Source organism: Ranitomeya imitator, chromosome 6 (assembly GCF_032444005.1).
Source record: "Ranitomeya imitator isolate aRanImi1 chromosome 6, aRanImi1.pri, whole genome shotgun sequence".
In the NCBI taxonomy this organism is placed as follows: domain Eukaryota; kingdom Metazoa; phylum Chordata; class Amphibia; order Anura; family Dendrobatidae; genus Ranitomeya; species Ranitomeya imitator.
In genome coordinates, this window is record NC_091287.1 from 387,340,119 (window position 1) to 388,493,551 (window position 1,153,433).

The 1,153,433-nt window shown below is 43.6% G+C and overlaps 3 protein-coding genes and 2 long non-coding RNA genes across 50 annotated transcripts; 4 read left to right on the plus strand and 1 right to left on the minus strand.

Moving 5' to 3' along the window:
- Positions 1–9,979: 9,979 nt before the first annotated feature.
- LOC138641426 (uncharacterized) lies at positions 9,980–211,761 on the minus strand. Of its 2 annotated transcripts, XR_011313830.1 has the most exons (4): positions 211,594–211,761; positions 121,827–121,977; positions 28,944–29,112; positions 9,980–10,210 (listed from the first exon to the last, which is right to left on the minus strand). It is a non-coding gene; the product is annotated as an uncharacterized lncRNA (long non-coding RNA). The 2 variants fall into 2 exon arrangements; XR_011313829.1 differs by lacking the exon at positions 9,980–10,210 and having other exon boundaries at positions 28,856–29,112.
- Positions 211,762–225,306: 13,545 nt separating this feature from the next.
- Positions 225,307–699,785, plus strand: EPB41L3 (erythrocyte membrane protein band 4.1 like 3). Of its 45 annotated transcripts, XM_069731134.1 has the most exons (26): positions 372,935–373,082; positions 452,274–452,457; positions 502,138–502,335; positions 559,719–559,823; positions 566,786–566,828; positions 574,624–574,699; positions 579,032–579,250; positions 602,961–603,048; positions 606,475–606,627; positions 612,250–612,347; positions 612,811–612,986; positions 625,848–626,068; positions 636,777–637,340; positions 639,052–639,105; positions 648,999–649,034; positions 649,774–649,965; positions 651,682–651,759; positions 652,474–652,575; positions 653,133–653,852; positions 662,110–662,232; positions 663,046–663,378; positions 665,538–665,666; positions 671,255–671,353; positions 684,719–684,799; positions 685,212–685,328; positions 698,545–699,776. In XM_069731134.1, exons 2-25 carry the CDS (start codon positions 452,287–452,289, stop codon positions 685,320–685,322), a joined length of 4,170 nt encoding a protein of 1,389 aa, XP_069587235.1. In that variant the 5' UTR covers positions 372,935–373,082; positions 452,274–452,286; the 3' UTR covers positions 685,323–685,328; positions 698,545–699,776. The 45 variants fall into 45 exon arrangements, with proteins under 45 accessions (XP_069587199.1, XP_069587204.1, XP_069587230.1 ...); XM_069731098.1 differs by lacking the exons at positions 372,935–373,082; positions 636,777–637,340 and adding an exon at positions 225,307–225,647 and having other exon boundaries at positions 452,297–452,457; positions 698,545–699,785; XM_069731103.1 differs by lacking the exons at positions 372,935–373,082; positions 636,777–637,340 and adding an exon at positions 225,307–225,647 and having other exon boundaries at positions 452,297–452,457; positions 663,046–663,123; positions 698,545–699,785.
- Positions 699,786–806,888: 107,103 nt separating this feature from the next.
- ZBTB14 (zinc finger and BTB domain containing 14) lies at positions 806,889–832,067 on the plus strand. The gene is made up of 3 exons (XM_069731135.1): positions 806,889–807,077; positions 818,386–818,440; positions 819,351–832,067. Exons 2-3 carry the CDS (start codon positions 818,438–818,440, stop codon positions 820,707–820,709), a joined length of 1,362 nt encoding a protein of 453 aa, XP_069587236.1. The 5' UTR covers positions 806,889–807,077; positions 818,386–818,437; the 3' UTR covers positions 820,710–832,067.
- Positions 832,068–877,958: 45,891 nt separating this feature from the next.
- On the plus strand, positions 877,959–910,670 carry LOC138642719 (uncharacterized). The gene is made up of 3 exons (XR_011314082.1): positions 877,959–878,376; positions 893,431–893,502; positions 910,345–910,670. It is a non-coding gene; the product is annotated as an uncharacterized lncRNA (long non-coding RNA).
- Positions 910,671–985,514: 74,844 nt separating this feature from the next.
- Positions 985,515–1,028,991, plus strand: AKAIN1 (A-kinase anchor inhibitor 1). The gene is made up of 3 exons (XM_069731136.1): positions 985,515–985,735; positions 985,810–986,035; positions 1,026,112–1,028,991. Exons 1-3 carry the CDS (start codon positions 985,622–985,624, stop codon positions 1,026,294–1,026,296), a joined length of 525 nt encoding a protein of 174 aa, XP_069587237.1. The 5' UTR covers positions 985,515–985,621; the 3' UTR covers positions 1,026,297–1,028,991.
- Positions 1,028,992–1,153,433: the final 124,442 nt, after the last annotated feature.

Below are 1,153,433 nucleotides of genomic sequence, written 5' to 3' on the forward strand. Positions count from 1 at the left end.
GTGCCGTTAGTTCGTTACGGAGGGTCTTTTTGCCCCCTTTGTGTGGTTTTTGTAGGGTTTTGTGTTGACCGCAAAGTTACCTTTCCTATCCTCGCTCTGTTCAGAAAGTTGGGCCTCACTTTGCTAAGTCTATTTCATCTCTACGTTTGTCTTTTCATCTTAACTCACAGTCATTATATGTGGGGGCTGCCTTTTCCTTTGGGGTATTTCTCTGAGGCAAGGTAGGCTTATTTTCTATCTTCAGGCTAGCTAGCTTCTCAGGCCGTGCCGAGTTGCATGGGCAGCGTTAGGCGCAATCCACGGCTGCCTCTAGTGTGGTTGGTTAGGATTAGGGATTGCGGTCAACAGAGTTCCCACGTCTCAGAGCTCGTTCTTGTTTTTTGCGTTATCGCCAGGTCACTGTATGTGCACTGACCTCTATGTCCATTGTGGTACTGAATTACCTTTCATAACACCCATTATAGTGGCAGGGACAGGTTTGGGTCCCAGTATGCCGTCCTGCCCCTTTATCGCCGCTTACGGCGTGACACTATTACTATCTTACACTGGTAGATGAATTTGTTTGGCGTGGATTACAATGGAGACAATGTGATAATTTATAGTGACATGTCTCCTGGGTACCTTGATGTTACCAAACACAGGGTTATTATAATCATCTTTTCTGGTATATTGCCTGGCCATTTTTTACAGGTGTATAGAATAGGATTTATTGTTTTTTCGATTTCTTGTCTTTCAAAGGGGTCTTTACATGCATGATTATGTGCAAATACTAACACTACTGTATATACCATAAAATTGGTTGCTACAATACATCAGAATTGGTTACATTTGGCTTTTACCCTCTTTGTTTTGATGACTTTATCATGATGTACTCTAGCGTCCCCTAGACAGCATTTTGCTTTTTTATTATTGTTGTTTATTGTCTTTATAGCATAATTAATAAAAATGTATTTTTATTATAATGATTGGGATCTCTTCCTTGTCCTATACATTAGTTGATATGGGACATGTTGTTTTATATAGAGGACTGTGGGGTGCATTATACTGTATGGAAGCCTATGGTGAGTGCCTTATACTCTATAGAGGACTATGAGAAGTGAATTATACTATATACAGGACTATGGGGTACAATAAACTATATGGAGGACTATGGGGAGTGCATTATACTATATGGAGGACAATGATGAGTGCATTATACTATATGGAGGATTAATGGGTGCATTATCCTATATGGAGGACAATGGAGAGTGCAGTACACTATATAAAGAACTATGGGGAGTACATTATATCATATGAACAGTGGCGTAGGAAGGGGGATGCGGGGGCCGGCCGGTGCTGCAGGAGAAGAAGAAAAAAAAAAAGACGTCCGCCGCCACGACCAGGGCCAGCTCCCCCCGCCCCCCGCTCTAATACTCACCTCTCCTGGTTCCTGCGGCTTCAGCGTCCTCTGACTCTGCGACGTCTCAGGGCAGAGGGCGCGATGACGTCACTACTGTGCGCGCCGCTCTGCCTCTCTGTCCTGAGCGTCGCAGAGCCGGAGAGACGCTGACTGGCTGCACCGCACCGGACCTGCGCTAGGAACGGGAGAGGTGAGGATTTTACTTTTTTTTTTTTTTCTTTATGTCTGACTGTCTGGGGGCAATGCTGGACACACTGGGGCAATACTGGAGACCATGGGGCAGATTGCTGGACACACTGGGGCAATACTGGAGACCATGGGGCAGATTGCTGGACACACTGCGGCAATACTGGAGACCATGGGGCAGAATGCTGGACACACTGGGGCAATACAGGAGACCATGGGGCAGAATGCTGGACACACTGGGGCAATACAGGAGACCATGGGGCAGATTGCTGGACACACTGGGGCAATACAGGAGACTATGGGGCAGATTGCTGGACACACTGGGGCAATACTGGAGACCATGGGGCAGAATGCTGGACACACTGGGGCAATACAGGAGACCATGTGGCAGAATGCTGGACACACTGGGGCAATACAGGAGACCATGGGGCAGATTGCTGGACACACTGGGGCAATACAGGAGACTATGGGGCAGATTGCTGGACACACTGGGGCAATACTGGAGACCATGGGGCAGAATGCTGGACACACTGGGGCAATACTGGAGACCATGGGGCAGAATGCTGGACACACTGGGGCAATACAGGAGACTATGGGGCAGATTGCTGGACACACTGAATACTGGAGACCATGGGGCAGATTTCAGGACACATTGAGGCAATGCTGGAGACCCTGGGGCAGACTTCTGGACATACTGGGGCATTACTGGAGACCATGGGGCAGATTGCTGGACACACCGGGGCAATACTGGAGACCATGGGGCAGATTGCTGGACACACCGGGGCAATACTGGAGACCATGGGGCAGAATGCTGGACACACTGGGGCAATACAGGAGACCATGGGGCAGATTGCTGGACACACCGGGGCAATACTGGAGACCATGGGGCAGAATGCTGGACACACTGGGGCAATGCTGGAGACCCTGGGGCAGACTTCTGGACACACTGTGCTGGACACTGGGGCAGATTGCTGGACACACTGGGGGTAATATGCTGGACACACTGGGGCAATGCTGGACACTGGGGGTAATATGCTGGACACACTGGGGCAGACTGCTGGACACACTGGGGAAAGGCTGGACACTGGGGCAGATTGCTGGACACACTGGGGGCAGTGCTGGACATACTGGGGCAGATTGCTGGACACACTGGGGGTAATATGCTGGACACACTGGGGCAGATTGCTGGACAACATGGGGGTAATATGCTGGACACACTGGGGGCAGGACTTGAGGCATGGGCAGAATGTAGATATGGGGCATGATTGGAGACACGGGGCAGGATTGGATCATGGGGCAGGACGGATACGATGGAGGCTGGTGGGGCAGGATGGGGAGATCATATGGGGTAGAATGGATACTCATGAGGGCAGGATGCGAGAACATATGGCTGGAGCCAGGAATGAGATAAACGGGGTCAGGGTGGGGAATAGTGTTACCATAGGGGATAATTAAGGGATATTATTACTGCAGTGATGTATTTATTTTATTTTTTGAGTATACTGTTTTAAATGGGGGGGCGGTCCTGTTACTGTGCAGAGTGACACTATATCGCCTTTTTATCTTCATGTGGTGTAATGTAGAAGTTGTGAAAAATTAAGTAATGTGTTCTGCAAGCGGAGCTCGAGATAACTGTGTTATTTCCTGCAAAAACGAGTCCTGGCTGGAAGGAATGATGGCGGTCTGTGCTGGATGAAAGATGAAGGACTTCACCTAGAGACGTCACTGGTGAGTCAGTGTTACCTATACACTGACACTATACACTGTATACTATATAGAGGTCCTGTGTATAATGTCACCAGTGATCTCTGTATTACCTCTACACAGACACTGCATACTAAGTACAGATCTCCTGTGAATACTGGCACTTATGGTGATAGTATTGTGGTTTTTTTTATTATTACTGATCAGTATTGTAGTATTCAGTCACTATGTGGTGGTAATATGTGGTCTGGAAATGGTGTTGTGGTATTTGTCCCTTGTATGTAGTATTATTCGGTCACTATGTGGCCTGGTCATGGTGTGGTGGTATTAAGTCACAGGTGTGGCATGTGGGGGTGACTGTTGTGAGTTCTGTTTTTGGGCTCCCTCTGGTGGTTACTGATGGTACTGGGTGACTTGTGTTCTCTGCGGTCTCTGGTGTCCACCTGTTCCATCAGGTTATGGGAGTTTCCTATTTAACCTGGCTTTTTTGTCATTTCCTCACCGGCTATCAATGTAATCAGCGTGTCTTTTTACCTCTGCTCCCTGCGTCTGTTATCTTCAGGACAAGCTAAGTTTTGATTTTCCTGTTACACGTTTTGCTTTATTTTTGTCTTAGTCCAGCTTGCAGATATGTGATTCCTTGCTGCTGGTTGCTCTAGTGGGCTGAAATTACTCCTCATGTTCCATGAGTTGGCACATGAGTTCAAGTAATTTCAGGATGGTTTTTTGAAGGGTTTTTCGCTGACCGCGCAGTTCACTTTTGTATCCTCTGCTATCTAGCTTTAGCGGGCCTCATTTTTGCTGATTCTATTTTCATAACTATGTATGTGCTTTCCTCTCATTTCACCGTTATTACATGTGGGGGGCTGCTATTTCTGTGGGGTGTTTCTCTGGAGGCAAGTGAGGTCTGTGTTTCTTCTAATAGGGGAAGTTAATCCTTCGGCTGGCGCGAGACGTCTAGGAATCATCGTAGGCACGTTCCCCGGCTACTGCTAGTTGTGTGTTTAGGTTCAGGATCGCGGTCAGCTCAGGTTCCATCACCCTAGAGCTTGTTTGGTTTTTGTGCTTGCCCTTTTGTGATTCCCTGCCATTGGGATCATGACAGTATAGCCGGCCTAAAAAAAAAAAATTGGTCATCGTTTTGGCTGAAGTAGGAGGAAAAGTAGTCTGAGGAAGTTTCTTTTTTTTTTTTTTTTTTCCCCCTCCTCAGTGTTTGCTGCCTAGCCTTAATTGCAGCTTGGCTGCTTCTTTCCTCCTCTTAATCCTTGAATGGCTCTGACCTCAGCTGTTTATCATGGACGTCCAGAGTTTGGCTTCCAGCCTGAATAATCTTGCTGCTAAGGTTCAAAATATACAAGATTTTGTTGTACATACGCCTATGTCTGAACCTAGAATTCCTATCCCAGAGTTTTTTTCTGGAGATAGATCTAGTTTTCTGAATTTTAGGAACAATTGCAAGTTGTTTATTTCCTTGAAATCTCGCTCCTCTGGAGACCCTGCTCAGCAGGTCAAGATTGTTATATCTTTCCTGCGGGGTGACCCTCAGAATTGGGCATTTGCATTGGCACCAGGGGATCCTGCGTTGCTCAATGTGGATGCGTTTTTTCTGGCATTGGGTTTGCTCTATGAGGAACCTAACCTAGAAATTCAGGCTGAAAAAGCTTTATTGGCTCTCTCTCAGGGGCAAGATGAAGCAGAAATATATTGTCAGAAATTTCGGAAATGGTCGGTGCTTACTCAGTGGAATGAGTGCGCTCTGGCTGCAAAATTCAGAGATGGCCTTTCTGAGGCCATTAAAGATGTTATGGTGGGGTTCCCGGCGCCTACAGGTCTGAATGAGTCCATGACTATGGCTATTCAGATTGATCGGCGTTTACGGGAGCGCAAACCTGTGCACCATTTGGCGGTGTCTTTTGAACAGGCACCTGAGATAATGCAATGTGATAGAATTCAGTCCAGAAGTGAACGGCAAAATTATAGGCGGAAAAATGGATTGTGTTTTTATTGTGGCGATTCAGCTCATGTTATATCAGCATGCTCTAAACGCACAAAAAAGGTTGATAAGTCTGTTGCCATTGGTACTTTACAGTCTAAGTTCATTCTGTCTGTGACTCTGATTTGTTCATTATCATCCATTTCCGTCGATGCCTATGTGGATTCAGGCGCTGCCCTGAGTCTTATGGATTGGTCATTTGCCAATCGCTGTGGGTTTAGTCTGGAACCTCTGGAAGTTCCTATTCCTTTGAAAGGAATTGACTCTACACCTTTGGCTATGAATAAACCTCAGTACTGGACACAAGTGACCATGCGTATGACTCCCGTTCATCAGGAGGTGATTCGCTTCCTGGTACTGTATAATTTACATGATGTCTTAGTGCTTGGTCTGCCATGGTTATAAACTCATAACCCAGTCCTGGACTGGAAAACAATGTCTGTGTTAAGCTGGGGATGTCAGGGGGTTCATGATGATGCATCTCCGATTTCTATCGCTTCATCTATTCCTTCTGAGGTTCCGGTATTTTTGTCTGATTATCGGGAGGTTTTTGAGGAGCCTAAGCTCAGTTCGCTTCCTCCTCACAGGGATTGCGATTGTGCTATAGATTTGATTCCTAGCAGTAAATTCCCTAAAGGTCGTTTGTTCAATCTGTCAGTGCCAGAGCATACTGCTATGCGGAATTATGTTAAGGAGTCCTTGGAAAAGGGACATATCCGTCCATCTTCGTCCCCTTTAGGAGCAGATTTTTTTTTCGTGGCCAAAAAAGATGGTTCCTTAAGGCCTTGCATAGATTATCGTCTTTTGAATAAGATTACAGTCAAATATCAGTATCCTTTGCCATTGTTGACTGATTTGTTCGCTCACATTAAGGGGGCTAAATGGTTCATTAAGATTGATCTTCGGGGTGCGTATAATCTTGTGCGGATAAGGCAGGGTGATGAGTGGAAAACCGCATTTAATACGCCTGAGGGCCATTTCGAGTATTTGGTGATGCCTTTTGGACTTTCTAATGCTCCTTCTGTCTTCCAGTCTTTTATGCACGATATTTTCCGTGAATATCTGGATAAATTTATTATCGTGTATTTGGATGATGTTTTGTTTTTTTCTGATGACTGGGAGTCTCATGTTCAGCAGGTCAGGAAGGTGTTTCAGGTCCTGCGGGCCAATTCTTTGTTTGTAAAGGGTTCTAAATGTCTCTTTGGAGTCCAGAAGATTTCTTTTTTGGTGTATATTTTTTCCCCTTCTACTATTGAGATGGATCCCGTCAAGGTTCAGGCTATTTGTGACTGGACGCAGCCTACATCTCTTAAGAGTCTACAGAAGTTCTTGGGCTTTGCTAATTTTTATCGTCGCTTCATAACTAATTTTTCTAGTGTTGTTAAGCCTTTGACGGATTTGACTAAGAAGGGTGCTGATGTTACTGATTGGTCTCCTGCGGCTGTGGAGGCCTTTCAGGAACTTAAGCGCCGGTTTTCTTCTGCTCCTGTGTTGCGTCAGCCAGATACGTCGCTTCCTTTTCAGGTTGAGGTTGATGCTTCCGAGATCGGAGCGGGGGCGGTTTTGTCACAGAGAAGCTCCGATGGCTCAGTGATGAAGCCATGTGCGTTCTTTTCTAGAAAATTTTTGCCCGCTGAACGGAATTATTATGTTGGTAATCGGGAGCTTTTGGCCATGAAGTGGGCATTTGAGGAGTGGCGTCATTGGCTTGAGGGTGCTAGACATCGTGTGGTGGTCTTGACTGATCACAAAAATCTGATGTACCTTGAGTCTGCCAAACGTCTGAATCCTAGACAGGCTCGTTGGTCACTGTTTTTCTCCCGTTTCAATTTTGTGGTTTCATACCTGCCAGGTTCAAAGAATGTGAAAGCGGATGCTCTTTCTAGGAGTTTTGTGCCTGACTCCCCTGGAAATTCTGAGCCCACTGGTATCCTTAGGGATGGGGTGATTTTGTCGGCTGTCTCCCCAGACTTGCGACGTGCTTTGCAGGAGTTTCAGGCGGAGAAACCTGATCGTTGTCCGCCGGAAAGACTGTTTTTTCCGGATAATTGGACCAGTAGAGTCATCTCCGAGGTCCATTCTTCTGTGTTGGCAGGTCATCCTGGAATATTTGGTACTAGAGACTTGGTGGCCAGGTCTTTTTGGTGGCCTTCCTTGTCGAGGGATGTGCGTTCTTTCGTGCAGTCTTGTGGAGTTTGCGCTTGGGCTAAGCCTTGCTGTTCTCGGGCCAGTGGATTGTTGTCACCTTTGCCTATCCCGAAGAGGCCTTGGACGCACATTTCCATGGACTTTATTTCGGATCTCCCTCTCTCTCAAAAAATGTCCGTCATATGGGTTGTGTGTGACCGCTTTTCTAAGATGGTTCATCTGGTACCCTTGCCTAAGTTACCTTCCTCCTCTGAGTTGGTCCCTCTGTTTTTTCAAAACGTGGTCCGTTTGCATGGCATTCCGGAGAACATCGTTTCTGACAGGGGATCCCAGTTTGTGTCTAGATTTTGGCGGACGTTCTGTGCTAAGATGGGCATTGATTTGTCCTTTTCGTCTGCATTCCATCCTCAGACGAATGGCCAGACGGAACGAACTAATCAGACTTTAGAAACTTATTTAAGGTGTTTTGTTTCTGCTGATCAAGATGACTGGGTTTCCTTTTTGCCGCTTGCCGAGTTTGCCCTTAATAATCGGGCTAGTTCTGCTACCATGGTTTCTCCTTTCTTTTGTAATTCGGGATTTCATCCTCGTTTTTCCTCTGGTCAGGTGGAGCCTTCTGATTGTCCTGGAGTGGACATGGTGGTGGATAGGTTGCATCAGATTTGGAGTCATGTGGTGGACAATTTGAAGTTGTCCCAGGAGAGGGCTCAGCAGTTTGCTAATCGCCGTCGCCGCGTGGGTCCTCGACTTCTTGTTGGGGACTTGGTGTGGTTGTCTTCTCGTTTTGTTCCTATGAAGGTCTCTTCTCCTAAGTTCAAGCCTCGGTTCATCGGTCCCTATAGGATCTTGGAAATTCTTAACCCTGTGTCGTTTCGTTTGGATCTCCCGGCATCGTTTGCTATTCATAATGTGTTCCATCGGTCGTTGTTGCGGAAGTATGAGGTACCTGTTGTTCCTTCGCTTGAGCCTCCTGCTCCGGTGCTGGTAGAGGGTGACTTGGAGTATGTTGTGGAGAAGATCTTGGATTCTCGTGTTTCCAGACGGAAACTCCAGTATTTGGTCAAGTGGAAGGGTTATGGTCAGGAGGATAATTCTTGGGTGATTGCCTCTGATGTTCATGCTGCCGATTTGGTCCGTGCTTTTCATAGGGCTCATCCTGGTCGCCCTGGTGGTTCTCGTGAGGGTTCGGTGACCCCTCCTCAAGGGGGGGTACTGTTGTGAGTAATGGTTTTGGGCTCCCTCTGGTGGTTACTGATGGTACTGGGTGACTTGTGTTCTCTGCGGTCTCTGGTGTCCACCTGTTCCATCAGGTTATGGGAGTTTCCTATTTAACCTGGCTTTTTTGTCATTTCCTCGCCGGCTATCAATGTAATCAGCGTGTCTTTTTACCTCTGCTCCCTGCGTCTGTTATCTTCAGGACAAGCTAAGTTTTGATTTTCCTGTTCCACGTTTTGCTTTATTTTTGTCTTAGTCCAGCTTGCAGATATGTGATTCCTTGCTGCTGGTTGCTCTAGTGGGCTGAAATTACTCCTCATGTTCCATGAGTTGGCACATGAGTTCAAGTAATTTCAGGATGGTTTTTTGAAGGGTTTTTCGCTGACCGCGCAGTTCACTTTTGTATCCTCTGCTATCTAGCTTTAGCGGGCCTCATTTTTGCTGATTCTATTTTCATAACTACGTATGTGCTTTCCTCTCATTTCACCGTTATTACATGTGGGGGGCTGCTATTTCTGTGGGGTGTTTCTCTGGAGGCAAGTGAGGTCTGTGTTTCTTCTAATAGGGGAAGTTAATCCTTCGGCTGGCGCGAGACGTCTAGGAATCATCGTAGGCACGTTCCCCGGCTACTGCTAGTTGTGTGTTTAGGTTCAGGATCGCGGTCAGCTCAGGTTCCATCACCCTAGAGCTTGTTTGGTTTTTGTACTTGTCCTTTTGTGATTCCCTGCCATTGGGATCATGACAGGTGACACCATTAGGCCCAGTTTAAGTTCTACAAAACAGGAAAACCATTAGGAGGCTAATGATGTTTGGATGTGACGGTCAGTTTTTTGAAATTTGCATTCATTAGCCTTCTGACTGAGCAGTCCACCTCTTAGCCACAGGTGTTTTAATCGCAGTAGGTCCATTACCCCTCCACACAGAGAGAGAAATTTAGTCTAAGAAGAGGTTTCACAGGTACCCATTCAGATCAAGACGTTTATTCTCAGCGAGGAAAGGAAAGTTTAGGACCTGGTATACGAGAGATGCCCTAATATGGCTACCAGGTACACATGAATTGGCCAATTTATGCGCTAAACGCTCTAATTTTTTCATATTTCTAGTGCAGTAATGCAGTTCAATTTTTGTGTTTCATGTTAGCATGTTTTGGCGCTGCAGTGTGCTCACCTCACCTCACGGGGAATTGGGCGCAGATAGAGTGCAAGACTCTGTGAATATGCCTCCTCACCATCATCATTCACAGTGCGTGAAAGATAATCCAAAACCCCAGTGTCCACTTGGCACCTGGAACCGGTGGTGGAATGCTCACTCCTGCACCGACAACGGCGTGGGATAGCTGCAGCCTGAGGTGAAGTATCCAGGGGTACTGTTGGACTACTACTGTGGCCTCAGTCCTCATCTTCTTGATTGGCCTCCTGTCCTGCAGAAGGCCCTGCTGGTGGTGGTGGTTGGTTTGTTGATGTTGCTGCTGAAGATGGTCCAGCCACGTCTTCAGCTTCACTAACAGGGTTGACTTTGACCTCGGAGTCGGAAGCAGTTTCCTGTTCAGTACGATTGGATTTGTTCTGTTTTTTAGCACAAAGACAAAAAAAAGTAACTAAAAATGTGTAAAATGTGGGGTCAGGCATGCACTTAAGGATGTAGATCCATAACAGGAGCCAGAAAATTTAGTCGGTCATAATAGATGTACAGCTCTGGCAAAAATTAAGAGACCACCACATTGTTAAATATTAATTATTCTTATTTTTATTCTGTACCGAGCACATGGTTTCTTGCTGACACTATCTAAAACTATTTCTGTGTATGTAGCTCAGAGTATAAGTTAACTCCATATACAGGGAACACGTGATCTGTAGAAATCATATAAATAACGTCTCTAAGGAGGGTGGGGGGCTTTTGTCACGTGGGACGGTCACCTCCCTTCCTTCACCATCATTCTCCATGGACATGGGACAAGACACGAGGAACAACAGCTGTTAGCTACTCCATGCTATGATGACTTCAGACTTCACACAGACAGATGACTCCTACCATTCAGGACCTTGGAAAGATGAGTAACAAGAAAAGCGCTGATATCTACACATGGACAATCTATTTTTATGTTTTCTGCAATTTGGTTTTTCTGTGGACTAGTCAATAAACCACTATACTTTCTTCAGAAAATCATGACATTTTTCTTTTAAGAATAACGCACCTGGTTAAGTCTTGATTAGATATTTTTGCACAATAACGATTTTTAACATTGGCCTAGCCAGCCAGTTTTGATTTTTTGTGCTATTTTTGCGTGAATTTCCTTCTTCTTGCACACGGGGGAAGACAGAAGAGTTCCGCTAGATTGTGCAAGTATTCAGGAATTCCACTTCAAAATTTCAAGTCACAAAGAACTCATACAAGAACCTACAAATTACGAAGACTTTAACAGGTGTCAGACGGATTGACAGCAAGCACTGGTAGTGCTGAAGACAGATGTGCTAAAAATAGCCGTGCTGAAGTCCGGAGCCCAGCGTTGTAAAAGCAAAGGGATTACAAGCTGAGATTTCAAGGTAAGACAAATGGATTTGATTAATTCATATGCTAAATCAAGTCAGATAGAATTTGTAAGTTTGTACGAATCTAGCTTAGAAATATTTTGGTCTAATTTATTTGCAGAATGCAGAATAGCGAATTCGAATTTGAAATTAGATTCTAAGCTAATGTTTAAGAAAAAAGAAAAAGAGCAACTGAAAAATATTTTACATATGGTTTATGTATTTAACGAGTTTGTGACAGAGAAGTCCAAAAAAGACAGTGTAGAAAGAATTTCTAAGGAAACTAATGATGTTCCCAAGATTGACTGTAATGGGAAGAGTGATGAAGATGTGACACACGTATCTGTAATGACGATGACCACCAAAAGTGACATTGACTTTGTGACACAAGATGAAAAACAAGATGGAGGAAGTGTAGGAGTCATGACAATTGACAAAGATGATCTACGAGGGACAGATGTACAAGGGCCACTAAAAATAGAAGATGACTCAGAGTCCCAAAAACTCCAAACTAAATCTAGAAAAATCTTGCTAAAATTATGCAAAATCAAATCTATGAAGTACGAAGAAAATTACATATTTGTTACAAACCCTATGAAAAGATTCAGGAGTCTATCAAAGAAATTCCTCTGAAAGGGTTAAATGCTGAAGGCTCAGATCTCTCTGAGATGTCGGAAATTGACAGATGGAAGCAGGTGAGTATCTCAGGGGGTGCTCAGCTGAACACTCCATTATCACAGCTCTTCAAAGAGTCCATAGGGTTAAAGTTACATTTTGGGATAGGAATTGGCTAAAAATGTAATTATATATTATGATGAGTTATACAATGTATTATTTATTAATGTAATTATTCTATCTCAATATAATTCTGCAGTTATATATATTAATATAGTATACAGTAAATACTGTAGCATATTTGTATAAGTAGAGATTATATTAACTGTATTTTTATATGTATAGTGAAATAATTAAAATTTACTCCAGTAATAATATTTAGAATTACAATTAAATACATTTATTAAATATATACATATGTATAAGATATCTAAATTATTTTGTTTTGAAATAAATATGAAATTAACCTTTATCTTTCATTTTCCCTTAGAATTTTACTTTCAAAGCGAGGATTGAACAAAAAATACCTGTTTCATGAATTTATGTCTTATTCACACAGGAAGCTATATTAACTGCATGATATATATATATTTAACACTTAAAAATAAATAATATATCTAACAACCTAAAAAAATGTGTGTACTACATGTTTTTCTGTAACATTATGTTTTTTCCACTGCATGGTGCATGACGTGACAGCTGTGAGTTAAGGAATATCATATAGCCTTGTTTTTTAACTTTAGGAATTTCCCTCAGCCTATACATGCAAATGGATTCCTGTACCGAAATAGCGTTGGAACATTCAACTCGGGTTTCTTGTAAATGAGTCCAGTCCTTTCTATAGGTTAAAACATAGTGTTAGATAATATTTGGGGAATATTCAAAGGAATATTAGAATACTAAATTTAATAGATTACAATGCGCATTGATTGATAATTAGGATACAATATTTTGGGTTAATATACATGTTTTTTATTCTTTGTATGTGAAATGTATTGTGAACGTCTATGTGTGTCACAGTTTGAGTGACAGGTAACAGAGAATATGGGCAGCTGCTAAGAGTGAACCTAATGCTAAGTGTGTAATGTAAGAGTGACCAGAGCGTGGTATGTGGAATGTGGAATGTGTATGCACAGTTTGACTGAGGCCTCATGATTTATGGTATGTTTGAAAGAAAAGAAAAAAAAAAAAACAACTTTGTGTTTAATAAATAATAAGATTCAGTTAAATTATTAGAATATTAAGATATATTTAAATATTATTATTCAACATATATTTCTTTAGTGATTATTAGTGAATAAGTACAATAACATTTTCCAAATTATAATTTTTTTCATATTCAGTGTTTTTTTATGGTTACATAGATGAGTACACATCTTCAAACAAATATATGCCACAAGTTGATATGACAGTTATAAAAATAATGATTTTTCACTTGGGTTTTTACAAATTAATTTTTTCATAAAATAATATTTTTTGATATTAAGGGGGAAATGTGTTTTTGATCTTGATCACATCATCACATTTCATCAATACCTCTTCTTCACACATTTTAATAAAGAAATATTAATAAGGTATTATTGGGTATAATAACAATAAATATTATAAATGTCATTTTTTTTCCTCAATTAAGGGTATTATATGCAAAGTTGCATAATTTCAATATTTTGGTAATCCAAGGTTATGACAACATCTACATGGGGAAAATATTAAGGGAATGTGTTACTGAGACATAATCTCAGCATTTGTCATCTACATATAAAGGCCTTATTTTTATTTTTATTTTTTATTCTCATTTTTATTTTTCATTTTTTTCCACTTTTCTTTCAATTTTTATTTTTCATTCTTATTTTTCATCAAGGAAAAATCAATATTTAATAGAGTAATGTCTACAAGCATATTTCTTTATCAAATATAGTGATCATATGGTTTCATTATATAAGAAAATTTCAATTCTGAGTTAAATACAACAATTCTTTCACTCATTCATTCATATATATATTCTTATTTTGGTTCATGGCTATACATACTTACATATTATTGGTCTACTGAACATAAATTAATAAAGTTTTAATACTAAATATCAGCACTTGTTACATAAAAGACATACTGACATCTATGGGTTCAAAAAGAAATTACACCTATGACATAAAAATGTCCAATCACATGAAGAATATGGTAAATAATATATCATTTATTATTATTATTTTATTTTCCAAATATAAATTCCATTTTAATATAATTTAATAATTATGTGGATATTATTGATTGCTATGGTACGCTGTGATATTATAAGTTAGGGAAATTACCAGATTTGGTATAGAATAGGGAATGAAGACTTCAATCAAGATACTAAAGACGTTAATAAAGACTTTACATTTTTCTAAATTCAATTGATTCTTAAAAGTTGCAAGAAGAAAAGCCGTTATCCAGAAGTTCCACAAGGTAACAATGCTCTGATTTCTGAGTAATAATAGACTGTGTCAAATACAATTCATGTCACCATTCACAACTACAGCATCCATCACTGACTATCAGTACAGTATCAAAGATGAACTGTGTTATTACGTTCTTATCACGATCCAGTGGTTTCCTATCACCTATAAGACTTCCATGAAAGCTGGTGAACAATCAGGTAATTGTCAGGACGCTACAACCCTGACATGTGTCCTGTGCACTAAGGACTGGTTATGGTGCTATATTTGGCAAGGAAGAGTCAATGTAACCCTTGCTGTGCTGACCAAAGACGTCACATCTGTTCCAACACCAGCGTGGATGATTTGAGGATTCCAATTGATTTCCAAGGCGAGCCAACGTAAGTCCAGGTCTCTAAAGGTGACACTGCACAGATATTAAAGCTACATTTCATCTATGAACTTTGTTTTCTTATCAACATTTGAATTTATGGACTTTGACACATGACACACGGTCTCTACATATCTACATGCTATCATCTATTTCAAAAGACTTATATTAAAGAAGAAGAACCAAGATGAAGACCAGATGACATCAGATGACATCATGGTGAATGAAAAGACGTGGGCACTGCTACTCAGGTGCTCGGGTAGGTTCCCAAACCGTGTGCATATAGATAAGAAGAACCCGGCACTCAACTTTGAATCAAACTTGTGATATTTATTCTGTAGTACGTACTACAGAATAAATATCACAAGTTTGATTCAAAGTTGAGTGCCGGGTTCTTCTTATCTATCAGATGACATCAGACCTGAGATGCTTCAAGTAGATATAGGGAAGTATAATTATATAATTTTATATGAATATTAGTCACGGCTTACCATAACATGAATTTACATATCATTATATTATTGAGAACATATAACATTATTATTATTGATATTATTTATTACATCATTTTGCCAAAGAAGAAAGAAGATTTTATTAATATTTTAATTTGAGGGTTCCAATCAATGTCTGTCACCCTCAAAAGGGGGAATTGTTAAATATTAATTATTCTTATTTTTATTCTGTACCGAGCACATGGTTTCTTGCTGACACTATCTAAAGCTATTTCTGTGTATGTAGCTCAGAGTATAAGTTAACTCCATATACAGGGAACACGTGATCTGTAGAAATCATATAAATAACGTCTCTAAGGAGGGTGGGGGGCTTTTGTCACGTGGGACGGTCACCTCCCTTCCTTCACCATCATTCTCCATGGACATGGGACAAGACACGAGGAACAACAGCTGTTAGCTACTCCATGCTATGATGACTTCAGACTTCACACAGACAGATGACTTCTACCATTCAGGACCTTGGAAAGATGAGTAACAAGAAAAGCGCTGATATCTACACATGGACAATCTATTTTTATGTTTTCTGCAATTTGGTTTTTCTGTGGACTAGTCAATAAACCACTATACTTTCTTCAGAAAATCATGACATTTTTCTTTTAAGAATAACGCACCTGGTTAAGTCTTGATTAGATCTTTTTGCACAATAACGATTTTTAACACACATCAAAACCCAGTCATGGGCAGCACAATCTACAGACCTGAACCCTATTGAAAACCTCTGGAATGTAATCAAGAGGATGATGGATAGTCACAAGCCATCAAACAAAGGAACTGCTTAATTTTTTTGTGCCAGAAGTGTTGTGATAGGCAATTCAGGATCACAATGGACATAGTGGTCAGAGCACATACAGTGATCTGACAATAACCCAAAATAATAGAGCGAGCTCTGAGACGTGGGAACTCTGCAGACCGCAATCCCTAATCCTCTCCAAACAACACTAGAGGCAGCCGTGGATTGCGCCTAACTCTGCCTATGCAACTCGGCACAGCCTGAGAAACTAACTAGCCTGAAGATAGAAAATAAGCCTACCTTGCCTCAGAGAAATACCCCAAAGGAAAAGGCAGCCCCCCACATATAATGACTGTGAGTTAAGATGAAAAGACAAACGTAGGGATGAAATAGATTCAGCAAAGTGAGGCCCGACTTTCTTAACAGAGCGAGGATAGGAAAGATAACTTTGCGGTCTACACAAAACCCTAAAGAAAACCACGCAAAGGGGGCAAAAAGACCCTCCGCACCGAACTAACGGCACGGAGGTACACCCTTTGCGTCCCAGAGCTTCCAGCAAAACAATTAGACAAGCTGGACAGAAAAAATAGCAAACAAATAGCAAAGAAGAACTTAGCTATGCAGAGCAGCAGGCCACAGGAATGATCCAGGGAAAAACAAGTCCAACACTGGAACATTGACAGGAAGCATGGATCAAAGCATTAGGTGGAGTTAAGTAGAGAAGCACCTAACGACCTCAAGAGGTCACCTGAGGGAGGAAACTCAGAAGCCGCAGTACCACTTTCCTCCACAAACGGAAGCTCCCAGAGAGAATCAGCCGAAGTACCACTTGTGACCACAGGAGGGAGCTCTGCCACAGAATTCACAACAGTACCCCCCCTTGAGGAGGGGTCACCGAACCCTCACCAGAGCCCCCAGGCCGACCAGGATGAGCCACATGAAAGGCACGAACAAGATCGGGAGCATGGACATCAGAGGCAAAAACCCAGGAATTATCTTCCTGAGCATAACCCTTCCATTTAACCAGATACTGGAGTTTCCGTCTTGAAACACGAGAATCCAAAATCTTCTCCACAATATACTCCAATTCCCCCTCCACCAAAACCGGGGCAGGAGGGTCAACAGACGGAACCATAGGTGCCACGTATCTCTGCAACAATGACCTATGGAATACGTTATGTATGGAAAAAGAATCTGGGAGGGTCAGACGAAAAGACACAGGATTAAGAACCTCAGAAATCCTATACGGACCAATGAAACGAGGTTTAAACTTAGGAGAGGAAACCTTCATAGGAATATGACGAGAAGATAACCAACCCAGATCCCCAACACGAAGTCGGGGACCCACACGGCATCTGCGATTAGCGAAACGTTGAGCCTTCTCCTGGGACAAGGTCAAATTGTCCACTACATGAGTCCAAATCTGCTGCAACCTGTCCACCACAGTATCCACACCAGGACAGTCCGAAGACTCAACCTGTCCTGAAGAGAAACGAGGATGGAACCCAGAATTGCAGAAAAATGGCAAAACCAAGGTAGCCGAGCTGGCCCGATTATTAAGGGCGAACTCAGCCAAAGGCAAAAAGGACACCCAGTCATCCTGATCGGCAGAGACAAAGCATCTCAGATAGGTTTCCAAGGTCTGATTGGTTCGTTCGGTCTGGCCATTAGTCTGAGGATGGAAAGCCGAGGAAAAAAACAAGTCAATGCCCATCCTACCACAAAAGGCTCGCCAAAACCTCGAAACAAACTGGGAACTTCTGTCAGAAACGATATTCTCTGGAATGCCATGCAAACGAACCACATGCTGGAAGAACAATGGCACCAAATCAGAGGAGGAAGGCAATTTAGACAAGGGTACCAGATGGACCATCTTAGAAAAGTGATCACAGACCACCCAAATGACTGACATCTTTTGAGAAACGGGAAGATCTGAAATAAAATCCATAGAGATATGTGTCCAAGGCCTCTTCGGGACCGGCAAGGGCAAAAGCAACCCACTGGCACGAGAACAGCAGGGCTTAGCCCGAGCACAAATCCCACAGGACTGCACAAAAGTACGCACATCCCGCGACAGAGATGGCCACCAAAAGGATCTAGCCACTAACTCTCTGGTACCAAAGATTCCAGGATGACCAGCCAACACCGAACAATGAACCTCAGAGATAACTTTATTCGTCCACCTATCAGGGACAAACAGTTTCTCCGCTGGACAACGATCAGGTTTATTAGCCTGAAATTTTTGCAGCACCCACCGCAAATCAGGGGAGATGACAGACACAATTACTCCTTCCTTGAGGATACCCGCCGGCTCAGATAAACCCGGAGAGTCGGGCACAAAACTCCTAGACAGAGCGTCTGCCTTCACATTTTTAGAGCCCGGAAGGTACGAAATCACAAAGTCAAAACGGGCCAAAAACAGCGACCAACGAGCCTGTCTAGGATTCAAACGTTTAGCAGACTCGAGATAAGTCAAGTTCTTATGATCAGTCTATACCACCACGCGATGCTTAGCTCCTTCAAGCCAATGACGCCACTCCTCGAATGCCCATTTCATGGCCAGCAACTCTCGGTTGCCCACATCATAATTTCGCTCAGCAGGCGAAAACTTCCTGGAAAAAAAAGCGCATGGTTTCATCACTGAGCAATCAGAACCTCTCTGCGACAAAACAGCCCCTGCTCCAATCTCAGAAGCATCAACCTCGACCTGGAACGGAAGAGAAACATCTGGTTGACACAACACAGGGGCAGAAGAAAAACGACGCTTCAACTCTTGAAAAGCTTCCACAGCAGCAGAAGACCAATTGACCCAATCAGCACCCTTCTTGGTCAAATCGGTCAATGGTTTGGCAATACTAGAAAAATTGCAGATGAAGCGACGATAAAAATTAGCAAAGCCCAGGAACTTTTGCAGACTTTTCAGAGATGTCGGCTGAGTCCAATCATGGATGGCTTGGACCTTAACAGGATCCATCTCGATAGTAGAAGGGGAAAAGATGAACCCCAAAAATGAAACCTTCTGCACACCAAAGAGACACTTTGATCCCTTCACAAACAAAGAATTAGCACGCAGGACCTGAAAAACCGTTCTGACCTGCTTCACATGAGACTCCCAATCATCCGAGAAGATCAAAATGTCATCCAAGTACACAATCAGGAATTTATCCAGGTACTCTCGGAAGATGTCATGCATAAAGGACTGAAACACTGATGGAGCATTGGCAAGTCCGAATGGCATCACTAGATATTCAAAATGACCCTCGGGCGTATTACATGCAGTTTTCCATTCATCGCCTCGCCTGATTCGCACCAGATTATACGCACCACGAAGATCTATCTTGGTGAACCAACTAGCCCCCTTAATCCGAGCAAACAAATCAGATAACAATGGCAAGGGGTACTGAAATTTAACAGTGATCTTATTAAGAAGGCAGTAATCTATACAAGGTCTCAGCGAACCATAATTCTTGGCTACAAAAAAGAACCCTGCTCCTAATGGCGACGATGACGGGCGAATATGCCCCTTCTCCAGGGATTCCTTCACATAACTGCGCATAGCGGTGTGCTCAGGCACGGATAAATTAAACAGTCGACCTTTTGGGAATTTACTACCAGGAATCAAATTGATAGCACAATCACAATCCCTATGCGGAGGTAGGGCATCGGACTTGGGCTCATCAAATACATCCCGGTAATCAGACAAGAACTCTGGAACCTCAGAAGGGGTGGATGACAAAATTGACAGAAATGGAACATCACCATGTACCCCCTTACAACCCCAGCTGGACACCGACATGGATTTCCAATCCAATACTGGATTATGGGCTTGTAGCCATGGCAACCCCAACACGACCACATCATGCAGATTATGCAACACCAGAAAGCGAATAACCTCCTGATGTGCAGGAGCCATGCACATGGTCAGCTGGGTCCAGTATTGAGGCTTATTCTTGGCCAAAGGCGTAGCATCAATTCCTCTCAATGGAATAGGACACTGCAAGGGCTCCAAGAAAAACCCACAACGCTTAGCATATTACAAGTCCATCAAATTCAGGGCAGCGCCTGAATTTACAAACGCCATGACAGAATACGATGACAAAGAGCAGATCAAGGTAACGGACAGAAGAAATTTTGACTGTACAGTACCAATGGTGGCAGACCTAGCGAACCGCTTAGTGCGCTTAGGACAATCAGAGATAGCATGAGTGGAATCCCCACAGTAGAAACACAGCCCATTCAGATATCTGTGTTCTTGCCGTTCAACTCTGGTCATAGTCCTATCGCACTGCATAGGCTCAGGTTTAATCTCAGGTAATACCGCCAAATGGTGCACAGATTTACGCTCACGCAAGCGTCGACCGATCTGAATGGCCAAAGACATAGACTCATTCAGACCAGCAGGCATAGGAAATCCCACCATGACATCCTTAAGGGCTTCAGAGAGACCCTTTCTGAATATAGCTGCCAGCGCAGATTCATTCCATTGAGTGAGCACGGACCACTTTCTAAATTTCTGGCAATATACCTCTATCTCATCCTGAGCCTGACAAAGAGCCAGCAAATTTTTTTCTGCCTGATTCACTGAATTAAGCTCATCGTACAGCAATCCAAGCGCCAGGAAAAACGCATCGATATTACTTAATGCAGGATCTCCTGACGCAAGAGAAAATGCCCAGTCCTGAGGGTCGCCACGCAAAAAAGAAATGACGATCCTAACCTGTTGAACTGGGTCACCAGAGGAGCGAGGTTTCAAAGCCAGAAATAGTTTACAATTATTTTTGAAACTCAGAAATTTAGTTCTATCTCCAAAAAACAAATCTGGAATAGGAATTCTCGGTTCTAACAAAGAATTCTGAACCACAAAATCTTGAATATTTTGAACTCTTGCCGTGAGCTGATCCACACATGAAGACAGACCTTTAATGTCCATTGCTACACCTGTGTCCTGAACCACCCAAATGTCTAGGGGAAAAAAAGGCAAAACACAGTGCAAAGAAAAAAAAATGGTCTCAGAACTTCTTTTTTCCCTCTATTGAGAATCATTAGCACTTTTGGCTTCCTGTACTGTTGTGATAGGCAATTCAGGATCACAATGGACATAGTGGTCAGACCACATACAGTGATCTGACAATAACCCAAAATAATAGAACGAGCTCTGAGACGTGGGAACTCTGCAGACCGCAATCCCTAATCCTCTCCAAACAACACTAGAGGCAGCCGTGGATTGCGCCTAACTCTGCCTATGCAACTCGGCACAGCCTGAGAAACTAACTAGCCTGAAGATAGAAAATAAGCCTACCTTGCCTCAGAGAAATACCCCAAAGGAAAAGGCAGCCCCCCACATATAATGACTGTGAGTTAAGATGAAAAGACAAACGTAGGGATGAAATAGATTCAGCAAAGTAAGGCCCGACTTTCTTAACAGAGCGAGGATAGGAAAGATAACTTTGCGGTCTACACAAAACCCTAAAGAAAACCACGCAAAGGGGGCAAAAAGACCCTCTGTACCGAACTAATGGCACGGAGGTACACCCTTTGCGTCCCAGAGCTTCCAGCAAAACAATTAGACAAGCTGGACAGAAAAAATAGCAAACAAATAGCAAAGAAGAACTTAGCTATGCAGAGCAGCAGGCCACAGGAATGATCCAGGGAAAAACAAGTCCAACACTGGAACATTGACAGGAAGCATGGATCAAAGCATTAGGTGGAGTTAAGTAGAGAAGCACCAAACGACCTCACCAGATCACCTGAGGGAGGAAACTCAGAAGCCGCAGTACCACTTTCCTCCACAAACGGAAGCTCCCAGAGAGAATCAGCCGAAGTACCACTTGTGACCACAGGAGGGAGCTCTGCCACAGAATTCACAACACAGAAGCAGTGTGAAAGACTGGTGAAAAGCATGCCAAGACACATGAAAGCTGTGTTTAAAAATCATGGTTATTCCACAAAATATTGATTTCTGAACTCTTCTTGAATTAAAACATTAGTATTGTTGTTTTTAAATGATTAGGAACTTGCTTTTTTTGCATTATTTGAAGACATGTTGTCAGAAGTTTATAGAATAAAAAGAACAATTTACATTTTACTCAAAAATATACCTATAAAGAGACAAATTAGACAAACTGAACCTTTTGCAGTGGTCTCTTAATTTTTGCCAGAGCTATATATTTTTTTTGTACCATTAGCACCACTCCTGGCCTGATGCTGGCTCTCATGGCGGTACTGGTCACGGCAGCTGCACCACCGTCTAGTGACATCAGACACTGCAGTAACACAATAAATGTTTTAAATAAATGTTTTAAATTTGGATCAGTGTTTGCATTGCCAAATGTAGGTTACAGTGTAATGTGAAAACTCACACTTATCATAACTAATGGTCTTCTACTACCTTAGAAATAGAGAGATTGCAGCAATACTTTTTATAAAAATTAAAATTTATTGATATACATTGTCATTTTTTCAAATCTATATATCTAAACTGGAGTTTCTTCTTTATTAGCATCCATGATAATTAGACTTAATAGAGAATTGTGCTTTTCTCATTATTACTTATTTGTCTAATTATTTGCTTTCATGTGAACCCTTTTAATACAAGTATGTGCTAGAATTGTTGCTAAAATGTATGAAATTGATGCATTTGCTGCAGAATAAAACCCTATTAAGACGCATGGAACTGATTTCAGTAATTAAAAAATCTGACACAAATCTGCTGTGTGTGAATATTTCCTTGTGAAGTTTTTTTTTAAGCTATATCAAAGCTACAGCTACAATAGTGAGCAGTAATTTCTATTAGCAAATATTATTTTTGTTAAATGAAAGAAAGAACAAAATGATGAAGGAAGGAAAGTTTCAGTCTGTCTCTACGAGGCAAGTGTCTGGTTTATGTACTCTCACAGTGAGCCAAAAGGTAAAGTTTGATCTACAGCAAGGTGTCTATAACAAAGTACTGAGGTATTGATTCACTTCTCTGCTGCTTCATTTAGGTTTTAAAAAGGTCAGTGTTGTCTCTGCGTATGATGCATATTCCATGTCAATGATAGATAAGATTTTGGACTTAGTATCAACTGTATATTGATTTACATAAAAAGTATTCCCTTGAGAACACAACATCAAAATAAAATGTCTCATACATCAGCTAATGTGTAAATGGTTTGACGTGTTTGTTAAGTAAAGCCTGAATTTTGGCCTGTTTAAGACTAGCTAGCCAGTAAATTGTATTTGTAATTTTGTGCATTAGTTGTTATATGACCTATTTAGAAAACACCAGTGATTGTCTTACCGCTGTCTCTAACATCATGTCCTCCCTCTATCTGAAACTGAACCTGTCAAAAACTGAACTCCTCGTGTTTTCTCCCTCTACTAACCTACCTTTGCCTGACATTGCCATCTCCGTGTGCGGTTCCACCATTACTCCAAAGCAACATGCCCGCTGCCTTGGGGTCATCCTTGATTCCGAGCTTTCATTCACCCCCCACATCCGATCACTGGCTCGCTCTTCTTATCTGCACCTCAAAAACATTTCTAGAATTCGCCCTTTTCTTACTTTCGACTCTGCAAAAACTCTTACTGTTTCACTTATTCATTCTCGTCTGGACTATTGTAACTCTCTACTAATCGGCCTCCCTCTTACCAAACTCTCCCCGCTCCAATATGTGCTGAATGCTGCAGCCAGGGTCATATTCCTCACCAACCGTTACACCAATGCCTCTACCTTGTGTCAGTCATTACACTGGTTACCCATCCACTCCAGAATCCAGTACAAAACTACTATCCTCATCCACAAAGCACTCTATTGCTCAGCACCACCCTACATCTCCTCTCTGGTCTCAGTCTACCACCCTACCCGTGCCCTCCGCTCCGCTAATGACCTCAGGTTAGCATCCTCAATAATCAGAACCTCCCACTCCCGTCTCCAAGACTTTACACGTGCTGCGCCAATTCTTTGGAATGCACTACCTAGGTTAATACGATTAATCCCCAATCCCCACAGTTTTAAGCGTGCCCTAAAAACTCATTTGTTCAGATTGGCCTACCACCTCAACACATTAATCTAACAATCCCTGTGTGGCCTATCAGAAAAAAAAAATAAAAAAAACCATAATCAGGTTCCTAATATCATGTTCTCATACACTTTATGCAGTTAATAGCCCTCTCTGTCTGTACTGCTACATACTTAGGCAGTTAACTGGTTCATTCAGCTTTTCATGAACACCTGAGCCTTACACTATGGCTGGTCCGAATAACTAAAGCAATTGTTACCATCCACCTCTCGTGTCTCCCTTTTTCTCATAGTTTGTAAGCTTGCGAGCAGGGCCCTCACTCCTCTTGGTATCTATTTTGAACTGTGATTTCTGTTATGCTGTAATGTCTATTGTCTGTACAAATCCCCTCTATAATTTGTAAAGCGCTGCGGAATATGTTGGCGCTATATAAATAAAATTATTATTATTATTATGTTATCCCCCTTTGCTTTGAAAATTCTCACATCCATGCTTATAGTGACATACTATATATATATATATATATATATATATATATATATGTAAACCGGTATATAGTATGTCACTATAAGTATGGATATGAGAATTTTCAAAGCAAAGGAGGATAACATAATAATAATAATAATTATTATTATTTTATTTATATAGCGCCAACATATTCCGCAGCGCTTAAATACATATATATATATATATATATACAGTACAGACCAAAAGTTTGGACACACCCTCTCATTTAAAGATTTTTCTGTATTTTCATGACTATGAAAAGTGTACATTCACACTGAAGGCATCAAAACTATGAATTAGCACATGTGGAATTATATACTTAACAAAAAAGTGTGAAACAACTGAAATTATGTCTTATAGTCTAGGTTCTTCAAAGTAGCCACCTTTTGCTTTGATGACTGCTTTGCACACTCTTGGCATTCTCTTGATGAGCTTTAAGAGGTAGTCACCGGGATGGTCTTCCAACAATCTTGAAGGAGTTCCCAGAGATGCTTAGCACTTGTTGGCCTCTTTGCCTTCACTCTGTGGTCCAGCTCACCCCAAACCGGATGGAATAGCATGCCCCTGCAAGATGCTGTGGTAGCCATGCTGGTTCAGTATGCCTTCAATTTTGGATAAATCAACAACAGTGTCACCAGCAAAGCACCCCCACACCATCACACCTCCTCCTCCATGTTTCAAGGTGGGAACCAAGCATGTAGAGTCCATCTGTTCACCTTTTCTGCGTCGCGCAAAGACACGGTGGTTGGAACCAAAGATCTTAAATTTGGACTCATCAGAACAAAGCACAGATTTCCACTGGTCTAATGTCCATTCCTTGTGTTCTTTAGCCCAAACAAGTCTCTTCTGCTTGTTGCCTGTCCTTAGCAGTGGTTTCCTAGCAGCTATTTTACTATGAAAGCCTGCTGCACAAAGGCTCCTCTTAACAGATGTGTTAGATGTGCCTGCTGCTAGAACTCTGTGTGGCATTGACCTGGTCTCTAATCTGAGCTGCTTTTAACCTGCGATTTCTGAGGCTGGTGACTCATATAAACTTATCCTCAGAAGCAGAGGTGACTCTTGGTCTTCTGTTGTGAATTCCGCTCTTGGGCTCCCTCCGGTGGTTGTAAGTGGCACTTTTGTGAGTTCTGCTCTTGGGCTCCCTCCGGTGGTTTTAAGTGGAATGGCTGCTCCTCGGATTTAGCAGTCAGCAGCTGCTTCCACTGATTGTCTTTTCTGCTCGGCTATTTAGCCTGGATCTTTCCTTCAGCTTGTGCCACTTGTCAATGGTTCCTGGTTGGATTCACATTTCTGCTTGGATATCCCTGATATCCTGACCAGTTCAGCAAAGATAAGTCCTTGCTTTGCTCTTTTCTGTCCACATGTAGTGGACTTAATTGTTCTGTACATTCTATGTTTTTGTCCAGCTTGTCAGTATGGATTTATTCAGTTAAGCTGGAAGCTCTGGGAAGCAGATTTACCCTCCACACCTTTAGTCAGGTGTGGAGATTTTTGTAAACTCTGTGTGGATTTTTGTAGTTTTTAATACTGACCACACAGTATTCCGTCCTGTCCTATCTATCTAACTGGACTGGCCTCCTTTGCTACATCCTGGTTTCATTCTACGTATGTCTTTTCCCTCTTCACTCACAGTCATTATTTGTGGGGGGCTATCTGTCCTTTGGGGATTTTCTCTGAGGCAAGATAGCTTTCCTGTTTCTATCTTTAGGGGTAGTCAGTTCTCAGGCTGTGACGAGGTGTCTAGGGAGTGACAGGAACATCCCACGGCTACTTCTAGTGTTGTGTTGAGCTTAGGAACTGCGGTCAGTACAGGTACCACCTCCTTCAGAGATCGTCCCATGTTGCTCCTAAACCACCAGTTCATAACAGTCTTCCTTTCCTGGGTCGGTCCTTGTTATGACCTGGTGGTTAGGACAATAATGGACCTGGTGGTTAAGAGCACACGGAATGACCTGATAGTTACTAATAATACAGGACGAGCTCTGAGACGTGGGAACTCTGCTGACCGCAATCCCTAATCCTATCACACACACTAGAAATAGCCGTGGATTGCTCCTAACGCTCCCTATGCAACTCATCACAGCCTAAGGAACTAGCTAGCCCTAAAGATAGAAAAATAAAGCCTACCTTGCCTCAGAGAAATTCCCCAAAGGAAAAGGCAGCCCCCCACATATAATGACTGAGTAAAGATGAAAATTACAAACACAGAGATGAAATAGATTTAGCAAAGTGAGGCCCGACTTACTGAACAGACTGAGGATAGGAAAGGTAACTTTGCGGTCAGCACAAAAAACTACAAAAAGACCACGCAGAGGGCGCAAAAAGACCCTCCGCACCGACTCACGGTGCGGAGGCGCTCCCTCTGCGTCCCAGAGCTTCCAGCAAGCAAGACAAAAATCAAAATAGCAAGCTGGACAGAAAAATAGCAAACAAAAGAAAAACAAGCAGGAACTTAGCTTCTCCTGGGAAGACAGGTCACAAGAACGATCCAGGAGCGAACTAGACCAATACTGGAACATTGACAGGTGGCATGGAGCAATGATCTAAGTGGAGTTAAATAGAGCAGCCAGCTAACGAATTAACCTCGTCACCTGTGGAAGGAAACTCAGAAGCCGCAGCCCCACTCACAACCACCAGAGGAAGCCCATGGACAGAACCAGCCGAAGTACCATTCATGACCACAGGAGGGAGCTTGACAACAGAATTCACAACAGGTCTTCATGTGAGCCAGTTTCTTTGTAGCGCTTGGTTTTTGCCACTGCACTTGGGGACACTTTCAATGTTTGCCCAATTTTTCGGACTGACTGACCTTCATTTCTTAAAGTAATGATGGCCACTCATTTTCCTTTACTTAGAATTTGTATTATGGCAAGAAAAAAGCAGCTAACAGTCTATTCAGTAGGACTAATCCAAGTAAGAAAAAACGAAAGTGCACTCACTGGTCTTGAAAACCACGTTCCTTTAATTAGAACATGTGCAGGTGACAACAGGGAGAACGTTGACAGAAAGGACGACGGCCGTTTCGTGCTGCCGTGCTTCTACGGGTCCTGATGACGGGACCCATAGAAGCGCGGCAGTGCGAAACGGCCGTCGTCCTTTCTGCCCGCGCTCTCCCTGTTGTCACCTGCACATGTTCTAAGTAAAGGACCATGGTTTTCAAGACCGGTGAGTGCACTTTCGTTTTTTCTTACTTGGATTATTTCATTGCAGGTACTATGCTCAATGCATTCTTAGGAATAGAGGCTGCCGCTTGCAACGCTGAGAGCCAGGGGCCGTCAGAGGGTGAGTATATCCATATTTTTTATTTTTATTATTTATTTTTTACATGAATATGGATCCCCGAGCCTGAAGGAGAGTCTCCTCTCCTTCAGACCCTGGGAACCATCCAGGATCGCACCCTGCACACGCCGTACCCGGCGTATAAGACGACCCCTGACTTTTGAGACGATTTTCAGGGGTTAAAAAGTCATCTTATATGCCGGAAAATACGGTATATATATATATATATATATATATATATATACACACACACATTTGTATTGCACATTGCTACAGGTCTTCTGTTCAACTTGGCTGTGGCTGTCATTTCTGGCATACCCCATGTGAAGGCTGCAGTCAATCACTGGCCTCAGTGGTATATGTCACATGACTATGTACAGTGATTTGCTAAAAGTATTGCATGGGTATTTGGAATGTCATCACTATGGCCATGGTAAACAGTGGAGCGAAAAAAACTATTTTTCTCAGGTTAATTACACAGTAATCCAGCATTGCTTGAGGTGTTCATAAATAATCATAGAATCTGCAGCCTTGGTGGGATATCACACAGTTTAGTGAAAAAGTCACATAATGCAATCCAGCACTTCCTTACAATAAAATGGCATAGAGACACACATTAGAGTGGAGTGGGAAAAACTTGTATTTTGAACTTAACCAGCTTTTATTCATGGTGTCATACCAACCGCAAAAAACGCTGCATGTTGCTCATGCTACTGTGAGCATCCTGAATGGCCATAACATTCTACCATGGCCTACAGTGTCTCCGGACTTGTCTGTCATCAAGCTAATCTTGGGCACCATTGGTTGACAATCCCAATGGAGCTGCCAGCAGCGGATCTTGATGATTCACATGCCCACATGTATTTAGTGTGACAGAATATTCCACAAGCAACCATTAATATCCTCATTATTATCAGCCAAAGTGTGTAAGTGCATGTATTTCTCCCCATAACATTTAGTTTCAATAATGAGAAAATCTAGATGTAATAAAAATCTTGTTTCCATGTTTTCATCATTTACATATCATTAAAATGTTTATCGATCCTGTGATCTCCATAATTCCGCAACTTTTGCAAGTTCAGTGTTGAGAGGTGTGTATATAAATTTGCATTCAAAATGTTTATCTCATTTGTTAATATTATTTTACATTGATTTCTCAATATTAATATTAGACAAATCTTCAAGTGAAAGCAAAAATAAGAACATAATCCTTTTATTTATTAAAACAGTAAATAGAGCCCGAATACTGTAATTGCCACATGTTCTTGATGCAGGATAACTGCTTTCTAAATGACTCTATAGATTGTCTGTGAAAATTATACCTGAGTGCTGCAAGCTCCAGGATGAAGTCAGATTCTTTGTCTTTTATAATTGGAAGACCTCCAGTTGAGAGAAATAAGCATCCGGAGTTTGAGGTTATAAATAGAACAAATTGGAGAGTTGGCATTTTCTCGGCAGTTTTGATGAATCTCGTTTCAGGTTCCAGGCAGTCTATTCAAATATAGATTGGGGATTATATAGAAATGCTTTTTCTGTTTCACTTAGCACTACCAGATTTCCACAGTAGTTAAAATGACCATCTTCAAAACACATTTTAAACTCAAGTTTTGCAAAATCAATGCTCAAGTAGCTATTCACTGCTGGTCGGCTATGCCCTACGATAATTATAATTTTGACATTGCTGCTTCTGATTTTCTGTTATCACTTGTGGCATCAAAATGATTTTACAGTCCTGACTAACAAAAAGGGTCTAATGCCAAGTGTGAAGTATGTCTGTTTCAATGGTAGCATGTGTAGCTCAGCATGACTTGATGATGGGTTAAGACAGTGCGTAGTTTTTTGGAAAATAATATGTTCTGTGATCTTCAGAACATTGTGTTTTGAATTTAATAGTCTTTAAAATGTTGCATGGTGATATTTTTGACTCAATTAAAACCAATGCTAGGTTTTAATCTTTTGCAGTAGCAAATTTCTTGATTCTATTTTTTCTGTACTTTGCAAAAAGTTCTACCTAATTGTATTTTTAGAAAAGGATTTTATTACTGGCTAATGTTAGGGAAGTGTCAGATGGCCGTATAACTTGGACGGGGATCACAACACAATGCTCGGACTGGCCAGCGGCTCTCCTGACCCAAGCATGTATTTCTGTGCAGTTGGCTCAGGTTGGGAGAGCCGTTGGCCAGTCCGGGCACATTGCGGCGTTGTGATCCCAGTCTGAGTTACACAGCCGGCTGACTCTTTCCTAATGTGTAAATAAGGTCTCAGGGTGGGGCAGATGAATCAATATTCTAACGTTTCTAAACTGAATCAAAGAGTAGAAAAAAACAAATGTGTGCCAAGTGTTTTTGTTGTGGGCCGTACCACATTATTAACAATATGTACAATTTATATCTACTTTGGTGGCAAAATTTGTGACTTACTACAGCAGAAAATTTTTCTAAAGCCTTTTTTTTAAGTTTGACCCTTTGAATTTAAATTTCAGTTCTCTGTATGAGGACTATTAGGCCGGAGTCACACTACAGCGAGACACGGCCAAGTCTCGCAGGTTAAAACCAAGCTCTGGCACCAGCACTCCGGAGCGGAGCATGCAGCTCCATGTATTGCTATGGGCCCGCACGCTTCGCTCCGGAGGGCAGGTGCCAGAGCTGGGATTTAACCTGTGAGACTCGGCCGTATCTCGCTGTGTGTGATCCCGGCCTTAGGATATGTGCACACATTAAACATTTGTTGCAGATATTTCTGTATCAAAAATGTGTCACTTGACAGCAAAAACACTACATAAAAATCAGCTGCCCTTTTTGACTCAGTTTTTTTTCTTATGCAATTTTCCCTAGGCATTAGAAAATGCTGCAAAAATGCTTAAAAATTGTTAAAATTCTCATTCACTTTGCCGGTACAGTAAAATGCTGCATTTTTGTTGCAGATATTTCCGCAGCAAAGTGTCATTTGGCAGGAAAAATGCTACATTAAAAAGTGTCATTTTTTACATGTTTTTTGTGGCATCAAAGTGATTTTACTGTCCTGACTAACAAAAAGGATCTGATGCCAAGTCTGAAGTATGTCTGATTTTTATTAATTTTTAAGGAATTTTTCCCCAGTTGTTAGAATGGGTGGAAAATGCTGCAAAAACTCTGGAAGAATTGTCAAATTCTCGTTCACTTTGCTAGGACAGTGAAATGCTGCATTATTTCACTGCAAAAACGTGAAAAATGCAGGAAAAAAAGGCAACATGTGCACATACCCTTAATCTGTAGAGCAGCATACCTCAAGAGTTGGAATCGTCAATGGTCTGAAAAAAGGCTTCTATGCTTTTTATTTAGAATAAGTACATAATACATAAATATATGTATTTACTTATGTGAATACTTAAATTCATTGTTCTGAATATTGATTCAGTCAAGCAACCCTTGGGATCAGGAAACATAATGGAATATATTTGCCTTTTTGGACAGATTGGTTCATGTGTCATGGTTGTACATATACCATGCTTTATTTTATGTCCCATCCTTTGAATGAACTTGATGGACATGTCTTTTTTCATATTGTGTAGGAGGGCTATGGGTGCCATGATAGCATATTGGGGCTGTAGGTGTATCCTACTGTATGGGGAGATGAGGAGGCAATTTATTATGTGGGAGGTGCTATGAGGTCTTCTTATTTTGTGTGTGAGGATCATACTGTGGGTTCATTACACTGTGTTGGTGGTCAGAGGTTATTATATGTATTTGATGCTGTGGGTACATAATACTGTGTGAGAAAGTTGTGGAGGCAATAAAGTGTGTGGAGAGATCATACTGTGTTGGGTGTCAATAGAGAGAAATAATATATGTGTGAAGGGTCCATCATACTGTGTTTCTGATGCTGTAAGACGATGGTACTGTGTGTGGGCTGTGGGGCCATGTTACCTTGTGGGGGCTATGGAGGCATCAAACTATGTGGTGAGCTATAGGGAAATAACACTAACTTAATGGTTACATAGTAACATAGTTAGTAAGGCCGAAAAAAAGACATTTGTCCATCCAGTTCAGCCTATATTCCATCATAATAAATCCCCAGATCTACGTCCTTCTACAGAACCTAATAATTGTATGATACAATATTGTTCTGCTCCAGGAAGACATCCAGGCCTCTCTTGAACCCCTCGACTGAGTTCGCCATCACCACCTCCTCAGGCAAGCAATTCCAGATTCTCTCTGCCCTAACAGTAAAGAATCCTCCTCTATGTTGGTGGAAAAACCTTCTCTCGTCCAGACGCAAAGAATGCCCCCTTGTGCCCGTCACCTGTCTTGGTATAAACAGTTCCTCAGCAAGATATTTGTGTTGTCCCCTTATATACTTATACATGGTTATTAGATCGACCCTCAGTCGTCTTTTTTCTAGACTAAATAATCCTAATTTCGCTAATCTATCTGGGTATTGTAGTTCTCCTATCCCCTTTATTAATTTTGTTGCCCTCCTTTGTACTCTTCCTAGTTCCATTATATCCTTCCTGAGCACCGGTGCCCAAAACTGGACAATAGTAACATAGAAACTGGACAATAGTAACATTTTTGTGCACTTTTAGAGGCTGAAATATTCTAGGTACATGAAAATTCTTAACCTGTTATTACTATATGACCTACAGTTACATCATATGCTGGCTCCCTGACTTTGATGAGGTTTCAGGACCTTTCTTGGCAGATGATTGCTGTGATAATTAGTCATTATCTGTCTCTAATAGCCATGCATATCATACCCCTTTAGTGCTCCCCACATATTTTGTTGACCTTACAGAGACCCTATCCCATAAAGTTTGATTCTCCCACAATGAGCCCCCAAAGTATGATTTCCCCATATAGTTCTCACAAACACATTGTGAGGCCCACATAGTGACCCATACACAATATGATGTGCCCATACTGACCCACCACTCATTACAATGGCCTCACGACACCCTAACAAAGTATTATTCCCCTAAAGCCCCTTACATGGTATGATGCTCCCACAGTCAATTACACACATTGAGACCCCCCATAGTTACCTCAAACACAGAATAATGCCTCCACAGTTTCTCCCACTCAGTAAGATGTCGCCAACAACTCCTAACACGGTAGGATACCCTGAGAGCACCACACACAGTATAATGACCCAACAGTTTGATGCCCAACAGCCTCCTCACATTGTATAGCACTCCGACAGTAACTTACACACAATATGATATCTCCTCAGCCACCAACACACTATGAAGCCTTCCCACACACTATAATGTTACCACAGTTTAACACGCAGTATGATTTTCCATAGAGCTAACCCCACTGTATAATGTCCCCCACAGCTCCTTATTCACATTATAATGACACCACAGTCCCTCATAAAGTTTTATAACCACTGGAGCTCCCTACATGGTGTGATGGTCCTCATAACCTACCCACAAAGTATGATGGACCCCTACACACCCCTCACATGATTACTCCATAGTCTACCTCTCTCCCATCCCACCGCAAGTACTAAATGATAAAATAATAAAGGAAAAAATACCCACCTAGCCCCAACCCCTGATGCATTGATACATTCTGTAAAATGTGTGCATTGAAGCTTCGAACAGCAAATGAGATCTAGTGATGCCATTATGCCTGGGGTACTGAGACTCCAGTGCACAATTGCAGGTACCTGGGGTGGTATGCTATTCTCAATCAGCCCCCAATTTATGTGCCCTATAGCAGCCATGTGTTCTGATGATATTAGTGGTATGCTACTGCATTTCACACAGGAAGTTGATGTTTTTTTCCATTTGTTGGTAAACACACACATCATCGATTAGCTCTGTCTTGACATATTACATATTTCAGTTCTCTCATGTAAACTTACATTTCTTGTGACTATCCATAGTCAACAATTCCGGTTACAACTACAACTTACCATTGTTATTTATGTAAAAATATCATAACTTTTTAAATTTAATTTTATATTATCTTAACTTAGCTTAAGATCAGTATCATTTTTTTAAATCAACAGTCCAAACAGTGGTAAGGAAGCATACAAGTAGCATGTAAATGATTGGACATCCCTGGTCAAAATTATTGATTGTGATCAGTTAAGCAAGTTGAAGATCAAATGATCTCTAAAAGGGCTAAAGGTAACAATGACTCATTTCCTTTGTATTTTAGGCAAAAAATATATGTTGTCATTTTTTTACATTTTAAAAACATTTTGAAAACCTTTTACTATCTTTGTATAGTCTGTTCCTGCTTTGTAGGCCGCCACCATTTTCATTTTCAGAGTGCTAGACAGCTGCTTAGAAGAACCCATGGCTGCTGTTTTTTGGCACAAGGTAAGAGAAGGTTGGGTTTTTATAAAGCAGGGAATTTTGCATCACCTGGCCTTTCCTAATGATGAAAGCGATCAAGCCATAACCCCAACAAGCTAATTAAGGTCTGAAACCTTGGTCAAAGTTATCTGAGCACACAAATCTCCAAGGATGCCCAAACTTTTACAATGGCCCATTTCCCTTTTCTTCATTTTAAAAATGAAAAAAGGACATTATTTTTTGGCCTAAAATACAAAATGTGTCATCTTTACAGTTAGGCCTTTTAGAGATCATTTCATCTTCAAATTGATTAACAGTTCACAATAACAGTAATTTTGACCAGGGGTGCCCAAACTTTTACATGCCACTGTAAATCAAACGTCAGCATGCCATGAAAAACACAAACCCTTGACATGCAAAAAAAAAACATACAGCTCTGTCAACATAAGAATAAAATTATTACATGTTTGGGAAAATGGAAACACAAGCAATTTTTTTCCAAATCTGTATACTCATATTATCATAACTGACTTATTTTCCCCCTTGGCCAGAAGCTGTGGTATGTGTCGACCATGAACTGGAGCAGCTCTGCAGCCATTACACGGTAATCAGTAGGGGCACATATATAAGTATATCTCAGTACAGGATAAATTTTTTTAACACATCCAATTGTGGACTTTATTATTGTTTCAAGACCTATTGATTACAATATACTTTGTTTGTGGGACAACCCTTTTAAGTGTTACAAAATACTTGATGGTTTCTTTTTCATTTGAAGGGTGACTACTCTGTCTTGACCAAATGAACAGTAGCAGAAATATAAAAAGTCCCTCGCTGGGACCTAAATACCTATATACAACATGGAAAGACTTGACTAAAACGCAGCCCTGGTAGAGAAACTCTGCCAGTCCACAGACAATATCCTCTAATCAAGAATCATTTTGTTCAGCTGTCACAAGTTACTGATCTGGACAATAGACCGGAGTCTTGCAAAATGATTCTCCCATCTCTACCAGAGATCATTAGGCTTGATTTTCACAGACAGAACACATACCCATTAGAGTCTATGGGGATGTTCACATGTCTTTTTCTGGACCATGTATCCATGCAACAATTATGGTGGCATGTACGTTTTTTACCGGTGATGCATGCATGTTTACTTACTGCCGGTTCTGCTCTGAATGACACAACCAGGACACACAGGCGGATGTAGAGTTCTTCCAGCCCATGAGCAATACCGAGGAGGCTTGTGCTATAACACTTCCAGAGGATGCGGCACCTTTCACTTCACAGGTCCCATGCCCCTTCTGTTCTTTAACAGCTTTTCCAGCAGGAATTCCCTTGCATCCGGACAGGTTCGGATTCTGGTTCAGTTCAGCTTCAATCTACCGCCGTTCTTTACTCAGTCAGGTGCTGTCATGAGGGGATGTCACCCCATCCCTCTCCAGCACAGCCTCATACACTCCTCATTCCTGCAGACTCTGCCCAAGATGGTCACTCTTCCTCTTCCTGTCTTTCACTTTTATGAGAAACCCTCCCTTTCACACCTTACAGACATATTACAGGCTCTTAACCATGGTCAAACAACAGCAACATTGTGTGGCCAGTAAACAACATTTACTATAAAGAAACAAATCTATTGACAATTACAAAGATTCAGGAGTGAGAACAATTACATTTATCTTCAATTACACTGCCCCGGTGAGCCGACACACATCTCACACTTTTATACAAACTGAAACCAGATACTGATACATACACTATCGTTCAAAATTTTAGGGTCACTTAGAAATTTTGTTATTTTTGAAAGAAAAGCACAGTTTTTTCCAATGAAGCTAACATTAAATGATTCAGAAATACACTTTATACATTGTTAATGTCGTAAATGACTATTTTAGCTGCAAACATCTAGTTTGTAATGCAATATCTTCATAGGTGTATAGAGGCCCATTTCCAACAACCATCACTCCCGTGTTCTTATGGTACTTTGTGTTTGCTAACTGTGTAAGAAGGCTAATGGATGGTTAGAATACCCTTGAAAACCCTTGTGCAAGTATCTTAGCACAGCTGAAAACAGTTTGGCTGGTTAGAGAACCTATAAACCTGACCTTCCTTTTAGAAGTTGAGAATTTGGAGCATTACATTTGTTGGTTCCATTAAACTCTCAAAATGGCCAGATAAAAAATAACTTCCATGTGAAACCCAACAGCATATTCTTGTTCTTAGAAATGAAAACTATTCCATGCTAGAAATTGCCAAGAAACTGAAGATTTCCTACAACGGTGTGTACTACTCCCTTCAGAGGAGAGCAGAAACAGGATCTAACCAGAGTAGAAAGAGAAGTGAGAAGCCTCACTGCACAACTGAGCAACGAGACAAGTACATTAGAGTCTGTAGTTTGACAAATCAAGTTGAGGTCCTCAACTGGCAGCTTCATTAAATAGTACACGCAAAATGCCAGTGTCAACGTCTACAGTGAAGAGGCGACTCCGGGATGCTGGCCTTCAGGGCAGAGTGGCAAAGAAAAAGCCATATCTGAGACTGGCTAATAAAAGGAAAAGATTAATATGGGCAAAAGAACACAGACCTTGGACAGAGGAAGATTGGAAAAAAGTGTTATGGACAGACGAATCCAAGTTTGAGGTGTTTGGATTACACAGAAGAACCTTTGTGAGATGCAGAACAACTGAAAAGATGCCGGAAGAGTGCCTGACGCATCGTCAAGCATGGTGGAGGTAATGTGATGGTCTGGGGTTGCTTTGGTGCTGGTAAAGTGGGAGATTTGTACAAGGTAAAATGGATTTTGCATAAGGAAGGCAATCGCTCCATTTTGCAGCGCCATGCCATACCCTGTAGACAGCGCTTGATTGGAGCCAATTTCATCCTACAACAGGACAAAACTACAACAAAGCACACCTCCAAATTATGCAAGAACTATTTAGGGAAGAAGCAGGCAGCTGGTATTCTATCTGTAATGGAGTGGCCAGCGCAGTCACCAGATCTCAACCCCATTGAGCTGTTGTGGGAGCAACTTGACCGTATTGTACGCAAAAAGTGCCCATCAAGCCAAACCAACTTGTGGGAGGGGCTTCTGGAAGCATGGGGTGAAATTTCTCCAGTTTACCTCAGCAAATTAACTGCTAGAATGCCAAAGGTCTGCAATGCTGTAATTGCTGCAAAGGGAGCATTCTTTGACAAAAGCAAAATTTGAAGGAGAAAATTATTATTTCAAATAAAAATCTTTTTTAAGTATGAGTTTTTAAGTATAATTTTTCACAGAAAACACAAAATTGTCTGGGTGACCCTAAACTTTTGAACGGTAGTGTATTTATTTCAGATTGTAATTTGTTTTTATTGTCTGATTGTATATTTCTGGATTCAATTCTATGTACATGATTATGGAGTCACCTGTCATTCTTGCACTGCTGTTAAAGAAGCACTCCCATCAAAACTTTCATCCTCTTAATATAGTGCAATTTTCATATTATATAACACATTATCAGGGGCCTGCTGCACCCTGCGAGTGCATTTGTCATTTGACAAGGTTTTGGTGAGTCTGCCCTTCATGTTGTGTTTTATATAACACATTGCTCATTTTTCCTTTCTACTGTCACGGGTTTACTGTGACAGAGAGGAGCCAGAAGACCACAGCATCTGATTTCTAATTCCCCTGCACTGATTACAAGCACTTCACCTTCATATTTAATGGCGCAGGTTTAGCAGTGCAGGGATTAATCTGCTCAGTTGAGAGCTCTTGGAAGCTTTCCTGCATTAAGGCTCTCAGCGGTTCACTGTTAGCCACTCCCATTTGGCTCAGCTGCTCCGCCCCTACCAGTGCCATTGACTTTTGCAGTGACTGATGAGTCATGCAGAGAAAATTGACCTCCTGTTTCTACACAAAGCTTTGAAGGATTCAGCTAGTCAGTTTTTAATAATGTGATGTCACAGACATAATGGAATACAGAAGAATAAGGTGGGTAGAAGTGTAAAATAAGCAATTTTAAGTACACAGTGCCATATAATATATTAAGAGGATACAAATTTTGATGGGATTGCTTCTTTTACTGCATTCAGAAATGGAGATGGTGCTTTGACTTTATATGAAGTTTTTGTCTGCATACTATATTTGACAGCAATAGACAGGATCTGTCTCATTGATTTGTATAAGAGAGTTTTCTGTGCATGCTCTGTGACCTTTACAGAGGTCATTGTACAAGAAGAGGAAGGAGGTGAGCAGTGTCTATAACCTATTGTCAATTGCTGTATAATCCTTTACCATTATAACAGAGGTGTCACCTTTCATTGCAATACAGCTTGTAATGATAAGAAGATGATTGTTAATGATCTCTACAGAACCGGAAATATCCCGAAAGTGCAACATTTCTGTAATGTTAATATAGATGTTGTCATGAAAACTAAACAAATGCGTAACATGAAAGTTTCATTTTAAAAGTTTAATTTATTATTTCAATCTACCAATGTTCATATAGTACATTATTTTTACTGGTTAACTAGATAAAAATATTTTGTGTGTGTTCTTATGAACTTTGTGAATATATAAGATCGAAAAGTGTAATGCCGATGATGCTGATGGTTTTGAGTATTTTCTTCCACCTTAGTGTCTGACTACATACCGTATTTTTCGGACTATAAGACGCACCGGACTATAAGGCGCACCCAGGTTTTAGAGGTGGAAAATAGGGAAAAAAATATTTGAAGCAAAAAAAATGTGGTAAAATATTTAATAACATACTATTATATATAATAACACCACATATAATAGTATGCTATTATGTTGGAAGCTGCGGGACCAGTGTGGTGTCTGTGAAGTACTATATGAAGATGCTGGAGGGTGAGTATAAGAATGGGGGCACAGGGCTTATATTTAAAGCACCACTCCAGCACTGCAAAATAACACTGGGGTGCTGCTTTAAAATCCAATGGGAGAACTATAACTCCCAGCATGTCCTGCAGATCCTATGACATGCTGGGAGTTATAGTTCACTAAAGAAGTGGCAGAGTGCTTTATTGTGGTTTGGAAAGACTAACCTCTCAATTGTGGCAGCCAGCCACACTGTGGTGAGGTAAAAGCATCCCATGACTGCACACAGAGCCTTCCCTCTTGTTGCCTTTCCACAGCACAGGTAATGGAAGCCAGCAGATTCTAGTGTTGGAGTCTGAAGGACCTGTGATGATGTCAAGAAGAGGGAGGGCTCTGTGCTGCCATGTGACGCTCCAGTCCACCCACTTCTGACATCATCACAGGTCCTCCTTGTGCACACTGCACAGCACTCAGCTCCAGCCCAGGAAGGTACAGCGATCTCCTCTCCCCCGGACCCGGCTGCTGCTGCCTCCTCCTGCCACGGACACACAGATCTCCCCAGCTCCTGCAGGAATCAGCGCTGGGGAAGCCATGTGTGTCCCTGCTTAAGTGCAGTATTCATTTGCCTCTCCAGGCTCAGCTGATAGGTGGGCGGGGAGTAGCTAATGAATATTCACTGCACTTAATCATTGGGACCACATGGTTTCTCCAGCACTGATTCCAGGCAGTGGGGACATCCTGAAGTGGGATAACAGTGAGATCCCACTCACTGCTGCTCCCCTCCCCTCATGCTACATCCGTACTATAAGATGCACCCACACTTTCCTCCCAAATTTGGAGGAAAAAAAGTGCGTCTTATGGTCAGAAAAATACGGTATATTATTTCTGTATGGAAGGTGAGATCGATAAAACATTAAACATCTAAGATTTCCAAAAATGTTTCAACTAAAAATATTGTATTGATCTAAGTAATCATCATCTGAATAGTTATTTATCAAGATGCCCTCATATTTTTCGCAATTGAATCAAATCTAATATATAAAGCTGAATGTGTGTGTGTATGTGTGTGTGTGTGTATGTCCGGGATTGGCGTCTGCACCGTTGCAGCTACAGCCACAAACTTTTGCACCGGCACACGTCTGGACCCCGAGAGCATCATAGGCTATGTTGTGAGGTGAAATTTTAACCCCGCGTGTTCCAATTCACCAAACAATTTTGCCCCTATCTACATAATGGGGAAAAGTGAAAGGAAAAGTGTTGGAGGCAAATTGACAGCTGCCAGATGTGAACAAGGGGGATTTAAAGAATGAGAGCAATGGCACCAAAGAGTATATGCCGTACAATTGCTAAGGTGGGGCCCCGACATGGGATACTCACCACACACGGGGATTTGAACACACACAAAATGCGCCACACTACCACGTGCTTGAACACATATACCACCCTCAGCACACATTTCACCACACATACACCAACCTCGCCACATAAAAGTCGCCGCTCAAAACTCGCCACGCGCAACACTCGCCACATGCAAAACTCACCTCATGGAAAACTTGCCACACGCAAAACTTGCACACCCGGAAAAATTGCCACATGCACAAAAGTTGCAACATATGCAAAAGTTGCCTCACGCAAAACTTGCACATACTCAAAATGCACCACACATAAAACTCACCACGCGAAAAACTCGCCATGCGCAAAACTTGCTGCACACAACTTGCTACACTAACCTGTCACATGCAACTCGACACACAAGAAGTTGCTACACGCATGTCGCCACACAAAACTCATCTCACAAAAGTCACAACATGCATGTCACCACACGCAACTCAACACACACAACTTGACTTCTGAAACTCACCCTAAAACACACACAAGTCTGGTATTATCCTTCAAAAATAAAAATCTGATTAATAAGCAGACAAACTACAAGAACAACAAATGTACCATATAGGAAATACGGCAGTTGTCAGTCACATGACCTGTCTATTATGTGTATGTGTGAGCTAATATATCCTGCCAGGGGGGAGGGCTTCCTGTTGGCTGGGGATTTATCAGGCTGCCAATAGCAAGCAATCACAGCTCAGCTTCTATTTTGCTACAGTTAATTAATCTGAGCTCTGATTGGCTAATATAGGCAACAAAGGACATTTCCAGTATAACAAAGCTAATATATGTTGTTAAATGCTTCTATTAGCTTAGTTTTTGCCTTTTAATAATTACATTTCTATTTGTTTTGTGGTTTTTGTGTGCATACAAAATTTTTGTCAACACATTCTATTTTGCTAACAGCAGTTATCAACCCGGGCAAAGGCGGGTAGTACAGCTAGTATATTATATAATTGACCACTGGGAGGAAGGCTTAGTTCTTCATCAGATCTATTTTATATTCTGACCTGATATATTAACCTATAGTTTGTCTTGATATATTGCCCAATATTTTTTAGGGTAAAGAATCAACCGTATTTTTTACGAGCCATCAGTGATTGAGTTAAATATTTGCATGGGTTCATCTTTGTCCCATAAAAGCTCACACTGAGAAAAAGTTTGTTTAAATCATAAAATATATTTTATATCAATGGCAAATAAATATTTATCAAGACTGAAATTAAACTATATAAAAGCAATTCTGTGGATTCACCAATACATGAGAATAGAAATAGGCTATGAAAAAAACTGTTTATACCAAATAACAATTTGGGGTCTGCAATATATTATTCTGTGGTACAGCGTGCAAAAGTAATTTCTGTAATAAAATGAATGTCACAGAGAATTTAGAAATGCAAAATATATTGTTAGAACATTGTATTTAAATTACAGTTGGAAGTTGGACGGTTATGTCACATAGCTTGGAAGGCAGAATAAAAACAATGTTCTGTATTCAGTGATATCAAAAAAGTTAATCTTTCTCTGCCCTCTCATAGTGCAGTTTTGGAAGTCAGACATAAGATTGAATTGAAGGAGGCCTAAAAAACATTACTCGGTTCAATTATGTTTAAAATTATTTATGTCCAAAACCAAATAGACCTTTCCAATATAATTTCACTGTCAAAATGAATGAGTGAAATTACTGAATATTAGCTGCTACTGTTTTTTTCTTTATTATGTGCCCACTTTTATATTTTAGTGGAAATTACATGCAAAGGGTCTTCAGGGAGGTCAGAAGAGTAGCAGATGTTCTGGTCTACTGTCGGCTGCTGACTGTGAGTTCACTGCTGGTCATCATGGACATCTTTTCTCATATTTATGTAATAGTAGTAGTCAAAGGCGCTCCTCAGCTTCCAAATCCTGCAAAAACCATTTGCTGCAGGTATGATGACAAAGGTGTAACTTGCAGCTCCTAGATTCCAGCAAAAAATTTAAAAATTGTGTCTTTAAAACAAAAAAAGTGGAGACAGTACCTTGTGCAATAACATAAATGGACAATATGACTCAGTGGAACTGTAAGGTATGTGTACACTAGAGTTGAGCGAAACGGATCGTTCATTTTCAAAAGTCGCCGACTTTTGGCAGTCGGGTTTCATGAAACCCGGCCCGATCCCTGTGTGGGGTCAGCCATGCGGTACGCGACTTTCGCGCCAAAGTCGCGTTTCGTATGACGCACTTGGCGCCATTTTTTCAGCCAATGAAGGAGCGTGGGCAGAGTGATGACATAGGTGATAGGGGCGTGGACGCCTATCGTCATCTTGTCGATTGTGCGCTGTAGCGATTTGCAATGTGTAACACCAGCTTTTCTGTTCAGGGACGGAGGGGAGAGCGAGAGAGAGAGAGAGAGAGGGAGGGAGGGAGAGGGGGAGGGAGAGAGAGAGAGAGAGAGAGAGAGAGAGAGAGAGAAAAAAAAAATTCCCATTGACTTTGCATTGGGTTTCGTGTTTCGGTCGATCCCCGACTTTTCGCCATAATCGGCCGATTTCACTCGACTCGACTTTAGAGATAGTTGGGTTTCGCGAAACCCGACTCGACCCTAAAAAAGTAAAAGTCGCTCAACCCTAGTGTACACGTTGCAAATTTGCCTGTGGAATTTTCTGCGCAGATTCTGCATCTCTTGGCAGAAAACACAGGTAAAAATCGATGCACTTCTGGTGCATTTTTGATGCGGATTTTCATGCGTTTTTTTCATGCGGACTTGTATGCGTTTTTGCATTCTAATTAAAGATCTATTATTTAACAACCACAAAAAGAATTTTGATGCAATTTCTTGTCCAACCTTCATTTACATAGTCCATTAAAGAATAATGTTTACACACACAGAAAGATAGATTGATAATAGATAGATAACAGATAGATAGATAACACAGGTCTGCAAAAAAAATTTTCAAGAGCTGTTTTGGTTATTCCACATAATCTTTATGTTTTTAAGTGCGCTGAATCCGAAAATTACCTCCGTTTTGTCATAGGACATCACGTTTTCTGACAATTTAAGTAACTATGTTAAATAAGACAATACCTCAAAATAAATGAAAATAGACTCATAAAATTAATTTTTTATTACAAATGTTTCATGAAAATCATTTTTTAACTGGAATGAGCTCACTAACACACTAAAATCGATTCTTCTTCCCTGTGAGGCTTCTCTTGGTACATTTACGCTTGTGAGTCTGGAATGTCTCTCTGAAGCGTCCAACAGTAGTCTGCCTTCATTGTAATGCTCCATCTTCCCTGGTATCTTCCTTCCATCTCTTTAATGTCCTGGTGGAATCGTTCACCTTGCTCTTCACTCACAGCTTCCAAATTTTCAGGAAAGTTGTCAAGGTGGGAATGGAGGAAATGCACTTTTAAACTCATCAGGCAACCTAAAGCTTGAAATGCTTTCAGCATTAGTTCAACGATGTTTTTGTAGTCAAGGTCTTTATTGCCTAAAAATTTCTCTACGACCTGTTTAAATGCAAACCACCCTTCTTTTTGAGGATGCGTCATGGTATTGATAAACTCTTGATCAGCTATAAGCCTTCTAATGTCTGGTCCGACGAACACACCTTCCTTCAATTTTGCCTCCAAGAGGCATGGAAACTTGGTGACCAAGAATTTGAAGCATTTTCCATCTTTTGGAAGTGATTTTACGAATTGCTTCATCAATCAAAAATTGAGAAAAATATACAAAATTTGAAGAGAATTTTGCATTTTGTGGCAAATCCTGACGTCCAGGATTTTTTTCAATATTTTTTTCGTTTTCAGCACACCAAAATACATGGAAATTAGATGAAAATAGTCAAACAGCTTTTTAGTCACAGACCTGTGTAAAAGATAGATGATAGATAGATCTACAGATAGATAGATCTATAGATAGATCTATCTATTTCTTTCTTTCAACTTTCTTTTTATTGAAGATAAAATAATCACAATTGAACAGGAATTGAAAAATAGTTAGAGGAAGTTTCAAACAACATCAGGCATCCAATAGGCCAATAACAAAGTCCAACAAAATGTAAGGGTACATAAAATTTGAAAAACTGGACTAAGAACACGGAACGGACTTTGACAAAGGTTCAAAAAAAAAAAAAAGAAACTAGCAAAGGTGATTAGGGGAAACAGTGGAAACACGAGTAGAATTTTATGGTAGGAATAGAAAGATTGAGAAAGTTGGAGAAAAAGGGGGTTGGAGTAGAGGAAAGAAAAGAAAGGGAGAGGGGGTGTGAAGGGAGCACTTTGAGGAAGGAGGGGGGGAGGGGATAGGAGAGGATCGATGGTGATGATGGACTTAGAAGAAGTGGTCGAGAATGAGGGGGAAGTTCATCATATAGATTCCAATGGGATGAGGTGAACTCAGGTATCATCCGATATTGTTGAAAGGAAGTCAGGGCTGGAGCGGAAAGTAATCCACGGTCCCCAGGTATAATAATCTTTATCTTTTTTATATAGCGCTAACATATTCCGCAGCGCTTTAAAGTTTGCACACATTATCATCGCTGTCCCCATTGGGGCTCACAATCTAGATTCCCTATCAGTATGTCTTTGGAATGTGGGAGGAAACCGGAGAACCCGGAGAAAACCCACGCAAACACGGAGAGAACATACAAACTCTTTGCAGATGTTGTCCTGGGTGGGTGCAGGACCCCAGCGCTGCAAGGCTGCTGTGCTAACCACTGCGCCACCGTGCTGCTACTAACTCAGCGGTGTGGTATAGAAGGTCAATTTTAGCTAGTACTTGTTTTTTGGTGGGTATGAGAGTAGACTTCCAGAAAGTGTGGATTAGATATTTCCCTGCTGCAATTATGTAACTTGCTAGTTTCGAGGCCGGAGAGTTCTCGGGCCATAGAGGTTGGTTAAGGAGAGTAGATTGGGGAAGTAAGAGGGTGTTTTGATCTAACACCTTGGAGATTATGATCGAGACCATTTGCCAAAAGGGGGCAATGTTTGGGCAGGACCACCAGATGTGCAGATAGGAGCCTGAGTCTGAACAGCATCTCCAGCATAGATCAGGAGTGGAGGGGTGCCAATGATGAAGTTGTGTTGGAGTGCGGTACCACCTAGATATCACTTTATATGAGTTTTCTTGTATTTTTACACACTGTGAGGGTCCGTGGGATTTGTTGTAGATGGAGGCAATCTGGTCATCCGTAAAAGAAATATTGAGATCTCTCTCCCAAAGACCTATGAAGGCTCTTTTGATGTTGGCACCGTCCATCAACAAGAGGTTGTAAATTTTTGATAGGACTTTTTTGGGTGGATTTTTATGGGCGCATAATTGTTCGAAGGGAGTTAGTGGGCGTAGCAAATCTAGTTGTCTTTTGTGTTTGTAGCAGTAATCTTTCACTCTTTTGTAGTGGAGAAAAGAAATATTTAATTGTGGGTTTGAGGCCTGGAATTCAGCGAGACTCATAGGGACCCGTCGATAAAAAAAGAATCAAGTGGTATAGGGGGATTAAGCAAGTCACCCAAGGAGCTGGAGAGATCTTTAGGTATTTTAAAGGGGATGGGGCCCGCAATGTCTTGTATCATTAAAATGGGGGAGATAGGAGGGGTCAATTTCAGAAAATCTGTTCTCCAGATTTTGAGAATAGCGGTTGTAATTTCATTAAGCAGCAGTTGGTCTAGTTTCGTGTGATTATATAAAAGGGCCAGTATCCTGAGGGGAATAGGGGCTAGATGTTCCTCAATTGGCAACCACAGTTTTTCCGACGGGTTTCTAATCCAATCAACTGCTCTAGTAAGCATCGCTGCTCGGTAGTATTTGAAGATATCCGGGACACCCATTCCTCCCTTTGATTTCGGCAGGGCAAGAGAATTGGCATTGATTCGAGGGCGTTTGCCATTCCAGATGTAGTTAATGAAAAAGGAGTTTATTCTTGACAGATAGTGCTTTGGGATGCAGATGGGGAGCATCTGGAATAAATATAAGAATTTGGGTAAGATAATACTTTTCAAGAGGTTTTTCCTACCCATCCAAGACAGGAAGGGGGCTCTCCAGGACTGTACGGTGGAGGTAGCTTGTTTCAGCAGGGGGATAATGTTAAGTTCCAGAAGCTCCCCCGTCGACCTCCCTATCTTGATCCCTAGGTTGGTGATGAAATTAGAGGGCCACTTGAAGGGATATAGTTTTTTTAGTTTGTCTATAGCGGGATTGGGGATGTTAATACTGAGTGCTTCCAATTTAGTAATGTTGATTTTGTAATTAGAGAGTTCCCCGTAAAGGTCTAAAATGCGGACGAAGGCAGGGATGCCCACCTCGGGATCTGATAGGAACACCAAGATATCATCAGCAAATGCTGCAGATTTATGGTGAAAACCACCCTCTTGGACTCCCCTGATATCTGGATTTTGTTGGATGCTCTGAATTAGAGGTTCCATGGCCAATACATATAAAATCGGAGAGAGAGGGCATCCCTGCCTCGTGCCATTCTGAATGTAGAAAGGGTCCGATAGTAGATTGTTTATTCTTAGACGGGCAGAGGGGGTAGTATACATTTGGAAAATGGCATCTACAAGTTGAGGGGGGAAGTGGAAAGCAAGAAGTGTTTCACGAAGGAATATCCAGTCCACCCTGTCAAAGGCCTTTTCAGCATCTGTCCCCAGCAGGACGAGTGGAGTTTTCCGTATTTTTGCATATTGAATAAGGTGAAGAATTCTAGCTGTATTGTCCCTTCCCTCACGTCCTATCACGAAGCCTGATTGATTAAGAGAAATTAATTGAGGCATGAGCTCTGCCAATCTCCCCGCAATAAGACTGGCATAAATTTTTAGATCAACGTTTAGTAGGGAGATAGGCCTATAGCTTCCACAGCATTCTGGGTCTTTACCTTCTTTATGAAGAAGAGAGATGTGGGCTTCTAGTGACAGAGGGGAAAGGTTTTCCACCCAAGACTGCGTTACAGACATTCAGGAGGTGTGGGCCTAAGATATCGGCAAAGGTTTTATAATAGATTTTAGGGAGCCCATCTGGGCCAGGGGCCCTCCCCTTACCCCCCCTAGACAGGGTGGACTGGAGATCAGAGAGGTCGAAGGGTCTGAGTAGGCAATCTTGCTGGAGGTTGGTTAGTTTAGGGAGCTGTAAGGAGGATAGGAAAGCTTGGACATGGGATCTCCTCTGATTTTTATCTTCTGTTGTGTCGTTGCGACGGAGTTGGTATAGGTCCTTATAGAAGGACAGAAAGGAGTCGGTGATTTGGTTATATTGCTGGAGGACTTTGCCATCTTTAGATTTGATTCTGTGAATAAATGTTCGGGTTTGGCGTTTTTTGATCAGCGAGATCATGAGTTTGGAGGCTTTGTCTCCGTGGGCAAAGATTTTGTTTTTCCAGGATAGATACTGTTTGGAGGACTGTGTGTTGAGGAGGTCCCTGAGAGATTGGCGTTTATCGGTGAGTTGGGTGAGTGTGGTTTGTGAGAGTTCCTTTTTGTGTTGGGTATCCAGAGCCACGATATCATTGTATAAGGCAAGGATTTTTGATTTCCTTTGTTTGTTTAGGAATGAGGCAATTGAAATAAAAGCCCCCCGGACTGTGGCCTTATGAGCTTCCCACAACACGGGAGGGGCGATGTCTGGAGAGGCGTTAATTTTGAAAAACTCTTGAAGCGACTCACAAATACGTTTTTTGAATTCCTCACTATGTAGTATAGACTCATTGAGCCTCCATGAGTTGAAGCAAGAGTATGGTTTGTGGAATTCTAAATTAGTCATTACCACTGAGTGGTCCGAGTGTATGGCGGTGATTATTTCAGCCTTTAATGTGGAGGGTAGAATAGATCTGGACACCAGGATGTAGTCGAGGCGGTGGTAAGAGTTATGGGGATGCGAGTAATATGTGAAATCAATATCAGAAGGGTGCATATACCTCCAGGCATCGACCAACTCTAATGAATGGATGATTGATTTGAGGCGCCCCAAATCTCTCAGGGAAATAGAGCTTTTTTTTGTAGATGTGTCTAAAGTTGGATCTAGTGCAACATTCAGATCACCCCCCAAGATGACTACACCTTCCTGGAATGTATGTAGGAGAGATAAGGTTTTGCGAAGCCATTTCAGGTGGCGTTTGTTGGGGGCATATAGACTGCCAAGGGTCACCATGTTACCGGCCATAAGCCCCTTGATGAAAACATAACGGCCCTCAGGGTCAATCTTGCTGTCCAGGAGAAGGAAGGGAACACCCCTAGTAAGGGCTATTGAGACGCCTCTAGATCTTTTTGGGGGGGAGCTAGCGTGAAACCATCTGTCAAAAAAACACTTCTCAAAGGAAGGGGTCTTGTCGGGGATGAAATGGGTCTCTTGCAGGAGTAGTATATCATAGCCAGATTTTTTAAAGAAGGCAAGTGTTTGTGATCTTGGAATTGGGGAGTTTAGACCGTGTGCGTTGTGTGAAATAATCTGAAAAGACTTACGGTTTACTGTCATGGTGGAGGTGATTGAAGGCAAATCGGATGAGGGTGAGACTCGACCATCGGATCCAGAGAGGAGGGAAGAAGGAGAGGGATGGGAGAGACGGATAAGAGAGAGGGGTTAAAATGGTAGATACACAGAAGTAATATAACCATTGAAGTAGTACAAGAGGGTATGTAACCTTAAGTGAGGGAGAAAACATTGCAATTGTAACCTCTGGGGGGGAAGGGGGATCAAGTAAAGGGAGTTATAATTAACATCATGGTATAGGAGGCTAAGACTCCTAAATTAGCGGTGGTAGCGCTGCACAAATGTTTAACTTTGTGGGCTAGTGACAAGTGTCAGAGAGCCCTTGAAACCATAAAGAACGGAGAGAAGTAGGTACACAAAGAAGAAAAACATTAGTGGATCTATGATATTCATCCTCCGGGGTCGTCTTCCTCATCCCTAGGTGGCGTGCCTTTTGAAGAGCGGCGTTTTGATCTTGAGGTTTTCAGAGTAGATGCGTCTTGCCACGGAGGGGGGATGGGGAGAGGTTTCAGACGGTGGGCCTCACGGGTAGTCTCTAGGACAAGCGGTTGGTCGAGTTGAATCTCCAAGGCTTCGCAGACCGATTTAATATCGGCGGTAGATTTAATAATGAATTTCCGATCTTTTGCGGATATGGAGATACCGAAGGGGAAGAGCCAGCGATACGGATAATGCCTTTGTTGGAGAATCGAGGTGAGAGGTCTTAAAAGGCGTCTTTTATAGAGCGTAGAGGCAGAGAGGTCCTGGAAAATTTGGAATGGGGTTCCTCCGAAGGTAATCGAGTCTGCCTCTCTAGCTCTTTTCAGAAGCAGGTCTTTTGTTCTGAAGTCGAGGAAGCGACATAAGATATCCCGAGGGGCTTCATCGGGCTTTGGTTTGGGCCTTAGTGCTCTGTGGATGCTCACCATATCAAGTTCCGATGAGTCTGAGGGAGTAAGAATTGAGTGGAAGATTTCAGTGACAGTGGGAATCAGGGCATCTGGAAGTATGGACTCAGGGACACCTTTGAGTCTCAGATTGTTCCTTCTTTCCCTATTTTCATGGTCCTCCAGTATGGTATATATCTTGTTGATGTGGTCCTCGTGCCGCTTATGGCAAGTTAAATTGGAGTTGGAGCTTTGGATTAATTCCGTATGGAAGGTCTCCACCGCCTCGATTCTGTGGCCCAGTTGGCTGAGGTCTTGCTTGATGGCAGAGAGATCTCTGCCTATGGGTTCTAATGTTTTGCTTAGAATCCTTTTAATAAAAGATCTCGTTACCAGTTCACCCTTATCCTGGTCATCAGTGTCTCAGTCACTCTCTCGTTCAGATTCTGTGTAAGCATCTGGGGCTTTCCCTGCTGAGTGAGTGGATTTAGCAGAGTTGGAAGTGTTGCCTTGCTTTTTCAGGAATTTATCCATGTCTGCAAGTGGTTTGGAGCTGGTGGACTTTAACCCCGATCTCGTCAGCTTTTGTGAGGATTTCACCATTATGCGTGAGGTGTGCAGCAAATAAAGAGAACTCCCAGATCTCCCCCAGTTTCCCCCAACCGTGGGTTTACATCTTATGGGGGTTGGTGAGGAACCAAGGGAGAGGGATTAGTTATGCAAGTGTGGCTTAGAATTAGCTTGTATGATGGGAGGCTGGCTTTCACAGTAGATGAGTGGGGTAGACCCACTTTGCTTGGGCCACTTGCCACCAGTAGCTAGAGCCAAGGCCGAGTCCGAACCTGTGGCCCTGGGGGTTCAGTGGGAGTCTGGGGATAGGTGGCAGAGGGTACAGTACCTTTATGTGTGGGGCGAGCAGCAGCCTAGGTACCGGCACCCAGCTTTCCCAGATTCAGGTGCTTCACAGCAGATTGCATGGCGGCATGTCCAGAAGCAGCAACAGCGCCACCGCCTGGTCAGCAGAACCCCCTGTTAACGTCGGTCCCTCGGAGGCGCCTACTGCGATGCAGCCGGGACTGGAGAGCGCAGCGCCAGGCAGGGGCCACGACCGGGGAGTCTGTCTCGGAAGGCCGGTGGGTAGCCCCGATCTCCCGCGCCACTCTGTGAGAACGTCGCCGCTAGCGGAGCGGCCGCTCACTCACCCGGTCGGTCACAGCGCGTCCCTTCTGGCGCCGGGGCTCCCAGGGGGATCCGCTACCAGAACATCTGGCGACGGTCCCAAGCTGGTAGGAGGCGAGGGTCGGAGCGCTCGTCAGCGTGGGGTCCGTGGATCCGGTGCTCACCAGGCCCAGCTAGGCCCGAGGCCTCAGTAGCAGAGTACCCGGTTTGGGCGTCGGGCTCGGTATGGCCAGGGATCGGCTACTTAGACCCCTGTGACGGACTTATCAGAGGGGCACAGTCCAGGAAGTTCATGAAGGGCGGGGAGGCGCCCAAAGTCTCCCCGCCAGAGATGGGCCCCGCCGACGTCCCCCAGGCCTCACAGGCTTCAGGCCCGGCGGCAGGCCTCAATCCGGCGCCGCAGCTCCGGTCCGCCTCTCTCACCACCACAGCCCGGGTATAGCTTGTTTGGGCCAGGGGCTACGTGCTGCGGCTTTTTGCAGCTTGGATGGGCCTCTAAGGTGCCGATAAATCGGCAGATTGACACCGCAGCCCAGGGAGCTCAGAGAAGCACGTCCTTCCACCTCGGCTGCCGGCCACACCCCTAGGACACTCGATAGATCTATCTATTTATCTATAGATCTATCTATCATCTATCTATTATCTATTTATCTATAGATATATCATCTATCTATGGATATGTCCATCTATAGATATATCCATCTATATATAGATATATCTATCTAGGTATCTATAGATCTATCTTTCTATAGATACAGTATATCTATTATCTAACTATCTATCTATTATCTATCTATTCACCTATCTGTCTATCTATAGATCTATCTATTATCTATCTATCTATCTGTCTGTAGATATATTTATCCATCTATCTATAGATATATCAATCTATAGATAGATATATCTATAGATAGCAAAAGACAAGAGAGACAGCCGGACAGCACTGCAACCAAGGCATATGGTGGAAACCGCTCACCTGTATGTGACGGGCCACTATGTCCGGTCCTGGGTGCGAAGCTCCGCTGGAAACAATCCACGTGTAGATGCCAAAGAACAAAAGAAGTAATGGAGCGCACTCGCTGAAGGTCCGGTGCAGGTAACTTTATTCACACAAGGTAAAAATCATCTTCACGACCGGGGGTGCCGAACAAAGAAAGGTAGCGAGGCTGGACGACGGCCGTTTCGCGCCTGGCTGGCGCTTCGACGGGTCAGCGTCGAAGCGCCAGCCAGGCGCGAAACGGCCGTCGTCCAGCCTCGCTACCTTTCTTTGTTCGGCACCCCCGGTCGTGAAGATGATTTTTACCTTGTGTGAATAAAGTTACCTGCACCGGACCTTCAGCGAGTGCGCTCCATTACTTCTTTTGTTCTTTGATATCTATAGATAGATCGATAAATAGATAATACCAAGCCCGATATTTAGTAACAAACATAATAAAATGGTACATAAAGAGTTAACTAAAGACACACATACACACAAAATCTGCGTTAGGCTAGAGTCACACTTGCGAGAAACTCGCATCAGTCTCGCACCTCAGTAGCTGGCACTGCCGCCAGCACTTGGGACCAGAGCATTCAGCTACATAGAAATACATTCAGCCGCACACTCCGGTCCTGAGTGCAGGTGGCAGTGCCGGGTATTGATGCGAGAGACTCATGCATTAAAGGGAACCTGTCACCTGAATTTGGCGGGACCAGTTTTTGGTCATATGGGTGGAGTTTTTGGGTGTTTGATTCACCCTTTCCTTACCCGCTGGCTGCATGCTGGCCGCAATGTTGGATTGAAGTTCATTCTATGTCCTCCGTAGTACACGCCTGCGCAAGGCACAAGCCGTACTGCAATCTTTAGCAGGCAGAATGAACAAATCAACAGCAATCAGAAATTGTTTTTTTTTTATTGCAGTATAAGTGATACCACATTTATATCTTGTTTTTATGCTTTTCCACATTTGCACAAGTAAAATAATTATTTTTTATAAAATTATTTTTAATCACTACATTCTGAGAGATATAGCATTTTATTTTTCCGCTGATGGAGCAGTATGGAAACTTTTTTTTTGCAGTACAAGATAACATTTTCACCTATATAATTTTTTATTTACTTTTGACTTTTTGGTCACATTTTATTCCCCTTTTTGTTCAGCTGTATGATGAAAAAGCATAAATTTTGCCCCTTTTTTATTTTTCTGATGGTTTTCACTGAAAGGGTTAACTAGTGTAACAGTTTTAGTTTAAGTTTCCACGGGCAGAAACCGGCAGTGCTTTGGACGCAGTACATGTCTGCTCCGTCCAAAGCGCTGCCTGCTTTTGAACACCGGTGATTCCACATGTGTTCATTGAACCGTGCGGAATCACCGCATCCTATACATTGGATGGTGATATTTATCTTGCGGAGATGGAGCGTCTCCGCAAGATAAATTGACATGCTGCGGTCTGGAAAGACGTGCCGCATGTCCGTTTACGCAGGGAAGCCGGAGGTGTCCCTGCACGCATAATGCAGATGGGATTTCATAAAATCCCATCCACTATGCTGTAACATCTGGCTGCTGCAGGTTGGACGCTGCGGCTGCACAATGTGACAATACCAAATATGTTTACTTTATTTATTTTGTTTTTACATAAATATGCAGTGGCTCGTGAAAGTATTTGCCCCCTTGGCTTTTTCCTTTGGCTTTTTACTTATTTTGTTACATTACAACCGTGTTTAAATAATTTTATAATCCTATTGTCACGGCCACTCCTTCTGCGGTCGTGCCTGCTGCCGGGACCACCACCGCTCCCTCCGTTCATACTTACCTGAAGGTGCGTGTCCTCTCCATCATTCTTCTCCGCTCCCTGGTTCTCGTCGGGTGCGTGTATGCACCGCCCACTCCAGCACGTCCTCTTTCTGATTTACAGTCGCTCTGTATCTCCTCTCTGTGATCCTGGAGGACCGTGACCCAGAAGTTCTTCAGCACTCCATGTATTTAAGGCAATTCCTTCCTCTGCTCCTTGCCTGTCTGTCATTTGTGCTTCTGTGACTCAGGTCCACCTTTGTCTTTGCACTGCCTGTTCTGAGTCTCTGCTCTGTCCAGCCAGTTCAGCTTCTCTGCCTTTCCCAGGCTTCCTTGTCTCCTCGTCCAGTCCAGCCCTCCCGGTGTCCGCTCCGTACTCTGTTAGTCTGGTGTCTCTGTCCTGTCCTGCTTCCTTTGTGTCTTCCCCTTCCCAGTGCTCCTTTGGTCTCGCCTGTACTCAGCTCTTACCAAACTGTACTTCATCTTACCCCGCTTTGTCCATCCTATACCCAGCTTCTCTATTTTGTACCTCCTACTACCTGTCTCCGGGTTCCAGCTTCTGCGGCAATAGTCTCCCTTGGGTCTGCCCCTAACGCTCCCTGTATAGGGGGTGGTCTACCTGGTCAGCTCACCCTTGGGAGGTTCGTTGTCGTGGAACTGTAGGTCCACTCCAGGTTTTCCAAAAGATCTCACACCTATTTCTGTATGATTCATCAACACTAAGTAGTCTAAGTTGGTGAAGTGAAAAAATATATGCATAAATTAAATTTATGGGATTAAATAACCAAAAATTTTTGGTGAAGTGAAAAAATATATGCATAAATTAATTTTATGGGATTAAATAACCAAAAATTGTCATGCACATAAAAATTCCCCCCTTTTGATATGAAGCCTTTTCTGAAAGACTGCAGAGGCTGCAATAGCATTACGCAAGAGGCACCACAAACCAAACAACACCATGAAGACAAGACAATGACCCAAAGCATACTGCTAAAGCAACACTCAAGTCGTTTAAGGGGAACTATGTACATTTTTTGGCGTGGCCTAGCTAAAGCCCAGACCTTAATCCAATTTAGAATGTGTGGTACGGCGTGAAGATTCCTGTTTACCAGAGGAAGCCATCTAACTTCAAGTAGCTGGAGCAGTTTTGCCCTGAGAAATAGGCAAAACTCCAAGTGGCAAGATGTAGAAAGCTCATAGAGACTTATCCAAAGTGACTTCCAGCTGTAATTGCGGCAAAAGAAGCCTCTACAAAGTACTGACTTCAGGGGGGATGAATAGTTATGCATACTGAAGTTTTCAGTTATTTTATTCTATTTGTTCTTTGCTTCACGATAAAAAGAAGATCAAATGTTCACACTTGTAGGCATGTTCTTTACAAAAAAAACTGTGAAATTCCAGGCAGTGAGGTCCCAAAACTCAAAAATTGGCAATGGGGTGAATACTTTTGCAAACCATTGGATGCATTTATTGGTATATTTTTCTTTCCTTGTTTTGTTTTTTATTTTTTGTTACCCAGTCCAAGGATCGGACATCAACTTTCCATTGACTGATCTAATACGCTGCATAGCTTTTGCATTGCAAGTTATTATATCCATGTATCGCACAGTATCAGCTACTGCTCTCAGGCCACTGTACCTGTGTGACCCCATGACCATCTTTTGTTCCGGGGTTCACCATGGTGACCATCGGTACAACACGATTGCAATAATGTCATGTCAATCAGAGCAGAGAGGAAGCTACCTCTCTCTGCTATGCCGATCAATGTCGCTGTCACTATTGACAGTGGCATGAGTGGGGTTAAATGCACGAGATCGGTGCCAGCACTGATTGTGGGTGCTGCCACAGGCTGTCAGCTATCATATACTGTAGCGCTGACACCCACTGATGATCACGTCGGTGCTGGGAGTGAGCTCATGCGATTGTCACTGACCTGAGATGTAAGGTGAATAGCTCCTGAACATGAGTGAAAATGCAGCAGCTGTCAGCAGTACAGTATAGTTGGCATCCTGCTGCATCAGCCATGATTGGGGTTGCCACTGACCACAGCAATTTAACTCCTTAGATGCTGCTGTCAATAGTGACTACAACATCTAGATGGTTAACAGAGTATGGGGGCTCCATATTTCATCCCCTGGGCAATTTGAGATCATGATTGTGTGGTCTTGATGGTTGCCATGGCAATTTACCACCAAATAATGGCCTTAATCTGGGAGCTATAGTGGCCTCTTCAGAAATTAGGAACATACAGGTGATAAAAATAACATTTTTCTTTCCTGTCATGCCACTTTGCAAGAATTCCTGAAAAGCACCTGAAGGGTTAATAAACTACTTAAAGCAGCTTTGAATATGTTGAATATGTTTTTAAAATGGTATAACATTTGGGGCTTTTTCAATGTATAGGTTCCCCAAGGTCACATCAAAGCTGAATAGGTCCCTAAAAAATATGGTTTGTAATTTCCTTGAAGAAGATTGAAACATTTCTGCTACAATTTTAAAGCTTTCGGCATCCTGACAAAATAAAATCGCATTTTACAGATGGTGCTGATGTAAAGCAGACATGAAGGAAATGATATTTATTAACCATGCTTTGGTATGACTATCTGGATTAAAAGTATAATAAGTTAAAGTTTGCAAATTGCTAATTTTTAGATTTTAAAATGTCAAATATAAAATTTAAAATATCGCATTTCTGATATTTTTATAAATAAACGCTAAACATATAATTTCCAATTATCATAAATTATAATGTTTCACGAAAAAACAATCTCAAAATCAATGGAATATGTTGAAACATTCCAGAGTTATTGATACATAAAAGGGACATGTGTCAGATTTGAAAAATTTGGTCTGGTTACTAAGGGGTTAAACAATTAATTTGCTTCAACATTTTCTGATGTTGAAGACTTTTCATACCTTCTACTGAAAATATTGAAAAAAGTAGTGCGTTTCAAAATAATACGGTAATTTCCGCAATTTGTAGTATACAAATAGGGTTAATACATAAAGCAAGCACATAAGTAGCAGCACAAACATATTTATAACAACAGTAAATGTTACTGCATCGGCACAACTCCAACTATGGATGCAAAGGGGATTGCAAAGTTTACTGAGCGGTACTAAATAGAAGAGATCGCTTGGACTATGCTTACTGCAAACAATTTTTTATTAAGACCTTAAATGTGTTGGATTAACAATTTTCTTATCTGTCTCCTATATAGACATTTTCAGAATATGTTTCCTTTCAGGAATCCTAGCCAATTCTTCCTTCAATTTCTCTTCACAGATGCCCCCATCAATCCTGTTAATCTAGACGTCTTGTATATAACCTTCTCTAGATCACTCATTTTATTTAGCTGGTGGTAAATTTCATAGACTACACGTTCAGCATCAGGTATTGATTTATTGATGGTTCTAGTCTTTTAGAAGCAGTTTGTGGGCAGCTATTATTGTAGCTGATAAGGACTTGAAATACCTCTATAATTATATTACATTTATAAATCTGGTATTAGACATTCACATTTCATTAAACCAATTACAGCATTAGGTGCTTTATTCTGAGCGTTTCTCCCATACACGTGCATTTTATATATTTTTTCTGGCACTTGCTAAATTTAGTAGACGTCATTCAGATATCTATTTTTACAATATGTGTTCTATCTCTGCATTCTACGTGTTTGCTCGTCACACATAGAACATGCACCCACCATAATTAATAGGCCTGTTCACAAATGGTCCACAAAAAGAGAAGCCTTTTTCATCTGATTTTCAGATCAAAATCAATTCAAGAAAATGGATCTTTCATAAAGTCCTTGGGTGCCACGGAGTGAGCATTGCAACTTTCTTATCATTTCCATTTGGTTTTACACTCAGTAGTAGAGATGGGCAAACTCGAACAGTAAAGTTCGGAGTCTGTACTGAACACCTGGTGTTCGGGCATGGACCTCAAACACTGACTTCTCCAGGAAGTCCATGCTACTGTTCTGGTTTGGCACCCAGAACATCAGTTTCCCACGCTGTCATCTGCATAACAGAGCCAGAAACACCTGTGGCTCTGATCGACGGTAAGATCATTACCACTGGTCAGAGCTCTGCGGTTCCCACACTGTCAAATGACAGTGTGAGCCAACAGCTGTTACTGGTGTGAAAAAGGTTACCAACAGTCACAGGTGTAGGCTGATAAGAGATTACTACTTCCATCAGCCTACGCCTGCTGTCGCGAGAGAATGCGCCGCTGATGGGAGTATACAAGTCTATATAAAGTAGCAGAAAGGTAAAATATAACTTTTAATTAGTAATGCAGATGAAAAGTTTATCAACTACCTTCCTAAAAAAGTGCTCATGTGCTATTAATGTACAACAAAAATATGGACGCAACTTTCTTATCAATAGTGTGCGGGTTGACTAATTCAATTAAGACCAAATGTTCATAGCCTCCTTGAATAGATATGTCCAAATCGCTTTGCCACTAACAGCCGGCTCCTGTGCTATATATAAATATATATTTTTTAAATTGACAAGGGCTCTGTTCTTTTACTGATAACCAGCGCAAACAAAACTTACAGCTGCGAGCTGCAACCTTCAGCAGTTAGCTTTATCATGGCTAATTATCAAGAGTAGAGGGGTCCCATGCTATTTTTCTAAATTATTTAAATAAATAGATTTCAGAAACTGTGTAGTTTCCCCCTCCCAGTTTTGACAACCATTCTCAGACTGGTAAGGGGTCATGGATATTGCCCCCCCCCCCCTCAGTCTGAAAATAGCAGCCCAAAGCTAAAGCAGAAAAGGCGCATGTTAGATGGCGTTTTACGCGCTTCTTCCCACTTACCAGGGTGCGGTGGCAAGTGGGGTAATGGTTGTGGGGCTGATGGCAGCTGTTTTATGTAAGACACCTCCACCTCCACAGTTAGATTGTAAAAAGGACATAGCCAGAACAAAATAATTTAATTGACAGATAGATACAGACTTCTTTATTTTAAATAAAAATAAAAAATCAGTTATACTCACCTTACGCCTAATCCATAGAAGCCCATGTCACCTGTAAAAAAAACAGAAAATAATAAATAAACCATAATACTCACCTTACAACTAATCCACCACTGCCAATGTCCCCTGGGAAAAAAAAAACAAAAAAAAAAATAAAAAAAACACCATATCCCTGTCCCATGTGAAGATAATTTATTAAATGGGGTGCGTTCTTACTACAGACCGGACGGCCCAACACTGGAGGAGAGGTATATTTATATGTACATTGACTATAACTATGTCCGTTTTAGCATCTTGTTGTATTAGGATTTTCTGCATTGATGACTGTTTTACATCAAAGCTGCAGAATTATGGTTCCTTTGTAATAATTCCATGATTACTTGTAATAGTCCCACAATGATCCAAATGATGAAAAAAGTAGTCACTCAGCAAGTGGTGCTATAAGTGAGGTCACCGGCCTTCATCAGGTTTGAACTCCGGTGAACTTTTTCACGGCAGCTCAGCGCTAGACACTGGAGGAACGATTTTTCTCTTGTGAGTGTGTTCCAGCTGGCGGAGATAGCGGTCGCATCACTGATGTGACCTCTATCCATGTCACCCGGATCCTCATGGGACAGTATGGATTGTCCTCTTATCGGACAGGTGAGGAATATAGTTGTTTATCGTTTTTCTTCTTTTCAAAGGGACATGGGCATTGGAGGATTATCTTCACGTCAGGGATAGGTGAGTTGTGAGAGATATGGTTGTTTATTATTTTCTGTTTTTTAAAGGTGAAATGGTCTTCGGTGCATTAGGCATAAGGTGAGTATAACTGTGCTTTTTTCATTTAAAATAAAGGAGTCTGTATGTTTCTTTCAAATAACGGATTTTATTCTGGCTGTGTACTTTTTACAATCTAACTTTGAGGTTAGTAATGGGAGTGTCTTATAATCGCCTCTCCATTACATTACTCCTGACAATTACATTACTCCTGGCAATACAAAGCTGACATCAACCCCACAAATATTACCCCACTTGCCACTGCACCAGGGCAAGTGGGAAGAACAAGGCTAAATACATCTTATTGATGTGCCATTTATGGGGCAGCTGAGAGCTGATGTTTTTAGTCTGGGAGGGAGCCAATAATCACGAGTGTTTCCTAGGCTATTAATATCAGCCTGCAGATGTCTGTTTAGCCTTTGCTAGTTATTGAATATAGGGGGGACCACATGTCATTTTTTGGGCTAGCTCTCCCCTATAATAACCAGTAAAGGCTAAGCAAATAGCTGTGAGCCGATATGAATAGCCTGATAACCAATATCTTTATTGGCTCTTTCCAAGCCATTGGCTTTCCCTCTGCTTCTTATGAAAATTACTGGGGACCCCCACATGTTTTTTTTCAATTTTTTTAATTTATTAGCAAGAACAGTAAGGTCACACCTGGCACTCTGGCAATCAACAGTTCTGCACAGGAGCTATCTTGAGACCCGGTTTCAGGTTATCAGATTTCACAAGCTACCTGTTCTCCCGGCACCTACGAGACACAGAAACCTCATGGGAAATTTTGAAGGACATTTTAAGGTTATTAGAGTTTCCAGCTGCTGGAACACCAAGAGGATGTGAACTAAGGTTACCTTGGTGTGTATTTTACTGCACTTGTTAATAAATAAATAAAAAAATGAAAAAGATGGCATGGAGTGCCCCATAATTTTCATAAGCAACAGAGGGAAATCCAAAGGCTGAGGGATGATGTTAATATTCTGGGAAGGAGGGCAATATCCCTGAATGTTCCCAGGCTATTAATATTAGCTCACAGCTGGTTGCTTAGCCCTTACTGGTTATTTTATGGGGACTCCAGAAAAAAATAAGTAGCCCCCCTGTCTATGAAAGGCTAAACAGACAACTGTGGACTGATATTAATAGCCAGAGAAGGGGCCAGGGAAATTGTCTTTCCTCCCAGGCTAAGAACATCTGATCTCAGCCTCCCCAGAAATGGCACAGTAATAAAATATGCCAAATATGGTGCTTAGTCTCGCTCTTCCCACTTGCCCTGGTGCGGAGGAAAGTGGGGTTATATTTATGGGGTTGATGTCCGCTTTGTATTGTCAGCTGACGTCAAGCACAATGGTAAGCAATGGAGAGGTATCTATATGACGCCCCCATCATTGACCCCATAGTTAGATAGTAAATAATGCACAGACTCCTTTATTTGAAGGAAAAAGCACAGTTATACCCAGAAATGCACGTTACCTGTAAAAAAACAGAAAATAATAACCTTTTTTAATTAAAAGATTTTATTCTGGCTGTGTCATTTTTACAATCTTACTATGGGGTTAGTAATGGGGGTGACACCTCTCCATTATTAACCTTTGGACTTGATGACAGTGTACAGAAAACCTGACCAGCACTTCCTAAGTGTGAACATGTGCAAGCTGCCAGACTGCATTATATAGAAAAAAGAAAGCACAGTAGCGCTATGCATAAGTTTAGGCCATGTGAAAACACAGAAAAACATTAAAAACATTCTAGATTTTACTACTCAAAAAAAATTTGTTCTAATTTTTTTTTAAACTTACGTGAATGAATGAAAATGAAGGTTCTTAGCGCATAAATTGGCCAATTCATGTATGCCCATCAACCACGGCAAGGTGACTTCCCTCTGATGGGTCCGTGTTCTATTGTATATGCCTCTCTTGCGCTATCAACCTACAATTATGGACACTCATGTCTCTCCCGGGTTTAACCTACAATTTATGGGCAGGTAGAATTGATGTCAGTGGCCATAAAACAGCTGACATCAACCACTCAACCATTACCCCACTTACCACCGCATCAGGGCAAGTGGGCAGAGCTGAGCAAAGAGCCAGAATTGGCGCATCTAATAGATATGCCTTTTCTTCTATGGCTGCGGGCTGCTATTTTTAGACTGGGGTGGCACAATCCATGTCCTCTCACTAGTCTGAGAATACTAGCCCCCAGTTGTTTGCTTTAGCATGGCTCATTGTCAAAAATGGGGGTGGGCTCAAGCCGATTTTTTTAAATTATGTATTTTTAAAAAAAAAAATGGTATGGGACCTCTATTCTTGATAACCAGCCATGATAAAACTTACAACTGAGGGTTGAAGCCCACAGCTGTCAGTTTTGCCTGTGAACACACATCATTTAAAAAAATGTTTTTTTTTTATAGCACACAGCAGGGATAGGCTGGTGGGAGTAGTATTCTCTCATCAGCCGACGCCTGTAGCTATCAGAAACCTTTTTACCGCCCATCACAGTTACTGACCCATGCTGTGCCCCTGTGATCACAGTTTCAGCAGTATTCGCATCCTCAGGATACAAATGAATCGATCCACCATTCAGCCTGCACCAATGAGTCTGAGAATCTATGCACTGTAGACATGATAATGTCACTATATTGTACCAGCATTGTGGCACTACAGTATTCACACTGCAAAGAGCAGCACACCGGAGGAATGGGGCAAGGTGAGTAGTTTTTTTATGTTAGAAATTGTGAGAGCCATCATACTGATAGGCAGTTCTGGGGAGGCAATCATACTGATTGGGTAGCAGGTAGGGACCATAATACTAATTGGGGGGCTGGTGAAGGCAATGAAACTGATTGGGCGGCTGGTGGGATCCATAATATTGAGTGTGCCGTTATACCGTGGGAGGCCATAATTCTGAATGGGGCTGTAGGGCCCATAACACACTCTGTGGTGATATGGTGGACTGTGAGGGCCCCCATATTGAGTTGGTAAATGTGAAAACCCCCATACTGAGTGGGCAACCCCACAATAAATGCTGTACTCTGGAGGTCCTCATTCTGTGTGGGGCAATGGTGGCCCCAATAGTGTGTGGATGGCTGTGGGGGCCATTATACTTAGTGGGGGCTGTGGGAGATATTATTATAAGTAGATGGTGGGGGCTACCATATTGAGTGAGATGCTGTGGGGGGTAACATACTAAGTGGGTCATCCCATACTGAGTGATGGGCTGTGGGACCTCATTCTGTGTGGGGGCCTTTAAGCTGAATAGGTAGTTGTGGGGACCCACCTACTGTGTGAGGAGCTATGGTAGTGTCATACTTACAGGTACTACACTGTATATGTGAGGTGAAACTGTTTGGAAGGGTTTCAATGTGTGGAGGCCATACTCAGTGTGAGTTTGGGTTTTGGGCACTTTTGAGAGCATCATACTCTACAATGGCCATAACAGGGTACTGGTGGAGAGAACACTAACGGGATTGAATAGGGATATTTATATGTTTTGGAAGGTCTGGTGATTTTTATGTGCACAACTGACTCACTGTACTTTCTTTAGAGGATGTGCTTGGTAGTTCAGTGTTGTAGCATACACTCAGGGGTGAACCTAGCCTCTCTGCTGCCTGAGGCGAACGGAAAAATGGCGACCCCCCCACACACACACAGTCCCTGCTGGAGGGGGGGTGGGAAGGAGGGAGGGAGGAGGTTGGGCGGGCACTTGACCCCGGAGTTTTATATAAAAAAAAACCTAGCAGCGCAAATCCAGTTACCGTATATACTCGAGTATAAGTCGACCCGAGTATAAGCCGACCCCCCTAATTTTGCCACAAAAAACTGGGAAAACGTAATGACTCGAGTATAAGCCTAGGATGGAAAATACAGCAGCTACAAGTAAATTTCAAAAGTAAAAATAGATACCAATAAAAGTAAAATTAATTGAGAGTAGGTTAAGTGTTTTTGAATATCCATATTGAATCAGGAGCCTCATATAATGCTCCATAAAGTTTGATGGGCCCCATTAGATGCTCCATATTAAAATATGCCCCATATAATCCTGCATAAAGGGTAATAAGGGCCCCATAAGATGCTCCATAGAGATATTTGCCCTATATAGTGCTGCACAAGCGCTATGGCCCCCTAAGATGCTCCGTACAGTCACTTGCCCCTTATAGTGCTGCACAAGTGTTATGGCCCCATAAGATGATCCATACAGTCACTGCCCCATATAGTGCTGCACAAGTGTTATGGCCCCATAAGATGATCCATACAGTCACTGCCCCATATAGTGCTGCACAAGTGTTATGGCCCCATAAGATGATCCATACAGTCACTGCCCCATATAGTGCTGCACAAGTGTTATGGCCCCATAAGATGATCCATACAGTCACTGCCCCATATAGTGCTGCACAAACGTTATGGCCCCATAAGATACTCCGCACAGCCACTTGCCCCTTATAGTGCTGCACAAGTGTTATGGCCCCATAAGATGCTCCGCACAGCCACTTGTCCCTTATAGTGCTACACAAGTGTTATGGCCCCATAAGATGCTCCGCACAGCCACTTGCCCCTTATAGTGCTGCACAAGTGTTATGGCCCCATAAGATGCTCCGCACAGCCACTTGCCCCTTATAGTGCTGCACAAGTGTTATGGCCCCATAAGATGCTCCGTATAGTCACTTGCCCCATATAATGCTGCACAAGTGTTATGGCCCCATAAGATGCTCCGTACAGCCACTTGCCCCATATGCTTTTGCTGCGATAAAAAAAAAAAATCACATACTCACCTCTCTTCGCTCAGGACCCCGGCACTGGCAATATTTACCTGCTCCTCGTGCGGCTCCATCTTCTGCACTGATGTTCAGCAGAGGCGCGCACTGACTACGTCACCGCGCCCTCTGACCTGAGCGTCACTGCCAGAGGACACTGAAGACGGAGCTGCACTGGAACGAGGAGAGGTAAATATCGCGCAGCATAGCGCTCCCCCTCCCCGTATACTTACCTGCTCCTGGTGCTGCGTCCCTGCTTCTTCCAGCGCTGCATCTTCTTCCTGTATTGAGCGGTCACAGTTACCGCTCATTACAGAAATGAATATGCGGCTCCACCTCCAATACAGGTGGAGCCGCATATTCATTTCTGTAATGAGCGGTACCATGTGACCACTCAGTGCAGGAAGAATCTGCAGCGCTGGAAGAAGCTGGGATGTGCAGGGACCGCGCCGGGAGTAGGTGAGTATAATTACATCCCCCCGCCCCCCCTCCCCTGCCGACCCCCGGGTATGACTCGAGTATAAGCCGAGAGGGGAACTTTCAGCCCAAAAAAATGGGCTGAAAATCTCGGCTTATACTTGAGTATATACGCAGGGCCACTGTTAGGGACAGGCAGACTAGGCAGCCTAGGGCCCCCTCTGCCCTGGGCAGGGCCGGTTTTAGGCAAACTGGGCCCTAGGCAAAAGTTTAAAATGGGGCCCCAAATGCTAACAAATTGCACCATCACACAGAAATATTTCGGTTGTAGTTACATGCGCCGATTTCAGGCCACTAAACGAGTGTGATTAACAATATTGAAGTAATTCGCCGCTTGTTTCCCGGCCTCTTTACATCGGCTGAGGAATAATGATGGGCTCAGAATAATCAATAGATCAATCTGTCCTCATACAGCATCATCTTAGCAGCAGCATATCTACAGTTTTCACTGGGCGATGTGCTGATGAGAACAATGATTTTTGTTCAGGCATAACCAATCCAATCACTTGATGAATATCTTGCATTTTACACTCCCCCTAGTTCTCCATATAGTATAATACACTCCCATAGTCCTCCATGTAGTATAATGTACTCCCCCTAGTCCTCCATATAGTATAATGTACTTTCCCTAGTCCTCTATATAGTATAAGGTACTCCCCCTAGTCCTCCATATAGTATAATACACTCCCCATAGTCCTTTATATAGTATAATAGACTCCCCATAGTCCTCCATTTAGTATAATAGACTCCCCATAGTCCTCCGTAATATAATAGACTCCCCATAGTCCTCCATATAGTATAATATATTCCCTCTAATCCTCCATATAGTATAACACACTCCCCATAGTCCTCCATAGAGTATAATACGCTCCCATAGTCCTCCAGAGTATAATGCAGTCCCCATATAGAATATAATACTGACATATAGTATAACACAACCCCCCATAGAATATAATGCAGCCCCCCCCCCCCATAGAACATAATGCAGTCCCCAACAGAATATAATGCAGTCCTACAGCATTATAGCCACCATGTACTCACTCGCTCACTGATATATATCGTATTCAAGGGTGTGGAGAGCAGTGAATATTCATTCCCTTTAGTAGCGGGCACATGTGATCGCCTAGCAGCAGGAAGCCTGCAGCTGCGGCTACTGTGACCGCTATTAAAGTGAAGTGAATATTCACTGCTCTCCACTCCTATAGTCCCTCCCATCTCTCGGCACCGGCTTCAGTGCATTGTGGTGGGAGCGACTATGGGCGTGGGGAGCAGTGACTATGAATTTCTCTTTAGCAGCGGGCACAGGCTTTAGGCGTAGCAGCCGATTCCTGCCTCCTGTCACCCACTGCTCTTTCTTCACTGGCACTGGGCGAGCCCCTTTGACTCACGGGCCCCATAGCAGCTTCATGGTGTGCTGCTATTAGCGACACGCCACTGGCTGGGGGCAGGGGCGGACACTAATAGCTTGTTGCCCCTGGTCAAGAAATGTGTCTGGGCCCCCCTTCCTGCCTGATATACTGCTTATGATGATGGCAATGGCACCCTGGAGCCTCGGGCTCTGAGAAACAAGTCAGATTGCCCACATTATTACTGCCCTGCAAGCAGGGGCGTACATAGCAATCACAGGGCCCCCGTAGCAAAAGTTCTATTTTGGGCCCCACACCTCTAAAAAATATATACTTATATTTTTTCACTGAGAGGGATATATATATATATATATATATATATATATATATATACATATACATATACACTGTATATATATAGTGTGTTTGTAATAAATATATATGTTACACATAGATACACATACATATACCTTATATGCAAACACACATACTGCAGTGTACATACATACAGATACACATACATATACCGTACATACATACACACCCTGTCCATACATACACACCCATAAATATACCGTACATACATATACACAGATACACATACATATACTGTATATGCAAACACTCACATATACTGTACATACACACAGATACACACATATATACTGTCATACATACATGTACTATACATACACACATGCATATACCGTACATACACACACATACCGTACACACACATACCGTACATACATATACTGTACATACACACAGATACACATACCATCATAGAAACACGCATATACCGTATATACACATAGATACACATACATATACCGTACATGCATACACACCCTGTCCATACATACACACCCATAAATATACCGTACATACATATACACAGATACACATACATATACTGTATATGCAAACACTCACATACTGTACATACACACAGATACACACATATATACTGTCATACATACATGTACTATACATACACACATGCATATACCGTACATACACACACATACCGTACACACACATACCGTACATACATATACTGTACATACACACAGATACACATACCATCATAGAAACACGCATATACCGTATATACACATAGATACACATACATATACCGTACATGCATACAGGTACACATACTCGTACCGTACATACATATACAGTTATATACACAAAGTATACACATACCGTACACACAGACATACACATATACTGTACATACAGTACATGCACATAAACATACATACCGTATATACATACAAATATATCACACATACAGATACACACATATTATACACACAGACATACACATATACTGTACATGCATACACAGACACACAGAAGCATACACATAGATGCACACATACTGTACATACACAGATGCACACATACATACATATACAAGCATATACATACACACATACTAATCTTGTATAGGTGATCAGAGGAGCCTTGGAGGAGGGCAGTTCAGCTGGAGAGAGCTGCAGAACTCACTGTGGGGGATGGGGCACAGAGCAGATAGCACTGATATCATCCCCCTGGTGCTGCTGTGCTGTCCCGTGCAGTGAGCTCCTCCCCCATCGCTTCTCAGTGAGGACGGAGATGCTGCAGCCTGCTGGGGACAGAACAGTGGAGGAAGAAGACACACTGTAAGTCCTGCTCTTCCTCCACTGCTGTCCCTGTGTGCTGTGCGGTGGGGCCCCCGACTGTACTGTAAGGGAGTACTCACCAGTCACCAGGGACGCGCCATGCAGGAGGACAGAGACAGCAGCCAGTGAGAGCTCTCCTCAGTCTGGTGAGGAAAGCGTTCATTGGCCAGCATCTCTCCCTGCATGACACGCCCCCTTTTGAAGTCCTGCACTTCCCGCGACGCTCTCTCCACAGCTGAGGGTGTTGGCAGGATTACAGGAGGGAGTGACAGGGGCCTGATGCTACATGATACCGGGCCTGCCTGCAGGGGCCACCTTCCACCTCTGGGCCCCAGAGCAGTGGCATTGGCAGTATGTCCACTCCTGGCTGGGGGCCCCTAGGGGCCGGGTACTAAAGTATCTGCCGCCCCCTCTCTTCTGCCGCCTGAGCCAAAGAGCTCAAATCGCCTAATGGTAGCAGCATCACTGCATACACTTTTGGCAAAATATTTAGAGATTGTTAATTATTCCAATAAGTCTTTGTCATGAAATTTAATTGCTCTGAAACAATTATCATCTTTAATTATTTTGAAGACTAACTACAATTTTTGCAAACCCCTGTTTTACCTTGGAAACAAAGTTTTTTTTTCTCCATATAATGCTCTAAAATAGCAGCTATTTATATGTTGTATAATTACTTCACAAGAATTTCCAGGGAGCAATATAATTCTTTTAAATCTCCAAAGGTTTAATTCTTAGAAAAGCTGGTAAACCATTACTAATTTTTAAGGTAACATATGCCATTTTTGGCTTCATTTCCATGCATGCACTCAAAATTCAATTATGTTTTAAAATAAGTTGTAAAAGAGATTACCCTGAAATGCCCATTTTACTTTATAGCCTGCATGATGCTGCCAGCATTCTTAAAGTCTTTTTAACTTCAAGTAAATTCTGAATTACAAAAAAATTTAGTAAGCCTAATTAAACTTATCCCTTGGAAATGCTACATTGTATGTGTATTTCTAAATGTGACAAGCAAACAAGAATAAACAATAGTTATTCCCTTTTAAAATAATATGTTAAAGGGAAGCTGGCACAAACAAATTATATCTATGGTTTAAAAAAGCTTTTTATGTTAAATGTATTTTTTGATTTTTATTTTCCATATCAAAACCTGTATTAAAAAAAATAATAGTCTTCCAATTTTAGCAGTCACTACTGTTTTTTTTAGACTTTACCTTTCTGATATAGATGTACAGGGGCCCCCTTATTATAATGAAGACAGGAGGCAGAGATTTCTTCCAGGCACCACAAGCCCTGGAGCCTGGAAGAAATCATTAGCATGAAGACGGAATATAACATTTTTCAACAACAATGGTGTTAATATGAGGCATACAGGTAGGACTACTTTAGCATTTCCATTACCTGTATGCCCATATTAATAGGTCATATACGTCCAGGGGGGTGACAGATTCCCTTTAACTACAGGGCGGGCCATTTATATGGATCAACCTTAAATAAAATGTGAATGGTTGGTGATATAAACTTCCTGTTTGTGGCACATTAGTAAATGGGAGGGGGAAAACTTTTCAAGATGGGTGGTGACCATGGCTGCCATTTTGAAGTCAGCCATTTTGGATCCAATTTCATTTTTTTCAATGGGAAGAGGGTCATGTAACACATCAAACTTATTGAGAATTTCATAAGAAAAACAATGGTGTGCTTGGTTTTAACATAAATTCATTCTTTCATGAGTTATTTACAAGTTTGCCTACTTATAAAATGTGTTCAAAGTGCCCATTGTGTTGGATTGTCAATGCAACCCTCTTCCCACTTAAGACACACTGATAGCAACACCACAGAAGAAATGCTAGCACAGGCTTCCAGTATCCATTGTTTCAGATGCTGCACATCTCGTATCTTCACAGCATAGACAATTGCCTTCAGATCACCCCAAAGATAAAAGTCTAAGGAGGTCAGATTGGGAGACCTTGGTGGCCATTCAAGTGGCCTACGACAACCAATCCACTTTCCATGAAAAGGCTCCGTATGATATAATAGCGCATGAATTGGGAAGTAGTGGACTTGCAGATGCATGGGATGATAAGCTCAAGAGCCCCATGATGTTGTTAATGTACTCATGGGGATCCCTGCAAAGGCAGGCGATACAGTTAACCTCTTCATGTTGTTAAGTTACTCGAGGGTGTCCCTGCCAAGGCAGGTGATGCAGTGTCTCTATTGGGCGTTGTCCACCGCCCATAGAGCAGTTCACAAGAAGAACTCTCTGTTGAAATAAAAATTATCTCAAGCTGAACAGAGATTAACTGAATCTGAAGGAAGACGGGTAGTGCTGGAATGCAGTCAAAAAATTACTAAAAGATAAATTGGAGTACTACCAGAATATAGCTGAATTAGCTGCAGTAAAAGTTGCTCAGTATAAATAAAGGAAAAAGGAAAAAAAAACATTTCAAAGAAGGATAAAACCAAAAAAGAGAAAGAACATAAAAAGGAACCAGCTAAAGTGAAGCCTCTTGAGTGGGAAGATTTCCAGAAAATCTACCCTTAGGAAGAAATGGCTACAATGGTAGCCACAAAAAGTGCAGGAGGGAATTTCTTCAGCCCTCCTAAGGAGGATTCAGACTATGATTCTGATCCTCGGCATAGGTAGCCAGCCAAGCCCCTATATGGATAAGAAGGGATGAAAGACCCTACATCCAATTATCCATATATTGGAAAGGGGGAAATGTACAAAGAGTACCAGCATTAATTGATACGGGGGGCAGAGGCTACGTTAATATATGGAAACCCTAAAAAATTTAAAGGACCCCGAGTAAAAATTTCAGGACTTGGGGGAAGAGTGACTGAAGGAGTACAGGCTCAAGTCACCCTCAAAATTGGGAACTTGCCATTGAAACAATATCCTGTTTTGGTTGTTCCCATACCTGAGTATATAATTGGCATGGACATACCCAAGGGAATGACATTACATTTGGAGCAAGGTAAATAAACTTTTGGAGTAAAGAAAAGCCATATATCAATGCAACCTGTTGTGGTAGGAAAAGTAAAAATGCCCCCAGTGCATATACCTCTGGCTACTAAATTGGTGGCTATGAAACAATATTGATGTCACGGCCACTCCTTCTGCGGCCGTGCCTGCTGCCGGGACCACCGCCGCTCCCCCGCTCATACTTACCCGCTGCGGCGTGCTCCTCCTGCAGGCACAGGTCCTCTCCTTCATTCTTCTCCGCTCCCTGGTTCTCGTTGGGTGCGTGTGCACCGCCCACTCCAGCACTTCCTCTTTCTGATTTACAGGCACGCTGTATCTCCTCTTTGTGATCCAGGAGGACAGTGACCCGGAAGTCCTTCAGCACTCCATGTATATAAGGCATTCCTTCCTCTGCTCCTTGCCTGTCTGTCATTTGTGCTTCTGTGACTCAGGTCCCCCTTTTGTCTTTTCACTGCCTGTTCTGAGTCTCCGCTCTGTCCAGCCAGTTCAGCTTCTCTGCCTTTCCCAGGCTTCCTTGTCTCCTTGTCCAGTCCAGTCCTCCCAGTGTTTGCTCCGTACTCTGTTAGTCTGGTGTCTCTGTCCTGTCCTGCTTCCTTTGTGTCTTCCCCTTCCCAGTGCTCCTTTGGTCTCACCTGTACTCAGCTCTTACCAAACTGTACTTCATCTTACCCCGCTCTGTCCGTCCTATGCCCAGCCTCTCTATTTTGTACCTCCTACTACCTGTCTCTGGGTTCCAACTTCTGCGGCAATAGTGTCCCTTGGGTCTGCCCCTAACGCTCCCTGTATAGGGGGTGGTCTACCTGGTCAGCTCACCCTTGGGAGGTTCGTTGTCGTGGATCTGCGGGTCCATTCCAGGTGTTCCAAAAGATCTCACAATTGAATCCCTGGAGGACATAAAGAAATAGGTGAAATAATTAAAGAACTGGTAGAAGTGGGCTTAATGCGTCTCACAACTACTGCATGGAACAATCCCTTTTGGCCGATAAAAAAGAGTGATGGATCATGGAGAATGACAGTAGATTGTAGGGAGTTGAACAAATATACTCCTCTCCTAACAGCTGCTGTCCCTGATACCATAACAATTGTTGAAAATATTCGAAGTCATAAAGGAACATGGTATGCTGTAATTGATTTGGCGAATGCGTTTTTCACCACACCAATTGAAGAGAAGGGACAAGACCAATTTGCCTTTACATGGTTAGGGAGACAGTATACTTTTGCTAGGCTCCCACAAGACTAGATTCACAGCCCAACTATCTGTCACCGGACAGTGGCAGAGGATTTGGATGGGTTTCATCTTCCAAAAGATATGCAGTTTTCTCATTATATCGATGATATAATGCTACGAGGGTCTGACGAGGAATCAGTTGAAGAACAATTGGCTAAATTACTCTCCCACATGAGATCCAAAAGATGGGAGATTAATGATGCTAAGGTCCAAGGACCATGTCAAACAGTAAAGTTCCTGGGTATCCAATGGAACAAAGGACATAGGGAAATTCTTCTTAAGGCGAAACAGAAAATTTTGAATTTTCCTACATCTAAATCAAAACAGGAAACTCAATCTTATATTGGGTTATTTGGTTTTTGGAGACAACACATACTTCATCTTGGACAGTTAATTGGCCCCACTGTACAAAGTTACACTGAAAAAATATTAATTTGAGTGGGGAGAAGAACAACAAACTGGGTTTGAAATGGTAATAAAAAGCCATTCAGCAAGCAGTAGATTTATGGCCCATAAAGGAAGGAGAAGTGGAATTGCATGTATCAGTGCAACATCAATATGCCAATTGGTCTTTATGGCAAAAACAAGGGGTCAAAAGAGTGCCTCTGGGTTTTTGGAACCGAAAACTACCTGATGCTGAAGAAAAATATACTCCTCTGGAAGAACAATTGTTGGCATGCTATTGGGCCTTGATAGATACAGAGCAGTTGACTTTAAATGATGTAGTGCTGCTAAGGCCACAAATACCCATCATGCAGATGGTAATGTCAAATCCCAAATCCAATAGGATTGGGAATGCACAGGAACAAAGTATTATCAAATGGAAATGGTACATTTCTGAGAGAGCTAAGAGATGTGAAGGAGGGGGTTGCAGTCCTTCATGAAAAAGTTGCTGATATTCCTACAGAAGGACTAGCGCCTTCTGTAGAGACAACAAAAATGGAAGAATCTCCTGTGAAATGGGGAAAACCATACTCAGAATTGACAGAAGACCAACAAAAACATGCTTGGTTTACTGATGGGTCAGCTAAGTATATCAGTGGAAGAAGAAGATGTAAAAGTGTTACATTTAATCCAAAAATAAACAAAACGTTATTAAGAGAAGGTGAAGGGAAAAGCAGTCAATATGCAGAATTGCATGCTATTTTCCTGGCTCTAAAACATAAGCAAGGGTCATAGTGTCATCTTTACACTGATTCATGATCAGTAGCTAATGGATTGGCCACCTGGATCATGGGGTGGAAAAATCACAATTGGCAAATTCACGGTAAAGAGTTATGGGGGAGAGAGTGTGGCAAAATATCGAAGAGATAATTCAAAGCACTAAGAGGAATGGTTTTCATGTTGATGCTCATGTTCTTCTTGACTCACTTGAATGTTTATTTAATTCCCAAGCAGATGCAGCAGCCTCCATCTCTGTTGCAGATACTGAGTCTGATAAAGAAAAAGAAATATGGCTGCAAGGTACAACCATTTGGGCGCGCCAAAAAAGTGGACACTTGGGAGAGAAAGCCACATACTGTATGTCAACAGTTACAGAAATGAGAGGTACCACACACAGTTATGGGACAGTTACCGACCCAGAAATGGCAGATGGATTTTGTGGGGCCACTCCCTGAAAGTAGACAATGTAAATACATTTGTACAGCTGCAGACATATTCAGGACTGATGGTGGGATTTCCATGTAAGTCAGCCACCCAATAGAGTACTTTGCGAACCTTAGAACTGATTACACAATATTATGGTACTCCTTTGCAAGTACAAACAGATAATGGGTCTCACTTTACAGTACAACAAGTCAAAGTCTATGCCAGGCAACACAACATAGAATGGGTATATCATATGCCATATTAGCCACAGGCGGCTGGTCTAATTCAGAGAATGAATGGATTGTTGAAATCCACACTGAAGAAACTTACACAATCAGATATATATGGACAATGAAGAGACAATTTGAGTGAGGCCCTTCAGATAATTAACAATATGCCTATTATTGACTCCATGACACCACTCATGAGAATGCTGACCCATAACTTAAGTATACATGAAGTACATGTAGAAACTTTACTTTACTGGAAACTGTCAGAAGAGGCCAAAATGCCCTATCGTGCTACTCCAGTGGCTGCTGGATTAGATTTACACTCTACTGAGGTAGTTTTAATTACCCCAGGAAAGGTAAGTACAATTTATACAGGTTTAGGATGTAAAATTCCTAAGGGTCATTTTGGACAGATTGCAACTCGATCAAGTTTTGCTTTGAAAGGGGCAGTAGTAATAGGAGGAGTCATTGTTCAGATTATCAAGGAGAGATCAAATTGATTATGATTAATCTAGGAACAGAATCAATAGTAATTGAAAAAGGGCACATAATGGCCCAATTACTGCTAATACCAGTTAATCTGGCTGAAGTAATAGAAGTTATGGCTCCCATAGAATTGACAGTGAGAGGAGACAAATGGTTTGGTTCTACTAATATTACAAATGTTGGAGCTAAAATTTGGGTACAAAACCCTTAAGGACCGCCCTCTCCTGCAGAAGTGATTGCTGTGGGGAAAGATAGAACTCTCCTCATAATAAGACCTGGAGTGGAAAAATGGGAGTATGTTCTTTAAGAAATATGATCTCTCTAATTAAAGATGTAACTAAAAAGTGGAATCCGTGGCACTGTGTACTTGGAAACCCCATTAAGAGTAAAAGATGGAAGGACTCCTGTTAATAATAATCATCCCTGCGGTGGCTGGATGGACGAAACTACACCATGAGGAACCAGTGGTTAATAAATTCCTAGTGCATCATTAAGTGATATCAGAAGCATTAAATAATAATCAATATGCAGATTGTTGGATTTGTACTCATTCTTCTATAACAGCTACAAGTATTCCATTTTTAGCTGTTCCTGTGTTATTGGAGGAGATTTTGATCTGGGATAATTGTTCAGATACATTAGCCAATAATGATACTCGAAATTCTTGATTATGGAATACTACGGTACCTATATCGGTAGTAGGATTGCTCAATCTTCCTTGGTGGCAAGGAAACATGAGTGGATCAAGTAAGACCTTACAGTATTTGGCAATCAAAGGGGAATCTGGGTGTCAAGAAATAAGACTGAACTAACTGACTTGGGCATGATCCCCATGGACAATATTCAAATAAGTTTTAAATCTACTTTAATCACTCCAGATGCTTTTAAACCAATTTTGTTACACAAAGAGTAATTCATAATATATCATGGCCATATGCTGAAATATTTACCAATGGAACTAATGATACTTGTAGTAATATACCTGGAAATCTGATGTGTGATGAATTGTCTGAGTATAGAGCATGTGGTAATCAGAATGCAGGTTATTGTAGTCTTATAGGACAAAGTCTCGGTTGGTGTATGTTATCAAATATTAGTATTTTTGTTGATTTTGCTCTTCAATTGGTATTACAACATTCAGCTTTGTGGAATCTTCCCTGTGGAATGTACTGGGTATGCGAGAATAATGTATACAAGTGGCTCCCCGTAGGAGTCAAGGGAAGTTGTACCTTAGCCCGGCTAACACCTGCTACATTTATTTTACCATATTATCAATTGGATGCTAGGGTATTACCTAAGCATATGGTATTCAAGAGGGCGTCGGATAATAGGCCCAGAGAGTCAGGATGTTGCAGAATACTCCAGTCACATGGAAGCGCACAGGACACAGATGAAAGGATTAAAAGTTTCTTTGTTTATTGAAATCCACAACGCGTTTCAACGGAACAGCTCCGTCTTCATCAGGTGGCAGTATACAGAGAGTGGGCCAGAGTGAGTATATAAAGGAGCACCAACCAATGAGATTTAAGGAGCAATTGTTCAGAACACATGATTAGGTGGGATCACATGATTAATTAAGATACAAGTCGCAAACACAGTTTAAAAACATATATATCAAAAAAGATTAAAAAAACGGATACAGCATAATAATATAAAATCAACTAAAATAAAACCAATAAAATGCATAAAAATAATAAAAGAACGGGGCAAAAATGCAGCCATTATGTGACCTTTTCAATGATGAGATTTAACCCCTCAGGTGCCAGTGTGCCGAGTTTAAAAATCCAATAGCTGCGTCGGACCTTTCTCAATCAACATCTCCCTTAACCGCCAGCCTGGCGCTCCGTTAGCCTGTCCTTTCTGTATCTATTTGCAGAGAGTCAGGATGACCTCATGTGGTACAGATGGGAGTAGAAAAAAACTTTAGTACTCTGTTTGCATATCCAGTAATTATGCAAATGTGGGATAAATTTGCAGAATCTACAGATTATTTAAATGATCAAATATATGCAATATTGGAAATATTGAATACTACTGTTCCCGTGCAGCATCAATTGGTAATAGTTACTAACCAACATACCTTAGTACTCGATTATCTTACTGCTGTGCAAGGAGGAATGTGTCAAATTATAGGTCCTGCTTGCTGTCATTACATAGATCCCCAAGGACAATTACAATTACAAGTCAAATTGGATAATATACAACGACTAAGAGAAAAATACCAAAGAGATAATAATGAAAATAGAGATAGTTAGTGGTCCAATACTTTCTCTTTTCTTAATCCTACTAATTGGTTCAAAGGTATCTGATGATGGTTAGTGGGAATTTTACAAGGTGCTTTTCAATTTATGTTGCTTATTGTTTTAATATATATAATTATTAAGATAATTACCGTATATACTCGAGTATAAGCCGAGATTTTCAGCCCAAAATTTTGGGCTGAAAGTGCCCCTCTCGGCTTATACTCGAGTCAAGGTGGGTGGCAGGGTCGGCGGGTGAGGGGGTGAGGGCGCTGAGGCATACTTACCTAGTCCCAACAATCCTCGCGCTGTCCCTGCCGTCCCACGGTCTTCTGTGCTGCAGCTTCTTCCCCTCTTCAGCAGTCACGTGGGACCGCTCATTACAGAAATGAATAAGCGGCTCCACCTCCCATAGGGGTGGAGCCGCCTATTCATTCCTCTAATCAGCGGTGCCGGTGACCGCTGATAGAGAAAGAAGCTGCGGCACCGAAGACCAGGCAGAGGGACAGCGCGAGGATCGCCAGGACTAGGTAAGTATAGCATATTCACCTGTCCTCGTTCCAGCCGCCGAGCGTCGCTCCATCTTCCCGGCCGGCGCCTCCATCTTCCCGGCGTCTGCGCTCTGACTGTTCAGGAAGAGGGCGCGATGACGCATATAGTGTGCGCGGCGCCCTCTGCCTGATCAGTCAGAGCAGAGACGCCGGGAAGATGGAGGCGCCGGAAAGAGACGCCAAGAGCTGCAATCAAGGGAGGTGAGTATGTGTTTTTTTATTGCAGCAGCAGCAGCGGCGGCGGCAGAGATTTATGTGGAGCATCTATGGGGCACAGTGAACGGTGCAGAGCACCGTATATGGCACAGCTATGGGGCACAATGAACGGTGCAGAGCACCGTATATGGCACATCTATGGGGCACAGTGAACGGTGCAGAGCACCGTATATGGCACAGCTATGGGGCACAATGAACGGTGCAGAGCACTGTATATGGCACAGCTAGGGGGCACAGTGAACGGTGCAGGGCACCGTATATGGCACATCTATGGGGCACAGTGAACGGTGCAGGGCACCGTATATGGCACATCTATGGGGCACAGTGAACGGTGCAGGGCACCGTATATGGCACATCTATGGGGCACAGTGAACGGTGCAGGGCACCGTATATGGCACATCTATGGGGCACAGTGAACGGTGCAGAGCACCGTATATGGCACATCTATGGGGCACAGTGAACGGTGCAGAGCACCGTATATGGCACATCTATGGGGCACAGTGACCGGTGCAGAGCACCGTATATGGCACATCTATGGGGCACAATGAACGGTGCAGAGCACCGTATATGGCACAGCTATGGGGAAATATGAACGGTGCAGAGCACTGTATGGCACAGCTATGGGGAAATAATGATCTATTTTTATTTTTGAAATTCACCGGTAAATGCTGCATTTCCACCCTAGGCTTATACTCGAGATAATAAGTTTTCCCAGTTTTTTGTGGCAAAATTAGGGGGGTCGGCTTACACTCGCGTCGGCTTATAGGTATGTATTGCACTGAATGCTTTGTGAAAAAATCAAGTGTTTCAAAATCAAATGTGATGACTCCTTATATAAAATACTAGCTGAAGAGCCCGGCGTTGCCTGGGCATAGTAAATATCTGTGGTTAGTTATAGCACCTCACTTCTCTTATTTTCCCATCACGCCTCTCATTTTCCCAATCACATCTTTCATTTTCCCCCTCACACCTCATTTTCTCCCTCACTCCTCTCATTCCCCCCTAACACTTGTCATTTCAACCTCACATCTGTCATTTTCTGATCACTCCACTATTTTTCCTCACTCCTCTCATTTTGCACTCACACCTTTTCATTTTCACCTCACACCTCTCATTTTCACCTCATCACCTCAGTATATACATGTTTGTCATCTCCCTTATATATAGTATACATCTGTATGTCATCTCCTGTATATAGTATATACCTGTATGTCATCTCCCCTGTATATAGTATATACCTGCTGTGTGTCATCTCCCCTATATATAGTATATACCTGAATGTCATCTCCTATATATAGTATATACCTGTATGTCATCTCCTCCTGTATATAGTATATATCTGTGTGTCATCTCCCCTGTATATAGTATATACCTGCTGTGTGTCATCTCCCCTATATATAGTATATACCTGCATGTCATCTTCTATATATAGCATATACCTGTATGTCATCTCCTCCTGTATATAGTATATACCTGTAGGTCATCTCTCCTGTATATAGCATATACCTGTATGTCATCTCCTCCTGTATATAGTATATACCTGTATGTCATCTCCTCCTCTATATATATGTACCTGTAGGTCATCTCCTCCTCTATATAGTATATACCTGTGTGTCATCTCTCCTGTATATAGTATATATCTGTGTGTCATCTCCCCTGTATATAGTATATACCTGTGTGTCATCTCCTCCTGTATTAGACCTCGTTCACACGTTATTTGCTCAGTATTTTACCTCAGTATTTGTAAGCTAAATTGGCAGCCTGATAAATCCCCAGCCAACAGGAAGCCCTCCCCCTGGCAGTATATATTAGCTCACACATACACATAATAGACAGGTCATGTGACTGACAGCTGCCGTATTTCCTATATGGTACATTTGTTGTAGTTTGTCTGCTTATTAATCAGATTTTTATTTTTGAAGGATAATACCAGACTTGTGTGTGTTTTAGGGCGACTTTCGTTTGTCAAGTTGTGTGTGTTGAGTTGCGTGTGGCGACATGCATGTAGCGACTTTTGTGAGATGAGTTTTGTGTGGCAACATGCGTGTAGCAACTTTTTGTGTGTCGAGTTGCATGTGACAGGTTAGTGTAGCAAGTTGTGTGCAGCAAGTGTTGCGCATGGCGAGTTTTGCGCGTGGCGAGTTTTATGTGTGGTGCCTTTTGAGTATGTGCAAGTTTTGTGTGAGGCAACTTTTGCATGTGTTGCAACTTTTGTGCATGTGGCAATTTTTCCGCGTGTGCAAGTTTTGCGTGTGGCGAGTTTTCCATGAGGTGAGTTTTGCACTTGTGGCGAGTTTTGCAGGAGCCTAGTTTTTGCATGTGGCGAGTTCTGCGCGTGGCGAGTTTTGAGTGGCAACTTTTGTGTTTCGACTTTTATGTGGTGAGGTTGGTGTATTTGTGGTGAAATGTGTGCTGAGGGTAATATGTGTTCAAGCACGTGGTAGTGTGTGGCGCATTTTGTGTGTGTGTTCATATCACCATGTGTGGTGAGTATCCCATGTCGGGGCCCCACCTTAGCAACTGTACGGTATATACTCTTTGGCGCCATCGCTCTCACTCTTTACGTCCCCCTTGTTCACATCTGGCAGCTGTCAATTTGCCTCCTACACTTTTCCTTTCATTTTTTCCCATTATGTAGATAGGGGCAAAATTGTTTGGTGAATTGGAAAGCGCGGGGTTAAAATTTCACCTCACAACATAGCCTATGACGCTCTCGGGGTCCAGACGTGTGACTGTGCAAAATTTTGTGGCTGTAGCTGTGACGGTGCAGATGCCAATCCCGGACATACAGTGGGGCAAAAAAGTATTTAGTCAGTCAGCAATAGTGCAAGTTCCACCACTTAAAAAGATGAGAGGCGTCTGTAATTTACATCATAGGTAGACCTCAACTATGGGAGACAAACTGAGAAAAAAAATCCAGAAAATCACATTGTCTGTTTTTTTATCATGTTTTTTGCATATTATGGTGGAAAATAAGTATTTGGTCAGAAACAAACAATCAAGATTTATGTCTCTCACAGACCTGTAACTTCTTCTTTAACCCCTTCCCGACCCATGACGCCACGTAGGCGTCATGAAAGTCGGTGCCATTCCGACCCATGACGCCTATGCGGCGTCATGGAAAGATCGCGTCCCTGCAGATCGGGTGAAAGGGTTAACTCCCATTTCACCCGATCTGCAGGGACAGGGGGAGTGGTAGTTTAGCCCAGGGGGGGTGGCTTCACCCCCTCGTGGCTACGATCGCTCTGATTGGCTGTTGAAAGTGAAACTGCCAATCAGAGCGATTTGTAATATTTCACCCATTATAACGGGTGAAATATTACAATCCAGCCATGGCCGATGCTGAAATATCATCGGCCATGGCTGGAAATACTAGTGTGCCCCCACCCCACCCCTCCGATCGCCCCCCCACCCCCCCGATCTGGCCGGTACACTGCTCCGGCTCCCCTCCGTCCTGTGCTCCGCTCCCCCCCGTGCTCGTGTCCGCTCCCCCCGTGCTCCAATCACCCCCCCGTGCTCCAATCACCCCCCATGCACTCCGATCCACCCCCCCCGGTGCTCCGTTCCACCCCCCCGTGCTCCATTCCAGCCCCCCCGTGCTCCGTTCCACGCCCCCCGTGCTCCGTTCCACCCCTCCCGCGCTCCGATTCCCCCCCCCGTGCTCCGATCCCCCCCCCCCCCGTGGTCCCCCCCACCCTATCATACTTACCGATCCAGCCGTGGTCCCGTCCGTCTTCTCCCGGGCGCCGCCATCTTCCAAAATGGCGGGCGCATGCGCAGTGCGCCCGCCGAATCTGCCGGCCGGCAGATTCGTTCCAAAGTGCATTTTGATCACTGAGATATAATCTATCTCAGTGATCAAAATAAAAAAAATAATAAATGACCCCCCCCCCTTTGTCACCCCCATAGGTAGGGACAATAAAAAAAATAAAGAAATTTTTTTTTTTCCACTAATGTTAGAATAGGGTTAGGGTTAGGGTTAGGGTTAGGGTTAGGGGTAGGGTTAGGGTTAGGGGTAGGGTTAGGGGTAGGGGTAGGGGTAGGGCTAGGGTTAGGGGTAGGGTTAGGGGTAGGGTTAGGGCTAGGGTTAGGGTTAGGAATGTGCACACGTATTCTGGTCCTCTGCGGATTTTTCCGCTGCGGATTTGATAAATCCGCAGTGCTAAACCGCTGCGGATTTATGGCGGATTTACCGCGTTTTTTTCTGCGCATTTCACTGCGGTTTTACAATTGCGATTTTCTATTGGAGCAGTTGTAAAACCGCTGCGGAATCCGCACAAAGAAGTGACATGCTGCGGAATGTAAACCGCTGCGTTTCCGTGCAGTTTTTCCGCAGCATGTGTACAGCGATTTTTGTTTCCCATAGGTTTACATTGAACTGTACACTCATGGGAAACTGCTGCGGATCCGCAGCGTTTTCCGCAGCGTGTGCACATACCTTTAGAATTAGGCTATGTGCACACGGTGCGGATTTGGCTGCGGATTCGCAGCAGTGTTCCATCAGGTTTACAGCACCATGTAAATATATGAAAAACCAAATCCGCTGTGCCCATGGTGCGGAAAATACCGCGCGGAAACGCTGCATTGTATTTTCCGCAGCATGTCAATTCTTTGTGCGGATTCCGCAGCGTTTTACACCTGTTCCTCAATAGGAATCCGCAGGTGAAATCCGCACAAAAAACACTGGAAATCCGCGGAAAATCCGCAGGTAAAACACAGTGCCTTTTACCCGCAGATTTTTCAAAAATGGTGCGGAAATATCTCACACGAATCCGCAACGTGGGCACATAGCCTTAGGGTTAGGGTTGGAATTAGGGTTGTGGTTAGGGTTAGGGGTGTGTTGGGGTTAGTGTTGTGGTTAGGGGTGTGTTGGGGTTAGGGTTGTGTTTAGGGTTATGGCTACAGTTGGGATTAGGGTTAGGGGTGTGTTGGGGTTAGTGTTGGAGTTAGAATTGAGGGGTTTCCACTGTTTAGGCACATCAGGGGTCTCCAAACGCAACATGGCGCCACCATTGATTCCAGCCAATCTCGTATTCAAAAAGTCAAATGGTGCTCCCTCACTTCCGAGCCCTGACGTGTGCCCAAACAGTGGTTTACCCCCACATATGGGGTACCAGCATACTCAGGACAAACTGCGCAACAATTACTGGGGTCCAATTTCTCCTGTTACCCTTGTGAATCTAAAAAAATGCTTGCTAAAACATAATTTTTGAGGAAAGAAAAATGATTTTTTATTTTCACGGCTCTGCGTTGTAAACGTCTGTGAAGCACTTGGGGGTTCAAAGTGCTCACCACATATCTAGATAAGTTCCTTGGGGGGTCTAGTTTCTAAAATGGGGTCACTTGTGGGGGGTTTCTACTGTTTAGGCACACCAGGGGCTCTGCAAACGCAACGTGACACCCGCAGACCATTCCATCAAAGTCTGCATTTCAAAAGTCACTACTTCCCTTCTGAGCCCCGACGTGTGCCCAAACAGTGGTTTACCCCCACATATGGGGTATCAGCGTACTCAGGAGAAACTGGACAACAACTTTTGGGGTCCAATTTCTCCTGTAACCCTTGGGAAAATAAAAAATTCTGGGCTAAATAATTATTTTTGAGGAAAGAAAACGTATTTATTATTTTCACGGCTCTGCATTATAAACTTCTATGAAGCACTTGGGGGTTCAAAGTGCTCACCACACATCTAGATAAGTTCCTTTCAGGGTCTAGTTTCCAAAATGGGGTCACTTGTGGGGGGTTTCTACTGTTAAGCCACATCAGGGGCTCTGCAAATGCAACGTGACGCCCACAGAGCATTCCATCAAAGTCTGCATTTCAAAACGTCACTACTTCACTTCCGAGCCCCGGCATGTGCCCAAACAGTGATTTACCCCCACATATGGGGTATCAGCGTACTCAGGAGAAACTGGACAACAACTTTTGGGGTCAAATTTCTCCTGTTACCCTTGGGAAAATAAAAAATTGCAGGCTAAAAGATCATTTTTGAGAAAATAATTTTTTTTTTTATTTTCATGGCTCTGCGTTATAAACTTCTGTGAAGCACTTGGGGGTTCAAAGTCCTCACCACACATCTAGATTAGTTCCTTTGGGGGTCTAGTTTCTAAAATGGTGTCATTTCTGGGGGATCTCCAATGTTTAGGCACACAGGGGCTCTCCAAACGTGACATGGTGTCCGCTAATGATTGGAGCTAATTTTCCATTTAAAAAGCCAAATGGCGTGCCATCCCTTCCGAGCCCTGCCGTGCGCCCAAACAGTGGTTTACCCCCACATATGGGGTATCAGCGTACTCAGGACAAACTGGACAACAATATTTGGGGTCCAATTTCTCCTATTATCCTTGGCAAAATAGGAAATTCCAGGCTAAAAAATCATTTTTGAGGAAAGAAAAATTATTTTTTATTTTCATGGCTCTGCGTTATAAACTTCTGTGAAGCACCTGGGGGTTTAAAGTGCTCAATATGCATCTAGATAAGTTCCTTGGGGGGTCTAGTTTCCAAAATGGGGTCACTTGTGGGGGAGCTCCAATGTTTAGGCACACAGGGGCTCTCCAAACGCGACATGGTGTCCGCTAACAATTGGAGCTAATTTTCCATTCAAAAAGTCAAATGGCGCGCCTTCTCTTCCGAGCCCTGCCGAGTGCCCAAACAGTGGTTTACCCCCACATATGAGGTATCGGCGTACTCGGGAGAAATTGCCCAACAAATTTTATGATCCATTTTATCCTACTGCCCATGTGAAAATGAAAAAATTGAGGCTAAAAGAATTTTTTTGCGAAAAAAAAGTACTTTTTCATTTTTACGGATCAATTTGTGAAGCACCTGGGGGTTCAAAGTGCTCACTATGCATCTAGATAAGTTCCTTGGGGCGTCTAGTTTCCAAAATGGGGTCACTTGTGGGGGAGCTCCAATTTTTAGGCACACGGGGGCTCTCCAAACGTGACATGGTGTCCGCTAAAGAGTGGAGCCAATTTTTGATTCAAAAAGTCAAATGGCGCTCCTTCCCTTCCAAGCCCTGCCGTGCGCCAAAACAGTGGTTTACCCCCACATATGAGGTATCAGCGTACTCAGGACAAATTGGACAACAACTTTTGTGGTTCAGTTTCTCCTTTTACCATTGGGAAAATAAAAAAATTGTTGCTAAAAGATAATTTTTGTGACTAAAAAGTTAAATGTTCATTTTTTCCTTCCATGTTGCTTCTGCTTCTGTGAAGCACCTGAAGGGTTAATAAACTTCTGGAATGTGGTTTTGAGTACCTTGAGGGGTGCAGTTTTTAGAATGGTGTCACTTTTGGGTATTTTCAGCCATATAGACCCCTCAAACTGACTTCAAATGTGAGGTGGTCCCTAAAAAAATGGTTTTGTAAATTTCGTTGTAAAAATGACAAATCGCTGGTCGAATTTTAACCCTTATAACTTCCTAACAAAAAAAAATTTTGTTTCCAAAATTGTGCTGATGTAAAGTAAACATGTGGGAAATGTTATTTATTAACTATTTTGTGTCACATATCTCTCTGGTTTAACAGAATAAAAATTCAAAATGTGAAAATTGCGAAATTTTCAAAATTTTCGCCAAATTTCCGTGTTTATCACAAATAAATGCAGAATTTATTGACCTAAATTTACCACTAACATGAAGCCCAATATGTCACGAAAAAACAATCTCAGAACCGCTAGGATCCGTTGAAGCGTTCCTGAGTTATTACCTCATAAAGGGACACTGGTCAGAATTGCAAAAAACGGCAAGGTCTTTAAGGTCAAAATAGGCTGGGTCTTGAAGGGGTTAAGAGTCTCCTCTTTCCTCCACTCGTTACCTGTAGTAATGGCACCTGTTTAAACTTGTTATCAGTATAAAGAGACACCTGTGCACACCCTCAAACAGTCTGACTCCAAACTCCACTATGGTGAAGACCAAAGAGCTGTCAAAGGACACCAGAAACAAAATTGTAGCCCTGCACCAGGCTGGGAAGACTGAATCTGCAATAGCCAACCAGCTTGGAGTGAAGAAATCAACAGTGGGAGCAATAATTAGAAAATGGAAGACATACAAGACCACTGATTATCTCCCTCGATCTGGGGCTCCACGCAAAATCCCACCCTGTGGGGTCAGAATGATCACAAGAACGGTGAGCAAAAATCCCAGAACCACGCGGGGGGACCTAGTGAATGAACTGCAGAGAGCTGGGACCAATGTAACAAGGCCTACCATAAGTAACACACTACGCCACCATGGACTCAGATCCTGCAGTGCCAGACGTGTTCCACTGCTTAAGCCAGTACATGTCCGGGCCCGTCTGAAGTTTGCTAGAGAGCATTTGGATGATCCAGAGGAGTTTTGGGAGAATGTCCTATGGTCTGATGAAACCAAACTGGAACTGTTTGGTAGAAACACAACTTGTCGTGTTTGGGGGAAAAAGAATACTGAGTTGCATCCATCAACCACCATACCTACTGTAAAGCATGGTGGTGGAAATATCATGCTTTGGGGCTGTTTCTCGGCAAAGGGGCCAGGATGACTGATCCGGGTACATGAAAGAATGAATGGGGCCATGTATCGTGAAATTTTGAGTGCAAACCTCCTTCCATCAGCAAGGGCATTGAAGATGAAACGTGGCTGGGTCTTTCAACATGACAATGATCCAAAGCACACCGCCAGGGCAACGAAGGAGTGGCTTCGTAAGAAGCATTTCAAGGTCCTGGAGTGGCCTAGCCAGTCTCCAGATCTCAACCCTATAGAAAACCTTTGGAGGGAGTTGAAAGTCCGTGTTGCCAAGCGAAAAGCCAAAAACATCACTGCTCTAGAGGAGATCTGTATGGAGGAATGGGCCAACATACCAACAACAGTGTGTGGCAACCTTGTAACATAGTAAGGCCGAAAAAAGACATTTGTCCATCCAGTTCAGCCTATATTCCATCATAATAAATCCTCAGATCTACGTCCTTCTACAGAACCTAATTGTATGATACAATATTGTTCTGCTCCTGGAAGACATCCAGGCCTCTCTTGAACCCCTCGACTGAGTTCGCCATCACCACCTCCTCAGGCAAGCAATTCCAGATTCTCACTGCCCTAACAGTAAAGAATCCTCTTCTATGTTGGTGGAAAAACCTTCTCTCCTCCAGGCGCAAAGAATGCCCCCTTGTGCCCGTCACCATCCTTGGTATAAACAGATCCTCAGCGAGATATTTGTATTGTCCCCTTATATACTTATACATGGTTATTAGATCGCCCCTCAGTCGTCTTTTTTCTAGACTAAATAATCTTAATTTCGCTAATCTATCTGGGTATTGTAGTTCTCCCATCCCCTTTATTAATTTTGTTGCCCTCCTTTGTACTCTCTCTAGTTCCATTATATCCTTCCTGAGCACCGGTGCCCAAAACTGGACACAGTACTCCATGTGCGGTCTAACTAGGGATTTGTACAGAGGCAGTATAATGCTCTCATCATGTGTATCCAGACCTCTTTTAATGCACCCCATGATCCTGTTTGCCTTGGCAGCTGCTGCCTGGCACTGGCTGCTCCAGGTAAGTTTATCATTAACTAGGATCCCCAAGTCCTTCTCCCTGTCAGATTTACCCAGTGGTTTCCCATTCAGTGTGTAATGGTGATATTGATTCCTTCTTCCCATGTGTATAACCTTACATTTATCATTGTTAAACCTCATCTGCCACCTTTCAGCCCAAGTTTCCAACTTATCCAGATCCATCTGTAGCAGAATACTATCTTCTCTTGTATTAACTGCTTTACATAGTTTTGTATCATCTGCAAATATCGATATTTTACTGTGTAAACCTTCTACCAGATCATTAATGAATATGTTGAAGAGAACAGGTCCCAATACTGACCCCTGCGGTACCCCACTGGTCACAGCGACCCAGTTAGAGACTATACCATTTATAACCACCCTCTGCTTTCTATCACTAAGCCAGTTACTAACCCATTTACACACATTTTCCCCCAGACCAAGCATTCTCATTTTGTGTACCAACCTCTTGTGCGGCACGGTATCAAACGCTTTGGAAAAATCGAGATATACCACGTCCAATGACTCACCGTGGTCCAGCCTATAGCTTACCTCTTCATAAAAACTGATTAGATTGGTTTGACAGGAGCGATTTCTCATAAACCCATGCTGATATGGAGTTAAACAGTTATTCTCATTGAGATAATCCAGAATAACATCCCTCAGAAACCCTTCAAATATTTTACCAACAATAGAGGTTAGACTTACTGGCCTATAATTTCCAGGTTCACTTTTAGAGCCCTTTTTGAATATTGGCACCACATTTGCTATGCGCCAATCCTGTGGAACAGACCCTGTCGCTATAGAGTCCCTAAAAATAAGAAATAATGGTTTATCTATTACATTACTTAGTTCTCTTAGTACTCGTGGGTGTATGCCATCCGGACCCGGAGATTTATCTATTTTAATCTTATTTAGCCGGTTTCGCACCTCTTCTTGGGTTAGATTGGTGACCCTTAATATAGGGTTTTCATTGTTTCTTGGGATTTCGCCTAGCATTTCATTTTCCACCGTGAATACCGTGGAGAAGAAGGTGTTTAATATGTTAGCTTTTTCCTCGTCATCTACAACCATTCTTTCCTCACTATTTTTTAAGGGGCCTACATTTTCAGTTTTTATTCTTTTACTATTGATATAGTTGAAGAACAGTTTGGGATTCGTTTTACTCTCCTTAGCAATGTGCTTCTCTGTTTCCTTTTTGGCAGCTTTAATTGGTTTTTTAGATAAAGTATTTTTCTCCCTATAGTTTTTTAGAGCTTCAATGGTGCCATCCTGCTTTAGTAGTGCAAATGCTTTCTTTTTACTGTTAATTGCCTGTCTTACTTCTTTGTTTAGCCACATTGGGTTTTTCCTATTTCTAGTCCTTTTATTCCCACAAGGTATAAACCGCTTACACTGCCTGTTTAGGATGTTCTTAAACATTTCCCATTTATTATCTGTATTCTTATTTCTGAGGATATTGTCCCAGTCTACCAGATTAAGGGCATCTCTAAGCTGGTCAAACTTTGCCTTCCTAAAGTTCAGTGTTTTTGTGACTCCCTGACAAGTCCCCCTAGTGAAAGACAGGTGAAACTGTACAATATTGTGGTCGCTATTTCCTAGATGCCCGACCACCTGCAGATTTGTTATTCTGTCAAGTCTATTAGATAGTATTAGGTCTAAAAGTGCTGCTCCTCTGGTTGGATTCTGCACCAATTGTGAAAGATAATTTTTCTTGGTTATTAGCAGAAACCTGTTGCCTTTATGGGTTTCACAGGTTTCTGTTTCCCAGTTAATATCCGGGTAGTTAAAGTCCCCCATAACCAGGACCTCATTATGGGTTGCAGCTTCATCTATCTGCTTTAGAAGTAGACTTTTCATGGTTTCTGTTATATTTGGGGGTTTGTAACAGACCCCAATGAGAATTTTGTTACCATTTTTCCCTCCATGAATTTCGACCCATATGGACTCGACATCCTCATTTCCTTCGCTAATATCCTCCCTTAAAGTGGACTTTAGACAAGACTTTACATATAGACAAACCACTCCTCCTCTCCAATTTTTACGATCCTTTCTAAACAGACTGTAACCCTGTAAGTTAACTGCCCAGTCATAGCTTTCATCTAACCATGTCTCGGTTATTCCCACTATGTCAAAGTTACCTGTAGATATTTCTGCTTCTAGTTCTTCCATCTTGTTTGTCAGGCCTCTGGCGTTTGCGAGCATGCAGTTTAGAGGATTTTGTTTTGTTCCAATCTCCTCGCTGTGGATTGTTTTAGAAATGTTCTTACCTCCCTTCTGAGTATGTTTTCCTGGATCTTCTTTGTTCAAGTCTAATGTTTTTCTTCCCGTCCCCTCTTCTTCTAGTTTAACGCCCTCCTGATGAGTGTAGCGAGTCTTCTGGCGAATGTGTGTTTCCCAGGTTTGTTGAGGTGTAGTCCGTCTCTGGCAAGGAGTCCATCGTACAAGTAATTCACACCGTGGTCCAGGAATCCGAATCCTTGTTGTCTGCACCATCGTCTTAGCCAGTTGTTTGCATCAAGGATCCTGTTCCATCTCCTGGTGCCATGCCCGTCTACTGGAAGGATAGAAGAAAAAACTACCTGTGCATCCAGTTCCTTTACTTTCTTCCCCAACTCTTCAAAGTCTTTGCAGATTGTCGGTAGGTCCTTCCTTGCCGTGTCATTGGTGCCAATATGTATCAGAAGAAATGGGTGGACGTCCTTGGAGCTGAAGAGCTTTGGTATCCTATCGGTCACATCCTTGATCATCGCACCTGGAAAGCAGCATACTTCTCTTGCAGTTATGTCCGGTCTGCAGATGGCTGCTTCTGTGCCTCTCAGTAGTGAGGCTCCCACCACCACTACTCTTCGTTGCTTCTTGGCTGTACTTTTTGCTGTCACTTGTTGCTGTGTGCCCTTTTCTTTTTTGCTTGCTGGTATTGCTTCATCCTTAGGTGTGCCATCTTTATCCTCTACAAAGATTTGATATCGGTTCTTCAGTTGTGTGGTTGGTGATTTCTCCATGGTCTTCTTGCTTCTTTTGGTCACATGCTTCCACTCATCTGCTTTTGGAAGTTCTCTGACACTTTTTTCACCTTCTGTGACCAGTAGAGATGCTTCTGTTCTGTCTAGAAAGTCTTGTGAAGACTCACAGAAAACGTTTGACCTCTGTCATTGCCAACAAAGGATATATTACAAAGGATTGAGATGAAATTTTGTTTCTGACCAAATACTTATTTTCCACCATAATATGCAAATAAAATGTTAAAAAAAACAGACAATGTGATTTTCTGGATTTTTTTTTCTCAGTTTGTCTCCCATAGTTGAGGTCTACCTATGATGTAAATTACAGACGCCTCTCATCTTTTTAAGTGGTGGAACTTGCACTATTGCTGACAGACTAAATACTTTTTTGCCCCACTGTACATACACACACACACACACACACATACATTTAGCTTTATATATTAGATTGATATTTTTATGGGATATTCTTCTGCAGAGCAAATGTTGAATTGGTTAATTTATCCAGTATTAGTAATGACTATTTTAATAATTCTATTATCTGTGTGGAATTGTTTCATAGCCTATAAAATGTTTTGTAGGAAGCCAACAGTACTCATGGTGACCTACAGCAACAGCAACAGACCAATTGATCAAGGACCGATTGTGATACAAATGGGACAAGATTGATTGTATGAATGTAATAGATAGGTGTCCAGACATATGTAGTGATCAATATGGTTTCTTGCTTTAGAGTATGAGTACAAGGTTATTATAATTATATAATGATGATTTTGTAGAATGTGCTGTGCAGAAGTGGATGTAGTCAGATAAGAAAAGAATATAAAAGAATGGGGATGATTCAGTGAGGTAGGGACTTTCTTCAGACAGGTGAAGCAGACGTGCTGACCGTCTTGATGTTTTACCGGAATTTTCCTCCTCACTGGATCTAGGTCCCTCCGATTGAGGAATGATGCTATAATATCCGGTGATGTATTGATGCTTATTCACATTCCTATGTAATTTGTTGTATGTTTATGACATGACTCTGATAGTCACTATATATCCTTTAATTCATGCTTAAAATTGCTATTATATATGAACTAGATGGTGGCCCGATTCTGACGCATCGGATATTTTAGAATATGTATGTAGTTTATTTATGACTTTTTCAGAATAATGCAATGAATACACAGGATTCGGCAGGCTGCAATCAATTAGCGAAGCGTGGTTCAAATTCCACGCCAATTCGCGGGCGGACTGTGCCTGTCGCTGATTGTTCGCGGCCATGCGTGACCAATCAGTGAAGCCAGGGCCTGCTCCAGGTTTTTGAGGGCCCCGGGTGAAAGAGTCTCAGTGGGCCCCCCTCTTTAACACATACCACTATTCATGATGCACAGATAAAGCAGAGAAATATAGCACAGCCAAGTAGCGTATAACACAGCCCACATAGTATTTAACACAGCCCACGTAGTAAATAACACAGACACGTAGTTTATAGCACAGCCACGTAGTATATAGCACAGCCCACATAGTAAATAGCACAGACACGTAGTATATTGCCCAGCCACGTAGTATATTGGCCAGCCACGTAGTATATTGCCCAGCCACATAGTATATTGCCCAGCCACATAGTATATTGCCCAGCCACATAGTATATTGCCCAGCCACGCAGTATATAGCACAGACACGTAGTATGTAGCACAGACACATAGTATATTGCACAGACACGTAGTATATTGCCCAGCCAAGTAGTATATTGCCCAGCCACGTAGTATATAACACAGACACATAGTATATAGCACAGCCACGTAGTATATTGTCCAAAATACTTTTGTTTTACCACAAGAACTGATCTCAGTTGTGCCTAACTTGCATGTTAGTGAGCGAGCTGTAGGTTTAAATTGAGTTGGTAAAACAGCGTCTGCCATTGTCTATTGGTCATGAATGGCTTGACACAAGGAATGTGACACTTGTAGCCCATGTGCTGGATATGTTTGTCAGGGGTGGCTCTTGAAGAAATGACTAAAGCAGCAGTCCACTTCTTGTGAATCTCCCCAAAATTTTTGAATGACCTTTTTTTAACAATTCTGTCCTTCTCAGGAGCTGTGGTATGATCAGTCAAGTTCCTGCATGGACATACACAGCCATGACACAGTATACAGCAGGGGCACATGTATAAGATTATCTCAGCACAGGAACACTTTATTAAAACACATCGAATTGTGGAAGTTATTATTATTCCAAGATCTATTGATTAAAATTATTTTTTCTCGAGGGAAAACACCTTTAACAATGGTAAGGAGATGCTTGGAGTTATCAGTCTATCAGATTGCAGTCTATCAGATTTCAGAGCATACAGGAAACACAGTACTGAAGAGACCTACTCAGTATCAACAAGTAAAAATTTACATACATGTACCTTATTTGTGACCTCTTTTCTGATTGAGTCTTTTTTTCTCCATCTTGTCTAGATGCCATGATGACTTTTCCCATACACAGCACGTTTCTCCAGATTCCCTCTTCTCCGGGCTCCTGCAGCACATCCCAACAGAGTGCCCTCTAAAAAGAACAGTGTTATTAAATGCCCTCTTAAAAAAATATATCTGTACATAATATGACCTAAATAAGTCTCCTATAGTATATGGCCTCCACACTGTCTGCCTTAATGAGCTACAAACACCACACTGTGTGTCATTATCAGCTCTAAGGCTAAGTTCACCTTTGTGTTCGGGGGCTTTTTGGAGGGCTGCGTATGTCCTCCGTTAAGCCTCACCTACTTCTGCATGCATCCTGCATACCTATCTTTAATATTGGGTACACAGGACATGCGAATGTATGCGGATGTATGCGGGAACGCAACAACTTGTGTTTTGTGCGGACTGTGGCATTCGCATACATCCGCATGTCCTGCGAACCCAATGTTAAAGATAGGTATGCAGGACACATGCAGAAGTATGTGGAAGCAGGCAGGGCTTAGCGGAGGACGTACGCAGCCCTCCGCAAAGCCCCCAATCGCAATTGTGAGCCCGGCCTAACTGGTACACCATCTGCCTTTATGAACCATGGCCTATACCATGGTTGTCACCTCTCTATTTTTCCCTTATACTCTCTATATCTCCAGGCTCCCCCCACCGCCATGCTAATCTCTCTCCATAATGAGCCGCCATTTCACACTGCCCACTGTCCATATCCATTCTATGCCTCTTTTTTCACTATGCCTTCACATTGCCCAATGCATTGTCCTCTCACACTGCTCCCCTACGTGGTGTGAAAGGGACCACAGCCATCCCTACAGTTTGACATCCACAACATCCCCCAATATACACTATGATGTCCACCACAGCCCCAATATACAGTATTATATCCCCCACAGCCCGTATACAGTATAACTTCACTCACAGCCCCTATACAATTATGCCACCACATATCCTATATAGTATGATGTCCCCATAGCCCAGGTTGAATGTCCCCCACAGCTCCTAGTATAATGTTCCCCATAGTCTCCAATAAAATATGATGTCCCCTCACAGCCCATCTGATAGCTCCTGCAGCCAGCACCTTATATGCTCCACAGCCAGCCCATCCTATGTTCCCCACAGTCAGCCCAACTTATGTTCCCCACAGCCAGGCCTTATGTCCCCCACAGCAAGCTCATCTTATGGTCCCCATAGCCTGCCTCTCATACAGTCCTCACAGTCAGCCCCCCCATATGTTCCCAACAGCCAACTGCTCCCCTCTGTGCCCGCGCAACAGCCGTTTCTGTGCTGAATATCTGCAATAGGAGGAAGATGTTGGTCGGCCACAAGTACTCCCCCATCAGGGACGCAGGAGATAGCACTCTAGGCGACTGCCCAACCTGCCTATCCCTTGTCCCACCCCTACATATGGGAGACTTTTAGTAAATGTGTTTAATAGAAAAATAGAATTATTGCATATGTAAATGAGGGGGCTTTGGTGCACCCTTGGCATAACTAAGGGCTCGGTGCAGCTTTCCGCCCCCTCAATTACAATGCACCACCCCTCCCTTCACGGTGAATGGAAACATTCAGTTTGGAGTGTTGTGTGCTCTAACTCCCAAGATCTGCACGTATTAACACTGGAGAAGCCAATGCAAACACAGTGTCAGAGTTCTCTTCCCTCTCCTGTCATCAGCCACCACTGCTTTTGCAATTGTAACACCCATTGCCGGTGCCCCGGTAGGTTCACCTCCTCCCTGCATGCGAGAACACCCACATACCCATCGTCCCAACAACGGCAGCATCCTTACACTCCTCTGCCTTCTTCCCCTGTTCACGGTGCTTTGACTTCCAGCGGCACGCGCTCCCCTTCTCTTAAAGGGGCAACCAGCAAAGATGCCCCCAGCCAATAGCTGGGAAGTTTCTTGTTTAAAAGGTACCCTCCCCAATAGTGAGGAGCCTGAGCAACCCCTATAGTTATTCAGTGGTAGTTGGTGTGTGCCACTGTATGTTGCTAAGTTCCCTGTCCTTAGTCTAATATAGTTATTTCTATATCCTGTACTGTCCCTGTAGTCCTGTGTAGTTTATATGTTACCCTGAAGCCATTCCAGCGATACCTAAACCCTGTAGTCATGCCAGCGATACCTGAATTGTTTCCCAAGACCTGTTTGTCTGAACGAGTACCTATCTCCACGTTGTCCGTACTGTCTGTCAGACTTTGAATCCTTCCTGTCTGTGATTCTGCTCCCGTATTCCCATCCAGAGAACATGACCCCTGGGATCAGCAGCTGCTGTATCGGGGACTGCCTAGGAGTGGTACCAAGCGGCTACTTGCAGCTCAAGTCTGACTTCATCTTCAGAAGCTCCAGTGAACACCAGATAACCAAATAGTTACGCCCTTACTACGTCAGCCCAGCCTCATGGCACAGTTGGTCCAGAAATTGCACCACCGGTGAGCGTGCCAATAACCTTTTGTGTAGCAAAATCTTGCCTGCCTTGTTCATGCTACACAGGAGCTCTACCTCAACTCCTCAATTTAATAATTGCTTTCAGATTTCAGCATCACTGATGTTTTACGAGCTACACAGCTGCTTATTCCCCCTAAGGCTAGGTTCACATTGCGTTCATTGACTACGTTAAACGGACTACGTTACACAGCGGCATAACACGTTGTAACGTAGTCCGTTAACACTGCCATTGAATGCAATGGCGAACGCATCGCTAGCGCACGCCCATAATCGGCGTGCGCTAGCGATGTGCCGTCATTTGAGTGACGGACCCGAGACGCTGGCTGCAGCGTTTCCGGGTCCGTCACTGCTAGCAGATGCTCCATCTGCGCTAGCGTGATGTAGCGCAGGCACTTGCGCTAGCAGCAGCCCGTTAGCAGCAGTCCGTTCAGCACATATGCTAACGCAATGTGAACCTAATATCCCAATATGAGTCCCTGTGACGTACACACCTCCAGGTTCTATGTACAACACTAATCACTGCTGTTGGCTTAGCAGGATATTTATCTAGCTGTATTTCGGATCATTTTTTACATAGATTTTGGCTCAGGCCCACCAAACACACTCCAATGCCTAACTGCCACATGTCGTTGTCCACTTCTTTGATATTGATACTGTAAAGCTGCAGTAGCATCGTACGCAGTGAAGCAGTGACCCACAAATTCAAACACAAAAGTCTCTTTTAATGTGTTTCTTCACAGCATTAAAGTCCAATTCACATAAATGCATATAACTTCAGTGGATATTATCAGTGACCAGTTTACACCAGTTCAAAGCAATACATATCACATGGCTTTAGATTTGCGGTCCCTAAACAAGCCAGACTTCCCTTGTCCAGTTTCCCTGGGCGACCGCACACCATCTCACAGTCTCTATACGTCTCCATACACACAGCCTCATATGTTGCAGACACTGCACACGCCAGTCCTCCTCTGACTAGTTCTCGTGGGTGTCCTGCATCGCTGTATCACAGACTCTTTACTTACACAGTCGTACACAGTTCAGGATATCCTCCGAATAGCAGCCGGGCACCATATCCACCTGTTTGCAATCGTTGCACATGCTAGTCCTCTTTCGGGTACAGGACATCCACCTATGGGCACAGGACTGTCCACATCCGACTCCTTCGGGTACAGGACATCCACCTCCGGGCACAGGACTGTCCACATCCGAGACCAGTACCATGGACGACTTGCATCTCTGTGTACGCTGCGGGTGCCAGGCTATTCAGCTGCCCTGGGTGCTGGCTCTGCTGGCCTCTGCCTCCATGCACTCGGCAGACCAGCACACACCAGACTGACACTGACGCACACCTGGCCTCTCCTGGCCAGACACCTGACACACCCACACCCCTTACTGCAGGGCTTTCAAACACACACAAACCTGTGGCCTCCAGCCACATGGAAAACCCGGACCGGAGATCCGTGACTCTCATTCACACCTATGGACTTCATCCGTCTGTATGCACATTCTGGGGAGAACAAGCAGCGCCCCTTAGCTGTATCAGAGGCCACAGCCTCACAATACGTTTGATATGTTTTTTCCATGCCTTTATCAAGGATAAAAAAAACTTCACAGAATCAGCAAAGTGAATGAGATTTCTGAATATCTCATATACATGCTGCTAATTTTTGTTGTACGAATTTGAACCATCAAACCAATCTGCAGCATGTTCAAGTGTTTTTCACTCATTCAAACGAGTGGGGAAAGAAACGCAAGTAAAAATGCTTAAAAAAATTGCTTTGGAAAATCCAACAAAAATGTGCATATTTTATTCAGCTTTTTTTCCCGCCAGGTTGTTGTAGCAGAGAAATCTGCTGCAAATACCATTAGGCCATGTTCACACGTTGAATATTTCATGAGTTTTTTTTACTTCAGTAATGCTAAGCCAAAACCAGGAGTGGAACAATCAGAGGCTTTAGCATAGCCAGTCTTTAGGCGATGTGCACACATTGAGTATTTGATGATTTCCTTTTTTACCTCAGTAATTGAATGCCAAAAACAGGAGTGGGTGAAAAATACAGAAGTGGTGACATGTTTCTATTACACTGATTTTATCATGTCATGTGATAAGGCTCGTTAAAGGGTTGACATTGACTTTTAGAATTGCTACTTCCAATAGGTGGCACTAGAGTTCGAGTCCACTTCCTCTCTGAAGAGACAATTTGCGAATTTCCTCTGATTGTTCCACTGTTTAGTGTCCATTGCCGACAACTGCAGCTCAGCTCCATTTCAGTACAATAAGAGCTGAGATGCAGCTCTCAGCAAAAAATTACTAAACAAAGTAGATAATAATAAAGGCTATGTCCTACATTTGAACCATTTTTTATTTGGTCCCATTGTATTTAAAATGAAAAATTAAGCAATTTTGAAAATTGGTTTCTTATTGTCTTGTTTTACATTTGTTATACTATTGCTTAATAGCCCTATACATCTTCACAGTAACAGACTTTGCAAACCCTGCCAAGTCTGATTCTACTCTAATATTCTTTATCTTCTTGCTAATCCTCCAAATAAAGACAGCGGTAGTCTCCTCAATATCATCTAATGATCATCATCTTTTCAAATGAGATGAACACAACCTGGGACCTGGAGGGCCACATGCGGCCCACAATGCCATTCTGTGTGGCCCCAAAACCATCTCATCACTGATATAAAGTTCCTATAATAAAGTATTCATACCCTGTGAATTTTTCCACAGTTTTTCATGTTACACCCACACACTTAATTGCATTTTTGTGGGGCTTTTATGTGCTATAGCAACACAAAGTAGAAAGTATTTGTGAAGTGAAGAGGAAATAATACATATTTTTCAAAGCATTTTAAGCACACACATGCACCGCCATAATGTAATTCTGTGTAGCTGCCAAATTATCTGGTCACTGACATAAAGTGCCTTGTAAAAGTATTCATACCCCGTGAACTCAACTCACAAACTTAAATATATTTTATTGGGGGTTTTTTTTCTGTGATATGCCAACATATATTGTGAGGTGTAAAGGAAATGATACATGGTTTTCTACATATTTTAAAAATATAAATCTGAAAATAGTGGCAAGCATTTGTTTTTAGCCTCCTGTAGTCTGAATCCTTAGCGATCAATTGCCTCCAGAAGTCACATAATGAGTAGATTCAGACCCCTTGTGTACTGTGTGTATGACAATACTTGAAAATTGCTGTTCATAGATGTGTCCATTCAATCTCACTGAGCTAGAGCTGATTTGCAAAAGAATAATGGGAAAAAATTACAGCCTCTAGATGTGCAAAGTTGGCAGAGACATACCCCAAAAGACTTGCAACAGTAATTATTATTATTCATTTTTAGAGCACCATTGAGTCCATGGTGCTGTACATGTGAAAATGCGTTACTTACAAAATACAAATATAAATTACAATGAACAAACTAACAATGACAGACTGATACAGAATAAGGAGGAGCCTGCCCTTGTGGGCTTTCAGTCTACAGGATCATGGGGAAAGAGACAGTGGGTTGGGGGTTTTCCGCAGATCCAGTGGTGGTGAGGGGGAAGTGGGGACCTTGCAGGCTGTTAGCTTCCTGAAGAGATGGATTTTCAAGTTCTGTCTCAAAGTTCAGAATGTGGTGAATAATTGGACATGTTGGGGCACAAAACTGCAGAGGATGGGGGATACTCAGCAGAAGTCTTGAAGGAAATTGATGAGTAACATACAAGTGTGGAGGAGAGAGGAGGGTCATGAGATGACTGGAGATTATGTGGAAGATAGTGGGAAATTAATTCAGAGACATATGGTGGAGACAGATTATGTATTTCACTGCAGGTCAATATTAGTAGTTTGAACTGGATATGTTGGGGAACTGGGAGCCAATGAAGGCATTTGGAGAGGCGAGATGTGGCGGAGTAGAAAGGTGGATTAGTCGGGCAGCCTAATTTCACTATCACCTTTCACTGCAGTAATTACAGCTACAGATGGTCCTATAAAGTATTCACTGGGGACCGAATACAAATGCATATTATCATTTTCAGATTTATCTTTTAAAATATATAGAAAACCATGTATCATTTCCTTTACTCTGCACAAAGACTTACTACTTTTTGTGGTATATCACATACAATCCCAATAAAATATCCTCCTGATTAAGCCAGTGCAGTCAAACGCGCATCGAGGCTCCTGCTTGTCCCACTTGCTCTCCTGCACTTTAGTTATGAGATGTCTCAAGGTAATGTCATTTGATATTATTTGCTATTTGATCAATAATCTTTATGAGACATTTGTGCTGATATTATTGCTCTTAGCCTACAGCAGTTTAGTGTATAGGCAGCACCTCTTTCAGATGCTCTTTGTAATAGAAAAATCATCATCAGGCTTCCATACTTATATTCCCTGTTCACACTGCTAACTAATTTTATAGGCCAAATAATTTACATACTAGCATAATTTCAAACACATGTGCGGAGGTTGTCAGGGTTCACGTGTTTTTCTCTTCCCAATGTGATATATTTGGTTCAATCTTCATTTACATCGGCCTCCTAGATGCTGTTTTTCCTCACCATATTACCTGTTTTTGTCTGTTATTTATGATTAATAAAATGTAATATTTTTTGCTAAAACTCTTTATGTTGTATTGTGTGCTACACTTTATAATTAAGAACTTCCGTCTCATAAGTTTGGATTAGCCATTTAGATATCCTTATTTTGGTTGATTTAATCCCAATAAAATATGTAAGTGTAATGTGAGAGGATGAACAAGTCATAGTAAAGGAGTGGACACCAGGAGGAATTCTGCCCTACACAGGCTGCCTCCTTCTGAGGCGCAGGATCCCAGTAGCCGGAACACCGAGGGAGCAACCGTCCTTTATGCCTTGCTCCAGAGACCAGCAGGACAGCTAATTTCACATTACTAATCCGTCCCTACACCCAGAAGGCAAGGTGGCACCGCTTAGAGGCTGGGTCATGATAGAGTCCCTGTAAAACGTCTCAAGCCACCGGTCATACGGGTTTGTCCTATCCATCTGGGGGACAGACAGAAAGACATAACATCAACAACATCTACAACATCTGTGAGGACCTTATGAGAGGCTTAGTAATAAGGAACTACAACACCAAGGCGCTAGAGGAAGGCTACTGATTTCTACCTGGACAAGGGGACTCTTGATTTGCCTACAAACTGGCCGGACTCTGCCTGCCCTGTGATCTGGTGCTCTGGACTGTAGATGCTGAAGCCTTCAGTAAAAGGTAAAGAGACTGCAACCTTGTGTCCTCGTTCTTCACTGCGCCTCACACCATCCACCATCTACACACTGGGAAGGCCTGAGAACATACTTCACCTGTGGGAAGGTATACTATCTAGTTGCCATAACATCACCCCAGCGGACCCCTTAAAGCAGCGCCGGTCACCCTGACCGAATACCACAGGTGGCATCACAAACATATCCCTTTAAAGACCTTTCCCTTTAACTCGGACGTCCCAAGGGCCATGGACCGGATCAGCCACCATGACATCCCCCTGAGAACCAAAGGACCTGGTATCGAGTACCCCGCTGCTCTTGGGGGCGCTCCACACACACCTGTCTATACAAGACTTAGATAGACAGATGTGTGCCTTTCCAAATCAAGTGCTATCAGTTTAATTAAACACAGCTGGCCTCCAATGAAGGAGTAGAACCATCTCAAGGAGGAACACAAGGAAATGGACAGCATGTGACTTAAATATCATGAGGTGAAACGAGGTCAAAGGAACTGGCCAAGGAGCTCAGAGACAGAATTGTGGCAAGGCACAGATCTGGCCAAGGTTACAAAAGAATTTCCAGTTGTACTTAAGGTTCCTAAGAGCACAGTGGCCTCCATAATCTTTAAATGAAAGAAGTTTGGGACCACCAGAAGTCTTCCTAGACCTGGCCATCCAGCCAAACTGAGAAATTGTGGGAGAAGAGCCTTGGTGAGACAGGTAAAGAAGAACCCCAAGATCACTGTGACTGAGCTCCAGAGATGCAGTAGGGAGATGGGAGAAAGTTCCACAAAGTCAACTATCACTGCAGCCCTCCACCAGTCGGGCCTTTATGGCAGAGTGGCCCGACGGAAGCCTGTCCTCAGTGCAGAACATATGAAAGCCCGCATAGAGTTTGCTAAAGAACACATGAATGACTCCCAGACTATGAAAAATAAGATTTTCTGGTCTAAGGAGACAAAGATAGACCTTTTTGATGATAATTCTAAGCGGTATATGTGGAGAAAACCAGGCACTGCTCATCCCCTGCCTAATACAATCCAAACAGTGAAACATGGTGGTGGCAGCATCATGCTATGGGGGTGTTTTTCAGCTGCAGGGACAGGACGAATGGTTGTCATTGAAGGAAACATGAATTCGGCCAAGTACAGAGATATCCGCGATGAAAACCTCTTCCAGAGTGCTCTGGACCTCAGACTTGGCAAAAGGTTCACCTTCCAACAAGACAATGACCCTAAGCACACAGCTAAAATAACAAAGGAGTGGCTTCAGGACAACTCTGTGACCATTCTTGACTGGCCCAGCGAAAGCCCTGACCTAAACCCAATTGAGCATCTCTGGAGAGACCTAAAAATGGCTGTCCACCAACGTTCACCATCCAACCTGACGGAACTGGAGAGGATCTGCAAAGAAGAATGGCAGAGGATCCCCAAATCCAGGTGTGAAAAACTTGTTGCATCATTCCCAAGAAGACTCATGGTCTGTACTACCTAAATATGGCTGGACCCCTGAAGATGGCTGGACCATCATTGTAAATACATCATTGTAAATACACACCTGTACTTTGTAAGCTCTCACGAGCAGGGTCGTCTTATTTTGCTTTATTACTGTATTGTTAACATTGTTACCTATGACTGTTGTGTTTGAAACTGTTAAACTGTAAAGCGCTGCGGAATATGTTGGCGCTATATAAATAAAGATTATTATTATTATTATTATTATTAAAAGGATGCTTCTACTCAATACTGAATACTTATGAAAATGTGATATTTCAGTTTTTCTTTTTTTAATAAATTTGCAAAGATTTCTACATTTCTGCTTCTTTTTCAGTCAAGATGGGGTGCAGAGGGTACATTAATGAAAAAAATATAAAGAGTGAAAAATTTAAAGGGGTCTGAATACTTTCCGAACCCAATACACACACTGCTCAAAAAAATAAAGGGAACACTAAAATCTCACATCCTATATATCACTGTTGTAAATCTTTATTCATTACATAGTGGAATGTGTTGAGAACAATAAAACCTAAACATGATCAACGTAAATCACATCTTATATCCCACGGAGGTCTGGAGTTGGAATGATGCTCAAAATGAAAGTGGAAAATGACGTTACAGGCTGATCCAACTTCAGTGGAAATGCCTCAAGACAAGAAAATGATGCTCAATAGTGTGTGTGGCCTCCATGTGCCTGTATGATCTCCCTACAATGCCTGGGCATGCTCCTGATGAGGCAGCGGATGGTCTCCTGGGGGATCTCATCCCAGACCTGGACTAAAGCATCCGCCAACTCTTAGACAGTCTGTGGTGCAACGTGACATTGGTGGATGGTGCGAGACATGATGTGCCAGATGTGTTCAATCGGATTCATGTCTGGGAGATGGGTGGGCAAGTCCATAGCTTCAATGCAATGTCCTGCATTAGGAAGAACCCAGAGCCAACCGTACTGGCATATGGTCTCACAAGGGATCTGAGGATCTTGGTACCTAATTGCAGTCAGGCTACCTCTGTCGAGCACATGGAAGGCTGTGCGGCTCTCCAAAGAAATGCCACCACACACCATTACTGACCCACTGCCAAACCGGTCATGCTCAAGGATGTTGCAGGCAGCAGATCGCTCTCCAAAGCTTCTCCAGACTCAGGCTAAGCGTCTCAAAAAAATTTTCCTAATGTTCAAAAAGCAATTTTGCTATTCATATTTAATGTATTTCATATTTGATGTGTTTTGGCACGATAGAGTGCAACCTTTTTTTGTATATTATATATGGAGGTAGCTGCTCCTGGTATGCACCTATTCACACTAGTTTGGATGTGCCAGTCATTTTTCTGTCATTTCTCTGTCACGTCTGTCACATGTGCTCAGTGTGAACCTGCTTTCAGCTGTGAAGAGCAAATACCTTTTATTCTTAATTATATTTAAAAACTGATGCACACAAAACCCGTCACCAAAGAAAAACAACATCTATTAAAGAAAAGCCCTAGGGGGTGCCTAACCCTATGGGCTGTTATGATCTGGTGGCCTTGGAGCAGCATGAGACGTACTCTGGAGAAGGTGGTCCCTGTACTGACCGCAAACCCTGAACTTAGCAGCGCAACTAGAAGTAGCCGTGGGGGGTACCTAACACTCCCTAGACCCCTCGACACAGCCTAAGAACTAACTACCCCTAAAGACAAAACAGGAAACCTATCTTGCCTCAGAGAAAATCCCCAAAGGATAGACAGCACCCCACAAATATTGACTGTGAGAGGAGAGGGAAATAACATACGCAGACATGAAATCAGGATTTAGCATAGGAGGCCATACTAGCTAAAAAGAAAGAATAGAACAGAGTACTATGCAGTCAGTATTAAAACACTAGAAAATATCCACCACAGAAAATACAAATCACCACATCTGACTAAAGACATGGAGGGTATATCTGCATCTCCAGAAAAAAAGCTAGGCTGCAAAAAATCCTTCACAGACTAAGCTGGACAAGACAAAAACATGAAAATGCACAGAACTATAAGGTCCACAGCAGGTGGACAGCAAAAACAAAGCCAGGACTTATCTTTGAAGAAAAGCACAGCAAACAGGAGAGACCAGAAGGGATGTGAATCCTCCAAAAACAATGGACAACTGGCACTGACTAAAGGATCAAGCAAGGCTATATAGCCCAGCCCAAATTGCAAAAAATAGATACACCTGATAAATGCTGCGATCCAACTACCGCAGCACTACCACTCATAGCCACCGGAGGGAGTCCAAGAGCAGAATTCACAGCAATGGGCCAACCCACGCTGTGAGGCAGGATCAGAATAGGGGCAAGTTAGTATATATATTTTTTGGGGGGCCTCCAAAAGTCATATCCTCAGGCTCATAGCCTTACATGCAATATTAAGCTATTTAACTGTGTCTTTCTACACCCTTCCCTATAGGGATCGTTAGAATAGAAGGAAAAGCCGACCGTGAGCGGGGGCGTCATTGCACAGGAAGTAGGTGCCAACCTCCGTTGCCAGGTAGGGTGCAGCATAGTGGTAGGCCCATATGGTTAGGCACCCCCCTAGGGGTTTTCTTTAAGGCTAAGTTCACATTGAGTTAAAGCAGCCCGTTCAACACGTGTTAAACGGGCTGCGTTAACGCAAGTGCCGAAATGTGATCGCGCTAGCGCAGAAAGAGCTAGCAGATGCTTTATCTGCGATAGCGGTGATAGACCCGGAAAGGCTGCAGGCCACGTCTCGTGGTTCATCATTCAATGACTGCACATCAGTAGCACACGCCCATGTGGGCGTGCGCTAGCGATGCATTCGACATAGGGTTTAATGGCGGCATTAACGGACTGCATTACACCGCGTTATGCCATGGTGTAACGTAGTTCGTCTAACGGACTGCCTATAACGTAATGTAAACCCAGCCTACTAGACGTTGTTTTTCTTTGGTGATGGTTTTGTGTGCACCAGTTTTTAAATATAATTAAGAATATAAGGTTTTTTTAATATTTGGGATTTTTTCTGTGAACTGGCTTTTTGATCATTGTTCCCAAACAAATCGTATTTGTTGTGAATTTTTCTAATCTGTGAAGAGCACAGGGCGCCAGTGGCGAATTTGCCAATTCAGGTGTTCTGTGGCAAATGCCAAGCATCCTGCACGGTGTTGGGCTTTGAGCACAACCCCCATCTGTGGACGTCGGGCACTCAGGCCATCCTCATGGAGTAGGTTTCTAACCATTTGTGCAGACACATGCACATTTGTGGCCTGCTGGAGGTCATTTTGCAGGGCTCTGGCAGTGGTCCTCCTGTTCCTCCTTTCACAAAGGCTGGGGTAGCGGTCCTGCTGCTGGGTTGTTGCCCTCCTATTTTTTTGTAAATTTGACCGTTTTGATCATCTTTTTTTTCTTCGGTTTGGTTATATATATATATATATATATATATATATATATATAGTGCTTTTAATTATATTATTTTACACCACGCTATTGACTTGTCATACAGGCGGGTACCCGAGGGCTTCTCTCTGCCCATTGACACTGACTGACAAGCCTCTACCTATACGCACATGCAGGCAGAGGCTTGCCGCAGCATTTCAGAATAAAACATAAGTAGCTGGGAAAATACAGCAAGGAGCTCATACATACTACAGTAGTATTAAAAGCACCTAAAAAGCCTTAAGAATCACCTAAAAGCACAACATGACCATGATGGGATAACATGTTAATAGGGTGTTCAGGGGTGGCTATTGCACGCAGCCCTAGAGCCTGGGGAGGGAAAGGGGGAAAAGAAGGTGTCTTTGGCCCGTAAAGAAGACCAATACCATTAATAAACTGTGATAGCTGGCAGCCCTGTGGCTCAGGAGCTTCAAATTTCACAAACGGCCATGGCTTTGCCCCCTCAGATGTACGGCTTTGGAATATAAAGGATGTGGAACCTGTTGAAGATGTTTAATTAGAAGATCATAAAATTAGCAGAAGACCAACAAACATCAGTCAAAATGGGCACTTGCTGCAGTTCTCCTACTATTAGCAATAGTCCCAGCTCAATATTAAACATGACCAGGCAGCCACAGCATACACTCAAAAATTAATAACTCTTAATTCTTAATGTCTGATGCAGAGATCAGAAGTCTATTATAATGTCCCTCACACTGTGAGGAAACTTTGTAATCCTTTATTGTTTAGGTATTTATATTGAGCTGGGCCCATTGTTTTCCATGTCTCTCACACAATGCCACCAAATATATTTTGTTAAATATTTGTGGACATTCTTCTGATGATTTATATACTATTAGTAAAAGTTGCACCTTATATTCTACGGAAAATCTGACATAATTTGAATTACTTGTCTATTAAATCTCAGTTAAAGGCTATCCATCTTATGCTGTAAATGTCATTGGTCAGTTGCTGATCACATGACCAGTGGAATGCCGTGCGCCAGAGCTGCTTACATTTGAACGGCAGTGACAGTTGGAAGTGACTGGCGACAGTTGAGGAGATGTCTGCTGAGCAGAGCGAAAAAATGGAAGAGAAATTTCAGAGAGAAGGAGTGAAGAGACGAAGATCTACCTATGACACATCTGATGATGAGAGGTGAACTTCAGTCAAGAGGACAAAACAAAGTGTCCAGAAGAAGGATGGAGAGGAAGAGAAGGTGGCACATCAGAAGATGGGAGCCAAGAAGCGAGGAGCCGTCTTCATCACATTTGGGGACAAAGAGACATCTTCAAAAGAGGTCCAAGGTAGAAAGAAACGAAGGATTTCACCAGGACAGAAAGCCATGGTTCTGAAGAAAGAAGAGGACAGCAGTGAAACCAAGAAAAGAAAACCAATCTTGGCAAAATACATCAAGAAAGCTCAAGAGGTCCAGAAGAAAAAAGACCTGCAGGACAACCAGGGAGGCTCAGGTAGATATATTATACATAATTAACTTGGGAAAATATTCAATTATAAATACTGTACATTTAATGTGTAATGCTATTCTGTCATCCAGATGTAAAGACTAAGCAAAATTCTTTCAAGTTTTCATTGTATCATGTGAAATGAGTAACCAATGAAGTAAATGGCATATACTTGTCTTGTGGTGACTTATGCTATGATTAATGTAAATGATTAGCACAAAGGTTTATAACATTTCAGCTGTTGTACTCAGCCATCTCCATCATTCCCATACAGATTGCATTAAAAGGTAGTGCACATAAGTGATTACCACTCCATTTAAAGAGGAGCATTGGGCACATACTGTATTTTCAGGATCAGCGTGGGTACAAGTACAACAATCATATATTTTTCACATTTTCTATGGATGCGTAATAAAAGTTGTTAGTGGGCCAACCTCTTTATTTAATAAAAAATATATTTATATACAGTATATATATATTTACTGGGTGGAAAAGTTAATTATACTATAATTTCTCTATTAATTTCCCTCCTAGGAAGCAGCGGTGTTCAACCAACCGGCTCCAGAAGCACAGTCCCTGATAACTTCAAAAGGAGATTACTGTTCCATCATGTGCTCGGTCGGGGAAGTTTTGGAATGGTCGTGCTGGCGGAGGATAAATCTACCCACAAACATTTTGCTATTAAGATCATCAGCAAAACAGCCCTGCTTGCTTCAGGTGATGCTTTTGGGATGGTGGAGCGACAAGTTCTGCAGCTGGCATCTGGGAGCCCCTTCCTTGTCCACGCAGACTTTGCATTCCAGACCAAGGTAAAATATTTATTACTTAAGCCCCTTCCCAACACTAACAATTTGCATCTTTTTTTCCTCCCTTTCTTCAAAGAGCCATAACTTTATTACTGTTGTGTCAACATAGCTGTAAGAGAGATTGCTTTTTGTAGGATTTGTTGAAATGTTAAATTCCAAACGCATTATTTTGTTTTTGTTTGTTTTTTAAAAAGCAATTTTGCCATTTGTCTTTTTTTCTTTTGTTTATATAGTATTCAATGTGCAGTAAAAATGACTGGGTAAAATGATTCTCCAGGTCAGAACAATTATGACAATCCAAACATGAACCGTTGTTTTATTTAAAGGGAACCTGTCAGCAGGATTGTGCTAGGTAAACTACAAACACTGTCAGGTTGGCACCATTATACTAATTAAAATGATACCTTGGTTCATGAAATCTGTCTTGTGGTTGTTGTTTAATCTATATTTGTAGTTTTCAGTTAATGAGATTCTTGTGCTCCGGGGTGGCCTGTGGGGGGTCTTTATGTGGTGATCTGCTTAGATATTCATCCTTATGGTTTATGACACGTCACTGAACCCTCAGTGACCTGCCCTTATTTTACATTTTGCATAGAATATGGCTAAAAAAAAAATCGCATTCATCAGGCAGACGCCGGCGGCTGCGCCTGCGCTGTAGCATGATATGGTGGATAATATAATATCTGTTTTGATTTTATTTAAACATATAGTTTTGTTGGAAAAGAAACCCAAAAATTATCTTAATCAAAATGGCGCCGGAGGCCGTGCCTGCACAGTAGCATCTATCGATTTCCGATAGACGTCACTATGCAGGTGCCGCCGCTTGCGCCATTTTGCTAGAGAAAAAATAGGCTCAATCAAGAAGGCACTGGTGGTGTCTGTGCAGTGGAATCTATAGGAACGCCATACATGATTACTGCGCAGGCGCATGCACCATTTTGATTAAGATAATTCCGCTTTTTTCCATCAAAACTATATGTCTAAATAAAATGAAGACAGGCATATTATCCACCATATCATGCTACAGCGCAGGCAATGTCGCCGCAGCCAGCCTGATGAATGTGATTTTTTTTTTCTTTTTAAAACCATTATTCTATGCAGTATGTAAAATAGGGGGCATGTCACTAAGGGATCAGTGACCTATCTTAAGTCATAAGGATGAATGTCTAAGCAGGGGACCACATGAAGATGGCTCCCCTCTCCGATAGGCTGCTCCCAAGCACAAGAATCTCATTAACTGAAAACTGCAAATAAAGATTAAAGAACAACCACAAGACGGATTTCATGTATCATTTTAATCAGTAAAATGGCGCCAACCTGACACTGTCTGTAGTTTACTGAACACAATCCTGCTGACAGGTTCACTTTTACTGATGAAAAACTGTGAGCATTTGTAAAAAAAACATTGGGTTTATGTATGTCTATTTCCTGAAGCCTGGAAATGGTTTATTGCTCCATTGATAGAGCTGTACAAGGTATATTTTTTGTGATATTTTGACCACATTTTATTGAATTTTGATAGGAAAGAATGTTGAGCAAAATCAAGCTCTTAATTGTATATTTTGATAGCTTGGACTTTTATGGTTATGGCGATACAAAATACGATTATTATTATTTTATATTTAATAAGGGAAAAGTTTTCATTCAAATTAGTATAATTTTTTATTTGTTTTATATTTTTAAAACATTTTTATTTATTTTTACTTTACTTTTCAGTTAACTTATGGGATTTAAACCTGTGATTACTTGTTTTTTGTTCTATATAGTGCAATACTACTGTATTGCAGTGTATAGACAAAATTACGTTCTCCTTTCAAAGCTCAGCAATAGGCTTGGCTTCACAGGAAGAACAAGTTGACAGTCATGGAGGCCTTCAGCAGACCCTCAGCTGCCATTACAACCCATCAGCACCCCGCGATCGGTTAAACAAGCCGTGTTCACTGCTGTTTATATCCTGAATTTTATTGTTATGTTGACCAATGACTTTTGTATTATGCACATTATTATGGACGTTGCTATATTCAGGCTATGTGTTACATGAACTATATAAGATTTTCGTATTTATTATAATAGATACACTGTTTTTCTCTTTGATATAGTCCTGGTGTATGCATAAACTGTATCTGCACATGCACTTTATGTATTTAATATATTGATCGCGTTATTTTACTTGTATTTATCAATTTACTGCATTAAATGTTGTAATATATGTGCATCCTAGTGAGAACCATTATTTAATACATAGGCTGTCTCTCCACCTCTCATGTGTTTTAAATGTTTAGTCGTCTATTACATGTTTTTAACTTGTTTTTTTGTCTGATCACTGATTTATCCAAATAAAGAATTTACTCTACTTATTTCTGTTGTATTACCATATTTTTCGGATTATAAGGCGCACTTTTTCCCCAAAACTTTTGGGGAAAATGAGGGTGTGTCTCATAATGCGGACATGCCTTAATGACAGCGGTGGAGCAGGGTCCCAGGGTCGCTGCTAGAGGAGGCAAGAGTGGAGCATTGCTGCAGGCCGCAGGCTGGGATGAGGGGGTGTTCAGATGTGCACCGCTGCGGGTGCTCGGTGGTGCAGAGGCTCTGCTGACATTTTGTGAAAGCCCAGAGCCCCTGCACTTACGTGGTTTACTATGCGGTGGATTCTAGGAAAATAGCTGCCGAGGGCGGCGCATGCGCAGATAGAGATCTCGGCACCAAGATCTTGGGAGATCTCAGCGCCAAGATCTCTGTTGGCGGTGCCCCCACACCACCGAACACCCACAGCGGCGCACATCCAAACACCCCCTCATCCCAGCCTGTGTCCTGCAGCAATGCTCCACTCTGCGTGAATATCATCTGCGTGGTGAAGTCCCAGTCTCAGATTCAATAGATGAAGGAAAAAAAAATGAAGGAAAGTTCTCCAGAGATGAAGAAAAGAATAGTCCCAATAAAGGAATAAAAACAGCTTTTTATTTAAACCATTTAAAATCGTAAATAACCCGTATCGGTAACTGTACAGATGATACACATATAAATAACCTACGCATTTCAGCGATAAGCCTTAGTCCCTTTATTGGGACTATTTTTTTCTTCATCGCTGGAGAACTTTCCTTCATTTTTTTTCCGTCTTATAATCCGGTGCGTCTTATAAACCCCCAAATATAGTATTTAATCCTTACTGGACTGTTGTAGGTCGTTTCATACTTGAATTGTGATCCAGTGGACCTTAATGATTGTACTCATCTATTTTTTGCTGAGTATCTAGCTGTATCCCTTGAATTGTAGGTGTTATGTGTACAGGCATCTGGCGAGTATGGTGCAGGCTCAGCTCCCGAATCTGCTCCATACATAGAGACCTGACATTGGATGTGCTATTTCATGATATGTCAGCAACTGCTTTTCTGTGTCCTTTAGAAGTTAGCAGTGGGAGAACATAATAAAAGGAAAAAGAAGGCTTACGTACCCCCTGAGACCAACTTTGGCACTTTCACTGCTCCTTTGGCCGTCTCCACCAGAAATAGATGACGTCATGATCATGGCCACCAATCACCTGACTGCTGAGGCCATTAGCTAATGGGCCAGGTGACTGCTGGTTGGAACGTCATCTCTTCTGGTCCAGCGGAGAGCAGTAGGAATGGAGCAGAGATTGGATTGCGGGATAAGGGCTCATACTCACTTGCGAGAAAAACAGACGACTGCAATCCAATAAAAAAAAAAAAAAAAAAATCGGAAAAATATAGTAGTGGCATGGTTATAGAGGTCAATTTATCTTTTTGCACATGAGTATGAAATATACAATCAATATCATTTACAATGGCACCTCTCTTGGATATACATACATACATATATATATAGTAGCATGTAAAAGTGTTGGCACCCCTGGTCAAAATTACCGCTATTGTGAATAGTTAAGCACGTTGAAGATGAAGTGATCTTTAAAAGGCCTAAAGTTAAAGATGACACATTTCATTTGTATTTATATTGCCAAGTTTTTAACACTAAGGTTCCGATAGAAGAAGGCCACTACTTGCGATATAAAGCAATTTTATTACTAAGTACTAAATTAAAGGAATAGTATGATTGCGTACACTTTTGTATAATTTATCATACAAAGGTTAAGCACATATAAAGATAAAATACATATACGCACATCATCATCAAGGAGCTTTTAACCCTTTCATGACATGCGCCGTACTAGTACGGTGCATGTCGTGTCCCTCCCTTTGATGTGGGCTGCGGCGCTGAGCCCACATCTTTCACGTCACATGTCAGCTGCTTTGATCAGCTGACATGTACCCTTAACTTCCGCTGGTGGAATTTCAATCCACCAGCGGCTGTTAACCCTTTAGATGCTGCTGTCAACCACTGACAGCGGTATTTAATGTGATCGCGCCGGAAGCGCGTCACTAATCCTGTCCATGGGTGACCCCACGAGTCAGTGATGGGTCGGCATGACAACCAGATGTCTCCAGCAGACCTCTATTGTTATCATTGCCGGATTGCTATGAGCGCCAGCCGATGGTCGGTGCTCATAGCAAGTGAGCATTTCTGCTACATACAGGTGATCTGATCATCGCCTGTATGCAGCAGAGGCGAAAGGGTTATCGCAGCTTCTAATCTCCCATGGATACTAGTGAAGCATGCAAAAAGTTTTTAAAAGTTTTTAAAAAAATCAAAAATATAAAACTTTAAAGCTATCAAACTATAAAAAGAATTAATCAGCCCGGTAAACGGCATAGCATAGAAAAAAGTCATAACGCCAGAATTACTTTTTTTGGTCGCCGCAACACTGCATGGAAATGCAATAATGGGTGATCAAAAGATCATATACACTCCAAAATGGTATAATTAAAAACACCAGCTCGGCATGTAAAAATAATAATAAACCCTCACCCAGCCCCAGATCATGAAAAATGGAGATGCTACGGGTCTCAGAAAATGACGCAATTTTTTTTTTTGTCTAACAAACTTTGAATTTTTTTTCACTATTTAAATATAAAACAACCTAGAAATGTTTGGTATTTACGAACTCGTAATGACCTGGAGAATCATGATGGCACTTTTTCTGCAATTTCACCACACTTGGAATTTTTTTCCTGTTTTCGAGTACGCCATATGCTAAAACCAATTGTGTCATTCAAAAGAACAACTAGTCCCGCAAAAAACAAGCCCACACATGGCCATATTGACAAAAAGCTAAAAAAGTTACGGCTCTGGGAAGAAGGGGAGCAAAAAACAAAAATGCCAAAACGTAAAAGGGATGCGGCGTGAAGGGGTTAAACATCATCCGTCTGGAATATCCGAGATGCAAGGATCAAGACAGAGAGCTCCTGGAAAATTCACAACACTCCATAGGCATTCCCATCACAACACTGTACACGTTTAAGTACAGGTACACAACTTTCTGCTTCTGTCATGTTTCTTTGGCCTTATATAGTGATTTGCACTATGTGTAATCTGATTCAGTCTTTGCCCTCCAGTGGCCAGCCTTTGGGATAAGATGAATCAGAGTTACGAGGCAAACGTCAGACAATGGGGCAATACACCCACACAATTCAAAAAGCTCCCAACGATAACCTAAATCAAAAGAACACAGAGGTTAAATAAATCTCCATGTTTTGCCATAATAAACAACAAACATATAACTATTTGTGATTAAAAACCTTCAGACAATGTTAGTAAAAAGTTCTCAAGATTGTGTCACTATAAGCATTTTCTGTCTGTAAATGTATGAGCAGTAATGCTGCTCTGTCATGGTTTGAATGCATTCTGTGATCGCACATCAGAGAAGAGAGAAATGGGTTCCCCCATCCCTGCAACTCTCTATGAAGCCCCCCAGGCCGCCAGTGTCTTCTTTTTGGAGAAAATGGCTGGCGCATGCGCAGTCCGCCTGCTGATATCTATGGCATGTGTTGCCCTCATCCTGTCATGTGCTACTCCAATTTTGCTCCCCCATCCTGTCATGTGGTGCTCTCATCCTGCGCCCCTAATCTGTCATGTGCTGCTCCCATCCTGTGCCCCCATTCTGTCATGTGCTGCTCCCATCCTACGCCCCCATTCTGTCATGTGCTGCTCCCGTCCTGCGCCCCTATCCTGTCACCAATAAAAAAGAGTAGATCAACACAATATATCATGAAAAATAGGAGTACAGATGTTATCAAAACGAATCAAAGGTAATTCAAGTAAAGTAATCACAGAATATACCCATAACTGCAAGAGGAGGACCAGTGACTATGCAGAATACTGCAGGATTGCACCGCTGACAGTGGCGCAGCATGTGACAAGCGCCCCATAAACACCTCCTCCGAGTGCAGTTATTAGTGATGAGCGAATATACTCGTTACTCGAGATTTCTCGAGCATGCTCGGGGGTCCTCCGAGTATTTTTTAGTGCTCTGTTAGCCAGCATAAGTACATGTGGGGATACCCTAGCAACCAGGCAACCCCCACATGTACTCATGCTGGCTAACAGATGTAAATCATTCAGCTGTGGCGATAAAAACTAAATCTCCAAGCACTAAAAATACTCGTAGGACCCCCGAGCATGCTCGAGAAATCTCGAGTAACGAGTATATTCGCTCATCACTAGCAGTTATACTACTAGACAGCCGCCCCCCTCCATGGTGGTTAGTCTCACCAGTTCATTGCCCCTTTTATTGTGGCAGCTGCTGCAGTGCATTAGTATTGTGACCTGGTGATGGTACAGCTGCTTTCTTTTCTGCTGTGTTTTTCTCACACTCCTGTCCCAGACACCTCTACACTGCTTGGCACGCAGAGGTTCCCTCCCTGGTACCTGTAGTTCACCATCACCACAGCTTCTCGCATTACACGCTCGATGCCGGCTCCTATTGGGGTCTTGCAGTCACTATTGCGGAACCTCACACACCTGTCCAGCGCTGCAGGGGTAAATGAGCGCTCCTAGTCCCATCCTGGTCAGGTGACCACAGTGCCCGCAGGCATAATCACTCTCATGCGGTGCCCCATCCCAGAAGGCACTGCAGTGCAGGCACATCCTTCTCTGTGATATGGATTATGTGACCTCCAACCCTACTGGTATTCTGATCCTGCCTACACATGCATGTGACCGATCAAATGCTCATGACATCACCGAAGGTCCTTTAGCTTCCTCGTAACTATTTAGGTATTACCGACTTCCCGATACCAAGAACGTATCGAGCGGCCCACTACAGGCATCAGCGCTTCTGGCATTTGCCAGAAATTACTGATGGCCAGTCCTGCCCTGCCCTTATCTATAGGTCTTCACTTGAGATTAAACTAGGATCATTGGTGGGTCTATTCGCAAGGAATGGGCGACCCATTCCTTCGTAGGGTTTCAGCCTAGTCATAGTGCAGGGTCAGTTTTCCCCCTTCTACCTTAGTCCTGTGTTGCAGATCAGTAACAGTTTGTCCAGCCAGAAAGAAGTATTAAAAAAAAAACCCTCCCGGATTTCTGCAAGATGAACAGCGTTCAAATCTTGCTCAGCGTCTGCAAGGGTTAACATTGGAAGTTGCCAGCTTACAACAGCACGTGAGTAATTGCCCTGGAATCTGCTCTGAAGAACCTAAGGTGAGTTTGCCTGAATGTTTTTCTGGTAAACGGCAGGTATTTTATTAGTTTAAAAATGCATGTTTACTTTATTATCTGCTTAGATCCAGGTCTTCAGGGGCTAAATTACAGCGTGTGGGGATTATTATGTTGTTATTGCGAGGTGAGCGCCAAGTTTGGGCATTTTCATTGCATCCGGATGACCCTTGTTTGATGTCAGTAGAAGCGTTTTTTTTTTTGCTATGGGGTATTATATGATGATCCTGATCGGGTCACTACTCAGGCGGCTGAAACAGGGTTCTGGCGACTCAGAGATATTGTACACAGTTCAGACGATAGTCTGCAGAGGTCAGCTGTAATGATCCAGCACTCAAGAGTCAGTTTTTAGAAGGTTTGAATGACAGGGTTAAAGATTTGCTCATTGCATATCCTGCACCTGCTACGCTTGAGGCTGCTATGCAATTAGCTATCCGGGTGGATAGAAGATTGAGAGGTAGACAGAATGAGGAGAAGGTTCCAATTTTGCTGGAGAGACCCATTGACTGTGGGGAGCCGATGCAACTTGGGGCGATGTCCTCTCGTTCTCAGGAAAGGCAGAGAAGATTCTCTGAGGGGTTATGCCTTTAATGTGGTAAGGCTGACCATTTTATTAAGCAATGTGAAGGACGCATAAACCAGGAAAAGAGAAAAAAAGGTCAATCAGAATAACCCTCCATTTCACATTGCATTTTTACGGTCGGCAGGAGTTTCTTTTTCTGGTAGTTCTACCTGTCATGGTCATTCGATTGATTTTCAAGTGATGGTGGACTGTGGTTCTGCACTTAATTTGATTGATCAACAATTTCTAGACAAATATAAGATTGATTCTGTACCTTTATCATGCCCTTTTCCTGTAGTGGCGATTGATAAAACTCCTTTAGAGCATGGGTGCGTTTCTCGAAAGGTCACCGGGTTTCCACTCGCTGTGAATATGCAACACCATATTTGTTTGTACTTGATAAATTGCCTTTTCCAGTTGTCCTGGGGTTACCCTGGTTAAAAATGCACAATCCTGTACTGGACTGGTCGTCAAGTACGATAAGATCCTGGGGTCAGGAGTGTTATGGGAAATGTTGTGATGTACACTTTGCTGCTGTTGTTAAAAATGAGCTACCTGCCACCTACCACCTCATAGATATTACGATTGCGCTATTGAGTTCATCCCAGGTGCTACTCTCCCTAAGAGTCATTTATTTAATCTGACAATTCCTGAGAGGGAGGCCTTAAAGGAACACCTACATACTAGTCTTGCTGCAGGTCATATAAGACCCTCTAAGTCCACTGTGGCTGTGTGATACTTTTTTGTAAAAAAAAAAAGATGGGGGTCTTAAGCTGTGTCTGGATTTCAGGGAGATTAATAAGATCGTTGTGCGTAATCCTTACCCCTTGCCGCTAATTCTGGATTTGTTTAACCAATTAGTTGGAGCCAAGTGGTTCTCTAAGATCGATCTCCGTGGGGCATATAATTTGCTGTGGGTTAAAGAAGGCAATGAATGGAAGACAGCCTTTAATACCCCGGAAGGTCATTTTGAGTGTCTAGTTATGGCTTTCGGCCTTACAAATGCTCCGGCGTTCTTTCAAAATTTCATTAATGACATCCTGAGGCTGTTGATCTGTAGGAGTGTGATTGTTTATTTGGATGATATTTTGATCTATTCACCCGATCTGGAGTCGCATTGGCAGAGAGTCCATGGGGTTCTGCAGATTCTGAGAGAAAATACACTCTTTGCTAAACTGAAGAAATGCGAGTTTGAGGTACAGAAAATCAGTTTTTTGGGGTACTTTGTTTCCAGTGATGGTTTTGAGGTGGACCCGGTGAAGGTTCAGGTGGTATTGGAGTGGCCTAGACCTGAATGCTTGAAGTCGATTCAGAGATTTTTGGGGTTTGCTAATTATTATAGAAAATTCATAAAGAATTTTTCTTTTATCGCAAAACCCCTTACTGATCTTACTAAGAAGGGTTCCAATACTGTCTAATAGTCCCCTGAGGCTGTTGAGGTTTTTGAGCATCTCAAGGAGAGGTTTAGCTCTGCTCCTGTTTTGATCCAGACAGATGAGACTAAGCCCTTTCTGGTAGAGGTGGACGCCTCATCAGTAGGAGTGGGGGCTGTTCTGTCCCAGGAGGGAGAGGATGGGGTGCATCCCTGTGCTTTCTTTTCTAAGAAATTTTCAGAGGCGGAGCTCAACTACGATGTTGGGAACCGAGAATTGCTGGCTATTAAGCTTGCGTTTGAGCAATGGTGACATTTTTTGGAGGGCGCTAGACATGCTATACAAGTCTTTACTGATCATAAGAACCTGATCTATCTGGATGCTGCTAAACATTTGAATACCAGTCAAGCTAGGTGGGCAATGTTTTTTGCCCGGTTCCATTTCTTTGTGACATATATCCCAGGGACAAAAAATGTTAAAGCTGATGCTTTGTCTCAAAGTTTCTCCCCAGCGGTTAATACTGAAAAGGAAGAATCTATTCTGCAGAGAGGGGTGGCGGTGGCAGCACTAGGTTCTGAGTTGGAAAACAGCATTCTAAAAGCCCAGGATGCGGCACCAACTAACACTCCGTATGGGAAATTATTTGTGTCTAAAGCCCTGAGAAGAGCTTTTTTTATGGAATATCATGATTCTTGTTTGGCGGGTCATACAGGGATTGCCAAAACAAGAAAGTCAATTGGTCGGAGTTTCTGGTGATCGGGGTGGCTAAGAGAATTTGTCAAGTGGGTACGTCAGTGTACCGTGTGCGCTAGGTCTAAGGCTTCTCATGCTCCGTGGCAGGGTTGCTTTGCTCGTTAGAGGTTTCTAGTTCTTCATGGACACATCTTGCAATGGATTTTATCACCGACCTGCCGGTCTCTGAGGGTTTTTCTGTTATCTGGGTTGCAGTGGACCGGTTTAGTAATGTGTGTCATCTGGTCACGTTCAATAAATTACCATGCGCTAAGACACTTGCCAGGGTATTTGTGAAAGAGATTGTCAGACTCCGTGGTGTTCCCACGGACATTGTCTCCTGTAGGTTACCACAGTTTGTGGCTCGCTTTTTTGGCATGCCTTTTGTGACCGACTTAAGGTTCATTTGTCATTTTCATCGGGCTATCATCCCCAGTCCAATGGACAGACTGAGAGGAAGAACCAGAACGTCGAGCAGTTTTTGAGATGTTTTGTAGCGGACAATTAGGAGATGTGGTCGGAATATCTACCATTAGCTGGTTTGCTCTCAATAATCACACGTCTTCTTCGGCTGGGTGTTCTTCTTTCTTTTGTTGTACTGGGAAGAATCCATCTTTCGGTCCTTTTTCTAGGATTGGGGCGGCGGTGCCTGAGGAGGAGAGTTTTTCTGGAAATTTGGAAAGGGTTTGGACCAGTGTGCGCCACAATCTTAAACAGGCTAATAGGAGATCTAAGAAATATTTTGACAAGAGAAGAAGGGAGGCGAGGTTTGTTGTTGGGGACATGGTTTGGTTGTCCTCTAGGAATCTGCGTTTGAAGATCCCTTCTAAAACGTTGGGGCTGAAGTTTGTAGGACCTTTCAAAGTGGTTCACATTGTCAACTCGGCAGCGGTGAGATTAGACATTCCTTCATCCTGGAAAATTAATTGAGTTTTTCATGTATCTTTGCTGGAGAAGGTTGACACGCCAGAGAAGGTGGCTATGCCGTCTGCTCCTCCAATTGATGAGGACTGCGAGTTTGAGATTTCATGCATTCTTTATTCCAGGTGGCATAGAGGAGGGTTACAGTATCTTGTATCCTGGAAGAGTTTCAGTCCCAAGGACAGTTCCTGGGTGAAAGCTGTGGACTAGGGTTGAGCGACCTTCACTTTTATAGGATCGGGTCGGGTTTCACGAAACCCGACTTTTGGAAAAGTCGGGTCGAGTGAAATCGGCCGATCCTATAAAAAAGTCGGGGTCGGGGTCGGCCGAAACTCGAAACCCAATGCAGTGCATTGGGTTTCCATGGTTCCCAGGGTCTGAAGGAGCGGAAACTCTCCTTCAGGCCCTGGGATCCATATTTGAGTGTAAAATATAGAATTAAAATAAAAAATATTGCAATACTTACCCTCTGACGCGCCCTGGTACTAACCGGCAGCCTTCCTCCTTCGAATCCGCGCTTCTAGGACCTTGCCGTGACGTCGCGGTGACGTCGCGGCTTGTGATTGGCCGCGCGGCCGCCCATGTGACCGCTCGCGCGGCCAATCACAAGCCGCGACGTCACCGAAGGTCCTGGAAGGGCTGATTCTTAGGAAGGAAGGCTGTCGGAAGGAAGCAGGGCGCTTCCGAGGGTGAGTATATTCCTATTAGGTATATACTCACCCTCGGAAGCGCCCTGCTTCCTTCCGACAGCCTTCCTTCCTAAGAATCAGCCCTTCCAGGACCTTCGGTGACGTCGCGGGTGACGTCGCGGCTTGTGATTGGCCGCGCGAGCGGTCACATGGGCGGCCGCGCGGCCAATCACAAGCCGCGACGTCACCGCGACGTCACGGCAAGGTCCTAGAAGCGCGGATTCGAAGGAGGAAGGCTGCCGGTTAGTACCAGGGCGCGTCAGAGGGTAAGTATTGCAATATTTTTTATTTTAATTCTATATTTTACACTTTAATCTGAATTCCGATACCAATTCCCGATATCTTAAACATATCGGGAATCGGGATCGGAATTCCGATTCCAGATTCAAAAGATCGCCGACTTCATGGCCGACCCCCCACTGGGGTCGGGTCGGGTTTCATGAAACCCGACCTTGCCAAAAGTCGGCGACTTTTGAACAATTTCGACCCGTTTCGCTCAACCCTACTGTGGACGTCTCAGCCTCAAGGTTAATTAAGGCTTTTCACAGGAGATTTCTGAATAAGGCCCGGCCTAGAGGATCCGGGGGATCCTAGTTAAAGAGGGGGTACCGTTAGAATCTGTTTAGTTTGTGATTGTGACTATCCACCATTTTCTTGTGGAGTTCTGGCTGCCAGTCTTTTTCCTCTGGTGCTGGGTTTGTCTTGGGTCAGGTGTTTATATCACTCTTTATTAACCAGCACCTGCCTCCCAGTCCTTGCTGAACGACAGTGTTAATCTGCTTGAGCTCTGGCTTGGTGCTTTGCGTTCTGTGTGTGTTATTTGTGCAGTGCTGGTACCTCTGGTTCTGCTAGCCTTAGTTTCCATTTTCTATTGGCTTCGGCAGCCTTCTCTGTGTTTTCTATTAGGAGGTGACCCGTTTTTGTACCCAGTCCTTAGTTCTTTTACGGAACCCCTTCCCCTTATCTATAGGTCTTCGCTTGAGATAAACGTAGGATCATTGGTGGGTCTATTCACAAGGAATGGGTCGCCCACTCCATCGTAGGGTTTCAGCCTAGTCATAGTGCAGGGTCAGTTTTCCCCCTTCTACCTTAGTCCTGTGTTGCAGATCCGTAACACTTTTATAGTACTAGTCTTCTCCTATGGGTCAAAAACATCTTTTGAGCCCCCGTATACTCCAGGGCTTGGTGCGACTACAGCACATGTATGTACTATAGTTATGCCTCTATGTTTGTATCTCGACAATCAGACACGAATTTACCATGCAGGCTACAGATATTCTATCCTATTCTGTAGTAGATGTGCAGGTACTGCAATAATCTGTAATACACCTATATATCTTCTCTGTCAACAGCTGCATTTGCTCTTTGGGCTGGAATACGTGAGCTGCGGGGACTTTTACAGCTACTTACTGATGAAGGGACAGCTTGCCATCCCCAGTGCAAGGTAAAGGCTTATACAATTATACATGTACTGAAATATATATAAGAGCAGTTCTGTTATCAGTACTGACTGATCATTGGTGTTTTCGATGGCAATAGAGAGTAGACTAAAGCAATATTTTAGTCACCAGAATCTGGACAGAATCCTGACTGGCCACTTTAATATACTGTAGAATAGGGCAGGATTTCTTGTATTTCTGTACACATTCACTAATTTATTGTTTTTATGTCAGTTTCTATGCAGCTGAACTCGTCTGTGGCATACAATATCTTCACTCAAAGGGCATCATCCACAGAGACCTCAAGCCCGAGAACATCTTGGTGGCTGAAACGGGCCATATTAAGATCTCAGATTTCGGTCTCGCAATTGACAACATGCATGGAGACCGAACAGCCACTGGATATGTTGGAACACAAGGCTACATGGCTCCTGAAGTGAGAAGAACATGTTTTTTTTCATACTATAATTGTATACCTGCCAGGATCATACACATAATCCTATATGTCTCCACCACACTACATGGGACATTCTGACTTAGACATCTGACACAGTCACATATCTGACTTTCCATACACAATAGATAACTATTTTTCTGTACCTCCCCAAACACATGCATGGCTCAGCGGAGTGTGCATGCATTCTGAATTGGAAGAGGGAAGTATGACCGTGCCAGACTCAAAGGGATCGGGCAATAATTTAAAATTCAACATCAAGTGTTTGGCTGAATTGAGATGTCTCCATACACAATGGATAATTTTTCCAGAATCTGTGGGTCAGGCCAAAATACATGATTATGTTATGTATTTTGCCATCATTGGAGACCCAGGAGCTACAAGTCAGATAACAAAGTACAAAGGGTTCAGGAGCTCAGAAGAGCAGCATGGCTCCTTTCAGTCATTAGTGGAAGAAATCATAATATTCAAGTGACGTCACAACCAGAGGAATCATCCACCCTCAATGGATTATATAATTTTACAATTATTATAGCAACAGCTTTGTTACACTAAAGCTATGGATCTTTTTGACCAACTCTTTATCTATTTCCATCTTCATGTAAATTTTGGCTGGGAAGGAGTATAACGCTGGAGTAGATTGGTATTCTTTTGGTGTCATCTTAAAAGAAATGGTTACCGATGAGTGCGCCTACCATCAAACAATCGATAAATCCTCCAGCATCAGGAACATCATTAAACAGGTCAATAGTTTTAACAGTCGATAGTACTATGATTTATACAATGTTATAGTTGTAAAGATGAGCAAATCTTTTGAAATGTAAACTAACCAGCTTCTTCCAAATGTTTTGAAAAATTGCATGTACTCAACACAAATGATAAAACTTGTGGTAACCGTTCTTCACTGCTGTGCTGTCACACACTATCTGTACAGTCTTTTGGTGTTTTATGTTTTTCTCTTTGTGATGTGCTCTCTGTATCCAGATTCACCACATAATAGCTGCTATATTCCCTGCTTTGGATTTCATACAGGCTATGATAGTCCCTCCTGATTGTGCTATAACTTGTGATGTGACACCTGTAAGGAATTATGGTGAGGCCTAGACAGCTGTATCAGAGGTTCTGTGAGCCTTCTCTGGCTGTTGTAAATTTCAGCAATACTCTATGAAAAACGGCTGCAACTATTATAGGTCATTCCCAAGCAGCAAATCACAAATTGTTGAAATTCAACGGGTTGATCAGATTCTTAAAAATTCAACACAAATTCTATTTGCATTAAGTCGATTCACTCATCTCTGCATAGAACTCATTTTCTCTGCTACTTACATTGATGGACTTTGGCTTTTTATTTATTAGCTCCTTCAGAAAGATCCTGCCAGCCGCTTAGGAGCCAACGGTAACATCAGAGAGCACAAGTTTTTTCAGCGTATCGACTGGGTCTCAGTGGAAGCTCTGAAACTGTCTCCACCACACATCCCTGTAGTAAGTATACAAGCAAATAATGTTCCATTACGTCATAGTATCTATTTTGCAGAATCTGCTTATTTTTTAAGAGCAGATAATTACTGATGACAACAACACTGGATAGGCAACACCATCCAGAGCTAATACTCCATAGATACTGGCCTGGCTTTGTTGATTCAGATATTTGGATTCTAATTTTTGGATTGTACTCAATTGATCATCTAGTGTAGATTTGATCATTCTCCAGTGGGACTGTTGGTGTTACTTTGTTGGTTTCTTAGCATCATACACTTTGTGTCTTTTTTTTCATTAACTTTTAATCTGCACAACTGGTTTTAAATGGAGACTGTGATAAAAAGTCATAATTCTAATTTTAGAATTCCTTTTTTCATTTATAGCCATCTGAGCTTCGCCATCGTCGTAAACCATTCCGTCTGGACAAATTAGAAGCAGCAGAGGTCAAAGAACTTACATCAGCAAATGACCAGGCTTTGTTCAAGGGATTTTCATTTGTCAACTTGGAAACCCTTGACCAAACACCAGCTCTATAGTCATCAGAGCGAGCTGTGTCCACCTGAGCCTTCGGAAGACTGAAGACTGAGCAAACGCTGCAAGAAGGAAGATGGCCATGGACCCCAAATGAAGATGCAGAGAATGACAAAGCCAGAAGATTCATCTATGAGCTGGCGGTAAGTATAAGCGTAAAGATATCTGCGCTTTATTACAATCATAGGCATGTGCCAAACATTTTACACTGACCGGTAATTGGATTTCCTCCTGCTCATGGCATCTCCAGCTTATGGTGCTGTCTTGGACAAAGAGGAAATAACCAGGTGTGAGAAGGTTGGCTATTAAGGGGTGGAAGGAGGTCAGACTTTTTTTTTTTAACCAACACCTTGCACATGCCTATGATAAATTTACCATTACCGGTAGTTGGATTTCCTCATACTTATGACAGTGCTGTCATAGGACTGGGGAAAAAGGTGAGAGATGGCCGGCTATTTAGGGGTGGAAGGAGGCCGGATTTTTTTTTTTATTTTTTTTTTTTAATATAAGGAAACATTGGTCCTCAGAGATCACAAGTGTTTGCTGCTAGTGGGCCACCATCAGGGCATTACTGCCATTACTGGTGTGTGGGGTTCGGTGAGCAGAAGCAAGGAGGGGGACTCGAACTGGGTGAGACAAACTGCGCAGCCAGTGCTGAGGCAGCACAGCCCAGCCACTGTATAAATGGCCTAGCAGACTGTATAGTGCGCTGGGGCCTGTACTAATTATTTTGCTTTATTAAGCCCGGGCACATTGCCGCCTCTCAAGATCCATAACTATTTGCCTGTCTATGGAGCTGCGCAAGGGCTTAATTTATGTGAGGCAAAAAAGGGACAAAATTGCAGTTGCTTTTATTTTACATGTCAGTATCTACATACCGCATGTGCAGCCAGACTGACTGCACCAGGGGCCAGAGGCTTCGGGTGGCCCCTGCACGGTGGCTAATAATGAGGGCAATCTGGCCTGTTAATCCGGCCCCGATTGCCCTCATGTGAGGCGGGCAGGGAGAGATCATTGCAGCTCTGCTGCCTGCCAGAGAAAATGGCAGTGGAGCTGCAGCGATCCATCCTGTTTCCTGCCCGCACTTCCTGTCTCACACAGCAATCAGCGGCGTAGCCGGATGACATCATCATTCAGTGCCACGGCTGCTGTGCCAGTGAGAGGAAGCTGCCATGACGGTGATGTTGTGGCTGTGGGAGAGCGTGCGGAGAGGTTGGAGGTGCTGTCTGCTGTGTGCGTGTGCGTGCGTGTGTAGCACTGCGGGGGAACGTGCAGAAAAGTGAATGGTGCTGTGTGTGTCTGTCTGTGTATGTGTAGGTGGAGGAGAGGGCAATAATGGGGGTGATGGGGAGAAGGCAATGATGGTGTGATGGGGAGAAGGCAATGATGGGGATGGTGGGGGAGAAAACAATGATGGAGTGGTGGAAAGGGCAATAATGGGGGGTCGGGGAGGAGGAAATGATGGAGGTGGTGGAATGGGCAATGGTGGGGGAGGTGGGGGAAAAGGCAATGATGGTGGTAGTGGAAAGGACAATGATGGTGGAAAGGGGTGGTGGGGGAGGAGGAAATGATGGAGGTGGTAGAATGGGCAATGATAAAGTGGTGGGAAGAAAGCAATGATAGAGGTGGTGGAAAGGGCAATGATGGGAGTGCTGGGGGAGTAGGCGATGATGAGGGTGGGGGAGAGGAGAATAAAGGGATGCGGGGGGAGGAGGACAATGAGGGGTGTGGGGGCTTAGGAAGTGAGGAAGGGGATTTAAAATGGATTTAGGAACAGGGGGAGGTGGAGGAAGACGTTATTATGTTTAACACAGTCCCTTAGTATATAGTGTACTCACTTATTATACATAGCATAGCCCCTTAGTATATAGTGTACTTGCTTATTATGTATTGCACATTCCCTTAGCATATAGTATTCTCGCTTATTATGTATAGCGCCATCCCTCGGTATATAGTGTAGTAATGCAAAAAACATGGCACTCTTGTAGTGATCAGTTGTACGTGCTCAAGTAGGGTGTCCAGGCCATCATAATAACTATATGCAAAAAACTTGGCACTCAAGAGGTAGCAAAAAGGCACCATCCTTAGTTACATAGTTTCCTCTTTCATCATGTATAACACCATCCCTTATTACATACCATCCTCTCTAGTTATATATGGCGCCGTCCCTTATTATACAGCTTCCTGTGCTGTTATGTACAGTGCTGTCTCTTACATAGTGTATTATTGTTATTTTTGTTAGTCACAGCGCCCTCTTTTATTACATAGTCCGCTCTCTTGTTAGATATAAAATGACTGCTGATGGAGGAGCCGGTGACCCGACTACCAGTCCATCATCTCCTCTATTAGAAAAGAAGCTTTCCCATGCTCCATCAGCCATCATTGTATTATATATCCAATAAGAGAAGACGATATGTAATAAAAAACAGAACTCTATATAATCCAATATGTAAGGGACGGTGCTGTACATATCAAGAGAGGGCACTGTATAAGGGACAGCAATATACATAATAAAGGAGACTATGTAATATATACATGTATGTGTGTGTGTGGATATATATATTTATATATACGCACCTTTTCACCATAAAAGGAGGGGGCCCAGACACATTTCTTGCACAGTACGCCCCTGGCACTATTGTATGTTGTTCTTAGATTTATGGAAATACATCTTTATTAGTGATGGGCGAGTATACTCGTTGCTCGGGTTTTCCAGAGTACGCTCGGGTGGTCTCCGAGTATTTATGACTGCTTGAAGATTTAGATTTCCTTGCCTGCAGCTGAATGATTTGCGGCTACTAGACAGCTTGATTACATGTGGGGATTCCCTAGCAACCAGGCAACCCCCACATGTACTCAGGCTGCCTAGCAGCCGTAAGGAAAATGAAACCTCCAATCAGTCATAAATACTCGGAGACCACCCGAGCGTGCTCGGGAAAACCCGAGCAATGAGTACACTCGCTCATCACTAATTTTTATTATTATGGTTCAGTTCTTTAGATTGTGTGCAATATTGTTTGCTGTTTTTATATTTTGTTTTTCTGACCTCACAAAATGACCTTATTTTTATTGTATTAATTGGTTATACGTGTTTTTGTATTTTTTTTGTTTTGCTTTTTCTGTTTGTTTTGTTACTTGCACTATAATTTTGAACTTTACATAATTGTCCAAAGGATTTAACTAAATGACTCTTATGAAAAATAGATTTAGTTAGCCAAATGTTTAGTGGGAATGTGTTACGAAGCTTTTATGTTAAGGGCATTGACCACTTTAAGTGCAAAAATTCAACATAGAAATATAGGCTATTTCCCATATTTCACATTTATTGCTGAAATGCAAGAATGGCCATATTAGGTAACGTTCACATTAGCGTTTCCCGTTTTGCGTCGTGTTTGCATCGGGCGACACAGCGGCGACGCATGCGTCACGCGCCCCTATATTTAACATGGGGGACGCATGCGTCTTTTTGTGCTGCGTTGTGCGACGCATGCGTTTTTTTTGCCGCAAGCGTCGGACCAAGAAAACGCAACAAGTTGCATTTTTCTTGCGTCCAAATTTCGGCAAAATACGACGCATGCGTCGCAAAACGTAGCGTTTTTGCGTGCGTTTTGCTGCGTTTTTGCGTGCGTTGTGCGTTGCGTCGCCGACACAGCGGCGCACAACGCTAGTGTGAACGTAGCCTTAGTAAGTACATTACCATCATCTCAAACACATTGGTCAACAATAATTAGAAAAAGACCATCCTTTTTAATCATAGTTTGACGTTTTGGAAGATTTTTCTTTAAAGTTTATGTCACCCCTTATATCACAAAATAATAAATAAACAGAAACTGCTTTTCTATTTGACTGACATGTCCAGAAGAGATCCTTTTTCAGCAGTCATCTGATTATCATAACAAGCAGAATTACAATGAGATAACAGAATCCACAATTCACAGTAAGAAGTGCCACAGCTCACCTCTTCCCCCTTCCTGCATAATGACATCTGCATGTCACTAAAAATGACAACATGTATACAAAAGCCTCCCGAGAAAATAATAGTCTCCTATAATGTCTTGTGATATATTTATACATTTATATATATATATATATATATATATATATATATATATGCTGTATATATATATATATATATATACAGTATATATATATATATATATATACACTGTATATATATATATATATATATATATATATATATATATATATATATATATATATATATATATATATTACGTCCAATGTCCATATCTCCAAACAGGCAAGAGAGCAGCTTCCATAAATGTACAGAAAACAAAATGCAATAATCTGCAATTAGAAATACAGATTCAAAAGAAATATATATCACAATCTAGTTTCAATCATTTAAAAAAATATATGTGATACATTCCCAGAAAAATAATTAAAAATATACATAAAAAGAGTATTGGATATGTTAAGAATCGTTTAATAGGTTAGAGTAGAGTAGGGCCCTGCCAAAAGAGTCTACCTTGTCGTGGTGGCAGGCTTACATAATCTTTTGGCCAAAACAAAACCTGATGGCTATGTATGTGATATAGTGTTCGATGGGAACTGTTAATGTATGATTGGTGACAACATAATGCAAAAGTATAGTTTTTCCAAGAGTGGGCGATGGGACCATTTGAGGGGTGGTGGCGGAGCTGGGGAGGAGCCTGGGCAGAGTCTCACGATGGAACAAAAATGTTGCCACTATGGGGCCCTGAAATTCCTGGTAGCAACCATGTCCAGATGTAAGTGGAAAATGAGAGCAGAAGTCTTAACAAGCACATTTCATTAAGAAGACCCTGAAGATGTCAATGACAGCTGGTCCACCTATGAGCTGGAGGTAAGTATGGGCGCCAAAATATCTACGCTTCGTTATAATCAAGAATATGTGCCAAACATTTTACACTGACCAGTAATAGGATTTCCTCCTACTCATGGCAGCTCCAGTATTGATGCTTTCTTATGCAAGGAGAAAATAACAATGTGTGTGACACTATAAAGGGTGGAGGAGGCCGGATTTGTCTTTTTAAATAACATGTTGCATATGCTTATGATAAATGTATTATCACCGGTAGTTGGGTTTCCTCATACTTATGACAGTGCTGTCATAGGACTGGGGGAAAAAGCTGAAAGATGACCGGCTATTAAAGGGAGGAAGAGGCCAGATTTTTTTTAAACATTGTTACTAACATCTTATCGTATTCCTATAATAATTCTTCCATTATTAGTTATTGGATTTCCTTAAATTTGTGGCACGGCTTTAAAAACACAGTGCCATAAATATTCTATTTTGTCCAACTCTACAAGAAAATCCTTCAGGAATGAAGGTGGCCATGAAGACCTGGGAGATAGAGGAGCCAACAGATCCACCTATGAGCTGGTGGTAAGTATAAGCGCCATATTATTATCTGCCCTGAATCCCAATCATAGGCATGTGCCAAACATTTTACACTGATAGTAGGATTTTCTCCTGCTCATGGCAGCTCCAGCTTTTGGTGCCATCTTGGGCAAAGAGAAAATAAAAAGGTGAGAGATGGCCGGCTATCAAGGGGTAGAGGAGGCCGGATTTTTTAAATATATATATATATTTATATTTATCCTATTACATTATTATTATTAGCATCCTAGCATATAATTACACTAATTGTACTATTCATAGTCATTAGAGGATAGCATTAATCACAGATCCCACAGGACACATACAGTAGATGCATTTTAGCAGCCAAGTTTTCCTGAAAGTGATATGCACAGCAGCAAATTATCCAATAAAGTAATAGCATAGTTGTTTTACCAGTAGCCAGAGGAAGAGAACAGTATTACATCCACTGTCTATAGAAGAGGCCTGGAGCACATCCATAATTTACAATGTTTCTCTTTAACTCCTTAACGTTATATGACGTACATATCCACCATGAGCATATGTCACTTTCTGCTCCATGACGCTAGAGCGGACACCGACAGAAGATTTCTGCTGTGCCAGAATAATATATGGGCCCTTTACAGTCCGATAGCTCATCATAATGTACAATTCCACCTGCTTTGGAGCTGGATGTGGCCCCTTATCTGTTGGGCCCCTGTGTGGCTGCACAGGTTGGGTATGTCTGACCCTGCCGTGACGGATGTGTCATGCTGATCACACAGGACAACTTCTTTACTGATGCAATCAGATCCATGAGCCCGACTGATACATACAGCTGAGGTCCATCTGTAACTGGTAGGATCGGCGTTCTCGATAATCCCGGTAGTTTTACCTCTCACTGTCATGCTCGCGCCCAGACTGGTTGGCGTAGGTGTGCGGGGTGTGGCCCCACTGTGCCACAGACCAGACTACCCTGGAAGGGGAGTAACTAAGTAGCTTTCTTGGTATTCGCTGGAGCCTCTGATGGTGAGGTCAGGCTTGTGCGGCAGGAAGCTACCAGGTACCACTCCAGGGTGGTGTCTGGCTGTGGCTGCTGATCCCACCAGGGAACGGAACATAGACAGGCAAGCGGGCACTGCTGGCACTCTGGCAGACACAGCTTGGACACAGGCAGGCGGACGGGTACAACAGAGACACTGGCAGGCAGGCGGGCATGGCTGGCTCTCTGGTAGGCAGGCAGGTACGGCTGGCTCTCTTGCAGGACAGGCGAACACGGCTGGTACACTGGAAGAACTGGTAGGCACCGGTCTGCAGGCAGGTATGTAAAACAGGTAAGAACATGTTCAGACAGGAGGACTTAAGAATAGGTAGAGAAAGACCGCAAGAGCAGATGCAGAGTGAAAGCACAGGAACACACAGACAGAGCATGCACAGAGCAAGCAGCAGACATGAGGCACACAGCATGGAGCTGGCAGCAGAGAGAAGTCACAACAAGGCCCAGTGAAGTAAGTGAGTTTGAGTGTAATGCAGGCGGGGGATGGAAGGCCATGCAGTGATGCCAGCAGGGTTATTACACTCACATCCTGTGGTGAGTAGTGACTGCAGCACATGAGGAGATTGACCAAGAGAGCGCACTCCCTCCGTCGGCCCATGGGTAACCCCACAATGCGATATGTTGCTATTATAACCAAAGGCCTGACAAAAGTCTTCTGAATCTGCTGTTTACTACAGGCAGATCCCATCGGAAGTGGGGCCTCTTTGGGGCCATCAATAACTGACAGAAAAGGTTACCCAAATAGTGCCGAATATTACTAATACAATCATAGGATCACATTTTCAAGTCCCTTTGATGGATTAATACATATTGTAAAAAAAGTTACAAAATGTTTTAAAGGGAAATTGTCTGTAGATTTGGGCTACGTAATCTGAGTGCAGAATGAGGTAGGAGCTGAAACACAGATTTCAGTGGTGTGCCATTTATTGGGCTATGGGCAGGCTCGGACTGGCCCACTGGAAAACCGGAGGATTCTCTCATAGGCCCAGGCACTGACACCTGCTGGCATACTGACCAGCAGCTGCCTAGGGCCCCCACTGCTCCAGGGGCCCCCTGCCAGTGGCTATAGGGCCCCAGAGTCAAGGGGGCCCACCCTGTGCCAGCGTAGCAGCAGCTGGAGACAGGATCTTGTCTCTGCTGCTAAAGCAAAATGAATATTCACACTTCTCCACGCCCCTATGGGCGTGAATACCATTTCTAATAGCAGGCAGCGTTAGCCGCAGGCTGCAGCTAACACTACCTGCATGTAAAGCCTCACCACACCACATACACACACACACAGCACCACACACATACACACACACGCAGGCATGCAGACTCACAGAGCAGCTCACCTCCCAGCGTCCTGCTTCCTGTCTGAGACAGCCCAGCTGGATGACATCATCATCCAGCATGCTGTCTCAGACAGAAAGCTTCCAGCAAGGAAGAGGCTGCTGGGATCGCTGCTGCTGCGGGGAGGTGAGCTGTGCTATGTGCCTGCGTGTGTGTTGAGCTGTTGCTGCAGTGAGCTGTGCTGTGTGTGTGTGTGTGTGTGTGTGTGTGTGTGGTGGGGGGCGGTGAAGGACAATAATATTGGTGGGGGAGACAATGATGGAGGTGATGGGCAATGATGGTGGTGGTGGGGACACAATGATGGAGGTGATGGGCAATGATGGTGGGGGAAGACCATGATGGAGGTGATGGGCAATGATAGTGGGGGCAGGCAATGAGGGAAGGGAGGGGAGGCAGTGATGGAAATGATGGGCAATGATGGTGGGGGAGACAATGAAGGAGGTGATGGGCAATGATGGTGAGGGGAGGCAATGATGGAAGTGATAGGCAATGATGGTGGGGGAGGCAAGGAAGGAGGTGATTGGCAATGGTGGTGGGGAGGCAATGATGGAGGTGATAGGCAATGATTGTCGGGGAGGCAATGATGGAGGTGATAGGCAATGATGGTGGGGAGGCGATGATGGAGGTGATGGGCAATGATGGTGGTGGGGGAGGCAATGATGGAGGTGATAGGAAATGATGGTGGTGGTGGGAGGCCATAATGGAGGTGACAAAATCAGCATTGATAATGGTGGGGGGAGGCAATGATGGTGGTGGTGGGAGGCAATGATGGAGGTGATGAAATGGGCAATGATGGTTGTGGGGGAGGCAATGATGGAGGTGATGGGCAATGATGGTGGTGGGGGAAGCAATGTTGGAGGTGATGAAATGGGCAATGATGGAGGTGATGGGCAATGATGGTGGTGGGGGAGGCAATGATGGAGGTGGTGGAATGGGCAGTGATGGGGTGGTGGGGGAGAATGATAGTGGTGGTGGGGGAGAAGGCAATGATGGAGGTGGAGATGAGGACAGCTATGGAGGTGGAGAGGGGCTGCATTATACTTTATGAGGGGGCTACAATATATTCTGTGGGGGGGGACTGCATTATTCTTATGGGACTACATTATTTTATGGGGGCTACAGTGGGGCAAAAAAGTATTTAGTCAGTCAGCAATAGTGCAAGTTCCACCGCTTAAAAAGATGAGAGGCATCTGTAATTTACATCATAGGTAGACCTCAACTATGGGAGACAAACTGAGAAAAAAAAATCCAGAAAATCACATTGTCTGTTTTTTTATCATTTTTTTTGCATATTATGGTGGAAAATAAGTATTTGGTCAGAAACAAACAATCAAGATTTCTGGCTCTCACAGACCTGTAACTTCTTCTTTAAGAGTCTCCTCTTTCCTCCACTCATTACCTGTAGTAATGGCACCTGTTTAAACTTGTTATCTGTATAAAAAGACACCTGTGCACACCCTCAAACAGTCTGACTCCAAACTCCACTATGGTGAAGACCAAAGAGCTGTCAAAGGACACCAGAAACAAAATTGTAGCCCTGCACCAGGCTGGGAAGACTGAATCTGCAATAGCCAACCAGCTTGGAGTGAAGAAATCAACAGTGGGAGCAATAATTAGAAAATGGAAGACATACAAGACCACTGATAATCTCCCTCGATCTGGGGCTCCACGCAAAATCCCACCCCGTGGGGTCAGAATGATCACAAGAACGGTGAGCAAAAATCCCAGAACCACTCGGGGGGACCTAGTGAATGAACTGCAGAGAGCTGGGACCAATGTAACAAGGCCTACCATAAGTAACACACTACGCCACCATGGACTCAGATCCTGCAGTGCCAGACGTGTCCCACTGCTTAAGCCAGTACATGTCCGGGCCCGTCTGAAGTTTGCTAGAGAGCATTTGGATGATCCAGAGGAGTTTTGGGAGAATGTCCTATGGTCTGATGAAACCAAACTGGAACTGTTTGGTAGAAACACAACTTGTCGTGTTTGGAGGAAAAAGAATACTGAGTTGCATCCATCAAACACCATACCTACTGTAAAGCATGGTGGTGGAAACATCATGCTTTGGGGCTGTTTCTCTGCAAAGGGGCCAGGACGACTGATCCGGGTACATGAAAGAATGAATGGGGCCATGTATCGTGAGATTTTGAGTGCAAACCTCCTTCCATCAGCAAGGGCATTGAAGATGAAACGTGGCTGGGTCTTTCAACATGACAATGATCCAAAGCACACCGCCAGGGCAACGAAGGAGTGGCTTCGTAAGAAGCATTTCAAGGTCCTGGAGTGGCCTAGCCAGTCTCCAGATCTCAACCCTATAGAAAACCTTTGGAGGGAGTTGAAAGTCCGTGTTGCCAAGCGAAAAGCCAAAAACATCACTGCTCTAGAGGAGATCTGCATGGAGGAATGGGCCAACATACCAACAACAGTGTGTGGCAACCTTGTGAAGACTTACAGAAAACGTTTGACCTCTGTCATTGCCAACAAAAGATATATTACAAAGTATTGAGATGAAATTTTGTTTCTGACCAAATACTTATTTTCCACCATAATATGCAAATAAAATGTTAAAAAAACAGACAATGTGATTTTCTGGATTTTTTTTTCTCAGTTTGTCTCCCATAGTTGAGGTTTACCTATGATGTAAAATACAGACGCCTCTCATCTTTTTAAGTGGTGGAACTTGCACTATTGCTGACTGACTAAATACTTTTTTGCCCCACTGTACATCATACTATATGAGGGGCTACAATATACTCTATGGGGGCTGCATTATATTCTGTGGTGGGGCTGCATTCTCTCAGAAGACTACATTATATTCTGGGGGCTACATCATACTATATGAGGGTGCTACATTATATTCTATGGTGGGGACTGCGTTACACCTGAGGGGGTTGCATTATATTTTGTGGGGTGCTGCATTATATTCTATGAGAGGGGACTGCATTATATTTTATGAGGGGGCTACATTATATTCTATGAGGGGCGACATTACATTCTGTGAGGGGGCTACCCCAACCCTTGCTAAATAATTAAGATGTGTACTACCTTATATTATACCCTGATAGCGCTTTTTACCACACAATTGGTGGTCTTGTATCTATTTCTATGTAGCTACATAGTGGGCCCCAAGAATGATTTTCTCTGGTGGGCCCAAGGTGCTCCAGTCCGACGCTGGCTGTGGGCTATTGTTTAAACACAATGAAGGTTTGAGCACCAGGAGATTATCACTGCCTGGACCACACAGCATGCGACCACATCCCCTCCTCTGATAATCGTCTCACTATCAATAGACAATACACAGAAAGCTGTGGTGTGGGCGAGATTAGCATTCTGACCTCTGCTACATGCAACATCTAAAGGTACCGTTACACTAAACGACTTACTAACGATCACGACCAGCTATACGACCTGGCCGTGATCGTTGGTAAGTCGTTGTGTGGTCGCTGGGGAGCTGTCACACAGACATCTCTCTCCAGCGACCAACGATCAGGGGAAAGACTTCGGCATCGTTAAAACTGTCTTCAACGATGCCGAAGTCCCCCTGCGGCACCCGGGTAACCAGGGTAAACATCGGGTTACTAAGCGCAGGGCCGCGCTTAGTAACCCGATATTTACCCTGGTTACCATTATAAAAGTTTAAAAAAAAAAAACAGTACATACTTACATTCTGATGTCTGTCACGTCCCCCGCCGTCAGCTTCCCTGCACTGACTGTGTCAGCGCCGGCCGCTATGCAGAGCCAGAGCACAGTGGTGACATCACCGCTGTGCTCTGCTTTCCGGCCGGTGCTGACAGTCAGTGCAGGGAAGCTGACGGCGGGGGACGTGACAGACATCAGAATGTAAGTATGTACTGTTTGTTTTTTTTAACTTTTAGAATGGTAACCAGGGTAAATATCGGGTTATTAAGCGCGGCCCTGCACATAGTAACCCGATATTTACCCTGGTTACCAGTGAACACATCGCTGGATCGGCGTCACACACGCCGATCCAGCGATGACAGCGGGTGATCAGCGACCAAAAAAAGGTCCTGATCATTCCCCACGACCAACGATCTCCCAGCAGGGGCCTGATCGTTGGTCGCTGTCAAACATAATGAGATCGTTAGCGGGATCGTTGCTACGTCACAAAAAACGTGATGTTGCAACGATATCGTTAACGATATCGTTATGTGTGAAGGTACCTTAACAACTCTGATCGTGTCACAACTGCTTTCATTGTGCAGATCTGCTGCGTTTCTGCAGCCATTCCATAATAGAAATCTGCAGGGGTAAAAAAAGGAAGAAATCTGCACAAAAATCTGCAACGTGTGCACATATCAAAAAAATCCGCAGATTCTGACCTGCATTTTCTGCCAAGAGATGCAGAATCTGAACAGAAAATTCCACAGTCAAATCTGCAACGTGTGCATATAACCTAAAGATTACACAAATTTTTATTTTGGTATAATTGCTGTTTTTATTAATTAAAAGTGATTATATTGTGTAAAAGAAGAAAAATTTAAAAATACTATAAGGCCATGTTCACACAGTGCGTTTTTTTCTGCGGAACCGCAGCGTTTTTGCCGCTGCGGTTCCGCAGCTGTTTTCCATGCATGGTACAGTGTACTGTACCCTATGGAAAACAGGAACCACTGTGCACATGATGCGGGAATCGGGAAAAAAAGCCGCGCTGAATAGCCGCGGTAAAAAAGAAGTACCATGTCACTTCTTTTTTCGGAGCCGCAGCGGTTCTGCACCCATTGACCTCCATTGTGAGGTCAAACCCGCAGTAAAACCCGCAGATGAAAAAAATATCTGCGGGTTTTACTGCGGTTTGTGGTGCCGAACCGCTGCAGCAGGAAGTGCGGGGAAGCGGGCGGAAGTGCGTGGGCGGAGTGTGGCTGCCCCCCCGTGCTCCGATCCCGCTCCCCCGTGCTCCAATCCCACCGCCCCGTGCTCCGATGCTCCCCCCCCAGTGCTCCGATGCCCCCCCCATGCCCTAATCTCCCCCCCTTATACTTACCCGGCGTCCCGGTGTCCGTCCGGCCGTCTTCTCCCTGGGCGCCGCCATCTTGCAAAATGGCGGGCGCATGCGCAGTGCGCCCGCCGAATCTGCCGGCCGGCAGATTCGTTCCAAAGTGCATTTTGATCACTGAGATATAACCTATCTCAGTGATCAAAATAAAAAAAAAATAGTAAATGACCCCCCCCCCCCCCCTTTGTCACCCCCATAGGTAGGGACAATAAAAAAAAATTAAGAATTTTTTTTTTTTCCACTAAGGTTAGAATAGGGTTAGGGTTAGGGGTAGGGTTAGGGGTAGGGTTAGGGGTAGGGTTAGGGGTAGGGTTAGGGTATTTTCAGCCATTTTAACTGCATTGAAAACTGCATTAAAAAAAGGATCAAAAAAAGGATCAAAAAAGGACAAAAAAGGACCAAAAAAAGGACCTGCGTTTTCTGCCAAGAGCTGCAGTTTTTTAAAAAACAGTCCTGAAAAAAAAAGGATGGAAATCAGGAACGTGTGAACATACCCTAAATTGGATATCACTGTTATTATATTGACCTGTGCTATAAAACTACCGTATATACTCGTGTACAAGCCAAGTTTTTCAGCACATTTCTTTGTGCTGGAAATATCCCCCTCGGCTCATACTCGAGTCATTGTCCCAGAAAGCTAGTGAGGGAGGGGAGCGGTGGAGCAGCGGCTCACAGAGGCAGGAGCCGGAGGCTACGGCTAAAGCCTGCGCCTGCTGCTAAAGAGAAATTAATATTCACTGCGCTGGCAGGGACCCGAAAAGAGAGCGCAGCAAGAAGGCCTCTGAGCTCACCTGGCTAGGTAGATCCTAAGTTGCTTCCAGGCCCCATTATCACCTGTTACCCCTGTGCCCTGGACTGCACCTTCAACTATCAAGTAAAGGTAAAGAAAACTACACTCCTTGTGTCCTCCAGTCATTTCCAGCATCCTCAGTCCTGCACCCCAACATCCACAATCCCTTACAAACTATAGCGGTAGCCCTGGGGCCCCGCTCCACCTGTTTGGAGCAGAACCATCCCAGCAGCATCACCATCGGCTCCAGAGGTCTCCTTAAGCAGCGTCAGCTACTCATTGCCGAATACCACAGGTGGTATCACGTTAAATCCCCTACAAACTGTCCCTCATCAATTTTATTGCACACCAAGAGCCACGGACCGGGTCACTGCTGCCGTGACAACCCCCTGAAGAATTGTCAGACCCAGTTCTGAGTACCCCAAGGCCCTAGCGGGTCTCGCACATGCATACAAGGACAGGGATGGGGAGCCATGCATACAAGGATAGGGGATAAGGAGCCATGCATGCAAGGATGGGGATGGGGAGCTATGCATACAAGGATGGGGAGCCATGCAAACAAGGATGGGGATGGGGAGCCATGCATACAAGGACGGGGACAGGGAGCCATGTATACAAGGACAAGGATGGGGAGCTATGCATACAAGGACAGGGATGGGAGCCATGTATACAAGGACAGGGATGGGGAGCCATGCATACAAGGACAGGGATGGGGAGCCATGCATACAAGGACAAGGATGGGGAGCCATGCATACAAGGACGGGGACAGGGAGCCATGCATACAAGGACAAGGATGGGGAGCCATGCATACAAGGACAGGGATGGGGAGTCATGCATACAAGGACAGGGATGGGAGCCATGCATTCCAGGACAGGGATGGGGGGACAATGCATACCGGGCTTATATTTGAGTCAATAAGTTTTCCCAGTTTTTCTTGGCAAAATTAGGTGCCTCGGCTTATACTCGGGTCGACTTATACATGCATATATATGGTAATCCATTAATTATCCTGTATGGTGCACGCTGTAAGAAAAAAAAATATAATACCAGAATAGTTGGATTTTACTCATCTAGACTCACAAAAATGAAATAAATGATCAAAAAGTGTTATTTACCCCAAAATGTTGAAAAATACAGTTCTCTATATCTAATATATAATTGCCTAGAATACTACTTCCTGCAATTTGTGCCAACTTCCTGTCCGGAGCTAATGTCCGGAGCTAATGTCCGGAGCTAATGTCCGGAGATAAGTGACGTCAACAGTGTCCAGTGTCTGATTGGTTGCCGCCTGCTGCGAGCGACCAATCAGAAACGTGCCGTACTGTGACACACTCCGCCCGCCATTTTGGTGTGATTTTTGAATTTTTACCTCACAGCAAGTTTCTACTGCGTGGAGGCGGGCCCAGTGACGTTGCTCTTCAAGCTCCTGCCGAATTTCGTCAAAAAAATGATAATACCATTTACCAAAACTATATATATTTAGTTGTGAAGTGGTTCAGTGACATTTTCACACCAATTTTGAACTTTTGTTTGGTGTTTTCTCCATATACTGCCTATTATTTTTGTTCTTTCTTACTATTATTTATTAATTGTATTATTCTTACATTTGAATAAATAAAGTATATATGGATTCTAGACTCCCGATTCTTTAGAATCGGGCTGCCATCTAGTCCTACATAAGAATACAAACATTGGAACATTCTCCAAATGGCCAATCCTACAGTTAAAGAATTCCATAAACCATTCCTACCATATTTTAAATGAGCACCTAACATAAGGGACACTTTGGTGAATGCTGACACTTCCCGCTGCTGACACGCAAGCTTTTTGACTATACAGGCGGTTAAGACCTTCTTGCGACGTCACTTCCGGTAACGTACCCTTCTTCTGATTGGCCATAACCATCATAGTCATGATTAAGGGAGCTTAGTCTCCAGAAACGCGTTGAGATTCGTACTCATGTGGTTTGTGCTGAAGTCTGTATCCTCCATGTTTAAATTTGTGAATAAAGAAAACTTTTTTCACGGATTCGGTGAAGCTCGACATTTTCTTCTTTTGGATTCTACACGCCTGGACACAGCGGGTCCTGTTGTGAATTCTGTGGCTGAATTCACTCCTGTGGTCACAAGTGGTATTGCAGCCTCTGGGCTTCCTCCCTCAGGTGTTTTGGTGAGCTCGTTGGCTGCCTTGCTATTTAACTCCACCTGAGTCTGTCTTCCTTGCTCCTTGTCAATGTTCCAGTGTTGGATCTGAGCTACTGCATCTTTCCTGTGGCCTGCTGCTCTGCTAGATAAGTGTTACTTTGTTTTTGTTTCCGTTTTTTCTGTCCAGCTGTGCTATTCTCTTTTGCTGGAAGCTCTGAGACGCAAAGGGTGCACCGCCGTGCCGTTAGTTCGGCACGGTGGGTCTTTTTGCCCCCCTTTGCGTGGTTCTGCTTTAGGGTTTTTTGTAGACTGCATAGTTCTCTTTGCTATCCTCGCTCTGTCTAGAATATCGGGCCTCACTTTGCTGAATCTATTTCATTCCTACGTTTTGTCTTTTCATCTTGCTAACAGTCATTATATGTGGGGGGCTGCCTATTCCTTTGGGGTATTTCTCTGAGGCAAGTCAGGCTTATATTTCTATCTTCAGGCTAGTCAGCTCCTCAGGCAGTGCCGAGTTGCATAGGTAGTTGATAGGCGCAATCCACTGCTGCTTCCAGTTGTGTGAGGATAGATCAGGTACTGCAGTCTACAGAGATTCCACGTCTCAGAGCTCGTCCTATTGTTTTGGGTTATTGCCAGATCTCTGTATGTGCGCTGATTACTGCACGCTGTGTTGCCTGATTGCCAGCCATAACAGTACAAGGAGCCACACCAATGATTCTCAATAGAGGGAAAAAAGAAGTCCTGACATTTTTTTTTCCTCAGCTCTGTCTTCAGTTTTTTTTTTTTTTTTTTTTCCCCTAGACATTAGAGTGCTTCAGGACACAGCTGTGGACATGGATATTCAGGCTCTGTGCTCTTCAATGGATAATCTCGTTGTAAATGTACAAAAGATTCAAGATACAATTGATCAGAAATCTATGCTAGAACCAAGAATTCCTATTCCTGATTTGTTTTTTGGAGATAGAACTAAGTTTCTAAGTTTCAAAAATAATTCTAAGCTATTTCTGGCCTTGAAACCTCATTCTTCTGGTAATCCTATTCAACAGGTTTTGATTATTATTTCTTTTTTGCGCGGCGACCCTCAAGACTGGGCATTTTCTCTTGCGCCAGGAGACCCTGCATTGAGTAGTGTCGATGCGTTTTTCCTGGCGCTCGGATTGCTGTACGATGAGCCTAATTCAGTGGATCAGGCTGAGAAAAATTTGCTGGCTTTGTGCCAGGGTCAGGATGATATAGAAGTATATTGTCAGAAATTTAGGAAATGGTCAGTACTCACTCAGTGGAATGAATCTGCGCTGGCAGCTTTGTTCAGAAAGGGTCTCTCTGAGGCTCTTAAGGATGTCATGGTGGGATTTCCTATGCCTGCTGGTTTGAATGAGTCTTTGTCTTTGGCCATTCAGATCGGTCGACGCTTGCGCGAGCGTAAATCTGTGCACCATTTGGCGGTATTGTCTGAGAGTAAACCTGAGCCTATGCAGTGCGACAGGACTATGACTAAAGTTGAACGGCAAGAACACAGACGTCTGAACAGGCTGTGTTTCTACTGTGGTGATTCCACTCATGCTATTTCTAATTGTCCTAAGCGCACTAGGCGGTTCGATAGCTCTGCCGTCATTGGTACTGTACAGTCCAAATTCCTTCCGTCCATTACCTTGATATGCTCTTTGTCATCGTATTCTGTCATGGCGTTTGTGGATTCAGGCGCTGCCCTGAATCTGATGGATTTGGATTATGCTAAACATTGTGGATTTTTCTTGGAGCCTTTGCGGTGTCCTATTCCGTTGAGAGGAATTGATGCTACACCTTTGGCCAAGAATAAGTCTCAGTACTGGGCCCAGCTGACCATGTGCATGGCTCCTGCACATCAGGAAGTTATTCGCTTTCTGGTACTGCATAATCTGCATGATGTGGTCGTGTTGGGGTTGCCATGGCTACAAACCCATAATCCAGTATTAGATTGGAACTCTATGTCGGTAACCAGCTGGGGTTGTCAGGGAGTACATGGTGATGTTCCATTTTTGTCTATTTCGTCATCCATTCCTTCTGACATCCCAGAGTTCTTGTCTGACTTTCAGGATGTATTTGAAGAGCCCAAGTCTGATGCCCTACCTCCGCATAGGAATTGTGATTGTGCTATCAATTTGATTCCTGGTAGTAAATTCCCTAAGGGTCGTTTATTTAATTTGTCCGTGCCTGAACACACCGCTATGCGCAGTTATGTGAAAGAATCCCTGGAGAAGGGACATATTCGCCCATCGTCATCACCATTGGGAGCAGGGTTCTTTTTTGTAGCCAAAAAGCATGGTTCGCTAAGACCGTGTATTGATTACCGCGTTCTTAATAAGATCACTGTTAAGTTTCAGTATCCCTTGCCATTGATATCTGACTTGTTTGCTCGGATTAAGGGGGCTAGTTGGTTTACTAAGATTGATCTTCGTGGTGTGTATAATCTGGTGAGAATCAGGCAGGGAGATGAATGGAAAACGGCATTTAATACGCCCGAGGGTCATTTTGAGTATCTGGTGATGCCGTTCGGACTTGCCAATGCTCCATCTGTTTTTCAGTCTTTTATGCATGACATTTTCCGTGAGTATCTGGATAAATTCCTGATTGTTTACTTGGATGACATTTTGATCTTCTCTGATGATTGGGAGTCTCATGTGAAGCAAGTCAGAATGGTTTTCCAGGTACTGCGTGCTAATTCCTTGTTCGTGAAGGGATCAAAGTGTCTCTTCGGTGTGCAGAAAGTTTCATTTTTGGGGTTCATCTTTTCCCCTTCTACTATCGAGATGGATCCGGTTAAGGTCCAGGCCATCCAGGATTGGACTCAGCCGACATCTCTGAAAAGTCTGCAGAAATTCCTGGGCTTTGCTAATTTTTATCGTCGCTTCATCTGTAATTTTTCTAGCATTGCCAGACCATTGACCGATTTGACCAAGAAGGGTGCTGATTTGGTTAATTGGTCTTCTGCTGCCGTGGAAGCTTTTCAGGAGTTGAAGCGTCGTTTTTGCTGTGCCCCTGTGTTGTGTCAACCAGATGTTTCTCTTCCGTTCCAGGTCGAGGTTGATGCTTCTGAGATTGGAGCAGGGGCGGTTTTGTCACAGAGAGGTTCTGGTTGCTCAGTGTTGAAACCATGTGCTTTCTTTTCCAGGAAATTTTCTGCTGCTGAGCGTAATTATGATGTGGGCAACCGAGAGTTGCTGGCCATGAAGTGGGCATTCGAGGAGTGGCGTCATTGGCTTGAGGGAGCTAAGCATCGCGTGGTGGTATTGACTGATCATAAGAATCTTACTTATCTCGAGTCTGCCAAGCGCTTGAATCCTAGACAGGCCCGTTGGTCGTTATTTTTTGCTCGTTTTGATTTTGTGATTTCGTACCTTCCGGGCTCTAAAAATGTGAAGGCGGATGCTCTGTCTAGGAGTTTTGTGGCCGACTCTCCGGGGTTACCTGAGCCGGCGAGTATCCTCAAGGAAGGAGTCATTGTGTCTGCCATCTCTCCTGATTTGCGGAGAGTGTTGCAGAAATTTCAGGCTAATAAACCTGATCGTTGTCCGGCCGAGAAACTGTTCGTCCCTGATAGGTGGACTAGTAAAGTTATCTCTGAACTTCATTGTTCGGTGCTGGCTGGTCATCCAGGAATCTTTGGTACCAGAGAGTTAGTGGCTAGATCCTTCTGGTGGCCATCTCTGTCACGGGATGTACGTGCTTTTGTGCAGTCCTGTGGGATTTGTGCTAGGGCTAAGCCCTGCTGTTCACGTGCCAGTGGGTTGCTTTTGCCCTTGCCGGTCCCGAAGAGGCCTTGGACACATATTTCGATGGATTTCATTTCTGACCTTCCCGTTTCTCAAAAGATGTCGGTCATTTGGGTGGTCTGTGATCGCTTTTCTAAAATGGTCCATCTGGTGCCCTTGGTTAAATTGCCTTCCTCCTCTGATTTGGTGCCTTTGTTCTTCCAGCATGTGGTTCGTTTGCATGGCATTCCTGAGAATATTGTTTCTGACAGAGGTTCCCAGTTTGTCTCGAGGTTCTGGCGAGCCTTTTGTGGTAGGATGGGCATTGACCTATCTTTTTCCTCGGCCTTCCATCCTCAGACTAATGGCCAGACCGAACGAACCAATCAGACCTTGGAAACATATCTGAGATGTTTTGTTTCTGCTGACCAGGATGATTGGGTGTCATTTTTGCCATTGGCTGAGTTCGCCCTTAATAATCGGGCCAGCTCGGCTACCTTGGTCTCTCCATTTTTCTGCAATTCTGGGTTCCATCCTCGTTTCTCTTCAGGACAGGTTGAGTCTTCGGACTGTCCTGGTGTGGATTCTGTGGTGGACAGGTTGCAGCAGATCTGGACTCAGGTAGTGGACAATTTGACCTTGTCCCAGGAAAAGGCTCAGCTTTTCGCTAATCGTAGACGCCGTGTGGGTCCCCGACTTCGTGTTGGGGATCTGGTTTGGTTATCTTCTCGTCATATTCCTATGAAGGTTTCCTCTCCTAAATTTAAACCTCGTTTTATTGGTCCGTATAGGATTTCTGAGATTCTCAATCCGGTGTCTTTTCGTCTGACCCTCCCAGACTCCTTTTCCATACATAATGTATTCCATAGGTCGTTGTTGAGAAGATACGTGGCACCTATGGTTCCATCTGTGGAGCCTCCTGCCCCTGTTTTGGTGGAGGGGGAATTGGAGTATATTGTGGAGAAAATTTTGGATTCTCGTGTCTCTAGACGGAAACTCCAGTATCTGGTCAAATGGAAGGGTTATGCTCAGGAGGATAATTCCTGGGTTTTTGCCTCTGATGTCCATGCCCCAGATCTTGTTCGTGCCTTTCATGTGGCTCATCCTGGTCGGCCTGGGGGTTCTGGTGAGGGTTCAGTGACCCCTCCTCAAGGGGGGGGTACTGTTGTGAATTCTGTGGCTGAATTCACTCCTGTGGTCACAAGTGGTATTGCAGCCTCTGGGCTTCCTCCCTCAGGTGTTTTGGTGAGCTCGTTGGCTGCCTTGCTATTTAACTCCACCTGAGTCTGTCTTCCTTGCTCCTTGTCAATGTTCCAGTGTTGGATCTGAGCTACTGCATCTTTCCTGTGGCCTGCTGCTCTGCTAGATAAGTGTTACTTTGTTTTTGTTTCAGTTTTTTCTGTCCAGCTGTGCTATTCTCTTTTGCTGGAAGCTCTGAGACGCAAAGGGTGCACCGCCGTGCCGTTAGTTCGGCACGGTGGGTCTTTTTGCCCCCCTTTGCGTGGTTCTGCTTTAGGGTTTTTTGTAGACTGCATAGTTCTTTTTGCTATCCTCGCTCTGTCTAGAATATCGGGCCTCACTTTGCTGAATCTATTTCATTCCTACGTTTTGTCTTTTCATCTTGCTAACAGTCATTATATGTGGGGGGCTGCCTATTCCTTTGGGGTATTTCTCTGAGGCAAGTCAGGCTTATATTTCTATCTTCAGGCTAGTCAGCTCCTCAGGCAGTGCCGAGTTGCATAGGTAGTGTTAGGCGCAATCCACTGCTGCTTTTAGTTGTGTGAGGATAGGTTCAGGTATTGCAGTCTGCAGAGATTCCACGTCTCAGAGCTTGTCCTATTGTTTTTGGGTTATTGCCATATCACTGTATGTGCGCTGATTACTGCACACTGTGTTGCCTGATAGCACAGCATAACAGGGTCCGTGCTCCCGAAATTCAGCTTATGTATCACGGGTGAGCTGGTTTATATTCCTTCTCTTCAAGGCTTTTTATAGTACACGAAACGGTGTTTAATCCCTTAATGACCAGGGGTATTTCAATTTTTGAATCTCTGTTTTTTGCTTCTTGTTGTTTTAACCTATCGCGTACTGGAAAACTGGAAAAAAATTCCAAGTGCGGTGAAATTGCAAAAAAAAGTGCAATTCCACAGTTTTTTTTATCATGCTCACGGCATGCTAAAACTGAACTGCCATTATGATTCTTCAGGTCATTACGAGTTCATAGACACCAAACATGCTAGGTTCTTTTTTAATTAAGTGGTGAAAAAAATTCTAAATTTGGTAAAATTAAAAATGCCACCATTTTCCAATACCCGTAGTGTCTCCATTTGTCGGGATCTGGAGCTGGGTGAGGGCTTTTTTGTGCGCTAAGATGATGCTTTTATTCATACCATTTTGGTGTAGATAAAATGTTTTGATCGCCCGTTAATGTATTTTATTGCAATGTAGTGATGACCAAAAAAAGTAATTCTGGAGTTTTTACTTTTTTCCGTTATGCCGTTTAGCGATCTGGTTAATTCTTTTTTTATTTTGATAGATTGGGCGATTCTGAACGTGGCGATACCGAATATGTGTATATTTGATTTTTTTTTATTGTTTTATCTTGAATGGGGTGAAAGGTGGGTGATTTGAACTTTTTTTTTATATTTTTAAAAACTTTTTTTTACCTTTTGCATGCTTCAATAGTCTCCATGAGAGGCTAGAAGATGCAGTACTTTGATCGCTTCTGCTGCAGACAGGGGATGATCAGATCGCCTATGTGTAGCAGAAATGCTCACTTGTTATGAGTGCCAACCTCTGGTTATCATGCCGACCCATCGGTGACCCACGATCATGTGACAGGGTCACCGATGGACGGGATTAGCAACAGGCTTCTGGCAAGCGTGAGTTAAATACCGTTGTCATAGATTGACAGGGGCATTTTAAATAGTTAACAGCTGCGGGTGGAATCGCGATCCACCCACGGTTGTTGTTGGCCCATATCAATGAAATAAATCAGCTGTCATGTACTTGGTGCTGAGCCCACACCTAACAGGGGGAGTCCGGCATGGGTGTACTATTACGTCCAATGTCGGAAAGGGGTTAATATTTATATTCTAGTGCTGAAAAAATAAAAACGTTAGGAAAGCTGACATCCTCTTTAACGTGCATGATGCCAATTACAATAGTGGTAGAGGAAGCTTGGTTTAATGCTTAGCCAGAGCAAACAGCGGTTAAATAACACATGGATCCAATATCTTTAGCATGCCAGACACAACAAGCAAATGCAACAATGTATACAAATAGAGAATATACTTAGAGGCCTATTGACTTGGTTAGTATGTAGGTAATAACAGGCTCTCCAGGTTCACATCTCCTATCTCAACGTATCCCACCCTATCTCTGTCACACACAGCAAGCAAACGACAAGCAATTTCCCCCTCTATTAATTTTTCTGCCTGTGTGCTACTTTACAAGATATTCTTGGACCTCCTGCATAATCTTCCATAAAATTATTAAAGCCATTTAAAAATTGCTAAGCAATGCAGCTTGTAAAAAAAAACAACCCCGGATTCTGATACTTCATATTGCACTTCATGCACTGACACACAGTAGCAATTTTGCATTTAAAAAACAACAGAAAGTCATAATGAGAAAATGAATTCTGTGCTTCTCTGCATACGGAGACTGTTATTCTTTCTTGCTTCCGAGAGACTTTTACTAACGCTGTGGAGGCAGTGATTCCAGCTGCCGCCTGGTGCTCCATAATACTACTAATACTAATAATACTAATAATAATACTGACAAAGGGCATCACTTATGGTCCTAAACTCTGCTGCTAGACTACTGTATGGTAAAAAATATATAGAAATGATCCTAAATAGCGCGTACTTTGGAGTACGGTATTTTTACAGTTTGTTTTGTTAGTGTATATGTAGACAGTTTGACGGAGGGACTTGCACCCACAATGGAAAAAGTGAAGGGTGAATGATGAAATTTGGGTAAACATATAATTATGCTAATATACAAATGAAATAAAAATTTGTCTACACCACTGTGTTCCTATAATGTTGTGTCAGCCAGATCAGATGCCGCTATATGTATACAAACTACAACAGTGGTGTCAAACTGCATTCCTCGAGGGCCGCAAACCATGCGTGTTTTCAAGATTTCCTTAGCTTTGCACAAGGTGCTGTAATCATTATGTGTGTAGGTGATTAAATTATTACCTGTGCAGTACAAGGAAATCCTGAAAACATGACTTGGTTGCAGCCCTTGAGGAATGCAGTTTGACACCCCTGAACTACAATATATTATTGTATGACACTGGCATTTGGCAAAATAGTATGGTAGCCATAGCTTATCAATTATACAATATGCAAAACTAAGAAAAGACACATCGTCATCATCATGTATTCCTGGGCATGCATACTCAGTTATCATGCATTCTTTTTGGTGAGATACCATTCTCAAGAACAACAGCATATACTTCAAGGGATATTCCCAACTTACACAGTTATAGAATATGCGCAGTCAAACCTCCAAAAGGAACGACAACTTTGCAATATCGAAAAAGTGTTCCAGTACGGGTGTGCTGAGTAGACATATAGACATGACACCTAATTAGAAGAAGTTGAATTTGAATATTAACACTTGCCCAGTAGAGGGCAGCATTGCATAATTTGTTTTTAGCTCTTGGCCTCCCAGTTGCCTATATGTCTGGTAGATTCCTTTCCATTTGTATTTGTGTATGTAATTATATATAAAGGAGCCTGTTACTCGAAAATGCACTTTAAATAAGCTATACCGTGATATAGGGGACTTGACTCTTTAAAATCAGGCTAGCACTATACCTTTTACTTGTATAGTGCCTCAGACAATAATTAAGTTGTATGCAAATGAGGGAGCTTTGGTGCACTCTTGGCGTGGCCTAGAATTCGGTGCACGGCTACACCTCCTTATTTTGCATGTTGGGGGCTTTCCTTGCTACTGATTGACAGCACTTCCCTTCCTAAAGTCACCTGGAATGTGAGCACAGGCGCACTAACACTGCCTGAGCGCGCACAGTGGAAAGGAGCTTGTCTGCAGCTGCTGGAAAAGTTGAGAGCAGTTTATAAAGTACTCGACAGCTCATTTAAGAAAATATATTGGTCTATAACAGCTTGATGGCAACACAGAGAATTTCATGAATGATAGTGAATGTCGTTACAAAAAAAGTTGGTGAAGGTCGTTAACCTTTTTAGAATTGTACTATATCAGATTTCCTAAAGGCCCCTTCACATTAAGCGACGCTGCAGCGATACCGACAACGATCCGGATCGCTGCAGCGTCATTGTTTGGTCGCTGGAGAGCTGTCACACAGACAGCTCTCCAGCGACCAACGATCCCGAGGTCCCCGGTAACCAGGGTAAACATCGGGTTACTAAGCGCAGGGCCGCGCTTAGTAACCCGATGTTTACCCTGGTTACCAGCGTAAAAGTAAAAAAAAAAAAAAAAACAGTACATACTTACCTACCGCTGTCTGTCCTCGGCGCTCTGCTTCTCTGCACTCCTCCTGTACTGGCTGTGAGCACAGCGGCCGGAAAGCAGAGCGGTGACGTCACCGCTCTGCTTTCCGGCTGACCGACGCTCACAGCCAGACCAGAGAAGCAGAGCGCCGAGGACAGACAGCGGTAGGTAAGTATGTACTGTTTGTTTTTTTTACTTTTAGGATGGTAACCAGGGTAAACATCGGGTTACTAAGCGCGGCCCTGCGCTTAGTTACCCGATGTTTACCCTGGTTACCAGTGAAGACATCGCTGGATCGGTGTCACACACGCCGATCCAGCGATGTCCACGGGAGATCCAGCGACGAAATAAAGTTCTGGACTTTGTTCAGCGACCAACAATGGCACAGCAGGGGCCTGATCGTTGGTCGCTGTCACACATAGCGATTTCCTTAATGATATCGTTGCAACGTCACCAAAAGCAACGATATCGTTAACGATATCGTCAGTGGCGTAACTACAAAGTTATGGGCCCCGGTGCGAACTTTCAAATGGGGCCCCCCCCCCGCCAAAATATTTTTCACCCAAATCCACATCCTGCCCATGCTCCTGCCCCATCCGACTCCGCACTCTGCCCCATCCGACTCCGCACTCTGCCCCATCCGACTCCGCACTCTGCCCCATCCGACTCCGCACTCTGCCCCATCAGACTCCGCACTCTGCCCCATCCGACTCCTCACTCTGCCCCATCCGACTCCTCACTCTGCCCCATCCGACTCCTCACTCTGCCCCATCCGACTCCTCACTCTGCCCCATCCGACTCCTCACTCTGCCCCATCCGACTCCTCACTCTGCCCCATCCGACTCCTCACTCTGCCCCATCCGACTCCTCACTCTGCCCCATCCGACTCCGCACTCTGCCCCATCCGACTCCTCACTCTGCCCCATCCGACTCCTCACTCTGCCCCATCCGACTCCGCACTCTGCCCCATCCGACTCCTCACTCTGCCCCATCCGACTCCGCACTCTGCCCCATCCATCTCCGCATTCTGCCCCATCCGTCTCCCCATTCTGCCCCATCCGTCTCCGCATTCTGCCCCATCCGTCTCCCCATTCTGCCCCATCCGTCTCCACATTCTGCCCCATCCGTCTCCACATTCTGCCCCATCCGTCTCCACATTCTGCCCCATCCGTCTCCACATTCTGCCCCTGTCTCCACATCTCACCAGAACAGCAGGAACCGGAAATCTGCTGCTGGTTGATACCAGAGAACACGAGCTGCACACAACCAGGACTGAGCTGCTGAGAGCTGAAGGACCTGTGGTGACGTCATCGTCATGTGATCAGGAGGCGGAGCTGATAAATGGTGAAAGCCCTATGATAGTGCTGACGTCACCACAGGATCTTCAGCTCTTCCTTTCAGATCAGGCGTCGGCTGCTGATCTGATGTGTGCGCCCGGCAGGTCAGGTGGAGGGCCGGTCTGTCTGTTGCCGTGTGGGAGGAATCACCTGCACGGCAACAGTTTTTAACTTTTTGCTGGTGTCGGCGTGCATCTGACCTGCCGGGGCCCCTGACTTCCCCCGGGCCCGGTCGCAGTGGCGACTGCTGCGACCGTGGTAGTTACGCCACTGGATATCGTTATGTGTGAAGGTACCTTAATTCTTTATCATAAAAAAAACTGAGCACATCTATTGTCTTGGTGTAAGAATCTGTATGCTTTTGCTGCAGCACCGTTCATGACTAAAGCCATAGGTAGATATTGCAAGAATTTCTGAGAATACATAGGAATGAGGTCCACAATTGTTTAAGGTGCTTTAAAAAGGGGGTTGCCAACTACTTTGATATTAATGACCTATCCTAAAGGTACCTTCACACATAACGATATCGTTAACGATATCGTTGCTTTTGGTGACGTTGCAACGATATCGTTAAGGAAATCGCTATGTGTGACAGCGACCAACGATCAGGCCCCTGCTGTGCCATCGTTGGTCGCTGAACTAAGTCCAGAACTTTATTTCGTCGCTGGATCTCCCGTGGACATCGCTGGATCGGCGTGTGTGACACCGATCCAGCGATGTCTTCACTGGTAACCAGGGTAAACATCGGGTAACTAAGCGCAGGGCCGCGCTTAGTAACCCGATGTTTACCCTGGTTACCATCCTAAAAGTAAAAAAAAACAAACAGTACATACTTACCTACCGCTGTCTGTCCTCGGCGCTCTGCTTCTCTGGTCTGGCTGTGAGCGTCGGTCAGCCGGAAAGCAGAGCGGTGACGTCACCGCTCTGCTTTCCGGCCGCTGTGCTCACAGCCAGTACAGGAGGAGTGCAGAGAAGCAGAGCGCCGAGGACAGACAGCGGTAGGTAAGTATGTACTGTTTTTTTTTTTTACTTTTACGCTGGTAACCAGGGTAAACATCAGGTTACTAAGCGCGGCCCTGCGCTTAGTAACCCGATGTTTACCCTGGTTACCGGAGACCTCGGGATCGTTGGTCGCTGGAGAGCTGTCTGTGTGACAGCTCTCCAGCGACCAAACAGCGACGCTGCAGCGATCCGGATCGTTGTCGGTATCGCTGCAGCGTCGCTTAATGTGAAGGGGCCTTAGTTAGGTGATCAAGATCAGATCAGTGGGGGTCGAACAATTGGTACCCAAATTAATCAGTTGTCATCAGCTCTAGCAGAGGCCGGATGTAATCAGTGTACGGAGCCTTAACACAATAGCTCAGTTCCAAGTTTTATTGGTGAGAAGAGACTTGTTTAATTAATGCAATTAAGTGCACAGATGCTGGCCCTGCCCCCAAGGAGCAATGCAAATGCCACAGAAATGAGAAGAGTGAGTGGAAGTTGTGGGACAAAGCCCTGACCTGCCAGGAGAGCAAGACTGCCCCTCAAATCAGGACTATCCTGCTAAATCCGGAACGGTTGGGAACCATGTGTCCTGTGTAGTCTCATATAACAGGACACTACCATGTTTTCCTTCTACTGCACTTTTCCTCTAAGGCAGAACATTAGGAGAAACCCCCCCAGCATCTAACTAATTTCAGCAAATGCCTTTGTATGTTGCATATAATTCGATGCATAACATTGTAAAAACTAAAAAGTAAAAGCCCAAGATTTTTTTTCCACTAAGTTACTATAAAAATTATATAAAATCAATTATAATAATCACACTTTTTTAAATAGACGTGGCAATCCAGTAAATAACAGACACATTTTTGTCATCCCTGTAATTGTAACAACTCATATAATTTGGTAATTTCACTACTTAGTTATGATGAGTAATAAATGGCATAGAATATGGCTCAATGTTTTTTTTCTGCATTTTGCTCATTATAAAAGTTGATATAAATGTAAATAAGTCATAGGGTGTATGGGGTGTCCAGATAGAGGTAGAATCTGTTTGTCTGCTTGCCATGTCCTTTCAGGACAGTTTGCCCATCTTTGGTCCTCATCTGGTACTCAACTCTCATCTATACATCCAAGTAACTGCTAGCATATGGCAGTAGGTACACCATGGAACAAAGCCTCAGCAGGGGGGCCAGACCAGGTGAGGGGAGCTGTCGATTTTGAGGTCAATGGCGACTTTAAAGCAGTTGCCCAATGCTTGGAAAACCTCTTGCCATAACCCACACTTGGACCGCATAAAACAAAAAAGCTTATAATCACCTCTCATGCTGGCGCCATTCCCCCAGTTATTGTGACATGTGACCCCAGCGCCCAATCAGCACTGGTGTCACAGTTCCCACCTACTGGCAATTTGAACACGAAGAGGAAGTCAGAGATCAGCTGCAGCCCAGACTTCCTCTTCATGTTCGATTTGTCCAAAGGGACAGTGCTGATTTGGCATAGCGGTCATGCGTCACAACATCTGCACGATAGCCCTGGGACTGCGAGTGCTGACCCCGATAGAACAGCGTCAGCACGGGAGGTGAATATAGACTTTTATTTTATCATGGCCAAATATTTAGTTCAATAAGGGCATGTCTAAGTAGTAGACAACCCCTTAAAGGGTTTGCCTATCCATGCATGTGAAGACTGGTTTCGGCAACCTTTGAAGAAGAAACCTTCTAAGACTCAACTGACACATGGAATGCAAGAACTTTTTTAGAAAATCAAGGCAGACAATCCATAGAGAAGAACAGCACTGGTTGCTAAGGAGCTAGCTAGCTACTAAGTGGAAATAGCTGCTCTTGGTGAAACAAGCTTAGCAGATGAGGGTCAACTGACAGAGCATAGTAGTTTTGGATGCAGCTTTTCTAGAGTAGTTAACCCCTTAATCCCATATGATGTACTATCCCGTCGCGGTGACCTGGGACTTAATTCCCAGTGACAGGATAGTAAGTCATAGTCGATTGGCCACGCTCATGGGGGGAGCGCGGCCGATCGCCACCGGGTGTCAGCTGATTATTACAGCTGATATCCGGCACTATGTGCCAGGAGCAGTCACGGACCGCTTCCGACACATTAACCCCTGGAACACCGCGATCAAACATGATCACAGCGTTCCAGCGGCACAGGGAAGCATCGCGCAGGGATGTGATCGCGTTGCTCCGAGGGTCTCCTACCTCCTCCTCCCTGCAGGCCCCGGATCCAAAATGGCCACGGGGGAGCCTTCCGGGTCCTGCAGGGAGGTGACTTTCAAGCGCCTGCGCCGGGAAGCCTCCCTGCAGTGTCTGAACAGATCGCTGATCTGACACAATGCACTGCAAAGTGTCAGATCAGCGATCTGATAATATATAGTGATGTCCCCCCTGGGGCAATGTAAAAAAGTAAAAAAAAAAATTAGATGTGTAAAAAAAAAAAAAAATCCTAAATAAAGAAAAAAATATATATACCGTATATTGTTCCAATAACGATATTTTTTTATCTAAATAAAAAAACAATAAAAGTACACATATTTAGTATCGCCGTGTCTGTAACGACCCGACCTATAAAACTGTCCCACTAGTTAACCCCTTCACCTTGAACACCTCAAAAAACGGTGGAGATGCAAAAACTATTTTTTGCAATAAAAAGCGTCTTTTAGTGTGTGACGGCTGCCACTCATAAAAATCCGCTAAAAAACCCGCTATAAAAGTAAATCAAACCCCCTTCATCACCCCCTTAAGTAGGGAAAAATAATAAAATTAAAAAAAAATGTATTTATTTCCATTTTCCCATTAGGGTTAGGGTTGGGGCTAAAGTTAGGGTTAGGGCTGGGGCTAAAGATACGGTTAGGGCTACAGTTAGGGTTAGGGCTAAAGTTAGGGTTAGGGCAAAAGTTAGGGTTAGGGTGGGGCTAAAGTTACGGTTGGGGCTAAAGTTAGGGTTTGGATTACATTTATGGTTGGAATTAGGGTTGGGATTAGGGTTAGGGGTGTGGTTAGGGTTGGGATTAGTGTTAGGGGTGTTTTGGGGTTAGAGGTGTGGTTAGGATTAGGGCTAGGGGCATGTTCAGGTTAGCAGTATAGTTAGGGTTATGGGTAGGGTTGGGATTAGGGTTAGGGGTGTGTTTGGGTTAGGGTTTCAGTTAGAATTCGGGGGTTTCCACTGTTTAGGTACATCAGGGGCTCTCCAAACATGGCGTCCGATCTCAATTCCAGCCAATTCTGCGTTGAAAAAGTAAAACAGTGCTCCTTCCCTTCCAAGCTCTCCCGTGCGCCCAAACAGGGGTTTACTCCAACATATAGGGTATCAGCATGCTCAGGACAAATTGGACAACAACTTTTGGGGTTCAATTTCTCCTGTTACCCTTGGAAAAATACAAAAATCGGAGGCTAAAAATAATTTTTGTGGAAAAAAAATATAGTTCTTACCGATAACGGTATTTCTCTGAGCCCATGACGGCACCACGGAGAGAGGGGATCCGCCCACCAAGGACAGGAAACCTACGGATAAAAAGGCGGTACCACTCTCCTGCATCAGTTGTTTTACATAGAGAACGATGGGAGACTACTAAACATTTGTTAAATTTTAACTGTTTATCATAACTAGATACCGCGTGACTATTAACACTATGAGTAGACTATGGCACTATTTTGATGTGCGCACCCACAAGTGAAGGGAGGGAATGTACGGGTGCCGTCATGGGCTCAGAGAAATACCGTTATCGGTAAGAACTATATTTTTCTCTGATCGCCCATGACGGCACCACGGAAAGAATTGCATAGATAGTGCATTCAGGGAGGGACCACCGCCTCCAGAACCCTTTTACCGAAAGTAAGGTCTGAAGAGGAGATTAGGTCCAATCTATAGTGCCTATAGAATGTGGATGGTGAGGACCAGGTAGCAGCTCTACATATCTGGTCTATGGAAGCTCCGGCCTTCTCCGCCCAGGAAGTCGCTACTGCTCTTGTTGAGTGAGCCTTAACCTCCCCGGGAACGGACATCCCACATGCTGAGTATGATAGACTGATGGCGTCTGTGATCCATCTTGCTATGGTGGCTATAGATGCTTTTTTTCCCCTTCCGGGGACCCTGAAAACACACAAACAGAGAGGAATCCTCCCTACTCTCTCTAGTGACTTCTAGGTAGTGTAAGAGACATCTCACATCTAGTGTATGTAATGTTTGTTCCTCCTTATTTTTAGGATTGGGACAGAAGGAGGGGAGAGATATCTCTTGAGACCTGTGAAATTTTGAAGCCACTTTTGGGAGATATGCTGGGTCTGTTTTTAAAATGACCCTATCCTCTAGGAATTGTGTGTAGGGAGGGTTAGCTGAGAGAGCCTGTAAATCGCTAACCCTGCGGGCCGAAGTGAGGGCGACTAATAGAGCTGTTTTGAGGGATAGATTTTTTTTTTGTAGATTCGTGTAATGGCTCAAATGGAGAATTAGTCAGGGCTTTAAGGACCAAGTTTAAGTCCCATTGAGGAACAACTTTTACTGGAAGAGGCCTTGATCTTCCTGCCGCCCTGATGAATCTAGCGACCCACCTATTTGAGGCTAAATCAAAATTGAATAGGGCTCCCAAAGCTGCCACGTGAACTTTTAGGGTGTTAGTGGCTAAACCCATCTCCAACCCGTTTTGTAGGAACTCTAATATGGAATTAAGGGGAATTTCTTTCCCTATTTTTGCACCTGATGATGACAGAAACTTTTTCCATATCTTGCCATACTGTCTTGTTGTAACAGGCTTCCTACTTTGTAACAGAGTTGAGATCAAGCCCGGAGAGAACCCCCTGCTTTCTAGTAATTTCCTTTCAAGAGCCAAGCTGTCAAGTGCAAGTTCTTGACCTGCGGATGACAGACTGGGCCCTGTGACAACAGATCTTGGAGGTCTGGTAATACCCAAGGGTCTGATATTGATAACTTCCTCATCCATGAGAACCAAGGCCTCTTCGGCCAGAACGGGGCAATTAAGATGACCAGCGCCCCGTCCTCCCGAATCTTCCTCAGCACTGCTGGAATCAGAATAAGAGGAGGGAAGGCATAGACCAGATGGTGACCCCAAGATATCAGGAAGGCGTCCACAGCTACTGGGTTCCCCAGGGGAGATAGGGAGCAAAAGAAGGTTACTTTTTTGTTTAGATGACTCGCAAAGAGATCTATTTTGGGAACGCCCCATCTTTCTGTGATCTGGGTGAATATCGCCTGATTTAGTTCCCATTCCCCCTGTTTTAGACTGGACCGGCTGAGGAAGTCTGCTTTGTAGTTGTCCACTCCCCTTATGTGTAAGCTTGTTAGGGATAAGAGGTTGCTCTCGGCTATTTGCAGGATTGAATTGGTCACCTCCATTAGATTTTTGGAATGGGTGCCCCCCTGGTGATTTAGGTAAGATACTACCACCCGATTGTCCGACATTACTCTTACATGGTGAGAGTGAAGGACCCCCAAGAATTCCTGAAGGGCAAATTTTACTGCAAGGAGCTCCTTCATGTTGGAGGATTTGTTGACTGTGGATGGAGACCAAGTGCCCTGGGTTACTAGGTCGCCCAGATGAGCCCCCCACCCTGAAGGGCTTGCATCCGTAGTCAGGACTTTCGAGATCTGAATTACCCACGGGACTCCCTGGGAAAGATTTTTCTGCGATCTCCACCATGTCAGAGAGTGATTTGTGCGAGGAGATAGAGATAACTGCCCTCCTAAATTCTCTCCTAGATGGATTTGCTCCGACAATATCTGCCATTGAAGTTCTCTTGAATGTAATTGGGCCCACTGGACTGCAGGGATGCAAGAGGTCATAGAGCCTAAGAGGGACATGGCCTGACGGAGTGTTATGGAGGGGAGAGATTGGGTTCTCGAAACTAAACTTTTTAGTTTTTGTATCTTGTACTCCGGGAGACGACATTCCATCTTTTTGGAGTCTAGAGTGAGACCCAGGCACTCCTGGACCTGAGAAGGCATTAGTCTGGACTTTCCCATGTTTATTAGCCAGCCCAATTCCTTCAGAGAATGCATCACTATTGCCAGTTGATCCTCGCAATGTTGCGGGGAGGAGCCTATCACCAAGAAATCGTCCAGATATGGAACGATTAGGGTATTTTCTTCTCTGAGATGAGCCATTACCTCCGCTATCAGCTTTGTGAAAACTCTCGGAGCTATGGCAAGACCAAATGGTAGAGCTGAAAACTGGAAGTGTTTTAGGACTCCCCTGATGTGAACTGCCATCCTGAGGAATCTCTGGTGATCCTTGTGTATTGGGACGTGATAATATGCGTCCTTTAAGTCCAGGACCACCATGAAGCATTGGGGAAACAACATCTTGATAGATCACTTTATCGTTTCCATCTTGAATGCTTGAACCTCCAGGAAATCGTTTAATTTCTTTAGATTTATAATAGTTCTGAAGGAACCGTCTGGTTTCTTCCTCAGGAATAGAGGGGAATAGTACCCTTGCCCTCTTTCTTGTGGGGGAACTTCCAGGAGTACACCCTTTTTTACTAACTCGATGACCTCGTTTTCCAGAGCCAGCTGTTCTTCTGCCGAAGATCTTATGGATGTCATCATAAAAGAGGGACGGGGGCATCTTTTGAATGTCAGCCTCAGGCCTGATTCTATAATGTTCAGAATCCATTGACTGGAGGTAATCTTTTTCCAGGCTGGAAGAAAGAGAGATAACCTCCCTCCCACCTGGGGCGAACCTTCATTGAGAAGGTTTCTTGTTATGACTGGGGTTTTTGTTAAAGATGAACCCCTTGTTTTTGTTCCTCTTATCCTCCCACTTTCCCTGGCCTCTCCCAGGGTTCTTGCGGAAAAACCTCTTGTTCCGAAAGGGCTTCCGGTAAGAGGGGAGACCAAGGGAGGGAAAGGACTTTTTCTTGTCCCCGGCTTTTTCCAGGATGTCATCTAATGTGGAACCGAACAAAAACTCCCCTTCGCAGGGGATAGTACATAGTTTTGTTTTTGTTTGCAGATCGCCAGGCCAATTTTTAAGCCAGAGGGCACGCCTGGCCGCATTAGCGAACACTGCTGACCTGGCGGCTAACCTGATAGAGTCTGCTGAGGCGTCAGCCAGAAAAGCCGCCGCTCCCCTTATTACAGGTAATGTTTTCAGCATCGAGTCTCGGGAGGTTTTCCCTTTTAATTGACCCTCTAGTTGATTTAACCAGATCATTAGGGAGCGGGATGTGCAAGCTGCTGCCACTGCTGGTTTCAGGCCTCCTCCCGCTGACTCCCAAGAGCCCTTGAGGAAGGCGTCCGCCTTCTTGTCCATAGGGTCTTTTAGGACCCCCATGTCCTCAAACGGGAGAGCGAATTTCTTTGATGCTTTGGCTATTGCTACATCTAATTTGGGGGCTTTTTCCCAAAAGGAACAGGATTCATCCTCGAAGGGGTATTTCCTTTTCGGGGTTAGGAGAGTCTTTTTCATGGGTTTTTTCCATTCCTTTTTAATTAACGCTGCAATTGCTTCGTTAAGCGGAAAAGCTCTTCTCTTTTTTTGTTCTAATCCCCCAAACATGATGTCTTGTGCTGACTTTTTGGGGTGGGAGTCTACTAGTCCCATAGTACTCCTCACTGCCTTTATGAGGCCATCAGTGTCCTCTAGCGGGAAACAATTGTGACCTCCTGAGGAAGAAGTGGATGATGAGGATGAGGAGGAGGAGTCGGAGGATGCTGAACTCGCACTATCGCTGTCAGATTTAGAGACTGGGGACGGGGACCTATGTCTGGTCCTTCTCCGTTTTTTTCCTCTTTTTAGGGATCTAAAGGTGTCCTCCACCTGTTCTTTAATCAGGTTTTTAAGATCTGTTGCAAACCCGGGCAGGCTTTCAGATACTGTTTGCTGTATGCAGGAATTGCATAGCTGCTTCTCCCATGCGGGTGGAAGATCCTCTTTACAGATGGCACAGGCTTTGTGCTTTGTTTTACCTACGCTTTTCCTCCCCTAAAAGAGACAAATAATAATCTTACTGTCTCTAACTTTCACGAAGATCAACTTACCACCTCCAGGACCCATAAATACCGGTTGGGGATTCTCAGCCTCTGGCTTTTTCCCCGACGCCGTGCTGGACTCCTTGCTGTGTTGAGACCTTTGGCGTTCTTTGCCGGTGTCCTGGCAACTTTTCTGCTGTCGCCTTTTTTGCTGCTGCTGAGGCGATGCTGTAGGTGGAGGTGATCCAGGCAGGGGAGACGCCGGGTCGCTCATACTGCTGCTGGTCTGCTGCCAATAACGCTGGCTGCGCCTGATGCTGCGACGATTAATAGCTCCTAAGGCTCTTGCTGATAAACTGCAGAGCCGCTGAGAGGAAGTAAATCCCCCATTTTAAAGCTCCCGCCGCTTTCCTTCCGGCGCCTGCGCAGTAGCGCTTAGCCGACGGCGAGGAGCGCCGAACGCCGGCGCCTGCGCAGACGCTCCTGCCTTTGGAACGCCCAAGCGACCTATCTTTTGGCGACTCCTGCGCAGACGCTTCTGCGGCGCCTTTGGAACGCCCAAGCAACCTATCTTTTGGCGACGCCTGCGCAGACGCTTCTGCGGCGCCTTTGGAACGCCCAAGTGACCTATCGGCGACGCCTGCGCAGTAGCGCTCAGCCGACGGCGAGGAGCGCCGAACGCCGACGCCTGCGCAGATCCAAGCCCAGCGTCTCGCGAGACCAGCGCAACTCCGGGCATGCGCCCTACTCACAAGATGGCCGCCCGGAGTGCAGATATGGCGCTGCTGACCGGCACCCCCGGTCCTATGCAGACCCTACTGCGTGGCTCTGCATACCCGATGGCGTGCAGTGTGCAGGCTGACGCGTGCTAGGGGAGGGCCACGCCGCACCTCCCGCAACCACAGAGGGACCCCCCTGGATGTTGCCGCTGCTGCATCTTACCTGGGGAGGTGACCGCGAACTCCTTGTCACCTCCCCCGCACACCCTGTCGGCCCACTGGCTCCCAGCGGTGGCGCTTCGGGTCACCACCCTAGCCGAGGCAGAGGGACCCCAGCTGCCTGAATCGGACTGGTTGGCCCCGGAATTCCAACGACAACTGGTAAGTCCGTAGGTCTCCCATCAAGGACAGGAAAACAACTGTTGCAGGAGAGTGGTACCGCCTTTTTATCCGTAGGTTTCCTGTCCTTGGTGGGCGGATCCCCTCTCTCCGTGGTGCCGTCATGGGCGATCAGAGAAAAAAGGATTTTTTATTTTCCCAGCTCTGCGTTATAAACTGTAATGAAACACTTGGGAGTTCAAAGTTCTCACTACACATCTAGATATGTTCCTTGGGGGGTCTAGTTTCCAAAATGGGGTCACTTGTGTGGGGTTTCTACTGTTTAGGTACATCAGGGGCTCTGCAAATGCAATGTGACGCCTGCAGACCAATCCATCTAAGTCTGCATTCCAAACGGCACTCCTTCCCTTCCGAGCTCTGCCATGCATTCAAATGGTGGTTCGCCCCCCACATATGGGGTATCAGCGTACTCAGGACAAATTGGACAACAACTTTTGGGGTCCAATTTCTCCTGTTACCCTTGGGAAAATATAAAACTAGGGGCTAAAAAATAATTTTTTTGGAAAAAAAAGGAATTTTTATTTTCACGGCTCTGCGTTATAAACTGTAGTGAAACACTTGGGGGTTCACAGTTCTCACAACACATCTAGATAAGTTCCTTAGGTGGTCTACTTTCCAAAATGGTGTCACTTGTGGGGGGTTTCAATGTTTAGGCACATCAGGGGCTCTCCAAACGTGACATGGCGTCCGATCTCAATTCCAACCAATTTTGCATTGAAAAGTCAAATGGCGCTCCTGCCCTTCCGAACTCTGCCATGCGCCCAAACAGTGGTTTACCCCCACATATGGGGTATCAGCATACTCAGGACAATTTGCACAACAATGTTTGGGGTCCAATTTCTTCTGTTACCCTTGGGAAAATAAAAAATTGTGGGCAAAAAGATCATTTTTGTGAAAAAATATGATTTTTTGTTTTTACGGCTCTGCATTATAAACTTCTGTGAAGCACTTGGTGGGTCAAAGTGCTCACCACACATCTAGATAAGTTCCTTAGGGGGTCTACTTTCCAAAATGGTGTCACTTGTGGGGGGTTTCATTGTTTAGGCACATCAGGGGCTCTCCAAACGCGACATGGCATCCGATCTCAATTCCAGTCAATTTTGCATTGAAAAGTCAAACGGCACTCATTCCCTTCCGAGCTCTGCCATGTGCCCAAACAGTGGTTTACCCCCACATATGGGGTATCGGCGTACTCAGGACAAATTGTACAACAACTTTTGCATTCCAATTTCTCCTGTTACCCTTGGTAAAATAAAACAAATTGGAGCTGAAGTAAATGTTTTGTGAAAAAAAGTTAAATGTTCATTTTTTTTTAAACATTCCAAAAATTCCTGTGAAACACCTGAAGGGTTAATCAACTTCTTAAATGTGGTTTTGAGCACCTTGAGGGGTGCAGTTTTTAGAATGGTGTCACACTTGGTTGTTTTCTATCATATAGACCCCTCAAAATGACTTCAAATGTGATGTGGTCCCTAAAAAAAAAAATGGTGTTGTAAAAATGAGAAATTGCTGGTCAACTTTTAACCGTTATAACTCCCTAACAAAAAAAAAATTTCATTCCAAATGTTAGGGCTAGCGGAACGCACCAAATAATAAGATGGAATAAGGTGCGTTCGCAGCCCGGAGTCCACCGTGCAGAGATGAAACCTGCTGCCAAGTAATGACGGACTATATGGCGGTACAATGTGAATACACACACGGGTTAACTTCACCCTGTGTGAAGGAAGCGTGAAGGAAGCAAACCCTGTTGCGTCACAGGGCCGCGCATGTAACAAAACTAATAAATAAATAGCAAGAGAGTGCAAACTGTGCTGTACTGGCGGACGCCACTAACGGACGCCACTAACCACCCTGACTTGGGTTAAAGAAGCGCTCTAATGGCACGTGGCACCGTACTGGCGGTCACAGCAGTAGGCGCTGTTTCGTGTGTTAACGCTGTGAGTTCAGCCGGGCGCTAAATTGCAACCATACACCTTACGTGAACATACACAAGGGATGGGTTTTTTAAGGAACGACTTGCACTCATCAACACACACACAATTACAATTGTACACTAGCGCATGGCCATGCGGTCATGCGAAGCTTATATAGCTGCAGCATGTATAGGACCTTCCAATAAAGGACCAATGGGAAGCTGCCACAGAAGTTGAGCACCTTCAGGACCTTCCTGGAGGACCAATGGGAACCGCTGCAGCATCTGAGCATGTGACCCTCGATCTCCAACGGGAGATCTCACCCTGGGCATGCTCAGAAGGGAAAAAGCAGGACTTAGTCCCAAAAGCGTCTGCTCACCGCTGCCCAGCACTGGCTTCAATGGCAGAAGCAGGAAAAGCAGCAATAACCCTATGCACAGTGTGAGACTGAGCAAGACGCTGGGACCAACGTCTCTGCTGAGCAGACTCCACTGCGGCTGGAAAAGAATGGGAGACTGCAGCAGAGATGGTTCAAGATTCCCCTGTGCAGAGGCGGGAACTCGACACCTAACACCAAAATTGTACTGATGTAAAGTAGACATGTGGGAAATATTACTTATTAGGTATTTTGTGTGACATATCTCTGTGACTTAAGGGCATAAAAATTCAAATTTGGAAAATTGCGAAATTTTCTAAATTTTTGCCAAATTTTCTTTTTTTTCACAAATAAACGCAAGTAATATCAATGAAATTTTACCACTATCATGAAGTACAATATGTCACGAGAAAACAGTCTCAGAATCGTCAGGATTCGTTGAAGCATTCCAGAGTTATAACCTCATAAAGGGACAGTGGTCAGAATTGTAAAAATTGGCCCGGTCATTAACGTGCAAACAACCCTTGGGGGTTAAGGGGTTAAGGCAGCAGTGAACAATAGGGTTGAGCGAAATGGGTCGAACATTTTCAAAAGTCGCCGACTTTTGGCGAAGTCGAGTTTCATGAAACCCGATCCGACCCCTGTGCGTTGTCGGCCATGCGGTACGCGACTTTCGCGCCAAAGTCGCGTTTCAATGACGCGAAAAGCGCCATTTCTCAGCCAATGAAGGTGAACACAGAGTGTGGGCAGCGTGATGACATAGGTCCTGGTCCCCACCATCTTAGAGAAGGGCATTGCAGTGAGTGGCTTGCTGTCTGCGGCGTCACAGGGGCTATAAAGGGGCGTTCCCGCCGACCGCCATCTTACTGCTGCTGATCTGAGCTTAGGGAGAGGTTGCTGCCGCTTCGTCAGAAGCAGGGATAGCGTTAGGCAGGGTCCATTAACCACCAAACCGCTTGTGCTGTAGCGATTTCCACTGCCCAACACCACCTTCGGTGTGCAGGGACAGTGGAAGCTACATTTTTATTTTTTTTCCTCAGCGCTGTAGCTCATTGGGCTGCCCTAGAAGGCTCCCTGATAGCTGCATTGCTGTGTGTACGCCGCTGTGCAAACCAACTGCTTTTTTCAAAGCACAAATCCTCTTGTTCCTTCCTTTCTGCACAGCTATCTTTTTTGTTTGTCCACACTTTTTATTTAATTTGTGCATCAGTCCACTCCTTATTGCTGCCTGCCATACCTGGCTGAGATTACTGCAGGGAGATAGTAATTGTAGGACAGTCCCTGTTTTTTTTTTTTTTTGTGGGAGAGTAAGATTGGCATTTCTGCTAGAGTGCCATCCCTGTGTGTGCCATCTCTCACTCAGTGGGTCATAGAAAGCCTATTTATTTTTTTGCTTGATTTGGGTTCTAAAATGTACCTGAAAAAATCACTACATCAATCAGTGGGAGAAAAATATTGGCCTCAGGGCTTGTGTGCCACTCCTGACTCCTGTGTGTGCCATCTCTCAGTCAGTGGGCCATAGAAAGCCTTTATTTTTTTTTTTTATTTGGTTTCTAAATTGTCATTGAAAAAATCATTTTATTTTATTTTGTTTATAAAGTCTCCCTGAAAAAAAGAAAAAATAGGTGGGAGATTAATATTGCCCTTTCTGTCTTGACTCCTGGGTGTGCCATCTCTCTCTCTCTCTCTCTCAAATTGTGGGCCATAGAAAGCCTATTAATTTTTTGGCTTGATTTGGGTTCCAAAATCTACCTGAAAAAATCACAACATCAATCAGTGGGAGAAAAATATTGGCCTCAGGGCTTGTGTGCCACTCCTGACTCCTGTGTGTGCCATCTCTCACTCAGTGGGCCATAGAAAGCCAATTTTTTTTTTTTTTCTAAATTGTCCCTGAAAAATCATCTTATTTAATTTGGTTTCTAAATTATTCCTGAAAAAAATCATTTTATTTTGTTTATAAAGTCTCCCTGAAAAAAAAAAAAATTGGGAGATTTATATTGACATTTGTGCTTGAGTGACAGTCCTGCGTGTGTGGCATCTCTGTGATTTGGTGCCACAGAAAACAGAGTGTGTAACATTGTGCCTGATTTTCCTTGTGGTATCACCAACCTGTAAAGGGATATTGAAATCAAACAGAAGTTATAGCTCACCGTGTAAGTTGTTTGACAGCAACAAATAAAGTTACTTTGGTTAAGTTTATAAAACAATGAGGAAGTCTGGTGCAAGAGGTCGTGGCCGTGGGCGTTCATTGTCAGCTGGTAATGATGGTAGTGGTAGTGGAGCATCAGGTGGTCGTGGGAAAAAAAATATTCCACCCAAGTCTGGAGCTGTGGAGCCAGGTTCGTCGTCTGGCTACACAAGGCCTCGAACGCTCTCTTTTCTGGAAGTAGGAAAACCGCTTTTAAAGCCGGAGCAGCAACAGCAAGTTTTGGCTTACCTTGCAGACTCAGCCTCTAGCTCTTTTGCCTCCTCTTCCGAAACTGGTAAATGTAAAAGCAGCGCGTCGTTTGTGGATGTTCACGGTCAGGGACAAGTCGCTTCCTTGTCCTCTTCAGCAAAATCAACAAGAGAGAAGGATGCAGCAGGCGACACAACGGGTTACTCCATGGAGCTCTGTACACATACCGTCCCTGGCTTAGAAAGTGAAACAGTTAACAGGCCATGCCCATTACAAGTAGATTCTGACATGGAGTGCACTGATGCACAGCCACAGCCAGACTACTATGCTGGTCCTTTGACTCAGACCACAACATTGCCCTCTCAGGGTACTGATCCACAATCAGACCCTGATGAGACTATGTTGCCCCATCACGAACGCTATACCACCGACCGACACGGTGACACAGACGAAGTTGCACACGAGGTAGAAGGAGGTTATAGATGACCCTGTTGTTGACCCCGATTGGCAGCCATTGGGGGAACAGGGTGCAGGCGGCAGTAGTTCTGAAGCGGAGGAGGAGGGGCCGCAGCAGGCATCAACATCGCAACAGGTTCCATCTGCCGGGCCCGTATCTGGCCCAAAACGCGTGGCAAAGCAAAAAACTGTTGGAGGACAGCGTGTCCATCCGGTTAAAGCTCAGTCTGCAATGCCTGAAAAGGTATCCGATGCTAGAAAGAGTGCAGTCTGGCATTTTTTTAAACAACATATAATTGATCAGCGCAAAGTCATCTGTCAAAAATGTTCAACTAGCTTAAGCAGAGGTCAGAATCTGAAAAGTCTCAATACAAGTTGCATGCATAGACATTTAACCACCATGCATTTGCAAGCCTGGACTAACTACAAAACATCCCTTAAGGTTGTAGCACCCTCGGCCAATGAAGCTAGTCAGCAACGCAACATCCCTTCCGTCACTGTAAGGCCACCATTTTCCGCACCACCGGCAGTATCTGTGCAGGTTTCTTTGCCAGCCCAAAGCAGTCAGGGTCAGGGAATCACCAGTTTTGTAGGAGGAAATACTGCATCTAGGGCACCGGCGGAAACAATACCGTCTCCAACAGTCTCTCAGTCTGCCATGGCCACCAGCAGACCCGCTAGTTCCACGATCTCCAGCTCTCCAGTCCAGCTCACCCTACATGAGACTCTGGTTAGAAAAAGGAAGTACTTATCCTCGCATCCGTGTACACAGGGTTTGAACGCCCACATAGCTAGACTAATCTCGTTAGAGATGATGCCCTACCGGTTAGTTGAAAGCAAAGCTTTCAAAGCCCTGATGGAGTACGCTGAACCACGCTACGAGCTACCCAGTCGACACTTTTTCCAGAAAAGCCATCCCAGCCCTGCACCAGCATGTTAAACAGCGCATCGTCCATGCACTCAGGCAATCTGTGAGTACAAAGGTGCACCTGACTACAGATGTATGGACCAGTAGGCATGGCCAGGGACGTTACGTGTCCATCACGGCACACTGGGTGAATGTGGTGGATGCAGGGTCCACAGGGGACAGCAATTTCGGGATAGTTGTGCCTAGCCCACGGTCTAGGAAACAGTTGGCTGTAGGCGTTCACACCCCGTCCTCCTCCTCCTCCTGCAGAAGCGAGAGCTCTTCCACAGACCGCAGTCGCCAAACCACTCCATCGTCAGCTGTCACTGTTGCACACCAGTTGTCCCATTATGGGGCAGCTACTGGCAAGCGTCAGCAGGCTGTATTGGCTATGAAGTGTTTGGGCGACAACAGACACACCACGGAAGTTCTGTCCGAGTTCTTGCAGGAAGAAACGCAGTCGTGGCTGGGCACAGTAGATCTTGAGGCAGGCAAGGTAGTGAGTGATAATGGAAGGAATTTCATGGCTGCCATCTCCCTTTCCCAACTGAAACACATTCCTTGCCTGGCTCACACCTTAAACCTGGTGGTGCAGTGCTTATTGAAAACTTATCCTGGGTTCTAGGACGTGCTCCTCAAAGTGCGTGGACTTTGCTCACATATCCGCCGTTCGCCTGTACACTCCAGCCGTATGCAGACCTATCAGCGGTCTTTGAACCTTCCCCAGCATCGCCTAATCATAGACGTTGCAACAAGGTGGAACTCAACACTGCACATGCTTCAGAGACTGTGCGAACAGAGGCGGGCTGTTATGTTTTTGTGGGAGGATACACATACACGGGCAGGCAGTAGGATGGCAGACATGGAGTTGTCGGGTGTGCAGTGGTCGAAGATACAAGACATGTGTCAAGTCCTTCAGTGTTTTGAGGAATGCACACGGCTGGTTAGTGCAGACAACGCCATAATAAGCATGAGCATCCCCCTAATGCGTCTGCTGATGCAAAGTTTGACGCACATAAAAGATCAGGCGTCTGCACCAGAGGAAGAGGAAAGCCTTGATGACAGTCAGCCATTGTCTGGTCAGGGCAGTGTACAGGACGAGGTAGTGGGCGAAGAGGAGGTGGAGGACGAGGAGGATGATGGGGATGAGTATATTTTTAATGAGGAAGCTTTCCCGGGGGCACTGGAAATTGGTGGCGTGGCAAGGCCGGGTTCTGGTTTTTTGAGGGACACAAGTGACGTAGATTTGCCTGCAACTGCACCTCAACCAAGCACAACCGCAGATTTGACAACTGGAACTTTGGCCCACATGGTGGATTATGCCTTGCATATCCTCAAAAGGAACACACGCATTACTAAAATGATGAACGATGACGATTACTGGTTGGCCTGCCTCCTTGATCCTCGCTATAAAAGGCAAATTGCAAAATATTATGCCACATGAGAACTTGGAACTAATATTAGCAACAAAACAATCAACTCTTGTTGACCGTTTGCTTCAGGCATTCCCAGCACACAGCGCCCGTGATCGTTCTCACACGAGCTCCAGGGGGCAGCAGACCAGGAGTGTTAGGGGTGCACACATCAGAAGTGGCGTTGGACAGAGGGGTTTTCTGACCAGGTTGTGGAGTGATTTTGCTATGACCGCAGACAGGACAGGTACTGCTGCATCAATTGAAAGGGACAGGAGACAACATTTGTCCAGTATGGTAACAAACTATTTTTCATCCCTTATCGATGTTCTCCCTCAACCGTCATTCCCATTTGATTACTGGGCATCAAAATGAGACACCTGGCCAGAATTGGCAGAATATGCATTGCAGGAGCTTGCTTGCCCGGCAGCTAGTGTCCTATCAGAAAGAGTATTCAGTGCTGCAGGTTCAATATTAACCGAAAAAAGGACTCGTCTGGCTACACAAAATGTTGATGGTCTAACATTCATTAAAATGAACCACAACTGGATTTCGAATTCTTTTGCCCCACCTTGCTCGGGCGACACCTAGCTTTCCTATGAAAAGCTCTTGCCTGTGGGCTACTGTGAATGACTTTTCAAATGTCTTAATTTGCAGCAGCTGATTGTCCAGCATACAACATGTTTACACCTCCCTAAATGGCCAAACTCCCCACACGGGGCCGTGGTATCGCGACTTGGCGCAAGCACCCGTGAGAGTGCTGTTTGTCTGAAGAGGTGGGTGTGCCCGCTTTTGGTCGACAGCACTGCCACTGGGTCCCTCATAGTACACTAAACTGTCTCTGGCGGTGGTGGTGCGCACCCAACGTCAGACACACTGTTGTAACATGAGGGGCCCTGGGCCTCTACCGCCGTCCACAAGAGAGTTCACCCACCCCCAGGTCAAACATTGCTCTGCCACTTCCACAATTATCTCTCACACTTCAACCAATGTTTAGACTATGCGCTGACATCCTTCCATTCCTGCCACTGACAATACCATTGTGTTGACATGTATAATGGTACTTAACATAGTCAGGGGCAGTGTCCTCTATTTACCAAAGTAAAAACTTTGCGCCAAATTAGTAGGTCAGAAACAATGCAGAGGATCCCACCCCTGTACCTAAAGATTGCACCCTTTAGTGTTTTCGCTGGATTTTAATGTGAGACATTCACATTTATGTATTGTTTTGGACTACTAACTGGCAGACACTCATTACAATCATCCTCCGCTGACCAGGCCACTGCTGGCCGTGTTCACCTGGAACCAATTTAAAATTGCCTACAGCCATATGTTATTATGTTTGGCCTTTGATGCCTGTCTGCGGTCACTCCTTCCACTAGGCCTCCACTGACCAGACCACTGCTGCCCGTGTTCCCCTGGAACCAATTTAAAATTGCCTACAGCCATCTGTTATTATGTTAGGCCTTCGATGCCTGTCTGCGGTCACTCCTTCCACTAGGCCTCCACTGACCACACCACTGCTGCCCGTGTACCCCTGGAACCAATTTAAAATTGCCTACAGCCAGCCCAATTTTTTTATGTTAGGCCTTCGAAGCCTGTCTGCGGTCCGTTCTTTCTACTACTACTACACTGACCAGGCCACTGCTGCCCGTGTTCCCCTGGAACCAATTTAAAATTGCCTACAGCCATCTGTTATTATGTTAGGCCTTCGATGCCTGTCTGCGGTCACTCCTTCCACTAGGCCTCCACTGACCACACCACTGCTGCCCGTGTACCCCTGGAACCAATTTAACATTGCCTACAGCCAGCTCAATTTTTTTTATGTTAGGCCTTTGAAGCCTGTCTGCGGTCCGTTCTTTCAACTACTACTACACTGACCAGACCACTGCTGCCCGTGTTCCCCTGGAACCAATTTAAAATTGCCTACAGCCATCTGTTATTATGTTAGGCCTTCGAAGCCTGTCTGCGGTCCTTCCTTCCAAATAGTTCTCCACTGACCAGACCAATGCTGGCCGTGTACCCCTGGAACCCAGCTGAAAGTGCATGGAGCCTCCTTTTTTTCTTTGTTTTATATTTAGAAAGCCCAGATGAACTACGCTGTACCACGGTTCAAGCTACCCAGTCGACATTTCTTTTGCGAGAAAAGCCATCCCAGCCCTCCAGCGGCATGAAAAAGTCTGCATTGTCATAGCAATCAGGCAATCAAACAGTAGAAAGGTGCACCTGACAAGACACGCATGGACCAGTAGGCATGTCCACAAAAAGTTACGTGTCCATTACGGCGCACTGGGTTAATGTGTTGGATGCATGGTCCACAGGGGACAGCCTACAAAGTCTGTCTGCAGTCCCTAATTCAAATTTTCCTCCGCTGACCACACCACTGCTGCCCGTGTACTCCTGGAACCAATTTTACAGTGTCTACAGCCTAATTTTGTTATGTTAGGCCTACTACGCCTGTCTGCGGTCCCTCCTTCCAATACTCGTCCACTGACCAGACCACTGCTGCCCGTGGACCCCTGGAACCTATTTTTAATTGCATAGAGCATCCTGTTTTTAATAGTAGGCGTACAAAGTCTGTCTGCGGTCCACTATTGAAATTGTCCTCCACTGCCCATTGCAATGCTGCCTGTGTACCCCTGTAACTTTTTTAAGCTGCAGTGAGCCACATTTTTGGTTTAAGTAGGTAAAGAAGCTGCGGAGACACCATCACGTGTTTCTCGACGCAAGCAGTGAATAGCCAGGCCTTTCCCCGGGAAGGAACAACCACGGGAAGGGCAGCATCCTATGAAGGAAAGCCACCTATGCCAAGCATGGTATCCATCCACAGACAGCTGTTTCGGGGTTTTTGCCCCTCATCAGTGTGGAGTAGGAATCTGGCTATTAGGAGTAGTGCCTAGTAAAAAGGCTATAAAGGCACAGATGATTGGCCTCGGGGAGACCAAAACATCCAACACCGCGGAGACACCATCACGTGTTTCTCAACGCAGTGATTCCAGAACACTGCCCCCATCCCTTATGGGAAATATGCAGATGCAGGTAAAGAAGCTGCGGAGACACCATCACGTGTTTCTCGACGCAAGCAGTGAATAGCCAGGCCTTTCCCCGGGAAGGAACAACCACGGGAAGGGCAGCATCCTATGAAGGAAAGCCACCTATGCCAAGCATGGTATCCATCCACAGACAGCTGTTTCGGGGTTTTTGCCCCTCATCAGTGTGGAGTAGGAATCTGGCTATTAGGAGTAGTGCCTAGTAAAAAGGCTATAAAGGCACAGATGATTGGCCTCGGGGAGACCAAAACATCCAACACCGCGGAGACACCATCACGTGTTTCTCAACGCAGTGATTCCAGAACACTGCCCCCATCCCTTATGGGAAATATGCAGATGCAGGTAAAGAAGCTGCGGAGACACCATCACGTGTTTCTCGACGCAAGCAGTGAATAGCCAGGCCTTTCCCCGGGAAGGAACAACCACGGGAAGGGCAGCATCCTATGAAGGAAAGCCACCTATGCCAAGCATGGTATCCATCCACAGACAGCTGTTTCGGGGTTTTTGCCCCTCATCAGTGTGGAGTAGGAATCTGGCTATTAGGAGTAGTGCCTAGTAAAAAGGCTATAAAGGCACAGATGATTGGCCTCGGGGAGACCAAAACATCCAACACCGCGGAGACACCATCACGTGTTTCTCAACGCAGTGATTCCAGAACACTGCCCCCATCCCTTATGGGAAATATGCAGATGCAGGTAAAGAAGCTGCGGAGACACCATCACGTGTTTCTCGACGCAAGCAGTGAATAGCCAGGCCTTTCCCCGGGAAGGAACAACCACGGGAAGGGCAGCATCCTATGAAGGAAAGCCACCTATGCCAAGCATGGTATCCATCCACAGACAGCTGTTTCGGGGTTTTTGCCCCTCATCAGTGTGGAGTAGGAATCTGGCTATTAGGAGTAGTGCCTAGTAAAAAGGCTATAAAGGCACAGATGATTGGCCTCGGGGAGACCAAAACATCCAACACCGCGGAGACACCATCACGTGTTTCTCAACGCAGTGATTCCAGAACACTGCCCCCATCCCTTATGGGAAATATGCAGATGCAGGTAAAGAAGCTGCGGAGACACCATCACGTGTTTCTCGACGCAAGCAGTGAATAGCCAGGCCTTTCCCCGGGAAGGAACAACCACGGGAAGGGCAGCATCCTATGAAGGAAAGCCACCTATGCCAAGCATGGTATCCATCCACAGACAGCTGTTTCGGGGTTTTTGCCCCTCATCAGTGTGGAGTAGGAATCTGGCTATTAGGAGTAGTGCCTAGTAAAAAGGCTATAAAGGCACAGATGATTGGCCTCGGGGAGACCAAAACATCCAACACCGCGGAGACACCATCACGTGTTTCTCAACGCAGTGATTCCAGAACACTGCCCCCATCCCTTATGGGAAATATGCAGATGCAGGTAAAGAAGCTGCGGAGACACCATCACGTGTTTCTCGACGCAAGCAGTGAATAGCCAGGCCTTTCCCCGGGAAGGAACAACCACGGGAAGGGCAGCATCCTATGAAGGAAAGCCACCTATGCCAAGCATGGTATCCATCCACAGACAGCTGTTTCGGGGTTTTTGCCCCTCATCAGTGTGGAGTAGGAATCTGGCTATTAGGAGTAGTGCCTAGTAAAAAGGCTATAAAGGCACAGATGATTGGCCTCGGGGAGACCAAAACATCCAACACCGCGGAGACACCATCACGTGTTTCTCAACGCAGTGATTCCAGAACACTGCCCCCATCCCTTATGGGAAATATGCAGATGCAGGTAAAGAAGCTGCGGAGACACCATCACGTGTTTCTCGACGCAAGCAGTGAATAGCCAGGCCTTTCCCCGGGAAGGAACAACCACGGGAAGGGCAGCATCCTATGAAGGAAAGCCACCTATGCCAAGCATGGTATCCATCCACAGACAGCTGTTTCGGGGTTTTTGCCCCTCATCAGTGTGGAGTAGGAATCTGGCTATTAGGAGTAGTGCCTAGTAAAAAGGCTATAAAGGCACAGATGATTGGCCTCGGGGAGACCAAAACATCCAACACCGCGGAGACACCATCACGTGTTTCTCAACGCAGTGATTCCAGAACACTGCCCCCATCCCTTATGGGAAATATGCAGATGCAGGTAAAGAAGCTGCGGAGACACCATCACGTGTTTCTCGACGCAAGCAGTGAATAGCCAGGCCTTTCCCCGGGAAGGAACAACCACGGGAAGGGCAGCATCCTATGAAGGAAAGCCACCTATGCCAAGCATGGTATCCATCCACAGACAGCTGTTTCGGGGTTTTTGCCCCTCATCAGTGTGGAGTAGGAATCTGGCTATTAGGAGTAGTGCCTAGTAAAAAGGCTATAAAGGCACAGATGATTGGCCTCGGGGAGACCAAAACATCCAACACCGCGGAGACACCATCACGTGTTTCTCAACGCAGTGATTCCAGAACACTGCCCCCATCCCTTATGGGAAATATGCAGATGCAGGTAAAGAAGCTGCGGAGACACCATCACGTGTTTCTCGACGCAAGCAGTGAATAGCCAGGCCTTTCCCCGGGAAGGAACAACCACGGGAAGGGCAGCATCCTATGAAGGAAAGCCACCTATGCCAAGCATGGTATCCATCCACAGACAGCTGTTTCGGGGTTTTTGCCCCTCATCAGTGTGGAGTAGGAATCTGGCTATTAGGAGTAGTGCCTAGTAAAAAGGCTATAAAGGCACAGATGATTGGCCTCGGGGAGACCAAAACATCCAACACCGCGGAGACACCATCACGTGTTTCTCAACGCAGTGATTCCAGAACACTGCCCCCATCCCTTATGGGAAATATGCAGATGCAGGTAAAGAAGCTGCGGAGACACCATCACGTGTTTCTCGACGCAAGCAGTGAATAGCCAGGCCTTTCCCCGGGAAGGAACAACCACGGGAAGGGCAGCATCCTATGAAGGAAAGCCACCTATGCCAAGCATGGTATCCATCCACAGACAGCTGTTTCGGGGTTTTTGCCCCTCATCAGTGTGGAGTAGGAATCTGGCTATTAGGAGTAGTGCCTAGTAAAAAGGCTATAAAGGCACAGATGATTGGCCTCGGGGAGACCAAAACATCCAACACCGCGGAGACACCATCACGTGTTTCTCAACGCAGTGATTCCAGAACACTGCCCCCATCCCTTATGGGAAATATGCAGATGCAGGTAAAGAAGCTGCGGAGACACCATCACGTGTTTCTCGACGCAAGCAGTGAATAGCCAGGCCTTTCCCCGGGAAGGAACAACCACGGGAAGGGCAGCATCCTATGAAGGAAAGCCACCTATGCCAAGCATGGTATCCATCCACAGACAGCTGTTTCGGGGTTTTTGCCCCTCATCAGTGTGGAGTAGGAATCTGGCTATTAGGACAGTATTGAGCATCACGTGGGGTCATTATACAGTATTGAGCATCATGTGGGGCCATTATACAGTATGGAGCATCATGTGTGGCCATTATACAGTATGGAGCATCATGTGTGGCCATTATACAGTATTGAGCATCATGTGGGGTCATTATACAGTATTGACTGCTTGCGTCGAGAAACACGTGATGGTGTCTCCGCAGCTTCTTTACATGCATCTGCATATTTCCCATAAGGGATGGGGGCAGTGTTCTGGAATCACTGCGTTGAGAAACACGTGATGGTGTCTCCGCGGTGTTGGATGTTTTGGTCTCCCCGAGGCCAATCATCTGTGCCTTTATAGCCTTTTTACTAGGCACTACTCCTAATAGCCAGATTCCTACTCCACACTGATGAGGGGCAAAAACCCCGAAACAGCTGTCTGTGGATGGATACCATGCTTGGCATAGGTGGCTTTCCTTCATAGGATGCTGCCCTTCCCGTGGTTGTTCCTTCCCGGGGAAAGGCCTGGCTATTCACTGCTTGCGTCGAGAAACACGTGATGGTGTCTCCGCAGCTTCTTTACCTGCATCTGCATATTTCCCATAAGGGATGGGGGCAGTGTTCTGGAATCACTGCGTTGAGAAACACGTGATGGTGTCTCCGCGGTGTTGGATGTTTTGGTCTCCCCGAGGCCAATCATCTGTGCCTTTATAGCCTTTTTACTAGGCACTACTCCTAATAGCCAGATTCCTACTCCACACTGATGAGGGGCAAAAACCCCGAAACAGCTGTCTGTGGATGGATACCATGCTTGGCATAGGTGGCTTTCCTTCATAGGATGCTGCCCTTCCCGTGGTTGTTCCTTCCCGGGGAAAGGCCTGGCTATTCACTGCTTGCGTCGAGAAACACGTGATGGTGTCTCTGCAGCTTCTTTACCTGCATCTGCATATTTCCCATAAGGGATGGGGGCAGTGTTCTGGAATCACTGCGTTGAGAAACACGTGATGGTGTCTCCGCGGTGTTGGATGTTTTGGTCTCCCCGAGGCCAATCATCTGTGCCTTTATAGCCTTTTTACTAGGCACTACTCCTAATAGCCAGATTCCTACTCCACACTGATGAGGGGCAAAAACCCCGAAACAGCTGTCTGTGGATGGATACCATGCTTGGCATAGGTGGCTTTCCTTCATAGGATGCTGCCCTTCCCGTGGTTGTTCCTTCCCGGGGAAAGGCCTGGCTATTCACTGCTTGCGTCGAGAAACACGTGATGGTGTCTCCGCAGCTTCTTTACCTGCATCTGCATATTTCCCATAAGGGATGGGGGCAGTGTTCTGGAATCACTGCGTTGAGAAACACGTGATGGTGTCTCCGCGGTGTTGGATGTTTTGGTCTCCCCGAGGCCAATCATCTGTGCCTTTATAACATTTTTGGTTTAAGTCCTACTACCTGTGTCTGTCTGCGCCACTCAATTCAGCTGTGTTCCTTTGAAAAAAGCTGAGCGTCAATAGTCTTGTTTTCAGCCTCTAGGAATTTTAAAACTGCATTGGGGGTACAACTTTAGTAGGGCCTACTAACGGTGTCTGCCTCCCCAAGGTGTGCCCCAGGTTTCCTCCACATTGCTTCGGTCTTCCGACTCTCGTTTAGTAGTTGTAGAAAACTACACTGCATTAGGCCTACAAATTGGGTATGGGGTGTAGAGAGATGGTGTGTTACACTCCAAGGTGTTCTCCAGGTTGCCTTTCCTGAGCTTCTATCTTCAGGCTCTCGTTTAGTAGTTGTTGGAAACTACACTGCATTAGGCCTACAAATTGGGTATGGGGTGTAGAGAGATGGTGTATTCCACTCCAAGGTGTTCCCCAGGTTTCCTCTCCATTGCTTCGATCTTCATGCTCTCGTTTAGTAGTTGTTGGAAACTACACTGCATTAGGCCTACAAATTGGGTATGGGGTGTAGAGAGATGGTGTGTTCCACTCCAAGGTGTTCCCCAGGTTTCCTCTCCATTGCTTCGATCTTCATGCTCTCGTTTAGTAGTTGTTGGAAACTACACTGCATTAGGCCTACAAAATGGGTGTGGGGTGTAGAGAGATGGTGTGTTCCACTCCAAGGTGTTCCCCAGGTTTCCTCGCCAATGCTTCGATCTTCATGCTCTCGTTTAGTAGTTGTTGGAAACTATACTGCATTAGGCCTACAAAATGGGTATGGGGTGTAGAGAGATGGTGTGTTCCACTCCAAGGTGTTCCCCAGGTTTCCTCTCCATTGCTTCGATCTTCATGCTCTCGTTTAGTAGTTGTTGGAAACTATACTGCATTAGGCCTACAAAATGGGTATGGGGTGTAGAGAGATGGTGTGTTCCACTCCAAGGTGTTCTCCAGGTTGCCTTTCCTGAGCTTCTATCTTCAGGCTCTTGTTAAATAGTGGTTAAATGGAACAACTGCATTTGGCGTACTAGTTGGTTTGGGGCCTACTAACAGTGTCTGCCGCTCCTTGCTGTTCTCCTCCACTGAACAAAGCTGTGCCGCCTGTTTACTACGGTTGCCAATTTTGAACTGCATTTCGACTACTTACTGATTTGGGCCTACTCTCTGTGTCAGCCTCTCATTCCAGTTGTCCTCCACTGCAATGCCCCCTGGTTAGTCCTGTGTTACCAATTTTGAACTGCATTTAGCCCACTTTATTCTTTGGGCCTATATCTGTGTTTCCTCCTCATCCTGCCCATTGCCCAGCCAGTGATAGATGAGTCTGCTGGTACATTGACCCATAACGCAAAATTCCCTGTGCACGCTACACAGCAAGATTGTGACCCTGCTGAAAGTCACGTTCCTCTTCCCGCATACCATACCACCTTACACGGGGACAAAGAGGAAGGTGCAGATGAAAGTGCAGGTTCCTTCATCAGGTGGGGGGAGGAATACTAGTTGGCGACGTCACTGGCACAGGGCCTCTCATAGTACGCAAAAGTGTTGCTGCCGATGGGAGGCGCCCCCGCCGTGCAAACACACCGCTGTACTTTGAGGGGCCCTGTGCCAGTGCCAATGCCAACTAGTGGGCCCCCCCTGCTTGCTCAGGATCACAGCACTTGCAAAGTTGAAATACTTACCTCTCCCTGCTCCACTGCCGTGACGTGTTCCAGATTTCCTGGGCCCACTAATTACTTGAACCAGCCCTACCCCCCACAACTTTAGCCAAATGACCCCCAATTTCAAATGCCTTCAAATTATTATAAGCTAAATTACGATTGACAAGCTTCAGTAACAAGAATGGATGTTTTTGCCATGAAAATGGGCAGTGTAGAGGTTTTCCTGGCCTCCACTCACTGCCGACTATGCTCCCCCATTGACTTGCATTGGGTTTCGTGTTTCGGGCGATTCCCGACTTTTCGCGATAATCGGCCGATTCCACTCGACTCGACTTCTAAGATAGTCGGGTTTCGCGAAACACGGCTCGACTCCAAAAAGGTCAAGGTCGCTCAACCCTAGTGAACAACAAGAAGCAGTTGTGGGATTTGCTATCAAGTCTCACCTTTCCATAAACTTGCCCAGCTGCAGGGGGGGCATCAACGACCACCTGATGATACTTCATCTCCCACTTACAAGAAAGAAGTTATGCTGATTAGTGCCTACGCTGTCTGCTACGCTGATTAGTGCCTATGCTCCCACCATGACCAATCCAAGTGACAATAAGGATAAGTTCATCAATGAACTGGCACATTTATCTCACCAATCCCACAATCAGGCAAATTCATTGTACTCAGAGACTTTATTAATTTCAGAGTAAGAACAGACTAGCAAAAAAAAAAAAACACTACATACTTACATTCCGGTGTCTGTCCCCTCGCCATCAGCTTCCCGCACTGACTGTGAGCGCCGGCCGGCCGTAAAGCACAGCGGTGACGTCAGCGCTCTGCTTTACGGCCGGCCGGCGCTTACACAGTGCAGGGAAGCTGAGGCCGGGGGACAGACACCGGAATGTAAGTATGTACTGTTTGTTTGTTTTTTACATTTACAATGGTAACCAGGGTAAACATCGGGTTACTAAGCGCGGCCCTGCGCTTAGTAACCCGATGTTTACCCTGGTTACCAGGGGACTTCGGCATCGTTGGTCGCTGGAGAGCTATCTGTGTGACAGCTCTCCAGCAACCACACAGCAACGAAACAGCGACGCTGCAGCGATCGGTATCGTTGCCTATATCGCTGCAGCGTCGCTTAATGTGACGGTACCTTAAGGCATCACATTCTGCCATCTTGGAGAACCCAAGGGCAGAAGATTGCAAACAGGCTGAATATCTCCAAACTGCAAAGCAGAAGAGTTGCAGGTGGATTTGCCAATGACCCTGACAGCAGTAAGACTAGACTGGCATGATGAACAGTGGACATTTCTTAAAAATACTATTTACAATACTGCCCTGGAACATCTAAGAATATGGATTTATCGTGCTTTCTTTGGTAAAAAATATATATTTATTCTATTTTTCATAAATACAGGTCCTTCTCAAAAAATTAGCATATAGTGTTAAATTTCATTATTTACCATAATGTAATGATTACAATTAAACTTTCATATATTATAGATTCATTATCCACCAACTGAAATTTGTCAGGTCTTTTATTGTTTTAATACTGATGATTTTGGCATACAACTCCTGATAACCCAAAAAACCTGTCTCAATAAATTAGCATATCAAGAAAAGGTTCTCTAAACGACCTATTACCCTAATCTTCTGAATCAACTAATTAACTCTAAACACATGCAAAAGATACCTGAGGCTTTTATAAACTCCCTGCCTGGTTCATTACTCAAAACCCCCATTATGGGTAAGACTAGCGACCTGACAGATGTCAAGAAGGCCATCATTGACACCCTCAAGCAAGAGGGTAAGACCCAGAAAGAAATTTCTCAACAAATAGGCTGTTCCCAGAGTGCTGTATCAAGGCACCTCAATGGTAAGTCTGTTGGAAGGAAACAATGTGGCAGAAAACGCTGTACAACGAGAAGAGGAGACCGGACCCTGAGGAAGATTGTGGAGAAGGACCGATTCCAGACCTTGGGGAACCTGAGGAAGCAGTGGACTGAGTCTGGTGTGGAAACATCCAGAGCCACCGTGCACAGGCATGTGCAGGAAATGGGCTACAGGTGCCGCATTCCCCAGGTAAAGCCACTTTTGAACCATAAACAGTGGCAGAGGCGCCTGACCTGGGCTACAGAGAAGCAGCACTGGACTGTTGCTAAGTGGTCCCAAGTACTTTTTTCTGATGAAAGCAAATTTTGCATGTCATTCGGAAATCAAGGTGCCAGAGTCTGGAGGAAGACTGGGGAGAAGGAAATGCCAAAATGCCTGAAGTCCAGTGTCAAGTACCCACAGTCAGTGATGGTGTGGGGTGCCATGTCAAGCTGCTGGTGTTGGTCCACTGTGTTTCATCAAGGGCAGGGTCAATGCAGCTAGCTATCAGGAGATTTTGGAGCACTTCATGCTTCCATCGGCTGAAATGCTTTATGGAGATGAAGATTTCATTTTTCAGCACGACCTGGCACCTGCTCACAGTGCCAAAACCACTGGTAAATGGTTTACTGACCATGGTATTACTGTGCTCAATTGGCCTGCCAACTCTCCTGACCTGAACCCCATAGAGAATCTGTGGGATATTGTGAAGAGAAAGTTGAGAGACGCAAGACCCAACACTCTGGATGAGCTTAAGGCCGCTATTGAAGCATCCTGGGCCTCCATAACATCTCAGCAGTGTCACAGGCTGATTGCCTCCATGCCACGCCGCATTGAAGCAGTCATTTCTGCCAAAGGATTCCCGACCAAGTATTGAGTGCATAACTGAACATTATTATTTGTTGGTTTTTTTGTTTGTTATTAAAAAACACATTTATTTGATTGGATGGGTGAAATATGCTAATTTATTGAGACATGTTTTTTGGGTTATCAGGAGTTGTATGCCAAAATCATCAGTATTAAAACAATAAAAGACCTGACAAATTTCAGTTGGTGGATAATGAATCTATAATATATGAAAGTTTAATTGTAATCATTACATTATGGTAAATAATGAAATTTAACACTATATGCTAATTTTTTTAGAAGGACCTGTATGTGTTGTATAGGGCCCCATGGCAGCCAGTGTCTATGCTTGCACAAGGTTATTGCTTAAGCTGTGTTGCTTCTAGGGGTTTTTTATTATGAGTTTGTTATATGTGTTGCTTTGCATAGAAACCAAGCATTCACTTATAGAGGTCATAACTATTTTGCAGGTTCTGGCCTGAATGGTCTATAATTGGTTTTACATCTGGAACTCTCACTATTGATAGGGACTTGTTAAACTTTAAAAAAAAAAACATTTCTGTACTTTTACTGTAGAGACACTTGTTGATGGTATTTTAATGGGGTTGCACCATGGAAAAATAATTACATTTTTATAGGATAAGTATTCAATGTATGATCACCGGAGATCCAACATCTGGGACCCAGAAACCATTAAAAGGAAATCCCGAGCCCCAGATTCACAGGTGTTTGAATGCAGTGGTGGGTGATTACACATGCACACTAATTCTCCAATGATTTGGGGACTTATTTAGTCTCACAGTCACTGAATAGAGCATTAGTGCGCATATGTGACCACTCGGGAACCCCATTCTAGTGGTCATAATGATCTCAGTGATGGGACCCCAGAAATTATTGTGCTATGGAAAAGTAATGCTTTTCGTTCTCAAACAGCTTTAATATAATGGAATTTTTGTAATTGTTGCTGTTCTGTTGTGAATGGTCTGCACTTATCAATTACTAGGGTTTTCCTTATCTACACCATGTGTGAGATAGGCTGTCTATATGCAGTCATACAGCATGCTCATTTCAGATGAAAGCTCTTATCTTCTGGTCAAGGAAGGATACTGTAACTGCCTCAAGAAAAATCAATTTAACATTTACTGCCAGCACCCTGAAAATGTAATCTTGCACATGAAACAGTTCCTTGCACAGGTAAAGTGAGAAGCATTCAACATTGAGCATACACATTTGTTTTTTCAGTGAGCAAAGCAACAAAATGCCTCAAAATATAATGTTGTGTTGGATAAATTCAGTTTTATTACAAAGAAAATGTACTAATAAATTGCATAAACCAATTTCATATGCTCTCATTAGATAATTCTCATTTAGATGGCAAGTGCGGATAATCTCATATAAAAAAGATGCTCTCTGAACATTGAACTAACTCAATTTATAGAATGGTAAAGCTCTACATAATATAGTGACCAAAAAAATAACTCTATAGAAGGATCAAATTACACCTCTACATCATGACCAAATATTATCACCATATAGTGACCAAGTGATACCACCATAGGTCTACCAATTGAAGACTGAATCACGCCACTATGCTCAGACTGAGTAATGTCATTATACAGTGATGGTAAAATACACCGTACAAGGGTTTAATAATACCACAATACAGATACTGCACAATATCACTCTTCTTGTCCCCAATCACAAACGAGTCCTTGCATAAATTTGATTTATTGGTCAATAAAAGGTTAAAAAAATATGAAACGCATGAAACTGTTCTTGCTAACCATAGAAACATCAAGCTAACTGAAGTAAAAATATTGAAATTTGAGTCAATCTCAAAACCTTTGGTTATGACTGTATATAAACTGTGTATATAGAATCTTATGGTGGATAAGTCACCAGATTTCAAAATACAAATTGCAATTATTATTATCCAGGACACGACCGGGTCATTTAACCCATTTCTTGACCACGGACATTTTCAGGTTTTATCGTACATGCACTTTTAATGACTCTGTAACTTTTTTCGTTCAGATATTCATAGAATTTGTTACTTTTCTTTCGTGACCCTTGAGAATTCATTTTAATGTTATTTATTTATTCCCTTTTGTTCTAGTTATTGGGTAAAAATATAAACAAAAATAGGAAATGTGTGTCCATTTTCACGTTTCAATTTTTTATTTATGACCACAAAGGACCGTTAAAAACATTATAAAATTGTGTTTCCCATTTTCATAGAAATCATTTTTATATTTTGGACATATTTCGTCGATGGGAGCAGAGATAGAAAATAGAAACAGCGATTTAGACTGGCAGTGCCTTTTTATTTGTTTTTTTTACTTATCCTTTTTTATATACTTGCTGTTATTATTTTTTTTTCATGTATTTTATACACTGTCCACCTTGAGATCTTAAAAGACATATTAATACATTCTTTTTTTTTTCTTTTTTCTGATTTCTCTTGTTACTGTAGCATGTACTACAACCCAACTACAGCGGAATTTGACATTCCTATGACCCAGCAGTTCCTGCTCCCTCCTCGTACCCAGTGATCACATATTCATAGGGTTAAAAAATTAAAGCACAGTGAGAGCTTCCTAATCTGTATACACAGCTCTAGTTCAGCACTTTGTATACAGGAATTGAGAAGGTAAACATGGTAATAAACAATGTTTATCTTCTCTCTGGGAAGTCTGGCTCAGTGGCTGGCGCAGCTTCCCTCCCCCACAGCTTCATGATCTTGTGAAAGCTGATTAGACTGCATTGACATTTTAGAATGTCAGTTAAGGAGTAAGAGAGGACTACCCCCATGTTTAAAATGAACCTGTCAGCAGGATTTTGCTAAATAAACTACAGGCATTGTCAGGTTGCCACTGTTATACTGATTAAAATTATACCAGGGTGAAGTTTTCAGTTAAGGTACCTTCACACTAAACGATATCGCTAGCGATCCGTGACGTTGCAGCATCCTGGCTAGCGATATCGTTCAGTTTGACATGCAGCAGTGATCAGAATCCTGCTGTGATGTCGGGGCTAGAAGGCCAGAACTTTATTTGGTCGCTGGCTCTCCCGCTGACATCGCTGAATCGGCGTGTGTGACACCGATCCAGCAATGTGTTCACTGGTAACCAGGGTAAACATCGGGTTACTAAGCGCAGGGCCGCGCTTAGTAACCCGATGTTTACCCTGCTTACCATCCTAAAAGTAAAAAAAAACAAACGCTTCATACTTACCTTCCGCTGTCTGTCCCCGGCGCTGTGCTTTCCTGCACTCACTGAGCACAGCGGCCGGAAAGCAGAGCGGTGACCCTGCGCTTAGTAACCCGATGTTTACCCTGGTTACCGGCATCGTTGGTCGCTGGAGAGCTGTCTGTGTGACAGCTCTCCAGCGACGCTGCAGCGATCCGGATCGTTGTCTGGATCACTGCAGCGTCGTTTAGTGCGATGGTACCTTTAAAGGTACCGTCACACATAACGATATCGTTAACGATATCGTTGCTTTTTGTGACGTAGCAACGATATAGTAACTAAATCGTTATGTGTGACAGCGACCAACGATCAGGCCCCTGCTGGGAGATCGTTGGTCGCTGGGGAAAAGTCCAGCACTTTATTTCGTCGCTGGATCTCCCGCTGACATCGCTGAATCAGCGTGTGTGACGCCGATTCAGCGATGTCGTCACTGGTAACCAGGATAAACATCGGGTTACTAAGCGCAGGGCCGCGCTTAGTAACCCGATGTTTACCCTGGTTACCGTTGTAAATGTAAAAAAACAAACACTACATACTTACATTCCCGGTGTCTGGTCATGTCCCTCGCCTTCAGCTTCCCGCACTGACTGGTGAGCGCCGGCCAGCCGTAAAGCAAAGCACAGCGGTGACGTCACCGCTGTACTTTACGGCCGGTGCTCAGTCAGTGCTGGAAGCTGAAGGCGAGGGACCTGACCAGACACCGGGAATGTAAGTATGTAGTGTTTTTTTTTACATTTACAACGGTAACCAGGGTAAACATCGGGTTACTAAGCGCGGCCCTGCGCTTAGTAACCCGATGTTTACCCTGGTTACCCGGGGACTTCAGGATCGTTGGTCGCTAGAGAGCGGTCTGTGTGACAGCTCTCCAGCGACCAAACAGCGACGCTGCAGCGATCGACATCGTTGTCGGTATCGCTGAAGTGTCGCTTAGTGTGACAGTACCTTTATAAGATGCCCGTTCTCTGGGGCAGGACTCTAGGCAGAGTCTTATCTTGGTGCTCTAGGCCAGAGAAACCAAGAAGATACCTGCCGACAGGCCATCTCGGAGTACAAACAGTCTGTCTCTCTCTCTATGATGGGAAACATCTCATTGACTGAAAACTTGGAAAACTGATTATACAACAACCACATAATGGATTTCTTCACCCGATATCATTTTAATCAGTATAACAACGCCAAAATAACAATGCCTGTAGTTTACTTAGCAAAATTCTGCTGACAGGTTCACTTTAAAGTCTCTCGGCAGTCCTGAAATAGTTAAACAGATCTTAGACTTGATGAGACTGGTGTTGTTACCTTGAAAATATGTGGCTTTACAATCCCAAGTTGTAGCCTTACAGCTACAACTTGTACTGAGCAATGTAAATGTAGCAGGGAAGAAGAACCTTAAAGAGCTGTCGATCATATCCACTGGATTTCAATAAACAAAGAAACTTTTAATCCTTTCATCTGTGTCCTGTGCGCTTCCATGCGACCAGAGTATTTTGCAACTCACTGTTTATTCGTCTCCTGAGGCACCCGGCAGGAGCTGCATTGGACCTTTCTCAATCAACATCTCCCCTGACCGCCAGCCTGGCGCTCCGTTAGCCTGTCTTTTCGGTATCTATTTGATCAGTCTACATTGGCAGATATTGAGATAATATCAGGGCAAACTATCAGGAGAAACCGCCAAGTGGCTCTCCCCAGTGGTTTATGCTGCCCTGGCAGTGAGAACCCAAAGTCTCAGACAGCCTGTGACAGCTGTACTCACAGCGCCCGAGAGCTGGACAAGAAAACACCGATACAGCAGAGCTCGAGTGAGCAGAACGCCAGGTGGTGAGTGTACTGATAGGACCTGTGGTCACGTGACAACAGGGGGTGGGGCTTAGTGTCCTGTAGCAGGAGTATGCAGGATACTACAGGATGAAAGGGTACAGAAGAAGGGAAAGGGAGTCACCGGACACCAGGGAAAGGATGAGGCAGAGGAAGATGCAATCCAAGACAAGCCGAGGTCAATAAACGGGAGCGGTAATGCAGTATACAAGGAGCAAGGAAATAAAAAATAGTCAGGGATGTGGCAGGAGTCAGAAAACCAGAGAAGCAGATACACAGTACAGAATCAAAAGGCAAAATCACACCAGGGAACAGAACCGAGTCAGAACCAAACAAACAAACTAGAATACAGACACAAGCAAACAGAGGTCAACACACTCAGCCAATAGCAAAAGTCTAACTGACAGGGATTGGAGCTTCCCAGGGCTATAAGAAGCTCACCCCGAACCAAAGAGAGGCCAATAATAAGCCCCAGGTGTGCAGGTCAGAGCCTGCACTGATCAACACATTAACCCCTGACGTGCAGGTGAAACCCTGCACTGGGATCATGACAGATAACCTCTTAACGACGGCCGATACGCCTTTTAACAGCGGCAGTTAAGGGCACTTATTCCTCAGCGTCGCATTTTAATGGCACTGAGAAAAAAGGTTATAGCGCCCCACAACGTCAGAAAATCTCTGGGGTCCCAGCCACCGGGGGTAGCTGATTCCCTAGAGAACTTGATCAGGGATGGTACCCTGTCACGTGATGGCCATTATTCAGACAATTTACCTCAGAGGAAAAATTATCTGGGCGCTAATTACACCAATTCTTACTGCTCCATATGTAATTGGACCCAAAAGATGTTCCATATATAATTGGCCCCATAAGGTGCTCTGTATGTAATTGGCCACATAAGATGCTCCATATATAACGGGCCCCATATACTGCTCCATATGTAATTGGTCACATAAGATGCTCCATATGTAATTGGCCCCATCAGATGCTCCATATGTAATTGGCCCCATCAGATGCTCCATATGTAATTGGCCACATAAGATGATTCATTTGTAATTGGCTCCATAAGATGCTCCATATGTAATTGGCCCCATAAGATGCTCCAAACATAAAAAAAATGAAATAATCACCTCTCCTCGCTGGTGGCTGCTCTGCTCGGACTTCTCAGCGTTGGCGTCTTCCAGCTCGCTGCACTGTAGCTGCTCAGGCAGAGGGTGCACAGACTTGACTTCATCATGCCCTCTGACCTGAACATCACAGTCAGAGGACATGGAAGACACCACAACAGTGAAACAGGGAGAGGTAAGTATTGCAACTACAAATGCCCAGAGCAGGCTCAGAGCCCCGGCACTTGCTCGAGTGCGCTGGGTACTACTCTCTACCTCCCTAGATAAATACATTACAGGGTATAATTTACAAAACAGACATTGATGGTGGATTTCTGTTGCTCTTGAACCACATAGGCTCTGCAAATATAACAATGTATTCCAAAAAGAGCCAAATTTTTGTTCCCCAAATTCACATTGTTCCCCTTTCATTCCGAGCCCTGCCCTTTGTCCAAACAGAACATTTTGACTAAATGTCATGTGTGGTATCGCTGCACTTGCAAGAAAGTCGGTAACAAATTGTGGGGTACACTTTTTTGTGTAAAAAGTGAGAAATTGGGGGCTAAAGCAAGAATTTTGTGAAAAAAAAATGAACTTTTTCAATATGACGACCTAATCATAGCAAATCCTGTGTCGTACCTGTAGGTTAAAAATGCTCAATATACCTGGATAAAATCCTTGAGGAGTGTAGTTTTCAAAATGAGGTCAGTTGTGGGGGGTTTCTGCTGTTTATGCACCTTAATGGCCCTTAAAATGGGACATGGCGCCCGTCATCTTTCAGCCAAATTTGTGTTTCAAAATTCAAATATTGCTTTTGCTGTTTGTCCAAACAGAACTACAAGTGGGGTATTGCTGCGCTTGTAAGAAAGTGTATAACAAATTGTGGGGTCAATTTTTTGGGTGTTATCTCTGGAATTGAGAAATGTGGGGCTAAAACACGATTCTTGTATAATGTTATCAAATTCTATATCTTACCTGTGTGTTCAAAATGCTCAATATAGCCCTGGATAGAATCCTTGAGAGGTGTAGTTTCCAAAATTGGGTCAGTTCCTTCCATTCTGGGCCCTGCCGTGCGCCCAAACAGTGGTTTTCCCCCACATACAGTATGCGGTATGCTCAGGAGAAATTAGACAACAAATTTTGAGGTCCATTTTCTCATGCTAACCTTGTGAAAATGAAAAAAAAAAAAAATTTGTGAAAAAAAGTTAAATGTTCATTTTTTCTTTCCACATTGCTTCAGTTCCTTTGAAGGCTGTGAAGGATTAATAAACTTCTTGAATGCGGTTTTGAGCGCCTTGAGGGGATAATAAAGTTAAAGGGAACCTGTCACCCCCAAAATCGAAGGTGAGCTAAGCTCACCGGCATCAGTGGCTTATCTGCAGCATTCTGTAATGCTGTAGATAAGCCCCCGATGTATCCTGAAAGATGAGAAAAAAAGGTTAGATTATACTCACCCAGGGGCGGTCCCGGTTCTGTTCTGGTCCGATGGGCGTCGCGGTCCGGTCTGGGGCCTCCCATCTTCTTACGATGACGTCCTCTTCTTGTCTTCAGGCTGAGGCTCTGGCGCAGGTGTACTTTGTCTGCCCTGTTGAGGGCAGAGCAAAGTACTGCAGTGCGCAGTCCTCTCTGACCTTTCCTGGCGCCTGCACACTGCAGTACTTTGTAGAAGGGCCAACATTCACTGCAGGGTATATCTAGGGACCCTAGGGAAAGCCTTCGTTGAGCGGGGGCGCCACAATGCTCCCCCTAGGGTGCCAACCCCTGCAGTAAGGTAGGCATCAGTATAGATAACATAGCAGGTTTCAGTTAACTCTCCCACATCAGTGTTTTTTCACCATTTTTTTCACTATTATTTTTTGCACCATTGTTTTTTTCACAGTGATTTAGTGTGTCGGTAGCCATGGGTTGGTGGCATTTTAAGAGTTTAAATAAAAAATCGTATTTTATGGGAATTATTTATGATTTACACACACCAGATCTTCCCTACCCTGATGCACATATGATGAATTGATGTCCTTCACACCTAAGCCTTTTCTGTGTTCTGACTTTTTTATGTTTTTGTTATATGCTTCATGATTGAATAAACAGTTTTCATATTAATAATAACTTTTTGTGGACATTTACTCCATGTTTTTAGTAGGTTTAATTGTATCTGGCGTGTCCTTAAACACCTCTTTCTGGTCTTCCACAGTGTGTCCGTAAAGTCAGTCATGGTGCACTTTTGACCAGTCACTGGAAAGCAACAAAAAATGATAGAAATGTGAAATCTGCTCCAAATAAAAGAAAAACTCTCCCAGTTTCATACCTATTCAGTGCAGTTTGATGTGGGCTCCATTTGTTGCCCTACACACATCTAAACAATAGTGAAGTTCTTGCCACACACGGGTAAGAAAGTCTAGTGTAACAGAGTGAATAACGTCTGTGATTCTCTGTTTTAAGTGATTAATGCCATTGATATGTTCAATGTACACATGTTGCTTTACATAACCCCAAAAGTAAAAGTCTAAGGGAGTCAGATCCGGGGATTGTGGTGGCTATGGCTTGACAGAACCCCTGCCTATCCACCGCCAGGGGAATGTTCTATCCAGAAACTCATGAACAATGTTGGCATAGTGTGGAGGAGTGCTGTCCTGTTGAAAGATTACACCTTCTGGAAATTGTGGCACTGCATACAATTCCAACATTTCAAGATATGTATTTGGTGTCACAGACCGCTCTGCGAAAAAAAATGGGCCTATCACAGGGTTTCTCCCCCAAACTGCCGGTTTCCTTCAACTGCTTATCCCTATTCCTATGTGGTGGTGCTTCGTTATAAACACATCGATATTCACGTAGCACTTTGGTCACGGATTTGAAATTAGCGAGCCACAGAACACACTGAACTTTCCTCTGTACCATCCATATTTCGACTGGCATGGAAAACCACACAGCTGGCATAAGTTGGTGGTTGCATGAAGTCACAGAACTGGCAGTGTATTAATCAGAGTTCAGTTTATCAGGGGTTAATCTGACTTGGGGCTCATCAACAGATTAAATGAGTTTGTGCTGTTTGATTGGTTCTTGTTATCTCTCCTCATGAACAGGTCTGATATGATTGGGCTAGAGAAAGTGCGCCAAAATGTAAACTATAAATAGATCCTGTGACTGGTCAAAAGTGCACCATGACTTTACAGACACACTGTATATAGACATATGGCCAGTTGGACATTTATGTAGCATGTTTTAGTGGATTTTGATTCCGCGTACTGGTTTTATACTGCAGGTGATAACAGTCTCCCATATTCTTCATATGTCTAGCTGGAATGGTAAGATGGCAAGACTGAAGACTTTTCTTACAAAGAAAAACATCAAATGCCTGGCTAGATTTTGCCAAAGGATAAGTATGAAGTGCAAAGTTAACCAGCTCCCTTAGATTGGCTGGCAAGATCCTTAGCATGGAATATAAAATCCGATGCTTGGTTTGAGATGCACACAAAACAAAACTAAGGCATCCATCCATTTGGATACCATGCGTAGGGACAGTTCACTGTCTGAAATGCATTGGTGCAATATTTGTAATGTACCTGTAAACTTGTGTTATGAATAAATTGTTGAAATTTTATATCCAAATGGCTGGATAAATTTCATTTACTATGTTTTGCCAAAATATACGTCAAGTCTGCCAAAATCATGTGAGAAAACATGTTGTGGTCTGATGAGACTATGGCTGAACTTTGTAGCCATTATTCCAAAAGCTATGTTGGGCAGAAAGCTAACATTGCATATCATCAAAAAAACACCGCACCTAGAATGAAGCATGATGGAGGTGGCATTATGATTTGGGACTATTTTTCTTCAGTTAGAACTGGGGATTTAGTCAAGGTGGAGGGAATTATGAACAATTCCAAATATCAGTCAATTCTGCTGCAAAACCTTCAATCAATGCTAAAAAGCTAAAATGAAGAGGAATTCCACCTGTGAGCACAGAAAGACCTAAACACACCTCCAAATCAACAAAAGAATGACTTCTCCGGAAAACAATTACATTTTTGGAAGGCCCAACCATGGCCCAGACTTGGATCTACTGTGGGTGACCTGCAGAGGATGCTGTACACAGGAGATGCACTCGCAAGTGTTACTGCAAGCAAGAATGAACAAAGACTGAAAATTCTAGATGCTGATAGAACCCTACCCAAAAAGACAGAATGGTTGTAAAAAATTCAAAGGGTATTTCGTGAATCTATTATTTAAAAAAAGTCCATATTTATGTAACCACATTACCTTCGTTATTTATTTTTCTATTTTTACCTAAAAACATTTCCATTTGTAATTTAATAGATTTGTACAGATTTTAGGCGACATTAAAGGTGGAAAAAGTGCTGAAATTATATTTTTCGCATGATTTTTTACATGACAAAATCCTGGATTTTTAACAGGAACGTGTAGACTTTTTATCCCACTATAGTTCTTGTAAGAAGGCAGTGAAAAACTAAAAGTGCAAAAATTAAAATTCTCTGATCATTAAAAGGGTTAATACTGTATGCCACTATTTTGTGAAATCTGGTGACAGGTACACTTTAAGGGTCTTTTTTAAGAGTTGTGTATAACACAAATGATTGATTGTTCTTTTCTCTCCTCATATATTATATGTCATACTATCATCATTGGTCAGCAATACGTCCACCATGTAAATAGGATCTGCTGCAGACAACAATGAAGATAGTTCTTTTGAAACTGTCATGATTTATGTATCATGTAAAATGAAGTAAAAGAGCACTGAAGGTGGGCTATAAAACACTCCATAATGCTTTAGACAAAAAGGAGAGTAGTTCTAATGCAGTTAAAGCTCTTGGTATCTTTCAGTCTCTAAAGCAAGGACTCTTCAAGAAGATTTCTCTTTGGGTATGCTAATTTAGTAAGAGCTGTTTATTATTGTAAAAGCTGAAGAAAGTAAAACTGGGAAAAATGCGCAAAGTCATATCACAATATGGAAATTATGCACATAATGTTCTCAAACTAAATATAATACTTTATACTTAAAGAAATGTCATGACAGAGAAATAATGCACATTTTGATTACATATTATGGTGATAATAAAGTCACAGTAAAATAATAATACAGTATGGTACAGTGACACATTGATGTTACAATAGTTAATAAATACACATTATTATAAAATCATGGGCAAGCCGTGAGACAAGAGAGTCAAGGAGTCCGGGGTCAAATACCAGGCAAGCAAGACAGGCCATGAAGGACTATATCACGGAGAGTCTGGCCAAGGGTCATATCAGACCCTTGTCATCACCCATTGCTGCTGGGTTCTTCTTTGTAAAGAAGAAGGACCGGAGTTTACGCCCATGCTTAGACTTCCGTGAATTAAACCAAATTACGGTCCGGGATTCTTTCCCGCTCCCTCTTATTTTGGACCTCTTTAGTCAAATTGTGGGGGCTAAGGGGTTCTCCAAATTAGATTTCAGGGGGGCATGTAATCTCATTCGGATGAAGGAGTGGGATGAATGGAAGACGGCGTTTAATACTCCAGAGGGACATTATGAGAACATGGTTATGCCTTTTGGGTTATGTAATGCTCCTGCTGTGTTTCAACACTTTGTCAATGATATACTTAGTCACCTGATAGGTAGGTTTGTGGTGATATATCTCGATGACATCTTAATTTATTCCGCTAACCTCGAGTCCCATCAGGTTCATGTACGGCAGGTCCTTCAGGTACTCAGGGACAATAAACTATTTGCCAAACTTGAGAAATGCATGTTCGCGGTCAAAGAGATTCCGTTTTTGGGTTATTTCTTATCCTCCACAGGATTTCGAATGGATCCGGCTAAGGTCAAGCGTGGGAGCGTCCTGAGGACCTTAAGGTCTTACAGAGGTTTTTAGGTTTTGCAAACTACTATCGCAAATTTATTAAAGACTTTTCAGTAGTAGCCAAACATTTAACAGACATGACCAAGAGAGGCACGGACTTCTCTGTCTGGTCCAGTACGGCCTGCCAGGCTTTCGAGACTTTGAAGAAGTGTTTTTCCACTGCACCCATACTAATACAGCCTGGCATCACGCAGCTATTTGTGGTAGAGGTGGATGCCTCTGAGGTGGGGGTGGGAGCTGTATTGTCACAGGGGATTTCTCCGAGTAAGTGGCGTCCATGTGCTTTTTTCTCGAAAAAAATTATCTCCTACTGAGAGGAATTATGATATTGGTAACAGGGAGCTGTTGGCAATTAAATGGGCATTTGAAGAATGGCGCCATTTTTTGTAGGGAGCACTTCACCCAGTCATGGTGATCACAGATCACAAAAATCTGTTGTATTTAGAATCTGCGAAGCGTCTCACACCTAGGCAAGCTAGGTGGTCTCTGTTTTTCGTCAGGTTCAATTTCTACATTACGTATAGGCCAGGAAGCAAGAATGTCAAGGCTGATGCGTTATCCCGTTGTTTTCCAGGGGGTGGGGATAATTGTGAGACAGGTCCTATACTTCAGAAGGGTGTAATTGTCGCCACAATTAATTCGGATCTTGAGAGAGCGGTGCTAGAGGCGCAGGGGGACGCCCCAGCAGCCTGTCCTTTAGGTAAACTTTATGTTCCTGCTAATCTTTGTCTTAGGGTAATTAATGAACATCATGATTCGGTTCTGGACGGACACCCTGGAAGTAAAGTTACCACGGACCTTTTCACTCAGCGTTTTTGGTGGTCTGGGGTAAATCATGATGTACAGGAATATGTCGCTGCCTGCTGTGTGTGTGCGCGTTATAAAACTACTCGTATTCGCCTGTTGTGAGTTCTGTTTTTGGGCTCCCTCTGGTGGTTACTGATGGTACTGGGTGACTTGTCTTTCCTGGGTTTCTGGGTTCCACCTGTTCCATCAGCATATGGGAGTTTCCTATTTAACCTGGCTTTGCTGGCATTTCCTCGCCGGTTATCAATGTATCCAGTGTGTCTTGTTACCTCTGCTCCCTGCTCCTAGAACCTTCTGGACAAGCTAAGTTTGGATTTTCCTGTTTTGTGTTTTGCTTAATTTGGTTTTTAGTCCAGCCTGCAGATATGTGATTCTCTGCTGCTGGTTGCTCTAGTGGGCTGAAATTGCTTTTCATGTACCATGAGTTGGCACATGAGTTCAAGTAATTTCAGGATGGTTTTTTGAAGGGTTTTTCGCTGACCGCGCAGTTCACTTTTGTATCCTCTGCTATCTAGCTTTAGCGGGCCTCATTTTGCTGAAACTGTTTTCATACTACGTATGTGCTTTCCTCTCATTTCACCGTCATTATATGTGGGGGGCTGCTATTTGCTGTGGGGTATTTCTCTGGAGGCAAGAGAGGTCTGTGTTTCTTCTGATAGGGGAAGTTAGATCTTCGGCTGGAGCGAGACGTCTAGGATCATCGTAGGCACGTTCCCCGGCTACTTTTATTTGTGTGTTAGGTTCAGGGTCGCGGTCAGCTCAGGTTCCATCGCCCTAGAGCTTGTTTGTATCTGTGCTTGTCCTTTTTGTGATCCCCTGCCATTGGGATCATGACAGTATAACCGGCCCACAAAGTGTTAATTGTATTGGCTGAAGTAGGAGGATAAGTAGTCTGAGGAAGTTTTTTTTTTTTTTTTCCCCTCAGAGTTTGCTGCCTAGCCTTATTGCAGCCTGGCTACTTCCTCCTCCTCTTAATCTTTGAATGGCTCTGATCTCAGCTGTTTATCATGGACGTCCAGAGTTTGGCTTCCAGCCTGAATAATCTTGCCACTAAGGTTCAAAATATACAGGATTTTGTTGTACATGCTCCTATGTCTGAACCTAGAATTCCTGTCCCAGAGTTTTTTTCTGGAGATAGATCTCGTTTTCTGAATTTTAGGAACAATTGCAAGTTGTTTCTTTCTTTGAAATCTCGCTCCTCTGGAGACCCTGCTCAGCAAGTCAAGATAATTATATCTTTCCTGCGGGGTGACCCTCAGGATTGGGCATTTGCATTGGCACCAGGGGACCCTGCGTTGCTTAATGCAGATGCATTTTTTCTGGCATTGGGTTTGCTCTATGAGGAACCTAACCAAGAGATTCAGGCTGAAAAAGCTTTGTTGGCCCTCTCTCAGGGGCAAGATGAAGCAGAAATTTATTGTCAAAAATTTCGGAAGTGGTCGGTACTTACTCAGTGGAATGAGTGCGCTCTGGCTGCAAAGTTTAGAGATGGCCTTTCTGAGGCCATTAAAGATGTTATGGTGGGGTTCCCTGCGCCTGCTGGTCTGAATGAGTCTATGACTATGGCTGTTCAGATTGATCGGCGTTTACGGGAGCGCAAACCTGTGCATCATTTGGCGGTGTCGTCTGAACCGTCACCTGAGATAATGCAATGTGATAGAATTCAGTCCAGAAGTGAACGGCAAAAGTATAGGCGGAAAAAAGGGTTGTGCTTTTATTGTGGTGATTCAGCTCATGTTATATCAGCATGCTCTAAACGCACAAAAAAGGTTGATAAGTCTGTTGCCATTAGTACTTTACAGTCTAAGTTCATTCTGTCTGTGACTCTGATTTGTTCATTATCATCCATTTCCGTCGATGCCTATGTGGATTCAGGCGCTGCCCTGAGTCTTATAGATTGGTCATTTGCCAATCGCTGTGGGTTTAGTCTGGAGCCTCTGGAAGTCCCTATTCCTTTGAAGGGAATTGACTCTACACCTTTGGCTATGAATAAACCTCAGTACTGGACACAAGTGACCATGCGTATGACTCCCGTTCATCAGGAGGTGATTCGCTTCCTGGTACTGTATAATTTGCATGATGTTCTAGTACTTGGTCTGCCATGGTTACAAACTCATAATCCAGTCCTTGACTGGAAATCAGTGTCTGTGTTAAGCTGGGGTTGTCAGGGGGTTCATGATGATGCACCTCCGATTTCTATCGCTTCATCTACTCCTTCTGAGATTCCTGTGTTTTTGTCTGACTATCGGGATGTTTTTGAGGAGCCTAAGCTCAGTTCGCTTCCTCCTCACAGGGATTGCGATTGTGCTATAAATTTAATTCCGGGCAGTAAATTTCCTTAAGGTCGTTTGTTCAATCTGTCAGTGCCAGAGCATACTGCTATGCGGGATTATGTTAAGGAGTCCTTGGAAAAGGGACATATCCGTCCATCTTTGTCCCCTTTGGGAGCAGGTTTTTTTTTCGTGGCCAAGAAAGATGGTTCCTTGAGGCCTTGTATAGATTATCATCTTTTGAATAAGATTACCGTAAAATATCAGTATCCTTTGCCATTGTTGACTGATTTGTTTGCTCGCATTAAGGGGGCTAAATGGTTCACTAAGATTGATCTTCGGGGTGCGTATAATCTTATACGAATAAAGCAAGGTGATGAGTGGAAAACCGCATTTAATACGCCTGAGGGCCATTTTGAGTATTTGGTAATGCCTTTTGGACTTTCTAATGCTCCTTCAGTCTTCCAGTCCTTTATGCACGATATTTTCCGTGAATATCTGGATAAATTTATGATTGTGTATTTGGATGATATTTTGGTTTTTTCTGATGACTGGGAGTCTCATGTTCAGCAGGTCAGGAAGGTGTTTCAGGTCCTGCGGGCCAATTTCTTGTTTGTAAAAGGCTCAAAGTGTCTCTTTGGAGTCCAGAAGATTTCTTTCTTGGGGTATATTTTTTCCCCTTCTACTATTGAGATGGATCCCGTCAAGGTTCAGGCTATTTGTGACTGGACGCAGCCTACATCTCTTAAGAGTCTACAGAAGTTCTTGGGCTTTGCTAATTTCTATCGTCGTTTTATAACTAATTTTTCTAGTGTTGTTAAGCCTTTGACGGATTTGACTAAGAAGGGTGCTGATGTTGCTAATTGGTCTCCTGCGGCTGTGGAGGCCTTTCAGGAACTTAAGCGCCGGTTTTCTTCTGCTCCTGTGTTGCGTCAGCCAGATGTTTCGCTCCCTTTTCAGGTTGAGGTTGATGCTTCCGAGATTGGAGCGGGGGCGGTTTTGTCACAGAGAAGCTCCGATGGCTCAGTGATGAAGCCATGCGCGTTTTTTTCTAGAAAGTTTTCGCCGGCTGAGCGGAATTATGATGTTGGTAATCGGGAACTTTTGGCCATGAAGTGGGCATTTGAGGAGTGGCGTCATTGGCTAGAGGGTGCTAGACATCGTGTGGTGGTCTTGACTGATCACAAAAATTTGATTTACCTTGAGTCTGCCAGGCGTCTGAATCCTAGACAGGCTCGTTGGTCACTGTTTTTCTCTCGTTTCAATTTTGTGGTTTCATACCTGCCAGGTTCAAAGAATGTGAAGGCGGATGCTCTTTCTAGGAGTTTTGTGCCTGACTCCCTTGGAAATTCTGAGCCCTCTGGTATCCTTAGGGATGGGGTGATTTTGTCTGCTGTCTCCCCAGACTTGCGACGTGCTTTGCAGGAGTTTCAGGTGGCTAAACCTGATCGTTGTCCGCCTGAGAGACTGTTTGTTCCGGATAATTGGACCAGTAGAGTCATCTCCGAGGTCCATTCTTCTGCGTTGGCAGGTCATCCTGGAATATTTGGTACTAGAGACTTGGTGGCCAGGTCTTTTTGGTGGCCTTCCTTGTCGAGGGATGTGCGTTCTTTTGTGCAGTCTTGTGAGGTTTGTGCTCGGGCTAAGCCTTGCTGTTCTCGGGCCAGTGGATTGTTGTCACCTTTGCCTATCCCGAAGAGGCCTTGGACGCACATTTCCATGGACTTTATTTCGGATCTCCCTGTCTCTCAAAAAATGTCCGTCATCTGGGTTGTGTGTGATCGCTTTTCTAAAATGGTTCATCTGGTACCCTTGCCTAAGTTGCCTTCCTCCTCTGAGTTGGTCCCTCTGTTTTTTCAGAATGTGGTTCGTTTGCATGGGATTCCTGAGAACATCGTTTCTGACAGGGGATCCCAGTTTGTGTCTAGATATTGGCGGACTTTCTGTGCTAAGATGGGCATTGATTTGTCCTTTTCGTCTGCATTCCATCCTCAGACGAATGGCCAGACTGAACGAACTAATCAGACCTTGGAAACTTATTTAAGGTGTTTTGTTTCTGTTGATCAGGATGACTGGGTTACCTTTTTGCCGCTGGCCGAGTTTGCGCTTAATAATCGGGCTAGTTCTGCTACCTTGGTTTCTCCTTTCTTTTGTAATTCGGGGTTTCATCCTCGTTTTTCCTCTGGTCAGGTGGAACCTTCTGATTGTCCTGGAGTGGACATGGTGGTGGATAGGTTGCATCGGATTTGGAGTCATGTGGTGGACAATTTGAAGTTGTCCCAGGAGAAGGCTCAGCAGTTTGCTAATCGCCGTCGCCGCGTGGGTCCTCGACTTCTTGTTGGTGACTTGGTGTGGTTGTCTTCTCGTTTTGTTCCTATGAAGTTCTCTTCTCCTAAGTTCAAGCCTCGGTTCATCGGTCCCTATAGGATCTTGGAAATTCTTAACCCTGTGTCGTTTCGTTTGGATCTCCCGGCATCGTTTGCTATTCATAATGTGTTTCATCGGTCGTTGTTGCGGAAGTATGAGGTACCTGTTGTTCCTTCTCTTGAGCCTCCTGCTCCAGTGCTGGTGGAGGGAGAATTGGAGTATGTTGTGGAGAAGATCTTGGATTCTCGTGTTTCCAGACGGAAACTCCAGTATTTGGTCAAGTGGAAGGGTTATGGTCAGGAGGATAATTCTTGGGTGGTTGCCTCGGATGTTCATGCTGATGATTTGGTTTGCGCTTTTCATAGGGCTCATCCTGGTCGCCCTGGTGGTTCTCGTGAGGGTTCGGTGACCCCTCCTCAAGGGGGGGGTACTGTTGTGAGTTCTGTTTTTGGGCTCCCTCTGGTGGTTACTGATGGTACTGGGTGACTTGTCTTTCCTGGGTTTCTGGGTTCCACCTGTTCCATCAGCATATGGGAGTTTCCTATTTAACCTGGCTTTGCTGGCATTTCCTTGCCGGTTATCAATGTATCCAGTGTGTCTTGTTACCTCTGCTCCCTGCTCCTAGAACCTTCTGGACAAGCTAAGTTTGGATTTTCCTGTTTTGTGTTTTGCTTAATTTGGTTTTTAGTCCAGCCTGCAGATATGTGATTCTCTGCTGCTGGTTGCTCTAGTGGGCTGAAATTGCTTTTCATGTACCATGAGTTGGCACATGAGTTCAAGTAATTTCAGGATGGTTTTTTGAAGGGTTTTTCGCTGACCGCGCAGTTCACTTTTGTATCCTCTGCTATCTAGCTTTAGCGGGCCTCATTTTGCTGAAACTGTTTTCATACTACGTATGTGCTTTCCTCTCATTTCACCGTCATTATATGTGGGGGGCTGCTATTTGCTGTGGGGTATTTCTCTGGAGGCAAGAGAGGTCTGTGTTTCTTCTGATAGGGGAAGTTAGATCTTCGGCTGGAGCGAGACATCTAGGATCATCGTAGGCACGTTCGCCGGCTACTTTTATTTGTGTGTTAGGTTCAGGGTCGCGGTCAGCTCAGGTTCCATCGCCCTAGAGCTTGTTTGTATCTGTGCTTGTCCTTTTTGTGATCCCCTGCCATTGGGATCTTGACATTCGCCCGTCTTGGTCTCTCCATCCTCTGCAGATTCCCAATAGACCTTGGACCCATTTGTCAATAGACTTCATCACCGACCTAATGGTTTCTGAGGGTAATACAGTTATTTTAGTCGTAGTTGACAGATTTAGCAAGATGTCACATTTTATTGCCCTTCCCGCGTTACCTAATGCCAAGACTCTGGCACAGATCTTTATCAAGGAGGTTGTGAGATTACACGGTGTTCCTTCAGATATTGTGTCAGACCGTGGGGTGCAGTTTATTTCTAGGTTTTGGAGGGGTTTTTGCAGCCAGCTGGGGATTCATTTGCCATTTTCTTCAGCTTTTCATCCTCAATCCAATGGTCAAACAGAACGTGTAAATCAAAATCTTGAAATTTATCTCAGGTGTTTCATTTCAGAAAATCAGGCGGACTGGGTTAAGTGCTTACCGTTGGCAGAGTTTGCAATAAACAACCGTACTCATGAGTCCACTGGTAAGTCCCCATTTTTTGGGGCATATGGTTTTCATCCTCAATTCAGTTCATTTAATTGGAAGGATTCCTCGGGGGTGCCTGAAGAGGAAAGGTTTTCTTCGTCCATCATGTCCGTATGGCAAGAGGTTCTTGATAAGTTAAAGAGGATGAGTTCCAGATATAAGAATGCGGCTGATCGGAGACGTATGAAAGGTCCAGACCTACATGTGGGTGATTGGGTTTGGTTGTCCTCAAAGAATATTAAACTGAGAGTTCCCTCATGGAAATTGGGCCCTAGGTTCATTGTCCCTTATAGGATTGTGGCCGTCATCAATCCTGTTGCATTTCGACTGGCTTTACCTTAGTCATTTAGGATCCATAATGTTTTTTATCGCTCCTTACTCAAGAGGTTTGTGGCATCACCTAATCCATCACCTTCACCTCCCTCTCTGGTCCTTGTTGATGTAAATCTTGAGTTCCAGATAGCCAGGGTCATGGATTCTTGATTTGTTCGCCGGTCTCTACAGTATCTAATACATTAGAAAGGGTATGGTCCTGAGGAGAGGATGTGGGTACCTGCAGCCGGTGTCCATGTGGTTAGGTTAGTCCGGGCATTTCATACAGCTCATCCTGAGAAACCTGGTCCTGAGGTTCCGGAGGTCCCTCGTAGAAGGGGGGTACTGTCATGTGGCTACCGCGACAGAGAGGTCCCAGAGAACCACAGCGCTCTGGGCCTCGTTCACACACGATGAACAGAAGCTCTTCTCCTGAATTCTGACCTGGCTGTCTTGTGCCAGCAGGGCATGAGTTAAACCTTGTTACTGAAGTAACTGAGAGCTTGATCTCTCAGCTGATTTGGTTTTTGTAATCTCCGCTCCTATATAGACTCAGCTTTGACTACAACTATTGTCAGTGATCAGTTCTGCTGCCTGGCTTGAAGTGGGAAGGAGCGTGGTATTAGGAGCTTGGAGGTTTATTTACAGAGATTGGTGTCTGCTGTTTTGGTTGCATGTTAAACCTGTTTTCCTTCCTAGTTTTTTCCTTCTCTTCCCTTCTCTGTGTTTCCTCTGTGGTTGTGTGAGCATTTGGCGAGTTTGAGATTACCTTGTCTGCACACCCTGTTTAATTGTCGTATTTATACACTGGTGCAGTCCACCTCCCTTGGAGGGAGAGGGGGCCACTGATAGGGCCTGCACAGGAGACAGGGATACGCTGGTGGCTCAGGCCTCCTAACCATTATAGGTACCCCTGAGATAAGGGAAAGTCAAGGCCCCATTATAGTGGCAGGGACAGGTGCGGGTCCCAGTACGCCGTCCTGCCCCTTTATCACGTGACAGTAAGGCAAAAGAATGGTCAAAAGACAAAGTCTAAGGTCAGACAACGAAGATCAGAATACGTCAAAGGCAAAAAGGCAATACAAAAGAATAGTCAAAAGGCAAAGTCTGAGGTCAGGCAACAAAGATCAGAATTGCAGAACTCTAAGCAGAAGGCACGCACAACACCAAACAAAGCTACAACCGGCAATGGTCTGAACATTGTCAACCAGCTAAATAACCAGGTAATCATCCTGAACGTGTGACACTTGGAAGAATCCCAGCAGACCCGGCCAGATTGGCTGGAATGGATGTCACTCACAATACTGACAGCCCGGCAAGCACCTGATTGTCACGACACAGCTGTTGGGTGAACCAGGGGCTCCTTCCCTGTCCCTAACACTAGGGGGGCCCTAGCTCGCCCTGCTCCCTGGGATACTTTACATGGTGATGATTCCGGGGCCTCCGCCCTTGCCTTATCTCCTAAGTTAGCCCTCCGTCTGTTCTCTTCCCCCACCCAGGGAAGAGGAGGCACTACTGTGCACTGTAGTGCACCAACCCAACAAACAAGGCAACACAAACAAGGGTTAACAGAAAACTCCAGGCATACAAAATATTCACTCACCTATATCAGAGGAATGCACAGGGGCGTGAAGGTAGGCGAATAAACCAAAATAGAGAAGAATAAGGAAATACCACACATACAAACCAAGCAGCAGTCACTAATAACTCCTTCAACTCAACTCCAAGCTCAGCTGTGAGCACAGGGTCAATTAACCCCTGTTCTGCCTGAAGAAATAAACACATTTAAAATCAAGGAGAAGTGCTTCTTCTCAGCACAGGAGTAAGATCATTCAAATGCTGCGGTCTTCTAGCTCCACGCTGTCACAGTAACCCATGACATAGATTCTATGGAGCAGATGAACTGTCACTCACTGAATTCCTAGGAATCGTGACAACACTATGATTACTACTAGAGGATTAATCTATGTAGGGTCACAGTGCACAATGATGTTACCCAACAACAATCATGTTCACAGTGAGTACTACAGAGTAATATACATAAAAATGTAGCCCAAAAAATACATAAGCACATGAATAATACACACAGTGATGTTTTAGAACAGGGAAAATACACACTAATGTCACAATAGCACAATATTGCACAACATATTTTACACAACATATGTAATAACCCCAGTGACGTGCTTAACGTATAATGCAACTGTAATGCCATGAAGTCATAACACAATGATAATGGACACAGTGATGTCCCATCTATTAAATAATTGTCTAAGGGTCACTTCCATCTTTCTGTCTGTCCTTCTGTCACGGATATTCATTGGTCGCGGCCTCTGTCTGTCATGGAATCCAAGTCGCTGATTGGTTGTGGCAAAATGCCCACGACCAATCAGCAACGGGCGCAGTCCGGCGGCAACATGGCCGCTCCTTCCTCCCCACAGTCAGTGCCCGCTCCGTACTCCCCTCCAGTCAGCGCTCACACCGGGTTAATGGCAGCGCTAATGGACCGCATTATACCGCGGTGTAACGCACTCCATTAACGCTGCTTTTAACCCTGTGTGACCAACTTTTTTACTATTGATGCTGCCTATGCAGCCACAATAGTAAAAAGATCTAATGTTAAAAATAATTAAAAAAAATAAAAAATCATCATATACTCACATTCCGGCGCCTTTCCAGCTCCTCGTGACCAGGGTTGGATTAGCAGAGGGTCAATATGGGCGGAGGAGGGTAAGGTAGCGTATGTGTGAGGTCAGGAGGTGTTTACAGGGTGGATGTAGCAGAGCCGTGTGTGTACGAGGTGTATGGATCAGAGCAGCGTGTGAAAGGCCTATGGAGCGGAGTCGTGTGTGTACGATGTGTACGGAGCCGTGTGCATGAGGTGTACGGAGCGCAGCCGCGTGTGTACGAGGTGTACGGAGCAGAGCAGCGTGTGTATGAGGTGTACGAAGCGGAGTCGTGTGTACAAGGTGGACGGAGCACAGCCGCGTGTGTACGAGGTGTACGGAGCACAGCCGCGTGTGTACGAGGTGTACGGAGCTCAGCCGCGTGTGTACGAGGTGTACGGAGCGGAGCAGCATGTGAAAGGTGTATGGAGTGGAGTCGTGTGTACGAGGTGTACGGAGCACAGCCGCGTGTGTACGAGGTGTACGGAGCGCAGCCGCGTGTGTACGAGGTGTACGGAGCGGAGTCGTGTGTAAGAGGTGTACGGAGCCATGTGTACAAGGTGTATGGAGCACAGCCGCATGTGTACAAGGTGTACGGAGCGGAGTCGTGTGTACGAGGTGTACGGAGCACAGCCGCGTGTGTACGAGGTGTACGGAGCACAGCCGCGTGTGTACGAGGTGTACGGAGCGGAGCAGCATGTGAAAGGTGTACGGAGTGGAGTCGTGTGTACGAGGTGTACGGAGCGCAGCCGCGTGTGTAAGAGGTGTACGAAGCCATGTGTACAAGGTGTACGGAGCACAGCCGCATGTGTACAAGGTGTACGGAGCGGAGTCGTGTGTAAGAGGTGTACGGAGCCATGTGTACGAGGTGTACGGAGCACAGCCGCGTGTGTACGAGGTGTACGGAGCGGAGCCGTGTGTACGAGGTGTACGGAGCACAGCCGCGTGTGTACGAGGTGTACGGAGCAGAGCCACGTGTGTATGAGGTGTACGGAGCACAGCCACGTGTGTATGAGGTGTACGGAGCACAGCCACGTGTGTATGAGGTGTACGGAGCGGAGCCGTGTGTGTACGAGATGTATGGAGAGGAGCCGTATGTGTATGAGGTGTACGCAGCGGAGCTGTGTGTGTGCAAGGTATGCGGAGCAGTGTGTGCAATGTGTATGGAGCGGAGCGGTGTGTGTATGAGGTGTACGGAGTAGTGCCGTGTGTACGAGATGTATGGAGCGGAGCCGTGTGTGTGTGAGGTGTATGGAGCGGAGCCGTGTATGAGGTGTATGGAGCAGAGCCGTGTGTGTATGAGGTGTATGGAGCAGAGCCGTGTATGAGGTGTATGGAGCGGAGCTGAATGTGTACGGAGCGGAGCCGTGTGTGTATGAGATGTATGGAGTGGAGCCGTGTGTACGGAGCGGAGCCGTGTATGCAAAAAGGGCTCTAAAAGTGAACCTGGAAATTATAGGCCAGTAAGTCTAACCTCTATTGTTGGTAAAATATTTGAAGGGTTTCTGAGGGATGTTATTCTGGATTATCTCAATGAGAAAAACTGTTTAACTCCATATCAGCATGGGTTTATGAGAAATCGCTCCTGTCAAACCAATCTAATCAGTTTTTATGAAGAGGTAAGCTATAGACTGGACCACGGTGAGTCATTGGACGTGGTATATCTCGATTTTTCCAAAGCGTTTGATACCGTGCCGCACAAGAGGTTGGTACACAAAATGAGAATGCTTGGTCTGGGGGAAAATGTGTGTAAATGGGTTAGTAACTGGCTTAGTGATAGAAAGCAGAGGGTGGTTATAAATGGTATAGTCTCTAACTGGGTCGCTGTGACCAGTGGGGTACCGCAGGGGTCAGTATTGGGACCTGTTCTCTTCAACATATTCATTAATGATCTGGTAGAAGGTTTACACAGTAAAATATCGATATTTGCAGATGATACAAAACTATGTAAAGCAGTTAATACAAGAGAAGATAGTATTCTGCTACAGATGGATCTGGATAAGTTGGAAACTTGGGCTGAAAGGTGGCAGATGAGGTTTAACAATGATAAATGTAAGGTTATACACATGGGAAGAGGGAATCAATATCACCATTACAAACTGAACGGGAAACCACTGGGTAAATCTGACAGGGAGAAGGACTTGGGGATCCTAGTTAATGATAAACTTACCTGGAGCAGCCAGTGCCAGGCAGCAGCTGCCAAGGCAAACAGGATCATGGGGTGCATTAAAAGAGGTCTGGATACACATGATGAGAGCATTATACTGCCTCTGTACAAATCCCTAGTTAGACCGCACATGGAGTACTGTGTCCAGTTTTGGGCACCGGTGCTCAGGAAGGATATAATGGAACTAGAGAGAGTACAAAGGAGGGCAACAAAATTAATAAAGGGGATGGGAGAACTACAATACCCAGATAGATTAGCGAAATTAGGATTATTTAGTCTAGAAAAAAGACGACTGAGGGGCGATCTAATAACCATGTATAAGTATATAAGGGGACAATACAAATATCTCGCTGAGGATCTGTTTATACCAAGGAAGGTGACGGGCACAAGGGGGCATTCTTTGCGTCTGGAGGAGAGAAGGTTTTTCCACCAACATAGAAGAGGATTCTTTACTGTTAGGGCAGTGAGAATCTGGAATTGCTTGCCTGAGGAGGTGGTGATGGCGAACTCAGTCGAGGGGTTCAAGAGAGGCCTGGATGTCTTCCTGGAGCAGAACAATATTGTATCATACAATTATTAGGTTCTGTAGAAGGACGTAGATCTGGGGATTTATTATGATGGAATATAGGCTGAACTGGATGGACAAATGTCTTTTTTCGGCCTTACTAACTATGTTACTATGTTACTATGTTACTAAGTTTACGGAGCGCAGCCGCGTGTGTAGGAGTAGCTATGTGTGGCCATTATCATGTGCGGCCAATATACAGTAAGGAGCATCATGTGTGGCCATTATACAGTATGGAGCATCATGTGCGGTCATTATACAGTATTATTGAGCATCATGTGCGGTCATTATACAGTATGGAGAATCATGTGTGGCCATTATACAGTATGGAGCATCATGTGCGGTCATTATACAGTATGGAGCATCATGTGCGGTCATTATACACTATGGAGCATCATGTGTGGTCATTATACAGTATGGAGCATCATGTGCGGTCATTATACAGTATGGAGCATCATGTGCGGTCATTATACAGTATGGAGCATGATGTGCAGTCATTATACAGTATGGAGCATCATGTGCGGCTGTTATACAGTATGGAACATCATGTGCGGTCATTATACAGTATGGAGCCTCATGTGCGGTCATTATAAAGTATGGAGCCTCATGTGCGGTCATTATACAGTATGGAGTATCATGTGCGGCTATTATACAGTATGGAACATCATGTGCGGTCATTATACAGTATGGAGCATCATGTGTGGCCATTATACAGTATGGAGCATCATGTGCGGTCATTATACAGTATGGAGCATCATGTGCGGCTATTATACAGTATGGAGCATCATGTGTGGCCATTATAAAGTATGGAGCATCATGTGTGGCCATTATACAGTATAGAGCATCATGTGCGGTCATTATACAGTATGGAGCCTCATGTGCGGTCATTATACAGTATGGAGCATCATGTGTGGCCATTATACAGTATGGAGCATCATGTGTGGCCATTATACAGTATGGAGCATCATGTGTGGCCATTATACAGTATTGAGCATCATGTGCGGTCATTATACATTATGGAGCATCATGTGCAGTCACTACAGTATGGAGCATCGTGTGTGGCCATTATACAGTATTGAGCATCATGTGGGGTCATTATACAGTATTGAGCATCATGTGGGGCCATTATACAGTATTGAGCATCATGTGGGGTCATTATACAGTATTGAGCATCATGTGGGGCCATTATACAGTATTGAGCATCATGTGGGGTCATTATACAGTATTGAGCATCACGTGGGGCACTTATACAGTATTGAGCATCACGTGGGGTCATTATACAGTATTGAGCATCATGTGGGGCCATTATACAGTATGGAGCATCATGTGTGGCCATTATACAGTATGGAGCATCATGTGTGGCCATTATACAGTATTGAGCATCATGTGGGGTCATTATACAGTATTGAGCATCATGTGGGGCCATTATACAGTATTGAGCATCATGTGGGGTCATTATACAGTATTGAGCATCATGTGGGGTCATACATCATGTGGGGCCATTATACAGTATTGAGCATCATGTGGGGTCATTATACAGTATTGAGCATCATGTGGGGTCATTATACAGTATTGAGCATCACGTGGGGCCATTATACAGTATTGAGCATCACGTGGGGTCATTATACAGTATTGAGCATCATGTGGGGCCATTATACAGTATGGAGCATCATGTGTGGCCATTATACAGTATGGAGCATCATGTGTGGCCATTATACAGTATTGAGCATCATGTGGGGTCATTATACAGTATTGACTGCTTGCGTCGAGAAACACGTGATGGTGTCTCCGCAGCTTCTTTACATGCATCTGCATATTTCCCATAAGGGATGGGGGCAGTGTTCTGGAATCACTGCGTTGAGAAACACGTGATGGTGTCTCCGCGGTGTTGGATGTTTTGGTCTCCCCGAGGCCAATCATCTGTGCCTTTATAGTCTTTTTACTAGGCACTGCTCCTAATAGCCAGATTCCTACTCCACACTGATGAGGGGCAAAAACCCCGAAACAGCTGTCTGTGGATGGATACCATGCTTGGCATAGGTGGCTTTCCTTAATAGGATGCTGCCCTTCCCGTGGTTGTTCCTTCCCGGGGAAAGGCCTGGCTATTCACTGCTTGCGTCGAGAAACACGTGATGGTGTCTCCGCAGCTTCTTTACATGCATCTGCATATTTCCCATAAGGGATGGGGGCAGTGTTCTGGAATCACTGCATTGAGAAACACGTGATGGTGTCTCCGCGGTGTTGGATGTTTTGGTCTCCCCGAGGCCAATCATCTGTGCCTTTATATTATACAGTATTGAACATCATGTGTGGCCATTATACAGTATTGAGCATCATGTGGTCATGTGGGGTCGTTATACAGTATGGAGCACTGTGTGGCCATTATACAGTATCGAGCACTGTGTGGCCATATTTTTTTTTAATAATTATTCTTTATGAACAGTGTGATCAGCAGTGCTAAATGGGTGTGGTTGAGACATGGATATGGGTGTGACTAGTGAATGGGTGTGGTCAGAGGCGTGTCCTAAAATTTGCGCAACGCGCGCCGCAAACTTTGTCCCTCTTTCCCAACTTCAAAAGTTGGGAGGTATGGTAATATGTGGTCTGGAAATGGTGCGGTGGTATTTGTCCCTTGTATGTGCTATTATTCGATCACTGTGGTTGTAATTTGTGGTCTGGTCATGGTGCGGTGGTATTTGTTCCTTGTATGTGATATTATTGGTCAAGATATACCTAAATTGTATTGCAGATTTTAACAAATATTTCCTAGGTTACAGTAGAGTAGGGCCCGGCCCTTTTTCTGGAATAATCTGGTTCGGGTATATCATGACCCCCATCACGTGACCCCCGTCACATGACCCCCGTCACATGACCCTCGTCACATGACCGGGGGGGCCCACAGTGTGTGAACAGCCCGGGGCCCTGGCTACCCTTAATCCACCCCTGCTCGTGACGCTCCGGTAACCGCTCCATGCAAGCGGCTGGTTCCGGTGGCAAGGATGGTATGCGACAAGGATCTGCCATGACGTCACGGTCATGTGACCGCGACGTCATCACAGGTCCTGCGCCCATACCAACCCTGGGACCGGAAGCTGCCGCGTGCACCACACACAGGGCCAGGACTTCAACGGAGGGTGAATATATGTTTATTTTTTATTTTAAGTCTGTATACTACATGGCTCTGTGCTGTATACTCCATCGCTGTGCAATATACTACGTGGCTGGGCAATATACTACGTGACTGGGCAATATACTACGTGGCTGGGCAATATTCTACGTGGCTGGGCAATATACTACGTGGCTGGGCAATATACTACGTGGCTGGGCAATATACTACGTGGTTGGGCAATATACTACGTGGCTGGGCAATATACTACGTGGCTGGGCAATATACTACGTGGCTGGGCAATATACTACGTGGCTGGGCAATATATTACGTGGCTGGGCCATATACTATGTGGCTGGGCAATATACTACGTGGACATGCATATTCTAGAATACCCGATGCGTTAGAATCGGGCCACCATCTAGTAACGGGAATAATACATGGGCGGACATACCGCCGGTTCAACCGGTGCAGCTGCACCGGGGCCCGGAGGCTCTGGGGGGCCCCTGCAGGGCGGCCAGGGACGCTGCTACCATTAGGCGATTTGACTATCAGGCGGCAGAAGAGAGGGCGGCAGACTCTATAGTAACTGGATTTGCGCTGCTAGTTTTTTTTTTTTTTTATAAAACTCCGGGGTCAAGTGCCCTCCCTCCCTCCTCCCTCCCTCCCTCCTTCCTGCCCCCCTCCTCCCTCCTTCCCGCCCCCCCCTCCCTGAAGACGTAATACTCACCTTCCTCCAGCGGTGGCTGCAACTGCGTCCCAGTGCCGGCAGCGCGTCCTGTCTTCAGCGGTCACATGGTACCCCTCATTTAAGGTCATGAATATGCGCATATTCATGACCTTAATTAGCGCTATCATGTGACCGCTGAAGACAGGAAGGAAGACGCTGCAGAAGAGATGCCAGGAAGGAAGTTCTGTTCTGTGCTGCGCGGTGAGAGGTAAGTATGACAGGGAAAAAGTATGGGGAGCCATGCACACAGGGAAAAAGGATGTGGAGCCATGCACACAGGGGAGAAGGATGGGGGAGCCATGCACGCAGGGTGGGAGGATAGGGGAGGCATGCACGCAGGGGAAAAGGATGGGGGAGCCGTGAACGCAGGGGAGAAGAATGGGGGAGCCGTGAACGCAGGGGAGAAGAATGGGGGAGCCGTGAACGCAGGGGAGAAGGATGGGGGAGCCGTGAACGCAGGGGAGAAGAATGGGGGAGCCGTGAACGCAGGGGAGAAGGATGGGGGAGCCGTGAACGCAGGGGAGAAGGATGGGGGAGCCCAGCACGCAGGGGAGAAGGATGGGGGAGCCCAGCACGCAGGGGAGAAGGATGGGGGAGCCGTGAACGCAGGGGAGAAGGATGGGGGAGCCCAGCACGCAGGGGAGAAGGATGGGGGAGCCGTGAACGCAGGGGAGAAGGATGGGGGAGCCATGAACGCAGGGGAGAAGGATGGGGGAGCCCAGCACGCAGGGGAGAAGGATGGGGGAGACGTGAACGCAGGGGAGAAGGATGGGGGAGCCCAGCACGCAGGGGAGAAGGATGGGGGAGCCATGAACGCAGGGGAGAAGGATGGGGGAGCCCAGCACGCAGGGGAGAAGGATGGGGGAGCCCAGCACGCAGGGGAGAAGGATGGGGGAGCCGTGAATGCAGGGGAGAAGGATGGGGGAGCCCAGCACGCAGGGGAGAAGGATGGGGGAGCCGTGAACACAGGGGAGAAGGATGGGGGAGCCCAGCACGCAGGGGAGAAGGATGGGGGAGCCGTGAACGCAGGGGAGAAGGATGGGGGAGCCATGAACGCAGGGGAGAAGGATGGCGGAGCCATGAACGCAGGGGAGAAGGATGGCGGAGCCCAGCACGCAGGGGAGAAGGATGGGGGAGCCGTGAACGCAGGGGAGAAGGATGGGGGAGCCATGCACACAGGGTGGGAGGATGGAGTATAAATATGGAGTATAAATACTAGGCCCTATAGGGGGGACACAGTGTGAGTGGACAGTGTGAAGAGGGGGCCGGTATAGAAAGGAGAGGTCAGTGTGAAGAGCATGTACCATAAGAGGGACAGTGTGGGGGTCATATTTTGTGCAGACAATATAGTGAGGGGCAATTTTTTATTCCGGAGCATTATAATGACACTTGTATCTTTAAGGGCATCTTGTGGAGACTTTCTGCAAAAGAGCGGAAAAGATGGAAGTCTGCAGAGATGGCTGTGGATGAGAAAACTCATCATGGGGTCTGGACAAGATGAAGAAAAGAAGAACGGCTCCAGAGTCAACGCCATCTATAAGGTACCTGGATGTAAATGTTATTTGTGATACTAATTAATTCTCATGTTTTTATTTATGTTAGGAGCCATTTTTCCATTCGCCTCAGGCAGCAGAGAGGCTAGGTTCACCCCTGAGGGCGGCTAATATAGAGGGCAATCTGGCCAGTCTATCCGGCCCCGAGGCTCCGGGGGCCCCCTGGCCAGATTGCCCTCATGTGCAGCAGGCATGGAGCAATCCCTGCAGCTCCGCTGCCTGCAAGAGAAAATGGCAACGGATCTGCAGGGAATGGATGCTTCCTGCTTCCTTTCTCACACAGACAGCAGAGGCTCAGCTGAATGACATCATCATTCCGCGCTGCGGCTGTGCGAGACAGGAAGCTGCCGCACACTGGCTTCTGCACACTCATGCCTGGAAGGAAGCTGCAGCTGTGCAGGACCTCAATCACCCCCTGAACAGGAGGTAAAGAACGGTCTGAATGTGACGGATTGTTTGCAGAGTAAAGAGGGGAGACAGGGGCAGCAGTCAGAGACTAGAAGCAGTGATTTACTGACTGTGACCCCCGGAGCTTTGTGTTCTCTGGTCAGTGCAGGATTTTCATCCACACACAGCAGGGACCAGAGAGTTCAGAGCTCAGGAACACAGTCACTAAATCACTGGGTCTATTCTCTGACGGGACTCCAGTGATCACTGCAGTATCAGATCCAGGCTGGGACCGACCCCTGAGCCCATCCCCCAGTGAAGACTTTTTCACATATACTGTATCTGTTGCATTAAACACACATATAAGGGTATGTTTCCACTGTCAGTAAACTCTGCGGATTGGACGCTGTGTACATCCGCAGCATCCAGTCCGCAGCGTCCTGATGTTACAGCATAGTGCATGAGATTTCAAGGAATCCAATGTCCACTATGTATGCAGCGGCACCCGCAGCTTCCCTGCAGAGACGGACATGTCTATTTATCTTGCGGAGACGCTCAGTCTCCACAAGATAAATATCACAGTCCAATGTATAGGATGCAGTGATTCCGCATGTGTTCAATGAACACATGCGGAAGCATCACTCGTACAAAAGCCGGCAGCGCTTTGGACCGAGCGGACATGTGCTGCATCCAAAGCGCTGCCGATTCCTGACCGTGGAACCATACCCTTATACATTAACGTATACTATGTCACATATGCAGTAGACACAGGTGTTTATTATACATGGGCATATTCTACAGTATATATATATATATATATATATATATATATATATATATATATATAATGTAGCTTTGTCGCCTTTAAAGAAGGGGGGGCCCAAACACATTTCCTGCACAGGGGCCCCAAGCTGTCTGTGTCCGCCCCTGGAATAATAGATACAGAAATGATGCAATATGAGAATAGCGCACATAAGGATGTCAAACGCCAAGGTTTTTACTACTAATAATTATTATAGTAAATTAATTGCTATATTAATGATATAATAAGATGACAAAGTAAAGCATAGTACCTTAGTTATGACCTAGTGAATTGCTTGGAAGAAAAGGATTACATGGGTTATCCAGCTAAAAAAAAAACACAGATTTGTTTCTAATAACATTATACACAACTAAGCTACATTCACATTGGGCCATGCTGACCATTCCTTCTGGGGGTTAGTCAGAATAGCAAAAAATTATTTATGTGCCTCATGATGATGCGTGCACTCAAGGTAATGAGATAAGTCAAGTCTCACAAAATAGACTGACCACACCTGAGGTCTAAAGGAGTCCAAAGCTCCACTTGCCTCATTTCTTCATGAGTAACCCACCTGAACAGAATGCTCAAGGTAGAGTATTGTCCCAATGTGCAAGAATCTTTACTAATAATCTTTTATTTCCATAGGTGCACAGACCTTCCAAAGTCATTGTGGTTCTAGGCTCCAGCTATGTGCTCGATGCAGAAGAGTTTCCTATGTTGGCATGTCATCAGTGGTATGAAGGAGGCTGGCTGGTTGGTTCACTTCAAGACGGCTCATAACTAAACCAGTCCTCTTGTCTGAGATGGAAAAAGGATAGACCGAGGCAGATTTTATGACTGAAATGAGTACACATCACACACAGTAGTGATGACATTCAGACACAGGAAATGTTCTCCTGTGCTGAGTCTTGTGAGAAGTGAAACTTTAGTAATCCCTGGACAGTGTCAATATTGCATGATCTTGGCAACTTAAAAAATAAAATTAGTAAGTTGCACAAAATAGTATTAGAAACACAATGAAAACTAATTTATTTGAAGTGGATACCCCTTTAACTATTGGGGAGGGTCCCAAGCAGAAGTGTAATCTTTTTGGTTGGACATGTAATTTTTGACTTCGTTTACCTAAAATCTTAAGTTTACACTTCCCAAAGGAGCAAATCTGAATGTTGTCCACATCCACTACACAGTTTCGGATGATTAAATATTTTATTTTCCTATGCGTAAAATAAAAAAAAAAAATGGAAAGAAGAAATAAGACCAGTGAAGTATTTGGGGAATATTTATTCTCACTTTTACTGTATATACTGTTTTAGCAGTAATTTTAGTAAACTAAATCATGTTTGGCTTATATCAACATCTATGACCCTTTAAGGTGAATTTTCAGCAATTTAACCCTCTGCAGGAGTAATTCACAAATGTTTCTGATTCTTCCCCTCCATTTCATAATTTTGTGTCTAATAACATCAAACATTTTTAGAATTTGAAATCTTGATATTGTTTTCATTCAACATATTCAACTATAGCAAGTAATGGTTAAGGTGAAAAATTCTTAATTGCATGTGGGAATTCGAAAACAGAATTCATGTCCAAAATTGATCAGTTGTATAACTAATACAACAAGAAACAGAGGGGTCCCACAGACTATTAACTAGAAGACAAAATAAGAACGCTCAGTGAAGTGAAGTCCTGGTGAAAAGAAAAGGAAGAGTAAATGGAGTCTGCTCACCTGGTGTAGTTCTGCAAGTTATGAGAGGACCCTGCAGTAATGCCCACGACTGGTGCTAGCAACGATCGTGGGTGTTTATCCGCTCTGATGTCACTGTTAATAGTGGCAGACGTCGATGGACATTGCAAGGAGAGGGAGCTCCCTCTCTGCTCCAATTGGCACAACGCGATCGCGTTATGCCAGTGGTCTCCATACTAACCCTGGTCTGAAAGATGGCTGCAGGGTCACCCAGAGATGGTGGCGTGTAAGCTCCAAGTTCAGAGCAGGAGCTGCCACGCCTCCTCCCTGTGTGCAAGACGCTGATCTAATGCACTGCAAAGTAAAAGAATTGCAGAGTATTAGATCAGTGATCAGCCAGCAGAAACTTAATGTCCCATTCTGGGACAGGGTAAAAAAAAAAAAATGTAAAAAAAGGTTTTTAAAAATTGTAAAAAAAATTTTTTTTAAATTCACAAAATAAAGAACAGAAACATGAAATAATATTAATCCAATAAATACATTTATTTATGTAAAAAAAAAAAAACTGACCCAACCTATACAGGGACGGGCTGGGCCATATGGCAGGGAAGCAAATACCCCCCGGGCCACTCACCCAGCAGCTATGCAGAGCCGGCCACCTGATGGCCGCACACAGCAAACTGTCTGCTGTGCTGTACAGTACTGTGATGCGGCTGGCAACAGGGTTTGTGTCTAGATCGGAGTTGATTTCTTGAGGTAAAGATGTCACTGGAAGAGGCGGGGCCTCCTTCAGTCCAGTGAAGATCCAATAGCAGGAAGCTGTGCTTTGCCTAGGCTGCTGGAGAAGGAAGTGGGAAATGAGGGGCTCCACCATGGAGCCATGTGAGAGTACTGAGGGGCTGCAAATGGGAAAGAGAACCCAGGACTCAGTGTGAGTACTCTGAGGATGGAGTTTGGAAAGGGGTTGATGCTACTTGAGTGGGCCTGCAAAGGGAAGATTATGATGAGGTGCTGTGTGAGGAATGGGGGGGGGGGGATGATGAGGGGCTTTGTGGGGAGAAAGGGGGAGTGATGAGGGGTTGTGTGTGCTCAGAATGGATGATTAGGGGTTGTGGGGAGATGATGGGCTGTTTGGAGAAGGGGGATGATGATGGGCTGTTTGGAGAAAGGAGATGATGAGGGGCTGTGGGGAGAAGAGTGAATGATGAGGGGCTGTAGGAAGAAGAGTGAATGATGAAGGGATGTGGGGAGAAGGGGAATGATGAGGGGCTATGGGGAGAACAGTGAATGATGAGGGGCTGTGGGGAGAAGGGTGAATGATGAGGGGCTGTGGGGAGAAGGGTGAATGATGAGGGGCTGTGGGGAGAACGGTGAATGATGTGGGGCTGTGGGGAGAAGAGTGAATGATGAGGGACTGTGGGAGAAATGGGAATGATGAGGGGCTGTGTGGGGAATGGGGGGGTGATGAGGGGCTGTGTGGGGAATTGGTGATGAGAGGCTGTGTGGGGAATGGGGGGTGATGATGGGCTGTTTGGGGAGAAGGTATGATTAGGGGCTGTGGGGGGTGAGGGGCTGTGTGGGAATGGAGGGTGATGAGGGGTTGTGTGGGGTAAAGGGAGGATAAGGGGCTGTGTGGGGAATGGGGGGATGATGAGGGACTGTGTGGGGAATGGGGGTGATGAGGGACTGTGTGGGGAGAAGGGATGATGAAGTGCTGTATGGGGAATGGGGGATAATGAGGGGCTGTGTGGGGAATGGTGGGATGATGAGGGACTGTGTGGGGAATGGGGTGATGAGGGGCTGTATGGAGAAGGGGGGTGATGAGGGGCTGTGTGGGGAATGGTGGGTGTGAGGACCTTCATAATGTGTGAGTGTGTGTATATATATATATATATATATATATATATATATAATTATACACACACACACATATATATATATATATATATATACACAGTGGGGAAAAAGTATTTAGTCAGCCACCAATTGTGTAAGTTCCCCACTTAAAGGGAACCTGTCACCCCGTTTTTTCAAGATTTGATAAAAATAGCGTTAAATAGGGGCAGAAATGTGCTTTACATTAGTGTATTTTGTGAGCCTTTATTCCCCACCTATGCTGCCGAAATACCTTTGTAAAGTTGCCGTTTTGGGCTGTCACTCACGCTGGTCTGGTCATATGGGTGTGGTGACATCGCTGTTTCTCCCCCAGATCTTGCTCATCTTTCCATTGGTGGCGTATTGGTTTGCGCATGCCCCACAGGCGAATCCACTGCGCAGCTGAAGGAAAAGAGCGCGATCTGCGCTATTCAGCCGTTTATCGGTGGGCGCGGCCATCTTTGTGAGGCCGCGTGTGCGATCTCCATCTGCGCACGCGCGGCATCCCGCGGCCATTTTCCTGAAGCCCTGGGAAGCCGAGCAGTACCATTTGCGCACGCGCGGCCTCACAAAGATGGCCGCGCCCACCGATAAACGGCCTGGCTATTTATTGCTTGTGTTGAGAAACACGTGATGGTGTCTCCGCGGCTTTTCTACATGCATTTGCATATTTCCCATAAGGGATGGGGCAGTGTTCTGGATCACTGCGTTGAGAAACACATGATGGTGTCTCCGCGGTGTTGGATGTTTTGATCTCCCCGAGTTCATTTATCCTTATGTTTATAGTCCTTTTACTAGGCACTGCTCCTAATAGCCAGTTTCCTACTCCACACTGATGAGGGGCAAATACCCCGAAAACAGCTGTCTGTGGATGGATACCATGTTTTGGCATAGGTGGTTTTCCTTTTTGGGATGCTGCCCTTCCTGTGGTTGTTCCTTCCCGGTGAAAGACCTGGCTATTTATTGCTTGCGTTGAGAAACACGTGATGGTGTCTCCGCGGCTTTTCTACATGCATTGGCTGTGTATGTCACATGTCCTTGCCCTATAAGAACCATCCATTTCCCCCATTGCTACCATTTCCTCACTGCTGCAGCTTAGTGTTAGGCCGCCGTCACACTTGCGAGTTTTACGGACGTATGAGCGCAGAAAATACGTCCGTAAAACAAACGGCACAATTATTCTCTATGCCCCTGCTCCTATCTGCCGTATTTTACTGATCCGTATTATACGGCTTTCTACGGCCGTAGAAAATCGCAGCATGCTGCGTTTGTCACCGTACTGCGCAAGAAATATGCCAATGAAAGTCTATGGAAGCCTGAAAAATACGGATCACACATGGACCAGCAGTGTGACTTGCGAGAAATACGCAGCGGTGTTAGAGAGAAAAGCCGGTAATTCATTGCGGTGTACAGTAAAATCACACTGACAGCTTACAGAAGAATAGGTAGAATAAATGTGTACACATAGAATAGGTATATATATATTGTGGGAATATAGCTCATCAGGGATCTCTGCTTTGGCCCAAGCAGGTGGCTATGGAGTCACAACGAACAATAGCAGGCTAGCGAGTTCCACACAGGTATGTGTCAGGTGTATTTTTTGTACACATTTGCCATACAATGTTACACGTGCCAAACATGAAATAAAATGTCTAAGGCCGTCTGGCCACTAACTAACAACAAGATACTAACTGCAAAATAAACCTACACAACAAGAAAGAAGTTTGTGCAACCTTACTGTGTCAGCTTCCCAGACCAACCGATGAGAGACTGAGATCCCAGCAGTTCCTTGATTATATCAGCTGAAGCAAAAGCTGGATTGTATGTGTGGAAGGGAAGCACCAGAGCTTTCAGGCTGATCACTAAAGAAACCAGGACCGGATTACAGAGAAATAAACAGCTTCACAATCAATACCGTGATACATATGAAATGAAACGGGGAGAAACATATCTGTTTTCTAGTACTTCTCCCCTTGGCACCTCACATACCCCCTTCCTTTGTTCGAGCCTGTAGGGTCGGACACGATGAGTCACTAAGCAGTGTGTTCTGGATAATGCATCTGCATTCCCGTGCGCTGCGCCTGCCCTGTGCTCAACGGAAAAGTTAAAAGGTTGTAATGCCAAGAACCAGCGTGTCACCCTCGCATTGCCCTCTTTTGCGCGGGACATCCATGTTAGGCGTGAATGGTCCGTTACTAGCCTAAATTAGCGACCTAGTAAATAATAGCGTAAGGTGAATAGGGTCCATTTCATAGCCAGGGCTTCGCGCTCAACCACGCTATAATTCTTTTCTGCCCTGGTAAGCTTCCTACTCAGATAGCTTACTGGGTGTTCCTCGCCATTCACTTCCTGTGACAACACTGCACCGAGGCCGACACCAGAGGCGTCCGTTTGGACAATAAACTCCCGTTTAAAGTCAGGGGCAACCAACACTGGTTGGTCACAGAGGACCGTTTTCAAATACTGAAAGGCTTTCTCTGCTTCTGCGTTCCACTTTATTGTGATAGATTTTGAGCCCTTGGTAAGCTCTGTGAGAGGGGCCGCGATGGTGGCAAAATTTTTAATGAAGCGCCTATAATAGCCAACGATCCCTAAAAAGGCTCCGACCTGTTTTTTGTTGACCGGTCGTGGCCAATTCTGAATAGCGTCCACTTTATTGGTCTGTGGCTTTACGACTCCTCGCCCTATGCTATATCCCAGATAGCGAGCCTCTTCCAATCCCAAGGTATATTTCTTAGGATTGGCAGTTAACCCAGCAGTTTTTATGGAGTCTAAGACGGCTTGTACTTTTGACAAGTGTGTGTCCCAGTCATCACTAAAGACAATGATATCGTCCAAGTATGCGGACGCATACTGGACGTGGGGTTTAAGGACAATATCTATTAGACGTTGGAAGGTGGCTGCAGCACCATGCAACCCAAATGGCATATCACGGTACTGGAACAGTCCCTGGGGCGTTACAAAGGCCGTTTTCTCTTTGGCTGAATCCGTGAGGGGAATCTGCCAATAACCTTTTGTTAGGTCGATAGTAGATATGTACCTGGCCGAACCCAGTCTCTCTATAAGTTCATCAACTCTCGGCATCGGGTAGGCATCGAATTTCGATACCTCATTTAATTTCCGAAAATCATTACAAAACCTAATAGTCCCATCGGGTTTGGGCATTAGCACGATTGGGCTAGCCCAATCACTCCGGGACTCATCAATGACTCCAAGTTCTAACATTTTCTCGACTTCCTGGGCAATGGCTCTGAAAAAACCTCTGCGTTTTTCTGTATAAATTCCTTAGTCTCTCGTTTTTGACTTTCGGATAGTGTCTCTGCAATACCCACCTCTGGCAATGCTACCTGAGGGTCATTTACCACAGATGGGGGTGCCCTACGAGGTCCATCATTAAGGGTGGCTTTTGTCATTAGACTCTCCCTATCCCGCCAGGCCTTAAGCAAGTTTATGTGGTAGATTTGTTCGGTTTTCCTCTTGTCTGGTTGATAGATCCTATAATTCACTTCACCTATTCTCTCCAACACCTCGTATGGGCCCTGCCACTTCGCAAGAAATTTATTTTCTACAGTGGGTACTAATACTAACACCCTGTCTCCGGGTTGAAAGACTCGTGTTTTAGCCGCTCGGTTATATACCGTGCTTTGGGCCTGTTGCGCACGTTCTAAACATTCTTTAACTATTGGCATGACTGCCTCAATTCTATCTTGCATAAGCATTACGTGTTCAATTACACTGCGATAAGGAGTCACCTCTTGTTCCCAAGTCTCTTTAGCAATATCTAACAGGCTTCTAGGACATCGACCGTAAACTAATTCAAAAGGCGAAAAGCCTGTGGAGGATTGGGGTACTTCCCGTATAGCGAACAGGAGATATGGTAGGAGAGCATCCCAATCCCTCCCGTCCTTATCTACCACCCTTTTCAACATTCCCTTCAGGGTTTTATTAAATCGCTCCACCAACCCGTCAGTCTGAGGGTGATATACTGAAGTACGCAAGTGGGAGATTTTTAGTAGCTTACACAAGTCCTTAAGTATTCGAGACATAAAGGGGGTTCCCTGATCTGTTAGTATTTCTTTCGGAATGCCGGTGCGAGAAAACATATTAACAAGCTCCTTTGAAATTGCTTTTGCATTGGCATTCCGCAGAGGCACTGCTTCAGGGTAACGAGTGGTATAATCTAGTACTACTAAAATGTACTGATGTCCCCTGGCAGATTTAACTAATGGACCCACTATATCCATTGCTATCCTCTCGAAGGGCACCTCTATTATTGGTAAGGGCACAAGGGGGCTTCTAAAATGTGACATAGGTGTGGTCAATTGACACGTAGGACAGGACTGACAATACTGGGTCACGTTATCCCCTAGACCCGGCCAAAAGAAACGCTGCAGAATACGGTGTTTTGTTTTTTCTCCGGCCAGGTGTCCCCCCAAGGGATGTTTATGTGCCAGTTCCAAAACTACCTGGCGAAAGGACTTGGGCACCACTAGTTGCTCTACCGCCACCCCCCGCACTTTGTCTATATGATACAGCATACCCTGTTGCACAGCTAGATGTGGGAACTCATTTTGAGCCCCTGGGTACAATGGTCTTCCCTCAGAGACCTTTACATTTTCCCATGCCCTTGTCAGAGTAGGGTCCTGGTGTTGAGCGGTCCCGAACTTACCACAGGCCACCTCAAGACCTAGCATTTCCATAGCCTCCTCTAGTTCACTTGTGTCGCCTGCATATACAGCCAGAGGTGAGTCTACAGATTCTGGAGTTACCTCTGAGATGGACTCCCCCCCCTCTTGCTGCAATAGCTCAGGGGTTAGCCCCACGGCACCCTCCTCAACTAGAGTGCTCATGCCATTTTTAAGGTTCCACAAGTCCCAAAATAAGGGAAAGTCTCTCCCCAATATTACATCATGTCCAATAGACTTTAGGACTGCCGCTTGATGTCTTTTGGTTCCTACTGGCGTGGCAAGGGTGACCCAGGCAGTGGGGTAGTTTTTTATATCGCCATGGATGCACCTAATGCCCAGGGTTGAGTTCGTTAGGGCTCTAGGGTCCACCAAACTGGCATGTACCAGAGTTACTTGACTGCCGGAATCCAAGACGGCATTCACACTATGGCCGTCGACCTCGAGGCAACACACGTGTCGTTCATTTCCTGTGAGGACCTCTGCAACACAGACCGACTGTACATATAACGAAAGGCATCTCATAGCGTTACAGTCCATTGGCTCTGTAGTCATTGGGCAGTTAGCTGCTACATGGCCAAGCCCGCGACATCGCCAACATTGTATAGGTCCTTGCTTCCTCGCCAGAGACGCCTGATAGGGTCTGCTGAATTGCTGTGAGACCGTACCGCCTCCATAGTTCTTTGTGGGTCTGCTACCCTTTATTTCAACGTTCTCTTCTTTTGAAGATGAAGTAGGTCTCACAGTATTTTCTGGCGATTTCTTGGGGGCCCAGCGAGGTGATAACGTCCCTTGGAGTAGTCTTTCGGAAGCATTGTAGCGTTCGACCATATTCACCAACTGGTCGGCCGTATATGGGTCACCTTGTCCAACCCACCTCTGTATCTTAGGGGCAAGGACCGCAGGTACTTGTCTAGAAAAACACGTTGCACCATCTCTGCAGATGTCAAAATCTCTGGTTGCAGCCATTTTTTTACTAGATGAATAAGATCATGCATTTGTGAGCGGGCTGGCTGATCTTCCACAAAAGTCCATAAATGTACCCTCTGTGCTCGTACATATGTGTTTACTCCTAGCCTTGCCAGGATTTCGCTTTTTAATTTGGTATAGTCCATAGCATCCACTCCACTTAAATCGTAATAGGCCTTTTGTGGATCTCCACTCAGAAATGGCGCAACCACTTCAGCCCACATGTCCACCGGTAAATGCTCACGTTCTGCAACACGTTCAAATACGGTGGCCACTCTCTTCCCATTCCCGTGTAGCGGTGGGATATGGGGTAATGAAGGGTTAATGCCACCTTGCTATTGTAAGGTGACATTAAGCCAAATTAATAATGGAGAGGCGTCAATTATGACACCTTTCCATTATTAATCCAATTCTAGTAAAGGGTTAAAAAAATACACAAACACATTATTAAAAATTATTTTAATGAAATAAAAACAAAGGTTGTTATAATATTTTATTCAACGCCCAATCCAATCACTGAAGACCCTCGTTCTGTAACAAAAAAAACATAATAAACCAACAATATACATACCTTCCGCAGATCTGTAAAGTCCAACGATGTAAATCCATCTGAAGGGGTTAAAATATTTTGCAGCCACGAGCTTTGCTAATGCAACGTTGTTTGTGGCTGCAAAACCCCGGGGAATGATGGTAAAGTAGGTCAATGACCTATATTTACCTTCATTTGTGGTGAGGCGCCCTCTGCTGGTTGTCCCTAGATCGTGGGAGCTTTCCTAGAAAGCTCCCAGGCTCGAGTTCATATGAGGACAACCAGCAGAGGGCGCCTCTTATGAACTCGAGCCTGGGAGCTTTCCGGCCGCTGGGCTTACACAGGGCAGAGAAGCAGAGCGCCGAGGGACGGACAGCGGAAGGTAAGTATGAAGTGTTTTTTTTTTTTACTTTAACGCTGGTAACCAGGGTAAACATCGGGTTACTAAGCGCGGCCCTGCGCTTAGTAACCCGATGTTTACCCTGGTTACCAGTGAAGACATCGCTGAATCGGTGTCGCACACGCCGATTCAGCGATGTCTGCAGGGAGTCCAGCGACGAAATAAAGTGCTGGACTTTCTGCAGCGACAAACGACATCACAGCAGGATTCTGATCGCTGCTGTGTGTCAAACACAACGATATCGCTAGCGATCTGTGACGTTGCAGCGTCCTGGCTAGCGATATCGTTGTGACAATACCTTTAGCTTGGTTCTGCTCCCATATCTACAGTATGTACCAGCCTGACTTTAAAGCTTGTTATCTCTGCTGCTTTAATGCAGCAGCCAGAGATAAGCAGGGCAGAGGTGGGCCACCACAATTCGAGGGCCACTGACTTGTGAATGCCCCCCAGGCTGAAAAGTGACAGCCAGCCCCTGAGTGTACGCCTACAGGAAGTGGACACTCAGACACAGTCTACTACGTCTGAGTGTCCGCCTCATGTAGGCATACACTCCCGAAAATGGTGCACATCAGAGTGCACGTTTGCTCTGCCGTTGCTATTGCAGTCTATGGCAATCGGTGTATGTGTCTAAACCCCATTTTGCGGGGATTTCTGACATATTTTCCGACAGGGACATAGAATGCAATGTGAAAGCATCCTTAGTGTAATCAGTAGAACATACGGTAATGTGTGTACAGAAATCATGAACCTCTGTGCAGCAACTCTGATCTAGTCATCTCTGTAGTGAGACAGCTAGAATGGAGTTAATGTACAAAGAACGTCCTTATAGACAGTACTGTGGCCCAGAAATCATGAGCCTCTGTACAGCAACTCTGATCTAGTCACCTCTGTAGTGAGATAGCTAGAATGGAGTTGCTGTACAGTGGATGTCCTTATCCCCTTCATGACCTTGGGATTTTTCATTTTTCCATGTTCGTTTTTCACTCCCCTCCTTCCCAGAGCCATAACTTTTTTATTTTTCCGTCAATTTGGCCATGTGAGGGCTTATTTTTTGTGGGACGAGCTGTACTTTTGAACGACATCATTGGTTTTAGCATGTCGTGTACTAGAAAATGGGAAAAAAATTCCAAGTGCGGTGAAATTGCAAAAAAAGTGCAATCCCACACTTGTTTTTTGTTTGGCTTTTTTGCTAGTTTCACTAAATGCTAAAACTGACCTGACATTATGATTTTCCAGGTCAGTACGAGTTCATAGACACCTAACATGACTAGGTTATTTTTACCTAAGTGGTGAAAAAAAATTCCAAACTTTGCTAAAAAAAAAAAAATTGCGCCATTTTCCGATACTCATAGCGTCTCCATTTTTAATGATCTGGGGTCGGTTGAGGGCTTATTTTTTGCATGCCGAGATGACGTTTTTAATGATAGCATTTTGGTGCAGATATGTTCTTTTGATCGCCCGTTATTGCATTTTAATGCAATGTTGCGGCGACCAAAAAAACGCAATTCTGGCGTTTCAAATATTTTTCAGGATATCCCATTTAATGAAGTGTGAGAGGGAGAAAGCTCAGCCACTTTGTGTACTTTTTAAAATTTTTTTTATTATTATAGCTTTTCATAATATAATAACATACACATAGCTCTGATTGTTCAGTTTTGACAGAATTCAATTTTTTATGTATGTTCACAAGTCTCAACAGCACCTCCATTTTGAAGAATGAGTGGAAATTTGTGTGGAGGGTTGTGACAGTGACAGGCTATGTGCACACGGTGTGGATTCGCAGCAGTTTTCCATGCGTTGTACAGTACCATGTAAACCTATGGAAAACCAAATCCGCAGTGCCCATAGTGTGGAAAATATTGTGCGCAAGATGCGCCTATTCTGGCACTTAGCCACTCTCTTCCAACTCCCCTGTAGCAGTGGGATATGGTGTAATAAGGGGTTAATGTCACCTTGCCATTGTAAGGTGACATTAAGTTAGGTTAATAATGGAGAGGTGTCAATAAGACACCTATCCATTTTTAATCCTATGTTCATAAAGGGTTAAAAAACACACACATTAGGAAAAAAGTATTTTAATAAAATAAAGACACGTGGTGTTGTAATAGTTTATTAAACGCTCAATCCAATTGAAGACCCTTGTCACCTGAAACAAAGTTAAAATAAAAAAACAGTATCCCATACCTCTCCAGCGTTACAGTCAAGTCCCATGCTTTAAATCCATCAGAAGGGGTTAAATAATTTTACGAGCAGAAGCTCTGCTAATGCAGCTATGCTCCTGCTTGTAAAAACTGGGAAATGAATGGAATGCTAGGGAACGTAGCATCGTAGACTTGTGGTGCTGCGTTCCCTGCTGGCAGAACCTCATATGAACTCTAGCGTGGGAATTTTTCTGAATATTTTCTCACGCTCGAGTTCATATGAGTTTATGCCAGCAGGGGGCGCAGCACCGCAAGTCTAGGTATCTACGTTCCCCTGCTTTCCATTCATTCCCCAGATTTACCAGCCAGGAGCACAGCTGCATTAGCAGGCTCCTGCTTGTAAAATTATTGAACCCCTTCTGATGGATTTACAGCGTGGGACTTGACTGTAACGCCGGAGAGGTATGGGATATTGTTGTTTTTTTATTTTAACTTTGTTTCAGGTGACAAGGGTCTTCAATTGGATTGAGCATTTAAAAAACTATTACAACACCAAGCGTGGGACATGACTGTAACGCCGGACAGGTATGTGATGTTGTTTTTCACCACACATTTCACCACACATTTCACCACACATACACCAACCTCGCCACATAAAAGTCGAAACACAAAAGTCGCCGCTCAAAACTCGCCACGTGCAAAACTCGCCACATGCAAAACTAGGCTCACGCAAAACTCGCCACATGTGCAAAACTCACCTCATGAAAAACTCGCCACACGCAAAACTCGCACATGCGGAAAAATTGCCACATGCACAAAAGTTACAACACATGCAAAAGTTGCCTCACACAAAACTTGCACATACTCAAAACACACCACACATAAAACTCACCACGCGCAAAAGTCGCCATGCGCAAAACCTGCTGCACACGACTTGCTACACTAACCTGTCACATGCAACTCGACACACAAAAAGTTGCTAGACGCCATGTCGCCACACACAACTCAACACACAAAACTTGACACATGAAACTCACCCTAAAACACACACAAGTCTGGTATTATCCTTCAAAAATTAAAATCTGATTAATAAGCAGACAAACTACAAGAGCAACAACTGTACCATATAGGAAATATGGCAGCTGTCAGTCACATGACCTGTCTATTATGTGTATGTGTGAGCTAATATACACTGCCAGGGGGGAGGGCTTCCTGTTGGATGGGGATTTATCAGGCTGCCAATTTAGCTTACAAATACTGAGGTAAAAATGCTGAGCAAATAACGTGTGAACGAGGTCTAATACAGGAGGAGATGACACGCAGATATATACTATATACAGTAGCAGATGACACACAGGTATATACTATATACAGGAGGAGATGACACACAGGTATATACTATATACAGGAGGAGATGACATACAGGTACATACTATATACAGGAGGAGATGACACACAGGTATATACTATATACAGGAGCATATGACACACAGGTATATACTATATACAGGAGGAGATGACACACAGGTATATACTATATACAGGAGGAGATGACATACAGGTACATACTATATACAGGAGGAGATGACACACAGGTATATACTATATACAGGAGCATATGACACACAGGTATATACTATATACAGGAGGAGATGACATACAGGTATATACTATATAAAAGAGGAGATGACACATAGGTATATAGAGGAGGAGATGACATACAGCAGGTATATACTATATACAGGGGAGATGTCATACAGGTATATACTATATACAGGAGATGACATACAGGTATATACTCTACATAGGAGAAGATGACATACAGGTATAATAATCTTTATTTTTATATAGCGCTAACAGGTATATAGTATATACAGAAGAGATGACATACAGGTATGTACTATATACAGGAGGAGATGACACATAGGTATATACAATATACAGGAGGAGATGACATACAGCAGGTATATACTATTTACAGAGGAGATGACATACAGGTATATACTCTATACAGGAGATGACATACAGGTGTATACTATATATAAGGGAGATGACAAACAATATATACATATACTGAGGTGACAATGAGAGGTGTGAGGTGAAAATGAAAAGGTGTGAGTGCAAAATGAGAGGAGTGAGGGAAAATAGTGGAGTGATTGGAAAATGACAGATGTGAGGTTGAAATGACAAGTGTTAGGGGGGAATGAGAGGAGTGAGGGGGAAAATGAGAGGTGTAAGGGAGAAAATGAGAGCTGTGAGGGGGAAAACGAAAGATGTGATTGGGAAAATGAGAGGCGTGATGGGAAAATAAGAGAAGTGAGGTGCTATAACTAACCACAGATATTTACTATGCCCAGGCAACGCCGGGCTCTTCAGCTAGTATATGTATATAAACTGTATATATGTTTTTACGAATATTTTAGGCCATGGATCCTTTCTATGTCCAGTTTGCAAGCCGGCCAGAAAATCTCGCCGTACGGATGCCATATGGATGACACACGGATAATTTTTGGAGAAGAAATCGCATCCTCGCATTGAAATCGTATCACTGTTCAGGAAATTTTCTGCGTATCTCGGCCATTAAAAACGGACCGTATTTTTATACGTTGTGTGTGACTCCGGCCTAATAATGTATATCACGCCTGTGCTGTACATTATGACGGCTGTCGGTTGCGCTCTTTTATGCCCCTCCCTGCGAAGCTCCGCCCACTCTTCAAAAATGTCGCTGCTGTGGACAGGACTGGTGACAGACGGGAAATGTCATATTCTGGGAAAACTGAACAATCAGCGCTGAGTGTAATTTCTTATATTACAAAAAGAGGTGATAAAAATGCAAATTTTATTTATCAGGAAAAAATAGAATTTGGCCGTATAGAAATATATGAAAAATATAACAATGTTAAGAACAAATAATGTCTGACTTTTGATGTTTGCCCCATTAAAAACTTTAGCAAATCCCTAAAAAAGCATTACAAGCCTGATGAGGCCGCTGGAATGGGGTCTGTGAGGGTCCTGGAGTCAGCGCCATTCTGGTCTCCTCAGTGATCACCTGTCTACAGTGGAGTGGTCAATGAGGTCCTCAAAAAAATCAACTGTATGTGCTGTCACTGTGGTTCTAATATCGCACACCAGGGGGCGCTGCCTCGGTAACTGTTTGTGCTCCTGATTCGGCTGCCTCCAGTCCGCACTGTACTAACGCTGAGGATCGCCTGGTGCAGCACACAACTCATTAACCCCAATCCTCGCACAGGCCGGGCGGCAGCCAATCAGCGGCTCAGCTGGGAGGGACCATGACGAGACACACGGGGGTAGCGGTTGCACATTGGGTTGCGCAGCTTCGCAGGTGTGACAGCGAGGAGACTGGACCTGTGGGTGATCTGCTGTCACGTCCCCCCCTGCACACTTGCCCAGTAGAACCGGCCGGTGTGCGCGGATCCCGCTGCCTGCGGTGACTTTCAGTCACTTGTGTGAGGAGGTCCGGACGGTGCAGCGCTCAGGTTAGTGCCGGTACCCCAGTGTAGCGCTGTCCCGCTGGCGGGGCTCAGCATCCCTACAGACAGACAGAGCCCCTCCATCCTCATCACTGTAGTGCCCCAATGTCAGTCCTGCCATGCCAGGTGTCCTAGCCAGTGCCAGGGGGCTGCCAATCATACATGGCTCCTCCATAGTGGCTGTCACCAGCTGCCCTCCCTGACCCTGTGTATCTGTGGCAGTGGTCACTATCAGGAGGGAGACAACATGGGAATGAATGGGTTACCATCTCCTGTGTGGGATTGGCATAGAAGGGGCATCCAGAGCTGTCTCCCCTCAGTACATAGCCTCTGGTGTACCTGTGCCCTCCATCACTTGCACCCTCCATCACTTGCACCCTCCATCACTTGCACCCTCTATCAATCACCTGTGCCCTCCATCACTTGCGCCCTCCATCCCCTGCGCCCTCTATCAATCCCCTGCGCCCTCTATCAATCCCCTGCGCCCTCTATCACCTGTGCCCCCCCATCACCTGCGCCCCCCATCACCTGCGCCCACCTGGGAGGTTCCCTACAGGCCAGTACGATCCTCAATGATGGATGGTCCCTATAAAAGTGTTATTGCTGCCATCTCTATGCTAAGTGGTGCAGCCTCTATCACCCATGTGGTATATTTACCTAATCTCCCCATCTCCACCCCAAAAAATGGATTTTTCCCATCACCTTCCTATCTGCCCATCACTTTTTGATCCTGAGTCGTTGGTAATTCCGATGAGATTTCTTTTCTCAGCTTCTTTCAGGACATCATCTGTAAATCTGTGTTGACATATTTAAGCATTAAGCCCCCCGGTCTGACATCTGCATTGCCATGCCCCCCCCCCCCCCCCGTCCTCTGCAGCCCAGTGTAAGGCTACACCATACAAATCCACGCACACATTTAAATGTTAGTTTGCATGCCTGTCATGTTACCCAGAGCTGCTCAGATGAAGCAGCAGCAGATGACATTTTTTCTTCTCCAGAGGGATAAATGTCGATCAGAGACCTCTTTCTTCATATCTTTGCACATGATGTGATATTTATTTATTTATACTTAATACTGCAATGTCAATGAATGGAAGTTGATTGTGGACTGAGTCACATACAAGCAATGAAAGGTGAATAGGGGTTATTAGATTTATGGGATTGCAGCTTTTTGCTTCACTTGTTACTTTTTTTCTGTTATATTCAGGAAAGTATTAATAGGGATGAAAAATGTCCACCAGACTCTCCTATTAGCAGACGGATTCACCCATAGACTCGGAACCGATAAATCGGAGCACACTGAGTGATCAAGATTGGTAAATCAGGAAAACTAGTTTGATCCTTCTATGTACAGTGACAGATTCAGATAACAAAGGGGCCCTATACAAGAGCAGTACAAGGACCCCTTGTTATTCAATATCATAGCGGACCCTTTTCTTTCTCTACCACTTCACCAGCAATTAGTATCCATTGATTTCATTCATTTAGGAATGTAAATGCTGTCTCATACAGTAATTAACGTGCTCTAGGCTATGTTCACACATTGCGGTTTTGCTGCATTTTTTTTCCTGCAGGCAAAACTGGCTCTCATGGTAGTAAAGAAGCTACTTACAAAAAGCAGGAAAGAAAAAAACAATGTGTGTGCATGAGATTTCGGAAATCTCATAGTCTTGGCTGGTACGGTAAAACGCAGCTTAAAATTTGCATTAAAAAAACGCAGCAAAATCGCAACGTGTGCACAAAGCCTTAGGCTATGTGCACACGTAGTCTGGGTCCACTGTGGATTTTTCCGCAGCGGATTCCAGCAGATTTGATAAATACGCAGTGGAAAACCACTGCGGATTTACCGTGGTTTTCCTGCGGTTTCCACTCCGGATTTACAACTGCGGTTTTCCATAAGGGCAGTTGTAAATCCGCTGCGGAAAACACAAAGAAGTGACATGCTGCGGATTGTACACCGCTGCGTTTCCACGCGTTTTTTTGCGCAGCATGTGCACAGCGGTTTTTTTTCCCCCATACGTTTACATTGAACTGTAAACGCAGGGAAAACTGCTGCGGATCCGCAGCAAAATCCGCATCGTGTGCACATAGCCTTAAGGTGACCACAGTAGTATGTTGGCACCTATGTAGCTGATGACGTGATGATTGAGAACCGTTCTGTGTGCACAGGACTCTATACCACACCTCTGTCACCGTGTGTTTGAGCTGCTTTTATCCCAGCAGCAGTGGAACTACTGGTCCTGGGCAATAAGGACATGTGGTAGAGGGCAGCAACCAACAAATGCTTTCCGGTCCCTGAAACTCCATAGCCCCAATTCATCATTGCCCTGGCGCCTGTTTTTTGTCCAGTTTGGCGCCTGTTTTTATTTGCGCCGTATCCATTATTCTATTGGCACTTTTTTCGAAGTCTATTTTACATGTCCTCGCCTGTTTTTATTCTTTTCTTTTTTTGATTCCTGCTTTGTGGGCAGAGTTTAGCAATTCTAGATATTTTTGTCCGATTCATCAACAGTGACTTTTATAAAAGGTGCAGAGTTTGGCGCAAATTCACTTCTCTTTCCCCCTGGTGTATTTTCAAGTAAGCCAGACTTTTGGTGTAATTTTGTGACTTTCTGTTTTTTAATAAATGTTTGGTTTTTTTTTCTACACCTTCTGATCCTTGTCTTCATCGTGACAGCACCCACTACTTTTTTTTTTTTTGTCTTCAAATTGACTTTTGGTGCCAAAAGTCTCAATAAGCAATTACAGAGAGTGTTTTCCAGTGTTGCCCATTTTTTGACTTTATATCAAATTCATGAATCGTGTGCGCCATTTTGATAATAATGGAAATTAATACAATATACAAAATGGAAAGAAAGTGAATAAAAAAAAATGCAAGTGATGAATTCGGGCCAATAACTGCTTTGAAGAGGTAAGTATCCACCTTGAAACTGCCAGTGTGAGAGAGGTTCTTCTCTGCTTTGCACAATGCCTTTGTTTTCACCCAATCTCTGCCATGAAAAACTTTTTCTATTGCATCTATGTCTTATTAAGGCGTATCTTAGTATTAAAATAAATACATGTCAATAACCCTAAAAATGTATTAGCGGAACAGAAAAAAATGAATGGTATGCGAATGGGGTGGTGCTGACGCACGCTGCTTTTTCCATATGGCAGCGGTCATTTCTTCCGGCGGGAAACTGCTGTGGGTTCCTACATGTTTCCCACAACTCTTGGATCAGCAGCATAATGTGTGGCTATGTATTGTGCAGTTCCTGTAGCCCAGGTTCATGTCACCAGGCACTAGCATAAAGATGTCCAAGCAAGGGGGATGGGGCTTCTAGCAAAGATTAACCAGCTCAGCCTCATAGCATATACTGAAGCTCTACAATCCAAGCTGAGCTGAGCTAAAGATGTTGATGAGTTGAGTTGTGGTGAGCATCGATGACTAATGGAGAGATCACAGGGCAAAGTTTATATCTAGATCAGCAAAAATGAGCAATTAGCTTCAAGAGGTCTTAATAAGACATAGAACAACCAGCAGCCTAGTTAACCCTTGTTTGCAAGTAGTCATTCGGAAGAGAAGAATACTCGTTTTACCTTGTGTGGGTATATGAAATGATATATACATAAAGCCAGGGTCTTATCCTTATGATCTGGTGGAATCTGATTTACTGTTCCATTTTATAATCCCCAGATTAAATTTTTAAAATCTGAAATACATTGATAAATCCATGATGATGTTTACTCAATTTGAGAGTAAAGGCCCCATCCACATTAATGTTTGCCAAACCGTCGGTTGGCGGGTTTCTCACAGAGAGAAAAGGAGCCGCTTGGCCGAACAATTGCTCCTGTGTATGGAATAGTCAGCTGAGATGGCTGATGGCGTCGATCTTCTGACAAGCATCTAGTGTGTATGACCAGCTTTAGGCCCGGTTCACACAGGCAAATATTACGGTCTGTATACAGACCTCAATTCTTGGGTCTCCTGACGTAACCTTATAGCCTAACATCTGCCTATGAGGCAGTAAGAGTTGGATAGGGAAGTCCGCCACCTGACCGGGCATTGCGGTCCATATACGGACCATAAAATACGCTCGTGAGCCTAGCCTTAGATTAATGGAGGCGGGTTGGTCTGGCAGTCTGATTTATATGGGTCCCTCCCAAGTCCCCTGAGGGGGGAGAGAATTATAAACCATGTACAGTTAAGAACGGCTTATCCTTTTAGCTTCCTGGAGATAGCTACCTCAAGAGGAGTCAGGCCGGCTCTGATGGGGAATGCAGGGCTCCTATGTATGTGTTGGAGTCAGGAGAAATAGCTGTCGGCTAAATGATATGCTGAACCATAATTCAGCTGCCAGCTTTTCTATTTTAAAATGAATTATACTGGTGGCTGATAATAGGTAAAATTGAGGGAGAAATCACTTTAAATTGTGACATATGTAAAACCATTTATTTTTTTTGATTATTTTTTTTTTTTTACAAGCCGGCTTCATATGGTGCATAATCTCTCAGTGCAGATGTCTGTTTATGGTTTATGGCATAAATCTGCTTTGCAATGAGATGTGCTGATGTGCAGATCTGTCATATAGTAAGATAAATAACCATCAGTACATTAGTTTTCCCTTCTAAGAAGAACTAAAAGCAGATAACATGATCATGCTTAAAGAGGTTGTCCTCTACTTTATCACTGATGACCTATCCTTACATCACCAATGTCTGGTCATTCAGGGTCCGACACCCGGCACCACCGGCATTCTGCTATTCTTAGTGTCGGTGTCGGTTGGCTGGAACTACCCGTCTTTTGAAAGCTGCCTCGGCAGGGTACTTACACATCCACCTATTGATTTGAATTAAATGTAAATGATCGCCACCTTGTTACACTGACAGACATCTGTCCTAGGATGTTAATAGCACAGGTGACTGTAAACATGTGCAATAGTGAGCTCTGCTGCTATGAGCTGAAGATAATCTATGTCATATACCAGGATCGTAGTGTGAACCGCTTCTTCTTACCTAGACACTCCTTTCTGTCTCTGGTAGATCAGATAGACAGGGTGGACAGCAGTGTGAGCAGCCTTCTTCTTACCTCAGTACTCCTGGTATCTCCAGTATTAGGTCAGACAGGGTGGACAGCAGTGTGAGCAGCCTCTTCTTACCTCAGTACTCCTGGTATCTCCAGTATTAGGTCAGATAGACAGGGTGGACAGCAGTGTGAGCAGCCTCTTATTACCTCAGTGTCCCTGGTATATCCAGTATTAGATCAGATAGACAGGGTGGACAGCAGTGTGAGCAGCCTCTTATTACCTCAGCACCACTGGTATCTCCATTAGTAGATCAGAAAGATAGGACAGACAGCAGTGTGAACAGCCTCTTCTTACCTCAGTACTCCTGGTATCTCCAGTATTAGATCAGATAGACAGGGTGGACAGCAGTGTGAGCAGCCTCTTCTTACCCCAGCACCACTGGTATCTCCATTAGTAGATCAGAAAGATAGGACAGACAGCAGTGTGAACAGTGTCTGACTGGTTCCGAACCCTGGTATCTTCAGTGTTAGATCAGATGGACAGCAGTGTGAGCAGCCTCTTCTTACCAGACAGTGGCAATTTTAATTTCTGTTGTAATTAGATCCATAGACAAAAATGATTGTTGTTGTTTATTATTTAAAAATATTGAGGAATTTATTTATAGTGACATTTCCTTTAGTTTAAATTGTCTATTTTCATAGAACCTCTTTAAAGGGAACCTGTCACCAGAAAAATACGCTATTAACCTGCATATATGGGGTTAATCTGAAGGTTAATAGCTTTATCAACCTATCCGATGCCCTCACATAGCCGAATGCTGCGGGAGAAAATGATTTATTCTCCCCGGAAACATTCGGGTTTCAGGCACGGGGGTAACACCTATGCGGAGTCACCACTCTGACAATACGACACCCCTGTGACTGAAATCCAAACGTTGCCTGGAAGAATAAATCATTTTCTCCCTGCAGCGGTTATTAGCTTTTTTTTTCTAGTGACAGGTTCCCTTTAACGTACATTATTAAAAAAAATGCAAATTCTCAGCATGTTGTGGGCAACTAAATGCACACCTGAGGATTTCAAACATGAAATAACAAATAAAATGAGAATATATTGCTACCAAAAGTATGTGTAGCCCTAGTCTTATAGTATAGTACACTCTTATTTTGGGAAGTTGTCAGAAAAGACTCAGAAGCCCTATAGTTCTGCTAAAATCACATGCCTGTGGCTGAGACTTCCCTATGTAGTAGCAGAAATCGAAACTGAAGTTTCATCAGTTGTGTCAAATGTTGCAATGTCCTCAGGATTAAAATCTGAGTAGCATCTGGTGTGGAACTACATAACCACAAGGTGCATTATACAATATTCAGCATTCAAGTAGACTTATAGTTGTCATACTGTGGCTTTTTTAGGTTTTTAGGTTTGATGTTTTCAATAGGAGCCTTTATTATTTACATCCAGTACTTAAAACTTTGTCCTAATCATATGCTATTCGCTGAAACTGCAATAAGCCTTTAAAGGGAACCTGTCACCCCCAAAATCGAAGGTGAGCTAAGCCCACTGGCATCAGGGGCTTATCTACAGCATTCTGGAATGCTGTAGATAAGCCCCCGATGTATCCTGAAAGATGAGAAAAAGAGGTAATATTATACTCACCCAGGGGCGGTCCCGCTGCGGTCCGGTCCGATGGGTGTCGCGGTCAAGGGCCTCCTATCTTCATCAGATGACGTCCTCTTCTTGACTTCACGCTGCGGCTCCGGCGCAGGGGTACTTTATCTGCCCTGTTGAGGGCAGAGCAAAGTACTGCATTGCGCAGGCGCCGGGAAAGGTCAGGCGCCTGCGCATAGAGGTACTTTGCTCTGCCCTCAAAAGGGCAGATAAAGTACCCCTGCGCCGGAGCCGCAGCGTGAAGACAAGAAGAGGACGTCATCTTAAGAAGATGGGAGGCCCCGGACCGCGACGCCTATCGTACCGGGACTGCCCCTGGGTGAGTAAAATCTAACCTCTTTTTCTCATCTTTCAGGATACATTGGGGGCTTATCTACAGCATTCCAGAATGCTGTAGATAAGCCCCTGATGCCAGTGGGCTTAGCTCACCTTCGATTTTGGGGGTGACAGGTTCCCTTTAAAGCAAGGGTACACAAATGTCTTTTGATCAAGGGCCACATTGTCATACTGAATCAATCCGAGAGCCACACTAAAAAATTACTGGCCTATCGAAAGTATATACTCTAAATGTCTGCTGGGTACCAATTCTACTTACAGAACTCTTACATTCACCAATCAGCACGCAAAGGATGTGCGACCATGATGAGTTTTTGAGGCTGCATCGAAAACACAGCGTCTTACAGTTCCATCAAGGTGGATGGGGGTTTATAGAAATCTCACACCCACTGTACTTTTTTTTTTTTTAACTCCTCATAAACTGACCTGCGGTTCGTGTTTCAAATTCGCAAGATGTCAATTTCTCTTGTGAGTACGCTGAATTTTATGCGCAGATTTTTCACATAAACTTGCAAGTATGGAAATTATCACTTGATAATCAATGATAACATAACCCACACTGGTGTAAAGCCCAAGTAGTAGTAGTGGGTTCCCTGAGGAAGCTTGCCATCCATCAGTATGTTTTGGGTAGGGATGGACTTTATTATGGTATTTTTTTCAGAATTTTTGCTTAGATTATTTTTTTTTTTCTGTCTGTATTTGTCACATTATTATTTTTGTATCTTCTTTTTAAGGCAAAACATGAAGAATGTTGAATTTGTAAAATGTCCAATCATAAATTGTAGCCTCATGAATACCTGTGTGATCTGTCCGGTAAATGAATTCTAACTATATTTCTCTCTTTTTCCATGTACCACCATTTGGAATTATGGTCTCCATATATTTGCCTTGGATTTACCTGGGGACATAATGTTTTTGGTAAGTGCGTAAACTTTTTTTTTTTAAGCGAGTAAGATATGTTTTATTTAATTTGGACTTTGAAAGATTGTTTTAGGATTGTACTGCTGCCTATGCTATTATCTTATTTTCATTCATTTGTTTGTGAAACATCAAAGGTGACTATTTGGGCTGCTGATCTGAATTAACCACTTCACCTCATTGTGTCTTTAGTGTTATCTGAAAGCATCAGACTTTTATAGTAATGTTGTTTTGTGGTGGACACACAGACAAGGTTCTTCCATAATGCAAGCTATACACTTTAAGATCTATGTCTATTAAATTTGCTAATTTTGGCGGGACTGGCTAATGAAACAGGTATGAAAGATTTGGGTTTATGAAAAAAAAATTTCAAATCCAAAAATGATCGTTGAGCTTCCAGGTTTTTAATGTGTATGATGAGCCCAAGGACGCAGTCAGACGGCTGTATTACTGGTGCGAGGATCACAACGCAATCCTCGGACTGGCCGTCGCTCTCCTGACCGGAGTGTGACTTCATGTATTTCTATGCAGCTGTCATGCTCCGATCAGGAGAGCCAGCGGCCAGTCCGAGGATTGCGACGTGATCCTCGCTCCAGTAATACAGCCGTCTGACTGCACCCTTAAAGAGGACCTGTCAATTGTCTCTTGTTTTAGTAAATAATTGTATTCCTGATAAAATAATTTTACTAAACCTCTGTCACTGCATTCCTACATTAGTCCTATTACGATTTCATAAATTAATAAGCAACCAGTCACTAATGGTTCGGTCGCACCACATCCTGACCTTCTCCAATCAGTGCTGACTCTTATCGGGACATGCCTTTGTTGAAGGGAAATGGTAACACTTAGGCTGCCGTCACACTAGAAGTATTTGGTCAGTATTTTACATCAGTATTTGTAAGCCAAAACCAGGAGTGGAACAATTAGAGGAAAAGTATAATAAAAACATATGCACCACTTCTGCATTTATCACCCACTCCTGGTTTTGGCTTACAGATACTGATGTAAATTACTGACCAAATACTGCTACTGTGACGGCAGCCTTATAGTTGTCAATTTTTCTAAGAGGATTTATCATACAATGGCAAAATATAGTGTTTCAGCATTGTCCAAAATTGTTACTTTACATGCATTTGCTAAAACGTATGTGACAGGTCCTCATTAAGAGTGACCAATCATAACGAAGTGCCTTTTGACCAAAAGCTACATGCTGCATGATCATTTGAGTAATGAAGCACGTACTCCCATAATGACATCTCGTGGCCCATGTCTGGGGAAGAAATATCTATGGCTTTAAAAAATGTTATCCACTACTGGACAACCCCAACTTTAACAGTTCAGGATCCCAATTAAAATAAAAACCACGCCTTTAAAGGTAGGGGATGTGACTTTGTCAGCCAAGCAGGAGCATGTGACATAACAATGTCAAGTCACTTGCCAGGGATATGTGGAGGTGAGAATACATTGGGGGGTCTTAAGGCCTGTTTCACACGTCAGTGGCTCCGGTACGTGAGGTGACAGTTTCCTCACGTACCGGAGACACTGACACACGTAGACACATAAAAATCACTGCATCTGTTCAGATGTCAGTGATTTTTTGTGGACCGTGTCTCCGTGTGCCAAACACGGAGACATGTCAGTGTTCGTGGGAGCGCACGTATTACACGGACCCATTAAAGTCAATGGGTCCGTGTAAAACACGTACCGCACACGGACGTTGTCCGTGTGCAGTCCTTGTGCCGTGCAGGGGACAGCGCTACATTAAGCACTGTCCCCCCCCCCACTGGTGCTGAAGCCGCGATTCATATCTTCCCTATGGGAGGTGGAGCTGCATATTCATTACTGTAATCGGCGGCCCCACGTGACCGCATACAGGAGAAGATGCGGCCAGACCAGGAAGCAGCGACAGCCAACGAGGGAGGCGGGTGAGTATTTTCAGAACAGCGGGGGGGCGCACAGGGGGTGGGAGGGCGGGGGGAACATAGATCTTTATTTTAAACACTATTCTTCATATGTTCCCTGCAGCAAACGCTGCTGCAGGGAAGATATGAATCGCGGATTCAGCACGATGCAGGGGACAGCGCTAAACTTTAGCGCTGTCTCCTGCACGGTGCGTGTGGTACCCAGTGGGCACACGTGTGCCGCACGTGTGCCGCACGTGTGCCACACTGATGTGCCACGTGAGCACACGGACAACTTCAGTGCCGATTTTATACGGTACTGGAATTATCTGGACGTGTGAAACCGGCCTAAGGAGCCCTGAGTTAAATAGGTGTTGTCCAGTAGTGGAAAACCTCTTTAGGGCTTGTTCACATATGTTTTTTTGCTACGTTAAAAAACCCTTACATATTCTCCTTTTTTTTTTTTTTTGTTGCAAAGTTGAACCATCAAAGTATTTTTTTTTTCCAAATCTGCAGCATGTCAGTGTTTTCAGTGTTTTTGCAGCATTTTTCACCCATTCAAATGAATGAGTGGGGAAAAAAAGCAAGTAACAGTATATCAAAAATGCACATAAAAACCCAAAACACAGTAAATATGCAAGTATTTTATGTAGCGTTTTTCTCTATAAAAACTCTTGTTTTTGCCTCAGAATAATCTGCTGCAAATACCCAATGTGAGTACATATCCTTTCCATGTTTTTGCAGTGTTTTTCACTCATTCATATGAATGGGATAAAAACGCATAGAAGAATATATTAGAAACGCATGTACTGTATTTCACCAATAATCTGCTACAAATACTCAATGTGTGCACATACCCCTGAGGTCATATGTAAATGTCTTCCTTTGTGTGAAGGCATCCAAATATTAGGGGTTTCCCATAAAATGCTGAGAAAGGAAGTCACTTAATGGGACGTGGAGTCCATCCATGTTCATTGTATGCTGGTTACCTGTTTGAAAAGTGAGGATGCTAAGGGTGCCTTCACATTGCACTTCATGTTGCATCATCATGTTCATGGGTCTTGCTTTCGGACTCCCGCAATGCAGGATTTGGACGTATGCGCCGAAGGGGGCCATAGACTATAATGTGCGTTCTGCCCTGCATATTCTACAGACCTATGCACCTACTGGAGGTGGACACTCAGATGTAGTAGACTGCGATTTATGCGCAAGTGTGAACGAACTCTAAAAAGGAGTCAGTGTTTGTATTCAGTTAAAGACCTCAATTGTGGCAAAAGAATGAGGTCTCACATTTCTGGTGAACGTTTCATTTGTTCCTCGTGAAATAATTGTGGTTCCGTTAATACCAGTTCGCGACAGGTCTGTATTGGCCTGACCTCTGGCCACATAGTAAAGGATTAAGATAGTAGGAGTGAGAGATGAAAGATCATCTAAGCAGTTACCGGTTACTTTACAATGTTGAAGTAGTCGACCGTTTTTTTTTATGTTTATTGCCCAGAGACGATTATTTGTGTAATGTGTAATTACTGTGCACAGTTTATAATGTGGCGTTTAATGATGTCTGTTATAATCTTAATGGCTTATGTCAAATTTGTTTCTGAATTATTTGTGAGCTTTTATATGACAAATATGCGGTTTTACAGCTAGTAGCATTGAATGGTGCAAAGATATGAGAGTTGAAGGGTCACTCGCATTTCAGCCTTTCATGGTTCAGACTTTACCACTGGAGGCGAGGCTTCGAAATCCGCTGACAGCGCCTAAGCTGCCCTGTTCCTTTCCATCGCTCTACCTCCAGTAGTCAAAGCCTGGACTGAGTCATTCTTGTTTTTGCCATGAAAGGCTAAGATGGGAATAACCATTGTAACCTCTTACCGTTTTGCTATTGTGCTTTTGCAGATCTTAGATCGTAAGTTTTTATTTTGGGGTTTTATTTGCCAAAAGTATTTCAGACAAAAAAAGAAAATTATGTTTTTGTTCATGGCAGTTTGTCTATGGCCATGATACTCTTTGTAATGGCTATAAAGTTGTCAAATTTATTATGCCATGGTCGGCACTGTGAATGACACCATTTTCACAGACTGTTACAATCCAAACGTAGTAGGTGGCAGCATGTGAACAGTGACATGGCTTAAAGCTCTAAACAGCCTTAAAAGACCATATTCCATCTATCATACCAGTCAAATAAAGCAATTACAACAACCAAAATCAACAAATTTATTAACTCACTTTTCCATGCCTAAGGCACAGTCAGACGTGAGATTTACTCATACGAGGATCGCGTCACAATCACCGGACTGACCGTTAGCTCTCCTGACCTGAGCATGTCAGCAGATATTTCTATGCAGTTGTCACACTCAGGTCAGATGAGCCGATGGCCAGTCCAAGGATTACAATGGGATCCTCATGTGAGTAATATGGCCGTCTGACCTTATAGTAAATTCCTTAACATTGATGTAATTTCACTCTGTGCAGTATCCTTATAACAATGCTGCAATGACAGAGCAAAATTAGAAGTATCGTCAATGTAACATTGGGGTAAAGCAGACGAGTCATGGAACTATCTGGAGGATTACATTTACCTGCACTCTTTAATTATGCTCAATTCTAATCAAAACTCTATTTTAAAAGGGTCTGCTATACATGGAATGAATGAGATTTATAGGAAATAGCAGCATGATCTATGTTATGTGAAGACACAAAAGAGAATAGTAAAACCAAAAACACTCAGTTTGAAAAAATGTTGCAGTAATCCGCAAGTGCTAGTAAAAGATGTAAAAAACAGGGTATTTGGTTGATACGTTTTTTGCAAAAAATGTATACTAAGCTGCTCTACCAATCTTCACGGTATACCCTTATCAGAGCAGTCCTAACTAATGTATGCAATCCCTATCTGATGTATTTAAAAACCTGATCATCTGTATATAACCTGTGTGAACAGGGTTCAGAGAGGAAAAATCCATGTGTGCATACAGGGTAGAACAGCTTTTGTGCAGATAGCCCAAGAGGAGTGGTGGAACTCCCCAGTCTTGTAGACACAAGAGAACAATTATGGAAACAGGAACACATGGGCTACTTGCACAGTGAACAAGTCTGTATGATCATGTTCACACACCACCAAGAAACCTGAAGACACAAGAGAATAGTAAAACCAAAAACACTCAGTTTGAACTCTCTGAACCCTGTTCACACAGGTTATATACAGATGATCAGGTTTTTAAATACATCAGATAGGGATTGCATACATTAGTTAGGACTGCTCTGATAAGGGTATACCGTGAAGATTGGTAGAGCAGCTTAGTATACATTTTTTGCAAAAAACGTATCAACCAAATACCCTGTTTTTTACATCTTTTACTAGCACTTGCGGATTACTGCAACATTTTTTCAAACTGAGTGTTTTTGGTTTTACTATTCTCTTTTGTGTCTTCAGGTTTCTTGGTGGTGTGTGAACATGATCATACAGACTTGTTCACTGTGCAAGTAGCCCATGTGTTCCTGTTTCCATGATCTATGTTATGTTTTTGTCTGTTGTGTTTATTATATATAACAAAACTATCTTTTTCTTAAAATACTTGCTAATTATCATTTGATGGAATCTTCTCGTCATTGTGCATTTGTTTGATGCATTATTTATCTCCTAATTATACTGCAGGTTGCTTTCTATGTGGACTGCTATGGAGTCCACTGGATTTATGGGGAGTTATTGTTCCATTATATTGGAGCAGGCTTAGGGCAAGCCGAGCTGTAAAGTAGCTTCGCACAAGTTGGCTGTAAGCAAGTAGATAAGTCACCGTTGTTTAATATGTTTTCATCTAATAAAAGGATGCAAGGCTTATTTTTTGGTTTCAGATTGTAACTCGCACTTTGCATGTATAGAGCCCCCTCACTTGTCTGTGCCAATATTAGGAAATGCTCTTACATCATGTTCATTATCCATATGTTTAGGAGGTGATATTTTTTCCACATTACGACCATCTAAACAAATAGTATAAATCACAGTGATATGTTGGTTTATTTGGCTCAGAAAAGCGCTGGGCTGGAGAGCTGTAATAAAATAGGATCGAATGGAGTTTTCTCATTTAACGCTTTGCTGGCCTTTTCTCCTACAACATATAGGAGCCTGGTGGGCCACGGCTGAACTCTGGCCATGGCTGAACTACTACTCTCAGCATGCAGTCTCAGCTACACATTTGCAACTGTGAAGACACAAAAGAGCACAGTGAGGTCAAAAATACTCTGTTGTAAAAAAAAAAATCACAGTAATAAGCAAGTGCTAGTCAAAAGATGGGAAAAAACAGGGTATTTAGTTGATACGTTTTTTTGCAAAAAAATGTATACTAAGCTGCTCCACCAATCGTCAAGGTATACCCATATAGAGCAGTCCTACCTAATGTATATAATCCCTATCTGATGTATTTAAAAACCTGATCATCTGTATAGTACCTGTATAAGCAGGGTTCAGATAGGGAATATCCATGTGGACATGCTGGATGGAACAGCTTTGATGCAAATGACCCATTAGGAGTGGTGGACTCTCTAGTCTTGTAGAAACAAGAGAACAATTACAGAACCAGAAACACATGGGCTACTTGCACAATGAACAAGTCTGTAGGAACCTGTTCACACACCACCAAGAAACTTGAAGACACAAAAGAGCACAGAGAGGTCAAAAATACTCTGTTGCAACTGTGGAGTAAGCTACAGGTCGCCTTTTCCTGTTGTCACGCGTCAGATAATTTTGTAACCTATTTATCTGCAGTGATTTTATAGGAGCGACATTTTGACAGGACAGTGATAACTTGCCATTGTACAATGTGTTCTGATTGCCATGAAGCAAACATTTACCTGAGTATTTCTCATCACTGTCTTGAGACTCTGGCAAAGCAGAAGATTTGCGGCTCAGTGAGACATATGGATGTGACATGATTTGTGAGAGAGCTAAAAGGGCAGCAGCCATCTGTTCTAATATAATCCAAGCAAAAAAAAAAAGATAAAAACCTAAAATTCCACTGACAGAATATGCAGGATAGGAAAAGTGAAGTCATGCTTGTAGAGAAATCAATGAACCAGGCAGACGATAGAAGGGAGAATGAAATGACTATTATTTATCTATCTGGCATTAGTCGCTGACATGTATTCTACATTGTGTTGCATGAGACATCAATGGAGATTTTATGCCTTTTATAATTTTTGTAATCTTCTTAATACAATGTGCCTTTCTCACCAGTAGGGCTCTGTTCACATGGCTGGTATTAGAAGGAGCATAAAGAATATGACAGATCTCTTATTTAATGAATTCTTATGGACATTTATGGGTTAATTAGATTTCAGAAAGAAAGTCTTTTTTTTACTGACAAGGGCATTTAGGGAGATTTGAAAAACAAAATGAGCCAATATTAAATTTTAAAGTGTCACGTGCAAAATTTACTCTGTTTTAGACTTTTTTATTTTTTTAAACCTTCAGAGCTGTTGGGTAGGGATGAGCAGACCCATGGATGTACGGGTTCGTCAGGTTCAACCAAACTTTAGTCCAAAGTTTGGTTCGGGCACCAGAACTCTACCGGAACTTGAACCCGAGCCCCAAAGAAGTCAACGACGACCCGAAGTTTGATGCTGTAAAATGGTCGTAGTTAAGAGATCTCTCTTCGGACACTAAAGCGGACTTCCGGGAGAAGTCCATGTTTGGAGTTCACCACCGTCTGGTACGAACCCTGAACTTTACAGTTTAGGTTCGCTCATCTTTGTGTTTCCTGTGTGTTAAGCCTATTTGGCTAATTATTGCCTTTAATTTACTATTTTTTTTTTTCTGGAAAAAAACTATAGTACTTAAAGTGGAATTAATTCAAGTATTTTCACCAGTTTTTGTAGTACTATTGCACTAGCTTTGCTATGTTTTAACAAACATATATCGCAAGAGGGAGCCTGGGGCAGCCACAGCTTGACAAATTTTACAACAGAAGTTGCCGGAAATTATAGCTGGTGTATATTTCAGTTTGTCATAATAAAACAGCCCAAAGATGCACTGAATGCATTAGGAGGTGTTCACATTACCGGAATTGCTGTAGATTTTCTGTTATTTTTAGGAAGAAAATCAATACTAGAATAAATTGATAGATAAAATTTGAACAAATGTCATCTACATGCAGGGTACATTTTCGGTACAGAAACTGCTTGACTGACCACTTACCGTATTTGCTTGAAATCGGAGCAAAACCAGACAAGCAGGAAGCGGCCATATTGAGCAGGGAATAGAGATGGAGTGACAGAGGCTTGTGATGTGCTTCCATTGCTGAAAGCACTTAAGCCTCATTCACATATCTATTCAAACACTGGTTTCTCATTAACGGAAGACCAGACTTGCCATGTAACGTTATTACTGGACTTGTTTTTGAAATATCTACATATATAAAAATAGTGTGAGGGTGAAATTCTGCTGACATATTCCCTTTTAAAATAAATTGTTGAGTGGTTGAAGATTTGTGACAAATTTAGTGGGGTATTCAAACTCTGCAAACCCAGTTGTGTATTTTGCCGCAGATTACCTGTGAATCTGCAGATGTGAACAATGATGAAAAACAAAAATAAAGCGAATTAAATTCTCTACAGCAGGGGTGTCAAACTGCAATACTCAAGGGCTGCCAACAGGTCATGTTTTCAGGATTTCCTTGTACTGCACAGATGATAATTTAATCACCTACACACATAATGATTGCAGCACCTTGTGCAATGCTAAGGAAATCTTGAAAACACGCATGGTTTGCGGCCCTCGAGGAATGCAGTTTGACACCCCTGCTCTACAGCATTAGTTGTACCTATGGTAGAGAATATTATGTACATTAGTGAACAATGCCAAGATGTAACAGATCTTTCACTGCTGATTTTCCTCAAGAGAAAAGTTGATAGAAAAGTTTTATAGACATTATGCAAAAGCTTTCATTTGGTAAAATTGGAATCAGCCACGCGTAAATGTGATAGGTATTAGCATGATTAAAAAAAACCCATAAGTGTCATATTTTAATAGGCAAAGAGCAGACGGATCCAGCGATGCAGGCTGTTAGTCTTGTATTAATAAAAATATAGCTTTTATTTGAGTCATTAACCCCTTCCCGACCTGTGACACAGCGTATGCGTCATGAAAGTTGGTGCCAATCTGACCTGTGACGCATATGCTGTGTCACAGAAAGATCGCGTCCCTGCAGATCGGGTGAAAGGGTTAACTCCCATTTCACCCGGCCTGCAGGGACAGGGGGAGTGGTAGTTTAGCCCAGGTGGGGTGGCTTCACCCCCCCGTGGCTACGATCGCTCTGATTGGCTGTTGAAAGTGAAACTGCCAATCAGAGCGATTTGTAATATTTCACCTAAAAAACTGGTGAAATATTACAATCCAGCCATGGCCGATGCTGCAATATCATCGGCCATGGCTGGAAACACTTATGTGCACCCAGCCCCCCGATCTGTGGTCCGCTCCCCTCTGTCCTGTGCTCCGCTCCTCCGTCCTCCTGTCCGCTCCCCCCGTGCTCCAATCACACCCCCCGTGCTCCAATCAAAATCAAACCCCCCCGCACTCCGATCCCTCCCGCACAGCGATCCCCCCCGTGCTCCGATCCACCCCCCCGCACAGCGATCCCCCACCCCGTGCTCCAATCCCCCACCCCGTGTTCCGATCCACCCCCCGTGCTCCAATCCACCCCCCCGTGTTCCGATTCACCCCCCCCGTGCTCCGACGCCCCCCCCGTGCCCTGAACTCCCCCCCCCCTTATACTTACCTAGCCTCCCGGGGTCCGTCCGTCTTCTTTGCTGGGCGCCGCCATCTTCCAAAATGGCGGGCGCATGTGCAGTGCGCCCGCCGAATCTGCCGGCCGGCAGATTCGTTCCAGAGTGAATTTTGATCAATGAGATAGGTTATATCTCAGTGATCAAAATAAAAAAAATAGTAAATGACCCCCCCACCCCTTTGTCACCCCCATAGGTAGGGACAATAAAAAAAATAAAGAATTTTTTTTTTTTGTTCCACTAATGTTGGGGTAAGAACTAGGGGTGGGGTTAGGGGTAGGGTTAGGGTTAGGGTTGGGGGTAGGGTTAGGGGTAGGGTTATGGGTAGGGTTAGGAATGTGCACACGTATTCTGGTCCTCTGCGGATTTTTCCGCAGAGGATTTGATAAATCCGCAGTGCTAAACCGCTGTGGATTTATCGCAGATTTACCGCGTTTTTTCTGCGCATTTCACTGCGGTTTTACAACTGCGATTTTCTATTTGAGCAGTTGTAAAACCGCTGCGGAATCCGCACAAAGAAGTGACATGCTGCGGAATGTAAACCGCTGCGTTTCCGTGCAGTTTTTCCGCAGCATGTGTACAGCGATTTTTGTTTCCCATAGGTTTACATTGAACTGTAAACTCATGGGAAACTGCTGCGTTTTCCGCAGCGTGTGCACATACCTTTAGAATTAGGCTATGTGCACACGGTGCGGATTTGGCTGCGGATCCGCAGCAGTGTTCCATCAGGTTTACAGTACCATGTAAACATATGGAAACCAAATCCGCTGTGCCCATGGTGCGGAAAATACCGCGCGGAAACGCTGCGTTGTATTTTCTGCAGCATGTCAATTCTTTGTGCGGATTCCGCAGCGTTTTACACCTGTTCCTCAATAGGAATCCGCAGGTGAAATCCGCACAAAAAACACTGGAAATCCACTGTAAATCCGCAGGTAAAACGTAGTGCCTTTTACCCGCGGATTTTTCAAAAATGGTGCTGAAAAATCTCATACGAATCCGCAACGTTGGCACATAGCCTTAGGGTTAGGGTTGGAATTAGGGTTGTGGTTAGGGGTGTGTTGGGGTTAGGGTTGGGGTTAGGGGTGTGTTGGGGTTAGAATTGAGGGGTTTCCACTGTTTAGGCACATCAGGGGGTCTCCAAACGCAACATGGCGCCACCATTGATTCCAGCCAATCTTGTATTCAAAAGGTCAAATGGTGCTCCCTCACTTCCGAGCCCCGACGTGCGCCCAAACAGTGGTTTACCCCCACATATGGGGTACCAGCATACTCAGGACAAACTGCGCAACAATTATTGGGGTCCAATTTCTCCTTTTACCCTTGAGAAAATAAAAAATTGCTTGCTAAAACATCATTTTTGAGGAAAGAAAAATGATTTTTTATTTTCACGGCTCTGCGTTGTAAACGTCTGTGAAGCACTTGGGGGTTCAAAGTGCTCACCACATATCTAGATAAGTTCCTTGGGGGGTCTAGTTTCCAAAATGGGGTCACTTGTGGGGGCTTTCTACTGTTTAGGCACACCAGGGGCTCTGCAAACGCAACGTGACGCCCGCAGACCATTCCATCAAAGTCTGCATTTCAAAAGTCACTACTTCCCTTCTGAGCCCCGATGTGTGCCCAAACAGTGGTTTACCCCCACATATGGGGTATCAGCGTACTCAGGAGAAACTGGACAACAACCTTTGGGGTCAAATTTCTCCTGTTACCCTTGGGAAAATAAAAAATTGCGGGCTAAAAAATCATTTTTGAGAAAATAATTTTTTTTTTTTTTCATGGCTCTGCGTTATAAACTTCTGTGAAGCACTTGAGGGTTCAAAGTGCTCACCACACAGCTAGATTAGTTCCTTTGGGGGTCTAGTTTCCAAAATGGGGTCATTTGTGTGGGATCTCCAATGTTTAGGCACACAGGGGCTCTCCAAACGCGACATGGTGTCCGCTAATGATTGGAGCTAATTTTCCATTTAAAAAGCCAAATGGCGTGCCTTCCCTTCTGAACCCTGCCGTGCACCCAAACAGTGGTTTACCCCCACATATGGGGTATCTGCGTACTCAGGACAAACTGGACAACAACATTTGTGGTCCAATTTCTCCTATTACCATTGGCAAAATAGGAAATTCCAGGCTAAAAAATCATTTTTGAGAAAAGAAAAATTATTTTTGATTTTCATGGCTCTGCATTATAAACTTCTATGAAGCACCTGGGGGTTTAAAGTGCTCAGTATGCATCTAGATAAGTTCCTTGGGGGGTCTAGTTTCCAAAATGGGGTCACTTGTGGGGGAACTCCAATATTTAGGCACACAGGGGCTCTCCAAACGCGACATGGTGTCAGCTAACAATTGGAGCTAATTTTCCATTCAAAAAGTCAAAAGGCGCGCCTTCCCTTCCGAGCCCTGCCGTGTGCCCAAACAGTGGTTTACCCCCACATGTGAGGTATCGGCGTACTCGGGAGAAATTGCTCAACAAATTTTAGGATCCATTTTATCCTATTGCCCATGTGAAAACGAAAAAATTGAGGCGAAAATAAATTTTTTGTGAAAAAAAGTACTTTTTCATTTTTACGGATCAATTTGTGAAGCACCTGGGGGTTTAAAGGGCTCACTAGGCATCTAGATAAGTTCCTTGGGGGGTCCAGTTTCCAAAATGGGGTCACTTGTGGGGGAGCTCCAATGTTTAGGCACACAGGGTCTCTCCAAACGCGACATGGTGTCCGCTATAGAGTGCAGCCAATTTTTCATTCAAAAAGTCAAATGGCGCTCCTTCCCTTCCAAGCCCTGCCGTGCGCCCAAGCAGTGGTTTACCCCCACATATGCGGTATCAGCGTACTCAGGACAAATTGGACAACAACTTTCATTGTTCAGTTTCTCCTTTTACCATTGGGAAAATAAAAAAATTGTTGCTGAAAAATCATTTTTGTGACTAAAAAGTTAAATGTTCATTTTTTCCTTCCATGTTGCTTCTGCTGCTGTGAAGCACCTGAAGGGTTAATAAACTTCTTGAATGTGGTTTTGTGCACCTTGAGGGGTGCAGTTTTTAGAATGATGTCACTTTTGGGTATTTTCAGCCATATAGACCCCTCAAACTGACTTCAAATGTGAGGTGGTCCCTCAAAAAAATGGTTTTGTAAATTTCGTTGTAAAAATGAGAAATCGCTGGTCAAATTTTAACCCTTATAACTTCCTAGCAAAAAAAAATTGTGTTTCCAAAATTGTGCTGATGTAAAGTAAACATGTGGGAAATGTTATTTATTAACTATTTTGTGTCACAAAACGCTCTGGTTTAACAGAATAAAAATTAAAAATGTGAAAATTGCGAAATTTTCAAAATTTTCGCCAAATTTCCGTTTTTATCACAAATAAACACAGAATTTATTGACCTAAATTTACCACTAACACGAAGCCCAATATGTCACGAAAAAACAATCTCAGAACCGCTAGGATCCATTGAAGCATTCCTGAGTTATTACCTCATAAAGGGACACTGGTCAGAATTGCAAAAAACGGCAAGGTCTTTAAGGTCAAAATAGGCTGGGTCATGAAGGGGTTAAAAGATAATATTTGGTCCACATATTAGTATACTTGGTTACAGATGTATACAGGTGCTTAGAAATAGGACCTACACATTTCGACTTTTGTCTTAATCATGGCACAAGACTAACAGCCTGCATCACTGGATCATTCTGCTTTTTGCCTATCCACGTTGTGGCTTCTCTGCCCTGATCCGTGCGAGGCTCTGGTCTGCATTGGGAACAATACTTAAAGCTTCTGGACCTCAATGTCAAATCTGAAACGTGGCCTCCTATCAACTTGCATTATTTATAATACTGATTAAAGTTGAGCAGAATGATCTGCAGGACTTTGGTCCAGCACAACATTGGTAGCCTGTGGCTGCCGAACCAGAACGTCGTCAACCTCTTATTACATTTCGGTTTCCCCAATTCCTCTTCTGATTAGTATACTTGTGACTATGTCACTGTTGTGGAGTGATGCATTCACAACATTGGAAGAGTCTACTAATCAGAAGAAATGCCGAGAATGCCAGCAATTAGGAAGAGGTTCGCAGACATCTGGTCCGGCAGCCATAGACTACCAAATGTGCTCTTAGACCAGGGTCCTGCAGATCATTTCGCACAATCTAATCCTGCTATCTTCTTAGGCAACAGAGGAGCCTTTTGGGCCCCCTAAGGCATCATCATCTTAGGTGTGACTGCTGCCTTTGCTCCATCCATGGCTGTTTCCTGATCATAAGTTCTTTAGTATATTTCCTCTATTCTGAATGAAATTACTTCTAGGCAGCCATTTCTTAAAGGGAACCTGTCACCCCCAAATCGATGGTGAGGTAAGCTCACCGTCATCAGGGGCTTATCTACAGCATTCTGTAATGCTGTAGATAAGCCCCCGATGTAACCTGAAAGAGGAGAAAAAGAGGTTAGATTATACTCACCCAGGGGCAGTCCCGCTGCGGTCCGGTCAAATGGGTGTCTCAGGTCAGCTCCGGCGCCTCCCATCTTCATTCCATGACGTCCTCTTCTGGTCTTCACGCCGCGGCTCCGGCGCAGGCGTACTTTGTCTGCCCTGTTGCGGGCAGGGCAAAGTACTATAGTACGCAGGCGCCGGGCCTCTCTGACCTTTCCGGCGCCTGTGCACTGCAGTACTTTGCTCTGCCCTCAACAGAGCAGACAAAGTACACCTGCGCCGGAGCCATGGCGTGAAGACCAGAAGAGGACGTCATGGAATGAAGATAGGAGGCGCTGTTCTGGACCTGAGACACCCATCGGAGCAGGATCACCCCTGGGTGAGTATAATCTAACCTCTTTTTCTCCTCTTTCAGGTAATATCGGTGGCTTATCTACAGATTCACAGAATGCTGTAGATAAGCCCCTGGTGACGGTGAGCTTACCCCACCATCCATTTTGGGGGTGACAGGTTCCCTTTAAGTCTTGAAAAATATGAAAGAAGGAATTTGATTTCTTAGTACTTTCTTCTTCTTCCTTTGATTTGTATGTAAGTCTTGAAAGGGTTGTTTCATTCACAAGCCCAGTTTTTGAAATAACTACGGTAATTAGAACATTTTGAGTTCACAGAAGCGATACTCACTGTTCAGGTTAATTATCCCAAGCAGACATTGACATTACATGGTCAAGCCGTTGTTCTGAAATGAGAACTGTATAATCCTCCATTCCCCTGACGGTAACGGTTGCTGCCAAGCTTCTCCTAGATTACGGCAGATCCCTGGGGGTCCCAATAATGTGACACTCTGTGATAAGTTTAACATTGGGGAACACTTCTAACAATAAAGTTAGTACTAAGCCAGCCGCCTTTTTTCTACAAGTAATAGACCTGCTGGGAAATATTCATTATGCAGATCACTGAGACGTATTTGGATTGATTTATAAAACTGCAAGAAGCATTTATGCCATTTTTATTTGATATATTCGCTGGATGACGCCGCCTTCTCGTTGTTTGTGTGTAAATCTGACACAATGCTTGAATTATCCATTACTAAATCTATTTTTTGTTACTCCATGAAAGGTGAATGTCTTGCACTGTTCAAAGGTTATAGCAATAATCAGCAATCTGTTAGCTAACAGATGAAATTTGTTTAGCCAGGATTTTTAAGCCGCCTCTAAGCAAGTTTATTGCCTAATATCCTCTTTATGTGATAAAAGCTTTGCTGGCTAAAGGATTTCTGAGTCGGGGCAAGGGTTAAGTTTAAATGCCGCAGAAGTGGCAGACTTTGCTTTAAGAGATAAGTAATGTATTTTTTTTTTATTACCCACATCCTTATTTAGTAGTGCTATGTCAAAAGTTTTCTTTATCATCTTTTCTCTGGTGCCTCTTGATGATGCCAGTTATTTTTAGCAAGAGTTTATTCTGGAGGTTACATGTAGCCGAGCTGTCCTTCAGAAGAGTTTTCCAAAAATACTTCTGCTACCTCTATAAATTAATGATGCCGAATGAAACGATAATGATAGATATTCCAGTGCATTCTATGACAGTGTCTTTCCTTTTCCTTCCCTTCTTTAGTTTAGAGGTAATACATTTCATGATAGTTTTTTTTTGTTTGCTTCTTTTTATTTTACGTCTGTATGTTTGAATTTGTTTCATTATGTTCTACTTATAATGCCTTATCTTGGTGGCCTCGCCCTATGAGTCTTCAGCTTAAAGAGGACCTGTCACTAGATTAAAACTAGACCATTTTTGCTCTTATTTTTCCCCGCTGTTCTTCAGTATTGTTTTTTTTTTTCTTTTTTCCCGATTCTCTATACGGTGCAAATATGCTAAATACGGTAATAAATAATGCTGCAAATACACTAATGTTTATGATCTTTCACAGGGCGTTAATGCATAGTAGACTAAACTCACGACTCAAGAGAAACCTGTGATCAGCATCCCCATTAGTAAAGACCATAAAAATTATAGTATTGGGTGCATCAACAAAAAAGACCCATGTCGCAGGAACCATGGAGGATTAAAAAAAAAACCCAAACAAAAAAGACAACACAGAGTACTATTAGAGCAAAGAATAAAGGAAGATCAAAAAAGTAAAAAACTAGCCACTTTTGCCCCAGTGACAGGTCCTTTCTAAATTATGCAGTGAGTTGTAATTTAGGAACATCTTGATCTACACAGAGCCCTAAGTTGGAGACAAATGTCTAGCCTTAAGGGGGCCAACTAGTTTTTGATACATATGTAGTAGAGAATTGGTTTGAGGGGCACACCTGCAAAATCCCAGGGATTTACCCTCGCCTCCTTTAATTAATGGACAAAATAAAATATATAGGTGATGTGACTCCATATTAAACATTATATGTAGCAAAGGGGAGCCTGACGCCTATAGCTTCATCCTACCACGTGTCTATTTTTACTAGAAGGACCAGCCATGCCCTTGTTGGCTATGTCACCACCACCATGCAGGTGTCAGGAGCGACCGATTTCATCTTCACCCCAGACGAAAGGTGTATCTACATTCTGCCATACCTCCTTTGTTGCCCTCTCACCTTTCAGGTTGCAAAGCCACAAATCAGGGTCTCAAACCTCTAAAAAAACGACATTAAAGTTGAATGGTGGGGTTTCCACAATAAAGTCTATAAAGGCTCAATGCTCTACCAGTCCACCATCAAGGTGCACGGCTGCAGAGTGGAGCAACTGTCGCTAAACCCGCTCAATTCATTTAATTGCTGAGTTGAAGGACTAGACTCCGTAAGAGTACATTCATATTTGCAATTACACCTATCTATCTTGCTCATTATCATTTTGTCTGTGTGATGCACAAAGTTCAATCAGTCCATTATTCATGTGATGGCACTTACTATACACCAAGAAAGCAGATGTGTTGCTTGGCTTGAGAAATTAATGCGCAGCTTGGCAGAAAATGAAATCCGCTGTGATTACCAGGATTTGGAATAGGATTGAATGTTGAAATGAATAAAATTATTTTTTTTTTAAAAACTAAAGAAAACAAAACCAATATGATGATTTAGTTGATATTGCAATGTTCAGTTACTTCATGGCAAAGTGAGCAGGTAATGAAGAACCTAGATAACTGAAAGTAAGCGAGGCTACTCCGCTCCTTAGTCCTAGCCAGTCTCCATACGCTAAAGAACAGACTGTCAGACTTTGGATGAGGATATTTTGATGGAACCGCCGCATTACCAGCTCTACCCTCTCCTAGTGTATCCTCACCCATCCCCTTCAGACTGTGAGCCCTCGCGGGCAGGGTCCTCCCTCCTTACGTACCTGTGTGCCTTATTTTTTTGCTCATGTTTAGTTGTATTTGTCTATATTTGCCCCCTTTTCACATGTAAAGCCCCATGGAATAAATGGCGCTATAAAAACGTACAATAATAATGCCAAAGTTTTTTTTTCTGCTAGGCATTAAAATCAAGTATTTTCTTTTCTTCACCTTAAAATTCCTGCCTGTCACAAGTACATGAACTGTCCCTATTGGCACCTTTATGTTGCATTTGTTTAGTAGTTTCCAAAAACTGACTAATGGGAAATTCAGGATTTTCCTGTTATTAGTGGAGATTTGACAGCTTCTAGTCAGTAGCAATGGTGAGCAAGTGCGAGCGCCAATCCAATAGACAGTGAATGAAGCAGCACTCGTACATGCTCGGTATGGCTCCATTCACAAAGGGAACCTTGGGATTGCTCATTCTTGTGATCCGTGTTGAGAACCCGAGAGATCCTACATTCATACATATGTTTTTTATGGAACAGCGTCTTACAGAAAACACTGTGAGATGCTCTCTAACTTGTCCAATGCTTATTAATGTGATTGAAAATGTTATGGCACATGGACAGGTTGTCCCCATAGAAATGATTGAGGTATCTCATCTTAATTGGTAGGATCTGATAACCTGCCTGTAGCGGTAAGTAGTTTGGAATATAATTGGAAAATTCATTTCATAGAAGGAGCAGAAAATGACTAAAGGCTCTAAAATGAATTTATGTATTGTCACACTTTGGGAAGCGGATTATCAATTCCATTTTGGTTGATGGAACTGAAAGTTTATATTTTATCATATAGTTTATACTTCAGACTGATAAACTAAATAAAACTGTCCAGTCAAATTTAGACTGGCTTAAGAGCCTCTGTGCAGATGAAAAAGATGTCTGTTTTTAATCCATGTTATTGCAGCCCAAAAACCTGGGTCTCAAGGATCATTACATGCAAATTACCTTATAAACCACAAGTAAATTAATAACTAATGCGAGAGAAATGATCCTTAGAGACCAGCTGAGTATGGAGTCTCTCGCAAAGTATCACCTAGAAGACGTGGCTAAGAGCCTCCATACAGATTAGACTAATGTTCGGTGATCCTGACGATTTAGATCGGATCGACCAGAGGTCTGAGACTTCTGTGAGCACAAGTTTTTGGTTGGCAGATATGTTGATCGCCCATGTCTCAATTTGAACTGCCGATTGCATGGTGCTCCATGAGACCGACATTGTTCTCTACCCATCGACATGTCAGTCTACTCCTTTATTCTAGCGCACACAGGAGCACTCGTCAGAACAAGCGCTCCTGAGCATGTGAGTGTTGGATGACATGGATGTCGGATGAACAATCGGCCAAAGCATCGTTCGGCGTACATCCATCTGTGTATGGTCAGCCTAAACCTAGAAATCAATTGGTAGGGTATAAGATGGCATCTTCTCCTAGGCGCTACTTTGTGAGATAGGATCTTTTGTTTTGCAATGAGAGCTCATTAACTAGTGTAACAATAAGACTCTTTAGCAATATAAAACCATGATCTGTAGACATTCTCCCTAACTAAAAAAAAAAAGTTGCTATAATTTAGCATTTTGTTCTGCTATGTTGTCTGTGCTGTATTGACGTTGTATTGTGCTACTTATGTTGAAGTGTAAAAACCCCAGATTAACCTGCATTTCTGTGTAAATGAACAATCTTCCTAGGTTTTCTAAAGGCCAGCCAAGGGACACTAGCAAAAAGTGTCCTAAGAGCAATTTAAATTCATATCCTCGGATCTTTTTCACTATAAGTGACTGATATAATGTCCCTCAGAAAGAAATCTCCCCTAACAATTTCTCAGCTAATAAATGTTTCAGCTGTTTTCTGTAGTTATCTCATGGCATAACTCACATTTTCTGACCTTGGTGGTTGGCAACAAAAGGATATTCAGGTCGACAGGGAGCCATAAGTTTAAGTGATTTCCAGTGTAGAAAAATGTTATTTGGTGCAGGAGGAGGCGATTTGTGCATCATTAAAGATGTCAGCTTTTTTTTTTTTATATAGCATAATAATACCTGTTAGTAATTAGTGAAGGTGCTAATTATGCATTGTTGATGTATAGTTGTGTATAATAAGTAAAGTAACATGATTAGTCATGTGCCTGGGGCTACTGGTATGGTGTAAAAATGAAATTCTGCATTCTTCACTTGTCAGTTTCGGCTTTGTGCATACTCAAGTCTAAGGCTGGCTCATAATCCATTATTTATTTTAATGTATTTGCAAGTAAGTGGTACACATTATGTGTGTCTGCCAACACTATTTGCTATTATTGCTAGTAATGCAGTACTTCCTGGCATGCATAGTTAGGTTACTTCAAGGTCGGCATTAGTACTCACATCTCAATGACATTATGTGACTGTACCTTTTTAAGGGAATGTTCACAGGGGTCATATAAATTGCCGATTAAATAGAAAATTAAGGTATTATAATAGCAGTATTGGTGCTAAAATTTTATGACCTCTCAACCACACAATGCAGAAAAAAAATATCTGTAGCATTAGCGCATCTGTTTCACTGCTAATATCTAATGTATGAGAGGCATGCTACTGATATTTTTTTTTTCTTCGCTCATATCAGTAGATGAAAATGCTTAAATGGTTGGATGGTGGCACCTACATTAGTTTTGCCCACCAAGATAGCTGGGCCTACTGAGATACAACAGTCCCATCATCGTCAAAAAGCAAGCCGACCAATAAGTAAATCATAGTGGAAGTAATCTAAATAGGGTCTTTGGAAAGGTAATAGCATGAGCACACACTGTGGTTACCATACCACTATGTGACAAAGCGAACACGAAGGAAGGTCCAGCTCCATGATATCCATAAAAAATATGTATTAGTAATTCATAAAAAATTGATGTAATCGGCATAAATGTCACAAGACCTTCATGGGAAGATATAGTAGCAAACGCGTTTCAAACCTTGTTCATGCAATGATTAAGAACAGCAAGGTTTGAAACGCATTTGCTATTATATACCTCCCCATAAGGGGCTTGTGACATTTATGCTAATTGTATCAATTTTAATGAATTACTTACTGATAAAAAATAATTTTTCTGGATATTATGGAGCTGGACCTTGTTTTGTGATTGATTGGTCTTCCTGCTGCACCGCTGACCTCAGTGTTTCGGATTTCTGTCTATATGTGGGTGAGCTGACAAAACAACTTTTTTCTTTTTCTACTATGTGACAGAGGATATGCATTACCCTGTGCCCGATATTTTTTGATTGTTAGTTCTTTTAAGGCAAAGGAAATTAGAGGTGGCCTATAACACTGGCCTTAGCTCTGCTTCTCCTGTATGCCTTACGATGCAGCTCTGTTTGTTGCTATGTATAAGAACAAACCAAGATAGCCTAAAAAGAAAACTGGTGCATTTTGTCATGGTTTCCCATCAGCAAGAATAGAATGATTTATAAACTGGTGGTGTGAGCATGACCATTATATAGTGCCTGGAATATAAATTGAGCCAAATGAATGTCAATAAGGGGGCCTCTAAAACCTGCATCTGAAATAACCTGCTACGCTTGAAATTACCTTCAAATTGTAGAAAATTTTATGGACATTACTAAGGAGTGAAATTTCATCTAGTAACCTAGTACATTAGATTGTGTGGTTCTACCCTGGGACTGGCTTTTTTAACAGTGTTACTGAAATTGCAGAATATTGATAATATTACAAATATTGAATAAATGTTTATTGTTAATGCCTGAATAATAATAATAATAATAATAATAGAATAGACACCGCGCTAGCGCATTCGTGTGCATACGTGTATTTAAGGGGGATATCTCTGAACTAATCTCCCAATATCTTCTGTCACGTAATCTTCGATCCTCCCAAGACCTCCTACTCTCCTCCACACTTATTCGTTCCTCACACAACCGCCTCCAAGATTTCTCCCGAATATCCCCCCTCCTCTGGAATTCCATGCCTCAACACGTCCGATTATCCACCACCCTTGGATCCTTCAGACGGAACCTGAAAACCCATCTCTTCAGGAAAGCCTACAATAACCAAGCCGCCGCCAGAGCCGCCGCCTCACTGCCGCCAGACTCCTACCTTCTGTCTCTTCCCCACTATCCCATAGAATGTAAGTCCGCAAGGACAGGGTCCTCGCCCCTCTGTACTCGTCAGTCACTGTAAACCTGTTTACTGTTAACGATATCTATAACCCTGTTTGTAACCCCTTTCTCATGTACAGCACCATGGAATTAATGGTGCTATATAAATAATAATAATAATAATAATAATAATAATCCTACTCAACAAAACATTCAGGTGTTTTTGAAATACCAAAAATAACAGCACTCCTCTATACAGTCACACCGGGACCCAGCATTGAGTTAATGGTGGTGCTCCCGATTTGTCTACAGGCTGCCCTCTGCAGCCCATCTGTGGTCACATTCCAGACTAATGGCACCATGGATCCCAGGGCTAAGTGGTGATCCCAGTAATAGCATAAGTGACAAAGGCCAGGAGCACTGGATTGCGTGAGAAAAAGCTAGGTAAGTATTTTTTTTTTTTTTTTCCAAAATCTGCAGCAGTTTAACTGGTAGACTACTCAAAAGATTTTTAAAATAAGGAAGTACAAAGGGCTGAAAAGTGATAAGATTAGTGTGGTTACTTGTCTAGTCAGAGGAATGTGTAGTCTTTTCCAAAATACTATCTTTCCTGTGCAAATACATCAGCCTAGGTGGAATGTTAGATAGTAATAAAATGGCAAATTCATTACTAAGGAATTATGACAAAGATAAGTAAGGAATAACAACTTGACACCCTTTGTTATGCACTCCCCAACACTGAAACTACAACACCAAGAAGGATAAGTCATGGAATTATGGTAACTCATGGAATTATGGAAAGCATAGGATTGATAGACAAGTTATTGGTATGCAAACGATTAGACAGTGGAAAGAAAAGTTTCAAAACATCTCAATATTTTCAGTATTTAGTATGAGCACCACTCGCAGAAAAAAAACATGAACTTACAAGTTTTTTTTTTATATTATCAATGTAGTTATTAAAGGGAACCTGTTACCCCCAAAATCGAAGGTGAGCTAAGCCCACCGGCATCAGTGGCTTATCTACAGCATTCTGTAATGTTCTGGCTATCGTACATTATGCCGCACCACACCATAATTCTGGGAATAGGACTAGTGTGACATTACCGCATGAAGGTGTTCCATCGATTTCAAACCACAGTTCTCAAAACTGTGAAATGGAGAAATGAATGCTGAAATGGAAGTCTGTCCTCCTCACCGAAAGCCACAGATTGAAATCACATAGCAAAGTAAATTACTATCGTACTGACTATCCTGACTGAATCTTGTCACGGTAGGATGGCTTTTATGTTTTTCTGATTTAAAAAAATGTTTTTACATGTGTCACTATTTAGTTACTGTATGGTCTTATGCACTGATTTTATTCTAGGTTATATTTGTCTGTTTATGGCCTTAGTGTGAATGGGTGCCTGTCATAGCTTGGTTTGGGGATTTTATCCGGTGACCTGTTGCTGCTTTGTTGGTTCCTCTGTCTGAGCTATTGACCTTTTTTCTCTCCTAAATACTGATGGCTTCCGTTATCTTTGTTTTCCATTCTTGTTTTGCTCCTCTCCAGGTGTTTCTCATTTTTTTAATCACATTCTGGGTAGTGTTTAATATGTTCACCCTTCACTGCACTTCCTTGCTGGCTATAGATCTAGGTGGATGTGTGTTAGGGACTTCCAGCTATTCAGCTTGGGTGTTTACCTTGCTTGGTAAACTCCAGTTGTATTCTTGCAGTGTGTCTGTTTGCTTTCCATCGCAGACCCTTTTCATTTTACCTCTGTTAGGTTTCTGGGAGGTATGATAGCAAGAAGCTGAAGAAGGGGAGATAGGAAAAAAGAGAGTGCTACCTGTGTGCAGTAAAAAACTTTAAACTGACGAGGGTGATGCGTTTGTGTATGCTTACCTGTAGGGGTTGTGCAGACTAAGCACAACTCTATAAATGATTTTGTTAGGCATTGTATTCCAACTTCGTGGCTTACTGCCCATCCAAATCGGGTGGAGAAGTGTTAGTCCTGTTCCATTCACTGCTCCAAATGGAAATATAGTGGAAAAAGCTTTTTCAGAGGTGCTGGAATCCCAAAAAGACCTTGATTCTGGAACAACCTCCAGAGTTTGTACAGAGAGGGACATGACCTGTTAGGGAGGTCTTCTCTCTTTTTCTAGTAGGTTGAATGTGTATATTTATTATTGTTCTTATTATTTATGTTTTGAACAGAAATCAGTTTGACAATTTTCTTAGAATGCTGCAATTTAAATCTCCCTCTCTCTAATATATATATATATATCTATATATATATAATTGTCTAAGGGTTTTTCCGTCTGTCTGTCTTTCTGTCTGTCTGTCTGTCTGTCTGTCCTGGAAATCCCGCGTCTCTGATTGGTCGAGGCCTGTCGGCCTCGACCAATCAGCGACGGGCACAGTATCGACGTAGATGTCATAATGGTTGCCATGGCGACGATGTCATAAAGGTTGCCTCGACCAATCGGCGACGGGCACAGTCTGCCGCGAATTCTGGAATCATCATTGTCCATATACTATGGGGACATGCATAATCTAGAATACCCGATGCGTTAGAATGGGGCCACAATCTAGTATATATATTTGTCTAAGGGTTTTTCCGTCTCTGTCTGTCTGTCCTGGAAATCCCGCCTGGCGGCCTCGACCAATCAGCGACGGGCACAGCGACGATGATGTCATAAAGGACGTAGACATCCCGCGTCTGATTGGTCGAGGCCGCCAGGTCTCGACCAATCAGCGACGGGCACAGTATCGACGTAGATGTCATAATGGTTGCCATGGCGACGATGTCATAAAGGTTGCCTCGACCAATCGGCGACGGGCACAGTCTGCCGCGAATTCTGGAATCATCATTGTCCATATACTACGGGGACATGCATATTCTAGAATACCTGATGCGTTAGAATCGGGCCACAATCTAGTATATATATCCATAACCTGTTTTTAACAATACCAGAAAGAAAGGGTTTTCAGGATTGTAACCACACCCATATCACTTCATACACCTGAGGGAGGCTCAATCAGAGCAGAAACGTGTTGTGGTTTTTAAAGTTTTAAAAAAAAGACGTTATGTTGTTAGTGCATGAGCACTAAAAAATTTTTTTAAAAATTAATTTACTTGTAAACACGTAGGTGTAACATTGTTGCTCTGGAACACCACCTGGAGGTTGATCCAGATCAAGTTTTTTTTGGGATTCCAGCTATTAGTGAAGCGCCTACGAAAAAAAACAAAAAACTTTTTCCGCTAGGTTTCTGGGAGGTTAATTTTTCCTTTATTTTTGGTTCTCCTTAGCTTTACCTCTCTACCCTATGTGTTACGGTTTCTCACCCTGGATTTTCCTATCTTGCTTCACACTTTCTTTTCCCTTAGTTGGCTGTGTGTTGCGGTCTCCCCTCTGATTCCTCAGGAGGTACCAGGTACTCCTCGATGGCCTTTTAGGGAGCTGGGTGTGAGGTGTTGTTTTTAGCTGTGAGGCTAGGGCCTTTCTAGTCTCTACAGGGACCAGTTGTGTGTAAGTGCGGCATTTCCATTGTGTGAGTGTGTACACATTCATAACAATACCTACATATTACACTTATAGTAACAAGTGTGCTGGCCCATATTTTTAGTTTTGCTTTTGTTTTTTGAAAGCCAGGTATTGGTCTGGACACCATGGGAGCAGGCAGCACTATGAGGAGATGGACAGACTCTTTTTGGCGCTTTAGGCTCAGTATGTGTAGTGCAATTTCACTTGCAGTACAGAATGGATCAATCATGGAATTAATGGTATACTCATTTCTACAAAGTGTCTCAGGAGATGATTTTCAGGATATCCAGGACAAATCTTCCTCAGTCTACTGTGTGCAGCCTGTATGACCTTAATGTGCCATATTAGCTTGCAGTGTCTCCCGACTTATCTCCCATCAAGCACATCTAGGGCATGATGAGCCAGCAATTGCATGGCGAACTGCCAGTGGATCTTGATGATGTGCACGACCAAATCACTTGTCTATCACTCCTTGTGATTTCCATGATTCCACTCCATTTTTCTTTTTGGTGTTGCAGTTTCAATGTTGAGTAATGTATCATGTATCCTGTTCATAATCACATTTGGCATCAAATGTCTCCAGTGCTGGTCGGGAATTATATAACAAAGTATGAAAGATCTAATTTATTAATCTTCTATACAATGATGGGATAATACAATACCTTACTAAAACCCATTGTTTTTCTAATTAAAGAGATAAAAGTTGGCGTTTCATCCACAATTGCCTTTTTCCAGCCAATCACAATGCTTTGTCCTTGTCATTGGCTTTAAAAAGGTTCTTAGCAGGCAAAATGTCACATCACATTTACCGTATGTATTTCAACATGTATGAAGTTTTATGATATGTTGTGCCTTGTACCTTTTGTGAGTTTCCAGCACTGCACTTAGATTGCCATCACTCACATCAGTTTCTGTCTGCAATGTGGCCCACGGTATAACTTGCAATGCATCCAGAATGTGAATGATTTTTATCAATCTAATTTTCCTATCACATAAACACACGAATGCCATTTTCAAATAAGCTATCAGTAAAATTTTGCAGTTTGAAATGTAGATGAAGTGCCATTTGTCAGATTCAAACCCCAGTGCTGTAAGGAAACCATACTAGTGTCACGTTCCCCTGGAAGACCTGGAGTTAGACGGTCACATCGGGTAATGAGCCACAGGTCTTCTTTAGGCTATGTTCACATTTGCGTTCTGCCGGGCTGCGTCGGGCGCAGCCGCAGTGACCCATGCGCCCCTATATTTAACATGGGGGCGCATGGACATGCGTTTGCATGCGTTTTGCGATGCATGCGTCTTTTTTGCCGCAAGCGTTAGGGCGCAGCAAGATGCATTTTTTTTGCGTCCAAAATCCAGCAAAAAAAGGACGCATGTGTCGCGAAACTATGCGTTTTGCATGCGTTCTGGTTGCGTTGTCGCCGATGCAGCAGCGTACAACGCAAATGTGAACGTAGCCTTAGAGATGGTGTGAGTTGTGTCCCATATTAAATGGACTTGGTTTCCTCCGGTGCTGAAGACGTTAATCACCCTTTCTATGCTGGTCAGAAACATGCAGCTTCATTTGAAGCTGCATAACGTGGTGTAACATAGTCCGTTAATGCCACCATTGCTTCTAATGGCAAACGCATCGCTAGCGCACGCCCAATGTGGGCGTGCGCTAGCGATGTGCCGTCATTTGAGTGATGGACCTCGAACGCTGCTTGCAGCGTTCACGGTCCGTTCCTCGCTAGCGCAGATCGGGCATCTGCGCTAGCGGGATCGGCAAACGCGATCTCTTTTGGGACATTGCGTTAGCGCAGTCCATAGCGCTATGCGCTAAACGGACTGCCATAACGCAATGTGAACCTAGCCTAACCACTGAGCATCTGTACTAATCACAGATATAGGAGATACAGTATGGAAGCAATTCATCATTGCCTTTGTGCCTCTTTTTTTTTTTTTTTTTTTGTCTAGTTTTGTGTTTTGCATCTTTTTTTTTCAGCCAATTATTACGTTTGTGCCTTTTTTAAAGTCTATTTTATGACGCAAAATGTAGCATAAATTCACTCCAGTTCCTTTCCCGGGGTATCTTTAAGTGCATCAGTAATTTGGAACAATTTTTGCACTGTCTTGCAAAACATGCAATTTTTGGCACCAAAACATTGCAATAAAGGTACCGTCACACTGAACAACATTACAACGATAACGATAGCGATCCGTGATGTTGCAGCGTCCTGGATAGTGATATCGTTGTGTTTGACACGCAGCAGCGATCTGGATCCTGCTGTGCCATCGCTGGTCGGAGCTAGAAGGCCAGAACTTTATTTTGTCGCTGAATCACCCGCTGACATCGCTGAATCGGCGTGTGACGCCGATCCAGCGATGTGTTCACTGGTAACCAGGGTAAATATCGGGTTACTAAGCGCAGGGCCGTGCTTAGTAACCCGATGTTTACCCTGGTTACCATTGTAAATGTAAAAAAAAAAACCACATACTTACATTCCGGTGCCTGGTTACCCGGGGACCTCGGCATCGTTGGTCGCTGGAGAGCTGTCTGTGTGACAGCTCTCCAGCGACCACACAACGACTTTCCAACGATCATGGCCAGGTCGTATCGCTGGTCGTGATCGTTGGAAAGTTGCTGAGTGTGATGGTACCTTAAGAGTTCAAACAGAATAAAAGACCATTTTTGACTTTGCATCAAATTCATAAATCGCATGCAAGATTTATAAGTTTTCAAGAATTTGATGTCAAATACATCAACCAATACCACAAGACGAAATATGAAAGTAACTTTAAAAAAGACAAATTATGAATCCGGGCTTATGTATTAATCCAGTGGTCTTAGACCTGAAAACATCCTTTTGGGTTAATAAACTGCAGTTTTGAGCCACATTGTTGGCATCCCTGAATATCATGCACACCGTGTAAAATATCTTCTGAAATAAAGTATTTACTAAAACTGCCTGGATATATAAACTCATATATTTGATTCAGAAAAGACACAGCATAAAAACTGGAGGAAAAGGGTGTGGAATTGAAAACAATGCCAGAACACTATTAATGGAATCCACTGTTTTAGTTTGAAACAAAGGATAAGATCAGATTAACCTGTGAATAATTAAAAATTAGACACCCTATGCCTACCTTATCATTTCTTACATGATCTTAATTAGTCTATGAATGATGGCTTTGATGAAAAAATAGGTTGCCCAGCACTATGAAGAGTTAGTTTTTCTAACTATCAATGTAGGCTTCACATTTGTTTTACTATTAAAATTGATTACCCCTAGTGTCCCATTTGTCTAAATTAGTCACAGGTCACTATTTGGATCTTTTGGCATTTATGCTGACTACACAGTCGGATTCCCCATTAATCTCTGCGGCATCCGAGCACAATGTCATCAATGACATCTGCTGTGTTGGTTTTCCTTTTCTTGGTATGAGTCTAATTGGTTTCTCAATGCATTTCCAGTTAAAGAGATGGTACTGTATGCTGCAGAGACTCATTTGGCTATATTGGTGTTTAGAGATGTTCTTTGTAATGCTGGACAACGCCCATAAAAAAGCCAGTTTTGTTTCTTATGTTTTATTCAATATGGTAAAAACAAGAGATTTTTCATGAGCTGAAAAGAAATGCGATTATCCCAAGAAATAGCAGTCTAAAGAGTATAAGACTATGAAGGCCTTGGCTTCCAGGCTTCAACAGTTAAAAATGTAGACAAGAAGTTTGTTACTTATGAAACAGCAAAGAACCTTTCTGAATGTGCTGGAAAGAGGAAAACTTATGAGAACAAAATAGAAATTGGTTCAAATTGGAGCAAAGAAACCTTGGAATATACGCAAAGAACTTTACGCTGAACTGAAGACATCAAGAGTGATTGGATTAAATCGAATATATGCTGAACACTTCACAAAACAGGATTCAGTAGGTGAAGGACAAGGAAGACGCCACTGCTTAAAAAGTCATAAAAGACAATTGTTCTAGAAATATATTCCATGGATAGATGAAACCAAACTCTAGCTCTTTGACAATGCACACCAATCTTATATTTTAGGTACCAAAATGAAGCCTATAAAGAACGTGCACTCCACCTATTGTTAGAGATGGTGATGATAGAGAATACATAATCTAGCAGGGCTGCGTTGTTGCCTCTGAGACAGAACATCTTACAGATAATTTTAGTGTAAAATGTTATTTCAAGTGTAAGAAAAATTTAACATAACGAGTCCTACAGCAGGATAATGACCTAAACGACATCCACGAGTATACCAGAATGACTACGAATAGACCGCTTTACATTAGCCAGCAGTGAGTCCTGATATCAATCAAACTGAAAATCTATAGAAAGAGCTGATTTCTGCTATTGGGAAAGCTGCAAACATTTAAGAGCTGTAGGAATTGCAGTAGAGGAAACCACAAGCTGGCAGGCACAAAGTAGATGGCAGTTGCCTCCAAAAATGTTTGGAGGTTGTCATTATTGATAATTGTCAAAGTTTGTGCAGGTGTTGCCTTTAATCCTTGTAGTGTTATATCCTTTTCTTTCTTGTTTTAAATGGCTGCATGTATGGTGGGTGACTGGTCTTTTTGGCTGACCAGATTTGGTCATGTGTCTTTAGATATTTATTTGGTACATAGCCATCAGATGCTAAGCCATGAGGTGAGCCTAAAGACCCTCCTACACACTATACCTGCCAAACCTGCCGATATCTTCAGGCTTAGCCGACAGTCTAATGTCTCCAGGAACCTCCCAACTCTACTCCAATCATCATGGAAGGTGAGGAGCTGTAATGTCTGATTTCGGATTACCAATCATTTTGTTCTTGTCTAGATATGCCAACGTCAGAGGACTCTGGTAGCGTTTCTCTCGTTGAGAACACGAGCATTTGGCAGAACATGCACTCCTGTGTATGAATGAATCAGTAGAGATAGCTACCAGCTAAATGATCCATCATTCGGGAAACAGCTGTCTATTGTGTTAGACACTCACAATCGAAATTTAATTGCATATCCTACAAATAAGCGCTAATATTTTAAAATGGGAAACCCTCTTTAACCCCTTACAGACATATGACGTACCGTTACGTCTTGTATTAGGCCCCTGACTTTTCCTGCAGATGATAGCTGTTATTCAGCTATAATCTGAATCTAACAGCGAAGGGTGGAGCGGCGTTCCACCCACAGCTGTTAACATGTTAAATGCTGCTGTCAGTCTCTGACACCAACATTTAATGCACACTAGCAAGGGCATGCCATTACACTTGCCCATCAGCATGCCTGTGATGCGATTACGGGGCACCAAGTGTTTGTCATGACAGCCAGGAGTCTGCTGAAGACCTTCATGATTGTCATGATGATTTTTCTACGAAAGCCAGCTTTTAGCTGGTGTTTGTAGGGGACCATGATTTTCACTATGTATAACAATGCTGATGCACTGCTATGTGTAGTACAAGTGATCAGATGATCGCAGGTTCAAGTCCCCAAAGAAGAATCCTACTGTATAATTGTTTAAGGGGTACTTCCGTCTGTTTCTGTCGCGGAAATCCTGCATCGCTGAGCAGTAAAGCAAGCATCAATAGTAAAAAGATATAATGTTCAAAATAATTAAAACATAAATAAAAAATTGTGCTATTCTCACCTTCCGCCGTCAGCTTCCTTTCCCAGTGATGCATTGCAAAATTACCCAGATGACTTAGCGGTCATTTCGCAATGCATCACTGGGAATGGAAGCTGGCGGCAGCATCGCGCGCATCGGGACAGCTTCGGTGGACGCCGGAGGGTGAGTATAACTTTTTTTTTAAATTAAAAAACTTTTTTTTAACAGGGATATGGTGCCCACACTGCTATATACTATGTGGGCTGTGTTAGATACTGCGTGGCTGCTATATACTGCCTGGGCTGTGTTATATACTGCGTGAGCTGTTATACTGCGTGAGCTGTGTTATATACTGTGTGGTTGCTATATACGTGGGCTGCACTTTATACTACGTGGGCTGCACTTTATACTACATGGGCTGCACTTTATACTATCTGGCTGCGCTATATACTACGTGGCTGTCTGTTACGTGGGCTGTGCTATATACTACGTGGGCTGTGCTATATACTACGTGGCTGCTAGACAGCCACGTAGTATATGGCAGCCACATAGTATATAGCACAGCCCACGTAACAGACAGCCACGTAGTATATAGCGCAGCCACGTAGTATATAGCGCAGCCACATAGTATATAGCAGCCACATAGTATATAGCAGCCACATAGTATATAGCACAGCCTACGTAACAGACAGCCACGTAGTATGTTACGTGGGCTGTGCTATATACTATGTGGCTGTGCTATATACTATGTGGCTGTGCTATATACTATGTGGCTGTGCTAAGCGCAACGTACATACATAAATATTCTAGAATACCCGATGCGTTAGAATCGGGCCACCATCTAGTATTAAATGTAGCTCAAAACACCCCTTTTGCCCCATTAAAAATAAAATCATAAATACAAACTACACCTGTTTGAAATAGCTGTGTTCGTAAAAGTCCAATATGTAAAATAAATTAATCTGATTGGTAAACTGTATAATGAGGAAAAAAAATGGAAACCCCAGAATTATGTTGTTTTTGTTTTTGGGCCGCTGCAACAGTGCATTAAAATTCAATAAGAGGTTTTGAAAACATGGTATCTACCCCAAAATTGAATCAGTAAAAAATGTCATCTGAGTGGGAAAAATAGCCCTCACACAGCCTCATATCCTGAAAATTCTAATAATATGGGTCTCGGAAAATGGCGACATTAGCAAAATTTAGTTTTTTTTTGTTTTTTTTTATTTTACAATTTTCCAAACATTTTTCACCACTTAAATAAAAAATAAAAAAGGCTATAGACATGTTTGGTATGTGTATACTCGTACTGACCTGGAGAATCATATTGCCAGGTCAGTTTTACAATAAAATGAACATGGTAAATACAAAAAAAAGTGTAATTCCACAATTGTTCTTTGTTTTTGTTTTTTTTTTTTTTTTGTTTTTTTAATTTCAACACACTTGGAATTTTGTTTCCTTCTTTCCGCTGCAGCACATGATAAAATGAATGACGTAATTCAAAAGTACAACTCGTCCTGCAAAAAACAAGCCCTCACACTATGTGGGCAGAAAAATAATAAAGTTATGGCTATAGAAAGAAGGGGGAAAAAAAGGAAAATAGCATGGTCATGAAGTGGTTAACCACATTATTATTTTTTCTGTGTGATACTTAATTTAGCCCATGTTTGATTTTTTTTTTTTTAAGTTTCTCTCTCTGAATGCCTCTGTTCTTTAAATATAGTTAATGTAAATTATATGGTAAATGGCTATCAATATGAATAATACATGAGATGTACTTTTATGTCAAAGTGTAATGTGCTGACCTGCAATGCTCAGGGACTTTGATTTGTGCTGTATTAAATATTAATGTGTTATTCGAGGAAATAGTTAACTTTCATTAGTATGAATTGAGTTAACAAGGTTTCAGAAGAAGATTAAATTAGCCGGAACACAGCATCCACTCTCTGTGTTCATAATGATTCTGGATTAATATGACTTTTTTACCCAATTAGTTCTTGACCATAGTTATACTGACAGCGTAATAACTCATCCCACCTATTTTAAAAAAACCTATAACTTTATGAATTGTTAAAGTATTAAATAGTAATTAATCATTACATAGTAATGGTACCCAGGGATTGCATGGGGCCCCAATGTGCCTGGGATCTTTGGTCAACAGTATTAAACAGACTGCCTGAATCCTATGATAGACAACAGAGTAGGTATTGTCTAAGGCAGAGGTCCCCAACCTTTCTGACCTTGAGAGCCACATTCAGGTCTGCAAGGGGGTCGCGAGCCACATCCAGCTCATGTCCCCCCTCACAGTAGTGGCAACTAAAGCCCCCATTGTGGGTATAATGATAACCAAAGCTTTTCCACACAAATCACCTGGAAGCAGTACACCAAGATCCAGGGGTTCCCACCACACCCCACCACATTCAGCATTCTTCCATTACGCACTCCCAACACAGTCACATCAATCTTCAAGCACCCCTTCTGACCGGTAGTATCATTTTGTCTGCAGCGTACCATACGTAAATTATCTCTAAACCCCCAAGACCAGTAGATGTGTACCTAGATCTGCTCTTCTCTGCAGGGCTACTCACAAAGTTCACCATTTTGAGATGTGCTCTTCATACTAGTTTACTAAATCTGGAGCTAATGCACCAAGCTGGCAGAGAGCCGTGAGCCACAATTCATGGGACTGTGAGCCACATGTGGCTCTCGAGCTACAGTTTGGGGAGCCCTGGTCTAAGGCTTCTGCTACATGTTCCCTTCTCCAAAGCTTGGTATGGAAAGATCTATTTATGAAATGTTGTGACTTGTGACATACTGGACATAGTCACAAATGTTTCCAATTATGTTGGATTTTCTGTTGCCGGACACGTCGCACACAACTCACTTGCAACAGATTTCAAAGCAAGTTACACGTGACATGCCCTGATAGGGCTGTGGAGTCGGTAAGCCAAACCTCCGACGACTCAATTTCCATGACACCGACTCCACCAAAATGGGCTCTGACTGACTCCACAGCCCTGGTAGGAACACTCATTCATGATAGTTGACCAGTATAAATACACCCTTACTGTAGATTTTATAAAACACTGGTAGGGGAATCATAAGTTGCTGATTGACAGCTTTCGTTTTTATACTTTGCATATGGAGAATGCTGATAATCAGCAGCCGGGATAATCAAGCCTGTAGATCATAGTAACATAGTTAGTAACATAGTTAGTAAGGCCGAAAAAAGACATTTGTCCATCCAGTTCAGCCTATATTCCATCATAATAAATCCCCAGATCTACGTCCTTCTACAGAACCTAATTGTATGATACAATATTATCATGAATATTAAGGACTCGCAAGTGTGCACACATAAGGGAGAGGACTCCAGCACTTGGCTCCTTCTTTAGTTGATAAATAGGGATCTTACGATAACTACATCAAGGAGCTCTGTAGGTTATCCAATGATAGAATTAGGGTCTCTGTCCTGGTTTAGGGTAACATAAACCTGGCCAAAATTTAGTTTAAGCAAAGCAGAAGAAAGGAAGTTTTCAATTGTATTTAGTTAAGAAAATGCTTCTATGACTAGATATTTTCTGTTCTACACTTGAAAACAAACGTTCTGAAAGCGAACCAAAGAACACCAGGGGGCGCTACAATAGAAGTCTGTAACTGCAATATTTAGACACAGCCGTTTCTAAAAAGAATACAAAAAACAATGTTCTACTTTACCTGAGCTAACAGAGAAAGTGTATTAGTTAAGTTTTATCGGTCGTCCATGACAGCACTACGGAGAGAGGGGATCCGCCCTTCAGGAACAGGAAACCTACAGATACATAAGGGCGGCACCTCTCCCACGCCTCAGTTGGTTTCCTGTTCCTGGAGGACAGGATTCCCTTCAGATACGACTTCGTTCTCCTATCAACACCCAGGCCGGCTGTCCGACCCAGGTAGCGAGGGGGTCTCCTACCTCGGGCAGTGCGGGTCCCTGGAAGCGCCACGGTGGGTCCGGGTAGGACTCCACGACAGTGAGCGGTGCAGGCTGGAGCGACGTTCGGAGGAGGTCCATCCCCAGTGGCAGCGAGGTGAGTATGTCCCCCCCAGGGTCCGTTCACCCTCCTGGGCCTCTGTCTTCCCCGCCTCTGGTCCCCCGTCGGTGCGGTGCAGGCTTCTGGGAGCGCCCTGTGCGCTCCTTTCGGTTTGGGGGGGCTGAGCCGGGGTCGGGCGCTGGCTTCTGCCGCGATCGCCGCTGTGCTGCGGCCTCGGGCGGCGGTAGTGTAGCGGTGGGCGGCTGGGGGGTCCGGCGGAGCCGTCTCCGACTTCCGGAGGCGTCCCTGAGTGCACTGCCCGAAACTGGAAGTGACGTGCAGGGGGCGGGACCGGGACCGGAAGTCAAACGCCGGCCGGCTTTTTGCTTACAGCACCGCTGTCCTGCATGCGGCGGGGGAGGGGGAGCGATTGGGGGTGGAGGAGTGTCCTGCACGTGGGGGGGTTGATTTGGCCACGCAGCTGCACATGTTCCGGATCCGGGGCAGGGCTGCTTGTGTGCCCATCTGCAGCTATGGATGAGCCGGAAGCTGCCGTCGGTCTGCAGGAGCAGGACAGAGCCTCGGAGAGGTCCCATGCGAACCCCCAGCCGAAGACCCGCGGACGCAGTGAGCAGCCCAGTCGCAGATCTAAGCAGAAGGATCTGGACCGACCGACCCCCCCCCCCCCCCCCCCAGTAATCCGGTACCTACCGCTACTGCCTGGGTAAGAGATCTTCGTGAACGTACCCTGATGCAGTCTTTTCCTATGTTTATTTCCTTAGGGGAAAAAATGCGCTGGTAAAGTAAAAAACAAGGAGTGCGCACTATGCGCTTGCCCTTTGCCAGACGCCTACCCTAAAAGACTTTGTCAGTCGTGTGTGTGTGGCAGACGGTAGGGAATAGATTGATGGGAACACTGTATAGCGGTAGCACCGGGTGAATTACATAGCCTTTTTCTCCGCTCCCATAGGTGGCGGAAGAGTCTCCTGATTTTATGTCAAACCTTAGGGAGATTATCAGGAAGGAGGTGAAAGATTCCCTGAAATCCCTGTCCCGGGGGGAGCCTTCCAAAAGAAGAAGGGAGCCTTGCGCCTCAGATTCGGATTCGTCCGCTGGCCCTAGAAGGGAGAATGATTCAGACACCTCTGTCTCCTCGGCGTCCTCTTCAGAAGAGGATTCTAATCGTTTCTGTTTCCTGCTGGACCAGATGGACAAGCTGATCAAATCGGTTAGATCCACGATTGGGGTGGCTGACGAAAGGCAAGAACTTTCAGCACAGGACCTAATGTTTGGCGGTCTAGACCCAAAAAAGCGTAGGTCATTTCCGCTTAATGACAAGGTTCAGAACCTTATCAAAAGGGAATGGAAAAAGCCGTAGAAAAAAGGCTCCTTTCCACCGGCCTTTAAACGTAGATATCCCTTTGAGGACCCCCTGGTGAACACGTGGGATAAAGCACCAAAATTGGACGCATCGGTGGCTAAGGCGTCTAAGAAATCATCAATTCACTTTGATGACATGGCTTCCCTAAAGGATCCTCTCGATAAGAAGGCTGACTCATTTCTTAAAGGGACATGGGAGATGTCGGCAGGTGCCCTAAGGCCTGCAGTAGCTGCCACATGTGCAGCCAGATCAATGATGGTCTGGCTGGATCAACTAGGGTCCAAATTGGAAGAGGGAGTCTCCAGAGAATCCATGTTAAAATTCCTGCCAACAATTCAGAATGCCGCTGCCTTTCTCGCGGACGCATCTGCAGATTCTGCAAGAATGGCGGCTAGAGCGGCAGGATTATCAAATGTGGCACGCAGGGCCCTATGGCTGAAATGTTGGCCGGGTGACCTTCAATCCAGATCCCGTCTGTGCTCTATCCCATGCGAAGGGGAATACCTGTTCGGTCCAGTCCTAGACGAACTGCTGGAGAAAGCCGGAGACGAGAAGAAGAAATTTCCCAGTCTACCGACCACTTCTTACAGGCGTCCCTTCGCAGGAAAAAGGTTCTTTTGAAGGAGACCAGCTAGAGACCAGAGCAGATGGGACGATAAAAAGAAGAAAGGTACTGGATTTATGTTTGGAGGTGGGGGACGTCAGGAGCCATCCTGTGAGGTAAAAAAACCACCCCAATGACTAGTCACCCCGGTGGGAGGTAGACTATCTGCCTTCTACCCAGCCTGGTCCAAAATCTCCAGTAGCGATTGGATTTTGGGAATAATAGCTACGGGTCTGAGTTCTCCTCTATCCCTCAGAATTTGTTCAGAGTTACTCCACTCAGGTCCTCTCCAGCGGAACAGGCGGCCCTAGAAACGGAAGTTCACGACCTGCTCGATAAAAATGTCCTTTCGGAGGTTCCGGAAGGAGAACAGGGTAGAGGATTCTACTCTCCTCTATTCCTGATACGTAAACCTGACGGCTCCTTCAGAACAATTATTAACCTTAGGGCGCTTAACAATTTCCTGATCGTACAATCATTTAAAATGGAGACTATTAACACCGCAATAAAGCTACTGTTTGGATTTAAAGGACGCCTATTACCATATCCCCATTTATGCAGGACACCAACGATTCCTGAGGGTGGCGGTGCGGTTGGATGGGGTAGTCAGACATTTCCAGTATAGGGCCCTCCCCTTTGGTATATCGGTTGCCCCTCGGGTGTTTACCAAGGTAATGGCTGAGGTTATGGCACACCTACACGAGTCTGACATTCTAATAATCCCCTACCTGGATGATCTCCTTATCGTACGTAAAACGGCGGATCACTGTCTGGAACAGTTACATAAAGTAATGTCGGCCCTGAAGCATCTGGGGTGGATGCTAAATGTTAAAAAATCACAGTTACAGCCCATGACGGTGCAGCAATTTTTAGGCCTGACCCTGGATTCCCAGGTTTAGGAATGCCGTTTGCCTCATGAGAAAATTGATCGCCTGCACCTTCAGGTGCTGAATGCCTCAAAAAAAACCACCATGTCCCTACGAAGAGCCATGTCTCTGTTAGGCTATCTCTCGTCCTGTATTCCAGCGGTCCGATAGGCCCAGTATCATACGAGGATACTTCAGGACAAGGTGCTGTTACAACAAAAAAGGTTGGGGGGATGTCTGGAGAGCCTGCTGACCCTATCCCAAGACGCTATTGTATCCCTCGAGTGGTGGCTAGACTGAGAGAACCTGTCCACGGGGGTCCCCTGGGAATATAATGTAACTCGTATAGTGACCTCAGACGCTAGCCCTTCTGGGTGGGGGGCTCACATGGGGGATATATTGATCCAGGGGCTTTGGGATCAGTGTCAGATGGAAATGTCCTCCAACCTGAAGGAGTTAACGGCAGTGGAACAGGAAGTTAAATCACTCCTTGTCTATCTACAGGGCCACCATGTGCGGGTATTCTCGGACAATCGGGTCACCGTGGCATACATAAACCACCAAGGCGGGACCCATTCCAAATCCCTAATGTGCGTAGCAGATCGTCTGTTGCAGCTAGCAGAGCAAAATCTTCTCTCATTGACGGCTCTTCACATAAGAGGAGCAAAAAACACTATGGCGGATTTCTTAAGCCGCAACACATTGAGGCAGGGAGAATGGTCCCTGAACGGCTCCATCTTCGACCTCATCGTGCAAAGGTGGGGTCAACCGGAGGTAGATCTGTTTGCCACAAAAGAAAACAGAAAAGTGACACAATTCTGCTCTCTGAACCCCAGAGAAAATCCTCTGTCAGTAGACGCCCTCCTCATAGACTGGAACTTCAGGCTAGCTTACGCCTTTCCTCCCCTGTCTCTACTTCCTCTGGTGGTGAGGAAAATCAGGAAGGACAAGGCCACAGTGATAGTAATTGCCCCCTTCTGGCCCAGAAGGACGTGGTTTCCATGCCTAAGGGCTATGTCAATATCCGACCCATGGGTCTTGCCAGACATCCAGGATCTCCTATCCCAGGGCCCAGTCTACCATCCTCGGGCGGTTGGCCTTCATCTGACGGCGTGGATTTTGAGTGGGCACTGTTAAAGGATAGGGGGTTCTCTCCGGGCCTCATTAACACTCTGCTGAAGAGCAGAAAAATAATCACCACAAAAATTTGTCAGGATCTGAAAGAGATTTCTTCAGAACTCGGGGGTAATAGCTGGTCAGTCAATACTGATAGACCAGATTTTGGAATTCTTACAGAAGGGGTTAGATATGGGGTTATCCCCAAATACTCTTAATGTGCAGGAATCAGCCTTAGGGGCCCTCTTTGGCTGCAACATTGTTGAGAATTACTGGGTCAGCAGATTCATCAGGGCGACAAAACTGTCTAGGCCAATGCTAAAGAATAGGGTCATGCCATGGGACTTGAGCCTAGTCCTCTCAGCCATGACAGAGGCCCCATTTGAGCCAATTTCTTCAGCCTCTATTAAAAATCTATCCCTTAAAGTAGCCTTCCTGGTGGCCCTAACATCGGCGCGTAGGATAGGTGACATCCAAGCATTATCCAGGGTTCCCCCTTACATGCAGCTTAGGGATGGTGGAGTAACACTGTCCCCTGATCCAGCATATCTTCCTAAAGTAATGTCCAGATTCCACAGAACACAGGAAATAGTTCTTCCATCTTTTCTCCCCAATCCTACTAACGATAAGGAAATGAAGCTACACACTTTAGATGTAAAAAGATGTATCCTGGAATATCTAGCAGTAACCGATCCCTGGAAGATGGATAACGCCCTATCAGGGTAGTAGGAAAGGTCATAGAGCATCAAAATCTACTTTGGCTAGATGGATCAGGGAGGCTATCTCGCTGGCATACATCTCAAAGGGCAAGCCGGCGCCTGAAGGTCTAAAAGCGCATTCCACTAGAGCTATGGCGGCTTCGTGGGCGGAAAGATTGGAGGTGTCGATCGACCAAATTTGTAAGGCTGCTACTTGGTCTTCTCCAAACACATTCTATAACCACTATAGATTGAACCTGGGTGCCTCTTTTGACCTCTCTTTTGGTGTAAGGGTGCTGCAAGCTGTAGTCCCTCCCTAGTTAGTTACTCTCTGTAATTCTCTCCGTAGTGCTGTCATGGACGACCGATAAAGTCTTAGTTACTCACCGGTTAACGGTGTTTCTCGGAGTCCATGACAGCACCTGTACATACCCTCCCGTCTTCTTAAGTTCTCAGTGTACACCTCTTCCTTTATTTATATAATTCACGGGTAGTGAATAGTTTATTATTGTATCATGGTTTATTATGTATACTATTAACCTTCGTGGTCCTCTTGTGCTCTGTAAACCAACTAATGCGTGGGAGAGGTGCCGCCCTTATGTATCTGTAGGTTTCCTGTTCCTGAAGGGCGGATCCCCTCTCTCCGTAGTGCTGTCATGGACTCCGAGAAACACTGTTAACCGGTGAGTAACTAAGACTTTCTATTTCTTATTAAATAGCTCATTAATTATTAATTAGGTTTTGAGGATTAGCTTGTATAGCCAAATCACAGATGTAACGTCCTGTCTAAACCTTGAGATAATTATTTAACATCTTTTTCTCCTCTGGCCGTTCTGCTCCGTGCAGCGTACAGATTTTGACAGGTGGCATATAGGATTTCTCTAATATCTTGGGACTATCTACATTATTAATGTAATGGCTAATAGTTTTCTGCTGTAAAGGATTAATTTTGCCTCGCTTCACTTTTAATCATATGAGCGGAGTGTGGATACGATTACCGAGATGCCATATTTAATGTCATTAGTTATCGAAGTTTGGAAGTGTTCTCACAATAATTGTTTGAAACAATAAATGTGTTGATTTTGTTCCGTTCCAATTATGTTCAGCTTTATGTCAGCTCTGTGATTAGTAATTGTTTGATCGTCTTCGCAGCTCCAGTCTTAGAATGAGTTGAATCGATGGAAATAAATAGCACAAAGTCTAAAAACAATCGAGGGAGTCGAATGTAAATATGTTCAAATATTGTGGAATTTAGGATTTAATTAGCGAGAATGACAGATGGCAGAGGGAAACTACTGATAGTCTGGAACACCGTGACTTTACGGGGTTGGCTTTTTGTTCTACCGCCCAAAGTCGGAATGAAATGTTGTATTAAACCTTATGTAACATCGTATAAAATGTTTTACTGTGAAAGTGAATGCCATACATATTTCTGCTTTTTATACACATTAAACCCTTTTTTTGCTCCAAAACATGCTGCCATAGTTAATTATCTGAGAAATTGCTCAAAAAATTGCTTTGTGAATGGCAGCAGATGGTTTTAAAAACAAACAAGCAAACAAAAAACTTTGATTTTTTACAACCTCCTCAGGTTCAATGGTGAGTCTCCCCCACTGATCCCAATGTCTGTTAGGGTATGTGTCCACGGGCCGGATTACGTCCGGATTAGCTGCGGATTGAACGCTGCGTATAACCACAGCGTTCAACCCGCAGCGTCCAGATGTTACAGCATAGTGGAGGGGATTTTATGAAATCCCGTCTCCACTATGCGTGCGAACATGCATCCGGCGGTCCTGCGTTTACGGACATGTGGCGCGTCTTTTTAGAGCGCAGCATGTCTGCTTACCTTGCGGTGATGCTCCGTCACCGCAAGGTAAATCACAGGGCCCTATGTATAGGGTGCGGCGATTCCGGATGTGTGCAATGAACACATCCAGAATCACCGCGTGTACAGAAGGGGGCGGCGCTTTGGGCGGAGTGGGTTTTCCGCTCCATCCAAAGCGCCGAAAATCCTGACCGTGGACACGCACCATTACTATCTGCTGTGCTGACATTACGTCAACACCGGTAGCTGATCTTAACGGCTCTGAGTGCCTTTCACCGCCAACTCATTTATTGGCTCTAACATGTTCAACATGATGTCAGCACAACAGACCATTACAGGCATCATGAGCAGTGGTGAAGGCTTAGCGATGGACCTGGGTAGGGTGAGTAAAGCAATTTTTTTTTCTTTAAACAAACTGCAGCCAAGGGACAGATTTTCCAAACCTGGAAAATTCCTTTAACTAGTTTACTCTTGATAGTACAGCCCATACACTTTAGATAGCTTTCAGCTATTATTCCTGAAAAATGTGCATGCTTGGCCAATGGGCACTGGGGGTTAATACTCTGGAAATGGATTACGGTATCTTATGATGAAGGATCGGACACAATTGAATTGAAGATGATTGATTTTTCTTTCCCTGCCTGGTGATGGAAAGTCAGCGTGTCCCCCTCCAAAAAATTGGATAGTTTGGACGGTTCTGCAGAAATTAGTGTATTTGGCAGACTTTCACCTATTGTGAATTTTCACAGGTAGGTTCACACGTAAAAACCGCGCTGCATTGTTTGTACATGGTTCACCAAAATCACTGGAAAAGCGCATAGGGTGCGCCAAAAATTTCAGAAAGTCATGGCAAAACAGTGCAGATTTGGAAAAACACCAGAAAAATGCATCTGTAATGGGCAAACACTAATTACTTAGGTCATGTAGTGATGGTGCAGATTGTCAACAAGATAAAGGTTTAAATATCCTAATTATTTCATTCCAGTTCCATTATATACAACATGTATAAACCAGTAATATACGACTTAGTGAGCTGTATTATTGCTAATATTTGTGCCCAAGATGGGTATGAAGGGGTTACGAAAAACAATATCAATTTGGTGTACTTTAATCAATTAGCGAGTTAGTAAATGGCATAGGGAGGTCCACTTAAAGGTGCACTTTAGGATAAATGGACTTAGCATCTGGTGGAACACCTGCTAACACCATCTGCTAGCCCTAGCTAGTGTGTGTAGCAAAATGGGACTGGAAATCAAATGTCCTGTTGGAATCACATGGAAACATAGTTGAGCTTTTCATCTGTTGTGTTTGCCTGTCTTTCATATAAGGAAACTGCCAGTATGTTATAGGGCTCAACGATCATGGTATTTTACACGTGACGTGCCCTTGATATTTTGACACTTTTTATAACAATTGTGTGTTCTAAGTTTCCTGTCCAGAGATATAAGTGTACGTTACTGGAAGGGTAACATTGGCCCCATGTACATGATTAGCACCTTATGCATGTTGGTACAGTGGAGAAATACAAGCGCTGTGCAGGACTTTTAAATAATTCTCAGCCACCCAAATTAAAATTGTTGAGCATAAAAATCGAAAAACTTAGCTGATTTATATTAAAGGGTTGTCAGAATAATATCTTTTGCGCATTAATTAACTCTGTATAAATTAAGTGTATGTCATTTAATATTCATGACAATCCAGACCTTTTTTCAATGAGTGTATGCATCTCTAGTGATTTAAAGTAGCTACAACATTTAAAAAAAGTACAGTGATGAACAGTCCGAATTGACCACATACATAGATATCAGCTCACATAGAAGCTAAACATCCAATACTGTAGTTGAAGGGAACCTGTCACCAGATTGGACTGATGAGATGCGGCCATCACCTTTCAGGGCGCATTCTGTAATGCTGTATATCTGCCGCCAACCCGACCTGAAAGATAAGGTTCACACTGCGTTAGTGCAGTCCGTTCAACGCATACGTTAAACGGACTGCGCTAACGCAAGTGCTGACTTTGGCACAGCGCTAGCGCAGATGGAGCATCTGCTAACTCCATCTGCACTAGCAGTGACGGACCCTGAAACGCTGCAGCCCGTGTCTCGGGTCCGTCACTCAATGTCGGACGCATCGCTAGCTAGCGATGCGTCTGACATTGCATTCAATGGCCGCGTTAACGGACTATGTTACACCGCGTTATGCCGCGGTGTAACGTAGTCCGTTTAACGGAGACACTGAACGCAGTGTGAACCTAATAAGAAAAAGTGCTTTTATTCTACTCACCAGCTCTTCTTGGTCTGGTGCCTCCCTTCTTCTTAAGGTGCCATCCTCCTTTTGTTCTTCGTTTGATATCGTGCTCCTGCGCAGATAGTACTTCTCTGCCCTGTTGAGGGCAGAGCAAAGTTCTGTAATGCACATGATTCGGGTAAGGTCAAACGGCCTCGGCGCATGCGCACTGCAGTACTTTACTCTGTCCTGTGCAGGAGCGCGATGCCGGGAGACTGTATGGATGATGTAGGGGTGCGTCATCCACACGAAGCAATAAAGATGACGGTGCCGGACCAAGACCAGAGACACCCCTTGGACCGGACCGCCCTGCAGGTGATTATAATAAGTTATTTTTCTTATCTTTCAGGTCAGGTGGGGGCAGATATACAGCATTATAGAATGCTGTGTATAAATCCTGAAAGGTGATGGCCGTATCTCTCTTCAGTAAAACCTGGTGACAAGCTTGCTTTAAAATAAAACATTAAAACATAATGGCCCTTAATTACTTAGTCTAACGAGTTCTGATCTATGGTGACCAATCACGTCTGCAGTTTGTGGATATGACTGGCTCGCACAACGGTCATGGGGACAGTTGAGAGGCTTCCACTCACATTAGACTCTTATAAATATTGTCGGGTTCAACCACCTATTGTCTGAGTATGGGAGTCTTTACCTAACAATATGATTGAAGTGATTTTCACCAAATTTATTAAAAGTCCCTTGCATATTAAAGGGAGTATGTCTGCCAATTTTTTTTTGCAGCATAATGTAAAAAAGTCTCATTCCAATGATGTATTTACTTACTGGGATTTGTGTTGCGGTTTCAATTAAATAATAAAAAAAAATTATCACTACAGGACTTTGTCTCGTGCCTCCTAGTCAACTGCTCTATATAACCCCTCCCCACCACTGATTAACACCTTTCTGTCAATGCTCAGTGTACACAGAAAGCTGCCAATCAGTGGTGTGACCGGGGTTATAGAGGGCTCAGCATTCTGAGCACTGCTACATCTGCAGCAGAGAAAACAGCATGCAGACAAGTAAGTGACACATAGCTGTAATCAGGGTCTCAGTCTAACATCATGATGCTCTCAGATTGAATAATGAAAACCTGGTGATAGTTTCTATCAGAAATTTGGCAGATTTTTAGCTGTTGGACAATGAGGTTTTGTATAAAAATGTAAAAATTATACTTGCAGAATTGTCTGTTTCCTTGAGTCCTGCACCACAATTTAGTGAGCAAGATATTCCAAATATAATTTACATAGTAGTGGCGAAGTTTATGGCAAATGCTGTGTACTTCTTCGTAAATGTGGCATATCTAATATATGATATATCGTGGATATTTGGTATATTACGGTATTTAGGTTTTCTATTTTATTGTGATAATTACAGAAGATCGGATATTTTGAAATTCGAATTCACCAGCTTTGCTAAACTTCCACCCAAAATTTGGTTTTCAGCAAGTAAATTTGCGCAAATCTCAATACTTATTGCTTCTCACTGCCCGGAAAATACAGGTGCTTCTCACAATATTGGAATATCATCAAAAAGTTCATTTCAGTTCATCAATACAAAAAGGGAAACTCATCTACTATATAATTGTCTAAGGGTCACTTCCATCTTTCTGTCTTTCTGTAACGGAAATCCCAAGTCGCTGATTGGATCAACATGTTAGGTTAGGCTATGGGTTGAATTAGATGGACTTAAAGTCTTCCTTCAACCTTAATAACTATGTTACTATGTTACAATCAGCGACGGGCCCAGTCCGGCGGCAAAATGGCCGCTCCTTCCTCCCCGCAGTCAGTGCCCGCTCCATAATCCCCTCCAGTCAGCCCTCACACAGGGTTAATGGCAGCGTTAACTGACCACGTTATGCCGCGGTGTAACGCACTCCGCTAACGCAGCTATTAACCCTGCGTGACCAACTTTTTACTATTGATGCTGCGTATGCAGCATCAATTGTAAAAAGATCTAATGTTACTAATAATAATAATTATAATAAAAAGGTTATTCTCACCCTCCGACGTCACGCGCTGTCCTCGGCAGTGCAAGCGGCAGGTTCCAGTGCCAAGGATGCTTTGTGAGAAGGACCTGCCATGATGTCGCGGTCATGTGACCGCGACGTCATCACAGGTCCTGCGCTCATACCAACCCTGGCACCAGAAGCTACCGCGTGCACCGCACACAGGCGCCAGGACTTCAAGGGGCCTTCGGAAGGTGAGGTATATGTTTATTTTTTATTTTAAGTCTCTTTTTTTAACCTCGCATATAGTGCCCACATTGCTATATACTACGTGGGCTGTGTTACATACTGTGTGGGCTCTGTTATATACTACATCTCTGTGCTATATACTATGTAGCTGGGCAATATACAATGTGACTGTGCAATATACAACGTGACTGTCCAATATACTACGTAGCTGTGCAATATACTATGTATCTCTGTTATATACTATGTGGCTGTGCAATATACTACGCAGCTATGCAATATACTACGTGCCTCTACAATATACTACCTGGCTATGTTATATACTACGTGGCTCTGCTATATACTACTTCGCTGACCAATATACTACATAACTGCAATATACTACGTGGCTGTGCAATATACTACGTGGCTGTGCAATATACCGTATATACTCGAGTATAAGCCGAGATTTTCAGCCCAAAATTTTGGGCTGAAAGTGCCCCTCTCGGCTTATACTCGAGTCAAGGTGGGTGGCAGGGTCGGCGGGTGAGGGCGCTGAGGTATACTTACCTAGTCCCAGCGATCCTCGCGCTGTCCCTGCCGTCCCACGGTCTTCTGTGCTGCAGCTTCTTCCCCTCTTCAGCAGTCACGTGGGACCGCTCATTACAGAAATGAATAAGCGGCTCCACCTCCCATAGGGGCGGAGCCGCCTATTCATTCCTCTAATCAGCGGTGCCGGTGACCGCTGATAGAGAAAGAAGCTGCGGCACCGAAGACAAGGCAGGGGGACAGCGCGAGGATCGCCAGGACTAGGTAAGTATAGCATATTCACCTGTCCTCGTTCCAGCCGCCGAGCGTCGCTCCATCTTCCCGGCCGGCGCCTCCATCTTCCCGGCGTCTGCGCTCTGACTGTTCAGGCAGGGGGCGCGATGACGCATATAGTGTGCGCGGCGCCCTCTGCCTGATCAGTCAGAACAGAGACGCCAGGAAGATGGAGGCGCCGGAACGAGACGCCGGGAGCTGCAATCAAGGGAGGTGAGTATGTGTTTTTTTTTTTTTATTGCAGCAGCGGCGGCAGAGATTTATGTGGAGCATCTATGGGGCACAGTGAACGGTGCAGAGCACCGTATATGGCACATCTATGGGGCACAGTGAACGGTGCAGAGAACCGTATATGGCACATCTATGGGGCACAGTGAACGGTGCAGAGCACCGTATATGGCACATCTATGGGGCACAGTGAACGGTGCAGGGCACCGTATATGGCACATCTATGGGGCACAGTGAACGGTGCAGGGCACCGTATATGGCACATCTATGGGGCACAGTGAACGGTGCAGGGCACCGTATATGGCACATCTATGGGGCACAGTGACCGGTGCAGAGCACCGTATATGGCACATCTATGGGGCACAGTGAACGGTGCAGAGCACCGTATATGGCACATCTATGGGGCACAGTGAACGGTGCAGAGCACCGTATATGGCACATCTATGGGGCACAGTGAACGGTGCAGAGCACCGTATATGGCACATCTATGGGGCACAGTGAACGGTGCAGGGCACCGTATATGGCACATCTATGGGGCACAGTGAACGGAGCAGGGCACCGTATATGGCACATCAATGGGGCACAGTGAACGGTGCAGAGCACCGTATATGGCACATCTATGGGGCACAGTGAACGGTGCAGGGCACCGTATATGGCACATCTATGGGGCACAGTGAACGGTGCAGGGCACCGTATATGGCACATCTATGGGGCACAGTGAACGGTGCAGGGCACCGTATATGGCACATCTATGGGGCACAGTGAACGGTGCAGAGCACCGTATATGGCACATCTATGGGGCACAATGAACGGTGCAGAGCACCGTATATGGCACATCTATGGGGCACAGTGAACGGTGCAGAGCACCGTATATGGGGCACAGATATGGGGCACAATGAACGGTGCAGAGCACCGTATATGGCACAGCTATGGGGCACAATGAACGGTGCAGAGCACTGTATATGGGGCACAGCTATGGGGAAATATGAACGGTGCAGAGCACTGTATGGCACAGCTATGGGGAAATAATGATCTATTTTTATTTTTGAAATTCACCGGTAGCTGCTGCATTTCCACCCCAGGCTTATACTCGAGTCAATAAGTTTTCCCAGTTTTTTGTGGCAAAATTAGGGGGGGGGGTCGGCTTATACTCGGGTCGGCTTATACTCGAGTATATACGGTACTACGTGGCTGTACAATATACTACGTGGCTCTACAATATACTACGTGCCTATGCAATACACTACGTAGCTGTGCAATATACTATGTATCTCTGTTATATACTACGTGGCTGTGCAATATACTACGCAGCTATGCAATATACTACGTGCCTCTACAATATACTACCTGGCTATGTTATATACTACGTGGCTCTGCTATATACTACTTCGCTGACCAATATACTACATAACTGTGCAATACACTACGTGGCTGTGCAATATACTACGTGGCTATGTTATATAATACGTGGCTGACCAATATACTACGTGCCTATGCAATACACTACGTAGCTGTGCAATACTACGTGGCTATGTTATATACTATGTGGCTGTGTTATATACTACGTAGCTCTGCTATATACTACGTACGCTGTGTTACATACTACGTAGCTCTGTTATGTACTACGCAGCTCTGTTATATACTACGTAGCTCTGTTATATACTACGTCACTGTGCAATATAGTACGTAGCCTGTGCTATATACTACCTACATATTCTAGAATACCCGATATGTTATAATCGGTCCACCATCAAGTATATTAATTAGTCATTACAAACAGAGTGATTTATTTGAAATGTTTATTTCTGTTAATTTTGATGAGTATGGCTTATAGGCAATGAAAATCCAAAAGTCATTATCTCAGTAAATTAGAATACTCTATAACACCTGCTTGAAAAGTGATTTTAATATCTGAAATGTTGGCCTACTGAAACGTATGTTCAATAAATGCAATTCAATAAATGTTCAATACTTGGTCGAGGCTCCTTTTGCATTTTTACTACTCTCATCATTGTATGCCTGGTCTCGCTGATAGCAGCGGGAGCCTGTGCAATAAATAAAATAAAAAAATGGCGTGTGGTCCCTTCTATTTTTGCTAACCAGCACAGGCAAAACTGACAGCTGCGGGCTGCATCCCTCAGCTGTCAGCATTATCTTGGCTGGTTATCAAAAATAACCAGCCAAGATAATGGACCCCAGGCATAATGCCACCGCTCAGCAGTGAATCAAGGAGACACTGAGCTAAGCCTGAAAATTCTGCTTCGTTACCGATTGCTGACGTCAAAAGGTGATCGGAGCTCACTGGAGTCTGAAGTTGATCTTTTCACATTCTTGAGATTTGTCTTTTTAAAAGCCATTCTGTCATTTTAGAAACTTGTGTTGTCTACATCAGCAGGACCACTGAGCTGAGTGTTGGCTATAGCTATGTCTATGTATTGTCACCAGAGCTGAGTTTATACAGTCACCAGAGCAGCAGGGAGAGGCAGCACTGGATACCGGGTGAAAGGGTTTTCTTTTGCTTCAGTGAGCCTCTCTGTGAAATGATTTGCAATCTTGCTTTGTTCTGCAAGTTTAGGTAGTGTCTACACAACAATATAGATGTAAACTCTCTTTAAAGGCAAGGGGATGTCAACCATAGATAGCATTTGAGAGACTTTTATTAATGCATTTTCCTTGGGGCCATTACCTTAACCCCTTTACGACCTATGACATACTTATAGGTCATAGGTCGTCCCCCCTCTTTGATGTGGGCTCTGGCGCTGAGCCCGCATCTTTTCTGGCACATGGCAGCTGATTTTACGTGACCCAAACAGCAGCCGTTGGAATCGGAATAACCTGTGAATCTCTGACAGCGGCATTTAACATGCGCGAACCAGAAGTGCGTCACTAACCCCATCCATCGGCACCCGTGTCACATGATCACGGAACGCCGATGGGTTGGCATGACAATCGACTGTCTACAGCAGACCCCCGTCCTTGTCATTGCCGATCTGCTATGAGCGCCGCCAGTGGCTACAGCGCTGCTATGTGTAGCACAAGAGATCAGAAGATCGCAGCTTCAAGTCTCCTAAGGCGGAGACTATTGAAGCAAGTAAAAAGTGGGGAAAAAAATGTAAAAATATTACAAAAGTTTAAAAAATGTAAAAATTCAAATCACTCCCTTTTGCCTTATTTAAAGTAAAACCATAGAAAATAAATAAAAAATACACATATTTGGAGTCGCTGTGTTCAGAAATGCCCGATCTATGAAAGTATAAAAATAATTAATCTGACCGGTAAATGGCGTAACGAGAAAAAAATCAAAATGCCAGTATGACGTTGTTTGGTTGCCACAACATTACAATAAAATACAATAGTAATGGTATGAATAAAAGCTCAGCACTCTCACCCTGCACCAGATCACTAAAAATGGAGACGCTACGGGTCTTGGAAATTGCCATATTTTTTTTTTTTTTTTTTTACAACTCTCAAATCAAAAAGAACCTATACATGTTTGGTACCTGCAAACTCATAATGACCTGGAGAATCATGATGGCAGACTCACTTTTAGCATTTTGTGAACATGATATATCTATATTAAAAAAAACAATTGTGGAATTGCACTATTCTTTACAATTTCACCGCACTTGGAATTTTTTTCCCGTTTTGCAGTACACGATATGGTGAAACCTATGGTGCCATTCAAAAGTACATCTCGTCCCCCAAAAAAACAAGTCCTCAAATGGCCAAATTGATGAAAAAATAAAAAAGCTATGGCTCTGAGAAGACAGGGTAGCAAAAAATGGAAACTCCCAAGGTGGTGACGGAGTTAAAGAACCCCCTACCAGCCGGATCTTTGAAAGGAGAATTAGTATATTCTAGTCTTCAGTATAGACTGTCAACCTTAGACATGATTCAGCTAAAAATATATTTATGAGATGGCAGGATGCAGACTTGGCACAGCTGAGAAAACGCATACAACTGGCAAATGCTTCAGATTTACTGTAATAGCTTGTATGGCAGACCGATTGTTTATTCTGCAAGTAGCATGACCCAGCGGCTGCTCTCAGAACATAAGCGACTTTTGGTTTATCTACTACATCAGTTTACTTGTCAAAAGCAGCAGCACTGTTTAATGTAGTGTTTTCTTCCTTCCTACTTCTTCTGTTGGTTTAGCCCTGATTAGTACAGATGACATTTCGTGTTGCTGTTTTACTGTTTTTTTTTTTTTTTTCCAAGATGACATATCTAAAGCTTTAGACATTTTCTGGTTACAGTTTCAGCTATTGCTTTGATCATTTTTTGTCATGTCAGGTCTTTGAATTGAAAATGCATGTTGTACCACAGGACCTGGCATTTTTATAGTATGAAAAAGTGATTTCACCTTTTATTATAGAAGCAATTTCATAAACAATGGACCCTTTCCGGCAGCTGGTTCCCACCAAACCTGGGAATGGCAATCCAGTGCATGGCAACCCTTTACTTTCCTCGAATTTATCGGAGGGAAAGGAGATCTGATCTTCAGGTTGGTTTTTCTCTCCGTTATCTGTTAATGACGTATTGGATGTGGGAATAAATGAGCCTGCATTAAGGGTGAACCTGATTTAGGGCCCATTAACGCTGAACGATAATCAGGAGTGTTCCAGGTTGTTGGCCTGTCTAAACAGGCTGGCAATCAACCGACGAATGAGCAAAAGTGAAATAATTTTTAAGCGTGCTTAAAAATTATATCATATTTCAGGAAGCAGATCATCCTGTGTAAACAGAACATGTGCTGCAAAGACCAATGATGTTCTATGTGTACAGAACGATTATATTAACAATTATTCTGTGCGCTTAGGAAGTATGTTAGGCCTGTCTAAAGAGACTAGTAAATGACCACTGATCACATAAGAGTGGTCATTTAGTGGCTATCTAATTACAGCCTTGGGTAAGGTAGCTAGTCCCTTCAGATAGCACTAGACCACATATGACTAATTCTGTGGCTTTGGGTCAGAACTTGCCTCAAATACTTAGTTTGTCCAATACGTTGTATAATGCCCCCACCGATTTTAAACCTTGTAAATAATTATTTTTGTAAATATCTCTTGTCATCTGTGCCTGTGAGTGGCGCGATCGCTGACCACACACTTGGCATCACGTGACCCTGACTGAAGCCGCCGCTGACATCTGCTGATGTTGCATCAAGTTCCAGAAAGCCTTCCATCACCCGGGTGTGACCCAGTCATGCACGCCCCTCCTGATTGACTGGACTGTGGGTGGAGTTTCACTGTACGTCACAGCCCAGTATCCAGCATGCGCTTTCCCTCCCCTGCTTTCATTAGCCGCCAGCGCCCGCTGGATGTTGGGCTGTTACGCCGCCCACAGCCCAGTCACAGGAGAGGTCTGCGGAAGACAATTGATACTTGTCAATAGAGAAGCTGCTTATAGACCTGAAACCTAAACTGCTGCCTGAACCCAGAACCGCGTGACCATAATATCACATTAGTACAGTAATATACAGTCATGGCCAAAAGTATTCACACCCCTGCAATTCTGTCAGATAATACTCAGTTTCTTCCTGAAAATGATTGCAATCACAAATTCTTTGGTATTATTATCTTCATTTAATTTGTCTTAAATGAAAAAACACAAAAGAGAATGAAGCAAAAAGCAAAACATTGATCATTTCACACAAAACTCCAAAAATGGGCCATACAAAAGTATTGGCACCCTCAGCCTAATACTTGGTTGCACAACCTTTAGCCAAAATAACTGTGACCAACCACTTCCGGTAACCATCAATGAGTTTCTTACAATGCTCTGCTGGAATTTTAGACCATTCTTCTTTGGCAAACTGCTCCATGTCCCTGATATTTGAAGGGTGCCTTCTCCAAACTGTTATTTTTAGATCTCTCCACAGGTGTTCTATGGGATTCAGGTCTGGACTCATTGCTGGCCACCTTAGAAGTCTCCAGTGCTTTCTCTCAAACCATTTTCTAGTGCTTTGTGAAGTGTGTTTTGGGTCATTGTCCTGCTGGAAGACCCATGACCTCTGAGGGAGACCCAGCTTTCTTACACTGGGCCCTTCATTATGCTGCAAAATTTGTTGGTAGTCTTCAGACTTCATAATGCCATGCACACGGCCAAGCAGTCCAGTGCCAGAGGCAGCAAAGCAACCCCAAAACATCAGGGAACCTCCGCCATGTTTGACTGTAGGGACCGTGTTCTTTTCTTTGAGTGCCTCTTTTTTCTCCTGTAAACTCTATGTTGATGCCTTTGCCCAAAAAGCTCTACTTTTGTCTCATCTGACCAGAGAACATTCTTCCAAAACGTTTTAGGCTTTTTCAGGTAAGTTTTGGCAAACTCCAACCAGACTTTTTCATGTCTCGGGGTAAGAAGTGGGGTCTTCCTGGGTCTCCTACCACACAGTCCCTTTTCATTCAGACGCCGACGGATAGTACGGGTTGACACTGTTGTACCCTCGGACTGCAGGGCAGCTTGAACTTGTTTGGATGTTAGTCGAGGTTCTTTATCCAACATCCGCACAATCTTGCGTTGAAATCTCTTGTCAATTTTTCTTTTCCATCCACATCTAGGGAGGTTAGCCACAGTGCCATGGGCTTTAAACTTCTTGATGACACTGCGCACGGTAGACACAGGAACATTCAGGTCTTTGGAGATGGACTTGTAGCCTTGAGATTGCTCATGCTTCCTCACAATTTGGTTTCTCAAGTCCTCAGACAGTTCTTTGCTCTTCTTTCTTTTCTCCATGCTCAATGTGGTACACACAAGGACACAGGACAGAGGTTGAGTCAACTTTTTAATCCATGTCAACTGGCTGCAAGGGTGATTTAGTTATTGCCAACACCTGTTAGGTGCCACAGGTAAGTTACAGGTGCTGTTAATTACACAAATTAGAGAAGCATCACATGATTTTTCGAACGGTGCCAATACTTTTGTCCACCCCCTTTTTTATGTTTGGTGTGGAATTCTATCCAATTTGGCTTTAGGACAATTCTTTTTGTGTTTTTTTTTTTCATTTAAGACAAATTAAATGAAGATAATAATATCAAAGAATTTTTGATTGCAATAATTTTCAGGAAGAAACTGAGTATTATCTGACAGAATTGCAGGGGTGTCAATACTTTTGGCCATGAATGTAAGTATATGCAAAAGTTTATATACTTACAAACTATTGATTACAACATTGCAGATAAAGTGACTTTCTAGTAAAGTCTAACCAGAAGTTCTATATAATGAATTATACCAACAAGTTTTCACTAACATAATACAATGTGAGTAAGTGGCGGACATGATTTGGGGCTTTTCATTAGATCTATTCCATTTGCTTGGAAGCTTCCATCTGATTTCTCCAATACTTCACTGAATGAATGAGTAATAATATAAATGTTCTCTAATTAGACATAATACGCTTACACTGACTGCCCCCTGCTGCCAGATCTGAATATCATCATCATAGGTGGCTGCAGGCTTTTCATGCCCTTTCCAAAATGAATGTTGACGTGAGACCATGAAGAATCTATTCTAATGGCAGAAATCATGCACAAGTGTATAAGGCTACGTTCACACTAACGTTGTGCGCCGCTGCGTCGGCGACGCAACGCACAACTCACGCAAAAACGCACGCAAAAACGCTGCGTTTTGCGACGCATGCGTTGTTTTTTGCCGAAAATCGGACGCAAGAAAAATGCAACTTGTTGCGTTTTCTTGGTCCGACGCTTGCGGCAAAAAAGACGCATGCGTCGCACAACGCAACAAACAAACGCATGCGTCCCCCATGTTAAATATAGGGGCGCATGACGCGTGCGCACTGATGTATTTGTGATAGCCGTGATCATTTGAGGTTTTCCTGGCTGCGTCTGCTGGTACTACATGGAGTTGGTGTAGAATGATACATGGCATGGTAATGACTTTCTTGCTTTATACACCAACAGGCACAGTGGGCAGTTGTATACGGCAGCCCAGTTTAGGTTCTAGCCTATAGGATTTGTCACTGAAAGGGAGTGCTTTAATGGAATGCTAAATAAGTAGCTAACATTCAGTTGTCTGTATAGGAGTGTGTTACCTGTTCATAGCAGCTCCTAATTAGATCTGAAGCACTCTGATTGTTCTAGCAATGGCCATGTATAACTCTGGTCGATTACAGTATTAAAGGGGCTACAAGTCTACAGTCGCTGTAGGTGATGGCAGACTTATGAATCCCCACATTGTGTGCACTGCGCAGTGTGAGGATTCTCCAGTGCTGTGAGCGGGCAGTTATGACAGCAAGCATGCGATATCCATACTCCCGGCCATATTCCAACTAGACTGTTTCTTCGCTTAATACACTTACTTAGAGTATGCATATTGCATTCTTGCTGTCACATGCAAAAAATATTCACCACGTGTAGTGAGCGCTCTGTGAGGACTCACAAGTCTGCAGTCTCGTAGAATAACTGCAGATTTGTAGTTTAAACCCAGACAACCCCTTTCAAAGGGAATTCATGAGCAGGTTATTTATAATCTGAGGACAGTATGAAGTAGGAGTTAACACACATATTACAACCATGTGTTGCATTCTATATGTACTGATTTGTGTGACAACTGCTGCACACAGTAAAATGAGTGATACATCATTGGAATTGGGGTCTCTTTTCCTACATTATGCTGCTCTCAGATGGGCTAGCAAAACCTGCTGATCAATTCCCTTTACATTGCTAATCAAAACAACATGTAGTTGAAGTGATCATGTTTAAAAGCTAACTCCCACCTATGCTAAATATTACCCTGAATATATTCTACCTTAACACCCAACTTGTTATAAACTATAATCTCAAGAAAGTGCAGAGAGAAATGAAACCTCTAGTTGAATACTTTGGATATAAATCATTGTGAAAAACACAATGTTCATAATTAATCTCATTTGGTAGAAAGTGAACTATTATGAGATCCTTAAAAGAAATGTAGTAGTTTCCTTCCAATTCTATAAGTATGACTTACAGGAGGCTGCAAGCAAGGGTTTCACCAGGTATTTTCTTAGTATATACGGACGTATCACCTCTTAGGGTAGGTGCACAGCGGATTGGATGCAGCATCCAGATGTTACAGCATAGTGGATGGGATTTCAAAAAATCCTATGTCCACTATGTATGCACAGACGCCCGCGGATAACCTGGGGAGACGGACATGCGGCGAGTCTTTCCAGACTGCAGCATGTCAGTTTATCTTGCAGAGAAGCAAGTCTTCGCAAGATAAATATCACCTGTACAATATATTTTACATGATTCTGCACAGTTCAGTGAACACCTACGGAATCACCTGCATAGCTTTGGATGCAGCAGACATGTGCTGCGTCCAAAGTGCTGACATTTACTGACTGTGCACATACCCTTATGATTTGTCTGTTTTAGCAAATCATTGAATTATGCATGGTATACCAATTCTGGAGCATCTTTTCTGCAAAGTTCTGAATTATGCCATTTTTCTGTTGTCCCTCATAGAAATGTACATGAACTGAGGGTCTTACACGGTTCAATGAGTGCTGACAGAATTTTACTGTGTAAAGACACAACACTTTGACAAGGAAAATGGAAACTCTCAGTTGTTAATTTATTTATAAAAGTCCAGGGCAGAAGAAGAAAACAAAGGCACAATGTTTGTTGCTTTATGAGGGTGCAAGTATTTACTAAAACAGATATGCAAAGAGTTTTTGGTTTTTTTGCACACCTACAAATCTACAGTTTGGAGAAAGAAAGTACTGGTGAACTCATCAATGCAAAAAGACCTGGGCGCCCACGAAAGACAACAGTGGTGAATGATCGCAGAATAATCTCCATGGTGAAGAGAAACCCCTTCACAACAGCCAACCAAGTGAACAACACTCTCCAGGAGGTCGGCGTATCAATATCCAAATCTACCATAAAGAGAAGACTGCATGAAAGTAAATACAGAGGGTTCACTGCACGGTGCAAGCCACTCATAAGCATCAAGAATAAAAAGGCTAGACTGGACTTGGCTAAAAAACATCTAAAAAAGCCAGCACAGTTCTGGAAGAACATTCTTTGGACAGATGAAACCAAGATCAGCCTCTACTAGAATGATGGAAAGAGAAAAGTATGGCGAAGGCGTGGTACAGCTCATGATCCAAAGCATACCACATCATCTGTAAAATACGGCGGAGGAAGTGTGATGGCTTGGGCATGCATGGCTGCCAGTGGCACTGGGTCACTAGTGTTTATTGATGATGTGACACAGGACAGAAGCAGCCGAATGAATTCTGAGGTATTCAGAGCCATACTGTGTGCTCAGATCCAGCCAAATGTAACCCAACTGATTGGTCGTCGTTTCATGCTACAGATGGACAATGACCCAAAACATAAAGCCAAAGCAACCCAGGAGTTTATTAAAGCAAAGAAGTGGAATATTCTTGAATGGCCAAGTCAGTCACCTGATCTCAACCCAAAAAAGCATGCATTTCACTTGTTAAAGACTAAACTTTAGACAGAAAGGCCCACAAACAAATAGCAACTGAAAACCACCGCAGTGAAGGCCTGGCAGAGCATCAAAAAGGAGGAATCACAGCGTCTGGTGATGTCCATGAGTTCAAGACTTCAGGCAGTCATTGCCAACAAAGGGTTTTCAACCAAGTACTAAAAATGAACGTTTTATTTAAAATGATACAATCTGTCCAATTACTTTTGGTCCCTTTAAAAGCAAGGTGGCATATGTTAAGGAGCTGAAACTCCTAAACCCTTCATCCAATTTTAATGTGGATACCCTCAAATGAAAGCTGAAAGTCTGAACTTCAACTGCACCAGAATTGTTTTGTTTAAAATTCATTGTGGTAATGTTTATAACCAAAATTATAAAAATGTTGTCTCTGTCCAAATATATATGGACCTAACTGTGTGTGTGTATGTATGTATGTATGTATGTATGTGTATATATATATATATATATATATATATATATATGTGTATATGTATGTATATATATATATATATATATATATATATATATATATATATATATATATATATATATATATATATATATATATATATACACACAAAAGCACAGTAAAACCAAAAACACACTGTTGCAAAAAATCACAGTGGACAGCAAGTGCTAGTGAAAAGATGGAAAAAACAGGGTATTTGGTTGATACGTTTTTTGCAAAAAATGTATATTAAGCCGCTCTACCAAACGTCAAGGTATACCCATATCAGAGCAGTCCTAACTAATGTATGTAATCCCTATCTGATATATTTAAAACCTGGTCCTATGTACAATACCTGTATGAGCAGGATTTTTTTGCAACAGTGTGTTTTTGGTTTTACTGTGCTTTTTTGTGTTCTCAAGTCTCTTGGTGGTGTGAACATGTCTCTACGGGCTTGTTCACTGTGCACGCAGCTCATGTGTTCTGGATATATATATATATATAAAATAAATATAAATAAATAAATAAATAAAAAAAATATATATATATATATATATATATATATATATATATATATATATATATATATATATATATATATATATATATATATATATATATATACACGGTGGGGCAAAAATGTATTTAGTCAGTCAGCAATAGTGCAAGTTCCACCACTTAAAAAGATGAGAGGCGTCTGTAATTTACATCATAGGTAGACCTCAACTATGGGAGACAAACTGAGAAAAAAAAATCCAGAAATTCACATTGTCTGTTTTTTTATCATTATTTTTGCATATTATGGTGGAAAATAAGTATTTGGTCAGAAACAAACAATCAAGATTTCTGGCTCTCACGGACCTGTAACTTCTTCTTTAAGAGTCTCCTCTTTCCTCCACTCATTACCTATAGTAATGGCACCTGTTTAAACTTGTTATCAGTATAAAAAGACACCTGTGCACACCCTCAAACAGTCTGACTCCAAACTCCACTATGGTGAAGACCAAAGAGCTGTCAAAGGACACCAGAAACAAAATTGTAGCCCTGCACCAGGCTGGGAAGACTGAATCTGCAATAGCCAACCAGCTTGGAGTGAAGAAATCAACAGTGGGAGCAATAATTAGAAAATGGAAGACATACAAGACCACTGATAATCTCCCTCGGTCTGGGGCTCCATGCAAAATCCCACCCCGTGGGGTCAGAATGATCACAAGAACGGTGAGCAAAAATCCCAGAACCACGCGGGGGGACCTAGTGAATGAACTGCAGAGAGCTGGGACAAATGTAACAAGGCCTACCATAAGTAACACACTATGCCACCATGGACTCAGATCCTGCAGTGCCAGACGTGTCCCACTGCTTAAGCCAGTACATGTCCGGGCCCGTCTGAAGTTTGCTAGAGAGCATTTGGATGATCCAGAGTCTGATGAAACCAAACTGGAACTGTTTGGTAGAAACACAACTTGTCGTGTTTGGAGGAAAAAGAATACTGAGTTGCATCCATCAAACACCATACCTACTGTAAAGCATGGTGGTGGAAACATCATGCTTTGGGGCTGTTTCTCTGCAAAGGGGCCAGGACGACTGATCCGGGTACATGAAAGATTGAATGGGGCCATGTATCGTGAGATTTTGAGTGCAAACCTCCTTCCATCAGCAAGGGCATTGAAGATGAAACGTGGCTGGGTCTTTCAACATGACAATGATCCAAAGCACACCGCCAGGGCAACGAAGGAGTGGCTTCGTAAGAAGCATTTCAAGGTCCTGGAGTGGCCTAGCCAGTCTCCAGATCTCAACCCTATAGAAAACCTTTGGAGGGAGTTGAAAGTCCGTGTTGCCAAGCGAAAAGCCAAAAACATCACTGCTCTAGAGGAGATCTGCATGGAGGAATGGGCCAACATACCAACAACAGTGTGTGGCAACCTTGTGAAGACTTACAGAAAACGTTTGACCTCTGTCATTGCCAACAAAGGATATATTACAAAGTATTGAGATGAAATTTTGTTTCTGACCAAATACTTATTTTCCACCATAATATGCAAATAAAATGTTAAAAAAACAGACAATGTGATTTTCTGGATTTTTTTTTCTCAGTTTGTCTCCCATAGTTGAGGTCTACCTATGATGTAAATTACAGACGCCTCTCATCTTTTTAAGTGGTGGAACTTGCACTATTGCTGACTGACTAAATACTTTTTTGCCCCACTGTGTGTATGTATGTATATATATATATATATATATATATATATATATATATATATATATATATATATATACATACATATACACATATACACTACAGCAGTTATGGAGCGGAGCAAGCAGATAGTGGTGTTGTCCGAGTGCATGCAGAGTTTGCAGAGCTGGGCTACATTGCAATGTGCAGGATCTGTGAGGCAGCAGTGTGGACAGCGACAGGTGGTAAAATCTTTGCCAGCATTGTAAGCAGAGCCGCTGGGACACATCTACAGCCCCGACTGTACGCTGGCATCGTCATGTGTGGCCATTATACAGTATTGAGCATCATGTGGGGCCATTATACAGTATGGAGCATCATGTGTGGCCATTATACAGTATGGAGCATCACGTGGGGCTATTATACTGTACGCATCATTTGGGGCCATTATACACTATGGAGCATTGTGTAGCTATTATACAGTATAGAGCATCATGTGTGGCCATTATACGGTATGGATCACTGCGTGGCCATTATACAGTATTGAGCATCATGTGGGGCCATTTTGCAGTATGGCGCATCATGTGGGGCCATTTTACAGTATGGCGCATCATGTGGGGCCATTATACAGTATGGAGCATCATGTGGGGCCATTATACAGTATGGAGCATCATGTGGGGCCATTATACAGTATGGAGCATCATGTGGGGCCATTATACACTATGGAGCATCATGTGGGGCCATTATACAGTATGGAGCATCATGTGTGGCCATTATACAGTGTGGCGCATTGTGTGGCCATTATACAGTACTAGATGGTGGCCCGATTCTAATGCATTGGGTATTCTAGAATATGCATGGCCATGTAGTATATTGCACAGACCACGTAGTATATTGCCCAGCGACGTAGTATATTGCTCAGTCACATAGTATATTGCCCAGCCACGTAGTATATTGCCCAGCCACATATGTAACAGGTTAAAAAATAAAAAAATAAACATATACTCACCCTCCGAGGGCCCCTTGTAGTCCTGTCGCCTGTGTGCGGTGCGCGTGGCAGCTTCCGGTCCCAGGGTTGGTATGAGTGTAGGACCTGTGATGACGTCGCGGTCACATGACTCTGACATCATGCAAGTCCTTCTCGCATTGCATCTTTGGAACCGGAACCTGCCGCTTGCACTGCCGAGGACAGCACGCACGTCGGAGGGTGAGAATAACCTTTTTTTAATTATTATTATTTTTAACATTAGATCGTTTTACTATTGATGCTCATACGCAGCATCAATAGTAAAAAGTTGGTCACACAGGGTTAATAGCTGCGTAACCGGAGTGCGTTACACCGCGCTCCGGTAACGCTGGCATTAACCCTGTGTGAGGGCTGACTGGATGACTGGAGGGGAGTATGGAGCGGGCATTGACTGCGGGGAGGAAAGAGCGGCCATATTGCCGCTGAACTGTGGCCGTCGCTGATTGGTCATGGCAATGGTCGTGGGCGTTTTGCCACGACCAATCAGCGACTTGGATTCCATGACAGACAGAGGCCGTGACCAATGAATATCCGGGACAGACAGAAAGACGGAAGTGACCCTTAGACAATTATATAGTAGATAGAGCATCATGTGTGGCCATTTGCAGTATGGACCACTGTGTCCATTATACAGTATGGAGCATAATGTGGGGCTATTATACAGTATGTGGCGCACTGTGAGGCCATTATACAATATGTGGAGCACTGTGTGGCCATTATACAGTATTGCGCATCATGTGTGGCCATTATACAGTATGGCACATCATGTGTGGCCATTATACAGTATGGAGCACTGTGTGGCCATATTTTTTTTTTTTCTGTTTATAATTATTGTTTACTAGATGGCAGCCCGATTCTAAAGAATCGGGAGTCTAGAATCCATATATACTTTATTTATTCAAATGTAAGAATAATACAATTAATAAATAATAGTAAGAAAGAACAAAAAATGGCTGCACTCAACAGCTCTTGACAATTGTTATTTAAGTAAAAATTCAAAAATCACACCAAAATGGCGGGCGGAGTGTGTCACAGTACGGCACGTTTCTGATTGGTCGCTCGCAGCAGGCGGCAACCAATCAGACACTGGACACTGTTGACGTCACTTATCTCCGGACATTATCTCCGGACATTATCTCCGCACATTAGCTCCGGACATTAGCTCCGGACAAAGCCACGAAAGTTGGCACAAATTGCAGGAAGTAGTATTCTAGGCAATTAATCTCCGGACATTAGCTCCGGACATTAGCTCCGGACATTAGCTCCGGACAAAGCCACGGAAGTTGGCACAAATTGCAGGAAGTAGTATTCTAGGCAATTATATATTAGATGTGGCAAAGAAGAGGTTAATAAACGGCAGTCTCTCAGTATAACAGTCAGTGAATAATAGGCAGTATATGGAGAAAACACCAAACAAAAGTTCAAAATTGGTGTGAAAATGTAACTGAACCACTTCACAACTAAATATATATAGTTTTGGTAAATGGTATTATCATTTTTTTGACGAAATTCGGCAGGAGCTTGAAGAGCAACGTCACTGGGCCCGCCTCCACGCAGTAGAAACTTGCTGTGAGGTAAAAATTCAAAAATCACACCAAAATGGCGGGCGGAGTGTGTCACAGTACGGCACGTTTCTGATTGGTCGCTCGCAGCAGGCGGCAACCAATCAGACACTGGACACTGTTGACGTCACTTATCTCCGGACATTAGCTCCGGACATTAGCTCCGGACATTAGCTCCGGACATTAGCTCCGGACAAAGCCACGGAAGTTGGCACAAATTGCAGGAAGTAGTATTCTAGGCAATTATATATTAGATGAAACAGTGTGATCAGCAGTGCTAAATGGGTGTGGTTGGGGCTTGGATATAGGTGTGACTAGTTGTGAATGGGTGTGGTCAGGGACATGGTCTAAAATTTGCCACGATGCGCTGCGTGCACGGCTACCTTTTGTCCCTCTTTGCCTTCTTCAAAAGTTGGGAGGTATGGGAGAAGACACCCTTCAAATATGACACACCTGGAGCAGTTTGCAAAAGAAGAGTGGTCCAAAATTCCATTTGTATGAAGCTTGATGATGATTATAGGAAGCGATTTGATTTCTGTTGTTTTTTCCGAAAGGTGTGCAACCAAATATTAAGTTGAGGGCGCCAACAATTTTGGCTGCCCTATTTTTTTTTTTTTTGTGAAATTTTATCTAAATTTGCCTTTTTGTTTCTCAGTTTATTTGTGATGCTCCAATACACACAAAGGAAATAAGCATGTGTAAAACAAAACATGTGTAATTGCAATAATTTTCTGGGAGAAAATTATTGCAGGCTGCCATGACTGTAACTAGATTACCTATTTGGAAACACACCTAAATATTGAACCAATGTACCTTATACAGTCAACTGAGGCAGACTGCTGTATGTTGGTATTGCCTTTTTTTGCAAGGTGTCGAACTCCTTTTAGAGGCCGAATGAGTTTGAGACTGGATTGATACAATGAAACCACTACAAATTAAACGAAGACTTAAGATTTAAATTTGTTGCCTTATATCATGTGATGTCAAGATGCACTGAAAGTGGCTTATATGAGTAAGCAATTTGTGAACCTGTTTCATGTAGATAGATGACATTGTGCAGTGGCTTTCAAACGTATTCCCCCCACCCCTTGGCATTTTTGTGTCTTGCTACCTCACAATCTAGAATTTCAAGTTTTTTTTGAAGGTTTGCATCAGTTCGTGTAAAGAACATGCCTACAACTCTGAACATTTGGTTTTCACTTTATTGTGAAGCAAGCAACAAATGTCAAGATAACTGAAAAATTCAGTGTGCATAACTATTCACTCCCCTAAAGTCAGAACTTTGTAGAGCTTCCTGTTGTGGCAATTACAGTTGCAAATCGCTTTGGATAATTTTGTGTGGTCTTTCCACATCTTGCCACTGGGATTTTTACCCATTGCTCCAGGCAAAACTGCTCCAGTTTCTTCAAGTTAGTTGGTTTGATCTAGTGAACAGCAATCTTCAAGTCCGATCACAGATTCTCAATTGGATTAAGGTCTGAGCTTTGACTAGGCCACTCCAAAACATCTACACTTTCCCCTTCAACCACTCAAGTCTTGCTTTAAGGCCCCTTCACATTAAGCGACGCTGCAGCGATACCGACAACGATCCGGATCGCTGCAGCGTCGCTGTTTGGTCGCTGGAGAGCTGTCACACAGACCGCTCTCCAGTGACCAACGATGCCGGTAACCAGGGTAAACATCGGGTAACTAAGCGCAGGGCCGCGCTTAGTAACCCGATGTTTACCCTGGTTACCATGCTAAAAGTAAAAAAAACAAACACTACATACTTACCTAACGCTGTCTGTCCTCCAGCGCTGTGCTCTGCACTCCTCCTGTACTGTCTGTGAGAGCACAGCGGCCAGAAAGCAGAGCGGTGACGTCACCGCTCTGCTTTCCGGCTGACCGACGCTCACAGCCAGTACAGGAGGAGTGCAGAGCACAGCGCTGGAGGACAGACAGCGTTAGGTAAGTATGTAGTGTTTGTTTTTTTTACTTTTAGGATGGTAACCAGGGTAAACATCGGGTTACTAAGCGCGGCCCTGCGCTTAGTTACCCGATGTTTACCCTGGTTACCAGTGAAGACATCGCTGGATCGGTGTCACACACGCCGATCCAGCGATGTCAGCAGGGAGTCCAGCGACGAAATAAAGTTCTGGACTTTCTTCAGCGACCAACGATCTCCCAGCAGGGGCCTGATCGTTGGTCGCTGTCACACATAACGATTTTATTAACGACTAGCTGAAGAGCCCGGCGTTGCCTGGGCATAGTAAATATCTGTGGTTAGTTATAGCACGTCACTTCTCTTATTTTCCCATCACGCCTCTCATTTTCCCAATCACATCTTTAATTTTCCCCCTCACACCTCTCATTTTCTCCCTCACTCCTCTCATTCCCCCCTAACACTTGTCATTTCGACCTCACATCTGTCATTTTCCGATCACTACACTATTTTCCCTCACTCCTCTCATTTTGCACTCACACCTTTTCATTTTCACCTCACACCTCTCATTTTCACCTCAGTATATACATGTTTGTCATCTCCCTTATATATAGTATACACCTGTGTCATCTCCTGTATATAGTATATACCTGTATGTCATCTCCCCTGTATATAGTATATACCTGCTGTGTGTCATCTCCCCTTATATAGTATATACCTGTATGTCATCTCCTCCTATATATAGTATATACCTGTATGTCATCTCCTCCTATATATAGTATATACCTGAATGTCATCTCCTCCTATATATAGTATATACCTGTATGTCATCTCCTATATATAGTATATACCTGTATGTCATCTCCTCCTGTATATAGTATATACCTGTGTGTCATCTCCCCTGTATATAGTATATATCTGTGTGTCATCTCCTATATATAGTATATACCTGTATGTCATCTCCTCCTGTATATAGTATATACCAGTAGGTAATCTGCTCCCGTATATAGTATATACCTGTGTGTCATCTCCTCCTGTATATAGTATATACCTGTATGTCATCTCCTCCTGTATATAGTATGTACCTGTATGTCATCTCCTCCTCTATATAGTATATACCTGTGTGTCATCTCTCCTGTATATAGTATATATCTGTGTGTCATCTCCCCTGTATATAGTATATACCTGTGTGATCTCCTGTGTTAGACCTCGTTCACACGTTATTTGCTCAGTATTTTTACCTCAGTATTTGTAAGATAAATTGGCAGCCTGATCCCCAGCCAACAGGAAGCCCTCCCCCCTGGCAGTATATATTCGCTCACACATACACATAATAGACAGGTCATGTGACTGACAGCTGCCGTATTTCCTATATGGTACATTTGTTGCTCTTGTAGTTTGTCTGCTTATTAATCAGATTTTTATTTTTGAAAGCTAATACCAGACTTGTGTTTGTTTTAGGGCGAGTTTCGTTTGTCAAGTTGTGTGTGTTGAGTTTTGTGTGGCAACATGCGTGTAGCAACTTTTTGTGTGTCGAGTTGCATGTGACAGGTTAGGGTAGCAAGTTGTGTGCAGCAAGTTTTGCGCATGGCGAGTTTTGCGCGTGGTGAGTTTTATGTCTGGTGCCTTTTGAGTATGTGCAAGTTTTGTGTGAGGCAACTTTTGCATGTGTTGCAAATTTTGTGCATGTGGCAATTTTTCCGCGTGTGCAAGTTTTGCGTGTGGCGAGTTTTCCATGAGGTGAGTTTTGCACTTGTGGCGCGTTTTGCGTGAGCCTAGTTTTTGCATGTGGCGAGTTTTGCGCGTGGTGAGTTTTGAGCGGCGACTTTTGTGTTTCAACTTTTATGTGTCGAGGTTGGTGTATGTGTGGTGAAATGTGTGCTGAGGGTAATATGTGTTCAAGCACGTGGTAGTGTGTGGCGCATTTTGTGTGTGTGTTCATATCCCCATGTGTGGTGAGTATCTCATGTCGGGGCCCCACCTTAGCAACTGTACGGTATATACTCTTTGGCGCCATCGCTCTCACTCTTTACGTCCCCCTTGTTCACATCTGGCAGCTGTCAATTTGCCTCCTACACTTTTCCTTTCACTTTTCCCCATTATGTAGATAGGGGCAAAATTGTTTGGTGAATTGGAAAGCGCAGAGTTAAAATTTCACCTCACAACGTAGCCTATGACGCTCTCAGGGTCCAGACGTGTGACTGTGCGAAATTTTGTTTCTGTAGCTGCGACGCTTCCAACACTTTAACTTTCACTTTTTTCCCCATTATTTAGATAGGGGCAAAATTGTTTGGTGAATTGGAACGCGCGGGGTTAAAATTTCGCCTCACAACATAGCCTATGACGCTCCCGGGGTCCAGACGTGTGACTGTGCAAAATTTTGTGGCTGTAGCTGCGACGGTGCAGATGCCAATCCCGGACATACACACACACACACACACACACACACATTCAGCTTTATATAGTAGATATCGTTGCTACGTCACAAAAAGCAACGATATCGTTAACAATATCGTTATGTGTGAAGGTACCTTTAGCATTATGCTTTGACCATGTTTGCATGGTCTTCTGATTGGGAAAGTAGATTGTGATCCCCATTGGGGACACTCATGACAGATAATGATGTATGTAAGAAAATAATGGCTCTCAAAACGTAAGAAAATAAATTATGCACGTATGCAGTACTGTAGAAAGGCTCTTGTGTGCATCTTGGAGGAACAGACACAACACAGAATTTTACTGGAGATGCAAGCCGGTCAAGTTGACAAAAGAACTGAATAGGTTGCCGCTTTAAAAAAACTCTTGTATTAGCAGTAATGTAAGGAAGAAACATTGTAGTGTTGTGACCCATTGTGCTACAGTCTTGATGAAATATCATTTTGTTGTAAAATGTATCTTCTACAAGTGATGTAGAGTCAGACCTACGTGTAATAGCACATGTAAGCGGTGTCATTTATATACTATACATTTACTCTCAGAGGAGGGAAATAAAAAATAGCGTCGTCGGTTTGTGTTTTTGTGAGCTGCCTGTGCAATTGTTTAATACTAATCAATCAGTAGTCAGTGATTTCCCACAGAGACGAAGATGCTATCCTGGTGGGAAAATAGAGAGCTGTTTAGATACATCTGAAATTGATTTAGCAATTGTTCCTTTCAGCATCTCCAGCTCTATTATTCCCGATGAAAACATTTTAGGAAGATGGCAGTGCTTGTTCAAGTTATGTATTTTATTAAACTTCGTAATCCAGGTTATGGTTTGTGATCCAAATTTATGCCATGGTGCCTACACTTCTCCAATATATATTATGCATTTATGGTAAAACAATCTGACCGTCATCGGTATCAAGACTTGTGTAATTTTATGCAAACCTACAGTGGGGAATATAATAGAAGGAAAGGAATCCAGCAGCAGATCCATTGGTGAAAGATTATTTAAAAACAAAAATCTTTAATATATATAACATGGTTAAAATTATTGTATAAAACAATTAATTTAGAAAAAAAGGCAAGTGACCCGGGAAACTCATGGCCTTACATGTTTCAAACCTACTGGTTTTTAATCATAGTTCAGAGTGTTTGAACGAGGTGGCAGTAGGAGTTGGGTAATTCTTTCTGTGGTCCGATGCAGCAGGTTCATCAGGTTTGGCGGTGCTCGGTGATGCTGGGCGCTCCAGCAACGTTTTGTGAAAGCACGGAAACCCCCGCAATTCCATTGCCTTGATGCTGCAGCCTCCTGGAATATGGCCGCTGGAGTCAGCGCATGTGCAGATTGAAATCTCTGCAACGGGAGACGAGATCTCGGGAGACGAGATCTCACTGCCGCGATCTCAATCTGCTCATGAGCTGCCTCCGGAGACCATTTTCCCGGAGGCCACAGCATCGAGGCAATGGAAGTATGGGGGGGACTCATGCTTTCACAAAATGTTGACGGAGATCCAGTACCTCCGAGCACCGCCAAACCTGCAGCATCAGCCTTGGGATGGGATTTCCCAGAGACCACCGCATCGCAACAATGGATGTGCGGGGGCTCCGGGCTTTCACAAAACGTTGGCGGAGCCCCAACAACACCGAGCACCGCCAAACCTGCCGCACCAGCCTGGGTCATATCGTCGGACCACCAAACACTCCCTGTGACTCCGCTCCACCAGCGCTGCTGATTCCCCTCCCCCCCCCCCCCCAGAGTAAGCTGAATTCAAGACTGTAAGACGGACCCCCATTTGACGCATCAATTTTTTCCCCCCATTTTCCTTCTGAAAATTTGGGGTGCGTCTTATAGTCCGAAAAATACAGTAGTTAATTTTACGGAAATCACAAACTATGTCACTATCGGAACACCCCCACACATCCCCTTCCATGATTCACGTGGAGCACAACACATAAAAACCTTCTGCTCACCTTTTCTGTGTCTCACAAAGACATTGCAGTTGGTACCACAGTACAGATGTCTGTACAAATCACCAATTAATCTAATATCAGCCCAGACAAGGCTCTTCTGGACAGCTGATTTTGAGATGTGTCCTCACATCATTTATGAGGGCTGTCATTTGTTGTGCTGTGAATTTGCGGTTTCTGTGGTTGTTAACTCAGATTAAATTACCCTTTGCAGCAATGGGTATTTTTTTTGGTCTTCTTTTCTTGGGCGAGTCCTTATGAGACCCAGCTTCATCATAGTAATTATGAGAACATACCAGAACTGATACAGTAAAGCAAAATGCATATTCCTTGACAGGGATACTTTCAAAAATGCTATAGAGAATGAATAAGAACCATAGAGAGTTTAAATATCCTAATAAGAATAGTGTGGATTGACCTCAAAAAGATGTATCTAAATATTAAAGACATGTCGAAAGTACAAAATTATCTTTAGTAATCAAAAAGTACACAGACAAGATAATTGAAAAGGTGAATGAAATCCATACATCAAAAAAATATTTTATAATAAAAGATAGGCAGGCAGCAGTACAACCATGGAGCAAAGGAAGGTATACAACATAAACAAGTAGGAGAACCCTAGGCACCCGGGTAATGATATATAATATATTACATGTTGCTCAATGCCAAAAATGTATACATATACTAAGGTACTCCCACAAAAGTAACAAATGGGAATTGAGGAGACATAGTATTTGTTGACCTCCAACAACTATATCCTAATAAATTCATAGGTATGGGGGGGGGGGGGGGGATTGCCAAACACAGTATAAAGTAACTAGCTATTGAACCCGTTCTACGCCCGGGTGGCGAGCATTTATATTAGTATATGGTCTCCATCCTGTCATGTGCTGTTCCCATCCTGCACCCCCATCCTGTCATGTGCTGCTCCCATCCTGTCATGGGCTGCTCCCATTCTGCACCCCCATCCAGTCATGTGCTGCTCCATCCTGCGTCCCCATCCAGTCATGTGCTGCTCCATCCTGCGTCCCCATCCTGTCATGTGCTCCCATCCTGCACCCTCATCCTGTCATGTGCTCCCATCCTGCACCCCCATCCTGTCATGTGCTCCCATCCTGCACCCCCATCCTGTCATGTGTGCGCCCCCATTCTGTCATATGCTGCTCCCATCGTGCACCCTCATTCTGTCATGTGCTGCTCCCATGGTGCGCAACCATTCTGTCATGTGCTGTTCCCATCCTGTGTCCCCATTCTGTTGTAATGTGCTGCACCCATTCTGCCTGTTCCTGTTTCCATTCTGCCATATGTTGCTCCCATCTTTCTCTCTCCGGCTCTACTGCTCGAGTGCGGGTGGCTGTGCTGGGTGCGGGTGGCTTTGCTGGGTGCGGCTGTGCGTGGCTGTGCTGGTAGCGGCTGTGCGTGGCTGTGCTGGGGGCGGCTGTGCGTGGCTGTGCTGGGGGCGGCTGTGCGTGGCTGTGGCTGTGCTGGGGGCGGCTGTGCGTGGCTGTGGCTGTGCTGGGGGCGGCTGTGCGTGGCTGTGGCTGTGCTGGGGGCGGCTGTGCGTGGCTGTGCTGGGGGCGGCTGTGCGTGGCTGTGCTGGGGGCGGCTGTGCGTGGCTGTGCTGGGGGCGGCTGTGTGTGGCTGTGCTGTGCTGGGGGCGGCTGTGCGTGGCTGTGCTGGGGGCGGTTGTGCGTGGCTGTGCTGGGGGCGGCTATGCGTGGCTGTGCTGGGGGCGGCTGTGCGTGGCTGTGCTGGGGGCGGCTGTGCGTGGCTGTGCTGGGGGCGGCTGTGCGTGGCTGTGCTGGGGGCGGCTGTGCGTGGATGTGGCTGTGCTGGGGGCGGCTGTGCGTGGCTGTGGCTGTGCTGGGGGCGGCTGTGCGTGGCTGTGGCTGTGCTGGGGGCGGCTGTGCGTGGCTGTGGCTGTGCTGGGGGCGGCTGTGCATGGCTGTGCTGGGGGTGGCTGTGGCTGTGCTGGGGGCGGCTGTGCGTGGCTGTGGCTGTGCTGGGGGCGGCTGTGCTGGGGGTGGCTATGGCTGTGCTGGGGGCGGATGTGCGTGGCTGTGGCTGTGCTGGGGGCAGCTGTGCGTGGCTGTGCTGGGGCGGCTGTGCGTGGCTGTGCTGGGGGCAGCTGTGCGTGGCTGTGGCTGTGCTGGGGGCAGCTGTGCGTGGCTGTGCTGGGGGCGGCTGTGCGTGGCTGTGCTGGGGGCGGCTGTGCGTGGCTGTGCGTGGCTGTGCTGGGGGCGGCTGTGCATGGCTGTGCGTGGCTGTGCTGGGGGCGGCTGTGCGTGGCTGTGCTGAGGGCGGCTGTGCTAGGGGCGGCTGTGCTGGGGGCGGCTGTGCTGGGGGCGGCTGTGGCTGTGCTGGGGACGGCTGTTCTGGGGGCGGCTGTGGCTGTGCTGGGGGCGGCTGTGGCTGTGCTGGGGGCGGCTGTGGCTGTGCTGGGGACGGCTGTGCTGGGGCGGCTGTACTTACTGCCTGAGTGCGGCGCTGGCTATAATAGATACAGCAGCCCTGCAGGCAGGCACAGCGAGGGCTGACTCCGCCCACTCGCGTCACTGGTCACATGCCTGTTGTAACATCATGGAAGGTCCTGGAGCTCCGCTGGGCTCTGCAGCTACCCTGACTGGAGCTGCAGAGCACTGAGCCTCCATGGCCGGTATATTAGGGGGGGATGCAGGGATGTGTGGAGCCCCCATGTCGGCTATATTATGGGGGATACGTGGGTGTATGGAGCCCCCATGGCCGGGGGGATAAGTAAGTTTGGCAGCGTCACTCTGGTCCAGACTGCGCAGGTGCGGTGCGTCGCGCTTGCGCAGTCTATAAAGGCTTCGGACAGAGTGACGCTCCCACCGTTATATTATAGACTAGCTATTGAACCCGTTCTACGCCCGGGTGGCGAGCAATTTATATTAGTATATGGTCTCCATCCTGGTATGTGCTGCTCCATCCTGCGTCCCCATCCTGTCATGTGCTGCTCCATCCTGCGTCCCCATCCTGTCATGTGCTGCTCCATCCTGCGCCCCCATTCTGTCATGTGCTGCTCCATCCTGCGCCCCCATTCTGTCATGTACGGCTCCATCCTGCATCCCCATCCTGTCATGTGCTGCTCCCATCCTGCGCCCCCGTTCTGTCATGTGCTGCTCCCATCCTGCGCCCCCATTCTGTCACGTGCTGCTGCCATCCTGCGCCCGTTCTGTCACGTGCTGCTCCCATCCTGCGCCCGTTCTGTCACGTGCTGCTGCCATCCTGCGCCCATTCTGTCACGTGCTGCTGCCATCCTGCGCCCGTTCTGTCATGTGCTGCTGCCATCCTGCCCCCGTTCTGTCATGTGCTGCTCCCGTTCTGTCATGTGCTGCTCCCATCCTGTGCCCGTTCTGTCATGTGCTGCTCCCGTTCTGTCATGTGCTGCTGCCATCCTGCGCCCATTCTGTCATGTGCTGCTGCCATCCTGCGCCCGTTCTGTCATGTGCTGCTGCCATCCTGGGCCCGTTCTGTCATGTGCTGCTGCCATCCTGTGCCCGTTCTGTCATGTGCTGCTGCCATACTGGGCCCGTTCTGTCATGTGCTGCTGCCATCCTGCGCCCGATCTGTCATGTGCTGCTGCCATCCTGCCCCCGTTCTGTCATGTGCTGCTCCCATCCTGCGCCACCATTGTATGATATGCCCCCCATAAGATGCTCCAGTGTGTATGCCCCCGTATGCTGCTGCCATATAAAAAAAAAAAAAAAAAATACCATACTCACCTATCGTCCGGCTCCACTGCAGGTGTGTCTTGAAGAAAATGGCGCCGGAAAGCGCGGACTGCGCAGGCGCCGATTCCGGCAGCAGGAATCTGCGCCTGCACAGTCCGCGCTTTCCGGCGCCATTTTCTTGAAGACACACTCCGGCTCCTCTGCCTGTGACTGGTAAGTCAGAGGGCGGCGCCGGCGCTCATTAAGCACGTCATCGCGCCCTCTGAACTGTCACAGCAGAGGAGCCGGGAGACGGAGCCGCACGCAGCGCTGGAACGGGAAAAGGTGAATATACTTACCCTCCTGGCGGTCCCTGACTCTCCGGTGGAGATCGCGGTATGCGTTCAGTGTTTACGCATACCGCGATCTTCTGGGAGCGTCACTCTGGGGGCCAGACTGCGCCGGCGCTTGAGCCTGCGCAGTCTATAAAGGCTTCGGACAGAGTGACGCTCCCAGCGTTATATTATAGATTATAAGGTGCCATATGTGCGTATAAGAAAATGATATAAATTGCCTCACCCACGATTATGCCAAATCGATGCGCCGAAGCCCCGACGATGTCTAGGGTTCTCCTACTTGTCAATATTGTATGCCTTCCTTTGTTCCATGGTTGTACTGCTGCCTGCCTATCTTTTAATATAAAACAATTTTTGATGTATGGATTTGATTCACCTTTTGTATTATCTTATCTTGTTTTTGATAAAGAAAATGTTGTACTTTTCGACACAGCAAATCGTTAATATTTAGATACATTTTTTTAGGTCAACCCACACTTATTAGGATACTAGATGGTGGGCCGATTCGAACGCATCAGGTTTTCTAGTATATTGCACAGCCCACGTAGTATATTGCACAGCCCACGTAGTATATTGCACAGCCCACGTAGTATATTGCACAGCCCACGTAGTATATTGCACAGCCCACGTAGTATATTGCACAGCCCACGTAGTATATTGCACAGCCCACGTAGTATATTGCACAGCCCACGTAGTATATTGCACAGCCCACGTAGTATATTGCACAGCCCACGTAGTATATTGCCCAGTTACGTAGTATATTGCCCAGCGACTTAGTATACAGCACAAAGCCACGTAGTATATTGCCCAGTCACGTAGTATATTGTCCATTCACTGCCCACACAGTACAGTCATGGCCAAAAGTATTGACACCAGGGTGGATAAAAATCAATGTTTTTTTTGTTTTTTTTTAAATAAAAAAAAAAAATCGGATTTTTTTTATTTAAATCGGATTTTTATTTAAATCGGATTTTTTTTCAATAAACTGCTTTTTGAGGAAAATATTTTACCATCCAAAGGTTCTTCCATCATGAGATAAAGCTGAGTTGTTTAACTCAGTAGAATAAAGGCTGTATATGTGTAACATTCACAATGCCATGCTCTTCCAGAGGTTTCTGTAGGATTAGTGGGCAGTTTCTCTCCTATATTATCACAGACGCTCGCTTTACTTACGCAGTTCTCAAAACTGAATTGGACTCCGCAGAGGTCCCAGCCTCTTCTTCATGGCAAAAATGTTACAACATGAACAGAGTTGAGAAAAAGACCCTAATCCTATTGTTCTACAAACCTATGAATACAGAATCAACCCCTTCAGTGCCAAGTCCAAGAAGTTAGACAATATGTTTCTGATTGTTTGGAGTGGAATAGATCTGCACAACACAAGAAGAATGTGAATCTAAGTGTGAGGATGAGGAAGGGCAAGCAGACAAGAAAATGAAGGCGAAACTTTGAGCACAATACTGCAGCATAGCCACAGACAGACAAGTCTGGATCTGTTTGTGTGTACGATCTGAGGTTAATTACAGTCTTTCCTTATAATGGCAGCAGGCCGTAAAAGAGACCCAGTTTGGGAATATTTTAATGAAGCTCCTTCGCCTATCGGTAAGGCAGGCATGCATGCAAAATGCAAACGATGCAACAAAGAGATGCAAGGCCTGGTGGCGCGAATGAGGCAACATCATGAGAAGTGCGGTGATGAAGATGAGTCATGGGTCTTTTACGGCCTGCTGCCATTATAAGGAAAGAATGTAATAAACCTCAGATTGTACACACAAACAGATCCAGACTTGTCTGTCTGTGGCTATGCTTTAGTATTGTGCTCAAAGTTTCACTTTCATTTTCTTGTCTGCTTGCCCTTCCTCCTCCTCACACTTAGATTCACATTCTTCTTGTGTTGTGCAGATCTATTCCACTCCAAACAATCAGAAACATATTGTCTAACTTCTTGGCATTGGCACTGAAGGGGTTGATTCTGTATTCATAGGTTTGTAGAACAATAGGATTAAGGTCTTTTTCTCAACTCTGTTCATGTTGTAACATTTTTGCCGTGAAGAAGAGGCTGGGACCTCTGCGGAGTCAAATTCAGTTAGGTAGAAACTTTGATTTAAATCACTGATTTAAATCAAGCCTTACTGACTAGTGATTTAAATCGTGATTTAAATCAGTTAGATTTAAATCAAATCCACCCTGATTGACACCCCTGCAATTCTGTCAGATATTTCTCATTTTCTTCCTGAAAATGATTGCAAACACATTATTTGGTATTATCTTCATTTAATTTGTCTTAAATGAAAAAACACAAAAGAGAATGAAGCAAAAAATAAAACATTGATCACTTCATACAAAACTCCAAAAATGGGCCAGACAAAAGTATTGGCACCCTCAGCCTAATACTTGGTTGCACAACCTTTAGCCAAAATAACTGCGACCAACCGCTTCCGGTAACCATCAATGAGTTTCTTAGGCTACGTTCACATTAGCGTTACGCTAATGTGCGTCGCTGTTGCGTCGGCGACGCAGCGGCGACGCGCCCATATGTTTAACATAGGGGACGCGTGCGTTTTTTTTGGTCGCGTTTTTCGACACGTGCGTCGTTTTCGACGCTAGCGTCGGACGCAAGACAATGCAACAAGTTGCATTTTTCGTGCGTCCGTTTTTCGTCAAAAAATGACGCACGCGTCGCAAAACGCAGCGTTTTTGCGCGCGTTTTTTGTGCGTCGCCGGCGCGCAACGCAAATGTGAACGTAGCCTTACAATGCTCTGCTGGAATTTTAGACCATTCTTCTTTTGCAAACTGCTCCAGGTCCCTGATATTTGAAGGGTGCCTTCTCCAAACTGCCATTTTTAGATCTCTCCACAGGTGTTCTATGGGATTTAGGTCTGGACTCATTGCTGCCCACCTTAGAAGTCTCCAAAAAGCACTAGAAAATGGTTTGAGAGAAGCACTGAAGTGTGTTTTGGGTCATTGTCCTGCTGGAAGACCCATGACCTCTGAGGGAGACCCAGCTTTCTCACACTGGGCCCTACATTATGCTGCAAAATTTGTTTGTAGTCTTCAGACTTCATAACGCCATGCACACGGTCAAGCAGTCCAGTGCCCGAGGCAGCAAAGCAACCCAAAAACATCAGGGAACCTCTGCCATGTGTGACTGTAGGGACCGTGTTCTTTTCTTTGAATGCCTCTTTTTTTTTTTTTTTTCTCCTGTAAGCTCTATGTTGATGCCTTTGCCCAAAAAGCTCTGCTTTTGTCTCATCTGACCAGAGAACATTCTTCCAAAACGTTTTAGGCTTTTTCAGGCAAGTTTTGGCAAACTCCAGCCTGGCTTTATGTCTCGGGGGAAGAAGTGGGGTCTTCCTGGGTCTTCTTCCATACAGTCCCTTTTCATTCAGATGCCGACAGATAGTACGGGTTGACATTGTTGTACCGTCGGACTGCAGGGCAACTTGAACTTGTTTGGATGCTAGTCGAGGTTCTTTATCCAACATCCGCACAATCTTGCGTTGAAATCTCTTGTCAATTTTTCTTTTCCGTCCACATATAGGGAGGTTAGCCACAGTGCCATGGGCTTTAATCTTCTTGATGACACTGCGCACGGTAGACACAGGAACATTCAGGTCTTTGGAGGTGGACTTGTAGCCTTGAGATTGCTCATGCTTCCTCGCAATTTGGTTTCTCAAGTCCTCAGACAGTTCTTTGGTCTTCTTTCTTTTCTCCATGCTCAATGTGGTACACACAAGGACACAGGACAGAGGTTGAGTCAACTTTAATCCATGTCAACTGGCTGCAAGTTTGATTTAGTTATTGCCAACACCTGTTAGGTGCCACAGGTACGTTACAGGTTCTGTTAATTACACAAATTAGAGAAGCATCACATGATTTTTCGAACAGTGCCAGTACTTTTGTCCACCCCCTTTTTTATGTTTGGTGTGGAATTATATCCAATTTGGCTTTAGGACAATTCTTTTTGTTTTTTTTTTCACTTAAGACAAATTAAATGAAGATAATACCAAAGAATGTGTTTGCAATCATTTTCAAGAAGAAACTGAGTATTATCTGACAGAGTTGCAGGGGTATCAATTCTTTTTGCCACAACTGTAACTCCCAATGTTATGTGCATTGAGGAAATCATCCAGCCCTTTTTTAAAGGATGCTATTGTGTCTGCCATTACTATTGTGGTCGGGCATTCCACATTCTGAGTGCTCTAACTGTAAAGATCCTTTTCCTATTTTCCTATTTAGCTGCCAGAATTGCCTTTCTTCCACTCTTAACCCCTTTCTGCCATTAGACGTACTATTGCGTCCATGTGGGGTGGGCTTTACTTCCCAAGGACGCAATAGTACGTCATATGCGATCGGCAGCGCTCACGGGGGGAGCGCCGCCGATCGCGGCCGGGTGTCAGCTGCCTATCGCAGCTGACATCCGGCACTATGTGCCAGGAGCGGTCAAAGACCGCCCCCGGCACATTAACCCCCGGCACACCGCGATCAAAGATGATCGCGATGTGTCGGCGGTGCAGGGAAGCTTCCCGCAGGGAGGGGGCTCCCTGCGGGCTTCCCTGAGCCCCCCGCAGCAACGCGATGTGATCGCGTTGCTGCGAGGGTCTTACCTCCCTCCCTCCCTGCTCCAGGCCCGGATCCAAGATGGTCGCGGATCCGGGTCCTGCAGGGAGGGAGGTGGCTTCACAGAGCCTGCTCAGAGCAGGCACTGTGAAGCAGCCTGCACTCCTATCAGATCGGTGATCTGACAGAGTGCTGTGCAAACTGTCAGATCACCGATCTGTGATGTCCCCCCCTCGGACAAAGTAAAAAAGTAAAAAAAAAAATTTTTCAAATGTGTAAAAAAAAAAAAAAAAATTCCAAAATAATGAAAAAAAAAATATTATTCCCATAAATACATTTCTTTATCTAAATAAAAAAAACAAAACAATAAAAGTACACATATTTAGTATCGCCGCGTCCGTAACGGCCCGACCTATAAAACTGGCCCACTAGTTAACCCCTTCAGTAAACACCGTAAGAAAAAAAAAAAAAAAAACGAGGCAAAAAACAACGCTTTATTATCATACCGCCGAACAAAAAGTGGAATAACACGCGATCAAAAAGATGGATATAAATAACCATGGTACCGCTGAAAGCGTCATCTTGTCCCGCAAAAAACGAGTCGCCATACAGCATCATCAGCAAAAACATAAAAAAGTTATAGTCCTGAGAATAAAGCGATGCAAAAATAATTATTTTTTCCGTAAAATAGTTTTTATCGTATAAAAGCGCCAAAACATAAAAAAATGATATAAATGAGGCGTCGCTGTAATCGTACTGACCCGAAGAATAAAACTGCTTTATCAATTTTACCAAACGCGGAACGGTATAAACGCCTCCCCCAAAAGAAATTCATGAATAGCTGTTTTTTGGTCATTCTTCCTCACAAAAATCGGAATAAAAAGCGATCAAAAAATGTCACGTGCCTGAAAATGTTACCAATAAAATCGTCAACTCGTCCCGCAAAAAACAAGACCTCACATGACTCTGTGGACCAAAATATGGAAAAATTATAGCTCTCAAAATGTGGTAACGCAAAAAATATTTTTTGCAATAAAAAGCGTCTTTCAGTGTGTGACGGCTGCCAATCATAAAAATCCGCTAAAAAACCCGCTATAAAAGTAAATCAAACCCCCCTTCATCACCCCCTTAGTTAGGGAAAAATTAAAAAAATGTATTTATATCCATTTTCGCGTTAGGGCTAGGGTTAGGGCTTGGGTTAGGGCTAGGGTTAGGGCTAGGGTTAGGGCTAGGGTTAGGGTTGGGGCTAGGGCTAGGGTTGGGGCTACAGTTATGGTTGGAGCTACAGTTAGGGTTGGGGCTAAAGTTAGGGTTAGGGTTTAGATTACATTTACAGTTGGGAATAGGGTTGGGATTAGGGGTGTGTCAGGGTTAGGGGTGTGGTTAGGGTTACCGTTGGAATTAGGGTTAGGGGTGTGTTTGGATTAGGGCTTCAGTTATAATTGGAGGGTTTCCACTGTTTAGGCACATCAGGGGCTCTCCAAACACGACATGGCGTCCGATCTCAATTCCAGCCAATTCTGCGTTGAAAAAGTAAAACAGTGCTCCTTCCCTTCCGAGCTCTCCCGTGTGCCCAAACAGGGGTTTGCCCCAACATATGGGGTATCAGCCTACTCAGGACAAATAGGACAACAACTTTTGGGGTCCAATTTCTCCTGTTACCCTTGGGGAAAAAAAAAAAACTAGGGGCTAAAAAATAATTTTTGTGGGAAAAAAAAAAGATTTTTTATTTTCACGGCTCTGCGTTATAAACTGTAGTGAAACACTTGGGGGTTCAAAGTTCTCCCAACACATCTAGATGAGTTCCCTGGGGGGTCTAGTTTCCAATATGGGGTCACTTGTGGGGGGTTTCTACTGTTTAGGTACATTAGGGGCTCTGCAAACGCAATGTGACGCCTGCAGACTATTCCATCTAAGTCTGCATTCCAAATGGCACTCCTTCCCTTCCGAGCCCTCCCATGCGCCCAAACGGTGGTTCCCTCCACATATGGCGTATCAGCGTACTCAGGACAAATTGGACAACAACTTTTGGGGTCGAATTTCTCCTCTTACCCTCGGGAAAATACAAAACTGGGGGCTAAAAAATAATTTTTGTGGGAAAAAATGTTTGTTTTATTTTTACGGCTCTGCATTATAAACTTCTGTGAAGCCCTTGGTGGGTCGAAGCGCTCACCACACCTCTAGATAAGTTCCTTAGGGGGTCTACTTTCCAAAATGGTGTCACTTGTGGGGGGTTTCAATGTTTAGGCACATCAGTGGCTCTCCAAACGCAACATGGCGTCCCATCTCAATTCCTGTCAATTTTGCATTGAAAAGTCAAACGGCGCTCCTTCCCTTCCGAGCTCTCCCATGCGCCCAAACAGTGGTTTACCCCCACATATGGGGTATCAGCGTACTCAGGACAAATTATACAACAACTTTTGGGGTCCAATTTCTTCTCTTACCCTTGGGAAAATAAAAAATTGGGGGCGAAAAGATAATTTTTGTGAAAAAATATGATTTTTTATTTTTACGGTTCTGCATTATAAAGTTCTGTGAAGCACTTGGTGGGTCAAAGTGCTCACCACACCTCTAGATAAGTTCCTTAGGGGGTCTACTTTCCAAAATGTTGTCACTTGTGGGGGGTTTCAATGTTTAGGCACATCAGGGGCTCTCCAAACGCAACATGGTGTCCCATCTCGATTCCAGTCAATTTTGCATTGAAAAGTCAAATGGCGCTCCTTCGCTTCCGAGCTCTGTCATGCGCCCAAACAGTGGTTTACCCCCACATATGGGGTATCGGTGTACTCAGGACAAATTGTACAACAACTTTTGCGGTCCATTTTTTCCTGTTACCCTTGGTAAAATAAAACAAATTGGAGCTGAATTAAATTTTTTGTGAAAAAAAGTTAAATGTTCATTTTTATTTAAACATTCCAAAAATTCCTGTGAAACACCAGAAGGGTTAATAAACTTCTTGAATATGGTTTTGAGCACCATGAGGGGTGCAGTTTTTAAAATGGTGTCACACTTGGGTATTTTCTATCATATAGACCCCTCAAAATGACTTCAAATGAGATGTGGTCCCTAAAAAAAAAATGGTGTTGTAAAAATGAGAAATTGCTGGTCAACTTTTAACCCTTATAACTCCCTAACAAAAAAAAATTTTGGTTCCAAAATTGTGCTGATGTAAAGTAAACATGTGGGAAATGTTACTTATTAAGTATTTTGTGGGACATATATCTGTGATTTAATTGCATAAAAATTCAAAGTTGGAAAATTGCGAAATTTTCATAATTTTCGCCAAATTTCCGTTTTTTTCACAAATAAACGCAAGTACTATCAAAGAATTTTTACCATTGTCATGAAGTACAATATGTCACGAGAAAACAATGTCAGAATCACTGGAATCCATTGAAGCGTTCCAGAGTTATAACCTCATAAAGGGACAGTGGTCAGAATTGTAAAAATTGGCCCGGTCATTAACGTGCAAACCACCCTTGGGGGTAAAGGGGTTAATAAGTGACCCCTGATCCTTGGTATGGTCTTTGGAAGGAATAAGTCATGTGCCAGTCCCTTGTACTGACCACACATATATTTATACATGCAAATGAGGTCTCCTCAGAGGTGTCGTTTTTCTAAACAAGCCCAACTTTTCCAACCTCTCATCATGACAGGTCTTCCGTACCTTGTAATAATCTTGTTGCCTGCCTTTGAACTGACTCTTACTTCTGAAAATCATTTTTAAAATGTGCAGCCCAAAACTAGATCCCATATTCTAATGTGGCCTCACAAGTGATTTATAAAGGGGTAACAAATTGTTGGGATCGCAGGATTTTTTTATTTTTTTTTTACACACCCTAAAATCTTGTTTGCTTTTGCGTCTGCTGCTTGACATTGAGTACTGCTGCTCAGCTTACTTGTAACCAGAATACCCAAGTCCTTCTCCTGTTCTGTAGTCCCGAGTATACTGCCATTTAATGTATATGCAGCAATAGGATTACTCCATCCTAGGTGCATTACTCTACATTTATCAACATTAAACCTCATTTGCCAATTGTTTGCCTATTCAGACATCTAAACCATATCGTTTTGCAATATTGTGAAGTCAAGGTCAGATTTCAATATCCTACATATTTTGGTGTCCTCAGCAAAGACTGACATTTTACTCTCAATCCCTTCCACTAGTTCATTAACAAAGAGGTTAAAAAGAATTGATCCTAGCACAGAACCCTGCGGTCCCCGCTGCTGACTGTATCCCATTTAGAGAATGTACCATTTATGACAACTCTTTGTTTCCTGTCATTTAGCCAATTCCTTACCCATCTGCAAATAGTTTCCCACAGTCCTTGCTTCAGTATAAGGCCGGAGTCACACTTACGAGTGTAATGTGAGAAACTCGCACGAGTCTGTATCAGTCAATACGCGACACTGCCGCCGGCACTCGGGACCGGAGCATTCAGCTGCATATAAATACATGCAGCCGCACACTCAGGTCCCGAGTGCCGGCGGCAGTGGGGGGTATTAATTGATAGACTCATGCGAGTTTCTCGCATTGCACTCGCAAGTGTGACCCCGGCCTAAGGCTGTTATGTGGTACATTATCAAATGCCTTTCCAAAGTCCAGATAAATCACATCCGCTCCATTACCAACATCTAGATTTGCACTTGCCTCCTCATAGAAACCCAACATATTGGTTAGACACAACATCTTTCATGAATTCATGCTGGTTCTCATTTATTATATTCTCTTCAATATATCTCTGCAGGTCATGTCTTTTGATATCCTCAAAAATTTTAAACTATAGTTGCCTGGATCCACCTTCTTACCTTTCTGAAATATCGTAGCCATCCTTCAATCCTATGGCACCACCCTTGATACAAGAGAGTCTAAGCATATAAGATACAGCGGTCTGTCAAATATTGAGCTCAATTCCCCCAATATACGTGGATGAATTCCATCTGGGCTGGGGATTTGTGACTGTTTAGTTTACTCAGATGCAGAAGTACTTCTTCTTGTGTTAAAAATCAAAACCTGATATAATTATTTTGCCTTGTTGAATGATCCCTGGAACAGTTAGTTAATTAATGAACATGGATGAAAAGTGCCTGTTTAATATCCCAGCCTTTTCTTTGTTCTCTATAATTATCATGTTATCATCTTTTAAGTGGCTGATACATCCGTGCCAAAAAGAAAAAAAAAAATGGATGGTATTTATAATTTTGTGGGGATTTATTTTAATGTCGCTGCCAATTTGCTTCTCTGTAGATGGCTTTATTTCTTTTTTACATTTCTTATTGAGCTCTTTATACTCCTGAAATGCTATTTCTGTATTCTTGTCCTTCAAGATTTTGAGTGTCCTTTGTTTTTGTCTTATTAAACTTTGTCCTGTCTTATTTATTCATAATAGTTTGTTTATTCCTGGACATTTTATTACCAGAGGGAATAAGTTTTCTACAGAATTCTAGTAGTATATCCTTAAGATGCCCCATTTATGTTCAGTATCCCCAGTTACCATGACATAGTCCCAATCTACACCATTAAGCTCTTCCCTTAATTTGTTGAAATCAACTTTTCTAAAGTTCCAGATTTTTGCATTTCTTCTTTGAACTGTTTTATTGAATATTACATTGAAACTTACCATATTATGGTCACTGCATTCCAAATGCTCCCTGACCTGTAGATCTGAAATTGTATTTGGTCTATTTGACAGAACCAGATCCAGCAGATTATCTCCCCTGGTTGCTTCATCTATCAACAGAGAGGAAATTGTATAGGACCGCGGATTAGATCTGGCAACTTATAGCACAACTAGAAGATTCTATATCCCATTGAATGTCTGGATAGTTAAAATCCCCCATAATAAAGACCTTATTAGAATTTTGCTTTTTTTAAAGGGAGCCAGTCCGCATGAATGATTGTGCACAGTAACCTACAGACAGTGACAGGTCGGCGCCACTATACTGATTAAAATGATACCTTGGTTGATAAAATCCGTTTTTTGGTTGCTGTTTAATCGTTATTTTCAGTTTTGAGTTAACGATCTGCTCGTGCTTCGGGGTGGGCCTGTGAGGGTGTCTGTGGTGCTCTGCTTAGGAATTCACCAGAATTGCTTCTGTATAATGGCACCAACTTGATACTGTAGGTTACTGTGCACAATCCTGCTGACAGGGTCTCTTTCATTTGTTGCAGCAATTCATCCTCTACCTGTTCAGCTATATTAGAAAGCTTGTAGCATACTCCAATTAGCAGCTTTCCATTATTCTCATCCCCGTGTACATTTACCCATACTGACTACATTGTTGCAGCTCCTTCCAATGTCATCATTGAGTACAGGTCTTAAGTTAGATTTAACTAGAATATACCCCCCACACACCTTTTTTGTTTTTCCTGTCCTTTCTAAATGTAGTGTAGCACTATGTTTCCACCCATTCTTGGCTTTCATCAAGCCAAGTTTCCGTAATGCCCAGTACATCGTATTCTACCAGCAGACATTTAATACTATTAGCAAATGTATTACTCCTATTCCCCTCCATGCTTTCCTTGCATATCTCAGCATCTCTAAATCCTCATTAACCCCTACTGTCTCACTCTCTCTCGGTCTACTCTCATTTTTACAGCTACCCTCCCTTCATCCAGATCCTAGTTTAAAAGCTCCATCCGTCTGACCCTTTTTTACCCAAGCACATCTGCACCCTCCCCATTGAGGTGCAGCCCATCACTACCATAGAGCCTGTAGCCAACAGAGAAGTCGGCCCAGATCTCCAGGAACCCAAACCCTTCCTTGCTGCACCAATTTCTAAGCCACGTATTTATCTACCTAAGCTTCTGCTGTCTCTCGTGATGCTCGTGGCACTGGCAGTAATTTTTAGAACACCACATTGGAGGTTCTTGCCTTCAGCTCCTCTGAGTTCCCTGTAATAATTTTTGAGGACCTTCCACCCCCCCTTTAATTTTATCATTGGTACAGATGTGTTCCATGACCGCTGGGTTTTTCCCCAGCCTCACCCAGCATTCTGTCTATCCAATCCCCAATATGCTGTACCCGAGCACCCGGCAAACACACTGTTCGGCATTCACAGTCTCATCGGCAGATGACTGTCTGTCCAACTAATTATAGAGTTCCCTACCACCAACATCTGTCTAGCCTTTGCTGCAGTCCTATCTTCCTTCTTATGACAACATTCGTTTTCCTGGTTGCTAGGAAGTTAAAACTTTGGAGTGGCCTAGTCAAAGTCCTCACCGTAATCTGATTGAGATGCTGTGGCAGGACCTTAAAAAGGCTATTCATGCTCGAAAAACCCTCCAATGTGGCTGAATTACAACAATTCTGCAAAGATGAGTGGGCCCAAATTCCTCCAGAGCGTTGTAAAAGACTCATTGCAGTTGTTGCTGTTAAGGTGGCCCATCCAGTTATCAGAGTTAGAGGGCAATCACTTTTTCACACAGGAGCACTGTAAGCTTGGATTTATTTTACCCTTAAAAATAAAGACCTTCATTTAACAAGTAATCACAAAATACAATTTTTATCTTTGTCTAATATTTTAATTTGTTTGGTGATCTGAAACATTTAAGTATAACAAGAGTATAGGAAATCAGGAAGGGGCAAACACTTTCACACAGATGTATGTGTGTTTCGGAGTTTTAGGAATACAGCTTCTGTCCTGATGTACAGTATGCACAAATAACCCGTCTTATAACAATAGGGAAGTTATTTAGAAAAGAAGTGACAACAAAATAATAGATAATTAAAGGATAATAGTCCCCTGTTAGAAAGATATCTGTGCTGAGACAATGCTCCTTTTGTAAACTACATGTTTAGCAAGGTTCAAGCATTCATTTTCATAGCGGGAGACGGTTATTCTGACTCTCAGCTCTTCTTTATTGACATCGTTTCCAGCTATAACAAAGGACAATAAGATTGTTTGTCCAATTAAGAAAAATCTCTCTGCAGAATCGCATCTTGCAGCTGTAATTGTTACATAAGTGATGCGTTCTTTGATGAAATAAGTGCCGCAGCCAGCGGTGTAAGGATGTAGGTCCTGGAGGCACGAAAATAATCCTGAACAAGGATGCTCCGATAAAACAAGACCACATAGGCTGCTAAGACAATGGCAATCACAACATATGGCCTAAGTGGTGTTTAGACCTGTATTTGTAATATCAACTTTAAAAGGTACATTGTTGGCGGGAAGTAATGTACATATATTCCAGACAATTCTTTTTAAAGTACGACAAATATTAATTTTATTAGTAATCTATGGATAGTCACATAGCTGCATACCGTTTTACTGATTAGAATAGTAGTCCCTTTGATGCATTCAGAAAATCAATTCATTTCCTTGGCTGTGTAAGGTCAGGCAGGAAATAGGCAAAAAATAATATATAAGCGCTCATGAAGAATACATTACTATAATGTAATACTTAAAAAAAAAAAAATAAAATAAAATCACTACACAGATGATTACCTTCCGTGTGATAAAATGAGTGTATGCTATGTGGCATATCCTATAGCGCTGGAGGTTCAGCTTTAGGTCTCCTACAGTCTTCTGTGTCACTAAACCGGTATTGGTGCCATCAGTGTTTTCCATCAGTATGTCATTTGTGTGTCCGTTTTTACCATCAGTGATTTTCCCGTATGGATGAAGAAAGCATTAAATTACAAAGCTTCCCGCATACTTTGCAATATTAACCCCTTCATGACCTGGGGTATTTTCGTTTCTTCATTTTTTGCTCCCCTCCTTCCCAGAGCCATAACTTTATTTTTCCATCAATATGGCCATGTGAGGGCTTATTTTTTGCGGGACGAGCTGTACTTTTGAACGGCATCATTGGTTTTAGCATGTCATGTACTAGAAAACGAGAAAAAAAATTCCAAGCGTGGTGAAATTGCAAAAAAAGTGCAATTCCACACTGGTTATTTGTTTGGCTTTTTTGCTAGGTTCACTAAATGCTAAAACTGACCTGCCATTTTGATTCTCCAGGTCATTACGAGTTCATGGACATGAAACATGTCTAGGTTCTTTTTTATCTTAGTGGTGAAAAAAAAATCCCAAACTTTGCTAAAAAAAAAATAAATAAAAATCTGCCATTTTTCATTACCCGTAGCATCTCTATTTTTTTGTGATCTGGGGTCAGGTGAGGGCTTATTTTTTGCGTGCCGAGCTGACGTTTTTAATTACGGTATACCATTTTGGTGCAGATACGTTCTTTTGATCGCCCATTATTACATTATAATGCAATGTCGCGGCGACCAAAAAACGTAATTCTGGTTTTCGAATTTTCTCGCTACACCGTTTAGTGATCAGGTTAATCCTTTTTTTTATTGATTGATCGGGCGATTCTGAAAGCGGCAATACCAAATATTTGTATATTTGATTTTTTTTTTTTGTTTTATTTTGAATGGGGCGAAAGGGGGGTGATTTAAACTTTTTTTTTTTTTTTTTTCAGATTTTTTTAAAACCTTTTTTTTTTTTTACTTTTGCCATGCTTCAATAGCTTCCATGTTAGGCTAGAAGCTGGCACAACTCGATTGGCTCAGCTACATAGGAGCGATGCTCAGATCGCTCCTATGTAGTAGAATTACTGCATTGCTATGAGCGCCGACGACAGGGTGGCGCTCATAGTAATCCGGCATCAACAACCATAGAGGTCTCAAGGAGACCTCTGGGTGTTATGCCGATGCATCGCTGACCCCCGATCATGTGACGGGTCAGCGATGCGCTCATTTCCGGCCCGATGGCCGGAAACGCTAGTTAAATGCCGCTGTCAGAGTTTGAGAGCGGCATTTAACTAGTTAATAAGGGCGGGTGGATCGCGATTCCACCCGCCGCTATTGCGGGCAAATAACTGTACAAAATAGCTGACATGTCCTGGCTTTGATGCGGACTCACCGCCGGACACCGCATCAAAGCAGGGGATCTGACCTCGGATGTACTATCCCGTTCGAGGTCAGAAAGGGGTTAAACACTGACAGCATACTGATGCCATCATTGTTGCTGTATGCATTTTTTACAGACCCGTAGGCTTGTATTGTCATCTGTAGTGTCGGGAAAAAACGGACATGTGAAGAGCATCCTAGGTTATAATGGGTATGTATGGTATCCTGTTGTGCCCAATGACACCCGAGAAATGCTGCAGCCTGGTGTACAGAACAAGAGACCATGAGGCATCCCTATATGAGCAGTATTCCTGACATATTGCTGGTTCTACTATTAGACATACAGCAGTTAGTCAGCACAAATCATGCTCCCTGTGACCCTGAAGGAGGCGCTGCCAGGCATCCCCTTTTATCTCATAATTAGGTCTAACACTTTCCTATAGGGAGTGTAGCACAACGCCGGTCCCACTTGTCTTTTTCGGCACGTTGCGCTGGCTGCTTAGCCGCATGTACCTCTCCTTATCCCACCTTATAAAGTGACCTGAGCTGCTGATCTCATGAAGGATAATACGGTGTTTGATTTGCATGGGTGGATTATCATTAGAGTAATCCGTGAGAATGCCCGGTGCCCCCTATCTCTTAGGTCTAGCCTGTGAAACTTTGCAGTCTGTATATTCAGCCCCATGCTATATTCGATATAAAGAACCAACCTGTCTCGCCGACCAACATTTCCAATATGTCACTGGTTAATGCTCATCTTGGTTCCTTCACTATATCTATGGCTTTTAGGTATATATACCGGTAAGGGCCAGATAAAGGGTGCACCATGACATGTACAAAGTTCTTCATCTCCCCCACATGTATAACATACTCCCTAACCAAACCCTACATGCCAAAAAAATGTAAAATGTGACAAGGCAATATTCAGGAAAGGGATTAAGTTTCCCAAATTTACTGGTGAATGGAATAGATGGTCCTTTGAGGAAAAGTGATGAGATGGTAATAAAGAGTTAAAAGAAAAAGGACGCAGCCTTGTTTATTGCGTCAAAGGGAAAAGTGATACGAAACCACAGAGAAATAATACAAATTAGGAAAAAAGAGTCGATGGGAAAGAAACATTTTACAAAAAAAAATCACAATGTTGTAAGAGAGAAGCAATCAAGCAAATCACTAGGTGGCTGCAGTAGTCGAAAATGGAAATTAAAATGAAATCTATAAGCGTCTAGGTATAGCTGTTTGTTACCAAGTATTCATTGTTGATTCTTCTGTGTAATATCAGAGAAGAAGAATGGAAGTTGAAAGCAAAAAAAAAAGCTAAACACCATTACTACAGATAGCTATTATTTAGCAGCTGAATGGATGTGTGCAGCCGGCACTGCATGTGCACCTGATGGAAGAGTGTGCCTTTGTAGCATGTTATACTGCTCCAGTGACACTAAAATAGATTACTTTTGTTAAATTAGCCTTCAGTTTTGTGTATACAGCTCCTATGAAGGCCTATGTCTCTCCTTACAAGTAAGGCTGCTTTCACACATCAGGTTTTTTGTTTCAGGGCAAATCCGGCTCTCGGGAGAAAAACCGGAACCGGAAAAAATAAAAACCGGATCTGGTTTTCCCCCCATTGACTTGTATTAGCGCCGGATGGCCCAGCGTTCCTTCCGGTTTGATGCCGGATCTGGTGTACACTCGATTCCGGCGTCTGGGAAAAAATGTCTACTGTAACTTTTTTTGTCTCTGGCGAAAAAGCCTGAAGCGCCGGATCCGGCGCTTCCGAGTGTTTGCTAGAATGGAAGCCTATGGGAGCTGGAAGGTGCCGGATGCAGAAAATGGCGGATCCGGCGGCCTGATCCGGTTTTTTAAACTGAGCATGCTCCATTTTTTTTTTATCCAATAATCTAGATAGGCTTGCCGGATCTGTCAAAAAACCGGATCCGTCGCATCAGTTTTTCACAATCTGCGCCGGATCCAGTTTTTCCAACATTCGCCGGACAAAGCCTGAAACAAAGAACCTGCTGTGTGAAAGTAGCCTAAAATAAATGTTTGTCAGATCCTGATTTATAACAGGTTTCCTATGTCTGTGTGAGGTGCCCCGAGTTGTTCTCGCCACAGAAAATAAATTCCTAATCTGACAATGAACAATTGCAATGTACTGAAAATAAACAATATATCACCTACAGAATATATATATATATATATATATATATATATATATATATATATATATATATATATTATTTATTTTTATTATCAAAACAGGAAGATTATTACTAAAACCTTTTTTAAAATTTAAAAAAAAACTGATACTAATGGCTTTCTGGACTAATCCCAGTTCCCATTATCCAAAATGGAGACAAAAATATTCCTTTTAATCAGTTTCGCCGTTTCAGAAGGAACAATACTAGAAACATAGACTATAAAGGACAATCTAAAATATTGTACAATAGATTTATGGACAAAAAATTCCTTAAACTTTTTATGGGTGCATACATATCCAATTTGAAAAAAGTCAGGGTGAATGCATCAGCAGGAAAGGGGGTAAAGAACATAAAAAATGGATGATAAAGGGGACAAAATTGCAATATAATTTTATTGCTGCCTTCAATAGTGACAACATTAAAATAAATACTAGTTGGCCCGTGCAAAATTTTCACACATTGGTTGTCGGGGCGCAGGCAATTTCAGGAAAATCAAGCTGGTCAAATGTTAATGTATTTAATGAGATGATGAACACAGAGAGGCATTTATATATGTAAATTGGTAATACAATAAATTGGTTTTAATAAGTAGAGGTTAAAAAAATGTCTTGAGGTTGTGGTGCCACCTGCAGGTTGTTTTTTTTCTGCAGGTTTCTGACTTTTCTTGCTGAAGGGGGCAAGTTTACCTTTCAAATGGTGTATTATTTGTATGCGTGGGGAGAAGTAATCACCGAAAAAGCAGTGCATGTTTACAAATGTGTTTGCATACGTGACTCACCTGCAAGCACTTCGGCAAGCTGGAAAGACCCCAAGGCAAATGCCACCTGCAGGTAATGGTGTATCATTTGTGTCCGTGGAGTATAAACGGATGACAATATGTGGGCCGCACAACACAATCCTTGCGGGCCCGCATGAATGGACACAGGCACAATGCAAAAAATGGAATACTATAATAGTCTATCCAGACACCTATGTTTAAAACATAACAAACAATATAATGTGATTGTCACCCCAGTTGAACAAATAACTCCAAATTGTTTAAATAGAATACAAACGCTTACAGTAAGCAGAAAGAATCTTTTTGGATCTTTCGATTAAGAACATTATATCCTGATGGGCTAAATTATGTGGTAGAATGGGTTTATTAAAGAGGAGGAGAAGGGGGAAAGAAATAAAGCTGGAAAAGAAAAATCTAAATACTGAATATACTCGAGTATAAGCCGAGATTTTAAGCCCCAAAAAATGGGCTGAAAGTGCCCCTCTCGGCTTATACTCGAGTCATGGTCGGCGGGTGAGAGGGAGCGACGACTGTCAAATACTCACCTGCTCCCGGCGCTCCCGACGCGGTCCCTGCATGTCCCATGGTCTTCAGGCGCGGCAGCTTCTTTCCCTGTTCAGCAGTCACTGGTACCACTCATTAAAGTAATGAATATGGACTCCACTCCCATAGGGGTAGAGCTGCATATTCATTACTGTAATGAGCGGTGACCGCTCACTACAGGAAGAAGCTGCCGCACCTGGAGACCGTGAGACATGCAGGCACCACGTCAGGAGCGCCGGGAGCAGGTGTCACCTTTCTGCGTTCCACCGACGCTCCGTCTTCCCCGTCCTCTGCACTGACTGTTCAGGTCAGAGGGCGCGATGACGCATTAGAGTGCGCGCCGCCCTCTGCCTGAACAGTTGCTGCGGAGAGACAGGACGCTGAGGAGCAGCGGGCAGCAAGAGAGGTGAGTATGTCCTTTTTTTTTTTTTTTTTTAGTGCGGCAGCAGCATTACATGTGGCACAACGTTATATGGAGCATCTATGGGGCCATAAAGAACTGCATGGAGCCATAAAGAACTACATGGAGCATTATATGGGGCATCTATGGGGCCATAAAGAACTGCATGGAGCATTATATGAGGCATATTTGTATATGGGGCATCTATGGGGCCATAAAGAACTGTATGCAGCATTATATGGGGCATATTTTAATATGGAGCATTTTATGGGGCTATAATGAACTGTATGGAGCATTATATGGGGCTTCTGATTAATCAATATGGATATTCAGAAACACGGTAACCTACTGATGTCTCAATTAATTTTATTTTTATTGGTATCTATTTTTATTTTTGACATTTACCAGTAGCTGCTGCATTTTCCACCCTAGGCTTATACTCGAGTCAATAAGTTTTCCCAGTTTTTGGTTGCAAAATTAGGTGGGGTGGCTTATACTGACTTCCTTTATATATAAAATGCACAAAGCAGTAATAGTTTGTGTAATACCTGAAGAAGACTCATAAGAGTTGAAACGCATTGTATGCTGTATTAATAAAACTTGGTTTCGTAATATATCATGGTATCTCGCCCACTGTGTTTCGGGAGCTCACACCACCTGGAGAATAACTACATAAGCGACCTGTCTAAATCTGAAAGCACAGAGTGTTAAAAAATAGCCTCCTGATGTATCTTAATTTTTTAGTGAAGGGCGAAACGCTTTGAGGTGACATTACCTAGATGCCAAGGACTATATTATCAGGGTCCAGCACCGATGTTAGACTACAATTTCATCAGTCACATAACAGCTTAAACGGACAATATGTGCTTATGGGGGGAGATATATAGCATTTGAATGAGACTAGAGGCGATCTCTTTGGACATTGTATGTCACCACTCTGCCTTGCCTTGTTTAAGGAGCTTAATGTTTAGCAGATAAGTGTAGTGACACTGGGTTAATGTACAGTATTAGGTGGTGGTATATGTTTAGCCACAGAATACTAAATGAGACTGGTATATACCTAAGGGTATGTGCACGTGTTGCGGATTTTGATGCTTTTCCGCAGCGTTTTTGGATGCGCTGAATTGCCTCAAATCTGCAGTGTGTTGTGCACACATTGTTAATCAGTGGGAAATACAAAAACGCTGTGCACATGTAGAATCGCAGCGTTTTATTTTCCACAGCATGTCAATTCTTTTTGTGGATCTGCAGCGCTTCTACACCCATTGACTTCCTGCGGTTTTGCTGCAGATTTGACTGAATCAATGGATCTGCTTTTTTCGCTGCGGAGTTGCCTGCAGATCGGGAGGGGGAATAGTGTGTGGGCGGAGACTGTGTGTGGGCAGGGAAGATGTGCGTGTCTGCGTGCGGGTGTTTGTGTGTATCTGTTTGGCTGTGCGGGGGTCTGGGGGCTGTGTCTGTGTGCGGGGGGTCTGCGGAGCTGTGCAGGGGTCTGCGGGGCTGTGTGGGCGTGCTTTGGTGTGTGCAGGGGCAGGGTGTGTGCAGGGGTTTGTGTGCATGTGGTCTGTCTGTATGTAGGCAGGCATCATCTGATGGGACTTCGTCTCATCCGGCTATGCCTGCTACAGTGACAGCTAGCCGGATGATGGGACAGGATAGTCCCATCATCTGACTGTGTTCAAGTGTTAAAAAAACAAATACATACACACATACAGTACAGACAGTACATATAGACATACAGTACATACAACATAGAGTACATACTCACAAATCACCTACCCCCGAAGCCCTCGATCACCTGTAAGAAATATAAAAATAAACCAACAATATACTCCCTGATCTGCAGTAATCCATGTAATAACGAGTGTCCCACGACGATCTCCCGTGGAGAGCTGTCACATCAGCAGATGCGACCGCTCTCCAGGGGCTCCGGCGATACAATAATGGAAGGTATCCTTCCACACTGTATCCATCCGCCGCTGTCAGTACAGCATAGTTCATACTGTCACTTGCAGCACAGCTGCGTGGGAAAATTCTCACACAGCAGTGCCGTAAAGTGAGAGCAATGAACTCATTGATAACACTGGATGAGCCATTGTCTCCTGTCATTGTGTCACTGGAGGCCTATAGAGCTGTTACATCTTCTGATGTGACAACTCTATAGGGGAGATCGTCATGGGACACTCGTTATTAACTGGACTGCGTGGGACAGGGAGTATACGTTTGGTTTATTATTTTGCAGGCAATCGATGGCTTCGGGGAATTGGGCATGGTTGTAAGTATGGTGAAATTAAGAATATTAAAATACTTTTTTCTGGCTGTGTCTTTTTTAACTCTTTCACTACTATAGGATAAGTAATGGATAGGCGTCTTATTGACGCCTCTCCATTACTATCCGGGCTTAATGTCACCTTACAATACAAAGGTGATATTAACCCCTTATTACCCCATATGCCACCGCTACAGGGCAGTGGGAAGAGAGGCTAAGGGCTGGAATTGGGGGCTGGGAGCTGGTATTTGTAGCCAGAGGGGCAAATATCCATGGTTCCTTTCTAGGCTATGAATATCAGCCCACAGCTGTCTGCATAGCCTTTCTGGCTATAAATTATAGGGGGACCGCATGTCATTTTTTTGGGGGGTGTCCCCATATTTTAATAGCCAGTAAAGGCTAAATATACAGCTGCGGGCTGATATTCATAGCCTTGGAAGCTCCATGGGTATTAACCCCTTCCCAGGCTGCATGTATTTCTATGCAGCTGAACGCTCTGGTCCCAGTGCTGGTGGCAGTGCCAGGTATTGAGGTGTGAGACTCGTGCGAGTTTCTCGCAAGTGTGACCCCGGCCTACTGCAGATTTTATGTGTATTTAACTCTTTTATGTACCATTTTATGTTTATTACTAAATCAGGCTTGTTCTTCTCTAGAGATAGATTTATCTATAGATATATCTACCGTATATACTCGAGTATAATCCGAGATTTTCAGCCCATTTTTTTTTTTTAGGCTGAAAGTGCCCCTCTTGGCTTATACTCTAGTCACCCCCCACTGTTCTGTCTCCCGTCTCCTCCACCGGTCTGTCTCCCCTTTCCCCCCGGTCTGTCACATCATACTCACCTGCTCCCGGCGTGGTCCCTGCTTCTCCGATGGACTCCGGCAGCTCTTCCTGTGTTCAGCGGTCACGGGGTAACGAATATGGACGCGACTCCACTACCATAGGGGTGGAGCACATATTCATTAATGAGCTGTATCAGTGGCCGCTGAACACCGGAACAAGCTGCCGGCGCCGGAGACACTATCACATCAGAGAAGCTGACAGGGACTGTGCCGGGAGGTTGAGTATGACTGGGGAGGGTGAGCATTGCGATATTCACCTGTCCCCGTTCCGCCGCTGGGCTCAGTCTTCCGCGTCCTCTGCCTGTGAGGTTCACGGCAGAGGGCGCGATGACGTGTTTAGCGTGCGTGCCACCCTCTGGTTCAACAGTCACTGCAGAGAGCCGGAATACAGAGCGGCGGTGGAACGGGGACAGGTGAATATTGCAAGTTCCAGGGGCCTGAGCGACGAGAGGTGTGTAATTTTTTTTTTTTTTTAAACCGCAGTAGCAGCATATGGAGCAAATGTTTCTATGGAGCATCTTATGGGGGCCATTAGCAGCCTTTGTGCAGCATTATATGGGGCAAATGTTTCTATGGAGCATCTTATGGGGCCATAATCAACCTTTGTGCAGCATTATATGGGGCATATTTTTGTATGGAGCATCTTATGGGGCTCCTGGTTCAATATGGATATTCAAAAACACTTAACCCACTGATGTCTCAATTAATTTTAGTTTTATTGGTATTTATTTTTATTTTTGAAATTCACCAGTATCTGCTGCCTTTCCCACCCTAGGCTTATACTTGAGTCATTAAGTTTTCCCAGTTTTTGTGGTAAAATTAGGGGTCTTGGCTTATACTGGGGTCAGCTTCTACTCGAGTATATATGGTATTTATCTATAGATCCATCTATAGATAGATCTATCTATCGGTGTATGTAAACATTATTCTTCAATGGAGTATGTAAATGAAGAGGTTGGACAAGAAATGACATCACAATTCTTTTTTTTTTTTTGTTCAATAATAGATCTTTATTTAGCTTTCAAAAACACATACAAATCCGTATAAAAAAACGCATCAAAACTGCATAAAAAAAATGCAGATTTTTGGTTGCGTTTTATGGCAAGAGATACAAATTCTGTGCGGAAAAATCTGCAGGTAAATCCGCAACATGTGCACATAGCCTAATGAGGACTATGCACATTTAATGGGATTAGATGGCGATATCGGTCTGGCCATAATATACTGATTGAGACTTCTACATGCCCAATGGGGACAATGTGCAATTAGCTATGCACTTTCTTCAGCTGATGGTCCTATACCTAGGAAGGGTCTCAGTGACTAGTAATGACATACTGTCATTTCCTCTGATCTAGGGCATAGTGCAATAACTCCCATGCGCATCTCATAATAAGGAATACCTCCTGGAATATTCCCCCACTACTGGAGTTACAGTGTGGGAGTCATCTATTGGCAGGAGTGTTTCACTATAGGGTATTTTTTTTTTTTGTTACGGTGTCCTATTTTTTTTTTTCTTATTAGACTGCACACAAGCACGGTGGATAGTTTATATTTTATTAGTTATCATTAAGTTACCATATATTTTATCAGTATTCCACTACAGTCAGTGATTATGTATACTCTGGGATATTAAATTTGGCCTTTAGAGTGCTTTAATCGGTAATATGCCTTCGCTCTCACTTGCAATTAAATTGGACAAATGCAATCCAACTAAAAATCGAATTACATTCATACCAATTTAATCCTATGCTTGTGTTCTCAATAGCGTTGTTTTTCTTGCTCCAATCAGATTGCAAACGGACGGAAAAAAAAACGCAGAATGCTGCGATTGCATGCGAAATTCGGATCACCGTCACCTATATAAGTCTATGGGTGCATGTGAAACGTCGCACTGCACTCGGATATCACCCGAGTGCAGTGCAATTCACGCGTATGCCGGCAATGGAGGCTATGGAGAAATTAGTTTCTCCGTCTCCCCTGCAGCATTCGAGAGGATCATAGCACAGAGCACTGACACTCTGCTCACTAAACCTGTGCCGAGTGTCTTTAATATATCGCGCTGGCATCCGATGTGATACGCTAATGTGACTCTGGCCTGACAGGATGTATACTGCCTACTAGGAATAGGACTTGAACACTAGTGCCACCCACTGGAAGCAGCAATCCTAAAAGTCAATATTGACCCTTTCACAAGCTTTGCCACAGGACTTGGCATAAAAGCTTAAACTGAATCAATATGCAGACACATGTTTCAGGGTGTAGGCCCTTCCTCAGTGCAATGCATGAGATCTGATTTGGCTGGGTGACAGGCTTCCGACTGGGGCCTAAGCAGTAACGTCTGTCCTTGTGGAGAGTGATATGCCTGACATGCCAGTGTGAGGAGACTAGTAGATCATTAAGAGGAAGAGGACTTGGAACTCTAGTGCCACTTATTGGAGGCAGCAATCCTAAAAGTCAATATCGACCTTTTACCGAGATTATAGAATAGTAAAGTTCTCTTGCTATTGGCAAAGCTCTAAGAAGCTAGTGCTATGGTGCAAGCTGGCACCGCAAACAATTTTGCAGGTTGCTTCTTTCATAGTGTCAATAGAACAGTATCTGTAGTGGTTTTTATTTATGCAGCACACCACGCTTCAAGCCGCTATTATATCTTGATGAGCTCAGTTATATGTAAATGTAGGTGGGTGGTGTAAAAATAGAAGAAACTTCGCTAGATCTATTTAAAAATGTGACAATTTTCTTAAGCACTGTGAAGCAAGTTTGATAAATTTGTTGCAAATAATAACAACACTGCTTACAGACACACTGACGTTAGAGGGGTTGTCCATTACTCGGACAAACCCTTCTCAGTCCCTCTGTTTCTCCCCAGTAACATAACCTCTATATTCGTTGGCCGCGCCATTGCAGCTTTGTCAGCTCTCGCTTTCCTGGAGCTCGCTTGACATCAGGTATGGACTGGGGCTGAAATTTAAGCCTGGCATTTGAAATTACACAGGCCCATGCTATCCCCTATCTTCAAGCACCAGATGCGACATGTTACTAATATTACCCTGCATGGAGGAAATCGAGATTTACTACAAGATCGGTATTTTTAATGATACCTCCGTCACAACTCAACAGTATGGGTCTCTTGAGAACACCGATTCTGTTAACAGCGTAGCAGACAAGGCAGCCCACGATCAGACAGGCCCTTCTGGCATTTGCCAGAATTGCCAGATGGCCAGTCCGGCCCTGCTTGACATTGTTACGTCATGCGATCCTTGCGGCCAATCAGTAATGGCTTCTCTCTGCCCGCCTTCGGACGAATCACATACATCTTGATGAAGTAAGAGCTGCAACTATGTTTTTCTGACATGCTGGAGTCTATGATTCATGCTGCACTTGATGTGATTACATGACATGAAAAATTCAGGTGAAAGGGGATCTATCCCATAAGACCCTGTTCGCACTGCGATTTTGCAGTATGTCAAAGGGTTCTGCCTGAATCCCCCTAAAAATGGGATTTAGAAAAACCCATAACAGGACCATAGGCTGCAATGACAGAGTTCAAAAATGTTTTTTTTTTTTTGTACTCTGAACGTGTCCATTTGTGCAGACCGTCACAGAAACGAGGCATATAAAAGATAAACATATGATGAAGTGGTCCCTGTGTGTATGACAGGTGTTCGGATTCGCTGCATCTTTTGAATACTGTTTGCATGTTATGAATAATCTGATGCTGCCCTATCAAGGTTTCGTATTTTTCTATGGTAATTTTGCATTATTTTGGTATACTAGTATTAAAAAATATAAAACCAATTCTATTGTAATGGAAAATATATATACTTAGTGACATTTTAGGTAAATTACTGTTCACATTCTATTTAACTTTATTTGCTAGATGTGTTATGAAAAATTATCAGTGCTGGTTCGAAGATTACACATTTCCATTAAATTGTAGAGACCTTATCAGCATTTTGCAAGGAAAAGGCGCTTCATACCAAAATCTTATTAAACAAAAACATTTAATTTGCATCATTAAAGACTTTCCTTCAGCCTGTGAAGTCCTGCTCAGCCATTTATGAGGTTTCAACTCTGCAGGTTTATGTCATTAAGGGTTATTGGAAGTCTTAGTAACAACTAGAGTTGAGCGACCTTGACCTTTTTAGAGTCGAGCCGGGTTTCGCGAAACCCGACTATCTCAAAAGTCAGGTCGAGTGAAATCGGCCGATTATGACGTAAAGTCGGGATCGACCGAAACACGAAACCCAATGCAAGTCAATGGGGCAGCATAGTCGGCAGTGAGTGGGGGCCAGGAAAACACCTAGAGTGCCCATTTTAATGTCAAAACCATCCATTCTTCTTAATGAAGCTTGTCAAGCATAATTTACCTTATAATAATTGGAAGGCATTTGAAATTGGGGGTCATTTGGCTAAAGTTGTGGTGGGTAGGGCTGGTTCAAGTAATTAGTGGGCCCATGAAATCTGGACCACGTCACGGCAGTGGAGCAGGGAGAGGTAAGTATTTCAACTTTGCAAGTGCTGTGAACCTGAGCAAGCAGGGGGGGCCCACTCGTTGGCATTGGCACTGGCACAGGGCCCCTCAAAGTACAGCGGTGTGTTTGCACGGCGGGGGCGCCTCCCACCGGCAGCAACACTTTTGCGTACTATGAGAGGCCCTGTGCCAGTGACGTCGCCAACTAGTATTCCTCCCCCCACCTGATGAAGGAACCTGCACTTTCATCTGCACCTTCCTCTTTGTCCCCGTGTAAGGTGGTATGGTATGCGGGAAGAGCAACCTGACTTTCAGCAGGGTCACAATGTTGTTGTGTAGCGTGCACGGGGAATGTTGCGTTATGGGTCAATGTACCAGCAGACTCATCTATCACTGGCTGGGCAATGGGCAGGATGAGGAGGAAACACAGATATAGGCCCAAAGAATAAAGTTGGCTAAATGCAGTTCAAAATTGGTAACACAGGAATAACCAGGGGGCATTGCAGTGGAGGACAACTGGAATGAGAGGCTGACACAGAGAGTAGGCCCAAATCAGTAAGTAGTCGAAATGCAGTTCAAAATTGGCAACCGTAGTAAACAGGCGGCACAGCTTTGTTCAGTGGAGGAGAACAGCAAGGAGTGGCAGACACCGATAGTAGGCCCCAACCCAACTAGTAGGCCAAATGCAGTCTAACATTAACAACTACTTAACGAGCGCCTGAAAACGGAATTTCAGGACAGGAAACCAGGAGAACAGCAAGGAGCGGCAGACACTGTTAGTAGGCCCCAAACCAACTAGTACGCCAAATGCAGTTGTTCCATTTAACCACAATTTAACGAGAGCCTGAAGATGGAAGCTCAGGAAAGGCAACCTGGAGAACACCTTGGAGTGGAACACACCATCTCTCTCCACCCGATACCCATTTTGTAGGCCTAATGCAGTGTAGTTTTCTACAACTACTAAACGAGAGTCGGAAGACCGAAGCAATGGCAAGGAAACCTGGGGAACACCTTGGAGTGTAACACACCATCTCTCTCCACCCGATACCCATTTTGTAGGCCTAATGCAGTGTAGTTTTCTACAACTACTAAACGAGAGTCGGAAGACCGAAGCAATGGCAAGGAAACCTGGGGAACACCTTGGAGTGTAACACACCATCTCTCTCCACCCGATACCCATTTTGTAGGCCTAATGCAGTGTAGTTTTCTACAACTACTAAACGAGAGTCGGAAGACCGAAGCAATGGCAAGGAAACCTGGGGAACACCTTGGAGTGTAACACACCATCTCTCTCCACCCCATACCCAATTTGTAGGCCTAATGCAGCCTACTTTCCGACAACTACTAAACGAGAGCATGAAGATCGAAGCTCAGGAAAGGCAACCTGGGGAACACCTGGGAGTGTAACACACCATCTCTCTCCACCCCATACCCATTTTGTAGGCCTAATGCAGCCTACTTTCCGACAACTACTAAACAAGAGCATGAAGATGGAAGCTCAGGAAAGGCAACCTGGGGAACACCTTGGAGTGTAACACACCCTCTCTCTACACCACGGAAGGGCTGATTCTTAGGAAGGAAGGCTGTCGGAAAGAAGCAGGGCGCGTCCGAGGGTGATTATATTCTTATTAGGTATATACTCACCCTCGGACGCGCCCTGCTTCTTTATTTGTAATGAATGTTTATTTGCAATGTGGTTTTGACTTACTCTATTTTTTTGGTAAATAATGATTTTATTATTTTCATTGTTTTGCATCTTCTTGGCAATAATATAAAGAAGACGCGACAGGACAACACTCGGTGGATGCCATATCTGTGTTTTAAATTGAAAAAAACTTTCAGTTAACTACTTGCAGGAGAAAGTTATTGTAGCTGGTGGCCATTTTTAGTACTGTACCAGATTTTTGTTGTATGTGTTTGTTTTTAATGTTAAAATGTCTGCATTTGATATCTCTCCAGTATTTTCTTTTTTATAAGCAAAATACTTATTTTTATATTTTCTGATGTTGGTTCAAGGGGTACACGAGCAGCAGTAGACAGGTCAGTGGAGGCCTAGTGGAAGGAGGGACCGCTGACAGGCTTTGAAGGCCTAACATAATAAATTGGGCTGGCTGTAGGCAATTTAAAATTGGTTCCAGGGGAACACGGGCAGCAGTGACCTGGTCAGTGTAGTAGTAGTGGAAAGAACGGGCCGCAGACAGGCTTCGAAGGCCTAACATAATAAATTGGGCTGGCTGTAGGCAATTTAAAATTGGTTCCAGGGGAACACGGGCGGCAGTAGAAAGGTCAGTGGAGGCCTAGTGGAAGGAGGGACCGCAGACAGGCTTCGAAGCCCTAACATAATAAATTGGGCTGGCTGTAGGCAATTTAAAATTGGTTCCAGGGAAAACGGGCAGCAGTAGACAGGTTTAGTGGAGGCCTAGTGGAAGGAGGGACCGCAGACAGGCTTCGAAGCCCTAACATAATAAATTGGGCTGGCTGTAGGCAATTTAAAATTGGTTCCAGGGGAACACGGGCGGCAGTAGACAGGTCAGTGGAGGCCTAGTGGAAGGAGGGACCGCAGACAGGCTTCGAAGCCCTAACATAATAAATTGGGCTGGCTGTAGGCAATTTAAAATTGGTTCCAGGGGAACACGGGCAGCAGTAGACAGGTCAGTGGAGGCCTAGTGGAAGGAGTGACCGCAGACAGGCTTCGAAGGCCTAACATAAGAAAAATGTCAATACAATGGTATTGACAGTGCCAGGCATTGAAGGATGTCAGCGCATAGACTAAACATTGGTGGAGCTGTGAGAGATAATTTTGCAAGTCGTAGAGCACTGTTTGACCTGGGGGGGGGACTGTTATGTCTGCTAATGAAAGGTGTAATGAAGGTAATCCAGAGACACAGTGTGCCTAGCGATCAGAGCGCACACAGTGATCTGACAAATACCCAAAAACAAAAGAACGAGCTCTGAGACGTGGAAACTCTGTAGACTGCACACCTGATCCTATCCTAAACACAACTAAAAGTGGCTGTGGATTGCGCCTAACCACTACCTATGCAACTCGGCACAGTCTAAGAAACTAGCTAGCCTGAAGATAGAAAAATAGGCCTGACTTGCCCCCAGAGAAATACCCCAAAGGAAAAGGCAGCCCCCCACATATAATGACTGTGAGTAAGATGAAAAGACAAAACGTAGGGATGAAATAGATTCAGCAAAGTGGGGCCCAATATTCTTAGACAGAGCGAGGACAGTAAAGCGAACTTTGCAGTCTACAAAAAACCCTAAAGCAAAACCCACGCAAAGGGGGCAAAAAAGACCCACCGTGCCGGACTAACGGCACGGCGGTACACCCTTTGCGTCTCAGAGCTTCCAGCAAAACAAAAGACAAGCTGGACAGAAAAAAGGCAACAAAATAGCAAAAAAGCACTTAGCTATACAGAGCAGCAGGTCAAAGGAACAATCAGGAGAAGCTCAGATCCAACACTGGAACATTGACTAGGAGCAAGGATAGCAGCATCAGGTGGAGTTAAGTAACGAAGCAGCTAATGAGCTCACCAGAACACCTGAGGAAGGAAGCTCAGAAGCTGCAGTACCACTTGTGACCACAGGAGTGAATTCAGCCACAGAATTCACAACAGTACCCCCCCCTTGAGGAGGGGTCACCGAACCCTCACCAGAGCCCCCAGGCCTACCAGGATGAGCCGCATGAAAGGCACGAACAAGATCGGGAGCATGAACATCAGAGGCAAAAACCCAGGAATTATCTTCCTGAGCATAACCCTTCCATTTAACCAGATACTGGAGTTTCCGTCTAGAAACACGAGAATCCAAAATCTTCTCCACAATATACTCCAATTCCCCCTCCACCAAAACCGGGGCAGGAGGCTCAACAGATGGAACCATAGGTGCCACGTATCTCTGCAACAATGACCTATGGAATACATTATGTATGGAAAAGGAGTCTGGGAGGGTCAGACGAAAAGACACAGGATTGAGAACCTCAGAAATCCTATACGGACCAATAAAACGAGGTTTAAATTTAGGAGAGGAAACCTTCATAGGAATATGACGAGAAGATAACCAAACCAGATCCCCAACACGAAGTCGGGGACCCACACGGCGTCTGCGATTAGCGAAAAGTTGAGCCTTCTCCTGGGACAAGGTCAAATTGTCCACTACCTGAGTCCAGATCTGCTGCAACCTGTCCACCACAGAATCCACACCAGGACAGTCTGAAGACTCAACCTGTCCTGAAGAGAAACGAGGATGGAACCCAGAATTGCAGAAAAATGGAGAAACCAAGGTAGCCGAGCTGGCCCGATTATTAAGGGCGAACTCAGCCAACGGCAAAAAGGACACCCAATCATCCTGGTCTGCAGAAACAAAACATCTCAGATATGTTTCCAAGGTCTGATTGGTTCGTTCGGTCTGGCCATTAGTCTGAGGATGGAAAGCCGAGGAAAAGGATAGGTCAATGCCCATCCTACCACAAAAGGCTCGCCAGAACCTTGAAACAAACTGGGAACCTCTGTCAGAAACAATATTCTCAGGAATGCCATGCAACCGAACCACATGCTGAAAGAACAAAGGTACCAAATCAGAGGAGGAAGGCAATTTAGCCAAGGGCACCAGATGGACCATTTTAGAAAAGCGATCACAGACCACCCAAATGACTGACATCTTTTGAGAAACGGGAAGGTCAGAAATGAAATCCATCGAAATATGTGTCCAAGGCCTCTTTGGGACCGGCAAGGGCAAAAGCAACCCACTGGCACGAGAACAGGAGGGCTTAGCCCTAGCACAAATCCCACAGGACTGCACAAAAGTACGTACATCCCGTGACAGAGATGGCCACCAGAAGGATCTAGCCACTAACTCTCTGGTACCAAAGATTCCAGGATGACCAGCCAACACCGAACAATGAAGTTCAGAGATAAGTTTATTAGTCCACCTATCAGGGACGAACAGTTTCTCCGCTGGACAACGATCAGGTTTATTCGCCTGAAATTTTTGCAGCACCCGCCGCAAATCAGGGGAGATGGCAGACACAATGACTCCTTCCTTGAGGATACCCGCTGGCTCAGATAAACCCGGAGAGTCGGGCACAAAACTCCTAGACAGAGCATCCGCCTTCACATTTTTAGAGCCCGGAAGGTACGAAATCACAAAGTCGAAGCGGGCAAAAAATAACGACCAACGGGCCTGTCTAGGATTCAAGCGCTTGGCAGACTCGAGATAAGTCAAGTTCTTATGATCAGTCAATACCACCACGCGATGCTTAGCTCCTTCAAGCCAATGACGCCACTCCTCGAATGCCCACTTCATGGCCAGCAACTCTCGGTTGCCCACATCATAATTACGCTCAGCGGGCGAAAACTTCCTGGAAAAGAAAGCACATGGTTTCATCACTGAGCAATCAGAACCTCTCTGTGACAAAACCGCCCCTGCTCCAATCTCAGAAGCATCAACCTCGACCTGGAACGGAAGAGAAACATCTGGCTGACACAACACAGGGGCAGAACAAAAACGACGCTTCAACTCCTGAAAAGCTTCCACAGCAGCAGAAGACCAATTGACCAAATCAGCACCCTTCTTGGTCAAATCGGTCAATGGTTTGGCAATGCTAGAAAAATTACAGATGAAGCGACGATAAAAATTAGCAAAGCCCAGGAACTTTTGCAGACTTTTCAGAGATGTCGGCTGAATCCAATCCTGGATGGCTTGGACCTTAACTGGATCCATCTCGATAGTAGAAGGGGGAAAAGATGAATCCCAAAAATGAAACTTTCTGCACACCGAAGAGACACTTTGATCCCTTCACAAACAAAGAGTTAGCACGCAGGACCTGAAAAACCATTCTGACCTGCTTCACATGAGACTCCCAATCATCTGAGAAGATCAAAATGTCATCCAAGTAAACAATCAGGAATTTATCCAGGTACTCACGGAAGATGTCATGCATAAAGGATTGAAACACTGATGGAGCATTGGCAAGTCCGAACGGCATCACTAGATACTCAAAATGACCCTCGGGCGTATTGAATGCAGTTTTCCATTCATCTCCTTGCCTGATTCTCACCAGATTATACGCACCACGAAGATCTATCTTAGTGAACCAACTAGCCCCCTTAATCCGAGCAAACAAGTCAGATAACAATGGCAAGGGATACTGAAATTTAACAGTGATCTTATTAAGAAGGCGGTAATCAATACACGGTCTCAGCGAACCATCCTTCTTAGCTACAAAGAAGAACCCTGCTCCCAGTGGTGATGACGATGGGCGAATATGTCCCTTCTCTAGGGATTCCTTCACATAACTGCGCATAGCGGCGTGTTCGGGCACGGATAAATAATCGACCTTTAGGGAATTTACTACCAGGAATCAAATTGATAGCACAATCACAATCCCTATGCGGAGGTAGGGCATCGGACTTGGGCTCTTCAAATACATCCTGATAATCAGACAAGAACTCTGGGACCTCAGAAGGGGTGGATGACGAAATCGACAAAAATGGAACATCACCATGTACCCCCTGACAACCCCAGCTGGATACCGACATGGAATTCCAATCCAATACTGGATTATGGGTTTGTAGCCATGGCAACCCCAACACGACCACATCATGCAGATTATGCAACACCAGAAAGCGAATAACTTCCTGATGTGCAGGAGCCATGCACATGGTCAGCTGGGCCCAGTACTGAGGTTTATTCTTGGCCAAAGGTGTAGCATCAATTCCTCTCAATGGAATAGGACACCGCAAAGGCTCCAAGAAAAACCCACAACGTTTAGCATAATCCAAATCCATCAGATTTAGGGCAGCGCCTGAATCCACAAACGCCATGACAGAAAACGACGACAAAGAGCATATCAAGGTAATGGACAGAAGGAATTTGGACTGTACAGTACCAATGACGGCAGACCTAGCGGACCGCTTAGTGCGCTTAGGACAATCAGAAATAGCATGAGTGGAATCACCACAGTAGAAACATAGCCCATTCAGACGTCTGTATTCCTGCCGTTCCACTCTGGTCATAGTCCTATCGCACTGCATAGGCTCAGGTTTAACCTCAGGCAATACCGCCAAATGGTGCACAGATTTACGCTCGCGCAAGCGTCTACCAATCTGAATGGCTAAAGACAAAGACTTATTCAAACCAGCAGGCATAGGAAATCCCACCATGACATCCTTAAGAGCCTCAGAGAGACCCTTTCTGAACAAAGCTGCCAGCGCAGATTCATTCCACTGAGTGAGTACTGACCATTTCCTAAATTTCTGACAATATACTTCTATATCATCCTGACCCTGGCACAAAGCCAGCAAATTTTTCTCAGCCTGATCCACTGAATTAGGCTCATCGTACAGTAATCCGAGTGCCAGGAAAAACGCATCGACACTACTCAATGCAGGGTCTCCTGGCGCAAGAGAAAATGCCCAGTCTTGAGGGTCACCGCGCAAAAAAGAAATAATAATCAAAACCTGTTGAATAGGATTACCAGAAGAATGAGGTTTCAAGGCCAGAAATAGCTTACAATTATTTTTGAAACTTGGAAACTTAGTTCTATCTCCAAAAAACAAATCAGGAATAGGAATTCTTGGTTCTAACATAGATTTCTGATCAATAGTATCTTGAATCTTTTGATACAGGAAAGAAATATATCTTGGTACCGTGTTAGCCAGTGGATAGAAAAATATTTAGAATTGAGAGTCCTCAGTGGTTGATACCTTTTAATGGCTAACTGAAAAGATGGTGACAAATTGCAAGCTTTCGAGACTACACAGGTCTCTTCATCAGGCAAAGACTAAAACAAATTCTGAAGAATCACATATTTATGCACAACATAGTATAGGGGAAAAAAAAAAAAAAAGAGGGGAAAAAAAACCATGGATAAGCCAGGTGACATGAAGCAGAATTACCATGGGTGATAAACAGTTACGTCCATAAATATTGGGCCAATTCTTAGATAAGGATTGTTTTATTGTCCTGTGATTAGGGTCTCTGTTGTAATGACCTTTCATGGTCTGAGGGGCAAGTTCCTTAGTTGATGTAAAAAGACATAAATCCATGTGACACATTCATTCCTGCATTAAGAGTGTCAAAGGTCATCATCAGTTTATATTCCCAGACTCTCCTGTCTTTCTGCGATTTGAAGTTTCCTTTCAATACAAGTAATTTCATGTCCATAATGTTATGATTTGGGAGACAGAAATGTATTGCCACCGGTAGATCCATTCTTTTTTCTCTTATTGTATGGCGATGGGAGTTCATTCTTGTTCTAAGCTTCTGCCCTGTCTCCCCCACATACAGACCCACAGTTGGACATTTAGTACATATAATTAGGTACACCACATTAGAAGTGACACAGCTGAAAGTACCTGGTATCTTGTAGTCCTGATGTGAATTGGGGCTCTTTATCTTGTCCGTGGTCATTATAAATGGACAGGTTTTACATTTTTTCTGGTTGCAAGGAAAGGTTCCTGCAGCTGTTGGAGAGGACAGGGAGCTCTTGACAATAATAATAATAATAATAATTTTTATTTATATAGCGCCAACATATTCCGCAGCGCTTTACAAATTATAGAGGGGACTTGTACATACAATAGACATTACAGCATAACAGAAATACAGTTCAAAACAGATACCAAGAGGAGTGAGGGCCCTGCTCGCAAGCTTACAAACTATGAGGAAAAGGGGAGACACGAGAGGTGGATGGTAACAATTGCTATAGTTATTCGGACCAGCCATAGTGTAAGGCTTGGGTGTTCATGTAAAGCTGCATGAACCAGTTAATTAATTTTTTTTTTTTTTTTAATATAGGCCACACAGGGATCGTTAGGTTAATGCATTGAGGCGGTAGGCCAGTCTGAACAAATGAGTTTTTAGGGCACGCTTAAAACTGTGGGGATTGGGGATTAATCGTATTATCCTAGGTAGTGCATTCCAAAGAATCGGCGCAGCACGTGTAAAGTCTTGGAGACGGGAGTGGGAGGTTCTGATTATTGAGGATGCTAACCTGAGGTCATCAGCGGAGCGGAGGGCACGGGTAGGGTGGTAGACTGAGACCAGAGAGGAGATGTAGGGTGGTGCTGAGCCATGGAGTGCTTTGTGGATGAGGGTAGTAGTTTTGTACTGGATTCTTGAGTGGATGGGTAACCAGTGTAATGACTGGCACAAGGTAGAGGCATCGGTGTAACGGTTGGTGAGGAATATGATCCTGGCAGCAGCATTCAGGACAGATTGGAGCGGGGAGAGTTTGGTAAGAGGGAGGCCGATTAGTAGAGAGTTACAATAGTCCAGACGAGAATGAATAAGTGAAACAGTAAGAGTTTTTGCAGAGTCGAAAGTAAGAAAAGGGCGAATTCTAGAAATGTTTTTGAGATGCAGGTAAGAAGAGCGAGCCAGTGATCGGATGTGGGGGGTGAATGAAAGGTCAGAATCAAGGATGACCCCAAGGCAGCGGGCATGTTGCTTTGGAGTAATGGTGGAACCGCAAACGGAGATGGCAATGTCAGGCAAAGGTAGGTTAGTAGAGGGAGAAAACACGAGGAGTTCAGTTTTTGACAGGTTTAGTTTCAGATAGAGGGAGGACATGATGCTAGAGACAGCGGTAAGACAATCACTGGTGTTTTCTAATAAGGCAGGCGTGAGATCAGGAGAAGAAGTGTATAGTTGGGTGTCGTCAGCATAGAGATGGTACTGGAAGCCAAATCTACTGATTGTTTGTCCAATAGGGGCAGTATACAAAGAGAAGAGGAGGGGGCCTAGGACTGATCCTTGAGGAACCCCAACAGTAAGGGGAAGGTGAGAGGAGGAGGAACCAGCGAAACATACAGTGAAGGATCGGTCAGAGAGATAGGAGGAGAACCAGGAGAGAACGGTGTCCTTGAGGCCGATGGAGCGGAGCATAGTGAGGAGGAGCTGATGATCCACAGTATCAAATGCTGCAAAGAGATCCAAGAGAATTAGCATGGAGTAGTGACCATTAGATTTAGCTGTTAGTAGGTCATTAGAGACTTTAGTGAGGGCAGTTTCAGTAGAGTGTAAAGAGCGGAAACCAGATTGAAGAGGGTCGAGAAGAGAGTTATCTGAGAGATAGCGGGTAAGACGGGAGTGGACCAGGCGTTCGAGGAGTTTAGAGATGAAGGGAAGATTAGAGACAGGTCTATAATTAGCGGCACAGTTTTGGTCGAGGGATGGTTTTTTAAGTAATGGATGTATGATGGCATGCTTAAATGAGGAGGGAAAAATACCGGAAGTGAGGGAAAGGTTGAATATTTTTGTTAGGTGAGAGGTGACAGTCAATGATGCTTCTTAGATTTGGGGGCTGCCTAAAACACAGTAGTGGGGGGTCTGGAAAAATGGATTGTAAGCGGGCATCTTTTTGCAGTAAAGGTTGCAATTTCCGTGCAGCTCCCCTTAGCACCTCCAGATTTGGGTTGTAGGTAACCACTAGAGGTACCCGGTTATTTTCTTCTTTAGTTTTGTAATGTAGCAGGTGATTCCTTGATATTCTGGTGGCTCTTGTGATCTGATTTTCAATTGTTCTTGGATGGTAGCCCTGATTCAAAAAGATCTTTCTGAGGCGACCAAGGTGCTCATCCCTATCCATGGGGTTGGAACATATACGATTGTATCTGATGGCTTGGCTGTAGACAATAGAGTTTTTTATGTGTTTTGGATGGAAACTGTCCCATTTAAGGTATGTTGGGCGGTCGATTGGCTTCTGATACAGGGATGTCTCTATTTTATTGTTCTGCAGCTTAATGATGGTGTCCAAAAAGTTAATTTCAGTACAGGAGTAGTTGAGTGTCAAGTTGATGGTAGGATGAAATTGATTAAACTGATCATGGAACGTCTTTAGCTGTGGCTCAGACTCCGTCCAGATGATTAAAATGTCATCAATGTAGCGGTAGTACGCCAGAGGCCTGATGGGGCATGAGGACAAAAAATCGCTTTCAAGCTTGGCCATGAAAAGATTTGCATACTGTGGGGCCATTTTACTTCCCATTGCTGTGCCAGTCTCCTGTAGATAGATCTTCTTGTCAAACTCAAAGTAATTGTGGGTGAGGATGAATTTTATAAGTTTCACCACAGAATCCGCATCAGTCCCTGTGTTTTCCAGGAAGAATTTGCAGGCATTTAATCCATCCTGGTGTGGGATATTGGAGTACAAAGATTCCACATCCATGGTGGCCAGGATGGTTCCTTCTGGTAGAGGACCTATTGCTGATAGTTTATTCAATAGGTCAGTTGTGTCCTGAATGAAGCTGGGTGTATCTTTTACCAGGGGTTTAAGAATACCCTCTACCCATCCAGATACCTGCTCAGTAAGGGTGCCCACACACGAAATAATTGGTCTTCCTGGGTTTCCAGATTTGTGGATCTTGGGAAGCATGTAGAATGTCCCTGTTCTTGGACTTTCTGGTATCAGGTCATTGGTTCTTATGGATTCGTCGGGCAGACAAGATACCAACCATAGATACTAACAGGAGACAAGAATCCAACATCAGTGCCCAGGAGAGAAAGGCCATACAGTCTCTGAAAACCAGCAAAGAAATCATCATCAAACCTGCTGACAAGGGAGGTGCAATAGTCATGATGAACACATCAGACTATATGAGGGAAGCAAACAGACAACTTATGGACACACGCTACTACAAAAAATTGGAGTCGGATCCTACACAGGATTATTACAAGGAACTAAACAAGTTGGTATCTTGTCTGCCCGACGAATCCATAAGAACCAATGACCTGATACCAGAAAGTCCAAGAACAGGGACATTCTACATGCTTCCCAAAATCCACAAATCTGGAAACCCAGGAAGACCAATTATTTCGTGTGTGGGCACCCTTACTGAGCAGGTATCTGGATGGGTAGAGGGTATTCTTAAACCCCTGGTAAAAGATACACCCAGCTTCATTCAGGACACAACTGACCTATTGAATAAACTATCAGCAATAGGTCCTCTACCAGAAGGAACCATCCTGGCCACCATGGATGTGGAATCTTTGTACTCCAATATCCCACACCAGGATGGATTAAATGCCTGCAAATTCTTCCTGGAAAACACAGGGACTGATGCGGATTCTGTGGTGAAACTTATAAAATTCATCCTCACCCACAATTACTTTGAGTTTGACAAGAAGATCTATCTACAGGAGACTGGCACAGCAATGGGAAGTAAAATGGCCCCACAGTATGCAAATCTTTTCATGGCCAAGCTTGAAAGCGATTTTTTGTCCTCATGCCCCATCAGGCCTCTGGCGTACTACCGCTACATTGATGACATTTTAATCATCTGGACGGAGTCTGAGCCACAGCTAAAGACGTTCCATGATCAGTTTAATCAATTTCATCCTACCATCAACTTGACACTCAACTACTCCTGTACTGAAATTAACTTTTTGGACACCATCATTAAGCTGCAGAACAATAAAATAGAGACATCCCTGTATCAGAAGCCAATCGACCGCCCAACATACCTTAAATGGGACAGTTTCCATCCAAAACACATAAAAAACTCTATTGTCTACAGCCAAGCCATCAGATACAATCGTATATGTTCCAACCCCATGGATAGGGATGAGCACCTTGGTCGCCTCAGAAAGATCTTTTTGAATCAGGGCTACCATCCAAGAACAATTGAAAATCAGATCACAAGAGCCACCAGAATATCAAGGAATCACCTGCTACATTACAAAACTAAAGAAGAAAATAACCGGGTACCTCTAGTGGTTACCTACAACCCAAATCTGGAGGTGCTAAGGGGAGCTGCACGGAAATTGCAACCTTTACTGCAAAAAGATGCCCGCTTACAATCCATTTTTCCAGACCCCCCACTACTGTGTTTTAGGCAGCCCCCAAATCTAAGAAGCATCATTGTCAAGAGCTCCCTGTCCTCTCCAACAGCTGCAGGAACCTTTCCTTGCAACCAGAAAAAATGTAAAACCTGTCCATTTATAATGACCACGGACAAGATAAAGAGCCCCAATTCACATCAGGACTACAAGATACCAGGTACTTTCAGCTGTGTCACTTCTAATGTGGTGTACCTAATTATATGTACTAAATGTCCAACTGGGGGTCTGTATGTGGGGGAGACAGGGCAGAAGCTTAGAACAAGAATGAACTCCCATCGCCATACAATAAGAGAAAAAAGAATGGATCTACCGGTGGCAATACATTTCTGTCTCCCAAATCATAACATTATGGACATGAAATTACTTGTATTGAAAGGAAACTTCAAATCGCAGAAAGACAGGAGAGTCTGGGAATATAAACTGATGATGACCTTTGACACTCTTAATGCAGGAATGAATGTGTCACATGGATTTATGTCTTTTTACATCAACTAAGGAACTTGCCCCTCAGACCATGAAAGGTCATTACAACAGAGACCCTAATCACAGGACAATAAAACAATCCTTATCTAAGAATTGGCCCAATATTTATGGACGTAACTGTTTATCACCCATGGTAATTCTGCTTCATGTCACCTGGCTTATCCATGGTTTTTTTCCCCTCTTTTTTTTTTTTTTTTCCCCTATACTATGTTGTGCATAAATATGTGATTCTTCAGAATTTGTTTTAGTCTTTGCCTGATGAAGAGACCTGTGTAGTCTCGAAAGCTTGCAATTTGTCACCATCTTTTCAGTTAGCCATTAAAAGGTATCAACCACTGAGGACTCTCAATTCTAAATATTTTTGAATCTTTTGTACATTTATAACGAGATTATCCATTGAAGAGCACAGACCCTGAAAATCCATGTCCACACCTGTGTCCAGAAACACCCAAATGTCTAGGGGAAAAAAAAAAAAAAAGTGAACACAGAGCAGAGAAAAAAAAAAATGATGTCAGAACTTTTTCTTTCCCTCTATTGAGAATCATTAGTTGGCTCCTAGTACTGTTATGTCTGCTAATGAAAGGTGTAATGAAGGCAATCCAGAGACACAGTGTGCCTAGCGATCAGAGCGCACACAGTGATCTGACAAATACCCAAAAACAAAAGAACGAGCTCTGAGACGTGGAAACTCTGTAGACTGCACACCTGATCCTATCCTAAACACAACTAAAAGTGGCTGTGGATTGCGCCTAACCACTACCTATGCAACTCGGCACAGCCTAAGAAACTAGCTAGCCTGAAGATAGAAAAATAGGCCTGACTTGCCCCCAGAGAAATACCCCAAAGGAAAAGGCAGCCCCCCACATATAATGACTGTGAGTAAGATGAAAAGACAAAACGTAGGGATGAAATAGATTCAGCAAAGTGGGGCCCGATATTCTTAGACAGAGCGAGGACAGTAAAGCGAACTTTGCAGTCTACAAAAAACCCTAAAGCAAAACCCACGCAAAGGGGGCAAAAAAGACCCACCGTGCCGGACTAACGGCACGGCGGTACACCCTTTGCGTCTCAGAGCTTCCAGCAAAACAAAAGACAAGCTGGACAGAAAAAAGGCAACAAAATAGCAAAAAAGCACTTAGCTATACAGAGCAGCAGGTCACAGGAACAATCAGGAGAAGCTCAGATCCAACACTGGAACATTGACTAGGAGCAAGGATAGCAGCATCAGGTGGAGTTAAGTAACGAAGCAGCTAATGAGCTCACCAGAACACCTGAGGAAGGAAGCTCAGAAGCTGCAGTACCACTTGTGACCACAGGAGTGAATTCAGCCACAGAATTCACAACAGGGGACTGTCTTGTGGCCGGCGGTACAGGCCCAGGGCCCCTCATATTACAACGGTGTGTCTGACGTTGGGTGCGCACCACCACCGCCAGACACTTTATTGTACTATGAGGGACCTAGTGGCAGTGCCGTCGACCAAAAGCGGGCACACCCACCTCTTCAGACAAACAGTACTCTCACGGGTGCTGGCGCCAAGTGGCGATACCACGGCCCCGTGTGGGGACTTTGGCCATTTAGGGAGGTGTTAACATGTCGGATGCTGGACAATCAGGTGCTGCAAATTACGAGATTGGAAAAGTCGTTCAGAATAGTCCACAGGCAAGACCTTTACATAGGAAAGCTAGGTGTCAGCCGGGCAAGGTGGGGCAAAAGATTTCGAAATCCAGTTGTGGTTCATTTTAATGAAGGTTAGATCATCTACATTTTGGGTAGCCAGACGAGTCCTTTTTTCTGTTAGTATTGAACCTGCAGCACTGAATACTCTTTCTGATAGGACACTAGCTGCCGGGCAAGCAAGCTCCTGCAATGCATATTCTGCCAATTCTGGCCAGGTGTCTAATTTTGATGCCCAGTAATCAAATGGGAATGACGGTTGAGGGAGAACGTCGATAAGGGATGAAAAATAGTTAGTAACCATACAGGACAAATGTTGTCTCCTGTCACTTTGAATTGATGCTGCAGTACCTGTCCTGTCTGCGGTCATAGCAAAATCACTCCACAACCTGGTCAGAAAACCCCTCTGGCCAACGCCACTTCTGATTTCTGCCCCTCTAACACCTCTGGTCTGCTGGCCCCTGCAGCTCGTGTTAGAACGATCACGGGCGCTGTGTGCAGGGAATGCCAGAAGCAAACGGTCAACAAGAGTTGATTGTTTGGTTGCTAATATTAGTTCCAAGTTCTCATGTGGCATTATATTTTGCAATTTGCCTTTATAGCGAGGATCAAGGAGGCAGGCCAACCAGTAATCGTCATCGTTCATCATTTTTGTTATGCGTGTGTCCCTTTTGAGGATACGTAAGGCATAATCCGCCATGTGGCCCAAAGTTCCAGTTCTCAAATCTGTGGTTGTGCTTGGTTGAGGGGCAGTTTCAGGCAAATCCACGTCACTTGTGTCCCTCCAAAAACCAGAACCCGGCCTTGCCGCGCCAACAATTTCCACTGGCCCCGGAAAAGCTTCCTCATTAAAAATATAATCATCCCCATCATCCTCCTCGTCCTCCTCCTCCTGTTCGTCCGCTACCTCGTCCTGTACACTGCCCTGGCCAGACAATGGCTGACTGTAATCAAGGCTTTCCTCTTCCTCAGCTGCAGACGCCTGATCCTTTATGTGCGTCAAACTTTGCATCAGCAGACGCATTAGGGGGATGCTCATGCTTATTATGGCGTTGTCTGCACTAACCAGCCGTGTGCATTCCTCAAAACACTGAAGGACTTGACACATGTCTTGAATCTTCGACCACTGCACACCTGACAACTCCATGTCTGCCATCCTACTGCCTGCCCGTGTATCTGTATCCTCCCACAAAAACATAACAGCCCGCCTCTGTTCACACAGTCTCTGAAGCATGTGCAGTGTTGAGTTCCACCTTGTTGCAACGTCTATGATTAGGCGATGCTGGGGAAGGTTCAAAGAACGCTGATAGGTCTGCATACGGCTGGAGTGTACGGGCGAACGGCGGATATGTGAGCAAAGTCCACGCACTTTGAGGAGCAGGTCGGATAACCCGGATAACTTTTCAGGAAGCACTGCACCACCAGGTTTAAGGTGTGAGCCAGGCAAGGAATGTGTTTCAGTTGGGAAAGGGAGATGGCAGCCATGAAATTCCTTCCGTTATCACTCACTACCTTGCCTGCCTCAAGATCTACAGTGCCCAGCCACGACTGCGTTTCTTTCTGCAAGAACTCTGACAGAACTTCAGCGGTGTGTCTGTTGTCGCCCAAACACTTCATAGCCAATACAGCCTGCTGACGTTTGCCAGTAGCTGCCTCATAATGGGAGACCTGGTGTGCAACAGTGGCAGCTGCGGATGGAGTGGTTGTGCGACTGCGGTCTGTGGACGAGGTCTCGCTTCTGCAGGAGGACGAGGAGGAGGAGGAGGGGGTGCGAACGGCTACAGCCAACTGTTTCCTAGACCGTGGGCTAGGCAGAACTGTCCCAAACTTGCTGTCCCCTGTGGACCCTGCATCCACCACATTTACCCAGTGTGCCGTGATGGACACGTAACGTCCCTGGCCATGCCTACTGGTCCATGCATCTGTTGTCAGGTGCACCTTTGTGCTCACAGATTGCCTGAGTGCATGGACGATGCGCTCTTTAACATGCTGGTGGAGGGCTGGGATGGCTTTTCTGGAAAAAAAGTGTCGACTGGGTATATCGTAGCGTGGTACAGCGTAGTCCATCAGGGCTTTGAAAGCTTCGCTTTCAACTAACTGGTAGGGCATCATCTCTAACGAGATTAGTCTAGCTATGTGGGCGTTCAAACCCTGTGTACGCGGATGCGAGGCTAAGTACTTCCTTTTTCTAACCATAGTCTCATGTAGGGTGAGCTGGACTGGAGAGCTGGAGATTGTGGAACTAGCGGGGGTGCCGGTGGACATGGCAGACTGAGAGACGGTGGGAGAGGGTATTGTTGCCGCCGGTGCCATAGATGCAGTGTTTCCTACTACGAAACTGGTGATTCCCTGACCCTGACTGCTTTGGCCTGGCAAAGAAACCTGCACAGATACTGCAGGTGGTGCAGAAAATGGTGGCCCTACACTGCCGGAAGGGATGTTGCGTTGATGACTAGCTTCATTGGCCGAGGGTGCTACAACCTTAAGGGACGTTTGGTAGTTAGTCCAAGCTTGCAAATGCATGGTGGTTAAATGTCTATGCATGCAACTTGTATTGAGACTTTTCAGATTCTGCCCTCTGCTTAAGGTAGTTGAACATTTTTGACAGATGACTTTGCGCTGATCAATTGGATGTTGTTTAAAAAAATGCCAGACTGCACTCTTTCTATCATCGGATACCTTTTCAGGCATTGCAGACTGAGCTTTAACCGGATGGCCACGCTGTCCTCCAACAGGTTTTGACTTTGCCACGCGTTTTGGGCAAGATACGGGCCCGGCAGATGGAACCTGTTGCGATGTTGATGCCTGCTGCGGCCCCTCCTCCTCCGCTTCAGAACTGCTGCCGCCTGCACCCTGTTCCCCCAATGGCTGCCAATCGGGGTCAAGAACTGGGTCATCTATTACCTCTTCTTGTAGCTCGTGTGCAACTTCGTCTGTGTCACCGTGTCGGTCGGTGGTATAGCGTTCGTGATGGGGCAACATAGTCTCATCAGGGTCTGATTCTTGATCAGCACCCTGCGAGGGCAATGTTGTGGTCTGAGTCAAAGGACCAGCATAGTAGTCTGGCTGTGGCTGTGCATCAGTGCACTCCATGTCAGATTCCACTTGTAATGGGCATGGACTGTTAACTGCTTCACTTTCTAAGCCAGGGACGGTATGTGTAAAGAGCTCCATGGAGTAACCCGTTGTGTCGCCTGCTGCATTCTTCTCTGTTGTTGTTTTTGCTGAAGAGGACAAGGAAGCGACTTGTCCCTGACCGTGAACATCCACTAACGACGCGCTGCTTTGACATTTACCAGTTTCACGAGAGGAGGCAAAAGAGCTAGAGGCTGAGTCAGCAAGATAAGCCAAAACTTGCTCTTGCTGCTCCGGCTTTAAAAGCGGTTTTCCTACTCCCAGAAAAGGGAGCGTTCGAGGCCTTGTGTAGCCAGACGACGAACCTGGCTCCACAGCTCCAGACTTAGGTGCAATATTTTTTTTCCCACGACCACCTGATGCTCCACCACTACCACTACCCTCATTACCAGCTGACAATGAACGCCCCCGGCCACGACCTCTTCCACCAGACTTCCTCATTGTTTTAAAAACGTTACCAAACTAACGGTATTTGTTGCTGTCACACAACTTACAGGGTGAGCTATAACTTCAGTATGATTTAGCTACCCCTTTACAGGTGGGTGAGACCACAACGAACATCAGGCACAATGTTACACACTCTGTTGTTGGTGGCAACAAATGAGAGAGATGCCACACACGCAGGACTGTCACTGAAGCGCAAATGTAAATATTAATCTCCCACTGATTTGTTTTGTTTTTTTTTAAAAGGGAGACTTTAGAAAAAAAAAATAATAAAAAAAAATGATTTTTTAAGGAAGAATTTAGAAACAAAATAAAATAAAATGATTGTTTCAGGGAGAATTTAGAAAACAAAAAAAAATAGGCTTTGTAGGGCCCACTGAGTGAGAGAGGACACACACAGGAGTCAGGAGTGGCACACAAGCCCAGAGGCCAATATTTATCTCCCACTGATTGATTTAGTGATTTTTTTCAGGTAGATTTTGGAACCCAAATCAAGCAAAAAAATTAATAGGCTTTCTATGGCCCACAATTGGAGAGAGAGAGATGGCACACCCAGGAGTCAAGACTGGCACACAAGCAGAAAGGGCAATATTAATCTCCCACTGATTTGATTTTTTTTTTTTTTTTTCAGGGAGACTTTAGAAAAAAAAAATACAAAAAAAATGATTTTTTCAGGAATAATTTAGAAACCAAATAAAATAAAATGATTTTTTCAGGGAGAATTTAGAAAACAAATAAAACAAAAAATAGGCTTTCTAGGGCCCACTGAGTGAGAGATGACGCACACAGGAGTCAGGAGTGGCACACAAGCCCAGAGGCCAATATTTATCTCCCACTGATTGATTTATTGATTTTTTTCAGGTAGAATTTAGAACCCAAATCAACCCAAAAAATAAATAGGCTTTCTATGGCCCACTATTTGTGAGAGAGATGGCACGCTCAGGACTGGCACACAAGCCCAGAGGCCAATATTAATCTCCCACTTTTTTTTTTTTTTCCAGGGAAAATTTATAAACCCAATAAAAAAAATAATAAATAGGCTTTCTATGGCCCACTATCTGAGAGAGAGAGATGGCACGCTTAGGACTGGCACACAAGCCCAAAGGCCAATATTAATCTCCCACTGATTGATTGATTGATTTTTTCAGGTAGAATTTAGAACCCAAATCAAGCAAAAAAATTAATAGGCTTTCTATGGCCCACTGAGTGAGAGATGACACAGACAGGGATGGCACTCTAGCAGAAATGCCAATCTTAATCTCCCACAAAAAAAAAAATAAATAAATAAAAAGTGTGGACAAACAAACAAGATAGCTGTGCAGAAAGGAAGGAACAAGAGGATTTGTGCTTTGAAAAAAGCAGTTGGTTTGCACAGCGGCGTACACACAGCAATGCAGCTATCAGGGAGCCTTCTAGGGCAGCCCAATGAGCTACAGCGCTGAGGAAAAAAAAAAAAATGTAGCTTCCACTGTCCCTGCACACCGAAGGTGGTGTTGGGCTGTGGAAATCGCTACAGCACAAGCAGTTTGGTGGTTAATGGACCCTGCCTAACGCTATCCCTGCTTCTGACGAAGCGGCAGCAACCTCTCCCTAAGCTCAGATCAGCAGCAGTAACATGGCGGTCGGCGGGAACGCCCCTTTATAGCCCCTGTGACGCCGCGGACAGCAAGCCAATCACTGCAATGCCCTTCTCTAAGATGGTGGGGACCAGGACCTATGTCATCACGCTGCCCACACTCTGCGTTTACCTTCATTGGCTGAGAAATGGCGCTTTTCGCGTCATTGAAACGCGACTTTGGCGCGAAAGTCGCGTACCGCATGGCCGACCCCGCACAGGGGTCGGATCGGGTTTCATGAAACCCGACTTTGCCAAAAGTCGGCGACTTTTGAAAATGAATGACCCGTTTCGCTCAACCCTAGTAACAACCCCCTATGGGAAATGCAAAAGCTGCCATTAGTGGTCCTCAACCTAGATGTCCAGTGTAGGGCAGAGAAAAATAACAACTTGCCGACTTTTAGTTCCTGGCATTTTTATATAAGGAAGTCCCCATTAATCCATAGCCACTATTAGAGATTCTATTACATACACCTCATTAGCTACACTTGAATAAACTAATGGCTTTCAGTGGCATGTAAAAGTTTGTGCACCCCATGTGAAAATTACTGTTATTGTGAGCAGTTAAGCAAGTTGAAGATGAAATGATCTCTAAAAGGCCTAAAGTTAAAGATGACATTTCTTTTGTATTTTAGGCAAAAAAAAGATCATATATACCGGTAGTTATGTTTGTTTTTTTTTTCATTTTAAAAATGGCAAAAAAGGATAAGTGGGCTTCTGGAGATATGCACAGATAACTTTGACCAAGGTTTGAGACCTTAATTAGCCTGTTAGACAGCCGCAACACATGCGGAATTGCCTGTTTGTTAGCCGAGCACGCCCAAGATACGCGGATGTTATCGGAGCACGTTTGCTCATTACTATTCATCAGTGTTTTGGATCCAAATTTCATCATTGTTTGGTCAGTGTGTTCCGTTTTACACAATTTTACCATCAGTGGTTCATCAGTAATTTTTCACTAATGGGGGGAAAAAAAATAACAAAAAAACCCTAAACAAACAGCAAAACTTCTCCTATACATTACAATCACAGGCAGCACATGGGTTGCACAGTGATGTCATCCTTATGCTTTCCTTGATTTTGATGGGTAATTTTGACCTGTAATCAAAAATAGACATGTCTCCTTGTTTTCTAGTGGACTGCTCAGTCTGCAATATCTTAAGCAGCTTCATAGACTGTATAATGGGTTTGTAGTCCATCCATGAAAACCACCGATAAGAACACTTCCAGGACTCACAGATGTTTGAATGAGGCCTCAGTTGAATTCAGATTTTCTTTTAGCCCCATTACCACAGATGTATATAATTGATCTCCCCGCTCTGCCTTTGTTAACATTTGCACAATAAAGGTTCGTTCTAAAAAGCTCACTGATACGAAGTATAACAGGTCTGACCATGACATTTCTCCCCTCTTGATAATCTGTGGGTTACATTATTGAAATGTGCATGTGTTTAGGGTCCACAGCAACTCAGTCAAGAAGTGCGAGATCACAAAGTTAGAGTGCGCTCGACGAGTGCTTAAAATGGGTTGTCCAACAGTGCTTTTTAATCAATAGACTTTGGAATTAAATAAGTTCCACAATTGGATGTGTTTATAAAATGTTCCTCTACTGAGATAATCTTATAAAATGTGTCCTCCCTTTGTACTGTGTAATGGCTGTGTCTGATCTTGCAGGAAGCATCTTCAGAAGGAAGAGGACTTTGCATATTGCTTATATAAATTCCCATAGGAGCATTGCATGGCCTATAAGTCTCCTTATGCCAGCTTGGCACTCTCCGCTAGGAGAAGAAATGTCGCCCTTTGACCATGCAGGAACAAGGTCTGAACATACCACATCCCACATTATTTCCCGGCTGGGACCTCTGGGGGCCAAGATATCCTGAACAATGGGAATCTCAATCTTCTAATGACCTAGCACATCCTATGACCAGCCCCCCATATAGGCTCACCAAAGGGACGTATGTGGGTGTAACCTTGATCTAAGAAAAATCAGAGTTTGGGTTTTTATCATTTGTCAGTTTTGGAAGACCCAGTGCTTGGTGATTCTGTCTGTTCCTAAGGAGTGCTTCCCTTCACTAAGCTATGAGCCATTTCTAAGGCCGGTTTCACACGTCAGTGGCTCCAGTACGTGAGGTGACAATTTCCTCACGTACCGGAGACACTGACTCACGTAGCACATGTCAGCGTGTTTTCACAGACCGTGTGTCCGTGTGCAAAACACGGAGACATGTCAGTGTTCGTGGGAGTGCACGGATAACACGGACCCATTAAAGTGTGCAGTCGGTGTGCCGTGCAGGAGACAGCGCTACAGTAAGCGCTCCCCCACCACGTGGTGCTGAAGCCGCCATTCATATCTTCTCTCCAGCAGCATTCGCTGGAAAGAAGATATGAAAAATCCTTTTTTTTTTTTCATGTTTAAAATAAAGATCCCCTATGGGAGGTGGAGCCGCATATTCATTACTGTAATGGGCGGCACCACGTGACCGCTCATACAGGAGAAGGTGTGGCCAGGAGAGGACGCTGCGAGGGAGCTGGGTGAGTATTTTATTAACAGCGGGCGGGCGCACAAGGGGTGGGAGGGGGAGGGGACAGGGATCTTTATTTTAAACATGGAAAAAAAAAGATTTTTCATATCATCTTTCCAGCGAACGCTGCTGGAGAGAAAATATGAATGGCGGCTTCAGCACCAGATGCAGGGGACAGCGCTTATCTCTAGCGCTGTCTCCTGCACGCTCCGTGTGGTACCCAGTCGGCACACGGGCGGCACACGTGTGCCACACGGATGGCCTACGTGAGCTCACGGACACTGATAACTCCGGTACCAATTTTTTCGGTACCGGAATTATCTGGACGTGTGAGACTGGCTTAAGGCACAAGTTTAGTACTTTTTTTGCTATCCCTTTTATGTTATGTAATTTTATATACCGTTTATATACTGTTTCTTGTTCCCATTTTGTAACATCTTTGTATATTTTTTTTTGGAATCTGCCAAGGAGGGGAAATAGATTCAGCCTCGTCTATCACTCGTCATTCAATTGTATAATTGTTCTGCCGATCGGAGGCAGCACAGTTGCGTCCCATGACAGTTTCTTTTCTAAGTACACGCATACAGTCCTGACATCAACTAGCACAATGCCAAGTATCAGAGTGGTGAATCTCTCTTCTCTATCTGGCATCTGATGAACAAGTCTGGGTTTGGTGAATGCCCGGAGAATGTTTCTGGTCTGACTGCATAGTGCAAACTGTAGTGTATGATGGAGGGGGGTGAATGCTTTGGGGTTGTTTTTTAGCGGTCTGGCTAGGCTCCTTAGCTCCAGTGAAGGGAAATCTTAATGCTTCATCAGATGAATGCTTCTAACTTTGTGGGAAATGTTTGGGGAAAGCCATTTTCTATTCTAGCCAGACTGTGCCCCAGTACAGAATGCAAGGTCCATAAAGGCATGGTTGGTTGACTTCAGCGTGGAAAAACTTCACTGAGCTTCATAAAATCTTGACACTTACATTGTTGAATGAGAGCGTCTCATCAATCCTCATTATTGTTCATTCCAGTGTTTGACCTTACAAATGCTTTTCTGGATGAATGGGGGGGAAACTCTCACAGACACTCCAAAATGTTGAAGAAAACCTTAACATAATATGACAAGCTGTTATGGGTAAAAGGGAGGACAAACTCCCATTTTAATCTTTATGGCTGTCATAAAAGCTCCTGTTAGGGTTTGGCGGAACGCACCAAATACATATTTATAGAGAAATAGGTGCGTTCGCAACCCCGGGTCCACCATGCAGGACTAAAACCCGCTGCTAGTAAGTGACGGTACTATATGGCGGTATAAGTGAACTCTGTTACTTCACAGAGTCACTTCAGACAAGAGAACTCTGTGCCCTGTTAACCTCACAGAGGAACACTGCTACAAAATAGAGCGAACAGTGGTCATGCAGTCAGAATGGCACACACAATGGCACACGCAAAACTCCTCACCGGAGGTGCCTGTATTCTAGGGGCTTATTTCAGCCACATACACATGACCACACTGGCGCAGAACACATAACGTAGTTGATACTAGCGCATGGCCATGAGAACCTTTTTATAGCTGCAGCAACTTCAGAACCTTCCTAGAGGACCAATGGGAGCTGCTGCAGTACTTGAACATGTGACCCCGACATCCAGTGAGAGGTCTTTCCCTGGGCATGCTCAGAAGGGGCAAAGCAGGACTTGGTCCCAGAGACGTCTGCTTGCCTCGGACCAGTACTGGCTACAATGGCGGAGCCTGGAAAGGCAGCAGTGACCATCAGCACAGTATCAGGCTGAGCCAGACGCTGGGACTGACGTCTCTGCTGAGCAGGCTCCACTGCGGCTGGAGAAGAATGGGAGACTGCAGCAGAGATGGTTTGAGATTCCGCCTGTGCAGCGGTGGGAACTCGAACCTTAACACCTGTATGTTTAATATGTAAGTTGTCCCAATACTTTTTGTCAGTATACTGTAGTAGATCAATGTGCAAAAAGCCTTATGGCAGAACATATAGGCTCAGTTTTTAGCGTGATGTCACTTTGCGGTATTTTCTTTCATATAGGCCCCTCAAAGACACTTCAAATGTGATGTGGTCCCGACATAAACGGTTTTGTAAATGTTGCTGTAACAATAAGAAATCGCTGGTAAGCTTTTAACCCTTTTAACTTCCTAACAATATAAAATTATATTACAAAAATTGTGCTGATGTAATGTAGACATGTGGGAAAAGTTGTTATTTTTTAACTAGCTCAGGGATTGACTTCACTTGTGATTTGAGCTGTCCACATAATGTATCCACTGCAGCCAAAACAAAAAGACTGGAGCAGCTGTGGGATCTGGCACTGGAAGGGGAGGATGAGCACTATCTGGCTTAGATATTTTGCACTAGACGTATCATTTGAGGTCCTCTTTTATAAATGAGGAAAATCCCATTTAAGTTTTATTTAGATAAGAGCAGAAAACTCATTTTAAGGGATTGTCTCACCATGACAGCAGCTTTTCAGATGGAAGCCATCAGCTGATTAATGTGGTCTGACTTGATGCTTCCCTGGCATATACCAAAAGCAAAAAAACAAAATCCCAGCAGTACTCAAAATTTTTAGAAATACCTGTCTTGATATTTTGGAGTGCTCTTTTGAGACTGCTGGCTACACAGGAAATGTCCAATATTGGGGAAAAAAGTGGATAAGCACATCCAAAGATAAAAAATAAAAATAAAAAAAAAAATCTACAAGCTTTATTATAAATCCATATATTTAACCCGAAGGGTGGTTTGCACGTTAATGACCAGGCCAATTTTTACAATTCTGACCACTGTCCCTTTATGAGGTTATAACTCTGGGACGCTTCAACGGATCCCGGTGATTCTGACATTGTTTTCTCGTGACATATTGTACTTCATGATAGTAGTAAAATTTCTTAAGGTTCTTAAGGTTAAGGTTCTCAAAACCACATTCAAGAAGTTTATTAACCCTTCAGGTGCTTCACAGGAATTTTTGGAATGTTTAAAAAAAAAAAGAAAATGAACATTTAACTTTTTTTTTCACAAAAAATTTACTTCAACTCCAATTTGTTTTATTTCACCAAGGGTAACAGGAGAAAATGGACCCCAAAAGTTGTACAATTTGTCCTGAGTACGCTGATACCCCATATGTTGGGGTAAACCACTGTTTCGGCGCATGGCAGAGCTCGGAAGGGAAGGAGCGCCATTTGACTTTTCAATGCAAAATTGACTGGAATTGAGATGGGACGCCATGTTGCGTTTGGAGAGCCCCTGATGTGCCTAAACATTGAAAACCCCCACAAATGACACAATTTTGGAAAGTAGACCCCCTAAGGAACTTATCTAGATATGTTGTGAGAGCTTTGAACCCCCAAGTATTTCACTACAGTTTATAACGCAGAGCTGTGAAAAAAATCATTTTTTTTTCCACAAAAAAATTTTAACACTCAGTTTTGTATTTTTCCAAAGGTAACAGGAGAAATTGGACACCAAAAGTTGTTGTCCAATTTGTCCTAAGTATGCAGAGCTGTGAAAATAAAAAAACATTTTTTTCCCCACCAAAATGGTTTTAGCCCCCCCAATTTTTTTTCCCCCAAGGGTAACCAGAGAAATTGGACCCCAAAAGTTGTTGTCCAATTTGTCCTGAGTACGCTGATACCCCATATGTTGGGGTAAACCCCTGTTTGGGCGGAAGGGAAGGAGCACCGTTTTACTTTTTCAACGCAGAATTGGCTGGAATTGAGATCGGATGCCATGTCACGTTTGGAGACCCCTGATGTGCCTAAACAGTGGAATCCCCCAATTGTAACTGAAGCCCTAACACACCTAACCCCAACACACCCCTAACCCTATTCCCAACCATAACCCTAACCACACCCCTAACCCTGATACACCCCTAACCCTAATCCCAATCGTAAATGTAATCGAAACCCAAACTGTAGCCCCAAACCTAACTGTATCCTTAACCCTAGCCCCAACCCTAACCCCAGCCCTAGCGGGAAAATGGAAATACATTTTTTTTTTTAATTTTATTATTTTTCCCTAACTAAGGGGGTCATGAAGGGGGGTTTGATTTACTTTTATAGCGGGTTTTTATGATTGGCAGCTGTCACACACTAAAATACGCTTTTTATTGCAAAAAATAGTTTTTGCGTTACCACATTTTGAGAGCTATAATTTTTCCATATTTTGGTCCACAGAATCATGTGAGGTCTTGTTTTTTTGCAGGACGAGTTGACGTTTTTATTGGTAACATTTTCGGGCATGTGACATTTTTTGATCGCTTTTTATTCTGATTCTTGTGAGGCAGAATGACCAAAAACCAGCTATTCATGAATTTCTTTTGTGGGGGGGCGTTTATACCGTTCCATGTTTGGTAAAATTGATAAAGCAGTTTTATTCTTCGGGTTTGTACGATTACAGCGATACCTCATTTATATCATTTTTTTTTGATTTGGCGCTTTTATACGCTAAACTATAAATATAATTATTTTTGCATCGCTTTATTCTGAGGACTATAACTTTATTTTTTTGCTGAGGGTCTCAGGGAAGCCCGCATGGAGCCCCCTCCCTGCGTGATGCTTCCCTATGCCCCCGGAACGCTGCGATCATGTTTGATCGCAGTGTTCCGGGGGTTAATGTGCAAGGAGCGGTCTGTGACCGCTCCTGGCACAGTGCCGGATGTCAGCTGCGATAGTCAGCTGACACCCAGCCGTGATCGGCCGTGCTCCCCCCTTGAGCGTGGCTGATTGCATATGACGTACTATCCCGCCACTGGGAATTAAGTCCCAGGTCACCTCGACGGGATAGTACGTCATATGGGATTAAGGGGTTAAAAGCCCATATGTGAATAGTGATACGAAACCACTCTGATGCGTTTCTGGCGTGAACTACGTCCTTAGTCATAGAGCATGTTCCTCATCATAGAGACAGACTCTTTGTACTTTTGGGCGGCCTGTGGACACATCTTTCCTTGGTTTCTCTGGCTTAGAGCAGGAAGATCAGACAATCCTGTCTCGGAGCACGGGCATAACATTCGGTGAAAACTTCTAACACTGATTACACAAGAATCACAAGACTGATTTCTTCACCACAGGTATCATTTTAATCAGTATAACACTGCCAACCTGACAATGCCTGTAGTATACTTAGCAAAATCCTGCTGATAGGTTCACTTTAAATAATATATTCCGTCAAATAAAATAAAGACAACAGATTCTGACTTCGATCATCACTATTCCAGAGATGTCAGCGCTGTGTGTTCAATCACACGTCCTTCAGATGAACCTTAGACATCCAATGACGTGTGGGCGATTAGAAGCCGCTGATTGGCTGCAGTCCACATGTTGCATTAAGTCATGAGTCCTGGAAGTCCCAGCGTCAACATCGCTTTTAGTGGTGCCAGAGTTGGAGGTATCTGTTATTTTTTATTTCGTCGGATTGTGGTATTTAACCCCTTTACCCCCAAGGGTGGTTTGCACGTTAATGACCGGGCCAATTTTTACAATTCTGACCACTGTCCCTTTATGAGGTTATAACTCTGGAACGCTTCAATGGATCCTGGTGATTCTGACATTGTTTTCTCATGACATATTGTACTTCATGACAATGGTAAAAATTCTTTGATAGTACCTGCGTTTATTTGTGAAAAAAAACGGAAATTTGGCGAAAATTATGAAAATTTAGCAATTTTCCAACTTTTAATTTTTATGCAATTAAATCAGAGATATGTCACACAAAATACTTAATAAGTAACATTTACCACATGTCTACTTTGCATCAGCACAATTTTGGAACCCAAATTTTTTTTTGTTAGGGAGTTATAAGGGTTAAAAGTTGACCAGCAATTTCTCATTTCTACAACACCATTTTATTTTAGGGACCACATCTCATTTGAAGTCATTTTGAGGGGTCTATATGATAGAAAATACCCAAGTGTGACACCATTCTAAAAACTACACCCCTCAAGGTGCTCAAAACCATATTCAAGAAGTTTATTAACCCTTCTGGTGCTTCACAGGAATTTTTTGAATGTTTAAATAAAAATGAACATTTAACTTTTTTTCACAAAAAATTTAATTCAGCTCCAATTTGTTTTATTTTACCAAGGGTAACAGGAGAAAATGGACCCTAAACATTGTTGTACAATTTGTCCTGAGTACCTGAGTATGCCAATACCCCACATGTGGGGGTAAACCACTGTTTGGGCGCATGGCAGAGCTCGGAAGCGAAGGAGTGCCATTTGACTTTTCAATGCAAAATTGACAGGAATTGAGATGGGACGCCATGTTGCGTTTGAAGAGCCACTGATGTGCCTAAACATTGAAACCCCCCACAAGTGACACCATTTTGGAAAGTAGACCCCCTAAGGAACTTATCTAGAGGTGTGGTGAGCATTTTAACCCACCAAGTGCTTCACAGAAGTTTATAATGCAGAGCCGTAAAAATAAAACAAAATTTTTTTCCCACAAAAATTATTTTTTTAGCCCCCAGTTTTGTATTTTCCTGAGGGTAACAGGAGAAATTGGACCCCAAAATTTGTTGCCCAATTTGTCCTGAGTGCGATGATACACCATATGTGGGGGGAACCACTGTTTGGGCACATGGGAGGGCTCAGAAGGGAAGGAGTGCCATTTGAATGCAGACTTAGATGGAATGGTCTGCAGGTGTCACATTGCGTTTGCAGAGCCCCTAATGTACCTAAACAGTAGAAACCCCCCACAAGTGACACCATTTTGGAAAGTAGACCCCTTAGGAACTTATCTAGATGTGTGCTGAGCGCTTTGACCCACCAAGGGCTTCACAGAAGTTTATAATGGAAAGCCGTAAAAATAAAACAAAAATTTTTTCCCACACAAATTATTTTTTTAGCCCCCAGTTTTGTATTTTCCCGAGGGTAACAGGAGAAATTCGACCCCACAATTTGTTGTCTAATTTGTCCTGAGTGCGCTGATACCCCATATGTGGGGGGGAACCACTGTTTGGGTGCATGGGAGGGCTCGGAAGGGAAGGAGCTCCATTTGGAATGAGGACTTAGATGGAATGGTCTGCAGGTGTCACATTGCATTTGCAGAGCCCCTAAAGTACTTAAACAGTAGAAACCTCCCACAAGTGACACCATTTTGGAAACTAGACCCCCTAAGGAACTCGTCTAGATGTGTTGTGATAGCTTTGAACCCCCAAGTGTTTCACTACAGTTTGTAACGCAGAGACGTGAAAATTAAAAAAAAAAATCTTTCCCCCCAAAATTATTTTTTAGCCCCCAGTTTTGTATTTTCCCGAGGGTAAGAGGAGAAATTCGACCCCAAAAGTTGTTGTCCAATTTGTCCTGAGTACGCTGATACCCCGTATGTTGGGGGAAACCACCGTTTGAGCGCATGGCAGAGCTCGGAAGGGAAGGAGCGCCATTTGGAATGAGGACTTAGATGGAATGGTCTGCAGACGTCACATTGCGTTTGCAGAACCCCTAATGTACCTAAACAGTAGAAACCCCCCACAAGTGACCCCATATTGGAAACTAGACCCCCCAGGGAACTAATCTAGATGTGTTGTGAGAACTTTGAACCCCCAAGTGTTTCACTACAGTTTGTAACGCAGAGCCGTGAAAATAAAAAATCTTTTTTTTTCCCACAAAAAATATGTTTTAGCCCCGAGTTTTGTATTTTCCCAAGGGTAACAGGAGAAATTGGACCCCAAAAGTTGTTGTCCTATTTGTCCTGAGTACGCTGATACCCCATATGTTGGGGTAAACCCCTGTTTGGGCACACGGGAGAGCTCGGAAGGGAAGAAGCACTGTTTTACTTTTTCAACGCAGAATTGGCTGGAATTGAGATTGGACGCCATGTCGCGTTTGGAGAGCCCCTGATGTGCCTAAACAGTGGAAACCCTCCAATTATAACTGAAACCCTAATCCAAACACACCCCTAACCCTAATCCCAACCCTATTCCCAACCGTAAATGTAATCTAAACCCTAACTGTAACTTTAGCCCCAACCCAAACTGAAGCCCTAGCCCTAGCCCTAACCCTAGCCCTAACCCTAGCCCTAACCCTAGCCCTGACTCTAACCCTAGCCCTAATGGGAAAATGGAAACAAATACATTTTTTTAATTTTTCCCTAACTAAGGGGGTGATGAAGGGGGGTTTGATTTACTTTTATAGCGGGTTTTTTAGCGGATTTTTATGATTGGCAGCCGTCACACACTGAAAGACGCTTTTTATTGCAAAAAATATTTTTTGCGTTACCACATTTTGAGAGCTATAATTTTTCTATATTTTGGTCCACAGAGTCATGTGAGGTCTTGTTTTTTGCGGGACGAGTTGACGTTTTTATTGGTAACATTTTCGGGCACGTGACATTTTTGGATCGCTTTTTATTCCGGTTTTTGTGAGGCAGAATGACCAAAAACCAGCTATTCATGAATTTCTTTTGGGGGAGGCGTTTATACTGTTCCGCGTTTGGTAAAATTGATAAAGCAGTTTTATTCTTCGGGTCAGTACGATTACAGCGACACCTCATTTATATCATTTTTTTATGTTTTGGCGCTTTTTATACGATAAAAACTATTTTATAGAAAAAATAATTATTTTGGCATCGCTTTATTCTCAGGACTATAACTTTTTTATTTTTTTGCTGATGATGCTGTATGGCGGCTCGTTTTTTGCGGGACAAGATGACGTTTTCAGCGGTACCATGGTTATTTATATCTGTCTTTTTGATCGCGTGTTATTCCACTTTTTGTTCGGCGGTATGATAATAAAGCGTTGTTTTTTGCCTCGTTTTTTTTTTTTTTTTTTCTTACGGTGTTTACTGAAGGGGTTAACTAATGGGCCAGTTTTATAGGTCGGGCCGTTTCGGCAGTGCAGGCTGCTTCACAGTGCCTGCTCTGAGCAGGCTCTGTGAAGCCACCTCCCTCCCTGCAGGACCCGGATCCGCGGCCATCTTGGATCCGGGGCTCGAGCAGGGAGGGAGGGAGGTAAGACCCTCGCAGCAACGCGATCACATCGCGTTGCTGCGGGGGGCTCAGGGAAGCCCGCAGGGAGCCCCCTCCCTGCGCGGTGCTTCCCTGCACCGCTGGCACATCGCGATCATCTTTGATCGCGGTGTGCCAGGGGTTAATGTGCCGGGGGCGGTCCTTGACCGCTCCTGGCACATAGTGCCGGATGTCAGCTGCGATAGGCAGCTGACACCCGTCCGCGATCGGCGGCGCTCCCCCCGTGAGCGCCGCCGATCGCGCTGGACGTACTATCCCATCCATGGTCATAGGGGCCCACCCCACATGGACGGGATAGTACGTCCGATGTCAGAAAGGGGTTAAAAAGTCTGCGTAGTGGACAACCCCTTAAAGGTAACTGTCTCTAACCTTAAGTTCTCAGGCTGTTACATAACTACAATTTCCCGCATACCTGGTCAGAAAAAAGGTGTACAGGTTAGGGGGCTAGTCCTGGGTGGGCTTCATGCCCTCATCTTTGTATAATGCCTAAATAAATGTCTACTACGCATAATAAAAGTATTGGCATTCTATTTCTGAAGCTATCCGACTGCTAAATATCTCATTTATCTCCATCGCGTAAAGTTCCAGCTGACATTTTACTGGGGCTGCTAAAGTAATCTAAGTAAGGTCACTTACAATTACCAGAAAAAGAAAAACCTTTATAGAGAAAATGATACCAGCAATAGAAAGATAATATCATGCAAAGAAAAATGGACGTTTATTCAGCATTATGTGATAGACATGTTTTACATTTGTTACCAATCTAACTTACTTTTCAGAGTTTGTTAACATGGAAATGGCTGGAATCATGGCTGCCAATGTATTCACTTTGTCACATACATTAAAATCCAACAGTAAAGATGGGTAATAATGTATACGGGTAAAACCACCAACAGACTCCCCAACTTACTTTTCATATGTTAGATGTGTGAATTTACTAGGGAAAATTAATGTCCTTTATGAATTGGCACAAACTAGAGTTATGTTGCTTATCCATGTATGTAAATAAAAGCTTATAACCTGACGTTAAATTCATCCATTGTTTGTATAAATTATTCTTTTGAAAACTGAAACCCTCCGAAATGTGGTTTAGGTTAAGAAAATAAATTGGCATCAATGCAGAAATGTTGATCAGTTAATGGACACAGATGGGTCAGATTTTGGCAAGACAAACGTTTTGTCACCTGGTCATAAAATGCACCCAATCCTAGTTTACATTCTCACCTGTGCTCAGTAAATGATCAGTTAATTAGTGTGTGTATAAAAGGAAACCCAGCACCCCAGACCTTCACTTGAATTGCAACTTGAGCTCTGACGACATGCCAAAAATCCACCCTGCGACCAAAGCCTGGATTATCAAGAGGCTGAAGACCAGATCCACTGCAGAGGTGACTGGCATCTTTAATGTGTCTCAGCATCAAGTACAAAGAATTAAAAAAAAAAGATTTGAAGATTCTGGAGGTGTTTGACAAGCCCAGGTTCGGCAGACCCCACAAGACAACTGCTCAGGAGGAAGGTTTGTTGGTTAGAAAATCCAAAGCAAGCCCCTCTTCCACTGCAGCAGAGCTCCAACAGGCCTGGTCACCTCAAGTCACTCTGTTAACTAGAACACTTTGTAGGATTCTATCTCGAAGTGGCCTCCATGGTCGAATCCGTGCCCAGAAGCCAGCACTAAACAAAAGGCAAATTAAAAAAAAACTGGAATTTGCAAAGTCCCACAGCCTGCTAAACAGATGGACGCTGGAAAAGTGTCAGAAGGTGGATTTCTCTGATGAATCTTCAGAAGAATTACACCACAGCAGCTGTAAATACTGCAGGAGACCTACTGGAGCCCATATGGATCCAAAATACACCCAGAAAACAGTTACATTGGGTGGTGGAAAGATCATGGTCTGGGGTTACATTCAGTATGGGGGTGTATAAAACATTTGCAAGGTGGAAGGCAATATCAATAGCCTAAAATATCAATAAGTATTAGCTACCTCTTCTATTCCAAATCATAAAAGTGGTCAAATTCTGCAGCAGGATGGTGCTCCATCTCATATATCCATCTCTACAGCAAAGTTCCTCCAGGCAAAGTAGATCAAGGTGCTCAAGGACTGACCAGCCCAGTCACCAGACATGAACATCATTGAGCATGTTTGGGGTAGGATGAAAGAGGAAGCTTGGAATACAAAAACCAAAGAATCTAGATGAACTCTGGGAGGCATGTAAGACTGCATTCTTTACTATTCCTGATGACTTCATTAATAAATTGTATGAGTCATTGTTGAACCACATGGATGCAGTACAAGCTCATAGAAGTCACACAAAATATTGAATATGACTCTAATAGCACCACAACTTCATGCACCAATGTTATGCAACATATATTTGTATTTTAGGTTAATTGTTTTTTTGAATATCACATTACTTTCGGTGGGCGACAACTTTTGTCTTGCCAAAATCTGACCATTCTGTGTCCATTAACTGATCAATATTTTAGCACTGATGCCAATTTATTTTCTTAACCTAAACCACATTTTGGAGGGTTTCAGCTTTCAAAAGAATAATTTATACAACCAATGGATAAATTTAACGTCCGGTTATAAGCTTCTATTTGCATAACATGGATAAGCGACATAACTTCTGTCAGGGAGTGTAATAACATAGTTAGCAAGGCTGAAAAAAAAGACATTTGTCCATCCAGTTCAGCTTATATTCCGTCAGTATAAATCTCCAGATCTACGTCCTTCAGTTATGTTACATACTGATGAAGATTGTATGTATAGCAGCATGGACACAGGCACTACTCTATGCGCACAAAGGTGTTGGGACACATTCCAACTTTACGCGCTTTTCGGACATCAGATTCTAAATCAGTTGGCATTAATGGAGAATTGTTATCTATTCGAGCTACAGAAGCGTCCACTATTCTGGGAAGCCTGGAGAGATAAAAAACCTGGAGGTGCGCCCTGTGTAACACGGTGGGCAACAACTAAGAGTGAGTAGGAGGGTTGGTCGCTCACGGTTGTGCGTGGCACAACTAGAAAAATAGCAAAAAGGGCAGGAGATGCTTACCTGCCTGGGCCTCCAAACAAATGCACTATCAGGATGCAGTGGACCCATGTGGTTAAGATGGCAGCAACACAGGTGCAGAAATAACGATGAGGCAGCCACTCACAACCTACCAAATTAATGGAAGGGGTGGATGCTTGGCATATGACTGCACATTAGAGACTTGTATGTGGCGCTGTTCAAACAATGGGAATGCACAGCATCCAGGTTAACAGCCTATTAGTGACGCGCTTCTATTAGATCTGGCAAGCTGCCCAGCGCTATTAAGATGCATCCCATGTGAACAGACACCACAGTTTACAAGACAGAGTGGGCCAACTGCACCCCTAGGTGGCACAACTAGGTAAAGAGCGATGTATAATCCAATCATGGCAGCTGTATTCACACCAAATGGAAGGTGCAGTGTGGTAGATCCCGGGCACTGCCGCTGACAAAGGTTAATATAAAAAATGTCCAATTTATTGCAACGCGTTTTGGACTAGAACCTACTCTTTCCTCAGGCACTCTCCTTCACTCTTCTGGGAATGTTTTCTACAAATTTGCAGAATAGGTGTATGGGAATTTTTATCTATTCATCCAGAACAGCATTTGTGCAGTCAGAAACTGATGTTGGATGAGAGGGTCTTGGTATGCTGAAGCATTAAGATTGGCCTAGGGCGACCCCTAAAAAATAACCCCATAGCATTATCCCTCCTCCACTTTACAGTTGGCACAATACAGTCATCCTGGCAGATCCCAACCCCCCACTCATCCATCAGACTGTCAAATATAGAAGTGTGATTTGTCGCTCCACAGTCCAGTGGCAGTGTGCTTTACACTACTCCATCTGATGAATTGTGCTTGGTGATGTGAGGTTTGTATGCATCTGCTCGGCTGAGAAAACCCATGCCACAAAGCTCTTGAGCACACAGTCTCTGCTGATGTTCATACCGGATTAGGTTTAGAACGCTGTTGAATCTGTAGAGCAATGGCGACTTTTATGTACGCTGCCCCTTAGTACTCAGCGATTCCCATGATCTTTCACTTCCTAGCTGAGTTTCTGTGCCTTCTAATCTTCAACTTTACAATATTATCACTCACAGTGGATCGTGGAATATTAGGGAACAAATTTGGCAAACTTACTCGTTGCATCGGTGACGTCCTAGTTAAGTACAACACTGCAATTCAGTGAGACCCATTCTTTCACGAATGTTAGTACAAGCAGACTGCGTTACTATGGCTGGAATTTATAGACAATAGGACTGAATGAAAAGCCGGAACTCAATGATTAAGAGATGTTTTCCAATACTTTTCCCATATAGTGTTCATGTGTAAGTCAATAACTATAGCATTGAATATTGAGAAATCCATTAATGGGGAAATCCTGGCAATAATGGTAAATGTCAGTAGATTATATTTGTGGAGTGTGCGATCACTGTCCTCCATAGAACTGATCATTAGTACCCTTGACATGTTTGCTTTGAACACCACATTTGCATTCATTGTGACTCCTGTGCTTGTGAATGAACACTGCTCCATAGTGGAAGGGGGTGGGTGAGTATTGTGCACATGCTCAGTACACAATGGGCCCATGTATATCATGTCTGTGCTGCCATTTTCTAAGAAGCAGGAGTGATTGTTTCATTACAGTAAATGATTTAACATTATGTAATGAAACTTCCTTGCGACTACCACCCAGTATGGCATTGAAAAGTGGTCCCTGAGAGTGGTGGTCTTCTCAAAGAATACGATCACCATGCATCCAGTATGGATAAGGGTGTGGTCTTCCTGGAGAGATTTCACTGCACGTATTGATACAGATGTAGCAGCTGCCAACATGACCAACAGTGTACCCGCGTCCACTATTAGATTAGTGCGTCACTCAGTTACAGTGAACCAGGAGGAGTGCACAACCCGAATTGCATAGTGCAATTGCGGGGCGCGGTATCCTGCTACTGTAGAGCGACAGCAGCCATGGAGGTGGCCGTACGTATGTATATATGTCCACAATGGAGTTTCCTTACACTACCTGTGCGTCACCAAGTTCAATAGATTCCTGACAAAACGTCTCTTCTATGTGTAAGATTGTAGTAGCATCGTACACAGTGAAGAGGCAGTGACCCACAAAGTTCCAACACAAAAGTCTTTTAATGTGTTTCCTCACAGCATTAAAGTCCAATTCACACAAATGCATATAACTTCAGTGTATATTATCAGTATTTAGTTCACACCAGTTCATAGCAATACATATCATATGGCTTTAGATTTACTGTCCCTAAACAGGCCAGACGTCCCTTGTCCAGTTTCCCTGGGCGACCGCACGCCATATTACAGTCTCCATATACACAGCCTCATATGTTGCAAACACTACACACGCCAGCCCCCTCCGACTAGTTCCCATGGGTGCCCTGCATCGCTGTATCACAGTCTCTTTACTCACGCAGCTGTACACAGCCCAGGATATCCTCCAGATAGCAGCCGGGCACCATATCCACCTGTTTGCAATTGTTACACATGCTAGTCCTCTTTCAGGCACAGGACTGTCCACATCCGTCTTCTTTGGGCACAGGACTGTCCACATCCAAGACAGGAACCCTGGACTGCTTGCATCGCTGTATATGCTGCAGGCTCTGATGGCCTGTGCCTCCATGCACTGAGCCAGCGCTCTGCAGGCCTCTGCTCTGCACACCAGCACACACCAGACTGACACTGAGGTTGCACCTCACACACCCATACCTCTTACTACAGGGCTTCTAACACACACAAACCTGTGGCCTTCAGCCACATGGAAAACCCGGATCGGAAATCCGTGACTCCCATGCACACCCATGGACTTCATCAGTCTGCATGCACAACCTGGGGAGAACACCCCTACCTGTGACATGAGTCACTGCCACACATTGCAATCACAGCTACACCTGCGACTGCCATGCACACCTATGGCCTTTAGACGCCTCCGTGTGCATTCTTGGGAGCACAAACAGCGCCCCTAGCTGTAACAGGTGTCACAGCCTCACACATGATGACATCAGGCTAATCCCCAGGATTCTGTACTCTGGCCTCCAGGATGGCTTGCCAACACATACGATCGCTGCGGCACTCCTGTGTCTACAGCACAAGTCCATATTGGAGGCCGAGATACAGAGTCCCAAGGGGCACAGGCTAGTGGCACCAAGGGAGGGAAATAAGTTATACTCACATTTTTCTATATCAGAGCACCACTGTAGCGTTTGTTTTTTTTTCATTTTATCACTGGAGTGGTGCCACTAATCTAAGTTCCCTGCACCTAGTACTATACTCACCGGCCGCTGTATACAGCTCTTTTCGCCGCTGCTCCGGTCGTTTGTGACATGCTGGACCGTTACAGAGTTTGTTGGGCGACCTGGGAATCACAACTCATTGTATTCAACAAGAGCCAGGACAAGCGCCTCATAGATTTGCATAGAGAGCTTGTTACCGTTACCTGTGACTTCCGGCCAGTCAGAAGTTAGTCACAGGATGGTGGATCAGGACCGGCGCGGTGCCAGGAAGAACTGAAGACATTGGCTAGTAAGCATATTAGGGTCAGGGCACTTGGATTAGCGGCACCGCTCCAGTGCTGAAATAACAAAAATCCTGCTGGACTGGTGCTGCAGATTCAGCTGTGATCCACAGGTGGATTTTGTTGTCTTCCATTTTCAATTCCACCTGGACAATCCATAGCAAATGTATTTTTTATGTTACTTCTATTGGGCCATTAACTCCACAGCGCTTTACAGTCATTCTCACTGTCCCCACTGGGGCTCACAATCTAGATTCCCTATCAGTATGTCTTTGGGTGTGGAAGGAATCCAGAGTGCCTGAGGAATTCATCCAAACACGAGGAGAACAAACTCCTTACAGATGTTGTACGGCTGCAGTGCTAACCACTGAGCCACCGTGCTGCTGATATAGAAAATGTGTTGGTCATTTTTCTGCAGCGTGAGTGAAATTTGTGTAAATTGCTGCAATTGTATTCAGTTGTGGATTTTCCTTGTGAAAAATGGAAATTGGGTAAGTGTGAACATGAACTTAGTGAGCTGTAGAAGAACAGACCATGGGTAGTAAAGAACGGCATGGCTACTAAACGTTCTATGAGGTGAAAGCGGCTGGGGAGGCTTCAATACCCTTGTGGAACCGTCACTGGTCCTGGTAGTACAGTCACTGGCCCGGGTGGTACCATCATTGGCCTGGTGCCATGCAGCTCGCCCTGCTCGATGCAGAGGATGCTGTGGTTGGTGCAGCAGTCTGATAGTACAGTTACTAGTCCTGGTGGTAGTTAGTGGCCCTGGTGGTACAGTTACTAGCCCTGGTGGTACAGTTACTAGCCCTGGTGGTACAGTTAGTGGCCCTGGTGGTACAGTTACTAGTCCTGGTGGTACAGTTACTAGCCCTGGTGGTACAGTTAGTGGCCCTGGTGGTACAGTTACTAGCCCTGGTGGTACAGTTACTGGTTCTGGTGGTCCAGTTAGTGGCCCTGGTGGTCCAGTTAGTGGCCCTGGTGGTCCAGTTAGTGGCCCTGGTGGTCCAGTTAGTGGCCCTGGTGGTCCAGTTAGTGGCCCTGGTGGTCCAGTTAGTGGCCCTGGTGGTATAATTTCTGGCTCTGGTGGTCCAGTTGGTGGCCCTGGTGGTCCAGTTGGTGGCCCTGGGTCCATGCAGCTTGTCCTCCTCTCTGCAGAGGATGCTGTGATCGGTGCAGCAGTCTGGTGGTCCAGTTAGTGGCCCTGGTGGTCCAGTTAGTGGCCCTGGTGGTCCAGTTAGTGGCCCTGGTGGTCCAGTTAGTGGCCCTGGTGGTCCAGTTAGTGGCCCTGGTGGTCCAGTTAGTGGCCCTGGTGGTACAGTTACTGGCTCTGGTGGTCCAGTTAGTGGCCCTGGTGGTCCAGTTAGTGGCCCTGGTGGTCCAGTTAGTGGCCCTGGTGGTCCAGTTAGTGGCCCTGGTGGTCCAGTTAGTGGCCCTGGTGGTCCAGTTAGTGGCCCTGGTGGTATAATTTCTGGCTTTGGTGGCCCTGGTGGTCCAGTTGGTGGCCCTGGTGGTCCAGTTGGTGGCCCTGGTGGTCCAGTTGGTGGCCCTGGGTCCATGCAGCTTGTCCTCCTCTCTGCAGAGGATGCTGTGATCGGTGCAGCAGTCTGGTGGTCCAGTTAGTGGCCCTGGTGGTCCAGTTAGTGGCCCTGGTGGTCCAGTTAGTGGCCCTGGTGGTCCAGTTAGTGGCCCTGGTGGTCCAGTTAGTGGCCCTGGTGGTCCAGTTAGTGGCCCTGGTGGTCCAGTTAGTGGCCCTGGTGGTCCAGTTAGTGGCTCTGGTGGTACAGTTACTGGCTCTGGTGGTACAGTTAGTGGCCCTGGTGGTACAGTTAGTGGCTCTGGTGGTCCAGTTAGTGGCCCTGGTGGTCCAGTTAGTGGCCCTGGTGGTATAATTTCTGGCTCTGGTGGTACAGTTAATGGCTCTGGTGGTCCAGTTAGTGGCCCTGGTGGTCCAGTTGGTGGCCCTGGTGGTCCAGTTAGTGGCCCTGGGTCCATGCAGCTCGTCCTCCTCTCTGCAGAGGATGCTGTGATCGGTGCAGCAGTCTGGTGGTCCAGTTAGTGGCCCTGGTGGTCCAGTTAGTGGCCCTGGTGGTCCAGTTAGTGGCCCTGGTGGTCCAGTTAGTGGCCCTGGTGGTCCAGTTAGTGGCCCTGGTGGTCCAGTTAGTGGCCCTGGTGGTCCAGTTAGTGGCCCTGGTGGTCCAGTTAGTGGCCCTGGTGGTCCAGTTACTGGCTCTGGTGGTACAGGTACTGGCTCTGGTGGTCCAGTTAGTGGCCCTGGTGGTCCAGTTAGTGGCCCTGGGTCCATGCAGCTCGCCCTCCTCTCTGCAGAGGATGCTGTGATCGGTGCAGCAGTCTGGTGGTCGCTGACCCCGCCGGCGCATTGTCTGCCAGCTGTCCCGGTGCTGCGCTGCCCCATAGCTGAATGCCAGTCATCTGTGCAGACACCTCGTCTCTGTCCTGGCTCCTTGTCATTGCGGTGATTGGTGGTCTTCCCGTCCTGTGGGCGGGGCTGGCTGCACGGTGCCGGCTCCCATTGGCTGAGGCGTGCAGTAGAGGGGGCGCGCAGTGTGCTGAGGGGGCTCCGCCGCTGCTGCAGCTGTGCAGTGTACTGGGCCGGGCAGCTGACGCGTGGCTGCACACTGTGCTCACCCGATCCCAGCGAGCTCCCCGGGCAGCGGTGGTGCTGAAACCGAGGTACGTGCTGTGCCTGCTGCACCCATATGCCAGCTTCCCGTCCGGTGCCCGCGCTGCCGCAGCCGAGGACCGTGCATGTCGGCTTTTCCTGAGACTCCATTTTTTTTGACTTGCTGCAGCTTGCAGGGTAACGTGAGGTGAGGGAGAGGGGCACGGGGTCTGGCGGGGCAGTGCCGCCTCACATATGCCGCTCTCACTTTCCAGCTCTGCCGTTATCCGGTTACCTTCTGGCTGCAGGAGAATAATCCCATCATGGGGCGGCCCCGGTACCGTGCCGGGCACCGGGCTCCATCCTGCCGCCTGCAATGCGGTGGGTGTGGTGACTAGTAGAGCTGTGCACCTCTGCAGTGCCAGGCAGCTCGTGCACTAGGGTCCCCGGTGTCTGCCAGGACATATGGCTCTCATTATGGACTCAGAGCAATGGGGAGTGTGATCTGGAGCCCGAGTCAAGAGTTCAACTTTCCAGGGGAGAGGACTGTGTGTATATACAGTGTATACAGTGTATATGTGCCCATACATTCAGTGGGGGCCCGGGCCTGGACCACTTTACATTCTATTGTTAGGGGCTGCGTCCTATATGCCGCCAGCAGTTCTGCATCCCTTTTCTTACAGAATATCTTCTTGTCTGTTGTGATGCTCTGCTAGTTTACAGAACTGGGCACTGCTCCCTGGTGTTGCCCTGTGGCATGATTTGACATAATTGGCCTGTGCAGATCCTTGAAGCAAAACCCTCATGCATGTTGATCTTTGCAGCCCCTCCCCAGCTCCTATGGACTCCTGAGATCCTAGCCCACCTTAACTCCTTCACTTCTGCGTGCTTCAATGTGCACCGCTGTTAGGTCTTAAGGGGTTAAAGGTTCTTATTCATTTAAGGTAGGTAAGGTATGACCAGTCCAAGGGCAATGCAGCCATAATAGCGCAGTGACTGCAATTTTTATTTTGAGCTTTGCAAATAATACATACACCGCATGCAATATATATATATTATAATTTGTATGAGTGAGTGTGTACATGACATCCGCAATGATGGCAAACAATATACAGGAAAGTATAAGAGGTATCAACCACTGAGGACTCTAAAATCTAAATAATTTTTCTTGGCAAATAATATAGTATTTTGTGTGTGTAATTAATACTTTTTTTTATATATATTTTGTTTTCCTGCGTATTAAATGGCTTTTTGTGTCACTTATCCCAAACTTTTGCCCCTCTGAGCCGTGAATTGTTATTCTAGCTGCAGTTTTGGATTGTCTAGCTGCCGCACCCTATGTACAGTATCCCAATATTGTGTCCATTATTGTGTCTGATTTTCTCATCTGCTAATTCTATAACGGGAACAGTGCTGGCGTTTGTGAAATGTCCGCAGGCAGGGTGCACTGCTGCTGTACCGCTAGGAGTGCGGGCGATGCTTGACCATGTAGTGTGACATCATTATGGCACTGGGAGCTCAGGGTGGGGCAGCCAGGGACTGTCTGGATCTTCTGTATGATTTCACATCACTAATTGAGTGAATATGAGCGGTCCCATAATGGGAAGTGCTTTATACAGCAGATGATATCTTTTCTGCATGAGTGAATAAAATGCTGAAATTGCAGTCAGTGTGTCTCCAAAGTCATATGCTATTCTGACCTATCTAGAAATGTTTTTTTTTTTTAACCCCTTCCCGACCTGTGACACAGCGTATGCGTCATGAAAGTCGGTGCCAATCCGACCTGTGACGCATATGCTGTGTCACAGAAAGATCGCGTCCCTGCAGATCGGGTGAAAGGGTTAACTCCCATTTCACCCGATCTGCAGGGACAGGGGGAGTGGTAGTTTAGCCCAGGGGGGGTGGCTTCACCCCCTCGTGGCTACGATCGCTCTGATTGGCTGTTGAAAGTGAAACTGCCAATCAGAGCGATTTGTAATATTTCACCTAAAAAAATGGTGAAATATTACAATCCAGCCATGGCCGATGCTGCAATATCATCGGCCATGGCTGGAAATACTAATGTGCCCCCACCCCACCCCACCGATCGCCCCCCCAGCCCCCCGATCTGTGGCCCGCTCCCCTCCGTCCTGTGCTCCGCTCCCCCGTCCTCCTGTCCGCTCCCCCCGTGCTCCAATCACACCCCCCCGTGCTCCAATCAAACCCCCCCGCACTCCGATCCCCCCCCGTGCTCCGATCCACCCCCCCTGCACATCGATCCACCCCCCCTGCACACCGATCCACCCGCCCGCACACCGATCACTCTCCCCCATGCTCCGATCCCTCCCCCCCCGTGCTCCGACGCCCCCCCGTGCCCTGATCTCCCCCCCTGTGCCCTGATCTCCCCCCCTTATACTTACCGATCCTGGCGGGGTCCGTCCGTCTTCTTCCCCGAGCGCCGCCATGTTCCAAAATGGCGGGCGCATGCGCAGTGCGCCCGCCGAGTCTGCCGGCCGGCAGATTCGTTCCAATGTGAATTTTGATCACTGTGATATAATCTATCACAGTGGTCAAAATAAAAAAACAGTAAATGACCCCCCCCATTTGTCCCCCATAGATAGGGACAATAATAAAATAAAGAATTTTTTTTTTTTCCACTAAGGTTGGAGTTAGAACTAGGGTTAGGATTAGGGGTAGGGTTTGGGGTAGGGGTAGGGTTAGGGGTAGGGTTAGGGGTAGGGGTAGGGGTAGGGTTAGGGGTAGGGGTAGGGTTAGGGGTAGGGGTAGGGTTAGGGGTAGGGTTAGGGGTAGGGTTAGGGGTAGGGTTAGGGTTTCGGTATGTGCACACGTATTCTGGTCCTCTGCGGATTTTTCCGCAGCGGATTTGATAAATCCGCAGTGCTAAACCGCTGCGGATTTATGGCAGATTTACCGCGGTTTTTCTGCGCATTTCACTGCGGTTTTACAACTGCGATTTTCTATTGGAGCAGTTGTAAAACCGCTGTGGAATCCGCAGAAAGAAGTGACATGCTGCGGAATGTAAACCGCTGCGTTTCCGTGCAGTTTTTCCGCAGCATGTGTACAGCGATTTTTGTTTCCCATAAGTTTACATTGAAATGTAAACTCATGGGAAACTGCTGCGGATCCGCAGCGTTTTCCGAAGCGTGTGCACATACCTTTAGAATTAGGCTATGTGCACACGGTGCGGATTTGGCTGCGGATCCGCAGCGGATTGGCCGCTGCGGATCCGCAGCAGTGTTCCATCAGGTTTACAGTACCATGTAAACCTATGGAAAACCAAATCCGCTGTGCCCATGGTGCGGAAAATACCGCATGGAAACGCTGCGTTGTATTTTCCGCAGCATGTCAATTCTTTGTGCGGATTCCGCAGCGTTTTACACCTATTCCTCAATAGGAATCCGCAGGTGAAATCCGCAGTAAATCCGCAGGTAAAACGCAGTGCCTTTTACCTGCGGATTTTTCAAAAATGGTGCGGAAAAATCTCACACGAATCCGCAACGTGGGTACATAGCCTTAGGGTTAGGGTTGGGTTGGAATTAGGGTTGTGGTTAGGGTTAGGGGTGTGTTGGGGTTAGGGTTGTGGTTAGGGGTGTGTTGCGGTTAGGGTTGTGGTTAGGGTTACGGCTACAGTTGGGATAAGGGTTAGGGGTGTGTTGGCGTTAGAATTGAGGGGTTTCCACTGTTTAGGCACATCAGGGGGTCTCCAAACGCAACATGGCGCCACCATTGATTCCAGCCAATCTTTTATTCAAAAAGTCAAATGGTGCTCCTTCCCTTCCGAGCCCCGACGTGTGCCCAAACAGTGGTTTACCCCCACATATGGGGTATCAGTGTACTCAGGACAAACTGGGCAACAATTACTGGGGTCCAATTTCTCCTGTTACCCTTGAGAAAATAAAAAATTGCTTGCTAAAACATCATTTTTGAGGAAAGAAAAATGATTTTTTATTTTCACGGCTCTGCGTTGTAAACGTCTGTGAAGCACTTGGGGGTTCAAAGTGCTCACCACATATCTAGATAAGTTCCTTGGGGGGTCTAGTTTCCAAAATGGGGTCACTTGTGGGGGGTTTCTACTGTTTAGGCACACCAGGGGCTCTGCAAACGCAACGTGACGCCCGCAGACCATTCCATCAAAGTCTGCATTTCAAAACGTCACTACTTGACTTCCGAGCCCCGACATGTGCCCAAACAGTGGTTTACCCCCACATATGGGGTATCAGCGTACTCAGGACAAACTGGGCAACAATTACTGGGGTCCAATTTCTCCTGTTACCCTTGAGAAAATAAAAAATTGCTTGCTAAAACATCATTTTTGAGGAAAGAAAAATGATTTTTTATTTTCACGGCTCTGCGTTGTAAACGTCTGTGAAGCACTTGGGGGTTCAAAGTGCTCACCACATATCTAGATAAGTTCCTTGGGGGGTCTAGTTTCCAAAATGGGGTCACTTGTGGGGGGTTTCTACTGTTTAGGCACACCAGGGGCTCTGCAAACGCAACGTGATGCCCACAGACCATTCCATCAAAGTCTGCATTTCAAAACGTCACTACTTGACTTCCGAGCCCCGACATGTGCCCAAACAGTGGTTTACCCCCACATATGGGGTATCAGCGTACTCAGGACAAACTGGGCAACAATTACTGGGGTCCAATTTCTCCTGTTACCCTTGAGAAAATAAAAAATTGCTTGCTAAAACATCATTTTTGAGGAAAGAAAAATGATTTTTTATTTTCACGGCTCTGCGTTGTAAACGTCTGTGAAGCACTTGGGGGTTCAAAGTGCTCACCACATATCTAGATAAGTTCCTTGGGGGGTCTAGTTTCCAAAATGGGGTCACTTGTGGGGGGTTTCTACTGTTTAGGCACACCAGGGGCTCTGCAAACGCAACGTGACGCCCGCAGACCATTCCATCAAAGTCTGCATTTCAAAAGTCACTACTTCCCTTCTGAGCCCCGACGTGTGCCCAAACAGTGGTTTACCCTCACATATGGGGTATCAGCGTACTCAGGAGAAACTGGACAACAACTTTTGGGGTCCAATTTCTCCTGTAACCCTTGGGAAAATAAAAAATTCTGGGCTAAAAAATTATTTTTGAGGAAAGAAAACGTATTTATTATTTTCACTGCTCTGTGTTATAAACTTCTGTGAAGCACTTGGGGGTTCAAAGTGCTCACCTCACATCTAGATAAGTTCCTTTCGGGGTCTAGTTTCTAAAATGGGGTCACTTGTGGGGGGTTTCTACTGTTTAGCCACATCAGGGGCTCTGCAAACGCAACGTAACGCCCGCAGAGCATTCCATCAAAGTCTGCATTTCAAAATGTCACTACTTGACTTCCGAGCCCCGACATGTGCCCAAACTGTGGTTTACCCCCACATATGGGGTATCAGCGTACTCAGGAGAAACTGTACAACAACTTTTGGGGTCAAATTTCTCCTGTTACCCTTGGGAAAATAATAAATTGCAGGCTAAAAAATCATTTTAGAGAAAATAAAATTTTTATTTTATTTTCATGGCTCTGCGTTATAAACTTCTGTGAAGCACTTGGAAGTTCAAAGTCCTCACCACACATCTAGATTAGTTCCTTTGGGGGTCTAGTTTCCAAAATGGGGTCATATGTGGGGGATCTCCAATGTTTAGGCACACAGGGGCTCTCCAAACGTGACATGGTGTCCGCTAATGATTGGAGCTAATTTTCCATTTAAAAAGCCAATTGGCGTGCCTTCCCTTCCGAGCCCTGCCGTGCGCCCAAACAGTGGTTTACCCCCACATATGGGGTATCAGCGTACTCAAGACAAACTGGACAACAACATTTGCGGTCCAATTTCTCCTATTACCCTTGGCAAAATAGGAAATTCCAGGCTAAAATTCATTTTTGAGGAAAGAAAAATTATTTTTTATTTTCATGGCTCTGCATTATAAACTTCTGTGAAGCACCTGGGGGTTTAAAGTGCTCAATATGCATCTAGATAAGTTCCTTGGGGGGTCTAGTTTCCAAAATGGGGTCACTTGTGGGGGAGCTCCAATGCATAGGCACACAGGGGCTCTCCAAACGCGACATGGTGTCCGCTAACAATTGGAGCTAATTTTCCATTCAAAAAGTCAAATGGCGCGCCTTCCCTTCCGAGCCCTGCCGTGTGCCCAAACAGTGGTTTACCCCCACATATGAGGTATCGGCGTACTCGGGAGAAATTGCCCAACAAATTTTAGGATTCATTTTATCCTATTGCCCATGTGAAAATGAAAAACTGAGGCGAAAAGAATTTTTTTGTGAAAAAAAAAGTACTTTTTCATTTTTACAGATCAATTTGTGAAGCACCTGAGGGTTTAAAGTGCTCAATATGCATCTAGATAAGTTCCTTGGGGGGTCTAGTTTCCAAAATGGGGTCATTTGTGGGGGAGCTCCAATGTTTAGGCACACGGGGGCTCTCCAAACACGACATGGTGTCCGCTAACGATGGAGATAATTTTTCATTCAAAAAGTCAAATGGCGCTCCTTCCCTTCCAAGCCCTGCCGTGCGCCCAAACAGTGGTTTACCCCCACATATGAGGTATCAGCGTACTCAGGACAAATTGGACAACAACTTTCGTGGTTCAGTTTCTCCTTGTACCATTGGGAAAATAAAAAAAATGTTGCTAAAAGATAATTTTTGTGACTAAAAAGTTAAATGTTCATTTTTTCCTTCCATGTTGCTTCTGCTGCTGTGAAGCACCTGAAGGGTTAAAAAACTTCTTGAATGTGGTTTTGAGCACCTTGAGGGGTGCATTTTTTAGAATGGTGTCACTTTTGGGTATTTTCAGCCATATAGACCCCTCAAACTGACTTCAAATGTGAGGTGGTCCCTAAAAAAAATGGTTTTGTAAATTTCGTTGTAAAAATGAGAAATTGCTGGTCAAATTTTAACTCTTATAACTTCCTAGCAAAAAAAAATTTTGTTTCCAAAATTGTGCTGGTGTAAAGTAGACATGTGGGAAATGTTATTTATTAACTATTTTGTGTCACATAACTCTCTGGTTTAACAGAATAAAAATTCAAAATGTGAAAATTGCGAAATTTTCAAAATTTTCGCCAAATTTCCGTTTTTATCACAAATAAACGCAGAATTTATTGACCTAAATTTACCACTAACATGAAGCCCAATATGTCACGAAAAAACAATCTCAGAACCGCTAGGATCCGTTGAAGCGTTCCTGAGTTATTACCTCATAAAGGGACACTGGTCAGAATTGCAAAAAACGGCCAGGTCATTAAGGTCAAAATAGGCTGGGTCATGAAGGGGTTAATCAGCATTGTATACATTAAATGTTACCTCGCTACCTTGTATACTTTTGCATTTCTTCAATGTCTGTTTATTTAAATAATTAGAATTGCCAGTAAATAGAAGTCCTTGAGATGTTCTTGAGAAAAGTTACTAAATACATTTTGTACGCCATTACTAGGGTGTGAATAGGGTGATTTGACATTTAGCCATCTGTAAAAGCCGGGAGAAAACCCTTATATCAGCTGGAATGACCGCACTTACACTAAGGAGCAGGAATTAAAAGCAACCCAATCACTGATATCTTTATTTAAGGGAAGATTCTCATTATTAGGGCTCCTACTCACTTGCGAGCAACTCGTATGAGTCTCGCATGTTTAAAACCCGGCTCTGCACCCGGCACTCAGATCGGAGCGTGCGGCCGCATAGGAATACATGCAGCCGCACGCTCCGCTCCTCTGTGCCAGGTGTAGTGCCGGGGTATTGCTGAGCGAGACTCAAGTGAGTAGGAGCCCTTAATGTTATATCACATGTTATGATAATTGATAAATTAATTTGCCCCATGTCATAATAAAACTATCTCCATGGACTGTTTTATTGGTTACAGTAAATGGTATTCTTACTATATAAAAAAAATGATATACTATAAATCAGATACCCTCTGTACACAAGAAAAAGGTGAACCCCAAAAATGTATTTATCCAACAGAAAGATACGTTTCATTCTAAATTAACGTATAACAACTGTGATAAAGCAAAAAAACTGTTGGTAATAGGGTTATTCCCAATATTAAAAGTCATCCCCTATTAGGGTAAAGCTATGTGCACACGTTCAGTTTTTTTCGCGATAAAAACGCATAAAAAAAGCATATATATGCATCCTATCATGTAGAATGCATTCTGCAGTTTTTGTGCACATGATACGTTTTTTCCACGGAAAAAACACATCGTGGTAAAAAAAAAAGCAGCATGTTCATTAATTTTGCGGATTTTTCGCATTTTTCCCGCTAGTTAATGCATTGGGAAAAAAAGCGGAAAAAAAACGCATGCGTATTTCTGGCAGAAATGTCCGGTTTTTGTCAGGAAATTTCTGCAAGAATTCCTGAACTTGTGCACATACCCTAAGTGATAAAGTGATGATTGTTGGGATGGTTCCACCATTTAAACTTCCACAGATCAGGGATGGGAGCTTCATTGTCAATTCATTGTCTATGGTACTGCCAAAGATAGGCAAGCACAGCACACCCAGACCCCACCGGTCAACAAGCTGTCACCCTATTCTTTGAATAACTGTTCACTTTGAATGTATTGAAATACCTTTTTGAAAAGTTATCCCAATTATTGCCACTTATAGCATATTTATACTTGTTAAGACCCACATCTATCTACAGAATAGGGGTCTCCACTTCCCATCCGGCCTGATAACATGGCAACTGCATTCAGTCAAGTAGAGATTGGATTTACAGTGGGGAAAATAAGTATTTGCTTCTCTGCCGATTTTGCAAGTTTTTCCACCTACCAATAATGGAGAAGTCTGTCATTTTTATTGTAGGTACAGTTCAACTGTGAGAGACAGAATCTAAAAAAATCCAGAAAATAACATTGTATGATTCTTACATAATTAATTTGAAGTTTATTGCATGAAATAAGTATTTGATACAATAGAAAAACAGAAATTAATGTTTGGTACAGAAACCTTTGTTTGCAATTACAGAGGTCAGACATTTCCTGTAGTTCTTGACCAAGTTTGCACACACTGCAGCAGGGATTTGGCCCACTCCTCCATACAGATCTTCTCCAGGTCTTTCAGGTTTCAGGACTGTCACTGGGCAACATTGAGTTTTAGCTTTCTCCAAAGATTTTCTATTGGGTTCAGGTCTGGAGACTGGCTAGGTTACTGCAGGACCTTAAAATGCTTCTTATGGAGCCACTCCTCAGTTGCCCTGACTGTGTGTTTCAGGTCATTGTCATGCTGGAAGACACAGCCATGACCCATCTTCAATGCTTACTGAAGAAAGGAGGTTGTTGGATACAATCTTTCTATACATGACCCCATCCTCCCTTTAATACGGTGCAGTCATCATGTCCCCTTTGCAGAAAAGCACCCGCAAATTATGATGTTTCCCTCACCATGCTTCACGGTTGAGACACTGTTCTAAGGGTTGTAGTCATCCTTCTTCTTCCTCCAAACACGGCAAGTGGAATTAATACCAAAAAGTTCTATTTTGGTCTCATCTGACCACATGACCTTTTCCCATGCCTCCTGTGGATCATCCAGATGGTCATTGGCCATCTTCAAATGGACCTGGACATGTGCTGGTGTGAGCAGGGGGACCATGCGTGCCGTGTAGGATTTTATTTCATGATGGCATAGTGTGTTACTTAGGGCTCATACTCACATGCAAGAAATTCGGAAGAGTCTCGCACGTCAATACCCGGCACTCAGGAGCGGAGCATGTGACTGCATGTATTGCTACGCGGCCGCGTGCTCCGATCCGAGTGCTAGGTGCAGTGCCGGGTATTAACGTGCGAGAATCATCGGAGTTTCTTGCATGTGAGAATGAACCCTAATGGTACTATTTGAGACTGTGGTCCCAGCTTCCTTCAAGTCATTGACCAGGTCCTCCCGTGTAGTTCTGGGCTGATTCCTGAACTTTCTCAGAATCATCCTTGCCACGAGGCGAGACTTTGCATGGAGCTCCAGACCAAGGAAGACTGACGGTTATCTTGTATTTCTTCCATTTTCTAATAATTGTGCCAACAGTTGTTGCCTTCTCACCAAGCTGCTTGCCTATTGTCCTGTAGCCCATCCCAGGCCTTGTGCAGGTCTACAACTTTGTCCCTGGTGTCCTTAGGCTACTTTCACACTAGCGTTGTTTGCTGTACATCGCAATGCGTCGTTTTGGAGAAAAAACGCATCCTGCAAATGTGCTTGCAGGATGCGGTTTTTCTCCATAGACTTGTATTAGCGACGCATTGCGACACGTCGCATCCGTCGTGTGATGGATGCGTCGTGTTTTGGCGCACCGTCTGCACAAAAAAATGTTACATGTAACTTTTTTTGTGCGTCGAGTCCGCCATTTCCTGATGGCGCATGCGCGGCCGGAACTCCGCCCCTTCCTCTCTGGACCTTACAATGGGGCAGCGGATGCATTGTAAAACTGCATCTGCTGCCCCCGTTGTTCATTATTTTCGCAGTTTGCTAGTGTGAAAGTAGCCTTAGATAGCTATTTGGTCTTGGCCATGGTGGAGAGGTTGGAGTGTGATTGATTGTGTGTGGACAGGTGTCTTTTATACAGGTAACAAGATCAGACAGGTGCAATTAATACAGGTAATGAGTGCAGAGTAGGAGGGCTTCTTAAATTAAAAAAAAAAATAACAGGCCTGTGAGAACCAGAGCTTTTGATGGTTAGTAGGTGATCAAATACTTATTTCATGCAATAAAATACAATTTAATTATTTAAAAATCATACAATGTGAGTTTCTGGTTCTATTTTTAGATTCTTTCTCTCACAGGTGAAGTGTACCTACGATAAAAATGACAGACCTCTCCATTCTCTGTAGGTGGGAAAACTTGCAAAATCGTCAGTGTATCAAATATTTTCTCAACTGTATTTCTATGGGAGATACATAAGTAACTGAGCAATTGGGATCCGCTCTTTATGCCATATTATGTGGTGTAAGCACACCTCCTATAGACAAGAGAAATAGTAACACCCAATTGTCAACTCATCTAAGCAAAGATGCTCCAGAATTGTTTATTCATTGTACAGGTCAATTGTTGGACCACATTATTACATTATTATTATTATTATTATTATTATATTCTAGAATACCCGATGCGTTAGAATCGGGCCACCATCTAGTTATTCTATATTTTTATAGCGCCATTTATTCCATGGCGATTTACATGTGAATCTAGAATTTGGGCTCCACATTATAAAAAGGATATTCGAAAGTTAGTCAGTTCAAAGGAAGGCAACTAGATTATGACAAGAGATGGAGGCCTCACGTATGATGAGAGGTTGGAAAAGTTGGGCTTTGACCACAAGTGTAAATGATGTAAGAAAGACGATGTTACAACTTGGATACAAAGTATGTGGAAACATTGATTCCTTTCTGTTGGCTGGAGCTCAGATATTCCCCTTGCAGTCATTTGTAACCCGCTGATGTACCTCTTTTCCGTATACTCCATGAACATTCCTATATACTGTTTGCTTAGCATTCAGCTCCAGACTTCACGGTGTGACCCTTTAGACCGTGTAACAATGCCTCTATGTGGTAAGTTTTACAAGTCAGTCAGTAGTATAGGAAATATCATGTACTGTATCCATTCAGTTCCTAAAGGCAGGATTTAGCGTGTCACTTAGTGTTAGTAAGTATGTGTTCCATTACAAGTGACACCCGTGCTCCGTGCACACAATGGACTACATTTCTCTCTCCTTTTCTCAGAAGCAATGATGGACTTAGTATTCCACTCCAATGTAAGTTTCGTTGTCCTTTGTGCGGAATTTGCTGGAAAAAAAAAACACAATTCATTGCAAATGATCTCTGCTACGGATCCGTTACAGTACTTGGTTTAACAACTTTAGTGAGACAAAGAGTTGCTCCGAGGCGTTCTCTGGGCCATTAAGGAGAAAAGTTGAGCTTTCCAACAACAAATAATAGACTTGGAACGCAACTGCACCATTAAAATCGTGACATGAAATCTGATGGCTTGTGGCTTTTTCAATTTGGCTGTCACCAGCATGTAGTAAAGGCAGCTAGCTACTATATTGTGTCTTCTCTAGAGGGAAGAAACGGCAGACGTGTAGTTTGTCACGGTATCTGTCAGAAGCTGTACGAATGATATGCCTTCTACATACAAGCTTAATGTCATGATGATGATTTGTGCTTTTTTTTTTAATTTGCGTGCAATGATGACTACAGTAGTGTCACTGTTAGGCTGTGTGCACACGTTGCTGATTTTTCGCGTTTTATCGCATTTTTTCGCTATAAAAACGCTATAAAACTGCAAAAAAACAGCATACATTATGCCTCCCATCATTTAGAATGAATTCCGCAATTTTTGTGCATATGATGCGTATTTTTCTGCGAAAAAAACACATCACAGTAAAAAAAACGTAGCATGTTCATTAATTTTGCGGATTTTTTTTGCGGATTTCCCACTATATAATGCATTGGGAAATGTCCGGGAAAATCCGCCAAAAAAAGCACCAAAAACGCGCAAAAAACGCATGCAGATTTCTTGCAGAAAATTTCAGGTTTTTCTCAGGAAATTTCTGCAAGAAATCCTGAACGTGTGCACATAGCCTTACAATACTAAGGAATTGCCTACTATAGTGCAGTTATCATAATCCAGGAATATGGATCCCATTTTGGCCCCTTTTTCCATGTCACAATTGTCTCTGTTTCACTATTAGTTTCTTTCAAAAGTCTTTAAATCCTGCGTTATTGAAAATAATGTATATCCCACAGAATGTGAGTCCACAAGGACAGGGACCTCTCCCCTCTGTACCAGTCTGTCGCCGTAAACCTGTTTACTGTAGGCGATATCTATACCTCTGTATGTAACCCCTTTCTCATGTACAGCACCATGGAATTAATGGTGCTATATAAGTAAATAATAATAATAATATGTTTTGGTGCACTGTGCTGAGGAGTGGTTGCTACCTTTTCCTGCCTCGGGCTTGACGACACTCGCTGTGAGCCTGACTGACACATTGAGATTTTCACAAGACAGAGATGGATCCGGATGTGTCATCTGCTGTCCGGGGTCTACATTACTAAGGGTACCGTCACACTATACGATTTACCAACGATCACGACCAGCGATGCGACCTGGTCGTGATCGTTGGTAAGTCGTAGTGTGGTCGCTGGAGAGCTGTCACACAGACAGCTCTCCAGCGACCAGCGATGTCGTCCCCGGGTAACCAGGGTAAACATCGGGTTACTAAGCGCAGGACCGCGCTTAGTAACCCGATGTTTACCCTGGTTACCAGCGTAAAAAAAACAAAACAGTACATACTTACATTCCGGTGTCTGTCCCTTGCCGTCACCGCTGTGCTGTACTTTCACTTTACGGCCGTCAGTCAGTGAGTGCGGGAAGCAGACGGCAAGGGACCTGACGGACACCGGAATGTAAGTATGTACTGTTTTTTTTTTTTTACATTTACACTGGTAACCAGGGTAAACATCGGGTTACTAAGCGCGGTCCTGCGCTTAGTAACCCGATGTTTACCCTGGTTACAAGCGAACGCATCGCTATATCGGTGTCACACACACCGATCTAGCGATGACAGCGGGAGATCCAGCGACGAAAGAATGTTCCAAACGATCTGCTACGACGTACGATTCTCAGCAGGATCCCTGATCGCTGCTGCGTGTCAGACACAGCGATATCGTAACGATATCGCTGGAACGTCACAAATCGTACCGTCGTAGCGACAAAAGTGCCACTGTGTGACGGTACCCTAAGTGTTAGGCTGCTGCTATAGAGACAGGGAAGCCATACAATTTCCCTTAAGGTGTTTCAGTGAATCATTAGAATGATAATCTGGTTTTCATTGTGTTTTTGCCTTTAACCTACCAATTTGATTTGTAAGCCTCAGCTGTATGTGTAGGTTGCATTCCTGAAATAGGGGAATTGATAAAAAAAATTATGTTGATTGTTCTCACTAGAATTAGTATAGTTAGCAAACACTAATGTATCATAAAACACAGCTTTAAAGAAAATGCAAAATTATTGGAATTATTACATAAAATTTTTCATAACCATGCAAATAGACATATATTGGCTTCTATTGAGTGAGTGATTACAGCTTCATAAAGAATGAGATTTAGTGTGTGAAGTCTTGTACAGAATATAAATAGCACAAAAAAGTGCTACAAAAAATAAATGTTATTTTAGCTTTAAGGCATTTAGCAATTTAGCCTATAGACAGTTGCTCCATTGGGGCTTACGACTGAAGTCCATTAAAATGGGATTCCGTCTCATACGTTGACTGGACCATTGACTGTAATGATGTAGCCGGAGTCACTGTGTTCTCTGCCGGACATCATTTTTTAAATTTTTTTACCTTAAATGTTTATTTGAGGCAGGCTTCAAGACGTGGTAAACTGCATCTTGGAGCTTGCCTCAAATAGGCTCGTACAGCTGAAAAATATATATTCAACAGAGCCCAATGCTCTGCATCATTATAGTCAATGACACCGTCAGAAAATACTAGCAAATTTCGTTATTGGTTTTCCAGGACTTCAGATGTTATCCCTAAGGCTATGTGCCCACGTTGCAGAATGTCTGCAGAATTTTCCTGAGCAAAACTGGACTCCCTGCGCAGGAAATCCGCTCACTTTTTTTTGCTTTTTTTTTTTTTGTCCAGAGTTTCCCAATGCAATAATATAGCGGCAAAACCAATGAACATGCTGCGGAAAAAAATGCAGCATGGGCACAAATATTGCGGAATGCATTAAAATGATGGGATGCTTAATGTAAGCGTTTTTGCAACGGAAAACCGTGGCAAAAACGCAAAAAAAAACGCTAAAAAAACCTGAACATGGGCACATAGCCGAACAGATCTGCTTACCAAAGGCTAAAACACTACGTGTAAAACAAAAAAGGAATACAAAGCCTGATGCTTGAAGAACGGGCCTGTCCCCGAAACGTATCTGTTTCTATAAGACTTTTTATGCTACCTTCACCACCCACCAATGCTACAGATACGGAGTGGATGAGGATCTTCTGTCAGACTCACTAATTATCTGATCTGGGTGAATATTGTTTTTTTTTCTGCACTTTATACAAACAATGATATTGAATGAAAACTTCCACTGCTTTGTGTTCTTTTTTTTTTTTTTTTTTGTTTCTGATTTTGTAATGGAGGCATTGGAGATATCCTTGTATAGACATAGCAGATCCTCCATTGTAGTGAGGGTCTGAATACTCCTTGGACATTTATTTATGTGAAATGTTATTTGAACATACCGTAGTCTTAACACATTTATGATTTTCTGACCAAGGTTCTTTTTAGTTTACTAAGTGCATCAAGACTTGTCCTATCGTTATAATACACAAAAACACTATTTGTATCACACACCATATTTACATAGATTGAAAAAAGACCTTCAGTAGGTCCATCAACTTTAAGGCTATGTGCACACTTTGCAGATTCCACTGCGGATTTTTCCGCAGCGGAATTGCAAAATCCGCAGTGAAAACCCATCGCGGTTTTTACTGCGGATTTATCGCGGTTTTTACTGCGTTTTCTTCTGCGGATTTTCAACTGCAGTTTTCTATTGGAGCAGCTGAAAATCCGCAGAAAAGAAGTGACATGCTGCGGAATGTAATCCGCAGCGTTTCCGCGCGGATTTTTCTGCAGCATGTGCACAGCGTTTTTTGTTTCCCATAGGTTTACATTGAAATGTAAACTCATGGGAAACTGCTGCGGATCCGCAGCGGTCAAATCCGCTGCGGATCCGCAGCAAAATCCGCAAAGTGTGAATATAGCCTAAGGGTATGCGCACACGTCAGGTTTTTTTCCTGACAAAATCCTGAGAATTCTGCCAGAAATCCGCGTTTTTTTCTGCGCAGATTTCTTGCGGAATTTGCGCGTTTTTTGCGCGGATTTTTTGCGTTTTTTTTTTTTTTCCTGAATGTCCTTTTTGACATGGAATCCGCAAAAAGAATGAGCATGTCCGTTCTTTTTGCGGAATGCGTTTTTTTTGCGGAAAAAAACGCTAACATATGCACAAAAAATGCGGAATGCATTCTAAAAGATAGGATGCATAATGTTAGCGTTTTTTTCCCGGATTTATAGCGTTTTTATAGCGAAAATCCGCAAAAAAAAACCGCTAAAAATCCGGACGTGTGCACATACCCTAACTTTTCTCCACCATAGCTAATGATATCCTTGTGTAATGCATAAGAGACTGATTTTTTTCCAGTTTCCTACTTTTAAATAGATTGTACAAGGGTAAGTGCAGTAAAATGCCAATCTGGACATTGAGTGGATTTAGTCCCTTATTTATATTTGCAGTAGCTGTGTTTTTCATTTGCAGGTTATTCTCTAGGGATGTTACCGGCTGGAGAATCATTGTGTACTTAGCTTCTCAATTGGTTTTCATTACTTTGCCTAGATAGTTCAGATCCTTTTGTAGCTAACAGTTGTTATATTAATAATTTTCTGTGAAATGGCTGCTAAAACAGCACAACTTATTAAAGCATATCGGTCAAGAGATAAACCTTTTTTATTTTTTCTGCACTTGGTGATTGATTGGTTGAGGAGGCTATCCTAATATTTTTTTTTTATTTTTTTTTTTTATATTAAGGATTTTATTCCCAAGTTGTTGGAGGTGATATTTAGCTGTTTCTCAAAAAAAAAAAAAAAACTGAGCGAAAGGAGCATAGCTCTTGGAACGGCACTGCAGCTGTCCGTCTGTCGTGGGTCTTAGTGGTTGGACCTCCACTAATTATACATATATTTTATGGATATTCTTCCAATTCTTGTGGGGTCCAAAGCATCGAAAATTATTCAGTTCTCCTCCGTAAACTCTGTTATAGCACCCCCTTGGCATTAATTGATGGCTCCACTATTTTTTAACAATATTCTGCACACAAGCCATCAGTGGATCAATTAATTATGGACAAGGAGAGGTCATGGGCATGGTTTACAGAGGAGCATTGGAGCATTTGCCTCACTTTGGACAGCCCGTGGAGCTCATTTCTATAAGCGATCAAAGTTCTTTTTCTCTGCAATGTTTAAGGCCGGTTTCACACATCAGTGGCTCCGGTACGTGAGGTGACAGTTTCCTCACGTACCGGAGCCACTGACACACGTAGACACATTAAAATCAATGCATCTTTTCAGATGTCATTGATTTTTTGCGGACCGTGTCTCCGTGTGCCAAACACAGAGACATGTCAGTGTTCGTGGGAGCGCACGGATTACACGGACCCATTAAAGTCAATGGGTCCGTGTAAAACACGTACCGCACACGGATGTTGTCCTTGTGCAGTCCGTGTGCCATGCAAAAGAGCGCTACATTAAGCGCTGTCCCCCCCCACTGGTGCTGAAGCCCCATTCATATCTTTCCTGCAGCAGCGTTTGCTGTAGAGAAGATATGAATATTAGTGTATAAAATCAATATCCAGGACCCCAACCCCCTCCCACCCCCTGTGCGCGCTCATACAATACAAGGTGCGGCCAGGAGAGGACGCTGCAAGGGATCTGGAAGCTAGGTAAGTATTTTAATCACAGCAGGGGGGGGGTTGAGTTGGCGCACAGGGGGTGGGAGGGGGTTGGGGACCTGGATATTGATTTTACACACTAATATTCATATCTTCTCTACAGCAAACGCTGCTGCAGGGAAGATATGAATGGGGCTTCAGCACGATGCCGGGGACAGCGCTAAACTTTAGCGCTGTCTCCGGCACGGTGCATGTGGTACCCAGTGGGCACACGTGTGCCGCACGTGTGCCACACTGATGTGCCACAGAAACGCATCGGCACACGGACATGGATAATTCCGGTACCGGAAATATCTGGACGTGTGAGACTGCCCTAAAGGGAATCTGAGACCAGAAAAAACACTTTTAACCTGCAGATATGGGGTTAATCTAGAGGTTAGTAGCGTTATGCACTTAGCTGAACGCTGCGGGGAGAAAATTAACTTTATTCCCCTCAGCAGTGTTCCGGTTTCAGTCATGGGGATGTGTCGGCGTGAGTTCAGTTACAGCTGTGAGAACGCAGAGCGGTGGCTGTATTCGCGCCCACGACTCTGACTGACTGCCGGTCCTAATACATAGCCAGTGTGCGTGCTGGAGGCGCTGTTCCTGCCGCAGCTCTGTATTATCAGAGCGGTGACTGAACCCACGACAGGTTCCCTTTAAGTTTATCGGCATCAGCAATGGCTCGTTTTGTTCATAGAAGAGAAAAAGCAAACGCTACCACAGAAGTTCTGTGGTATATACCCTGTTGGTTGAATTGAAAACTTTTTATTTTTGGGGGAAATATTACTTTGAAATGGAAATTGTTCTAGAATCAGTGGAATAGCATCGGCAATTGGAGGAAGTACTCAGTATAAATTATGTAATCCAGTGGGAGGTCCTCTTTAACCTCTTCTCGACTTTTGACGTATCCAATATGTCCTGGTTGGGAAGGACTTCCTGACCTTGGATATACTAGGTAAATCTTGGCGATATTGTGAGCACAGGAGCTGTCCGCTTGATCACCGCAGGGTGTTACACTAACATCATAGTTGACATCCTGCTTTAAGAAGGCAAAGGGAGGGAGGAGAGGGCTCCCACTTACCCTCCGATACCACAATGTCATCGAAGAAGCCTGATCATTGCCGTGGTGATCCGAGGTCGTCATAAGGAGATCCTGGTCACTAGGCTATGCAGAACTCACAGCTATAAACCATTGCAATGCTATAGCATTGCAGCACTTTATCAAATTGATCAGACTGATGAAAGTTAAAGTTTTATTAAGGAACTCGGTAATAAGTTAAAAAAGAAAAGAAAAAAAAAACAAAAACCTGTAAAACTATTTTTTTTAATCACAAAATATAGAAAAGTAAATATAGTACCCATAAATTTTGTGTTTTTTATGTAAAAAAAAAATAAAATAAACATAAGTACACGTTTGGTACCGCCACGTCGGGCACAAACTGCCCTATTAAACGATCACGCTAGTTAACCCCTTCTGTTAACACAATGAAAAAATAAGTATAAAAATGGGGCAAAAAAGGATGCTTTTTCATCATACCGCCGAACATAAAGTGGATTAAAATACGATAGAAAAGATGAATGCAAAGTAAAATGGTATCGCAAAAAACTTCATCTTGTCCCACAAATAAACATGCCGCTATACAGCTTCTTCAGCAGAAAAATAAGGTATAGCGCTCAGAATAATGCGATTCAAAAATATTTTTTTCTAGAAAATAGTTTTTATTGTGTAAAAGCGCCAAAACATAAAAAAAATATAAACGTAATCGTACTGACCCGAAGAAAAAAGCTGCATTATCAATTTTTGCCATATGCGGAACTGCATAAACTCTCCCGCCCCCCCACCAAAAAAGAAAAAAAATCAATAAACAATGCCTACACCTTTGATTATTCTGCCTTTTAAACATTGAAAAAGAAATCAATCAAAAAACTTTGTGCCCCGAAAATGGTATAAATAAAAACATTAACTTATCCCTCAAAAAGCAAACCCTCTCAAGACTCTATCTGTCGAAATATGGAAAAGCTATAGCTCTCAAAATACTGTGTGTGACAGCAGCCAAGCATAAGAACTGATATAAATCTGGTCTCGCTGTATTTGCACCGACCCGAAGAATAAAGTTGTCTAATCACTTAAACCATTTCTTCACTTGTTGCTCATTTATTCATTTTGCCTCCCAAAGATTGCAGTTAGGCTCGGTGCACATTTATTCTGCGCCGAGCACTTACACCGGGTTTTCTGTGTAAATCTCTGAAATGCGTGATTCAGTCAGAACCCTCAGCGGAAGATTTCCTATAAAGTGGCAGATTGAGACACTGTGGACGCTGTCTGGCCTATGATCCAGCAGTGTCCATCTTTTTAGGCATGCATAAAAGCGTGGTCCGCCACAGTTTTTTGCCCTTGTGAAAAGGACAACGCTGAACAGAGGCCAAATGGAGTCCAGAAAAACTCTGCAGCCTCATAATACTGAATTGATCCCACGGGGGTTTCATTTGAATCATGCCACTTGGAGACTTAGGCCGGGGTCACACTTAGGAGTTCAGTGCGAGAAACTCTCATGAGTCTCTTGCATCGATACCCGGCACTGCCGCCGGAACTCGGGACCGGAGCACACAGCTGCATGGAAATACATGCATCCTCTCGCTCTGGTCCTGAGTGCCGGCGCAGTGCCAGATATTGATGCGAGTTTCTCTCATTGAACTCAGTGTGACCCCGGCCTTAGATGGAAACCCCAAAGTAAGTACTCAGAGTAGAGCGCCAGGTAAAAGTGATCGAAAATGTTATGTAAAATGTTCCCAACAAGCTTCAAATCAGCCTAGAAAAAAAGCAATTCTCCACTCAGGTCTGTTAACGAAAATATAGGGGACTTCCACATTGCTGGTAGTATAAGGCCGGGGTCACACTTGCGAGTTCAATGGGAGAAACCCGCATCAAGTCCCGGCACTCTGGACCGGAGCATATGGCTGCATAGAAATACTTCGTTCCCGAGTTCCGGCGCCAGTGCCGAGACTTGATGCGAGTTTCTCGCATTGAACTCACAAGTGTGACCCCGGCCTAAAGGCTCTGGAAAAGTTAAATGGCTCCTCGCCTCCAAAGAAATTCAGCAAATTCTGTGCTCCCAAATCCAAATGCCCGCCTCCCTCCTGAGCTCCAGTGTGCCTAAACAACATTTAGCACCCACATGTTTGGCATTTCTGTAGTGATGAGAGCCCTCCTAATTTACAGGTGCATGTCTCTAGAAGCATGAGCTGGGCACTACAATATATTGGTTACTACATCGTAATGGGCACTACAATGGCAGTATGCAATTTTCACTCAGCAACATCTACTGTTGCTTGTTTCGGGGAAAAACTATGGCGTCAAAATCGTCACTATGCCTGTAGGTAAATTCCCAAAGGAGTCTAATTTCCAAGATGGGATAACTTGAGGGGGATTTTGCTCTTGTAGTACTTGGGGACTATGTACGGTATATGGAGTCAGCAAAATATTGTAGGAAAATCTGCTCTCCTGAAAGCAATTAGCGCTCCTTCCTCCCGAGCCTCGTCGTATGGCTAAGCAGTGCTGTACAGCCACATATGGGGTATCTCTACATTCAGCAGAAATTGTGGGACAAATTTTGGTGCCATTTTTACATATTTCCTTGTGTGAAAATGTAAAATCTGGGGCTTAGACAATTTTTTTGTGGAAAGAAGGAAATTATTTTTTGTTCACTGCCCAGTGGTATAAAATTATGTGACCCACCTGTGGTGTCAATATGATCACTGCACCACTCGAATTCATTGAGAGGTTTAGTTTGTAAAATATGGTCACTTATGGAGGGTTGTGTTGTTTTGGCACCTCAGTAGCTCCGCACTCTCAAATCATTCCAGCAAAATCTGGACCTCAATAAGGCGCTTTTTCTATTTTGTGGTCCATTTTCTTTTGCTAACCTTGTGAAAATAAAAAATCGGGGCTAAAAGAATTTTTGTCGGAAAAATTAGATTTTTCATTTTCACGGATCTATGTTATGAAAGTCTGTGAAGCATCTGTGGGGGTACATGGTGCTCATCAGACATCTAGATAAGTTCCTTGAGGGGTCTATTTTCCAAAATTTGGAGTTTCCACTGATTAGGCATATCAGGGGCTCCCCAAATTTGAAAAGGAGTCAGTCCGCTCTCGGTTCCAGCCAATTTTGCGAAAAAGTGAAACGGTGCTCCTTCCCTTCCGAGCCATGCTGTGCAGACTAAACAGTAATTCCCCCCCCCCATATGGGGTATTGGTGTACTCAGGATAAATTACACAACAAATTTTGGGATCTATTTACTTCTGTTACCCTTGTAAAATAAAAAATAGGGTTTAAAGTAAAATTTAGAAGAAGGGTTAATAAACTTCTAGAATGTGGTTTTGAACACCTTGAGGGGTGCAGTTTTTAGAATGGTGTCACTTTTGTCATATACGGTATGCTCCTCAAAGTCACTTCAAACGTGATGTGGTCCCTAAAAGAAAAAATATGCTTTTATAAATTTTGTTGTAAAAATGAGAAATCTATGACAAACTTTGAGCCCTGTATCTTCCTAACAAAAAAAACAATGAAGGGAAAATAGTGGGGGAAAACGTTAGCATCCTATCTGTTGCAGTACCTTGCCGGATGACGTAACATCGCCCGGAACAGTCTGTCTTGGACGTCGGAGATATAGAAAAAGTTGGGGGAAGAAACATTCAGCGATGAAATCAAGAAGGGAAGTTATCACTTTTGTAAAAAAAAATATATGAAAACTTTTATTCGGTACAGTAGTACATTAAAAAAGGCCTGGATCCTGGTCACCACAACCTGGGATGAACAACCAACATGTTTCAGCTAAGAGGCGTAATCATGGTATGTGATTACCATGATTAAGGCTCTTAGCTGAAACATGTTGTATCTTCATGCCAGGTTGTGGTGACCAGGATCCAGGCCTTTTTTATGTACTACTGTACCAAATAAGTTTTCATATGTGTTTTTTTTTTTTTTTTACAAAAAAGATAACTTTTCTTCTTTATTTCACTGCTGGACTCCCCTCCCCCCCCACCTTTTTCTATTCCTAACAATGATGTAAAGTAGACATGTGGGAAACGTTATTCATTAAGTATTTTGTGTGGCATAACGCTCTGATTTAAAAGCGTAAAATGTAAAATTGTAACATTTTAGCAAAATTTTCATTTTTTTTTTTTTTTTTTAACAACTAAATGCAAGTGATATCGATCAAGTACAATATGTCATGGAAAAACAGTCTCGGCATCAGTGGGATCTGTTGAAGGGTTCCAGAGTTATTACCCCATAAAGTGACACTGGCCAGAATTGTAGAATTTGGCCAGGTCATGGAGGTGAAACCAGGCTTGGGGGTTGGAGGAGTTAAATCACCTACTTGACCTGGTTGTTGGCTCAGTAATTGGAAGGCATCTTGCAAACTCCCTTTATATTGTAAAAATGTTCTCTTATGTGATATGTTACTATCAGATGATTTTCCTTGTCTGAAGTTCTCACACATCTATTGATGTTTTGTGTAGTCATTTTTCTTACATTGTTGTCCTTGTTATATTACAGATTTGCCCTGTAACTGTGGCCATATTTGCTCCACTTGGCAGAAGTATTTTTTTTTTTTTTGTATTTTTTTGTACCACATGTTCCCGAACTGTGATCTATTAAATGGCAAAAATTATTATATTTTCTAGATATAAAGAAATGCATAGCATAGTAACATAGTTTAATTTATTTTTTTTGTCTTAGCAGCTTGCTCAAATGTGGTGATCTTTTTCTCAGATTAAGATCCAAAACTACAATATCTTGCATATTATTTTCACTTAAAAAAAATGTTAACCCTTAGCAAAGAGGATTTATATTGATAATTCATCTTTCTGTATTACAAGTCTGTACAACTCCTGAATTGTGTGGAGCCTTAATATGAACATTTGCCTACCTCAACATTGACTTTGCAAGACCAAGAAGGAAAAGTTGTGGAATTATGTAAATCACAGGATCGCAATACATGTAAATGATGGAAAAATTGAAAATTATTTAGTACAGCTAATTTTCCAAAATGTATAAAGAGCCAATTTCCAACACATCAGTGCCAGGCCACATGTTGCTTGCCATTAGTAAGATCAGTCTGTGAATCCTAAACATGCCAAATAGCAGGAAATCAGCCACACTCGCATTGAGAATTTTTTAAATGATCGATTGTATTTTATTTACCGTACACTATTTCAGCACAGTGTCGGGTAGAAGACTATAGAGCGACAAGTCGTACTTACGTTTCGACCCGTCCAGGGTCTTTTTCAAACATCGCTTTAATCACAAAAATAGGGTGTACTCTGCAGCACGTGCTCCAGCTGCGCAGTACACCATATGAGGGCGCATCTTATATCTCTCTAGCCTAAACATGCTACATAGCTTGCAAGGTCTCTGGACTTTGCTCTCTTAGGACATTTGGGACTTTAATGCTTGCATTATCAGTCAAAAATTGCTGCCAGCAGCGGATCTTGATAATTTGTTAGCCCAAGTGCATTCAGCCTGGCAGAACATTCCTCAGACAACCATTAATCTGATTGATAACACCCAACTCGTGTAAGTGTGGGGATTTCTGTGTGTGGCACTCATATTCAATACTGAATAAGTCAAGATGGTTAGAAACATTTCCGTATTTTAATTTGTATATCATGAACACGTCTATAATTCTACAACCTTTCCTTATTAGTGTTGGGAGTGTCTATGTATAATGTTTCCTACCGTACTGTTGAATGCTTTCTATTAAATTGAAGTGCATCATGCTATGTTCTATCCTGTAATGTCACATTAAGGCCTCTTTCACACTTCCGTCTTTCTTTTTCCATCTCAATGCGTCGTTTTGTGAAAAAAAAAAACGGATCCAGCAAATGTTTCTGCTGGATCCGTTTTTTTTCTCATAGACTTGTATTAGCGACGGATTGTGACCATCGTGCACTGGATCCGTCATAAAATTGCTGTCCATCGGGCGGAGACAACGCACAGAGGAACTTTCTGTGTGTCGCTGTGTGTCAAAAGCAGGAATCCAGCGACTGGTTCCGTCTTTTGAAACTGAGCATGCGTGGAAGAATTTCCAGTCAGGAAAATTCTCGCTCTCTTTTTACTATTGATGCTGCCTATGCAGCATCAATAGTAAAATCATATAATGTTAAAAATAATAAAAAAAATTAAAAATCTTGATATTCTTACCTTGTGGCATCCCCCGCTGCCTTCCCAATGCTCCCGTTCCCAGTAGTGCATTGCGAGAATGACCTGTGATGACGTAACGGTCTCGCGTGATTCTACGTCATCAGGTCATTTCGCAAGGCATTACTGGGAACGGGAGCATCGGGAAGGCTACGGGGGCTGCCGGAACGTGAGAATATCAAGATTTTTTTTTTTTTTTTTTTTATTATTTTTAACATACCTTTTTACTATTGATGTTGCATAAGCAGCATCAATAGTAAACAGTTGGTCACAGTCGTCAAGCACTGTTTGACAAGTGTGACCAACCAGCCAATCAGTTTTCCAAGCAATACTACAGATCGCTTGGAAAACGCTACGGATCCGTCAAAACGGATCCAGTGCATCCCTTTTTTACAATCTGCACAGGATCCGTATTTTCAACATTTTGACGGATTGTGACTGATTGTAAAACACGGAAGTGTGAAAGAGGCCTAAGCAGGTATGCTTTCCCAGATGCATTAGCTCTAGTGAGAAATGTCTATGTAAAGTAACAGGGAGTTGTACCCCAGCACCTTATGACGTAGCGCCTAAAACTTTGTGGTACAATGTATCAGCAGGGGCTCCATGTGAATGAGGCATTAATGTTCCAATGGGTCGTATAAGCAGTGATATTTCAGGTGTAATATCCAGTGTATCACATTAGCAGCAGTGAGGATGGGGTTTCATAAAATTGTTTCTACATGTCGCATAGAAAACCACAGCAGAAAGTGACTGGCACCCCTGATTTTTAATCTACATACAACATGTGAATGAATTTCTGCTGCAGATTTCAATGTCATGGCTGGAGAAAAGCCAAATATAGCCCTCCGCTATTTCCTGCAGTCCCATCTATTTATATAATTACTTTAAATTGTCTGTCATCCACTTCCGTCTGGACGTCCTCGAATCCCACAATGCACCGCACACTAGAAGTACGCCGACCGCCATATTGGAATACACAAGTGATGGGTGTTACAATATGGCACCCGCTGGTGGTACCAGTCTGTCCGTCACTCCCCGTCTCCCCTCTCTTCTGTCCATTGCCCCGTCTCCCCTCTCTCCTGTCCGTCGCTCCCAGTCTCCCCTCTCTTTTGTCGCTCCCCATCTCCCCTCGCTCCTCTCCGTCGCTCCCCTCGCTCCTTTCCGTCGCTCCCCGTCTCACCTCGCTCTTCCCGCTCCTCTCCGTCGCTCCCCTCTCTCCTCTCCGCAGCCCCCCCCCCCCGTCTCCCCTCCTTTCGCCGACAATCCTAGTGGCGGCAGCCATGTTGCAGGACAGAGTGCTGATCGCCGCTCACATGGATGAGAGCAGGTGCAGCAGATGGATCCCAGAGATGCTGCTCTCCGTGCTGCTGATCTCGGGGCTCCTGAGTGCAGAGGTGCAAGGAGCGGCGGAGACGGTGAGAGGCGGGGCTCCAGAGAAATACCGTATACTATGATGGAGGCTGATGCTTCCGCATCGGGAGGGTGATGACGTGCCGATGGGGGCAGGCTTTGCAGCATCCATCTAGTAGATAATAAATGGGGCTGATGTTGAGTGTGTGCTCCCATACTGCATGCAAGATGGGTCTGCAGAGCCTCGTTCTTGGGATTCTAGCACCCTAATCTTGAGATGGCTAAGGAACCCAGCGGTTGGACCCCTAGCGATCAGCAAGTTAACTGGTATCATATGCATGTATATAAACAGTATTTTTCAGAGGGGTAATAACCCAATCATTAGTAGTGCATTATTGACCCTGAAGAATAAGTTAGCTTACAGACTGAATCATCAATGGGTGGATAGTAGAGAACTGCCTCCTGCCTACCCCTATGGCATCCTCTGCTCCTCTTTTGATTAACCAGCATGGCTCAATATCATTGTCGCAGCTTGATGCACACACAATGTGATCAATATTGACTTTCCGGATTGCTACCTCCAATAAGTGGCACTAGAGTTCTAAAGAGCCTATCTGCATATTTATTTTCGCAGAGGAGCATTTCATGGCCTATAAATATGCTTAAGCCATCTTAGCACTCTCCACAAGGAGAAACGTTCTCCCTTCAGGGGCATTTACACTGCAAGATAGTTGTTAAACCACTTGTTACATGATTTTGCGGTGTAAACTGGCTGCTGATGAATGAGAAAGCGCTTGTTCATCGGGTGAAATTATTTTTTTCTGCAGCAAAAAGATCATCATTCTCAGTGATTTAATATTCCAGTGTAAACATACCTCGCACTGCCGAGAACCATGGTTGCCTATGTGCAATCTAGTATACATTGTTCCGTGCACATTGTTTACTTTGGTCTGCCCGAGTAAACAGACAAACGAGCACCGATCGATAGAAGAGTACTCATTGGCGGTTGTATCATGATACCTTTAGGGTACCGTCACACTATACCATTTCGATCGCTACGACGGTACGATTCGTGACGTTGCAGCGATATCGTTACGATATCGCTGTGTCTGACACGCAGCAGCGATCAGGGATCCTGCTGAGAATCGTACGTCGTAGCAGATCGTTTAGAACTTTCTTTCATCGCTGGATCTCCCGCTGTCATCGCTAGATCGGTGTGTGTGACACCGATCTAGCGATGCGATCCAGCGATGCGTTCGCTTGTAACCAGGGTAAACATCGGGTAACTAAGCACAGGACCGCGCTTAGTAACCCGATGTTTACCCTGGTTACAAGCGTAAAACTAAAAAAAACAAACAGCACATACTTACATTTTGGTGTCCGTCAGGTCCCTTGCCGTCTGCTTCCCGCACTGTGACTGCCGGCCGTAAAGTGAAAGCAGAGCACAGCGGCTGTGCTTTCACTTTCACTTTACGGCCGGCAGTCACAGTGCGGGAAGCAGACGGCAAGGGACCTGACGGACACCAGAATGTAAGTATGTGCTGTTTGTTTTTTTTTAGTTTTACGCTTGTAACCAGGGTAAACATCGGGTTACTAAGCGCGGTCCTGCGCTTAGTAACCCGATGTTTACCCTGGTTACCCGGGTACCTCGGCATCGTTGGTCGCTGGAGAGCTGTCTGTGTGATTTACCTACGATCACGGCCAGGTCATATTGCTGGTCGTGATCGTAGGTAAATCGTATAGTGTGACGGTACCCTAAGTCTGTGTAAACTAACTCTACACTCTGTCAGAGGTCTCTGGCTTGGCCAAATCGGATCTCCTGCTTTGCACTGATGAAGGGCAAGCACCCTGAAACACTTGTCTGCAACTGTAGTGTCTGATTTGGCTTTTTATTTCAATATAATGTGGCAAATCTTGATAAAGGGTCAATATTGACTTTTACAATAGCTACACCCCATATGTGGCACTAGAGTTCAATTTCTCTTACTCTCTGAAGAGAAAATTTGCACACGCTGTTAAGGCAGGCAGGCTAATCACAAGCGTCAGGGGATGCTGGCATGTAGTAGGTCGTTCACAGGGACTACTGTTCACCGGCAAGGCAATACTGACGCCGCGACTGTACTAGAGTGCTCCGCTTATCTCTAGAGGATAATAGGACATCACTATGAGAAATCATTTCTTTCTTCTCCATTTACTATAAGTAGGCCTACTGTGTTTAGTCACTTGCACTAGTTGCTATAGAGCCCTTGGAACCTTGAAGGAGAAGAGTAGTATAACAGCATCTTCCACCATATATACACAGACATATATATACACACACAGTAGGTATGGATAGTATTCAGACCCCTTTAAATTTTTCACTCTTTAGTCATTGCAGCCATTTGGTAAATTCAGAAAAGCTCATTTTTTTCTCATTAATGTACACTCTGCACCCCATCTTGACTGAACAAATACAGAAATGTAGAAATTTCTGCAAATTTAATAAAAAAGAAAAACTGAAAAATCACATGGTTATAAGTATTCAGACCCATTGCTCAGACACTCATAATTAAGTCACATGCTGTCCATTTCCTTGTGATCCTCCTTGAGATGGTTCTACTTCATTGGAGCTCAGCTGTGTTTAAACAAACTGATAAACCTTGATTTGGAAAGGCACACACCTGTCTATATAAGACCTCACAGTGCATGTCAGACCAATGAGAATCATGAAGTTAAAGGGCCACTGTCACCCCCCTCCAGCCGTTATAAACTAAAAGAGCCACCTTGTGCAGCAGTAATGCTGCATTCTAACAAGGTGGCTCTTTTAGTTTTGTGTTCATGTATTACTAAAATAAAGCGCTTTGAAACTTTTCAAAAATACCTATCTTTGTCCACGAAGGCGGGGTCTGAAGCCTCCTCTGTGAAGCGCCCAACTGCCGTCACTCATCTCTTCTGGGGCGATGGTCGCCGCCCCCTGCGCGCTGTTCTTCTTAAATCCGGCGTCTGCGCTGTGCGTGCCTGCCTGGGGCAGGCGCATTGAGAATTGGCAGTCATAGCTCAGATGCCGGGTTCCTGACTGCGCCTGTGCGGGCAGTGCGGCCACCCTGTTACTGAATCCCCGCCCCACACTGTGTTATGCGTTATGCATTATGCACAGTGCGGGGCTGGGATTCCTGCACAGACCGACGCTGGAAGGCGGGGAACCTGGAGGAGCATCTGACAAGCGCAGTGCGCATGCCCAGGATTCCCAGCCCCGCACTGTGCATATCCGTGGACAAAGATAAATATTTTTGAAAAGTTTCAAAGCGCTTTATTTTAGTAATACATGAACACAAAACTAAAAGAGCCATCTTGTTAGAATGCAGCATTACTGCTGCACAAGGTGGCTCTTTTAGTTTATAATGGCTGGAGGGGGGTGACAGTGGCCCTTTAAAGGAACTGGCCAAGGAGCTCGGAGACAGAATTTTGGCAAGGCACAGATCTGTCCAAGGTTACAAAAGAGTTTCTGCAGTACTCAAGGTTCGTAAGAGCACAATGGCCTCCATAATCCTTAAATGTAAGAAGTTTGGGACCACCAGAAGTCTGCCTAGACCTGGCCACCCAGCAAAACTGAGCAGTCGTGGGAGAAGAGCCTTGGTGAGAGAGGTAAAGAAGAACCTCAAGATCACTGTGGCTGAGCTCCAGAGTTGCAGTAGGGAGATGGGAGAAAGTTCCACAAAGTCAACTATTACTGCAGCCCTCCACTAGTGGGGCCTTTATGGCAGAGTGGCCCGACGGAAGCCTCTCCTCAGTGCAAGACATATGAAAGCTTGCATAGTTTGCTAAAAAAAAAAACCAAATAACATAAAGGACTCCCAGACTATGAGAAATCAGATTCTCTGGTCTGATGAGACGAAGATAGAACTTTTTGGTGATAATGCTAAGCGGTATGTGTGGAGAAAACCCGGCACTGCTCATCACCTGCCCAATACAATCCCAACAGTGAAACATGGTGGTGGCAGCATCATGCTATGGTGATGTTTTTCAGCTGCAGGGACAGGATGACTGGTTGCCATTGAAGGAAACATGAATGCGGCCAAGTAGAGATATATCCTGGATGAAAACCTCTTCCAGAGTGCTCTGGACCTCAGACTTGGCCGAAGATTAATTTTCCAACAAGACCATGACCCTAAGCACACAGCTAAAATAACAAAGGAGTGGCTTCAGAACAACTCTGTGACCATTCTTGCCTGGCCCAGCCAGAGCCCTGACCTAAACCCATTTGAGCATCTCTGGAGAGACCTGAAAATGGCTGTCCACCAACATTCACCATCCAACCTGATGGAACTGGAGTGGATCTGGAAGGAAGAATGGCAGAGGATCCCCAAATCCAGGTGTACAAAATTTATTGCATCATTCTCAAGAAGACTCATGGCTGTACTAGCTCAAAAGGGTGCTTCTACTCAATACTGAACAAAGGGTCTGATTACTTATGACCATATGATATTTCAGGTTTTCTTTTTTAACAACATTTGCAAAAATTTCTACATTTCTGTTTTTTTTTTTTTTTTCAGTCAAGATGGAATGCAGAGTGTACATTAATGAGAAAAAAATGAACTTTTTTTGAATTTACCAAATGGCTGCAATGAAACAGTGAAAAATTGAAAGGGGTATGAAAACTTTCCGTACCCACTGTGTGTGTGTGTGTACAGTATGTATATATATATATATATAATGTGTGTGTGTGTGTATATATATATATATATATATATATATATATATATATATATATATATATATATATATATCTCCATGTACACATATTGCAAATCTGCCACTAAAAATTGGTTTCATACTTGTGAAGTGGGTTGTTTCAGTATCGTGTGTGGATTTCACAAAAAAACACATTCAGATACATGGGGCCGTAGGGGAATACATCCAAATGGAGGAATTCCAATTGGTTTAAGGATGAAGCTAAGCTGACGATCGACAGGTGGATAATATAAGAAAGAAATGTTTGCTCTTAAGCTGGCTTAGGCCTCTTTCACACTTCTTTCTTTTTCCGTCACAATGCGTCGTTTTGTGAAAAAAAATGGATCCAGCAGCACCATTTTTTCTCATAGACTTGTATTAGCGACAGATTGTGACGGATGGCCACACGTTTCATCCGTCGTGCGCTCGATCCGTCGTAAAATTGCTGTACGTCATACACACAATCTGCACGCAATATCTTTAATTAAAAAAAAAAATTGTGTGGGCTCCCACGCAATTTTCTGCACCAGAGAGGGAAAGCCGACGGCCAGGGGCCAATAATTCTAGCCTGGGAAGGGGTTAATACCCATGGAGCTTCCCAGGCTATGAATATCAGCCCGCAGCTGCATATTTAGCCTTTACTGGCTAATAAAATAGGGGGACCCCTGTTATGGCCGGCAATCAGGCAACACAGTGTGCAGTAATCAGCGCACATACAGAGATCTGGCAATAACCAAAAACAATAGGACGAGCTCTGAGACGTGGAATCTCTGTAGACTGCAGTACCTGATCTATCCTCACACAACTATAAGCAGCAGTGGATTGCGCCTATCACTACCTATGCAACTCGGCACTGCCTGAGGAGCTGACTAGCCTGAAGATAGAAATACAAGCCTGACTTACCTCAGAGAAATACCCCAAAGGAATAGGCAGCCCCCCACATATAATGACTGTTAGCAAGATGAAAAGACAAACGTAGGAATGAAATAGATTCAGCAAAGTGAGGCCCGATATTCTAGACAGAGCGAGGATAGCAAAGAGAACTATGCAGTCTACAAAAAACCCTAAAACGAAAACCACGCAAAGGGGCAAAAAGACCCACCGTGCCGAACTAACAGCACGGCGGTGCACCCCTTTGCTTCTCAGAGCTTCCAGCAAAAGTTAATAGCAAGCTGGACAGAAAAAACAGAAAACAAACTAGAAGCACTTATCTAGCAGAGCAGCAGGCCCAAGGAAAGATGCAGTAGCTCAGATCCAACACTGGAACATTGACAAGGAGCAAGGAAGACAGACTCAGGTGGAGCTAAATAGCAAGGCAGCCAACGAGCTCACCAAAACACCTGAGGGAGGAAGCCCAGAGACTGCAATACCACTTGTGACCACAGAAGTGAACTCAGCCACAGAATTCACAACAGACCCCCCCAAAAAAATGAGGTGGAGTCCCCCTATAATTTATAGCAAGAAAGGCTATGCAGACAGCTGCAGGCTGATATTCATAGCTTAGAACGGGCCCATTGATATTGCTCACCCTCCCTGGCTAAAAATACAGCACACAGCCGCCCCAGAAATGGTGCATCTGTACGATGCGCCAATTCTGGCACTTAGCCTCTGTCTTCCCACTGCCCTGTAGCGGTGGCATATGGGGTAATAAGGGGTTAATGTCACCTTTGATTGTAAGGTGATTATTAAGCCTGGTTAATAATGGAGATGCGTCAATAAGATGCCTACCCATTATTAATCCTACACTGCGTGCAGAATTATTAGGCAAGTTGTATTTAGAGGATTATTTATTATTATTGATCAACAGCTATGTTCTCAATCAACCCAAAAGACTCATTATTATCAAAGCTTAATATTCTTGGAAGTTGGAGTGTTTTTTTTTTTTTTTTTTTTAGATTTGGCTATCTTAGGAGGATATCTGTTTGTGCAGGCAACTATTACTGTGCAGAATTATTAGGCAACTTAATAAAAACCAAATATAATCCCATCTCACTTGTTTATTTTCACCAGGTAAACCACTATAACTGCACAAAATTTAGAAATAAACATTTTTGACATGCAAAAACAAACCCCCCCCAAATTAGTGACCAATATAGCCACCTTTCTTTATGATTACACTCAACATCCTTCCATCCATAAATTCTGTCAGTTGCTTGATCTGTTTATGATCAACATTGCATGCAGCAGCCACCACAGGCTCCCAGACACTGTTCCAAGAGGTGGACTGTTTTCCCTCCCTGTAGATCTCACATTTTATGAGGGACCACAGTTTCTCTATGGGGCTCGGATCAGGTGAACAAGGGGGCCATGTCATTATTTTTTCTTCTTTGACACCTCTACTGGCTAGCCACGCTGTGGAGTAGTTCGAGGCATGTGATGGAGCATTGTCCTCCATGAAAATCATGTTTTTCTTGAACGATACCGACTTCTTCCTGTACCACTGCTTGAAGAAGTTGTCTTCCAGAAACTGGCAGTAGGTCTGGGAGTTGAGCTTCACTCCATCCTCAACCCGAAAAGGTCCCACAAGTTCATCTTTGATTCCAGCCCATACCAGTACCCCACATCCACCTTGCTGGCGTATGAGTCGGAGTGGAGCTCTCTGCCCTTTACTGATCCAGCCTCTGGCCCATCAAGAGTCACTCTCATTTAATCAGTCCATAAAACCTTTGAAAAGTCAGTCTTAAGATATTTCTTGGCCCAGTCTTGACGTTTTATCTTATGTTGTTCAATGGTGGTCGTTTTTCAGCCTTCCTTACCCTGGCCATGTCCCTGAGTATCGCACACCTTGTGCTTTCTGTTACTCCAGTAACGTTGCAGCTCTGAAATATGGCAAAACTGGTGGCAAATGGTATCTTGGCAGCTTCATGCTTTATTTTCCTCAATTCATGGGAAGTTATTTTGCGCCTTTTTTGCCCAACACGCTTCTTGCGACCCTGTTGGCTATTTGCCATGAATCGCTTGATTGTTCTATGATCACGGTTCAGAAGTTTGGCAATTTCAACACTGCAACTGCATTTCTGCATCCCTCTGGAAGACCTCTCACAATTTTGGACTTTTCAGAGCCCGTCAAATCTCTCTTCTGACCCATTTTGCCAAAGGAAAGACATTTGCCTAATACTTAAGCACACCTTATATAGGGTTTTGATGTCATTAGACAACACCCCTCCTCATTACAGAGATGCACATCACCTGATTTACTTAATTGGTAGTTGGCTCTCAAGCCTGAACAGCTTGGAGTAGGACAACATGTATAAAAAGTATCATGTGATCCAAAAAACAACTTGCCTAATAATTCTGCACGCAGTGTATAGTTATTAATGGGTTAAAAAAACACAGAGCCAGAATGAAGTATTTCAATGAAATAAAACACTACACATTTTTTCAGAATTTTTATTCCACAACTAATCCAATCGAAGCCATCGATCACCTGCAAAAAGTAAAAAAAACAAAACAAACGCTATTACTCCTTGTTCCGATGCAGTCCCTCTTTAATAACGAGTGTCCCACGACGATCTCCCCTATAGAGTGGTCACATCAGCAGATGTGACCGCTCTATAGGGCCTCCGATGACATACTGACCGGAGATAACCCTTCCTCAGTGTATCATCAGAGTTCACTTTATGGCACTACAGCCGTGAGAAAGTTCTCATGCTGTAGTGCCGCAAGTGACCGGTGAACTCAGGTGACCTGTCGGCACCAGAGTGATACAGTGTGGAGGATTATCTCCGTCATTGTATCACCAGAGCCCCCTGGAGAGCGGTCGCATCTACTGATGTGACAGCTCTCCATAGGATATCGTCGTGGGACAATCATTATTAATTTGATTACGTCGGATACAGGGAGTATATTGTTTGTTTATTTAATTTTATTTGCAGTTGATCTATGGCTTCGGAGATTAGGTGTATATGGCAAGTATGTACTATATGTGTACTTATGTGTTTTTTTTTTTTTAACATTCAACACATTAGTGTTACTTTCCCATCATTAGCTAATGGTGTCACTGTAGCAAGCATAGCCGGGATGGCTCTAGTAGTCCCATAGGACGATGCCTGCCGACACACATGCAGCCCCACACACAGACACAGATTCACATAGACACTGGCACACACACATACATGCACATAGCTCCACCCACACACTTCCCTCCTCCCGATCTGCAGTGTTTCTCGCAGGTACATCATCAGCAGATCTTTAACATCTGCGGTTTTGCTGCTGATGTGCCTGACTCAATGGAAGTCAATTGGTGCAGAAACGCTGCAGATCCGCAAAAGAATTGACATGCTGCGGGAAAAAAACACGTTTCTGTGCAGATTTTTCCAGAGCATGTGCACAACAAATCTCAATTTCCCATAGATTAACATTGGCTGTGCACTACACTGCGAATTTGATGCGAATCCTTGCTGCCAAAAACGCTGCGAATCACATGGATGTGATTTATTTCTCTGATACATTGTATTACTATGCAGTATCTCAATGTAGTAATTTGTTGGTGCCTGAATCTAAATAAGGTTGTTAAAATATTTAGGTGTTTGAACTAGACAGGGCATATTTATACATTTTGAGGTATGTTCTCGAGATGGGCAAACTCAGCTGATTTTCTGTATGCTAAATATGCTGTGTCCACAGTTCCAGTATTATGCATAACATTTTTCAAAGAGTTATACGCACTATAGAGAATATCTGCAGCATGAATTGATCTGTGCTGCAGATGTTACTGTGGTTTTCACTCTTTAAAATGCAAAGCGTGAAATGTGCTGTCCTATGGGAAAATACCCTTAGCATAGTGTTTTGTTTCATCGATGGCATTTTGTCTGTTTTTGATGTCTTTTAAGCGAAATCCAGGAATACATTATCGGGTCATTCCATGTCAAGTGAACCAATGATTTTTACCACTATATTTTTCTTTTGAGATTTTGTTATTTGGTAATAGTGTCAGAGAATGCAAAATGTGAAGAAAAAAATAAATTCTAGATAATTTTTTTTTTTTTTAAACTTTTTTAATTGATTTTCAAAGTTCGGAAAAAGTGCGAATTTCGGTGTTGCCTGCCTTTACCTTTCTCCCCATAACTCAGGCTAGAAAAAAGATAGAGAAACAAAATAAACACCATTCTACTCAGAACTGTACAGGCTTTCACCAGATATGTCACAAGAGTATCTTTGATAATTTACCAACGCCAAGCGCAGAAAATTAAAACGCACATGTGCCTGCTATGCTCCTAGCCACATCTGTACCAAAATACAAGCTGGGATCGTGATAGGATCATATTTTAAAAAATAAAACTATTACAGTGTCAATTTGAAAATCTTGAATTCAGATCTGTTCAGCCTGTGGTCTAACAGAGTGGGGTCTATATTTACCAAATAATCCATGATTTTTAGATATTACTGTATTATTTTATTATGTTACAGCTTAGGAGAGGACACAGGAGAAAGCTTTGTTAGGGCTGAGAACGACCAGGGGTAGACTGTGAATGCAGAGCAGATGACAGGCCGGCAGCTCGGGCCTCCAGAGGCCATATTCACACCAAATCTTAATACCCAGGAAACTCCTCAAATGGAGGGAGAAAAATATTCTTAACATCCAGTTCATGTATTGTACAAACCAGGACTACGAAGAGGAGGAGAGTTTGTGAAAACCTCGGTTACAAGAAGCAGAAAGGGGACTCGGCAATACCGGACTGTCATCCCATGTAGTGACACAGAAATAAAAACAAGGGTTTTTTCATTCAGCAAAGAGAGTGACGTCCATGACGTGGTAGAAGGTGGCACAAGATTGGCAATGGATGACATAACTGGTGATGTGACCTGTGAATATGACTGGCGCTGGTGGCGGCTACTGTACTCTCCAAAGATTGTGAAAATGAATAAGTAGAAAGGACTTTTCTGCAGCTTCTGGTCCAGCGTCATCCTTTGTGTATCCGAGAAAACCAGACATTGTAAAAGTTTACAAAAATCAGATATTGACTCAGGTGGAGCCGAGCACCATGACAGGCCGTACATACACTTAATAAATTACATGTTTAGTGATATAATAGAAAAAAAATTGTTACATGTATAAATAGGTAGTAAAAATATTGGTTCTTTTAATCTTGTTTTTAACATATAATTAGGATGAGACTGTATTTGGAAAATCACACTTGAGGATATGATCACCTTTTTTCTTTTGGTTTGTTCAATGAATTCAGGTTGCAAATGCTGAGCAAGTTGTGTTATGATGATTAAGATGTATGTATTCTGGCACTTCGGTACCGTATATACTCGAGTATAAGCCGACCCGAGTATAAGCCGACCCCCTCTAATTTTGCCACAAAAAACTGGGAAAACTTAATGACTCGAGTACTGTATAAGCCTAGGGTGGAAAATGCAGCAGCTACTGGTAAATGTCAAAAGTAAAAATAGATACCAATAAAAGTAAAATTAATTGAGACATCAGTAGGTTAAGTGTTTTTCAATATCCTTATTGAATCAGGAGCCCCATATAATGCTCCATAAAGTTTGATGGGCTCCATTAAATGCTCCATATTAAAATATGCCCCATATAATCCTGCATAAAGGGTAATAAGGGCCCCATAAGATGCTCCATAGACACATTTGCCCAATATAATGCTGCACAAACGTTATGGCCCCATAAGATGCTCCATACAGTCACTTGCCCCCTTATAGTGCTGCACAAACGTTATGGCCCCATAAGATGCTCCATACAGTCACTTGCCCCTTATAGTGCTGCACAAACGTTATGGCCCCATAAGATGATCCATACAGTCACTTGCCTCATTATAGTGCTGCACAAAATGTTATGGCCCCATAAGATACTCCATACAGTCACTTGCCCCATTATAGTGCTGCACAATCGTTATGGCCCCATAAGATGCTCCATACAGACACTTGTCCCATTTGCTGTGGCTGCGATAAGAAAAAAAATCACATACTCACCTCTCCGTCGCTCAGGACCCCGGCACTTTCACCTACTCCTCGTTCGGGTGCGGCTCCGTCTAGCACTGACGTTCAGCAGAGGGCGCGCACCGACCACGTCATCGCGCCCTCTGACCTGAGCGTCACAGCCAGAAGACGCTGATGACGGAGCCGCACCGGAACGATGAGAGGTAAATATCGCATAGCGCTGTGCTCCCCCTCTCCGTATACTTACCTGCTCCTGGCGCGGTCCCTGCACGTCCCTGCTTCTCCCGGCGCTGCATATTCTTCCTGTACTGAGCGGTCACCGTTACCGCTCATTACAGTAATGAATATGCGGCTCCACCCCTATGAGAGGTGGAGCCGCATATTCATTACTGTAATGAGCGGTACCATGTGACTGCTCAGTACAGGAAGAATATGCAGTGCTAGAAGAAGCAGGGACCGCGCCAGGAGTAGGTGAGTATAATTAGATAGCCCCCGATCCCCCTCCCCTGCTGACCCCTGGGTATCACTCGAGCATAAGCTGAGAGGGGGACTTTCAGCCCCCAAAAAATTGGGCTGAAAATCTCGGCTTATACTCGAGTATATACGGTATTTGTTTTTTGTTTCTTTATTGTTGCATATAAATGTTGAATTCAATAAGTTGTAATTTGAAAAGAAAAATGGAAGAAAATCGCACAAACATAAAATTAGATGATTCAAGGCTTAAAAAAAAAAATACAAATTTGATAGGTCCCAAGTTGAATCCCTGTGCAAATATAAACAAGAACACAAGTAACAAACATGCATGTTTTCACAATTTTAAAACATACGTTTTTTCACAATTGCGTATCAAAATTTTGAATTTGATTTCTTCAAAACAAAATATCAAGAAACATAGTCTTGTGACATATCAAATTAAAGCTGACACCGTTCTGAGAACAATGATGCCTCTCCCACCCCTTTATCTTAATTCTAGCCCGAGTTAAGATAAAAAATGTAAAGCCATACCAGGCCAAAATCCGCACCTTTTCAAAACTTTAAAAATCTGTAAAAAAAAATTAACTGATGAAGAAAAAAATTCGAAACTTTTAATTTGTAATTCACTAAAGTTGTACTTCATAAAAAAATAAAAAAATCTAAAGACGTCAGGTAAGACATATTCATATTTGGATCACTTGGTCATTCTATATCTTTGAAGATGCTGTGACACTAGTCCCTACCCACGGGCAAGCCGCAAGGCTTGGGTAGTCAAGAGGTTAGATGCCAAGACCGTCATATACAAAGGGTAAGGCGAAAGGCGTAGTCGGGTCACAGTCCGGAGTCAGAATTCCAAGGTCAGAGTGTGTCAAGGCAAAAGGCCAAATACAAACAGGTAATCAACGGTCAAATCCAGAGTTCGGCAACTAAAGATCAGAATGTCTGAAATGTGAATAGCTTCTGTTTAGATAATTGAATTGGCTGAGATTGGAAGACATTTATAAAATGCTTCAATTAGGCTATGTTCACACTGCTTTTTTGCTGCGTTTTTTTGCACATTTTAAGCTGCGTTTTACAGTACCAACAAAAGCTTTGAAATCTCACAAATCTCGTGCACGCAAGAATTTTTTATTTTTTTTCCACTGACTGATTTGGAATCTGCTGCATTTTGCAAACTGCAGCATGTCGTTTCTTTCAGTGTTTTTTTTCACCCATTTAAAGCAATGGCTAAGTGAAAAAAAAAAAAAACGCAGCGAAAAACACATATCAGGTTTTGCTGCATTTTTGGTGCAAAAAAAGCAGCTTCTTTACTGCCAAGAGAGCAGATTTCGCCTGCAGAAAAAAATGCAGCAAAAGCGCAACGTGTGAACTTAGCCTAAGGGTGCAAACACTGCATAAGTTTTATGACATTTCATAACAAAATCCTTGTATAAAGTATGTTGTGCTGTTATATAGAGGTATCTTGGCCAGCTAACTATAGTAAACATTGGGGTATAAATAACCCGGAGGTCTCGTTGTAGAAGAGAGCAGTGAGCCAGCGGGATTGTGTATCTGTCTTCTGGGTCAGATACTGCTGCTGCCATGTGCAGGAGATGCCACACTGCATTCCATAGCTGGGATGTCTTCTCTTAAAGTGATAAGGTGCAAGTGTCCTGTCTGTCTCTTAGCCTGAGATGTTTTTACATTTACTTTACAGGGTTAAAACTAAGAGCCCTCCATTATCAGGGCAGCTGCTGGAAATGTAATTCTATAGGATAGGAGGTCATGAGTAGTGTGGGGTGAGTCTCAATGATGGCTGCCAGCCACAGCACACGGAGGAAATTGCACGTGAAAGCATTTATAAAGTTAAAGTATAGGGCTCTGTAGAGCACACGTTATATGTGTCACTAGGACTGACACGTCTGCTGTAGTAATTATATTCCCCATGAATTAACAATTCTGGGGCATCTATTCTAATAACTGCATTGTGCCGTACCGTACATTGGTCGTTCCTTCTAGAAATGTATGACAAAATTGACAACGGGGTGTTCGCCTTCTTCGTGTCAGCGGGGGCATTGCCAGTACTAATTGGGCAGTGTCCGGCTATGCAGGGCCGTGTCCCAATGAGTCAATTTACTCATACGTTTCTAGAAGAAATAACAGTGAAGAAAAGATGGGGCAGAATTGTTATTTCATGTGGAATGCAATTATTTGCAAATACAGACCTGTTCAGAAGACTTGACAGCCTAATAATAGTTATGTTGTTTCTCTCATTATCACCATTTACACCAGTATTGGTCAATATAGTATGCCGGGCTATAGAAAGAGTGCAGCATTGTCCAGTCATCTCTATAGTCTGTGGAAAATATGGAAAAAGCCAAGTGATTTTACAAGTTGGGTACAGTAAGGGTTACATCAGTCAGACATGGCAGAATATCTAGTAGGCGAAAGGAGTGATGATACAGCTGAAAACTGTCAGCGCTAGATCATTAAATGTCTCATCTCAGGTCTCGCCACCTTTATTCTACAGTCTGAAGGTTAGGTAGTCTACAGATCTTTCACATATAAGTCAGGGGGCCAGGAGGCATCAGGACTAGTGATGAGCGAATATACCGTACTCGTTACTCGAGATTTCCCGAGCATGCTCGGGGGTCCTTCGAGTATTTTTTAGTGCTCGGAGATTTAGTTTTTCTTGCCGCAGCTGAATGATTTACATCTGTTAGCCAGCATAACTACATGTGGGGATTCCCTAGCAACCAGGCAACCCCCACATGTACTTATGCTGGCTAACAGATGTAAATCATTCAGCTGGCGGGGATGAAAACTAAATCTCCGAGCACTAAGAAATACTCGGAGGAGCATGCTCGAGAAATCTCGAGTACCGAGTATATTCGCTCATCACTAATCAGGACGAGTTCCCAGCCCACCAGACACACAACAGTGACTGGCATCATACAATTATAATTCTGATATTTTAGTAAGAAACAAATATTTTCAGCCGTTTAAATATATTTTGTGCAGATGTGATGATTTTCTTTCAAAGTGGCTTTTCTACCACACTGAGGTGCACATGTAGCCTATAATATTGGTCTAAAACCAAATGTATTTAAAGTAGTAAAGTATATTCTAACTATGTGTAAAGCTGTACAAATAATTTTTTGCAGAATTTACTGTATCATTTATGATCTTGGTATAATTTTCCATAGAAAATACAGTTCCATTAGCTTGATTGGCTTTATAGTGTAACATTGGCTTGGATGATAGTTTGATAGCTATCCGCATAATACTAAATTGGTAAACGATATACGTGTAATTATGAGCACGCATTGCAGCTTCTTACTAAATGGGGAGGTGAATGGAAATGTTGGAGATTCTTTGCACTTGTTATACTGCTTAGCAACCACGCATTGTCTTGGATCCTGGTCTTTAAAATATCTCTAAGCAATATTTTGTTGTATATCTGACGGTGCGTGCTTCAGTTATAGTAAACCCAAAAAAACGTAATTCTGGTGTTTTCAAATTTTTTTCTCGCTACGCTGTTTAGCGATCAGGTTAATGCTTTTTTTTAATTGATAGATCGGGCGATTCTGAACGTGGCGATACCAAATATGTGTAAGTTTTATTTTTTTTTTCTAATTGATTTATTTTGACTGGCGCGAAAGGGGGTGATTTAAACTTTTATATTTATTTATTTTTTTACTTTTGCCATGCTTCAATAGCCTCTGATCTGATGTTCGCTGCTATGTAGTAGAAATGCAGGTGTGCTGTGAGCGCCGACCACAGGGTGGCGCTCACAGCTGCCGGGGATCAGTAACCATAGAGGTCTCAAGGACCTTTATGGTTACAATGTACAAGCATCGCCGACCTCTGATCATGTGACGGGGTCGGCGATGCGATCATTTCCGGCCGCCCGGCCGGAAGCGGTAGTTAAATGCCGCTGTCTGCGTTTGACAGCGGCATTTAACTAGTTAATAGGCGTGGGCAGATCGCGATTCTGCCCGTGCCTATTACGGGCACATGTCAGCTGTTCAAAAGAGCTGACCTGTCCCGGCTTTGTTTCGGGCTCACCGCCGGAGCCCGCATCAAAGCGGGGCTTCTGACCTCGGACGTACTATCCCGTCCGAGGTCAGAAAGGCGTTAAACAAGGCAGAGTGAATCAAAGCAATCCATAGCATAAGTGTAAGTATCAATCAAATATAAATCTTAATGATACGTAAAATCAGATATGACCCCCAGGAAGAAGCTACGTTGCGAAACGTGCGTCGGGGTTTTCCTTCTCACGGCAATCCATAGGTGTGCAGGTAAACAACATGGTGCTGCTGCCTTCCTAATTTTTTCATCTTTGGCATCCCCTAATATACCTATATCTAGATTTATTCTAATCTAATGCACTTGTACTTTATTAGGACTTATTTTTATCCTCTTATATAGATATTACTAGATGGTGGCCCGATTCTAACGCATCGGGTATTCTAGAATATGCATGTCCACGTAGTATATTGCACAGCCCACGTAGTATATTGCACAGCCCACGTAGTATACGTAGTATATTGCCCAACCACGTAGTATATTGCCCAGTGACGTAATATACAGCACAGAGCCACGTAGTATATTGCCCAGTTATGTAGTATATTGCCCAGTGACGTAGTATACAGCACAGAGCCACGTAGTATATTGCACAGCGACGTAGTATACAGCACAGAGCCACGTAGTATATTGCCCAGTTACGTAGTATATTGTCCAGTGACGTAGTATACAGCACAGAGCTACGTAGTATATTGCACAGCGACGTAGTATACAGCACAGAGCCACGTAGTATATTGCCCAGTGACATAGTTTATTGCCGAGTGACGTAGTATACAGCACAGAGCTATGTAGTATATTGCACAGCGAAGTAGTATACAGCACAGAGCCACATAGTATATTGGCCAGTCACGTAGTATATTGCCCAGCTACGTAGTATATTGCCAGGTTTGTCACAGGTTAAAAAATAAACATATACTCGCCTTTCCGAGGGCCCCTTGTAGTCCACGGCAGCTTCCAGTCCCAGGGTTGGTATGAGCGCAGGACCTGTGATGACGTCGCGGTCACATAACCGTGACGTCATGGCAGGTCTTTCTAGCGCAGGGCCTGTGATGACGTCGTGGTCACATGACCGTGACGTCATGGCAGGTCTTTCTAGCGCAGGGCCTGTGATGACGTCGTGGTCACATGACCGTGACGTCATGGCAGGTCTTTCTAGCGCAGGGCCTGTGATGACGTCGTGGTCACATGACCGTGACGTCATGGCAGGTCCTTCTCGCCCAGGTGCGCAAGGCCTGTGATGACGTCGCGGTCACATGACCGTGATGTCAGGTCCTTCTCCCATACCATCTTTGCCACCGGAACCTGCAACGGAAGATGGCAGCCGGTGCGAGCGACTGCGGAGGGCGAGTATAGCAGGTTTTTTTTATTATTATTATTTTTAACATTACATGTTTTACTATTGATGCCGTATAGACAGCGTCAATAGTAAAAAGTTGGGGACACACAGGGTTAATAGCGGTCCGTAACTGCCGGCATTAACCCTGTGTTAGTGGTGATCGGAGGGGAGTATGCGGGCGAAAGGCACTGACTGCGGGGAGTAAGGAGTGGCCATTTTCTTCCAGACTGTGCCCGTCGCTGATTGGTCGCGGCAACCATGACAGGCAGCTGGCGAGACCAATCAGCGAATGAATAACCGTGACAAACAGGACAGATGGAAGTGACCCTTAGACAATTATATAGTAGATAACTAGTGTATTGCACAGTATTTATATACCTCATAATACGCACATTTCGGGGGCCATATATGCGCACTTTAGTGGCTGATATATTTATACTCCATAGGCAGTTCTGTGTATATTTTGTGACATTTTTCCTGTTACATTCCAGTGCCTGCTGGTGCACCGTTGTTCTATACCTACATCTGATTTTATGTATCATTAAGATTTATATTTGATACTTACACTTATGCTATGGATTGCTTTGAGTTCACTCTGCCTTGTTTAAACTCCCTTTTTGTATAATTATGATAATTTCTATTTGTAATTCATTATGAATAAAATATCTTAAATTTTACTTCTTGGTTTTGCACTTCCCTTTTTCTTTGGTTTATGTAATTTTGGAAGTATACCATATGAATTTTTTGGTCTTCAGTCTTTGGATATTTTCTGTTATACTAAGCAGCGGTTTACGTAGTTAAAACTTTCGACCCGTGTGATGATGTTAATAACATTTGTTGTGCTGTGTTTGCTTTCTGGCCATTGCAATTAATGAATTTATTATGAAAGAAATATTAATAGACTACTATAGTGACCTGTGACAGATGGGGTACAGAGGCATTGATGGAGGACACACATGGAAAATCTCATTTGTGTGTACTGTGCTATCCTGCCCCATTTTCACTTCCAACAGTACAATATATAGAGCTGTGATTAGTCATTAAATGTATCTGTCCTTTTGCACACCATTTTTTAATAATAAACCCTGTGTTCAGTCCGGCCCCTGTGCACCAATATGTAATTAGCAGGAAATTTCAAATGGTGATTATAGAAGAACCACAAAGTGGATTTCTTCTCCAAAGGTATCAATGTAATCAGTATTACAGCCCCATTATAGCCGTGTCTTTATTGTACACTGCAAAAATCCTGCTGACAGGTTCCCTTTAAAGTCACTTTTAACACACATACCACTGTCCTCCTCATTCTCTGTAACTCGCCCCTTTAGCATTCTGTCTGTACTATGGTAGTAGACACTTCCCTTCCCTCACTTCCCAGGATGCATTGCACCTCTTATTATCAAATGCTTGCCTGCTCTTTAATGAAAGCCTGCCTTTAGTCTTTTGCCTGCATAGTTATACTGACAGAAAAGATAGCAGAAGCAGAGCGGCAAAGATCTGACCCCACTGCAATCCATCTTGATGTCTTTGCTACTGGGAACCGATGATACTTAGAAATAGGCAGTGTACAGTGAGATGAACAAAAGGGAGACACCTAGTGGCCGCACTCTGGTCTGATTTTTGTGGGAGTGTATATATAAAGGGATTTGCATATTGTTTATTTAGTACCTTGTCTAAGTAGGTGACCATTTAAATCCAGGCCAATATCCGTAAACCCTATAAACATAAGGTACACCCTCAGGGTACATAGAACCATAGAATGGTAGAATTGGAAGTGACCTCCAGGGTCATCTGGTCCAACCCCCTGCTCAATGCAGGATTCACTAAATCAGGGGTGTCAAACTGCATTCCTCAAGGGCTGCAAACAGGTCATGTTTTGAGGATTTCCTTGTATTGCACAGGTGATAATTTAATCACCTACACACAATGATTACAGCACCTTGTGCAAAGCTAAGGAAATCTTGAAAACACGCATGGTTTGCGGCCCTCGAGGAATGCAGTTTGACACCCCTGCACTAAATCATCCCAGACAGATGTCTGTCCAGCCTCTGTTTGAAGACTACTGTGGGTTAAGAACTAGACAACCATTTAATATATATCAGATACCTAAATACTACAGACTAATTCACTGGCAACTAATGTGCCTAGATATTTGCAACTGATGCCTAATTTTTTTTAAAGTTGCAAAATCTATGTAAAATTGGCCTGCCTACAAAAAAATGATTTTTTATAATGGTGTATGTGACTTTTAAAGTCTACAACAATTTATATCTGAAAATAAATCTGATTAATATTTCATAACTATGGACTTCTATATATCGCTATTATATCGAAACTAGATTATGTACCAACATGTTCTGTTGCATTTATGCTCCCATTCAGGCTTGGCATTATTGGCTTTATAAAGTACTAGTAGATAGCCAGTCCAAGGATGGTGAATGTGATCGAAAAGGCCTTAGAGTTCTTGTCTCATGGCACTGGTTGCACTGTCTGTCTGTGTCTGTCTGTTATCTATCTATCTATCTATCTATCTATCTATCTATCTATCTATCTATCTATATCTATCACTCCATGCCCATGAAAATTAATTAGTGGAAGTAGGAACAGTGCTTTTATGTGGATGGTGAATAGAGCCTGCGCGGCCACGGGTTGGTGAAGATGGGGCAGCTGAGCCAAACGCACAGGTTTGTGTAACGGGAGCTGCTCTCCGCTACACTGCTGAGTACAGGGCGTAATGGCGTGAGTTTGACGAGACTGCTTTCTTTTCTCTTTCCCTCACCTGGTATCATCTACATCATGCTATACATTCCCGTATAATTCTTCAATGAGGGCACCGATTGTGAGTTTAGCAAGAGCCACTCTCCGCTACACTGAGCGGGTGGCGCAGCATCATACCCCACCCCACACCGGCTATATACAATTAGGAGTGAAGACCTCCTCCATTGGCTCATATATATAAATTCCTTAGTATGTCACGTGGTCATCCAACTACGTGGTGGTAGTATTTCAGTTACAAACCTACACAGGACACAGAGGGTATACGTGTGTGTATGTATGTATGTATATATGTATGTATGTATATATATATATATATATATATATATGTATGTATATATATATATATATGTATGTATGTATATATATATATATATATATATATGTATGTGTATATATATATATATATATATATATATATATATATATATAATATATATATATATATATATATATCATTTTATTCCAGTGTCGATACGTTTTTTCTTTTGTTGTACGTATTGAAGACTCTGCTCAATATCTGATAGATTCCAGTGGGTTCAGATGGTTGTGATATCCCTGTGTTGCAGAAATCAAAGTGTAATTTGACCGGCTCCTCATGTTGTTCTCTTGTAATGTTGTTCATTAGCCTTCTGTTCACAGAGGAAATGAGCTGGAATGTGCTGTAAATGAGCATTTAACTGCAGATTGTACAGAGGCAGCTCTCCATAAAACTTTGCCAAACTTACTTGAATGCTTTCCAATATTAATAACAAGGAACCGTCTTTTCTGTGTATTTCAGAATATTCTTGTGTATGTTTGCAATGTACATGTTCGTTGGAAGGGAAGCCTGTGCAATTTGGACACGTTATTGTAAATTGATAACTCCCCAGTTTCATCCACACATAATTATTTTCTAAACATGGAAAGCAAATTGTGTAAATGTTTGTATACTGGTTAACAATAGAAAAAAATAACCCACCAGCTTCAGGAGCAGAGAACAACACAGATGTTCATTTTGTGGAATAGGAGAATTAGGTTATGTTGGTACATTGCAAATTAATGTATAATAAGCCATTGAAGTCGGAGAAGCCCTGCTAGATGAGGGAGTCATTGGAAGGCTTTGAAGATCCGTCTTCTATTGGCTTCTGTCCGCGGCTCTCCTGATTGTCTACCCATGGCATAGAACATTACAGTGGTTGCTGAACCTCTCCAATGATGGAAACCTTTTTTCAGTATTTTTAATTACGGTAGCTTATTGTTGATAGTCTGAAATGAAAATTATTATATAGTCTGACTTACCTACTCTTGTTTTCATATTTCAGCAGCAAAAAATGTTCCATATTTTTCTTTTACACCTAAGTTATTTACAGTACCTTTGTGTGGCATTCACAGAGGTATTTTCAACTCGATTTTTATTTTTTTTAAAGACTGTTTTAGCAATCAATTGAAATGGAATAATTATAGGCATTTTACTAGTCAAAACTTATCACTCATCCATCGGACAGCTGATAAATGTCTAATCCCTGGGGTCCCACAACTAAAAGAATAAGTGATCACGAGTCCCCCATTTCAATGGGCACTTCATTTATCAGACTTTTTGCTGTAGTCAAATGGAATGTGCCCCCCAAAAAATCACCCCAGCTAACTCCATTCAATACCCTAATTAAAATGAAAACCATACACACTGTACTCCCCGCAGCAGCTCCAATCCAGCAATCATCAGAGCCGATGTTCCCAGAGATTGCTGTGACTTGTCACGTACTTTTCTGCAGCCTTTACTATTTTGTTAGAACGGATGGGCACCAAAGAGCGGCTGCAGCCTGCATGTGGCATACGTCACGTCAGTACGGGGATCAGCAGCACTGACATCGCTGGAATGGCGCCGCTGTCAGAGGTGAGTAAATGTTGTTTTTATTTGAGATCTTAAATTGATTAGCTGTGGTTGTCTAGTAGTGGACAACCTCTTTAAAGAGAATCTGTCAGTAGGATCATCCCTCCTAAACCTTCTATATGGGCACGTATAATACATGTAACCCAGAAAGTTTTCTTTATTTTTGAAGTTTTAAAACCCGAATCTCAAAAATATCAACATCCCCGAGGACGATGCCAAAATAATGGGGGAAGCTTTAATAGAGGGAACACAATCTGGAGTGCATGGGTTATGTGATATACTGTATATTGTTGAACAGATGCATTCATGTTTTATTGGGTAAATGGATGCCACCCTTAGATAATAAAAGTTGGCCATCAGATATGGTGTGAATATAGTCGAAGTTTTATGCTTTGCTGCTGCAGATTCCCCTTTCTCAGTGTCGCCCAGTACTGGAAAAAAAAAAACTATGCATGGCGGTGATGAAAGGACAGTTTATTTTGTTTCATCTCATCCAAAAACAAAGCATTTGTATGAGAAAGTGAAATCCTATGTATTATATATGCTATATAAACTTATCATTTTTTTTGTGCAAGAATTACAGTATTGCTTGATCTCTACAAAAACAAAATTGTTAAGCACCCCCTAACAGAAATGAAATACACAGGTACCTTCAAGTGAATTGGAGATTAATTGCAGTACCTGTCAGTGACCACTAAGCAATGTAGGGAGCTGCGGTGTTGGCCTCCGTATATGGTTCCTATCCGGCCTCTGCCAGAACAGATAGCAGGGCGTGCCATGTATAGGACCACCAATGCATTCTATCCTATGGATAGGTCATCAATAGTTTAGTCCCTAATGACCCTTTGAAGCCTTATGTTCTATCATCTTGCTGTCAGAACCAACCATTCTATTCCAGCCCAATGTGTAGTGATTATTGATCTGCCATTTAGTCTTACTAACAACCCAGATTTTTATGTTTGTCTTAACACCTATCAACAAAATAAGTTATAACTTATTGACTGGTGGGGGTCCGACCTTTGGACTTGCACCGATCAGCAGAAACGAGATTTTTTCCTTCACATGGCATTTTTATTCCATTCTAGAATGATGCGGCATGTCAATTGCCCTTCTGCTGCTCCACCCATTCTTTACGGGCTGCCGGAATTAGCGGAGTGCAGCGCTTGCCAGCAGTGAACAGAGCGCAGGTAGAGCATGAGCACGGCCGCTCTGTTCTAGTGAAAATAAAAGTGCTCCAGTCTGCCAATCAGTGCAGGTCAAACGGATGGACCCCACCGATCAATGAGTTCACATTTCCTATTGATAGGTGATAACTTCTACTCCCCCAGAATATTCCTTTAATTTTGTGTGTAAGGTAAAAAAGAAAAAATGTGATTAGCTAAACTCTTTATTTTGTGTCCTGGAGCATCAGTGTTTTCTGACTTCCATGGTTCATGAGCCGTTCGTCCCCATCAGGTTTGGTTGTAGGCTATACATGCTAATCACTGTAAATGTAAGAGAAGCATAGTGATTAAAATAGATTGCGCTAACCTGTATCCTACTCTAGAAAGCTCACGCTGGGAAAACAGCACAGAGACCTGCACGGAAATTCAACGGAAGGACGTAACATTTAGTTTTCTGATACTGTTTTACTTGTAATTAAAAAAAAAATGTTAGAAAATGGGAATTACAATATTGTTGTCTCCGACTTTATGGATCACAAAATGTACACATGCCACCATACACCTAATTAAAGGGAACCTGTCATCAAGGTATGGTTATGAAACCACTGCCAGCAACTCTCAAGCGGCATTTTTAAAAGGTAATTTTTTACAAACAGCAATGTGAGCAGAGGGGACGACTAGGAAGGGAACCCGGAGCCCTCGCAAAACGCTTCCTATGTTTTGATTACCGTATTTTGATGCAGGGTACCTGCTTGAATGGGAGAGTACACTGCGGGACACTGCTGCTTATCGAGGATTCATTGATAAGGTGCAAAGGCGGCTGGCCAGTGCCACTAAGCGGTGTATGTTGCTGCTGCGCTCTGCCTCGTACATCTATAATATAACGCTGGGAGCGTCACTCTGTCTGAAGCCTTTATAGACCGCAAGCGACGGCGCAGTCTGGACCCCACAGAGTGACGTAGCCCAGGAGATCGCGGTATGCGTAAGCACTGAACGCACACCGCGATCTCCAACGGAGAAAAACGGACGTGCCAGGAGGGTAAGTATGCTATAGTCACCTGTCCCGTTCCAGCGCTCGCTCCATCTTCCGGGTCCTCTGCCTGTGACGTTCAGTTCAGAGGGCGCGATGACGCGCTTAATGCGCGCCGCCCTCTGATTGAACAGTCGCAGCCAGAGGACCCGGAAGACGGAGCGGCACGCAGCACTAGAATGGGACAGGTGAATATAGCAAGTGTCGGGGGCCTGAGCTAGCGGCGACTCCGGCACCTGACCCCCACAGGGCGCCAGTGTCCCCGCCTGCTCAGGCCCCCCAGCACTCGGCGCCCAGAGACGATAGGTGAGTATGTTTTTTTTTTTTTATATATATATATATATCGCAGCAGAATACGGGGCATATAATACTATGGAGCATCTTATGGGGCCATCAACATTTATGGAGCAGTATACGGGGCATATACTATGGAGCATCTTATGGAGGCCATAAATCTTTATGGAGCAGCATACGGGGCATATACTATGGAGCATCCTATGGGGGCCATCAACCATAATGCAGCAGCGTATGGGGCATATGGATGGGAGCAGCAAATTGCAGAACGGTGGCGCAGGATGGGAGCAGCAAATTGCAGAACGGTAGCGCAGGATGGGAGCAGCACATTACAGAATAGAGCAGCACATGACAGAACGGGGGTGCAGAATGGCAGCAGCACATGACAGAACGGGGGCGCAGGTTGGGAGCAGCATATGACAGAACGGGGGTGCAGGATGGAAGCAGCACATGACAGGATGGGGGCGCAGGATGGAAGCAGCGCATGACAGGATGGGGGCGCAGGATGGGAGCAGGAAATGACAGAATGGGGGCGCAGGATGGGAGCAGCACATGACAGAACAGGGGAGCAGGATGGCGGCACAAGATAGGAGCAGCACATGGCAGGATAAGGGCGCAGGATAGGAGCATCACGTGACAAGATGGTGGCGCAGGATGAGAGCAGCACATGAAAGGATGGGGCGAGGCACAGGATGGGAGCAGCACATGACAGCATGGGGGTGCAGGATGGGAGCACCACATGACAGCATGGGGGCGCAGGATGGGAGCACATGACAGAATGAGGGCTCAGGAAGAGAATAGCACGTGACAGGATGGGGGCGCATGATGGTAGCAGCACATTACAGGATTGGGGTGGAGTATGGGAGCACCACATGACAGGATTGGGGTACAGGATGGGAGCACGTGACAGGATGAGTGCTCAGGAAGACAGTAGCACATCACAAGATGGAGGCGCACAAAACAGGATAGGGGCTGCACATGACAGGATGGGGGCGCAAGATGGTAGCAGCACATGACAAGATTAGGGCGCAGGATGGAAGCAGCACATACCAGGATGGAGACCATATACCAATATAAATGCTCGCTACACGGGCGTAGAACGGGTTCAATAGCTAGTCTAGTTAAGTGTATGCCACCTTCGCCAGAGGAGATAGCTGATCTGGGGTGTTTTTGCCCCTCCAATCTCATACTGATTTTACGGGTTCCTGGATAGCCCCTTCGAGAAGTGATTCCTGATTGTTTTCTAGCTGTACTCTAAAATATACTAAACTTTTACATTTCTATTGAGCCCTACATTGTACACGTCCATGCTGAGTTTTCCCCCCTTTGGTTTGAGTGATTGGTGTGGATCTCGGGGTCTGGACTCCCACATCAGCATTGCTTTAAGGTGGGCTGCAACAGTTCAGAAGATTTTTAAATGCTTAGTTACACTTTACATTTGCTGCTTTTCAGATTCCATAAAGAACAGTCCCTCCGCATTACTCATATTTAGTCAAAATACTGATTTTAGATAATTAATTCATTTTTTTTAATTGCATTCATTTTTTGTTTAGCAGCTAGAATTGAGAGATTTCTAAGTATTGTGAAAATGTATTTAATTTCTAAGGTGACAGCGGATTTTTGGGTACATTGACTAATCTCTGGGTTTTTCAAACCTCGCATTAGACCTCATCAGTGATTTTCAAGTCTGAAAAAATAAATTGTACACTGTTAACAAAAAATGTCAAAAGCACCATAAACTTTAATAGGTATGTGTTCTGTCTAAGAAAAATGGATGTCTGAAAAGAGGCCTTAGCCAAATTTGATGAAGCTATTTGTAGGATAAAGGGATTGTCCATCATCAGTATCGGGAACCAACACCCGGCACACTCACACATCAGCTGCTACAAGTTACAGCAGACATTTTTGCAGTGCACAGCTTTGTTCAATGTGTAGTGGCCAATGCCAGGTACTGCAGAATAGCTACTGAATAGATAGTGCTGTTTTACAGTACCCAGCAACTGCCACCACACATGGGTGCAGTTGTGCAATGCCCTATTCTTCAGAGCTTTTACACCAGTATTCTGGTGTTAAAAAGATTTGAAAAATTGCATAATTAAAACTCGAGGCTAATGTATGTATAGCGCTATATAAGTAAAGCATACTAATGAAATTATAAAAGGCTGCGCTAAAATTTTGCGACTTATGCATTCTTGTGCCATTTTTACCCAGCTCCGACAAAGTGGGCAGGGGTGTGGCTGCGGCCGCTTGTCAGATTCGTGGCAAATGGAGGCGTTCGCTATACCACAAATCTCGTTCCAGCAGGGATAGGACTAGGACTTGAGGTGCACACAAGTATGTCACTCATCCGACACTGCTGATTTTTGGAGAGGCACACGCTTCTCCACGAGTAGGGAGGGTCTGACTTCAGCTGGGCCCACTGTGTTTACATTCAGCCGGCAGTGGAGCTTGTAACGTGTAATACTGCTGGGTGTTCGACCCCCATAAATCTGACATTGCAGACCTATCTTATGGATATTTTTTATCAGAGACCCCTTTAAGAGTTCTTGAAAAGTGTATGCATATTTCATTGTGCACATTTAGGCTGTGTGCACACGTTCAGGAGTTTTCGCGTTTTCTTCTCGTTTTTTTTCTCGTTTTTTCACTATAAAAACGCTTAAAAAAACGCATACATATGCATCCCATCATTTATAATGCATTCCGCAATTTTTGTGCATATGTTGCGTTTTCATCCGTGAAAAAAATGCAACACGGTAAAAAACGCAGAATGTTCATAAATTTTGCAGATTTTTTGCGAATTTCCCACTATATTATTGCATTGGGAACCTCCGGAAAAAAACGCAAAAAATCCGCACAAAAAACTAGAAAAAAACGCATGCGGATTTCTTGCAGAAAATGTCCGGTTTTGTTCAGGAAATTTCTGCAAGAAATCCTGACGTGTGCACATAGCCTAAGGCTACTTTCATACTAGCGTCGGTACGGGGCCGTCACCATGCGTCGGCCCGACGTACCGACGCAAACTGCGAAAAAAAAGAACGTGGGCAGCGGATACAGTTTTACAACGCATCCGCTGCCCCATTCTAAGGTCCGGGGAGGAGGGGGCGGAGTTCTGGCCGCACATGCGCGGTCGGAAATGGCGGACTCGACGCACCCAAAAAATGTTACATGGAATGTTTTTTTGTGCCGACGGATGCGACGTGTGGCGTCACTAATGAAAGTCTATAGAGAAAAAACGGATCCTGTGGGCAACTTTGCAGGATGCGTTTTTACTCCAAAATGACGCATTGCGACGTACGTCAAAAAACGCTAGTGTGAAATTAGCCTAAGGGTATTTTTTCTAATAAGTATTGCTGCCTTGCCATCAGTGTACCATTAGACATATTAAGGCTGTAGAGAGACTGGGGCAGCATGCGAGTAGGCACGGTAGTCACAATTATTGCAGCTAAAAGCAGGTTATTTGTTAATGGTTATGTGGCTTGTAGATAAACAGCAGTTTACTAAATGGACCTGAGAAACCAAACTGCTTTCAGCTGCAGTCAGTTTGACAATGGTTTCAGCCACATTGCTGGCATAGCTTGTAATTATAACCTTAGGCCTCGTTCAGACATCAGTGATTTTTCACGAATTTGAGTGTCATCAAGAGTTTTTCATTCACTTATTGTCCGGGTTTATCTAATGTGTTTCATTAGTTTTTTTCACTGATGAATAAATGATTGTTACAAAGCTTCTATCCATTACATTGTTAGTTACGGACAGAACAAAGGCCGCACACTGATGGCATCCATGTCCCGTCTGTGATGACTCAGATGAAAATCGGACATGTCTTCTTGATTATTATTTTTTTTTGCAGACCACTCAGTCCAAAAAACCTCATGGACATGTGAACCGCACCATAGACTACATTGACTCCCCTGACTCACGGGCCCCATAGCATGCCGGTGTCCCCACTGCGAGTGGGCCCCCTGTTCGTCTAGGGCCCCAGCACTTGCCAGGGTACACTGGGTGGTGACGCTGGCCCTGAATGTAGTCATACCATTTGCACTTGTTTTAGATTTTTCATCATGTTTGCATCAACATATTTTAATATATTTGATTACTTGCATATCTTGTAAAATGTAATATGTAGATTGTACAACAGGATCACTTAAAATACGCATCAGAAAACATCTTTCTGATGCTGCTGGCAAACTTAACCCCTTCATGACCAGGGGATTTTTCGTTTTTCCGTGTTCGTTTTTCGCTCCCCTCCTTCCCAGAGCCATAACTTTTTTATTTTTCCGTCAATTTGGCCATGTGAGGGCTTATTTTTTGCGGGACGAGTTGTACTTTTGAACGACATCATTGGTTTTAGCATGTCGTGTACTAGAAAACGGGAAAAAAATTCCAAGTGCGGTGAAATTGCAAAAAAAGTGCAATCCCACATTGGTTTTTTGTTTGGCTTTTTTGCTAGGTTCACTAAATGCTAAAAATGATCTGCCATTATGATTCTCCAGGTCAGTACGAGTTCATAGACACCTAACATGACTAGGTTATTTTTTATCTAAGTGGTGAAAAAAAATTCCAAACTTTGCTAAAAAAAAAAAAAAAAAAAAAAAAAAAAAAATTGCGCCATTTTCCGATACTCGTAGCGTCTCCATTTTTCGTGATCTGGGGTCGGTTGAGGGCTTATTTTTTGCGTGCCGAGATGACGTTTTTAATGATAGCATTTCGGTGCAGATACGTTCTTTTGGTCGCCCGTTATTGCATTTTAATGCAATGTCGCGGCGACCAAAAAAACGTAATTCTGGCGTTTCGAGTTTTTTTTCCCGCTACGCTGTTTAGCGATCAGGTTAATACTTTTTTTTATTTGATAGATCGGGCAATTCTGAGCGCGGCAATACCAAATATGCGTAGATTTGATATTTTTTTTATTGATTTATTTTGATTGGGGCGAAAGGGGGGTGATTTAAACTTTTATGTTTTTTTTATTTTTTTCACATTTTTTTAAACTTTTTTTTTTAACTTTTGCCATGCTTCAATAGCCTCCATGGGAGGCTAGAAGCAGGGACAGCACGATCGGCTCTGCTACATAGCAGTGATCTGCTGATCGCTGCTATGTAGCAGAATTGCACGTGTGCTGTGAACGCCGACCACAGGGTGGCGCTCACAGCGACGGGCAATCAGTAACCATAGAGGTCTCAAGGACCTCTATGGCTACAATGGAGACGCATCGCCGACCCCCGGACATGTGACGGGGGTCGGCGATGACGTCATTTCCGGCCGCCCGGCCGGAAGCGGTAGTTAAATGCCGCTGTCTGCGTTTGACAGCGGCATTTAACTAGTTAATAGGTGCGGGCAGATCGCGATTCTGCCCGCGCCTATTACGGGCACATGTCAGCTGTTCAAAACAGCTGACATGTCCCGGCTTTGGTGCGGGCATCAAAGCAGGGGAGCCGGCATCGGACGGTATAGTACGTCCGATGCCGGTAAGGGGTTAAAGGGGTTTACCCGTGAATAAAAGTTCACTTTAATCAATAGATTTTGGAATAATAATAACTTCCACTATTGGATGTGTTTAAATAAAATGTTCCTGTGCTGAGATAATCTTATAAATGTGCCCCTGCTGTGTCCTGTGTTATGGCTGTGTCTGACCGGGCAGGGGCATGGTATGATCATACTACAGCTCCTGGGCAGGGGAGGAAGCAAAAAAGAGTATACAGACATTACATCTGGAACCACGGCTGACTCTTTTTGTGAGGTAAAACATTTCCCTGCCTGTTCTAAAACAATGTGTTACTTCAAAGAAAGAATAATTTGCTAACCTGTGCTGTAATGTCTGTATAGTTCCTTCCCCCCCCCCCCCGGCCCGGGAGCTGTGTTATGATCAGACCATGTTCCTGCACAGTCAGACAGCCATTTTATTTAAACACATCCAATTGTGGAGCTTATTATTATTCCAAGATATATTGATTAAAATTAACTTTTGTTTGTGGGAAAACCCCTTTAAATGTTCAGCAACCTTCAGATATTTTGTAAAAAAAACATGGGAGGCAAAGTGGATATGTGCAAAATAGTGGGAATTGAAAGAGTTAGGCCGGGGTCACACTAGACCGTAATACGGCCGAGTGCAATGCAATAAAAAATCGCATTGCACTCGGACCAATGTTACCATATGGTGCTGCTCCCAGCAGCCGACTTTTTGTCGGCCGTTTTCCTCGGTCTGAGACAATCGCAGCATGCTGCGATTGTCTCAGACCGAGGAAAACGATCGCAGCATGCTGCGATTGTCTCGGACCGAGGAAAGCTCTCGGCTCACTCGCACCCATATAAGCCTATGGGTGCGAGTGAGACAGCGCACACCACTCGGATATCATCCGAGTGATGTGCGCTATAAGCGGACCCCAGCAATGGAGGAGATGGAGAAATTCATTTCTCCGCCTCCTCCACAGCTGTGCTCCGATCCTCCCTGTGCGAGAGAATCGGAGCACAGACGCATGACACTCGGCTCCTGCTCTGCTGCGAGCAGGAGCCGAGGGTCATTAGCATATCGCATCCGATGTTCTCGCATCGGATGCAATACGCCAGTGTGACGCCGGCCTTAAGGTACCGTCACACTTAGCGACGCTGCAGCGATACCGACAACGATCCGGATCGCTGCAGCGTCGCTGTTTGGTCGCTGGAGAGCTGTCACACAGACAGCTCTCCAGCGACCAATGATGCCGGTAACCAGGGTAAACATCGGGTTACTAAGCGCAGGGCCGCGCTTAGTAACCCGATGTTTACCCTGGTTACCATCGTTAAAGTAAAAAAAACAACCACTACATAATTACCTACCGCTGTCTGTCCCCGGCACTGGGCTTCTCTGCTCTGGCTGTGAGCACAGCGGCCGGAAAGCAGAGCGGTGACGTCACCGCTCTGCTTTCCGGCCGCTGTGCTCACAGCCAGAGCAGAGAAGCCCAGTGCCGGGGACAGACAGCAGTAGGTAAGTATGTAGTGGTTGTTGTTTTTACTTTAACGATGGTAACCAGGGTAAACATCGGGTTAGTAAGCGCGGCCCTGCGCTTAGTAACCTGATGTTTACCCTGGTTACCAGCAAAGACATCGCTGAATCGGCGTCACACACGCAGATTCAGCGATGTCAGCGGGAGAGCCAGCGACGAAACAAAGTTCTGGACTTTCTTCCCCGACCAGCGACATCACAGCAGGGGCCTGATCGCTGCTGCCTGTCACACTGGACGATATCGCTAGCCAGGACGCTGCAACGTCACGGATCGCTAGCGATATCGTCTAGTGTGACGGTACCTTTAGAAAGAGTTACAAAATCAATCAGAGGAGGTGATCGCAGTAGAAAGCGTCTTAACCGTGAATCATGGTGGAGCTATGTGCTATAAAGTAGATCGCCATTATGTATGAAGATTAGACGGGATGTTTATATACCAGTACGAATAAATTATTTATTTGATTATATATTTAATTTTTGTCCTTTTGAGAGTTTGTTCAAGTTTTGTAGCAATAATTTACCAATGGGTGATAGAGACCACATGTCCAAATAGGATATGACTTTTAAGACGCCGATAAATTCACATTTTTCTTATGCAATGACTATGGAATAAATCTGTGACTTTTAACTTTATACAATAAAATTGTATTTTTTGAGAAGATCCTGACACTGGATTTCCTACCCTTATTTCGTGGTACTTTGTGGAGCTGCAAGCCTCCATGCTTCGTGTCCTCCTGGGTGAGCTGACTTTTCCATTTTATACCAAGCATAGAACACATACGGTAATGGCCGTCTGAATGAGGCCATACATGTGTGCTGGGGAAGAAGCCTCAGTTACAGAAGCTGACGTTTTTGATGAGAATAATAGCTCAGATGTGATCAGAGCCTTATTGCAATCAAAGATGTTCAGGATAATTGAATGCTTACCATACTAGAAATACCTTGGTTTATTTCCATCATGCATTAAATTACAAGCTTTAGCAAAAATAATTCTTTATTAAAATTCCTGCTTCTAAATTTAAGTACGGTATGTATTTTAGTTGTCCTCTGTTTCTCATCTTACTGCATAAAGATAGATGAGATTAGGCCTTAGGTATGATCTGCTGCTCATCTGCATCTATTATGATCTGTGACAATTCTTGGCACACTGTGTACCCTTTGGACATGCAATGATTGAATATTTGGAATGCACATGTGTTCTTTATAGACTTTTGATTACATTTTTGCCTCTCTGGGTGGTATATTACTAAACATGGTTGAAGCTCATATGTAGCCAAGTAAAGATCCAATCTTATTAGTGAAATCCGCTGTTTGAGCATTGTTTCTAGTACCTGGAAACCAAATGCAATCATCACTTGAAACTTAAGGGTATGTGCACACGATCAGTAAACGCTGCGCCTTGAACACTGCGTATTTGTGCAGCGTCCAACCAGCAGCGTCCATATGTTACAGCATAGTAGATGGGGTTTCAAGAAATCCCATGTCCACTCTGCTTGCACAGACACCGGAGGCTCACTCGTGGAGACGGACATGAGGTGTGTCTCTCCAGACCGCAGCATGTCAATTTATCTTGTGAAGACGCGAGCCTCTGCAAGAGAAATGGCACCCACACAATGTATTGAATGCGGTGATTCTGCACGGTTCAGTGAAGACATATGGAATCACTTACGTTAGCTGTCAGCACATTGGATGCAGCTGACATGTGCTCTGCCAGTTCCGGATCATAGGCATATAGCCTAACAGGTTCTGAGGATAATATTATCTAGATTTCCAGCAGAGTAAAGGTACCGTCACATTTAGCGACGCTCCAGCGATATAGACAACGATCCGACCTAAACTAGATTGCTGGAGCATCGCTGTTAGGTCGCTGTAGAGATGTCAAACACAGCAACTCCAGAACGATGCAGGAGCGATCCAGTGACGTACTTATCGTTCTCGCTGGTTGTTAGCTCCGTGAAAAAACATTGCAGGCATCGTTGCTTTTGCTGTCAAACATGACGAATCATGCCGACCTGACGACCAAATAAAGTTCTGGACTATCAGCTACGACCAGCGATGTCACAGCGGGATCCAGATCGCTGCTGCGTGTAAAACGCAACGAGATCGCTATCCAGGACGCTGCAACGTCACGGATCGTTGTCGTTCTCGTTGTAAAGTTGCTCAGTGTGAAGGTACCTTAAGTCTTGCCATAATTCTTTGGTCCCAGAGGGTGTCTGAAGAACACACGCATGAGCGGGGAAGAATGCATGAATTTGCAGGTAAATAACTCATGACAGATCCCTATAAGTTGTCCAAAGATTTGTATGTGCTATTACCTTTCAGCCTCATCCAAGATCAGACACAACTCAAAAAAAGAGAATTGCATGTTTTTTGAAATCCTGTTCAACCAAATGCAGTTTCCGCACTAAATTGTTCAGCTGTCGCTGTGGATACATTTTTTGGATTTACAGCAGATTTCATCTTTTTTTTTCTTTCCATACAAAAGGGTAAAATCCGCAATGATTATCCACAACATAAATTTAAATGTTGTGGATGCTAAGGGTAGGTTCACACCAGGCATATTTTCAGCAGTAAAACCTACCTCTTGGTAGGAAAAAAGCTGCTGAAAAAACGTTTTTTCTTGCGTTTTTTGCTGCAGTTTTGGCATGCTAGATTTGTCCCTTGTGTATGCTGCTAAAGTTTAGTGTTGAAAAAACGTCCTATTCTACAGAATCAGGTTTTCATGCAAAAAAAAGCAGAAAAACCTTTTTTTCCATCACTCATTCTTTTCAGTGGGTGAAAAACACTGAAAGAAGTGACATTCTCCATTGTGCCAAATAACAAGCAAAGCGCAAAATCCTGATTAAAAAAAAAAAAAGCAAAACAATGTGTGTGCATGAGATTTCTGAAATCTCATAGACTTTGCTGGTACTGTAAAACACCGCTGAAAATTTGCATTAAAAATGCATTAAAAAGTTGCAAAAACGCCTAGTGTGAACTTAGCCTTCAGCTCTGCTCAATTTGATGGAATCTCATCCACAACGCTGGTACTGTAAAATACTGCAGATTTTCCATATAGAAATTCTAAACAGAAAATGTGCATCACATCTGACCCATGTTGTGGCTGAGGTGCGTTTTCTTTTCAGCAGGTTTTCAAAGATTTAGGCTAGGTTCACATTGCGTTAGTGCAGTCCGTTCAACGCATGCATTAAACGGACTGTGCAACACAAGTGCCTTTTAAAGATCGCGTTATGCGATCGCGCTAGCGCAGATGCTCCATCTGTGCTAGTGGTGCAGACTGCATCACAGAATGACGGCACATCACTAACGCATGCCGATTATGACATGTGTTAGCGATGCGCTACATAATGGCAGTCAATGGGTGCGCTAACGCATCCGTTACATAGCGTTAGTTTCACTATGTAACTGATGCCGTCAGTGGATTGCCATTAACGCAACGTGAACCTAGCCTTAGAAAATCGCAGGAAAAAAAACCTCTGTAGCCACAACTTGTGAACCTAGTTCTCATAGAGCTAAATCGGCAAATTGGAATCATCTAGCAACAAACACTTATTTGCGATGTAGCAGACTACACAGGATCACAGAAATGAAAGTGAAGTCCTCTAACCCATTAATGACTGACGGTCATGGTTTTATCATCCGATTCAATACATTGTGTATATGTCAATAAAAATGACAGGTCTAACTCCCCCGATTAAAAAAAAAAATGCACTCATAAAGCCGTGTGGACAGTATAGTTATGGCTCCTGGATTTAATCATTGAGAAATGAAAAAAACATTTCTTGGTCGTGAAAATCGTTTTGTGAATATTTTGAGGTTTGCCCCACAGTAGGCTAGGTAATAACATATTAAAATAATGAGAATTTCCCAATTATCCCCACTTCGATTTCAGCACCGCCTTACAGGGGTCCCCAACAGTTCCTCACAGGGTCACATTCATCTCTTACTAAATCTGGTACTTTTTACTCTGTCGTTTTTCAATTTGAGACTGAAATTGATAAAGATTGGCATTTTATACCCAGAGTATGCTTGTTTAATTACAGATGGAATCTTCTGCACGTATAGATTCGATATGCCCAACCCTTTTCTTGTGTTCCACTTCTACCATGGTTTTATTTCCAGCCTTGTTCTCTTTGGCATAATTGTACATTAATGGGAACTTGTGGCATTCATTCTTTTGCTTCTTTTGTTGCGTGCTGTGAGATTATTTTGGCAATTATTTCTCTTATGCTCATTTGCTAGAGCAATGAAATTGTAGCCTCCTGAAGTAATAAGAATGTAGTTGCCTGATAATGTAGCACCCTCCTTGGGAGGGAGCTGGCTTTTGTGCAGAAATATATATTAGCAGTATTAGTACAAGTTTGATGCATCACCGTAACTTCAGCTTTTAGTGTATTTTAAGTTTGTGTAACCTAATGCTGAAAGCTACGTCCCAAATCTATTCATTTCCATGCAATAGTTATGAAGCTATTCAATTTGAAAACACTTTCTTAGTGTTCAGGACATTTTAGTGCAGTGTGAACAATTTTAGCACACAGAACATGAATATTCATGTGCAGAGATAAGTGTCTCATTACCTGATCCAAATGTAACCATTTATTTTAAAGGATCATTACATTGCTAACACTGTAAGAGCTGAAAAATATAAAATGACTACTGGAACATATGCACAAAATGCAGATATTCTGTAAGAGCTTAAAACATCTTTTCAATTTAAGGCAATTTACATCGTCGTACCTAATTTGTTTAATCCTTTGCTTCCCAAATGTACAGTTAAAAGTGATGAATGAATTAAAATGAAAGCCAAATTAGACACTATTTAAAGACGCATTTCTGGGTATTTGCCCCTCAGCAGTGCAAAGCAAGAGGTCTCATTCGACTGGATGAGAGGCCTCTGACGGTAGTCTACGGCATAGTGCCTCTCTTTGCGGAGAGTGACAAGCTGGCATTATGTAAAACTAAGCACACTTCAATCGGTTCCTCCCTCCCTAAAAAGGTCTCATTGATTGAGAGTAGTGAATGATGGGCTCAATGTTTTTCAGTGTTCTAGAATGTCTGTTGATTACTGACACCGATGACCGAAATTCTGTTCTATACAGTTACATCAGACAAGTGATGCGGAAGGAAAGCTGTTTACTCTTCCACCTTTTGTACTTCACAATGGGGTTGAAGCAGGCTTTTGAGATTTAATTTGTTTTGTAGATGTCACATCCCAGAGTACTGACTAATGGGTTTTCCCAGGCTAGAGCTGAGAAGAGTGCTTATCGCTGCAGTATTTCATTCTGATACCAATTGCAAGCTCCATTTCTGTTGCAAAGCACACAGCAGAGTGGATTAATACCACTGACTGTTGATGTGACAGTTTTGCTGGAAAAATCTATCTGTTTCAAATGGTAAAACCTTTTTCCAAAGAACATTCAGATCAGATGGTTAACACTTTATATTATAAGCTGTGTGTTATTTACAGTAAGTCTGTTCTAGATCTTGGGAGAATACATTGCACATGACAAACATTGGTCCTAGTGTACAGTTTTCTAATGAAGAAATTGATTTGTGGCAGTGAAACTATATACAGTAGTAAAGAAAAACTTTGTATAGTACAAAAAGTAGTTTTACAAATTACAATAGTAATAAACAGATCCCATGAGGTTATCTATTCAATAGTAGATGGAGTATTCCCTGAGGAGAGAAATTGAAGGATCCGAAGGTGAGCTATGGTTACTTATTGAGGGAGCAACATACAACGTGTTTCGGCTCGAATATACGAGCCTTCATTAGGTACCAACACACATTGTATACTTATCCCTCAATAAAGTAACCATATCTCATCTTCGGAACCGTCATTTCTCTCCTCATCGCCACAAGTGAATAGTCCATTATCTACTTCTAAATTTCAGCAACTTATAGCCCAGCTCCCATTTTTTCCAAAGCACTGAACTGGACTATAAGCTATGTAAGATTGCTCTCACAGAGTGTATTGGGGGACGCTCGCTAGGCACGGGATTCACGCACACGGTCACGGTTTTTCAAAACAAAACAGTCCATGTGGTTTATTATGGAGTCATAAGCCACAGAAATATGAACAATAAGCACACAGTCTTTACATCAGTCTTCAGATCATGGTCTACGGCTTTGAAAACGCGGTCACTAATCACGCTGAACCTCTGTCCAGTTATCGTGGGTGACCGCACGCCATACAGTTAGTGTCCATGGAGCACAACAGGCACCAGCATATGACATTACGGTTGCAGCAACTAAACACACTGGTCCTCTCCTGACCAGTTGCCGTGGGTTACCACACAGTTTATAAATCAACACAAGCACCAGCAGTCTATGGTACCTTACGGGAGCTCCTGCTCCACCTGCTGACTCCTTGTCAGTCCTCTGGGAAAGCTGCTTCACGGGAATCACCAACTTGCCTGTGCGGCATATCTTAGTCAGTCCAGACCCACCGATGGACGGTAGCTTCCCCAACAGTTTCACTGTGCGCTTTTCAGGGATCCGGTCCTACTCCCAGGACCTCCCAACACACAAGCGTGTGGCCTGTCCAGGTGCTATTCAGGACGGTAGTCCAACACCCCAGGCCACCAGGTCTGAAGCCCCACATGTGCTCTTCAGGAAGCCTCCTCCCAGGTCTTCCAACACAGGCTTCAAACAGGAAACTCACAGACAACCATGTGACCCACACCCCGATCACTTTATATTTCCTTTACCACTCCCCTAGGTGGGTGTGTGGCTGGTTTGTCACGCCCATCTCACATAACTAGCCCTGCCAACCTCCCATGACTATTATACAACACAAAATACTTGTGGGACTATAGGTCCCAGAACACCACATCGCTTCAGGCTGGAAGCGCAGAGTCCCCTCCTCTGCGACACATATATTGGCCATTCACCACAATGCCGGACTTTGTCTCATCATCACATCCATGCATGCAACTGCCATGAACTCTCACAGCCTCAATACACCTCTGTGCGTATACTGGGGAGACTATACAGCGCCCCCTACCTGTTACAGGGGTCACTTCATCACAGCTGGTATACGTGCAAAGTGTAAGACCACGTTCACACTGTGGCAATTTCATAGACAAAACACAAGAAAAAAAATAAAAACCCACAGAAAAGAGCAAGTGAATCAGTAAACGGTAGTAACTAACATATGATACTTGGTTAATGCTGTTTTGATCAAGAATGCATACAAGTCATCCCGCCAATGACAAGGTTTTAACCTGGCTCTGGTAATAAAACATTTCCATGTGTCCAACAACATTAATGAGAATAAGGGCAGAGCAGGACAGGGCCAGACCGAGACACCCATCAATGGGAAGCTATGCAGATTGTTACAGTAGCTCATATAGGGGAGCCAACACATTCTGGTTGAACAAAATACAAGAGATAACAGAAAAACCAAGCAACTGAGCTGGACTATAAGCCATTTTATGTGCAAAATGTAATGGCACATTCACGCTGTAGCAATTTCATCCAGACTGGAGGTTGGACTTAGACGTTTCCGTCTGTCGGATTATGATGGCTTGAAGCCCCTCGTTCTTTCTGCTGCCTTGACTTCAGTTGTGTCCGTTCCGTGCTCTACAGCACAAGATGCGCGGCATTCCTCATTGCCGTTTTTTCTAACTCTCTTGCACACTACATTTTGACAGCGCCCATTCTCCTGCAGGATTGTACTTTAGGACATCTCCAACTTGTTTATCTATGATGTTATCTATGTAATTGAAAATCATATATAATGTACATCAAGGAAATATAGCAAAGGCATGATCACTTTCACAGTGGTTTAAAAGGGTTGTCTAATATTGGATAGCCCATTATTAATAGCTCCTCTCTGTAGTATAAAATAAAAACCATGATTATTTACCTCCTGGATCAGCGCTGTTCCTCGAATCTTGATGCTGTATCCCCCACCAGTTATGACTTTTGTAAGGTCGTTGATCGATTGTAGCCTTGACTATTTTGTCAGCGCATTACTCGCAAGGAACGGCGCCTATCTGAGAGGCATGTATACAGTGTTTTTATTTATGCTGCAGATTTCAGCTATTGATAAGGGGTTCTCCAGGTAGTGGACAGCCCCTTTAAACATTACCAATTGCTTGTGCAGTACATGTATGGTATACAGTGACTACATCAATCGTCACTCTGGCCAAAAGTACAAAACTGGGAGAATTTACCATAGCAGTTATTGTGAAAATGGTAACTTTTTTTTTTGCATATTTTGAGAAAAACATTTTACTTTTTATAGTTTTACTTTTCACTCAAACGTGATTAGAAAAGTAGGTTTTGTTTTCTTTCTGCAAACCTGCAGGTGTTCTATAATTTATCACAGTATATGGCCAATATTATAGACCATTTTTTTTCCAGACAGCCTAAAAAACTGAGAATTTCTTAAGACGTTCTCTAAATAAATTTGGCACATTCTACTGTAGCACCTCTCAGTTAAAGACTGTGTTATGCAAGCGGTTGCGGGACTCCTGTGTCACGATCTGGAGGGATGTAACTAACAGGTCAACTGGTTCTTCACTAGAGCCCCTGATTGTATGGTTTGACTTGACCCCAGAGCTGCAGCCGCTAGCCCCAAAGGGTTAGGGATGCAGGACCGGCCAGGAACTGTCTAACAGGAGGACGTGCAGCTGGTTGACAGTACTGGTTCCGTAAAGGAACTGGTATGCACAACAGGAACTGGATCAGGAACGGACAGGATAGGTTCAGGAACACAGGGCAGACTCATATACGGGAACAAAGGTGCTGGTTCAGACTGAACATATGAGGGTAGCGATTCAACTAGTTGAATCGGGCTCAAGGCTTGATAGAGGCATGACAGACTCAGGAACAGGTTATAGCGTGATGGACAGGACAGGATCAGATTCAGGGAGCACATGTACAAGGACCACATGTACAAGGACCTTACAAATGGATAGCAGAATAGCACACTGATACTAATGTTGCCAAGGTACCTCCCAATAGGACAGTGCCTTAAATCAGACGTCTCCTAGGTATTGGCTGGGGACGTTTCAGAAGCAGGAAGCGCGCACGTCCTAAGCACACTCTGAGGATACTTCCATGCAGTATGCAGGTCCTGGAAGGAAACAGACCCTATGGGGACCAGAGCAGTGTGGGAGCGTAGGTGAATATGCTAGTGTCCCTGCTGAGAGTAGGAAGGGGACTCGTGCGGCGTGTCCTAGCCTAGAGTATGAAACACCAGTCTAAACAAATTCCTTCCACCGTTTCTACTCTGTGTACAGTCATGGCCAAAATTTTTGAGAATGACACCAAAATTATATTTTCACATGATCTGCTGCCCTCTGGTTTTTATTAGTGTTTTTCTGATGTTTATATCACATACAGAAATATAATTGCAATCATATTATGAGTACCAATAGGTTATATTGACAGTTAGAATGAGTTAATGCAGCAAGTCAATATTTGCAGTGTTGACCCTTCTTCTTCAAGACCTCTGCAATTCTCCCTGGCATGCTCTCAATCAACTTCTGGACCAAATCCTGACTGATAGCAGTCCATTCTTGCATAATCAATGCTTGCATTTTGCCAGAATTTGTTGGTTTTTGTTTGTCCACCCGTCTCTTGATGATTGACCACAAGTTCTCAATAGGATTAAGATCTGGGGAGTTTCCAGGCCATGGACCCATAATCTCTATGTTTTGTTCCATGAGCCATTTAGTTATTACCTTTGCTTTATGGCAAGGTGCTCCATCATGCTGGAAAAGGCATTATTGGGCGCCAAACTGCTCTTGGACGGTTGGGAGAAGTTGCTCTTGGAGGACATTCTGGTACCATTCTTTATTCATGGCTGTGTTTTTAGGCAAGACTGTGAGTGAGCCGATTCCCTTGGTTGAGAAGCAACCACACACATGAATGGTTTCAGGATGCTTTACAGTTGGCATGAGACAAGACTGGTGGTAGCGCTCACCTCTTCTTCTCCGAATAAGCGGTTTTCCACGTGTCCCAAACAATCGAAAAGGGGATTCATCAGAGAAAATGACTTTGCCCCAGTCCTCAGCAGTCCACTCCCTGTACCTTTTGCAGAATATCAGTCGGTCCCTGATGTTTTTTCTGGAGAGAAGTGGCTTCTTTGCTGCCCTCCTTGAAACCAGGCCTTGCTCAAAGAGTCTCCGCCTCACAGTGCGTGCAGAAGCACTCACACCAGCCTGCTGCCATTCCTGAGCAAGCTCGGCGCTGCTAGTAATCCGATCCTGCAGCTGAAACAGTTTTAAGATACGGTCCTGGCGCTTGCTGGTCTTTTTTGGGCGCCCTGGAGCCTTTTTGACAACAATGGAAGCTCTCTCCTTGAAGTTCTTTTTGATGCTATAGATTGTTGACTGAGGTGCAATCTTTGTAGCTGCGATACTCTTCCCTGTTAGGCCATTTTTGTGCAGTGCAATGATGGCTGCCAGTGTTTCTTTAGAGATAACCATGGTTAACTGAAGAGATACAATGATACCAAGCACCAGCCTCCTTTTAAAGTGTCCAGTGATGTCATTCTTACTTAATCATGACTGATTGATTGCCAGCCCTGTCCTCATCAACACCCACACCTGTGTTAATGGATCAATCACTAAAATGATGTTAGCTGCTCCTTTTAAGGCAGGACTGCAATGATGTTGAAATGTGTTTTGGGGGTTAAAGTTCTTTTTCTGGGCAAATATTGACTTTGCAAGTACAGTAATTGCTGTTAAGCTGATCACTCTGACATTCAGGAGTATATGCAAATTGCCATTAGAAAAAATGAAGCAGTAGACTTTGGAAAAATTAATATTTGTCTCATTCTCAAAATTTTTGTCCATGACTGTAGAGTGGAGTTAACACGTTTTATCTGATTTGCACACATTTTTAGTGACTTTTAAAAATCAACCAAGTTGCAAATATGTAGAAATTCTGGCTAGGCAATAAGCTGCATCCTGGTCACAATTTAGCAAACTGATATGTATGGCCGAGGTGGCTCTAAATTATGGTACAAATTGTTAATGTCACAGAGCAGATTGCGCAAATACAGTGCATTGATAAGATCCGATTGATCTATGCATATTTCCATTGTATTTGTAGTCTGATGGTTGCATCTCTCGGGAGTGTTGTAGGAGCACATTTTTGTCACCTGTTTGGGTGCTTATTAGAACATTGAATGAGCGGCGCTCAAACTGATTTGTCAGTTTTCACCAGTGCAGTACTGGGACTATGTTGTTGTTCTGCGTTCACAGTGTTGAAGAATGTCCAATTTGTCAAACATAAATTCTACTACTAAATTTCAAGGGGAGTTATACTGTGTATTATATGTTGCTATGTATTTACTATTTTGAAAACACCTTTATGGTGGTGAATAATGCAAATTTTGTGCACACTTTTGGGCCGAATCACAAAAAAGCTTTTGTGCAACAGGGAGTTGCGCAAAGTTTTTGCGACTTTTGTTTTTTGACATCAGTTTGAAAAAACGGACAAATAATCCATCCAAAAGTTGTTGTGAAGGTAGATGTGTCTTGAGACGCACCAAATTTACTATACAACAAATTTATCACCTGGAGAAATGTGGCATACTTTTATACTAGTCTAAGGTGCCCCATACACAATGGATAATTGTCTGCTCCGCTCTTCACTCTGATTCTGCTGTTTTCCTCCTATCCTACCACTTTACTAAGCAGAGTGGCAGGCGTGGTCACATGTGATATAGTCTTGCGGGAGCGTGATGTGTCTAAAAAAAATGTTTTTTTCTTGAAAAGTTAACAATAAAGCTGACAGTGCAGTGTTATTTAGACACAGAAGAAAAGAACCCCATTGCATATTTAATATGCCAAAAGTGGGGATACTAAGTAGTATCAACCCACATTCACAATATTTTATTGACTCCGTAATGTAACTATATAAATAGGAGAAAAACTGGAGTAACCAATAAATAAGTAAGAAAGTACAAAATTTCAAAAAAAAGAAAAACACATAAAATTGTCAATCAGGACAAGGACACGGAAGTACATACAGTAGTGAGGTGCACATGGGAGCTCAGAGGTAGTGCATCTATCTGATTTACATTTGAATGCTTGTCCATGTGCTAGGTAAGTAGAGCCAAAAATAAGGCACAATAAATAAAGCCCAAGTATTGTATAACAATGCGGGGATCCACAGAAGCAGCGGGAGCTCTATAGCAAGGTTTAAAGCCAAAAGTAAGGCAAAAAAAAAAGGTCAGGGTAAATCAACATAGATCAAGCCCAGCTGGAGATCCGCAGAGTAAAGGGACTGTATCATAAATTAAGGGCAAAACTTACCAGGCCCAGTGCACAACACTACTCAGATGGTAATGAGCCCCAAATGATGGCGGGTGACCCCGACGTACGTTTCGTGTCTATACCAGACACTTCCTCAGTGTCCTGAGGAATGTAAATCAGATAGATGTACTACCTCTGAACTCCCATGTGCACCTCACTACTGTATGTACTTCCGTGTCCTTGTCCTGATTGACCATTTTATTATGTGTTTTTCTTTGATTTTTTTAAAATAAATTTTGTACTTTCTTACTTATTTATTGGTTACTCCAGTTTTTCTCCTATTTATACAATGTGCAGTGTTGTAGGAGTTTCATGAAATATATTTTACTCCTATGTTATTGTTGTTGTTAATAGCGAATATTAGTTTTTTTTTTTTTTTACTTTGTGATTTTGAGTTTTTAAAATACTTTTAAGGTTTTTGTGTATGATGATCTTAAACATCCAGTTTCTGATAAGGCTTGTAGAAATCATTTCAGCTCCTTGTACACCTCTTACCGTAATTCGTACAGGTTTGTGTAAAGCGATGAAAGCTAAAGTCGGCTTCTGTTGAGGGCAATGTGTCTTGAAAAAGCCACATAGTGGAAAATGGAATGTGTTAAAATATAACACAGAGAAACTGATGTGCGAGACAGCCTATATTTTCCTATTTACACCTGACAGCATTTCCCAAGAAAAGCTCACAATTTGCATATCAGACTGGAAGATTGAAGCCTACCGTAATATGGTCAAGAAAAAGTAGAAAGGAATACATTTCTGTTTTATAGGAGTTGTGTATATTCAACATGTTTTATAACAGTGAGACGATCTTGTACATTTTAATTCTTTTCAAACCAAACCACATCTTTGAGAAGAACACCACCAATTTGGATGAGATTTGACTTTGTTGGATTTTTCAGTTTTCCTGTCTTCTGTGTATACTATACTGGCCTCTTCTGTGTGAGGACCAACTAGAAGACTATTGTTCACTATAATTTTGGGTGGTGGTTTTGGAGAGTTTTTATCTACATATTTAATCACCTGGTGACATGTATTCTTGATATACACTCGGTGTATGCAATTAATCAATATTGGATTCATGGAATATTGGAGTATTGGATCCTAAAGCCATTTTAGAATACAGAAGATCACTCCATAATAAGCATGCCAAGAGCATCATAATAATTCAATAGGGCTTAGTCACTGGATAAACATTTATATAGGACACTGAGCCCCAATTACCGTATATACTCGAGTATAAGCCGAGATTTTCAGCCCATTTTTTGGGGCTGAAAGTCCCCCTCTCGGCTTATACTCGAGTCATACCCGGGGGTCGGCAGGGGAGGGGGAGCGGGGCTGTCTAGTTATACTTACCTACTCCCGGCGCGGTCCCTGCTTCTTCCAGCGCTGCATCTTCTTCCTGTATTGAGCGGTCACATGGTACCGCTCATTACAGTCATGAATATGCGGCTCCACCTCCCATAGAGTTGGAGCTGCATATTCATGACTGCAATGAGCGGTAACTGTGACCGCTCAATACAGGAAGAAGATGCAGTGGTGGAAGAAGCAGGGACTGCAGGGACCGTGCCAGGAGCCGGTAAGTATACGGGGAGGGGAGCGCTGCACGATATTTACCTCTCCTCGTTCCGGTGCAGCTCCGTCTCCAGCGTCCTCTGGCTGTGTCGCTCAGGTCAGAGGGCGCGGTGACGTGGTCAGTGCGCGCCCTCTGCTGAGCGTCAGTGCTGGAGACGGAGCCGCACGTGGAGCAGCTAAATATTGAAAGCGCCGGCGTCCTGAGCGAAGAGAGGTGAGTATGTGTTTTTTTTTTTTGTTTTTTTTTTAAATTGCAGCAGCAGCAGCATTATATATTGCATAGCTTTATATGGAGCATCTATGGGGCAATAATGAACGGTGCAGAGCATTATATATTGCACAGCTTTCTATGGAGCATCTATGGGGCCATAATGAACGGTGCAGAGCATTATATATGGCACAGCTTTATATGGGGCCATAATGAACGGTGCAGAGCATTATATATGGCACAGCTTTATATGGGGCCATAATGAACGGTGCAGAGCATTATACAGTTACATGAAAAAGTTTGGGCACCCCTATTAATCTTAAGCTTAATGTTTTATAAAAATAGTTTTTTTTGCAACAGCTATTTCAGTTTCATATATCTAATAACTGTTGGACACAGTAATGTTTCTGCCTTGAAATGAGGTTTATTGTACTAACAGAAAATGTGCAATCTGCATTCAAACTAAATTTGACAGGTGCATAAGTATGGGCAGCGTTATCATTTTCTTGTTTTAAATACTCCTACCTAAAGTACTTTTTACTGACGTACTTTTTTGGTTTTCTAACCTCATTGAGCTTTGAACTTCATAGCCAGATGTATGTAATCATGAGAAAAGCTACTTAAAGTGGCCACTTGCAAGTTGTTCTCCTGTTTGAATCTCCTCTGAAGAGTGGCATCATGGGCTCCTCAAAACAACTGTCTAATGACCTGAAAACAAAGATTATTCAACATAGTTGTTCAGGGGAAGGATACAAAAAGCTGTCTCAGAGATTTAACCTGTCAATTTCCACTGTGAGGAACATAGTAAGGAAATGGAAGAACAGAGGCACAGTTCTTGTTAAGGCCAGAAGTGGCAGGCCAAGAAAAACATCAGAAAGGCAGAGAAGAAGAATGGTGAGATCAGTCAAGGACAATCCTTAGACCACCTCCAGAGAGCTGCAGCATCAACTTGCTGCAGATGGTGTCACTGTGCATCGGCCAACTAAACAACGCACTTTGCACAAGGAGAAGCTGTATGGGAGAGTGATGCGAAATAAGCCGTTTCTGCAAGCACGCCACAAACTGAGTCGGCTGCGGTAGGCAAAAGCAGATTTGGAGAAGCCAATTTCTTTTTGGAAGAAGGTCCCGTGGACTGATGAAATCAAGATTGTGTTGTTTGGTCATACAAAAAGGCGTTATGCATGGTGGCCAAAAAACACAGCATTCCAAGAAAAACACTTGCTACCCACAGTAAAATTTGGTGGAGGTTCCATCATGCTTTGGGGCTGTGTGGCCAATGCCGGCACCAGGAATCTTGTTAAAGTTGAGGGACGCATGGATTCCTCTCAGTATCAGCAGATTCTTGACAATAATGTTCATGAATCAGTGACAAAGTTGAAGTTACGCAGGGGATGGATCTTTCAGCAAGACAATGATCCAAAACACCGCTCCTAATCTACTCAGGCATTCATGCAGAGGAACAATTACACTGTTCTGGAATGGCCATCTCAGTCCCCAGACCTGAATATCATTGAACATCTGTGGGATCATTTGAAGAGGGCTGTCCATGCTCGGTGACCATCAAACTTAACTGAACTGGAATTGTTTTGTAAAGAGGAATGGTCAAAAATACCTTCATCCAGGATCCAGGAACTCATTAAAAGCTACAGGAAGCGACTAGAGGCTGTTATTTTTGCAAAAGGAGGATCTACTAAATATTAATGTCACTTTTCTGGTGGGGTGCCCATACTTATGCACCTGTCAAATTTTGTTTGAATGCAGAGTGCACATTTTCTGTTAGTACAATAAACCTCATTTCAAGGCAGAAACATTACTGTGTCCAACAGTTATTAGATATATGAAACTGAAATAGCTGTTGCAAAAAAAACTATTTTTATAAAACATTAAGCTTAAAATTAATAGGGGTGACCAAACTTTTTCATATAACTATATATGGCACAGGTTTATATGGGGCCATAATGAACGGTGCAGAGCATTATATATGGCACAGCTTTATATGGGGCCATAATGAACGGTGCAGAGCATTATATATGGCACAGCTTTATATAGAGCATCTATGGGGCCATAATGAACGGTGCAGAGCATTATATACGGCACAGCTTTATATGGAGCATCTATGGGGCCATAATGAACGGTGCAGAGCATTATATATGGCACAGCTTTATATGGGGCCATAATATTTTTGAAATTCACCGGTAGCTGCTGCATTTCCTACCCTAGGCTTATACTTCAGTCAATAAGTTTTCCCAGTTTTTTGTGGCAAAATTAGGGGGGTAGGCTTATACTTGGGTCGGCTTATACTCGAGTATATATGGTAACTTCTGAACACTGCCTTGCAATTGGTCCACTGGCCTGCACCATCTGTTAAGGTACCGTCACACATAACTATATCGTTAACGATATCGTTGCTTTTTGTGACGTAGGAACGATATCGTTAATGAATTCGTTATGTGTGACAGCGACCAACGATCAGGCCCCTGCTGGGAGATCGTTGGTCGCTGGGGAAAGTCCAGCACTTTATTTTGTCGCTGGATCTCCCGCTGACATCGCTGAATCGGCGTGTGTGACGCCGATTCAGCGATGTCTTCATTGGTAACCAGGGTAAATATCGGGTTACTAAGCACAGGGCCGCGCTTAGTAACCCGATGTTTACCCTGGTTACCGTTGTAAATGTAAAAAAAACTACATACATACATTCCCGGTGTCTGGTCAGGTCCCTCGCCGTCAGCTTCCCGCACTGACTGGTGAGCGCCGGCCAGCCGTAAAGCACAGCACAGCGGTGACGTCACCGCTGTACTTTACGGCCGGCGCTCAGTCAGTGCGGGAAGCTGAAGGCGAGGGACATGACCAGACACCGGGAATGTATGTATGTAGTGTTTTTTTTTTTACATTTACAACGGTAACCAGGGTAAACATCAGGTTACTAAGCGCGGCCCTGGTTACCCGGGGACTTCGGGATCGTTGGTCGCTGGAGAGCTGTCTGTGTGACAGCTCTCCAGCGACCAAACAGCGACACTGCAACGATCTACATCGTTGTCGGTATCGCTGCAGCGTCGCTTAGTGTGACTGTACCTTTACTCATCAGAACCTACTCTAACTACATTAATAACTGATCACAGTAGGAAGAGATGTTGCAGGGTAATTTGCTGCACACTGCATAGCAGACGAAAAGATTGCCCATCCCTCCAGGAGAGAGAGGCTGAGAATCTGCTGGCGGTGAGTGCTCCACCCAGGAATTACATCATTGCAACTTTTGAGTGCAGTTCTTGACAGCGGAGGCAGACTGAGCAAGGTAAGGAGAGTATATTACATTAAAGGGAACCTGTCACCCCCAAAATCGAAGATGAGCGAAGTCCACCAGCATCAGGGGCTTATCTACAGCATTCTGTAATTCTGAAATGAACGGGACCCCCCTGGGTGAATATAATATAACCTCTTTTTCTCATCTTTCAGGTTACATCAGGGGCTTATCTACAGCATTACAGAATGCTGTAGATAAGCCCCTGATGCTGGTGGGCTTACCTCCTCGAATTTGGGGGTGACAGGTTCCCTTTAACTAAATCACATAAATGAAAAGATTATCTTTTCACCTGCTTGTTTAAAAGCATAAACAAATCGTTGCAAAAAGTGTGCCTGGCCAATAGTTGCATTCAAATGTGTATAAAATTTCTTAGTAGTTGAAGAAAATAATTTTAGATTGCCAAAAAATGTAATAAATGTATAAATTGTTCTACACCAGGCACATGGTAGGGATCTTAACTGTAGTGTCATATAGAATGTGTATTATGGTGCCTAGTCAAGCATTTTCTGAAAGTTTTTTGGTGTAAAAGTTGGAAATTTTTGAATAATATGTAGTTGTGCAAAAATGTAGCAACTTTTGGCATTATTATGCCAACTTCACCAATTTTTTTGGCAGTTGGCAAATCTTAGACAAATGAATCCTTATTAACGATTACAATTAATTTCTATTTGTATACAGTTGAGTGCCCTTCACTAAGCATCCTAATTTCTGACATTGGTATTTCTGTCTGAAAATAGTTGTTTGTATTGTGCTCTACATATACATATAATGTTAATAAGGTTTTGGTCAAAGTTTAACTCTATAAAAAGATGAGCTCTGTGTCTGTCCAGAGGAGTTTAAATGCACATCTGTGAAAGGGGTATTTCTTTTTTTCTGAAGTCTTAGTAGGAGCAGCAGAGGCTTCCACAGTACTAAACTAAATATACGGTATTTGTGCAGTTATGCTAGTTTTATCTTAGAATCTGAAAACAATGTTTAGAACACATTTCTAGAAAAGGCTTCTGGCGAGATTCAGCAGCACAAGTTCTTAAGAGAAAAGTTAAAATCTTCAACATTGATTGCCCGATTAAAAGCCTTTTTTTCTGGGATGCTTCGTGTTTGAAATCAGTTGCAGCTAGTCTTTTCTGTCATATCATCATCTTTTTTTTTATTATTTCTAATATTCCTACATTTTAAATTTGTATAAAGCCGATTTTTTTTTTTCTAGAAAATTGCTTTTTTTCCCCTAATAATCATAGTGTTAGTTTTCTGCGTTCTCACCTAAAATCTTTTGCGTTTTAAACATTTCATATAGAGCAATTTGCGGAGCCAAACTTATTCAGCATTGCTATGTGGAAATGTGTTACTTTTTTAATAGTATTTTCTACTTTTGTGACGTCTAAAACAACTTTCCAGAGTGTGTTTGGAGCGCCCTTGCCAGGGGCTAGGGGTACTCTGTACCGGGTCCGGTCGACATTAAAGGGGTGGTCACTGTGTCAGTGCCTGGTCAGTGTCCCTGGGCGTCCAAATTAAAGGGAAGGTCTTTAAAGGGTTTATGAGAAATAGGAATGATCGTAACACCACCTGTGGTATTCGGTCAGGGATGACCCACACTGCTTAAAAGGGTCCTCTGGGGAGTGATGGCACTGCAGCAAGGATGGTATGGCTTCCCACAGGTGAAGCTGGGCTACCAGAGTATTTGGCAAAGATGGTGTGGTTCCAGAAGTAATCAAATGACACAGGATTGCAGTCTCTTTACCTGTTTACTGGTGATGCATGGCCACAGTCCTGGGTACCGGTAACAGGTGTTGGAGAGGTTCGGTCGGCCTTGAAGCGATTATGGATCCTCTTCTCTAGGTGAGGTTATAATCCTTCCTTCTAGCACTGTAAGGCGAGTCCCTTGCTGCCTTAGGCCTCACACATGGTTCTCTCTTTCCCTGTCCTAAGACGGTACCCGCATGGTAGGCAACACAATCCTTTTTACAGGTGTCTCATATCAGATGACTCGAGGCTCTGTATATTGCTGTACCTTCGGGTGTGGGTGCGGACAGACGACTTAGAATCTTCTGCTCTCTTCTTCTGCTATTGGACATACAGTTCTACACAGCCTCGGGCTCCCGGTGACCGGTTACTGCACTCCAGCAAGGAAGGAGCTTAGTCGCAGCTCTCTTCCCGCTCCTTAATTCTCCTGTGCTTCTCTCTTCTGGCACATTCTACAGATGCAAACAGTCTGCTTCTCCTCTTGGGCCTGGAGCTGCAGCACCAAACCGTTGCATGGCCCCAGCTCCCCTCTCTCACTGTCTGCTCCAGATTTCAACTCACTGTCTGTCTGACACCAACTTCAGACTGAACTAACTTTCTCCTCCTCCAAGCCGGAATATATATATCTAAGGAAGCTCTCCTGAAACCGGGTTCAGAGCTCCCCCTTCTGGCCTGGAGTCAGAACATGTTGCATATATTGAGCTACCTGTTAAAGGGATCCTCCTCGCTTTCAGGTATGGCATCACCCTCCTCGAAAGGAAGGCAACACCACTGTAACAACTGGCTTACTGGGGTGTTACATGTTTGTCAGACACCCGACTATTTATGTGACTTTACCTGGCCATACACCCAGATAAAAGTATTCCAAAATGCCTTATTTTTACCATTCATTATACGGACTCATGTTTTAAAATCCTATGCGAATGATCATTTGTAGTGATGAGCGAATATACTTGTTACTCGAGATTTCCCGAGCACGCTCGGGTGTCCTCCGAGTATTTCTTTAGTTCTCGGAGATTTAGTTTTCATCGCCGCAGTTGAATGATTTACATCTGTTAGCCAGCATAAGTACATGTGGGGGTTGCCTGGTTGCTAGGGAATCCCCACATGTAATCAAGCTGGCTAACAGATGTAAATTATTTAGCTGAGGTGAGGAAAACTAAATCTCTGAGTACTTACAAATACTCGGAGGATACCCGAGCGTGCTCGGGAAATCTCGAGTAACGAGTATATTCACTCATCACTAATCATTAGTGATGGCTAATGGTAGACGTCTGTGTGATTTAAAATTTGATCTGCCTTGTTGGAATATTATGGTCACTAGATGTGTATGGCAGGATCAGCTGTTTATTTTATTCTCCTGTATGAATGCAGTGAATTACTCACTGCACATTCAGTAGGTCAAGATCAAAAAAGTGATGTTTATTAGTTTGCACAGGTATAGGTAGCGCATTCCAATAGAAGTAATTGCTTCTTGAGTGCAACAAGGGATTGCATCTTGTTCAAAATGTCGTTCTAGAAATAATATGAAGTACAATAATATAAAATACAATTAAATTACATACAGTACCAACTAAAAGTGAAACAAAATAAGTGGTTGGTACTTAATCTAATTGTATTTCATATTATTCCTATAGCCACATTTTGAAAAAGATTCATTAAATCGAAACGTCAATCCCTTATTGCACTCAAGAAGCTGTATCTTCTATATATGTACTATCTATACCTATGGAAATAACTAAACCTCACTTTTGCTTAACGTACTGTGTGTGTGGTGAATAATTCTTTGGATGTTTGTTGGGGATCCGCTCACTGTTCACTAGCACCTTGAAGATCCTCCTTCCATGTGCACACCGAATATTCTCTATTCTCCAGTTAGTACAAGCACTGGCACTGTTGCGCTTTTATTCTACTTCCTAATCTGGTTTAACCTGGCATGTTACTAGTGGAATCATTTATACAAATCATCCCATTCCCAAGAATGATCGTTTATATTACGGGTAAGATCTTAAATGAGGGGTTAGCTTTAAAGTATTAATAGATATTTGACCCAAAACTACTCAGACTTTTTGGGTTTGCAATACATTTACGGTACTCGTTAAAAATCTGATTGCTTCACTTTTTTGTTATGTTCTAGGCTTTTAGTGCTAAAATCAATACTGTGTTCCATCAAAACATCATATGCATCATTGCTTCTTTTTAAATGTTGGAACTGAAGGTAACCCTGGTTGAGTTATGAAGTTCATACAGATCAAGGGACATTTTTTGTAATCAAATTGATTTTATTTTAGCCTTTTTATCAGAAAACATATAATAGCCTAAAAGAAGTGTAGCATTTTTGTATTTAAATAGTGTAGTCATTTTTACTGAGTAAGAAATCTTTTTATAAAATATTTAAGATCAAGTGTTCTAAAAAGCCTTTTCTGTTTTGGCCCTGTTTATTTATTGTTCCTTGTGATTGTTGCATGAGCTGAATGTGCCCCATTCTTATTTATTGCAGTGTATTTAGTTGAATTTCTACTTTTTTTTCCAGAAAATAAAACAACATGACTTTAGAAACGGGTTCCGATTCTTCTGAAACTAAACAAGACCAAGAGAAAGACCAGAAAGCAACTGGTGGAACACAACCAGGGCAGCAGCCCGGAGACGATCATCAGAACGCACTAGAACATTTTCCAGAAGCAGCTGCACATAGTACGCCATTGAAAAGTGAAAAGGTAAGTGTCATTTATATTTCCATATTATCATTCTACAACAATTACCAACACCATTCAACTAGTTTTCATTTATGACAAGTGTGCTTACTCGGAGTACAAAATCAATATTCGTTAATAATTTCCAATTCACCTTTGTGCTCGGAATGAATGAAGAGACTTTTGAGGTCTTGGATATCAACTTAAAAATCCTAACGTAATATTAGCCATATTATACAAATGTGAAAGAGGCTAGAAATTCAAGGTAAACACATTTGCTGTTATAATTTCCTATTTTTCTGAAGGAAAAACACTACATTTTGGTTCTCTGTGTCTTAAACATTGATGGCCAATTATTGAAATATGCCATGAATATTTGATAGTGGCTGGAGGGCAGGAGGGCTGACATCCACGTCACCTGCTTAATCTCTGCACTTTAACTCCTTTACCCCCCCAAGGTGGTTTGCACATTAATGACCCGGCCAAGTTTTACAATTCTGAGATTGTTTTTTGTGACATGATAGTGCTACAATTTCTTCGATATAACTTGCATTTATTTGTGGAAAAAACGAAAATTTGGAAAATTTAGCAATTTTCAAACTTTGAATTCTTATGCCCTTAAATTAGAGAGATGTCATACAAAATACTTAATAAATAACATTCCCCACATGTCTGCTTTACATCAACACAATTTTTGAAATCTATTTTTTTTGTTAGTAAGTTAGAAGTGTTAAAAGCTGACCAGCGATTTCTTCTTTTTCCAGCAAAATTTGCAAAACCATTTTTTTTAAGGACCACCTCACATTTGAAGTGACTTTGAGGGGTCTATATGATTTAAAATACCCAAAAGTGACACCATTCTAAATACTACACCCTCAAGGTGCTCAAAATCAAGAAGTTTATTAACCCTTCAGGTACTTCACAGGAATATTTGTAATGTGGAAAAAAAATGAACATTTTAACTTTTTTCACACAAAAATTAGTTCAGATCCAAATTTTTATATTTTGACAAACTGAGGTCGTTTTTTTCCTGAGTGCGCCAATACCCTACATATAATCGGGAAATATTTTTCAGGCACAGTGCAAAGCTCAGAAGACAAGGAGCGCCATACTATACTGAAGATTTTACTGAAATGGTTTGCGGGTGCCATGACCCACTGGGAAAGCCCATGAGGTGCCAGAACAGCAGAAACACCACCCCCATAAGTGACCCTGTTTTACAAACTACACCTCTCAATGAATTCATCTAGGGGAGCAGTGATCACATTGACGCCACGGGTGTGTCACAGAATTTTATACCATTGGGCAGTGAAGAAAACATTTTTAGCCCCAGATTTTACATTTTCACACAAGGACGTTAAAATGGCACCATAATTTGTCCCACAATTTCTACTGAACATGGCAATATCCCATATGTGGCTGTACAGTACTATGTAGTCATACGGAGAAACTCTGGAGGAATGGAGTGCTGTTTGCCTCTTGTAGAGCAGATTTTCGTAGAACAGATTGCGGACTCCATATACAGAGCCCCTAATTGCTAGAAGAGCAGCATCCCCCCTCAAGTGACCCCATTTTGGAAATAAAACCATTTGTGAATTTGTCTAAAGGTGTAGTGACGATTTTGACTCCATATTTGTTTTTTTTCCAGAAACAAGCAGCAATGAATGTTGCTGAGTAGTGTTGAGCGATACCGTCCGATACTTGAAAGTATCGGTATCGGATAGTATCGGCCGATACCCGAAAAATATCGGATATCGCCGATACCGATATCCGATACCAATACAAGTCAATGGGACATCAAGTATCGGAAGGTATTCTCATGGTTCCCAGGGTCTGAAGGAGAGGAAACTCTCCTTCAGGCCCTGGGATCCATAGGGATGTGTAAAATAAAGAATTAAAATAAAAAATATTGATATATTTACCTCTCCGGCGGCCCCTGAACTCAGCGCGGGTAACCGGCAGGCTTCTTTGTTCAAAATCAGCGCTTTTAGGACCTGAGAATCACGTCCCGGCTTCTGATTGGTCGCGGGCCGCCCATGTGACCGCCACGCGACCAATCACAAGCCGCGACGTCACCGCAAGCTATTAACGCGCTCATTTTTAAAAATGAGCGCGTTAATGACTTTCAAAGACGTAGCGGCTTGTGATTGGTCGCGTGGCCGCGACCAATCACAAGCCGCTACGTCTTTGAAAGTCATTAACGCGCTCATTTTTAAAAATGAGCGCGTTAATAGCTTGCGGTGACGTCGCGGCTTGTGATTGGTCGCGGCCACGCGACCAATCACAAGCCGCTACGTCTTTGAAAGCCATTAACGCGCTCATTTTTAAAAATGAGCGCGTTAATAGCTTGCGGTGACGTCGCGGCTTGTGATTGGTCGCGTGGCGGTCACATCTGCGAACTTTGGGAGGCAGAATGAAAAAATCAACAGCAGCTGAAGAATTGTTTTTATTTTTTACGCCGTTCCTCGTGTGGTATAATGTTATGGCTGGCAATCAGGCAACACAGCGTGCAGTAATCAGCGCACATACAGAGATCTGGCAATAACCCAAAACAATAGGACGAGCTCTGAGACGTGGAATCTCTGTAGACTGCAGTACCTGATCTATCCTCACACAACTGGAAGCAGCAGTGGATTGCGCCTATCAACTACCTATGCAACTCGGCACTGCCTGAGGAGCTGACTAGCCTGAAGATAGAAATACAAGCCTGACTTACCTCAGAGAAATACCCCAAAGGAATAGGCAGCCCCCACATATAATGACTGTTAGCAAGATGAAAAGACAAACGTAGGAATGAAATAGATTCAGCAAAGTGAGGCCCGATATTCTAGACAGAGCGAGGATAGCAAAGAGAACTATGCAGTCTACAAAAAACCCTAAAACGAAAACCACGCAAAGGGGCAAAAAGACCCACCGTGCCGAACTAACAGCACGGCGGTGCACCCCTTTGCTTCTCAGAGCTTCCAGCAAAAGATAATAACAAGCTGGACAGAAAAAACAGAAAACAAACTAGAAGCACTTATCTAGCAGAGCAGCAGGCCCAAGGAAAGATGCAGTAGCTCAGATCCAACACTGGAACATTGACAAGGAGCAAGGAAGACAGACTCAGGTGGAGCTAAATAGCAAGGCAGCCAACGAGCTCACCAAAACACCTGAGGGAGGAAGCCCAGAGACTGCAATACCACTTGTGACCACAGAAGTGAACTCAGCCACAGAATTCACAACAGTATAAGTGATTGGGCGACTTTATTCTTTGGTGCGATTACAGCGATACCAGATTTATATAGGGTTTTATGTTTGGCTGCTGTCACACACTGAAAGATGCTTTTATTGCAAAAAAAATAGTTTTTACATCACCATATTTTGAGAGCTATAATTTTTCTTTTTTTTTGGCCCACTGAGTCATGTAAGGGCTTGTTTTTTGGCGTTGACGTTCTTATTGGTACCATCTTCGGGGTCATAACTTTTTTTGGTTGCATTCTATTCCGATTTTTGGGAGGCAGAATGAACAAAAAATTAAGGAATATTTGGTTGGGTGCGTTTTGTTGTTCCACGTTTCCTAAAATTGATAAGGCAGTTTTATTCTTCGGGTCTGTACGATTACAGCAGTACCACAGTTATGTCATTTTTTTAATGTTTTTGGGCTTTTACACAATAAAAACTATTTCATAGAAAAAATAATTATTTTTGCATCGCTTTATTCTGAGAGCTATAACTTTTTTATTTTTCCGCAGATGGAGCTGTATGGCAGCTCATTTTTTGTGAGACAAGATGATGTTTTCAGCTGTACCATTTTTATTTATATCCGTCTTTTTGATCATGTTATGATGATAAACTATTGTTTGTTGCCTTGTTTTTACATTTTTTTATGGTGCTCACTAAAGGGGTTAACTAGTGGGACAGTTTTATAGGTTGGGCCGTTTCAAACTCTGTGATACCAAATATGTGTACTTCTATTGTATGTGTGTGTGTGTGTGTGTGTGTGTGTATATATACATACATACATACATATATATATATATATATATATATATATATATATATATATATATATATATGTGTATATATATATATATATATATATATATATATATCTCAAAATTGGAACAGCACAATGCTCACCGATGGGTGCCTGGCCTCCTGGGTCAAGTGGTCCACTCTATCCCCAATTGTATACAAAAAGGCAAAAGAAGGCAGCACTCCAATAATATCCAAAGTGAAAAAAAGTGAGGTTTATTCAGCCCACATCTTTATGCAGCGACGTTTCGGCTCACACTGAGCCTTTCTCAAGCCAAACATTATATATATTATAATATAATGTTTTTTTTCCTACAAATATTTATTCATGTGTAAAATATCTTTAGTTTTCTTTTTTTAAAATATTTTTACAATTATTTAAAACTTTATTTTTAACCTTTTTTACTTTGTCCTACTATGGCACTATCATTTTTTTGCAGGTTGATCGCTGGTATAGCATGGGGATGCAGCAGAATCCCTGTGTTATGCAAACTGTCAGCTGTGCACTGACAGATAAAGTTGCTGATCATGCTCTGAGCATGATCTAGCAGCTTTACTAGCTCTGGTGACCCTGATGTCGTCATGACCACATCGGGTCAACATGGTAGTGATTGGGACCTCATGATTATGCTTCGAGGTCTCCGATCCAAGAGCAGAGGGGATGTCTTCCCTCTGCCTGCTCCCAGAATGCATTTAGGGGGTTAAAGTGTCAGGAGAGGTGCAGGACCACTCCTGGCCCTTAAGTGCCGGGTGTCAGCTGTCAGAATCAGCTGACTCCTGGTGGCGATCGTGCACATATTCATCTTTCCCAGGTCAATAAGGTCCAGGTCACAGAAACGTATGGATACGTCCAAGGTGGGTACGGGGTTAAACCTTATAATGTCATTTTGATCTCAGACAGCGGCATTTTTTGCGTACTATCCTGACCAGTGTCTGGACTCCCAGTTAGCACTATCTAACCCCTGTGACAAGATCTTGTGGTGCTGACAGGTTTCCTTGACAGCTATGGACAAGCTCCATTGATCCCTGCTTTTTCAATGATTTTTTTTGGCAAATAAAAATGAAAAAAATTTTTTAATCATACATACCATATACAGTGCCTTGCGAAAGTATTCGACCCCCTGGAACTTTTCAACCTTTTCCCACATACCATGCTTCAAACATAAAGATACCAAATGTAAATTGTTGAAGAATCAACAAGTGGAACACAATTGTTAAGTAGAACAAAATATTTTAAACATTTTTGGAAATTCGAAAACTGAAAAGTGGGGTGTGCAATATTATTCGGCCCCTTTACTTTCAGTGCAGCAAGCTCACTCCAGAAGTTCATTGTGGATCTCTGAATGATCCAATGTTGTCCTGAATGCCTAATGATAGATATAATCCACCTGTGTGTAATCAAGTCTCCGTATAAATGCACCTGCTCTGTGATAGTCTCAGGGTTCTGTTTGAAGCACAGAGAGCATCATGAAGACCAAGGAACACAACAGGCAGGTCCGTGATACTGTTGTGGAGAAGTTTAAAGCCGGATTTGGATACAAAATGATTTACAAAACTTTAAACATCCCAAGGAGCACTGTGCAAGCGATCATATTGAAATGGAAGGAGTATCATACCACTGCAAATCTACCAAGACTGCAGAGATCTACAGCTGAGGTGGGACAGTCTGTCCATAGGACAACAATCTGTCGTTCACTGCACAAATCTAGCCTTTATGGAAGAGTGGCAAGAAAAAAGCCACTTCTCAAAGATATCCATAAAGAGTGCCTTTTAAAGTTTGCAACAAGCCACCTGGGAGACACACCAAACAAGAGGAAGAAGGTGCTGTGGTCAGATTAAACCAAAATCGAACTTTCTCCTTCACCTCATTGGGGGACACGGACCGTGGGTGCATGCTGCTGCCACTAGGAGGCTGACACTAAGTGATACAAAGAAAGTTAGCTCCTCCCCTGCAGTATACACCCTCCTGCTGGCTCTCAGCTAACCAGTTCTTGCTTAGTGTCTGTAGGAGTCACATGGGTCTGTTTCAGACCCCAACGTTTTTATTTTATTGTTTTAATTTTCTGTAAATTTTTATTTTTTAATTAACGGAGTGAAGAGGGCGACGGTTCCTTTCAAGGTTCCGATCTCCCTCGAACCATCAACAGGCGAGCACGGCGAGTATACCTCCCCGTACCCTCTCCTGCGACGTGGAAAGCCATGCCTGAGCTCACTTCAGGGGCGACGGTTCCTTCGAGTCCCGATCTCCCCACACCAGCAGCAGGCGACCACATGGAGTGTCGCCTCCATGTATCCTCTCCTGGAGCCAGGCCCAATGCCGGACAACTGGCCCTGTCCACCCGGGGGCTGAACTCCGTGGATGTACAGAGGCCCCTCTCTGGCGTCCGAGCAGCCCCCACTGTCCCACCACTGTGAAAGCGGATGGCACAAGGAGGCGGACGGTTCCTCTCCACCTCCCTAACAAACGGATGATGGATTGAGGTTTATCCCTGCACCGTCCACGCTGCACAGAACAGCGCTGAAACCACATCCGCGGCGGCTCCATGCCGGGACGCGCATCAATGGTGAGTGGATCCATCTTCAGTGGGATATTCACATGCTGACAGGCAGCCTCAGCCACTTCCCTGTGGCCCACCTCTCTGAGGTAACGCTCTGGATGTCTGCAAAAATTTAGCCCCTGGCTTCGGCCGATTTGTAGGCCGCATCCTGGAAGTCCTGCCTGGAACGACCCACTGGTGACGTCCGCCGGCTACAGAAATTTAGGCCCCGGCCTGGGCCTATTCAACATCGTGTCTGTGGCTCCGCCCCCCAAATTGGCGCTTCTTGCTCTCTGCGAGATTTTATCAACTCTGCAACTCCCGGTGGCCATCTTGGTCCACCCGGCCAGCTCACACTGGGGTGACAGTTTTTTTTTGCATTAAAGGGGCACATCGACTCTACATCAGTACCCGGGTAAGGAAGTCCCTGGTCTTAAAGGCACATGACCAGTATTTCCTGGTCTTAAAAGCACATGACCAGTATTCCCTGGTCTTAAAGGCATATGGCCAGTATTCCCAGTCTTAAAGGCGTATGACATGTATTCCTTGATCTTTTAAAGGGACACTGTCACCTGAATTTGGAGGGAACAATCTTCAGCCATGGAGGCGGGGTTTTGGGGTTTTTGATTCACCCTTTCCTTACCCGCTGGCTGCATGCTGGCTGCAATATTGGATTGAAGTTCATTCTCTGTCCTCCATAGTACACGCCTGCGCAAGGGAAGATTGCCTTGTGCAGGCATGTACTATGGAGGACAGAGAATGAACTTCAATCCAATATTGCAACCAGCATGCAGCCAGCTGGTAAGGAAAGAGTGAATCAAAAACCCCAAAACCCCGCCTCCATGGCTGAAGATTGTTCCCTCCAAATTCAGGTGACAGTGTCCCTTTAAAGCGCATGTCCAGTATTCTCTGGTCTTAAAGGCGCATGACCAGTATTCTGTGGTCTTAAAGGCGCATGACCAGTATTCTGTGGTCTTAAAGGCGCATGACCAGTATTCTCTGGTCTTAAAGGCGCATGACCAGTATTCCCTGGTCTTAAAGGCGCATGACCAGTATTCCCTTGTCTTAAAGGCGCATGACCAGTATTCCCTGGTCTTAAAGGCGCATGACCAGTATTCTCTGGTCTTAAAGGCGCATGACCAGTATTCCCTGGTCTTGAAGGCGCATGACCAGTATTCCCTGGTCTTAAAGGCGCATGACCAGTATTCCCTGGTCTTGAAGGCGCATGACCAGTATTCCCTGGTCTTAAAGGCGCATGACCAGTATTCCCTGGTCTTAAAGGTGCATGACCAGTATTCCCTGGTCTTAAAGGTGCATGACCAGTATTCCCTGGTCTTAAAGGCGCTTGATCAATCCGAGGAGCTTTCCGCCGCCGACCCCAGCTTTATCCTCTAGTTCCCCTCAGTGGACTTCTTCACTGACCACAATCCATGGTTCTCTGACCAAGAGATTGAATCCCTCTTTGTACCCTCTGTGTTTGGAGTGCTCGCAGGACCAATATACATGGTCCCTATCCTACATGGGAGCCGTTGGCTAGCAGGGGCCGCAAGTATTCTAGAAACGTGCAGGCATCTAGAAACATACAGGCATCTAGAAAACGGAAGTTTTTCGTTTCCTGCTCCCTCACCAATGATTTGATGACAACAAGGCTCTGAATATGGATTGGATATTGCCTGAACTTGCCAGAGCTTCAGAGACTAAACTCCCTCGAGAGCATCTGCCATTCAATTTGGATAAGCGATTCACTGGACAGAAGCCTCTACATGGGATGCCATGCCTGGCCTGTTTTTTTAAGGGCGACGGGTCCTTTAAAGGGACACTGTCACCTGGATTTGGAGGGAACAATCTTCAGCCATGGAGGCGGGGTTTTTTGGGTTTTTGATTCACCATTTCCTTACCCGCTGGCTGCATGCTGGCTGCAATATTGGATTGAAGTTCATCCTCTGTCCTCCATAGTACATGCCTGCGCAAGGCAAGATTACCTTGTGCAGGCATGTACTACGGAGAACAGAGAATGAAGTTCAATCCAATATTGCAGCCAGCATGCAGCCAGCGGGTAAGGAAAGGGTGAATCAAAAACCCAAAAACCCCGCCTCCATGGCTGAAGATTGTTCCCTCCAAATCCAGGTGACAGTGTACCTTTTAAAGGGCACCGATCTCCCCACACCATCAACAGACGAGCACACGGAGTGTCGCCTCCATGTTTCCTCTTCTGCACCAAGGCCTAACGCCAGACAACCTGTCCTGTCCACCCGGAGACCTGAACTCTGTGGACATACAGAGGCACCCTTTTTGGCATACGAGCACCCCCTCTGCATCACCACTATTTAGCGGAAGATGTAAGAAGGCGGACAATTCCTCTCCACTTCCCTGTTAAGAGGTTGATGGATCGAGTGTTCCTAATTTTTATCTCTGCACCGTGAAAAGAGAGCGGCAATGGCAAGAGACTATGACCTGCTGGATGCAGCCGCACATTCTACCATGGGGCAGATTAACCGGGTAGAATCTCCTGTGGTATACCTACCAGTATCCCTACCCGATGCGTCATCAATTAAAAATACCACGGACTGTCAGATAGCAAATCTGGTTTGTTCCGTCTTCGGGTTCGGCGCTCTATCCTCCCTAGCGGCCGCATGGATTGCTAGAGCAATGGTCTCCTGGCTGGAGACCTTAACTACCTTGATTCACACCAGTAACAACTGGCCAATCAAATCCTTTGAGCGGGAGACTGACAAAGGATTGTATAAGGATTATCCAGCATAGTCTAGATCTAAGGGATCTTGGTTCCAAACAGGGGAACGAAAAGTAAGATCGACACTGGACCTCAAACTTCTAACAACCTTTCACATGGTCCTCCTTCTTTGGATGGAGTCCCTCCACTTAGCCATTACTTCAACAGAAAAAGGTGCAGTTTCCGGCATCCATCGATATTCGGGGTGCTTACCCTCTGCAAAAATTCCTTCGCCTTTCCATTCGTCAACAGCATTTTCAAGTCACAACCTTGTCCTTCGGCCTTGCTTCCGCACCCAGAGTGTTCGCACTGGTCATGGCAGATGTCATGTTTCTCTTGCACTCTAGAGGCGTGCTCGTCCTGCCCTGTGTGGTCGACTGTCTAGCCGCCCTTCCAGGACTACGCTGAGTCGTCTATATCACTTGCGATACCTTCTCACCTGGGCTGGCAGCTACACTTAGACAAGTTCTCCTCATTTCCAGCCCAGCAGATATCCTTTTTGAGGATGATCCTGCACACTTCTAGAAGGATGGTAATTCTTCCTAGAGACAAGGTCATGGCCCTTCAACAGGGAGCTCGCGCAAGGAGAGTTCTAAGGACTTGATTACTCACCCCCTCATTTCATTCGATTTACTAGGAGAGTTCTGAGGAAAAATGGTGACGACAATGGAAGCGGTTTCCTTCGCTCCGCTCGTTTTCAGCAAGTCAAGCAGACTTTCAGACAATAGTCTCTGAGCTCCTTCTTCATCCGGGGCCTTTCTCCCGGTACAATGGTTATTAGTAACTACCAATGCCAGTCTTTTTCTCCCTATCATTGTTCTGGAGATCCGAACGGTAGTCCTACAGCAGGTCCACTGCCTTCTGGCGGGTCACCCTATCCGAATTCAATTGGATAATGCCACGGCGGTGCCATACGTCGGTGATCTAGCAGGTACCCACGGTCATGCGCCATGACCGAGGTACCTCACTTTCTCTGAGGGGCCAAAGTCTATTATTCTGTGATCTCAGTAGTATATATCCCAGGAGTAGAACTCTGAACGGCAAACAAATTCAGCCGTCAGGGTTCCGCCTCAAGTCAGTGGGAACTTCACCCCGAAGTCTTCCATCAGATCTGCCCTTACTGGAGCTCTCCAGTTGTAGGTGGGATGACATCCAGACTAATGTACTCGAGTTCGTGGTTCGGCCTCGAGATCCAAGAGCCATCGCACTCCATGCTCTGGTTCTGCCGTGGTACCAGTTTCCATAACTCCCCTTCCACTACTTCCGAAAGCCTTTCAGAAGCAGAAAGGGGCCCCAGTGATCCTCAGAGATCCGTACTGACCACGTCCGTTTTTTGTTTGCGGAGCTAGTATCTTCTCGCCTTATCGCAGCGAAACTGCAAGTAGGGACTTTCTCACAGGGAGTTTTTCTCTGCAATATTCTCACTCTGACGAGTCTTCGGAGCTGGCTGCTCTGGTCTTTCATATTTTTTTACCTTTTTACCTTCGAGGCAAGGTTGTCCTCAGGCGATCCCCATCCCTTGTTGCCAAGGTGGTACTCTATTACCACTGTTATGAGGGCATAGTTCTTCCCTCATCTCTTTTGGCACCAGTCCACAAAATGGAATGAGTTCCCCCATATTCTGGACGAAGTGAGTGCTCTGAGTAGGTACGTCTTGAGGACTGCGTCCTTCCGAAGGTTGGACGCTTTATTTGGGCTTCCTGACGGTAGAGGAAGGCTTCCTGACATTTTCAGGAAGGGTTTAGCCGTTTCATCGACCATGATAACATGGTGAATTCGTTCCACCATCCAGGAGTCCTTCCGTGCTAGATGTCAGCCTATCTCCCTGTCTATCAAGGGTTCTAGGCATCAGGCGTCGGCAAGGCACGCCTGCAAGCTTGCGGATTCGTCCAGTCCGCATGCATTCTTGAAGCACTATAATTCCAACACTTCCACAGATGTGAGTCTGGGCAGGCGGACTCTGCAGGCCGCGGTGGCGCACTTGTAAGTAGCGGTTACACAGGGCCTGATCTATTGTTGTCCCCACCCAGGGACTGCTTTGGGACGTCCCATGGTCTGTGTCCCCCAATGAGGCGAAGGAGAAATAGGGATTTTTGTGTACTCACCGTAAAATCCTTTTCTGCAAGCCATTCATTGGGGGACACCGCTCCCACCCTGTTATTAGCTTATGATTGTTTTTTATAATCTGACATGCTATACTCTCAATATGACATGCTATACGCTCATATATTATTGATCTCCTACTGCTTTTGCACCGAACTGGTTAGCTGAGAGCCAGCAGGAGGGTGTATACTGTATCACTTAGTGTCAGCCTCCTAGTGGCAGCAGCATACACCCACGGTCTGTGTCCCCCAATGAATGGCTCGGAGAAAAGGATTTTACGGTGAGTACAGAAAAATCCCTATTTTTGGCAACAATGCCAAATGATATGTTTCGCGTCAAGGCAACACAGCTCATCACCCTGAACACACCATCTCCACTGTCAAACATGGTGGTGGCAGCATCATGGTTTGGGCCTGCTTTTCTTTAGGTTAAAAATTGATGGGAATATAGATGGAGACAAATACAGGACCATTTTTGAAGAAAACCTGTTGCAGTCTGCAAAAGACCTGAGACTGGGACGGAGATTTGTCTTCCATCAAGACAATGATCCCAAACATAAAGCAAAATCTACAATGGAATGGTTCACAAATAAACGCATCCAGGTGTTAGAATGGCCAAGTCAAAGTCCAGACCTCAATCCAATCGAGAATCTGTGGAAAGAGCAGAAAACTGCTGTTCACAAATGATCTCCATCAAACCTCACTGAGCTCGAGCTGTTTGCCAAGGAAGAATGGGCAAGAATTTCAGTCTCTCGATGTACAAAACTGATAGAGACATACCCCAAGCGACTTGCAACTGTAATCGCAGCAAAAGGTGGCGCAACAAAGTATTAAGTTAAAGGGGCTGAATAATATTGCACGCCCCACTTTTCAGTTTTTGAATTTCCACAAAAATTTAAAATAATCAATAAATTTTGCTCAACTTTACAATTGTGTTCCACTTGTTGTTGATTCTTCACCAAAAATTTGATATTTGGTATCTTTTGTTTGAAGCATGATATGTGGGGGAAAAGGTTGAAAAGTTCCAGGGAGCCGAATACTTTCGCAAGGCACTGTAGTTAAAATAAAAAAATCAATGTCTGAATTGATGTTTTTCAGTCACCACACTTTTTTTTTTCATTACATCGTATGTGCATATTGCATTGTATGTACGTTTTTACATAGTACCAGTAAAAATTACAGCTCATCACTCAGGATTAAAAAAAAAGCCTTCATACAGTGGGGCAAAAAAGTATTTAGTCAGTCAGCAATAGTGCAAGTTCCACCACTTAAAAAGATGAGAGGCGTCTGTAATTTACATCATAGGTAGACCTCAACTATGGGAGACAAACTGAGAAAAAAAAATCCAGAAAATCACATTGTCTGTTTTTTTATCATTTTATTTGCATATTATGGTGGAAAATAAGTATTTGGTCAGAAACAAACAATCAAGATTTCTGGCTCTCACAGACCTGTAACTTCTTCTTTAAGAGTCTCCTCTTTCCTCCACTCATTACCTGTAGTAATGGCACCTGTTTAAACTTGTTATCAGTATAAAAAGACACCTGTGCACACCCTCAAACAGTCTGACTCCAAACTCCACTATGGTGAAGACCAAAGAGCTGTCAAAGGACATCAGAAACAAAATTGTAGCCCTGCACCAGGCTGGGAAGACTGAATCTGCAATAGCCATCCAGCTTGGAGTGAAGAAATCAACAGTGGGAGCAATAATTAGAAAATGGAAGACATACAAGACCACTGATAATCTCCCTCGATCTGGGGCTCCACGCAAAATCCCACCCCGTGGGGCCAGAATGATCACAAGAACGGTGAGCAAAAATCCCAGAACCACGCAGGGGGACCTAGTGAATGAACTGCAGAGAGCTGGGACCAATGTAACAAGGCCTACCATAAGTAACACACTACGCCACCATGGACTCAGATCCTGCAGTGCCAGATGTGTCCCACTGCTTAAGCCAGTACATGTCCGGGCCCGTCTGAAGTTTGCTAGAGAGCATTTGGATGATCCAGAGGAGTTTTGGGAGAATGTCCTATGGTCTGATGAAACCAAACTGAAACTGTTTGGTAGAAACACAACTTGTCGTGTTTGGAGGAAAAAGAATACTGAGTTGCATCCATCAAACACCATACCTACTGTAAAGCATGGTGGTGGAAACATCATGCTTTGGGGCTGTTTCTCTGCAAAGGGGCCAGGACGACTGATCCGGGTACATAAAAGAATGAATGGGGCCATGTATCGTGAGATTTTGAGTGCAAACCTCCTTCCATCAGCAAGGGCATTGAAGATGAAACGTGGCTGGGTCTTTCAACATGACAATGATCCAAAGCACACCGCCAGGGCAACGAAGGAGTGGCTTCGTAAGAAGCATTTCAAGGTCCTGGAGTGGCCTAGCCAGTCTCCAGATCTCAACCCTATAGAAAACCTTTGGAGGGAGTTGAAAGTCCGTGTTGCCAAGCGAAAAGCCAAAAAAATCACTGCTCTAGAGGAGATCTGCATGGAGGAATGGGCCAACATACCAACAACAGTGTGTGGCAACCTTGTGAAGACTTACAGAAAACGTTTGACCTCTGTCATTGCCAACAAAGGATATATTACAAAGTATTGAGATGATATTTTGTTTCTGACCAAATCCTTATTTTCCACCATAATATGCAAATAAAATGTTAAAAAAACAGACAATGTGATTTTCTGGATTTTTTTTTCTCAGTTTGTCTCCCATAGTTGAGGTCTACCTATGATGTAAATTACAGACGCCTCTCATCTTTTTAAGTGGTGGAACTTGCACTATTGCTGACTGACTAAATACTTTTTTGCCCCACTGTACATTTTATTTTGTATGAATTTTTTGATTTTTTAAATCTCTTAAATAAAATAATAATAAAAAAAAGCGTAAAAGGGCGATACCGCTTACCAGTTTAACAGCTTGCGTGAGGATCTGGAGTTATACTGTATCCATTATAATTCTTTTTTCACTCGTGATTAAAAACATGCATATCCATGTGCGGTGGGCTTAAAAAAAATCCTAAATGTTTTGGGTTATAGCGGCTAAAAAAAATATGTGCAAGGTTGAGAACGTAATCTTGTGAATCCTACAAAAAAATCTTATTGCCTGGTATTTTTTTTAACACACAATGAACAAGCAAAGCCCAAAACAATGCCAGAATTGCATTTAATTTTTTTTCTTAACCATTTGGAATGTATTTCCCCCTTTCCAGTACGTTACAATTAAGTGTCATGTCATTCAAAAGTTTAACTTATGCCGCAAAAAAACAATTGTCAAATAACTATGCAATGGAAAAGTAAAAAAAAATTCCAGCACTTGGAAGAAGATAAAAAAAAGCAAAAGTGCAAAAATTGTTTTCTGTGAGAAGGGTTTAAAGAGGACTTATTCTTAGAAGAAATGTATGAATAAAGGCTATTATCTTTCACTTGTGTTCATACCAGCCATTTTCAAAAATATGACCTGTTTGTGCCCAACTGATGTTTTCCTTTTCACATGGTACATTTAGCTCTCCGTGAAAGGAATTAGTAATTGTGACAGCCTTTTTAAATCAGTCCATCCATGATGGATGCTATTCACAATCCCACACCTGGGCCACATTCTGTGGCCAAATGTCAACTATAAATTGAATTAAAATGTGAAGGTAGATTTTTTTTGTTTCCCCTTTAAATAGATAATGTATATGAAAGCAATTTTCATAAAAAATGACAAGTATGTTAATTGTGGGTGATTAATGGCCTAACAGCTCTTCTCCATTTATATCAGTTGGATTCCTATGATTGCTTATCAGCATGACCATCACACTAGCTTACTACCTGCTGCCATGTTGCATGGATTTAACAGATTAATTTCTTACATGGAAAGTAAAATTGGATGAGAAAATTGGCAATTCAGGTATTTGTATGTGATTTTTGACAGTAAATTACATTTTCTAAATATGAGGTCAAAAATAAATCTCAATAAGTCAAGTAACAAAATCAAGCCGAGCAATTGAGCAATGAGCAATTGATCTAGAAACATTTAATCACAGATAAGAAAAATAGTATCCTTACATCATTACAGTATCTACTATATAAATGTCTAAGGGTCACTTCCGTCTTTCTGTCTGTCCTTCTGTCTGTCTGTCACAGATATTCATTAGTCGTGACCTCTTGTCTGTCATGGAATCTAAGTCGCTGATTGGTCGTGGCAAAACGCGCACGACCATTGCCACGACCTATCAGCGACAGGCGCAGTCTGGCGGCAACATGGCCGCTCCTTCCTCCCCGCAGTCAGTGCCCGCTCCATACTCCCTTTCAGTCAGCGCTCACACAGGGTTAATGGCAGCGCTAATGGACCGCGTTATGCCGCGGTATAACGCACTCCATTAACGCTGCTATTAACCCTGTGTGACCAACTTTTTTACTATTGAGGCTGCCTATGCAGCCTCAATAGTAAAAAGATCTAATGTTTAAAATAATTTAAAAAAATAAAAAATCATCATATACTCACATTCCAGCGCCTTTTCCGCTCCTTGCAACGCTCCGGTGACCGCTCCATGCAAGCGGCATGTTCCGGTGGCAAGGATGGTATGCGACAAGGACGTGACGGTCATGTGACCGCGACGTCTTCACAGGTCCTGGGCCCATACCAACCCTGGGACCAGAAGCTGCCGCGTGCACCGCACACAGGGCCAGGACTTCAACGGAGGGTGAGTATATGTTTATTTTTTATTTTAAGTCTGTATACTACATGGCTCTGTGCTGTATACTCCGTCGCTGGGCAATATACAACGTGGCTGGGCAATATACTACGTGGCTGGGCAATATACTACGTGGCTGGGCAATATACTACGTGGACATGCATATTGTAGAATACCCGATGCCTTAGAATTGGGCCACCATCTAGTCTACTATATAACTGTCTTAGGATCACTTCCGTCTTTTTGTCTGTCCTTCTGTCTGTCTGTCTGTCTGAAATGGAAATCCCAAGTCGCTGATTGGTCGTGGCAAAACAGCCATGACCAATCAGCAACGGGCACAGTACGGCGGAAAAATGGCCGCTCCTTCCTCTCCGCAGTCAGTGCCCGCCCCATACTCCCCTCCAGTCAGCGCTCACACAGGGTTAATGGCAGCGTTATCGGACCGCATTATGCCGCGGTGTAACACACTTCGTTAACGCTGCTATTAACCCTGTGTGACCAACTTTTTACTATTGATGCTGCCTATGCGGCATCAATAGTAAAAAGATATAATGTTAAAAATAATTGTGGTCTCGCGAGATGATGACGTCGCGGCCTCGCAAGACCGCAAGTCAACATCTCGCGAGACTGCAATGGACTCTTGGGAGCGACGGGCACAGTCCGTTCGCTCCCTACACCCCTCCAGTCAGTGTCCCTTCTATACATCCCCCCCCCCCCCCCCCCGGGCCTCCCCTTGACATTGGCGCGGGATTTAAATCCCGCTTCGCTGATTGGTCGCGCACAGCCGGTGTGACCAATCAGCGACATTGGCACGGGATTTAATGTTAAAAATAATAAAGAATCATTATATACTCACTCACCTTCCGGATCCAGCCCAGGCCTTTCCCGCTCCTCACGACGCTCCTGTGGCCGGTCCATGCATTGCGGTCTCGCGAGACGATGACGTAGCGGTCTCGCGATACTGCGTCGTCATCATCTCGCGAGACCGTCACGTCGTCATCTCGCGAGACCGCAATGCACTCTTGAGACCGGAGCGCGCGAGTAGCATCAGTAAACACTTTGCTTGGATCCGGGGGCCGACGGAAGGTGAGTAGATAACTATTTTTTATTTTAATTCTTTTTTTAACAGGGATACGATGCCCACATTGCTATATACTACGTGGGCTGTGCTATACACTACGTGGGCTGTGCTATACACTACGTGGGCTGTGCTATACACTACGTGGGCTGTGCTATACACTACGTGGGCTGTGCTATACACTGCGTGGGCTGTGCAATACACTGCGTGGGCTATGCAATATACTGCGTGGGCTGTGCAATATACTGCGTGGGCTGTGCAATACACTGCGTGGGCTGTGCAATATACTGCGTGGGCTGTGCAATATACTGCGTGGGCTGTGCAATATACTGCGTGGGCTGTGCAATATACTGCGTGGGCTGTGCACTCCTGACAGACCAGTTGGATGGGTCCATAGCTGGATCCGTAAATTGGCACAAACCTCCACTTCATCATAGATGTGAGTTACTGCTATGGGCTGGTATTATTAAAGATTACCCAATTGGACCTTTTCTGGGTTGAAACTTAAATTCGTCTCCCAAAAATACTGCCATTTAAGTAGTGGTACAGGAAAAAGTCTACATCTTTCAAGGAAATCATGATTTTTGTGCAGAACGATGCTCCATCAAATGTAACAGTGTCCTCCACTTCTGGCTGCCAGTAAAGACCTTAAATGAACAAGAATAATCACATGGCCCCCTTCCTCACCTGACCTAAACCCTATTAGAGATTTACAATGAAGGAAAGCCATACACCTCTCTGAACAGTGTCCAGGAGGCTGTAGTTGGTGCTTTCCAAAAAGTTGATCATCAACAAATTAAGAAACTAACAAACTCTTTGGATGGGAAGGGTTATAACTGCTATTACAGTAGTTGGAAATATAATTATCTGGAGAAAAGCATGTTACTGATAATTTTTTTTTTGGTTTCGTAATTGGTCACTAGAGAAATGCGTTTAAACATATCTGAACTTGCGTTTCTTTTAAATGGATTATCCCATTAGAATAACGGCTGCCGAAATTACATTGTAGGGCACATATTTATCATATTTATCATTGTGGATGGGTCCTACCCTGCTCTTGATCATTCTCTGTGGAGCAGAACGTTGCTAACAAGCTCCCACAAATTTGGACAGTCCATGTCTTTCACTTGCATTTCTGCATGTAACACTACAGTTCCCCTGCTGAAGCCACAGAAGTTTAATGAGCCAAGCATGGTTGCTTTCATTGGCCTGCGCAGAAGATCAATGCCAATACTGCCCATAGGAGGGCACACAGGGTTCGTGTAACCATGCGCATGCGCCGGATGACAGCGCCAAACAGGTCAGTGTGATGCTGATGGGAGGGGGGAACCATTATAATGAAGTCAGGTGGCAAGGATTTCTACACGGCACTGCACGCCCCAGAGCATGGAAGAAATCATTAGCATAAAACATTATAAATGAATTTCTCAAGATATACACCGCAGCTATGAAGCATATACACAAGACTGGTTTAACCATTCTATTACCTGCATGCCCATAGTAATAGATCAGAATCGTCCAGAGGTTAAGCAATTCCCTTTTAAGGTCAACATTTGCTCGGTCACTAAGGGGTTAAATGTTTCAGTAAGGAGCTGTAAGCCCAATTTGTGCATGTTTGTCTGGGGAAACCTTTGCTGATGATGGCCACACTCTGACAGCCCATCTTCTACTAAAAATAGCCAGTTCTGCCTTTCTAGCAATGACAGAGTCATTGTGGGCTATTTAACGAGTAATGTAATCTGATCACATTTTTGGACCAGCTTGCGAATCTATACTCTTCACAGCCTTTAGGGAGGACAGAATTACACTGAAGTTATTTTGGAATGCAAACGCTTAATCATGATTGCCATGTTGAAACCATCCAAGTGTAATGTGCCTTGAAAAGTGTAGCATGCAAACAGAAAGTCTTTGGATAAGTGATTTCATATAATATATTGTGCATCCCTTTCACTTCCATTATTCTGGTGCACTGTTCAGCTAACTTTTATTTACATTTTATTAATAAATGCTTTATGAAAGCAGCTGTTTGAACAAAATGGTCTTCAATTTTTTTTTTGAATTGTAAAAAAAACCTGATTAGCAAAAACAAACGTGAGTGAAATATATCTAGAATTTTAGTGGGAAGCAAATATTGCAGGTTTTCATGCAATGGCCACTAGGTGGCGCTTACTGTGTATAGGGTCATAATATGGAGTTCAATGTATGAATCTGTATGCAGTAAACACTTTGTGAATTTCAAGGTATTGAAAAATGATTAGAATACAGGAATTTGCACAATTTATCATTTTTTTGTAAAATGCACAGAATACTTCTTTTGTCCATAGTCCTTGCTGTTTCCTTCCCCGGCATTGTAGAATTTACTGTAATTGTAGATACCAGGCAGAAGAAAGCTCTCTAGTGGTCTCTTTAGGTAGTCTGAATTTTATTTAGCTCTGTAGGGGATTTTATATCTAAAAAAACCTGAGCCTTGTCATTTTATAAAGATATATTAAAACAATTTATCCTTTATAGAAGTTTGAAGCTATTTGTAGAGCAATAATACCCATAGGAGGACATTCATTAAGGTAATGTCCATGTTTAAATAAATATAATGAAAGTATATTTTAATCAACAGATCTTGCAATAATAAGAAGTTCCACAATTGGATATGTTGAAAAAATGTTCCTGTGCTGAAATAATCTTATAAATGTGCCCCTGCTGTGTACTGTGTAATGGCTGTGTCTGACCGTGCAGGGGGGAGAAAAAAAAAAACTATACAGACATTACAGCACAGGATTGCAAATTATTCTTTATTTGAAATAAAACATTGTTTTAAAACAGGCAGGGAAAGGTTTTACCTCACAAAAAGAATCAACTATTATCCCGGCTGTCTTGTCTGTATACTCTTTTTTTTGCTTCCTCCCCTGCCAGGACCTGTGGTATGATAAGACCATGTCCCTGCACGGTCAGACACGGCCATTACACAGTACACAGCAGGGGCACATTTATAAGATTATCTCAGCACATCTCCCGAGATCTTGGTGCCGAGATCTCCATCTGCACATGCGCCTCCCCCCCCGGTGTCCATTTTCCCGGAGTCCACTGCTCCGGAAACCATGGAACTGCAGCACCGCAGACACCCGCAACAGCATCGGACATTCTCGCAGGACCGCCGGACACAAGGAGCAACATCGGAACACCCCTCGTCCCGGCCTGCAGTATCGCCCCACTCCTGCCTCCTCCTGCAGCGACCCTGGAACCCCACTTTACCGCAGCTACCACCCCCGGTAATCAATAAAGCACATGGATTATAAGAAGCACCACCATTTTATTTAAAAAAAGATCCTATTTTTCTCCTCAAAATTTGAGGTACATTTTATAATCCGGAGCATCTTATAATCCGAAAAATACAAGGTGTGTGTGAAAAAAAAAAAAAAAAAAAAAATATATATATATATATATATATATATATATATATATATATATATATATATCAAAATTGGAACAGCATCACATATTACCGCAGTTGTTGTGCAGCGCTTTCCCAGCCAATGTTCAAATGGGTTCCAATAATAGAAATAAAAAAAGGAAAACCGCACAATAATTAAAGAAAAACGGGCTTTAATTACTGAACGGCGTGACAACGTTTCGGATATAATCCTTTCTCAAGCAGTGAACATACAAATGAGGTGAGTATATATAGAAAACACATGTTTTTCAATAAAAGATCATTAACAGTTTTTAGCTATTTCAAACATCAAAACAGTAGTGACCATTAAGCAAAAAGTGCAATCAGTGCCATTGTGGTAAATCTATTCAATATATGACTCATATACAAATATCATAAAGTGCACAGTGATAGCTTTTAAAATTTACCAAATGATCAATCAAATCAATTCAGGTGTCCCAAATCTGTGAAACAAAACATATCGCACACTTACAAATGTAGTCTCACATGTATTTAAGTCTCCAGCGTCCTCCTAAGGGCTTGTTTTCACTTGCGAGGAACACGTCCGTGTCTCGCATGTGGAAACGAAGCTCTGGTGCCAGCACTCCGGAGCGGAGCGTGCGGCTGCATGTGTTGCTATGCGGCCGCACGCTCCGCTCCACAGTGCCGGCGCCAGAGCTTCGTTTCCACATGCGAGACACGGACGTGTTCCTCGCAAGTGAAAACAAGCCTTAACACCAGTGCGCATGTCTATGACATCTGCACAAGACCCAATGAATTATGGTCCGCATCTGCGCACTAGTGCGCTGAAGGCGGCGGCGCCATGTTGGAAAAGGTGCATAAACCATAGAGGACCAATATCATAGAAAAAAGAAGAAGATATATCGCCATTAGTCTGCCCAACTTGTACCAATTCTTTTATTGTAATTCTCAAAATATAACTCATCATGGTTCAAGTCTGCGCAACTATCCTGGCAGAAATAGAGCTATATATGATATAGTCCCCAAAATAGAGAACCACACTCATATGTTTAACCCCTTTACCCCCAAGGGTGGTTTGCACGTTAATGACCGGGCCAATTTTTACAATTCTGACCACTGTCCCTTTATGAGGTTATAACTCTGAAACGCTTCAATGGATCCTGGTGATTCTGACATTGTTTTCTCGTGACATATTGTACTTCATGACAATGGTAAAAATTCTTTGATAGTACCTGCGTTTATTTGTGAAAAAAACGGAAATTTGGCGAAAATTATGAAAATTTCGCAATTTTCCAACTTTGAATTTTTATGCAATTAAATCACAGAGATATGTCACACAAAATACTTAATAAGTAACATTTCCCACATGTCTACTTTACATCAGCACAATTTTGGAACCCAAATTTTTTTTTGTTAGGGAGTTATAAGGGTTAAAAGTTGACCAGCAATTTCTCATTTCTACAACACCATTTTATTTTAGGGACCACATCTCATTTGAAGTCATTTTGAGGGGTCTATATGATAGAAAATACCCAAGTGTGACACCATTCTAAAAACTACACCCCTCAAGGTGCTCAAAACCATATTCAAGAAGTTTATTAACCCTTCTGGTGCTTCACCAGAACATTTAACTTTTTTTCACAAAAAATTTAATTCAGCTCCAATTTGTTTTATTTTACCAAGGGTAACAGGAGAAAATGGACCCCAAACATTGTTGTACAATTTGTCCTGAGTATGCCAATACCCCACATGTGGGGGTAAACCACTGTTTGGGCGCATGGCAGAGCTCGGAAGCGAAGGAGTGCCATTTGACTTTTCAATGCAAAATTGACTGGAATTGAGATGAGACGCCATGTTTCGTTTGGAGAGCCCCTGATGTGGCTAAACATTGAAACCCCCCACAAGTGACATCATTTTGGAAAGTAGACCCCCTAAGGAACTTATCTAGAGATGTGGTGAGCACTTTGACCCACCAAGTGCTTCACAGAAGTTTATAATGTAGAACCGTAAAAATAAAAAATCATATTTTTTCACAAAAATTATCTTTTCGCCCCCAATTTTTTATTTTCCCAAGGGTAAGAGAAGAAATTGGACCCCAAAAGTTGTTGTACAATTTGTCCTGAGTACGCTGATAGCCCATATGTGGGGGTAAACCACTGTTTGGGCGGATGGGAGAGCTCGGAAGGGAAGGAGCGCCGTTTGACTTTTCAATGCAAAATTGACAGGAATTGAGATGGGACGTCATGTTGCGTTTGAAGAGCCACTGATGTGCCTAAACATTGAAACCCCCCACAAGTGACACCATTTTGGAAAGTAGACCCCCAAAGGAACTTATCTAGAGGTGTGGTGAGCACTTTGACCCACCAAGTGCTTCACAGAAGTTTATAATGTAGAACCGTAAAAATAAAACAAAATTTTTTTCCCACAAAAATTATTTTTTTAGCCCCCAGTTTTGTATTTTCCTGAGGGTAACAGGAGAAATTGGACCCCAAAATTTGTTGCCCAATTTGTCCTGAGTGCGATGATACACCATATGTGGGGGGAACCACTGTTTGGGCACATGGGAGGGCTCGGAAGGGAAGGAGCTCCATTTGGAATGAGGACTTAGATGGAATGGTCTGCAGGTGTCACATTGCATTTGCAGAGCCCCTAATGTACCTAAACAGTAGAAACCTCCCACAAGTGACACCATTTTGGAAACTAGACCCCCTAAGGAACTCATCTAGATGTGTTGTGAGAGCTTTGAACCCCCAAGTGTTTCACTTCAGTTTGTAACGCAGAGCCGTGAAAATTAAAAAAAAAAATCTTTCCCCCCAAAATTATTTTTTAGCCCCCAGTTTTGTATTTTCCCGAGGGTAAGAGGAGAAATTCGACCCCAAAAGTTGTTGTCCAATTTGTCCTGAGTACGCTGATACCCCGTATGTTGGGGGAAACAACCGTTTGAGCGCATGGCAGAGCTCGGAAGGGAAGGAGCGCCATTTGGAATGCAGACTTAGATGGAATGGTCTGCAGACGTCACATTGCGTTTGCAGAACCCCTAATGTACCTAAACAGTAGAAACCCCCCACAAGTGACCCCATATTTGAAACTAGACCCCCCAGGGAACTAATCTAGATGTGTTGTGAGAACTTTGAACCCCCAAGTGTTTCACTACAGTTTATGCAGAGCCGTGAAAATAAAAAATCTTTTTTTTCCCACAAAAAATATGTTTTAGCCCCGAGTTTTGTATTTTCCCAAGGGTAACAGGAGAAATTGGACCCCAAAAGTTGTTGTCCTATTTGTCCTGAGTATGCTGATACCCCATATGTTGGGGTAAACCCCTGTTTGGGCACACGGGAGAGCTCGGAAGGGAAGAAGCACTGTTTTACTTTTTCAACGCAGAATTGGCTGGAATTGAGATCGGACGCCATGTCGCGTTTGGAGAGCCCCTGATGTGCCTAAACAGTGGAAACCCCCCAATTATAACTGAAACCCTAATCCAAACACATCCCTAACCCTAATCCCAACAGTAACCCTAACCACACCTCTAACCCTGACACACCCCTAACCCTAATCCCAACCCTATTCCCAACCGTAAATGTAATCTAAACCCTAACTGTAACTTTAGCCCCAACCCAAACTGTAGCCCCAACCCAAACTGTAGCCCTAACCCTAGCCCTAACCCTAATCCTAACCCTAGCCCTAGCCCTAACCCTAGCCCTAGCCCTAACCCTAGCCCTAACCCTAGCCCTAACCCTAACCCTAGCCCTAATGGAAAAATGGAAATAAATACATTTTTTTAATTTTTCCCTAACTAAGGGGGTGATGAAGGGGGGTTTGATTTACTTTTATAGCGGATTTTTTAGCGGATTTTTATGATTGGCAGCCGTCACACACTGAAAGACGCTTTTTATTGCAAAAAATATTTTTTGCGTTACCACATTTTGAGAGCTATAATTTTTCTATATTTTGGTCCACAGAGTCATGTGAGGTCTTGTTTTTTGCGGGACGAGTTGACGTTTTTATTGGTAACATTTTCGGGCACGTGACATTTTTTGATCGCTTTTTATTCTGATTTTTGTGAGGCAGAATGACCAAAAACCAGCTATTCATGAATTTCTTTTGGGGGAGGCGTTTATACCGTTCCGCGTTTGGTAAAATTGATAAAGCAGTTTTATTCTTCGGGTCAGTACGATTACAGCGACACCTCATTTATATCATTTTTTTATGTTTTGGCGCTTTTATACGATAAAAACTATTTTATAGAAAAAATAATTATTTTGGCATCGCTTTATTCTCAGGACTATAACTTTTTTATTTTTTTGCTGATGATGCTGTATGGCGGCTCGTTTTTTGCGGGACAAGATGACATTTTCAGCGGTACCATGATTATTTATATCTGTCTTTTTGATTGCGTGTTATTCCACTTTTTGTTCGGCGGTATGATAATAAAGCGTTGTTTTTTGCCTCGTTTTTTTTTTTTTTTTTTTCTTACGGTGTTTACTGAAGGGGTTAACTAGTGGGCCAGTTTTATAGGTCGGGCCGTTACGGACGCGGCGATACTAAATATGTGTACTTTTATTGTTTTTTTTTTTTTGTATAAAGAAATGTATTTATGGGAATAATATTTTTTTTTTTTTCATTATTTTGGAATATTTTTTTTTATTTTTTCTTTTTACACATTTGAAATTTTTTTTTTTTACTTTTTTACTTTGTCCCAGGGGGGGACATCACAGATCAGTGATCTGACAGTTTGCACAGCACTCTGTCAGATCACTGATCTGACATGCAGCGCTGCAGCCTTCACAGTGCCTGCTCTAAGCAGGCTCTGTGAAGCCACCTCCCTCCCTGCAGGACCCGGATCCGCGGCCATCTTGGATCAGGGGGTGGAGGGAGCAGGGAGGGAGGTGAGACCCTCGCAGTAACGCGATCACATCGCGTTGCTGCGGGGGTCTCAGGGAAGCCCGCAGGGAGCCCCCTCCCTGCGGGAAGCTTCCCTGTACCGCCGGCACATCGCGATCATCTTTGATCGCGGTGTGCCGGGGGTTAATGTGCCGGGGGCGGTCCGTGACCGCTCCTGGCACATAGTGCCGGATGTCAGCTGCGATAAACAGCTGACACCCGGCCGCGATCGGCGGCGCTCCCCCCGTGAGCGCCGTCGATCGCGCTGGACGTACTATCCCGTCCATGGTCATAGGGGCCCACCCCACATGGACGGGATAGTACGTCCGATGTCAGAAAGGGGTTAAATAATATATAAAAAAATATATAAAAAAACATAATGGGCACAATATACAGGTCCTTCTCAAAAAATTAGCATATAGTGTTAAATTTCATTATTTACCATAATGTAATGATTACAATTAAACTTTCATATATTATAGATTCATTATCCACCAACTGAAATTTGTCAGGTCTTTTATTGTTTTAATACTGATGATTTTGGCATAAAACTCCTGATAACCCAAAAAACCTGTCTCAATAAATTAGCATATCAAGAAAAGGTTCTCTAAACGACCTATTACCCTAATCTTCTGAATCAACTAATTAACTCTAAACACATGCAAAAGATACCTGAGGCTTTTATAAACTCCCTGCCTGGTTCATTACTCAAAACCCCCATCATGGGTAAGACTAGCGACCTGACAGATGTCAAGAAGGCCATCATTGACACCCTCAAGCAAGAGGGTAAGACCCAGAAAGAAATTTCTCAACAAATAGGCTGTTCCCAGAGTGCTGTATCAAGGCACCTCAATGGTAAGTCTGTTGGAAGGAAACAATGTGGCAGAAAACGCTGTACAACGAGAAGAGGAGACCGGACCCTGAGGAAGATTGTGGAGAAGGACCGATTCCAGACCTTGGGGAACCTGAGGAAGCAGTGGACTGAGTCTGGTGTGGAAACATCCAGAGCCACCGTGCACAGGCGTGTGCAGGAAATGGGCTACAGGTGCCGCATTCCCCAGGTAAAGCCACTTTTGAACCATAAACAGCGGCAGAGGCGCCTGACCTGGGCTACAGAGAAGCAGCACTGGACTGTTGCTAAGTGGTCCCAAGTACTTTTTTCTGATGAAAGCAAATTTTGCATGTCATTCGGAAATCAAGGTGCCAGAGTCTGGAGGAAGACTGGGGAGAAGGAAATGCCAAAATGCCTGAAGTCCAGTGTCAAGTACCCACAGTCAGTGATGGTGTGGGGTGCCATGTCAGCTGCTGGTGTTGGTCCACTGTGTTTCATCAAGGGCAGGGTCAATGCAGCTAGCTATCAGGAGATTTTGGAGCACTTCATGCTTCCATCGGCTGAAATGCTTTATGGAGATGAAGATTTCATTTTTCAGCACGACCTGGCACCTGCTCACAGTGCCAAAACCACTGGTAAATGGTTTACTGACCATGGTATTACTGTGCTCAATTGGCCTGCCAACTCTCATGACCTGAACCCCATAGAGAATCTGTGGGATATTGTGAAGAGAAAGTTGAGAGACGCAAGACCCAACACTCTGGATGAGCTTAAGGCCGCTATTGATGCATCCTGGGCCTCCATAACATCTCAGCAGTGTCACAGGCTGATTGCCTCCATGCCACGCCGCATTGAAGCAGTCATTTCTGCCAAAGGATTCCCGACCAAGTATTGAGTGCATAACTGAACATTATTATTTGATGGTTTTTTTGTTTGTTATTAAAAAACACTTTTATTTGATTGGATGGGTAAAATATGCTAATTTATTGAGACAGGTTTTTTGGGTTATCAGGAGTTGTATGCCAAAATCATCAGTATTAAAACAATAAAAGACCTGACAAATTTCAGTTGGTGGATAATGAATCTATAATATATGAAAGTTTAATTGTAATCATTACATTATGGTAAATAATGAAATTTAACACTATATGCTAATTTTTTGAGAAGGACCTGTAGTGTGAACAGTCCCTGACTCCCCACAATTAAGCAAGGAGTCATGAACCGGGGCAGAAAAGTAGGGACACAAAAGGGGTGGGAAATCCCCCATGTATCACCAATCATCCGCACTAACACTAAGCAACCAAGTGTATTACGCCACAGTTTTGAAAAAAAAAAAATAAGAAAACAATGAGTGCTGTCTCATAATTCATTTAATACACCTATTCAAAATTTACAATGTCATTATAAAGTTAATTGATATCATAATTTGCAAGTAATGCCAGTTTCACAGAATGGGACATCTGAAAAAAAAGAAAAAAGAGAAAAATTAAAATCTCTAAAATTTCTATACAATACAAAGTATTTTATAGCAGTAGATTTATGGTGGAAAGAACCACTCTATTTTTTATAAGATTGGATTCAACTTAAAGTCTACATTGAGACCATAAGGTTTCAACGTATTTAATTTCATAATCTATTCCAATTCTCTTTTTTTAAGAAATAGTACACCATCCCCCCTCTCCTCTGTACAGGTATCATGTCTATAATGCGGAAGCGTAGTTGCTTCTCCGTATGTGATTTTTTGACTTATTGGTCTGACTGCCCAACGTCCACAGATGGAGGTTGTGCTCAAAGCCCAACACCGTGCAGGATTTTTGGCATTTGCAACAGAACACCGGGATTGGCAAATTCGCCACTGGCGCCCTGTGCTCTTCACAGATAAAAGCAGGTTCACACTGATCACATGTGACAGAGTCTGGAGACGCCGTGGAGAGCGGTCTGCTGCCTGCAACATCCTTCAGCATGACTAGTTTGGCAGTGAGTCACTAATGGTGTGGGGTGGCATTTCTTTGAGGGACGCACAGTCCTCCATGTGCTCGGCAGAGGTAGCCTGACTGCCATTAGGTGCCGAGATGAGATCCTCAGTCCCCTTGTGAGACCATATGCTGGTGCGGTGGCCTTGGGTTGCTCCTAATGCAGGATAATGCCAGACCTCATGTGGCTGGAGTGTGTCAGCAGTTCCTGCAAGATGAAATCATTGAAGCTATGGACTGGCCCGCTCGTTCCCTAGACCTGAATCCGATTGAACACATCTGGGACATCATGTCTCGCACCATCCACCAACGTCACGTTGCACCATAGACTGTCCCGGAGTTGTTGGATGCTTTAGTCCAGGTCTTGGAGGAGATCCTTCAAGAGAACATCCGCCACCTCATCAGGAGTATGCCCAGGCATTGTAGGGAGGTCATACAGACACGTGAAGGCCACACACACACACACAAAAGAACAACATTTCCTTGTCTTGAGGCATTTCCACTGAAGTTGGACCAGCCTGTAATTTGATTTTCCACTTTGATTTTGAGTATCATTCCAAATATAGATCCATATTAATTTTGCTTTACATTGATCATTTTTATGTTTTATTGTTCTTAACACATTCCGCTATGTAATGAATAAAGATTTTCAACTGACATATTTCATACAGTGATATCTAGGATGTGGTATTTTAGTGTTCCTTTTATTTTTTTTGAGCAGTGTATATATAGCCACACACATACGTGTGTGTGTGTGTGTGTGTGTGTGTGTGTGTGTATAAATATGTTACATAGTCTCTTTTATTATATATACTGCCGTCCCTTATTACACAGTGCCTTCTCTTATGTACAGCACCATCCCTTACATATCGTATTATATAGAGCCCTGTCCAATGAAGGCTGATAGGGTATGGGAAAGCTTCTTTTCTAATGGAGGAGCTGGCAGACAGGTCGTCTGGTCACCGGCTCCTCCATCAGTAGTCATTTTACATATAACAAGAGAGGGGATTATGTAATAAAAGAGTGCGCTGTGAAAAACAAAAATAACAAGAATACACTATGTAAGAGACAGCCCTGTACATAACAGCACCATATATAACTAGAGAGCAAGGTACGTAATAATAAAGGATGGTGTTATACATAGTAAAAGATGAAACTATGTAACTAAAGGACTATAAAACTCTTATGATTCCGTGTGCCATGAGCTAAAAAACCTGGAAGCACATGGACATTTCACACAAATGTGAGTGTAGAATAAGGGACTTTAATAATGACATTATCACTCCACATCACACAGTGCAGATAAACAATAATATCTACATCCAGTCACTTAAGGCCCCGTCACACTTGGCGACGCTAAAGCGATCCCGACAACGATACGACCTGTCAGGGATCGTTGCTGCGTCGCTATGTGGTCGCTGGTGAGATGTCAAACAGTGAGATCTTCCCAACGACGCAGCAGCGATGTGGCGACCTGTAGCGACCTGTACAACGATGTCGTTGGTCGTTGTGACCCTGTCACATGGCAGCTATTATGACAATTCAGACCTCGATGAGGGTTTTTGTAGTCACACAGGCGTGCATTTGCGTTGCCTTTTCCGCGCCCATTCAGTTCCGATTGGTGGTCGCTACTGCGTTCTGATTGGTGGCGGCCTTGCCTTATGAGGCGACACAATAGCCGTTCCGTCCTTTGTTCCTGACCGTGTGGTGGTTTGCAGATCGTTGTAGAGTTCTCCGGCCTGCGACTCCTCTTCGATTTATCTATTCTTCAACGGTTCTTCTGACACCTAGGATGGAAGCGCTATTATGTCGCCTTCTGTTGAAGGCATGACCGCCAATCAGAATGCAGTAGCGACCACCAATCGGAGCAGAGGGGTGCGGAAAAGGCAACGCGAATGCACGCCCATGTGTCGGTGTCTGAGTCGTCAACGAGGTCGTTGGTAAGGTGTCAAACACAGCGATGTGTGCTACCCAGCGGGACCTCAACGATCAAAAAAAGGTCCAGGCCATTCCGACACGACCAGCGATCTCACAGCAGGGGCCTGGTCGCTGCTACGTGTGAAACATAGCGAGATCGCTACTGAGGTCGCTGTTGCGTCACAAAACTTGTGACTCAGCAGCGATCTCGCTAGCGACCTCGCTTAGTGTGAAGATACCTTTACCGCTGACGTCTCGTCTAATTAGTCATTTTATGCTGTTTCTTCTCCATCTGGTCAGACCTCCATGTCGACATCTCACAGCCACGACTCATCTTGTCATGATGATCATCGCAGCCCTGAAAATAACAAGGTCTCATATATTGTATGCATATTTGTGTCTCCTCCCCTGAATACAGATATGTACCCCACCATTAATATGCTATTAGCCACGCACCATTAACCCCTTAGTGACAGAGCCAATTTGGTACTTAATGACCGAGTCAATTTTTGCAATTCTGACCACTGTCACTTTATGAGGTTATAACTCTGGAACGCTTCAACGGATCCCGCTGATTCTGAGATTGTTTTTTCGTGACATATTGTACTTCATGTTAGTGGTAACATTTCTTCGATATTACTTGCGATTATTTATGAAAAAAACGGAAATATGGCGAAAATTTTTAAAATTTTGCAATTTTCAAACTTTGTATTTTTATGCCCTTAAATCAGAGAGATATGTCACGAAAAATAGTTAATAAATAACATTTCCCACATGTCTACTTTACATCAGCACAATTTTGGAAACAAAATTTTTTTTTGTTAGGGAGTTATAAGGGTTAAAAGTTGACCAGCAATTTCTCATTTTTACAACACCATTTTTTTTTAGGGACCACATCACATTTGAAGTCATTTTGAGGGGTCTATATGATAGAAAATAATGAAGTGTGACACCATTCTAAAAACTACACCCCTCAAGGTTCTCAAAACCACATTCAAGAAGTTTATTAACCCTTTACGTGCTTCACAGGAACTGAAACAATGTGGAAGGAAAAAATGAACATTTAACTTTTTTTTGCAAACATCTTAATTCAGAACCATTTTTTTTATTTTCACAAGTGTAAAAACAGAAATGTAACCATAAATTTTGTTATGCAATTTCTCCTGAATACGCCAATACCCCATATGTGGGGGTAAACCACTGTTAGGGCGCACCGCAGAACTTAGAAGTGAAGGAGCGCCGTTTGACTTTTTCAATGCAGAATTGGCTGGAATTGAGATCGGACGCCATGTCACGTTTAGAGAGCCCCTGATGTGCCTAAACAGTGGAAACCCCCCACAAGTGACACCATTTTGGAAACTAGACCCCTTAAGGAACTTATCTAGATGTGTGGCGAGCACTTTGAACCCCCAAGTGCTTCACAGAAGTTTATAACGTAGAGCCGTGAAAATAAAAAAATCGCTTTTGTTTACACAAAAATGATCTTTTTGCCCACAAATTCTTATTTTCACAAGGGTAACAGGAGAAATTAGACCACAAAAGTTGTTGTGCGATTTCTCCTGAATACGTCGATACCCCATATGTGGGGGTAAACCACTGTTTGGGCGCACCGCAGAGCTTGGAAGTGAAGGAGCGCCGTTTTACTTTTTCAATGTAGAATTGGCTGGAATTGAGATTGGACGCCATGTCGCGTTTGGAGAGCCCCTGATGTGCCTAAACAGTGGAAACCCCCCACAAGTGACACCATTTTGGAAACTAGACCCCTTAAGGAACTTATCTAGATGTGTGGCGAGCACTTTGAACCCCCATGTGCTTCACAGAAGTTTATAACGTAGAGCCGTGAAAAAAAAAAATCGCATTTTTTCTACAAAAATGATCTTTTTGCCCACAAATTTTTATTTTCACAAGGGTAACAGGAGAAATTAGACCACAAAAGTTGTTGTGCAATTTCTCCTGAGTACGCTGATACCCAATATGTGGGGGTAAACCACTGCTAGGGCGCACCGCAGAGCTTGGAAGAGAAGGAGTGCCGTTTTACTTTTTCAATGTAGAATTGGCTGGAATTGAGATCGGACGCCATGTCGCGTTTGGAGAGCCCCTGATGTGCCTAAACAGTAGAAATCCCCCACAAGTGACCCCATTTTGGAAACTAGACCCCCCATGGAACTTATCTAGATGTGTGATGAGAACCTTGAATGCCCAAGTGCTTCACAGAAGTTTATAATGCAGAGCCGTGAAAATAAAAAATATTTTTTTTTCCACAAAAAAGATATTGTAGCCCCCAAGTTTTTATTTTTACAAGGGTAACAAGAGAAATTGGACCCCAAAAGTTGTTGTCCAATTTGTCTTGAGTATGCTGGTACCCCATATGTGGGGGTAAACCACTGTTTGGGCGCACGGCAGAGCTCGGAAGGAAGGAGCGCCGTTTTGGAATGCAGACTTTGATAGAATGGTCTGCGGGTATTATGTTGCATTTGCAGAGCCCCTGATGTACCTAACCAGTAGAAACCCTCCACAAGTGACCCCATTTTGGAAACTAGACCCCCCAAGGAACTTATCTAGATGTGTGGTGAGAACTTTGAATGCCCAAGTGCTTCACAGAAGTTTAGAATGCAGAGTCGTGAAAATAAAAAATATTTTTTTTTTCACAAAAAAGATTTTGTAGCCCCCAAGTTTTTATTTTCACAAGGGTAACAGGAGAAATTGGACTGCAATAGTTGTTGTCCAATTTATCCCGAGTACGCTGATGTGCCATATGTGGGGGTAAACCACTGTTTGGGCGCACGGCAGAGCTCGGAAGGGAAGGAGCGCCTTTTTGGAATGCAGACTTTGATAGAATGGTCTGTGGGCATTATGTTGCGATTGCAGAGCCCCTGATATACCTAAACTGTAGTAACCCCCCACAAGTGACCCCATTTTGGAAACTAGACCCCCCAAGGAACTTATCTAGATGTGTGGTGAGAACTTTGAATGCCCAAGTGCTTCACAGAAGTTTAGAATGCAGAGTCGTGAAAATAAAAAATATTTTTTTTTTCACAAAAAAGATTTTGTAGCCCCCAAGTTTTTATTTTCACAAGGGTAACAAGAGAAATTGGACCCCAGAAGTTGTTGTCCAATTTATCCCGAGTACGCTGATGCCCCATATGTGGGGGTAACCCACTGTTTAGGCGCACGGCAGAGCTCAGAAGGGAGGGAGCACCATTTGACTTTTTGAGCGCAAAATTGGCTGTCGTGTTTGGAGACCCCCTGATGTACCTAAACAGTGGAAACCCCCCAATTCTAGCTCCAACCCCTAACCCTAATCCCAACCTGATCCATAATCCTAATCACTAACCCTAACCATAATCACAACCCTTACCCCAAAACAACCCTAATGTCAACCCTAACCATAACCCTAATCAAAACCCTAAATCCAACACACCCCTAATCCTAATCTCAACCCTAACCCTAATCCCAATACACCCCTAATCACAACCCTAACCTTAACCCTAATCCCAAACCTAACCCTAATCCCAAGCGTAACCCTAATGCCAACCCTAACCCTAATACCAACCCTAATCCAAACCCTAAACCTAATCCCAGCTCTAACCCTAACTTTAGCCCCAACCCTAGCCCTAACTTTAGCCCCAACCCTAACCCTAGCCCTAAGGCTACTTTCACACTTGCGTTGTTTGGCATTCCGTCGCAATCCGTCGTTTTGGACAAGAAACGGATCCTGCAAATGTGCCCGCAGGATGCGTTTTTTGCCCATAGTATTGCCGACGGATCGTGACGGATGGCCACACGTCGCGTCCGTCGTGCACTGGATCAGTTGTGTTTTGGCGGAGCGTCGGCACAAAAAAAGTTCAATGAAACGTTTTTTTGTACGTCGCATCCGCCATTTCTGACCGCGCATGCGTGGCCGTAACTCCGCCCCCTCCTCCCCAGGACATAGATTGGGCAGCGGATGCGTTGAAAAACTACAGCTGCTGCCCACGTTGTGCACAATTTTCACAACGTGCGTCGGTATGTCGGGCCGACGCATTGCGACGGCCCCGTACCGACGTAAGTGTGAAAGAAGCCTAACCCTAAATTTAGCCCCAACCCTAACCCTAAATTTAGCCCCAACCCTAACCCTAAATTTAGCCCCAACCCTACCCCTAACCCTACCCCTAACCCTACCCCTAACCTAACCCTAGCCGTAACCCTACCCCTAACCCTAACCTAACCCTACCCCTAACCTAACCCTAGCCGTAACCCTACCCCTAACCTAACCCTAGCCCTAACCCTACCCCTACCCTAACCCTACCCCTAACCCTACCCCTAACCCTACCCCTAACCCTACCCCTAACCTAACCCTACCCCTAACCCTACCCCTAACCCTAACCTAACCCTAACCCTACCCCTAACCTAACCCTACCCCTACCCCTAACCCTACCCCTAACCCTACCCCTAACCTACCCCTAACCCTACCCCTAACCCTACCCCTAACCCTAATTTTAGCCCTAACTGCTGTTCTCCTGCCGGCCGGCAGATGGAGACAGATGGCGGGCGCACTGGGCATGCGTCCGCCATGTTCTTCTGCCGGCGGCCAGGAGGAGCAGCAAGAGGATCCAGGGACCTAGGTGAGTATGATAGGGTCCCCGAATCCCCCTATTTCTCTGTCCTCTGATGTGCGATCACATCAGAGGACAGAGAATTACACTTTACTTTTTTTTTTTTTTTTTTTTTTTTGCGGTCGCCGGTAAACAGTTAATTACCGGCGATCGCAAAACAGGGGTCGCTAAAACCGACCCCCGATCATGCTCTTTGGGGTCTCGGCTACCCCAGGCAGCCGAGACCCCAAAGATTCTCCCGGTGCCGGCCGGCGGGCGCACTGCGCATGCGCCCGCCATTTTGAAGATGGCGGCGCCCACCGGGAGACACGAGGAGCATCGGGGGAGCTAGGTGAGTATTGGGGGGCCACCTGGGACCCCTTTTCTCTGTCCTCCGATGTGCGATCACATCGGAGGACAGAGAAATTAAAAAGAGATCGCTTTTTTTTTTTTTTTTTTTTTTTGCGATCGCCGGTAAACGGTTAATTACCGGCGATCGCAAATGCGGGGAGGGTTAAAAACCCCCCGAATCATGTTCTCTGGGGTCTCAGCTACCCTCGGCAGCCGAGACCCCGGAGAAAATCGGCCTGTGGGGGGCGCTATACACTTTTTCCACAGCGCCGTTAATTAACGGCGCTGTGGTTTAAGTACCCTTAGCGGCCGCCGTTAAAAGGCGTATCGGCGGTCGCTAAGGGGTTAAAAATATAAAGTGATAAGCAGCACTGTCCCCCATTAACTATTATCACCTTTGCCCAATAATATAAGCTATTCAGTCTGTGACTCTCCCCAATTAACTGTAAAGTTATGTGCACATGGAAAATGTGCAAGGTTTTACAGTACAGAAAAAGTGAATGAGATCCCTGAAGTTTCATGCACACGCTTATTTTTTCCTTGCAGAGTTGCAGCAGATTAAAATCTGCATAATGTCAATTCTTGCAGCATATTTCACCCCAAAAAAATACATAACAAAAGCATGGCAAAAACGTGGAAAAAAAATAAATGTATTTTACTTACGCAACTTTCTTCCTGCCAACACATTAGGACATGCAGCAGAATTTTCTCTTGCAGATCCTAAACGTGTGCACATAGCCTTGGTCACTGTCCTGTGTCCCTCCATTAATTATAAGTGCTTGATGGCATCAAAATGAATTTGGAAGTGCGAGAAGATGCTATCAGGTACTGAGCATCCTCCGCCACCTCCCAATTCATTACAAGTCCCTGACAGTGTCATCTCCCACCTTTCAATTCATCATAAAGGGTCCTATGCCTCCTCTCCCAATCACCAATAGCATCTCCTATGTGATGTGTATAATAGTTTCAGTATCTCCTGTTGTCTTCGGTCAAAAACGACCGACCTTGAACTTCAATATTCTTTAAAATATTCAAGATGCGGCTCTGAAACCCGTGGCTGACCGACCCATCCTCATTCAAGTCAATCAACCACAAGTTTCAGAACCGCATCTTGAACACCCCAAAAACTATCAAAGTTCAAAATCGGTCTCCCCAGACCGAAGACAACAGCAGGGTTAATACCATCTTAGACAACACCGCATTTTATCTTAATTATCAGACGTCTTTTTTGCAGTAAGCCAGGAGGCATAGACTGTTATCTTTATGTTGACTCTTCTTGTAGGTTGAATTGATATTTGTAAATTGATGAATGGTCGTTATTTGCCTCTTATATTAGCTCCTACAGTTTATTGTGCTGTTTATTTTGCTGTTGCAAAACAGTGATGCGGGGTCACTGAACAATGATGTTTGCTGTTATATTGATTACACATTATACTAAGCCATACACTTTGTTGACTTGCAAACATTGAAAGATAAACTATAAATAATCAAACGATGTGGGTTAACCTCATCACCCCTTCCCCTTGACCTGTAGGTTGAAGGACAATAGTTGTGAAATATAAAAAGGAGATATGCCTCTGTAACAAGACAACCAGAGACTCTTTACAAAACCACAACAAGGAACACTCTTCAGGATAGCTGCCAGATCATGGTTCCATCACGAGGAACACAGATATGACATTCTACAGGATGCCAGCTTAGAAGACCACGACCCCAGCTGAAAGAATAGAAATATGCTCCTTTGACTGTCACTGAACTTATGGATACGTTTGGGGATGTCTGGATGTGGACCCACCGGTCACCAGAGCCCCATGGGTATGTTTGGGAAAACCAGGATTGGGACCTACCTTTTCTCCTGGCTCCATGGAGATGTGGAGATGTTCAGAGAAGCCAAGTTGTGACAAACCAGTCACCTGGCCTTGTACTTCAATGGGCTGTCAGCTTCCTAAGCTTGTTGTTACCTCCTCTATGTGCATACTACATGTGGGGGTAGTCGACCCTGGAAGCTCTGAAGTCAAAGCTGCTCTCATCCCGACGAGTCAGCGGAAAGGGAGGACTCTGTAATTTTGCACCAACTTGGGTATTTTGTTTGGACTGTTCTGTGTTATTTGCCTGTTTTGTGCTTCAATAAAGTATTGCCACACTGTTTTACCCTCGCCCAATGTTGTCTGAGTAGTATTACGCCCACTGTAAAAGAAGAGCAAGCATTCGGTGGGATAATCCCTGGTCCATGCGGTTTCGGCCAGCTGATCAGAGCCCACTAACCCTCGTGTCTCCACACCATCTAACATCACACATGTCAACAAAGAAAAGCAATACCAACCATCATGTTAGGGGTGAGTTATTTATATGATTGACGAAATACAGCAGGGTAATTTTTAACTTGATAATTTTGTATGGCCAGCAAATGGTGGTCTAAATATCCAAATGCTCCTTAGTATAAAAAAGGTTTTCCACTGCTCTAAATGATACAATAAAGTCTCCAAGACTAGAAATAGAAAATGGCCAAGTTCTCAGCTAAAAAAAATGCTGATTAATGTATAAAATATTAAATACAATTTTCTACTGGAATATTTTCCTCACTTTACTGAACATACACAATAGTTCAAGGCAGAGAGAGGAGCTTGAGGGGAGCGGAGCAGAGGGAGTGCAAGAGATAAGGGGAGTAGGAGATCCGAGCTATGTGAGTTCACGAAGGTTATTACATGTTGTTATAGTAATAAAGCCAATAATACAAGATAACCTTCCTACATGTGGTATTTAAAGTGAAGGCCCTCTTGGCAATGATTTTAAATTGAAGTCAGGAGACCTGAAAACATAGGAAGAAAATGTGTGTATCTTTCGAAAGTCAAGTTAATATATAAACCTATTCCTTCCCTCCAAATATGTGTGAATTAATGAAGAATTTGAAGTTGGTCTTATAGTTAAAAACAGAAAGCCTTGAAAGCCTAAATATAGAATTTGGAAGAAATGGAGAGCGTTTCCTGGGATTAAACTTTTACATCCCTTCTGAGAATATCCTCAAACCTTCTACTTTGAATTATGTATAGCTAGTTTGATTTGCTTGTCTACCAGTCTGTTGTGGCAAGCACCATTTTTTTGCTATCATATGCTGGGGCAGTAGTGTGCGAGTATCTGAAGCTAATAAGCTCAACAAACTTATCAAGAAGGCAAGCGCGGCTGTTGGCCTCCATCTGGACTCTTTTGAGGGGGTAGTGGAGGATTCAGAAGTGTAGGGCTATAATGATCAATAACACACACCGACTATACGATCTGTTCTTGAAGCAGAAGAGCACATTCAGCAGGCGCCTAATCCTAAGGTGTAAGAAGGAGAAATTCAGGAAATCGTTTGTACCTACTGCTATGGGGATGTATAATAATTTCCTAAGGGTGGTAGACAGCAATGACTGATTGCAGGTGTACTAATGTCAATTAACAGTAATGTATATACCTGAACTACCCACATTTATTTGTTATGTAATGTTGGTATACTTGTGCAAGGTTTGTGTCCTAATATTTTATGTACTGCTGTTTGTATTGCTGCTGTAATACCGTAATTTACCTGGGATCAATAAAGTGTATCATATCGTATTGTCCTCTCACTCTGGGAGGGATTTGATATTTGATAGTGAGTATTCAATGTATTTTAAGGGCATCTGCCAGTAAGATCAACCCTCCATATAATAGGTCATAGGATGCTGAATAAACTGATACCTTGATATCTGCTATCCAATGTTCAATGTCTTAGGCTACGTTCACATTTGCGGCTTTGGACACAGCGTCGTGGACGCAACGCACGAAAGACGCAAGTAGAACGCATGCATTTGACGCATGCGTTCAACCCTTTATTAATATATAGGGTCTTTTCAGTGTCTCTATTTTTAAAGTAAAGAACGCATGCGTCCTACAACGCACAACAACGCAAGTACTTGCGTCTTCTGCGTTGCCAATACACTTCAATGGAGGTTTTGAAGCTTCGACGACGCAAATACAACGCAAGTGCGACGCAAGCGTTTTTTAAAAATTTTGGCCGCAGAATTTTGGCCGCACTGCCAGGTGCGTCGAAAGGACGCATGTGTCGCAAAACGCACCAAAACGCATGAAAACGAACGCACATGCGTCCCCAATGTTAAAGATAGGGAAGCATGACGCGTGCGTTGTTTTGCGGCGACGCCGCTGCGTCCAAAGCCGCAAATGTGAACGTAGCCTTATTCCAGAGAAATCATCTTTTTCTTGTATGTAAATGAGCTATTCCAAGCTATGGGCCGGACACTGATCTGCAAGAGAATCTGCCTCCAGAGATTATTTTTATTAAAAAATGGAGTTATCAGTGTGGTATGTAATGTCTATTCTCTGCTCTCCTAATCTCACTGCAGAGCTTTATCTGATTATAACTGACACATACGCAGATTCCTCTCAGCTTCCAACTAACTGGCAAACAGTGTTGCAATACAGCAGAGCTGTGAGGGCTGCAGCAAGTGTATTTGTAAGGAAACAAAGTTTAATTCTACTGTACTATGTAAGTTGTATGTCTCACACTGATAACGTTCCCCTTTTATTTAAAGTAGTCTTTGGAGGCATATTCTCTGGAGATCGGTGCCTGGCCCATAGTCCTTAACAGCTCATTTAAATATAAAAAATGGAGTTCTCTTTAATAATCAATTGGATCGCAGATATCAATAGATCACTTTATTCAGCTTCCTATGACCTACCGTATTGTTTGGACTATAAAACACATTTTTGTTCCACCAAAAATGTGGAGGAAAATGGGGGCTGCGTCTTGTAGTCCGGATGTAGCGGCTCTGGTAGGGAAGGTGGGTGAGCTGCATCGGCGGAGCAACAGGTCACAGAGACAGGAGCCGGCGGCTGTGGCTAACTCCTGTGCCCTGCTGCTAAAGAGAAATGAATATTCACTGCATTCCACGCCCATGGGCGTGGAGGGCAATGAAGATTAATTTCTCTTTAGCATCCTGGTATGATTGACCCCCATTCCCATCCTTTTATGCTTGGCCCCATCCTTATCCTAATATGATTGGCCCCCACCCCCATCCTGGTATGCATGGCCCCATCAGAAAACATTTAGGGTATGTGCACACGTTGCAGATTTCCTGCTGATCTGCTGCATTTTTTCCCGTGCAGAAACGCTGTAGATCCGCAACTGATTTACAGTACAATTTAAATCAATGGCAAAAAAAATGCTGTGCTAGTGGTGTGGAAAAATCGACACGGAAAACGCAGCAGATTCAAAAAAGGACCATGTCAATTCTTTTTGCAGATCTGCGTTTATGCACCCATTCCATAATAGAAATCTGCAGGGGTAAAGAAAAACGAAGAAATCCGCACAAATATCTGCAACATGTGCACATGCCAAAAAAAAAGTGTAGATTCTGTCCTGAAATGCAGAATCTACACAGAAAATTCCACAGTAACATCTACAACGTGTGCATATAGCCATAAAAAAGTTACTGTTAGGCCATGTTCACACAGTGCGTTTTTTACCGCGGAACCGCGGCGGTTTTGCCGCTGCGGTTCCGCAGCTGTTTTCCATGCAGGGTACAGTACACTGTACCCTATGGAAAACAGGACACACTGTGCACATGGTCCGGAAATTGTAAAAAAAAAGACGCGCTGAATAGCTCCCGGAAAAAAGAAGGAGCATGTCAATTCTTTTTCCGGAGCCGCAGCGGTTCTGCACCCATAGACCTCCATTGTGAGGTCCAAACCGCAGTAAAACCCGCAGATCAAAAATATATCTGCGGGTTTTACTGCGGTTTGATGTGCAGAACCGCTGCAGCAGGAAGTGCGGGGAGCGGGCGGAAGTGCGTGGGCGGAGTGTGGCTGCCCCCCCCGTGTTCCGATCCCGCCCCCCGTGCTCCGATGCCCCCCCCAGTGCTCCGATGCCCCCCCCCCAGTGCTCTGATGCCCCCCCCGTGCCCTAATCTCCCCCCCTTATACTCACCCGGCGTCCCGGTGTCCGTCCGGCCGTCTTCTCCCTGGGCGCCGCCATCTTGCAAAATGGCGGGCGCATGCGCAGTGCGCCCGCCGAATCTGCCGGCCGGCAGATTCGTTCCAAAGTGCATTTTGATCACTGAGATATAACCTATCTCAGTGATCAAAATAAAAAAATAGTAAATGACACCCCCCCCCCCCGCTTTGTCACCCCCATAGGTAGGGACAATAAAAAAAATAAAGAATTTTTTTTTTTTTTTTTTTCACTAAGGTTAGAATAGGGGTAGGGGTAGGGTTAGGGGTAGGGTTAGGGTTAGGGGTAGGGGTAGGGTTAGGGTTAGGGGTAGGGTTAGGGGTAGGGTTAGGGGTAGGGTTAGGGGTAGGGTTAGGGGTAGGGTTAGGGTTAGGGGTAGGGTTAGGGGTAGGGGTAGGGTTAGGGTATTTTCAGCCATTTTAACCCTAAAAAAATTCCTAGAAAACACACAGACTCTGGCTAGAAAACTGCATCAAAAAAACGCATCAAAAAACGCATCAAAAAACGCATCAAAAACGGACCAAAAAAGGACCAAAAAAAGGACCTGCGTTTTCTGCCAAGAGCTGCAGTTTTTTAAAAAACAGTCAGGAAAAAAAAAGGATGGAAATCCTGAACGTGTGAACATACCCTTACCTTCCCGGTGCTCCCTCCAGGGCTGTGGAGTCGGTAAGCCACAGTTGCGACTCCGACTCCTAGATTTTATCAGGTTCCGGCTCCGACATCGACTCCGACTCCTTCATAAATGGCCAATTCGTAACAATAAATTTACTGTTGTCAAACATTAACATCGTGCTTATTCAGTTTCTCACCATCATATAAGTAATCAGGCCACTTAGAGCAAAAACTATATTTATTAGAATACAATTAGAATATAGCAAATAACTTTTTATAAACTTTTCTAAACTCTTGTAAGTATGCAATAAACACTGTTATGCAGTTAATAAGAAGAAATCAATAAATTTGTCCTCAGAAAAAGTATTGCCTCTGTCAGATCCTCCTTCATGCATGCCCTCAAATCTGATCTAATTATTTTGAGAGCAGAGAACAACCTCTCTACACTAACTTGGGTTGGTGGCAAAGCAGTAACCACTCGGGCAACATTTCTGACAATGTCAGGATACAGAGGAATCGCTTGTTGCACTGTTATTTTTGATGAACGGTCAAATTTCTCAATTTCTTTTAGTGCACATGAAAAATTCTGCTGAAATGTACTGGCTGTGGTCTTTGATGGGGATGACTCTTCTATGCGGGAACGCTTTGCACGGTCCTTGTGATCCAAATATTTCGAAATGAAATTCTTCATCAGTTGATGAGGGTGAAGATGTGGCGGGACGACCAAATCCTTCTTGTTCCTCCTGACTGTTCTGCAACCCTTTCAGCCTTACTGCTATTTCAAACAGAGCTTCTTTTCCTTTAGTTAGCTGTTGATCATCTAGAAGAATCCGATGCATTGGGTCTACATAAACAGCTGCCAAAAGAATGTTATTATGTAATAGTAGCTCCTCTCTCCCTTTCATTGATGTAGCAATGCCACTTGCTATTAACCCTCCTCTTTGGGACATGCGAAACATCAGGTTCTTCCACTCCTTTAAGAAAATATTTGGAGTTAAGTCCTCTGCTTGTAATTTTTTAGTCACTGTAAATGGGTGCTCTAGCAATTTTTCCAGCTCAGTCACCTGATTCCACTGACTCATTTAAGGGTTAGCCATGTCTACAAGAAAGGTTTTCAGTTCAACCAAGCGCTGAATCATTAAGTAAGTACTGCCCCATCGTGTGGCTTGATCAATAATTGCCCCTTTTCCAGCACGTCTCTTCAATATTGAGTCAACTTTATGGGTTCTGGCAACAGTAGCCAATTTTCTCACCTTGCCCATCAGTGCAGCAGCATGTCCTTCTTGCAGACTGTCTCTTATAGCCAGCTGTAGCGTATGCACAACACAGCGCATGTGATGAATGAAAGAACGTATTGACACAGTTTCAACAAGATCATCTAAACCAGGGGTGTCAAACTGCATTCCTCGAGGGCTGCAAACAGGTCATGTTTTCCGGATTTCCTTGTACTGCACAGGTGATAATGTAATCACCTACACACATAATGATTGCAGCACCTTGTGCAATGCTAAGGAAATCTTGAAAACACGCATGGTTTGCGGCCCTCGAGGAATGCAGTTTGACACCCCTGATCTAAATTATCATGTTGCTGTTCATCTGAAGCAACTTCAGTTTGCTCCTCAGTTACAGTACTGTGTTCCTCTATTTCAAACATTTCTGTGTCTGTGGACCCAGAATGTTCTAGCTGCTGGTCACCATCATTACTCTCATTCATTACCTTACTAGTACTTATCATATTTGAAGCATTGTCAGTTATGACAGAAAGAACTTGCTCTTTTTTAAGTTCGTAGTCTTGCAAAACCTTTTCCACCAAGACCTGGAGAAACTCACTGGTGTGATGAGCTTTGGTGTCTTTTACTGCCAATGTCTTGGTAACTCATTTTTGTCACAAACAAATCGGACATTGATGGCAAAATAGTTCACTCTGTGACGTGTGCAGGCATCCATTTTAAGAAACAGAAAGCGTCCCTTGAGAGTTTTTTAAGTTCTTCCTTTTGTTTAAAAGCTTCTTCGATTACTAATGTTCTAATACTCTCTCTCTCCAGAGAAACACCAAGCTTGCGGGCCATTTCCCCATTCAGACACATAAAACTGGTCATGAAAATAATGAAATAGGCACACTATCCTTTACAACAAGTTCTATGATCTGTTTTTTAAATGTATCTACTGTCATTCTCACAGTAACTTTGTCACTGACAAAAATATCTTGCAACTGATGGCTGCAAAGTTCTCTGCTCCTTTGTTTGGCTGGAAAAGCTGGGCACTGGTTCATTGGTTTGGATGCAGTCTTTCTCATCCACTGCTTTCAGTACTTCTGGATGAAAGCGATGTAAATGTCTCTTTAGATTAGAAGCTCTGGTAGGAGCATTTTTATATTTGCCTGAATATGCACTGATCTTGGCTTCACAGCATTTGTTTTTGTCTGGATCATTTGTCATACACTGACAGACATAATGTTTTCAATCTTGAGTGATGGTGAAATGTTCAAATACAGCTGATTTAATGTGATGCTTCTTTGACATTCTCCGGTTTTAAATTCTGCATTCACAATCCAAATGACAATTGTTTTTACTAAAAACAATTGTACAAAATTATTGCCAGGTCGTACAACTGATATAGTGGTCATTAATACTGTTATTCCTCATGTACACAGTTAACTGATGCAAAGTTTGTTGAAAGGATAATACTTCTTACAGTCTTCCTCTTCTGAGTAGCAGCTGTGAGACGCACACCAAACATCTAGTATAGAGGAGGAGCTTTACTACTAAGAATTTGCAACACATTTTCACTTTCAGTTTCGTACATTGTAAGTAGGGGGGTTGGGGCTGCATGAGATTAACCAAGTATAAGATTAGATTAGGTCAGTGGAGAACAGTGACACACAAGAAGTAAAGGTACCGTCACATTAAGCGACGCTGCAGCGATATAGGCAACGATGCCGATCGCTGCAGCGTCGCTGTTTCGCCGAAGTCCCCTGGTAACCAGGGTAAATATCGGGTTACTAAGCGCAGGGCCGCGCTTAGTAACCCGATGTTTACCCTGGTTACCATTGTAAATTTAAAAAAAAACAAACAGTACATACTTACATTCCGGTGTCTGTCCCGCGCCGTCAGCTTCCCTGCACTGTGTCAGCGCCGGACGGCCGTAAAGCAGAGCGGTGATGTCACCGCTGTGCTTTACAGCCGGCGCTCACAGTCAGTGCGGGAAGCTGAGGCCGGGGGACAGACACAGGAATGTGAGTATGTACTGTTTTTTTTTTGTTTTTTTACATTTACAATGGTAACCTGGGTAAACATCGGGTTACTAAGCGTGGCCCTGTGCTTAGTAACCCGATGTTTACCCTGGTTACCAGTGAAGACATCGCTGAATCGGCGTCACACACGCCGATTCAGCGATGTCTGTGGGAGATCCAGCGACGAAATAAAGTTCTGGACTTTCCCCAGCGACCAACGATCTCCCAGCAGGGGCCTGATTGTTGCTCGCTGTCTCGCATAACGATTTTGTTAACGATATCGTTGCTACGTCACAAAAAGCAACGATATCATTAATGATATTGTTATGTGTGACGATACCTTAAGAAATGTCTCTATCTCCAGCAGAACTGCTTATCACTGTTGTTCATAGTTTGATAGAACATATACGGTATATTTGAGTAACATTTATAAAATTCATATGAAAGTTCAATTATGAAATATTAACACATTTTTTAAAAAAGTCGGAGTCCGTACATTTCTACCGACTCTGACTCCAACCAGAACTAACTCCACTCCACGACTTCGACTCCGACTCCACAGCCCTGGCTCCCTCACAGCGTCTTGTTCCGATGCCAGCAGCTGCTTTATGCTTGTAAGCAGCGCATGGCAGGGACGTCATACGCTGCTTGCAATCCGAATGGCAGTTGCCGGAATGCTCAGTGCTCTGCACGCCGGGACAGTGTGCCTGCAGAGCAGTGAGTATTCATAGCTCTTCAGTAGGGAGCACAGTGTCAGCCGCCGGCTTCCTGTAAATAATAAATGAGGTATTTGTCACTATTTTGGCCAAAATACACAAGCTCGCATCCCACGTCACGGTCCTCATTTTCTTGCGAGTCCTACACTAAACCCTTCTCTCAATTAAAAAATTCACTGAAAGAGGAAAGGAAAATTAACTATCACTGAGAGAGAAAAAACAGCCATGTAACCCCGGCCCTGCCTGACAGCTGGCCTCAATGCAGAAAGAGTGTCAGTCAGGGCCGAGGTCGCTGTTACAGTCGCCTTTATGTATTCTCAGACTGAAACCAGAACGCTGTAGGGGGAATAAAGTTAATTTTCTCCTCGCAGCATTTGGCTAATTGCGGGCGGCTGGCAGGTTAGTAACATCAGTAATCTACATCAGTATTTGTAATCCAAAAGCAGGCGTGGAACCATGAAAGGAAAAGAATAATATACAAACATATGTACCTCTTCCACGTTTTTCACCCACTCCTTGTTCTGGCTTACAAATACTGATGAAACATACTGACCAAATACTGACAGTAAAGGCAGCAAGAGCCTGTAGCAAACACGGCTGAGTATATATAGATTATACTCCGTTACTACACATAATGATGAAGTGAATCCTGGTTTATTTCGGTAAATGTTACAATATCCTTTCATGATATTTTGTGATGGGCCCATTTAGACCGGCTGATATTCAGGAATAATCATTTCTAGTATATTAATGATCGTTTTGTGCATATGGATGAGGAGTCTGACTTTCTAGACAGGCCATTAAATGACCACCGCATGGCTCCTTGTAGCTGATAGGCAATCGTATAGCAGATGTGGTCAGCCTGTCTAAATGGGCCCATTGTGTGTCAATAGTTAATAGAAATAAGTAAAACACATACAATATACACTGTATGAAAACTCATCTTTAACAGGCAGAAAATAATGCCATCCATATCACTAAAGAGCGATGTTATGATCTTGTTCAGATTACTGGTGACTGCTGTAGGACACAATTTGTAATGATAAAGATGCCCTTATTCCACTGCTCAAGGTCTATTAAATGAAATTAGGAACACCTGCTAGTGAAAAATGTGGCAGAACCTCAAGCCAAGTCCATGAATGGTTTGTGCTGCGGATAATTAAACCTTTCGGAGAGGAAAAAAGAGACAAGCCTGGTGTTTGAGACAAAATGTAACACTCTTGTCTCCCATGTTTTACAAGTCCCTCCAGCAGAGAAAAACCTCTTTTCAGGAGTTTTGACAGGTACAGAACTACTCATTTAAATTTGGATACCATGAGGGAAAACTAGAACAGCAAAATAAAAGGAGACTTCAAGTACAGAAGGCTGACAACAGGCTCATCTTCAAGATATTCATTGTCCGTGAAGATTTCAATAGCAGGATTGGGAACAGGCAGGTTCTTGAACGTCCTTGAGTGTTTATATCAGAAATGGAAAACGGTTTCAAAAATTAATTTTTCCCATTGCATTTCAAAAAGATAATGGGAAGGTTACTCAGTAATGACATCTGGGAATGTGCTGCCAGTTGTTCACTGCTGCTTCTGAATTGTAAAGGAAAACAGAACTTACAGTTGAAGAAAATATTATTTTAAATAGTTTTGCCTTTTTTGTGTATTCCATGCACATTTAGCCCTTGGTCACACCTAATCTTTTCTCCTAATTTCGCCGCTGTTAGGCTAGAAGAGCATGGCCCCCAATGGTGTTCTTTCTTGCTCTTTTCTTTTTCTGTATTAATATAGTATTAAATGTAACCTTCGTGCTCCATGAGTACAGTGAAGGTGTAGTAGGGTCTGCCCTGACAGGCATTACTTAGCAATTTCTAAAAATCACTGCTAAAGAATTAAACAACATTTGAATCGATTAACCCCTTAACGACTGTCGATACGCATTTTAACAGCGGCAGTTAAGGGTACTTATCCCTCAGCGCCGCTTTTTAACGGCGCTGAGAAATAAGGGTATAGCACCCCTCAGGGTCGGAAAATCTTCAGGGTTTCGGCTACTGGGGGTAACTGAGACCCTGGAGAACATGATCAAGGTCGGTTTTTTACGGTCCCCATTCATATGATCACCATTATTCACTGAATTGTGGTGATAACAAGTAAAAGAGAGATTTACAATTTCTCTCTCTTCTGATATGATCTAGCATATCAGAGAAGATAGAAATGGGGTGCCCTGAGCCTCCCCGGTACCTCTGCCATCCCCGGGCCCTGCTACTCCCTCCCCCGGCCCTCCGTGTGATCTTTCTGGAAGATGGTGCTTGACCCTATCACAGTGATCAATGTAAAAAAATAGTAAATCAAACTCCCCTTTTTCACCCCCTTATTTGCATAAAAATGCTAAAATAATGATTTTTTTTTTTCTCCTTTCTTTGGCGTTAGGGTTGTGCTAGGGTTAGTGTTGACTTTAGAGTTGGGCTAAGGGTTGTATTAGAGTAGTGTTAGGGTTATTGTTAAGATTGTGCTAGGATTGCGTGTTTTTTCAAAAGTAAAAAAAAGTCATGACGATATGAATACTAGTGTTGAACTCAAGTGCTTGCTACTTGAGTTTGCATCGGGTGCTCTGGTATGTACCCAGTGTTACAGATCCCCGCATGTTTTTTTTTTTTAGTTGTCTAACAGCAACGAGAGGCAGAGACTCAAGTATGTCACTCCAGCACCCGTGATATTTGATACATACCCGAGCGCCCGATGCATACTGGAGTAGCAAGCCCTTGTGCTCAAACACTAATGAAGACATATTCAATATAACGACCTAATGCTATCAAATTCTGTGTCATACCTGTAGGTTCAAAATCCTCACCATGCCCCTGGATAAAATCCTTGAGGGGTGTGGTTTCCAAAATGGGGTTACTTGTGGGGGGTTTCCACTGTTTAGGCACATCTGGGGCTAGCCAAACGCGACATGGTGCCCGCCATCGATTCCAGACCATTTTGTGTTTAAAAAGACAAACTGGGCTCCTTACCTTCCGAGCCCTGCTGTGCGCCTAAATAGTCGTATTCTCCCATATATGGGGTGTCCCAGTACTCAGGAGAAATTGCACAACGAATTTTGTGGTCCATTTTCTCCTGTTATCCTTGTGAAAATAAAGTTTAGGTCTAAAGTATTTTTTGTGAGAAAAGTTTAAATATTAATATTTTCCTTCCACATTACCTCTGTTCCTGTGAAGCACCTGAAGGGTTAAAAAAAACCTTCTTGAATGTGTTTGAGCACCTTGAGGGGTGCAGTTTTTAGAATGGTGTCACTTCTGGGTATTTTCTGTCATATAGACCTGTCAAAGTCACTTAAAATGTGATGCGGTCCATAACTAAATGGTTTTGTAAATTTTGTTGGAAAAATGAGAAATCGCTGGTTAACTTTTAACCCTTATAACGTCCTAACAAAAAAAAAAGTTTCCAAAATTGTGACGATGCAAAGTAAACATGTGGGAAATGTTATTTATTAACTATTTTGTGTGATATAACTCTCTTATTTAAGGACACAAAAAATAAAAGTTTGAAAATGGCAACACTTTAAAAAATGTTGCCAAATTTTCATTCTTTTCATAAATAAACGCAAGTCCTATTGAAGAAACTTATCATGAAGTACAATATGTCACGAAAAAACAGTCTGAGTCAATGCGATCTGTTGAAGCGTTCGAGTTATTATCTCATAAACTGACACTGATCAGAAAGTAAAAAGTGGCTTGGTCATTAAGGTCAAAATTGGCTTGGTCACTAATGGGGTTAAACATTGCTTTTTGAAAGACAGTGAAGCTATACAATGATTTCTTTTTATTCCTATTTCTTTCTCCCAACAGATTTTATTCATTACAAGCTGCCGTTTTCCTTTAGGTTTTTTTGAGTCACTTTTAAGGGCCATAAACCACAGCACCTTGTTTTTTGCTGTTTTGCATTTTTAGATGGGGTGAATTAGAAGAGTGCAATGTCTTTAGCTAAACTGTATGCAATAGATGGTGTCATTTACACCTGCACTAGGATCCTGAATAACGCCTTCACGCCTTCTGAGGTAAACCTGATCTGCCAATTTTCTCTTTGCAGAACTCAGACAAAGACTGGGATAAAGAGGCCGCTGCTGCAAAACAACTTGAGTATCAGCAACTTGAAGACGACAAAGTCTCTCAGAAATCTGTTTCCAGCAAGCTTTCCAAATCGCCTCTGAAATCTGCAAAAAGACCCAAAAACATGCAGGCTAAAGTCACACTTCTTGACGGCTCCGAATACACATGCGAGGTAGAGGTAAGCTCCTTTATTTATGATCATGTGTCTGAGAAACGAAAATAATTGTCAAATTTTAGCTGTAACCACATTTATATGGGTTACATATAAAATTTCCCTGAACCTTGGTGGCTTGTTTATACACATTTACACATAGTGAATGCCGCCTTGTAACACTGGTTCTGGGTATGATATTGATCGATGAAACAATAGTATTATGTATTTTATACAATGCCTGAATTAATTTAGTGTTACTCCTCTCTTCTAAAGCCTCATTCAGATATCCGTGTTTCACGTACATGTTCTGTCTGTGATTTTTACAGATTGAATGCATACCCATGATAGTCTATGGGGTTGTTCACATGTCAGTTTTTGTTTTTTTTTCTTGGAGACTATACGTTTTTGCAAAAACACATAGATGTCAGTTTTTTACTGGCATTATGGAGAATGCTAATACAAGTCTATGGGTCCGAGAAAATCACGTACAGGCGCACAAATGGCATCAGTGTGCAGTCCATACGCTGTCTGTGATTAACGTTGCAGTAGGTAGAAGCGTTATAGTTTATCCATACGTGAAAATCACTGATGACACTCGGTTCCAAAACACTGATGACACCATTTTGTGTCCATGAAAAAATACAGAGGTCTGAATGAGGTATAAAGTAACTCTGTGAAAGAGTATTGGGATTACGCATGTCGTAAAAAAGAAATTATTGAAAATTTAGTTAAAATTATGCACGGTAACGTGGTAGGTTTATAAAACACTTTTCCTCATGGCTTGCGCACGATTCAGCCAATAACATAAAAAAAGTAAAAATAACGTAGACCTTTTATTAAATTTGAAAAAGTGTTCTTCCTTGCCACATTCTAATTTTTTATTTTAAAAGCTGTCAGACGGGACAGAGAAAGTGTCTCTAATAATATCGCCTGTCCTGTAATAATGTCCCCTTTCCTGTAATAGCGTTCCTCGTCCTGTAATAATGTCCCCTGTTCTGTAATAATGTCCCTCAGCCTGTAATAATGTCCCCTGTCAAGCAATAACGTCCTTCAGCATGTAATAATGTCCTCTGTCTTGTAATTAATGTCACCCATCCTGGTTGCCACCATATAGTAAGGTCTCCATCTTCTAAAAATGTCCCCATCCTTGTCTCCTTCATGTAACAACGTCCCCCATTCTGCTGCTCTTTACATTCTCATAAAAAAATGTCTTCTCTCCTGACTTCGCTCCCTTGGCGAACAACGTCCTCTTCCACCTCCACAGCCGGGACTCTCAGCTATGACGTCATGAAGGGACGCCGACATCAGCAGCTGGCATCTGATTGGCCAGTGGCTGCTATTGATCTTTCCATGCAGGGAGATGATCTATGATCCGCAATACATTTCAATTGAATGTCCGTCTGAGTTGCTAAGATGGACGCGATTGTCTAAGGAGGGCCACATGCATGTTTGAGACCCCTGCTTTAGGCCGATTTCACACGTCAGTGGCTCCAGTACGTGAGGTAACAGTTTCCTCACGTACCGGAGACACTGACTCATATAGACACATTGAAATCAATGTGTCTCTGCACATGTCAGCGTGTTTTCACGGACCGCGTGTCCGTGTGCAAAACACGGAGACATGTCAGTGTTCGTGGGAGCGCACGGATTACACGGACGCATTAAAGTCAATGGGTCCGTGTAAAACGCGTGCCGCACATGGACGCTGTCCGTGTGCCGTGCAGGAGACAGCGCTACAATAAGCGCTGTCTCCCCCCACGTGGTGCTGAAGCCGCCATTCATATCTTCTCTCCAGCAGCGTTCGCTGGAAAGAAGATATGAAAAATCCTTTTTATTTTTGTTTTTTCGTGTTTTAAATAAAGATCCCTGTCCCCACCCCCCTCCCACCCCCTGTGCGCCTGCCCGCTGGTAATAAAATACTCACCCGGCTCCCTCGCAGCGTCCTGTCCTCGCCGCAGCTTCTCCTGTCTGAGCGGTCACGTGGTGCCGCCCATTACAGTCATGAATATGCGGCTCCACCCCTATGGGAGGTGGAGCCACATATTCATGACTGTAATAGGTGAACGCTGCTGGAGAGAAAATATGAATGGCGGCTTCAGCACCAGATGCAAGGGACAGCGCTTATCTCTAGCGCTGTCTCCTGCACGCTCCGTGTGGTACCCAGTCGGCACACGTGTGCCTCACGTGTGCCACACGGATGGCCTACGTGAGCTCACGGACACGGATAACTCCGGTACCGATTTTTTTTCGGTACCGAAATTATCTGGACGTGTGAGACTGGTTTTATATGGATGTTGGAAGATGGCAGTAGAAAGAAGACTTCATATCAAGAAGCTGGAAACACACTTATTTCACCCATAAACAAGAGCTCTGGATGCCATACTATGTGTGCCTGAGCAAAAAAAACATACATTTATCATTTACCTTCTGACTACATTAGTTCCTGTAGATTAATCCAGTCATGTAATCCATTTTCTCCTCAGAAATTGGCGGTAGGCCACTTTCACATGGTGGCAATTTGGTTTGTATTTTGCATTAGTATTTATAAGCCACAGCCAGGAGCGCAGCCCAAAAAAAATCAAAACATGAAAGAAATGGAGATCTTTCCTTTATATGTTTTCTCTTTGTCCTTTCTTCGCTTTTCAACGCTCGGACAGACGTATTCTCCGTCAGAGGGCTGTGTCAGTCCACAATGTTGGTAGAGCAGTATTAGCCCATGGAGTGGTGTGCAAGCGATTTTCTCACGTTGGAATAAAAATCACATATGCACTTGTGTTGTCCATTTTACAGACAGATCAGTGCCTGTACCAATAGCTGGCCGCTCCTGCAGGAGCCGTAGATGGCGCCAGTTACAATTTTGCCAGTAATTTTGATGCTCGTCTGAACTTATGCACAATGCAAAATGCTAGCCAAACTTTTGTTTTATTCTACTGTGAATCTTCTTGTATTTTCTCTGCACAGATGACTGGATTCCATTTTTGTGTTCTGGGTTGTTCACAGCACTTAGGTGACTCAATTCTCAATTAGTAGGTATGAGATTGCAGCTGAATTGATTAAATGGAAATTCTCACCTTTTTTTTTTTTTTTAACAAGCTCTGCTTTAGCAATGAAAATTAGTGTGACATGCCTGCCGGAGGAGGTACTGATGTCTTCTTTCTGCCTTTAGGTGACTAGTACATTTATTAAAAAAAATAAATAAATAAATCAACCTATTCACTAGAGATGTGTAGGAGTCTGCGGATTCCCTAGCTGTATTTTTCCTGAAGTATGGAGTGGGGCACAGCATAGCTATCTTTGATTTAAATCTGATTAAAACATTTTTCGTCTGTGTGCCCACGATGGGTTTCTAATGAGTTTTTGCCGCTGCGTCAAAAACGCAGCATATTACAGTTGCAGCGCAATGGATGAAATTAATAGAAATCTCATGACCACTGTGATTTTTTTATTTTTTTTATTACTCAGCGTAAACTGACCTGCGGTGCGTGTTTCAAATCCATAACATGTCCGTTTCTATTGCGGGTACACATAGTTGTATGTGCAGATTTTTCCCATGGACTAACATTGGGTGCAAAAAATGCAAAGGTCAAAAACGAACATCCGTTTTTAGTTTGTTTCTATGGCGGAAATACATTAATAGCACATGTAATGTGCCCCAGTTCAAGGTCAGTGAGTTCACCGCAGTTCACCGTGAGAAATTTCGGCAGCTGAGAAATCTTACATGCTGAACTGCATTGAACTCACTGAGCTTGAACTTCGGTACACTCACTGACTTTTTCTCACGGTGCTGAGGTCACAGCAGTTAAGGGGCCTGGCTGGGAATGCAGCCTCAGTGACCGGCGGTAATCTCGATGATGTCACCGCTAGTCACTGATTCTGCGCTCGCAGAGCTCATTCCTCAGTGGTTCTCAGCCTGGACGGTCGCATTTTGGCCCTGTCGAGGTTGAAAACTGTTTATCTCCAGACATGGATTACGACGTGGGACAGAACGTCGAACAGGCGAGGGATATGTTTTTTTGTTTTTTTTTTTAGTTTTATTACAGGAGACAAGGGATTCAAAGGAATGGGTGTTAGGCGAAAAAGTGTGGTGTTTTTTTTTCTTCAAATGAAAGACTTTATAATTGCTGTGTGTCATATTGTAAATAAACTATAGAATTAGTAATGGAGAGGTGTCTTATAGACTCCTCTCTATTACTAAGCCATGGGCTTTATGTTGCTGGTCAATACAAAGGTGATGCCAACACCACAAATATGAACCCCATTTTCCACTGCCACAGGGCAAGTGCGAAGAGCTGGGCAAAGCACCAGATTTGGCACATCTATGGGTGGCGCAATATCTATGGCCCCTTACCAACATGAGAATACCAGCCCCCAGATGTCTGCTTTAGCTTTGCTGGTTGACAAAAGTGAGGTGGATCCCAAACCGTTTTTTTTAATTATTTATTTAAAGAATTAAAAAAAAATACGGCATGGCAACCTCTCTATTTTTGATAACTAATCTTGCTGAAGCTGACAGCTGAGGGTTGCAGCTCCCAGCTGTGAGTTATGCATGGCTGGTTATCAAAAATACAGGGGAACCCACACCTTTTTTTTTTTTTTTAATTTATTTATTTACGGCGCCAGCTGATGAATACTCCCATCTGCCACCTCCTGCCCTCCCTATTATCAGCTGAACACAACTCTCAACATTGTCCCCTGGTAGCGCTGATTGCAGCACGAGCAGGGAACAGTGTTGAGAGCCGTCTTCAACACCCAGCGTCGGGGAACAGCATGGTGAATATTGGCACCACATTTGCTATACGCCAGTCCTGTGGTACAGACCCTGTTATTATGGACTCTTTAACCCTTTCCCGACATGCGCTGTACTAGTACTAAGTACTTAAGTACTAGTACTAACATTTCGGTCGCTGGAAACGTTCATTCACACATCAGTTCCATGCGTTTATTGCCGGAAACGTCCCTTCAGGCTTTTTCACCGGACACAAAAAACGTTGCAAGAGACTTTTTTTGTGTCCGGCAAAAAAGCCTGAAGGGACGGAGTCGGCACAAAACGGATGAAACGCATGTCCTTCAGGCACAATCCGGCGCTAATACAACTCTATGGGGAAAAAAAACTGATCCAGCATAAGAAAAAAATGGATCCGGATTGTGCCTGAAACTGCCGGATTGTGCCTGAAAGAAAAAAACCTGATGTGTGAAAGCAGCTTTATACTTGGTTGCACAACCTTTAGCCAAAATAACTGCGACCAACCGCTTCCGGTAACCATCAATGAGTTTCTTACAATGCTCTGCTGGAATTTTAGACCATTCTTCTTTGGCAAACTGCTCCAGGTCCCTGATATTTGAAGGGTGCCTTCTCCAAACTGCCATTTTTAGATCTCTCCACAGGTGTTCTATGGGATTCAGGTCTGGACTCATTTTTGTCCACCTTAGATGTCTCCAGTGCTTTCTCTCAAACCATTTTCTAGTGCTTTTTGAAGTGTGTTTTGGGTCATTGTCCTGCTGGAAGACCCATGACCTCTGAGGGAGACCCAGCTTTCTCACACTGGGCCCTACATTATGCTGCAAATTTTGTTGGTAGTCTTCAGACTTCATAATGCCATGCACACGGTCAGGCAGTCTAGTGCCAGAGGCAGCAAAGCAACCCCAAAACATCAGGGAACCTCCGCCATGTTTGACTGTAGGGACCGTGTTCTTTTCTTTGAATACCTCTTTTTTTCTCCTGTAAACTCTATGTTGATGCCTTTGCCCAAAAAGCTCTACTTTTGTCTCATCTGACCAGAGAACATTCTTCCAAAACGTTTTAGGCTTTTTCAGGTAAGTTTTGGCAAACTCCAGCCTGGCTTTTTTATGTCTCGGGGTAAGAAGTGGGGTCTTCCTGGGTCTCCTACCATACAGTCCCTTTTCATTCAGACGCCGACGGACACTGTTGTAGACTCGGACTGCAGGGCAGCTTGAACTTGTTTGGATGTTAGTCGAGGTTCTTTATCCAACATCCGCACAATCTTGCGTTGAAATCTCTTGTCAATTTTTCTTTTCCATCCACATTTAGGGAGGTTAACCACAGTGCCAGGGCCTTTAAACTTCTTGATGACACTGCGCACGGTAGACACAGGAACATTCAGGTCTTTGGAGATGGACTTGTAGCCTTGAGATTGCTCATGCTTCCTCACAATTTGGTTTCTCAAGTCCTCAGACAGTTCTTTGGTCTTCTTTCTTTTCTCCATGCTCAATGTGGTACACACAAGGACACAGGACAGAGGTTGAGTCAACTTTTTAATCCATGTCAACTGGCTGCAAGTGTGATTTAGTTATTGCCAACACCTGTTAGGTGCCACAGGTAAGTTACAGGTGCTGTTAATTACACAAATTAGGGAAGCATCACATGATTTTTCGAACGGTACCAATACTTTTGTCCACCCCCTTTTTTATGTTTGGTGTGGAATTATATCTAATTTGGCTTCAGGACAATTCTTTTTCTGTTTTAAGACAAAGTAAATGAAGATAATAATAACAAAGAATTTTTGTTTGCAATCATTTTCAGGAAGAAACTGAGTATTATCTGACAGAATTGCAGGGGTGTCAATACTTTTGGCCACAACTATACATTTTAATTAATAGATCTTGGAATAATAAGTTCCACAATTGGATGTGTTAAAAAAATATTACTGTGTTGAGACTCTTCTAAGTTGGTCTCTGCTGTGTACTGTGTAGTAGCTGTGTCCGATCATATAGAACTGCTCCATTTCATACTCTACACAAACTAGAGCTCCTGGCAAGGGGAGAGAGCCACTGGAGCTCCTAGGTTATTGATTTGGCTGAATACATGGCAGATACACTCCTGTGATAAAACAGGCAGGGAAATGTGATATTTCAAAAACCAACAGCTGCTGTTCCCTACTGTTTCTTTTGTATACTCACTTATAAGTGATTCATTAACTACTTCCTTCCCTCTCCAGGAGCTGTTGTATGTGGTGAACTTGAACTGAAGGAGCTCTGTTCGCCACATTTATAAGATTATCTCTACACAAGTATAATTTTTTTTAACACATTCAATTTTTGAACGTTTTATTCAGATACCGTACATTGATTTCAAATATACTTTGTTCGTGGGGTAACCCCTTTAAGCAGTATTTCTTTCTTAAAGACAAAAAAAAACAAACTTGCCTCTTCTGACAATTTTTCCATGCTGGTCTTGGTTGATCTCAACCCCTGGGGTGACGTTCCGTCATATAGGATAGAAAATCACCATATGAGGCCACAATGCATAGAAACCACCATGAAATCACTACTAGCAGCGGAGAAATCAGCAGCAGATGTGATTTTTATTTTAACCCCTATTTTGATAATCTTACTGGGTACTGTAGTTTACCTATTGCATTTTATAAGTTTGATTTGCCCAAATTTCAACTCTTACTAATGAAGCATGACGCATTCAGACAGCCGTGATTTTTATCATATGTAAAAAAAAATAAATAAAATGAGCCGTTGTTCATCAGTGTTTGATCAGTGTTTCAGTTTTTACAACCATCAGTGTTTTTATCAGTGATTTTTCACATATGAAGAAAAAACTGCAAAGCTACCCCCATCAATTACAATGTTAATTATGGACAGCACACACACACTTTACTGTGCTTAATTTTCACAGATTCTTAGACTTGAATGGGTAATTTTAATCCATAACATGGATCAGAAACAGACGTTTGTGATATTTTTTTTTTTGCGGGTATAGTCTATAAAAGAGCAAGGGCATGTGAAGAAATCCATAGACTTGAATGGGAACATGTTCCAGCTGTGAAAGTCACAAATAGAACACGTATGTGATTCACGGATGTATGAATGTGACATTGCAGTCAAATCTTGTTGTGTAAAACGGGCTGATCGAAAGCAACTGGAGCTGTTTGTGGTAATTTAATTGCTAAAATATGTCTCTTTCTGGCTTTCTGTATGGTGCTGTGATGGTTTTTCCCATTCAGTGTGCTGATGATGAGTCACTTGTACATGACCTCATTCCCGAGGCTTCTGCTTCATTCTCTCCGCTGCATGTACTCCACACAAATGTAATGTCTGTCTACACTTGACATCATCAGCTGACAAAATATTACTATGTTGTAAGTTTTGCAAAGTCAAAGTATTGGATTTTGCATTAATAACCCAGCTAATTTTTTAGCATATTAATAATTAGGTTTGACATCCTTTTTGTCCTTATTCTTTTCATCATGTGCGTGCGTGCACTGACTATGCTTAGAACGCTCGGAGCTTAGCGACACCGGCAGATTATCCTGCATTCACATCCACGGTCTCTGGTTGTATGTCCAGATAATACTTCTATATGTAGCACTCATAATTGCTCTATTGTGCTTTTGCAGAATAATATTACAGGCACCAAATGCTGGAGATGTTATATAACAACCATTCTGCATATTGGGAACTGCATTAATGCTGTTATTACAATTTATTTTTTTTTTACATTTTTTTTCTTAGTTTATATCTCCATCGTAAAAAGCCAGCACTAATCTAAAAATAAATCTATAAACCGGTTAGTTAAACCCTTTTAAGAAGATTGTTGACCTAGTGCTGCTTTTGGATCCAAATCAAATCACTGTTTGTTTCTGAACTCGAGCTCGGAGAAAATAAAATGCTTTCCCTCTGTGACCTGATTTGGCTGCGTATGATTGAGGTTTTCTCCCACAGACTCCCACTCGCTGTCAGAGTTGCAGGTTACCCTTCAAAGTGCATTTTGCAAAAAAGTCGTTGCATACCTTATCGGAGTGATAAGCAAGTGTTTTCACAATGTCTTTGAACATTTTTTTTTTAAGACCCTGTCTCCTGCAGGGCTTAATCAGACTGCTGTATTATACAGACGTGCTGTATTATACAGATGTGCTGTCTGAGTAAAAATCGGTCAGTAGGGCTGTTCAGATGACACTTTTCTAACATTTATGAAGTGTCCACATGAAAAAAATTGCAGCATGCACTATTCTCTTCCGAGCATTGGATGAAAATAGCCCATTCAAATCTATGGGTGCGCAAAAAAAAGGACATGGACGTAAAACGTAAAATATGGACACATTTCATTTTGTGGACGGAATTCAGAAGATGTTTCATACACTTGTCTGACCACGGCCTTATACATATCCTGTGTAAATTAATCGGCCACGTTATTAATGTGCATCTTATCTCAACGATGACGTTGTGCCAGACCGGTTAAGCAAAAGACGAACTGCTGATGCCGGGAGATAGTAAAGCCGTTCTCAGAGCTCAGGTCCATTAGCCATAGATTATGGCGTACTGACATGGCCGATGGATGGGGTCCTGTGTATAAATTTGCACCAACTCTACTAGCAGACCTTTCTAACATCACCAACAGATCCGCCTGACCATTTTGGCCGCACTAGCATACCATTGACATATTGATCGAAATACAGTAAAAAACTCATTTATTTAATATAGCATATTTCGTTTTCATGAGCAGTTCATGTTTTCAACTCTTATTTAAAGGGGTTGTCTGGTTTCATAAAAAAATGCGGTCAAGGCAACGCTAAGTAGGTACTATTTAAATTTTTTTTTTGCTTTTGTCATGTTATGTTAAAACAGAAGTAGTCTAGGCAACATTTTTAAATGAAAGTGGACAATCCCTTCAATGAGCATGTATGCAAAACACTTGTCTTCTCGCTCCCCTCTGTCGCTGTAAACCCGTGACACATTTACCTTGGGTTTTATTAAAAAAAAAAAAAAAAATTTCACCATTTTAAAAATTACAAAAAGGAAAATGGGCCAATGCAAAAGTTTCGGCACCCTTAAAGATTTGTGTGCTCAAATAACTTTGACCAAGGTTTCAGACCTTAATTAGCCTGATGGGTTATGGGTTTTCACTATCACTGTTAGGACCAGCTGATGCAAATTTTCCAGCTTTATAAAACCCAGCCTCCTCTAACCTTGTACCAAAAAGAGCAGCCATGGGTTCTTCTAAGCAGCTGCCTAGCACTCTGAAAATGGTGGAGACCCACAAAGCAGGACAAGGCTATAAGATATCAGAACTTTTTCAAGTTGCTCTTTTCTCAGTTTGAAATGTAATCAAAAAATGGCAGTTAATAAGAAGAGTGGAGGTCAAGATAAGGTCTGGAAGACCAAGCATAGTTTCAGTGATAGCTGCTTTTACGATTGCAGGCAGAGCAGAACTCCTGTTTGACTTCAAAAGACCTTCAGAAAGATTTTGCAGACTCTGGAGTTGTGGTACAATGTTCAGACACTTTTGCACAAATATGGAAGAGTCAACAGAAGAAAACCTCTCCTGCATTCTCACCATAAAACTCAGCGTCAGTAGTATGCAAAAGAACATCTAAACAAGCATGATGCATTTTCGAAACCAGTCCTGTGGACCGATAAGTTTAAAATGGCACTCTTTAGCCACTATGATAAGTGATATCTGTGGAGAAAAAGGGCACAGAATTTCAGGAAAAGAACATCTGGCCAACCATTAAGCATGTGGGTGGAACAATCATGCTTTGGGGTTGTGTTGCAGCCAATGGAACATTTCATGCGTAGTAGGAAGAATTTCAACAAATTCTTGATGCAAACATAACACATCTATTAAAAAAGCTGAAGTTGAAAAGAGGATGGCTTCTACAAAGGGATAATGATCCTAAACACAAGTCAAAATCCACAAAAGATTACCTCAAAAGAGACCAGTTGAAGGTTTTACAATGGCCCTCACAGTCCCATTATCTGAAAATCATTTAAAGTCTGTGGCTAGACCTCAAAATAGCAGTACATGCAAAATTACACAGGAATCGCAGAACTGGAAGAATTTGCCAAGGAAGAATGGATGAAAATCCCTCAAACAAGAATTTATAGACGCTTTTCTGGCTACAAAAGATGTTTACAAGCGGTGATCCTTTCAAAAGGGTGTGGTACTAGAGACTAACCATGCTGGGTGGCCAAACTTTTGCATCGACCCATTTTCCTTTTTGTAGTTTTTAAAATGTAAAAGATGAAAACATTATGCTTTTAGATATCATTTCATTATCGATTTGCTTAAAGGGACTCTGTCACCTGAATTTGGAGGGAACAATCTTGAGCCATAGGGGGAGGCGTTTATACCGTTCTGCGTTTGGTAAAATTGATTAAGGAGTTTTATTCTTCAGGTCAGTATGATTACAGCGATACCTCATTTATATCAGTTTTTTATGTTTTGGCGCTTTTATACGATAAAAACTATTTTATAGAAAAAATAATTGTTTTTGCATCGCTTTATTCTCAGACAACTGTTCTGTTGGCAATAAAAAAACACTGTATTCAAACTGCTGTTTTTTGTTGAGTTTTAACAGCGTGTTTTTGATGTGGAATACATGTATAATTTGTCTACAGTACTTGTTTGATAAACTCAGTTTTATTCCCCAAAAATGTTCCTCATTGCTTTCTGTGGGTGAAAAAAATGATGTGAAAACGCTGAGAGAAGAGAAATGCTGATTTTTAAAACCACTGCAGTGCTCAATTTCAATCAGGAAAAAAACTGTGTGCATGAGATTTCTGGAATCTTAAAGCTTTTGATGCTACTGTAAAATACAGCTTATTTTACGTTGGCGAAAAATGCAGATGAAAAAGCGCCGCAAAAACGCCAATTGTGAACATAGCCTAAATTGGCTTTAGAATTTGTCTATGCTGCTAGTTGTTCATAAACTAATGTGGGTTATCAAGTTACATTACAGTATGGTCATACAAGGGCATGTTCCTACGATCAGTGTTTATTCAGGCTTTAATGCATCTGATTTTCCGCATGAATGCCACACCTCAGCTCACTTGTGTTTTTGCATGGGTTTTTGAAGCCTTTTTTGCCACGTATTTTTGTCTCTATTTAGATTAGATGTGCAAAGATGTCGATAGATATGGGGTGGATAGATTTCTGTGAGATATATAATTAGTGCCTTGCGTGTGTAGTTTATTGTAAATATATCTAGCTAATAAATGAAAAAAAATGATGTGGGTTCGCCCTATTTTTTTGATAACTAGCCAAGGAAAACCAGACCACTGTGGCTTATGTTATCAGGCTGGGAAGGGCCATGGATATTGGATCTTTTCCAGATTAAAAATAGCAGCGTTTTGCCGGCTCTCCCCGAATGCCCTCGTGCCATGGCAATAAAGGTAATGGTAGTTGTGGTTGATGACAGTGGTGATTTGTCAGAAATCACGGCTGCCATCAACCCCTTGGCTAAATAATGCAGAGGTGTCTATCAGACACCCCCATTACTAATCCAGTAATAAAAAAATGAAAACACACTGAAAAAACACGTAATTTGAATACAGATTTACCCACACTAGCCCTCATTCACTAGTTTCTTGAAAAAAAAAACATACCGTGCAGATCCGTAGTAATCCAACAAATCCCAAGTAGTCCAGAAAAGGATACCTGAAAGACTGAAATAAAAACAATAGATACTCCATTGTTCACCAATGTGTTACCGGAAATGTTCCCATGAAGCTCCAATGTCTCCGCCGACTGTGAAAAGCAGTAAAGTGACTTCTATTCACATGCATCAAGTATTGACGATCAGTGTGGCCAGGTCTCGCTGAGAGTTGTTGTCAGTCCCAGAGGGCCTGTAACTAGCAGTCACTTTGCTGCTATTCACAGTCGGCTGAAACATCGGGAACGTGGACCACACCGGAGCTTCATGGGAACATTTTGGGTAATAAATTGGTGAATGAGAGACTGTCCATTGTTTTTATTACTATCTTTTTATATTTTTCAGCTATCCTTTTTTGGACTTCTTCGCATTTGTTGGATTACAGCAGACCAGCATGGATTTTTTTTTTAATTTTTTTTTTTTTATAATAAACTGGTGAAGTCTTTACAAAAATCGTGTTTTTCTGTGTGTGGTTTTATTTTTTATTACCACTTTAGAAATGTGGGTGTCTGACACCTCTCCATTACTAACCGCAGGGTTTGATTGCAGCTGTGATTATTGACAAATCACATCTGTCATCAACCCCGACTACCATTATCCTGATTGCCACCGCTCCAAGGCAAACGGCAAGAGTCGGGCAAAGCGCCGGAATTGGCACATCTCATGTAATCCTTCAATTCTGTGGTGGCTGCAGGCTCTTATTTTTAGGCTGGAAGGACAGCTGATCGCTAATCACCGTGGCATGCGCTTAGGGATCAGCTGACGCCGCACAGTCTGAAGAAGGCAGAGGGAGATGAGTGAGAGGCAAAGATATGCACTGTGCATGCCCATGAATCCCATCCCTGCAGTGTGAATAAATCAGAAGACACTGCGGGGCGGGATGCCAGGCAGCGCGGCCACACAGGCGCAGTCAGCCTGACATCAAATGATGTCAGAAGACAGGCAGCGCTAACTGCGCATGCCAAAGGGATAACATAACAGCGCAGGCTCCGGGACAGATTCAAAAAATGCTGAGGAGGCGGCGCCCGGCGCCAAGGGGGTAGGAATGACGGCTGTGCTGCGTCTGATTAGGAAGGAAAGTCCCGCCTCCCTGGCGATTTCACGGTATGAGGGGTCACATTTTAGAAGTGTTTATTTCAGCGTGTGCAGGGAGCATAACTAAAAGAGCCACCTTGTCCAAATGCAGCATTAGTGCTGCACAAGGTGGCTCTTTTAGTTACAAACGCCTGGGGGGTGGAGGGGGGGGGGAGTGACAGGTTCCCTTTAATGTTACATAATGGCATCATTATATTAAAATAACCTTACATTTTTTATATTTCCCTCTTGCCATGTGATTAATTTAACAATTATTTTGAAAAGTTTGTATTCATGTTGGCATGTTGCAGTTACATGGAAGAACACGCTTTTTGAGACTTCCACAGTAGTTTGGTCTCACAGTGCAGATGAAGTGGAGTTGTCTGGACTGCCCTGCTGCTTTTTGTTCTGTGACCCCAGGTTAGGCAGTGAATTTGTGTGGAATCATACTGTATGAAATGTTACACACTGGCGAGCTGTTTGAAAGATGTGTATCTCAAAGTGAAATTTCTGCTGGAAGTCCCGTGATGCGTTGACCTAGTTTAGCATTTGTACTGCATTATCTGGGGAATCCAGTTAAAAGAGCGCATCCACTTAGTTGTTAGAGAGTTGTCATGCAGGATTTTCAGTGAAAGAACTCTTCTGCGTTTCATTCACGTAACATAATTTTATACTAAATTAAATGACTTCTGGCTCCGATGGATGTACAAATGTTTTGTTGAAGCTTTTTGAGATGCAACTTATGGTACCTATTTCTTTCATTTTTTGGAATGGAGTCCTCATTTGCTTTATGAACTAGCTTTATACGAAAGTTTACATTTTTAATTATTAGATTAATAATCTTGTTTCTTCTTAAGTTTTAAGTTGTATTTAAGGAAGATGTTCACTTACAAGTAATTTGACAGCTGATACATGCTTCCCAAGCCACAGCCAGCATGTATCGGGCACTAGCTGTATGTTTTCAGCCATATATGTTTTGTTCTGCAATACTGCAGTGTTTCAGAGAAAAACATACTTCGTAAGCGGCTGGGGACCGAGTTGCACTAGAGACTAGTTGGACAGGAGGGTCTCCAGTGGCTTCTCCATGCACTCTCTAGTTGGACAGTTTTCTGCCTACATGCTTGTATACTTCTCAGCATTGAGATCTCATTCAGATGTTTGTTTTTTGCTGCACGTGTTTTAACCCATACCCCAATATAAATAATGTTCACGTGTCTGTGATTTTTTTTTTTGCTCATTGTAGACCTGATTCATAAACACTGGAGTTTTGTATTCCAGTCTTAAAGGGAATCTGTCATCACATGACCTCTGTAAACTATTAATATGGGCATACAGGTTATAGACTGCTGAGAAAAGTCCAACTTGTGTGCCTCATATTAGATGCCTTGTTGAACATTCCTCTTTTATCACTTTAAATAAATAACCTCTTCCAGGCTATGGGGAGGATGCTGCCTGGAAGATAACTGCCTCCAGAGCTCATTTTTCATAAATTACCAGTGTGATAAATAATGGCCGCTATCGACTCTCGTGATCTCACTGCAGAGCTGTGTGTGGTTATACCTGACACATCTGCAAATTTTTCTCAGCTTCCATCTCACTGACAGACAGGGTTGTAATATTGTTACAATTCAGCAGAGCTCCAAGACCTTTAAAAACAGGTTTGCAAGAAGACCAAAGTTAATTTCTCCTGTTCTGGATTAGTTACTGGTCTTGCACTGATATCTCTCCTTCATGTGAAATAATCTCTGGAGGCAGAGTTATTTTCCAGACACCCTTCCCAGAGCCTGGAATAGGTATTTTCCAGGACGTCCCCCTGACAGCACTCTGGAGGACGTCCTCCTCCTCCTTGCAGGGACAGGAAAAATAACACAAGAGGCTAAAAGGTCCCACTCCGCCCCCTTTCCTTTAGTGTTTTTCCTGTCCCTGCATGGAGGGACACACGAGAGTCAGCAGAAGCTTACCGGACCACAGGGCTTAGGGGGATGGTGCGGCTGGTCCAATATCTTTCCCCCTTGTCGGTAGCCCAGGGCAGAAACTTCCTGAGTGGGAGTCCCTCTGCCCAGAGACCAGTCGAGCAGACGGGCTCCTGGGTGAGCCGCTTCCTTCCGGCTCAGGCGCCATGCTGCACAAGAGGCGCCGGCGCCAGGAGGGAGAAGAGGCGTGGGAATCCACATGCTCACATACGAGCATGGAGGGGTCGGCAGAACCTCCGGGCATCAGCGTGCGTACCACTGCGTGTAACGCGGAAGTAAGTGAGAAGTGTTGCGAATCGTCATTTCCGGTGACGTCGGTGGACGTCATTTCCTGTAAAATCGGCGGCCTAGCATGCGTTCCACGCAGAGATAGTCGTCATAATCGAGCGCTGATCCAGGTGATAGCAGCGCATGGTCATCCAGCGTTCCACAGCAGGAGGAGTAGCGGGCGCCAGATTTGAATCAGGACGCACAGGGCAACCGTGGTAACTCAGGCCAGAGTCACGAGGTGGCACAGGGGCCAGAGCTGAGGTCTGCAATGCCGGAGACAAAGGGTGAGTGCAGCATTGCTGCTATATCCTTCTGGCAGGGGATGTCACATTTACACAGCCCTGATTATTTTTTTTAACAAGATATGGAACTCAGGAGTGAGGAGGGGGGGGTAAGTGCGCATAGCGCAGATGTACCTACTCACTTATTTCTAGACACTAAGCAGTACCCATTCTTATGCTTAGGATAAGGAGGTTCAGCAGACATCCCTCCCAGCAACTAAAAAGGCAGGCAAGACTTTGGCAAAGTCCAGACGATGCTCCATATGTAATGTAAAGCTGCCTGAAGCATATAAGAAAGAGCTTTGCTGGTCCGGTATCTCTAAGGTTGTAAGAGAGGAACAACCGTCATTCTTATCAGAAATGAGGAGTTTAATTCGGGAGGAAGTACAAAGTTCGTTAGCTACCATGACACAGCAGTATCCCTCCAGCCCAAGTCCGAGTTGCAAAAGACCACGAATGGACCTGGATCAAGGGGATATAGATATTTCATCTAAAGAAGAATCAGACTTTAGGATTTCGGATCAGGAAGAAGGAGAACTAACTCTAGGAGAACAGGATCAGGGAAGGAAGTTTCTCTTTCCTGTGGAAGACACAGAAGAATTAGTGCAAGCAGTGAGAAATACGATGCAGATGAAGGAAGAGCCGCGTCCAAAGTCCAGACAGGATTTGATGTTTGGAGGGCTTACATCGCAAAGACAGACGGTGTTCCCAGTGAGCGAACACATCAGACTGATGATATTACAAGAATGGAAGGATCCACACAAAACTCACAAAAATTTCCATAAATTTTTGGCCGAGAGAAAATAATTATATCTCTCCCAATGTTTTTGCCCAAATCTCTGGGACAACCTAGGATACTCCCCAATATATATAGAACAGAGAAACGGAGTATATAGATCCCAATACACATATTTAAAAATATATGTTTTTTATTGGTCATCAATATTATGCAAACATTACATCAATAATATAAATACATATACAACACAGGATAAGGTGAGGAGGAAACGGATGGTAGCGGCGAAACAAAGGGAGAACTATATCACATCCCTGGGGCTGCTAGTACAAACTCACAGATATGAGGACTTCATGTGAAAAATATCACAATCCCCCATAGTTAAATTATTAGTTAAAGTGCCATAGTGCAAAAATATTATCATTTCTAAGTACCAAGCAGCTTACCCATCATGTATGGATGTCTTCCCAAGTTCCGCACGCAGCCCCCCTGACGCACGTTTCGCGGTCTGCTTTTACAAAAAGGGGTCTCTGTGCATGCTAAAGTAAGGGACTTGCTCTTTTGAGGGTCAGTATTTTGTGGCTGTGTTTTCGGCAGTATTTTGGGGAGAAAACTGTATTAGTATTATTGTGGTATAGGATTGTCCCTTATTGTCTACATCTCATATACTTACCTATGGGTCTTCTCATCTGTATCATTAGTGTATGCACAGTGGTGTCCATATAGGCATTTTTTCTATTGGATATTACCTTATTCGCTTTAGCACAGGTGTAGGCCATATTATGGGCTTTGTTTCTAAGGAACAAGTGTGTTGCTTTTTTAATTGTTTTTAAACTATTTTCTGTATTGCTTGTTTCATCTGTTTTTCAGTGTAATAAAAATTGTTCTATTTTGCTAAAACCAATGTGTGGTGATTAGTGTTGAGCGATACCTTCCGATATCGGAAAGTATCGGTATCGGTTTGGATCGGCCGATATTCAAAAAATATCGGATATCGCCGATACCGATACCCGATCCCAATGCAAGTCAATGGGACCAAAATATCGGAATTAAAATAAACCCTTTCTTTCCTTGTAGGTTCATTCTACCTGAAGGAAAACAACTAAGAATAATGTAGGATGTATGGGGGAGGTGGCGGAGACATTAAAGGCAATGAGGATTAGTCCAATCAAATAGAATAGCATGTTTTTTTTTTTTTTTTAAAGAAGTTCGGATTGAAAAAGATATTGAGTATGTAAATTTTTTTTATTTTGTCAGATATTGATGTTTCACTATTCCACGCCCTTCCCCTTCTTTTTTTTCTTTTTTTTTTTTTTCTTTTCCCACACTTTCATCTTCATCATCATCAGCATCCTTGACATCAACTTCTTCACCTTATTCATCTTCTTCTTCATCTTCTACCTATTTTTTTTTTTATTACATTCTTCATATTCATTTTCTTCAACTATTATTATTCTTCCTATTCTACATATTCTTTTTATTCCACTGTTATTATTCTTCCTATTCTACTTCTTCATCATATTCTCATTTGTGACAGGCATTCCCGTAGTTGTTATCTATAAAAGTTGGAAGATTACACCTTCCGTTCTGCCAGTCACAAAAGTTACATTTGTCCGCGTTCAGTTTGGCCTGCAGCATCAGGCTTTATCCAGGGGCACCACGAGGAGGAACGGACTCACCCCCATACACTGCTTAGTCTTCTTCTGCATATAATTTAGATAATATCTTTTGCTCTGATATTAAGTCTTATGCTTAATGTTCTTCTGCTCTTTGTTCTGCAGCCTCTTGTTCTTCTGCTTCTCGGTCTTCCATGTTGTCGTCTCCAGGGTCTTCGTCTCCAGTGTCGTCATCTCCGCCGTCGTCGTCTCAGCCGTCGTCGTCTCCGCCGTCGTCGTCGTCGTCGTCATCGGGGTGGTCTTCCGGGTCGTCGTCATCGGGGTGGTCTTCCGGGTTGTCGACGTTAGGGTCTTCAACTTGGAAATGTAGCAGAAGGTACAAGAAGGCTGAGAAAATGCCAAGAACCAGCTGATGGAACTGGAACTCGGATGGCTACCCGAAGGTTCAAGAGCCTATGGAACTACCGAGGACCAGCTGACGTTACTGGAACCCGGTTACTAAGCAGGAGGTACCCGTGCTAAAAAGCACTACCAAGGACCGCCTGACGTTGGCGGAACTCGGATACCCAGAAGGAGGCACCTAAGCCAAAGGCTCTGCCCGGAACCAGATGACGTTACTGGAACCAGGATGGGGAGCAGAAGGTACAAGAGCAAAAGACACTGCCGAGAACCAGCTGACGGTACTGGAACCCGGAAGGGTAGCCGAATGTCCAAGAGCCAATGGAACTACCAAGGACCAGCTGACGTTACTGGAACCCGGTTACTAAGCAGGAGGTACCCGTGCCTGAAAGCACTACCAAGGACCACCTGACATTGGTGGAACTTGGATACCCAGAAGGAGGCACCTAAGCCAAAGGCTCTGCCCGGAACCAGCTGACGGTACTGGAACCAGGATGGGGAGCAGAAGGTACAAGAGCAAAAGACACTGCCGAGAACCAGCTGACGGTGCTGGAACCAGGTGGTGGACCCGAAGGCCCACAGGAGAGGAGAGAACAGCTAGGCCGCGAGGCAGCCGCAGTTACCGAACCCCAACAGTCCTACAGGGGGAGCTGGGCCTACTGGCACTACAGAACCAGCCTTGACTACCAGTTCACGCAGCCCACATAGGAAGCTCCTAAACTGGAGGCACCCTGGAGTTGGCTAACTCGACCGCCCCACGACGGGGCAAGCATAGGCGTCTCAGTGAAGTTGACACAACCCGGAAACAGCTGACGGTGCTGAAACCAGGCTTGGCACGAGGGAGTACCTGTGACAAGAACACTGCCGAGAACCAGCTGGCGGTGCTGGAACCCGGATGCGTTGCCCCAGTGTGCAAGAGCCAATGGCACGACCGAGGACCAGCTGACGGTGCTGGAACCCGGTTACTAAGCTGTAGGTGCCCGCGCTTAAAAGCACTACCAAGGACCGCCTGGCGTTGGCGGAACTCGGATACCCAGGAGGAGGCACCTAAGCCAAAGGCTCGGCCCGGAACCAGCTGACGGTGCTGGAACCAGGTGGTGGACCCCAAGGCCCACAGGAGAGGAGAGAACAGCTAGGCCGCGAGGCAGCCGCAGTTACCGAACCCCAACAGTCCTACAGGGGGAGCTGGGCCTACTGGCACTACAGAACCAGCCTTGACTACCAGTTCACGCAGCCCACATAGGAAGCTCCTAAACTGGAGGCACCCTGGAGTTGGCTAACTCGACCGCCCCACGACGGGGCAAGCATAGGCGTCTCAGTGAAGTTGACACAACCCGGAAACAGCTGACGGTGCTGAAACCAGGCTTGGCACGAGGGAGTACCTGTGACAAGAACACTGCCGAGAACCAGCTGGCGGTGCTGGAACCCGGATGCGTTGCCCCAGTGTGCAAGAGCCAATGGCACGACCGAGGACCAGCTGACGGTGCTGGAACCCGGTTACTAAGCTGTAGGTGCCCGCGCTTAAAAGCACTACCAAGGACCGCCTGGCGTTGGCGGAACTCGGATACCCAGGAGGAGGCACCTAAGCCAAAGGCTCGGCCCGGAACCAGCTGACGGTGCTGGAACCAGGTGGTGGACCCCAAGGCCCACAGGAGAGGAGAGAACAGCTAGGCCGCGAGGCAGCCGCAGTTACCGAACCCCAACAGTCCTACAGGGGGAGCTGGGCCTACTGGCACTACAGAACCAGCCTTGACTACCAGTTCACGCAGCCCACATAGGAAGCTCCTAAACTGGAGGCACCCTGGAGTTGGCTAACTCGACCGCCCCACGACGGGGCAAGCATAGGCGTCTCAGTGAAGTTGACACAACCCGGAAACAGCTGACGGTGCTGAAACCAGGCTTGGCACGAGGGAGTACCTGTGACAAGAACACTGCCGAGAACCAGCTGGCGGTGCTGGAACCCGGATGCGTTGCCCCAGTGTGCAAGAGCCAATGGCACGACCGAGGACCAGCTGACGGTGCTGGAACCCGGTTACTAAGCTGTAGGTGCCCGCGCTTAAAAGCACTACCAAGGACCGCCTGGCGTTGGCGGAACTCGGATACCCAGGAGGAGGCACCTAAGCCAAAGGCTCGGCCCGGAACCAGCTGACGGTGCTGGAACCAGGTGGTGGACCCCAAGGCCCACAGGAGAGGAGAGAACAGCTAGGCCGCGAGGCAGCCGCAGTTACCGAACCCCAACAGTCCTACAGGGGGAGCTGGGCCTACTGGCACTACAGAACCAGCCTTGACTACCAGTTCACGCAGCCCACATAGGAAGCTCCTAAACTGGAGGCACCCTGGAGTTGGCTAACTCGACCGCCCCACGACGGGGCAAGCATAGGCGTCTCAGTGAAGTTGACACAACCCGGAAACAGCTGACGGTGCTGAAACCAGGCTTGGCACGAGGGAGTACCTGTGACAAGAACACTGCCGAGAACCAGCTGGCGGTGCTGGAACCCGGATGCGTTGCCCCAGTGTGCAAGAGCCAATGGCACGACCGAGGACCAGCTGACGGTGCTGGAACCCGGTTACTAAGCTGTAGGTGCCCGCGCTTAAAAGCACTACCAAGGACCGCCTGGCGTTGGCGGAACTCGGATACCCAGGAGGAGGCACCTAAGCCAAAGGCTCGGCCCGGAACCAGCTGACGGTGCTGGAACCAGGTGGTGGACCCCAAGGCCCACAGGAGAGGAGAGAACAGCTAGGCCGCGAGGCAGCCGCAGTTACCGAACCCCAACAGTCCTACAGGGGGAGCTGGGCCTACTGGCACTACAGAACCAGCCTTGACTACCAGTTCACGCAGCCCACATAGGAAGCTCCTAAACTGGAGGCACCCTGGAGTTGGCTAACTCGACCGCCCCACGACGGGGCAAGCATAGGCGTCTCAGTGAAGTTGACACAACCCGGAAACAGCTGACGGTGCTGAAACCAGGCTTGGCACGAGGGAGTACCTGTGACAAGAACACTGCCGAGAACCAGCTGGCGGTGCTGGAACCCGGATGCGTTGCCCCAGTGTGCAAGAGCCAATGGCACGACCGAGGACCAGCTGACGGTGCTGGAACCCGGTTACTAAGCTGTAGGTGCCCGCGCTTAAAAGCACTACCAAGGACCGCCTGGCGTTGGCGGAACTCGGATACCCAGGAGGAGGCACCTAAGCCAAAGGCTCGGCCCGGAACCAGCTGACGGTGCTGGAACCAGGTGGTGGACCCCAAGGCCCACAGGAGAGGAGAGAACAGCTAGGCCGCGAGGCAGCCGCAGTTACCGAACCCCAACAGTCCTACAGGGGGAGCTGGGCCTACTGGCACTACAGAACCAGCCTTGACTACCAGTTCACGCAGCCCACATAGGAAGCTCCTAAACTGGAGGCACCCTGGAGTTGGCTAACTCGACCGCCCCACGACGGGGCAAGCATAGGCGTCTCAGTGAAGTTGACACAACCCGGAAACAGCTGACGGTGCTGAAACCAGGCTTGGCACGAGTACCTGTGACAAGAACACTGCCGAGAACCAGCTGGCGGTGCTGGAACCCGGATGCGTTGCCCCAGTGTGCAAGAGCCAATGGCACGACCGAGGACCAGCTGACGGTGCTGGAACCCGGTTACTAAGCTGTAGGTGCCCGCGCTTAAAAGCACTACCAAGGACCGCCTGGCGTTGGCGGAACTCGGATACCCAGGAGGAGGCACCTAAGCCAAAGGCTCGGCCCGGAAACAGCTGACGGTGCTGGAACCAGGTGGTGGACCCCAAGGCCCACAGGAGAGGAGAGAACAGCTAGGCCGCGAGGCAGCCGCAGTTACCGAACCCCAACAGTCCTACAGGGGGAGCTGGGCCTACTGGCACTACAGAACCAGCCTTGACTACCAGTTCACGCAGCCCACATAGGAAGCTCCTAAACTGGAGGCACCCTGGAGTTGGCTAACTCGACCGCCCCACGACGGGGCAAGCATAGGCGTCTCAGTGAAGTTGACACAACCCGGAAACAGCTGACGGTGCTGAAACCAGGCTTGGCACGAGGGAGTACCTGTGACAAGAACACTGCCGAGAACCAGCTGGCGGTGCTGGAACCCGGATGCGTTGCCTTGCCTATTAAAGATTGTCTTCCTAGAGCCCCAACTAGCGGTGTTGGAGCAAAGGGTAAGCAGGGGGAGATGAGTGTAGGCCGAAGCCTGCACTGGAGGCAGCTTTGTGTCTGCGTTGCGTTTGCAGGACACTTTGCCGGCTACACACTGGGGGAACAGCTGGCGTTGCTGAACCCCACTAACACAATGGCGTGTGTTTTTATCTGTGCAGCTAGCACTTGCGGGCAAAAACTTGCGATGTTAGAGCCCGTGTTGAAGCAGGAGGAGGAGGAGAGGAGCAGAGTGTAGGCCGAAGCCTAGTTGAACCAATTTCAAAGGAAACCTTTAACCCCCCCCTCAGGTGTTACAAAGTACAAGAGACACACCTTGTGCAGTATTAATGCTGCACAAGTGAAAGGTTGCTCTATTAATTTGTCTACTTGCACACGCTGAATGAAAGACATACACAATTTACCCCATTCTACAGTCAAACTGTAGTGGATGCGTGACTTGGTTTTTTGATGAGACGCAGCACAGGTGTCCAAAATAACGCCTTGGTGCTTGGCGCAGCTTCCTGAGCGTTGTTATTTGCTGTACAGGAGTCTGCGCTCTTGTGTTATCCCTTGGCAATGCCCTGTTAGCGCTGCCCATCTTATGACCTCATTTCATGTTGGCCGGTGCGGTTAACGATGGCCATAAATCCCAGACCCACAGTGTCTTTTCATAAAGCCACACTGCGGTGCTGGGATTCGTGGCCTTGAGCAGTAAATATTTTGGCCGCTCACACACGTCCTTACACCTGCTTCAGACTGGGCGGCCTCTGCTGATCCCTTCTCGCATGCCGCGGCCATGAGGCTGCACAGTCTGAAGAAGGCGGAAGGAGATGAGTTAAGACAGGCGAAGATATGCACTGCTCGTGCCCATCAATCACACCCTCGCAGTCAAAATAATTAAGACAACGAGGAGCATTTTATTCAGGCAGGGCGGACGAACAGGCGCAAGTAGCCAACCAATGATGTCAGAAGACGGGAAGCGCTACCAAGGGGGGTGCTGCGTATCATTAGAAAGGAAAGTCACACCTCAGGGACAGTGGAATGGTCTCAAAGAGACACATTTTGTACGTGTTGAGTTCCACGTGGGCAAGGAGAAAACGTCAGCCACCTTGTACAAATGCAGCAGTACTGCTGTACAAGGTGGCTGTTATACATAGAAACACCTGGGGGTGGTGGCCAGGCTCCCTTCAATTTCAGTTCATGTGCCTGCGTGGCGTTTGCAGGTCACGTTGCAAGCTGCACAGCAGGGGAACAGCTGGCGGTGCTGAACCCCACTAACACATTGGCTGGTGTTTTTCTCTGTGCAGCTAGCATGTCCGGGCAGAAACTGGCGTTGTTTGAGCCCAGGGTCAGCAGGAGGAGGAGAGGAGCAAAGTGTAGGCCGAAGCCTGCACTGGTGGCAGCTTTTGTTCTGTTGTGCCAGCGTGGCTTGTGCTGGACACGTTGCCGACTACACAGCAGGGGAACAGCTGGCGGTGCTGAACCCCACTAACACATTGGCTGGTGTTTTTCTCTGTGCAGCTAGCATTTCCGGGCAAAAACTAGCGGTGTTTGAGCCCAGGGTCAGCAGGAGGAGTAGAGGAGCAGAGTGTTGGCCAAAGCCTAGTTGAACCAATTTCAAAGGTTACCTTTAACCCCCCCCTCAGGTGTTGCAAGGTACAAGAGCCACACCTTGAACAGCATTATTGATGCACAAGTCAAAGGTTGCTCTATTTAATTTTGCTCCTTGCACACGCTGAATTAAACACGTACACTATTTAGCCCATTATACTGTCAAACAGTAGTGGAGGCGTGACTACTAGTCTTTTTAAGGAGACGCAGCACAGGTGTACAAATTTACACCTAGGTGCTGTGCGCAGATTCCTTACCGTTGTTATTTGCAGTACAGGAAACTGCGCTCTTGTGTTATCCCTTGGCAATACCCTGTTAGTGCAGGCCGTCTCATGACCTCATTTCATGTTGGCCGGTGCGGTTAACGATGGCCATAAATCCCAGACCCACAGTGGCTTTTCCTAAAGTCACACTGCGGTGCTGGGATTCGTGGCCTTGTGCAGTAAATATGTTCGCCGCTCACACATGTCCTTACACCTGCTTCAGACTGGGCGGCCTCAGCTGATCCCTTATCGCATGCCGCGGCCATGAGGCCGCACAGTCAGAAGAAGGCGGAAGGAGGGGAGTGAAAACAGGGGAACATATGCACTGCTCGTGCCCATCAATCACACCCTCGCAGTCAAAATATATGAGACACCGAGGGCCGTTGTTTCGAGCAGGGGAGATGCACAGGCGCAGCCAGCTAACCAATGATGTCAAAAGACGGGCAGCGCTAACAAGGGTGGTGCTGCGTGTCATTACAAAGGAAAGTCACACCTCAGGGACATTGTAATGGTCTCTAATGAGACACATTTTGTACGTGTTGAGTTCCACGTGGGCAAGGAGAAAAAGTCAGCCACCTCGTACAAATGCAGCAGTACTGCTGTACAAGGTGGCTGATATACATAGAAACACCTGTGGGTGGGGGGCAGGCTCCCTTCAATTTCAGTTCATGTGCCTGCGTGGCGTTTGCAGGTCACGTTGCAAGCTACACAGCAGGGGAACAGCTGGCGTTGCTGAACCCCACTGACACATTGACTGGTGTTTTTCTCTGTGCAGATTGCATGTCCGGGCAAAAACAAGCGGTGTTTGAGCCCAGGGTCAGCAGGAGGAGTAGAGGAGCAGAGTGTAGGCCGAAGCCTAGTTGAACCAATTTCAAAGGTTACCTTTAACCCCCCCCTCAGGTGTTGCAAGGTACAAGAGCCACACCTTGTGCAGCATTAATGCTGCACAAGTAAAAGGTTGCTCTATTTGTTTTGCTCCTTGCACACGCTGACTAAAACACGTACACTATTTAGCCCATTATACTGTCAAACAGTTGTGGAGGCGTGACTTGTCTTTTTAACGAGACGCAGCACAGGTGTCAAAATTTGCACCTAGGTACTGGGCGCAGATTCCTGAGCGTTGTTATTTGCTGTACAGGAGTCTGCGCTATTGTGATCCCTTGGCCATGCGCTGTGAGCGCTTCCTGTCTTCTGACCTCATTTCATGTCGGCCGTTGCGGTTAGCGATGGACATGAATCCCAGACCCACAGTGTGTTTTCAAAAAATCACACTGCGTGGCTGGGATTCGTGGCCTTGTGCAGTTAATAGGTTTGCCGCTTACACATGTCCTTACACCTGCTCCAGACTGGGCGGCCTCAGCTGATCCCTTATCGCTTACCACGGCCAGGAGGCCGCACAGTCTGAAGAAGGCGGAAGGAGATGAGTTAAGACAGGCGAACATATGCACTGCTCGTGCCCATAAACCACACCCTCGCTGACAAAATAAATATGACAACGAGGGGCGTTGTTTCTAGCAGGGCGGATGCACAGGCGCAGCCAGCTAACCATGATGACAAAAGACGGGAAACGCTACCAAGGGGGGTGCTGCGTATCATTACAAAGGAAAGTCACACCTCAGGGACAGTGGAATGGTCTCAATGAGACACATTTTGTACGTGTTGAGTTCCACGTGGGCAAGGAGAAAAAGTCAGCCACCTTGTACAAATGCAGCAGTACTGCTGTACTAGGTGGCTGTTATACATAGAAACACCTGGGGGGGTGGGGCCAGGTTCCCTTTTAATTTCAGTTCCTGTGCCTGCATGGCGTTTGCAGGTCACGTTGCCGGCTACACAGCAGGGGAACAGCTGGCGTTGCTGAACCCCACTAACACATTGGCTGGTGTTTTTCTCTGTGCAGCTAGCACTTCCGGGCAAAAACTAGCGGTGTTTGAGCCCAGGGTCAGCAGGAGGAGGAGAGGAGCAGAGTGTAGGCCGAAGCCTGCACTGGTGGCAGCTTTTGTTCTGTTGTGCCAGCGTGGCTTGTGCTGGACACGTTGCCGACTACACAGCAGGGGAACAGCTGGCGGTGCTGAACCCCACTGACACATCACCTAGTGTTTTTTTCTGTGTAGACAACACTTCCAGGTGGCAACTGACAGTGTTGAAACCCAGGGAATCAAAGAGGAGCAGAGTGTAGGCCGAAGCCTGCAGTGGAGCAAGTTGAAAGGGAACCTTTAACCCCCCCCCCCAGGCATTTGTTGCTGAAAGAGCCATCTTGTACAGCAGTAATACTGCACATGGAAAATGGTGGCTCCGAAAATTATGCTCCTTGCAAACGCTGAAGTACACACTCATATAATGTGTCCCCTCACACCGTCAAACCATCCCGGAAGTGGGACTTTCCTTTGTAATGTGACACAGCACAGCCGTCATTCCAACCCCCTTGGTGCCGGGCACCACCTCCTCAACGTTGTTTGGTTCTGTCACGGAGCCCGTACTGTAATGTTATCCCTTGGCCATGCACAGTTAGCGGTGCCCGTCTTCTGACATCATGTAGGTGTCAGGCTGGCAGTGCCTGTGCGTCCAAGCTGCCCGAGATCCAACCTTGCAGTGTCATCTAATGTAGTCCCACTGCGGGCCAGGGATCCATGGGCATGCGCAGTGCATATCATCGCCTCTCACTCACCTCCTTCCTGCTTCTTCAGACTGTGCGGCGTCACGGCCGTGGCATGCTATTAGGGATCAGCTGACGCCGCCTAGTCTGAAGAAGCGTGAAGAAGGGGAGTGAGAGGCTAGTATATGCACTGCGCATGGCCATGGATACCAGGCCCACTGTGGGATCACATTAGACGACACTGCGAGGTGTGATTTCGGGCAGCGTGGACGCACAGGCGCAGCCAGGACGACAACAAATGATGTCAGAGGACGGGCAGCGCAAACTGTGCATGGCCAAGGGATAACATAACAGCGCAGGGTCCATGACGGAATCAAACAACGCTAAGGAGGCAGCGCACGGTGCCAAGGGGGTAGCAATGACGGCTGTGCTGCGTCACATTACAAAGGAAAGTCCCACCTCCGGGACGGTTGGACGGTGTGAGGGGACACATTACATGAGTGTGTAGTTCAGCGTTTGCAAGGAGCATAATTTCAAGAGCGACCTTTCCCTTGTGCAGTATTAGTGCTGCACATGGTGGCTCTTTCAGTAACAAACGCCTAGGGGGGGGGGGGGACAGGTCCCCTTACATTTTAGTTGTGCCAGCGTGGCGGTCGCATGACACGTTGCCGGATACACAGCTGGGGATCAGCTGACGTTACTGAACCCCAATAACAGAGGAGCGACTGTTGACTGTGCACACAGCACTTCCAGGCACCAACTGGCGGTGTTAGAGCCCAGGGACAGCAGGAGGAGCAGATTGGAGGTATTGCCGCACACACAGCTGGGGATCAGCTGACGTTACTGAACCCCAATAACAGAGGAGCGACTGTTGACTGTGCACACAGCACTTCCAGGCACCAACTAGCGGTGTTAGAGCCCAGGGACAGCAGGAGGAGCAGATTGGAGGTATTGCCGCACACACAGCTGGGGATCAGCTGACGTTACTGAACCCCAATAACAGAGGAGCGACTGTTGACTGTGCACACAGCACTTCCAGGCACCAACTGGCGGTGTTAGAGCCCAGGGACAGCAGGAGGAGCAGAGGAACAGAGTGTAGGCCGAAGCCTGATTGGAGCAAGTTGAAAGGAAACCTTTAACCCCCCCCCCAAGACGTTTGTAGCTGAAAGAGCCATGTTGTGCAGCACTAAGGATGCAAAAGGAAAAGGTTGCTCTTTTAATTATGCTCCTTGCAAACACCGAAGTAAACACTAAAAATGTGTCCCTTTATACCGTTAAACCGTTCCGGAGGTGCGAATTTCCTTCGTAATGGGACACAGCACAGCTGTCATTCCTATCCCCTTGATGCCGTGCGCTGCCTCCTCAGCGTTGTTTTAAGCTGCCACGGAGCCTGCGCTGTTCTGTTAGCCCTTGGCCATGCCCAATTAGCGCTGCCTGTCTTCTGACATAATTTGGTGTCAGGCTGTCAGTGCCTGTGCGTCCACGCTGCTCCAGATCCCACCTCGCAGTCTCATCTAACGTAATCCCACTGCGGGCCTTGGAACCATGGGCATGCACAGTGCATAACCTCGACTCTCACTCCCCTCCTTCCCTCTTCTTCAGACTGTGCGGTGTCACGGCCGTGGCATGCTAGGGATCAGCTGACGGCGCACAGTCTAAAGAAGGCGGAGGGAAATGAGCGAGAGCCCGAGGGGAAGATATGCACTGCGCATGCCCATGGATCCCAGGCCCGCAGTGTGACTCAATCAGAAGACACTGCGAGGCGGGATCTCGGGCACCGCGGCCGCACAGGCGCAGCCAGCCTGACACCAAATTATGTCAGAAGACAGGCAGCGCAAATAGGGCATGCCCAAGGGATAACAGAACAGCGCAGGCTCCGTGACAGCTTAAAACAACGCTGAGGAGGCAGCGCATGGCACCAAGGGGGTAGGAATGACGGCTGTGCTGCGTCACATTACGAAGGAAAGTCCCAGCTCCGGGACGGTATAACGGTATCAGTGAACACATTTTATAAGTGTTAAGTTCTGCGTGTGCAAAGAGCTAAAAAAAAAGAGCTACCTTTTCCTTGTGCAGCATTACTGCTGCACAAGATGGCTCTTTCAGTAACAAACGACGGGGGGGGGGGGGGGACAGGTTCCCTTACATTTAGGTTGTTGTGCCAGCGTGGCGGTCGCAGGACACATTGCCGGCTACACAGCTGGGGATCAGCTGACGTTACTGAAACCCAATAACACTGGGTCGTATGTTTTTACTGTGCAGCCTGCACTTCTGAGCCGCAACTGGCGGTGTTGGAGCCCAGGAATAGCAGTTCAGGTGGTAGAAAGATGAACACAGCAGGAGACCTGGATGACACCCAATTACTTAATCAGGCAGAGGAGTGGCAAATTCCTGCGAGATCCAGGCCTGGTTCATTTTCAGGAAAGTAAGCCGGTCAACGTTATCGGAGGATAGTCGCATGCGACGGTCTGTTAGTACACCACCTGCGGCACTAAAGACACGTTCCGATAAGACACTAGCCGCAGGGCAAGCCAGCACCTCCAATGCATACTGGCTTAGCTCTGGCCATGTATCCAGCTTAGAGACCCAAAACTTGAACGGGGAAGAGCCGTCTGGGAGTACAGTAAGAGGGCAAGCCATGTAGTCTGTCACCATCTGACGGAACCGTTGCCTCCTGCTGACTGGAGCCGCCGGTGATGGTGTAGACATTTGGGGCGGGCACACAAAAGTGTGCCAGAGTTGTGCCATACTGGGCTTGCCTTGGGCAGAGGCACTGCTTCTGCTCCCTCTTTGGGCAGAGCCTCCCCCACTGCCTCGACGCACTGAGCTGCTTTGTAAAGCACTAGCAGCACTCCTCTCAGTTGGACAGGAGAAGATGATGGAATTCACCAGTGTGTCGTGGTACTCCCGCAATTTACGCTCCCGGGTCAACGCAGGGATGAGGTTTTGGACGTTGTCCCGGTAGCGAGGATCGAGGAGGGTGAACACCCAATAATCAGGCATGTTGAGAATGTGGTCGATGCGGCGGTCGTTTCTCAGGCACTGCAGCATGAAATCCACCATGTGCTGCAGAGTGCCAACCGGCCCAGAAACGCTGTCCCCTGCTTGAGACATGATCTCTGCCCGCTCGTCATCACCCCACCCTCGCTGTACACACTGACCACTGGACAATTGTGTCGCTCCCTCCTCTGGACGGAGCTCTTCCTCCTCCATTGACTCCTCCTCATCCTCCTCACAAATTGGCCCCTGCGTACCCCTTTGTGAGGAACCACGTGGCGCTGACTCTCCAGAAGCTGATGGAAAAGGTGACTCCTCATCCTCCACCTCTTCCACCACATCATCCCTTAACCCTTGCAAAGTTTGCTGAAGCAGGCAGATAAGGGGGACAGTCATGCTGACTAGTGCATCATCTGCACTTGCCATCCGCGTGGAATAATCAAAAGGACGCAAAACCTGGCAGACGTCCTTCATAGTGGCCCACTCTGTGGTTGTGAAGTCTGATCGGCGCTGACTGCGACTTCTTTGCGCCTGATGCAGCTGGTACTCCATAACTGCTTGCTGCTGCTCACACAACCGCTCCAACATATGTAACGTGGAATTCCACCGGGTAGGTAGGTCACATATGATGCGGTGTTCCGGAAGGCGGAATCGGCGCTGCAGAGCAGCAATGCGGGATCTGGCCAAGCTGGAACGCCGCAAGTGAGCACACTCTAGGCGGACCTTGTGCAGCAGGGCATCAAGATCCGGATAGTCCCTCAGAAAACTCTGCACAACCAAATTGAGCACATGTGCCAGACATGGGATGTGAGTGAGGTTGCCAAGGGCCAAAGCTGCCACCAGATTTCGGCCATTGTCACACACTACCATGCCTGGCTGGAGATTCGCTGGCAGTAACCACACATCGCTCTCCTGCTTTATGGCATTCCAGAGCTCCTGCGCTGTGTGGCTTCGATGCCCCAATGAAACTAGTTTCAAGACGGCCTGCTGACGTTTGGCCACGGCTGTGCTCATGTCGGTCATAGGTAAACGTTCACGGGTCCATGTGGGGGTGGACTGTGACGGATCCTGCAGAGAGGAATCAGAGGAACTGGTGTAAGAGGAGGAGTCGATGCGTACAGACTGGATTCCTGCAATCCTTGGAGTGGGCAGGACACGTCCTGCGCCACTCGCACGATCTGTACCTGGCTCAACAACATTAACCCAATGGGCAGTGAGGGAAACATATCGCCCCTGTCCATGCTGACTGGTCCACGCATCGGTGGTGAGGTGGACCTTGCTACTGACGGCGTTCAGTAGCGCATGTTTTATGTTTGCCTCAACATGCCTGTGCAGGGCAGGGACAGCCTGCCTGCTGAAGTAAAAGCGGCTGGGCACCTTGTACTGTGGGACTGCCAATGCCATCAAGTCACGGAAGCTGTCAGTCTCCACCAGCCTGAACGAGAGCATTTCCAGGGACAACAGTTTGGCAATGCCTGCATTCAGAGCCTGTGCTCGGGGGTGGTTGGCCGAGAATGCCCGCCTTTTCTCCCATGCCTGTACTACCGATGGCTGTAGAGTAGACTGGGAGTGTGAGGATGACTGGGAAGGTGGTGCTGTGGGTGGAATTACACAAGGTCTCTGGGAGGAAGCCAAACCAGCTGTGCGTGAGCTGGAGGAAGAGGCAACACGAGCTGAAGAGGTGGTAGCTGCCGCTGTTGGTTGGCCTACATCTTCAGTGTGTTTCTGTAACTCCACCGCGTGCCTGGTCCGCACATGTTTCCACATATTTGTGGTATTGAGGTTGCTGACATTTTTCCCTCTTTTTACTTTATGATGACACAGCTTGCATTTGACAAAACAAATGTCATCTGCAACTGTGTCAAAAAAGGACCAGGCACTGCAAGTCTTGGGAGCGCCCTTTTTGGCTTTGGAAAGAGACAGGCTCCTAACGGGTGCCAAAGTGGAGGCTACAGGCTCCGCAGTCTTCCCCCTCCCTCTCCCTCTTTGGCCCGTAAGAGGAAGCTCTTCCTCTGAGCTGCTCCCACCACCTTCCTGTTCCTCACGCCACGATGGGTCAAGGACCTCATCATCTCCACTACCCTCTGCCACCAACTGCTCCTCCTGGGTAGTCTCAGCAGCACAGTACGCACGAGAAAGCGGCACCTGAGTTTCATCATCAGATGCGTACTGCGCTGTGGTCACCGGAGGCACTGGCCCACCTGCCTCTTCAGAGTCAGAGAGAAAAAGGTGTTGGGCATCACTGCACACTGCCTCTTCTTCCATTTCTCCAATGCTGCTTGGCTGGCCCCCTGTTTCCAAGCCAAGAGATTCAGAGAACAGAAGTAGAGACGGCTCCTGTCCTGGGCTCTCTGACTGCCTGGCCAATTTGGCAGGTGGTGAAGAGACAGATGGCTGCTCTCCAGTGCTCTGTGCCTGAGAGGATGTGGCACTAACTGAAGTCGATGCCGAGGCGTTAGCTGCCATCCACCCGACAACGGCTTCAATTTGGTCTTCACGCAGCAGCGGTGCACGGCGCTCTCCGACAAAGCTGCGCATGAAGGACTGTTCCCTGCTGAAACTGAGTGACGACGAGTCACCGGCGCCCGCAGCAGGCACAGAATCACCACGTCCTCTCCCTGCTCCTCTCCCTGCTCCGCGCCCACGCCCACGTGCCTTACTCCCTGCCCTCTTCATCTTGGTTGACAGATAAAGATAAGCAGAAAAGTACTAAGGCCTTAGTGTGCTTATTCCTGTAATGCTCCTCCTAACAGGTGTAAGAAACACTAATGTTGTAAATTGTGGACTAAACTTTATTATTTTTCAAATGTGGCCTACACAAGTGTAAGTTGTGTTTGGTGAACTTAACCTTTTTTTTGGTGCAGATCGGGCTACAGAGCTAGTTTAAATCACACGGAGACCGTGCAGACAGCCGTAAACGGCGCTGCAAGGCCAAGAAACCCTCCTCTAGGTTATCCTATATAGTGTTTTTCCACTATTTAGCTGGATACAAGTGGAAAGACACTAATAGGAATTTTTTTTTTCAAATTTTAAACTGGCTGCACTATTTGAAAAAAAGGAAATTGATTTTCAAGGTATGAGGCAGTAACGCACCCTGAGCTGAATCCAACCGGCTATGGCTGCACACAGACTACAGGGCGAGCTGCGCTCACACAGAGACCGTGCAGACAGCCGTAAACGGCGCTGCAAGGCCCCCAAAAAAACCTCTAGGTTATCCTATGTAGTGTTTTTCCACAATTGAGCTGGAGACTGGTGGAAAGACACTAATAGGAATTTTTTTTTTTTTCAAATTTTAAACAGGCTGCACTATTTGAAAAAAAGGAAAATTTTTCTCAAGGTATGAGCCAGTAACGAACCCTGAGCTGAATCCAACCGGCTATGGCTGCACACAGACTACAGGGCGAGCTGGGCTCACACGGAGACCGTGCAGACAGCCGTAAACGGCGCTGCAAGGCCAAAAAACCCTCCTCTAGGTTATCCTATATAGTGTTTTTCCACTATTTAGCTGGATACGAGTGGAAAGACACTAATAGGAATTTTTTTTTTCAAATTTTAAACAGGCTGCACTATTTGAAAAAAAGGAAAATTTTTCTCAAGGTATGAGCCAGTAACGAACCCTGAGCTGAATCCAACCGGCTATGGCTGCACACAGACTACAGGGCGAGCTGGGCTCACACGGAGACCGTGCAGACAGCCGTAAACGGCGCTGCAAGGCCCAAAAACCCCCCTCTAGGTTATCCTATGTAGTGTTTTTCCACAATAGAGCTGGAGACTGGTGGAAAAACACTAATAGGAAATTTGAGAAAAAATGTGCAGCAGGCTGCACTAAGAGCAAAAAAGAACAACTGTGTGAGGCAGTGTGAACCCCCCCCTGAGCTGAATACAACCGGGTATATGGCTGCACACAGACTACAGAGTGAGCTGCACACACACACACACACAGAGACCTTGCAGAACGCTGTTAAAACAGCGCTGCAAGGCAAGAGCAAGGTGAACAGTGAAGAACACACAGCGTTTTGCTAAATTAGCCTTTGGAAAGGAAAATAAAGCAATTAGCTAGCTCGACTGGCCCTCAGTTAGAACACAGCGTCCTGTCCCTAACTGAAATCACAGCAGAGTGAGCGCAAAATGGCGGCAGCGCTTTTTTATAGTGCAGAGTGACATCATTTCAGCAGCCAATCCCAGCCTTGCCAGTACTTACATGCCCACCATGCTAAACAGGATGTGCCCACACTTTCATTCATTCCTCATTGGCTGCTGCGTTCAATTTGAATTCTGGGAACTTCCGATTCCGGTATCCGATACGCGGGAAGTATCGGAATTCAGTATCGGAATTCCGATACCGCAAATATCGGCCGATACCCGATACTTGCGGTATCGGAATGCTCAACACTAGTGGTGATCCCCATTTTATATGACCCTCACTTTTTCTCTTTGCTGCTTTCTAATATACATGGTTGGAGGTCAGGGTGATCCCACTGTATAGTCCGTGGTGCCCCCTTCTTAGTCTTTTTTTTTTTTTTTTTTGTGGACACAATGCAGCAACCTAAGAGTAGGTGTTCCATGGACCTTGACCCCTTGTGTGGTGATCACTACAGACGCCAGTCAGTGGGGATGGGGAGCACATCTAGAAGGATCTTTCGTCCAGGGCAGGTGGCCCGAAGACATCAGCCACAAATCTTCAAACTACAGAGAGCTTTACGCGGTTTGGGAGGCCCTAAGAAGAAATCGTTCTCGCTTAAAGAACAAACATGTGAAAATCCTAACAGACAACATGATAGCTGTATCCTTCATAAAACATCAGGGAGGTCCCAGACACAAACCGCTTCAAGAGTTAACGCAAAGGATATTTCTTTGGGCAGAGAACACAGTTCTGTCAATAACAGCAGTACACTTAGAAGGATCTCAGAATGTCCTGGCCGGTTATCTGAGCAGAAAGAAAGTCTGTCCAACAGAATGGGAACTAAATAATGAGATCTTCTAACTATTATGTCATCGTTGGGGGACTCCCAAAATAGATTTATTTGCTACAAGAAAAAATTCGAAGGTGGCCAGATTCTATTCCCTCAACCCTACGGACATGCCGGAAGCAGTCGACGCCTTAAGTCAAACGTGGGACGAACCACTCTCTTATGCATTTCCTCCACTAGCACTCATTCCGATGGTACTCTGGAAAATTCAGGAAGACCAAGCAACAATTCTGATGATTGTACCATTCTGACCAAAAAGAAGCTGGTTTCCGTTGCTGGGAGCCATGACAACAGAGAACCCAATCAAACTTCCTCTATGGAAGGACATCATTTATCAAGGGCCTGTTTTACACCAAAACCCGAAACGATTACACTTTTCAGCGTGGATCCTGAGAGGGACATTTTGAAAGCTCGGGGGCTATCCGATGAAGTCATTTCAACCATTCAGGCTAGTCGGAAGCCAGTAACTTTAGCCATTTACTACAAAATTTGGGAAAGATTCTGTATGGAGAGTGGCAGGTCGGCCGTGATGCCGGAGACCCCGTATGTTCCCGGAGTTCTGGATTTTCTCCAATCCGGTTTCAATATGGGGCTTAGACCTAGTACCTTTAAGGTGCAGATCTCAGCTCTCAGCACTTTCTTGGATTATCCTTTGGCCTCGCACCCGTGGATAGTTAAATTCGTAAAAGCGATCCAGAGATTGCGTCCCACTTTTAGACAATTAACTCCCACTTGGGATTTAAATCTAGTTCTCAGAGCTCTATGTAAAAATCCTTATACCCTTGAGGATGACATGCCTATTGCAGTGCGTACATGGAAAACCGCCTTTTTGGTAGCAATTACAATGGCCTAAAGAGTGGGGGAGATTCAAGCCCTGTTGATTAAGGATCCATACCTTCAGATTCGTGATGACCATATAATCTTAAAATTAGATCCATCATTTATTCCTAAGGTAGCTTCAGTACAAAACAGTAACCAGGAAATAATTTTACCCTCCTTTTGCGATAATCCCTCTAATGCAAAAGAGCAATCTTTACATTCTCTTGATGTCAGACGAGCAGTGCTAGACTATCTAGAAGCTACTAGTACCTGGAGAAAAGATCCCAATCTATTCATCCTTTTGGGGGGTAAAAATAGGGGTAAAAAAGCATCCAAAACCTCTATAGCTAGATGGATCACTACAGTAAGTACCAAAGCCTATTCATCAGAAGGGGTAGATTGTCCAGTAGGAATTAAAGCCCATTCTACTAGGGCCATTTCAGCATCATGGGCTGAACGGGCAGGGGCGTCACTAGAACATATTTGTAAAGCCGCAACTTGGGCCAGAGTGAATACATTTTGCAAACATTATAAACTAGACGTGTTAGCAGCCCAGCAAACGTCATTTGGGAGAAAGGTTCTCCAGGCAGTTGTCCCACCCTAAAGGAGGTTTCTTTGGTATTCTCCAGAGTGCTGTCAGGGGGACGTCCTGGAAAATGGGTATTATACCTACCGATAATTCGGTTTCCAGGAGTCCATCCTGACAGCACCGTTACTCCCCCCCCATGTATACTATTTCATATGCTGTAATATGTTTTGGTTATTAAAGAATTCAAAGTATATCTATCCATGGTATGGTACTTGTCAAAACACTAAAGGAAAGGGGGCGGAGTGGGACCTTTTAACCTCTCGTGTTATTTTTCCTGTCCCTGCAAGGACCAGCTTCTTAAAGTCTATTTTCTCTGAAACATCTCAGCATTTCAGAATTAAACATACACGGCTGCAATAGGTTCATGGCTCGGGCACCATGAATCCGGTGACTGGTTCCCTTTACTAAACTGACTTAAAAGATTTCCTCGACACTCTAATTTTAAATTTTGACATCCAATATTATTAGCACTTACTTGTAATACTGCCTGAAATTTGCAAAGTACTATTATATAAGTCTAAATAACATCTTTTTAGAAATTGTCAGTAACCTTTTAATGTTGTTTTAATATGTATTTAGGTTGAAAGCACTGTGTGGCATATAAAGTATGTCTCTACTAACCCAACCTAAGCGTGTCCTCACTGGCTTATAATACTGAAGCTGGCGATTTAATAAATGCTGTAGCCCATTTATAGCTTTGCATTAATTATCCACCTTTGGCAAAGTAGAACATTCAGTAGAAATGATAATGAGGAATTTTACATCACACAGTGAAAAACTGTTATTCCATATGTCCATATAAACAAAAAGGAGGACAAGGATGTAGCCCAAGTGAGAGAAAACATACGGCACACATTCATTAAGGAACTATTTTGTTGATGGTTTCCCCTTTCTATTGAGCCTCCCGTCAATCCTCTTTTTTTTTTATCAGTAAGAGTTAAGGATGAACAGATGTGAATGTAATGCAAAGAGTGTAATCAAGAACTAGGTGCATATAATTCTTGGGGTGTGCTGCCAGCCCACAGACCACTTGTGTGTTGATCCTTAAAAGGAGCCTGTCATCAGGATTTCATACCCCAAGTGAATGCCATGTAAGTTGTATATAAAGGTACTTACTGTATCTTACATTATTCTTTGTAGTGAAGAATAAAATCTTTGCATGGAACCTGTAATGTCCAGAAACACTACTGCAAATATAGGGTTAATCTGCAGGTAACTAGACTTAAATCATGTTTAGGCTACCTTACAGGAAGGCCAGTGACAGGGAGAAAATTAGCTTAACCCCTTCCCGTCCTTTGACGCACCGTATGCCAATCCGACCTGTGACGCAGCATATGCGTCATGGTCGGATCACGCTCCTGCCGGGTGAAAGGGTTAACTGTAATTTCACCCGGCCTGCAGGGACAGGGGGAGTTGTACTTGAGCCCAAGGGGGGTGGTTTCGCCCCCCCGTGGCTACGATCGCTCTGATTGGCTGTTGAAAGTGACGTTTCACTTTCAATCAGAGCGATAGTAGTATTTCTCCAATGAAAATTGGTGAAATATTACAATCCAGCCATGGCCGATGCTGCAATAGCATCAGCCATGGCTGGAGATCGTGATCCGACCACCACCACCAAACTGTTTCCCTCCGTCCTGTCATTTGTTGTCCTCTGCTCCCCTCCGTCCTCCTGTCGGCTCCCCCCGCAGTCCGATCTAACCCCTGCCCCCACCGCGCCGTCCGATCCACCCCCACATACTTACCGACCTCCTGTGTCCCTCCTGGTGTCCGTCCGTCTGTTCCATGGGCGCCGCCATCTTCCAAAATGGCGGGCGCATGCGCAGTGCGCCCACCGAATCTGCTGGCCGGCAGATTCGTTACAGGTACATTTTGATCGCTATGATAGGTTCTATCACAGCGATCAAAATAAAAAACATAATAAACCCCCCTTTATCACCCCCATAGGTAGGGACAATAATAAAATAAAGAAAATATATATTTTTTTTTTGTTGCCCCACTAGGGTTAGGGTTAGAATTAGGCTATGTGCACACGGTGCGGATTTGGCTGCAGGATTTGGCTGCGGATCCGCAGCGGATTGGCTGCTGCGGATTCGTAGCAGTTTTCCATCAGGTTTACAGTACCATCTGAACCATTGGAAAACCAAATCCGCTGTGCCCATGGTGCGGAAAATACAGCGCGGAAACGCTGTGTTGTATTTTCCGCAGCATGCCAATTCTTTGTGCGGATTCCGCAGCGTTTTACACCTGTTCCTCAATAGGAATCCGCAGGTGAAATCCGCACAAAAAACACTGGAAATCCGCGGTAAATCCGCAGGTAAAACGCAGTGCCTTTTACCTGCGGATTTTTCAAAAATGGTGAGGAAAAATCTCACACGAATCCGCAACGTGGGCACATAGCCTTAGGGTTAGGGTTGGAATTAGAGTTAGGGTTGGAATTAGGGCTAGGGATGGAAATAGGGTTAAGATTAGGCTGTGGTTAGGGTTAGGGGCGTGTTGGGGTTAGGGTTGGGATTAGGGGTGTGTTGGGGTTAGGGTTGTGATTAGGGTTATGGCTAGAGTTGGGATTAGGGTTAGGGGTGTGTTGGGGTTAGAATTGAGGGGTTTCCACTGTTTAGGCACATCAGGGGTCTCCAAACGCAACATGGCGCCACCATTGATTCCAGTCAATCTTGCATGCAAAAAGTCAAATGGTGCTCCCTCCCTTTCGAGCCCCGACGTGCGCCCAAACAGTGGTTTACCCTAACATATGGGGTACCAGCATACTCAGGACAAACTGGGCAACAATTATTGGGGTCCAATTTCTCCTGCTACCCTTGTGAAAATAAAAAAAATGCTTGCTAAAGCATCATTTTTGAGGAAAGAAAAATGATTTTTTTATTTTCACTGCTCTGCGTTGTAAACTTCTCTGAAGCACTTTGGGGTTCGAAGTGCTCACCACATAACTAGATAAGTTCCTTGGGGGGTCTAGTTTCCAAAATGGGGTCACTTGTGGGGGTTTCTACTGTTTAGGCACATCAGGGGCTCTGCAAACGCAACGTGACGCCCACAGAGCATTCCATCAAAGTCTGCATTTCAAAAGTCACTACTTCCCTTCCGAGCCCCGACGTGTGCCCAGTGGTTTACCCCCACATGTGGGGTATCAGTGTACTCAGGACAAACTGGGCAACAACAATTGGGGTCCAATTTTTCCTTTTACCCTTGTGAAAATAAAAAAATGCTTGCTAAAACATCATTTTTTGAGGAAAGAAAAATGATTTTTTTTATTTTCACTGCTCTGCGTTATAAACTTCTGTGAGGCACTTGAGGGTTTAAAGTGGTCATCACACATCTAGATTAGTTCCATGGGAGGTCTACTTTCCAAAATGGGGTCACATATGGGGAAGCTCCAATGTTTAGGCACACAGGTGCTCGCCAAACGAGACATGGTGTCCGCTAACTATTGGAGTTAATTTTCCATTCAAAAAGTCAAATGGCGCTCCTTCCCTTCCGAGCCCTGCCGTGAGCATAAACAGTGGTTTACCCCCACATGTGAGGTATCAGTGTACTCAGGAGAAATTGCCCAATAAATTGTAGGATCCATTTTATCCTTTTGCCCATGTGGAAATGAACAAATTGAGGCTAAAATAATTTTTTGGGGAAAAAAAAGTACTTTTTCATTTTTATGGATCAATTTGTGAAGCACCTGGGGGTTCAAATTGCTCACTATGCATCTAGATAAGCTCCTTGGGGGGTCTAGTTTCCAAAATGGGGTCAATTGTGGGGGAGCTCCAATGTTTAGGCACACAGGGGCTCTCCAAACGCGACATGGTGTCCGCTAAAGATTGGAGCCAATTTTTCATTGAAAAAGTCAAATGGCGCTCCTTCCCTTCCGAGCCCTGTCGTGCACGCAAACAGTGGTTCCCCCCCACATATCGGCGTACTCAGGACAAATTGTACAATAACGTTTGGGGTCCAGTTTCTCTTTTTACCCTTGGGAAAATAAATAAATTGTTGCTGAAACATCATTTTTGTGACTAAAAAGTTAAATGTCCATTTTTTTCCTTCCATGTTGCTTCTGCTGCTGTGAAGCACCCGAAGGGTTAATAAACTTCTTGAATGTGGTTTTGAGTACCTTGAGGGGTGCAGTTTTTAGAATGGTGTCACTTTTGGGTATTTTCAGCCATATAGACCCCTCAAACTGACTTCAAATGTGAGGTGGTCCCTAAAAAAATGGTTTTGTAAATTTCGTTGTAAAAATGAGAAATCGCTGGTCAAATTTTAACCCTTATAACTTTCTAGCCAAAAAAAAATTTTGTTTCCAAAATTGTGCTGATGTAAAGTAGACATGTGGGTAATGTTATTTATTAACTATTTTGTGTCACAACTCTCTCATTTAAGAGAATAAAAATTCAAAATTTGAAAATTGCGAAATTTTCAAAATTTTAGCCAAATTTCCATTTTTTACACAAAAATTATCGACCTAAAATTACCACGATCATGAAGCCCAATATGTCACGAAAAAACAATCTCAGAACCTCTAGGATTTGTTGAAGCGTTCCTGAGTTATTACCTCATAAAGGGACACTGGTCAGAATTGCAAAAAACGGCCAGGTCATTAAGGTCAAAATAGACTGGGTCGTGAAGGGGTTAAATTCTCCCAGTAGCCACTAGTTTCCAGTCTTCAGTGCAACGAGCCTTTTAGTCATCAATCACTATACTGTAATCCATTCCTAGCACTTGTATTGACAGCATTGTTCCTCAGCAATCACAGCAACCAACCAAGACAACCGAAAAAAATGAATAGTTAAGAGTAACCAAACAGAGAATAGTTAATAATATGCCTTTATTAAGTAGAAGGTGGCAAAATATATAAAACAATTTAAAACAATGTGCTCGTATTAGGACTAAGATTACCAATAATAAATTATATGTATCAATCAAAACAAGCAGACCCAGTTATATCTCATATTCCTCAAGTGTAAAGAAAAAAACATTTGTGCAATAATGAACAAAAAAAGGCAATTTAAAATCAAATGTGCCACATATAATGATCACATTAAAGTGCCTGTGCTGAATTAAATAATGTGCTCAATCATAAGGTGTATCAAAAAATGAACGAAGATACAAAAAAAAAGGGGATTGCAATGCCCCAAGCAAATGGTAAGTGCAATAAAAGAAAATTGCAAGAAAAATGCGAGGAAAAAAATGAGGGTAATATACCTTTAAGGGTCGCCACGTCCCGTCGTCACGCACTTCGACGCGCGTTTCTGAAAGACTTGCTTCGTCAGGGTGCGCAGCGACGGGACGTGGTGACCCTTAAAGGTATATTACCTTCATATTTTATTCCTTGCATTTTTCTTGCAATTTTCTTTTAAGGCGCTTAGCACTTGTTTGGGGCATTGCAATCCCTTTTTTTGGTATCTTCGTTCATTTTTTGATACACCTTATGATAGAGCACATTATTTAATTCAGCACAGGCACCTTAATGTTATCATTATATGTGGCACATTTGATTTTAACCCCTTTCTGACATCAGACGTACTATCCCGTCAAGGTGGTATGGGCCACCTCGACTGGATAGTACATCATCACCGATCAGCCGCACTCTCGGGGGGAGAGTGACCGTTCAGGGCCGGGTGTCAGCTGACTATCGCAGCTGACATCCGACACTATGTGCCAGGAGCGGTCACGGACCGCTCCTGGCACATTAATCCCTGGCACACTGCGATCAAAGATGATTGCAGCGTTCTGGTGGCATATGGAAGCATTGCGCAGGGAGGGGGCTACCTGCGTTCTTCCCTGAGACCCTCGGAGCAAGGCGATGACCCTCCCTGCAGGCCGAATCCAAAATGGCTGCAGGGGGGCCTTCCGGGTCCTGCAGGGAGGTGGCTTCCAAGCGCCTGCTCGGAGCAGGCGCCTGGAAGCGTCCCTGGTGTGCCTGTGTGATCGCTGATCTGACACAGTGCACAGCAAAGTGTCAGATCAGCGATCTGACAATATATAGCCATGTCCCCCCCCTGGGACAAAGTAAAAAAAACAAAAACATTTACATGTGTAAAAAAGAAAAAAAAAATTGTTCCAATAAATACATTTCTTTATCTAAATAAAAAAACACAAAAAGAACATATATTTAGTATCGCCGCGTCCGTAACGACCCGACCTATAAAACTGTCCCCATAGTTAACCCCTTCAGTGATCACCATAAAAAAAAAAGAGAGGCAAAAACGCTTTGTTATTATACCGCCAAACAAAAAGTGGAATAACACACGATCAACAAGGCGGATATAAATAACCTGGTACCGCTGAAAACATCATCTTCTCCCGCAAAAAAACGAGTTGCCATACAGCGTCAACGAAAAAATTAAAAAGCTATTGTCCTCAGAATAAAGCGATGCAAAAATAATAATAAATAGTTTTTATCGTATAAAAGCGCCAAAACCTAAAGCAATGATATAAATGAGGTATCGCTGTAATCGTTCTGACCCGAAGAGTAAAACTGCTTTATCAATTTTACCAAACGTGGAACGGTATAAGCTCCCCCCCCCCCAAAAAAAAAAAAAGAAATTCATGAATAGCTGGTTTTTGTTCATTCTACCTCACAAAAATCAGAATAAAAAGTGATCAAAAAAAGTCACATGCCCGAAAATGGTACCAATAAAAACGTCCACTCATCCCGCAAAAAAACGAGAGCTCACATGACTCTGTGAACCAAAATCTGGAAAAATTATAGCTCTCAAAATGTGGATACGCAAAAACTATTTTTTGCAATAAAAAGCGTCTTTTAGTGTGTGACGGCTGCCAATCATAAAAATCCGCCAAAAAAATGCTATAAAAGTAAATGAAACCCCCTTTCAGCACCCCCTTCTTAGTTAGGGAAAAATAATAAAATTTAAAAAAATGTATATATTTCCATTTTCCCATTAGGGTTAGGGTTGGCGCTAAAGTTAGGGTTGGGGCTAGGGTTAGTGTTGTGGCTAAAGTTAGGGTGAGGGTTAGGGTTGGGGCTAAAGTTATGATTAGGGTTGGGGCTAAAGTTAGGGTTTGGATTACATTTACGGTTGGGATTAGGGTTAGGGGAAATACAAAACTGGGGGTTAAAAAATACTTTGTGAAAAAAAAAATAATTTTTATTTTCAGGGCTCTGCGTTATAAACTGTAATGAAATACTTGGAGGTTCAAATTTTTCACAACACATCTAGATAAGTTCCTTAGGTGGTCTTCTTTCCAAAATAGTGCCACTTGTAGGGGGTTTCAATGTTTAGGCACATCAGGGGCTCTCCAAACGCGACATGGCGTCCCATCTCAATTCCAGTCAATTTTGCATTGAAAAGTCAAATGGCGCTCCTTCCCTTTCGAGCTCTGCCTTGCGCCCAAACAGTGGTTTACCCCCACTTATGGGGTATGAGAGTACTTAGGACAAATTGCACAACAAATTTGGGGTCCAGTTTCTTCTATTACCCTTGGGAAAATAAAAAAAAGGGGTGAAAAGATCATTTTTGTGAAAAAATATGATTTTTTTCTTTGTACGGCTCTACATTATAAACTTCTGTGAAGCACTTGGTGGGTCAAAGTGCTCACCACACATCTAGATAAGTTCCTTAGGGGGTCTACTTTCCAAAATGGTGTCACTTGTGGGGGGTTTCAATGTTTAGGCACATCAGGGGCTCTCCAAACGCAACATGGCGTCCCATCTCAATTACCCTACTAAAGGTATTTATAATCCTGAAAAAAACACCTAGACAACGTGCCTGTAATAGTGCGGGTTCATTTGTGAAGTATAGAAAACCTCAAAACATATTTACCACAGTGAGGTAACACGAGACCTGGGCAGACCTATTACAGGCACGTTGTCTAGGTGTTTTTTCAGGATTATAAGCACCTTTAGTAGGGTAATACCCTGCTACTATTACCTGCAGCCCTTCAAATTGACGACCTGTATGCGGGTCTTTTAGATCTATGCACTTAGCACTGTTCATATGGGAGTTTCCCGTTAGGTTTTCTCATACATATTACCTATTACCATTATGTGGATTTAGACTACACAAAGCCATTGTTTGGCCTATTTAAATACTTATTATACTGTTGTTTACATATAGGTATCAGTGTATGGTTTGCATGTGACCTGATTTTATGATCTGAGGTACTCCTTTCATCATGTTTGGATTGTGTATAATAGCTTGAGGCTTTTTATCGTTTTGTTCAATTGCGAAGAAGAAAGAGGCAGCACTCACCGATCATCCGAGACAGGTTAATTTATTCACATACGGTAAAAATCTTTACGGCCGGGGGTGCTGTACAGTGAGAGCGGCAAGCCTGACGACGGCCGTTTTGCGCCTGGTGGGCGCTGCTACGGGTCAGTGAGTGAGTGCCAGAAACGCCGGGGGAAGTAGAAGGTCGGAGCCAGAGACCCCTCCCTCCACCCCCTCCCTTAGCAAACTAGACACACCCCACTGCGTGACAAAATACCCAAGATGAACAAAAATCACAATATGTTACTAGCAATAATTCCAACGATAAACCCTCTTGGATACAGTAAGACCTAACATGTTGCAATGGGGCACGTTCTTTGGAGACCACTCTTATAATGGGAATGCCTTAGGAGGAAAAACAAAGCATTCTATGACTATCTTATCACTATGTTGAGTTCCGGTCCTGTCCTGGCTTACCCTGGCTCAAGACCTAGTATACATAAAAATATAAATTAATTAATCCGTGGTGACTATAATATTCTGTGTCTTATAAGAAAATGGACATGTCAACCCTATCATTAAAGCCTAAAGGGCCCATGGCGTTCGTTTGCATGATCCATCGTGCCTCCCTTCTCAACAGCATGTTGTGCAAATCTCCTCCCCTCCTAGGTAAAACCACTTTATCTATTCCTGTGAATGTCATTACGCTGGAATCCCCTCGGTGCATTTCACGAATATGCTCGATCAGTCTAGGCACACCTTTGCCTGTGGTGACTGACCTACAATGTTCGCGAAATCGCACATATAGACAACGGATTGTTTTTCCAATATAAAAACGTCCACAAGCACAATACACCACGTATACTACGTATTTAGTTTTACAGGATATAAAAGCATTCACTGTGTGTCTGACCGGGCCTATAGCGAAGGTCTGACTTGTTAGGTGGTTCTTACAGTGTGAACAGTGACCACAGCGGTGATTCCCCTTAGGTACACTACTATCTAACCAATTGTTTTTATCATTGGATATCCGGTTATGGACCAAGATATCCCTTAAATTTGTGCTATGTTTACTCGATATTAATGGACCCCTGTTGGCTGTTTCTGTAAGATCTCTGTCTCCTTCAAGAATGTGCCAGTTCTTCCTTATGGTGGACCGAATGTGCATATCTATAGGGCTGTTTTGAAAACAAAAAGTGAAACGTTTCCCTATGGGATTGTTTTCTTTCTGAACGCCACTACCGGTGTTGGTTTTATTTCTGGCTTCCTGTAATAATTTTTTGGGATAACCCCTTCTTTCAAACCTTCGGCACAATTCAGTGGATTGTAGCTCCGCTCCTTCTAACGTGCTGTTCGCTCTACGTACTCTTAAGAGCTGGCTATATGGTAATGACCGTTTAGTATGCGGTGGATGGTAGCTTTTGTAATGGAGTACTGAGTTGGTTGCAACTGGTTTCCGATATAGAGTTGTACCTAAAATTCCATTTTTTGCTTCCACGGTTACATCTAAAAAATTAGTCATAGAATGCTATGTTTTTCCTTCTAAGGCATTCCCATTATAAGAGAGTGGTCTCCAAAGAACGTGCCCCATTGCAATATGTTAGGTCTTACTGTATCCAAGAGGGTTTATCGTTGGAATTATTGCTGGTAACATATTGTGATTTTTGTAAATTTAACAGCACTGTCATTAATGTGTTTTGGTGTGAATTATGTTTTTTAAGTGTTTTTTAGTATTTTGTCACGCAGTGGGGTGTGTCTAGTTTGCAAAGGGAGGGGGTGGAGGGAGGGGTCTCTGGCTCCGACCTTCTACTTCCCCTGGCGCTTCTGGCACTCACTTACAGACCCGTAGCAGCGCCCACCAGGCGCGAAACGGCCGTCAGGCTTGCCGCTCTCACTGTACAGCACCCCCGGCCGTGAAGGTTTTTACCCTGTGTGAATAAATTAACCTGTCTCAGATGATCGGTGAGTGCTGCCTCTTTCTTCTTTGCAATTGAACAAATCCACATGCATTTCTGGCACAGCACCCGGGATCTGAAGATCTGAACTCCACTGCAGGTGAGCAGTTTCCACTAAGGAATTAAGGCGGTGGTGCGGTCTATCTGTTTTCTTTTTATCGTTTTGATACAAATAAATTATACGTTTTTTGAACTCAACTTTCATTGTGGCCTGTCTAAAGTTCTTTGGGAGGTCTTTGTGTGTTTATTTTATTTTGATTGATGCATATAATTTATTATTGGTAATCTACGTCCTAATATGAGCACATTGTTCTAAATTGTTTTTATACAGTATTTTGCCACCTTCTACTTAATAAAGGCATATTAAAGTACTTGTATCCTTATATATAAATAGTGTTTCTGGTGTCTTTACTCTAATCTCAGCATGTGTGTGCAGAGCAGGCGGTCAATCAAGATGGGGACTGATTACAGTATAGTGTGCAGTGGCTGTAAATGCTCCTTGCACTGCACTGATGAATGGAAACGAGCAGCTACAGGGACGAAAAAAGTCCCTGTAGCCATCTTTACAATAAGGCAATGTAACATGATTTTAATGCTATTTACCTACAGATTAATCATATGTCAGATTCTCTTTAAATTCTCTGAGCTATTGTAGCATCGTTGATTGGAAGTTATTTTATAAATCGTTTATAAATATTTGCATTATTGGACCATACATACTCTGTGACATACAATTTTTCCTTTAGTAGTCAAGCAAGTGATTGGCTAATTGCAGTTTTAACCCCTAACAACCTCTGGAACTATACATGTGCAACTAGACTTTTTTTTGTAGTACATAGAACCTGTCACCAAGTGAAGTGCCCAGTTTATGTTCTTCTTGTGTTCCTGCTGCTCCACTGAGTTGTCTGTTCTTTTTTCTTTTAAATCCGCTGTTTTATTGGAGATATATGGATCTTTTTATTTAGTGCTAATTTTTATGGGCCTTGCTCACGGGATTCTCATGTGGGCGTTGCTCACAGGATTTTCAATAGGGCATCTACTATATAATTGTCTAAGGGTCACTTCCGTCTTTCTGTCTGTCCTTCTGTCTGTTTGCCTGTCATGGATATTCGTGGGTCGCGGCCTCTGTCATGGAAATCCAAGTCGCTGATTGCCTGTCATGGCTGCCGCGACCAATCAGCGACGGCCACAGTCCGATTAGTCCCTCCCTACTCCCCTGCAGTCAGTGCCCAGCACCCGCTCCATACTCCCCACAGTCAGTGCCCGCTCCATACTTCCCTCCAGTCACCGCTCACACAGGGTTAATGCCAGCGGTAACGGACCGTGTTATGCCGCGGGTAACTCACTCCGTTACCGCTGCTATTAACCCTGTGTGACCAAGTTTTTACTATTGATGCTGCCTATGCAGCATCAATAGTAAAAAGATCTAATGTTAAAAATAATAAAAAAACAAAAACCTGCTATTCTCACCTTTCATAGTCCGGCGATGCGCTCGTGCCTGCCGCCAGCTTCCGTTCCGAGAGATGCATTGCGAAATTACCCAGAAGACTTAGCGGTCTCGCGAGACCGCTAAGTGATCTAGGTAATTTCGCAATGCATCCTGGGATCGAAAGATGGCGGCAGCCGCGCGCGCATCGCCAGAGGTTCGCTGGATCCCGGTGGGTGAGTATATAAGTATTTTTTATTTTAATTATTTTTTTTAACAGGGATATGGTGCCCACACTTCTAAATACTACGTGGGCTGTGTTAGATACCGCGTGGCTGCTATATACTACCTGGCCAGTGTTAGATACTATGTTGGCTGTGTTCTATACTGCGTGGGCTGCGTTATATACTATATGGCTGCTATATACTACGTGGGCAGTGTTATATACTACGTGGCTGTGTTCTATACGTGGCCAGTGTTACATACTACGTGGGCTGTGTTATGTACTGTGTGGCTGCTATATACTGCGTGACTGCTATATACTGTGTGGTCTGTGTTATTTACTGTGTGGCCTATATTAAAGCATAGGAGATTCTAGAATATGTATGTATGTATATAGCAGCCACATGGTATATACCACAGGCCACGTAGTACTCCTATATACTACGTGGCCTGTGCTATATACTATGTAGCTGCTATATACATACATACATATTCTAGAATACCCGATGTGTTAGAATTGAGCCACCATCTAGTGACTTTATATTGCTGTGCATTATTTCCCTGTGAGCAGTGCCCCATTGGTAAAGGCCATAGAAATCAGCACAAAAGTAAAAAACTCTTATATCTGGAACCGTATGGTAGATGTAAACCAAACTGAAAATAAACAACTGAATATTCAAACAATGAAAATAAAATTACGGTAGATCAAAATCTGGCCAAAGTTTACTTGGTAGCAGGTCTTCTGTCAACATGAAAATGCAGTCCAATGTGCAGGCATTATGTTATAGTGCAGGGGATGCTTATTAGATGGATGTATCGTTTTGTCAGAGAAGATTGTGCATAACCTGTGTTTATATAAACACAAGCTTGGACTTACATAACCATAGCCGATGCAGAGAACCAGAAGGTGAAATATAAAAACAATTTTTATTTAACATATTAATAAAATAATGCATTGAAAAAACTATAAGGCTACTGTCACACTAGCAGTATTTGGTCAGTATTTTACATCAGTATTTGTAAGCCAAAACCAGGAGTGGGTGATAAAAGCAGAAGTGGTGCATATGTTTCTATTCTACTTTTCCTCTATTTGTTCCTCTCCTGGTTTTGGCTTACAAATACTGATGTAAAATACTGACCAAATACTGCTAGTGTGACGGCAGCCTAAAAAAGCAGAATTCCCAGAAGGAGGAAGTGTTTTCCATAAATAGTATATAGAGAATGGAGGTATGACTATGCTCAAATTGTAAGGAATTACAAATACCCTGTACCAAGCCAAATCAAAATGCCTGCCCATATATTAGTTTGGATCAAGAGTACCGTATATACTCGGGTATAAGCCGACCCGAGTATAAGCCGAACCCCCTAATTTTGCCACAAAAAACTGGGAAAACTTATTGACTCAAGTATAAGCCTAGGGTGGAAAATGCAGCAGCTACCGGTGAATTTCAAAAATAAAAATAGATGCTCTATACCGTTCATTATGGACCCATAGCTGTGCCATATAGTGCTCTGCACCGTTCATTATTGCCCCGTAGTGTACCATAGAAAGCTGTGCCATATAGTGCTCTGCACCGTAAATTATTGCCCCATAGATGTACCATAGAAAGCTGCGCCATATAGTGCTCTGCACCGTTCATTATTGCCCCATAGCTGTGCCATATAGTGCTCTGCACCGTTCATTATTGCCCCATAGCTGTGCCATATAGTGCTCTGCACCGTTCATTATTGTCCCATAGCTGTGCCATATAGTGCTCTGCACTGTTCATTATTGCCCCATAGCTGTGCCATATAGTGCTCTGCACCGTTCATTATTGCCCCATAGCTGTGCCATATAGTGCTCTGCACCGTTCATTATTGCCCCATAGATGTGCCATAGAAAGCTGTGCCATTGCTGCTGCAATAAAAAAAACAGAACAACATACTCACCTCTCTTGCTTGCAGCTCCTCAGCGTCCCATCTCGGCGTCTCTCTGCACTGACTGATCAGGCAGAGGGCGGCGTGCACACTAGTACGTCATCGCGCCCTCTAACCTGAATAGTCAGAGCAAGAGGACGCGAAGACAGAGCGGCGCCCGGCGTGTGGAACGCGGACAGGTGAATATGTAATACTTACCTGCTCCCGGCGTCCCGCTCCTTCACCCGGACAGCTGGTCTTCGGTGCCACAGCCTCTTCCTCTATCAGCGGTCACCGTTACCGCTCATTAGAGAAATGAATATGCGGCTCCACCCCTATGGGAGTGGAGTCCATATTCATTACTTTAATGAGCGGTCCCAAGTGACCGCTGAACAGGGGAAGAGCTGTAGCACCGAAGACCGTGGGACAGGCAGGGGGAGCACAGGGAGCAGGTAAGTATGCCTCAGCGCCCTCTCCCCCTCACCCGCCGACCGTGACGTGAGTATAAGCTGAGAGGGGCACTTTCAGCCCAAAAATTTGGGCTGAAAATCTCGGCTTATACTCGAGTATATACGGTAATTATTCGTTTGATTTGTTAGAAAAGAGTCTGTTGAGGAAAATCCTCTGTAATTTTCTTGTATAATACATCATAATATAAATATATAAACTCTAAAATATAAAAGTGCAAGAGTAGATCAAGAAACCAGAGCAGTTATAAGGACCACATAAATGAAGAGCATATGGATATACAAGGATGTTATATACCTTAATCAGGAACAGGAGCACAGGTAAAGATGGATGGCAGTTCTCCCTCACCCCTCACGTTTCGCCATCACTTATTCCAGGGTCGTGTCTGGGAAGGGGGTAGTGTAATGTTTTATATGCCCTGGCACCAATCAGTTTTTTCAAAAGGAGAGGGAGTACGTAATCAAATTGCCTCCAGTGAAATTAGTCGGCACATGTGGCTCCCTGCGCCACCGTAATGAACGTCACTTCTGGTGTCGCGCTCCCTGGAACGCATTCGGCCCGGAAGTGGAGGGTTCCCGGAAGTGAACGGGGCTACAAGGTGCACGCATGCGCACTGTCCAGAGGCAATGGGTTACATAAGCAATACTGAAGTCGGGGGTTACTCGCGCAGCCAGCCAGCTGTGGCACAGAGGGGAATGTACTTAATGTTGTGCAAAAAAGGCTTTGGATATATCGAATGAATAAAGATTAGAAAATTAAATGTCCATATAAACGGATAAGTAATCAGGAATTAGTGATAATGATTAAAGTAAATATGTTAGACCATTAATAGCAGGTCAGTAAAAAAAAAAAGGATACTGACAAAATAGAGCTAAAGAGTAAAAACTACTAGTGACACATTCTCTGAGCCATGATATCTGTCGTCATCCTACCTCTTTAAACCATGCAACTTTACTTAACTAGACTTTAGCATAACTAGTATTAAAGACTCCAGTGGGTCAGTCTGACCCTGGTAATAACATTAGCTCACTGATTCGCCCACCTGTATACTTGCAAGCCTAGTTTGCATATGATTAAACCACAAGCTTCGGTGCAACGGATCATTGGATCACAACGGAATAGGTATACTTGGGAATGTGTTACTCTGTTATATTCTGCAGTACACCAGGTTTCCTCAGTAAAGCCTTGCTGACAATTTCACATTAAATTTGATGTGAAAAGGGATAAGAAAAGGTCTCCTCTATTTCAGGAACAAAAATTTGATAATTTTATGTAGCTTTGTCTGTAAAGATGTATTGCTTTTAGATGGTTTTTTTTCCCCAAATAATACAATTTATTTTTATTCACTGTCAAACAGTACAAGGGGTCAGATGATTTTGTGGGTTCAAATGTATCAGTAGGCTAAAAAAGCCATAATATATAAAGTGTAACAGCACTCGCGATCTCTTCTGATAATTACTATAATTACAGCATTTATTCTGTGCTGATGGCCTTGTGTGAAGGGCAAAACCGTTCGATAACACTCGGAGTCTTGGGTTATTTTTAATAGCTCTGATATCCCCACAGGAAGACTTTCAAGAGTCACTGTTCCTTATGTAATTGTCAGCAGATATTCCCGATTTGTATTACTAAATAAAGTTTAATGGCTTTTTGATGATAAAAATAACTACGGAATTGGAAATCTGGAGAGCTGCACCATACTCCATGCTGCATGGCAGTCACTCTTCTGTAAAGCAGATTTCCCAAACTGAGCCATGAGATAGTTAATACACTTTTAGTGATTGAGGACAGATGGAATTTCATGTGTGAGATGTACTGCCACCAGGGTGATCCATTGCTGTTTGCTGAGTAGTAAGTTGACAGAACTTTTGCCATGACTTCCCTATGGTTGTACAAGAATGTCATGTCATATCTAATGGTGGAAATCGTAGACAGCAGTTGCCGGCTGAAACCCCTGAGGAGTCACGTACTGGTCGTATTCAATTACCATGCTCCATTATAGGAAAAGCTCCTGAATTACATGCATTTGCAGAATCATATTATTGTTCAGCTCTGAGAGGTGTGTGCAAAACGCGTCGCTTACTCAAATAAAGGAAAATTGCCTACATTTTCTTTTTCAAGTAAATGCACATTTAACATTTCCATCAAGCACACAGAGTTGTATTTTTGTAAGTGGTGCCAAATTGTTTTGGATCCAAGATTAATTCAGTTTTGTTATGTTTTGTAAATGTCAGATGACAAAGAAGAAATGAAATGAAAGTGGAGTTGAACATGTATATACAGTTTTGTATATTGTGTAGTTTATAAAATAAAACACTCTACATAATATAATTATAACAAATATGTGATTGAAATACTTAGTTCTTTATACATCTGTGTAGAAGTTAAATCATACCCTTTAGTAAAAGAAAAATGCATTTAAATTCTTTTGTGTAGTACCTGTGGTGGAGCCTGTTAATTTTAGCTATTTGTGCTGTGGACCTTTTGTTCTTCCCACAGTGCAAATGCTGCAGTGACCACAGGCCTATTATAACTAGCAAGTAGCCTCACAGACACGCTAACTGCCTGGAATGCCTAATTTACAAACTCTCTGTATTTTATCTATTTGTTAAGTTAGAGGATGTAAAGGATTGTAGTATTTCTGTTCTATGTAAATGGAGTGTATGGTTTGCAAGTAAATGAAGATAATAAACAGCACAGAGCACTCAAAACGTAATTTGCCAGCAGCTGATGGCTGTAATAATCAGCTATCATCTGCCCCTAACACCCGAGACTTGGGCGAAGCACGGCAAAGGCTTTTAACCTGTCGAATGCCGCTGTCAATCTGAGACCGCAGCATTTAACATGTAGCATGTAACATGATTGATGATGGGTTGCTAGCAGGGGTCTGCTGAAGATCCCTGTGCCTGTCCTGACAGTACTTCTGTGAAAGCCAGCTCGTGGCTGCCGTTCGTAGAAGTCTGATTTTTGTTATATATAGCAATACTACAGTATTTTTGTGTATAGTACAAGTGATTGTATCTAACCCAAAAAGATGTCAATAAGTACATTGGCTCTAGGTGCAAGCCCCCACAGAGCTTCATATCCTGAAAATTTAAAACGTTATGGATCTTGAAACATGGCGTCACAAGCAATTTTTTTTTCTTGCAAATTTTTAATTTTTTTTCTCACCACCTAAGTAAAACAAAAGCCATACATGTTTGGCATCTCCATAATCGTACTGACCTGGAGAATCATATCATTATTTTTACAATAAAAAGGAACACTATGTTAAAAAAAAAAAAAAATTATTATTGGGCTTTTTTTTCTATTTCGGCACACTTGAATTCTTTTTCCTGCTTTCCAGTATACCACATGATAAAATTAATGTTGTTATTCAAAAGTAAAACTCGTCCTGCAAAAAAAAATACCTCACACAGTTATGGTGGTGTAAACATAAAAAAAAAGTTATGGCTCTTGGACTGAGGGGCAGAAAAAACGACAGTGCAAAATCGCGCAGGCTTTAAGGGTTTAAACAGGTGCAGGATAGGTGGTAACATTTAGATAGTTGGAGGCCTGACCACTACATGTAACCCACCCTTCAGAAGAATGGTGCACTTTTATTACTGTTAGAACCGCAATAACCTTTTAAAGGGTTATAGGTGAATAGTGTCGGATTATACATATAAAAAAATGCACTTTTGCACTTTACTGTTTAGTATAATTTCCAGTTATTTATTTATATATTAAAGAGGAGCTGTGATTTGCTGAAAACATGGAGTTACATACTTTGTAAAGTTCTCAGCTCCCCAGATTCTGCTGCTCTTTTACGCTTTGTCACTCCATTACATGGATATTTACAATTGTTTTTTTTCTGGAGTTCACTATGTGAAATCTCTGCCTGCAGTCCAACTGGGCGTTCCTTCAGAGTTTTTCTGGGAGTGTGGCCTCTCACCATTCCCTCTCTAATACTGCGAATCATTGCTTGGGAGCTAGTCTATCATTATCAGATACTCCTGAGCTGCGATTCGCAGCATCTGGGTGGGAGGGCTCAGAGCTCAAGCTCCCAGAGAAGACTCTGAAGAAACGCCTAGTAGTACTGCAATTGAGTGACTCAGCACAAAGCAAAAAAAAACAATCAGGTGAGCAGAGTGATTTTTACAAGGTACTTGAATACATTTTTTTTTTCAGTACATGACAGTTTTTCTTTAACACTTTTTTTTATACAGCACATCGCCAAAACAGATCTAGTAACCCTTTCCATCTTCAGCACAGTGCTTACAAACTAATAAAAGCAGCTTGTAAGTACTGCATGTGTTTGTCATCTGGTCGGTCTCAAAGGTTTTTGAGCTGTAAACAAAATAAATGCTAAAGGGAGTTTGTCAGCAGGTTTTTGCTATGTAATCTGAGAACAGCATGATGTAGGGGTTAAAACACTGAATTCAAGAATGTCACATGTTAGGGTAAGTACTGTTGTTTAGGTAGACTGAAGGTTTTATCACCTAGTGATCCACATTGCTGTGACTAGCCTCCCTGCCCCAACCTGTATTTGTACGACTCCGCCCCTTCTGTGATAAGCAGCTCACTGCCTATAGACTGTCCACGCTGAACCTGGTGTTGGCGTAGGCAGCTTTCTCAGCACTGCATTATTGCTAAATCTATAAACTGTCAGAATGGCCGCACCCAATAAACTAAGTGATACATTGTTAGATTCAGGGTCTCTTTCTCTACACTATGCTGCTCTAAGATGAGGCAGCAAAAACCTACTGACTGATTGCCTTTAACCTCTTTCTGACCTCAGACGGTATAGTACGTCCGAGGTCAGATCCTCTGCTTTGGTGCAGGGCTCCGCGGTGAGCCCGCACCAAAGCCGGGACATGTCAGCTGTTTTGAACAACTGACATGTGCCCGTAATAGGCGCGGGCAGAATCGCGATCTGCCCGCACCTATTAACTAGTTAAACGCCGCTGTCAAACGCAGACAGCGGCATTTAACTACCGCTTCCGGCCGGGCGGCCGGAAATGACGTCATCGCCGACCCCATCACATGATCGGGGGTCGGCGATGCGTCTCCATTGTAACCATAGAGGTCCTTGAGACCTCTATGGTTACTGATCGCCGGTGGCTGTGAGCGCCACCCTGTGGTCGGCGCTCACAGCACACCTCCATTTCTGCTACATAGCAGCGATCAGCAGATCGCTGCTATGTAGCAGAGGCGATCGAGTTGTGCCTGCTTCTAGCCTCCCATGGAGGCTATTGAAGCATGGCAAAAGTAAAAAAAAAAAAGTTGAAAAAAAATGTTAAAAAAATATAAAAGTTTAAATCACCCCCCTTTCGCCCCAATCAAAATAAATCAATAAAAAATATATAAAATCTACGCATATTTGGTATCGCCGCGCTCAGAATCGCCCGATCTATCAACTAAAAAAAAGCATTAACCTGATCGCTAAACAGCGTACCGGGAAAAAAATTTGAAACGCCAGAATTACGGTTTTTTGGTCGCCGTGACATTGCATTAAAATGCAATAACGGGCGATCAAAAGAACGTATCTGCACCGAAATGCTATCGTTAAAAACGTCATCTCGGCACGCAAAAAATAAGCCCTCAACCGACCCCAGATCACGAAAAATCGAGACGCTACGGGTATCGGAAAATGGCTAGTCATGTTTGGTGCCTATGAACTCGTACTGACCTGGAGAATCATAATGTCAGGTCATTTTTAGCATTTAGTGAACCTAGCAAAAAAGCCAAACAAAAAACAAGTGTGGGACTGCACTTTTTTTGCAATGTCACCGCACTTGGAATTTTTTTCCCGTTTTCTAGTACACGACATGCTAAAACCAATGATGTCGTTCAAAAGTACAACTCGTCCCGCAAAAAATAAGCCCTCACATGGCCAAATTGACGGAAAAATAAAAAAGTTATGGCTCTGGGAAGGAGGGGAGTGAAAAACGAACACTGAAAAACGAAAAATCCCAAGGTCATGAAGGGGTTAATATCTGAAGAATAATAAAACATTTCAATTAACATTACATTTCAAAAGGTTTTTTTTTGCAAACTATAATCATTAATACCAATCTGTGAAGATTGGCATGAATATCCAATTGAGTAAGATATTTAAGCGCCATTTTTTTGCTAAGAGGCCACGTGTACATTACTGTAACCATCTTCCAAACTCTTGCTTCTTCAGAAGAGGTGGCGTATTTCTAGGTAAAGATTCCAGTGATTGCGGCTAACTAACCAGGGGTCTGAGGTCTTATCTATTAGTCTCATGGAAGTTACTATAATGCAATAACTATTATAACTGCATTCATCCATTATATTGATATTTCCAATCACAAACTATACAGGGAAAAAAAAGACTAAATCAATTGACTCGGTAATCGCAAAGAAACTTTCTGTCTTGGCTAAAATCATGTATTCTTTTATGCCTGACATTTTGACCGCGTCCTTGAGCTTACTTAGAATTTCTATGGGCTATTTTAGCATTACTGGGAATTATACGGTACTGAAATGTTTGAGTGCTTGTAATAATGTAACCATATTCTTTCTTTTTTGCAGAAACGGTCAAAAGGTCAAGTTCTTTTCGATAAAGTGTGTGAACATTTAAACCTATTGGAAAAAGACTATTTTGGCCTGGTGTATAGAGATTTGGAAAATCAAAAGGTATTTTTTTTTCATCACAGAGATTCCAGGTGAAATCTGTAAAATAAAAATAACTTCCATTACTCTGTACTACCTGGTGATAACGGTGCCCAGATATGTGTCTAATGTATTAGAATAAAACTAAACATGAATTTACATGTACACTATGTTCAAGCCGCACTTACCCTAGACAGTAAAGTACCAACGCTCCCAGGCCATTTCCCATTATCATACACTGCAAATAGTAATTATAAATACTATAACTGTTATTATAATTATATTATAGAAAGTAGATTAGCTCATATTTGAGGTACAACCTGTATGCTGCAGTGCTTAGATTTCAGCCTTTTTTTGCAACTTCAATCCATCTATAATGTGTGTTAAATATTTTCACAATTCCAAATCCGAATAAGAAATGCAAGCAGATTAGACCCAAAACATATCACCAAGACAGTGATTACTAGAAGGACTCAACTTTGTAAAAGTTGATGCCATTTGAAAAAAATCTTCTCTAGCAGTAAAGCCCATTGTTGTGTTCTTCTCTGTAACTACTTGAGACGTTTGGCTTATATAGTCCTGTGTCTGCTTCCAAAACAGAAGAAAAAAGAAAAATATTGACATTAAGTTAACTTGAATTTGACACTTGTTAAAAAACTAATAGTCATTTTACATCATATTTTATTGTACACATCATGGCTTCTATCAACATTTTTTTTCCCATTAGGATTCTTTATGGCATAAAACAAGTATCCGAAGTTTAATGTGGAACGTTGTCTAAAATCTACTACAGGTGGTTTTAATGTTCATTTCTTCCTGGACAACCAGTGTAGTTTGAAAATATTGTAACCCTGTAATTCCATGGAAAGCTAGTACTCAATGGAAAACTAGTAATTGGTTCATAAGCGCTCATCAGATAATAAACCGCTTTTGTCTTTTCCTCTAGGTCATTGGCTGTGTCTTGACAGCCGGAGAGCCGACCTCTCCACGCTAGATTGTAGGACCTGGAGCTTTACAGAGCTTGGTCCTAGACTTTAAAGGGACTCTGTCCACAGAGAATGACTGTTCAAACCAAGTACAGACACTTGGTGCATCATGGCGGGGGCAATCATTTATATACACCTACCCACCTGCTTGGTTTCCATCTATCCCTGCTCTTATCTTGCTCTATGAAGCCAAAGCTGTCAATCAAAGAAGAGGGTGAAGGTAGCGATAGAGAGAAGGTGTATAAATGATTTGTCCCCTCCGTGACAGTCATTCTGTGTTGACAGAGTCCCTTTAACCCCACAGTTTTGTACATTTTCGGCACTTGTCACTTATGAGGTCATATATTTTGTGCATGGCAGTCATTCCACACGAAGTTGTGGAATAGTTTTTTTTAACTTTTTAAATCTTTGCAATTTGGATTCAAATATATTAAGTAAGGAGCGTACCTTAAAGTTTTTTAAAAGACCCTGATAATGCATGTGTAGTTATATCAGAAAAGGTTTGTATAAGCTAGTATGGGTTTGATGTTGATGTGCTAGCAATCTGCAGGCTGGCCATGTACCTTTCATCTTCAGTAAGTGATTAGAAGAGAGCAAAGCCTAAGGCGAGCTGTTGTAGCTGGCAGGTGCATACATAATTGCCAAATAATTATAAGCTGGCCTTTGTTGCTGAAAGCTCTGCAAGGCTCTCCAGCATTCAAGCTGATATCAGGTATTCATTTAGATTCTGACAACACCTTCTTACTAATTGCATTTCCATATGTATGAACCAATAAATTCGAATTTATTTTTTTTATACAAATTCAGTTTTAGAAGGGCAAAAACATTTGTTGATATATTTTGTTCCAGTGCTGTTAGCCTGTTTCTAGGACATCTGTTACACTTAACTACAAAATATTACCAAAAAGACGCAAAATAGAATTAGATTGTTCCCTGATGTTGTCAATTTTGTGTGATGCCAGTGTCAAATTGAATGTCACATCACGAAATAGAAAACCATATTTTATGAGGGGCTGAATGTATTTTTTATGTATTAAGTGCTTGTTCTTATACAGAGATTATTTTTTCTCTGTATTGACACCTATTCACGGAATTCTTCTTCCAATCATGTTCGGCCCTTTCATCCTCCTGTATTCTAAAGTTGTCTCATAGCAGCATGTATGGACAGGCTTAAGGCCCCGTCACACATAGCGACGCTGCAGCGATACCGACAACGATCCGGATCGCTGCAGCGTCGCTGGAGAGCTGTCACACAGACAGCTCTCCAGCGACCAACGATCCCGAGGTCCCCGGTAACCAGGGTAAACATCGGGTAACTAAGCGCAGGGCCGCGCTTAGTAACCCGATGTTTACCCTGGTTACCATCGTTAAAGTAAAAAAAAAACAAACGCTACATACTTACCTATCGCTGTCTGTCCTCGGTGCTCTGCTTCTCTGGTCTGGCTGTGAGCACAGCGGCCGGAAAGCAGAGCGGTGACGTCACCGCTCTGCTTTCCGGCTGCCCGGCGCTCACAGCCAGACCAGAGAAGCTGAGCGCCGAGGACAGACAGCGATAGGTAAGTATGTAGCGTTTGTTTTTTACTTTTAGGATGGTAACCAGGGTAAACATCGGGTTACTAAGCGCGGCCCTGCGCTTAGTTACCCGATGCTTACCCTGGTTACCAGCGAAGACATCGCTGAATCGGCGTCACACACGCCGATTCAGCGATGTCAGCGGGACCTCAACGATCAAAAAATGGCCCAGGCCATTCCGACACGACCAGCGATCTCACAGCAGGGGCCTGATCGCTGGTACGTGTCACACATAGCGAGATCGCTAATGAGATCGCTGTTGCGTCACAAAACTTGTGACTCAGCAGCGATCTCGCTAGCGATCTCGCTATGTGTGACGGGGCCTTTAGGCTTGCCAGTACATGTCTATGCCTTAGGACACAGCATTGGAGAGAATAGGACGGAGAAGAAAATGCTCTGTTATTGGTAGAAAATCTTTGCAGTCCAGGGTTGCTGTATAGCAGAAAGAGATGAGGCAATGTCAAACACTAGACAATGGAACATGTTGGCCACTACTTTATAAGTCCTTTTATTGTGAACTAAATACCACAGATAAGCACTTTTTGTAAATACGGTATCTTTTTCCTAAATCCTTCTGTAATTGAAGACTCCTGGTTACATGAACTCTGGCTGATAATCCTTTGACTTCCTGTCTTGTAACATCAAGTTGTCCCTGACTTCCTGGCTTTGGAGTCTACCAGTATATACTGATAATGTGTATATGGTGACTAGCTACAGTGCCTTGCAAAAGTATTCCCCCCCCCCCCCCGGAACTTTTCAACCTTTTCCCACATATCCTGCTTCAAACAAAGATACCAAATGTAAATTTTTGGTGAAGAATCAACAACTAGTGGAACACAATTGTGAAGTTGAATGAATTTTATTGGTTATTTTAAATTTTTGTGGAAATTCAAAAACTGAAAAGTGGGGCGTGCAATATTATTCGACCCCTTTAACTTAATACTTTGTTGCGCCACCTTTTGCTGTGATTACAGCTGCAAGTCGCTTGGTGTATGTCTCTATCAGTTTTGTTAGTCGAGAGACTGAAATTCGTGCCCATTCTTCCTTGGCAAACAGCTCGAGCTCAGTGAGGTTGGATGGAGATCGTTTGTAAACAGCAGTTTTCAGCTCTTTCCACAGATTCTCGATTGGATTGAGGTCTGGACTTTGACTTGGCAATTCGAACACCTGGATACGTTTATTTGTGAACCATTCCATTGTAGATTTTGCCTTATGTTTGGGATCATTGTCTTGTTGGAAGACAAATCTCCATCCCAGTCTTGGGTCTTTTGCAGACAGCAACAGGTTTTCTTCAAGAATGGTCCTGTGTTTGGCTCCATCCAGCTTCCCATCAATTTTAACCATCTTCCTTGTCCCTGCTGAAGAAAAGCAGGCCCAAACCATGATGCTGCCGCCATCATGTTTGACAGTGGGGATGGTGTGTTCAGGGTGATAAGCTGTGTTGCCTTTATGCCAAACATATCGTTTGGCATTGTTGCCAAAAAGGTCGATTTTGGTTTCATCTGACCAGAGCACAATCTTCCACATGTTTGGTGTGTCTCCCAGGTGGCTTATTGCAAACTTTAAACACCACTTTTTATGGATTTCTTTGAGAAATGGCTTTCTTCTTGCCACTCTTCCATAAAGGCCAGATTTGTGCAGTATACGACTGATTGTTGTCCTATGGACAGACTGTCCCACCTCCGCTGTAGATCTCTGCAGTTCATCCAGAGTGATCATGGACCTCTTGGCTGCATCTCTGATCAGTCTTCTCCTCGTTTGAGATGAAAGTTTAGCTGGACGGCCGGGTCTTGGTAGATTTGCAGTGGTATGATACTCCTTCCATTTCAATATGCTTGCTTGCACAGTGCTCCTTGGGATGTTTAAAGTTTTGGAAATCATTTTGTATCCAAATCCAGCTTTAAACTTCTCCACAACAGTATCACGGTTCTGCCTGTTGTGTTCCTTGGTCTTCATGATGCTTTCTGTGCTTCAAACAGAACCCTGAGAGTACCACAGAGCAGGTGCATTTATACAGAGACTTGATTACACACAGGTGGATTATATTTATTATCATTAGGCAAGCGACACTACTCTGTCCTCCTCCTCCTCCTCGACCTGTCGGCTGCCTTTGACACAGTGGACCATTCCCTATTACTACAGACCCTCTCATCCCTTGGCATCACAGACTTGGATCTCATCATACCTAACAGACCGGACATTCAGCGTCTCCCACTCACACACCACCTCCTCACCTCGCCCCCTATCTGTCAGAGTCCCACAAGGTTCAATCATTGGGCCCCTGCTCTTCTCCATTTACTCCTTTGGCCTGGGACAGCTCATAGAATCTCATGGCTTTCAGTATCACCTCTATGCTGATGACACACAGATCTACATCTCTGGACCAGATCTGCCCTCCCTACTAACCAGAATCCCGCAATGTCTGTCCACTATTTCATCCTTCTCTGCTAGATTTCTCAAACTTAACATGGACAAAACAGAATTCATCATCTTTCCCCCATCTCACGCGACCCCCCCCCCCAATGAAACTATCCATTACAGTAAATGGCTGCCCACTCTCCCCAGTCACACAAGCTCGCTGCCTCGGGGTAATCCTTGACGCTGATCTCTCATTCAAACCACATATCCAAGCCCTTTCCACTTCCTGCCGACTTCAACTCAAAAATATTTCACAAATCCGTTCATTCCTCAACCAAGAATCTGCAAAAACCCTAGTCCATGCCCTCATCATCTCTCGCCTTGACTACTGCAACCTCCTGCTCTGTGGCCTCCCCTCTAACACTCTCGCACACCTCCAATCTATTCTAAATTCTGCTGCCCGAGTAATCCACCTGTCCCCCCGCTATTCCCCGGCCTCTCCCCTCTGTTAATCCCTTCACTGGCTCCCCATTGCCCAGAGACTCCAGTACAAAACCCTAACCATGATGTACAAAGCCATCCACAACCTGTCTCCTCCATATATCTGTGACCTCGTCTCCCGGTACTTACCTACACGCAACCTCTGATCCTCACAAGATCTCCTTCTCTACTCCCCTCTTACCTCCTCTTCCAACAATCGTATACAAGATTTCTCTCGCGTATCACCCCTACTCTGGAACCCTCTACCACAACACATCAGACTCTCGCCTACCATCGAAACCTTCAAAAAGAACCTGAAGACCCACCTCTTCCGACAAGCCTACAACCTTCAGTAACCACCGATCGACCAAACCGCTGCATGACCAGTTCTATCCTCACCTACTGTATTCTCACCAATCCCTTGTAGATTGTGAGCCTTCGCGGGCAGGGTCCTCACTCCTCCTGTACCAGTTATGACTTGTATTGTTTAAGATTATTGTACTTGTTTTTATTATGTATACCCCTCCTCACATGTAAAGCGCCATGGAATAAATGGCGCTATAACAATAATAATAATAATAATAATTAGGCATTTAGGACAACATTGGATAATTCAGAGATCCTCAATGAACTTCTGGAGTTAGTTTTCTGCACTGAAAAAAAAAAAGGGGGCTGATTAATATTGCACGCCCCACTTTTCAGTTTTTGAATTTCCACAAAAATTTAAAATAACCAATACATTTCGTTCAACTTCACAATTGTCTTCCACTTGTTTTTGATTCTTCACCAAAAATTTACATTTGGTATCTTTGTTTGAAGCATGATATGTGGGAAAAGGTTAAAAAGTTCAAGGGGGCCGAATACGTTCGCAAGGCACTGTATCTAAGGTGTATAAGTAGCATTAAGTTATTTTGACTGTACTTCCAAATTCAACCATTAATTGTTCATTTTTTTATTCTTTCAGACAGTAAGTATTGTATTGACTTCAGTACAACTTCGAAAATTTACATACCGCTGAATTTGCTGTGCAAAATTGAAGCAAACTTCACATTTCCCTGTGTACTTCCCCTTTAGTATTAAATGCATCTACTTGCGTGAATGGCCATAAATTTAATACATTAATAGACCTTTCCCATTAGAGCAGGAGACCACAGCTTGTTATCTGTATGATCATCCCAAATGCCTAAGATGGAGGAATAACTGTTCTATACTATATTACTACTATATTACTACATACTACATACTGTACTATGTTTTTGTAGTCACATTTTTTTAATCTGCATTGTCTGTCAGCTGAGGTCAGTGAATTGTAGATTATACGGCCGATACAGAAAACATGCATCTATTGTCTAATGATTTCAAAACATAAGGTGTAGATTCACAAAGTAAGACTTTAGTGCCTAACAGAGATTTTTTACAGTCCCATGTGCTTTAAGCCATTTCTATTAACATATCTTGATTATATATGCAGGCCTCATACTTTACAGATAGATATATCACGACTATAAGAACAATGCGCATTACAGCTTACATTTTCACTGTTTTATGGTCATTAGATAACATTTTTTATTATTCTGTCTTCTCTATTAGAACTGGTTGGATCCTGCTAAAGAAATCAAGAAACAAACACGAAGTAAGTTATACCCATGCAGCGTTGTAGGATGAGTGTGCCAACATTTAAACTCATTGGAGATTGTCATCAGTATGATTTAGTAGGTAGTAGTGACATGAAATATGCAGATTTTTTTTTGAGTAGGTCTGGCAATCATGGCTACGCGAAAATGTTAAAGGAGAGGTCTGACTCTTTTTTTCCTATTCTGTGTACCTAGGCTGCAGAATGCTGACAGTTTGTAACATACTCACTGTCAGCATTCTGCACCATTGCCTAGATACCACATTTGGGGATGTAAACAGCTCTCTCCTGATTCTGGAGGACTTGCTCACACCCAGTCTAGAGTTTTCCTTTCTGGCAGAGACTTGACATAATGTCACAACAGACATCACGCCCCCAGACTCTTCAGACCCTCCCTGCCTCCTCCTTCTATCGATTCTGGCACTTACACAGTCAGCGTCTTTAGTGTCCTGATGATATGAGATCATCTCCTGTACGGAGATGATCACTGGCTGCGTCCACTATGTCTGTATTGGGTAGGAGGTTGCAGCAGAAGCAGACATGGATTAGAAAAATCTGGCCCTGGAGGAGAAAAGAAGGAACACGGGAGGTGTGGTAAGGCTACATTCACATTAGCGTTGTGCGGTGCAGCGTCGGCGACTCAACGCACAACGCATGCAAAACACATGCACAACGCAGGGTTTTGTGACGCATGCGTTCATTTTTTGCATGATTTTTGGCGCAGAAAAAACTGCATCATGCAGCGTCCTCTGCGCCCTGACAGTTGCGCCAAAATGACGCATGCGTCACAAAACGCAATACAACGCATGTCCATGCGCCCCCCATGTTAAATATAGGGGCGCATGATGCATGCGTCGCCGCGCCTGACGCTTCGCCGCACAACACTAATGTGAACGTAGCCTAAGAGAGGTGAAGTATATATCATTGGCAGTTATATAGGAAGGGACAAGAGAACAGACAGAGGAGATCTAGTGGCCCATCAAAGGGGGTGTTGACTGAGGAGTGGGCACTTATGCTAGGTTGCTATTGTGGGCAGGATCACAGGGAAGACATGTGGACAATTCTGTGATATGGGAGCAGTAACCTTGTAAGTCATGCTAAATATCTAGAGAAGTTTTATTGTAGGTTTTCCACATGAAAAGGACATGTGTGGGGCTTATCAGGAAAGGGGAGGAGCTTGGTGTGACTTGTTGGTAGCGCAACATAATCATGAACTTTACATCCCATGGCACTATGGCTAATCTCCCTGGATGTAGATAGAAGAGGAAAAGTGATGAAAGGTTGTAAAGCAGGATAGTCCGGATGGTGCATAAGCTGCCCCAATCAAGTTCCAAAGAAATTCAAGCTGTCCTTCAGGCTCAGGTTGCATTAGCATCATCACAAACTATCCGTCAACATTTGAATGTAATGAAATGTTATGATAGGAGACCCAGGAGGATACCACTGCTGACACGGAGACATAAAAAGCTAGACTGCACTTTTCCATAATGTATGTGAGTAAGCCGAAATCCTTTAGGAAAGTGTTTTGGGCACAGATAAGACCAAGATACAGCTTTTTGGTAAAGCACATCCTTCTACTGTTTACCGAAAACAGAATGGGGCCTACAAAGAAAAGAACATAGTACCAACAGTCAAATTTGGTGGAGGTTCAAAGATGTTTTGGGGTTGATTTGCTGCTTCTGGCACTTGGTGCCTTGACTGTGTGGAAGGCATCATAAAATTTGAAGACTGCCAATGGATTTTGGGTCGCATTGTAGCACCCAGTGTAAGAAAGCTGGGATTGCGTACTAGGTCATGGATCTTCGAGCAGAACAATTACCTCAAATATACTTCAAGAATCACCCATAAAAGGATGACAACAAAGCTCTGGAGAGTTCTGAAGTGGCCCGCCATGAGTCGAGATCTTAATTCCATTGAAAACATGTGGAGAGATCTTAAAATTGTTGTTCGGAGACAGCAGCCTTCAAATTTCGGAGACCAGGAGCAGTTTGCAATGAAAAATGGTCCAAAATTCCAGTTGAGAAGTGTAAGAAGCTTGTTGAGGGCTATAAGAAGCAATTGATTGCAGTTATTTATTCCAAAGGGTGTGCAACCAAATATTAAGTTGAGGGTTCCAACAATTTTGTCCGGCCCATTTTGGAGGTTTTGTGTGAAATTTGTGTTTTTTTTGTGTTCGTTTCAATACACACAAAGGAAATAGACATGTACATTACAAAATGTGTTATTGCAATAATTTTCTGGGAGAAAGACTCAATTTTCTTGAACAATTTCAAGGGTGCTATAATTTTTGGCCATGACTGTGTGTGAAGTGTATAAATAATATAGAGACTTGAGGAAAAAGATTAACAGGACCTATTGTAGAAGAACCAGGGTCATGCAAATTTCTTTAGCTGGAATTTGAATGACCCTGTTTTGATACACTGTTCTACATATTTTCAAAAGTTGTCAGGTTCAGTTAAGAAATGAGCAATTTCTTAATGATTTTGAATTGAATTCAAATCTGATAATGAAAAGTGGCCTTAAATGTGTTTTTTCACTAGAATATTTTCAAGCCATCCTTGAATAATCAATGTTTTATCTTTGAGGCTACTGAGTCACAAGTGATTAAATGTACTTGGTGAAAGAAAAGCCTATATTCCTTTAACAATGGTCTCCTCATAAGTGGTTGTCATAATAGGTTAAATTAATGACACTTAAAAAAACACGTAATACGCATTAATATGAGATTTTAAGAAGTAGAAATACCGTATATACTCGAGTATAAGCCGAGATTTTCAGCCCATTTTTTTGGGCTGAAAGTCCCCCTCTCGGCTTATACTCGAGTCATATACCCGGGTGTCAGCAGGGGAGGGAGAGCGGGGGCTGTGTAATCATACTTACCTGCTCCCAGCGCGGTCCCTGCAGTCCCTGGCTTCTCCGGCGCTGCAGATTCTTCCTGCACTGAGCGGTCACATGGCACCGCTCATTACAGAAATGAATAGGCAGCTCCACCCCCATAGGGGAGGAGCCGCATATTCATTGCTGTAAATGATCGGTGCCATGTGACCGCTCAATTACAGGAAGAAGCTGCAGCGCCGGGGAAGCCAGGGACTGCAGGGACCGCGTCAGGAGCAGGTAAGGGGAGCGCAGCGCTGCGCTATATTTACCTGCTCCTCGCTCCGGTGCGGCTCCGTCTGCAGCGTCCTCTAGCAGTGACGCTCAGGTTAGAGGGCGCTGTGACGTAGTCAGTGCGCGCCTTCTGCTGAGCGTCAGTGCTGGAGACAGAGCCGCAGAGGAGCAGGTAATTATTGAAAGCGCCGGCGTCCTGAGAAGAGAGGTGAGTATGTGATTTTTTTTTTTTTTATGGCAGCACCAGCAGCATTCTAAGGAGCACCTATGGGGCCATAAAGGTGCAGAGCATATAAGAGGCACAGCATTATTATAAGGAGCATCTATGGGGCCATAAAGGTGCAGAGCATATATGGGGCACAGCATTATAAGGAGCACCTATGGGGCCATAAAGGTGCAGAGCATAAATGGGGCACAGCATTATAAGGAGCACCTATGGGGCCATAAAGGTGCAGAGCATATATGGGGCACAGCATTATAAGGAGCACCTATGGGGCCATAAAGGTGCAGAGCATATATGGGGCCATAAAGGTGCAGAGCATATATGGGGCACAGCATTATAAGGAGCACCTATGGGGCCATAAAGGTGCAGAGCATATATGGCACAGCATTATAAGGAGCATCTATGGGGCCATAATCAAAGGTGCAGAGCATATATGGCACAGCATTATAAGGAGCATCTATGGGGCCATAATCAACGGTGCAGAGCATTCTATATAGCACAGTTGTATATGGAGCATCTATGGGGCAATAATGAACGGTATGGAGCATCTATTTTTATTTTTGAAATTCACCGGTAAATGCTGCATTTTCTACCCTAGGCTTATACTCGAGTCAATAAGTTTTCCCAGTTTTTTGTGGCAAAATTAGGGGGGTCGGCTTATACTCGGGTCGGCTTATACTCGAGTATATACGGTAAGTGCTCTGACAATATTGAGATCATTTGATTATTAATTTTCCTTTGCAATAAATATGTTAAAATTGACCAACTTAGTTTAATATAATTGCCACTGCTTATGAAAAAGAACTGAAACGCTTTGAAAATGTGCTACTTCTTCACCGCCTTCGCCTTGTTTGAAAGAATATTAATATTAGGCACATTCACATTTTAATGTATTTAGGCACAGATTGTTAACCTGCTGCTGTTTCCCCTTTTACGGCTAGTCACAGAAATCATAATCATCAGCCAAGTTACATTAAAAAGTAAAAAAATGGGAAAAATCTTTAAAAGTACTACTGATTAAATAGTAACAAAGATAGAGTTGTTTTTTAATCTATAAATACATAAATCTTACCCATTTAAACACTGAGCTTGTTCCTTCCTCAGGTCTAAGGCTATGTTTCCACTGTCCGGATTCCTTCAGTACACTATGTTCCAAATTATTATGCAGATTACATTTTTCTCGGCTTTTCCTAAATGGTCGGTGCAAGTGACAGTCAGTCTAATAAAAGTCGTCACCCGTTAGAGTATACATCAAATTTTATTGAAGAAACCTCCCAATGATAACAGTATAATCTCCAAAATGAATAAAAACTCATAATGCACTGTTCCAAATTATTAGGCACAGTAGAATTTCTAAACATTTGATATGTTTTAAAGAACTGAAAATGCTCATTTGTGGAATTTGAAGACACAAAAGAGCATAGTAGAACCAAAAACACTCAGTTTCAAAAAATCACAGTAATCCGCAAGTGCTAGTAAAAGATGTAAAAAACAGGGTATTTGGTTGATACGTTTTTTGCAAAAAATGTATGCTAAGCTGCTCCACCAATCGTCAAGGTATACCCATATCAGAGCAGTCCTAACTGATGTATGCAATCCCTATTTGATGTATTTAAAAACCTGATCATCTGTATATTACCTGTGTGGACAGGGTTCAGAGAGGAAAAGTCCATGTGGACATGCTGAGTGGAACAGCTTTTGTGCAGATAGCCCAAGAGGAGTGGTGGGTAACTCCCTAGTCTTGTAGACACAAGAGAACAATTATGGAAACAGGAACACATGGGCTACTTGCACAGTGAACAAGTCTGTAGGAACATGTTCACACACCACCAAGAAACTTGAAGACACAAAAGAGCAGTTAGGACTTCTCTGATATGGGTATTCCTTGACGATTGGTGGAGCAGCTTAGCATACATTTTTTGAAAAAAACGTATCAACCAAATACCCTGTTTTTTACATCTTTTTCTAGCACTTGCAGATTACTGTGATTTTTTTTTTAAACTGAGTGTTTTTGGTTCTACTATGCTCTTTTGTGTCTTCAAGTTTCTTGGTGGTGTGTGAACATGTTCCTACAGACTTGTTCACTGTGCAAGTAGCCCATGTGCTCCTGTTTCCTTATTTGTGTAATTTGCAGCATTAGGAGGTCACATTCACTGAACAAAAAAGCAATTTAACTCCAAAACATCCTAACAGGCCAAGTTCCATGTTAACATAGGACCCCTTCTTTGATTTCACCTTCACAATTCTTGCATTCTTAAGTTTTTGGAGAGTTTCTGCTTGTACAGCTTTGCATGAAGTCATAATAGCTTCCCGGAGCTGCTGTTTTGATGTGAACTGCCTCCCACCCTCATAGATCTTGTGCTGGATGATATTCCAAAGGTTTTCTACAGGGTTGAGGTCAGGGGAAGATGGTGGCCACACCATGAGTTTATCTCCTTTTATGCCCATAGCAGCCAATGACTCAGAGGTATTATTTGCAGCATGAGATGGGGCATTGTCATGCATGAAGATGATTTTGCTCCTGAAGGCACATTTCTGCTTTTAGACCATGGAAGAAAGTTGTCAGTCAGAAACACTATTTTCTTTACAGAGGTCATTTTCACATCTTCAGGAAACTTAAAGGGCCCCACCAGCTGTTTCCCCATGATTCCGGCCCAAAACATGATTTCTCCACCTCCTTGCTGACGTCGCAGCCTTGTTGCGACATGGTGGCCATCCACCAACCATCCACTACTCCATCCATCTGGACCATCCAGGGTTGCTCGACACTCATCAGTAAACAAGACTGTTTGAAAATTAGTCTTTATGTATGTCTGGGCCCACTGCAACCGTTTCTGCTCATGAACACTGTTTAGGGGTGGCCGAATAGTAGGTTTATGCACCACAGCAAGCCTTTGAAGGATCCTACACCTTGAGGTTCGAGGGACTCCAGAGGCACCAGCAGCTTCAAATATCTGTTTGCTGCTTTGTAATGGTATTTTGGCAGCTGCTCTCTTAATCCAATGAATTTGTCTGGCAGAAACCTTCCTCAATATGCCTTTATCTGCATGAACTCTGTCTGTGCTCTGTTTCAGTCACAAATCTCTTCACAGTATGATGATCACAAAGTTTTTGTGAAGTATCTAATTTTTTCATACCTTGTCCAAGGCATTGCACTATTTAACGCTTTTCAGCAGCAGAGAGATCCTTTTTATTTCTCATATTGCTTGAAACCTTTGGCCTGCTTAATAATGTTGGATATCATTTTTGAGTAGTTTTCCTTTAATTAGAATAACCTGGAAAACTAATTATCACATGTGTTTAAGATTGATTTCAGTTATCTTTTGAGCCCTGAGACACAATACCATCCACGAGTTTATTTGAAAAACAAAACAATTAAATGTTTATGACACTTAAATCCAATTTGCATAATAATTTGGAACACAGTGTATTTGCTGCGGATTGGACGCTGCGTACATCTGCAGCGTCCAATCCACAGCATCCAGATGTTACAGCATAGTAGATGGGAATTTCTGAAATCCCGTCTCCACTATGCGTGCAGGGCCGCATCCGGCGGCCCTACGTAACCGTACATGCGGCACGCCTTTCCAGACCGCAGCATGTTTATTTATCTTGCAGAGACGCTCCGTCTCCGCGAGATAAATAACACAGTCTATGAATACTATGTGGTGATTCCGGATGTGTTCAATGAATAAATGTAATAAAAAATGGCAAAGAAGACCAGCAGGAAGTCAGTGGGGCTGCGTGCCACAAATCCACAGGTCACATATCACAGGATAGCAATCTACAATTGAAGGAAATAATGTATCAATGGACATTAATGTCTCGAGAGATGTTTTTTTGTCATGAATAATGGCTTCCATTCACGTATAGTGTGTTCATCATGTTTTTTTATTATGCAGACTACACTATTCTGTATATGAGAAAAGAACCATGACCAAACTGAGCAAAACATGACAGATTATATTAGTTTTGTGTCCCGTTGTGCTCTTGCTATTATAAGTAATATACATACATAGAAATTTCACGCAGTTGTATTGTCCTCCAGCGCCCCAGTCCTGTGCACTGGCACAATGATAATTACGCTGCTGCTCTGTGGCATATTATCTCCTTTATTTTTAGCTGAATTGTGCCCGTATGTCTCGCACTCTCCGCATCCTTCCCAGCAGCATTCTCACCCATCACTTTTATTTTCACTCGGATCTGGATTTTGCTGCTTTTCTGTACACCATAATGACCTTGCATCTTCCAGCATTTTCCTGCTGCAGTCCTTATGAAAGTAGTTTTGCAGCATGCTGGGTCTCAAATGATATAATACTTGCGGAAATCTTACGTCTGCAGACATTTCTGTGTTCCTCTAATACAAGCGACACAGAAATGGGCACATCACTTGTTACATGAGGACTTCAGGATGATATTGTAATAAAAGTAAGTGTCAGATTATTTATTGTCTCCTTTTTTCAGATGGTTCTTGGCACTTCTCATTTAATGTGAAATTCTACCCACCCGATCCTTCCCAGCTTTCAGAAGACATAACCAGGTATTTATGCTTTCTTTAAAGTGCTTTGCGCACTTCCAGCCAGCTTCTGAAATATTTAAATGGCTATAAAATTGGCTTTTATTTTGTCTCTTTTTAGATGGGGATAAAAACCTTAGAAAAATGGATCATAATAACGATTATACAGAATTCTTGTCAGTATAGCTCGGTGCTTCTGAGGATGTACACACGATAATGGTTCTCTTAATGACTAGCTCTAGCACAGCACTAAATCCTTATGCCCATTAGTGGTGGCACTGGTGTCCTTAATGAAAATTTTAACTCTGTACCAGACTAAGACAAGTGCAGTATGTCAGCTGTTGAAGTTCATCTAGTTTAGGAATCTGCACCATAATCTCTGCTTGTTCCTTAACCTGTTCCCTATCTTAATATATACTTACCTTGTAATATTTTCACATCCTGTTCCATCCAGATGTGTCCGAATCCCAGAATTCCAAGCGGCGGAAGTTCACCGACCACCATATTGGGACACCCAAGTGAAGGGTGTCTCAATATGGAAACTGCTGGTGGTACCAGCCTCTTGTGCGGTACCACCAGCAAAACACCGTCATACCACACACACACAAGCACACACTGTTTATGCTGTACACACCACAAACACACACTTTATGCACTATACACACCATACACACACTGTATACTCCGGTACCACCAGCGGAACACTGTCGCGAAAACGCCGCCCCTGGGGTCAGGCGAATTATTCAGTGACTGCCGCCATCTTTGTACAGGAGGAGCGCATGTGCGGTTTTAATGTGACCGCCGCTATCGGTCTGCACAAAGATGGTGATGGTCTGATTTACTGCGCCTGCGTGAATTCCGTGCAGGTGCAGTGAATCATTCAGCTGATCCCGGGGACAGATGCGCGACGTGTCTACAGGCAGAGGAAGCCGGTCACATTAAAAGGGTTTTCCCACGAACGAAAGTTCATTTTAAAAATTGTCTGTGTCTGACTGTGTACGGAGCATACCACATCTCCTGGGCAGGGGAGGAAGCAAAAGACAATACTGACATTACAGCAGGGAATCACAGAGGATCCATTTTGTCAGTTAAAATATTTCACTGACTGTTTTTAAACAATATTTTACCTCACAAAATGTATCCTCTGCGATCTCCTGCTGTAATGTTAGTATTGTCTTTTGCTTCCTCCCCTGCCCAGGAGCTGTGGTATGTTCTGTACACGGTCAGACACAGACAATTTTTAAAATGAACTTTCGTTCGTGGGAAAACCTCTTTAAAAAGCAAATATCAACACCAGCATGGCTCCTCCTAAAAATTACGCCAATGACAATGAAAGGAAAGCAGCAAAGGCACAACGTCGAAGACAACAACGGGCAAATGAGATTCTTGAAGAGCAACAGCATCGCTGGGACAAAAACAATACATAAAGGGGAAGACAGGTCAAAGAAGAGAGCACAGATGGGAGAAGTCAGCACATGGGGAAAGAGAGAGTGGATAGGTGGGTGAGCACATAGGGGGAGAGATTCTCAACACGGCAAAGCCTGCCCCCATCGTGACATTACCGCCCTCCTGATGCGATAGCATCGGGCCTCCATCTAGTGATTTCATAATTGTAATATAAGCTTGGTTTATGCCCCTATTTTGACATTATTACCAGACATGTTAGCTGGGGGCTTAATAAAGAATGAGGTATTGCAATACATCATAGCCATGGAGATTGTGTTCATTGCCTAGATTAGGAGTGGATAGTGCATATTTTTTCTGTACATTAGCCAAGTACAGTTAACGTGTCTGGATGCTGACAAGCTCTAAATTTCCAGCTTTTTTTAAGGTGGCTGTCTGCATTAGGCAGAAAAAATAATCGGGTGAACCTTGTCACTTATACATCATGCTTATTTGGCTTTTATCTTCTCTATGAGAAAGCCGCTGCCAGTATTCTCTGGCAGCAACTTTTCTCACAGAGTCCAAAGAATCTGCAGTCCAAAATCAGACATAGTGGATCCTGTTCTCTTCTGACATCATCTGTTGTTAAAGTCAAGAACCCTTCATATATATTAGGCTACGTTCACACTAGCGTTGTGCGTTGCTGCGTCGGCGACGCGACGCACAACGCACCGAAAAACACGTGCAAACGCACGCAAAAATGCTGCGTTTTTAGACGCGTGCGTCGTTTTTTGACGAAACTCGGACGCAAGAAAAATGCAACTTGTTGCGTTTTCTTGGTCCGACGCTAGCGTCAAAAAAGACGCACGTGTCGGAAAATGCAACAAGCAAAAACGCATGCGTCCCCCATGTTAAACATAGGGGCGCATGACGCGTGTGTCGCCGCTGCGTCGCCCGACGCTAGCGCGACGCACACTAGCCGAACGCTAGTGTGAACATAGCCTTAAACTGTTTTCCAAGCCCTCCGATATTAGGGCCTTCATCGTCCTGTCACTCAGGTCATCAGCCCTGAATTGTGACTACAGTGACTTGAATGCATTTGATAATGTGATTCACAGCATACAGTACCTGTGTGGTTTAGTTAGATTTAACTAGTCTAGGAAACCTATAACTATATATATTTAAAGGGAACGGTTTGGCCAATAAGAGATACTGCCATCACCTTTCAGGGCTGATTTACAGCATTTTCTAATGCTGTATGTCTGCCCCCAACGCGACCTGTAACAGAAGAAAAATAACTTTTATTATACTCACCTGCGGGGCGGTCCGGTCCAATGAGCATTGCTGGTCTTGGTCCGGCACCTCCCATCTTCTTACTATCCCCATCCTCCTGCTTGCTTCAAAGAAGATGGGAGGCGCCAGACAAAGTGTGACACCCCTCGGACTGGACCGCTCCAGAGGTGAGTATAGTAATAGTTATTTTTCTTCTGTTACAGGTAGGGTTGGGGGCAGATATACAGCATTATAGAGTATTGTATATCAGCCCTGAAAGGTGATGGCTGTATCTCTTATCGGCCAAACTTGGTGACAGGTTCACTTTAAAGGGAAGGTGAGCTAAGCCCATCTGCATCTGCATTCTGGAATGCTGTAGATAAGCCGCCGATGTAACCTGAAAGATGAGAAAAAGAGGTTAGAATATACTCACCTGGGCGGGCAATCCGATCCGATGGGCGTCGCGGTCCGGGGCCTTCCATCTTCTTACGATGACACCCACTTCTTGTCTTTACTCTGCGGCGCAGGCGTACTTTGTCTGCCCTGTTGAGGGCAGAGCAAAGTACTGCAGTGCACAGGAGTCGGGCCTCTCTGGCCTTTCCCGGCGCCTGCGCACTGTAGTACTTTGCTCTGCCCTCAACAGGGCAGACAAACTGCGCCATAGCCGCAGCGTGAAGACAAGAAGAGGACGTCATCGTAAGAAGATGGGAGGTGCTGGAACGGACACCAATCGGACCGGACCGCAGCGGGAACGCCCTGGGTGAGTATATTCTAACCTCTTTTTCTCATCTTTCAGGATACATCTGGGGCTTATCTACAGCATTCCAGAATGCTGTAGATAAGCCGCTGATGCCGGTGGGCTTAGCTCACCTTTGATTTTGGGGGTGACAGGTTCCCTTTAATGCATCAAAACATTTGTTCAAATATGTAACTTAACTGAAATGTTGCATCTGTTTGTTTAAAATGTTATTTTACCTCCTTGTTTTTTGAATGGAATGTCAAGATTTATTATTACTTTTATTATTTTATGGTTGTTTGCCATAAATGCAGTAAACAAATTCTATTACTTCTATCAGATTAAGTACTATATGTCACCATGGAAAGTAAATACAGCGCTGCAAAAGATGATGTGAACAGCTTCTGAATTCAGACAGCTTTCATTATAGCTTGTTTAGTAAAATACTACAGACAAGATAATTGCACTGTTGCAAATAGCACCCAATCTGAGACAGGCTTTCAGTGTTCACCAGCACATAATTGATATAAGTATTATTTTTTCAAATTAACTCATTGTTTAAACTTTGTTTTTTCTCTTCCCAATGTATTCGCCAACAATATGCCATACAGTTGAATCCGATTTGTACATATTGTAAAAAGTTGTGTACCACACTGTGTGTTTTTACGTAGGATGCCCCTGTACCGAACGTCTAATCGCTTATACTCTTCACTACAATGAAACAAAATACAGGGACTCTTTTGATGAAAGTTGGGACTATGAACTTGTTGGGTACATATTCTTATGGATATGATTATAGCGTGAACAATGCTACATAATGCATGAGACTATTATTCACACACAAAAGAAAATGAATCAAATGAAATGTTTGATATATAATTTTTCCACTGTTTTGGTTGCACATTATTTTTTTGTTTGTTTGTGGGTTTTATGTGATATGGAACTTGTGCTTTATTCCCATACAGGTACTATCTGTGCTTACAGTTGCGGGATGACATTGTATCAGGACGCCTCCCTTGCTCCTTTGTCACATTGGCTTTGTTGGGATCTTACACTGTGCAGTCCGAACTTGGAGACTATGACCCTGATGAGTATGGTAGTGACTATGTCAGTGAATTTCGCTTTGCACCAAACCAGACTAAAGAACTGGAAGATAAAGTAGTTGAGCTGCACAAAAGTTATAGGTGAGATAACCTAAAAATGCAAACATTAACTTCAGATTCCAAACGAAATCGCATTGTATAGTGTTATGTTATAGAACAATTCTATTTAGTTTCCCTCTACGTAGATTGTTCTACAGTATCTCAAAATTATCTCGTTATATCTGATTATTCATAAAAAAAACCTAATTATATTGTTGGAAACTCATTCCTTTGCTAAAACCCATCTAATCCTCTATATAACTTTTGATAACCAAATTACTAATAATATTTCAAAAATGTTAATATTTGTGTTAAACATAGTTACATAGGTTGAAAAAAGACCTAGGTTCATCAAGTTCAACACTTCTCCACCAATTGTACATTTTGTCACTAAATTATCTATAACTTACAATGTTATGTGTATTAAGGAAATCATCCAGGCTATTTTTAAAAGCGGTTATAGTGTGTGCTATTACTACCTCTTGTGGTCAGGCATTCCACAGTCTGACTTCTCTAACTGTAAAGAACCCTTTCCTATCTAGCTACCGGAATAGCCTTGCCTCCACCCACAATGAGTGCCGCCTGGTCCTTAGTATGATCCTTGGAAGGAATAAGTCATGCTCTGGCCCTTTGTACTGGCCACACATATATTAATACATGTAAATGATATCACATATGAATCATCTTTTTTCTAAGCTAAACAAGCCCAACTTTTCCAACTTCTCACCTTTGAACTGACTCTAATTTCTGAAAGTCCTTTTTTCAATGTGGAGTTCAAAACTGGATCGAATATTCTAAATGTGGCCTCACCAGTCATTTATAAAGTGGTAATAATACGTTGGGCTCATGGGATTTTATCTCTGTTTTTATACACCACAAAATCTTGTTTGCTTTTGCGGCTGCTTCTTTGCCTTTTAGATAAAGAACATGATGCATCAAATACATTGTACACCTCGAAGCGTATTCTGTTTAGTCCCAGTTATTTAAGTTATCATATATACTCGAGTATAAGCTAAGATTTTCAGCCCATTTTTTTATGCTGAAAGTGCCCCTCTTGGCTTATATTTGAGTCGTTGTCCTAGGGAGTCGGCTTGGGAGGGGGAGCGGCAGCTGTCAAATCATACTCACCTGCTCCCGGCGCGTCTCTGCATGTCCCTGCTTCATCGGCGCCCGCTGCTCTTCCTGAGTTCAGCGGTCACGTGGTACCGCACATTAAAGTAATGAATATGGACGCGACCCCACTCCCATAGGGGTGGAGTGCATATTCATTACTTTAATGAGCGGTACCAGTGACCGTTGAACATAGGAAGAAGCTGCTGGAGACCATCTGTCAGTGAGAAGCTGCCAGGGACCGCGCCGGGAGCAGGTGAGTATAACGGGGGAGGATGAGCATTCTGATATTCACCTGTCCCTGTTCCACCGCCGGGCTCCGTCTTCCGCGTCCTCTGGCTGTGACTTTCAGGTCAGAGGGCGCGATGACCTGTTTAGTGTACGCCGCCCTCTGCCTGAACAGTTACTGCAGAGGACACGGAAGACTGAGCCCGGCCGTGGACGGGGACAGGTGAATATTGCAAGTGCTGGTGTCTCCGCCTGCTCAGGACAAGAGGTGAGTATGTCATTTATTTTTTTTTTATCGCAGTAGCAGCATATGGGGCAAATGTTTCTATGGAGCATCTTATGGGGCCATAATCAACCTTTATGCAGCATTATATGTGGCATATTTTCAATTGAGCATCTTAAAGGGAAGGTGCCACCAGTAGTGTTGAGCATTCCGATACCGCAAGTATCGGGTATCGGCCGATACTTGCGGTATCGGAATTCCGATACCGAGATCCGATACTTTTGTGGTATCGGGTATCGGTATCGGATACATAGAGATGTGTAAAATAAAGAATCAAAATAAAAAATATTGATATATTTACCTCTCCGGCGGCCCCTGGACTCAGCGCGGGTAACCGGCAGGCTTCGTTGTTCAAAATCAGCGCTTTTAGGACCTGAGAATCACGTCCCGGCTTCTGATTGGTCGCGGGCCGCCCATGTGACCGCCACGCGACCAATCACAAGCCGCGACGTCACCGCAAGCTATTAACGCGCTCATTTTTAAAAATGAGCGCGTTAATGACTTTCAAAGACGTAGCGGCTTGTGATTGGTCGCGGCCACGCAACCAATCACAAGCCGCGACGTCACCGCAAGCTATTAACGCGCTCATTTTTAAAAATGAGCGCATTAATGGCTTTCAAAGATGTAGCGGCTTGTGATTGGTCGCGGCCACGCAACCAATCACAAGCCGCGACGTCACCGCAAGCTATTAACGCGCTCATTTTTAAAAATGAGCGCGTTAATGGCTTTCAAAGATGTAGCGGCTTGTGATTGGTCGCGGCCACGCGACCAATCACAAGCCCCTACGTCTTTGAAAGTCATTAACGCGCTCATTTTTAAAAATGAGCGCGTTAATAGCTTGCGGTGACGTCGCGGCTTGTGATTGGTCGCGTGGCCGCGACCAATCACAAGCCGCTACGTCTTTGAAAGTCATTACCGCGCTCATTTTTAAAAAATGAGCGCGTTAAGGACCTGCGAATGACGTCACGGCTTGTGATTAATCGCGTGGCGGTCACATGGGCGGCCCGCGAAAAATCAGAAGCCGGGACGTGATTCTCAGGTCCTAAAAGCGCTGATTTTGAACAAAGAAGCCTGCCGGTTACCCGCGCTGAGTCCAGGGGCCGCCGGAGAGGTAAATATATCAATATTTTTTATTTTAATTCTTTATTTTACACATCCCTATGGATCCCAGGGTCTGAAGGAGAGTTTCCTCTCCTTCAGACCCTGGGAACCATGAGAATACCTTCCGATACTTGATGTCCCATTGACTTGTATTGGTATCGGATATCGGTATCGGCGATATCCGATATTTTTCGGGTATCGGCCGATACTATCCGATACCGATACTTTCAAGTATCGGACGGTATCGCTCAACACTAGCCACCAGTTTTCTCGTATTTTGTTTTTTTGTGAAATTAAGCTTAAAATAGTAATTAAAATGTATTAATGCAATGTTTGCACTGTTTGCAAACATTTCTATATGAAAAATATTATATATTTTTCTACAAATATACATATTTACCACTAGGGGGAGCATTTTCCGTTTTAGACCTCAAGCAGCTATAGTAAGATTTAGCAGCTCTGCCCCAGGGATATTAGACCACCCAAAAGGGGAGGGAAATGGTGATGTCAGCAGTTACTGCCCCAACAGTAAGAATGAAGAGCAGCATCACAGGGCAGCACCATTTTGTGTGTGACTGCCCTGTGACCTGCTATCACCAGCAGTTACTGCATCAGAGTCAGAGCTTGTTTACAGAGGAGCAGAACACAGTGGGCTCAGCAGCATCTGGACCCAAGAAGAGTGAAGACGTGGTGTGCATGGAGCAGCATTGGGAGCTGTCTGGGAGCTCCAGCTCTGCAGTGAATAGCCAGGCATTATGGAGGGAGGGGAGAGATGCATTGTATGGCTAAGGCCGGGGTCACACTAGACCGCAATACGAACGAGTGCAATGCGATAAAAAAAATCGCATAGCACTCGTCCCAATGTTAATCTATGGGGCAGCTCCCATCATCCGATATTCTCTCGGCCGTATTCAGGATCCGAGTGAAATCGCAGCATGCTGCAATTCTCAGCGTATCTCGGCCGGGAATCGCCAATGAAAGTCTATGGGGGTGAGAAAAAAATCGCACAGCACATGGACCATCAGTGTGACGTGCGAGAAATTCTCAGGCATTGGGCAGGTGACAGGAAAGGCTCGGCCATTATTTGCTCATTTTGCAAGTGTGTGAGAAAATCTCACCATACGGATGCCATACGGATGTCACACGGATGCCAAACGGATCATTGGATGCGAGAAAATCGCGTCCTCGCACTGCACACGGATCACTGTTTTGGTAACATTTGTGCGATTCTCGTCCATCAAAAACGGACCTTTTTTTATACGTTGTGTGTGTCCCTGGCCTAAGAGTGACTGATGGGAGAGAAAGAAACGTGAAGTATGATGAGTGAGACACATATGGAGTGTGATGGGGAGATACACCTTGAGGCTGTGTGCACACGTTCAGGATTTTTCGCATTTTTTTTTGCGTTTGTTCGCTATAAAAATGTGATAAAAACAATTTAAAAATGCATACATATGCATCCCATCATTTATAATGCATTCCGCAATTTTTGTGCATATGTTGCGTTTTTTCTGGGGGAAAAACGCATCGCAGTAAAAAACGCAACATGTTCTGCGCATGTCGTGTCTCCTCCTTTGATGTGGGCTCCGGCGCTGAGCCCACATCAAAGTCACGACATGTCGGCTGTTTTGTACAGCTGACATGTGCGCGCAATAGCGGCAGGTGAAATCGCAATTCACCCGCCGCTATTAACCTGTTAAATGCCGCTGTCAAATGCTGACAGCGGCATTTAACTACCGCTTCCAGCCGCGCGGCCAGAAATGGGCGTATCGTCCACCCCCGTCACATGATATGGGGTTGGCGATGCGTCAGGATGGTAACCATAGAGGTCCTTGAGACCTCTATGGTTACTGATGCCGGCCTGCTGTGAGCGCCACCCTGTGGTCGGCACTCATAGCAAGCCTGTAATTCAGCTACGGAGCAGCAATCTGATGATCGCTGCTATGTAGCAGAGCCGATCGAGTTGTGCCAGCTTCTAGTTTCCCATGGAGGCTATTGAAGCATGGCAAATGTAAAAAAAAATGTTTTTAAAAATATGAAAAAAAAAAAATTAAAGTTTAAATCACCCCCCTTTTGCCCCATCAAAAATAAAACAATAAAGAAATCAAACCTACACATATGTGGCATGTATGTATGGAGTATTTTTTTTTTTTCATTCAACACATTAGCCGGATGATGGGACTATTACTGTCCCATAATTGGCTAATGTGTCAATCACTGTCATTGTAGCAGGCATCGTCCGATGGGACTTGTAGTCCCATCGGACGATGCTTGCATACACGCATAGAGACCCCCCCCACGCTGCACAGAGACCCCCCCCCAGGCCGCACAGAGGCCCCCCCACGCCGCACAGAGACCCCCCCCCCCCACGCCGCACAGAGACCTCCCCACGCCGCACAGAGACCCCCCCACGCCGCACAGAGACCCCCCCATGCCGCACAGAGACCCCCCCACTCCGCACAGAGCCCCCCCACGCCGCAAAGAGACCTCCCCACGCCGCAGAGACCCCCCCACGCCGCAGAGATCCCCCACGCTGCACAGAGACCCCCCCACGCCGCACAGAGACCCCCCCACGCCGCAGAGACCCCCCCACGCCGCACAGAGACCTCCCCACGCCGCACAGAGATCCCCCACGCCGCACAGAGACTCCCCCACGCCGCAGAGACCCCCCACGCCGCACAGAGACCTCCCCACGCCGCAGAGACCCCCCCACGCCACACAGACCTCCCCACGCCGCACAGAGACCCCCCGACGCCGCAGAGACCCCCTCACGCCGCACAGAGACCTCCCCACGCCGCACAGAGATCCCCCGACGCCGCAGAGACCCCCCCAGCCGCACAGAGACCCCCCACGCCGCACAGAGACCCCCCCACACCACACAGAGACCTCCCCACGCTGCACAGAGACCTCCCCACGCTGCACAGAGACCCCCCCCCACGCCGCACAGAGACCCCCCCCCCCCCACGCAGCACAGAGACCCCCCCACGCCGCACAGAGACCCCCCACGCCGCACAGAGAGGGAGAGCGACACAGGGGGAGAGTGCAGTTTACCGGAGATCACTGGGACTCTGTGCAAGTGGGGAGGCGGAGACAGAGCAGAGGGAAGCACACGGCAGAGTGTGAGAGCAGAGGATGTCTGCCCAGAACCTGCAGTGCCTGGAGTACAGAGGAGCAGTGAGGGCTTCTTCTCTCCTGTGATAGAGAGTAAGTGGAGCTCGGCAGATAGCACAGGGCTCTAATAAAATGGCAGCTAGTCACACCTACAGCAGTGAGTTGTGCAGCCCACAGAGGCGTGCCCAGCTCACTGCTAATGCTGCTGCAATGTTACAGATAGGGTCCGAGCCGGTCTATTATCTCCTATGTCCATGGGGTGCCGTAATCTGACACTGATAGTGAAGTACTACTGCTGCAAAACCAAGATGTCAGCCCCCAGTTCCTTCTTTCTACTCATATAACACACGGAATCTGTTTTACATGCATTCAAATCTGGGTTATAACAGCATGTTATGCTACATTACATTGATTAATTAATGATCTACAAACGCGGTACCTTCCCTTTAATGGGGCCATAAACAACCTTTATGAAGCATTATACTGTAGTATATGGGGCAAATGTTTCTATGGAGCATCTTATGGGTCCGTATTCAACCTTTATGCAGCATTATATGGGGCAAATGTTTCTATGGAGCATCTTATGGGGCCATAATCAACCTTTATGCAGCATTATATGTGGCATATTTTCAATTGAGCATCTTAATGGGGCCATAAACAACCTTTATGCAGCATTATAGTATATGGGGCAAATGTTTCTATGGAGCATCTTATGGGGCCGTATTCAACCTTTATGCAGCATTATATGGGGCAAATGTTTCTATGAAGCATCTTATGGGGCCATAATCAACCTTTGTGCAGCATTATATGTGGCATATTTTCAATGGAGCATCTTAATGGGGCCATAAACAACCTTTATGAAGCATTACAGTATATGGGGCAAATGTTTCTATGGAGCATCTTATGTGGCCATATTCAACCTTTATGCAGCATTATATGTGGCAAATGTTTCTATGAAGCATCTTATGGGGCCATAATTCATTTTTGTGCAGCATTATATGGTGCATATACATAGTAACATAGTTAGTAAGGCCGAAAAAAGACATTTGTCCATCCAGTTCAGCCTATATTCCATCATAATAAATCCCCAGATCTACGTCCTTCTACAGAACCTAATAATTGTATGATACAATATTGTTCTGCTCCAGGAAGACATCCAGGCCTCTCTTGAACCCCTCGACTGAGTTCGCCATCACCACCTCCTCAGGCAAGCAATTCCAGATTCTCACTGCCCTAACAGTAAAGAATCCTCTTCTATGTTGGTGGAAAAACCTTCTCTCCTCCAGACGCATATTTTTGTATGAATCATCTTATGGGGCCCATCATAAACTTTATGGGCTCCTGATTCAATATGGATATTCAAAAACAGTTAACCTACTGATGTCTCAATTAATTTTACTTTTATTGGTATCTATTTTTATTTTTGAAATTTACCAGTAGCTGCTGCATTTCCCACCCTAGGCTTATACTCGAGTCATTAAGTTTTCCCAGGTTTTTGTGGCAAAATTAGGGGTCTCGGCTTATACTCGGGTCGGCATATACTCGAGTATATACGGTATTTGTCGGACAGAGACGTGTAAGGACCTTTTACATCTACTATATAATTGTCTATGGGTCACTTCCATCTGTCTGTCTTTCTGTCTGTCACGGATATTCATTGGTCGCGGCCTCTGTCTGTCATGGAAATCCAAGTCGCTGATTGGTCTCGCCAGCTGCCTGTCATTGCTGCCGTGACCAATCAGCGACGGCCACAGTCCGATTAGTCCCTCCCTACTGCCCTGCAGTCAGTGCCCGGCGCCCGCTCCATACTCCCCGCAGTCAGTGCCCGTTCTATACTCCCCTCCAGTCACAGCTCACACAGGGTTAATGCCAGCGGTAACGGACCGCGTTATGCCGCGGGTAACTCACTCCGTTACCGCCGCTATTAACCCTGTGTGACCAACTTTTTACTATTGATGATGCATATGCAGCATCAACAGTAAAAAGATCTAATGTTCCAAATAATAATAATTTTAAAAAAAATGTTATTCTCACCCTCCGACGTGCGTGGTGTCCTTGGCAGTGCAAGCGGCAGGCTCCGGTGCCAAGGATGCTATGCGAGAAGGACCTTCCATGACATCACGGTCATGTGACCGCGACGTCATCACAGGTCCTGCGCTCATGCCAACCCTGGGACCAGAAGCTGCCGCGTGCACCGCACACAGGCGACAGGACTACAAAGGGCTCTCAGATGGTGAGTATATGCATTTTTTTTTATTTTTTAACCTGTTACATACGTGGCTGGGCAATATACTACATAGCTGGGCAATATACTACGTGACTGGCCAATATACTACGTGACTAGGCAGTATACTACGTGTCTGTGCTGTATACTACGTGGCTCTGTGCTGTATACTACGTGGCTGGGCAATATACTACGTCACTGGGCAATATACTACGTGACTGGGCAATATACTACGTGACTGGGCGATATACTACGTGATTGGGCGATATACTACGTGGCTGGGCGATATACTACGTGGCTGGGCGATATACTACGTGGCTGGGCGATATACTACGTGGCTGGGCGATCTACTACGTAGCTGGGCAATATACTACGTAGCTGGGCAATATACTACGTAGCTGGGCAATATACTACGTAGCTGGGCAATATACTATGTGACTGGGCAATATACTACGTGGCTGGGCAATATACTACGTGGCTGGGCAATATACTACGTGGCTGGGCTATATACAACGTGACTGGGCAGTATACTACGTGTATGTGCTGTGTACTACGTGGCTCTGTGCTGTATACTATGTCGCTGTGCAATATACTACGTGGCTGGGCAATATACTATGTGGCTGGGCTATATACTACGTGACGGCAGTATACTACGTGTATGTGCTGTGTACTACGTGGCTCTGTGCTGTATACTATGTCGCTGTGCAATATACTACGTGGCTGGGCAATATACTATGTGGCTGGGCTATATACTACGTGACGGCAGTATACTACGTGTCTGCTGTGTACTACGTGGCTCTGTGCTGTATACTATGTAGCTGGGCAATATACTATGTAGCTGGGCAATATACTATGTAGCTGGGCAATATACTACATGGCTGGGCAATATACTACGTGGCTGGGCAATATACTACGTAGCTGGACAATATACTACGTAGCTGGGCAATATACTATGTGGCTGGGCAATATACTATGTGGCTGGGCAATATACTATGTGGCTGGGCAATATACTACGTCACTGGGCATTATACTACGTCACTGGGCAATATACTACGTGTCTGGGCAATATACGACGTGGCTGGGCAATATACTACGTAGCTGGGCAATATACTATGTGGCTGGGCAATATACTATGTCACTGGGCAATATACTACGTCACTGGGCAATATACTACTTAGTTGGGCACTATACTACGTGGCTGGGCAATATACTACGTGGCTGGGCATTATACTACGTGGTTGGGCAATATACTACGTGGCTAGGCAATATACTACGTGGGCTTTGCAATATACTACGTGGACATGCATATTCTAGAATACCCGATGCGTTAGAATCGGGCCACCATCTAGTATGTGATAATTGTCCAAAAATAGTTTGACATTGCTGAAGTTGCCAATCATTGTTCATTGTAAACATATGCAGCAGTCAACATAACAGTGGTAATCCCATTGTTTGTCATTGATCAAATCTTTTATGATGACGGAAAATGTATTTGCTGGCTGTGCATCTCCTGATGCAAATCGGCGTTTGCTAGTCATTAGCAATGTAAAGCTAAAGCTAAACATTCAATCTCGCCAGTGAATCTCACCAGATTGAAAAAACATCAATATTGCACACTATTAGTGTGTGACTTGTTAAAAATTTGCTGTATCGGCGCTTGTTTCAGCAATACATCTTCCTGTATAAAAAGACTCTTTGTTTAGATGCTGGTTATTGTAGTAAACTTTCTGTGTTAATAGTAATATCCCCTCCTGTGTCTATGTAGCCAATATGTCAGTCTTACATTATTTTTCATTACCGGGATACTATCTTCTTATGGCCATGGTCTAAAAAGTGTTGAATTTTCAGAGGCTCCAATATTAAATGACTTGCTGGCATTTTTTCTAATCTGTTTTTTCTATTGCTTTTCTCTCATTAAAAACCCCTTTGTTAGACTCAGTATCCTAAGATGACTGTTTTGTCATTATTTCTTGAAAATATAATTTAAAAACATCCCACATCATTCATTCTGAGTCTGATTATTTAGATAATTCTAAAATTAGATCCTTTTTTTTCTGTTCAAAAGATTGAACCAAGGAGGGTTGATACTTGGTCCAGCGCAGGTGAATAGATGAGCCAGACTGTATGCTGCTAACGTAGTGGAGAGTATTAACCCCTTAACATCCGCCGATATGCTTTTTAACGGCAGCAGTTGAGATTACTTATTAGTCAGCGCCGCTTTTTAATTGCGCTGAGAAATAAGTCTGTAACGCCCCCAGCGTCTGAAAATCACCGGGGTAGCTGAGGTTTGGGTCGTTTTTTTATTGTCCCCGATCTTGTGATTGCAGTTATTCACTGAATAACCGCAATCGCAAAAAAAGTCTGATTTTCATTTAATTTCTCTCCTCTGAAATGATCTAGCATACCAGGGAAGAGAGAAATGTGTCCCCTGCAACCCCCCATTCCTATTATCTACGCCTTCCTCGGACCCTCCTGCTCCATCCCCTGGCCCTCCGCATCATCTTCCTGGAAGACAATGGCGGGCGCATGGCCAGTGCGCCCCCTAGATCTGCAGACTGGTACACTGCAACAATAGGAGATTTTTCTTTTCCTATTTGTTCATTTTGATCACTGTGATAGACGCTCCCTATCTGCTTTGCTGAAAGATGGCCATGGGGTCATGCTGGTACGGTGGCCTGTAAGCTCCTGCTGAGGGCAGTAACTGATATGCCTCCTCCTTGTGTGCTAATGCCCTGCAATGCAAAAGTGATTAGGACAAGGAAAGTTGATGTCCCAGCTTGGGACAAGGTAAGGAAAAATAAAAAAAATATTGTAAAAATATTTTTAAAAAATTACAAAATAAAGAACAAAAAAATTTCAATAACGACCTGACCTATAAAACTGTTCTAGTTAACCCCTTCAGTGAACTCCGTAAAAAAAATAATAAAACGTGGCAAAAAACAATGCTTTTTTGTAATACCGCTGAACTAAAGTGGAATAAAACGCAACCAAAATCGAATGTAAATATTATCGCTGAAAACGTCATCTTGTCCCACAAGAAAACAAGCTCCATCAGCGGAAAAATAAAAAGGATGGGGTCAGTCTCCCCATCCTAGCCAGTGGCATCAACAGCAGCGGCAGCACCAGCCACGACAGGAGAAGCAGCGGACAGAAAAGGATTCTTCCCATAGATGCAGCGGCAGCAGCCACTCGGGCTCTCAACACAGTAAGGGCTTCAGCGTGATCGCCAGTGGAAAAGAGAATCCATCTTTGGGAATGCTTTCCCCCCTCCGATCCGGTATCCTTCTTTCTGTTGAAATGGTAAGTGAACTTCGTGAAAGTCCACTTTGTAATTAGGGCCTGTTCCCCTTGTCTAATAGGGGAAGAAATGTACCACCAAGACCAAGCATAAGATTTGTGCGCTCTGTGCAGAGGATCTACCCGCCACTTGGGGTAAGAGGCTTTGTGGCTCTTGTATTGAACAAACAATTTGTTAAGAATTCCCGATCTTTGCTTCAGACCTCAGATCTTTAAAGGGAACCTGTCACCCAGTTTTTTCAGATTGAGATGAAAATACTGTTAAATAGGGCCTGCGCTGTGCGTTACAATAGTGTATGTAGTGTACCCTGATTCCCCACCTATGCTGCGAAATACATTACCAAAGTCGCCGTTTTCGCCTGTCGATCAGGCTGGTCAGGTCAGGTGGGCATGGTGACATCGCTCTTTTCTTCCCCAGCTTTCCGTTGGTGGCGTAGTGGTGTGCGCATGTCCGTGCCGAATCCAGTGCGCGCACGTGAAGAAACAGCGCGCGATCTGCGCTATTACCCCTGTCATCGGTGGGGGCGGCCATCTTCCTGGGGCCGCGCGTGTGCAGATGGAGTACTCTGCTGCACGGGGCTTCAGGAAAATGGCCACGGGATGCCGCGTGTGCGCAGATGGAGATCGCGGCAGCCATTTTCCTGAAGCCGAGATGCAAACTCGGCTTTGGGAAAATGGCCGCCGCGATCTCCATCTGCGCACGCGCGGCATCCCGCGGCCATATTCCTGAAGCCCCGTGCAGCAGAGCACTCCATCTGCGCACGCGCGGCCCCAGGAAGATGGCCGCCCCCACCGATGACAGGGGTAATAGCGCAGATCGCGCGCTGTTTCTTCACGTGCGCGCAGTGGATTCGGCACGGACATGCGCACACCACTACGCCACCTATGGAAAGCTGGGGAAGAAAAGAGCGATGTCACCACGCCCACCTGACCTGACCAGCCTGATTGAGAGGCGAAAACGGCGACTTTGGTAATGTATTTCGCAGCATAGGTGGGGAATCAGGGTACACTACATGCACTATTGTAACGCACAGCGCAGGCCCTATTTAACAGTATTTTTATCTCAATCTGAAAAAACGGGGTGACCGGTTCCCTTTAATCAAAAATCAAGTGGAGGACACCCTTAAATCCCTACAGAGATCAGGAAATAAACAGCAGAAAACTAGACATGAATCCCCTGAATCTGGGACCAGTAGTGCAGGGCGTGTAAGCGAATCGGATTCTACTAATTCATCCTCTTCTTCCTCGTTATCTTCTTCTGAAGATGGTCGGTGCTGTTTCCCAATAGGGGAAACGAATTACCGAATTAAAGTAATTAGAACCACCATGGGCCTTGTGGACCCCCGGCTTAAGAAAACTGTTCAAGACATAATGTTTCGTGAGTTTGAGCAAAAAACTAGGAGGTCGTTTCCAATGAACGAGAAAGATCAGGCATTAATTAAAAAGAATGGAAAAAAACAGAAAAAAGGGCCTTCTCACCCACAAAAGGAAATACCCCTTTGAAGACCCTGTGTATTTGTTTTGGGAGAAAGCACCAAGATTAGATGTGGCTATCGCCAAAGCCTCCAGAACATTTGCCCTACCTATCGAGGATATGGGGGCGTTAAAAGACCCCATGGATAAGAAGTCGGATTCATTCTTAAAGGGCTCCTGGGAGGCCGCTGGGGGAGGACTAAAGCCAGCTATTGCCGCCTCTTGTACGTAGAGAGAAGAAGTAAGTGATTCATGTTTAATAAGCCCAGCACCACCAGAAAACAATCCCAATGAGGGTGTTCCCCGGGTAGGGGGGAGGTTATCTTTCTTTCTCCCGGCCTGGGAAGAAATATCCAGCAGCACATGGATTCTGAACATAGTAAAGTTAGGACTATAACTAAGGTTCCTTTACCCCCCTCCCCCATCCCTCATAGTGACCCCCCAAAGACCTTCAAAATAAGAACAGCTGGCCCTACAACAGGAAATTCTGGGCCTAGTGGAAAATAACGTTCTTCAGGAAGTCGCCCGTCAAGAGGCAAAGGTTTTTACTCCCCTCTTTTCTTGAGGAGGAAACAGGATGGGACATTCAGGACGATTGTAAACCTAAGAAAACTGAACAATTGTTTGCAAGTAGAGTCCTTCAAAATGGAGACAATAAAGTCTGCAGTAAAAATGCTGTTTCCTTCCTGTTTTATGACTGTTAGCCCTAAAGGACGCGCACTATCACGTCCCCATTCACATGATTATCGCACCCGCTGGCTGCAATATTGGATTGCCTTGTGCAGGCATGTACTACGGAGGACAGAGAATGAACTTCAATCCAATATTGCAGCCAGCATGCAGCCAGTGGGTAAGGAAAGGGTGAATCAAACACCCGAAAACCCCGCCCCTATGGCTGAAGATTATTCCCTCTAAATTCAGGTGACAGTCCCTTTAATAAGTCTGAAGACTCTGAACAAATTCCTGAAGGTTCAGTGCTTTAGAAGGTTCAGGTTGTTTCCTGGCAGTCCTGGATTTGAAAGAAGGGTATGGTCATGTGCCAATACATATGGAACATGAGAAATACGTTAGGGTTGCAATGACCATTGACCCGGTACTTAGGCACTTTCAGTTCAGGGCCCTTCCATATGGGCTGGCTGTAGCTCCTCGGTATTCACAAAGGTGATTGTGGAGGTCATGGCTCATCTCCGGGAAAAGATATGTTGATCTTCCCATGTCTGGATGATTTCCTGGTGATGGGCAAATCAATCCACCAGTGTTAAAGTCTGCTAGAAAATGTAATGGCTACCCTAAAGGGCCTGGGCTGGCTACTGACTCTAAAGAAGTCCAGATTAGAACCCCATAAGATTAAAGAGTTTCTGGGACTCCTAGTGAACTCGGAAGTGCAGGAATGTCACCTCCTGGTGGTTAAAATAGAAAAGATCCAATGTCAAATGAGAAGAGCAGTAGAAGTCCCCTCCAGGGTTCTTTAACCTCGTGCTTTCTGGATGTTCTATGGGCACAGTTCCATTCCAGAGTTCTGCAATGGGACCTTTTACAAAACGAGATCTTCCTTAGGGGGGCACCTGGAAGGCAGGGTGACACTATCCCTAAAAATTACATATGTTGTCACCACAGATGCAAACCCCACGGAATGGGGTGCTCATCAAGGGAGGGATTTTGTCCAGGAGGCATCGACTAGGAGTGAGAGAACACTTTCATCAAATGCAAAGGAGTTACTATCCCTACAGGGCCAGCATGTCAGGATCCTCTCAGACAATCAAGTGTCAGTGGCTTACATTATTATTATTATTATTTATATAGCACCATTGATTCCATGGTGCTGTAGATGAGAAGGGGTTACATACAAATTACAGATATCATTTACAGTAAGCAAACTACCAATAACAGACTGATAGAGGGGCGCGGACCCTGCCCTTGTGGGTTTACATTCTACAGGCTAAGGGTAACTCAGTCCAAATCATTAACGGAGATGACAGATCGCTTGTTCTATCTAGCAGTGGGTCATCTCCTTTCTCTTACGGCTGTACATATAAAAGGGAAGGAAAACACCAAAGCATACTTCTTAAACAAGGGGAGTGGGGGTTGAGTCAGGACATCTTCAATCATTTCAGATGTGGGATCTGCCAGTCATAAATATTTTTGCCAGCAAACTAAACCGAATGGTGAATCAGTTTTGTTTGATACTTTCTGATCCTGTGGGATTTCAGCTTGGTATACGCCTTTCCTCCAGGACCCCTGATCTCGCTAGTCATAAGAAATATCAGGGAGCAAGGATCGTGATTATTGCCCCCTTCTGGCCCAGAAAACCATGGTTCTCATAGCTAAGGATGTCTGTGTCCGATCCATGAGTTCTTCCGGAGATTCAGAATCTCCTTTCCAGAGGGCCAGTGTACCATCCACAAGCGACCAGCCTCCACTTGACAGTGGAATTTGAAAGGGTGCTGTTCAAGGAGAGGTTTTTCCCCTATTCTCAGCTCCTCAGTGCTTCAGAGTAGAAAGACAGTCACGACCAGAATATATGCTAGAACTTGCAGAAAGGTTTTTTTATCCTCTTCAGGGTCTAATGGGTAAGAATGGGGCACCTGCGGGGAAGAATTTGGAATTTTTGCAGAAGGGTCTCGACTTAGCTTTTTCTACCAGTACCCTAAAAGTACAGGTTGCGAATCTCAGGGCTCCATACAGCTCTGATTTGGCTAGTAATTATTGGCTATCTTAGTTTATTAAAGCAAGATCTAGTCCTATTTCTAAAGTTAATTTAGTATCATTGGATATTAATTCTGACAGCCTTAACGGAAATACCATTTGAGCCCATAGAATCTGCAACCCTTAAGGTTCTTTCACTCACAACAGCCCTGTTGGTAGCATTGACATCAGCCTGACTAGTCAGTGATATTCAGGCTTTTTCTATATCTCCACCATATATCCAAATTCTAGATGACAAGGTAATCTTAAAGTCAGAACCAGCCTACTTTTCCAAAGTAGCGTCTCGGTTCCATATACTACATGTCATCCTCCTTCCTTTGTTCTAATCCAAGAAACCAGAAGGAGGAAAGACTTCATACTTTGAATGTTAGTAGATGCGTGGTCAGAGTTGTGCGCAGTAGAAGAGACCTCTGTATCCACATTTGGGTCATGTCAGACAACCGCGCTACAGTGGCGTACATAAATCATCAAGGGGGAACGAGGTCTTACTCCCTAATGGAAGCAGCAAACAATCTTTTTCATCTAGCAGAACAGCTTCTTCTATCCCTAACAGTGTTGTATATAAAGGGGACAGAAAACACCAAAGCAGACTTCCTTAGCCGCAACAGACTGAAGCAAAGGGAATGGACTGTAAGCTCCCAGGTGTTTCACCAGGTAGTACACTTGTGGAGATTACCAGAAATAGACCTGTTTGCAAACAAACAGAACAGGAGAGTAAAGAGGTTCTGTTCTTTAAATCCAAGGGTAGATGTCCTTCAGATCCCTTGGAACTTCAGGATGGCATATGCTTTTTCTCAAATAGTCATGAATACAGCAGTCTTGAGGAAGAACAGGGAGGATCAGGCAGGGATGATCTTGATTGCTCCATTCTGACCAAAAAGAACCATGATTTTCCTTCATGAGATTAATGTCGATGTCAAATCCAAGGATCCTACCGGACATACCAAACCTTCTCATGCAGGGTCCAGTGTGCCATTCTCAAGTGAAAGGCTTCCATCTAACCGCATGGAATTTGAGATGGTAATTTTGAGCCAGAAAGGATTATCTCCAGGGATAGTCTTTACAAAATTATATAGAAGTAAACTAATAGCAAAAAAATTTATGGCAGGGCATGGAAACATTTTTGGGAATTTTTGCAGGAGAGACTTTGGTAGGGAATATTCCAATTAATTCCATCCTAGAATTTCTCCAAAATGACTGCCCTCTGGACATCTGTCAAGTCAGCATTCTTCCCCATGATTGTGGAGCCTACTGAAACAGACTAAGGGACCATTTTAAACGCTTAGGAAGCCTATGCATGTGTTTTTTGTTAATTATTCTAATTTACTGAGATAATGACTTTTGGTTTTTCATTGGCTGTAGGCCATAATCCTCAACATTAACAGAAATAAACTCTTGAAATAGACCACTGTTTGTAATGACTCTATATAATGAGTTTCACTTTTTGTATTGAAGAACTGAAATAAATTAACTGATGATATTCTAATTTTGTGAGAAGTGCCTGTGCTTCCTTAAAAATACAAACCATTCCTCTTCATCATAACATACTCCACTTATACTACTGCATGCAGCACTATTTTTTTTTCCGGCATTGTTGGCTGAATTTGCTTGGAGCCAATTGTTTATCTAGGCACAGGGCAACCTAATTGGCTGTTTTATTAAACCTACCACTATTAAAAAATAAATATAGCTTTACAATATACAAATACACTACTGCTATTTCTTTATGTGAGAATCAAGACGTAAGAAGTAAATAAAAACAAGGGCAATCATAAGTACCAAAAAACAGGTGGAAAAAAAGTTAGAAATCCTGATGAAAACCATTATAAGTCAATGGGGTTCAATAGTATTCAGTTTGACCCATCTACAAAATCGATCCATTGTACCTATCGTGGCTCTGTGAGGAACGTGAGCCAAGATGGTAGGTCTAACATGGCCTAAATCAATTTAATTTAAAACAGACTTGCTGGTGCAAGGAAGTATAATTATGTTTCATTAAAGGTATGTTCTCATTCAAGAATAATAGTAAATAAAGGATAACCTATGCACTTCTTGAGTACATTCAACAGCCAGATGGGTACAAACCCAATAAAAGCTCTAAACAAAAGTTAATTTAGGTGACAAAATTAGTCCAGGGAAGGTGGGAGACATGGGAAAAGAAGAATTGGGCTGCTCACTTGACAGTGTGGCATTTCTGTGTATTTGGGAACTGAAAACTGCATGGAAAATAAGGAATGTAGCAGTAATTGATTTTTAGAATACAAAGAATTTCAAATCTATAATTTGCTAAATATAGCGTCTTATGTCTGAGAAATTCCCTTTGGGAAGAAGAATAATACTGTACCGAAATTTATAGTGAAGAGGTTTATTACATTTCAAAAACCTCTTAACAGGCTAGTGCTTCAGGGTTTTATTTTGCTGTTATGAATGCTACACGAGACCGATATTCATGGATTGCATATAAAACACTACAACAAGCACTGCTGTATATGCTAAGTATATATTGCCCATGGACAAACATATATTTTTCTCTTTAGCTCTTATGTCTTATATTATAATAATGATTAAAACACATCAATTACTATTGTATGTAGAATGTCGTTGGTTTAATATCCCAGATGACATTAGCTGTCCATTATGTAGCATATTTTTGATACACTTTAACAGTTTAATACACTGTAATCAGTAAAGTTTCAGAACTGGAGGATTGATACTTCAGCATCCATTGTGGATATATTATTTGTGTTTTGATTGGTCACATATGTTCTGTTACAGTTACAAGGGTTATCGGCCTATTCACTGTTTAGCATAACCAATATTTGCAGCGCTTTCTCATTTTATATCACCTTTTATATATGCGCATAATATGTACACCCACACACTAACACCTTGAAAATAACACAGACTTGTTTTGCCGTTTATTTGTTAGTTTGACAGCTGTCATGAAATGTGAGGGGGCCTCATATTTTCTGTGGCATTTATTTCAAGCTGGATACATAGCTGTAGTTTGGTGGCGTTGGTGCTGTCACTAGATAACAGCTTATGTCTACACTCTATAACCGCTATGTATTCATTCAGAAAAACTATTTTCAGAGTAATGTTAGTCCAAAAGCTTAAGAACGTTACTGTATGTTTAAGGCTACGTTCACATTTGCGTCTTTCGACGCAGCTTCGTCGACGCAACGCACGATGCAAGTAAAACGCATGTACAACGCAGGTTTTATAGACGCATGCGTTCAACGCATGCGTCGGAAAACGCAGCGTTTTTTTTTTAATTTTTGCGTTTTTACCAAAAAACGCTGCGTTTTTCGACGCATGCGTTTACCTAAAGTGATGTCTTTCTTCACACAATTGCACAAAATAAAGCCACAATTTACTGTCTAGACACTAGATAAAGACCACCAATGTCTAGAAGAGGGTGGGTGTAATGTAATTGTGTATATATACCCTGGCAGAGATGATTTCCTCAGATTTGGCTGTGGTTCATCATGATAGCACGTCCTATGGAGAGTATCTACATGGATATGGAGATGGATTTTGCCTTGGCTAATGCCTATGCTATTGCATATTACGAGCAAAGGAAAAGGGATAAACGGAGAAGGAGTCATCGGCGATTTTGGCTACACCCTATCGTGGAAGTCCGGGAGAGCCGTGGAGCCTACCAATGTTTGTTTGGCGAGCTAAATGAGAACCAGGAAAAATATTTTGAATATACCAGGATGTCTCAAGACAGCTTCCGCTATCTTCTGCGTCGTGTGGAAGGAGCCATTACCAGGCAGGACACACAGCTCCGGAGATCAATTTCCGCAGAGGAACGGCTGCTGGTGACTCTACGGTACGTAATGTAGTTCTATTTGAACGACTGTGATATGTTCTGCCAATTTTTTTTTTTATTATTTTTTTTTGGGGTGGGTATGGCATTTTTTATTTTTTTTATTGCAATGTACTTTAATTAAATGTATTTATCTCCTAGGCAGTTTCCTGGCTACCGGAGAGACCTTGAGATCCCTGCATTTCCAATTCAGGAATGGAGTCTCCACACTTTCGGGAATTATTGCGGACACATGCCGCGCTTTGTGGGACAATCTCCGTGAAGAATTTTTACTCCCCCCCCGTGCGCCCCCCCCCCACAAGTGAAATATGGGAGGCCAACGCCAAGAAATTTGATCGTGTGTTCTTTCCCTAACTGTATTGGAGCAGTGGATGGGAAGCACATTCGGATTACAAAGCCTGCAAGAAGTGGATCTCTTTTTTTTTTTAATTATAAAAAATACTTTTCCACCGTGCTCATGGCAATTGCAGGTGCGGACTGCAGGTTTCTCGCCGTGGACATTGGAGCTTTCGGCCGGACAAATGACTCACGTACATTTAAGGACTCTGATATGGGCAGAAGATTATATGGGAACAATTTTAATTTCCCCCAGCCACGACCTCTTCCCAACACCGAAGGCCCGGCGATGCCATTTGTTGTGGTTGGGGATGAGGCATTTCAAATGTGTGCCAACCTAGTGAAACCTTACTCCAGTCGTGGCTTGGACCACACCAAAAGTGTATTTAATTACAGACTATCCAGGGCCAGAAGAACTGTGGAGTGCGCCTTTGGGATCCTGGTGTCCAAATGGCGTATTTTAGGATCCGCCATCAATTTTAAAATTTAGACAGTGGATGAGGTGGTGAAGGCTTGTGTGGTTCTACACAATTATGTTATTGCTAAAGAGAGACTGAACATGGAACTAGATGAACCCATACCAAACCCTGTCCGAGGCCCGCTGACGCTGTTGGGAATACCCGAAAGAAGGAGCGCCAGAGGCATCGGCCAGGGGAAGACCAGATGTACCGGCTGCCGGTTCTCCAGATGGTGGTGCAAGCCTGCTGACGCTGTGGGATGGCTGTGACAGGTCTGATGGCGATTCATGAAGGACCGCTCCAGATGGACGAACAGGCTCGAGGGTGCTGCTGTGTCTTCTGTGAAAACATAAGCAAAACATTAGTATACAAAATCTAAACTTTTAAATTCGCCACCTCCTGTGTAATAAAAAGTTAACATTGCATCACAGAACACTATTGTAAAGGGTCAGGTCTGTCTTGTCAGTCTCTGTCCTTCAGTAACCGTTATTCAATCGCTGATTGTTCTGTCCAGCTGGCTGTCATGGCTGACGCGACCAATCAGCTACGGGCACAGTCCTGAATAAAATGGCTGCTCCTTACTCCACGCAGTCAATGCCTGTCGCCCGCATATTCCCCTTGCCGCAGGTGAAATCCGTTGCCGCCGTTAAACCTCGATGTCACCAACGTTTTAATATTGACGCTGTCTAAACCGCATCAGTATTAAAAAATGTAAAAATTTAGATTTCAAAAATAACCTGGGTATACTCACCCTCCGTAGACGTTTGTGACGGCCATCATGGTTTACGCTTATCGTCGGACCGGTCATGACGTCACGGTCAATAGACTACGCCACTATGAAATATTGTACGTGGCTGGGCAATATACTATGTGTCTCTGTGATGTAGATTACGTCACTGGGCAATATACTAAATGACTGGGCAATAAACTACATGGCTGGACAATATACTATGTGAACATGCATGTTGTACAATGCCCGATGTGTTTGAATAGGTAAATACTTACTCTCGGCGGCCAAGGATTGGTCTCATGAACTGTAGAAGTCGTGCGTACTTATACGTTGATGTCCTTGCCGCAGCAGCACCACTTCGAGCCTGTTCCTCCTCCTTCCGCATGAATTTATTGAAATGGTCCTTCATGGAATGCCATCTTGTCTTCAATTTTTTGACTGTGAAAAAGGCAAAAAAAAATTTAGTTTGTACCTTTCAAAAATGATAAAACAACCGTGTGCGATGCAACAAACTCGCAGGAGTTGGTCAAATCGCACACGGTTGTGTTATCCTGGCCTGTAGGGTCATTGCGGCGTTTCAGCAATACTTACCAAAGCTTCCTTTGTCCGTGGGTGAAGCGCTGTCAAAGCCATCCCACAGCGATTTCGCCACCTGATTCCACAGGCGCCTCAAAACAACATGGTCCGCGTGCCGGGGGTCACGGCTGTCCCACAACGGGCCTCGCTCCTGGATACAGGCGACCATCATATCGATGTCTATGGACTCCTGTGGGTCCCGTCGTGGAACCTAGAATAATTGTAAAACATTAATGTTTGCAAGCTAAATACAAAGATTCCCCCACCCCCCCACCCCACCCCCCAAAAAAAAAAGGTTTAACCATTAAAGACATTCCTATGTTGTTTTGAAAAATACTTACTCGCTGGCTTGCCACCACAGCTTGGCCCCGAGGTCGCTGCTCCTGCTGGTTCTCTTCCTCCTCACTTGAAAAAGCCTGGAAAACAGTTTAAAAAAAATGTACTGACACGTGTACAAATACAAAGAATAGTTAACAACAATAGATCATGTTCTCACCGAACTCCCCTGTGGTGTTGTGTGGTTTGAGTCGCTGGCCATGGTGAAGATAAATTCTGCAAGGAAAAAGTTTAAAAATTATTACATTAACAGAATGCACAATACTTAGCCACATAGCAGAAAATATAAAAAAAAAAAACATACATAAACATTACGAGCACAACGAACAGTGCACTCATAGTACAATGCCAACTGAACAAGCGCTTGAGCAAACAACACCGCCATACATTGAAAAAAAAATCAATGGCAAATACTACACAATGGCAGAGTATAGCAAAAACAGAATACAACAGTCCCAGAAAAGATAACAAAACAATAAACAACAGGCCCTATGTACAAATAAAAAAAAAAACCCAAATATATTTTTTAAACAAAAAGGGCACAAGACAAGGCAATCCATTATAAAACACCATATTTTACAATTTTCTTTAAAAAAAAGAAAGCCAAGATAACGGTTACATAGAACCCCAGAAATACATCAGAACCTGATACGAAAAAATACATTTCTATAAAACAAAAAACAGTGGAACAACCGCATGCAATACATAACAACCCCCCAAAAATATTAAGCACCATAAAATCATTGAAAAACCCAAAGTAAAACACCCAACAAAAAAAGGGAAAAGAAAAGTTAATCCTGGATAGACCACCATACTTTACAATAAAACCAACAAGGCCGGAGACAATGAATCGCCATCATATAACGGCAGAAATACATCACAACCAGAATAAAAAAACACCAATTTCCATTAAACAACAACAGTATAGCCGGAATAAAGTGCAGTACAACATCCACAACTTGCAATAAACATTTTTAAATAATAAAACGCCAAGAAAATGCACAGAATACATTCTATACTTATATCTCTTGAATTATTTTAAGCACCATAAACTCAAAGAAAAAACCCAAAATGAAACACCCAACAAAAAAAGGGAAAAGAAAAGTCAATCCTGGTTAGGACCACCGTACTTTACAATAAAACCACCAAGGCCGCAGACAATGAAACGCCATCATATAACGGCAGAAATACATCACAACCAGAATAAAAAAACACCAATTTCCATTAAACAACAACAGTATAGCCGGAATAAAGTACAGTACAACATCCACCAATTGCAATGAACATTTTTAGATAATAAAAGACCAAGAAAATGCACAGAATCCATTCTATACTTACATCTCTTGAAGAGAGCTTGTCTGGTGTGTGTCCAATGCTGAAGCCAACTGTCAAACAATACATCAACCTATATTTTATATCTGGGTTGTTTTGTCATTGTCTAGACACTTTATCTTGTTATTTTAATAAACGACGCATGCGTCGCACAATGCGCTGCAACAAAGGCACTTGCGTCATCTGCGTCGTAAATTGGTTTCTATGGGACAATAAACGCATTGACGACGCAAGGGCGGCGCATGCGTTTTTTTAAAATTTTGCCAATGCAACATGTAACGTCGGCCGCACCCCGGCAGGTGCGGCTAAACGACGCATGCGTCGGTGAACGCATGACAATGCATACAAACGCATGTCCATGCATCCCCAATGTTAAAGATAGGGGCGCACGACGCATGCGTTGATATGCGTTGACGACCCTGCATCGAAAGACGCAAATGTGAACGTAGCCTTAGTGCGATTGATAAATTCTAGATATCATCTAGGGAGCGTTTTTTTTTTTCTTTCTGAAGAACATGCTTTTTGTTAATGTACTCTGACCATACTGCAAGCGGATCTCGTCAGTAATAATATAAAAGGAGAAATCAATTATCACAACTCTTCTGTTTGTTTTCTGCAGAGGAATGACTCCTGCTGAGGCTGAAATGCACTTCCTGGAAAATGCCAAAAAATTGTCAATGTATGGCGTTGATTTACATCATGCTAAGGTATTAAATTGTATCTTATTACGCTTCTTTCTGATAACTGTTTAGTGTCCTCAGTACGTCATTTTTATGTTTTTTATACTATAGTTACTACTCAACATATAAGGGTGTTCCTATGATTATGATTAAATAAAAAATAAAGATTGTTGTGGCCCAAACTCTGTGGCCCCTACCAATTACAAGAATAGTGGACTAAGTTGCCTTCAGCTTATTTCCGGCAGAGCTGAGCTCCTGGCTTCCTGCTTAGCAGGAAAATACACGACAGCCCCATTTAAACGCATTGGATTGTCTTGAAGATCCTTGCAAGAGTGATATAGAATTTTAATTGTGAGCATCATTTAGTATAGTCAACAGCATAACCCCCTAATTGAAAGGTTTCCAATTGGAAAATTAGATCAAACACCTTCTAAAGCTGATCTCGTAATATTTGGGTGCTACCACACTCCCTTCGGCCTCATACGCACAGTGTTGGGCTATTCGGTGGCACACAGAGTCCCGTAATGCTCTGGATTACAATACTCATACAGTACATTGCTACTTTAGGTGCTGTATGTGCAAGGCTATTAACTCCTAGAAGTAATAGTTTTAAAGTAGAAAGTTTCCATACGTATGTTGTGATAGAGAATGTCACATTTATTGTTTTGTTGGGTACTGTACCAACGCAACATAAAAAAAGGTCCGGTAGATGCCTCAGGCACTACTATAGTTCCTAGCAGTAAATGTGCCAGGAAATAAGTTATACATACAAGGTTCCAGTAACATGACAATCGTATTATGATGAAAATCGTATTATTTCTTCTAATGATTTTTACATTTCCAGACCTTCAGTTTATAGCCGCCTCAGTCAAATCTGCTTTAGTAAACTAAGTACGGCTGACAGGTTCTCAAATTGCTTTAACCAGCTCATGAAAGGAAGCCTTTACAATATTACAGCTTACTCACTCTGATAGATTTTAGCCTAAGCTTGGAAAGGTAGCATTTTATAATTGCCTGCCTGTACAGAGAAACTATTTTATAGTATGAAAATGAGCAGCTCACTCTATTATATTCCTTACTTTTATTTGTATGTACATGGGTGGCCACTACCTTAGGGTTTATTAGAGCATAGCAAAAGCATTGCTCATTGAAAACACTAACCATCCAGTTCTTATGTTCAGAAACCGATAGGAAATTGTGTTTTAAGAAGCAGAAGTTAAGATGGATGTGTATCCTGATCAGGGCTAGCTGTACTATTGCATCATCGTATCGATTAGCTGTGGATGAAGCCGTCCGGCCTGCTTCCAATGCACCACAGGAGGGATGAAAAGCCAGGGTTATTGTACAGACAGCTTTTTATTAGACTTACTGCAGCAAAGACCATTACAATGGAAATCACTAAAAGGCTGAATCCCTAAAGATTAATTAAGTAGTTCTTGTTTTATTACATTATCGTAATCATTCATAGGGGACCTCTAAATTAACTCTGGAAGAAAAATGCAGTCACAGAAAAGAGCAACACTTTCATTAAATCAAATCAAAACATTTGTCATGCCAGAATTCTGGATTAAAACATTTCAGAAAGTTGCAACAATTTTGAGCAACAATTTTGCAGCTTTTGGTAAATTGACAGCAGCTTCGACTAAGGCTACTTTCACACTAGTGTCGGAATTCGGCCCGTCGCATTGCGCCGGGCCGAGATTCCGACTCTAGCGTGGTTAGCGCCGCACAACGGGTGCAGCGGATGCATTCTCCGGCGCATCCGCTGCCCCATTGTGAGGTGCGGGGAGGTGGGGACGGAGTTCCGGCCGCGCATGTGCGGTCGGAAAAAGCGGTCCGTCTGGAGCAAAAAACGTTACATTTAACGTTTTTTTGCTCCCGGCGGTCCGCCACAACACGGCGCAACCGTCGCACGGCGACGGTTGCGACGTGTGTCAATACGTCGCAATGCGTCGGTAATGTTACTCTATGGGGCAAAAACGCATCCTGCAAACAACTTTGCAGAATGCGTTTTTTCCCCTAAACGACGCATTGCGACGTCTGGCAAAAAGCGCCAGTGTGAAAGTAGCCTTATGTCACAAATCATACTCCAGTCTATGCCAGATTCATTAAGAGGTATCTCTTAATGAATCTGACACTTCTGACTCCCTACATGTCCTCTCATCAAGACTGGCATTAACACTGCTGGTCTTGATGAATCGGGGCAAATGTCTACCTCAGTTATAGCTAAAAAGTTTAACTAGTTCTGTTTGTAAATGCGTCTGTATGGTTTGCATTAAAAGGAATGTGTGCTGGGTAAGTTTACGTTTCTTTTTTTTTTTTATTAAGGATCAAGGTCAGATATTTGTAGGCATGCAGCTCCATGCCTACAAATATGACATGGGGCAAATGTTCCAACCTGTCTTGCTGAATAATACAAAACGTAGTGTGAAGTTAGCTTTAAAGTTTACGGTGGTTTTAACAAATAAAGATCATTCAATGTATAATAAAGGATTACACACTCTAAGGCTACTTTCACACTGGCGTTTTTTGCCAGACGTCGCAATGCGTCGTTTATGGCAAAAAACGCATCCTGCAAAGTTGTTTGCAGGATGCGTTTTTGCCCCATAGTTTAACATTAGCGACGCATTGCGACGCTTTGCCACACGTCGCAACCGTCGTGCGACGGTTGCGCCGTGTTGTGGCGGACCGGCGGGAGCAAAAAACGTTACATGTAACGTTTTTTGCTCCTGACGGACCTCTTTTTCCGACCGCACATGCGCGGCCGGAACTCCGCCCCCACCTCCCCGCACCTCACAATGGGGCAGCGGATGCGCCAGAGAAATGCATCCGCTGCACCCATTGTGCAGTGCGTCAAACGCTAGCGTCGGAATCTCTGCCCGACGCATTGCGACGGGGAGATTCCGACGCTAGTGTGAAAGTAGCCTAACATTCCATTTTTTGTATGATTTCTGCATGGTTTTCTTGATCTCTGGTTGCGGTCATTTAATATGAACTTTTATTATGTACACAAAGAAGAAAGAAATCTGCCATGATCATGTGTTGGAAACAGGTATAGGGCTGCTAAAAATAGTGAATCAGAGCCATGTCTTGTAATGAGCAGTGCATCTCTGTGTTTGCCTCCATCTAATGAGTCCCCATCCCAGTGTCAGGCACCAGAAACATTGAAGCACTGCTTTCCAGGAGTTTTCGGTGGCACCTGGATATTTGCCAATTGTTACTGAAGATCCCCCTTTTCTGGGTGGTTTCCAGACAGTTGGGAGAGTTTGCAAAAATGCCAAAACTTCACCAGAAATTGTGGATCACCATTCCCTCTGCTTTAGGTTATTTTGTAGGCAACACTGCAGGACCATTGTTCATCCCATGGCTGTTGTCATGCTGGATTGAGCCCTATCTGATGACAATTACTGTAAAGATATTTTAGAATGTACTAAACAAAATTCTCTTTTACAGGATTCTGAAGGAGTTGAAATCATGCTAGGTGTGTGTGCCAGTGGCTTATTGATATATCGGGATAGACTACGGATAAATCGCTTTGCCTGGCCAAAGGTTCTGAAAATTTCATATAAGAGGAATAATTTTTACATCAAGATCCGCCCAGGGGAGGTATGTCACAGTTCTAATAGAAATGGATAGTTAGAAAGAAAGTATCCATATCAGCACAATTATAAATTACATTTAGCGTAGATGTTGATGTTCTTATATAAAATTGTATTGTAAGGTCAAATTCAGATGTCCATGTATCACGGTCAGGGAATGGACAGCGAAACCTCTTTTGACCCACCTCAACAGCCTCATAGGCGTAAACAATGCGGTCGAGTTTGGATCAGAAGCCCCGAGGCTGGGTCGTGCATCACTCTCTGTACTCTGACCGTGATATACAGATATGCATTGGCATTCCAGCTATTCATGCCTGTTTTATCTGTTAATTTCTGAGGGTGGATCATGGGAGTATTTTGCTGATCTTGTTAAAACTTAAATATGTTATGCTAAGAGGAAGTCTTGTATATTATCGATCATTGGCAATTGTATGAGGAAGTCTGCTTTAATAAGTCCCTTGTGTGATAAATGTTTGATCTATCTTCTCCTTCTAAATATTATATATTTGGGAATGCTTGGGAGTCTTTTGTAGGATTTCTACTCAAAACAGCTTTTAATGGCATTCTAATAGAATATGCCATAATTACCGTATATACTCGAGTATAAGCCGAGATTTTCAGCCCAAATTTTTGGGCTGAAAGTGCCCCTCTCGGCTTATACTCGAGGCAGGGTCGGCGGGTGAGGGGGAGAGAGGTCTGTAGCATACTTATCTGCTTCCGGCGCTCCTGGCGCTGTCCCTGACTGTCCCATGGTCTTTGGGTGCCGCAGCTCTTCCCCTGTTCAGCGGTCACATGGTACCGCTCATTAAAGTTATGAATATGGACTCCACTCCCATAGGGGTGGAGCCGCATATTCATTCCTGTAATGAGCGGTAACGGTGACCGCTGACAGTGGAAGAGACTGCAGTGCCCGGAGACCATCTGTCTGGGATAAGGAGCCAGGGACGCCGGGAGCAGGTAAGTATGTCATATTTACCTGTCCGCGTTCCACACGCCGGGCGCCGCTCAGTCTTACCGTCCTCTTGCTCTGACTGTTCAGGTCAGAGGGCGCGATGACTTACTAGTGTGCGCGCCGCCCTCTGCCTGAACAGTCAGTGTGGAGAGACGGGACGCTGAGGAGCTGCGGGCAGCAAGAGAGGTGAGTATGTGGTTTGTTTTTTTTTATTATTGCAGCAGCAGCATTATATATGGGGCACAGCTTTATATGGAGCATCTTATGGGGCAATAATGAATGGTACAGAGCATTGTATATGGGGCACAGCTTTATATGGAGCATCTTATGGGGCAATAATGAATGGTACAGAGCATTGTATATGGGGCACAGCTTTATATGGAGCATCTTATGGGACAATAATGAACGGTACAGAGCATTATATATGGCACAGCTTTATATGGAGCATCTATGGGGCAATAATGAACAGTATGGAGCATTATATGTGGCACAGCTTTATATGGAGCATCTATGGGGCAATAATGAACGGTATAGAGCATTATATATGGCACAGCTTTATATGGAGCATCTTATGGGGCAATAATGAATGGTCCAGAGCATTATATATGGCACAGCTTTATATGGAGCATCTATGGCAGTGGTCCCCAGCTCCAGGCCTCGAGGGCCGCCAACAGTGCAGGTTTTCAGGATTTCCTTAGTATTGCACAGGGGTTGGAATCATCACCTGTGCAGATGATCACATTACCACCGATGCAATACTAAAGAAATCCTGAAAACCTGCACTGTTGGCGGCCCTCGAGGCCTGGAGTTGGGGACCCCTGATCTATGGGGCAATAATGAACAGTATGGAGCATTATATGTGGCACAGCTTTATATGGAGCATCTATGGGGCAATAATGAACGGTACAGAGCATTGTGTATGGGGCACAGCTTTATATGGAGCATCTATGGGGCAATAATGAACAGTATGGAGCATTATATGTGGCACAGCTTTATATGGAGCATCTATGGGGCAATAATGAATGGTACGGAGCATTATATGTGGCACCATTTTATATGGAGCATCTTATGGGGCCATAATGAACTGTATGGAGCATTATATGTGACACAGCTTTATGGAGCATTATATGTGGCACAACTGATGTCTCAATTTTACTTTTATTGGTATCATTTTATTTTTGAAATTCACCGGTAGCTGCTGCATTTCCTACCCTAGGCTTATAGTCAAGTCAATAAGTTTTCCCAGTTTTTTGTGGCAAAATTAGGGGGGTCGGCTTATACTCGAGTATATACGGTACTGACCTTTGGGACCCTAAGCGCTGATTCAACTTTTCAACCCCTTCCCAGTTTTTATCCTGCATATTGTTATGCAGGGAATTGCATCAGCTTCATTTAACTGAATGAAGCTGGCTTCTAAGTTGTTGTTTTTTTTCTCCACAAAGGTGCTCCCATCCATTCAGATGTGAAGGGAAAACTTTAGAGAACACAACTCAATAGAGTGGACCTTTTGTTCACAGGATGGCTAAAGGTCCAACAGGTCAGACCTTCTCCACGAAGTAATGGCATATTTGAAATGCTGTCATTTTATAGGAGGAAAATTGGAATTACAATTGCCATGTTAGAGCAGAGGTCAGAGCCTTAGATGAATTTTAGTAATTTACCATTGGTTAGAGGTCTCTTTAGTTGTTAGACAAGCGGTATGATTTGAAGACTCACATTATTGCATTTACTGCAGTCCAGTTATGTTTTTTTTTTTTTCTTACTTCACCCTGTCGTTAGTACACAATGTGTTTGGAAATCTACTATATAAAGCTGAATGTGTGTATGTGTGTATGTATGTCCGGGATTGGCATCTGCACCGTCGCAGCTACAGCCACAAAATTTTGCACAGTCACACGTCTGGACCCCGAGAGCGTCATAGGCTATATTGTGAGGTGAAATTTTAACCCCGCGCGTTCCAATTCACCAAACAATTTTGCCCCTATCACATTATGGGGAAAAAAGTGAAAGGAAAAGTGTTGGAGGCGTTGAAGCTACAGCCACAACATTTTGCACAGTCACACGTCTGGACCCCGAGAGCGTCATAGGCTATGTTGTGAGGTGAAATTTTAACCCCGCGCATTCCAATTCACCAAACAATTTTGCCCCTATCTACATAATGGGAAAAAATGAAAGGAAAAGTGTTGGAGGCAAATTGACAGCTGCCAGATGTGAACAAGGGGGACGTAAAGAGTGAGAGCGATGGCGCCAAAGAGTATATACCGTACAGTTGCTAAGGTGGGGCCCCGACATGGGATACTCACCACACACGGGGATATGAACACACACACACAAAATGCGCCACACACTTCCACGTGCTTGAACACATATCACCCTCAGCACACATTTCACCACACATTCTCCAACCTCGCCACATAAAAGTCGAAACACAAAAGTCGCCGCTCAAAACTCGCCACGCGCAGAACTCGCCACATGCAAAAACTAGGCTCTTGCAAAACTCGTCACAAGTGCAAAACTCACCTCATGGAAAACTCGCCACACGCAAAACTTGCACATGCGGAAAAATTGCCACATGCACAAAAGTTGCAACACATGCAAAATTTCTTCACACAAAACTTGCACATACTCAAAAGGCACCACACAAAACTCGCCACGTGCAAAACTCGCCATGCGCAAAACTTGCTGCACACAAGTTGCTACACTAACCTGTCACATGCAACTCGACACACAAAAAGTTGCTACACGCATGTTACCACACACAACTCATCTCACAAAAGTCGCTACATACATGTCGCCACACGCAACTCCACACACACAACTTGACAAACGAAACTCGCCCTAAAACACACACAAGTCTGGTCTTATCCTTCAAAAATAAAAATCTGATTAATAAGCAGACAAACTACAACAAATGTACCATAAAGGAAATACGGCAGCTGTCAGTCACATGACCTGTCTATTATGTGTATGTGTGAGCTAATATATACTGCCAGGGGGAGGGCTTCCTGCTGGCTGGGGATTTATCAGGCTGCCAATTTAGCTTACAAATACTGAGGTAAAAATACTGAGCAAATAACGTGTAAACGAGGTCTAATACAGGAGGAGATGACACACAGGTATATACTATATACAGGAGAGATGACACACAGGTATATACTATATAGAGGAGGAGATGACATACAGGTACATATATATACAGGAGGAGATGACATATAGGTATATACTATATACAGGAGGAGATGACACACAGGTATATACTATATACAGGAGCAGATGACCTACAGGTATATACTATATACAGGAGGAGATGACATACAGGTATATGCTATATATAGAAGATGACATGCAGGTATATACTATATACAGGAGGAGATGACACATAGATATATACTATATACAGGGGAGATGACACACAGGTATATACTATATACAGGAGGAGATGACATACAGGTATATACTATATATGGAAGGAGATGACATTCAGGTTTATACTATATATAGGGGAGATGACACACAGCAGGTATATAATATATACAGGGGAGATGACATACAGGTATATACTATATACAGGAGATGACATACAGATGTATACTATATATAAGGGAGATGACAAACATGTATATACTGAGGTGATGAGGTGAAAATGAGAGGTGTGAGGTGAAAATGAAAAGGTGTGAGTGCAAAATGAGAGGAGTGAGGAAAAATAATGGAGTGATCAGAAAATGACAGATGTGAGGTTGAAATGACAAGTGTTAGGGGGGAATGAGAGGAGTGAGGGAGAAAATGAGAGATGTGAGGGAGAAAATGAGAGATGTGATTGGGAAAATGAGAGGCGGGATGGGAAAATAAGAGAAGTGAGGTGCTATAACTAACCACAGATATTTACTATGCCCAGGCAACGCCGGGCTCTTCAGCTAGTTCACTCATATTTCTCATCCATTCATGTGATTCCTTGGGAATTACATGCCCTTGTGTTTTTTTGTTTTTTTTTAAAGCGTCACCATATCATTCACCAGAAACATTCTATGTGATGAAATTGCATGGACTGTACCACTGAACTTTTTCTTAAGGGACACAAACACCTGTCACCTTAAATTATGATCACTGCACAATTATAATGTAGGAAATCATAGTTCAGCCTCGATGAAAGTGTTTTTATAATATATTAACTATTTAAACTAATTTATTATCTAATTAAAGGGCTCGATAATTTCCTTGATACACATAACATTGTGGGTTATAGTTAAATTAGTGATGAAATGTATAATTGGTGGAGAAAGATTAAACTTGATGGACCTAGGTCTTTTTCTCAACCTATGTAACTAATTTAGGAGAAAATAAAGGTGCAGATAACCCTAGTGTTACCCAAGTAGGCAGAAATGGTGCTGGCTCTAGCTGTTCATGTTATGGGGTTCAGATGCATCATAGTGTTGATAGCTAAGCACAGAGGAAAAAAATGCAGAGTGAAATCTAATAATCGAGATAGAGACTGAGGAGGCAAAGAAGAGAATGAACTTCAGAAAGTAAGTAGACCCCCACAATCAGGTGAAGTGCGCAGGGGTGGAAAAAATACATTTAGCTAAGCAGCTTCCTTTGAATTTTCTGACAAACAGGATTCTTTCTAAACAAAATGGTATCATTGTCTTTTTAAGACTGTAAAATGTGTTTTCCTTTCAGTTTGAACAATTTGAAAGTACGATTGGTTTCAAGTTACCAAACCACCGGGCTGCCAAACGCTTATGGAAAGTGTGCGTGGAGCATCATACGTTCTTTAGGTGAGCCAGTTATTTTTATGTTTCTTTTTGTTTTGTCTTTTACTAGTCTAGTATTTTTGCAAGTTTACAATTAGTGGCTTTACCTTAAGAATTTTACAAATTCAAACATGCAACACTAGTTGAAATTTTATACATTAGAGCATTGCTTGTATATTAACCAGTTATATCTACATTGTATTAAATGACATTATGTTCACCAGACCATAATTCTCCATAAGACTACACCTTGCTGAGTCACAGATGGTAGACAGCTAAATGACAAAAAGCTGAAATTTGACTGTTAGAGAATAAATTAATCATGACAAGCCCATTCATCATGTCTGCCATTTCTTATTAAGTAGGATCTACATGCAATGTGATTGGGCACATTGTCCCAAGAGAAAAATCATATGTATTCATTTATTACCCTTGTTTATACCATGTGTTGGCAAATCTCCCTGAACAATGTATCTTATTTGTATAGGCTGTTGTTACCAGAGGCACCTCCCAAAAAATTCCTTACCTTAGGATCGAAATTCCGCTACAGTGGGAGGACACAGGCTCAGACGAGAAGAGCAAGTGCACTGATTGATAGGCCCGCACCCTATTTTGAACGTTCTTCTAGCAAACGTTACACAATGTCCCGGAGCCTAGATGGGGGTAAGAATCGAGCATTTGCCTTACATGAGTAATAGGACATTTAATGATAATTTAGGAGCAGAGCAAAGACATTTTCTGTTATACAGTTTAAATGGAATTGGAAATTTAGAAGCTTTTAACATTTTCTTTCCGTGTGACAGTATCACAATTATAGGAACAAAAGACACCCACACATGACTCATGACTCCTACACTCTGCATTTTGGTGGAATTGCTTCATACTTTTTGTGCAGTTTTATTTAAATTGTTAGATTACACCCATAAAAAGGTGTAATCTGACAATGTTTATTATGTCACTTCCACTCTCCGCCTTACAGAATGTGTATTCGCAGGTGCTTCCATCCCGCCCATTGGGCACACACAAGTCATTCATACAACTCTCATGTGCTTTTTGTTGTTAGAAACTTTTGTATATATATTTTTTTTACATTTCAGACCAACAAAGCATGATATGTAGTTGGGATTAATTTTCTATACCATGATAGCCTTACTAGTAATGTCTTCAAAAAAGATAAATAGGTCAATATGCAAAACGCAAGAGTATTGTATAAAATGCAGTGCAGCACCCCAGTTGCTTCAAAAATACCAATTGTATCTGCATTGTAAGAAGAATAAAATGGTCTGCTACAAGATATATAGAATAATACTAAAAAAATAAATTTTCACGTAATACACATATGCACTGTTAGCTGATATGAATAATCAGGAATGGCCCTAAATAATAATCCCCGAGCTGTGCACACATTAAGTATTTGCAGAAGAAATTTCTGCACCAAAATCACATTTCTTAGCAGGAGAATGCTGCATAAAATACATGCGTTTTTTTTTTATGCGTATTTTTTCCCAATTCATTAGAATTGGTGAAAAAAAGCATTGAAAAAATTGACATGGTGAAGATTTGAAGGAAACAGTAAGCAGCATGTAAATAAAACTTCAGAAATCTCATTCATCTTGCTGGTACTGTAAACTGCAGCATTTTGGTGCAGAAATTTTTGTTGCATATACTTAACGTGTGTAAATATCCTAAATGATCCCATGCAGGCGCACATCATTCAATAAAGGGTTGGGGTCATTGAAGGAGACGTCAGTTACATCAAGGGACATGATGATCACTTGAGGCCGTTCTATTCCAAGGAAGTAGACGAGACCTGCTTGACTAGTACATCTAATAAACGTGTAAGTAGTGATATACAGTGCTGGTCACCAGTATTGGTACCCCTTAATTTTATTCATAGACTGTACTATACCTTCTAAAATAAATGGAAATGCACCATATTTATATCCACAGGATATTTTAATTAGTGGTTCAAAGTAATACAACAATAAAGCATTGTTTTTCAGCTTACATGCTGCAATTTCAAAGAAGGAACAGAATAAACAGCTTGTGCAGCAATAAAGGCACCCCTAATTAATACATAGTTGCCCACCCTTTGGCATTGATTACAGCCTCCAAACGTTTCTTGTAGCCAGCTATAAGCTTCTTGCACTTCTCATCTGATATTTTCTGCCACTCTTCCTTTGCAGTTTGTTCAAGCTCTTGAATGTTTGCAGGGTTCTTTTTCCCAAATGCAGATTTCAGCTCATCCCAAAGATTTTCATTGGGATTGAGGTCTGGACTCATTGATGGCCATTTTAAAACAGTCCGTTTTTTCTTCTTCAACCATTCCTGTGTGCTTTGGGTCATTGTCTTGCTGGAGAACCCATTATCTGCGAAGTTTTCTTACACTGGGTAGGACATTTTGCTCCAAAATCTCTTGAAAATGTTCTGATTTCGTGATTCCTCTAATACGGTCAAGCCTCCAGTACCAGACGCAGCAAAGCAACTCCACGGCATTATGGATCCTCTTCCATGCTTAACTGTCGGTAGGGTGTTCTTTTCCTTATAAGCTATATTGTGCCATCTGTAAACAAACAGTTGCTTTGCATTGCTAAAAAGCTCTATTTTTGTTTCATCTGTCCACAAAGCATTTTCTCAGAAGGATTGTGGTTTGTCAAGGTACTCTTTGGCAAAGATCAGTCGTTCATTTTTAGTTATTTTCTTCAGCAGTGGTTTTTTTCCCCTGGCTTCCATCCATAAAGCTCTTCTTGGTTTAGTGTGCGGCATATGGTACTTGTTGAAACCATGACCCCAGACTGTTCCAGGTTGGCCTTCAGGTCTTTGGATGTTTGACGTGGTGTTTTTTCCACCATTCACACCAATCTTCGAAGACATCTCTTGTCAATTTTCCTCTTTCCTCCACGTCCAGGGAGGTTCTTGATGATGCCATGCTTGGCAAACTTCTTAATAACATTGCGCACTGTTGAAACTGGGATGCCAAGGTTTTTGGAGATGACCGTATACCCTTTAGAAGTCTTGTGTTTTCTGGTAGCAGTTCTGATGTCCTCAGACAGCTCCTTTGTCTTCACCATTATGACAAAGGAAGTGGACCTACCATGTTGCTTTTTAAAACACTGAAGTCATCATTCATTGGCAAATTCATGTCACGGGAGCACGGACAATTAACCCCTTAACCCCCGTAGCTTTTTTCAGTTTTGCATTTTTGTTTTTCGCTCCCCTTCTTCCCAGAGCTATAACTTTTTTTTATTTTTCCGTCAATATGGCCATGTGAGGGCTTATTTTTGCTGGACGAGTTGTACTTTTGAACAGCACCATTGGTTTTACCATGTCGTATACTAGAAACCGGGAAAAAATTCCAACTGCCGTGAAATTGCAAAAAAAAGTGCAATCCTACCCTTGTTTTTTGATTGGCTTTTTTGCTAGGTTCATTAAATGCTAAAACTGAATGGCAATAATGATTCTCCAGGTCATTACAAGTTCATAGACACCAACCATGTCTAGGTTATTTTTTATCTAAGTGGTAAAAACAAATTCCAAACTTTGCTAAAAGATAAAAAAAAAAAAAAAAATTGCGCAATTTTCCGATATTCGTAGTGGCTCCATTTTTCGTGATCTGGGGTTGGGTGAGGGCTTATTTTTTGCGTGCCGAGCTGATGTTTTTAATGATACCATTTTGGTGCAGATACGTTCTTTTGATCGCCCTTATTGCATTTTAATACAATGTCGCGGCGACAAAAAAAAAACATAATTCTGGCGTTTTGAATTTTTTTTTCTCTCGCTACGCTGTTTAGTGATCAGGTTAATCCTTTTTTTATTGATAGATCGGTCAATTCTGAACACGGAGATGCCAAATATGTGTAGGTTTGATTTTTTTTTTTTTTTTTTTATTGTTTTATTTTGAAAGGGGGATGATTTAAACTTTTATTTTATTTTTTTCATATTTTTAAAAACATATACATTTTTTTTTTTTACTTTTGCCATGCTTCAATAGCCTCTATGGGAGGCTAGAAGCTGGCACAACTTGATTGCCACTTCTACAGGTCACCTTTATGTAGTAGAATTCCATCATTGCTACTGTATGAGCGCCGACCACAGGGTGACGCTCACAGCAAACTGGCATCAACAACCATAGAGGTCTCAAGGAGACCTCTGGTTGTCATGCTGACGCGTCGATGACACCCGATCACATGATGGGGGTCACCAGAGCGCGCATTTCCGTCTGGATGGGTGGAAGCGCTTGTTAAATGCCGCTGTCAGAGTTTGACAGCGGCATTTAACTAGTTAATAGGCGTGGGTGGATCGCAATTCCACCCACGCCTATTGCGGGCACATGTCAGCTGTTCAATACAGCTGACATGTTCCTGCTTTGATGTGGGCTCACCGCCGTAGCCCACATAAAATCGGGGGTTCTGCCATCGGACATACTATTCCATCCAATGGCAGAAAGGGGTTAATGATGTGTGATTCTCATTTGTGATTTACCACAGGCAAGTCAAAATGTGTTTCTACACTAAAGTAAAGGGTGCCAGTACTAGTGTCTCAGCAAACTTTAAGTTTCTCTATGTTTCCCTCCCATTATTTTTTGTTTTAAATTATTGTTTATCATTTGCTCTTTTGTATTTAACATGAGTGTTCTATAGAAAAAAAAACTGTTTCACTTGACTCATTGTTTTCAGTAGATATTCCACATTATGTACTTAAACTTCATGGGTGCCAATATAGATGAGCCAGGCTGTTAGTGTTTTTGACCTTTATATGAGCGAAGTTTTGTAACACTAAGGCTTCTTTCACACTAGCGTCGGAATCTCCCAGTCGCAATGCGTCGGGGAGAGATTCCGACGCTAGCGTTTGCTGCATTGCACAATGGGTGCAGCGGATGCATTTTTCCGGCGCATCCGCTGCCCCATTGTAAGGTGGGGGCGGAGTTCCGGACGCGCATGCGCGGTCGGAAAAAGCGGTCCGTCAGGAGAAAAAAACGTTACATGTAGCGTTTTTTTCTCCCGACGGTCCGCCGAAGCACGACGCATCCGGATGCGAAGTGTGGCAATCCGTTGCAAATGCCTCGTCAATAGAAATCTATGGGGAAAAAACGCATCCTGCAAGCACTTTTGCAGGATGCGTTTTTTCTGCAAAACGACGCATTGTGACGGATTTAAAAAAAACGCTAGTGTGAAAGTACCCTTACTCATTCAGTGCACGTCAGTGGGTATATACATGTTGGTTGTTTACAATTGTTTACAGGTGTTGTCCTCTATATAAAGACATGTCTGCAGTTACTTTTTGTGATTGTAGACTGTTGAATCATGACCGTGCACACACCGTCAAGATTCTCTTATATTCCTTGTGAGAGTGGGCGATCATGTAATCATATGTTTTCAATTTGATCACTTGCCGACTAGACTTTGTACTGTTTGAACATTCTGAAGTGGAGAAGAGTCTAGTCAGCATGTGACCACATATGTATAGCGCACTGCAGTGGGAATACAGGGGAATCGTTCGTGTGCACATCACAATATACAGTCACATAAAGTGACTGCAGAGTGCAGGGATTTTTAGTTTTTGCACTTTCATTTTTACTCTCCCTTCTTCCCAGAGCCGTAACTTTTTTTTATTATTTTGTTAAAATAGCCATATGAGGGCTTTTTTTATTGTGGGATGTGTTGAAGTTTTGAATGACACTATTCATTTTACTCAAAAATGTATTGAAAAATAGGGGTGAAAATAGTCCCCAAGTGCAGTGAAATTACGGTATATAAAAAAAAAAAAACATCAGTAATTCTGTTGTTTTGGGAGGTTTATTTTGACGCTGTTCACTGTGCAGAAAAAATGACCTGGCAATAGGATTCTGTCACCAATAACTTCTTTATTTTTCCATCCATTGTGCTGTATGAGAACTGTTTTTTTTACATTGAGATAATGTTTTTATTGACACCATTGTATGCGTTCATCAGAAAATGTGGCAACTGAAAAACTTTGTTGCATTTAACTTTTTTTTTTCCGGCAATTAATGTATGGCTTCAATACAGCTACTGTGACTGCTTCATACATTTCTTGTCACCTTATTGCGAAAATGTATATTATAGGTCAGTTAGACTTTTATGGATGATCTTGTAATAAATGTTAGATTATTTTGGACTGAAAAGAAGGCCAAATGTGATACATGCCAATCAAGTATGTGTTATATAGATCTATTACAAACATAGATATTACATCAGACATATTGATGTTCCTCCTTCAACTGTAATTTCAATTATGAAAATTGCAGCAAACTAAAGGAGAGAAAAGCGTCTGACGCAGTGGTCACACCTTCATTGTGAACTTGATTCTAGTCATTGTTGTGATGTTGGGATTTGGACATGTCTCTCTCCCGCTGCAATGGAAGCAGTTGCCTAGTAACAAGGTCCAGTTTCTGGCCTCTGTAGTGCCCTTCCACTTGAACTTTTTTTTACTACATCTTTTATGTATTTGTTTCATTGAAGCATAAATGTCAGCCCTCATTAATCTTTATACAGCTCGTTTTGTGATAATTAACACCACAAACCTCATATACTATATGGCATATTTATGCATGAAATACACAGTATTGTTCCTAAGCAACAAGAATCCTTTCCATGAAGTCTTCTTTTGAAAGTCGATATTAATTTCCTCTATTTCCTACCAATTATGTATAGCCTCACACTCCAAATGTCTCGCATTATCATTTAGTAATAATTTAAAAAAAAAAGTGGCAAAGTATATTAACACCCAAACGCATCATGCGAGTAAAGTCTTGAGGATAAATATTACAGATTTTGATCTGGTCAAAACTTAAAAATACACATTTTGGCAGACAGGCGCCACCATGTCCTTTTGGCAGAGCTGGCCTTTACCGGCGTGAAAGCTCCAAAAGCCTCAATTTTTGGCTCAAGCTTGTATTGTACAAAAATGTTGCAAGTTTTCAAAGTGTTTTAGAACAGAAAGCTGGGGTCAACCCTTTAATGAATAATCGCCCCATGTGCTTGTTTGTATTAAGGGTTTGCGTATACTTTGCCTTTATTAATGTGATATATAAATTAAATATATAACACAGTACACCCAGGATTATAAACACAAAAATAAATTAATATAGTCTAAAATGAAAGAATATCCAAAATATACAGGGTGCGCTGTGCAGGAGTACAGTGAAAACCCACTGTGAGAGAGAACCAACAACCAACGTAAAGCAACATGGAACAAAGTCCAAAAAGATTCAACCAAGGCTGGGCTAAGGGAAAATATGGCTTTATTAATAGGATGCCTATGATTACATATAAATCAAATTTAATATATTAATTATGTAAGACTCAAACAAAAATAAGTATAAATCAATAAAAGCTAGCGCACACTGACAATATGTATAAAAAAGAGGCTACCGTATATATTTATATATCTCTTTATAGTAAAAACCTACCGACAGGAATATAGTCTATATCTATATATAATTATATGACTGCACCAAACAGTAAAGAGAGTAAAAGAACAAAAATAAACAATTTTATATATTGTTTCAAAATACGTGAAAAAAGCAGTTTAATATGTACAACTGAATTATACTGTGCTAATTAAAGTGACCAGTGCAAAAAGAGGGGGAGGCAGGAGGAGGGAAATGAATTTCCAGACTTATATCAATCTCTCTGTTGTCCCACCCAAATAATAAAGCAATAAAGCGTGTGAATAAGTAAACAATGGTGTAAATATAAAGTTAATAAGAATTGATTCGAGAAACAATCCACTGCATATGCCACAAAATCTAATGTGCAAATGTGCAGATTTAAAGTGACAAAGTGCAAAGCATAACAAAGGGGGGAGAGAGAGGGGACAAAATGAGAGATGAATAGATGTATACCCTATCCTGCTATTATGTATCCATGTCCACTCCAAGGAGTAAACCATAAAGGGAATTAATATAAGTTGAAAAGGCTTCAAATAAACAGTGACTATCGGTATTAATTTAGATAAAGTGTACAAGTGCAAGTAATCATTAGCCTAAATGGTACCCATGAATCAAGAGTTTTAACAGATTGGTGCTATGAATATGATCAATATGTACCTGCGGTGGTAAAGCCGGTGTGCGCGCTCACCCGACGCGCGTTTCGGAACGATTATTCTTTCGACCCCTGTTTGCATTCCCTTTAAATCGGCACATTTGCACATTAGATTTTGTGGCATATGCAGTGGATTGTTTCTCGAATCAATTCTTATTAACTTTATATTTACACCATTGTATACTTATTCACACGCTTTATTGCTTTATTATTTGGGTGGGACAACAGAGAGATTGATATAAGTCCGGAAATTCATTTCCCTCCTCCTGCCTCCCCCCCCCCCCCTCTTTTTGCACTGGTCACTTTAACCCCTTACCGGCATCGGACGTACTATACCGTCCGATGCCGGCTCCCCTGCTTTGATGCAGGGCTCCGCGGTGAGCCCGCACCAAAGCCGGGACATGTCAGCTGTTTTGAACAGCTGACATGTGCCCGTAATAGGCGCGGGCAGAATCGCGATCTGCCCGCACCTATTAACTAGTTAAATGCCGCTGTCAAACGCAGACAGCGGCATTTAACTACCGCTTCCGGCCGGGCAGCCGGAAATGACGTCATCGCCGACCCCCGTCACATGATCGGGGGTCGGCGATGCTTGTGAATGGTAACCATAGAGGTCCTTGAGACCTCTATGGTTACTGATTGCCCGTCGCTGTGAGCGCCACCCTGTGGTCGGCGCTCACAGCACACGTGCAATTCTGCTACATAGCAGCGATCAGCAGATCGCTGCTATGTAGCAGAGCCGATCGGGTTGTGCCTGCTTCTAGCCTCCCATGGAGGCTATTGAAGCATGGCAAAAGTTAAAAAAAAAAAGTTTAAAAAAATGTGATAAAAATAAAAAAAAACATAAAAGTTTAAATCACCCCCCTTTCGCCCCAATCAAAATAAATCAATAAATCAATAAAAAAAATATCAAATCTACGCATATTTGGTATCGCCGCGCTCAGAATCGCCCGATCTATCAAATAAAAAAAAGTATTAACCTGATCGCTAGACAGCGTAGCGGGAAAAAAAACTCGAAACGCCAGAATTACGTTTTTTTGGTCGCCGCGACATTGCATTAAAATGCAATAACGGGCGATCAAAAGAACGTATCTGCACCGAAATGCTATCATTAACCCCTTTCTGCCAGCTGACGGAATAGTACGTCAGCTGGCAGATCCCCTGCTTTGAGGTGGGCTCCGGCGGTGAGCCCACCTCAAAGCCGCGACATGTCAGCTGTTTTGTACAGCTGACATGTGCGCGCAATGAGCGCGAGCGGAATCGCGATCCGCCCGCGCTCATTAACTAGTTAAATGCTGCCGTCAAGCGCTGACAGCGGTATTTAACTAGCGCTCCCGGCCGCGTGGCCGGAAGTGCTCGCACTGCTGACCCCGTCACATGATCGGGGGTCAGCAGTGCATCGCCATAACAACCAGAGGTCTCCTTGAGACCTCTATGGTTGTTGATGGCCGATTGCTTTGAGCGCCACCCTGTGGTCGGCGTTCAAAGCAACCCTGCATTTCTGCTACATAGAGGTGATCTGTGCTTCACCTCTATGTAGCAGAGCCGATCGAGTTATGCATGCTTCTAGCCTCCCATGGAGGCTATTGAAGCATGCTAAAATAAAAAAAAAAAAGTGATTAAAAATATAAAAAAAATATATAATAGTTCAAATCACCCCCCTTTCGCCCCAATCAAAATAAAACAATTAAAAAAAAATCAAACATACACATATTTGGTATCGCCGCGTTCAGAATCGCCCGATCTATCAATAAAAACAAAGGATTAACCTGACCGCTAAATGACATAGCGAGAAACAAAATCAAAACGCCAAAATTACGTTTTTTTGGTCGCCGCGACATTGCATTAAAATGCAATAACGGGCGATCAAAAGAATGTATCTACACCAAAATGGTATCATTAAAAACGCCAGCTCGGCACGCAAAAAATAAGCCCTCACCTGACCCCAGATCACGAAAATTGGAGACGCTACGGGTATCGGAAAATCGCGCAATTTTTTTTTTTTTTTTTTTTTAGCAAAATTTGGAAAAAATTTTCACCACTTAGATAAAAAATAACCTAGACATGTTTGGTGTCTGTGAACTCGTACTGACCTGAAGAATCATAATGGCAGGTTAGTTTTAGCATTTAGTGAACCTAGCAAAAAAGCCAAACAAAAAACAAGTGTGAGATTGCACTTTTTTTGCAATTTCATCACACTTGGAATTTTTTTCCCGTTTTCTGTTACATGGCATGATAAAATCAATGGTATCGTTCAAAAGTACATCTCGTCCCGCAAAAAATAAGCCCTCACATGGCCATATTGACGGAAAAATAAAAAAGTTATGGCTCTGGGAAGGAGGGGAGTAAAAAACGAAAATGAAAAAGCGGAAAAAGCTCCGGGGGTGAAGGGGTTAAAAACGTCATCTCGGCACGCAAAAAATAAGCCCTCAACCGACCCCAGATGATGAAAAATGGAGACGCTACGAGTATCGGAAAATGGCGCAATTTTTTTTTTTTTTTTTTTTTTTTTAGCAAAGTTTGGAATTTTTTTTCACCACTTAGATAAAAAATAACCTAGTCATGTTTGGTGTCTATGAACTCGTAATGACCTGGAGAATCATAATGGCAGGTCATTTTTAGCATTTAGTGAACCTAGCAAAAAAGCCAAACAAAAAACCAATGTGGGATTGCTCTTGTTTTGCAATTTCACCGCACTTGGAATTTTTTTCCCGTTTTCTAGTACACGACATGCTAAAACCAATGATGTCGTTCAAAAGTACAACTCGTCCCGCAAAAAATAAGCCCTCACATGGCCAAATTGACGGAAAAATAAAAAAGTTATGGCTCTGGGAAGGAGGGGAGCGAAAAACGAACACGGAAAAACGAAAAATCCCCCGGTCATGAAGGGGTTAATTAGCACAGTATAATTCAGTTGTACATATTAAACTGCTTTTTTCACGTATTTTGAAACAATATGTAAAATTGTTTATTTTTGTTCTTTTACTCTCTTTACTGTTTGGTGCAGTCATATAATTATATATAGATATAGACTATATTCCTGTCGGTAGGTTTTTACTATAAAGAGATATATAAATATATAGCCTCTTTTTTATACATATTGTCAGTGTGCGCTAGCTTTTATTGATTTATACTTATTTTTGTTTGAGTCTTTTACATAACTAATATATTAAATTTGATTTATATGTAATCGTAGGCATCCTATTAATAAAGCCATATTTTCCCTTAGCCCAGCCTTGGTTGAATCTTTTTGGACTTTGTTCCGTGTCGCTTTACGTTGGTTGTTGGTTCTTTATTAATGTGACAGGCCTTAAGTGCTGGACATTTTGGGCCCAAATCATCAAAGCTTTCAACCCAGAATTCTGCCATAGAAGCATAGAAAAGTTGCAAAATTTTATTGCAACTCAGTTGCATCTATATTTTGCATATACTGGCATCGTCACAAGTGTCTCTCAACTCCACTGATATGGGCAGAGCTGGGACGGGCGTGGTCACAGCCACTCGTCAAATTCATGATGAATGGAGGCGTTGACTTTGCCACAAATCTTACTTGAGCACTGGCATATGCCCCTTCATGAATCGGGAACATATGACTCCAACATTCCCCCTCATCAAGACCAACCAAGTGAACAAAGCCGGTCCTAAATGAATTGGGCCCTTTGTGTCTATAACCTCCTTAGATCGTTAAGACAAAAGGGTTTTTTGGGCATATGGATATCATAGAGCCACAAAGGCTCTAGCTTCGATGACCCCAGCCACACAGCGAATAGCAGGACTCCGGTCCATCAGTCAGGTCAGTAATTGAGACTGCTGGATAGTATTCTCCTAACCTCCTAGCTCGTATTTTGATTAGCCAAGCTGTCCTGACATTGTGTGTGTGTCACACCGATCTGATGGAGTTGCACTTGCCTGGCTGATCAAAAGAAGAGTTGGGAATGCTAGGAGGTAAGGAGATTCCCTTCCAGCAGTCCCAAATTACTGACCGGAGTCCTGAAAATCAATTCTCCCATTTTTATCAGCCATTCATTTGAATGACCAGAATGTATTCCATGTTCCTCCAGCTGTGGTCCCTGCAGGGTAAATGTGTGGCCTGCATAGCTATGAAGCAAATCAGCGGAATACTGGGTGGGGAAAGAGGTCACTTTAATGGGACATATGGTATATATATTTACTAAAGGGGAAATTTATGAAAACTCTCTAAAGCAAAGTTTCCTTGTTGCCCATAGTAAACAATTATTTCTCCCATGTAAACAGGATGTTTTATTGCTTGTTTTAATCGCAAAAGATAAGTTACATTTAAGTTGTTCATGCTCACATCATCAACTAACAGATCTGCAGCTTTCCTCCTCACATTAACACCTTCACGCCACAGCCAATTTCATTTTTTATTATCGTTTTCATTAGTTTCTCCCCATCTTCCAACAGCCTTAACTTTTTTGTTTTTCCGTTTTCATAGCCGTATAAAGGTTTTTTTTTTTGCAGGACAAATTGTACGTTTGAACAATACCATTCATGTCATGCACTGGAAAGTGTGTAAAAAAATTCCAAGTGCGTCAAAATTGCAAAAAAAAGGTGCAATTCCAGAATTATTTAGGATTTTTTAATTTATCATGTTTACTATATGGTAAAACTGACAGGGCAATATGAAACATTTTTAGAAATTTGTAAAGAAAAATAAAATTGCTTGCATTGCCATTTTCCAAGACATTTAACATTTTTCATTTTCAGGTTATGGAGCTGTGTGACTTCTTATTTTTAGTGTCAAAAGCTGACATTTTTACTGACACCATTTTGGGGTAGATACAATGTTTTAATCGCCTCTTACTGCATTTTATTGCAATTTTATATTTTTATAGATCATACTTTTTATGAGTGCAACAATACCAAATATGTTTTGTGATTGCTTTATTTTAAAGGGGCAAAAGAAGGCGATTTGAACTTTGTTTCATATTTTTAAAACCATTTTTTTCCACTTTTTAACGGTCTTTGTATGTCCCCTATGGGATTTGAACCTGTGATTGTCTGATCGCTTGTACTACATAGAAGTGCTATAGTTAGCATCACTATGTATAATAAAAATCACAATCTCCTATGAACGCCAGCAGGCAGCAGGCTTGACATTCACAGGAGTACCATAATGACAGGCACAGGTCTTCAGCAGACCCCCCATCTACCATGGCTGAATAAGTCAGCCACTAGTTGTCCGTCAGTCACGCTATTCTATGATCTAATTGTAAGTCATATGTCGGGAAGGGGTTAATAATGATTAGATACGAGTAGAATATTCTGATTGGCCATATACAGTATGTGTGTATTTTTGTATATATAGTAATGATAATTAATGTGAAAAGCTTGCTATATGTATCTCAATCTGCGCATACTCAGCCCTTTTTGTTTGCTTGCTTAAAACAGACATCCCATACTTAGTTATTTTTTCCCCAAATATCATATTTGCTTTTAGCATCAGTGAATGAAAACCATGACTTGTATATGAAGGATTCTGTGTCTGCCACAGAGGTGGGCACCGGCCCATACATCACTACAAAGGGTGCTTCCCAAACCAACTTGATTGCATCAGCAACCCCAGAGAAAAAGGTTGAGGAAGAGAAAAAGGAGGTCGAAGAAAAAGCCAAGAAAGTAGAAGTTGTCACTACTGTTACTACAATACGTCATGATGCAAAGGTATTTAGCATTACTTCTGAATGAATGCTTCCATTTCAGATTTATGTTATTTACAATGTGGTTTATACTAGCCGGCAGTTTTGATTGTAATGTTGTGCAGGATTATAAAAAATAGCTGTTCTTTTTCAGAAACCGTGCCTTATCTGTCCACAGGTTGTTTGCGGAATTGGAGTTAAAAAGGTTGTCCACTATTGTAAAGGTTCAACTTAATGGCCCCAGAGTGGTGTAAGAAATAGAAAAATCCCTATGCTCATTTTCCGGACTGGTGCCACTGCCATGCACTGGTTATGGTGTCCCTCATGGGTGCACTGGTATCCACATCTAGCAGGAGCATCAAGTGACTGTAGCATTCACATTCGGCTGAACGAGCAGAAGCATCTCTCTTCTTGTTCAGAGATAATGTGAAGGCTGCAATTACTAAGCCGCTGATTAGACAGTCTAAAATGCACTGGTTTTATAACAGTGGCTCATGCTGGATAATGTAGAGTGGAGCTGCAATATCCGACACTACCAATCAACCAATGGACTGGTGTAGTGCTATTTATGGAAGAGAGTACTTATGCTTAATTGATTCTGTAAATCCATGTTAAATATTGGTTACCTTTTTAAAGAGGACTTTTCACCTAGTTTTTCATTTCGAACGGAACACACCGTTCTTGTTTTTGTTTTGTTTCGCCTGAGATATTAGCAATTTGGCACCTCCTGAGTTCATCAACTAAGGTTAAGTATTAAGTCTAAGTGGATGTTAGATAGTTTTCACTGGGACGTGTACTTCTGCCTCCTGTATAACGCTGACCAATAATAAGCATGCAGCAACATAGAAGTGCAAAAAGACATGTGAAGATGTTATCAGGGTCCCATGACCAGAATCCACAGGTCCTCCCAGCTGGAGTGTGGAGCCTAAATAAGTGCTGAAGAACCTATTACACAGTTAATATTTCCACACTTCTGTGCTGTGTAATATATCTTCAGTACTTATTTAGGTTGCGCACTCTGCAGTCCAAGTGTGTGTTAACTCATTAGGTGTCAAATACTTGATTGCCAATATCGCTGCAACAGGGAGGCGAAATAAAAAAAAAAAAAAAGTTTTCTTCCATAATTACATTGTATGTCCAGTTCAACATGAAAAACTTGGTGAAAGGTCCTCTTTAGTTTAGATTGTTACCTCTCTTTTTGTTTCTAATTATCTTATGATAGTGTCTATTTTAAAATGTAAGGAATGACTACGTTTCCCAAGTAGTGCCAAGTAAGGATATCTGAAATAGAAATAATCTCATACCCCGGTCCTCTCATATTATAAATGCAGTTTGAAGTTCTCATTTTCCTGCCACAGCTAAACTTTACATTGCCATGCAGCTGATACACACTTGATACTTTGGGGCAGATTTACTTTTCTTAGTTTGCAACTGATTTGGAGCAATATGGCCCTTCCAATTCTAGACCTATTTATTATAATCCTAAAAGACCGTTTTCAGAGGTGTGGCTTAGCTGCAAAGGGACGTGCCTTAAAATGTGACAATGCACAAAATGGTGCCCACCTAAGAGTATTATAATGTTAAACAAGAGCATTTAAAGATGCGTGAAATTTATCATTGAGCATGAGCCACTAGGATAAATTTGGTGCATTTTCAAACTTTAACTATTTCACAGGATTAGTAAATCTGCCAATTATGTTGCCATTGTTTGCTTGCAGGGAATGCCCATATTACTGTAATTCACTATGCCGTGATGCTCAAAAATTCAGCCACTTAGTGTCTTTTTACATTGAGGTTTATGTTTACTATATGAAAAAGAGTGATAACAAACCTGTAATAAAACAAAAAGGGGCCCGTAAAGAAACAGGATACCTTTTACTGATTTAAGGAGTTTTCTTTGTAATTACAACAATGGTATTACTGTAAATCAACATAGCAGCTAGATTATTGATTTAAAACCTGTATATTTATCAGTGTCTGGTTTTAATATATATCATTGTGAGGTCAACAATATTCTTTCTTACACCTTTGATACTTTTACCCTGAGCAGTCTTAAGCCCCTTCACACGTCGTCTGTTTTTTTGTGTTTGCATGCAGTCTGTTTTGAAGGCCACAAATACAGACACATGCACACCTACTGTATTCAATGGTGGTGCGTACCTTAGGTTTTTCACGCAGACCGTGTGTCCGTGTAAAAAAACCTCAGACATGTCTGTTTTTTATCAGCAGCACGGGCAAAATGTGTGCCACACACGGATGACATCTGTGTGTCATTAAGTTGACACGTACCGGCGCTTGGGAAGAAGCGGTACAGTTCATGCTGTTCCCAGGCTGCTGAAGGCAGCTCTCATCACTGTAGTTTGGTCTCCCTGAGATCAGTGCAACCAGGAGACAATAATGGGAGTTGTATTCCGCACCCACTGTATCCTTCCTGTGTGAAATAGAGGAAAAAAAGGTGTGAGCTCCCATACAATTTCCATAACCAGCAGAGGGAAACCCTACTGCTGGGGGCTGATGTTAATATTCTGGGAAAGGAGACAATCTCCCAAAAGGTTCCCAGGCTGTTAACAGCACCTCACAGCTGTTTACTTAGTCTTTATTGGTGAATCTACAGGGACACCAGAAAAAAAATGATGTATGGTGCCCCTATAAATTCAAACCAGCAAAGGCTAAACAGACAACTGTGGGTTGATATTAATAGCCTGGTTGGGCAACATGGAGATTGCCACCCCTCCCAGGCTACCAACATCAGTCCTCAGCCACCCCAGAAATGGAGCATCCATATGATATGCCATATTTGGCTCTTACCCTTGCTTTTCCCATTTGCGCTGTGGAGGTGGCAAGTGGGGTGATGGTTGTGGGTTGATGTCATCTTTGTATTGTCAGATGACATCAAGCCCAGGGGTTAGTGATGGAGAGGCGTCTATAAGATGCCCCATTACTAACCCCATAGTAATTATTGAAATAAACACAGCCAGAATAAAAGCCTTTATTTGACATAAAACTCAGCACCCTGTTTAACATTTGTTTAAAAAAAACGCAGTGATACTCACCTTTGCACCTAAACCATTGAAGCCCATATCCCTGTAAAAAAATAAATAAACAACCATATCCCTCACCTGTCCGACATGAAGATAATCCATTCTGTGCCACGCCATAATCCATCTCTGCGATATCTGATTTTCAAAATGAAAGGTGCCATGATGTAACTGTTCACTCTGAAAACCAGGACACAATGAGTTTCTGAGTGGCGTGATGAACTTCGGTGACCTCAATGAGATCACCACTAGCACCGTCAGAAAATTCTGGGCTTTCCCTCTGCTGGTTATGAAAATAATGCTGGAGTCAACACCATTTTTTTTTTTTTAAATTTTACACAGGAGGTACAAAGCTGTTGCTGAATATAGCTCCAATCATGGTCGCCTGGTCGTGCTGATTTCAGGGAGAACAAGCGACAATGATGAAAGGTGCATTCAGCAGCCGGCGACTGGGATTAGTGCGAACTGTACTGCTTTTCCCAGGCTCCAATACATGTTACGCTGATGTCATAGGGACCACTGATCTCACCAGTACTGGTTTTTCCTGTACAGGAATCACCAGGACATGTGAAGGAGACCTTATAAGCAGGTAACGCGTCAGTAGTCATTATACTTTGCTGAACACTGGCATGTAGAATGAACTCGACATATAGCAGAAGATTCTTGACCTAACCTAGATGTATTTGTCTAATGAAAAATGAATTGGTTACATGGTACCAGTTTGGTTGCACCTACCAAATGATTAAAGGGAACCTGTCACCCCCAAAATCGATGGTGAGGTAAGCTCACCGTCATCAGGGGCTTATCTACAGCATTCTGTAATGCTGTAGATAAGCCACCGATGTTACCTGAAAGAGGAAAAAAAGGCGTTAGATTATACTCACCCAGGGGCGGTCCCGCTGCGGTCTGGTCAAATGGGTGTCTCAGGTCTGCTCCGGCGCCTCCCATCTTGATTCCATGACATCCTCTTCTGGTCTTCACGCCGAGGCTCCGGCGCAGGTGTACTTTGTCTGCCCTGTTGAGGGCAGAGGAACGTACTGCAGTGCGCAGGCGCCAGAAAGGTCAGAGAGGCCCGCCGCCTGCGTACTGCCGTACGTCGCTCTGCCCTCAACAGGGCAGACAAAGTACGCCTGCGCTGGAGCCGCGGCGTGAAGACCAGAAGAGGACGTCATGGAATGAAGATGGGAGGCGCTGGAGCAGACCTGAGACACCCATTTGACCAGACTGCAGCGGGACCGCCCCTGGGTGAGTATAATCTAACGTCTTTTTCTCCTCTTTCAGGTTACATCGGGGGCTTATCTTACAGCATTACAGAATGCTGTAGATAAGCCCCTGATGATGGTGAGCTTACCTCACCTTCGATTTTGGGGGTGACAGGTTCCCTTTAATGTGCATAGTTCACAGCAAACATAATTTAAATATAGAGGAAAATATCCTATACAGGTTTTAAAACAGTGAACAGAATGCTTCTTTCTGCTTTGTCTACCACAGTAAACAGTTTTAGTAAAGTATGAACATGATTTAGTGTATTGCAAAAAAAAAAAAGTACCATGTATACTCGTCTATAAGCCGAGTTTTTCAGCACATTTATTTGTGCTGAAAACACCCCCTTTGGCTTATATACGAGTCATTGTCCCAGAAGCCAGCAGGGGAAGGGAAGCAGCGGAGCGAAGGGTCACAGAGGCAGGAGCCGGTGGCTGTGGCTAAAGCCTGTGCCGCTGCTGTAATAGCGCACAATGCCAGCTGCAGCTGCCGGCTTCCAGCACACATTACTCACCTACCAGCGTGCCCTCGCTAGCACCGCATCTCGTTCAGTTCCCAGCAGCTCTTCCTGTGCCGAGCGATCACGTTGCCCCCTTCGTTAACCCCTTTCTGACCTCAGACGGGACAGTACGTCCGAGGTCAGAACCCCTGCTTTGATGCGGGCTCCAGAGGTGAGCCCGCATCAAAGCCCGGACATGTCAGCTGTTTGGTACAGCTGACATGTTCACGCAATAGCGGCGGGTGGAATCGCGATCCACCCACTGCTATTGACTAGATAAATGCCGCTGTCAAACACTGACAGTTGCATTTAACTAGCGCTTCCGGCCATCGGGCCAGAAATGTGCGCATCACTGACCCCCGTCACGTGATCGGGGGTCAGTGATGTGTCGCTATGACAATCGGACGTCTACTGAAGACCTCTATGGTTGTTGATGCTTGCTGTGAGTGCCACCCTGTGGTCGGCGCTCATAGCAATGCAGCAATTCTACTACATAGGAGTGATCTGAGCATTGCTCCTATGTAGCAGAGCCGATCGAGTTGTGCCAGCTTCCCTCCCATGGAGGCTATTAAAGCATGGCAAAAGTAAAAAAAAAATGTTTTAAAAAGCATGAAAAAAATATAAAAGTTTAAATCACCCCACCTTTCGCCCCATTTAAAATGAAACAATAAAAAAAAATTCAAACATATGTTTGGTATCGCCCTGTCAGGATCGCCCAATATATCAATAAAAAAAGTATTAACCTGATTGCTAAACTGCGTAGCGAGAAAAAAAATCGAAGCTCCAGAATTGTTTTTTTTTATCGCCGCGACATTGCATTAAAATGCAATAATGAGCGATCAAAAGTATGTATCTGCACCAAAATGGTATCATTAAAAAGTCAGCTCAGCACGCAAAAAATAAGCCCTCACCCGACCCCAGATCACGAAAAATGGAGACAGTACAGGTATTGGAAAATTGCTCAATATTTTTTTTTTTTTTTTTAGCAAAGTTTGGAATTTTTTTTTACCACTTAAATAAAAAATAACCTAGACATGTTTAGTGTCTATGAACTCGTAATGACCTGGAGAATCAAAATGACAGATCAGTTTTAGCATTTAGGGAACCTAGCAAAAAAGCAAAACAGTGTGTGATTGCACTTTTTTTGCAATTTCACCGCAATTGGAATTTTTCCCCCCGTTTTCTAGTACATGACATGCTGAAACCAATGATGTCGTTCAAAAGTACAACTTGTCCCGCGAAAAATAAGCCCTCACATGGCCATATTGACGGAAAAATAAAAAAGTTATGGCTCTGGGAAGGAGAGGAGAGAAAACAAAAACGCAAAAGCGAAAAAAGCTGGGGTCATGAAGGGGTTAAGGTAATGCATATGCATGTCCCTCCACTCCCATAGGCGTGAAGTGCATATTCATTACCTTAATGAGCTGGACCACATGATCGCTCGGCCGGAAGACAGAGCTGCTGATGCCGTAACGAATGAGATGCTGTGCCACCGAGGGCGCGCAGACAGGTAAATAGGATGGTTTTTTTGTTAAATAGTCATGCATACAATGACAGGGACGGGGGAACCATACATACCAGGATGAGGACGAGGGGACAATGCATACCCGGCTTATACTCAAGTCTGTAAGCTTACCCAGTATTTCGTGTCAAAATTAGGTGCCTCTGCTTATATTCGGGTCTGCTTATACTAGAGTATATACGGTATGTATTTTTTTGTTTTTTATTTTTGGAGATGGAATTTGATTTTTTAATTCACATTTGGCACGGGCTTTACTGCCTCGATGGTATTTAAATCCATAATTTTGTTCTTAGCACTAGAATACCGTATCTACTCGAGTATAAGCCAACCCGACTATAAGCCGAGACCCCTAATTTTGCCACAAAAATCTGGGAAAACTTAATGACTCGAGTATAAGCCTAGGGTGGAAAATGCAGCAGCTACCAGTAAATTTCAAAAATATAAATAGTTACCAATAAAAGTAAAATTATTTGAGATATCAGTATGTTAAGTGTTTTTGAATATCCATATTGAATTAGGAGCCCCATATAATGCTCCATACAGTTCATGATGGACCCCATAAGATGCTCCATACAGTTCATGATGGGCCCCATAAGATGCTCCATATTAAAATATGCCCCATATAATGCTGCACAAAGGTTAATAATGGCCCCATAAGATGCTCCATAGACACATTTGCCCCATACAGTACTGCATAAAGGTTAATAATTGCCCCAAAAGATGCTCCATAGAGACATTTGCCCAATATAATGCTGCACAAACGTTGATTATGGCCCCATAAGATGCTCCATATAGATATTTGCCCCATATATTGCTGCACAAATGCTGATTATGGCCCCATAAGATGATCCAGAGATATTTGCCCCCATATAATGTTGCACAGATATTAATTATGGCCCCATAAGATGCTCCATAGTGATATTTGCCCTATTTAGGCTACGTTCACATTAGCGTTGCGCCGCCGTGCGTCGGCGACGCAACGCGCGACGCACGCTAAAACGCGTGCAAAAACGCGCGCGTTTTGCGACGCGTGCGTCGTTTTCCGACGAAAATCGGACGCACAGAAAATGCTACATGTAGCGTTTTCTTGCGTCCGACGCTAGCGTCGGAAACGACGCACGTGGCGAAAAACGCCACCAAAACGACGCACGCGTCCCCTATGTTAAACATAGGGGCGCGTCGCCGCTGCGTCGCCGGCGCAACAGCGACACACATTGGCGGAACGCCAATGTGAACGTAGCCTTAGTGCTGCACAAATGTTGATTATGGCCCCATAAGATGCTCCATAAAGATATTTGTCCCATATAATGCTGCATAAACGTTGAATATGGCCCCATAAGACTCTCCATAAAGATATTTGCCCCATATAGTGCTCCACAAATTGTGATTATGGCCCCATAAGATGCTCCATAGATATTTGCCCCATACGTTGCTGCGATAAAAAAGAAAAAAAAATGACATACTCACATCTCGTCGCTCAGGCCCCCGGCACTTGCAATACTCACCAGTCCTCGTTCCGGCGCCGCTGTGTCTTCCGAGTCCTCTATACTAACGTTCAGGCAGAGGGCGCAGACTAACCACCTCATCGCGCCCTCTGACCTGAGCGTCACTGCAGAGGACGTGGAAGACGGAGAAGGACGAGGAAAGGTAAATATCGCGCAATGCTCCCCCTCCCCATTATACTAACCTGCTTCTGGCGCGGTCCCTGTATCTCCGGTCTCCGGGCGCTGACAGATTCTTCCTATATTGAACGGTCACCGTTACCGCTCATTACAGTATTAAATATGCGGCTCCACCCCTATGGGAGTGGAGTCGGGTCCATATTCATTACTGTAATGAGCTGTACCATGTGACCGCTCAACGCTGGAAGAAGCTGTCAGCACCCGGAGATGCAGGGACCGCGCCAGGAGCAGGTGAGTATGTCACAGCCGTCGCTCCCCCTCCCCGACGACCCCCCCAGGGACAATGACTCGAGTATAAGCCTAGAGGGGCACTTTCAGCCTAAAAAAGTGGGCTGAAAATCTCGGCTTATACTCTAGTATGTACGATAAATGTTATGTATTTATGTTTTATAGAGAATGTCTTATATGATCAATAACTAGAACCATTGAACCATAGAATAAGGATATAGTCAAACATTTTGTCCTCTTTCCGCTTTTAGGGCCTGTGCACACGTTGCAGATTTGTCACAAAACCTGAAGGGTTTCTTAGTGCCAGCAAAGTGAATGAGAATCCTGTAGTCTCATTAACATGTTGCTCATTTATTAATGCTTTATTTAATTCCCTTCGATCTGATTAATTTACTCTATATTTTGATAGATTGGACATTTGTGAACGCAGCAATACCAAATGTGTTTTTGTATTTTATTTCCAATGGGGCAAAAGGGGGGTGATTTGAAATTGTTTTTTTTATGTTTTAAAACTTTTTTTTTTATTTTTACTAGCTTCAATAGTACCCTGAGGAGACGTGAAGCTGCGATTATCCGATCGCATGTGCTACACATAGCAGAGCTTCAGCTCTGCAATGTGTAGTAAAAAATCACAATCTATGAACGCCGGCCACGAGCTGGCGTTCATTGGAGATTTACAATGACAGGCATGAGGGCCTTCGGCTAGGTTCACATTGCGTTAACAGCAGCCCGTTCAACACATGCGTTAAACGGGCTGCGTTAACGCAAGTGCCGACATCCTAGCGCAAATAGAGCTAGCAGATGTTCTATCTGCGCTAGCGGTGACGGACCCTGATGTTCTATCTGCGCTAGCGGTGACAGACCCAGAAACGCTGCAGCCCGCAACCCAGGGTCCGTCACTCAATGACGGCACATCACTAGCGCACGCCCATTTTGGGTGTGCGCTAGCGATACGCCCAAAATAGAGATTAATGACAGCGTTAACGGACTGCTTGGACGTAATGTGAACCTAGCCTTCTTCAGACCTCATCAACGGCAGGGACACGACCTTTGACGTTCCTACACATCACAGGTCCCGATGGGGTAAAAAGACATATAGACTAACAACTACAATCACGTTGCCTATTTGTTACTTGCAGATGTATTGCAGATTGAAATCTTCAGCATGTCAATTTTTGCAGTGTTTTTGCTGTTAATTTCACTCGCACTAATCAGTGGGGAAAAATCTGCACCAAAAACGCACGTAACCCCCCCCCCCCCATTTGACACCGCTTTTTTTCCTGCTAAGAGATGCAGAAGTGGGTGCAGAAATTTCAATACCAAATACTTAGCGTGTGCACATACCCTAACAGAGATTTTATAAAATCATGGAAAAGCTGTAGAGTTTTCCTCCAATTTTGGAAAACAGCTGCAATTAAAGCAGTGTAGGCCGGATGTGTGAACACAGCTTAACTAGATAATCTTCTTATTCATTGATCGTGGTCATGTAAACTTGATGCGTAGTTTTTATGAGATACAGATGACATAGCACAAAAGCCTAGCGACTCATCAGAAAACCGCTATGCACACACCCAGGTACATAAAATAATGGAACATAAATTTAAATACCATTTGCACTTTCACTTTGAACAATGTTGTATACTTGTGGTGATTATCCCTTCACCAGCACTTTATAATAGTGTGTGATCAGAATTTTTGTTTATCCCAGTATTGCTGGGCCCTGCATAAGGGAAGACCCATATCGTTGACTCTCACCCATTTTATCTTTTGAGGAGTGCATATACAGGACACTAAGTAATGGTGTAATGTTTACATTTAAATTTTTTTTTCAATTTTTATCTTTATCCTTGTATTTGGCGTGTTAGAGAATGATGATATATATGGTATATGATTGTGAGGATAGCTGTTTTTTTTCCATGTATCTATTCGGTTTTTGGTGCCTATGTATTGGTGGGTGGTGCCACCATGATAACACAGGCTGATCTAACTGTTGTTTGTTATCCCAAAATAAAAGTACAGGGTAAATCTTAACATTCAGTTTATACTCAGTTTAGGGTTACTATATTCCTCCAAAACCTTACCTTATTGATTGTCACTATCTGCTTCTGCCAAAACATAGCATGACACCACTCCATGTGGATGCTGAAGCTGTCATTTTATGAGGGAAGCAGATAGCAGAAATCTTTTAGGATCTTTGTGTCATGGGATTACAGTTGAGTAAGGTATTTGGTAAGGTTAAACCTCACCTAAGGAAAAAAAAAATGTGTTTTTTTCCGAGAAGCATTATGTGAAGAGTCTCAATGTTTTAGCCCTACTAAATAATACAATTCTGGCTTTAAAATGTGAATTGATAAACATAAGATGACAGTATATCTACCATTAGAAGATTAATGGAACTGTTATGCTTTTGATTACATTTTATGAAGAATACCATTTAACTAATCGCAGTTTTCTTTTTGTCCTTTTGATCTTACACCTTGTTTGCTGCTCTCTGCCTTCAGCCATCTTGTTTTGCAACTGACTCATTTCACTCCTCTCCACACCCACCTTCTAGTCCCTCCACATCATCAACCAATTTGCGTAGAAGATGTAAGCAGAATGCTCAAAAATCAGTGGCTTGTAAGCCGAGCACAGACCCAGTTCAGATGTCTCGTGAGTCTGAGTGGGACTCAGAGCAAAAAGCATTGCTGTACCCCAATGAGGAGGAGTTGGCCATGAGCTATAAGCAGCAAGCCGGCAAAGGCGGGACACTGTTTTCCTTCTCCTTGCATCTTCCAGAATCATTTCCTTCGCTTTTGGATGATGATGGCTACCTTTCCTTCCCTAACATTTCTGAAGCCAGTTTCCTGCCTGAAAGTTTACAGCATTATCTTCCAATACAATCTCCTTCTCTCGTCCCATGCTTCCTCTTCATCTTTTTCTTTCTGCTCTCTGCCTCTTTCTCCGTGCCATATGCCCTCACACTCTCTTTTCCTTTGGCTATGTGCCTCTGCTACCTGGAGCCCAAGGCGGTCTCCTTGAGTGCCTCTCTTGACAATGACCTGAGTGACAGTTCAGATGATGAGGTGTGTACCTCGGCATAGAACACACCTTACTTTGTGTTCAGTGTTAGTCCTAAACAGTGCTAGAATGCTACCATACTGGTCCAACTTTCAGAGCCTCATTTATGTCTGCTTGCTACTATTTGGAAGTTTTGTCCAAGGGCTGTAAGGGTTAGGCACAACATTTTAAAACAATTCTGTGGTAGTAATAATAATTATAATAATGGTTGCAAAAGGCGAGTTACATTTATACAATGTAGAAAAGCTAAAAATAATAATAATATTTGTATTAATCTGTTAATAGGGAGATTTTAGTTTAACAAACTAATAAACAAAAATAAAACATGCCTCGTTTGGAGGGGCCCCCACTAGATGGGCAAAGTTTTAGCAGATGGGCTCCTGGAAGAGCTTTATAGTTAAGCAAATTCTTTTAATTTAGAATTTTACGAAGTAAGCATATTTTTTTTTATATTTTTAACTTTTTTTTTTTTTTAAATGGTAACCTAAATATTTCAATATACTTTACTGATTTTAGCACTTTCACGCATTGCTGGACATACAAACTACCAATATATACTGTCAAATCTGTACACTGAAAGTGATTTCAGACTGAACTTAACTGGTTTAGTATATCAAGGTTTTTGTTATTTTCAATTTGGTACAAAGGTTATTGAAATTCCCAGAAAATCCCTTAGACAAACCAGATTTAGTAATGAAAGTCTGAGACATTCCTGTAAGTCCAGTGCAATATTATTAAGCTTTCTGGACGGTAAGCTGGACGGTATATTAAATTGATTGCACACAGGAAAATGACCCATGAGAAGAATTTGTAGCATAGAAATGATAAAAAAAAATAGTAGTAAATCCTTATTTTTTTCAACTATCAGTTTTTCTAAGTAAAACCAGCAGTTTGGTTTTTGCATAAATATTGCTTGTGCCTGATCCTTTCTATCCATTGTGTATTACATACTGCATGTTCTGTGTCTGACATGTCTGCATTACATTTGGCTATACACATTGTCAAAGCCAAAGTGTTGTGTAAATCATTTTGTAATCCCGGAGCAGTTTCTGCATGATGAGAGCTGCCTAGCTTATTAGACAGATAATAGAAAAGAATGGAAGAGAGGTGATTGAAATACACAACTGTTTAATTCATGTGCAAATTATTGTGACCAATCACTGGTAATGGTGCAATTTATTAAGTTTTCCAGCGTTGAATATGGCTTGACTTTAGGACTCACTCAGAGCCATTTGGCGTTCCCATTCTTCTTAAATAGATTTATTTCTGTTTTGCCTTTTGCGTAATGCAGACAGATCAGGCAGCTAGACACAAATCTGCAATTACAAATGAGGAGCTGAAAGTCAGGCGGCTGTTATAGTAGTCTCATCCGAGTATTTTACACCAAAAAATAAAGACGTATCTGAGAACAGATTAATATTACATGAGGAATATATAATATTTCTAGCTAAGCTGATACAGATTATAATATATATACCTAATTTAATGTACACAAAACTGAATGATCTCACAAAATGTATATGCCTTGCGTATTCCTCAGAATCTGTTCTGTTTGTGTTGTTTTGCTTTTCTCTTTGTTTTCTTTTTTTGGCTACCGTTATTTTTTTAACAAATGGCAAAATGGTTTTGAGGTGAACATCATTACAGTTTCACAACATGGATTTATTCTTTGTTTCCGCTTCCATTTTGGAATCCATATCTTGTAAAAATAAATAGACTGACAGTGAACAGACGGATACAGCAGCTGATGGTGAAACCACTGCCACGGAGGTGTGTAAATTGCAGAATGTATTCCCTAATGTAGTGTTTAGCTGTGTAAGAATTAAGCCTCTGTGTAGACTTCACTATCAGTACGTAGGCATGTTCTGCTCAGCTCATGTCAGTGATATTATTGTAAAGTACATACTGAGACTATAGATATTAATGGCAATTGTCCGTGTATGGAGTCTCAATCAAATGTTATTGGAATATTGTACAAATGTGAAAAATATTGCATTTTGAGTGTCCTCAGTGGTTGATACCTTTTAATGGCTAACTAAAAAGTTGGTAAATTGCAAGCTTTCGAGACTATTCAGGTCTCTTCATCAGGCATAGAGTAACACAATCTGAAGAGTCACATTTATACACAACAGGACACAGGAATAATACAATAAATAAGACAAGTGACGTGAAGCAGAACTATCAGTCTGGGAGAGTGAGAAACCGTTGTGGCCTTAAATATTGGAACAGTTCATAGATAAGGAGTGTGAAAGTTTTATTGTCCTGTGATTGAGGTCTGGTCCATGGTTGTGATGCCCCCAAACTGTCTGAGTATATTCCTTAGTTGATGTAGAAAGACCTAAATCCATGCAACATATTCATTCCTGCCCTGAGTGTGTCAAAGTTTGTCTTATTCAAATATGGAGGTGCTATCGAGAGCTTCAAGGAAACTACAACCTTTATTACAAAAAGATGCCCAATTACAATCTATATTTCCAGATCCCCCACTTCTGTGTTTTAGGCAGCCCCCAAATCTAAGCATTATTGTCAGAAGCTCCCTGTCCTCTCTATTGAAACCTCTCCCTGCAACCAGAAAAAATGTAAAACCTGTCCATTTATATTGACAGCAGACAAGATCCTAGTTCATATCAGGACAACAAGATCCCAGGTACTTTCAGCTGCATCACATCTAATTCAGTGTACTTAACCCCTTCATGACCCAGCCTATTTTGACCTTAAAGACCTTGCCGTTTTTTGCAATTCTGACCAGTGTCCCTTTATGAGGTAATAACTCAGGAACGCTTCAACGGATCCTAGCGGTTCTGAGATTGTTTTTTCGTGACATATTGGGCTTCATGTTAGTGGTAAATTTAGGTCAATAAATTCTGCGTTTATTTGTGATAAAAACGGAAATTTGGCGAAAATTTTGAAAATTTCGCAATTTTCACATTTTGAATTTTTATTCTGTTAAACCAGAGAGATATGTGACACAAAATAGTTAATAAATAACATTTCCCACATGTTTACTTTACATCAGCACAATTTTGGAAACAAAATTTTTTTTTGTTAGGAAGTTATAAGGGTTAAAATTTGACCAGCGATTTGTCATTTTTACAACGAAATTTACAAAACCATTTTTTTTAGGGACCACCTCACATTTGAAGTCAGTTTGAGGGGTCTATATGGCTGAAAATACCCAAAAGTGACACCATTCTAAAAACTGCACCCCTCAAGGTACTCAAAACCACATTCAAGAAGTTTATTAACCCTTCAGGTGCTTCACAGCAGCAGAAGCAACATGGAAGGAAAAAATTTAACTTTTTAGTCACAAAAATTATCTTTTAGCAACAATTTTTTTATTTTCCCAATGGTAAAAGGAGAAACTGAACCACGAAAGTTGTTGTCCAATTTGTCCTGAGTACGCTGATACCTCATATGTGGGGGTAAACCACTGTTTGGGCGCACGGCAGGGCTTGGAAGGGAAGGAGCGCCATTTGACTTTTTGAATCAAAAATTGGCTCCACTCTTTAGCGGACACCATGTCACGTTTGGAGAGCCCCCGTGTGCCTAAAAATTGGAGCTCCCCCACAAGTGACCCCATTTTGGAAACTAGACATCCCAAGGAACTTATCTAGATGCATAGTGAGCACTTTGAACCCCCAGGTGCTTCACAAATTAATCCGTAAAAATAAAAAAGTACTTTTTTTTCACAAAAAAATTCTTTTAGCCTCAATTTTTTCATTTTCACATGGGCAACAGGATAAAATGGATCCTAAAATGTGTTGGGCAATTTCTCCTGAGTACACCAATACCTCACATGTGGGGGTAAACCACTGTTTGGGCACATGGTAAGGCTCGGAAGGGAAGGAGCGCCATTTGACTTTTTGAATGAAAAATTATTTCCATCGTTAGCGGACACCATGTCGCGTTTGGAGAGCTCCTGTGTGCCTAAACATTGGCGCTCCCCCACAAGTGACCCCATTTTGGAAACTAGACCCCCCAAGGAACTTATTTAGATGCCTAGTGAGCACTTTCAACCCTCAGGTGCTTCACAAATTGATCTGTAAAAATGAAAAAGTACTTTTTTTTCACAAAAAAATTCTTTTCGCCTCAATTTTTTCATTTTCACATGGGCAGTAGGGTAAAATGGATCATAAAATTTGTTGGGCAATTTCTCCCGAGTACGTCGATACCTCATATGTGGGGGTAAACCACTGTTTGGGCACTCGGCAGGGCTCGGAAGGGAAGGCGCGCCATTTGACTTTTTGAATGGAAAATTAGCTCCAATTGTTAGCGGACACCATGTCGCGTTTGGAGAGCCCCTGTGTGCCTAAACATTGGAGCTCCCCAACAAGTGACCCCATTTTGGAAACTAGACCCCCCAAGGAACTTATCTAGATGCATATTGAGCACTTTAAACCCCCAGGTGCTTCACAGAAGTTTATAACGCAGAGCCATGAAAATAAAAAATAATTTTTCTTTCCTCAAAAATGATTTTTTTAGCCTGGAATTTCCTATTTTGCCAAGGATAATAGGAGAAATTGGACCCCAAAAGTTGTTGTCCAGTTTCTCCTGAGTACGCTGATACCCCATGAGTGGGGGTAAACCACTGTTTGGGCACACGTCGGGGCTCAGAAGGGAAGTAGTGACTTTTGAAATGCAGACTTTGATGGAATGGTCTGCGGGTGTCACGTTGCGTTTGCAGAGCCCCTGGTGTGCCTAAACAGTAGAAACCCCCACAAGTGACCCCATTTTAGAAATTAGACCCCCCCAAGGAACTTATCTAGATATGTGGTGAGCACTTTGAACCCCCAAGTGCTTCACAGACGTTTACAACGCAGAGCCGTGAAAATAAAAAATCATTTTTCTTTCCTCAAAAATTATGTTTTAGCAAGCATTTTTTTTGATTCACAAGGGTAACAGGAGAAATTGGACCCCAGTAATTGTTGCGCAGTTTGTCCTGAGTATGCTGGTACTCCATATGTGGGGGTAAACCACTGTTTGGGCACACGTCAGGGCTCGGAAGTGAGGGAGCACCATTTGACTTTTTGAATACGAGATTGGCTGGAATCAATGGTGGCGCCATGTTGCGTTTGGAGACCCCTGATGTGCCTAAACAGTGGTAACCCCTCAATTCTACCCCTAACCCTAATCCCAACTGTAGCCATAACCCTAAACACAACCCTAACCGCAACACACCCCTAACCACAACCCTAACCCCAACACACCCCTAACCATAACCACAACCCTAATTCCAACCCTAACCCTAAGGCTATGTGCCCACGTTGCGGATTCGTGTGAGATATTTTCGCACCATTTTTGAAAAATCCGCGGGTAAAAGGCACTGCGTTTTACCTGCGGATTTTCCGCGGATTTCCAGTGTTTTTTGTGCGGATTTCACCTGCGGATTCCTATTGAGGAACAGGTGTAAAACGCTGCGGAATCCGCACAAAGAATTGACATGCTGCGGAAAATACAACGCAGCGTTTCCGCGCGGTATTTTCCGCACCATGGGCACAGCGGATTTGGTTTTTCATATGTTTACATGGTACTGTAAACCTGATTGAACACTGCTGCGGATCCGCAGCCAAATCCGCACCGTGTGCACATAGCCTAATTCTAAAGGTATGTGCACACGCTGCGGAAAACGCTGCGGATCCGCAGCAGTTTCCCATGAGTTTACAGTTCAATGTAAACCTACGGGAAACAAAAATCGCTGTGCCCATGCTGCGGAAAAACTGCACGGAAACGCAGCGGTTTACATTCCGCAGCATGTCACTTCTTTGTGCGGATTCCGCAGCGGTTTTACAACTGCTCAAATAGAAAATCGCAGTTGTAAAACCGCAGTGAAATGCGCAGAAAAACCGCGGTAAATCCGCCATAAATCCGCAGCGGTTTAGCACTGCGGATTTATCAAATCCGCAGCGGAAAAATCCGCAGAGGACCAGAATACGTGTGCACATACCGAAGCCCTAACCCTAACCCTAACCCTAGCCCTAACCCTACCCCTAACCCTACCCCTAACCCTAGCCCTAACCCTAACCCTACCCCTAACCCTAACCCTATTCTAACATTAGTGGAAAAAAAAAAATTTCTTTATTTTTTTATTGTCCCTACCTATGGGGGTGACAAAGGGGGGGGGGTCATTTATTATTTTTTTTATTTTGATCACTGAGATATAATCTATCTCAGTGATCAAAATGCACTTTGGAACGAATCTGCCGGCCGGCAGATTCGGCGGTCGCACTGCGCATGCGCCCGCCATTTTGGAAGATGGCGGCGCCCAGGGAGAAGACGGACGGGACCCCGGCTGGATCGGTAAGTATGATGGGGTGGGGGGTGACCACGGGGGGGGGGATCGGAGCACGGGGGGGGGAAAGGAGTGCGGGAGGGGTGGAACGGAGCACGGGGGGCGTGGAACGGAGCACGGGGGGGCTGGAACGGAGCACGGGGGGGGGTGGAACGGAGCACCGGGGGGGGGTGGATCGGAGTGCAGGGGGGGTGATTGGAGCACGGGGGGGTGATTGGAGCACGGGGGGAGCGGACAAGAGCACGGGGGGGAGCGGAGCACTGGACGGAGGGGAGCCGGAGCAGTGTACCGGCCAGATCGGAGGGCTGGGGGGGCGATCGGTGGGGTGGGGTGGGGGCACATTAGTATTTCCAGCCATGGCCGATGATATTGCAGCATCGGCCATGGCTGGATTGTAATATTTCACCCGTTATAATAGGTGAAATATTACAAATCGCTCTGATTGGCAGTTTCACTTTCAACAGCCAATCAGAGCGATCGTAGCCACGAGGGGGTGAAGCCACCCCCCCCCCTGGGCTAAACTACCACTCCCCCTGTCCCTGCAGATCGGGTGAAATGGGAGTTAACCCTTTCACCCGATCTGCAGGGACGCGATCTTTCCATGACGCCACATAGGCGTCATGGGTCGGATTGGCACCGACTTTCATGACGCCTACGTGGCGTCATGGGTCGGGAAGGGGTTAATTATACGTATGTACCAATGTCCAACTAGGCATCTATATGTAGGGGAGACAGGGCAAAAACTTAGAACAAGGATGAATGCTCATCACCAAACACAATAAAAGAAGAAAGAATAGATCTACCTGTGGCCAAACATTTTTGTATCTTTGACCACAGCATGGACATGAAATTACTGGTATTAAAAGGTAACTTCAAATCTCAGAGAGACAGAAACATTTAGGAGTGCAAACTTGTGACAACGTTTGACACACTCAGAGCAGAAATGAATGTGTCACTTGGATTTATGTCTACATCATCTAAAGAATGTGTTCTTCTGACCATTTGGGGCATCACAACCATGGACCAGACCTCAATAACAGGACAATACCACTTTCACACTCCTTCTCTATATGTTCCAATATGTACTGCCACAATTGTTTCTCCCTCTCCCATACTGATAGTTGCTTCATGTCACTAGTCTTATCTACCATAAGACGCACCTAGGTTTTAGAGGAGGAAATTAGGAAAAAAAATGAAGCAAAAAAATGGTCAATTCTGTACTGTAATATCCCCTATCCTGGTATGCGTGGCTCCTTCATCCCCATCCTGGTGTGCATGACTCCATCCTTATCCTGGTATGATTGCCCCCATCCTTATCCTGGTATGATTGGCACCATCTCGGTCTTGGTATGCATGACCCCATCACGGTCCTGGTTTGATTGGTCCCATCCCTATTCTGGTATAATTGTCCCCATCCCGGGCCTGGTATGATTGGCCCCATCCTTTTTCTTTAATAATTGCCCCATCCCAGTCCTGGTATAATTGGCCCCATCCTTTTTCTTTTATAATTGGCCCCATCATGTTCCTGGTTTGATTAGTCCCATCCTTTCTTTTATAATTGGCTCCATCCTGTTCCTGCCATGGATACCAGGATCAGGAAGGGACCAGTTATAAAAGAAAAATGATGGGACCAACATTCCAGGAACAGGATGGGGCCATTTATACCAGGGATGCCAGAAAAATGAATATGCATTGCCCCCCATGCCCATGGGTGTGGAATGCAGTGCATATTCATTTCTCTTTAGCAGCGGGCACAAGAGTTAGCCCGAGCCGCCAGCTCCATCCTCCTGTGACCCGATGCTCCACTGAAACCGCTCCCCCACCACAGCCAGAGCCCATACATCTGGACTATAAGACCCACCCCCCCTAACGGCCCAAACATTATATCCAAAGGTGATACCATGATGATAATTCTACCTGAAAAGTAACGCCAGCATGGGCTGACAGGGGCAGAAGAACATAGAAAGTAAAGGAGTTGTCCCATTAACAAAGTTTATTCTAATTAATAGATCTTGGATTAATAATAAGTTTCACAACTGCATGTATTAAAAATGTGTAGAAACCGCAAAAAGTCAGAAATGAACGGCACCAGGGACACTCGTATATGCAGGCTCAGCTTATGCAAGAGGACTCTTATTAAGACTTTTGTAACACGTGCGTTTCAAGCTTTTCATGGGTGGTGCTCAACATGTAGCAATAAATAGAAGAACAATCGATGCTTTGAAAAGACAAACGTGGCACTCACCCAAAGTTTGCTGTGTTCGATGTCCTTTATTGATCTTCATACATTTGTGGACATATTGGTGGAGAGGCGGCAGGCGAACGAGGAGGTGCGGGGAGTGAAGGACGGACAACGGCCGTTTCGCGCAAATGCGCTTCTACGGGTCCAGGTGGACTTTTTTGTCTTGTCAAAGCATTGATTAAAAATGTGTTACTGTCCTGAGATAATTTGGCCCTGGTACGTACTGTGTAATGGATGTGTACAACCATGTAAAGCTGCTTCAGTACATAGTGGACACTTACCACAACTCCTCACCAGGAAAAGCAGTATAATCATAAAGACCATTGGTAAGTGAGTATACAGAAAAAACAGCAGGGGCTTGCATGTGCTGCTTTCTGAGGTAACAATTTCCTTGCCTGTTTTATCACAGGAGCAAGTGTTCCTGAGCCCACTGACATCATCATAAATCAAGCAACTGACATACGAGCTCTGGCACCTGTTGAGCTTATACAGTTGTGTGAAAAAGTGATTGCCCACCCAAAAAAACATAAATTGACTGTGGTTTATCATATTTTTGGGAAGCTGAGTTTAAATTCCATAGCCACACCCAAGCCTGATTACTCCCACAGTTGTTCTCAATCAAAAATATATGACAAAGTGATGTATAACAAAAGTTCCTCAAAAGCTAGACATCAAGCCGCTATCCAAAAGAAATTCTGGAACAAATGATAAACAAAGTAATTGAGATCGATCAGTCTGGAAAAGATAATAAAGCCATTTCTCAAGCTTTGGGACTCCAGCGAACCACAATGAAAGCCAGACTGGGCAAAAAATGGCCTGCATGGCAGAGTTCCAAGATGAAAACCACTGCTGAGCGATAAGAACCTAAAGGCTTGTCTCCGTTTTTTTACCAGAAAACCTCTTGATGATCCCCAAGACTTTTTGGAGGATACTCTGTGGATTGATGGGACAAAAGTTGAACTTTTTAGAAGGTGAAAGTCCAATTACATCTGGCATAGAAGTAACACAGCATTTCAGAAAAGGAACATTATACCAACAGTAAAATGGTAGTGGTAGTGTGATGTCTGGGGTTGTTTTGCTGCTTCAGGACCTGGAAGACTTGATGTGGTAAATGGAACCATGAATTCTGCTGTCAACAAAAAATCCTGAAGGAGAATGTCCAGCAATCTGCAATGATCCAAAACACACCAGAAAGTCCACCTCTGAATGGCTTAAGAAAACAAAATTTAGACTTTGGGGTGACCTAGCCAAAGTCCTGACCTTAATCCGATTGAGATGCTGTGAGATGACCTTAAATAGGTGGTTCATGGTCACAAACCCTCCAATGTGGCTGAATTACTACAACTCTGCAAACATAAATGGGCCTAAATTCCTCCAGAGCGTTGTAAAAGACTCATTGCCAGTTATCGCAAACACTTGATTGCCGTTGTTGCTGCTAAAGGTGGCTCAACCAGTTATTAGGTTTAGGGGGCAATCGCTTTTTCATACAGGGCCCTGTAGTTTTGGATTTCTTTTGTCCTTAATAAAGACCTACATTTAAAAACTGCACTTTGTGTTTACTTGCGATATCTTTGTCTAATATTTAAATTTGTTTGGTGATCTGAAACATTTTAAGTGTGACAGATTGTCACGGGTGTGTTATCAGAGGCTGCAGACTCGTTCTGCATCTGACTGCAGAAGGTCTCATGGTTTGCTTGGTAGATTTCTTTCTGGGCCTTCTGAGTCTAGGACCCAGTGGCAACCTTCCCCGGCTCTAGTTGACACGCCTGGACAAGGGTGTTTATAACTTCCAGCTTGCTGCTGATAGTTGCAGGTGATATTCCTATTTCCATTTGCCTGTTGAGGCTTGGAGCTATAGCAGTCGGCTATCTTCCTCTCTGGTGTTTATAGGATGTCCGTGTTTGGTTCTCATTCCTTTATCCCTTCGTGTTGCACTTAGCCTTTCCTACACGTTGCGTGACACAGATATGCAAAAGAATAGGAACTGTAAATCACTGACTTGATTTACGTTGAGTTCACAGGACTAGTTTTATCACCTAAAAACTCCTGTGATAAAACAAGCAGGAGATAGTGTTACCTCAGAAAGCAGAAGCTACAAGCCCCTGCTGTTTCATCTGTATACTCATTAATCATTAGTCATTATCATTATGCTTTCTTTCGTGGCCAAGAGCTGTCGTATGTGACTGCCATGAACTGGAGCAGCTCTGCTTGTTTATCCTTAGATTTTTTGCTGGACTTAAAGGGATTTAACAGTATATCTTTATTTTATCAAGGAGGAGCATGTGAGCTGACTTGTTCATCTGCCTCATCCAATTGAAAAACAGCTGTCCCATGCAAAGTGTTTTTGTATTGGAAGAAGCTGATGGATAAGGCTGTTCACAAGCTCGTCCACCAGCAGCCATTCTAAAGACAGCATAGTTTAGAGAACTGCAATAACAAGTCCAGGAGGACAAGCTGTCATTCTTATATATTTATAGGTGCCATAAAATTATGTTCCTAACACAACTATAATGTGTGCAAAAACTGTTAAGCCCTGCGGAATGTTAGCACTATAGAAAAATAAAGATTATCATTATTATTATTATTATTATTATTATTATTATTATTATTATTATTATTATAACTATTAAAATAAAGTGGGAAACCCTTTTAACTGATTTTCCCTGTACCTTTGTCATCTTGGGGTGATTTCATGGAGTAAAGTTCAAATGTGATCATGGGCTTCAGACCTTAGGAAGTAGGCTGTATGGAGACATACAGAGTAGCCATTGAGAAGTAAGCGCCATTCGTGTCACATTATTGGTGCTCAAAGTGCTTGCTTTTATAATTTGCAAACTATTTAATGATCTGTTAATTATTCTGAATTTCATTAAATTGACAGAAACTTGCTCTTCAGTACTAATAGAAACAGTACTATTCGAAAATCAAATGTGCCAACCCCTATTCTTCCCTTAAACAACATCACATCAAGAACTGGGGCATCAGGCCTGCATTTATAGCATGGAAAAAGCACAATCCGGGGATATTCCTTATCAAATCCTCAGCGTTAATGGTTATTATTAGCTATTTAGATATAAAGAAATACTAAGCTACCAACATAATGTAATAATTTATATTTTACAATGCTTCCAGTCGGATCAAGATGAAGATACCGATGTAAAAACTCAGGTAAACGCCTCTTAAGAACTTCAGATCTCTACAGTTCTGTTTTATGTTGTATAGTGTCTGTCTGGTATCTGTGGAACATGAGCGCAGAATCATCATTGTCCAGCGTGTCATGTGTATCTTAATGTTCCCTCTCTTCACTTTTTCAGAATAGTCTCATTAAGCGAATAAAGGGTGAAAATGTTTATGTCAAACATAGTAATCTTATGTTAGAGGTTGGTATTGGTACATACCACTGCATGCACTCGTGTGTTGGATTTTGGCATGGACTGAGTGTCCCCCCACCTCCTAGTGAACTGAGTGGATTTTCAGTGTTATTTATTTTATTGCCTAGGCAATGTGTAGTTGTATTTCCTCTCTATATATTTTATTGAACCTTAATAAAAAAATGTAGTCTTATATTTTGATGTTATTGCCATTCACTAAACGATCACACCTCACTTTAGTAATTCCCTTCAAACTCTCACTCTTCACCGGATTGTGTTGTAGCTTTGTGGCAATAGTGACAGCTACGTGGTAAGCTTGATACTAACCTATCCACTTTTTCCTGTATACCTTCTTTTACAGCTGGAAAGGCAAGCAACAAAAACACATTTCATTAGGTTTTCTATGCCATGATGGTACTACAGGCATTACATATCTGTCTGTAAGTTTCTGTTGCTTGTTTTTTCAGCTAGCGTATTGAGTGGTTAATTTTTTTTTACATACTTTTTGTTGCTTCTTTCATTATTTTTTTTCTTAGGAGTTTGATAGAAATCAGGAAGAATTAATGAAACACCAGACTAACATCAGTGAGTTGAAAAGGACATTTTTGGAAACGTCAGCGGAAACAACAGCCGCCAGCGAGTGGGAGAAACGTCTGTCTACTTCTCCAGTCCGACTTGCAGCGAGACAGGATGAAGCTCCTATGATTGAACCACTTGTGCCTGAAGAGGTCAGTGGCTGTCTGTGTGCGGTAGATTTAGGATTCAGCTGTCTTAATTGATATGCCACAGAAATTATGTTTTAATTCCAAACGTGAGCTTATGATTACTTTCTAGGAATTTTCGTCAACCTAACATAGAAACGGTCCACAGCAATGAGATTCCTTTTATTGCATTGTTTTTTTATTATTGTTTTACAGACAATGATAGTTTGTTTATATATTTGGAATTTTATAATGTGCCTTAACAGTGAAAAATGGCATCTACACTTGTTCACCCGTCTGTAAGTTCTCCATACACCCAAAAATCTGTCTCTGTAAATAGGAGACAGTGAAAGCAGGGGGACGTAGCTGCAGTTGCTATAGTGTTCAGTGTGACTGCTATGGAGACATTGGCTTAGCGCACAAAGCACTGCTTTAAGTCACAGCAGAAAGAACCCACCCACACTGCAAGTATTGGGGCACACATCAGCTACCTAAGAAGTAATATTTTTACTGCAACTATAGGTCTGCTTTAGGGTTGGGCATCCAAAAGTTGCTGGCATTTAAACAAAAAAGGAGGTATATATCGACAGGCCTTGGCAAATTCCTCCAATATTTGCCAGCATATTTTCCCTTTGGTGCAATTCTTAACTGTACAGACAAAGCCAAGTACAACAATCAATATTTATACTTATCATTATTATAAAAATACTTTTTTCTTAGCTTTTTCTTACCATGTGCAATAATAATGCATTGACAGATCATTACAGAGAAAGGAGCAAATCCGAACGTGTTTATTATTACTTTGAATATATATATTTCTAGTTTGTATAGAATATTCAGACTTCAAATGATTAGATCCTGCCAGAAGATTTGAGTTCTATAGGTCTGTAATCTTGTAGTGTGAAGAGCTATGTGCAAGTGGAAATCTTGGGTTCAGGTCTTTACATGGTGTTTATACAGCTACATACATTATTTTATCTACAGACCATTGCATTTATATTTCCAAGAACAAGTTAACCCCTTAACGCCCTATAACAGATATATCCGTGGTGGAATGTATTAGGGACTTTGAAGCAGGCTCAGAAGCAGCACCGCTGCACACGGGGCAGATGCTGGCTATAGTGTATAGCGGACATCTGCCTCTAATAGCATCCACTGATTACAAGCCACTTAAGTGCCATTGTCAACTGATTAGAGTCAATTACGCCATGCAATCCAGCCTGGACGTTAGGGGGGCATCAAGTTCCCTGTGATACCACTGTGTGGCATCTGTCACCGGCATTTGTTAAACGTATACTTTTCAAAAGCTTTTCACAACATATCTGTTAAATGGATAACATTATGGTTTTCGTTTAAGGCATATATTGTACATTGCAAACTTTTCGGCATATACTTCAAATGTAGGTCAAAAACGCAATATGAACATAGCTGTAAATGCATATCACATATTTTTTGTTCAAGTGGAACTGTGACCTTTCCTACATCCCTGAAGGCTAAATCATCAGCCATTCAAAATAGGTTATGCACTGGAGGTGGTAACCAGTCACTGTTCCGTGACGTCCGAAAGCATTAATGTACATCTTTTCTATCAAAATGTTCAATGTTTAACAAGGTTAAATACCCAAGTGCATTTCTGAATATTCTGACCCTGCAGCTAATGAGATGAGTAATTAGTGTTCCTTTTCTGGATGTATGAAGGGAAGGAATAAGTGTTATCAATGATGATTTAATGTCTTCCAAAAGCAGACCAAAGAAGAAAAAGAAGAAATAGAAAGACGTGCTTCTCTGGAAAGAACAAGCTACTCAATGTTAGAATCCCAGGTAAATCGTTAATCGTTAAGAAAATGTGTTTATTTTAACATTTACAGTGCATCTTAATTGTTACTGGATGTCTTTTGTTTTTATTTTCAGATTGGTAAATTCATTGTATATGCAGGGTATTAGCTGACAATTATAGAAGTCATAACTTGATGAAGGAATTGATCCAATTTTCCTTGGCACCCCCAATGTCCTTTTCGCTATCCTTTCAGGTTCATGCTTACTACTACAGTTGGCCAGCTGTTTATTTTTCTGTTTCTAGTATACAGAGATGGAAACACACATACATATACACTTGATTTCATCTGAGTTATAAGGATCTATGTGCTACACACAGGATGACTCTATTGTTGCTTTTGTGTAGGTTTTTTTTAAATGTCTACTGTTCCCAATCTATTAAAGTTGTAAAAGTTATGTTATGGGAGATGACAAGTTAAAGTTCTTGTAAATTTAGATATTTCATAAATGAGAACATTTTTTAAATATACTTTTTACCTATGGTATTCTCTGAGCCTAAGCAGTATCGATATCGGTGGAGAAATGTATTTTTGAACTCTATTTTCATCACTGTTCAGTTCACAGAGTTATTACAATCACTGTGCAGTGTGCAGAGAGATATCAATTGCCTGGTGTAAATCTGTAAAGCTGTTGAGAGTTGAGCATTATTTTAAATGAAACTGAAATACTACTGATTCTTATTGGTTTTTCTTCTGCTAGCCAGGAGACATAGTGAAGAAACTTCGGGAAGCAAGAGCCACCAGCCCCGTGGCTACTTCTCATCAAATCATTATGCAGAAAACTATCCCATCATCCCCAGAGGTTATTTTTTATTCGTTTAATCTAGATATAATCCTCCACTTTTCATATAAATCGGGCCTTCATAAGTTATGCAAGATTGCCATAAACATCAGCTAAAAAATGTTTTAAAGAGGATTATTTATTTTTGTTTGTGTCCTCAGTGTAAGCTAGGGCAGACAAGAGAACGCACTGTTATTATTTCATATTTAACACCCAATAGTGTGAAATATGCAGATAATGAGGGGCACATTTATCAAACAAAACGTGCCAGGAAGACGCGATGGTGCCATAATTTTTAGTCATGTCCTGTAACATGTAAAGCAGATTAAAAAATAAAGGAATAAAGGATGCATTCAATAACTTGCAATGATTGTTTCAGTTATAGCTCTGGCAAATTGTATAACTACATATATATGACAGTCATATGGCCCTGTTAATAAGAGAAGTAACTGGGTATATCGACTCGCTAGGAATCAATCACAACACCATTGATAAATTTGTCCCTGTATTTTGCTGCAGTTCCATAAAAATTTAAATGAGAGTGACAAATTCTAATTTAGATTTTATATCTCACCTAGGGCACTGAGGATTGGGTTATTATAGACAAAGTTCCTACTAAGGTAGTTGATGGTGAAACAAAAAGCATTATGACTTACAAGGTAACAACTGTGAGCAGTGAAAAACCAGCTGGAACATTTAAAACCAGTCCTATCGGAACTCAGAGCCTGGATGCCTTGAAAATGGAGATTAAAGCAAGAGAAGAGGAAACCAGGCAGAAAATGTTTGCATTAGGAAAAACGTATGACGCTGTATCTGGTAAAATTTTAACAATGACTAGTAAAGGTAAAGAAGGCGACAAAGTGTCCCAACTTTCCTCTCTTGAAGTCACTCAACAGGGAGAGAAAGACATTTCTGAAATCGTGAGTCGAATTCCAGTTGTAGGCGAGTTTGAGATTTTAGAACCCATTAGCGATGACAAGAGTAGGAAAACCCAGGAGGGACTGACCATAAAGCGAAGAGTATCAGAGTCACTAACTCCCATTAAAGAATCAGACTCTCAGTTGGCAAGTCCAATAGAGGATAGTCTAACAAAGGTAAAGGATGCTGACGCTGGAATGAAGATAACTGAAAGTATGATCATTGAGAAGACCGTCGGATATCCTGAATATGAAGTTGTTAAAGCAGAGGCTCCGGCCTGGAAGGAAAAGAAGCTGTCTGATTGGAGATACACAAGAGACCAACCGTTTACCATTGCTACTGCTCACTATGTCACAGAATCATCGGCATCCAAAGTGGTGGTAACAAGCGACAGTAACTTTGTGCCCTATCCTAATGATCACAAGCATGAATTGCAAACATCCCCTGCTTCACAATTCCCTTTGGTTCACTTGCAGCTTTACTTTATTTTGGCAGGCGACATTTATCAATTTTTTTTATAATCACTGCAGCCTAAGTAGGCATTGTATAGTTTTATAACAAGATGAGAATAAATAGCTAAAAATATCGTAATAATGCAGCTTGCCATTTTTATACTTGTGTGCTTCAGCAATTTTTCAGATCTAACAGCTATGGGCCCTATTCAGCAAAGAGTTGTACAGAAAGACCATAAAAAGTGTCACATGGAAACACATAGTATCTGCTCAGTAGTAAAAATTATGCTGCACTCGCTGTGCTTTAAATAACAAAGGGTTATTAATAATAACAATTTCATAACATTCATAAGAGTGTCATCTCTTTTTATCTGTACTTTCATATCCAGCTATTCCTGTACTTGTGTATCGAGCTATTTAAGTTAGTATGCCATCTCGTAAACTGATGGCGTTATGCCAGAATATGCCATCACTTCATAAGGAAAGATCCCTTTAAACTCTGTCTTGTGCTTTGTTGACTGACACATTTTTTGTGCTGCTTTACATTTTTAGTAGTAGATTAATATAATGCTAAACCTCAAGAACAGTAGGGTAAGTACCATACAGACAAGTGTATGGGGAAAATAGTGAAGCATCTTGGAAAGGAGATTATAATGTAAGTGTCCGGAACACCGCACTGCATTTGGTCACTGAGCCAGTGCACGTGTCCTGAGTTGAACAAACTATGCTCAAAGATGCCTGCGGAGCGGGGGTGGCAACGGTGGAGATGCATGCTTTAGGCAAACAAGACCTGAGGCAAGTGACTCCGGGGGAGTGTCTGAGGGCAGAGACAAGCCCCGGCACTCCGGAGACCGGCGCTTGGGCTAGAGATGCCCAGAGATTATTCGGACAGATGTGGGTCTATACCAGGAGATGGCACGGTACAGTAGGGGCAAGACAGGGACCAGATCAGTCACAAAGCAGAGTCTGGAAATCAGAGATAGCAGCGCGGTACAGGCAGAAGGAACGGAAGGTCAAGGACAGGCAAAGGTCATAACAGAGAGGCGAAACAAGTACAGAGTCAGGCATGAATATCAGAAACAGGGACGGACCGGGTCATACACGAGCAAGCATACACAGGCAGACTGTATCCAGATACACAGGGGTCAGGAACTAAGCTGAGGTCAAATGTATCAATGACAACGGATGGAGCCCAATTGAGGCTATTTAAAGCCCTCCCAGAACCAGAGAGAGGCCAAAAGCATTAATCTTCAACATAAATCCAGAATTCACATACAGACCATGACAGTAACGCCCTCTTAATGGGGGGCCACTGGACCCCAGGCTTCTCAGGATGTCTGGCATGAAACTCCCCAACCAAGCGATCAGCGTGTACAGACTGAGCCGGGACCCACGATAGATCCTCTGAACCATACCCCTTCCAGTGTACCAGATACTGCAAGGTGCGGCGTACCAGACGAGAATCCACAATGTCCGACCTCATATCCCATGTGACCCTCCATCAACATCGGGGTTACAGTTGACACAGAACCCTCAACAGATCCCAAAGGTTTTAAAAGGGATTTGTGGAACACATTGGAAATCTTGAATGAGGCTAACAGACGTAACCATTAGGCTACAGGATTGACTACCTCCACAATTTCATATGGACCAATTCATTTTGGCCCCAATTTGGCTGATGGAATCTTGAGCTTAATATTCCGTGTGGAGAGCCAAACCTTCTCCCCAACCTGAACTTGTCTGCAAAAAAACGTATATCTCCCTGAGACTTGGCGATGTTACGACGGACTTCAGCCCACAGATTTTTTAAACTCTGTACAGACTCCTCCGCCCTAGGACAACCAGAATCCAAACGAGAAAATTCCCCAAAGTGTGGATTAAACCCATAGTTCACAGGAAAGGAGACATACCAGTGGACTGACTCACACGACTGTTAAAAGCAAACTCAACCAAAGGCAATGCATCACACCACTCATCCTGCCTAGTAGAGGCCAAACACTGAAGAATTTGCTCAAGGGACTGATTGGTGCGTTCAATCTGACCATTACTCTCAGGGTTATGCGCAGAAGAACAGGACAATTTAACATCCAATTTTTTACAGAATGCCCTCAGCCACAAACTGCACATGTGTGAGACACCACATTCATGGGTACCCCATGCAGATGGACCACGTGTTGCACAAACAACCTGGACAAGGTTTCAGCAGAGGGTAATGCGGGACAAGGGTACAAAATAGGCTTGCTTAGAAAACCTGTCCACCACCACCCATATCACGGTATTACCCATGGAAGGAGGGAGATTGGTGATAAAATCCATGGGCAAGTGAATCCACGGTCTATCAGGAACTAGCAAAGGCACCAGTCCCCTGGCAGGCCGGCTATGAAAGCTCTTAGAACGGGCACAAAGCTCACATGCAGACACCAATTTTTTTACATCCGTACCCAACGAGGGCCACCAAAAAACCCTTGCCAGAGCCTCCCGTGTGTTAGAAATCCCAGGATGAGCACTCAACATAGACCCATGAAACTTTTGAAGGAGCCTAGAATGAAATTGCTCTGGGACAAACAATTTACCCCCCGGTTTAGGAGCAAGAGACTGAGCCTCTAAAATCTCAAACTCCAGCTCCGACGACACAGCCACCACCACCCCGGGTGGAAGAATGGAGGATGGTGGTTCGGGGGGAGACACAGAATCAAAACTTCGAGACAATCAGCTTTGACATTTTTGGACCCAGAGCGAAAAGTAATTGAAAAGTGAAATCGGGGAAAAAAAGCAACCAGCGGGGCCTGTCTGGGAGTTAATCTTTTAGCAGACTCAATATAGTCCAAGTTTTTATGATCAGTCATCACAGTGATAGGACGGGCCACCCCTTCCCAAAAATGCCTCCATCCTTCAAATGCCAATTTGACCGCAAGAAGTTCTCTATTGCCCACATCATAATTTCTCTTGGCAGAAGAGAACTTCTTGGAAAAGAAGGCACATGGCTTGAGATTGGTCAAAGTGGCAGGTCTCTGGGACAACACTGCTCCCACCCCCACCTCAGAAGGATCCACCTCTACAATAAATGGTTTGGACAGATCTGGCTGCACCAATATCGGAGCAGACATAAAACACCTTTTTAAAGTAAAAAAGGATTCTTTGGCAGACGCAGACCAATTTTTTGTATTTGCACCCTTGCATGTAAGATCAGTAAGCGGCTTGACCACCTGTGAAAACCCCCCAATAAATTTTCGATCGTAATTGGCGAAGCCCAAGAAACACTGGAGCCCCTTAAGGTCCCGGGTTGGACCCAGTCAATAATAGCCTGCACCTTCCTGGGATCCATGCAAAAACCCTCACTCACCCTTACAATCAGGCCTAAAAAAGACATCTCCTGTCCAAAAAAGAACATTTCTCCAATTTAGAGCAAACAGTTGATTTTTCCTGAGTCTTTGGAGAACAGTAAGTAAATGTTGCAGATGGGGAGTAGACCAAAATGTCATCAAGGTAGATGACAACAAAACGAGCAATAAGATCAGAAAACACCACATTAATAAAGTTTTGAAATATAGCAGGAGCATTAGTAAGATCAAATGGCATAACAAGGTTTTCAAAGAGCCCCTCAGATGTGAGAAATGCAGTCTTCCATTCGTCCCCCTCCCGAAGCCTTATCAGATTATAGGCTCCCCGAAGATCTAGTTTGGAGAACCACTTTGCTCCTGACAACTGGTTACATAAATCTGGAATAAGGGGAAGAGGGTACATGTTTCTCACGGTAATTTTGTTAAGTTCCCGAAAGTCGAGGCAAGGACGTGAACCGCCATCTTTTTTCTTAACAAAGAAATACCCCGCGGCCACAGGCGAGACAGATGGACATACTGCCCCTTGCGGAGACTTTCCGCAATATACTCCTTCATGGCTAATCGTTCAGGGCCGGACAGATTAAACAGATGGGCTTTGGGCAATTTTGCTCCATGAATCAATTCAATGGCGCAATCAAAGGGTCTATGTGGCGGTAAGACCTCAGCCTCGCTTTTGGAGAACAAGTCTTGAAAGTCCTTCAAGTACTCCGTAATATCCTCCAGACTGACAGACGACACAGAAACAGATTTAACAGGTTGAGACCGTAATGTACATTGGCAACATAGATTGACACCGTTAGGACCCCATTGAACAATTACCCCAGATTACCAATCGATGACTGGGTTGTGGCGTTGTAACCACGGCATCCCCAACACCAACCCAGCAGGTAGGTTTTCCAAAACAAAACAACTTATTCTTTCAGCATGAGCTGGGCCCACCTTGAGTGAAAAGATCTCAGAGACAAAGAGAATCCCTTCTTTGGTTAGGGGGAGGAATCAACGACCACCACTTTAAACAGAGTCTCGAGCCTAACTGTCCATATCTGGCATTGAGATATCAAACGAGAGTCCATCAAATTGATAGATGAACCGCAATCAACAAAAGTAGTAGAAAGGGAAGGACAACCGTCTACCAGCAGTTCCACCTGCAGCAGAATTTTCGAGAGTGAGGGAAAATGTACCTGAGGGTCTGGGTAGCTTCTTTGACAACTACCCAGACCTAGTTGTTTCATGACATTTCGGCTGATGAAGAACAGGAGGGACAGTCCTTCCTCCATTGTCCCAATTCTCCACAATAAAGCAATAAAAGCACAGCTGTTTCTCACGGCGGCGTCTTCTCTCCTTCTCCTTATATGAGATAGCACCCACTTCCATTAACTCAGCTGTGGACAATGTCTCACTCTTGCTAGAGTATAATAGAGTCTCCAGCTGCATCACCCATCTAGCACACAACCTACGGTCCATACGGACAGCCTGAGTCATGGCGTCCTCCAGGGAATCTGGAGGGGGGTGTAATGTCAGGGCTTCCTTCATGCGCTCAGACAGTCCTCTGCAGAACAAGCCCCTAAGGGCGGCGGTGTCCCTCGAAACCTCAGCAGCCCAGCGTCTGAACTCAGAACAAAACCACTTGGCTGAGTGCTTCCCCTGACAAACACTCAAACCCATGTCCTCAGCGAGACACACACACTCAGGTTCATCATAGATATGCCCAAGGGCCTCAAAAAATGCATCCTCCGACATTCTCTCAGGAGCCATGGGAGGACGAGCAAAGGCCCAAACCTGAGGGCCTTCCCTTAATAGAAAAATAATGACCCTTCCCTGAAGACTCTGAATTTCTTATCCCCAGAAAAGGTGTCAGGCAATATAACAGGAGGTTCAGGAGAAATAAGGATAACATACCTGGCACCAGGCCCGCGATTCCCCAAGGACAAAGCCCCTTGCACAACATCCGTCACCTGCTGCTAGACTGAGCAAGGGCTTTCTGTTCAAGATTGAGCTTTTGCATCATCTGAGTCAGACTGTTCAACTGCTCAGAGAGATCAGGCAGCGGATCCATGACCAAAGGGAAACAAAAAAGTACAAAACCCCTTTAAAATGTTCAGGTCAGTGATAATGTCAGGAACACCGCACTGCACTTGCTCACTGAGCCAGTGCACGTGTCCTGAGTTTAAGAAACTATGCTCAAAGATACCTGTGGAGAGAGGGCAGCAGCGGTGGAGATGCATGCTTCAGGCAAACAAAACAGGACCTGAAGCACGTGACTGCTCCGGCACTCCGGAGATTGGCACTTGGGCCAGAGATGCCCAGAGAGTAGTCAGACAGATGCGGGTCTAAACCAGGAGATGGCACGGTACAGGAGGGGCAAGACAGGGACGAGGTCAGTCACAAAGCAGAGTCTGGAAACCAGAGATGGCAGGAGCAGCGGAAGGCCAAGGACAGGCAAAGGTCATAACAGAGAGGCGAAACAAGTACAGAGTCAGGCAAAAATATCAGAAACGAGATCGGACTGGGTCATACACGAGCATGCATACACAGACAGATGTGTATACACAGGGGTCAGGATCTAAGCCGAGGTCAAAGTATCACTGACAACGGACAGAGCCCAATTGAGGCTATTTAAAGCCCTCCCAGAACCAGAGAGAGGCCAAGAGCATTAGCCCCTGCAGCACAAAACCAGAATTCACATACAGACCATGTCTCCATTAAGTTCTCCTGTTGGTATTGCATCATTTGCTAAGTTAATTATCAGTCTAAGTGATGAGCAGGATTTGCTGGAACTACTGGTTATGGTAGCATAGATAAAAAGTTAGTTGTCATTGTTTTATCCCTCCCCTACACAAAGATTGCTGCCAACCGCAGGATGGTTTGGCCAATCATTCTTGGTATGTCTCTGCCCTTATTTTGTATGGGAGATCAGCTGTCAGACTCCTTTGGCAGCAGCTGATCTTGTCAAGAACAAAATCATTGGCAGTCCACTTTCAAACATGCCAAATCCATATTTCTCCCTAAATAGTCTGTCAGAGGAGAGCAAGGAGGCTCCCATACACTTTAGACTGATGTCTCAGCCTGCCAATAACTGTGCATTCGGCTAATGTTAGTCTATAGCATTAGTCCCCAACCTTTGTGACCTTGAGAGCCACATTCAGATATGAGCGGGTCACGAGCCACATTCAACTCCCAACTCTCTGTGTAATGGCAACCAATGCCCCCATTATTGGTATAATGATAACCAAAGCACCAAGCTTGCAGACAGCCACGAACCACAATTCATAAGACTGTGAGCCACATGTGGCTTCTCGGCTACAGGTTGGGTATCCCTAGTCAGGTAGGTAAGGGTTCATCGCCTGGCATCCAAATCTACAGCCACCCCCTCCCCTCCCTGATCTGCCATTTGAAGGGACCATACCAGCTGCAGAATCATGCTAAATTACTTTCAATATTGCGATTCCTAATGAGCAAAAATGTTTTTTGTTTTACTACTGATCCCAGAGTTCTGCTCACAATGGGGATTTTGAACATATATGGCAATCTGTGCTATCTAGCCCCTGAAATAATGTCAATTACACATTGTATTGGTACCACCACTTTCCATGGTAAAAACAGCAATAACCAATTTGGGAACCACATTCTTTGTCATTAGCAGGTCCTGTCTACTACAACTAAAGAGAATTTTCCTTTACTAAGATTGTTGAATAGGGCCCTCTGCTTCCCAGCATTTCTTACAGGCGATAGTGGTGAATGCTACTTTTGCGTTCCTTGGTTCTGCCACGTCCTTAACCTTCATGGCTTCTTTCCCAGATCTCCTTGTGTTATAACGTTCCACTGCTAATATTTATGGTTATATGATTTCATGTTCTTTTATTCATGCTGTCAGTAGCTTTCTCTTTATCTTTTACAACTTTATACAAAAACACTTAAATTTGAATTTTTAGGTGTGACTACAGTAAACAACCTAACAATCCTATATCAATTGTCACGTCACATTGAGGCGGTTATAGAAAGCCTAACATTTGTTTGGTATAGTCTCAATAGCTGATTTTGCATATGTAGCTAGCAAAAAGTGGCTCTGTCTGGTTAACAAGTCTTAAATTCGCATTTTGTACCATTCACAGAAAGAAAATCACTGTCATGTCATACACAGGTGCAGCTGAAATATCTCTGTCCGAGAATTCCCCATCTGTTAGCCTCTCGGATTCTTACAAGCATCACTTGGAGGCAGGGGAATTTTGAGATAAAGTAATTTTCCAGCTATAGTTTTTCTCACCGTAGAAGCTTGCCCATGTTAGATAAAAACTTTTTGTCATTCTACCCAGGTCCAGCACCGCATCTCCATCGCTGCTCCAGTCTTTGTTGACAGGCACGTGACTGCTGCAGCCAGTCGCTTGGCCCAGCCATTTGCCTAGATCAGGGGTACTGCGGAGTCCAGTGATTGGCTGCAGTCCTCACAGGCGCTGTAGTTGAGGTCATTCCTGCAGCATAGCATCAAAGACTGGTGCAGCAGCAGAGATTTGGAGCGCTGGACTTGAAGGTGAGAACAAACTGATTTGATTTTATCTGAGAGGGAGAAGAAAATTATAGCTGGAAAGCCGTTTTTAACTGAAATTACAAAATTCTGGAGTAGTATTTACATTGCCACAGTATTAATGGGAAGTGCACATTATGGAAACCTGTTCAAAGCGATCTATAATGTATATAAAATTTAATCTTTTTCCACAATGACACATATTTTCTACTTTTGTGTTACAATCTGTGTCTTTGTCTTGTCCACTTATCTCTCTCTGTTTGTCTTATCCTTCTCCTTATGTTCCTGTCCTCCCAATATGACATTTCATTTCTTTGTTTAGACCAAACAGTCCTCTGGTGACAAACTCATGGATGGTTCTGATATCTACAGTTTGTTAGAATCTACAAGAAAGCCATCTGAGTTCATAGGAGAGGTTACCACTACTTCACAAAACTGGGCTCAGGTGGCTGCTCATTGGATGTGTTTATTAATTTTCTTATCCAGCTTTAAATTGTAACTTGCTTATGTTTTAAAAAATTGATGTTGTGCTGAAGGAAGGGTATTATGAGACTAGCGTTTCCACAACTGCCATGACACAATGGGCTACAATCACTGCTACACTTAGAATCGTTTAGATAATGTTCTGAATACTATACAGATAAAATGTGTCTAGAAATATATACGATGAATATAGTTTGCTGGGCAAAATGATGTAGCTTCCTGGCCATTTTGTGCCAAGTAATGGATGTTCAATTGCAAAGCAGTTTACATTAAATGGGATATAAAATGAGTAGCAAGAGAGAAATAAGATTCTTTGTCATATATAAGTATTTTATATGCTCTTATTAGACCCTAGAAATGGATCCCAAACATGTATAAAACATAAGTAAATTCACTTTTGCTAAAACACTTAATTTGGTGGTCCATTAGATATCCTGAAAAATACAGAAATTTGTTATCAGGTTACAGATGTGCAAGTTATTTTGTTAGATCACATGGCTCTAAATTAAAGCAAAAATAAAAGTTTACTACATGTAACAAGTTGCACATACAAGTTTAAATCTAAAATCATATTTACAATATATGTCTTGGCTACGTTAGAAAAATATTCCACCTCTTATGAGTGTATTTTCAGGCATATTTAGATTGTGTTTTTCTAGGGTTCTACAAATATTTTAGTACTTTTAGTTTCTGTTGGTGAATTTTCAAGAAAAATTGTGAAACTCTTAATTCTAATACATTTTGCTTGGCTAACAATGCTCTATTCTACTTGCAGAACATTGAAACAAATGCAGAATGGGAAACCAGTGGCATAACCGAAAAGGAGGACACTGAGCAAAGAGTAAAAGAGAAGGTTGTGCAGGGAATAATCAGTTTGGAGGAAACGGGGGCTATGCATGCAAGTAGGGATGCTGCCTATCTGGCTTCAGAGCAGGTTGATGGTGCAGAGCAGGCAAGCACAATCATTGCTTCTGGCTTGAAAGAGCGTGTGGGGGCTGCATTAACAGAGGAAGATGGGGCTGCTGATGCTTCTGCTGCTAGCAATGCTCAAGAGGAGCAACATGGCAAAACCTCTCATGATATGTTGGATGGCAAGCCTCTCGAGGAGGTAACTGGCTGGTGTCAAGTATTTTCATTTAATGCTTGTGTATGTATACAGTCTGGCAACCCATGTCTGTGCTGCTCAAAGCTTTGCACGTTCCATTGCCATTATATTTTTTCATTTTGCTAAATTATAAAGGTTTATAACCTGCTTCTTGTTTGGCAATGCTGGTCAAAAGCTTTCTTTGTTTGAAACCTACTTTATTTTAGATTGTATTAATTATGTTTTAAGGCTTAAACACTATTCATCTTGAAGACTTTGGCAACAAATCATCAAAGAGAATATTCTGGCAAAAAAACACTTTTGAAAACTTGCAAAACTTTTGTACAACAGAGTTGTGCAAAAATTTTGCAACATTTTGTGTTTTCATGTAATTTTCGGCCTCCTCCCCCAAATTAGCAGAACAGAACGTAGTAACACACTCTTCTCTAATTTATGACATAATGTGGTATATTTTACGCCTGGAATTTACTTCAATCCTGGACTACAGGACGATTTGTGGTGAGGAGCATGGAGGCGCACATAACTTTTAAGAATCGCCTGATTCATTAAGAGGCACATCCCGCCTAATGACATAGGCGTGTCTCACTACAACATGCCCCCTAATCAAGACTAGCATGAACAATGCTGGTCTTGGTGAATCGGGGTCTTTTGTCTCTGATGATTCAACTTCAGATGCACCAGGCATAAGACAGACGTACTTCTAATTGAGGCGCTCTAAAGATGTACATGGATAAAGTAAAAGGCAGTAAGAGCACCCACTAATGAAATAGCCACTGACATATAGGGTCCTAGCCATGTTTTGACAAATCCAGTAACACTTGACAGAAGAGTAGTTTAGAATTATTTCATACTTCTTACATAAACTTTATTTCTTGCTAGATAAATGTGTGCAAAACGAATTGTGAAGATCAACCCCTTCACGACATGTGCTGTACAAGTACGGCGCAAGTTGGAAGCATTGGAATGGAGCAGGCTCACGGCTGTGTGTTACTTCCATGGCATGCCTGGCTTTCAGAAGACCAGTGATGTCCCTAGTGAAGGTGGCTCTAGTCTTCTGCATCCCGGATATTATTGCCGGCTGATTATTGCTGATCTGAGCCATCAACAGAGCGGACGCTACCACTGTGCAGATTGCACAGTTCGCAGGGAGGGACACAGCAGGGACGAGCACAGTGTCATCACACAGGAAATAGGAAAAAAAAAATAGAATATCAGTTAGTGTAGTTGGGGAATGGTAGGGAATTTTTAATGCAAGTATATAAGTAAATAGCTTAAATTATGGCACTAAATAGATTTATAACGAAATTTAGTTTCGTCAGACCACCCCTTTAATATAGAAAATACATCATAGATATATATTTCTGTTTTGGAAGTTTTAAATTATAATAGCATAAAATGCATTATAAGATGTATCACAAAGTTCATTAACAAAATTTAACTTATGGCTATATAAACATGAGCCACTAGCAAGATGAAATAGAATGCATAACTGGTCAAGGAAAATAATGTCTCTAGTGCCATCTATAGGTGACAAGGCTACAAGTCAACGTACGACCTTGAAACGTGAGTTTCAATGCCATGGACATCTTTGTGTAGACTGTACTGTTGTGAAGTTGTGGCTCCTTGTCAGTATAGTGTCACGGTTGGCTGTAATTTTCCACACAGTATTGCCTTAAAATCTCCCTACCAGCAAGAGTTCCACTTTCAAGACTTTTCGATCTTGAATGTGGGATGAATTTATAACTTCTAATATAAAACAGACTGGAAATCCATCCATCTCAGGGTGTTTGTCAGATACCAACAGGTACAATGTGACTCACATTTCCATGTTTTCCTATTATGTTTGCAAATGTTGTAAGGAATTAAACTTAAGCTGTAATGCAAATGAAAGCGAAGACCTGTTTACCCTTGACAATTTTTATGAACTATTGATTAATGTTCCTCGGCACCCAAAACCACAGCCATGACATGCACATTTACATCATTATGATTACTAACTGAAATGGAGTGCAAATTTGTCAAATGGTTTTAATTTTTTAACAAGCAATTTTCATCATTTATCATCTTATTGTTAATTGTCCAGTGAAGACGGGTCTTGTGAACAAATTCTGGTTTTGTACAAGGAAAATTATTTAAAACTTGCCCTTTTTATCTGCACCCAGTCCCCCCTTGTGAAAACGGAGATCATCACTTTTGGCACTATTGCGGAAGCAGAGAAGCCTGACATTGCTACTAAGGACGTACCTGTAATACATACAGAAACAAAAACCATTACGTATGAATCCTCAGAGGTAAAAAGAAAAAAAGTGAAGCCTCAGAATAAATATTTGTGTGTCCTGTAATATCTATGCTTTGGGAATCTTAGAAGAAAATCTTAAAAGAGGACCTATCCCTTCTGACAGAAGATGACATTTATAAGACAAATATGTGTCATTAGCCAATCTAATGATTTCCCAGTTTTACTGGTTTTACTTTGATTTTACATGGTAAGCTCAAAATCTGGTTCGAGTCTTTTCTGTGAGAAAACTGTGAGGGGAGGGGATCTGATCCCATACAGCAGCATCTAAATAGTAAATTGAGTTTTTCCCTCAAATCTGGTCAAGGTTCAGGGTGAACAAATTAAATTTCCTGTTTCACCATTTTGTTGATTTGCTGGTTTATAGGATTCAGTGGCTGAATCAATTCACCTATCTTTTCCCAGAAATTTGTCAAAAGTACAAATGTGGGAAATAAAATTGACAAATGCATCCCAATGTGCAGAATACAAGTAAGGACTATAATGTCTCACGACCTCTAGTAGACGATCCAAGAAGTGGACAACCCCTTTCAGTGTATCTTTTAAAAATAAAGTTCTATGTCCTTACTATTGTGCTAGAGATAGAGCTCAACTTTGCACAGTACAAAAAACCTTTCAAAAGAGTCGATTAATTTTGGGTCAGAGATCAGTGCAAGGTAAGTGGATGATATCACGACCACAGTGTGGCAGACAGAAATGTATTTTTTACTAAAGATAAATAATATCTTGTGATTCCTATTTTTCTTCATTTTCACAGACTAGATTTATTTTAAACTAGAATTGTAAAAACATCACAATATTTTATTATAAGCAGTTTCATGGTGCACATTCATGTATTGCACCCGCTTGAATGCTTGAAAAACTGATTTGGCAGCTAAATATGGCGTTAGAATTTGCTAACAAACTGTCAGTGATTGTGTATCATCAAATTAAAGGGGTTGGTTACTTTATTTTACTAGCTTATACAGCGTCATTAATGCCATAGCACTTTCACATCATCATCATCATCATTGTCCCCATTTGTGTTCACAATCTAAATTCCTTATGAGTATGGTTTTGGAGCGTGGGAACAAACCAGAGCAAACACTATACAAACTCTAGGCAGATGTTGTCCTCAATGGGATTTGGACCCAGGACCCCAGCGCTGCAAATCAACAATGCTAACCACTGAACCACCATGTCTATACTTTAACAGATGCATTTAAAACCTTTTAAGAGGGTTTTCCAGGATTTTTTAAAATTGATAGCCTATCCTACTAAGGGTCCAAAACCAGAAAAGACTTGGCACTCTGAAGGAAATTTTGGCGTGCAATGAAAATGTTTATTGATGTGCATCCATAAAGGCAAGTTGAACCTTTTCGGTCCACATCCGGACCTTCATCAGAACAAATAGAATGGTATTGAGCGCTGTCTTGAACAGCTGACAGGTGCCTCTAACAGCCAAGAGTGGAATCTCTGACAGAGGCATTTAACTCGCTCTTACCGGAAGCGCGCAGGAAATCCCGCCCATCAGTAACCCCATCACGTGATTGCAGGTCACCGATGGGTTGCCATGACAACCAGAGGTCTCCAGCAGACCTCTATGGTTGTCAAAGCCGGATTGCTATTATTATGGGTTTTTTTTTTGGTCGCCGCTACATTGCAATAAAATGCAATAACGGGCAATCAAAAGATCGTATCTACACCAAAATGGTATCATTAAAAACGTCAGCACAGCGCACAAAAATAAGCCCTCACCCAGCCCCAGATCACGAAAAATGGAGACGCTACAGGTCTCAGAAAATGGCGCCTTTTTTTTTTTTAACCAAAGTTTGGATTTTTTTTTCACTACTTAAATAAAAAATAACCTAGACATGTTTGGTGTCTATGAACTCGTAATGACCTAGAAAATCAGGTCAGTTTTAGCATTTAGTGTACATGGTGAAAAAAAACAACTGTAGAATTGCACTTTTTTAAAACTTTCACTGCACTTGGAATTTTTTTCCCGTTTTCCAGTACACGATGTTAAAACCAATGGTGTCGTTCAAAAGTACAACTTGTCCCACAAAAACACGCCCTCACATGGCAATTTTCACCGAAAAATAAAAAAAAAAGTTATAGCTCTGAGAAGAACATGAGCAAAAAAACAAAAACGAAAATACCTCCTGTCATGAAGGGGTTAAATAGGCAGACTGACTGATTACAAGTTTTCAGACACCTGTTATGCTAATTACAGCAAATATGTTAGTTTAACATGTTCCTATGATCAAGGTATTTTCAATCTTTTCCAGGGATGCCATTGTTTTTGTCCAGGCCATTTTCATTGGTTTGTTTTTTATTTTACATTTTTCTGTTGAACCACAAGTCAATAGCAATGTTTGAATTTCATTAGTTGATATTCAGCAAGATTTAAATTGAAAATTAGGTATTTCAGTGACCATTGTTTTTTTTTTTTACTTTAAAGGGAATCTGTCACCTCATTTTGGCCCTATAAACTGCGGCTACCGCCATCAGGGGCTTATCTACAGCATTCTGTAATGCTATAGATAAGCCCCCGATGTAAATTGAAAGATAAGAAAAACAAGTTATATTATACTCACCCAGGGGGTGGTCCCGGTGCTGTCCGGTCCGATGGGCGTCCCAGGTGTGGGTCCAGTGCCTCCAATCTTCATTCGATGACGTCCTCTTCTTGTCTTCTAGCCGCAGCTCCTGCACAGGCGTACTTTATCTGCCCTGTTGAGGGCAGAGCAAATTACTGCAGTGCGCAGGCGCCGGAAAGGTCAGAGAGTCCTGGTGCCTTTGCACTGCAGTACTTTACGCCTGCGCAGGAGCTGCGACAGGAAGCAAAGAAGAGGACGTCATCACATGAAGATGGGAGGACATGCGACGCCCATCGGACCGGACCGCATCAGGACTGCCCCTGGGTGAGTATAATCTAACTTGTTTTTTGTTATGTTTCAGGTTACATCGGGGCTTATCTACAGCATTATAGAATGCTGTAGATAAGCCCCTGATGGCAGTGGCCGCAGTTTGTAGGGCAAAAATGAAGTGACAGATTCCCTTTAACAGAAGGGTACCAACAATTTTGTCCACATCTGTATTTGCAAAGGTGCAACTACAGTTGCAGCTGAGATGGCATTTGCCTCTACAACTTATGGCCCCAAAGCTCTTTCTATCCTATGTAGAATAGCATGGTGTGTAATATGCTTGGGGGGCCAATATCTATTGCTTTGCAAGATTATTAAATTGTTTATAAATCATCTATTGTGTTGTGGGAGCAGTTGAAGCTTTTGTGCCAGCCATAATGACTATTATAAGTATTTGGAAGTAGCAAGGATCCAGCCTTATGGTATGATTAATTGTGCAGCTATGACTACATGTTGCAATAAAATGTATAAAAGTGACATGCTGCAAAAAGATGAAGATATCCAAAGACAAGACCGCTCTGAAATAATTTGTGATGATGCAAGCCATTACTGTGTGTACATTTTCATTGCCATTTAATGCAACAAATGAATTCACATACTGAAGCTGCATTTTTCATCTGACTTTTTACATGATGGTCATTAACTTAAATCAGACTTAAAATTCTTGTAAGGAAATGGCTATTAGCATTAAATTATAAAGTTTAGATTTATTTAACATTGTACTTTACATTCTGCTTTTGTTCTATGAAAAGTGGATACTATAACATAAGGAAGCGGCTTAGTAGCACGTAGTGCAAATACTGTAGCTGGGGGCATGTGCCTCACCAATAAGGTAGAGAACAGCTGCGCTTTTATTACCGTATTTTCTGGCGTATAAGATGACTGAGTGTATAAGACAACCCCCAACTTTTCCATTTAAAATATAGTTTGGGATATACTCCCCATATAAGTCGGGGGTCATCTTATACGCCGGGTGTTGTCTTATACGGCGTGTGCGGAGATCTGATGTCACCGCATATGGTGCAAGGGGCGGTCCCAGATGGTTCTCAGGGTCTGGAGGAGTGGAGACTCTCCTTCAGGCCCTGGGTACAATATTCACGTAAAAAAAAGAATTAAAATAAAAAATGGGGAGATACTTACCTTCTGATGGGCCCCCCCGGAGTTCTCCCGGCTCTCAGCGGTGCAGGCGGCGGCTTCTGTTCTCAGGGATGCATTGCGCGAAGGACCTTTGTGACGTCATGGTCGCGTGACCGCGACGTCATCTCAGGTCCTTCGCGCAATGCATCCCTGGGAACGGAAGCCGCCGCGTGCACCGCTGAGAGTCGGGAGAACTCCAGGGACCATCAGAAGGTACAGTAAGTATCTCCCTATTTTTTATTTTAACTTTTCTTTTTTTTTTTTACGTGAATATTGTACCCATGGCCCAAAGGAGTCTCCTCTCCTCCAGACCCTGGGAACCATCTGAGACCGCTCTCTGCACCATATGCGGCGACCTAAGAGCTCTGCACACGCCGTACCCGGCGTATAAGTTAACCCCCGTCTTTTGAGAAGATTTTCAGGGGTTAAAAAGTTATCTTATACGCTGGAAAATATGGTATATTTATTTGATCTGATTATCATTTATTTCAATGTATATGTGAATTACTTTTGAAAATAATTTTATTTTAATCTAAATATGTCCAAAACTGCCATTCATTCCTTATTATATCCATATAATAGAGTTTTGCTTTTTGATAAAGAGCCCCACATCCACTGTAGAGATGTATAAATGAAAAAAAAAAGTATTCCTTCATTTAGGAAGTATGGAAGCTTACTGCATACTGGCCCACGTTTATCAGAAATTATGTAACTTGCACAAGTGTTTATTGTAATCACTACTCCATATTCAACAAATATATCACCTTAATGATAACTTTGGGCAAATTCGTGCACTTTTCAAGGTTAAAAATGGCCATTACACCAATGTAACAAATATCAAACGTTAATGGGGGTCTCTAGTGAAGACAAGTTATCAACTATACATAGAATATGTGATAACCTATTGCTCCATATGGATCAGACCAATGTGACCTGCAGCTTTCTGTAGAAGTTAATTCATAAGTATGTCGTATTTATGCTAAGATTAACCACACCCTGTTTTCTTGTCATTTTTAAGTTTTGGTGTAGGTGCTAAGAAATGGTGTATTTAAATGTCTAAAATATTGATAGGCTTGGCATATACCTTTCCGCCAAGGAAGTCCTCCTCTTCCTCTAGTGGTGATTGCGGGCCACCAATGAGTTAATTTTTAAATCTATGTCTGATTAGGGGATATTGAGCTCTGTATTATGAACACTTTAATAATTAATGATAACAAGTTTACTACCTTCACCAGCTAATATTTTCAGTAATATTCACAAATAAATACTCGTTCTTTTGATGACATCAGGCTGAACTTCTAGAAACTGCTAAAAGCTTGAAAGTCTATTAAATTGTAGTGTACACACCTGTAAACTAACACTGACTGCATGTGATGTGATACAGGATAACACGTATGCATTTGTGAATATTTATGTATATTTTACATGTCGGATTCATTTATCATTTAGGTCTAGTGTCCGCAATATACCCGAAGTACAGAGGTCCCCAGAGCATTTATTTTGCTATTAAACCCAAGTCCTTGCATCACTTTGTTTTTAGATGGTATCCCGTCCTGATACAGATCCTGGTGTATTAATGAGCGCTCAGACAATTACTTCAGAAACTCTTGGCACTACAACTACTACACACATTACCAAAGTAAGTTCTGGCTGTGTATTTCTGTTTGTTGACACCTGGTAAGGAATAAGGCACTTATCAGGAACTGTGTGGGTCCAGTGGGAATACTTTCCTTCTCAAATATTCTAACTTCGGAGGTTACTGAGCTGAACATGCACAATACATGACATTCCTGCCAATAAGCATTTATAGAGCAAAGCAGAATAAAAGATCCCAACATAAAATTGTGCAGTAGTTCTATCCTCGTTCGATCCCAGCTGTTAGTATCGCAGAATAGTCTAACTAATTTCATTCTCTATACTGCATCCTGTTTCACTGTCACAATTGGTAAAAGACCCATCAGCAACTGCAATTCCCATCATTTGTCCACAAGTATTTGCTAAATTCACTCTTGGTTTTAATGGACTGAAACTGAAAAATGTGATAGTTCACTGATTAAGTTAATCACCAAGCTATGTGTATGTCATCCCACCATGATTCAGAGCAAGTGCTCATATCAGATTGCATATAACATGCTTCTATAGGTCATCGTTCATTCTCTTCACATTGCAAACATGCATTAGTTGATTCGAGTAGTGACTTCATTGGGTACATTACTAGGTGAGTAAACTGTGACAAATGTTTCATTCTAAGTACTTTTTATGTTTTCTGTAATATTGCAATTCTAGGTGTAATACTTTTCTTCCTACATTGTACATTTCTTGCATTACTTACGCTCAGTTCTGCAGCACTGTTGACATAAACACTGGGAAATGCTTCCAAAATATAAGCTTAAAGGGGTAATCCATTTTGGACAATTGTCACTGGATTAGAATGGTAAGAGTCTGAGCATTAGGTCCCTCACTGTTTACAAGATTGGTCTCATCCACAAGAGTGAACGAAAAATGAGTTAAGTAGAGTGGATGGATGAATAAGCAGACTCATAGTTGTGAATCTCATTTTTTGAGAGGAGCACCCTTCTCATGTTCTTCATCAGTGACTGGAAGATTATACAGTTAAGTATTTAGTGATGCTTTATATGTATGCAAAGTTATACTGCTGGCTCTAAACCATTTTAATCTTTATACAAAAGTATTTTAGGTAGTGTTGATCGAATAGGTTTGAATAGTTATATCGCTTACCGAATAGATGCCTTGGGAACCCAGATACCTGGATTACTTCTGATAATCAGGTGTCCGGCGCCGCAGCCTCATGTGTCGCGGCTGTGTGACAGTCACAACACATACATGGAGAGCCTGTTTGTTATATCACAGTATTGATACAAATGAAGGTACACAAAGCAGTCAGGAGGAGAAGGGAGAAAAACCATTGAGAATAAAACTGTTTTAATATATTAAAGTTAGTTAACAGTGCATGAGTAAGTAGAAGGATGCAAGATTGTAGCCTAAAACATGCATTATCTTTAAAGAGGTTGTCCATTACAATGTGTAGTGGGCAGCTCAATGGAAACATTGTAAATAAGGCTTTCTTCAAATACCTTGAGTTTTTAAATGTAACTGAGCTGCGCTATCGCTGTCGGCTCATCCCCATCTTGTATGTAAAGAAGCTGCGGAGACACCATCACGTGTTTCTCGACGCAAGCAGTAAATAGCCAGGCCTTTCCCCGGGAAGGAACAACCACAGGAAGGGCAGCATCCTATGAAGGAAAGCCACCTATGCCAAGCATGGTATCCATCCACAGACAGCTGTTTCGGGGTTTTTGCCCCTCTTCAGTGTGGAGTAGGAATCTGGCTATTAGGAGCAGTGCCTAGTAAAAAGGCTTTCTTCAAATACCTTGAGTTTTTAAATGTAACTGAGCTGCGCTATCGCTGTCAGCTCATCCCCATCTTGTGACCCCCGGCTGCAGCTGCCTCTGATGTCCGGTAATGTCACGTCAACTTCTGGAAGCTGACTCTGCATCACCAAGGCGGGACCCAGTCTCAGTAAAGTGACTGGGCTGTAGGCGGAATTTAACCACAAGTCACAGCCCAGAATAATGCGGCATGCGTTGTTCTGTTAATGAAAGCAGTGCAAAAGAGTGCTCGCGGTGCTGGGTTGTGATGTGCGGTGAAACACCACCCATAGCTCAGTTTAAGGCCGGCTTCACACGTCAGTGGCTCCGGTACGTGAGGTGACCGTTTCCTCACGTACCGGAGACACTGACTCACGTAGACACATTAAAATCAATGTGTCTCTGCACATGTCAGCGTGTTTTCACGGACCGTGTGTCCGTTTGAAAAACACGGAGACATGTCAGTGTTTGTGGGAATGCACGGATCACACGGACCCATTAAAGTGAATGGGTCCGTGTAAAACATGTACCGCACACAGATGCTGTCTGTGTGCAGTCAGTGTGCCGTGCAGGAGACAGCGCTACTGTAAGCGTTGTCCCCCCGCGTGTGGTGCTGAAGCCGGAATTCATCCCTTCTTCCCAGCAGCGTTCGCTGGAGAGAAGGAATGAATAATCTTTTTTTTTTTCTTTCCCCTTAAAAATAAAGTTTGTGCGTCCCCTCCCGCCTCCCATCCCCTGTGCGCTCCAGTGAGGAATATGCGCATCCTGTCCGTGTGGTCCTCAGTCGGCACAAGGCTGCCGCACGTGTGCCACACTGATGTGCTACGTAAGCACACGGACACGGATAACTCCGGTACCGATTTTTCCGCTACCGGAATTATCTGGATGTGTGGGACAGGCCTAAGGCTTGGCTTTTAACACCTTAATGACTGCCGATATGCAAGCAGCATTGAAATCTCTGTGCCCCAGCTGTCAACTGACAACTGGGGCATGGAGGAACGCTGTCAAAGGCTTGTCACCAATGTCAGATGTGATAGCCAGGCTTTAAATACTTTCATAGGCATAATAGGTGCTGGGCTGTACACTCTCAGAGACCCCACCTCTTCTCTAATCTTGTGAGAGAAGTAAAAACCTGATAGGAGAACTATTGCTAAAGTAAAAAAATATGTATTTTTAATAATTTGCAACTAGTGGGCAGAAGTCCAAGCAATACCCATGTGCATGTACAGTGGCTTGCGAATGTATTCACTGAACTTGGCATTTTTCGTGTTTTGCTACCTCAACATGGTATTTTGCTGTATTTTTTAAGGGTTTGCATCAGTTCATGTAAAGAACATGCCTACAGCTGTGAGCATTTGGTTTCCTTTTTATTGTGAAGCAAACAACAAATAGGACAACATGACTGGAAACTTCAGTGTGCATAACTATTCACCCCCCTAAAGTCAGTACTTTGTAGAGCCTCCTTTTGCCTCAGTTACATCTGGCAAGTCACTTTGGATAAGTCTCTATGAGCTTTCCACATCTTGCCACTGGGATTTTTGCCCATTCCTTAAAGGGAACCTGTCACCCCCCAAAATCGAAGGTGAGCTAAGCCCACGAGCATCAGGGGCTTATATACAGCATTCTGTAATGCTGTAGATAAGCCCCCGATGTATCCTGAAAGATGAGAAAAAGAGTTTAGATTATACTCACCCAGGGGTGGACCCGGTACAATGGACGTCGTGGTCTGGTCCGGGGCCTCCCATCTTCTTACGATGACGTCCTCTTCTTGTATTCATGCTCCGGCACAGGCGTACTTTGTCTGCCCTGTTGACGGCAGAGCAAAGTACTGCAGTGCGCAGGCGCCGGGCCTCTCTGACCTTTCCCAGCGCACAGCAGTACTTTGCTCTGCCCTCAACAAAGTATGCCTGCGCCGGAGCCGCAGCATGAAGACAAGAAGACGACATCATCGTAAGAAGATAGGAGGCGCTGGACCAGACCACGACGCCCATCAGACCGCAGCGGGACTGCCCCTGGGTGAGTATAATCTAACCTCTTTTTCTCATCTTTCAGCATACATTGGGGGCTTATCTGCAGCATTACAGAATGCTGTAGATAAGCCCCTGATGCTGGTGGGCTTGGCTCACCTTCGATTTTGGGGGTGACAGGTTCCATTTAAGGCAAAACTGCTCTAGCTCCTTCAAGTTAGATTGTTTCCTCTGGTGAACAGCAATCTTCAAGCCTGACCATACACCAAAACATTTACACGTTTCCCCTTAAATACGCAAGTGTTGCTTTAGCAGTATGCTTTGGGTCATTGTCATGATCGAAGGTGAAACTTCGTCCCTGTCTCAAATAATTGACAGACTAAAACAGGTTTTGCTCAAGAATATCCATGTATAACGCACCATCCATCTTCCCCTCAACTTGGACCATTTTCCCTGTACCTGCTACCAAAAACCATCCCCACTGGCATGCTGCTGCCACCACCATGTTTCACTGTGGGTTGGTGTTCTTGGAGTGATCATCTGTGTTGGTTTGGTGCCAGAAATAGCGGTTACCTTGGTGGCTAAAAAGTTCAATTTTGGTCTCATCAGACAACAGCACCTTCCTCCATACATTTGGGGAGTCTCCCACAGGTTTTTTGGCAAACTCAAAACAAGCCTTACAATTTTTGTGTAAGTAAAGGCTTTCCTTTCTGCCCACTCTTCCATAAAGGCCACTTCTATGGAGTGTATGGCTTATTGTGATCGTATGGACAGATACTCCAGTCTTTGCTGGATAACTCTGCAGCTCCTTCAGGGTTACCTTTGGTCTCTGTGCTGCCTTTCTGATTAATGTCCTCCTTGCCCGAGCTGAATATTTTAGTGGACGGCCCCTCCTTGGCAGGTTTGTTGTGGTACAATGTTCATTCCATTTGATGATGATGTATTTGATGGTGCTTGGTATCATCAGAGGTATCATCAGAGATTGGGATTTTTTTTTTTATAACCCAACCCTGACTTGTATTTCTCAACAACTTTGTCCCTGACTTGTTTAGAGATCTGTTTGGTCTTCACGGTGTTGTTTGGTTAGTGGTGCCTCTTGCTTAATGGTGTTGCAGCCTTTGTGGCCTTTCAGAAAGGTGTGCATATACTGGCAGACAATGTGACATTTAGATTGCACACAGGTGGACTTCCTTTCACTAAGAAGGTGACTTAAGAATATAATTGCTTGCACCAGAAATTTTTAGGGGCTTTGTAGCAAAAATACATGCACACATGGCAATTTTTCGTTATTTGATCCCATAAATTAAATTTTTGTCTATATTTTTCTCACTTCACTTCACCAACTTAGACTATTTAGTACTGATGTCTCACACGCAAATTGGATTACAAAAATATTTAAACACAAGTCATAATGTAACAAAATGGGTAAAAAGCCAAGGGGGTGAATACTTTTGCAAGCCACTTTGAATTTTTAATTTTCATGCCCTTAAATCACAGAGATATGTCACACAAAATGCTTAATAAGTAACATTTCTCATATGTCTACTTTACATCAGCACAATTTTGCAACCACAGGTTTTTTTTTGTTAGGAATTTATAAGGGTTAAAAGTTGACCAGCGATTTCTCATTTTTACAACTTTTTTTTTAGGGACCACATCACATTTGAAGTCACTTTGGGGTCTGTATGATAGAAAATACCCAAAAGTGACACCATTCTAAAAATTGCACCCCTCAAGGAGCTCAAAACCACATTCAAGAAGTTAAAAAAAATTAACATTTAACTTTTTTCACAAAAAATGTACTTCAGATCCAATTTTTTTATTTTACCAAGAGTAACAGGAGAAATTGGACCCCAAAAGTTGTTGTCTAATTTGTCCTGAGTACACTGATACCCCATATGTGGGTTGAACCACTGTTTGGGCTCATGGCAAAGTTCGGAAGGGAAGGAGCGCAGTTTGACTTTTTCAAACTAAAACTGGCTGGAATTGAGATCGGACGCCATGTCGCGTTTGGCGAGCCCCCTTTCGCCCCAATTTTTTTTATTTTCACAAGGGTAACAGGAGAAATTGGACCCCAAAAGTTATCCAACTTGTTTCTAATATGAAAAACCCAATAACAATAATACGGAATCTCAGAGACATATAAACACCAAAACAGAAAACAGAGATCCCTAAAAAATAACTTTTAATAATACCATTAAAAAACTATATTTATCCAAGATATTAAAACAGTATTAAATGTACCTAATGGACCCTAGCATGAACTACAATGAGTCCTACCTGGCAGTGGAGGTTGGCACCCTACTTTTCTGCGGTTGGCGCCCCCACTCCTCGACGGCTAACCCTTTAAGGCCCTATTAAGGACCTAGAATAGAAGAAAGGCTAAATACGCCCTACTCTCAACACCTATACTAATCACCTGCCTGCCAGTGGAGGTTGGCACCCTACTTTACTGCGGTAGGCGCCCCCACTCAACGGTGGCTAGCCCTAGGGTCCCTAATAATCCCTAAAATAAAGGATAGACAAACAGATATTGTCCCACAAACACCGCGATACCCGTAGAAGAGAGAAAAAAAACACAAAACGAGAAAATAAGATCCCAGAAATAGATAAATAATAAATTTGGAAATCATAAGAAATAGCACTGTACTCTAATGCTATACCACAAAGGGTAAGCCAATAATGTTATAGTGGAGGCACTATGTTAGCCTCCAGGTAATATGATACTGCCCAAATACGGGTATGCTGGGTGCAGCAATTTTAATGTCCACAAACAGAAACCCAGCACTCAACTGAGGAACCACTCTCGTGACATTGTATATCCGTATTTGATGTCAAAATAACAACTAGTATGTGTCCATAAATATGGCACAACAACCATGACACAGAGTGGACAAAAAAGACAGGCTACAAGGCAGCACCTGGGATCACAATCACCACTAAACAATAAAGTGGCGAAACTTCATCAAAATATATAACACATGAGAATTTAAGGACACAATCGTCCTCATGGTGCAGAAATAGAGAATGGCGGGGGTTCATCAGGGGTAATGCAGTCACATAAAAGATGAAGGTGCTGTAACGGCCATTCCCTATGGGGGGGAAACGCGTCGGGCATTGCTTGGGGACCATCTGACAGATGCTGGTTAGGTCCATAGTACCGCTCTGGATTTTGTGGCAGCAGCCGGGTTCAAACCATGAGATTACAACAAATAGATGAGTATATTGGTGACATCTAAGTCTGACTGTCTATTTCTGCACCATGAGGACGATTGTGTCCTTAAATTCTCATGTGTTATATATTTTGATGAAGTTTCGCCACTTTATTGTTTAGTGGTGATTGTGATCCCAGGTGCTGCCTTGTAGCCTGTCTTTTTTGTCCACTCTGTGTCATGGTTGTTGTGCCATATTTATGGACACATACTAGTTGTTATTTTGACATCAAATACGGATATACAATGTCACGAGAGTGGTTCCTCAGTTGAGTGCTGGGTTTCTGTTTGTGGACATTAAAATTGCTGCACCCAGCATACCCGTATTTGGGCAGTATCATATTACCTGGAGGCTAACATAGTGCCTCCACTATAACATTATTGGCTTACCCTTTGTGGTATAGCATTAGAGTACAGTGCTATTTCTTATGATTTCCAAATTTATTATTTATCTATTTCTGGGATCTTATTTTCTCGTTTTGTGTTTTTTTTCTCTCTTCTACGGGTATCGCGGTGTTTGTGGGACAATATCTGTTTGTCTATCCTTTATTTTAGGGATTATTAGGGACCCTAGGGCTAGCCACCGTTGAGTGGGGGCGCCTACCGCAGTAAAGTAGGGTGCCAACCTCCACTGGCAGGCAGGTGATTAGTATAGGTGTTGAGAGTAGGGCGTATTTAGCCTTTCTTCTATTCTAGGTCCTTAATAGGGCCTTAAAGGGTTAGCCGTCGAGGAGTGGGGGCGCCAACCGCAGAAAAGTAGGGTGCCAACCTCCACTGCCAGGTAGGACTCATTGTAGTTCATGCTAGGGTCCATTAGGTACATTTAATACTGTTTTAATATCTTGGATAAATATAGTTTTTTAATGGTATTATTAAAAGTTATTTTTTAGGGATCTCTGTTTTCTGTTTTGGTGTTAATTGTTTCTAATATGCCAATACCCTATTTGTGGGGGTAAATCACTGTCTGGGTGCACAGCAGAGCTCTGAAAGGAAGGAGCACCGTTTGACTTTTTCAACGCAGAATTTGCTGGAATTGAGATCGGACGCCATGTCGTGTTTGGAGAGCCCCTGAGGTGCCTAAACAGTGGAAACCCCCAATTCTAACTCCAACCCTAACCCCAACACACCCCTAACCGTAATCCCAGCCCTAAACATAACCCTAACCACAAACCTAACTCTAACACACCCCTAATCCCAACCTTAACTTTAAACACAACCTTAACTTTAGCCCCAACCCTAATGGGAAGATGGAAATAAATAAATTTTTTTATTTTATTATTTTTCCCTAAATAAGGGGGTGATAAAGGGGGGTTTGATTTACTATTTATAGTGGGTTTTTATGTTTGCCAGCTGTCACACGCTAAAAGACGCTTTTTATTGCATTGCATATGACATTTTTAGATCTCTTTTTATTACGATTTTTGGGAGGCAGATTGAACAATAACCAGCAATTCATGAATTTCTTTTGGGTGGGGCATTTATACCGTTCCACGTGTGGTAAAATTGATAAAGCAGATTTATTCTTCGGGTTAGTACGATTACAGTGATATCTCATTTTAATTTTTCTATGTCTTGGCGCTTTTGTGCAATAAAAACTCCGTATTTTATATAAAAAAAATAATTATTTTTGCATCGCTTTATTCTGAGGGCTATAACTTTTTTATTTTTTCGCTGATCACTCTGTATGATGGCTTTTTTTGCAGGACAAAATGATTTCAGTGGCACCATGTTTATTTATATCCGTCTTTTTGATCGCGTGTTATTCCACTTTTTGTTCGGCGGTAGGATGATAAAGCATGTTTTTTTGCCACGTGTTTTTTTTTTTTTTTTAACAGTGTTCACTGAAGGGGTTAACCTACTGGGACAGTTTTATAGGTCGTTAAAGATGTGTCGATACTAAATATGTGTACTTTTATTATTTTTTTTATTTACATAAAGAAATGTATTTATTGGAACAATATTTATTTTTTTCTTTATTTAGGAATTTAAAAAAAATATTTTTACACAGTATATTTTTTTTTAACTTTTTTTTTTTTTCACATTGTCCCAGGGTGGGATATCACTGTACAAAGTCAGATCGCTGATCTGACACTTTGCACAGCATTGTGTCAGATCAGCGATCTGACAGGCAGTGAAGGAGGCTTGCCGGTACCTGCTCTCAGCAGGCACTGACAAGCCATCTCCCTGCAGGACCCGAAAGGACTCCGTGGCCATCTTGGATCCAGGGGTCTGCAGGGAGAATCTCAGAACAACGCAATCACATCACGTTCTGAGGGAAGCACGCAGGGAGCCCCCTCCCTGCGCGATGCTTCTCTATGCCAACAGAACGCTGCCATTTTGTTTGATTGCAGTGTTCCGGTGGTTAAAGTGCCGGGAGTGGTCCGTGACAGCTCCTGGCACTTAGTGCCTGGTGTCAGCTGTGAGAATCAGCTGACACCCGGCCGCGATAGGCCACGCTCTCCCCGTGAGTGCGGCTGATCGCCTATGACGTACTATTCCGTCCATGGGAATTAAGTCCCAGGTCACATGGACGGAATAGTACGTCGGATGGCAGAAAGGGGTTAATCAGCATTCTAGAATTCTCATTGTGTTAACCTGCTAAGGAAGGTTTCTGAGGCCATATCAAAAGTGGTGAATGTAGTTTATTTTTAAGGATGATTGAAATGTGAAATTGGAAGTTTTTTCCCCACTGAGAATGTGTGATGGTACTAGGACTGTTTTATGAAAAATACAAGCTTTAATTACATTTAAGTAGAATGTTTAAAATGTTTGCATAGCAACAATACAACATATTTATGCCACTTGGAATTTTGTTCCCACTTTCCAGTACACTGTGTGGTAAAATTAATGGGGTCATTCAAAAGTATGATGTGTCCCGCCAAAAAACAAGTTCTAATACTTGGCTATGTGGACGGAAAAATAAAAAAGTTATGACTCTTGGAAGAAAGGAAATAAACCGAGGTGTGAAGGGGTTAAGGAATCCTATAGAATCCGTTAAATATTATATAATTTTCTATTACATTTGTAATAATAGTTCACTTTTACAGCTTCCATTAATAAAGTACCGTATTTTCTGGCGTATAAGATGACTTTTTAACTTCAGAAAAGTTGGGGGTTGTCTTATACACTGGTGTCACCTTATACGGCGATTGTGGAGCATGCTGCAGTCGACTGTCGCCTTATACGGCGGCGGCGCATATGGCAGGGGAATGCGGTCTTGATGAAGAGGTGAGGGGGCACCTTACCAGAAGGTGAAGCAAGCTGCAGGCGTCCTGGAGATCAGCGGGAGAGCGGTGCTGTGCCCAGAAGACCCGACTCTTTCACCTGTCTGGCCCGCCCTTGTATCTCTCCCTCTCGCTCCGGAGCACTGCAGAGACGAGGCAGGTGCGCATGTGCGGGATCCTCCGGAGCGAGAGAGGCAGAGATACAAGGGTGGGCCAGAGAGGTGAAAGAGGCGTGTCTTCTGGGCACAGCGCCGTTCTCGTTGTTTTCCATACCCTGGGACGCCTGCAGCTTGTTTGCCTTGTTTTTTGCTTGTTTTTCTGAGCACAGTGCTCTCTAGAGGTACCAGTAATAGGTACAAGGGCGGGCCAGAGGGATGTACTCTGATAGACTTGGGGACAGGGCAGACAGGGACCAATCCAAGCAGGGCTTGTATACAACAACCAGACAATCGCAAGGTACATTGGATGGTTGTTTTGTATACTGGATACCAGTACATCACCAGTATCTGTACCTGTTTACCAGTACATACAGTACATTACAAACAGCCAGCAGTCAAAACCCCATCATTGCTCCACCAGCAAGAAGAAAGAAATATGAAGCCAGTTTTAAACTTAAAGTTGTAAATTTTGCCATGGAACATAATAACTGTGCTGCTGCTAGACAATTTGGTGTAACAGAAAAGATGGTTCGGGACTGGAAAACAAATGAAAAAGCATTAGAGTATGCCAAGTGGTAAGTGTGCATTAAGAAGAGGCACCCCACATTGGCCAGAACTTGAAAACCATGTAGCAGACATGGTGAATGAGCACCGCCAAAGCGTTTATGTAGCGACACGAAATCAAATACGTTTGTTTGCACTTCAGTGGACCAAATCTAACCCACATCACAGCAACAGCTTTAAGGCCACTGTATCCTGGTGTACTAGATTCATGGCAAGGCAGAATATCGTACTGAGGCAAAAGACGAAAATTGCCCAAAAATTACCTGCAGATCTTGATAGCAAAGTGAACAGTTTCCATTGATACGTAATACAACAGTGCACTAAACATGGCTATCCGTTAAGTAGTATTGGAAATATGGATGAAACTCCAATGAATTTTGATATGGTTGGAAATAAAACTGTCCATCAAAAAGGTGAAAAAACAATTCGGGGCATGAGAAGTCCAGATTTACAGTGGTATTAGGATGCACAGCTGATAGCGGCAAACTGAGACCAATGATTATTTTTAAAAGAAAAACAATGCCGAAAGTCAAGTTCCCTGTTGGTTGTTTTGTTCATGTGAATGAAAAAGGCTGGATGGATGAAGAAGGGGTAAAGCTATGGCTTGATAATGTGTGGAGCAGGCGACAAATGTAGTCTACTGGTGTGGGATATGTTCAGGGTTCATTTAACTCCCAGCACCAAGCAAAGACTTGCAAGACTAAGCACATGCTGTAGTTATTCCTGCAGGATTGACATCGTTGGTACAGCCACTGGATGTGTGCCTAATTAAGCCATTTAAAGATCGCATTCGAGAACAGTGGAATGAATGGATGGTTAGCGGCGAAAAGTCATTCACAAAAGGAGGAAACATGAGTGATGCACAGTTGGATGTTTTGTGCAAGTTTGTCATAAAAGCCTGGAATGATATTGATGCAGAAACAGTAATCAAGTCTTTCAAGAAGTGTGGCATATCAAATTCATTAGTATGGTATGGAGGACGACTACTTGTGGCAAGATGAAGGGTATGTGCACACGTCAGGATTTCTTGCAGAAATTTTCCAGGCAAAAACCGGACATTTCTGCCAGAAATCCGCATGCGTTTTTGTTGCGTTTTTTCATGCGTTTTTGATGCGTTTTTTGTGCGTTTTTTCCCAAATGCGGGAACAACGCAGAAAATCCAAATCCGCAAAATTAATGAACATGCTGCTTTTTTTACCGCGATGCGTTTTTTTCACGGAAAAAAAACGCATCATGTGCACAAAACATGCAGAATGCATTCTAAATGATAGGATGCATAATGTATGCGTTTTTAATGAGTTTTTATAGTGTTTTTGCCACAAAAAAAAACTAAAAAAAAAACCTGAACGAGTGCACATAGCCGAAGAGGAAGCTGAAGCTGAGCCCACACCTTCTGATACGGAATTCGATCCATACGATGACTGCCTTACAAATGTATCACAAGATCTCATTGATGTATTTATGAAATCAGATGACGAACAGGAAAATTTTGAAGGCTTTTAAAGGGAAACTGTTTACAGCAAAACCTGTAAAAAAATACCGTAGCTTGCAGTTATGATGGGCATTGCTAATAGGGACTTGCCCGGCACTTCCTCTCTCTATTGTTTATCTTCCTCTTATTATCAGTTCCAGCTTGGTTGACAGCTTAGAAAACAAACAGCATGGCAGCTCCTATGGGTTTATTGTTTTATCCTTCCTTTCAGCTTTAGAGTGAATTAGGAAAAGTTTAATCCACTTGCATTGTTTTAATATACCGTACATGTTTGATGATAAACAGCCTTATGTTTATAAGTGACAATAAACTTAATTTCAAGGCAGACACATTACTGTGTCCAACAGTTATTAGATATATGAAACTGAAATAGCTGTGGCAAAAAAAACAATTTTTATAAAACATTAAGCTTAAGATTCATAGGGATGCCCAAACTTTTTCATATAACTGTATGTGCATGTACAGTAGCTTCAATAAAAGAGTTGCTGACTAATACCTTTGAGACCACTTATTTGTAGAGCATACACTCACACAATGAATCAACCCCATGTGATTTCTATTTTCACCAAAATTTGTCACTAGTGCGTATCTGGCAGCTCCAGTCGATACTACCACCCTACACCCTTTTCTTACAATTTTAGTGTACTTCTTAGTCACTATTTATGAAATAATAACTATACGTATATAATAGTCGTATGGTAAATTGTGTTGGGAATTGGGGAGGTAGGGCTGGTGGTTTGTTTGCAATAGCCATGTACTTAAGCGAGAAGCTAATCTAAACCCACTGCCGTTAAACTTCATAAAAACTTGTTTCAATTACTTTGCTTGTGCGTATTGCACACACCGCTTTTCTTATCTCCACCTGCACAGACTGTGCCTGAGTGGGAAACGTCAGGCTCGGGTACCATGTATGAATGGTCAGGCCTGATAAGAGAGTAAGAAATTCTTGCATGAACAGATTTTTGAAACTTTGTCTTATTATTTTCATCTCTGCGTAGACTGTGAAAGGAGGCATTTCAGAGACCAGAATTGAAAAGCGGATAGTGATTACAGGAGATGCTGACATTGACCATGATCAGGTAAAGTAGCTTGGGAGGAAGCATTCTATATATACTTACAAGGGTGCTGCAGTAACTTGATGTGACTGATTCATCAGCGGAAAATGGTAACCAGAGGTCATACTTAACCCTTTTACCTTTAACTATTCCCACTAATAACCTGCAGTGTCAGGACAAGTTTATTTACTGCTTCGATTTCCATTGCAAACTCAACACAAGGATTTTAATTGCTTATGCAAATGTCTCTTATAAAGAATGGGCTAAGTGTAAACTCTTGTATGCCTTCTACATGAAAATTACAAGTAATTTATGTTTAATTGTGTCTCCTCATTTGTAAGTGGTGTAATTTTCTCATGATTATCCACCTTCCCACTGATCATGCATGTTCCACCTCCTTTTTGTTTCCGTCCCCTTTTGGTTCTTCTTGTGTTAGGCGCTGGCTCAGGCAATTAAAGAGGCCAAAGAGCAGCACCCTGACATGTCAGTGACCAAAGTAGTGGTACATAAAGAGACAGAGATCACACCTGAAGATGGGGAGGACTGACCAAAGGTAAGATGCATCCATTGCTTCCCCGGACCAAGCAGGCTGGCATGTGCAAAAACGCGCCCACCCCTTTGCATTCTATTGGCAAGTTTCCTTTTATGCATGAACAAACTCATTTTACATCATATTATTTTTAGATTTTCTGCAATTATTTTACATTTTCTGCATGCTGATCATCAATGCTGTTTATGGCTGGAGGGTATATACTCCGCTCTCTCTGGGTTTAAAGGCTTTAAAGAGGCAGTTCACAAAAACATGAAAACAAGGATGTAACTCCTGCACTTAATCTTACGACAGAATACCAACCAGTCTTTAATAATCTCTTTGACAGTCGTGCATTTTAAAGATTGCAAGCAATAGAAAGTGAAAATACCTCTTTAAAGGATGTTGCTTCATTCAATGTTTACTGTGGTTTCATATATCCAAGAGCATAGCATCCTGTCACGTCTGTTTATTATATGGAAAAGCATCACTAACAAGATCACACATTACAGCATTTTCTAACATAAATTAACACTCAAAGGTATAGTAAATGTGATTGATCAACATGAGTGCAATAAAGCCAGAATAAAGAATGGTCCCCAGCTGATCAAACAATATACATATTACCAAAAGGGAATATATTCACATTATTATTGAAAAACATAACTAAAAAAAGATGCTCTAAGGCTACGTTCACATTTGCATTGTGCCCGTTTGCGTCAGGCGACGCATGCGTCATGCGCCCCTATATTTAACATGGGGGACGCATGGACATGCGGTTTTTTTGCCGCAAGCGTCGGGCGCAGAAAACGGAACAAGTTGCATTTTTCTGGCGTCCGATTTTCGGCAAAAAACGACGCATGCGTCGCAAAACGCAGCGTTTTTGCGTGCGTTTTGATGCGTTTTTATTTGCGTTGTGCGTTGCGTCGCCGACGCAGCGGCGCACAACGCAAATGTGAACGTAGCCTTAGACAAAAGTGGGTTGTCAATGGTAACAAGTGATACCACATTTATCCCTAAAGTGAAAGTCCAGTCTTGAATACATGAGTTTTGGATATGTTTTTTTCTCAATTTAATTAAGTTGAAAATTCTCCTTAATTGATTATTTTTTTTTAGCTTTGCAATAGCTGAAGCTACATATTTCTAATAAAGAACTCCAAATCCCCTGCATATACAACAATTTAACAAATAAAATGCTAAATCCTTCAAGTTTCCCCTTTACTAATTGCATATTATCTAGTGGCTGCTGTAGTTTCACAAAATGTTCTATTTTGAATATGTGGACCCGATTCAATAAGACTAGTGCGTTTCATGCCAGTCCTCATGATGGGCCTGCGCATCTGCCAGGAATGTTGCTCCGGCCTTGAGTAATATTTCAGCTCCAAGTTACACCATAACCTTCCATGAATTTGTTGGCTGGGCATCGCTACAGTACGTACTGCCCCAGTAAATGACCAACTTGGTGGAGCTGGCCAAAACTGTTTTGAAAGCAAAATTTTTATTGCAATATTTGAATGTGTTTTATGCCACAACTCTGGCAAAAAAAACACTTTCATGAATCGGACACCATGTTTATGGTAGGTTTTGCAGCTCTGTTCAAGAAATGGAGTTTAAATTGTATTAAAAATGAATTGGCATATTTCAAATTAATATTGGACCTAAAAGCCATTTATTCACAAAAGGTGAAGCTTAACTCTTGGGGTACACTTATATGCCTGTATCAGTGCTTTGTGTTACCATATGTATTTTTTGTAGTCCTACAAAACAGTGAATGTAAAAAAGTAACATTTCCGGTTGCTATTTAAAAACTGTAAGGCTATGTGCACACTTTGCGGATTCCACTGCGGATTTTTCCGCAGTGGAATTCCAAAATCCGCAGTGAAAACCCGTCGCGGTTTTTACTGCGGATTTATTGCGGTTTTTACTGCGGATTCTTATGCGGATTTTCATCTGCATTTTCCTATTGGAGCAGGTGAAAATCGCAGAAAAGAAGTGACATGCTGCGGAATGTAATTCGCATCGTTTCCGCGCGTTTTTTTCCACAGCATGTGCACAGCGTTTTTTGTTTCCCACAGGTTTACATTGTACTGTAAACTCATGGGAAACTGCTGCGGATCCGCAGCGGTCAAATCCGCTACAGATCCGCAGCAAAATCCGCAGAGTGTGCACATAGCCTAAAGTATGTATAGATGTATAGAATTATACTTAAAGGGAACCTGTCACCCCGTTTTTTCAAGAAGAGCTAAAAATAGCGTTAAATAGGGGCAGAGCTGGGCTTTACATTAGTGTATTTTGGAGCCTTTATTCCCCACCTATGCTGCCGAAATACCTTTGTAAAGTTGCCGTTTTGGGCTGTCACTCACGCTGGTCAGGTTATATGGGCGTGGTGACAGCGCTGTTTCTCCCCCAGATCTCCGTTGGTGGCGTAGTGGTGTGCGCATATCCAAGTGGCGAATCCACTGCACAGCTTCAAGGAAAATAGCGCGATCTGCGCTATTCAGCCGTTTATTGGTGGGCGCAGCCATCTTTGTGAGGCCACGCGTGCGCAGATGGTTCTTCTCGGCTTCCCGGGGCTTCAGGCCGTGGGATGCCGCGCGTGCGCAGATAGAGATCGCGGCGGCCATTTTCCTGCAGCCGAGATGCGAACTCTGCTTCAGGAAAATGGCCGTCGAGATCGCCATCTGCGCATGCGCGGCATCCCGCGGCCATTTTCCTGAAGCCCCGGGAAGCCGAGAAGAACCATCTGCGCACGCGCGGCCTCACAAAGATGGCCGCGCCCACCAATAAATGGCTGAATAGCGCAGATCGCGCTATTTTCCTTGAAGCTGCGCAGTGGATTCGCCACTTGGATATGCGCACACCACTACGCCACCAACGGAGATCTGGGGGAGAAACAGCGCTGTCACCACGCCCATATGACCTGACCAGCGTGAGTGACAGCCCAAAATGGCGACTTTACAAAGGTATTTCGGCAGCATAGGTGGGGAATAAAGGCTCCAAAATACACTAATGTAAAGCCCAGCTCTGCCCCTATTTAACGCTATTTTTAGGTCTTCTTGAAAAAACGGGGTGACAGGTTCCCTTTAAAAGAACACAATGTTTCCAGAGCATCGCCTCATGTAAACAACAGTTATCTAGTATATGCTTACAGGCCCACCTAAGCCTTCAGCTGGAATGCAAATTATTACTAAAGAATTTGATTGCCTTTCTATGGAACTACAGACCTTGTAAAACTAATGGATCCTAAAATTAATACCCCAAATTTATTGGCTACCTGTTTTTGTTCACAACTTATGAAATACAAGTAGTTAGATTGCTACCATCTTTAACCTCTTCCCGACATATGATGTACAGTTATGTCACATGTTGGGTCACTGACTTTAATGTACAGTTACGTCATATGTTGGGTAACTGACTTTAATGTTGGCTGTGATGGATTTAGCCATCATCTCCCTCTAATAGCCATGGGCGGAGAGGAACTGAAAACAGTCAATTTTGCTATAGATAGCAGTGCTGTAGCACTGCTGTATATAGTACAAGCAATTGGATGATCACAGGTTCAAGTCCCCTAAGAGACTAATAAGTACAGTAGAAAGTGAAATTTTTTTTTCTTCAAAATATGAAATTTAAAACTAAAAATAAAGCAATAAAAAAAACATTTGGCATTGCTGTATTTGAAAAAGTCTGATTTATCAAAATATAAAGTAAATTAATCTGATCGCTAACCGACGTACCGAGAAAAAAATCCAAACTACAGAATTGTTTTTTCTGCCACTGCAAATTTGCAATTTTCATCACTTACTAAACATACATACCATATATACTCGGGTATAAGCCGAGTTTTTCAGCACATTTTTTTGTGTGCTGAAAACACCCCCCTTCCCCCTCGGCTTATACAGGAGTCACGGTACAGAAAGCCGGCGAGGGAGGGGGTGCCAGGAGCAGCGGATGCCAGGAGCCAGCGCACACATCATACTCACCTACCTGCACATCCTCGGTGGTGGCACTGCATCTCGTTCCGGCCGCCTTCGCCTGCCTGCAGCTTTTCCTGTGCTCGCGGTCACGTAGTACCGCTTATGAAGGTGATGAATATGGAAGCGTCTACATTCCCATAGGGAGGAGCTGCAGGCAGACGCCAGCGGTCAGAACTAGATGCAGTGCCAGCACCCAGGGCGCATAGGTTAGGTGAGTATGATGTTGTTTTTTTTGTTTGTTTTTTTTAATAGGAAACATGCACACAGGAATAGGGAATAAGGAGGCATGCATACAGGGACAGAACAGGGCAGGCATGCATACAGGGGCAGGGACGGGGAAGCATTCATACCAGGACATGGAAGAGGGAGACATGCAGACAGGGATGGAAAGGCATTCACACAAGGACAGGGAAGGGGGAGCCATGCATAGCAGGACAGGGATGAGGGGACAATGCATACCCGGCTTATACTCGAGTCAATAAGCTTACTCAGATTTCCATGGCAAAAGTAGGTGCCTCGTCTTATACTTGGGTCGGCTTATACTAGAGTATATTCGTAGTTGTTTTTTTATCTTTGTACTCATATCGCCAGGTCAATTTTACTGTGTAGTTAACATTAGTAAATTGAAAAACACAAATAATAATTGTGGAAATATTTATTTTTTTCCAATTTTGAACACTTGGAATTTTGTTCCCACTTTCCAGTACACTGTATGGTAAAAATAATGGGGTCACTCAAAAGTACGATGCGTCCCGCCAAAATACAAGTTCTCATACTTGCCTATGTGAATGGAAAAATAAAAATGTTATGACTCTTGGAAGAAAGTGAGGAAAAAAATGAAATTGGCCGAAGCATGAAAAGGTTAAGCAATCCTATAGAATCCGTTAAATATTATAGAATTTTCTATTACACTTGTAATAATAGTTCACTTCAACAGCTTCCATTAATAATGTGTTTACCCTGCAGAGTATTCACAGGAACCACGTTCATGTGCAAGAAAATCCCACCATTCAAAGTCAATGGCCCCTTAAAAACTTAAACGTACTCAAAGAACTGATTCACCTCAAATGAAAATTGTCTGCTTTTAATTGATAACACAGGCGAGTTTTACATCTTTAAATAGAGCCTTAGTAACAGTATGAAAGTGAATGACCACACTTGAACATATTTTAACCCCTTCATAACATATGACGTATATATACGTTATAATCAGGTCTTCCCCTTTGATGCAGGTTCCGGCGCTGAGCCTGCGTATTTTCCGGCACATGACAGATGACTATCAGCTGTCATGTAACAGCCGCCATTGGAATTGCGATCCACCCACAGCTGTTAACATGTTAAATGCCCGCTGTCAATCTCCTAAGAAAACTGTTGAAGCAAGTAAAAAAAGTTCAAAAAAATATTTAAGCTATAAAAGTTCAAATCACTCCCCTTTTGTCCCATTCAAAATAAAATAAATAACAAACATATTTGGTATTGCCGCATTCAGAAACTCCCAATCTATTAAAAAAATAGAAAAACAATCCGATTGGTATACAGCATAGTGAGAAAAAAATTCAAATCTCTAGATTTACGGGAGTTTTTATTACCGCAACAATGCAATAAAATGCAACAGGCGATCAAAAGATTGTATCTACTCCAAAATTGTAGAGGTAAAAACATCAGCTTGGTGCGCAAAAAATAAGACTTCAACCAGTCCCCCAGATCCCGCACAATGGAGACGCTATAGGTCTCGGAAAATGGCTTTTTTTTTTTACACTTCAATATAAAAGAACACATGCATGTTTAGAATCTGCAAACTCGTAATGACATGTCAGTTTTAGCATTTAGTGAAATGGTACAAAAAAAAAAGTGGAATTGCACTTGTTTCAGTCTGTACACTTAGGAACATGAAATTGACAACAAGTGAATCAAGATAAGGGACAGAACTTTATGCAAATTGGAGGACAGAGTTTCACTGAGCTTTTGGCAAAGCTAAAAGTGCACTAAACTAGTCATAGATGTATATGAAATAAAAATCAGTTTATCTGCAACACTAATTTGTATATTGTCTATTGCTTGCATGATTTCTAGTGCTCTCCAGCTGAGATGGAGACTAGGGCCCCTTGTTTTCAGTGATAATTCAACTTTTAGACCGTAGTTACTGCTTTGAAAGACCACAAATCATAACAAAACTCATTATAAAAAAATAAGCAGATAATTAATGATTTCCATTGCATTTAATTACATTATTAATAGCTGAATATTGTAAATCAACAAGATCAAGAAATAAGTTTCTGAAGAAGAAAAATAAAATTGTGCCCTCATCTGGTACTTCTTTTTTTTTTTTTTTTTTAGAAATCAATTTCCTCTTAAAGGGAACGTGTTGTTAGGGCTAGCGGAATGCACCAAATAATTAGAGAAAAAGAATAAGGTGCGTTCGCAGCCCGGGGTCCACCGTGCAGAGATGGTACGTGCTGCTAAGCAGTGATGGACTATATGGCGGTACAATGAGGATACACACGGGTTAGCTTCACCCTGTGTGAAAGAAGCGAACCCTGTTGTGTCACAGGGCCGCAGTACCGCACATAACAAAACTAATAATTAAATAGCATGAGAGTGCATGCAATGCCGCACTGGCGGACGCCACTAACCACCCAGACTTGGGTTTGGAAAGCACAGTGATAGCGCACGGCGCCGCACTGGCGGTCACCGCAATAGACGCTGTTTGTGTACTAGTGTTGGTTACAAGTCGGGCGCTAAATTACAATCATCCTCCTTATGTGAGCATTCAAACACAAGGGAGGGGATGATTTAAAGAGCGACTTTCACTCACAACACACACACACATAAACAAGTGTATGCTAGCGCATGGCCGTGCGGCCATGCTAACCTTTTATAGCTGCAGCATGTACAGGACTTTTCCAGAAGGACCAATGGGAGGCTGCCACAGAAGTTGAGCACCTTCAGGACCTTCCTGGAGGACCAATGGGATCTGCTGCAGTATCTGAGCGTGTGACCCTCGATCTCCAACGGGAGATCTTGCCCTGAGCTTGCTCAGAAGGGGAAAAGCAGCACTTAGTCCCAAAAGCATCTGCTCGCCGCTGCCCAGCACTGGCTTCAATGGCAGAAGCAGGAAAAGCAGCAGTAACCCTTTGCAAAGAGTGAGACTGAGCAAGACGCTGGGACCGACGTCTCCGCTGAGCAGGCTCCACTGCGGCTGATGCAGAATGAGAGACCTCAGCAGACATGGTTCGAGATTCCCCCTGTGCAGCGGCGGGAACTCGACTCCTAACATTACCCCCCCCCCTCCTTGGGCCCCGCTACGCTCAAAGGCTGCAATGAGCAGCGGAGCCCAAATGTGCTCTACAGGTTTCCAGGTTCTGTCCTCTGGGCCGTGGCCCTTCCAGTCCACCAGATAGTATTTTTTGCCACGCACTACCTTGCACCTCACGATGGCATTCACCTCGAACTCATCCGTGGACGAACCCGATGTCCCTTCAGATGACTCAGAAAACCGGGACATATAGACGGGCTTTAAGAGGGAAACGTGGAAGGTGTCGGTGATACCAAGGAGCGGAGGAATAGCCAAACGGTAGACCACAGGGTTAACCTGTTCCAGAACCTTGAAAGGACCAATGTAGCGAGGCGCAAACTTAGTCGACTCAACTCACAGCCTAATGTAACGGGTGGAGAGCCACACCAAGTCGCGAGGAGCGAAGGTCGGAGCGGGGCGCCGGTGAGCATCGGCAGAAACCCTCATTCTCTCCTTGGAAGCCTGAATGGCATCCTGTGTGCGGTCCCAAATGTCACATGTCTCCACTGCCCAGTCTGCCATCCTGGAATCAGTGGATGACACATGCATGGGCACAGGGACACGCGGATGCTGGCCGTAATTAAGGAGAAAAGGAGTCTGCCCAGTGGAATCGGCTATGGCGTTGTTCAGAGCAAATTCTGCCCAAGGCAGCAAAGATGGCCAGTCATCCTGCCTAGCAGAGACAAAATGTCGCAAATATGTCACCAGAGTGTGGTTGGCTCTCTCTACCAACCCATTCGTCTCGGGATGATATGCAAAGGAGAGATTTAGTTCTATGCTGAGTAAACGACAGAGCTCTCTCCAAAACCGAGACGTGAACTGGGGACCCCGGTCACTGACAATTTTATCAGGCATGCCATGTAAACGGAAAATATGTTTAATGAACAACGCTGCCAAGGCCCGTGCAGAAGGTAACCAAACCCAGATAACGTTGCAGTTACGAGACTTAGGTAAGCCCACCACGAAGTCCATCCCGACCATCTCCAAGGGCCTGTCTGCCACCGGCAGGGGGTAAAGTTGCCCAGCAGACCAATTCTTGGCGCAGGAGACACGCCCGAATATAGTCCCCCGACGTCACGTGCGTCCTCGCCAAAAGTTCAGATGTCGTCTTGGTCCCAAAATATCCACCCACCTTGGACGAGTGAGCCCAAGAGAGAACCTCCGGTCGCAAATTAGATGGAATGAAAGACTTGCCTGGGGGTACAGACTCTAGCGAAACCGGAGCTACAGTTCTCAGGCTTTCAGAAGGGACAATAAGCCGAGGCTCCTCCTCAGATGACACTACGGAGCGAGAGCGCGTCGGCACGAATGTTCTTCTCCCGGAGAGAAAATGGAGAGTAAAATGGAACCGGGAGAAGAACAGCGACCATCTAGCCTGGCGAAAATTCAGCCGCTGGGCCGTCTGTAAGTACACCAAGTTCTTGTGGTCTGTGAACACTTGGAAGGGAAAGCGAGCTCCCTCCAAGAGGTGTCTCCACTCTTGAGAAAACCAACTTCATGGCTAGCAACTCCCTGTCCCCGATGGAATAATTCCTCTCCACTGGTGAAAAGGTCTTGGGGAAGAAGCAAGGATACTTCCGACCTTGAGCATCCTTTTGGAAGAGGACTGCTCCAGCACCAACGGATGAGGCATCCACCTCCATAATAAATGGCTTATCTACATCGGGGCGATGTAGGATGGGAGCGCTAGCGAAGTGTGACTTAATCAAGAGAAAGGCCTTGGAGACCTCCTCCGACCACAACTTGGGATTTTCTCCCTTCTTGGTGAGGGCAACCAAGGGAGCTACCAAAGTTGAGAAGTGTGGGATGAACTGGCGATAGTAATTAATGAACCCCATAAAGTGCTGCACCGCTTTAAGAGAATGGGGTTCTTGCCAGTCCATCACAGCCTGTAGTTTGGCAGGATCCATAGCCAATCCCTGGGCAGAGATGATATAGCCAAGGAGAGGCAAGGACTCCTGCTCAAACACACACTTCTCCAACTTGGCGTAGAGGGAGTTTGCTCGTAAGAGGTCAAAAACTTTGCGAACATCTCTCCGATGGGAGTCAATATCTGGAGAGTAGATGAGAATATCATCCAGATAGACTACGACCGAGGTGGTAAGCATCTCCCGGAAGATGTCTTTCACAAAGTCTTGGAAAACGGCTGGGGCATTACAGAGCCCGAAGGGCATCACCAGATATTCATAGTGCTCATCCCTGGTGTTAAAAGCCGTCTTCCATTCGTCCCCCTCACGGATGCGAATCAGGTTGTAAGCACCCCGCAGATCTAACTTAGTAAATACCCTTGCTCCCCGTAGCCTATCAAACAGCTCAGATATCAGGGGTAGTGGGTATTTATTCTTAACGGTGATGGCATTAAGACCCCTGTAGTCTATGCATGGACTTAGTTCTCCATTCTTCTTCTGCACGAAGAAGAAGCCAGCCCCTGCGGGTGACACTGACTTCCTAATGAATCCTCTTGCCAGATTCTCTTGAGTGTACTGGGATATTGCCTCCATCTCCGGGAGAGATAATGGATAGACTCGACCCCGGGGAGGTTCTGCACCAGGCAAGAGGTCAATAGGACAGTCATAGGGGAGGTGAGGAGGAAGGATCTCTGCAGCCCTTTTGGAGAACACGTCCGCATAGGACCAATAGTGCTTGGGGAGAGAGGAAAGGTCTGCGGGTACCTCTGTAGAAGTAACCTGAACGCACTCCCTCTGACATCTACCCTCACATGATTTACTCCATCCCAAAATTTTCCCTGAGGACCACTCTATATGAGGAGAATGATAGCGAAGCCATGGTATCCCCAACAGGACCTCATCAATTCCCTCAGGAATGACTAATAGGGAGATAATCTCCTGATGTGATGGAGACATACAAAGAGTGAATGGAATCGTCTGATGTGTAATCTGTGAGGGTAGTGTCGACCGATTTACAACTCGTATGGTCACAGGTTTGGCGAACATCACCAGGGGTATTGCGTGACGCTGGGCGAAAGTAGGTGACATGAAATTGCCTTCCCCCCCTCCCGATGTATCCTGAAAGATGAGAAAAAGAGGTTAGGTTATACTCACCCAGGGGTGTTCACCGCTGCGGTCCGGCCTGGGGCCTCTCATCTTCATACGATGACGTCCTCTTGTCTTCCTGCTGCAGCTCCGGAACAGGCGTACTTTGTCTGCCCTGTTGAGGGCAGAGCAAAGTACTGCAGTGCGCAGGCGACGGGAAAGGTCAGAGAGGCCAGGCACCTGCGCACTGCAGTACTTTGCACTGCCCTCAACACGGCACACAAAGTGTGCCGGAGCGTGAGACAAGAAGAGGACGTCATCCTATGAAGATGAGAGGCCCCGGACCGCGACACCCATCGGATCGGACCGCCCGCCCAGGTGAGTATAATCTAACCTCTTTTTCTCATCTTTCAGGATACATCAGGGGCATATATACAGCATTACAGAATGCTGTAGATAAGCCTCTGATGCCGGTGGGCTTAGCTCACACCACTTCAGCACCACTTCTAATGGAAAACTTTTGTTCTGGTGACACTGACAGCCAATCATCACATTTTAGGCCGAATCATCATAGCAGTCCTATCCCAGAAATAGTGTTCTAGCTGCCAAATGTAAAAACATGTAAAAGCAACCAAAGGAGTCAAAATGTAGTCTTTTCTACCTCAGTTTTTAGTGATGGAATCGTCATTTTTTGTAAACCTAACCTAGGCCATGTTCTCATGTAGTGTAAATGATGTGTTTTTATTTTGCCTTTTTGTCTATTGGACTACACTTCCTTAGGGCAGTCCCACACGTCCAGATAATTCCGGTACCGGAATTATCCGTGTCCGTATGCCCATGCGTTTCTGTGGCACATCAGTGTGGCACACGTGTGCTGCCCGTGTGCCCACTGGGTACCACACGCACCATGCAGGAGACAGCGCTAAAGTTTAGCGCTGTCCCCTGCATCTGGTGCTGAAGCCGCCATTGATATCTTCTCTGCAGCAGCGTTTGCTGTAGAGAAGATATGAATATTCTTTTTTTTTTTTCTCGTGTTTAAAATAAAGCTCCATGTCCCCACCCCCTGTGCGCCCGCCCGCTGTTCTTAAAATACTCACCCGACTTCCTCGCTGGCTGGCGCTGCTTCCTGTCCTGGCCGCACCTTCTACTGTATGAGCGGTCACGTGGGGCCGCTCATTTACAGTAATGAATATGCGGCTCCACCCCTATGGGAGGTGGAGCCGCATATTCATGATTGTAATCGGCGGCCCCACGTGACCGCTAATACAGTAGAAGGTGCGGCCAGGACAGGAAGCAGCGCCAGCCAGCGAGGGAGCCGGGTGAGTATTTTAAGAACAGCGGGCGGGCGCACAGGGGGTGGGAGGGGTGTGGGGACATGGAGCTTTATTTTAAACATGAGAAACAAACAAAAAAAAAGAATATTCATATCTTCTCTACAGCAAACACTGCTGCAGAGAAGATATCAATGGCGGTTTCAGCACCAGTGGGGGGGACAGCGCTTACTGTAGCGCTGTCTCCTGCACGGCACACGGACAACGTCCGTGTGTGGTACGTGTTTTACACGGACCCATTGACTTTAATGGGTCCGTGTAATCCGTGCGCTCCCACGAACACTGACATGTCTCCGTGTTTGGCACACGGAGACACGGTCCGCAAAAAATCAATGACATCTGCACAGATGCATTGATTTCAATGTGTATACGTGTGTCAGTGGCTCCGGTACGTGAGGAAACTGTCACCTCACGTACCGGAGCCACTGACGTGTGAAACCGGCCTAAAATGCAGTATTGACCCAGTAAAAGAAAACTCCGAATTTAGGTGGCGTTCCAGCAACATCAGCCCCAGGTTTACCCTGTGACATTGTTATGCTACTGGAGGGCTGTAACCGATCAGCTTCCACTAATGGGCTAAGTTGTAGAAAAGCCTGACACTCCTTTAACAATTCAAGCAAAGTGCGTGTGATCTTATGACCACTGCGCATTTAAAAGCCCGATGGAACTTTACTTTTTTTGGGGTGCACTTTTTCCTTATAGGTTTCTATGTGGAGCCTAAAACAAGCATTTAAAAACACAATTGCATTCTAACGTGTGGAATTCCAGCATTTCTTAACTATTAAAAATGCATTAAAAATGTGCATTAAATTTCTACAAAAACACATCAGATAAGACCTAATTCAGACGTCTAATATTTGGGGGGCATATGAGAAAATCAGAATGATTATTCTGAACACAGTTTAGAATGAGTGACATCCAATTTTCTTGTACGTGGAGAAATTAAAAAGAAAACAATTTCTCCATGTTCACCATTCTGACAGTCTGTTAAAATCAGACCACACTCGAATGTATTCTAAGTGCCGATTTTTCACGTACCCTTTGATTTCCATTGCTGACTTTCATCCAACTGACAGCTCAAAATCAGAAAATGTGCACGTGAATTGCCCCGTAGACTAATATAGGTACGAGTGCTATCTGCGAAAATCATGGATACCACTCGTATGCAAAAAAATGAACGTCTGAATGAGGCTTAAAAGGAAAGGCATTAAAAATAGCTCCAAAACACAATCACAGCAAATTTCTATTGCATATTTTGGTGTAAACGCCTGAAGAAAAAATGCATTGTTTCTGCAGTTGGGGGACATGGCCTTAGTGTTACAAGTCCTTATATCTCATAAACCTACAACATGCTATCAAAACCACTTATTGCATTGTGTGCTAGGTGCTGAATAACCTGACGTGGCTGCAGTTTGGCTTTATCTTGCTGTGCTGTGTGCATTTTATACCATTGTGAACGCATAATAAGGAAAAATGTATTATTTGTGGTCTCAGAACCTGTGTCATTACTGAAATGGTTTCTGCACTGGTAGCTTGTCAGTGCTGTCGATGGTAAATGTGTCTTCTCCCACTGAGATCTATCTAGAGAAGTACAGTATGCTTGTCTCCTGCTGCGCGCTTATAACTGTGCCTTTCTCTTGCCTGCAGGAATAATGGAGCTTGAAAACAAGCTTAGTCATGTACACCACTAGGAGTATGAGCACCTCTGCGGAGCAACAGACAGAACCTGGCTGACTTCTGTCTGGGAAAATTTCAGCCCTGAAGGATTTAGCTTGACCATTTGCAAAGTCATCGGCAGACATATCTTCCCATTTAAAAGCAATGCAATTCAGCATATTATAAATCAGTATTGCATGAAGCAAATATTAAAAGGCCGCATTTTTTTTTCTTTTCTTTGTCTCAGTTTCCAGTTATATCTGCACGCACACACACTCTCCAGAAAACCAGACTATGTGAACTTAATGTACGACATTTACAGTCCATGCCTTTCACTGAAAAAAGTATGATTTGTTAGGTGGTAAGCCTGGTTTACAAAAAGAAAAATTACTACGAGACCCTAGAAACAGTAAAGTATTATGTTTGACAACACCTACTACGTGCCAATAACACAACCTTCAGTACACCACTTGAATATTACATTAGTTTTACTTGGTTGTATTCCTATGATGGATAAAATGGAGATCCCTGATCTCTGGTGAGACTATTTAACTGCTGATGACGTGTGCATTGCATTCCCATCTAATTACATATGGGATAGTCATTATTTTAGTGTTTTTAATTAAAGATATTTTTTTTATGTGGTCAGTGTTTTTAAGTTGCACCTTGCAGATCAGCATTGACATTCTTTACTGTGTACATCATGTGTACTTCTTTGAGAAAATGTGTCCATAGTTTAATTACACAATAATTTGACTTCATATTCATTTTCTTTGTGTGTTTTTAATGTTGATTTTTCTACCCACTATCACTGCTTCATTGACTCTGCTTCTGATTCCTAGTAGAGAGCTAAGCCTTAACCTGTACAGAGTTCCCTCCATACATATATTATTCCAACCCTGCAAATAATTCCATTCTGCCATCTGCTGTGTCACAACACCTGTTGAATGTTTGTTATAGTGAAATAAAAATGTATTGGCCTTGTTAAGAAAACAAAATAATCTGCTTTTCTAATTTGCACCAGCCATGGTTTACAGCCAAAATATATTACAGAATTAAATAGGAGTTCTCTTGAAAATCTTATTAAAAAATCAGTTTTGCCGCTAATCAAATTAAAGAACTTTTATTGTGCTATTATGTTTTTTGTCCTTATGATTGCTTCTGAACCTTCACCATTTCCGATTTTTTTTTTCTTTTGTTCTGCCAATAAACGCTGTACATCACACTTTGAACTGTGTCTGTAGTTAAATTTTCTTAATAAATTGTAAGGATATTAAAGGGAGCCTGTCACCCCCAAAATCGAAGATGAGCTAAGCCCACCAGCATCAGGGGCTTATCTGTAGCATTTTGGAATGCTGTAGATAAACCCCCAATGTATCCTGAAAGATAAGAAAAAGAAGTTAGATTATGTTCACCTAGGGGCGTTCCCGCTGCGGTCCGGTCCGATGGGCGTCACGGTCCAGTCCGGGGCCTCCCATCTTCTTACGATGACATCCTCTTGTAGTCACTCTCCGGCGCAGGCGTACTTTGTCTGCCCTGTTGAGGGCAGTGCAAAGTACTGCAGTGCGCAGGCGCCGGGAAAGGTCAGAGAGGCCCGGCACCTGCGCACTGCAGTACTTTGCTCTGCCCTCAACAGGGCAGACAAAGTACGCCTGCGCCAGAGCCGCAGCGTGAAGACAAGAAGAGGACGTCATCCTATCCGCCCACCCAGGTTAGTATAATCTAACCTCTTTTTCTTATCTTTCAGGATACATTGGGGGCTTATCTACAGCATTACGGAATGCTGTAGATAAGCCCCTGATGCTGGTGGGCTTAGCTCATCTTCGATTTTGGGGGTGACAGGTTCCCTTTAAGTGTTTGGAACGTCACACTTATTATTTTGCAAATGTGGAAGAAAAATACCTATGCCTTGAATCTATGTTCATGAATTTCAAATGCACTGCTATCTGATTTTTTTTTTTTTTACTCGCTTACAAAAGCACCATTAATTCCATAGCGCTTCACAGATATCATCATCACTGACCCCTTTAGGCTCACACTCCGAATTCCCTATCAGTGTGTCTTTGGAGTATGGGAGGAAACCCACGCAAACACTGGGAGAACATACAGACTCCTTACAAATGTTGTTCTTGGTTGGATTTGAACCCAGGACCCAGATGCTGCAAATCAACAGTACCAGCCAGCGAGCTTCCAATTTCAGCACATCACTGTAAAAATGGAGCAATATTGTTTCTTATTTCATACATATGTGCAGGAGTATACCAATTGTGCTTTATTTACTATATGGGCATTTTCCAGGGCACGGCATAAACAGAGGCTATTTTGGACATTAGGTCTACACTATAAAGTACCTTATAAACCTTAAATAAATAATTTAATTTACAAACGGGTTTACCCTCAATCCCACTCACAAACAAAACCGTTGAAAAGGAGATCCATGGCTTGGCTGAGAGGATACTTTTCTTATGGCAGGTAGTATTGACATGTCTTAATTTGTTGCAAGACCCCTGCAGGAAATAAATGCAGACCTTGTGTGGTTGAAAAGTGTCAGGACCCCCATGACAGCAGGTAAGTTCACTACCTCTTTTCCAGCTGGGAATAGCAGTCTTCCTCAGCTCTCGTGAATAATTGAATCCAAAAATGGGTACCTACATAAAGGCTGCCTGCTTCTAGTCCATAACAAACAGTTGCACTTCCATAAAGCAAATGTGTTAAACATCAATTTTTACAATATGCTGCTTCAGGTTTGAGGTTGGGTTTTGGATAATTTATCACGGACATTAAGCCTAAGCAGAACATTATGGAACCTTTAGGCCAGTCTCACACGTCCAGATAATTCCGGTACCGGAATTATCCGTGTCCGTGTGCTTACGTTGAACATCAGTGTGGCACAGGTGTGCCGACTGAGGACCACACGGACCGTGCAGGAGACAGCGCTAGAGTTAAGCGCTGTCCCTTGCGTGCGGTGCTGAAGCCGGTATTCATCCCTTCTTCCCAGCAGCGTTCGCTGGAAAGAAGGATTGAATAATCTTTTTTATTTATTTTTGTTTTTAAAATAAAGTTGCCGTTAATCTGCCCCCTGTGCGCCCCCCCCCCCCCCCCTGGCATTAAATTACTTACCCAGCTCCCTCGGGGTTTACATCCTCTCAGCGTTGCAGCTCTTCCTGTATGAGCGGTCACGTGGTGCCGCTTATTACAGTAATGAATATGCGGCTCCACCCCAATGGGAGGTGGAGCCGCATGTTCATGACTGTAATGTGCGGCACCCGTGACCGCTCATACAGGACAAGCAGCGACGCTGAGAGGATGTAAGCGCCGAAGGAGCTGGGTAAGTATTTTAATGCCAGAGGGGGGGCGCACAGGGGGTGGGAGGGGGCAGATTACCGGCAACTTTTAAAAACAAAAATAAAAAGATTATTCATTCCTTCTTTCCAGCAAATGCTGCTTGAGAGAAGAAATGAATGGGGCTTCAGCACCACACGCGGTGGGGACAGCGCTTACAGTAGCGCTGTCCTGCACGGCACACGAACTGCACACGGACAACATCCGTGTGCGGTACGTGTTTTACACGGACCCATTGACTTTACTGGGTCCGTGTGAAACTCACCTCACGTACCGGAGCCACTGACGTGTGAAACCGGCCTTAGTAGTATACTAATACAGCTCTGGCAAAAATTAACAGACCACTGTAAAATGTTCAGTTTGTGTGATTTACCTCTTTATAGGTATATTTTTGAGTAAAATGTAAATTGTGTTAGTCTATAAACTTCTGACAACATGTCTGCAAATTTCCAAGCAATAAATTTTGTATTTTTTTCTGACAAAGAAAAATAGTCAAAATAAAAAAAAAACACTGCTTTCAGACCTCGCATAATGCAAAGAAAACAAGTTCATAATCATTTAAAAACAATATTAATGTTTTAACTCCGGAAGAGTTCAGAAATCAAAATTTTGTGGAATAACCATGATTTTTAATCACAGCTTTCATGCGTCTTGGCATGCTTTCCACTAGTCTTTCACACTGCTTCTGGCTCAAAAATGTAAGCGGTTCTTCGTTGTTTGATAGCTTGTGACTATCCATCATCCTCTTGATTACATTCCAGAGGTTTTCAATGGGGTTCAGGTGGAGATTGGGCTGCCCATGACAGGGTTTTGATGTGATGGTCTCTTAATTTTTGCCAGAGCTGTATTTTTTTTTTTTTTTTTTTTTTTAAGATCCAAGCTTGTTTAGTGGGAGGATCTGCAAACATTTCCAGGGCTGTGACTTTTAGCCGAGTGTTAGTACCTGTTGTCCAGTGAGATAATTTTTTCAAATTCACTAAAGAAAGTGTCTAAGTTTCCATTTTTATCCATAACATGTATATTCCACACAAGGGTTTAAATATTGTATCACGACCTCATGTTTCTATGAGCCATGCTAACTAGCTGGTACACTAAATCGTTCCACCTGTTTCTTTGAAAACTCTAGCTCTACCTGTCAATCACATAAAACCAGCTATATACACATTTGGGAGTTACATTCACCCTTTTACTGAATAATTAGTCTTGAGCAAGAATCCATCCAACTATTGAGAGCTGCTGCTTGTACTCTCTGGACCAGTCAGTTCTTGAACTAGATCTTGAAGCTGAGAAGGTAAATTGGTCCCTTGCTCATGTACCACATGGATCATTTGTGTCCTTACCCATCCCTTTCAGACCACTCTTCTCAACAGCTTAGTTTCTTATAAGCATCTGCTATCTTAAAAGTTACTTGTAAAGATGACTAAATATTTCGAAATTTGTACTCCCCAGGTTCCGCACATTTTTTTCTTTCAAAAAAGTATTCATCGCAACTAATCAAGAATCGCAGGATGTGACAAATTCCATAATGACTTCTGTTTACTTACTAATATTCTTGATGGAGGCCAATGTTTAGCAGTACTACTGCATCCAGTGATGGAGGTGGTGCTTTTGATAACAGCTCCCACATTTTTATCCATGGTATTTTTTTTTCTACACAATCCTGACAATTGCTACTTTTTCTTTTACCAAATATTTACCATACTATAATGGACTTTTCAAAATCTTTTCAACTTCAAATAAGTAACCTTTGACAAAAAGGATGTAAAAAGAATTCTAGATAAATAGATGTAGTAAAAAAATATGGCAGCAGTGTAGTTACAGACAGATGTCAAATTGGATTAGTAAAGCAGGAGAGCAAAAACAGACAAAGGGCGGTACCTCTCCCTTGCATCAGTTAGTCTCCTGTCCTTAACAGGGAACCTTCAGATAGGCGTACCTGAAGAAAGATGGAAGTCGTTCCAGGCCTGGCAGAAGGGTACAGGCAGCGGGGGTGCCCCTGCCTCGGTTGGAGCGGTATCCTGAAAACGCCACCGTTGGGCATTTTAGGGTGAACAGGGGGAGTGCAGCCATTGCACCATTCTTCGCGGGCGTCCAGTCTGCACATGCGCCAGAGTCGCTCCCTGATGACGCAGGTCACATGGCTGGAAAGGATACAGGGGGCACACCAAGGCTGCTTGCCTTTAAAAGGCAGTGGAGTGTGGTACGTGATGCTGCCAGCAGCTTAGGCAGTCCCCTGTAGGTATGGAGGTCCTGGAAGGAGAACCACCACAGCAGCTGAAGCAGCAGCCAGGTAGACAAAGGCAGAAAGAGGTGTGGCAGCCCATAGAGCACTTTGGCTTAAATGTTGGCATGGGGACGTCCAAACAAAATCAAAATTATATTCCATTCCTTGTGAAGGTGAATTTCTGTTCAGGTCAACATTGGATGACATCCTTGAGAAAGCAGGGGATTCCAGATATAAAAAAATCTTTTTTTTTAAGTAGGAAAGTTTTTCATAGTATACCCCCCATAGAGCAAAACAAGTGGGAAGAGCGGTAAAAGAAAAGCAGAGCTTTCCTCTTTGGGGGCTCATCTCAGGATAGGAAGCCATCCCAGTGATGGTCTTTCCCAGGTGGGGGGAAGATTATCTCCCAGCTGGGAAAACTATTTCCAGGAGTTCCTGGATATTGAGCCTAATAAAGTCGGGCCTAGAATTAGAATTACTCTCAATCCCAGTCCAAATCTGTTGTGACTCCTCTGGTCCTTTCCAGAGAAACAACTGGCTCTGGAACATGTCCTAAGCTTAGTAGACAAAGCTGTCCTCCAGGAAATTCCCCTTCACGAATAAAGAGGATTCTACTCCCCACTGTTTCTGGTGAAGAAACCAGAAGGATCCTTCTAGACAATAATCAACCTGAAAAAGCTGAACAATTCAAAAAAGACTCAAATGTTCAAAATTGAGTCAATAAAAACAGCGGTCAAAATCCTGTTTCCAGATTGCTTTATGACAGTTCTGGACCCAAGGGACACTTATTATTACATTCCCATACACAAAGACTATCAGAAGTCCTCAGGGTAGCGGTCTCCATGGGGGGGAAACATCCTTTCAGTACAGAGCTCTCCCTTTCGGCTTGGCGGTGGCTCCTCTAGTGTTTACCAAGCTTGCGGCAGAAGTGATGGCACACTTGAAGGAGCAGGACATCTTGACTGTCTTCTACCTGGATGACTTTCTAGTGATAGGAAACTCAATCCAACAATGTAAAGCTCAGCTAGAAAGAGTTATGACTTCTTTAGTAAGCTTGGGATGGGTTTTAAACTTAAGAAAGTCGAAGCTCGAGCCGTAAAGGGTACAGGAGTTGTACTAGACTCGCAAAAAACAAGCATATCGCCTCCTGGAAGACAGAATAAAAAAAATTATGGGTCAGGTGTAGAGGGATCACAATACCCATCTATGAATTTGAGGAAGGCTATGTCCCTGCTAGGTTCCCTAACCTCCTGCATGCCAGCAGTACAGTGGGCCCAAATACACACGAGGGATCTTCAGTGGGACAGCTTAGGAAACCAGAAGGACAGTTAGAATGACTGTACTCAAAGGCTATTCATTCCTTGGGTTGGTGGCAAAAAATTTGGCCAAAGGGGTTCCTTGAGTAAGCAGAGTTACTCGAGTTATCACCACAGAGGCAAGTCCCAGGGTTTGAGGGGCACATCTAAACAACATAGTTGCTCAGAGAGTCTGGATGGGGGAATGGAAAATAGTTTTCTCAAACAGGAAATAACTTTTAGCAGTCAAATAGGCTGTGATAGAGTTCATAGATCCCCTTCAGGGTCAGCATGTAATGGTATTTTTGGACAATCAGGTAGTGGTAGCCTATCTGAACCACCACGGCGGAACCAGATATTGCCTCTTGATGGGTATAACAGCCCAGATTTTCCGGATGGCAGAAATCAATTTCCTTTCTCTGTTGGTGTGCCACATATGGGGGGTCGAGAACAAGGCAGATTTTTTTAACCAGACCCAGTTAAAACAAGGAGCGAATGGGTTCTAAAACAGTCCATATTCAGCCAGATCATAGAGATATGAAGTCTCCCAGATATAGATCTCTGCCAACAGCAAGAACAAAAGGATAGAAACACCATGGAATCAATGGTGCTATATGAGTAATAATAAAAGGATAGAGACCTTTTGCTCTATAGATCCCCGGGGGAACCCTTAGACTCTAGATGTCTTCATGTTTCCATGGAATCATTTTCTGACCTATGCTTTCCCCCCAGTCATCCTGATCTTAGCGGTCCAAAGAAAAATCAGGACATGGCAAGGGTAATTCTGGCCGAAAAGAACTTGGTCATCCTGGCTGAGGATGATGTCTATCACCGACCCTTGGGTGCTGCTGGAGATTCTGGATCTTCTCTCCCGGGGGCCAGTATATCATCCTCAGGCAGCAATTTTAAACTTGACAGCATGGAATTTGAGAGGGCGGTCTTGAAGGACAGACTTTTTCCCCAAATTTGACTTCTATGCTATTCCAAAGTAGAAAACCTGTTACTACTAGAGCCTATGGGAAAACTTGGAAAAAATTCCTGTCCACATCAGAGGTCAGAGTCCAGGATACAGTTCCGATCAAGACTATCCTAGAATTTTTACAAAAAGGATTAGAGCAGGGCCTTACTACTAGCACCTTAATGGTTCAGGTGGCTGCATTAGACACCCTGTATAATCATGATGGGGCTTGCAACCTTGAGTAGCTAGATTCATTAGAGCCTCCACTAGATCTAGACCCATGAGATATCGGAATGTAGTATTATCAGCCCTAACTAGTTTCCCCTTTGATCCCTTGAATTTCACTTCCCTTAAGATTTTATCTCTTAAGACTGTTCTTCTAATAGCATTGACATCAGCTTGCAGGGTTAGTGATAGTCAGTCCCTGTCTACAGGCCCCCCGTCACTCAAATTTTAAAGGATAGGGTCATTCTGAAACCTGCCCTGCCTACTTATGTATGGCAGTGTCTCGCTTTTATAGGTCCTAAGAAGTAGTCCTCCCATCCTTTTGCCCCAACGCCAAGAACACAAAATAGGAAAGTTTCCATATGTTAGACATAAGATGTTTACTTCAATACCTAGCGGCCACCCAGGGGTGTCGGAAGGATAGGTGTTTTAGGGTCCCAGAAAAGGGCTCAAGGCCTCAAAAAGCACATTGGCAAGATGGATAAGGGATGAGATTTTGTTGGCCTACTCGTCCAGTGGGAATGTCATTCCAGAAGGATTGAGAGCTCATTCTACAAGAGCGGTGGCAACCTCCTGGGCAGAAAAGTCAGGATTCTATAGAAAAGATCTGTAAGGCTGCTACTTGGTCATCTCGTACATTTTAAAATCACTACCAGCTAGACCTAGCCTCTTCCTCTGATCTCACCTTTGGGAGAAGGGTTCCACAGGCTCTGGTCCCTCCCTAAGATACAATTCCCTGCATTTCCCTATGTGGTGCTGTCATAGGGAAGGAGAAAGATGTACTTACCAGTAACAGGATTTCTCAATGGTAACAGGATTTCTCACCCTTCAAATACTTTGAAACTGCTGTCAGGAAATGTTTTAACCCTTCAGGTTCTACACAGTAGTCAACGCAAAGTCAAATGACTCATTTCGGCTCTCATGATGCCCTCGTGAGAACCGCTTGCTGTGAACGAAGGTAACCTTACTGACGTCAACTCAGTTCACAGCGGCTGGATGTGATTTTTGTTACACTTTTTGAAAACTTTAAAAAAAAAAAACTTTTAGTCCTGCTGTGGGACATGCATTATTTTTACTTTAAGGATATGTGCCCACGATCAGGAATAGTAGTATTTTGGACATAGTGCACTTGTGCTACATTCTAGATTACAAGCACAGTGGATTGTATTTATATAAATCCCATGCCCACTGTGTTTCGTTATGCTGCGTAAACTCACCCGCTGCGTGGGTTTATGAGCCGTTGCATGTCAATTTATGTAGCCTCTGCGTAAATTGGCCATACTGTCATTAGATGCGGTAAATCCGCATATCTTCATAAACGCATTTGTTTTAAAGTGGATTTATGCACTTTACGCATGTGTACTCATTTAAATAGTTGTGACACAGCAGAAAGTAGATTAGACAGGATATTGAAGAAAGCAGAGTGAGAGGTCAGTAGAATGTAATGTCCTCCCCACGATTTTTTTTTTTTTATAAATTTGTTTAATATGGAGTCCTTCGATTTTGTTAACCAGCCAAGGATAAAGCAGTCGGCTGAGGGCTAGTATTTTCAGGCTAGCGAGGTCCATGAATATTGGCCCTCCCCAGCCTAAAAATACCAGCATGCAGCAGTCCCAGAATTGACACATCTACAGTTAGGGCCAGAAATATTTGGACAGTGACACAAGTTTTGTTATTTTAGCTGTTTACAAAAACATGTTCAGAAATACAATTATATATATAATATGGGCTGAAAGTGCACACTCCCAGCTGCAATATGATAGTTTCCACATCCAAATCGGAGAAAGGGTTTAGGAATCATAGCTCCGTAATGCATAGCGTCCTCTTTTTCAAGGGACCAAAAGTAATTGGACAATGGACTCTAAGGGCTGCAATTAACTCTGAAGGCGTCTCCCTCGTTAACCTGTAATCAATGAAGTAGTTAAAAGGTCAGGGGTGGATTCCAGGTGTGTGGTTTTGCATTTGGAAGCTGTTGCTGTGAGCAGACAACATGCGGTCAAAGGAACTCTCAATTGAGGTGAAGCAGAACATCCTGAGGCTGAAAAAAAAGAAAAAATCCATCAGAGAGATAGCAGACATGCTTGGAGTAGCAAAATCAACAGTTGGGTACATTCTGAGAAAAAAGGAATTGACTGTTGAGCTTGGGAACTCAAAAAGGCCTGGGCGTCCACGGATGACAACAGTGGTGGATGATCGCCGCATACTTAATTTGGTGAAGAAGAACCCGTTCACAACATCAACTGAAGTCCAGAACACTCTCAGTGAAGTAGGTGTATCTGTCTCTAAGTCAACAGTAAAGAGAAGACTCCATGACAGTAAATACAAAGGGTTCACATCTAGATGCAAACCATTCATCAATACCAAAAATAGACAGGCCAGAGTTAAATTTGCAGAAAAACACCTCAAGAAGCCAGCTCAGTTCTGGAAAAGTATTCTATGGACAATGAGACAAAGATCGACCTGTACCAGAATGATGGGAAGAAAAAAGTTTGGAGAAGAAAGGGAACGGCACATGATCCAAGGCACACCACATCCTCTGTAAAACATGGTGGAGGCAACGTGATGGCATGGGCATGCATGGCTTTCAATGGCACTGGGTCACTTGTGTTTATTGATGACATAAGAGCAGACAAGAGTAGCCGGATGAATTGTGAAGTGTACCGGGATACACTTTCAGCCCAGATTCAGCCAAATGCTGCAAAGTTGATTGGACGGCGCTTCATAGTACTGATGGACAATGACCCCAAGCATACATCCAAAGCTACCCATGAGTGCCAAAAAGTGGAACATTCTGCAATGGCCAAGTCAATCTCCAGATCTAAACCCAATTGAGCATGCATTTCACTTGCTCAAATCCAGACTTAAGACGGAAAGACCCACAAACAAGCAAGACCTGAAGGCTGCGGCTGTAAAGGCCTGGCAAAGCATTAAGAAGGAGGAAACCCAGCGTTTGGTGATGTCCATGGGTTCCAGACTTAAGGCAGTGATTGCCTCCAAAGGATTTGCAACAAAATATTGAAAATAAAAATATTTTGTTTGGGTTATGTTTATTTGTCCAATTACTTTTGACCTAAAATGTGGAGTGTTTGTAAAGAAATGTGTACAATTCCTACATTTTCTATCAGATATTTTTGTTCAACCCTTCAAATTAAACGTTACAATCTGCACTTGAATTCTGTTGTAGAGGTTTCATTTCAAATCCAATGTGGTGGCATGCAGAGCCCAACTCGCGAAAATTGTGTCACTGTCCAAATATTTCTGGCCCTAACTGTATATGATGTGCTAATTATGGCACTTTTGCCCGACTCTTGCCACTAGCCCTGGTGCTGTGGCAAGTGGGATGATATTTGCGGGGTTGGTGTCAGCTGTTTTTTGTTCGCTGACATCAAGCCCAGGTTAGTGGAGAGGCGTCTGTTATAAGATGCCCCATTACTAACCCAATATTCATATTATAAAAAGTAAAACATCCGGAATAAAATCTTTTAATTGAAATAATGATACCCCTGTTTTATGTTCAGCCAAAGGCATACAGATGAAGCAGAGTTGGACTCTAGTTTGGATTATCTTCTTGTCGGACAGGTGAGGAATATGGTATATGTACCAGGCTGCAGCTGTTTGCTTTATCCTTGGCTGGTTAACAAAAATAGCAGAACCCAATGTCATTTTTTGTGGGATTCCAAAGTTTTTGCTAAACATCCAAGGTAAGCAGACATCTGGTGTTATCAGGCTGGTGAAGTTCATGGATATTAGATCCTTACTAGCCATCAGTAGTCTTGCAAGGTCATGTCATAGCATCTCAATCGGATTAAGGTCATGACATTGAATAGGCCACTCCAAAGTCTTAATTTTGTTTTTCTTAAGCCATTTAGAGGTGACCTTGCTGGTGTGTTTTGAATCATTGTCCTGCTGCATAACTCAATTCTGTGTCAGCTTGACGTCATGAACAGATGGCCGGACATTCTCCTTCAGGATTTTTTTGTAGATATACAGCAAAATTCTTGGTTCTATTTACCACAGGAAGTCTTCCAGGTCCTGGAGTACCAAAACAGCCCCGGACTATCACACTACCACTGCCATATTTTACTGTTGATGTTCCTTTTCTGAAATTCTGTGCTACTTCTATGCCAGATGTAATGGGACATACAGCTTCCAAAACATTCAGCTTTTGTCTCGGAAGTCCACAGAGTATTCTCCCAAAAGTCTTGGGGATCATCAAGATGTTTTCTGGCATAACTGAGATGAGACTTTATGTTCTTATTGCTCAGCTGTGGTTTCCCTCTTGGAACATGCAGGCCATTTTTGCCCGGTTTCTTTTGGTAGAGTTATGAACACTGACCTTAACTGAGGCAAGTGAGGCCTGCATTTCTTTAGATGTTGAGGGGTCTTTTGTGACCTCGTGGATGAGTCATTGCAGCGCTCTAGGGGTAATTTTGGTCAGCAGACCACTCCTGGGAGAATTCAATACTGTTCATGTTTTTGCCATTTGTGAATTATGGCTCACTGTGCTTCACTGGAGTCTTAAGCTTGAGAAATAGCTTTATAATATTTTCCAGACTGATCTCAATTACTTTCTCATTTGTTCCAGAATATCCTTAGATCGTGATGTCTAGCTTTTGAGGAACTTATGATCTACTTCACTTTGTCAGGCAGGTCGTATTTAAGTAATTTCTTGAATGAAAACAGGAGTGGCAGTAATCACGTCTGATTGTGGCTAGGGAATTTGAACTCCGCTTCCAAAGATGTGATAAACCACAGTTTATATTTTACAGTGGGGAAACGCAATCACTTTTTTTAGTGATCTGAAACATTTAGGTGTGACAAATATGCAAAAGAATGAGAAATCAGGAAGGGGCAAACACTTTTCACACAACTGTATATATGGCGCAAGTCGTGTCTCCCGCTTTGATGTGGGTTATGGCGATGAGCCAGCATCTTTTCCGGCACATCAGCTGATTTAATCATCTGACATGTGCCCCTAACAGCTGCAGGTGGATTCGTGAACCATCTGCAGCTGTTGATGTTAAGTGCCGCTGTCAATCTCCGATAGTAACATTTAACTTGCAAACACTGGTAGTGCATCACAATACCCGCCCCATGTCACATGACCTTGAGTCACCGATTTGTTGGCAGGAGACCCCTGTCGTCATAACTGATCTGCTATCAGTGCTACAAAGTGGCTGGTGTTCATAGCAGATGAGCATTTCTGCTTTGCAAAGCAGGGCTTAAGTTATGTGGAGCACATGCGATCAGATGATTGCAGCTTCAAGTCTCTCATGAAGACTACTGAAGCAAGTAAAAGGTGAACACATTTTTGGCATAGCAGCGTTCAGAAGCGCCCGATCTATCCAAATATAAAAAGAATCCGATTGGTGGACCACGTAACAAGAAATATATTCAAAACACTAGAATTGCTTTACATTTTTTGGTCATCAGAACATTGCAATAAAATGCAATAACAGGCGATCAAAGCATTATATCTATCACAAAATGGTATCAATATAAACGTCAACTTGGCATGCAAAAAATCAGCCCTCACCCAGTTCCAGGTCCCACAAAATGGAGAAACTACGGATCTTTGAAAATTTGAAAATTTTCTTTTTCAACAAACTGTGGATTTTTTTTTACCACTTAAAAAGGAACCTAGACATGTTTGATATCTACGAACTCGTAATGACCTGGAGAATCATAATGGCAGGTCAGTTTTAGCATTTAGTGAACAAGGTAAAAAAAAAAACTATTGTTGAATTGCACATTATTTTTTTTTGCAATATCACCACATTTGGAATTTTTTTTCTCATTTTCTGTACATTACATGGTAAATTCAATGATGTTGTTCAAAAGAACAATTCTTCTTGCATAAAACGAGCCCAAACTTGGCTATATTGATGGAAAAATTAAAAAATTATGGCTCAGGGAAGAAGGTTAAGAAAAAACAAACGCAGAAACGAATGGCCCTGGCGTGAAGTGGTTAAAATAATTGGTGTGCTCTTGTTTTTATTCAAAGTACTTTGAAATATTTGTCAGATTGCCAAACTTATGTCAAGATTCTCATATTTGCACCTTTTTATTGAGCGGAACAGAGGGCAACATTCCACCAACTGACTTTGAATGCAAGCGCTAGAGGAACATGGGCCAAGTGAAGAAGATTCGCTTCCAATATGTGCCTCATCACAGCCGCAAGAGGAAGGAGCAACTTGCATCCAAGCCATGTTTCAAGACACCCAAGAGACACAAACTCAGTGATCATAACTGATGATAGACCTGCAACTCATGCTAGACATGTAGCCCGCAGGCAAGCCTGTTGCAGCCATCTGCAACCGAAAGACAGTCAGAAAGAAAATGCTCAGGCTCTGACTGAAGAGGCAATGACTTTGATTCACAGATTGGACACAGCTGACCAATGAGATATTCTCTGTGCATCAATGGCACCATGTTTCTCGGATACGCCACCTGACAAACAATGGGCATGTGCCTCTGCTGTATTCTTTGTCCTGGAGCTGTTTTCAACACCAAACAATCAAATAAGCAGAGCTGATTATGACTATCAATAATATGGCACAACATTACCCACCATCTTCCCAATATGACCCCAGAAGCCATCCACATACAGTAGTGTTCAAAATAATAAGTGTATTCAAAAACATGAGTTAATCACAAAATCTTTATACTAGTTTTTATTTCCATGCATCGGGAACATTGCATGCCTTTTTCTAATTCAAAATCTGAAGAGAAATGAATATAATTTTTAACTACTTAACAAAAAATGAACAGCTGTTCTTAAAAATAACAGTGTCTGCATTTATCTTTACAAACTCACAATATGTACTATTTCTTGTGGATGTAGCATTACTGTGAATCACTAATCTAATATTTAGTTGTATACCTATAGTTTTCTAGAACTGCTTCACATCTATGTTGCATAGAGTCAACCAACTTCTGGCACATAAGTTGACAACTGTTATTCCAGCCCAGGATGCTTTCACTACATCTCACCATTTTTTTTCGACATTTATTGACTTTGCATCCGAAACGGGATTTTTGTTGTCACTCGACAAGTGTTCTGTCAGATTAAGGTTCGGCGATTGGGCAGGCCACTCCATAATTTCAATTTTTTTTTTTTCATTTTTTATTTCAAGAACCAAGATTTTGCTCGTTTACTGGTGTGTTTAGGGTTGTTGTCTTGTTGAAACACCAATTTCAAGGGCATATCCTCTTCAGCATAAGGCAACATGACCTCTTCAAGTATTTTACTATATACAAACTGGTTCATGATCTCTGGTATACGTCTGGCATCATAGCAAGAAAAACATGCCCATATCATGATGCTTGCACCACCATGCTTCACTGTCTTCAGAGTGTACTGTGGCTTGAATGCAGAGTTTGTGGGTTGTCTGACAAACTGTCTGCGGCCTTTGGACCCAAAAAGAACAATTTTACTTTCATCACTCCATAAAATGTTTCTACATTACTCTTTAGGCCAGTTGAAGTGTTCCTTGGCAAATAGTACGTGTCTTTTTTTTTACAGTGGGACTTTGTGAGGACTTCTTCCTAGGAGATTAGCTTCACACAGGCATCTTCTGTCACAGTACTCACAGATAACTTAAGACTGTCTTTGATCATCCTGGAGCTAATCACTGACTGAGCCTTTGCCATCCTGGCTATTCTTCCATCCATTCGAATGGTAGTCTTCCGTTTTCTTCCACGTCTCTCTGGTTTGGCTTTCCATTTTAAAGCACTGGAGATCATTTTAGCTGAACAGCCTAGCATTGTCTGCACTTCTTTATAGGTTTTACCCTCTCCAATCAACTTTTTAATCAAAGCACGCTGTTCTTCTGAACAATGTCTCAAACAACCCACATTTCTCAGGCTTTTAAGGAGAAATGCATGTGTTGGGGCTGGCGGAACGCAGCAAATAATATAAAGGTAGTAATAAGGTGGTTTGCAACCCGGGGTCCACCGTGCAGAGATGTTACCTGCTGCTCGGTAATGGCAGACACTATATAGCGGTATAATAGACGAGCACACGTGGGTTAACGTCACCTGATGTGTACAGAGGCGGACTCTTGCTTCACAGAGCCGCAATACCGCGGAATGTAAATGCTGTAGCCTGTTAGGACTCACAGAGCTCAGCTGAGAGAGCACTAGTGTATGGTCACGGGATAAGAATTTTTCTAGGCGCACTAAGTACACGGTGCCGCAACTGCGATGCCTGGAGAACTATTTAATTTAGTGCATGGAGTGCGTGCAGCGTTATGCTGGCGAAAGCCACTAATCTCCCTAACTAGGGTAGGAAAGTACACTAATTGTGCATGGCGTCAAACTAAAGAATGCCACTATTGATGCTGGTAAATTCGTGCTCAGTGCTGGATGGCACTAACTGGCGCTATGTCAGCTCCAATCACCCACACTCAGACAACAACGCTAGGGAAGCGGATCATTTAGGAGCTTCCACCAGTACATACATGCATCCATACACACCACGTTATCAGGTTATACTAGCGCATGGCCGAGCGGCCATGCAAATGTTTTATAATGGCAGCCTTCCGGGACCTTGCCAGTGGTCCAATCAGAGCCGCTTGAGGACCTGGGTATGTGTTAGGAGTTGAGTTCCCACCGCTGCACAGGGGGAATCTCGAACTATGTCCGCTGCAGTCTCCCATTCTCCAGCCGTACTGGAGCCTGCTCAGCAGAGATGGTCCCAGCGTCTGGCTCAAGCTGATACTGTGCGCTTGGTTACTGCTGCCTTTCCAGGCGCTGCCTTTGTAGCCTGTACTGATCAGCAGCGAGCAGGCGTTTCAGGGACTAAGTCCTGATTTTCCCATACTGAGCACGCCCACAGGACGACCTCCCATTGGAGGTCGGGGGTCACATGCTCAAGTCCTGTAGCAGCTCCAATTGGACCACTAGGAAGGTCCTTGAGTGCTACAGCTATGAAAGGTTTGCATGGCCACACGGGCTATGCACTAGTATAATTCTGTATTTGTGTGTGTGTGTTGTGAATTCAGCTTTTGGACTCCCTCCGGTGGTTGTAGAGGGTAATGCAGTTGCGCCTGGATTGCAGGAGTGGACATGTGTATCTACTAATTGCAGGACTGACTGGGGTATATAGCTTTGCAGGATCCTTTAGTCAGTGCCAGTTGTCCATTGTTCTTGAAGGATTCACTTCCCTGCTGGTCTCTCCAGTTTGCTGTTTTTCTACAATGATAAGTCCTGGCTTTGTTTTTGCTGTCCACCTGCAGTGGATCTTATAGTTCTGTGCATTTTCATGTTTTTGTCTTGTCCAGCTTGGTCTGTGAAGGATTTTTTGCAGCCTAGCTATTTCTCTGGAGATGCAGATATACCCCCCATGTCTTTAGTCAGATGTGGTGATCCGTATTTTCTGCGGTGGATATTTTCTAGTGTTTTTATACTGACCGCATAGTACTCTGTTCTATTCTTTCTTTTTAGCTAGTATGGCCTCCTATGCTAAAATCTGATTTCATATCTACGTATGTTATTTCCCTCTCTTCTCACAGTCAATATTTGTGGGGGGCTATCTATCCTTTGGGGATTTTCTCTGAGGCAAGATAGGTTTCCTGTTTCTGTCTTTAGGGGTAGTTAGATCTTAGGCTGTGCCGAGGGGTCTAGGGAGTGTTAGGTACACCCCACGGCTACTTTTAGTTGCGCTGCTAGGTTCAGGGTTTGCGGTCAGAACAGGGACCACCTTCTCCAGAGTACGTCTCATGCTGCTTCAAGGCCACCAAATCATAACATGTGTGTGTGTGGATGTATGCCTGTTCTGGTGAAAGCTCCGAATCATTCCCATCCCTAGAGCTGCTGAATGCTCGCGAGTGTTGTAGCTGTCTAGTGCCAGATAGTGCCATCCAGTACCAGGCACAAAATATACTGTATCCTGCAGTAATCGCTGCTGCGGTACTGTACGCACTCTGTGTGGCTATCTTTAGTGTCTCCTGACAATTCGTCAGTGTAGGGTGGGAACTCCTGTTTGATCCCAGCATCTGACTCAGGGCGTTCTCAGGCGCGGGCTCAAAAGCCACCGAGGGTCAGAGCGGGATAGACCACCGGCATAGTGGGGGTGAGTTGCAGGGATCCCACTAGTATCCATTTGCTGCGCCCTGTGAATGCTAACAGAGCACAGCGTTATTCCGGGCAACTCTGTGAAGCAACAGAGTTCGCTCTTATACAGACCGGGTGAAGGTACCCGTGTCTATTCAGGTGTAGTGCCGCCATTTACTAGCAGCAGGTTCCACTCCTGCACGGTGGACCTCGGGCTGAGAATCCACCTATACTATCTCTGTATTTACTCGGTGCGTTCCGCCAGCCCTAACAGTATGTGACCTCCGACCTCCAATGAGATGTCGTCCAACGGGCATGCTCAGTAGGCAAAAAGCAGGACTTAGTCCCAGGAGCGTCTGCTCGCCGCTGCCTAATGCTGGTTACAATAGCTGGACCTTGGATGGCAGCAGTAACCAGACACATAGCATCAGCTTGAGCAAGACGCTGAGACCGACATCTCTGCTGAGCAGAATCCTCTGCAACTGAGGAAGAATGGGAGAACGCAGAGGACATGGTTTGAGATTCCCCTTGTGCAGCGGTGGGAACTCGACACTTAAAGGGACACTGTCACCTGAATTTGGAGGAACAATCGGCAGCCATGTAGGCGGGGTTTTTGGGTGTTTGATTCACCCTTTCCTTACCCACTGGCTGCAATATTGGATTGAAGTTCATTCTCTGTCCTCCATAGTACATGCCTGCACAAGGCAATCTTGTGCAGGCATGTACTATGGAGGACAGAGAATGAACTTCAATCCAATATTGCAGCCAGCATGCAGCCAGCGGGTAAGGAAAGGGTGAATCAAGCACCCCAAAACCCCGCCTCCATGGCTGAAGATTGTTCCCTCCAAATTCAGGTGACAGTGTCCCTTTAACAGCATGTACAACAAGCCCTTGCTTCACAATGAAATAAGGGCCACCTGATTCAGACCCATTTCTTCACAGAAAGATTGACCTCACTAATTGAACTCCACACTGCTATTATTTTTCACTCCCTCTTTCAATTAGTTATTCTAATACACATACTCAAAACCATGCAGATTATGAATGCTAAGTCTGTTGGTTTTCTTAGAATTTACTGCACCAACTAATAAATTGTTTGACATGGTAATATAATTTATACCAAAAACAGTGATTAATCTGGTTAGTCATATTGTACTGCTATTATTTTGAACGTTACTCTATAGCACATAATTTCCAGCGAGATGTTGTTTAAGCTCCAAATTTGTATTTTTTACAAGGGGTAACAGAGTAAAATGGATTCCATAATTTCTCCCGAACAGAGTGATACTCTGTGGTACATAAGTGGTCAAAAGCTAATGCTTGGGCACATGGCTGGGTGACGAAAGGAAAGAGCGTTGTTTGATTATTACAGCGCAAATTTGGCTGATATACATTGTATATATTATGCTGTATTTCCAAAGCCTCTAAGGTGCCAAAACAACATAAACCCCAAACAAGTGAGCCTATTTTAGAAATAAGACTCCAACAAATTCTTCTAGGGGTGTGTGTGTGTAACAGTTTTAACCCATAAGGTGCTTGATGTAACTGTATTTCATTTTGCTGTCAAACATGTTTCTTTTTCCAGTAAAATGTTTTTAATGGAATTTCTTACAAATGCAGTAATACCCTATTAGTGTTGACCCACCCCCCTAATGTTCGAGTTGGGTTCGGTTCGTCGAATTGGGGCGTTTTCGACTTACACCGTCGAACCCCATTGAAACTAATGGCAGTCAACCACAAACACATACAAACACCTTAAAAGATGTCCAAAAGCTGACAAACTGCTCAGAAGACACAACAAACACATGGAAAAGTCACAAGTACATAAGGTCATGCGAAAATAAAAGGTGGAGGAATAAAAGGAGGAGGATACACAGATAAAGGCATGTCATGCCCTTCTAAAATCAAGAAAGGCTGGAGAAAAAATCTAAAATCAACCTACCAACACCCAGATGTCGTGACAAAAAAATGTAAAAAAGAAATATCTTTAGGTAGAATGGCGGGTCCATTCAAAACACTTTCCTTAGAAGACGTAGTGGTATCCCCGTTGGGAGTCGTGCCAAAAAAGGAACCCAATACATTCAGACTAATCCATTTGTCATATCCAAGGGGCAGGTCAGTAAACGACAACATCGACGCGGAACCAAGTACAGTACTATATACTGTACCTCCTTTGACGAGGCAATCAGGCGGGTCAAGAAGTTGGGAAGGGGCACCCTAATGGCCAAAACAAACATTGAGGGGGAGTTCCGGTTACTACCTGTGCCTCCGAATAGTGTCCGCCTATTAGGCTGCTTCTGTGAAGGAGCATACTACATAGATCGCTGTTTGCCCATGGGGTGCTCCATATCCTGCTCACTATTTGAGGCGTTTAGTTGCTTCCTTGAAAGGGTCGTCATAGACATTTCTAAGGGGGCACATATTATCCATTACCTCGATGACTTCTTATGCCTGTACCCAAACGATTCGCCACAGTGTGAATACACGCGGTAGTCCACTTGTGAGAAGGCGAGAGCTGGAGGGAGAGCAGACAACCCAGAGCCGAGGGGTTAGACTGAGAAAGGAAGAAGGCGGTGTAGCTTGCTTCATGGGTGGGGTACTCTGCTGAGTAGCAGACACTGCTAATAGGCCCAAAATATTGCCTGGGCTAGATGCAGTTAAAAATTAGTACTTAGATAAACAGGCGGTGTAGCTTGCTTCACGGGTGGGCTACTCTGCTGAGTATCAGAAACTGCTACTAGTCTCAAAAGGATTTCCTGGGCTAGATGCAGTTAAAAATTAGTATTTAGATAAACAGGCGGTGTAGCTTGCTTCATGGGTGGGGTACTCTGATGAGTAGCAGACACTGCTACTAGGCCAAAGTATTGTCTGGGCTAGATGAGGTTAAAAATTAGTAATTAGATAAACAGGTGGTGTAGCTTGCTTCATGGGTGGGATACTCTGTTGACAAGCAGACACTGAAGCTTTGGAGCAGACCTCTAAATGCCAGGCCATAGTATGAGTAAACAGCTCTGCAGACTCAGGAGACAGGAGCACATGGGCTAATTGCACAGTCTGTAGGAACATGCTCACACACCACCAAGAAACTTGAAGACACAAAAGATCATCAGATAGGGATTGCATACATCAGTTAGGACTGCTCTGATATGGGTATACCTTGACGTTTGGTGGAGCAGCTTAGTATACATTTTTTGCAAAAAACGTATCAACCAAATACCCTGTTTTTTTACATCTTTTTACTAGCACTTGCGGATTACTGTGATTTTTTGAAACTGAGTGTTTTTGGTTCTACTATGCTCTTTTGTGTCTTCAAGTTTCTTGGTGGTGTGTGAGCATGTTCCTATAGACTTGTTCACTGTGCAAGTAGCCCATGTGCTCCTGTTTCCATAATTGTTCTCTTGTGTCTACAAGACGAGGGAGTTACCCACCACTCCTCTTGGGCTATCTGCACAAAAGCTGTTCCATGCAGCATGTCCACATGGACTTTTCCTCTCTGAACCCTGTTCACACAGGTAATATACAGATGATCAGGTTTTTAAATACATCAGATAGGGATTGCATACATCAGTTAGGACTTTTGTGTCTTCAAGCTCTGCAGACTCAACCATCTGTGTTACCCCAAGCCATAGCGTATGTAGTTTCTAAAGGTTAAAAGGGGGGGAGTGACCCCACCCATGTGGAATTGACGATGCCAATGTCATGTAAAACACAGCAAGGGGACTCCAAAAAGTCTCCTTTTTTTCCCAAAAATTGGGCCACAGACACCACTTAAGTGGCATCAATTTCGCCAGACTTTCTTACAATGGTTGGTGAAGTGATTTTCAAAAATCATCAAGCTTTCAGTCTCCCCAGGATGACACAGGGGTAGAAAAGTCCTTGCGGATCCAGGATTTGTTCCTCTTGATGAACGTTAGTCTGTCTACATTGTCACTGGACAGCCGCATGCGTTTATGTCAGCACACCACCAGCAGCGCTGAACACAAGTTCAGAGAGAACGCTGTGAGCACATCGCGTTTCAACCGGTGAACTTGCAGGCCCAATGACTTCTGTAAAGATGTAAGTCATTGAGCTGCGGAATGCGAATGGCAGAAGTGAGCAAACAGCGACCGTGCCCTCTGCAGAAGCCCATCTATTCCGGGATAGTGGGATAAAAATTGCTGGACAACCAGGTTCAAAATGTGAGCCATACAAGGCACGTGTGTGACATTGCCCCGGCGAAGGGCCGCACCCAGGTTTGCAGCATTGTCACACACGGCCTTCCCTGGCTGTAGGTTCAGTGGAGACAACCATTGATGGTACTCTGTCTCCAGAGCTGACCACGACTCCTCAGCTGTGTGACTCACATTTCCCAGACATTTCAAGGTATACACCACCTGATGCCGTTGGGCCCTGGTGACAGCATAGTAATGAGGTGTGCAGGATTCCTTCTGCGCAGTTAGAACGTGGGTGGCATTACCAGACAGGCTTTGGGTGCAGGTGGAGGACCGAGAGGAGGTTGAGGAGGCAGACGTGGGGACGGCAAGACTTAGACAGCAGCCCCTTCTCCTGATGTCACCATAGCTACCCAGTGCCCAGTCACCGACATGTAACGCCCCTGTCCATGTCTACTCGTCCAAGTGCCTGTGGTGAAATGCACCCTGTCACACAGTTTCTCAAGGAAGCGGTGATGTTGTGTGCGAGATGCTGGTGTAGCGCAGGCACAGCTTTCTTTGAGAAGTAGTGGCGACTGGGCATCTGGTACTGGGTCACTACGACGGACATAAGGTCTCGAAAATCCTCTGTGTCCACCAGGCGGAAAGGCAGCATTTCTGTAGCCAACAGCTTGCAGATGGTGAAATTCAACCTCTTAGCTTTGTCATGGCTAGGAGGAAATGGTCTTTTACTTGTCCACATCTGAGGGACCGAGGGCTGGCTGCTGTGCTTAGACGAGGTTGAGTAGGGTGTCCCTAGCAAACTGCTGGTCTGTGAGGAAGGTGCAGGCGGAGATATTACGTTGCCTTGATCAAAATATGGTGGTCTCGATGTCGGAGTGCAGGTGTTTCCACTTGCAAATGTCCTGACGACCTGCCAATCACACTGGCTGTTGCAGGTAAAGAGGTGGAAGGTCTGCTTCCAAAAGCATGTGCGACTGCTGTCCCCACAGTCACAGAGGATGAAGAGGCCACGGATGCACTTGAAGAGGCAGACGGTGGTTGGCCTGGCCCACTAGGCCGCATTGTTGCACAGTGAGCTTCCCACTGCAATTTATGCCTCATATCCATGTGACCGTTCATGCATGAAGTACTCAAACTATTCATTTATTTGCCTCTACTGAGATTTTGGTGTCAAATCTTACAGACAACAAGAGTTGGGTCATTCTTTGTGATCTCAAAAAAATGCCCAGGCTATGCAAGGTTTAGAGCCCATGCGACCTGAAGAGCCACCACGACTTGTGCTCAGAGGCACAGTTGTGGTTGAGGATGCAGTTGTTGACGTGCTTCCAGTACTCCGTCTCTGTCCAGGAAGGTGCAACCTAACCTCGTCGTCATTAGCACTCTCCTCTGTTGACCTCATGGACTGGCGGACTGTGGGTTGACAGTAAGTGGGGTCTCCAACCTCGTCTTCATCACCCTGTGTGTTCTCACAACCGTCGTCCTCAGAGCCAACCTCTTCCTGCCCTGACCGAAAAATTAAGATTTCGTTCCAATCAGGTATCTAAGTCTCATCATCTTCCTTATTGTCTCCACCAACAGGAGTTACAGTTTGGGAATGAGGGTCTACATTATGCTCAGAACGTTCTTCATCTGGGCCTGGATCCGACTCACAAAGATTCTGGTCATCAGTGCAGATCATTTCCTCATCTGGATTTACAGAAACTCTGGAGCAGACCTCAGATTTCCAGGCTATAGTATGAGTAAACAGCTCTGCAGACTCAATCATCTGTGTTACCCCATACTCAGACGGGCGGCTGGAGACTTGGGAGCTGTGAGGAAGCAAGTGCGATTGGGGTGACACCTCTGAGGACTGGAGTATTTGTGACGTTGAAGTTGAGGTGAAGGAGAGCCCACTTAAACGAGCACTTGATATCCGTTCAAGCACCTGCTTTTTTGTGCCTCATCTGGAATTTTTAGCAATGCTCGTAGCGATGGTCGTAAGAAAGGGATCATATCAGATTGTCCACGAAAAGAAGTAGACATCTTACTTTGGCTGGAGATCTTTCTTCTGCAGATGTTACTGTTGCTTTACCACTTACCTCACGGACACAACCTTTTTTTTCCCTTTCCAACACACCTATTCCCCTTTCCACCTGCTCATTTTGGTGATTAACTAATTGGCAACTCTGTAGTTGTTGGCACAAAAAACTATGGATGGAAACTGAGCAGAGCTAAGTGGCCAAACTGTGGTATTAGCCCAAAATGATTTACTGGGTTATATGCAGTAAAAAATTAGATACACAGGCGGTGTAGCTAGCTTCACAGGCGGGCTACTCTGCTGATTTGCAGACACTGCTACTAGGCCCAAAACGATTTAGTGGGTTAGATGCAGTAAAAATTTAGATACAAAGGCGATGTAGCTAGATTCACAGACGGGCTACTCCGCAGACATGCAGACACTGCTCCTAGGCCCAAAAGGATTTACTGGGTTAAATGCAGTAAAAATTTAGATACACAGGCGGTGTAGCTAGCTTCACAGGCGGGCTACTCTGCTGATTTGCAGACACTGCTACTAGGCCCAAAACGATTTAGTGGGTTAGATGCAGTAAAAATTTAGATACACAGGCGATGTAGCTAGATTCACAGGCGGGCTACTCCGCAGACGTGCAGACACTGCTCCTAGGCCCAAAAGGATTTACTGGGTTAGATGCAGTAAAAATTTAGATACACAGGCAGTGTAGCTAGCTACACAGGCGGGCTACTCTGCTGATTTGCAGACACTGCTACTAGGCCCAAAACGATTTAGTAGGTTAGATGCAGTAAAAATTTAGATACACAGGCGATGTAGCTAGATTCACAGGCGGGCTACTCCGCAGACGTGCAGACACTGCTCCTAGGCCCAAAAGGATTTACTGGGTTAGATGCAGTAAAAATTTAGATACACAGGCAGTGTAGCTAGCTACACAGGCGGGCTACTCTGCTGATTTGCAGACACTGCTACTAGGCCCAAAACGATTTAGTGGGTTAGATGCAGTAAAAATTTAGATACACAGGCGATGTAGCTAGATTCACAGGCGGGCTACTCCGCAGACGTGCAGACACTGCTACTAGGCCGAAAATGATTTACTGGGTTAGATGCAGTAAAAATTTAGATACACAGGTGTTGTAGCTAGCTTCACAGGCGGGCTAGTCTGCTGACGTGCAGACACTGCTCCTAGGTCCAAAACGATTTACTGGGTTAGATGCAGTAAAAATTTAATACACAGGCGGTGTAGCTAGCTTCACAGGTGGGCTACTCCGCAGACGTGCAGACACTGCTACTAGGCCCAAAACGATTTACTGGGTTAGATGCAGTAAAAATTTAGATACACAGGTGGTGTAGCTAGCTTCACAGGCGAGCTACTCTGCTTGCTGACGTGCAGCAACTGCTACTAGGCCCAAAACGATTTACTGGGTTAGATGCAGTAAAAAATTAGATACACAGGCGGTGTAGCTAGCTTCACAGGCGGGCTACTCAGATGACAACCAGACAATGCTACTAGCCAAAAGGATTGGCTGAGCTAGATTACTCCAAATGCTGTGACAAACACTTGCACAGCACTGGCACAGACCTGCCTGGCAAAAAGTGCTATGAACTGCTGTAACCTACCCTGAAAAGGGCTGATATTACAACTAGTTCCGACTCCCTAAACCTATCTCTCTCTATTTAACTGAAAATTTGCTTGCAAAAAACACTCTTAGACTGTATAGCGCCAACAGCAGCAGCGGTGCCGTCTGACACTAAGCTGCAGCAGTGAGGAAATGGTGGCGACGGGGAAAATGGCTGGTTCTTATAGGGCAAGGACATGTGGCATACACAGCCAATGACACATGCCCTTGCTTGTGTGCATCACATGCACTTTGCTATGTGTGTGCACTGCTGATAGGCTGAGAGACTGCACCGTCCCACTGTAAATGCGGAAAAGAAAAAAAAATGGAGATGGGCATTACTTCAGCACAGGTCTATCCCCGCTTCCCCCCGCCCACTATACACTGAAACAGTCTATCAACATTGATAAACAGTTTTAATGTGAAAATCAAGTTAGGCTTTTGGCGAACAGTTATCGAACAGAAACTCGAACAGCCAAATTTTAAATCCTTTCTGACATTAGACGTACTATTCCGTCGAGGTGGGGTGGGCCCGTATGACCACCGACGGAATAGTACGTCATATGCGATCGGCCGCGCTGACGGGGGAGCGCGGCCAATCATCAGCTGACTATTACAGCTGACATCCGGCACTATGTGCCAGGAGAGGTCACGGACCGCTCCTGGCACATTAACCCATTAACCCCCGGAATACTGCGATCAAACATGATCGCGGTGTTCCAGAGGCATAGGAAAGCATTGCGCAGGGAGGGGGCTCCCTGCATGCTTCCCTGAGACCCTCGGAGCAACGCGATGTGATCCAAAATGGCCACGGGGCTGCTTCTGGGTCCTGCAGGGAGGTGGCTTACCAGCGCCTGCTCAGAGCAGGCGCTGGTAAGCCAGGAGCACTGCCTGTCAGATTGCTGATCTGACACAGTGCTGTGCAAAGTGTCAGATCAGCGATCTGACACTATAGTGTGATGTCCCCCCCGGGGCAATGTAAAAAAGTAAAAAATAAAAAATATTTACATGTGTAAGATAAAAAAAAAAAATCCTAAATAAAGAAAAAAAAATATTGCTCAACAATAAAAGTATACATATTTAGTATCGCCACGTCAATAAAATATTTACATGTGTAAAATAAAAATTAAAAAAAATCCTAAATAAAGAAAAATAAAATATTGTTCAACAATAAAAGTACACTTATTTAGTATTACCGCCTCAATAATGACCCGACCTATAAAACTGTCCCACTAGTTAACCCCTTCAGTGAACACCATCACAACAAAAAAACGAGGCAAAAAACGCTTTATTATCATACCGCCAAACAAAAAGTGGAATAACACGCGATCAAAAAAAAGGATATAAATATCCATGGTACCACTGAAAACTTCATCTTCTCCCACAAAAAAGGAGCCGCCATACAACGTCACCAGCGAAAAAATAAAAAAGTTAAAGTCCTGCAAAAACATAAAAAAAATATAATTACAGTATCGCTGTAATTGTACTGACCCGAATAATAAAATTGCTTTATCAATTTTACCAAACGTGGAATGGTATAAAAGCCTCCCCCCAAAAGAAATTCATGAATAGCTGGTTTTGGGTCATTCTGCCTCACAAAAATCGGAATAAAAAGCTATCAAAAAATGTCATGTGCCTGAAAATGGTTCCAATAACAACGTCAACTCGTCCTCCAAAAAACAAGACCTTACATGACTCTGTGGACCAAAATATGGAAAAATTAGAGCTCTCAAAATGTGGAGACGCAAAAACTATTTTTTTTCCAATAAAAAGCGTCTTTTAGTGTGTGACAGCTGCCAATCATAAAAATGGGAAAATAAAAAATTGGGGGCGAAAAGATAATTTTTGGGAAAAATATGATTTTTTATTTTTACGGCACTGCATTATAAACTTCTGTGAAGCACTTGGTGGGTCAAAGTGCTCACCACACATCTAGATAAGTTCCTTAGGGGTCTACTTTCCAAAATGGTGTTACTTGTGGGGGGTTTCAATGTTTAGGCACATCAAGGGCTCTCCAAACGCGACATGGCGTCCTATCTCAATTCCAGTCAATTTTGCATTGAAAAATCAAATGCCGCTCCTTCCCTTCCGAGCTCTGCTGTGTGATCAAACAGTGGTTTACCCCCACATATGGGGTATCAGCGTACTCAGGAAAAATTGCACAACAACTTTTGGAGTCCAATTTCTCCTGTTACCCTTCGTAAAATAAAACAAATTGGAGCTGAATTAAATTTTTTGTGAAAAAAAATTAAATGTTCATTTTTTTTTAAACATTCCAAAAATTCCTGTGAAACACCTGAAGGGTTAATAATCTTCTTGAATGTGGTTTTGAGCACCTTGAGGGGTGCAGTTTTTAGAATGGTGTCACACTTGGGTATTTTCTATCATATAGACCCCTCAAAGTGACCCCTTCAAATGTGATGTAGTCCCTAAAAAAATGGTGTTGTAAAAATGAGAAATTGCTGGTCAACTTTTAACCCATATAACTTCGTAACAAAAAAAAATTTTGGCTCCAAAATTGTGCTGATGTAAAGTAGACATGTGGGAAATGTTACTTATTAAGTATTTTGTGTGACATATCTCTGTGATTTAAGGGCATAAAAATTAAAAGTTGGAAAATTGCGAAATGTTCAACATTTTCGCAAAATTTCAGGTTTTTTTTTACAAATAAACGCAGGTAATATCAAAGAAATTTTACCACTATCATGAAGTACAATATGTCACGAGAAAACACTGTCAGAATCATCAGGATCCGTTGAAGCGTTCCAGAGTTATAACCTCATAAAGGGACAGTGGTCAGAATTGTAAAAATTTATTTGGGGATAAAGGGGTTAAGCAAATTGTTTGAGTTCGTCGAACGACGAACAGCTCGAATTTGAAATTGGCGAACAGTTCGCCTCAAACACCGCTCATCTCTATACCCTATATGCTGGCAAAAACTGATATTTAGGCATATGGCAGGGCTTGAAAAGCAAAAAGCACTGTTTGATTTTTGCAGTTCAAAATTCAATGCGATGTTGCATTTTCAGAGCCTCTGAAGTACTAAAAAACTGAAACTCTCTACATATGACCCCATGTGAGAAATTAAACCACACAAGGAATTCATCTAGTGGTCTAGTGAGTGTTTTTAACCCACAAACTATATAAGAAAATTATACAAGTTTAGGCAGTGAAACCCATAGTTTAAGGGTTTGCCACTAAAATGTTACTTTTGCCTCAAATTTTTAATTGACACAAGGGTTAACAGTAGAAAATGAACCCTAAAGTTTGTAATGCTATTTTTACCGAACATGATGATACCCCATATGTGGATGTACACTCCTGTGTGAGCATAGGGCAGGGAGTGGAAGGAGAAGAGAGCAATTTGGCTTTATGAATGCAGATTTTTGTGTGAATAAATTGTGGGTTCCTTTGGTAAAATTTTTGATGTGCCAGAACAGCAAACTCCCCCACAAGTGGCCCTATTTTGTGAACTTCACCACTCAAGGAATTCATGTACTGTAGAGGTATAGTCCCTCCCAAAATAATCTGACATTGGGCAGTTGGGAAAAAATACAGTCCCAGAGACATGGGCTTTTTTTAGTTATTGCTAATTTTGATTGTCTTTAGCAATGGGGAATTTTGAAATAAGCTGAAAACACAACATTTCCTGAATAGAATGAAGAATCAAACCAGTTTTGATTATTCAAGAAGCTTGAACAGATGCTTAAACAGTAAGTTAACCTTGCATTACATGCTTCTATAATCACAAAAATGGTTTGCATTGTGCATTAGGCACTCATTAATTTGATAAGGATTTAGAAAGGTAAAGATTGAATCAAGAATAAGATAGAGCTAGAAGACTATGAGAAAAACTCAATTTTGCCTACTAAGGGAAAAAAAAATCTGAGCATGATACACATAACTAAATGTTACATGCTGGCAACAAGTGGCATGCTGCGACCAGAGGTACGTTACCATCAGGGAAAGCCGCACATTTGACTTACTGGCGGTTTACAACATATGTCGCTAGTATTAAAAAAAAAAAAAAAGAGGGAACCAGTCTATCAGTACGTGCTCTTCCACATAAACATATAACCCACAAAAAGAAGAAATAAGAACCAGGAATGTCTCAGGTAAAAGGTTTACAATCTTTATTGGAGAATTTAAAAACAGATAATTTCCAAACAAGGAATAAAAGGAAGAAGGAGACCCTGAGGTGCTACGTGATACCAAGGAGTACAGTAATAGCGGAAAGAAATACACCTATATCTGAGGTAATAGAGACAAATATCAACCAAATTAGCCTAACAGTAAGTACACCATAAATCAGTGGGTATATTGAATATATAAGACAGTATTGGACAGGTCTGACATGATCTTTATATATCTTTAAATGTCTATGCATCAGTAAAGTGGAAAATATGTAATAGCAGCATAAGTGACAATAGTCAAAAGGTAGATAAGCCAGGATTTATGGTGTACTTAATGCTACACTACTCTTACTCACGTTGATATTTGTCTCTATTACCTCAGATATGCAGTGGGGAAAATAAATATTTGATACACTGCTGATTTTTCAAGTTTTCCCACCTACAAAGTATGCTCCCTGACCAGGGCCGGCTCCAGGTTTCTGAGGGCCCCGGGCGAAAGAGTCTCAGTGGGCCCCCCCCCACCCCTCTAACACATACCATGATTCATAATGCACAGATACAGGAGAGAAATATAGCACAGCCACGTAGCATATTATAGCACAGCCCACGTAGTATATAGCACAGCCCACGTGGTATATAGCACAGCCACGTAGTGTATAACAGCCCACATAGTATATAGCACAGCCTTGTAGTGTATAACCGACCACATAGCATATAACACAACCCACGTAGTGTATAGCACAGCCCACGTAGTGTATAGCACAGCCCACGTAGTGTATAGCACAGCCCACGTAGTGTATAGCACAGCCCACGTAGTGTATAGCACAGCCCACGTAGTGTATAGCACAGCCCACGTAGTGTATAGCACAGCCCACGTAGTGTATAGCACAGCCACGTAGTGTATAGCACAGCCCACGGAGTATATAACACATCCATATAGTATATAGCACAGCCAGTCATGTAGTATATAGTCTATAAGTCCCACCCACACCTAGCATCACTCAGATGCCATACTGTAGGTCTGTGGTGGCCCCGTACAGTCGCACCTTGTCCTCCCAGGCTGCATCCCCCGCAATGCTTTGGGACCAGCCTGGAACTTGGAAGGATTGCTTTCACCGTCACTCACGTTGTACAGGGTGCACCGTTCACTGACTGCTGGCTGCTCGTGCTTGTCATCGTCTTCCTGCTTGGCGCTGGACCTGGCTGGACAGTGGATGATCGCTGAGCGCCTGAGCTCACCTGGAAGTGACGACACAGACAGCCCGGAAGTGACTCTTCATATCCATGGTGACGGGTGAGTATTCCAGCACCTGCGCAGCGAAACTCAGTCACAGAGAGAGCTCTGTGCCGCGCCTGCTGCCAGGGATGGCTCCGCCTCCGAGTCCTGGCTGGGAGACGGAGATCACGGAGCTCAGCTGATCTTTTAATACACACACAGCACAGCCGGATGTAGTCTGGCTGCGGGGGCCCCCCGGCTCCAGGTCATCAGTGTAGTATCGTCCGTGTCTGTACTGCTACTACCTTAAATGGGCCCCACGTCTCGCCAGGGCCCCGGCATTTGCCCGGGTACGCCGGGTGCTGACGCCGGCCCTGTCCCTGACGAAGGCTTTGCTGAAACGCGCATCAGGGTGACAGAGTCACTGGCGTTCCCCCTCTCTGCCTCTTTTGGTGTTTCACAGGTCATTGATATAGGTATTTTAATCTGGGACATTCACTGCTTACTAATGCTCTCTTTGATGCTGTTGTCCCATACATATTACTCCTGTGATTGAATACCATGTGTTATATTTTTCCTAATATGCACATGTGAGACTATCTTACTACTAATGGCTTATTTTATTTGGGGGTAATATATCTATATCATTTCTACTAATAGTTTGTTAACCAATATAATGTAAACTTTAAGTTTTAGATAACTCTGCCAGCGTCCCCACGTCCCACGCTTGTAAATTGTACTTATGCACCGTGGTTTTAGCCACCATCCTAACCTGTTTTTTGTATTGACTTTCAATAAAGTTTTTGTATAGTTTCATATAACTTTGGGCTTGATGATCGTTTCTTTTCTTTGTTTGTTTTGCCACTTACAAAGGATGAAGAGGTCTGTAATTTTTATCATAGGTACACTTCAACTGTGAGAGACAGAATCTAAAAAAAAATCTAGAAAATCAGATTGTATGATTTTTACATAATTAACCCCTTATAGTACGTCCGATGCCGCCTCCCCTGCTTTGATGCAGGGCTCCGCGGTGAGCCCGCATCAAAGCCGGGACATGTCAGCTGTTTTGAACAGCTGACATGTGCCCGTAATAGGCGCGGGCAGAATCGCGATCTGCCCGCACCTATTAACTAGTTAAATGCCGCTGTCAAACGCAGACAGCGCATTTAACTACCACTTGCGGCCGGGCGGCCGGAAATGACGTCATCGCCGACCCCCGTCACATGATCGGGGGTCGGCGATGCTTGTGAATGGTAACCATAGAGGTCCTTGAGACCTCTATGGTTACTGATTGCCCGTCGCTGTGAGCGCCACCCTGTGGTCGGCGCTCACAGCACACATGCAATTCTGCCACATAGCAGCGATCAGCAGATCGCTGCTATGTAGCAGAGGTGATCGGGTTGTGTCTGCTTCTAGCCTCTCATGGAGGCTATTGAAGCATGGCAAAAGTTAAAAAAAAAAGTTTAAAAAAATGTGAAAAAAATAAAAAAAAACATAAAAGTTTAAATCACCCCCCTTTCGCCCCAATCAAAATAAATCAATAAAAAAAATATCAAATCTACGCATATTTGGTATCGCCGCGCTCAGAATCGCCCGATCTATCAATTAAAAAAAAGTATTAACCTGATTGCTAAACAGCGTAGCGGGAAAAAAATTCGAAACGCCAGAATTACGGTTTTTTGGTCGCCGTGACATTGCATTAAAATGCAATAACGGGCGATCAAAAGAACGTATCTGCACCGAAATGCTATCATTAAAAACGTCATCTCGGCACGCAAAAAATAAGCCCTCAACCGACCCCAGATGATGAAAAATGGAGATGCTACGAGTATCGGAAAATGGCGCAATTTTTTTTTTTTTTTTTTTTTTTAGCAAAGTTTGGAATTTTTTTTCACCACTTAGATAAAAAATAACCTAGTCATGTTTGGTGTCTATGAACTCGTAATGACCTGGAGAATCATAATGGCAGGTCAGTTTTAGCATTTAGTGAACCTAGCAAAAAAGCCAAACAAAAAACCAATGTGGGATTGCACTTTTTTTGCAATTTCACCGCACTTGGAATTTTTTTCCCATTTTCTAGTACACGACATGCTAAAACCAATGATGTCGTTCAAAAGTACAACTCGTCCCGCAAAAAATAAGCCCTCACATGGCCAAATTGACAGAAAAATAAAAAAGTTATGGCTCTGGGAAGGAGGGGAGCGAAAAACGAACACGGAAAAACGAAAAATCCCCCGATCATGAAGGGGTTAATAAGCATTTCATTGCATGAAATACATATTTGATCACCTACCAACCAGCAAGAATTCTGGCTCTCACTGTTAGTTGGAAGCCCTAGTACTTTGCACTCATTACTAGAGATGAGCAAACTTGTTCAGAAAATGATCGCCAATCTCTAATTTGACACAAACGTAGCACATTCGGATTTGTGTTTGCTTTCACGAGCGTTTTTACTCAAAGTCGGCAAAAGTTGATCAGTTTGGTAAATCATTGCATTTCCACTAATGCTTTTGTATTACTTTGGCAAGGATGGTGGTGATGTATGATGAGCGGGGAGGATGGGGGGAAGTGTTTGATAAAAGGAGGAGGTTTGGAGAGATTACAGGAGCGGCAAGCGTTTTTTTTTTACTTAACTTTTTGTGTGTTGATTCCGGTAACCAATCAGAGCGCAGAAACCACCTACATCATGACACAAAGTCTTCTGTGATTGGATGCTGAAGTCACATGTCCCTGGCCATATAAAAGCTCAGTGAAAGTGCAGAGAGGTCGCTCTTGCGCTAGTGCTGGTTTTGCTGAAAGTGAGCTTGTCCTGTGTGAAATCGATCTTCCAGCATCGAAGTAGATTGTGCAAAAACTGTGTGGCAGTCTCCAGAAGCCTCATTAGCTACTCCAAATCGTTTGTGCTAAAACTGTGTTTCAGTGGTAAATCAGAAGGCGAGATTTCCACGTAAAAATTGTTAGGCCTAATAATGTCTTTTTGTCTTTTTTTTTGCTTTTTTTGCATTCCATTACGTGGACTATGGAACAAAATGTGCCTGAAACTGGCGTTTTTGCATATACTAGTGAGGATGGGGAGAGAATTATTAGAGAGGTGGAAACAAATGCCACCTTTCTTAGTACACCCTCATTACGTGATCTTAAATTGAAATATGAAAATACTTTAAAGAAATCCACAACATTGCAATTACATCTCAGTACTTTGAGTGAATACTATAAAGCTAAAAAAATTCCAAGAGGCCTTCGGTCTAATATCCGCCCCAACTTAATGACTAATGACTCACTCTTCTGTGCAAGATTTAGTATGATTTCAAATAAGTATGGTTTGGACATTATCCTTTTAAATATCGAATACCTACAACAAGAATTAAAAAAAGTTGATTTGGATATACCAGTGCTGGAATCTGAGATTAAGAGCCTTCTGAGAGAAGATGAATGGACTAGTTTCAGAGAGTTGCTGAAAACTAAATTTGATAAGTTGCGCCTTGAGTTGGAAGAGGTGAAACGGAGGAAATGGAATCGCGATATGGAAGGCTATAGGGAAGGAAATATTTATAATTGGCAGAGAGAGACCTCAGGAAACTGGAGGAAAAAAGTTTTTTTCCCAAAAAAGGACTTTGTTTGCAAATATGACAGTAATTTATTGCAATTTAACCATGACTCTTTCAGGTTTGGATTCCCCAAAAGAAAAGCTGAAGAACACAGGAAAAGGGGAGGAAAAAAACACCGGAGACAGCAAAAAAGAGAAAAAAGGGAAATACAAATCACCAGCGGAAAAACAAGTGGCAACGAGGAGCAAGGATCAGGTTTAATTGTGAATATTTCTAAAAAAAACTCTTACTGAATGCCAGGTATCCGCCCTGAATAAGGGTTTATCATTTGGACTTAGTACCCATGTGAACTGGTTCCAATTAAGCCTTGACTTGCAGAACTTCTTTAGGTTGATTAAGCTAAGGGATTGGTTTTGTCATAATCCAGGTATAGAAAAGGTGTCTGTTAGTGAATTTAATTTAAAACAGGTATCCCTTAGGAAAAAGAGTAACTTTATTCCTTTAGTTAATTCTCTAGTTATAGAAGCATTTATATCTGCTGTGAGCGATGATATTGAGAAGTTGAAAAATGGGTGTCCAAAAAAAGTCAAGCATCCTAATATGACAGTGGGGGAAATGGAAGCCTTACGTGAGCTAGCACAAAATGAAGAAATAATTATAAAAAAGGCGGATAAGGGAGGTGCAGTGGTTGTCTTAGATAGAACTGAATATATTGAGGAAATTAAGGGACAATTGGAGGACCCGGGGGTGTACGAGAGATTGTCTCATGATCCTAAGTTTGATATAGCAAGAGAAATCAAGACAATCTTAGAGAATGCTGTACATAAACAAATTATTGACCAGGATTTATATGATTTTCTGACCATTAAATTTCCAGTGACACCGGTAATATACACGCTATCAAAGATCCACAAATCTCTCGTGCACCCCCCGGGTAGACCAATAGTGTCAGGATGCGGCTCTATTTTTTCAAATATTGGGATTTTTCTGGATAAAATCCTTAACCCAATTGCTGGTTGCGCGGAATCATTTGTTAGAGACACCACTGATTTTTTAGAAAAAATAAGTGGGATTGAGGTGTTTGGCGAAGTGGTTTTGGCATCGTTCGATGTCACTTCGCTATATACCTCGATTGACCACGCTCGGGGGCTCGCCGCAGTGAATAAAAAGTTACTAACTACCCACTATTCTAGCGAAGCCAGGGGTTTTGTAATACAGCTGTTGGAACTAGTGTTGACTAGAAACTATTTTTTATTTGGAGACACTTTTTATTTGCAATTACGCGGGACCGCCATGGGCGCGAACATGGTGCCCGCGTATGCAAATATAGTTATGAGTGTCATCAAGGAGGACTTCGTCTATGTGTCCCACCACTTCGGCCAAGTGGCCGCGTGGTGGAGATACATAGACGATGTCTTCCTCGTATGGACGGGTACAATAGAGTCCTTACTTAAATTTCATGACTACCTGAATATAATTGATGAAACAATTAATTTCACCCTTGTATACTCATGTACTAACATACAATTTTTGGATGTTAATGTTCAAATTGAGAATGGTAAATTTACTACTCAATTGTTTACTAAAGCCACAGATAAAAATGATTTATTGCTTTTCAATAGTCAACACCCCAGAAAAACTAAAGAGTCAATCCCGTACAGTCAGCTTTTGCGGGTCAAAAGAATTGAAAGTAATGAAGATTCTTTAAAAAAATCTATGGAAGGGACATGTAGGAAATTCTCTGAAAGAGGTTATCCAAAAAAATTGTTGCAAATACAGAAGAATAAGGTTGATATATTACCGAGAAAAGAATTACTACAGAAAAAACCTAAATTGAAAGAATTTGATCGTATTCCTTTTGTAACGTCGTATTGTGAGGAGAGTGGCAAAATTGCTGACATTATATGCAAACATTGTGGAATGCTATATAAATGTTCTCCCGAAGTGAAGGAGTTCTCTAAACCACCAATTTTCTCGTATAAACGTAGTCGAACTATTGCGTCTACTCTGGTGAAGTCCGATTTAGGGTCATTCAAAAAACAGGGTCAGGCCATGCTTACTGGCAACAGTAGGAAAGGTTGTTTTCCATGCTTGTCCTGTATTAACTGTAATTTGATGCTCAAGGGGTCTAATTTCTTTCATCCCATCACGAATGAGGAATATAGGATACAGCATTATTTGACATGCGACTCAGAGTTTGTTGTATATTTACTTCAGTGTCCTTGCTCCTTATGGTATGTCGGTGAAACTACATGTGATTTCAAGACTAGAATCAATCAACACCGACATACCATAAGGAAGAAACGTTTGGATCTACCAGTGTCTAAACATTTCACGGAGAAATGTCATACTGAAAAACAACTGCGCTTCCGTATTATTGATATGGTACCAGTTCAGAAAAGGGGAGGTGACCGTATACGGTTACTTAAAAAGAAAGAGTTGGAATGGATAAAAAAACTCAATACTTTAAAACCTTATGGTCTTAATGTGGATTTCAAACTTAATTCAATTATATAAATGTGATAGTGGTTATATTCTCTCCTAAGTGTATATTTTATATATATTTTTTATGTTTTAAAAGAAACTTATGGAGTTATTTGTCCTTTTTCAGGTGTCCTATCTTATATACCGAGATACTATATGGTGGCTACGACTTTGAACAATGGACGATGGATCCGTACTGATTACTCTATAATGTGAATTATTTTGCTTTCCTTTTTCCTTGATCTCTGCATTTCTCTTGATATTTTGATTATTTTTTTTTTTGGATATATAATTACAGAGAATAAAAGCTTGAATCTATAAACATAGGAAACTCCCCTGCTTTGGTCATTTGGTCTTTTATGTTTCTCTAGGGATGTTGAAGATGTAGCCAAAGATTGGGTCATGTGTGTCATACTGTAGGGGTTTGGAGAAACGCGGGGGGTACCCGCCCCCAAAGGTCTCCGTTTCCTTACTCAGGGTCAGGATGCCCCACTTTAATAAGGGGGGCTTCCTGGACCTTGGTGACGTATTACAGACTTATGTCTGGGTCCCTTTAAATACGGCGGCACATCGAGTATGTTCCCGAGTAGAGAAGACTATATATGACCGTGTATGGAGCAGTTTAATTTTGTACATAATTTTTTTTTTTTTTCATATATATTTTATATATTATATATTCTTTATTTTTTATGTTTTTCATATTCTGTACAGTAATTCCTGAGTAATGCAGAGTTCGGGGTTACTAGGATCGCTACTGTATTTTTTATATTGCTATTGCAATAGTTATGTGGTTCCGTCCTCCGTGTGGGCAAAGCCGCCCATAGCTAACATGGCGCCATGGTCCTCGGAAGGCTCTGAGCAGCTGCAGGGCAGAGCATTGTGGGTCCCTGACTGTGATGTCACGGACATGTGCAGTAGGCACTTGGGAACGCCGTGATCATGGCTGCCATTACTGAGCTGTGTATGTAAAGGTACCGTCACACTAAGCGACGCTGCAGCGATACCGACAACGATCCGGATCGCTGCAGCGTCGCTGTTTGGTCGCTGGAGAGCTGTCACACAGACAGCTCTCCAGCGACCAACGATGCCGGTAACCAGGGTAAACATCGGGTTACTAAGCGCAGGGCCGCGCTTAGTAACTCGATGTTTACCCTGGTTACCATCGTTAAAGTAAAAAAAACAACCACTACATACTTACCTACCGCTGTCTGTCCCCGGCGCTGTGCTTCTCTGCTCTGGCTGTGAGCACAGCGGCCGGAAAGCAGAGCGGTGACGTCACCGCTGTGCTTTCCGGCTGCCCGGCGCTCACAGCCAGAGCAGAGAAGCACAGCGCCGGGGACAGACAGCGGTAGGTAAGTATGTAGTGGTTGTTTTTTTTACTTTAACGATGGTAACCAGGGTAAACATTGGGTTACTAAGCGCGGCCCTGCGCTTAGTAACCCGATCTTTACCCTGGTTACCAGCGAAGACATCGCTGAATCGGCGTCACACACGCCGATTCAGCGATGTCAGCGGGAGAGCCAGCGACGAAACAAAGTTCTGGCCTTTCTGCCCCGACCAGCGATATCACAGCAGGGGCCTGATCGCTGCTGCCTGTCACACTGGACGATATCGCTAGCCAGGACGCTGCAACGTCACGGATCGCTAGCGATATCATCTAGTGTGACGGTACCTTAAGTGTACTTGGATTATAATATCGTTAGTAAGGACACTTGATTTGTTTTTAATAACAATTGGCCATTAAGCTATTTTTAATTATTTTCACGCAGTATGTTATTCATAATACCCGTCAATAGCTGTGATTTGATGGGCTGAGTAACTTGCACAATTGCACTGTTACACTGATGATGCACAATAACACTGTTTAATACTATTGACTTTATTATATTTAATGATTTTCTAATGAGATATGTATGTGTTGGATATAAAATGTGGTCTCACTCTTGTATTCATTGCTTGACAAAGGATAACACTTCCGAAAAGTTGCCACGCCGTTCAGGCATTAAAGTCCACTTTTTTTCAATTATATTGTGCTGCTTTTCCTTTTTTTGAGTTTATTAGGCCTAATATAGTGATGCAGCCACAAGGCCCAAATAGCTACTCCAAATCGTTTGGGCTAAAACTGTGTTTTAGTGGCAAATCAGAATGCCAGATTTCCACTTAAAAATCATTAGGCCTAATACTGGGGTGCAACCACGAGGCGCAATTATCTACTCCAAATCATTTGTGATAAAACTGTTTCAGTGGCAAATTTAGAAGGCCACATTTGAAAATATAAATTTCTGTTGTCCTGAAACAATGACACATTTTGGCAGAATAATATGTTGTGCTGGTAATATTTTGGCCTAGGCAGGAGTCCACATTTCAAAATATAAATTATTTGTAGTAATACTGTTGGCCCAGAAGTAAGGCCACATTTCTCCAGTAAAATATTTTGTACTTGTAATATTTTTTTGCCATGCATGAGTCCACATTTGAAAATAAAAATTGACAGGTGTTGGCCTGGTGGTCTGAGAGGCCTGCCAAATTCAGGCAAGACACATGAAGGAGACCAAACTTGGAGTCCAAACATTTTAAAAAATTAGGGGCAGACACCACTAAAATGACATCAGTTTATTTTATTTATTTGTTTTACTTATATAGCGTCTGACACCTCTTCCACTACAGGCAGCCCACCAGATTGAGACCCAACTTGGAGTTTCTACTAGTGTTGAGTGAATATACTCGTTACTCGAGATTTTCCGAGCACGCTCGGGTGACTTCTGAGTATTTTTTAGTGTTCGGAGATTTAGTTTTCCTCACCTCAGCTGAATGATTTACATCTTTTAGCCAGTTGGATTACATGTGGGGATTCTCTAGCAACCAGGCAACCCCCACATGTACTTATGCTGGCTAACAGATGTAAATCATTCAGCTGAGGTGAGGAAAACTAAATCTCTGAACACTAAAAAATACTCGGAGGTCACCCCAGCTTGCTAGAGAAATTTCCAGTAACTAGTATATTCGCTCATCACTAGTCTCTACATTTCATAAAATGGTTTGTAACATCAGCAGTAGTATCAACAGTAGGCACGGAAGACACCACAAAGGTGTCACAGACTGCAATAACGTGAGATCAATGCAACACACTAAAAACAACACCATCGCCTACTCTACTCAGTCTGCAACTGGGGTGCAAAAGTCATTGGAGGTCCAAGACCTGAGTATCTTGATGAAAAGTAGGTGGTCTACACTTTCAGGGGACAGGCGGATGTGCTTATCCATCAGGATACCACAAGCAGCGATGACACGTAATGAGAGAAGGCTGTCTGCCGGGCATGACAAAACCTCTAAGGCGTGACAGGCAATCAGGTGAATATTTCATTTTTGGAGACCGAAATGCAAAAGGATCCAAACCCCCTCTGATTGCATTGACATCGAGCTCGAAATACTCCTGCACCATCTTGTCCAGTCAATCATTACATGTCAGACTTGTACTCTGTTCTGCTGGTGCACTGGCTGGTCTAATAAATGGGTGAAATGACTCACAGAAATTGCTTATTTAAATTTTTAGTTATTTTACACACTTAAATAGCAACAATAATTACACGGTGCTTCACAGACATTTTCGGCACTGTCCCCTTTGGGGCTCACAATCTAAATTTCCTATCAGTATACAGGTGCTTCTCACAAAATTAGAATAGCATCAAAAAGTTAATTTATTTCAGTTCTTCAATACAAAAAGTGAAACTCATACATTATACTGTATAATTTCAAATGTTTATTTCTGATAATGTTGATGATTACGGCTTACAGCCAATGAAAACCCAAAAGTCATTATCTCAGTAAATTAGAATTTATAACTCCAGGTTGAAAATAATTTTAAAATCCATAATGGTGGCCTACTTATATGTATGTTCAGTAAATGCACTCAATACTTGGTTGAGGCTCCTTTTGCATCAATTACTGCATCAATGCGGCCTGGCATGGAGTCGATCAGCCTGTGGCGCTGTTGATGTGTTATGGAAGCCCAGGTTGCTTTGACTGCAGCCTTCAGCTCGTCTATATTGTTGGGTCTGGTGTATCTCATCTTTCTTTTGACAATACCCAATAGATTCTCTACGGGGTTAAGGTCAGGTGAGTTTGCTGGCCAATCAAGCACAGTGATACTGTTGTTTTTAAACCAGGTATTGGAACTTTTGGCAGTGTGGACATGTGCCAAGTCCTGCTGGAGAATTAAATTTCCATCTCCAAAAAGCACTCTCCCGGTAGACAGCTACACTGACTTTGGTCTTGATAAAACACAATGGACCTACCTCAGCAGATGACATGGCTCCTGAAACCATCACTGGTTGTGGAAACTTCACACTAGACTTCAAGCAGCTTGGATTGTGTACCTCACCACTCTTCCTCCAGACACAGGGACCTTGATTTCCAAATGAAATGGAAAATTTACTTTAATCTGAAAACAACACCTTGGACCACTGAGTAACAGTCCAGTTCTGTTTCTCCTTGGCCAGGTAAGGCACTTCTGGCGTTGTCTATTGGTCACGAGTGGCTTGACACAAGGACACAAGGACACTTGTAGCCCATGTCCTGGATACGTCTGTGTGTGGTGGCTCTTGAAGCAGTCAATCCAGCAGCAGTTAATTATTCTAAAGTAAGGAGATAATGATTTTTTGGTATGCATTGGCTGTAAACCATAATCATCAACATTAACAAAAATAAACACTTGAAATAGATCACTTTGTTTGTAATGACTGTGTATAATACGGGTTTCACTTTTTGTATTGAAGAACAGAAAAAAATTAACTTTTTGATGATATTACAATTTTATGAGAAGCACCTGTATCTTTGGAGTGTGGGAGAAATCCAGATTAACCAGAGGAAACCACACACAGGGGAGAACATACAAACTCCTTGCAGATGTTGTCCTTGGTGGGGTTTTAACTCAGGATCCCAGTGCAGTGCTACAAGGCTGCAGTGCAGGGGGGGGCATGGTTTGCAGGGGACAGGAGCAGACGTGCTTCTGCATAGCTCCTGATAATCCCCTATTTTCAGCTACTTCAGCTTACTTATTTGGGGTATATTTGGTCCTAAAACCTGTAAGAATATGCCTGGACTGAGAAATGATAAGATAAAATAAGATAATAACCATGTATAAGTATATAAGGGGACAATACAAATATCTCGCTGAGGATCTGTTTATACCAAGGAAGGTGACGGGCACAAGGGGGCATTCTTTGCGTCTGGAGGAGAGAAGGTTTTTCCACCAACATAGAAGAGGATTCTTTACTGTTAGAGCAGTGAGAATCTGGAATTGCTTGCCTGAGGAGGTGGTGATGGCGAACTCAGTCGAGGGGTTCAAGAGAGGCCTGGATGTCTTCCTGGAGCAGAACAATATTGTATCATACAATTAGGTTCTGTAGAAGGACGTAGATCTGGGGATTTATTATGATGGAATATAGGCTGAACTGGATGGACAAATGTCTTTTTTCGGCCTTACTATGTTACTATGTTACTATGTTACTAAAAGATAACACATCAAAAAAATTTCCTTTGCCGAGACGGGAAGGTACCGGAGGGAAGCCTAATGGAGGCCTGCGTTCCCCTGAGGTAAAAGTGACTGGACATTTAACTCATAAATTGGATCACTGCCAAAACCCAACAGTATCAAAGCTTTATAGATCTAAGAAGACCTGTCGGACATCTGTAATAAAGACTCCTGCTATAAAGAGGGAAGGGAGTGCTGCAAAGCAGCGAAGCCTGTCAAAGGAAGTCCATTCTGACAGAATGAGAGAATCCTCAGAGGCTCATCATATACAGCAGGTCCCAGAGGGAAGGTTATCTTGTTTACACAAAATGAAGGAAAACAGAGAAAGGTTCTCAGGAATGACACTTCTAGCCAACCATCTGATAAGATAAAGAGAATACCAATACTTAAATCCAAAATTCCTTATCAACCACATAATATATTGAGCTATAACACTACTAAAGGACACATGACTAAACTACAGTTAAACGGGGCCAAACGTCTACCTAATGGGAATGATGTAAGTGTACAACTTGGTTATTTTCCAGGAGAAGATACCCTTTCTAATTCCATACATATTACCAGAGACTACAATTTGGAGAAAATTAAAGGGATATTTCCCAATGTAACTTCCTGCTCTCCTAAATATGCTAGAGAAACAATAAATACCTTCTCCAAAGACGAATATATTTTATCTCATAAAGATTTAGAAAATAATTTGAATCAATCAAATGGGTCCCTAAACTTATTGGGACATTTGGAGAGTATTCACTTTGAGGAATTTTTTGAAGAGATGGATTCTTTTGGTTATATAGGTGGTTATTCATCCGATGACATGGATCCCGATGATATCTCATCCTTATATTCATATTCATTTCCTTCCTCAGAAGATTCAAAAAGTTGTGAAAATTCCGAAACCATAGGAGAATTTCCACAAAAAAATGATTCTGGAAAATTGGTACAAAGAGAACTAGAAGGGCAATGCTCTTCTCATAATTCATTAATAGACAATATACGAGCCACTGAGGATCATCCATCAGAAAATTTCATGATCAACATGTGGAAGGCCCTTATATTATCAGTGAATATTCTAAGAAAAGATTCTATTAAAAATGACAACTCAAAAATATCTTCTGAAAGCGAAACAGAATTAGTTGATTCTACGCATTTGAATATAGCTAAGGCATCCGAGACTTTCATCAAGAAACTTTTTAAAGATACTTTTTCGCACATAGTTGATGCTACATTTTCAAATATTAAAGAGGCATCTAACAGATCTTCCGATATCACAGAAATAAATAATTCCTCATACAAAATTTACCTACAATCTCAGATTCATTGGAAAACATACAGAAGGATATTACTTCCTTCAGAAACAGTCTAGCTAATTTGGAAGACTTCAAAAGGAAAAACAATGTGAAGATCACAGGGATTCCGAAGTCGGTCCAAAACTTCCAGTTAAGGGATTACATTTCTTCGCTAATTTCTCATCTAATTCCTAACGCCAAGGGGAAAACTTAACTGAAAAGGCCTTTCGAGTACGCAGGCCAACTGCTCTTCCATCTGATGTTGCTACAGATGTTATTGTCTCATTTTACCCCAACTGGGTAAGAAACACACTACTGGGTATATCAAAAGAGCCAAGATTCCTCTCTTCTCCATATAGTCATTTAACCTTTTTAACCCCTTAGCGACCGCCGATACGCCTTTTAACGGCGGCCGCTAAGGGTACTTAAACCACAGCGCCTTTAATTAACGGCGCTGTGGAAAAAGTATATAGCGCCCCCCAGAGTCGGATTTTCTCCAGGGTCTCGGCTGCCGGGGGTAGCCGAGACCCCAGAGAACATAATTCAGGGGTTTTTTTACCGACCCCGCATTTGCGATCACCGGTAATTAACCGTTTACCGGCGATCGCAAAAAAAACGCGATTTCTTTTTAACTTCTCTGTCCTCCGATGTGATCGCACATCAGAGGACAGAGAAATGGGGTCCCAGGTAGCCCCCCAATACTTACCTGTCTCCCCCGATGCTCCTCGTGGCTCCCGATGGGCGCCGCCATCTTCAAAATGGCGGGCGCATGCGCAATGCGCCGGCCGGCACCGGGAGAATCTTTGGGGTCTCGGCTGCCGGGGGTAGCCGAGACCCCAAAGATCATGATCGGGGTCGGTTTTACCGACTCCTGTTTTGCGATCGCTGGTAATTAACTGTTTACCGGCGACCGCAAAAAAAAAAAAAGCAAAGTGTAATTCTCTGTCCTCTGATGTGATCGCACATCAGAGGACAGAGAAATAGGGTGATTTGGGGACCCTATCATACTCACTGGTGTCCCTGGGTCCTCCTGCTGCTCCTCCTGGCTGCCGGGGAAAAGAAAATGGCGGGCGCATGCGCAGTGCGCCCGCCATCTATCGCCACCTGCCGGCCGGCAGGAGAAGAGCAGTTGGGGCTAAAATTAGGGTTAGGGTTAGGGCTAGGGTTAGGGTTTGGGCTAGGGTTAGGGCTAGGGTTAGGGCTAAATTTAGGGTTAGGGTTGGGGCTAAATTCAGGGTTAGGGTTGGGGCTAAATTTAGGGTTAGGGTTGGGGCTAAATTTAGGGTTAGAGTTGGGGCTAAATTTAGGGTTAGGGTTGGGGCTAAATTTAGGGTTAGGTTTCTTTCACGCTTACGTCGGCCCGACATACCAACGCACGTTGTGAAAATTGTGCACAACGTGGGCAGCGGATGTAGTTTTTCAACGCATCCGCTGCCCAATGTATGTCCTGGGGAGGAGGGGGCGGAGTTACGGCCACGCATGTGTGGTCAGAAATGGCGGACGCGACGTACAAAAAAAGTTACATTGAACGTTTTTTGTGCCGATGGTCCGCCAAAACACAACTGATCCAGTGCACGACGGACGCGACGTGTGGCCATCCGTCACGATCCGTCGGCAATACAAGTCTATGGGCAAAAAATGCATCCTGCGGGCACATTTGCAGGATCCATTTTTTTGTCCAAAACGATGGATTGCGACGGATGCCAAACAACGCAAGTGTGAAAGTAGCCTTAGGGCTAGGGTTAGGGTTGGGGCTAAAGTTAGGGCTAGGGTTGGGGCTAAAGTTAGGGTTAGAGTTGGGATTAGGGCTAGGGTTTGGATTAGGGTTGGTATTAGGGTTAGGGTTGGCATTAGGGTTACGCTTGGGATTAGGGTTAGGTTTGGGATTAGGGTTAAGGTTAGGGTTGGGATTAGGGGTGTATTGGGATTAGGGTTAGGTTTGAGGTTAGGGTTGAGATTAGGATTAGGGGTGTGTTCGATTTAGGGTTTTGATTAGGGTTATGGTTAGGGTTGACATTAGGGTTGTTTTGGGGTAAGGGTTGTGATTATCGTTAGGGTTAGTGATTAGGATTATGGATCGGGTTGGGATTAGGGTTAGGGGTGTGTTGGGGTTAGGGTTGGAGCTAGAATTGGGGGGTTTCCACTGTTTAGGTACATCAGGGGGTCTCCAAACACGACAGTCAATTTTGCGCTCAAAAAGTCAAATGGTGCTCCCTCCCTTCTGAGCTCTGCCGTGCGCCCAAACACTGGGTTACCCCCACATATGGGGCATCATCGTACTTGGGATAAATTGGACAACAACTTTTGGGGTCCAATTTCTCCTGTTACCCTTGTGAAAATAAAAACTTGGGCTACAAAATCTTTTTTGTGGAAAAAAAAATATTTTTTTATTTTCACGACTCTGCATTCTAAACTTCTGTGAAGCACTTGGGCATTCAAAGTTCTCACCGCACATCTAGATAAGTTCGATGGGGGGTCTAGTTTCCAAAATGGGGTCACTTGTGGGGGGTTTCCACTGTTTAGGCACATCAGGGGCTCTCCAAACGCAACATGGCGTCCGATCTCAATTCCAGACAATTCTACATTGAAAAAGTAAAACGGCACTCCTTCTCTTCCAAGCTCTGCGGTGCGCCCAAACAGTGGTTTACCCCCACATATTGGGTATCGATGTACTCAGGGGAAATTGCACTACAACTTTTGTGGTCTAATTTCTCCTGTTAGCCTTGTGAAAATAAAAATTTGGGGGCAAAAAGATCATTTTTGTAGAAAAAATGCGATTTTTTATTTTCACGGCTCAACGTTATAAACTTCTGTGAAGCACATGGGGGTTCAATGTGCTCACCACACATCTAGATAAGTTCCTTAAGGGGTCTAGTTTCCAAAATGGTGTCACTTATTGGGGGTTTCACTGTTTAGGCACATCAGGGGCTCTCCAAACGCGACATGGCGTCCGATCTCAATTCCTGCCAATTCTACATTGAAAAAGTAAAACGGCGCTCCTTCACTTCCAAGCTCTGCGGTGCACCCAAACAGTGGTTTACCCCCACATATGGGGTATTGGCGTATTCAGGAGAAATCGCACAACAACTTTTGTGGTCTAATTTCTCCTGTTACCCTTGTGAAAATAAGAATTTGTGGGTGAAAAGATCATTTTTGTGTAAACAAATGCGATTTTTTATTTTCACGGCTCTACGTTATAAACTTTTGTGCAGCTCTTGGGGGTTCAAAGTGCTCACCACACATCTAGATAAGTTCCTTAAGGGGTCTAGTTTACAAAATGGTGTCACTTGTGGGGGGTTTCCACTGTTTAGGCACATCAGGGGCTCTCTAAACGTGACATGGTGTCCGATCTCAATTCCAGCCAATTCTGCATTGAAAAAGTCAAACAACGCTCCTTCACTTCCAAGTTCTGCGGTGCGCCCAAACAGTGGTTTACACCACATATGGGGTATTGGCGTATTCAGGAGAAATTGCGTAACAAAATTTTATGGTTACATTTCTGTTTTTACACTTGTGAAAATAAAAAAAATGGTTCTGAATTAAAATGTTTGCAAAAAAAAGTTAAATGTTCATTTTTTCCTTCCACATTGTTTCAGTTCCTGTGAAGCACGTAAAGGGTTAATAAACTTCTTGAATGTGGATTTGAGAACCTTGAGGGGTGTAGTTTTTAGAATGGTGTCACACTTGGTTATTTTCTATCATATAGACCCCTCAAAATGACTTCAAATGTGATGTGGTCCCTAAAAGGTGTTGTAAAAATGAGAAATTGCTGGTCAACTTTTAACCCTTATAACTCCCTAACAAAAAAAATTTGTTTCCAAAATTGTGCTGATGTAAAGTAGACATGTGGGAAATGTTATTTATTAACTATTTTGTATGACATATCTCTCTGATTTAAGGGCATAAAAATGCAAAGTTTGAAAATTGCAAAATTTTAAAAATTTTCGCCATATTTCCGTTTTTTTTTCATAAATAATCGCAAGTAATATCGAAGAAATGTTACCACTAACATGAAGTACAATATGTCACGAAAAAACAGTCTCAGAATCAGCGGGATCCGTTGAAGCGTTCCAGAGTTATAACCTCATAAAGTGACAGTGGTCAGAATTGCAAAAATTGGCTCGGTCATTAAGTACCAAATTGGCTCTGTCACAAAGGGGTTAAAAGACCTATCTAAAGAAACTCTGCAAAAGCGGAAATTATTTCAATCCACTACACGTGAGCTTCTAAAAGCCAGAATACCCTACAATTGGACTCAGTTTTCTACGCTACAAATTAAATTCGTAAAAACGTATCAACCAAATACCCTGTTTTTTACATCTTTTACTAGCACTTGCGGATTACTGCAACATTTTTTCAAACTGAGTGTTTTTGGTTTTACTATTCTCTTTTGTGTCTTCAGGTTTCTTGGTGGTGTGTGAACATGATCATACAGACTTGTTCACTGTGCAAGTAGCCCATGTGTTCCTGTTTCCATAATTGTTCTCTTGTGTCTACAAGACTGGGGAGTTCCACCACTCCTCTTGGGCTATCTGCACAAAAGCTGTTCTACCCTAAATGCACACATGGATTTTTCCTCTCTGAACCCTGTTCACACAGGTTATATACAGATGATCAGGTTTTTAAATACATCAGATAGGGATTGCATACATTAGTTAGGACTGCTCTGATAAGGGTATACCGTGAAGATTGGTAGAGCAGCTTAGTATACATTTTTTGCAAAAAACGTATCAACCAAATACCCTGTTTTTTACATCTTTTACTAGCACTTGCGGATTACTGCAACATTTTTTCAAACTGAGTGTTTTTGGTTTTACTATTCTCTTTTGTGTCTTCAGGTTTCTTGGTGGTGTGTGAACATGATCATACAGACTTGTTCACTGTGCAAGTAGCCCATGTGTTCCTGTTTCCATAATTGTTCTCTTGTGTCTACAAGACTGGGGAGTTCCACCACTCCTCTTGGGCTATCTGCACAAAAGCTGTTCTACCCTGTATGCACACATGGATTTTTCCTCTCTGAACCCTGTTCACACAGGTTATATACAGATGATCAGGTTTTTAAATACATCAGATAGGGATTGCATACATTAGTTAGGACTGCTCTGATAAGGGTATACCGTGAAGATTGGTAGAGCAGCTTAGTATACATTTTTTGCAAAAAACGTATCAACCAAATACCCTGTTTTTTACATCTTTTACTAGCACTTGCGGATTACTGCAACATTTTTTCAAACTGAGTGTTTTTGGTTTTACTATTCTCTTTTGTGTCTTCAGGTTTCTTGGTGGTGTGTGAACATGATCATACAGACTTGTTCACTGTGCAAGTAGCCCATGTGTTCCTGTTTCCATAATTGTTCTCTTGTGTCTACAAGACTGGGGAGTTCCACCACTCCTCTTGGGCTATCTGCACAAAAGCTGTTCTACCCTGTATGCACACATGGATTTTTCCTCTCTGAACCCTGTTCACACAGGTTATATACAGATGATCAGGTTTTTAAATACATCAGATAGGGATTGCATACATTAGTTAGGACTGCTCTGATAAGGGTATACCGTGAAGATTGGTAGAGCAGCTTAGTATACATTTTTTGCAAAAAACGTATCAACCAAATACCCTGTTTTTTACATCTTTTACTAGCACTTGCGGATTACTGCAACATTTTTTCAAACTGAGTGTTTTTGGTTTTACTATTCTCTTTTGTGTCTTCAGGTTTCTTGGTGGTGTGTGAACATGATCATACAGACTTGTTCACTGTGCAAGTAGCCCATGTGTTCCTGTTTCCATAATTGTTCTCTTGTGTCTACAAGACTGGGGAGTTCCACCACTCCTCTTGGGCTATCTGCACAAAAGCTGTTCTACCCTGTATGCACACATGGATTTTTCCTCTCTGAACCCTGTTCACACAGGTTATATACAGATGATCAGGTTTTTAAATACATCAGATAGGGATTGCATACATTAGTTAGGACTGCTCTGATAAGGGTATACCGTGAAGATTGGTAGAGCAGCTTAGTATACATTTTTTGCAAAAAACGTATCAACCAAATACCCTGTTTTTTACATCTTTTACTAGCACTTGCGGATTACTGCAACATTTTTTCAAACTGAGTGTTTTTGGTTTTACTATTCTCTTTTGTGTCTTCAGGTTTCTTGGTGGTGTGTGAACATGATCATACAGACTTGTTCACTGTGCAAGTAGCCCATGTGTTCCTGTTTCCATAATTGTTCTCTTGTGTCTACAAGACTGGGGAGTTCCACCACTCCTCTTGGGCTATCTGCACAAAAGCTGTTCTACCCTGTATGCACACATGGATTTTTCCTCTCTGAACCCTGTTCACACAGGTTATATACAGATGATCAGGTTTTTAAATACATCAGATAGGGATTGCATACATTAGTTAGGACTGCTCTGATAAGGGTATACCGTGAAGATTGGTAGAGCAGCTTAGTATACATTTTTTGCAAAAAACGTATCAACCAAATACCCTGTTTTTTACATCTTTTACTAGCACTTGCGGATTACTGCAACATTTTTTCAAACTGAGTGTTTTTGGTTTTACTATTCTCTTTTGTGTCTTCAGGTTTCTTGGTGGTGTGTGAACATGATCATACAGACTTGTTCACTGTGCAAGTAGCCCATGTGTTCCTGTTTCCATAATTGTTCTCTTGTGTCTACAAGACTGGGGAGTTCCACCACTCCTCTTGGGCTATCTGCACAAAAGCTGTTCTACCCTGTATGCAAACATGGATTTTTCCTCTCTGAACCCTGTTCACACAGGTTATATACAGATGATCAGGTTTTTAAATACATCAGATAGGGATTGCATACATTAGTTAGGACTGCTCTGATAAGGGTATACCGTGAAGATTGGTAGAGCAGCTTAGTATACATTTTTTGCAAAAAACGTATCAACCAAATACCCTGTTTTTTACATCTTTTACTAGCACTTGCGGATTACTGCAACATTTTTTCAAACTGAGTGTTTTTGGTTTTACTATTCTCTTTTGTGTCTTCAGGTTTCTTGGTGGTGTGTGAACATGATCATACAGACTTGTTCACTGTGCAAGTAGCCCATGTGTTCCTGTTTCCATAATTGTTCTCTTGTGTCTACAAGACTGGGGAGTTCCACCACTCCTCTTGGGCTATCTGCACAAAAGCTGTTCTACCCTGTATGCACACATGGATTTTTCCTCTCTGAACCCTGTTCACACAGGTTATATACAGATGATCAGGTTTTTAAATACATCAGATAGGGATTGCATACATTAGTTAGGACTGCTCTTATAAGGGTATACCGTGAAGATTGGTAGAGCAGCTTAGTATACATTTTTTGCAAAAAACGTATCAACCAAATACCCTGTTTTTTACATCTTTTACTAGCACTTGCGGATTACTGCAACATTTTTTCAAACTGAGTGTTTTTGGTTTTACTATTCTCTTTTGTGTCTTCAGGTTTCTTGGTGGTGTGTGAACATGATCATACAGACTTGTTCACTGTGCAAGTAGCCCATGTGTTCCTGTTTCCATAATTGTTCTCTTGTGTCTACAAGACTGGGGAGTTCCACCACTCCTCTTGGGCTATCTGCACAAAAGCTGTTCTACCCTGTATGCACACATGGATTTTTCCTCTCTGAACCCTGTTCACACAGGTTATATACAGATGATCAGGTTTTTAAATACATCAGATAGGGATTGCATACATTAGTTAGGACTGCTCTGATAAGGGTATACCGTGAAGATTGGTAGAGCAGCTTAGTATACATTTTTTGCAAAAAACGTATCAACCAAATACCCTGTTTTTTACATCTTTTACTAGCACTTGCGGATTACTGCAACATTTTTTCAAACTGAGTGTTTTTGGTTTTACTATTCTCTTTTGTGTCTTCAGGTTTCTTGGTGGTGTGTGAACATGATCATACAGACTTGTTCACTGTGCAAGTAGCCCATGTGTTCCTGTTTCCATAATTGTTCTCTTGTGTCTACAAGACTGGGGAGTTCCACCACTCCTCTTGGGCTATCTGCACAAAAGCTGTTCTACCCTGTATGCACACATGGATTTTTCCTCTCTGAACCCTGTTCACACAGGTTATATACAGATGATCAGGTTTTTAAATACATCAGATAGGGATTGCATACATTAGTTAGGACTGCTCTGATAAGGGTATACCGTGAAGATTGGTAAAGCAGCTTAGTATACATTTTTTGCAAAAAACGTATCAACCAAATACCCTGTTTTTTACATCTTTTACTAGCACTTGCGGATTACTGCAACATTTTTTCAAACTGAGTGTTTTTGGTTTTACTATTCTCTTTTGTGTCTTCAGGTTTCTTGGTGGTGTGTGAACATGATCATACAGACTTGTTCACTGTGCAAGTAGCCCATGTGTTCCTGTTTCCATAATTGTTCTCTTGTGTCTACAAGACTGGGGAGTTCCACCACTCCTCTTGGGCTATCTGCACAAAAGCTGTTCTACCCTGTATGCACACATGGATTTTTCCTCTCTGAACCCTGTTCACACAGGTTATATACAGATGATCAGGTTTTTAAATACATCAGATAGGGATTGCATACATTAGTTAGGACTGCTCTGATAAGGGTATACCGTGAAGATTGGTAGAGCAGCTTAGTATACATTTTTTGCAAAAAACGTATCAACCAAATACCCTGTTTTTTACATCTTTTACTAGCACTTGCGGATTACTGCAACATTTTTTCAAACTGAGTGTTTTTGGTTTTACTATTCTCTTTTGTGTCTTCAGGTTTCTTGGTGGTGTGTGAACATGATCATACAGACTTGTTCACTGTGCAAGTAGCCCATGTGTTCCTGTTTCCATAATTGTTCTCTTGTGTCTACAAGACTGGGGAGTTCCACCACTCCTCTTGGGCTATCTGCACAAAAGCTGTTCTACCCTGTATGCACACATGGATTTTTCCTCTCTGAACCCTGTTCACACAGGTTATATACAGATGATCAGGTTTTTAAATACATCAGATAGCGATTGCATACATTAGTTAGGACTGCTCTGATAAGGGTATACCGTGAAGATTGGTAGAGCAGCTTAGTATACATTTTTTGCAAAAAACATATCAACCAAATACCCTGTTTTTTACATCTTTTACTAGCACTTGCGGATTACTGCAACATTTTTTCAAACTGAGTGTTTTTGGTTTTACTATTCTCTTTTGTGTCTTCAGGTTTCTTGGTGGTGTGTGAACATGATCATACAGACTTGTTCACTGTGCAAGTAGCCCATGTGTTCCTGTTTCCATAATTGTTGTCTTGTGTCTACAAGACTGGGGAGTTCCACCACTCCTCTTGGGCTATCTGCACAAAAGCTGTTCTACCCTGTATGCACACATGGATTTTTCCTCTCTGAACCCTGTTCACACAGGTTATATACAGATGATCAGGTTTTTAAATACATCAGATAGGGATTGCATACATTAGTTAGGACTGCTCTGATAAGGGTATACCGTGAAGATTGGTAGAGCAGCTTAGTATACATTTTTTGCAAAAAACGTATCAACCAAATACCCTGTTTTTTACATCTTTTACTAGCACTTGCGGATTACTGCAACATTTTTTCAAACTGAGTGTTTTTGGTTTTACTATTCTCTTTTGTGTCTTCAAATTAAATTCGCATCTAAACTGATTACTATTTCTTCTCCAACGGAAGGAGTGGACTTCCTGAAATGTGGCGGCATAGTTTCCTCCATGGGCTCTCCTGGTCTCCTTTCTATGTCCAAATAAAACCTACGTCCCAAGTGCAAAAGTACTACAATCAACATTTATTGAAGTTGGTAACTTTATTATTTAAGTTCCTAGAAAAGCGGTTTTCCATTTATTCCTCAATTGTGGCTTGTAAATGAACCATACTTTGCCCCCACAAAGTCCTAAGATCACCTTTAGGTGAATCCAGACAGGACAGGCCCTTATATACATCATACAACGTACTTACTTTTTTATTGAGCTGTTTGTGCAAGCTACAGTATATATATGTATGCCTGTCTTTTCTTTTCCTTTCACCCTTTTTTCCCTTACCCTTTACCGCTATTAAATTTATTAAATCAGTAAAATTTGTTGGAAAAACAAGGCTGCAGTGCTAACCACTTAGCCACCCTGCTGCTTCTGCCACTTACATTAACAACGTTAACGTGGTTGGAAGTATATAACTGCGATGCACACTGTGTACCTCACTGCTGTCTTGTGAAAAATCACTCTTAATCCCTTTCTGACATCCGAGTACTATCCCGCCGAGGTGGTCTGGGCCCCTATGACCACCAACGGGATAGTACGTCATCACCGATCAGCCTGCGCTCACAGGGGGGAGCACGGCCGGAAGTCAGCTGACTATCACAGCTGACATCAAGCACTATGTGCCAGGAGCGGTCACGGACCGCTCATGACACATTAACCCCCGGAACACTGCGATCAAACATGATTGCAGCGTTCCAGCAGCATAGGGAAGAATTACGCAGGGAGGGAGCTCCCTGCATGCTTCCCTGAGACCCTCGGAACAACGCGATGTGATCGCGTTGCTCAGTAGGTCGCCTACGTCCTCCTCCCTGCAGGCCCCGGATCCAAAATGGCTGCGGGGCTCCTTCCGGGTCATGCAGGGAGGTGGCTCGCAGGCGTCTGCAAGCCTGCAGCACTGCCTGTCAGATAGCTGATATGACACAGTGCTGTGCAAAGTGTCAGATCAGTGATCTGACACTATAACATGATGTCCCACCCTGGGACAAAGTAAAAAAAAAATATTTACATGTGTAAAAAAAAAATAAATTCCTAAATAAAGAGGTGTGTGTTCGGGTTAGGGGTGTGGTTGGGATTAGGGTTAGGGGTGTGTTTGGGTTAGTGTTTCAGCTAGAATTGGGAGGTTTCCACTGTTTAGGCACATCAGGGGCTCCCCAAACACGACATGGCGTCCGATCTCAATGTCAGCCAATTCTGCGTTGAAAAAGTAAAACAGTGCTCCTTCCCTTCCGAGGTCTCCCGTGTGCCTAAACAGGGGTTTACCCAAACATATGGGGTATCAGCGTACTCATGACAAATTGGACAACTTTTGGGGTCCAATTTCTCTTGTTACCCTTGGGAAAATAAAAATTGGACAACTTTTGGGGTCCAATTTCTCTTGTTACCCTTGGGGAAATAAAAATTGGGGGGCTAAAAAATCATTTTTGTGGGAAAAAAGATTTTTTATTTTCATGGCTCTGCGTTAAAACTGTAGTGAAACAACACAACAACACATCTAGATTAGTTCCTCGGGGGGTCTAGTTTCCAATATGGGGTCACTTGTGAGGGGTTTCTACTGTTTAGGTACATCAGGGGCTCTGCAAACTCAATGTGATGCCTGCAGACCATTCCATCTAAGTCTGCATTCCAAACGGCGCTCCTTCCCTTCCGAGCTCAGCCATGCGCCCAAACAGTGGTTTACCTCCACATATGGGATGTCTGCGTACTCAGGACAAATTGCACAACAACTTTTGGTGTCCAATTTCTTCTGTTACCCTTTGGAAAATAAAAAGTTTGAGACTTTCAAGCAATATAGGAGTGCAATGTTTAAGAAGACAAGAATTTGGTGGACTAAGACATCCTTGGAGAACTATGTTAGCCATCAGATAATTCCAAGAAGTCTGAGAGTACAGCTGTTTCCTACTTTTGAGTTGAATAATGATTCTCTAGTTAAAAGGTGGTCAGCAGCTGCTTCTGCTTGTTCATTGGAACGACCACGGGAATTGTCATTCAGCTCCACCTCATCAATTTCTGAATGTAATGCATCCGGGAGTGAACGTGATGCAAATTATTTGTTAGGAGTCGAGTTTCCTCTGCTGCACAGGGGGAATCTCGATCCGTCTCCGCTGCGGTCTCCCATTCTTCTCCAGCCGCGGTGGAGTCTGCTCAGCAGGGACGTCGATCCCAGCGTCTCGCTCAGTCTGACTCTGTGCGAAGAGTTACTGCTGCTTTTCCTGCTTCTGCCATTGAAGCCAGTGCTGGGCAGCGGCGAGTGGACGTTTCTGGATCTAAGTCCTGCTTTTCTCTGTCTGAGCATGCCCAGGGCAGGATCTCCCGTTCGAGATCGAGGGTCACATGCTCAGGTATTGCAGCACATCCCATTGGTCCTCTTTGCAGGTCCTGAAAGGGCAAAACTTCTGGAGCTGCTTCCTGTGCTGCTACTATATAAACTGCGCATGACCGCACGGCCATGCGCTAGTATTGTCTTGTAAATATGTGTGTGTGTTGTGAGTGAAAGTCGCTCTTTAAATAACCCTCCCTATTGAATGTCTGTTCGCGGAAGGTGTATGTTTGCTATCTAGCGCCCGACTTATCCAACAGCACGTAACACACATTACAGCTACCAGTTGCTGTGTCCGCCAGTACGGCGCCGTGCGCTTGCTCTGCGCTTTCCTGACCCAAGCCTGGGTGGTTAGTGGCGTCCGTCAGTGCGGCACCGCACGCACTCTTGTGCCTTTTTATTATTATTTATGTTCCTCTGACACACCCAGTTGCGGTGTTGTGCCAGCAAGTGTCTAATCGGACTTCAATCCTATGTAGGGGTTGAGTCCGCTGACTTCTTGCTCACGCTTTATGTGCGGTACTGCGGTCCTGTGACGCAACAGGATCGCTTCCTTCACGCAGGGTGAAGTTAACCCATGTGTGTATACTTAGTACCGCCATATAGTCCGTCTTACTAGCAGCAGGGTCTTTTACCTGCACGGTGGACCTCGGACTGCAAACGCACCTAGTTTCTTATTATCTACACTTGGTGCGTTCCGCCGGTCCTTAACATAATACTAGCGCCAAGGTCTGGCTAGTAAATGATGGACGATCAGCGTTCACAGCGGTACATCCAGCAGCTGGAGGGAAGGTTGGCGGCTCTTGAGCGTTCAACCTCAGCTGTGGATGTCACTGCTGTCGCTGTTCAGGCTGCTAGTGTTGCTGCAACCACCTTGTCCACTGCCGCTCCTGTCCCGACTCTAACTCGCCTCCCACTTCCAGAGAAATTCTCTGGTGACAGTAAGTCTTGTAGGGGTTTCGTGAGTCAGTGCTCTATCCATTTCGAGCTTCTGGCCTCTCGTTTCCCTACAGAGCGGGCTAAGGTGGGATTTATAGTGTCTCTTCTATCGGACAGGGCGTTGCAGTGGGCTACGCCGCTATGGGAGCGTAACGATCATGTGGTACAGAGTGCTCCGTTGTTTCTGAGCACTCTGAAACAGGTCTTTTTAGGACCTCGTGTCACCCATGATACGGCGCTCCAATTGTTGGCATTGACTCAGGGCTCGTCCTTGGTCAGTCATTTTGCCGTCCACTTCCGCACCTTAGCATCTGAGCTGGAGTGGTCGGATAAAGCTCTCATTCCAATATTTTGGAGGGGGCTGGCTGACCACGTTAAGGATGCCCTGGCCATTAGGGAGATTCCCGCCACACTGGAGGAATTAATAACTCTATCCACTCGTATTGATCTCCGTTTTCACGAGCGGAGGTTAGAACGAGCCCAGTGTAGGCAGAGGTTTCAGCTGGCTCCCACCTTCGCCAAACCTTTGGAATCTCCAGACCAGGCTCCTGAGCACCATGAGCCTGTGGTAGAGTCACGAGCGGGATCTAAGTTCCGGACCGCTCGTGCACTCCAGATTTGTCATCTTTGCCAACAGTCAGGGCATCTTGCCTCCAGATGTCTCCAGCAGTCGAGGAAACGTCAGTGTCTAGTGGTAGTTGGTGGAGGTGCACTAGACACGGCGACGTTTGCCTCCAAATTGTCCTTTAAGGGGACAATAACATTGGGCTCATCCTCTCACTCGGTAGAACTCTGCGTGGATTCTGGGGCGGAGGGCAATTTTATGTCTTCAGCCTTCACCCAACGTCACGCAATTCCTCTGGTCATGCTATTTCAACCAGTAACGGTACGAGTGGTGAATGGGTCGACACTGCCCGCACAGATTACACATCAAACTATCCCTTTTACTCTGTCCATGTCACCATCTCATCAGGAGGTTATATCTCTACTCGTCATTCCTAAAGGAATTGATGAGGTTCTCTTAGGGATACCTTGGTTACGGTACCACTCTCCTCTCATCGAGTGGTCCTCAGGCAGAATTCTGGGATGGGGTGAATCTTGTGGGAACAGGTGTCATCGAGAGTGCGTTCAGGTTGCTACTACAGAGGTACCCGCAGATCTTTCCTCTCTCCCCAAGCAATATTGGTCTTATGCAGACGTGTTCTCCAAAAAGGCAGCGGAGACCCTTCCGCCCCATCGCCCCTATGACTGTCCTATTGATCTCTTGCCTGGTGCTGAGCCTCCCCGGGGTCGAGTCTATCCATTATCTCTCCCGGAAACGGAGGCAATGTCTCAGTACATTCAAGAGAATCTGGCAAGAGGGTTCATCAGGAAGTCAGTGTCACCTGCTGGGGCAGGGTTCTTTTTCGTGCAGAAAAAGAGTGGAGAACTACGTCCATGCGTAGACTACAGGGGTCTTAATGCTATCACAGTTAAGAACAAGTACCCTTTGCCTTTGATATCTGAGCTTTTCGATAGGCTTCGGGGAGCTAGAGTGTTTACTAAACTAGATCTGCGGGGTGCTTATAACCTGATTCGCATCCGTGAGGGGGACGAATGGAAAACGGCGTTTAACACCAGAAATGGGCACTATGAGTATCTGGTGATGCCCTTCGGGCTCTGTAATGCACCTGCCGTTTTCCAAGACTTTGTCAACGACATCTTCCGGGATATGCTTTCCACCTCGGTTGTAGTCTATCTGGATGATATCCTCATCTTTTCTCCAGATATTGACTCCCACCGGAGAGATGTTGGCAGAGTCTTCGACCTCCTACGGGCAAACTCTCTTTATGCGAAGTTGGAGAAGTGTGTGTTTGAGCAGGAGTCCTTACCTTTCCTGGGCTATATCATCTCCGCCCAGGGATTGGCTATGGATCCTGCCAAGCTACAGGCTGTGATGGACTGGCAAGAGCCCCATTCTCTTAAAGCGGTGCAGCGCTTTATGGGGTTCATAAACTATTACCGCCAGTTCATTCCCCACTTCTCAACTCTGGCAGCTCCCTTGGTGGCTCTCACCAAGAAGGGAGCGAATCCCAAATTGTGGTCGGAAGAGGTCTCCAAGGCCTTCACTTCTATTAAGTCCCACTTTGCTAGCGCTCCCATCTTACATCGTCCCGACGTGGATAAGTCATTCCTAATGGAGGTGGATGCCTCGTCCGTTGGTGCTGGAGCAGTCCTCTATCAAAAGGATGCTCAAGGTCGGAAGCATCGATGCTTCTTCTTCTCTAAGACCTTCACGCCAGCGGAGAGAAACTACTCCATCGGGGACAGGGAGTTGCTAGCAATGAAGTTGGCCTTTTCGGAGTGGAGACACCTTCTGGAGGGTGCGCGGTTTCCCTTCCAAGTTTACACGGACCACAAAAATTTGGTTTATTTACAAACAGCCCAGCGGCTAAATTCTCGCCAGGCCAGATGGTCCCTGTTCTTCTCCCGGTTCCACTTTTCCCTTCATTATCTCGCCGGGGAGAAGAATATCCGTGCTGACGCTCTCTCTCGCTCCCTTATGTCAACTGAGGAGGAGGAAGAGGAGCCTCGGCTTATTGTCCCTTCCGAGAGCCTGAGAACCGTAGCGCCGGTTTCGCTAGAGTCTGTGCCTCCGGGCAAGACTTTTGTGCCCATTAATTTGCGACCGGAGGTTCTCTCTTGGGCTCATTCGTCCAGGGTGGGTGGACACTTTGGGACAAAGAGGACATCTGAGCTACTGGCGAGGGCGTACTGGTGGCCGCATATGGTCCGGGATGTCAGGGATTATATTCTGGCGTGTGTCTCCTGCGCCAAAAATAAATCTCCGCGTCAAAGGCCAGCTGGGTTGCTCTATCCCTTGCCGGTGGCAGAAAGGCCCTGGGAGATGGTCGGGATGGACTTTGTTGTGGGTTTACCCAAGTCTCGCGGCTGTACCATCATTTGGGTCATCACCGATCATTTCTCAAAAATGGTGCATTTGGTGCCGCTACCACTACTTCTGCACGGGCCTTGGCAGCGTTGTTCATCAAACACATCTTCCGCCTACATGGTATGCCTGACAAAATTGTCAGTGACCGGGGTCCCCAGTTTGCGTCTCGGTTCTGGAGAGAGCTTTGTCGTCTTCTCAGTATTGAGTTGAATCTCTCTTCCGCTTATCATCCCGAGACGAATGGGTTGGTAGAGAGGGCCAACCAGACCTTGGTCACATACCTGCGACATTTTGTTTCAGCCAGGCAGGATGACTGGGTATCCTTGCTATCATGGGCAGAGTTTGCACTGAACAACGCCGTAGCCGACTCCACTGGACAAACCCCATTCCTCCTCAACTATGGTCAGCATCCACGGGTACCTGTGCCTATGCCCGTGTCTTCTGCCGACTCCAGGGTGGCAGACTGGGCTGTGGAGGCACGGGATATTTGGGACCGCACTCAGGATGCCATTCGGGCCTCTAAGGAGAGAATGAGGTCCTCCGCCGATGCTCATCGGCGCCCCGCTCCGACCTTTGCTCCTGGCGACTTGGTGTGGCTCTCCGCCCGTAACATCAGGCTGCGAGTTGAGTCCACTAAATTTGCTCCTCGCTACTTGGGTCCGTTCAAGGTCCTCGAGCAGGTTAATCCTGTGGTCTATCGTTTGGCCCTTCCGCCACGCCTGGGTATCACCGACACCTTTCATGTGTCCCTCTTGAAACCTGTGTATATGTCCCGGTTTTCCGAGTCATCTGCTGGGACATCGGGTTCGTCTACGGACGATTATGAGGTGAACGCTATTTTGGGGTGCAAGGTGGTACGTGGCAAAAAATTTTATTTGGTGGACTGGAAGGCTTATGGCCCCGAGGACAGGTCCTGGGAGCCTGTTGAGCACATTCGGGCCCCGCAGCTCATTGCTGCCTTCGAACGTGGCGAGGCCCAAGGAGGGGGGGGCCTAGGAGGGGGGGTAATGTTAGGAGTCGAGTTTCCTCTGCTGCACAGGGGGAATCTCGATCCGTCTCCGCTGCGGTCTCCCATTCTTCTCCAGCCGCGGTGGAGTCTGCTCAGCAGGGACGTCGATCCCAGCGTCTCGCTCAGTCTGACTCTGTGCGAAGAGTTACTGCTGCTTTTCCTGCTTCTGCCATTGAAGCCAGTGCTGGGCAGCGGCGAGTGGACGTTTCTGGATCTAAGTCCTGCTTTTCTCTGTCTGAGCATGCCCAGGGCAGGATCTCCCGTTGGAGATTGAGGGTCACATGCTCAGGTATTGCAGCACATCCCATTGGTCCTCTTGGCAGGTCCTGAAAGGGCAAAACTTCTGGAGCTGCTTCCTGTGCTGCTACTATATAATCTGCGCATGACCGCACGGCCATGTGCTAGTATTGTCTTGTAAATATGTGTGTGTGTTGTGAGTGAAAGTCGCTCTTTAAATAACCCTCCCTATTGAATGTCTGTTCGCGGAAGGTGTATGTTTGCTATCTAGCGCCCGACTTATCCAACAGCACGTAACACACATTACAGCTACCAGTTGCTGTGTCCGCCAGTACGGCGCCGTGCGCTTGCTCTGCGCTTTCCTGACCCAAGCCTGGGTGGTTAGTGGCGTCCGTCAGTGCGGCACCGCACGCACTCTTGTGCCTTCTTATTATTATTTATGTTCCTCTGACACACCCAGTTGCGGTGTTGTGCCAGCAAGTGTCTAATCGGACTTCAATCCTGTGTAGGGGTTGAGTCCACTGACTTCTTGCTCGCGCTTTATGTGTGGTACTGCGGTCCTGTGATGCAACAGGATCGCTTCCTTCACGCAGGGTGAAGTTAACCCATGTGTGTATACTTAGTACCGCCATATAGTCCGTCTTACTAGCAGCAGGGTCTTTTACCTGCACGGTGGACCACGGACTGCGAACGCACCTAGTTTCTTATTATCTATACTTGGTGCTTTCCGCCGGTCCTTAACATTATTTTACCAAACGCAACACACAAAATGGGGGTAAACAGAGGCAATCTGATATTTTTACGAAAAACTCTAAGAAAGAAAAAAATGATCATCTAAAGGTAATTAATTTGTCTTAACATCAGTTATCGGATATCCAAATTTCAATTTTGGAAAAGGGCCTAACATTTTCTCCCTCTAAACACTTAGACCCCTTTGTAGCTATTAAGGATCTACACCTCTTTTCAAGAAAGATGATACTACAGAAACTGCATTTTAAGGTCAGGATTGAGGACTCACTTTCATCTTCTATGGAGAGGGAGGCTCTAGAAAACCTTGAAGCATTGGCTGAAGAAAGTGAGCATATACCGGTGAGCCAGGGTTTCCCTATTTTTCTTATAAATAAATTAAAAAAAATTCCATCATTAAGTATGTGTCCCGCTGTTGATGTCTTCACTAGACTAGTGACTGATGAGATAGAGCAACTTTGCCACAGTGGTTATGGTGTAAGTAATCGCAGTAGAAAAGAACGTGAGGCTATTACTAGTCTGCAAAACTTGACAGATGTTGTCTTTAAGCCAGCGGATAAAGGGGGCAACCTAGTGATCTGGCCAAATTAAATGTATGAGAGGCAAGTGTTTAGATTACTAAACGATAAAAAATGCTATCAAAAACTCGTCAAACCCTTTACATACATTTCATGAGGAATTGATTAAAATCTTGGAGGCTTTATCCATGGGTATCATTCCTAAAAAAAAGTTGGAAGTAGTAAAAGAGATGCATCCTCGCCTTCCAACATTGTATTTGATCCTGAAGATCCACAAAAATGCCAGGGATCCACCCGGAAGGCCCATTGTGTCGGGCAATGGGGGCCTCTGTGAGGTCGTCACCATGGTAAATGATCACTATTTGAAACCACTGGTTAGTGATTTGCCATCATACATTAAAGATACAAACTCTGCATTACGCAGACTCGATAATGTACATTTGAGTGATGGTGCTACCATGGTGACGGCCAATGTAGAGGCCCTTTATACATCTATACGTCATCAAGACGGTTTGGAAGCTGTTTCATGATATCTGAATACAACTAATTTGGATAGTGACCTTGTCTCCTTATTAATGCAACTCTTGGAATACGCGTTCAATCACAATATTTTTATTTTTAAAAATGTTGTGTATAAACAGCGCCAAGGTACGGCGATAGGGGCCTGTTTTGCCCCATCGTACGCAAATTTGTTTCTTGGTTTATGGGAACTAAAAATTTTTGTTTGTGACCCTATATCTCATTCCAGCCTGGTTACAGGCTAGATGAGGTATACTCACGATATTTGGTTTATTTGGGAGGGATCTACTGTGGAACTGTCTACCTTTATGGAGGCCTTGAATGATAATGATTTAAATATTAAACTCACCTTTAAGGCGGGGAAATCCGTTGAGATTTTGGATCTGTCAATCAAAGTTGATGAAAAAGGATTTTTATTTACAGAACTCTTTAGAAAACCTACGTCAACAAATTATTTTCTTCATGCTACTTCCACACACCCGCCAGCAACCATTAGAGGGATCCCAACGGGACAGTTCTTGCGTGCTAAGAGAATTTGCACAAACTCTGAAGATTTTGAACGGCAGTCTGCTGATCTCAATAGAAGATTTTGTGAAAGAGGTTATAGTAAGAGAAATATAAAGAGAGGATACCAGCGAGCTCTGAAAACGCAGAGAAATGATCTTCTGTCTAAACGTGAAACAAGACTTCAAGATCCTGAGAAGCAAAGTGGGGTACGTTTCATTACCACATTTCATAATAAATGGTATCAATTTAAAGAGATTTTACAAAAACATTGGAAGGTACTCCATACAGACCCTGTCCCTGTTTTGAGAAGATGTTTGCCTGAAAAACCAATGGTTGTAGCCAAAAGAACAAGAAATCTGCGTGACATTTTGGTACATAGCTTGTATAGTCCAGTAGGAGGTAGGAGTTTGAATAGTACCACTGATTCGTTTTTTTTTCCATGCGGAATATGCAAGGCATGTCTGAACCATATTAAGACTAGAACTTTTTCTAATTTTGATAACACCAGAGTATATAATATCAGAAAACATATCACATGTGCTTCCCGTGGTGTAATCTATCATGCCACTTGTCCCTGCAATAAGGTGTAAATAGGACTCGCCACGCGCGAATTAAAAATTCGGACGCGGGGACTTTGCAGGGACATTATTAAGGCAAAAACAATCGAGGAAGAATCAACTCTCAAAACCTTGCCTAAGCATTTTAAACAATTTCACCAATGTAATCCACATGGCCTGAAGATTAAAGGCATTGACTCTGTATCAATGGGTGTCAGAGGTGGTAACTTGGGCAAAATACTAGCACAAGTTGAGAGTCGGTGGATCTATCGATTGGGCACTGTGGCACCACAGGGACTTAATGAAAGTTTTGGTTTTGGTGCGTTCTTATAAATATAAGCTGTTGGTCTCTTGTTCATATGGAAGTTTTTTATGGGGGGATTATTGTTTTAATATTTTGTGTATTGACAGCTATTCTTGTTGTTTTTTAGAAATCAGTTTGTATATGTGGTCTTGCTATATATCCTTTTGCTATCCTTTTGACCCTGCTGGCATTTCAGATGAGCGTTACGGAAGATGGAAGATGGTATCTGTCAAAGAAGAAGATCGGCCCAATTGTATATTGAATGTTTTTGAGTCTTGTGCCAACTTATCTCTATGTGTTGTATAACATTGGATCAAGTAGAATTACTTGTTAGGTTTAATACTGAGTCTATGGGTATTTACTATTATATAGTGAGGGTGGGTTGATGTATGCCAATTCTTAATTTCTACAATATGTGTCTGGGGATGCCATATGCTATATGTGGGGAAGTCTGTTTCACAGGATTTTAATGTATATATTTATTTATATTTATTATTTATGTTTATTATATTGATATAGCTAGCACTCTGATGATAGCACATACTTGCACTTTATAATTCTGACAGCGCGTACGTGCTGTCTGTGTCACTTTGAATTGTTTAACTTAGTGATCTAATATGGTCATGCACGGTATCACTTTATTATAGTGTATTTGGCTATTATATGTCAATTATACTTAGATTAATATGGTCAAGCACATTATCACTTTAATATAGTTGTTGATTCGATTATAATATGGTTATTATATACATACACTTGGTATTTCACTTTCCAGGGTTGTGCACATGCGCTGCTTGGATTGCTCTGGATCTTCTGGCTCCGGCCGCTGATGGTAGCGGGTGACTTCCGCCTGGCTATGGCTGGGTGGAACGCATGTGTTCCATTAACCGGAGGTGGGTGGTTCTCATGTCGAGTGATCTCCGCTCCGGATGCGCCGTCATATCCCTGTCGGTACACTTCTTTGTCACGGACACCCACATAGTTTCATCAATAGCGTCTTGATCGTGATTGGCCATCGGGTATTTAAAAAAACCTCTCGCCCCCCTATTAGACACGCCCCCGGAAGAACAGACGAAACGCGTGTCAGGGTGGGACATGACGGCAGCTTGGGCACGCTACAGGTATTATACTTATTATATGCACTTTTTCATGGTCCCCAGTCACTTCCAGCTTCTGCAGATGGTCATGATCAGCGTTCTCTTTAGGAGCCACTGATACAAAAGTTGCAATGTTGGCAGCTTTGGCTGTATACTAACTATATTTGAGATTTAAAATGCTTGGATCACTGATGATTTTATGATCAAGCTGCAGTTATTGTTATGGGTGCCATATAGCGTTTATTGGATTTATTATGACTGTTTCTGTGCCCAATCCTATTGTCTCTTTCTAGTTCTATTTTGAGGTACCTATATGTATTGATATGATTTTATATGGATTTTTTGTATAAATAAAATTATTGATTTTTCTTACATTCCTTGTGCCATTGATTTGATTTGGCTTTGTGAGTATATAAAGTTCCTTAGGGGGTCTACTTTCCAAAATGGTGTCACTTGTGGGGGGTTTCAATGTTTAGGCACATCAGGGGCTCTCCAAATGCGACATGGCCTCCTATCTCAATTCCAGTCAATTTTGCATTGAAAAGTCAAATGGCGCTCTATCTCAATTCCAGTCAATCGGTGCTCCTTGCCTTCTGAGCTCTGCCATGCGCCCAAACAGTGGTTTACCTCCACATATGGGATATCTGCGCACTCAGGACAAATTGCACAACAACTTTTGGGGTCCAATTTCTTCTGCTACCCTTGGGAAAATAAAAAAATTGGGGTGAAAATATCATTTTTGTGAAAAAATATGATTTTTTATTTTTACGGCTCTACATTATAAACTTCTGTGAAGCACTTGGTGGGTTAAAGTGCTCACCACACATCTAGATAAGTTCCTTAGGGGGTCTACTTTCCAAAATGGTGTCACTTGTGGGGGGTTTCAATGTTTAGGCACATCAGGGTCTCTCCAAACCCGACATGGTGTTCTATCTCAATTCCAGTCAATCGGTGCTCCTTCCCATCCGAGCTCTGCCATGCGCCAAAAACAGTGGTTTAACGCCACATATGGGGTATCAGCTGTTGTGAATTTAGCTCTTGGGCTCCCTCCGGTGGTTGTAAGTGGCACTTTTGTGAGTTCTGCTCTTGGGCTCCCTCCGGTGGTTTTAAGTGGACTGGCTGCTCCTTGGATTTAGCTGTCAGCAGCTGCTTCCACTGATTGTCTATTCTGCTCGGCTATTTAGCCTGGCTCTTTCCTTCAGCTTGTGCCACTTGTCAATGGTTCCTGGTTGGATTCACATCTCTTTGGATTTCCCTGTTATCCTGACCAGTTCAGCAAAGCTAAGTCCTTGCTTGCTCTTTTCTGTCCACAGGTTGTGGACTTATCCGTTCTGTGCTTTCTATGTTTGTCCAGCTTGTCAGTATGAATTAATTCAGTGATGCTGGAAGCTCTGGGAAGCAGATTTACCCTCCACACCTTTAGTCAGGTGTGGAGATTTTTGTAAACTCTGTGTGGATTTTTTGTAGTGTTTTATACTGACCGCACAGTATTCCATCCTGTCCTATCTATTTAGCTAGACTGGCCTCCTGTGCTCATCCTGGTTTCATTCTGTGTATGTCTTTTCCCTCTCCACTCACAGTCATTACTTGTGGGGGGCTATCTATCCTTTGGGGATTTTCTCTAAGGCAAGATAGTTTTCCTGTTTCTATCTTTAGGGGTAGTTAGTTCTCAGGCTGTGACGAGGTGCCTAGGGAGTGTTAGGAGCATCCCACGGCTACTTCTAGTGTTGTGTTGAGCTTAGGGACTGCGGTCAGTACAGGTACCACTTCCTTCAGAGCTCGTCCCATGTTGCTCCTAAACCACCAGATCATAACAATCAGCATACTCAGGACAAATTGTACAACAAATTTTGGGGTCCAATTTATCCTGTTACCCTTGGTAAAGTAAAACAAATTGCAGCTGAAGTAAATTTTTTGTGAAAAAAAGTGAAATGTTCATTTTGTTTTAAACATTTAAAAAATTCCTGTGAAACACCTGAAGGGTTAATAAACTTCTTGAATGTGGTTTTGAGCACCTTGAGGAGTGCAGTTTTTAGAATGGTGTGACACTTGGGTATTTTCTATCATATAGACCCTTCAAAGTGACTTCAAATGTGATGTGGTCCCTAAAAAAAAATGGTGCTGTAAAAATGAGAAATTGCTGGTCAACATTTAACCCTTATAGCTCCCTAACAAAAAAATGTTTAGTTCCAAAATTGTGCTGATATAAAGTAGACATGTGGTAAATGTTACTTATTAAGTATTTTGTGTGACATATCTCTGTGATTTAACCCCTTTCTGACATTGCACGTACTATTCTGTCCATGTGGGGTGGGCCCTAATTCCCAAGGACGGAATAGTACGGCCAGCGCGATCGGCCGCGCTCACGGGGGGAGCACGGCCGATCGCGGCCGGGTATCAGCTGCCTATCGCAGCTGACATCCGGCACTATGTGCCAGGAGCGGTCACGGACCGCCCCTGGCACATTAACCCCCGGCACACCGCGATCAAACATAATCGCGGTGTGTCGGCGGTTTAGGGAAGCATCGCGCAGGGAGGGGGCTCCCTGCGGGCTTCCCTGAGACCCCCGCAGCGACGCGATATGATCGCGTTGCTGCAAGGGTCTCTTACTTCCTCCTTGCAGGCCCGGATCCAAGATGGCCGCGGCATCCGGGTCCTGCAGGGAGGTGGCTTCACTGCGCCTGCTCAGAGCAGGCGCCGGGAAGCATAAAAAAAGTGCACGTCAGATCGCTGATCTGACACAGTGCACAGCAAAGCGTCAGATCAGCAATCTTACACTATAACATGATGCCCCCTCCCCCCCCCCAGGGCAATGCTATAGTGTAAAAAAAAAAAAATATTCCAATGTGTAAAAAAAATTCCCACCCCCCCAAAAAAAAAAATATTGTTCCTATAAATACATTTCTTTATCTAAATAAAAAAAAACAATAAAAGTACACATATTTAGTATCGCCGCGTCCGTAACTACCCCACCTATAAAACTATATCACTTGTTAACCCCTTCAGTGAACACCGTAAAAAAAAACGAGGCAAAAAACGCTATATTCTCATATCGCCAAACAAAAAGTGGAATAACACGCGATCAAAAAGACAGATATAAATAGCCATGGTACTGCTAAAAATGACATCTTGTCCCGCAAAAAATGAGCCACCATACAGCATCATCAGCAAAAAAATAAAAAAGTTATAGTCCTCAGAATAAAGTGATGCAAAAATAATTATTTTTTCTATGAAATAGTTTTTATTGTATAAAAGCGCCAAAACATAAAAAAATGATATAAATGAGGTATCACTGTAATCGTACTGACCCGAAGACTAAAACTGCTTTATCAATTTTACCAAACGCGGAACGGTATAAACACCTCCCCCAAAAGAAATTCATGAATAGCTGGTTTTTGCTCATTCTGCCTCACAAAAATCAGAATAAAAAGCGATCAAAAAACGTTACGTGCCCGAAAATGTTACCAATAAAAACGTCAACTCGTCCTGCAAAAAACAAGACCTCACATGACTCTGTGGACTCAAATATGGAAAAATTATAGCTCTCAAAATGTGGTAACGCAAAAAATATTTTTTGCAATGAAAAGCGTCTTTCAGTGTGTGATGGCTGCCAATCATAAAAATCCGCTAAAAAACCCGCTATAAAAGTAAATAAAAACCCCCTTCATCACCCTCTTAGTTAGGGAAAAATTAAAAAATTTAAAAAATGTATTTATTTCAATTTTCCCGTTAGGGCTAGGGTTAGGGTTGGGGCTAGGGTTAAGGCTACAGTTAGGGTTGGGGCTAAAGTTAGGGTTTGGATTACATTTACGGTTGGGAATAGGGTTTGGATTAGGGGTGTGTCTGGGTTAGAGGTGTGGTTAGGGTTACCATTGGGATTAGGGTTAGGTGTGTGTTTGGATTAGGGTTTCAGTTATAATTGGGGGGTTTCCACTGTTTAGGCACATCATGGGCTCTCCAAACGCGACATGGCGTTCGATCTCAATTCCAGCCAATTCTGCATTGAAAAAGTAAAAGTGCTCCTTCCCTTCCGAGCTCTCCCATGTGCCCAAACAGGGGTTTACCCCAACATATGGGGTATCAGCTTACTCAGGACAAATTGAACAACTTTTGGGGTCCAATTTCTCCTGTTACGCTTGGGAAAATACAAAGCTGTGGGCAAAAAAATAATTTTTGTGGAAAAAAAGATTTTTTATTTTCACGGCTGTGCGTTATAAACTGTAGTGAAGCACTTGGGGGCTCAAAGTTCTCAAAACACATCTAGATAAGTTCTTGGGGGGGTCTAGTTTCTAATATGGGGTCACTTGTGGGGGGTTTCTACTGTTTAGGTACATTAGGGGCTCTGCAAATGCAATATGATGCCTGCAGACCATTCCATCTAAGTCTGCATTCCAAATGGCGCTCCTTCCCTTCCGAGCCCTCCCATGCGCCCAAATGGTGGTTCCCCCCCACATATCGGGTATCAGCGTACTCAGGACAAATTGGATAACAACTTTTGTGGTCCAATTTTTCCTGTTACCCTTGGGAAAATACAAAACTGCGGGCTAAAAAATAATTTGGGGGGGAAATTTTTTTAAATTATTTTTACGGCTCTGCGTTATAAACTGTAGTGAAACACTTGGGGGTTCAAAGTTCTCACAACACATCTAGATAAGTTCCTTGGGGGGGTCTAGTTTCCAATATGTGGTCACTTGTGGGGGGTTTCTACTGTTTAGGTACATTAGGGGCTCTGCAAACGCAATGTGACGCCTGCAGACCAATCCATCTAAGTCTGCATTCCAAATGATGCTCCTTCCCTTCCGAGCTCTGCCATGCGCTCAAACGGTGGTTCCTCCCACATATCGGGTATCAGCGTACTCAGGACAAATTGGACAACAATATTTAGGGTCCAATTTCTCCTGTTACCCTTGGAAAAATACAAAACTGGGGGCTAAAAATTAATTTTTGTGGAAAAAAAATATTTTTTATTTGCACGGCTCCGCGTTATAAACTGTAGTGAAACACTTGGGGGTGCAAAGCTCTCAACACATCTAGATGAGTTTCTTAGGAGGTCTACTTTCCAAAATGGTGTCACTTGTGGGGGGTTTCTACTGTTTAGGTACATTAGCGGCTCTGCAAACACAATGTGACGCCTGCAGACCATTCCATCTAAATCTGCATTCCAAACGGCGCTCCTTCCCTTCCGAGCCCTCCCATGCGCCCAAACGGTGAAAATACAAAACTGGGGGCTAAAAAATATTTTTTGTGGGAAAAAAATTTGTTTTGTTTTTACGGCTCTGCATTATAAACTTCTGTGAAGCCCTTGGTGGGTCAAAGTGCTCACCACACATCTAGATAAGTTCCTTAGGGGGTCTACTTTCCAAAATGGTGTCACTTGTGGGGGGGGGGGGGGTTCAATGTTTAGGCACATCAGTGGCTCTCAAAATGAAACATGGCGTCCCATCTCGATTCCTGTCAATTTTGCATTGAAAAGTCAAACGGCGCTCCTTCCCTTTCGAGCTCTGCCATGCGCCCAAACAATGGTTTACCCCCACATATGGGGTATCAGCGTACTCAGGACAAATTTTACAACAAAGTTTGTGGTCCAATTTCTTCTCTTACCCTTGGGAAAATCAAAAACTGGGGGCGAAAAGATAATTTTTGTGAAAAAGTATGATTTTTTATTTTTACGGTTCTGCATTATAAACTTCTCTGAAGCACTTGGTGGGTCAAAGTGCTCACCACACCTCTAGATAAGTTCCTTATGGGTTCTACTTTCCAAAATGGTGTCACTTGTGGGGGGTTTCAATGTTTAGGCACATCAGTGGCTCTCCAAATGCAACATGGCTTCCCATCTCAATTCCAGCCAATTTTGCATTGAAAAGTCAAATGGCGCTCCTTCGCTTCCGAGCTCTGTCATGCGCCCAAACTGTGGTTTACCTCCACATATGGGGTATATGGGGGAGCTGAATTAAAAAAAAATTTTTTAAAGTTAAATGTTCATTTTTATTTAAACATTCCAAAAATTCCTGTGAAACACCTGAAGGGTTAATAAACTTCTTGAATGTGGTTTTGAGCACCTTGAGGGGTGCAGTTTTTAGAATGGTGTCACACTTGGGTATTTTCTATCATATAGACCCCTAAAAATGACTTCAAATGAGATGTGGTCCCCCCAAAAAAAATGGTGTTGTAAAAATGAGAAATTGCTGGTCAACTTTTAACCCTTATAACTCCCTAACAAAAAATAATTGTGCTGATGTAAAGTAGACATGTGGGAAATGTTACTTATTAAGTATTTTGTGTGACATATCTCTGTGATTTAATTGCATAAAAACTAAAAGTTGGAAAATTGCGAAATTTTCAACATTTTTGCCAAATTTCTGTTTTTTTTTCACAAATAAACGCAGGTAATATCAAAGAAATTTTACCACTATCATGAAGTACAATATGTCACGAGAAAACAATGTCAGAATCATTGGCATCCGTTGAAGCGTTCCAGAGTTATAACCTCATAAAGGGACAGTGGTCAGAATTGTACAAATTGGCCTGGTCATTAACGTGCAAACCACCCTTGGGGGTAAAGGGGTTAAGGGCATAAAAATTCAAAGTTGGAAAATTGCGAAATTTGCAAAATTTTTGCCAAATTTCCACTTTTTCACAAATAAACGCAGGCAATATCAAATAAATTTTACCACTATCATGAAGTGCAATATGTCACGAGAAGACAATGTCAGAATCATCAGGATCCGTTGAAGCATTCCAGAATTATAACCTCATAAAGGGACAGTGGTCAGAATTGTAAAAATTGGCCCGGTCATTAACGTATAAACAACCCTTGGGGGTAAAGGGGTTAAGATTGTCTACAAGTGTGTTTCAATACTCGAGCATGTGCATGTCCCTTTAGAGTGGTTGAAGCGTCTGGCTAAATTTATTCTTGTATCACGGATCTAACAGACTGGCAAACTAGTGATCAGCAGTATTTCTAATCCTAACAATACGGCCAACAATCAAGTTGCAGTGCAACAAGAAGGCGCTCATGTGTCGGCTGCTTCCGTGAGGTCCAAGTACATGGTGTGTTGGTGGTGGGGAAAGACTTAAGCTTGCTTCTTCGGTCTTCTCCCGCCAACCACAGACAACAGAGAGGTATTCATTATCTTCTTCATCTCCTGACTGCTGCATGCCTATTACCTCTTCCTCCTCCATTTGTTCCTCGGCTCCTGCATTGTTACTAACAGTTTGGTACCTTGAGCCACACTCGATCGCTATAATCCACCATCCAAAGGCACCCGCCTTGTAATGGCAGTCCAAAAGTTAAAGATATTGTTATCACTTCTGCATCCTCCTCTACTTCCTTCTCTTCCTCTGCGAAAACTACCTCCTACTGCAGACTATTCAAAATATGCCCCATTATATAGATGACTGGAATAGTGATGCTCGTGATGGCAACATCAGCGCTAACCATCTTAGTAGTCATTTTGAACAAGGGAGCAGAGGTCCTTCTTCTGTGCCCACTCTCCAAGCATGATTTGTTACACGTTCGTACTGCGTTGGGACAGACTATGCAAATACTTTACCATGGGTTATCGCTGCTGTCAGAGTCGCTGCAACATTTGCACAGTTTAATCATTCAATGATCCTAAACAACATCATATTCTTGTCATGCATACAACAAACCTGTCCGTTACACTATAATCCCTCCATCATGGGGGAGTGAACAGAATAAGCACTAATAGAAAAGTGTTTTAATAACAATCAATAAACTTTTATTATTTTTTAATTACAAAAACAAAAATATAAAAACAATCTAGTGACCTCAGATGTGAGAGACACTCATGGCTAAGGACTCCATTAAACATACCAAATAGAAAAAATGTACTATAGTTTTTTATGTGTGTTAGGGCTAGCGGAACGCACCAAATATAAGACAGATAGTGTATGGTGCGTTCGCAGCCCGGGGTCCACCGTGCAGAGATGGAACCTGCTGCTAAGTAATGACGGACTATATGGCGGTACTCATAAGTATACACACGTGGGTTAAACTTCACCCAGCGTGAAGGAAGCGATCCTGTTGCGTCACAGGATCGCGGTATCGCACATAGAAGGCGAGCAAGTAGTCAGCGAACTCAACCCCAACTAGGATTGAAGTCCGATTAGACCCTTGCTGGCACAACACCGCAACTGGGTGTGTAAGGAAGCAGAATAACAATATTAGGGCACAAGAGTGCATGCGGTGCCGCACTGACGAACGCCACTAACCACCCAGGCTTGGGTAAGGAAAGCACAGAGGAAGTGCACGGCGCCGTACTGGCGGTCACAGCAACTGGACGCTGTAACGTGTGATTAGTGCTGTAGGATAAGTCGGGCGCTAGATAGCAACCATACACCTTCCGCGAACAGACATTCAATAGGGAAATGGTATCACAACAAACACACGTAAGCAAATGTACACTAGCGCATGGCCGTGCGGTCATGCGCAGTTTATGGGCAGCACGGTGGCGCAGTGGTTAGCACAGCAGCCTTGCAGCGCTGGGGTCCGGGGTTCTAATCCCACCCAGGACAACATCTGCAAAGAGTTTGTATGTTCTCTCCGTGTTTGCGTGGGTTTCCTCCGGGTACTCCGGTTTCCTCCCACATTCCAAAGACATACTGATAGGGATTCTAGATTGTGAGCCCCATCGGGGACAGTGATGATAATGTGTGCAAAACTGTAAAGCGCTGCGGAATATGTTAGCGCTATATAAAAATAAAGATTATTATTTATTATATAGTTGCAGCACAGGAAGTGGCCACAGAAACTTTGCCCTTCCAAGACCTGCCAAGAGGACCAATGGAATGTGCTGCAGAGCCTGAGCACATGACCCCCGATCTCCAACGGGAGATCTTGCCCTGGGCATGCTCAGTGTGTGCAGACAAGGACTTAGTCCCAGAGAAGTCCGCTCGCTGCTGACCAGCACTGGCTTTAATGGCAGAAGCTGAAGAAGCAGCAGTAACTCTCTGTACAGAGTGAGACTGAGCAAGACGCGGGGACCGACGTCCCTGCTGAGCAGACTCCACTGTGGCTGGATAAGAATGGGAGACCGCAGCGGAGATGGCCCGAGATTCCCCCTGTGCAGAAGCGGGAACTCGAGACCTAACATTTTCCCCCTCCTAGGGCCCCCCCCTCCTTGGGCCTCGCTACGCTCGAAGGCAGCAATGAGCTGTGGGGCCCGAATGTTCTCAGCAGGCTCCCATGACCTGTCCTCTGGGCCATAACCCTTCCAATCCACCAGATAGAACTTTTTGCCGCGTACCACTTTGCACCCCAAAATAGCGTTCACCTCGTAATCGTCCGTAGACGAACCCGATGTCCCGGCAGATGACTCGGAAAACCGGGACATGTATACGGGTTTCAAGAGGGACACATGAAAGGTGTTGGTGATACCCAAGCGTGGAGGAAGAGCCAAACGGTAGACCACAGGATTAACCTGTTCGAGAACCTTGAAGGGACCCAAGTAGCAAGGAGCAAACTTAGTGGACTCAACTCGCAGCCTGATGTTACGGGCGGAGAGCCACACCAAGTCGCCAGGAGCAAAGGTCGGAGCGGGGCGCCGATGAACATCGGCGGAGGACCTCATTCTCTCCTTGGAGGCCCGAATGGCATCCTGCGTGCGGTCCCAAATGTCACGTGCCTCCACAGCCCAGTCTGCCACCCTGGAGTCAGCAGAAGACACAGGCATGGGCACAGGAACACGCGGATGCTGGCCGTAATTTAGGAGGAATGAGGTCTGACCAGTGGAGTCGGCTACGGCATTGTTAAGTGCAAACTCTGCCCACGGTAGCAAGGATGCCCAGTCATCCTGCCTGGCAGAAACAAAATGTCGTAAATATGTGACAAAGGTCTGGTTGGCCCTCTCTACCAACCCATTCGTCTCGGGATGATATGCCGAAGAGAGATTTAACTCAATACTGAGTAGACGACAAAGCTCTCTCCAGAATCGAGACGCAAACTGGGGACCCCGGTCACTAACAATTTTGTCTGGCATACCATGTAGGCGAAAGATATGCTTGACGAACAAGACAGCCAACGCCCGTGCAGAAGGTAGCCGTGAAAGAGGCACCAAGTGCACCATTTTGGAAAAATGGTCGGTGATCACCCAGATAATGGTGCAGTTACGAGACTTGGGTAAGCCCACCACAAAGTCCATCCCGACCATCTCCCAGGGCCTGTCCGCCACCGGCAGAGGAAAAAGCAAACCAGCTGGCCGTTGCCGAGGAGTCTTGTTCTTGGCGCAAGAGACACACGCCCGAACATACTCTGCGACATCACGAGCCATATGCGGCCACCAGTACGTCCTCGCCAGTAACTCAGATGTCCTTTTGGTACCAAAATGTCCACCCACCCTGGACGAGTGTGCCCAAGAGAGAACCTCCGGTCGCAAATTGGATGGAACAAAAGTCTTGCCCGGGGGCACAGACTCTAGCGAAACCGGGGCCACAGTTCTCAAGCTCTCGGTGGGGACAATAAGCCGAGGCTCCTCCTCCTCCGCAGATGACACAACGGAGCGAGAGAGAGCGTCGGCCCGAATGTTCTTCTCCCCAGAAAGAAAATGGAGGGTGAAATGAAACCGGGAGAAGAATAAGGACCATCTGGCCTGGCGAGAATTCAACCGCTGGGCTGTCTGCAGGTACACCAAATTTTTATGGTCTGTGAAGACTTGGAAGGGAAAACGTGCTCCCTCCAAGAGATGTCTCCACTCCGAGAAAGCCAACTTCATGGCTAGCAACTCCCTGTCCCCGATGGAATAATTCCTCTCTGCTGGTGAGAAGGTCTTGGAGAAAAAGAAGCAAGGATGCTTCCGACCTTGAGCATCCTTTTGGAAGAGGACTGCTCCAGCACCAACAGAAGAGGCATCCACCTCCATGATAAATGGCTTATCAACATCAGGGCGATGTAGGATCGGAGCGCTAGCGAAGTGTGACTTTATAGAGTTAAAGGCCTTGGAGACCTCCTCAGACCACAATTTGGGATTCGCCCCCTTCTTGGTGAGGGCAACCAAGGGAGCTACCAAAGTTGAGAAGTGCGGAATGAACTGGCGATATAAATTAATGAACCCCATAAAGCGCTGCACCGCTTTAAGAGAATGGGGTTCCTGCCAGTCCATCACAGCCTGTAGTTTGGCAGGATCCATAGCCAATCCCTGGGCAGAGATGATGTAGCCTAGGAAAGGTAGGGACTCCTGCTCAAACATACACCTCTCCAACTTGGCATAGAGGGAGTTTGCCCGTAGGAGGTCGAAGACTTTGCAAACATCTCTCCGGTGGGAGTCAATATCTGGAGAGTAGATGAGAATATCATCCAGATAGACTACGACCGAGGTGGAAAGCATATCCCGGAAGATATCGTTCACAAAGTCTTGGAAAACGGCTGGGGCATTACAGAGCCCGAAGGGCATCACCAGATATTCATAGTGCCCATCCCTGGTGTTAAAAGCCGTCTTCCATTCGTCCCCCTCACGGATGCGAATCAGGTTGTAAGCACCCCGCAGATCTAGTTTAGTAAATACCCTTGCTCCCCGAAGCCTATCGAAGAGCTCAGATATCAAGGGCAAAGGATACTTATTTTTAACGGTGATAGCGTTAAGACCCCTGTAGTCTATGCATGGACGCAATTCCCCATTCTTCTTCTGCACGAAGAAGAACCCTGCCCCAGCAGGTGACACTGACTTCCTAATGAATCCTCTTGCCAGATTTTCCTGGATGTACTGTGACATTGCCTCCGTCTCTGGGAGAGATAGCGGATAGACTCGACCCCGGGGAGGCTCAGCACCAGGCAAGAGATCAATAGGACAGTCGTAGGGGCGATGGGGCGGAAGGATCTCCGCTGCCTTTTTGGAGAACACGTCTGCATAAGACCAATACTGCTTGGGGAGAGAGGAAAGATCTGCGGGTACCTCTGTAGTAGCAACCTGAACGCACTTCCTCTGACACCTACCCCCACAAGATTCACCCCATCCCAGGATTCTGCCAGAGGACCACTCGATATGAGGAGAGTGGTACCGTAGCCAAGGTATTCCCAACAGGACCTCATCAATTCCCTCTGGAATGACGAGCAGAGATATAATCTCCTGATGAGATGGCGACATGGACAGAGTAAAAGGGATGGTCTGGTGTGTTATCTGTGAGGGCAGTGTCGACCCATTCACCACTCGTACCGTTACTGGTTGAGCTAGCATAACCAGGGGTATTGCGTGACGTTGGGCGAAGGCAGAAGACATAAAATTGCCCTCCGCCCCAGAATCCACGCAGAGCTCTACCGAGTGGGAGAATGAGCCTATAGTAATTGTCCCCTTAAAGGACAATTTAGAGGCAAACGTCGCCGTGTCTAGTGTACCTCCACCTACTACCACTAGACGCTGACGTTTCCTCGACCGCTGAGAACATCTGGTGGCTAGATGTCCTGACTGCTGGCAAACATGACAGACCTTGAGTGCACAAGCGGTCCGAGACTTAGATCCCGCTTGTGACACTTCCCTGGCCTCATGTGACTCAGGAACCAGGACCGGAGATTCCAGAGGTTTGGCGAAGGTAGGAGCCAGCCGAAACCTCTGCCTACACTGGGCTCGCTCTAACCTCCGCTCGTTAAAATGGAGGTCAATTCGAGTGGAGACAGTTATTAACAGCCCAAAGTGTGGCAGGAATCTCCCTAGTGGCCAGAGCGTCCTTAACGTGATCAGCCAGGCCCCTCCAAAATATGGGGATAAGAGCTTTATCCGACCAATCCAGCTCAGAAGCTAAAGTGTGGAATTGGACGGCAAAATGACTAACCAAGGACTCACCCTGAGTTAATGCCAGCAGTTGGAGCGCAGTATCATGGGTGACTTGAGGTCCTAAAAAGACCTGTTTCAGAGTGCTCAGAAACAGCGGAGCACTCTGCACCACATGATCACCACGCTCCCACAGCGGCGTAGCCCATTCCAACGCCCTGTCCGACAAGAGAGACACTATAAATCCCACCTTAGCCCGCTCTGTGGGAAAACGTGCAGCCAGGAGCTCGAGGTGAATAGAGCACTGACTCACAAATCCCCTACAAAACTTGCTATCACCAGAAAATTTTTCTGGCAGCGGGAGGCAAGAAAATGTCGGAGCAAGGGTGGCAATGGACAGGGTTGCTGCAGCCACGCTAGCAGCCTGTACAGCAACTGCGGTAACATCCACAGCTGAGGTTGCGCTCTCAAGAGCCGCCAACCTACCCTCCAGCTGCTGGATATACCGCAAGGATTGCTGTTTGTCCGTCATTACTAGCCAGACCCTGGCGCTAGTGTAATGTTAGGGCTAGCGGAACGCACCAAATATAAGACAGATAGTGTATGGTGCGTTCGCAGCCCGGGGTCCACCGTGCAGAGATGGAACCTGCTGCTAAGTAATGACGGACTATATGGCAGTACTCATAAGTATACACACGTGGGTTAAACTTCACCCAGCGTGAAGGAAGCGATCCTGTTGCGTCACAGGATCGCGGTACCGCACATAGAAGGCGAGCAAGTAGTCAGCGAACTCAACCCCAACTAGGATTGAAGTCCGATTAGACCCTTGCTGGCACAACACCGCAACTGGGTGTGTAAGGAAGCAGAATAACAATATTAGGGCACAAGAGTGCATGCGGTGCCGCACTGACGAACGCCACTAACCACCCAGGCTTGGGTAAGGAAAGCACAGAGGAATTGCACGGCGCCGTACTGGCGGTCACAGCAACTGGACGCTATAACGTGTGATTAGTGCTGTAGGATAAGTCGGGCGCTAGATAGCAACCATACACCTTCCGCGAACAGACATTCAATAGGTAAGGGGTATCCAAGGACGACTTGCACTCACAACAAACACACGTAAGCAAATGTACACTAGCGCATGGCCGTGCGGTCATGCGCAGTTTATATAGTTGCAGCACAGGAAGTGGCCACAGAAACTTTGCCCTTCCAAGACCTGCCAAGAGGACCAATGGAATGTGCTGCAGAGCCTGAGCACATGACCCTCGATCTCCAACGGGAGATCTTGCCCTGGGCATGCTCAGTGTGTGCAGACAAGGACTTAGTCCCAGAGAAGTCCGCTCGCTGCTGACCAGCACTGGCTTTAATGGAAGAAGCTGAAGCAGCAGTAACTCTCTGTACAGAGTGAGACTGAGCAAGACGCTGGGACCGACGTCCCTGCTGAGCAGACTCCACTGCGGCTGGATAAGAATGGGAGACCGCAGCGGAGATGGCCCGAGATTCCCCCTGTGCAGAAGCGGGAACTCGAGACCTAACAATGTGCAATACAGTTCAATGAAAGAGAAAAAGCACACCCATTATTATTAAACCATGCTGGGTGCAACTTCATGCTACATATAAAGTACCTATGCTACAATGGGTGAAGGCTGTACATCTATATCTTTCATAGACCACCACCAGGCAACTAAATTAGCCGGTGGTCATCCTGATTAAGAACAAACAACCCTATACGAGCAAAGGCCTGCAAATTGCAGCATGTTAAATATAGGCATGAAAACTCTCAATCGTACTTACAGGGTGTGTGATTTCAATTGTTATCGCAGATAGCCATCCAATCCGTTGCCTGTATATCAGGGTGAATTAATTTCTATCCTGGAAGAAGCGGTATTAGAGGGAACCATCCCTAAACAGGTATTAAAAACAATACAAAAACTGGAACCTAAACTCCCCACATTTTATTTGATCCCTAAAATCCACAAGGATTCTAACAATTCCCCAGGAAGACCAATTGTTGCTGGCAACAACGTCCTTTGTGAAATAATTTGTGACACACTTGACTATTACTTGAAACGCCTGGTAGCCAGCCTGCCATCGTATATTAGGGACACCCCTTCTGCATTGCAAAGACTGGACAAAATACATCTATCAGATAACATGATGGTTACAGCAGACGTGGAGTCCCTATATACATCTATCAGGCACAAAGATGGTTTGGCGGCTGCCTCGTATTTAAAGACAAGCAATATTGATCCTTATTTGGTGGACCTCCTGCTGGTTCTGCTGGAATTCATTTTAACCCATAACACTTTCATTTGCAATAAAAAAGATTATTTGCAGAAACAGAGTACCGCCATGGGGGCCTCCTGTGCACCCTTTTATGCCAATTTATTTTTGGGTGCACATCCAATCTGGGATAGTGGCGTAGAAATTGTTGTACTGCCATGTTGAGGATGAGAGCCATGCAAGGCACGTGTGTGAGCTTGCCCGGCGTATGACCGCCAGGTTCGCACCATTATTGCATACGGCCACCACTGACACCAGGTTCAGTGGAGACTGCCATTGCTCCAACTTGGCCTGGATAGCTGTACACAATGTTTGAGCTGTGTCACAGCGTTCTCCAATGCATACAAATTTAAAAACTGCCTGATTGTGGTTTTCCCTGGCTGTGCAGTACGGTGATGGGAGGATATTCTCTGGACAATTTGAAAGCGTGTCTCATTAAGGTAGAAGTTGAGGCCACAGGTGGAATACCTACAAGAGGTGGAGGAGGCAGAAGCAGTGGAGGAAGGGTTACATACAGAAGTTTGTCCCGAAAGCCTTGAGGATTCCAATATTTCCTGTCTAGTGACACCTTGCTGTCTAGGGTTTTGGATTACCATCCCTTGGTGTTTAGTAGTTTAGTTCTCCAAAACTAGGTGTTTAGTAGTTTAGTTCTCCAACCCGTTGTCTAGTAGTTTAGTTCTCCATCTTCTAGTGTGTAGTGTTTTAGTTATCCAACTTTAGGTGTTTAGTAGTTTATTTTGCAAGTCCTGTTGTCTAGTAGTTTAGTTCTCCTTCTTCTGGTGCATAGTGGTTTAGTTCTCCATCCCCGAATGCCTTACAAATCTTGGGGATTCCAAGACTTGTGGAGATGTCCCTTCCTCGCCTGCCCCCACAGCCACCAGAGTAACCAAGTGTCCAGTCAGCGACATGTAATGCCACTGTCCAAGCTTGCTCGTCCTGGTGTTCAAATGCACCCTGTCACACATCATTTTTTTCAAGGAATGGGTGATGCTGTCTGTGACATGCTGGTGTAGCGCAGGCACATCTTTTTTAGAGAAGTAATGGTGACTGGGCAACTGGTACTGGGGGACTGTGACGGCCATCAGCTTTCAGAAACCGTCTCTATCCACAAGGCGGAAAGGCTGCATTTCCATGGCCAACAGATTGGATTGACCATCCAATTATCACAGAGATCACAGGCCGGGAGTCACGCAGAACTACCCGCTGTAATCTTTGGAGCAAAGACCTCGCAGCTGACTCCTATGATCCAGACAATTGCATGACGATCAACCGAGGAGGCCGCAGGCTGTTCACAATAATTATTTCATCGGAAAATAGTGAGCATATGGCATATACACCTGCGGATCTATATATATAATTGTCTAAGGGTTTTTCCGTCTGTCTGTCTTTCTGTCTGTCTGTCTGTCTGTCCTGGAAATCCCGCGTCTCTGATTGGTCGAGGCCATCGTCACCATGGCAACCATCATGACATCATCATCACCATGGCAACCGTTATGACATCATCATCGCCATGGCAACCATTATGACATCATCAGCACCATGGCAACCATTGTGAGATCATCATCGCCATGACAACCATTATGACACAATCATCAAATGCAACCATTATGACATCGTCGCCATGGCAACCTATTATGACACCATCGCCATGGCAACCATTATTACATCATCACCATGGCAACCAATATGACATCATCATCACCATGGCAACCATTATGACATCTTCATCACCATGGCAACCATTATGACATCATCATCACCATGGCAACCTTTATGACATCATCACCATGGCAACCAATATGACATCATCATCACCATGGCAACCATTATGACATCTTCATCACCATGGCAACCATTATGACATCATCATCACCATGGCAACCTTTATGACATCATCACCATGGCAACCATTATGACATCATCATCGCCATGGCAACCATTATGACATCATCACAATTGCAACCATAATGACATCATCGCCATGGCAACCATTATGACATCATCGCCATCGCAACCATTATGACAACCATTATCATCACTATGGCAACCATTATGACATCATTATCACCATGGCAACCATTATGCCATCATCATCACCATGGCAACCTTTATGACATCATCATCACCATGGCAACCATTATAGCATCATCACCATGGAAACCATTATGACATTATCAACATGGCAACCATTATGACATAACTGTCACCATTGCAACCTATTATGACATCATCGACGCCTTGGCAACCTTTATGACATCATCATCGCCATGGCAACCATTATGACATCTACGTCGATACTGTGCCCGTCGCTGAATCAGAAACGTGGGATTTCTACGTCCTTTATGACATCATCGTCGCTGTGTCCGTTGCTGATTGGTCGAGGCCTGGCGGCCTCGACCAAACAGAGACACGGGATTTCTACTTCGATATTGAGCCCGTCTCTGATTGGTCGAGGCCGCCAGGCGATGGTGTCATAATAGGTTGCCATGGCGATGATGATGTCATAATGGTTGCCATGGCTATGATGATGTCATAGTTGTTGCCATGGCGATGATGTCAAAGTTGTTGCCATGGCGATGATGCCATAATGGTTGCCATCTTGACGGTTGCAATGGTAGCGGTTATGTCATAAAGGTTGCCATGGCGATGAAGATGTCATAATAGGTTGCCATGGTGATGATGATGTCATAATGGTTGCCATGGTGATGTTGATGTCATAATGGTTGCCATGGCGATGATGATGTCATAATGGTTGCCAAGGCATTGATGATGTCATAATAGGTTGCAATGGTGACAGTTATGTCATAATGGTTGCCATGTCGAAAATGTCATAATGGTTGCCATGGCGATGATGTTATAATGGTTGCCATGGTGATGATGATGTCATAAAGGTTGCCATGGTGATGATGATGGCATAATGGTTGCCATGGTGATAATGATGCCATAATGGTTGCCATAGTGATGATAATGGTTGTCATAATGGTTGCGATGGCGATGATGTCATAATGGTTGCCATGGCGATGATGTCATTATGGTTGAAATTGTGATGATGCCTCGACCAATCAGCGACGGGCACAGTCTGCCGCGAATTCTGGAATCATCATTGTCCATATACTACGGGGACATGCATATTCTAGAATACCCGATGCGTTAGAATCGGGCCACAATCTAGTTACAATATATATGTGTATATACTGCCGTACGATCACTACTACCTCCACAAATAACCTCACACTCCACGCTGCCATCAACAATCCTGTTTTTAAACAAATAAATACAGGCCGTTTTTTTCAGGTTCACACCATCAGGGTCTTCATCCCCTCTCCTTCATGTTCTCAGAATTGCCAACCCTTATCCTGGGAAGCATCAATAGCCCTACCTCCCCAACTGCATCCCAGCTTCTATCTCTACCCACTTCTCATGGCCTCTCACAACTTTCAACCTCTGAGACACACAAAGACGGTTACACCCTTGATCTGGTCTTTGTCTGGCTCTGGTCAATCTCCTAACTAGATAACTCACCTCTTACCCTTTCTAGCCCATGAAATTAGGTCTAACCACAACTTACTCATTTTTAGGAGCTCCCTAAAATCACATCTGTTTAGGGCGGCCTATCACGTTCCCTAATCAAAGTCCTTTTTATATATAGCCTATTCTATACTTCTCTGAACATAATTCGCCATCAAACTTAACCATACCAAAAAGCCTCATGCAGTCTATATCTAACCCCCATTTCCTCAAGATGGCTGGACCATCATTGTAAATAAGCACCTGTACTTTGTTTCGCCCTCACCGCATTGCAGATTGTAAGCTCTGAAAATCATTATTTTAGCTTAAATTGTTTGATTATCGTAAACTTTGTAACTTATGATTGTTTTATATGAACTGCTGACTTGTAAAGCTCTGAGGAATGTTTGCAGTATATAAATAAAGGTTATGATTAGTAGATTGAAGATGGTGAAGTTCAAGCTCTTAGCTTTGCCACGTGTAGGAGGAAACAATCTTTTACTTGACTACAACTGCACAAACAGGGGCTGCCTGCTGTGCTGACACAGGGTGGAGTAGGGTGAACATGACAAACTGCTGAGCTGTGAGGTTCAGGCGCGAATGTTATGGTGGACTGACAAAGATGTGATGTTCTCGGTGTCTGAGGTTGGTCAAAAACAGCAGGCATACGCACTTCCATAACAGCTGATGGGTGCTCACTCACCACGTCTGTAGCGGGTAAACAAGTCGAGGTTCTGTTGATGCAGAACTGCGCGGCAGAACACTTGCCACGTCGATGGAGGAGAAAGCAGCAGATGTGGTTAATGGGCCGTCGGTTGGTGAAGCCAGCTAGACCACATTGTAGGGCAGTGAGATTCCCATACTGATGCATGTTGATCACACATGTTCCAGTTCATGCATGTAATAAGCAAATTATTGGATTTTTAGACTCTACTCAGTAGTTTTTTTAAATGCTGGCAGATAGCATGAGTTGAGTCATCCTTTGTGGTCTCAAAAAAGGGCCAGGCTAGCCAACCCTTGACGCCCCTGCGAACTTCAGAACCGCGACTCCTGTGTTCCACAACCAGAGTTTTGACTGAGGATGCAGTGCTTGTCGTGGTTGCATCCCTGTCAGTGTCGGAAGCCACAACGTAACCTACTCGACTTCCTCCACCTGATGAGCTACTCAGCTGCGTGCCTCTGGGTTCACACCAAGTGAGATCTACAACCTAATCATCACCCTCTCTGTCCTTCCATTCCTCGACCTGAGAATCACCATACTCCTCTTCCTGACCTGATAGCACAGTACAATCCACATGAGCCTCAGGTAGCTGAGTCGCATCAAGATCACCTAGAGCCCTGAGGGTTAAAGCCTGGTGACAAGGGTCTGGATTCTGCTTGGACCCTACTTCGTCCAGCCCCAGATCCAACTTCCAAAACATTTGCCTATCGGTGCACAAGCTTTCCTCCTCTTGAGTCTGTGAATCTTTAGAGCAGAACTATGATGCCCATGGAATAGAATGTGCAAACAGTTCTGAAGACTCGACGATCTGTGGTTTTCCAGTCAGTCGGGAGGTTAGAGAGTTGTGACGCAGGGGGAAACAAGGGTAGTTGGGGTGCCACTTATGAGGAATGTACTGTGTGATTTTAAGGTGGAGGAAGGGGAGGAGCGGTCACTTGATACAGAGCTTGCAGCCACTGGAGCACATTCTGTATCCCGTCTACAAGGCATATCCACCCATGTGCGGCTGCCAAAGAAAGGGAGTCGAATAGCCCATCCAGTAACAGAAGTTGTCAAAATGCTGCGCAATTTGTCACTGTAGCAAAACAAACCTACTTTTCATCTATCATATCATCCCTGTCTCACAACACTAAACAGCTATTCAGTACTTTCAATTCTCTCCTCGTCCCCCAGCTCTCCCTAACCCTAACCACTCATCTCAGCTGAGGACTTTGCCTCATTCTTTAACCCTGCTGTACTGTTCGGGTCAATATGACCTGAAATGATTTTTGAAATCCTGTAGATTTTTTTATATGAGGATTTGAAACTAGTGGTATCTTGACTTCTCATTTTTGGAGCTCTATATATTTTTGTTTGTTTGTTTACTTTTTGCTACACACTGATTGTTACACTTGTACTGTTCGGGTCAATATGACCCGATAGCATTTTATACTGTTCTACAGGTCTCTGATTATTTCTGACTGCAAAAGTTATGTTTTTTTATGTGTACTTCATCTCAAAATGGTGGTGGTTTCACTGTTCTTATCAGTAAACAAGTAATTATCTAGTATTATCCATTTGCTGTTTGTGAGAGAGGAGACTGGTTGTCTATCATTCAAAGGCTGGGGGTTTCACTGTCATGAGTAATCAAGTATTTATTTAGTCAAATGCATTTTCAGTTTGTGAGAGAAGACACTGTTGTCTAATAAATTGGACACCAGTCATTTGACTTACACCCCCTGAAGCTAAGTCCTGTGAAAGAGACACTGGAATCTGAGAGAGAGCACTGAGCTGTGAATACACATCTTTACAGGTATTCTTTTTTTTTTCAAAACTTGGATAAAAATGTTTCTAAAATGTCTATTGACTGACGCTGTGAATACATATCTTTACTGTTAGGAGTCGAGTTCCCGCCGCTGCACAGGGGGAATCTCGAGCCGTGTCTGCTGCGGTCTCCCATTCTGCATCAGCCGCAGTGGAGCCTGCTCAGCGGAGACGTCGGGGTTACTGCTGCCTTTCCAGGCTCTGCTGTTGTAGCCTGCACTGGTCAGCAGCGAGCAGGCTTTTCTGGGACTAAGTCCAGCTTTGCACACACTGAGCATGCCCAAGGTAAGACCTCTCATTGGAGGTCAGGTGTTGTGAATTCTGTTATCGAACTCCCTCCTGTGGTCATGAATGGTACTTCGGCGAGTTCTGTCCATGGACTCCCTCTGGTGGCTGTGAGTGGAGTTGCTGGTTCTGAGGTTCCTTCCACAGGTGACCTAGGTTATTCTTAGGCTGGCTTCTCTATTTAACTCCACTCAGATCGTTACTCCATGCCAGCTGTCAATGTTCCTGTACTGGTTCAGTTCGCTCTTGGATCTTTCTGGTGACCTGTCTCTTCCTGCAAGAAGCTAAGTGCCCGATTGTTATTTTCTGCTCATTGTTTCCTTGTCCAGCTTGCTTTCATGATTTTGTCTTGCTAGCTGGAAGCTCTGGGATGCAGAGTGGCACCTCCGCACCGTGAGTCGGTGCGGGGGTCTTTTTGCACACTCTGCGTGGTCTTTTGTAGTTTTTTGTGCTGACCGCAAAGATACCTTTCCTATCCTCTGTCTATTTAGTTAGTCTGGCCTCCCTTTGCTAAAACCTGTTTCATTTCTGTGTTTGTGACTTTCATCTTTACTCACAGTTAATATTTGTGGGGGGCTGCGTTTTCCTTTGGGGAAATTTCTCTGAGGCAAGGTAGGCTTTATTTTCTATCTCTAGGGCTAGCTAATTCTTAGGCTGTGACGAGGCGTCTAGGCCATGTCAGGTACGCTCCACGGCTATTTCTAGTGTGTGTGATAGGATTAGGGATTGCGGTCAGCAGAGTTCCCACTTCCCAGAGCTTGTCCTGTATCGGTTTAACCATCAGGTCATTTCGGGTCCTCCTAACTACCAGGTCATAACAGTCAGGGGTCACATGCTCAGGTACTGCAGCAGCTATTGGTCCTCTAGGAAGGTCCTGAAGTTGCTCAGGTACTGTAGCAAACTTCCATTGGTCCCCTAGGAAGGTCCTGAAGCTGCTGCAGCTATAAAAGGTTTGCATGGCCACACGGCCATGCGCTAGTATCACCTCATATCATGAGCTTGTTAATTGTGGTTGCGCCTGTATGTGTGTGTTCAGGGACCCGGCTGAAATAAGCCCCTTATGATCAACCATGTTCACATACAGTATAATAATGAAAAAAGTATTCAAATAAAACACTTAGAGTAGCTAAAAATCAAGAATTAATTGGTCGGATCATATTGACCCGTGAACAGTACAAGTGTATAGCAAATGCGAACAGAACAGCAGGGTTAAGCAGAAGATTGACAACATAAGGCAAAGCTTTTTCCTAAAGCCCCCACAGTCCCTTTTCATAAGTACCCAACTGTCCTCATCCAAAACCAACTTCACCATCAAGGAAGATTAACTTTCCATTTTACTCACCAAATCACGTCTCACCACCTGTGAACTTGACACAATCCGGTCCCACTTCATTTCAAACCTTACAACAGTTTTCATCCCAAAACTAACCCACCACTTCAACCTGTCACCAACTGTTGTCTTCATCTCATGCTTCAGATATATCTCGATCACACCCATCCTCAAAAAGTCCTCCCTTGACCCATCCTTTGTGTATAGCTATCGCCCCATATCACTTTTCCCCTATGCCTCAAAACTAGTGAAACAACATGTCTATTTTGAACTGTCCTCAAGTCTATCCTCCTAATCCCTCTTTGACGGCTTACAATCTGGCTTCCGACTGCACCATTTCACTGAAACTGCCGTGACTATAGTCAACAACGACCTACTAAATGCCAAATCCAAGCAACACTACTTTGTCTTCCTCCTCCTGGACCTGTCATCTGCCCTTGATACAGTGGACCATTCCCTCTTACTACAGACTCTCTCATCTCTTGGCATCACAGACTTGGCCTTATCTTGGATCTCCTCATACCTAACAGACAGGGCATTCAGTGTCTCCCACTCACACACCACATCCTCATTCTTGCCCCCTTTCTGTGAGGGACCCCAAGGTCCAGTTTTAGAACTCCTGCTCTACTCCATCTACACCTTCGGCCTGGGACAGCTCCTACAACTCAAGGCTTTCGATATCACCTCTATTCAGATCTACCTCCCTGAACCGGATATCACCTCCTTACTTACAAGAATCCCACAATGTTACTCCTGTTTCATCTTTCTTCTCTGCTAGGTTCCTAAAACTTAACATGGATAAAACTGAATTCATCATCTTTCCACCATCTCATTCAACCCCCAACTGACCTATCCATCAAAATCATTGGCTTGACTATGATCTTTCCTTCAAATCTAAGATCCAAGCCCTTTCCCCTTCCTGACGACTCCAACTCAAAATTATCTCACAAATCCATAGATTCCCCAACCATGAATCTGCAAAAACACTAGTGCATGTCCTCATCATCTCCCACCTCAACTCCTGCAACCTACTGCTCTGTGGCCTCCCTTCTAACACGATCGCACCCATCCAATCTATCCTAAACTCTGCTGCCCGACTAATCCATCTGTCAACCCGCTATTCCCTCGGCTTCTCCCCTCTGTCAATCCCTGCATTGGCTTCCCATTGCCACCAAACTCTAATTCTGAACCCTAAGTTTGGCAAACAAAGTGATCCAAAACCTGTACCTCCATACAAGTGTGACCTAGTCTCCCGACACTTACTTGCATGCAACCTCCGATCATATTGGCTTACCTCAGCTCTTTTCGCTCTATGAAGTTATATGCCTCATTTAAAGAAATACACTAGCATTTATTTGATTTTTTCTTAATTGATATGATATATACAATGTGTAAGGGTGTGCTTATTTATATTTGTGTACATATATATGTAAATTATCTTTTTTGGCCTTCTAAAATTTATATTAATATTATGAATAAATTATTAATAATATGCTTGTTTCATATATTCTATAATAATACTAAATAGCAATATCATTAATTTGCATTAATGTAAATACTTTATTTTCCCCCACAACTCTCACATTTTTTGTCATGTACTGTGTATTATCATTTATATACAAATATCCTTGATAATGACAATGTGGTCGAAACTTTGGATTTTATATCTGTAATCACCTGTTAGTTTATTAAACACATTTTCTACTACTCTAGTTGTCCTTAAAATTCAGTGCTGAAGTATTTTTTCTACAATGATCATTCTTATTCTTGAGAGCATGGATTATTAATATTTACATACTGGTGCGAGCCTATAACCTAAGTATTGTTTTTTATTAGTCCCAATTTACCATGGGGAATGGGTATATACTTAAAAGGAACCTGTCAGCAAGATAACCTACAGACAGTGTCAGGTCAGCGCCATTATAACGATTAACCCCTTAATCCCATATGACGTACTATCCTGTCGAGGTGACCTGGGACTTAATTCACAGTGACGGGATAGTATGTCATATGCAATCGGCCGCGCTCACGGGGGGAGCGCGGCCGATCGTCAGCTATCGTAGCTGACATCCGGCACTATGTGCCAGGAGTGGTCACGGACCGCTCCCGGCACATTAACCCCGGCACACTGCGATCAAACATGATTGCAGCGTTCCAGGGGCATAGGGAAGCATCGCGCAGGGAGGGGGCTCCCTGAGACCCTCGGTACAAGGCGATGTGCTCACCTTGTACCGAGCGTCTCCTCCCTGCAGACCCCGGATCTAAAATGGCCGCGGGGCTACTTCCGGGTCCGGCAGGGAGGTGGCTTACAAGCGCCTACTCGGAGCAGGCAGCTGTAAGCCAGGAGCAGTTCACGTCAGATCGCTGATCTGACACAGTGCTCTGCAAAGTGACAGATCAGTGATCTGTCACTATATAGTGATGTCCCCTCCGGGACAATGTGACAATGTAAAAAAAAAATAAAAAAAAAAATAATTCCTAAATAAAAAAATATATATATTGTTCCCATAAATACATTTCTTTATCTAAATAATAAAAAAAATAAAAGTACACATATTTAGTATCGCCGCATCTGTAACGGCCCGACCTATAAAACTGTCCCACCAGTTAACCCCTTCAGTGAACACCATAAAAAAAAACGAGGCAAAAAACAACGCTTATCATGCCGCCGAACAAAAAGTGAAATAACACGCGATCAAAAAGACAGATATAAATAACCATGGTACCGCTAAAAACGTCATCTTGTCCCGCAAAAAACGAGCCGCCATACAGCATCATCAGCGAAAAAATAAAAAAGTTATTATCCTCAGAATAAGGCGATACAAAAATAATTATTTTTTCTATAAAATAGGTTTTATCGTATAAATGCGCCAAAACATAAAAAAATTATATAAATGAGGTATCGCTGTAATCGTACTGACCCGAAGAATACCAAACATGGAATGGTATAAACGCCCCTCACAAAAGAAATTCATGAATAGCTGGTTTTTGGTCATTTTGCCTCACAAAGATCGGAATAAAAAGCGATCAAAAAATGTCACGTGCTAGAAAATGACTCTATGGACCAAAATATGGAAAAATTATAGCTCTCAAAATGTGGAGACGCAAAAACTATTTTTTGTAATAAAAAAGCATCTTTTAGTGTGTGACAGCTGCCAATCATAAAAATCCGCTAAAAAAACTGCTATAAAAGTAAATCAAACCGCCCTTCATCACCCCTTTAGTTAGGGGAAAATAATAAAATGAAAAAAATGTATTTATTTCCAATTTCCCATTAGGGTTAGGGCTAGGGTTAGGGCTACGGTTGGGGCTAGGGTTGGGGCTAGGGTTAGGGCTAGTTAGGGTTGGGGCTAAAGTTAGGGTTAGGGTTGGTGCTAAAGTTAGGGTTGGGGCTAAAGTTAGGGTTAGGGCCACAGTAAGAGTTGGGGCTAAAGTTAGGGTTAGGATTACATTTACAGTTGGGATTACGGTTAGGGGTGTGGTTAGGGTTAGGGTTGGGATTAGGGTTAGGGGTGTGTTGGGGTTAGGGGTGTTGCAAATGCAACGTGACGCCTGCAGACCAATCCATCTAAGTCTGCATTCCAAACGGCGCTCCTTCCCTTCCGAGCTCTGCCATGCGCCCAAACGGTGGTTCCCCCTCACATATTGGGTATCAGCGTACTCAGGACAAATTGGACAACACCATTTGGGGTCCAATTTCTCCTGTCACGCTGGAGAAATTGGACAACACCATTTGGGGTCCAATTTCTCCTGTCACGCTGGAGAAAATACAAAACTGGGGGCTAAAAAATAATTTTTGTGGAAAAAAAAAAATTTGTTATTTTCATGGCTCTGCGTTATAAACTGTAGTGAAACACTTGGGGGTTCAAAGCTCTCACAACACATTTAGATAAGTTCCTTAGGGGGTCTACTTTCCAAAATGGTGTCACTTGTGGGGGGGTTTCGATGTTTAGGCACATCAGGGGCTCTCCAAACGCAACATGGTGTCCCATCTCAATTCCAATCAATTTTGCATTGAAAAGTCAAATGGCTCTCCTTCTCTTCCGAGCTCTGCCATGCGCCCAAACAGTGGTTTACCCCCACATATGGGGTATCAGCGTACTCAGGACAAATTGCACAACAACTTTTTGGCTGTGTGCACACGTTGCTGATTTTTTGCGGTGTTTTCACGTTTTTTTCACGATAAAAACACTATAAAACCACAAAAAACAGCATACAATATGCATCCCATCATTTAGAATGAATTCCGCATGTTTTGTGCACAGGATGCAATTTTTTCTGCGACAAAAATGCATTGCGGTAAAAAACGCTGGATGATCATTAATTTTGCGGGTTTTTTGCGGATTTCCCACTATAAAATGCATTGGGAAATGTCCGGGAAAAAACACATCATAAACGCACCAAAAAAGCGCAAAAACGCATGCAGATTTCTTGCAAAAAATGTCAGGTTTTTCTCAGGAATTTTCTGCAAGAAATCCTGAACGTGTGCACATAGCCTTAAGCTACAATTTCTTCTGGTACCCTTGGGAAAATACAAAATTGGGGGCGAAAAGTTCATTTTTGTGAAAAAATATTTTTTATTTTTACGGCTCTGCATTATAAACTTCTGTAAAGCACTTGCTGGGTCAAAGTGCTCACCAAACATCTAGATAAGTTCCTTAGGGGGTCTACTTTCCAAAATGGTGTCACTTGGGGGTTTCAATGTTTAGGCACATCAGTGGCTCTCCAAACGCAACATGGCGTCCCATCTCAATTCCAGTCAATTTTGCATTGAAAAGTCAAATGGCGCTCCTTCCCTTCCTAGTTCTGGCATGCGCGCAAACAGTGGTTTACCCCCACATATGGGATATCAGCGTACTCAGGACAAATAGCAAAACAACTTTTGGGGTCCAATTTATTCTCTTACCATTGGGAAAATACAAAATTGGGGGCGAAAAGTTCATTTTTGTGAAAAAATATTTTTTATTTTTACGGCTCTGCATTATAAACTTCTGTGAAGCACTTGGTGGGTCAAAGTGCTCACCAAACATCTAGATAAGTTCCTTAGGGGGTCTACTTTCCAAAATGGTGTCACTTGGGGGTTTCAATGTTTAGGCACATCAGTGGCTCTCCAAACGCAACATGGTGTCCCATCTCAATTCCAGTCAATTTTGCATTGAAAAGTCAAATGGCGCTCCTTCCCTTCCTAGCTCTGGCATGCGCCCAAACAGTGGTTTACCCCCACATATGGGATATCAGCGTACTCAGGACAAATAGCAAAACAACTTTTGGGGTCCAATTTCTTCTCTTACCATTGGGAAAATAAAAAATTGGGGGCGAAAAGATCATTTTTGTGAAAAAATATGATTTTTTATTTTTACGGCTCTGCATTATAAACTTCTGTGAAGCACTTGGTGGGTCAAAGTGCTCACCACACATCTAGATAAATTTCCTTAGGGGGTCTACTTTCCAAAATGGTGTCACTTGTGGCGGGTTTCAATGTTTAGGCAATTCCTATAAATTTTGCATTGAAAAGTCAAATGGCGCTCCTTCCATTCCGAGCTCTGCCATACGCCCAAACAGTGGTTTACCCACACATATGGGGTATCGGCGTACTCAGGAAAAATTGCACAACTTTTGGGGTCCATTGGTAAAATAAAACACATTGGATCTGAAGTAAATTTTTTGTGAAAAAAGTTAAATGCTCATTTTTTTTTTTAAGTATCGTTTCTCCTTGTGGAGAGTGACATGATAAGCATGTCGAGGTGAGGAGACTTAAAGCCGCAATGCTCCTCTGGGAAATATGCAAATTGTCTCTCCAGAGAGGAAGAGAACTAGAACTCTAGTGCCACCTATTGGAAGTAGCAATCCTAACAGTCAATGTCTACCCTTTACCAAGCCTTGTCACATGACTTAGGATAATAGCCAAACCAGAATCTCAATTTGAATCTTCCTCTCTGAAGAGACAATTTGCATATTTCCCAGAGGAGCATTGCGGCTTTAAGTCTCCTCACCTCGACATGCTTATCATGTCACTCTCCACAAGGAGAAACGATACTTCTTGGATCCCGGTCAGACGCCTAAGGCTGTTTTCACACATCAGGTTTTTTGTTTCAGGTGAATTCCGGCTCTTCCGCCAAAAAACGGAATTGAAAACCGGAGAAACCGGATCCGGCTTTTCCCCCATTGAATATTATTGGCGCCGGATGGCCCAGCGTTCCTTCTGGTGTGAAGCTGGATCCGGCGTTCTATTGATTCCGGCGTCTGGTAAAAACTTCTACTGTAACGTTTTTTGTCTCCGGCGAAAAAGCTGGAAACGCCGGATCCGGCCTTTCCGGCTTTTCGCGACAATGCATGTCTATGGACGCCGGAAAGCGCCGGATCCGGAAAAAGACGGATACGGCGGCCGTATCCGGCTTTTTACACTGAGCATGCTCAAAAACCTATGGGCAGCCCCCAAGACTATATATAAAGCAGTGCCATGAGGCCTTCATCCATTTCCAGCTATAAAGCAGAAGAGCCAACACCCTGCCAAGACGGAAGGAGCCAGAAACCTGCCACAGAGCCTGCCACAGAGCCTGAAGCCTGCCACCGAACCTGAAGCCTGCCAGAGCCAGAGAGCTTGCCACAGAGCCGAGAGCCTGCCACAGAGTTGAGAGCCTGCCACAGAGCCGAGAGCCTGCCACAGAGCCGAGAGCCTGCCACAGTCTGCCATAGAGCCTGAAGCCTGCCAGAGCCGAGAGCCTGCCACAGAGCCTGCCAGAGCCGAGAGCCTGCCAGAGCCTGAAGCCTGCCACAGAGCCTGAAGCCTGCCACAGAGCCGAGAGCCTGCCACAGAGCCGAGAGCCTGCCACACGGCCTGCCACAGAGCCGAGAGCCTGCCACAGAGCCGAGAGCCTGCCACAGAGCCGAGAGCCTGAAACAGAGCCTGCCAGAGCAGAGATCCTGCCACAGAGCCAAGAGCCTGCCACAGCTGAGAGCCTGCCACAGAGCCGAGAGCCTGCCATAGAGCCAAGAGCCTGCCACAGAGCCGAGAGCCTGCCACAGAGCCGAGAGCCTGCCACAGAGCCGAGAGCCTGCCACAGAGCCTGCCAGAGCCGAGAGCCTGCCACAGAGCCTAAAACCTGCCAGAGTCTAAAACCTGTCACAGAGCCGAGAGCCTGCCAGAGCCGAGAGCCTGCCACAGTCGAGAGCCTGCCACAGAGCCTGCCAGAGCCTGAAGCCTGCCACAGAGCCGAGAGCCTGCCACAGAGCCTGCCACAGAGCCGAGAGCCTGCCACAGAGCCAGAGAGCCTGCCTACCACAGAGCCAGCTATCTTGACGCAGAGCCAAGCTGTAGTAGAGCAGCAGCCATGTCTTCAGGGAGCCCTCCTCCTCCTCATCGTCAACGCACAAGGGTAAATCTGAACATAATGAAGTTCTCTTGCTCCATCGTTGTCGAGTGTGTGTGTGAGTGTGTGTGTATCTAGATTGTATTTTTTTATCTTTCATCTTTGTAGGAAGCTGATGAAGCTGATTCCCCAGTTGAAGAGGTGCTCCCCGAAGAAGAGGGAAGGGGTGGAGAAACACACAGAGAGGGCTCACAATTGGTATGTATCTGTCATGTATTGCTGAACCACACCCTACACTACACACAAAACATAACACGAGATACTTACAACACAACACATAGAAACTGATACTTTCAAACCTCACACAATACATACAAAACTTATTATAGATATCACATGGCACACAACACATAGAATGGCTACCAACAAGCACATAATTTTTTTTATTTTTCTTCTAGAGTTCGGCATCTGGTGCCCAAGCAAGAGGTCCCTCCAGTGGCTCCCAGGGTCGTCGGCGTGAATCTCGTGGCGGCCGTTGTCGTGTAGGTTTTTTTTTAATTTTTTTGGGGGGGAGGTTAGCAATGTTTCAAATTTGGTGTTAATTTTTTTTTCCCCTTTTCAAACAGGTTTCACAGCGTGCTCCAGATTCTGACGGTGAGGAGGTCGGCCTTGATATTGACCTCCTCATCGATCTTGTCCGAGACAGGGAGCCGTTGTGGAATATGGGTGACCACCGCCATGCTGATCTCTCAGTGACCCGTCGACTCTGGGAGCAAATCTGCCGCGAACTGATACCGAGGTGGGAGGACCTTGATGTTCAGGCCCAGATTCAAGAACGTAAGTATCCTCAGTTCAGTTTTGGTGATGCATTCTAAAATGCTGTTTCTAACCAAGCTGTCTTTCTCCTTTTCTAACAGGTGAGCGGATTGTGAAAAGGTGGTGGTCGATCAGGGATCGCTTTAAGAAGGAGTTCAACAAAGAGATGCGGGCCCCGAGTGGATCTGGAGGACGCAAGAGCACGTACAAATATGCAAGGGCCTTGTCGTTCCTCAGGTCAACGATGGTCACCCGAAGGTAAATATTACCCACCACATGCACTAATGTTTTACATGTCTAAACTTCTTTTGCTCTTTCAGCCAGGGCCATGCAATGACAGTATATTGTTTGTTTTTCTCTTTTTTTCCACAGTACCGTCGGGAGCACTCGGGAGCCTGCAGCACAGTTGAACCCTTCTGGGGCGATCCCTCAGGAGATTGCCACCGAGGGACACTTTGACAGTGAGGAACCCTCTGCACCTTCCCACTCTTCTGATCCCTCTTTCCCATCCACGAGCGCTGGAGCATCCTGGCTGGTTCCATTGCATGTAGCTGCTGGTGAGGATATAGCGTTTCCTGTACCCCACCCCTCTGCTACAGCCTCCTCTAGTACACCTGTAGCATCGGGGCGGTTTCGGCAGAGGGGTCAGGTACATAGTTATGCGCCCGAGTTCTTGCACCTGAACGCATCGCTCCAGAACTGTCTGAAAGTTTTGTCCGAGCAAATGGCTGCAGGTTTCAATTTCATAAATAAAAGTATGCTCGAGATGCATACACTTCTGGTAACGATGCGTTCAGAGGCAAGACAGTCACCGAACAACACTTTTTTTCAGTCGGTGCTTGAGCAAATGGAGACACTATCTACTTCTCAGCAGATGCAAGTAATGGAATCCTGCCAGTCTACTCTAGCCCTCATTGCCTCTTGAGCAGATAGTCTTTCCAACCATCCTCCAACTGCCCCCCTTCCTCCACTGTCCATCACTACAGCCAGTACCATCCTCCTGACCCGTACCGCCAAACTGACCGTGCCCCATCCCACTCACCTCACCATCATCCACATCGTGCCCGTGCCCTGTCCCAACAGCCACAACACTTTCAGCGTTCCCGTGCCCCTTCCCACCAGCCACACTACCAGCCCCGTGCCCCTTCCCACCATCCACACTACCAGCCTCCCACACATGACCCTTCCCACCAGCCACACTACCAGCCTCCCGCCCGTGCCCCTTCCCACCCATATGATGATCCTGACCCATACAACTTCCCATCTACTTCATCCTCGCCTCCTCTCCCTGCCCACTTCCAACAGCCTCTATCACCCTCTTCCCAACCATCTTCTCCACACATCACTCCTTCTGCCTCCCAAAACATTACTTACACCCCTCCATCCTACCAAATTCCTAACCCCAATCCCACTTTCTTGTCCACCCGCTGAATAGCTTTCTCCACTCCTTCACCCCTACCTATAGAACATTCCCCACCACCACCACATTCCTCTCTCCACACTCCCACTGTCGAAGTGTCCCTATCCGACAGTCCCTCCGACAGTATCTCCACCCCGACGTATGAAACCCTTTAGTTAGCTGTATGTTTTTTTTGGTGTTTCTAAAAAAGTTTGGTTGTGAAAAAATGTTAATAAAACTTTTTGTTTGAAAACTCTCTTGTATTTATTCATTAGGGACAAATAACACTTTGGTTAAACAAGGTTTATTGGTAAGAGCTAAAGTACTTTGGGTACAACCCAAACAGATGCACATCTTGGTTAAAAGTTAAAACCAAACAGGTACACAACATGGGTAAAAGGTAAACCCAAACAGGTACACAACATGGGTAAAAGGTAAAAACCAAACAGGTACACAACATGGGTAAAAGGTAAAAACAGGTACACAACATGGGTAAAGGTAACAGTTATTACTAGGTACATACAAAGTGTTTAAACTCTCTCATCCTGCCAGTGTATTCTTCCTTGGGGTGAAATAAAATATTCTGCAAAGTGATCCCGTATTCTGGAAACTGTGGCAGAACTTCTGTATGTCTGGTTGCTATAATCCGTCAAGGTGGTTTTGGCAGAGTGGTCCTCAATGGAAAGCTGTTCCTTGGATATAACATAATTGTGTAGGACAACACACGCTTTCACTACCTCATCCACAGTGTCTGTCTTCAAGTTAATGGATGTCAGGAGAACTCTCCATTTGGCAGTTAGGATCCCAAACGCACACTCCACCATTCTCCTTGCATGTGTGAGTCTGTAGTTGAAAATTCTTTTAGTGTTGTTTAAACCACGGCTGGAGTAGGGTTTCAAAAGATGCTCGGAAAGCTGAAAAGCTTCATCCCCAACACATACAAATGGCGTTGGTGGCTCAGAGGTTTGAGGCAGTGGTCTTGGGGGGGGGGGGGGAATTGAAAGGTTTGTCCATATAAATGCCGCCCCATAGAAGACAGTTTGAAAACTTGCGAATCATTAGAACGGCCATACGCCCCAATGTCCACCGCTACAAATTTGTAATCCGCATCAGCAATGGCCATCAGCACTATGGAAAAGTACTTCTTGTAGATGAAATACTGAGATCCAGAACCAGCCGGTTTCATGATAGATTTGTTTCCCGTCCACCGCACCCAAGCAATTGGGAAACTGGCACACTTCCAGGAATCTGTCAGCTACTTCCAACCATGTCTGCATTGTGGGATGTGGAATGTATTCTTCATGCAGAGAGTCCCACAGTGCACGGCAAGTGTGCCTCACTATTCCTGATATGGTTGAAATGCCCAGTCTGAACTGAAAATGTAGTGAAGACAGGGATTCACCAGTTCCTAGGAATCTGTGGACAAAAGCAAGGCTGAAATTACTGCGAATTCAAAATATGAACGAAAGTGCCCTACAAGAGTTGATCCAAAAACAATGCTTACCAAAGAGTGACCATCAGACGCTCAGCCGGGGTAATGGAGAATCAGCAATAGGTATCACTCCTTCTTATTAGATGTTCAACCCGCTCCACCAATACATCAAAGTTCTCCGCTTTCATCCGCACATAGCTGAAAAACTTGTCAGGGTCACCTCGTAGCTCCATATACAAAGTGGGGGTGCATCCACAAACGGCGTCGTCGCAGACGCATGACACGCTGTCTCTCTCGCTCCTTCTCAATAACAATTGCTTTCAATCGATTCGCCTCTACGATGAAATCCACGTTGTTTTGCAGAATCTTCGCAATAATGCCGTCCATCTTGCTCTGTATCTTGCTCCTCTCCAACCCGTCACAGATGTTAGGAACACTGTATATATAGTTTTCAGCCGGCCAATCACCTTTTTAGCCTTTCAGGGGGCGTTTTTAAAAGCCGGATCTGTAAAAAAAACGGAAAAAAAAACAGACGAACCGGATGGCAACCAGATGAGACGGATCCGGTTTTTCGCCGGATCCGGACACCTGATCCGGCTGAATAACGGATCCGTCTCATCCAGTTGCCATCCGGTTTCTTAAAAAAAACGGATCCAGTGCTGCGGCGCGACACCAGAACCGGCATCCGGCGAAAAACCTGTGTGAAAGCAGCCTCAATCAGCCAAACCAGATCTCCACTTTGCACTGACGAGGGTCAGTACCCCGAAACACAGTGTCTGCAAATTGAGATTCTGGTTTGGCTATTATCCTAAGTCATGTGACAAGGCTCGGTAAAGGATCGACATTGACTGTTAGGATCTCATCAGGTCACACAGGGACCGGGACCTTCCTCATCCAATCTACAGGTAATCAATCTCTCTGAACATGCATTAACCGCTGCAGAGTTGTCTGTTCTTAGGAAGGGTCTGACTTTTGTCCCCACACATACAGCAGATAAATTTATCTTGATAAAGGATTTGTATCTTTTCTGCAGAAAATTAACCTTTCAGGTCATCTACAAAAGACCTGATATTTTACAAACAATTCCTATGGACGAACATCAAGCATTTCAGGATTTACTGGAACTGTTGGAAGAGAATGAGTCTGGCCCAAACAGGAGGAGATTTCCATATAAGAACAAATCCCTAAAAACGCCTTCCTTCTCCCTGGTGCCCGCTATCAAAATATTCTTCGAAGTTGTGAAACAGGATATTCTGGCAATGCCTACTCAGGTGAGTGGTCTATCTAACCTCACTACGGATGAAAAACGTGCCCTCCATGGCTTACAAAACAACAAGGGGTTCATAATTAAAGAGGCGGACAAAGGGAGCAACGTGGTACTGTGGTCCACCCAGCTCTATGAAGCCGAGGCTAAAAGACAACTTAGTAACGTACAATGTTATCAAAAACTTCCATCTGATCCTACGTCTGTATTTTCTTTAAAATTTAAAACATTACTTCACAGGGCTTCACAGTTGGGTTTCATCACTCCCCAAGAAAAACAGTACCTGTGGGTGGAACACCCGGTCACTGCGACATTCTACATGTTGCCGAAGATTCACAAAGACAACAAAAAGCCTCCGGGGAGACCTATTGTCTCCAGCATTGGCAGCATGTGTGAAAAAGCAAGTGAGTATCTTGATTTCTTTCTTCAACCTATAGCCTCGTCTCTCCCCTCCTTTATCCGTGATTCCTCCCATTTTATTGAAATGTGTGGACAAATAGAGCTTCCAACGGATTTCCTTTTAGTGACTTGTGACGTTGAGTCACTTTATTCCAACATCAATCATAAGGATGGGATCGAGTCAACAGCTCACTTCTTGAATAAGAACAGATTTACGGACCGTGGGCATGACTCATTCCTCCTGGATTTATTGGGCTTCGTCCTTCACCATAATTTTTTCCTTTTTGATAGAACCTTTTTTCTGCAAACGTCAGAGTGGCGATGGGCGCGAAATGCGCACCGGCCTACGCTAATATCTTTCTAGGCTGGTGGGAAGAGAAATATGTATATTCATACCCGGCATTTGTTGATCACATACCCTCCTGGTTTTGTTTTATAGGCAACATATTTTTCCTTTGGACAGGTACAAGGGATGATTGTATTGGGTTTCTTGATGGTTTGAATCATAATTCCCATAACATCTTTCTCACTTATTCCGTTTCCAACAGTGTGACTACCTTTTTAGATTTGAAAGTATTTGTGCAGGATAATCGTTTGGTGACAGATCTCTTCCGAAAACCGACTGCAACTAATGCGCTTCTGGATTTCTCTAGCTTCGACCCCTGGCATACTAAGGTGGGTGTACCCACGGGACAGTTTTTACGTGTTAGACGTAACTGTACTCTTGACCGCGATTTTTCGACACAGGCCCAGGATCTTACAAACCGCTTTAGACAAAGGGGCTATCCCAAATATGTGATCTCTTCAGCCTTCCAACGGGCCAGGCAACATGATCAAAGTTCGCTTTTAGCCCCCAAGGGACGTCGCCAGGAGACAGGAACAAGATTTATCACAGACTACAACAGTATTTGGAAACAGGTTAGTGATATTGTCTCCAAACATTGGTGGATCCTACAGGCTGATGTCCAAACCATGGAAGTTGTTTGTGATAGACCATTACTGACAGCAAGAAGGGCACCAAACCTTAGGGATTTATTAACTAAAAGCCACTTCTTGAGACAAACTGTCAGGCTCAATAGAGGAATTATTCTAAAGGGATCATTTCCATGTGCGGACTGTAGCATCTGTCCCCACATGGTTCCGACGCGGGACATTTTCGAACATCCAACCAGACTGAGTAGACACCCATTGAGGGCCTACATCAACTGCAAATCCAGGGATGTAATTTATGCCCTTATTTGCCCCTGTCACATGGTATATGTTGGGCAGACCTCTCAGGAGTTGAGGAAGAGGGCCCAAAAACATATATCTACTATACATCTAGACACTTTGGATTTGAAAAAAGGAAAAACCTTTACCCCAGTGGCCTCACATTTCTTATCAGCACATGGGGGCTCTCCGGCAAGACTTAGATTTGTGGGCTTACAAAAACTAGCCCTTAATGAAAGGATGGGGGGGGTAATAGACGTAAACTCCTCTTGCAAATCGAATCTAGATGGATTTTTCAACTCCATTCAGTTACGCCCCTAGGATTGAATGAGGAGCTCCTCTTTACGGGCTTTCTAGGTTACTCTATATGTCTGTAAGAATAAATTTTGTAAGTAATTCCTCTTTTTGGCTAACATCTATTAGGCTCATTGGACTATGACCTGGATATTACGGGATACAAGCAGGATCGTGGGAGCTGCTGGTGACCTTATGAGAATCAAACAAAAGGGATGGACACACATTAAGAATATAAACTAAGGAATATATTGGTGACCGTCAAGGGGATACACGTACCCCTTACTGCGTTTGAAGACTAAACCCTCTGGAACTCTACGTTGAACAACAGGAATGGAGACAACGGAGGATATTGGTGACTATTGGGAGGATATCCTTTATTATACTGGAGGGACTATACATATATTCTACCATGGATAATGTATTATCATTTGGACGATTAGAAAGAAAGTTTTTTCTGATAACAATTTATGAATTTGCATATTCTTCATCTACGTACAATTATATGTGTATGTTTTTCTAATTATATCTCTATATTCACTGTGGTGGTAATGAAATAATAAAAAACACCTAGCATCATATGGGGTCTCTTTCTACATTGCTTAATAGTGGCCATGTGGTTAAATTAGTTACTATTTAGTAAACAACTTTATTATTCAATTATATATATATGCTTATGGATTGCTATATATGTTTAAAATCAATGTATTATATATACATGCAATAATTACACCACTTTTTCCCTTCAGGTTCCTCACTTATAGTCAGCTTTTGCTGTCATTCATCTATGCGCCCTCTCAATCTGCCATATATTCAGGTTCCTCACTTATAGTCAGCTTTTGCTGTCATTCATCTATGCGCCCTCTCAGTCTGCCATATATTCTACAGCGCTCTTTTTCCCACTACCGCCACTGCACCCAAAGGTGCTTTTTCTGTGTATTCCTGTCTTTCTTCTGCCATCTGCGCATGTGCAACATGACTCATACGTGAGTCGTAAAAGCGCACGCGCCGGTCATCTCCATGGAGATCTCATACACTTCCGCCGGGTTTCCGCTCCATGCAGCCGGCGCTTCTTCTGGCGTGCACGCCCCGCTATCCTTACTGCAGCACAGAGGTAGGTCTTTCACCTGATTAGTATCTATATTTAAACCTTGCTTTTCCACTACTAGCACACTTCCCCTGACGAAGCTGCTGCAGCAGCGATACACGTGGGGCTCTTCTCCCACATCCTAGCCTCATTATGGTCTCTTATGGCGCTGATGCCGTTTTTTGCTCCTGGGTTCAGTAACCCTTTCCTCCTCTCCCTCTTCATATTTGCCTTATAACAGGGGCTTTATGCACTTTGGACTCTATATCTTTTGACCACTCTGACCACATATGAAGGTACATTGTTGCCACTCCTTGATACATTCTGGACTACTTACCAGGTTGTATGATGACATTATATAGGTATAAATAATTGTGGTCTGGGGTAGGACTCTTTTGCAAGTTGGTCATATGAGGGATAGGTGTCATTATTGCCACCATTTATATGATAGTATTGTTTCATGTGGGCTTATTTCCTATGGAGTGACATGGCACATATGATAATTGATAACTGGCATTTGCATTTTCTAGGAATGGGGATGTGTTTTGTATACATGCTTGTTTTTATGCTTTCTATGGTACTAAATAAAGATTTGTAATAATTCTTCTACCTCATGTGGTTGTGCAGGCTTCCTTTTTAGTCCAACCTTTTCCTCTTTTTTGGTCATTATATATGTGGACTAAGCTTTGCACCCCTTATATTATATAAACGTAACCAGAGTGCACCCTGTTCTATATATATGTTAAGGGCATAAAAATTCAAAGTTGAAAAATTGCAAAATTTTCGCCAAATTTCCGTTTTTTCACAAATAAACGCAGGTAATATCAAAGAAATGTTACCACTATAATGAAGCCCAATATGTCACGAGAAAACAAAGTCAGAATCACCGGGATCTGTTGAAGCGTCCCAGAGTTATAACCTCATAAAGGGACAGTGGTCAGAATTGAAAAAATTGGCCCGGTCATTAACGTGCAATCCACCCTTGGGGCTTAAGGGGTTAAAATGATACCTTGGTTAATGAAATCTGTCTTGCGGTTGTTGTTTTATCTTTATTTTCAGTTTTTAGTTAATGGTATGCTCGTGCCCCGGGGCGTGCCTGGAGGGGTGTCTTCATGTGATGCTCTGCTTAGGTATTCATAATGCAGCCTGCTGACAGGTCACCGATCCCTCGCTGACCTGCCCCCTAGGTTACAAAATAAATATGTATATACTGCAAAAAAAAAAACTAAAACCCCTCTGCAGGCAGGTGCCAGCCATGGTACCTGCGCTGCAGCATAATTTCATGTTTAATAAAAGTGCTTGAGGTTGTCCATGCGAGTATAAAAAAAAGAAACAATTTTAAAATGCAGTAGCAGCTATCGGTGTATATAGAAGTGATCCAATAGCTTCTATTGCACAGGCACCTAAGCAGAGCACCACATGAAGACCCCTACACAGGCCGCCCTGAAGCACAAGCATATCATTAACTCAAAACTGAGAATACAGATTACACAACTACAAGACGGATTTCACATACTCCTTGAGAAAGCCACTGGCGAAACGTATGTTGGAGTCACAGGAGTCACGGGTTACTGACTACTGGTATATACTAATTTACTATATCCTTTCTCTTTATGCTTTTTATGCACTTTCCCTCTAGACATGAGGTTTTAATATTAAGACAGTGTAGGACTGTCCAGATCAAAGTTACCTTGATGCGGTGGGATGGCTTTTGTGCTATTTTTTTAATCAAAAAACAGTATTACTAAAAACTCAGTTATTTAAATGCACTTTTGCTTTTTTACTTAGTTACATCAGGGTTTTTGCTTACTTTTTCTCTTGTAGGTTTTAATGTTTTGTGGCCAATATGAACATGCATTTAACTTCTGCATGCGTACCAAGTTAAGTTAAGCTCAATTTTTATGTTTTTTTTTCTTTGTATTGTTGCATTCTGTGCAAGCCGGGGTTTGGCCTCCCTGTTTCTGAGCTAGAGATTATATGTAAGGCTTCCCCAGTCTGGTGTTTCACTGGTTGGGCCTAGTCCTTTTGTCTGCCCTTATTCACACTGAGATCAACATTGATACATGGTAAGGTATTAAGGTACCGTCACACATAACGATATCGTTAACGATATCGTTGCTTTTTGTGACGTAGCAACGATATCGTTAACTAAATTGTTATGTGTGACAGCGACCAACGATCAGGCCCCTACTGGGAGATCGTTGGTCGCTGGGAAAAGTCCAGCACTTTATTTTGTCGCTGGATCTCCCACTGACATCACTGAATCGGCGTGTGTGACGCCGATTCAGCGGTCTTCACTGGTAACCAGGGTAAACATCGGGTTACTAAGCGCAGGGCCGCACTTAGTAACCCGATGTTTACCCTGGTTACCGTTGTAAATGTAAAAAAACAAACACTACATACTTACGTTCCCGGTGTCTGGTCATGTCCCTCGCCTTCAGCTTCCCGCACTGACTGGTGAGCGCCGGCCAGCCGTAAAGCACAGCACAGCGGTGACGTCACCGCTGTACTTTACAGCCGGCGCTCAGTCAGTGCTGGAAGCTGAAGGCGAGGGACCTGACCAGACACCGGGAACGTAAGTATGTAGTGTTTGTTTTTTTACATTTACAACGGTAACCAGGGTAAACATCGGGTTACTAAGCGCGGCCCTGCGCTTAGTAACCCGATGTTTACCCTGGTTACCCGGGGACTTCAGGATCGTTGGTCGCTGGAGAGCTGTCTGTGTGACAGCTCTCCAGCGACCAAACAGCGACGCTGCAGCGATCGACATCGTTGTCGGTATCGCTGCGTCGCTTAGTGTGACGGTACCTTTAGACAGTGCAGGACTGTCCCTATCAGAGTTACCTTGACGCGGTGGCCACACAGAACCACTAAAATACAATTCAAAAAATTGTTCACTGTTCACCATTCTCATATTTATATATATATCAAGTGGTTATTTTTCTTTAACAGGGGCAAGGCTAGTATCAGTGATTTGGATTGTCAGTGCTGGTTTTATTTTACACATTGTGCCCCTAATAAAGTAATAAAATACCTTGGGGGGGATTTCAAATATTGAAATGTTTTTTATTTTCATCTTATTTCCCTTGTAGCACCATTATTTCCCATTAGCACCAGTTACAATGGGCTGCATAGCAGTGCTGTTTGGGTCTCTTATGACCCATAAACTCCCACTCCCTCATTATACACAGCTATCACACGACCGCTGTGTATGGAGGAGGCGCCATCAGCACTACCTATTACTGTGTACACAGAGCTAAAGGTGCGAATAAGCGCTTCCTATTATTGCATACACCAAGCTGGTTTAGCCATGTACATAGCAGTGGAGAAGGCACAAATGGTAATAAACCATCTGTACATTCTCCATGGGGACATCTCAGCGACAGTCGGATCCCTACTCCCACAGCTACACGATCATGTGTATCTGCGCTCTTATGCAATGACCTTTTAGGACACTGCAGACTAGTAGTCACATCATCCAGAATTTAAGCCTATGGGTGGCCCAGAAGCAGCTAAAGAAGTTATTTGTGCACCAATAGTTCTTAGGCCAGTCATTAGAACTTGTATCCAGAATTGGCCTTTGTACATGTCTGCATTATTGAATGCTTTATATATTCTGATATTTCTAATACTGCTTTTATATGTCTGGTTGTAGCACAGGTTTAGTGCAGTTATTCACATTTTGGCATATTTACAGTGAAAGTGCTATTTAGTTATGTACCAAAAGTACAACGTCAGTCTTTAGCATTTATTTGGTGCACGATTGTTTATTCGCGTTTGTATAACATATTTTTTTATTCTATGCGATTTTACATGTTTCTGGGTAGGACAGGATTACAGTGCTGTTTAATGCTGGATTTAGTCATCTATTCTCTCTGTTGGGACTGATTGATGTTATCATATTTCACAGATTTTTCGACTTTTTTGCATTTAGAATCAGGGTATTTGGGGGTTTTTTGTTGTTGAGAATTTGGTTCTCCAAAGCCTAACACTGGCCCCCACCACATGCATGCTTGAGGAAAAGCAGGGTGCCTACAACCCTACGAAGTGTCAGGCTGCGGCCATGTTAGGCTACTTTCACACTAGCGTCGGAATCTCCCCGTTGCAATGCGTCGGGCCGAGATTCCGACGCTAGCGTTTGTTGTGCTGCACAACGGAGGCAGCGGATGCATTTCTCCGGCGCATCCGCTGCCCCACTGTGAGGTGCGGGCAGAGTTCCAATCGCGCATGCGCGGTCGGAAAAAGCGGTCCGTTGGCTGCAAAAAAAAGTTACATTTAACGTTTTTTGCTCCCGGCGGTCCACCACAACACGGCGCAACCGTCGCAAGACAGTTGCGACGTGTGTCAATACGTCGGTAATGTAACTCTATGGGGCAAAAACGCATCCTGCAAACAACTTTGCAAGATGCGTTTTTTTCCCCTAAATGACGCATTGCGACGTATTAAAAAAAATGCCAGTGTGAAAGTAGCCTTACCCACATAATTGTTTGCTCCTAATCTGAAATCATTTAGTGAGTATACAGTCCATTTTTGCACTTTACGGCTGTGTCCTTCCTGAATATGCGCTAGTATAGTATTTAGAATTGCCTGTGAGAGAAATACATGCTATGGAGCAGCCATAATTTGTGTCAGCTCGTTTCCACACTGCTATCTGACTAGTGCTGCTGAGCTAACGGCTGCCGAGTACCAGGCTCATACACGGCACAGCGCGGTGACACAGTGACGCCGCGGCCATGGCCGCCGCCTCAGGCACCACATGAGGTCCCGCACCGCACGCCTGACACTACTACACGGCCGTGACTTCCCACAGGAGCGCGCGCCGGCGTTCCCGCTCTTTTTGTGCTCCCCACCGCCGCCCCGCCCACTCGCCGGGTGAGCACGCCTATGACGGCTGGTACTAACTACTGCCGACTCCGAGTATGTTAATGGCGCTCTCTGCCGACCACCACATCCGCCATATTGCACGCACTGTGACCGAGACGTGAATGGCGCCCCCGCCCCAGTACTGGGCCGTCCTGTGCCTGCGCGGCGCGCCCTCTCCTCACGGCGCATGCACAGCAGACTCACAAAGACGTGCACGACTCCCGTCCCCTGCCCGCTGTAGTCCCCATTATAGAGCGGCTCGCGGCCGGCCACAAGGTAAGCGCTCCCGCCGCGTCATGGTGCCGGCCGGTGGACGCGGGTTGCGCCCGTGACTAGACCAGGTGGCTGTGCGCGCTCTCGGTACATAGCCGCGCGCTGAAACCAGGCGGTCACCCGAGCGCACACTCCTGTGTCCTGTTTGTGTTGAAGCAGGAGCGGATATATAATAACGGCAGAGACTCTGGAGCGGGCCGAGGAGATGCTGCTCATGTGAGCATGCGCTGATCGTGTGCGGGTGCTTGTCCTGGCGGGAGGGGCGCGCAGCAGTGCTGGAAAGTGACCCGGGGTGCGAGGACGCCTCACGTTACGGCTCCGCGCCGCCACCGCCACATTGTGTGAGGAGGGAGACGGCCGCGGCCTGCTCCTCAGCCGTGCACGGCGCCGCCGGACACGTGAGCGCTCGTCGCCAGCCGCAGGCTCCGCTCCTCCAGTCTCCTGGTGTAGGGAGGGCTATGTGTACAAGAGCTGGTAATAGTGACTGCATGGGGTGTAATGGAGACTCCCAGAGAGCCGCAGGCACCGGCACATTGACCTCTGGACTCCCTATAGGAAAACCTGACTGCGTCTTATCTCCTGTGCAAACAAAGGGTTGGTGTAGTGACACCCAAAATGCCCCCCCGCCACAAAAAACAAACATGAGAGCATGTGGGCTTGCACAGCTATTCACTAATGCCAATGGGCAGCCTTGTACACGATCTGTGACCCCATTGAGGCATAGGGCCAAATTCCACCCCAAAGTGGGATTTGGATGTTTGCACTAATGGGGTCATAGACATAATAGTAGTATACTGCCTGGGTGTCCACCTCCAGTAGGCATATATGCCCAAAAATGATGCACGTTCACTCTGCTGTCTCTATTAGGCTGCCGTCACACTATCAGTATTTGGTCAGTATTTTACATCAGTATTTGTAAGCCAAAACCAGGAGTGGGTGATAAATACAGAAGTGGTGCATATGTTTCTTTTATACTTTCCCTCTAATTGTTCCACTCCTGGTTTTGGCTACAAATACTGATGTAAAGTACTGACCAAATACTGCTAGTGTGACGGCAGCCTTATAGTCAATGGCCACGTCTGTTCCCGGTTTACGTAAGCCTCGACGGGACATGTACTTAACACAATGTGAAAGCATCTGAAGACCATGTCCACTGATCATTAGGCGCACTGTCTGTGTGTTATGTCTGACTCCGATCTCCTTCACCTTGCATATACAATCTCTTGCTGCTTACGCTGGTTTCACACTTGCATTTTCTTTTTTCAAATCAGGCAAAATCAGGATCCAGTTTTTGCCCATTAACTTTAATGGTGTCAGGTAGAATCCAGTTAATTCAGGTTGCTTCCTGACAACATTAAACTGAATGGACAAAAAACTGGATCCTGAAAAGATCAGGATTTGGCTGAAAAACCTGATTTTGTCTGACTTGAAAAAAACACAAGTGTGAAACCAGCCTCACACCTCTGGAATCTGCCCTTTTCTCACCATGGAAACAACAAAAACCCTCACTGTCACCTTGATCCACTCCTGCCTGGACTACTGCAATGCTCTATTAATTGGCCTCCCTGTTGGGCTATGTGCGCACGTTGCGAATTTTGCTGCGGGTCTGCAGCAACTTTCCATGCATTTACAGTACAATGTAAACCTATGGAAAACGCAATCCACAGTGCCCATGCTGCGGAAAAAAACACGCGGAAACACGGGTTACATTCCGCAGCATGTCAATTCTTTGTGCGGATTCTGCTGCGGTTTACACCTGCTCCTCCATAGGAATCCGCAGGTGGAATCCGCACAAATTCTGCATAAAAACTGCGGTAAATCCGCAGGTAAAACACAGTGCCTTTTACCTGCGGATTTATGAAATCAGCTGCGGAAAAATCCGCAGCCCTCAAAAATACGTGTGCACATACCCTTGCTCAACTTTCTCCTCTCCAGTCTATCTTTAAAGGGAATCTGTCACCTCATTTTGGCCCAATAAACTGCGGGCACCGCCATCAGGGGCTTATGTACAGCATTCTGTAATGCTGTTGATAAGCCCCAATGTAACCTGAAAGATAAGAAGAACAAGATAGATTATACTCACCCAGGGGCGGTCCTGGTTTGGGTCGATGGGCGTTGCAGGTCTGGGTCTGGCGCCTCCCATCTTCATACGATGTCGTCATCCTTGCTTTTGTTGTGGCTCCTGCGCAAGCGTACTGATTTGCCCTGTTAAGAGCAGCGTAAAGTAGTGCAGTGCGCAGGAGCTGGGCCTCTCTGACCTTTCCTGGCGCCTGCACACTGCAGTACTTTGCTCTGCCCTCAACAGGGCAAATTAGTACACCTGCACAGGAGCCGCGACCTGAAGCAAAGGAGAGGATGTCATCGCATGAAGATGGGAGGCGCCGGACCTGCGACACCCATCGGACCGCCCCTGGGTGAGTATAATCTGACTTGTTTTCCTGGTTACATGGGAGGGACTCATCTACAGCACTACAGAATGCTGTAGATAAGCCCCTGATGGTGGCGGCCGCAGTTTGTAGGGCCAAAATGAGGTGACGGATTCCCTTTAATGCAGCAGCCAGGGTTGTCCATCTAGCTAATCGGTACGCGTCCGCTCTTCGCCAGTCGTTACACTGGCTGCCCATTCATTATAAAATCCAATTCAAAGTACTTGTTCTCACCCACAAAGCTCTTCACAGTGCAGCACCCCCTTACATCTCCCTCATTTCTATCAGCCTAACCGACCACTACACTCTGCAAACGACTTTCGACTAATCTCTGTACTAATCCGTACCCCCGACTCCAAGACTTCTCCCGTGCTGCGCCAATCCTCTGGAATGCTCTACCCCAAGATATTAGGACCATCCACAATTTGCATAGTTTTAGGCGCTCCCTCAAAACACATTTGTTCAGAGTGGCCTATCACGTTCCCTATTCAATGTCATTTTATGCGTGTGTGTGTGGCAAATTCACTATCCTCATCTATCCCCCACCCCCTGAAGATGGCTGGACCATCATTGTAAATAAATCATTGTAAATAAGCTCCTGTGCTTTGTATCTCCCCCACCTCATTGTAGATTGTAAGCTCTCACGAGCAGGGTCGTCTTACTGTGCTTTAATTATTGTACTGTTAACACTGTTGTGTTTGAAACTCTTAGGCCATGTGCACACGTTCAGGTTTTTTCGCGTTTTTTTCGTGCTAAAAACGCTATAAAAACTCAATAAAACCGCATACATTATGCATTCTATCATTTAGAATGCATTCTGCATGTTTTGTGCACATGGATGCGTTTTTTTCCGCGAAAAAAACGCATCGCGGTAAAAAAATGAGCATGTTCATTATTTTTGCGGATTTTCTGCGTTTTTCCCGCAATTCTATGCATTTGGGAAAAACGCACCAAAAACGCGTCAAAATTGCAGTAAAAACGCATGCGGATTTCTGGTAGAAATGTCCGTTTTTTGTCAGGAAAATTTCTGCAAGAAATCCTGACGTGTGCACATACCCTTAAACTGTAAAGCGCTGCGGAATATGTTGGCGCTATATAAATAAAGATTATTATTATCATCCATTTTAAATGGATCCTGCAGCAATCCATTATCTCAGCAGTACAAAAAAGGTTCTGCAGTCACAACATTCTTGTCTGGCTGAGAAACTGAGGCTTCTTTTACGCATACTGTTATTTTGCTGCCCCAATAGATTTCTATGGGGCCGCAAAACCGGGCAGCAATAATTTCACGGTGTGCCATGTGGCTGTGAGGGTCGTATTTTCGCCGTGAAAAAAGATCGAGCCTGCTCTATCTTTTTCACGGCTTACGGTCACAGCCCCCATTTGAAAATCAATGGGGCCGCAAAAACATAGCTTGTTTTTGCGGTGCACCGTGACTTCCGTTTTTGCGGAACGCCAGTTTTTTTTCCCCAATACTATTTCCATAGTATTGGAAACCCGAAAAATGGTGATACGCAAGTATTTTGCGGTCTGTTATTGCGGCAGACCGTGATAATTGTGGCGATACAGCCCACAATAAAGGGACACAAAAAACCCAGTAAGTGTAAAAGAAGCCTGACTGTAACTGGGATCTTTTTTTTTTTTTTTTCTAACATTGAAGTCTATGGATTATGGATTTGTTACATAGACTAGTGGATGACCTGTACTTGATGGAAACTAGTCCAGTAAACAAAAAAAAACAGATCCTTTTCAAAAGGATGGCTATTAAATGGATTCATGAAGAAAGAAGGAAAGATGTGGCACTCACCGAGTCGTGTTGTAATAAAAGTCCTTTATTACTCCGTCACGTGGATTAAGGACATCATATCATAGGTGGCGAGTACGTACGACGGTGCATGGTATCCACCATCTTCATATATGCTGCTTATGGATTGCTACATGATGTTGAGCACTGCAATGAGCGTGTAAAGCACCACTTTTTCATTGGAAATCGGACTAAAAATAACATTTTCTGTCTTTAGATCTTGTGCCGTTCTACTTTTCTCTCTTCGTTTTTGGCTATTAAATGGATTTATTTTCCATGGACTTCAATGTTTAAAAAAATATAAAAAAATAGATTCTGATGAAATAATTTAGCTGGACAAAAAAAAGTCGTCAGCACAACTTTTTTTGTAAACTGATTGCTGCTGGATCTGTTTCAAACACTTGATTACTGGATATGTGATGTTAGCCGCCCTAAAGCATTGTATCTTACTGAATAACCCTTGCTTAATCCCTTCGTGACCACAGCTTTTATAGGTTTTGCTTTTTTCGTTTTTCTCTCCCCTCCTTCCCAGAGCCGTCACTTTTTTTTTTCCATCAATGTGGCCTTGTGAGGGCTTATTTTTTGCAGGACAAGTTGTGCTTTTGAACGACATCATTGGTTTTTGCATGTCATGTACTAGAAAACAGGAAAAAAAGCTCCAAGTTCAGTGAAATTGCAAAGAAAAGTGCAATCCCACACTTGTTTATTGTTTGGCTTTTTTGCTAGGTTCACTAAATGCTAAAACTGATCTGCCATTATGATTCTCCAGGTCATTACGAGTTCATAGACACCAAACATCTAGGTTATTTTTTAACTACCGTAAGTGGTAAAAAAAAAATTCCAAACTTAAAAAAAAAGTTCAATTTTCCGATACCCGTAGCGTCTCCATTTTTCGTTATCTCGGGTTGGGTGAAGGCTTATTTTTCGCTTGCCGAGCTGATGTTTTTAATGATAGCATTTTGGTGCATATACATTTTTTTGATCGCCCGTTATTGCATTTTAATGTGATGTCGCGGCGACCAAAAAACCGTAATTCTGGCGTTTCTATTTTTTGTCTCGCTACACAGTTTAGCGATCAGGTTAATCCTTTTTTTTATTGATAGATCGGGCGATTCTGAACGCGGAGATACCAAATATGTGTATATTTGATTTTTTTTTAATATTATTTTGAATGGGGCGAAAGGGGGATGATTTAAATTTTTTTTTTAAAATACTTTTTAAAACTTTTTTTTTTTTTTTTTTTTACTTTTGCCATGCGTTAATAGCCTCCATGGGAGGCTAGAAGCTGGCACAACTCGATCACCTCTGCTACATAGGAGCAATGCTCAGATTGCTCCTATATAGTAGAATTGCTGCATTGCTATGACCACAGGGTGGCGCTCCCAGCAATCCGGCATCAACAACCATAGAGGTCTTCAATAGACCTCTGGTTGTCATGCCGATGCATCACTGACCCCCGATGCGTCCCATCCCCACCTCCCCCCCCTGGTTTCGGGAAATCCCATGTCCACTATGCGTGTATGTGCACCTGTGGATGTCAATTTCTCTTGCGGAGACACTCAACAATAGAATGTTTGGATGCGGTAAATACGCATGGTTCAATGAACACATGCGGCTTTTCCTGCTTGATTAGAAAGCAGCGTTTTGGACTTAGCGAAAATACGCTGTGTCCAGCACGCTGCTGGGAACGTAGGGTTTTCCTTTTGGGGTATGTACACACATTGCAGATTTGTTTGCAGAATTTTCTGCACAGAATCTGCATCTCTTGGCAGAAAACGCAGGTAAAAATCCGCTAGTTTTTGATGCGTTTTTTTGTGCGGCTTTTCATGCTGATTTGTCTGCGTTTTTGTAACCTAAATAAAGATCTATTATTTAAAAAAAAATGTGATGTAATTTCTTTATCCAGCCTCTTATTTTACATACTCCATTGAACAATAATGTTTACACACACGCACACACATAGGTAGATAGGAGATGGATAGATCTATAGATAGTTATAGATACAATGTGTGCAGAATTATTAGGCAAGGTGTATTTTAGAGGATTATTTTTATTATTAACAACTATGCTCTCAATCAACCGAAAAGACTCATAAATATCAAAGCTTAATATTTTTGGAAGTTGGAGTGTTTTTTTTTTGTTTGTTTTTTTTTTAAGATTTGGCTATCTTAGGAGGACATCTGTTTCTGCAGGTAACTATAAGGCTAGGTTCACATTGCATTAGGGCAATCTGTTTAGCGCATAGCGCTAGCGCAATGTCTTTATAGAGGTCGCGTTTGTAGTTCCCGCTAGCGCAGATCCCCGATCTGCGCTAGCGAGGAACGGACCTCAGACGCACCTCGGACGCTGCAAGCAGCGTCCAAGGTCCGTCACAAAATAACGACACGTCGCTAGCACGTGCCGAAAATGGCATGCGCTAGCGATGCACTACAGAGAAAAATCACATTGCTGTCAATGGGTGCGTTAACGGACCCATTGCACGGCGTTAATTGTGACAATTTCGCCGTGCAACGCAGTCCGTTAGTGTTAACCCATTAACGCAATGTGAACCTAGCCTTACTGTGCAGAATTATTAGGCAACTTAATAAAAAACAAATGTACATATTCCCATCTCACTTGTTTATTTTCACCAGGTAAACCAATATAACTGCACAAAATTTAGAAATAAACATTTCTGACATGCAAAAACAAAACCCCCAAAAATTTGAGACCAATATAGCCACCTTTCTTTATGATGACACTCAACAGCCTTCCATCCATAGATTCTGTCAGTTGCTTGATCTGTTTACGATCAACATTGCGTGCAGCAGCCACTACAGCCTCCCAGACACTGTTCCGAGAGGTGTACTGTTTTCCCTCCCTGTAGATCTCACATTTTATGAGGGACCACAGGTTCTCTATGGGGTTCAGATCTGGTAAACAAGGGGGCCATGTCATTATTTTTCCTTCTTTGAGACCTTTACTGGCCAGCCACGCATTGGAGTAGTTGGAGGCATGTGATGGAGCATTGTCCTGCGTGAAAATCATGTTTTTCTTGAACGATACCGACTTCTTTCTGTACCACTACTTGAAGAAGTTGTCTTCCAGAAACTGGCAGTAGGTCTGGGAGTTGAGCTTCACTCCATCCTCAACCCAAGAAGGTCCCACAAGTTCATCTTTGATGATACTAGCCCATACCAGTACCCCACCTCCACCTTGCTGGCGTATGAGCCGGAGTGGAGCTCTCTGCCCTTTACCGATCCAGCCTCTGGCCCATCCATATGGCCCATCAAGAGTCACTCTCATTTCATCAGTCCATAAAACCTTTGAAAAGTCAGTCTTAAGATATTTCTTGGCCCAGTCTTGATGTTTTATCTTATGTTTCTTGTTTAAACCCTTCATGACCAGGGGATTTTTCGTTTTTCCGTGTTCGTTTTTCGCTCCCCTCCTTCCCAGAGCCATAACTTTTTTATTTTTCCGTCAATTTGGCCATGTGAGGGCTTATTTTTTGCGGGACGAGTTGTACTTTTGAACGACATCATTGGTTTTAGCATGTCGTGTACTAGAAAACGGGAAAAAAATTCCAAGTACGGTGAAATTGCAAAAAAAGTGCAATCCCACATTGGTTTTTTGTTTGGCTTTTTTGCTAGGTTCACTAAATGCTAAAACTGACCTGCCATTATGATTCTCCAGGTCAGTACAAGTTCATAGACACCTAACATGACTAGGTTATTTTTTATCTAAGTGGTGAAAAAAAATTCCAAACTTTGCTAAAAAAAAAAAAAATTGCGCCATTTTCCGATACTCGTAGCGTCTCCATTTTTCGTGATCTGGGGTCGGTTGAGGGCTTATTTTTTGCGTGCCGAGCTGACGTTCTTAATGATATCATTTCGGTGCAGATACGTTCTTTTGATCGCCCGTTATTGCATTTTAATGCAATGTCGCGGCGACCAAAAAACCGTAATTCTGGCGTTTCTAATTTTTTTCCCGCTACGCTGTTTAGCGTTCAGGTTAATACTTTTTTTTAATTGATAGATCGGGCGATTCTGAGCGCGGCGATACCAAATATGCGTAGATTTGATATTTTTTTTATTGATTTATTTTGATTGGGGCGAAAGGGGGGTGATTTAAACTTTTATGTTTTTTTTTATTTTTTTCACATTTTTTTTTTAAACTTTTTTTTTTAACTTTTGCCATGCTTCAATAGCCTCCATGGGAGGCTAGAAGCAGGCACAACCCGATCGGCTCTGCTACATAGCAGCGATCTGCTGATCGCTGCTATGTAGCAGAAATGGAGGTGTGCTGTGAGCGCCGACCACAGGGTGGCGCTCACAGCCACCGGTCATCAGTAACCATAGAGGTCTCAAGGACCTCTATGGTTATAATATACAAGCATCGCCGACCCCCGATCATGTGACGGGGGTCGGCGATGACGTCATTTCCGGCCGCCCGGCCGGAAGCGGTAGTTAAATGCCGCTGTCTGCGTTTGACAGCGGCATTTAACTAGTTAATAGGTGCGGGCAGATCGCGATTCTGCCCGCGCCTATTACGGGCACATGTCAGCTGTTCAAAACAGCTGACATGTCCCGGCTTTGATGCGGGCTTACAGCGGAGCCCTGCATCAAAGCAGGGGAGCCGGCATCGGACGGTATAGTACGTCCGATGCCGGTAAGGGGTTAAAGGTGGTTGTTTTTCAGCCTTCCTTACCTTGGCCATGTCCCTGAGTATCGCATACCTTGTGCTTTTTTTTTTTTTTTTACTCCAGTAACGTTGCTGCTCTGAAATATGGGAAAACTGGTGGCAAATGGCATTTTGGCAGCTTCATGCTTGATTTTCCTCAATTCATGGGCAGTTATTTTGCGCCTTTTTTGCCCAACACGCTTCTTGCGACCCTGTTGGCTATTTGCCATGAAACGCTTGATCGGTGATCACGCTTCAAAAGTTTGGCAATTTCAAGACTGCTGCATCCCTGCATCAAGACATCTCACAATTTTGGACTTTTCAGAGCCCGTCAAATCTCTCTTCTGACCCATTTTGCCAAAGGAAAGGAAGTTGCCTAATAATTGAGCACACCTTATATAGGGTTTTGATGTCATTAGACAACACACCTCCTCATTACAGAGATGCGCATCACCTGATTTACTTAATTGGTAGTTGGCTCTCAAGCCTGAACAGCTTGGAGTAGGACAAGTATAAAAAGTAAACCGAAGCATGGGTCACAAGGACCTGAAAAAATGACCTCAAAGTCCATATAATAAATATATATCAATAATCTTTATTAACCATTAAAACAATGTTTTAGACAATACAAAAAACAGGTAAGGTAGGGTACCACATGGTGTACACGAACACCGCACCAACGTGTAATATACCACAGGCACACGGAACCAGGGGAAAAAACACCTGCATATATAAGCTGCTTACAAAAAAGGCTAAAGCTTACCAAGGCCAGATATCTAAATTTCAGATAATCTGTATAAATAGCCATGCCATCTTTAACAGGAGCGTAGGTACATAGTACTGAATAAAGTTATCGACCATAACCCTGCATGGAGCATGGCAATAGAGCTACGTCAAATATGCAAAGATAGACTCTGGAATATACGTTACCTCTTAATAGAGTGCAGTTTGTAGGTTTCCCACGGGTCCGTGCGCCCACCCCCCAAGTATAAAAAGTATCGTGATCAAAATACAACTTGCCTAATAATTCTGCACACAGTGTAGATAGGAAATAGATAATACGAAGACCGATGTTTAGTAATGAACCTAATAAAATGGTACAGAAATAGTTAAATAAAGACACACACAATCTGCACACAATATCTTTAATTTAAAAAAAGGAGGAAAAAATGGCGTGGGCTCCCACGCAATTTTCTGTGCCAGAGAGGGAAAACCAGAAACTGGGGCCGATGTTTTGTAGCCTGGGAAGGGGTTAATACCCATGGATCTTCCCAGGCTATGAATTTCAGCCCGCAGCTGTATATTTAACCTTTACTGGCTGTTAAAATAGGGGACCCCTAAAAAGAAAAAAATGACGTGGGGTCCCCCTATAATTAATAGCCAGAAAGGCTATGCAGACAGCTGCAGGCTGATATTCATAGCCTAGAGAGGGGCCATGGTTATTGGGGCCCCCCAGCTATAAATACCAGTCGCCCCAGAAATGGCGCATCTGTAAGATGCACCAATTCTGGCACTTAGCCTCTTTTCCCACTGCCCTGTAGCGGTGGCATATGGGGTAATAAGGGGTTAATGTCACCTTTGATTGTAAGGTGACATTAAGCCCGGTTAGTAATGGAGAGGCGTGAATAAGATACCTATCCATTGCTAATCCTATAGTAGTGATAGTTAAATAAAGACACAGCCAGAAAAAAGTATTTTAATATTCTTAATTTCACCATACTTACAACCACGCCTAAAGTCCCGAAGTCATCAATCACCTGCAAAAAAAAAAAAAGAATAATAAACCAACACAAATACTCCCTGGTCCGACGCAGTCCATTTAATAACGAGTGTCCCACGACGCTCTCCCCTATAGAGCTGCCACATCAGGAGATGTGACAGCTCTATAGGCCTCCAGTGACACACTGACAGGAGAAAATGGCTCCTGCAGTGTTATCACTGAGGGTTCAATGGCCTCTCACTTTATGGCAAAAACCTGATGTGTGAAAGTAGCCTTACAGAAATGGCTTCTGTGTGTAAAGCTTTCTTCTCACCTAGTAAGTAGTAAGGTCTGCTCCTCCTTCATTTTAACCATTAAACAAGCAGAAGGACCCTACTGGTATAGTCACATTGTCTTTTGCAACATATAGCACTTTTTGTCCCATACAAAAAAGGAGTTCAGTTGAGCAACTGACAACACAAACAGCAGCCATTCCCCTCTGCAGCTCTGTTAGCAGCGGGGAGTGTGCGCTGTTAGACAATGGGAGGCCATTGTGATGATACACAGCCTTTTCACATCCTACTTGAGACTGGCATATACCTATAGGATGTGAATAGGCTGTAATATTATGGGAAATAGTTTATAAAAAGTCTTGCATGTATATTTCATCATATTTTATAAAATATCACTAACTACACTTTTTCTCTTTTTTTTTTCATTAAGGTTTCTTTACACTTCAAATTGGAAGCCTCCAGGAAGAACCTATTCTTTGTTCATGGTATGTGTTCTGGGTAATTCAAAACAAAAATTCTAAAATTGCTTCTATATTACTTGAGAAAGACACATGTGTTTAACCAACTGTATTTAGTTAACAAAAGTATGAAGTGCTTAATGAAGCTAAAAGTAGCCTATAAAGAAATGAGTGCAAAGAGAATTGAACTACATACGATCCATTTATAACAAGAGAATGTCAGTTAAAGGGAACCTGTCACATCGGATAATGCTATTTACCAGCAGTTAGTCTAAGTTCACATTAGCGTTGCGCCGCTGTTGCGTCGGCGACGCAGCGGCGACGCGCCCCTATGTTTAACATAGGGGACGCGTGCGTCTTTTTGGTTGCGTTTTTCGCCACGTGCGTCGTTTCCGACGCTGGCGTCGGACGCACGAAAACGCTACAAGTTGCATTTTCTGTGCGTCCGATTTTGGTCAAAAACGACGCACGCGTCGCAAAACGCGCGCGTTTTTGCGCGCGTTTTTCGATGCGTCGCGCGTTGCGTCGCCGACGCAGGGCGGCGCAACGCTAGTGTGAACGTACCCTTATACTGTTAATCTGCAGGTAAATAGTGTTACCCGACATGATATGTTCTCTGTAAAAGTAGTCATTACGGAAGTGCACTTTAGAGAAAATATCATATATAGCTAAAACATCCAAAATGCTTCACTTATGCTGAAGGGAACCTGTCACCAGGTGTTTGCTACTTAATCTGAGAGCATCATAAAGTAGGGGTAGAGACCCTGATTTCTGTAAGGTGTCACTGGGCAGCTTCATGTAGTTTTGAGCTTTTTATCAGAATAAGAACAGCTGTAAGCTGATTTAATATTAAATTATCAGAACTTGTTGTTCCATAATTTGGTTACAGTGTATATGTTGACTATTTTTGATCTTTATTTCTTCCTCTCAATTTTAGGATTTTTTTATAAGCATGTCCGAAACACTGAAATATAACGATGATGATCATAAGGCTGTATTTTTAAAGACGCTGAATGAGCAACGACTGGAAGGTGAATTTTGTGATATCGCCATTGTTGTAGAAGATGTAAAGTTCAGGGCACATAGGTGTGTACTTGCAGCTTGCAGTACATACTTTAAGAAACTTTTCAAGAAGCTAGAAGTTGATAGTTCATCTGTCATAGAAATTGATTTTTTACGGTCTGATATATTTGAGGAAGTACTCAACTATATGTATACATCAAAAATTGCTGTCAAGAAAGAGGATGTGAATTTGATGATGTCTTCCGGACAGATACTCGGCATAAGGTTTTTAGATAAGCTATGCTCTCAGAAGCGTGATGTTTCTGCAACTGATGAAAATACTTCATCTCCAAAAAATAAATACGCTTATGAGACAAGTCTGAAAATAACTCGTCAAGTTGGTCAGCCAAATGACCATCAAGATGATGAAGTAGAAGAGATTGGAGATCATGACGATAGTCCTTCAGATGACACTGTGGAAGGGGCTCCTCAGGTCCATGAGGAGGAAAAGTTGCCTACCTCAACACTGCGAGTTCAGGAAGCTATCTTGAAAGAGTTGGGGAGTGAAGAAGTCCGGAAAGTTAATTGCTATGGTCAGGAAGTTGAAGCGATGGAGACTACTGAACCTAAAGAGCTGGTACCACAAACTCCTCAAGCCCTGACTTTTAATGAGGGCATTAATGAAGTAAAAGATGAGCAAGCACCAGCATGGACCACTGCAACAGGAGATATGAAATTTGAATATTTGCTTTATGGTCACAGAGAACAATTTGCATGTCAAGCATGTGGTAAAACATTTACTGATGAAGCCCGTTTACGAAAGCATGAAAAATTGCACACGGCTGATAGGCCGTTTGTATGTGAAATGTGTGCCAAAGCTTTTACAACACAGGCTCATCTAAAAGAACACCTGAAAATCCACACGGGCTACAAGCCCTACAGTTGTGAAGTATGCGCCAAATCCTTTATCAGAGCACCAGATCTTAAAAAACATGAAAGGGTACATAGTAATGAAAGGCCATTTGCGTGCCACCATTGTGATAAAGCTTTTAAACACAAATCTCATCTTAAAGATCATGAAAGACGACACCGTGGAGAAAAACCATTTATTTGTGCTTCATGCACAAAAGCATTCGCTAAAGCATCAGACCTGAAGCGGCATGAAAATAACATGCACAGTGAACAACGCAAGCAAGTGACAACCAGTGCCATACAGAGTGAGACTGAGCAATTACAGGCAGCAGCAATGGCTGCTGAAGCTGAGCAGCAACTGGAATCCATTGCTTGCAGTTAAAATCAAATTATTTAAAAGCCTGTTATGTTTACATTACACTGCTTGGGTACAGACGTGTCTGTTTCCTGTTTTTAGTAAAAACATTGCATATGACTGCTGAGGTCAGATAAGTCTTTCAGTTTTTTTTATAATTTTTATATCATTAAATAGAATGTATAGACCAAGCATACTTTAGTTTCACCCTTTTAAAACACCACTCCAGCATTTTTTATTTCAGCGCTGGTGTGATGCTACTAATTTGTTCCCTGACCCTAGTTTTATATTAATCAGACACTGTGTTCATCTCTTCCAGGCCTCCATCTTTTGACCATCACTTCTGACTGAACGGAATTCAGAGGTAATGGTTAGAGTTGAGCTAATTTGCTCTGGTCCCTGCTTATTTGGCAAGCTATAGCGCTTACCAAATAATCTGCACAGGGAACCCTGGCTTCCTGGATCGCGCCGGCTAATCAGCTGTTCGGCTCCACAACTGCATGTGTCGTGGCTGTGTGACAGTAACAACACATGCATGGAGAGCCCAACAAACAGGCTCTCCATGTATGTGTTGTGACAGTCACACAGCCGTGACACATGCAGCTGCAGACCGGAACAGCTGATTAGCCGGCGCAATCCAGGAAGCCGGGTTCCCTCTGCAGCTTATTTGTTAAGCGCTATAGCTTGCCGAATAAGCAGGGACCCGAGCAAATTCGCTCAACTCTAGTAATGGACACAAGCTCTCAATACAAGTTGATGGGAGGTTGGTTCTCACTCTCATAGACTTGTATTGAGTTGTGACTTCCGGATCGTCCAGCAACCACTGGAGCGATCCGGCAGGTCACAAACTTTTGGAGACCGACCGGAGCAGTGCCAATAAAGGATGAATGCTGAGGCTGCTAAGTATGAGACTAAGTGTAGAGAACTTAGAGCTTAGTATCATCACTCCACCACCGCAATAAAAACAAAACCGCTGAAGTGGTGCTTTAAAGGGACTTTGCCAGTACAGGCTGACTGTTCAAATTAAGTCCCACTGTTGGATGCTTCATGGCGGGGCCAATCATTTAAATACACTTTCTCACCTGCTCATTTTCCACCCCCCTCTTCTTTGATTTACAGCTCTGGCTTCATAGGGCCAGCAAAGGAAGGAGATAGATAGAAACCAAGCAGGTGGGTAGGTGTATTTAAGTAATTGGCCACAGCATGAAGCACAAAGCGCTCGTACTTGAGTTGAACAGTCCCTTTAAAAATCCCTACCCCTATCTCTTGTCTTTCTAAATAATCAGAATTTTTTTTTCTTAAACGAACAATGTAATGTGTGTATATATTTTTTTTCATGTTCTGACCATTTAATGATGAAGTTAAATACTAGTAATGATATGGTGGGGCTTACTGTGTAATCATGAACCATAGTATTAGAATACTGACTAATATTGCAACTTAGTTATGTAAATTTGCAGACTGAAACACAATATAGGTGAAATATGTTTAAGCTATAAGAAAAATATAGGACATCACTGGAAAATGTAAATGTAAAAGTGCGATCATTACAGTTGTATTTGCTTTATGATATAATCTGTTAACTTTAAAGGTTGGGAATAACCCTTTATCACCTATCCACACGATAGATGGTAACTTGCTGCATCGGTGGGAGTCCAAATGCTGGATCCTCTACTCCCCCAGATCCCGAGAAGGGGTCCTGAAATATCCCTTTGAAATGCGCCAGTTGCTGCATATAAACGCATCTGCTTCATTCATTGTCACTGGGTACAGCGTATAAAGCAATTGTCACCAGTCTGGGCCTGCCCTTTTTGTTCAAAGTGAATCTTAGTAGGATCAACCCTCCTAAGCTGTCTACATGGGCATGTAGATCATAAGCAGCTTAATGAAATGATACCTTGATATGTGGTCCGATGTTTTATTCCAGAGAGGAACCTGCAGATGTGTCAGTTTGTCACACACAGCTCTGCAGTGACATCAGGAGAACGGCCATCACACTGGTAACGTCCCCTTTTATTAAAAATTATCTCTGGAGGCAGATTCTCAAGCAGATTACTGTCTTGCCCATATGCTGAAACCGCTCATTTACATATAAGAAAAATATGACTATCAAGGTATCAATTTTTGGCTTCTTGTGACCTATATGCCTATATAGACTTTTTAGGAGGGTTGATCCTGCTGACAGATTCCCTGAGAGAAAAGAGTTGGCAGTTTCATGCATTCGTTTTCTAAATATAACCAATCAAGAAAAAAGGTCTCAAGTGTCTCTAATGTCCACTAAAGGATCTGACTTTAGCAAAAGGATGGTTTGAACTTCTGAATTGTGGGATCCCAGCATGCAGATCAGTACCCCACGATACTCCATGGCCCTCCGTTCTGTGAACAAGATCATTCTCTATGCAATAACCCTGTGCTGCCTCATACTTTAGGTGCTACCAAGCACTAACATTAAAGTTGTTACCCTTCGGTAACAGCTTATTAAAGCACGTGGTAGCTCAGGGTTAGTGCTAAGAGCAAGATATTGCTCTCTTGCCATGAAGGATGTGAGATCCCACATCCTGGAAGTTTGTACCCGATTTGCTGGAAAGTCAGGTTCTTTACAGGAAGTGAAAGAAGAAATCCTGGCACTCACGTGTTGAATAATGGATTTCCATGTATTGGAATAAACGAGCATTCAGCACGTGAGTGTCGGGATTTATTCTTTCAGTACTACACCTCTCCACCTGCACCACGAGGGCCGATTATCCCACTTGGGTTCTTTACAGGGACACTTGGGAATTTTTTTTATTAATAGTTATTTAGAAAACTCGCCATTCTGGGGCTGACCAATCTTTTCTTGAAGAAAAAGATTGGCACCAGACTAGTTATATGTACTCTTTAATTTACTCTGGCATTCTTGTTCTTGAGATTTAATCAGTCAGCAAATTATCACCTATCCACTTGGGAATAACCATTTAAAGTGAATCTGTCAATAAGTTTAACCTCCGCACCCCGTAAACCGTTTATATGTGCATGTAGCCCAGTGAAAGATGAACTCGTTGGTACCTATTATATTGTCATTCCGTTACCTGAATCTTGGTTAATCTCTGGTTTTGCATTCTGCAAATGAGTTGTCTAGTACATTGGACATTGCACTTATCGAAACTCTACCCTTCGGTTATTAACTTTCTTGTCACCTCCCGCCGTCTGTTGATAATAGCTGACTTTGCCTCTGATGTCAGGTGCTGGCCAGGAAATCCCATGCCTGCGCAGTTCAGCGGTGTCCTTGTTTCTTCACCCTTCTGAGGACACAGGCTCCATCGATATGTGATGCATGCACAGCAGGAGACCAAAGCGTATCCCCTCAGTAGGTCAAGTTACTGCGTAGAAACAAGGAAACTTGTGTTTAGGGGAAGTCAAACTTACTGACAAATTCCATTTAAATTGTAACATTACAGCATACATAGGTAAACTGAGTGTAAGGGTGCACACAGATGGCCGTATTTCTCGTTCGAGTATCACTTTGCAGTGTACGGACTGGCCTGGCACCTCTCCTGACCTGAGCGTGACAGCTTGATGTATTTCTATGCAGATGTCACGCTACGGTCAGGATAGTCGACTGTCAGTCCGAGGATTGAGATGCTTTTCTCACATGCGAAATACAGCCATCTGTCTGGGCCCTTACAATTCAGATATAAAGTCTGAAGTATTGGATGATCACTCTGAAAGTTCATTATGCTATTTGTTTACAGGACACTTGTAACAGTAAAGCCATAACGGATGTAGCATGCTTATAATAACTGCTGTGTAGTGGCATGTTCAATATTGTCTATATTTCTTAATTTAAAGGTTATTTTTCCCAAGGCAAACATGTCATGAATATTGATTGTATGTATCATAATTACTGGAGGCTAAAGGCAGGGTCTTTGTTTTATGTAGACTACTGGGTTTCAGATCTCTGTCCATGGAAAGGTAATTTTCCATTTAAGCCTATGAGACATAAAGAAGCAGTCGATACATAAATACATACAGCGTAAATTATCAATAGATTCTGTTGAGGCTGGTGTACTTTAAAAATCCGCATCAGAATAATTTTTGAACGTTTTGGTGAGCAGATGCTAGATTTTAAGCCATAGATTTTCCTTCATGTACAATAAAAAGATTAAACCATTGAAAATTTACACTGGGTTAAAGCATACAGTTTTGGATTCCTATCCGAACACGGTAGAACCTAAACGGATATGTTTAAAATGCCTTTTACTAGGGTAATTATAGTGGGTAAGCAGTGTATGCAATTTTAAGCACATTCAATTTAGGGAATGACATTTAAAATTGTGCAGATTTTTTTGTGAACATGCCATCCCTGACCACGGTCTATAGTCTAATGGCAAAAATGAGTGTGATGAAATACAGCTTTAACAGGGTTCCTCACTTCAACTAAGTTTTCTTTAGATAAGATAGAGATATCTTAAATTTTACAACTTAATATATGCTTGTGTTCATAAAGGTGTTTTGAATTTCAGATATCACCGAAGTCCCTGGAGCTTTACTTCCGGCTTGTAATGTACATAGGAGTTTCCAGGAGTGTTAGCAAGTTTTTAGGGCTGTACGTGAAGGGACCTGGCTGACCATTTTAATAGATAAGCCAGGCCCCTTCTGTGTCACAACTAATGCACAAACAGAGAGGGGTGCTGGCTTAGCTATTGAAATGAGTCCTAGTCCCTTTCCAACACCGCACTGATGATCTGTGAAATTGGAAAAGCTCTGTATCAAGTACAATCCAGAAGGGAAGAGTCAGGTTCCCTGCTTATCTCTGAAGTTCTTGTCGCCATTGAAAATGCAAATATATTATTTCATGGACATTTACATTTCTATGGCTAATTTCCCATGATGTGTATCTGGTGTCTTTTTTTCAGATGCGTAGTTTTGTACGAAGAAAACGTTTCATAATACAATTCCAGCAGAGTGGAAGAGCATTATGCACTCTTTAGCTTATGTGTACACGTTAAATATTTGCAGCAGAAATTTCTACACTATTTCTACATCTATTGGCAGGAAAAACACTAGTAAATTACATAGGCTAGTTTTTACCTCATTTTTTGATATTTTGCAGGTTTAAACCTGCACCAAATCTGCAAGGAAAAAATAAGCAACATGTGCATGAGACTTCAGTAATCTCATTAATTTAACACTTGGAAATCCTTCAAGTTTTATGACAAATCTGAAGAAAAAAAAGCGACAAAACTGCAACGTATTGCTATGTTCATTTGATGAGCTTTTGATTCAGATTTTCTTCACCCCTTAAGGAACGTCGGTTGCTTGAATTAAAAAAAAAAAAAAAACCACAACGTAAAAACTAATAGTGGGAATGTAGCCTGAAACTGTTTTTTATAAAGTTAAGGGTTACCCCACCCCTACTCGTTAGATAATCATGAAAGTTTAATTACTATGAAATATTGTTTATCTTTCATCTAGCTCTGGCGGCGTCCTATAGTCAGATGTGTTTTATATATGAGAAATCTCGTGTCTACTGTGGTATTTTTGTATTTATTTTTTAACTATGTCTGCAATGCATTTTTTAAATCCACAGCATATCAATTTCCTTTGCTGTTAATTTTTGCATTGTTTGTGGATTTTCCCCATAGACTTGAATGAGATACAGAAAGTCCTTCCAAAAAAAGCTAGTGTATTAATTAGCTGTTTTGCAGTTGGAATGTATGTAATCCTCACCTGTGTTTATCAGTATAGTTTTACTAAAGCTCTGCAAACAGGAAGTTTCCAAAACAATTAGTTTTGCTTAAAACTTGATATACAAAAAATGAATAACATTCATATTAGAATGAAAACAAGAAACAGCATGTAAAAAGAAGGAATTCAAATTTCATTGAAAAATACGAGTATCAAAGTTTAGCTGATTTGTAGTTTTTGGTTCCTCACCCCACCGCAGGTGTCATCCTAAATTATATTTTTTTCTCATTTTATTTTTTTACTGAAGCAGATACTGTCTGGACTTTTCATCTATTCAGCAATGGATCACTTCAGAGCAGATGAAACTCTGATGGAATATTTTTAAGTCCAAAAATGTTTTTTCCACGTTTCATGCACCTTAGGCCACATTCCCACGTTGAGTATTTGGTCAGTATTTTTCATCAGTATTTGTAAGACAAAACCAGGAGTGGGTGATGGATGCAGAAGTGGTGATGTGTTCCATTTAACTTTTTCTCTGACTGGTTTTGTCTTGCAAATACTGCAGAAACTTACTGACCGAAGACTGAACGTGTGAACTTGACGTTATACTGACCCCCATGTATTTTAATTGCCTGATCTGGGCCTCACAATAGGACATGTTATGAGTTGCACAGATCTCAATTTGGGATCTGTGATTTTAGCTTTTTGAATACATATATTCTATGGGGCTGAGTGCTGTCCAATGGAAAAAATAGTACAGCACTAAGATGTAACACGTGTCAATGCAGCTTTACACATTCTGAGATTCTTTTGAAGCATACAATCGCTTTAAAGCCTGTTTAATATTACACAAATAAACCACTTTATAGTGATGAATTACCGTATAAGCCGACCTGAGCCGAGGCACTTAATTTTACCACAAAAGCTGGGAAAAAGGAGTTGATTCGTGTAAGCCAGGTATGCTTTGTCCCCCTCATCCCTATCTTGGTATGCATTTCCCCCCTCATCCCCATCCTGGTATGCATGACTCCTCATTCCTATTCTGGTAAGCATTGCCCCCTCATCCCAATCCTGATATGCATGGCCACTATCAGAAAAACCTAAAAAAAAATAAAATAAACCATCCTACTTGCGTCAGTGCGCTCACTCGCTGTGTCTTGTTTCGGTGCCAGCAGCGCCTGGGCGATCCCGTGTGCCCAGTATTTAAGTGAATGAATATTCACTTAGCTCCACGCCTATTCCCTTAAGTAGCGGTCACACGTGTTTGCCCAGCCGCTGCAGGAAGCCGACGGTTTTGACTGCTGTGCCCACTATTAAAGAGAAATGATTATTCACTGCCAGCGCAGTGAATACTCGTTTCTCTTTAGCAGTGGGCACATGCTTTAGCCACAGTTGCCGGCTCCTGAGACCCGCTGCTTTGCCACTGCTGTTCCCCCTCCGTCTTCTGGGGCCCTTGAGTTATAAGCAGAGGGGGCTTTTTCAGCACAAAAACTGTACTGAAAAACTCTGCTTATACTCTAGTATATATCAACATAGTCTGTTGTGGTCCATTGCTGCTAGACTCCAACTCACAAATGATAAAATTAAAAATAAATTTTTATTCTATAAAAATAAGACAATAAAATAAAACAGACTAAAAAAGAGGGCAATAAACCTTCAAAAAAGGGGGAAGAAAAATACACAGTAATTCAGCAATGACAATTAAAAACGGACCAGAAAACGGAGATAAGCAGTAAAAGGGAACCAGCAGGATGCACTGGAATAAATGTTGCCAGTAAATAGTTAATATTGTGCAGTATGGAGGTGCGAATGAGTGCTAATCTCATTCTGGGCATGCGTTGCCTCCGTTGGCCATTTTCCTGGATACCACAGCGTTACAACAATTTTAAGTGTGGGGGCTTCAGGCTTTCACAAAATGTTGGCAAAGCCCCCGCGTCACCGAGCATCTTCGAAACTGCCTGGAATGGATGTGTGGGGGCTTTCACAAAATGGCGGAGCTCCCACCCCACTGAACCCGCTGCATCAGCCTGGAATGAGTCAGATCATCGCCAGACCACTGAACACCTCCTGTCACCCCACTCCACCAGTTCTCTCGATCTCACACACACACACACACACACACATATCCCACTTCCCCCAGTAAGCTGAATAATGCGGACTGTAAAACAGACCCTCATTTGACATTCATTTTCCCCTATTTTTCTAATGAAAATTTGGGGTGCGTCTTACAGTCCAAAAATATGGTATCTGCTTGTAACTGAGCGGGGATCATTTTGTCCCTTTTCCATGTTTAGTATATTTTATGTTTAAACCTTTCTGTTCATCAAGTACATGCAGATCCAAAAACTTTCATTTTGAACCTTGCATATTTTAGCCAGCTCACATCATTATTTAAAAAAAATGGTGCATATTTTAAGCAAATCTAAATTATAAGCAACTCGTAAAAAGTTTACATTAATACAAATATTTACTTTTTTATGTAGTTGAAGATTTTAATGTATGCTTTTTTTGAGACCGCATCCTTTTATATTTTACTTATAAAACATAAGATGTCAGTCAAATTGGTTCATCTTGAGGGCATATTATTTCTCACACAATTATTTAACCTAGCATTTAATATGATTTAGTTTAAGCTGCAGATGTCTGGTCTGTAACGAAATAAAGATCAACACACGTGCAGTTATAAAATAATTTTACATGTAAGAATTAAAATCTTCAATGGTTGAAATCTTCACAAACTGAACACAGTAAAACGCTTGTATAGAATTTTACGATCATGTTGGTTTTTAATTCAGATGAATCTCATAATTGGGTAATTTATGCCTTCCGAAAACAATTACCAGTTGAGTTTTTGTACTCCTGAGTTATAAAAATAGTTTTATGCTGCTCTTTGCCTATCAAGAATCATTCCATTGACTCATGGTGGTTTTATGAATTGATGTGTTTTTTTTGTGCCTTGATTATGGACACACCTGAACCTCTCGCTAGAGCACTATAGACTTTCTGGTTCTAATGAACTACGGGAGGTCCGAGTATTGCATGCTTATTAGGGCCCCTTTCCACTTGTGTTAGAAAAAAACGGTCCGATTTACGGACCGAAAAAACGGATGTAACGTGTGCGATTGTCATGCGAGTGTAATGCGATTTTTAATCGCATCATCCGTTTTTACATCCGTATGCAATCCGTTTTTTTTCTCTGCAACTATTTTTATACAGTCATTTACAGGACTATTTACAGTGTTCCGTGCCACAGAATGGTAAGGTATCCGTAAAAAACGGATGGAATACTGATGGTCCGTATTCCATGCGTTTTTTTTCTCGCACCCATTGACTTGCATTGGCGAGTCTCGTCCGAGACTCGCAGCAAATCGCAGCATGCTACAATTTTTTTCTCGGTCCGATTTCAGCTGAGAAAAAAATCGCAAATGGAATGTCACCTATTGATTAACATTGGTCCGAGTGCAATCCGATTTTTTATCGGATTGCACTCGTCCGTTTTTCTCACAAGTGGAAAGGGGCCCTTAGAGGCACAAAAAAGCACCTAGTCACAAAAGTCTTTCTGATTCGTGTGCATCCATTTCTCACCCATGTGTGTCACTTTCAGAATGGGCAACATAGAATTTAATTAACCTAGTCACACATTAGTTCCATGCATGTACTATTTTCATCCATGTTTAAGGATCACAATCAATGGTTTAAGTCTTAGGGGATTAGTTAAAAATGGAAAACATGTTTTTTTTCACAGATTTGTTGCTCAGTAATAATGAAAAGTTCAGAGACTTTACCTCCTTTTGGGTTTTTAAAAAACTGATTTTTTTTGAGGATGAAGAAACAGACGGATGTGTGAATACTTATATGTGAGCATACAGTTAATATAAATAGATTTGGTTCTATTGTTTTTTTTATGGAACTGGATTAAGAAAAATTGATAATTTGTGCATAAACATTCATCTTGGAATACGTATACAAGCTCAAATAGACATGCTTTTGCAGAATTATATAGCATATATCTTGTGATTTCATTTTGATATAGATGCTTTAAATTCCTTGTATATTTTCAAATAAAACCGCAAATGATTTGTGTCTGCTGTTATTTTTGTAGTACACATAATCTCTAGAAAGTTCATTGTGTAAAACTATTGTCTCATTATTTTTCTTAAGAGGATTACTTAAAGTAGCACTCCAGTACTTTTTTTATGTATTATTGTGAAAGGAAAACAGTTTGGTATCGTAACTGTGCTGCAAATGTTAGAACAAAATTAACATTTCATTTTTTAAGTGACACTTTAGTGCCACAATTGGTGCTATCAGTGCAGCTGCAAAGCAGGTGTGATTGTGCAGTATGATGAACTACTGAATTGCAAAGGGACCATATTGTTTTTGCACTGGGGCCCTCTTTTCCTTCTGTACAAGACATACCTTTCTATAAGGCTAGTTTCACATTAGCGTCGGTACGGGGCCGTCGTACTGCGTCGGCCCGACGCATACTGCGCAAGCGCCGCACAACGGGGCAGCGGATGCATTTTTCCAGCGCATCCGCTGCCCCATTGTGGGGGCGGAGTTCCGGCCGTGCATGTGCGGTCGGAAATGGCAGACACAACGCAGCAAAAAAACGTTACATGTAACGTTTTTTGCTGCCGATGGTCCGCCACAACATGGCGCAACCGTCACATGACGGTTGCAACGTGTGGCAAAGCGTCGCTAATGTTAATCAATGGAGAAAAAACAAGCAATTTTGCAGGATGCGTTTTTTCTCCTAAATGACGCATTGCGACGTGCAGTGCACAACGCTAGTGTGAAAGTAGCTTAACCCTCCGTCACATACAACTGATCTGACAGGCGCTTCTCTTTTACTTTCATTTCTCCTTCCTCACCAGATTGTGAGGAAACCCCCTCCCTCCAGGTAGTCTCTTGAAGGTCTGTGAAACCTGATATCACAGTTGGATTTCAGAGCTTCAGGGGAGAGGATATAGCTGCACAGATCTCTCAGGCTCATTGTATGTGAATACGTCACATTCAGTGAGGTTGGTATTTTATGTTTTTATTCATCACAATAGTTTATTTAGCTTGTTTTATGAATGTATAGCACAAAATGTGAGGATATTTCATAGAAATAAGGGAGATTTTATAAAAGAAAGTGTGCTGCTCAGGCATATACAGTAGTTCCCTAACATATTCCTTCTCTTGCTTCAGATTATCTGCTGAAATGGAGAGGAAAATGTACAATTTATCCAAACAACTTGATGTTGAGGAAATAACAAACATGCTGTTAGATGATAGAGACCTCACACTGAATGAGGATTTAGGAGAGGAAAGTGAGATTGATTCTCATGATGAGGTGGAAGAATGTGTCCTGGATTCTGAAACAGAGCAAGATGGTGACAGTGGTGAGGATGAAGAAGTTGGATCATATTAGGTTTTCAAATTATGAATGTCTCAAATGTCATAAAGCAATTTGCCTGACATGCAAAAATGGTGTGTAATTCTTGCTATTTGCTCTGCAAGTGTGACTTTTCTGGGGAAACCTCAGCATCTACTTCTGATTGAATATGTTTTTAATAGTACTTAAGGTACTTTAAAATTAAGTTTGTGTTCAAAAATTTTCTTTGTACATTTTTTTGAGAGAGTCGAACTGGGGACTATTTGGCGGGAGTTGTGAAAAGTTTGTATTTCATAGTTATTAGTTTTATGTTAAGTAAATGTTTTTTTTGCAACTGATTATGTGTAGTCTCTTTTATTACATCCCTATGAAGGTCACTGATCACTTTTAGAGCACTGAAATTGCAAACATTAGATATTATAGGTATTTTTCCAGCAGGCGCCTGACAGGCACATTGTATGTGAACTCGTTAGTCCGAATATTGTATGTGACGGAGGGTTAAGATGCACACCAGCTTTAGACAGTCGAAAATATAAAAAAATTATATATATTATTTCTCTGTTAAAAAGGGTACTTCAGAGAGATGTAAAAATTATAGAAATGTCAATGCCTTCATAAACATCTTGGATAGTGCCATTTTTAACATTAATGTTCCTGCAATTCAGTGTGGAGTTGCTTCTCCCTTCTGGGATGTTATGTCACAAATTACGGGGTATGATCCGATAATTTCTCCTTCGCTATAGTTAAAGGTTGTGGGGGCGTGGCGCCTACTCCCTGCAGTGATAAAGACATTATGAGGCAGATGGCCAAGCCCCCTGATCTGTGAAGTAACATCCCAGAAGGGAGGGAGTGCAGCTCCAGCATCATACTGAATTGCATATAGTATGAGGTTTCAAACGTCACTTTTCATGCTTATTTTATTGTCTATAAAGACATGGGCATTTGAATAATTTTTTAAAGAGGGGTCGTTATCACTCAATTATCGATCACTTGTGACGGCACCACGAGAGAGGGGATCTGCCCTTAAAGAACAGGAAACTTACAGGCATAAAAGGGTGGCATCTCTCCCACTCATCAGTTGGTTTCCGCTCCTTGACAGGTGATCCCCTTGCATGCATACCTGAAGGCAGAAGATGGATGACTGTTTTGTCCCAGTCAGTAAAGGCAGGGGTAATTTCCCTGCTCTATGGTGGGTCCAGGGGGACCTTTACGCATGTGTGCGGGCGCCGGTGAGCAGTATCCTCTGGGGATAGGTGGATGCGCCAAGGAAGAAGATGTGAGCGTTTCAAATGCCACCGGCATGTTTCGAGTCCGCAGACGGGGGGGGTGTTGTGCCTTAATGACGGGCTAGGGTGATGATGTGGCTAGAGCGCTCTTGGATGTCGTGTCAGTTTGGGCACTCCCGGATTGTGGGCAGGCCATGTGGTTGACCTGCTGAGCCAGAACTTCGGGGGGGTACCAGATCTAGAGGGGTGGGCAATAGCGCATCTCTGGCATTTCAAAGGCTACCATAGCATGGATCGGCTCTTGCCCAATGTTCCCTCTCCAGGAAAGTGGTGGCACCTGAGCTTGAAAAGCAGGAGTGTGTGCAGCAGCAGTTCATCGGGAAGCCCCAGTAGCAGTACTGGCGGCAGCCATGTTGGGGAGATGGAATTCTGCTGACAGTGGCAGATCCAGTCAGAGGAGCTCCAGCAGAGTAGACGAGTCTTCAGCCTCCCGAGATGGTCTTTCGGCTGAGAGATTCCCCCCTCATAGTTTGGTACCATTCGATTGCCTCACACTGGTAAGTGATCTTCATCAAAAGTTCACTCAGTGATGTAGTCTTCCCCTTCTTTTCTCCCATTTTTGCTAGGGGAAAAAGTGTACAGCAAAACCCAAGCAGATGACAAAAAAAATAATGTGTTTGTGTATTCTAGTGCCTAGGTTTACTGTAGCTATGGTTAAGATGAAGTGGAATCCATCCCACATCCAAAAGTCAAACAAAACCTAAGCACTAAGAATATGCGCTTTGCAGGAATCTGTTGCCTGACTCCTACCAGAAAAGACTTTGCCAGTCTTGTATTTAATCATCATAAATAAACAGTTATTAAACACCTTCAATTCTCTCCTCTGTCCCCCAGCACCTCCTCCCCCTCCCCACTCATCTCAGCTGAAGACTGCCTCCTCATTTTTCAAGCAGAAGATTGATACCATCAGAGACAGTTTTGGTCGACAACCCCCCCGAGCCCTTCCTCCCAACTGCCCAGCCCTCCACCTCCAAAACCAGCTTCACCATTACAAAAGATCGACTCTCCACTCAAGATCGCATCTCACCACCTGTGTGCTTAACCCGATCCGATCCCACTTCATCCCAAACCTCGTCACAGTCTTCATTCCAACCCTAACCCATCTCTTCAACCTATCACTAACAACTGGTATTTTCCCTTCAAACTTTAAACATGCCTCAATCACACCTATCCTCAAAAAGCCCTCTCTTGTCCCATCCTCTGTATCTAGCTATCGCCCTATATCACTTCTATATCTTCACCCCTATGCCTCAAAACTACTGGAACAACGTCCATCTTGAACTGTCTTCCCATCTCTCTTCCTGCTCCCTCTTCAACCGCTTACAATCTGGCTTCCGGTCACACCACTCCACTGAAACTGCCCTAACTAAGGTCACCAATGACCTTTTAACCGCCAAGAGCAAGCGACATTACTCTGTCCTCTGCCTTTGACACAGACCATTCCCTATTACTACAGACCCGCTCATTCCTTGGCATCACAGACTTGGCCCTATCCTGGATCTCGTCATACCTAACAGACCAGACATTCAGCGTCTTCCACTCACACACCACCACCTCGCCCCATATCTGTCGGGAGTCCCGCAAGGTTCAGACCTATGGCCCCTGCTCTTCTCCATTTACACCTTTTGCCTGGGACAGCTCATAGAATCTCATGGCTTTCAGTATCACGTCTATGCCGATGACAGATCTACATCTCGACCAGATATCACCCGCTCTCTTCAGTCCCACAAGCTCGCCTCGGGGTAATCCTTGACACTGATCTCCTACAAACCACATATCCAAGCCCTTTCCACTTCCTGTCAAATTGAACTCAAATATTTCACAGATCCGTACATTCCTAAACCAAGAATCTACAAAAACCCTAGTCCATACCCTCATCAGCTCTCGCCTTGACTACTGCAACCTCCTGCTCTGTGGCCTCCCCTCGAACACTCGCACCCCTCCAATCTATTCTAAACTCTGCTGTCCAACTAATCCACCTCTCCCCCGCTATTCCCCGGCCTCTCCCCTCTCAATCCTTTCACTGGCTCCCCATTGCCCAGAGAAGTACAAAACCCTAACCATGACATACAAAGCCATCCAAAACTTGTCTCCTCCATACATCTGTGACCTCGTCTCCCAGTACTTACCTGCACGCAAACTCCGATCCTCACAAGATCTTCTCTACTCCCTTCTTATTTCCTCACAATCACATACAAGATTTCACTTGAGCATCACCCCTACTCTGGAACTCTACCACAACATATCAGACTCTTGCCTACCATTGAAACCTTCAAAAACAACCTAAAGACTCACCTCTTCCAACAAGCCTACCACCTGCAGTAACCACCGATCGACCAAACTGCTGCACGACCAGCTCTACCCTCACCTATTGTATCCTCACCCATCCCTTGTAGATTGTGAGCCCTCGCGGGCAGGGTCCTCTCTCCAAATGTACCAGTCGTGACTTGTATTGTTTAAGATTATTATACTTGTTTTATTATGTATACCCCTCACATGTAAAGGGCCATAGAATAAATGGTGCTATAATAAATAGTTTTTTCTGTTTAGTAGCAAGAGTGAACGTGCGCTTACATGCTGCATGCACACCAGTTTATATCCCTGTTCATATCTTTTGGGTTTTTTTCTGCTTACATCATGTGTATATAAAGGTGTGGCCTGCCTTTCTTTTGAGCTGGGCATTATTGATGTGGTCTCCCTTGGCTGTGTGTCCACAAGTTTGGCTCAGCCCTTATCGACATGCATATCGCTTGACAAATGGTAAGGTTTTTAATATTAGAGTTAGGACTGTCCCAACTACGGTCACTGTGACGAGGCGGGATGGCGTTCGCATTTTTTTTTTACTCAAGAAAACATGTTACCTAAGTACTGTATATTATTTTTATGCATGATGCTATTTATTTACTGCAGGGTATTTAATCATGTTTCTGTCTTTGTTTTTTTTTTTCTGTTCAGTGGCTAGTGTGAACGTGTGCTTACATGCTGTGTGCACACCAATTTATAGCGGAGTTCATACCTTTTTTTTTTTTTGTTATATAAAGCAGACATTAGCAGAGGAGACCAATAGCTTTACCTCTAATTTGAGATCATTCATCAGGGCAGAAGTTAGATTCTCTTAAGTCCCTTTCCCAAGAAGAGGTCCATAAGGGGAAGAAGAATAAAAAAGCTAGGCCCCTGAGTCAGATGTGTATGTTGTTTCAGATAAGAATGACGAATCCGAATCCTCTTCAGATAACAAGACAGGTCGTCTGTTTCCCTATAGATCAGATGGACAAGCTTGTTAAAGCAGTTAGAACCACGAAGGGGCTAGTAGAGTCCAAGCCCGAAAGATCGGTTCAGCCGGATCTTTAATGGTCTGGTTGGACCGTCTGGAAACTCAGTTGAAGGATAAGACATTTAGAGACTGCATCCTGTCCACTGTCCCACTGATGAGAGAGGCTGCAGAATTATTGGCAGATGCTTCATCGGATTCAGTTAATTTAGCAGCGAGTTTCTCAGCCTTTTCAAACGTGGCCCATAGAGCCATTTGGGTGAAATGCTGGCCAGGGGACATCCAGGCTAGATCAAAGCTGTGCACCATTACATGTGAGGGGGAATATCTGTTTTGCCCAGCTTTGGAGGAAGTTCTGGAAAAGGTGGGCGATACTAAGAAAAGATTTCCTAGCTTGTCCGTGCACCCTACATGCGATTCTTCAGTAAAAGAAGATTCGTCTGAAGGAAACCCTCCAGAGATCGAGACAAATGAGAAGACCTGAAGAGGACAGGTAGAATCTGGACTGAAGATGGAGTTCCAATCAGTCCCACAAGGGAGGTTCATAGTAACTCCCTCGGTCTTTCACAGCAGAGCAACAGGCCCTAGAGGCATAAGTCTCATTGCTGTTGCAGAAAGCAGTCCTATTGGAGGTTCCCTTGTTAGTGGCATTAAGAAACCAGACTGCTCCTTTAGGACACTAATAAATTTGAAAGGACTTAAATTCCTTGAGATACGCTCTTTCAAAATGGAATCTGTAAAATCGGCAATAAAATTATTCTTCCCAGATTGCTTCATGACAGTTTTAGATCTGAAGGATGTTTACTACCATCTACCTATAAATGTAGAACACCAGCAATACCTCAGAGTTGCAGTAGACCTTGGGGAAGTAGATAGACACTTTCAGTTTAGAGTCCTCCCATTTGGCCTCACTATTGCCTCTCGGGTCTTCACCAAAGTGCATACAGAGGTCATGACCCACCTGCCAGGGATTGATTGTCCCTTTATTTGGATCATTCTCTAGTGGTAGGCAGTTCGACCCAACATTGCATGACACAGCTGGGGGGGGGGGGTAATATCCACTCTAGAGCAATAGGGTTGGCTACTGAACCTTAAAAAATCGAGGTTAGAGCTCCTAAAGGTACAGGAATTTCTGGGACTTTTGTTTGACTTTGAGGAGCAGGAGTGTTGTCTCCCGGGCATTAAAATATATAACCTCCAACTCAGATGTTAAAAGCCCTGTAGTTTCCCACCATGTCTCTTAAAAGTGCTATGTCCGTTCTAGATTTGCTTACGTCTTGTATTCCAGCAGTCCTGTAGACTAGGGTTGAGCGAAACGGATCGGTCATTTTCATAAGTCGCCGACTTTTGGCAAAGTCGGGTTTCATGAAACCCGACCCGATCCCTGTGTGGGGTCGGCCACGCGGTACGCGACTTTTGCGCCAAAGTCGCATTTCAATGATGTGAAAAGCGCCATTTCTCAGCCAATGAAGGTGGACGCAGAGTGTGGGCAGCGTGATGACATAGGTCTCAGTCCCCACCATCTTAGAGAAGGGCATTACAGTGATTGGCTTGCTTTCTGTGGCGTCACGGGCTATAAAAGGGCGTTCCCGCCGACCACCATCTTACTGCTGCTGATCTGAGTATACAGAGAGGTTGCTGCCGCTTCGTCAGAAGCAGGGATAGCGTTATGCAGGGTACATTAACCCCCAAAACGCTTGTGCTGTAGCGATTTCCACTGTCCAACACCACTTTTTGTTTGCAGGGACAGTGGAGGCTACATTTTTTTTCCTCAGCACTGTAGCTCATTGGGCTGCCCTAGAAGGCTCCCTGATAGCTGCATTGCTGTTTGTACGCTGCTATGCAAACCAACTGCTTTTTTCAAAGCACAAATCCTGTTGCTCCTTCCTTTCTGCACAGCTATCTTGTTTGTTTGTCCACACTTTTGACTTTTTTGTGCAGCAGTCCACTCCTTGTTATTGCTGCCTGCCATACTTTGCTGAGATTACTGCAGGGAGATAGTAATTGTAGGACAGTCCCTTTTTTTTTTTTCGATATATCTCTTCAAGCCACTTTCTGCCACAGAAAATATACTCTAATACAGTGGCCCAGATTTATTCACTAGTCTCCCTGAAGAAAAAAAAAAAGGTGCAGATTAAAATTGGCAAATCTGCATCAGTGGCAGTCCTGTGTGTGGCATCTGTGTCTCATTTTCTGGCACAGAAAACATACAGTCTAACAGTGGGCCTGATTTCTTGCCAATTCTCCCATAAATAAAAAAAAATAGTGGGAGATTAAGATTGGCAATTCTACCTCAGTGCCAGTCGTGTGTGTGGCATCTGTCTTTAATTTTGTGCCACAGAAAACCTAGTGTGTAATACTGGGCCTGATTTTTTTTTTTTTAAATTCTCCCTGGAAAAAAAATAGTGGGAGATTAAGATTGGCATTTCTGCCTCAGTGCCAGTCCTGTGTGTGCCATCTGTCTCTAATTTTGTGCCACATTAAACCTAGTGTGTAACACTGGGCCTGATTTCTTGCCAATTCTCCCATAAATAAAAAAAATAGTGGGAGATTAAGATTGGCAATTCTGCCTCTGGCAGTGCTGTGTGTGACATCTGTCTCTAATTTTGTGCCTCAGAAAACCTAGTGTGTAATACTGGGCCAGATTTTTTTTTAATTCTCCCAGGAAAAAAAAATAGTGGGAGATTAACCCCTTAATGACAGCCAATATGTCTTTTAACTGACCTGAGATATAAGAGAATAGCCTCCCCATACAGGTGACAATCCAGCAGCTGTCAGCTGTACACTATAGCTGACAACTTGCTGTATCTGCCAGGATCAGTGTTTGCACCATCCAAATCTGTATAACCCCTTAGATACTGCTGTCAATAGTGACTACATCATTATAAATGGTTAACAGAGTGTGAGAGCTTCCACTTTATCCAAATTGGTGCCCTCAGATCATGATATTGTGGTCCTGATGTTTGCCATGGCAGTTCACAACCAAATAGTGGCCTTAGAGTCAGACGGCTGTAGTAATCTGTTCAGAAGTTAGCGGCATTTAGATGGTAAAAATACACATTTTCATTTCTGTCATACCACTTTGCATTAATTCCTGTAAAGCACTTGAAGGGTTAATAAACTACCTGACAGCAGTTTTCAATAAGTCTGGGGGAGCTGTTTTTAAAATGGTATCACGTTTGGGGGTTTCCAAATATATGAGACCCCTAAAGTCACTTCAAACATGGATAAGTCCCTAAAAAAATAAATTTTGTAAATTTCCTTGAAAAAATGAAAAATTGCTGCTACATTTTAAACCTCCTAAAATGCTAACAAAATAAAATAACATTTTACAAATGGTGCTGATGTAAAGCCGACATGCGGGAAATGTTATTTATTCATGGTCTGCTGTGGTATGACCATCTGGATTAAAGAGATAATTATTCAAATTTTGAAAATTGCAAATTTTTTTACATTTTTCTCAAATGTTAGATATTTCTTATAAATAAACACTAAACATATTGACCTAAATTTACCATTATCATAAAGTATAATGTGTCATGAAAAAACAATCTCAAAATCACTGGGATTTATTGAAGCATTCCAGAGTTATTACCACATAAAGTGACACTGGTCAGATTTCAAAAATTTGGCTCTGTCACTAAGGGGTTAAGATTGGCCATTCTGCCTCAGTGCCAGTCCTGTGTGTGGCATCTGTCTCTCATTTTGTGCCACAGAAAACATAGAGTCTAACAGGGGGCCTGATTTCTTGCCAATTCTCCCATAAATAAAAAAAAATAGTGGGAGATTAAGATTGGCAATTCTGCCTCAGTGGCAGTGCTGTGTGTGACATCTGTCTCTAATTTTGTGCCACAGAAAACCTAGGGTGTAATACTGGGCCAGATTTTTTTTAAATTCTCCCAGGAAAAAAAAATAGTGGGAGATTAAGATTGGCATTTCTGCCTTCCTGTGTGTACCATCTGTCTCTAATTTTGTGCCACATTAACCCCTTCATGACCTTGGGATTTTTCGTTTTTCCGTGTTCGTTTTTCACTCCCCTCCTTCCCAGAGAGCGCCCAGCACAGAGAAAAAAAATATAAAAGATAACTTTTATTTCAATTCATTAAAAACTACCCATTAAAAACACTATGTTCAGGTGCACAATATACAGGCACTTGACTACATATGTCCAATCGGACCAAACACATAGGGATCACAGATAAGTATCACGGACCCTATCTAATATAGTAATCACACGTTACAATTTTTAAACCAACAAGGATTGGATATTTACTCATATGTATAACTAGACTATGTAATGCAGAAACTACGTGTCAAATGCGACCATCGAGTTATAACACATCACAGTCTATATGTGGACCGTTGCTTTACGGGTATTTGTGTGTATGAGGATAACTATATGGGGTTTAAGACTCCGAAAATGTAATGTTCCGTGAATGTAATAGGTCCCCATACATACAAAATAGGCGGCGTAGCGATTTCTACGACCGCAATAGAGAGAGTGGTGGTACGCAAGTTGCGTCCCGGTACGCAAGTTTATGCGTGGGGCCACTTGTAAATACGTACACCGCAAGGTATGAGGGATTGGTAACCATGGTGGATTCGGGACGCCGCGCTAGTCACTTCCGGGGCAGGAATTAGGGGCATATTAGCCTTTCGCCTGCTATATGTGAGGGAGCGCATGCGTGAATGGCTGAGCGGTAACCATGGCAAGGTGGGAACGCTGGTTTTGTAGTATCCGGGTTATGAACCGGAAGTTAAGCGACCATCTTGGCATTACACGTGTAAGAGGACTCACGGCGTGTGCTGGAAACATGATGAATAATGGGTGAGTAATTATGATTGGAGATTTCCATCATGAGACATTTACTGACCAATTAATAGAAAACCTATATAAATTAGCTATATGGGCGGGGCAGAACGACCACCAGAGCCCGTGAGCTAGAGGAGAGGAGCAGTTACCATCCTGTTCCCGAGCTAGCTATGTACCCTAATACAGCGTGAGGTCCCCTGAGGAGTCTATATACAGACGAAACGCGTTGGGATGTACAGGGACGGCTAGGGCTATTTAACAAAAAGGGTCAGCTGTGGACTGCCCTTGTAAGGGCGGGAGTAAATTGGGGTCAGGGCCGCAATAGCCTTTACAGGGCAGAATAGGGCCAGTGGACCTCATCTATCCCAGCTTGCAGGACGGAATTCTGGAGGGGAAGAAGTATTAATCATCACCAGAGCGACTTATGGGTGAGATCTTTCCAGTAGTTCCTATTCTGCATGTTATAATTGTGGGTATGTAGTTAAACTACCCAAACAAGCTGGTCCACATATAGACTGTGATGTGTTATAACTCGATGGTCGCATTTGACACGTAGTTTCTGCATTACATAGTCTAGTTATACATATGAGTTAATATCCAATCCTTGTTGGTTTAAAAATTGGAACGTGTGATTACTATACTAGATAGGGTCCGTGATACTTATCTGTGATCCCTATGTGTTTAGTGCCTGTATATTGTGCACCTGAATATAGTGTTTTTAATGGGTAGTTTTTAATGAATTGAAATAAAAGTTATCTTTTATATTTTTTTTTCTCTGTGCTGGGAGCTATTTCGAATTAGAGAGATTTTTTGGGACACAGAGTCCCGGTGCTGTTTTTCCTCCTTCCCAGAGCCATAACTTTTTTATTTTTCCGTCAATTTGGCCATATGAGGGCTTATTTTTTGCGGGACGAGTTGTACTTTTGAACGACATCATTGTTTTTAGCATGTCGTGTACTAGAAAACGGGAAAAAAATTCCAAGTGCGGTGAAATTGCAAAAAAAGTGCAATCCCACACTTGTTTTTTGTTTGGCTTATTTGCTAGGTTCACTAAATGCTAAAGCTGACCTGCCATTATGATTCTCCAGGTCAGTACGAGTTCATAGACACCTAACACGACTAGGTTATTTTTTATCTAAGTGGTGAAAAAAAATTCCAAACTTTGCTAAAAAAAAAAAAAAAAATTGCGCCATTTTCCGATACCCGTAGCGTCTCCATTTTTCGTGATCTGGGGTCGGTTGAGGGCTTATTTTTTGCGTGCTGAGATGACGTTTTTAATGATGGCATTTCGGTGCAGATACGTTTTTTTGATCGCCCGTTATTGCATTTTAATGCAATGTCGTGGCGACCAAAAAAACGTAATTCTGGCGTTTTGAAATTTTTTCCCGCTACGCTGTTTAGCGATCAGGTTAATGCTTTTTTTTAGTTGATAGATCGGGCGATTCTGAGCACGGCGATACCAAATATGCGTAGATTTTATATTTTTTTTATTGATTTATTTTGATTGGGGCGAAAGGGGGGTGATTTAAACTTTTATATTTTTTTTATTTTTTTAACATTTTTTTCAACTTTTTTTTTTTACTTTTGCCATGCTTCAATAGCCTCTATGGGAGGCTAGAAGCAGGCACAACTCGATCGCCTCTGCTACATAGCAGCGATCTGCTGATCGCTGCTATGTAGCAGAAATGGAGGTGTGCTGTGAGCGCCAACCACATGGTGGCGCTCACAGCCACCGGCGATAAGTAACCATAGAGGTCTCAAGGACCTCTATGGTTACAATGGAGACGCATCGCCGACCCCCGATCATGTGACGGGGGTCGGCGATGACGTCATTTCCGGCCGCCCGGCTGGAAGCGGTAGTTAAATGCCGCTGTCTGCGTTTGACAGCGGCATTTAACTAGTTAATAGGTGCGGGCAGATCGCGATTCTGCCCGCGCCTATTTTGGGCACATGTCAGCTGTTCAAAACAGCTGACATGTCCCGGCTTTGATGCGGGCTCACCGCAGAGCCCTGCATCAAAGCAGGGGATCTGACCTCGGACGTACTATCCCGTCCGAGGTCAGATAGGGGTTAAACCTAGTGTGTAACACTGGGCCTGATTTCTTGCCAATTCTCCCATAAATAAAAAACAAAATAGTGGGAGATTAAGATTGGCCATTCTGCCTCAGTGCCAGTCCTGTGTGTGGCATCTGTCTCTCATTTTGTGCCACAGAAATCCTAGTGTGTAATACTGGGCGAGATTTTTTTTAAATTCTCCCAGGAAAAAAAAAATAGTGGGAGATTAAGATTGGCCATTCTGCCTCAGTGCCAGTCCTGTGTGTGGCATTTGTCTCTCATTTTGTGCCACAGAAAACCTAGTGTGTAATACTGGGCCAGATTTTTTTTAAATTCTCCCAGGAAAAAAAAATAGTGGGAGATTAAGATTGGCCATTCTGCCTCAGTGCCAGTCCTGTGTGTGGCATCTGTCTCTCATTTTGTGCCACAGAAAACATACAGTCTAACAGTGGGCCTGATTTCTTGCCAATTCTCCCATAAATAAAAAAAAAATAGTAGGAGATTAAGATTGGCAATTCTGCCTCAGTGGCAGTGCTGTGTGTGACATCTGTCTCTAATTTTGTGCCACAAAAAACCTAGTGTGTAATACTGGGCCAGATTTTTTTAAAAATCTCCCAGGAAAAAAAAATAGTGGGAGATTAAGATTGAAATTTCTGCCTCTGTGCCAGTCCTGTGTGTGGCATCTGTCTCTCATTTTGTGCCACAGAAAACATACAGTCTAACAGTGGGCCTGATTTCTTGCCAATTCTCCCATAAAAAAAATAGTGGGAGATTAAGATTGGCAATTCTGCCTCAGTGCCAGTCGTGTGTGTGGCATCTGTCTTTAATTTTGTGCCACAGAAAACCTAGTGTGTAATACTGGGCCTGATTTTTTTTTAAATTCTCCCAGAAAAAAAAAATAGTGGGAGATTAAGATTGGCAATTCTGCCTCAGTGCCAGTCGTGTGTGTGGCATCTGTCTTTAATTTTGTGCCACAGAAAACCTAGTGTGTAATACTGGGCCTGATTTGTTTTATAATTCTCCCTGGAAAAAAATAGTGGGAGATTAAGATTGGCATTTCTGCCTCAGTGCTAGTCCTGTGTGTGCCATCTGTCTCTAATTTTGTGCCACATTAAACCTAGTGTGTAACACTGGGCCTGATTTCTTGCCAATTCTCCCATAAATAAAAAAAAATAGTGGGAGATTAAGATTGGCAATTCTGCCTCAGTGGCAGTGCTGTGTGTGACATCTGTCTCTAATTTTGTGCCACAGAAAACATACAGTCTAACAGTGGGCCTGATTTCTTGCCAATTCTCCCATAAATAAAAAAAATAGTGGGAGATTAAGATTGGCAATTCTGCCTCAGTGGCAGTGCTGTGTGTGACATCTGTGTCTAATTTTGTGCCACAGAAAACCTAGTGTGTAATACTGGGCCAGATTTTTTTTAAATTCTCCCAGGAAAAAAAAAATAGTGGGAGATTAAGATTGGCATTTCTGCCTCAGTGCCAGTCCTTTGTGTGGCATCTGTCTCTCATTTTGTGCCACAGAAAACATACAGTCTAAGGCCGGCGTCACACACAGCGTAAAACAATACGGTCCGTATATTACGGCCGTAATACGCTGAAAAGTCCCGAAAAAAGTGGTCCGTAGCTCCTCCGTAGGCAGGGTGTGTCAGCGTTTTTTGCGCATGGCATCCTCCGTATGTAATCCGTATGGCATCCGTACTGCGTGGTTTTCTCGCAGGCTAGCAAAACCAACATACCGCTATAGAAGTGATCCATGTGTCCCAAAAAGAAAAGAAAATATATATATACTGTCTATATATATATATATATATATATATATATATATATATATGTGTCAGTAGACACATATGTTAGAGAGAAAAGCCGGTAATTCAGTGCGGTGTACAGTAAAATCACACTGACAGCTTACAGTAGAATAGGTAGAATAAATGTGTACACATAGAATAGGTATATATATATATATATATGTCAGTGAGACACATATATGTATATATATTAATATTTATTCCAGCGCTATACAGCTTGAAAGCCGGTAATTCAATTACCGGCTTTTTCCTTCTCCTTCCTAAAACCCGACATGATTTGAGACATGGTTTACATACAGTAAACCATGTCTTCTCTCCATTTTTTTTGCAGATTCCACACTACTAATGTCAGTAGTGTGTATCTGCAAAATTTGGCCGTTCTAGCTCTTAAAATAAAGGGTTAAATGGCGGAAAAAATTGGCGTGGGCTCCCGCGCAATTTTCTCCGCCAGAGTAGTAAAGCCAGTGACTGAGGGCAGATATTAATAGCCTGGAGAGGGTCCATGGTTATTGGCCCCCCCCTGGCTAAAAATATCTGCCCCCAGCCACCCCAGAAAAGGCACATCTGGAAGATGCGCCTATTCTGGCACTTGGCCACTCTCTTCCCATTCCCGTGTAGCGGTGGGATATGGGGTAATGAAGGGTTAATGCCACCTTGCTATTGTAAGGTGACATTAAGCCTAATTAATAATGGAGAGGCGTCAATTATGACACCTATCCATTACTAATCCAATACTAGTAAAGGGTTAAATAAAACACAAACACATTTTTTAAAATTATTTTAATGAAATAAAAACAATGGTTGTTGCAGTATTTTATTCAACGCCCAATCCAGTCACTGAAGACCCTCGTTCTGTGAGTAAAAAAACATAATAAACCAACAATATACTTACCCTCCGCAGATCTGTAACGTCCAACGATGTAAATCCTTCTGAAGGGGTTAAAACATTTTGCAGCAAGGAGCTGTGCTAATGCAGGCTGCTCCTCGCTGCAAAACCCCAGGGAATGAGGCTAAAAATAGATCAATGATCTATATTTAGCTTTATTTGCGGTGAGGCGCCCTCTGCTGGCTGTTCATAGATCGTGGGAAATTACCTAGAAAGCTCCCTGGCTTTCTAGGTAATTTCCCACGATCTATGAACAGCCAGCAGAGGGCGCCTCACCGCAAATAAAGCTAAATATAGATCATTGATCTATTTTTAGCCTCATTCCCTGGGGTTTTGCAGCGAGGAGCAGCCTGCATTAGCACAGCTCCTTGCTGCAAAATGTTTTAACCCCTTCAGAAGGATTTACATCGTTGGACGTTACAGATCTGCGGAGGGTAAGTATATTGTTGGTTTATTATGTTTTTTTACTCACAGAACGAGGGTCTTCAGTGACTGGATTGGGCGTTGAATAAAATACTGCAACAACCATTGTTTTTATTTCATTAAAATAATTTTAAAAAATGTGTTTGTGTTTTATTTAACCCTTTACTAGTATTGGATTAGTAATGGATAGGTGTCATAATTGACGCCTCTCCATTATTAATTAGGCTTAATGTCACCTTACAATAGCAAGGTGGCATTAACCCTTCATTACCCCATATCCCACCGCTACACGGGAATGGGAAGAGAGTGGCCAAGTGCCAGAATAGGCGCATCTTCCAGATGTGCCTTTTCTGGGGTGGCTGGGGGCAGATATTTTTAGCCAGGGGGGGGCCAATAACCATGGACCCTCTCCAGGCTATTAATATCTGCCCTCAGTCACTGGCTTTACTACTCTGGCGGAGAAAATTGCGCGGGAGCCCACGCCAATTTTTTCCGCCATTTAACCCTTTATTTTAAGAGCTAGAATGGCCAAATTTTGCAGATACACACTACTGACATTAGTAGTGTGGAATCTGCAAAAAAAATGGAGAGAAGACATGGTTTACTGTATGTAAAACATGTCTCAAATCATGTCGGGTTTTAGGAAGGAGAAGGAAAAAGCCGGTAATTGAATTACCGGCTTTCAAGCTGTATAGCGCTGGAATAAATATTAATATATATACATATATGTGTCTCACTGACATATATATATATATATATATATATATACCTATTCTATGTGTACACATTTATTCTACCTATTCTACTGTAAGCTGTCAGTGTGATTTTACTGTACACCGCACTGAATTACCGGCTTTTCTCTCTAACAGCGCTGCGTATTTCTCGCAAGTCACACTGCTTGTCCGTGTGTAATCCGTATTTTTCACGCTTCCATAGACTTTCATTGGCGTATTTCTTGCGCAGTACGGTGACAAACGCAGCATGCTGCGATTTTGTACGGCCGTAGAAAGCCGTATAATACTGATCAGTAAAATACGGCAAATAGGAGCAGGGGCATAGAGAATAATTGTGCCGTATTTTTTGCGAGTTTTACGGACGTAGATTCTGCGCTCTTACGTCCGTAAAACTCGCATGTGTGACGGCGGCCTAACAGTGGGCCTGATTTCTTGCCAATTTTCTAATAAATAAAAAAAAATAGTGGGAGATTAAGATTGGCAATTCTGCCTCAGTGCCAGTCGTGTGTGTGGCATCTGTCTTTCATTTTATGCCACAGAACACATACTGTATAAGAGTGGGCCATATTTCTTCAATATTCTCCCAGAAAAAATAAAAAGGGGGAGATTTTTATTGGTAGTGTCTGCATCAGCGTCAGTCCTGTTAGTGGCATATCTGTCTGCCACTGAAGCTGTGTACTGTTATACATTGGGCCTGATTTTCCCTGCAGTCTCACCCACCTATAAAGGGATATATAAATCCAACAGAAGTTTGAGTTCACCTTGTAACTGGTTTTACAGTAACAAATACCGTTAGTTTGGTTACGTTTTTCAAACAATGAGGAAGTCTGGTGGAAGAGGTCGTGGCCGTGGGCGGTCATTGTCAGCTGTTAATGATGGCAGTGGTGGTGGAGCATCAGGTGGTCATGGGATAAGCAATATAGCACCTAAGTCTCGAGTTGTTGAGCCTGGTTCGTCGTCTGGCTACACAAGGCCTCGAACGCTCCCTTTTCTGGGAGTAGGAAAACCGCTTTTAAAGCCGAAGCAGCAAGAACAAGTTTTGGCTTTCCTTGCTGACTCAGCCTCTAGCTCTTTCGCCTCCTCTTCTGAAACTGCTAAATGTAAAAGCAGTGTGTCGTTAGTGGATGTTCACGGTCAGGGACAAGTTGCTTCCTTATCTTCTTCATCAAGAACAACAGAGAAGGATGCGTCAGGCGACACAATGGGTTACTCCATGGAACTCTTTACACATACCGTTCCTGGGTTAGAAAGTGAACTAGTTAACAGGCCATGCCCATTACAAGTTGAATCGGACATGGAGTGCACAGATGCACAGCCACAGCCAGATTACTATGCTGTTCCTTTGACTCAGACCAGAACATTGCCCTCGCAGTGTACTGATCCAGAATCAGACCCTGATGAGACTATGGTGCCCCGTCACGAACGCTATACCACCGGCTTACATGGTGACACAGACGAAGTTGCACACGAGATAGAAGAGGAGGTCATAGATGACCCAGTTGTTGACCCCAATTGGCAGCCACTGGGGGAACAGGGTGCAGGCGGCAGTAGCTCTGAAGCGGAGGAGGAGGAGCCGCAGCAGGCATCAACATCGCAACAGGTTCCATCTGCCAGGCCCGTATCTGGCCAAAAACGCGTGGCATAACCAAAACCAGTTGTAGGACAACGTGGCCATCCGGTTAAAGAAGCTCAGTCTGCAATGTCTGAAAAGGTATCCGATAGTAGAAAGAGTGCAGTCTGGCATTTTTTTTAAACAACATCCAAATGATCAGCGCAAAGTCATCTGTCAAAAATGTTCAACTACCTTAAGTAGAGGTCAGAATCTTAAAAGTCTAAATACAAGTTGCATGTGTAGACATTTAACCACCATACATTTGCAAGCCTGGACTAACTACCAAACGTCCCTTAAGGTTGTAGCACCCTCAGCCAATGAAGCTAGTCAGCAACGCTACATCCCTTCCCTCACTGTAAGCCCACCATTTCCCGCACCACCTGCAGTAAATGTGCAGGTTTCGTCGCCAAGCCAAAGCAGTCAGGGAATCACCAGGTTTGTGGTAGGAAACACTCCATGTAGGGCACCAGCAAGAACACCATCTCCAACCCTCTCTCAGTCTGCCATGTCCACCGGAACCCCCGCTAGTTCCATGATCTGCAGCTCTCCAGTCCAGCTCACCCTACATGAGACTCTCATTAGGAAAAGGAAGTACTCATCCTCGCATCCGCGTACACAGGGTTTGAACACCCACATTGCTAGACTAATCTCGTTAGAGATGATGCCCTACCGGTTAGTTGAAAGCGAAGCTTTCAAAGCCCTGATGGACTACGCTGAACCACGTTACGAGCTACCCAGTCGACACTTCTTTTCGAGAAAAGCCATCCCAGCCCTCCACCAGCATGTAAAAGACCGCATCGTCCATGCACTCAGGCAATCTGTGAGTACAAAGGTGCACCTGACAACAGATGCATGGACCAGTAGGCATGGCCAGGGACGTTATGTGTCCATCACGGCACACTGGGTTAATGTGGTGGATGCAGGGTCCACAGAAGACAGCAATATTGGGACAGTTCTGCCTAGCCCACGGTCTAGGAAACAGTTGGCTGTAGGCGTTCGCCCCCCCTCCTCCTCCTCCTGCAGAAGCGAGAGCTCGTCCACAGACCGCAGTCGCATGAGCACTCCATCCGCAGCTGCCACTGTTGCACACGAGGTGTCCCATTATGGGACAGCTAGTGGCAAGCGTCAACAGGCTGTATTGGCAATGAAGTGTTTGGGCGACAACAGACACACCGCGGAAGTTCTGTCTGAGTTCTTGCAGCAAGAAACTCAGTCATGGCTGGGCAGTGTACATCTTGAGGCAGGCAAGGTAGTGAGTGATAACGGAAGGAATTTTATGGCTGCCATAGCCCTTTCACAACTGAAACACATTCCTTGCCTGGCTCACACCTTAAACCGGGTGGTGCAGTGCTTCCTGAAAAGTTATCTGGGGTTACCCGACCTGCTCCTCAAAGTGCGCAGACTTTGCTCGCATATCCGCCATTCGCCCGTACACTCCAGCCGTATGCAGAACCATCAGCAGTTTTTGAACCTTCCCCAGCATCGCCTAATCATCGACGTTGCAACAAGGTGGAACTCCACACTGCACATGCTTCAGAGACTGTGCGAACAGAGGCGTGCTGTTATGTATTTGTGGGAGGATACACATACACGGGCAGGCAGTTGGATGGCAGACATGGAGTTTTCAGGTGTGCAGTGGTCGAAGGTACAAGACCTGTGTCAAATCCTTCAGTGTTTTGAGGAATGTACACGGCTGGTTAGTGCAGACAACGCCGTAATAAGCATGAGCATCCCCCTAATGCGTCTGCTGATGCAAAGTTTGACGCACATAAAGGAGCAGGCGTCTGCAGCCGAGGAAGAGGGAAGCCTTGATGACAGTCAGCCATTGTCTGGTCAGGGCAGTGTACAGGACGAGGTAGTGGGTGAAGAGGAGGAGGACGAGGAAGATGATGGGGATGAGTATTTTTTGAATGAGGAAGCTTCTCCGGGGCCAATAGAAACTGGTGGCGTTGCAAGGCCAGGTTCAGGTTTTTTGAGGGAGACAAGTGACATAGATGTGCCTGAAACTGCCCCTCAACCCAGCACAAGCGCAGATTTGACAACTGGAACTTTGGCCCACATGGCGGATTATGCCTTACGTATCCTCAAAAGGGACCACGCATTATTAAAATGATGACCGATGACGATTACTGGTTGGCCTGCCTCCTTGATCCTCGCTATAAAGGCAAATTGCAAAATATCATGCCACATGAGAACCTCGAACAAATATTAGCAACCAAACAAGCAACTCTTGTAAACCATTTGATTCAGGCATTCCCAGCACACAGCGCCGGTGATGGTTCTCACACGAGCTGCAGGGGGCAACAGGGCAGAGGTGTTAGAGATGCACAAATCAGAAGTGGCATTGGACAGAGGGGTTTTCTGACCAGGTTGTGGAGTGATTTCGCAATGACCGCAGACAGGACAGGTACTGCAGCATCAATTCAAAGTGACAGGAGACAACATTTGTCCAGTATGGTTACTAACTATTTTTCATCCCTTATCGATGTTCTCCCTCAACCGTCATTCCCATTTGATTACTGGGCATCCAATATAGACACCTGGCCTGAATTGGCAGAATATGCATTGCAGGAGCTTGCTTGCCCAGCAGCTAGTGTGCTATCAGAAAGAGTATTCAGTGCTGCTGGTTCAATATTGACCGAAAAAAGGACTCGTCTGGCTACCCAAAATGTTGATGATCTAACCTTCATTAAAATGAACCACTCATGGATTTCGAATTATTTTGCCCCACCTTTCCCAGCTGACACCTAGCTTTCCTATAAAAAAAGGTCTTGCTTGTGGACTAGTCTTACTGACTGTTCCAATCTCTTAATTTGCAGCAGCTGTTTGTCCAGCATACGACATGTTTACACCTCCCTAAATGGGCTAACTCCCCCGACGGGGCCGTGGTCTCGCCACTTGGTGCAAGCACCCGTGAGAGTGCCGTTTGTCTGAAGAGGTGGGTGTGCCCACTTTTGGTCAACGGCACTGCCACTGGGTCCCTCATAGTACAATAAAGTGTCTCTGGCGGTGGTGGCGTGCACCCAACGTCAGACACACCGTTGTAACATGAGGGGCCCTGGGCCTGTACCGCCGGCCTCAAGAGAGTTCCCCCCCAGCTCAAACTGTTCTACCACTTGCAAAATTATCTCTCACAGCTCCACCAATGTTTAGTTTATGCGCTGACATCCTTCAATGCCTGGCACTGACAATACCAATTTGTTGACATGTATGATGCTAGTTAAAATAGTCAGGGTCAGTGTCCTATATTGACACCAGTAAATACTTAGCGCCAAATTACTATGTCTGAAACTCAGCAGAGGAGCCCACCCCTGTACCTAAGTATGCCACCCTTTTTTTGTTTGGTTTTGTTGTTTTACGAGACATTAACATCTATTTTTTTTGGGAGAGTACTAACTGTGTCAGACACTCCTTCCAATCGTCCTCCGCTGACCACACCAATGCTGCCTGTGTACCCCTGCCACATAATCGAACGTGCTTTGAGCCTATTTTTTTTAATTTTAGGCCTACTAAGTGTGTCTGCAGTCCCTCCTTCAAATTGTCCTCCGCTGACCACACCAATGCTGCCTGTGTACCCCTGTAAGATAATTCAAACTCCTTTGAGCCTATTTTTTAAAATGTTAGGCCTACTAAGTGTGTCTGCGGTCCCTCCTTCCAATTGTCCTCCACTGAGCACACCAATGCAGACCGTGTACCCATGTAACCTTTTTTAAACCTGCGTCGAGCCAACTTTGTGGTGTAAGGCCTACTAACAGTGTCTGGCAGCGCCACTCAATACAGCTGTCCTCTTTAAAAAAAATTACCTGCAATTATCAGGTTTTCAGCCTATCGGAATTTTACAACTGCAGTGGGGCTACTAGATTGGTTGGGGCCTACTAACAGTGTCTGCCGCTCCAAGGTGTTCTCCTGGTTGCCTTTCCTGAGCTTCTATCTTGTGGCTCTTGTTAAATAGTTGTTAAATTGAACAACTGCATTTGGCCTACTAGTTGGGTTGGGGCCTACTAACGGTGTCTGCCGCTCCTTGCTGTTCTCCTGGTTTCCTGTCCTGAACTTCCATTTTCAGGCTCTCGTTAAGTAGTTGTTAATATTACACTGCATTTGGCCTAGTAGTTGTGTTGGGGCCTACTAACGGTGTATGCCGCTCCGTGCTGTTCTCATTGTTTCCTGTCCTGAACTTCCATTTTCAGGCTCTCGTTAAGTAGTTGTTGAAACAACACTGCAATAGGCCTACAAGTTGGGTCTGGTTGTAGAGACGGTGTCTGCCGCTCCAAGGTGTTCTCCAGGTTGCCTCTCCCTAGCTTCTATCTTCAAGTTCTCGTTAAGTAGTTGTTGAAACAACACTGCATTAGGCTTACAAGTTGTGTCTTGGTTCTACAAACGGTGTCTTCTGCTCCAAGGTGTTCTCCCTAGCTTCTATCTTCAAGCTCTCGTTAAGTAGTTGTTGAAACAACACTGCATTAGGCCTACAAGTTGGGTCTGGGTTCTACAAACGGTGTCTTCCGCTTCAAGGTGTTCTCCAGGTTGCCTTTCCCTAGCTTCTATCTTCAGGCTCTCGTTAAATTGTTTTTAATATAGCACTGCATTTGGCCTACTTGTTTTGTTGGCCCTACTAACGGTGTCTGCCGCTCCTTGATGTTCTCCTACACTAAACAAACCAGTGCCGCCTGTTTACTTCTGTTACCAATTTTGAACTGCATTTAGTCTACTTACTGATTTGGGCCTACTCACTGTGTCAGCCTCTCATTACAGTTGTACTCCACTGAACAAAGCAATGCCCCCTTTTTAGTCCTGTTACCAATTTTGAACTGCATTTAGCCCACTTTATTCTTTGGGCCTATATCTGTGTTTCCTCCTCATCCTGCCCATTGCCCAGCCAGTTATAGATGAGTCTGCTGGTACATTGACCCATAACGCTACATTCCCCGTGCACGCTACACAGCAAGAATGTGACCCTGCTGAAAGTCAGGTTCCCCTTCCCGCATACCATACCACCTTACACGGGAACAAAGAGGAAGGTGCAGATGAAAGTGCAGGTTCCTTCATCAGGTGGGGGGGGGGAAACTCGTTGGCGACGTCACTGGCACAGGGCCCCTCATAGTACGCAAAAGTGTCGCTGCCGGTGGGAGGCGCCCCCGCCGTGCAAACACACCGCCGTACTTTGAGGGGCCCTGTGCCAGTGCCAATGCCGACGAGTGGGCCCCCCTGCTTGCTCAGGATCACAGCACTTGCAAAGCTTAAATACTTACCTCTCTCTGCTCCACTGCCGTGACATGGTCCAGATTTCCTGGGCCCACTAAATACTTGAACCAGCCCTACCCCCCACAACTTTAGCCAAATGACCCCCAATTTCCAATGCCTAACTATTATTATAAGGTAAATTAAGATTAACAAGCTTCAGTAACAAGAATGGATGTTTTTGCCATTAAAATGGGCACTGTACGTGTTTTCCTGGCCTCCCCTCACTGCCGACTATGCTTTCCCATTGACTTGCATTGGGTTTCTTGTTTCGGTCGATCCCCGACTTTTTGCGATAATCGGCCGATTTCACTCGACTCGACCCTAAAAAACTAAAAGTCGCTCAACCCTACTGTGGACCCAGTTCCATACTAAAGCCTTAGAATGGGACGTGTTAAGTAAAATCATTTCCCTTAGAGGGCACCAAGAGGAAGGATGACGCTATCCCCATCATCAGTGCAGTCCCTTCCTTGGTGACTGGATTTCACTATTCTGTCCAGGGGGGGTTCCCTGCATAAATGAGATCTGACGAGTGGTCACCGACTCACCACAGATGCGAGCCTCAGGGGTTGGGTGGCTCATCTAAAGACGTAGCAATCCAAGGGATTTGGTCAAGGGATGAGAGGTTTTCATCATACCTGAAGGAATTGCTTGCAGTTCAGTTTAGCAGTAAGAAGACTCCTTGTGTCTCTACAGGGCCATCATGTCAGGATCCTCTCCGACAATCAGGTAACAGAGGTCTACATCAACCACCAGGGGGAAACCTGATCCAGACCCTTAATAGAGGTGCTAACACTCCACAGAGAAACACAGTCATTAAGTCCAATAAAAAATAGCTTCATTAAATATATATTAAAAAACAACAACACAAAGGGAAAAGGTACATAGGATAAAGTGGGGCTAGTGAAAAACTATACGGCAATACCACTGATGCACATAGGGCTACAAGGTACCACCCACCTCATCAGCACATCATATATTACTAACGTACACCTCACAAGGTGGGTGGAAACATCTATAAAGCACACATACACCGGTCACTCTAATAAGGCCGATAAGCAGTATATGAGATATAGTGCAAATGCACAGAAAAAAATGTAATCAATGAATAATAGCCATTTACCGCGGTTGTACGTGCTATAGGGATATTACCTGATGTGTGCAAACAGTGGGGGACCCTGAGCCCACCCCTTAATAGAGGTGGTAGATCGCTTATTCCAACTAGTGGAAAGTCATCTCCTGTCTTTAACAGCTCTTTATATAAGAGGGAGAGAAAACATCAGAGCAGACTTTTTAAACTGCAATCAAATTGGGCAAGGAGAGTGGGAGGTACAGTGGGGCAAAAAAGTATTTAGTCAGTCAGCAATAGTGCAAGTTCCACCACTTAAAAAGATGAGAGGCGTCTGTAATTTACATCATAGGTAGACCTCAACTATGGGAGACAAACTGAGAAAAAAAAATCCAGAAAATCACATTGTCTGTTTTTTTAACATTTTATTTGCATATTATGGTGGAAAATAAGTATTTGGTCAGAAACAAACAATCAAGATTTCTGGCTCTCACAGACCTGTAACTTCAGGCCATCTTCAGCCAGATAGCGCAGATGTAGAGCTGTCCGGATATAGATCTTCTGCCACCAGTTTAAACAGGGAGGTGAAAAATTTCTGTTCTCTGAACCCCAGAGAAGTTCCCCAGGAGGTAGCTGCCTTCTTAGTTCCATGGAAGTTCAACCTGACATACGCTTTTTACGCTATGCGTAGAGTGCGGCCGCATAGCAATATATGCAGCCGCACGCTCCGCTCCAGAGAGACGGCGGCAGTGCTGGGTATTACCATGCGAGACTTGGACGTATTTCTCACGTGTGATCCCGGCCTAATAAGTCTGATCCTGTTTGTGGTAAGGAAGATCACAGAGGACAAAGCAAGGATTATCATAAGTGCCCCGTTTTGGCTCAAGACCATGGTTCTCATGGTTGAGGACTATGGCGATCACTGACTCGTGGGTCCTACCGAAGGTACCAAATCTCCTTTCTCAGGGACGTATCTACCATTCACGAGTTAGCAACCTTTATTTGACCATGTGCAATTTGAGGGCAGATCTGTGAGGCAGCAAACCTGGTCTACTTTCTGTAAGCATTATAGACTGGATAGGGGTTCCTCTTCTAACCTCACGTTTGGAAGAAGGGTGCTGCAGGCTGTGGTCCCTCCCTGAATTCTTACTTTCTTTGTAATTCTCCCGTTGTGCTGTCATGGGTGATCGATAAACTCATAGTTATTTACCGATAATGGGATTTTTGGGAACCCTTGATAGCACTCTTATATTCCCTCCTGTCACGTGTGGGTGAGCACTTTTGCTAGTGTATAAGTTCACATTTATGGTTGTGATTGGTGGTACGGGTAAAATTTGTATTTATTTGCAATAAACTTTTGGAGGTCCTCTTGTGCTCTGCAATCCAGCTGATGCGTGGGAGAGGTTCCGCCCTTTTATACCTGTAGGTTTACTGTTCTTAAAGGGCGGATCCCCTCTCTCGTGGTGCTGTCATGGGTTCCAAGAAATCTCATCTCCGGTAAGTACCTAAGACTTTTATTGCACTAGGGTAGTAAAGGGAGGTAATAGAATCAATTCTTAGTTTCTCTCTGCAGCATGTATATTATACACATATAGTGATAAAGCACGCACATTATATGCACTCTATCACACCATCCATGCACATTTACACACATACACACACACTACCCATATTTTTAAGTTCCTTCTAGGCACAAAACATAACATGACCTGATGTCCAGCCTATGACCAATGCTGTTGATCGCAGCAATCCAAGTGCACAGAAGTGGCGTGACTTAGCAGTGACCGCCCTGTACTTTCTCATTCTAGCTACATACAGTTAGGTCCATATATATTTGGACAGAGACAACATTTTTCTAATTTTGGTTATAGACATTACCACAATGAATTTTAAACAAAACAATTCTGGTGCAGTTGAAGTTCAGACTTTCAGCTTTCATTTGAGGGTATCCACATTAAAATTGGATGAAGGGTTTAGGAGTTTCAGCTCCTTAACATGTGCCACCCTGTTTTAAAAGGGGCCAAAAGTAATTGGACAGATTCAATAATTTTAAGTAAAATATTCATTTTTAGTACTTGGTTGAATACCCTTTGTTGGCAATGACTGCCTGAAGTCTTGAACTCATGGACATCACCAGACGCTGTGTTTCCTCCTTTTTGATGCTCTGCCAGGCCTTCACTGCGGTGGTTTTCAGTTGCTGTTTGTTGTGGGCCTTTCTGTCTGAAGTTTAGTCTTTAACAAGTGAAATGCATGCTTAATTGGGTTGAGATCAGGTGACTGACTTGGCCATTCAAGAATATTCCACTTCTTTGCTTTAATAAACTCCTGGGCTGCTTTGGCTTTATGTTTTGGGTCATTGTCCATCTGTAGTATGAAACGGCGACCAATCAGTTTTGGCTGCATTTGGCTGGATCTGAGCACACAGTATGGCTTTGAATACCTCAGAATTCATTCGGCTGCTTCTGTCCTGTGTCACATCATCAATAAACACTAGTGACCCAGTACCACTGGCAGCCATGCATGCCCAAGCCATCACACTTCCTCCGCTGTCTTTTACAGATGATGTGGTATGCTTTGGATCGTGAGCTGTACCACGCCTTCGCCATACTTTTCTCTTTCCATTATTCTGGTAGAGGTTGATCTTGGTTTCATCTGTCCAAAGAATGTTCTTCCAGAACTGTGCTGGCTTTTTTAGATGCTTTTTAGCAAAGTCCAGTCTAGCGTTTTTATTCTTGATGCTTATGAGTGGCTTGCACCGTGCTGTGAACCCTCTGTATTTACTTTCATGCAGTCTTCTCTTTATGGTAGATTTGGATATTGATCCGCCGACCTCCTGGAGAGTGTTGTTCACTTGGTTGGTTGCTGTGAAGGGGTTTCTCTTCACCATGGAGATAATTCTGCGATCATCCACCACTGTTGTCTTCCGTGGGCGCCCAGGTCTTTTTGCATTGATGAGTTCACCAGTGCTTTTTTTCTTTCTCAGGATGTACCAAACTGTAGATTTTGCCACTCCTAATATTGTAGCAATTTCTTGGAAGGGTTTTTTCTGTTTTTCCGCAGCGTAAGGATGGCTTGTTTCACCTGCATGGAGAGCTCCTTTGACCGCATGTTTACTTCACAGCAAAACCTTCCAAATGCAAGCACCACACCTCAAAACAACTCCAGGCCTTTTATCTGCTTAATTGAGAATGACATAACGAAGGGATTGCCCACACCTGTCCATGAAATAGCCTTGGAGTCAATTGTCCAATTACTTTTGGTCCCTTTAAAAACAGGGTGGCACATGTTAAGGTGCTGAAACTCCTAAACCCTTCATCCAATTTTAATGTGGATACCCTCAAATGAAAGCTGAAAGTCTGATCTTCAACTGCATCTGAATTGTTTTGTTTAAAATTCATTGTCGTAATGTCTATAACCAAAATTAGAAAAATGTTGTCTCTGTCCAAATATATATGGACCTAACTGTATGTGTACAAGGCAGTCACTCTGTCGCTCTGTGCACCGTGCTGGGCCTTTAGGTGCCTCAAAGCCTCTGCCACAGTTCTTCTGCCTGTGCTCCTGCTGCTGCTGCTGAACAAGAAGAAAGAAGAGTTCCTGATCCTTACCTGTTCAGTACTTGATCGCTCAATTTTGCCAGTATTTGTTTTTCGTGTGTACTGCAGCCATCGAGTGTTGATTAGTGATGCAAATCACTGATCCACACTTTCATTCACTGATTTCCACGACTTTTTTTTTCACTATTTTTTCTCACCCCCCTTGCACCACTCAGTGCTGTTGAACTGCTGATCAGACACTCAACACTAATTAGCACCTGTGTTCATTTTTTTAAAAGATTTTTTTCCCCTGTCTATTGTTTTTTTTTTTATCCCTATTTTCACCACCCCGTATGTGGGTCTTACAGCCATCGAGCGCTGGTTGGAGACGGACATCACTGACAGGCCTCTGGTTGTTTGGGTTTTTTTTGTTTAAAAAAGATTTGATTAAAAATCATTTAGGTTAGTTGATAGGACTAGATTAGGGACAGTAAAAATATACCGTAGTAATCGTCTACTGCAGTATTTTTTTTATTGAATTGAGTTAATGTCAATGAGGAAAAAAGAATCATCCGTGCGCCCATCCTATGGCCATCGAATGCTGATCATGGACACATATCGATGATCAACCTCCGGTTGTTGGCTGTGTTTACTTTTTTTGTGAAAAGAGAATAAAAAAAAAATAATTTAGATTAGGGATAATAAAATATATTGCAGTAATTGTCCTCTACCACAGTATTTTTACTTAATTGAATTAGGGTTAGTGTCAGATAGTTGAGGATACTCAGTAATTTTTTATTAATGAAATAACGGCAACCGCAAAAAAAAGTCTGATTTTCCCATTTAATTTCTCTCTCCTCTGATGTGATTGCACATCAGAGGAGAGAGAAATGGGGTTCCCCAATTCCCTCCCCCGGTACCTTCGGTGTCCCTGCATCCCCACCGTGAAGCCCCCCGGCCGGCACTCTGCAACAATAGGACATTTTTCCTATTGGTTCATTTTGATCACTGTGATAGACCCTATCACAGTGATCAAAATAACACAAAAATCAAACCCCTCTTTATCACCCCTTAGTTAGAAAAAATAATAAAATAAATACTTTTCTTATTTCCATTAGGGTAGGGCTAAAGTTTGGGTTGTGGTTATGGTTGGGATTACAGTTAGGGTTTGGATTAGGGTTAGGGGTGTGTTGGGGGTTAGGGTTGGGTTTAGGGTTAGGGATGTGTTGGAGTTAGAATTGGGGGGTTCCACTGTTTAGGTAAATAGGGGGGTCTCCAAACGTGACATGGCACAAGACACAATTTGAGCCGGCACCATCCACTTTAAATAGGGGAATCTCCAGATGCATTAAAGTGTAAACAGACAAAAAGAGAGAAAAAGTACATGCATCAAAAATTGGGATCACCACACTAATAATTTTAATACAAACATAACAATATTTTATTTGAAAACACCACACAAAAAGCATGTTAAAAACATTTAAAAAACAAACAAACAGGCTAGAGGATTAGGGTCCAGGTAAACATGAGTTAACTACTCAAAGAGAAACATTTCACATTCAAATCCACTAATGCATATATCAAATAAACCAAATGTTGGAATAATATTGAATAATCAGTATATGCATGCTGTTGTCCAATTCAAGTGGTATTATAAAACAGTAAAACTCTTTGGAGTGACATGTTATATATACATTTAGCACGACTGGCTATCCTATAACAATACAAACAAGTAAGTAAAAGCCTAAATATCAATAGAGCTCAAAGGGGTCCAGTGCTCAGAGAGTAAAAACTCTCAGAAGGCTTTACCAAAAGTCCCCGTATCTTACCCCAAAGCTGCTAAGTGAATCACCCCTGAATCAATAACATAGCAGACTGCGCCAGTGTCGAAACCCATGCGTATCGACACCTAAAGTGTCTTCCTCAAGGTCAACAGTATTGTAATGGTGTAATACCCATAGTTATATACATGAATTAAGAATTATTAATGCATACCAGGTGTGCAGGCAATGGCGGTGACAAATAAGAGATGCGGCTGAATGGCGTGATACACTTCCTACTGCGCAAGTCCTGATCTCCCTCCATTACCGGAAAAGTGGTATAGAAGTCATGCGCAGTTAGAGCAGGTTGTCATGACAACTAGGATGCAGCTCTCCCCATCACAGGGGGTCTAGTGCAAGAAATCGTGTGCATGCACAGTCTCAAAGGGTTACCATGATGACATGGATGCGGCTAGATAGCCTGGTATAGCACCTAATGCGCAAGTACAAACCACCGAAAATAAAGTTACGGAGTCTAGTTTAAAGCTTTTCTACCTGCATAGTTTAATCTTAGCGCACACAAAGGTTTATAATTAGTGATGAGGGAGTGTACTTGTTGCTCGGGTGACCTCCGAGTATTTATGACTGCTCGAAGATTTAGTTTTCATCCTGGCAGCTGAATAATTTACAGCTACTAGCCTGCTTGATTACATGTGGGGATTCCCTAGCAACCAGGCAACCCCCACATGTACTTAGGCTGGCTACTAGCTGTAAATCATTCAGCTGCTGCCATGAAAACTAAATCTCCGAGCAGTCATAAATATTTGGAGGTCACCCCAGCGCGCTCGGGAAAACCCAAGCAACGAGTACACTCGCTCATCACTATTTATAATCATAACATCTAGAGTAATCATTGATGTGAAGATCTTTGAAATATAGGTGCAGCAGTGCCCCATAGCAAGTATATATAAACGCAGTCTAGATTTTGACTGCAACTGACCAACACAATTAACTGGTTTCATTGCCAAAATTTTCCATGCGCAAATTGCAGATGCATTCTGAAGGTTTTTTATAGAAAGATTTTTTTTAAGTTTCTTTCAATAAAAGACTGCATGTCATGCAACCTTCACAAATAAAGTACACAATATATCCCACAAACAATTAAGTAGAGGTAGGCTCAATGAGCAAATACAAACCAAGTAGATTAATGGGGCTGATATTAATTATTAGTAAGCGATGTGAAAAGGTACCAGCTATGCCCATTACTTTACACAAGGTATATCCCTCTGAAGGCACCCACCTATGCAAGAAATGGCACAGAAAGGTAAAGTAAACATAAGCCACCTTTGTTTGTAAAGAAGGTAGATAACAGCATACATATAACCAACCATATGACATCCATGTCATGATTCAAAAATAATCTGGTATATTAGAGTTTTTCTACCCATAATATTACACTCCCTGTCAAATATAAAAATATTTCAATAATAAATCAGATGTTCTATTGAGTAATGATCAAACTGTTCCAGTTTTTCATAGTTCATACTATTGTGTTCTGGTATCCACAAGGAGTGTAAATACAATCTTCCATCCATCACCATTTGGATGACTGTAGAAAGAAATCAAAATCTGAAAGTAGAAAGAAAATAAATATACATGAGTAACCCGATACATCCACACCTTAAGAAACTGCGCCTGGGGTAATCAACAAGAAGGAGTAAATCCAAACAGCTATAACCTTTTGTAGAAACCCGTATACAGTAATTCCTCATTTAAACCACCCGGACTTTTTAATTCATAAATCCAGCGGGATTCCCTTCTCAAAAGTTCAGCTGTTACCTTACCACCCCTAATGTGCAAAGCAACCCCCCCTCCAACCCCATTGATGCCACCCAATTTTGCGTTCAAAAAGTCAAATGTTCTCTCTCCCTTTTGAGCCCTGCCATGCGCCCAAATAGTGGCTTTCCCCCACGAACTTGGTATCGGTGTACTCAGGAGAAATTGCACAACAAATTTTGTGGTCCATTTTCTCCTGATACCCTTGTGAAAATAAAAGAAATTGGTTTTAATATAAATTTGTTTGTGAAAAAGTTTTTTTTTCCTTCCACATTGCTTTAGTTCTCATGAAGCACCTGAAGGGTTAATAAACTTTTTGATTGTGGTTTTGCGCACCTTGAGGGGTGCAGTTTTTAGAATGGTGTCACTTTTGTGTATTTTCCATTATATTAACCCCAAATTCAATTCAAATGTGAGGTGGTCCCTAAACAAAATGGTTTTGTAAATTTTGTTGTAAAAATGAGAAATCGCTGGTCAACTTTTAACCCTTATAACGTCCTAACAAAAAAAAATTGTTTCCAAAATTGTGCTGATGTAAAGTAGACATGTGGGAAATGTTATTTATTATATATTTTGTGTGACATAACGCTCTGATTTAAGGGTACAAGAATTAATAGTTTGAAAATTGCTAAATGTTCAAAATTTTTGCCAAAATTCCGTTTTTTTCATATATAAGCGCAAGTTATATCGAAGAAATGTTACCACTAACATGAAGTACAATATGCCACAAAAAATACTCCGAATCAGTGAGATATTGGCAAGTCCGAATGGCATTACTAGATACTCAAAATGGCCCTCGGGCGTATTAAATGCAGTTTTCCATTCATCGCCTCGCTTAATACGCACAAGATTATACGCACCACGAAGATCTATCTTGGTGAACCAACTAGCCCCCTTAATCCGAGCAAACAAATCAGACAGCAGCGGCAAGGGGTACTGAAATTTGACCGTAATTTTATTTAGAAGGCGGTAATCAATACAAGGTCTCAGCGAACCATCCTTCTTGGCCACAAAAAAGAACCCTGCTCCCAATGGCGACGATGACGGGCGAATATGACCCTTCTCCAAAGACTCCTTCACGTAACTCCGCATAGCGGCGTGCTCAGGTACAGATAAATTAAACAGTCGACCCTTAGGAAACTTACTACCAGGAATCAAATCGATAGCACAATCACAATCCCTATGCGGAGGTAGGGCATTGGACTTGGGCTCATCGAATACATCCCGGTAATCAGACAAGAACTCTGGGACCTCAGAAGGGGTGGATGATGAGATAGACAGAGATGGAACATCACCATGTACCCCCTGACAACCCCAGCTGGATACAGACATTGATTTCCAATCTAATACTGTGTTATGGACTTGTAGCCATGGCAACCCCAACACGACCACATCATGCAGATTATGCAACACCAGAAAGCGAATATCCTCCTGGTGCGCAGGAGCCATGCACATGGTCAGCTGGGTCCAATACTGAGGCTTATTCTTGGCCAAAGGCGTAGCATCAATTCCTCTCAATGAACAAAAAAAAGAAAAGATCATGTTGCTGCGTACCGGTCAGCACATTATTACTGTTTATTTAGGGCTATATGGTACTGTGATATTAGTAGTCCTTTGCGTGTGTATATTATGCATTGCTCCAATGGAGGTTGAGAGTTCTACAATATATATTTTTTCATATGGTGTTTGTTAATGTTTGATCTTGTTTGGGATCACTATATTTGTTCATGCTTATACATCTCTGTGTGATTGGGAGGGGATAGGGTTGTGGGTTGTCATTTTCCCTATACTAGGATATGACTGCTGTGTTTTTTGGTGTTGTATTTTTAAATGTTTTTAATCTTGCTTTTTTGTGTGTGGTATTTAGTTATGCTGATCAATAAAAAAACTATGTTATTTTGATATTTGTCTGAGGTGCTCCCATTTTTATGGACATGATCTTTTCTTTTTCTTGTTCGTTGTAGCTTGTCAAGTCCATGGTGAGCCCCAGTATATAATTATTTGGGTATATGCATTTAGTGGTGCCCTCCACCTTTCTCCATTTTATCATCAATTCCTCTCAATGGAATAGGACACTGCAAGGGCTCCAAGACAAACCCACAGCGCCTAGCAAACTCCAAGTCCATCAAATTCAGGGCAGCGCCTGAATCCACAAATGCCATGACAGAATAGGAAGACAAAGAGCAGATCAAAGTAACGGACAAAAGAAATTTCGACTGTACCGTACCAATGGTGGCAGACCTAGCGAACCGCTTAGTGCGCTTAGGACAATCGGAGATAGCATGAGTGGAATCACCACAGTAGAAACACAGCCCATTCTGACGTCTGTGTTCTTGCCTTTCAGCTCTGGTCAAAGTCCTATCGCACTGCATAGGCTCAGGTTCATGCTCAGATAATACCGCCAAATGGTGCACAGATTTACGCTCGCGCAAGCGTCGACCGATCTGAATGGCCAAAGACATAGACTCATTCAGACCAGCAGGCATAGGAAATCCCACCATGACATCCTTAAGGGCTTCAGAGAGACCCTTTCTGAAAATAGCTGCCAGCGCACATTCATTCCATTGAGTGAGCACGGACCACTTTCTAAACTTCTGACAATAAATCTCTATCTCATCCTGACCCTGACACAGAGCCAGCAAATTTTTCTCTGCCTGATCCACTGAATTAGGTTCGTCGTACAGCAATCCGAGCGCCAGAAAAAACGCATCAATATTACATAATGCAGGATCTCCTGGCGCAAGGGAAAATGCCCAGTCTTGAGGGTCGCCACGTAATAAAGAAATAATGATCTTAACTTGTTGTACTGGGTCACCAGAGGAGCGGGGTTTCAAAGCCAGAAATAGTTTACAATTATTTTTAAAATTCAAAAACTTTGCTCTATCTCCAGAAAATAACTCAGGAATAGGAATCTTAGGTTCTAACATAGGATTCTGAACCACTAAATCTTGAATATTCTGTACATTTATAGCGAGATTATCCATCAAAGAGAACAGACCTTGAATGTCCATGTCCACACCTGTGTTCTGAACCACCCTGATGTAAAGGGGAAAAGAAAGACAGAACACAATGCAAAGAAAAAAAAATGGTCTCAGAACTTCTCTTTTCCCTCTATTGAGAAGCATTAGTACTTTGGGCCTCCAGTACTGTTATGAACAGGTAATTCAGAACCACAATGGACATTGAAGTTCAGAGCACACAAAGTGACCTGACAATTACCAAAAACAAAGGACGAGCTCTGAGACGTGGGAACTCTGCTGACCGCAATCCCTAATCCTAACACACCACACTAGAGGTAGCCGTGGAATGCGCCTAACGCTCCCTATGCAACTCGGCACAGCCTGAGAAACTAGCTAGCCCTGAAGATAGAAAAATAAGCCTACCTTGCCTCAGAGAAATTCCCCAAAGGAAAAGGCAGCCCCCCACATATAATGACTGTGAGTAAGATGAAAATACAAACACAGAGATGAAATAGATTTAGCAAAGTGAGGCCCGACTTACTGAACAGACCGAGGATAGGAAAGATAGCTTTGCGGTCAACACAAAAACCTACAAACAACCACGCAGAGGGGCAAAAAGACCCTCCGCACCGACTAACAGTACGGAGGTGCTCTCTCTGCGTCTCAGAGCTTCCAGCAAGCAAGAAAAACCAATAAAGCAAGCTGGACAGAAAAAATAGCAAGCAAAAATAACACAAGCAAAACTTAGCTTATGCAGGATAGACAGGCCACAGGAACGATCCAGGAGGAAGCAAGACCAATACTAGAACTTTGACTGGAGGCCAGGATCAAAGCACCAGGTGGAGTTAAATAGAGCAGCACCTAACGACTTAACCTCATCACCTGAGGAAGGAAACTCAGAAGCCGCAGTACCACTCTCATCCACCAAAGGAAGCTCATAGACAGAACCAGCCGAAGTACCACTCTCGACCACAGGAGGGAGCTTGGCCACAGAATTCACAACACATGTGCCTGTTTAGCCATGTCCAAAGGAAGGGGGAGTCCTTGACACAGTACACGAATGTGCTGCAGGCGATTCACGCTGCGATCGCTAAGCGAGATGACATAGGTGTTCTGAGAGATCAGCTGGTAGCAGGCTTTAGAGACTCGTTGCTTAAACAGGCCTTGCAGGAGCGCTTGTGGGTTAATCCACGTATGTCTTTTTTGGAAGTAGGGGCCGAAGCGCGTGCGTAAGAGTAGGAGCAGAGGGTGACAGTCCCTGCAGGGAAGGTGCAGAGTGAAGAGGTTTCCGTCCCGTTGGCAACCGAACCAAGTTGGGTAAAGGAACTTCGGAAGGAAATCCAAGACATGTGAGAGGAATAGTCTGACCTGAAGAAGAAACCTTTGGTGTCCCTGAACCCCTTCAGAGGCAGAACTGGTCTTGAGCCTCGCCAGGGACCGAGACCGCAACGCGCAGAAGCGCCGTCGGCCTGTTTCAACTGCGGGGACACTGGACATTATGCTAAAGGATGTGCACGCCCCTCCACCGCTGTTCGTTAATCTAGCAAGCTCCATGGCTGGGGGACACCACCCAGAGCCTGAGCAGCTAAGAAGGAGAGAAAGAAGTCCCTCAAGTTTAGTTTCTTTGAATCCACTTGTTTGGGCCAAAATGGATGGCCGGGCAGTCAGCTGTTTAGTTTATACCGGCTCTCAAGTAGCTACAATGCCCGAGACTTATTTTAGACTTCATTTCCCTGAGGCAATGCGACCTGAATGGGGTCTTTTGATCAAATTAACAGCAGCCAACCAGATGCCCATCCTGATCGCAGGGGTGCTTTGGATGCAAATCACTGTGCGCGGCAAAGATGTGGGCCGGAAGGAAGCCGTGTTAACTGCCTGAGATCCTGGTAGTGGCCCCACTGTGACTTTAGGAATGAATGTACTGAAGGAATTGGGAAACATCCTGGTCAGTGAGTCAGCTGATGTTTTTCTATACCGATGGAGCCCTCGCACCACTCAGAGAAAAGTGTTCCAACAGGTGATATGAATGGCTCAAGCCCAGGAGGCATCGAGTGAAGGTAGAGCATTAGGCAAGGTAATCGTTCTGGCCTCCACAAATTCGTCTTGCCACCAGGTCAAAGTGTGCTCATGTTACCTATCTGAGCCTGCACCCCTCTTGAAGGAGTCAAAGTTCAGATAGAACCATCTGTTATGGATCAATTACTTCCAGGGCTCCTCATTGCGCGGACGTTAGCGATCGTTGATGACGGAAATGTACCAGTGCGATGTGTTAATCTCGGAGAGAGTGATCTCACGCTTCAGCCCAAGAGTGAAGTAGCACAGATCATGGGAATGCCAGAACAGCTGATACCAACAGAGGCAGTGAAGCAGGGGGATTCCAGAACAGTGGACGTATCGGTGTGCTCCGAACCAGAATCTAACCACCTAAAAGAAGGACGCCGAATCCTGGGGCAGATGTGGGCCAAGCTAATGGAACTCTCACCCAGCAAGTACAAGTGGAAGTGGTGCTGGAGTGATACCAGGATGTTTTCGCTCATCATGATGATGATTTTGGATGTATCGCAGCTATCCTGCATGAGATTCCAATGGGAAGTACCACACCCATCAGAGAATGATACCGACAGATCCCACCACAAATGTACCAGGAGGTGAAGGATATTTTGGTGCATATGTTCCAGAGTGGAGTCATCCAAGAGAGACAAAGCCCGTGGGCCACACCCATTGTCCTAGTATAGTAAGGAAGAAAAACGGAACCTTGCGCTTCTGTGTAGACTATAGGAAACTGAACGCTTGCACCGTGTGAAATTTGTACCCACTACCGAGAATTGAAGAATCACTGTCCGCCTTGGGAAAAGTGAAGTACTTCTCATGATTAGATCTGGCTAGTGGATATTGACAAGTACCCGTGTCCGATCATGATCGGGTGAAGACAGCATTCATACTGCCTATGGGGTTGTTTGAGTTCAACCGGATGCCTTTCAGCCTTACTTACGCACCCGGGACCTTTCAGCGATTGATGGAGAGGTGCTTGGGAGACTTGAACTTCGAGGATATCCTCATTTACTTAGACGGCATCATTGTCTACATGGCCATATTAGAGGAACACTTACAACAGCTGGAGCAAGTATTGAGCCGACTACAGAGGCACGGCCTGAAAGTAAAACCTCGGAAATGTCACCTCTTTCACCAGCAAATTGAGTACTTGGGACATGTCGTCTCCGCAGAAGGGGTGAGTCCATCCTGTGAGAAGGTAGCCGTGGTACAGGACTGGCCCACCCCAAAGACCGTGAAGGATGCCCGGGCCTTTCTGGGACTCACTGGGTATTATCGACAGTTCATAAAAAACTTTACTCACATTGTTAACCCCCTACTTGAGTTGTTGAAAGGAGTGCCGTCCAGCGCAAAGAATCGGATCATTCAGTGGGGAGATAGGAAGAAGCCTTCCAAACCTTGAAGATGGCCCTGACTGAGGCACCCGTACTGGCCTATGCAGACTTCTCTCAACCATTCATCCTTCACACCGATGGAAGTCTGCATGGACTGGGAGCTGTATTGTCACAAATGCAAGATGAAAAGGAGCGAGTAATTGAGTATGGGAGTTGGTCTTTCCACGACTCCGAACGGAACCCAGATAACTACAGTTCTTTCAAACTGGAACTATTGGCGTTGGTGTGGGCCATGACTGAGAAGCTTACTGAGTACCTGTCAGAGTCCGAAGTATTGGTACGCACCGATAACAACCCTCTGGCTCATCTGGAAAATGTGAAATTAGGGACCCTGGAGCAGTGATGGGTGGCCCACATGGCTAAGTACTGATACAAGATTGCCTATCGGAAAGGAGCAGAGAACACACATGCCAATGCTTTATTCAAAGTGACTCACAAATGACCTTGACCTAACCAGGACGAAGAGCTGGTGGCCAAAGAGATCCCTGAGTTTCGTAAATCCGCCATGACGATGGCGGCAATGCAGGGACAGATCAGGGAGACGTCAGAGGATACACATTAGTGCGACCCCGTGATGACTGGGCACGGCTTCATCAGGAAGATAGGGAACTCGCTCAGATGAGGCGCTGGGTGGTTTTGAGACAACTCCCCAGCCAAAGACAGAGAGACGTCCAGTCACAAGGAGCTCTGTAGATCCTTTGGCAGTGGGAGAGGCTCCAGCTGGAAGACGGCCTGCTGTATAGGAAGGTACAGTTGGCATGGGAGTTGGGGGTCACCTGGCAGGTGGTGCTCCCGTAAAAGTTGCTTCGTGAGGTGGCCACAGAAGCTCATGAGAGAGGAGCCCACTTTGGCCCAGAAAAGACATTCCAGAGGCTACAGAAGTTGGTCTACCATCCTCGACTGAAAGCGGCAGTAGATTACATAGTAACATAGTTAGTAAGGCTGAAAAAAGACATTTGTCCATCCAGTTCAGCCTATATTCCATCATAATAAATCCCCAGATCTACGTCCTTCTACAGAACCTAATAATTGTATGATACAATATTATTCTGTTCCAGGAAGACATCCAGGCCTCTCTTGAACCCCTCGACTGAGTTCGCCATCACCACCTCCTCAGGCAAGCAATTCCAGATTCTCACTGCCCTAACAGTAAAGAATCCTCTTCTATGTTGGTGGAAAAACCTTCTCTCCTCCAGACGCAAAGAATTCCCCCTTGTGCCCGTCACCTTCCTTGGTATAAACAGATCCTCAGCGAGATATTTGTATTGTCCCCTTATATACTTATACATGGTTATTAGATCGCCCCTCAGTCGTCTTTTTTCTAGACTAAATAATCCTAATTTTGCTAATCTATCTGGGTATTGTAGTGCTCCCATCCCCTTTATTAATTTTGTTGCCCTCCTTTGTACTCTCTCTAGTTCCATTATATCCTTCCTGAGCACCGGTGCCCAAAACTGGACACAGTACTCCATGTGCGGTCTAATTAGGGATTTGTACAGAGGCAGTATAATGCTCTCATCATGTGTATCCAGACCTCTTTTAATGCACCCCATGATCCTGTTTGCCTTGGCAGCTGCTGCCTGGCACTGGCTGCTCCAGGTAAGTTTATCATTAACTAGGATCCCCAAGTCCTTCTCCCTGTCAGATTTACCCAGTGGTTTCCCGTTCAGTGTGTAATGGTGATATTGATTCCTTCTTCCCATGTGTATAACCTTACATTTATCATTGTTAAACCTCATCTGCCACCTTTCAGCCCAAGTTTCCAACTTATCCAGATCCATCTGTAGCAGAATACTATCTTCTCTTGTATTAACTGCTTTACATAGTTTTGTATCATCTGCAAATATCGATATTTTACTGTGTAAACCTTCTACCAGATCATTAATGAATATGTTGAAGAGAACAGGTCCCAATACTGACCCCTGCAGTACCCCACTGGTCACAGCGACCCAGTTAGAGACTATACCATTTATAACCACCCTCTGCTTTCTATCACTAAGATTAAGAGTGTCAACAGTGCAAAAACTGTGAGTTAGCAAAGCCTCCTGAACAGAGGGCCCCTATGCAAACCATCATGACTTCTGCTCCTCTAAAGGTGTTGACGATTGACTACGTGACTGCGGACCCAGCCCACCTTGGATATGAACACTGTTTGGTAATGACTGATCACTTCACTAAATTCACTGTGGTAACTTCAACCAGGGATCAGACTGCTGAGTCAGCGGCACAGGCCCTTTGCAGAAACTTCATCTGAGTCTACGGTTGCCTGAAGTGGATTCACTCTGACCAAGGTGCCTGTTTTCAAGGATGGGTTATGGAAGAACTGCATCACCTGTGTCAGATCGAGAAATCCAGGACAACGCCATAACACCACCAAGCGAATGGGGCCTGTGAGCATTTTAATCGGATGCTGATTCAGATGCTGAGAACCCTGGAGGAAGACCAGAAGTTCCCTGGCCTGAGTTTGTGGCTGAATTAGTCTGGGTGTACAATAATCGGATGCACATTACAACTCGATATACAGCATACACCCTGCTGTTTGGCCAGAAAGGGCGATAAATCACTGAGCTGGAATTGGATCCAGAGGAGGACTACCCATGGACGGGGGTATCCACCTGGGTCCGTGAACATCGACACTGTTTGCAGACTCTACATTGACTTATGCTGACCAAGTTCTGGGAACTGGAACATCATGAAGTGGCCCCACTGCGGGGGGACAGCTCTTAAGGCTCGGGACCGTGTGTTGGTCTGAGACAAACGTCCTCGAGGCAAATTGGAGTATCGGTGGGAAAAGACCCCGTATCGGGTGAAATGCAGGATCAGATCTGAAGGTCCCATCTATGAGGTCCAACCTGAGGGGAAAGAAGACACTCCCACTCGAGTAATTCATCGAAACATGTTACTTCTTTGCTTGTCCCGAGACCCTGACCAAACAGTGCGAACAGAAGTTGTCCCTGAAACGCGCCCCTCCACAGCTCTCGACTATGACTAGGAAGACTTCTCCGATCCCCTGTCCATCGACCCAGAAGAGGAACAGGAACTTGAAGCTCCCGAATTGGCTGCTCGCTTGAACCTGGGTGCGTCCCCATCCTCGCCCGCGCAACCTGACTCCACTACTCAATCTGACTCCACTACTCAACCTGTCTCCATTCCTCAACCTGGCTCCATTCCTCAACCTGGCTTATGCCGCACAGAACAGACAACAGCAGGAATAGCACCCAACCGATATGAACAAGACCAATTTATGTGGCAGCAAATCATCCAGGAGATTTAAGAATGTCAACGTTTACTACAAGAACTCTCGCCTGTGAAATGGAGAGCAAAAGGAGAGGGGGAGTGTAAAAAGAGGGACTGTACCACGGTTACCTTTTTTGTGCCGGGTCCAGAACTGTCGGGGCTGTCTCCTCTGTTGTACGGGGTAAAGCTTAAGAGACTGGACAAACCATTGCAGGCAGAAAGAGGGGGTGTGGCTAAGCTCTTACAGACAGCACACGTGGAAACGGACAGCGCGCAGAAGGGGGATGTGAGTGCTCCGGCCCTAAAGCATCGATATAGCGCAGGCCTGTGCTCGAGCTTCCCCACCCTCACTGACAGAGACTGTGAGGAGGGACGTGCAGTATGCCCATTGGTCACCACAAAGCACGGTGTTGAATGTTCTAGGCTAATGAGTACTGCACGCGTTCTGCCAGAGAGAGCGACCGGCTGCAGGACTGACATTTGTGCCCTGATTCACCAGTTTATGTCTGCCAGGCCCCGTCGAGCTCAGACAGTGCAATGGCCCACTCTCTTCTGGTCACATTAGTATATGGACTAGGGGCTCAGCAGAAGGTATCAGAGACCAACCGCTGCCGCCAGAAGATGGATCATCAGTACCTCCAGGACCATATTGGAGAAGTGCCGCATCAGCCGTTGTTGGTGCCATCACCTGCTCTGGGATTACCAAGTCCTGAAAAATGTCTGACAGGCTAAGTTAAACCCCCAACTGTTAATACTTTTTTTCCACTGTTCCTTAACCCCTGCATATTATCTATATTTTGAACTACCTATGTGGCACCCCAGGAGTCATGGCATGGCATTGCCTTCCTCACAGGGGGTGATGTCATGCCTGGATGCAAGGAGGGATTCCCTAATCAGGTAATACAATCATACAGCACCTTTCTAACTCCAGACCAGAAGGGGGAGCTCTAAGCCCGGTTTCAGGGTAGCTTCACTATAAGTTCTAGTCTGGAGGCGGGGTTAATGAGTTGAGTGTGAAACACTGAAGGGAAAGGAAGCAAGAGAGGAGCCTGGGGTCTGGAGCTGTGATTGGGCTCACCCCAAGATAAAGCGCAAAGAGACTGAACACCAGAGTCCGTGGTGGTGAGAAGATTTCATACTCAGCCACAGAATCCGGAGGGCAGGAGACTCCAAGTCTCCTGGCCCCAACTGACATCTGGAGGCAACACAGCAGGTCAGGAGCCTGGGGCTGCCAGTGAGAAGGCAATGCCCAAGACAGGCTCAGGCTGTCAGCCATGTGGATTGGAAGTACAGACACTGAGAGGGTTTGTGCAGAGCTTCAGGCAGCAAGGTTCAGAGTACAAAGTGGAGGGCCTGCTAGGACCATGAGGCACTCGGTACTGGGCTGGTTCTGTTCTTAAAGGGGTGGTCACGGTGGTAGTGACCCGGTCCGTGGCCCTGGGCATCCAGTAAAAAGGGGATTAACAAAACTGGGAATAAAGTCTAATGTAGTAAGTTTGTGATGCCATTTGTGGTATTCGGCCCTAGTGTAGCTGATGAAAGGATGATTGATGGTGGAGTGCAGCAAAAAACTAGAGGACACAAGGTTGCAGTCCCTTTACCTTTTACTGATGCAGTTCAGGTACAGGTTACAGGTGGTTTTTGGAATCCGGGCAGCCTGGAAGCGATTTGGAATCCCCCTAGCCAGGTGGGGTTGGAAGCCTTCCTTTCTGTGCTGTGTTCTAAGTCCCTTGCTGCCTGAGGCTCTGTACAAGGTTCTCTCTCTCTCTGTCCTTTTAGGTGGACACTACCCACATGGCAGGGAACTCAATCCTTTTGACAGGTGTCCCTTCTTGTGGCGATTCTGGGCTCTATCTGCTGCTGTGCCTTCGGGTGTAATGGTGGCCAGGAAACTTGGAATCTCCTGCCGCCGATTTCTGCTGTGGGGCATACAGTTGCCCCCACAACCTCGGAATTCCGGCCTCCGGTTTCTGCGCTTAATCCTGGAGTGAACTCAATCACATGCTCACTATCATGCTCACTAATGTGTTTTTGGACGAAGCCCTTAGGTTGGTTTCACTTTTGCAGATGGAGGTGCTGTGGAGGGCTGCGTACGTCCTCCGGGAAGCTCTGCCCACCACTGTCCCTCCTCCAGGAAGCTCCGCCCATGTCAGCATGCGTCGTGCATATCCTATGTTTACCATTAGGTACGCAGGCCATGCCGATGTATGCGGATGCATCCGCATGCGTTGTTTTGCTGGTGCGGTGACCTGCGCCGAACGCAACGAGTTGCATTTTGGTGCGGTCGCCGCACCGTCCAAACAATGCATGCTGAGGCATCCGCATACATCGCCATAGCCTGCATACCTAATGGTAAAGATAGGGTATGCACGCCGCATGCCAACGTAGGTGGAACTGACCGGAGGAGGTGCTGCAATGGGCGGAGCTTCACAGAGGCCGTACGCAGCCCTCCGCAGCACCTCCATCCGCAAATGTGAAACCAGCCTTAGCCATAGAGTAGTCTACTCTATGACTAAGGGGTTTGGCCAGAAACACGTCAGAGTGAACATGATTTTAACCTGGGACTATCAATATCCTATTTTTTATTTAATGGAATACAATTTTTAATTTTATATTTCCTATGCTGATCCAATTTTCTTTTTTTACACTGATTACACTTTATATATTACACAGGAACATATTACATTTCACATGCCACATTAGATCACGATATTCACAAAGACGCAGGACACAATTCACATGACATGACAACAATAAACTTGTTCAAGGGGGCAGCATGTCCATATCCTTAATTTCCCCCTTCTTTAATGATGGTCATCCTCAACCATCCAGAACCTGCAAAAGACCAAAACTTTTACACCCATACATCCTTCTGCACACTACTTAGAATTATCAATTGGAGTTGATGCCAGTACACTCTCCTGCTCATTTCTTATACTGGTTTACTTAAGACATATGGTGGGCTACTCTCCTGCACATTAATTATGTTACTGAACCTCTCTTTTCATTCTGTATTAACTGATCCTCTCGGTTAGAAACCTGGAACCCAGAGTTCTAGTCTCTCCAACCAGGCAACAGTCCCCCGGGTCAATGTTGGCCCTGTTCCACAAGGGCCCATAAGCCAATACAACATAACTTAAACCCGGCTGGCACATCGGGTTGTCTATCCACTCTCCCCCAATATCAGCTCTTATGGTAAGGATACAGGCCATAAAGTTCAAAGTCCATTGTCTCCCATCAGTCATAGGATGGGAACACAGTCCTCAATACAACCTCCATCAAATGGAGGCACAGTACCATTATTTACAATCTTGTCTTCTCTACAGGCAAACTGTCCTCTCTAGACATTTTCCCCATTGAACAAGATGCAGCCCTTGGCTGAAGGTGAAGGATCCTCCAGTGGCTGCAGCGTCTGTGCAATCCCACAGGGGTGGTAAAAACAAGTTTTGCCATCCGTGGCTTCCACGTGGGGACTCCTGGATATAGTTGGGTTTTAGACCCTCTGAAACCTTGGCCTTCAGACACCTGTAACTGTCCTGCAGCATGGGGCTCAACATGGCCTCTCTTCTAGGGGACCCGATGGCCTTATCCGCCAGGTCACTTGGCTGCATTTCACCACAAGGCCACAGGCCTCTAACTCTCCTGTCCTCAGCATAGTTTGGGATAGGATCTGGCACCTCCTGGGATGATACCTTCTCAATTAGCACCTGCTGGATAGGGAAGCAATCACTCCATGGAGTCATCCTTCAGCTACTGCCTCATGAGGGCCATCAACTACCACTGCTGACTACGCCTCTTCCTCTTCCTCCATTGAGGCTATCAAACTTGCCTGATCCATTGCTCCTGTTCCTTTTAGGGGCCGGACCACCCCGCAATCCCCTTCACTTAAGTTAAAAAAGGTGTGCACCCCAGTTTTGGGGTTCACCTCTGGGCTTCGTGGAAGAGCCTTCAGAGTTGAAAGGGGACCCCCTGGCATCTGGACTTGCAGGGTCTGCAGATGGTTAACCCTATCGCGATCCTCCAACCAGGCCGCTGTCCATGGCCACGGATTCTGCTCGGCCTTGACACTTTCCAGCAGGCTGCCTGGTCTCACTTTCTTGTCTGCCATCTTCATCTGCTGGAGTAACCATTATCGGCCAGCGTTCTCATTGGAAGACTCGCTCCACGCCAATACAATCTGCCAATCCACCATTATCTACCACTGCTGATCTCTCGATGACTTACAACTCTCAAACGGCGACATCTCTTCCACCTCCTGAGGCACATCATGGCCCTGTCTTTCGCTGGGTGGAGTCCTCTCTGACTACCATCCAGTTTCTTGATTGTCCCTGCCCGTTTCCTTAGAACACAGCATACTGAGCGGATCTCCTTTTTCCACCTCACTCTGCAACGATACTCACTACTTGCTGTGGACTGGCGCTCTTGGTTCTGGCACTCCCCTCTGTAGGCATACCTCTTGAAGGGTTAGACATTGCTTTATTCCCTTTAACTACTCCCACGCCGATGTTGGGTGGGAATGTTTCGCACCACTCACCTCCTTGCAGTCCTTGTTCGACACAATATTAGACCACAGCATGGTCACAATCTTCCTCGTCACTCACGTCTTCCTTGCAATGTGTTGCCCTTTAGATGCAAGAGGTATGCATGGTGCAAGGCCGGTAGCTGCGGGAAAGGCACTCATCTGCTTAATTCCCCAGCGCGCTACATGAAAGTATGGGTCCTGTCTGGGTGTTTGGACTTGTGCTGTGAGGACATTACGCCCATGCAGGTTGCGGATAGTTGGTGATGTGGGCTGGGCAGGACCATAGTTTCCACAGTTCAGTAAAGGAAACCATCATTCAAAAATAATGTCTTGACTGAATGATAACTTGGCAAAAGTTATATACAAGGGATAGTGGGCACAAAGTCTTTTTTGTCTTTTTTGTCTTTTTTGTCTATGGCATAAAGCATTTTCTCTCACACAGTATCCATCCTCTGTAGTTGTACTCTAGGGCTTTGCACACACACTGTTTCTTCCTACGTTGCCACAACCCAGCCACAGTTCTGGTCAACAAGTCTCTCAACTCGCTCAGCAGTTCTGCGTCCTATTTCTTCCACTACTGATGCCCTGGATCTACTGCTTTGTACCCTTCTTTGGTCCACAAACTCAGTCCTGTTTAGGCCCATTACGTTTAGCGTTGCAAGCTCAGGGGTTTGTGACTCAACGTCCTCTACATGGATCTTTCTCCGGAAGGTAACTAGTCAGTGACTTCCCTCAGGATCTTGCTATCCTCTTCCTATGAATCAGCCCACGGCAGCACTGCTTACATTACACTCTAAACTCTAACTCAGAAAGCGGTCAATTGTCCTAACAGTAAGTCCCTTCCACTATGGGCCAGTCCAAAACATTAACTTTTATCTTACCCTAATGTCACTACCTAAACTACAGTCAACTATCCATCACTATACTACCTATCTTATACACTATACCTTTCTCTGCACATTACTAATATTGTCTATAGCACATTATACTTTACTTATCACAACTCTATATATTACATCGGAACATATTACATTTCACATGGTACATTACATCACGATATTCAAAAAGACGCAGGGCACAATTCACATGACATTACAACAAATGAATTTGTTCCATCAAGGGGGAAACGTTGGCAGCATGTCCTTATGCTTACATAACTTGGCCTTTTTAGATGTTTTTGATTAAAAAAGTGAAAAACTCCTGTTTTTATTGGGAGGTTTGTCCAATAAAATGTTATTTATCCTTTAATGGTTGAAGATTTGAACATTATACTAACTCATCTGCACCATTTATGAAAATTACAGAAAAATTAGCATTTGTATAATAATTTGGTACGCGGTATATTATATATTATAGTATGTTATGTAAATGCACAGGAGCCCAAATCTGTCAGTGTCCACCCCTGTTCTAAGGTGTTTGCCAGGTTAGTTAATCGACAACACTTTCCTATGGCAGCTAGGAACCTAACAAAAGCCATGAGTGTGCAATTATTAGAAAATGGCGTAGCTGTAACAACCCATAGAATAATGTTAATTTAAAAGTAAAAAAAAAAATGCTGCAGGGTAGCAATATTCTGATATTAGCCAATAGCTTACAGTCTATAAACGGCTTGTTCTCCTTAAGAGTGTCGGACTCTCGCAGTGGCAGTGACTAATGAGTTAATCATTGCATATTTCAAAAGATATATTAGCCTGCCCTAAAACACAGTGCTGTAGTGACCCGCCTTCCGCATAAGTGTCTGACACAGCTGCCTCTGTACTGTCCGGGAATGCTCTGCAGAGACTCACATCGTCAGACTACACACATGCACACACTGTATGCACACGCATGTTTGGACCTGTCATACACCACTGAGCGCGGAGCTGAAGAAGGGCAACACTGGAGCACTACCAGTCCTGAGCTGACACCAGTGCCCTCACCCATGTACTAGGAATGCCACTGATAAGGCACTCACATGCTGAAAACTGAATCAACACCGGTAAGAGCTGGAAGAATAAAAAATAAAATCTCAAGATGATCCCCTACGTGAACCTACGATTGAAGTTCTTAATGAAGATCTTCCTGGCACTATGTCTGGTCACTATGGTAGGACTACTTCTTTCCCGCAAGGAACAGATAGTTAATAATATATCACCACTGTGGACTTCCTATTATAAGAGGTAAGAATGATCGGTGGGTGGTGGTGACCCTATAGACTCTTATAGGACTTTTTTCCATTTTTGATGGATTGAACACTAGGGCAGTATTTGTGATCCTGGATATCAGATGGGTATTGGGTAAACTTGAAACTTGTGCTTCAAAGGGCTCAGAGATTGTGACCTTTAGGAAGTGAATGTGAAACAGTAGCTGATAGGGCTTGTAGTTCCTCTCCGCTGTCTCAAAGTAAACAAAATAAACAGTCATCTGTGCATCTTTGTGTTTGTGATGGGTTATGAGATTTTTTTCTTTTTTGTGATTAACTGTATTTTTCTCTCTTCCTGAATGTATGTGTATGTTTTTGTATGTGTGTGTGTATTTGTTATCATAAATGTATGTGCATGTCAGTGATTTTTTTTAGTATGTGTACCTGTGTATTTTCTTGTATGTGTCTTTATTTTGTATGTAGATATGTATACATTTGTGTATTTGTGTCTTTTTGTAACTGTATTGTATTTATGTACTAGTAGAATACCCTCGGCTTCGCTAGCGGAAAATATGTTAAATTGTTGGTTATGGTAGCTAAAGTTAAATTTTCAGTGTCACCCTGAAATTTACATTTTCAGAGTACTACAGTAATTTTTTTTTCCACTTAAAATTTTTATTATTTTGGCATTTTACTAATTTGTCGTAACATTGATATCAACAACAACTTTTTTATTTCAACATTTTTATTGATATTACATATTCAATACATATTATGTAGTATAAACTATTACAACTATTTCTTTTATCAAAAATGAAAATTTATGCACCTTACACAAACATATAAAACATTTACACCCAATTAATCCCCTCCAGTGTAATCTATAAGTAGTTCACGGACAAAAGAGTAAAATTAGTTTAGAGTTAATAACTATCTATTGTAGTGCTTTTTGGTAAACAATGTTTCTGGTTTTACCTGCATATATGAAAAGATTTTTGGCGCTACCCACTCTAGAGCAAGCAACATACAACTGTCCATGTAAAAAAACACGGGCTCTCTAAATTAGTGCCGGCTACTTTAAGTGATTGACCTTCTGCTTTGTTTATAGTCATAGCAAATGCAAGTCGGATTGGGAACTGCAAACGCTTAAAATTGAAGGGCATGTCGCTTGGTAGCAAAGGAATACGCGGAATGAAAACATTTGCTCCCTTAGAGTTTTGCATAAGAATAGTGGCTTCAATAACATTGGGCATGAGACTCTTAATGCACAATCTTGTGCCGTTACACATTTTTGGTGGGTCAAGGTTCCGAAGCAAAATTATTGTGGCTCCTATTTTTAAAGTGAGCTTATGTGGTGGCATTCTGGGAAGCTCCAAAGAACTCAGGAACTCCAATGTATACATTATGGCTTGTTCACTCTCCATGACTGACTCAATGGACATGTACAGTACAGACCTAAAGTTTGGACACACCTTCTCATTTAAAGATTTTTCTGTATTTTCATGACTATGTAAATTGTAAATTCACACTGAAGGCATCAAAACTATGAATTAACACATGTGGAATTTTATACTTAATATAAAAGTTTGAAACAACTGAAAATATGTTTTATATTCTAGGTTCTTCAAAGGAGCCACCTTTTGCTTTGATGACTGCTTTGCACACTCTTGGCATTCTCTTGATGAGCTTCAAGAGGTAGTCACCGGGAATGGTCTTCCAACAATCTTGAAGGAGTTCCCATAGATGCTTAGCACTTGTTGGCCCTTTTGCCTACACTCTGCGGTCCAGCTCACCCCAAACCATATTAATTGGGTTCAGGTCTGGTGACTGTGGAGGCCAGGTCATCTGGCGTAGCACCCCATCACTCTCCATCTTGGTCAAATAGCCCCTAAACAGCCTTGAGGTTTGTTTGGGGTCATTGTCCTGTTGAAAAATAAATGATGGTCCAACTAAGTGTAAACCGGATGGAATAGCATGCCACTGCAAGATGATGTGGTAGCCATGCTGGTTCAGTATGCCTTCAATTTTGAATAAATCCCCAGCAGTGTCACCAGCAAAGTACCTCCACACCATCACACCTCCTCTTCCTTGCTTCACGGTGGGAACCAAGCATGTAGAGGCCATCCGTTCACCTTTTCTGCGTCACGCAAAACATGGTGGTTGGAACCAAAGATCTCAAATTTGGACTCATCAGACCAAAGCACAGATTTCCACTGGTCTAATGTCCATTCCTTGTGGACTTTAGCCCAAACAAGTCTCCTCTGCTTGTTGTCTGTCCTTAGCAGTGGTTTCCTAGCAGCTATTTTACCATGAAGGCCTGCTGCACAATGTCTCCTCTTAACAGTTGTTGAAGAGATGTGTCTGCTGATAGAACTCTGTGTGGCATTGACCTGGTCTCTAATCTGAGCTGCTGTTAACCTGCGATTTCTGAGGCTGGTGACTCGGATAAACTTATCCTCAGAATCAGAGGTGACTCTTGGTCTTCCTTTCCTGGGGAGGTCCTCATTTGGGCCAGTTTCTTTGTAGTGCTTGATGGTTTTTGCAACTGCACTTGGGGACACTTTCAAAGTTTGCCCAAACTGACCTTCATTTCGTAAGGTAATTATGGCCACTCGTTTTTCTTTACTTAGCTGCTTTTTTCTTGCCATTAAACAAATACTAACAGTCTATTCAGAAAGACTATCAGCTGTGTATCCACCAGACTTCTGCTCAACACAACTGATGGTCCCAACCCCATTTTTAAGGCAAGAAATCCCACTTATTAAACCTGACAGGGCACACCTGTGAAGTGAAAACCATTTCCGGTGACTACCTCTTGAAGCTCATCAAGAGAATGCCAAGAGTGTGCAAAGCAAAAGGTGGCTACTATGAAGAACCTAGAATATGACATATTTTCAGTTGCTTTACACTTTTTTGTTAAGTATATAATTCCACATGTGTTAATTCATAGTTTTGATGCCTTCAGTGTGAATTTACTATTTTCATAGTCATAAAAATACAGAAAAATCTTTAAATGAGAAGGTGTGTCCAAACTTTTGGTCTGTACTGTATGTGGTCGCTAGACCAGGCAGCCTTCCCTGAGTTAGTAGATTTATGGAGCTGACACTATCATTTTTAGGCGCTAGGATTGCACGTTCACAAAGCCACTGATGGTTGTTAAAATTGTTACAAATATCAGGGAAAACTTGGCTAAAAAGTTCCATTACAGAAGATGTAATTTCACAAAAATCTTCTGGAATGGAAATGAGACCAGTAGTGGTAGGGAACCTGTCACTTCCAAGGCATAGTAGCTGGTGTGTAAATTTGTCTGCAGTTGTATTTCCCATCAAATGAATCCGCATATTAGTTTGCTTCTGCACATGTATCCACAGATAAATTTTAGACAGGCATTCAGCTAATCCGCTTTTGTTGCTCCCTAAAGAACAGGTAGTGTCTGGCAGAAGTCACCTGCAAAAATTACAACAATTCCCCCATTAAACAATTAGTTCCCTGCAGATCTTTCAAGGGCCTCGACTGCTTTCTTGTGCGCCATGGTACATTCATCCCAAACAATTACTTTGCAAGTTTGTAATACCTTAGCTTTCCCAGAGCCCTTAGTGATATTACAGACAAGAATTTCTGACAGAGCTAGATTAAAGGGCAATACTAATGCTGAATGAGCCGTGTGCCCTCTATCTAAAAGAGTGGCCGAAATCCCACATTATGCAACATCCAAGGCAATGTCATTGTTTGAGCGAATTTCTGCAAGCAGCAAATTAATTAAAAATGTTTTACCAGTACCTCCTGATGCATCTAGGAAAAATAGTCCCCCATTTCCACTGGAAATCTGAGCCATAATTGCCATATAGGCTGATCTTAGTTCATCAACCGAAAGAAGCTTATTTAATATGACAAATTCTTTACATTTTTCCAAATCATAGCTTTTTTCTTGCAGAATATCTCTGTTCATAATATCAAAGTCTGGTCGATTTGGTGCTGGTAAACCTAATTCTATTAAAGTTTTACTATTGATAGATATGCACCTTTCTTCTAACATCAAGAGGCCTTTGTTGAATATGTCAGCAGTGAAATTTAACTTTTAGGCTTCTTTCACGCTAGCGTCGGAATCTCCCCGTTGGGAGAGATTCCGACGCTAGCGTTTGCTGCCTTGCACAATGGGTGCAGCGGATGCATTTTTCCGGCGCATCTGCTGCCCCATTGTAAGGTGCGGGGAGGTGGGAGCGGAGTTCCGGCCACGCATGCGCGGTCGGAAAAAGCGGTCCGTCAGGAGAAAAACACGTTACATGTAGCGTTTTTTGCTCCCGACGGTCTGCCAAAGCACGACGCATCCGTCGCAAGCACTTCCACGCCCGCTCCCCCGCACTTCCTGCTGCAGCGGTTCTGCACATCAAATCGCAGTAAAACCCGCAGATATATTTTTGATCTGCGGGTTTTACTGCGGTTTTGACCTCACAATGGAGGTCTATGGGTGCAGAACCGCTGCGGTTCAGGAAAAAGAAGTGACATGCTCCTTCTTTTTTGCCGCAGCTATTCTGCGCGGCTTTTTAAACGAAATTCCGGATCATGTGCACAGCAGTGACTGTTTTCCATAGGGTTACATTGTTATGTACCCTGCATGGAAAACAGCTGCGGAACCGCAGCGGCAAAACCGCTGCGGTTCCGCAGTAAAAAACGCACTGTGTGAACATGGCCTAAGAATATCTTCACTAAGATATTCTTTGTATTTGTCCCAAAGTGCACAGAGATTGGAATGGGCACAGGTTGTAATTATTATAGCAAACAGGTCTCTTAGTTGAGGTGGAAAGTGAATGAGAGATGCTTTCAGCAATGCCATGTCCCAGTGTTGATCGTCTTTGATCAGACCACGCTTTTGGCATGCTTCCCTGTAAGTTTGACACAGCTGTCCATCAACTATTTTCAAATATGTGAAAGAAGATGGCCCATGGACAGTGTGAAGCAGTAATTGGAGGTAGTAACACTCTGCGTTGTTTGGATGCACTGTATACACACGTTCAAGAGCATCACTGGAACGTCCATCCCATCCTGGGACCCTTGCACCTTGTTTCCTCTTGCAAAATACTTTTCTCGATTTATTCCATGTATATTTTGGAACATCGGAATATAATAAAGTCCTTGCAAATGGATCTGCTTGACATAGGAGAAAGAAAGCTGATGTTGTATTGGGTGGTCGAGAAGCTCTTTCCTCTGCATTGCTGGGAGTAAAATAAACTCATTGTCCCTTTTTGAGATGGACACTGAGCTGAACTACAGTCAGATGTCTTTCATGAATGGGAAAACTTAGTAATCGCCACATGGCTTCATTACTACTTATATACCTTCCCATCTGATACAGCACAATCTCATCAGATGTACATTTTGGATTCTCTGGCTGGAAAACTCCCATATCACTGCCCTTGTTAACATATTTCCAAATGTATTTCATTGACTTAACAGAGTTACAATATTCTACGTTAATGTGCGCATCAAACATTCTTGAAAGCAGTGGAGAGAGAGGTACAACCCATCGATTATCTATTTCAATATCTGTGTTTTGTTTAACCCTTTTTAATCCTGTATACCCTGTTTATTGTTGTGTTTATACACTGGTGCAGTCTTCCTCCCTGGGGAGTCCCATCAGGATCATGTACGGCAGGTCCTTCAGGTACTCAGGGACAATAAACTATTTGCCAAACTTGAGAAATGTATGTTCGCGGTCAAAGAGATTCCGTTCTTGGGTTATTTCTTATCCTCCACAGGATTTCATATGGATCCGGCTAAGGTTAAGGCGGTCCTGGAGTGGGAGCGTCCTGAGGACCTTAAGGCCTTACAGAGGTTTTTAGGTTTTGCAAACTACTATCGCAAAGTTATTAAAGACTTTTCAGTAGTAGCCAAACCTTTAACAGATATGACCAAGAGAGGCACAGACTTCTCTGCCTGATCCAGTGCGGCCGGTCAGGCTTTTGAGACTTTGAAGAAGTGTTTTTCTACTGCACCCATACTAATACAGCCTGACATCACGCAGCCATTTGTGGGAGAGGTGGATGCCTCTGAGGTGGGGGTGAGAGTTGTATTGTCACAGGGGATTTATCCGAGTAAGTGGCGTCCATGTGCAGTTTTCTCGAAACAATTATCACCTACTGAGAGGAATTATGGTATTGGTAACAGGGAACTGTTGGCAATTAAATGGGCATTTGAAGAATGGCGCCATTTTTTGGAGGGAGCACTTCACCCAGTCATGGTGATCACAGATCACAAAAATCTGTTGTATTTAGAATCTGCAAAGCATCTCACACCTAGGCAAGCTAGGTGGTCTCTGTTCTTCGCCAGGTCCAATTTCTACATTACGTATAGGCCAGGAAGCAAGGATGTCAAGGCCGATGCGTTATCCCGTTGTTTTCCAGGGGGTGGGGATAACTGTGAGCCAGGTCCTATACTGCAGAAGGGTGTAATTGTCGCCGCAATTAATTCAGATCTTGAGAGAGAGGTGGTAGAGGCACAGGGGGATGCCCCAGCAGCCTGTCCTTTAGGTAAACTGTACGTTCCTCCTAATCTTCATCTTAGGGTCATCAATGAACATCATGATTCGGTTCTGGCCGGACACCCTGGGAGTAAGGTTACCTCGGACCTTCTGACTCAGTGTTTTTGGTGGTCTGGGGTAAATCATGATGTACAGGAATATGTCGCTGCCTGCAGTGTGTGTGTGTGTTCCAAGAAGCCTCGTACTCGCCCGTCTGGGTCTCTCCAACCTCTGGAGATTCCCAATAGACCTTGGACCCATTTGTCAATAGACTTCATCACTGACTTACCGGTTTCTGAGGGTAATACAGTTATTTTAGTCGTAGTTGACAGATTTAGCAAAATGTCACATTTTATTGCTCTTCCCGCGTTACCTAATGCCAAGACTCTGGCACAGATCTTTATCAAGGAGGTTGTGAGATTGCATGGTGTTCCTTCAGATATTGTATCAGACCGTGGGGTGCAGTTTATTTCTAAGTTTTGGAGGGCTTTTTGCAGCTGGTTGGGGATTCATTTGTCATTTTCTTCAGCTTTTTATCCTCAATCTAATGGTCAAACAGAACGTGTAAATCAAAATCTTGAAACTTATCTCAGGTGTTTCATTTCAGAAAATCAGGAGGACTGGGTTAAATACTTACCGTTGGCAGAGTTTGCTATAAACAACCGTACTCATGAGTCCACTGGTAAGTCCCCGTTTTTCGGGGCATATGGTTTTCATCCTCAATTCAGTTCTTTTAATAGGAAGGATTCCTCAGGGGTGCCTGAAGAGGAGAGGTTTTCTTCGTCCATCACGTCCGTTTGGCAAGGGGTTCTTGATAAATTAAAGAGGATGGGTTCCAGGTATAAGAATGCAGCTGATTTGAGAAGTGTGGAAGGTCCGGACCTGTGTGTGGGTCATTGAGTTTGGTTGTCCTCGAAAAATATTAAGCTGAGAGTTCCTTCGTGGAAATTGGGCCCTAGGTTCTTTGGCCCTTATAGGATTATGGCCATCGTGAATTCTGTTGCTTTTCGGCTGGCTTTGCCTCAGTCATTTAAGATCCATAATGTTTTTCATCGCTCCTTACTCAGGAAGGTTGTGGCGTCATCCAATCCGTCCCCTTCACCTCCGTCTCCGGTCCTTGCTGATGGAAATCTCGAGTTCCGGATTTCCAGGGTTATGGATTCTCGTTTAGTTCATCAGTCCCTACAATATCTGGTACACTGGAGAGGGTACGGTCCTGAGAAGAGGACGTGGGTACCCGCTGCCGATGTCCATGCGGTTGGTTCGGGCATTTCATACAGCTCATTCTGACAAACCTGGTCCTGAGGTTCCGGAGGTCCCTTGTAGAAGGGGGAGGGGGTACTGTCACGGGGCTACCACGACAGAGAGGTTCCAGAGAACCGCAGCGCTCTGGGCCTCGTTCACACACAGTGAACAGAAGCTCTTCTCCTGTATTTTGACCTGGCTGCTTTGTGCCAGCAGTGCAGGAGTTAACTCTATTTGCTAAGTTGCTGTGAGCTGGGTCTCTCAGCTGAAGTGGATTTTTGTAATCTCCTCCTCTATATAGACCCAGCCTTGACTACAGCTAGTGTCAGTGATCAGTTCTGCTGCCTGGCTTGGAGGTTGAAGGAAAGATATTTGGAGCTTGGAGGTTTATTACAGAGATTGGTGTCTGTTGTTTTGGTTGCTTGTTAAACCTGTTTTCCTTCCTAGCTTTCTCCTTCTCTTCCCTTCTATGTGTACCCTCTGTGGTTGTGTGAGCATTTGGTGAGTTTGAGACTTTTAGTTACCTTGTCTGTATACCCTGTTTATTGTTGTGTTTATACACTGGTGCAGTCCTCCTCCCTGGGGGGGAGAGGGGGCCACTTATAGGGCCTGCACAGGAGACAGGGAGACGCTGGCGGCTCGGGACTCCTAATCATCATAGGTACCCCCGAGATAAGGGAAAGCCAGGGCCCCATTAAAGTGGTAGAGACAGGTGCAGGTCCCAGTACGCCCTCCTGCCCTTTAACACCGCTTACGGCATGACAACCTCTTTTTGGCCACTCAATTGAATACATCGACCACTGACTTTCACCAAAAATGTAATACTTTGCAATTACGTCCATGAGCTTGATCAGTTTTTGTTTCAAAACCCTTGCTGTTAAATCATGTCGATCAGAGGGGCCCTGGCCATTCAGAAGCTCTTCCCTTATCTCTGGCCAAGTTGGATTACATGTAACTGTAATAATCAAATCAAAATCAAAACATATGTTATGGTGTCCTGAGCATACTCATGCATAAGTCTGGGACTTCCAGTAAATGTAGCCGATAAAATAAACATACCCCCAATGTCAACCACGTTGCCATCATTAGCAACAGCATCCCTTTAATGAATGTATTCGTCCACTCTAAGTTTTTGTTGGTTCAATATGTACAAAAGATGCTCACTTTCCACCTTGGCACACATATCAACTATAAATTGATGAAAATGTTGCCTACATTGTAAAATGTGGTTAGATGACCCATGTCTGATCATTATTTGGTAGGCATAAAAGTCCATAGCTGATTTTTTTTTATTGGTTGGCCTAGCAGTCTTGGGATCAGTCTGTGTTAAGGTACCGTCACACTTAGCGACGCTGCAGCGATACCGACAACGATCTGGATCGCTGCAGCGTCGCTGTTTGGTCGCTGGAGAGCTGTCACACAGACCGCTCTCCAGCGACCAACGATCCCGAGGTCCCCAGTAACCAGGGTAAACATCGGGTAACTAAGCGCAGGGCCGCGCTTAGTAACCCGATGTTTACCCTGGTTACCATCGTAAAAAACAAACAGTACATACTTACATTCAGCTGTCTGTCCCTTGCCGTCTGTTTGCTGCACTGACTGCTGGCCGCAAAGTGAAAGCAGAGCACAGCCACAGCGGTGAGTCACCGCTGTGTGACTCACCGCTGTGCTGTGCTTTCACTTTCACTTTGCGGCCAGCAGTCAGTGCAGGAAATAGACGGCAAGGGACAGACAGCTGAATGTAAGTATGTACTGTTTGTTTTTTTACGATGGTAACCAGGGTAAACATCGGGTTACTAAGCGCGGCCCTGCGCTTAGTTACCCGATGTTTACCCTGGTTACCAGTGAAGACATCGCTGAATCGGTGTCACACACACCGATTCAGCGATGTCTGCGGGGAGTCCAGCGACGAAATAAAGTTCTGGACTTTCTTCCCCGACCAGCGACAGCACAGCAGGGGCCTGATCGCTGCTGCCTGTCACACTGGACGATATCGCTAGCGAGGACGCTGCAACGTCACGGATCGCTAGCGATATCGTCTAGTGTGACGGTACCTTTAGATTAAAGTGATAGCCATCTTGGCCATTCCAAAATATTATCGGATATTGCAGAGCATCATATGATCTGTGTGTTTCTGCATTTTGTTGAAGATTGTCGCTTCATCGCTGAATAATTATATCTCGGCTTTGAAAGTCCTGTCCAACCATTACAATAGCTACTTCGTTAACAGTGGGAGAATTAAATCGCCTTTCATGCTTGCCAACCGGTGTCTTGTCTGCTCTTATTACAACTTGATATTCATCACTTGGCATTCTTTCTAAGGCTATTTTGAAAAGGTTTACTGATTGTGCTGATGGAAAAATCTTTGCAAATTTAACACAATCTCTTTTTTTGTCTCAAGTATAGCTTCACAACGTTTATAAGCTTGTATTTGTTCGTCTCCCAAAAAATACATTTGTAAAAACTTTGGATCTTCATTTGCTACAGTAAGCATTGAACCAATTTTGTGATATATTTGGCCCTGGACTTTAAAAGTTGGCAAAAATCCTGCTTCCTGGAGTACAGATGTCGTACCAAAGGATGTAATCTGGAAAGATGAATTGTATCTCCTAATATTTTGCAGAAAATGCTTGGACTCTGGAGTTGTTCCTGACATGTATGAAAGAAGTGGTTCAAGAGATAGATCTAAAGGTGGCAAACTGACTTTGCCATTTGAGCAGCACATACCAGGCGATTCTAAGTTAAACTTCTTTGCTTGACAATGTTTGCATATTATGTCCATTTTGCCTATTATGACTTTCTGATGTGAACTATAGTCTCGAGTTGGGTTGTAGTGAAATACTTTCAAACTCAAATCAGCCTGAATGCATCTTTGCACACATTGAATATGTTGTATGCGGTCATTTTCACAACGTTCATCCTTTTGTTCAGATGTTTCCATATTCCTTGCATCAGCCTGCCTTATCCGATTCTTGTGAAGACGACATTCCCGTTGCTATGATGTCTTAGCTGCCTTACATTTAGTCTGTCTCATCCGTTTCTTTTTAAGCCACGAGTCACGTTGTTCACTTGCCTAAGCTCTTTGACACAATTTTGCTTTCTTAGCTTTTGGATGAACCTGCCCAATAGATGGTCATTTTTTGGGTGGCATTTTACAAAACAGTCCTTAGTATTATGACACTTTAGTATTCACTTGACACTGATAAGAGATGTAATAGGATGAATAGTAAATACAGAGCAGCCCTCACAAAGTATTGCTATGACCTGAAGGAGCTCACATCTCAGTAATGAAAGCCGCCTCACAGGCAGACTTGTCTAGTTGCCCATAGCAACCAATCAGTGCTCAGCTTTCACTTTACCTCAGCAGCTTCAGTGATGAAAGCTCCTTGTATAGTAAGCAATAATAACAATCTTACTATGAGGTATTTTTCACCTGACCAATATTGCTGCTCAGTAATGTTCGTCCGTGTGTGTAGGGTGCATCCATCTGAGTGTGTTTGCATGCATGTGTGGTCCTTGCATGCACGTGTGTGTGGTGTGCATGTGATAATTATGGGGTGGTGTTGTGGTATTTGTGGGACGATGTTTGTGTTGTGTGTGTCTAGAGTGGTCTGGTGTTTGTGGCATTTGTGTGGTGCTGTGCTTGTGGATTGGTGCATGTGTGCTGTCTGTGTGTTGTTTGTACAGTGTTTGTGAAATGTTTGTGTGCTGTGTGTGGTGGTGCGGCCCCTTTAGCAGTGACTCTTTGGCGCAGTCGCTATAATCTGTCCCTGTTAGTCACACTGTTGTTTTCCCCTCAGCACTTTTACTTTCACCTTCACATTTCTCCATTATATGTATAGGGCCTAACTTCGGGGGCCCCAATCTCATGACGGGGGACACTAGCGAGATTTATCATGCACAGTATTCTGCTCCTGTGGGTGGAGAGGGGGCGTGCCAAATTTCACCCAAATTGGGCGAGAACTGTCGATTTGTATAGCGCGGGCTAATAATAATAATAATAATAATTTTATTTATATAGCGCCAACATATTCCGCAGCGCTTTACAAATTATAGAGGGGACTTGTACAGACAATAGACATTACAGCATAACAGAAATCACAGTTCAAAACAGATACCAGGAGGAGTGAGGGCCCTGCTCGCAAGCTTACAAACTATGGGGAAAAGGGGAGACACGAGAGGTGGATGGTAACAATTGCTTTAGTTATTCGGACCAGCTATAGTGTAAGGCTCAGGTGTTCATGTAAAGCTGCATGAACCAGTTACCTGCCTAAGTATGTAGCAGTACAGACACAGAGGGCTAATACTGCATAAAGTGTATGAGAACATGATGCGAGGAACCTTTTTTTTTTTTTTTTTTATTATAAATAGGCCACACAGGGATCGTTAGGTTAATGCATTGAGGCGGTAGGCCAGTCTGAACAAATGAGTTTTTAGGGCACGCTTAAAACTGTGGGGATTGGGGATTAATCGTATTAACCTAGGTAGTGCATTCCAAAGAATCGGCGCAGCACGTGTAAAGTCTTGGAGACGGGAGTGGGAGGTTCTGATTATTGAGGATGCTAACCTGAGGTCATTAGCGGAGCGGAGGGCACGGGTAGGGTGGTAGACTGATACCAGGGAGGAGATGTAGGGTGGTGCTGAGCCATGGAGTGCTTTGTGGATGAGGGTAGTAGTTTTGTACTGGATTCTGGAGTGGATGGGTAGCCAGTGTAATGACTGGCACAGGGTAGAGGCATCGGTGTAACGGTTGGTGAGGAATATGATCCTGGCTGCAGCATTCAGGACAGATTGGAGCGGGGAGAGTTTTGCAAGAGGGAGACCGATTAGTAGAGAGTTACAATAGTCCAGACGAGAATGAATAAGTGAAACAGTCAGAGTTTTTGCAGAGTCGAAAGTAAGAAAAGGGCGAATTCTAGAAATGTTTTTGAGATGCAGGTAAGAAGAGCGAGCCAGTGATCGGATGTAGGGGGTGAATGAAAGGTCAGAATCAAGGATGACCCCAAGGCAGCGGGCATGTTGCTTTGGAGTAATGGTGGAACCGCACACGGAGATGGCAATGTCAGGCAAAGGTAGGTTAGTAGAGGGAGAGAACACGAGGAGTTCAGTTTTTGACAGGTTTAGTTTCAGATAGAGGGAGGACATGATGTTAGAGACAGCGGTAAGACAATCACTGGTGTTTTCTAAAACACAGATTTCTACACAGATTTCTAAGATTTCACAGATTTCACAGATTTCTAAAACACAGATTACTACAGATTTCACATTTCCCCATTATATGTATAGGGCCTAACTTCAGGGGCCCCAATCTCATGGTGGGGGCACTTGCGAGATGTAACCTGCGCAGTATTCTGCTCCTGTTGGTGGATAGAGGGCGTGCCAAATTTCACCCAAATCGGGTGAGAACTGTGGATTTGTATAGAGCGGGCTACTACAGATTTTGAGTTTTATATATATATATATATATAGATGTGTGCATTTGTGCTTTACATACTTGTGTTTTTTATGTGTTTTTGTGTGTGTTAGCATGTGTATATATGTGACATTGCATTCATGCATTTATGTGTGTATCTGTACTATTATTATTATTATTTATTATTATTATTTATTGTTATAGTGCCATTTATTCCATGGCGCTTTACATGTGAGGAGGGGTATACATAATAAAAACAAGTACAATAATCTTAAACAATACAAGTCATAACTGGTACAGGAGGAGTGAGGACCCTGCCCGCGAAGGCTCACAATCTACAAGGGATGGGTGAGAATACAGTAGGTGAGGATAGATCTGGTCATGCAGCGGTTTGGTCGATCGGTGGTTACTGCAGGTTGTAGGCTTGTCGGAAGAGGTGGGTCTTCAGGTTCTTTTTGAAGGTTTCGATGGTAGGTGAGAGTCTGATGAGTTGTGGTAGAGGGTTCCAGAGTAGAGGTGATACGCAAGAGAAATTTTGTATACGATTGTGGGAAGAGGAGATAAGAAGGGAATGAAGAAGAAGGTATTATATGACCACATCACATAGCTATAGCCTGTGCGTGATCATGCAATTGCGTACTCAAGCGGACTTGTACTGGCCTAGTCGTCAAACTAACAAGCAAACCAAGGGGGACTGTGGATACCACAGAAAGAACGACAATAGGAACAAAAGTACCAAAACCAATGCATCTTTATTAATACAAAATAGTATACATGATAAAAAATGGACATAACATAGGACACAGTGCCAAGACAGCACAGATCACAAAGACCCGCTGCCTGTGCGAGAAGGACGTACAGCAAGGGAACTGGTAATTAGGACAAATAGTACTTAGTAAATAGTAAATAGTGGACTTAAGAGCAACCCAGCTGGAGAGTAGCTAAAGTGTAGTGTCTATGTAACACTGTATCACCGGGCAGAACCCCCACCTGTCGGTATATGGAGCTCAAATACCACCCACACAATAATTACCCAATAGGCAAGTGCACACTAAAGGGCCGACATAAAATGCTACTAGCAGGGGTAGGGTAATGCCCATACATGGAGGTAAACATAGACTGAGTAGACAACTAACACTTATATACTGCTAACAGCTCCAACGCCGCACCCCACAGTTACATTAATAGATCGCATGTTACAGAACAGCCACTGCTGCTACGAAGTATGATACCTGTAGGTACCTGTAGGTACGGCTGCTGATGCTCTGCCAGGACCCGAAGCTGCACGTCCGCCCGACGCGCGTTTCGGAGGGGAACTCCTTCATCGGGGGGTCACGCCCCCTGACGAATGAGTTCCCCCCCGAAACAGCTGTCTGTGGATGGATACCATGTTTTGGGATAGGTGGTTTTCCTTTTTGGATGCTGGCCTTCCCGTGGTTGTTCCTTCCCGGTGAAAGACCTGGCTATTTATTGCTTGCGTTGAGAAACACGTGATGGTGTCTCCGTGGCTTTTCTACATGCATTTGCATATTTCCCACAAGGGATGGGGGCAGTGTTCTGGATCACTGAGTTGAGAAACACGTGATGGTGTCTCCGCGATGTTGGATGTTTTGATCTCCCCGAGGTCATTCATCCTTATGTTTATAGTGATGAGGTCACGGCAGTTCAAGCTCAGTGTCTTCCTCACACGCAATCACCATGAGAGTAAGAGGCACAGTGATGGGCATTAATACGTGGAGAACATTGGTGGCATTATTATATGGAGTACTAAGAGGATCAGTAATAGGGGCACATACGGCAGCAGCGGCTCAGCATTGGGGTATCAGCAGGATGTGGGAGTTGTGCAGGTTGGGAATAGACAGAAACGGTGCTGGAAATGTGAGAAGTCAAATGTGTCTTTGTTGTAATCTCTGCAGCCGCGTTGTGGCAATCCGTGCCTGGTTTAAAAGACTGGAAAGTGAATGACTCCATTAGAAAGATCATCATCTGTAAGTCTCTATAACTGCACTGTAATCACCGATATGTTCTTTAAGACTGATATCTACTACTACATAGTCACCATATGGCGGTAATATCAGTGTGGGTGTTTGTATAGAGATTTTTAATATCTGTTACAGCCCAGTCATCTGCTGATACTTGATTTATCAGCTGCATCTTTTTGTACTTTTTTTTTAAATAGTGAAGCATTACAAATACATTACATAATTGTGTATTTGTTCCTTTACCATGCTCTAATCCCTTTGTGCTGAATGACATATGTATCAGGCCTGTTCCCTGTCCATGACAGATATGTTATGCTCATCTTTTGGGTAGTGCATTTTACATGAAAGAGGAACAGCAGGAGGTCCTAAGATACTCATAGTCAGCCTACAAAGTCAAAGTTTACTACTTAGATGACCCCTTCTTAATTGTTCCACTGCCCTATGTGAAATTAAAAAAAAATTATACTCACCTCATAGACTCGCACACACCATTCCAGCGATGTCAGTGATGTCTCCCAGCTGTGAAATTCCATTGCTATGTCATGGGATAACATCAGAGGAACCTTTAGTGTTAGCCTGGAGAACTTGAGGCTTTTGTCCTTGCGGATTGCACGTATACAGTGCTGGGGAGCTCACCTGCTCTAATAATGTGGGATCACAAATAGGCTGAAGCCAGACACTGTGCACTACCTGTGTATGACTGTCGCTCTATGTAAGCCATATCTCAGATTGACCAGTTTTGGACAAGGCAAGCATGAGCCCTGCAGGGTTCATGTGACAGTAATGTCACGTGTGTCCTGGCACAAACATTCGTGGAATTGAGCTGTCCAGGAGATGATTATATATTTTTTTTATTTTAAATGGTGCACACTAGCATTTAAGATGAGGTTGCTCAAGTAGTAGACTTCTTAGATTCTAATGATTGCAGCACCTAATTGGTTAGGAAGACCATCTCCATCAAGAGTAACCCATAAAATGTGGTCATGGGTGAAGATAGTAATGTTGAGCCTAACAGCGACCTTCTGGCAGGATCTAATAGCATGCCATTTATCAGGCTCAAGTCTATAAATGGCAGAGATAGGATTAACTCTTTAAACATTAGAAAAAAGCAAGGAGAGGGGACTATAGATAGTGAGGACACAGGTGAAAATAGGGAGATACTATCCTTTTACAAAATTCCTGAACTTTTTTTTCCTAGAAAACACCTCACCGAAGAGAAGTGTTTGAGAATGGATAAAAAATACAAATCAGGTGCTCTCAAACACAAAGAAAAGGAGCAAAAGAAAAAGCTATTTTCATCTTGTACACCCCTGACCAGTTATTTTTTTGTTAGTCAACCTGCTGCATCTTCAGAGAAAATTGATGATGTTATGGATCAAAATCAACCTAGCAGCAGCTTGGCACTGGCTAACCGAGAAAACACTGCTAGCGGTGCACATAGCGATTACCCAACCAACACCCAGTTTTTCACAACAGACCCATGGGAAGGCCATCAAGATCATGATTCCAGGAGCAGTGATGATGAGGGATCTGAAACTTGTGATCCTTTTAGAAGCGTAGGCTCTCCTACCAGTCCCACCAGCCACACTCAGGAGCTTGACATCAGTCCAGATCCTAGTATGACAACTACTGGCTCTGATAGCATTTTTAAATTAAATATCGAAGAGCCTTACCCTACTGATCCTTTTCTGTTCCAAAATCAAACTCTTACTACTAATATAATTAGAGTTCTTCTGGAACATGGCCAATGTCAGCCAGGCTTGAATGACAACTGCGACAATTTTCCCAATGACTCAGAGAAAAGAAGATTTAGTCCTTCGTGGTATAGTCGCAAAGTGGGAAAATCATGCACAGTTGAACGACAATGGTTGATTTACTCTCCTAAAACAAACCATCTATATTGTTTCTGCTGCTGGCTATTTGGCAAGAAAGATGAAAAGAATAGAGTCTGGGCAGAGCCATGCATAGGTTTCTCTAACTTCAGAAAAGGCCTTGAAAAAATAGAACAACATGAGAGGTCTAATACTCACAGAGATGCAGAGAAAACTTTGCTTATAACTAAATACCGTATCAGTCAGGACAGCCCAATAATAGCAGGGCTTATCAAAGGTGAAAAGGAGCAGATAGAAAGAAATAGAAAAATAATTCATAGGCTAATAGATGACACTTTTTTTTAGCAAGGCAGGGTCTTGCATTTCGGGGTCACAGAGAGTATGCCGGCCTGGGTGACCAAGATGTCAATGAAGGCAATTTCTTGGAGCTGCTTAAATTGCTAGCACAGTATGACACTGTGCTTGAAAATCATTTGAAGAATCCGGTTGGTCGTGTTACATATCTGAGTTTGGAATCACAAAATGAGCTGATTTCTGCTCTGGCCAGTGAAACTATGTGCACTATCGTACAGGATGTAAAAGCAGCACAGTTCTTTTCAGTAATTGTGGATTCAGCTATTGATATCAAAAGAAGTAACCAATTTTCTTTATCATTGAGATATGTAACAAATTCGAGAAACAGCATTGACCGTTTCATAAAATTTGAAGAGCTTCCAGATGGCCATGCAGAGTCATTCTATGATGTATTAATAAATACACTCACCAGAGAACTGGGTCTTAATGTTAATCTAATGAGAGGGCAGGCTTATGATGGGGCAAGGACAATGTCAGGTCATTTAATGGGGCTGCACACCAGGGTAAAACAAAACCGCTCTGAAAAAGCATTTTATGTACATTGTTGTGCACACAATCTCAATTTGATTCTGCTACACGCTGCATGTGCATTGTGCAGTGCTAAAATTTTCTTTGGTACACTTGAAACGCTGTATACATTTTTAACATCAAGTTTACCCAGATATAAAATTCTTGAGGAAGAGCAGGATAAAATCCTTGAAGGAACAGTGTTAACACTGAAGAGGCTGTCAGATATGCGATGGGCTTCCAGGAAACAGGCCACTGATGCAGTAATCCAAAGCCTACCCACGATTCTTGAGGCTCTGAGACGCATCAAGATGCATAATGGCACCAGCCCAAAAACTGCTGCTGAAGCAGATGGTCTGCTAGCAAAAATTAGCACTTATGAATTCAAACTAATGCTAGTTTTTTGGAATAGACTCTTAAAGAAAACTTATGTCCTCTCAAACTACCTACAAAAAGAGTCATTGGACATCAATGCAGCTGTACATTTAAATGACGCATGCATGTCACAAATCAGAGAGCTGCGATCAGATGAGGCTTTTGAAACCCTAGAAAACACAGCCAATGACTTGGCTACTAAATGCAATCACACTACCATATATCAAGAAAGAAAAGTTCGTAAGAGGAAATGATTTTTTGATGAAACGGCTGAAGATGAGCCAATTGAAGAGAGCCGAGCTTGCTTCAAAACTGAAGTATTTTATTTTATATATAGATGTATTTTGGAGCCAGTTTGAGCACCGTTTTTCGGATTTTAGAGAAATTGCCAAATTATTCAGTCCACTCAGTAACAAACACTTTCAAGACCCTGATGTTGCTGACAGAGTGATTGAAGTTGCACGTTTCTACTCAGATGATGTGTCTACAGAACCCAAAGAAGTCTTTGGCGAGTTCCTTACTTTCCGGAATATGTACAGTGAGCTGTCAATAGAGAAGAAGGTTGACACCACTGACAAAATTTTACCATTTCTAATTGCAAATGACATGCATCATGCTTTTCCAAATTTAAGTACACTTTATGGAATTTATCTGACTATTCCTGTCAGTAGTGCAAAAGCCGAGAGAAGCTTCAGCCGTCTGAAACTTATTAAAACACACTTGCGAGCATGCATGAATGAGGCCCGACTGTCCAACTTGACCTTGCTTAGTATTGAGAGGGACATTGAACTTGACAAAGACAAGGTGGTTGGCAGATTTGCTCATCTAAGGGAGAGAAGAATGGCACTGTAAGAAGTGACTTTTCCTTGTCCATAGTTCATCAAAGTTTTGGATTTGTTCAGCTCATCTGTTCTTTGGAACCAAAAAAATATTTTTTAGTTATTGTGGAACAACATGGACATTGATTTGGTGAGCTCCATATTTTATTTCTATTTAACAGAAAAATGTTTGACAGTTTTTTTTTGCCAGAGAATAAAGATTTGCATTCCTTAGGTATATCTGTGGTTGTGATTGTAGCTGCTCTATATTTAGGGGTTTAGAACCATGATTTAATGTATGTTATGCATAATGTAGTATCTATTCATGTGTAGCGATGTAGCAGAATATAATATTGCTCATTTGGGATGCACAGTAGTCCACTGAGATGCCCACAAGAGTGTTTAAAACCATCAATGCAATAATTTATCATCATATCACAAAACAATAAGTGGAATAAAACGCTATAAAAAAAAAAGATGGATATAAATAAACATGGTATTGCTGAAAAAGTCATCTTGTTCCGCAAAACACAAGCTGCCATACAGCTGCCATCAGTCGAAAAATAAAAAAAAGTTATAGCTCTCAGACTAAAGCAATGCAAAAATAAATATTTTTTCTACAAAAGTTTTCATTGTGTAAAGGAGACAAAACATTAAAAAAAAATATATAAATTTGGTATCGCTGTAATCGTACTGACCCGAAGAATAAAACTGCCTTATCAGTTTTATCACATAGGGAACAGCATAAACCCCTTCACCCCCCGCCCCCCCCCCAAAAAAAAAAAAAAATCTAGAATGGCTTGGTTTTGATCCTTCTGCATCCCAGAAATCAGAATAGAAAGCGATTAAAAAAAGTCATGTGCCCGAAAATGGCACCAATAAAAACGTCAACCCGCCCTGCAAAAATCAAGCCCTCACATGACTCTGTGGGCCTAAATATGGAAAATTGATAGCTCTCAAATTATGGTAATGCAAACACTTTTTTTGCAATTAAAATTCTTTTAGTGTGTGACAGCAGCCAAACATAAATACTTGATATAAATCTGATATTGCTGTAATCGCACCGACCTGAAGAGTAAAGTTGCCTAATCACTTATTCCGTACAAGGAACGGTGTAAAAATAAATATAAACAATTCTTCACCTGCTGTTGATTTTTTCATTCTGCCTCCCAAAGACTGCAGTAAGGCTCGGCACTCATTTATACTGCAGTCTGTGATGAGTGCTTACACTGGGGTTTCCAGGTCCCCATATTTAGATATGTCAGTCACCTATTGTGACGTTCTTCATATACACATAAAAGAGAAAAAAATATATAAAAGAAAGATTCTCACCTGTCCTCTGTTCTCTCCGCATCCTGACTGGACATGTGGTCGCAGGCACTGTAGACCCAGATACAGGAGCCGCTGCCGGCAGCATTTTATTTCAGTTGAATGTGTGCCCTTGTACACATATTCAATCGAAATGCATTGTGCGCAGAGACTCTGCAGAGCAATACCAATGCAAGCTGCCAGCCAATCACAGGCCAGCAGATGACATCTGCATGCTGCCGCACCAGCATGGCTGTGTCAGCTTCTGGCCTCTGATTGGCCGGCGGCTGGCATAGGTATTTCTGTGTAGAGAATCTCTGCTCGGCAATACCGTACATTTCAACTGAATATGAGTCTAAGGATGCAACATTCAGCTGACATAAAACACTGCTGTTGGAGGCCCTTGAACTTGGCAGGGATCTCCGTGGGGCTTACAGTGACTGCTGGCTGCATGAAGTAGCCTCAGGGACCGCATGCGGCCCACGTGTTTGAGACTCCTGCTTTAGTGCCTTTCATGTAACACTAAGGCTGCCGTCACACTAGCAGTATTTGGTCAGTATTTTACATCAGTATTTGTAAGCCAAAACCAGGAGTGGGTGATAAAAGCAGAAGTGGTGCATATGTTTCTATTATACTTTTCCTCTAATTGTTCCACTCCTGGTTTTGGCTTACAAATACTGATGTAAAATACTGACCAAATACTTCTAGTGTGACGACAGCCTAAAAGGTGTTTATCCTAATAAATAATATTAATTAAAGAAAATGTGGGGTCACCCCTATTATTTGGTAACCAGCCAAGGTAAAGAAGATGGCTGAGAGGGTCCCTGGTTATTGGGCCCTTCCCAGCTTACAAATACCAGCCCCCAGGCATCCTAGAAGTGGAGCATCACATTAGATGCGCCAATTCTGTCGCTTTGCCAGACTCTTCTGCATTGCCCTGGTGCAGTGGCAATCAGGGTAATTGCAGAGGAGGTTGATGACAGCTGTGAAATGGCAAAAATCACATCTGGCATAAAGCCCTGTGGATAGTAATGGAGAAGTGTCTATCACACACCCCCATTAATAACACACTAATGAAAAGAACACAGACAGAAAACTAAATTTTCTTTCATAAAAAACTTCCCGTCACTTTCCCTGGTTCACCAATTTATTTTTTGAGAGTGAAGCTCAATAGGCTGTAGTAGCAGCCATTCCGGATCCTGCTGTGCTCCACGAGATCCGGCGCCTGTGATGAGCGGTGATGTCAGTAACTACACCGCTCATCAGAGTTGCCAAGCCCTCTGTATGTGCCGAGCCCTATATAGTGCTCTATAGTTTAATGGTCTCATACAGTTCCACAGACTATAATGTGCCCCACATATTGCTCCACAGTATAATGGCCTCATATAGTGCTCCACTGTATAATGGCGCCCCACAGTGCACCACAGTAGAACAGCCTCATGTAGTGCCCCACAGTATAATGGCCTGATGTAGTGCCTCACAGTATAATGGCCCCATACAGTGTACCTCACTATAATGCGACCTACATATTGCTCCACAGTATAATGGTCACATATAGTGCTCCACAGTATAATGGACCTAGACCTATATAGTACCCCACCGTATAATGGGGGCAGCACGGTGGCTCAGTGGTTAGCACTGCAGTCCTGGATTCAAATCCCACCAAGGACAACATCTGCAAGTAGTTTGTATGTTCTCGTGTTTGCGTGGGTTTTCTCTGGGTACTCCGGTTTCCTCCCACATTCCACAGACATACTGATAGGGAATCTAGATTGTGAGCCCCATTGGGAACAGCGATGATAATGTGTGCAACCTGTAAAGCGCTGCGGAATATGTCAGCGCTATATAAAAATAAAGGTTATTATTATAATGACAACACAGTATAATGGTCCCATATAGTGCACCACATTATAATGTGCCCCAATATAGTGACCTACAGTATAATGTGCCCCACAGTATAATGGCCCCTTATAGTGTACCACACTATAATGTGAGAAAAGAAAAAGCAACGAAGATCAGCTCACCTCCTCTCAGGCCCAGCGCACGGATCATGCAGTGCAGCAAGTAGTTTGAAGAAAAAGCAGAAGTCCAGCGCGGGTGATGTCCATAAAAAATACCTTTTATTCCATATTCGTTAAAAGCACAATGAGTAAGGCGGCACGACCGTTGAAACGCGTATGATTTTAATGCACTTTAAGCCTGTGACTGTCACTGGTATGAATCACCCGTTTTTGTGTCTATGGATATGAAGATGGACTTTGGATTTATGTGCTTTTAACGAATATGGAATAAAAGGTATTTTTTATGGACATCACCCGCGCTGGACTTCTGCTTTTTCTTCACACTATAATGTGCCCCATTTAATGCTCCAGTATAATGGACGCATATAGCACCCCACAGTATAATATAGCACCATATAGTGATTCATAGTATAAGGCTAGGTTCACATTGCGTTAGGGCAATCCGTTTAGCGCATATGCTAGCGGATTGCGCTAACGCAATGTCCCAAAAGGGATCGCGTTTGGCGATCCCGCTAGCGCAGATACCCGATCTGCGCTAGCGAGGAACGGACCTCGGACGCTGCAAGCAGCGTACGCGGTCTGTCCGAAACTAAGGGGACATTGCTAGCGCGTGCCGAAAATGGCATGTGCTGGCGATGCGCTAGAGATCCGTTAGCACATTGACGTCAATGGGTGCGCTAACAGATCCGTTGCATGGCGTTAATTGCAACAATTTCGCCATGTAACGGAATCCACTAGCGTTAACCCATTAACGCAATGTGAACCTAGCCTTATAGTCCCCACATAGTGCTACATGCATACATACAGTGCAGCCTGGCATATGGGGTCCCATCCTGGAATCTGTCCCCATCTTGGAATATATTTCCCAGTCTGATATATGGCCCCAATCCTGGTATATGTATCCCATCTTGGTCTATGGCCCCATCCTAGTATGTCTCCCATCCTGATAAATGTTCCGCGCCCTGGAATGTATGTTCCTCATCCTGGTATAAGTCCACCATTCTGGTAAATATCTCCCATCCTGGTAAATGTCCACTTCATCCTGGTATATTTCCCTCTATCCTGGTATTTGGCCCCTATATATTCAATGCATAGAAAGAAAACGCATGTACTTACTTTCCCTGCGCTCACACACAGCACTGCGTCCTATTTAGACACAGCAGCTTGATAATTTCCCTGCTGTGCTCTGAACAGGTTTTTCTTCTGTTACAGGCAGGGTTAGGGGAAGATATACAGCATTATAGAAAGCTGTATATCAGCCCAGAAAGGTGGTGGCCATATTTCCTATTGGCCAAAGCTGGTGACAGGTTTGCTTTAAAGTAGTTCATTTGATTTTGTATTAAAAAGAATTGATTATATAATCAATTATTTATATAAAAATTGAGGAACCTTCTATTTAAGAGAGGAGTCCTCGAAGAAGATAAAAGTTTATTGGCATTCAAGGAAGGATGGGTGCATGACAGAGGTAGGAAATACCAAAGAGAGAACATTGCAAACAGTTGAAGGCCACACCAAGGTGGCATACCCAGGAAGCACTACTGTATGTAAAGGGTTCCTTTCTGGAAACTATGACATTATATAAATTACTATATTCTTAGGAAATTTGTTTCTTTGTTGTAATATTGTAATGCCTGTGAATAGTTATCTGCATTATCAATTTTATACATTTCATTTGATTCTGGGTATAAAATAGTTTTTACACACTTTCATCAATGTGTTTCTTTGCTGACCGTCCCTTAGAATCTACATGGGGATAGTGTTGCTGTGCTGTGTTTTTATTAGTAACATCTACTATATAATTGTCTAAGGGTCACTTCCGTCTTTCTGTCCTTCTGTCTGTCTGTCACGGATATTCATTGGTCACGGCCTCTGTCTGTCAAGGAAATCCAAGTCGCTGATTGGTCGCGGAAAAAAAGCCACGACCAATCAGCGACGGGCACAGTCCGGAAGAAAATGGCCGCTTCTTACTCCCCCAGTCACTGCCCGGCGCCCACATACTCCCCTCCAGCCACCGCTAACACAGGGTTAATGCCGGTGGTAACGGACCACGTTATGCCGCGGGTAACGCACTCCGTTACCACCGCTATTAACCCTGTGTGTCCTCAACTTTTTACTATTGATGCTGCCTATGCGGCATCAACAGTAGAAAAATCTAATGTTAAAAATAATAAAAAAAACAAAAAACCTGCTATACTCACCCTCCGTTGTCCGCAGAGCCGGCCGCCATCTTCCGTTCCCGGCGATGCATTGCGAAATTACCCAGAAGATTTAGCAGCCTCACGAGACCGCTAAGTCATCTGGGTAATTTCGCAATGCATCCCGGGAACGGAAGATGGCGGCAGCCGCGCGCTCATCGCCTGCGCCAGATCCGAAGGTGAGTATATTACAACTACAAGGGGCGCTCGGATCCGAAGGTGAGTATGTTTATTTTTTATTTTTTAACCTGTGACATACGTGGCTGGGCAATATACTAAGTGGCTGAGCAATATACTACGTAGCTGGGCAATATACTACGTGACTGGGCAATATACTATGTGGCTGGGCAATATACTACGTGGCTATGTGCTGTATACTCCGTCGCTGTGTAATATACTATGTCACTGGGCAATATACTACGTAGCTGGGCAATATACTATACTACATGGCTGGCCAATATACTACGTAATTAATGGGGTGCTCACAGTTAATATAGGTGCTCTGGAGAAATATAAGTAGTCTATAACGATGAACTCCGGCACTCAAAGATCAAGTTCATATAATTTCTTTAATACAAGATCAATAGTTTTCCATAACAGAGATATTCCATAATCAGCAAGCTTCATACGATGCCATAAAAAATGTGGACATAAGGATTTTTGTTTTACAGACAATTGGTACAACGTTTCGGCTATATGCCTTTTTCAAGTTAAGTCTGTGTTCTGAAACATACAAAAGAAAATACATTATAACAGCTGATATGGTAAAAGGAAAAAGAAAAAGAAAGAAAAAAGAAAAAGTAGACCATCCAGGTCAAGAATATAGGAAACACCACACGGAGCCACTGATGGCTAATGAAGGCTATCACCAAAAGGAATAGGAGATCAACACCCAGGAAAAGGAAAACTGCTCTGGGATATAGTATACATACATGTAAGGGAAGTCACTGCAGACAAATGCTATACTCATATGGAGATAGCTCAAATAGAAAGAAATCCCCCTGCAAAAAATATATACACATATGTATATGCGTGAAAAACATGATCGCCACCTAAATTAAAGAAAATAACCTACAGCTCTCAGTCTAATGAAACAAACTACCTGAGGATAACAATCCGACGGCACAGCTTGCGGAGCTGTAAGGCAGCAGGAGCAAAATAGAGTCCAGGACGTGGGGATCACCGTGATCCGAAACGGGAATGAAGAGAAGGACAAAGTGCGCCCTTTTTATCATGATCGCGCCGGTGTGAGATACTTCCGGGTGCAGAGTTCAGGAGAAATTAGAAAATGCGCACGCGCGAGTATGGTGTCGGTATAAACGAAAGTGCGCATGCGTCCAAACTTCAAGAGGAAAACCCATTATACTCCAGCGTATACGTGCGTCAGCTGTGATTCGCAGAAAAAAGATGACTAAGTAAAGGTGCGCAAGTGTCCAAGGAGATCCGGGGACTAAGTTTATCGGCTCTCAGCTCCTGCATACTGAGGAATAAAAGAAAAAAGAATCAATAAGTGGGTAAAAGAAAAACTAACCTATAATAAGCAACAGGGGAAAGAGAAAGAAAGGGGAAAAGGAAGAAATGAGAAAAGAAAGGGAAAAAAAAGGGAAACGGGAAGAAAAATAACAGGGAAATGAGCACATAAATACTAGTAAACGTGACAGATAACAATATGACCATACTGCCGGAATCTAAAGGAACAGCAACCTAAAGACAAGACCATAGGTTGTAGATGTAGTACCCTAATAAAAATGAAGTACCCTAATAAATAATAATCAGGGGATGATCAGGAAATAGTCAATGTGAAAACTCGTACTCCCTGTTCAGACCCAAGGGAAAGAGAGTCTGCAGGGAGTATATCCAGAACAATTCACGTTCTTTTAATCTCTTAATACGGTCACCTCCTCTTCTCATAATGGGTACATGATCGATGATTTGATATCTCAGTTGAGAAATCTGATGTTTACAATCCAAGAAGTGAGCAGGAATCGGGAGTAAGGTACGACCACAGCGTATTGTGGATTTATGTTGAGAAATGCGGTCTCGGATATGTTGGGTAGTCTCACCAACATATCCGAGACCGCAGGCGCATTTAATGATGTAGACGACATATGTAGAGTCGCAAGTATCATGGCCTTGTATTGGAAATTTCCTTCCTGATCGAGGATGTGTAAAAAAGTCGCCTTTGGTGATATTAGAGCATTGAAGGCAGCTTAAGCATGGGAAGGTGCCGTCGACCCATAAGAAGAAACCGTCGACCCATAAGAAGAGGGTATAGTCCTACATCTACCAGTTCGGACAGTGATTTTAGTACTTCACGTCGCTCTTTTTTAGAGCCTCGCCCAATACGAACCCAGCGAGGAAAACGAGGAGGTCGAGGCGACATCGGTCAAGACCAAGCCAAAATGACGACCAGATCGCAGGTATGGAGACCACCAATATCGTCTATAATATCTCCTCGTATTGTTTATCACCATCAGAAATGAATCTCTTACAAAGGGGCTTGACCTTTTGTCCGGTGTCTCGCTTTAACCCCTTTTTATTGGACCAAGAATTACACCAATTCTTTAGAACATTGAGACTGAAGGCCCACTTCCTGGGCCCACAGTCTACGCCTCCGACCGAATCTTCCTCCCAAAATTCATTTACTCTTAAGGACTTAAATCTTTGCATACCTAGTTCTTTTCAGCCATCTAGAATGTATCACCCAGTAGAAACATTTATAGAATTTGTTAAAAAAGACATTAAGGCTGTTTTGGAATCTATCGAGAATGGCAATCTACGTATCAAACACAACCTGTCGATTGAAGAATTCAGGTCCCTACAGTTATTGAAGGCCAGGAAAGACTTAATCATTAAGCCCGCAGATAAAGGGGGTGCAATAGTGGTACTAGATAGGTCATACTATATGGATGAAATACTGAGAGCTGAGAGACACTAATACATACTTACCTATCTCTAGTAACCCCTCTTTTGATATAGCGAGAGAAATCAAATACTTAACTAGCCATTACCTTCAATTAGGTATCATTGATCAGAAACTAGTTGAATTTTTGAATTGTCAGCACCCCGTCATTCCAGTATTTTATACTCTTCCCAAAGTGCATAAGGATTTAGCCAGACCACCGGGTCGTCCAATTGTGGCTTCAACTAATTCCCTTCTGTCTCCTCTGGCGATTACAATGGATAAGATCCTATCGCCTCTTGTTCCTCTTAGGGTACCGTCACACAGTGGCATTTTGATCACTACGACGGCACGATTTGTGACGTTCCAGCGATATATCCGTGACGTTCCAGCGATCTTGCTGTGTCTGACACGCTCCTGCGATCAGGGACCCCGCTGAGAATCGTACGTCGTAGCAGATCGTTTGAAACTTTCTTTCTTCGTCTAGTGTCCCGCTGTGGCGGCATGATCGCATGGTGTAACAAAGGTGTGCACGATATTGTATACGATGTGCGCATAGTAACCAACGGCTTCTACATCGCACATACGTCATGAAATTATCGCTCCAGCGTCGTACATTGCAAAGTGTGACAGCAGTCTACGACGCTGGAGCGATATTGTTACGATGCTGGAGCGTCACGGATCGTGCCGTCGTAGCGATCAAAATGCCACTGTGTGACGGTACCCTTACGCAGTCCTATCTATGAGATACTACTCATTTTCTTACATCATTGAAAGACTTGGGGGTCCTTCCTAAAGGATGCACTTTGGTGACTATGGATGTTAATAGTCTTTATACTAGTATCGAACATCAGATGGGATTAGAAGCTGTCAATTTATTCCTCATGCAAAATACGGATTTCTCTAACGACCAACTGGCTTTCTGCAGGGACCTTCTCACATTAATTTTGACAAAAAAAATTTTTTCTTTTTGAGGATCAGTTTTTCTTTCAAATTAAGGGGACCGCTATGGGGTCAAATGTTGCACCCCCATATGCTAATATATTTATGGATTATTTTGAGACATCATTCATGTACCCTCATCTTTTATTTTCAGCACATATTGTTTATTGGAAACGTTTTATCGATGATATTTTCTTTGTTTGGACTGGCAATAGTGAAGATCTCCTCCTCTTCCATAGTGACCTTAATTCATTTATCTCGGGTTTGTCATTTACTATTCATTCTGATCAGCATTCAGTTAATTTTCTGGACACTACTATAACTATTATGCCTGATGGCATGTTGGAGTCAGATTTATATGTGAAGACTACAGACCGAAATAGTTTGCTTTTGTATACCAGCAGTCATCCATCTCATATTAAGAAGGCCTTACCCAAATCTCAACACGACCGGATAAACCGAATTGTCTCAGATCCGGAAACTCGAGCTAGATGCCATTGGGAGATGGACAACAAATTCAGAAATAGGGGTTATCCCAATAAAATATTGGATTCTACGAACTTTGAAGCACAATCTGGGTTCCGACGTCCTAAATTACAATGGTTGGCCTTTGTTAATACCTTTCATCCTTTTAATTTTCAGATCAGTCGCTGCATTTTGAAACATTGGAATGTCTTACAGAGGGCATATCCTCAGGTTCCTGAATTTCTCAACAAACCAATCATGTGTTACAAAAGAACACAGAATCTTAGGAATCATTTGGTACGGGCTGATGTTGGTCCCTCCAGAGAACTGAAACAACAATTTCTCTCTACTCCACGGAACGGCACCTTCCCATGCTTAAGCTGCCTTCAATGCTCTAATATCACCAAAGGCGACTTTTTTACACATCCTCGATCAGGAAGGAAATTTCCAATACAAGGCCATTATACTTGCGACTCTACATATGTCGTCTACCTCATTAAATGCCCCTGCGGTCTCGGATATGTTGGTGAGACTACCCAACATATCCGAGACCGCATTTCTCAACATAAATCCACAATATGCTGTGGTCGTACCTTACTCCCGATTCCTGCTCACTCATTATTTATTAGGATAAACACCTTTTAGGCTGTCGTCACACTAGAAGTATTTGGTCAGTATTTTACATCAGTATTTGTAAGCCAAAACCAGGAGTGGAACAATTAGAGGAAAAGTATAATAGAAACATATGCACCACTTCTGCTTTTATCACCCACTCCTGGTTTTGGCTTACAAATACTGATGTAAAATACTGACCAAATACTGCTAGTGTGACGGCAGCCTTAGTGTTACATGAAAGGCACTAAAGCAGGAGTCTCAAACACGTGGGCCGCATGCGGTCCCTGAGGCTACTTCATGCAGCCAGCAGTCACTGTAAGCCCCACGGAGATCCCTGCCAAGTTCAAGGGCCTCCAACAGCAGTGTTTTATGTCAGCTGAATGTTGCATCCTTAGACTCATATTCAGTTGAAATGTACGGTATTGCCGAGCAGAGATTCTCTACACAGAAATACCTATGCCAGCCGCCGGCCAATCAGAGGCCAGAAGCTGACACAGCCATGCTGGTGCGGCAGCATGCAGATGTCATCTGCTGGCCTGTGATTGGCCGGCAGCTTGCATTGGTATTGCTCTGCAGAGTCTCTGCGCACAATGCATTTCGATTGAATATGTGTACAAGGGCACACATTCAACTGAAATAAAATGCTGCCGGCAGCGGCTCCTGTATCTGGGTCTACAGTGCCTGCGACCACATGTCCAGTCAGGATGCGGAGAGAACAGAGGACAGGTGAGAATCTTTCTTTTATATATTTTTTTCTCTTTTATGTGTATATGAAGAACGTCACAATAGGTGACTGACATATCTAAATATGGGGACCTGGAAACCCCAGTGTAAGCACTCATCACAGACTGCAGGATAAATGAGTGCCGAGCCTTACTGCAGTCTTTGGGAGGCAGAATGAAAAAATCAACAGCAGGTGAAGAATTGTTTATATTTATTTTTACACCGTTCCTTGGACGGAATAAGTGATTAGGCAACTTTACTCTTCAGGTCGGTGCGATTACAGCAATATCAGATTTATATCAAGTATTTATGTTTGGCTGCTGTCACACACTAAAAGAATTTTAATTGCAAAAAAAGTGTTTGCATTACCATAATTTGAGAGCTATCAATTTTCCATATTTAGGCCCACAGAGTCATGTGAGGGCTTGATTTTTGCAGGGCGGGTTGACGTTTTTATTGGTGCCATTTTCGGGCACATGACTTTTTTTAATCGCTTTCTATTCTGATTTCTGGGATGCAGAAGGATCAAAACCAAGCTATTCTAGATTTTTTTTTTTTTTTTTTGGGGGGGGGGGGGGGGTGAAGGGGTTTATGCTGTTCCCTATGTGATAAAACTGATAAGGCAGTTTTATTCTTCGGGTCAGTACGATTACAGCGATACCAAATTTATATATTTTTTTTTTATGTTTTGTCTCCTTTACACAATGAAAACTTTTGTAGAAAAAATAATTATTTTTGCATTGCTTTAGTCTGAGAGCTATAACTTTTTTTTATTTTTCGACTGATGGCAGCTGTATGGCAGCTTGTGTTTTGCGGAACAAGATGACTTTTTCAGCAATACCATGTTTATTTATATCCATCTTTTTTTTTTATAGCGTTTTATTCCACTTATTGTTTTGTGATATGATGATAAATTATTGATTTTTGCCTTGTTTTATATTATTTTTTTTAATTGTGTTAACTAGTAGGTCAGTTTTATAGGTTGGGTCTTTGCGGACGCAGCAATACCAAAGATATATACTTTTATTGTTTATATTTTTTTTTCATACAAATATTTTATTATGGGTACAATATCTTTTGATTTTTTTCTTTATTATTTTAGATTTTTTAAAAAAAATATTTCTACAATTATTTAAAACATTTTTTTTACTTTGTCCCACTATGAGACTAACAGTTTTTGCAGGCTGATTGCTTGTACAGCATGGGGATGCAGCAGCATCTGCATGCTGTAGAAACTGTCAGCTCTGCACTGACAGGGAAAGTTGCTGACCATGCATTGCACGTAGACATGTAACTTTCCCAGCTCTGGTGACCCGGATGTCATTATGACGATATCAGGTCACCATGGCAGTGATTGGGACCCCGCGTCACGCCGCGAGGTCTCCGACCTAAGGGCAGAGGCACTGTCATCCCTCTGTCATCTCTCGGAATGTTGCGATCACGTTCTATCACAGCATTTCGGGGGTTAAAGTCCCGGAAGCGATGCGTGACCATTTCTAGCACTTAGTGCCAGGTGTCAGCTGTCAGAATCAGCTGACACCCAGCGGCGATCGCCCTAGCACAACCCTTTTTTTTAACTCACCAGTTTTTTCTTGCTGCTCAATACTCACAAAAAACCCCAGAGACATGGCCTACTGTGGCCTATTTTGTGGAAAAAAAACATGCCCATTCACGTGAATGGATCATTAAAAAAATACAGGTACTGTTTGAATGCCATCATAGTGCTGTCAGTTTTTAACTGACATGTTGCTTAGCAATCATAAACTTTTGTATTTCTTCTTTTTTTTCCAGAAAAGCAGACAACACTCTGATAATTAAAAACAGGAGCGGCAAGAAAATGGAAAATAAACCATCATGTAGATAAAAAAGGGAATTTTTTACAGCCAAGAACATGTGAATGAGGTCTAAATGTTGTGTTACGTGGCGATTTTGAAATGTTTGTGAGAAATTTGAGAAATCCACTTTTGAAACTAAAAAATGGCATTTGGTTATGTCTATTTTTACATTCATAAATTTGACATGGTACTCGCTTTTGTTCTTACTACAATGCACAAATGCTACTGTCTTCACACAGCTTCCACAAATGTGCAATTAGAGATAAGCGGAACAAACCAAATTCAAACCCATTTGGGATCCTAAGATTCTCTGTGCCATTAGCTTTCATTGTATATATCATTATGACATTCACCAAAATTGTCAATAAGAAACATCACGTGCTGCGCCGATTCTTTGGAATGCACTACCTAGGATAATACGATTAATCCCCAATCCCCACAGTTTTAAGCGTGCCCTAAAAACTCATTTGTTCAGACTGGCCTACCGCCTCAATGCATTAACCTAACGATCCCTGTGTGGCCTATATTAAAAAAAAAAAAAAAAATTAATTAACTGGTTCATGCAGCTTTACATGAACACCCAAGCCTTACACTATGGCTGGTCCGAATAACTATAGCAATTGTTACCATCCACCTCTCGTGTCTCCCCTTTTCCTCATAGTCTGTAAGCTTACGAGCAGGGCCCTCACTCCTCTTGGTATCTGTTTTGAACTGTATTTCTGTTATGCTGTAATGTCTATTGTATGTACAAGTCCCCTCTATAATTTGTAAAGCGCTGCGGAATATGTTGGCGCTATATAAATAAAAATTATTATTATTATTATCCTTGTCAGTTGAGCATAAGCTCTTACTATTTAATGAACAACTGGTGTATATAACAAAATATTTGTTTTCTTTTTTGAATATTGTGATCGAAAAAGAACAAACTATAAAGATTTTGAAATACAACATGCGACAATGCCATAATATCCTGCAAAAATATATGTTTTTGTTACTTTCAGAGCTATCAATTTTGCCTAGTGACTTTTAAATTCTAGTTCTTTACTGGAGGAACACGAAGTATATTACAGCTAGTGAAATATTAATGAAATCTCTGCGCTTCTTTTCCGTGATGGTACAACCAAGGCCAGAATGTTCACTGGAAGATTAGCTCTAAAATTAGTTTTCAGCTACTCTGTTCCCTAAATTAGCAGTCTGACATATCCAGGAAAATAATTTATGTAGTAACATTGTGCCCAGTTATACATTTTTTAGTTTCTAATTGAATCCTGTGTGTTTTACTTAGATGATGCATTTTTTATGGTTTTGCATATTAAAACACTGCTACAAAATCTATATCTTTATAAATGTAGAATTGTGGCTCAAATTGGTGATACTGGCACAAATTTTGGCTTTCACAGAGTTTGCGCCTTTTTAATTTATAGTGGCAATTTGCACTTACACCAGATTTTCATGAAGACAGATTAAATGAATTGCAAATATAAATCAACCATTTATCATATCACACAAAGCATTAAAGAGATAGGCTTAATTGCTGTGAAGAAGGTTTCATACCCCCAAGAAAGTCCAACAGTTGTCAGTAGCTTTTCCTAAAAAGGATTAAGCTGGGTTCACATTGCGTTAGTGGCAGTCCGCTAGCGGAATCCGTTACATAGCACCACTAACGCAATGTAACAGATCCGTTAGCGCACCCATTGACCGCAATGTATCTAACGCATCGCTAACGTATGCCATTTTTGGCATGCGTTAGCGATGTCCCGTTATTTTCTGACAGACCTCGAACGCTGCTTGCAGCATTTTTGGTCCATTCTCGCTAGCGCAGATCAGGCATCTGCACTAGCGGGATCGCTAAACGCAATCCCTTTTTGTACATTGCGTTAGTACATTCTGTTAGCGTATGCGCTAAACGGATTGCACTAACGCAATGTGAACCTAGCCTTAGGCTATGGAATTGTTTCAACATCAATGGAGAGCTTACTCAGGAACAACAGCAGTCAGGGGACAGTGCACTGTGAGGTGAAGGCTTTTGGAGGCTGATCTGGTGCCAGTAAGGACAGCCAAGAGGACGCTTCTCTGCAAAAAAAAATATCAAATACATACTGTCATTTTGCAGGAAGAGTGATGGATCATCATGTCACGGGATACAAGTTATAACTAAGTGAACAAAACATTGACATTTTGGATCCGTGGCCAAGAAAATCCCCAGATCTTTATTTAATTGAGAACCTGATCTCAATCCTGAAAAAAAAATGGGTAGACTAGACAAACAAAAAGAGAGACATTGTCATAAGCACTGATTAGGCAAAAATTGGTTGCAATGAGACATGTTTTGACCCAGAAGCTGATATCCAGCATGTCAGGGCGAATGGAAGAAATCTTGTAAAACAAGGGTCAACACTGTAAATATTCAGTCTTTGCATAAAGTCAATCTATTTGTGACTAAAAGTTAAAACACTTATGAAATGCTCATAATTGTACTTCAGTAACCACATAAATATCTGACTGAAAGATCAAAAAACATTGAAGCACCAAACTTTGTGAAGACAAAAGTGCTTCAGTCTCCAATCGTTTGGCCACAAATATAGATTTGTATTTACATAAATGCAATTTGCATATACAGGCCCCAATTCATCAAGACCAGGCTTGATGAAGGATGTGCTGGAGTCAGACACTCCTCATTCATGTAGAAGTACACACTTCTTCATGAATCTGTAGTGTCTGTCGAGTGGTGTGGATTTGCCCAGAAATCCCGCTCCAATCAGGTACTAGATTTTTGGCTTGGGGAAAACCACAGCTCCTTATGAATTAGATGAGCTGTGGTGTCATGTATTTTCTGTCTGACTGTTGTGTAAATAAACTGACCTCACAGATACAATATTTGATCCAATGTTAGCCTATGTGCTAGTGCTGATGGGCTACTTTTCAAACAGACCTCACTAATGTAAATCACAAGTAACTTCAATTTGGATGGAGGCACAGTCCGTCACATTTGGAAATGTGGACATAACTCATTAAAAAAATTCTATGGAAATGTTGTGAAATAAATAATTACATTTTTTTCAAGAATAGGAAAATAAAAAAACAACCAAAAATATAAAATGGTTATAATCTGTCTTCATGATATCTTTGATTTGCAGTACTGACCTCAAGGAGCTTTGTTGTAGCAAGGGAGAATAAAATTCCCCTTTTGTGTGAAATGTCCAAAGTTTTATTTCTGCCAAAAACAAATGGTCTGTATGGAGCATTATATGTGGCGCATTGTTATATGGAGCATCTATGGGTCCATAATGCACTGCATGGAGCATTACATGTGGCACATTGTTATATGAGCATCTTATGGGGCCATAATGAACTGTATGGAGCATTACATGTGGCACATTGTTATATGGAGCATCTTATGGGGCCATAATGAACTGTATGGAGCATTATATGTGGCACATTGTTATATGGAACATCTTATGGGGCCATAATGAACTGTATGGAGCATTATATGTGGCACATTGTTATATGCAGCATCTTATGGGGCCATAATGAACTGTATGGAGCATTATATGTGGCACATTGTTATATGGAACATCTTATGGGGCTATAATGAACTGTATGGAGCATTATATGTGGCACATTGTTAGGGCTAGCGGAACGCACCGAGTATAGATAGGTAGCTACAAGGTGCGTTCGCAGCCCGGGGTCCACCGTGCAGAGATCTGCTGCAAAGTAATGGCGGATAACCTCTGAGCTCACACATGGGTTAAGCTTCACCCTGTGTGAATTGGAAGCGATCTCTGTTGACTCACAGAGTCGCGCTGTACACCAAACTATTACCCTAACTAAGGGTTGTGCTTGCTCTGGAACTCTTCTGTGCTAACCGCACACATGAAGGAACCAGATGCGAAGCCAAGGCTAATTGCCCCCACTGACGCTAGCTGCCTGCCTGGGTGTACAGTCCCAAAGCTACAGCCTCACACCACATAAGTATAGAGTGGTATAGTATCCACTGGCATAAGCCAAATACATTTGATACTAGCGCATGGCCGTGCAGACATGCGAACCTTTTATAGTTGCAGCTCTACAGGACCTTCCTGGTGGACCAATAGGAGCTGCAACAGAGCCTGAGCGTGTGACCCCCGACCTCCAATGAGAGGTCCTCCCGTGGGCATGCTCAGTTCGTGAAAAGCAGGACTTAATCCCAGAAAAGCCTGCTCGCTGCTGACCAGTGCTGGCTACAAGGCCAGAGCCTGGAAAGGCAACAGCAACCATTCGCACAGTATCAGGCTGAGCCAGACACTGGGACCGACGTCTCCTCTGAGCAGGCTCCACTGTGGCTGGAGAAGAATGGGAGACCGCAGCAGTCATGGCTCGAGATTCCCCCTGTGCAGCGGCAGGAACTAGACACCTAACATTACACCCCCAGCTAGGGCCCCCCCTCCTTGGGCCTTGCTATGCTCAAAGGCTACAATGAGCAGCGGACCCCAAATGTGCTCCACAGGTTCCCAGGTTCTGTCCTCTGGGCCGTGACCCTTCCAGTCCACCAGATAGTACTACTTGCCATGTACCACCTTGCACCCCAAGATAGAGGTCACCTCATACTTGTCATGCCGTTGCTGCCGCCGCCTCTCCCCACTGCAGCTTGCCGGGTGCGCCCGCGCGTCGCATTCAGCTCTGCGCGTGCGCACATCTGATTCCTCTGTTGGCGCTCTTTCCTGTCCTCTCCATCATCCTGGAGGACTGTAACCCGGAAGTAGCTCCCATGCTGCTATGTAAACTGCTTCCTGCTGCTTCTCTGTGCCTGATGTTCATTTGTGTTTACAAGTGCTTCTGGCCACCTGTGGTCTCTGTGCGTTCCTAGCTCTCTGACTTTGGGTCTCCTCCTCCCTCTGCAGTGCCTGCCTGTTTCCTGTGTTCCTGCCTTGTTCCTTCAGTTCCTTTTCCTCTGCGGTACCTGCCCGGCTCCTATATCTTTTCCTTGCTCCCGTCAGCCTCGGTGTCTCCATATTGTCCTGCCAGCCTCCGTGCCTCCGTGCCTCCGTAGCGTTCCCATCTTCTCCCTTGTCTCAGTAGTTCCTTTCTGTTCCCTCTTTCCCTTTGTGCCTGCTGTGTTCCCATCTGTTCTCAGTCGACCCTCCAGCTTCCATGGCGATAGTCCCTCACGGGCCTGCCCCTAACTCTCCCTGTATAGGGGGCGGTCCACCTGGTCAGCTCGTCCGAGAGGGGTTCGTCATCACGGTCCAGTGGGTCCACTCTCCGTTTTTCACTGTTTGAATCTACATGCTCTAATAGGACTGCACTCGGGTGACATCCGAGTGCAGTCAGATTCTTACAGCGTCACAGTAACATCAGGCCATGGACCCCGCTGGAGTCCCCGCCACTCAAAAGGAGTTACTCTTTTTGCGTGAAAACCAGACTAGGATCATGTCATTTTTAAAGAATATGGAGTCTCGCCTAGCGGCTTTACAGCCTTCTGATCCTGGTATTGCTCCGCAGTTCGTTGCCCTTCAGCAGGAGCTAGGTCAACAACGGGACACTCGGTCCCATATTTTGAATTTTATGGCCTCCATTAATGATCGGCTTCTCTCCCTCCAGAATGTGGCCTCTGTTTCCACTCCTGTCTCTGCGCCACAACCCTCGCCCCGACTTGCTAGACCTCCTCGGTGTGGTGGGGATTCTAAAGCGTGCCGCGGCTTTCTTAATCAATGCCAGTTGCATTTTGAATTGTCTCCGCTACTTTATCCTACCGACCGAGCTAAGGTTGCTTTTATAGTATCCCATTTGGAGGGTGAGGCTTTGGCATGGGTTAATCCCCTCTGGGAGCGTGATGATCCTTTGGTCTCCCAACTCAATCCGTTCCTGGATACCTTCCGTAAGGTTTTTGATGAACCTGGTCGTCTGGTCTCTACCACTGAGTCCCTCTTTAACCTTTACCAGGGTACTCTCTCAGTAGCCCAGTACGCCATCTGTTTCCGGACTCTGTCCTCAGACCTTGGGTGGAATAATGAGGCTTTGGTTGGAGCGTTTTGGCGTGGTTTGTCTTCACGGATTAAGGATGAGTTGGCGGGACAGGACACTCCCACCTCTTTGGATGTTCTTATCTCCTTGGCCATACGCATTGATCTGCGCTTTCAGGAGCGCACTCGTGAGCTTGCCAGAGAGAGGAGACCTCTTCGCCAGACCACTGTTGCTCGAGGGACTTCTTTTTCTCAAGCAGCCCCGGTGGCTTCTTCATCTTCTCCTGAACCCATGCAGGTCGATCGCCTTAAGTCTTCTGAGCAACGCCGCAAGGAGAGACTCGCACAAGGTCTTTGTTTTTACTGCGGCAGTGCCTCTCATCTCTTACGCGCTTGTCCTCAGAAGCCGGGAAACGCATCCGCCTAGGACAGGTAAGAGAGGCCTTCCTAGGTGGTTATGATTCCTCTCCGCCTCTGGTTTTGTCTGTTATTCTACATTTAGGTTCCCGTTACTTTTCTCTGGAGGCTTATGTTGATTCAGGAGCGGCTGGGAACTTTGTTCAGCTCGAGGTTGTTAACAGGCTTGGGATACCTGTTAGACCCTTGGAGACTCCTAGACAAATAGCTTCCGTCGATGGTCAGCCTTTGCGGGAGACCGTCAACTTGGTTACGGAGGAAGTCGAACTTCAGATTGGAGCTCTTCATCGTGAGAAACTGGCCTTTTATGTTTTACCTTCTTTGTCTCATTCTTTCCTTTTGGGTCTTCCTTGGTTGAGAGATCACGAACCCACGCTGGGCTGGCGTACTGGAGATGTTCTACGGTGGGGACAGTCTTGTCTGAACAGGTGCCTGCTTCCCGTCAAGCCTGCATCCTCCTCTCGGTCTGCTTCGGAATCCGTGGGAATTCCTCCAGCCTATTGCGCTTTCTCGGACGTCTTTAACAAGAAGGAAGCGGAGATTTTGCCGCCGCACCGCTCTTATGACTGCCCGATTGACCTTGTTCCTGGTTCTACTCCACCTAGGGGTCGTATTTACCCATTGTCTCCTACCGAGACTCAAGCCATGTCCGAATATATTCAAGAGAATCTGGCCAGAGGCTTCATTCGAAAGTCTTCCTCACCTGCAGGAGCTGGGTTCTTCTTCGTTAAAAAGAAGGACGGTTCTCTTCGCCCATGTATAGACTACCGGGGTCTCAACACCATCACGATCAAAAACAAGTACCCACTTCCTCTCATACCAGAACTCTTTGATCGTCTACGTGGAGCACAAATCTTTACCAAATTGGATCTCAGAGGAGCTTATAATTTGATCCGTATCCATTCTGGTGACGAGTGGAAGACTGCGTTTAATACCAGAGATGGTCATTATGAATATTTGGTTATGCCATTCGGTTTATGCAATGCACCCGCAGTCTTCCAGGAGTTCGTAAATGATGTTTTTCGGGATCTACTTTACACCTGTGTTGTAGTGTACTTGGACGATATCCTTGTGTTCTCTCCAGATCTGTCTACTCACAGAAGAGATGTACGGCAAGTACTTCAGCGTTTGAGAGAGAATCGGCTGTACGCAAAACTGGAAAAATGTGTCTTCGAACAGTCATCTCTACCCTTCTTGGGTTTCATCATTTCCGACGCTGGTTTGTGTATGGATCCGGGAAAAGTTTCTGCCGTGCTCAACTGGCCGCGTCCTCTTGGAGTGAAAGCAATTCAGCGATTTCTTGGATTTGCTAACTACTATCGGCAGTTTATACCTCACTTTTCCTCTCTTTCAGCTCCAATCTCCTCCATGATTCGGAAGGGTGCCAATCCTCATCTGTGGTCGTCTGAGGCCGAAGAGGCTTTCCGGTCCATCAAGCAAGCCTTTGCCTCAGCTCCTATTCTTCATCGTCCAGCGGCCAATAAACCCTTCATCCTTGAAGTAGATGCTTCTGCAATTGGAGCTGGAGCTGTGCTCTCGCAGAAATCCTCTTCTGGTCGTCTTGTGCCCTGTGGTTTTTTCTCAAAGATCTTCTCCTCAGAAAAAAATTATTCCATCGGTGATAAAGAACTGTTGGCAATCAAGTTGGCATTAGAGGAGTGGCGGTACCTCTTAGAAGGGGCTTTACATCGTTTTATAATCTACAGCGATCACAAGAATCTGGCATATATTCGTTCTGCGCAAAGACTTAATCCTCGGCAGGCCAGGTGGGCCTTGTTTTTTGCCAGGTTTGACTTCAAACTTCGTTTCTTCCCAGGAAATAAAAACTCCAAAGCCGATGCTCTGTCTAGGTCATTCCAGGTGGTGGATTTGGAGGACGAGCCTGCACACATCATTGATCCTGCCAGAGTCATCACAGTTGCTCCAGTCTCTCTCACTTCGTTGCCTCCGGGTAAGACCTTTGTCGCTGAAGGGAACAGGAGACGTGTCTTACTTTGGGGTCACGCCTCCAAACTGGCTGGACATGTTGGTTTCAAAAAAACCTTTTGTTTGATCTCTCGTTTTTACTGGTGGCCAACGTTGTCTAAGGACGTCCAAAGTTTTGTCGTCTCTTGTCCTTCCTGTGCCAAGAATAAGATTCCCAGGCAACTACCTTCTGGGCTTCTACATCCTTTGCCAGTACCTTCCACTCCGTGGCAACATTTATCTATGGATTTCATCACTGATCTGCCTCATTCTTCTGGTTCCACCGTCATCTTCGTGGTCATGGACCGTTTCTCCAAGATGGCTCATTTCATCGCTCTCCCAGGTTTACCTTCTGCTCCCGAATTGGCAAAGATTTTTGTTCACCATATTTTTCGTCTTCATGGTCTTCCTTTACATATTGTTTCTGACCGAGGTGTTCAATTCACCGCCCGCTTCTGGAGATCCCTCTGCAAATCTATGAACATTTCGCTTGATTTTTCTTCGGCCTACCATCCACAGTCCAATGGCCAGGTGGAACGTACTAATCAGACCTTGGTAACTTATCTCCGTCATTTTTCCAATTCTCATCAGAATGATTGGTCTGACTTACTGCCATGGGCTGAGTTTTCTTACAATAACCATCCCAGCGAAGCCACTAACAAATCTCCATTTTTTATAGTCTACGGTCAACATCCTGGTCTTCCTCTTCCGGTTCCTCCTGTCTCTACTGTACCAGCGGCTGATCTTCTGTCTAGAGAGTTCTCCAGGGTCTGGCAGGAGACCAAGTCCGCCCTTGAGTTGGCTCAAGTTAGGATGAAGAGACATGCGGACAAAAGACGTCTTGATTCTCCTATATTCCATCCTGGGGACAAGGTTTGGGTTTCTTCTAAATTTATCCGTCTCAAAATCCCTTCACATAAGCTGGGTCCTCGCTATATCGGTCCATTCGAAGTTTTGTCTCGTATTAATGACGTTTCTTACAAACTTAAGTTGCCTGCCTCTCTGTGTATTTCTAATTCTTTTCATGCGTCTCTCCTTAAACCTGTAGTTTTTAATCAGTTTCATTCTTCTAACCTTTGTTCTCCTTCGCCTGTTTCCGAGGATGATGTCTTTGAAGTTAGGGACATTTTAGCCATAAAAAAACTTAGAGGGAGAACTTTGTTTTTGGTTGACTGGAAGGGTTTTGGTCCAGAGGAGAGGTCCTGGGAGCCTCGAGAGAACATTCGGGCTCCTCGTATTTTGTCCCGGTTTCTTTCTAGTCTTAAAAAGGAGGGGCGTAAAGATGGGGGTACTGTCATGCCGTTGCTGCCGCCGCCTCTCCCCACTGCAGCTCGCCAGGTACGCGCGCGCGTCACATTCAGCTCTGCACGTGCGCACATCTGATTCCTCTGTTGGCGCTCTTTCCTGTCCTCTCCATCATCCTGGAGGACTGTAACCCGGAAGTAGCTCTCATGCTGCTATGTAAACTGCTTCCTGCTGCTTCTCTGTGCCTGATGTTCATTTGTGTTTACAAGTGCTTCTGGCCACCTGTGGTCTCTGTGCGTTCCTAGCTCTCTGACTTTGGGTCTCCTCCTCCCTCTGCAGTGCCTGCCTGTTTCCTGTGTTCCTGCCTTGTTCCTTCAGTTCCTTTTCCTCTGCAGTACCTGCCCGGCCCCTATATCTTTTCCTTGCTCCCGTCAGCCTCGGTGTCTCCATATTGTCCTGCCAGCCTCCGTGCCTCCGTAGCGTTCCCATCTTCTCCCTTGTCTCAGTAGTTCCTTTCTGTTCCCTCTTTCCCTTTGTGCCTGCTGTGTTCCCATCTGTTCTCAGTCGACCCTCCAGCTTCCATGGCGATAGTCCCTCACGGGCCTGCCCCTAACTCTCCCTGTATAGGGGGCGGTCCACCTGGTCAGCTCGTCCGAGAGGGGTTCGTCATCACGGTCCAGTGGGTCCACTCTCCGTTTTTTACTGTTTGAATCTACATGCTCTAATAGGACTGCACTCGGGTGACATCCGAGTGCAGCCAGATTCTTACAGCGTCACAATACTCATCCGTGGATGAACCCGATGTCCCAGCAGATGACTCAGAAAAGCGGGACATATAGACAGGTTTTAAGAGGGAAAAATTAAAGGTGTCGGTGATACCAAGGCATGAAGGAATAGCCAAACGGTAGACCACAGGGTTAACCTGTTCCAGAACCTTGAAAGGACCAATGTAGCGAGGCGCAAACTTAGTGGACTCAACTCGCAGCTTGATGTTATGGGCGGAGAGCCACACTAAGTCGCCAGGAGTGAAGGTCGGAGCGGGGCGCCGGTGTGCATCAGCAGAAACCCTCATTCTCTCCTTGGAGGCTCGAATGCATCCTGTGTGCGGTCTCAAATGTCACGTGCCTCCACTGCCCAGTCTGCCACCCTGGAATCAGTGGATAACACGGACATGGGCACAGGGACACGTGGATGCTGACCGTAATTAAGGAGAAATGGAGTCTGCCCAGTGGAGTCGGCTATGGCGTTGTTCAAAGCAAATTCCACCCAAGGTAGCAAAGATGCCCAGTCATCCTGCCTAGCAGAGACAAAATGTCACAGGTATGTCACCAGAGTCTGGTTGGCCCTCTCTACCAAACCATTCGTCTCAGGATGGTATGCAGAAGAGAGAATCAGCTCAATGCTGAGTAAACGACAGAGCTCTCTCCAAAACCGAGACGCGAACTTGGGACCCCAATCACTGACAATTTTGTCAGACATGCCATGTAGATGGAAAATATGCTTAATGAACAATGCCACCAAGGCACGTGCAGAAGGTAACCGTGGAAGCGGTACCAAGTGCACCATTTTAGAAAAATGATCGGTGACTACCCAGATAATGGTGCAGCTACGAGAGTTAGGTAAGCCCACCACAAAGTCCATCCTGACCATCTCCCAGGGCCTGTCTGTCACCGGCGGGGGTAAAATAGCCCAGCAGGCCATGCCGAGGAGACCGATTCTTGGCGCAGGAGACACACACCCAAATATAATCCCCGACGTCACGAGGCATATGCGGCCACCAGTATATCCTCACCAGAAGCTCAAATGTCCTCTTGGTCCCAAAATGTCCACCCACCCTGGACGAATGAGCCCAAGAGAGAACCTCCAGTTGCAAATTTGATGGTACAAAAGTCTTGCCCAGGGGCACAGACTCTAGCGAAACCGGAGCCATGGTTCTCAGGCTCGCAGAAGGGACAATAAGTCGAGGCTCCTCAGATGACACTACGGAGTGGGAGAGAGCGTCAGCACGAATGTTCTTCTCCCTGGAGAGAAAATGGAGGGTGAAATGGAATGGGGAGAAGAACAGGGACCATCTGGCCGCATGAGAATTTAGCCGCTGGGCTGTCTGTAAGTACACCAAATTTTTGTGGTCTGTAAAAACCTGGAAGGGAAAGCGAGCCACCTCCAGGAGGTGTCTCCACTCTGAGAAAGCCAACTTCATAGCTAGCAACTCCCTGTCCTCGATGGAATAATTCCTCTCCGCTGGTGAGAAAGTCTTGGAAAAGAAGAAGCAAGGATGCTTCCGACCTTGAGCATCCTTTTGGATGAGGACTGCTGCAGCACCAACGGATGAGACATCCACCTCCATTATAAACAGCTTATCTACATCGGGGCGATGTAGGATGGGAGCGCTAGCGAAGTGTGACTTAATAGCGAGAAAGGCCTTGGAGACCTCCTCCGACCACAATTTGAGATTTGCTCCCTTCTTGGTTAGGGCAACCAAGGGAGCTACCAAAGTTGAGAAGTGGGGAATGAACTGGCGATAGTAATGAACACCATAAAGCGCTGCACCTCTTTAAGAGAATGAGGTTCCTGCCAGTCCATCACTGCCTGTAGCTTGGCAGGATCCATAGCCAATCCCTGGGCAGAGATGATATAGCCAAGGAAAGGCAAGGACTCCTTCTCAAACACACACTTCTCCAACTTGGCATAGAGGGAGTTTGGCCGTAAGAGATTGAAGACTTTGCAAACATCTCTCCAGTGGGAGTCAATATCTGGAGAGTAGATGAGAATATCATCCAGATATATCTAATTTAGTAAATACCCTTGCTCCCCATAGCCTATCAAAGAGCTCAGATATCAGGGGTAGTGTGTACTTATTCTTATCGGTGATGGTGTTAAGATCCCTGTAGTCTATGCATGGAAGTAGTTCTCCACTCTTTTTCTGCATGAAGAAGAACCCAGCCCCTGCAGGTGACACTGACTTCCTAATGAATCCTCTTGCCAGATTCTCTCAGATGTACTGGGACATTGCCTCCATCTCCGGAAGAGATAACGTATAGACTCAACCCCGGGGAGGCTCTGCACCAGGCAAGAGGTCAATAGGACAGTCATAGGGGCGGTGAGGCGGAAGGGTCTCCGCAGCCCTTTTGGAGAAAACGTCCGCATAGGGCCAATAGTGCTTGGGGAGAGAGGAAAGATCTGCGGGTACCTCAGTTGTAGCAACCTGAACGCACTCCCTCTGACATCTACCCTCACAGGATTTACTCCATCCCAGAATTCTCCCTGAGGACCACTCTATATGAGGAGAGTAGTAGCGTAGCCATGGTATCCCCAACAAGACCTCATCAGTTCCCTCGGGAATGACTAGTAGGGAAATAATCTCCTGATGAGATGGAGACATGGAAAGAGTGAATGGAATGGTTTGTTGTGTAATCTGTGAGGGTAGTGTCGACCCATTTACCACTCAAACGGTCACAGGTTTGGCGAGTATCACCAGAGGTATTGCGTGTCGTTGGGCGAAAGCAGATGACATAAAATTGCCCTCTGCCCCGGAGTCCATGCAAAGCTCTACCATAAGAGTGGATGGGCCTAAGGTAATTGTCCCTTTGAAGGACAATTTGGAGGAAAACATCACCATGTCTAGTGTACCTCCTCCGACTACCACTAGATGCTGAAGTTTTCCCGACCGCTGAGCATACCTGGAGGCAAGGTGTCCTGACTGCTGGCAAACATGAGAGACCTTAAGTGCACAGGCGGTCCGGGACTTGGATCCCACTCGTTACACGGATCCCGCTCGTGACACCTCCATGGCCTCATGTGATTTGGACGCCTTGACCAAAGATTCCAGAGGTTTGGCGAAGGTGGGAGCCAGCCGAAACCTCTGCCTACACTGGGCTTGCTCCAACCTTCGCTCGTTAAAACAAAGGTCAATGCGAGTTGATACTGCTATGAGCTCCTCCAGTGCGGCGGGAATCTCCCTAATGGCCAAAGCATCCATCACATGGTCAGCCAGCCCCCTCCAAAATACCAGGATGAGGGCTTTATCTGGCCACTCCAGCTCGAATGCTAAAGTCCGAAAGTGGATGGCAAAATGGCTGACCATGGACGAACCCTGAGTCAATGCCAGCAGTTGGAGCGCCGTATCATGGGTGACTCGAGGTCCTAAAAAGACCTGTTTCAGAGTGCTCAAAAACCGAGGAGCACTCTGCACCACATGATCGTTGCGCTCCCACAGCGGCGTAGCCCACTCCAACGCCCTGTCTGACAGAAGAGAAATAATGAATCCCACCTTTGCCCGCTCTGTGGGAAAACGTGCAGCCAGGAGCTCGAGGTGTATACCGCACTGGCTCACGAAACCCCTACATGATTTACTGTCACCAGAGTATTTCTCTGGCAGCAGAAGGTGGGATAAGGTCGGAACAGGGGTGGCAGTGGTAAAAGTTGCTGCATCTACACTAGCAGCCTGAACAGCTATTGCGGTAACATCCACAGCTGAGGTTGCACGCTCGAGAGCCACCAAGCTGCCTTCTTGCTGCTGGATGTACCCCTGCAATCGCTGTTTGTCCGCCATTACTTAGCCAGACCCTGGCGCTAGTATACTGATAGGGCTAGCGGAACGCACTGAGTATAGATAGGTAGCTACAAGGTGCGTTCGCAGCCCAGGGTCCACCGTGCAGAGATATCTGCTGCAAAGTAATGGCGGATAACCTCTGAGCTCACACGTGGGTTAAGCTTCACCCCGTGTGAACTGGAAGCGATCTCTGTTGACTCACAGAGTCACGCTGTACACCAAACTATTACCCTAACTAAGGGTTGTGCGTGCTCTGGAAGTCTTCTGTGCTAACCGCACACATGAAGGAACCAGATGCTAAGCCAAGGCTAATTGCCCCCTCTGACTCTAGCTGCCTGCTTGAGTGTATACTAGCGCATGGCCGTGCGGCCATGCGAACCTTTTATAGTTGCAGCTCTAGAGGACCTTCCTGGTGGACCAATAGGAGCTGCAACGGCCTGAGCGTGTGACCCCCGACCTCCGATGAGAGGTCCTCTCATGGGCATGCTCAGTGCGTGAAAAGCAGGACTTAGTCCCAGGAAAGCCTGCTCACTGCTTGCCAGTGTTGGCTGCAAGGACAGAGCCTGGAAAGGCAACAGTAACCATTCGCACAGTATCAGGCTGAGCCAGATGCTGGGACCGACTTCTCCGCTGAACTTGAGAAAGGCTCATTCAGATCCGAAATGTTGCCCAGACGTGGGTTTTAATATATCCTGCACATTATTCAAAGGATATGGAGTGCTGCCTGCTGTGTACATGTATGTATATATATATATATATGTGTGTATATATATATATATATATATATATGTATATATATATATATATATATATATATATCCTCACATATAGTACCTGATGCAAGTGGGGGTATCCCTTGGATGCACCCACCCTGAGGTGCTTTTCGGTGTCTGCCTTCACTTTTCCTTTATTCATTTATATAGCCTGCTGCTACCTTACTCCTTTCAATTTTTTCACATGCACTTTACTTACTTTACTGTATCTCCTCTCCCTGTTTACATTACTTTCACTTTATATAACTGTATATGCTTGTTCTAGTGCATTACATAATGTATGTTATTGCAGCAATAACTGTTACTTATTTACTATACTAATATTATCAGGCCTTATGACTTGAACTTTGCACATAGTCACTTTACTATTTATTTAATTTAAACCCTGCTGCTATTGTTCATACAGTTTCATTTTTTGCTTTGTCTGTTGTGTTGTGTCCCCTTCTCCCTGGTTATTTTTTCCTACCCCAACCTCCCTTGTTAATGTCTATTATAATTTGAATAAATAATTATTTTTCATACATTTTATAATAAATTAATTTTTTTCATACATTTTGGTCTGTTTCTAATCGTTCATCCTTCCGATATGTCCCATTTTTTTGTCCTATGTACACATGTGGTGGTGATGGGATTTCTTCCATTGTAATTCTACATCATATTCATTATCTACATGCGTACTATGCCTTTGAGGCATTTTATTAATCTAATAATATCTAATCCATAGGCCATCATGAAGTCTGTCCGTCCAATTAGGGATATGTATTTTGTAACTTTATTGCCTTTATGTCACACCTGCAAGTAGCGCACGTGGCATTTGGACCCACTGTGCAACGGGACCGTGCTTACCTAAGAGGGGGGGGGGGGTGTAGCTAAGCGGCTACCTGGTTTTCACTACAGCTCCTAATGGTGGAGTCAGGCTTGAGATGCAGGTAGTCGCCAGATACCACTAGGATACCTGGGAAGTCCCCAGTACTGTGACTTCGGATACTGGAATAGGCCCTGCCAGAAGGCTAACCAGGACTGACACAGGTGCAGGTTCAAGTACAGACAGAACGATTACAGGGTTCAGGTTCCACCAGTTCAGCTTCACAGGGTTCAGGTACCAGCAGTGTGGCTTCTCAGGGTTCAGTTACCGCTGGTGCGGCATCTCAGATTTCAGCCAGGGGTTCAAGATCAGGCCCTGGCCTAACAATGACCTAGGGTTCAGGTTCAGTACCTGGCCACACAAGGACCATGGACTAGGACTAACTCTTAACTACATTGGAAGAGGGACCTGACAACATACAGTTGCACACACACACACTGCTCAGGAACTGTAGGGATTGCTCAGGCACCTCTAATGGGGAGTGTGCCTATTATACTAGATGCATCCCAGCTATTGGCAGTGGGCATTTGCAATGTGTATGTTGCCCCTTTAAGAGCAGGGGAGAGCACACGCTTGTGCACAAAGCACACCATGGGAAATCAGTGCACAGGAAGTAGGGAAATGTGCCAGGAACAGAGAGATGATCGCACGGCAGTGAGTATGTCAATGTCTCTGCATGAAGAGGGAAAGGTAACCAAGCAGGGCACTGGCATTAGCGTTAAACTTTCTTATTAGTCTGTTGATTTATTGCACCATAATGCACCAAATATGTAATTTATTGTACCCCTATAAAATGATGGATCACGGCCATATTAAATGAGACAACCTGCAATGTTTCTCTTCAGCAGAGGAGACTTTTTGGGTAATTCTAGAGGGGAAGTAATGGGAAAACCTCAGGAAAAAGTTATCAATAATTCTGTTTGTCGCTGCTAATTGCTATTTTGTCTTGCTGCTATTTGCTTCAAAATACATATGTGACATGTTATGTGATTTGTTTGACCAAAGTTTAGGATCTGATTTAGATTGGTTTATTTAATGTGGTAAATGTAAAAAATTACCGTGTGATAAAACTTAACCCAAGTATAAACAGTATCTGCTCCATATTCAGGACACTGTCCGGACAGACACAGCTACCCTTCTTGCCACAGCTCGCATTGATGTGCCATTCTAGATGGGCTGCACTGCATGACCAAACTTATGTGGCTTGTACAGGAGACACCGCCTCATGCTACTGTGCCTCTAGGAGTGAGAACAATGACAAAAGTGACCAATACAACAGCCAAAAAGGATAAGAACAAAGAACAAAGAAAAAGGATAAGAACAAAGAAATGGTCATCACCTGCAGAACCAGTCCTTTACAGGGAGTGTCTTGCTAATTGACTGTAATTTCTACCTATTGTCTGTTCCATTTGCACAACAGCAGGAGAAATTGATTCATATCCAGTGTTGCTTCATAACTGGACAGGGCGATTTCACAGAAGTGTGATTGACGTGAAGTTACATTGTGTTGTTTAAGTGTTCCCTTTCATTTTTTGAGCAGTGTATATAGAGAACTATGTAAAATCTTAGATTATATAACCTTGTGTTATGCTCACACCCACACTGGGTAGTGCAAGTGTGGATTATGGCCCCATTGTGCCACGGACCAGAAGTACGCTGGGGTGGCATGACTAAGCAGCTACCTTAGTGTTCGCTGAAGCCTTTAGTGGTGAGGTCTGGCTTGTGCAGCAGATAGCTGCCAGGTACTACTCCAGGGCGGCATCTTGCAGTAGCAGCTGACCTCCAAGGTGACTGGACACTGTATTGACAGGTACAAGCAAGTACTGTGGATATAGTGTCTGGCTCAGCTTATACACTGGCAGGCAAGTACTGGCAGCCATGGCTGGAATGTATCAACGGGTAGGACCCAGTTCAGACTGGATGGATAGTAACAGTTTCAGGAAGGACTGGGACATGGGCAGATATGACTGGAATACAGGAACGGCTAGAACCCAGTTCAGACTAAGAGCAGCTTTAGGAAGGACTGGGACACAGGCAGGTACGACTGGAATACAGTGATGAGTAGGACCCAGTTCATACTGGACAGACAAGAACAGTTTCAGGAAGGTTGGGACACTGGTACAACTGGAGTACAGGGACGGTTAAGACACAGTTCAGATTGGATGTACAGGAACAGTTTTAGGAAAGGCTGGGACTCCGGCAGGTACGACAGGAATACAGGAACAGATAGGACCCAGTTCTGACTGGACAGACAAGGAACTGCAGATGCGGACAGGTGTAGAGCCACAGATGCGGACAGAAGTAGACACGGTCAACCAAGCAAACCACAGACTTGGTCAAGCAAGAAACCGCAGATGCGGTTATGCAAGAAACTGCAGATGCTGTCAAGCAGGAAAATGTAGAAACAGGAAAACATAGGGCAAATAGAAGGACAAGTACTCAAAGGACAGACAGGATCGAGTTCACACAAGACCAATACAAGGACAGACAGGACCAGATTCACACAGGGTACTTACAATGAAGTAACAATTGTACACAAAGATCACTATACAGTGTACAGAGACAACAGACTAGAGATTGGTACTGGTTCAGATTCTGCAGGTGTTTTTGGGATAGGAACAGGGACAGACAGAGTAGGTTTAGGAAAAGATCCAGACTTGTATACAATCAGGTTCAGCGATGGGTCCTAATTCAGTCATGGACAGATACAGGTACAGGTTCAGGATTTTGGCCTAGATACTCAGCCCCCAGGAAGGTGGAAACCGAAAAGGTTAGATACAGGTACAGATTAAGAGCTCAGGCCTGGGTATACAGCCCCCGGGGTGGCAGGAACAGGCAAGATCAGAAACAGGACAGTACTTGGCAACTCATTAGTTGTACACAGACTGAAAGAGAATGTTGCTCAGGCACCTTCCAATAGGTGGAGATGCCTTAAGTATCTCTTAGCAATAGGCTGGGGACACATTAGGAGTGCACGCACTGTCTCTTTAAGGATCAGGAAAGGCAGGTGCGGCCGCCCTAAGCATGCAGCCAGTAAGTATGCACACAGCAAGCAGAGGACACAACTCACTAAATGACCTAGAGTGATGAGTAATTTGATGTCCCTGCATGGCTGAGGATGGGAAGCAAAGCAGTGATGCTGGCAGAGATGTTACACCTTGTATGACCATTCACATTATCATTTGTAAAGGAAGAGCTATAATTAAGTTAAGTACCTAAGGAGGAATTTGGTTGATACCTCTTCAATTCAATAACACCCCCTCCAAGAAACTTCAGGACCAGGCCCTGAAGACTGTAAGAAATTTTAGGTTGTGGCAATCTTAGAACCATAACATTTTTATTTTTTCCATCGATGTAGCTTTATAAGGGCTTGATTATTATGATAATTCAATAACGGATAATGGAAAAAACAACAACAATTCTGTAATGCACAGTGCGAGGCTGGGAATCCTGGGCAGATTCCTGCACAGACCGGCGCTGGAAGGCGGGGAACCTGGGGGAGCGTCTGACAAGCGCAGTGCGCATGCCCAGGAATCCCAGCCCCGCACTGTGCATAATGCATAACACAGTGCGAGGCGAGGATTCAGTAACAGGGTGGCCGCACTGCCCGCACAGGCGCAGTCAGGAACCCGGCATCTGAGCTATGATTGCCAATTCTCAATGCGCCTGCCCCAGGCAGGCACGCACAGCGCAGGCGCCGGATTTAAGAACAGCACGCAGGGGGCGGAGACCATCGCCCCAGAAGAGATGAGTGACGGCAGTTGGGCGCTTCACAGAGGAGGCTTCAGACCCGCCTCCAGGTACAAAGACAGGTATTTTTAAAAAGTTTCAAAGTGCTTTATTTTAGTAATACATGAACACAAAAATAAAAGAGCCACCTTGTTAGAATGCAGCATTACTGCTGCACAAGGTGGCTCTTTTAGTTTATAACGGCTGGAGGGGGGTGACAGTGGCCCTTTAAATGGCATTTTTTTCTGATGTATAAGTGTCATATTCTATTCTCACTAAATTTCAACTTTAAGTGGTCTTCAGTCAGATATTCAAGCTTTGTCAGCTGAAAAATAACTTTTTCATAAGCTACTTACTTGGTGAAAACTCACCTTTGCTAAAATTAATTGCAAAGGAAGTTCCTAGGTCATAAGCCGCTGTAATTAAATTGTTAAATTGGTTTTTAACAAGATAATCATATAATTAGGTAAAGTCAGCTTATGGAAACCGTAAGACCCATAACTGTCCCATGAACTCCTTCACTTCACAGGTTCCTAAACAACCATATATCTAATCAATATGGAACAGACAGTCCTGAATACTTCTGTGTATGGACAGTGCTGAATAATATATGTGGCAAATTGGCCAGAAAATCCAGCATTCAGATCTGTACATGTGTGGAGTGGGTTGGGGTGGAGGTAAGGTAGAGAACCTCTGTTATAAGTAATCCAACGGGTGACATATAAAGCCATATATAGCAGTATTGAAAAGCTGCCTGTAGAGAGGAATATACCGTGTCACATTATGTAATGTATTACGACATTTTCACAAGCAATGGTGCTTTTTTGAAATGTTCCAAATTCTTTACAGAAATTATTGCCTGATATTAACAGTATTACAAGATCCCCACAACCAAAGTATCATAATCCTCTTTTGCATTTTTTTTTTGCTACACATTATACATTATTGTAGCATGGAACAAAATTTATCATTAAAGGGAATATGTCAGCAGGATTTTGCTATATAATCCGAGAGCAGCATTTACTGGACTGCTTGGTGTCATTTTGATAAAATCCCTGTTTTCCCTACTGTTAGGTCAGAGTGATGAGCTGTGTATAACCCCACCTGCACCCCTGATTGACAGCTTCATATGACAGCTTGATGACAATAATAGTGTACAATCAGTGTTTGAGGTGATGTTGTACAGATCAGCCTGACTGGCTTGCATGCAACACCTAGTCCTCTTTTAATAATTTCCTGCTGATGAAACACTGATTTTGTTCAAATCAGCTAACTCTGACAATGAGTGCTAGCCAGGGCCTAGATTATATAGCAGATGGGAGTCACTAGCAGTGAATAACTGAGCCTTAATGCAGTAAAACTTCCAGGAGCTCCCAACTGTGCAGATTAACTGCTGCACTGCTAAAAGAAAATATGAAAATATGAAGGTGAAGTGCTTCTAATCAGTGCAAGAGTAGGAGAAATCAGACCTTGCAGTCTTCTGGCTCCTCTGTCGGGGTAAACCCGTGACACGGCTCTCTGCACCTACAGATTAATGTATACATAGAGAATTCCCATCACAGATGCACATGAAATTAATAATGGCTAAAACTCAAACAATAACATGTATTAGCTTCAGTACATAGGCATGAAAAATCACAGCAACAACAGGGCATATTATAGCCTAAAGTTTATTATTAAAAAAATTACATATAAATAAATAAAGAAATCACTAAAACATAAAAGGAAGGTTTTGCTATAGTACAGAGATAAGAAGATTAATTGTAAACCAACTAAAAAGTGAAGTGGACCTACAGTGTCTAATAAAATGAGGAATTAACTACACTCTTAAGATTAATTGGGCTGTCCAACAGATATGAATAGCAGTCAAAGTTATATATGTCAATATTTGGTATATTTAGCGTCCCCACTGTCCTTATGCGCGTTTCACGTAACTTCCTCAGGAGGCGTGTCTTGAGGAGGGGGAGAGCCAGTTATTTACAATGCAGATTATCCAATCAGATGTACAGGATGGGAGGTGTGCGGGTCATGTGTTCATAGTGATATGCCCCAGGGTGTGGATATCAATCATATAGAAATGTGTGTCAAAGTGGCATAGTTGGAGTGGGTGAATAAGCAAGACCTGTGGTCAGCCAGAACACTAAGCGAATCAATGCCACCAGGGTATCGGCACATGCACAGAGCCCTGGAAGTGATGCAGGACAGCTTATTAGCAGAGACCAGGTTTCAGGACGGTGGACAGATTTAGCCGTCCCCCCAATTTCCGGAATGCAAGCTGAGCTGCGGGAACTTAATAGGAACAAGTAAAAAGTATGTATGAGTAAAAGATATATGCCTAGAGGGACTGAATACTAAACATAGAGTACTGTGGCCTACAAGAGACTGTGTTGCGTAAAAATTACTATTAACCTACAGATAGAATATTATCTCCTATAATGTATGTTTATACATACAAATTTTATACAAAAAATATCGGACATTATAATAAAATAGATACCGTACCTCTGAGATCTCATCTCCCAAGATCTCGGTCCACCGCATAGTAAACCATGTAAGTGCGGGGGCACTGGGCTTTCACAAAATGTCAGCGGAGCCCCCGCACCACCGAACACCCCCAGCGGTGCACATCCAAACACTCCCTCATCCCAGCCTGCGGCCTGCAGCAACGCTCCACTTTTGCCTCCTCCAGCAGCGACCCTGGGACCCTGCTCCACCATGGCCTGTAAAGTACATCCGCATTATAAAACGTACCCCAATTTTCCCCCAAAATTTCATCTTATAATATGAAAAATACAGTAATAGGAATGTGTGGATATGAATAAACTTAGGAGACAAAAATAAAGGTGCTAAGAGAAAGCATGATAAAATTCAAATATTGCTGGTATCATACCAGATTGTTAACCATGAAAAAAATAAAAGGACATGTTAGTAAAATAAATGTGCATCTAATGGAGAACATTCCACTGGTGTCAGCCTGACAAGTGATCACCCGATTTACTGTTGGCGGTCTAGCAGCATGCAGCTGCAGACACTCCTAGTGCCCCAAACTCGGTGAACCTGGTAGAGAACAACAAGCCGTGCGCACAGCCAAGGGTATTGGACAGTAAACTGTCTAACTGTATTCAATATACCTAATTTGGATGTGTCCGTGTGTCTGTGCACAATGCGTCATCCACAGTTGAACAGTAACTTAGGTATCCATAGTTACTACCACTAGCAGCTAACTGCATGGGCGTAACCATGGATACCTAAGGAGAGGAGCTCTCCCTGGTGGTGAGTTATGGCATAAACCTTTTTTTGAACATTAGCCTGTGAGGCAACACTGTGAGGCAACCCTCAGGCAACACTGAGGCAACAGTGGAAAGATGGATCAAATTGAGAACGCTGCTGCACATAGAGAAGCTAATCGCATATGTGTGCGTAACCTGCGTCTTAATGAAACAGAAGACGAACAAAATTGTTGAAGAACTGCTGATGCAGCCCGACAGAGGGCGGCCAGAGCAAGAGAAATGAATGAAGTAACTGAATCATGTAGAGCATCTAATGCTGCACGGCAACGAGCAACACGCAATGCACAAAGTGAACAAGATAGAATACGTGTCCAAAATGCAAGAGCCACTCCACGACGGCAAGTTACATTTGCCACTAGAGGACTTCTCAATCAAAATGATGAGACACGTATTGAAGAGCAATATGCTGGAAAACTGACAATTCAATGTCAGTTCTGCCAATCTAAAAATTTCAAAGACGAAATGGTGCAGGACAAAATATTCCCTTACTCCTGCAAGAGAGGGCGCATCAAATTATGTCCCATTCGTATGGATGATCAATTAGTCAAGTTGATGAAAGGAGAGCATCAGCACTCCAATAACTTTATGGCTAATATAAGGCAATACAATATCTCGCTTGCTTTGGCTCAATGGGAGCACAAGTAGCGCCAGCTCCTGGGCATGGTCCATACTGTTTTCGAATTCATGGACAAATTTACCTCAGAACTGCCCCATTGCATCCCGCTGTGGGTAGTACTCCCAAGTTTGCCCAGATTTATATCTTGGACAGTGAAGAAGCATTAAGTACAAGAAGTCATGCAAATAAAAAGTGCCTCCCAGCACTGCTATAATCTCTTGGAGAGAAAATGAAAGCAATTAACCCACTGACTACAATGATGACCAGAGGCTCTACAATGCACCAAGGTGTAATGAAGTAGCTATAATTTATCAAAATGCAAAGGTTGAACCCCCATTTAATAGGGACATCAGAGTTCACCTCAAAAGTGAAAACCAAACTTTTCAAATCAGCTTTCTTCACAGAAAGTGTGATGCAATGACATATCCACTTCTATTCCCATATGGGGACAGTGGTTGGACAATAAATTTGACACCTCCAGTTGCCCTAAGTGTGCAACATCAAGGAATTGGTGACATTCATCTACCAGACATACCGGTGCATCAAGATTGACAAGAAAAAATCACCCTATTGCAGAACTATGCATACAGGCTTGCCTTTCATGACGAGTTCAATCCCCTTTTAAATGCTGGGAAGTTGACGCAACAATTTATCGTTGAAAGTTACATCAAAATTGAATCCGACAGGATCGAATATATAAAACAAAATCAAAAGGCATTACTCGTCGACAGTTATGCCGGCGTTATGGATCACATCCATAATGATGTGTTACACCAAGGGCTAAAAGCTGGGACAGCAGTAATTTTACCGTCCACTTTCATTGGAAGCTCAAGAGAGCTATGCAGCAAAATTACCAAGACACATGACAATTGTCGGAAAATTCGGAAAGCCAGATCTTTTTGTTACGATGACCTGTAACCCAAAGTGGAAAGAAATGACTGAAAACTTAGAACCATGGCAAAGGCCAGAGTTCAGACCAGATTTGGTTGCACGAGTATCACACTACAAGCCGTGCTTAATGAGATTTTGAAAAAAACAACACATTTTTGGCCGTGAAGTTGCCTATGTGCATTTAATAGAATTTCAAAAGCGTGGACTACCACACGCTCACATGCTCTTAATCCTCAGAGAGGAAGATAAACCGAGGGACAAAGAAATAATTGACGAATTGGTCTCTGCTGAAATCTCAAATGAGACAGCAAATCCAAAACTGCATGAGGCAGTGATGAAGCACATGATTCATGGCCCATGTGGTGAAGATCAACCTGGTGCTATATGCATGACAGATGGTCAATGCGCAAAAAAATTCCCAAAGGAATTTAATACAGAGACATACCCCAATGTTGATGGTTACCCACAGTACAGTCAATGCAATACTGGGAAAACCAGATGAGGAACGCGAGAAATTAACAATAGATGGGTAGTTCCATACAACCCCTATTTATTCCTCAAGTACAATTGCCATATCAATGTTGAGATATGTGCTTCAATAAAAAATGTTAACTATCTTTTCAAATATGTATACAAAGGACATGACTGTACCAATATCAAGTTTGATTTTAACTGGAATGAACCAGCCATGTACCTAGATTCTCGGTATATAAGCGCCCCCGAGGGCATGTGGAGAATCAGAAAAAATAAAATGCATGATGCTTCACATACCATTTAAAGGCTTGCTGTTCACCTTGAAAACATGCAGCAAGTGTTTTTCGAAGATGTTAATGTGGATATGGTTTTTTCGGACTCAAAAGCCTCCACTCTGCAGGCTTATTTTGAACTAAACAGAGTTGACACTTCCGCCCGTCAGTATTTGTAAAGTGAAATCCCTGAACACTATGTCTGGGATAGAAAAGCTGAACCAGAAGGATGGAAAAAACTTAGGGCTCAATTTGGGAAAACAATTGCCCGAATGTATACAGTCTCTTTAACAGATGGTGAGCTGTATTACCTAAGACTCCTTTTACTTCACGTAAGAGGAGCAAAGTCTTATGCTGACTTAAGGACTGTCAATGGAGTTGTACATGACATATATAAAAATGCGTGCATTTATCTTCATCTTTTGGAAGACGATTCCCAATAGGAAGACGGTATAATGGATGCAATTAGAGTTGAGCGACTTTTACTTTTTTCGGATCGAGTTGGGTTTCGCTTAACCCGACTTTGTCAAAAGTCGGGTCGGGTGAAATCGGCCGATTATTGCGAAAAGTCGGGAGCCGACTGAAACACAAAACCCAATGCAAGTCAATGGGGAATCAAAGTCGGCAGTGAGTGGAGGCCAGGAAAACACCTACAGTGCCCATTTTAATGCCAAAAACATCAATTCTTATTACTTAAGCTTGTCAATCTTAATTTATTTTATAATAATAGTTAGGCATTGAAAACGGGGGGTTATTTGGCTAAAGTTGTGGGGGGTAGGGCTGGCTCAAGGTTTTCGTGGGCCCAGGAAACGCGGAATACGTGACGGCGGTGGAGCAGGGAGAGGAAAGTATTTCAACTTTGCAAGTGCTGTGATCCTGAGCAAGCGGGGGGGCCCACTCGTTGGCACTGGCATAAGGCCCGTCATAGTACGGCGGTGTGTTTGACGGCGGGTGGCGCCTCCCACTGGCAGAGACACTTTTGCGTACTATGAGGGGCCCTGTGCCAGTGACGTCGCCAACGAGTATGCCCCCAACCTGATGAAGGAACCTGCACTTTCATCTGCACCTTCCTCTTTGTCCCCGTGTAAGGTGGTATAGTATGCGGGAAGGGGAACCTGACTTTCAGCAGGGTCAGATTCTGGCTGTGTAGAGTGCAAGGGGAATGTAGTGGTCTGGGTCAATGTACCAGCAGACTCATCTAGCAGTGGCTGGGCAATGGGCAAGATGAGGAGGAAACACAGATATAGGCCCAAATAATAAAGTAGGCTAAATGCAGTTCAAAATTGGTAACAGGACTAAACAGGCAGCATTGCTTTGCTCAATGGAGGACATTTGTAATGAGTGGCAGACACAGTTAGTAGGCCCAAATATTAAAGCAGGCTAAATGCAGTTCAAAATTGTTAACAGGCCTAAACGGGCAGCATTGCTTTGTTCAGTGGAGGACAACTGTAATGAGTGGCAGACACAGTTAGTAGGCTCAAATATTAAAGTAGGCTAAATGCAGTTCAAAATTGGTAACAGGACTAAACAGGCGACATTGCTTTGGCCAATGCAGGACAACTGTAATGAGTGGCAGACACAGTTAGTAGGCCCAAATATTAAAGTAGGCTAAATGCAGTTCAAAATTGGTAACAGGACTAAACAGGCGGCATTGCTTTGCTCAGTGGAGGACATTTGTAATGAGTGGCAGACACAGTTAGTAGGCCCAAATATTAAAGCAGGCTAAATGCAGTTCAAAATTGGTAACAGGACTAAACAGGCGGCATTGCTTTGGTCAGTGGAGGACATTTGTAATGAGTGGCAGACACAGTTAGTAGGCCCAAATATTAAAGCAGGCTAAATGCAGTTCAAAATTGTTAACAGGCCTAAACGGGCAGCATTGCTTTGTTCAGTGGAGGACAACTGTAATGAGTGGCAGACACAGTTAGTAGGCCCAAATATTAAAGTAGGCTAAATGCAGTTCAAAATTGGTAACAGGACTAAACAGGCGACATTGCTTTTTTCAGTGGAGGAAAACTGTAATGAATGGCAGACACAGTTAGTAGGCCCAAATAATAAAGTAGGCTAAATGCAGTTCAAAATTGGTAACAGGATTAAACAGGTAGCATAGCTAGGTACAGGGGTGGGCTCCTCTGCTAAGTAGCTAACAGTGGTAGTAGGTGCAAAGTATTAACTGGTCTAAATGGAGGCCAGGGCCTCTGTATATTTTAACTATCATCTATCATTTCAACAAATTTGTATTGGCAGTGCCATTGAAGGATTTAACAGCACAGACTACACAGTGGTGGAGCAGGGAGAGGTAAGTATTGCAAGTGGTAGAGTACTGTTTGAGCTGGGGGGGAACACTCTCGTGGATGGCGGTACTGGCACAGGGCCCCACATATAACGACGGTGTGTCTGACGTTGGTTGTGCACCACCACCGTCAGAGACACTTCATTGTACTATGAGGGACCCTGTGCCAGTGCCGTCGCCCAAGAGTGGGCACACCCACCTGTCCAGGCAAATGGCACTCGCACGGGTGCTTGCGCCAGGTGGTGACCATGGCCCTGTGGGGGGAGTCAGCCCATTTAGGGAGGTATAAAAATGGCATATGGTGGACATTCAGCAGCTGCAAATGGAGGAATTGGAGAAGTCAGTAAGAGGAGGCCAAAAGCAAGACATTTTTCCGGCAAGCTGCATGTCAGCAGGGGAAGGTGGGGCAAAATAATTTGAAATCCATGAATGGTTCATTTTAATGAAGGTTAGATCATCAACATTCTGGGCAGCCAGACGTGTCCTTTTTTCGGTCAGTATTGAACCAGCAGCACTGAAGACTCTTTCTGATAGCACACTAGCAGCAGGGCATGCGAGCTCCTGTAATGCATATTCTACCAATTCTGGCCAGGTGTCTATTTTTGATGCCCAGTAATCAAAGGGAAATGACCTGTGAGGGAGAACATTGATAAGGGAGGAAAAGTAGTTTGTAACCATACTGGACAAATGCTGTCTCCTGTCACTTTGAATTGATGCAGCAGTACCTGTTGTGTCAGCGGTCATTGCGAAATCACTCCACAAACTGTTCATAAAACCCCTTTGTCCAATGCCACTTCGGATTTGTGCACCTCTAACACCTCTGCCATGTTGCCCCCTACGGCTCGTGTGAGAACCATCACCGCCACTGTGTGCTGGGAATGCCTGAACCAAACGGTCTACAAGAGTTGCTTGTTTGGTAGCCAATATTTGCTCAAGGTTCTCATGTGGCATAATATTTTGTAATTTTCCTTTATATCGTGGATCCAGGAGGCAGGCCAACCAGTAATTGTCATCATTTGGATAATGCGGGGGTCCCTTTTAAGGATACGCAAGGCATACTCAGCCATGTGGGCTAATGTTCCACGTGTCAATTCACTGCTTGTGCTGGGTTGGGGAGCACTTTCCTGCAAATCAACATCAGTTGAACTGGATGGACAAATGTCTTTTTTTGGCCTTACTAACTATGTTACTATGTTACTATGTTATGTTAGTTGTGTCCCGCAAAAACCCTGTACCTGACCTTGCAACGCCACCAGTTTGTATTGCCCCCTGAGAAGCATCCTCCATAAATATTCAACCCCATCATCCTCCTCCTCTTCGTCCACTGCCTCGTCCAGGAGACTTCCTTGAGCAGACAATGGGTGACTGTCATCAATGCTTCCCTCCTCCTCGGCTGCAGATGCCAGCTCCTTAATGTGCGTCAAACTTTGCATCAGTAGACGCATTAGTGGGATGCTCATGCTTATGATGGCGTCGTCTGCACTTACCAGCCGTGTGCATTCCTCAAAACACTGAAGGACTTGACAGAGGTTTTGTAGCTTCGACCACTGCACACCAGACAACTCCATGTCTGCCATACAAGTCCCTGCCCGTGTATGTATATCCTCCCACAAATTAATTACAGCACACCTCTGTTCGCACAGCCTCTGAACCATGTGCAGTGTGGAGCTCCACCTTGTTGCAACGTCGATTATTAGGCGGTGCTGGGGAAGATTCAGCGATCGCTGATGGTTCAGCATACGGCTGGAGTGTACGGGCAACCGGCGTATGTGCGAGCAAAGTCTTCGCACCTTCAGGACCAGGGCTGGTAACTCTGGATAATTTTTGAGGAAGCACTGCACCACCAGGTTCAAGGTGTGAGCCAGGCAAGGTATGTGTTTAAGTTCTGAAAGGGCTATAGCAGCCATAAAATTCCTTCCGTTATCACTGACTACCTTGCCTGCTTCAAGATGTACAGTCATGGCCAAAATTTTTGAGAATTACACCAAAATTATATTTTCACATGATCTGCTGCCCTCTGGTTTTTATTAGTGTTTGTCTCATGTTTATATCACATACAGAAATATAATTACAATCATATTATGAGTACCAATAGGTTATATTGACAGTTAGAATGAGTTAATGCAGCAAGTCAATATTTGCAGTGTTGACCCTTCTTCTTCAAGACCTCTGCAATTCTCCCTGGCATGCTCTCAATCAACTTCTGGACCAAATCCTGACTGATAGCAGTCCATTCTTGCATAATCAATGCTTGCATTTTGCCAGAATTTGTTGGTTTTTGTTTGTCCACCCGTCTCTTGATGATTGACCACAAGTTCTCAATGGGATTAAGATCTGGGGAGTTTCCAGGCCATGGACCCAAAATCTCTATGTTTTGTTCCATGAGCCATTTAGTTATCACCATTGCTTTATGGCAAGGTGCTCCATCATGCTGGAAAAGGCATTGTTGGGCGCCAAACTGCTCTTGGACGGTTGGGAGAAGTTGCTCTTGGAGGACATTCTGGTACCATTCTTTATTCATGGCTGTGTTTTTAGGCAAGACTGTGAGTGAGCCGATTCCCTTGGCTGAGAAGCAACCCCACACATGAATGGTTTCAGGATGCTTTACAGTTGGCATGAGACAAGACTGGTGGTAGCGCTCACCTCTTCTTCTCCGAATAAGCTGTTTTCCAGATGTCCCAAACAATCGAAAAGGGGATTCATCAGAGAAAATGACTTTGCCCCAGTCCTCAGCAGTCCACTCCCTGTACCTTTTGCAGAATATCAGTCGGTCGCTGATGTTTTTTCTGGAGAGAAGTGGCTCCTTTGCTGCCCTCCTTGAAACCAGACCTTGCTCAAAGAGTCTCCGCCTCACAGTGCATGAAGAAGCACTCACACCAGCCTGCTGCCATTCCTGAGCAAGCTCGGCACTGCTGGTAGTCCGATCCCGCAGCTGAAACAGTTTTAAGATACGGTCCTGGCGCTTGCTGGTATTTCTTGGGCGCCCTGGAGCCTTTTTCACAACAATGGAAGCTCTCTCCTTGAAATTCTTGATGATGCCATAGATTGTTGACTGAGGAGCAATCTTTGTAGCTGCGATACTCTTCCCTGTTAGGCCATTTTTGTGCAGTGCAATGATGGCTGCACGTGTTTCTTTAGAGATAACCATGGTTAACTGAAGAGAAACAATGATACCAAGCACCAGCCTCCTTGTAAAGTGTCCAGTGATGTCATTCTTGCTTAATCATGACTGATTGATCGCCAGCCCTGTCCTCATCAACACCCACACCTGTGTTAATGGATCAATCACTAAAACCATGTTAGCTGCTCCTTTTAAGGCAGGACTGCAATGATGTTGAAATGTGTTTTGGGGGTTAAAGTTCTTTTTCTGGGCAAATATTGACTTTGCAAGTACAGTAATTGCTGTTAAGCTGATCACTCTGACATTCAGGACTATATGCAAATTGCCATTAGAAAAAATGAAGCAGTAGACTTTGGAAAAATTAATATTTGTCTCATTCTCAAAATTTTTGTCCATGACTGTACACTGCCCAGCCATGACGGAGTTTGTTGCTGTAAGTACTCGACCAGCCCTTCCGCGGTGTGTCTGTTGTCGCCCAAACACTTCGTTTGTAACACAGCCTGCTGACGCTTACCACTAGATGTTCGATAATGGGACACCTCGTGTGCAGCACTAGCAGCTACGGATGGAGTGGTCGTGTGACTGTCCTCTGTGGATGAGCTTTCACTTCTGGAGGAGGAGGAGGGGTGGCGAGTGCCTACAGCCAACTGTTTCCTAGACCGTGGGCTAGGCAGAACTGTCTCACTATGGCTGTCCCCTGTGGACCCTGCATCCACCACATTAACCCAGTGCACCGTGATGGACAAGTAACGTCCCTGGCCATGCCTACTGGTCCATGCATCTGTTGTGAGGTGCACCTTTCCACTGACTGATTGCCTCAGTGCATGGACAATGCGGTCTTTGACATGCTGGTGGAGGGCTGGGATGGCTTTTCTCGCAAAGAAGTGCTGACTGGGTAGGTCATAGTGTGGTACTGCGTAGGCCATTAGGTCTTTGAAAGCTTCGCTTTCAACCAACCGGTAGGGCATCATCTCTAACAAGATTAGTCTAGCAATGTGGGCGTTCAAACCCTGTGTACGCGGATGAGAGTATGAGTACTTTCTTTTCCTAATGAGAGTCTCTTGAGAGCTGAACTGGAGAGCTGCATATGGTGGAACTAGTGGTGGTGGTGGTGGTGGACATGACGGATTGAGAGAGGGTTGGTGATGGTATTCTTGATGTTGGCCTACATACAGTGTTTCCTACCAATAACCTTGTGATTCCCTGACTGCTTTGGCCTTGCGATGATACCTCCACATTTGCTGCTGGTGGTGTCCTAACCGGTGGCCTTACAGTGAGGGAAGCAATGTTGTGTTGCTGACTACCTTCATTCTGAGCAGGTGCACCAACGGTACGGGATATTTGGTAGTTAGTCCAGGCTTGCAAGTGCATGCTGGTTAAATGTCTAAGCATGCACGTTATATTTAAATTTTGAAGATTCTTCCCTCTGCTAAAGGTCTTTGAGCATTTCTTACAGATAACTTTTGACTGATCATTCGGATCTTGGTTACAAAATTGCCACACTACACTCTTCGTACTATGGAATACCTTTTCAGGCATTGCACGCTGTGCTACTTTCACCAGATGGCCATGCTGTCCTAAAACTGTTTTTGTTTTTGACACACATTTTTGGCCTGATACGGGTCTGCCAGATGACAGCTGTTGCGATGTAGATGGCAGCTGCGGATCATCCTCCTCCGCTTCTGAGCTACTGGCAGTGGCACCCTCTTCCCTCAATGGCTGCCAATCTGGGTCAACAACTGGGTCATCTATCACCTCCTCTTCAATGTCATGTGCACCTTCCTCTGTGTCACCGTGTAAGGTGCTATAGCATTCGGGACGGGGCACCATAGTCTCATCAGGGTCAGATTCTGGCTCAGTACACTGCGAGGGCAATGTAGTGATCTAAGTCAATGGAACAGCATAATAATCTAGCTGTGGCTGTGCATCAGAGCACTCCATGTCCGATTCATCTTGTAATGGGCAGTTAACAATTTCCCTTTCTAACCCAGGCACGGTATGTGTAAAGAGCTCCATGGAGTAACCTGTAGTGTCGCCTGACACATCCTTCACTTTTGGTTTGGGTGAAGGACACAAGGAAACGTCTTGTTCCTGACCGGGAGCATCCACTGATGACTCGCTGCTTTTATATTTGGAACTTTCTGAAGGGGAGGCGAAAGAGCTAGAGGCTGAGTCAGCAAGGAAAGCCAACATTTTTCCTGCTGCTCCGGCTTTAAAAGCTGTTTTCCTACTCACAGATAAGGGAGCCTTCGAGGCCTTGTGTAACCAGATGATGACGCTGGCTCAACACCTTCAGCCTTAGGTGCTATTGTGCTTTTGCCACTACCACCAGATGCACCACCACCACCATCAGTACCAGCTGGCAACCCCCGCCCATGGGCTCTTCCACCAGACTTCCTCATTTTTTGGAAAATCTAACCATAATAACAACCGTTATATGGTACTGTAAAACAAGGTAGAAGGTGGATATAAACTTGTTGAGAATTTAAATCTCCCTTTTTTTTGGGAGACTAAACCAAAACTCAGGGTCTTTTTGCGCCCTCTGCGTGGTCTTTTTGTAGGTTTTGGTGCTGACCGCAAAGCAACCTTTCCTATCCTCAGTCTGTTCAGTAAGTCGGGCCTCACTTTGCTAAATCTATTTCATCTCTGTGTTTGTATTTTCATCTTTACTCACAGTCATTATATGTGGGGGGCTGCCTTTTCCTTTGGGGAATTTCTCTGAGGCAAGGTAGGCTTTATTTTTCTATCTTCAGGGCTAGCTAGTTCCTTAGGCTGTGCCGAGTTGCATAGGGAGCGTTAGGAGCAATCCACGGCCATTTCTAGTGTGTGTGATAGGATTAGGGATTGCGGTCAGCAGAGTTCCCACGTCCCAGAGCTCGTCCTTTATTATCAGTAATTATCAGGTCTTTCCGTGTGCTCTTAACCACCAGGTCATAACAGTACAGGTGGCCCAAAGTACTAATGCATCTCAATAGAGGGATAAGAGAAGTTCTGAGACCATTTTTTTTTCTTTGCAGTGTGTTTTGTCTCTCTTTTCCCCTTTACCTCTGGGTGGTTCAGGACACAGGTATAAACATGGACATTCAAGGTCTGTCCTCTTGTATGGATAATCTCACTACAAGGGTACGAAACATTCAAGATTTTGTGGTTCAGAACCCGATGTCAGAGCCTAGGATTCCAATTCCTGATTTGTATTTTGGTGATAGATCTAAGTTCTTGAATTTCAAAAATAATTGTAAATTGTTTCTTGCCTTGAAACCTCGCTCCTCAGGTGACCCTGTTCAACAAGTAAAGATCATTATTTCTTTGTTACATGGTGACCCTCAAGACTGGGCATTTTCCCTTGCGCCAGGAGATCCGGCATTGCGTGATGTTGATGCGTTTTTTCTGGCGCTTGGATTGCTTTATGACGAACCTAATTCAGTGGATCAGGCGGAGAAAATCTTGCTGGCTCTGTGTCAGGGTCAGGATGAGGTAGAGATATATTGTCTGAAGTTTAGAAAGTGGTCTGTGCTCACTCAGTGGAATGAATGTGCTCTGGCAGCAATCTTCAGAAAGGGTCTCTCTGAAGCCCTTAAGGATGTCGTGGTGGGATTTCCCATGCCTGCTGGTCTGAATGAGTCTATGTCCTTGGCCATTCAGATCGATCGACGCTTGCGTGAGCGTAAAGCTGTGCACCATTTGACGGTACTATCTGAGCATGGGCCTGAGCCTATGCAATGTGATAGGACTTTGACCAGAGCTGAACGGCAAGAACACAGACGTCGGAATGGGCTGTGTTTTTACTGTGGTGATTCCACTCATGCTATCTCCGATTGTCCTAAGCGCACTAAGCGGTTCGCTAGGTCTGCCACCATTGGTACGGTACAGTCTAAATTTCTATTGTCCGTTACTCTGATTTGCTCTTTTTCATCCTATTCTGTTATGGCATTTGTGGATTCAGGCGCTGCCCTGAATTTGATGGACTTGGAGTTTGCCAGGCGCTGTGGTTTTTTCTTGGAGCCCTTGCAGTATCCTATTCCATTGAGAGGAATTGATGCTACGCCTTTGGCCAAGAATAAGCCTCAGTACTGGACCCAATTGACCATGTGCATGGCTCCTGCACATCAGGAGGCTATCCGCTTCCTGGTGTTGCATAATCTGCATGATGTGGTCGTTTTGGGGTTGCCATGGCTACAGGTTCATAATCCAGTATTGGACTAGAAATCTATGTCTGTGTCCAGCTGGGGTTGCCAGGGGGTACATGGTGATGTTCCATTTTTGTCTATTTTGTCTTCCACTCCTTCTGAAGTTCCAGAGTTTTTGTCGGATTATCGGGATGTATTTGATGAGCCCAAAGCCAGTGCCCTACCTCCTCATAGGGATTGCGATTGTGCAATTAATTTGATTCCTGGTAGTAAGTTTCCTAAGGGCCGATTGTTCAATTTATCTGTGCCAGAACACGCCGCTATGCGGAGTTATATAAAGGAATCCTTGGAGAAAGGCCATATTCGCCCGTCGTCATCACCGTTAGGAGCAGGGTTCTTTTTTGTGGCCAAGAAGGATGGTTCTTTGAGACCTTGTATTGATTACCGCCTTCTTAATAAAATTACAGTCAAATTTCAGTATCCTTTGCCATTGCTGTCTGATTTGTTTGCTCGTATTAAAGGGGCTAGTTGGTTCACCAAGATAGATCTTTGAGGGGCGTATAATCTTGTGCGTATTAAACAAGGCGATGAATGGAAAACAGCATTTAATACGCCCGAGGGCCATTTTGAGTACCTGGTTATGCCATTCGGGCTTTCCAATGCTCCATCAGTATTTCAGTCCTTTATGCATGACATCTTCCGAGAGTACCTGGATAAATTCCTGATTGTGTATTTGGATGATATTTTGGTCTTTTCGGATGATTGGGAGTCTCATGTGAAGCAGGTCAGAATGGTGTTCCAGGTCCTTCGTGCGAATTCCTTGTTTGTGAAGGGGTCAAAGTGTCTCTTTGGAGTTCAGAAGGTTTCATTTTTGGGGTTCATTTTTTCCCCTTCTACTATCGAGATGGACCCTGTTAAAGTCCAGGCCATTTACGATTGGACTCAGCCGACATCTGTGAAGAGCCTGCAAAAGTTCCTGGGTTTTGCTCATTTTTATCGGCGCTTCATCGCTAATTTTTCTAGTGTTGCTAAACCGTTGACTGATTTGACCAAGAAGGGTGCTGATGTGGTCAATTGGTCTTCTGCAGCTGTAGAGGCCTTTCAGTAGTTGAAGCGTCGTTTTTCTTCTGCCCCTGTGTTGTGCCAGCCAGATGTTTCGCTCCCGTTTCAGGTTGAGGTTGATGCTTCTGAGATTGGAGCAGGGGCTGTTTTGTCGCAAAGAAGTTCTGATGGCTCGGTGATGAAGCCATGTGCTTTCTTTTCTAGAAAGTTTTCGCCTGCTGAGCGTAATTATGATGTTGGTAATCGAGAGTTGTTGGCCATGAAGTGGGCATTCGAGGAGTGGTGTCATTGGCTTGAAGGATCTAAGCATCGCGTGGTGGTCTTGACAGATCACAAGAATTTGACTTATCTTGAGTCTGCCAAATGGTTGAATCCGAGACAGGCTCGATGGTCGTTATTTTTCTCCCGTTTTGATTTTGTGGTTTCGTACCTTCCGGGCTCTAAGAATGTGAAGGCTGATGCCCTTTCAAGGAGTTTTGTGCCTGACTCTCCGGGTGTTCCTGAGCCGGCGGGTATTCTCAAAGAGGGGGTAATTTTGTCCGCCATCTCCCCTGATTTGCGGCGGGTGCTGCAAAAATTTCAGGCTGATAGACCTGACCGTTGCCCAGCGGAGAAACTGTTTGTCCCTGATAGATGGACTAGTAGAGTTATCTCTGAGATTCATTGTTCAGTGTTGGCTGGGCATCCTGGAATCTTTGGTACCAGAGATTTGGTGGCTAGATCCTTTTGGTGGCCGTCTTTGTCACGGGATGTGCGTTCTTTTGTGCAGTCCTGTGGGACTTGTGCTTGGGCTAAGCCCTGCTGTTCTCGTGCCAGTGGGTTACTTTTGCCCTTGCCGGTCCCGAAGAGGCCCTGGACGCATATTTCTATGGATTTTATTTCGGATCTCCCCATCTCTCAAAAGATGTCGGTCATTTGGGTGGTTTGTAATCGCTTTTCTAAGATGGTCCATTTGGTACCTTTGTCTAAATTGCCTTCCTCCTCTGATTTGGTGCCATTATTTTTCCAGCATGTGGTTTGTTTACATGGTATCCCGAAGAACATCGTTTCTGACAGAGGTTCCCAGTTTGTTTCGAGGTTTTGGCGATCCTTTTCTGCTAGGATGGGCATTGATTTGTCTTTTTCCTTGGCTTTCCATCCTCAGACAAATGGCCAAACCGAACGAACTAATCAAACTTTGGAAACATATCTGAGATGCTTTGTTTCTGCTGATCAGGATGATTGGGTGTCCTTTTTGCCGTTGGCTGAGTTCGCCCTTAATAATCGAGCCAGCTCGGCTACTTTGGTTTCGCCGTTTTTCTGCAATTCTGGTTTCCATCCTCGTTTCTCTTCAGGGCAGGTTGAGTCTTCAGACTGTCCTGGTGTAGATACTGTGGTGGATAGGTTGCAGCAGATTTGGACTCATGTGGTGGACAATTTGACATTGTCCCAGGAGAAGGCTCAACGTTTCGCTAACCGCCGGCGCTGTGTGGGTCCCCGACTTCGTGTTGGGGATTTGGTTTGGTTGCCGTCTCGTTATGTTCCTATGAAGGTTTCCTCTCCTAAGTTTAAGCCTCGTTTCATTGGTCCGTATAAGATTTCTGAGGTTATCAATCCTGTGTCATTTCGTTTGGCCCTTCCTGCTTCTTTTGCCATCCATAATGTGTTCCATAGGTCGTTATTGCGGAGATACGTGGCGCCTGTGGTTCCATCCGTTGATCCTCCTGCCCCGGTGTCGGTTGAGGGGGAGTTGGAGTATGTGGTGGAGAAGATTTTGGATTCTCGTATTTCGAGACGGAAACTCCAGTTCCTGGTCAAGTGGAAGGGTTATGGTCAGGAAGATAATTCCTGGGTTTTTTCCTCTGATGTTCATGCTGCCGATCTGGTTCGTGCCTTTCATTTGGCTCATCCTGGTCGGCCTGGGGGCTCTGGTGAGGGTTCGGTGACCCCTCCTCAAAGGGGGGGTACTGTTGTGAATTCTGTTGTCGGGCTCCCTCCTGTGGTCATGAATGGTACTTCGGCTGGTTCTGTCCATGGACTTCCTCTGGTGGGTGTTTCTGAGTTTCCTTCCACAGGTGACGAGGTTAATTCGTTAGCTGGCTGCTCTATTTAACTCCACTTAGATCTTTGCTCCTTGCCACCTGTCAATGTTCCTGTATTGGTCTAGTTCACTCCTGGATCGTTCTTGTGACCTGTCTTCCCAGCAGAAGCTAAGTTCCGTGAGTCGGTGCGGAGGGTCTTTTTGCACCCTCTGCGTGGTCTTTTTGTAGGTTTTTGTGCTGACCGCAAAGCAACCTTACCTATCCTCAGTCTGTTCAGTAAGTCGGGCCTCACTTTGCTAAATCTATTTCATCTCTGTGTTTGTATTTTCATCTTTACTCACAGTCATTATATGTGGGGGGCTGCCTTTTCCTTTGGGGAATTTCTCTGAGGCAAGGTAGGCTTTATTTTTCTATCTTCAGGGCTAGCTAGTTCCTTAGGCTGTGCCGAGTTGCATAGGGAGCGTTAGGAGCAATCCACGGCCATTTCTAGTGTGTGTGATAGGATTAGGGATTGCGGTCAGCAGAGTTCCCACGTCCCAGAGCTCGTCCTTTATTATCAGTAACTATCAGGTCTTTCCGTGTGCTCTTAACCACCAGGTCATAACACAGGACTGAAATATATCCACTTTGTGATAATTTGAATCTCACTTATTTTTTTGGGAGACTAAACCAAACCTCAGGCCCTGTGCATAAAACAACACAATGTAAGTGGCAGAAAGTGGCTGGCTGATATACTACAAACTAACAGGACTGAAGTATATCCACTTTCTGATAATTTGAATCTCACTTATTTTTTTGGGAGACTGAACCAAACCTCAGGCCCTGTGCATAAAACAACACACTGTAAGTGGCAGAAGTGGCTGGCTGATATACTACAAACTAACAGGACTGAAGTATATCCACTTTGTGAGAATTTGAATGTCAGTTATTTTTTGGGAGACTGGACCAAACCTCAGGCCCTGTGCATAAACCAACACAATCTAAGTGGCAGAAAGTGGCTGGCAGATATACTACAAACTAACAGGACTGAAATATATCCACTTTGTGAGAATTTGAATCTCACTTATCTTTTTGGGAGTATGAACCAAGCCTCAGGCCCTGTACATAAAACAACACAATGTAAGTGGCAGAAAGTGGCTGGCTGATATACTACAAGCTAACAGGACTGAAATATATCCCCTTTCTGATAATCTGAATCTCACTTATTTTATTGGGAGACTGAACCAAACCTCAGGCCCTGTCCATAAAACAACACAATGTAAGTGGCAGAAAGTGGCTGGCTGATATACTACAAGCTAACAGGACTGAAAAATATCCCCTTTCTGATAATCTGAATCTCACTTATTTTATTGGGAGACTGAACCAAACCTCAGGCCCTGTCCATAAAACAACACAATGTAAGTGGCAGAAAGTGGCTGGCTGATATACTACAAGCTAACAGGACTGAAATATATCTACTTAGTGAGAATTTGAATCTCACTTATTTTTTGGGGAGACGGAACCAAACCTCAGGCCCTGTGCATAAAACAACACAACGTAAGTGGCAGAAAGTGGCTGGCAGATATACTACAAACTAACAGGACTGAAGTATATCCACTTTGTGATAATTTGAATCTCAGTTATTTTTTGGGAGACTGAACCGAACCTCAGGCCCTGTGCATAAAACAACACAATGTAAGTGGCAGAAAGTGGCTGGCTGATATACTACAAACTAACAGGACTGAAATATATCCACTTTGTGATAATTTGAATCTCACTTATTTTTTTGGGAGACTGAACCGAACCTCAGGCCCTGTGCATAAAACAACACAATGTAAGTGGCAGAAGTGGCTGGCTGATATACCACAAACTAACAGGACTGAAGGATATCCATTTTGTGAGAATTTGAATCTCAGTTATTTTTTGGGAGACTGAACCAAACCTCAGGCCCTGTGCATAAAACAACACAATGTAAGTGGCAGAAAGTGGCTGGCTGATATACTACGAACTAACAGGACTGAAATATATCCACTTTGTGATAATTTGAATCTCACTTATTTTTTTGGGAGACTGAACCAAACCTCTGGCCCTGTGCATAAAACAACAAAATGTAAGTGGCAGAAAGTGGCAGGCTGATATACTACAAACTAACAGGACTGAAGTATATCCACTTTGTGAGAATTTGAATCTCACTTATTTTTTGGGGAGACTGAACCAAACTTCAGGCCCTGTGCATAAAACAACACCATGTAAGTGGCATAGAGTGGCTGGCTGATATACTACAAACTAACAGGACTGAAATATATCCACTTTGTGATAATTTGAATCTCACTTATTTTTTTGGGAGACTGAACCAAACCTCAGGCCCTGTGCATAAAACAACACAATGTAAGTGGCAGAAAGTGGCTGGCTGATATACTACAAACTAACAGGACTGAAGTATATCCACTTTGTGATAATTTGAATCTCACTTTTTTGGGGGGAGACTGAACCAAACCTCAGGCCCTGTGCATAAAACAACACAATGTAAGTGGCAGAAAGTGGCTGGCAGATATACTACAAACTAACAGGACTGAAGTATATCCACTTTGTGAGAATTTGAATCTCACTTATTTTTTGGGGAGACGGAACCAAATTTCAGGCTCTGTACATAAAACAACACAATGTAAGTGGCAGAAAGTGGCTGGCAGATATACTACAAACTAACAGGACTGAAATATATCCACTTTTTGATAATTTGAATCTCACTTTTTTGGGGGGATACTGAACCAAAACTCAGGCCCAGTGTATATAACAATGCAATCTAAGTGGCAGAGAGTGGCTGGCTGATATACTACAAACTAACAGGACTGAAATATATCCACTTTGTGATAATTTGAATCTCACTTATTTTTTTGGGGAGACTGAACCAAACCTCAGGCCCTGTGCATAAAACAACACAATGTAAGTGGCAGAAAGTGGCTGGCAGATATACTACAAACTAACAGGACTGAAGTATATCCACTTTGTGAGAATTTGAATCTCACTTATTTTTTGGGGAGACGGAACCAAACCTCAGGCCCTGTGCATAAAACAACACAATGTAAGTGGCAGAAAGTGGCTGGCAGATATACTACAAACTAACAGGACTGAAGTATATCCACTTTGTGAGAATTTGAATCTCACTTATTTTTTGGGGAGACGGAACCAAACCTCAGGCCCTGTGCATAAAACTACACAATGTAAGTGGCAGAAAGTGGCTGGCAGATATACTACAAACTAACAGGACTGAAGTATATCCACTTTGTGATAATTTGAATCTCACTTTTTTGGGGGGAGACTGAACCAAAACTCAGGCCCAGTGTATATAACAATGCAATCTAAGTGGCAGAAAGTGGCTGGCTGACATACCACAAACTAACAGGACTGCAGTATATCCACTTTGTGAGAATTTGAATCTCACTTTTTTGGGGGAGACTGAACCAAAACTCAGGCCCAGTGCATAAAACAACACAATGTAAGTGGCAGAAAGTGGCTGGAAGATATATGAAAAAATACAAGGACTGTAGTATAATTTCAATCTCCCTACAATGATATCAGGAAAAGTATGGCAGCAATAAAAAGGACTGCTGCACACAAAAGTGTGGACAAATAAACAAGATAACTGTGCAGAAAGGAGCAACAGGATTTTTGCTTTTAAAAAAGCAGTTGGTTTGCACAGTAGCATGTAAACAGCAATGCAGCTATCAGGGAGCCTTATAAGGCAGCCTAATAAGCTACAGAGCTGATGCACAAAAATATAGCCTCCACTGTCCCTGCAGTGGAAATCGCTATAGCACAAGCGGTTTGGGGGTTAATCTTCCCTCCCTAACTATATCCCTTCTTCTGATGAGGCTGCAGCAACCTCTCCCTATGCTAAAATCGGCGGAATTAAGATGACGGCTGGCGTGCACGCCCATGTGATGCCACAGAAAGCAAGCCAATCACTGTCATGCCCTTCTCTAAGATGGTGGGGACCAAGACCTATGTCATTACGCTGCCCACACTCTGCGTCCTCCTTCATTGGCTGAAAAATGGCGCTGAAAGCATCATACGAAACACAACTTTTGTGCGCAGATCGCCGACCTCATGGCCGATCCCACACTAGGATCGGGTCGGGTTTCATGAAACCCAACTTTGCCAAAAGTCGGCGATTTTTGAATTTGTCCGATCCGTTTCACTCAACCCTAGATGCAATCACTTTCCAAATGCCCTACCAACTTTGCAAAATTATTTGCTATAATTTGTGTATATGGGGAACCAGCTAAACCATTGGCATTATGGCAAAAATGTAAAACTGAATTTATGGAGGATTACACCAGGCAGTATACTCCAGAAATTGCTGAGCAACTGGCTCTTCGTGATATTAATGAATTGCTCTTAAGTAATAAAAAGTCCTGTGCTGACTACGGATTGCAACTCCAGTAAATTTTCCTGATGAAATACTGGACCAACTGAATTATTCTGTAATAAAGCAGGAGGCTGAGCAATTGAAAGCTATGCTTAATGAAGCTCAGAAATCAGCTTTTGATGCAATTATGCAAGCAGTCAATGCTGCATCACAGCCAGACAACACTAGCTCACACTGTTTTTTTCTGGACGGCCCAGGAGGCAGTGGGAATACATTTTTGTATAACTGCTTGCACAAGACACTACAAGCAGAAAAGAATCACTCTCCATAATCTTTGAAAATTGTTGGAGAATAGGAAAAGTCTCAAAAGACTGAAGAAGAGCAAATGTCGTTCCTATCTTCAAAAAGGGGAAGAAGGTGGTCCCAGGGAACTATAGGCCGGTGAATCTGACTTCCATACCAGGAAAGATCTCTGAACAAATTATTAAACAACATGTATGTAAGTACCTGGATAAGAATGAAGTGATTACCCAGAGTCAGCATGGGTTTGTAACTAATAAGTCATGTCAGACTAACTTAATTTCCTTCTATGACAGAATCACTGACTGGGTAGATCAGGGAAATGCTGTAGATATAGTATATCTTGACTTCAGCAAAGCATTTGACAAAGTATCTCACACCATCCTTACTGAAAAAATGACTAAGAATTGAATGGACAAGGCAACTGTTAGGTGGATTCATAACTGGCTTAGTGATTGGACCCAAAGAGTGGTCGTAAATGGCTGCACATCCAGTTGGAAGAATGTCTCAAGTGGGGTACCACAGGGTTCTGTCCTAGGCCCTGTATTGTTCAACATCTTTATCAATGATTTAGATGAAGAAATTGAGGGTACACTAATTAAATTTGCTGATGACACAAAGCTAGGAGGGATAGCTAATATTAGAGAAGAGAGAGAGAGAGGATTCAAAATGATATAAATAAACTGGAGCAGTGGGCAGCAACTAACAGAATGGTTTTTTACAAGGAAAAATGCAAAGTTCTACATCTGGGCAATAAAAATGAAAAAAGCATTTACAGAATGGGAGGCATAAGGCTAAGCAACAGCACATGTGAAAAAGACTTGGATATACTAATAGATCATAAACTGAACATGAGTCAACAGTGTGATGCAGCAGCAAAAAAGGCAAATGCAATTCTGGGATGTATTAACAGAAGCATGCAGTCTAGATTACGCAAAGTCATTATTGCCCTCTACTCCTCTTTGGCCAGACCTCACCTGGAATCAGGGGCGGATTATAATCGGGTCAATCTGGGCGGTAGCCCAGGGCCCATTGGTGTGGGGGGCCCCTGAGCTACCGCTCAGATTGACCGCCGCCATCAGGGCATTACAGCCCTGACTGGCATATGGGTCCGGTGGGCAGAGGGGACCCGCATCGGGCCCCATCTCATCTGCTCACCGGGCCCCTACCAGCGCTGCAGCAGTTAAATGCTATTGATGTGCGGGCGCGCACCCGCACTTCCATAGTTAACAGCCGCCAGCCAATTGGAGGCTGGCAGCTGACATCAGCTGCAGCGCCCACGTCGCTGGCGTCTGATGTCATTGTCAGTCGCCGGCGAGTGCGCGCTGCTGGAGGGAGCTTCGCCGCTGGAGCACGGACAGGTGAGGAGAACTTTTTTTTTATTTTGAACGCCAATGCGGGGGGCCCGGGCCAGTATGCTGGACACTGGGGGCAGAGATGCTGGACAAACTGGGGGCAATATGCTGGACACACTGGGGGCAGATTGCTGGACACACTGAGGGCAATATGCTGGAGACACTGGGGGCAGAATGCTGGACACACTGGGGGCAATATGCTAGAGACACTGGGGCAGAATGCTGGACACACTTGGGGCAATATGCTGGAGACACTGGGGCAGATTTCTGAACACACTGGGGGCAATATGCTGGACACACAGGGGGCAGGATGCTGGACACACTGGGGGCAATATGCTGGAGACACTGGGGCAGAATGCTGGACACACAGGGGGCAATATGCTGGACACACTGGGGGCAATATGCTGGACACACTGGGGGCAGATTGCTGGACACACTGGGGGCAGGATGCTGGACACACTGGGGGCAATATGCTGTAGACACTGGGGCAGAATGCTGGACAAGCTGGGGGAAATATGCTGGACACACTGGGGGCAATATGCTGGACACACTGGGGGCAATATGCTGGACACACTGGGGGCAATATGCTGGACACACTGGGGGGCAATGTTGGAGACACTGGGGCAGGATGCTTTACAAACTGGGGGCAATATGCTGGACACACTGGAGGCAATATGCTGGACAAACTGGGGGCAATATGCTGGACACACTGGGGGCAGGATGCTGGACACACTGGGGCAATATGCTGGAGACACTGGGGCAGAATGCTGGACATTGGAGGCAGAGATGATGCTTGACATTGAGGGCAGGATGCTGGACACATTGGGGGCAGAGATGCTGGACATTGGTGCAGAGATGCTGGACACTGGGGCAGAGATGCTGGACACTGGGGGCAGAGATACTGGACACTGGGGGCAGAGATGCTGGACACTGGGGGCAGAGATGCTTGACACACTGCGGCAGAGATGCTGGACACACTGGGGGCAGGACTAGAGACAGATGGGGCATGATTGGAGACACTGGGCAGAATGAAAGACATGGGGCAGGATTGGAGACATATCGTGCAGGATCATGGGGCAGGATGGATATGATGGAGACTGATAGGGCAGGATGGGGAGATCATATGGGGCAGGATGGATACTCATGAGGGCAGGATGGGAGAACATATGTCTGGAGCCAGGAATGAGATACACGGGGCCAGGATGGGGGATATTATTATTACCAAAGGGGCTAATTAAGGGATATTATTACTGCAGTGATGTATTTATTTTATTTTTTGAGGACACTGTTTTAAATGGGGGGGCGGTCCTGTTACTGTGTAGAGTGACACTATGTTGCCTCTTTTTCTTCAAGAGGTGTAATGTAGAAGTTGGGAAAAATTAAGTAATGTGTTCTGCAAGCGGAGCTCAAGATAACTGTGTTATTTCCTGCAGAGACGAGTCCTGGCTGGATGAAGTGATGGCAGTCTGTACTGGATGAAAGATGAAGGACTTCACCTAGAGACATCACTGGTGAGTCAGTGTTACCTATACACTGACACTATACACTATATGCTATATACAGAGGTCTTGTGTACAATGTCACCGGTAAGGTTGAGCGAAACGGGTCGTTCATTTTCAAAAGTCGCCGACTTTTGGCAAAGTCGGGTTTCATGAAACCCGATCCGACCCCTGTGCGGGGTCGGCCATGCGGTACGTGACTTTCGCGCCAAAGTCGCGTTTCAATGACGCGAAAAGTGCCATTTCTCAGCCAATGAAGGTGAACGCAGAGTGTGGGCAGCGTGATGACATAGGTCCTGGTCCCCACCATCTTAGAGAGGGGCATTGCAGTGATTGGCTTGCTGTCTGCGGCGTCACAGGGGCTATAAAGAGGCGTTCCCGCCGACCGCCATCTTACTGCTGCTGATCTGAGCTTAGGGAGAGGTTGCTGCCGCTTTGTCAGAAGCAGGGATAGCGTTAGGCAGGGTCCATTAACCACAAAACCGCTTGTGCTGTAGCAATTTCCACTGTCCAACACCACCTTCGGTGTGCAGGGACAGTGGAAGCTACATTTTTTTTTTCTCAGCGCTGTAGCTCATTGGGCTGCCCTAGAAGGCTCCCCGATAGCTGCATTGCTGTGTGTACGCCGCTGTGCAAACCAACTGCTTTTTTCAAAGCACAAATCCTCTTGTTCCTTCCTTTCTGCACAGCTATCTTTTTTGTTTGTCCACACTTTTTATTTAATTTGTGCATCAGTCCACTCCTTATTGCTGCCTGCCATACCTGGCTGAGATTACTGCAGGGAGATAGTAATTGTAGGACAGTCCCTGTTTTTATTTTTTTTTGGTGGGAGATTAAGATTGGCATTTCTGCTAGAGTGCCATCCCTGTGTGTGCCATCTCTCACTCAGTGGGCCATAGAAAGCCTATTTATTTTTTTGCTTGATTTGGGTTCTAAAATCTACCTGAAAAAATCACTACATCAATCAGTGGGAGAAAAATATTGGCCTCTGGGCTTGTGTGCCACTCCTGACTCCTGTGTGTGCCATCTCTCACTCAGTGGGCCATAGAAAGCCTATTTATTTTTTTGCTTGATTTGGGTTCTAAAATCTACCTGAAAAAATCACTACATCAATCGGTGGGAGAAAAATATTGGCCTCTGGGCTTGTGTGCCACTCCTGACTCCTGTGTGTGCCATCTCTCACTCAGTGGGCCATAGAAAGCCTTTTTTTTTTTTTTATTTGGTTTCTAAATTGTCCCTGAAAAAATCATTTTATTTTATTTGGTTTCTAAATTCTTCCTGAAAAAATCATTTTATTTCATTTTGTTTCTAAAGTCTCCCTGAAAAAAAAAAAAAAACAGTGGGGGATTAATATTGCCCTTTCTGCTTGTGTGCCAGTCTTGACTCCTGTGTGTGCCATCTCTCACTCAGTGGGCCATAGAAAGCCTATTTATTTTTTTGGCTGATTTGGGTTCTAAATTCTACCTGAAAAAATCAATAAATCAATCAGTGGGAGATAAATATTGGCCTCTGGGCTTGTGTGCCACTCCTGACTCCTGTGTGTGCCATCTCTTACTCAGTGGGCCATAGAAAGCCTATTTATTTTTTTGGTTGATTTGGGTTCTAAATTCTACCTGAAAAAATCACTACATCAATCAGTGGGAGATAAATATTGGCCTCTGGGCTTGTGTGCCACTCCTGACTCCTGTGTGTGCCATCTCTCACTCAGTGGGCCATAGAAAGCCTATTTATTTTTTTGCTTGATTTGGGTTCTAAAATCTACCTGAAAAAATCACTACATCAATCGGTGGGAGAAAAATATTGGCCTCTGGGCTTGTGTGCCACTCCTGACTCCTGTGTGTGCCATCTCTCACTCAGTGGGCCATAGAAAGCCTATTTATTTTTTTGCTTGATTTGGGTTCTAAAATCTACCTGAAAAAATCACTACATCAATCAGTGGGAGAAAAATATTGGCCTCTGGGCTTATGTGCCACTCCTGACTCCTGTGTGTGCCATCTCTCACTCAGTGGGCCATAGAAAGCCTATTTATTTTTTTGCTTGATTTGGGTTCTAAAATCTACCTGAAAAAATCACTACATCAATCAGTGGGAGAAAAATATTGGCCTCTGGGCTTGTGTGCCACTCCTGACTCCTGTGTGTGCCATCTCTCACTCAGTGGGCCATAGAAAGCCTATTTATTTTTTTGCTTGATTTGGGTTCTAAAATCTACCTGAAAAAATCACTACATCAATCAGTGGGAGAAAAATATTGGCCTCTGGGCTTGTGTGCCACTCCTGACTCCTGTGTGTGCTATCTCTCACTCATTGGGCCATAGAAAGCCTTTTTTTTTTTTTATTTGGTTTCTAAATTGTCCCTGAAAAAATCATTTTATTTTATTTGGTTTCTAAATTCTTCCTGAAAAAATCATTTTATTTCATTTTGTTTCTAAAGTCTCCCTGAAAAAAAAAAAAAATCAGTGGGAGATTAATATTGACATTTGTGCTTGAGTGACAGTCCTGCGTGTGTGGCATCTCTGTGATTTGGTGCCACAGAAAACAGTGTGTAACATTGTGCCTGATTTTCCTTGTGGTCTCACCAACCTGTAAAGGGATATTGAAATCATACTGAAGTTATAGCTCACCGTGTAAGTTGTTTGACAGCAACAAATAAAGTTACTTTGGTTAAGTTTTTAAAACAATGAGGAAGTCTGGTGCAAGAGGTCGTGGCCGTGGGCGTTCATTGTCAGCTGGCAATGATGGTAGTGGTAGTGGAGCATCAGGTGGTCGTGGGAAAAAAAATATTCCACCTAAGTCTGGAGCTGTGGAGCCAGGTTCGTCGTCTGGCTACACAAGGCCTCGAACGCTCTCTTTTCTGGTAGTAGGAAAACCGCTTTTAAAGCCGGAGCAGCAACAGCAAGTTTTGGCTTACATTGCAGACTCAGCCTCTAGCTCTTTTGCCTCCTCTTCTGAAACTGGTAAATGTAAAAGCAGTGCGTCGCTTGTGGATGTTCACGGTCAGGGACAAGTCGCTTCCTTGTCCTCTTCAGCAAAAACAACAACAAGAGAGAAGGATGCAGCAGGCGACACAACGGGTTACTCCATGGAGCTCTTTACAAATACCGTCCCTGGCTTAGAAAGTGAAACACTTAACAGGCCATGCCCATTACAAGTAGATTCTGACATGGAGTGCACTGATGCACAGCCACAGCCAGACTACTATGCTGGTCCTTTTACTCAGACCACAGCATTGCCCTCTCAGGGTACTGATCCACAATCAGACCCTGATGAGACTATGTTGCCCCGTCACGAACGCTATACCACCGACCGACACGGTGACACAGACGAAGTTGCACACGAGCTAGAAGAGGAGGTAATAGATGACCCAGTTGTTGACTCCGATTGGCAGCCATTGGGGGAACAGGGTGCAGGCGGCAGTAGTTCAGAAGCGGAGGTGGAGGAGGGGCCGCAGCAGGCATCAACATCGCAACAGGTTCCATCTGCCGGGCCTGTATCTGGCCCAAAACGCGTGGCAAAGCCAAAACCTGTTGGAGGACAGCGTGGCCATCCGGTTAAAGCTCAGTCTGCAATCCCTGAAAAGGGATCCGATGCTAGGAAGAGTGCAGTCTGGCATTTTTTTAATCAACATCCAATTGATCAGCGCAAAGTCATCTGTCAAAAATGTTCAACTACCTTAAGCAGAGGACAGAATCTGAAAAGTCTCAATACAAGTTGCATGCATAGACATTTAACCACCATGCATTTGCAAGCCTGGACTAACTACCAAACGTCCCTTAAGGTTGTAGCACCCTCGGCCAATGAAGCTAGTCAGCAACGCAACATCCCTTCCGTCACTGTAAGGCCACCATTTTCCGCACCACCGGCAGTATCTGTGCAGGTTTCTTTGCCAGCCAAAAGCAGTCAGGGTCAGGGAATCACCAGTTTTGTAGGAGGAAATATTGCATCTAGGGCACCGGCGGAAACAATACCGTCTCCAACCGTCTCTCAGTCTGCCATGTCCACCGGCACACCCGCTAGTTCCACGATCTCCAGCTCTCCAGTCCAGTTCACCCTACATGAGACTCTGGTTAGAAAAAGGAAGTACTTATCCTCGCATCCGCGTACACAGGGTTTTAACGCCCACATAGCTAGACTAATCTCGTTAGAGATGATGCCCTACCGGTTAGTTGAAAGCGAAGCTTTCAAAGCCCTGATGGAGTACGCTGAACCACGCTATGAGCTACCCAGTCAACACTTTTTTCCAGAAAAGCCATCCCAGCCCTGCACCAGCATGTTAAACAGCGCATCGTCCATGCACTCAGGCAATCTGTGAGTACAAAGGTGCACCTGACTACAGATGCATGGACCAGTAGGCATGGCCAGGGACGTTACGTTACGTGTCCATCACGGCACACTGGGTGAATGTGGTGGATGCAGGGTCCACAGGGAACATCAATTTCGGGACAGTTGTGCCTAGCCCACGGTCTAGGAAACAGTTGGCTGTAGGCGTTCGCACCCCCTCCTCCTCATCCTCCTGCAGAAGCGACAGCTCTTCCACAGACCGCAGTCGGCCAACCACTCCATCGGCAGCTGACACTGTTGCACACCAGTTGTCCCATTATGGGCCAGCTACTGGCAAGCGTCAGCAGGCTGTATTGGCTATGAAGTGTTTGGGCGACAACAGACACACCGCGGAAGTAGTGTCCGAGTTCTTGCAGCAAGAAACGCAGTCGTGGCTGGGCACAGTAGATCTTGAGGCAGGCAAGGTAGTGAGTGATAACGGAAGAAATTTCATGGCTGCCATCTCCCTTTCCCAACTGAATCACATTCCTTGCCTGGCTCACAAATTAAACCTGGTGGTGCAGTGCTTATTGAAAACTTATCCTGGGTTCTAGGACCTGCTCCTCAAAGTGCGTGGACTTTGCTCACATATCCGCCGTTCGCCTGTACACTCCAGCCGTATGCAGACCTATCAGCGGTCTTTGAACCTTCCCCAGCATCGCCTAATCATAGACGTTGCAACAAGGTGGAACTCAACACTGCACATGCTTCAGAGACTGTGCGAACAGAGGCGGGCTGTTATGTTTTTGTGGGAGGATACACATACACGGGCAGGCAGTAGGATGGCAGACATGGAGTTGTCAGGTGTGCAGTGGTCGAAGATACAAGACATGTGTCAAGTCCTTCAGTGTTTTGAGGAATGCACACGGCTGGTTAGTGCAGACAACGCCATAATAAGTATGAGCATCCCCCTAATGTGTCTGCTTATGCAAAGTTTGATGCACATAAAGGATCAGGCGTCTGCACCAGAGGAAGAGGAAAGCCTTGATGACAGTCAGCCATTGTCTGGTCAGGGCAGTGTACAGGACGAGTTAGCGGGCGAAGAGGAGGTGGAGGACGAGGAGGATGATGGGGATGAGTATATTTTTAATGAGGAAGCTTTCCCGGGGGCACTGGAAATTGGTTGCGTGGCAAGGCCGGGTTCTGGTTTTTTGAGGGACACAAGTGACGTAGATTTGCCTGAAACTGCCCCTCAACCAATCACAACCGCAGATTTGACAACTGGAACTTTGGCCCACATGGCGGATTATGCCTTACGTATCCTCAAAAGGGACACACGCATTACTAAAATGATGAACGATGACGATTACTGGTTGGCCTGCCTCCTTGATCCTCGCTATAAAGGCAAATTGCAAAATATTATGCCACATGAGAACTTGTAACTAATATTAGCAACCAAACAATCAACTCTTGTTGACCGTTTGCTTCAGGCATTCCCAGCACACAGCGCACGTGATCGTTCTCACACGAGCTCCAGGGGGCAGCAGACCAGGAGTGTTAGGGGTGCACACATCAGAAGTGGCGTTGGACAGAGGGGTTTTCTGACCAGGTTGTGGAGTGATTTTGCTATGACCGCAGACAGGACAGGTACTGCTGCATCAATTGAAAGTGACAGGAGACAACATTTGTTCAGTATGGTTACAAACTATTTTTCATCCCTTATCGATGTTCTCCCTCAACCGTCATTCCCATTTGATTGCTGGGCATCAAAATTAGACACCTGGCCAGAATTGGCAGAATATGCATTGCAGGAGCTTGCTTGCCCGGCAGCTAGTGTCCTATCAGAAAGAGTATTCAGTGCTGCAGGTTCAATATTAACCGATAAAAGGACTCGTCTGGCTACCCAAAATGGTGATGATCTAACATTCATTAAAATGAACCACAACTGGATTTCGAATTCTTTTGCCCCACCTTGCCCGGCCGACACCTAGCTTTCCTATGAAAAGCTCTTGCCTGTGGACTACTGTGAATTACTTTTCTAATGTCTAATTTGCTGCAGCTGATTGTCCAGCATACGACATGTTTACACCTCCCTAAATGGCCAAACTCCCCACACGGGGCCGTGGTATCGCGACTTGGCGCAAGCACCCGTGAGAGTGCTGTTTGTCTTAAGAGGTGGGTGTGCCCGCTTTTGGTCGACGGCAGTGCCACTGGGTCCCTCATAGTACAATAAAGTGTCTCTGGCGGTGGTGGTGCGCACCCAACATCAGACACACTGTTGTAACATGAGGGGCCCTGGGCCTGTACCGCCGGCCACAAGAGAGTTCACCCACCCCCAGGTCAAACATTGCTCTACCACTTCCACAGTTATCTCTCACACTTCCACCAATGTTTAGTCTATGCGCTGACATCCTTCCATTCCTGCCACTGACAATACCATTGTGTTGACATGTATGATGGTACTTAACATAGTCAGGGGCAGTGTCCTCTATTTACCACAGTAAATACTTTGCGCTAACTCTGTAGGTCTGAAACTACGCAGAGGATCCCACCCCTGTACCTAATGATTGCACCCTTTAGTGTTTTCGTTTTGTTTTAATGCGAGACATTCACATTTATGTATTGTTTTGGACTACTAACTGGCAGACACTCATTACAATCGGCCTCCGCTGACCAGACCACTGCTGCCCGTGTACCCCTGGAACCAATTTTAAATTGCCTACAGCCAGCCCAATTTAATTATGTTAGGCCTTCGAAGCCTGTCTGCGGCCCGTTCTTTCAACTACTACTACACTGACCTGTCTACTGCTGCCCGTGTACCCCTGGAACCAATTATAAAGTGCCTACAGCCATATGTTAATATGTTAGGCCTTCGAAGCCTGTCTGCGGTCCCTCCTTCCACTAGGCCTCCACTGACCTGTCTACTGCTGCCCGTGTACCCCTGGAACCAATCATAAAGTACCTACAGCCAGCCCATTTTATTATGTTAGGCCTTCGAAGCCTGTCTGCGGTTCCTCCTTCCACTAGGCCTCCACTGACCAGACCACTGCTGCCCGTGTACCCCTGGAACCAATTTTAAATTGCCTACAGCCAGCCCAATTTTATTATGTTAGGCCTTCGAAGCCTGTCTGCGACCCGTTCTTTCTACTACTACTACACTGACCAGTCTACTGCTGCCTGTGTACCCCTGGAACCTATTTAAAAGTGCCTACAGCCCAATATTTTTTTATGTTAGGCCTTCGAAGCCTGTCTGCGGCCCGTTCTTTCTACTACTACTACACTGACCAGTCTACTGCTGCCCGTGTACCCCTGAAACCAATGTTAAAGTGCCTACAGTCCAATATTTTTTTATGTTAGGCCTTCGAAGCCTGTCTGCGGCCCGTTCTTTCTACTACTCCTACACTGACCAGACCACTGCTGCCCGTGTACTCCTGGAACCAATTATAAAGTGCCTACAGCCTGTCCAATTTAATTATGTTAGGCCTTCGAAGCCTGTCTGCGGCCCGTTCTTTCAACTACTACTACACTGACCTGTCTACTGCTGCCCGTGTACTCCTGGAACCAATTATAAAGTGCCTACAGCCTGTCCAATTTAATTATGTTAGGCCTTCGAAGCCTGTCTGCGGCCCGTTCTTTCTACTACTACTACACTGACCAGTCTACTGCTGCCCGTGTACCCCTGGAACCAATGTTAAAGTGCCTACAGTCCAATATTTTTTTATGTTAGGCCTTCGAAGCCTGTCTGCGGCCCGTTCTTTCTACTACTCCTACACTGACCAGACCACTGCTGCCCGTGTACCCCTGGAACCTATTTTTTATTGCATGTAGCATCCTTTTTTTAATAGTAGGCGTACAAAGTCTGTATGTGGTCAACTATTGAAATTGTCCTCCACTGCCCAGAGCAATGCTGCCTGTGTACCCCTGTAACCTTTTTTAAGCTGCAGTGAGCCACATTTTTGGTTTAAGGCCTACTCCCTGTGTCTGTCTGCGCCACTCAATTCAGCTGTGTTCCTTTGAAAAAAGCTGAGCATCAATAGTCTTGTTTTCAGCCTCTAGGAATTTTAAAACTGTATTGGGGCTACAACTTTGGTAGGGCCTACTAACGGTGTCTGCCGCCACAAGGTGTGCCCCAGGTTTCGTCCACATTGCTTCGATCTTCCTACTCTCGTTTAGTAGTTGGTGAAAACTACACTGCATAAGGCCTACAAATTGGGTATGGGGTGTAGAGACGGTGTGTTCAACTCCAAGGTGTTCCCCAGGTTTCCTCTCCATTGCTTTAATCTTAATGCTCTCGTTTAGTAGTTGTTGGAAACTACACTGCATTAGGCCTACACATTTGGTATGGGGTGTAGAGACGGTGTGTTCAACTCCAAGGTGTTCCCCAGGTTTCCTCTCCATTGCTTCAATCTTAATGCTCTCGTTTAGTAGTTGTTGGAAACTACACTGCATTAGGCCTACACATTTGGTATGGGGTGTAGGGACGGTGTGTTCAACTCCAAGGTGTTCCCCAGGTTTCCTCTCCATTGCTTCAATCTTAATGCTCTCGTTTAGTAGTTGTTGGAAACTACACTGCATTAGGCCTACAAATTGGGTATGGGGTGTAGAGAGATGGTGTGTTACACTCCAAGGTGTTCCCCAGGATTCGTCCACATTGCTTCGGTCTTCCGACTCTCGTTTAGTAGTTGGTGAAAACTACACTGCATAAGGCCTACAAATTGGGTATGGGGTGTAGAGACGGTGTGTTCAACTCCAAGGTGTTCCCCAGGTTTCCTCGCCATTGCTTCGATCTTAATGCTCTCGTTTAGTAGTTGTTGGAAACTACACTGAATTAGGCCTACAAATTGGGTATGGGGTGTAGAGAGATGGTGTGTTACACTCCAAGGTGTTCCCCAGGTTTCGTCCACATTGCTTCGATCTTCCTACTCTCGTTTAGTAGTTGGTGAAAACTACACTGCATAAGGCCTACAAATTGGGTATGGGGTGTAGAGACGGTGTGTTCAACTCCAAGGTGTTCCCCAGGTTTCCTCGCCATTGCTTCAATCTTAATGCTCTCGTTTAGTAGTTGTTGGAAACTACACTGCATTAGGCCTACAAATTGGGTATGGGGTGTAGAGAGATGGTGTGTTACACACCAAGGTGTTCCCCAGGTTTCGTCCACATTGCTTCGGTCTTCCGACTCTCGTTTAGTAGTTGTAGAAAACTACACTGCATTAGGCCTACAAATTGGGTATGGGGTGTAGATACGGTGTGTTCAACTCCAAGGTGTTCCCCAGGTTTCCTCGCCATTGCTTCAATCTTAATGCTCTCGTTTAGTAGTTGTTGGAAACTACACTGCATTAGGCCTACAAATTGGGTATGGGGTGTAGAGAGATGGTGTGTTACACTCCAAGGTGTTCCCCAGGTTTCGTCCACATTGCTTCGGTCTTCCGACTCTCGTTTAGTAGTTGTAGAAAACTACACTGCATTAGGCCTACAAATTGGGTATGGGGTGTAGAGACGGTGTGTTCAACTCCAAGGTGTTCCCCAGGTTTCCTCTCCATTGCTTCAATCTTAATGCTCTCGTTTAGTAGTTGTTGGAAACTACACTGCATTAGGCCTACACATTTGGGTATGGGGTGTAGAGACGGTGTGTTCCACTCCAAGGTGTTCCCCAGGTTTCCTCGCCATTGCTTCGATCTTAATGCTCTCGTTTAGTAGTTGTTGGAAACTACACTGCATTAGGCCTACAAATTGGGTATGGGGTGTAGAGAGACGGTGTGTTCCACTCCAAGGTGTTCCCCAGGTTTCCTCTCCATTGCTTCAATCTTAATGCTCTCGTTTAGTAGTTGTTGGAAACTACACTGCATTAGGCCTACACATTTGGTATGGGGTGTAGAGACGGTGTGTTCCACTCCAAGGTGTTCTCCAGGTTGCCTTTCCTGAGCTTCTATCTTCAGGCTCTTGTTAAATAGTGGTTAAATGGAACAACTGCATTTGGCGTACTAGTTGGTTTGGGGCCTACTAACAGTGTCTGCCGCTCCTTGCTGGTCTCCTGGTTTCCTGTCCTGAAATTCCATTTTCAGGCTCTCGTTAAGTAGTTGTTAATGTTAGACTGCATTTGGCCTACTAGTTGGGTTGGGGCCTACTATCGGTGTCTGCCACTCCTTGCTGTTCTCCTCCACTGAACAAAGCTGTGCCGCCTGTTTACTACGGTTGCCAATTTTGAACTGCATTTCGACTACTTACTGATTTGGGCCTACTCTCTGTGTCAGCCTCTCATTCCAGTTGTCCTCCACTGCAATGCCCCCTGGTTAGTCCTGTGTTACCAATTTTGAACTGCATTTAGCCAACTTTATTCTTTGGGCCTATATCTGTGTTTCCTCCTCATCCTGCCCATTGCCCAGCCAGTGATAGATGAGTCTGCTGGTACATTGACCCATAACGCAACATTCCCCGTGCACGCTACACAGCAAGATTGTGACCCTGCTGAAAGTCAGGTTCCTCTTCTCGCATACCATACCACCTTACACGGGGACAAAGAGGAAGGTGCAGATGAAAGTGCAGGTTCCTTCATCAGGTGGAGGGAGGAATACTAGTTGGCGACGTCACTGGCACAGGGCCTCTCATAGTACGCAAAAGTGTTGCTTCCGGTGGGAGGCGCCCCCGCCGTGCAAACACACCGCTGTACTTTGAGGGGCCCTGTGCCAGTGCCAATGCCAACGAGTGGGCCCCCCCTGCTTGCTCAGGATCACAGCACTTGCAAAGTTGAAATACTTACCTCTCCCTGCTCCACTGCCGTGATGTGTTCCAGATTTCCTGGGCCCACTGATTACTTGAACCAGCCCTACCCCCCACAACTTTAGCCAAATGACCCCCGATTTCAAATGCCTTCCAATTATTATAAGGTAAATTACGATTGACAAGCTTCTGTAACAAGAATGGATGTTTTTGCCATTAAAATAGGCAGTGTAGGTGTTTTCCTGGCCTCCACTCACTGCCGACTATGCTCCCCCATTGACTTGCATTGGGTTTCGTGTTTCGGGCGATACCGGACTTTTCGCGATAATCGGCCGATTCCACTCGACTCGACTTCTAAGATAGTCGGGTTTCGCGAAACACGGCTCGACTCTAAAAAGGTCAAGGTCGCTCAACCCTAGTCACCGGTGATCACTGTATTACCTCTACACAGACACTGCATACTAAGTTCAGATCTCCTGTGAATACTGGCACTTATGGTGATAGTATTGTGTTGTTTTTGTTTTTTGTTTTCTTCCTAATTGAAGGGTAAATTGACTAGATCAATGGATGTTTGACAGGTTATAGTTTCACACAGCAACTATTTTTCTGGAATAATCTGGTTCAGGTATATGATGACCACGTCGCATGACCCCTTCACATGACCCCGTCACATGACCCTGTCACATGACCGGGGGGCCACAGTGTCTGAACAGCCCGGGGCCCTGGCTACCCTTAATCCACCCCTGCCTGGAATACTGTGTCCAGTTTTGGGCACCACATTTAAAAAAAAAACATCAACAAACTTGAGCAAGTTCAGAGAAGAGTGACCAGAATGGTGACCGGTCTGCAAACCATGTCCTATGAAGAACGGTTGCAGGATTTGGGAATGTTTAGCTTGCAAAAAAGAAGACAGAGAGGAGACTTAATAGCTGTCTACAAATTTCTCAAGGGCTGTCACATTGTAGAAGGATCATCTTTATTTTCATATGCACAAGGAAAGACTATAAGTAATTGGATGGAACTGAATGGGAGAAAACACTGACTAGATATTAGAAAAAACGGTTTTGACAGTTAGGGTGATCAATGAGTTGAACAGGCTGCCACGAGATGTGGTAAGTTCTCCTTCCATGGAAGTTTTCAAACAGAGGCTGGACAGACATCTGTCTGAGATGATTTAGTGAATCCTGCTTTGAGCAGGGGGTTGGACCAGATTACCCAGGAGGTCCCTTCCAACTCTATCATTCTATGATTCTATGCTCAGTAGCCTCCACTGGATTGGCAGCTACATTTCTACAAAATGGTAGCACCTACTATTCAAAGTTTGGCCTTGGAATTACAACAAATGAGACCACAGTGTCAAAAATTAAGCCAACCTTACCTCAAGCAAAGGAGCCTGAGGAGTCATCTGTCGATATTTGGGACGAATGCTGTGGATAATTTATTCCGAGACATATGTGGAAAAAAAAGACCATTTGGTGGAAAAGTTTTCATAAACGGTGCTGACTTTCGTCAAATCCTACCAATCGTGGAAGGTGGAAAAAGTCCACCATTAAATACTCAAAATCCTGGAATCAGTTTTCACTGTTCCAGCTACAACAGAATATGAGAACATTTCAGGACGAAGTTGAGTATAACTCATGATTGCTGAAACTTGGCAATGGAGAGTTGTCAAATGTATATGGTCTACCAGAAGACACAATTGAAATCCCGAATTCTTTTATTGAAGAGGGTGATTTAATTACAGCTATTGTTGGCCACTCAATTGAGTTTACCGATGCAACGGTAAAAGCAATTGTCAATAAAGGAATTCTTTCGCCATTGAATGATGATTGAATGATGATGTTCAGCCCTTGAACGACAAAATTCGTAGTCAAGTTCAAGGTGAACACTCAACATATCACTCCGTTGACACAATTGCGGAAAAGAAGAGTGTGATTCTCACAGATTACCCTGTAGAGTTTCTTAACTCTTTGAATCCCACTGGGATGCCTCCTTTCTTAACAGAAAGCATGGCCTTTGTAATGGCACAAGGCTTTATGTGAAAAGCTTAAAAGCAAACGTTACTCATGCCATTGCTTTAATTGGAAAAGCAAAGGGACAGACAGTTCTTGTTCCAAGAATTTACCTGATTTCCAAAGGTAAAAACTTGCCAGTCCAGATGCATCTGCGTCAGTTTCTTGTCATGTTGGCTTTTGCAATGACCATCAATAAATCTCAGGGATAGTCCTTGGATATTGTAGGAGTTTGTTTGCCTCTCCCAGTGTTTTCACACGAGCAGTTATATGTGGCTTTCTCCAGGGGAAGGAAAAGCCAACAAATAAGGGTCAAAATATTTGAGACACAAAGCAAGGTAAACTTATTCCTAACTTTGACAAATTGTTTACTGTCAACTGTGTGTACAAAGAAGTCTTTTATTAAGCTTTTTAACAATTGTAAAAGCAAAAAAATGATGTACACAAAAGCGGGACTAACTCCTAGCCACGGTCTACGGACCAAACATTGGGCAGGGGATTGGGGGCAGATCCCAAGTAAGCTCAACCATGTGAAATAGCTTATGCTCAGGAACATTGAGGAATAGCGCTATCGGATAGCTCTAGCCGTTCATTTCCTTTAGGAATAGGGCTATGGGATAGCTCTACCAGTTCACTTTCTTCATGGATAGCGCTATCGGATAGCTCTACCAGATCAGTATTAACTACAGAGCTTTTTCATACACAAGATAGGAGAGGCAGGAGAGGTACACCAGGTATTTATGTTTGCTATTAGTCTGCACATACGCCAAATCTGGTGCGTGGGTACACCCCATTGCGAGGTCAGTCTGCTGCGTGGTTACACCCCATTGCATGGTTCATCAACTCTACTTGCAAGTTGATGATGACCCTTGACGTTGGGTTGCAAGCTTATCTATTTTGGCCAAAATTGTAACTAATACCTCATCTAATGTATTATATACATTATTTAATTTTTCATCTTTCTTGCACTTTTTATCATCTTTTTGCAGGGTGCAGCAGGGCCCCTTTATGTTGTTTCTTGTGTGTTGCATGTAAATATATAGGGCTGGACGGCCCGCCTGCTAATACTATGGGCGTGATCAATAGGTTGTCCAGACACTGTGCATCACATTTATCTGTATGAATAGTGTCTTATGCAAGCCTTACCTGTGTGCATTTTTGCTACTAGGCAGCCAACCCCTCTAATATTTGGGCGAGTGGGTGGTTGCTCTCATCAGTAACTTGCACCTGTGCTGCTTTAGCATTTATTATCAGGGGCCTGCTGCACCCTGCGAGCGCATTTGTCATCTGACAAGGTTTTGGTGAGTCTGCTCTTCATGTTGAATATTTTGAAGAGGTCACCACCTGTTGATTCCAAAGATACCTGGTCAATGACTTTGACAGTAAGATGTCTTGCATCAGAATTGTGAAAATACTTGAAGTGTTTGGGTATCATTTTCAGATCTTCATCCTCCACAGATGTTTTCGCTTTTTATTATCATGTGTACATGTCCTCTTAACCTTACCTTTAATTCACAAGCAGTCATACTAATATAGATTTTATTACACGGACACTGTGCATGGTAGATTACACCTTTAGAAAAACAGGTCAGAAATTGTCTAATTTTTAAATGTTTTGTTCCACCACTGTTACTAGACTCCAAACATGTGACCAAGTGACTGCAGGCTTTGCAGTTTCCACAAGGTAGAAAAAACCTTGGATATGATTGGTGAAAGCTTGTTCTTGGGCATTTGGAGGTTGATAACTACTCCAAAATAGAAGATCTCTCATTTTTTTGATCTTTTAGCTGTAATAACTGGTCTTGCAGGGAGTATCCTATCCGGAACGGGCTCAGCTCAATGTACATTTCAATATTTGGCGTTGATTTGTAAAATTTTATTCCACTGGTTGTTGTATGTGGTAATTAATCTCATCTTGTTGTCTTGTTTACTGCTGTTCTGTGTGCTACTATAAAGCAATTTACTCTTGAGCATGTTTCTTGCTTTCCTATAGCCACGATGAATAGCTCTATGACAATATCCCGTTTCCGTAAACCTGTGGTAAAGGTCATGGGCCTGTTTTTTAAAAATGTGGTCATTAGAGCAAATCCTTTTTATTCTGAGAGATTGTCTGATTGGTATGGTTCAAATTTTAGAGGCTAAATGAGATGAGCTGGCATGTAAAATGGAGTTTGTAAATGTAGGTTTGCGAAATATATTTGTCAGGTCATACCATTCTGGAAAGTTTTTAACCATATGTATAGGTCAGCTTAACATTCAATGGAATTGAGTTTGGTCATCAGGACATCTAGCTGTTTGTGACAAACAAACAATGTTATCAATATACCTGATCCAGTTTTGGATTTTGTCAGTTTCTGCATCTGAATCACTCTGAAAGAGATCACTTTCCCATGCCCCCAAAACAAATTGTCATACAAAGGAGCACATAATGCCCCCATAGTTGTGCCTTGTAATTGTAGGTAAACTTGCTCTTTGAAGATGAAGCAGTTATGTGTAAGGATACATTCCAATAGGGTCAATATTAATTGGATCATGTTGTGTTCAATATTGCTAGCTCTCAGGAACCTAGCCACAGTATCAGTATGCCTGATGAAGGTGTAGAGTGACTCTATATCCACCTTGACCATAATCATATGTTTCTCCAGATGCAAGTGGTTCAATCTGCCCAATGCCACATTAGTGTCCTTAATGTATGATGGTATTGTGGAAACTAGTGGCTTGAGGAAAAAAATCAATGACCTGACATGCCATCTCCCAAAGTTCTACATTTCCAGCTACTATTAGACAACCAAGAGGATCTATTGGGCTATTAAGTACTTTAGGAATGAAATGAAAGATCAGTAAGCATGGCATTACTGCCCTCATGGTTTCGATGAGTTTTTATGGATGATGTTATCTTCATATGCTTTTTCCAATATCTCTGCAAACTGTTGTTGGAATGTGGGACAGTTTTTTATAGCACCTTCTGTCGGCCAATAGCTTATGTTTCTAATGCTCATACATACTGTTTGGCCAGATTACCAAATTGCTACCTTTATCCGCCAGTTTAAGTGTTACACCTTCTATCAGATTTTCTCTGTCAGCGATTAGTTTAACAAAGTTTTCTATTGCTGATCATCAGGTATTAAGAGTACTGGATTTAATATATAGATGGGAAGGTAATGTTCTGAGCTGCATTTATATATTCTCTTCTGATAATTATTCTAAGGCTGGGTTCACACTGCGTTCTGGCAGTCCGTTAGACGGACTACGTTACACCGCGGCATAAACGCGGTGTAACGTAGTCCGTTAAGGCCGCCATTAATTCCTATGTTGGACGCATCGCTAGCGCACGCCCACAATGAGCGTGCACTAGGGATGTGCCATCATTGAGTAATGGACCCTGAGACAGGGGGCTGCAGCATTTCCGGGTCCGTCATTGCTAGCGCAGATAGAGCTAGCAGATGCTCTATCTGCGCTAGCGCGATGGAGAATGTCGGCACTTGCGTCAGCAGCCCGTTCATGTATGTATTCAGCGGGCTGCTGTTTAACGCAATGTGAACCTGGCCTAAGAGAGCAAGTGCTTCTCTTTCTTCCACGGTTTGAAATGGAACCTCCGTATTTGATCTTTCATAGATTTTTTTCAAATCAACCTTCTGACAAATAGATGTACATCCAGTATTGCCATGAATGTTTCTAAAGGATTATCAGGAGAGAAAGGTAGACCTTTTTCCAGGATACTTTCCTGCATAGGAGTGGCAGAGTGTGATGATAAGTTAAGTACCTTAGGCTGATTCTCCAATCTACTCCCATTGGATTTAACAGATGGTTCATAATACTTCATTTTTCCACCATAACGTGTCCTGGTGTTTCTAAAAACCGGGTAGTCGTTTTCCTGATTGGAAGTGGCACTGTCAGTATACGATGTTACAGATGTGTTGGAACAACTCCTAAGTATAGGTTTATCAGAGTTTGTCAACCTTTATCGCCATCTATAAATCTTATTAGTCTCATAATCATTAATATCACATTGAACGTTTTTAATTTTAATTGCACTAATGTCCTTTTCACATACTTCGAGATCTTTCTCAAGGTCCATGTGGAAATTTTCAAGTTTATCAGCAGTATGTCCTTGGTTATTTGTTTCTGAAGTGCATCAATATGTTCATCCATCTCTCCTAACAGGACCATATCTTTATAATTGATAATTTCAATGAACGCGATGGAGCATGCGGCAGATGCTGCCTCCCATTTCTTAGCAAGATTATCATTCTTCAAACCAAAGGTGGGATACAATTTCATCATTAACCCTCTAGGGATGAGTTTCTGACTATAGTAATTGTCAAGCAATGTCTTAGTCCACCACAACTTAGTTTTTCTACGTATCAGCTTTTTATATATTTTTGGTGTTTCTTTTTTAAATACAGTATGCTATATGTCAATTTCTTTTGTGGGTACGCTGAGTGTTATGTGCAGATTTTCCCCATAGAAATTGGATTAGATGTAGAAAATCCACAGATTAAAAACACATGCATTTTTACTGCATTTCTGCTGCAGAAATGCAGTAAAGCATCTATAATATGTACATAATTGTATCAATAAAATTTTGGCAAAGTTATATACCGGGAAGTATCAAAATAAAGTTGCTTTATTTAAAACATGACATACCAACAAAATGCATAAACTGCAGTGTCAAAAACCTAATAAAAATGCATGTAAAATGCAGTAAAAAAGACAATGAAAAAAACCGCAAGTAATCTAATTTAATAGATGCAGAAATTGTGCAGAAAGCCTGCAACATCAAAAACTCACCAAAAGCTCATTGTCAGAATGTAGCCTAAATGCAAACAGAAAACATTTGCTCTTCCTATGTTTACCTCTTTTTATGGGTTTCCAGTTTTTGGCTGAAAATCCAAGTACGGACTTAGGGTAAGTTCACACATGGCGTTTTTGCTGCGTTTTTTTATGCTAATTTTCAGCTGCTTTTTACAATATCAGCAAAGCCTATGAGATTTCAGAAATCTCATGCACACACATTGGGTTGTTGTTTGATCTGTATTTTGTGCTTTGCTGCGTTTTCTAGACATAGAGCATGTCACTTCTTTCAGCGTTTTTGCTTCGTTTTTTCACCCATTGACTTGAATGGGTGTTGAAAAAAATGCAGCAAAAACGCAGCAAAAAACGCAGCAAAAATGCATAATTATTTGCTGCATTTTTGCTGCTGAAAATCCAAGGACACTAGCATGGACAAAGAGAAAAAAAAAGCACCAACAAAACACACTAAAAACGCACCGATAAGCTGCTGATCCTTAAAAGAATTTGCAGGTTCTAAGCAATTGAATTGTTCCTGAATAAAGGATCCATTAAAGTCAAAGGAGAAAATTTGTGATACACCTAGTTGCAATCCACGAGAAGAAGGATCTCACCTTGGGATATAATCTGCTTGGAAACGTTCAAATAGTGGTTGCATAAAAACCATCCACTTACATTAGAGGTGGATTTAGTCATAGAATATGCATCAAATGCTCACAACATGAATACAGCCTTAGGCCCCGTTCACACGCTCTGTATTTTACATCAGTATTTAATAATGCAGAACCAGGGGACTGGAACAATCAGAGGAAAAGTATCATAGAAACACGTCACCACTTCTGTATTTTTCACCCACTCCTGGTTTTGGATTACAAATACTGATGTAAGATACTGACCATATACTGAATGTGTGAATGTGGACTTAATAACACAAAAACATGTATATTCATGCATAAATACTTTCTAGCTGGTAGTATTCAGTCTATTCCATTTTTACGTTTACATTATTTATCTGCAATTTCCACCACTACAGGCGTGGGATTTGTAATAAGGGTGAACGTTGTGCTTATCTTTTAACTACATGTGCTGTATTTGTAAACATATAACCCAAACCCATTGCCACACCTTAGGATGGGTAACACTCCGATACAACACTAAACATACTGATCCACTAAGCAGATATTAAGCTGCATGTCGAAAAAAGAGTGCCATATTTTTGTTAATAAAAAGTTAGAAATTTATTGACACGAACAATACACATAATAAAACAATGCCTCAAAACCATACACAATATAATAGAAATAGGCGTTTTATAGAATTATAGAAAAGCACTAGGTAATATATATCTAATTGAACATTAATATATTTGGCACTAAAGCATGCTAAGAAAATTCTTAATGAAGTTCAATATTTATACTTTGTTGCCTAATAATACCAATCCATATATTAATTCCATATCTCTAAATAATTTAATGGAGATATAGATTGTATCATTTATATTAAAGGTATGCTAAAGAACCAACACAGGCACTTAAAAGCGCTACAGCAAAACAATGCATATAGGCACTGGGCACACTATTGCAAAACTCTTATTCACGGTATAGTTTATATCAAAATCGATTCAATACCGTGACCACCTAATATATATATAGAGCCGCCTGAAAAAAAATTCCAGGAGGAAGCTGTCGCGAAACGCGCGTCGGGGTTTGTGGAAAGTGGCGTGCCATGTGCGTCTGGAAGGGATCAGCACTTCACATTTAGGTAATATGTATATTTGTGGGATCTGCTGTACTTATCATTTAGGCATGTATTAATGCATGCAGGTGACTGTTCATACGGCAGCTCAACCTACTTAGGACCGGCTAATGGGCACACTGTCTGTTTATGTATTCATGAGTGGCTATATCGCTCTAATTAGAGTTTTGAGTATCATCTGTTAGCCTGTTTATAGCAATAGATGGATATCTTTGATATAGAGTGTACTTACCTCATGCGGTGTTGAAATCAGGATGTGCAGCGGCTCTACATGGTTGGTCTATTGTAGCTAGTGCTATCAACTCATGGTATGTGTTTGAATATATCTATCTAGTGTATTCTGTGTGGCCAAATTGGGCTTTTGATATTCTACAGCTGTTTTACCCTCACTGTAAGCGGTTACTACATCAGCAGTTATCGTGTATCCATATAGCAGCAGGTGTATATCTACAACAAATTGCCCTGAAGCTACAATTAATAATCTTATAGTTGCGGTATCAATAGTAGCCAGTTTGTCATCTTTAAATTTATCCATGCATACGGCGGCTAGTGTTTAAAAAAAATTTTTTTCAGGCGGCTCTATATATATATTCAGTGGTCACGGTATTGAATCGATTTTGATATAAACTATACCGTGAATAAGAGTTTTGCAATAGTGTGCCCAGTGCCTATATGCATTGTTTTGCTGTAGCGCTTTTAAGTGCCTGTGTTGGTTCTTTAGCATACCTTTAATATAAATGATACAATCTATATCTCCATTAAATTATTTAGAGATATGGAATTAATATATGGATTGGTATTATTAGGCAACAAAGTATAAATATTGAACTTCATTAAGAATTTTCTTAGCATGCTTTAGTGCCAAATATATTAATGTTCAATTAGATATATATTACCTAGTGCTTTTCTATAATTCTATAAAACGCCTATTTCTATTATATTGTGTATGGTTTTGAGGCATTGTTTTATTATGTGTATTGTTCGTGTCAATAAATTTCTAACTTTTTATTAACAAAAATATGGCACTCTTTTTTCGACATGCAGCTTAATATCTGCTTAGTGGATCAGTATGTTTAATGTGCTGTATTTGTAGTTTGCAGTTTGTGCTGTCTTTTTGGAAATTGGCAATTCCAACTGAAGATTTCACTAGCCACTGTAAGATGTAAGTATTTATAAAGTTAGCCTTAGGGAAGAGTCTGACAGCCGTATAACTCAGACAAGGCAATGCTCGGACTTCACTGCTGTTCACACATAGCCATGTTCTCACACTCAACTCAGTGTGTTTTAGATGGCGTGATGAGCGGTCACGTCACTGATGTCAGCGCTCACCACACCATCTGGATGTAGCTGAGATGGGGATCGTCGTGGCACATGTGCATTATGGATTATTGATGGAAAGGTGAGTCAAACTTTGCTTTTCTATTTTTCATTTAAGTTTAATAAATGTGTAAAAAAGGGTTGTGGAGTTTTTATTTAATTTCAAAGATTTTACTCTGTGTCTTTATTAAATTTGATTATGCGGGTTAGTAAAAGGGGGTGTCTGATAACACCTCTCCATTACTAACCCCTCTCACCTAGCCAAAATAGTTCTCATGCTTCGCACTGACGAGGGCCAACAGCCCGAATCACCGTGTCTGTGAATTGTGATACTAATTTGGCGTTTATCCTAAGTCATATTGCACGACTCGTTAAAGAGTTGATTGTGACTTGTAGGATCGCTACTTCCAACAGGTGGCGCTATAGAGTTTAAGTCCTCTTTTTTTCAGAAGAGGCAATTTGCATATTATATTTCCCAGAGGAGCATTGCACGGCGAATAAGCCTCCTTACCTTGACAAGCCAGAGATGGTATGTCACTCTCCATAAGGAGAAACAATACCCCTTAGACCCCAGTCTAGAGCCTCTCACCTAGCCAAATTAGTTCTCATGCTTCGCACTGACGAGGGCCAACAGCCCGAAACACCGTGTCTGCGAATTGAGATACTAATTTGGCGTTTATCCTAAGTCATATTGCACGACTCATTAAAGAGTTGATTGTGACTTGTAGGATCGCTACTTCCAACAGGTGGCGCTATAGAGTTTAAGTCCTCTTTTTTTCAGAAGAGGCAATTTGCATATTATAACTGCTATATAAAATTTAGTTATAAAATGAAGGTACTTTGCCAATTTGTGTGTGTCCACAACAAGAAGTCCCTTCCACCACCACCTGCTCTCGCGGTTATTACTTGAATACATCCCTCAACATTCTCCCCTGCTAGCGCTGTTTGTTGGCAGAGCATGGGAAAATGATTATAACGATCTTCAGCACCCGGCATCGATGAACAATGCGAACAGTACCGCTGCTTCACAGGCACCAATACATGTCACACTGATGACACATGGATGTCATCCGTGTGCACATGTGCACGACATTTTGTGGCCCGTGCTACTGTTAGAAAACGGAATGTCAGGGTATTTTGCCAATAGACTCACGGTCCATGGAAAATCACTGACATGTCCACAGACCCATTCACTTGAATAGGTCTGCGTGTGGAAGTGTTTTCAGTACGTGTGAAAACAGTCACCACATGTACTGGATACACTGATATGTGAAACAGCCCTAATAGGATGTCAGATCTCATAGTTCTGTAGAGGTGTTGACCTTGACATTTTCAAACTTAAAATAGCAAGAATATTGATGGCATTATGAACCTAGAACATGAGATATAAAAGTGAGAGAATGTATTTATAAAATGATCTTATATAATGAACACAAAGTTGTTTGTAACCATATCTAACCCCTTAGTGATCAAGCCAATTTTGACCTTAATGACCAGGCCAAATTTTTTAAATCTGACCAGTGAAACTTTATGTGGTAATAACTCTGGAATGCTTCAATGGATCCCACTGATTGTGAGAGTGTTTTCTTGTGACCTAGTGTACGTCATAATACTTGTAACATTTGTTCAATATCAGAAACTTGGCAAAAATTTTAAAAATTGCACAATTTTCAAACTTTTAGTTCTTATGCCCTTAAATCAGAAAATTATGTCACGCAAAATAGTTTATAAATAAAATTTCTCACATGTCTACTTTATAGCTGCATCATTTTTGAAAAATATATTTTTACTAGGAAGTTAGAAGAGTTAAAAATTGATCAGCAATTTCTCATTTTTCCAACAAAATTTACAAACCCATTTTTTTTAAGGACCACATCCCATTTGAAGTGACTTTAGGGGAACTATATGACAGAAAATACCCAAACGTGACAACATACTAAAAACTGCACCCCTCAAGGTACTCAAAATCTCATTGAATAAGTTTGTTAACCCTTCCAGTGCTTCACAGGAACTTAAAGGGACTCTGTCACCTGAATTTGGAGGGAACAATCTTCAGCCATAGGGGCGGGGTTTTCGGGTGTTTGATTCACCCTTTCCTTACCCGCTGGCTGCATGCTGGCTGCAATATTGGATTGAAGTTCATTCTCTGTCTTCCATAGTACACGCCTGCGCAAGGCAATCGCAAGGAAACTAGACCCTTTAACCCCTTTACCCCCGAAGATGGTTTGCACGTTAATGACCAGGCCAATTTTTCCCATTCTGACCACTGTTACTTTATAAGGTAATAATTCTGGAACACTTCTACGGATTCCGGTGATTATGAGTTTGCCTTTTCATGACATATTGTACTTCATGATAGTCATAAAATTTTTTTGATATGACTTGCATTTATTTGTGAAAAAAATGGAAATTTGGTGAAAATTTTGAAAATGTTTCTATTTTCCAACTTTGAATGTTTATGCCCTTAAAGTACAGAGATATGTCACACAAAATACTTAATAAGTAAAATTTCCTACATGTCTACTTTACATCAGCACAATTTTGGAACACAATTTTTTTTGTTAGGAAGTTACAAGGGTTAAAAGTTGACCAGCGATTTCTAATTTTTTCAACAAAATGTACAAAACCATGCAATTTTTTTATTTGCTGCAAATTTGTCAGGTACACAAAGGTTAATAAGTGAAATTAGGCCAAACAATTGCGCAATTTCTCCCGAATGCGGTGCTACACCATATGTTGTCAGAAATTACTGTTAAGCCACATGTCAGAGCTGAGAAGGAAGGAGCGCTATTTGGCTTTTGAAGGACAGATTTTGCTAGAATAGTTTATGGGTGACATTTGTGGAGCTCTTAAGGTGCCAGAACAGCAGAAAAACCCCAAAAGCGACCCCATTGTAGAAACTGCACCTCTCAATGAATTCATCTACGGCTACAGTGACTATTTTGTAACATCCATTCCAGTCTGTTTTTTTCTGGAGAATTGCAAATCTGTCCCCATACAGTGTAGCACCCCCATACTTTGGGCCCAACTTGTTCTTCTGGCGATTCGCACCCATAGATTAAGTGCCTTATCTCTATTACAATAATGCCAAACATGTGACCGCATGCTTTAGGCACAGTGGGGCTCAGAAGGAGGGAAGTATTTGGATTTGGGAGCGCAGAATTCACTGCATTTTATGTGATGGGATGGAAGCCATGTCGCTTTCCAGAGTCTTTGTTCTACCAGTAACATGGGAACCCCTATAGTTCCAGTGACAGATGACGGCCCAAAGTGTTGGCTCCTTTTCTGCGGGATAAATTAGGGTTTTTATTGGTAACAGTTTGGGGTACATTATATTTTTTCCATCGCTTCCAGAATAAGGCTGGATTACATTCTTGTGTTCTACACTGAGCACTTATGTTGGGGTTTCCTTGTGTATCACATAAAAATGTTATTCACACAAAACCCCCAATGGAACCACCCACCATGAGGCAGATGGAGACATGTTGTACTCCGTTTGGCATCTGCTCCAGTGGTATTCATCTTTTTAGGGGTGCAGAGATCTGTGGTCACGCACAGTTATGAACTAAAAAGACACCTAGAATGATGGGACACTGCTGGAACACAGACAAGTCCAAAGTGACTCCGTCTGCCTGATAAGTGAGTGGTTCCATCCGGGGATTTGTATGAATTGTGGTTTGGGGGAATTTACATCGAAACCCTGACGTAAGTGCTCAGCGGACAGTGCAGGATAAATGTGAGCCGAGCCTTAATCCGATTTTTGGGAGGTAGAATGAACAAAAAGACAGCAGTACAAGAATAGTTCTTATTTTTATTTTTGCGGAGTTCACTGTGCAGTATAAGTGATGAGGCAGATTTTTTCTTCGGATCGGTGCGATTACAGCAATACCAGATTTATATCAGGGTGTTTTTTAGGTTTTGCTATCACACAGTAAAAATGCTCTTTTATAAAAAGTGGGTTTTTTTGTCGTCGTTTTCTGAAGGCTGTAACTTTTTGATTATTTTGGTGAGCAGGGCTCTATGAGGGCTTATTTTTCGCGGGATGAGTTGCAGATTTTTTTACACCATCATGGGATACATAATATTATTTGATCCCATTTTATCCAGATTTTTGAGATACATAGTGAACAAAACCAGCAATTCAGTGATTGTTTTTATTTTTATTTTTCGCCATTCACCGTGTAGTAAAAGTTAATTCGTTCATCGGATCTGTAAGATTACAGCTATACCAGATTTATATTTTTTATGCTTTGCTCTTTTTACAGACTAAAAACAATATTTTACAAAAATTAATTTGTTTTTGCGTCATCATGTTCTGAGAGCTGTAACTTTTTTATTTTTTTGCCGAATAAGTCATTGGGGCTTTTTTTGCGGGGATAATTTAGTGTTTTCATTTATACTATTGTTTTTTACATATGACTTTTTGATCTCTTTTTATTCACTTTTTTTGTGAATCGGTATCATGAAAAAGGCACAATTTTGTAATTTGTTTTATTATTTTTTTTACAGAGTTCGCCACCAAATGGAATAAACATGCCAGTCTTTTTTTGTTTTATCACAAACGCTGCGATTTGAGTTGCAAAATGGAGTTTAGCTATATGTGTGCACTTTTGTGTGTGTGTTTTTTTAAACTTTTTTTTTTTTTTACATGTTTTGTTTTACTTTTTTCACTTTTTTACTGCTGTAGTGATCCCAGTCCGGGGTTTGCATTCCTAATATCTGCAAAAACAGGCATATTTACTAGGTTGTGCAAAATCAAGAGTGAGTTCCCTGGCACTTTTCCCTCTACCCCTTCTTGTAACTGTCACCAGCTGCGTACTTCTCTGTCCTGATCTTCCCTACCTCCACCTTCCTCCATTTCACTGGCCCCAGCCATCGCATTCTCAGTGAGCTCTAAACTCCTTTCCAGGTTTGCAATGCTCCTGAATGTTGCAAGCTCCACATGTAGATCCATACACCTTTAAATGGCTGTTCAAAGATTGCATACATGTGACATGATGTGCACTGGAAGTTATTGTCATAAATGGAGCACATTTTACTAATTAGGATTGCAGAAACACATGAATATACAAGTAAATATAAGTTTCCTGAACCCATTGTCACTGATTCTCAAGTCACACTTAAGCCAAACTACAAGTAGAACAAACCACTCACTTGCTATTTCAAATGCGTTACATATAGTTTTCCTTAGTTGAAATACAATCTGTAACTCTCTGCAAATGTTTGCAAATACTTAGAGTGCAAAATCTGTTGTATATGCTAAGAAATGCTCTGACCATGTATGCCAAAAGTGTCCTCAAATTTCTATGTACTTGATGCAACAAGCATTTTCTTGGCAGACTCCATAAAATGGCAAAGTATTAGAGCTGTGCTGCATGCTGTAAGGATGCTGATAACTGAGAAAGATTTCCTGTAATGAATATTGTAACGTACCTAGTTTGGTTAAAAAAATATACCGTATATATCTTCTACAATTTCCACTTGTCTGTGTCATTTTCTTCCCTGATTGCAGACATCCAAAAACATACCTCTCCAAAATGTTTATCTTATGTAGAACAGTGAGTAGAAGATGGGGTGAAGAAAGTCTCCCCATCATCCCTGTGGATTGCTGATGTGTATGAAGGTGATAACTGTCTGAGTTTGCAAGCTAAACCAATCTCCTTCTCCATTATAGGTGACCAGAAGAAAGGGAAAGGGGCTGGCCTAGCTAATGACAAGTCAACCCTTCTTACATGTCTTTGATACACAGGAAGGAGGAAAGAACTTTTTAACAATGGATATTAAGTCAAAAAGTCACAGCTTTCAAGAAAACCTTCAAACTTAAGATACAATCTACAACAAGATTTTAGGTAGAGATGAGTGAATTTGATCGGGTCAGGGCTTATTCGGCAAGCTATAGTGCTAACCGAATAAGCTGCAGAGCGAACCCGGCTTCCTGGATCGCATCGGCTGATCAGTTGTTCGGCGCCACAGCTGCATGTGTCGTAGCTGTATCACTGTCTCAATACATGCATGGAGAGCCTGTTTGTTGTGACTATAGCACAGCCGCGACACAGCTGCAGCTTATTCGGTTAGTGCTATAGCTTGCCGAATAAGCCCTGTCCCGATCAAATTCGCTCATCTCTAATTTTAGGATGTATAAAAAAAGAGAGAAAATCCTGCGATCCCAGCATATTGTTACCGGGCTACACATTTCAAAAAGGATATTCAGAAGTCAGAGTCAGTTCAAAGGTAGGCAGCAAGATTATTACAAGGGATGGAAGGCTTCTCATATGATGAGAGGTTGGAAAAGTTGGGCTTGTTTAGAAAAAAAACACCTCTGAGGAGATCTCATTTACATGTTTATATATATTTATACAGACCAAAAGTTTGGACACACCTTCTTAGTTAAAGATCTTTCTGTATTTTCATGACTATGAAAATTGTACATTCACACTGAAGGCATCAAAACTATGAATTAACACATGTGGAATTATATACTTAACAAAAAAGTGTGAAACAACAGAAAATATGTCTTATATTCTAGGTTCTTCAAAGTAGCCACCTTTTGCTTTGATGACTGCTTTGCACACTCTTGGCATTCTCTTTATGAGCTTCAAGAGGTAGGCACCTGGAATGGTTTTCACTTCACAGGTGTGCCCTGTCAGGTTTAATAAGTGGGATTTCTTGCCTTATAAATGGGGTTTGAACCATCAGTTGTGTTGTGCAGAAGTCTGGTGGATACACAGCTGATCGTCCTACTGAATAGACTGTTAGAATTTGCATTATGGCAAGAAAAAAGCAGCTAAGTAAAGAAAAACGAGTGGTCATCATTACTTTAAGAAATGAAGGTCAGTCAGTCTGAAAAATTTGGCAAATTTTTAAAGTGTCCCCAAGTGCAGTGGCAAAAACCATCAAGCGCTACAAAGAAACTGGCTCACATGAGGACCGCCCCAGGAAAGGAAGACCAAGAGTCACCTCTGCTTCTGAGTCACTTGCCTCAGAAATCGCAGGTTAACAGCAGCTCAGATTAGAGACGAGGTCAATGCCACACAGAGTTCTAGCAGCAGACACATCTCTACAACAACTGTTAAGAGGAGACTTTGTGCAGCAGGCCTTCATGGTAAAACAGCTGCTAGGAAACCACTGCTAAGAACAGGCAACAAGCAGAAGAGACTTGTTTGGGCTAAAGAACACAAGGAATGGATATTAGACCAGTGGAAATCTGTGCTTTGGTCTGATGAGTCCAAATTTGAGATCTTTGGTTCCAACGAATAATAAAGGAAAAAAAAGGAATATAGTCAGCTTACCGGTCTTAGAAGGAATCCCCAGACCTGCCGCCCAGCACAGATCGGGGTGAGCGCCCACAGCAAATGAAGATAAGAAGAGAAATGATCCAGCTGAAGGGGGAGGTGGATCATTGCATTTCAGCTATGAAGTCTTACTCATGATTTGATCATGAGTAAGACTTCATAGCTGAAACACGTTGATCCTTCTTACTGGTGCGCCAGGTGTTTGCTATGCAGACTTTTTTGAAAAATGATATATCGTTTTAGTTGTCTAATAAAGTCTCACGAAGTTTGAACCACCTCCCCCTTCAGCTGGATAATTTATCTTCTTATCTCCTTTGGTTCCAACCACCGCGTCTTTGTGTGATGCAGAAAAGGTGAACGGATGGACTCTACATGCCTGGTTCCCACCGTGAAGCATGGAGGAGGAGGAGTGATGGTGTGGGGGTGCTTTGCTGGTGACACTGTTGGGAATTTATTCAAAATTGAAGGCATACTGAACCAGCATGGCTACCACAGCATCTTGCAGTGGCATGCTATTCCATTTTGTTTGCGTTTGGTTGGACCATTATTTATTTTTCAACAGGACAATGACACCAAACACACTTCCAGGCTGTGTAAGAGCTATTTGACCAAGAAGGAGAGTGATGGGGTGCTACGCCAGATGACCTGGCCTCCACAGTCACCAGACCTGAACCCAATCGAGATGGTTTGGGTGAGCTGGACCGCAGAGTGAAGGCAAAAGGGCCAACAAGTGCTAAGCATCTCTGGGAACTCCTTCAAGTTGTTGGAAGACCATTCCCGGTGACTACCTCTTGAAGCTCATCAAGAGAATACCAAGAGTGTGCAAAGCAGTCATCAAAGCAAAAGGTGGCTACTTTGAAGAACCTAGAATATAAGACATAATTTCAGTTGTTTCACACTTTTTTGTTAAGTATATAATTCCACATGTGTTAATTCATAGTTTTGATGCCTTCAGTGTGAATGAACAATTTTCACAGTGAAAATACAGAAAAATCTTTAAATGAGAAGGTGTGTCCAAACTTTTGGTCCGTACTGTATGTGTGGTCAGTACAGAGGACTGGCACATGACTTATTCCTTCCAAAGACCATACTAAGGACCAGGGGACACTCATTATGGGTTGAAGAAAGATGATTCCGACAGCTAAATAGGAAAGGGTTCTTTACAGTTAGAGCAGTCAGACTGTGGAATGCCCGACCACAAGAGGTAGTAATGGCAGACAATATAACAGCTTTCAAAAAAGGGCTGGATGATTTCCTCGATACATATAACATTGTGAGTTATTGATAATTTAATGACAAAAAACAATTGGTGAAGAAAGGTTGAACTTGATGGACCTAGGTCTTTTTCAACCTATGTACCTATGTAATGTGAGGGCAATATTATTGTTATATTAGAAAGCTGTGTTACATCACAGATTTTAATGGTTTTACTATCCATGTTGATTACCTGGGGGAACGGTATTTTCTGCAGTTATATAAAACAGAGTTACTGTTTAATAACAACGTTTGCTGAATTCATTGCAAAAGGAAACACAAAATACAGAATGATACCATATGCATGTGGATGAATTATACAAGTATGACATTCCAGGTCTCTAGATGACTGCCAGACTAAAGGTCACAGTAATTACATATTAATAGTTAATATCCTTATTCTTTGCATGCATCTAATACGTAACATTAAGTCAACCTAGGGTGTTAAACATCTAAATGTCACACTTTGCTCATAGAATTCTACCGCCATGGTATAATTAGAAACAATTAACTGGCTTGCCTACTGTGGTATCTTTGCTCTCAACGTAAGCTCGTTTTACAACTTAATCTTCTCCATCACCCTTTGTCATTCAGCGCCTATGTAATGTGATGGCACTGATTGCTTCAGTGAGCGTTCCCCAGAGCGCAGTGAGTCAGGGATGGAGCAGGTTGAGCCATAGGGATGTATCTGGATTACTGCAAACTGTCCAAGGTGCTGAAAGTCACTTCTCCTTCCCTCTCTGATGTCCTTGGGAAGGTCTCTCTTCCTCCTCAGCCTCTTGCTTCCAGGCGGATGGTAATAACAATGGTCTATTCTCCAGGTAAAAAGCATTTTCATTGTGGCCTTTGCATTTTTGCTCTTCTCTGTAGTGCCCCGGTAGAAGAACAAGGCAATGGGAGGCAGATAAAAGAGAAGAAGGGGAGTTAACCTTTTGCATTCTTAGAAGCTATGAACCTGTGATCTTCCAGACTCCCAGTGGAGGGAGGAGAACAGAGCAGAAACACAAAAACAAGAAGCCTCTCAGTATCAGGGAAAGAGAAGCCTGGGACTGCTGCTGGGGAAAGCTGTCTCTTTCCTGCTCACCAATGTATAGGAGTAAGTTCTTTTACTAGCTATGCTATGAAGTCATATCAAGGGGTAATTTGCTGTGAGCGTGCATGGATGCATAATTAATTTCAATTATAATTAACAATGTGGCGTAGCGTCTCATACAGAATTTCTCATTTAACTCTTTGAGGTTGCATTGTCTTTCAAGATAAAACAGTAGGTCTACCTGCAGTGCTATGCAAGAACTCCTCATACCAAAATTTGTTGTATTAAATGACAGTTTTGCTAAAACTATAGGTCACTTGTGACTTAACAAGCAGCATGGAATATAGACTACATTACTATTAAATGGGTTTTATAGGTTATGCCAAGAAAGTTCTAAATTGGGCTTGTTATTGATGTCCGTGACAGCTCCGAAGCTAAAGTTTCAGAAAACAGGAGAGTAACATGCAAGCAGCCCGACATTTGTATTGTAGCTGGTATGAGGCTGCGTTCACACACGCCATCCAAAACAGCAGCAGCGCTGATCAATTGCAATATTTTAACTGCCCCATAAACAATTATTTCATTTCGCAAAGAAACAGCTGCTCGATCCCTCAAACCATACTGACAGCATGTGGATCCTCCTGCATTACATATTAAGCAGAATCGCTATTACTAACCATCAATGCTTTGCTGGTCTTTAGCATAACATAGTTTACTGTGAGTCATTATTTTTAGTAAATAGCATCTATTCATAATCGGTTCTTGTAAATGTACTTTTTATAGATTTCAAGGTCATAATGAATGTTGCCGTTGTATAGTATCCTTCAATTAGCGTCAATTTTTCATTCAAACTAATTGTTTTCAAACGTCTTCTGGATTCGACGACTTTTTGCAATGACTAAGCAATCCGTCTTATCTGCAACCACAGATGTTTCTCTCAACGAGCATATAAATTACGCCGGGTCGCAAGAACAAATAAAGAATCGGCATTTTTATCCCCAGAAAAAAATATTTTTCATGATCGTTCGTATGTAATCTATATGGCATTCCTTTTTATACTTCAGTAGTGAATATAGCTTACCAACCCAAAAACAGTTTCCTATAGTAATGATAATGTATATTTAAAAATTCTGTAGGTGAGTCTCATTCGAAATACTAGAGGGACGAGTGCATGCTGCCATTTTTTTCAAATTTTTTTTTTACATTTTTTTTTTTACATTTTTCACATGGACATTCGATACGTATTTGGTGTTTCGGATGAGACTTTCCTATTCAAATCTGCGGGTGTGTAGCAAAACATCGGATCCTGTATGGATCAGCCATTTTTATCCATGCATTGCTATTTTAAACATAGGAAATTGTTTTGGACTTTTAAATTTTATTCACTACTGATGCATAAAAATGAACACCAGAAGGATGGCATACGGATGACAATACCAATCAAAAATATAATGTTTTTTTCTGGATGATATTCAGATGATTTTTTTAAATGCTCATGTGAACTTTGCTTTATTCATTGCTACGGATCTAATTTTTGAGAAAGTATTTTTTTCCTGCACAGCAAAGTTGCATTTGAAACATGACATGGGCGCTGCATACATTATGATGAAAGCTAACTGATTTTAGAAGGAAAATACTATTGGGAATTACTACATTTGCTGTCCCAAAATGCATATCGTGTGACAGGATTACATTTCCTTTTAGAATCTTTGGCCAGGAGGGCGCTGGTTTAGGATTTCAGTGATTATTTAATGTTGGATGTCTATTCATGCAGTTATAGTAGACTCTGTTTATGTAACTCCTTATGCCAAGACATGAACTGTGCTTTATACAGTATGTAGCGCACTTACAGAAAGTTATGAAAGTCCCCTGTATTTAATACAGAATAAGTAATAATGTATTAGAATCGCATGATCATAAGAACCGTTAACCTCTTAAGGATGCAACCTAGTTTGGTGGAGAGATTTAGTTTTTTCATTTTTTTATTGCCACATTCTAAAAGCTAAAAATTACATTCCTATCAGTGTAGCCAAACTATAATTATTTTTTTTTTTACTAGGAATACTTTAGAGATGAGATTTTTTTGAATGTCTCAATTATGGAGTAAATAATACTTACTGAATATAACTTTTAGGGCTCATACTCATCTGTGAGAAAAACAGACTAGATCAATCCGATAAAAAATCAGATTGCACTTGGACCAATATTAATCTACGAGTCACAGCTCATCTGCAATTCTTTTCTAGGCTGAAATCGGGCTGAGAAAAAAAATCAATTATCACAAGAGGATTTTAACATGATATCCTTGTTCACTTGCACAATATACTATATAGCCACCTGTCAGAACCTTATAGGGAGGGTTGAAGGGGAAATTTCCCCTTCTCCCCTCTGTTCTCTCCCTTCCACCCCTCCTTTATTTCCCCAGTTTATTTCCCTATAGTTGCATATTGCCAAGGAAGTCCATGGTTATTATCATTATGATACGTACATTTCATACGTGACTTTATATAGTTGGACGACCACTCTTTTATGAAAGCAGCATTGTTATCTATGTAGAGGAATCATAAGGACTGAATCATGAATCATGGAGGAAACACTGCTGCTGCCCCACACTCATCTATGTATAGATGCAATGAAGCAAATAAAAAATCCCTTACATAACAGGCTGTATTGCCAACTGTTGAAGAACTCCCAGATAGTCCATAAATATAGGGACATTTTCTAATTTCCATAACAGAAAAAAAGAGACTGTCATATTTTTTTTTTTATTTAGAAAAGCTTGTGCAGGTTATTGTAATTTTACTTTACAGTTCACAATAAATATTGCTAATGAGTTCATATACAGTCTTGGCCAAAAATGTTGGCTCCCTTAAAATTGTTCCAGAAAGTAAAGTATTTCTCCCCCAATATTATTGAAATTACAAGTTCTGCTATGTTTATTTCCTTTCTGTTTATTGGAATAATACAAAGAAAGAGAAAAAAAAGGCAAATTGGACATAATTTCACACAAAACCTAAAAATGGGCTGGAACAATTTCAAGGGTGCCAACACTTTTGGCCATGACTGTTGTACACATATATTACTTTCCATCATATGTTTTCAAATATTTTGTTAAAAGATTTTGCTTAACATTTTACTAACATATTTTCTGAAACGTTTTCCAACATACCAATAGCATACTTGTTAGTTTTCTTGCCATTGCAGAAATGTAGAATTAAAATGCTGACTTCTCCTTACTCCTTATTTGTAGCATTCCACTCTTATAAGGCACTGAATTGCTACCAGTTTTGTTTCAGTGGCGAGACCTGCTGTCCAGATAAATGTCTTCTAGTAGATCTCGTATTGAGAACAGTGTAAATCTAATATGATCACTACATTTTATACTACTAGCCACAATATATATGATCAGTTGCGATAAATTTAAATTCACAGCTGTAATAAAACCAAGCACAGAGCTAATAGACCTGAATATGTAAACAAAATAATGTTTTTTTTTAAATTGCCAACACATCAGTTGAAGTTAGAACTGAAAAAATGTGGCACAACAAAGATCATCACAACATGCCATATGCACCTGAATAAGGCCAGTCTCATAGTCCTTTAAACACACATGATGGAAACACTTGGTCATGAGTACTCTGAACTGAGGTCACCACTGACTGAGCGTGTAGTTGGATAGCAGTCAATGAATAACCTGGGTCTTGTGAGTTGTCTACATCATATTGCTGCACTAAAACTTTTTTATTGCACAGTACTGTAGAGGGTCAGCCCCTGCCAAGAACTGTCTTACATTGTGACTTTGAGAGACAATGCTCTCATCTGATTTGTGTGCAGTTGGACAAGTCCTTTTACCCCCTGCCACTTGCTGTTTGTTGGTTTGAGCAAAAAGCAGGAAATGTCTGATCTGGAAGTGTAGACAGGGAGAGACTTGTGTCAGGAAGACAGACCCATAAGGGTGTCTAAACACTGAGAAACTGTTAAACGAATTAGTAGCTTTAAGGAGGAAGATCATGCCCAGTTAACGCAGAATCGACTAGTTGGACCATGCCAGGAGGAAATGGTCGAAAAGCACAGCCAAGGTGGTTTGCCCCAAGCACCTGTAACCTTGAGAGAGAAAGCAATGCTGTGGTACCAGTGACTCCTCAGTGACCCGAAAGAGGACTGAACTGTTAACCTGAAGGAGAAGTGCAACAGCAAACTTTGCTCTACTATATCAGGACCAAGCAGAAGCTAGCAGATTTTCTCCTCAACGCTGCAGCACTGTGAGTGTGATACGGGTATTAAACTGCCTTAGGGTATAGAGCCAGGTAGGAATTTACAAGAGTAGTCTGTAAAAATAGTTTATGCTGTTTGCATTGAACTTTGCATTACAATTACTGGAGCGCAGCTTGTGTGACACATTCCAGCTATCCTTGTATTTATTATTGCAGTTATCATTATGAGGACAATAAGGCTCATTTTCCAGCATAAAATCCTCTGTCTTTCAATAAAGCCGATGTTTTGTTTCTGCCTCCTCATCTAACGTACCGTATTTGAGCCCTGCCTAGTGTCGTTCAAGCACCTCTTCAGTTCTGCACTGGAAAAGTCAATATATTTATATTATTGTCATTCTTGAAAACTAATGAATACATTATACTGGTGGTATGTTGGAAAACTGGTAAACACTTTATATAGCAAGTAATACAACAGAAAACTGTTGAATATTTGAACATGGGATTTATTTTGTTTATTATCCCTTCCATGACTAGGCTATTTTCAATTTTTTTTTTCCTGTTGTTTTTTCTTTTCTTCCTTCTAAGAGCCATAACTTTTTATTTTTCTGTCCACATAACTGTATGAGGGCCTGTTTTTTAGCGGACGAGTTGAACTTTTGAATGACACCATTCATTTTATCATGTGATACACTGGAAAGCAGGAAAAAAATTGCAAGCACGTCAAAATTGAAAAAAAGTGCATTTGCACAATTGTTTTTTTTTTTTAAATATACGAGGGGCGATCCAAAAGTAATGATAATCAATACTAAACACAATGAATATAGTCAAAAAATAAATTTATTTTTCTACATAGTCTCCTAACAAGTCTATACATTTAGTCCATCTCTTTTCTAAACTTAGAATTCCCTTAGAAAAAAATTCTTGATCTTGACCCTCTCTTCGATCTGCCAATACAACTTCTTCAACTTTTTTCACGTTTTCTTCATTGAGGGACGTGGATGGGCGTCCTTCACGATGGTTATTTTCCGTCGATGTTCTTCCCAGCTTAAATTCCTTGGCCCAGCGTGCAACTGTGGAATATGGAGGAGAAGAGTCCCCCAATGTTTCCACCAAGTCGCTCTGTATGTCTTTGGTAGTAACATAGTAACATAGTAACATAGTTAGTAAGGCCGAAAAAAGACATTTGTCCATCCAGTTCAGCCTATATTCCATCATAATAAATCCCCAGATCTACGTCCTTCTACAGAACCTAATAATTGTATGATACAATATTGTTCTGCTCCAGGAAGACATCCAGGCCTCTCTTGAACCCCTCGACTGAGTTCGCCATCACCACCTCCTCAGGCAAGCAATTCCAGATTCTCACTGCCCTAACAGTAAAGAATCCTCTTCTATGTTGGTGGAAAAACCTTCTCTCCTCCAGACGCAAAGAATGCCCCCTTGTGCCCGTCACCTTCCTTGGTATAAACAGATCCTCAGCAAGATATTTGTATTGTCCCCTTATATACTTATACATGGTTATTAGATCGCCCCTCAGTCGTCTTTTTTCTAGACTAAATAATCCTAATTTCGCTAATCTATCTGGGTATTGTAGTTCTCCCATCCCCTTTATTAATTTTGTTGCCCTCCTTTGTACTCTCTCTAGTTCCATTATATCCTTCCTGAGCACCGGTGCCCAAAACTGGACACAGTACTCCATGTGCGGTCTAACTAGGGATTTGTACAGAGGCAGTATAATGCTCTCATCATGTGTATCCAGACCTCTTTTAATGCACCCCATGATCCTGTTTGCCTTGGCAGCTGCTGAAATGTCTGTCTGGACCTGGTCAACCTTTATCCTCGCTTGCCTACTCTGGCGCCATGGGGGTGACTCAGTAATGCTCCAGGTACAGCATGCTTTTAATGTGGTCATGCTTTAGTTCATTTAGGAGGCCTTTATGGCACAGCGAATATAAAAAACGTAGTGTAGGACTGCCCCAATATGAGATTGCCGTGAAGAGGCGGGGTGGCTCAAAGAATTGATCAATTGTTTGCTAAATGTCTCATTTTGAATATACAGTTAGAAATTAATATGTGCATTTGCACTTTATGTATTGCGTCTTAACCTTAGGCTGCGCTGGCTTCTCCCCTTTTTTGCTCTGTTATTGGTAAGTGGCTGACCACCACTGTTGCCGTGCGCCGCGCCTGGTTATGTGCGCCATTCTTTCTGTGTCTCAGTGATTGATAGGCTGCTGTACACACACACAGCAGCCCTGCCCTGCTTCAGGCATTGTTTAATTATACACCTGTGCCTCAGCCTGTCTCACTCTTCATCTGTGGTTCTGGATGGGCAGTGTGGAGGTTGGATCCGAAATGTCTGTCTGGACCTGGTCAACCTTTATCCTCGCTTGCCTACTCTGGCGCCATGGGGGTGACTCAGTAATGCTCCAGGTACAGCATGCTTTTAATGTGGTCTTGCTTTAGTTCATTTAGGAGGCATTTATGGCACAGCGAATATAAAAAACGTAGTGTAGGACTGCCCCAATATGAGATTGCCGTGAAGTGCACATGCACTTTATGATTAGATGGACTGTTTTGCACTAAGGGGCAAATGCTGTTGGTGGCTCCTGGTTACCCTGGTATTGTGTCTGCACATGTATCACTTTATCTATTTCTCCTGGTAATTGTTTATGATATGCTATGTGAATTTTCAAATAAACTTTGGCTTTTACCTTTATACCCAAGAAAGCTCTTATTTCTCCTTGTAAGTATGTCTTCCTGAGTGGGTATACTCTCTCTTGTTGTATGGGCTAACTGTAGCCTTCTATGCTGACAGAATTATGTCAAAGAGGTTGTTGTGGTTATTAGATCTTGGCGCTAGTATAATGCTAGGGTTGGCGGAACGCACCGAATATATTTATTAAGTAAGATTGGTGCATTCGCCACCTGGGATCCACCGTGCAGGAAAGAATCTGCTGCTAAGTGAATGGCGGCACTATATGCCAGTGATTCAACAGAGCAGCTCTTCCTTTTCTGGGCTGCTCTGTTGATGGTTCATGGCTGCCAACATCATTCTAATTGACAGTCGACTCAACGAAGTTAAGAAATGAGGAGCCAACTGTAAATCAGTATGACAGTTACACCTCATCAACAGAGCAGAGTTGAAAAGAAGCCGCAGAAACGTTCTGTGGCCGCTATGTGCCGGCAGAAATTGGCACTGGGAACAACAGGCAGGTTGGTAACAACTACCTGCCTGATAGTTTTTAGGCACATTGTAGAAAAAAATATCCCTGGATAAACCCTTTAAGTATGAACTTTACATTTGATGCTTAAATTTGAAACAACTCCATATGTATAGCTTAAATGTAAGTCCCGATGGAAGCAACTGTGTACAATACCATTGTATATGTCATTTATAGGATTTTGTGTTAGAAATGTATTCTATTTCTGTTATGGATCCCAACTATGTAGGTGAAAGCTGCAGAATATGCTTTCCTGTATAAGAAAAATGCTGAGGCATATCTTCTTGGCAGATGCCACAATAACACTTTTTTTTGCATACACAGCATCATTTTCCCATACATGTACTTTACCTACAAAGCATAGCATAAAGCTACAAGACTGTGTTTTACAAAGACGTTGGCAGTGTTCTAGTAGTGCTATGTTGGCATACGCCAAATATTGCTGTTTGGAAATTAGATGGCCTAAGTTTGGCTAAAATAGACCATAGAATCTTTTTAAAGTTAATTTCAGAATCTTTCACATGATTTTTGTCATCCTTTGCTGATATTTTGTATGCTAACATCACTCATAAAATACCGTCAAGTGAAGCACATGGACGATTGCTGACAGCAATGTTTCCCATCTACTTCACACAATCTTGCAATTCTTCTATTGGTGAAATACTTCACTAGCGCTCTACATTCAAGGTCACCACATAATTATAGCTGTACTCCCTTAATCTTGGAACTTAATATATCTCTGGCTACCAGAGACATTATGTGCAAAAACAGTAATAACCCACAAAGAAAAAACAACTAGTTATAAAACCTAAACCAACAACTTCAATAGTAATTATATTTTTTCATATCTGTGAAAGATTTTATGATGATTCTTGATGGTGTTTGTGAAGACACAGCATTTAATCTTAATTAACCAGTTATTTTCAGCAAGCCACGAGGAGAGGAATAGACTGTTATCTATATGTTGACTTTTTAATGAATGTGTTTCTTCCTTGATGGTCAAGAAAACACAGACTTTTGTCCGTATAAGACTGTAATATTGACATGTAAGTTGACATTTTATGTAGCATATTCTGCTGTTATCCTGGATGACTAGTGATACAGGGTCATTGAACAATGATATTTGCTGATATGCTGATTACACATTGTCCAGGCCAGCTAGTTTGTTGACTTGCAAAACAGAGGAGGAAAAGTTATGCAAATACATTACATAATCAAGCAAGGCGAGTTGGTCTCATCACCATTCTTTCTCTTTACCTGTGAATATTGGTTTGAAGAACATTTGTTAACTATAAAAAGGATAAATACCTCTATATACAGATATACATCCAGTCATCCAAACAGCCAAGAGATCCAGAGATGTAAAGAACCAGAGACTCTCTACAGGACAGCAGCCAAAACCTCATGGCTCCATCCCGAGAGACACAGATTTGACATTCTTCAGGATATCATCTTAGGGGACCATGTACCCAACTGAAAAGAATGCAGATCTGCTACATTGATTGTCACTGAACCATGGATACATTTGGGGTAGTCGGGATTTTGACCCACTGGTCACCTTAGTCCCATGGATATGTTTGTGAAAGTCTGGAATAGGACCCACCACTCACCAGGCTCCATGGCGGTGTTTGGAGAAGCCAGGTTGTGACCCTCCGGTCAACTGGCCTTGTACCTCAATGGACTGTCATCTTCCTAAGCTTGTCATTACTCCTCTCTGTGTGCGCGCTACAGGTGGGGTAGTGGACTCTGGAAGCTCTGAAATAACAGCTGCTCTTATCCTGGTGAGTAAGCGGAAGGGTGAGACTGTAATTTGCACCATCTTGTGCATTTTGCTGGGACTGTTCTAGGTGTTATTTGCCTGTTTTGTGGTTCAATAAAGTATTGCCACACTGTTTTACCTTCCTCTGTGTTGTCTGAGTAGTACTACTCCCATGAGTAAAGGAGAGTGCGCGTTTGGTGGGATGTGCTTCAGTTCATGTGATTTTTGGCTAGCGGACTGGAGCACCCCCTGACCCCTGTGTCTCCACAGTGTTCATTCAGTTTTTATAATTACCCTTTTTGTTTATTTTGTTTGCATGTTAAAAAATATTTATCTTTTCTTAATCATCAAGTTTTATCATGTATTTTGCTTACTAAATCTACATGTAAATAGGGGGCAGACATAGCCAATGAATGTCAGTGTGCCCTCGAATCTATAGTATGTACTTAGTAAACTGTATAACAATTCCTCAACAAGAAAATAAAGAATAAGAACAGTTCAATATGGGTTTATTTACAGTCATGCAATATTGACACACTTTTACTTTTAACATTGCACAACTTTAAAACTTTTCCAAAAATATATACAGTGGCATTGAAAAGTTTGTGCACCCCTGGTCAAAATTACTGTTATTGTGAAGAGTTAATCTTTAAAAGGCCTAAAGTTAAAGATGACACATTTCCTTTGTATTTTAGGCAAAAAAAATATATATATATTGATAATTTACAGCTCTGGCATAAATTAAGAGACCACTGTAAAATTTTCAGTTTGTCTGATTCTTCTCTTTATAGGTATATTTTTGAGTAAAATGTAAATTGTTCTTTTATTCTATAAACTACTGACAACATGTCTCCAAAGTTCCAAGCAATACATTTTGTATTTATTTTCTGAAAATGAGAAATGGACAAAATAACAAAAAAGTATTGCTTGCAGACCTCAAATAATGCAAAAAAAACACAAGTTCATAATCATTTAGAAACAACAATACTAATGTTTTAACTCAGTAAGAGTTCAGAAATCAATATTTTGTGGAATAACCATGATTTTAATCACAGCTTTCTTGGCATGCTTTCCACCAGTCATTCACGCTGCTTTTGGGTGACCTTATGCCACTCCTGCTACAAAAATGTAACAGTTCTTCTTTGATTGCTTATGACTATCCATCTTCTTCTTGATTGCATTCCAGAGGTTTTTAGTGTGGTTCAGGTCTGGAGATTGGGCTGGCCATGACAGAGATTTAATGTAGTGAACCTTTATCCACACCTTGATCGTGTGTGGCATTGGGCATTGTTCTGCTGGAAAAAAACAATCCCCAGAGTTAGGGAACATTGCCTGAGCAAACGGAGTCAACTGTTTTTCTAGGATAACCTTGTATGCGGCTTGACTCATACGTCCTTTGCAAAGAACAACCTGCCCAATTCCAGCCTTGCTGAAGCATCCCCAGATCATCACCGATCCTCCACCAAATTTCACAGTGAGTGCAAGACACTGTGGCTTGTACGCCTCTCCAGGTCTCCGCCTAACCATTAGACGACCAGGTGTTGATCTGGGGATGCTTCAGCAAGGCTGGAATTGGGCAGGTTAATCTTAGTGAAGGAAGTATGAATCAAGCCGCATATAAGGTTATCCTGGAAAAACACAGTAATAATAATTGAGACAGTCCTAACTCTAATATCAAAAACCTTACCGTTAGTCAAGTGACATGCATGTAGATAAGGGGTGAGACAGACTGGACCCAAGTAATGGAAACACAGCCGAGGGAAACCACATGAATAATGCCCAGTTCAAGATAAAAGGCAGACCACACCCTTATATGCACATGATGCAAGCAGATAGAAAAAAACCCAAAGGTATGAACTGGGATATGAATTGGTGTAAATGCAGCATGTAAGCACATGTTTACACTAGCCACTGAACAGAAAAAACAAGGACAGAAACATAATGATTAAATACCCTGCAGTAAATAAATAAATAGCATAGTGCATGAAAATAATATATGGTATTTAGTTAACATGTTTTTTGATTTTAAAAAATGCGAAAGCCTGTGTTACTATCCTTACATTTTTATAACATTTGAGGTCTATCAAACTGATATTTGTGCCACCTGAGTGTGGCTATGAAAAATAGTTTGAGCTGTTGCATGAGGTATCAGTGCACACAGCAAAGAAGGCTTACACCTCTCCCTTATCCACCTTATTTTAATTAAAACTTCAATGCAAAGCTGTAAATGCTGGCCCAGACCCTGATACCTCATGCATGGCCCATGACTGACTGCTGCTGTGCCATTATAAAATTTATATTGTGAGTGAATTGATCACCACTCAACTACATGAGTTACTCTCCTTAATTTCTTCTACCAATAGTAACCTACTAAAGTGATGTATGTGGCACCTGAGTGTGGCTGAGCTAAAATCCAGTTTGAGCTGTTGCATGAGGCATCAGGGCCCCCAGCAAAGAAGACTTACATTGGTCCCTCATGAACCTCATCTTAATTTAAACCTAAATTAAAAACTTTAAATTCTGGCCCAGACCCCGATACCTCATGCATAGCTTATGGCTGACTGCTGCTGTGCCATTCTAAAATTTCTACTGTGGGTTAATTGATCAGGCAACTACCTGAGTTATCCTCCTTACATTTTTGGAACATATGTGGTCTACCAAGCTGCTATTTGTGCCACTTCAGTGTGGCTGAGCAAAAAAGTAGTTGGAGCTGCTGCATGAGGTCTCAGACTCCCAGCAAAGCAAGCTGGGAGCAATGATATTTTTCAGACATGGGTACAGCAACATCAGCAGCTTGATCAGGTCATGTGATCACGCTGCTGTGACTCACTGGCGCTGCAGAGGCACACATTGGTGGTAAGTACTCCAGTGAAGCTGAAGACACTGAAGATTTAGTGTGGTGATGGGAGTGGTTAGTATGTGTGAGGAAGTTTAGTGTGGGGATGGGGTATTTAATGTGTTTGGTGAAATTTAGTGGGGGGATGGGGGTATTTAATGTGTATGGAGAGATTTGATGTGGGTTTGGGGATATTTTCTATGTGTGGGGAGATTTGGTGTGAGGATTGGGATATTTAATGTGTGTGGGGAGATTTAGTGTTGAGATGGGGTATTTAATGTGTGGGGAAATTTTGTCTGGGGATGGAGGTATTTAATGTGTGTGTGGGTTTTTAGTGTGGGGATGGAAGAATTTAATGGGTGTGGAGGTGTTTATTGTGGGTATGGGGGCGTTTATTGTGTGTGTGGGGATCTTTAGTGTGGGGATGGAGATATTTAATGTGTAGGGAGATTTAATGTAGGGGAGGGTTGAGAGAGATTTAGTGTAATGGGAGGAGGAAGATTTGAGGACAGAGTTTGGGGAGCAAGAAGGGACAGGTGCAGGCACAATATGGGGAGCTGGTGAAATTTAAAGACCCAAAATGAGGAGCAAGGAGGGAGATAGGGGCATGTATGAGGAAACATTTTAGGGGATGGGTGCAGACACTGTATGATGAGTGGGTGGATGGGTGCGGACATAATATGAGGGGCAAGGGGGATGGGTTCAGACAACATATGGTGAGTAGGGGGATGCTTGCGAATGCAGTATGGGGAGCAAAAGGGGAATGTAAGCGGACATAGCATTAGTAGCGAGGGGAGAAATGTAGGTGGACACAGTATTTCGGAGTGAGGGTTATGGGATGTGTGCAGACACAGTATGGGGAGTCAGGGGGGATATGTGAGCAGGCAGTATAGAGAGTGATCGGGTAAATATATGAGGAGGCAGTCTGATGAACAGGGAGCTTGCAAGAGGAGACACTATGAGGAGGGAGGGAAAAATGTGTGAGGAGACTATTGAGTGAAATAGTGTGAGGAGACATTATGAGAGAGAAAAGTGTGAGTGGGCACAGAATAGAGACTGAGTAGTGGGGGGATAGCATGGAGGGCCAGTGTAATGGAACAGCCAGGGGGGACAGTATGCCAAGGAGGGGGAGTGTGATGTGGATCGCCTCCACGTAAGGGCAATGGGGTACTCGGTACCGGGTCCTTCAGTTCCCTCAGCGAGGATGTCACGGTGGCCCGACCCGGACCGTGGCCCTATGAGGGGCGCCCAATAAAATGCAGAGTTCGTAGATAACGGTAGTGTTCGTGACGCCACCTGTGGTATTCGGTCAGGGTGACCGACGCTGCTTAGGGGTCCGCTGGGGTGATGGAATGGCAGCTAGATGGTATACCTTCCCACAGGTGAAGTATATCCCCCGTGCTTCCCAGAAGTGTAGATGGTGATGGTGAATGGTGCAAGGCGCGGTGAATAATGAGGACACTATGGGTGCAGTCTCTTTACCTTTACTGAAGGCTTCAGCATCCACAGCCAGGGTGCCGGATGACAGGGTAGGCAGAGTCCGGACGGTCTGATGGCAATTCCAGAGTCCCCTTATCCAGGTGGAAATCAGTAGCCTTCCCCTTGCACACAGTAATGTAGTAGGTCCCTACTTGCATTAGCTACCATAAGGTCCTCACTCTTGTTACTTCTCTCTCTCTGTCTCCCAGATGGATAGGACATAACCCGTATGACGGTGGTGGCCTGAGGCTATTTTATAGGGACCCTAGAGACGCCCCTCCTCCGCATTGCCACCTTGTCTGCTTAGGTGTTTAGGTCGGACAGCCAACTTGGAATCGACTGCCCTGCTGGCCTCTGAAGTAAAGCGTAGAGTCTATTACTCCCTCGGTGTTCCGGCCACCGGATCTGCGCTCAGATGGAGGCAGCCTGCTTCTAGCTGGTCTCCCACTGTTGTTTCTCTCCTGTTGCTATGACTTCTGTGCTCACTCACTACGGCACACTTCCTTTCTTGCCCGTTCTTAGGAGGCTGCCGCATGGGTTGCAGGCGCAGCTCCGTGTCCTTCCTACTGAGCCACTGATGTTCCTTCTTGTTCCTCTGTCTGCTGGACAGGAATTCCCTGGGCCGAGCCCAATCTGCTTCTCTCCCTCTCCTGGCTCCAACTCCGACTGACTATCTCCTTCTCCCTCCAGTCAGCTTCTGCCTCACTTCCTAACCAACCGCCAGTTTTACCCAAATGTGAGGAGTGGCCTAATAGATAGAACCTTTTTCTCCCTCTGGTGGCCGGCGTGTGAAGTGTGTGTGGTTGTGATACCTGGCAGGGTGAACTCCTTTGGTGCCATCAGACGTAACATCGCTCCCCCTGGTGGAAGAAGGACATTACTGCAAAGACCAGGACTCTGGGGCGCTGCAGATGTATGGGCACAGTATAGAAGCTGGGCCCTATAGGGGGACACAGTGTGAGAGGAATGTGTTAGGAGGGGGTCATTATGGAAAGGAGCGGGCAGTGTGGAGTGCATGTACCATAACAGGAAGAGTTTTGGGTCATATTTTGTGCAGGGATATAGTAAGGGGCAATTATTTATTCAGGGGCTCAGAGCAGGACAGATATTTTTATTCAGGAACATTATAATGACACTGCTATCTTTAAAGACATCATGTGGGAATGTGCTGCACAAGACCAGAGAAGATTGCAGTCTGCAGAGATGAACTGTGGATGAGAAAAGTCATCATGGCGTCTGGACAAGGTGAAGAAGAAAAGAAAGGGACGACTCCAATCAGAGGCAACGCCATCTATCAGGTACCTGAATGGAAATTTTTTTGTGATGCTGACTAATATTCATGTTTTTGTTTGTGTTAGGAGCATTAAAATGGTTGTTCAAGTTTGGGATGAATCTGCAGTCATTATGTATGACTGCAGACTTCTGAATTCTCACAGTGCGCACTGCATGCTATCAGGATTCTCGGGTAATGGTGATTTGCATACATGCAGTCACATGGCCTCGCTCATAGAAATTGAACTGAGTGATGCCATATACGACTGTTCAGAATATAGTCAGAAGTATACAAATCTTATACTTGTGCTGACAAGACCATCCACTTTTGCCACATGCAAGGGAGAATCCTAAACATGTGCAGTGCATACGAGAATGTGAGAATTTAGAAGCTTTCAGTCACATAGAGTGACTGCAGACTTTCATGGACAAGCCCCTGAATTATAAAATGAAGCCCTGTAGCATGCAAATTCAAACAGCGTGTAATATACTCACTGTCAGGATTCAGCTCTGCTTGCAGGTTCCATCAGTCATCACATAGCCACTTCACTCATGTGCGATTTTCATACTTATGGTCATGTGACAACAAGCTTCTCTTTATGCTTCTGCTTTTCACTGAAAATTGGGAGAATTAGAGAGGGCAGCTTGTCAGTACATGACTATGTGTGCAAATTACATATGTGCTTGAGGGGGGCAAACTGAATTCTTGCCCGGGGTGCCTGAAAACCTAGATACACCTCTGCCAAAGGCTTATAATGGCCTGCCTCTAATAATCATCATCTGTCGCCAATGACACAGGCTCAGCTTCTGATGCCATGCTGTCAAAAACAGGATGTCCAATGTCCTTCGACATACCACAATCCTTCAACATGCAACATTAAAACACAGGTTAGGTTATACTGAACCTTTTTGTTACAAAGCTATTAGTGATGAGCGAGTGTGCTCGTTACTCGAGATTTCCGAGCATGCTCGGGTGTTCTCTGAGAATCTTGGGTGTTCTCGTAGATTATGTTTGTGTCGCCGCAACTGCATGATTTGCGGCTGTTAGACAACCTGAACACATGCAGGGATTGCCTGTTTGTTAGGGAATCCTCACATGTATTCAGGCTGTCTGCAAATCATGCAGCTGTGGAGAAAAAAACATAATCTACGAGCACGCCCAAAATACTCGGAGATCACCCGAGCATGCTCGGAAATCTTGAGTAACAAGCACGCTCGCTCATCACTAAAAATTATACAGGGTGGGCCATTTATATGGATATAGCTAAATAAAATGGAATGGTTGGTGATATCAACTTCCTGTTTGTGGCACATTAGTATATGGGAGGGGGAAACTTTTCAAGATGGGTGGTGAACATGGCGGCCGTTTTGAAGTCTGCCATTTTGGATCCAACTTAATTTTTTTCAATGGGAAGAGGATCATGTGACACATCAAACTTATTGAGAATTTCACGAGAAAAACAATGGTTTGCTTGGTTTTAACGTAACTTTATTGTTTCATGAGATATTAACAAGTTTACGACCATTTATAAAATGTGTTCAAACTGCTTCCCATTGTGTTGGATTGTTAATGCAACCCTCTTCTCCCACTCTTGACACACTGATAGGAACACTGCAGAAGAAATGCTAGCACAGGCCTCCAGTATCTGTTGTTTCAGATGCTGCATATCTTGTATCTTCACAGCATAGACAATTAATAATAATTGCCAATTGCCTTCAGATGACCCTAAAGATAAAAGTCTAAGGGGGTCAGATTGGGAGACCTTGGTGGCCATTCAACTGGCCCATGATGACCAATCCACTTTCCAGGAAACTGATCATGTAGGAATGCTCAGACCTGGCAAGCAAGATGGTGCACCACCACATTATGGGTGTCAGGTCCGAGCCCTCTATATCTGGGACAGATTTTTGATGATTATTTTGTGAATAATTTTGGAGGGTTGTTTAAAAGTGAATGTATTACACAAAATTGATAATAGTGATGTAAATAAAAATTGACTTAAGGTACCGTTACACAAAACGATTTACCAACGATCACGACCAGCAATACGACCTGGCCGTGATCGTTGGTAAGTCGTTGTATGGGCCCTCGGGAGCTGTCACACAGACAGCTCTCACCAGCGACCAACGATCAGGGGGAAAGACTTCGGCATCGTTGAAACTGTCTTCAACGATGCCGAAGTCCCCGGGTAACCAGGGTAAACATCGGGTTACTAAGCGCAGGGCCGTGCTTAGTAACCCAATATTTACCCTGGTTACCATTGTAAAAGTAAAAAAAAAAAAAACACTACATACTCACATTCCGATGTCTGTCACGTCCCCCGGCGTCAGCTTACCTGCACTGTGCAAGCGCCGGCCGTAAAGCAGAGCGGTGACGTCACCGCTGTGCTCTGCTTTACGGCCGGCCGGCGCCGACACAGTGCAGGGAAGCTGACGCCGGGGGACGTGACAGACATCGGAATGCGAGTATGTAGTTTGTTTTTTTTTTTTTTTACTTTTACAATGGTAACCATGGTAAATATCGGGTTACTAAGCGCGGCCCTGCACTTAGTAACCCGATGTTTACCCTGGTTACAGGTGAACACATCGCTAGATCGGCGTCACACACGCCGATCTAGCGATGACAGCGGGGTGATTAGCGACCAAAAAAAGGTCCTGATCATTCCCCACGACCAACGATCTCCCAGCAGGGGCCTGATCGTTGGTCGCTGTCAAACATAAAGATATCATTAGCGGGATCGTTGCTACGTCATAAAAAGCATGACGTTGCAACGATATCCTTAACGATATCGTTATGTGTGAAGGTACCTTTAGATTAAAATATAGCTGCAGGTTAGGCTATCAATTGTATCTTCCCTGGGTAATTTGAATCCATCACTGAACAGAGGCAGCCCCTCTTATGTGAGATCAACAACACAGATCAGTTGATAACTATGGGTCCTGGTCCCTACCTTGGGAAATAACTGATTTTTCAAGGGATATAGATTGTCAGCTGCATAAAAAATATATTATGCCCCAGCACCTACTTAGATAAATGTTTGTCCATGTGACACAAAAGGGCATATGGAAAAGTATTTTTTCGTGAGACAAGACAACAAAAAAACAGCACAACTCTATCGATGAGTGCTTTTCAGAGTGAGCTAATTGTTTTCTAAATATGAAATGTGAAAAATAAAATATATCATTCTGCTGAAATATATTAGCTCACTAATTGTTGTTTGCCTCTAGAGAGCAATATTTTTGCGCTGAATACCAAATTATATTGCTATCTTTATTAAGAAAGCAGCATGTCAGTCTTATTGCAAACAGTTTTTAATTATTCAGATTTCATGTTAGAGTATACACAGCTCTTCCATCAGGCAGATAATGGCTAAAATGCACCAAAATTGTCAACGGTGTAAAGGCTCCCATACTATTCGAAGTAAAATCACTCAAATATGTTGATTTCAGTAGGAACAATCTAATATGTATGGACACTTACTAATTTATTTCTAGAATGATTCAACTAATCTGTGTGTTTTATTAACCCCTCCACGGCTGCTGGTCTTTGTGCCGCGCTGATGTTTCTCTATGGTCTTGCAGCGCTCGGGACCCCCAGAGTTCTGCAAGTTGTGGGATTCCAGTGCAGAGGGATAGTGCTGACCTGCGACATCATAATGACATGATTGGCTCAGATCTCAATGATGTTAACCCTGCGTTATCTTCTAGATGCTGCTACCAATAGTGATCAAGACATTTAAAAGTTTGTGAGAGGGATAGGGCATGTACACTCTGCACTCCATCTTGACTGAAAAAAACCAGAAATGTAGTAATTTTTGCAAATTTATTAAAAAAGAAAAACTGAAATATCACATGGTCATAAGTATTCAGACTCTTTGCTCAGTATTGAGTAGAAGCACCCTTTTTCAGCTAGTACAGCAATTAGTCTTCTTGGGAATGATTCAACAAGATTTTTATGTCTGGATCCTCTGCCATTATTCTTTGCAGACCCTGGTTGGTGAATGTTGGTGGACAACCATTTTCAGGTCTCTCCAGAGATGCTCAATTGGGTTTTGTCAGGGCTCTGGCTGGGCCAGTCAAGAATGGTCACAGAATTGTTCTGAAGCCACTCCTTTGTTATTTTAGCTGTGTGCTTTGGGTGATTGTCTTGTTAGTAGGTGAACCTTCGGCCAAGTCTGAGGTCCAGAGCACTCTGGTAGAGGTTTTCATCCAGGATATCTCTGTACTTGGCCGCATTTATGTTCCTTCAATGACAACCAGTCGTCCTGTCCCTGCAGCTGAAAAGCACCTCCATAGCATGATGCTGCCACCACCATGTTTCACTGTTGGGATTGTATTGGGCAGGTGATGAGCAGTGCCTGGTTTTCTCCACACATACAGCTTAGAATTATCACCAAAAGGTCTATCTTCGTCTCATCAGACCAGAGAATCTTATTTCTCATAGTCTGGGAGTCCTTCATGTGTTTTTTAGCAAACTCTATGCAAGCTTTCATATGTCTTGCACTAAGGAGAGGCTTGCGTCGGGCCCCTCTATCATAAAGACCCAACTGGTGGAGAGCTGCCATGATAGTTGACTTTGTAGAACTTTCTCCCATCTCCCTACTGCAACTCTGGAGCTCAGCCACAGTGATCTTGGGGTTCTTCTTTACCTCTCTCATCAAGGCTCTCCTCCCATGATTGCTCAGTTTGGCTGGACGGCCAGGTCAATGAAGGCTTCTGGTGGTCCCAAACTTCTTCCATTTAAGGATTATGGAGGTCACTGTGCTCTTAGGAACCTTGAGTACTGCAGAAATTCTGTTGTAACCTTGGCCAAAGCAATACCTTGCCACAATTCTGTCTCTGAGCTCCTTGGCCAGTCCCTTTGACCTCTTGATTCTCATTTGGTCTTACATGCACTGCGTTCTGTGAGGTCTTATACAGACAGGTGTGTGCCTTTTCAAATCAAGTCCTATCAGTTTAATTAGACCAAACTGGACTCCAATCAAGGAGTAGAACCATCTCAAGGAGGATCACAAGGAAATGGACAGCATGTGACTTAAATATCAGTGTCTGAGCAAAGTGACTGAATACTTATCACCATGTGATATTTCAGTTTTTCTTTTTTATTAAATTTGCAAAATTACTACATTTCTGGGATTTTTTTTTCAGTCAAGATGGGGTGCTCAGTGTACATTAACCCCTCTGTGACCTTAGACGTACTATCCCGTCGAGGTGCCCTGGGCTTATCTGACCCTGGACGGGATAGTACGTCATAGCCGATCGGCCGCGCTCACGGGGGGAGCGCGGCCGATCGCGGCCGGGTGTCAGCTGCTTATCGCAGCTGACATCCGGCACTATGTGCCAGGAGCGGTCACGGACCGCCCCCGGCACATTAACCCCTGGCACACCGCGATCAAAGATGATCGCGATGTGCCGGCGGTGCAGGGAAGCACCGCGCAGGGAGGGGGCTCCCTGCGGGCTTCCCTGAGCCCCCCGCAGCAACGCGATGTGATCGCGTTGCTGCGAGGGTCTCCTCACCTCCCTCCCTGCTCGAGCCCCGGATCCAAGATGGCCGCGGATCCGGGTCCTGCAGGGAGGGAGGTGGCTTCACAGAGCCTGCTCAGAGCAGGCACTGTGAAGCCTGCAGCGCTGCATGTCAGATCAGTGATCTGACAGAGTGCTGTGCAAACTGTCAGATCACTGATCTGTGATGTCCCCCCCTGGGACAAAGTAAAAAAGTAAAAAAAAAATTTTCCAAATGTGTAAAAAAAATAAAAAAAAAATATTCCAAAATAATGAAAAAAAAAAAAAAATATTATTCCCATAAATACATTTCTTCATCTAAATAAAAAAAAAAAACCAATAAAAGTACACATATTTAGTATCGCCGCGTCCGTAACGACCCGACCTATAAAACTGTCCCACTAGTTAACCCCTTCAGTAAACACCGTAAGAAAAAAAAAAAAAAAACGAGGCAAAAAACAACGCTTTATTATCATACCGCCGAACAAAAAGTGGAATAACACGCGATCAAAAGGACAGATATAAATAACCATGGTACCGCTGAAAGCGTCATATTGTCCCGCAAAAAAAGAGCCGCCATACAGCATCATCAGCAAAAAAATAAAAAAGTTATAGTCCTGAGAATAAAGCGATGCAAAAATAATTATTTTTTCTGTAAAATAGTTTTTATCGTATAAAAGCACCAAACCATAAAAAAATGATATAAATGAGGTATCGCTGTAATCGTACTGACCCGAAGAATAAAACTGATTTATCAATTTTACCAAACGCGGAACGGTATAAACGCCTCCCCCAATAGAAATTCATGAATAGCTGGCTTTTGGTCATTCTTCCTCACAAAAATCGGAATAAAAAGCGATAAAAAAATGTCACGTGCCCAAAAATGTTTTCAATAAAAACGTCAACTCGTCCCGCAAAAAACAAGACCTCACATGACTCTGTGGACCAAAATATGGAAAAATTATAGCTCTCAAAATGTGGTATTGCAAAAAATATTTTTTGCAATAAAAAGGGTCTTTCAGTGTGTGACGGCTGCCAATCATAAAAATCCGCTAAAAAACCCGCTATAAAAGTAAATCAAACCCCCCTTCATCACCCCCTTAGTTAGGGAAAAATAAAAAAAAATGTATTTATTTCCATTTTCCCATTAGGGCTAGGGTTAGGGCTAGGGCTAGGGCTAGGGTTAGGGCTAGGGTTAGGGCTAGGGTTAGGGTTAGGGTTAGGGTTAGGGCTAGGGTTAGGGCTAGGGTTAGGGTTAGGGTTAGGGCTAGGGTTAGGGCTAGGGTTAGGGCTAGGGCTAGGATTAGGGTTAGGGTTAGGGCTAGGGTTAGGGCTAGGATTAGGGTTAGGGTTAGGGTTGGGGCTACAGTTAGGGTTGGGGCTAAAGTTAGGGTTAGGGTTTAGATTACATTTACAGTTGGGAATAGGGTTGGGATTAGGGTTAGGGGTGTGTCAGGGTTAGAGGTGTGGTTAGGGTTACCGTTGGAATTAGGGTTAGGGGTGTGTTTAGATTAGGGTTTCAGTTATAATTGGGGGGTTTCCACTGTTTCGGCACATCAGGGGCTCTCCAAACACGACATGGCGTCCGATCTCAATTCCAGCCAATTCTGCGTTGAAAAAGTAAAACAGTGCTCCTTCCCTTCCGAGCTCTCCTGTGTGCCCAAACAGGGGTTTACCCCAACATATGGGGTATCAGCGTACTCAGGACAAATTGGACAACAACTTTTGTGGACCAATTTCTCCTGTTACCCTTGGGAAAATACAAAACTGGGGGCTAAAAAATAATTTTTGTGGGAAAACAAAAAGATTTTTTATTTTCACGGCTCTGCGTTATAAACTGTAGTGAAACACTTGGGGGTTCAAAGTTCTCACAACACATCTAGATAAGTTCATTGAGGGGTCTAGTTTCCAATATGGGGTCACTTGTGGGGGGTTTCTACTGTTTAGGTACATTAGGGGCTCTGCAAACGCAATGTGACGCCTGCAGACCAATCCATCTAAGTCTGCATTCCAAATGATGCTCCTTCCCTTCCGAGCCCTCCCATGCGCCCAAACGGTGGTTCCCCCCCACATATCGGGTATCAGCGTACTCAGGACAAATTGGACAACAACATTTAGGGTCCAATTTCTCCTGCTAACCTTGGAAAAATACAAAACTGGGGGCTAAAATATAATTTTTGTGGAAAAAAAAATATTTTTTATTTGCATGGCTCTGCGTTATAAACTGTAGTGAAATACTTGGGGGTTCAAAGCTCTTACAACACATCAAGATGAGTTCCTTAGGGGGTCTACTTTCCAAAATGGTGTCACTTGTGGGGGGTTTCTACTGTTTAGGTACATTAGGGGCTCTGCAAACGCAATGTGACGCCTGCAGACCATTCCATCTAAGTCTGCATTCCAAATGGCGCTCCTTCCCTTCCGAACCCTCCCATGCGCCCAAACGGTGGTTCCCCCCCACATATGGGGTATCAGCGTACTCAGGACAAATTGGACAACAACTTTTGGGGTCCAATTTCTCCTGTTACCCTAGGGAAAATACAAAACTGGGGGCTAAAAAATAATTTTTGTGGGAAAAAAATTTTGTTTTATTTTTATGGCTCTGCATTATAAACTTCTGTGAAGCCCTTGGTGGGTCAAAGTGCTCACCACACATCCAGATAAGTTCCTTAGGGGGTCTACTTTCCAAAATGGTGTCACTTGTGGGGGGTTTCAATGTTTAGGCACATCAGTGGCTCTCCAAACGCAACATGGCGTCCCATCTCAATTCCTGTCAATTTTGCATTGAAAAGTCAAACGGCGCTCCTTCCCTTCCGAGCTCTCCCATGTGCCCAAACAGTGGTTTACTGCCACATATGGGGTATCAGCGTACTCGGGACAACTTGGACAACAACTTTTGAGGTCCAATTTCTTCTCTTACCCTTGGAAAAATAAAAAATTGGGGGCAAAAATATAATTTTTGTGAAAAAATATGATTTTTTATTTTTACGGTTCTGCATTATAAACTTCTGTGAAGCACTTGGTGGGTCAAAGTGCTCACCACACCTCTAGATAAGTTCCTTAGGGGGTCTACTTTCCAAAATGGTGTCACTTGTGGGGGGTTTCAATGTTTAGGCACATCAGTGGCTCTCCAAACGCAACATGGCGTCCCATCTCAATTTCTGTCAATTTTGCATTGAAAAGTCAAACTGCGCTCCTTCCCTTCCGAGCTCTCCCATGCGCCCAAACAGTGGTTTACTGCCACATATGGGGTATCAGCGTACTCAGGACAAATTGGACAACAACTTTTGAGGTCCAATTTCTTCTCTTACCCTTGGAAAAATAAAAAATTGGGGGCAAAAATATAATTTTTGTGAAAAAATATGATTTTTTATTTTTACGGCTCTGCATTATAAACTTCTGTGAAGCACTTGGTGGGTCAAAGTGCTCACCACACATCCAGATAAGTTCCTTAGGGGGTCTACTTTCCAAAATGGTGTCACTTGTGGGGGGTTTCAATGTTTAGGCACATCAGTGGCTCTCCAAACGCAACATGGCGTCCCATCTCAATTCCTGTCAATTTTGCATTGAAAAGTCAAATAGCGCTCCTTCCCTTCCGAGCTCTCCCATGCGCCCAAACAGTGGTTTACTGCCACATATGGGGTATCAGCGTACTCAGGACAAATTGGACAACAACTTTTTGGGTCCAATTTCTCCTGTTACCCTTGGTAAAATAAAACAAATTGGAGCTGAAGTAAATTTTTTGTGTAAAAAAGTTAAATGTTCATTTTTATTTAAACATTCCAAAAATTCCTATTAAACACCTGAAGGGTTAATAAACTTCTTGAATGTGGTTTTGAGCACCTTGAGGGGTGCAGTTTTTAGAATGGTGTCACACTTGGGCATTTTCTATCATATAGACCCCTCAAAATGACTTCAAATGAGACGTGGTCCCTAAAAAAAAATGGTGTTGTAAAAATGAGAAATTGCTGGTCAACTTTTAACCCTTATAACTCCCTAACAAAAAAAAAAATTGGTTCCAAAATTATGCTGATGTAAAGGAGACATGTGGGAAATGTTACTTATTAAGTATTTTGTGTGACATATCTCTGTGATTTAATTGCATAAAAATTCAAAGTTTGAAAATTGCGAAATTTTCAAAATTTTCGCCAAATTTCCGTTTTTTTCACAAATAAACGCAGGTACTATCAAAGAAATTTTACCACTATCATGAAGTACAATATGTCACGAGAAAACAATGTCAGAATCACCAGGATCCGTTGAAGCGTTTCGGAGTTATAACCTCATAAAGGGACAGTGGTCAGAATTGTAAAAATTGGCCTGGTCATTAACGTGCAAACCACCCTTGGGGGTAAAGGGGTTAATGTGAAAAAAATGAACCTTTTTGAATTTACCAAATGACTGCAATGAAACAAAGAGTGAAAAATTTAAAGGGGTCTGAATACTTTCCGTACCCACTGTACATGGTATTGGCGCATCCAAAATAACCCAATCTATAAAAATGCAATAGTGGTTAACCCATTCAAGGATCATTGTAAGTAAAAAAATATATAAATAGTGGCAAAAAACTATGTTTTTACCTCATACCATTGAACAAAAAGTGAGATAAAGTGCAATCAAAAAGATAAATGTAAATATAACTGGAATGACTAAAAACGTCATCTTGTTCTGCAAAAAGCAAGCCACCATACAGCTCCGTCAGCAGACAAATAAAAAAGTTATAGCTCTCAGAATATAGTGTTGCAAAAACAATTGTTTTCTTTATAAAATATTTTTTATTGTTTAAAAGAGGCAAAACATTAATGATATAAATGTGCCACCACTATATACTGACGTGAAGAATAAAGCTGCCTTATCACTTTTACCACAAAGTGAATGGCATTAAAAAAAACTCTCAAAAACAATTTCTGAATTGCTGTTTTTTGTTTATTGCTGTAATCGCACCAACCCAAAGAATAAATCTGTCTAATCACTTATACCACCGAGGAACAGCATAAAAAATAAATGCAACTACTGTATTTTTTGGACTATAAGATGCACCGGACTATAAGACGCACCCAGGTTTTAGAGTTGGAAAATAGGGAAAAAAATATTTGAAGCAAAAAAAAAAAAGTGGTAACATTTAATAACATACTATTATATGTGGTGTTATTATATATAATAGTATGTTATTATGTTGGAAGCTATGGGTAGAAGATGGTGCTGCGGGACCAGTGTGGTGTCTGTAAAGTACTATATGAAGACGCTGGAGGGTGAGTATAAGAATGGGGGCACAGGGCTTATATTTAAAGCACCACTCCAGCACTGAAAAATAACACTTTAGTGCTGCTTTAACCCCTTCCCGACCCATGACGCCACGTAGGCGTCATGAAAGTCGGTGCCAATCCGACCCATGACGCCTATGTGGCGTCATGGAAAGATCGCGTCCCTGCAGATCCGGTGAAAGGGTTAACTCCCATTTCACCTGATCTGCAGGGACAGGGGGAGTGGTAAATTAGCCCAGGGGGGGTGGCTTCACCCCCTCGTGGCTACGATCGCTCTGATTGGCTGTTGAAAGTGAAACTGCCAATCAGAGCGATTTGTAATATTTCACCTATTATAACGGGTGAAATATTACAATCCAGCCATGGCCGATGCTGCAATATCATCGGCCATGGCTGGAAATACTAATGTGCCCCCACCCCACCCCACCGATCGCCCCCCCAGCCCTCCGATCTGCCCGGTACACTGCCCCGCTCCCCTCCATCCAGTGCTCCGCTCCCCCCCGTGCTCTTGTCCGCTCCCCCCGTGCTCCAATCACCCCCCCTGCATTCTGATCCACCCCCCCGTGCTCCGTTCCACCCCCCCGTGCTCCGTTCCAGCCCCCCCGTGCTCCGTTCCACGCCCCCCGTGCTCCGTTCCACGCCTGCCGCGCTCCGATTCCCCCCCCGTGCTCCGATCCCCTCCCCCGTGGTCCCCCCCACCCCATCATACTTACCGATCCTGCCGGGGTCCCGTCCGTCTTCTCCCTGGGCGCCGCCATCTTCCAAAATGGCGGGCGCATGCGCAGTGCGCCCGCCGAATCTGCCGGCCGGCAGATTCGTTCCAAAGTGCATTTTGATCACTGAGATAGATTATATCTCAGTGATCAAAATAAAAAAAAAAATAAATGACCCCCCCCCTTTGTCACCCCCATAGGTAGGGACAATAAAAAAATAAAGACATTTTTTTTCCCACTAATGTTAGAATAGGGTTAGGGTTAGGGTTAGGGGTAGGGTTAGGGTTAGGGGTAGGGTTAGGGTTAGGGGTAGGGTTAGGGTTAGGGGTAGGGCTAGGGTTAGGGCTAGGGTTAGGGTTAGGGGTAGGGCTAGGGTTAGGGCTAGGGGTAGGGTTAGGGGTAGGGTTAGGGGTAGGGTTAGGGCTAGGGTTAGGGTTTCGGTATGTGCACACGTATTCTGGTCCTCTGCGGATTTTTCCGCTGCGGATTTGATAAATCCGCAGTGCTAAACCGCTGCGGATTTATGGCGGATTTACCGCGTTTTTTTCTGCGCATTTCACTGCGGTTTTACAATTGCGATTTTCTATTTGAGCAGTTGTAAAACCGCTGCGGAATCCGCACAAAGAAGTGACATGCTGCGGAATGTAAACCGCTGCGTTTCCGTGCAGTTTTTCCGCAGCATGTGTACAGCGATTTTTGTTTCCCATAGGTTTACATTGAACTGTAAACTCATGGGAAACTGCTGCGGATCTGCAGCGTTTTCCGCAGTGTGCACATACCTTTAGAATTAGGCTATGTGCACACGGTGCGGATTTGGCTGCGGATTGGCCGCTGCGGATTCGCAGCAGTGTTCCATCAGGTTTACAGTACCATGTAAACATATGAAAAACCAAATCCGCTGTGCCCATAGTGCAGAAAATACCGCGCGGAAACGCTGCGTTGTATTTTCCGCAGCATGTCAATTCTTTGTGCGGATTCCGCGGCGTTTTACACCTGTTCCTCAATAGGAATCCGCAAGTGAAATCCGCACAAAAAACACTGGAAATCCGCGGAAAATCCGCAGGTAAAACGCAGTGCCTTTTACCCGCGGATTTTTCAAAAATGGTGCGGAAATATCTCACACGAATCCGCAACGTGGGCACATAGCCTTAGGATTAGGGTTGGAATTAGGGTTGTGGTTAGGGTTGTGATTAGGGTTATGGCTACAGTTGGGATTAGGGTTAGGGGTGTGTTGGGGTTAGTGTTGGAGGTAGAATTGAGGGGTTACCACTGTTTAGGCACATCAGGGTCTCCAAACGCAACATGGCGCCACCATTGATTCCAGCCAATCTCGTATTCAAAAAGTCAAATGGTGCTCCCTCACTTCCGAGCCCTGACGTGTGCCCAAACAGTGGTTTACCCCCACATATGGGGTATCAGTGTACTCAGGATAAACTGCGCAACAATTACTGGGGTCCAATTTCTCCTGTTACCATTGTGAATCTAAAAAAATGCTTGCTAAAACATCATTTTTGAGGAAAGAAAAATGATTTTTTATTTTCACGGCTCTGCGTTGTAAACGTCTGTGAAGCACTTGGGGGTTCAAAGTGCTCACCACATATCTAGATAAGTTCCTTGGGGGGTCTAGTTTCTAAAATGTGGTCACTTGTGGGGGGTTTCTCCTGTTTAGGCACACCAGGGGCTCTGTAAACGCAATGTGACGCCCGCAGACCATTCCATCAAAGTCTGCATTTCAAAAGTCACTACTTCCCTTCTGAGCCCCGACGTGTGCCCAAACAGTGGTTTACCCCCACACATGGGGTATCAGCGTACTCAGGAGAAACTGGACAACAACTATTGGGGTCCAATTTCTCCTGTTACCCTTGGGAAAATAAAAAATTCTGGGTTAAATAATTATTTTTGAGGAAAGAAAACGTATTTATTATTTTCACGGCTCTGCATTATAAACTTCTATGAAGCACTTGGGGGTTCAAAGTGCTCACCACACATCTAGATAAGTTCCTTTCGGGGTCTAGTTTCCAAAATGGGGTCACTTGTGGGGGGTTTCTACTGTTTAGGCACATCAGGGGCTCTGCAAATGCAACGTGACGCCCACAGAGCATTCCATCAAAGTCTGCATTTCAAAACGTCACTACTTCACTTCCGAGCCCCGGCATGTGCCCAAACAGTGATTTACCCCCACATATGGGGTATCATCGTACTCAGGAGAAACTGGACAACAACTTTTGGGGTCAAATTTCTCCTGTTACCCTTGGGAAAATAAAAAATTGCAGGCTAAAAATCATTTTTGAGAAAATAATTTTTTTTTTTTATTTTCATGGCTCTGCGTTATAAACTTCTGTGAAGCACTTGGGGGTTTAAAGTCCTCACCACACATCTAGATTAGTTCCTTTGGGGGTCTAGTTTCCAAAATGGGGTCATTTCTGGGGGATCTCCAATGTTTAGGCACACAGGGGCTCTCCAAACGTGACATGGTGTCCGCTAATGATTGGAGCTAATTTTCCATTTAAAAAGCCAAATGGCATGCCATCCCTTCCGAGCCCTGCCGTGCGCCCAAACAGTGGTTTACCCCCACGTATGGGGTATCAGCGTACTCAGGACAAACAGGACAACAATATTTGGGGTCCAATTTCTCCTATTATCCTTGGCAAAATAGGAAATTCCAGGCTAAAAAATCATTTTTGAGGAAAGAAAAATTATTTTTTATTTTCATGGCTCTGTGTTATAAACTTCTGTGAAGCACCTGGGGGTTTAAAGTGCTCAATATGCATCTAGATAAGTTCCTTGGGGGGTCTAGTTTCCAAAATGGGGTCACTTGTGGGGGAGCTCCAATGTTTAGGCACACAGGGGCTCTCCAAACGCGACATGGTGTCCGCTAACAACTGGAGCTAATTTTCCATTCAAAAAGTCAAATGGCGCGCCTTCCCTTCCGAGCCCTGCCGAGTGCCCAAACAGTGGTTTACCCCCACATATGAGGTATCAGCGTACTCGGGAGAAATTGCCCAACAAATTTTATGATCCATTTTATCCTACTGCCCATGTGAAAATGAAAAAATTGAGGCGAAAAGAATTTTTTTTGTGAAAAAAAAGTACTTTTTCATTTTTACAGATCAATTTGTGAAGCACCTGAGGGTTTAAAGTGCTCACTAGGCATCTAAATAAGTTCCTTGGGGGGTCTAGTTTCCAAAATGGGGTCACTTGTGGGGGAGCGCTAATGTTTAGGCACACAGGAGCTATCCAAACGCGACATGGTGTCCGCTAACGATGGAAATAATTTTTCATTCAAAAAGTCAAATGGCGCTCCTTCCCTTCCGAGCCTTACCATGTGCCCAAACAGTGGTTTACCCCCACATGTGAGGTATTGGTGTACTCAGGAGAAATTGCCCAACACATTTTAGGATCCATTTTATCCTGTTGCCCATGTGAAAATGAAAAAATTGAGGCTAAAAGAATTTTTTGGTGAAAAAAAAGTACTTTTTCATTTTTACGGATCAATTTGTGAAGCACCTGGGGGTTCAAAGTGCTCACTATGCATTTAGATAAGTTCCTTGGGGCGTCTAGTTTCCAAAATGCGGTCACTTGTGGGGGAGCTCCAATTTTTAGGCACACGGGTGCTCTCCAAACGTGACATGGTGTCCGCTAAAGAGTGGAGCCAATTTTTGATTCAAAAAGTCAAATGGCGCTCCTTCCCTTCCAAGCCCTGCCGTGCGCCCAAACAGTGGTTTACCCCCACATATGAGGTATCAGCGCACTCTGGACAAATTGGACAACAACTTCCGTGGTTCAGTTTCTCCTTTTACCATTGGGAAAATAAAAAAATTGTTGCTAAAAGATAATTTTTGTGACTAAAAAGTTAAATGTTCATTTTTTCCTTCCATGTTGCTTCTGCTGCTGTGAAGCACCTGAAGGGTTAATAAACTTCTTGAATGTGGTTTTGAGTACCTTGAGGAGTGCAGTTTTTAGAATGGTGTCACTTTTGGGTATTTTCAGCCATATAGACCCCTCAAACTGACTTCAAATGTGAGGTGGTCCCTAAAAAAAATGGTTTTGTAAATTTCGTTGTAAAAATGACAAATCGCTGGTCAAATTTTAACCCTTATAACTTCCTAACAAAAAAAAATTTTGTTTCCAAAATTGTGCTGATGTAAAGTAAACATGTGGGAAATGTTATTTATTAATTATTTTGTGTCACATATCTCTCTGGTTTAACAGAATAAAAATTCAAAATGTGAAAATTGCAAAATTTTAAAAATTTTCGCCAAATTTCCGTTTTTATCACAAATGAACGCAGAATTTATTGACCTAAATTTACCACTAACATGAAGCCCAATATGTCACGAAAAAACAATCTCAGAACCGCTAGGATCCGTTGAAGCGTTCCTGAGTTATTACCTCATAAAGGGACACTGGTCAGAATTGCAAAAAACGGCAAGGTCTTTAAGGTCAAAATAGGCTGGGTCATGAAGGGGTTAAGTCCCATTGGGAGAACTATTACTCCCAGCATGTCCTGAGGATCCTATGGCATGCTGGGAGTTATAGTTCACCACAGGAGTGGCAGAGTGCTTTATTGTGTTTTGTAAAGACTAACCTTTTAATTGTGGCAGCCAGCCAGCCACTGTGGTGAGGAAAAGAGCTGGAGCATTCCATGACTGCACAGAGCTCTCCCTCTTGTTGCCTTTCCGCAGCACAGGTCATAAGAGGAAGCCAGCGGATTCTAGTGGGGAGTCTGAAGGACCTGTGATGACATCAAAAGAGGGAGGGCTCTGTGCCATCATGTGATGCCCCAGCCCGCCCTCTTCATGACATCACACAGGTCCTTATGCCGCATCATCCATCACAGCCAGGCAGCTATGTAGTGATCTTATCCCCTCTGGCCCCCTGTTGCTGCCCCCTCCTCCACCGGACACACAGATCTCCCCAGCTGCTGCAGGAATCCAGCGCTGGGGAAACCATGTGTGTTTCAGTGAAGGACTATTCATTTGCTGCTCCCTGCTCACTGCTCAGCTGACAGGTGGGCGGGGAAGTGGCTAATGAATATTCACTGCACTTTAATCATCGGGACCATGTGGTTTCCCCAGGGCTAGATTCTGGGCAGCAGAACATTTTTATGCCTCCTGCAAGTGGGATAACAGTGCAATCTCACTCGCCGTGGCCCCCTTCCCCACATGCTACATTCCGACCATGAGATGTACCCACACTTTCCTCCCATATTTGGAGGAAAAAAAGTGCATCTTATGGTTGGAAAAATACGGTAATTCTTGACCTGTTGTTAATGTGCTCATTCTGCCTCCCAAAGATTGCAGGAAGGCTCGGCTTACATTTATCCTAAGCTCCTGACAGAAGATTCCCTATAATGAGGCAGATGGATTCACTTTGCACTTTGTGCAGGGTATGATCCAATGGTGTCCGTGTAAGGGTGCATAAAAGTGAGGTCAATCAAATTTTTGTGCACCTCTGAAAAGGAAATGGAGTCCAGAGTAATGTTGCTGTCTCATTATAATGAATTGATCCCTCAGGGGTTTCATCTGACTCAAGTCATTTAGAAATTTAGATGGAGACCCCAATTTAAGTGCTCAGTGTAGAACACAGGATAAATGTGACCTAAAATGTTATGTAAAATGTTCCCAATAAAAGCTTCAATTAAATCCACAAAATGTACCCACTCAGGTCTGTCATCTGTCAATTGAAATATAGGGGACTTCCATGTTACTGGTAGTACAAAGGCAGTGGAAAAGTCCTAGGAACCCCCAAACCAAAAATATAACATCCAGCAAATTCACTTAAATCCAAATGCCCTTTCCCTTCTGAGCCCCAGTGTGCCTAACCCAGATTTAGCAACCACATGTTTTGCGCCTTTGTAGCGATGATAGCCTGCTTAATTAAGGGGGTGCATGTCTCCAGAAGCAAGAGCTAGGCACTATAACATACCAGGCATTACAATGAAATGGACTTTACAATGGCAAATAGCGCTCCTTCTCTCCCAAGTCTCGCAGTACTCTACAGTCACATATGGGAAATTGCTACGTACAGCAGAAATTGTGTGACAAATTTTGGTGCTATTTTTATACATTCCCCCCCCTTGTGAGAATGTAAAATCTGAGGCTAGAGCTAATCTTTTTGTGGTAAAAATATAATTATTTTTTCTTCACTGCCCAATGGTCTAAAGTTCTGTGACACACCTGTGGTGTCAATACGATCACTGCACCCCTAGTTGAATTATTTGAGAGGTGTAGTTTGTGAAATGGGGTCACTTGTGGGTGGTTCTGCTGTTCTTATGGGGTATTGGCATACTCATGAGAAATTGTGTAACAAATTATACTATTCATTTTCTCCGATTTTCACTTACAAACTTGGGGCCAAAGCAGCATTTTAATGGAAAAAAAAGTAATATTTAATTTATTCAGCCTAAAATTACCGTATATATTTCTGGAAATCATCTCAGGGATAAAAATACTACTCTCCTAGATCAATTCCTCGAGAGGTGTAGTTTCCAAAATGGGGTCACTTGTAGGGGTTTCTGCTGTTTTGGCATGTAAAAGGCTCTTCAAATATTATATGGCATCACAATCTATTTCAGCCAAAATGGCATCCCTTCCGTTCCAAGCCATGCCATGAGCCCAAATAATAGTTTTCTACCACATATGCGGTATCAGCCTACTCAGTACAAAATTACACAACAAAATGTATAGTCTATTTTCTCCTACTACCCTTGTGAAGATACAAATTTTGAGACTAAAGCAACATTTTTGTAGGAAAAATGTGATTTATCTATTTTCATGGCTCAATGTTCTAAAATTCTGAGAAACACCTGTGGTCCAAGATGATCACTGCACCTCTAGATAAATACCTTTAGGAGTTTAGTTTCTGAAATGAGGTCACTTGTGGGGGTGTTTTCACTGTTTAGGCACATCAGAAGTTCTGCAACATGAAATGGGGTCTGCTATCTATTCCAGCCAGTTTTGAGTTAAAAAGGGCAAATGGTGCTCCCTCCCTACTGTGCACCCAAACAGCAGCTTTTTTCCATCCACATGTGGGGTATCACAGAAATTACACAACGAATTGTATAGTCTATTTGTCCTGTTATCCTTGTGAAAATCCCAAATTTGGGACTAAAGTAACATTTTTGTGTGAAAAAGTAAAATTTTCATTTTTTCCTTCCATATTGCTTTAATTCCTGTGAAGCACCTGGAGGGTTAATAAACTTATTGAATGTGGTGTTCAGCACTTTCAGAGGTGCCATTTTTAAAATGGTGTCATTTTGGGTATTTTCTGTCACATAAGCCCCTCAAAGTCATTTCAAATGTGATGTGGTCCCTGTAAAAAAAATTAATTTTGTAAATTTTGTTAGAAAAATGAGAAATTCCTGATAAACTTTTAACCCTACTAACTCCCTAACAAAGATTATGTTGATGAAAAGTAGACATGTAGTAAATGTTATTTATAAACTACTAGCTGAAGAGCCCGGCGTTGCCTGGGCATAGTAAATATCTGTGGTTAGTTATAGCACCTCACTTTTTCCCCCTCACATCTCTCATTTTCTCCCTCACACCTCTCATTTTCTCCCTCACTCCTCTCATTCCCCCCTAACACTTGTCATTTTGACCTCACATCTGTCATTTTCTGATCACTCCACTATTTTCCCTCACTCCTCTCATTTTGCACTCACACCTTTTCATTTTCACCTCACACCTCTCATTTTCACCTCAGTATATACCTGTGTGTCATCTCCCCTGTATATAGTATATACCTGTATGTCATCTTCTATATATAGCATATACCTGTATGTCATCTCCTGTATATACTATATACCTGTAGGTCATCTGCTCCTGTATATAGTATATACCTGTGTGTCATCTCCTCCTGTATATAGTATATACCTGTATGTCATCTCCTCCTGTATATAGTATGTACCTGTATGTCATCTCCTCCTCTATATAGTATATACCTGTGTGTCATCTCTCCTGTATATAGTATATATCTGTGTGTCATCTCCCCTGTATATAGTATATACCTGTGTGTCATCTCCTCCTGTATTAGACCTCGTTCACATGTTATTTGCTCAGTATTTTTACCTCAGTATTTGTAAGCTAAATTGGAAGCATGATAAATCCCCAGCCAACAGGAAGCCCTTCCCCTGGCAGTATATATTAGCTCACACATACACATAATAGACAGGTCATGTGACTGACAGCTGCCGTATTTCCTATATGGTACATTTGTTGCTCTTGTAGTTTGTCTGCTTATTAATCAGATTTTTATTTTTGAAGGATAATACCAAACTCTTGTGCATAGGGTTAGTTTCGTTTGTCAAGTTGTGTGTTGAGTTGCGTGTGGTGACATGCATGTAGCGACTTTTGTGAGATGAGTTTTGTGTGGCGACATGCGTGTAGCAACTTTTTGTGTGTCGAGTTGCATGGGACAGGTAAGTGTAGCAAGTTGTGTGCAGCAAGTTTTGCGCATGGCGAGTTTTGCGCGTGGCTAGTTTTATGTGTGGTACCTTTTGAGTATGTGCAAGTTTTGTGTGAGGTAACTTTTGCATGTGTTGCAACTTTTGTGCATGTGGCAATTTTTCCACGTGTGCAAGTTTTGCATGTGGCGAGTTTTCCATGAGGTGAGTTTTGCACTTGTGGCGAGTTTTGCGTGAGCCTAGTTTTTGCTTGTGGCGAGTTTTGAGCGCCGACTTTTGTGTTTTGACTTTTATGTGGCGAGGTTGGTGTATGTGTGGTGAAATGTGTGCTGAGGGTAATATGTGTTCAAGCACGTGGTAGTGTGTGGCGCATTTTGTGTGTGTGTTCATATCTTCGTGTGTGGTGAGTATCCCATGTCGGGACCCCACCTTAGCAACTGTATGGTATATACTCTTTGGCGCCATCGCTCTCACTCTTTAAGTCCCCCTTGTTCACATCTGGCAGCTGTCAATTTGCCTCCAACACTTTTCCTTTCAATTTTCCCCATTATGTAGATAGGGGCAAAATTGTTTGGTGAATTGGAAAGCGCAGGGTTAAAATTTCACCTCACAACATAGCCTATGACGCTCTCGGGGTCCAGATGTGTGACTGTGCAAAATTTTGTGGCTGTAGCTGTGACGCCTCCAACACTTTTCCTTTCACTTTTTCCCCATTATGTAAATAGGGGCAAAATTGTTTGGTGAATTGGAAAGCGCAGGGTTAAAATTTTGCCTCACAACATAGCCTATGACGCTCTCAGGGTCCAGACGTGTGATTGTGCAAAATTTTGTGGCTGTAGCTGCGACGGTGCAGATGCCAATCCCGGACATACATACATACATACACACACACACACATTCAGCTTTATATATTAGATTTTGTGTGATATAATTATCTGGTTTACCCCTTTCTGCCATCTTACGTACTATCCCGTCGAGGTGACCAGGGACTTAATTCCCAGGGACGGGATAGTACGTCATGTGCGATCAGCCGCACTCACAGGGGGGAGCACGGCTGATCACAGCCGGGTGTCAGCTGATTATTACAGCTGACATCTAACACTATGCGCCAGGAGCGTTCACGGAACCCTCCTGGCACATTAATCCCCGGAACACTGTGATCAAACATGACCGCAGCGTTCTGGCAGCATAGGGAAGCTTCGCGCAGGGAGGGGGCTTCCTGCGTGCTTCCCTGAGACCCTCGGAACAGCGCGATGTGATCGCGTTGTTCCGAGCATCTCTTCAGTCCTCCTCCCTGCAGGCCCTGGATCCAAGATGGCCATGGGGGGCCTTCCGGGTCCTGCAGGGAGGTGGCTTGCAAGCGCCTGCTGAGAGCAGGCGCCGGCAAACCTCCTGCACTGCCTGTCAGATCGCTGATATGACACAGTGCTACAATGATGTCCCACCCTGGGACAAAGTAAAAAAGTACAAAAAAAAATATTAACATGTGTAAAAAAATAATAATTCCTAAATAAAGAAAAAAAATATTGTTCCAATAATTACATTTCTCTATGTAAATAAAAAAACAAAACAGTAAAAGTACACATATTTAATATTGCCTTGTCCGTAATGACCGGACCTATAAAACTGTCCCACTAGTTAACCCCTTCAGTGAACACCGTAAAAAATAAAATAAAAAACAATGCTTTATCATCATACCGCCAAACAAAATGGGGAATAACACGCGATCAAAAAGACGGATATAAATAATCATGGTACTATTGAAAATGTCATCTTGTCCATACAGCATCATCAGTGAAAAAATAAAAAAGTTATAGCCCTCAGAATAAAGCGATGCAAAAATAATTATTTTTTATATAAAATAATTTGTATTGTATAAAAGCGCCAAAACATAAAAAATTATATAAATGAGGTATCGCTGTATTCGTACGGACCCAAAGAATAAAACTGCTTTATCAATTTTGACAAATGCGTAACGTTATAAACGCCCCCCCAAAAGAAATTCATGAATTGCTGGTTTTTGTTCAATCTGCCTAACAAAAATCGGAATAAAAAGCGATCAAAAAATGTCATGTGCCCAAAAATGGTACCAATAAAAACGACAACTCGTCCCGCAGGAAACAAGACCTCACATGACTCTGTGGACTAAAATATGGAAAAATTATAGCTCTTAAAATGTGGTAACACAAAAACTATTTTTACAATAAAAAGCGTCTTTTAGTGTGTGACAACTGCCAAACATAAGAACCCGCTATAAATAGTAAATAAACCCCCCTTTATCACCACCTTAGTTAGGGAAAAATAATAAAATATTTTTTTTTTTTATTTCAATTTTACCATTAGGGTTAAGGCTAAAATTAGGGTTAGGGCTAAAGTTAGGGTTGGGGTTAAAGTTAAGGTTAGGGTTTGGATTACATTTATGGATGTCATTAGGGTTGGGATTAGGGTTAGGGGTATGGTTGGGATTAGGGTTAGGGATGTGTTGGCGTTAGGGGTTTGGTTAGGGTTGGGATTAGGGTTAGTGGTGTGTTGGGGTTAGGTGTGTGTTGGGGTTAGGGGTGTGGTTAGAGTTGGGATTAGGGTTAGGGGTGTTCTTGGGTTAGGGGTATGGTTAGAGTTGGGATTAGGGTTAGGGGTGTGTGGAGGTTAGGGTTGGAGTGAGATTTGGGGCCCACTGTTTAGACACATCAGGGGTTCTCCAAATGCGACATGGCATCCAATCTCAATTCCAGCCAATTCTGCGTTGAAAAAGTAAAACAGTGCTCCTTCCCTTCCGAGCTCTCCCGTACACCCAAACAGGGGTTTACCCCAACACATAGGGTATCAGCGTACTCAGAACAAATTGTACAACAACTTTGGGGTCCAATTTCTCTTGTTACCCTTTTAAAAATACAAAACTGGGGGCTAAAAAATCATTTTTGTGGAAAAAAAAGATTTTTTATTTTCACAGCTCTGCTTTATAAACTGTAGTGAAACACTTGGGGGTTCAAAGTTCTCACAACACATCTAGATAAGTTCCTTATGGGGTCTACTTTCCAAAATGGTGTCACTTATGGGGAGTTTCCACTGTTTAGGCACATCGGGGCTCTCCAAACGCGACATGGCGTCCTATCTCAATTCCAGTCAATTTTACATTGAAAAGTCAAACGGCGCTCCTTCCCTTCCGAGCTCTGCCATGCGCCCAAACAGTGGTTTACCCACACATATGGGGTATCAGCGTACTCAGGACAAATTGCACAACAACTTTTGGGGGCCAATTTCTTCTGTTACCCTTGGGAAAATAAAAATTTGGGGGCGAAAATATCATTTTTGTGAAAAAATATGATTTTTTATTTTTACGGCTCTACATTATAAACTTCTGTGAAGCACTTGGTGGGTCAAAATGCTCACAACACATCTAGATAAGTTCCTTAGGGGGGGGTCTACTTTCCAAAATTATGTCACTTATGGGCGATTCTACTGTTTAGGCACATCAGGGGCTCTCCAAACGCGACATGGCGTCCTATCTCAATTCCAGCCAATTTTGCATTGAAAAGTCAAACGGCACTCCTTCCCTTCCGAGCTCTGCCATGCGCCCAAACAATGGTTCTCCCCCACATATGGAGTATCTGCGTATTCAGGACAAATTGTACAACAACTTTTGGGGTCCAATTTCTCCTGTTACCCTTGGTAAAATAAAACAAATTGTATCTGAAGTAAATTTTTTGTGAAAATAAGTTAAATGTTCATTTTTTTTAAACATTCCAAAAAATTCCTGTGAAACAACTGAAGGGTTAATAAACCTCTTGAATGTGATTTTGAGCACCTTGAGGGGTGCAGTTTTTAGAATGGTGTCACACTTTGGTATTTTCTATCATATAGACCCCTCAAAGTAACTTCAAATGTGATGTGGTCCAGTTTTTTCACAAATAAACGCAAGTAATGTCAAGGAAATTTTTCCCCTAACATGAAGTGCAATATGTCACGAGAAAACAATTTCAGAATCACCGGGATCCATGCAAGCATTCCACAGAGTTATAACCTCATAAAGGGATAGTGGTCATAATTTTAAAAATTGGCCCGGTCATTAACATGCAAACCACCCTTGGGGGTTAAGGGGTTAAGGACATAAAAATTAAAAGTTTGAAAATTGTGACATTTTAAAGTTTCACAAAATTCCAATTTTTTTTTCTACAAATAAATGTGAAATAAGTGACTTATATGTCGCAAAAACAGTCTTAGAATCACCGGGACATGTTGAAGCATTCCTGGGCTTTTACCACATAAAGTGACACTGGTCAGATTTGAAAAAATTGGCCTGGTCAGAAATGTGAAAACCGGCTCTGGTGCAAAAGGATTATCAGCAGATTCACTTCAACTGACTGAATGCAAGACGTCCAATTTTTTTATGAGCCTTGTTCCAATTTGAACCTCAAAATTGGATTAGAATAAGAAATGTGCTGAGTTTCATGCATTTCTTTCTCAGGTATATGATTTTAATGGTTTTCTGAATATATCCATTTTACTTAATCAATGGGTCCATGTGCTCTCCTATAAAAAAAAAAATCGGCAGCACAAAAACATTTGAAACAGGTGCGTGAATGTTGCCTAAGGGTCCCAACAGGACGCACATTGGAAATAACTGATTTTTGAGGGCTTTTCTAAAAATAAGGAATGCTACCAAAAATAGACAATCCCCTTTTTGAAGGAATGTGACAGCTTCCCCAAGCCCCCAAACCACCACCATGTACTTACTGCTACCATTACACCTTTTCTGCTAAGCCCATTTTGTTGTCTTATTGAGTTGTTCTTGTGCCAGAAGTAGCTGTTATAACTGTGGTAGCCATGTGCTAATTAGTGGGTATACTTGCCTCTGACAATGCACCGAAGTTTGGCAGTACGCAGTAAGCCGGGAGCAAGCTAGGTTCATTGGCATGCTGGTCATGCCCAGGGAGTCGGTAGTTACGCAGAGCTCAGACAGCCGTTTCTGCCGCCTCTGCCAATCTTGCAGATGGCTGTGTCCTTTATCACTGCAGCCTCCCTGAACAATCACATTGCTCCAATGAAGTAGGGGTGCGCATACATAGTCAGGAAGGCATAGAAATTTGAAAAGAGTTGGTAGTGGTCCCGATTTTGCTAATTATTTTACTAACCCCCCTCAGGGGAATGATAGCATGATTAGTGGGACGATTAGTCTGGGGAAAACAATGACCATATGAATATACCCCCAATGATTCTGATAACACCATAAAGTAAGGTAATAGAATGGGCTTGTTAGGAAGGGAATAAGGGTAGCAATAAATACATGGTGGTAGTTTGGAAGGTAAGAGGAAGCTGTCAGGTTCCCTTTCATTTCAAACTTACAGGTCATTCTGCTAATTTGCTGTAGCTTTGGGAATCACTGGAACTAAACTGAAAAGCTATTTGCATCATTTCATGTATATTTGATATTTTTCTTTTATTTTCTATTTTTTAATTTGAATATTTTTGTCCTAGGAGATAAACTTGGAAAAGGCCCGGAAGAAGTAAAATTGCAAAATGCGAGTAAACAGATTGTAGAAACTGTAATTTTGCAAGCAGTCCAGCAAATATCTGAAGAGGACAATAAAAAAGAAAACAATCAAGATAGAAGTGTGGGTCAAACCCTAACAACAAGAAGAGTTCATCATGAAAAGAAGTAGATGAGCATGGCTACCACTTGGCTTTAGAGAATTTTGCCTTTTCCTTAGTTACAGAACCTCTGGTAGAGTAATTGTATTCTCCAGCAAACCAAAGCTTTATTTGAATGTCATAGTTAAAAGCAATACATAGTGGATGCTTTCCTGAAACGGAAAGTACTTGCAAGCAGCATAATACAAAGAATAGCAGGTTTACCCAGAATCCTTTGCAGTAGGCGGAGCTATGCAAATCATCTCTTTCCACCCCTGTCTATCCCTAAGGTGGCTAGCATGTATGTATAGTTAAAAGCAGAACTCTGCTGTGAAACATTTCTCATTGTGTATTTGCAGAACACAACTCCCTTATGACTTTGTGCCTCTTGAAACCTTCAGAAAGAAATGAAATATCTTCAGTGTCAAGATCATGAGTTCTAGTTTGATATGGAAGACTTTCCTATCAATTGTCTGCTATACTACAAATCTAAGATATTGTGGAGTGAAATCTGAGTGCTAAAATTATAGATTTGTCATTTAAGTAATTTATTTCAAACATTGTGAATAATTTAGACAATCAAAAAATGTCTACTTTTATATACCGTATATATATTTTGCAAATTATGGACATTTTTTTCTTCTATGATTGATTTAATTAGCCCATAGCTCAAAGTAGAACAAAGCCTCATGTCAAGTTTTATCCAAAAATCTTTTAAAAAGTATTTAGCACAGGGAAAAGTATCTTTAATGAGAACTATGCCTTCTCTTCATATCATTGGATTATTAATAAATAAAGGCTTTAAATGACAATTCTTTGAAATTTAATTGCACAGTCATTTTATTTTTTTTTCTTTTCTAACAAGTTTTACATTCATTTTTAGAGAAATAGTCAAAGGGCTTTTCATATGACCTCCACAAACTAGCAAAAATGTTGGATAAGCAGGGCTTCCACCTTTGGTGCCAAAACTATTGTTAAAACAGTTCCCATAAAACAGTGCCTAATGATGAGAATCATGCAGCAGAGGTGAGACCCATTTATCAGACATTTATGACTGTATATGTTTTACCTATTTAACATGGGAAATCCCTTTTCCATATACATGATTATAAGGTTTATCCAGGGCTATTTATTTTACTTTGGAATTAAGTACTAGCCCATTGCCAAGCTTCACTGCCATAGAGCCGACATATGCTGCTCCTTATGGTGATTGAGTGGCTTCTTCTGATGTCACGTCAACAGAATACCTTGTCTTCTACTCTGCTCTACTGACAGGGTGTGACTGTCGACATCATGCTGACTACCTGCTGCCTATCAATCAGCATGACATTTGCAGTCATGCCCTGTCAACAGAGCAACCCATAAGAGGAGGCATTGATCTATTGATGTGGAGCAGTTGAATCACTGGCAGGAGAGTTCAATGACTTCTAAATCCCGGCACCTTGTAGAACAGGCAGGTAGTTAGCAGCTAACTATCAGTTAGTTCTTTGGCGCATAGTTAAAAAAAATAGTCCTGGATAAACCCTTTATTCCTTTTTCATTTTGGCGCAGATTTTGAGCACTGGTAACATGAAGTCACAATGCTCTTACTGGAAAAAGTTTGAGAAGACTGGTGGTATAACAAAGTATTGAGCATTTAAAAAAGTTTTTGTTTGCCGAACTAATAGGGATTGTATTTCCTATTCCATTCTTTTAAATATATTAATTTTTCCAATGAAGCAGGCTGCAAGTAAAATATTACCTAATATACCTGAATGTTCTAGTGATCTGTTTTGATACTCTCACATATATATCAGATGGTGATTTTTACTCTTAATAAATATGGAGTCCGGTTGCCATGGTGACATTGCCTCCCTCTGTAAGGTGATGTCATGTCTGAAAGCAGGAAGAGGTCCCCATGCCAGGTAATACACAGCATGCATCACAATTCCTGCTCCAGGCCAAACTGTATTTTTCTGCATCCCTTGCTTATTCTCCGCACGCAAACATTCACCACCACCTGAATCGCCTGTTACATCTGCCCTGGGGCCCCGCTCTACCCGTAGGGAGCTGTACCATCATTGCTGCGTCACCATCGGCCCCAGAGGACCTGAACCGCAGCGTCGGCCATCCCTTGCCGAACACCACCTTTGGCATCACAAATCAATCCCATATAACTTTCACCCCTTGCATTTTTATTGCACGCCCAGGGCCACGGAATATGGTCACGGCCCCGTGACTTCCCCAAAGAACTGTCCGACCCGGTTTTGAGTATTCCATGACCCTGGTGGGCATCGCATAAGGACATTAACTTTATTATTCATTATGCATAGTTTATATAGCACCATCATAAGAATTTTACAGGCATCATTACTGTCTCCGTTGGGGCTCACAATTTATATTCCCTATCCATATGTCTTTAGATTGTGGGAGGAAACCAGAGTACCTGGAGAAAACCCATGTAAACACGGGGGAGAACATACAAACTCCTTGCAGATGTTGTCCTTGATGGGATTTGAACACTGGACTCCAGCACTACTGAGTCACCGTGCATCCACAGCCATGACATTCAAAGGTCTTCACAGCAGCACTAGAGCCAGAAAGCTAGAAATGAGTCCTGATGCAGACTTTTAGGGATTGTATAATACTAAATATCCAACTTGCCACAAGACTGTAATATCCCTGTTTCTCTGACTTAAAGGGGATATTCTCAAGTTATAAAATTGCTTTAGTTAGACAGCATGAAAATGATCAGACTGTCCAGGGGTCAAGTTCAGAAAGTCAAGGGTTTAAATAATAGAGAATGCAGCACACAAACGCCAAAACACAAAGGATGACACAGCAATATTAAAATACAATGAAGGGAAAATAGAGTAAGGTATTCCAACATCCGAATGTAGGAGTATTTAAAACCTCACATTTTTAAAAATACTGGGAAGGGGAAGATATTAAAAACATCTCAAGTATAGGAGGTTAAAATACAATAACTGGCAAGTGTTATTTTTGCGCGAAAAATGTATTTTTTTATTTTCACTGGTCAATGTTATAAAAATCTGTGAAGCACTTGTGGGTTCAAGGTATTCACCACACCTCTAGATAAGTTCCGTGAAAGGTGTAATTTACAAGATGGCGTCACTTGTGGAGGAGTTCCATTATTTATGCACATTAGGGGCTCTGCAAACGCGACATGGCATCAGCTATCTATTCCAGACAATTATGCGCTCCAAAAGTCAGACATGCTCCTTCCCTTCCGAGCACCACTGCATGCCCAAATAGTAGTTTTCCCCTACATATGGGATATTGGCTTACTCATGTGCAATTGCACAGCACATTTTTTAGTCTATTTTCTCCTGTTACCCTTGTGAAAATGAGAAAATTGGGGCTAAAGCAACATTTTTGTGGGAAAAATTAACATTTTCATTTTCCCTTTCCACATTGCTGTAATTCCTGTGAAGCGTCTAACCGGTCTACACTTCTTCAGTGTGGTTCTGACCGTTTTGACTGTTGCTTTGGGATATTTTTTGTTACATAGGCCCCTCAAAGGCACTTCAAATATGATGTGGTCTATAAAAAATGGTTTTGTACATTCTGTTGGAAAAATGAAAAATTGCTGATAAACTTTTAGCTCTTTTAAGTTCCTAACATGAAAAAAATAAAACAATGTTTAAAAAATTACACTGATGAAAGTAGACATTAGGTAAATGTTATTTATTAGCTATTTTGTGTGGTATAACTATCTAGTTTAAGAGCATAACAATTCAACATATTCAAGATTTTTATAAATAAATGCAAATCATATCCACCACAATTTACCACTTACATGAAGCATAATATGTCATGAAAAAAACAGTCTGAGAATCACTGGGATATGTTGCAGCGTTCCAGAGTTTTTACATTCATAAATTGACTTTGGTCAAAATTGTAAGATTTTTCCTGGTCAGGAAGGTGAAAACAGATTTGGGGTGAAGGAGGTAACATCAGGACCATCTTTCATTTCCATGACTGGGAGAGCATTTACTCCACTTAGCAAGAGGAGAAAACTGTGATGTAACATAGTAACATACTGTAGTAACATAGTTAGCAAGGCCGAAAAAAGACATTTGTCCATCCAGTTCAACCTATAGTCCGTCAGAATAAATCCCCAGACCTACGTCCTTCTAAAGAACCTAATAACTGTAAGATACAATATTGTTACGTTCCAGGAAGACATCCAGGCCTCTCTTGAACCCCTTGACTGAGTGCGCCATTACCACCTCCTCAGACAAGGAATTACAGATTCTCACTGCCCTAAAAGTAAAAAATCCTCTTTATGTTGGTGGAAAAACCTTGTAGAAAGCTGCCACATCTTGGAGCGACCTGTGTCCTTCCCAGCTGTAACATTCTGCTGTAATCTTCTGGCCTACTGGCCCTGGATGGCTGGGCCCTTTTCTTAAACGTTGCGGAGCTGACCGCCCTGACTGGGCTCTATGGCCCCTACTCAGTAGAAACAGGAATACCCTCTATCTTATCCACGGTTAGCTCCACCTATATGAACTGTGTACACTATTATACCCCATCTAGTGTCCAACTTGAGGTACTTTACTCTCCTTATCTGCACAATATATAAATATATGTACATAGCAACCTTAGAGAAATATAGATATAATTATATACAAAAGTACCTTTACAGTGAAATACAGTCAACATTTATTAACATTTGAACGGGATGTGCTCAGGGTATAAAACAGTCTCTGTGTCCCCCTTTCTTTAATAATGGTTACCATTCGCATATAAAACGTTATTATATACAACATAATACTCCACGCAGACAGAAAAACACTCATATGAGGTAGTCCTTTGATTAACCAAGAGGAAAACTGTTTGTGGTCAAAGGAAGTCTCTTATTCCACAACAAAGTCTGTTTTCATGATAAAAAATAGGTGTCTGGTTCACAGTCCTCCAAGTGACAGCAGTAGTCCATTGGACCCGAGCTTATACACAACAATGGGACCTGTCTGTTAGGTCCTCAGTCCTTGGGGAGGGTGTCCCCCTTCCTTTGTCCATAGCACTGCCCTTTCTTTGCATGTGCAGTGCCTGTAACTGAAGCACAGTCTTTTGCCACAGCCGCGCACGTTCCATTCCTAGTCCAAATGCATAGTCAGTCCTGCCGTCCAGCAGGAAAAACGCCACAGGCGCAACAAAACCGGGAAAGGGTAAACATGATTCAACTACGGCCCATACTGGCCTCACTGCACCCGAGTTTGGGGGTGCAACTCTTTTGTCCACTGGGACACGGAACAGTCCCATTTACTTTCAGATTGTGCAACGAGCACTATTTGGAGAAGTTCAAAGACAAAGGACTTATGAGAAATTCACAGTTCAGCAGAATGCATCCCGTGACGCTTTATCAGCTTTCTGACTCCATGCCTGGGTTCGAGTTGACAACTCTGCAGCCGCAGATGTCTTGGGTTTCCAGGACACGGCAGAGGCAGGGTATGGCTGGGTAGTGGCCAGGGAACAGGTAGCTGTTAAGTATTAATTATTCTTATTTTTATTCTGTACCGAGCACATGGTTTCTTGCTGACACTATCAAAAGCTATTTCTGTGTATGTAGCTCAGAGTATAAGTTAACTCCATATACAGAGGACATGTGATCTGTGTTCAACATATATAAACGTCTCTTAGGAGGGTGTGGGGGCTTTTTGTCACGTAGGACGGTCACCTTCCTTCTTGCACATTCATTCTCCATGGACAACAGATGAAGAAGCAACAGCTGATAACGGAAGCCATGATGACCTTCGAACTTCACACAGACAGATGACTTTTACCATTCAGGACCTTGGGAAAGATGAGTAACAAGACAAGCACTGATATTTACACATGGACACTCTGTTCGTAACTGTTTTGCTACAATGGTGAATAAACCACTATTCTTTTATCAGAATATCATGACATTTTTCTTTTAAGAATAACGCACCTGGTTAAGTGTTGATTAGATATTTTTGCGCGATAACGATTTTTAACATTGGCCTAGCCAGCCAGTTTTGATTTTTTGTGCTATTTTTGCATGAATTTCCTTCAATCTTGCACACGGGGGAAGACAGACGAGTTCCGCTACATTGTGCAAGTTTTCAGAAATTTCACTTCAAAACTTCAAGTCACAAAGAACTCATACAAGAATCTACAAATTACGGAGACTTTAACAGGTGTCAGACGGATTGACACAAGCACTGGAAGTGCTGAAGATAGACGTGCTAAAAATAGCCGTGCTGAAGTCCGGAGCCCAGCGTTGTACAGCAAAGGGACTACAAGCTGAGATTTCAAGGTAAGACAAATGGATTTGATAAATTCATATGCTAAATCAAGTCAGATAAAATTTGTAAGTTTATACAAATCTAGCTTAGAAATATTTTGGGTCTCTTTATTTGCAGAATGCAGAATAGCGAATTTGAAATTAGATTCTAAGCTAATGTCTAGGAAAAAAGAAAAAGAGCAACTGAAAAATATTTTACATATGGTTTATGTATTTAACGAGTTTGTGACAGAGAAGTCCAAAAAAGACAGTGTAGAAAGAATTTCTAAGGAAATGGAAATTAATGATGTTCCCAAGATTGACTGTAATGGGAAGAGTGAGGAAGATGTGACACACGTGTCTGTGATGACGATGACCACCCAAAGTGACATTGACTTTGTGACACATGATGAAAAACAAGATGGAGGAAGCGTAGGAGAAACTGACAAAGATGATCTACGAGGGACAGATGTACCATTGCCCTTAAAAATAGACGACTCAGAGGCCCAACTCCAAACTAATTCTAGAAAAATCTTGCTAAAATTATGCAAAACCATTCCTGCATATGATGACAAAATCCATGTGTGCAGAAATTCAGAGATATTTGAGAGTTTTGCTGATAAGTTTGATTTGACTAATGTGCAGAGAAATCATTTGTTTAAAATTTGGATTCCGGGAAATTTTATTAGAAGATTTTCATTGAAAATACAGAATGAGGAGTTCCATGAAAATATGACTGATGTAGAAAGATTAAGAATTTTGATTTTCTGTGGATTAAAAGAAAATTATCCAGATCTTGATATTCTTCTAAAATTGAAGATTGGCCGGGAAGAATGTACGTTTACTTTTATGGCCATTTTTGAAAGGATTTATAAATTGGTCTGTACGAATTTGAATCAACAATCCATGATAAATTGTTTTGTAAACAAGTTTAAATTCTTAAATCCTGTATCTCGTGCAATTGCTTCACAGAAAGATTCTTTATACGAATGCGCAAAATCCCTTGATTTTTCTAGAAAACACGAGAATCTTGAAAGGAAAACACATTTTACTACGTTTTTGAAACCAGGCAGAATTCAATCTTATCAAAAGCCAAAATCAAAATCTTCAAATCTGATCCAAAATCAAATCTATGAAGTACGAAGAAAATTACATATTTGTTACAAACCCTATGAAACGATTCAGGAATCTATCAAAGAAATTCCTTTGGGTTAAAATCTGAAGGCTCAGATCTGTCGGAAATTGACAGATGGAAGCAGGTGTGCAACAGCATAGGGAGCAAGCTGAACACTCCGTTTTCACAGCTCATAAGACTAAAGATGGCAGTTTTAGATTTTCAACAAATTATCAACAGAGAGGTAAATTTTGGGATAGGGATTGGCTAAAAATGTAATTACTGGTATATTATATGATGAGTTATACAATGTATTATTTATTAATGTAATTATTCTATTTCAATATAATTCTGCAGTTACACATATTTATATAATATACAGTAAATACTCTAGTATATTTGTATAAGTAGAGATTATTTTAACTGCATTTTTATATATATAGTGAAATAATTAAAATTTAGTCCAGTAATGATATTTAGAATTACAATTAAATACATTTATTAAATATATACATATGTATAAGATATCTAAATTATTTTGTTTTGAAATAAATATGAAATTAACCTTTATCTTTCATTTTCCCTTAGAATTTTACTTTCAAAGCGAGGATTGAACAAAAAATACCTGTTTCATGAATTTATGTCTTATTCACACAGGAAGTTATATTAACTGCATGATTTTTATATATTTAACACTTAAAAATAAATAATATAAAAACAACCTAAAAATGTGTGTACTACAAGTTTTTCTGTAACATTATGTTTTTTCCACTGCATGGTGCATGATGTGACAACTGTGAGTTAAGGGATATCATATAGCCTTGTTTTTTAGTTTTAGGAATTTTCCTCAGCCTTTACTTGCAAATGGATTCCTGTATCGAAATAGCGTTGGAACATTCAACTCGGGTTTCTTGTAAATGGAGGAGTCTTTTCTATAGGTTAAAACATACTGTTAGATAATATTTGGGGAATATTCAAAGGAATATTAGAATACTAAATTTAATAGATTACAATGCGCATTGATTAATAATTAGGATACAATATTTTGGGTTAATATATGTGTATTCTTTGTATGTGGAATATATATTGTGAACATCTATGTGAGTCACAGTTTGAGTGACAGGTGACGGATGAGAGCAGCTGCTGAGTGAATTTGACAAAAAAGTGACCAGAGCGTGGTATGTGGAATGTGGAATGTGTATGCACAGTTTGACAGAGGCCTTATGATTCATGGTATGTCGAATAAAAAAAAAAAAAAACTTTGTGTTTAATTTAATAATAGCATTCAGTTAAATTATTAGAATATTAAGATATATTTAAATATTATTATTCAACATATATTTCTTGAGTGATTATTATTTAATAAGTACAATAATACATCAATATGATTTTTCTAGAAAACCTACATTTAGAATAATTTTTCCAAATTATAATTTTATGATATTCAGTGTTTTTTATGGTTACATAGATGAGTACACATCTTCAAACAAATATATGGCACAAGTTGATATGACAGTTATAAAAAGAATTATTTTTCACTTGGGTTTTTACAAATTAATTTTTTCACAAAATAATATTTTTTGATATTAAGGGGGATATGTGTTTTTGATCCTGATCACATCATCACATTTCATCAATACCTCTTCTTCACACATTTTAATAAAGAAGAAATATTAATAAGGTACTATTGGGTACAATAACAATAAATATTATAAATGTCAGTTTTTTTCTCTAATGAAGGGTATTGTATGCAAAGTTGCATAATTTCAATATTTTGGTGATCCAAGGTTATGACAACATCTACATGAGGAAAATATTAAGGAAATGTGTTACTGAGACATAATCTCAGCATTTGTCATCAACATCTAAAGGTCTTATTCTTATTTCTTATTCTCATTTTTATTTTTAATTTTTCATTTTTTTCATCAACAAATGAAGGCCTTATTTTAATTTTTAATTTTTTCTTCATTTTTATTTTTCATTTTTATTTTTCATCAAGGAAAAATCAATATTTAATAAAGTAATGTCTACAAGCATATTGCTTTATCAAATATAGTGATCATATGGTTTCATTATATAAGAAAATTTCAATTCTGAGTTAAATACAACAATTCTTTCACTCATTCATTCATTCATTCATTCATATATATATTCTTATTTTGGTTCATGACTATACATACTTACATATTATTGGTCTACTGAACATAAATTAATAAAGTTTTAATACTAAATATCAGCACTTGTTACATAAAAGACACACTGACATCTATGGGTTCAAAAAGAAATTACACCTATGACATAAAAATGTCCAATCACATGAAGAATATGGTTAATAATGTATTATCATTTATTATTATTATTTTATTTTTCCAAATATGAATTCCATATTATTATTCTGATAAAATGATTATATGGATATTATTGATTGCTATGGTACGCTGTGATATTATAAGTTAGGGAAATTACCAGATTTGGTATAGAATAGGGAATGAAGACTTCAATCAAGATATTGACGTTAAGTTAATAAAGACATTTCATTTTTCTAAATTCAATTGATTCTAAAAAGTCGCAAGAAGAAAAGCCGTTATCCAGAAGTTCCACAAGGTAACAATGCTCTGATTTCTGAGTAATAATAGACTGTGTCAAATACAATTCATGTCACTACTGACAACAACTACAGCATCCATCACTGACAACTGAGTACAGTATCAAAGATGAACTGTGTTATTACGTTCTTATCACGTTCCAGTGGTTTCCTATCACCTATAAGACTTCCATGAAAGCTGGTGAACACTCAGGTAATTGTCAGGACGCAACAACCCTGACATTTGTCCTGTGCACTAAGGACTGGTTATGGTGCTATGTTTGGCAAGGAAGAGTCAATGTAACCCTTGCTGTGCTGACCAAAGACGTCGCACCTGTCCCAAGACCAGTGCGGATGATATGAGGATTCCAGATGATTTCCAAGGCGAGCCAATGTAAGTCCAGGTTTCTAAAGGTGACACTGCACAGATATTAAAGCGACATTTCATCTATGAACTTTGTTTTCTTATCAACATTTGAATTTATGGACTTTGATTGACACATGACACACAGTCTCTACATACCTACATGCTATCATCTATTACAAAAGACTTATAATAAAGATTGTTTTAAAAGAACCAAGAAGACATCAATATGAAGACCAGATGACATCAGACCTGAGATGCTTCAAGTAGATATAGGGAAGTATAATTATATAATTTTATATGAATATTAGTCACGGCCTACCATAACATGAATCTACATATCATTATATTATTGAGAACATATAACAATATTATTATTGATATTATTATTACATTATTTTGCCAAAGAAGAAAGAAGATCTAATTAATATTATTAATTTGAGGGTTCCAATCAATGTCTGTCACCCTCAAAAGGGGGAATTGTTAAATATTAATTATTCTTATTTTTATTCTGTACCGAGCACATGGTTTCTTGCTGACACTATCAAAAGCTATTTCTGTGTATGTAGCTCAGAGTATAAGTTAACTCCATATACAGAGGACATGTGATCTGTGTTGAACATATATAAACGTCTCTTAGGAGGGTGTGGGGGCTTTTTGTCCCGTAGGACGGTCACCTCCCTTCTTGCACATTCATTCTCCATGGACAACAGATGAAGAAGCAACAGCTGATAACGGAAGCCATGATGACCTTCGAACTTCACATAGACAGATGACTTTTACCATTCAGGACCTTGGGAAAGATGAGTAACAAGACAAGCACTGATATTTACACATGGACACTCTGTTCGCAACTGTTTTGCTGCAATGGTGAATAAACCACTATTCTTTTATCAGAATATCATGACATTTTTCTTTTAAGAATAACGCACCTGGTTAAGTCTTGATTAGATACTTTTGTGCGATAACGATTTTTAACAGTAGCCGACTGAGCCTGTTCCGGGCCCGCACACAGCTCTAAATCAGTTTCTAACCGCAGACTTACGGCCGCAGCATAATATCCGTGAGGGCCATCCTCATTGTAAAAATTGACCCAATCTCCCTCCTGTAAGGGTCTGCCAAAATTCATGGAGGTGGCATTTACGTACACTTTTGCGTTGATCTCCATCTCTCGTATGAAACTGTAGCCCCGGTCTACATCTATGTACACCAGCTACCCATTGGTGCGATGTCCAACCATAGCGCCCCCACCTGGTTGGTGCAGCTCTGCCCACACCTCCTTCTCCCGCTGTTTCTTGTGCAGGATGACCTCTTCAATCCAGTCAGCCTGCCTGGGGTAAGGGAAGGACCCCCCGACTGCTGAAGGGGACGAGACGAGCCAAGGGTCAAGATGCTGCTGAGTGCGGGTCTGCTTTCTGGGGTCTGGGGCCGAGGATCACTCACCACTGCCTACAGTATCCTGGCTGCATCCATCCCGTGACTGTCGGGTCCCTCCGCTGCTGCAGCCGTGCACTCCGACCAGTACTCCATTTCTGGCCCGGGCTCCTCCAGGGTGGTCGCTGCTTCCAGTTCTCCAGCCTCGAACTCCCATTGATGATGTTCCGGCTCCCGATGATGGTGTTCTGGCTCCGGAAGCAGCCAGGACCACTCCTCCGCAGGTCTAGGGAAATGGTGAGTCCAAAACTAATTGGTGACTCCCCTCTGTCGTCCAGGTCGGGTCTTCTCCTCTTCTTGCTGCCACTGCCATTCCACCCAACCTATGCCTCTGCAGTATAGAGGAAAACCGCGTACACTATCCGGAAATGGTGCTTTAGTAGGGTCCAAAGCCATATATAATGAAAGATAAACTTAGGCACTCAACTTAAATGGAGTTTTTTGTAATTTATTATAGTCATCAAAATAAATGTTTCGGCCTCAATGCTTGGCCTTCTTCAGTAACTACATACAAAAGAGAGTGTATTTACAAAATATAACAAAACTGTTGGTCAACCGACATATAGGCAGTGTATAACAAAATAAAGTATATACAAAGAATGGGGGAAGGGGAGAGGGAGGAGAGATATATTTAACAATAAGGCCTAATAGTATTTAGGATACCTAGAAAGCAGGGAAATTAACGTATTATGCTCAGACAAAATGCACCCAACGAACAATCGGTACAGCTGGAATATGCACCCAAGACAAAATGAACCCCATTAATAGACAAGGTAAGCTTGTTTAATTGTCAGCATACCAATTTCCATAAGGAAGATATAGAAGCGTCCCTTGGACGTGATGTGGGATGTACGGCACTAGTGCTGTAATAAGGTGATACAATTCAGTAACTCTGATTGCCCATATACAGTGTACTATATGGAGTGCATAGGTAGCCGCAAAATAGAAGGTAAGATTACCAGTATGAGCTGCTCTAGGTAATGAAGTCCGGGTTATAGTGTCCACAGCTAGTTATCTGCAAGGAAATGTGATGGGTCCTTATACAGCAGGTTCCAGAGGAAAATGTGAGCGGTAGTGTCACAGTAAATAATGGCAGCATTAACTCACCAAGAGACCGGTGCCGGCTTGTGCTAGTGCAACGCGGTATCCACCGCTAGTCTGCAATAGTCAGCAGGACGTGACGTGCTTAAGTGCAGGATGGGCGGAACTAAACCGGTCATGTGATCGGCATAGCTGTTCAGAAAAAAAAAAGCAGTGACGTGTGCACGAATGGTCCATCGCTGCCGGTGCCGTGTCTCACAATGGCACCACGCAGCTGCACAAGCGGTTTTCTTCTGGGCCCCACCCGTTCCAAGTTGGGGTCGCTTCAGGCCACTTCACTCACTTCTCTGCACTCTGTTGGAGAGGGCGAGGCCTTCTTCTTATCCGCACCCACCATGAGCGGACCTGGGGATATCGCCACCCGGATTTTTGTGCCATCTCTGAGTTGGTATGCCCATGAGGGGTGGGATCAAAGTTGTCATTCTCCATTTTGGCACCATTATCTGCCATCTTTATAGCCAACATCTTGGTCACACATACAGTGTCAGTCACATCCATAGTTTCAGTCACATTCAATGCTTTAGTCACATACAAGGTATCAGTATCTTCATTTTTCACAGCATTCTCTTCATCTTTCATGGTATTCTCACGTCGCAAGGCTGTGGGTTCCTGCCACACTACGCCAAGTGTGAGGGGCGCCAGGGCCATAGTCGTGGCTGACATGTATTGCTCAATGGCGCCCTGGTTGCCCATCACATAAATACAATGTCCCTTTTTTGACATACCTTCTGCTTCACCCTCTGCACCATCTGGGGCCCATCGGGGCTGCTGAAGTTCTGCTGCTGGCGGTATTACGCACAAAGAGACAGTGTCCAACTCCAACTTTAAATGGAGAACTTTTCTTGTTTTCAATTGCAGCACGTCTGCATCAGTTACAGCATCAACACAGAGCTCGCTACCATTCACATCCTTCACATTCCCTGTGCTCCTTTCTATGTCCTTCAGTTTGTACCCGGTTTGTCCCATCTCAACCGGTACTGCAGCGTCCTCCCTGTTCAGCCTCACTATGTTCAGGTTTCCCTTGTCTGTTTCACACCAGACAGGAGTTCATCTGCCCTTGTAGAAAGCTGCCACATCTTGGAGCGACCTGTGTCCTTCCCAGCTGTAACATTCTTCTGTGAACTTCTGACCCACTGGAACTGGATGGCTGGGCTCTTTTCTTAAACTTTGCGGAGCTGACCGCACTGACTAGGCTCTATGGCCCCTACTGATTAGAAACAGGAAAACCCTCTATCTTATCCACGGTTAACTCCTCCTATACAGTATAAACTATGTACATTATTATACTCCATTTAGTGTCCAACTTGAGGTACTGTACTCTCCCTATCAACATAATATATAAATATTTGTACATAGCAGCCTTAGAAAAATATAGATATAATTATATACAAAAGTACAATTACAGTGAAATACAGTCAACATTTCCAACGTTTGAACGGGATATGCTCGAGGTATAAAACAGTCTGTGACCCCCTTACATAGGTTCCCATTTAAAAGAGGTCACCTTGTCAATGGGAGACAGACTCACACAGTTTGATCAAAATGTTTGCCAAGAACCTCACATTTCTTTTGTATGTAGCAATAATGCATTTCATGTATCCAGTGTGCAAAGTGCTGTAGCATTTATGATTACATTAACATACTGCAGCCAGATGTGTGTACACCTGGATATCTATTTAACTCTATAGGAAATGCTTACTACTTTTGTTTTTCTCTTTTGAAAATTCATCATAGCTGACATGGTTCTATGAAAACAAAAGTCATTATAGGGCATTAACCCCTTTCTGATGGGGCTATTTCCACATAGCCATGTGAGTTCTTGCTTTTTCAGGATGAGTTGAACTTTTGAATTATACCATTTATTTTATCAAGTGATGCAGTGAACAGTTCGTTGAAATTGCAAAAAAGTGCAATTCCACAATAAACACACACAATAAGTTTTTTGTGTTTTTTTGTTTTCCATGTTTGCTGTACTGTAAAACTGACCTGGCAATATGAATTTCCATGTCAGTACGATTACGCAAATACCAAACTTGTATAGCTTTTTTTTATTTAAGTGGTGAAAACAAATGTGCTTTTGTCGCCATTTTCCGAGACTCGTAACAATTTCAATTTCTGAGATATGGGCCCGTGTGAGGGCTTACTTTTTTGCGCTCTGAGCTGACGTTTTTACTGATTTTGTGGAAGATATGATATTTTGATTGCCTCTTATGACATTTTATTGCAATGTTGTAGCAGTGCAAAAAAACGTAATTCTAGAATTTTTATTTTTTTATTTTGATAGCTCGAACTTTTTAGGATACAAAATATGTGTATTTTATTAATTTTTTAAATAGTTTTACTGTTAATGGAGCTAAAGAGGCATAGTTTGAACTTTTCTTTTTAATATTTTTAAAAACCTTTTGTCTTCACTTTTTACCTTATTAATCCCATTAGGGAAGCTGCGATTTTCCAATCCCTTGTGCATACATAGCAGTGCATAAGCACTACTATGTATAGTAAAAATCACAATCTCCTATTATCTTGAGCTAAACACTGGCTTTTACAGGAGCATCAAAATGGCAAGTGTGGAGGTCTTCAGCAGACTCCCAGGTGTCATAACAACCCATTGGTGTCCCACAATCACATCAAGTGCTGATGGAATGATGGAACAGTCTAAATTTGGCCAATACCAATACCGCTGATACCAACAGGTTCCACTGACAGTCCAAGGTGTATGGAGACCTCTGACTGATGACTGTCAGGGGAGATAAGAATTCAGTGTGTTTGATTTCGGACTGTGGATCCTTTTGTTCTTTAAGTGATAAGCTGCTGCCAAAGATATCTAATATTGGCTCTCATAGAGAACACAAGAATGCTCGGCAGAGTGAGCAATCCTGTAAATGGGAGAACTGGGCAAGATAGCTGCCAGTAGAAAAATCAGACAGCTGTCTATAGTGTATGGGAGCTTTATTCAATTACTTGTTCAGCTGACAGACATTCAGACAAATGTATTTTTAGTCCAGCACTCTGAATTTATAATGTTTTAGTATCAAGCCTCATCAATGAAAGATTACAACATCTACATGACCACATCACCTGAACCACCATCAGTACATTAATACATTACCAGAACCTCTGTCAGTGCAGTAAACCATCACGAGAACCTCTGTGAGTGCAGTATTACATCACCAGAACCACAGTCAATGCATTTATACATCATTATAACCTCCATCAGTGTAGTAAAACATCACCAGAACCTCCGTCAGTGAAGTAATACATCACCAATACCCCTGTCAACATAGTAACAGATCACAAGAAATAGTCAGTATAGTAAAAAATTAGCTGAACCTCCATCAGTGCAGTAGTACATCACCAGAACCTCTATCAGTGCAGTTATAAATCACCAGAATTACAGTCAGTGCAGTTATACATCAGCAGAACTAGAGAGGAGTGAATTTGCTCAGGTTCCCTCTTATTCAGCAAGCTATAGCACTTACATAATAGGCTGCAGAGGGAACCCGGCTCCTTGGATCACGCCGGTCGATCAACTGATCGGCTCCACAGCTGCATGTGTTGCGGCTCTGTCACAGGGGTCCAACCCCCTGCGGATAGGGGATAGCTTTTCAGCTTGAAACAGGGGTTGTCCGGTCTAAAACTACAAATCTGCAATCATTATGCCGTCACACTGCTTGTGTGAGGACTTTCTGGTGTCAGCACCGGGAACGGTCGCCATGTGACTGCAAGTATGTGATATCAAACTAGATGGGTACAACCTTGCTCAATTTACTTGCATAGTCAGTGGCCGGAAGTATGCAAATCACATAATTGCAATCGCATGACTGCCATTTCCAACGTTGGCATTGAAGAATCCTCACAGCAAGCAGTGCATCATGTGAGGATTCACATGTCTGCAGTCACAGAGTGACAGCAGATTTGTAGTTTTAGACCAAACAGCCCCTTTGACACTGCAGCCGATAGTGGAAAACTACCAATCTATCTAAACAGGCTGTCAATCACCCAATGTATCACCAAAATGCTCATTTTTTTGGTGAAAATAATTCAAAGCTTACTGAAAGGAGTCTGTCACCTCAAAATGACTATCAGATTGCATAAAGTTTTTTTTAAAGGGAGGTAGCCTCTATTAAAATAATACCACGCATATACAATTTAGTGTAATATTTGCTGAAAAATTGACATTTATTTAACATGCACTTCAAGACACTTACAGTAAGTACTGGATGTACTTTATATGGGGAAAACCTTTTGACAAGTTCCCTTTAAAGCCTTTATCTTGATATTGATCTTTTGGTAAGAGAGAGCAGAATCTAACATCAGTTCACCTGTCTGCGCTTGCGCACCTACACTGGAGGAGCACAGTTGCACACTCCAAGTGTCAGTGCGTTTATGCACGCGCTGTGGGCACATTCTGACCCCTAGATCCTGTCTGTCTGCGGTTACTACTTGGTGCACCTGGAGGAGGGGACAAGATGTTGTGATGTGGTGTCTGCAACTTACCAATTTAAATGCACCTTATCTGTAAGTAGCTGACTAAATGATGCCTTCACACAGCCACAACTTGTCTCTGTTGGCTTCCATCTTTTCCTGCCTTCTGCATCACATCCCGAAACAGTGCCGTTAGATATAACAATGTCAATATAATGTTCTCGAATGAGAATAACCACCTACGCTGTGCCCTAAATAAGTCATATGCCCCTGAATAAATAATTCTTAGCTTGTTGCTTCGGTGCCTAGTGACAAGTATGCGCCTGACTGTGGAGGTTTCATACTGTGCTTTTGGAACCATACAAAAGGTATCTGAGTGAGTGGCAACACTAAAGGGCTTCAATAGGAGCAGCATTTCTTTGTCAGGGCTGCAAAGTTGTGAAATATGCACTTGCGTGACCCGGCCGAATATTATTATTTTTTGTGGAGGAGGAAGGGGCTCAATTAGGACTTTTGATATAAGGTCATAAGATACTTTTTAAGTTTACAACCTCTTTGAAAATTGGTAAGGCAGCCGTAGCCATACTGGTTGTTTCTAAACTATCCCATATACAGAGATAACTATGAAATAATTCTATATGATTTGCAAAAAACTGACAGAAGTGAGTGACTCAGTGAATTTTCTTTTCTCATACATTTTTTGTGAAGCACTGTACAATGTATGTTAAAGTATGTAGGTGGCATCGTGTGGGCAGCAGTAAATCAGAAATAGGTTTTACACAAAATATTGAAATATATTTGGAAATCAACTATGCACAGATTTATTTCTGCCACTATAAATCCATATAAAAACATAAATAAGTCAAGAAATGCAGAAGTGCTTGCGGGTGAATGTTGCAAATGAACTTCCAGAATCCTAGTTGTTTGGAACAGAAAAAACACACATGCTTCATTATTCCTGTAAAACCTTTTTGTTTTCTTTATTGATACATATTTAACTCTTCCAGTAACTCCACAAAAAGGTAAAAAAAAGTCAATGTGTTTCAATAGGCCACCCCATCCTTATCATGATAGGAACATTTTAAATCAGTAATAAAATGAGAAGATTTTGCAGGAATACTGGAGTTGTATGGGTTGTATAGGAAAAGCTGCCTGCTGCAGGGGAGCTCTGGGCATGCTGGACAAATCCCTAACATTTACAGGTGGGAGAGCCGGATTTTTATTTTTTCTTTATGGTGTTATCTCAGATGTGATCAGTGTTCATCAAATGAAGAAATTAAACCTTTCGAATAAACTTACCTATTAAACTTGCACTGGCCACTTTATGTACATAGCTCCAAGGCAAACATTTGTGTCTCCATTAAAGGGAACCTGTCACCCCCAAAATCGCGGGTGAGGTAAGCCCACCGGCATCAGGGGCTTATCTACAGCATTCTGTAATGCTGTAGATAAGCCCCCGATGTATCCTAAAAGATGAGAAAAAGACGTTAGATTATACTCACCCAGGGGTGTTCCCGCTGTTTTTCCGGGTCTGGTGCCTCCCATCTTCATCAGATGACGTCCTCTTCTGGTCTTCAGGCTGCGGCTCCAGCGCAGGCGTACTTTGTCTGCCCTGTTGAGGGCAGAGCAAAGTACTGCAGTGCGCAGGCACTGGGCCTCTCTGACCTTTTCCGGCGCATGCGCACTGCAGTACATTGGGGGCTTATCTCCAGAATGCTGTAGATAAGCCCCTGATGCCTGTGGGCTTACCTCACCCACAATTTTGGGGGTGACAGGTTCCCTTTAAGCTGCAAGCAAACCTTACATGTGGCTGGACCAGGAGTTGTTTCAGTGGTAGTGGTCCCAAGTGCACAAGATTAAAATGTAGACTAATCATAACAGAAAACCAATCTGCTTCTATCTGAAAGAAAAGGCCTTGAGGACCAGACATTGGACAGCAAGCAGTGCTGCTCATGTCTGTTTCAATTCTTTCTGGGGTCGCAGCTCCCAGCTTGATCACTCTAGGCCGGGACTTTCAGCTGTGACCAAGCCTCAGTGGTCACTGTGCATTGCACATGCATGACATCCTGACATGCAACACGTAGAGACCTCAGAGGCCTTATCGTAGCTGGAAGTTCCATCTTAGAGTGAACAGACTGCCCAGACCAAAAGACCCCCTCCAGTTTTCTTCAACGCAAATAATGAAACACTCTCATATTCAACTTATAATTTTATTGGAGAGTAACAACATAGAACAACTCTCTTCTTCATAACAAACCATTCTTAGTTGGAGGGGTAAGGCCAAAACTCTCTCTCAATTAACCACCGGAAGTTGAGGGGATATGGCGCCGGACTCCAGACACATGTTACCCTTCTTGCTCTTCAGTCCCCTGCTGCAACTTTCACTAAATTTATCCGCATAACATAAGTCACAATCACCACCAAATAACCATCTGAATAACCAAACAATGGGAGGGTGGGCAGCTTGGTGACACGCAGCTCAAAGAGGCCAAAACACCTCAGACACCCCTTTTTATATCCCACCAATGGGAAGTTGCTACCAACCCCACCCCGGAAGTGACGCTCCCCCTACAGTGACCACAACAAGGGAGGAATGCTCCTTGTAACCCTTTCCACACCCCGCACTGAAGAAAACTGGGTGGGGGAGGGGTAAATTAATAAGACCCGGCCAGGCAGTCAAGGGGTCTCCGTCAGATAAAGATGGGCCCCCACAGAATGCCAGGACCAAGAGACCCCCGCCAGTTTTCTTTGACGCAAATAATGAAACACTCTCATATTCAACTTATAATTTTATTGGAGAGTAACAACATAGAACAACTCTCTTCTTCATAACAAACCCTTCTTTGTTGGAGGGGTAAGGTCGCAGCTCTCTCTCAATTAACCACCGGAAGGTGAGGGGATATGCCGCCAGACTCCCGACACATGTTACCCTTTTTGCTCTTCCACCAAGGAGTAGCTATGCCCATTCAGAGCTATGACCCCCACTCAGAGCTAATAAAGCTTCCTCAATCCCATCTTGTAGACCTGACAAAAAAATGTGTAAACCAATATCTGTCAGATGAACCCCATCTGGGCGCAAATGCCGGGCATTATTCCCTTCAAGCTGTCTATGCCTCATAATAATGCCACCTTTAAAGTGCACAAAGCGAGACATTCGATGATTTAATATCCTTCATACTCTCTCGATACCCGCCCAATCTCTCGCTCCATGCCATATCACCCTAGGAATAATCTCTGACCACACAATACAAATTGTACTTACATTAATGTAAGAAGCTCTGTTAGCTGTGTCGAACCTAAATCGTTTCCTCCCGCATGCAGCACCAGGATATCTGTGTGACTCGCCATCCTCGATATTTGTACTACCTCAACCAACACTTGAGACCACATCAAACCAAAAATGCCTCTCCAATTCACATCCATGTTAAGGAAACTGAGCAATCTTCTTCCAGGCCGCAATTCTGCCCTCTGTTCAGCCCAAAAAACATAAGAGTGGCCCAAGATCCACACACTTGGCCTGGAGAAACCTAGAATAAAAGAAACTGAAATTTAAATACATATTAAACTTACTTAAAACAAAAGCAAATCAGGTCTTATATATCAAAAGAAACAAGACGATGGTCATCTGCCTATCCTCATAATTTCCTCATCCCTCAAACCCGCTCGAGCCGCTTTCGTGGCCGCCCCAATTCTGAATGAATGAGTGCCAAATTCCCCCGGACAAAAACCCAGAATAACCAAAATCTGCCGCAGTACAGCCAAAAACTGAAATCTGGTCAATGGTGAGCCATCAGTATGTGCAAAAAAAATTTACAATCCGGTCTTATTACCATGTACTGTGTAACCAAAGTAATGGGGCAGACCGGACCAGCATTAGGAAGCAACGGAAACCATAAACCATTTCCGGAAGAGTCTGTTTTTGAACGTCGTATACGAATACGAATACCGCCATTGCAAAATGCCACATCATCATGTTGTAAACCCCCAGGCTTGTACTAGCAATAATTTGGGCCAACAACGAAAAGGAAATTGGCCGTCTAACCGTATGTTGCTTCCTTGAGCTTTTCCAACCTTTTAATGCCTGCCGCAACATAAAGCTTTTTGTAACATCCTCCCATCCCCTCAATTTAAAATTAAATGATAATCCCGAAAATCTATTCCTGGTGACCGCAGCTGAGGAACCACAGGCATGTAAATGTTGCATATAAACTTCTGTCGCCTCTAACCTCGCACTACTAGAATTGTTTACCGGCAGCTTATCCGCAAAAACCCACCATTCCTCCCATGCCTTACCATATGCATTCCAAGTAGATGGGGCCACTGATGCCTGAACCAGCTGCATTAGAAGGTTCCCGGCACCTCCCACAGGTATCCCGGGCACGGAGTTCCCTGTTGATTGGCTTCTGGAGCGAGAACCCGGAACCTTTGAAAATCAAAGCGTGAAAGAGAATTAGCCAACGCATTTTTCATACCCAGGACATGCCGTGAGCAGAACCATATATTCAAAAGCAAGCATTTCAACACTAGGAACCTTATAAGCTTTATCACCGGGGTCGAGGATGAAGACAAATGATTTACCGCATGAACCACACTTTCATTGTCCGACCAGAAGCAAATGCGTGAATCACGCAAGTGATCTCCATAAATGACCACTGCCACCACTAAGGGGAATAACTCAAGGAGTGTAAGATTCTTTGTCCAACCATTTTCAAACCAACTGTCTGGCCACTGTTCAGCACATCAATGTTTCTTAAAAATGACACCAAATCCCACAGATCCAGCAGCATCCGCAAAAAGGGAAATATCTTTACCCGTGTTTTCTTCTCCTTGGAAACAAGTACAACCATTATAATTTACCAGAAAACTCCTCCAAACTTTTAGGTCCTCAATCAAAGGACTACCAAGCCTCATCCTGTGGTGCGGAAGCCTCGCCCCTGGCGTGGCCATTGCCAAACGCTGTGAAAAAATTCTTCCCATAGGCATAACCCGGCACGCAAAAGCCAATAAACCCAAAAGGGATTGCATTTGCAACAAAGATTTTTTTTTTAAATAAAACCATCAATTTTCTCCAGTAACTTAACAATTTTATCAGAAGGCAACCAAAACACCTTGTTGACGGAGTCCATTTCAATGCCAAGAAAAGATAAGCAGGTCAATGGACCCACAGTCTTTTCTTCTAATGGTTAGTAGGTAAACGTGTGCACAGCTTATAGCATGTGGTGCCCAGGTAGGTTCTAACACCTTAGTAATACCGTATGTACTCGAGTATAAGCCGACCCCCCTAATTTTGCCACAAAAAACTGGGAAAACTTATTGACTCGAGTATAAGCCTAGGGTGGAAATGCAGCATTTACCGGTGAATTTCAAAAATAAAAATAGATCATTATTTCCCCATAGCTGTGCCATATAGTGCTCTGCACCGTTCATTATTTCCCCATAGCTGTGCCATATAGTGCTCTGCACCGTTCATTATTTCCCCATAGCTGTGCCATATAGTGCTCTGCACCGTTCATTATTTCCCCATAGCTGTGCCATATAGGGCTCTGCACCGTTCATTATTTCCCCATAGCTGTGCCATATAGTGCTCTGCGCCGTTCATATTTCCCCATAGCTGTGCCATATAGTGCTCTGCACCGTTCATTATTTCCCCATAGCTGTGCCATATAGTGCTCTGCACCGTTCATTATTGCCCCATAGCTGTGCCATATAGTGCTCTGCGCCGTTCATATTTCCCCATAGCTGTGCCATATAGTGCTCTGCACTGTTCATATTTCCCCATAGCTGTGCCATATAGTGCTCTGCACCGTTCATATTTCCCCATAGCTGCGCCATATAGTGCACTGCACCGTTCATATTTCCCCATAGCTGTGCCATATAGTGCTCTGCGCCGTTCATATTTCCCCATAGCTGTGCCATATATTGCTCTGCACCGTTCATATTTCCCCATAGCTGTGCCTTATAGTGCTCTGCACCGTTCATATTTCCCCATAGCTGTGCCATATAGTGCTCTGCACCGTTCATATTTCCCCATAGCTGTGCCATATAGTGCTCTGCACTGTTCATATTTCAACATAGCTGTGCCATATAGTGCTCTGTTTTTTACCCATAACACAACCTAAAACACAAAAGGCTTGAATCCAATTATTTATAGTTTTTGCCACTTTTGGACGACGCTCATACGGTCTATCCCGCATCCGTCTTTCCCGATCAACCAAATTCTGCTCAGGAGACAAAAGTGACCAAACATCAGTGTCATCGTTAGCCCAAATTTTTTCCAATGTTTCTTGATCTATACGAGAACCCAGCGGAGCAACCCCACAATAAAAAACATCCCTATGAATATCCGAACGCAAAGGTGGTGGAAGAGGGGTGGCAACTTTTACCTGAGCCAATAATTTGGGGTTCAAAACTAATTTTTCTCCCCCCAATATACTCCTCAAACTTTCCAACGTCACAATTTTTTTACCCGAATTCTCCTAAGCTTCCAAATAATTGAACTCACCAGCCCGTGCCTCAGAAGTCTGGGGCCCTTCTGTAACCGCAATCATTTCTTCATTATCACCTTGCTGTTCTTCATGTGTTGACCTAAGAGATTGGAAATTCCTTCCATGACCACGACCCCGAGACCCCGGGGAAGATGACGAAAGGTAACGCGATGTCCTTGACTGCCTACATCTAGAAACTGATCTCCTCCTTCTGCGATGTGTATGACGACTATGACATCTAGAAGACCATCTACTATAATCATCTGAAGATGAAGATAACCTGTCCCGCCTCCTTCTCCTACCACTCCTAACACCTTGCTGACCAGAAGCCTTTCTAATAGGCACTAATAATGACTAGTCTCTCCCAGACAGTGCAGCAGCCACTTCTCTTTACTGCTGATATATAGGTCCGGGTGGCCCCATTGTTATTGCACCAACACCTTGCACCACTGTGGGATTAGACAGGCTAGACAAAGATGACATATATAAAGGAGGCATTATTTGCTGGCTGCTGCCAGCTTGTATTCATGAGATAGGTTGACAGTTAACACTATCCATACCTGTCAGAATGGGGGCAGAATAAGTGTTACTTTGTAAATGTTGATTACCTGTGACAGGCAAATCAACCGGCAAGCCCTCACCTCATGTCTGAAGTAAGGAACATGGCTGCTGCTCTGTCGCCCTCTTACGCCCAGCATCTTCTAAAGATGATGAACTGGCACTATGAGCCTCTCCCATTAACTTATATTGTTCAGTCACACTGGGATATACCAGGGAATTTATCTCTACAACTGCCCCCAAAGCTTCCACTGCCCTGTGAAATGACCCTAGACTGTACAGGCACAGAAAACTGCTGGCCCCCTCTCGCTGGGTTCCTGCCCTTTCTAGCCTCGTTCCTGAGCCAGGGAACCACTGAAGCACCTGCCTCCTCAGCCAGAGCCGTCATAGCCATAGGCGGCAATGCCGCGATAACTGAGCCATCAGGCTGAGGCTGGAACTGGCTCACCATCTCCAGCAGGCGCGGCTTACGCCACGACTGACAACCACCTTGAGCCCTGCGAGGTAAAGCCTCACCTGCACAAAGCTCCGATACTACTCCTGCCAGCCATGCAGCGCCATCCCTACTGACCTTCTCTCTCATGGCGGCTTCCAGCGACGACTCCATCATACTTGCCAACCGTATGTATCAGCTTGGTGACATGCAGCTCAAAGAGGCCAAAACACCTCAGACACGCCTTTTTATATCCCACCAATGGGAAGTTGCAATCAACCCCACCCCGGAAGTGATGCTCCCCCTACACTGACCGCAATGAAGGAGGAATGCTCCTCGTAACCCTTTCCACACCCTGCACCGACAAAAACTGGGTGGGGGAGGGGAAAATTAATAAGACCCGGCCGGCCAGTCAAGGTAAAGATAAAGACAGGCCCCCACAAGCTGGGAGATGCCACATACTATAGGAAGAAAGAAAAGCTGACTCTGAGGACCGGAAGGTGGCAGCAGGCAATAGAAGGGTCAGACAGTTGATCGGTGCAACGTATATATATATATATATATATATACATACAGTGGGTACGGAAAGTATTCAGCCCCCTTTACATTTTTCACTCATTGTTTCATTGCAGCCATTTGGTAAATTCTAAAAAGCTAAAAAGTTCATTTTTTTCACATTAATGTATACTCTCTATACTCTCTACCACATCTTGACAAAAAAAACTGAAATGTAGAAATTTTTGCAAATTTTATTTAAAAAAAACCTTTAATATCACATGGTCATAACTATTCAGACCCATTGCTCAGACATTCATATGTAAGTCACATGCTGTCCATTTCCTTGTGATCCTCCTTGAGATGGTTTTACTCCTTCATTGGAGTCCAGCTGTGTTTAATTAAGATGATAGGACTTGATTTGGAAAGGCACACACCTGTCTATATAAGACCTCACAGCTCACAGTGCATGTCAGACCAAATGAGAATCATGAGGACAAAGGAACTGGCCAAGGAGCTCAGAGACAGAATTATGGCAAAGCTCAGATCTGGCCAAGGTTACAAAAGAATGTCTGCAGCACTCAAGGTTCCTAAGAGCACAGTGGCCTCCATAATCCTTAAATGGAAAAAGTTTGGGACCACCAGAAGTATTCCTAGACCTGGCCGTCCAGCCAAACTGAGCAATCGTGGGAGAAGAGCCTTGGTGAGAGAGGTAAAGAAGAATCCCAAGATCACTGTGGCTGAGATCCAGAGTTGCAGTAGGGAGATAGGAGAAAGTTCCACAAAGTCAACTATCACTGCAGCCCTCCACCAGTCAGGCTTTTGTGGCAGAGTGGCCTGATGGAAGCCTCTCCTCAGTGCAAGACATATGAAAGCTTGCATAGAGTTTGCTAAAAAACACATGAAGGACTCCCAGACTATGAGAAATAAGATTCTCTGGTCTGATGAGACAAAGATAGACCTTTTTGATGATAATTCTAAGTGGTATGGGTGGAGAAAACCAGGCACTGCTCATCACCTGTCCAATACAATCCAAACAGTGAAACATGGTGGTGGCAGGATCATGCTATGGGGGTGTTTTTCAGTTGCAGGGACAGGATGACTAGTTGTCATTGAAGAAAACATGAATGCGGCCAAGTACAGAGATATCCTGGATGAAAACCTCTCCCAGATTGCTCTGGACCTCAGACTTGGCCAAAGGTTCACCTTCCAACACGCCATTGACCCAATGCACACACATATATATACAGGTGCTTCTCATAAAATTACAATATCAACAGAAAGTTAACTTATTTCAGTTCTTCAATATAAAAAGTGAAACTCATATATTAGATAGAGTCATTACACTCATTGCACTCAATACTTGGTTGGGGCTCCTTCTGCATCAATTACTGCATCAATGCGGTGTGGCATGGAGGCAATCAGCCTGTGGCACTGCTGAGGTGTTATGGAAGCCCAGGTTTCTTTGATAGCAGCAACAGCTCGTCTGCATTGTTGGGACTGGTGTCTCTCATCTTCCTCTTGACAATACCCCATTGATCCTCTATGGGGATAAGGTGATGCGTGTTTGCTCACCAATCAATCACAGTGATGCTGTTTTTTTAAACCAGGTATTGGTACTTTTGGCAGTGTGGACAGGTGCCAAGTCTTGCTGGAGAATGAAATTTCCAACTCCAAAAAGCTTCTCGGCAGAGGGAAGCATGAAGTGCTCTAAAACTTCCTGGTAGATGGCTGCACTGACTTTGGTCGTGATAAAACACAGTGGAACTACACCAGCAGATGACATGGGTCCCCAAACCATCAGAGATTGTGGAAACTTCACACTAGACCTCAAGCAGCTTGGATTGTGTGCCTCTCCACTCTTCCTCCAGACACTGGGACCTTGATTTCCAAATGAAATGCAAAACGTACTTTCATCTGAAAACAACACCTTGGACCACTGAGCAACAGTCCAGTTCTTTTTCTCCTTGGCCCAGGTAAGACGCTTCTGGCGTTGTCTATTGATCATGTGCGGCTGGACACAAGGAATACGACACTTGTAGCCCATGTCCTGGATGATACGTCTGTGTGTGGTGGCTCTTGAAGCAATGACTCCAGCAGCAGTCTACTCCTTGTGAACCTCCCCCAAATTTTTGAATGGCCTTTTCTTAACAAGCCTTTCAAGGCTGCGGTTATCCTGGTTGCTTGTGCAACTTTTAATACCACACTTTTTCCTTCCACTCAACCTTCCATTAATATGCTTGCATACAGCACTCTGTGAACAGCCAGCTTCTTGAGCAATTACCTTTTGTGGCTTACCCTCCTTGTGGAGTGTGTCAATGACTGACTTCTGGACATCTGTCAAGTCAGCAGTCTTCCCCATGATTGTGGAGCCTATTGAAACAGACTAAGAGACCTTATTAAATGCTTAGGAAGCCTTTGCAGGTGTTTTTTGTTAATTATTCTAATATACTGAGATAATGACTTTTGGGTTTTCATTGTCTGTAAGCCATAATCATCAATATTAACAGAAATAACCACTTGAAATAGGTCACTCTGTAATGACTCTATATAATATATGAGTTTCACTTTTTGTATTGAAGAACTGAAATAAATTAACTTTTTGATGATATTCTAATTGTGAGAAGCACCTGTACACAGTATAGATATGCACCCAAGTATAAGTAAGATGTGTATATGCACATAACACATTTATATACACATTGACAATTTTGTCATTCACTTGTTCAGATGACCAGATGATTTTTTTTCATTCACTTATCGTTGTAACAACCATATCTTTTTAATCATATCTAAGTTTCACTAAATGAGATTTTATTTTTTGCAACTGGAATTTTTAAGTGCCTTTTTAAATATGCTCTCCAAGTAAAATTAGTGATATTCTTCTTTTTTCTTAACTCTTATAACTCTATGATGATCCATATGCATGATCTGTCTTTCTGCAAAAGCAAAGTTCACTACCTACGATGTTGCATGTTTCAGTGCATGGATGCCCTCTCTGTCCCTTCATCTATTTAGTTTGACTTCCATTGCCAGTCTGCGCAGATGCTTTGACCCTGTTTTCCTGTAGGCTTTCATTTCATGTGTTATATTGATTAAGGGAAGATCTTGACAATGTAAGAACTGAAGGGCAGTGCAGTAGGACATCAAGACACAGTAAGAAGCATCTGAGGTAGGAGAGGAGCAAGAAGACGGTAAGCAATGAATAAGAACTATGTCTGAAACACGCTTGCTGTGGTTCATTACCCTACAGGTTTTTATGGATTTGTAGATTTTTCAATTTAGTTCAAGTTTTTATGGATTGTAGCATTTCGCATATTACGTGTCTTGGGGGACACTCGCTTGGCACGGGATTCAAGCACTTTGGCACGGTTTTTCCATTTAAAGCAGTCTGTTTGGTTTATTCTCTCCATAAACCATAGAAACAAGAACAAACGGTAAACAGTCTTACATCAGACAGATAAATCCTCAATGTCCATAGTAGAGCTCCACTTTCTCAGGTCTGTGGGCACACAGGCTGTGCTATGTCCAGCACGCAGGATCCACAGCCTAAACACGCTCTCTCTGTAGTGTCCAGCCGGGACACATGGAAGTCTGTCCACGCTAGCAGACTCCCAAACACTCACTACCATGTGCTAAACACACCTCCTTTAGGTAGCCAGTAACCACACCCACAGTTGAGGTAACATCACATGCACTGGTCACATAATCATGACACCACTGCAGGTCCTCAAACTCAAGCACTTCCCGCAGGAAAAAGGGGTACAGTAAGCACCCTCACCCAGAGGTGAGGTATGTGGGTAGCCAGACCCTCCCATCTCTCATAGCTACCCGAAACCCGGACCCAGGTGCACTAAACGACATCTTTAGTGCTCACATGCACTAAAGACAAAATACTCCGGGTTGCATCGCAGGGAGCATCCATCCCTGTGACACATACCTCCCATTAACCACGCGACCACCAGTCACACCACATATTCCCCCCCTTTGTTCAAACCTGTGGGGTTGAACACTTGTCCTAAACCGACCAGAGACCCTTCTCAGTCGTCCCTGACAGTCAAACTGTCTGTCTAAGTCAGGGCCTGTTACTGAACCCTTTCGTCGGCATTCGTCAACCATTTCCGTCACATCCTTTGATAAAGATGACCCCTTGTCATTTTGTCTGCTACAGGATCTCCCGCTTAGGTCACTGAGCCCTGAGCTAACTGAAGAGTCACTATTTCTAGCTCTTCCATCTGGCCACCTTCGGTTCTCCCTCTGTTGGTGATCTCCCCTATTTCTTCGGAGAGCAGTTCTTCCCTTTATCTCTATATCCTCTGTTAAATTGAGGACTTCCAGTCTTTAGAGAACCTCTTTGTCTCTGTATGCAGCAAGTTGAAGGTGATGGTAATCTGTTTGCCAATTCCCGCAGCTCTATATTGATTTGCTCTTTCTCACGTCTTAGCTGCTCTATCTGTTTCAGGTATACCACACGATACCCCAGGAGCATTCGGATATTCCCAAGGCTCTCCATGGATCCGACGACCAGGAATGGAACCATCCCATCTTCACACACGACCTGGACTTCGTCATCAGCCGGAATGCTCACTCTCATAACACCGGACCTATTCACCATCTCCTGCATCACCTTCCACAATCTTCTGATGACTTTCCTCACCAGACCTCTGGGCACTTGCACAATGTCTTCTACAATACCCAACCGACTTTGAGCTTCTCTCGCTAGCTCCAGACGTCGAACGGCTTCCTCATTCTTCAACCTGATCATTTGTTTTGTGCGGAGGCATTGTAGATGCATCTCTCTCAGGACAGCCACCCACTTCACTGTGACTTCCCTAGTCGACAGTATGACCAGTTGATGAGTCTCAGGTGCCCAGTGCACCCTACACGCTTCGACCGCCTTTTTAAAAGCTTCATGCACCTCCTCACTGGCACACGCTTCTTGCATGTCTTCGGGTTTGTCTATTACGCACTTGAAAATTGAAGTCTCACCTTCTTGGTTATATCATTGGATCTCCTCATCCTTAGCGTCAGCGCAGTTTTCCAAGACCTTCGATGTCCTTTGTTCGGCCATCTGCGTGGCACTTCCTTTGCTGGATTTCTTCCTCCGTGGAGGCCCCTTCTTTGGTCAGCCTCTCCAGCTCATGCTCCTTCATAGCGATCAGATCGGGAGAGCGCAACAGTTTGATTTCCCGGTCATCCGTGGATTTCTGGAGCTGTTGATTAGTCTCCTTTGTCTTGAGCTCTTGGAGAACTTTATCTTGCTTCTCTACCAAGCAGCGAAGCTCATCCTCTCTCTGGAGAAGCTCCTGCTGATTCTTCTCTTGGGCCTCTCTGAACACCTCCATATCTTTCAACATGGCCTTGTTCATGTTTTGACATGCTGATAGGTGACCTCTGAGTTCAGAGACTTCCTTCTCTAGGTCACCCACTCTGTGCTCAATTGTTTGCCTCAGGACCCTTTCTCGTTTGACTGTTTCTTTAAGCAGCTCTATGTTACGGTCCTGCTCTCTTTTGGCTAGCACATGTCGCACCACCAGTTCTTTAATTAAACTTTCAGATGCTACAGAGGTAGCCTGTAACCACACCCACAGGCAAGGTAACATCACATGCACTGGTCACATGATCATGACATCACTGCAGGTCCTCAAACTCAAGCACTTCCCGCAGGGAAAAGGGGTACACTAAGCACCCTCACCCAGAGGTGAGGCATGTGGGTAGCCAGACCCTCCCATCTCTCATAGCTACCCGCAACACGGACTCAGGTGCACTAAACAACATCTTTAGTGCTCACATGCACTAAAGACAAAATACTCCAGGTTGCATCGCAGGGAGCATCCATCCCTGTGACATATACCTCCCATTAACCACGCGACCACCAGTCACGCCACAGGATCTTCTCCCTTTGCCGGATTTTTTCTTCCTTTGCTAATTATCGCTTGGCACACTGCAAGGTCCCATGCATGGAGGGTCCCTGCCCTGTCTGAGCAAGAAGATGCCTCTGTGTCTGAACAAGAAGATGCTCTCAGAAGCGCTCTTTTAACTGCTACTAATTATCAGGGCAAATTAAGCACAAAAAAAATATGTCAATTTCCATTTTGTCGGCTCAGATTCACAAGGAATAGGTGTCTAAGTTTGATAAGGCACTAACAAATGACATTTTCAAAGTATCCCTCATTATGTATTTAGACTTATGGACTCTACATGGTAATTCGAACTTCTTATCTCTTATTGTTTACTTATCTCTTAACTGCATACTTATAGAATAATTCAGGAGTTTGCTAATAATGCATGATTCATGGATGTGTCAAATAATGTTTATAACTAAAAGAACAAGTCTGACATCTAGTGTTCAAATGTGTGAATACATATGGTTAATCTAAAAGTGATCAAAATGTATAAACTAAATAGAACTCTTTGTAGATCCACCCTTTAACCATTGAATTCAGGTGTTTCTTTCAGTCCCATTGTCACAGTGTCTGAAACGACTTTACTCTTAAGTATTCCGTGATCAACTGTGAGTGGAATAATTGAAAATTGGACACATTTAGGACCCACAGCAATTTTGTGACAGACCATGTTACATTACAGATAGGGGCAAGTACTGAGACACATAGTGCTCGAAAAATGCCAGTACTCTGATTATGAAACTCCTTTGGCTTTAACATCAGCTCATTAAATGCTCTAGGAGCCCAATGGGTTTCCATGTCTGAGCAGCTGCATGCAAGCATTACATCACTAATGTCACTCATCAGATGGAACAATTTGAATCATAGTTACATATTACCTAGTTATATAGGTTGAAAAAAGACCTAGGTCTAACAAGTGGAACCTTACTCCACCACATACATTTTATCACTAAATTAACTATAACTCATAATGTTATTTGTACTAAGGAAATCATCCAGCCCTTTTTTAATCCCTTTACCCAGAAGCCTGTTTTCATCTTCCTGACCTGGCCAATTTTTACAATTCTGACTGCTGTCAATTTATGACAGCGGTCAACTCTGGAAAACTTTAATGGATCCTGCTGATTCTGACATATTGTATTTCATGATAGAGGTAACATTTCTTTGATTTGACTTGTGTTCAGTTGTAAAAAAATGAAAATTTGGCAAAAATTCTGAAAATTTCACAATTTTTAAAATTTCATTTTTAAATCAGAGAGTCAAATAGCTCAAAAGAGTTAATAAAAAAACATTTCCCACATTTCTACTTTACATCAGCATAATTTTTGAAACATATTTTTTTGTTAAGAAGTTATAAGGGTTAAAAGTTGACCTGCGATTTCTCATTTTTACAACAAAATTTGCAAAACCATTTTTTTAGGGACCACCTCACATTTCAAGTGAGTTTGAGGGGTCTATATGACAGAAAATACCCAAAAGTGACACCATTCTAAAACTGCACTCCTGAAGGTACTCAAAACCACATTCAAGAAGTTTATCAAAACATTATCTACCAATGACCTTTTTTTGGGACGCCTAATCTTTAGCTTCTAGCAACTAAGATTTTATAATTTTTATAATTAAGTCCAATTTTTTGTGTTGTGTTTGTAAAATGAATGTTTTCAAAATAGGAAATCATGTCATTGTCATTTTTAATTGAATATTGGGACGCCCTTTTCTGAAAAAACCGTACTTGTAAAAATTTTAATTTGGCAAGTAATGGGTTAACCTTTCTGAGGCGACCAAGGTGTTCATCCCTATCCATTGGGTTGGAACATATACGATTGTATCTGATGGCTGGCATACTACCGCTACATTGATGACATTTTAATCATCTGGACGGAGTCTGAGCCACAGCTAAAGACGTTCCATGAACAGTTTAATCAATTTCATCCTACCATCAACTTGACACTCAACTACTCCTGCACTGAAATTAACTTTTTGGACACCATCATTAGGCTGCAGAACAATATAATAGAGACATCCCTGTATCAGAAGCCAATCGACCGTCCAACATACCTTAAATGGGACAGTTTCCATCCAAAACACATAAAAACTCTATTGTCTACAGCCAAGCCATCAGATACAATCGTATATGTTCCAACCAAATGGATAGGGATGAACACCTTGGTTGCCTCAGAGAGACCTTTTTGAATCAGGGCTACCATCCAAGAACAATTGAAAACCAGATTACAAGAGCCACCAGAATATCAAGGAACCACCTGCTACTTTACAAAGCTAAAGAAGAAAATAACCGGGTACCTCTAGTAGTTACCTACAATCCAAAGCTGGAGGTGCTAAGGGGAGCTGCACGGAAATTACAACCTTTACTGCAAAAAGATGCCCGCTTACCATCCATTTTTCCAGACCCCCCACTACTGTGTTTTAGGCAGCCCCCAAATCTAAGAAACATCATTGTCAAGAGCTCCCTGTCCTCTCCAACAGCTGCAGGATCCTTTCCTTGGAACCAGAAAAAAATGTAAAACCTGTCCATTTATAATGACCACGGACAAGATAAAGATCCCCAACTCACATCAGGACTACAAGATCCCAGGTACTTTCAGCTGCGTCACTTCTAATGTGGTGTACCTAATTATTTGTACTAAATGTCCAACTGGGGGTCTGTATGTGGGTGAGACAGGGCAGAAACTGAGAACAAGAATGAATTCTCACCGCCACACAATAAGAGAAAAAAAAATGGATCTACCTGTGGCAATACATTTTTGTCTCCCAAATCATAACATTATGGACATGAAATTACTTGTATTAATGGTAGCTTCAAATCTCAGAGAGACAGAAGAGTCTGGGAATATAAACTGATGACGACCTTTGACACTCACTGCAGGAATGAATGTGTCGCACGGATTTATGTCTTTTTACATCAACTAAGGAACTTGCCCCTCAGACTATGAGGGGTCATCACAACAGAACCAGACCCCAATAAAACAATCCTTATCTAAGAACTGTAGAAAGTATAATATCTGATAATCCAAAATTTGTATTAAACCAAGAAAAACAAAGAAAACTAATCTATCCAATAAACTTTATTAAACAAAATAAGGATAAAAGACTGACACAACACCCAGACCCCTCTAAATGGGGGTGGGTCAATTAAAAAACCTGGCCCAAAAAGATTGTAAAGGGCAAAGGGTGGGAGGGACAACGGGGCCGATAGCAAAAACCCTACACGTCCCTACAAATATTCCCTGCCTGTCTGCGGAGGTTGGCACCCTCTTGGACGCAATATGGCGCCCCCGCTCACCGTCGACTCACCCTTAAGGCCCTATAAGTCCCTCTACATGTATAAAGATACTATACCACAAACAACACCCAATACATGGCCTAACCAAACTCGGGACCAAAAAAGAGAAAAAACACCAGGTAGTGATTCACCAGTAAAGACAAACGGTCTGACCGTACCAATCCCTAATGCTAAAGTATAACGCCTGAAACTGAGGCTAATACACCCTAAGGAGTCCCTAACCGAGTCTCCCTACCTGTCAGCGGAGGTTGGCACCCTCTTGAACGCAAATGGCGCCCCCGCTCCTCGGCGGCTGCCCCTATTAACCCTGGCTGAATCCCTAAAAGAAGATATATCGGGATACTAAATACGGGTGGTGCCTTAGGGGCTATACTAGTGACCCAGATAAATAGGTCCCTATAGCTCGGTCAGACCCTAAAGATAAAGCAAATAGCAACAATACTTAAACCAATGCTTGCACGGCAATAGGAAAGATGTATATAACAGCTTAACGAATACAACTATATTATGATCACAGTTGGTAAAGTACTCGTATGCAAATACAATGGTTGCGGGGAAAAAAAAACAAACAAAAAAAAAACACACAACTGGTGAAAAACATATAAACTTAAAAGGCCTGAAACACTTATCTGTGTTCAGGTCTCGCCTCTACGCGTTTCCCCCCCATGATGTGGTTCCTCAGGAGGCATATGGGAAAAAGAGATACTGTGTGAATAGATCACATCAGAGATACATGTTGTGCCTGGTTACAAGCCGCTACGTCTTTGAAAGTCATTAACGCGCTCATTTTTAAAAATGAGCGCGTTAATAGCTTGCGGTGACGTCGCGGCTTGTGATTGGTCGCGGCCCCGTGACCAATCACAAGCCGCTACGTCTTTGAAAGTCATTAACGCGCTCATTTTTCAAAAATGAGCGCGCTAATAGCTTGCGGTGACGTCGCGGCTTGTGATTGGTCGCGTGGCGGTCACATGGGCGGCCCGCGACCAATCAGAAGCCGGGACGTGATTCTCAGGTGCAAAAAGCGCTGATTTTGAACAAAGAAGCCTGCCGGTTACCCGCGCTGAGTTCAGGGGCCGCCGGAGAGGTAAATATATCAATATTTTTTATTTTAATTCTTTATTTTACACATCCCTATGGATCCCAGGGTCTGAAGGAGAGTTTCCTCTCCTTCAGACCCTGGGAACCATGAGAATACCTTCCGATACTTGATGTCCCATTGACTTGTATTGGTATCGGATATCGGTATCGGCGATATCCGATATTTTTCGGGTATCGGCCGATACTATCTGATACCGATACTTTCAAGTATCGGACGGTATCGCTCAACACTAGTGATGAGCGAACGTGCTTGGATAAGGTGTTATCCGAGCATGCTCGGGTGCTATCCGAGTATCTTGGGTGTGCTCGAATATTATGTTCAAGTTCCAGCGGCTGCATGTTAGACTGCTGCAAAACACATGTGGTGAGTGCCTCTTTGTTCAGTTACAATACGTCTAAGAATAATCGTGCCGGCTAGTCTTCCCTTTCTTTTTTTACTTATATTTTAGGTTACATAGAGTTATATAGAGTTCCTCCTACATTTACGTCATCACCATTCCCTTTTTCATCTGTCCTTACAATTATGTCTTGCATCTTAGCTAAAACATGGCAGTAAGTAGCTAAGACATGGCAGTAAGTAGCACATTAAACCCTTTTATAATGGGTAGTGTATAATCACTGCATATTTCAGGGCTATGTGCTTCTGAGGACTAATCAGTACTGCCTTCTTCAAGTGAAACCTGGCTGTAACCTCGTATAATGGGGGGCTAGCCAGTCTCACCTACCTGTTTGGATCACAGACCCTTTTGATGTTATACTCATTTGTATTATGTTTACACACCAAATCCCTCCTAATCCTCGAGATCAAACCTATAAAAGCAATTTATGAATGATAATAGCCCCTCTTTGAAGGTAATTATAATTTCCTCAATATTGGCTTCCCTGTGCCCCACACTGCCACATGAGACACTTAATAGTCTGTGTGGGCAGTGTGGCCTGCAGTAAGCGGCAGAGATGTAAGCATTAACCCCTTAATCCCATATGACGTACTATCCCGTCAAGGTGACCTGGGACTTAATTCCCAGTGACGGGATAGTACGTCATATGCGATCGGCCGCGCTCATGGGGGGGAGGGCGGCCGATCGCGGCCGGGTGTCAGCTGACTATCGCAGCTGACATCCGGCACTATGTGCCAGAAGCGGTCACGGACCGCTCCCGGTACATTAACCCCGGCACACCACGATCAAACATGATCGCAGTGTTCCTGGGGCATAGGGAAGCATCGTGCAGGGAGGGGGCTCCCTGTGGGCTCCTCTGAGACAATCGGTACAAGGCGATGTGCTCCACTTGTACGGAGCATCTCCTCTCTGCAGGCGCCGGATCCAAAATAGCCGCGGGGCTACTTCCGGGTCCTGCAGGGACTACTTCCGGGTCCAGAGCAGGCGCTGGTAACCAAGCAGCAGGGCACGCCAGATCGCTGATCTGACACAGTGCTCTGCAAAATGTCAGATTAGCGATCTGTCACTATACAGTGATGTCCACCCTGGGACAAAGTAAAAAAGTAAAAATAAAAATTCCTATATAAAGAAAAAAAAAAATATTGTTCCCATAAATACATTTCTTTATCGACCCGACCCATAAAACTGTCCCACTAGTTAATCCCTTCAGTGAACACCGTAAAAAATAAAATAAAAAACAAGGCAAAAAACAATGCTTTATCATCATACCGCCAAACAAAAAGGGGAACAACACGCGATCAAAAAAACGGATATAAATAATCATGGTACTACTGAAAATGTCATCTTGTCCCCCAAAAAACAAGCCGCCATACAGGATCATCATTTAAAAAATAAAAAAGTTACAGTCCTCAGAATAAAGCGATGCAAAAATAATCTTCTATTAAAAGCCAAAACTTTATTATGCAAAACTGAGAAAGGAGGTCGCAACTTCATCTCTAAAAACATAAAAAAATGATGCAAATGTGTTTCAGACGACTGTCTTTATCATTGCATGTTTTTGCTTCTGGCATATACTGTATGGAAATCTCATCATCTACGTGCGGGGGCTCTGGGCTTTCACAAAAATGTCGGCAGAGGCCCCGCACCACCGAACACCAGCAGCGGCGCACATCCGAACACCCCCTTATCCCAGCTTGAGGCCTGCAGCAATGCTCCACTGTTGCCTCCTCCAGCAGCGACCCTGGGACTAAACTTCACAGCCACCACCCCTGGTAAGCAGTAAGACACATAGATTATAAGAAGCACCAGCAATTTATTAAAAAACTAGATGGTGGCCCGATTCTAACGCATCGGGTATTCTGGAATATGTATTTATGTATGTATATAGCAGCCACATAATATATAGCTCAGGCCACGTAGTATATAGGAGCCATGTAGTATATAGCAGACAAATACTACGTGACCTATGCTATATACTATGTGGCTGCTATATACATACATATTGTAGAATACCCGATGCGTTAATACAGACCACGCAATATATAACAGTGGCCACGCAGTATATAACACAGCCACGTACTATATAACACAGCCCACACAGTATATATAACAGCCACGTAGTATATAACACTGCCCACGCAGTATATAGCCACGTAGTATATAACACTGCCCACGCAGTATATAGCCACGTAGTATATAACACTGCCCACGCAGTATATAGCAGCCTTGTGTATGTAACCCTGCCCACGCAATATATAGCAGCCACGCAGTATATAACACTGCCCACGCAGTATATAGCAGCCACGCAGTATATAACACTGCCCACGCAGTATATAGCAGCCACATAGTATATAACACTGCCTATGTAGTATATAGCATAGCCCACGGAGTATATCACACTGCCCACATAGTATATAACACTGCCTATGTAGTATATAGCAGCCAAGCGGTATCTAACACAGCCCACGTAGTATACAGCAGTGTGGGCACCATATCCCTGTTAAAAAAATAATTAAAATAAAAAATAGTTATATAATCACCCCTGGGATCCAGCGAAGCTCCAGCGATACGCGCACAGCTGCCGCCATCTTCCGTTCCCAGGATGCATTGTGAAATTACCCAGTTGACTTAGCGGTCTCGCGAGACCGCTAAGTCTTCTGGGTAATTTCACAATGCATTGCCGGGAACGGAAGATGGCGGCCGGAACGAGCGGCTCGGCGGACAACGGAGGGTGAGTATAGCAGGTTTTTTGTTTTTTTTTATTATTTTTAACATTACATTTTTTTACTATTGATGCTGCATAGGCAGCATCAATAGTAAAAAGTTGGGGACACACAGGGTTAATAGCAGCGGTAACGTTACCCGCAGCATAACGTGGTCCGTTACCGCCGGCATTAACCCTGTGTGAGCGGTGACTGGAGGGGAGTATGCAGGCGCCGGGCACTGACTGCGGGGAGTAAGGAGCGGCCATTTTCTTCCAGACTGTGCCCGTCGCTGATTGGTCGTGGCTGTTTTGCCGCGACCAATCAGCGACTTGGATTTCCATGACAGACAGAGGCCGCGACCAATGAATATCCGTGACAGAAATACAGACGGAAGTAACACTTAGACAATTACATAGTAGAAGTTATTTTTCCTATTTTTCTCCTCCAAATTTGGGGTGCGTCTTATAAAACACAAAATACGGTATGTTTTTATCGCTTTTCTGCAGCTAAAGTGGATACAATCCACATGACATTATCACTAAAGCTGTATCAAAGCTCAGCAGACAGGGAGTTTACAAAACAAAGTACTGTTATTTAAAACACTATGTACAAAAGCGAAAATGAAAAAAAAGTGATACAAACACATAAATAAACACTCAAAAATGCATTAAAAAACACAAGTAATGTAACGTAGCTAATTGAAGCATGAAATGCTGCAGAAAATCTGCAGCCTCACAAACTCACCAAATAATCAGTGTGGAAACATAGCCTAAGGCCTCCTTCACACGTTATGATAATTCCTGTACAGGAATAAACAGTCCTGGTGAGAGCCGTGGTCCATGTCCACGTATGTGATATCCGAGTGCAGTCCATGTGCCATCCGTGTGTCCATGTTTACTGTCCGTTTGTTTATGTCTCAACGTGATACATCTGTGTGCCGTTCGTGTGACGTACCGGCGCCAGGGAAGAAGCGATACAGTTCACGCTGTTCCCTGGTGCCAGACAGTGGCTGAAGTCAGATGTCATCATTGTCTCCTTCTTGCACTGAGATCAGCGTGACCAGGAGACAATGATCAGTGTGACATGTACCAGAACCAGGAAAGAAGTGGTACAGTTTGCACTGTTCCCACGTGCTGGCTGTCTGCTGAAGGCAGCTCTCATCATTGTTATGACAGCTGACTTCAGCAGCTGGCCGGCACCAGGGAACAACGCAAACTGTACTGCTTCTTCCATGGCGCTGGTACAACACACTGAAACACGGACTCACGGACTGTTTGCTTAGCCTTTCCTGGTGAATTTAGGGGAGACCCCCCCAAAAAATGACCTACTGTCCTTTATAAATTCAAACCAGCTAAGGCTAAACATACAGCTGGGGGTTGATATTAACAGCCTGGGAAAGGGTCAGGATACAAGCAGCTACAGTGACAAGCAGTGATGTCATAGAGTTCACCGCTGGTCATTGTATCTGCGTTCCCACACTTTAGGCCTGTGCCACACTACTATAGAATAAGGGCAAGTGGTATGCGAGAAAACATCACATTCCACTCCGACCATTGTTAATCTATGGGGCTTCTCACATCATCATATTTTTTCTCAGGCTTATTCGACGTGCGTATTAAATTGCAGCATGCTGCGGTTGTATGCATATATCGTCACACACATGGACCCTCTGTCTAGCTTGCGACAAATACACACATTTTCCTCATTTCATCCCATTGAACAATTTAATTAAATGGGGAAAATCAGTGAGAAATACGCATGCCATACGAATACCATATGGATAATTGGGTGGGTGAAAATCGCATCATCGCATTGCAAACGAATTACACACGGATTACTATACGGAGAACATTCGTGCGACTCTCGGCAGGGAGACTTGGACCGATTTTGAAAACGTGTAGTCTGACTTCGGCCTTACTGTGAGCGGCCCGATGAACTGTGGTGACCTCAATGAGATAATCGCGAGCACCGTGAGAAAATTAACCTCTCTTGCCACCGCCACAGTGCAAGTGGGACCAGAATTGGCACATCTTTTGAATGCGCTATTTCTGGGGCAGCTGAAGGCTGATGTTGGTAACCTAGGGGGAGGGCAAAATCTCTTCCCAGGCTATTAATATCAACCCACAGCTGTCTGTTTAGCCCTTACTGGTTTGAATTTATAGGGGGACCCTACGTCATTTTTTTCTGGAGGTCCCCAGACTTCAGCAATTTGCTGGCACCAGGGAACAGCACGAACTGTACCGCTTGTTCCCAGGTGATGGTACCAGTATGCACATGTGCAGCACGCATTTTGACTGTGCTGTGAAAAAAACTGACGTGTGTCCATGTGAAAAACCTGACATGTACGCACCCCCATTGAATGCAATAGGTGTGCATATGTCCGTATTTGCATTCCATTAAAAACGGACCACATATGGACATACAAAACAGACGTTTGTTATAGTCTTTTGAAGCATATTAGGGAATATAGGGGTGTCCTTTGTCTGTGATCTTCGTGGTCAGTGTGGTTACAAAGAACATGTCTTGCTTTTGCCTCCAGACAGCTGTTATGCCCTGCAGTAACTGACAATCCACGTATATGAATAAGTGCTATATAGTAAATCCATTCTGTGGTGGTGCTAAAGGACAACTGAACAGAATCACTGATTTCCTGATTGACCTCTGGCAGCAAATTATTTTTTTTCCACCTAATTCAAGAGCATTTATTTAGACTGAAACCCCGATTCTAGTGATGTGTCACTGGGCTGCTTGCTATAGTTCTGATAAAATTACTGTTTTATCAGCAGAAGATTATCACTACAGGACTATTAAATCTGCTTTCATGAAGTCCTCTATAATCCAGAGCACTGTATAACCCCTCCCCCACTATTGATTTGCTGCTTTCTGCTTTTGTACACACAAAGCAGGCCAATCAGTGGTGTGGGCGTCGTTATGCAGAGCTCAGCATTCAGAGAACTGCTAGATCTGCTGCAGATAACAGTGATTTTATCAAAATGGTAGCAAGCAACCCAGTAAGTGATACATCACTGGAATCAGGGTCTCTGCCCCTACATCATGCTCTAAGATGAAGTAGCAAAATCCTGGTGATAAATTTTCTTTAATGCTCAATAAGGACTAATCATTATCTGTGATATTTTGCATACTTTATGTTCCTCTGCTTATTTTAATCCATGGTACAAATGATGCAATCATGACCAGAGTATGTTTCCCAAGCTATCGCAAATAACTGAAATTAAAATACATTTTATTTGTTTTCAAATCAAGTAGAGGAAAAAATGTTGACATTTCATTGAAATGTGCATTTTTAATATAACTACTGTTCCTTGTCTAGCACTGCAAAGCAGGCTGATGTTAAAGGGCTCTGGTAGATGTAGTAGCAGCTAGTGTTGAGCATTCCGATACTGCAAATATTGGGTATCGGCCGATATTCGCTGTATCGGAGTTCCGATATTGAGTTCCGATATTTTTACAATATCGAATACCGGAATCGGAAGTTCCCATAATGCAATGAGCCAGTTGAGGATCCTAAGAAGTGTGGGCACATCCTGTTAGGCATGTTAGCCATGTTAACTAATGGCATAGCTGTGATTGGCTGCTGAAATGAGGTCATGATGCACTGTAATGGAGTGTTGGCGGTGTGTGGGCGGAGACTGCGTGCCTGTGTGTGCGGGTGGGGTCTGTGTGTGACCGTGGGGGTCTGTGCGGGCCTGCCGGGGATCTGTACGGGCCTGCCGGGGTCTGTGCGGGCTGCCGGGGGTCTGTTCGGACCTGCCAGGGGTCTGTGCGGGCCTGTCGGGGGTCTGTGCGGGCTGCCGGGGGTCTGTACGGGCCTGCTGGGTGTCTGTGCGGGCTGCCGGGGGTCTGTGCGGGCCTGCCAGGGGTCTGTGCGGGTTGCCGGGGCTCCGTGCGGGCCTCTCAGGGGTTGTGTGTGTGTGCAGGCATAGACTTGTAGTCCCATCGGGCTATGCCTCCTACAATGACAGTGATTGACACATTAGACAAAGATGGGACAGTAGTAGTCCCATCATCCGGCTAATGTGTTGAATGTACAAAAAACAAAACACAAACATACATACTACATACATACAACATACATACTACATGTTTACTACATACTACACACATACTACATACAGTCATGGCCAAAAATGTTGGCATCCTTTAAATTGTTTGAGAAAATTAAGTATTTCTCTCAGAAAATTATTGCAATTGCACGTTTTGTTATACATATGTTTATTCCTTTGTGTGCATTGGAACAACACAATCAGAATAGAGAAAAAAGGGCAAGTTGGACAGAATTTCAAACAAAACCCCAAAAATGGGAAGGACAAAATTGCTGGCACCTTACCAAAATTGTGTTTAAAAAAACTTTGTTTCAAGCATGTGATGCTCGTTGAAACTCACCTTTGGCAAGTAACAGGTGTGGGCAATATGAAAATCACACCTGAAAGCAGATAAAAAGGGGAGAAGTTGACTCAGTCTTTGCATTGTATGTCTGTGTGTTCCACCCTAAGCATGAAGAACAGAAAAAGAAGAGAACTGTCTAGAGGACATAAGAACCAAAAATTGTTGAAAAATATCAACAATCTCAAGGTTAGAAGTCAATCTCCAGAAATCTTAATGTTATTTTGTAAATGCTGAGCAGCATAATAAAAAAAGATTACAACCCATGGCACTAAGCTAATCTCCAAGGCGTGGCTGACAAAGAAAAATTGATGAAAGATTGCAATGCAGGATAGTCTGGATGGTGGATAAACAGCCCCAATCAAGTTCCAAAGAAATCCAAACTGTCCTGCAGGCTCAGGGTACATCCGTGTCAGCGTGATCTATCCATCAACATTTTAATTAAATGAATCACTATGGCAGGAGGCCAGGGAGGAGCCCACTGCTGACACAGAGATGTAGAAAAGCTAGTCTGCAGTTTGCCAAAATCCTTCTGAGAAGGCATCTTGTGGACAGATGAGACCAATGAAGAGCTTTTTGGTAAAGAACATCATTCTACTGTTTCCTAAAAATGGAGTGAGGCCTGCAAAGAAAAGAACACTGTACCTACAGTCAAGTATGGTGGAGGTTCAATCATGTTTTATTGTTGTTTTGCTGCCTCTGGCACTGGGTGCCTTAACTGTTTACAAGGCATCATGAAATCTGAAGATTATCAACGGATTTTGGGTCTCAATGTAGTGCCCAGTGTTATAAAGCTGGGTTTCTGTCCTAGGTCATGGGTCTTCCAGCAGGACAATGACCTGGAACATACTTCAAGAAGCAAAAAAGCACCCTGAAAAGGATGGAAACAAACTGCTGGAGCGTTCAGAAGCATCCGGCAATGAGTCCAGATCTAAATCCCATTGAACACCTGGAGAGAGATCCTAAAATTTATGTTGAGAGAAGGCACCGCTCAAATATTAGAGATCTGGGGCAGTTTGCAAAGAAAGAGTGCTCCAAAATTCCAGTTGAGACGAGTAAGAAGCTTGTTGATGGTTATAGGAAGCGACTGATTGCAGTAATTTATTCCAAAGGGTGTGCAACCAAATATTAAATTGAGGGTGTCAACAATTTTGTCTGGCTCATGTTTGTGGTTTGTGTGAAATTATGTACAATTATCTTTTTTTGTGTGTTATTCTAGTACACACAAAGGAAATAAACATGTGTATAACAAAACGTGCAATTTCAATAATTTTCTGTAAGAAATCCTTCATTTTGTGGAACAGTTTTAAGGGTGCCAATACTTTCGGCCATGACTGTACATACAACATACATGCTACATATATACATACAACATACTACATACATACAACATACATACTACATACATACAACATACTACATACATACTACATACATACTACATACATACAGCATACATACTACATACATACAACACACATACTACATATATACATACATACAACATACATAAAACATACTACATATATACAACATACATACTACTTACTACATACATACTACATACATACTACATACATACAACATACATACTACATGCATACAACATAAATACATACAACATACATACTACATACATACAACATACATACAATATACATACAACATACTACAACCATACTACATACATACAACATACATACATGCATACTACATACATACAACATATATACTACAAACATACAACATACATACTACATACATACATACATACAACATACATACAACATACTACATACATACAACATACTACATACATACTACATACATACTACATACATAATACATACTACATACATACTACATACATACTACATACATACAACATACTACATACATACAACATGCTACATACATACTACATACAATGCATTTATACATTACATACAATACATACATATAGACATACAGTACATATAACATGAGTACATACTCACCATCACTTGTCACTATGTTCCCCTAAGCCAGTGTCATCTGTAAAAAATTTTAAAATTACAAACAACCAATATACTCCCTGATCCACAGAAATCCACGAGTGTCCCATGACGATCTCCAGTGGAGAACAGCAGCATCAGCGATGCAACCGCTCTCTAGGGGCTCCAGGAATACAATGATGGGAGGAAGGTATCTTTCCGCACTGTATTCCTCCGCCACTGTAAAAAAATAGTCCCTAGTCTCACTTTTGGCATTCCCATGCAGCTTTTGCCATAAAGTGAGACCAGTGAACTATAGTAACCTCTCAGTGATGCAGTGCAGGAGCCATGAATACATCTTCATACAGGTACTATCCAGATGATCAGGTTTTTAAATACATCAGATAGGGATTATATACATTAGGTAGGACTGCTCTATACGGGTATACCTTGACGATTGATGGAGCAGCTTAGTATACTTTTGTTTGCAAAAAAATGTATCAACTAAATATCTTGTTTTTTCCATCTTTTGACTAGCACTTGCTTATTACTGTGATTTTTTTTACAACAGAGTATTTTTGACCTCACTGTGCTCTTTTGTGTCTTCAAGTTTCTTGGTGGTGTGTGAACATGTTCCTACAGACTTGGTCAATGTGCAAGTAGCCCATGTGTTTCTGGTTCTATAATTGTTCTCTTGTTTCTACAAGACTAGGGAGTCCACCACTCCTTATGGGTCATTTGCATCAAAGCTGTTCCATCCAGCATGTCCACATGGATATTCCGTCTCTGAACCCTGCTCATACAGGTACTATGCAGATGATAAGGTTTTTAAATACATCAGATAGGGATTATATACATTAGGTAGGACTGCTCTGCATGGGTATACCTTGACGATTGGTGGAGCAGCTTAGTATACATTTTTTTGCAAAAAATCCTATCAAATAAATACCCTGTTTTTTCCATCTTTTGACTACCACTTGCTTATTACTGTGATTTTTTTTTACAACAGAGTATTTTTGACCTCACTGTGCTCTTTTGTGTCTTCAAGTTTCTTGGTGGTGTGTGAACAGGTTCCTACAGACTTGTTCAATGTGCAAGTAGCCCATGTATTTCTGGTTCTATAATTGTTCTCTTGTTTCTACAAGACTAGGGAGTCCACCACTCCTTATGGGTCATTTGCATCAAAGCTGTTCCATCCAGCATGTCCACATGGATATTCCGTCTCTGAACCCTGCTTATACAGGTACTATACAGATGATCAGGTTTTTAAATACATCAGATAGGGATTATATACATTAGGTAGGACTGCTCTATATGGTTATACCTTGATGATTGGTGGAGCAGCTTAGTATACATTTTTTTTTGCAAAAAAACGTATCAACTAAATACCCTGTTTTTTCCATCTTTTGACTAGCACTTGCTTATTACTGTGATTTTTTTTTTACAACAGAGTATTTTTGACCTCACTGTGCTCTTTTGTGTCTTCAAGTTTCTTGGTGGTGTGTGAACAGGTTCCTATAGACTTGTTCAATGTGCAAGTAGCCCATGTGTTTCTGGTTCTATAATTGTTCTCTTGTTTCTACAAGACTAGGGAGTCCACCACTCCTTATGGGTCATTTGCATCAAAGCTGTTCCATCCAGCATGTCCACATTGATATTCCGTCTCTGAACCCTGCTTATAAAGGTACTATACAGATGATCAGGTTTTTAAATACATCAGACAGGGATTATATACATTAGGTAGGACTGCACTATATGGGTATACGTTGACAATTGGTGGAGCAGCTTAGTATAAATTTTTTTGCAAATAAAGCGTATCAACTAAATACCCTGTTTTTTCCATCTTTTGACTAGTAGTTGCTTATTACTGTGATTTTTTTTTACAACAGAGTATTTTTGACCTCACTGTGCTCTTTTGTGTCTTCAACTTTCTTGGTGGTGTGTGAACAGGTTCCTACAGACTTGTTCAATGTGCAAAAGTAGCTCATTGTCACTGGACAGCCGCGTCCACTTATCTGTCAGCACACCACCAGCAGCGCTGAACACAAGTTCAGAGAGAACGCTGGCTGCGAGGCACGACAAGATCTCCAAGGCGTGAGTGGTGAGCTCAGGCCATTTTTCAACATTGGAAGCCCAAAATGAGCAAGGGTCCAGTTCCACAGTCATGGCATCGATGTTAACTTGGAGATACTCTTGTACCATCCTCTCTAGGCGTTGGCAGGGCGTCAGACTTCTTGTCTCCTGTGGCCTTGCAAAGGATGGTCTAAAAAAAATCTTGAAACGATTGGAAAAAATTGCTGTTACCACCAGATACGATGTTACTGTTACAGTTTGAGTGATGACTCGATAGTCCCACAGTTCGCAAGTTAGAACTCAGAGATTCACTACGTGCATCACTGGTGTTTTGTGGAAAAGCAGATGTTAGATTCTGTAACAGTCTCTGCTGATTCTCCTGCATGCGTGAATCCCTTTCTATGGCAGGAATTATTTTGCCAAATTTGCTTTTGTACCGGGGATCTAAGAGTGTGGCAACCCAGTAGTCGGCATTACTTCGGATTCTGACAATCCGAGGGTCATGTTGTAGGTAGTGCAGCAAGAAGGCACTCATGTGTCTTGTGCATCCAGGAGGACCAAGTCCTTGTTGTCTTGGTGATGACGAGGTGAGAATCATGCTTCCTTCATCTGCCCTCTCCCCCCAACCTTGCCCAACAGAAATTTGATCAAGGTCTCCCTCATCTGATGAGTCTTCCATGCCCAGTATCAGTTTATCCTCCACTTCTTCCTCGCCTCCTGCACCTTCCTCAACAGTTTTGCTGCTACCATGCGCCCTTGGTAACCTCTCTCCCCCAGCCTCCAATGCCAGCCGCCTTGGTGCTGCCAATCTTCTTGACCTTGGAGATATGATCCCTTCTGCATACGACTCCTCATGTTCCTCCTCCTCCTCCTCTTGTTCCACTACCTGACTCCGAACACTGTGTAAGGTGTGCTCCAGCATGTAAATCACCGGAATGGTCATACTGATAATGGCATCGTCAGCACTAAACATCTTCGTTGCTATTTCAAAACTGTGCAGAAGGGTGCATAGGTCCCTGATCTGAGACGACTCCTGCAGCATGATTTGCCCCACCTATTGATCTTGTTGGCCCAGGCTATATGTCATAACGTGTTGCACCAGGGCTTGTCGGTGCTGCCACAGTCGCTGCAACATGTGCAGAGTTGAATTCCACTGTGTGGACACATTGCATTTCAGCCGGTGAACTGGCAGGCCCAACGACTTCTGTAGAGATGCAAGTCATCGAGCTGCGGGATGCGAATGGCGGAAGTGAGCGCACAGCGACTGTGCCCTCTGCAGAAGCCCATCTAGTCCGGGATAGTGGGATAAAAATTGCTGGACAACCAGGTTCAAAACGTGAGCCATTCAAGGCACGTGTGTGACATTGCCCCGGCGAAGGGCCGCACCCAGGTTTGCAGCATTGTCGCACACAGCCTTCCCTTGCTGCAGGTTGAGTGGAGACAACCATTGATGGAACTCGGTCTCCAGAGCTAACGACAACTCCTCTGCTGTGTGACTCACATTTCCCAGACATTTCAATGTAAACACTGCCTGATGCCGTTGAGCCCTGGTGACAGCATAGTGAGGAGGTGTGCAGGATTCCTTCTGCGCAGTTACAACGCGGGTGGCATTACCAGACAGGCTTTGGGTGCAGGTGGAGGAACGAGAGGAGGTTGAGGAGGCAGAAGCAGTGGAGGAACTTCTAGATACAGAGGATTGACTAGCAACTCTTGGCGATGGCAAGACTTGGACAGCAGCCCCTTCTCTTGATGTTGCCATAGTTACCCAGTGCCCAGTCACCGACATGTAACGCCCCTGTCCATGTCTACTCGTCCAAGTGTCTGTGGTGAAATGCACCCTGTCACACACAGAGTTTCTCATGGAAGCGGTGATGTTGTGTGCGACATGCTGGTATAGCGCAGGCACAGCTTTCCTTGAGAAGTAGTGGCGACTGGGCATCTGGTACTGGGGCACACCGAAGGACATAAGGTCTTGAAAATCCTCTGTGTCCACCAGGCGGAAAGGCAGCATTTCTGTAGCCAACAGCTTGATGATGGAGAAATTCAACCTCTTAGCTTTGTCATGGCTAGGAGGAAATGGTCTTTTACTTGTCCACATCTGAGGGACTGAGGGCTGGCTGCCATGCTTAGACGGAGTTGAGTAGGGTGTCCCCGGCAAACTGCTGGTCTGTGAGGAAGGTGCAGGCGGAGATGTTATGTTGCCTTGATCAAAATGTGGTGTCGATGTCGGAGAGCGCTCAACACCAGCAGGTGTTTCCACTAGCAAATGTCCTGACGGCCTGCCAATCACACTGGCTGTTGCGAGTAAAGAGGTGGAAGGTCTGCATCCAAAACCATGTGCGACTGCTGTCCCCACAGTCACAGAGGATGAAGAGGATGCCGATGCACTTGATGGGGCAGACGGTGGTTGACCCGGCCCACTAGGCTGCATTGTAGCACAGTGAGCTTCCCACTGCAACTTATGCCTCATATCCATGTGACGGTTCATGCATGAAGTACTCAAGCTAGTGATTTTTTCGCCTCTACTGAGATTTTTTTGACAAATCTTACAGACAATATGAGTTGGGTCATCCTTTGCAATGTCAAAAAATGCCCAGGCTATGCAAGACTTAGGCCTGTGCGTCCTGAAGAGCCACCACGACTTCTGGTCTGAGGCACAGTTGGGGTTGAGGATGCAGTTGTTGACGTGCTTCCAGTACTCCGTCTCAGTCCAGGAAGGCGCACCCTTACCTCGTCGTCAGACTCGTCACTAGTATCCTCCTCCACCTCCTCTGCTGACCTCATGGACTGGAGGACTGGGGGTTGAAAGTAAGTGGGGTCTACAACCTCGTCATCATCATCCTGTGTGGTCTCACACCCGTCGTCCTCAGAGCCAACCTCTTCCTGCCCCGACCGAAAAGTCAAGTTTTCATTCAAATCAGGTATCTCTGTCTGATCATCATCTTCCTCATTGTCTCCACCAACAGGAGTTACAGTTTGGGAGCGAGGGTCTACATTATGCTCATAACCTTCTTCATCTGGGCCTGGATCCGACTCACAAAGATTCTGGGCATCAGAGTAGATCATTTCCTCGTCTGGATTCACAGAAGCTCTGGAGCAGACCTCTGATTCCCAGGCTGTAGAATGCTTAAACAGCTCTACAGACTCAACCATGTGTGTTACCCCATGCTCAGACGGGCAGCTGGAGACTTGGGAGCTGTGAGGAAGCAAGTGCGATTGGGGTGACAACTCTGAGGACTGGAGTAGCTGTAATGTTGAAGTTGACATGGAGGAGAGCCCACTTGAACGAGCACTTGATATCCGTTAAAGCACCTGCTGTTTTTGTGCCTCATCTGGAATTTTTGGCGATGCTTCTAGCGATGGTCGTAAGAAAGGGATCATATCAGATTGTCCACGAAAAGAAGTAGACATCTTACTTTGGCTGGAAGATGGTCTTTCTTCTGCAGATGTTACTGTTGCTTTACCACTTACCCACGGACACAACCTTTTTTTCACTTTCCAACACGCCTATTCCCCTTTCCACCAGCAGCAGGCCTTTTGCCACTCATTTTAGCGCTTTAATAATTGGCAACTCTGTATCTGTAGTTGTTGGCACAACAACCGATGGATGAAAACCGAGCAGAACTGAGTGGCCAAACTGTGGTACTAGGCCCAAAACTAATAACAGGATTAGATGCAGTGAAAATTGATATACACAGGCGGTATAGTTTGTTTCACAGGCGGGCTACTCTGCTGACATGCAGACACTGCTCCTAGGCCCTAAACTAATAACTGGATTAGATGCAGTGAAAATTGAGATACACAGGCGGTATAATTTGTTTCAGAGGCGGGCTACTCTGCTGACGTGCAGACACTGCTCCTGGGCCCTACACTAATAACTGGATTAGATGCAGTGAAAATAGAGACACACAGGCAGTATAGTTTGTTTCACAGGCGGGCTACTCTGATGACGTGCAGACACTGCTCCTAGACCCTAAACTATTAACTGGATTAGATGTAGTGAAAATAGAGATACACAGGCAGTATAGTTTATTTCACAGGCGGGCTACTCTGCTGACGTGCAGACACTGCTCCTAGGCCCTAAACTATTAACTGGATTTGATGTAGTCAAAATAGAGGTACACAGGTGGTATAGTTTGTTTCACAGGTGGGCTACTCTGCTGACGTGCAGACACTGCTCCTAGGCCCTAAGCTATTAACTGGATTTGATGCAGTGAAAATAGAGATACACAGGCGATATAGTTTATTTCACAGGCGGGCTACTCTGCTGACGTGCAGACACTGCTCCTAGGCCCAAAACTAATAACTGGATTAGATGCAGTGAAAATAGAGATACACAGGCGGTATAGTTTGTTTCACAGGCGGGCTACTCTGCTGACGTGCAGACACTGCTCCTAGGCCCTAAACTAATAACTGGATTAGATGCAGTGAAATTAGAGATACACAGGCGGTATAGTTTGTTTCACAGGCGGGCTACTCTGCTGATGTGCAGACACTGCTCCTAGGCCCTAAACTAATAACTGCATTAGATGCAGTGAAAATAGAGATACACAGGTGGTATAGTTTGTTTCACAAGCGGGCTACTCTGCTGACGTGCAGACACTGCTCCTAGGCCCTAAACTAATAACTGGATTAGATGCAGTGAAAATAGAGATACACAGGCGGTATAGTTTGCTTCACAGGCCGGCTATTCTGCTGACATGCAGACACTGCTCCTAGGCCCTAAACTAATAATTGGATTAGATGCAGTGAAAATAGAGATACACAGGTGGTATAGTTTGTTTCACAGGCGGGCTACTCAGATGACTATCAGGCAATGCTACTAGCCCAAAAGGATTGGCTAAGCTAGATTACACCAAATGCTGTGACAAACACTTGCACAGCACTGGCACAAAACTGCCTGGCAAACAGTGCTATGCACTGCTCTAACTACCCTGAAAAGGCTGATATTACAACTAGTCCCGACTCCTCCCGACTCCCTAAACCTATCTCTCTGACAATTCGCTCCAAAAAAAACCTCTTTGTCTGAATAGTGGCCACAGCAGCAGCGGTGCCGTCTAACACTAAGCTGCAGCAGTGAGGAAATGGTGGCAACGGGGCAAATGGCTGGTTCTTATAGGGCAAGGACATGTGACATACACAGCCAATGACACATGCCCTTGCTTGTGTGCATCACATGCACATTTCTGTGTGTGTGTCTCCTCCCCGTGATCCTGGCCGATTGTTTATGACGTACTATCCCGTCACTGGGAATTAAGTCCAAAGTCACCTCGATGGGATAGTACATCATATGGGATTAAAGGGTTAAATTCCGAAATGTTGGCCTACTGAAATGTATGTTCAGTAAATGCACTCAATACTTGTTCAGGGCTCCTTTTGCATCATTTTCTGCATAAATGCGGCGTGGCATGGAGACGATCAGCCTGTGGCACTGCTGAGGTGTTATAAAAGCCTGGCCAATCACCTGACATGAATCCAATAGATAATTTCCAGAATGAAGTCAGAGTTCGTAGAAGAATCCCACAGAACCTTTAGGCTCTAAAGAGTGTTTGAGTTGAAGAATGAGCCAAAATCACACCTGAGCAATGTGTGCGATTAGTTCTTCTATTCAGGAATTGTACAAAGAATTTTGTGTTAAGTACTAAATTTCAGTAAGCGTGTTCAATACTTTTTTCCTTTGTCAGTTCTCATTATTACACATAACTTAATTCATGGACATCTATGGTTTGATCTCTTTGCGTGGATTGGATGGCTTATTACCGACATCTGGTGAGAATTTCATGTCAGGAGCACCTTTAGAAATATATTTACTTAGAAAATTGGTGACATGTTGAATACTTATTTCACCCAATGTGTATGTATATATAAAGTTGTGCTCAAAAGTTTACATAACCTGGTAGAGTTTTTGCTTTCTTGGCCTTTTTTCAGAGAATAAGAATGGTAACACCAAAACTTTTTCTCCACTCATGGTTAGTGGTTGGGTGAAGACATTTATTGTCAAACTACTGTGGTTTCTCTTTTTAAATCATAATGACAGCCCAAAACATCCAAATGACCCTGATCAAAAGTTCCCATACCCCATTTCTTAATACCGTGTAATGCCCCCTCTAACATCAATGACAGCTTGAAGTCTTTTGTGGCAGTTGTGGATGAGGTTCTTTATTTTCTCAGATGGTAAGACTGCCCACTTTTCATGGCAAAAAGCCTCCAGTTCCTGTAAATTCCTGGGCTGTCTAGAATGAACTGCGTGCTTGAGATCTCCCCAGAGTAGCTCAATGATATTGAGGTCTGGAGACTGAGATTGCCACTCCAGAACCTTCACTTTGTTCTGCTGTAGCCAATGACTGGTCAACTTGGCCTTGTGTTTTGGATCGTTGTCATGTTGGAACATCCAAGTAAGTCCCATGCGCAGCTTCCGGGCTGATGAGTGCAAATTTGCCACCAGTATTTGCTGATAACATGCTGCATTCATCTTTCCTTCAACTTTGACCAAGTTTCCAGTGCCTTTGTAGCTCACACAACCCCAAAATATCAGCTGATCCACCTCTGTGCTCTATAGAAATGGTGTTCCTTTCATCATAGGTCTTGTTGACCTCTCTCCAAAGGTAATGTTTATGGTTGTGGCCAAAAAGTTAAATTTTGGTCTCAGCACTCCAAATTACCTTGTTCCAGAAGTTTTGAGTCTTGTCTCTGTGCTGTTTTGCTTATTGTAGGTGAGATACTTTGTGGCATTTGCACAGTAATGGCTTTCTTCTGGCATCTTGGCCATGCAGCCCATTTTTCTTCAAATGTCTTCTTATTGTGCATTTTAAAACAGCCATGCAACTAGTTTTCAGAGAGTCCTGTATTTCAGGTGATGTTATTTGTGGGTCTTTCTTTGCATCCCGAACAATTTTCCTGGCAGTTGTGGACGACATTTTTGTTGGTCTGACTGTGATTTTGTTTTTACAGAGCCCCTGATTTTCCATTTGTTAATCACAGTTTGCCCCCTGCTGACTGACATTATCAACTCCTTGCATATCTTTTTGTATCCCTTTCCTGTTTTATACAGTTCAACTACCTTTTCCCGTAGATCCGTTGACAGTTCTTTTGATTTCCCCATGATTCACAATCCAGAAATGACAGTGGCTGGATGAAAGATGCAAGAGTCTGTCTAGATCCCAAAAACTCACTCAGCTTTTATGCACACACACTGATTACAAGCAAACAGGTCACAGTTGAGGATGTTACCTTTAGTAACCATTCAAACCATTTGTGTCAACTTCTGTGCATGTTATCAAGCCAAAATCACCAGGGTATGTGAACTTTTGATCAGGGTCATTTGGATGTTTTGAGTTGTCATTATGATTTAAAAAGAGAAAATACAGTAGTTTGACAATAAATGGCCTTTACCAACCACTATCCTTGAGTGCAGAAAAAGTTTTGGTGTTATCATTCATATTCTCTGAGAAAAGGCCAAGAAAGCAAAAATTCTACCAGGGTATGTAAACTTTTGAGCACAAATGTATATAAAATACAAGAGAGACTTTTGGAGGGAGAAATGTGCAGAGAGATGGCAGAGCTGTGTCTGCACCAATATTCGCAGAAACAGCGAGTGAGCTCTGCTGAATAGAGCACCGCCCATCCACACAACATGAAAATCACATGACTATGATGTAATGTCAGATACCAGAGCCAGGAACTCAGGGAGAAGTTGACATGACATCACAGGAAGTTAGAGTATTTTGAGCCAAAGATCATGTGATCTGAATAGCAGCTAAGATTACAGAAGGATTTTGTGAAGCAAAATATTTAGTGAAGTGCTTATCTATGGCAGTTAATTCAAATCAAAGGGACTTGTATTGGCTACTTTGATCCTTTTTTATTGGATCAAACTCACCAATTATAAGTCAATGGGTGTGCAAAAAACGAATCACATATTTGAGTTACCATCTGTATGTCATGTATTTTTCATGGATCCATTGTAATTGTTAACATAAACTGTATTTGACCAATTATATTTTAAATAATTGATTTTTAAAATGGATGCCATATGAATGTGCCTTTAATATAGAGGGAGTTAACTCCTTAAATGCTCCCTCCAGTGATAGCCGTTCACTGACTTGATTTATCTGGTTAACAAGTTTGATCATATATACAAAGTGAACTAAAGTAACCTCTTCATGACCGGATGATTTTTTGTTTTTTCGCTTCTGTTTTTTTTCTCCTTTTGTCAAGAAGAGTCACAACTTTTTATTTTTCCATCAACAAAACTGTATGAAGGCCTGAGGTTAACCTTTTTGAAGTATGAGTTATATTTTTGCATGACAGTATTAACCTCTTTACGACCTATGACATATAGTTATGTCATAGATTGCTTCCCCTTGTTTAATGTGGGCTCCGGAGATGAGCCCACACATCTACAAACGAATAATGACCTGGAGAATCATAATGGCAGGTCAATTTTAGCATTTATTATCATGGTAACAAAAAACGATTGTGGAATTTCACTTTTTTTGCAGTTTTATCTCACCTGGATTCTTTTTTCCCATTTTCAAGTACACGATATGGTAAAACCAATGGTGTCATTAAACGTTACAACTTGTCCCGCAAAAACAAAACCCTCACATGGCCATATTTACTGAAAAATAAAAAAATTATGGCTCTAGGAAGAAGGGGAGCAAAAAACGAAAACTCAAAAATGGAAAACCCCTAAGTGGTAAAGGGTTAATTTTTACTATACAATGTAATGTAAAACGTAAAAAGATTCTATGTAGGGTGAAGTAATGAAAAAATGCAATTATGTCATGTTTTGTGGAGCTTGTTTTTACAGCATTCATTATGTGTAATATGATTCTACAGTTCAGTACAAAAAACAAACTTGTAACTTTTTTATTTACGCAGTATAAAAAATGTCAGAAATTTGTCAAAACAATTTTATTTTGTGTTGCTATTTTCCGAGACCCGTAATGTTTTCCTTTTTGTGTGAACACGTTTTGCATGTTAAGCTGACATTATTATTGATATCATTTTTAGTTAGATAATGTTTTTATTGTTTATTGCATTTCCCACACAGTTGTGGAGAACTTAAAACCTAAGCTCTGTTGTTTCAATTATTTCTTTTTGATTTACCATACGTGTTAATTAATTTTATTGCTTGGGAGATCAATCTTTTACAGACGCAGCAGCACTAAATATCTTTATTTTTAAATTTTTAAATTTATTTTTAATAAGAGAGAAGAGTATTGGTTAAAATTTTTAGATTACATAATATTTTTGTTTACTGCTAGTGATGAGCAAGCACTAAAATGTTCAGGTACTTGTGAGGCCCCAGGAGTCCGGTTGTCACAGTGGTATTGCCTTCCTCACGGGGAGGGTGATGCCTTGCCTGGAGGTGAGGAAAAGATCCCTTTAACAGGTAACACATGCAACATGTTCTGACTCCAGGCCAGAAAGGGGGAGCTCTGATCCAGTTTGTGGGTGGCTCCCCTGTATATATCCTGGCTGGAGGAAGAGTTAGGGAGAGAGCTGGGGCCGTGCAGATGTCAGGATCTGCAGCTCCTGTGAGGAAAGCTGGGGCCTTGCAGACGAGTGGATCTGCAGCTCATGGAAAGGAAAGAGAGGAACAGAGCAGTCTGTAGGAGACTGAAAGGGGAAGAGAAGCGCAGGGGTAGTAAAGAACTGGAGGGAAGCTGCAACTGAGCTTCCTCCACACTGAAGCACAGAATTCCGGTAGCCGGAAGACTGAGGTTGTGGGGGTAACTTCATGCCCCACGGCAGAAACCAGTGGACAGGAGATTGCAGGTTGCCTGTCCACCATTAACACCCGAAGGCACAGTAACAGATAGAGCCCATCTGAGACCCCTGTAAAAAGGCTCGAGTTACCTGTCATGCGGGAAGTGTCCTACCAACAAGGGGGACAGAGAGGATGTGAGGACCTTGTGAGAGACCTAAGGCAGCAAGGGACTAAAACACAGCACTGAAAGGAAGGCTTCCAACCCCACCAGGCTAAGGGGATTCCTGAGTTGCTTCCAAGCCGGCCGGACCATACGAGTACCTGTGATCCGATACCCTGGACTGTGGCTGCCTTACACTAGTAAAGAGGTAAAGAGACTGTAACCTTGTGTCCTCTAGTGCTTTCTACACCATCTATTATCTGTCCCTACTACTCTGGGAGCCCTGGGGATGACAGCTGTAAACAATGTGCCAAAAAGGTCGTGATTGTCTGGAATTTCATTTTCTCTTGGGCAAATATTACCCCTTACTAAAGTGTTACAGAATTGTAAGGAAAGGAAGAACCAGAAAAGGGGTACCTTTCTCATGCTTGCTCAGGAACTGCCGGGGCTGTCACCCATATTGCAGGGGGGAAGACTTTCATTCCAGAATGAACCCTTGCATGTGACTGTAGTAGGTGGGGCCGATATAAAAAGCGCTGCAGGAAAGAAGCCAGAGCCTGGGCGGGAAAGCTGAGTGGTGAGTCGGGTGCTGTGTCCACTTTGAGGGCAGTGCGATCCATTTGTGCAGGCTGACTCAACAGTACCCCTGCATACAGTTCCATCGCTGGTGGGTGACTAACCGGCAATCTCCTGCTATCCTCTGAGCCTGGAGGTGACTCAGACTTGATGCCGGAGACTGCATCAGATGTGCGACACCGGGAGAGACAGGCATCTAGACCTGTGCTCCGCTACCCAGGATTCGTGTACACCGCAGAGCGAAGTCTTGCTCCAGCAGTTTCACACATTGGACTCAGTACCGTGCCCACAGATGGGCACAGGAAAGTTACTCTCTCCTCAAAGACTACATCGAGAAGTCACACGCCACTGTTGTCGGTGCTACCGTTGGATCACCTTCCGTCACAGACTTCATCAAGACATCACATGCCGCTGTTATCAGTGCCACCATTGGAACCCTGAGATGCTGCACACAAGATTGCAGTCTGATAAGTTTCACCTCTTTAATTGCAGAACTATCATTTGTCCCTGTCCTAACCTGCCACTCTCCCAGTTCTGTCCCATTCCCTACCACTATCCTGCAACCTATTACTCTCAGCGTAGAGTGCGCTTATTGTTAAATAAAACCTTAACTCTTGATCTGCCTCCTTTCCATGACGACATCAATTTCTACAGAATGATGCATACACAGCACCCATGTCTACTCAGTACGACACTTCGCCAATCAGCACATTAATCCACACAAAGCCTCTAACCAACATGTCATAGACACTTGTCACAAAAGAAGTCAGTCCATCAGTAGGGCCCACTCATAAAGAGTCTGTCTTTAGCTCTTTAGAAGGCATAAAAATTACCTTTAATAATTTGCACCCAAGAGTCACAGAGGAAGATATCGTAGATTCGTGGACCTTTTCTGTGTATGCCGTGCCTTGAAGCGCACCTGCTTGTTGAGTTCCAGAGTTGCAGAGGTTCTGTTTGTAAGAAAGGAAGATGCAGCTGGTGCCTACAAAAAATACAACGGCAGATACCTAGATGGAAAACCACTGAAATGAAATCTTCCTTTGAATGTAGTGTGATAATCTAAGAAGTATGGGCTGGTCTGATGTTAAGTGACACCCCATCAAAGAACGAAGGTTAATGTCGAAGAAACACAAACTCCTCCTCCTCCAGTGTTGCTTAAAATCCTCCAGCTGAAGTTGATCCTGTGTGAGATAGCACTCACTAACGGGTTGGGGAATACTCATGTGGCAGTGATAACACACAGCAAGACTGTATTTTCTTCAAAAAGTTCAACTGGGTTTTATTACTCCATAAACCCCAGTGGCACAAAACACAAAGTAACAGCCTTCTTAGCATGGCAAAACAAAGTAACAGTGTTCATAGCATGGCTCTGCTCCATCACGACTGTGACCATACACACTTGGTGGTGGTAAAGTTCAATATTCAGGCTCACTCTGGAGCAAAACACACACAGTCTGAATTACCTATTGTCAGCATTGCAGGTTTTCACTGGCTGGCATCACACGGGTCCTGACCTGCGGAGAAGCTGCCTATGGGGATCACCAGCTTGAATAGCAGGCACACATTAGTCAGTTCCAGACCCACTGAAGGACGGTAGCTTCCCCCACACAGTAGCCTTCACCGGCTCTGCAGATCCCTGGCCTCACCTCGTTCTCTCCAGGGATCTGGTCCACACACAGGACCTCCCAACACAGAGGCCACTCAGGATCACGGCCTCACCAGGTGCTCTTCAGGGATCCAGTCCACACTTTAGACCTCCCAACACCTAGGCATTTCCTCTCACAGGACCTTCCAGCCAAGAACCATTCAGGTCCATACACATGAACTATGTGACCCACACCCTGGTCACATTACATACAGTACGTGTAACCTCTCCCATAGGTGGGTGGTGTGTGTGGCTAGTTCGACCCCCCCAGCTCTCAAACTAGCCCTGCCAGCCTCCCTCTAAAACAACACAATTACTTGTGGGACTACAGGTCCCAGAACAACCTTACTTCAGGCTGACAGCACAGAGTATCTTCCTCAGCAACACACATTCGGGCCATTCACAATAATGACAGATTTTGTTTCATCACCATAGTTATGCCTGCGATTGCCATGCATTCTTATGGCCTCAATATGCCTCCATGCATATTCTGGGTAGACCATGCAGCGCCCCCCACCTGTAACAGGGGTCACTGCATCACACCTGATACTATCTTAAAAAGACCCTTTAAATCCTCAGGGTCAATAGCAACCTTCCAACCACCTGCATTTAAGATTAAGCTCTGATGACACTAACACAACTTGGAGACTGTAGTAACAGAGATTCACAATTCACATATGGGCCCAGAGACTCGTTTAAAAAAATATTTTTTTTTGCTTTTTGTTTAACGCTGGTGATGAACACCAACAGGTAGTTGATGTTTGCAGGAGTCTGGCATCAGACCTTGGACAATTTATCCTGTTCACAGTATTGTAGTACATTTCACCTTTGTTGTGGGGCACTTGCGTTATTGCATCAAGAATTTCTGTTTTCGCCTTAGTCTAGTATTGCGATACAGCACAATTTTGGTTCTACTGTTCTATCATGGGAGGCTAAGTAAATGTTGAATAACTTGTTAAATGTCTTCAATAATCTGTTTCAACTTAAAAGAGAATATTTGCTGTATGGTAGCTTTAATATCCAAATTCCTACAAATGGATCTCAAGACCTTCATATTCTACTACTAAACGGGGGGGGGGGTTCTAGAGAAATAATTTTATTTATGACTAATTAATGTTTCACATTGTAAAACTGTCATCCACAACTGGTCTATCGTAGGCCGTACTCGTTGCCTTGCGGCTGAAGTATTTTGTGATATTTGTGATCTTAAAACAGAGAAATGTTAAAGGCAAATAAAGTAGATCACGCTAAGGCTATGTGCACACGTTGCGGATTGTATGCGTTTTGCAACGTTTTTTCGCTGCGAAAACGCGTGCACAACACAACCCATTGAATTCAATGGGATTCTGCAATGCTGTGCTAATGCTGCATATTTTTCCGTGGCGGAATCGCGTTGTGAAAAAATATGCAGCATGCTCATTCTTTGCGCGTAATCACCGCAATTCCACACACATAGGAATGCATTGATCCACTTACTTTCCGCATGGGGCTATGCCCACTATGCACAAAGTAAGCGGATCATGTGTGGATGGTACGCGGGTGTGGAGGAGAGGAGACTCTCCTCCAGGCCCTGGGAATAAAAAATAGTTATAATACTCACCTTCTGGCGGCCCCGAATCCAACCCAGGCCTTAGTGATGCTCTCGTTAGCTCCCGTTCCCAGTGATGCCTTGCGACAATGACCTGTGATGATGTAGCGGTCTTGCATGATGCTACATCATCTGGGGTCATTGCCGCGAGGCACCTCTGGGAACGGGAGTTGCCAGGAGCATCGCGCGAGGATCGGGAAGGCTGCGGGGGCCGCCAGAAGGTGAAAATATCACGATTTTTTATTTGTTTTATTATTTTTAACTTTCTATCTTTTACTATTGATGCTGTATAGGCAGCATCAATGGTAAAACGTTGGTCAAACTTGTCAAACACTATGTTTTGACAAGTGTGACCAACCTGTCAATCAGTTTTACAAGTGATGCTACAGATCGCTTGAAAAACGCTAGCATTCTGCAAGCTAATTAGGCTTGCAAAACGCTAGTGTTAAGTGGGAGCATGCATGCCAATTCCGCATGCATATTTCCCGCTGCAGGGAGTTGCGGAATAGCCGCGGAAATTTCTGCTGCAATTCCGAACGTGTGGACATAGCCTAATAGTGATCTAAATACTGAGATGTATACAGAGGAATGCTGGGAGGACATAGATTGTGGTTTTCTATCAACTTCATCTGCATTTTAAAATGTTGGTGTAATGCTGGTAATTAAAAAAGGTACTCTAGTGTTGACAGGGCGCAATGCCATACCACCACTATCTATTTGTGCTTCCTGTACAACCTTATAATTTTTTAATAATTTATATTTATTAATACTCCTCATTGGGAGTGGGGGGAGACACAAGAAATGATAGGCGAACTCTGCTGAGACCACAAACATCCCTTTGCAAACAATAACGTGGCTGTTGCATGACAGAACACATTCACCCTGGTGTTCTAGTGGTGGTGTCTGAAGAGATGTGGAGGATGTGGGGTATCCCACTAAGAAACCATTTCTATGGGATACCATATATATTGTGCATTTTCATACAAATGCTCGTCACTTTTCCACCACCACCAGCACCCTGTCTTACACACGATAAAGTCTGAGTAGCTGTGAGTCTGGACCGCATATTCCTCACCCTGATCCTCCTCCTCCCACCATGCCAATTGCCTGTAGACAACTAATCCCACACTTGGACACTCCTAAGAGCTGTTCACTTTCCCATTTATAGATTCGGGCCTCTTGCCTGATACACTTGAAGCGGGGCAAGATGATATCGCATATCGCATGTAGTAGTGCCGAAATATTTGAACAGCCACGGTCACACGAAGGCGACGGTGGAAATGTGTCTCAAAAGGTGGACGATGATGAGACACAATTGCCAGAAACTCAGGAGGAGGAACATGGTGCAGAAGTGGAAGATGAGGTGGTACATGATATTATTATTATTAGTCATTTTTATAGCGCCATTTATTCCATGGCGCTTTACATGAGAAAAAGGTGCATACATAGACAACTACACTAAACATGAGCAATACAAGTCACATGCAAGTAGAGAAGGAGAGAGGAGGACCCTTCCCACGAGGGCTCACAGTCTACAGGGGATGGTTGAGGATAGACTAGTGGAGGGTAGAGCTAGTTGTGAGGTGGTTCAGTAGACTGAGGATCATTGCAGGTTGTAGACTTATCGGAAGAGGTTGTTCTCTAGGTTTGATTTGAATGTTTCCGTGGTAGCCGGTAGTCTCATGTGTTGTGGTAGAGAGTTACAGAGTATGGGTGAAGCACGGTAGAAGTCTTGTATGCGGTTGGGGGAAGAAGAGATAAGAGGAGAGTAGAGAAGGAGATGTTGAGTGGATCGAGGGTTGCGTGTAGGTAAGTCCAGGGAGACCATGTCACAGATTTATGGAGGAGACAGGTTGTAGATGGCTTTGCATGTCATAGTTTTAGGTTTAGAGAGGAGAGGCTGGTGAAAAACAGGGAGACAGGTGGATTAGTCAGGCAGCAGAGTTTAGGAGATATTGGAGTGGTGCAAGAGAGCTAGAGGGCGTGCAAAAACGTTTTTGCAGTTTCTTGGTCAAGGAATATTAGGATCCGGGAAATGTTTTTTGAGTTGGAGTCGGCAGGAGGTGGCAAGGGCTTGGATACGTGGCTTGAAAAGAGAGCAGAGTTGAAGATCACGCTGAGGCACTGAGCATGGGGAAAGTGAGCAGCCATTAACATTGATGGATAGGTCTGGTGGAGGGGTAGAGTGAGATGGGTGAAAGATGATGAAATCTGTTTTGTCCATGTTCACTTTTAGAAAATGAGCAGAAAAGAAGGATGAAATAGCGGAGAGACATTGTGTGATTTTGTTCATTAAGGAGGTGATGTCAGGTCCAGATAGGTAGATCTGCATGTCATCGATGTACAGATGATATTGCAAACCGTGGGATTCTATGAGCAGTTCCAGGTAGAAGGTGTAGATGGAGAAGAGTAGGGGGTCCTACAACTGAGCCTTGGGAACACCAAAATACATGGGGCAAGGTGAGGAGGTGGTGTGGGAGAGGGGGACACTGAATGTCACTGTAACACCAACACTATGGAAGTTGCCAGTATAACTGTTAGGTGTGTTCCGGAGTCTGGTTGTTTTTTAAAGACTCTGCTGATAACTCAAAACAGGCCATTTGCACCACTGGCCGACATCAGCAGGGGTAGCAAAACTACCAGCCTGACCACCACCAGAATGATCAGGTACATGGCAGCAAAACACCCCACTTTGTGGGCCGAACACCAGGCTCCAGGAACAGTGTCTGCGGGTGATAACACTGTTTCTTCTTCTGTTTTTCGTGCAAGCGATTCCCCTGTTCAAGGTACATGCAAAGATGCATCTTTCCCTGCATCTGTAGTTGCACACAAACTCAACTAGCACCATCAACAACACGTCCACGTCCTTGTCCCAGCGCAGTGTTCAGTTATCCATAGCCCAGTCCTTGGTACACAAGCGGAAATACACAGCCAAAGCACAACAGGCTACAGTACTAAATTCACACATTTCTCATCTGCATGCACTCGAAATGTTGAATTTTAGGCTCATCGAGATGGAAGCTTTATGCAACATGATGGGGGTGACCGTCCCAAGGTATTTGGTCACCAGCCGCCACTATTTCTCCCGGTCTGCCGGCACGGCATTACACAGACACATGTGCCACAACATTACCCAGGCCCTCAACAGTGCTGTTTCTGGGAAAGTGCACCTAACCACGGACACGTGGACAAGTGCCTGTGGGCAGGGACGGTATATCTCGCTGACAGCACTCTGGGTTAACATAGTGGAAGCCATGAACCAATCGGACCTTGGGAGACCATGTCACAGATGTATGGAGGAGACAGGTTGTGGATGGCTTTGTATGTCATAGTTAGGGTATTGAACTGTAGCCTCTGGGCAATGGGAAGGCAGTGAATGGCCTGGCAGAGCAGAGAGGCTGGGGAATAACAGAGGGACAGTTGGATTAGTCATGCAGCAGAGTTTAGGATAGATTGGAGTGGTGCAAGAGTGCTAGAGGGGAGGCCAGAGAGTAGAAGGTTGCAATAGTCAAGGCGGGAGATGATGAGGGCGTCCACAAACGTTTTTGCAGTTTCATGGTCAAGGAATATACGGATACGGGAAATGTTTTTGAGTTATAGTGGGCAGGAGGAGGCAAGGGCTTGGATATGAAAAGAGAGGGCTAGAGTCAAGGATCACCCAGAGGCACCGAACATGCTGGACTATTTTTCCCAGTGTGCCACCTCGGCATTACACAGGCACGTGTCCCACAATATTACCCTTGCCCTCCACAATGCTGTTACTGGGAAAGTACACCTAACCACGAATACGTTGACAAGTGCTTGTGGGCAGGGACGGTACATTTCACTGACGGCACACTGGGTTAACACAGTAGAAGCTGGGACCCAGTAGGACCTTGTGATGGAACATGTCCTCCCGACGCCGACGTCAGTGTTGCCCCCACAGTATACAGCTCCTGCACCTCCTCCTACTCCTCTTCAGCCTACATCTCCGAAATGAGCTTATCAGTCACAAGCTGGAAGCACTGCAGCACTGCCTCAGCCAAGTGGCAGCAGGTTGTGCTGAAGATAATATGCTTAGGTGACAAACTGCACAATGCTGAAGAGTTGTGGACAGCTCTGAAAGAGCAGGCAGATCTGTGGCTGACATCACTGAACCTACAGCCAGGCATGGTCGTGTGTGACAATAGCAGGAACCTGGTGGCATATCTGAAGCGAGGCGAGCTAACACAAGTACCATGCCTGGCCAATGTGCTTAACCTCGTTGTTCAACTGTTTCTCAAAAGTGACCCAGAGCTGCCGGATCTGCTTGTAAAAGTACACGGCCCTGCGTGCCCATTTTAGAAAGTCAGGTACAGCTTCAGCCGCCCTTGCCGTGATTCAGCAGCATTTGCCGCTTACGGCTCACTGAGTGGTGTGTGATGTCCCCACGCATTTGAACTCCACACTGTTGGAAAGGATTTGTGAGCAGAAAAGGGCAGTTCTTGCCTACCAGCATCAACAAGGCCGTCGGTATTCAGTTAAGAATTCACACATAAGATCTCAGGAGTGGACATGGATGTCATACATATGTACCATCCTTCAAAACTTTGAGGAATCCACCAAGATGGTGAGTTGCGATGATGCCATAATTAGCATCACCATCCCGCTTCTCTGTGTTCTAGTAATAATATAATAATCGTTATTTATATCTCGCCAACAGTCGTGGATGGCCTGAGCAAACAAAGGAGGAGGAGAGCATGGTCAGTCGTCCTCTTGGTGAGGATACGGAAGTCTTGCTTGTTAGCAGCCTAGCACACATTCGGTTGACTTTATGTTATGCTGCCTTTTCCGTGACTCTCGTGTTCTCAAAATTTTGGGTGAAAGACAGACAATACTGATTGGTGACACTTCTAGACCCACGCTAATAGGAGAACTTTATATCTCTTATTCCAGAGGCAGAGAGGTGTACTAAAATGTTGCAGTACCAGAGGGCCCTTCTTGCGGAATTATTAAAAAATTTCCCATCTGAAAACACTGGCAGCAGAGGTCACAGTTCTTTGGACAACCAAGGAGAGCAGGTGAGAGAGACACAACTCCAATCCATCAGAGGCAGTGGAACACTGGCAAAGTTCTGGGAGAGTTTTCTCAGACCTTACCATTGTCCTGGCCCTGAGGCGTGGTTTACTCTCACAAGGAGTGCAAAGTGTTTGGGAAGATGCTGAGGGAGTAACTTGCTGACTATACCAATGTACGCTGTACTAAAGGTCACGGAGCGCACTGCGCCTCGCTCACTGGTGGTCACTGGGCACACGGTGCATTGCTCTCTGGCAGTAACAATTTTAGTGGTGGGAGACGATGGGCACAGTCCTTTGCGGCGCCTGTGCTCTAAGGACGTAGCACGCTGCTCAGCCTCCTACGCCCTGATAGTCCCAGACAAAAATCTATGCTGTCTTGCCTGCTTTCTCTTAAGCTGGCCCCCCTGCCTCTAGGTCACCAGGTCTGTCTGCCGTGGTCCGTTGCAGCGCTGGCGCTTCGGGTACGTGGTGCACTACCACCCCTTGCTGGTCACACGCTGACAGCGGGGGACTCACTCCTGCTTTGCGTGTTTTTTCCATTATCTTCTGGCCAGGTTCCCTGTCTAAACTTGCCCCCTCTTTCAGGGTAATGGGGCCTGTCTGTTCCCCTATTCCTTCCCCAGAGAAACAAGGGACGCAGCCTTGACAGTTTCAGACCCGGCGCAGCACAGGTACCCGCAGCCCGGTCTTGTTGAGTCGATACATATCTGGCTGATCAGTTCTTTAATGCAAGCATCAAGGAAGGCATGTTCTAATTTTCAGGAGCAAATTGTACATTACATCCAGAACTGTTTCACTTTGAAGGACTTTGTGGCTCACATCAATCCACAAGATGATACTGTAACACCCCAGGTAACCGGTTGTTACAGTGACATTGCTTTCCTCATGGGGAGAGTGATGTCACTCTTGGAAGCGAGGAAGGATCCCTTTGACAGGTATTCAGCAGATACAACACTGTTCTGACTCCAGGCCAGAAGGAGGAGCTCTACACCCAACATCAGGGGAGCTGCTCTCTCTGGTCAGGAGGAGGAGTCTGTTGCTAGGCAGTTGCTGGGCAGTTGGAGTTAGACAGTTGGTGAGAGGAGAGCGAGGTGAGAGGAAGGAAATCTGGGGAATCTGAGACAGATTGAGAAGAAGCGAAGGAGAGTAAAGAGCTGGACTGAGAAGCTGCGACTGGGCTTCCTCCATGCTGAGCGCAGATACTAGTGGACGGAAGACCAAGGTTGTGCAGCACTTTATGTATCACAGCAGAAACAGGCGGATGGCTGGATTTCAGGTCACCCATTCACCATTGATACCTGAGGACCCAGTAGCAAATAGAGCCCGGTCATGGTAGAGATCCTGTAAAAAGGCTCAAGCTACCGGTCGTATGGGTAGTGTCCTACCTATAGGGGGACAGAGAGAAAACGTGAGGACTTTGTGTGAGGCCTAAGGCAGCAAGCAACTACAACACCACAGTGCTAGGAGGAAGGCTTCCAACCCCACCTGGTTAGAGGGATTCACAATTCAATTCTAAGCTGGCCGGGCCACACCAGCATCCGTGATTCAGTACCCTGGACTGTGACTGCCTTGAACCAAGTAAAGAGGTAAAGAGACTGCAACCCTGTGTCCTCCATTTCTTACTACACTACCTATTACCATCTTCATCTATTACACCGAGAGCCCTGGGGACCCAGCTTCTCCTGTGGGAAGCTATACCATCCCTGCAGCCATAACATTAGCCCAGTGGATCTCTTTAAGCAGCGTCGGTCACCCCTGACCAAATACCACATGTGGTGTCACAAACTTTTATTATTCAACTAACCCCTTTAAAGACCATCCCATTAACATGGGCACCCAGGGCCACAGACCGGGTCACCGCCGCCGTGACACATCCCTAAGTACTGGACCCGGTACCGAGTACCCCACGGCCCTGGTGGGTGTTCCAATACTAGTCTCATACTTCAACATTTTGGTGCTAAATCATCGAGACACACATAGGTTGCATGTTCTGACTTCTGTAACATCATTTGTGTGATAATTATGTTCTGTCCCCACATGAGGCGAATGAAGGTGTCGCAGACTAATAAGAGTTGTGAGAGAGATAATCGTACCTTCGTATTTCCTCGATATGAGGCAGACAGGACCAATGCTGCTCAGCGTCCAGAGAGATGATGCACTCCAGGGATTGTGTAATCCAGACTTGTTTATTTTGTAGATCTGGACATACAGCGTATAGCTGGTAATACAGAACTTCTCCAGAAATGCAGGGTAGACAGGGTACAGTAAGATGTAGCACCAAGTGTGTCTGCAAGTGTGAGCAGCATGAGAGAGTGGTCGAAAGACTGATGCCTTCCTAAGCCCAGTTCAAAAGCACGTCCTCTCACAACAGAAAGTAAACTGGAAATGGCTGCCAGAGGAAGAGAAGATTTGACCCCTGAACCGGATGTAAGACATGCCCACAAGAAATACATGAAAAACAAGCTGCCATACAGAAAAAGGCCATTGGGTGGCAGCAGAGTAAAATATAACAACATACATGGAAACTGAGGAATATACATGGAACAGCACAAATTATTAATACCTATTTGCTTTGTAATATATTAATCATCTTCTTCAAGGCTTCAGAATATAATGTTGTAAAAATGAAAGCAAGTTGGTGAAGTGTGTGATAATTGATTTGGGAAAGTAATTGCAATCTCTACTATTTCTCCATTCCGTGTGCAGCTAACCACCTCATTGATCTTATTTAATTTCTTTGGCAAGAAAACAACAGCTCCATCAATACCAGGTGCTTTTCCTATTAATTCATTATGCTGGTAAAACTGGTACAGTAGAGGTGACATTAGGAACCTAGATAACATCTGTGGACTGTAGTCAACATGCCAGTATGATAAGATCCACTAGGGTATAGCTATCAATTTGACATAGTTTGTGCACAGCTGAATATAGTTGCGAGAAAAAACTGATTTTGATTCAATAACACGTTGGATGGATTGTCTAGTGGAAACACCCATATCATAGAAGTCACATCTGCGACCACCACGCTCTCCAATTGAAACCTCTTGAAATCCAGCCAAAATGTCAAAATCTCTAGCTTCTGTTCTAGAAACTGCAGGGCCTCTTTTTTACGTCCTCGTACAACAATTTCTGTATTAGTATGTGATGGATTATCAGAACACGGCCAAGGAACACCGGGCTTTGGTAGTTGCGAGTACGGGCCCCATGCTCTTCCACGTACTCTTGCTCTGGCTCTTCCAGTCATGATTTCATGTAGAAGATTTCATCTTCGTAATCCAGAGACAGAGTATAACACCGCCCACACATTCACCCTCTGCTCCTCAGACTTTATAGCTGCACAGTAATTGCCTCTAGGCAGAAGATGATGATGGTGGTAGTAGTTGGTGCATTTAAGACCCAGTGTAACGGGGTCTACTGTGCTGTAGTACCTCTTTCAGCACCCCCCGTGTTTCAGGATGTCCACTCTGCTTTTGCTGGATTCTGAATGAAGGACGCTGGCTGGAATTCCTTGATTACGTGAAAGCATATAAAAGCTGACTGCTACTCCACGTATTTCCAGTCTAAAAGAACACACTTTATTCACAGCACACAGAATATATAACACAGATACACAGGGCAGGCCAATAGAAAAAGCAGGCCAGACATACATTACAATAGCCGTAGGGGGCCGGAGCCTGCTGATATTTACTGTGGGAATTACAAAGGTGGGGGAGGTCAGAAGGAGAATATCTTGTCCCCTCTGACCAGGGGCGCAACCTGTGGACTGATGCATTTCACATGGAACCTATTATACATAATATATACTGCATAACATATTCTTGGTGCTGGGGGTTCTGTAACACGGCTCCCCTTTTCAGCGACGCGATCGGCATACCAGTCTGATCCTTAACGGATCGGTTTGGGGATGACCGAAGTTTATGGGGTTGGTACAAGTTCCGATTGTCGACTTAGTCCATCGGCATTACCGTTTTGTTTGCCGGGTCTGTAGTGGATGGTGAAGTCCAGAGGTTGTAGCGCTAAACTCCACCGCAGTAATCTGACGTTGTCTCCGGAGACCCGATTAAGCCAGGCTAGGGGATTATGGTCCGTTAGGAGGGAAAACTGTTGTCCATACAAATATGGTTGTAACTTTTTGAGTGCCCATACTATTGCCAGGCACTCCTTCTCGATGGCCGCATAGCTCACTTCACGGGGCAGTAGTTTCCGACTCAGGTAAGCTACCGGGTGTTCTTGGCCGTCCGGCCCGACTTGGCTTAGTACTGCCAAGACTTAGACACAGACATGAAGCAGCCGTAACAATTTGAAACCGCAGTATTTTTACCGAGATACCAGACTATTCAATATGTGGCCTGTATTTTTTTATTTTTTACCCAAAAATAGTGTATAGACTTAGGGTAACAGACAACAAATGCAGTGGCATGTAGGCCTGAAATGCCACAATTTGTGCACGACAGATAGCAGAGGCGTGTCACAGAGATTCCACACTTTAAAATATGTGGCCTGTGTTTTTATTTTTTACCCCAAAATAGTGTTTAGACCTAGGGTAACAAACAGCAAATACAGTGGAATGTAGGCCTGAAATGCCACAATTTTTAGACCCCAGATAGTTCAGGCGTCTGACGGCAATACCAGACTGTTTTATATGTTGCCTGTATTTTTATGTTTTTTACCCCAAAATAGTGTATAGACCTAGGGTAACAAACAGCAAATACAGTGGAATGTAGCCCTGAAATGTCACAATCTGTAGCCCACAGATAGATCTGGCGTTTCACAAAGATACCAGACTGTTCAATATGTGGCCTGTATGTTTGTTTTTTTACCAAAAAATACTGTATAGAATTATGGTAAGACACAGGCCAAAAAGGAAAATGTAGGCCTGTAGGCTTCTGGCGGATATAGCACACTGTTAAATATGTGGCCTGTTTTTTACCTCAAAATAGTATATAGAAATAGGGTAGCAGACAGCAAATACAGTGGAATATAGCCCTGAAATGCCACAATTTGTAGCCCACAGGTAGTTCTGGCATTTGACGGAGATACCAGACTGTTCAATATGTGGCCTGTATGTTTGTTTTTTAACAAAAAATACTGTATAGAATTACGGTAAGACACAGGCAAAAAAGAAGAATGTAGGCCTGAAATGCCACAATTTGTAGGCCACAGATAGATCAGGCTTCTGACGGAGATAGCACACTTAAATATGTGGCCTGTTTTTGTTTTTTGTTGCCCACCAAAATTGTGTCAATAACTAGGCTATGACACTACAAAAAAAATTATTTGGAGGACTTAAATTGTAAAATATTTAGCGCAATGATATGAGATGTGAGTCGCCCACCAGGGCAATAGGGATATTCGGTACCGGGTCCGGTCGCTCTTAAAGGGGATGTCACAGTGGCTGCAACCCGGTCCGTGGCCCTGGGACTCAATTAAAGGGGAACGGTCTTCAAAGGGGATTTGTGAAAGTCTATTTTTGAGATGCCACCTGTGGTTCTCCGTCAGTAGGGACCGACACAGCTTAAAGGGGTCCTCTGGGGTGATGGTATGGTGGCTGGATGCTGACGCTTCCCACATGTGAAGCGGGGTCCACAGGGCTCCTAAGGTGTATGGTGATGATGGTGTATGCCGGTGGATGGTAGTAGAGATTCACCGCACACTCTCTTTGATAGTTTGCAAGCGAGTTTACAAAACTTATTCCAAACTTAATTTTAAAAAATTACAGGCCACAAGCAGTGACGAAGTATAGTCTAATTCAAAACCCAACGTTTCGACCTTCCTGGGTCTTAGTCATGAGGTTACTTGGTTTCTGATGAAAAAGTAGAGGGTGAAGAATATAAAGAGGGACCCTTGGTGTCTAGAATCCAGAAGTTGCTCGTGGCGTTGTGGCTGAGGCTGTTAAGCGGCGCTCCAGCGCCCTGCTAAGTGTGAGGCTGCTTGGCAAAATGTTGGGTTTTGAACTATACTTCTTCACTGCTTGTGGCTTGTAATTTTTTTTAAATTAACTTTGGAATACATTTTGTAAACACGTTTGAAAACTATCAAAGAGAGTGTGTGGTGAATCTCTACTACTACTTATGGGGCTATAATAGTCCATTCCACCTGCACCTCATATTCCAGACCAGAGTGCACACCATTTTCTCCTTATGCCGGTGAATGAGTAAAGGACACAGCATTGCAGTCTTTACCTGGTTTACTGAAGTTGTAACAGGCCTCAGACTAAGGATGACGGCAACAGGGACATAAGGAGACAAGTGAAATCCCCTTGCAACTCCGGTTGGGAGCCTTCTACTTTGCACTTTCTATGAATCCCTTGCTGTCTGAAGTGTCCTAACAAGGTCCTAGTCCTTTTTCTGTCCTGGGACAGTGCCTGTACGATAGGCAGCTTGAGCCATTCTTTCTGGGGTCTCTGCACGGTGACTCCAGGCTCCAGAATGCTGCTGTACCACAGGTTTAATGCGGGCAGTATACATATATTCCTATGCCCTCCGGTTCTGCTATAGGGCTTGCAGCTCCCCACAGCCTCGGGCTCCCGGTATCCGGTCTCCGTACTCCGGCTCACAGGAGGCCCACTCGCAGCCTCCCTTAGCCCTAAATCTCTCCTCTGCTCCTTTCCTGTCTCTATTCGACGTCTGCTCTCTCTGGTCTCTCTGGAACAACTGTCTGACTTCTCCTCCACACCAGGATGTTTATTCAGGGAAGCTGCCCTAAAACCGGGTTTTGAGCTCCCGGTCCTGGCCTAGATTCAGAAGGTGTTGTGTGTGTGATTTACTTGCCAAAGAGATCCACCTTGTTTCGAGGCATAGCACTACCCTCCCCGAGAGGAAGGCAGCACTACTGTAGTACCCGAACTCCTGGGATGCCACAGATGCGTGTGGTGGACAAAACACAGTGTTAAATATATAATCTGTAGCTAAATATTTTTTGGGCAGCTAAATATTTTTTTGCAAGCTAAATAGTTTTTGGGCAGCTAAATATTTTTTGAGCAGCTAAATTTTTTTTTGGCAGATAAATATTTTTTGCAAGCTAAATATTTTTAGGTAGCTAATTTTTTTTGGAGTAGCTAAATATTTTTGGGGCAGATAAATATTTTTTGGGCCAGCAAAATGGTGTCCAAAAATTTATAAGACACTCAAAAAAATACTACAGTACCACAAAAAATGGCACAATTTTCTGTGCACTCAGATGTGATGCCTGGGATGGGCAAAGCCGTTTAAAATTGCTGAATTTTCACACTGTAGTATTAAAATGATCTGACTGTAGTCTGCATTGTCAACAAGCAAATGGAGAAAAAAATGGGGTCCTGATTGCTTTGGAATAAAAAAATCACGATTAAGGTGCAAAAAAAAATTATTGCTAACCACTGATACCTGGAGCTAGATATATATATGTAATAGGCAGCAGTAGGGTTGAGCGACTTTTCTTTTTATAGGTCGGGTCGGGTTTCACGAAACCCGACTTTTTCAAAAGTCGGGTCGAGTGAAATCGGCCGATCCTATAGAAAAGTCGGGGATGGGGTCGGCAGAAACACGAAACCCAATGCAGTGCATTGGGTTTCTAATGGTTCCCAGGGTCTGAAGGAGAGGAAACTCTTCTTCAGGCCCTGGGATCCATAATTAAGTGTAAAATATAGCATCAAAATAAAAAATATTGATATACTTACCCTCGGACGCGCCCTGGTTCTCACCGGCAGCCTTCCTTCCTAAGAATTAGCGCCTGAAGGACCTTCGATGACGTCGCGGCTTGTGATTGGTCGCGTGAGCTGTCACATGGGCGTCACGCGACCAATCACAAGCCGCGACGTCATCTAAGGTCCTTCAGGCGCTGATTCTTAGGAAGGAAGGCTGTAGATTAGAACCAGGGCGCGTCCGAGGGTGAGTATATACCTATTAGGAATATACTCACCCTCGGACGCGCCCTCGGACGCTTCCTTCCTAAGAATTAGCGCCTGAAGGACCTTAGATGACGTCGCGGCTTGTGATTAGTCGCGTGACGCCCATGTGACCGCTCACGCGACCAATCACAAGCCGCGACGTCATCGAAGGCCCTTCAGGCGCTCATTCTTAGGAAGGAAGGCTGCCTGGTGAAAACCAGGGCGCGTCCGAGGGTGAGTATATCAATATTTTTTTATTTTTATTCTTTATTTTACACTTAAATATGAATTCCGATACCGATTCCCGATATCTTAAACATATCGGAACTCGGTATCGGAATTCCGATTCCAGATCAGAAGATCGCCGACCTCATGGCCGACCCCACACAGGGGTCAGGTCGGGTTTCATGAAACCCAACTTTGCCAAAAGTCGTCGACTTCTGAATCTGGCCGACCCGTTTCGCTCAACCCTAGGCAGCAGCCAACAGTAATGAACCCGCTCGATTTTTGCAATATCTATATAGCCACATACAGTGCCTACATGCCTTCCACTGATGTGTATATACGCACATACACTCCCCTGCCTACCTAGCACTGCAATCTATAGATCCCGTAATTAGTCTTTAGAAGGACTGTTGGTTTAGCTGGATATGTGGATTCAACGATGGTAGACCCACACTAACTAATAATAGGCACAAATCTGACCCTATCTCAGCAGCAGCTCTCCCTACACTGTCTGATTCCGGAGCTGAATGTGCCGAGCAGGGCGGCGCCAGGGCTCTTATACACCTAATGACGCTGTGCGGCCAGCCAATCACTGTAATACCACACCAAAGATGGCTGTGGCATTACAGTGCATGGCAGACAATGCTTGCATGTTGATTGGCTCTGTAAAGAGTGCCAATCATGCAGGCCAAAGACCCGATCTCCTGCCGAGCAAACCCAGAAATGCTCGGTGCTTGCCGAATACTGCAAGTACAGCGATGCTCGGGCGAGTAACGAGCATTACCAAGTATGCTCGCTCATCATTATTTACTACATTATATATATATATATATTTATACTGTATATATATATATATATATTTTGTTTGATCGCTTGATGTATAGTATTGCTGTGTATATAAAGAAAGTCACAGTGTCACAGTCTCACATGAGCACCATCATGGCAGGCAACTGGATCTTCAGCAATGCCTTAGCAAAGAAGGCACCCCGTTTTAACTCCGTAATTGTGTCATGCATGGGTCAGATGGGCATATGGAACAACACTCGCAGTGGATGGCGCACATTAAAGTTCACTATCAGACACTGACATTGACAATCAAGGAGCTAACAGTAGCGAGCGGCACTTATCGTTGCTAAAAGAAAATGCTGGCTTTGTAATATGGCCACTGTCTGCTGGGTATGGTGTAGTCTCAGCTTCTAAGCTTGCATTATACATGAGCAGCAGACAATAGATATATCAGTATGCCTAATGTCAGGAAGTGGTTAAAGGGAGTCTGTCAGGACAAATTAACATTATAAACTAAGTACATAGCCTTGTAGGGTATATAGACCCTTTAACTTTGCTCCTTTTGCTGCCTCCTTTCTGAAGAAACTGAAGTTTAATTAAATATGCCATTTAGGGTGCTTGGTGTACCCTTGGTTGCCAAGAGGCTTGGTGCACTGTTCCATCCTTAGGTTTTGCATGCAACCTCCTCCCTCACTAGTGATTGACAACACTTTTTAGCAAGGCCAAAGTTGGACTGAGCACACTAATTAGTATATTTAAATAAAATTAAGCTTTAAATTGAGGCAGCATTTAGAATACAAACTGTGTTTAGTCGGACAAGTTCTAATTGGTGCACGGACAAGCCTTGGGTCTCCTGACCTAAGCTCGACAGCCTCATAAATGCCTGTGTTGTGTAAAATGCTGCTTCATGCTGCCCATGGTTTGAATAGGATGTGTCTTAAACTACCATTTTATTTGTTTTTGTATACTGAATTACCATGGCCGATGTCAGACATTGCATGCAGCCAGAGGCGTAGTTGGGGTTTTGGTTCAGAGGGGGGGGGGGGGGAACTCCTCTTGACATGAATTTAGTTGCAAACTATAGAAAACATTGACATTTGCCCCCTGACGCCAAACTTGTATTGTAAGAGACTTTTTAATAAAGCTTTTCCAGCTCCAGAAGTCCATGTAAAAATGTACAGGCTTTATTTACTTCTTTCAACTTACATCCAAAATAGGAAAACACATGCATTGGTTAGCGTGATGAAGACTTTAGGTGGTTCTCTGCCATAGCATAGCTAAGTCCTAACTCCTACCTTCAAGCACTTTCTTTTTCAGAGCTATCTTCAGGATGCCATGTGAGGTGATGCCTGTGTAAGAGGGTGAACTGTAGTCCCACTGAGAGGGCACTAGGACCCTGTGGTTTTTGCCTATTGCAGAAGAGAACAGACCGTGCAAAACTCCCAGAGACAATGTGTGCTGCTGGGTGGGGTCTAGTGTCTCGGGTGTAAAGTGAAACTAGGAAGTGAGAGCTGAGAGAGAAAAAGGCGGGAAGCAAAGGCAGAAGCTGCTGTGATATCTTAAAGAGAGACTGTGTGTGGATTTACTGCAAGTGTTTTTGGAGGAAAAGAAGCTTTTGAGAGACTTTTTGTTGCTAACGTTCCCCTGGAGAAGAACTAACCTTTTGTTTAACTCTGTGAGAGACTTGTGAGGCTAACGTTTCCTGGAGAGGAGTTAACCCTTTATTTAACAAAAGACTGAGACTTTACTAAGAACCCAGTACGTATTTGGAAGTCTGTGGATTCCCTGTGCATTGAGTGGAGAACCAAGTCTGGACAGACTGCTGATACAGAGACGGACGGATTGTCGTGGAAGCATTCCTAGGAGCTACAGAAGCAGAGACAACATCGTGAGACCACTAACTAAGTCCCCGGCGTTTGGGCTCGGCATCAGCCGACAAGACAAGAGGAGTTTGCTGTAACTTATTGGCGCTGAAGATATGAAATGGCTGCAGCCTGTGCGGATTCCTGCCTGAGAGGAAATCCATCTCAGGATACGGTACCATAGTTATAGATACCCGGGTATCTCTGCTCAGAGTGTTAAATTGTTACTTTAGAGGTGTATCTTGTATTAGAGTTGTGTAAGTTATACTCAATGTGCCATTCCAGGGGCTCCCTTAATAACACTACATTCAATTTACACTTGTTCCTGTTTTTAGTTGCCTGTTAGGTAAATTTCTTACTAGTCTGTTGTAGTACACAGTTCTCAGGAGACCTTGGAGTGGCACAGTGATTTCAGCTGCTGCTGAATTAGTGTATCTTTGGGGTGCATCTGTCTTAATATTCTCCATATTACCTTGATTATTTTGCCTTTGAGTAAATACCGTTGGAGATTTCTGCCTTGGTCTTGGTTTGTGACTCACTGGATCTTATTCGGACCTCTGGTCATTACATTTTTGGCGTAGTCGGCAGGATCCAGTGTTTGTCATGGACGAGGGCGAGGGTGGAAATGACCCCGCTGTATCCGCATCCTCCTCGGGGGTTGGGGTTCCCCTGGCAGCCGCGGCGACTTCGGGAGGGTATGTGCCTGTAGGAGCTTTACTTCAGCACATGCCGAAATACGATGGGCGCAATATGGCGTTGCAAGATTGGGCTGAGAGAATCCGGAGTATTCTGCGCATGTGTAATTTGACCCCCGCGTTACGCGCTGAGCTGGCATTAAATGCACTGGAGGGTGATATTAGGCGTATGGTGATGGTGCGCCCAGAATCAGAGAGGGATACATTAGAAAAGATTTTGGAACTGTTAGAGGGGAGTTTGGGGGGCCGAGCGCGCGTGGCCCAGCTTCGGTCCCTATTCTTTAATCGTCCCCAGAGAGAGTGTGAGTCCCTGATGCAGTACTCTAATATTTTGCAAGAGATGTTGAATGAGATGCAGCGACTAGCATGGGGGCATTCCGGGAGGTAGACCGCTTGCTCCGGGACCAATTCATCACCGGTGTAGCCAATAGACTTCTCCGGGACAAACTGTTGGAAATGGCCCGGGTTGCACCAGAGTTATCTTTCTGGCAGATTTACCGAGCTGCAGTGGAAAGGGAAGAGAAATCGGCCTATGTTCCCGAGGGGTCAGTGAACAGTGCCCAGCTGGAGGAAGGTGGTTCATCAGGGTCGGGGGGAGAGGGGCTGGTAAGCGTGGTACAAGCTCTGCGTGCTGAGGTGAAGGAGTTGAAGCTGAAATTGTCTCAACTGACAGTTGATCCCGCCTCTACCCCCTCGCGGGAACCTCCTGCTTCACCCCCTGGAACGGTGACCCCGCAAATGGCCAGGTCGTCCTATCAGAATGAGTCAAGCCCTCGCCCACGAGGAACAATCACCTGCTGGAAGTGTGGCCGCCAGGGACACATCTCGCGTTACTGCCGGGCGCTTACAGCCCCAGAAACCCCGTCGCCGGCTTTAAACTTCCGGCCGCTGCCATGAGAGGGCAAGCAGCAGCGGCCCCACCCACACAAAGCCCTCGACGGAATGAACAAGATTTGTTTGCATGTAGTCCAGTGATAGAAGCAGAGTTTGAAGGGCGGAAGATGAGGTGCTTGGTTGACACGGGATCCGAATGTACTATAATGCCTCTAGAAGTATATGAGAGATACTTCAGTCGACTAGTGATTCCAGAGGATGGCCGAGTGATACGACTGACCGCCGCAAATAATGGTCAATTGTCAGTAAAAGGGATCGTGTGGATGCAACTAAAAATGTTTGGTCAAGAGCTGGGGCAGAAAGGGGTAGTACTGGTGGATCACCCCCCTAGAAGAGGGATGGAAGTGACGCTCGGAATGAACGTGCTGCGAGATTTGAATCACCAGATGTATGCCAGTGAAGGACCCCGATACTGGGCCCGTGCGACAAGACACCGACCCACACAGAGAATTCTACACCGTCTAGTGCTGAGTTGCGACTTGCTGAAAAGTGCGGTCCCAGGTGGCCGGGTGGGCCGGGTCCGAGTGACTTCGAGGGCCCCGATCCTGCTGGGACCCAGACAAGAGGAACTCTTAATGCTGCCTGTGGGAGCTGCACAGAGATTGAATGGGCTTGAAGTGCTACTTGAGCCCGCCCGAGAGGGTTCCTCATTTGCCAAGGTACATGTGGCCCGTTCTTTGGCGATTGTGAAGAATGGACGAGTACCGGTCCGATGCATCAATGTTTTAGATGAAGCTGTTGCAATTCCCGCTGGGACCATACTGGCTGAACTGTTCGTACCAGCAGAGAAGGTGCCGGAAAATGCAGGGTTCGAATTGCGACCAGACCAACAGTCATCCTGGACATTCGCGGTCGAGGTAGGCCGGACTGAACCTCCTACGGAGGAATGGAATGTTCATGTGATCATGGAGCAGATGGGAGTGGATCGAGAGAAGCTGACCCCCGTGCAGTTGGAGCAGTTGGAGAGAGTTTTGTGGGAACATCAAGAGACCTTTTCCCGACATGGAGAGGACTTCGGGTGTACCCAGACGATTGAGCATGAGATTCCAACGGGGGATACTCCACCCATTAGAGAAAGATATCGCCAAATTCCTCCGGCGCTCTATCAAGAGGTGAAGAGCATGGTGGCCAGTATGCTGGACAACCAAGTGATCCGAGAGAGCCGGAGTCCCTGGGCGGCCCCTGTAGTCTTGGTCCGCAAGAAGGATGGGACACTCCGATTTTGTGTGGACTATCGGAAATTGAATGCCCACACCGTATGGGACGCATATCCTTTACCCCGTATTGAAGAATCCCTGTCGGCCCTGGGTCGGGCCAAGTATTTCTCAACGTTGGATTTGGCAAGCGGGTACTGGCAGGTCCCAATGGCTGAAAAAGATCGGGCCAAGACGGCGTTTGTATTGCCAATGGGGCTCTTTGAGTTCAACCGGATGCCCTTTGGCCTCGCTACCGCCCCGGGAACCTTCCAACGCCTGATGGAACATTGCTTGGGCGATCTAAATTTTGAATCAGTCCTGATATATTTGGACGACATTGTGGTGTTCGGAACCTCATTTGAAGATCATCTGGAGAAGCTGCGTCAAGTTCTCCGGCGGCTCAAGAGCTACGGCCTGAAAATAAAGCCAAAAAAATGTCAGCTGTTACGAAACCAGATTGAATATTTGGGGCATCTGGTGACCCCGGACGGGGTACTACCTTTAGCCAGTAAGATTAAGGCGGTACAAGAGTGGCCACCTCCTTGTGACCTGCGAGAAGTGCGGGCCTTCCTGGGCCTAGCAGGATACTATCGGCGGTTTGTGCCTAAATTCTCACAAGTGGTGAGTCCCTTGAATGAACTTTTGAGAGGGACAGCGCTGGGTCCTCGAAATCGCCCCATTCCATGGGGGCCCCTACAGAAAAAGGCATTTGATGGAGTGAAAACCGCCCTAACGAGTGCCCCATTGCTGGCCTACGCCCGGTTTGACACCCCTTTTTTGTTGTATACCGATGGTAGTCTTCATGGGTTGGGGGCAGTACTAGCACAGGTGCAGGACGGCCGAGAGCGAGTGATTTCTTATGGCAGCAGATCTTTAAGAGACTCCGAGCGAAATCCGGCTAACTACAGCTCATTCCGGCTGGAATTGCTGGCCCTGGTGTGGGCAATGACAGAACACTTCGCCGAGTATCTAACAGGAGCTGAGGTGCTAGTCATGACAGATAACAACCCGCTAGCTCACTTAGAGAATGCAAAACTGGGGGCGTTGGAGCAGCGGTGGGTCGCCAGACTGGCCAAGTTCAATTACCGCATTAAATTTCGCTCTGGTCGAGAGAACGGCAATGCAGATGCATTGTCAAGAGTGCCCCTTGGGTCATCCGGGGAAGATGTTGATGAACAACTTGAGGATACTGAAACTCCAGCTTTGGGGCAAATACCTATCTTTCAAAGTGTGGTACACTCAAGTGGGGTGGCCACCGGGATGCCCTGTGTCCTGGGTAAAACACCCTCAGATTGGACAAGAGTCCAGGATGAGTGTCCGGACATTGCACTTGTGCGCCGTTGGGTACAAAACAAGGCCTGGCCCAGTGCAGAGGACAAGGCTCAGTTGTCCATGGAAGGAATGAAACTCCTTCGACAATGGGATAAATTGTGTGTGGAACAAGGTCTTTTGTATCGTAAGGTGTACCTGCCATCGGAGCTGCAGCATCGGTACCAACTGATAATTCCTGTGGGGATGGGGCCGGTGGTCGCTCGTGAGGCGCATGAGAAGGGGGCCCATTTTGGAAGTGAAAAGACACTTCAGTGGTTGCAGCGAGTCCTCTACTGCCCTGAGTTGGGAGGGATGGTGGCCGACGCGTGTCGGCAGTGCCGAATTTGTGGGCTCAACAAAAGCCCTGAGCAGCGGGCTCCCACACAGTCTATTAAGACTTCAGCTCCACTGGAACTACTCATGATTGACTACGTGTTGATAGGGTACTCTACATCAGGGTACTCCTACTGCCTGGTGATGACAGATCACTTTACCAAGTATGCTGTAGCGGTGCCGACAAGAGATCAGACGGCCAAGTCGGCGGCTGAGGCAGTGTGCCGACATTTCTTCCAAGTGTTCGGGTGTCCGCAGAGAATACATTCAGATCAAGGGGCCTGCTTTCAGGGAACGCTGATGAAAGAGTTGCACCAGCTCTATGGTATCGAGCAGTCGAGAACAACGCCTTACCACCCTCAGGGTAACGGGGCGTGTGAGCGTTTTAATCGGACCCTGTTGCAAATGTTGAGGTCCTTAGAGAGTCAGCAACAGACATGCTGGCCTGAGTATCTCCCCGAATTGATGTGGGCTTACAATAACAGGGTGCACAGTACTACTGGTTACTCACCACACATGTTGATGTTTGGTAGACCTGGCCGAGACATTGAGGATTTGAGCATGCCAGATCCCTCCTCCGCCCCCCTTCGGACTGCATCCGAGTGGGTACGAGAGCATCGGCGGCGGTTGAGGGTGGTGCATCAGGTGGTGGGTGACCGCCTTCGCCAGGTGGTCCATAAGGACACGCGACCTGTACAAACAGAGCTGTTCTCTCCGGGAGACAGAGTGTTGGTGAGGACAAAACGACGGTCAGGAAAGCTGAGTGACCGATGGGAGGCGATACCGTATCTGATAAAAAAACAGGTGAACCCTGAGATTCCAGTGTACGAGGTCGAACCGGTGGGGACAGGGGGGCCAACCCGTAATTTGCATCGTAACATGTTACAGCGGTGCTGGTTTGAAGATTCGGCGCCTACCCCCCTAGAGCCAGAGGCCATGTTTCAAGGGGCGGAAGCTCTGAATGATCTTGAGTTTGATGGTGTGCTTACTCCTGCGCCTGCTTATTTGCCCCCTGTGACCGATCTGGCCTCGGGTGATGAGAATGTTGGGGATATGGAGGATGTTGTTGAGGAGAGTGCATCAGGTCAACTGCTTGGTCCTGACGCTGTATCACAGGACATCGAGCCGCAGGAGGAGACAACTCCACTTACGCCCACTAACACGACCATGGAAGAGACTCTAGCTCCCTCTAAGGTCGCACCTGTTGATGTAGGACTCAGGAGAACTACACGATCTACGGCAGGAATACCGCCTCAGCGATATGCTCAAGATGAATTTGAGTGGGAAGGTATGTCGAGGACGCCAACCTCTAGTGGGGTGGCATGTAAGAGGGTGAACTGTAGTCCCACTGAGAGGGCACTAGGACCCTGTGGTTTTTGCCTATTGCAGAAGAGAACAGACCGTGCAAAACTCCCAGAGACAATGTGTGCTGCTGGGTGGGGTCTAGTGTCTCGGGTGTAAAGTGAAACTAGGAAGTGAGAGCTGAGAGAGAAAAAGGCGGGAAGCAAAGGCAGAAGCTGCTGTGATATCTTAAAGAGAGACTGTGTGTGGATTTACTGCAAGTGTTTTTGGAGGAAAAGAAGCTTTTGAGAGACTTTTTGTTGCTAACGTTCCCCTGGAGAAGAACTAACCTTTTGTTTAACTCTGTGAGAGACTTGTGAGGCTAACGTTTCCTGGAGAGGAGTTAACCCTTTATTTAACAAAAGACTGAGACTTTACTAAGAACCCAGTACGTATTTGGAAGTCTGTGGATTCCCTGTGCATTGAGTGGAGAACCAAGTCTGGACAGACTGCTGATACAGAGACGGACGGATTGTCGTGGAAGCATTCCTAGGAGCTACAGAAGCAGAGACAACATCGTGAGACCACTAACTAAGTCCCCGGCGTTTGGGCTCGGCATCAGCCGACAAGACAAGAGGAGTTTGCTGTAACTTATTGGCGCTGAAGATATGAAATGGCTGCAGCCTGTGCGGATTCCTGCCTGAGAGGAAATCCATCTCAGGATACGGTACCATAGTTATAGATACCCGGGTATCTCTGCTCAGAGTGTTAAATTGTTACTTTAGAGGTGTATCTTATATTAGAGTTGTGTAAGTTATACTCAATGTGCCATTCCAGGGGCTCCCTTAATAACACTACATTCAATTTACACTTGTTCCTGTTTTTAGTTGCCTGTTAGGTAAATTTCTTACTAGTCTGTTGTAGTACACAGTTCTCAGGAGACCTTGGAGTGGCACAGTGATTTCAGCTGCTGCTGAATTAGTGTATCTTTGGGGTGCATCTGTCTTAATATTCTCCATATTACCTTGATTATTTTGCCTTTGAGTAAATACCGTTGGAGATTTCTGCCTTGGTCTTGGTTTGTGACTCACTGGATCTTATTCGGACCTCTGGTCATTACACCTGTATGGAAAAATGACTGCATGCCCCAATCAAGAGGAAATAAAACTGTGTTGCAGATTCATAGCTACATTCCCATAGAATGTAAGTCCGAAAGGACAGGGTCCTCTCCCCTCTGTACCCGTCTGTCACCGTAAACCTGTTTACTGTAAACGATATCTATAACTCTGTATGTAACCCCCTTTCTCATGTACAGCACCATGGAATTAATGGTGCTATATAAATAAATAATATTAATAATAGCTAGGGTTTTGGTTCAGGGGGGGCGACGCTTCTCAGTGGGCCCCTAACCAGGTTATCTTGCTTACAACTGAGTGACGCTCCCTAATAGTGGAGGAGAACCTCAGCAGAAGACAGTGATGTTACTGAAGATAATCTCTATACAAAGACCAACATTGATATTACCACCATATGGTTAGTGGTAGATACCAGTCCTACGGAACATAAAAAAAGATTACAGCACAGTTACAGATGGTGACTTACAGCTGACATTCTATCTGATGGAGCCATTCACTTTTCACGTCTTTTCCATCTGGCCCAGACCAACACGACACCTTCTTCCAGCCAGGACTCGACTGCAGAGATTATAACAAAGACACATTTCATTTCTCACATTTTCAGCACTGTCCCCAATGGGACTATTCCCAACCTGCACAAACGCCTCATCCTGCTGATACCCCAATGCTCAACCGCTGATGCCATATTTGTCGTTATTACTGCACCTATTATGTGGCACTATGTGACCTCTAAATTCTAAAGCAACCTTCTAGAATACAGTAATGCCGGGTGCAAGTGCCCTAAAAAAGTGTCCACATTTTGCCCCCTAGAAAGTAATAATGTTGTCTGTGAGCCCCTTTGACAGTCACAGTAATCCGAGTTCCTCTATAACAATAAGTGCCCACGTTACATTGAATAATGTCCTGAGTCTCCCCCCTGTACAGCTCCCCTATACACAGTATGATGCTCTCTTATGCACAGTATAAGCCCCCTCACTGTATAGTACCACCCACACCCCATAATAAATGACATAACCATGTTGCAATGAAGGTTTCTCTACCATGGCTTGACAACCAAGGAAATGCATGCCCTGATCTCTTCCAATATCTATTGAGTAGCAGTGACGTGAATGTGGATGTTAATTGTAGAACAACATCAATAGATTTTAGAAGGATTTCTTACATCTGTGCATTTTAATCACAAAATTACTTTGAAAAAAACATTTTATATAATTGGATGTAACAGTATATTGTTTGGATCGGAGCAATAATTGCAAAAGGTAATGTGAAATGCATTTGGTTTTATGATTGAGTGACAGCTGGATTTAGCAATGCAATTAAAAGAATTGTGGCCGGTGAATTAGAAAGCTTTGAGGGATCACAAATACAGTAATCATTCTAAAGCATACACAGGATAATACATAAATGCACACCTGCATGTTGCTGCATACCTCAGAGTGAGGACGTATTCCAAATGTAAAACAAGTGGCTATGGTGATTCATTAAAATGCAAACACCATTTTGTAAATTCACAGTTCTTTTACACAATGGCTTTTTAATGTGTGAAAAACTCATGAATAAGAAAAAAGGAGAGCAAAATATCTGACGTGTAGCAATTCATATTTAATCCCAAACCATTTACACATTGCATGAAATGGTTTTCTTATTTAAGGGAACTGTAAAATTAGAAGTAAATGATAAAAATAAACAGGAGATCGGACATTATTTTCCAGTCTAGAGAATTTCTGCATGTTCCTAAACAGTCTTGGATAAATCCCGCAGCGAACATAGGTGTTAATATCCTCCTAATTTATTCCATTTTCTGTTGAGTCAGACATTAGTTGGCCTTACACATGCAATAGCTGTCGAATAACCTCACTCCAAATTTCCTCATGCACATGAATGTTCGGCTCCAAAGGTAGAGCAAAGAAAGATGCTGTCAGGCACTTCTGGCAGCGGTTTATATCCCGAAGAACAAAAGGGTGAGGTAAATAAATGAAAATTGCCTATTTCTCTATGAGCTATTCCACTATATGAGGGACTGTGTATACAGACTTCATATTGATTAATTATCCTAAGAGAGTCCTCTATATTAGGGACTGTGTAGACTACAGACAAGGAACAGCCAAGCAAGCAGATGGTGTGACCAATCTAATCATTGGCATCAACTGTAAATGAATAAATGTTGGCACTGATGCATGCCGGAACCTGTACCTATCGCTGAACCTGCAGGATCTGAACTTGTACCTATCACTAAAATCTGCAGTATATGAACCTGTACCTGTCACTAAAACCTGCAGAGTCTGAACCAGTAACTATCTCTGTGGCTGTACATCATTAGTGATCTATGTGTACACTTGCTAGTTCATTGTAAGTACCCTGTATGAATTTTGTCCTGTCTGTCCTGAAAGTATCTGTCCTTGTATTGGTCTTGTGTAAACTTGATCCTGTCTGTCCAGTGTGTTATTGTCCTGTGCTTACCTTATCCTGTTCATTCCATGTGAACAGTGTCATTTCTTGCCTCTGTGCATCTGCGGTTTCCTGCTTGTCTGCGCCTGCGGTTCCTTGCCTGTCTGCATCTGCGGTTCCCTGATTTTCCATGTCTGCTGTTCCCTGCCTATCTGTGTCTGCAGTTTCATGTTTGACCATGTCTGCGGTTTCCTGCTTGATCTTGTCTGCTGTTCCTTGTTCATCCAGTTTGTACAAAGTCCTACCCATACCTGTATTCCAGTCGTACCTGCCCATGTCCCAGTCCTTCCTGAAACTGTTCCTTTCCCTCCAGTTTGAACTGGCTACTGCCTGCCAGTGTATCAGCCATGCCCACCAGCCTGCCAGTGTATCAGCCGTGCATGCCTGCCTGGCAGTGTACCAGCTGTGTCTGCCTGTAACCACCTGCCTGTACGTCACCCGCATCTGCTAGCGCCTGTTTGCAGATCAGACGTGCCAGTACATGCCTGTCTATAAATCAGCTGAGCTAGACAGTATACCAAGTGTACCTGACTGCACCTGTCATTACAGTATCCTGTCGCCTTGGGGGTCAGCTGACACTGCCGGACGCTGCCCTGGAGTGCTACCTGGCTGCTACCTACTAGTGATGAGCGAGTATACTCGTTGCTCAAGTTTTCCCGAGCGCGCTCGGGTGACCTCCGAGTATTTATGACTGCTCAAAGATTTAGTTTTCATCGCAGCTGAATGATTTACAGCTATTAGCCAGGCTGAGTACATGTGGGGGTTGCCTGGTTGCTAGGGAATCCCCAAATGTAATCAAGCTGGCTAATAGCTGTAAATCATTCAGCTGTCAATATGAAAACTAAATCTCCGAGCAGTCATAAATACTCAGAGGTCACCCAAGCGTGCTCGGGAAAACCCGAGCAATGAGTACACTCGCTCATCACTACTACCTACCCCACAAGCCTGATCTCACCACTAGAGGCTTCAGCAAACACCAAGGTAGGTGATTAGTCATGCCCCTTCGGGGAAGTCTGGTCCGTGGCACAGTGGGGCCACGATCCAGTCTTGTTCCAAACAGCCTGGGTGCGAGCGCAACATAAATCCACCCTCCGCTCTGAATTTGCTGTCCGACAGTACATTGGCATTGGAGTTTAATCAGACGCACTCTCAGTAGTTTGCAAATGTTTGATTTAATTTATATAAATTGTACACCACAATAAAGGAAAAAAAAATTTGTGCGATTGGCAAAAATCAAGTAGCTATACTTGACTCGGTTAACTGCCTGGTCTGTACAGTAGTGTTTCTTAGCTTGGAGTGCTTGGAATATAGTGTCCAGGGAGCCCTGTGTAGGAGCGCGGTTGTGTGCTATAGCAGTGGTGGTGCTGCTGCCGTTAAATATCTAGTGCTATACAGCACCATTTAGTCCAGTTAATACCATATATTGTTTTATATTTCTTTTATGTATACTACATTGTAAATTGAGCACAATACTTTCTCCAGAATGCCCTGGAGCTATCATATCACTTGTTTTAGTGTAGCCAATCAATGGGAGGGCTAAAATTAGGTCAACAAAATGTGTCCTTTGTTTAAAAGATTAAAAAAATACAAAAAAATTGCAACTGTTTTATTAGATGAATTTAACAATTGAAGGCACCATAAAAATACTGATGGCTGTTGCCGCAAATTATGCTTTTGCTTACTGTAGTATGTTACATTGACAACTCCAAGTTATCAAATGGGTCTATGTGTCTCCCAAACTATTACTATATCATGAGGAAAGTAAGGTAGGAAAGGGTTAAATCCTAGCACTACAGATTCTAAGGCCTCTTTTACATGTCAGTGTCTCAGATACGTGTAGTGACAGTTTTCTCACGTACCGGAGACACTGACACACGTAGACCCATTAGAATCTATGTGTTTCTGCTCATGTGCGTGTTTTCACACGGACCATGTGTCCGTGTGCAAAACACATAGACATGTCCGTTTTTTACCGGCAGCACAGACCACAATACGGTCAGCACACGTGCATACGGATGAGCATCCGTGTGCTGTCCGTGTGCGTTTTTGCAAACATTGTATCATTATTATAGACAGGTGTCCTGAATTTCATGCGAAATTAAGAACTAAACTCAGTCTGGCCTTTTCTTTGCTGAGGTGAAGTAGTTGTGTGTTCAGGCACATTTGTGTATTGCTTCTCCTCTATTTTTATGCTATAATGGCACCTCGTGTTGATACTGAGCGCCTAATAGCTCTTGTGGAACAACACCCAGAACTTTAGGACACTCGTGTGGAGTGATACCACGACCTGCTGAATATAGAGCGTGGATGGCGTGCAGTAGCAGAAGCATTGTTTGCACATAGTGGTTGGTCAACATATTCCCCATCCAAGCAAGCGAAGTATGGTGAGTGGACCCATGGATGTTCCTATGTAATAACAAACTGTACTTACTTACCGTATATAACCCGACCCGAGTATAAGCCGACCACCCTAATTTTGCCACAAAAAACTGGGAAAACTTATTGACTCGAGTATAAACCTAGGGTGGAAATGGAGCATTTACCGGTGAATTTCAAAAATAAAAATAGATCATTATTTCCCCATAGCTGTGCCATATAGTGCTCTGCACCGTTCATAATGCCCCATATCTGTGCCCCATATATGCTCTGCACCGTTCATTTTTGCCCAATATCTGTGCCCCATACAGTGCTCTGCACCGTTCATATTGCCCCATAGATGCTGCACAGATGCCACATAGTGCTCTGCACCGTTCATATTGCCCCATAGATGCTGCACAGATGCCCCATATATTGCTCTGCAGCGTTCATTGTGCCCCATAGATGCTGCACAGATGCCCCATATAGTGCTCTGCAGCGTTCATTGTGCCCCATAGATGCTGCACAGATGCCCCATATAGTGCTCTGCAGCGTTCATTGTGCCCCATAGATGCTGCACAGATGCCCCATATATTGCTCTGCATCGTTCATTGTGCCCCATAGATGCTGCACAGATGCCCCATATATTGCTCTGCAGCGTTCATTGTGCCCCATAGATGCTGCACAGATGCCCCATATAGTGCTCTGCAGCGTTCATTGTGCCCCATAGATGCTGCACAGATGCCCCATATATTGCTCTGCAGCGTTCATTGTGCCCCATAGATGCTGCACAGATGCCCCATATATTGCTCTGCAGCGTTCATTGTGCCCCATAGATGCTGCACAGATGCCCCATATAGTGCTCTGCAGCGTTCATTGTGCCCCATAGATGCTGCACAGACGCCCCATATATTGCTCTGCAGCGTTCATTGTGCCCCATAGATGCTGCACAGACGCCCCATATATTGCTCTGCAGCGTTCATTGTGCCCCATAGATGCTGCACAGACGCCCCATATAGTGCTCTGCAGCGTTTATTGTGCCCCATAGATGCTGCACAGATGCCCCATATATTGCTCTGCAGCGTTCATTGTGCCCCATAGATGCTGCACAGATGCCCCATATATTGCTCTGCAGCGTTCATTGTGCCCCATAGATGCTGCACAGATGCCCCATATAGTGCTCTGCAGCATTCATTGTGCCCCATAGATGCTGCACAGATGCCCCATATATTGCTCTGCAGCGTTCATTGTGCCCCATAGATGCTGCACAGATGCCCCATATATTGCTCTGCAGCGTTCATTGTGCCCCATAGATGCTGCACAGATGCCCCATAAAGTGCTCTGCAGCGTTCATTGTGCCCCATAGATGCTGCACAGATGCCCCATATAGTGCTCTGCAGCGTTCATTGTGCCCCATAGATGCTGCACAGATGCCCCATATATTGCTCTGCAGCGTTCATTGTGCCCCATAGATGCTGCACAGATGCCCCATATAGTGCTCTGCAGCGTTCATTGTGCCCCATAGATGCTGCACAGATGCCCCATATAGTGCTCTGCAGCGTTCATTGTGCCCCATAGATGCTGCACAGATGCCCCATATAGTGCTCTGCAGCGTTCATTGTGCCCCATAGATGCTGCACAGATGCCCCATATAGTGCTCTGCAGCGTTCATTGTGCCCCATAGATGCTGCACAGATGCCCCATATAGTGCTCTGCAGCGTTCATTGTGCCCCATAGATGCTGCACAGATGCCCCATATATTGCTCTGCAGCGTTCATTGTGCCCCATAGATGCTGCACAGATGCCCCATATAGTGCTCTGCAGCGTTCATTGTGCCCCATAGATGCTGCACAGATGCCCCATATAGTGCTCTGCAGCGTTCATTGTGCCCCATAGATGCTGCACAGATGCCCCATATAGTGCTCTGCAGCGTTCATTGTGCCCCATAGATGCTGCACAGATGCCCCATATATTGCTCTGCAGCGTTCATTGTGCCCCATAGATGCTGCACAGATGCCCCATATAGTGCTCTGCAGCGTTCATTGTGCCCCATAGATGCTGCACAGATGCCCCATATAGTGCTCTGCAGCGTTCATTGTGCCCCATAGATGCTGCACAGATGCCCCATATAGTGCTCTGCAGCGTTCATTGTGCCCCATAGATGCTGCACAGATGCCCCATATAGTGCTCTGCAGCGTTCATTGTGCCCCATAGATGCTGCACAGATGCCCCATATAGTGCTCTGCAGCGTTCATTGTGCCCCATAGATGCTGCACAGATGCCCCATATAGTGCTCTGCAGCGTTCATTGTGCCCCATAGATGCTGCACAGATGCCCCATATATTGCTCTGCAGCGTTCATTGTGCCCCATAGATGCTGCACAGATGCCCCATATATTGCTCTGCAGCGTTCATTGTGCCCCATAGATGCTGCACAGATGCCCCATATAGTGCTCTGCAGCGTTCATTGTGCCCCATAGATGCTGCACAGACGCCCCATATATTGCTCTGCAGCGTTCATTGTGCCCCATAGATGCTGCACAGACGCCCCATATATTGCTCTGCAGCGTTCATTGTGCCCCATAGATGCTGCACAGACGCCCCATATAGTGCTCTGCAGCGTTCATTGTGCCCCATAGATGCTGCACAGATGCCCCATATATTGCTCTGCAGCGTTCATTGTGCCCCATAGATGCTGCACAGATGCCCCATATATTGCTCTGCAGCGTTCATTGTGCCCCATAGATGCTGCACAGATGCCCCATATAGTGCTCTGCAGCGTTCATTGTGCCCCATAGATGCTGCACAGATGCCCCATATATTGCTCTGCAGCGTTCATTGTGCCCCATAGATGCTGCACAGATGCCCCATATATTGCTCTGCAGCGTTCATTGTGCCCCATAGATGCTGCACAGATGCCCCATAAAGTGCTCTGCAGCGTTCATTGTGCCCCATAGATGCTGCACAGATGCCCCATATAGTGCTCTGCAGCGTTCATTGTGCCCCATAGATGCTGCACAGATGCCCCATATATTGCTCTGCAGCGTTCATTGTGCCCCATAGATGCTGCACAGATGCCCCATATAGTGCTCTGCAGCGTTCATTGTGCCCCATAGATGCTGCACAGATGCCCCATATAGTGCTCTGCAGCGTTCATTGTGCCCCATAGATGCTGCACAGATGCCCCATATAGTGCTCTGCAGCGTTCATTGTGCCCCATAGATGCTGCACAGATGCCCCATATAGTGCTCTGCAGCGTTCATTGTGCCCCATAGATGCTGCACAGATGCCCCATATAGTGCTCTGCAGCGTTCATTGTGCCCCATAGATGCTGCACAGATGCCCCATATATTGCTCTGCAGCGTTCATTGTGCCCCATAGATGCTGCACAGATGCCCCATATAGTGCTCTGCAGCGTTCATTGTGCCCCATAGATGCTGCACAGATGCCCCATATAGTGCTCTGCAGCGTTCATTGTGCCCCATAGATGCTGCACAGATGCCCCATATAGTGCTCTGCAGCGTTCATTGTGCCCCATAGATGCTGCACAGATGCCCCATATATTGCTCTGCAGCGTTCATTGTGCCCCATAGATGCTGCACAGATGCCCCATATAGTGCTCTGCAGCGTTCATTGTGCCCCATAGATGCTGCACAGATGCCCCATATAGTGCTCTGCAGCGTTCATTGTGCCCCATAGATGCTGCACAGATGCCCCATATAGTGCTCTGCAGCGTTCATTGTGCCCCATAGATGCTGCACAGATGCCCCATATAGTGCTCTGCAGCGTTCATTGTGCCCCATAGATGCTGCACAGATGCCCCATATAGTGCTCTGCAGCGTTCATTGTGCCCCATAGATGCTGCACAGATGCCCCATATAGTGCTCTGCAGCGTTCATTGTGCCCCATAGATGCTGCACAGATGCCCCATATATTGCTCTGCAGCGTTCATTGTGCCCCATAGATGCTGCACAGATGCCCCATATATTGCTCTGCAGCGTTCATTGTGCCCCATAGATGCTGCACAGATGCCCCATATATTGCTCTGCAGCGTTCATTGTGCCCCATAGATGCTGCACAGATGCCCCATATAGTGCTCTGCAGCGTTCATTGTGCCCCATAGATGCTGCACATAAATCTGTGCCATGGCCGCTGCTGCTGCAATAAAAAAAAAAAACACATACTCACCTCTCTTGATTGCAGCTCCCAGCGTCCGGTCCCGGCGTCTCTCCGCTCTGACTGATCAGGCAGAGGGCGCCGCGCACACTATATGCGTTATCGCGCCCTCTGCCTGAACAGTCAGAGCACAGACGCTGGGAAGATGGAGGCGCCGGGAAGATGGAGCGGCGCCCGGCGGCTGGAACGTGGACAGGTAAATATAACATACTCACCTAGTCCCAGCGATCCTCGCGCTGTCCCTGCCTTCCTCCCCGTCTTCTGTGCTGCAGCCTCTTCCTGTCAGCGGTCACCGGCACCGCTGATTAGAGAAATGAATAGGCGGCTCCACCCCCATGGGAGGTGGAGCCGCCTATTCATTTCTGTAATGAGCGGTCCCACGTGACCGCTGAAGAGGGGAAGAAGCTGCAGCACAGAAGACGGGGAGGAAGGCAGGGACAGCGCGAGGATCGCTGGGACTAGGTAAGTATACCTCAGCGCCCTCTCCCCCTCACCCGCCGACCGCATTGCTACCGTGACTCGAGTATAAGCCGAGAGGGGCACTTTCAGCCCAAAAATTTGGGCTGAAAATCTCGGCTTATACTCAAGTATATACGGTAATTCATATTTCAAATAGTGCTTACAGTGCTGATGTGTTAGTGATTCTGTTTGTAGGCCATCAAAATGGCATGTAATGTGGTAATCCTTAGCACTATTATAGTCACTAGACTTCTGAATGTGCTTGCTGAATGGCAAACATAAACTTCATGATGTACCTTGGAGTACTGTTTGTCAAATCCAACAAAAAACATGGACAAATTGATGCTTCACAATGTTAGCACACATTACTGTTGTGCCTCGTCTGAACAACCATGCTTCTGCAAGGCCCAAAGTAGACTGCCCATGTTCAGTGTTGGTCAGAGGTTTTTTTTTTTTTTTAACGCCACTTTTTTTCCTCTTCACTTATTTATTTCAGTATTAGTTGCATATTTTACAAAACCCCTGCAAATATCTTACACCAATACTGCCCTTACAGGTGTCTGGCAGGCATTGTAAAGGATGGTGTATACTTACTGCTCTACACACATAAATCTTGAACATAGTTTTTGTAGATAAGATCCCTAGCAATGTGTACATTATGGTGCTGGCTACAGTTGTTAAATGTATGCATGCCAGGAGGTAAGAAGTGGCAAGAATTAGATGTATAGTAAGGCCATAGCTGCTGTTTACTTTTGTGAACATATTGAGCAAGTGACCATTAATGGCATATGTTTTTAAACAAATTATGTTTACGTATATTACATAGGCGTAATTTTTTTTGTTTTTGTTTATTTTTTTACTTTGTCACCAACAGTGGCTTTGTTGAAACGACGCTGGCGCTCAGCAAGGGACCAGTACCGGCGGGAATTTAATCCCCTTCCCTCCACATCTGGGGCATCTAGAAAGCGCCAATATGTTTTTTTCCGGCAATTAGAATTCCTGCGCCCAGTCATGGAACTCAACCAGTAAGTGTACTGCTTCAACTAGCTCAATTTTAAATGTTGTTTCTCAAACACCAATATTGTTTGAGGCTAACTATGTATGTGGCACTGTAAATACTCAAGTAAGCCACTTTGTACATGCACATGTAAAATGGCTTGCAACACGCCTATTTTTTTAATTTAAAAAAAAAGGTTCCAGATGAATAGTCCAGAAAAAAAAAAGGTTTAAAAAATGGTTGCATAAAGATACCAAGGTTGTCAAAATTGACATTTGAAATATAAGGGTGTAACCTTAAATCCCCTATTGGTAGGTTGGAAAATGTTTTCAAGGCTATTATTCGAATGATTTCTAAATACATGTTTACGTTACAACTGTAACGACAATGCCCATTTCTTTAATCCTAGGACTGTGGACAACTTGGACGATTCTGATGAGTCACCAACAGCGGCTGCCTCAGGACCTTGTACGTCAGCATCAGAGACAGATCACACAGCTGAGGCCAGACAAACAACACAGCCACAACAGCCATCTGCTGCTGGTGAAAGAAGCACTGAGGGTATGATTGGAAGCAGCCAAATTACAACAGAACAACAATCACAGGCATCAAGCGCACCAGCACCCCAGGCATCACAAGCAGCATCAAACATTCCACCACGGTACATACCACCTAGCGTGAGAGGAAGAAGGAGCACGCGACATGAGGAGTTCAGGATGTTGCCAGAAGCAATTGATGCAAAAGTCCTGCATATACTGAACTCAATGACACCAGAATCAGATGTTGATAGTTTTTGCCGCTCACTATCTCAATGTCTGGCAAAAGTACCCACACAACGACAAGAACGTGTCCGGGCAGCTATGCTCACGCTCCTTGCTGCCAGCCAGGGAGAGAATGAGCCCAACCAGGTGCTTTCACCCATAGAACAGTGGCGTACTGACCAAAATCAGACCCAGTTTACCACTATAGCATCAACACACCAGGAGAAACAGGTGCCTGCAACCTCTTAAGGGCAACCATCAACCCACCAACAATTCCCACAAATGGCAGTACCATATTATGTGCATGAACCACCCCCTGCATCAAGCCAACAGATACAACATAGGCCTCTGGGTGAAGTTGCTCAGAGCTTTCAAGTGCAACAGCAGTACACCAGGCCACCAAGGCAAATCACGCCTGGCCTAAATAGATTTGGCCCACCGAACCCTCAGCCAACAACACAACAAACAACTGGCCAAACATATCAAGGTTACATTTCACGTCCACAAAGCCATATGCAACCTGTTGCTCAGGTTGGACAATACTCAGTCTGTGCAAACTACCAGCAACAACCACCCCCCCCTGGATCCAGAGCTTCCCATCTTCTTGTGATGCCGCCCTCCTGATCCTTCATCGCTCCCCGACATCGCGCTCCTGCACAGGCATACTGATTCGCCCTGTTGAGGGCAGAGTAAAGTACTGCAGTGCGCAGGCACTGGGCCTCTCTGATCTATCCCGGTTCCTGCGTACTGCAGTACTTTGGTCTGCCCTCAAGAGGGCAGATAAGTATCCCTGTGCAGTGCGATGTCGGAGAGCGATGAAGCAACAGGAGGGCGGTGATTATAAAAAAATCGGAAGCACCGAACCAGCTACACCCATCAGACCAGACCGCACCGGACCGCCCCCCAGGTGAGTATAGTAAAACTTATTTTTCTTATCTTTCAGGTCAGACTGGGGGCTTATCTACAACATTATTGAATGCTGTAGATAAGCCCTGAATGGCAGTGGCTGTATCTTATATCAGCCAAAACTGCTGACAGGTTCCTTTAAAAGAGATACAGATCTCCCAATAGGATGGTAATACCCCTTAAATAGAGAGAATACCCCACTATGGACTCCCTTTATTAACTAGAGCCAGAGTTAGAGTAGCTTTAAGAATGGGGCCTAATTATTGGAGAACCACAAGACACATTGCAATAAATTCAGTAAATATAAACCTAGCACTCAGCTTAAATGCTTTGAGAAATGATTTATTGTAGTACACGGAAAATGTTTCGGTCCAAGCAGAACTTTCTTCAGTTACGTGTTGTACTGAACATGTGGAGTACGTGACTCTCAAATGAGTCACTCGGTACTTGAGATTTCCCGAGCACGCTCGGGTGTCCTCCGAGTATTTGTAAGTACTCGGAGATTTAGTTTTCAGTGCCGTAGCTGAATGATTTACATCATAGCTATTAGAAGTCTTGAGACTGTGGTGGGTTAGACAAGGCCACCTGTATACATACCGTGGTGGACAACAACTGCCAACCTTTTATGGAAGTTTTAGAGAAGGAATTATATTGCTTGTCTCATGTGAGTGTCTGGAAAAGTGTCTGCTGCAAACGTGTGCAGGAAGTAGTAAAGATAGATTTTGCTAAAATCAGAAATGTAAACTACTGCCATGTATAACCATCTGTATGAAAACCCTGTCGAATCCAAGTGTGAATTCTATCCAATCTCATGTAAGTTATCTGTGATGTTCTTTTACTTCAGTAAAAGACTTTCTGTCGTTAACTATAATGGCTTCTCCTGCTTCCTAGTCCATCGTCTTCACTACACAGCATCACAGGCCATTGCCACCAGTCCCCAAGGGAGAAGTGCCACGAGTATTCGGGAAGATATTGTCACCACATCACGTTTCATTGGTGCTCAGGGATTCCAGATCACTATTGGACAAACAAAACTTTATATATACAAAGTACATTGATAACAAAAGTATATTTTGAAGTGCCCTGTCCACTGTTGAACTAACAGGGAACATTTCTAGAACATAATCATGTGCATGTGGGTTCAATCAATTCACGTATATAACAATGACACTTTTATGGCCCCACCTTAGAAACCCAAAGCTACAACACTACTACCTCTGGATACCAACAAATGCATGTTGGAACATCCATCGATAATCCACCACTGCAGACACAAATTACACAATCTCAAATGCCCCCACAATCCGCCATCACGGAAGGTGTAGGCCCAGAAAACACTATAGAAGAATCAGTGTCTACTCAGGATGATTTCCAAAATGTTTAAATGTTCTCAATGTTTAAATAATTGTTTTGCAAATATGTAGCATGTAACCATGTCGTTAATGCACATTATTGTGCATATGTTGTTTGAAAATGTAAAAACGGGTTTTTTTTGCCTACGATTATAAAAAGTTTGGGTTTACAACAAATTTATGTACATGTTGGGTTTATTTGGATCAACATTACTAACTAGTTGTAGGCTAGGTAGCACCAAGTGATCAAATGCACAATATAGTTTGCAAATAATAAATAATGAACAAGTACTGAAGGTGGAACCGTGTGTTTAGAATGGAAAATTGCTAATTAGTGCACCTTTCCCTCATCTAACCCTTTAATTACAGGCCCAAGCCTTTAATTGCTGACTTAAAAAAATCTCTGAGGTACATGTCCACACGGATGGCTCACAGATGACACATGGATGACATACGGATGACATACGTAACTTCAACATGGACACACGGATGACACACGGAGTACACACACGGACACACGGACACACGGACACAGATATCTCCGGTAACGGTTTTTCCGATACCGGAAATATCAGGACATGTGAAAGAGGCCTTACATTGTGTTGTTTTATACACTGGGCCTGAGTTTTGGTTTAAGTAAATAAGGCAGCACACTGCAGCGCTAAAACATGCAAACATGAAACACGAAAATTGAACTGCATTACTGCACTAGAAATATGAAAAATGAGAGCGTTTAGCACATAAAAATGGCCAATTTTATGTGTACCTGGTAGCCACTTTACGGCATCGCTCTTATACCAGGTCCTAAACTTGCCTTTCCTCGCTGAGAATAAACGTCTCCATCTGAAAGGGTACCTGTGAAACCTCTTCTTAGACTAAAATTCTCTCTCTCTATGGAGGGGTAATGGACCTGCTGTAATTAAAACACCTGTGTCTAGGAGGCGGAGTGCTCAGTCAGAAGGCTAAAGAATACATTTCAAAAGAGTGACCGTCACATCCAAACATAGACTAAGTGTGAACAGGTGCTGAACCTAGAGTCACCAACTCATATATAGTCAAGTAAATAAGGCAGCACACTGCAGCGCTAAAACATGCAAACATGAAACACGAAAACTGAACTGCATTACTGCACTAGAAATATGAAAAATTAGAGCATTTAGCGCCTAAAAATGGCCAATTTTATGTGTACCTGGTAGCCACTTTACGGCATCTCTCCATAGAGAGAGAGAATTTTAGTCTAAGAAGAGGTTTCACAGGTACCCATTCAGATGGAGACGTTTATTCTCAGCGAGGAAAGGCAAGTTTAGGACCTGGTATAAGAGAAATGCCGTAAAGTGGCTACCAGGTACACATAAAATTGGCCATTTTTATGCGCTAAACACTCTCATTTTTCATATTTCTAGTGCAGTATGAAAGACAATTTTTGTGTTTCATGTTTGCATGTTTTAGCGCTGCAGTGTGCTGCCTTATTTACTTGACTATATATGAGTTGGCGACTCTAGGTTCAGCACCTGTTCACACTTAGTCTATGTTTGGATGTGACGGTCAGTCTTTTGAAATGAGTTTTGGTTTAGTCTCCCCCCAAAAAAGTGAGATTCAAATTCTCACAAAGTGGATATACTTCAGTCCTGTTAGTTTGTCGTATGTCAGCCAGCCACTTTCTGCCACTTAGATTGCGTTGTTATATACTGTTGTGGCCAAAATTATTGACACCCCTGCAATTCTGTCAGATAATTCTCCGTTTCTTCCTGAAAATGATTGCAAACACAAATTCTTTGTTATTATTATCTTCATTTAATTTATCTTAAATGAAAAAAACACAAAAAGAAGTGTCCTAAAGCCAAATTGGATATAATTCCACACCAAACATAAAAAAGGGGGTGGAGAAAAGTATTGGCACTGTTCGAAAAATCATGTGATGCTTCTCTAATTTGTGTAATTAACAGTACCTGTAACTTACCTGTGGCACCTAACAGGTGTTGGCAATAACTAAATCACACTTGCAGCCAGTTGACATGGATTAAAGTTGACTCAACCTCTGTCCTGTGTCCTTGTGTGTACCACATTGAGCATGGAGAAAAGAAAAAAGACCAAAGAACTGTCTGATGACTTGAGAAACCAAATTGTGAGGAAGCATGAGCAATCTCAAGGCTACAAGTCCATCTCCAAAGACCTGAATGTTCCTGTGTCGACCGTGCTCAGTGTTATCAAGAAGTTTAAAGCTCATGGCACTGTGGCTAACCTGTTGTGAATTCCGTTCTTGGGCTCCCTCCGGTGGTTGTAAATGGCACTTTTGTGAATTCTGCCCTTGGGCTCCCTCTGGTGGTTTTGAGTGGAACTGCTGCTCCTTGGGTTTAGCTTTAGCAGCTGCTTTCACTAATCGTCTCTCCTGGCTCTGCTATTTAACCTGGCTGTAGTCTTCAGCCTATGCCACTTGTCAATGTTTTCTGGCTGGATTCACATCTCTGCTTGGATTCTCCTGGTTTCCTGACCAGTTCTGCTAAGATAAGTTCTGGCTTTGCTCATTTCAGTCCACATGTTGTGGACTTATTGTTCTGTGCATTCTATTTTTGTCCAGCTTGTCATTATGGATTTTTTCTGTTAGCTGGAAGCTCTGGGAAGCAGATTTACCCTCCACACCTTTAGTCAGGTGTGGAGATTTTGTAAACTCTGTGTGGATTGTTTTGTAGTTTTTATACTGACCGCACAGTATCCTTTCCTGTCCTATCTATCAAGCTAGACTGGCCTCCTATGCTAAAATCTGATTTCATCTCTGCGTATGTTATTTTCTCCTCCTCTCACCGTCAATATTTGTGGGGGGCTATCTTTCCTTTGGGGATTTTCTCTGAGGCAAGATAGGTTTCCTGTTTCCATCTTTAGGGGAAGTTAGATCTTACGCTGTGCCGAGGGGTCTAAGGAGCGTCAGGTACCCCCCACGGCTATTTCTAGTTGCGCTGCTAGGTTCAGGGTCTGCGGTCAGTACAGATACCACCTCCTTCAGAGCTTGTCTCATGTTGTTCCTAAACCACCAGATCATAACAGTACAAGTGGCCAAAAATGAATTAAATGTATCTCAAAAGAAGGAAAAGAAAGTTCTGAACCATTTTTTTTTCTGTGCTCTGGTTTGCCTCTTTTTTCCTCTTGATATCTGGGTGGTGCAGGATATATGCTCTGGCATGGATGCTCAGGGTTTGTTTTCTCATGTGGATCAACTGGCTGCAAGAGTACTAAAGCGCTGCGGAATATGTTGGCGCTATATAAATAAAGATTATTATTATTATTACAGAGTATCCAGGACTATGTTGTCCAGACTCTGGCTTTAGAGCCCAGAATTCCTACTCCGGATTTGTTCTTTGGGGACAGATCCAAGTTTTTGAACTTTAAAAATAACTGCAAATTGTTTTTTGCTTTGAAACCCCGTTCTTCAGGTGATCCCATTCAGCAGGTGAAAATCATCATATCCTTGCTGCGTGGTGATCCGCAAGACTGGGCTTTTTCTCTTGAAACAGGGGATCCGGCATTATTGAATGTAGACGCATTTTTTCAAGCGCTCGGATTATTATATGACGAACCTAACTCTGTAGAGCATGCTGAGAAAACACTGTTGGCCCTGTGTCAAGGTCAGGAAGCGGTAGAGTTATACTGCCAGAAATTTAGAAAATGGTCTGTGCTCACTAAATGGAATGAAGAGGCTCTGGCTGCTATTTTCAGAAAAGGTCTTTCTGAAACCCTTAAAGATGTTATGGTGGGCTTTCCTACGCCTGCCGGTTTGAACGAATCTATGTCTCTAGCCATTCAGATTGATCGGCGTCTGCGCGAGCGCAAAGCTGTGCACCATATGGCAGTATCCTCTGAGCATAGTCCTGAACCTATGCAATGTGATAGGATTTTGACTAGAATAGAACGGCAGGAATTCAGACATCAGAATAGGCTGTGTTTTTACTGTGGTGATTCGGCTCATGTTATCTCTGATTGCCCTAAGCGTACTAAGAGAGTCGCTAGATCTCTTACCATTAGTACTATACAGCCTAAATTTCTCTTATCTGTGACCCTGATTTGCTCATTGTCGTCCTTTTCTGTCATGGCATTTGTGGATTCAGGCGCTGCCCTGAACTTAATGGACTTAGCATTCGCCAGGCGCTGTGGTTTTTCCTTGCAGCCTTTGCAGAGCTCTATTCCTTTGAGGGGCATTGATGCTACACCCTTGGCCAAGGATAAACCTCAGTACTGGACACAGATGACTATGTACATGGCTCCTGCACATCAGGAAGATTGCCGTTTTCTGGTGTTGCATAACCTGCATGATGTTGTGCTGGGATTTCCATGGTTACAGGAACACAATCCGGTGCTGGATTGGAAAACTATGTCTGTGACTAGTTCGGGTTGTCAAGGGGTACATAGTGACGTTCCTTTGATGTCAATTTCCTCTTCCCCCTCTTCTGAGGTCCCTGAGTTTTTGTCGGATTTCCAGGATGTATTTGATGAGCCCAAGTCCAGTTCCCTTCCTCCACATAGGGACTGTGATTGTGCTATTAACTTGATTCCTGGTTGTAAGTTCCCTAAAGGCCTACTTTTCAATCTGTCTGTGCCAGAGCATGCCGCCATGCGGAGCTATGTTAAGGAATCTTTGGAGAAAGGGCATATTCGGCCCTCTTCATCACCATTGGGAGCGGGTTTCTTTTTTGTTGCTAAGAAGGATGGCTCCTTGAGACCCTGTATTGATTATCGTCTTCTTAATAAGATCATGGTCAAATTCCAATACCCCTTGCCTTTGCTTACTGATTTGTTTGCTCAGATTAAGGAGGCTAGTTGGTTTACTAAGATTGACCTCCGAGGGGCATATAATCTTGTTCGTATTAAACAGGGTGACGAATGGAAAACTGCATTTAATACGCCCGAAGGCCATTTTGAATACCTTGTGATGCCATTTGGGCTCTCTAATGCTCCATCTGTGTTCCAGTCTTTCATGCATGATATTTTCCGTAATTATCTTGATAAATTCATGGTCGTATATTTGGATGATATTTTGATTTTTTCCAATGATTGGGAGTCTCATGTGAAGCAGGTCAGGATGGTGTTCCAGATCCTTCATGACAATGCTTTATTTGTGAAGGGGTCTAAGTGCCTATTCGGAGTTCAGAAGGTCTCTTTTTTGGGTTTTGTTTTTTCTCCCTCGTCTATAGAAATGGATCCTGTTAAGGTCCAAGCTATTCATGACTGGATCCAACCCACATCTGTGAAGGGTCTTCAAAAATTTTTGGGCTTTGCATATTTCTATCACCGTTTCATTGCCAACTTTTCCAGTGTGGTTAAGCCCCTTACTGATTTGACGAAGAAAGGCGCTGATGTAACGAATTGGTCCTCTTAGGCTGTTGAGGCCTTTCAGGAGCTTAAACGCCGATTTACTTCTGCCCCTCTGTTGCGTCAACTGGATGTTTCTCTTCCTTTTCAAGTTGAGGTCGACGCTTCTGAGATTGGGGCAGGGGCCGTCTTGTCTCAGAGGGAGTCTGATGGTTCTTTGATGAAACCGTGTGCTTTTTTTTCCAGAAAGTTTTTGCCTGCGGAACGCAATTATGATGTCGGCAATCAGGAGTTGTTGGCTATGAAGTGGGCGTTTGAGGAGTGGCAACATTGGCTTGAGGGAGCTAAACACCGTGTTATGGTCCTGACCGATCATAAGAATCTGATTTACCTCAAGTCGGCCAAGCGGCTGAATCCTAGACAGGCTTGATGGTCCCTGTTTTTCTCCCGTTTTGATTTTGTGGTCTCGTATCTTCCGGGATCTAAGAATGTTAAGGCTGATGCCCTCTCTAGGAGTTTTTCGCCTGATTCTCCTGGAGTCCTTGAGTCGCTTGGCATTCTTAAGGAGGGGGTGATTCTTTCTGCTATCTCCCCTGATTTGTGCCGGGTGCTTCAGGAATTTCAGGCTGATAGGCCTGACTGCTGTCCTGTGGGGAAGCTGTTTGTTCCTGATAGATGGACAAGTAAGGTAATTTCTGAGGTTCATTGTTCAGTGTTAGCTGGTCATCCTGGGATTTTTGGTACCAGAGATTTGGTTGCTAGGTCCTTTTGGTGGCCTTCCTTGTCTCACGATGTACGTGCTTTTGTGCAGTCCTGTGGGACTTGCGCCCAGGCCAAGCCTTGCTGTTCCCGCGCTATTGGGTTGCTTTTGCCTTTGCCGGTCCCTGAGAGGCCCTGGACACATATTTCCATGGATTTTATTTCGGATCTTCCTGTTTCCCAGAAGATGTCTGTTATCTGGGTTGTTTGTGACCGATTCTCTAAAATGGTCCATTTGGTACCTTTGCCTAAGTTGCCTTCCTCCTCAGATCTGGTTCCATTGTTTTTTCAGCATGTGGTTCGTTTGCATGGCATTCCGGAGAATATTGTGTCTGACAGAGGTTCTCAGTTTGTCTCTAGATTTTGGCGGGCCTTTTGTGCTAGTAAGGGCATTGATTTGTCTTTTTCTTCGGCGTTTCATCCTCAGACTAATGGCCAAACTGAGCGAACTAATCAGACCTTGGAGACCTATTTGAGATGCTTTGTGTCTGCTGATCAGGATGATTGGGTGTCTTTCTTGCCGTTGGCCGAGTTTGCCCTTAATAATCGGGCTAGTTCGGGCCAGCTTGGCTACTTTAGTTTCACCTTTCTTTTGTAATTTTGGTTTTCATCCTCGTTTTTCTTCTGGGCAGGTTGAGCCTTCTGATTGTCCTGGTGTTGATTCTGTGGTGGACAGGCTGCAGCAGATTTGGACTCATGTGGTGGACAATTTGACGTTGTCTCAGGAAAGGGCTCAACGTTTTGCTAACCGCCGTCGGCGTGTTGGTCCCCGGCTTCGTGTGGGGGATTTGGTTTGGTTGTCTTCTCATCATGTTCCTATGAACGTTTCTTCTCCTAAGTTTAAGCCTCGGTTTATTGGTCCTTATAAAATTTCTGAAATTATTAATCCGGTCTCTTTTCGTTTGGCTCTTCCAGCCTCTTTTGCCATTTATAATGTTTTCAATAGATCTTTGTTGCGGAGATATGTGGTGCCCGTTGTTCCCTCGGTTGACCCTCCTGCCCCGGTGTTGGTTGAGGAAGAGTTGGAATATGAGGTTGAGAATATTTTGGATTCTCATTTTTCGAGGCGGAGGCTTCAGTATCTTGTCAAGTGGAAGGGTTATGGCCAGGAGGATAATTCTTGGGTTGTTGCCTCCGATGTCCATGCTACCGATTTGGTTCGTGCTTTTCACTTGGCTCGTCCTGATGGGCCTGGGGGCTCTGGTGAGGGTTCGGTGACCCCTCCTCAAGGAGGGGGTACTGTTGTGAATTCCGTTCTTGGGCTCCCTCCGGTGGTTGTAAATGGCACTTTTGTGAATTCTGCCCTTGGGCTCCCTCTGGTGGTTTTGAGTGGAACTGCTGCTCCTTGGGTTTAGCTTTAGCAGCTGCTTTCACTAATCGTTTCTCCTGGCTCTGCTATTTAACCTGGCTCTAGTCTTCAGCCTATGCCACTTGTCAATGTTTTCTGGCTGGATTCACATCTCTGCTTGGATTCTCCTGGTTTCCTGACCAGTTCTGCTAAGATAAGTTCTGGCTTTGCTCATTTCAGTCCACATGTTGTGGACTTATTGTTCTGTGCATTCTATTTTTGTCCAGCTTGTCATTATGGATTTTTTCTGTTAGCTGGAAGCTCTGGGAAGCAGATTTACCCTCCACACCTTTAGTCAGGTGTGGAGATTTTGTAAACTCTGTGTGGATTGTTTTGTAGTTTTTATACTGACCGCACAGTATCCTTTCCTGTCCTATCTATCAAGCTAGACTGGCCTCCTATGCTAAAATCTGATTTCATCTCTGCGTATGTTATTTTCCCCTCCTCTCACCGTCAATGTTTGTGGGGGGCTATCTTTCCTTTGGGGATTTTCTCTGAGGCAAGATAGGTTTCCTGTTTCCATCTTTAGGGGAAGTTAGATCTTAGGCTGTGCCGAGGGGTCTAGGGAGCGTCAGGTACCCCCCACGGCTATTTCTAGTTGCGCTGCTAGGTTCAGGGTCTGCGGTCAGTACAGATACCACCTCCTTCAGAGCTTGTCTCATGTTGTTCCTAAATCACCAGATCATAACACTAACCTCCCTAGATGTGGACGGAAAAGAAATTGACAAGAGATTTCAACGCAAGATTGTGCGGATGTTGGATAAAGAACCTCGATTAACATCCAAACAAGTTCAAGCTGCCCTGCAGTCTGAGGGTACAACAGTGTCAACTCGTACTATACGTCGGTGTCTAAATGAAAAGGGACTGTATGGTAGGAGACTGTTATGACCTGGTGGTTAGGAGCACCCGGAATGACCTGATAGTTAAACCTCATACAGGACGAGCTCTGGGATGTGGGAGCTCTGCTGACCGCAAGCCCTAATCCTATCACACACACTAGAAATAGCCATGGAGCGCTCCTGACCAGTCCTAGGCGCCTCGTCACAGCCTAAGAACTATCTAGCCTTAGAGATAGAAAATAAAGCCTACCTTGCCTCAGAGAAATTCCCCAAAGGTAAAGGAGGCCCCCCACATATATTGACTGTGAGTAAAGATGAAAGTCACAAACGCAGAAATGAAACAGGTTTCAGCAAAGGGAGGCCAGACTTACTAAATAGACAGAGGATAGGAAAGGTAACTTTGCGATCAGCACAAAAGCCTACAAAAGACCACGCAGAGTGTGCAAAAAGGACCTCCGCACCGACTCACGGTGCGGAGGGGCCACTCTACATCCCAGAGCTTCCAGCTAGCAAGACAAAATCATGATAACCAGCTGGACAAGAAAACAGTGAACAAATAATGACTATCAGGAACTTAGCTTCTGCAGGAGAAGGCAGGTCACCAGAGAGATCCAGGAGCGAACTGAACCAATGCAAAAACATAGACAGCTGGCATGGAGTAACGATCTGAGAGGAGTTAAATAGAGCAGCCAACCAAAGGATAAATTACGTCACCTGTGTAAGGACACCATAAGCAGCAGCTTCACTCATAGCCACCAGAGGGAGCCCATAGACAGAACTCGCCAAAGTACCATTCACGACCACAGGAGGGAGTTCGACAACAGAATTCACAACAGGAGACCCTGGAAGACCCCACTTCTTACCCGAGACATAAAAAAGCCAGGCTGGAGTTTGCCAAACCTTACCTGAAAAAGCCTAAAACATTTTGGAAGAATGTTCTCTTGTCAGATGAGACAAAAGTAGAGCTTTTTGGGCAAAGGCCTCAACATAGAGTTTACAGGAGGAAAAAAGAGGCATTCAAAGAAAAGAACACGGTCCCTACAGTCAAACTTTGCCTTCCTAAAGTTCAATGTCTTTGTGACTCCCTGACAAGTCCCCCTAGTGAAAGACAGGTGAAACTGCACAATATTGTGGTCGCTATTTCCTAAATGCCCAACCACCTGCAGATTTGTTATTCTGTCAGGTCTATTAGATAGTATTAGGTCTAAAAGTGCTGCTCCTCTGGTTGGATTCTGCACCAATTGTGAAAGATAATTTTTCTTGGTTATTAGCAGAAACCTGTTGCCTTCAATGTTCTTCAACTATATCAATAGTAAAAGAATAAAAACTGAAAATGTAGGCCCCTTAAAAAATAGTGAGGAAAGAATGGTTGTAGATGACGAGGAAAAAGCTAACATATTAAACACCTTCTTCTCCACGGTATTCACGGTGGAAAATTAAATGCTAGGTGAAATCCCAAGAAACAATGAAAACCCTATATTAAGGGTCACCAATCTAACCCAAGAAGAGGTGCGAAACCGGCTAAATAAGATTAAAATAGATAAATCTCCGGGTCCGGATGGCATACACCCACGAGTACTAAGAGAACTAAGTAATGTAATAGATAAACCATTATTTCTTATTTTTAGTGACTCTATAGCGACAGGGTCTGTTCCGCAGGACTGGCGCATAGCAAATGTGGTGCCAATATTCAAAAAGGGCTCTAAAAGTGAACCTGGAAATTATAGGCCAGTAAGTCTAACCTCTATTGTTGGTAAAATATTTGAAGGGTTTCTGAGGGATGTTATTCTGGATTATCTCAATGAGAATAACTGTTTAACTCCATATCAGCATGGGTTTATGAGAAATCGCTCCTGTCAAACCAATCTAATCAGTTTTTATGAAGAGGTAAGCTATAGACTGGACCACGGTGAGTCATTGGACGTGGTATATCTCGATTTTTCCAAAGCGTTTGATACCGTGCCGCACAAGAGGTTGGTACACAAAATGAGAATGCTTGGTCTGGGGGAAAATGTGTGTAAATGGGTTAGTAACTGGCTTAGTGATAGAAAGCAGAGGGTGGTTATAAATGGTATAGTCTCTAACTGGGTCGCTGTGACCAGTGGGGTACCGCAGGGGTCAGTATTGGGACCTGTTCTCTTCAACATATTCATTAATGATCTGGTAGAAGGTTTACACAGTAAAATATCGATATTTGCAGATGATACAAAACTATGTAAAGCAGTTAATACAAGAGAAGATAGTATTCTGCTACAGATGGATCTGGATAAGTTGGAAACTTGGGCTGAAAGGTGGCAGATGAGGTTTAACAATGATAAATGTAAGGTTATACACATGGGAAGAGGGAATCAATATCACCATTACACACTGAACGGGAAACCACTGGGTAAATCTGACAGGGAGAAGGACTTGGTGATCCTAGTTAATGATAAACTTACCTGGAGCAGCCAGTGCCAGGCAGCAGCTGCCAAGGCAAACAGGATCATGGGGTGCATTAAAAGAGGTCTGGATACACATGATGAGAGCATTATACTGCCTCTGTACAAATCCCTAGTTAGACCGCACATGGAGTACTGTGTCCAGTTTTGGGCACCGGTGCTCAGGAAGGATATAATGGAACTAGAGAGAGTACAAAGGAGGGCAACAAAATTAATAAAGGGGATGGGAGAACTACAATACCCAGATAGATTAGCGAAATTAGGATTATTTAGTCTAGAAAAAAGACGACTGAGGGGCGATCTAATAACCATGTATAAGTATATAAGGGGACAATACAAATATCTCGCTGAGGATCTGTTTATACCAAGGAAGGTAACGGGCACAAGGGGGCATTCTTTGCGTCTGGAGGAGAGAAGGTTTTTCCACCAACATAGAAGAGGATTCTTTACTGTTAGGGCAGTGAGAATCTGGAATTGCTTGCCTGAGGAGGTGGTGATGGCGAACTCAGTCGAGGGGTTCAAGAGAGGCCTGGATGTCTTCCTGGAGCAGAACAATATTGTATCATACAATTATTAGGTTCTGTAGAAGGACGTAGATCTGGGTATCTATTATGATGGAATATAGGCTGAACTGGATGGACAAATGTCTTTTTTCGGCCTTACTAACTATGTTACTATGTTACTATGTTACAGTCAAACATGGCGGAGGTTCCCTGATATTTTTGGGTTGCTTTGCTGCCTCTGGCACTGGACTACTTGACCGTGTGCATGGCATTATGAAGTCTGAAGACTACCAACAAATTTTGCAGCATAATGTAGGGCCCAGTGTGAGAAAGCTGGGTCTCCCTCAGAGGTCATGGGTCTTCCAGCAGGACAATGACCCAAAACACACTTCAAAAAGCACTAGAAATGGTTTGAGAGAAAGCACTGGAGACTTCTAAGGTGGCCAGCAATGAGTCCAGACCTGAATCCCATAGAACACCTGTAGAGAGATCTAAAAATGGCAGTTTGGAGAAGGCACCCTTCAAATATCAGGGACCTGGAGCAGTTTGCCAAAGAAGAATGTTCTAAAATTCCAGCAGAGCATTGTAAGAAACTCATTGTTGGTTACCAGAAGTGGTTGGTCGCATTTATTTTGGCTAAAGGTTGTGCAACCAAGTATTAGGCTGAGGGTGCCAATACTTTTGTCTGGCCCATTTTTGGAGTTTTGTGTGAAATGATCAATGTTTTGCTTTTTGATTCATTCTCTTTTGTGTTTTTTCATTTAAGACAAATTAAATGAAGATAAAAATACCAAAGAATTTGTGATTGCAATCATTTTCAGGAAGAAACTGAGTATTATCTGACAGAATTGCAGGGGTGTCAATACTTTTGGCCACAACTGTACAATGGGCCTGAGTTTTGGTTCAGTCTCTCCCCAAAAAAAGGGAGATTCAAATTCTCAGAAAGTGGGTATACTTCAGTCCTGTTAGTTTGTTGTATATCAGCCAGCCACTTTCTGCCACTTACATTGTGTTGTTTTATGCACAGGGCCTGAGTTTTGGTTCAGTCTCCCCCCCAAAACAGTGAGATTCAAATTCTCACAAAGTGGATATACTTCAGTCCTGTTAGTTTGTTGTATATCAGCCAGTCACTTTCTGCCACTTACATTGTGTTGCATTACAGGAGCTCGCTTGCCCTGCTGCTAGAGTTCTATCAGAAAGAGTCTTCAGTGCTGCTGGTTCAATACTGACTGAAAAAAGGACACGTCTGGCTATCCAGAATGTTGATGATCTAACCTTCATTAAAATGAACCAATCATGGATTTCAAATTATTTTGCCCCACCTTCCCCTGCTGACACGTAGCTTGCCTGAAAAATGTCTTGCTTTTGGCCTCCTCTTACTGACTTCTCCAATTCCTCCATTTGCAGCTGCTGAATGTCCACCATAGGCCATTTTTATACCTCCCTAAAATGGCTGACTCCCCCCACAGGGCCGTGGTCACCACCTGGCGCTAGCACCCGTGCGAGTGCCGTTTGCCTGGACAGGTGGGTGGGCCCACTCTTGGGTGACGGCACTGGCACAGGGTCCCTCATAGTACAATGAAGTGTCTCTGACGGTGGTGGTGCAGAACCAATGTCAGACACACCGTCGTAATATGAAGGGCCCTGTGCCAGTACCGCCGCCCACGAGAAAGTGTTCCCCCCAGCTCGAACAGTGCTCTACCACTTGCAATACTTACCTCTCCCTGCTCCACAACTGTGTAGTCTGTGCTGTTAAATCCTTCAATGGCACTGCCAATACAAATTTGTTGAAATGATAGAAGATAGCTAAAATATACAGGGGCCCTGGCCTCCATTTAGACTAGTTAATACTTTGCGCCTACTACCACTGTCTGCTACTCAGAGGAGCCCACCCCTATACCTAGCTATGCCACCTGTTTATGAACAATTTTTTGGCAGACATTTAGCCCACTTTATTATTTGGGCCTACTAACTTAGTCTGCTACTCATTACAATTTTCCTCCACTGAACAAAGCAATGCTGCCTGTTTAGTCCTGTTACCAATTTTGAACTGCATTTAGCCTACTTTATTATTTGGGCCTACTAACTGTGTCTGCTACTCATTATAGTTTTCCTCCACTGAACAAAGCAATGCCGCCTGTTTAGTCCTGTTACCAATTTTGAACTGCATTTAGCCTACTTTATTATTTGGGCCTATATCTGTGTTTCCTCCTCATCCTGCCCATTGCCCAGCCACTGCTAGATGAGTCTGCTGGTACATTGACCTAGACCACTACATTCCCCTTGCACTCTACACAGCCAGAATCTGACCCTGCTGAAAGTCAGGTTCCCCTTCCCGCATACTAAACTACTTTACACGGGGACAAAGAGGAAGGTGCAGATGAAAGTGCAGGTTCCTTCATCAGGTGGGGGGGCATACTCGTTGGCGACGTCACTGGCACAGGGCACCTCATAGTACGGAAAAGTGTCTCTGCCAGTGGGAGGCGCCACCTGCCGTCAAACACACCGCCGTACTATGAGGGGCCCTGTGCCAGTGCCAACGAGTGGTCCCCCCCTGCTTGCTCAGGATCACAGCACTTGCAAAGTTGAAATACTTACCTCTCCCTGCTCCACCGCCATGACGTATTCCGCGTTTCCTGGGCCCACGAAAATCTTGAGCCAGTCCTACCCCCTCCACAACTTTAGCCAAATGACCCCCAGTTTTCAATGCCTAGCTATTATTATAAAGTAAATTAAGATTGACAAGCTTAAGTGATACGAATTTATGTTTTTGGCATTAAAATGGGCACTGTAGGTGTGTTCCTGTCCTCCGCTCACTGCCGACTTTGATTCCCCATTGACTTGCATTGGGTTTTGTGTTTCAGTCGGCACCCGACTTTTCGCAATAATCGACCGATTTCACCCGACTTGACTTTTGACAAAGTCGGGTTTCGCAAAACCCGACTCCATCCGAAAAAAGTAAAAGTCGCTCAACTCGAGTAATTAGCTCTACCAAATACAATACAGAAACCCAAAGAGAGATTGGACACTAGAGCTGAGTAAAATTCTATACATTTTTATTTTTTACAAAATTTTTCTTTAACCCCTCTGTGACCTTAGACGTACTATCCTGTCGAGGTGCCCTGGGCTTATCTGACCCTGGACGGGATAGTACGTCATAGCCGATCGGCCGCGCTCACGGGGGGAGCGCGGCCGATCGCGGCCAGGTGTCAGCTGCTTATCGCAGCTGACATCCGGCACTATGTGCCAGGAGCGGTCACGGACCGCCCCCGGCACATTAACCCCTGGCACATCGCGATCAAACATGATCGCGATGTGCCGGCGGTGCAGGGAAGCACCGCGCAGGGAGGGGCTCCCTGCGGGCTTCCCTGAGCCCCCCGCAGCAACGCGATGTGATCGCGTTGCTGCGAGGGTCTCACCTCCCTCCCTGCTCCCTCCAGCCCCGGATCCAAGATGGCCGCGGATCCGGGTCCTGCAGGGAGGGAGGTGGCTTCACAGAGCCTGCTCAGAGCAGGCACTGTGAAGGCTGCAGCGCTGCATGTCAGATCAGTGATCTGACAGAGTGCTGTGCACACTGTCAGATCACTGATCTGTGATGTCCCCCCCTGGGACAAAGTAAAAAAAAATTTTTCCAAATGTGTAAAAAAAAATAAAAAAAAATATTCCAAAATAATGAAAAAAAAATATATATATTATTCCCATAAATACATTTCTTCATCTAAATAAAAAAAAACCCAATAAAAGTACACATATTTAGTATCGCCGCGTCCGTAACGACCCGACCTATAAAACTGTCCCACTAGTTAAGCCCTTCAGTAAACACCGTAAGAAAAAAAAAAAAAAAACGAGGCAAAAAACAACGCTTTATTATCATACCGCCGAACAAAAAGTGGAATAACACGCGATCAAAAGGACAGATATAAATAACCATGGTACCGCTGAAAGCGTCATATTGTCCCGCAAAAAACGAGCCGCCATACAGCATCATCAGCAAAAAAATAAAAAAGTTATAGTCCTGAGAATAAAGCGATGCAAAAATAATTATTTTTTCTGTAAAAGTTTTTATCGTATAAAAGCGCCAAATCATAAAAAAAGATATAAATGAGGTATCGCTGTAATCGTACTGACCCGAAGAATAAAACTGATTTATCAATTTTACCAAACGCGGAACGGTATAAACGCCTCCCCCAATAGAAATTCATGAATAGCTGGTTTTTGGTCATTCTTCCTCACAAAAATCGGAATAAAAAGCGATCAAAAAATGTCACGTGCCCGAAAATATTTTCAGTAAAAACGTCAACTCGTCCCGCAAAAAACAAGACCTCACATGACTCTGTGGACCAAACTATGGAAAAATTATAGCTCTCAAAATGTGGTATTGCAAAAAATATATTTTGCAATAAAAAGCGTTTTTCAGTGTGTGACGGCTGCCAATCATAAAAATCCGCTAAAAAACTCGCTATAAAAGTAAATCAAACCCCCCTTCATCACCCCCTTAGTTAGGGAAAAATAAAAAAAAATGTATTTATTTCCATTTTCCCGTTAGGGCTAGGGCTAGGGCTAGGGTTAGGGCTAGGGTTAGGGTTAGGGCTAGGGTTAGGGCTAGGGTTAGGGCTAGGGTTAGGGTTAGGGCTAGGGTTAGGGCTAGGGTTAGGGTTAGGGCTAGAGTTATGGCTAGGATTAGGGCTAGGGATAGGGTTAGGGTTGGGGCTACAGTTAGGGTTGGGGCTAAAGTTAGGGTTTAGATTACATTTACAGTTGGGAATAGGGTTGGGATTAGGGTTAGGGGTGTGTCAGGGTTAGAGGTGTGGTTAGGGTTACCGTTGGAATTAGGGTTAGGGGTGTGTTTAGATTAGGGTCTCAGTTATAATTGGGGGTTTCCACTGTTTAGGCACATCAGGGGCTCTCCAAACGCAACATGGCGTCCGATCTCAATTCCAGCCAATTCTGCGTTGAAAAAGTAAAACAGTGCTCCTTCCCTTCCGAGCTCTCCCGTGTGCCCAAACAGGGGTTTACCCTCACATATGGGGTATCAGCGTACTCAGGACAAATTGGACAACAACTTTTGTGGACCAATTTCTCCTGTTACCCTTGGGAAGATACAAAACTGGGGGCTAAAAATAATTTTTGTGGGAAAACAAAAAGATTTTTTATTTTCACGGCTCTGCGTTATAAACTGTAGTGAAACACTTGGGGGTTCAAAGTTCTCACAACACATCTAGATCAGTGGCTCTCCAAACGCAACATGGCGTCCCATCTCAATTACTGTCAATTTTGCATTGAAAAGTCAAACGGCGCTCCTTCCCTTCCGAGCTCTCCCATGCGCCCAAACAGTGGTTTACTGCCACATATGGGGTATCAGCGTACTCAGGACAAATTGGACAACAACTTTTGGGGTCCATTTTCTCCTGTTACCCTTGGTAAAATAAAACAAATTGGAGCTGAAGTAAATTTTTTGTGTAAAAAAGTTAAATGTTCATTTTTATTTAAACATTCCAAAAATTCCTATTAAACACCTGAAGGGTTAATAAACTTCTTGAATGTGGTTTTTAGCACCTTGAGGGGTGCAGTTTTTAGAATGGTGTCACACTTGGGCATTTTCTATCATATAGACCCCTCAAAATTACTTCAAATGAGACGTGGTCCCTAAAAAAAAATGGTGTTGTAAAAATGAGAAATTGCTGGTCAACTTTTAACCCTTATAACTCCCTAACAAAAAAAAAATTTGGTTCCAAAATTATGCTGATGTAAAGGAGACATGTGGGAAATGTTACTTATTAAGTATTTTGTGTGACATATCTCTGTGATTTAATTGCATAAAAATTCAAAGTTTGAAAATTGCGAAATTTTCAAAATTTTCGCCAAATTTCCATTTTTTTCACAAATAAATGCAGGTACTATCAAAGAAATTTTACCACTATCATGAAGTACAATATGTCACGAGAAAACAGTGTCAGAATCACCAGGATCCGTTGAAGCGTTTCGGAGTTATAACCTCATAAAGGGACAGTGGTTAGAATTGTAAAAATTGGCCTGGTCATTGACGTGCAAACCACCCTTCGGGGTAAAGGGGTTAAAAAGCCATATGACACAGCAATCATAGATAAATATATAGAAAGACACAATTGAAAGGTGACAGACGAATATCCTAGTACCACGTAGAAGAACACAGTATTTCAAGAATGATCAAAAAATAGCCACTGTAGTAGAATATATGAACCACACAAAGATCATCACATTATTTCATCAAAATTCATTATATGGTAGGTGTGGTAAACCTACAAGTAAGATATATATATAGGCAATGAAGGCTCAAATCATCACATCAAATCAATTCAGTAAATCAAATCACACTAAAGTGCTAAAATATAATAGTAAATAATATAGCCACAATGCATAGACATTTGCTAGTGCAAAAGTTAAGTACCTTAGTGAAAGTATACAATAGGTCATAAATACTAAAATAATACAGTGGAGCATATACTAGAGGCATATGAAAAGAATCCCATAGCGCTATAGGTAGTGAAGCTAGGGAAAAGTGAAACCAACTATAAGAAGAGAGATGATGAGACACAATGAACCGACCTGCGCCTTTCGTGTGATTTGATTTACTGAATTGATTTGATGTGATGATTTGAGCCTTCATTGCCTATATATATATCTTCTTTGTAGGTTCACCACACCTACCATATAATGAATTTTGATGAAATAATGTGATGATCTTTGTGTGGTTCACCTATACTACTACTGTGGCTATTTTTTGATCATTCTTGCAATACTGTGTTCTTGTACGTGGTACTAGGATATTCGTCTGTCACCTTTTAAATGTGTCTTTCTATATATTTATCTATGATTGCTGTGTCATGTTGCTTTTTAAAGAAAAATTTTGTTCTAATAAAAATTTCTAGCATTTTACTCAGCTCTAGTGTCCAATCTCTCTTTGGGCTTATATAAATGGTATAGTAACGCTGATGATGGCATCATCAGGGCTGGCCATATTGGTGGATTATTCAAAGCAGTGAAATACGGCACAGGCATCCCACAAAGAGGCCCACACATTTGTGGTGAAGTGGTGTTGTTCTGCAGACCTACTCACCCAAGCATGCTGCAGCTGAAACTACACTATTGCCTGCTGCTGTTTGCACAATCTCTCCAGCATGAGTCGCCCAGCTAGGGCAGTGGGGTACTCGGTACCGGGTCCTGTCGGCTGTTAAGGGGGATGTCACGGTGGATGCGACCCGGTCTGTGGCCCTGGGCCTCAACTTTAAAGGGAACGGTCTTTAAAGGGGAAAATGTTCAAAGTCTGTCATGACGCCACCTGTGGTGTTCGGTCAGTAGTGGGACCAACGCTGCGTTGAAGGTGTCCCCTGGGGGATGTTGTGGCAGCATGGGTGTTACACTTCCCACAGGTGAAGCGAGGGTCCCCAGGGGTCCTATGGTGTAAGGCGTGGATGGTATGTGCCGGTGAATAAACAGAGGAGACAAGTTGTAAGTCTTTACCTGGTTTACTGCAGATGGTAGGCCGCAGTCCAGGGCACCGGCAACAGGTACATTTGGAGTCCAGCCAGTCCAGAGACAAGTGGAATCCCCTTGGAGGCCTTCCACTCTGCGCTTGCTATTTCTGAGGTCCCTGCTGCCACTAAGTGCTCCAAGCAAGGTCCTAGTTGTCTCAGTTCTTTCCCCTGTCCTGGGACAGGTACCAGTATGGAAGGCAGCTTAAGCTGTACTTACTGGGGGTCTCCGTACGGTGACTCCAGACTCTAGGGTGCTGCTGTACCACAGGTGCAAATGGGCAATGTCCATGTAATCCTATGTCCTCCGGTTCTGCTCTGTGTCTTAGTACTCCACAAAAGCCTCGGGCTCCCGGTACCCAGATTGTGCGCACTAACTCCCTGGAGGCCTACTCATAGCCTCCTTGAGTCCTGTATCTCCTCTCTGCTCCCTTCCTGTCTGTCCTCGCTCACAGACTCTATGTACAGACTAAACTAGCTCCTCCTCCAAACCAGGATCTTTATCCAGGGAAGCTGCCCTAAAACAGGGATTTGAGCTCCCCCTCCTGGCCTGGATTTGGAAGGTGTTGTGTGTGTGATAACCTGTCAAAGGGAATCTCACTTGTCTTCAGGCATAGCACTACCCTTCCCGAAAGGAAGGCAGCACTACTGTGGTACCCAAACTCCTGGGGTGCCACACATATGCATGGTGGAGTTCCACCTTGTTGGTATGTCATATATCAGCAAGTGAATGGGAAGGCAGAAGTGATGCTGCAGTGTAGACAGGCAAACAGCAGCAGGGTGAGAACGGCAGAAGAATGCACACACTGACCTAACTTTCAGCAGCAGCTCTGACATATATGGATTGTTTTTCAGGAAGCTCTACACCACTAGAGTCAGCACATGCACCAGACAAGGGATGTGCCTCAAACTGACTAGGCCCAAAACTGTTACAAGATTTCGTTCATACACAGCACCAGGCCAAGCTTTAGGTTTATCAGCAACAACCACTCATCTGTCTGCTGCTTGACCCCCGATGTCATGAACAATGTAGGCCAGAGTAAGTGCAACACAAAGGGATAAGGGAAAGGAAGCCAAATACTAGGGAAGGGGGAGTGAAGACCCCTAGACAGATCTATCATCACCTTGTCTGCCCTATCGTCCCTATATAGGTTCCGCGCCTATCGCCGAGCAGGATATCTAATCCCAGGCTGACCCTGGTGATAAGCACTGCACCGGGAAGGACAGGATGAACGCTAGAAGACAGCTGGGATACACAAAACAAGGGAACACTTAAACACTTAGCTTGAGTAGACTCAGAGAGAAACACCGCTGTCTTTCAAACTCCAAAGAGGATGCTAGCCGACTGCTGCAGCTCCAAGCCTCATCGGGTAAGTTCAAACAGAAAATAACACCCGCAACTCCCAACAGGAATTGGCCCCTAGTCTGCAAGACCAACCGCTGAGACCTTCTGCAGGTAGATGCAGACTCTGACACACCCGTGGAACCCATCCACATTTGTTACCCAAACAGAGGAGTTTAAGAACAGACTTATACCTTGTGGGAATAAAAGGACTAGAAATAGGAAAAACCCAATGTGGCTAAACAAAAAAGTAAGACAGGCAATTAACAGTAAAAAGAAAGCATTTGCACTACTAAAGCAGGATGGCACTATTGAAGCTCTAAAAAACTATAGGGAGAAAAATACTTTATCTAAAAAACTAATTAAAGCTGCCAAAAAGGAAACAGAGAAGCACATTGCTAAGGAGAGTAAAACTAATCCCAAACTGTTCTTCAACTATATCAATAGTAAAAGAATAAAAACTGAAAATGTAGGCCCCTTAAAAAATAATGAGGAAAGAATGGTTGTAGATGACGAGGAAAAAGCTAACATATTAAACACCTTCTTCTCCACGGTATTCACGGTGGAAAATGAAATGCTAGGTGAAATCCCAAGAAACAATGAAAACCCTGTATTAAGGGTCACAAATCTAACCCAAGAAGAGGTGCGAAACCGGCTAAATAAGATTAAAATAGATAACTCTCCGGGTCCGGATGGCATACACCCACGAGTACTAAGAGAACTAAGTAATGTAATAGATAAACCATTATTTCTTATTTTTAGGGACTCTATAGCGACAGGGTCTGTTCCGCAGGACTGGCGCATAGCAAATGTGGTGCCAATATTCAAAAAGGGCTCTAAAAGTGAACCTGGAAATTATAGGCCAGTAAGTCTAACCTCTATTGTTGGTAAAATATTTGAAGGGTTTCTGAGGGATGTTATTCTAGATTATCTCAATGAGAATAACTGTTTAACTCCATATCTGCATGGGTTTATGAGAAATCGCTCGTGTCAAACCAATCTAATCAGTTTTTATGAAGAGGTAAGCTATAGACTGGACCACGGTGAGTCATTGGACGTGGTATATCTCTATTTTTCCAAAGCGTTTGATACCGTGCCGCACAAGAGGTTGGTACACAAAATGAGAATGCTTGGTCTGGGGGAAAATGTGTGTAAATGGGTTAGTAACTGGCTTAGTGATAGAAAGCAGAGGGTGGTTATAAATGGTATAGTCTCTAACTGGGTCGCTGTGACCAGTGGGGTACCGCAGGGGTCAGTATTGGGACCTGTTCTCTTCAACATATTCATTAATGAGAAATAGAGCTGATCGGCACTGAAGGGGTTACTTGTGAGACAGCACAGCTGCGGGGGGAGAAGTCCCAGTGGTAGGCTAGACGGGTTTCAGCTTATACTGAAGGTGGGGAGGTGCTTGCTCAAACTGAATTGTTTATACTGCGAAGCAAAGAGATAAAGAAAGCAGCACTCACCCAGATTCTTCAGATGCAAAAAACTCCTTTAATAGGCATGGCACACAGTTCCAAACTTGGTGTACAACAGGCTACGGCATGAGAGGAGGGCGGTGCGGGAGGGTGCAGTGACGAGACAGACGACGGCCGTTTCGCGCAAAAGCGCTTCTACGGGTCCATGTCTTCATGGACCCGTAGAAGCGCTTTTGCGCGAAACGGCCGTCGTCTGTCTCGTCACTGCATATTCATTAATGATCTGGTAGAAGGTTTACACAGTAAAATATCGATATTTGCAGATGATACAAAACTATGTAAAGCAGTTAATACAAGAGAAGATAGTATTCTGCTACAGATGGATCTGGATAAGTTGGAAACTTGGGCTGAAAGGTGGCAGATGAGGTTTAACAATGATAAATGTAAGGTTATACACATGGGAAGAAGGAATCAGTATCACCATTACACACTGAATGGGAAACCACTGGGTAAATCTGACAGGGAGAAGGACTTGGGGATCCTAGTTAATGATAAACTTACCTGGAGCAGCCAGTGCCAGGCAGCAGCTGCCAAGGCAAACAGGATCATGGGGTGCATTAAAAGAGGTCTGGATACACATGATGAGAGCATTATACTGCCTCTGTACAAATCCCTAGTTAGACCGCACATGGAGTACTGTGTCCAGTTTTGGGCACCAGTGCTCAGGAAGGATATAATGGAACTAGAGAGAGTACAAAGGAGGGCAACAAAATTAATAAAGGGGATGGGAGAACTACAATACCCAGATAGATTAGCAAAATTAGGATTATTTAGTCTAGAAAAAAGACGACTGAGGGGCGATCTAATAACCATGTATAAGTATATAAGGGGACAATACAAATATCTCGCTGAGGATCTGTTTATACCAAGGAAGGTGACGGCCACAAGGGGGCATTCTTTGCGTCTGGAGGAGAGAAGGTTTTTCCACCAACATAGAAGAGGATTCTTTACTGTTAGGGCAGTGAGAATCTGGAATTGCTTGCCTGAGGAGGTGGTGATGGCGAACTCAGTCGAGGGGTTCAAGAGAGGCCTGGATGTCTTCCTGGAGCAGAACAATATTGTATCATACAATTAGGTTCTGTAGAAGGACGTAGATCTGGGGATTTATTATGATGGAATATAGGCTGAACTGGATGGACAAATGTCTTTTTTCGGCCTTACTAACTATGTTACTAACTATGTTACTATGATGGAATATAGGCTGAACTGGATGGACAAATGTCTTTTTTCGGCCTTACTAACTATGTTACTGCTGCAGTTTTCCCCTGGCCATGCTGAAGTTGGTGGTGCAAGATGAGAAGGCAGTGGAGGAAGCAGAGTTGGAGGAGTAGGCAACCTGGAAAGAGAAATGTACAGCAATCCTGAGTGGTGAAAGGACATGGGTTACAATGCCTTCTGCCTCTGCCCCAGCCACCATTAGGTTTACCCAGTGGACAGATAGGGAGATGTAACATCCGTGGCTGCACTAATTGGTCCACGTATCGGAGGTTATGTGAACTTTGCCACTGAAGAATGGCAGAGTTTCAAAGGCCAGTAATTTAGAAATGCTGTCATTCAGGACCATTGCTCGTTGGTGGCTAGGGGGGTAATTACTCTTTCTCTCAAAGGTTTTGGGGATGAACAACTGAACACTTTCATGGGACAGTGTGGAGATGCTCGGTGATACTGGTGGTGGTGTCACATCCTCTCTTTGTGGGGAGGTAGGTGGCCCTGTTGATCATAAGTGGAAGGAAGAGGCCACGATTGCAGCAAGAGGGAGAATGAGAAAGCTCAGATCTGTCATGATTTTTAAGGTGTGTACACCACTGCACCTCATGCTTGGAATTCAGATGCCTCATCATACAGGTGGTGCTCCAGTTTAGAAGATTTAGCTCTCTCACCAGGCTCTGATGGCATAGCATGCAAACTGCCCGGTTTTTTTTGTCAGCACATTCCCAGGCGAAATGTCATGCCAGAGAGCTCTGTTGAGCTGGTTTTGGTGTGTTGATTTCAGGGGTGTGGTGTGCAGTAGCTGCCGATATACTGGTTAGGGGCCGCCCCACTGTATCTTTAAATCATACTCCCTCTTTTGCTGTATTGCTGGGGCAGCATGGCCACCCCCTCTTCCTCTGAAATGTGCATGTCACTAGGATGGACTCAGCTCCATGTGGGGTCTAGGACCTCATCATACTCCGCATCATCTTCCACACACTCCTCACCCCTGCCCTCCTTGCTGATCTGCACATTGCATAAAGACTGCTTGCCTGATTTGAAAGGGGATTAGGTAGAAGTCGGATGACCATGGTCCTCAGGTTCAAACTCTGCACTTTCTGCAGTGGACTGGGTAGAAGATAATGTGAAGGAACTGGAGCCACTCTCAGATATCAAATCTAACAACTTTTCAACATTTTGTGGCCTCACAACTTGTGCAGCAATATTAGGCCCTACGAAAGGATGCATAAAGTCCTATCGCCTGCGTGCACCAGAGGAAGGTGTGATATTTGGGCACATAGCAGGCACAGAATGACCACGTCCTCTCTCATTCTTGTAGAAGTACCCACCTTGTTCTTGACTAGGCAATGGCCATGTCACGAGATGCCATCTGCCAGGCGACAGTGGGCCTAAGAAAGGCTCTGCCAGAGTCCTCCTTCCATCTCTGGGAGCTGGATGAAGAGTGTTGTGAATTCTGTGGCCGAGTTCACTTCTGTGGTCACAAGTGGTATTGCAGTCTCTGGGCTTCCTCCCTCAGGTGTTTTGGTGAGCTCGTTGGCTGCCTTGCTATTTAGCTCCACCTGAGTCTGTCTTCCTTGCTCCTTGTCAATGTTCCAGTGTTGGATCTGAGCTACTGCATCTTTCCTTGGGCCTGCTGCTCTGCTAGATAAGTGCTTCTAGTTTGTTTTCTGTTTTTTCTGTCCAGCTTGCTATTAACTTTTGCTGGAAGCTCTGAGAAGCAAAGGGGTGCACCGCCGTGCTGTTAGTTCGGCACGGTGGGTCTTTTTGCCCCTTTGCGTGGTTTTCGTTTTAGGGTTTTTTGTAGACTGCATAGTTCTCTTTGCTATCCTCGCTCTGTCTAGAATATCGGGCCTCACTTTGCTGAATCTATTTCATTCCTACGTTTGTCTTTTCATCTTGCTAACAGTCATTATATGTGGGGGGCTGCCTATTCCTTTGGGGTATTTCTCTGAGGTAAGTCAGGCTTGTATTTCTATCTTCAGGCTAGTCAGCTCCTCAGGCAGTGCCGAGTTGCATAGGTAGTTGATAGGCGCAATCCACTGCTGCTTATAGTTGTGTGAGGATAGATCAGGTACTGCAGTCTACAGAGATTCCACGTCTCAGAGCTCGTCCTATTGTTTTTGGTTATTGCCAGATCTCTGTATGTGCGCTGATTACTGCACGCTGTGTTGCCTGATTGCCAGCCATAACAGTACAAGGAGCCCTCCAATGATTTCCAATAGAGGGAAAAAAGAAATCCTGACATCATTTTTTTTCCTTAGCTCTGTCTTCAGTCTTTTTTTTCCCCTAGACATTAGAGTGCTTCAGGACACAGCTGTGGACATGGATATTCAGGCTCTGTGCTCCTCAATTGATAATCTCGTTGTAAATGTACAAAAGATTCAAGATACTATTGATCAGAAATCGATGCTAGAACCAAGAATTCCGATTCCTGATTTGTTTTTTGGTGACAGAACTAAGTTCTTGAGCTTCAGAAATAATTGTAAGCTATTTTTGGCCTTGAAACCTCATTCTTCTGGTAATCCTATTCAACAGGTTTTGATTATTATTTCTTTTTTGCGCGGCGACCCACAGGACTGGGCGTTTTCTCTTGCACCAGGAGATTCTGCATTGAGTAATGTTGATGCATTTTTCCAGGCGCTGGGATTGCTTTACGATGAGCCTAATTCAGTGGATCAAGCTGAGAAAAATCTGCTGGCTTTATGCCAGGGTCAGGATGATGTAGAAGTATATTGTCAGAAATTTAGGAAATGGTCAGTACTCACTCTGTGGAATGAATCTGCACTAGCGGCTTTGTTCAGAAAGGGTCTCTCTGAAGCTCTTAAGGATGTAATGGTGGGATTTCCTATGCCTGCTGGTTTGAATGAGTCTATGTCCTTGGCCATTCAGATCGGTCGTCGCTTGCGCGAGCGTAAATCTGTGCACCATCTGGCGGTATTGTCTGAGAGTAAGCCTGAGCCTATGCAGTGCGACAGGACTATGACTAAAGTAGAACGGCACGAACACAGACGTCTGAACAGACTGTGTTTTTATTGTGGTGATTCTACTCATGCTATTTCTAATTGTCCTAAACGCACTAGGCGGTTCGATAGCTCTGCCGTTATTGGTACTGTACAGTCCAAATTCCTTTTGTCCATTACCTTAATGTGCTCTTTGTCATCATATTCTGTCATGGCGTTTGTGGATTCAGGCGCTGCCCTGAATCTGATGGATTTGGATTATGCTAAACGTTGTGGATTTTTCTTGGAGCCTTTGCGGTGTCCTATTCCGTTGAGAGGAATTGATGCTACACCTTTGGCCAAGAATAAGCCTCAGTACTGGGCCCAGCTGACCATGTGCATGGCTCCTGCACATCAGGAAGTTATTCGCTTTTTGGTACTGCATAATTTGCATGATGTGGTCGTGTTGGGGTTGCCATGGCTACAAACCCATAATCCAGTATTGGATTGGAACTCTATGTCGGTAACCAGCTGGGGTTGTCAGGGAGTACATGGTGATGTTCCATTTTTGTCTATTTCGTCATCCATTCCTTCTGACATCCCAGAGTTCTTGTCGGACTTTCAGGATGTATTTGAAGAGTCCAAGTCTGATGCCCTACCTCCGCATAGGAATTGTGATTGTGCTATCGATTTGATTCCTGGTAGTAAATTCCCTAAGGGTCGTTTATTTAATTTGTCCGTACCTGAACACACCGCTATGCGCAGTTATGTGAAGGAGTCCCTGGAGAAGGGACATATTCGCCCATCGTCGTCACCATTGGGAGCAGGGTTCTTTTTTGTAGCCAAGAAGGATGGTTCGCTAAGACCGTGTATTGATTACCGCCTTCTTAATAAGATCACTGTTAAGTTTCAGTATCCCTTGCCATTGATTTCTGACTTGTTTGCTCGGATTAAGGGGGCTAGTTGGTTTACTAAGATTGATCTTCGTGGTGCGTATAATCTGGTGAGAATCAGGCAGGGAGATGAATGGAAAACGGCATTTAATACGCCCGAGGGTCATTTTGAGTATCTGGTGATGCCGTTCGGACTTGCCAATGCTCCATCTGTTTTTCAGTCTTTTATGCATGACATTTTCCGTGAGTATCTGGATAAATTCTTGATTGTTTACTTGGATGACATTTTGATCTTCTCAGATGATTGGGAGTCTCATGTGAAGCAAGTCAGAATGGTTTTCCAGGTACTGCGTGCTAATTCCTTGTTCGTGAAGGGATCAAAGTGTCTCTTCGGTGTGCAGAAAGTTTCATTTTTGGGGTTCATCTTTTCCCCTTCTACTATCGAGATGGATCTGGTTAAGGTTCAGGCCATCCAGGATTGGACTCAGCCGACATCTCTAAAAAGTCTGCAGAAATTCCTGGGCTTTGCTAATTTTTATCGTCGCTTCATCTGTAATTTTTCTAGCATTGCCAGACCATTGACCGATTTGACCAAGAAGGGTGCTGATTTGGTTAATTGGTCTTCTGCTGCCGTGGAAGCTTTTCAGGAGTTGAAGCGTCGTTTTTGCTGTGCCCCTGTGTTGTGTCAACCTGATGTTTCTCTTCCGTTCCAGGTCGAGGTTGATGCTTCTGAGATTGGTGCAGGGGCGGTTTTGTCACAGAGAGGTTCTGGTTGCTCAGTGTTCAAACCATGTGCTTTCTTTTCCAGGAAATTTTCTGCTGCTGAGCGTAATTATGATGTGGGCAACCGAGAGTTGCTGGCCATGAAGTGGGCATTCGAGGAGTGGCGTCATTGGCTTGAGGGTGCTAAGCATCGCGTGGTGGTTTTGACTGATCATAAGAACCTTACTTATCTTGAGTCTGCCAAGCGCTTGAATCCTAGACAGGCCCGTTGGTCGTTATTTTTTGCTCGTTTTGATTTTGTGATTTCATACCTTCCGGGCTCTAAAAATGTGAAGGCGGATGCTCTGTCTAGGAGTTTTGTGCCCGACTCTCCGGGGTTATCTGAGCCGGCGAGTATCCTCAAGGAAGGAGTCATTGTGTCTGCCATCTCCCCTGATTTGCGGAGAGTGTTGCAGAAATTTCAGGCTAATAAACCTGATCGTTGTCCGGCCGAGAAACTGTTCGTCCCTGATAGGTGGACTAGTAAAGTTATCTCTGAACTTCATTGTTCGGTGCTGGCCGGTCATCCAGGAATCTTTGGTACCAGGGAGTTGGTTGCTAGATCCTTCTGGTGGCCATCTCTGTCACGGGATGTGCGTGCTTTTGTGCAGTCCTGTGGAATTTGTGCTAGGGCTAAGCCCTGCTGTTCACGTGCCAGTGGGTTGCTTTTGCCCTTGCCGGTCCCGAAGAGGCCTTGGACACATATTTCGATGGATTTCATTTCTGACCTTCCCGTTTCTCAAAAAATGTCGGTCATTTGGGTGGTCTGTGATCGCTTTTCTAAAATGGTCCATCTGGTGCCCTTGGTTAAATTGCCTTCCTCCTCTGATTTGGTGCTTTTGTTCTTCCAGCATGTGGTTCGTTTACATGGCATTCCTGAGAATATTGTTTCTGACAGAGGTTCCCAGTTTGTCTCGAGGTTCTGGCGAGCCTTTTGTGGTAGGATGGGCATTGACCTATCTTTTTCCTCGGCCTTCCATCCTCAGACTAATGGCCAGACCGAACGAACCAATCAGACCTTGGAAACATATCTGAGATGTTTTGTTTCCGCTGACCAGGATGATTGGGTGTCATTTTTGCCGTTGGCTGAGTTCGCCCTTAATAATCGGGCCAGCTCGGCTACCTTGGTCTCTCCATTTTTCTGCAATTCTGGGTTCCATCCTCGTTTCTCTTCAGGACAGGTTGAGTCTTCGGACTGTCCTGGTGTGGATTATGTGGTGGACAGGTTGCAGCAGATCTGGACTCAGGTAGTGGACAATTTGACCTTGTCCCAGGAGAAGGCTCAGCTTTTCGCTAATCGCAGACGCCGTGTGGGACCCCGACTTCGTGTTGGGGATCTGGTTTGGTTATCTTCTCGTCATATTCCTATGAAGGTTTCCTCTCCTAAATTTAAACCTCGTTTTATTGGTCCGTATAGGATTTCTGAGATTCTCAATCCGGTGTCTTTTCGTCTGACCCTCCCAGACTCCTTTTCCATACATAATGTATTCCATAGGTCGTTGTTGAGGAGATACGTGGCACCTATGGTTCCATCTGTGGAGCCTCCTGCCCCTGTTTTGGTGGAGGGGGAATTGGAGTATATTGTGGAGAAGATTTTGGATTCTCGTGTCTCTAGACGGAAACTCCAGTATTTGGTCAAATGGAAGGGTTATGCTCAGGAAGATAATTCCTGGGTTTTTGCCTCTGATGTCCATGCCCCAGATCTTGTTCGTGCCTTTCATGTGGCTCATCCTGGTCGGCCTGGGGGTTCTGGTGAGGGTTCGGTGACCCCTCCTCAAGGGGGGGGGTACTGTTGTGAATTCTGTGGCCGAATTCACTTCTGTGGTCACAAGTGGTATTGCAGTCTCTGGGCTTCCTCCCTCAGGTGTTTTGGTGAGCTCGTTGGCTGCCTTGCTATTTAGCTCCACCTGAGTCTGTCTTCCTTGCTCCTTGTCAATGTTCCAGTGTTGGATCTGAGCTACTGCATCTTTCCTTGGGCCTGCTGCTCTGCTAGATAAGTGCTTCTAGTTTGTTTTCTGTTTTTTCTGTCCAGCTTGCTATTAACTTTTGCTGGAAGCTCTGAGAAGCAAAGGGGTGCACCGCCGTGCTGTTAGTTCGGCACGGTGGGTCTTTTTGCCCCTTTGCGTGGTTTTCGTTTTAGGGTTTTTTGTAGACTGCATAGTTCTCTTTGCTATCCTCGCTCTGTCTAGAATATCGGGCCTCACTTTGCTGAATCTATTTCATTCCTACGTTTGTCTTTTCATCTTGCTAACAGTCATTATATGTGGGGGGCTGCCTATTCCTTTGGGGTATTTCTCTGAGGTAAGTCAGGCTTGTATTTCTATCTTCAGGCTAGTCAGCTCCTCAGGCAGTGCCGAGTTGCATAGGTAGTTGATAGGCGCAATCCACTGCTGCTTATAGTTGTGTGAGGATAGATCAGGTACTGCAGTCTACAGAGATTCCACGTCTCAGAGCTCGTCCTATTGTTTTTGGTTATTGCCAGATCTCTGTATGTGCGCTGATTACTGCACGCTGTGTTGCCTGATTGCCAGCCATAACAGAAGAGTATTCCCGGCCCTGAAGGGCCCACCTAGCTGGGCAGTTTGTGCCAAGTGCGTCTGCGACTGTACCTTTGCTAGTTTCCTGCTAGTCTGGTTGGGTCACTGCTTAGTGCATAACACCAGGATAATGGAGTTCAAGTAATATAATGCAGGGAACAAGTCACACACATCTGGAGAACTTCTCTATGAAAAGTACCTTTATCCAGAATGCATTGGTTTTTCCCACAATGCAACTGACTGAATTACAGGAAAACAAAATGTAATACAAATAAACATCACCAGATGGTGCTATTAACACATTTACATCACTAACAGAGTATTACAGCTTATTAAAGTGACAATAGTAATTTAACCTTGTCTTTTGCTCTAATGGGCAAAACAGTAGTGCTTTGGGGTTTCATCTAGCACTGGAAACCTGCAGCTTGTGGAGGACAAGATGTATTC

What these genes read in the sequence shown, in the direction of transcription:
- EPB41L3 (XM_069731134.1), top strand. Translation starts at nt 452,287, where the DNA reads ATGACTTTAGAAACGGGTTCCGATTCTTCTGAAACTAAACAAGACCAA. An exon ending in ACTCAATGTTAGAATCCCAG is followed by an intron (nt 651,760 to 652,473) that starts GTAAATCGTTAA and finishes TTCTTCTGCTAG; the next exon opens with CCAGGAGACATAGTGAAGAA. An exon ending in CATCGGCATCCAAAGTGGTG is followed by an intron (nt 653,853 to 662,109) that starts GTAACAAGCGAC and finishes TTCTTTGTTTAG; the next exon opens with ACCAAACAGTCCTCTGGTGA.
- AKAIN1 (XM_069731136.1), top strand. Translation starts at nt 985,622, where the DNA reads ATGTATCTGGATTACTGCAAACTGTCCAAGGTGCTGAAAGTCACTTCT. An exon ending in CTCTTGCTTCCAGGCGGATG is followed by an intron (nt 985,736 to 985,809) that starts GTAATAACAATG and finishes TCTTCTCTGTAG; the next exon opens with TGCCCCGGTAGAAGAACAAG. An exon ending in CTGCTCACCAATGTATAGGA is followed by an intron (nt 986,036 to 1,026,111) that starts GTAAGTTCTTTT and finishes TTTTTGTCCTAG; the next exon opens with GAGATAAACTTGGAAAAGGC.